A 1,153,433-nucleotide genomic window follows, 5' to 3' on the forward strand; every position below is an offset into this window, starting at 1 on the left:
TTCCACGCCCTTAATAATTTTTGTTCCCCTTCTCTGTACCTTTTCTTTTTCTAATGTATCTTTTTTAAGATGGGGTGACCTGAATGGCAAACAGTATTCCAGGTGTGGGTGCACCAGATGTATATAGTGGTATTATGATATTTTGTCTTCCATCCATTTCCTAATGGTTCCTAACATTGTTTGCTTTTTTTGACTGCCACTATACATTGAGCGGTTGTTTTCACAGAACTATCCACATTGCGTCCAAGATCTCTTTCTTGAGTGGTGACAGCTAATTTAGACCCTATCATTTTGTATGTATAGTTGGGATTATATTTTCCAATGTGCATTACTTTGCATTTATCAACATTGAATTTCATCTGACATATTTTTGCCCAGTCACCCAGTTTAATGAGATCCCTTTGTAACTCTTTACAGTGTGCTTTGGACTTCATGATCTTGAGTAATTTTGTATCGTCTGCAAATTTTGCCACCTCACTGTTTATCTCTTTTTTCAGATAATTTATGAATATGTTGAACAGCACAGGTCCCAGTACAGAACCCTGGGGGACACCACAATTTAACTCTCTCCATTCTGAAAACTGACCATTTATTCTTACCCTTTGTTTCCTATCTTTTAACCAGTTACTGATCCATGAAAGAACCTTCCCTCCTATCCCATGACTACTAACTTTGCTTATGAGCCTTTGGTGAGGGAACTTGTCAAAGGCTTTCTGAAAGTCCAAGTACATTACATTCACTGTGACCCCCTCCCCCACAAGAATTCTAGTAGATGGGTGAGGCATGATTTCCCTTTACAAAAGCCATGCTGACTCTTCCCCCAACAAATCATGTTTATCTATGTGTCTTATAATTCTGTTCTATACTATAGTTTCAGCCAATTTGCCAGGTACTGAAGTTAGGTTAATAATCTAATTGCCAGGTTTGCCTCTGGAGCCTTTTTAAAAAATTGGTGTCACATTAGATAGCCTCCAGCATTCAGGTACAGAAGCAGATTTAAATAAGTTACATGCATTTTCATATTTGAATTCCTTCAGAACTCTTGGGTGACTGATAAACAGTAATAAGTAATAAATTTGTTCCAAAACCTCTTCTATTGACACTTCAATTGACACTTCAATGTGGGACGGTTCCTCAGATTTGTCACCTAAACAGAATGGCCCAAGTGTGGGAATCTCCCTCACACCCTCTGCAATGAAGACTGATGTAAAGAATTCATTTAGTTTCTCTGCAATGGCAATGGCCTTATCTTCTTTGAGTGCTCTCTTATTGTCCATAGATTGCCAACCTAGTACAAAACACAACATTTTCTCACACCTTCACCACTGGATCTGACCAGATGTTATAACTGTATTTTAATTCCTGCCTTAATTCCTGCAAGAAATATTTAAGAAAACTAGAATCAGTTCAAAAATGTCAAGGAAAAGCCCAAGATTTGGTGGTGATGGGGGACTTCAACTATCCAAATATATGTTGGGAAAATAACACAGCGGGGCACAGACTATCCAACAAATTCTTGGACTGCATTGCAGACAACTTTTTATTTCAGAAGGTTGAAAAAACTACTGGGGGGAAGCTGTTCTAGACTTGATTTTAACAAATAGGGAGGAACTTGTTGAGAATTTGAAAGTAGAAGGCAGCTTGGGTGAAAGTGATCATGAAATCATAGAGTTTGCAATTCTAAGGAAGGGTAGAAGGGAGAACAGCAAAATAGAGACAATGGATTTCAGGAAGGTGGATTTTGGTAAGCTCAGAGAGCTGATAGGTAAGGTCCCATGGGAATCAAGACTGAGGGGAAAAACAACTGAGGAGAGTTGGCAGTTTTTCAAAGGGACACTATTAAGGGCCCAAAAGCAAACTATTCCGCTGAGTAGGAAAGATAGAAAATGTGGCAAAAGACCCCCTTGGCTTAACCACGAGATCTTGCATGATCTAAAAAATAAAAAGGAGTCATATAAAAAATGGAAACTAGGACGGATTACAAAGGATGAATATAGGCAAACAACACAGGAATGCAGGGGCAAGATTAGAAAGGCAAAGGCACAAAATGAGCTCAAACTAGCTACGGGAATAAAGGGAAACAAGAAAACTTTTTATCAATACATTAGAAGCAAGAGGAAGACCAAAGACAGGGTAGGCCCACTGCTTAGTGAAGAGGGAGAAACAGTAACAGGAAATGGCAGAGATGCTTAATGACTTCTTTGTTTCAGTCTTCACCGAGAAGTCTGAAGGAATGCTAATGGAAAGGGGGTAGGTTTAGCAGATAAAATAAAAAAAGAACAAGTTAAAAATCACTTAGAAAAGTTAGATGCCTGCAAGTCACCAGAGCCTGATGAAATGCATCCTAGAATACTCAAGGAGCTAATAGAGGAGGTAACTGAGCCTCTAGCTATTATCTTTGGAAAATCATGGGAGATGGGAGAGATTCCAGAAGACTAGAAAAGGGCAAATATAGTGCCCATCTATAAAAAGGGAAATAAAAACAACGCAGGAAACTACAGACCAGTTAGTTTAACTTCTGTGCCAGGGAAGATAATGGAGCAAGTAATTAAGGAAATCATCTGCAAACACTTGGAAGGTGGTAAGGTGATAGGGAATAGCCAGCATGGATTTGTAAAGAACAAATCATGTCAAACCAATCTGATAGCTTTTTTTGATATAATAACGAGTCTTGTGGATAAGGGAGAAGCTGTGGATGTGGTATTCCTAGACTTTATTAAGGCATTTGATACAGTCTCGCATGATATTCTTATCGATAAACTAGGCAAATACAATTTAGATGGGGCTACTATAAGGAAGGTGCATAACTGGTTGGATAACCGTACTCAGAGAGTCGTTATTAAATGTTTCCCAATCCTGTTGGAAAGGCATAACAAATGGGGTTCCACATATTTGGGACCGGCTCTGTTCAATATCTTCATTAACGACTTAGATATTGGCATAGAAAGTATGCTTATTAAGTTTGCAGATAATACCAAACTGGGAGGGATTGCAACTGCTTTGGAGGACAGGGTCGTAATTCAAAATGATCTGGACAAATTGGAGAAATGGTCTGAGGTAAACAGGATGAAGTTTAACAAAGACAAATGCAAAGTGCTCCACTTAGGAAGGAAAAATCAGTTTCACACATACAGACTGGGAAGAGACTGTCTAGGAAGGAGTACGGCAGAAAGGGATCTAGAGGTTATAGTGGACCACAAGCTAAATATGAGTCAACAGTGTGATGCTGTTGCAAAAAAAGCAAACGTGATTCTGGGATGTATTAACAAGTGTGTTGTGAGCAAGACACAAGACGTCATTCTACCGCTCTACCCTGCACTGGTTAGGCCTCAGCTGGAGTATTGTGTCCAGTTCTGGGCACCGCATTTCAAGAAAGATGTGGAAAATTGGAGAGGGTCCAGAGAAGAGCAACAAGAATGATTAAAGGTCTTGAGAACATGATCTATGAAGGAAGACTGAAAGAATTGGGTTTGTTTAGTTTGGAAAAGAGAAGACAGAGGGGACATGATAGCAGTTTTCAGGTATCTAAAAGGGTGTCATAAGGAGGAGGGAGAAAACTTGTTCACCTTAGCCTCTAAGGACAGAACAAGAAGCAATGGGCTTAAACTGCAGCAAGGAAGGTCAGGTTGGACATTAGGAAAAAGTTCCTAACTGTCAGGGTGGTTAAACACTGGAATAAATTGCCTAGGGAGGATGTGGAATCTCCATCTCTGGAGATATTTAAGAGTAGGTTAGATAAATGTCTATCAGGGATGGTCTAGACAGTATTTGGTCCTGCCATGCGAGCAGGGGACTGGACTCGATGACCTCTCGAGGTCCCTTCCAGCCCTAGAATCTATGAATCTTTGAAAAGTAGATATAAGGTAGATCAAGAACAGACTCTCTTGATTAACTTAGAGGTTGTCTATATGAAGTTAGTTCGTGGCATGCTGGGGTTTCAATCTACCTCGCACCAGCATGCCACGCACTGCATGTCCACGTAGAGACTGCTGACGTAGAAGTTCCTTAGTGTGCTTTAACTGAGCCTAATTTGAAACAGGACAGATCAAAGCATGCTAAGGAACTGTTAGTGCACATCAGCAAGGTCCACACCAATAGTTACTGCACTGCCTGCATCTGTGGGGTAGATTTGTGGTAAATGTGCAGTAACTATTCATCTAGAGATGCTCTTAGTGAAAAAGGGCCTTAATTTCAGGTTCAGCTCCATCTGTTTTGTTTCTATGTTAAATGAATTGTAAAACAGAGTAGCAGTTATTGTAAATATCTCTCAGATAGCATGCAAGGATGATGGAAGACTTTCCTTTTATGAGAGAAAGTATGTTGTGACCTCATCAGTTCTGTAAACTTAACCATATTTGGTAAAGATTAGAAGGGCCTACATGTCACACAATATTTACCACACAGACCCATCTACAGAAGTTTCCTCAGATTCCAAAAGAATCTGACCCCTATAGGTAGCTATAGTACTTATTTCTGAGCATTAAGAAGTTGATACAAATAACCCTGTTTGTTACCTAGTCTATACAGCTATTACATACGAGGCAAATAATTCACAGTTAAAAAAATCCACAGAGGAGAGGCAGTGATCTTAGTTTAATCTTTACAAAAGCAGCCAGAAAGGGATCAAACTTTAGTGGCCATAACAAGTTTCATAACAATTATGCTGACTTATTTGGCCTCTTATTTTCTCTTTGTACCTGGCAGACAGAGAAATGCATATGACCAAAGAAAAGTCTGCCACAAACAAAAATTGAGCATCAAAAGGTAAAGAACCAGTGGCAGGGATTTTGAAGTCATAGAACTAAGTTAATACTCACCAGAGAAATGTGGGTTTGCAGAACCTCTGGAGTCACTAATTTCTTTTGGATATTATATATCATATCTATGCAAATGCTACAATAACATTACATTGGAAGGCAGAGAACACCTATTTGAATGTTACAACATTAAAATGAAAGGTAGGAATTGGCAAGGCAGAGTGGGGGAGTTTTTCCTTTTAAATAGCTATGTGAAAAAGCAAACAAAATGACTTATTACAAGTATTCTGAAGGGGTGAAAAATGAATTCTAACCATCTTGTAAATAAATGTCTAATGAACAAGTCACTTGTACTGCTTTATGTTACAAAGGGAAAGGGGCAGTCAAAATTCTTTCACCACATGAATTGCCACCACAATTGCAGATCCAGACCCTTCAATGTAGCGTGGCTGCACTGAGTCTGAGTCAGCCAGCTAAGATTTATCAATCTGCTAGTAGCAATAAATTCGGAATCAGATAGATTATAGAACACCTTGTTCTGATTGGAGAATAAAGCAGAGTCCCTTGATATGAAAGTGAATAATCTGGACACACACATTTTGTTGTTTTGAGACTCCATACTTGTGAGACTGGAAGAGCAAGAAGATTATGCTGAAGGATGCAGTAACTGAGAAAACTTTGGATGAGTCAGGCAGTCGAGAACTGTTTAGAGATCCTGGAAACCATGGGCAGAAATCAGGATAGCTATACTTCTCGACATTCTTTATAACATACATGGCTGCCCTCATTATTAGAGCCTAATTGACTAGGTAGAGAATAGAACCACATGCAGCTAATGAGAGGAAAGACTGTCCCGTGGTTAGAGGACACTAGCCTAGGAGTTGACATAAGAGGGTTCAATTGCCAACTATGCTACAAGTATTCTGTGTGACCCTGGACAAGTCACTTAACCTTTCTGTGTCTTAGGTCCCATCTGTAAAATTAGGATAATAGCACTTACCTACTCATAGATCATAGGCAAACAGGTATAGTCAGTCTTTATATTTACTGCAGCATTTGCTGATGTGAGGGATAAAAAATGCAAGTTGGCAGCTGCTCTGAAACCAAGGTACCCGACTCTAGAGAGGAATAAACAGCTTATGTACTTAGGCTTACCCATCGCTACGGCCCAGAAGAACAAAGTGCCTCAGCTGAAGTAAGCTTTCATAATAATACTCTATGCAGTATACTCCCATGTATCTGAAACCCAAATGTATCTCATATCCGAATCCCTTCCTTGTCCCTCATGTATCTCATGCTGGGGGGAAAGGAAGGGATTCAGATACCATGGAACTTTGGACAACAGAGTAGAGACCCCTGGTCAGGAATTTGAGGAGGAAGAGGAAGAGCACCTGCAGGGGAGGCCACCTTGCTGCTGAATGACTCCTACTGCAGTACAGGAAGCCCTCTGCAGCCCTGCTGTCACAGGAGTGCGAGAGGGGGCCGTGACAGCAGAGCTGCAGCGGGCTCCCTGTGCTGCCAATGATGCCAACCCCACAGATGCAATGTACAGAGAAGGTTGTAATCCTGGTGGGGCACAACAGAGTCCTGGCCAGGGTCTCTCTTTTGGCCCACAAGGATGAGGTGTCACTGGCTCTGCAGCAGTGTAGGGAGCCCTCTGCAGCCGTGCTGTCATGGGACTGAGTGAATGGGGCAGAGCAGACACCCCAGGCAGGAATGCAAGGAGAAGGATGACGAATCCCTAGCCAGGAGAGAGGCCCCCTTCTGCTGAATGTCTCTTGCCCCGTTGATTCTCTGAACTCCTGATTATCCAAATAAAATCTGTCCCCCCCCATGTTATCTGGATAATCAGAAATACACTATGATTAGAATGGGACTTTCAGCCTAAAATAATTTTACAAACCATTATCTTTTTAGTTTGGAAAGCTCTTTAGGATGAAAGACCTCCTTTGAATGTATTTTATTGTGAAAGCTTGTTTAGTAAGACCATTTGTTCTTCTGGTGACTGAGTTTGGTGTTCAGGAGGTTGAAGAGCAGTGTCTGGAACCAGCTTCAAGACTCAAGTGGCACTTCCCTCAGATGGGAGCTGCAGGTGCAGATTTAAATGCGACTACAGTAAAATAAATCTTACCTCTGCTTTCCTAGCATCAGGGCTAATGGAGTAGCAATGTTTTACTTACACTACTGTCACGTTCAGATAATTGTTTTCCCCCAACAGCTGTGAAAGCCCTTTCCAAACTGTTTACCAGGATTCAAATGAGTTGCATCTTTCAGCTACTCGTATGATTGTTAAAGAGCTGTGAGATTCCTCACTAGATACTCTAGATGAGTGGCTTCAGGTCAGCTTTATTTGCAACAGGGATATCAGATATCAAACACTGAAATCCATATCACTATTTCATAGCATGTTTCTGAAGTTTAAGCAATTACAACTGTGTTATTTTTACTTTTTGTAAGAATTTACAGTCAGTAAAATTTTGTGTTCCTTTTTAATACATCTGGCTCATTTTTAGAGAACAGGTATTTCTGTGTATGATGTACCAGTACTTAGACTTACACCAGTTACAGACAAGCTGCCAAGTGCTTATGCAAAAATAAAATGCGGAGATGGTATTTTATTTCACTAAACTTTCCTTCCTCTACATCTACAATCAACAGACGCTAGATAAACTAGGTAAATCCAGCTGGCATGCACAGGTATTTTTTTGTGGAGGAAAGGGGATCGAAAAGCTTGAGAAGGGAAAGCTAAAGGCATTTTTCTTAAAAAATTAAAGACAGCATACAAAAAAATTAACCTTTTTAATTATAGTCAAATATTGAAACACCACCTCTTTAAAAACCAACAAATACATATTATAAAGAGGATGGAATACAGGAAGGACTTGCCTGCTTAAATTATTTCACTTGTACCGCAAATAAAGAGGGATTTTGCAAGCAAACAATTTTTGCTTCAGTGTTTTTATTTACAAACTTTGCTTCAGCCTTAAACAAGACAGGGTATACAGCTGATGTGATTTTTAAACCAACTAACATAAGCTCTCATACTCAAATTAAAATATGCACATTCATAAAAAATTAAAAGTAAAGATAGCAGTAAACAACTGTACATTCTAGGACACCGATCCTGCAATTTACAACTTGTGGGCAATACCTCTGTGCTCATGTGGAGTAAAGCTTTGTGCAGGCATAGGGGTGAGCCCATGAATCATAAATTGCAGGCCTGGAGACTAAGCTTCTCTTTATAAAATTATCAGTAAGGCAAGGTGGTCTGAGATTAACTGAGGTTTACTATTTTTATCTGTTGCAAAGGGTACACTGAAAAAGTAAAATGAGACAATGAAATTTTTACAATGGAAGAATTAAATGAACAACCCTTTAAAGACACCACAACATGTATAAGATCAGCCTACCTCAAGTTACATGCCTAGATTAGAACAAGAACTGAACTTAAAGTCAGTCATGAATCATTAGAAAAGTAATGTGTAAGGCTTTTAGCAATTTATTTTCCTTTGTCATATAGAGGATGTTGCGAGACATACATCCATAAGCTCCATTTGTCAATTTAGTTGCATGAAACGATCAGCAATATAATAATTACAAGTTTAACCATTAAAGGAATAAGCACATTTTCAAAGCAGTATTTTCTGACCCTTTGTTAATGGATGAACAAGCTTCCACTTCTGTAAGCAGCTTTGATAGCATGCTATTTGCATACAGGAGTATCTTCATTTACATTTCCTCCAGGCTTCGTTTGATAGCTTCTTGTAATTCCACATCTTCCTCTAAGTAAAAAATATTAGAGTTTCAAATTGTGGTTGGCAGCCAACAAATAATGTATATACTTATGTTAATACTACGCAACTGACGTTACAGCTTTAAAATTGTTGTGTGCAATCATTGTCAATCAAGGATAGAGTACAAAAAGGTGAGCAAACTAGAAGATACATCATTTTCTTGTTATGCCTCATGCTATCTATTCATAATTCCAAAATATGAGAAAGACTTTCACTGGATCACACTAATCCTCATGTCAGGACATCTTTAGTTAAGGTGACAAGTACAAATATAACTATCTTGGTATGTGTTATAATGACATCAGACTTAAAGTGTATAGAGAGGAAACTAGAAAAGGAAATATTTTTTTAAAAATTCGAAGATCCATAAAACAGACAAGCTTTGATCTGACCAGTTCTTAGTCAACAAGTATTGTAATCACAAGACATATAATCTTAGTCGGCACCGTTGTTACAAGCCTCATTAGAGAAGCACAGGAATGAGTGGGGATGGAGACTGAACTAACTCTCTTGCTCTTAATGCTGGGAACTGAAACACATTGGAAGGGCAGAATGAGGAAAAAAATGGTAACCCACCTTTTTCATAACTGTTGTTCTTTGAGAGGTGTTGCTCATGTCCATTCCATTCTAGGTGAGCGCACGCCCATGTGCGCGGTCGGAGATTTTTGCCTTAGTGTTATCCATAGGACAAACTGTGGTGCTCCCTTGAGTGCCTCACTCATGCGTCAGTATATCAGGTGTCGCCAGCCCTATGGCCTCTCACTCCTTCTTGCTGACAGCCCCAACAGGGGGGCAGGAGGGCGGGTAATGGAATGGACATGAGCAGCACATCTCGAAGAACAACAGTTACAAAACAGGTGGGTAACCGTTTTTTCCTTCTTCGAGTGCTTGTTCAGGTTGATTCCATTCTAGATGACTCATAAGCAGTATCAATGGAGGTGGGCTCGGAGTTCACAGTCTTGCAGCTTGCAGCACTGCTCTGCCAAAGCCAGCATCATCTCGAGCTTGCTGGGAAGCGCATAATGAGACGTGAACATGTGGACAGATGACCAGGTAGCGGCCCTACAGATCTCTTGGATTGGTACCTGTACCAGGAAGGCCGCTGCCAACGTTTGTGCCCTAGTCGAGTGTGCCTTCACGATTGCTGGCGGAGGCACTTTCACCAGCTCACAGCAGTAGCGAATGCAGATCGTGATCCAAGACAAAATCCTCTGATCAGACACTGGGCAACCTTTCATTCTGTCTGCCACCGCAACAAACCACTGCGCTGACTTACGGACTTTGGTCTATCTATGTAGAAGGCCAGAGCCCTCCTGACGTCCAGAGTGTGTAGCCTGCACTCCTCATCTGATGCATTAGGCTAGAAGACTGGTAAGTATATGTCCTGGCCAGTACAAAATTGGGAAATGACCTTGGGCAGAAAAGCTGGGTGTAGTCGCACTTGGACCGTATCCTCGTAGAGGACCGTATAGGATGGCTCCGAAGTAAGAACCTTGATCTCGGACACCTTGCGGGCTGATGATATTGTGACCAAGAATGAGACCTTCCAGGAGAGAAGCAGAGACCCCATGAGTCTCAACAGCATGAGATTCAGGTGCCGGGGAGGAGGGACAGGATCCCAGACATGCGTGTAGAAACGCTGCAGACCTTTCAAAAACCGTGCCATCGTGTCATGAGCGAAGATGGACCTGCCTTGGAATGGAGGATGGAAAGCTGAGATAGCAGCCAGGGGGACCTCGATCCATGACAGGGACAAACCTTAGACTTTTAGGTGCAGCAGATAATCCAGGATCTCCTGCTCAGCCCGAATATGCCATTCCGAGGCCCAAAATGTGAATCTTTTCCATTTGGCCAAATTAGTCGCTCTGGTGGAGGGTTTCCTGCTACCCAGCAAGACCTGCTGGACACAGGCCGGGCATGCCCGTTCGTCCACGCTTAGCCATGCAGTAGCCAAGCCATCAAGTGCAGCGCTGCCAGGTTCAGATGTAAAAGGCTGCTGTGGTTCTGTGACAGCAGATCCAGCCAGAGAGGCAACTGCAGCACAGCAGCTACCAAAAGGCTCAACGTGCCGAACCAGCGCTGACTAGGCCACGTGGAGGCTATTAGAATAACTCTTGCCCTATCTTGCTTGATCTTCATCAGGACCCTGTGAATCAACAGCACTGGCGGGGAGGCGTACATCAGTGCCCCCAACCATAGAATGAGAAAGGCATGTGACAGGGAGTCCCCTGTCTATTCCCCAGATTGAACAGAACACGTTGCATTTTCTGTTCTGTCTGGACATGAACAGGTCCACCTGGAGAATCCCCCACTTCTGGAAGATTATGCTGACCACCTCCGAATGGAGCGTGGCGAGATGAGAAAGTCCTGCTGAGGTGGTCTGCCAGCACGTTCCTGGTTCCAGGCAGGTGTGCAGCTATTAAATGAATGGCATGGCGCACACAAAAATCCCAAAGGCAGAGAGCTTCTTGACAAAGGGCCGAAGACCTGGCACCGCCCTGCCTGTTGATGCAATAAAGTGGCAGTGTTGTCCCTCAGGACCTGCACCACCTTGCCCTTCAGATGGGGCAAAAAAGCCTAGCAGGCCAAGTGAACCACTCTGAGCAAGCTGACGTTGTCATGGAGGCCAGATCGTCCCACAACCAGTGGCCCTAGGTGCTCAAGCTTGCCCAGGTGGGCTCCCCAGCCCAGGTCCGAAGCATCGGAGACCAGGGTCAGGGACGTGGTTGCGAAGAGGACTCCCTCCAACACCAACCTGTGCTCCAACCACCAATTCAGCCTGATGTGGTCTGGTACCCTGACTACCCAATCTAGGTCATGGCCTATTGGGGATGTAGACCGATGCCAGCCACCTTGCAGGGGTCGGAGATGGAGCCGAGCACGGCTGACCACATATGTACACGTGGCCATGTGGCCCAATAGCCGCAGGCAGGTGTGACCCATGGTGAATGGATGGTTCTTTACAAGGGAGATCAGGTCCGACATGGCCTGAAAATGAGCTTCCGGAAGGAAGGCTCTGTCTCATGTGGAGTCGAGAACCACCCCAAAAAACTCTATTCGCTGGACGGGTGTTAAGGTGGATTTTTTCTCATTTATTAACAGGCCCAGGTTGCGGCAGATCCAGGCTCCTCTGCACTTGCTCCTGAGACCTGCCTTTGATGAGACAGTCGTCAAGATATGGGAAGACCTGGACCCCTCGATGTCTCAGGTAAGCAGCCACTGGCACCATACATTTTGTGAACACCCTTGGAGCCAATGAGAGGCCAAAGGGTAGTGCTGTGAATTGAAAATGGCACCCGCCCACTATGAAACGGAGGAAGCATCTGTGACCTGAGAATATGGAAATAAGCGTCCTTTAAGTTGAGGGCAGCGTACCAGTCTCCCAGATCCAGGGAGGGGATGATGGAGGCCAGGGAGACCATGAGAAACTTCAACTTTTTGAGAGACTTGTTGAGGCGACACAGGTCCAGGATGGGTTTGAGGCTCCCTTTTGCCTTTGGGATTAGGAAGTAGCGGGAATAGAACTCTTTTCCTTTCATATCCCGAGGGACTTCCTCCATCGCCCCCAGGCGCAGGAGGTTCTCTACCTCTTAAACGAGGAGTTGCTCACAGGAATCGTCCCTGAAAAGGGATGGGGAAGATGGGTGGTGGGAAAGAGGGGCGGCCCAAAATTGTAGGGTATAGCCCCGAGATACTATGTCCAGCACCCAGCAGTCCGAGGTGACCAGCGACCAGGTCAAATGCTAGGGATGTAGACAGTCGAGGAAAGAACAAGGTGGATCCGGGAAATTGACTGGGATGTTGCTCTCGAGCACACCTTCAAAATGTGTGCTTCTACACCCCAGGATGCTTTGCCAGGCTGGGCTGCGTGGGTGAGTGGGAAGAGGAAAGGCGGTGATGACTAAAACTCATGTCTTTATCCCTTCTCTTTGCAGACCCCTGACGAGGCTGCCAAAGCCTTCGCAGCGGGGGCAGCTGGAATTGCTTCCATTCAGATTGCAGAGTATGCATGCCCAGTGAGCGAAGGGTGGCCTAAGTGTCCTTTAACCCATGCAGCCTCGCATCCATCTGTTCAGAGAAGAGTCCATTCCCATCAAATGGGAGGTCCTGGATCGAGGTCTGCCTCTATTGGGAAAGGCCGGCAGTTTGAAGAAAGAAGTTGTGCCTCATAACCACCACTGACTTGATCACCCTAGCTACTGAGTCCGATGCATCCCATGCCATTTGGAGGAAGCACCTAGCCATCATGGTGCTCTCCTCTACCACAGTGCCAAATTCTTGGGCCAAACCCTGAGGGAGGGACTCCTTGAATTTACGGAGGGAGTCTCATAAGTTACAATTGTATCTGCCCAAGAAGGCCTGATAGTTCGCTACCCAGAACTGCAGGCTGGCAGTGGAATACATTTTTCTCCCGAAAAGGTCCAGTCTTTTGGCCTATTTTTGGGAGTTGAGCTAGTCTTGTCTTTTCTGTTGGCTACAGAGACAACCAGCAAGCCTGGAGGTGGGTGGGTATAAAGATACTCGAACCCTTTGGCTGGGAGAAAGTACTTCTTTTCAGCCCTTTTGGAGGTGGGAGGGATGAATGATGGGGTTTGCCGGAGGGCACTGGCAATTTTGAGGACCCTATCATGCACTGGTAGTGCAACACAGGCAGGGGTAGAGATTGAGAGGATGTTGAACAAGGTGTCTGCCTTCTTGGCCATCTCCTCCACCTCTAGGCCCAAGTTCTTGGCCACCTGTCAAAGCATGGCCTGGTATTCTTTAAAATCGCCCAGTGGGCTGGCCCTCAAGGGTCCCACAACTGCCTTGTCCGGGGATGAAGATGATGACTGTACCACTATGGGAGGCCCCGGAGCATCATCCCCCATGCGAGAGGGAGGTTTAGGGGTGGGTTCAGTCTCCTCTACCCCGACCTCCGAACGTGACTCATGCACTGAGCCTGGTGCCATCGGTGCTGCCAACTGTTGCTCCGAGGCACTGGCAGATGAGTGGTGCGAAGGGGGCATTGTCGTGACCAGCACGTCCTAGGCACTCCAATAAGACCACTGCGCTGGTCACTGGCAGGGCTGCCAAGGCAGCGCTGATGTCAATGCAGCCTCGGGTGTCCAATCGTGCTGGTGGAGTCTGGTCAAGGGGCTGAACTGCCCTTCTGTGCCAGAAGAATCCCCTTCCGGTGACCACGACAGGGCGGTCAACGCCTGTGTCTGCCTGGTGACCGTTGATGCTGGAGACCAGTGCCTGAAGTAAGGGAACTGGTGCCGGTATTGAGCGGACCGGTGCCATGGGGACCCGAGTCACGACAGGGAGCACCTCCCACGGGGCAGGCGACTGAGATCTGCTCTGAGAGGATGACCAGTGGGACGGTGAATGGTGCCGGTAGTATGGGACAGGCGCCTCCTCCTAGGTGATCCGCGTCGAGTTGGTGGGGACTGCGATCACGGTGCTGGTGACCGAGGGTGAGCCCCAGAGGATCTGGGCTGTGACTCCAGAGATCTGCGGCATGGAGGAGGAGAGCGCTGCCTTGTCTTGGGTGATAAATGGAGCTCCACTGTCCCCTGAGGGGGTCTTAGCAGCTGGCTTATCCTTGTAGGCAGCCTTTGCCGTTTTCTGTGGTACGTGGGGTGCTGGCAGTGCAGTGGAGGCCTCTGCTCTCTTTGTGCCAGGGAAGCTAGGGAAGGCATCGATGCTGTCAAGAATTTGGGTCCCCTACCACTCCTGGGAATCAATGGTGGATCTTTTAAGGGATTAAGAACCCCATTTGGGGAGGTATGTACACATGGCTCCAGAGTGCCCGTGCAGCCCAAACTGGATCATTTGCCCAATGTCCCATTGCCCTTCTGGCCCAGGGCTGGGGAGCCATGCTTTGTTTTCTTTTTGGGCTCCGGTTATCGGGAGCGGTGACGGGCGGAGCCCGGTGACGAGGGTGCACTGCTCACCGAGGCCAAGGTATTAAGTGAGTCTTGGCGGGACAGCTCGGAAGCTGGACGAAGGGCAGCCTCCATGAGGAGAGCCCACAAATGAATATCCCACTCTTTCCAAGTCCTGGGTCGAAAATTTTTACAAATATGACACTTGTCCTTCACGTGCGATTCCCCCAAGCACTTGAGGCACCTGCTGTGGGTGTCACTTACAGGCATAGGCCTGTTACAGTCTGCACAGGGCTTAAACCCCGGAGACCAGGGCATGCCCCGTCTGGGGCAAAGTCCCCGCTGGGACTCTAACGTCTAACTACTTAACATAACTACTATAAACAAGCTATTTACAAGGCCCTAAGGCTCGAAGTCAGAAAAGATGAAACCGCTAGCCCTTGCTATGCAAGGAAAGGCGCTCCGACTAATCACCACAGGCGGTAAGAAGGAACTGAGAGGGCGTAGGGCTGGTGGCGCCTGATATACCGACACATGAGTGCGGCACTCAAGGGGGCACCACAGCTGGCCCTATGGATACTGTAAGGCAAAAATCTCTGACAACCAAGCACATGAACACGCGCACACCTAGAATGGAATTGACATGAGCAAGCACTTGAAGAAGAACTTACGTTCCTGTAGCCTGTGATTTGGATAAGGAGAAGACATTGGTCTCCAATGCTGCCACTGCACCACAAAATTCACTAACAGAAAAACTGTGCTTGTGGTAACCCAAGGCAGTTTTAGTACTTGTTAAGATCATAGGTTAATAAATTAAATGATCATTTAATTTCTCCTCTGTTTAAGAAGGCCACAGTCAGATTCACAAGCACATAAAAAAGATGGGATGAAGGTTGAATAATTTTTCAGCGATGGAAATCTGAGTATTGCCACAAAAAAGAGGAATTTGAATTACTATAATACAGGGTTAAAATATTTTAATTTTTATTCAGTCAGGTTCAGGTTCTAACTACATCTAATATCCTAGACCCAGCACAATAGAGAGTCAGACCAGGCCATGGAGCTGAAACTGCGTTAGTGTCATTGATGGATGATCTCCTGCTGTCAATGGATAGAGGACAGACATCCACTCTCATCCTCCCTGCAGCACTCAACATCGTCACCCATATGATACTGCAGTCTCATCTGAGAAAGGTAGCTGGGGTCCCGGTCAATGTGCTAAAATGGGTACTGATGGAAAACTGTACCTCCACTACTAGGCCCCTCACTTGTGGAATCCCACAAGGATCATTTCTCTCCCTGGTCCTAGTCAACATCTACAAGCAGCCACTAGGTGAACGGGTCAGACTTACTAGAAAAATGACTGAGAATGATCAGGGTTTACTTGTCATTCTTTATAATGTGCCCTACAAATAAAGAATTGTTGACTATAGGAAAACAAAATCACTCTTCAGGGGATTTTACAATCTGTTTAAATAAAAAGAGCCTATTTCTTGTTCTATCACATCCCTAAGATTCACAATCATTTTCCCAACAATTTTATGTTGCTCTTAAGTATTGTCTACATGGCAAGCCAGGGTACGACTCTATGCCCGTGAAGTACGCTAAGCTGTGCTGGGACTTCCAGTGCACTGTAGCAGTGCCTACATAGTGAGTTACTGCACAGCAAGCTGGTGCGCTGTAGAGTTGTACCCTGGCTTGCTGTGCACTAACCGGTCATTTACACAAGCCCCTAGTTTCTCAAAGGGAAACAATACATAACCAATGAGCAACAAAGTGCAGAATGAACACACACATTCTGGAACTAAATTAAGAGGAGAACCAGCTTTACAACCAACTGCCTCCTAGAACTCCATATACATTTAAATAAGTGATGATAATATAAGTATTTTTAAAAACAAGTCTAGAATGCTGACCAAGTTAGACTTTAGTAACAACACTCGGTAATATCTGGTAAATCTAATTAAACTATGTGTACATTAGATTCAATTACATCTTGGCTTTGTTCAAGTCTCAATTACAAAGCTGTCTTGTGTTACTGTGTTGTTTTAACTTTCAATCTTCTTGCCCCCAACTTACATGTACCAAACTTTTATGCAACATAGTATTTTAACAGTACATCAGTAAATGAATAAGTAAAGTACAGCATGGGATGAACAATAAGCATGATAGGGAAAATATCAGAATTATTTACCAATAGGTAAGATATATTAACTTAACCTGTTCATGTGTAACTGTGTGAGAGTTTACAGCTCCCCTTCAGGAGAATAGAGTGCCGAGCTGAGATATAGCAACTAACCCTGAACTGACTTATGCCTATGTAAATCAGTGGAAACAGATTCTGAGCCTAACACATACTTTTCTGGCTGGCATGGAATTTTTTCTTTATACCTCAACACAGTACTCACTACTCATGAATGCTCAATAAAGCAAAAGCAGATACTTAGAATATTTTGGACAGTATTCTTTATAGGACATTTGTCACATAAAATTAAGTTACAATTTAGTTTCTTGTGCATTCTCTAACAAAAGGTACTTTCACAAACACAGAAGAAAAGTGAAAATTAAGACTACCTTCCTGTTTCTTTGTTTCTTGTAAACTCATTTGCATTGTTTTAATATCATCCTCCTCTTCACTGTCTGAAACTTAAATACACAAATCAAACACACATTATATAGTGCTTCTGAGAAATAAATCTTTTTTCACTAAGCCTGTAGCATGTTTTGAACTTTCATCCACTTGTTATGATTTAAAGATTAATAATACACATTTCTCTGGTAAACCCCACTAATATGCATTTAAGTTGGGTGACTCAGAAAATCATAGAAAGTTCATTTTCAACATGTGCCCCTTCTTTCTCCCAAAAATTTCAAACTGCTTACTTTTTCATTTTCTTTTAAGCAATGTTTCTAGCAAGCTAAAGAAAAGCAAACACAGGAACTGTACATAGTATTGTGTGCTATATTCTCCATGTTTTTCTATATTCATTTATTTAAATACTTATCATATTCACTGCAAACTGTACTATAAAAAATTGAGCACAATGGACTGAATAGACTAGACATGCATATATAAGCACATGCTGGTTAAGCATGATGTTTGCTGCCTCTGTTTCCCAGTGATTTTGAACTGTAGACTATTATAACTCAATCTGCTAAAATGGAGCAAAGTGTTATCCTGCATTTACACTATGAAAAGTGGTTGAGTTTAGCTAAGCACAGTTAGGAAAGGTTCTATGCACATAACCTCCAATTTGCACATGCACTTTTATTCCTAATTTGGGAATTCAGGAGTATATGTGCACCTTTTAAAATCTGACCCTGAGTGTCTAACACATATATCATCATATACCTGGTTTGAATAGCAACATGGATGACCCTTTCCTAATTAGGAACAGTGGCTTTGACCGACCTGGATCAGGAGCCCAAAGTGATGGCTGAAATACTTTGCTGCATTTATGTATCAGGTACTTGGGGATGGAAGATCTCTTGCTCAAGCCACTTGGCAGACTTAATAGGTAGCCCTGGAAAGGATCCAGAATATTTCTAGGTGGGGGTCAAGAACAACTACCCAAAGTACAGCCCATTCCTGAGAAACTCATTAAATTCTTTATAAATCAGAGCTAGACACATAGGAGGCATTGCAAACTCTATAGTGCAGAGGTAGGCAAACTACGGCCTGCGGGCCACATCTGGCCCATGGGACCATCCTGCCCAGCCCTTGAGCTCCCGACCCCTCCCCTGCAGACATGCCGCTGTGCGGGCAGCGCTCTGGGTGGCAGGGCTGCGAGCTCATGCCGAGCAGAGCAGCAGCGTGTCTAGCTCTGGCCTGGCGGCGCAGCTGCCAGACATGCTGCTCTGAGCGGCATGGTAAGGGGGTCGGGGCCAGGGCCATTGAATAAGGGCTGGGGGTCCCAGGGGGAAGTCAGGGGACAGGGAGCAGGGGGCGGTTGGATGGGGCAAAGGTTCTGGGGGGGGGGCAGTCAGGGGACGGGGAACGGGAATGGGGGTTGGATAGGCGTGGGGTTCCAGGGGGGCCTGTGAGGGGATGGGGAATAAGGGGGGTTGGATAGGCGTGGGGTCCCATGGCCTGTCAGGGGGCAGAGGTGTGGATAGGGGGTGGGGCCCCAGGGGGTGGTTAGGGGCGGGGGTCCTGGTAGGGGGCGGTTAGGGGACAAGGAGCAGGGGGAGTTGGATGGGTGGGAGGTTCTGAGGGGGACAGTGAGGGGGCGGTAAGTGGGAGGGGACTGTTTGGGGAGGCACAGCCTTCCCTACCCGGCCCTCCATACAGTTTTCCAACTGCAATGTGGCCCTTGGGCCAAAAGTTTGCCCACCCTTGCTATAGTGGCTTCTCGTTTACCAAACAACTCTTCTCTCTCAGACTGCATTACATCCTTACCTATTCAATGTTTTTGGCATCTGAAAGAGTGGACTCAATTTCCCTCTTCAGTTCTTAGGATGAGTGTTACATTAGAATTGAGATGCTGAAGGCCTTGGTTCACGAGTGAGGAACATAAGTGTAACTACTAGATCAACATCTTCTATTTCAAATCAAAATTGCTTTAGTCAGCAGCCACCACTCTCCAGCCACCTAGCTCTGAAGGCAGCAGTGCAGAAGTAAGGGTGGCATGATATGGTATGGTATTGCCACCCTTACTTCTACTTGGTGGGGTGCTGCCTTCAGAGCTGGGTGCCTGGTCAACATCTGCCGCTCTCCAGCAGCCCAGCTCTGAAGGCAGTGCAGAAGTAAGGGTGGCAATACCACGATACCCCTTCAACTTCCTTGTGTGTCAGGACCCCCAGTTTGAGAAACTCTGGTCTCCCCCATGAAATCTGTATAGCATAGGGTAAAAGCATGCAAAAGCCCAGATTTTGTGACGCGTTTTTCATGGCCGTGAATTTGGTAGGGCACTATGTATGGGTGAAGCCAAAGATTTCAGTCTGGTGACCTACATTTAGGACAAAGGAGCATGGAGCAGTACCAGTGATACCACAAAATGGTTCAGGTGGGTAGGGATTCAGTGGTCCCCTTTAGATACTAGCTAAAAGAGTAGGCTTAATGGGGCTGGCAGTGGAGTCATAGCTACCATTCCACCCCAGAAGGAAAAGCCTTTAGTTCTTGTGCTGGAGTGGCAATCCACTGGTAGTACCTGATCATGGCTAATCTTTGCAAAATCCTGGCTTTCCATGGCCTTCCCTTGGGCAAATGAGAAATTCACTTCTTTCAGAGGAATGCTGCAGAATCAGTGACTAGATGGGTTTTATTGATGATCAGTTGCAATAGAGGAGGTGGTGGTGCTTGGACTACTCCCATTCATATGTGCTGCCCACTGGCCTGGTAACAGTGTCTGATGTCAAGCGCCTAATGCTGTCCTGTTAAGTCCATCTTAAATGACAAGTTATCAAGGCTAGGTGAATGCACCGGTTGTGCATTGGTATTTGCAGGCACAGGATTATATTCTGGAATATGAATTGGGTCATGCTAAGGAGAGACAGGGTTCATCTGTGGATTTGTTTGGACATGGCACATTTAGAACTTGTCTACATGAGAAAGCTTGACTAGTTATACCCATTTAGTTATACTGCCCTACAAGGACACTCATTTTGGTATAAAAGTGGCTTTTAGCTTAGTTTAACTTAAACCCCTTCCCAAGCAGCAAACTAAACCAAATAACGCCACTCGTATCAGAATAAGTGTGTCCACATTGGGGGCTATACTGGTGTACCTATGTTGGTTTAAATTCACACCTTAGATTATTCCGAAAAAAATCTTTCCCATGTAGGCAAGGCCTTCCTTATGAAGTCCTCGCTGGCACAAGATAGCGTCAGTAAAACTTGTATTCTCTGGGAGCAAATCAGTAGTTCCCCATCTGTCTTTGTAAAATAGGCTCATTGTGATTCTCACACATTCTGCAAATAGTCTCTCAAATGTTCCTCCTGGTATAAATTGTTGAACTATGTGGGGGTGAGGGGGAGGAGAAACCTAGACCCAAATGCATCAAGTATCTTGGCACGATTACTAATCCAGGCTACTTCAAGGAAACAACAGGCTGCTCCAAAACAAATGGCAAACCCATGGCAGGTAAGCTTCCAGCACCAGTTGAGGTGTACCTCAACTTCTCAGTGCATTCAGCACCCATACAGTTACATGAGCCACAAGAGACACATTCTATAGAGCACATACCAGTCACATGGTATTCTTAACTTGGTTTGACACATTGACTATGACACGTCAATGGTGTCTGCAAAGCTCTAAGAAACTGGCACAGGTTGAGGACAGTCAAGATGTGCGAGGTGATCTCCAGTTTAGTGGAAGAAACCCAACCTAATCTCCAAATCAGAGTCAAATGTGACATGGGACATGTTAAACTCTGTCATTCCCAGAGATTCCTTGAAGCATCTCTGACATGATCTCTGATTATCTGAAGTTGCAAGACATCTAACCAGCACTATGGTGCTGAACTGCATGGAAGTAGACTGTTCTGGTGCAGGATTCCACCTCCCAGCAGGGCAGCCATTTGATCCTTTCAAATCTACGAGGCCTATAGTCAGCTTCTGAGGAGGCCAGGACACATCTAAGGTGCTTTGCCCAGGAACTGGTGGCTCTCAGGGATATCCTGGCACTGACCTCAAATTGTGTTTTTCCTGGTGCAAATAAATTGCAAAGGGCTTTTTCCAAGCATAGCTAATGCAGGGGTTAAAGCTGTTGAGTCAGGTATCTGGTAAAGAACAGGCATGGGAAAGTGCAGATTCTGAAAGGTCATCACAGAGAAAATCCTGAGACAGACTGAATGAGTTTATCCCATGAACAGAAGGAATGGAGAGTTCTTTGTATTAGAAAGACATCAAAGAATAGCAGTAGGTAGGAAACAACTACTAAGTATGAAAAGAAAAAAAAAAAAGCCTTCCATGGGGCACAAGACAAAATTGCAGAATGGAGCTCATCACTTGTCAGAGAAAAGGAAATGACAGTTAGTTCCATGGATTCCAAGATTTTAAGGCCAGAAGGAACCATTCTGACTTCCTGGTATAATACAGGCCATATTTCATTCACTATTGCCTGCACTGAGCCCAGTAATTTGCAACTGAACTAGGCCATAGTTCAGTCTTGATATAAAGGCTTCTAACAATAAAGAATCCATCTCATGCCTTGATAAATACACTGTAGTGCCATTACTATTTTCTTCCTCAAAAGCTGATGGGCAAATGATACCTTGCTGATGAGGAAGTTTAACTTGAGAAATTCAGGAACATCCTGTGTGTGTCTTATTTTAAATATGCACATGCCAAAGTTCAAAGGGACTGTTCTGATGATCTAGTCTGACCTCCTGTATAATGCAGGCCAGAAAACTCCCCCAAAATGATTCCCAGAGCTTACCTTTTAGAAAATCTTGGTTTAAAAATTGTCAGTGATGGAGAATCTACCACGACCCTTGGTAAATTGTTCAATGGTTAATTACTTTCACTGTTAAAAATGTATGCCTTATTTCCAGTCTGAATTTGTCTAGCTTCAGCTTCCAGCCATTGGATCATGTTATACCTTTCTCTGCTAGATTGAAGAGCCCATTATTAAATATTTGTTCCCTATGTTGGTACTTGTAGAACAGTGGTTCCCAAATTGGGGTTTGTGAACCCCCGGGGGTTCACAAAATGTTACAGGGGGTTCTCAGGGAAAACATTTCCTAATGGCAGATAGAGCTCTCCTTAGGGACGCTGGGCAGCACAGGGCCAGCATCCCGGAGACCCTGGACTTCCAAGAGCTAAGCAGATCAAAGCAAGCATTTCTATCACACTGAGGACATTTAAACTTCAAGCCTCCTTATAAGAAATGGAAAGGGAGGTGGATATCTTTTGCTGTTTTTAAAATTAAATAGGCAGCTAGTGTTGTTTTTTAAATTATGATGAAGAACAAGTTTAAGCTTTGTTGTAATGTGCGTTGTTTGCCTGGACTGCTCAAGACCTGAACGCTTGTGTAGGAGGAACTCTGAGTTGGCTTCTTAAATACCTTCATGCTGTTTCACATCTGATACTCCTTGATGAAACATAGGAGCCTTGTCTTACAACAGGCTTTTTCAAAGTGATACAAGCTACGAAAGTGAGATCTTGGGAGACTGTTGCTGTTTTCATAATGTAATAAAAATACTGTAATGATAAATAATAAATAAGAAATAGTGTGTAGTAAGCATGTAATAAAATCAACATTTTATATTTCCAAGATCACTGCTTTTATAATTTATACTCAGATAAAGGAGAAAATCCCTGGAAATATTCATTTTTAGGAGGGGGTTCGCCAGACTTGACATTTTAGTGAAAGGGGTTCACAGGTTGTTAAAGTTTGGGAACCACAGTTGTAGAGTGTAATCAAGTCACCCTTTAACCTTCCCTTTGTCAAGCTAAACATATTGCGTTCTTTGAGTCTATCACTGTAAGGCATGTTTTCTAATCATTCAATCATTCTTGTGGCTCTTCTCTGAGCCCTCTTCAATTCACCAACATCCTTCTTGAATTGTAGGTACCAAAACCGGACACAATACTCCAGCAGCAGTCATACCAGTGACAAAAACAGGTAAAATAACTTCTCTCCTCTTACTCAAGATTCCCGTCTATGCATTCCAGGATCGCATTAGCTCTTTTGGCCACAGCGTCGCACTGGGAACTCATGTTTAGTTGATTATTCACCACAACCCCCAAATCTTTTTCAAAGTCCCTGCTTTCCAGGATAGAGCCCCCCCTCCTGTAAATACGGCGTATGTTCTTTGTTCCTAGATGTATACATTTACATTTAGCTGTATTGAAACACATATTGTTTGCTTGCACCAAGTTTACCAAGCAATCCAGATTGCTTTGAATCAGTGATTCTCTTCATTATTTACCACTCCCCCAATTTTTGTGTTATCTGCAAACTTTATCAGTGATTGATTTTATGTTTTCTTTCAGATTACTGATAACAATGTAAAATAGCATAATGCCAAGCTATGTGGGAACCCACTGGAAACGGAACTACTGTATGATGATCCCATTTACAATTATATTTTGAGACCTATCAATAAGCCACTTTTTAATCCATTTAGTGTGCGCCATGCTAGTTTTATATTTCAGTTTTGTTTAATCAAAATGTTGTGAAGTACCAAGTCCAATGCCTTACAGAAGTCTATGTATGTCAACACTAATTACCTTTATCAATCAAAACTGATCTCAAAGAGAGATACGCTTAGCAAACTCTGCTGCTCCCCACACCACTGGGGATGCACAGCCTAGGAGACATCACATGCTTCTTTGGCTGGGTAGGCCTTACATTAAGGCCCTCAATCCTCTCCAGTGCACTCTGTCAAGTAAATTACATCTATCAATTCACTGCACTGTACTGTATCTACTCCCTCTGAGTGACACTACTGCTCATCTCCCCCACTTCGTATCCCCTCACGTGCTGCCAAGTTCTTGCTGGAGGAAGGCAGATGTGGAGGACAACAGGAAGTTGTAGCGAACAGGAAGGTAGCTTCTAGATAAGTAGGGAGCTCAGAAATCGAGATGTTCCCACCCTGCTGTCTGAAGGAGGAATCAAACAGGTTAGTTCATCCTTAACTACTCAGATTTCAGAACTCCCTGGTGGAGAATGTAGTCTAGCTGAGATACCAGAGCACTGACATGTTAGTACACCAGCACCATCTGCCGTTCGTAACCCCCACTGCAGTGTTTTTTTAATCTTGTCCATCTACCACACACCCATGGCTCTCACCACACCCTTCTTCTGCATTAGAACATCCATATCACTCCCCCACTGGCTCCACATCCCCTTCCTAGTTACCGTTACCCCTTTGTAGTTCCCACCATCAGCTAGTCTTTTTTAGCATCACCCAGTAGCACCTCCCACCCAAAACCTTGGCCTTTCCACAACCTGCCAGTCCATCAGCATTGATAACTTCTCCTCTGCTTTCAGCACATCTCCTCCCTACCCTCTCTTCCACTGATATGGTTGGTGATTCTCTCCATGCTTCACTCTCCTCCATCCTTGACTCTTTTGCCCTTCTCTCCCATTGCAAAGTCCTCCTTGCCAAATCCCAGTCCTGGCTCACCCCCAACACGTGCTTCCTTCAGTCCTGCCTCATGCTGAAAATTAACTCTGGTGAAAATCCCATGACCAGGCTAACCACCTCCACTACAAAATTGTTTTCTTTTCCTTCAATTCTACCATCTTCTTAACGAAAACCGCTACTTCTCCAACTGAAGCCCATGCCTGCAATCCCAGCTGCCTTTTTATCACCTTGACTCACTCCACAAACCTTTGACTACTTCTCTCTCTGCACAGGCTCTCACACCAATTTCTTCAAATGTAACCTTTCCCGTCACCTTAGCTTGCCTTTCCTTCCCCTATTCTCTCCTACAACTCTTCCTTCTCCTGTCACATATTCATAAGTTTCTCATCTGCTCTCCTCCTCTAATCCTTCCCCACTTTTCCAGTGACCCCATCCCATCATCTCCTCCCTTATTCTTCTCCTTAATCTCTTGCTCTCCTTTGGATCTTTCCCTTCACAATACAAGCATGCTTTAACCTCTTCCATCTTAAAAACCCAACACTTGACCCCACTTGCCTCTTTGACTACCTCCCCATCTGCCTTCTCCTCGATCATGTTCCTTTTATTGGAATCTTGTCCTTCCTTCACTTCTGTGATGCTGTCCTCCCCTAGTTCTCCTCTTTAATTGCTCCTTCAGTGGATTCTCCACACCCCCCTTCAACTTTCTATGGGGGCTTTACAGGGCTCTCTATGCTTGCTCCCCTTCTGCTCTCCCTCTACCCTCTACTCACAAATCCAAACTACCATCTCTATGCTGACTACCTGCAGATGTACCTCTCTTCTCCAGTCCCGTCTCCCTCTGTCCAAATTAAAATCTCAGCTGCCTTTCCCTTTGACTTTTTTTGTGAATGTCTACTTGTCAGCTCAAGTGCAACAGTGTTCAATCTTTCCCTTGAATCCCTCCCAAACCATCTCTTTTCTGTGGGACCACTACTATCGGGTCTGTCACTCTGGCCTGTAACCAAAGTATCATTTTTGACTCGAACCTTTAGGTCTTCACATCCAGGCTATGTCTAAATCTTGCAGGTACTTTCTGTACAACATCTCTAAGATACAGGCTTTCCTATGGAACCACCCATTTAAAGCTTTCATGTAGATGCTCATAATCTCAATTAATGTAATGTAACATCCTTTTCTCTGTTCTTAACAAATGCAGTCTTGAGCCGCTCATATTCATTCAGAATGCTGCTGCGAAGATCAATCTCCTATTCTATTGCTTTGACCATGTCACTCCTTTCTTCACATCCCTCCAACGAGCTCCCCCTTCCTTATTGCAAATTAATGCCAGCTTCTGTTTTTTTGGGGGGGGTTATTAATTTCCTTTTGAGAGGGTTATTTTTAGCAATTTTTGAGTTTTATGTAGTATCCAAATATTGAGTTTTTGGGGGGCTCTCTTTGTATATACCGTAATGAATAATGTATATTTCATACATTACTCATAGTATATACTGTTTCAAACTTAGTGCACTTTAAAGTAGCACATTAGGGAACCTTTAGAGCACACCGGCAGAGTCTACATGGATCAATTAATGAACACATTAGTGCACTTTAGCAATTATCCCTGCAATCCGCGCCACTGCTCTGTGCAGACAAGTCCTTAGATACAAGTAACCATTTTCAGTGTTTTCCTAGTATGTATTGTATAAACACCAATTTATTTTTTGTACTGGGGTGTTTTATCTGGGTTTATTTATTAAAAACTAATCAGAAGACCTAAATGTGTCTTAGCTTTCAAGGCTTTCATCACAGCCTATCCCCACCCTACATATTCTCTCTCAATGCAGTAACAAAATGTTGACTCCTGCCTTCAGATGGCCCATGATGCCAGCCTCTACTGCTCACTTGATAAATTTTCAAACAAAACACCGTTATGCTTTTTCCTTGCTATCCCTGACATTTGGGAAGAGACCCCATAAAACAACCTCATTATTGTTCTACAAAAACTTGTCAGCGGTTAGGCTGTGTGACAGACCCAGACCAGTGCGGTACAGGAGTCTGGTAGAGGGCAAATATACTGGTCACTGGATGAGTAGTTTTCTGTTCCCTGAGTGACCAGAGCAGGGGTTGCACTAGAGTAATCAGGAACCTGCTAGAACCAATTAAGGCAGGCAGGCTAATTAGAACACCTGGAGCCAATTAAGAAGAAGCTTCTAGAATCAATTAAGGCAGGCTGATCAGGGCACCTGGGTTTTAAAAGGAGCTCACTTAAGTTTGTGGTGTGAGTGTGAGGAGCGGGGAGCAAGAGGCTCAAGGAGCTGAGAGTGAGAGGGTGTGCTGCTGGAGGACTGAGGAGTACAAGCGTTATCAGACACCAGGAGGAAGGTCCTGTGGTGAGAATAAGGAAGGTGTTTGGAGGAGGCCATGGGGAAGTAGCCCAGGGAGTTGTAGCTGTCATGCAGCTGTTACAGGAGGCACTATAGACAGCTGCAGTCCACAGGGCCCTGGGCTGGAACCCGGAGTAGAGGGCGGGCTTGGGTTCCCCCCAAACCTCCCAATTGACCTGGACTGTGGGATCTTCCAGAGGGGAAGGTCTCTGGACTGTTCCCCAACCCACATGGTGAATCTCTGAGGCAAGAAAATCCGCCAATAAGTGCAGGACCTACCAAGATAGAGGAGGAACTTTGTCACAGCTGCTAGTGTGCAGAGATCACAGTCTATCACGCTGACAAATAATGTCTTCTTGTTCCTTGGGCCTGGTCTACACTAGAGTTAGGTTGTCGCAAGGCAGCTTACCTCGACCCACCCACGTAAGTGTCTACACTAAAATTTCGCTCCCACAGATGTAACTTGCCCCACTACACTGACTTAACTCCACCTCCACAAGAGGTGTAGAGTCAATGTTGATGTAGTTAGGTTGATGCAGCAGCAGTGTAAACGCTGCATTGCTTACATCAACTGTTACTAGCTTTCAGAAGTCATACCTCAATGCCCCACGCTGACAGTACAATTGGTACAAATGCTCCTGGCGCACCATAAAGAGCAGAGCATGGATGTGCAAAAGCAACTTAAGTGCTGCAGTGGCTGTATGCTGACCTAACGTAGGTCAACATAATTTTGTAGTGTAGACATACCCTTGTACTCCCCCCATCTGTCTGTATCCATCTGTTGCCTCGTCTTATTCATAGATTGAAAGCTCTTTAGGGCAAGGACTGTCTTTGTTCTGTGTCTGTGTAGTGCCAAGCAAAACAGGGTACTGGTCCATGACTAGGGCTCCTACATATTATGGTAATACAAATAATAATAATAAAAATAATAGCAGCAGTAATACCCTTCTCTTGCAAACCCCCTCACCCCCAATTATTTAACACAAATGAAGGCAGGCGACAGACTGGACTACCAATGGGAGAAAAATTACCCTTAACTGGAATAAATGCAGCACAGAAAGTTTGTCTGATTGCCTGCTACTGCTCTGATACCACAACTAAGAGACATCATCTGTCCTCAGAGTCTGACCAGAGAATTTTTTCTGTATAGCTGGCTTCTACACAACGCTTACTGCCGTTTTACAATCCCAGACCTGAGCACCTGCTGTTGCCATGAACTCCTATTTTACAGAAGGTCATGCAGCAACTTCACTTAGAAGGCAAGCTGCTGTGTGTAGAACTAAGCAGAGAAGACTGACAAATATCACATAAGCATTCATGTGCTACACTTGTTCTCTATCAACCTCCAGGTCCATTGAGCATCCTGTTTTCTCATGGGCAAGAGTCAAGATATCTCACTAATGGTTTCATTCTCTAGAAATCCCACTACAAGCAGCTGAGATCAACAGGGACATGAAAACTGGATTAATCAAAAAGGCTGGAATCCTAAAGATTAGGATGAGCATCAATCTAGTTGCCTTCACATGGCAATACATGTCTTTTTACCTAGGACAGGTAGAGAGGGAGAGAGAGAGAGCGCGCATGAAGCACGAGACCTGGTGCAAGACCTGAGGCCTGAACCATAGTCAAAGTCAGGCCATGCTGTGAACCAAAATCAGGCCACGTATTAAAGCAGATTCTTACAAGTTCACGGTTTGATACATGAATTTGACAAGGGTACTGCTAGCATTGATAAAACAGAGGCACTCCTAAGAAGCAACAGATACTGGGTATGCATGTGAACACATTCCAAAAGATTAGCAGAGGTATATCCTGACCTAACAGAAGATAAGAGGGTTTGACAGAAGTGATGAATAAGGATGTTTTGCCCGAGATATCTGGAGCAAGGTACAAGGGGAGGTAAAAAGCAGATGTCATGAAGGTAATACAGTACCTAAGTAAGTACACCTAAGGTAGTACAGTACATAAGTTGTTTGTCTCAATCTATAAATGTCAGGGTACCTCGCGCCTTAACTTTTTGTAAGGCCGAGGGGACAGCAGAAATTCCCACTGCTAAGCTCCTCCTTGCCACGGGCACTCATGTGTTAGTGTACTTGTAGCTTCTATGTGATGCTGGGACTGCGTGTGTTGGCAATAAACCTGTCCAAGTGCCTCTGTCACCAAACTATGCCTATGATCTTCCTTTACGAGTAGCACTGAGGTCTGCTGAATTAGCAGCATGCACTATCTGCTAGTGCTGATAACACCAGAGCTCCCAAGAATAGAAGCACTGAGCAGCTGTAACCCTTTAGCAGCCTGGATAACGTTACCGCAGCAATGACATTCCAGCTTTCCCTAACAGGCCTTCCATCGATAATGTAGGTGAAGCAGCCCTTCCTCCTAGAAGAGTTACTGAGACTTACTTAACTTAGGAAGCGTTATAAGATAAGGAAGGGGAGAAGTTTTTGGGGGGGAGGGGTTGGGGGGGAAGAGTTTTTGTTTTTTTACACTTTTGTATCTAAACCAGTGTTTCCTAATTTATGTACACAGCATCTACATGCTAGAAATGTTTAAACAGATTGTGTTCTCTGGAGCAGGGAATATATCTTGCCCCATGAGTGCAATGGACATTACCGCACAACATGAGTTATTTTTAACAAATAATAAAAAAAGTCATATGATGGACACGAATCCAGAAGTGTGGATCGATTACACATCACTCAACCTTTAGAGAAAAGGTATTTAAACAGGGATAGTTCAGACCTCTAAAGGGAGAGCACCCTCTCCCAACGTCATTAAACCTTTTGAAAATATTTAACTAATTCCCTATATTTAACTCGTTATTTCAAGACAATTACAGTATATTTTTTTGACAAACAGTTTTCAAACTCCCCACAGCATTTTCTAGGTTTCGAAATGCAGGAGATGAAGCTGCAGAGCTATCTGAAGGACAAAGGCCTTCAGTCTTTTAATTGCCTTCTTTAGTATTTAAGCGTTTTCATGAGCCAACACATCCTTTGTTTCCCTCAACTCCCCGCCCTTCAAGGAAAATCTGCTTTGGCAGTTGCTAACCCAGGCTGATGAAAAACAAGATCATTAAAAAATACAAACAGCCCAAACTTAGGAAGGTAGAACTCTATTACTCACATCAATAAACACTTTAAACAGCTACACTTGAGCAGGACAACAAAGACATTACTGTATGAAAAATACTCAGGTTACTTTGGATGTGTAATATTCCTTGTGGGTTCAATTATTTGAACAAGTTTATAACAGGGTTATAGAATTACAACACACATTGAGACTATTATTCTTAGTTGTGTTACTCCTCTATAATTATGCAAATTGTTTAATACACAATCAAAGGAACGGAATGAGAATATTTTTGTAGTAGTGTCTTAATAATCCAGCTCAGTTATTAAAATATTTTTTTCATGTTTGAAAGAGAAATTATAAGTCACAAGAAGATTTTCTAGAAAACTGTAGGTGTTTGACTTGATTAAATTGGATGTTCTGAAGTTAGTTAGCAAGACTTTCTGTTGCTAAGCATTGTTGGAAATCCCTACTATTAGTGCCAAAAAGTTAATTATAAAGACAAATGAAAAAGAAAGTTGGCACCACATTTGTTCTCTCCTTTTTAGCCACCGTCCCCATTGATGCACCTCTCCTCAAAATGTTTATCTCCTGTGATACAACCCTACCCGCTGTGGCTGTTCCAAGGGGAAGCAATGTCACTGGGTATTGAAATATGGGGCCTCGGAGAAAGGAGGTGTGGGACAAATGTATTCGTGAGTCCACGGCTGTTTCTTCTCAAAACATCACACACACAAAAACCTCATTACTTCAGCAATACCCCAGTTCAGCCACCAGATGTCTCTGTAGACTGACAGACATAGCTGATTAATAGGAATCCTCCTGCACCAACTAGACATTGTTACAGCATGAGAGGGTTTTCTTGTTGCTGTTTATTGCTACCTTGTTTTAACTGGGAGGAAAAACTTAGACAGAAAACTCTGAATGAAAATGGAATTATCTAAGGAGAGTTTATTAGAGGGTCAAAGAGCCAAAATTCCACAACCAAGAGAACAACTTTGGCTAAAAGCCCATCCTGGTTCAGTAGCAAAGTGAAGGCAGCAATTAGAAATAAAGGAATATTTAATAACAAATGGAAAAAAAGGGAAGATAACTTCTCATTTATATCAACTGTTTTGAACTGCAAAAATATTCAGAAAGGAAGCTCAAGACGTCAGGGCAAATATCTCTGGCTTGCAGGGCTAAGGCCAATAAGCTGTTTTTAAAAGTACATTGCTATGAGCAAAAGAAATCATAGCAATGGTATAGAACCATTATTAGAGGAAGACAATAAAATCATTAATAATGATGAGAAGACGCAGAAATGTTCGATAAATATTTCTGTTTTGTAGTTGAAAAGAAGCAGGATGATGTACTTGTATTACATGAGGATGAAGTACTTTCTAGTCCATTAGACAACATCTATTAGAGGTAAACATTTTAAAATAAGCAGGTACTGATAGCTTGTACCCAAGAGTCAGAAGAGATGGCTGAGGAGATCTCTGATTTACTGATGTTAATTTTTAATACATCTTGGAATTCCAGAATGCTGGAATGTTCAAATGTGTCAATGTTCAAAAAGGGCAAGTTGGGATGACTCTTGTAAGTAGGTGGGCTAACCTCACATCAATCCTGAGCAAAATAATGAAAAAGCCGATACTGGATTTGATTAATAAAGAATTAATGGAGAGGAATGTAATTAATGCCAGTCAACATTATTTTACGGGAAAAAAAAATTGATCTTGCCAAACAAACCCAATTTCATTCTTTGATGAGATTACAAGTTTGGTCGATCAAGGTTACAGTGTAGATGGAATAAATTTAGACTTTAAGACATTCTGATTAAGTTAACAATATACAATAGCAACAAAGCACACATTAAATGGATTAGGAATTGGATAACTGACACAGCTCAAAAAAGTCAATGGGGAATCATCACTGAATGTGGGTGTTTCTATTGAAGCTGCACCGGGATCTGCGTTAGACCCAATGCTATGCCACATTTTCATTAATGATCTGGAAGTAAATATAAAATCACTGCTGATAAAATTTCAGCAAGACAAAGATTAGTGGAGTTGTGGCAGGGCATTCATATACAACTATCTGGATTGCTTGGTAAGGTAGGTCCATTAAAACAAAACACCCCAGATCTATTCTCCAACTGAAGTTGCACAAGCATGTCCTATCAGTCTCCTCCCCACCCCAGCCTCACTCCTTTGGCTCCTCATCCAATCTCAGTCTTCCACCTCACCCCTCCCTGGCTCCTTTTCCCAGTCTTTGATCAGTGAGTCGCAGTTACCCACCTCTTGCCAGCTCTTTGTCTGATCTCTGTATTTCCTCCTCCACAGACAACTGGCTACAGCAGGGGTTCTCAGACTTTGTACTGGTGACCCCTTTCACATAGCAAGCCTCTGAGTGCAACGCCCCTTATACATTAAAAACACTTTTTAATATAATATAAATGCTGGAGGTAAAGAGGGGTTTGGGGTGGAGGCTGAAAGCTCGCGGCCCCCCCATGTAATAACCTTACGACCCCCTGAGGGGTCCCGACCCCCAGTTTGAGAACCCCTGGGCGACAGATCCCCCCTGCCCACAGGCTCCTAGTCCCAGTTTAAAACGCTCAATGAGTCCCTGACTCCCCTCACCAACCAGTACCAGGTTCCCGCTCCAACCTCCCAGTTTCTCTCCTCCCTTCTAATCCATGTCTCACAAGGCTCCTTGTCCCAATCTTCTACGCCTTCACATTGGTCCACATTTGTCCCCTCTGCATTCAAATCGGATAGATTCCTGTTCCATGAATGATAAGAGGAGGTCACAGAGCAAAGGAGAGAAAGGCTCTGTCATTTCCAGTGCCCCAGTCCCCACCCTGACCCAGAGGAGCTAAGAGTAGCAATTACAGTTAAAGTCCTTCTGAGCCTTCATAGCCCTGGACTAGAGAAAGCATTCCTAATCCCTCAGTGGGAACGCTGCATGTGCATTCAGTTCAGCACTAGCGCTGTGAGAGGACCAAGTGAATCTTTGGAACCTGTAGGTGATAAAAGTCTACTGACCATGTGCCAACTGAGATTTTTTCAAAGGCTTATAACTTGGCCAAATTTGGGTGGATTTTCACATGGACAGCTAAAGGCACATTCCTAACCACAACATCCACTCCCAGCCAAATTTAAAGTCTCTGCCAAAAGCATTTCAAAGAAAAGATCTCAAGAACCTTTTTTTCTTTTTTTAAAAAAACACAGGTAAAATATTTCCCCCTAGTTTTATTCTTGCAAACAGCTGAATTGTTTCAGCTGAAATATTCCAGAAGTATTCTGCCTGCAGCCTACACCCAGAATGTACAATGTAAGCCCAAATGGTTAAAGTTTGGCAAAGTAATATGCAACTGAAAACAGGGTCTTATAATGGGAAGCATTGGGCAACCTTAATAATAGGCAGTGTTACCAGTCCATCTGTTATCCAGACCAGTTCCCTCCAGATGTATTAGTGTGTGTGTTTTTCCAAGTTGAATCTCATTTTATTTTCTGTCCATAATTCCAATCTCTAGAATATGTTGAACTATTTCTTTCCTCATTGTTCATGCCTCCCAGTTAAGAATCATATTAGTAAAAAATGCAATTTTAGTTGTAGATCAATTCATTAAATAAGGACGCTAAACTAAAGAAACACTACGGGTAACAGTATAGCCATTGCTATCAGCAGTGATGTCTTTCTTTTATTGTTTGGATTCTACTAATTGTTTATGTACTACCTTTTGTAGTATCTGAAATGCTGTTTAGTAAGGCACACATCATATCTCCATCGATGTCATGAGGGTTTAGGATATGAGCTGTCCGCTGAGTCTTCTTAAACTGGTCCTCCAGTTCTAGAAAGCTTTTGTCTCCAGAGAGAATGGTGAAAGGAATTTGTTTGGGCAGGTGCTCATCCAGACGGCCAGCCTATGTGGGGGTGAGGGAGACGTTAAACTAAACGTTCCGTTACCAGATAGCCTTTTGAAACAGAAAACTCCTCTGCAGAAGGAGTTGTGTTTATATATATAATTATATAATTATATAAACACATTATATTTATAAACCATTTCCCTTTTTCTCTGGTCAGATCCACTATCTGTTCTTGTCATCTGAAGTTTTATTATGGCAATTTTAATCATGACTGTTTTATAATGTACACAAATATACCATCCCCATGCACCTTATCACCAACAAAAACACAAACCACAAAAATAGATAGAGCAATGACTTACATGCATGCAGAGTGCAAAGTCTGCTGCTTCTCTTCTGGTACCACAGCGTGGATGAAGGAAGAAACATCCAATCTTATTAAGGTAATTAAAGATTTTGCACTGTTCTGGAGGTTTCCAATTGCTGTGTCCTCCTAAACAACAAAGAATAAAAGATGCATGCCACCACATCATCATAAGCAACAGCAGTCAAACTGTTCAAGGAGAGGAAAATGACAAAACAAATGAATAGGTTTGAAAAATGGAACATCTTATTTCTTGACTAAACATTGTATAAAACTAAATACCATTCTATATTTCTAAAAAGAGGTTGATATATGGGGTAAACTGTATCTGTATGGTGCCTCTAATGTTAGTTTTTGTAAGAGTTATCTTCTCAGGATCAGAAGTGAAGAAAGTCTGAATATAGTTACCATACGTATAAATAGGTACATCTTGTGTCAAAGGCTGCCTCCCAACACAAAAAGCGTTTAACACAACTTATCTGAGGGTCATTATCAGAGGTTTCCACAAGAAAATATTAATATATTAGATACATTATTCAAATAAGGGATCTCACTATACTTACTATATAATATGTACAGTCTGTTTCAACATATGCCTAATAGAATTGGAGTATCTATTGGATATTAGTTTATGTCTCACATAAATCCACACATTCTGGAGTTTTCACAATCACCAGCTTGCGTACAAGAAAAGTTTTAATATTTTAAATAAGTTACAAAGTTACAAGTACGCAATGCTGTGAGTCAAGAGATCCCTTATTGGTAAGTGTGAATTGTGAAAATGGCCAAGAGGGATCGCACAAACCACTTTCTTTATCATTCCTTTCACAGCTCTCAGCTACACATTTAAGTCATACACAGAAGTCAAACTTCCAGTATGAGAGGGTTAGCTAACATTTATGTTTTCTCTTAAGGAAGTTCTCTAGCTAACAGGTCGCAATGCTCTTTATTAAATGGGTTTTTGTGTTAGTATTTTAGAACCCATCATCTTAGTTTTCTATAGGTGGCTGCCTTGTAAACACCATGTTGATGCAATAGAAGGTCCACTTTGGACTACAACAAGGATCCTGTTCTTTGCCCGGTATCACTCTAGGATGCTTTTAGTGTATTTATATGGGTTTCTGTTAAGCCCTCCGTGCTATTTTCTTAGATAATTTTTACCTTGAAAGCCCCAGACAAATGTCCCTTGGTTCAGGTTGGCTGGCAGATGAATGAAAAACCTTCCCCAGTTGTCTAAGTCCACCAGCACGATGTGAGTCATGGTGCGCAGATAGTCAAAATCTGGCAGTTCACTGTCTTCAAATGGATAAGAATATATATTTTAAAATTTACCTCTGTTTTTATTCAACCTGTACATCTCCAAACTCATTTGTGCTTTCAAAAGAAATCCACATAATTTGCAATTCTGTAAGAAATTCTAAGCAATAACTCTTAAAACTATAACATATAGTATGATCACCAAATGTAATTATTTTCATAGCAATTTTTTTGTAACCACTTGAGGTAACTTTTAGTAATCTGTAAATTTACTAGGCAGAGAACCACACTCAGGACTCTATATTTCATGCATGTAATAACTATTAGTTCAAGATGGAACTGTGTTCACGAAGCATAAAATATGCCCTTTTTATGCTCTATCAAACTTTCTACAAGACATTGAAGCTGTTGATCATTCAATTTAGTTTTAGAATTTACAACACAACACATTAAAACAAAGTTAATTTTTAACAACTGGCCAACTCCATGATCAGCAAAGACATGGCATATGAACAGGGAGTGTTGGTCATATTATAACAAAATATCTAACATGCATTTACAGAATGTGCATTTTAGCGGGCAAAGAAAAACCCACGCAGTTAATATAATGTAAGCTGTGTTAAGTTATTACATACAAAAAACTATGTTAAAGGATCATTATTAAGATTGGAAAGTCAAGCACAGTGCATGATCATATAATAAAGAACCTTATCATAACGAATACATACAAGCGGGCCCAATAAAGATTACAATAGCCTTAGGCTAGGTCCACACTACACGCCTGATTCGGCGGGTAGAGATCGATCTTCTGGGATCGATTTATTGCGTCTCATCTGGACGCGATAAATCAATCTCAGAAGCGCTCCCCCTTTGACTGCAGAACTCCTGCTCACCGAGAGGAGGAAGAGCTGTCGACGGGGGAGCTTGCCTGCGCTGCATGGACCCGCAGTAAGTACACTTAGTTCGATCTAGGAAACGTCGACTTCAGCTACGCTATTCTCGTAGCTGAAGTTGCGTTTCCTAGATCGATCCCCTGCCCCAGTGTGGACCAACCCTTTATTCTAGCATTTCCTAATGTTTCAGTGCTTAACTTTGCAATCTTAATAATGCCCTTTAACATAGGAAATCACCCACAAAAAGCTAATTAAAAACCTGCAAAACCAAATTCCATCATGTGGCTTCATCATGACACCCACATGGGCCATCAGGTTGGAACCTTAAAATCCACTGCACAGACTTCTGCCACATAAGTTAACAGAATAACTGACAGCTGAGTAGGTTTTCATTCTCTATGTGGATCAGCTACTAGAGGGAGATGACACAGACTTTGCCAACAGGTTTTACTGATATTTGCTAGACAAGCTGAGGAAAGGAGAAACTCTGGAATCTTGGATTCCACGCCAGGCTCTGCAGGGGAGTGTGCTCCAGGGGGCACAGACTCTTATATCTCTTTCCCTTAAGCTCTTATACCTCTTTCCCTTATTCCTCTTTCTGCCTTGTCCCCTCCAACTTGTTCCTGTCCCAGTCCTGTTTCTTCCCACCCCTGGCTGCTTGTCTCAGACCCTGTCTCCTCACCTAGTTACTCCTTAGGTTTCCCATCACAGGCCCAGTCTCCTGCCCATCCCATCCTAGTTTCAGCATCTGGACTCTGCATCCCAGTCTCCTTGCCACGCCACACCCAGTCCCCACCAACATCCAGATCTTTTTGTTCTCCTCCCTCTCTCCTTGCCCAGCCAGTCCCAAGTCACCTATCCTGGCTTCTCATCTGATCTCTCTCTTCCCTGACTCACCGCCATACCCATGTTCACAGTCCCCACTGGCTTCCAGTCCCAGTCTCCCTCCATAAACTCTTCATCCAGTTTCAGCGTCCCCCACTCCCACTGTGTACTTGTTCCAATCTCTTAGCCCAGCCAGTCCCAGCTACCACTCCACACTATGGCTCCTTATCAGACCTATCTTGCTTGTGTTTCACCCCACTGGTTCCTAGTTCCAGCCTTCTTGCCCAGCCAGTCCCAAATTTCCCCTTGTTCTTCATCCAATCATGGTCTTCCATCCCTATATTTCACTCCCTGGCTCCCAGTATCAGTCTTCTCTCCCCCAGAGGCTTCTTGTCTCGTTTACTAGATCATCCTCAGATCCAGCTCTTGTCCTCTCTGCATTTGAGTCAGGTGACTTCCTCCTCCACACTGCATGGATCCAGCAGGGGAGTCTCCTGCTCTTAGTTCAAGTGCCAGGACATGGACTCATCATGGACTGGAGCAGCCAGGAAATGCTGCTTTTTAAGGGAAAGTCCTGCTCATCCCTCTTCAGCTCTGTGCTGGAGCATGCTCGGTGCAAATAATCTCTGGGGATTTTAGCTCTGACCCAGTATCAAGTGTCGACTGAGCATGTGCAATGGCTTATAAATTGGCTAAATTTGGATAGATTTTCATGGGGACGGAAAAAGGCATAGTCCTGACAAAAAGGCCACCCCTTGGCTACATTTCAAGTCTCTGCTCAAAAACATGGGGGCATTTTAAATAAAAGGTTGCCAGAATTTTTTAATATGGCCACAAACTACTTTTCTCTAGCTTCATTCTCGGAAATAGTTACAGAATAATTTATCAGAAAAATTCAGCCTGAGGCACACAACCTGTACAGAAAATTTCAGTGAAAATGATTATAGTCTGGCAAAAGTTATAAGCAAATGAAACCAGTCTTATAATAGAAAGCATGAGGCAACCTTAATAATAGGCTGTGATACCCAGCATCACTGTATGTGAGTGCATGTGCGTGTGAGAGTGAGTGAAAACACACACACACACACACACACACACACACACACGCATAAAGAAAATAGAAAAATCTCTCTTACATACGTACACACACACACTTTGTATTCTCATAGGAGACCTTTCTTTACCCACCCTGGTCTTCCAAGGACTTCTATTCCCTGTGAGGACTCCACGTTGCAACCATTTGCCTTATCCAAAGGGAGGGTTTTGATAGGAATCTGTTTGGATCCCTTTACTGTTGGTATTTTCATGATGACAGGGAATTTTTAAGTGATACCAAGTGTTCCCAAGTCCCTTTTTATCTGATAATGAGCGATTCTGGGCCCAAGTCTCTCCAAGGGCATCTTCCACAGGGACACCAGCTGTTTGCTCATTTTAAAACACCACTTAATAGTAGGCAGGGTAGAGTAGTAATGCAGGTTATAAGTGGCTGCTTATGTACACTCAGGTTGGATAGAAGGAATGCTTTTCCTGAATGACATACATTTTGGAGTCAAAAGCTACCCCCTCTTGCTATGTGGTTCTCACAGCTTCCATGTGATTTTCCCTAGCTTTGACTTTACCTACTACTGGAGTGTCTTCTCCCTTCATAGAAAGGGTGATTGAGAGGAGAAAAAGAGGAAGAGCAGCATCTGAAGACTGCTGTCCAGTTCCAGCTAATTCCTGTGGTCAGTACAGAATTCCATGGTAAGCATGGTCCACAGAGTCTTGGTAAATTATTTGCATGGTACAAACAAGAAACAGATTTTATAAAGCATTTAATAATAAAAAGTTCAACTTTAGTTCTTGGGATTTGGCACAAGAAACTCACTAAAATTACAACTTTAAACATATAACTGAGTTTTCATTATTTCATATGTACAGACTGGATATAGGCGCATGGTATATTGACGTGTTCTGTTGAACAATTTCTATACGAGCATATTACAACTGTAATTTTTTCCTATTGTGCATTAAAAAACGAACTAAAGCCATAATTTCTACATACCTTCTTCACCAGGTTCTTCAGAACACGCTTTATTCTCACTTCTTTCTTTCCTTCTATCTTCTTCTCTCTTTAGAGAAGGAGATTCTGACTTTTTTTTAACTTTAGTTACATTTGCTGGAAACTTTAGTTTATCAGGCTTCTTGTCCACACAAGCACCACTGGCTGTAAAGTTGAAGACTTTGCTTTCTGATTCTGATCCAAAATGTGTTATATCAGGCTTTTGCAAGAAGCAGTGTTTATCATGATAGTGTTGATGGGCACTCACAATATCATGGAAATTTTTGTTGCATGCACCACATCTCACAACATACATCTCTTCATGGCTTTTCCTTGGGGTGTGACTTTTGCTGAGATGGTCATTCAAGTCTGTGAAATTTTGTGCCGTTGCTGAACAGAAGCAGCAGCGAAACCACAGATTGCCTTTTTCCAGTAGGGTTTTCTGACAATTCCGGTGATCTTCCTTTCTGTTTATTCTGGACATGTACTCTTCCCGGCAGCCGCAGGTTAGAAAGTCACCTTTTTCTAATAGTGTAATGTCGTCTTTATTTTTTATTGACTCTTCAGACACAAACATGTAATCTGTGCTATGGAAACCCTTATAGTGGATTAGAAATTCTTCCTCAACATCGAAAAAAAGATCACCACAAAGGCCACAAAAATATTTAACCTGTATCTCTTGGCTGTGCTGCCCTTGGCAGTGTCGGTATAGTGTTTCCACTTTGTGAAAATGCTTTTTGCACAAGCCACAGCAATACCTGTGAAACTGATGGCTTCCTAAAGACATACAATGTTGTTTAACGCTGTCTTCAGACTCAAACATTTCCTCACAAATGCAGCATTGCCATTTTCCTAAAATAGGACTTCTCTCAAGGGACTGATCCACAGGGCTAGGAAGACGCTCTTTCCATTTAATGGAGATATTGCACAGTGTGTCAGAAGAAGATGCCAGAGGTTCGTTCTCTAGAGCTTCCTGTTCATAATAGTAAGAATGTCCACCATGAAATTCAGTCACATGTGCCATAATGTTCTCTTCTCTCAGTAGGTCTGTATTGCATGCCCGGCACCAGAAAATGAAGTTAGTTAAGTGTGCTCCTCCGTGGAACCGACTCATATGCAGACGGATGATGCTTGAGTTTTCAGCAAGCTTCCCACATACAGCACACTTGTGACAGATTCTATTTGCTGACAAAATGTGCTTTTCAACTGACTCTTCAGTTGAAAACTTCAGAAGGCATTCACAGAACCAGGCTTTTATTTTGCCTGTATTGTCTTGATGTAGGCTTACTCCAGCCTCTTGATTTTTTTCTTCTAAATCTTTTTTCCTTTTTGAAATGGCAGACTCATTTTCACAGACAGGCTCACTCAAAGTCAGTGGTCTCTTAAGGAGTGAAGATCTTGACTGATTTATAATCTGCCTCAACTGAGATGGGTTTTTATTTCTTTCATTAATATGGCAAAACATCAAGATGGATTCTTCCATTGTGGTAATAATTTTAACTTTGTGTTGAGTTGCATGGCTATGCTGGTTGATCTGGCTTTCATCTACAAAGAGTTTGTCACAGTTTTGACAGTGACCTCTTGCTTTAAATATTTCTGCAACCTGGGAGATGCTCTTTTCCGACAGTGATACAGGACCAGCATTACGACAACGAGTTCTAAATTGGATATAAAAATGACATTCACAGGTTTAAATATTCCAAACTTTACAGATGTACCTACAAAGTGATCCTTTAAAATACTCCACAGACATCTCCCACCACTAACTACATAAATTACTAAGGAAATACTAGAGAGTGGGTGAGATAATATCTTTTATTGGACCAACTTATGTTGGCGAGAGAGAAGCTTTCGAGCCACACAGAGCTCTTCTTCAGGTCTGGGAAAGGTACTCCCAGTTTCACAGCAAAATGCCAGTACGTCCCTTGGCCCGTGCCGCTTCCAGCAGCTCCCACTGGCCTGGAGCAGCGAACCACGGCCACTGGGAGCCGCCACTGGCCAAACCTGGGGCCGCGGCAGGTAAACAAACCGGCCCGGCCCGCCAGGGGCTTTCCCTGCACAAGCGGTGGAACAAGTTTGGGAACCACTGGCATACACAGTTAGCTCATACGCTAAGGCAGTGGCTCTCAACCTTTCCAGACTACTGTACCCCTTTCAGGAGTCTGTTTTGTCTTGCATACCCCTAAGTTTCACCTCACTTAAAAACTACTGACTTACAAAATCAGATATAAAAATACAAAAGTGTCACAGCACACTATTACTGACAAATTGCTTACTTTCTCATTTTACCAAATAATTATAAAATAAATCAATTTGAATATAAATATTGTACTTATATTTCAACATATAGTATATAAGCAGTATATTCATTGTCTGTATGAAATTTTAGTTTTTACTGACTTTGCCAATGCTTTTTATGTATTCTGTTGTTAAACTAGGCAAATATCTAGATGAGTTGATGTACTCCCTGGAAGACCTCTGCATACCTCCAGGGGTACACATACACCTGGTTGAGAACCACTGTTCTAAGGGACCATTCAAGGTAGAGTGGCCTGTTAACATTTCTACAGTCATAGCACAAAAGTAGGGGTTGGTTACAAATTGTTCATAAGCCATAAATCCAGTGCCTTTCTTCAGTCCATGATTTTTAGTGTCTAGCAAAGTAATGAATTTAAGCTCCAAGACTCATCTTTTGAAAGTGTTGTGCAGGTTTCCTTTGAGGATGACGCTGGGAAAATCTTTCCCGGACCTGAAGAAGAGCTCTGTGTGGCTCAAAAGCTTGTCTCAATCACCATCAGAATTTGGTCCAATAAAAAATATTACCTCACGCATCTAGTCTCTCTAATATCCTGGAAATGGCATAGATACAACTACACTGCATAGAGAAATACTGCCCTTTTTAAATGCATATTAACAGGCCCAGTAGCTTGTCAAACTGTACAATGCCTACCAGTTATTTTTGTAAAAGTCACTACCCATTATAGAAAACTAAGTGCTCATTCAGATAAATGCCCCCAGACTTTTAAAAAATTGATATCATTTACTATTTATATTACATCAGTATTGAAATGTGGTACATACAGAAAGGTGCCCACTGAATATTCCACATCTAGTGGGTACTTTAAAAGCATCTCATACATTTTTAATGCCTCAATAGGCTTGAGAACGGTATACTGTTCTCCTTTCCTCCTGCTCCATGTGTTCCTTAGGCTCTTTCAAATCCTCTTACTGCTCCCTTGCTCTCTTTCATGACTTCAGCTATGCCACCCTCTGTGCTTCGAACAGCCTTTCATTTGCTGTCAAACAAGTCCCCTCCTTAAAACCCACTTTTCCAGGAACACTTTTTTTCCCCACTTCTCCCTCACCAATAACCCTCTTTTGCTTCTCCTTTCTTGAAAGACTGTCCCATCTTTTACCTATATCTTGTGTATGCTCTCTGGCTAGGAACACGTATTACTCAGTAAAGCACCTAGTAAGATTGTGGTATTATATATATATATGATTTTATGATTCTGTTAGTCTTAAAGGTGCCACAGGACCCTCTGTTGCTTTTTACAGATTCAGACTAACACAGCTACCCCTCTGATGCATGATTTTAATTTAAATTATACATAACACCACTTAGCTTTTGACCCATTTTGAAAATAGAGTATGTGTTTTCCAGATCTAAAACTATTAGAATCACAACCTCAAATACTTACAGCATTTCAATGGCCCTATGGTGCTCCCTGCCTCACCCCAGGCATTAGCAGTGACTGAAATACAATCCACCATCACCCCATTCAATTATCTGGGGAAAATGAGGAAAAAGGTGGAACTTGTGAGGCGTTTGATGCCTAACTACTGTACTGGGCTACTAGGTATTTAAAAACCTCAGAGAAACAATACATATCTATGCAGTCAAGTTCATTGTATATAGACAATAGACTCTCACAAACCTGAAGTGAGCTGTTAGCTCCATATGCGAACGTAACTTCTGGTGGCAGGATGTGCACTTCACTTGGAATGGGACCTCTTTACATAAAGCTATAAGAAGTTTCTTTGCATAAGATGGGAAAGATAAAGGAAGTGGTGTTCCAGTTTCACCTGCAATATGAGATGGGATAAAATGAAGCCACATATTTCAAAGTCAACATGTAGTATTTTATCTCGTAGAACACAGCTATTAACAATACGTTCCTTGCCAATCATTATGACCATGTCACCTCGTCCCATTTAAATTCTACCACTTGCTCCCTCTCCAACCCTTTTCAGATTCAAGCTTCTTGCTGCTATCATCAAGGGCCTTATCAACTCTCCTCCTGCTCTTATTAATGCATTTTAACTAAAAAAGGAATATAATGTGTAGGAAAAAAAAATACGCCATAATACATTTAACAAGCTTTTACATGTTTTGATTGTCTCCATCTCTCCCATCTTTCATAGTATTTCCTTCTTAGATTTTAAATGTTATGAGGCAGGAGGATTGGTGGGTATGTGTACAAAGTCTAACATGTTGCTGGCATACAGAATGAAAATAATATAAAACGAGTAGGAATAGTTTATGAAAATCTTTGTGGCCATCATTATACATCAAAGAGGCAACAAAGGCGATGGTTTTTCCCCCTTGCAGTTCACCTTTCACATATTTAAGTAGTAACAACCAATGGGAAGAGCATTTCCTGGCAGCTGAGGCCAGGCCCAGAAGCATTAACTGCCTGGCATGGAGGCCAATATTGCTATTATTAACTACAAAGATATATAAATTCAAAGAAGGAAGCTGAGTATTTAACTATTTATGTATAGAAATGTTTAAAGTTGGATTGTATCTGATGAAGGATATTGTCTCCTCTTTACATTATTGGTCTTTTCATGGCAGTTAAAGAACAGTAAAAAAACAGATTTGAAGATGGGTGGCGTGATTTTCAGAGGTGATAAACAACTGCAGCTCTCATGGGCCTCAAACAGGCTATTAATTTCCAATGGCCCATTAGATTTAGAATACATATGAGGGGTCAGTCAACAGCTTCATTGTTGAGTGGTAAGATTATATAACAGGTGACTGTATCAAATCACAATGGATTCCTTATGACCATATGAACCTTAAAGTGCAGTTCTACCATGAAAAATAACTATACTAATATGGTTACTTCTTATTCAACTAGTCAACTCTCCAGGTGTGTATTCAGAATCTTATTCATTTACTTTTGTCACAAAATACGTGTTTACTATTTGTTCCTTGTTTTAGAACTCTGAAACCAACACAGCTCACATTGAATGGACAACCGAATAATTTCTTGTGCATCAACATAACTCATGCCTAAGTTCCAATCTTTACACCTACGCACGTCTACTTAAGACAATGGAGTTTCACAGATATCACTGAGGGTCTGATATGGCCTGCTAAACTTTGTTACTAGTGGTGTGTGACTAGGACAAAATCCAACTTGACTTTTAGAGCCCAGCCTTATTTTGGAAGGTCTGCTAGTTTTTATATATATGAAAAATGGAGCAAATTTGATATGGGAATCAGGGAGACACACAGAAATATGGAATTCTAAAACGCCTTTTTATACAATCTCTGTCAGAATATAACAACATATTAACAAAACATTAATCTCAAATGAAGATAACCTGGTACATCTACATAGTTTGTGTATCTTTTCCCCAATTTCAGACATCCTAAAAGAAATACACGTTTTTTCTTTAATTCACAGCTGAAAACACATTCTCTCACATGTCATAGATGCATTATCAAAAGGACCTAAAAGATGCTACATTCAAATTACAACATACCACTCAATTTAAAAACCTGAAGGAAGTGATTCTTTCCAGACATATGTTGCAGGCATTCATCTCTTATGCTGAAAAGGAGGAAGCAGTATGGACATGCAAAGCACTGAATAAGCTGTGGAGGAAGATTTCTTTTATGCCCATCATCATCATCATCATCATCTATCTGAAAAATAAAACAAATCTGGTTAGTAAAAGAATCAACCTAATTATAAAAATATTTATTTTGCATTTAACAAACACACACATTTTAATGCATATTAGAGATTCTTTATATTTTTATTAGACTTTCTAAAAAAACTTGGGACAGAGTTATAATCACCATACTACAGTCCAAGTGAGATTACTAATTCAATGGAAATTTCAGGGGGAAATGAGTTAAAAGTTTGCTTTGACTTTACTTTTTTTTGTAAAGTCATATTATTGTGTAAATAGTATACGATTTATATTAAAAAAAAAAATCTATGGTGAAAGAAAGTTACGGTTGCAAACTCAAGCATTCAAAAAGGTAGGAAGTACACCTCTACCCCGATAGAATGCGACCCGATATAACACGAATTCGGATATAATGCGGTAAAGCAGCGAGGAGCCCCGGACCTTTTAAAGCGCCACCCAAGCCCTGCTGCTTTACCGCGTTATATCCAAATTCGTGTGGCGCCCTGGGCCCTTTAAATCACCGCCCGAGCCTGGCTGTCAGAGCTCCGGCGGTGATTTAAAGGGACCGGGGCTCTCCGCAGCCGCTGGAGCACCGGGCCCTTTAAATCACAGCCAGGGAAGATGGTCCAGTCCGCCGTACCGGCTCTACCGGTACGCCGTACCGGACTGAACCCAATATAACGTGGTCTCACCTATAAGGTGGTGAGATTTTTTGGCTCCCGAGGACCGCGTTATATCGGGGTAGAGGTGTACCAGAATTAAGGTTGGTCATTCAACCTTAATTCTGTCCCATTGTGGATTATAATAGTCTCTAATTACATGATCATATTATTTCCTCCTCCTCCCCCCCCCGGACCTCTACAACATTCAGTGCACAGGATAGAGGGTGTTCTCTGAAAGCTATACAAAATTTTGTTTTATCCTTGTTCAATTTTTATTGCACACTATTCAAACTTAGTACTCACTACAGAATTATTAATTTCCTCATGGTCTTTTCCATGGCACTCATTAACTATGAATGTTTCACTAACATTAATGAATTTGCCCTCAAGAAATCCTTGTGAGGTAGGAAGATATTATTCCCATTCCACAAATGGGGTGGGGTACTAAGGCACAGAGTTTAAAGACAAAATTGTCAGAAATTACAACTAATTTTGGGTGCTCACTTTGAGATGCACAGAGCTTGATTTTTCACAACTTAGCATTTTTATAGTGCTTTATATATTTAAGGTACAGCTCCCTTTAATTTAGTTGGCATGATGGGCATTTCTTCTAAACTGGCCCCAGAATGTTGGTCACTCAAAAAATAAGGACCACACAATTAGTGGCCACCCTATGAAAACTTTGGTGTGGCAGAGACAGGGGAAAAAATCCAATTCTCCCAGGTAGCATGAATCTGCATAAACCGCAAGACCACCCTGTCTCGTCCCAGAATCCCTTGCCTCATTCACTACACATCTTCCAACTTTTGCAACAAATGAAAGAGGAATTCTACAAAAAACCTCATTCACTACACAACCCAGATTTACTCCCTGAGCGCCATCCATTCTGTGCACTGAATGAGGCAGGGCTTCTGATCACGTAATTAAAGGGAGTATCAAAATGCACAAGATACGGAGGCCAAATTAAGGTTGCACAGGCAACCCCTTTCCCTCACCGCTCTAGATTCGCATCAAGCTGCTACCACTGCATGCTGCCTAGGCAACAGGGGGCACTGCGTGGACAAGAGAGAGCGTCTCCCCAGTTTCAGTTCCTGTATCTGGCATCACAATGATTCTAGGTGGTTGGGAGGAACAAGGAAAATCTTGTTCAGTCCCTGCAAACCTGAGCAAAGCATGCCTGTGCAACTGGCATCTAGAATAGTAGAAAAAAATTTGAAGGATCATAATTTGGCCAAGTTTTGGTACATTCTTAAGTAATGCTGTGGATGTTGTTTGTGACTTGATACAACATGCTATTACGCTTAGAGAAAGAAGAACGCCGGCGGACTCAAAATAAGTGGTAATACATCAAGATAACTATCTCAAAAGTCTGAGCAGAAATTGTGGCTTCCTTGGATCTATTTGCAAAGGAGATGAACAGCCTGGGTGACATTCGAAATTACTTAATCTTATCCAAGTAGAAGGCCAGCACTCTTCTAACATCCAGGGTACGAAAACTGGACTCCTGCAGAGTTGTGTGGCTTCAGGAAAAACACTGGTAGATGAATAATTGGTTAGGGTGGAACTCCGAGAGAGCCTTAGGTAATAATGTAGGATGTGGCCATAAAGAAGCATTATTTTTGAAGCATTCTGTACAAGGGAGGAGGGGGTGGAAAACTGGAATCAAGACACTAATCTCCCTAACTCTACAGCTGACATGATGGCTATTGAAAATGCTGTCTTCATAGACAAATGGAGTAGAGAGCACGTTGCCATACGTTTGAATGGATGTTTAATAACAGGTAGTTGAGTGCCAGGTTGAGGTCCCAGATCAGGGTGGGGTCTCTAGTCTGGTGGTAGAGTTCCTGACATCCTTAACAAACCTAGACGATACAGGATGAACAAATACGGAAAACCCCTCTACATCAGATGAAAGGCTGATATTACAGCCAAACGGACCTTAATTGAGCTAATAACCCGATTTCTTCAGATAATCCAGGATGACTGAAAGAGGCATAGATCCAGGCAGGAAGTGGCAATGACAGCATGAATGGGAGAATCTCCTGTTTCTGAAGGGAAGTAATACGGGCTGAATTCTTTCTAGCATTCAATAACTCCTGTTGCACTTCCTCAACGGAAGAGGATTTTAACCCTGCAAACTATCAAGGAACCACACCCAACGCTGGAGAACTGCTAGATTGGGGTGAAGCATGTGACCCAAATCCTTTGAGAGGTGATAAGCAGTGGTCTTGAGAAGTGGATGTATACATAGGTGAAGCAGGTAAGGGTATCACGCTTGTCTCAGCTAGGTTGGATCTATAAGCAGAGTCGGAGTGAATGCAAAGAACACACTCTGCTTCCAGGACAGAAGGAACCCCCCACAAAAACAGCAGCTCAGACCTTCTCTTGAGCCAGAAAGAGGACACTTCTTGTTCCTGGAGGTTGCATAGAGACCCAACTTCGGTAGACCCCCCCGCTCTTTGAAGGACTTGAGCCTCGGTCCAATTTGTAGTCCTGTGAGAAGTGCCTGCTGAGAACACTAGCTGTGGTATTCTGAATGCCTGGGAGGTAGACTGCTGAAATTTGGATCTGATGAGCTATGCACCAGTTCCATAGCTTCGGTGCACAGAGAGGGCAATCTCCTCCCTGTTTCTGATGCACAACACGCAGGATATGTTGTCTGTCGTGACCCTGATTGATTCGCCTGATTGAGGTGGAAATGGAGGCAGTTGTTCCTGATAGCCCAGAGCTCAAACATGTGGAGATGTCCTGAGTTGTCCATCTGCCCTAAGTCATGAGAGCACTGAGATGAGCTCCCCACCCCAACAGTGATGTGTCTGTTGTTCAAGTTAGTGATGGAGTTGGGCGCCAGAAGGGAACACCTGCACAGATGTTGAGTTGATATTTCCACCAAGCCAGGGAGTTCCTCACCTGTAGAAGAACTGTCGCATGTCTGTCCAAAATATCTCTGACCGAAGAATAGATCATTCTGAGCCAAAAAGCAGCAGACTTGTACCCTCGCACGTGGGTCATGTGTCCCAGGAGCTGAAGACATTTCCTTACAGTGGTCTGAGGACTCCCCTGAATTGTCTGTACCAAATCTGACAAGATTACAAACCTAAGAGAAGATAGTCCCTGTCTATCGAAGTGTCCAAAGAAGCCCCTTTATCTTCTTTATGGAATCAACATGGATTTTGTTACATTTAGCTGAAGACCCTACTTTTGGAACAGAGCAAGGGCCATCCAGGCGAAAGACAGAACTGCTTCGTAACAATGGGCAATGTCTCTAGCTGGCAGGGGCAAAAATCAGCCAAAGCCAGGACTGTTGTTCCTTGGAGAACTTTCTCCAGCTTTCTCCAGTTTTGACTGGACCTTCCTTTAACCTGTGTTGACGGGCTCTTGGCTCCAACCCTCCCCTCCCTCGCAGTCACCTCACCTCAGCTTTACTCTGCACATGTCCCCTTCTCCTCTCCTCCCCTGCCCTTCCTTTTCCATTTTTCTGATCCCCTCCTAAAAAATAAAATATTGTGGAACTAACATGACCTTTGGCACCTTCACACTGTTCACTCTGCTGCTGAGTCACACCCCCCCCTCCCTGTGCTGGACTGTTTTTTCTGTTTGTACAGTACCTAGCACAAACGGCTCCTGATCCATGACTAGGGCTCTTGAGTGCTAAGATGATATGAATAAATCAATAAAATGAGTGTGGGAGAAAGACTGGGACAAATGACTTGCTTAGTTTTTCCTCATGTACCAAGCCAATTGACTTACATTCAGTAATAAATTAATACTAATGAATTCTTTGGAATTCCTTCATTCCGCAGACCAAACTGAATTCAAGGCCCAATCTAGTGGGATACAAAGGTCAATTAGTGGTGGTCCATGGAGATATCAGTGGAGTAAGGATAGATAATATCAGAATCACCATAGTTGCTTCTCTTTTCTGTTGTTTTCCCTCCTTTTTAGGAGTCTGCTTCTTCCCCTTCCCCCACTAGTCTGTACTGCCAGCATCAGGAGAGATGGTGCGGGAAGGAAGGTTTCAAGACAGGTGAACCAACTTTCACACCATACTTGGAATGCAAATCACAACTTAACAATTAAGTTTTATGGCAATATTTATAGAAATGTTTTCAGGATAATTTGAACTCTAAGAGACACCATCACAATAAAAATTCTGTAAGTTAGGAAGGTTCAGTGAACCAGGGGCAAAGGTAGGTTAAAATGCAAGATTATCTGTAGCTACATAATATTCAGTCAGGTGAATACCTATCCATGAGTTCTTGCCTTAGATAAAAGGTGATCACTATACTGCTGTGAGGTGACAAATCTTTTGCAGCATACCACACAGGCAACAGCATTAGTTGGAGGTCCACGTAGTGTAATTGCTGGGTCACATGGAGAATGATCAAACCTATAAAGAAAAAATTCCCAACATAATTAGCCCACTCTGTAAGTAATATAACAGGGGGTTTTGAGAGAAAAGACTTATTGTGTAATGTAACATTTGAAGAATCAGGCAAAACCATAGTCCAACACTGACGACTTTCCATTAAAGCAGTGAACATGACAAGACTATTTAATATATAGCTTCATTTAATATTGGCCATGTCAATTCAAATATTTGTCAAAGATGTGGTCACAATGGAAGTATCTTCATTTTAATGGCCAATTGGAGAGGGAAAAAACAGAACTGCTTAATCAGGGGAAGAAACACCCATTTTGAATTTGAATACAACTGCAGAAAGAAATATTGGAAAGTTCCTTGCATCAAGTCTGCAAAACATCTGTAATAACACACTGACATCCTCTCTCCCCAAGGAACATTGGGATTACAGGGCAGGATGACAGAAATTTGATGCAACATAAAGCACAGTGCCCTAGAATTCCGACGGCTCAGTGGTGCTTTTTATTCTGATCTACGATAAATGGCCTTACCTTTTCAGGTGACCTAACAGAAGATGACCATTATCAAACTTTCTGTTGCAGTGCATTACAGGACATAAAATGGGATTGCTGTTGATTGGTGTTTGGCCGGTTCTGTGGGGCACAGCTTTTCTTCCCATGTTAATGGTGCCTGGTTTGAGACCTACATGGTAGAACAAAATACCTAAGTACATACAATTTTGATTATATTTCAGAAGACATTTTTTTTTAAATCAAATATCCAAGGACCAGATTATACTGGCAATACAATACAAAGTAGCCAAGCTGCACAAGAGGAAGTTTGATCTCTTTAGGGTTTTTTTAATCCCACTACTTAGAAGATCAGTTTTACATTTTTTAATTGTTATGAGAAAAATGTGATTTGTACACTGTATAAAGCTAACCTCTATTCAATTTACGCCATATGATTTAGTAGTGTTGCTCTTTGAAATCTCCTTTGAACTTCCTTGTGTCTGAAGTGTACTTACCAACACTTACATTTATATAGAGACAAATATTTCTCCTACTAGTGACAGTCACACAATATAAAGTTTTCCATGCAACAATTCTGCCTTTGCAAGTAGCTATGTTAACTGCACTATTCTTACCACTGGGAATATCATATTAAACTTAATTGGTTGCAAAAGAATTTGAGAGAATTTTTATAGCAACCACTGTGTGAGAAATTTTAAATGCCACACTGCACAAAATTGGTATTGGAGAATCTCTAGGGAGTCAAGTATATGTTCATTGCTGACATTGTTAATGCAATTACTGGATGATTTATTGTGTAATGTAACATTTAAAAATAACCAATATTGACGGAAATAAAGTGGTGTAAAACGCATGTTGCTGATAGTTATTTGACTTCATATTACTGGAGCAATGTTCATTGCTCTTATGAGTATTCACTGTTCAACAGTTGTGAATGCCATATTTTAAATTCCCACCCTTTCTAATTAAATACCTGGCATTTTTAGCCACTGGTCTACACACAATCTTGCTGCTTCTGTGTCACTATGTCCCCGGATAAATTCCAGCTCCTGCAATCCGTGAGCATGCTGGGAGTCCACTTTTTCCTAAAGGGTGAACAGATTAGATAAAAAGACAATGAATTTATTCTGATTAGATACATTGAATTAGCTCAAGTTAACACTCAGTACTCAAATGTGGATGAAAGTTTCTGATTTACAAAGAGAAGCCTAGAATAGATACATTCCACTGACAATTATACAATAGAATATAGGTGCTCATACCAAGGTAAGTGAATGACTTATGGTTAATTTCCATGTCCCCAGTGAGGTACGCTCTTGAAATCTGACACACTCATTCATTATTGGCTACTGAATACAGGAAAAACCATCTCAATTTGACTGCCAACCTTTCCATCATCTATCGACACCGCCACCATCTGTGGTACACTCACCATACGGAATTTTCTCACCTAAAATCCATTATAGAGAACTTGTGACTTCAAATGACCTTCATTTCTTTTGTGAGACAGATATGTTAGTTATGAAACTCTCAATTTGACGTCTGATCTTAATTTCTCCAAAAACTCCATTTCACTGTTCTTAGCGAAGAAAATTATCTAAGGTAAGCGAATATACTGCAGGTGTCAATAATGACGGAATATAATCCTGCTATGGAATTTCCTATTTAGGTTTTTATATAACACCCATATCATGGTGTCGGAGTGCTCTACCGAGGAGAAGAAAAGTAAAATGTATAAATAACCTAGTGACAGTATACTGCTCTTCTTCGGTGATATAATTACAGCTACAATTATTTGAAAGGTGTAAACACCAAGGAGAGAGCAGAATTATTTGGGGCTGCATAGGGGGTATAACTAACTAGGATATAAGAAAGAAGGAAAAAAGGAAAACTCAGGCTGTTGGTAACTGTTAGGAGAATCTTCCTGGCATCAAACGCCTGAGGCTGTTTACACCAAAAAGTTGCACTGGAAACATTTCCCCTCCACTCCTTTTGAATCCACTTACCTCTATTTTTGCGGGAGTAATGTTAGTGTAAAAGCAATATGGATGCATTGCCATTTTGATATAACTACACTGATTAATTTAGTCTTCCTCATTGCTATACGATATTGCATTGGTTCAGATCTGAAGTGATCTGTCTGGTCACCTGTCTGTACTCCATTGCTTCAAGGTAATCTGGACCAGATGTCCCCCTTTTATTTAAATGACACGTCTGAGAGTCCAAAAGTCTCTATTTTGGACTTGCTTTTTGGTGCAAGATCGCAGGTCCTGAAGCTGCTGCCACTACTAAGGTTTGTGTTTCTGTGCAATCCCATAGAGAGGTCCAGGACTCTTGTCCTCTTGGGAGAGGAGCACATCCAGACTTCTCGCTCCAAAAGCATGAAGATTTAATTGCAGCCATCACAACAAATGAAGAACTTGGTTACTCCCAGGACAATTTCCTGTGCTGAAGCAAAGCCAAGGAGCTGTGACAAAAACCTTCATAATAGAAAGGAATGCTACCTTTGGCAGCGCACATTACATGGGTCTATTCTGAAGAGCAGGATACGATTTTGCCTAGAAGGGCACCACTAATCCCTGGTTATACTGGACAGTCTCATTGGGGGCTGCAAGCAAGCCGGAATGGTAGGGGTCTGAACAGCCCCTGGACCAGAGAGGATGTCAAGTCCCCTAAATAACTAGGACCTCCTTGAGACATCAGACAGCTCAGCAGCAACAGACAATGCTGATGAGGGGAACTCATCTTGTAAATGTAATTTTAATCAATATGCCCCATTGGTCTGGGTTTTGACGGGTCCCGGGCATCTTCTTCTAGATCAGGGGTCAGCAACCTTTCACAAGTGTTATGCCGAGTCTTCATTTATTCATTCTAATTTAAGGTTTTGCGTGCCAGTAATACATTTTAACGTTTTTAGAAGGTCTCTTTCTATAAGTCTATAATATATAACTAAACTATTGTTGTATGTAAAGTAAATAAGGTTTTAAAAATGTTTAAGAAGCTTCATTTAAAATTAAATTAAAATGCAGAGCCGCCCGGACCAGTGGCCAGGACCCAGGCAGTGTGAGTGCCACTGAAAATCAGCTCGTGTGCTGTCTTTGGCACGCATGCCATAGGTTGCCTACCCCGTTCTAGACGCTGACTGTGTAATGCCATACCTTTATAATCAGGTGAATTTAGCTACAGGAAAGGGCAGAAATACCATCCTTGAGCACCTCCCTTAGAGTTGCTCTCAGTCGCTATTTTCCCTGCCTCCATCCTTCCCCCTACCAATAGATTGGTCTCTAAAACAAAACAAAAACAACCACTCTCATCACCATTATCCACTACACCGCCATACTGATTAGGTTCCCCACCCCTCACAAACACCATGTAGCCAGCCACAAAATGGCATGAAAGCAGCTGGAAACATATGGTAAAACACACATCACATCAAAATCCTGTTTATCGTAATTTCTCACTGGCCAAGGCATATCATCACAATTTGGACATTGCCCTGAGCAGACATGGGATTTACAGGATTCAATACATTAATCATAGATAAAAAGACATCTGAGTTTATACTGGTTATAAAATGCAACTGAGGGTATGTACTTGTAATGCAAAAATCGGTTATTGAAAACATACCAAGCATTGGAATGGTGCATGTAACAGGCTATGTGTTAAGGTAGCTCTTGTATCCCACACTCCACACCAGGATCAGGTGTTGGACCAGTGGCTGTTTCTTCTTTTTAAAGAAATATATTATGTGGTCGCTTCCTTATAAGCACCCTTGGACTTGTAAAGAAAGTATATGCCTGTACCATGAGCACCTTGGATATCCTGCAGTATCTTTTGAAGGGTGGAGGTTCTTCTGGTTGGTTTTGTTCGAGTATTATCAACAAATGCTTCCTTTTCATGAGAAGTCTGGAAATGTTGGCTTCCAAACTTGTAGATAATTTTCAAACATTTCAATAGCTTTGAAAAAACTCACATTAGTCTCGCCATAAAAGGTTCAAGTATTCCCCATTATACAATTCAGCAAATTCCATGCTGGCTGACAAATGTTGGAAAATGGCAAGGACTAGCAAGAACCAAGCAATTTTTTGGACACAGTGGGAAGGGATTGTGAGGACTTTTGACTTCAAATCCCACAGTTACCCTGGGCTTTAATACATATTCCTCAATCTTCTGAGAAAGTTACTTTGAATGCAGAGAACTTTACACCAGCAGTAGACTCTCTGCTGCTGAGGTATCTACCCACAATGCAACACACACACACACACACACACCACCATAGAGCAGCACAGCATGGAAACAGTGCTTCACAGGCAAAGTAGCTTAAATTGATGCACACACAGCAGTGTGGATTCACAAACAGCTTAATTACATAATGCAACTTTCTCATGCAGAGAAGGCCTATGACGCTGTAGCATATTCTCCCCTATGAAGTCATGGAAACCATATCCCTGGAGATTTTTAAAACTAGACTGGACAACATGCTAGAAAATATATTGGAGCAAATAATCCTGCACTGGTAGGATAATTTGTCATAACCATAATGAGAAATTTCTTACCTGACAATTCTGTTAGCAGCTTCTCTCCTCATTCATCATTAATAGGTAATGCCCCCCACCTGTGGAATTAGGAGGCAGTCCAACACTGTTGCTAGAGGCTCCAGAACAAGAGTCCCACTTTTCAGCTCAGGCCACCAAAAAAAGAGAGTTCTTCAAAGCTGTATTAACTCTCAAGCAACCAATTCTTAGTCTTAAGACAACAATGTGATACCCTATATTAATTAACCTTTAGGCAATTGTGTGTCCATGTCACCTTTAGAAAAAATTTCAATTTGTTCAATTATATTCTGGTCATTTCCCAGACTACAAGGGTAGGTTGAATGAGATCAGAGCATGCTAGCAGAAAATGATCAGGTAAGAAATGCCTCATTCCACTGCACAGCTTCTCTCCTCATTCATCACTAACGGAAAGCAGTGACTCACAGAAGTAGTGGGGGAGGGAAAGAATATGGAGTTTTAATAATTACAAGAGAATAACAGGCACAATTGTCCTACATAAAACAAGAGATTTTTAATTTAAAGAATATTGTGGGAACCAGCCCACTAGCACCTTTCTACCAAAGGACGCTTCTGCAGAGAAACAGAAACAAACGTTGCAAACTTTCCTCAGATGAGGCTCATATATTCCCCCCCAAACCATTAGAGACCTCATAGTGGGACCTATGATTCCTACTGCACGAATAGTTTCCCAAATGTCTATCATGTCAACTAGTGCAGGATTTTAACATTCTTGCCCACAGCAACTTTTAGACTGTAAGGCCATGGCATTTTGGATAGAATGAGATGAACAGGGTACAACTGGTGTGTAAAATTCATATGATCGAGATCTTTAGAGCTCCAGAAATACCAATTTATACCACACCCTTCCAAAGAAAAGCCAAGGATTAGAACAAAATGATGGGAGAATTATTTCCCAGAAATTATGGAAAGAACTTGGACGAAAAGGTTTCTGGAGCTGCTATAATTATAGTCTTTAACTCACAACAGCAGCAGTGTGGTTCTTGTATTGATAGAGGAATTCCAAAACCTGTCTTTACGAGGTAACAGAGGCTAGAAGAGCCTGCCACAGGCTTGTCTAACCTGTCACTCTGATTAATCTTGCCATCTGACGATATTTAGATGGGGAGTCCAATGTGCCTGCCAAAGAACACTGCTAGGTCTCATACCCATGTTTCTATGGTGCATGGTTGTAGTACTCCAGTCATCAGTACTGGAAAAACTATAGTGTAGTTGAGATCACCAAAACATGATTATGTTTGTATTACCATAGTATCTAGAAGTCAGGGCCTTATTGTGTTGGGCAGTGTACAAACAAAGACACAGTCCCTGCCCCAAAGAGCGTTCTATCCTCTGGGACCAGAGATGTAAACTTGACCAGATCAAGGAATGAAATTTACTGGTTAAATTCTGGATACCAAAGTGTATCAGTGACGCTAATGGAGAATCCCTGCTGAATTACACTTATTTTCCAATGCCCAGGCTGTTAATGGGTGGGGAGTTCTAGTCCAGATGGAGGCTGTGCTTTGAGAGATTTTGTCTTTTCCACAGACACAGTGGGGGTTCCTTGTTTTTCCTATCAAATCTAAAGAGCCTTCTGGGCCAGTAAAGGTGAGTAAGAGGATGATGATGACTTCAAGTCTCCTTTTTCCTCTGTCCTTTATGTGAAACGGTCTTGAAATGCAGCAAATTCTTCTCCACCCAGGACATTATTTCCTTTGCCATTGTAAAGCTTTGGCCTCTGATTACTCCCTAGTTTTGGAAGGGATATAAACATGTATGCCTCAATCATAAGCCAACCTCTATTGGGAGGTAGGAAGAGACTTCCCTGGGGACCACCATAACTTCCTGCTACATGGCTTCTTGAACCTTCTTCTGAAGCATCTGGTCCTGGACAACATCAGACAGGATACGGGACATCATGGACTGCTGGTCCAATTCCATATGGCCATGCCTATCTTTTTGTTCAAACATACCACAGAGCAGTTGAACTGAACTAAAAGGATGTGCACTCTGTATCTGGAAATCTGCCTTTTAGGGTGTGTCTACACTTAAAATGCTACAAAGGCACAGGTACTCCCATCACTCCCATCCCATCTGCCCAAGAGGCGATAGCTAGATAAATGGAAGAATTCTTCCATCAACGTAGCACTGTATACCAGGGGTTAGGTTGACATAGCAATGTGGGTTTTTCACACCCCTGAAAAATGTAACTATGCAGATAAGTTTTCAGTGTAAACCAGCCCTCACTATGCTCCCCACACTGTGACGCTGGCTTCCATAGACAATATGCAGGAGTTTAAAGTGAACATGGGTTAGCTTTCATCATGTTTGTACTTACCTGCCCACAAAGGGACATTCAGGTGTGATCTGAGAAAAGCCACGAGAATGACTAAAGGATTAGTTAATATGCCCAAGAGTGATAGACTCAAGGAGCTCAATCTATTTAGCTTAATAAAGAAAATATTAAGGACTTCATCAGAGTCTATAAGCATCTACATGATGTACAAATTTGATAACTGGCTCTTCAGTCTAGCAGACAAAGGTATCACAAGAGCCAATGGCTAGAAGTTGAAACTAGACAAATTCAGTCTGGAAATAAGATGCACCTTTTTAATAGTGAGGGTAATCAATCACTGGAACAATTTACCAAGAGTCATAGTGCATACTCTGTCACTGGCAATTTTTAAATCAAGATTAGATATTTTGCTCAAAGAAATGTTCTAGTTCAAACAGGAATTATTTCAGGGAAGTTCTATGACTTGTGTTATACATGATGTAAGAACAGAACAGATTATCCCAATTGTCCCTTCTGGCCTTAGAATCTATGAAACTATGAGAATGACTTCTAATTTTGCACTGGATCATGTGTGTGGTTCTCTGTCCTCATAAGGAATTTCAGGAGGCAGATTTTGAGAAACACTATTTAAGAGATGGTACTGCTGCATGACACCAGCAATCCTAGAACTGGAGATAATTAGATATAGATGACCACTGCCAGCAAGTGACTAATGTGATGAAGGTTTGGATCTCTGTATACCTTTACTATGGTGGTAAAAGTATGGAAAGAATCATGCCTATCTCGACCCCTAGGTGAGTAATTCTTTGCACTGGGATCAAAAAGTTCCTCTTGATTTTGAACAGCTGGTAGATATGAACCCCTTCTAGCATCTGGCCAGTTATGAATGAATCTGTTTCTTTGGAGAGGGCGCTTTTGGGGATGTGGGCCTTGAATGGATATAGACATGTAACTTGTGACTGGAGCCTTGCTGTTTCTACTAACAGCAGAATGCATTTAGAGGGTCGATTCAAAGGAAAAGTCTTGTACACAAAAAGGATGATTTTGTCTTTGTCAGCCTGAGGATTTTGTTGATTTGGGAAAATAATTCCTTGGAAGCTTCTGCTTCAGATTTTTCTCTTTGCTAGGGAAACAGTTTCTTCTTTGATAGTCTTGGTGCTGGCAGCAACCAATGGATGGCTATGCTGGCTTTGAAAGGGAGCATCAAGGCACCTCAGCAATCTCAGCTGCTAATTCTCTAATGTTTCCCAGAACAGTTCTTTGCCTGCAAATTTAGATGCGTAAGGTATCTACTTATGATGATTAATTGGTATTCCTGGGTGTGATTCCTTGTAGACAGAGTTCTGAGCCACTGATCTTGTCTCAAATTAGTCTCATCAGGACAGAACTCAAGACATCTCACTTCAAGCAAGGATCAGACCCCCACACGATGAGCCATTTATGTGTCATGCAATAGGTTCTCTTTAATGAAGTACAGGAAAAACTTTTGGACTGAATGGCTATAGCCGAGGCTTTGAAATTGCTGTGCAGTGTGTCCACATTTTGATGGTTCCGGGGATCTTTTGGAAGCAAGTCCTCTTCTGAAGATGTGGCTGTATTTCAATGGTGGAGCTACTGCTTCACCAATCTTAGGTTCCCAAAATTTATGGAATTTCATTTTTTAAATGCAACATTTTAGTTTAACATTAGTGTTAACCAGAAGACCTCATTTAGATTTAATGATATCCCCAAAGTCTATGGGAAACCATGTATCCTATAAAATTTGAAGGGGAATATGTTTTATTAATATTAATGAGCTCCTTGTAAGCCACTGGTCTCCTGTCCTGGAAAAGTCCTACAATTTTTGTTTTGGTGGGTTTGTGTGTTAGGGTTGGAATTTTTGTTGGTTTTTTTTCTTTTTGGTTGGGGGAGTGCATAAGGTACAGCAAACCTGAGTTATGAACACCTCAGGAACGGAGGTTGTTCGTAACTGAAGAAAACGTTATGGCTGTTCTTTCAAATTTTTATGACGGAACATTCATACAACTTTGAAACTTTACTGTGCAGAAGAAAAATGTGCTGTACAGTATCTGCTTTTTTTTTTCCTTTTCGTCACTGCTGCGTGATTGCATACTTCCAGTTACAATTGAGGTGTGTGGTTGACTGGTCAGTTCATAACGCTGGTTTTCATAACTCTGAGATTCTATTGTACTTCTCCTGGATGTTTACAGGGGGAGGTAACATGCTGGCCTGGGGACCACTCAACCAAGGAGGAGTGCTGGGACAAACACCTCAGTTGTGAGAATAGCCTGCTAAATAGCCCCAGGAGCCTGAAAAAATACATTTATTCTCCTCCAGCTTGGCATGTAAGTATATTAGGAGTGACCTAATATTACTTGGGGCGTCACTCCATAAAGCAGGAGCCATTTTGAACACCGGAAGCGATTACTGCACCGGATAGTGTAGCTGCATGGGGAATGGAGTTTCCATGTGCCTCTCTTCTGGTCATAGACTGCCTGAAGTATTCCTTAGGCTTTCATGTGGAGGGAGCGCATGGAGAAGGAGAGGGCTGTAGAAAGACAACCTCTCCCCCCCTTTCTGCCTTTCAGATTCTGAGCTCCTTTCCCTGGCACAGTGAGGGGCTATAGGGAAGTACAATTCCGATTATACTGCAGCCTGGTGCAGGGCATCATAGGAGCAACAGAAAGAGCTGGGCAGGAACTGGATTTTCTGTTTTGTAGGAAATTCCACAATTTCACTTTTCCCCCCATTCCGTAACAAAATAAAAAATTTCTAAATTTCTCAGGAAATAAAATTGTTTCTGTTGATTGAAACATTGTTTTGAGAAAATAGAAACATTTTGTTCTGATTTTTTACTTTAAAATGTAAAGTAACAGATGTGTTGTGAGCAAGACACGAGAAGTCATTCTTCCGCTCTACTCTGCGCTGGTTAGACCTCAACTGGAGTATTGTGTCCAGTTCTGGGCACCGCATTTCAAGAAAGATGTGGAGAAATTGGAGAGGGTCCAGAGAAGAGCAACAAGAATGATTAAAGGTCTTGAGAACATGACCTATGAAGGAAGGCTGAAAGAATTGGGTTTGTTTAGTTTGGAAAAGAGAAGACTGAGAGGGGACATGATAGTTTTCAGATATCTAAAAGAGTGTCATAAGGAGGAGGGAGAAAACTTGTTCATCTTAGCTTCTAAGGATAGAACAAGAAGCAATGGGCTTAAACTGCAGCAAGGGAGGTTTAGGTTGGACATTAGGAAAAAGTTCCTAACTGTCAGGGTGGTTAAACACTGGAATAAATTGCCTAGGGAGGTTGTGGAATCTCCATCTCTGGAGATATTTAAGAGTAGGTTAGATAAATGTCTATCTGGGATGGTCTAGACAGTATTTGGTCCTGCCATGAGGGCAGGGGACTGGACTCTATGACCTCTCGAGGTCCCTTCCAGTCCTAGAATCTATGAATCTATAAAATGCCATTTCAAAGTAGAGAATTGATATATTACATTACCAAAAAATTCCACAACAGAATATTTTAACTTTAGGGGGGAGGATAGCTCAGTGGTTTGAGCATTGGCCTGCTAAACCCAGGGTTGTGAGTTCAATCCTTGAGGGGGCCCACTTAGGGATCTGGAGCAAAATCAGTACTTGGTCCTGCTAGTGAAGGCAGGGGGCTGGACTCAATGACCTTTCAGGGTCCCTTCCAGTTCTAGGAGGTAGGATATCTCCATTAATTTTTTTTATTTATTTAACTTTACTGGAAAGCTCCATTGCATTTTTTTTCCCCTAAATCAAGTTTCACTGAAGTTGATTAATTTCTGTGAAACGTTTCACTTTTGACGAATTAGCATTTTCTAACCAGCTCCAGTAACAGGCTTATCTCCATGTACAGACAAGCTTCAAGGTCAGGCTGGCATGGTGTGCCTGCTACAAAGCACTGTCAGGGAGAATCTGTGACTAGAAAAGCCCCAGCAAACACTCCCTCAGGGTGGGAAGGCAAAGAAGAAAGAATTTAAACCTTGATTTTTATCCACTCTCTCATTAGCAATATGAACTGCTGCCTTACTTTTGTCTTTTTGGGATCTGAAGTCTCTGGAGTTTGTCAAACTTACCGCTGAGCAGGCTGTGAGGGGTTCTCCTCTGTGGGAATCCTCAGGTTCCTGATCCAACTTCCCACAGTGGAGTCGTGGCTTTGAGAGACTGCCAAATCCCAATGCGCCTTTTCAACTCAAAGCCCTGACAGAACAAAGACTGGTGGCTTGTGGCAGCAGACAGAGGTCGCTTTCCCACACTTCATGCCCTGGCAGAGCAAAGGTTGACTGCTTGTGGCAGCAGGGCAGACCCTGTTCTCGGAGGAGCCTGAAAAGCTGCCTAGAGCACCTCTTGGACTCTGCTCAACATCTGCAGGGCTTCTCCACGGCTGTGGTAGGGGATAGAGGGATTCAAATCAAGAGGTGCCAGGGAAACCCCAAGAGTTAGAGCCCCACTACTCCAGTGATTCCTTACCTCAGGAGAGGGAAATGAAGTTACTACCACACACACACAAAAATACAAATTAAAGTTACAAAACAAGATGGATAGTAGAAACTGAACTGCTAACTTGTTCTACCCCTGCGAGACAGAAAATCTGATGGTGTGAGCTGAAGAGTGGGTTTAGGTCTGGGGCCTCCATCAGTGGATCATCTCTGAATTCCACAGGTGGGTGGCATTACCCATAAGAGATGAATGAGGAGAGAAGTTGTGCAACAGAATAATATTTAAGATTAATATAATGCTGTTCATCCATAGCCCTCTCATTGCTTTACAAAGACAGATAAACATCACTATCCGCATTTTACAGATGACAAAATGGAGGCATAGACTTTAAGTGACTTCCAAATTCACACAAGTAACACAGACAGCTGCAGCGGCACAGGAGCCAGCAAACAGAACTGTAAACAGAGGAGTCTGAGTGGGAGTTTGGGGGAAGACTAAGAGAGGCAGGCAGAGGAACAGACAGGCTAGTGAAGGGAGTGTGTGGTGGTCTGGCAGCGTTTTGGTGCTCATTGGGGGTTTGTTTTGCTGTGGGTGGTGGTGTTTCGGTTTGGTTGGTGTTTCCCGGACTTAAAGGATTTAGGTTGGAAGGCTATGACAGATACAGAGGCAGCAGTGGTAGTGACCCCAGCAGTGGAAAACACAATGAAGATGACTGGATGTGGAAGCTGTGGCATGAACCTGGAGGGGGTACCTGAAAAGAGTTTCGTCTGCATGAAGTGCCGCCTGATAGAGCTGATGGAAGAAAAGATCCAAGGATTGGAGATGCAGGTGGAAACTCTGGTTGAGTTTAGAAGGGGGTTCGAGCAGATGATGGAGCAAAGACACGAGGAGGCTGAAGGGAAAAGCTCAGACTTGCAGATGGAAGCAGCACCAAAGAACTCTGAGGGGAGACTGCTGGGTGAGGAAAGTGGACAGTTGAGGCATGTGACTAAGAGAACCAGACAGATGAAAAGACGGGCTAGTAAAGGAGAAATAGAGCTCAGGAACAGGTTTCTGGAGTTGGAAAATGAAGAAGGGGCACAGCAGGTGGTCACTGAAGGTGAGAGAAGAGTAGCTAGTCCTACAGGAAGAGGGGAAGAGTCAATGGAGATAACACCACCAAATATGAGCCCCAGGAGGATACAGGATGGGTTGCAGAGGATTGCAAGGGAAAATAGGAATTGAGAGGACTTGCAGCCAGAGGGAACAGGGGATAGACCGGAGAATCGCACCATCACCAGGAAAAGGCAGGTCTACGTGATTGGGGACTCCTTACTGAGAAGAATAGACAGGCCTGTAACCAGAGCTGATCCAGAGAACAGAAGGGTGTGCTGTCTTCCGGGTGCTAAAATACGGGATGTGGGCCTGAGGCTGAAGAGGAGCCTAATGGGAGCGGGAAAGAATCCACTGATTGTCCTTCATGTGGGAAGGAATGATATGGCTAGATTCTCGTTGGAACGTATCAAGGGAGACTATGCCAGGCTGGGGAAGACGCTTAAGGAAATCGAGGCTCAGGTGATCTTCAGTAGGATTCTGCCTGTTCCTAGAGAAGGGCAACAAAGGTGTGACAAGATGATGACGATCAACAGATGTCTCAGGCAGTGGTGCTATAAGGAGGGCTTTGGGATGTATGGCCACTGAGAGGCATTCATGGACAGAGGACTGTTCTCTCGGGATGGACTTCACCTGAGGAGGGAGGGAAATAGACTTCTAGGAAGGAGGCTGGCACAACTGATTAAGAGAGCTTTAAACTAGGAATTGGGGGGAGATGGTTGGGAGATGTCCAGGTAATCTCCACGCCGGATTTTAACATTGAGAGGGAAGAAAACAAAGTAAGAAAGGATACAGCTGTGGGTAGGGGAATGGACATAAGGAGGAAGGGTAGTGTAGATACCGGTCTAATAGGTGATACTGGTGGTAGAATGTCTGCACCTAATAGAGTAAAGAATGTAAGCGAAGCCAAACAGCAAAAATTAAGATGTTTGTACATCAATGCAAGGAGCCTAGGTAACAAAATGGAGGAACTAGAGTTACTGGTGCAGAAAGTGAAACCAGATATTATAGGGATAACAGAAACATGGTGGAATAGTAGTCATGACTGGAGTACAGGTATTGAAGGGTATGTGCTATTTAGAAAAGACAGAAATAAAGGCAAAAGGTGGTGGAGTAGCATTGTATATCAATGATGAGGTAGACTGTAAAGAAATAAGAAGTGATGGAATGGATAAGAGTCTGTATGGGCAAAAATCACATTGGGGAAGAAAGCTACTACTGCCTCCCCTGGGATAGTGCTTGGGGTGTGCTATAGACCACTGGGATCCGATTTGGATATGGATAGAGACCTCTAATCTTTTTAATGACGTAAATACTAATGGGAATTGTGTGATCATGGGAGACTTTAACTTCCCAGATATAGACTAGAGGACAAATGCTAGTAATAATAATAATAGGGCTCAGATTTTCCTGGAAGCAACAGCTGAGGGATTCCTTCACCAAGTAGATGCTGAACCAACAAGAGGGGATGCCATTTTAGATTTGGTTTTGGTGAGTAGTGAGGACCTCATAGAAGAAATGGTTGTAGGGGACAACCTTGATTCGAATGATCATGAGCTAATTCAGTTAAAACCAAATGGAAGGATAAACAAAAATAGATCTGTGACTAGGGTTTTTAATTTCAAAAGGGCTAACTTTAAAAAATTAAGGAAATTAGTTAGGGAAGTGGATTGGACTGAACAACTTGTGGATCTAAAGGCAGGAGGAGGCCTGGAATTACTTCAAGTCAAAGTTGTAGAAACTAACAGAAGCCTGCATCCCAAGAAAGGAGAAAAAAATTCATAGGCAGGAATTGTAGACCAAGCTGGATAAGCAAGCATCTCAGAGAGGTGATTAAGAAAAAGCAGAAAGCTACAAGGAGTGGAAGATGGAAGTGATCAGCAAGGAAAGCTACCTAATTGAGGTCAGAACATGTAGGGATAAAGTGAGAAAGGCCAAAAACCATGTAGAGTTGGACCTTGCAAAAGGAATTAATACCGATAGTAAAAGGTTCTATAGCCATATAAATAAGAAGAAAACAAAGAAAGAAAAGTGGGACTGCTAAACACTGAGGATGGAGTGGAGATTAACGATAATCTAGGCATGGCCCAATATCTAAACAAATATTTTGCCTCAGTCTTTAATGAGGCTAATGAAGAGCTTAGGGATAATGGTAGGATGACAAATGGGAATGAGGCTATGGAGGTAGATATTCCCACATCCGAGGTAGAAGCCAAACTCGAACAGCTTAATGGGACTAAATCGGGGGGCCTAGATAATCTTCATCCAAGAATATTAAAGGAACTGGCACATGAAATTGCAAGCCCATTAGCAAGAATTTTTAATGAATCTGTAAACTCAGGGTTGTACCCTATGACAGGAAAATTGCTAACATAGTTCCTATTTTTAAGAAAGGGGAAAAAACGTGATCCGGGTAACTACAGGCCTGTTAGTTTGACATCTGTAGTATGCAAGGTCTTGGAAAAAATTTTGAAGGAGAAAGTAGTTAAGGACATTGAGGTCAATGATAATTGGGACAAAATACAACATGGGTTTACAAAAGGTAGACTGTGCCAAACCAACCTGATCACCTTCTTTGAGAAGGTAACAGATTTCTTAGACAAAGGAAACGCAGTGGATCTAATTTACCTCGATTTCAGTAAGGCATTTGATATGGTTCCACATGGGGAATTATTAGCTAAATTGGAAAAGATGGGGACCAATATGAAAATTGAAAGGTGGATAAGGAACTGGTTAAAGGGGAGACTAAAACGGGTCATACTGAAAGGTCAACTGTCAGGCTGGAGGGAGGGTACTAGTGGAATTCCTCAGGGATCGGTTTTGGGATCAATCTTATTTAATCTTTTTATTACTGACCTTGGCACAAAAAGTGGTCATGTGCTAATAAAGTTTGCGGATGACACAAAGCTGGGAATTATTGCCAATACAGAGAAGGACCGGGATATCACACAGGAAGATCTGGATGATCTTGTAAACTGGAGTAATAGTAATAGGATGAAATTTAATAGCGAAAAGTGCAAGGTCATGCATTTAGGGATTAATAACAAGAATTTTTGTTATAAACTGGGGATGCATCAGTTGGAACTAACAGAGGAGGAGAAGGACCTCGGAGTATTGGTTGATCACAGGATGACTATGAGCTGCCAATGTGATATGGCTGTGAAAAAAGCTAATGCAGTCTTGGAATGCATCAGGCGAGGTATTTCCAGTAGAGATAAGGAGGAGTTATTATCGTTATACAAGGCACTGGTAAGACCTCATCTGGAATACTGTGTGCAGTTCTCATCTCCCATGTTTAAGAAAGATGAATTCAAACTGGAACAGGAACAGAGAAGGACTACTAGGATGATCCGAGGAATGGAAAACCTGTCTTATGAAAGGAGACTCAAAGAACTTGGCTTGTTTAGCCTAACCAAAAGAAGGCTGAGGGGAGATAGGATTGCTCTCTATAAATATATCAGAGGGATAAATACCGGGGGGGGGGGGGGGGGGGGGGAAGGAATTATTTAAACTCAGTACCAATGTGGACACAAGAACAAATGGATATAAACTGGCCATCAGGAAGTTTAGACTTGAAATTAGATGAAGGTTTCGAACCATCAGAGGAGTGAAGTTCTGGAACAGCCTTCCAAGGGGAGCAGTGGGGGCAAAAGACATATCTGGCTTCAAGACTAAGCTTGATAAGTTTATGGAGGGGATGGTACGATGGGATAGCCTAATTTTGGCAATTAATTGATCTTTGACTATTAGCAGTAAATATGCCCAGTGGCCTGTGATGGGATGTTAGATGGGGTGGGATCTGAGTTACTACAGAGAATTCTTTCCTGGGCGTCTGGCTGGTGAGTCTTGCCCACATGCTCAGGGTTTAGCTGACCGTCATATTTGGGGTCGGGAAGGAATTTTCCTCCAGGGCAGATTGGCAGAGGCCCTGGGTTTTTTTCACCTTCCTCTGCAGCATGGAGCACGGGTCACTTGCTGGAGGATTCTCTGCATCTTGAAGTCTTTAAACCACGATTTGAAGACTTCAATAGCTCAGACACAAGTTAGGGGTTTGATACAGGAGTGGGTGGGTGAGATTCTGTGGCCTGTGTTGTGCAGGAGGTCAGACTAGACGATCATAATGGTCCCTTCTGATCTTAAAGTCTACGATAGAAGTAGAATCCAGTCCTCCTGACCATATCTGACAATCTTAATTTTTCGCACATCTCTAATTATTATAATTCAATTACCTACAGGAGAAAGCTATTAATATGTTCAAACTAGATTAAAAAGAAAAATGCATTATGGAAGGTAACACTCTAGAATTGTCCTTTTTAGAAATGTTTTAAAAAAAAATAGTGAATAATGCATAAAGTCTGTTGAATCAGACAAATCCATGGCCTTTGATGTCTGCTTGAAACTGCAAATTTGAAAAAAAAAAAAAAAAAAAGCTTGATTATCACTTCAAAAGGTTTTTTTTTTTTTTTTCTCTTAATTAATTAATTGGCCTCTCAGAGTTGATAAGACAACTCCCACCTGTTTATGCTCTCTGTATGTGTGTATATATATCTCCTCATTATATGTTCCATTCTATATGCATCCGAAGAAGTGGGCTGTAGTCCACGAAAGCTTATGCTCTAATAAATTTGTTAGTCTCTAAGGTGCCACAAGTACTCCTGTTCTTCTTTCTATTAAAACAAAATATCCACTGTACCTTGAAAGCTTTGTTTTTCTCTTCTTTTTGTTGTTTCTCTACCTCCACGTGGCGTGCTAGGCGATCCAGGGTTGAAGCAACCCTTTCCTTCTGATAGTCAATGTGGTCTTTACGCTTTACATTTCTCTACAATTAAAAAGCAAACTGTTATTTTGTAATCTCCAGACAGTAAAAAGGTATAACAAGCGCAGTCACATGGAGGTGGTATCCAGGCACAAGGACATAATTCAGTGCGGATGCACCAATTTAAGTTTCTATGAGCTACCTTGTGACTGGTCTTATCAACTTAGGAGCACCTGTAATTTCTGTAAAAGAAAGGGTTTACCCCAAATTAGTATTGGTGATGCTTGCCCTCCCCTAAACTGGCCAGAGCACTGGAAAGGACAGTAGTTTCCAACCAGTGGCAATTTTAGCTTGAGCGCACTGTTGCCAATACCCCAGTAGAATGAAGTCAGCCAGGACCAGAAGTACAGATGTTATACAGTGAAGACGCGACAGATTCTCTTGCTTCTCCTTAAGAGGTCAATTCCTTCATCTTTTTACTTCATTATACCGGTAAAAAAAACTAACAACAAATCAGGAACTTGAGGTAAATGCTTCCCGTTTCAAGAAGGTGAAAATCGTTCATAGAAGCAAGTAGGTACTTTTGCCTTCAGCTCGGCAATAAGAGGAATTGTAAGGGATTTTAGAGAGCTAGTTTAAACTTTACTTGTCCAAAAATAAGATAATATCTATATGTTTCATGGAGTGTTGTAATCATTTTGGTCCCAAGATTTCAGAGACACAAGGTGGATGAGGTAATATCTTTTTGTGGTTGGTCCAAAACTCTCTGAACACCACCTACTAATAAAAACCTCAGAGAAGACTCCACACCACTATTCACAGAGGAATTTAAGGGTATCATCAAATCCTTCCCCAAACAACTTCAGGAGAAACTCTACAACGGGGTCTCAAACTCAAATGACCATAAGGGCCACATGAGGGCTAGTTCATTGGCCCGAGGGCCGCATCACTGACACACACCCCCCTCGCTGCCCCCGGCCCTGCTCCCACTCCACCTCTTCCATGAGGCCCCGCCTCTTCCCACCCCTTCCCCCATTCCAACCCTTTTCCCTGAAGTCCCCACCCTAACTCCATCCCCTCCCTGCCCCAAGAGGGTGCATGAGGGGTGTGGCGGGGGCTCAGGGCAGGGAGTTGAGGTGCAGCAGGGGGTTGGGGTGCAGGCAGGAGGCTCAGGGTACAGAAGGGGTGTGAGATGCAGCAGGGGGCTCAGGGCAGGGGGTTGGGGTGCAGGCAGGGGGCTCAGGGTACAGAAGGGGTGTGAGATGCAGCAAGGGGCTCAGGGCAGGGAGTTGGGGTGCAGGAGGGGTGTGGGATATGGCAGGGGGCTCAGGGCAGGGGGTTGGGATGCAGGCAGCGGGCTCAGGGCAGTGAATTGAGGTGCAGAAGGGGTGTGGGGTGCAGCAGGGGGTTCAGGGCAGGGAGTTGGGGTGCAGGGTGCAGGAGGGCTTCGGGCTCCGGGGTAGCAGTGGCACACACTGGGACCGGAGCCAGGGCAGGCTGCCGGCCCCGGCCCCACTCCACTCCGGGAAGTAGCTGGAACTATGTCCCAGTGGCCCCTGGAGGAGGGGGACGCAGGGCTCCGCACGCTGCTTGCCGCGCCTCCAGGTACCTCCCCTGAAACTCCCATTGGCCGCGGTTCCCCGTTCCCGGCCAATGGGAGCTGCGGGGGTGGGGGGGGAGGGAGGGAGTGCCTGGAAGCCAGGGCAACACACGGATGGAACCCTCTGCTTCTCCCCCTCCCTCCCCCTCGGCCGCAAGGACGTGATGCCAGCTGACGCGGGGCTCGAGGGGGGCAATCCCACGGGTGTAGTTTGCCCACCCCTGGCCCGGAGGTAGGCCGGGGGGGGGCAGGCGCATGCCACAGGAAATAGCCCCGCGGGCCGCGTGTTTGAGACCCCTGCTCTACAACCTCACCCCCCTCCGCCCCCAACGAACCCGCCCCAAGGACCTTTCTACGTCCCAAGACACCCAAACAAGGGAACCCAGGAAGACCCACCATATCTGACCACAGCAGTCACACTGTAGGAATATCAAGACTCTCGGAAACCATCCTCAAACCACTCACCACACAAAAGGCCAATTTCCTCCAGGACACAACCAACTTCCTCCAGAAAAGCCGCAACATTAACAACCTCCTTCAAAAAACCATCCTTGCACCATGGACATCACTTCCCTATACACCAATACCTCCCTCTGGGACAGCATTGCTGCCTGCCTCAAATACCTACAAGATAATGGACAACACTTCTATATCCATCCCAAACATCGCCATTTCATCCTCACCCATAACAACTTTACATTCAACAACAAACACTTTGTCTAAACCCTGGGAACAGCCATGGATACTAGAATGGCTCCTTGATGTGCCAGCCTCTTCATGGGCCACACTGAGGAAGAATTTCTGGAAATATGCACCACTAAACCCATGATATGACAGATACATCAATGAGATTTCCAACCTCTGGAGATGTTTGAGAGTAGCAGCCATGTTAGTCTGTATCCGCAAAAAGAACAGGAGTACTTGTGGCACCTTAGAGACTAACAAATTTCTTAGAGCATAAGCTTTCGTGGACTACAGCCCACTTCTTCGGATGCATCCGAAGAAGTGGGCTGTAGTCCACAAAAGCTTATGCTCTAATAAAGTTATCCTCTGGAGAGATGACCTAAACTCCCTCATATATTTCCACCACATCTTCTGAGTCCTGCCCCAATTAACTTTATCCTCATACCCACCCACCCTGACTTTCCCTCTCAGCCCCTGTGTGAGTAGGACTCGCACCACACAGGAAGGGCTGAGCCCAGGAGTTCCTGGGTGTTTACCCCAGTCTCTCCATGGGCAACTATGAGCAGGGACGAGGATGCCCCTACTCACTTGTTACCCTTTTAACCCATAATCAGTGTGTGACACATGACCAGAAAGAGTTAAGCAACTTGCAGACTAATTGACCCAGATTCAACCTTTAAAGACATGTTAGGAAAGTATGTGAATAGTAATTAGGGCCATTCCATGTTAAATAGGTTAGAGCTTTAAAATGTAAACTTGCATTGTTAAAGACTTTTAAGATAGACAGACTAACAAGATATAGATAAACACAGTAATTGTAGTAAAGGTTAACAATGTAACCAAACAGTTCCTGTCTAGAGCTGTATTCTGTTAATTCAAAGATCAAAAGGAAATATTAACATTTAGATGAAACTTGGGTGAAATAATGTTATTGTCTATATGTCTCTTTAAAATTTGTGGTAAACTGTCTATAAACTGCTTAATGGATAACTACCTTATGTTAATCCATGTAGTTAATTACCAGTGATGTTTAGGAAACAGGAGATTACTTCAAAAGCCTATTGTTCACCCAAGGACTCTGTGCTGCCCAGGAACTGTATAAAGGACTCTTGGGACCTGTTCCTTTCATCTCAAATCTGTTTATGCTTCATCAGGGGGAGCATGAGTTGCAAAACCGAGGTCTCCAACTTCATTTGGATCACTCTGGTATTGGACTAAACCTCTGGACTAACTACGGTTGCCAACCCTCCAGGATTGTCCTGGAGTGTCCAAGAATTAAAGACGAATCTTTAATTAAAGATTATGTCATGTGATGAAATCTCCAGGAATTTGTCTAACCAAAGTTGGCAACCCTAGGACTTAATTCTAAGACCTCTTTGCAACTCCAAAGCTCAGCATCGCTACTATGAAACTGATCTCAGAACTGTACTTATGTCTGTATGTTTAATGATTTTTTAACCAATATTCTCCCTCTTTTCTTCTTTAATACATTTTAGTTTAATTAATAAAAATTGGCTGTAAGCATGTATTTGGGTAAAATGTGAAGTATTCATTAACCTGGGAGGTAGTGTGTCCAATCCCTTGGGATTGGTGGAACTTTTCATCTGATTAACAAGATTTTCAATAATCTCCATCATATTTGACTTGGCTGTCTGGGTGGGTGCCCAAAGCTGGGTTGCTTTGTTTTGGGAGCTGTGTAATCAGTAAAGTATTGTAGAAACTGTTTGGTCGCTGGCTTGGTGAATTTAAGTATTAAAATAACCACCAGTTTTGAGGGATTGTCTGTCCCATTCTTTGCAGTTTGCCTTAATTGAGCATTCTCAGTATCCCTCCCGCCCCCCAGGACCCTGGTCACACACTGCAATTCACTTAAACATATATACACAATGTATTTACACCAAAAAACATCTCTCTGGGGATTAAAGAGCACGTCACAGCGTAAGCACTGGAAGGAAATGGCTTGGGTAAGATTCAATGCAGCAGTCTCTAAAATGCAATAGACTTTACATTAACAACAAATTTACAAGTCTGGTGTCCTCTTCCTGGACCTGGATGTGCTGCTGCTGGTGTGGCACTCACCCAGGATGGGTTTGGGCTCTGTGAAAGAACCTGTTCTCCACCTTCGGTTCTGGCCTCCAGTCAGGCCACACTCCCCTCTGGGTCTGGCACTTATGCCCTCTCAGCAGACTTTGGGAAAGGACCTGTCTCCTCCTCCCCCACTACACAAGTACACACAAACCTGCTGCAAGACCAAGAGACTCAACCAGTACTATCACTCCAATGCTGCTTCATCTTCGGTTGCTGCTCTGGTTCTCCGGCTCTGGGCTGCTCCTCTGGCTGTTGTACCCTCCCTGGTTCTGCTCTGGGCTGCAGCTCTGGCTCCGGCCTGTTATGCTCTCCTTGGCTCTGCCTTACTCTGCCCTTGCAGCCCCAGCTCACACCGAGGACAGGCCCTGGGCTCTTGACTCCCTCATTGGCTTGCCTACCCTCTCCATCCAGCTGACTTGGAATGCTGGCCTCTCTTCACTGGTCCTGGGGACCTGTCAGTCTCAAGATCCTGATTCCTCTTTGGCCCTTCTCCTTGCTCCTGGTATTGGGAGAGGTCCAACCAAAAAGCCCCGCTAAGTTTCAGTAAGGGGCCAAAAGCTCCCTTCTACATGGATCACCACACTTGCCCCCACAGATCCAGTAATCACCCCAGGCACACCAAGAAATTTGTTGTCTACAGCCAGGCACTCAGATATCACAGAATAGGCTCCACGCTGAAAGTCTGGGATATACATCTTGACATACTCAAAACCACCATCACCAAACAAGGGCACTCCACCAGAGGAGTAGACTGTATCATGGAATGGGCTACCCAGATACCCCAAGAGAACCTACTTCAATACAGAAAAAAAATCCCACCAACTGCAAACCACCAGTTGTCACCAATCACCCCACACTGGAACCTCTATAGGGTATCATCTAACAAATACAACCCCAACTTAGTGGGGTTCACATACTGAAAAAAAAACAAACCTTCCCAACCCCCCTCTTCTGACTTTCAAACAACCTTGCCAAAGTCATCAGCAGAAGCAAGCTCCCCACAGACCAGAACATACCAACTCAAAGCAGCACCAGACCCTGTCAGACCAACAGATGCAAAACTTGCAGATGTATCTCCACCATTAGGATGATCAACACCCCGCAAAACACACCTTTCAATATCACTCGGACCTACACATGCCTAGCACAACATGTGGTGTACCTTATCCAGGGCATCAAATGCCCGAACAACGATTATGTGAGTGAAACAAGACCATCACTATGCTCTGAAATGCACTCTCACAGAAAAATGATAAAAGACAAAAATACCCTGTCACCCACGAGCAAGCACTTTTCACACAAGGATCACTCTGTATCTGACCTCTGAGTCCTCATCACAAAAGGAAACCTGCACAACACGTTCAAAAGATGAGCTTGGGAGCTGAAATTCATAACTTTGTAGACACTAAAAGCCCTGGACTGAGTAGAGACACCATTTTGTTTCTCATTACGACAAGCCATAATCCACTAACTATCCTTTGTCATGTGACTGCAAAGGTGTTAATTGCACACTTCATCTTGAATAGTCTCTTGCAACCTATGTTAACTCCTTATGCTTAATTGTAGGTTCCACCTTGTATTTAGCTATAACACTCCGAGTACCTTTCCCAGACCTGAAGAAGAGTTCTCAAATGCTTGTCTTTCACCTGCAGAAGTTGGTCCAATAAAAGGTATTACCTCATCCACCATATCTAACCTACGATATTTTTTAGGCATAATTTGTCTGTGCATTTTGGGAATGCAGCACTGAAACATCTGTAGGAATAAAACTGAGGATAAAAAGTTATTCCCATTCAAAAAACCAAGCAGAAGAACATTTTACCCACTGCCCATAAACATTTTCCAAAAGTGTAATGTACTAAATTGTAAACTTAAGTGCTGAAACTGAAATGTATTAAAGTTTAAGGACAATTTAGCATTAGAATCTGTTACAGTACAACCATTTTCCTTTCCCCTAGTAATATTTTTATTTACACAAATAATAAATTTGCATGTGCAAAATCTTTTATGGATGTAGACTTCACAACATTTCATCCTCTTTACAGCATGTTACTTAAACGCCTTGCCTAAAATACATTCAAATGAGATTCACAGTATGTTACACTTCTACAAAGTACTTCACCAAAATACGTCAATCTGAGCCAGAAGCTACAGTGTATTTAGAATTTTTGAATCTGTTTCAGTTATTCATGCGGCTTGTGCTAATGGACTTGCCCTCCTGTCTCTCAAACATACCATCTACTCAGTTTCTACGGAGACGTAGATGAAGATTTCAGTATCTCAGGATATGTCTACACTACAACTGGTTGGGCGGCATAGCCACAGCTCTGCAACTGTGCCATTGTAGTAGTATAGATGATTGCTACATGAACAGAAAGGGTTTTTCCATCTATGTAGTTAATCTACGTCTCTGAGATGTGGAAGCTAGGTTGATGGAAGAATTCCTGCATTGATCTAGTCACACTGAGGATTAAGTCAACCTAACTACAGTGCTCAGGGCATGACATATTTCACAGCCCTGAGCAACATAGCTAGGTTGATCTAATTTTTAAGTATAGATGAGGCCTCGCTTTGCTCCTTGACTAAACACTCAAACAGAAGATCAAAGCCAATCAACCATGACCTCCCCATAGAGAGTAGGTGCCCCAACTCAGCTGTCAAGCTGAATATGAATTGAAGGAAAACAATTTCCACATTAGAGAGACCATCTTCACACTGAGAAAAAAACATCACTTTTCAGCAAAGCCTTTTCTTGTACTTTTTCTAAGCTTCCCTTCCTTATTACTGATAACACTAATACACTTTTGCTAACAAAAGGTTCATCCTTATAATCAATTTTTACTTCCTGTTCGGTTTGTTAAATGTCATACTTGAGGGTTTGACAAAATATTCCCATATAAGGGATTGATGCTGCAAAAACTGGACTGTGGACCAGTTGAATAAATCAAGCAATTAGGTATGGAAAGATGGGATTTATTCCATTTTGCACGTATCTTGGAACAGTAGATAAAGCACCAAAAAAATGGATTTTTTCCTGTTTGTTTTTAAACTAGCAAATTACATTAAACAATCCAAATAAGCAGCACCTCTTTTTAAAGAAAGAAAATATCAGCAACCATGGGGGAAGGACAGATCAGGTTGCTTTACAATGGGGTTCTATGAATGAGTTACAGAAGACACAGTATTTTTATTTGCACAGCACCAGCAGCATACTGGGCCTACAACCAGTCAGGAGAAAATATTGCAGTCTGGACTATGGAGTAAAAACATTTTCATATAGGGAATGACCACATATTAGCCCAAGCTACTAAAATTAATGTGATTCACAATACTCCTGCAGTTAGTTGAGAGTGTAACGACATCCCAAAGATTAGTATTTATTAAATCCACAAAAGACAGCTGTGACTCAGGGCCGGCTCTAGGATTTTTGCTGCCCCAAGTGAAAACAATTTTGGCCGCGCTCCCCCCCACACCCCCCCGTTTTTTCTTACCTCACCCCCCGGCCCCGCCTCAACTCTGCCCCTTCCCCAAATCCCCACCCCTGCCTCCTCCCCCCAGGCTCTCAAGCCTAGCAGGGAGGGAGAGGGAGAAGCAGCACGTGCGCCGCAGCCACTGGGGGTCTCCCGCTCCCTCCCAGGCTCTCAAACCTGGGAGGGAGGGGGAGATCCCGAGCGGCCGCAGCGTGCGAAACAGCTGTTTCGCGTGCCGCGGCCGCTCAGGATCTCCCCCTCCCTCCCGGGTTTCAGAGCCTGGGAGGGAGGGCGAGCAGCGGCGCGCGAGCGACAGCAGCGGAGGTGAGTTAGAGCGGCCGGGGCACATTTTTAGGGGCGGCATGGCCCGCACCAGAATGCCGCCCCTAAAATGTGCCGCCCCAAGCACCAGTTTGTTTTGCTGGTGCCTAGAGCCGGCCCTGCTGTGACTGCAAGTCACCTTACACATGTTTGCTTTGGTTTATACACCAACACTGAGTCTAAACTATTAAACTTCTACATAAAGAAACTGATAATGTCCAAGAATGAAATATTATAACATACTCACATGAACATTAGAGCTACTGCTAGGTTCTTCATCATCACTACTGACAAGGTCAATGCAATCAAGCACAGGTCTTGAAGGCCCTTCCTAAAAGAGGTTTAAAAAAGCATGGCTGTTTTTCTTGAAGTTAAATTTCTATACACTAATATATTGGGATCTAGTATATCACAAATATATGGATACACTGGCCAGTCATTTCATGGTGTGTTCAGAAATGCTATTAATGGGTTTCTCAAACACATGCTATGATAAAATCTTTTTACTTAGCATCCTGCAGCCCACAATTCTCTCTTGGTCTTCCTCTTCTCCATTGCTTCTTCTGTATATAAAAGTCAAGTAATCAGCTTGAAATTGTTCATTTTATTTACCATTCTTTCTGTTCGCACCCTCACCACCCAACTTTCTGTTACCTTCCTTTTCATTGGTTTTTGGTTTACCACGTTCACATGCTTTAACGAATACCATGTCAGTGAAACAAATATCCCACCCTATTTCTCCAACTGTACTTAGGCATCAGTCTATTATCAAGAGATGGAATACTAGATCTCACTATACAAAGTGATGCTCAGCCACAAAACAAATGCTTGTATCAGAAAAGTTAAGAGTTCAACACTCAGGGAACGAAGCATTACCACAGATTCCTTCTTAAGCATTAAAGACTGTTAACACTTAACACTGGAAATAGTATCACACAGTTGCCCCCCCAATAGTTTTTTCATACATAATATGCACTATATATTACTTCTGTCTACATGACCTGTACCCTGACATATGTCTATGTACACAAAAGGCATTACATAAGCTAATGAATAGAAAGAGTTTTCTTCATTTGTTTTATTAAATCTTTATCAGATGTAAGAAGGAATTGGATGGGACACCAGTACGTTATTACAGTCAAAAGTGAGGATTCTAGAAAGAATGTCACTTGCCGATTGCCCATCGTGGTAGATCTCTATCCCATAAAGAAAACTGACATGCCATTGTGAGTCAGCACAACATCAGCATAACACAAACCAGCACATAAAGGCAGACTGCCAAGGAATTCTATAAGTGAACTAACGATGGGGACAGGAACAAAATTCCAAAGTACAATGCAGGAACAAAATAAATAAAGGTAGTATGCCATTGTTTAAAAAAAGGTCATTCAAAGTTAAGTCTAGAGCTTAAGTCTTCCTTGTTGTGACAAAACGTTAATAGATTTTAAGGGAAAAGGACCATTATGATGACGTAGTCTGACCTTCTGAATAACAGACATACATACGGTGGTTTACAGTATCCCATATTGTTTGAATCAGGCCAGAATAGGATAAGTAAACCTATATATGTAGCACATCAAACATTAATTTCTGCAGAATCTATAATCATTTTTTTAAAAGTGTCTAGAGCTTCTATATCTGAAATGATGCAAGATTGTCTTTTCAGTCTCCAGGCAGCTATAGTGTGTCTGTAGCAATTCATAGCTTGTCCCAGAACATTAGAATTTAATTAACAAAAAACTAATTAGTTTCACTGCTACTATTCAGAATCTTATTAGTGAAAAAAAAACTCAGCTGCACTTTGCTTAGCCAGAAGGTGGTGAGAAAGATGCAGCCTGGATCAGCCTCTAAGAACTCCAGGGAACCTCCTTTTCAAGAAGCTTTTGGGATAGTGGGGTTGGGCTTCACATCATCATTCCCCTAAAACCTCAGATCTGCGCATCTGTCCTCCCATTTTGTATCAGCCTCTGGCTAGCAGGTGTCTATTAATTTTTCAAACCTTTTGGAAAATGTATCTATGTATGCATTTACGTACGTCATCAAATTGATGCCTCAGAAACAGCATGTGCCAGTTTATGCTAAAACCTAACTGTGCTATGAATATAGTTATAAACACATATACAACAAAATAAATATAGAATTGAACTGAATTTTGACATCCATGAACAGAGTTTGCATCTGTGACATATGCTTATTTTTCAAGGATAAACTTTATAAGTATACTGAAAATCAAGTGTTAAACTACAAAACTGCTATTGGATTATTTGTGCTCACCATTTTATAGCAAAAGAAGATTTCCTATTTAGTTCAAGTCTATTTCTTCAAACTGACTAGCTTGGATTGTGGATAGATGCATCTAGTAGTGTTTCTGCTTTCTCTAGGGTAGTAAATACAAAATCCAAGTACTTGTCAGAGTTTGGTCAGGAATAAAAATGGCAGTCTTAGTCCAGAGTTTGCTCCACCCAGGACCAAAGATTTCCTCAGCATCCATGTGGTGCAACTTAAATCCAGAAAGACAAATACTTGAGAGTTTGTCTATTCAGTACACAGTGATTCAAATGGATAGGAAAGATAGCCTTTGAAAATGAATGAAAGGTACTTCAGCAAGCAGCTAGATTTTGATAAGTGGTAGAACCATGTGTTGTATGTCCATCTTTAGATCCTGGGAAGCCATTTACTAATAAAAAAAATTGTCTGCATCTTTTCCCTGGGGAAAATATACAATATCTGTAATTATATTCTAAGAATATGAATAATGCTCCAAATGCTCAAGGTCTCATGGGAAGGCATCCATTTTCTTTATGAACACATCAGCAGGTCTCACTGCTTTTCTTGATCATCTTCCAAGTCTTGCACTTGACTCCTTACCTCCACAGGAGTGTCTGCAAGACTATCACTCCTTGTTTCCGAGATTTAGAATCTGGCTGAGATTTTGTAGTCAAGCTGTAGAAATTACCCGAAACGGTTTACTTGGAAGAACAGAGTTAGTAATGTATTTTCATTTCTAATTACATTACATTTTCTAAAGTGACATAGCAGATGGAAACAAAGAGGAGGTCCAATACCATCTAGCCAGCCACCTCTCCACAACTGTTTCACAGACCACTGGGTTATTTTGGAGGGCTGGGGGGAAAGAAATTGAGGACCCCTAACTTAGCAGATCCACTAACTCTCAAGGACCTACTACTTGACGTATTTTTTAAAGAAATAATTGTCTTTATATATTTTGGCTATTCATTCTTCATATTCGTAGTTTCCCATCTTATAAACACCGAGTCCAGTAGGACTATCCTCAGAAGTGAGTGTTTGCAGGTTCTTTATGTCACTATCCTATTAGCATGATTTGGGATAGAGTTCCATTTTTAAAAGAATATTCCATCCTGAATAACCTATTTTACTTTGCCATTCAAACTGTGTTCATGAATTAATTCATTAGTTCTACAACACAATAAGCATGCATGATGCTTTACAGACAAATGAAGATAATTTCTTGCTCAGGGAAACTGACAGTCAGAATTAGACATAGCACTGTAAGAGATAAATAATTGTTACGGAACAAAGAGGAATTGTTACAGAACAAATTCTCTTTTGTGAGGTACACACCCTGTTAGTTCCTCTTTATTTTTGTTCTAATGTATTATTTTTTGAGGGGGAGATTTTCAAAGGCCCAAGTGGCAGTTAGACCTCAAGTCCCATTGACTTTCAACAAGAGTTGGGTGCCTCACACTGTGCTTTTGAAAAATCTCACTGGAGAAGAAAAATCAGCCAGTTCAGAAGACATGAGTAGAGGTCACTACAAGATGGCTCAATTAAGTTAACGAAGCTTGAGGAGGAATTTGAAAGAGAGGAGCAATGTCAATCTCACTGTTTGTTCTGGAGCACACAAGTTTCCTGTGATTCTGGAAAACCGCCGTGTAAATTCTATGGATTCTGTCTTCCCGAGTTTTCATTCAGATTCAATACTTCAGTTCCAATTACCATACTGGTGAGCAAAGAAAGAAAGAAAGAGAACCCAACTCTCCACAGAAGAGTTACAGTATGCACTGTACAAATTCAGACAACTTCTTTCAGATAGGATCATACGATGTCATAATTTAATGTCGTATAGTTGATTTTATAGAAATGTCCATGGATGTTAATTATACATGGTGCTGCACAAGATGCAAAGGCTACAATCCTGCCAAGACTGACACACAAGCTCAACTTTAAGCTGAGCTTCATAGGAGTATTTAGAAAATTAAACATGTTCATAAGTCCTTGCAGGATCACCACCAAACCAAGGGCTCTACTTGCTCAAAGAACTTCTAAACTGAAAGGCAAAGATGAAACAGATAGGATCCTAGAAGATGGAATAATTAAGCTATGTAATTTTTTTGTTTACTGTGTTTACCCTTTGCAAAGATAGTTTTTGTCAAGAAGCCCTTAAGAGGAGTCCAAAGTTTTTTATTCCTTTTTCAAGAATTTAGATATAATTGTTTCATCAACTGAAAAGAAAAACAAAACAAAACCTTCACAAATCAAACTGCACTTCATTATTTGCTGTAAGCAGAGTGAACAATGTGAAAGAGACTGGGGATATGTCTAAGTCAAAGTTTCAACTCCATTTTGTTCCGTGAACAACATTTTTAATTGTAACCTTAATGGTGCCCTTCACTTTGCATCGTAACTTCCATGTTGGATTAAGACATCCAGTTTGCATTGAAAAAACTAACTTGGTTGTGACAAAGCTATTGTAGCCCCTATCCTACTCATGCTAAGGCATGGGATACCTCAGAGAGGTCTTACAATGAGAGCACCATCAAGGGCCATCAGCGTTGAATGACTTTCCCCTAGTCGAACAGTGGGTTTTCTACCTGTAGAGCCACGGACTTTGAATGATTCTCCGCAAGCTGAAACGCATGGGCAAAAAGGGACAGAGACTGTTTAAAAAGAAGGGTGTTTCTCGGAGCAAGGGGCCAGACCATCACAACATGCATGACGGCCAGCCTCAGGACAGAAGGAAGAGCTACCTAGTCTAAAAGCGCTGATCAAACCCAGGATTCACAGGAGGGATGAGACTAGACTAAGGAAGGGTGTACCTTCAAGATTTTGTTGTTTTCCAAGATCAGTAACTCTCTAATATGCTTTATTAATAGTAAAGTGTCTTTGGTTAAGAAATTCCTTTGCTAGATGAGTTTAAGAAACCAGAGCTTCCACAGCCAGGATGACTCTGGAGGAACATGCCTAAGCAACTGCAGGCCTATGGGCGGCTAGGGCACTAATTTGGAGACCTAAGGCAGCCAGATCACAGGGTCCCACTGCCCAAGAAGGGTGTCAGATATGGGGTCTACACCTGGGATTGCACCTGAGACACCCAGAGCTAGAAACAGTGACCGGTAACTACCAGACCCTGGGGTAGCTTAGAAGCACCAGGGGCCCAGGATTCAGGTCTATTTACAAAAGACTGGTGACTGTCCAGAAGAGAGGAGTGGGCAAGGTTGTAATTTTTTTATACCAGAGTGGGTAAAAATCAATGAATACAAAAATAAAAGTGGGATGTTTTTATTGAAATCAGATTTTTTTAATTTAAATTAAATAGACTTTTAAAAAGATAATGTATTTAAAAATTAAATTTGAAATTATTACCATGTGTACTAAAGCCTGAACACACTATAATTATTAAAATTATTTAAATAAAAATACTAAATGTTTAAATATTTAATTAACAATATAAATTAATAGTTAAACATTTAAATGCAAAACTTGTTTTGCTCAAGATAATGATTTATTAAGCAAAGGATGGATTATCTGTAGATAACTGAACTGGTTGCTTTGGGTCCTTCAAATTTTTAAAACTAGTGGATCTCATATTCTCACACTCTTTTTTATTCATAGCTTGGAAGAGGAAAACAAGTGTTCCTACATCTTCAATTCCCAATTGGTTTCTTAATTTTGAATGAATTAGTCATTGAACTGAACTAGCTGAACAAACTGAAATGAAGAAAACGTCTCTCTGCACATGCAGATGAGATTACTGCTGTTAAAGGCTCGTTTTGTACTTCAACAAACTCTGGTTCCAGGAGCTCAGCCAGTGACTTCCACCAGTTCAATGTTTCTTTGAAACTTCAGAAACAAAAACAAAACAAAAAAATAAAGTACATATGAAAAACAAGATTCAAAAATTAGTTATTTAAATCGAGGTTCCCTACTTGCTGATTTAAATTGCTTTGATTTAAATCAATCCACTCTGATGTACATATGATTTTGTATTAGTTCAGTGCCCTGGGCAGTAGGAAGAGTTTCCACACAAATGCATACAGTAGGATTTCAGAAACTGTGCTTGCAACTTCTAAAGTACTTTACATTTATTCAGCAGGAGTCAACGCCACATTTACACATTGTAAATTAAGTCTCTAATGAGCAGCCAATCTAAGTCAAGTCCAATGAAAATACAGGATAACATGCTATATTTTAAAAGGACTGCTGTCACCACCCCTATTTTTCATATTCTACAGTCCTTTTAAAATTAACCCCAAATGGGGTTTTGGGGTTTTTTTTAAACTTATTTTCCAATTGACTATTTAGTTTTTAGATCAAGTTCGGAGTTTGTTAAGCTGTCCGTCATTTCCTGATAGAGAACAAGGTTTGCCTGAACACCTACTGATGGTGACTGGAGCAGGAGAAAGAAGCACCTGCAGACAGCTCAACGCCTGCTTACCAAGCAGATAGCCTATTTTAGAAAGAAAAGAACAATACATAAATTGGGGGCAGAGGACTTTTTATTTATCAGCTTGTAAATGCTCAAGCAGGAGAGGGTGAGCACAAATGCAGATTAGGTATGTGAAACCTGGGCCCGTTGCTGGAGAGTGGGCCCAGGTTAAAGTCTTTGATCCATCACTTTTGTGTAAAGGGAAAGTAAATGCTTTTCTCACAGCTAATAGCGCTTGCCCTCTCTGGGAGAAAGGCAGGAAGAAAGGTGTTGCACTAATTCCCAGGTATCTGGTTTTTGACTGGAATGTCCAGTTGAAAAGGGAAACTGGCAGTGTCAGTAACTGGCCTCTGCCACTAGGGGGGGAGGTGGCCAGGAAGAGCAGCAGCAGCTGCTGCTGGAGCCTGGAGGAGCACCTCTGCTTAGCAGCTGCTGCTCTTCCCACACCCCCAGCCTGACAGAGAGAAATGCCTGGCTCCCAGACAGGGCTCCAAAGTACGTACCAATGCCACCCAGGACGTGTGTGTGAGTGTGTGTAACCTGTCTCCACCACCTGCCCCCCGCCGCCCCTCTGTGCCCCAATTTCCCCACCCGACCCCTTGCTCCAGGGACCAATCCTCACATACACGCCGCTGTGCCCTAATTTCCCCACTCCCTGCTCCAGGGACTGATGCCCCCCTCCGCCCCACTGTGCCCTGATTTCCCCACCCCAGCCTCTCGCTCCAGGGACAGACCCCCACCTGCTGTGCCCTCATTTCTCAACCCCACCCTGCTGTGCCCCGATTTCCCCACCCCAGTCCCTTGCTCCAGGGACCACCCCGCCCGCCCGCTGTGCTCCAATTTCCTCACCCCAGCCCCTTGTTCTGGAGACTGACCACTGCCATGTCCCAGTTGGACTGGTGGGGAGGTTTTGCATCAGCTCCTCCCAGCCCTGCTCTGCAGACAGCAGGTGAGTTCCGGGGGAATGGGGGAGCGAGCAACAGAGGCGGGGATGGAGAGTGAGCAACAGGGCCTCAGAGGAAGAGGCAGAGTAGGGGGTGTGGCCTCAGGGAAAGGAGCGGGGCAGGGCTGTTCAGTTTTCAGGGATTAGAAAGTTGGCAACCCTAACTAATAAGGAGGAAAAGGGGAAGTGATGACAGAGAGACCCTCTCACTTTAGCAGTTGTCCAGGTTTCACATGCCTCATCTGTTGCTGTGTTTATCAGTTGCAGCACCAAACCCCTTGTACTTTAAGATCAAACTGAACTAAAATCCATGGACACTATCCAATCTTCCCACCAAGCTGTTGGGACTCAAGGCTCCCCACAACCATTACCCTTTCTGGGACTTCTAAAGCTGGCAAGGGGTAACAGCACAGGCAAAAAAGAATGTTCACTCTCTACAGAAGACACCTAGTGTGGTACCTCAGTCCCTGCCTGTCTGCTCCGAGTTACAGCTTCCTTCAGTACCAAACATCATTACTGGGTGCACAGATTTTAATGAGTCTGCTCTTTAGTGACGCTTGTCCTCAAACAAGTGAGGACAAGGGTCACTAAAGAGCAGACTCATTAAAATCTACACCAGGGGTTCTCAAACTTCATTGCACTGCGACCCCCTTCTGACAACAAAAATTACAACCCCCGGGGGGGATCAAAACCCAAGCTCACCTGAGCCCTGCTGCCCCACCAGGTAGGGGGGGCCAAAGCCCAAGCCCCACCACCCCAGGCAGTGGTGGGGGGGGAGGAAAGAGGCCAAACCCCAAGGGCTGCAGCCCCAGGCAGGGAGCCTGTAATCTGAGCCCCACCACCCCAGGCTGAAGTCCTCGGGCTTTGGCTTTGGGCCCAGGCAGTAAGGTTCAGGCTTAGGCTTTGGTCCCGGACCCCAGCAAGTCTAAGTCAACCCTGGCAACCTCAAAAATGGGGAGGTTGAGAACCGCTGATCTACACTATCTATTTTATAATGTTGTGGGGATTACTATTTTACTTAGAGTTTCCTCACACAGTCCTTGAATCTACTGCATACCCAAATCTGTACTCTATTTCCTTATTGTGTGCACGCAAGACTGGTCATAAGTTGTTCTCCTGTAAAGGAAAGTTGTCCCTCCATTCTTCCATATTTCCTTCCATCATAGCATTGCTTCATTGACAAAGGATTGAGGCCCACTGCCATGTAGTATTATACATGTCCCACTTTCCTCATAACTTTAGCAATGCATGTTTCTTAAAGTTGTAGTCAGGCTCTGACAGCCTTAAGTAATATGCACACACAAACTACATCAGTGGTTCTCAACCACGGGTCCGGGGCCTCCTAGGGGGCCGCATGCAGGTTTCAGGGGGTCTGCCAAGCAGGGCCAGCATTAGACTCACTTGGGCCCAGGGCAGAAAGCCACCACCCCACTGTATGGGGTTGAAGCCCAGGGCCCTGAGCTCCACCACCCGGGGCTAAAGCCAAAGCCTGAGCAATGTAGCTTTGCAGGGCCCCCTGTAGCATGGAGTCCCAGTCAACTGCCCTGCTTGCTACCCCCTAATACGGGTCCTGCCTTTTATATACAGAAAACCAGTTATTGTGGCACAGTTGGGCCCCTGTACAAAATCTGATGTCACAGGAAGGATTCAGAGTCAGAAGCCACACAACAGCATTCTATAATCCATTCTGCACTGTATGGGTTAAATAGTACTCCACATCCTAACTAAACTGCTATTAGGCTTCTATTCCTATTTGTCTCTCTTATTTCTATCAGGTAACACGGGGGAGATTCTGGTGCCATTACACAATGAGCTGCACACCTTACTTCACAAGTAGTCTCATTGACTTCAGTGGATTACTCTTGCAGTAATATGCCATTCTACTGTATTAAGGGTATCAGAATATGACCCACAGTCTATCCATATGCGTGTCTGACAAAAACTAGCTTTGTTCTGCGACTCTCCTATTCAGCTCTAGCTGAGATGCGTAATTCATTAGGGCCCCAACCTGTAATGAGGTGTGCAAAGGCTCATTGTGTCTCAGCAGAGCCCACTGAAGTCACCCCTGCTCACCCAGACCGATGTCATTGTAGGACTAGGGCCTCAAATCCAAACCCCTTTTCAATACAGATTCTCTTGACACAGGCATGTCAGCTCAGGTTGAGAATTAAGCTACTTTTTTAAAGTGAAAACTAAACTATTTTCTTCTGCTTTGAAAATTTGAGTTTTTAAAATGACACCAATATTTTATTTAACATATAGTAGAGATCATCAACATTGCATATTCAAACCTTAAAACATTTTATATATTTAACTAGCAAAAGTATCTATAGTTATTGAGCCAACCTCTACTTACACAGATAAACTCAATGTCATCTTCACTTTCATCCTGCATTGCTGATTCACACTTACGAGCCTTAGCAGAGCTGAGAGACTCCATTATCTGGACAAAAATAAACCAAAATATGCTTCATCATTGACTTCATTTTCCTCAATGCATAACCATGCAGTTCTATACCATTTTGAATAGCTCTCCCCCCCCATCCAATCTGTATCCCAAAACAAAAACGAACACTTCACATTGTTAAGTGGTAATTAAAGATAAACAACAAAAATAGAAAGCAGCAAGTGAACAGGAGAAAAGACATTCTTTGAACTAAAATTTGAACTCAGTGACTATTAATATCTGCATCTTCCGAGAACTGTGTAAAATATGGCCTTTTCTACACAAGAAAAAGTTACTGGTACCTGTATTCCCAGTGATAGCAATGCTGTAAGCTCTATTACAGACAGGGCTCAGGCATTTCTACTACCATGTTATGAAAACTCGCTCAGTCATGTTTTCATAACACGGTGGTACAGAAGACAGAGCTCTATCTCTACTAGCAACAGCATCAGTGCAATTGCATCCTTGCTACAATACAGGTATCAAATTTTATAGTATCGATGCATCCTACAAGACCCAAGTTATAACAAGTTGAAAGCTACTAGGAACTTCATGTTTGTCAGTATGACCACAGAGATTGTGAACTTTATGGCAACAGTGATTAACTTGGATAGTTGCTCTTCCTCCAAAAATACAGGACCTGACCAGTTGAGCTAAAGGAAAATTTCTCTATACGCTTTTAGCAGTAGAGGCCTGGGTCACATAGGTGAGCAGCTTTGATACTAACAGAACAGAGGTACAGATTAGCCAGCGCACTGCAGTATTAGACAGCTATAGTTGAGTTTGTATTTAACATTCTCTTACCTGCAAGAACGTATTAGTCTGGGGGGACAGAGGAAACAATACGATGTGACACAAAATAACAAGGCATCAATAGTTCCATTCCAGTTTCATCAAAGCAGCTAACATGCTTAATGAGAGAATAAGCAGAGGGAAGAAGGGGAGAGGAGCAGCAGTGGCAAAGAAAAGCATGAGCCTTTCACTGCCCTAGCTGCCAGTTAAAGAGACCCCAAACTAGTGACAAGGGCAGGTTGCTAAGAAACTGCCCGAGAGTTCATAATGCCGGACGGACCCTCTCACCGTAATGCTACGGATGCACTTGGCTGCTGACCACCAGGCCCTGCCCACAGCTGAGCAGCACAGACACGGGGAGGCCAGTGGCTGCTGTGCTACAACCACAGGGGACTTTGCAGCAGCCAAAGCTCATAGAGAGATCACAGGCCCCTTAAACCGAGGCTCACCACGGAACCGTAGCGCTGTCAGGGTCCGCCCCGCCGCCGGACGCATCAGCTCCCTTAGCTGCCAGCCCGCGCGCGCCTCGGCTCCCAAGCGGCCCATACACCCCAGCAGGCAGCGCCTCCGCGTGAGCGTCGGCCAGCGCGCGCTCCGCTTCCTCCGAACTCCGGGCAGCGGAGACCCGCGCTGCCCGCTGGGAGTTGTAGTTCCCAGCGCATCCCCACGCCGGAGCGGCGGCTGTCAGTGTGGTTCTCAGCAGGGATGGCATGCGGGAACCGCGACGCGGCGCTGTCAGCCACTCGCAGCTAGGGCTCCAAGCAGCCTCCCCCGGGCCCGGCCCGGCCCGGCCCGGCCCTCTTCACTGCTGCTGGGACTTTTCCTTTCATAACGTGTTACACGTGTTACAGGTGCCAAGCCGCGGCTGGGAGCATCCTGCCTCCCTGCTGGGCGGGCGCTGCCAGCTCCGTGAGGCACGTGGGCGGGGATCTGCTCTCCCAGCGAGCGCAGACACCCACCTGACAGCCTCGTCGCCTAGGTGTGTACAGCATAGACATCACAATGTGAGTGGGCAGGTGCATCAGACTACCCTGCTCCGTGAGGTGTATTAACCTAGCCCAGAGGTGCACCGAATAAGGTAAGACGTGCATCCGAAGTCAGAACCTGTCCTGAGCTCTTAGCTGTTGGTGTCGCTGCAGGATGTAACAAGCTCTCTAGTGTAGCCATAGATGTTTCCCTTTTGCTTAGTTCTCTGGCTCTGTCCCATTCTCTTTAGGGAAAATTTCACTTTGTGGCCTGCACAGACTTTCTGTTCCCCACTATTATTCTACCAAACTCAGAATCCATGGCGATGTTTCCACAATTGCTCCACACACCACTGAAGCTTCACAGATGCAGATCCTAGATCCATAGGATTAGAAAGGATCGCACCAGTCATCTAGTCTAACCCCATGCCAAGATTTAGGATTTGTTATGTCTAAACGAGCGGTTCTCAACCCCCGGCCTGTGGGATGCATGCGGCCCAATTAGCACACAGCTATTCTATTGAAAACGTTGAAGAAAATGGAAAAAATGTTTTTGTCAAAATTTTCCATCACAAATTTCAATGCTTAAGTGAAAATTCAAATACAAAAATATTTGGGGCAAAACAAAAATATTCTCGGAATTGCTGCTTGTCCCCATCCTCTATAGGTTTCAGAGTAGCAGCCGTGTTAGTCTGTATCCGCAAAAAGAAGAACAGGAGTACTTGTGGCACCTTAGAGACTAACAAATTTATTAGAGCATAAGCTTTCGTGGACTACAGCCCACTTCTTCGGATGCATCCTCTATAGGTTAAATTTCCTGGTCAGACTGCATCTCCTGTGATTACCACAATATCCTGTCTTGGAGATGAGAGGCAGTGCATCATGGGAATCATTGGGCATGCTGCAGCATGGGACTTACTCAAAAGTGAACTATTGTGAATTTGTAATTGTAACTGTGAATTTTAAGAAGATGAAATAAAGAAGGGAACCCCTCTTTTGGAAAAAGAATCCAAAACCTCAATTTTTCCAAAAAAATTCCAGGGTCATCTTTGCAAAGGTCCTGGAGCTGCTCTGTAATAATTTATGAATACTGCATATAAGCTAATTTAAAGGAATGTTTACTGTATGAATATGTTGAATTAGTTTATTAGCGACTGTTGGGAGAAAAAAAGCAGAAAGGTAAGACAATGGCTCCACGTAAGACACCTCCAGGTAAACACTACCGGGGGGGAGGGGAGGAAGGGGGAGATTAAGAGACAGTGCCTGAGCTATTCTAGCCAAGTTACACAGCTTGTTTTTCAGATGCAGGGAACCAACAGATGAAAATATAAATATAAATATTTACAATATCCAGAGGGGAGGCTGTTGTTTGGGAGCTAGTTGTGGCGAACAAACTGACAGACACAAACAGCCATGTGGGGTCTAAAAGAACTAGGCTTTCCTAGGTTTCCAGGAGGATGCTAAGCCTCAGGTAAGGGAGATGTGCATATAGATCATGTGTTGTTTCTCTTTTGTTATCCCTTGTTCCTACTGTTAAGATTGAATTATACCTTGTTTTAAGAAGACTGCTTTGGGTCATTGTATTTATCACTGTTCACAAGCTCCCAAATGGATGAATCACAGGTATTCAAATCAGTTGAACCTGTTGGAGTAAACACAGTTGATCCATTGCGTACTGTAACCCAGGACCTGGTCTAAGAGTGGGAGAATTGTAGCATTTCACCCCAGGAAAGGCAAAGGCATGAAGTCAGAGGTGAGTGGGTGCAGTCAGAGATAGTAGAGAAGGGGTCAGAGGTAAAGCTAGCTCTGTACCCGTGATAATCATTATTGCCCACATCTGAGGAAATTGGAGGGGAGACTTTTCTACAGTGAATGAATATATATATTTTTGTCACTGGTCAATGAATACTACATGTTATTGTCAGCAGTTTGTAAGTATAATCTATAAAGTTAAGGAAAAAAATCCAAAGAACTTGAATCTTATATATTAATAATTGTAAACAAACCTGTGAAAGTATGAATGGTATTGTGGTAGTGCCTAAGAACCCAGTTATGGACCAGGACTAGGTGCTGTACAAACACAGAACAAAAAGATAGTCCTTGTCCCAAAACTGTTTACAATCTAAGTATAATAAAAGAGAAAACAGATGGATACAGAAAGACATTATTATTATTTATTATGGGAGAGTACAAGGAAACAGGGATAATATTGGTTAGATGATAGGCTGCAATATCAGCACACCAGCTTGCTATCTGTTGTCAAGTGTTTTATAGGCATCATGGCAAAGGAGAGTTTTAGGTAGGAATTTTAAGATTTTGTAAATATTTATGAATGAAGTGTTTGTTTACAAAATCAGCTATTGTTATTGAAACTACAGAAACAGGATGACAGTTAATACTAATTGTTAGTATAGGCATTTTATTATCTATTTCCTTTTAGGTGTGTACTGTTGCTGCTTATTAAAATGCTTTGTTAAATTGTTCTACTTCTCCTAGTCCTACTGTCCTGACCTCCTGTTTCACCCTATTGCATTGGTGGTTACTCTTACACACAAAGTAAACTTTGGTGTTTATGAGCACTAATCTTGCTCCAACGGGAGGTATTGACTACGAGGTAGAACTTCACCCTCCATCTGACTGAATGACTCCTTGGGTAATCCATAACCAGTAATGACCTTGCAATGCTTTCTCTCTTAACTGAAGTGCAAGATGAATGTGATATGCTGCTAAATGCCTGATCCAAAGCCCACTGAAGTCAGTGACTTTAGGTGAGGCCCAAACTGCAGAGTGATATCCAATCAGAGTTTGATTTACTGATCCAATTTTGGAAAAAAGAACAAAACTGAAAAGGTGATTCTACAATGGTAGATATCTTCTCTCTGTGTGTGGGGGCGGGAGAGGAGGGAATCCAAATGTCAATGCGAGTTAGCAGTAGCACGCAAAGGTTTCTAATTACCCTGGGCTAATTCTGCATTGAAAACCACACACCATATTTATTGTGGAAAAGATCCTTTCTTCCTATTTATTTGGGCATAAGCTTTCGTGAGTAAAAACCTCACTTCTTCGGATGCCGAAGAAGTGAGGTTTTTACTCACGAAAGCTTATGCCCAAATAAATCTGTTAGTCTTTAAGGTGCCACCAGACTCCTTGTTGTTTTTGTAGATACAGACTAACACGGCTACCCCCTGATACTTTCTTCCTATGTCTGTTTTTCCCCCCTCCTCTATAATAGTAGTTGCTGTGTCACAACGAGGTGATATTTAATCCAGTACCTGTCAAGTTAGTATGAGTTTCAGATACCCAACCTGAATATTTAGATACAACTGCTTGAGCAGATTATACACATACACACAAAGGCAATTGGTTTTCAGATACATAGTGGATATTTATATTGTGGACCATCTCTGGTTGAAAACTGTAAGTAAGATCCCCTCCCTCAAAGTGTGACATATTCCTTTTAACAATTTCCTTAAATTCTAATAAAGATGTTTTGTAATTACTTCCAAATATGGTAGGGTTACCGTATTTCAAGTTCCCAAATAGAGGACATTGGAGGAGGGCAGGGCTGAAGAAGGGGTAAAGTTTCTACTGTACAGTTTCTTTCTACTTTGAATATCTAACATTTATAAATAACAAGTGTAATAGCCTCAAAAATAAAGGTAAATCAAATTTTAATGTACCTTTTTATATGCAGTCAGTCATTTTCTGCTGTACTTCTTCCTGTTGTGCCAATGCACATTTCTCTGGAAAGCATATCTTTCTCAGCAGTGGTTGATTGTTCATCAAGTAGCCATGAAAGTCTCTGCAAGATGTGTGCTTGAAGTTGTACTGTACAAGCAGGATTCCTTTCAACGACTCAACAGTCAATACCGTGCTACCTTTACTTCTGCACTGCTGCTGGCGGTGGTGCAGCCTTCAGAGCTGGGCGCTTGCCCAGCAGCCACTGCTCTCTGGCAGCCCAGCAAACACACACGTCCCTACTAAGGCACGCCAGGAATTGCAGTTCTTCCAGAACCAATGTTGGGAAAGGGACAAGCCAGGAAAAATCACGGACATGTGCTCATATTTCAAAAATCCACACGGACAGAGATCAGAGGACCGAAATAGAGGTCACGTCCGGGAAAACCCGGATGCATGGTAACCCTACTACATGGTCTACTTTACATTATGAGAGAAACACCAGAACACATTCCCAAACTGAAAATTATTCATCAAAATAAAAGGATTTAGTTAGAATTTATATATTTAAAGTAATCTCAAGCCCAGGGCTGTTGTGAGAATTGGCACTCCACTGGATATGTAAGCAAAGAAGTATAATGAATTATGATGTTATAAATTAATGTCATAAGTTGTAAGAACCACACATACTGATTACAAATATAATGTATAGCACCACAGAAATGTAGGGCTCAAAGGGACTGCAAGAGGTCATCTAGTGCAACCTCCAAATACTTATTGTATACTTTATTCTTTTGAAAAATCAGTTTACTTAAACCACAGTGCAGTACCATTTTTAATATCCTAGTGTAACAGAGTGGCCAGCGCCCAAGTGCCCCCTTGTGACAGGGTACCTCTGCAGTACCCTGCTTCTGTTTTCCCTATCTTCAAGATTTGTTAAATAAACTCCACCCAGTCTTCCTTCCAATCACAACCCTTCTTTGGGTTGTTTATTTATTTTATTAACACAACAAAGATCCCCAAAACAAACCCAAAAGAATTTTCCACCCAGCTGAGCACAACGCCTTTCTGAGGCACTGTTTCTTCCTCAGGGACCACTGCAGGAGACCCTTTCTCCCTACAGTTCCCTCACTTCAGAAGACCCCCGTCCGGACAGTCCCCTTCCTATCCTCACTGAACTCCCTCTGACCCCTTATAGAGCAGGTGCAGCAACGCCCCCTTAATTGTCTCAACTGAGAGCACCTGCTCTGACAGAGGGGCTGTCAGGATTCCCTTCCCACTATGAACTCTGGGGTACAGATGTGGGGACCCGCATGAAAAAAACCCTAAGCTTATTTCTACCAGCTTAGGTTTAAAACTTCCCCAAGGCACAAATTCCTTCCTTGCCCTTGGTATCATTGTCACCACAAAGTGATTTAAACAAACATTCAGGGAGGGCCGCTTGGAGCCCTACCTCCCCCAAAATATCCCCCCAAACCACTACATCCCCTTTCCTGGGGAGGCTTGAGAATAATATCCTAACCATTTGGTTACAAAGTAAGCACAGATCAAACCCCCTGGGTCTTTAGGACACTGACAAACAATCAGGTTCTTAAAAGAAGTTTATTTTTAAAAAAAGATAAAAGAATCACCTCTGTAAAATCAGGATGGAAGATAACAGGGTAACAAAAAGATTCAAAACACAGAGGATTTCCCCTCTAGACAAAACTTTAAAGTTACAAAACCAGGGATAAACCTCCCTCTTAGCACAGGGAAAATTCACAAGCTAAAACAAACGATTTCCTTGCTATTACTTACTATTTCTGTAATATTAGATGCTTAGTTCAGATATGACTTAGGGAGCTGTATTTTCCCTGCCCTGGTTCCTCGCTGACCCAGAAAGAACAAAGGAACACAAAACAAAAACCTTCCCCAGGGGCAGCTCTATGTTTTTTGCCGCCCCAAGCACGGCAGTCAGGCAGCCTTCGGCAATATGCCTGTGGGCGATCTGCGGTCATGCGGATTCGGCGGCGTTTCTGCGGGTGATCTGCTGGTCCTGCGGCTTCGGTGTACCCGCCGCCGAAACCACAGGACTGGTGGACCTCCCGTGGGCATGCCGCCAAGGGCCGCCTGACTGCCGCCCTCACGGCGACTGGCATACCGCCCCCCTCCCCCCGTGGCTTGCCACCCCAGGCATGCGCTTGCTGTGCTGGTGCCTCGAGCTGCTCCTGACCTTCCCCCACAGATTTGAAAGTATCTTCTCCCCTCATTGGTCCTTTTGGTCAGGTGCCAACCAGGTTACTTGAGCTTTTTAACCCTTTACAGGTAAAGGAGGGATTTTATGCTACCCTTAGCTGTATGTTTATGACAGGGGCACTGGACCTATTTCAATCACAGGGCGCCAGCCACCCTGTGACACCTTTAAAGGAACTGTTCTTAGAGGTATACATTTTAACAAGCCCCATAGCATCATTTTAATTGATAAATGTGTCAGTACTTTAAAAGTGCTAAAAAGCAAATTGATAAACTATTAAGTTTAATTAGGGTGACCAGACAGCAAATGTAAAAAATTGGGACAGGGGTTGGGGGTAATAGGAGCCTATATAAGAAAAAGACCCCAAAATAGGGACATCTAGTCACCCTAAGTTTAGTAAATCTCTAATGTGATTATACCTCAACTTGCAAAAAACAGCATGTAACTTTTGTTAACTTTCTGGATTAATTTTCTCTCTATCCTCCCTGTACAGTAACTCTGGAAAGGACAAAGTACCTGGTACAAAGCCATTTTGTATTGATAACAAACCAGCAACCTAGCAACATATTTTTCTGCTTGCAAATATTAACACTATTTAATTAACTGTTTTAGAAAAAAATGAAAAGAACTGTGTGTGTGTGTACATATATATATAATTCAGAGTGGTTTTCATATACGATATGTAGTATCCTAATATTATGGAATCACTTTCACATGGGCTGTCTGAGGAAACTGATGAGAATAAGATGGCAAGACAAGGTTCCAGATACTTAGGTTCTCATACTGGTAGACATTCGAAGCATCCATACTCTGTTGATGAAATCACAGATGAGACATGCAGGCTATGTCACCAGAATGTCAGATGAGTAACTGCCAAAGAAGATCTTTTATGGCAAGCTAAAGGAGCTAAAGCACTCTCTGGAAGGCCAGAAGAAACGTTTCAGGGACTCCCTCAAGTTATCCTTGGGGTGTTTCAACATTGACCCAGAGTTTTGGGAAAGATCTTGCTCATCATCGTTTTACCTGGTGAAGCCTCATCCATACTGGAGCTACAGTCTATGAGTAGAGGAGAACTGCTGAGGTGAGCAGAAGTGCCATCAGCGTATAGCTCGCAACAGCAGCATGTCCACTGTTGTTCAAGTAACCCATAGCAACATCTCTTGTTCAGTGTGCCACAGACAGTTCAAAGCTTAAATTGGCCTGATCAGTGACTCGTGTTCACAGAAGCCAAATCAACCAATGATGTCATGGTCATCTTCACACTCGAAGGACAAACAACAATGTAGTATCCTACTATTACGGAAGTTTTGTATGCAAAGGACTCTAGGGTATAAGCACATCATATGGTAATCTGACAATAAGCAAATTTCCTGTTACTATAATTTGCATTATCCCTCTGAAAGTAAAGACTGGGTTGCTGTGTTATGATAGTTTTAGGCCTTTCTTTACCTATGACCTCTAGGACCCAATTCTCTCCTCATTGACACATGCACAAGTTCCATTGGATTCAATAGGGATTGCAGCTGTGTGTCTGAGAATAGACTTGGGACTATTGTGTGCTCTGGTTTTGTGTCTTTCAATATCTTAAGTGCTTATATATTTGTCCATTAATTATCTGCTTCTGATATTGTACACATTCATTTAAACTAAGTAGTTGAAGCAATATATCATCTCCTTATGCCATATGTCCTGTATTTTTACTGTTTAACTATATATTAAAATGTAATAGCTAACATATACCTTAATCACTACTGTTAGTTGTATAAATAATATTTACTTTAAAAACTGATAGTTAAACAGGTATTGTATAGTTCTCATAAAGAAACTTGGATGAACAAGATCCATGTTTGATGCCTTAAATAATATTTACAGTATATGAGCTTAATAGCTGTCCATCATATTATGACGCTGTCACAGCCTCTTGTATGTTTTCTTGTGGCTGTATAGTCCAATCTGCGAGGAACAAGATTGTAAACAGATGTTGTATAGAAATGTGTAGGCTGCCACTGAAGACATGGCATGATGCTTAGCCCTTTTTTTCAATTTCCTTTTACCAAGTTCCTTGAATTTGTCTAAAGATGTTTTGTACTTACTACCACACCTATATGATCCACGTTACACTGCGGGAGCAACAATTCACTCAGCACACATTTCAAAACTGAAAATTATGTGGATCTTTCTCGAAGTGTTTACAACCGTTATTGATAGATGCTATCCATTCAGGTTTGTCCTTGGCTGGGTCTTTGAAGTTATCAATATTTATGCTCCAGCATGTGAACAAAAGTCTCCAGAACAACAAATCAGGGTTTCTGTGGTAGAACCATTTGAATTTCTCCTGGAAGTTCTGTTTTTCTTGCAGAAAAGCATGTGTGCCATTTTCCAGTTTTTCCCTGTACTGCACATACACTAACCACAGACGAGACCCTGGACATATGTGGAGGAGATGTCTCACCTCATCAGCTTTTTTTCAGTTTGTAATCATTCAATTAAAAGAAACAAAAGATATTTTTGCATTGATACAAATGATGGCATAGCTGTTTTCTAATTATGAATTCAGTCATTTGAGGATGGTAAGGATATGCCTGCTCTTTTAATACAATATTTAATATTTATTGTAATAATTTAATTGCAGAAATTCAAATGGTAAAAGCTACATAAAATACTAACATTGTTCCAGTTTTATTGCATCAAATAATTGTGTCTCACTTACATCTACATTGTGGTTTTTTCATCCTTTTTTCATTCATAGTTATATTTGATCACAACTCTGAGAGGCTTTTTAAAAATTAGGCCCCAATCCTGCAGACATGTATGTATGTTTAATTTTATGCAAATGAGTAATCCTCTTGGCTTCAGTGGAATGTTCACATACGTAGGTGTTTGCAGGATTGGGACCTTAGCTGGTAAAATTCTAAAAACAGAATTTAAAAAATACCATGTGAGCCAACACACATATGTTAGGCGGTAGTATACACCATATTAATGGGTATTTTGCACAAAGTATTAATATACATTACACATATATAAGTGTTGGGAAGTTATGTTAACTGATTGTATTATGCTCTCTCCACAGTTCTGTTCATCCATGCCAGGTATCCCACAACACTTTGCAAAGCTGAAGTCAGCTTTGGCATTAGAAAATAGGAAGCCTGTCAAAGCCAAGATACATGAATGGTGTGTCCTAGCACAGGTTGGGATGTACCTCTATGCCAGACTGGTTTGGAACGTAGTGTTCAAAACAGAGATAAGAAAAGTACAGAACAAAACAACAAGTTATGGAACTTGTGTTGCCCTCAAGGCACTGTCCTAGTGTCCTGGCTCTGTGGTTACAGGTACACTAACACAAGTGCCTAGTGGCAAGGAATGGCTCAGTCAGCAGCGGGATTCTCTGCTGTCCCCTAGGCCACACAAGGGTTTAAGGCGAGGTACCCTGACATTTATAGACCGAGACAAACAACTGGGATAAACAACTTACATACCACTTTATGCCTTTCATGACATCAGTTTGATGCCTCCACTTGTTCCTGATATCTCGGACACAACATCCTTATTAATTGTTCTGTCAGACCATTTTATCTTGTACTAGATTGGGGAATATCTGTATTAGACTTCTAAAATGTATTTACGTAAATATCTAGTGCCTAGAACACTAACAACAACTTTGCCACGTTCATGTACCGAACAATGAACTTGTAAGTGTAACCCACACGCCTCCTAGGTGTGGTGTTCTGTCCCATCTAGTGGCACCAAGACCACCTAGAGAGAGAGAGAGTTAATGAGTCTGCTCTGCAGCCTTAGCTAAGAGCCATATGGCTTTTATCTCATGCAGTAGAGGCTCATGTATTTAGCTCCAGAGGTCCCAGATGAGCCCCCACTTGTAACACCGACAGATCCCAGTCGTCAGCGGGCAGGATCTAACCTGGGACCTCCCTCTGGAGCTACAGTAATTGTACAGTAATTGTAAAGTTTTTTTCTTTCTTATTTTAAGTTGTGCATGTGCTCAGTAATGTTGATGCTGAAACAACTGGTTATGTAGTACAATTAATGTTTTATTTAATTGTCAATATAATACCCAGAGTGAGTCTATGTGAAAGCAGATCTCTGATTGTCAGAAGGCTCAAAGCCTATACTGATTTTGTAAGGTATTATAAATAAATATTGGGGGTTTAGGTCCTGTGTTATAGTCTTAATTTTAAAGGAAAAATAACAAATCTCTAGTTAGTGATGTTAGTCTAGCTAGGGTGCATTGTAGCTGCTGTGCTTTAATGGTTCATATTTGGAGTGTTGTACATAAAAAGGAATTTGAAATGATTAATTCTCTGTGTGTGTAACTGTCTTATGGTGAAGACTCGTACTGGATTCCTAAGAAGAGAAAGAAAGTCAATCCTATTATAATTTCCCATTTTAGTATTTGGAAAGTTTCCTATCGAAAATCCAGCTGTAGTCTCTTGCAAGGATAAGAATTCATGCTCTGTGCAAATACTGTGTCAGAGAGAGGAACTGTGTAGCACAGAATTAGTAAATAAATTGATTTACCTCACCTCTACATAGGTTACATTAAATGAACACGCTGTGAGATAAGAATTGCTTCTCAGAAGGAAGGTATGTATTTTCGTATTCTATTGCTTTGTCTTTAGACAATAAATGTAGCTAAGTTTGGTTATTGAGAATTAACTGTGAGTGTACTCAAACAACCTTTTCATCAACAACTGTAACAGACAACAGCTAATTAGTGACATTGCACTTATTATGACATGAACTGCTGATTCATGCTGTTTGGTGATGGAATATGACTTTGGCAAGATATGTGAGCACATTGAGGTCATAGTAAAAAAGGATTAGCCTCCATATTCTGCAGTGCCACCAACCTCTTTTGTCATCAGTTGCTTTGTGTGGAAAGTGGGGGCATATTTAAAAATGTTACTTTTGGGAGTATGATGAGGACTGTGTGGGGCTCACAGGGGTGCACTCTGCTCAGTGACAACCAATCAAAGGGGCTGCTGGAGCGACCAGTCAGGGACCAGAAGGGCCACCTAAAAGGAAGCAGCAGCACCAGAGCAGTCAGTTGCTTCCTGGAGCTGAAGGAGAGAGGCCTGTGTTCCTGGTTGCTGAAAGAGCAGCAAGACCAAGGACAGCTCAGTGCTGGCAGGGACCGGGGAGCAAGAGAGCTCCTGGCTGGCTGCTAGGACTGAGTAAGAACTGATCCTGGGGAGGGCCGCAGGAAGGTAGTGTCTCCAGGGAGGAAGTCCTGGGAGTACGGCCCCATACCAGGGCTGGGACTACTTAAAGACTGAGTCCGGAAAGAGCTAGAGAGACACCAACCGAGGGGTACTGAGATAGGACCTAGTGGACTGTACACCCTGGAAGGGGTCTCTACTGAGTCACATACAGACAATATGTGTGACTTGGCTGGAGGGCTGAGTCACTGAAAAACCACTTGAGAAACCACCGACAGGAGTCACTGCAGACAAACCCGACCGGAAGGGGTGCTCATGAGAGGTTGGTGCCACCCTATTAATCAGATCATGAATGAATATATTAAATAACACTGGTTCTAATGCAAATGCTTGGAGGCCCTAGAGCTAACAACTTTTGCCATGATGAAAATTGACCATCTATGCCTGCTTTTTGTTTTCTGTCGCTTAGACTGTTTCTAATCCATAACTATTTAGTTTTTTAATCATCTAGTGCAAGGAACTTTCTCAAGGGCTTGTTGGAAGGCCAAATAATTATACCAAGAAGTTTTTCTTTATTCAGTTTTGTTGTTATACTCAAACAATCATAGTAGATGGGAAAACGTTTTCATTTTTTTTCTCATAAAATACCTAGATGGACATAATTTAACTGCATTTAAATATAATTTCACCATTTTTTCTGTTACTGAAGGCTCAATAGTCTGTAATTCCCAGAGTCACCCCAACATCTTTTAAAATATAATTATAATACTTGCAACTGCCCAATTCGTTGCTAGTATAAGATGATTTAATATGAGCATACTTTCATTAGCAGCTCAGCCACTACATTTTCAAATTTCTTCAGAATACTTTGTCTACCATTCATTCCTGTTGACTTGCCATTTATTATATAGATTGGTTCTAGAACCTCCTCTTTTCACACCACGATGTGATGTCACCTCATCTTTATAACTTGAAATGAGCATGTTTCTCAACATTCACTCCGTCAATCATCCTCCTGCTCCCCAGGAAAAGCTTGCGAGAAGGATGCATGTGTCTTTCAGTTTGCCCTGAAGATCAGTAAATCTGGGTTGTTGTGAAGTGAGGAAGCCCCCCTGGATTCCCAGTACCCCTTCCCCATCATTATTACTAGGGGAACAATGAAGGAATGTGAATAATAAAAATGTACTAACCATGAAGTTGTGTATGTTCAAAGGAGTATCTCTGGCCCTTTATTTGGAGAGGGAAAAGGAGTTGGCTCCACACATTACTTTGTTCTCTCCTAACCCCAAAGTGGAACCAAGAATTGGCCCATTCCTGCAGCTCTCTCCTAGCATCCTCACTCTCTCACCACTGCCCTCTAAGTTCTCCAGCGCTCTTCCCTCTGCATTGCATCATTATCTCTTCCTTTGCTGCCCACCAGCCTTCTGCATTAGAAGAGCCCCTGGAAATAACCTTGTAGGAGTAAAAAGAACAAGGAGTACTTGTGGCACCTTAGAGACTAACAAATTTATTTAAGCATAAGCTTTCGTGGGCTAAAACCCACTTCATCAGATGCATGCAGTGGAAAATACAGTAGGATGATATATATATATATATATATATATATATATACATACACACACACACACAGAGAACATGAAAAAATCGGTGTTGCCATACCAACTATAACAAATGTCATCAGTTAAGGTGGGCTATTGTCAGCAGGAGAAAAAAAAACCTTTGTAGTGATAATCAGGAGTGTAGCAACATCTTTCAGGGCTGTTATCTGCCTGTGCCAAGAGAAAGCTATTTGTGTTTGACTCCATCTGTTGTGCTTACTGCCTTCAGATGTTGTAAAGCTCCTTGGCTGAACTGCTGCTGCCCATGTCCAAAAGCCTGGCTGGCAGCAAAGGAAATGCACCACAGCCACAGGCAGCTCTGAGGAGGCCTTTCAGGTCAGGGATCCTTTATAATCCAGGCTAAGCCCTCCACTGGCCATGGATTTTGTGGGCCTCTAGCTTTGGGGCTTAGTAAGAACTACGGCAAATAGATGAGAGGAGTTTGGAGAACAAGGAAAGAGGCTGATGAAAGGAAATATTCAGATGTAAAAGGAGAATGCAGAAGAACAAAATATGACATTAAGACAGTAAGTTTTCATTTTTGTATTTTTATAGAAAGTTGCTTCAAAAATATGATTAAGTATATACATTAATAATGCAATACATACAGGTTTATGTACAATATATACACGGTAGCAAAACATCCTTTCACCTATATTTCATCTATGGTGTTAACACCATGAGCCAGAGCCTTCTGGCATGTTGTTTTATCTTCTTTCATCTTCAACTTATCTACAAGGAAAACCAGAGATGTCAAAGATGGAAAAGACCTATTAGAACACCTAGTCCATTCCCCTGCATATGCAAGAATCTTCTTTACAGTGAATTTATTAGTGCATTGTCATATAAACTGGGCTTTCAGCACTTTCGTTGGGAGATCCCATTTCAGAGCCTATTACATCTTACTGTCAGGACATTTTTTTTGACATTCACCCTAAATATTCTCTTTCTTCACTTCATCCTGTTACTTATATTTATATCCCCTTAAACCAATCTAAATAACGTCTCTATCTCCTCCACATTTAGACCCTAACATTTACTATATGCTCTGATCCTTAGTCACTGCTTAGCCAGGAAAAAATATGGAGCTCTGTTAGTTTTTTTCCACTGTAAATGAGTTCTTCAATAACTGTTTCTCTTCTGTGAACTCCCTCCAATTTGTCGATATCTTTTTGGGAATGAGATGCTCAAAATTAAAAGCAATATTTCAGATGCTTCCTGCACCCAAGCTTACACTGGCCCATGTGTCACTAACAGATTTCTTGGGAAGCCAGGAGTCAACAACAATCCTGCAGAGAATTATGGGGTAAGTCTGTCTCTAAGGTTTCCAAAGACAGAGGTCCCTCTCAATCCTACTATCCCTCCCTATCCTATCCAGATTGGACACATGACCAGGGAGGAGTATAAAAATATTGCTCAGGCATGCAGGAGTGAAAGCAGGAAGGCCAAATCACACTTGGAGTTGCAGCTAGCAAGAGATGTTAAGAGTAACAAGAAGGGTTTCTTCAGGTATGTTAGCAACAAGAAGAAAGTCAAGGAAAGTGTGGGCCCCTTACTGAATAAGGGAGGCAACCTAGTGACCGAGGATGTGGAAAAAGCTAATGTACTCAATGCTTTTTTGCCTCTGTCTTCACGAACAAGGTCAGCTCCCAGACTGCTGCACTGGGTAGCACAGTATGGGGAGAAGGTGACCAGCCCTCTGTGGAGAAAGAAGTGGTTTGGGACTATTTAGAAAAACTGGACGTGCACAAGTCCATGGGGACGGATGCACTGCATCCGAGGGTGCTAAAGGAGTTGGCGGATGAGATTGCAGAGCCATTGGCCATTATTTTTGAAAACTCATGGCGATCGGGGGAGGTCCCGGATGACTGGAAAAAAGCTAATGTAGTGCCCATCTTTAAAAAAGGGAAGGAGGAGGATCCAGGGAACTACAGGCCAGTCAGCCTCACCTCAGTCCCTGGAAAAATCATGGAGCAGGTCCTCAAGGAATCAATTATGAAACACTTAGAGGAGAGGAAAGTGATCAGGAACAATCAGCATGGATTCACCAAGGGGAAGTCATGCCTGACTAATCTAATTGCCTTCTCTGACGAGATAACTGGCTCTGTGGATGAGGGGAAAGCAGTGGATGTGTTGTTACTTGACTTTAGCAAAGCTTTTGATACGGTCTCCCACAGTATTCTTGCCGCCAAGTTAAAGAAGTATGGGCTGGATGAATGGACTGTAAGGTGGATAGAAAGCTGGCTAGATCGTCGGGCTCAACGGGTAGTGATCAATGGCTCCATGTCTAGTTGGCAGCTGGTTTCAAGCAGAGTGCCCCAAGGGTCGGTCCTGGGGCCGGTTTTGTTTAATATCTTTATTAATGATCTGGAAGATGGTGTGGACTGCACTCTCAGCAAGTTTGCAGATGACACTAAACTAGGAGGCATGGTAGATACACTAGAGGGTAGGGATCGGATACAGAGAGACCTAGACAAATTAGAGGATTGGGCCAAAAAAAACCTGATGAGGTTCAACAAGGACAAGTGCAGAGTCCTGCACTTAGGACGGAAGAATCCCATGCACTGCTACAGACTAGGAACCAAATGGCTAGGTAGCAGTTCTGCAGAAAAGGACCTAGGGGTCACAGTGGACGAGAAGCTGGATATAAGTCAACAGTGTGCTCTTGTTGCCAAAAAGGCTAACGGCATTTTGGGCTGTATAAGTAGGGGCATTGCCAGTAGATCGAGGAATGTGATCGTTCCCCTTTATTCGACATTGGTGAGGCCTCATCTGGAGTACTGTGTCCAGTTTTGGGCCCCACACTACAAGAAGGATGTGGAAAAATTGGAAAGAATCCAGCGGAGGGCAACAAAAATGATTAGGGGTCTGGAGCACATGATTTATGAGGAGAGGCTGAGGGAACTGGGATTGTTTAGTCTCCAGAAGAGAAGAATGAGGGGGGATTTTATAGCAGCCTTCAACTACCTGAAGGGGGGTTCCAAAGAGGATGGAGCTCGGCTGTTCTCAGTGGTGGCAGATGACAGAACAAGGAGCAATGGTCTCAAGTTGCAGTGGGGGAGGTCTAGGTTGGATATTAGGAAACACTATTTCACTAGGAGGGTGGTGAAGCACTGGAATGCGTTACCTAGGGAGGTGGTGGAGTCTCCTTCCTTGGAGGTTTTTAAGGCCCGGCTTGACAAAGCCCTGGCTGGGATGATTTAGTTGGGAATTGGTCCTGCTTTGAGCAGGGGGTTGGACTAGATGACCTCCTGAGGTCCCTTCCAACCCTGATATTCTATGATTCTATGATTCAAAGTCAAACTGGCCTGCCAGCTGCTTCTCTTTGATCAGCCACAGTGGAATACTCATAATTCAGTGGACCAGGCTAAAGGGGGTGGTCAATTCTAAAAGGCAGGGACCATGTTTACCAAGGAGCTACAGCACCCACAGCAGGAACATACTTCCTGTCAGACCCTGTCCTACTGTCTCTCCAAACCAGCAAGAGGAGGTATGTCAGACACCATGGGCAGCAGCAGCTGCTATCTTTGTCCTCCACAGTCCCTTCCTCAAGAGAACTGCCCTCCAGATCAAGAGAAGCAGGAGCCCCTCTCCCCCTTCATAACCTGCTTTCTAGTCCCTGGAGAAAAAGGGAAGGGACTCTTCATGTTCAGTGAAAAAAGGGATATTTGGGACTTGTGAATCAACTAAACTTCGTAGAGCCAGGGCACTAGCAGAAAGGAGGCCTGAAGAGGCGATCATGACCTCAGCTAGCAGAATCAGGTGTCTATCCCCTGCACCTCCTCCCATGAAGTAAAACAGAGTGGGAAGCTGTGGGAAATGGAGTGGAGAAAGACACACAACTTTGTTTAAGGGACACTTTTTCAAATTAGACAGGACTCTGAGTGCTGCCAGGTGATGTTATCTGCCTTCGGGTTACTGTAATTTGCCTTTTCTCTCTCACCCTTCTAAGAAATAATCTAAAATTCACCAGATCACATATAGGACCCTCTGGGGACTAATATGGAGAACTGCCCTGGCAAATTCCTTACACACTGGCAACCATACCCCTACTATCTCCAGAGGAGAAAAGATGCTCCAGGTCCTCCATGCATCTAGGCCAGGGGTAGGCAACCTATGGCACGCGTGCCGAAGGCGGCACACAAGATGATTTTCAGTGGCACTCCCGCTGCCCGGGTCCTGGCCACCGGTCTGGGGAGGGTTCTGCATTTTAATTTAATTTTAAATGAAGCTTCTTAAACATTTTAAAAGCCTTATTTACTTTACATACAACAATAGTTTAGTTATATATTATAGACTTATAGAAAGAGACCTTCTAAAAACATTAAAATGTATTACTGGCACGTGAAACCTTAAATTAGAGTGAATAAATGAAGACTCGGCACACCACTTCTGAAAGGTTGCTGACCTGTGATCTAGGCCAAAAGAAACCTGAGCCTCTTCCCAACTCCTTAGAGATAAAAGTGAGCCTTAGCTCCCTCTTCTCCGCCACTCCCTTTATTTATTTATTAGGGCAAAAACAGAAGCTCCTTTGAGAAGCACTCCCTGCTGACCCAACAGTATCCTTGGCCTGGATCAAGAAAGGGAACCCCTTTGGGGTTTAGGTGCCTAGTCTCTGTAGATCTGGGTCCTTGAGTCCCTGTTTTTCCATCCCTCTGAAGGCTAACACTATCTGCATCATAACACTCTCTGTCCTTGTTTCAAACCTCTCTGGATCCCTTGGATTATAGTAAAGAACCTTCTTCTGTCTAGAAGACTAAAGATCTCTCTCTCAAATGTATAGATGGGTGTTTGGTCTGGGCTGTGAAGCTCCTTGTGGTTTTATTTTTGCCATTATCTTAAATAGTGTGTCTATTATCTGGTTATAAAGAACATTTGTATTATTTTGGAACAAGTTATAATCCATTCTGAACTACAGTAGGGCATGCATGTATTTTATAATATCATAAATCTGAAGATATTGACGCATTTTGAATTTTTCTTCTACACTGTGGGATTTTCATTACAAATCAAAAAATTAGTCCCAGACCTCTATTCCTCTTCCAGTATCTTTGCCAACTGTTGCTAGGTTCTGAACACACTATTAAGTGTCACTTCTTCCTGCCCATTTTCCACTGTCCCCATCCTCCAGTGTCTGGCTGAACCGCTATGAAGGATCCACTTTTACTTCTTGTTGGAGCTCCTGAAATCCTGTCTGCAGCCCTGGTTGGGAATAGGAGCCAATGAGTTTCTGCTTTGAGACTCCATGCTGGAAGAAGTTGGTGTGACACCACCTTGATGAGCTTGTGTGCTGGGAGGAGGAGGAGCCAGAGAGCTGTCGCCATGCTCAACTGCTGTGGGAGGAGCCGGTGAGTCGTCATCCTGCTGATCTTGTGCGCTGGAAACAGGAGCCGATGCGGTTGTGTCCTGAGTACTGGGCGGAGGAGCTGGCGAACCACTGTTGAGACAATTAATATCTAAACTAGGGGTTACTGAAAATAGCTTTGAGACTCCTACTGCTCTTAATTTCTGAGCGACAGAGTCTGTTTATTTATTTAACTTTAGCTCATTTCCTCCTTTGGCACTCTCTTTTTCCTTGTCTCTCCTCAGCCTGATGGTTTTCAGATGAAGTTATTTTCTCTCTGCTTGGGACCCAGTAGTGAAGCACTTGTAGATCTGAATTGTGGCCTGGATTTTGAATTTTTTTTTTTTTAATTTGCTCCCTGCAGTGCCACCAGAATAAATTGGTTATTGGCCTGTGCATGAGTTGTTACTGCAGCATTACATTATCTGCTCGATTTTTCTTGGGCTCCCTTCCCTGCACTCTATTTTGGGGAGGTGTCCTGAAGGGGCTAGAGATCTACTGAAATCTTTTAAATCTCTTTTCTAATTTGGGAGTATGGTTTTACATTATCAGTTGACCATTTTGGAAATAATTATCCCGGAGATATTTTTTCCCTTTGCATTAGTGGAAATTTGGGCAGGGCAATGGCATATATATATATATAAAAGAATTCAGAGGTTCATCTTGTGCCTACTGCCCAAATATCCAAACTTTAGTGCTTAGAGGACACCTCAACTAATACTGTTATTTTATTTATGGCTTCTTCCTTTGTTGTTGTAATTGAATCAATATAGATTTGTATTTGACCACACAGATGTTGGAAGTACTTTTAAATCAGTGGTTGATACAGACTTTTTAGGGCCAGAAAACTTTAGGAATGAGTGGTCAAGGAATAAAAAAAAATGACATGATTGTCTTTAATTTTGTGTATAGCCCAATCCATCTAGGATATTATTACTAAGTACTTTTTAAAGGAAAAAGAATCTACATTATGAAGATACTGTGATACTTGATTAGATAATACTCTTGTTAATAAAATAAAAATAACAGTACTTAGCTCTTATACATTCTGATCAGCATCCATTGGATTAGTGGAAATTTTCCCATTGGTTTCAATGGGCATTGGATTGGATATAAATGCAATTTTTAAAAAGGGATGGTAAGTATTATTTAAAAATACTGCCAAAAGACCTTCCCTTTTAATTATTAAAAAGCAATTGGGAAAGTTATGATAGTATTATATCTAGCTCCATCTCTCATAGTTTCAGGAATACTTGTATCTTTACCGCAGCAGAGGAAGCAAGAAAGCAGCAAAGTTTGTGGATCATCAGGCCAGAAAAAAAGAAAAAAAAGAAAAAAAAAAGAGATGGATATAAAAAAATTAATTTGCTGCCATTGCAGGGACCTTGGGCATTGATTCACTTTGGTCCCTCCTATTCTCTGCCTGTGGCATGTAATAGATTAGTATTCTGTGAGCTGTAATACTTTGGTCTATTTTCAGTTCTTGGGTTTAGTGTACTGGTCTGGGTGGTGGTGGTGACCTGTGATATTCAGAAGATCAGACTAGATGATTTGGTGGTCCCTTCTGGCCTTAAACTCTATGAGCATTCACAATGGAGACCAAGTAAGTCTCCTTTTCTTATAATGTATATAGTGTTTATATTATTTTTCACAACCTGTGTGAATTTTTGAAAAATATACTTTCCGATTTTCAGATAGTTTTATAACATTGTTTGAGGCTATTGCTGCTTTCATGAAACAAGACAGATTATAGTGAATTGACACATGGGGTGTAATACAGATAACAAAGGGATAATCTACACGTGAAGATTAATCCAGAATAAAATAGTGTGTAAATTTAAAACAGATTAATTATTCCTGATTATCTCCATGTGTAGATGCTAATATTCCACAATAAGAGTGTTTTATCCCAAATTAACTTAATCCACTGTGAATCCACTTTGGAAGTGGATTAAGTTTATTTGCAATAAGGCACTCTTATTCTGGCACTATTATTATTCTCCATCCACAAATGGAGTTAGTCAGGAATAACTCCCCCTGTAGACAAGCATAGTGATTGTTTTAAGGGGCCCTCTCATTCTTGGGAGAAATAGCAAAAACATACAATACAGTAAATTGTATTCTATCCATGCAGGTGTATTTATATTTTTTGGGTTGTGTGTTGCCTTATTGTTATCCAAGGAGTGAAAAACAAATATGGAAATTCTTTCACTTGCTATTGTCTCAGTGGTTCTCAAGTAATAACCCATAGACCACTGGTGGGGAGTGGAGCACTTCCAAGAGGCTTGGGGAGTAGCAGGTATCATAATAGATTAGTGTAGTGTCTGTTAGTTTTCAAGCTTCTTACAATGTATAGTGTATTCAAATACTGTAATAGGATTTGGATTATTACTGGACCAATTAAACTACAAAATATAGAGTACATCTTTTTATCCTATATGTCTGCATCATTTCTTTCTTTGTCAGATGTTTCTTTTAGCATAAATTCAACTGTGATCATATTTATGGATGACACCAAAACTGTAGGGGCAGCAAATACATTACCCATGCAGCTGATACTGCTAAACTCAAGCCTCCCTTCCTGGGTTTAATCTTTATTCATAATTAAAGTAACAAAACCTTAAGACAAGACTGTAGTTACCAGTCTAGGTCCTGAGAACTTTGTTAGTAAACCCCTATGACCAGTCACAGAATTGCAGGATCAGGTTCACAAGCCTTAGTCCCCAACCCTCCTGAATGAGGAGTATGGTCTGTCTCTGCCGGAAGTCCTGCTCCTCTCTGTATCCCCTCTTTTGCCTCAGAGGGGCTCTGGCCTTTTCCATTCCTTAGTGAAGCTAATGAAATCCACTCGTTCTGGATAAAGATGAGTAGCGGATCAGCTCTACACTTCCCTACAGGATCTTACAGCCTGACACCAGGTTACAGTTAGAATTCTGAGGTAATCTATCTTCTACCTGACTAGAACAGGTAGGGGGGGAGGGATAGCTCAGTGGTTTGAGCATTGGCCTGCCAAACCCAGGGTTGTGAGTTCAATCCTTGAGGGGGCCACTTGGGAATCTGGGGCAAAATCAGTACTTGGTCCTGCTAGTGAAGGCAGGGGGCTGGACTCGATGACCTTTCAAGGTCCCTTCCAGTTCTAGGAGATGGGATATCTCCATTATAAAAACTAAAAAAAACACTGTAGGGTGAGATCCTTATCTCCTCTCCAGCCCCTTTACACCAGATACAAGGATCAGTGCAGCATAAAGGGTCCCTAGGGGTATGTCTACACAGTAGTGTAAACCTGGGCTTGAGCCTGGACTCAAGCCTAATCCTCCTTGCACCCACACACTAATTGTGTTAACCTAGAGCTCCCAGGACCCTACAGGACTGGAAGGTCCAAGCCAGTGTTAAACTGGGATCTAGGGTCTGAGCCCTATTGCTTTCCTGTGTGCTTGATTCAGGTCCTGGAAGTCCTCCAAGGTGTGTGTTTTCATCTGAAATCTAGATTTTCAAAAACAAATAAACCATCCTGTAAGCGAGTGGACTCAACCCTGCGGTGCTACCTGCTGGTCTCTTTCAGGAATTAGCTTATCCAGCTTCCAGAGCACCCTCTGCAGGCTGGTGATCCACCTTACTGCTGGCCCCCCATGTCCCTCCCAGGACCCCAGTGCCCCTTTCTCTGGGGTGCTGTCCCTCTGGCAGTAACCCCTCAGTCTCAGGGTCTCCCCAACCAGGGGAACCCCCACCCCCTATTCCCACCTTGCCTCCATGTAAGGCTACTGCCAGTCACCAACTAGCCCTCATTCCCTGGGGCAGACTGCAGTGTATGCCGCTCATCATTGGCAAGGGGGGGTTTGACCTGCTGCCTTCTTCTATCACCCAGTACCTCTATGGGCCTGGAACCAGGCCCTACAGCCTGGGGAGCCACCAGCCTGGAGCACCCCTGCTCCTCTGGCTTTTCCCCAGCCCTGCCTCACTCCCAAGTACCACTCAACCTTCCAACAGCCAGGCTTGTCTCCCTCCACAGCTAGAGGAGAGACTGATGAGCTTCTGGCTGCCCTGGCCTTCTTATAAGGCCTGGTTAGTCTGTTTGGGGCGTGGCCCCAGCTGCAGCCACTTCCCCCAATCACCTGGGGTTTTGCTCCCAGCCCCAGCCCTCTGCAGGGCTTTTCCAACCCCTTCCGGCTGCAGCTGGTGCTCACCCTGCTACACAGTCAAACAAAAACTCTTTCATTGAACGTCCCATTTTAAAAATGAAGAACTACAAAGTTTCATTTTAATAGTTTGACAGCCCTGGAGACTGATGTCCTGATTATCCTCAGAACAGGTCCACAGGGGCATTTTTCTGCCAATGTGACTCAGCCTAGAGGTGGAGAGCCCAATTCTCAGATTAGATGGTAGTTCAGTGTAAAGCCTTCTCAAACTACAGTCATTCTACTGAGACTGCCACCAGTGGAGCTAATTATGCAGTTTTAGGGTACTCGTGTGCTCCTTATGGACACCTGAGACCCATCAATAGCACTGTCACAGTTGGGGAAGTGGGTGGACAGTAGAGTTTTCCTGCAGTGCACCATGTTTTTAGGGCTAGAGTGTCGACATTGGTCAGGGGGCACTAGGCACTTTAGGATATGTTAACTTTGTCTCAGGTCTGTGCACTGCAGTGTGGATGCCAGAACCGTAGGTTTGAGCATGGATCAGAAAATTCTTAACCTGGGGTTAAAATGCAAGGTAGATGCTCAAGACCAGGGTTCCCTGACGTAGGTCAGCTGTCTTGAGCCCCACTTACCCTAGGCTTACATTGCTGTGTTGCATATTCTAAATGTCCTGTATTTGGTTGGGGGAGTTCCCCTGGTGCAGGCATTGTCAAAGACAGCTGTAAGGCTGCTTTCCAAGGGCTCATTTGTAAGCCCTGGTGTAAAGGGCATGCCAGGGGTAGGACTGGTGAATGTAGAGATGTGTTAGCGGTGAGGCCGTAATGTACAGCATTGCTCTGATAAGATTCTGAACAGCACTGTGGTTCACACAGCAGTGTGGGGATGCTGCTGTAACATAGACAAGCTTCCAAGGTGGTCTAAATATGCTGGGGACCACTCTACTGGAGCAGCCCAGGATCAGGCATGTCCCGGACTGTGAACTCTGTGCTGCCCCTCTTAGAGGCGCAGCACAAAATCTCACCGTCAGTGTTTAGTCATAGATAGGAGTTGAAAATAGACTACATGTCCTTTACTGTTAATGCTTTTATTTTTTTCTCTGGGATCAGTCAGAATTTTGTATCTGTGAGTTTTTGGTGACTACGGATTGTGTAGTTTTGTTTATACTACATTGTATGTAATCTCTGTTTTACTACCACACAGAATGTCTTGTAAAATATTCAGATCAATAAAAAGTAAAAAGTCCAAATCCTCGATTGTTTGCCACTTGGATCAATGTAATATGCAATCTGGCTACAACGGATGATGGTCTGAAAGATTGACTTAAGACTCAGAGACGGAAAGCTGAATTCTGAAGTGGCAGCTACAGAAGAAACAATTGAAACCCCTCTCTCAGATCGAAATCTGCCCCCTGCAGTGTAACACTTAAGTGAATAAAAATAAATTTTCTTATGTTTCAGATGTATTTACTGCCTGTCCACCTGCAGCCCCACTGTGATTCCCAAGAATCCCCTATCCAAGGCCAGAATTTTCCTGGCATGGTGCCTCTGTTTAAGTTGTATATCTGTGAAACCCTGATTTTGTTTAGTGATACAAGCTATTAACATGTGCTGGGTATCTCATGTTTGCCAGTATTTGGGACTGAAGCTGGTGGATATGATATTCAATTAGTTTCCAAGGTATCTGTTAGATTGTAAACTCTTTGGAGCAGGGCCCATTGTTTGGTTATAGTCTTAGCTTTATACATTATCTAGTACAGATGGCCCCTCCAGTCCATAAATAGGACCTCTTGGCACAACTGCAATACAAACAATGAACAACAATTGAATAATATATTCAACAAAGCATTTCTGATAAACTTTAGAGCTATTTGAATAGAGCAAAATACACCTGGAGAATAAATTATGTGACAAAAACCAGTAAATTTGTCAAATACCTTTCATTAATATTATATGACTAGCTCTATTTGGTAAGGGGTTGCGTCTAATAATGAAACATGAATTTGGCTCCTGGAGAATTTTCAGTCTGCGAAAACATATAACAGTGTTTCTGTCATTTTCTGAAAAGTTTATAGGAGATGTTTTGTAGACTGTGATAGTTCGTAACTGCATATAGTTTTTGTTATACAGTATCTAGATTTATGTAGATATTACTGTATTTGCATTGTTAAGGCATTGTAATGTTAATTACATTGTAATTAAGTTAGGGAGAAGAAAGCAGTTAACAGAAGACTGAATTCTGCAATAATCTACTAGATGTGAAAATGAAAAACATCTAAAGTGAAGTAGAGACCCCTATAGGTTGTTCTCAGAAGGAGGCTGGAAACATAGTGAGTTTGCGCTTGGTTTGGTATGCCCTATGGTTTTGGAGTGTAGTGATGCCCTGGTGAGCCGCTGTCCTCCCAGCCCTCTCCCTGGCTCCCTAGCCACGGATCCAGTTCCTCATGGAGCTCCCACAACAAGAAGAGCTTCCATGAGGCTGGAGGAGAATGCTGAGGAGCAAGTTTCCCAAGCCTGTGGAAAGTGAGAGGAGAATTTGGACCTACAAATTTTATTACTCAGGTACTTTGTAGCAATCCTACTCCGTCACTTTTAGCCCAACTGTAACAGGGACAGTCGCAGTGCTAAAACAACCCCCCTATACCACAATGCATCACAGTTAAAAATAAAATATTCTAGCATTCCAAATAACATGTTATTTTTTAAAATTTAATGCAAAATGCCATGCAAATAAACATGGCCACTCACTTTATGATAGTACTTGGAAGACTGCTTGAGGCATCAAGGAGGCCTAGTGGCTTGAAACACTGGGGTATGAATCTTTAACACAATTCATCTTGTCGCTGCAATAACAAGATCTTTGGCACAATATAACTGCTCTGATTAATGCCTAATCAATATTTCACATGAATTTAAAAGGTGGTGTGAGTCACACCTATGTAGTATTGATGCTGAAAAACAGGAGGAGTCTGACAGAAGTACTGTATGCAACACAGATTTGTCTGTTCCATTGGGCCTTTAAGTGAATTGACCGTTTAGTGGTTGACAATGATGTAGGAGAATGTGGACCTTTGGGAGGATATTTCTTTCCAAAAGTCCTAACGTAAGGTCAATAGTTTTGTCCCTCATTAAAGAGGTTTTCTCCAAAAATCTCCACTTTTATTGACTTACAATGTGTCATATAGGTCTCATTTTCTATTAAACTCTAATTTTTTTGAATGACATCTGAAAACATTGTAATAGAAATTGGTGACTTCATTAAAAACAGGGACAGGTTTAGTATTTTTAGACCATACCTATATATAAAAACTGAGAATAATGGTAATCATAATTAATAGCTCTTATATGGCATTTTTATCAGTAGATCTCAAATTGCTTTATGAAAGAAGTCTGTGGAGTGGGCTAAGAGTAGGAGAAACTGCACCGAGAAGGATGGTGTTTCTCCATGACATAATCCCTGCCTCAAAGACACGGGTCTTTAACAGGTAAATTAATGCAAATCCTGTCAGTATCATCTTATCCAGGTAGCAGGAGTTTCACTATCATAGCACTAGAAAATCTAGTTGAAGCACAGAACTTCTGACCGTGTCTTTTGGATGTCCTGAGATCTGTGCAGAACTTGAGATCCACTGGGGTTGGGGGCTGAACCTTGTGGAAGTTCAAGTTTCTTACACATTTAATTCATATGAAGCGGACAAAATGGCTTTATAACAGGAAGACTAAATAATGTAGAATCTATAATAGATATATTCATCAAATTAGTCTGTTACTGATTTTGAGGATGTTAAATCTTCTGTCTTTTCTTCCCTTAACTTATTTGCCCTATGTGATCTGTCTAGAACAGGGGTTGGCAACCTACGGCACACGTGCCAAACACGGCACACAAGCCGGTTCTGAGTGGCACACAGCTCCCCTGCCGCGGTCCTGGCCCCCACCCCCACTCAGCCCCCCCGCCCACCGCTCTCCCCTGAGGGGGCAGGAGGCAGAAGCTTGGTTCTGCAGCAGCCAAGCTTCCCCCCTCCCACGCTTCTTCCCCCAGCGTGGTGTTTTCCTGCCCCGCCTCCTCTCCCTCCCTGGCCAATCAGCTGATGGCCCTAGAGAGGGAGAGGGGGAAGAGCGGCAGCGTGCAAAAAGCTCCGTAGAGGAGGCAGAGAGAGGTAGGGACGGAGCCTGAGGGAAGGGGGTGGAACAGGGCATATCCCTTCCAGCCCCCTGCCCTGAGCCACTCAGGAGCACCCCCACGAGCCGAGCACCCCAGCCCTCTGCCTTGACCCACTCCACACACACACAGCCTTCTGCCCTGCACCCCACACATACCCCAGCCCTCTGCCCTGAACCCCCACCCCACCCCAACACACACCCAGCCTTCTGTCCTGCACCCCCACAGCCCCATCCCACTGCCCTGAACCCCCTCACCCACTCAGCCTTCTGCCCTGCACCCCTCACACCCCAACACACACCCAACCTTCTGCCCTGCACCCCCACACCCCCCATCCCTCTGCCCTGAACCCCCCAACCCCAACACACACCCAGCCTTCTGCCCTGCACCCCCACAGCCCCATCCCTCTGCCCTGAACCCCCCCACACACTCAGCCTTCTGCCCTGAACCCCCCACACCCCAACACCCCCCCAGCCCTCTGCCCTGAACCCCCCACACCCCAACACACACCCAGCCTTCTGCCCTGCACCCCCCACAGCCTCCAGCCCTGATCTCTGAACCCCCCGCCACACACACCCCAGCCTTCTGCCCTGACTCCTGAAACACCCCCCCCCACGTCTGGGGTCCTAGCCACAGGCCCTGATCAGCCCTCTGCCGGCCTAGGTGAACAGAACCCCAGGCTGGCAGCGAGCTGAGCAGGCTGTTGGCGTAAGATCATCATTTTAATTTAATTTCAAATGACGCTTCTTAAACATTTTGAAAACCTTGTTTACTTTACATACAATAGTTTCGTTATATAATATAGACTTATAGAAAGAGACCTTCTAAAAATGTTAAAATGTATTACCGGCACGCAAAACCTTAAATTAGAGTGAATAAATGAAGACTCAGCACACCACTTCTGAAAGGTTGCCGACCCCTGGTCTAGAATGAGCAGCCTTGTTGTGCTGCTATGTAAATAAAGAGTACTTTTCTATTTTGTAAAATTTATACAAGGATGTGAAAGGATCTCCATATTTGGCAACTGTATCGGTATGAACTTATATATGAAAGATAATTTTGAGATTACTTTAGTTTCTGTTACTGCAATGGCAGAGACACATATTGAAATACATTTGGGAGGCAGGCTTGCCTTTTTTTAAAAAGACTTACCAAAAGCTATGCTTTTGAAAAACAATTGAATTAAGATCTTTGCTTATAATTGGTTTCTTGGTGCAATTGTTTAGCTTTTGCCCCATCATTCTCCGAATCAAAGCATCATCTGTATTTGGAAATAACTGTTTTGTGATTCCTGCAAAATAAAGAGATGACATTTATGAGACCTTCAGATCAAAGTGCCAAACCAGGGAAAATATTAAGTGTATGATCCAAGTTGCATCAATTGGGCTTATGAAATGTAAACATCCAAAAGAGACTTACTTTACTCTTTTCTGTATTTGGCCTCTTTGCTCCCCTTGCCCACTGCTCTGCCTGGTTCACCAATTTCCGATCTGGTTTTCTCCTTAAAATATTGCTAGTCCTACTCTTACTTTGTTGGGCAACTCAGAAGGAAGTCCATGACCTTGATGACTTCCTGTACTATATTCTTCCTATATATACTCTGCCTTTCTTCCTTTATCTCTGTTCTCTTCCTGGCCAATGAATCCTAATCCTACCCTCTTATCAACTCCCATGACAGCTCTTCACCACCTTTGTCTCTTCTTACTTCTTCCTCTTCCATTTCTGTTCCTCCTGCTCTGTCTGCTCAGGGGCTGGCTGACTTCTTTGAATGCAGCACTCACATGACCCAGCAGGAGCTCTCTACTTCCTGCTTCCCTGACTCCCTCACAATCCTCACCTCCGCCTTTGATTTTATCTTCTTTTAACCATGTGTCCCACTATGAAATCTTCTAGTTTCTATTTTCCTGAAACTCTTTGATTGGCCAGCTTGTTCCTATCTCCTCACACATCCTAAAACATCTGACTTGCTCCTCGTTCCTTCTTGGTCTCTTATCTGTTGCTCTCGCTGTTTTGACTCCTTCTTATCTGCATTCAGGCATATTGTTTCCCCTCACCTAACAAAATCCTCCTTTGACTCCTGGTCTCTTTCTATAGCCTCCCCTTTATTTTTGAGCTGCTTGTCATCATCTTTCTTGACACTTCCCTATTTGGGGGTCATTGCTTTATAGCCTGCTTCCAAAATTCATGATTTTATGCCAGACTGTCAGGCAGATTGATCTCTCTGAGGTCCATTGATATTCAGTCCATGTACTGAGTCTTTGGTCTCTCCCTTGGTCACCTTCCATCCACAATCATGTCAAGAGCTATACTACTGATATAACTCTCTGGGCTCTGCTGAATATGCCCATACTAAAATAGCCTAGTCTCCCTCAACTTGTCTTCAACTGGAGCAACTCGCATTAAGCCTCTTCTAAGTTCATTTTGTTTCCTGTCACAGAGTGTTCAACCATTTGACCATCTCAACATCTTCATTTCTGTGGTGGGGAGCATACTAATTTCCTTTCCTCTGGCTGGCCAAGTCTCTATTTTGTACATTAAGATGGGTTGAATTACATTTTATACACTCTACCTTTTACATCAGAATGTAAGAACAGCCACACTGGGTCAGATCAAAGGTCCATCTAGCCCAGTATCCTGTCTTCTGACTGGCCAATGCCAGGTGCCCCAGAGGGAATAAACAGAACAGGTAATCATCAAGTGATCCATCCCCTGTCGCCCATTCCCAGCTTCTGGCAAATAGAGGCTAGGGACACCATCCCTGCCCATCCAGGCTAATAGCCATTGATGGACCTTCCTCCGTGAATTTATCTAGTTCTTTTTTGAACCCTGTTATAGTCTTGGCCTTCACACATCTTTTGGCAAAGAGTTCCTTTTAACTTTATTGGCATCTTTGTATCATAGAGAACTGGGATCAATGCCTGCCATTTGCACCATGCAGCTTTAGTACAATGCTTGGCATCTTTCAGGAGGGAACCAGAGTCAGCCATTGATCCTAGGAATTTAAATTTTTTCACCCTTCTAAGCTCTCTGCCTGTGATATCCTTTATGGTGGGTCCTCCCTCCTCAGTCATTTTCTACTGTAGCCCTATTTAGCTTTGACTCTGGAACTCATTCCATACGTATCATGGAAAAGATGAACATATCCTTCTGGCACACTTCTCCATGATTGTACACCTTTTCTAGGTTCGCAAAGACCTTACCCAGTTACTATCTCTTTTCTCTGAACTTCTCCATGAGGATTCATAGTGCAAATATGACATCAATTGTGCTCTTTCCCAGCATGTACCCATGCTGACTCGTCCAAACTTCAACCATATCTTCACGCTGCTTGTATAGCTGTCTATTCCCAGTGCCTTGATTCCTGCTCCTCCACCTGCCTTTACAATTCCCTCCTGTTTGACTTCTGCCCACTCCATTCCACTGAACTTGCCCTCACAGCAGTCACTAATAATCTTTCCCATTCCAAGTCCAGCGTCTGTTCTCCAAACTCACTCTGCTCAATCTTTGCTGCCTTTAACATCATCAAATACCCACCTTTCTGTTACACTCTCTCTTCCTTGGGCATGCTTAGCTGTCATTTTCTTCTTACCTGTCTGACTGCTCCTTTGTGCTGCATTTGGTAGGTCCCCCATCGCCTCTCCCCAATATGCTGGTGATTCTTAGGGGTCTGTCCTTTGTCCTCTCCCCCCCCCCCACCCACTGGCACTTGGGAAATGGATGAGGTCATCAAGACCTCTCCTCTTACCTCTGTTGATGACTCCTCAATCTACCCAGCTATCTGTCCAGGCTTGCATCTCTTCCTAGCTCTCTGATACTTCAAGAATGGCCTCACGTTTTTTAAAAACTAAACATGGAAAAGACCTTCTAAATCTTTCCTCCTACAAACACACTTTTTCTATCACTTTTGACAACTCCAACTTCCCTGTGTTTGTTAAAATCAAAATAAACAAACAAACTTTGGAGTTATCTTTAGCTGCTCTTTTCTTCTTTTTAACTAAAACTAGGTACTTCCCTTATCTTGTCACTCCTCCTTCTATAACACTTCTAAAATTCACCCTTTTCTCTCCACATGTGCTGCCAAAATACTCGTTCATGCCATAACTATCTCACCTACACTACTATAACCTCTTTCTCTCTTCCCAAATTGCTTCTCCCTACTCCAGTCTAGCCACCACATTGACATCTAAAATAACCTTCCTCTTCTACATTAGAACCAGGTCAATCCCTCAAGTCTCTTCACTATCTCCCTCTCTCTTTTGGCATACATTTCAAGCTCCTTGTCCTCCCTTTTAAGATGACACCCAGCTCTGCCCTGCCGACATTTCACTGCCTGTTGCTAACCATCTTGCCATCCTACACTTAAAAGAAACAAGGTAGGAAGAATAATTAATCTCCTACTCCCTCTTTCACATTTGGGTCTTTGTTTTTCACATTGCTCCTTAAACCTGAAATGAACCACCCTTTGGCCATGTCTACACTACCCGCCGGATCGGCGGGCAGTAATCGATCTATCGGGGATCGATTTATCGCGTCTCATCTAGATGCGATAAATCGATCCCTGAATTGACGCCTGTACTCCACCTCGGCAGGAGAAGTAAGCGGAGTCGACGGTGGAGCCACGGCGGTCGACTTGCCGCCGTGAGGACGGCCAGGTAAGTCGTAAGATACTTTGACTTCAGCTACACGAATAGCGTAGCTGAAGTTGTGTATCTTAGATAGATTCCCGCCCCAAGTTTAGACCAGCCCTTTCATGGGCACCAACCATCTTCTGTCTTTAAGCCCTTCTATTAAGCCCTACTTTATTTGCCTTACTTTCCATTCCTGTGCCTCACCCAATCTTAACCTCTTTCAAAATATCAGAACTTATGTTCACTCACTACAAAATATAGCTAGCTTTATTTATATTTATATAAACTCTTGTCCTCTCTTTGCCTACCGTTTGACTACTTTAGGTGGTATTTTTAGTTTCTGTAAAGCATCATGCAATATTACAGTGCTATATAAATGTTTAATAATAAATATTAATAATCCAAAATCCACATAATACGAACAAAAGGTATTTTGCTTTTTACTGATTCTGCACTTTTAACAGTAATGAGATAATAAATGTGAAAAGACCAAAACAAATACAAATGAATTAGTAACATGAATGTGGCAGTTGAAAGTGTGACGAAAAATAAGACACAGTGCCATATCAAGTAATATAAACTAGTCATCACCTATGATTTCCTGAACTTCATTTTGATTCATTGCTGGTTTTGCTGCTTTATCCTTTGAAGAGGAGGATTTTGCACCTGTCAGACTATGCGTGGCCATGTACTCGTGTGTATAAAGGGCTTGCATCAAATCATTTATAAACTTTTGAGGCTTGCTCTTGTTACAAAGGGCAATCTGCCATTTTTCAATCTTGAACTGAAAAATACAATGGTCATAGACATGACTGTTCCAATCCTCACAAAATACAACCAAATGTAAACATGCTTTTTTAAAAAAAAATTATTTCCAACATTTTCAAAAGCAGCATCTGCACCAGTGCCCTCAAAACTGTGTGGCCAAGATGTGTGCACCTCTAATTTTGGAATTGCACATGTAAAATACATTTTGTAGATACAAGGGAGGGGCCAGATTGTGGTGCCTTACTCATGCTGGTGAATGTTTTCTCAAGCAGACTCACTGGTTTCAATGGAACTACTCGCCTCAGTAAATGCTCACCAATGTTAGTAAGAGCTCCAAAATCTGGATCTAGGCTATTAGCTATCGAATGCAGCTGCTGTTTGCATGTAGAAATCAGAGTATTTGGTCTCCCCCAAACTTGGGTTTGCAATTTTAACCCATGTCAATTTAGAGGCAGGGTTACGACCACTTAGAAAATATGGGCCTGTATGCTTATTTGGAGATGTCAGGGTAGATTTTGTACATAACAGTTGTCATATTTAATTTAATTTAATAAAATCATCATCTCTTAATAGTCTTAAATGGATTTTCCAATTTAGGGACATGTGAAATAAAGTCCATGCAACTGATCTGTACAGATTGGCATGACTCAGAACATTGAAACATTTATGTAAATTATGAATGCAAAAACTAATGGCGTTATTTAATTAAATCTTTAAATTGATATTTTTCCTGTACAGATTCTGTGCCTGTGATCGCCTGATAATACTATAATGGAACATCTGGGACCCAGGTTGCTCCATCCAAAATCAGAGTAACTCCAATTAAGTTCTGGCCAATCTCTTTAAAGTGGGCAGAAAGATACTCTTCTCCCTTTGTTTATTTATTTATTATTTGAAAAAGAAAGAGTTAGACCTTCTTTCATAACTTTAAGGTCATATTTTCCCCTCAGCTGTTTGAAGTCAATCAAAGTCCCCCCTGCACAGCCAAGCATACGATTTATTCCTTGAATTGAAAAGCATTTCATACTGGTCCATGATCTGTCCTCACCCACGGACGTGAAAATCTACTGAAGTTAAGGAAGTGGCAAAATTGCACCTGAGGGTGCACTGTGATTCACTGTGTCTAATGGGAAACCTCTCGCACACAAAAGGATAACTGTTATTTATTAATAAATTCCTTAACTATCCTAATTACTGTCTGATAATAAAATTATCATTACTGAGGTTTACTTTTCTTTACATAGTCTCAATAAACGTTGCAATCTATCAACTTTTATTTAACTCTTATTGCTGAAATAAGCTTTCAGCTAACCTGTTTCTCAGGCTGTTGCTCCTCTTCCTCCACGTTCAATGCGATCGGTGAATTGGAGTTACTGTGGATAGTTGCATATGAATCTGATAAAGAACTGTTTGATGCTTTCCAGACGGTGTGTGAATGAATACTGGAGGCAGATGTGGTCACTCCCCCCTTGAGCAGGGCCTCAGCCATACCTACCAGTTCCTCAAAATGTGTGACTGCCTGTGGCAACACTGAAATTGGAAAGAGTGATCACTAAGAATAGCCACTGATGCTACTAAACTTTGGTTTAGTTTCATGTATACAGGTATTTTTGTAACCAAACTCCTGTCACAGTAGTAAAAAGAACAGGAGTTGCAGTCTCCTTTTAGACCAACCACAGCAATCAGCAGAGATATCATTAGAACGGTGTTTTCTTTTTTTAAACTCCTTTCCTGGCACCAAATAAACCCCACAATGGAGATCAGGCTTCCAGTATAAGCAGTGTGCTAGCTCTCTGCGGATTGTTAAAAGGAGCCATCGGTTAACACTTGCCCACTGTAATGCTGACCTGACTGTTTTTCATGTCTTTCTCTTACACTGCTTTCTCAAAATATGTACAGCACTACAAGATTAAAGAGTATGGGACAAATTCAGAATAGTTAGAAGCAGGTCCAATTCTATTCACTTGAATGGAGGTATGTCTGGCTGCATTTGACCTTTTATTTTTTGCTATAAGAAATCCTTTAAAATGTCCCCTTATTTGGTCAACACATTATTTACACAGATGAGCTTTTCTGGAGTGAGTCCATTACAAAGATTACATTCAGCAGAGTGGCAAAGCATGATCCGATGAAACACTGTAAGAAATAAAGAGGAAGCAAAAAGCACAGTAATTAAACTAATAGAAATTATACAGCAAGGGGGAAATGTGAGCACTCAAGAGGAAAGTAGAAATAGACCTAGCAATTTAAATGAAATGGACAGATATTAACAATCTTTTACTGGACTAATTTCTGTTGGATAGAGAGTAAGCTCTCTCTGGGTAAGCTCAAAACTTGGCCTGGTCTACACTACGGGTTTAGGTCGACTTTAGCAGTGTTAAACCGAATTAAGCCTGGACACGTCCACACAACGAGGCCCTTTCTTTCGACTTAAAGGGCCCTTTAAACCGGTTTCTTTACACCACCTCCGACGAGGGGATTAGCGATAAAACCGGCCTTTGCGGGTCGGAATTGGGGTAGTGTGGACGGAATTCGATGTTATTGGCCTCCGGGAGCTATCCCACAGTGCTTCATTGTGACCGCTCTGGACAGCGCTCTCAACTCAGATGCACTGACCAGGTAGACAGGAAAAGACCCGCGAAGGTTTGAATTTCATTTCCTGTTTGCCCAGCGTGGAGAGCACAGGTGACCACGCAGAGCTCATCAGCACAGGTAACCGTCATGGAGTCCTCCCAGGATCGCAAAAGAGCTCCAGCATGGACCGAACGGGAGGTACGAGATCTGCTCGCCATATGGGGAGATGAAGCAGTGATAGCTGAACTCCGTAGCAGTAAAAGAAATGGAAAAGTATTAGAAAAGATCTCCAAGGCCATGAAGGACCGAGGCCATAACAGGGACACACAGCAGTGCCGCGTGAAAATTAAGGAGCTACGGCAAGCCTACCACAAAGCCAGAGAAGCAAACGGAAGGTCCGGGGCAGAGCCGCAAACTTGCCGCTACTACGCGGAGCTGCATGCGATCCTAGGCGGTGCAGCCACCACTACCCCAACCGTGTGCTATGACTCTCTCACTGGAGAAACACACAGGGAAGACGGTTCGGGGAACGAGGAAGATGACGATGGAGGTACTGTAGGTAGCTCACAGCAGCAAGGAAGCGGAGAAACCGGTTTCCCCAACAGCCAGGATATGTTTGTGACCCTGGACCTGGAACCAGTAACCCCCGAACTCACCCAAGACCCTCAGGGCACACAGGAGACCTCTGGTGAGTGTAACTTTGTAAATATTTGTAAACATTACAAAAAAAAAGCAAGCAAGTCTGTTAACGTGTATGGGGATGGAGCGGAAATCCTCCAGGGACATCTCCAGAAAGCTCTCCTGGTTGAAATGGGGTGATTTTATTAAGGGGGACATTCAGAGGCGCCCGTTCCTGCTCTTCTGACCAGAAATGTTCCCCGCTGTTAACCACGCGGTGGGGGGAGGGGTGAAGTGATCATCCCAGAGAATCGTGTGTGTGTGTGTGTGGGGGGGGGTGGTTTACTTGTGTTTGTGCCGCATGTTAACCGGGAAACCGCAGCCCCCTCCTTTTACATTGAAACCCCATTTTAAATGGACAACCCAATTCATCCTTGATATGGGAAATGCGCTGCTGTTTGCAACCTTTCCCGCATGTTAAGAAGGTTAAAAAAGCCAAAACACTGTGGCCTACGATGGCTGCCTGCAAGCCGAAATATGCGACCTTGTAATGAAAGAGTGTACCCATTGTTCCCTAAAATGTGTCTTTTTTAACCACCTCTCCCTTCTCCTCCGCCAGCTGCAAATGTTTCTCCTTCGCAGAGGCTCGTGAACATTAGAAAGAGAAAACGTAAGACGAGGGACGAGATGTTCACGGAGCTGCAGATGTCCGCCCAGGCTGATAGAGCACAGCAGAATGCGTGGAGGCAGTCAATGTCGGAGATGAGAAAAGCCCAATATGAACGAGAGGAGAGGTGGCGGGCTGAATCGCGGGAAGAACAGAGCAAGTGGCGGGCTGAAGACGATAGGTGGCGTCAGCTTGCAGACAGACGTCAAGAGGCAATGCTCCGTCTGCTGGAGCATCAAACTGATATGCTCGAGCGTATGGTTGAGTTGCAGGAAAGGCAGCAGGAGCAGAGACCGCCGGTACAGCCCCTGTGTAACCAACAGCCCTCCTCCCCAAGTTCCATAGCCTCCTCACCAAGACGCCGAAGAACACGGTGGGGGGGCCTCCGTCCACCCAGTCACTCCACCCCAGATGATCGCCCAAGCATCAGAAGGCTGGCCTTCAATAAGAGTTAAAGTTTTAAAATGCAGTGTGTCCTTTTCCATCCCTCCTCCCCCACCCATCCCAGGCTACCTTGGCAATTATCCCCCTACCTCTGTAAGGAACTAATAAAGAATGCATGAATGTGAAAAAACAATGACTTTATTGCCTCTGCAAGCGGGAGGGGAGGGGAGGGTGGGGTGGGGTGGTTGGTTTACAGGGAAGTAGAGTGAACCGGGTCGGGGGGGGGGTTGGAGGGTTCATCAAGGAGAAACAAACAGAAGTTTCACACAGTAGCCTGGCCAGTCACAAAACTCGTTTTCAAAGCTTCTCTGATGCGCACCGCGCCCTGCTGTGCTCCTCTAACCGCCCTGGTGTCTGGCTGCGCGTAATCAGCGGCCAGGCGAGTTGCCTCAACCTCCCACCCCGCCATAAAGGTCTCCCCCTTACTCTCACAGATATTGTGGAGCGCACAGCAAGCAGCAATAACAATGGGGATATTCTTTTCGCTGAGATCTGAGCGAGTCAGTAAGCTGCGCCAGCGCGCTTTTAAACGTCCAAATGCACATTCCACCACCATTCGGCACTTGCTCAGCCTGTAGTTGAACAGGTCCTGACTCCTGTCCAGGCTGCCTGTGTACGGCTTCATGAGCCATGGCATTAAGGGGTAGGCTGGGTCCCCAAGGATCACGATAGGCATTTCAACATCCCCAATGGTCACTTTCTGGTCCGGGAAGAAAGTCCCTTCCTCCAGCTTTCGAAACAGAGCAGAGTTCCTGAAGACGCGAGCATCATGTACCTTTCCCGGCCATCCCACGTTGATGTTGGTGAAACGTCCCTTGTGATCCACCAGGGCTTGCAGCAGCATTGAAAAGTACCCCTTGCGGTTTACGTAGTCGGTGGCTTGGTGCTCCGGTGACAAGATAGGGATATGGGTTCCGTCTATGGCCCCGCCACAGTTTGGGAATCCCATTTCAGCAAAACCATCCACTATTGACTGCACGTTGCCCAGAGTCACTACCCTTGCTATCACCAGGTCTTTCATTGCCCTGGCAAATTGGATCACAGCAGCCCCCACCGTAGATTTGCCCACTCCAAATTGATTCCCGACTGACCGGTAGCTGTCTGGCGTTGCAAGCTTCCACAGGGCTATCGCCACTCGCTTCTCAACTGTGAGGGCTGCTCTCATCTTGGTATCCTGGCGTTTCAGGGCAGGGGAAAGCAAGTCACAAAGTTCCATGAAAGTGGCCTTACGCATGCGAAAGTTTCGCAGCCACTGGGAATCGTCCCATACCTGCAGCATGATGCGATCCCACCAGTCTGTGCTTGTTTCCCGGGCCCAGAATCGGCGTTCCACGGCATCAACCTGCCCCAGTGACACCATGATTTCCACATTGCTGGGGCCTGTGCCTTGTGAGAGGTCTATGTCCATGTCAATTTCCTCATCACTCTCGTCGCCGCGCTGCAATCGCCTCCTCGCCTGGTCCGGGTTTCACCTTGGCATGTTCTGGCTCTGCATATACTCCAGGACAATGCGCGTGGTGTTCATAGTGCTCATAATTGCCGCGGTGATCTGAGCGGGCTCCATGATCCCAGTGCTAGCTATGGCGCCTGGTCAGAAAAAAGGCGCGAAAGTAGTATCTGATGGACCAGGAGAAGGAGGGCGGGAGGGAGGGAGGGCCGAGTGACGACATGGCGTACAGGTACAGGAACAGGGAGAAACACAAACAACTGTCACACAGAATGGTCCCCCCAAAGATTAAACTGGAAACCCTGGGCTTAGCAGGCCGTTGATTTCACGGAGGAAGGGGAAGCAAATGAACACAGAACAAATCTATTTTTACATCTTAAGGTGGCAGCCGACGGTGCAGCATGAGTGACAGCCATACCAGTATGACGACGATGGGTACCAATCATAATATACCATCATCTGCCAAAAGGCAAGGGGCTGCTGCTGTGTAGCAATGCAGCCCCACGTCTGCCAGCCCCACGTCCGCCAGCACCCAGCATCGCCCTCGGCCTCTTCTGGGTGCTTAGCAGACAATATTGGGCAATTGGCAGAAAATAGTATATTACGACTGGTAACCGTCATCATCAAAACAGTAGCATGTCTGCCCAGGTGGCCATGATTGACAGCCATACCAGTATGACGACGACGGGTACCAGTCATAATATACCATCACCTGCAAGGGGCTGGTGCAATGCAGCCCTACGGCTGCCAGCCCCACGGCTATCACTCATGCTACACCGTCTACCGCCAAAAGGCAGTTAGCAGCTGCTGCTGTGTAGCAATGCAGTCCCACGTCTGCCGGCACCCAGAGGACATATGGTGACGGTGAGCTCAGCTGAGCTGAGCGGGCTCCATGCTTGCCGTGGTATGTTGTCTGCACAGGTAACCCAGGTAAAAAGGCGTGAATCTATTGTCTGCCGTTGCTGTGACGAGGGGGGAGGGGCCTGACGACATGTACCCAGAACCGCCCGCGACACTGTTTTGCATCATCCGGGCATTGGGATCTCAACCCAGAATTCAAAGAAAAGGCGCGTACCGCTTCTCGGCTCTCTGAGCTGTGGCGCAAACATAGTATCTGACGGCCTAGGGGAAGGAGGGAGGGGGGCCGAGTGACGACATGGCGTAGAGGTACAGGGAATTAAAATAAAGAACGGTGGCTGTGCATCAGGGAGTGACACAAACAACTGTCACAGACTGGTCCCCCCCAAAGATTAAACTGAAAACCCTGGGTTTAGCAGGCCGTTGATTTGACGGAGGGAGGGGGAAGCAAATGAATATAGAGCAAATCTATTTTTTTACATCTTAAGACGACGGTGCAGCATGACTGATAGCCCTCGGCATCTTTCTGGGTGCTTGGCAGCAAATACGGGGCGGTGTATGACGATGGTCTTCAGGCCTATTGCACAATCGGCTGCTCAGGGAAGACTCTGCTAACGTACGATGACCCGACTTGTAATAGGATGGCTAACAGTCGTAATACACCATTTACTGCCAAAAGGCAAGCCCCACGGCTGCCAGCACCCAGATCGCCGATGAAGGCTACCAGTCTACTGCACCGTCTACCGCCAAAAGGCAGTTAGCAGCTGCTGCTGTGTAGCAATGCAGTCCCACGTCTGCCGGCACCCAGAGGACATATGGTGACGGTGAGCTCAGCTGAGCTGAGCGGGCTCCATGTTGTCTGCACAGGTAACCCAGGTAACCCAGGTAAAAAGGCACGAATCTATTGTCTGCCGTTGCTGTGACGGGGGAGGGAGGGGCCTGACGACATGTACCCAGAACCGCCCGCGACACTGTTTTGCATCATCCGGGCATTGGGATCTCAACCCAGAATTCCAAGGGGCGGCAGAGACTGCGGGAACTGTGGGATAGCTGTGGGATAGCTACCCATAGTGCAATGCTCCGGAAGTCGACGCTAGCCTCGTACTGTGGACGCGGTCCGCCGACTAGAGCACCTAGAGCATTTTATTGTGTGGACACACACAATCGGCTGTATACAACCGATTTCAATAAAACCGGCTTCTATAAATTCGAACTAATTTCGTAGTGTAGACATACCCCTTGTCTCTCTCACCAACAGAAGTTGGTCTAATAAAAGATATTACCTCACCCACTTTGTCTGTCTACTATCCTGGAACCAATACAGTTATACCACCGCTGTATACAGATATTATTAACAATATCAGATTCAATCTGAAAAAATTGTACTGATACATTTAGAGAAAAACAATTCAGAATACAAAGGTCAAATGGGTGAGGGAAGACTGAAACAAAGTAACAATGAGAGAGGACCAGGTAGACAATGAACTGAACTGAATATGTGCTTGCAACATCATATGGTGACCAAGGGGGAAAAAAGCAATGTTATACTGGGTTGTATATATGGTGGCATCATGTTACTGATAAGGCAGGTGACAGACCCTATTTAAGCAGCATTTGTTCATTTACATTTTGAATGCTGCATACAGTTTTGGCTGTCCATATTAAGAAAACAACAATGAATTGGAGGGGGATCCAGAGAAGACCAACTAAGGTGATTAAGGTTAAAAGAGCTAAATGGGTATAAATTGGTTAAAAGATTACAAGGCATCACCTAGAAATAACTGATGATTTTCAAATGGAAGAAATTATTTGGTTCAGGGATGAATAATTAGAACTGAAGGGACAGAACTAAGTAGGGGAAATTTTAGAATATCAATAATTGCCGAACAGTAACATCAGTTAGACTTTGATCAGTGGAGTCCCAGTTGCTGGAGTTATTCAGACTTGACCTACAGTTATCCAAGGCACATGGAAATGTTCTATGAGGAACAATCCTGCTGATTTAACAGATTTTTTTCCATCTTTAAACTCAATGATCTCACGATCTCTTTTTAAGTTGATTTCATCTATGGGCTAACTGGAATTAAATGCTGTAGTTACGCAGAAATGACTTTTTTTTACTAATTTGGAGCTAGTTCTTGACAGATGCTTGAGCACTCACAATTCCCACGTAAGTGTCCTCACAACAATCAGGACTTTATGTGCTTTCAGCTCTCCTCTTCATCAAAAAGTGTCCATTTTTTCATGTTCTCTGTGTATATATATATATATATATATATATATATATATATATATATATATCTTCCTACTGTATTTTCCACTGCATGCATCCGATTAAGTGGGTTTTAGCCCACAAAAGCTTATGCTCAAATAAATTTGTTAGTCTATAAGGTGCCACAAGTACTCCTCATTCTTTTTGCTAATATAGACTAACACGGCTAGCACTCTGAAACCCATTTTCCCCAAAGTTTACCTTGAAGCATGACCAGTGACTGCCGTAGGCGACAGTTTTCTCTCATAGTGTCTGTCAGTTTCCTTTTCAGACTTTTTATTTTGGCACATAGTTCCACTTTGGACAACTGAAACAAGGGCTCCTCATCATCACTGCTGCTTTCGCTGTACAGAAAGGCATTTCCAGAATATGGTTCTCTCTGAAAAAATAAATAAATTGGGCTATAAAGCAACAACAGAAAATAAAAATATCTACTATTAAACTGTCTGGCTAAAGGAGGATATTCTCTTTACAAAGACACACAAAGTATAAATATGAGTTCACTTTAATAATCAACTTAATTAACATTGATAATGTAATTCAATTTACAACCAAACTGGTTGACTACAATATTAACAATACTTAGCTCTAATACATTTTTACTTTATATGTCCCCAGCACTATATGAACATTTATTAAGATAGCATCTTTCAGCGGCACTTAATTCACCTAAAATTTTAAATAAATTATTTTTTTAAATGTGAACCTCAGCTTTGCTGTGCTGTACAGCTGCAAATTACTGATGACAAGATGACAAGATGACAAGATGTTTTACCTGTTTATTAATTAAAGATGTTTCAAGTTGACTCAGGATGTTGGCAGAGGCAGAGGCCTGTAATGATTTCTTTCTTTTTATACTCTTCATCATTTTCCCCTGAAAACAACCGCATGATAATACATTTGTGCTCACATAGTGCTTTCTATCAGAAGATCTCATTGTACACTACAATGAATAATTAGAACTGAAGGGACAGAACTAGGTAGGGGAAATTTTAGAATATCAATAATTGCCGAACAATAACATCAGTTAGACTTTGATCAGTGGAGTCCTTTTGGCCTTACTATGTCCTTTGAGTAGAAAAAATATGTCTGTATCTCTTGTCAGTTCTGAGATCCATGGGTTCTCCTGAGTAATTTGCAGCTCTCAGTTCTGCCATGACCCCTGCCCACTTTATGTGTTGTCAGACCCCTTTCTCATTGGGGATGATGCAGTGCAGCTGCACGACATCCAAAGCTGTGAAGATTCTACATACATTTTCTCCTTCTGCAACTTCTGATAAGGATGGAGGGAAGATCTGGACCTGTGTTATCAATTACCCCAACATGTCATTGAGCTAAGGCATGTGAAGACTGCCTTTGTCCCCACTGCCAACATACACATACTGTGTACCCAGAAAAGTCAGTAACAATGGACTCGAACATTATACTAAGGCACAAAAGTAACAGGTTCACACCTGGGAATACAACAGAGACTGAAAACCCACCTGCCCTTTGTCCAGGTCACTATCTTCACTCTCTGAGAATATCATCTCAATCCTCTTCCTCTTGCCTTTTCCAACAACTTGTATTTTTGTAATTTCATCTGCCTGCAATATCTTTGGCATCATCTCAACTAGCTCTTGAGGGTCATCTGAAGTGGAGGAAAGAGAAGTCCAAGCAGATGATACTATTCTGCTAGTCATCTAATGACATCTGAAATTAAATTCTTATAAATGGGCTGCTTTGCAGATGGACTCACCACTCATGTACACTACTTTTACTAAATGTTTCTCTGTCTTCCTTTCTCCCACAGGCCAGTTAACTAGCACCTGCTCATTTGGTTTCAGGAGTCCTTCTAGTTCTCTGTCGTCATTGGGAAGATCCTGAATCCATGAAGTCTCTCCGATTTGTAGCGAATTATCATTTACAAAATCGAACAGCGTGAACTTTTTCATTTTTAAGGGATTTCCTTGTCACACAGCCACAGCCTGAAGAATTTCATAGGAAAAATAATTGTTATTTCATCATGTCACTGGTGTACATGAAGCTTTACAAACAGATTTTTTTTTGAAAATCCAACCCTCTCCTCCTTGGATCTTACAATCTGAGGACCTCTCTGTGTGAAAATAACCTGTATAGGGGAAGAGAAAACTAGCCAAGTCGCCTGTGAACTCTTCCTTCAAAAGGGGAGAGAGGAAGAGTTTGCCCAGCATACATATAGCCACAGAAGTGGAAAGAAATTTGGTCTCAATGTGCAGCAGCAATCAAAAAAGCGAACAGAATGTTAGGAACCATTAGGAAAGGGATAGATAATGAGACAGAAAATATCATATTGCCTCTATATAAATCCATGGTATGGCCACATCTTGAATTCTGCTTGCAGATGTGGTCGCCCCATCTCAAAAAGATATATTAGAATTGGAAAAGGTTCAGAAAAGGGCAACAAAAATTATTAGGGGTATGGAGCAGCTTCCGTAAGAAGAGAGATTAATAAGACTGGGACTTTTCAGCTTGGAAAAGAGACAACTAAGGGGGGATATGATAGAGATCTATAAAATCATAACTGTATGGAGAAAGTAAATAAGGAAGTGTTATTTACTCCTTCTCATAACACAAGAACTAGGGGTCACCAAATGAAATTAATAGACAGCAGGTTTAAAACAAACAAAAGGAAGTATTTCTTCACACAACGCACAGTCAACCTGTGGAACTCTTTACCAGAGGATGTTTTGAAGGCCAAGACTATAACAGAGTTCAAAAAAGAAGTAGGTAACTTCATGGAGGATAGGTCCATCAATGGCTATTAGCCGGGATGGGCAGGAATGGTGTCCCTAGCCTCTGTTTGCCAGAAGCTGGGAATGAGTGACAGGGAATGGATCACTTGATGCTTACCTGTTCATTCCCTCTGGGGCACCTGGCATTGGCTGCTGTTCGAAGACTGGATACTGGGCTAGATGGACCTTTGGTCTGACCCAGTATGGCCATTCTTATGTTCTCCAAACCTATACACTACAGGGGATCCACTGAAGAAAAGGGGCATTCACACAGAGGGTCTCTGCCTCCACACTACTACCTTGTCTCCTTATCTGTCTGCCGCCCCCTGACCACTATGCCTGGAGTTTCCCTCACCTTATAGGGTCCTGAATGCAGAGGTAAAAAAATATAGACTCAGAAGGCTTAAAGGTACAAAGATGATAAAAACTTTAGACAGTAGTTTACCCTTGCAACTTGATGTATGATTAAAAAGACTATTAGTCATCCTATGGGCAACAAGATGTACAGTACAATTAGTCATATAGGAGCAACCCAGAACACCAAGGATAAGTGACTGTATGAAGTCTGACACATTCTGGCAATGGAAAAGTTGACATATATAAGAAATGACAATCTCAGGACTATTAGACAGTTGGGCTGCCTTTTATGAACTAGATTAAAGGCTACAAGGAGAACACAAAACCAACATTTACATTCCCCCCCTCCTTTTTTTTTTTTTACATTAGACTCTTGAAGGAAAAGAGTATTTTAATTCTCTTGAAATTTCATGGGCAGGGGGAAGGGAAGGAACAAAATGCAAACTGGAGTAGTTTATATTTTAGTTTGTTCTATTAAAAACAATGCAACATCATTTAAATGGCAGCAGATTATTGTTAAATGGATTACTACAAATATAAGTCAGTTCATATAGATGTATTACTTTCTGAAAATATTTTCTACTTTTAAATGGTCATTAGAATTTTTAGAAATAGCTATGGGATTTTGCCAAACTTTATTCTTCTCATGGACACATATATGGACCTTTCTATCAGTTCAGGGAGATACATCAGTTTTACAGAGCTGCAAACCAGTGAATGTATGAAGGCCCAAATGTGATAACTGAGTGATTTGTTTGGTCTCATTCTGTGTTAAGGTGATCTGGTGGTGTATGCATGGGCTGTCATGTAGTTAACCAGGAGCTGAAAAGGAGCACAATTGTTTGAGGCTATTATGCCAGAGTGAGAAGGTCTGGCTCAATGCTCTAAAAGGCAATTCACCCCTTTACAGAGGGCTAGCACAAGGCCTATGAACCATGGAAATGTTTCAGAAGAGCTGGCCCTCTGCACAGGATACATTTTGTCCTCTTAATTTTCAAAAGAGCAAATATACTCCCCTCAAAAGGCTTAATGATATGATGCTTTAGTGATAGCCACTAGGCGGAGAAAGAATTTACCATTCAAAAAAAATGGATTAAGAATTATCATTAGTACTCTCCATGAAGAGTTTGTTGGGTATGATATGAGTAGCATTGTGTAGGACTGGGTTGTACTTCTATTTTACATTTTTTCACGGAAGTGCAATTTCATGAGATTACATTTTCTTTAATATGAATGCAAAGTACTCCACTTAGGAAGGAACAGTCAACTACACACACACAAAATGGGAAATGATTGTCTAGGAGGGAGTACTGCAGAAAGGGATCTGGGAGTCATAGTGGATCACAAGCTGTATATGAGTCAACAGTATAACACTGTTGCAAAAAAAGCAAACATCATTCTGGGATGTATCAGCAAGAATGTTGTAAGCAAGACACGAGAAGTAATTCTTCCACTCTACTCTGCACGATAAGGCTTCAGCTGGAGCATTGTGTTCAGTTCTGGGCGCCACATTTCAGGAAAGATGTGGACATATTGGAGAAAGTCAAGAGGAGAGCAACAAAAATTATTAAAGGTCTAGAAAACATGACCTATGAGGGAAGATTGAAAAAATTGGAGAAGTATGGAGAAGAGAAGACAGAGGGAAACAGACAGTTTTCAAGTACATAAAAGGTTGTTTTAAGGAGGAGGGTAAAAAATTGTTCTCCTTAACCTCTGAGGATAGGACAAGAAGCAATGGGGTTAAATTGCAGCAAGGGAGGTTTAGGTTGGACATTAGGAAAAACTTCCCCATTGTCAGAATGTGTTAAGCACTGGAATAAATTGCCTAGGGTGCTTATGGAATCTCCGTCATTGGAGGATTTTAAGAACAGGTTAGATAAACACTTGTCAGGAATGGTCTCGTTATCAGTTAGTCCTGCCTTGAGAGAAGGGGACTGGCCTAGATGACCTATTGAGGTCCCTTCCAGTCCTATACTTCTATGATTCTCAGAACAACTAGAAAGCCGCAGATGATCTGAAAACACCCAAAACTTTAAAGTCTGGGGAAGAGGAATTCCCAAGTCATGAATCACTAGGAGCCTGATTCTGCTGCCCTTACACATGCTGAGTAGTTCTTTAGTCCACAAGAAGGAATCACTCAACACTGGTGTAGGTGGCAGAATTGAGCCCTAAGGGTTGTGCTCCTGCTCCCAGTGAAGTTTTGCCACTGACTTCAGTAGGAACGGATGAAGTCCAAAAATCACACTAAAATCAGGCCAATGGAATAGAAATTTGGCCAAAGTGAGATATACAAAGTGCAGGGTTTAAAAGAGGTCTGAGTACATGTGCATGCTCTGACAAACCCACTCTGCCTGACAGGGATAATTAGAGCCTTATCACAGCAGTCACGGACTCTGTAATTTATCATTATTTTTAAAAAAAAATCTGAGACTTTTGAGGATTTTTGCATGTGGTGGGTGGATGTGATCGTAAACAACTGAACCTATTTCACTGAGAGTCTGCCAACTTAAAAACATGGGAATCTGACAGAAATTGGAAAATAATATTCAGGGCTAGTGACTTGTCACACAGTCATGGATTGCATGACTTCTCTGATTTTAGGGGGAGAAGTCACAGAGCTTTCAGGGCTGCTTTAAAAGGCATCTGTGCTGTGCTGCGCTGCTGCTGCTTTTGCAGAGGCTGAGGCAAGAAAGCAGTGCTGAAGAGGTGGCAGAGGCTCTCTAGTAGCCACTTCTCTCTGCTGCTACTGCAGCACAGAATCAGCATGCACTTCAGCTGTTTTAAATATATTAGACGTGAAATGGTTTAAATCAGTTTTATTGCAACATAAAGGACACTGAGTAAAATAAAACAACCTTCAATTTCTTTGGTATTTTTCTTTCCCCCCACTGATCTCTTCACACAATTTACTGTGACAAGCTAGAGACCCTCAGGGATAAATACCTACCTGTCTGTTGGCATCTTCTTGAGAAAGTAATTAAAGGGGTTGGAAAGGTAGAACAAAATGTCTGTAATGAAGAAAAGAAAAAGTCCAAGATCCTCCACCTATAGAAGGAAAAGGCAGGGCCAGTCTTGCAGTTCTTTCACATGCAAAACTCTCACTGGAGTCAGTAAAAACAATGAGGAGTCCGATGGCACCTTAAAGACTAACAGATGTATTTGGGCATAAGCTTTCATGGGGAAAAAACCCACTTCTTCAGATGGAGTCAGTGGGCGTCTTGCTTGAGTAAGGACTGGATGATAGGATGCATCATCTCCAGGAGATGTTATCTGACAAAACAGATCACCAAAATGTAAAACAAATGTGTACACACCCTGGGTAGGGCCACTAGTTGCTGCTTGGGCAGAATAAGAAAGAATCATAGTAAAAACTGCCAAATTTTTTAATTAAAAAAAAAAAAAAGCTGAAATGTGACATTTTGACAATTTATAAACTTTTTTCCTCCAAACCTTTTCAAAGTGGGAAATTTGCTGAAACAGATCTTTTCCAGCAAACAGTTTTACTTTCAATGAATCGACATTATCCAATGAAAAAATGTTTGGACAATAAACTCCAACCAGCTCAATTCATAAACCTGCACTGTAGAAGAGGGCAGCTTTATAATCTGATCCAGCCTCCAGTAACTCCACTGGTATAGGACTCCAGGGAGAGGCTATCTATGCATTTTCCAGCTGCCTTAGACCAGTGGTTCTCAAACTTTTGTATTGGTGACCCCTTTCACACAGCAAGCCTCTGAGTGCGACTCCCACTTACAAATTAAAAACACATTTTTTTATATTTAACACTACAGGCAGTCCTCAACTTTACGGTGTTTGAGTTACGACAAACAGCACTTACGACATTTATAAATTGTCATCGTGTTTTGACTTTACGACGTCGGTTTCGACTGTACGACGCTCGATCTGACATTGTTCCTCTGTGAAATTCGAGTTATGACATTTTCGACTTAAGACACGATTTTCAGGAACCAATTGTGTCGTAAGGCCAAGGACTCCCTGTGGAGGCGAAGCGGGGTTTGGGAGTGGAGCCTGACAGCTTGCGATCCCCATGTAATAACCTCATGACCCCGTGAGGGGTTATGACCACCAGTTTGAGAACCCCTGCCTTAGACTGTCCCATCCTGACAGGGTCCTGGCCACTTTTGAGGCTGTACCAGCTAAGTCCAGTGCCCCTATTCCTGCTGGACTTTCTGCTTTTGAAGCTTGGAATTTAGAATCTACCAGTGCAGAATGAATCTGGTCTTGTGTTGTCCATCTTTTTTTTCTCTGCTTTGGGAGGCTTTATGTCCGAGTCCTGACATTGAGAGTTTTGGTGGATTAAATAATTTTAACTGGAAGAGATGTAATTGTTCACTAATATTACAGTGTGCAGTTACTAACTACAGAAGGGGGTTGTGTACCATTTATTAAAAACCACACTTGCATGTTTTTGTAAGCAAGTTACAACTGCCAGATTCTTCGTCTGAAAACACAAGCTACCCATTTCATAACTACTGTACCTTAAATTTACTGTTTATTTCTCTTGAGAGACCCTAATCTATCCCTAGTTTCTCTGAAATCAGATAGCCTGTAGAATTAAAAAAAAGGTGGAAGCAGCCATCTACATGGAGTGTAGAGGAAACATATATTAATTGGATCCCTAATTTTTGCAGACATGCTCACATCTCACATACTGAACAGACATTAAATATACAATTTTGCACATAGGATACTGTTACTAAGCAACCAGGAAAGCCAGAATAAGAAAAATAAACACAAAAGTCTTTGTAAAGACATCTCCCTCCCTGTGGCTGACAGAGTCTGTTCCAGTTCCATTCAGCAAGAGAGCTGGCAGATACCACGATGAGATCACTACTTCTCTTTCCTCTCAGTAAATGTAATGTAAAGTATTACAAATTTACAACATGTGATTTTAGCCACTCACTGAGTCTGTTCTCAATGAAGTTAGTGAGAGCTTTGCTACTGATTTCAATATAAACAAGATCAAGCCCACAATATACAATCCTTTACTGTATACCTGTTTCCTATCCTCCCAGGATTAATGCCTATATAGAAAAGATTAAACTCGTAGTATTGTAGTGAAACATGATCATTCTGAAATGTATATATACTACCATTGTTAACATTTTATATTGACCACTTTCTGGGTCCAGCCTTTAATAATCCCAATTCTCACTGGAAAGTCCCTCCGCTAACCAGCTACCAGCAGGAGGGGAGAGAGCTGGGTCTGCTGCAGCCAAAACCACTTCACTCCACACTAGGACACTAGTCCTATTTACAGAGTTTGGTCTCCATTGCTTTTTAAACTGAATTTCCCAAGAAAATTAAAGATATAGGTGCAAAATATCTTGGACTAAAGTAAAAACTCAAGAGAATTTAAATGGCCTCATAACAAGTTTATAATTAAAAATTAGGCCTTATTTAACTTGTATTTTTCCAGTTCTATGGTCTAATTCTGTTCCCACTGAAGTCAGTGTGAGATTTATCATTCACTTCAGAGGGAGAAGAATTAGGCCTTCAGTGAGGAATGCAGAAGTGCTGTTATTGCTCAAGAGCTTTATAGAGTGATATCATAGTCATTTTATGGGAAAGAATGATTTATGTAGAAACAAAAATCCACAGCTCTCAGGCAAGGTTTACAGAGCCCAGACTTCCCAGAAACAACAGAGATATTTTGTTACGCATTTAGCTGGAAAATTAGGGGGAAATCTATCAGAATATCACTGCAGAACTTTATAGATTCTGTAGATACATTTAAAATTAGCCCATTTCCACTAGCAGGGGATATACCAGTGAAGTAAATTTTCAGGCCAATGTGTGAGGGAATTTAGCTACACAATTCTTACTATCAGTATCTATCAACTGTACTTCTCCATAACTGAATTATAATGGATGGTTTGTCTGGTATAACTCGCTGTGAAACATTTTGAGATACTTCTGTGTGAACTGATGTTATTCATAGTAAGCCATATTATCTTATTTACACAGGTAGTCTCACTGATTTCAAAGTCCCATTGTCATTTGAAGTCTGCAGGACTATCACTATGCAGGGTTTGGCCTATACCTTGTGCTGCGTGTCAAAAATCTCCTTGAGGAGTCTGTGAGGTGATTATTTTTCATTACAGTTTCCTGCATGCTGTGAGCTTCAGCAACCTAGAAATACCTTGACATATTAATAACTCCTAAATATACCAATGTCCACCATAAGAACAATTCTGTTTTTAATTATAAGGTTCAAGTATTTTCTTTGAAAATGCTCTAGTTCCTGCACCAAACCATCTACCTTCTTTTGTAATCCTGAGAGATGACAAAGGAAAAATAATGGATTTACTAAGCAGAATTATTTAATAGCTTGAGGATTATAACAATATTTTAAAATTAGTAATTAATTTAGCTAACAGCTCAATATGTTGTGCAGACTCACAAAGACTGGGGAGATGCCTTTACTGAACTCAGTGGTTTACTTTCATTAGTCGACTTTCAAAGAAACAATCAAGCAAGACTACAATGAAAGAGATGTGGTACATTATCTTAATTCTGCATATTGGATAAATATCTTAAATAAATAGATATTTGACAGCTCTGTGATGGTATGTCTACAGTCACGTCTACAAGTTCAACTTGTATTTGCACAGGCACAAATTGACAAGACCATCACAAATACCATGTGCCAATGGGTACAGACTGGCAGCCAGAGTAACATTATGAATAGGAATGTGCAAATGTTCCTTCCAAAGTTCTTCCAGTGGAAGGATAATGTCACTAGGAGACGTTTAACCACAGACAAAGTCAGGCACAAGATATAAACTTAGCACTTGCTCTGAGAAATGGCCAGTCAAGAGCCATTTCTCTAAACTACCTGTTTTAGAATTTGTTCTGGAAAGATGAATAAAAGGGTGAAGAAAACATCAAACCATCTTTCCATAACCTACTAACCTACTTTAAAATTTGGCTGGTAAGAAGAACCTATGACCAGCCTTTCTGAGGGAGTTTAAAGCTGGTACAGACTAAATACAGTACTTACCTCCATCCTTCATACCCCACTACATAATATAGGTGCTCAAATACTACGGTGATGACTGCAGTACAAGAACATCTATAGAACAGAATAGAATATTCTAAATGGCCCAAACCTGTTTTTACATGACAACAGAAGCTATCCTATTTTGCTGAGCTACTCCATTTTAAAGCATTATTAACAATGACATACTCCCTTCAATTATAAGAGCACTGCAGCGAAACAGGGGCTAGCGTATTCAAGGCTGTGCTCATGTCAATATCAACAGTCCAATGGCATTTTGACTGCCAACACTCATGCATTATTTTTTGGCTTCCCTTGGTAAGTGATTATACATTTAGAAGGGCTCCTGGTTAATACTTCAAGTGCCTTCTCTTCTACTCCAAATCCCCTGTCCAAAAGTCCTCTTCATGGCACAATACCAGCAGTAGGGGATAGGCTCGATCACCACCAGCTAACTAAAGAAAAAAATATTCTGTCCTAGTACCTAGAAGTAGCAAACCAGTCTTTTTACATGGATCCAAGCCAAAAAATATAACATAAAAGTGGTCACACTTTTGTTTTGCATGACCAGAATCCTGCTTTTGTGTTGCATAAATGGAGCAGATGCAGCAAAGATCCATCAGCTGGTACCTAGCTACACTCAGTAAATGCACAGAAATAAATCATTGTAAGTTGATGCAACATAAAGGACCCATATCCTGGAAAGCGTCATTGTAACAGGGTGGCTTGCCTTTAAGGGCTGGAGGGCCTACGCCTACCAACCCTGATTACAATGGAGACACACCTGGCTGTAAGAGTAGAAGAAAGCTACAATGAAAAAGCTACAGAGAGAGAAAAAGAACAGGATTTTTGTGAGAGTTTTTGAGATTGCCAGAAGTGGGAGGTGTGGCAGTATGCTATGGAAGGGACACTTTTTAGGACAGAGATCAAGACCTGCAGTGTAATTGCTTTGTTGTTGTTTTCAATTGTGTGTTGCTGTATTGGGAACATGAATAAGGAATAAAAGTCTATCCAGAAGGGCCTGGAGACTGAAGCCTGGCCAAAAGTGGCTGTGAGACTGTTTGATGGGCATGTAATGGGAGAGCCCCAGAAAAGGGAGAAATTGTTAGCAAAGTACTGAAATGGCATCTCTGGTCATGGGCGGTGCTGAGTAAATGGCAACCCTCTACAACTAGTGTAGCTGGCAAGAATCGCAACTCCCCTCCCACCAAAAAGGGAAGTGGAAACTGAAGGGGTCACAATAAAAAAAAAAAAAAAAAAAGAGAGAGATGAATGACACTGTCCCATTATTCACAGAACAGCAGCAAAAGACTCAGATCCTGCTGTTGACTTTTGCCAAGTGAACAAAAGCAGCAGGAGGTACAGTTTGTCACCCAGCAGCAGTGGCAGGAATCTCAATGCAGTTTAAAAGCTGGCATCAGTGGCAATAGCAGTGGAAGAGGCAGAGGCCTACTTGGAGGCTGAGGGATCCAAATGGTTGGAGCAATGGGCCAGACCAGAACAACCCAAATTTGGGGGAAAGGCCAGTAGTGGGGATACTGTGACTATGAGGAAACCTACAGCAGGCAGGTGGAAGTTAAGCCTAGCCCAGACCATAGTGCTTTAGAAGAGTGATCAACAGCTCATCTACTCTCGCTGATTGGTAGCAATTCCACAGGGATGGTAAATAGACCCAAGTAATGTGTTTTCAGTGAGGAAATTGGGACACTTTCAGAGGAACTGTCTTCTCGTGTAAAGTGACTTTGAGGGGAGTGTGGGGATGTATCATCCCTACACCAACCTAATGAAAAGTTCCATGAGGAGGTAAGGGTCACGATGGGACACTTGCAAGGTAATAAATCATGGCCTTATGTAAGGCCCCCCTGGTGGTCTAGGATTATATAAGATGATCATGGCCTTATGTAAGACCCCCTGGTGGTCTAGGATTATATAAGATGATCATGGCCTTATGTAAGGCCCCCTGGTGGTCTAGTATTATATAAGATGAGGTAAACAAATCATGGCCTTATGTAAGGAACAGTTGAACCAATCGGTGTGGGGCTATACATGTGATAAACACATGATTCTCCTTCTTGTCCAATCCGTAGATGTGTTATTATAGCCTAATTGTGTTATGTAATGTTGAGAAAAACTATAAAAGAAAGCTTGCAATAAACAGAATTCGGATTCAGCTTGCAACCACAGTGGTCGTGTGCTTTATCTGCTCTGCATGGAACCCCACAAATGGTGACCCCGACGTGATTCGGCTTGGACATCAAGGCAGCCAGGACTTTGCCCAGAGTGAGCTAGCAGAGATCATACTAGACACAGCCGCCAGTGGAGCAGGGATCAATGTTCTCAGACAGTAGACCCAACAGGTGTTGTCTCAAAAGCTGAGCAAAGAGAAAGCAGATCCAACCAAAAAAAAGGATCTGAGTGGTCAGACTCTATGTCATCTCTCATGAAGAAACTGGAACAATTGAATTTAGATATTGAAGAGGCTCTCAGTGCTGGCTCTTCTCCTTCCAGAACTCCTTCTTCCAAAAAGCGCAAACAGCCATGCCCTGTTAAGGTGGAGACAGGCCTTCTTCACAGAGATAAAGGGAATCTGTGGGAATAAGAGGGCAGGGTACCAAGATTTAAATGGTTTGCCAAGCTCAGTGTCAACTGGAGCATGACCAAAAACTGAACATGGTTTGAGAAAAGGCGGAGGTGGCAGCTGCGGCAGGAGGTACCGGAGGATACCGGCTCCTGGTCGTCCGAGAGAGACGTTCGTGAGCTCACAGCCGACTGAAGCGTTCGGTGAGAAAAGGCGGAGGTGGCAGCCGCGGCAGGAGGTACCGGAGGATACCGGCTCCTGGTCGTCCGAGAGAGACGTTCGTGAGCTCACAGGTGAGCGGCTGCTTTTAATAAAATGGGCTCTGCTTTGTCTGCAGGGGAGGAGATGGTGCATGATTTTTTATTACGCATCGCTAAAAAGCGGGGAGAGAAGCTTCCCTCTGACGCGTTGTCCCGTTTGTTGAAATGGGGGCAGAAACGCGGGAATGTACAAACAGGGCCTTCAGCTACAGGACATGCTGAATCAGTTGTCCCATTTTGCCGGTGAGAGCCATTCCCCGCAGTCCCACACATTGCGAGCCCTGAACCAGCCCGGCTTTCCTGTCACCAGTGATGTTTGTACCCCAGAGTTCCGGGCGGAGTTCCCGGGGCAGGGTGAGAAGTTGCGGAATAGGTTGAAAAGAATGGCGGAGCCAGGCTTATCTAACTTTGAAAGGACATATAGGAAAAAACCGCCGGATAAGATCCCTCCGGCGGATGATGTAGCTACCCCCTGTCCTCATTGTGGTTTGTGGGGCTGCGCGATTGGGTGCACTGGACGGGATAACGTGTCCACGCACCGGCCACTGGATGTCGCCAACCCGTTTGCTCCAAAGCCTCCGGCATACTCATCCGATGTTTCCACCCTGCGACATGCTTCGGACAATATCCCGGGCGGCTCGGGCCCCCCGAACCCCGTAAGGCGTTGGCACGGACTTATTAGGGAAGCCCATATAGAGGGGGAATTTGCGCCTGAGGCTTATCCAGTAGTAACACCGGATCCACAGAACCACGTGGCACCGGACTTGCACTTGTTGTTTGTCACAGCCTAAACACCTAATAATGCTGTACTTCTGTTTCTTCGGACTCCTTATTATAGGAGCAGGGGTCTTTGTATGTCCAAACTCTGTACCTTTTGTTAACCCACGACAAAATGTTTGGATCACCTGGGCAAACCAGACTGGCCAAGAAGCCCTTTTTGCTTGTCCATGGCCACCCCATCGGATCCCTTTAGAACATGTCTTATTGGCTATCCTTATTTACACCCCAATGGTTTTCGTGGGTATTTATGTAATGTTATGTTTTTTAATAGTTCTCCATATATTTCCCAGTTGTTAAATGTCACCTGTCGTCAGTTTTATAGGTTCAAAAAAAGTAGTCAGGTGGCTAGTAATTGTCCTAATGTTAGTTGGACCCTCCTATAGGCCTTATTTAAGAAAAAGGGGGGAGGTGTGGGGATGTATCATCCCTACACCAACCTAATGAAAAGTTCCATGAGGAGGTAAGGGTCACGATGGGACACTTGCAAGGTAATAAATCATGGCCTTATGTAAGGCCCCCCTGGTGGTCTAGGATTATATAAGATGATCATGGCCTTATGTAAGACCCCCTGGTGGTCTAGGATTATATAAGATGATCATGGCCTTATGTAAGACCCCCTGGTGGTCTAGGATTATATAAGATGATCATGGCCTTATGTAAGGCCCCCTGGTGGTCTAGTATTATATAAGATGAGGTAAACAAATCATGGCCTTATGTAAGGAACAGTTGAACCAATCGGTGTGGGGCTATACATGTGATAAACACATGATTCTCCTTCTTGTCCAATCCGTAGATGTGTTATTATAGCCTAATTGTGTTATGTAATGTTGAGAAAAACTATAAAAGAAAGCTTGCAATAAACAAAATTCGGATTCAGCTTGCAACCACAGTGGTCGTGTGCTTTATCTGCTCTGCATGGAACCCCACAAATGGTGACCCCGACGTGGCTTGGACATCAAGGCAGCTTGCAACCATATTGGTCGTGTGCTTTATCCGCTCCGCCTGGGACGCCACAGGGGAGGGTGTTTTAACCATGTAGGGAGGCTGGGATCCCCTCCTAAGAGACTGTCTCCTCCAAGGAGGCAGAAGAGCCCTTCCGAGGTGTATTTTCCATGTGGAATAGAAGGTCATAAACAGAATGCTTACTTTTTTGAAGTCTGGGACCGTGGCGATGTGGGATGTCAGCCTGAGGAGTGCAAGACAGAATGAATCTTGCCAAAAATGGGACATAGTACCCAGGATAGTCCGGCAAATGTCAGTATCATGTAAAATTTGTTAGCTGGATTTTATAAACCCCATATATCTGAAAAGAGACAGGAAAACAAAGGGGTTCTGGCCTACCCTATAGGTACAGGAGAGTTTAAGGCCAGATCACCTAAGGAGAAAGGGTGTGTGACAGATGCAACGGTTAGTTAGGTATGCCCCAGACAGAGAAGAGTCCTGGGAAGCAGGTGCCGGGTCAGCGGAAAAGTGGGAGCCAGGGCTGGCTCTAGGCACCAGCAAAACAAGCTGGTGCTTGGGGTGGCACGTTTTTAGGGGCGGCATGGCCGGTGCCAGAATGCCACCCCTTAAATGTGCCCCAACCGCCCTAGCTCACCTCCGCCGCTGCCGCCGCTCGCGCACCGCTGCTCTCCCTCCTTCCCAGGCTCTCAAACCTGGGAGGGAGGGGGAGTGTGAAACCTCCTTGGGAGCTGCCACCCACTGTACCAAGATTACCCCTGTTCCTGTTTTCCCTGCCAGCTCAGGACTCCAACACCCTGTCTTGCTGAGCCAGACACTCCCGTCTGGTTCCAGCACTGACCCAGGGTCTGAATCACTTGTCCAAAGCTACAAGTTTACCTGAAAACAGCTCACAGTAGTGTGCTTGTCTTTAGCACGCAGATGCCCAACTCCCAATGGGGTCTAAACCCAGATAAATCCGTTTTACCCTGCATAAAGCTTATGCAGGGCAAACTCATAAATTGTTCACCCTCTATAACACTGATAGAGAGATATGCACAGCTGTTTGCTCCCCCAGGTATTCATACATACCCTGAGTAAATTACTAAATAAAAAGTGATTTTATTAAATACAGACAGTAGGATTTAAGTGGTTCCAAGTAGTAACAGACAGAACAAAGTAAGTCACCAAGTAAAATAAAATAAAATGCGCAAATCTATGTCTAATCAAACTAAATACAGATAATCTCACCCTCAGAGATGCTTCAGTAAGTTTTTCTCAGACTGGACACCTTCCAGGCCTGGGCACAATTCTTTCCCCTGGTACAGCTCTTGTTCCAGCTCAGGTGATAGCTAGGGGATTCTTCATGATGGCTCCTCTCTCCCCTTGTTCTCTTCCACCCCTTTATATATCTTTTGCATAAGGCGGGAACCCTTTGTCCCTCTGGGTTTCCACCCCCCCTCACTGGAAAAGCACCAGGTTAAAGATGAATTCCAGTTCAGGTGACATGATCACATGTCACTGCAAGACTTCATTACTCACTTGCCAGCACACACATATACAGGAAGACTCACAGGTAAATACAGCCATCTGCAGACAATGGGAGTCATCAAGATTCCAAACCATCCTTAATGGCCCACACTTTACATAATTACAATAGGCCCTCAGAGTTATGTTTTATATTTCTAGTTTTAGATACAAGAGTGGTACATTTCTACAAATAGGATGCTCACACTCAGTAGATTATGAGCTTTGTAATGATACCTTACAAGAGACCTTTTGCATGAAGCATATCCCAGTTACATTATATTCACTTATATTTTTATAAAACCATATAGACTGCACAACGTCACAGGGAGCTCCCGAGCGGCCGTGGAGCGTGAAACAGCTGATTCGTGCGCCACAGCCACTCGGGATCTCCCCATCCCTCCCAGGCTTGAGAGCCTGGGGGGAGGAGGCAGGGCTGGGGATTTGGGGAAGGGGCGGACTTGAGGCGGGGCCGGGGGGTGGGGTAAGAAAAAAACGGGGGGGGGGAAGGGGCAGCCAAAATTGATTTTGCTTGGGGCGACAAAAATCCTAGAGCCGGCCCTGGTGGGAGCCCAAACCGTGATCCAGGGGGTTGATGTTGGGACTCAGACAACATCCTGTGGAGAGCTGGTAGGCACCAAAATGGTGGGGGTTGGGGAAACAAGGAAGGTGTGGATAGTTCAAGCTCCCTCTCAGGGGACATGGGAGCAGTTAGTTGAGGAGGATCAGGCGATCCTAGAAAAAAAGAGATTGTCTGTGTATTATGGTGAGCAAACTAGAAGGGGAGAGAGCCTGGACAATGCATTCACTTGGCTGGTGACACACATACATCGCAGGAAGGAGGAGAAGTTCTCTTCAGGTAGAATTTGCCCTGGCAAGGCTTTAATGGGGTTGGAGTGAGGAGTGTAACATGGTGGCTAGCCTGTAAGGGCTGGAGGGCCTAGGCCTAGTCAACCCTGATTACGAAGGAGTCACACATGGGTTGGATCAGGTGGTTCCATTATAAGAGCAGCAGGAAGTTGCAACAAGGAAGAAGTTGGAGTGTGGGAGGGCAGGCTACAGTGAAGGGGGTTTTTGTAAGACTGCTAGAGGCAGGAGGTCTGCCAGTAAGCTATGGAAGGGATACCCTGGAAGACAGAGCTCAAGACCAGCAGGCTAATTGCTATGTTGTTGTTTTCAATTTTGGTTTGGCATATTGGGAACGTGACAAAGGAATAAAAGCCTGACCAGAAGGGCCTGGAGGCTGAACCCTGGTAAAAAGGGCCTGTGAGAGTGTTTGGTGGGAATGTCATAGGAGAGCCTCAAAGGGGAGAAATTGTTAGCAGGGCATGGCAGACGCACTCCTGGTCATGAGGGGGCGCTCAGTAAATGGCAACCCTGATACTGTCATCAAGAAATACTCGAGTTTCCTTCTGAAGGTGATCAGCTACAAGCATGTTGTCACTCAGTTTCTTGGAGCCTCCTGTGTGTTGAAATCACTTTTCTCTTATCAGCTGCCTACTTAGTAGCATGTCACAGTAACTGACAAACTTCCACATTTACAGATGTTGGGGAGGCATTATTCCATGCTGTGGGCTTAGTTTAAGGAGCATTATCAGTGTCATTGGAGCATTTCAGGAATTTTGCAAGAGGACCACACTCCCCCCACTATAGTGACTACATCTTTAAACCCTGCCACTCCTGCCTAACAATTAAAAATCCTTTTTTTAATATACCTCATTAAATCTATTTTAAATCAATAAAATGGTATACATACTATTTTATATTTGCTGTATGTAACTCCTTTAATGCCTACTCTAATAAAAAACAACATAGTATCTGTAGTGGTATATTTTCTGCAGGGCTTAGACCAGCCTCTCTGTGTGGAAGCTCAATTTGTACCAGCATTTTTGCAGCCATAAAATGAAATGTGGGTGCACAACTGTATAAATGCACCTTATCTGATTTGCACTCATGATCAGGTTGTTAGAGGTGCTGCCTTTTAGATCTGCAACAACAACTGAATTGTGGGCATAAAAATTCTGGTACAAGTTTGATATGAGCCAATGGAACTTGCAACATAAGGCCACTTGTCTGAAAAGCTACCCTGTTTTTTAAAGTGTCATCTGGAAGGCCTACACTTTGTACTGATGGTTTTCCAGAGGCGTAGTGGTCTGGAGAGATGAGCAAACGTATGGGGTTCAGATTATGTAGCCTGGGGCAAGTCACATAACCTCTCTGCTTTAGCTTCTCTGGCTGTAAACTGAGGCTAGCAATACTTATTTACCTACTTCACAGGGATGTCAGAGAGTTACCATATATATTCATTCATGAGCCCGTTCGTTTAGAAGCCGACGTCCCAAGATGGTTAGGTAAAAATAGCAAAAACTGTATGACCCTTTCATAAGCTGACCCTATATTTCAGGGGTTGGCAAACTTTGGCTCCTGGCCGTCAGGGTAAGCCGGTCGGGACGTTTTGGAGCATCTGCAGGCATGGAGCCCCTCAGCTACTTCCTGCAGCTCCCATTGTCTGGGAACGGCGAACCGCGTCCACAGGGAGCTGAGGGGCTCCATGCCTGCAGACGCTCCAGGTAAACAAAACGACAATGTATTAGATATTCAATTCAATGATTCCATAGAGTTTAAAATCATCAAATTTTGGTGTAGATCCGTTTATAAGCCGACCCCCGCTCTTTGATGCCTCACTTTTTTACCAAAAATATTCAGCTTATGAACGAGTATATACGGTACTCAATGATTGATTGATTAAGTAATGTGCTCTTTAAACATATAAAAACACTGCACTGAATCCTCAATTTAACTGTCTTGGAAGAATGAAGTGTTGAGGTGACCCTGCTGAGATTTGAACCTATAGTTTCACATAGCATAATTTTTAAAATGTTGAGGACAAAAGCGTAATGATGCCCATTATTCAGCAATGTGAATGTTGGAAAAATCCACACAGGATAGCACTTTCCTTTTTCGTTTGTGACTTCAGGTTTTCTAGAAGAAACAAATGAGATTTTATTTAAATGATTTGATAATCATTCTACCAGGGAAGGAGTCTTTTAAACAGGATATAGTATAGTTGAGGATATGTTAATGCTTATTGCTTCTGATAATAAATTACATTTCAGGCTTTGTATTTTTATTTCTTATCTGTTCAGAAAAAAAGTTGAATAATCACAGCTCAGGGAATTTCAAATGTTGGCAGTGTAATGCTGGATAAAACATTTTTATCAGGCCTTTTGAAATAAAACTCCAAACACTCCCCCAGAGACTTACTATACAACCAATAAAGTCACAGTACCCAAGACATATTGTAATATATATGAAAGAAAAGGGTTGTACTTTTTCACTTACTCAGGTTTCCAGTAATCTTAAACATATCTTCTTAATCAGTTTCATACATCCAGGTCACCAGATCAGCCAATTATGTGACTTTTTTTTTTGCAAGGAGTCTTGTTACTGTAAACTGAAATATACAGGATCTGAAACTGTAAGATGCTAAGTGCCTTCTGTGAAATGCTGAGTGCCCTTATCTCTCATTGATCTAGCTCTGTGATGATCTTTGAAGGTGCACACATCCCTTCATCTGTGTATAAATTATCAAGGAACATGGGCTAGACTGTGACTTGAACTTACAGGCCCACATGTGGGGCCAAGAGGGCAGGGAAAAGGGTGGAAACTTGGTTTACCCCAACTTGCCAGCCAGTACTGCCCAGCCAGCAGGATGGGGGAGGGAGAGGTGTGCACATGGAGGGGAGTAATGAATTATAGCTGTTTAGGTCAGCAGCAAATTACTACACGTCTGGAAGCAGGAGGATGCATGGAACGAATCGTGCCACAGCATCCCATGCTCAGAGCTGTACTTAAAGGCACAATCTTCCCATACAACTTTTTCTCCCTTTTTCTTTTGCAAAGGGATAAACCAGCTGTGTGAAATTATCTAATGAGAATGATTCCAATGAGGGGGCATCCTCCAACACCACCCTATCTCCCTCCTCCACTCAGAACTTCCATTTGCCTTTATTATCCATAATAACCATGGAGTCCCTGGTTGGAACTTGTCTTGTCCTCCCACACTGCCAGCTGTCCAGATTCCAGCGTGTGCACGATGCTACCTCTGACCTTATACATATAAAGAAGTGCAGCTACATCATGCACATCCTAAAACACCAGCTCTTCTCTCCATTCATTCCAATTCAGAATTGTTTCCTTGTTCATAAAACCCTCCACAGATTTGCTTCAGCCTCTCTCAAGGAACTTGTTTCTCAGTACTCCTCGTCCCTGCCACCTCAGCACTGGCCTGTCATTCCACACACTGTTGCTATAGTTGGTCCTAGAGACCCTACCCTGCATCTCCTGCTCTGAAACAGCTTTCAGTATCCCTTCACCTCAAGCACTCTCCCTTTGATGTCAAATCTCACCTGAAAGTACAGCTTTTCTCTTTTAACTTCCTCCCTTTATTTCTGCCTCTCTTCTCCTATCCGATTATAAAACTCTGTAATTGTATTAAGATTACCTCTCTGCAAAGCATTTTTGGGAAGAAGTTTGTATAAAAGCTGCTGTACAAATAAATATATTCTTTTTATCTTTCAGATATCATTTTATTTCCTGTGTGTATATTTTCCAAATAGCTAATAACCTTGTTTCAATTTTTTTTAAAGTGAAATCCCTTCAATGACTTACACTAATTCTCATTGACCATAATAAGTCATGGGAATAATGTTTTAACTCCTGTACAGAAAAGGAAAATGCTTAGCAAAAACAGAATAATGATGTAATATAGATGTTGATAGAGGCAGAGCAGAGGTTAATGTAAATGAGGGGAATGGCCCAGTTTGCTGAGGCTCAGAAGCCGACAGTAGTCACTATCTGATATTTGTGCACATATTTCTTGAAATAAACTATATTCTCTTTTACATTTTTCAAATGCAAAAGAGAAGTAGACGTAATGAAATTCATCTTGTCTCTTTGGCAAAATAATATCCTCATGTGAGGATTGTGCAATAACCCTTAGTAAAAGAAAATTAGGGCTTCTGCCTTCTAAATGAGCCAATATTACAGATTTACTTGCAGCCAAATGCCTTCTACCCATTTCTATCCAGAGATAATGAGAAAATACCTACGTTCCATGGCCCTTATTCACAGCAATGCATTGTGTGGTCACTGTTACAGTACACTTCCTAGGATCTCCTAAAATCTTATAATAAATCAATAAAGAGTGAAAGGTGTTGAAAAGTTTTTTGTGACAGCAACAGTGCAACAAGACATAGCAGTAGGGCAGTGTGCTGTAATGGAGAATACATTGAGTCGTCTCATGTTCAAGTGAGGCAACATGAACCTTTAATAATCTCCAAGTAATCTGCATTAATACAGCCTTACTGCAGTGTACTGCGGTATCAGGAAACATTTCACTGTAGCATCATGATGCAATGCAACCTGATCGCATCTGTTATTTCCCAGATAATGAAGAATGTACTATAATGCCTGTACCCTATGCAGTTAAACTTTCTATTTATAACGTAATACTACAGAATAATTCTATCTCAACATGGTGGGATAAACTATCACATTATTAAAAATGTGGGATGAAATATCTCATAACTAAAAAAACAGCAGCACTATTCTTTTTCTGGGTTAGACACGCCACCCACCATCAGTTTGAATCCAGAAAAAAAACTAGATCAACTAAAAATGGATTTCCACAATCTTAAGAGTCTGCTAAGGAGTTATACAACAATTTAGTGATAAATAAGCCAAATTCCATAGATCATTTTGCCCATACTTACTCAAGGAATCACAATTAGGTTTCTCGCTATAAACTTAGCTGGTCTCGTAGCGTATTTTAAATCTAGGCACACACTTGTATCCACAGCTTTTGTTATATAGAAGCATAAAGAGCACTGCAATTTGATTTATATAAAGTGCATTTGATTATTAATAAAAAGTTTGTAAAATATTTCTCTGAATTGTGCGTGTAAGCCACATAAAATGAACACTATTTTCTTTACCAATGAATCCTAACTTTTTAGGATTATACTTGTAAATATTATTGCATAATATTACCAAAATATACATGTATTTTTCATTTTGTATTTTTACAATGTAATAAGAGATTTGTATTGTATTTGTGCATAATTTCTGAAAGATAATTCTTAAAGTATTATGCCTTCAGTTACAAATACTGAAACATAGTTGTTATATACATTAACAGTATATAGGATCCGTTTAGTTTCTTCATCCCAACATAACAATGTGCAATGAAGATCACTGGAGGTGACATTTGCTGCAGCATATTGCAGTTTACTGCAGGAAGCCAGCATATATGGTATTCTGATATAATTGATTTTGCTGCAGCACCCCACAGCACCAGGGAACTTCCCAACGGGCTTTAGTATATAAAATGTTTTAGCTAACTATGTAAATTATACCTCTCTTACAATATACGTTGCATGTATTTTCTAACATAAAAAACGGTATTCTGTATGACTGACAGCTACACAATCTCTTCAGTACTCAGACAGTTATTGCACTAAACCAGGCAACAGAAATAAACCTCCCTGCAAAAGAGGAGGTATCAACATGCAGTAATATACATATCAATTATTCATTTACAATATTTTTTCAATTTCTTGTATATCGTTATCGATCTTTCAGGAAACTGGTTTTGACTTGTGTCCCTGTATTTGCTATTTAAAAGGTACCCTGCACAGCAAACCTTGTAGCAGTGACAAGAATACCAGACCCTTAGTGAGGCTCTCCCCTCTCCCCCCAACATTTGCTTAAAACAGAATTGAGTCTGAACCCAAATAAAAGTTCTTGGGACTGCAGCTCACCCACTAGCACTCTTGAAACTTGCAAACACAGAGTGGGCAAGTGCAGACAAGCTATTATTTTGTTTTAGGATGACACCAAGATAAATCTGCCCCTAACAAAAGGAACTTCTTTTAACGCGTGCCGAAGGCAGAGTGGGAGACAAGCGTTAGTAGTGGACTTGCCTAGAGCAAGCAATGCTTTCGCTGAGCGAAGGGGGGAGAGGAATGAAGGGCGATACGCTACTTCACCGTGTTACTTTCTTGCTTGTGGTTCTGCTTCCCAGCGTCTTGTCTCCTCTTCTGAAGCCGCAAGAGGAAAGATCTTCAGCTCCAGAGGGAAGGAAGCAGCCTGCGGGCAGATGCTTTGTCTGGCTGCTTCTCTCTCCACGCCTGGTGGTTGTTCCGCTCGCGGTGCTCTCCTGCTCCGGACACTGCCCACACACCGTGCAGCGCTCTCTGCCCGGCTCCTGGGAGACACTCCTCCTTGCACCTCCTCTTCATTCCTTACTGTACCTCGCCGCAGCCATCTTCGCTCTCCCCTCTGCAGCAGCTGCAGCTCGTGTGATGTCATCAGCCACCAGCCAGCCAAGTCCAAACCAAAAAAAACAAAATCCCCTTGATGAGCAGCCAGAGGCAGCAGCAGCAAACTTTGGGATTCAGCCCCTTTCCTCTTCCTCCCCCCGCCCCTGCTGTAAATTGCCAACCGATGGGCAGCCATCGCCTCGGTGTCAGCACCAGCAGCATTAAAACAGGGCATTTCTGTGATGCAGGAGCTGGAGGTGCACAGCACGGTGCAATGCTGCAAGCTCAGCTCAAGCGGGGGGGCCCCTCCATGTTCCAGGGCAGGACTGCAGCTGGGGGCTGCTGATCCATCTGCACCGCCTCGCTCGCTCGCTGCGCTCAGTTGTGTGCAAGCCGGCGGCGGAAAAATCCCCGTTGCTGCTGGTGCCGCCGCCTCCTTCTCGTCTGCTGAGTCATGGACTGAAGTCCTCTCCCCTCCAACTCACTAGCACATCGCAGCAGCGCTGTGTGTGTCTGCTGCAGCCATTCCGGATCCTGATTTCAGGAGCGCACGGACCAGGAATCATGCTGCTCCGGCTGCCGAGATAAGAAGCCTGCCCGGCGTTCCTCTCCGGGCTGCTCTGCGCTCCAGGCTCAGCCCCGCACACACGCACTGGCACCATGATCGCCGCTGCGTTCCTGGTTTTGCTGCGACCTTACAGCATCCAATGTGCCCTCTTCTTGCTCATGCTCCTGCTGGGGACCATTGCTACGATTTTATTCTTCTGCTGCTGGCACCGTAAGCTCCAGAAAGGGAGGCATCCTATCAAATCCGTCCTTTCAGGGCGCTCAAGGAGCCGAGGTAAGAGGTGCGGTGCCTTCCTTTCCAAGGCAGAAGGAATATAGGCTCTTTAAATACAAATATATCCCCCTCTCCCCTCCCAGGTGGGCTCATTTTCTGCCTTGGATTTTGTTTCTAAAATGACCACATAGAGCGCCTTAGCCTCAGTTTATTAGGGCAAAGGCTTTAGAGAATTCAAGCTGAGTCCAGGACTGCGGCAGCCTAGTCTCCACCCATCCCTTAACGAAATTTCAGCTGGTGGGAGGAAAGTAAGGGACTCGAACCCCCTGATTTCTCAAGTACACCAGAACTTCACCCTCCACTTCTAGCAGATGAATTCAATATAAACGCCTGAGGCTGCTGCATCTTTGGCTTGGAGACTCAGATCTCACTAAAGAATCTGCATAAAACAACAAGTACTGAAATCAAACTCGTTAACTTAAGTGAATCTGAAACTGAGCCAGATGCAGTCCTATGTCTTTCTCTTTTCCTTCCAGATGCTGTAATGAGAACTCATCACTGTCGCTCCGAGGTAATTTATTTAGCACGCAATTTCAAGGTCAGAAGAAGTTCTCTTACATGAGTACAAATTGTTAAAGTCTGTATATAAAATCACTTGTGCACTTTTTATTTTGCACGAAAATCTCTATTTTGCACGAAAATCCCTATTTTTCACTGAAGCCTTTCGCAGAGCATGCTAGTGCTTCATTTAATATTAATTGATATTATTTAATATTATTTGGCCTATTTAATGATCACTAAAGCAATTGCTTATTTAAACAAGAGCATTGTTTGTTTTAGGTGCCTGTAATAAGAATGATAGATAAATACATAAAAAACAGTTGATGCAGGCAATATGGAGATATGCATGGCTGGTACGTATTGACCTAACAGAGCTTCCATTTCTTTGCTGTATTGTCAGCGGTCACCTGTGTTTTGCTGACTTGCTATTTCAGAGCTGCCCGCTTCACTTGAAAACTCAGTTGGAGCTGAAGATCAGTACTTCAAGTTAGGAATAAGACTTGACAAAATTTTATTTTCAGACACCATAATTGTATGTTAATAGGTCAAGGGACTCCCAGCTCTCCTTTTTTAATGGTAAAGAAATTCAGAAAGAGTTGGTTTCCTCTAGCCTGCGGACACCAATTCAGATATATCTTGCGAGAGGGAGGGAAATTCTGTTTCTGGCCCACCTCCACCTAGGGAACCAGGACAGAGAGTTTCCCTCAGACAGAGAGTTTCCTTTTATCTCTTTTATCCAGTGCATGGGCTAGTGCTGCCAGCAGCTGAGTTCTCAGCAGAGTCCCCTGTTCTCTGCTTTACAGGAACAGACTCCCCACGTGCTAGGTTGCAATTCCAGTTGGCCCAGCTACCCTTCCATCTGGATAAGAGGGGCAATCAGGCCAAATTTGAGTGGTCTTGCAACCTTGTTCATCAGATTGCACCACTGCTCATGGAAATTAGGCCTGGCTTCCTTTCCTTCTGTCACATTTCAGTGGCGCTGTGTCCATGCAGCCGCAGCAATGCTCCAGATTATTCCAACAGCAGCCGTACTGATTTAATCTGGGACTACTGTTTAAAAGTGGTCAGGCCATGGCCCCTCTGGCTCTGCAACCTAGGGAATGTTGAGCAAGCACTCCCCCACACCCCAGTTGGTGCCAGGGCTCTAACCACAAACAAGCAACATTTTTAGAATAAGGAAAATAGTATTATCCCTAAAGCTATTCTCTCTGTACTTCACTGTAAGGCTTCTGCCTAGAATCTTCCCCAGTTCCTCTCCTGCCTGACTTCCTGCTACAGATTTAAAGAAACAGTAGACATAGATTCATACCCACTTCTGAAGGTACTTGTTGGTTTGGAGCCCCAGAAAGAGTTTTGCATGGACAGACCTATTTTGGTGTTTACATCCCCCCCTAAGCCCCCACACACATTAAAAACATGGGTAAAATTTTCAAAAGCGCCTAGGTCTCTTTTTCATGAAACTTGGATTTCTAATTCATATAGGCCTGGTCTACACTTAAAAATTAGATTGACCTAGCTGTATCACTCAGGGCTGTGAAAAGTATAGCACCTGGAGTGCTGTAGTTAGGCTGACCTACCCCTGTGTAGATGCAGCTAGGTCAACCGAAGAATTCTTCTGTCAACCTAGCTATCGCCTCTTGGAGAGGTGGATTAATTATGTTGATGGGAAAACCCCTTCTGTCGATGTAGGAAGCGTCTACACTACGGTGCTACAATGGCACTGCTGCAGGGCTGTAGGTATGCCTCTACAGTGGCTGTAGCTTAGACATACCTTTAAGTGCTTTTGGAGGCATTGGGTAATTTTCTCAAAAGAAGGTCATTTGGGGAATGTAGTTAGTAGGGGAGGCCTCTTCTGTTTACACTATAGAAGTTCATCTTTGCTGCTAGTGTGACAAGACAATCAGTTCTGTATTAAAACAGGAACCAAGTCCCACTGGAAGATAAACATTTTCACCTGGCTTCTTTCCCACACAGTGAAATGATTGGTCTCCATGTAAAAGTATGTCTCCCAGCTAAGACTGGAGACTGGGTAGGAACTTCTTTAATGTCTTACACTGAATTGAGAGACGTCTTTTCAGTTTCAGCTGAATGAACTTACTATCTTCTCTGTTACAATGGAAATATGAAGGTTTTCAAGGGGTTGTAAGCACTACAGTAATACAAATAATCATAATAATACACAGTGTAAAATCAAAACAACAAGGAATCCTTGTGGCACCTTAGAGACTAACAAATTTATTTGGGCATAAGCTTTCATGGGCTAGAACCCACTTCATCAGATTGTTCGTCTCTAAGGTGCCACAAGGACACCTTGTTGTTTTTGCTGATATAGACTAACATGGCTACCGCTCTGAAACCTGTCACAATGTATAAAGTGTTTAATGCTATTTTGTTAACTCTGCTGTGTCTATTTGCATTTTACCTCATGCACAAACTGCATATTTTAAAATGTCCTCTAACTTTTACTTTACTGGAATCTCATTAGCTGGAATATGAAAAGTTGTATGTTTGTACCCCTTTCCATATGTGTTATAATTCAACATCACCATCACTACTGTTCAACATTATGTTTGTCAATAGAAATGCTGTTTTTTCCTCTTTATCAGATTAAATTGACCTGAGATTTTGTAAACTGAATTAAATTTAGGATTCTTAGAGAAATAAGTTGATTAATTTGACATCATGAAATGACACTATTTTAAAAATGTGTTTGAAAATAAATATTTATTTTAAAGAATATTAAAAATTGCTGAATTACAAAATATAATAAGGATCCTTACACAAACATTAGCAATGCCATATAAAACAAAGTTTTGCATTCTCATTAGTTTAGCAAAGTTTAGCATTTTGTACTATAGCACAAAATATTATGGACTTTATATCAATTCATATAAAATCTGACAAAAGACAAAGAATCGTATTTGGAAAGTTGGAGTTTGTAGTTTCTTGCCCAAAAAGTGACTGTAAAGTCATGCTGCAGTGGTTATAATTTTCTATTGCTGTGGCTGGCTGGTTCTAGTTATGATTAGTTATATACACCTCTACCCTGATATAACGTGACCCGATATAACATGAATTCGGATATAACTCGGTAAAGCAGCGCTCGGGGGGAGGAGGGGGCTGCGCAAGTTTGATATAACGCGGTTTGATATAAGCAAGTTTGATATAACGCGGTTTGATATAAGCAAGTTTGATATAACGCGGTTTCACCTATAACGTGGTAAGATTTTTTGGCTCCCGAGGACAGCGTTATATCGAGGTAGAGGTGTATTAAACATAGCTATATATGCCTTAATAAATGAGAGACAGGATCTGTGGTAAATAGCAGAATGGGTTTACGCATTAGTTATTCACCTTCTGAGATCTACATTCAAATGTGACTTACGTCAGACATGAACATGCATTTGGTGGTCCAATTGTAGTCCTTCGAGAATGATTACCATAATCACAGAACTATTGGCAATTTTTGCATGATTGGCAGTCTGCCAGGAGAGACTCAGATTTGGAAAAATGGGTGTTGCAATTTAGTATTGAAGTTCATTGTCAGGACTATAGCTTGCATGGTACATGCCTATTATGACTGTCTCTAGTGAGCACTATTAATCCGTTGCTCTCTTTAGTACTAAAACATTATCCCCAAATTAAAAATTAATGAGGACAGAACACTGTAAAGCAATATAATCACATCTCTGATGAGGTAATGGAAGGGTGGATATTAACTTCGAACAGTTATTTATACTCCATAACTCATCCTATGCTGAATTCTGGCTTCTGCTGATAAATTTCATGAGAGTACCGTGCTCTTTTTTGGGGGTAAAATTACCTCCAAGTTTTGAAAGTCTTTGCAAAACACATATCTCAGCAGTATATTATAAGCACTACACAGATATTTCAGATTTTTGTTGTTGGAAACAAATTACGCATTAGGTCAAAGCAAGAGGTAAATTGGCATAAATCCTCGTGAAGGTAAATTGGTATGACATCTAGGGGGTTAAAACGAAGGATTGCAGCAGGAAAAGCAACCAACTGGAAGATCTGAGTAGTTGTAAGATACAACAGATTCCTCTCTCCCCACCTGCCCCGCTGACACTCATTTACAACCAATTTAAGCTGATTTTCAGTTGTGTAGTTTTCACTGAACCTGAATGGCTGTTTTGGCTTTGATAGTTATTGGAACAGTAAAGCGATTGTTACTGCAGTTGCCCTTAACAATTTCACTCCATTTTGAAGCTTCTACCAGTTTGAGTTGGACTCCCTGTGCTCAACATGGGAAACACCAATGGAACTGGTAATGGTATAAACTTGTAAATTGCCTCCTCTATTCACAGTGTCACTAGAGACCAGCTAATTTCCAAGGGTCTGTATATGCTGCATGAGTGCAAAAATCAGGCTTTGGTTGATGCAGTTATCCTATCTGTATATTTTAAGAAAATTTCAGAGAAACAGCTAGAGAAGGAAATATTTTGGGTTTCGTCCCTGCCAACAAAGCTTAATGGGAGTTTTACCCAAGTAAGTACTGAGAGGCATTGTTTATTTATTTATTTATTTATTCAAAACTCCAAATGACAACCATTCACTTATTTAATCAGGTTCTGGGAGTTTTGGGATCTCTCTCTAAGTAAATACTTCAAGATTGGACCCATCAAGCCAGTTCCATTTTATACTAGCTTATTTTTTAAAGTTAGATTTGATACGGTAACCATATATTTAAGCATCTAAAATCTATCATTTAAAGGTTTACATTTGACTTGGTAGTGTTGCCAGCTCTTGAGATTTTATGCCAAGTCATGAGGTACTTGGGTTTTTCTGATAACTTCAGCTCCTGGAGTCATGAGATCATGTGAGAATCTCATCTTTCATTTGTGAAAAAGTAAGCATCTAGCTCTCATGGTTGTGGAGAAAAGCTTGAAAACATGAATCCCAAAGGCTCAAAAACAAGACGTCAAATAAAATGAAACCAAATTTATTATTTTTAAAATCTTCTGATTTTTCGGCCACTGATGATGACTTGGGGGGGCTGGCTCATGATTTTTGAATATGTGTGGTTGGCAATATGGCAAAGGGAAAACAATCTTTGTGATAAATGCTACACCACAGCTTGATGTTTTTCAAAGGTAGAGCAAAAATATTACTATAGATTTAAATCTTTTCTCTGAATATTTTCCAGTTTTCTCCACCACTGAATTAGAAAACATGTGGCCTCCAAAATCCATAGTAGGGATAAATGTACTCGTGCCAGAAATTTCTGCATGTAGGTAGCAATGCATTGGGTAGTATCGTTTGTTATTTATTTATGATGAACCATCTATCATAAAATATTTGGGGCCATTGGCCAGTGAGTAGCGCTATCGAGAAGTCGATAGGCCTGATCCTGGTCTCATACAAATCCTTTGGAGTTTTGTAATTCATGGGGAGTTTTGAGTTCAGTGGGATCAGGTGCAGGTCCAATGGAACTAGTCACAGGAGTAAGACAAGCAAGATTTGATCCTTTATTAAGAGCCTGTTTATGGAAGAAGGCGGCATATGTTAACCACAGCTTTAGCAACTGAATAACAATTTGAAGTTTTGATTTCACAGACCTTATATTTTCAGCTTAGAATACTAAATAGTCACTGTTGCATAATATATATTCAGTCTTGTCATTTAGATAAGACACATGTGTCTGGTGCTAAAAATAGGTCAGCAAGTCTAATGGAAATTTTCATAAGAAAAAAACAAACAAGAATGTTAGGTAATGCTTGATAGTATTCTGAATACATATTATACCAAAACAGTGAGTCCTCAGCAAATCTGTACATTACCTTTGCCAACAACTGTTGCCTTCTTCACTCATATAAAGAAATCATTACTGTGTTTGAGCATTTTTTTTTAATCACAATCATCCCACTGTTGAGTCTAGTTGCAAGACAACTAGCTAAAAATACAGTTCTGGATATTCTTAAAGACTACAATGAATAGTCTTGGAACACTTGTGCTATAATTCATCACAAGAGTTCTAGAGTTATTTATAAACTACTGAAGATACACACTGCTAGAGTGAAGAGAAAAATCCACAGAGCCTCCAAGCTGAATTACAGTCTTGTATTTGATTGGAGGGAGTACATTCAAGGATAGACAGAAGCATACAGTAATAGAGAAATGGATGCATTCACCTATTCAAAGATTGTCTCCTATCCTCAGAGGGCTGAATCAATTTGAAAATATTTTTTCTGTTGTATTTGACACATTTCCCCCCAGGATATTTAAACTATTTTATATTAACTGTTGAAGAGTCAAGGAATAGTGTGATGGGGGAAAACAAAATCAGAGACAAAAATAAAACATTTTCATACATGTGCATAAAAACATTTGTAGATGGGAATATACAGATATATAACTTTATGTTATATGAGGACAAATCCTGAATTTCCCTTTGCTTTCAGAATATAGCCCGTACAGAAGATGTGACACTGAGCAAATAACTAGCAAATTATGTACCATTGACCATATGCATGTATCTTGTATGTCCATTTTTGTTTGTCATGTATAGATAGATTGTAAATAGTGTTTGTATAGTGCCTACCACAATGGGTCCTAATTTTGACTGGATCCTTGGGGCACTATCATAATAATTATAGTAATGATTAACAGAATAGAGTCAGATGGTTTTCTCATAGAGGCCAGGAAAATTTGCAAGGTTTCATTTATGGAGTTTCCTCTGAAGGCTCCTATGAAGGAGGACGAAGTTTGCCTTCCTTTGGAAGAAGTAGGCAGTTCTGTGTCTCTGTGCTGGCTTCTAGCCTCCTTGCCTCCTGTAGTGCTCTCCTGGAATGCTACTAGTGTGGCAGCCTGACCACAGCACACTGAAACGCTGGAGGGGTCTCTCACTTGGTCCTTGTTAAAATATTGGCATTGTATCACTGCAGCAGCAGCCCCCAGAGGTCCACACCTCCCACCCTTTGAAAGAGGATTGCACTAGAGATGCCCAGACCACCGTCATGAGTTCATACAGCCCCAGGGCTCCCTGCAAGTAAGGGATACAATGCCTGAGTAAGGAGAAAAGAATCTAGCCCATAATTAGCAACTGTCCCTGTTACTTCATTTTCCATACATGCAATTTTATAAGTCCCCTCTCAGGTTTTGTAGCTGTATTTACAGAGTCACATACATCCCTCTAGTAAATCCTGTTGTTTACTTTGCTAGAAATATATAATTTTGATGACGTCACAACCTCAGTTATACTGCACACCAGTTGATAACACACACTGAGCTCCTAATGCCACAGGTAGACCCTTGTAACACGGTGGCTACCACCCAAGCACTGCCTCATGGCCAGAGTTGCCTCTGCAGTGTCCTATCCCTGTTTTCCTCTTCATCAGGGCTCCTTAAACAAAACTCCACGTGGCCTTGCTCATCCAATCACAGCCCTTCTTGGGGGTTGGTTTCTTTATTAACAGAGAGTTCCTAAGACCAAACACAAAAACCAAATCTACCACCCAGCCTTAAGCTGGGTACAGCCCCTGGGTACAGCCCCTCCTCCCTAGAGTAGGGTCCCTTCCTGCTGTCTGGGCTGCTGAAGAAGATGCAAGGCCTGATCTGACTTTCCCCAAATGAAAAACAAAACGTTCAGCTGTGTCTTCTTACCCAACCCCAATTCCCTTCTTCAGGGACCACTTCTCTTCATAAACCTTCACTTTGCAGTTCCCCTTCTAGCTCTACATATCTTTTAGAAAAACATGCAATCTTGATTTAAAAATTGCCGGTGACTGAGAATCTACCACCACTCTTGGTAAATTGTTCAGTGGTTAATTACTCTCACTGTTGAAAATTTGCTCCTTATTTCCAGTCTGAATCTGGAACTTCCAACCATTGGATTGAGGAGCCCAATATCCAACATTTGTTCCCCATGTAGGTCCTTATAGATTATAATCAAGTCACATCCTTTTGGCCTCAGTGTCACACTGGGAGCACATGTTCAGCTGATTATCCATCCCCTCCCAAAATCTTTTTCAGAGTCACTGGTTCCCAGGATAGAGTTCCCGATCCTGCGAATATGGCTTACAGTCTTTGTTCCTAGATGCGTACATTTACATTTAACTATAATAAAACATATATTGTTTGTTTGTACCCAACAAACCAAGTGATCCAAATCACTCTGTATCAGTGACCTGTCTTCTTCATTATTTACCATTCCCACAATTTTTGTGTTATTTGCAAACTTTATCAGTGATTTTATCTTTTCTTCCAGGTCATTAATAAAAACATCACGTAATAAAGGGCCAAGAAACAATCCCTGCAGGAGAGAAACACACCCGCTTGATTATTCCCCATTTACAATTACGTTTTCAGATTTATCAGTTAGACAGCTTTTAATCCGCTTAATGTGTGCCATGTTAAATTTTATATTGTTGTAGTTTTTCAGACGAAGTGTCTCCCTGGACTAGTTACTTACAATTAGGTGACTCCTCATATTTCTGCTAAATCTCTGGTGAATTTTCTAGCCATTTTACTCATAGCAGGATTACGAGAGGCCACCCATATTTGCTGACTGGAGCATGATGAACTCCTCCCTCACCGATAACCTTTCAAAAGGGAAGTATTGGACAGAAGTGTTTCATTTTTCCAGACTAACCTGTTGGATGTGGGTAGCTAGCACAGTAGCTATGTATTACCCGTGTGTTTTTCATTCTGTTACAGTTGAAATGTTTCTTTCGTCCCTTCCAGTGCTGTATTTTTAACACTAAAATTCCAAGTTTAATTTATAAAAGGACAAGTTTGCTAGTGAATCCCTCACTCCTGATTCATGATACATACCAGGAATCTCCCAGGACTAGGAGAACAAAGAAAAGGGCAGTAACAGAGGACTGAAAGGGCCAGCCACTGGGCAGCCTATGTGCACAGGTCAGATACCAAATTGTGGTCAGGAGATGTGTATTGGAGTCAGGGTTGAGGTGGGTCAAGATACCAGGAAGTCAGGGTCAGGCACAGACTTGCAGACAGGAGGCAAGTAATGGAATCCGGATCAAGCTGGGTGAGGATGCCAGGAAATCAGGGTCAGGTGCTGAGTTGCAGACAGGAGACAAGTAGTTGAGTTGGGGATGAGCCAGAGTCAGGAGCTGGAGTCTAGGGTTCACAGCAAGTTCTGTAGCAAAGCAAGCAGGCAGTCTGTATTGTTACAGAGAAAACTCCCTGTGCTGTCTTCCCGGTTAATATACTAGTATGGGCCAATCAGTGGGCTGCTCAGGCCCCACTGGGCAGTACTTCCTGCAATGTCTAGCTTCCCAGGGTCCCCCAGCAGAAACCCAGCCTCAGCATCCGGTGGCAATGGGGAAGTGTTAGTAGCCTGGAATCCTTATGAGGTTCTTACAGCACCTCCCTCTTCAGGTCCCCCTCTTGGTGTGATGTCTGTTTAGGCTTGTTGGGGTGAGTCCTATTGAACATCCTGACTAGGTCAGGGACATGAACATGGGAAGCCGGCTCCCTCCAGTCTATGAGTTAGTACAGGCAACCGCGTGTCTGTTGGGAATCAAGGATGGCATGCTCCTCATGACTCTGGATTTTGACTAGTAGAGGCAGAGGTGTGGTTTGATCAGGAAAGGTGTTCTCAGTATAGAGCTACCGAATGGAAACATAAAAAAGTGGCAAGTATCAGAGGGGTAGCCGTGTTAGCCTGGATCTGTAAAAAGCAATAGAGAGTCCTGTGGCACCTTTAAGACTAACAGATGTATTGGAGCATAAGCTTTCGTGGGTGAATGCCCACTTCGTCGGATGCATGTAATGGAAATTTCCAGGGGCAGGTATAAATATGGTGGCAAGAATCCGTCTGGAGATAATGAGGTTAGTTCAATCAGGGAGGGTGAGGTCCTCTGCTAGCAGTTGAAGTGTGAACACCAAGGGAGGAGAAACTGCTTCTATAGTTGGCTAGCCATTCACAGTCTTTGTTTAATCCTGATCTGATGGTGTCAAATTTGCAAATGAACTGAAGCTCAGCAGTTTCTCTTTGGAGTCTGGTCCTGAAGTTTTTTTGCTGTAAGATGGCTACCTTTACATCTGCTATTGTGTGGCCAGGGAGGTTGAAGTGTTCTCCTACAGGTTTTTGTATATTGCCATTCCTGATATCTGACTTGTGTCCATTTATCCTCTTGCATAGCGACTGTCCAGTTTGGCCAATGTACATAGCAGAGGGGCATTGCTGGCACATGATGGCATATATAACATTGGTGGACGTGCAGATGAATGAGCCGGTGATGTTGTAGCTGATCTGGTTAGGTCCTGTGATGGTGTTGCTGGTGTAGATATGTGGGCAGAGTTGGCATCGAGGTTTGTTGCATGGGTTGGTTCCTGAGTTAGAGTTGTTATGGTATGGTGCGTGGTTGCTGGTGAGAATATGCTTAAGGTTGGCGGGTTGTCTGTGGGCGAGGACTGGCCTGCCTCCCAAGGTCTGTGAAAGTGAGGGATCATTGTCCAGGATGGGTTGTAGATCACTGATGCGTTGGAGAGGTTGTATTTTGTGGGTGTATTTTGAGGTAGTGGGGAAGCTGTAGTTTAAAGATAACTGGGTTGATCTGTTGGCATATCTGGAAGGGTCCCAGGAACTGGTGGCCAAGTTTCTGGAAAGGTTGACTGGTCTGGAGAAGCTTTGTGGTGAACCTTACCTTCTGGCCTACTCTGAACACGAGAGCTTCCTAACACTGATGGTCTACATGCCTCTTGTAAGCCTTCTTCACCTCTTCTGGGTGGTTCTTGAGCTCCTCCTGTCTGAGATGGATGGCTCTGTTGGACCCAGTTGGTGGCGGCTGGGTTTGGGGTGGTTGCTTGTAGTGCCAGATGAAAATGAGAGTGGAATCTGAAGAATGGGCTCTAGCTTGTAGAGGCATGGTTGGCATTGTTATATGAAAATTTTGCATACAGAAGTGTGGAGCAGTTATCTTGGTGATAGTTCATGAAACGTCTCAAATATTGTTCCAGTACAGTACTTGGCTCAGACTTTAGGTTTGTTCATTTGTTTGAGGGTGGTATGTGGTGGAGGTCAATAGGCAGACATGCAGTAACCAGAATACTTAGTACCAAAAGTGAAAAGTAAACTGTGGGACATGGGCTGAAACTGTGTATTCTGGAAGTCTATGAAGATGAACCAGCTCCAGGAGTTTGAAAGAAGCCTTGATAGAGGGTAGATAGTTGCAGGGGATGAAGTGGGTCTTTTTTAGTCAGACTGTCCACAACAGGTAAGACTATTGTGTGGCCATCAGATGCTGGGAGTTCCACGGTGAAGTCTAGGGGGATGGCAGACCAAGGCTTAGTTGGAGTCTCTAGGGTATGAAGGTGCTGAGTGGTCTAGTCTGGAGCATCTTGCTGTGTGCACAGCACTCACAGGAGTCCATGTAAGCTTGGACTTCAGACCGCTTGTGGGGCCACCAGAAAAAATGGGCAAACTGACCTGCCAATGGAGCATCATGGCACCGTTGTAGCATCTCCAGTCAGGGGCTCTCTGGGGGAACATCTATGTGCTTGTCAAAGTATGTACCCCATCCCACATGGAACAGAGCATCTTACTCCCTAATGGCATAGACTAGATTCTTTGGATGTGTGGGTCTTCTTTCAGGGTGGACTGGATGGGGGAGCTCAGGTCTTGACGAATTGTGGCATTGACAAATTTACTAGGCTTGAGGGGGCAGGGGGCTCAAAAATAGGTTCCTTGTTTCCACCAGCCTCTGTGGAGTGGACGTGATGTGGGTTGTCAAAGATGGTCAAGAAGGCTTGCAGGAAGGTGTCCCAGTCAGAGAGCATTGGGCTGCTCTGTGCCAATGTTGGGGGAGCCCAGTTGAGCTCTTAGCTGGTGAGAAGGCTAACTACTAGTCCCACTGATGTGTGGGGTACATTCTGTGGTGGAGCTGGAAGGACAGCCTGGATTTATTCAGAACCCCCTGGAATTTCCAAAGGTTCCTGTCAAGCCGTTTGGGAAGTGGGACAGCGGGAGCCTGTTCAGGTGATGGTGGTTTGCTCAGGTACCCAGTGTAGCTGCTTCTCCCTGTGAGCAGGGTACTTGCTCATGCAGGGTCTGCGCTTCCATTGCGGACTGTGTAGCTTGGCTCTGTAGTACGACGTTCTGTCTGCAGATTGGTGACTTGGTCTTACAGGTTCCAGGCCCTTGGGGAACTGCTGGTCAGAGGGCAGACCACCCCTTCCATATTCTGTGAAGGATAGGGTCTGATTTTCACCTGGAACGTCTGGTTAAAAAGGGACCCTGGCTGCTCCAGTCAGCACTGCTGACCAGGCTGTTAAAAGTCTGGTTGGCGGCGGGGGGATGAGGAGGGGGCCTGCAGCAGCTCTCTCTGTGGAGCTTGAGGGTGGTGTGAGCCCCGGTGGGCAGGGCATGGATCCCAGCAGAGGGGCTGGGAAAGGCATTTGACTGCAGGCTGGGGCTGGCAGGGTTAACCCTGGGCAGCAGCCGCCACGGTGGCTGGGGGCTCCGTGCAGAGTGGGCATTGTGGCCTTTAGGAAGTGCCTTCAGCTCCCTCTCTGCCCGGTCCACTGCTCCCCAGGGGCTGCTGCGCTGGGCTCATCTCGGAACCATGCGACCAGCAGATAAGGGGCTGGGGTCTTGTCAGACTCCTCCCAGAGATGAATGAGCTGTGCAGAAGCATGGGGCTAAAGTTGGACTGCTGTCCCCGGGAACGGATCCAAGCAGAGTTGGGCAGCAGCTGAGTGCGCAGGCCCCAGTCAGCGGCCGGCCTGGGGGGGACGAAGGAGAGCAGTTGTTGGTCACTGCAAATGGCAGGGGGGTGGGGGGTGAGGAGGAGGCCTGTAGCAGCTCTCTCCCTGAAGCTGCTGGGATTTGGGCTACTCTGGGGATGCAGCGAGCCAGGGGCAGCAGTGGGGTATGTATTTGTGTGTCACTTGCGGGGAATTCTCTCCCCCTCTTCCTCCTCCCCCCCCCGCATTCCAGAGAACAGGAAAAACTTTTGTCCTCGGTCCGCTGGCCGAGCCATGTGTCCAGGATTCATGGCAGATAACGTAGCTTCTGAGGCCTGGGAAATGGCAGGGCAGCACTGGTGTGGCTGCTATTTAAGGGGCCACCTGACATCAGCACCTCCCAGTGCCCCTGTGAACCGCACCAGCCAGAGGCGCCCAGAGCCCGAACCCCCTCCTGCACCCCACACCCCTACCCCAGCCCTGAGCCCCTCCCACACTCTGAACCCCTTGGCCCCAGTCTGGAGATCCCTCCTACAACCCAAGCCCCTCACCCTCAGCAGGAGCCTTCATGCCCTCCCACACCCCAACCCCCTGCCTCATCCCAGAGCCCCCTCCTGCACCCCAAACCCCTCATCCCCAGGCCCACTCCAGGGCCCACACCCCCAGCCGAAGCCCTCACCCCCTCCCACACTCCAACCCCCTGCCCCAGCCCAGTGAAAATGAGCAAGTGAGTGATGGAGGGAGGGGGGATGGAGTGAGCGGAGGTGGTGCTTGGAGAATGGGCGGGGCCTCAGGGCAGGGGGCAGGGCTAGGGTGTTCGGTTTCCTGCAATTAGAAAGTTGGCAACCCTAGTGAAGGAGTTGGAGGGGCAAAGGGGATCTGAGCAAACTGTCAGGCCCAGAGTCAGGGCTGGGTCGTGGACGGCTTTGGCCAGTTACAATGTTGCAGTCAGGAGATAAGCAGTGAAACTTCCTGCAGTTTGTAGCTTCCTAGTGTACCCCGGCAAATACCAAGCCTGAGCTTCAGGTTGCAATGCAAAAGTATGAGTGGCCTGGAGCCCCATGGTCCCAGCTTCTCATCCTGCAGGTTCTTACACATTTGGCTCAGGAAATATTCTAAGCCAGTTAAATTCATTCTAGCTCATCAGTGGCCATTGCATCAACCAGATCTGACTCTTTGCTTTCTAATTTTTTAAAAAGATTGTAATGAGGGTATCAATCCCTGATGTAGGTTTTGAATGCACCAGTGAAAGGGGGAAGACACTTGGACAAGCTGTAACAAAGTTAGTGAAGAAATAGGGGACAGGACATGCTCTCACCTCTGAGATTTTTTTAGGAATAACTTGAGAACAGGCCAGCTTCTAGGATTTATTGGGTGAGGCATAAAATGGCCAAACATAGGTAGCTGCCTGATTATCATTAGGATAATTTTAAGTTACTTAGGAAGTATGCAAAAGGTGTGACTACCTGATATTTTACCACCTGCTTACCCATCTCTATTTAAAGTAAAATTCCACTTCACTAGTTTTATATATCATGTTTGTAAGGAATTTGAAATAGAAATTATCATACCCTTAGTGATTCACATCTCTTACTGAAGAGTTTTGGGGGCACGAGGCCCAAACTCATCTCACCCACTTTTTGCTCATGAAACTCCCTTGACTTAAATGGACTTCTTGTTTACATCTGTGCAAATGCAATCTCATCAGTAAGGACCATCGGCTCTACTTAAATACACATGTACTGTTCTGTACCTGAAAAATCCATATCCCATTTAAACTTCTTGGCTTGAAGTACACTAGTGTCACCTCAGTAACTGGAGTCCTGATTTTCTAATAACAAATATACTAAGTGCTACAAAAGCATAATGCAGTTAAGCATCACTTCATATAAAGCACCTATAGGTAGGTGCCTGTACTTGTGGTTGTTAAATAATCCAACAGTTGGATCCTCAAAGTATCACATACCTGTGTGTTTTGTTTCTGTTAGCCCTGCAGACCCAGTATAACTAAGCAAGTCTTCACTGCCAAAAAAGGTGTGTTCTTAAATAGCAGTGAAGACAGGGCAATTCAGCTTTTAACTTGTGTTAGCAGCTTAAATTAAAGCCAATAGGGGAGCCTGCAGATGAACTTTGGCTACTAACCCAAGTTAAAAACAGAGTTGCTATATCTTTACTGCTATTTTAATCCAGGTTAGCTAACACGCGTTACCTAACCTGAGTTAAGAGCACATATATTTTTTTTTTAGCAGTGAAGAGAGTGAGCTTGTTTCTCTTCCATGAATAGAATTATGTACTAAGTTTCAATGTGCAAGCCTCTTGAAAGCAATGGTATGGCACTGGTGTCACTAAAGGCCTGATTTGGTTTGTAGCACCTTTATTAAGAGTGACCATGAATGAGAAAGAAATAATTCTGTTTGAATCCCAGATTGTAGGTTGAGTTTGCAGAGCTGAAAGTTAGATAGAATATCTTTCTATTTGTAAGCCAAGCACATTCAATATGGAAATCATTGAGGGATGATAAAGTGGGAGACCCAGAATGCTATTTTTACAGTCACTTTTTAGAGTTGAACAGCTCTTTAAAATACACACATATACAGAAACTATATATATAATGATAAGTTCCTATGCACTTGAATGAATAGCAGGAAGGCTCTCCAAACTGTCTTTCAGTTGGCTGCAGAATATGATACATTGGAGTTATTTAATAAGACACCTGCCTTGTTAAGTAGTTACTTCAAGAAAAGGATTTAATTCCATTTTTGCCCATATTCAAGGTTGTTCAGAAATCTGGCGTCTTGAGAATTTTTATAATGCTATGCACACTAGTGTTTCTAGGTCTTAAGAATTTTTAGATTGCATATACATGAAAGTTTCTAGGCTTTAAATAGGCAATAACTGACAATTCAAAGCCTGTTTTTGAGGCCATTAGTTGACAGTAATAATAGATAACAGTTCTCATGTGTGCATAACCACTGTCAAAAAGTGAAATAGCACTGTGTTGGGTATTCCATTTGACTTCCTTTGATTTTGATATTCATTAGTGCTATTGCAAAAGTGGCTGTAGTCTGACGGGCTCACTCTGATGTCTGGAAAAATATTAGCAAACACAACTGAGGTCTGTTGTCATTCTTCTTAGTGCCCTCAATGGTCCTGATACTAACCAGCAGTTTTCCTGTAGACTACTGAATTCTGCCATAAGGTTTGGGCCCTGATCCAATGCTCATTGATGTCAGTACAAAGACTTCCAGTTACTTCAGTGGACATTGGATAATGCACTTAGTGACTCTCCTAGAGTTAATGTTTAGTGCCACTGCAAACACACACAAGCTTAAAGTCAAGCATGTGCTAAATCAGGTTAATTTGTCTCCCATCCAGAATACTCCCCATGGAAAACCTACGTACTCCCTGGAAAAATTTAGGAAAAGAGTATAATTTGTTTTCAAGCCCAGGAATAACCAATAGCCTAAAATGAAGGAAAAGGAAATGGCTGAGATCGAGAAAGCCAGAGTAAATAAATAAGATGGCACATTGAAAATATGGAACAGACAAAGATGCAATTCACTAAAGCTACAAATGAATTGGTGTTAGTGATACCATAGTCATCCTTAAAAAGCAACAGAGTCCTGTGGCACCTTTAAGACTAACAGATGTATTGGAGCATAAGCTTTCGTGGGTGAATGCCCACTTCGTTGGATACATCCTTGCTTCTTATGAAAGTGTTATTTAGAATGTCAGAAGAAGATAAGAAAAAACATATAGTAGAAATGAGGGAGAAAAAGGTACAATGCAATATCCAAAATGCCCTCATCTGTAAACTATTAACATGACAGCAAAAAAATAAGGTAATTATTTTCCTTTCCACCAAGGTTTAGTGTTGTTTTATTATATTTATTAATAATCTAGAAAGAGGGATGATAAGAGAGGGAACAAAATCTGTAGATGTATGAAATACGTGACTCTGGCCACTGAAACACTTTTGAGCTACCACATCTTTAAGAAAGAAAGATTGTGCAGGTCCTTGTGCCCTTTCAGCCACTACATTAGTGTTTAGAAGAAAACTGATCTTTTTCCTTTCTTGTTTTAAAATTCCCTGATACTGCTGTACTTAATGCAAAAAAGGCTTCTTTGTCAAGAAACTAAGGAAGAAGCTGTTTGAAACACTACAACTGCTAGCTCTTTCCCTCTATCTCAATAATGCAATAAACAGGCCTCCTGTGTGTCAGCATATACGTTATTTAACCTGAAATATAAGGCTTGCCCTTCTGGAAGAGAAATCACAGTGGAAAAATGAGAATCGCACAGGCATTAGTATGTTAAAGACAACATGATTCTAGATGTTAAATCAGAGCTCTTGAGAATGTAGCAAAATGTCCCACAGCCTTCAGTGAATGGCATATGATGTCCTTATGTGTATGTGCCTGAGACCAAATCACCAGGGAAAATGGAGATGCTAAAGTTCATCCATGCAATGTAAGTCAGTTGCACTCACATTGATTAGCACTTTGCAACTCCCTCTAGCATGTCTGTTTCTGTTCCACTGTGGAGTGGTGCATCTTTTCTTGTTCTTTGGGATGAGCTGTAGTTGCAGATTCCTAGACTAAGCCTCTACTTGTTTTTTTTTTTTTTTTATCCCTGTACTTCGGAGGCCTGTTTATTGCATTATTGAGATAGAGGGAAATAGCTAGCAATTTTAATGTTTCAGACAGTTTCTTCCTTAGTTTCTTGACAAACAAGCCTTTTTTTGCGTTAAGCACAGCAATATCAGCTCACATGAAAAAAATATACTGACACTAAAGCCAATATATTGCATTTTTTCTTTCTTCATTTTTTATAACTAAGGAGCCAAATCTTTCAGTTCTTAGCCCTTACTCTAGCAAAGGTTCCACTGCAGGATTGAGTAGGCACTGAAGGTTTTGGCTCAAGGACATCTCCTGTCTTTCATTATCTTTGTTGATAAGGAATGCATTTCCCTCCTGCTTCCTACTTCCCACCTGAAATCATGATCCTTCGCATTTATCACATCATAATCCTCTCCAGAGCAACCAGTTGTGATACCGCAAACAGAAGATTATGACTTTAAGTGGAGAATAAGCTCAGAAGCAGATGAGGTCTTAACGTGACAAAGATCCTGTTTTCTTGCTAATATCTCTACCAATAAACAACAAGGGAAGATACATATGAGCAGCATTGCCCATAAACAAAATAGATTATAGCGTTTTCCAAGAGACATCAGTGGGTTTTTAATATTTAAACAAAATATTTAATTATTAAACCTAGAAGCTCTTTTGACATGAAGTCATTCAGTGAGAGAGATCCACACACTTAAATCCCTCTTTGGCACGCATCTCTAAGCGCTTTTAGAGCTGCTTAGCTTTTACCAAATACTTGTGTTACATAAATATGCAATCCTGGAGAATTGTATCCGGCTCTGAGGGAACTGGGGGAATGGCTAATGTGCCCTGCGTATGAGCAGGCTTCAGCCAGTAGCCAGTCCTGTATCTGTAGCTGAAATTTATCATATATTTGGAGTTCAAACTCATTCAGAACTCAGAATGGGTTCACTAGTCATATCATCCTTAAAAGTTACTTTCCTGACAGTGGATTAAAATTGCTGATGTACATTCCTGTTTTTACAGAAAGAGAAGGTCCTCACTTGGAAACTAAATATTTGAACAACTATATAAATAGTTCTCTTTGTGCTATATTATTTTTCCCTCATTCATTTAATTTTCACTTTGATTAATTTGACTAAATATCCTAAATTGTTTGTATTTGTTGTTTATTTCATAGTGCAGGTGAACAGAAACTGGGGCAATAAGATTTTCCCTTGCAATAGTATGACATAGCATCATGGATTTACATCTTTTAATATTTGGGGATCACACAAAATCCACAGGTTTCTTGGCTGCATTACCTTACATAAGGCTGTTTTTGCTAGCCAGTATGGATATGATCCTTCTTGTGTTGAAGAAGTTGAGGACCAAATTCTGCTGTAACTTACACCCTGTGCAATTGGAATTGGATAGGGTATAATTAAGAGCAGAATTTGGCCCTGGTAGTTTTGCCTTTGACTTCAGAGGGAGCAAAATCAAGATCAGTGATTTTTACAAACACCCTGCCTACTCCACAGAAATGAATGTTCTTTAAAGGAAAGTTCCACAGTTTAGTTATAAAAATCTCTCTCTCTCTCTCTCTCTCACATGCAAAAACTATATTAAAAGAATGTCAGGGTGGCTATGTCAAGTATCCAAAAGTTAGGAAATGTCAGAAATAAGGTTAGCCATGGCACCTTATTTCAGCTCTTTTTGCACATGTATTATGATAACCTTGTTCCACATCAGATATGAAGTCTGAAGTTGAGCCAAGAAAAGATCCCAACTCTCCGGTGTCCCAGTGGAGTGACTTAATCACAAGTGTAATTCCTTTCTCTTCTTTACAAATGTCTGCTTCATTCACTGACCATCCTCTGCATTGAATGAGGCATGGGTAAGGGAAAACAAATAATATGTGATCATGTAATGAAAGACTGTTTCAGAATGCATAGGCACAAAGGGAGCAAATTAAGGTTGCATAGGGACCCATAATTCTGGTCTTTGCTAACTTTTCTTGAATTTGTCACCTAAATAACATTTTTAACATAATTTTTATTGTAATTAACTTGGTTTAAAAAAAATAAAACGGAAAAAACAGAAATTACATCCTATGGAACTTTATTCACCACCCAGCCCTGCATGGGACAAAAGCATGGTTGGAATTTAGGACCACAGTACAGACTTGCTGGTAGCAATGGTGTTATTTTCTACATGGGCCATCCATTACAGGGTGATGAAGCACACACACTGACAGTAGCTCACACAGCTATTTTGTAGACACAAGAAGAATGTTGGGAATTAGGAATTCTTGGTTTTAGTTTGGGCTGTGAAATGGAACATGATCTTTTGGTTACAGATCCCACAGCCAAGGATTTGACACATGTATTCTGAAAAGCAGTGTGACTAGGTGGATGAGATAAATTAGGGACCTGGGTTCTATTCCCAGGCTCAGTAAGAGCTGGGAACATACTCAGTGCTGTTGGTGTGTGTTGGGTTGGAGCATGGTCAGTGTGATTTGCTTGTAGGAGCTTCATGATACTGGGAGCATGCTTAATGCAGTTAGCATGTAGGGATTGGGGTGGCAGCCTGGTGTAGTTGGCCTGTGGGAATTAAGCTTCATTGAGCTGGAAGCATGTTCAGAGATTTTCACAGTAAGCCTCTAATAAGCTTTACTGAGCATGTCAAACAACAATTTTCAGAGGCCCATAACTTGGCCAAATCTGTGGTGACAGCATAAGACAGCCCCTTGACCTGAGGAATATTCTGCTGCCAAATTTCAAGTTCCTCCTCCAAACCCTGGAAGTGGTAGAGCTCTTAAAAGAAATGGTTAGCAAAAAAATTAACATTGGCAAACTACTGATTTTTGACTGAACCATTTTTGCTGGAATTCTCCAAAACAATTCAGCCTGTGGATAGTTTTCTGAAGTCATCCACACAGTGTGCAGAGGCGGTCAAAAAAGTAAACAGGATGTTAGGAATCATTAAAAAGGGGATAGAGAATAAGACAGAGAATATATTATTGCTCTTATATAAATTGATGGTACACCCACAACTTGAATACTGCATACAGATGTGGTCTCCTCTTCTCAAAAAAGATGTACTGGCACTAGAAAAGGTTCAGAGAAGGGTAACTAAAATGGTTAGGGGTTTGGAATGGGTCCCATATGAGGAGAGATTAAAGAGGCTAGGGCTTTTCAGCTTGGAAAAGAAGAGACTAAGGGGGGATATGATAGAGGTATATAAAATCATGAGTGATGTGGAGAAAGTAGATCAGGAAAAGTTATTTACTTATTCCCATAATACAAGAACTAGGGGACACCAAATGAAATTAATGGGCAGCAGATTTAAAACAAATAAAAGGAAGTTCTTCCTCCACAGTGCACAGTCAACTTGTGGAACTCCGTGCCTGAGGAGGTTGTGAAGGCTAGGACTATAACAGCGTTTAAAAGAGAACTGGATAAATTCATGGAGGTTAAGTCCATTAATGGCTATTAGCCAGGATGGGTAAAGAATGGTGTCCCTAGCCTCTGTTTGTCAGAGGGTGGAGATGGATGGTAGGAAAGAGATCACTTGATCATTACCTGTTAGGTTGACTCCCTCTGGGGCATCTGGCATTGGCCACTGTTGGTAGACAGGATACTGGGCTAGATGGACCTTTGGTCTGACCCAGTTCAGCCGTTCTTATGTTCTTATAGAAAATTTTAATCTGAATAGAGTTTGGCAAAGATACAAGCAACTGAAAACATAGGCTTATAATGAAAAATGTTAAACAACCTTAATTAAAGATGTAACCACCAGCTCTGCATATATATATATGAGAGAGAGAAATGTGATGCTTAAACTACTTAACACTGTCCCTTTACTGCCGCATGCTAATTTTATGATTACAATATTTGTAAACCTTCATCCTCAGTGTGTTTTTCTCTCTAGTCCTAATAATTAATAAAATCCTCTACGTTATTTCTTTTTGTTATGTTGCTGCATTCTGAGAATTGTCAAACATTGCAATTGTCTTTTCTATGTCATAGGGTTTTAGACCAAGTCCTCGTCATGCTAGAAGACGTGTAGCACCTCGCCTTGAAGAAACACAGCCTCTAGCAGAAGTACATCACTTGAGTGAACAAGAAACTTCCATAAGGAAAAGAAAAATCAAGAAAAACAGCAGAGTTCAGCCGGAATTTTACCATTCTGTTCAAGTCACACCAACTCGAAAACCTGTGAGTATTCGACTCTTGTAGTATAATGACACATAAAATGTCAGATTGAAGGGTGGAATATAATTTTATTTTGTGAGATGTGTATGGGCATTACTCTGTTTATCATTTCAGAAAAACCCCAAAACTCATGACCAATAACTGCACATATAAATTTGTTAGTGTTTTTAATGTTGATGCTTCACTGATTTTTTTAACCCAGTTATGAAGGTTTTTATTTAGAATTTTGACTTTTAGTCAAAAATTCAGTACTGAAATCATCCTAACGTAATTTTTGCATGTATTTTTTGACACACGACATATATTCTGATGAAATGCCTCACAGGATTAGACCTGTCAAAGATTTTAAATACTGTGCTGAAATTTTGTTTGGTCTCAACACTAGCTACATTTGTACAAAGACAATTTAGAGGTCTCTTCAGCTCTATGCTGTGGTTGCCACTTTTCTATTATGCAAAATTTGGATCAAGCCTCACCTTTCTTCACTCTAAAGCCTGGCCTACACACATTTTTTGTACCAGTATAACTATTTTGGTTAGGGGTGATTTTTTTTACTGAAATACTTACGCAGGTACAACTCCTAGTGTGGACATGATAGACAAGTATAAAGGTTCCTTATACAGATATAGCTTATTTCCCTTCCTGTATGGGAATGAGCTGTACTGGTGTGAGCACCTTTATATGAATATGACTGCATTCACAGTAGGGGGACTGTACTGCTTTAACTAGACCGGTATTGTTAAAGCAGTACAACTTTAGTGTGTAGACAAGCCCTAATAAAGCCCCAGTCCTTGTTCCTCTTACTAAATTGCGTCCTCTAGAATAAGCTACATCCTTCTAACACAGAGCCAAGAATTGTTATTAAGCACAGTAATCAGTGTGTGATCTTCTAGCTGATCTTAGTCCCTCCTTTCCTCTCCCTTTTATCTCCCAGTTATCTCTCTTATCCCCACTTGTTTCTCTTATCCCCTTACTATTCTCTCTTTTCATACCATTTTAGTACTCCTATTCTCCACTGTCCTGTATTCCTTTTCCTCTACTTTCTATTTACCCTAGTCCTTTTTGCTCCAAATGCCATCTTGTTCTCACTTTCCTATGTTGTACTCCCTTTGTCGATTGGTCTCCCTTGATTTCCAGTCTGTTCCCCTTTGCCAGCTCTACTCTTCTCTTCCCCTGCTCTGTCCTCATCTAGTCCTTCCCCCACCTTGTTCTCTGTCCTTCCTTCCTCCCTTCCCTCCCTCTCTTTCCCCTTTCATCTGCCCCCACTCCACTTTTCTCCTTCTTCCAGATTCCCCTTTCTGCTGCATCATTCTTTACCTCCTTCTAACCCGCATGGTATGCCTGTGCTGAAGGAGTACTTAACCATGGTGCTCCTCTGTTTCTGGCACTATTGATTGACTGCCTCTGATTGCGTGCATGGGGAGCAGAGCACCAGAGGTGCTGGAAGAGTGGACTAGCAATGTGAACTTGCATGAGCAGCAAGCTCATATTGCAAGAAAGAGTTTGCTATGCAAAACCAGTAACACACCTTGGAGACCTGGGGACCAGACAAAGGGATACAACAAGGCAAAAAAACAGACAGAGGGTAATCTTACCATGCGTCTTTGCCACCCATCTTATTTTAGTGGGTCTGTGCAATATTCTGTAAAACCAGCCATTATGACATTAATACTGTAAATCTCAGATTTAGAGAACATTTCCCCAGGTGCTGTTATGGTTATAGAATTAATTCGATATTATTTTTGTACCCTATGACTAGTGCTGTGTCTTTGAATGGTGTCCAGTTCTACATTTTCAGTAAGAACACATGATATAAACATAAATTACCCCTTTAACTTTATTAAACTGCATGCTCCAAGGAAAATTTAACTGACAAAATCATTTTTTTCTCTTTCATCTTAAATTATGATGAAATTGTTAATAAGTTCCTAATGACATTATGAATAGGGTTGATGCCATGACATTGCATTGCAGCTTTGTGATGTTTTATAGAATTCCAAAAATTACTTATGGAGATGGAAAGGCTTGTTATGCCATCCTGTCATGCATTTCCCTGTCAGTTCAAGATTGTTCCCTACAGTACGTATTCTAATGCTTTGTTCAGTCTAGTTTTTATGTCTCAGATACTGATGCTTCTACCATTTCTTTTTAGATACTATTCCACATTCTAATATAATACTGTCAGGAAGTTTTCTTGATCTTCAGCCTACATTTTTCTTTCTGTATTTTTTCTCCTGTCGTTCCTAGTTATACCTACTTGTACTGCCCTTAAATAATTTTTCTGCCTTCTTAGTGTTTACACACTATAAATATTTGTAGACTCTTGTCATGCCCGCCCCCCCAGTCATCACTTGGACAGCATATACATATTTACTGTTTTAATCTCTCCTCAAAAATGGTTTCCTTCAGCCCTCTGATAATTTTTATTGCTTTTTTTCTTAACTTCCTCTACTTTGTCAATATATTTCTGGCAATGAGGTGCCTTGTTATGTGCACTGCATTTCAAGTGTGGTCACACCAGAACCATATAGAAATAAATCACTGTAGAACATTATAGAAAGAGATTACCTCCTTGTTCCATGATATTTCTGTGTATTCAGCCCTAAATTGGATTGGCCTGTTTTGCTGTCATATTTCAGTACATACTCAGGTGCATTGCTGTCCACTGTCACCAATGCACTATTATTGCATTCCAGGTTTCTTTTTCTTGTTGAAAATCAGTATTGTGCATTATTTTCACCAGCTGTATTAGCTTTCATTTTTCCAAGTCAAATCTTGTTTTTGCTGTTTCCTGCCCTGGGTCTAATCTCTTTAGGTTCACTTGGATTACTTCTTTCTTCTTGTTAGTAATCTCAGCACCTTCCAGTTTAGGCTGTGATCCTAAGCACTTATAAATATGCTTAATTTTGCAACTGCGAGAATCCCATTGAAGGCAGTAGGACTCCTCCCATGTGTAAAATTAAGCATGTACAAGTATTTGCAGGATTAGAGCCTCTGCGAAGTCCATGCAGAGATAAATAATGAAGATAAATACATTGAAACCAAACACTGTTGCCTGTGGTACCCAGATTCACAAATGGATTTAGGTGCCTAGCTGCCGTGTTAGGCATTTAAATCCCAGATTTAAGTGATGCTGATATTCACAAAATCCTTTCTCAGCTTCCGGTGAACGCTGTAGGCACCTAATCTCACTCAGTGCCTAAATTTTCAGGATAAAAGTTCCCTAGGTGCCTAGGGTTCTGCCTCTGAGCATACTCACTGCTCCCATCTAACCCCGGGGGAAAAGAGGTGTTCGTTCACCTAACTCACCTGCGGGGCTTGACCCACTAGGTGTGCTCAGAGCACGCCTACCTTCACACAAATCATCTGGAGTGAGGGGGAAAGAATGACTCTATACTGTAGTTTGGTGGTGAGCGCACTCACCCAGGATGTGGGAGACCCAGGATCCAGTCCCCCCGGTTCTAGTGGCTGTCGAAGGCATTTCACTTTTGATAAATAATTAAACAGGAAAGACTGAGGGAGCCCCACATCAGAATATCCCACAACTCAGTAGTTAGGACACTCACCTGAGAGGTGAGAGACCCCTATTCAAATGCCTTCTCATTAGACAGAGGAATTGAACATGCGTCTCCTGCATCTTGGGTAAGTACCCGAAACACTGGGCTAATGGTTATAAGGAATGTCCTCTTCCCCTGGCCTCTTGCAACGAATGCCTGATTCCAGGAGAGGGTTCATAGCTGAAACTCCCAAGCAGAGAAAGGCACCTCCCTCCTGCCTGGATATAGGCATCGAACTCTCTGAGTGGGGCAGGGCTAAGGGAACACCCCTCTCCTCCACATCTCCCATGGGCTAGGTTAGGTGGCTCCTTGTGCAGCATGCTGGCTTTTGTGAATCCCACTCTTGGGTGCCTGTCTCCATTTGTAGTATAGGGAGCCTGAGCACCTAATTCAGGCTTTGTGAAGCTCAGTGATTTTCTAGGCACATAAAAGTTAGATGTTGTGATACTCAGTGTCACAGTTTCTAAGTCCCTTTGTGAATCTAGCTCCAGATAACCAACCTCCAATACAATGTTGTAATGTAACGTGCTTCTGTTATGGTGCAAGATAAACAATAACTTTTGTGTCCAGTGTGATCCTTAATGGCATCAGTATTCCCTATAGGTGGCCATATTATCTTATGCAGGTTTTAAGCCATGGAAAGCAAATGCATATTTTACTGAAGTGGGTCTTTAGTGAGGTTTTGGACAGAATGTAGAAATCTTGAAGAGAAGTGGGACCTTATTCTCAGGTAGAGTAAACTGGTATAGCTCCTTGGAAGTCAACTGAGCTATGATAATTTACATCTCCTGAGAATATGGTCTGTGATAGACAAGTTTTCAAAATGTAGGTACCTAAGTAAGTGACTTGATTTTCGGAGGGAATGAAGATCATGCAAGAAGATGCAAAAGCCTGTCAGCTACTGTGGATTTACTTCTCCTAGGGAGGTCTTTTTCCTGGCTGCTTTGTTTAGTGTTTTAAAATCTTTGTTTTTCAATTACAAGGGGGGTTTTGTGACTCTTACCTACATTTGTAATGTTGGTATAACCCAGGGTTTCTCAAACTGGGGGTCAGGGCCCCTCAGGGGGTCGTGAGGTTATTACATGGGGGGTCACAAGTTGTCAACCTACACCCCAAACCCTGCTTTGCCTCCAGCATTTATAATGGTGTTACATATATTTTAAAGTGTTTTCAATTTATAAAGGGGGTTGCACTCAGAGGCTTGCTATGTGAAAGGGGTCACCAGGACAAAAAATTGAGACTCACTGGTATAACCCAATCCTGTGATTTAAAAAGCTTTAAAAAGTTGAAATTTGTCGTGTCAGCTTTTTTAGGTTGTATTGTTTTTCACAACGAATGACTCCACACTCAAAATCTCCTCTCCTGACACTCTGTTTGCCCCAAGACTTTTATTTTCCTGCCGCTCTGCCAACGTCTGCAACCTCTTTCCTTGTTGCTTGTCCCTGACTTCCTCTCCAGCTGCTCTTTCCTCTCCACCCTGGAGTTCATTTATTGCTACTCTAACTATTTCTCTGCCATTCGTCCTGCTTTATACGTTGTCCAACATTATCTCATCTCCTATTCCTGGGCAGTTTTAATTTTTTGAAGATACCTTTTTTTTACATGTACATGACTGTGGACTTTACTAGTCCAGGAGTGTGGCAGTTTCTAGATATTGCTGTGTGTTTTTTGTTTTTGTTTTTTTTAAATAAAAAAGAACTAAAACCTTAAGAACAACAAAAGGTCACACTTTGATTTCAGGTTTAAAACTATCATTTATGGTTCCTTCCAGTATAAGCATTCCATGGATGGGATGTCAAAGCCACAAAATATAATAAAATAATAATAAATATGTTATACAGCTAGGAGGTCGGATTCTGATCTCAATTCCATGAGAAATACATCTGGAGTAACTATTGACTCCTAATCACTCGTCTCTACTCTACTAATGCAGGATACAAGTAACTCCCTGTGAGATCAGTGGAGTTAGCTACATCTTGTGGTGGGACAATCAGACTTTAGTGGAGTTACTCCTCATTTACAATGGTGGAACTGAAATCAGAATCTGACCCATATTGTCTTTCATGCATAATAGCCTTTGTTGATCCCACACCTGTGAATAACAGAGAGGAAGCATAAAAGAATATGTTTTGTTCTCAGGAATTAAATTGGTTCCTTAGTTTCCATTGCTGTCTTTATCAGTTTTCCTTCTGATTATGATCATGTATTTACTGAAAATGTGCTGAAATTTTCAACGAGAATTAACTGTATGTGACCTAAGATGCTGAAATAAGGCCAGACAATCTGGCCCAAACTTTCATCACCTTGAAGCTAATAATAACTAAGGGATTAAGGCTGCAGTATGCTCTGCAGGACGTGACCTTGCACTTCCATCATTATTTTGAAGACTGAAGTACCTATGGCAGAACAAAATAGAGAGTCGGGTGCATTTTGACCTCAGTTACATTTCTATAAGTTGTAGATCAGTTTCATCTGAGTTACACAGCTTTGTAATGATTTGCCATTTTTAAACTGCTGGTTATGTTATAGTTCAGGTTGCAACTTTGGCTGTGTACACTGTCCCGCAGTTTGGACTTTAGGGGTGTGAATAGCAATGCTCACCAAAGAGCTGTGCTGTAATTTCCCCACATGGATGCTACGGATGTGAATGAAATGGTTCCTAATTTGCATTAATGTAGACTGTGAAATACGAACCTTTTAGTTCACAGCCACAGCATCCACACGGGGGTGTTATAGCAGAGTACTTTGGTGCATCCTGCTATTGACACCCCCATAGTTTGAACTGTGGGGCAGTGTAGACATAGCCTAAGTTTCTATTATAAACCTGATTTTACATCACCCTCTCGAAAATCCACATTGAAATTCATGTTGGTGTCAAAATTGGTAGGTTAGGTCTGGAGCCGTGGTAGAAATTTTCTACAAAATTAGATGTGACTGGAACAAGCTGCTCCTGAATTATGACTCCACAGAACTGGAGCTGTTAAACTCAGTTCCAAAAGACTTCTACTACTTTTTTGCCACTTTGTAGTAATGATTTCTAACAATTGGGCTTTTGTGCTCACTGAAAAATGGAACTATGCATTATGGATGGATAAAGTATTATGTTCTGATTTTCTCTGGATGTTGCTGTGATGGGGGTTGGAAGATAATTTGAAAGCCTTGTTGAGAGATGCAATTTTAACTCTGCATTTCCTGGATTCCTAAGGTTTTGTTTTGTTTTTTCTTTTTTTTTTTAACTCTAATGTTCTTAAAAGATAATAATATGCACTCAGACCACTGATATGTGCTTGCAATCTTAACATCATATTGAAGTTTGTTTTGTTTTGGGGAGGATTGGTGTGAATAATCATATGTAGATGATAAATGCCTTTCAGCAATAGAAGCAGCAAAAATGAATACAAAAATCTCACATCAGTTATGATCATATTGTTATGTTTAATGTTTTCTCAACATACAATGGATAGTAATTGTTTTGCAGATGCAAAGTGACTACAGAGTCTAATTGCAGATGTTTCCTCTTCCTTGATTGCCATTGGCATCATTCTTTAAGAGTGGACTGTATAACATCCTATTGTAGCTTATGAACAGTATCTCTTTAAACAGCAAAGAGAACACTTCATACTACCCATCCATGTATATTACATAATTATAAATAATTCTATTTACATGTGGTTAAACATTAATATTAAACGGTCCAATCATGCAACTTTTCTGTGCTTTGTAAAATTGGTTTGGAACAACTTCAAAAGAAAAAACAGAGGTATAATTACAAAGGTAAACAATCAGGTTTTGAAACCTTAAAATCCGTCACTGAAAAGACCTGTTCAGGGTTTTCATTGTATTATTGCATCAGTTTCTTAAGTCTGCATTAAATTGTATTTATTATTTAAGCTACACATATTCTGAACACTTGAGAGTTTCAAACAACCTTCTAATACATACTTTGTGCTTTTGTGTCCTATTATGATTTGATGTACTGGGATACACCTTTTATGGCAGAAACTATTAAGTTTACTGTTTAAAAAAACCCACAGTTGTCTACTTTTTGGAAATTAACTGCTCTAGTGGGTTGAGAAAAAACCTGGAAGCTAGATGATTTCTGTTCCAGGCCCTTATGCTGTCCCTTGATCAAGTCACTTATATTTCTCTTTCTTAGTTTCCTCATATGTAAAATTAGAGTACTAGGGAAGACTGTGTGAGACATTTGGGCTGAGTATATGAAACTCAGTTCCATATCCTCTGCTCGAACCTGGGTTATACAGTTTCATTACCTTTCTAGCACCTAACTGAGGGCTTGTCTACACTTACAGCACTGCAATGGCACAGCTGCATTGGTGCAACTGTGCTGCTCTAGCGCTTAGTGAAGACACTACCTATGGGACAGCTTCTCCCGGCAGCATAGGTACTCTGCCTCCCAAAGAGGTGGTAACTGTGTCAACAGGAGAAGCCCTCCCATTGGCAAAGCGCTGTCTATACCGGGGTTAGGTCAGTATAACTACATCGCTCCGTAGTTGTACTGACATAAGTCTATGGTTAGATCAGGGCTCAGATAGGAATCTGCATAGAAACAAATTGACAAGAATAAGACAGAAATGATATTTGTTGGCAGTGGGAAGCATTTGCAACTGTAGGTGGAGATGGTGCGTGCACCATCTGTTTGTGGTTTGTGCCTGCCTTTTTGCAAAATGGTTCACAGCTTTGGGGTCCTATAGATCTATCACTGATCCAGAATTTTTAGGTCCTTCCCCCATTCATATCAAAAGGATATTAATACGGAAACCTAATAACAGTAAATTAAATAACAATAACACTGTCAACTATGTTGCTGAGGATTTTAGCACAAACATCCCCCAGATGTTCTTATTCCACAATGCAAAATCACCTCCTACACTTTCCCAGGTGCTAAAAGCTCTGAATATTGTTTATCCACCTGCAAAACCTACAGTTTCTCCCTGGCAGCTTCTATAATGTAGTTAGGCAATTTCAACACAACATTCTGTAAGTGCATTGAAAAACAGAGTATTTAGGGGCCACATAAAATAAACTGAATTTGATATTGAATTAATTAACATAGATGACACTATTAATTATTCATTTTCAGATTTAATGTAATGACTTAATGACCTATTAAAAAAGCAAGGCTGTTGCACAATATATAAAGGGCAAAAAAGAGAAAGCTGGAGGAAATACTGTGGGAAAGTAAATAAAGATATCAATACTTCAGAAGTACACAAGAAACTTAGGAAAATAAATGAAATAAGGACTAAGAGCAACACAATGCCAAGTGTTGCAGTGGAAGGCCATGGAGTAATAAGCTCCAACAAAGAAAAAACAGAAATTCTGGCTGACATGTGTCAAAAAGTCAGTTATGCTGAGGATCAGAGGATAGAAATTAGGGAAAGGAAAAGAACATTCCTTAATGATAATTATGAGATGGTGAAGAGGTGGAAGAAAGATGTGGATCTTATTTTAAATGAACATTTTGGTATGAGGAAACTCCAAAAAGTGATAAGAAGCAAAAGCACTGTGCCAGCCCAGGATGAAATAATATTTGATATATGCAAACATTCAGGTGACAAAACCCTGAGGTCAATACTAAAATTATACAATAGCACAGGGGTCGGAAACCTCTGAAACGTGGCTCGCCAGGGTAAGCACCCTGGCGGGCCGGGCCAGTACCTGCTGCATCTGCAGGTGCAGCCGATCGTGGCTTCCAGTGGCCACACCGAGGGATGTTCTGGCCGCGGCTTCCTGCCGCCCCTATTGGCCTGGAGTGGCGAACCGCGGCCAGTGGGAGCCATGATCGGCCGAACCTGCGGACGCGGCAGGTAAACAAACTGGCCCGGCCCGCCGGGGTGCTTACCCTGGTGAGCCGCGTGCCAGAGGTTGGTGACCCCCGCAATAGCATATGGAGGAATGGGAAAATTACCTAGGGTCTGGAAACAAGTCATTGTTCCAGTGAGGAAACCAGGCAAAAGTGCTCTAGGCCTGAGCCATACAATCCTCAAAGCACATTTAGGTAAAACTATGGAAAAAACTGGTGACAGAGAGATTAATTAGTACAGGGGTGGGCAAACTACGGCCCGTGGGCCACATTCAGCCCACCAGCTGATTTTATCTGGCCCTCGAGCTCCTGCTGGGGAGCAGGATCTAGGGCTTGCTGTGCTCCAGCCAGGGAGTGGGGTCTGGAGGCGCTCCATGTGGCTCCCAGATGCAATGGCATGTCCCCGCTCCGGCTCCTACATGTAGGGACAGCCAGGGAGCTCTGCACGCTGCTCCCAACCCAAGCGTGGCACCCCCAGCTCCCACTGGCGGGGAACTGCGGCCAATGGGAGTTGCAGGAGTGGCGCCTGCAGATGGGCAGCACGCAGAGCTGCCTGTCTGTGCCTCCACATAGGAGCTGGAGGGGGGACATGCCGCTGCTTCCGGGAGCTGCTTGAGGTAAGCGCTGCCCGGAGACTGCACCCCTGACCCACTCCCAGGCCCAAACCCTCTGCCCCAGCCCTGATCACCCTCCCACCCTCGATCCCAGCCCAGAGCACCCTCATGCACCCCAAATTCCAGCCCCACCCCAGAGCCCGCACCTCCAGATGGAGCCATCAGCCCCCCTTCCACACCCCAACTCCTTGCCCCCCCCTGAGACAGACATGGAATTATATAATAAAATAAACAAAAGAAGAATGATAAATACACAAAATACAGCAAATCAATATATCTGCAATAAATGGGGACAGTATTGTCTAATGTGCTCCAAAGAGGAAGAAATAGGTTGAGTGGGAACAGATTTCTGTGTGCCCACATTTGGACTCAAGAAAGTAGCAAGTAACTAACTTTATCTCTGACTTCATGGCTGAGCTAACAGGGATATTGCTGGCACTAACTTGGGCCTGAGCTGTGCGGCCAGCTGCTGTGGCCATTCAGTCTGATGATTCCTTATCAGGATTGCAGGCACTATAAAATGGCGAGTTACATACATCATGAAATAGTATTGCTAACAGCCAAATGGGCACAATTGGATATGATCATACTAACAGCATGTATCCAAGCACATTCTGGGATAGCTGGCAATGAACTGGCAGACAAAGAGGCAACAGTGCCATTAAGCATCAACAAGTTGACTTTAAGCAAACTAGAATTTAAACACTTAATCAAAAATGAGCTTAGGAAGGAATGGCAAGAACTGTAGGCACATGCAATGAAGGGGAAAAATTTCATGAAGTATGCCCAATAGTTGAAAATGCTGATATAATCCAAGACTCTGAAAAGAAGAGCAGAGTGGTTCTATTCAGAATTTTAACAGGTCATTGTGGATTAAATAGTAATTTATTTCTAGTAAACAACATAAGGATGATAGATAATCTCTTATGTAACTGTAAAAACTGTGCCAGGGAAAGGAGCTATTTATATGGAAAACTCAGAATCCTTGGAGTAACAAAATTTTCTTTGCAACTCCTGTCCAGAATAGAAGGAAAATGAGGCCCAGTTAAAAAAGCTGTTCTTTAAGAATACTGGAAAAGGTGACAGACTTTAAGTCATAACCGATCTACCAAATTCAGTGAATGGTGGTCATAGGCTCAGGAACTGAGTCTGCTGCACCACAGAACCCAAGAAGAAGGAAGATGGGGAGAGTTTGCCCAGTAGCAGGAAGGCTGCTAGGGACTGCAAGTGAGCTCCAGTAGCAAGGGGAGCCCAGCCCAAGGCAGTGGCCAACCTGTCCTTCAACCCTCTGCCTCCCCACACATACTTCAGCTAGGGCAGACTGATACTATGAGCTTGATATGGGCAAGGGGCCCTGGAGGGCTGCTTCACTCCAGCAACCTAGGGTGGGACCTGGGGAGCATCTCCAGTTACTACAGACAAGTGAACTATAGATGAAGTTTAGAAAGACCCTGGGAGTGAGCTGAACTCCCTCTGGGAACAGTTAGATTGCCTAGGAATGCGGCTCCTGTAGGGGACCCAGGGTAAGAGACTCAACGTGACAAGAGCTGAGGCCGGGCTGAGGGTCGGCCAATTACAATTGTGGAGAATGCGAGCAGGAAGCCTTACACCTGATACAAGGCCTGGAGACAGAAACAGTCCTTTGAGAGGGGTTGTGATGGGGTGCAGAGACCCTTCACTGGCCAGGAACGGGGTAAGGAGGCCCTATCAGCGTGCTCAGACTGGAAGCGGAGTTTAAAATCCAGCTAGGCAGCTCAGGTTGGGGCTGAGCAGCCAGGGAGGAGGACGTACCCTGGGAGCTCCCAGGGAGACTGGAGCGGAGCCTGCCTTGTGCCGGTGAGCAGGAGAGACTCAGTATTGGGAAGCAGGATGAGGGCTGGGCACCCAAAGTCAATGTTCCCCAGAGTCAGGCAGTGGCCAGCTGGGACCCGGACTGGAGTAGGAAGTGACTCAGGGAAGCTGACAAAAGGCTGGACACCCTACAGAACAGGTAAACAGCTGAGTCAGCCTCCCAGGGCCCTGGGTTGGAACCTGGTGGACTAGGGTGGGCCTGGGTTCTCCTATTCCCGCTGAACGTTTATCATTGGGGTGGGACTGTCACCAACCAAACTCTTGCCGTTGGGCGGGACTGCCACCAACTGTACTATCACCATTGGGCAGGATTACCGTAAAGTGAAATATTGCCATTAGGCAGGACTGCTGCCAATGGAACTCTAACCACTAAGTGGGATTGCCACCACCGGTACTACAACCACTAGGCAGGGGATCCTTGCACCAACACCCCCACGATCAAAGGGCATTTCAGCCAAGAAGGACCCCCGAGCATTGGTGTAAGTGGATGGTGGAATGGCAACAACAGTAGCGCAGCCAGAAATGGCAATTCCAGCAGCAGGTGTTGCAGCAGCGGACAGCCTAGCAACAGGCCAAGCAGTGCAGCAGCAGCAACTGCTGAAGGAGATTGTGTCCCAGCAGCCAGAACTCCAGAAGGATTTTCTGCAACAGTTTAGATCCCCAGTCACTGCACAAGGATGCTCTACAGGGCCCAATCCACCAGGGGGAGCTCTGCCACCTGTGCTGGTGAAGTTAACTAAGAGAGGCCCCAAGAACGATCTGGAGGTGTTCCTCATCACCTTTGAGAGAATGGCGCTGGCCTCTCAATGGCTTCCAGAGCATTGGGCCAAGCAGAGCTGGACTACTGCAACTTTGATCCAGAGCAAGTTAGAGACTACAGTCAGGTGAAGGCTATTTTAGATTACCCGGATATCAGTGAAGAGACAAATCAGCAGTGCTTTAGATCTGAGATGTACCCCAAACGGGCATGCCTCCAGAGGGTGATGCAATGATTAAAAAGCATTGCTGGCGGTGGTTTTACCCTGAGGAGTGCTCTGGGGCCTAAGTTGCACAGTTGGTCCATACAGAACCGTTTGTATCCATATTTCCACAAAGGGGCTGAGAATGGGTGCTCTGGTATTGCCCCAAGTCGTTATCAAACATGGTGCAGCTGATGGGGAATTTCTCATGCCTAATGGGTTGCTAAAGATAGGACAGCACATGCCCACTCACCGACTAGGGCCACTGACAATGCCAGATGTCTGCCAGGAGATGATGAACCCTGGGTATGACAGAAAACATGGAATCCAGAGACCCAAGCTACCTGCATGGAGAGAGGAAGGCCATGGCAAGACATAGGGCTGAGCTCAGAGGAGGTATCGCCTGGATAGCTGCTTGGTGATGCAAACAACAGGGCTGGAGCCTTTGAGCCGAGACACAGGTCCCACTCATAATTTAAACCCACTCCCCACCAGGAAGGAGCCGTGGGGATAAACTTGGTGACCTGCTACTCCTGTCGGTGAAAGGAGCATATGAGGAAAGATTGCCCATTGATGTGCAAATATGCACAGACTTGGATGGCAGAACAGAGGGCCTGCAGAAGGACTCTCCCCAAGTTGACAGTCCCAGTAAAGGTCCAATGGAAGGGAGGTACTGGAGCTTGTAGATTCAGGGTAGAGTGAAACAGTGATGCAGGTTGGCTTAGTGGGCTAGATGATCAACCCAGAGAGGACAATTGGCTTGCATTGTGTACATGAAGATGTAAAGCCCTATCCCAGTAGACAAGTGGAGCAGATAGTGCAGACCTACACTAATTCAAATTACAGTAGCACTAGCCAATAAATTAGCATACCTAGTGATAATAGGGCAAGATTGGCCCTCTCTTTGGCAAAGCATTAAGTCATGCATCTCTGGCCCTGGCCTGTGAAGACTGTGAACCTAGCAGGCCTGAGCAATCTGATGACCTCCAGAAGGGGACATCCTCAGGACAGGGGATGAAGGCCCTACTGCAGGTGGGAAGCTTCATCCAAAAGCAGCATGATGAGGGGATGCTTAGCTGTGCCTACAAACAGGTGGTGTCCATGCTGGCAGCTGATCCCCAGTAGCTGGGACAGTACCCCCCTTTGTGCTAGAGAAGCTGTGACTATATCATGTGGAGCAGAACCTGTGGTTGGAGGTAATAAGAATTCAGCTGCTGGTACCCCATAAGTACTGCTGGGCTGCAATCCAGTCTGCACACGATATTCCCTGCATGGGGCATCGAGGGCAGAAGACAACCCTGGACTGGTTACTGGCCTGCTTTTTTTGGATAGGGGTTCTCCATGAGGTTAGGGAGTATTGCTCTTCCTGCTCCGAGTGTCAGTATTTAGCAGCCAAGAATGTCTCAAAAGCCTCCTTAGTCCTAGTGCCATTAGTGGAAATCCCATTTGAAAGAATAGGGATAGACATGGTTGGGCTTTTAAAAAAGAGCTCCTTGGAAAACCAATATATACTTGTAGTGGAGACGATACCACTTGCTGTCCCAAAGCCATGATTAAATCGAGTCTTCCTGACTAGTGATTTAAATCAATTTGATTTAAATAAAATCCACCCTGCTAGAATCCCACTGAAGATGTGAGTCTTCTGGATTATAGTTTAACTTTCTCAAGGACCGTGCAATAAGGTGTTGCACATAGCCATACAGACTTTGCACTGGATTCTACAATGCTTTTGTGCTTTTCTTAATCACAGGAGAAATACACAGCTCTAAAATAATAAACCCTGCATGCATGTCAGTTTCCTCACCATTCCAGAACATTCTTTGGGATGGGTCAGTATTGTTTGGGCCATCCAGCATTCTTCTGTTGCAGTACATTGCTTGTGCATTGAAACATGGAGCCTTGTGCCCAAGCTTTTCTTTTCTCACATTGGCTGGTCCTTCTTCTTCCTCTCATAACACCCTCCTGTTCAGTCATCTGTGTCTTGGTCCTGCTTGGTAAGTTTCCACTGCTCCAAACCTACAGTCCAGCTTGGCTGAATTGGTTTTGCAACACAGGCATCCTCCTTAGCACAGCTATAATGTTGTCTCAGCACCATCTTTAAGGTTGACGTCTCTCCATTGTCTCCCTTATACCACTAGCCATTGTAATTTCTGTCCAACATGGAGGTAAAGAGGCAACAGAGGTGGCAGTTGGCCCCCACATTCAAAATGAAGTTTGCAGCTTGGCAAAGATGCATGCAGAGGATTCATAATCTCACAGAGAATTCATAAATTGAAGGCAGATTCCCCAAATTGTCACATTTCTCCATCAAAAAAGAACAGAATAGGGGTACTTGACAAGTACCTCTGGGATGTTCCAGCACCCAGATTCTAGACAGAGCATCTGTGGTTATTACTTAGTAATTCAAACTTCATACATTTGTTCAATTAGTAAACAATTTCAATGATCACACCCCAAATACAGTTTTTTGACTCTATTATAGACCAGTTCCCACCTACATCAACTAAATCTTCTCCCTCGTTATCCCAGGGAAGGAGTAAATAGAGGCAGAGTTCATAGAACCCTCATATGCTTTTGCCTCCCCAATATTTCTGATTGGTAGGGAAGGCCATGAGAGTCTAGGGCCCCTTCAGTTTGGCTTTTGACAGTATAGCGACTCTGGAAGATGAGCGATCCCTGTCCCAGGGTGGAATGGAAGTGGGAGATAATCCCCTTGGTAGTGGGATTAATCCTATTTCATCCTTTCCCGATAACACCTCAAAAGAAATATCCTTCCATATTCCCACAGTCAGCATCCCAGAATCTTCTTTGGTGTCCATATTGACTTTGGCTACAGGCAGATCAATGGAGTTCATCCTAAGGACTCTTACTCACATCTGTTTGCCTACCAGTACCTGACTGGGTACCCCTTATGTCCTTCCTCCTGGGTCCTATGGACATGGCTGGACCTTCTTCTGTTTCAACTAGCGGCGTTTGTCCTGGTTAGCCAGCTTCTGTCACTCCAGCTCTTCCTGAGTACCATGATACCTGGCCTCCAGCTCCATCCATCTCTCATCTGTGAATAGTCTTTTCTATTCTAGTTGCAGTTTTCCCTACTCCAGCCTCTCCTGCTCTGGGTCAGTTGCCCTCACTGCTGCATTTTCCAGGCTGTCTGTGAAACCATCTGTGGCATGGTCTCCTTGGTCACCTGCATGCGCTGTAGGAGAAAAACGAACCCATCCAGCTCCCTTGTATGGAGCAGGTGACCTATCCTGTCTCAAGTCATGAGAGCACAGCATGCCCATCAACTCAGTTTTTTTCTGTTCAGCAGCAGACAAACCACACTGAACACACAAGCCCAATGGCTGCTCTTTCTTAAGTTGTTTGTAATTCATACCTGTGATCTACTTTATTTGTTCTCAGCTCTCAATTTAGGAGCAAAAGGAGCTAGGTCCTTGCTAAGATGTTGTCAAAAGTTTCACACACTACCACGCTGATCCCGTGTATTGCAACCATTCTGTCACATGCAGCTGCTTATTTGCTTACACATTTCTCAAAACTCCAACACCCTGGTTATTGCCCTCTCGTTTGATGCCAAGAAAGCATTTGACAGGGTTGAATGGCCAGACCCTCAGCTGGTGTAAATCGATGTAGGTCTATTTTCTTCAGTGGACTTAACATTAATTTACAGCTGGTGTGGATCTTCCCTTTTGGGTGTGGAAATTAATTTATTTAATGGATTCAGTAATTATGTAATAAACCCACCCTCTTTTCATAATGAAAAGTGTTAATTCTTTTGTATTGAAAGGCGTCCCTCTGTTATGCACTGTTGTTCATTCTGGCCAAGGAGCCACTTGCAGCCAAAATGTGAACATGTGAAGTTATACAACATAGAATTAATGGCTGTGCTCTGAACACTGTAGCCTTGATTGTCCACTGCATCCAAACCCTGCTTTAATCCACAACACATTAAGAGATGGCTCTCATAGGAAATGACCATTAGTTATTGTTGATACCTTCCCACAGACAGGATTCTCAGCTCCATCAGATTCTTATGGTATCATTCACATTTCTTGAGGCTACACAGGAAAAGCACTAAACTCGTCACACAAAATAGCAGAAGTCAGATTTCAGCATCAGCTTTTATGAAGATTGATCAATTCTGGATTCTTCCTCTAGCTAGTTTTCCATCTCCAGATTAGGAAATCTCCTTTTCTGTTGCAATTATGGTTCCTCTGTGGAAAAGTGACGTTTTGATACACAAAGTAATTTTTTGCTTCCCTTCAAGAATATGTGGATGTTTTGTTATTTCAGCTTTGGAAATATATACCTCTGAAACAGTGTTGTGTGGCTACATTAAAAACAAACAATGGGCCTATGTGTTAGGACCATTTCATATAAAATAAGCCATAACATCTACTGGTTTCCCACCCGTTTGCACCATTTAAGTATATTACCTGATGCCAAAGATCAGAGAAGCAGTATTGACAATGCTGCACGAGTTCATAGGGTATGGGATCCCTATATTATAGGCACTTGCTTGCATATTTATATGAATGGCATGTAAATGCAACACTGGCAGCCAAAACAATTACATTAATAAACTGGAAGAGTGAGGCAATGCTCTGCATTGATTTGTGGATTACTGTCCTTCTGGATGTAGTGGAATGTTTGAGAACTATCTTCATTCCGTTCTCACTAATAAAATAGCATTACAATCTCATCTGTATTTCCTGGACTTCATATGAATGCTGCTTGGAGCAGCATTAGCTCTGAAATGGATTTCCACTAGGAAAACCCCTACTGCTCCCTGGCCCTGAAACACCCTTTCCCAAGCTTTGGTTGCTCTGATATGATTGTTACAATAGAAGAAACACACACAGAGAGAGAGAGAGTCTTTCTCTATTGTAGGCTTCATGTCCTCAAATGCCCTTTTACTCTTTTGAATCGTTGCCTCTTTAAGACCATTTCCTGGGTGACTGACCTGATGCTATCTAGTAAAGATCCTGTTTCTTTATTAAGAAGCCTGTGGAACTCCTTGAGCTTGCTTAGTGGTGTCTTTATGACAACAATTATAGAATCAAACTCCATGTTGTTGTGGTGGAATAAGATACATGGAATACCTAGTGTCATCTTCTGTTGCCTTTAGAAAAGGAGACAGTAAATTCCCTCTCCTGAAAGGTAATTTGCCCATATGGTTGGTGAGCCTAAGTGGACATGAAGGTAATTTAATGTTTATGAATTTTAATTTTAGTATATTTTCCTTCTGTCTTTCTGCTTGTTGTTTTATTGAATAAAATGGAAAAATTTGTAGACAGATCCATATGGCCTGATCCTATAGTCACTTTGTGTCTGAACATCTGTTACAATGATCCGGACGCACATATGGAAGAAAAATAGATGAATAGTCATCTAACATGATCGGATATCTAATATGTGAAGTTTTGCTACTCAGTGTTTTTACTATGCTTTTTTGAGAATAAGACCATTGGTTTTACATTGCCCCTGTTTGTAGCCCTTGTTTGCTTGCCCTTTTTTGCACTATAATTATTCCTGACACCATGAATTCCCATGTGGTTCACAAGATCTGCTTATACACATTTGCCATTTTGTACTTTGCATCCCCATATTACAACCAGGATTGATGTGGTAAATATTTAACACCAGGAACACTCCGTCCTTCTTGGTCTTATATTTATTAAGCTACTTTAGCAGACATTCCACTTCAATATTTCTCAGTTTGAGATCTCAATTAAAATAAAATGGACAAAAGTAACTTATCTAATGCTAACAGACTCACTATTCTCCAAACAGCAGGAGTCCTATGAAAATATACTAATTTTCTAAAATTATTCTTCAAATATTAACTTTTTTATTTCACAATTCCTTTTATCTGTTTCTGTTTTATTCCTTGATTTCTATTCAAATTTATCTATTGCCCTTAAAGAAATTGACAAAGTAAAGGTGAAATAAAATATGTGGTAGTGATTCCCAGTTAGTTCAATATTACTGAAATATAAATAATACAGGGCTAGATTAAAGTTTTAACCTCAGCCCAGAGTGAAGGGCAGTGTATAGCTGTGCTTTCAGCTGATAACCAACAGCCTCACCCAGCATGAAGAGTCCCCCCAGTGGTGAAAAGTCTGTTTAGAGGGAGGCGGTGAAGGTGCAAAATGAATACAGCACCTGCTCCATAATGAGCCTTTAGTTAGCCAGCACAACCCCAGAAACGGTGACACTCCCAAAGGATGGGGTGCTTGATGGTTGCATTGATTCAGTATAGTCCCTGGACATCTTCAGTCAGCCAGTATTAAAAACTGCTCTCCCCTAACAGAATCCCCATTGGAACAGCAGTACATAACCCACCTGCTTTCTGGAAGGCTAATCATTGTGAGGTGCAGTTTCTCTCTCTGACATCTGGTGCTGCCATGCCTCAGTTTCTCTGTGGCTGACTAAATTGATTTTGGTGATTTTGATGCTTTGGACCTCCCTTCTAGAGGAAAAAAAGAGCCCAGATGAAGGAAAATCCAAATGAAACAAGTTCTTCTGCCTTTAGGGGCTAGCTCCATTGGCTTGTCCTCCTTTAGCAAAGTTTTTTGGACCTCAGGGCAGAGGTTTCTGCACCACCTGCCTATGGACATTATGAGGCATCCAATCTACAAGCCGCAGCCCTGGACCCTAAATCTTGGAGTCTGTCCTAAACGCAAGATTACCTTGCTGTGTAGTTTCCTAGAGCCACTTTCAATAGTGCCCCTCTATGGTTAGGCCTTTTATCTGACCTTTCCCAAGCAGTCCTCTGCGAGGCCTTGCCCAGGCTCTATCTCTTTCTTCCTTTCCACAGGGAACCTTTCCCCAACCCCTGATTACAGAAAAATTCCTTACAGCCCTCTCCCTTACTGAAAACAGGCTTCCTTTTATATGTCCCAGCAGACCTGGCTCTCAGTCAGTTGTTCTTAGTCACATGGTTTCAGAGAAAAACTCAGGCACAGCTCAGAGCTGAGAATTGAAACCTTAAATGCTTATTAGTCCTGGGACAATCCCACATGGGAAGCAGCTGCCCAGAATTTGTCTGTGCGGTTTGCATCCACCTATGGTAGTGAAGGTGTATGGACCCACTGAGATCAACCATGCGCTTCTAATGCCGGCAAAACTCCCATTAGATTTGCCTGTGCATGGACTACAGAATTGGATGTGTAAGGTGTTAGATATATAACGAGAGCTATGCTAATTCAGTATTTCACCACTGTTCAACAGTAGGGTTACCATACGTCCATATTTCCCCGGACATGTCCGGCTTTTTAGTTGTTAATTGCCGTTTGGGAGGATTTTTTAAATATATAAAAATGTCCGGAAAATACGGACGTATGATAACCCTACCCACTGCCCCCTCTCCTCTTGGGGTGTCAGCTCGCTCAGCCTGCAGATTACAACCTCCCCGTGCTGCTGCAACCCTGCGCCCCACGGCTAGGAGCGGTGGTGTCTCTGCAGCCAGTTGCTGGTGCGGGGGACCCGCGGCCACTTTTCCCTCCTCTGAGCATCCCCCGTGGCTCTGGCAGAGCCTCACTCTCCCCCCTCCGTCCCGGCCGTGCAAGGAGTCCTCCCCCCCCGCCAGCGGTCTGTGCAGCCGGGGCTGTCTCCCCACCAGCGGAGCCGCTGCCCGGGGGTGGGTCCTGGCGCAGGGGAAAGTTTCTCGGCGTGCGGCGGCGGCTCCCGGGAGCCTGAGCTCCCCCACCCAGGAAGGGCCCACGCTGCAGCGCCTCCCGAAGCCTGAGCTGCCGCAGCCTCGCTGGGTCCAGCTGGGAGCGGGGTGGAGGCTCCCCTGAGGGAGGTGAAGGGTGGGGGACTCTGAGGTGGGGGGGATTCTGAGGGTAGGGGACTATGGGAGGAGGTGGGGGGCTCTGAGGCAGGGGTAGTGGAGAGTGGGGGGCTGTGGAGGGGGTGGGCTATGGGAGGAGGTGGGGAAATAAGGGTAGGGGTTATGGAGGGAGGTGAAGAGGAGGACTGAGGTGGGGGTGCTGTGGAATGTGGGGGGCGCTATGGAAGGTGGGGGCTATGGGAGGGGGTGGGGAGTTCTGAGGCAGGGGCTGTGGAGGGGGGGGATGCGGAGGGCAGGCTCTCAGGAGAGGGGGCACTGAGGCAGGAGAAGGCTGAGGATGGGCCCTGTGGAGAGCAGGTGGCTCTGGGGTGAGGCCTGGGGGGTCCGGCGAGCGGGCAGGAGTCGGCTCTGGGGTGAGGCCTGGGGTGTCTGGTGGGCGGGAGGCGGCTCTGGGGTGAGGCCTGGGGGGGGGTCCGGCGGGCGGGCGGGAGGTGGCTCTGGGGTAGGGTTACCATACGTCCAGATTTTCCCGGACATGTCCGGCTTTTTGGTCCTCAAATCCCCGTTCGGGAGGAATTTCCAAAAAGCCTGACATGTCCGGGAAAATAGGGAGGCATGGTAAGGGGACCGCCTCCTCTCCGGGCTCCAACTTTCCCGTCTCCCGCCACTCTCCACCGCAGCGGGGGCGGGCAGGAGGGAGGAGGGGGAATGCGGGGTGCTCAGGGGAGGGGGCGGAGTTGGGGCGGGGCCAGGGCCCCGTGGAGTGTCCTCTTTTTGCAGTATTGAAATATGGTAACCCTATTCAACAGTAGACACCACAAATAAGTTTTCAATCTAATGAGCAGAATGAATGCATAATCAGAGACATAGAATAAAGCAGCAATATCATCTTGGTCTGTGATCATATCAGCTCTCAAGCTAAGCAGGGTCAGGCCCTGGTCCTCCTTAAATCTCCAAAACTAAATTGAGCAGGGATGTTCCTAGTCAATATTTTAATGGAAATCCTAAGGTTCTTCACTCACCTGCCTAAAATATTGTGTATTATTATAATTATTGTTTCTCAGTTGTATAGAGCAAGGTGTTTTACAGATACATAATAACTAAAGTGACTATATATTTTGGTTTAATAGGACATCTTGATTTTTCATATGCTGTTCTGATGTCCAGGGAATTTCTTTCAGGACACCTGAAATGTCCTGTTTTTTGTTTTATCACTTTTTCATAATACCTACAAAATGTTTATTTAAGACTTATTGCTATGCCAAGGAGAATGTGCTTGCTGGGAACAAACAATCCAGTCGAATGAGTGTTGAGTTTGGTGAATAGTGCCTTGGGTGAAGGGAAAAGTTGAAAGAGTATAGACTCCTATCAGAGCTGTTCTTTTTCTCGAAGAAAATGTTAGACACTTGGTCAGAGTTTCATGATAAACTCACTCAGAACACCAAGCTACTGGAAAAAATTCTCCACACTGAAAAATAAGCATATGTTACTGTTGAGTCAGAAACTGGCAGTAGCAATACCAGCACACATTTACAGGTGTAAATTTGTAGGACTGTTTTAATACCTAGAAAAATCCTTTCCCCCAATCATCCCAGTTTTATTTGGAAAATATGGTCGCTTTAGTAATAGGACAATTGCCCTGAAGAGTTTACACACTATAGAGATAAAATACATGCACTTGCTGAAGGACAGCTAATCAGAAGACATGCAGATATGCAAAGGGTGCCATACCCCCACCTGTTCATCTCCATAGCTGAAAGGGCTGGACCCTCCTAACATGGGTGCTCTGCCTCCACTGTAGGGTTACCAATGCAGGATTACTGCTATGTTTCACCCCAGGAGTGGCTACATTTCATTGATATGGGTGGGGAGAGCAACATTCCTAATCTCTCAGGATGGAAGGAACTCTAAAAGGTATTATTATTATTTAGGGCCTTAAGGGTGGGGTTTTGAAGCAGAGAAAAATGGAAAAGTTTGTCAGGGCTCAGTCCGGGAAACAGAGAACCCCTGTGGGATTAGCAGGAAGACAGTAACTCAGCGATGAGTTAGAGCTTTTCCCCCCCAGAAAGCAGCTATAATAAACATTAATAATATAATAATATAATAATAAATATACTTAGCACATATATTCCAAGCACTGTACAAACATTAACAAAAATATTATAATCCTTACAATACACCTGATGTTATAAATGAGAAATAAGGACTATGAGGGAGAGAAATTAAGAGTGAAATCAGGATGATAAAAACTGATGATTTAAAAAAAGTTGGATTTTTTTGTATTTAAATTGGTGATTTTGTAATTTAAATAGGATTTTTAAAATTTTAAATATTTAAAATTAAATGTTAAGTTGCAGCCTATGTTAAGGTCTAAGCTTTTAAAGTTCTATTAAAATCATTTACATTCATGTTGGGATTTGCTCTGAAACCTCTTTCCACTTGGCTTCCCAAAAACTGAGTTCAACTCCACATTTTGTCACACACATATTTTTATTTGACATACAGCAAAGCTATGCTGTATTGCTCAGACTCAAGTGTAGGAGGTGGGAATAGGGCATACCACACATCCAAAGTTACACAGAAACCTCTTCCTTTATATACATTTACACATCACATTGCATTTACTTTGCATCACATGTTTTGGGATTGGCTTGGTTACTCTGTAGAAACCAATCCCTGTACAGCATGCTCTGTCCATGCGTTCATGCATGATCTGACCTTTACCTTATCTTACATTTAGGCTTGTTTATTAATACCAGGATGTTCCTGCTGATTTTAGCTAGCTATCCTGATTCCAGCATAATGCTTGTTATGGGAACTTAACCTTCCCAATGATGCCCACTAAGAAATGAAGCAAGTTACTTATGTCAAGCCAGGCCTGCAATTAAATGCAAAAATAATATTAAGCAGTACATGTTTGCTGTCAAGTTCTGAAGAAATACAACCCACTGAACTGGTGGAAATCACTGGCTAACAACCTGGAACCACAGTTTTTTGAAGTACTGAACCAGTTTTTGACAGCAGGTGTAGAGAAAATATTTTAACCATTTCAGTCTATCCATCTGGTTCAATTCAATTACTTGTTCATTAAGAACATAAGAATGGTCATACTAAGGTCAGGCCAATGGTCTGTCTAGCCCAGTATCCTGTCTTCCAACAATGGCTAGTGCCAGATGCTTCAGAGGGAATGAATAGAACAGGGCAGTTATCGAGTGATCAATCCATCTCCTGTCAGTTCCAGCTTCTGGCAGTCAGAAGTTTAGGGACACCCAGAGCATGTGGTTGCATCCCTGACCATCTTGGCTAGTATCCATTGATGGACTTATCCTCTATGAACTTATCTAATTTTTTTTTAACCCAGTTATTCTTTTGGCTCTGTAGGAATGTGTGGCCATCCCTTCCCGTCAGTCTTGGAGAGAGGCCATGTCCCGTTGGTCTCGGGTCTCTACCAAGGCAAGGGTTATTGGGGCAATTAACAGTCTCTAAGGCCCCGGTTGTCTAGGCAGGGTCAGGTGACAAGCAGTCCAGGGCCATGGTCTCAGGTGGGGCAGGGCAGAAAGTCTAATGAGCTCAGGCCCTCAGGCAGGGTGGAGTGAAAAACAGTCTAGGGGATCTGGCCCTCAGGAAGGGGGGGACACCACACAGTCTAGGAGCACAGGCCCTCAGGCAGAGCGGAGTACAAAACATACGTCCTGATGTTCTGGCTCTTGCGGACAGCAGACAAACACAGGCCTCTTAGCCTAGAATGGGGAGGCTGCCACCCCAGGGGTGGGATTGGCAGCAGAGGAGTAGGGGAATCTGGTCCCATCCTACGCCACCGGGACCCAGCCCAGGGCCCTAACAGTGGGTGAGTGTTCAGCCACTGGATTCAGCCGAAACATGCTGACTGGATTCAGGCAGTGACACAACCAGACGATATTCTAGTGTCCCAGGGCTACTTCCAACATTCTCCTTAAGGTGTATCTGGGGCTCAGGGTCGTCCTCCATTTCCTTGGGGTATACTGCTAATGGCAGTCCTAGCAGCTCCTTGGTGTCCCTGGCAGCAGACAGCTCTGGCAGCTTTTCTAGGTCCTCGGCGCTGTAGCGGTCTCTGTCTGGCTCGAGACACAGCAGTGGACGAGAGCTGTCCATCACCTCCAGCAGATCCAGCCCAACTGAGCTTCAGGCCCTACCTTTTATATTTCCTGTCCCTACCCCTCTGCTTCCGGCGGGGTAGGCAGGGGTTCCTCCCCGTCAGTCTCAGAGGATGGCCATGTCCTCTCATTACAGGCCCTCAAAACATCCCCTGGCAATGATTTCCACAGGTTGACTGTGCATTGTTTGAAGAAGTACTTTCTTATGTTAGTTTTAGGGCTGTGAAATTATTAAAAAATTAATTGTGATTAATCATGAGATAAAAAAATAGTTGCAATTAATTGCAGTTTTAATCGTACTGTTAAACAGTGCGATTAAGTGGATGTATTCTACATTTTCAAATACACTGATTTCAATTACAACATAGAATACAAAGTGTACAGTGCTCACTTTATACTACTATTTTGATTACAAATATTTGCACTGTAAAAAAGATAAACAAAAGTAGTACTTTTCAATTCACCTCATACAAGTACTGTAGTGCAATCTCTTTATTGAGAAAATGTGTAATTATTTTTTTTACATAACTACACTCAAAAATAAAACAATGTAAAACTTTAGAGCCTACAAGTCCACTCAGTCCTACTTCTTGTTCAGCCAATCACTAAGACAAACAAGTTTGTTTACATTTACGGGAGATAATGCTGCCCACTTCTTATTTACAATGTCACCTGAAAGTGAGAACAGGCGTTCACATGGCACTGCTGTAGCCGGCGTCGCAAGATATTTACGTGCCACATATGCTAAACATTTGTATGCCCCTTCATGCTTTGACCACCATTCCAGAGGACATGTTTCCATGCTGATGACAGGTTCTGCTCGATAACGATCCAAAGCAGTGCAGATTGACGCACACTCATTTTCATCATCTGCCACCAATGGAAGGTTCATTTTCTTTTTTGGTGGTTCAGGTTCTGTAGTTTCCGCATTGGAGTGTTGCTCTTTTAAGACTTCTGACATCATGTTCCACACCTCATCCCTTTCAGATTTTGGAAGGCACTTCAGATGCTTAAACCTTGGGTCGAGTGCTGTAGCTATCTTTAGAAATCTCATATTGGTACCTTCTTTGTGTTTTATCAGATCTGCAGTGAAAGTGTTCTTAAACTGAATAACATATTCTGGGTCGTCATCTGAGACTTCCATAACACTAAATATATGGCAGAATGCGGGTAAAACCACAGAGCAGGAGACATACAATTCTCCGCCAAGGAGTTCAGTAACAAACCTGCAGGGCTCAAGTAGTGTTTCTAGTTTTTGCAGTTTTTCAAAATCCTTACCTGTTGGCACTGATAGTTTCTGCTTTTGAAGAGCTAATGTGGCTGTGATAGCAGCTTTATTGCAAAGCAGGTGCTGAACCATACCCAATGTGGAGTTCCATCTCGTTGAAATATCTTGAACAAGAGGTTCTTCTTTCTGTCCCTTTGCAGCTTGTTGTATTCCTAGCTCTGTATTGTTAATTGGACTGTGTTTGAAATGGCCCACAAGTTTTCTACATTTTTCCAGTATGTTTTCAAAACCACCATCACTGAGCGCTACTGTAATGGATCGCTGCAGACTGTGAGCGATGCATGTCATGTGTTCAAAAGGCAAACGACTGTCTGCTGCTATCATATTATGTGCACTGTCAGTACTAATTGTTGTTACTTTTTCTTGAATATTCCATTCTTTTGCAACATCCAAGAAACACTCTGCACATGATTCAGCATGTCTCTCTTCAGTATGCATTACAGTTAAAGCAAATGACTGCAGTGTCCATGAAGCATCAATCAGGTGTGCCGTGACTCCAAGATAGCTGTGATTGCTCAAGGATGTCCAGTGATCACCAGTCAAAGCAACAGCTAGTGCATTTTTCAAAAGCTCCAACTTTGTAGTCTTCTCGTTGTTATATAGATCATGTATTCGTGATGCAATAGTTCCTTCGGAGGGCAACGTGTATAACTGATTGGAAGATGCAATTTGAATAACATCTCTTAGCCCTCTGTCATTTACAATGTTGAGTGGTCTGCAGTCCATAGCTATCCACTTTGCAATAGCATTGGTTAAGGTGTTGTACTTTGTTTGATCCATGGGCTTGTAACGATCCTGATACTCTGCAAGCGTACTCTGTTGCGGTTGGATGGATTCATTTGCTGTTGGTGGGTTATCTGTAGCACAAGAACTGGAGGCAAAAGCATGTTTAGCACGTAAGTGGTACTGCAGACTTGAAGTACTTCGATGGTATTGGAACTCAGCCTGGCAATAGATACAGATAACCGTCCTTTTATCCAGAGAACCATCCGAAAATTTTTTAAAAATAAACCTCCCATTCAAAAGACCTGATCTTTTGCTGCTTTGCTCCATTAACTTTTTCTGATATTTAATCACTCCGGAGCACGAGAACACAGTAAAACTGTGCCAATGTCTGGAATAATTCAATAAATGCTATATAATCAATATATATTTGTGTCCTGTTCAAAGGAGCCTTTGCTGTCAATATGGAAGGATTTTACCTCAGGATTTTAGCATTCAGTAGGGAAGTGAATTGTGCAGGAGGCTGTTTTTTCCCTGCTGCTGCTGGATTAGCCTTTACTATGTATATATACTATTTTGTATGTGTCTCCTTTAGAGGAGTCTTGGCTTCTTGAAGGGGTAAGATTTTTATCTGAGAAAGTCAGTATTCTGGAGCTGGGAGGGGTGTGAGTTGTGCAGGAGAAGGGTGGATTCTTGATGCTGCTCCTGTTGGGTTGGGTTTCTTCTGAGCTCGTCAGGGTCGCCTCCTGTCCAAAGAGGAAGAGTTTCATCTTAGATATTTGCATTCATTGTTCAGGGGGGACAGAGAGGGTGGACTGGGGGAGGGAAAGAGGCCGGGGAGGAAGCAAGTAATCACTTGTGCAGGAGGAAGAGGAGGGAGGTGTCTTGCTGCTGCTTCTGGAAGAGTGGTTTCTGGTACTGGGATCATCAGGCTTGCCTGCTTTTACTGAACTAGGTAGACTCCCTTCAGCTGAGTGAGACCTTGTCTGGAAGGGAGGGTGGATTTTACCTCAGGGACTTGGCATGCACCAGGGAAGGAGAGGCCGGTGCAGGGAGGCTGAGCTCGCCAGGTCCCTGTTGTCTATGTGGTACCCCTCACTTTCCCCTTTCAGGAGTCCTGAGCAGCCGCCTCCAGCAGCAGGACCGGCCTTGGGGAAAATGGCACCCTGGGTGTACTTGTATTTTGGTGCCCCTGGCCCCCATGGGCATCTTCCCATTATCCCAGCCCCCATGGGCTCCCCACCCCTCCATCGCCCCTGCCTTGCAGGGGCTCCCCAACCCCCCATCACCTCCAGGCCCTGCTGCCTCCCTCCAGTGCTTAATTTGTATTGAAAGAGGTGCCAGGGCTCAGTCCCAGCACAAATTAAGCATTGGCTGGGCAGCCGGTGCTGTCCGGGCACTCAGCTCTGAAGACGATGCTGCTGCTAGCAGTAGCCCAGAAGTAAGGATGGCATGGTATATGGTGTATTGCCACCATTACTTCTGCACTTCTGCTGTGGCTCGTGGTGCCTGGCACTCAGCCTGCAGCTCAGGGTGAGCTCTGTATTGTCACCCGGGGGCTGCATCGTGCCAGAGCCCATGGCAATCTCGTAGCCCTCTGATCACTCCTGTCTCACCAGGGGCACCATTTCAAATTCAGGTTCGGCGTGAGAGTGTGTGTGTGTTTTGGGGGAGAAGTGTGTGTGTGTGTGTGTGTGTGTGTGTGTGTTGCGGGGAGGGGAGTGTGTGTTAATGGAACCCTGTCTCTTTAAGCAGAGCACTCAGGAGCCTGAACTTTTTCAGCCAGCAGCAGCTGGTGTCAGCAGCACTCACTCCTGAGCCAGCAACAGCAGCAGGGGTCCAGCTTAGCTGCAACTGGGTACTGAGTCGGGGAGGGAGATACTCCGACATCAGCCCCCTCCACTTCCTGCCCCCGGTCTGTGCAGCAAACAGGAGGCAGGCTCTTGGTCTGGAGCAGCTTGGTCAGGGGTGGCTCCATGGGAAGCGGGGAGGAGGCAGGAGCAGCAGTGGAGCCAGGTGTTGGGAGAAGGGGCACCTCTGCCCCAGAGGCAGCAGCGGCACTCCCCTGGGTAGTGGCCCCCCACACCTAAGCCCAGCCCTGTCCAGCAGGGAGGTGATGGTGCAGGTGGCAGAGGACCGGTCTCCTCTCTTCCCCCTGAAAGGTGTTTAACCGACTCTCTCAGATCACCCACTGACTAGAGGATAGGGTCATAATCGATTAGTGCAGCAGGAAGACGGGGAGCTCGCTGGAGTTGCCCGGGGATGGGGTCCTGTGGTAGTAGTTCTAAAGCGCCCTTTTCCTGCTTTGCGACCTTGTGGCTGCTGGCTATTGCCCTTACCCCTTCCCTCATATCAATGGATCATCGTGGGGGGAAGGGAGTGCATCTGGACTGTATTATGAAGTCTCTTGTGCCCGGCTGCCTCCTGCTGGCTGCCACAACCGGTGCCTCCCTCCCCACTGGGCCGCCGCCAAGTCCCATCACTAGAGGTGTGCCAGTAACACTTGTTAAAAAAAAATGCATTAATTTGTTTTGAGTTAATCACATGAGTTAAGTGCGATTAATTGACAGCCCTAGTTAGTTTTAAACTTGCTGCCTACTAATTTCATTGGTTGACCCCCAGTTCTCATGTTATGCAAAGGGGTAAATAACACTTCTCTTTTCCACACCATTCATAACTTTATAGATCTCTATCATGTTCCCCCTTAATTGTCTCTTTTCTGAGATGAACGGTCCAAGTCTTTTTAATCTCTCCTCATATGGAAGCTGTTCCATACCCCTAATAATTTTTGTTGCCTTTCTCTGTACCTTTTCCAATTTTAATAAATCTTTTTTGAGCTGGGGCGACCAGAACTGAATGCAGTGTTAAAGGTGTGGGCATACTATGAATTTATATAGTGGCATTATGGTATTTTTTGGTCTTATTATCTATCCCTCTTCTAATAGTTCCTAACATTCTGTTAGCTTTTTGATTGCTGCTGCACATTGAGCAGATGTTTTCAGAGAACTATCAACGATGACTCCAAGATCTCCTTCTTAAATGCTATCAGCTAATTTGGGGTTATTTTTTCCAGTGTGCATTACTTTGTATTTATCAACATTAAATTTCACCTGCCATTTTCACAGAATCATAGAAACGTAGGACTGGAAGAGACCTCAAGAGGCCTTCCAGTACAGTCCCCTGCACTCAAGGCAGGACTAAGTATTCTAGACCATCCCTGACAGCAGTGGTGAATTATCGCATGGGCCAATGGGGCCCGTGCCCAGGGTTCCCTGCCAATTTAGGGTGCCTAGAAAAGTCTCCCCCTCCTGCAGCCCCGGGGCTGCGGCAGGGGCGCTGAGCTTCTCTAGTCTCAGGGCTGCAGCGGTGGGGGCTAGAAAGGAGTGAGTGGGGGAAGGAGCAGAAGGGGGTGGGGCCATAGGTGGAAGGGGGCCACGGTTCTGGTGCCAACCCCCCCCCCACTTGCTCCAGCCCAGAGTCCCAGGAGACCTTAATCCGTCTCTGCCTGACAGGTTTTTGTCTAACCTGCTCTTAAAAACCTCCAATGATGGAGATTCCACAACTTCCCTAGGCAATTTATTCCAGTGCTTAACCACCTAACAGTTAGGAAGTTTTTCCTAATGTCCAATCTAACGCCCCCATGCCACAATTAAACCCCATTGCTTGTTGTCCTATCCTCAGAGGTTAACCCCAACAATTTTTCTCCTTCCTCCTTCTAACAACCTTTTATGTACTTGAAAACAGTTACCATGTCCCCTCTGTTTTCTCTTCTGCAGACTAAACAAACCCATTTTTTTTCAATCTTTCCTCATGGGTCATGTTTTCTAGACCTTTAATAATTTTTTTGTTGCTCTCCTCTGAACTTTCTCCAGTTTGTCCACATCTTTCCTGAAATTTGGCACCCAGAACTGGACAAAATACTCCAATTGAGTCCTTATCCGTGTGGACTACAGCAGAAGAATTACTCCTTGTGTCTTGCTTACAACACTCCTGCTAATACATCCCAAAATGATATTTGTTGTTTTTGCAACAGTATTACACTGTTGACTCATATTTAGCTTGTAATCTATTGTGACCCCCTGATCCCTTTCCACAGAACTCAGTCCTAACAGTCATTTCCCCTTTTGTGTGCAATTGATTGTTCCTTCCTAAGTAGAGTATTTTGCATTTGTCCTTACTGATTTCATCCTATTTACTTCAGATCATTTTTCCAGTTTGTCCAGATCATTTTGAATTTTAATCCTATCCTCCAAAGCACTTGAAACCCTTCCCTGCTTGGTATTGTCTGCAAAATTTTATAAGTGTGCTCTGTATGCCATTATCTAAATCATTGATGAAGATATTGAACAGAACTGGATTCAGGACCAATCCCTACTTCATATGCCCTTCCAGCTTGACTGTGAACCACAGATAAGTACTCTCTGGGACCAGTTTTGTTGCCCATTCACCTTATTTTGTGAGATCCCTTTTTAACTCTTCACAGGCAGTTTTGTAGTTAACTATCTTGAGTAATTTTTAGGGCTGTCAAATGATTAATCACAGTTTTAATTGCACTGTTAATAATAGAATAACATTTATTTAAGTATTTTTGGATGTTTCCTACATCCAATTAAAATATATTGATTTCAATTACAACACAGAATTCTAAGTGTACAGTGCTGACTTTATATTATTTTTTAATACAAATATTTGCACTGTAAAAAAGGTAAAATAGTATGAAGTGAATTGAAAAATACAAGTACTATAGTCCAATCTCTTTATCATGACGTTCTGTCTCTTGCAGACAGCAGACAAACGTATGCCTCTTGGCCTAGAATGGGGAGGCTGCCACCCCAGGAGTGGGATTGGCAACAGAGGAGTAGGTGAACCTGGGCCCACCCTACTCCACCAGGACCCAGCCCAAGGCCCTAACAGTGGCAGTGTTCTGCCACTGGGTCAGCAGGGATTTAGCCGAAACACGCTGACCTGGATTTAGGCAATGACAACCAGACGATAGTCTACTGTCCCAGGGCTACTTCCTACATTCCCCTTAAGGTGTACCTATGGCTCGGGGTTGTCCTCTGTCTACAGTGTACAATACTCACTTTTTATTATTATTTTTGATTACAAATAACTGTAAAAAGATAAAAGAAATAGTATTTCATCTCATACAAATACTGTAGTGCAATATCTTTATCGTGAAAGTGCAACTTACAAACGTAGAATTAATTTTTTTACATAACTGCACTCAAAAATAAAACAATGTAAAACTTTAGAGCCTACAAGTCCACTCAGTCCTACTTCATGTTCAGCCAGTCGTTAAGTGAGAACAGGCGTTCACATGGCACTGCTGTAGTCGGCGTTGCAAGGCATTTACGTATGCCCCTTCATGCTTCGACCACCATTCCAGAGGACATGCTTCCTTGCTGATGATGGGTTATGCTCGATAACCATCCAAAGCAGTGTGGACTGGCACATGTTCATTTTCATCATCTAGTCAGATGCCACCAACAGAAGCTTGGTTTGTTTTTTTTAGCGGTTCGGGTTCTGTAGTTTCTGAACCAGAGTGTTACTCCTTTAAGACTTCTGACAGCATATTTCACACCTCATCCCTTTCAGATTTTGGAGTGTTGCACTTTCATGATAAAGAGATTGCACTACAGGACTTATATGAGGTGAATTGAAAAATACTCTTTCTTTTGATTATAATTTTTACAGTGCAAATATTAGTAATAAAAATAATAATATAAAGTGAGCACTGTACACTTTGTATTCTGTGTTGTAATTTAAATCAGTATATTTGAACACATAAAAACATCCAAAAATATTTAAGTAAATGGTATTCTGTTATTGTTTAACAGTGTGATTAAAACTGTGATTAATTTTTTAAATCAAGTTAATTTGTTTTGAGTTAGTTGCTTGAGTTAACTGCAATTAATTAACAGCCCTAGTAATATTGTATCATCTGCACCCCTTTTCCAGATCATTTATGAATATGCTGAACAGCACTGACTCCAATACAGATCCTTGAGGGACCCCACTATTTACCTCTCTCCATTATGAGAATTAACCATTTATTCCTACCCCTTGTTTCCTATCTTTTAACCAGTTACTGATCCATGAAAGGACCTTCCCTCTTATCTCATGACTCGTAACTTTGCTTAAGAGCCTTTGGTGTGGGACCTTGTCAGAGACTTTCTGAAAGTCCAGGTACACTATATCAACTGGATGACACTTGTCCACATGCTTGTTAACCCTCTGAAGAATTGTAATAGATTGGGGAGGCATGATTTCCATTGACAGAAGCCATGTTGACTCTTCCCCAACATATGTTAATCTTTGTGTCTGATAATTCTGTTCTTTACTATAGTTTCAACCAATTTGCCTGGTACTGAAATTAGACTTACCAGCCTGTAATTGCCAGGATTCCATCTGGAGCCTTTTTAAAAAAAATTGTATTACATTAGCTATCCTCCAGTCTTCGTATTTAAGCAAGAGGTTACACATCACAGTTAGTAGTTCTGCAATTTCATATTTGAGTTCCTTCAGAACTCTTGGGTGAATATCATCTGGTCCTGGTGACATATTACTGTTTAATTTATCAATTTGTTCCAAAACTTCCTCTATTGGCACTTCAGTCTGGGACAGTTCCTCAGATTTGTCACCTAAAAAGAATGGCTCAGTTGTAGGAATCTCCCTCACATCCTCTGCAGTGAAGACTGATGTAAATAATTAATTTAGCTTCTCTGCAATGGCCTTGTCTTCCTTGAATGCTCCTTCAGGGTACAGTGGGTCCACTGATTGTTTGGGAGGCTTACTGCTCCTAGTGTATTTTAAATAAACTGTTGCTGTTAGTTTTTGTTGTCTTTTGCTAATTGTTTTTCAAATACTTTTTTGTCCTGGATAATGATGCTTTTACACTGGACTTGCCAGAGTTTATGCTCCTTCCTCTATTGTCCTCTGATTTGACTTCCAATTTTTAAAGATTGCCTTTTTGCCTCTCACTGCCTCTTTTACTCTTTTATTTAGCTATGGTGGCATTTAAAAAAAATTTCTTACTGTTTTTTTTAATTTGAGGTATACATTTAGTTTGTGCCCCTCTTATGGTATTTTCAAATAGTTTCTGTGCAGTTTGCAGGCTTTTCACTCTTGTTCTGTTGTACTGTTCCTTTTAATTTCTGTTTAACTAGCTTCCCCATTTTTGTGTAGTTCCCCTTTCATAGTTAAGAAACCAATTGGAAGTTGAGAAAGCGGGAAAGCTTGTTTTCCTCTTCCAATCTATGAGAGGATGAGATATACTAGTTCTAAAATCTTGAAGCACGTGGTGACCAGAAACAATCTTTCAAATTTACTAACTACAGATAATATTTCCTTTGGTTAATAACTCAGTTTTAAATGCAAATCATACTTTGAGAAAAAAAGTTTATATATCCAGCACATTTAAGATAGTTTATTTAATTTAAAAATTTAAATTGCTGTTTTTGTGCACTTTAATTGAATTTTCTAGCATATTCTAGCCAAATAAAACTTGACAAAAATTACAGAGAATATATTGTCATCTGGGACACAAAAAATAAATCATTCACCATTTTGTAACATCATCAAAATGTAAAAATGTAAAAATTAAGCATCTGAATAAATGTAAATTAAGCTATGATTCCTTAAATACATGTTTATCCTCCTGGTTATCAAAGAGAAGTACCAAATTTAGTTGCAAATGGACATGTTTTAGTGGTTAAATAGGATATCTCCATTAATTTATCTCCTAGAACTGGAAGGGACCTTGAAAGGTCATTGAGTCCAGCCTCCTGCCTTCACTAGCAGGACCAAGTACTGATTTTGCCCCAGATCTCTAAGTGGTGCGCTCAAGGACTGAACTCACAACCCTGGGTTTAGCAGACCAATGCTCAAACCACTGAGCTATCCCCTCCTTCCCACCCAAATGATGTTAGCAAACAGTGAGAATCAACTTTTCTTTTGCAATATAACTAAAAAGTACAAATGTACAATATGATTAAAATCAAAAACCAAAATCAAGATTTTCTGCTTTCGGATTTAAATCATTATTAAAATTGGTGATTTAAGTCGATCCAGCCTGGGGTCAATCCTCAGGAAGCTGAAACTGGTGCAGGCCCAATGTGTGTAGGGGGAGATGGACTCCATGAACGATGGACATGGCTAGTTGGGAACCATGGAGCTGTGGCCCTTGAGGACTTCTTTTCATGTTAGTTGCAGTAAAGTCTTTGAAGCTAAGGTCAGACCAGGAGAAACTGAACTCATGTCTACACAAAATTATTGTTTAAACCTCTGTCTGCCAGGAGTTATTGACTAAACCTCCCTACCCCTGCAAGGGGTGCACTTAAACTGTAGGGGTAGGGTACCTGCACCTCTATTCTGTGGCCTTGTGGGAAGAATTCCATTTTCCATGAGTACTACAGGATTTCCCCTGCACCAACACCAGTTAGAGAATCATAGCTCTGATTAGATCTCTGAAGCTTTCTGACTCCCAGCACTGTGCTCAATCCCCTACACTATGCTGTCATTACATCATGTTTTGGTGAACAATGCAAGAATTTAGTGAGAGAATTGTTCAAAATTATTGTTTTGGATTCAATATTTTTTCTGTACTTTAACACATGGACGGGTACAATGATAGAAAAGGGGACTAGAGTACGCTTGAATATGATCACCCAATAATGTTTGTTCACCCTTTATTTAGAGGATTATTTAACTGTGTATGATTGCAATTTAGGCTGCAGCATAAAATTTTCATTGCATTATTCAATCAATTATGATTCTGGGTTGTGCAGTTTTCATTTTTTAAAAAACCTAAAATGCCAATCTAAATAATAATATATCTTGTCAACCAATGCATGATTACCGTGAAAACCATAGAAAAACATTTCAGAAGTGAAAGAAAAATTATCACCAATAATAATTGAGCCACAATGAATTATGTTTTAATTCAATAGGGGCACATCTCAAGCCCTTCTAGAGCAGGCTGGCAGCCAAAAAACCAAGTTGAAAATATTAGCAGGCATTTAGATCTTCACAGTTTCCTGATCCAAGAAACAGTGGAGTCTAGAAGGGCTGAAGATGGACTCTACAAAACAAAAAATACTAATATACAACAAACCAGATTGAGAATAACATGCCACGAAAAATTCATGCCACTAAAATCATACCCTGGGTTGGAGCCAGATTACACAGCACAAGGACTATTGTAAATCTCCATCTTGAATCAGCAAATATAAGCATTGTTTTCCAATCAGGTGCACTGGCAAAGTCCCAAACATCCTTAAGTGGGAAATGCAGAGAAACAAATAGGAAGGCACACGATCCTGCATCAGCTCCCCAGCACTTGTGTGCGAGGGTCGATCCTGAAGATTTGTTCACCAAATCACTAAGTATAGACTAAAGTGCCACCATTTAAGCATCTCATTTTCCCACTTCCTCTAAGAGGCTAGGAAATCCAGAAATGGCACCGCCGGTTCATGGCCCTGCACTGCATCATTTTTATTCCCGGCAGTGATCCGGTTCTGGGCAGCTGCTGACTGCTCTGTTTATTAGAAAAGATAAACAGGCATAAAGGATATAAACCGAGATCAAACATTTGTTTACTGAAGCTGTCTCGGCAAAGAGAGGCTGAAAACCGCCATTTGTGCACCCAGTGACTTGAAAAGAAGCTGTGTGGAGAAACACACTTCCTCTCTCCTTCCCTCCTAGTCAATGCGCTTTCTCTGGGAATTGGCTACTCTGATTAGAAAACTAGGGCTAGAAAAGGGAGTCCCGCAAGAACGCGCGTACAGGAGACTTACCAGGGTGTGGTTTCGGAAACCTACTTGCAGTAACAAAGGCTCAGCATCCTGCGTTTGTTGGTGGGGTTTTTTTTAGACAGAGTTACATTAATGATTTAATCAGCAGCCTGGAGATGGTAAATCTTTTCCTTGGCCTGGCGGGGGAGCCAAATGCTATCAGTTTGTAACCGGGAAGGTTTTTGTTGCTGCTGGGTTTATTGTTGGGCTAGTCCGAGATCATTTGTGAGCTGGTTGCCTGACCGCAGGCCACACTTCTTCCGCATAAATCCTCCTAAATGCATTGTCACTAACTCAGGATATTTTGGGGTACCATCTGTGGAGTTACACACACATACCCATATAAATATACAACGATGGTGAGCGACCTATTTTTTTCAGTGTTTTTATTTCTCTGTGGGGTGTTTGTAAAACAGTCTAGGCGGACTGTGGCGATTGCACTATGTATTGTATATTCATGCAGTCTCTGTGTATCTCTCTGTAGAGCTCTGGAAACGCCTCCTACCGATGCTCCATGTCTTCCTCTGCGGATTTCTCCGATGAGGATGATTTCAGCCAGAAATCTGGCTCCGTGTCTCCGGCACCGGGGGACACACTGCCTTGGAACCTGCCGAAACATGAGAGATCCAAGCGGAAAATTCAAGGCGGCTCCGTGCTGGACCCAGCCGAGAGAGCAGTGCTTAGGATAGCCGGTAAGACCAGGCTCTAGGCAGCCAGACAGTGAGACCCACCAACCCGCATGTGCCCACACCATAGGCTTGCATGAGAGAGATCATGGCAAAGATTTATGTGTGTGTGGGGGGAGGGGGTGGGTGGTGGAGAGGAGGCTTGTTCATTGGCTTTGTAATATAGTCTTTAAAAATCCTGCAGGTCCGTGGAGTGGTGACTAAGCTATTTGGCCATGTTTTCCGGTTGGGTGAATTAATGCTTGTGGGAAAGAAAAAAAAAAAAGATGAAATATGTGCAGGTGCGCCCATTAAACTTTCATGTGAAAACGCATTAGCAGTGAGAAGCTCATTTGCAATAACTCCGATTTCACATTGTGTATGCATCTTGGTCGGTCTACACACAGGCACACTTAATTGTCTTTTGTGTCTTAATGGCAGAGAGGCCACATTAAATTCAGGGAGAGGCTGGGATCACCCAGCTGGGCTCTGGATATCCTTTTAGGCGGTGTATGTGGGAACAGTGTCTGTGTAGAACAGCTCTTTGTCCATGTAGGCACATTGGAGGCCGTGCCGCTTAGGAGCCCCTCGATTGCCTATTGTAGGAAAGGCACTAATGTGTTTTGATATGTGGATGGTCACTTACGCTGGCAACGAATGGCATTGAAACAGGGCAGATGCCTTGTTCTCTCCAGCTGAAAATTGACAACACCGTGTATATTAATTCTGGGGAAAGGCAGTGGTCATCTGTGTTATCCACAGAGGTTGGTTTTGTGTGTATGTATCATCCCTTCCCTCTTCGGGGTTTATTTCAAAGATGTTTTCACCTAATGGGGCGATTGTGAGGATGCAGTGGTCGGACCCTGTGTGGGGATGGTTGGTATAGCAGCCAAAGGTCTTTCCTCCCCATCCCGCTGGGTAATCGCTGCCCTTAGCCGGTGTAGTGTGAAAAACTGCTCTGTCTTGCTGGTACCGGGGTGGTGGGCGGGGCAGCAGGGAATCGGGCAGACAGACAGACATCCGCGTGGGTCTCAAGTGCTCGGAAATTCAAGCGACTGCGCCCAGCACGGCGGCTGCCCCCCAGGCCATAGTGGCAGAGCACCGAGGGGTGGGTGAGGGAGGCAAGCAGGGGGTGGGGCCGGACTAAGGGCTCTGAGTTGATGGCGAGGCAGGGATGGTTTCGGCACCACGCAGCTGCCCAGCCCGGCTGTACATTTCTTCGAGGCTTGGGCGGCCTGGAGCCTGGGTCTTGAGCTCACTAGGGCCCGGGAAAGCCGCGTGCGTGTAAGGGGGATGTTGCACGGGGTTCAGGGAGCCCGGGATGCGGAGCGGCACAGAAGCCCCTTTCAGGCTTTGCAGTGGGCAGGGAAGAAGGGCCCAGCCCAGGCGAACAGGCGCGAGGATCCGGGGCATGGGGGGTGAGAGGCGGGAGGGGGTGGAGAGGAGCACCGGCCGGCCGCGCAGGCGCAGTTGGCGCTCATTGACACGGCGACGCATGTGAGCGGCGGGGACACCTGCTGCAGCAGCAGCGAGCCCCGGGCCCCGCAGGCCCGGCGTCCCCCGGGCAGTAGTAGCGAGAGGGCGGATGGGGGGAATGGGTGCTGCTGCTGCTACAGAGCATCCCTAACACGGGCGGGGCGGCCCCCGGGGTGCCCCCCCGGGCGCTGCGGCGGGGCAGGCGATGCGGGCTGTGGCAGCCTCTCTAGTCCTTTGCAGCCCACGGTGGTTCCAAATAGAAACCTCTCCCGCAGCGTGGCACGGCTCGCGGGGAGCTCTGGGAGAGCAGAGGTGCGGGCGGAGGTGGCAGCTTGCTGTCCGGGCTGGGGCGGAGGGGGGAAGCGGCTTCCCGAGGGTTTGTATAGAAACCGAGATAATGAAAAGGTCCTGGCCAGAGAAGGCTGCGCCGAGGGAGGAACCCCAGGCAGCTGGCGAGTTCTTAGCAGCATCCTAGCGAGCTTTGGAGAGAAAAGCCGGGCCAGGGCTGCCGGGCCAAGCGCAACAACACAACAAGTAACCAGAGCCAGACAGGGAGGCAGACGCCGGGGGAGGGAAGGGCTCCTGCTGCAGCTCTTATTCAGGCAAAACGCTCAGTGCATTTGCACAAGTGGGGCCTGCAGCAGAATCGGGCCCTAAGTGATCACCCAGGAGCGATTTAACTGTCAAAAGAGGAGAAATGTCTCCATGAAGAAGGAGCCGGAGGTCACCTCCATGGCCGGGCTGCTGCAGCCCTGGCTGCCTTCCTGCTCTCAGGCCGTTAGCCGAGCGCAGAGATTTGCTGCTAATGAAATCCGAGAGGAAGCCCTTGCTATTGGAGCCACACACATGCTCACACACTGCTCGGGAGGGGGGCATGGGCGTTTCCTCGGCCAGCTTGCATAGCACCCCTCCTCCCTCCCTCTAGCCTTTTTTTGCAGTTCCCAAGGCTTCGTGCTGTCTGCAGCCTTGGAGTGAACTGGTCAGTGTTACCCTCCAGCCATGGCTGGTTACCTTTCCCCTGGTGCTTACCACTATGCCGAAGAGCAGGAGTACCTACAGGCTTACGAAGATGTTCTGGAGAGATACAAAGGTACAGTAGATTAGCGCTGCAGCATGGGGCATGGGTTTACTGGGTACGTGCTAATAGTGTAGGGCTTACTTTAAATAGCACTGGTGGTTGCAAGTAAACAAGGGTCAGAATCAGATCCTCTGGATATCTGCTATTCCAGTCCGCTACCATCAAGAGTTTGAAGTGGAAGGTACTGAAATGTCCTTAGACAAGATCCATTGCCTCCTGGAGAGGGTCATTTCTTATGGAGCAGTCTGTTGATTTCTTTCAGTAAAGCGCTTAAGTGACACTGTTCTTTTCTTGCTGGGTGTGAGGACATCACTGACATTTCAATGAGATTATTCTAAGACTCTACTGACTGATGCTTGTCTGGGATGAGAACTAGTAAATAAAACTGTATTCTATGGTCCTAATAAATCCAGTGAAATATGTGTTTATTGCAAAGACTGCTTTAAGCAATAAAACACACCACACCATTTTTTGACAGATCCTTTTGTGCTTAAAGCTCTAATATATGTTGTTCTTTTCAATAATTATGTAAGAACGACTGCTTCGTGCAACATTATGAAGCTTTTTCATTTAGTACAGGAAGAAAGACCTTTCTAATGTACATAAGATATATACAATTTATTTTATTCTATTAGAAATGTTAATTGTATTATTTCCTTATCCTGGATGGTATGGAAGAGGTACATAGGACACATAATTCATTATTTTATATTTCACTGCATTGTTAATATTAAACCTTAAAAACTAGATCAAAGTAATGTTTAAGATCCTATCTTAATTAACAAGAGATGGAATTAAACAGACTGAATCTTCATCCTGAAAATAGTCCCTGTGTGCACGTTGCAGCATATTTGGTATTTGCTGTTCGGAATCCTTTTGCAATACCTCGGTCCAAGATGAGCTAGGTGGTTTCAGTTTTATATCAGAAAGTCTTGATTTTGTGGTTTTAAGATACAACTTTTTGGAAATTCATTGTTGGGTAAGGGTTTTAGCTACTGAATTCCCACTGACTTTAATGGGAATGACATAGTGAAATCAGTTTTATTTGAAGATGTCTGAGTTAATTTTATTCTATCCTGATTGTTAATGGTAAAATTAAAAACAAAAATGAAATTATCTTCAAATGAGATTTATCAGGTCTGAGTGTACTTTATACCTGTTTCACTTGTAGAGCATGTATTATTAACACTATTGACAATGACTCTTTGTGTCTATTGTGTCAATGTATCTACGGAGCGTGTGCACTATTTCTGTAATAAAATTCATTAGCACATTTTAAAGGAGAAATAATTATTGTGTTTATTAGATCCTAGAAAAAAGGAAATGCTTGGTCCACTCTATTTTTTCATCATCAAAAGTGATTTTATACACATTTCTGACTATTCTTTTCCAAATGTTGATTTTTAAAGCAAGCAGGCTGTATTAAGATTATCAGATGAAAAGTGTTGAAAAACCTAAAGTGTATATATTTCTTGATGCTGTGATTTAAAATTTAGCTGAATAGATTTAAATTAAAAAAAAAAAAGCAAATTTGTTCCCAGAGACAGATCTATAGGTTTCAGTCTAGTTTATATAGTCACTTGATATACCCAGGAAAATTCATAATGGATATATTATTTTAGGGCTTGATGCTACCGACCTAAGTCCCCTGATTTCAATGGGAGTTTTGCCTGAGTAAGAGCTACAAGGTTGGGTCCATACCTGTGGTAGGATTAGTGCAGGGGTCAGCAACCTTTCAGAAGTGATGTGCCGAGTCTTCATTTATTCACTCTGATTTAAGGTTTCACATGCCAGTAATACATTTTAACATTTTTAGAAGATCTCTTTCTATAAGTCTATAATATATAACTCAACTATTGTTGTATGTAAAGTAAATAAGTTTTTTAAAATGTTTAAGAAGTTTCATTTAAAATTAAATTAAAATGCAGAACCCCCCAGACTGGCGGCCAGGACCCGGGCAGTGTGAGTGCTGCTGAAAATCAGCTCGCGTGCCGTCTTTGGCACGCGTGCCATAGGTTGCCTACCCTTGGACTAGTGGATGCTGATACAGTAGACTCCTAGGCTAATTAACATATTTATTTTTTTAGTATATTCTATAATTGTTGAAGTTTGTTACCTTATCTGTGGGGAGGAGGATTGGACACATTCATATTGTATTTTAAAATATGGCTCCTTAAAATGTTTCAGTAAGCATCCAGTTTCTTTTGCTTTAATTTTTTGGTGATGTACTTAGCTCATCAATATACTGTACTTGGCAGCTTGTTACATTCAATCACTGGGAAAAAAGGTAAAGATTTTAGCTTGTTTTAATAATGAAGCATTGAAAAACTGGAAAATACATTATTTTCCAAAGTGTTTTCAAGCCGGCTATATTTTCCCCTCAGAGTCCCAGTAGTATGACTTCACTACAGTGATTGTTATCCTGATGACTTGCTATGGGAGCTGATCTAATCAGAAAAGAATTGCTGCAATATATGCTTTGAACAGGGAGTGCCATTTCACAAAACTTTGAAAGAAACTGCATTTGTTGGTTTTAAAAAAAGTCAAATAAAGAATGTAATAACTTCCATTTTTGCTTTTTCAAGGTGAAGAGTCTTAATCACTTCTTTTAATTCAGACATTTTTTCTTGCTTGCAGAATATGCTTGTGTTCATTTGGGACATTATCAGGGTGCCAAATTATCTGTGCCCCAGCTGTTGAATACTGTAACTAGCAGAGTCAGCTGTAGAAAATTCATTGCCTGTCTTGGAAGGCATGGAATCACATGATGCTGTCTCATTAAGAAATTCTGGCTATTTGATTTAGAAAAAAGAGGAATTGAAAAATAAGTCCTGTTAAAGTGTAACTGCGAGGTTTTGATCTTCACCTTTTTATATAGCCAGGCTAGACCACAGTTCTGGAAGACCTTACATAAACAAGAACTTGATTGCTTTAACAATTGAAACCACGGTATCTTGAGTGTCTTGCAAATGCCGTTGTTGACTATGTCTTTAGCTCCGACAGCAAATAATTGGGCAACTGTTCACTAAATCCGAGGTAGCACAGAAGAGCTGTTTGCTATGGGAGAAAAGGGTGTTGTGTTCTGATTCTTGGTCAGTTCAGTCTCTGAGTAGTCAGTTGTCTCTGACCATCCTTTTTTCCCCCTTGATCCTTATAAAGCTGACTCACAGCAGAATTTCTAAAGCCTTCTGATGGAAAAAAAAATCACATTACCTCAGCTGATACAGAAATCATATTGAATAAAGCCACTTATTCAAGGGAAAAATTGCTTCTTTGTTAGTAGTTCCTCTAGAAATGTTCAAAGGCAATGCCTTTGTTGTGATGGTGGATATAAAATATCCAGTACATTTTATATGGAAACATACAGCATATTTGTCTTGTTTATGATTTAACATGGAAGATGCAGAATGATACAGTATATGTACCGATTATCATAATTACTAATAGCTATGGGCTTTATCTGCAATCCAGCACTGACTTTAGTGGGTGTTCCAAGTGCAGAGAAGTTGCAAAAATGGTTTGTTTTTACCCTTTAAATTATCTTATCAACATGTCTGAAAACAAAGACTAATCAAATTCATCATCAAGTACATCAGTCCTAACCATATATAGTTAAAATTTGCCATGGTGGTGATTAACCTGTTTTTCCACTATCATTTTGTTTTTAATGAGACTCATAACAATCTATACCAGTGGTTCTCAAACTTTTTTTTCGTGGACCTCTTGAAAATTGCTGAAGTTCTCGGCGGACCACTTAATGATCTTTCCAAATGTTGTTTGTACCATTAGCTAACTATTGTAAAGTGCTTTGGATAAAAATGCTATTTAAAAAAAAAACCCTTAATAATTAACGTTTTTTTGTTCTACAAATAAAAGCACACAACTCATATTTTAATATCCGTAGTCTTACCTTTCTAATGCAATGGATGTGCCCTCTCTCCCCTGCCACGGCAACCCCCAAGCCGGGGGTGGGAAGGAGGGGGGTCTCTTACTGTCTCCCCTGCAGCAGCAGCCCCTGAGCTAGGGCTGGGAAGGAGGACTGTCTCTCCCCAGCAGCCGCAGCCCTGGAGCTGGTGAAAGTTACCTTTCTCTGGCCGCTGCAGACCTTCTTGTCGGAAATTCCCCCGACTCCCTCTTCTCACCCTACTGCCCCCTCCCACCTACCTCCTATTCCCCCCCAAGGCCACTACCTCACCTTACATGTGCATCTTCTCCAGGGTCCAGGGTAATTGGGAGGGTGTCTGTTCATTCTCTCATGTGCGGCTGCCCAGGTGCGCACCTTAGCTGGAACTGTCCACGGACCACCTGAATGAAGCTCACAGACCACTGGTGGTCTGCGGACCACAGTCTAATCTATACATCCTATATATATAATTTTAATTTACCAGACACTATCACTGTGAATTACTGGGATGGATTTTTCCATCCAGGGCTTTGGAGCTGTGCTTCAGCTCCGCTCCAGCTCCAGGCAAAAATCTGCAGCTCCACTGCTTCGGAGCTGCTCTGTGCTCCAGCTCTGGGCTCCGCTCCAAAGCCTTGGTTCCATCTAACAAAAGTAATTTAAAATGGGTTTATGTCTTTAAATGCATAGCTTTTGATAAGAGTTACTTTGGTGTAAAATTGGCGTAATGCAACAGGGAATCAGGCCCTACATTTGTAATCCCTCATATATGATTATCTTTTCTTCTCCCTCTCTTTCCCTGTATGTTAATTATAAATAATTGTTTCATAAAAATGAATTTAGTTTAGTTTTTACAACTACGTAGGAAAGTTTCCTCCCTCATATCACTGTTGAGGTTGTGTCATCTAACAGCTAGTGTGTGTGTCTGTTCTGAAACAAAGAGAAAATTCTTAGAGTTAAACATTTATAAATACATCATAATTATAAAGGAACATTCTCATGATATATGTTATTTAAATAAATGTACACAGCTTCCTGGGCCATGCAGACTCCAGAATGCCATGTATCTTGGCTGGAAAGGAAGCTGCTCTATGTGACAGAAACTTCAGCTTGAAAAGGCCACCCATAGAAAAATAGTCCTGTTGCTCTGGGTCTGGAATTTGCTGGGTGGTGGTGTCATGTAAATAAGTTCTCAACGCCTTCAGCATTTGATTACTGCTTCCTTTAAAGTCCTTATGAATGGCTGTGGAGCAAATGGATTATTCCCATTTTAAACTGCAGTGTCTGTTTAGAGGAGGGGGCTCATGGAGGAGGAGAGGATGTCAGAGTTTAGTAGACCATCCTACACCGTCAAAGACATTTAGCATTTAATCAACTGCTTTTCTAGATCAGCGAAGTGATTTGGACTCTATCAACCTCAAGAAAACTGAAGTGTTTTACTAGCCGGCTCCAGGAAAAATGTATTCTGCCCCCCAAATTGCAATTGATGACACATTGCTGAATGTGATAGAAAAATTTTGCTATCTTGACAGCACTTCAATAATGCCATGATTGACGATGAAATCACTCAGTGCATTTCTAAAGCTAGCTCTGCCTGTGGTCGATTTTGTCACCACCTGTAGAATGTGAGAGGCATTCAACTTCACACCAAGATTAATGCCTACCATGCAGTCCTGTGAAGCACTCTTCTCTATGTCTGTAAAAATGGCACTTGAAGCAACTAGAAGATTTTCACGTGCATTGTCTGTGTCTCATCTGTAAAATCAAGTGGTTGGATAGGATACCAAACACTGGAGTCCTGGACCAGTGCTGTATGACTAGTGTTAAATCCCTGATGATACAGGCTCAACTTTGTTGGTCTGGTCACCTTGTATGCATGGATGATACACAACTTCCCCGTTGAAAATGGAAGCACGTACGGTGGAAGGCCAATGAAAACGATACAAGGACACTCTCAAAGCTCACCTAAAAGCTGGCCACATCAATCCAAGCACATGGGAAGCTGCTGCTGCTGCTAACAGGTCAGGTTGGCTGCAGACCTGTTGGCCTGTGGTTAAAGCTATGTAAAATAGCAGAACAGAAAAAGCTAAAGAGAAATGTGAACAAAGAAAGCAGGCTATGGCACGAACATGTGGCCATGTCTGCCTGATTTGCAGGATGCACCTGCGGATCCCTCATTGGTTTACATTCGTACAAGAAGATGTACTGAAACAAACTGACTCTCCTACATCAACTATGCTGGAAGGCGCCAATACTTCTGTGGGTCTATATGTAAGATAAAAGTAATCGGAGTTTGGCCCTTTATTTGGAGAACTAATAAAAGTCTCTCATAGGTTTTCTGGTAATTCCCAATTCCAACTGGGTCAAAAATACTAAAAATATTTCAGCCTATCATGTGCTTATGGCCAAAAAGAGGAGATGGAACAGCATATGAAAAATATTAATCATAATTTCTCTTAAAAGGCTTGGTTTGGGCTCAGTGCACATTTTGGGTCAGAATTTTGGCTGGTTCCTATGTAACTAATTCACTGATCCCTAATGATAATATTTATTTCCTTTTCATACAGACTTTGATTAGGCTTATTTTCTTTCCATTAACATTGGTTAAAGCACATGCTTAAATTTAAGTATGAGCTTAAGTCCCATTGATTCTCATTGTGCTTAAAGTTATGCACATGCTTAAGTACTTTTCTACTTTTCTGAATAAGAATGCTTAAAATTAAGTTTAACTACTCTGTTGAATTGAGGCCATAAAGAATAATTTTTTTGTAAATGTCAGATATGAATGCAGCCTTATTGCTGCATGCCTGAAATGTTTCTTGAAAAGAATCATTAGAGGCTTGTAATTTAACAAAGCCTTGATTTTTCTGTAGTGGGTGAAAATATTCATCTACTGAATGCTTGTAGTCAACCAAGCTTTCAGACAGGTGAAATAATGCTTACAAAGACATTACAGTTCTCAAGTAAAATCTTGAAGTCCATATGAAGAGCCAGATCCTGCAAGTGGATCTGTGTAGGCAGACTCTTGTATCTATGATGACCCAGGGACTTCAGAAATCCACCCATGCAGATCAGTTTGTAGGATTGGGTTCTAAGTTATTACTCAAGTCCTTATTCATGAAAGCTCTCTTTGAAATTACTTGTCCTCAGGACATTGGAATATGACTGTAACTGAACTGAAAGTATATTAATAGCTCTACATTTCTCATAATATTATTTAATAATAATAGCATTTGTGCACAAGTCATTTTATCTGTTGATAAGTAATGTAGCAATTTTTCAAAATCCTGTGCATGTTAAGTACAAATACAGTTTTACTGAAAATAATTTAGAAATAAGTTATTTAAAGGAAAAATATGTTAAGGGTTATATTCTGCTCACTGCAGTCACACAAGTAGTTCCATCGATATAATTGAAAAAATGGGAATAAGATGAGCAGGTGTAGGCTTCTGATGGGTCATATATATATCAAATACGGCATTTCAAAACAGTGGTCCAAAATCTGCGGTTAGTTGCACCCATATGGCTTTGTTGAACTTGAAATGTCAGTATATTATAAGTGTCATTTCATAATTTATATGCAAAAGTAACTATTTTGCACTCATGTAATGTACCATATGCATTGAAATAGGACAGCAATCAGCTATCCTTTGGGCCAGAAAACTTCATTGCTCTAGACTCAGATTCAGGTAGCCAGTTATCTGCCAGCTGACACTTTATACCACTTGGGTCTAAAATTAGTAGATGTCCTCTGTATTAGGATTAGCAGAAGGGTGTATGTTATGGTTCACAAAATGGGTAAAAGCCAGACTCCTTTGTACATGTGTTTGAGCTGTCTCTCCAAACAAATGCCATTTGAACATTTAGTAGGACAGAAAAGGGCATAAAAGCTGTGGAAATGAAATGGGTATTCTTTCATCCCATTTGTGATCTTTTGCTCTGGCTGATCTGGTTACAGTCTAAATGTTCCTCATGTGATCAGATCTCTTCAGCAGAGTAGAATCAGCTAAACATTGACAAGTGTCTGTGATATTTTGGACAGACATTTTGAAATAATAATACAACCCACACAGTGCTACTACAACAACTTTAGTGAAGCAAATGACAGTCCTGTTCCTGCAATCTGTAGTCAGGCAAAACTCCCATTGATTTCAATGGGAGTAAGGATTCCAGGACTGGGCCCCTGACGTTTTTTAATCTAGAGATTGGCAATTCACATATATACTGAAAATTAGGTGTGCCTAAAGCATTCATTTTAGAAGCCACTGCAGTAGAGTCACCCATTATTTACAGAGGTAGAGTGTTTTTATCAAGATAACTCTAGTAACAGAGGTGGATATTTTCAAATGCACAAATAGCAGTTAGGGGCCTAGCTTTCATTTACTTTCAGTAGGAGTCAGGCTTTTAACTGCCATTTGTGCCTTGGAAAATCTCCAGAGATTATACATAGTCCAGATTAGAACTTGATTCATGAAAACATATTATATTCTGTTTTGCTGATTAATTCTGCATTTAAGGCTAAATTTGTTGGAGAGTTTTTAATCTTAAATTTCCTTTGGAGGAACATTCAAGAGCATCTCCAGAAGGATGGTAGGTTTCATAAGGAAAAAGGGTATCAGAGTTCTCTTTGGTGTTTTAGAGCAAACATTTTTCTCATTACATGGCTTTATGAATTCTATCCGCTTGCTGCAATTTTCAGCAAAATAATTAACTGTGGAGAAACATATTTTTGTTTAGATGTAGTTTCACTGACATATTTATGCTAGGGAAAGGGTAGGATTTGGCTGTGAGTAGAAGGGAGGGAGGAATGGGCAAAGCTAATTTTATTGGAAGATGGTCAAAATGAATTGGGTTCCTTGATGAAATTATCTGATTAAAATAATAATTGTTCTCATCATAATAACGTTTTGGCACAGTGTTCTCTAGTTCCATTTTTTAATAATTAACCTTTAATATACAAAACTCCATGTCTGAGATTTTCAAATCTGACTAGCTACTCAACTGTAATTAATTTCAACGTGTGGCCAAATTGCCTAGCCATCTTTGAAAATCTCAACCCATATGCATTTTCAATACTGTTTTTTGTTAAGAATTCCATTACTGAGAAAGAGTTCACTTTTACTGCATATCAGGTTTCTTCATGTAATCCTTATATATTTATATTTAAATAGTTTTGTAATTTTTACTTCTATAGTAATATGCATGGCTGTGCTTCAAGGCTTATATTAAATTGAAAGATATAAACATTGTAGTTGTAAAGCAAGCCAGAGGTATGACGTGTTGATTCAGAGTGGGTTTACAATCATGTGTTGAATGATTGATTCTTGCTGTACATATCATGAGTACTTTTCATTTGTAAAGATTACATTAGCTTGCCTAAAACAATGCATTGTTTATATGTCCTGACATTTAGAGTGTCAAATTGAAACATTTGTTAGACTTTGGTAACCAAGTAATACCCAAGGGAACTTAAGGAATGCAGTATTTTTCCTGAGGAATAAATTTGTGTCCACATTGACTTGGAATCCGATATCAAATGTATGGATTAAATTAAATAGCATGAGAAAATAAGAGAGATTCCTTATATTAACCATGAAAGCTTTCTGAATTTGGGGGATTAAGTATTAGAAATGTACTGCTGCGGTTCCCCTGGCTTTAGGCAATAACTTCAGTGTACAATATTATAAAGAGCCTTTTGAAGATTTAGGCATCTAACTTTACAATGTCAATGGATCTTTGCATATTTTAAGAACAGTGACGTTTTTGCATATCTCCATCAAACAATGTATGCTTCTCCCTGACTGACTCTGCCATGCCTCCATCCTCTTGTCCTTCACTTGCCTCCTCAAAACTTATTCATGAGGCCTGCAAACTCAAGTCTTCTCTTTTTAGAAATCATATAAATAAAATGTGGAAGAATAATAACAATAATAATAATAATAATAATATAATAAAAAACACAAAGAACCCAGAAAATCAAGACTCTGAACCTTGATAATGTGTATTTAAGATACAGTGTGACAACTTATTACTGTTACCCTTGTCCTTCACTCCCCCTTCCATCCAGGTTTGAGATAATTACTTTCTACTTATATTTGGGGTAGATTTTGCACTGACTTCCTCAGGTGCATCAGAAGGGGCAAACTCAGCCAGGATTCCTCTTGGGAGCTTTGAGTTAGTGCACATTGGCACACTCATTGAGCGACTGTTGGGAACTGGTATCACAAGTAAGGATCTGTGAATAAGGAACCAACCTCCTATCTGTTGGAGAGGGAATAGAATATTTTCCCTCTGCACTGGTGGTTGGTAGGGAAAGGGGCAGATCCACGTTCCTATCCTCACCCTGCCTATTCCTGCCCCTCATAAAACACATAGAGTGGGGGTGGAAGGAGGGATCAGAAACCACAGATCTTTTGGAATTCTAGACAGTGAATCAAGCAGCAGGAGAAGCATTTAACCTCTTCCCTTTCATCTGTTAGTCTTTAAGGTGCCACCAGACTCCTTGTTGTTTTTGTAGATACAGACTAACACGGCTACCCCCTGATACTTAACCTCTTCCCTGTCCCTTTTGCCTCCACAGAAGGGCCGGCCACAATCCAGTAAATTTAGCAGTTCAAATTCCTTAGATCAGATTCTGATCTCAGATACATGGGTGTAAAGCTGGAGTAACTCCACAGACTTAAGTGAAATTGTGCCACCTCTACTCTTACCTACTTGTATCAAAATCTGGTTTGTCTATTAAGTAAAAAATTCTGGAACTATATAAAGAATTACATTAAAAACACAAAATGTGTTAGAAGAATGTTAAGGTTGTAAAGTCAAGCACTCAAAAGCTAGAAAATGCCAGATTTAAAGATGCCTGTGCAACTTTAATTTGGACCCCTTGTGAGTTTAGATTATGATACAGTTTTCAATCCTTGAACACATACTGTTTTGTTCTACAGAGCCCCTGCCTCTCTCAGTGAATGAGTAATTATTAAATATTACTTTTTATCCTCATTCAGTGTGTGGCCACATGCCTTATTTACTGCACACCATTCAAACTGTACACCAAATACAAATTATTAACCTCCTGGGGTGGTTTTCAGCATAGTATATGGGAATAGAGGCACGGAGAAATTAAGGCCAGAATTATCAAAAAGCATCCACTAATCTGCCCAATTTGAGACTGATAGGGCCTGATTTTCCAGAATACTTAGCATATTTATAGCACATTATATGTTCAAATCACAGCTCCAGATGTCTTCAGTTGCAGTTGTGAGTGCTCAACACTTCTGCAAAACTGTCTCCTGGCCCCATTGGGCACCCAGAAAATGAGGAATTCACAACTAGTGATTAACTGAACACTTTCAGTGAGTTGCCAAGCATCACGTAGAAGCAGAGATAGAATTCAGTTCTCCAGTATGGCACTCACCTGCCTTAACCCTCGTTAATGAGGTAGGAGATTGCAGTAAGAGAAAGGTGTTACTGTGATTTTGCTCTTAAAGACATTGTCATCAGTCACTCCTCACATACTAGATGATTACTAGTAATTACTAGTAAATACACTGCAAATACATTCCATTACAGCCATTAAAACTATCTTCCTGTAAGTATTCCCTGCCTCATTCACTACACGTCTTCCAATTTCTCTAGTTTAGTGGTTCTCAAACTTCTGTTCTGGTGACCCCTTTCACATAGCAAGCCTCTGAGTGCGAGACCCCTTATAAATTAAAAACACTTCTAAATATATTTAACGACATTTTAAATGCTGGAGGCAAAGCAGGGTTTGGGGTGGAGGCTGACAGTTCACGACCCCCCCCATGTAATAACCTCACAACCCCCTGAGGGGTCTCGACCCCCAGTTTGAGAACCCCTGTTCTAGCTAATGAGATAGGGGTCTTACAACTGCCTTATTCAGAGCACAGCCTGGATTCATCCCCAGAGCACTGTCCATCTGTACATTAAATGAGGCAGGGGTCCTATAGAAAAAATAATATGGGATCATGTAATGAAACACTGTCATAATGTGCAAATTCAAGGTGTCCAAGGTTACAAGGGCTTATTATCACAGTGTTGTGCTCCTATCTGGATGATATAATGAAGGATAGCAGAGGGTACTCACTGTTTGACCCATATATTGGCCTGTATGTGATCTGATTATAAAAGATATTTTTCTAGTAGCAAACTCAACAAGCAGTTTCCACCCTTCAAAAAATACAGAACGAGTTAAAGCCAATAAAGTGACTTTTTTGTATGTGTATGCATGTGGAAATTTGACCTGGCCGTGAGGCTCCAATCAAGTTGCTGATGTGTTTCTGCAATAATGAATAAAGTCACATTCTGAAGAGTCAATCCCTGCAGAGTTTAATTCAATTCAATGAAAGCTGCAACAGAGCAAAGTGTTCACGATGCAGAAACTTAAGGCAGGGAACTTGTTGTTCTCACTCTCCCTTCTTTTTTAAAAGATCACGGTTCTCTCAGTCACAGCTTTAGTACTGTAACTCATATATAGGAACGTAGGGATTGTCATAAAGAATCAGACAGTTGGTCTGTATTGTCTGATATCTTGAATTGTTTGTACCTGACACAGCAGATGACAACAAACATCCCCACTGAACTTGGCCAATTGTACAATGCTCTGTAGAAATATAGCCTGCTGAGGTATAGAAGCCATCAGCTTAAGCCTCAAAGACGTGATTTTCCTTGTATTATCTTAGTAACTGAATATGTTAATAGTGTTAAGATTACTTATTCATTAAAAAACTCCTGTTACAGTATTTATCTCAATGATCTCCCCATCCTGGCAATAAGTAGCACAGGTTGATTACAAGCTGTGTGAAGAAGTATATTTTGTTTGCAGTTTACTATTTTATTGTGGCACAAAGTAAGAAAAATAGTCTGATTTATGTTTTCTACAGCTTCATTATTTTGTGTATTTGACTGAGGAGCCTTTTGGTTCTTCTCCACTAAAGGTTTAATCATTGCAGCTTTTGCAGTCTCTTCACATATGTAAATCCCCTTGCATCATGAAGCTGATAATCATTTTACTTACACTTCTGTGCACTTTTTTAATCTCAGTGATATCTATTTCTTGAGATGAGGTAGCCAAATGGAACACAATACTCCAGGCATTATTATTATTTTATAATGCAATACAACAATATCGTCTTTAGTATTTTTAAATCCTTTTGAAATATATTCAAGCTTTTTATTTGCTTTTTGCATCTTTGCAATTAATTAGGTAATCAGCTTTACTGATCTACATGCAATGACTAGACACTTCTCCTATCAGGACACTGTTAGTTCAGACTATCCGTTTGTCTGAGAGACAAGGTGAATGAGGTAATATCTCTTATTGGATCAGCTTCTGTTTTTGAGCTTAGACTCTGCAAAAGGTACTGAGAGTGTTACTGCTAAATACAAGGTGGAACAGATCATTAAGCATAAGAAGTTAACACATGTTACATGAGACCATTGAAGGTGACGTAGGCAGTTAATATCTCTGCAGTCCTAGGACAAAGGAGAGTTAGTGGATTACAGATTGTTGTAAAGACTCATAAATCCAGTGTCTTTACTGAGCCTGTGATTTTTAGTGTCTAGCAAAGTTATGAGTTTTAGCTCCCAGGCTCAGCTTTTGAAGGTGTTGTGTAGTTTCTTTTGAGGGTGAAGACTGAGAAGTCAGTTATGGAGTGATCGTTTTGTGTAAAGTATTTGCCCATGTGTGATATGGTATTTTTATCTTCTCTCATTTTTCTGGGTGAGTTCATTCAGGAGATGATCTGGTTTCACCCACATAGTTGTTATTGGGGCATTTAGTGCACTGGATGAGGTACACCACATATTGTGATAGGCTTGTGTAGGACCCATGGATCTTAGAAGGTGTGTTGTGCAGGATATTGATCATTGTAGCAGTGGAGATAATGTCTGCAGGTTTTACATCTGTTCTGGCATGGTCTGGTGCTGCTTTGAGTTGATGCTTCTGATGAGCTTGGCAAGGTTGCAAAAGAGGGAGTTGGGAAAGATGTCTTTCAGGATGTGATCCCCACTGAGTCTGGGTTGTAATTGTTTAATGATATTCTGTATGGGTATGTGTTTGTATGAGTAATTTAGATTTTTATTTCGAAGACTTGTTAATTTGCATTTAAATTAAATTTCATCTGCTGCCTTGCTGCCCAATCCTCCAGTGTGAGCAGGTCCTTTTAGAGTCTTATCAGTCCTTCACAAATTTTCCTAATATGGATTGTTTTCTGTCACAAGCAAATTTTACCACTTCATTGTTTACTTCCTTCACATCATTAATATAGATAGTAGCTCTGGTGTCAGTGCTGATGTGTGGGATACCTCAGCTTTCTTTCCACACTGAGAAACAGTCATGACTTTCCTTTCTGTCCTGTGAATTAGTTTTCAGTCCATAACAGGATTTCACCCTATTATTTTGTTACTAATTTTTATTGATAGTGTATTGTGAGTGATGCACTTCATTTATACTATATTTTATACTGTTGTACTTTGAGTGCATCTATTTTGGCTTAGTTTTAAAATAAGCAATTTATAGACAAAAAAGCTTGTCCTTTTGAAATTCATCACCATTCTTTTCTCTTTGGTAGCTAGTTTCGTTAAGGTTTTCAACTTGATTGCCCTGTGGTCATTGGTGCCCAGTGGCTGTCTCACACTCAACCTCCTGAACCATTTCTTAGATTCCATCCAAGATGAAGTCAAGAACACCTTTTTACTGTGCTCCAAAATGAGCTATTCCAAAATCAGTCATTTTAGATATGAACTATAAATAATGGCTTGGTTAAAGTCAATCATTATTGTTTTGGTAAATTTTGCTACATTAATAATCTTTGTGGGACATATCTTGAAGTAGTTTGACTCTGTAAAGTCTGAATAAAAACTGAGTAAGGATCTGAAGATTTGGCCCATTAAGATTAGTAACATTATTTATTACTCTTCTGATTTGGAAGCCTGTAGGGTAGTGTAACACACTATTTACATTTTTATTGCATGCAATGACTATACATGGTGATTTTCCTTCACAATTCCCCGTGCTGAATGGCGTACTTGTAAAAATGACATTCTCTCATGTCCTAACCTGTACACCAGGAATTTCTGTATCCCATTAATTGTTGTTACATGAAGTCTTGAAAATAATGACAGTATTTGATTTCTTATGCACAAACCTCACCCAATTTGGGCTTTTAAGCTTGTGACATTAGCCTAAAGACAGCTGAACATTTTATTCCATTTGGTATGGCTGTGCTGTGGCTATTAGGTTCATTTTGTGTGGTCCCATTTTGGCTTCATCTAGTTCCTGAATGTCTTCTTTAAATTGTCCTTCAGCTATTAATTATTTCCTTTCTTTGGCCTCTCATTTCATGCACAGTAGCCTTTAGCATTAGAGTGCATTTCAGCACCTGCTGGCTTTCTGCCAACTCTTAGTTTGAAGGCATACCTTCCTCTAGCACCAGTTGTCCCTGATCAGCTCCTGTTTAAAGTCAGCCATCTGCTGAAACTATTCTTTTCTTCTGTTGTTGAAAGACTGTTTTCTGCAAACATAGTATCCATTTTGGATCATGTGAGAAGAATATATCTTTGAGGCAGTTTCTGTAAATATGAAACGCAGCAAATTTTTTTACTAAATTTTGAGATACCTTGATTGAAATTTTCTTACAAACAACTGGATAGTACTTTCTGGATTAGATTATGGAAAACTTTAAATTTGGGGGGAAAATTAGGCTTATTCCCTTCTCTGTTCTTTTAATCTCAGGAAGCAGTATTAGAGATGTTAGTCGTAGGACTGGACAGATTATATTCACAGATAATATACTTAAGGACATTTTTCTTGTTAGTCCCTGGAGAAAATGTATCAACAAATAACTTTTTCATCATTTGACCAGCTTTGTAGATGATCAGATAATATTAACCAGATAAACTAATCACAGTGTTTTTGTTAGTAAAAGAAATGTATGCATATGTTTTTGCATTGCTTAGCCATCTCTAGTTAGTATGCTTATCTACATATGACCTCACAAAGGCTGGATACAATAAAAATTTGGCATGTTAAACAAACTGATTTTTCTTCTAAAAGCATACTGGACAGCTGTTCCCATTTTCTTGTCTGGTGGGGAGCACAGTTGTATTAAACAGCTCTTGTGTTTTTTTGAATTTTTAGGTCTTATGAGCACAGTTATTATGCACTTGATGAAGAGTTTCCTGAATGCTAAATCTGATGAGCTAAACTACCTCAGTTTTTGTGTGTGTGTTGTACAGAGTGAAAAAACACAACAACATTAATGAAGTGTTTCATTCAGGAAGCTTAGATCTGTAGAGAGGTACTAAGAATATGTGTAAGGCAAACAAAGCCTAGGAGGAAATATAAAAAAGTTGAGATAAAACACTGCCTGCAGGACATAAAAAACCTGTGTATGGGAGCTTAACAGAAAGATTAAGTGAAGATATAGTTGAAGATAATGGATGTTGATGTTACTAGTGGAGATTAATTGCTTCAAACTAAGACAGTTATAGAGATGCCTCACAGAACTGTTGAGGCTCCCCTTCCGGGACATTATTCATGATGTTGTGGCACCAGGCTTCAGAACCAGAGCTGAAACATGACACTTCTGCATTGCCATTCGAGGAATACTACTCCTCATCACCGTCACCAGACTAAGCCTTCTCCACAGTGTTGAGCAGGGATACTTCCCCACTACTGTCTGAGAGTGACCTTAGATCTGGTACCAGAGCTACAATTGAATGTCTTGGAACTCAGGGCTCTCAGATTGACCTGTGTGGCATTCCTACCTGTCCTTCAAAATTAAGTTCCAAGACAACACAACATCTGTGCATTATATAAACAAACAAGGAGGCACCTGCTTCTTGCTCCTCAATCTTATGTCTGGAGGCCATTATGTTTTGGGCTTGGTGCCCTTAGAATGGGGGTGATTATGGTAGCCCTTCACTTCCTGGGAGTCAGCAACAATCCATCAGACTTCCTGAGCAGACAATCTGTGACCAACCATGAATGGTCCCTGCGCATATCTGTAGTGAAAATAATATTCCATCCTTGGGGATTCCGCTTGATAGACTTGTTTGCCACCAAGGACAAAGCCAAATGTCAGAACATTTGCTCCAGATGTGAACTGAACTCAGGATCGTTACCAGATGCCTTCCTCCTTGAGTGGAATAGAGGCCTTCCCACCTATTCCCCTGGTTCCATGGTCACCCAGATCAGGAGAGACAAGGCCATAGTCATTGCCCCATATTGGCAGAGGCAGTTTTAGCTGATTGATCTCTTACAAATGTTCATTCAGCTTGTGACCTAGCTCCCAGACTGTCTGGACCTGATCTCACACAGCTTTGTAACCAGATACTTCAGATCCATGTCAGAGTAGCTGCCCCTGACAGCATGGTGGTTTGCTAGTTAAGTACCACCTCTAGCAAATACTCCCCATCGTCCAGGAAATTGTAGTTCAGAGAATGAAAATATCTACCAGATGGATGTATTCATCTAAATAGAAGAAGTTCTTGATATAGATACTAGCATGGTCTGGCCCCAGCCCAGGCCTTTTACTCTTGAAGCAGGCTGGACTTAAGTTCAGTTCTACTGAAGTGTACTTTGTGGTGATTTCAGCTTGCACCCACCTGTACAGTCCATCTTTTCTCACCCTACAGTATTGAAATTTCTCAGGGGACTCTTACACACCTATCTACCGGTCAGAGGACCTGCTCCTGTGTGAGACCTCAATTCAGTCCTCCTGAGCCTTATGGAACTTCCATTTGAGCCTTTCAGAATGTTCCCTTCCCCTCCTCACTCTGCACTCTGTCTTCCTGGTGGCTGTCACTTCATAGGGACAAGGTAATGCTGAGACCTCCCCTGAAGTTCATTCCCAAGATGGTCTCAGATTTCCCACTTACACAGTCAATCTACCTGTCTTCTTCCCAAAACCAGACTTGGCATTGGGAGAAAAGAAATGACACACACTCAGTGTTTCCAGGGTTTTGGTTTGTTATTGATAGTACCAAACCATTCAGGCTGTCATCCCATCTCTTTCTAGTCATACCCGGACATTCTAAAAGCCAAGCCATCTCCTCACAAAGAATATCTAAAGGGATAACAGTGTGTCTTTGTGTTACCAGCTGGCATATATACCTCCACCACTGAATCCAAGGCTCACTACATCAGAGAGCAAGCAACATCCTTTGCTTGCTTCAGGAATGTGTCAGTATCAGAAATCTGTAAGGCAGCAATGCGGAGTAATCCATTGACTTTTTATAAGCACTATGATTTAGGCTTACCTGCCAGGTGAGATGCCACATCCAGGAGAGCAGAACTACAATCATAGTTCAGATGATGCAGTTGGACCTTCTCATTCCCACCTGAGAGGATACTGCTTGCCATTCACCTAAAGTGGGATCCACACTATCATGTATTTGAAGGAGAATGAACAGTTACTTATCTTACATTACCTATAGTACTTCGAGACAGGCAGTGTGGATCCCACAATCTGCCCTCTGTCTCCACTTTTCAGAATCCTCAGCTGCCATGGGCTTTGAATTGTGAGAGAACCAAGGGAGGGTCACAGCTACTCTGTACTTCGTGCCCTTGTACAGAAGCACGAGGAGGCACAGGGTGCATTTGTGTGTGGCCCCAATTGCCAACGCTACTCAGAATATGATCTTGTTCTCCTGAGGTGCACGCGTGCCTAAGTTGGGATCCACATTGACTATATCATCTCAAAGAACCACTGAAGGGTAAGGAATAATTCTTTACTGTTTCAGAAAATATTAGACATATTTGAAACTGGCAAGGGGTAGAATCATGGAGTATATGAAAGTCTTCACAGTGTTTTGAAAACTGAATTACAAGGCATGGAACAGAAGCTGGTCATGTATAGCTCTTTCTTGCTAGGAAAATACCCTAGGCTATCATAAGGATTAGAGTTGGACATTCAGTTTTTATTCTGATTAATTAATCAGTTTAAATGTTAATATTGAAACCGAGAGTTCTTGATTTCTAGATTGGGGAAAAGTATATTGTCAGATACAAAAAGAACTAAAAGTTTTTATTTTGGAAACAACGTTTTGGAAAAATATTTCCAAGTCATTAAAATGCATTTTATTTGTTGTGCATAACTCAGAAAACACCCCATTCTTCTCACTTCTGATGCATAGGAGATCTCTGTATAAGTTGGTTTTCATACCTTTGACTTCAGTCTAGGTATAGATATGGTCTCTTACCTCAGGATATTTTAATGCAAGTCTCAGTACAAAATGAGATGATGGGAAGTATTGCAGTAAGAACATGATATAAATAATTGGTGTCATGCCATTACTAAGTACTATAAGTAATACATAAATAATAAAGCAATCAAAATGTAATCATTTGGAAGAAAACAGCTTGATGAATAAGAATTAGCCTGGGATCATAAAGAATATTGTAAAACTCATGTCAAACAAAGGTGATAGCTTTCTTTGATGAAGTTTCAGGGTTAATGGGCAACGGAGATGCATCAGACATAGTTATATAGATTTTAATAAGACTTTTCTATTGTCAGTAATATAAATCTACAGGGAATTTGAAATAACGGTGCCGATATATGGAAAATTGGTTAGCAAGCCAAAAGAAGAGAGAAATAATTAATGATCTAGCTGAGTTCCCGCCGAGATCAGTACTAAGAGCAATACAATTTAGTAGCAAATTGGGAGAAAACACAAAATGGTTATCAGTCAGATATACATGTACCACTAAGATCCATAACCTTTAGTGACTTCCATAGGGTCAATGCTAGTGAAGCAATAGATAAGTTTACTTATCTTGATTCTGATGCAGAAATGTAACTTTCATATGCTGAAAATAAGAGATTTTTGCAGTCCGCAGAACACATGTGCCATGGCCCAAGCTGATCTCCAAATAGGGCAATGGTGTTGGAAAGAAAAGATTGTAGTCCACTGCCTAATTGATGCAAATCCTGCTTTTCCAAAATTGGTGAGAATGGAATGTTAATGCACTACCGTTAAAGCAGAGTAATTTGCTGATCACAGAGGCAGGGAAACTAGGCACTTGATCACATGGCTACATACGTAGTCACCCTCCCACCTATAGATGTGCCATATTAAAGTCAGTAAGTAAACATTGTCGTCTTCAAACCTAATTAATTTAACAAAGTGCAAAAAGTAATCTCAGGTACTTGCCTTTAACCTTCCTTTTTGCTTCTGCAAAATGTTTCTCTCTCTCTGGTTGCTGTGTGGAGGGAAAACTTTCTAACTAATTGACTGTACAGGGAAGTAGTGAAAATGACTATGCTCAAAGTGCTGTCAAATGCATAATGTAAATACATATATTCTATATCTTATATATACATTTTCCAGGTGTAGTATCTTAAAAGTTACTTGCAACAGTAGTAGGTTAAAAAAAAATCAGACAGAAGTGTGATTTTTAATTTGATAGTGACCCATGAACAGTGAAGAATATTAAATTGATTGTGGACACTCACAATTCTCCACAGCTTTCCCCTCTTTCTTCCCTTCCCCTCCTCCCCAAAATCATTTTGGTTGCCTGAGAAAATACAATTCCAGTTCTCATTTATCTCAGGCAGTAAAATATACTTGTGTCCCTGTCACTGGCACTCAGAAATACCCAGTTATTTGCCTCTCAGCTTGCAGAGATGCAGAACTGTAGATGAAAATGACTGTGCATCATGAGTGAAATATTCACACCCTAGTGAGGAGCCAAATAGGGACAGTCGCCTGTAACTATTTTCAGCCACTGTGTCTGAGGGAACCCCATGTTATCACAAATATTATTGGTAATATGACAGTTTCTGGGGGGAATGTGCCACGCATGCCAGTGAACACAAAGAAATATGTGGCTTTCCTTGCACTTTTACATTCACCAAGTCATGTTCAACTCATGGAATATAAAATCTTTGTCAGCATATTGCAAACTGAAATCACACATTTCCAGTCAGTGATATGCCACATAATGCATACTACTATTCTTAGAGGGAGACACATAGATTGTTTTATAAACTACAGTAAGTTTGTATTTGGGAGCATTGTAACCATCTGAAAGTATCAAATGTTCAGGGAGAAAATATCCTGAGACAAATTCAAAGAGAACACTGTATCTTCTAAAGCAGTGAGAATGACCCTGTCATTTTAAAGAGACCTGATATATAGGGATATTGTTTTCAGCCATGGGCTGAAAAATATCTGGTGAGAGTCTTGGATAGACTCTGAATTCCAGAAGAATTCAAATAGTTCTAACAAACTGCAGAAATGGTGTGACTCTCACTTTGTGATGTATTTGTAACAGTTGATATCTTTGGGGAGCATGTTTACTGCCAAATTAATATTTCTTTAAGTTAACGAAGTAGCACTATATGGAGCATGTGTGTTTGCATGTGTGTGAGGACCCATACATAATTGAAAAATTAATTAGAAGAGGCCATTTTCTTTGGCACAGAGCCTTGCTGATATGAGTTGGGGCAAAGGTTTGCTCCCTGTTGTGATGGGTATTAGTTTATATGAACAGTGTTACTTGGTTTATGAGATGCACAATATGTTTGATCTTATTGCTGAAATTTACTCTTTGTGTTTTAATTATGCACAATAATTAGTGTGTGCAAGGTTTTCAGCGACTGTATCTAAATGTTTAATGCCAGTGACTGTACCTGGTATACAGTACTGTATATTTGTATCATATTTGCCTAATCTGGGATAAAAGATGTGTAGGTCTTCTTTATAATGACATCACACTATGTATATCTAACTGTACTTGCTGACTCTTTTATTTAATCACAGGTAACTTGTGCTAGGTGTACGCAGGCTATGTCTTCACTGTGGCATTAACTTATCTACACTCAAGTTAACTCCTGTTGAGTTAACCTAGTTCAAATGAAAGTGTCCACTTCACTTGAGCGACACAGAATTCACAGTCATTGTGTTAGCAGCTGAGGAGTTGTGCTAACTCCTGTAGCCATCACCCCTTAACAGACCAGTCAACTCGAGTTAAATGTACCACCATGTTTGAGTACCACCACATTTGTGAGTGGATGGGACTAGATTTAGGGGCAACACTTGAGTTAGAACTCAAGTTAACCCTGCAGTGAAGAGAAGGTTTCGTTGAGAATGGGGACTGGTAACTAAAGAGTACATAATATATATGTGTGTCAACCAAAATACAATACCTGTATCAGAAACATATGTTAAACATTATTTCCAGATTGTAGGCTAACTGCGGTTTGAATTCTGATCACCTGGCAGGCCAGGAAAGACATGGATTCACTTCCCCAGCCCTGCTGTTACACAGTGACTTCACTGTCTTTTGGAAGATTTGTAGGCTTATCTTCCTGAGAGGAGGCTATAGCCTTAAATTAGAAGGAATTGCCAAAATGGGCAAGAGATCCAATTTAGATAAATGTTAAATTAATACTCTTGAGAAGAATAAACATGAAGCAGGAGTTCAAAATGGGAGAATGCATTTAAGAGGGCAGCAGAGCAGAGAAGAGAAGGGTCTTCTCTGTAGTGAATATGGAGATATGAACTCAAAGTACCATGCTGCAGAAAAAAGGCTAATACCACTCAGGTATGTATTTATAGAAGTGTATGTAATAGGAGCAGGGAAATATTTTACCAGAGCTCTGTTACAGTTGTATTTGGAGTACTGCAGACATTAATAATATAGAAAAATCCCTAAAAGGGTAAAGATACAGTATAGCTCATCTTTAGGCTTTGATGGATTTTCTGTTTTGGCATAGTTAATTTTGTCATCAGTAGTTCTGTATTTTCAGAAATGACATTAAATGACATTCTTTGAGAACTGTGACAGAGAGGGCATCCCCTTGTAGAAATTCTATGATCACACAAGTGCTTAGTTCCTCGTTTCCCCAGAATAGTGCTCCAGAACTACACAGTTAACAGAGTTAATAACAGATATGCACTAAATGAGATGTCTTCACTTTAGAGAGGTCACAATAATTTCCTGCATGTGCCCTCTGTTTTGTTGGTTAGGATTATAATTCTAAATATGAATAATGTGCTCACTGATCAGTTAATATCTGCTTCTGAAAAAAAATCTCTGAAAAAAATGTTCTGTACAGAATGTATGTAACAACAATAGGAAGCCAGTAGAACAGACGAAGCATAAAAATTCATGCAACGTAGTGACTACTGATTTGGTGAACTGACTTAAACCCTCTTCAATATAAGTTACTGTAGTTGAGTAGACATATCCAGTAATTTCATTATATCGTATCAGTTGAATGGCTCACTTTGCTTTTGGAATTACACACTGTTAGGTGCATAACTGAGAAATCCCCACGTTGTGTTCAGTGCACGTTGTAGATAGAGGCTCATTGAACTATGGAAAAATAGGCTGAACATTACTTGATACTTATGCACTGAGATCTATTGTTTGAAAAAGAAACAAATGCCTATCTGCGCATCTAGGAGCCTTTACCATAGTAAAGTACATTCAACTGATACGATATAATGAAATACAACAGCTTTCTAGAAAAAGGAGTAAAACATGAGAAATATGCAGAAGTTGTTTTTTGTTTTATAATTAGAAACTGAGTTTTAGTCTCATAGTCCAATGGTTTACATTAGAAATGAAGTATTTATCTTACTGCGGTATCAACCTTATCATAATAAGCAATACTTTTTTTATTCCTAGTTGTGATATCATAGTGAGCAGATATAATCTATATATATAATTATTTCCTTTATAATGTAAACCACTGATATATAAATGCAAGGTCCTGGCACTGAGGAACTTCCATTATAACATTAGACAAGAGACAGAACTAGTGACAGACATGGAGGAATGTGGGCAGGACAGAATGTGGGTACAGAACTTGGTGGCATAGTTATCAGCAGAAGTGAGTGAGAGGCAACTTATTGGCAGCTTGGATTTTACATTAGTTAATGTTATTGTATTGTGGTATTTTAGAGTAAAACATGAGGGAATCATTTATATGACAGTGGATGATTTGAGTTGATAGGCATGGCCGAAGTTAATTTTAAAGAGAATTGTACATTGTGTTAGGTAACAGTTTTCATGCACTTATTGAATGCAAGTCTAATTTACTGGTTATTTCTTAAGAGCATTTTAATGAATGTACAGAGCTTTTAAATTGAGGATTCTGAAAAGGACTGGAGTATTTGCCCTATTATTAATTATTTTTATTGTAGTTGTAATGCTTAGAAGCTCTGATCAGAATCATAGTCCTGTTATGCAAGGTACTATACAAACAGAAGTAAACGTGGTCCCTGCCCTACAGTGCTTGCAATCTAGCCTAGATGAGCAACAATCAAATAATTGGAGAGAGGGAGACTATCATACCCATATAGATGGATATAGTTAAAACGCTTGTGGTTAAATGAATAGATAAATATCAGTGTTTCCCAACTGCCTGTTTCAACTGCTCCCATCCTAGCTATTGAAATATTTGCTGATTTCTCATAGACATTCTGGCAGCCTTGGATTTTGAAGTGAACGTTCATAGTTAATGTTTGAGCTTGAGAAGTATGTTTGTCTTTGATATTTCTTTGCAATAAGTTACTATAGTATGTGCCTAAATGTCTAATCTGTTTTCAGAGCTGCTATAGGTATATTTCATAACAAACAGCTATTGTTAATTCAGTTTTGTTTATGGAAGGAGGGATCCTCCACATCTATGCAAAGTTTTTCTGGGGCAAAGTATGTAAAGAACTGTGTTTTGTACAAATGAATTTCAAAGACACGTACAGGTGAGATGTACAAGTCCTTTAAAGGTCTTTATTCATAATAAATAAAACATTAGTGAGCACTATTTCAGACATAGATTTTTAAAATGTCTTGTTGCTACTTGTTATAAAAAAATCAATTATAAATAATTCCCCTCCCCCAACTGGGTTTATTTTTATATTGCCCCTTGAAATAAACCTGCATATTTGGGGATTGTCTTTTTTATTTATAATATTATTACAAGTTTACTTGGCAGTTTTGTTGGCAGTTTTGTTGGTTTCAATTAAGAAACATGCAAGGAGTAGCAAGGATAAAAGGTCAAATCCCACATGAAAGCAATATTAAAGTGGAAAATTCCAACACAGGTTAAAAAATTCCAAAACCCGAAGATTTTCTTCAGAACATCTCATTGGGTGGATTGGTTTGTCCCCTATCCCACTGAGAAGATGAGATATATGGCCCATTTAATCTATGGCTGTTTTGAGTACCGTGGGGAAATCATGAAGATGTCAGGGCCTATGCAGAAGGCTAGGGTATTTACATAGAAACCCAGTGCCTCCAAATTATTCCGCAAGCCTCCTATAATATTTAGTCTCTTATGAGAGCCATGAGCTTGCTGATTTTCCATGCATAGTTAGATCCATGCTCCTCCTTCAAGGGAGTTGTGTTTGAGAGGATGGAGGATAATAGCGACAGAGATGGCATAATATTACAGTGGTGAATAGCATGGATTTGGAGGTGGATGATGTCACAAATAGCAACACTTCTTTGTTTCATCTTCCTCCAGAGGGTCTGCCCCCAAACTGGTGGTGCCTCAAACACAGATTTTAGAATTTGATTCTATACAAAAATCCCTTGCATCACCAATGGGCTTAGTACTTTAATAGTTGTCAAAGAACACTTGGTTTCATTGTGCTGGTATCTGTATGAAATAACAACATATATTTTCAACAAATGATCTAATGTGGTAGTTATTTATCTCATGAAAACATGGTTATACAGCAGAAAGGAAGATCAAGACTAGATGTTTTCACAATTCATCACCCCAGGATCATGAATTTAGAGAGTAGGACTCCAGGGATAGGAGGTGAGGGTGGCAATAAATCTTAAGCACAGGAAGCAGCTGATATCCTAAGAGCTTCTAGATATTTATTATAGAAACATAATATCAGAAGAAGCAAATCGTTAACCCATCAAGCTCCAACCCTAAAAACCTCAGGATACCTTCCATCATCCCTGTTGTCCTAAAGGAGTAGATTCAGTCCCTTCCTTAGAAGCAACTTTCTCTCCTCACTGAATTCTCTACCCACTGATAGGAGCTTTTTCTGGTATGCTTTTCTGCATAATCTGTGGGAGAAAAGCAGCTGCAGCCCTACGATGGCCATTTTACAACAGGCTGCTGTAAACTGCAGCTCCCGCCCTCCCAGCTGCCAAGTGTTTTTAGCTGCACTTACGTTTTTGATTTTTCACTTTCCCTTCTTCCTGAGAAAATATCACATCCTCATAAGGCTTCTCAGTGAGGTTTTTTAGTCACATTATTATATCATCTTTTTAAAGCATCCATGGTAATTAAGGTGCTCTAACCAACTGTCTGACTTTGTCTACCAAATATTATTGCAGTATGTTAAATAAGGCTTGAAAATTCACTGTTGTTCTCTCAAAATATCGCAGCAATTCCTACCAAAAACATGGAGAAATGTTAATCTTTGAGAGGTGGTCAGTTTTCGTTTACTGGGGCAATTTTACCTTTATTACATATATACAGTCATTTTGAAGCCCTGACATTGTACTGATGTAACTGGTGGTGGAAATTGGCTCCATATCTTTGGGCATATACCTTGCCGTCCATTAAAAATAGTGACCGCTTTCAGAAGAAAATGCTGGATACCCTAGTCTCAAAATCATTGTCAATCCAAAAATTACATGACATGCAAAATTTGTACTTTTTTTTTTTTACAAGTTCCCTTCACTTTTAATTAGTTGCTCTGTATGTTTAAGATAGTCTGCATTGAGAAACAACTTCAGGATTAGCACACACACGATTGGTCATTAGTTTGGAGAAATTTGTTTTGGAGAAGACCTCACCCTTTTCCCCCTCCAGCTGACTAGAGTTGCCTGAAATATTTCCTGCCAATTGTTTGTGTCCCTTCATCAGTAGAAGAAAAATGGTTTGTGGAAAATAGCCTTGCATAAATTTGCAAGTGCAATATTTTCCATCTGGACGTAAGGTATTGTAATTCATGCAAAAGCTTCTGAGGAATTCTACAACTGGAAATTTCCCTTGTGGTGTGAGAAAGTGTGCTTCCAAAAGAAAGGCTTTTATATTCTGAAATTTTCCACTGCTTTCTGAGATCATGGCATCTCAAGAGAATTTAGGAGGGAAATAGCTGAAGTAGACCAGGATGCTTCCCTCTGATAATGATGTGTTAGGAATATTTTAAGAAGGAGCTCCCACAACATTTTTCTTTAATCACTTGTCATTAAATTATGTCTGTCCACGTGCCTGTACTCAGAAAGGCGGCATAGGAGACTGGGGGAAGTGGGAATCTACTTGGTTGTTTTCCCATTTAAATAAAATCCGTTTCCCATAACCATAGACAAGGAAGAAGGTGTCACTGTCAGACAAACAAATGTGTGTTAAGTGCACTTGGTTGGGAAAATTGATACTTTTGGTATCTCTGTTCAGGAAAGCACCTCAATATCTGCTTACTTTTAAGCACATGCTTGAGGCCCATTGAAGTTCCAGTAGGACATAAGAACATTCAGGCAAGGACCATCTTTTTTTGTGTGTTTGTACAATGCCTAGCACAGTGGGGTCCAGGGCCATGACTAAGGCTCCTGGCACTTCTGCAGTACAAGTAAATAATAGTCACTAATAAACACTCTCCAGAATAGGAACAGTTTCCCTGAAAATGGAACTGGAGGCACGTTACAGGAAAATATTTAAGCAAATGCCTAACTTTAAGCATGTGAGTAGCCCCCATTAATAGGGCTACTCACATGTTTAAATGCTTTATTGGCTTGGGGCTGGAATGCTGAGCAGCTTGCAGGATCAAGGCCTAAATGATTAGCGTCTACAGTATTATTAATGTCCAGGACAGATATCTTTACAGAACCAGAAGAAGAAAACTGTCATACATAATAAAAACATACCACCGAGTAACTTGCATTCAATAGTGAAAAACCCTTTTGTTAGGATATTGATAATACAGTTCTGGCAGCTTTATTGAGAGCTTCACTATTTTTTGTTTCCCTCAGTTTTCCTGGAATTCGTTTCCTTTTTATGAAGATGACAAAAGAAACAATGCCTCAAGAATATTTGTAACTTTATCCTGATGAGGTCATGCCAATTAAACAACATTCTAATATTAGTTCTGAGGGATCCCAGAAATCAGAGGCCAGTTTCTTACCCTAAATTCTCCATGGAAGCACATTTTGTGTTGCCTTGTTTTTAATCTCTTCTTTCCTCCTAGCTGCCTACAATGGCTAGAATACCAGCGTTGAATGTTCCCTAAGGTTCTAAGATGATTTTGTTTTGTATCTTTGACTTTACTAATAGTGATAACCATGATCCTATTTATTATTATAAGAAAGAAGCAGGATATTTACTAATTCCTTACTTTGCACAGATTTCCACTGTCAGTATGGAAGACAACAGACTTAAATTCTTCTGCTCTGCTGCTCTGCTTTGACTTCATACAGAGCTCTCTGACTTGATTCAGTGAGAATGACCTTTTGACACCCTCTACATGTAACTTAAGCTAATGCTCATTCAGCAAATAACTCATATTGAGTTTCAGTTTCAACTGGTAGCGGACATTTCTTTTCTTAATAACCGGTCTTTGATTAAAAGTTTACATATTTCAGTAGCAGAACTTGAAAATGTTTAGCTGTTTGAAGTGTACACTTGACAGCCAAAAGCATGTAGTCAGAGAAAATATCTTGAGCATTACAGAGAAGTTAAACAAGCACATCTTCAGCATTTGTCTTCTCTATTACATTTGATAAAAAAATATTTATTTAAAGATTGTAATATTTGATGTTATGAATTGCAGTATGCTGATGGCAGAATTTCAGAGAAGCAGCTGACAGCATTCTAGTCATAATATAACATAAGCAGATTATGTATTGTACTAAGAAAGAGAGGATTGCTTTTTGTGTAGGAAACTGTTCTCATTGAGTCAGTGGAAGTAAGATCAGGCCCTAACAGGAAAACATAAAGGTCAAGAAGAGGGAGAAAGATTGAGGGAGTTTGAAACTGTATATCATTGGATTTATGTGGTGTGGAAGTATACTGTGCTTTAGGACTGTTTTCAAACTTAAATTATAGCATTTACACATAGCACCTGGATAATAGAAGATTGCATTTTTCATCTCTTTAATGGAATTAATGTTTCAACCTTTCTGTTTATGCCCCTTTTAAATTCAAAGGGCCTTATTCTCCACTCAGGAAAGTAGGAAAGCCATCTTATCTTCCCCCAAGAATTGCTTCTGTTCAGGGGACTCCCCAGATGGCACCAAGTTACATTAATGCCTTTATGCCATTCCCCAATGGCACCAAACATAGAGGCTTTGTTCTGGAAAAGTGGGCATGGCTCTGATCTCCCATTTCTGGAATGGCTCCTTCTTTATGCCAAGGTCTGGGCTGGTCCCTAGATTCGGAGAGTTTAAAGTCACATTTGCTTCCCACCCTCTGGTCCTCCACAGAGTGTAGTTAACTGGAAGTTTTGCAGTGGCTTCAGTTAAGATTAAGAAACTAGCACCTTTCCTCTAAATACATGAATGTTTAATAAGTAGTGTTTTTATTGGACTTTGAGATTTCACAAGTCCACAAACACCTTTTCACCTTCCATAGAAGTGCGCTTCAGCAAGTTAGGACAGCTGCTAACTTCACCTGACAAAAATAAACTTTATTCTGTAGTCAAAGAGATACAATATAAATTACGGTTAATAAGTGAAGAAAACTGACTAACTAACAAGACTTTCACCAATCTCAACTAACAGTGTTTTTGAAATACCCTGGTATAAATCAACGATCAAAAATCCTGCTATATGCAGGACTTGTGGCAAAGCCACAACTAAATATTTGTCTTTTTTTAAAGTATGTTTTTAATTACATTTCAATGCTATAGTTAGGAGTTTGAGAAATATTCTTGCTTTGAAAAAAAAAATCTATAGAGTGAGTGAATCCCTTTGTGATGGAGTGTACAAAGCTCACACTGGGCCTGAAGGGTAGCCCTGCTCCTCCAGACCTGCAGCGCATGCTCCAGCTGGAGAGGAAGCTTAAAAGGGAGCAACTCAGCTTAGAAGGGAGAGGAAGACAGACCTACCCTGAGGGCTACTGAACTAAGGAGCTGAAGAAGCCTCCTTGTGCAGAAGCAGACTGCCTGCTGAGCCTGATTGGGACTGAAGTTAGGGTGACCAGATGACCCGATTTTATTGGGACTGTCCCGATATTTGCTTCTTTGTCCCACCTCCCAACCAATGTTTGGTTGGGACACTGGACAAACAAGAAATTTTGCCCTCCCGGAGGGTCTCTCACCCCCTTCCCCCCCCCCCGGCTCCGCCCCCTTCTTTCCCCATTGGCTCCCTCCCCAAATCCCTGCCCTGGCCCCGCCTCTTCCCCAACCACGGGGCATTCCTCCTCCCTCCCAGGCTTGCAGCTGCATGGCGGCGCAAGCCGGGAGGGAGGGGGGTGGTGGCGGCGTCTGAATCCTGGAGCTGGTGAGTCAGCTCCGGCACCTGGGCTGGCGAGGGAGGGTGGGAGACGGGGGGGGGCTCAGCTCTGAGCCCCCTGCCGCACCAGAGGGCTCCTGCCCGGCCCCTGGGCTGCTGCACACGGGGGCCGGGAGCGCAGCGCGGAGGCTTCTCCAGCCCTGCAGCCCGCGGGGCAGCGCGGTGGGTCCAGGCGGGGGCAGCGCGGAGTGGGCAGGGGCCAGATGGGCGGCGCAGGCCGAATCCCCGCTGCTGCCGGGGAGCCCTGTGCCTCTCCCTCCCACTTGTGGCTGCAGCTCCTTCCCGGCGGGTCGCCCTCCCCCCGACTCCCCCGCGTCCCAATATTTAATATCTCTGATCTGATCACCCTAACTGAAGTTGTATTTTCTTTTGTTATCTTATATTGGGTTTGAAGCAGTGGGAAGAGATGATGGTAGGAAGTGACCCAGGTAGGTAACTGCTAGGGCACTCCAAAGTGCTGTTAGGCACCTGAGTCAGAGGACGTTGGAGTGGGAGGGCCCAGGCTCTCCTACTAGCTGCCCTGGATGCAGGAGAGGCATAAGCCTAATTTCCACAGCACTCCTACTCTGCAAAGAGAAGGAAGGACATTGAAAATCCTGAGGTGAAGCTAAGCCCTTACAAGGGTTAGGAATTGGACTGAAAGCCGTTCCTGCTGGGACGTGAAGCTGGAAAGTGGGTATGCTACCCACGAGGCCACCTGGCCCTCCATGGACTCTACTAGTGACGTTGCACTCTATGTGATTTTATGAAAATATGCTGATGAATGTGAATATAATGTAACTAAAATATGCTTCATGCAAAAGGTCTCTTGTAAGGTATCATTACAAAGCTTATAATCTATTGAGTGTGGTCATCCTATTTGTATAAATGTACCACTCTTGTATCTGAAACTAGAAATATGAAATATAATTCTGAGGGCCTATTGTAATTATGCAAAGTGTGGGCCATTAATGGTGGTTTGGAATCTTGATGGCTCCCATCAGCCAGGACAATTGACAGTGGATGGCTCTGTTTGCAGGCAGGCCTTCCTGTGAGTCAGGCTAGGAGGAATGAAGGCTTGGAGTCTCACAGGAAATGTGACCATGTCACCTGGTACTGAAATCCATCCTAAACCTGCTGCTTTTCCATTTAGAAGGAGGGTGGGGACCCAGAGGGACAAAGGATTCCCGCCTTATGCAAAAGATATAAGTGAGTGGAACAGAACAAAAGGGGCGGCAGTCATGAAAAATCCCCTAGCTACCACCTGAGCTGGAACAAAGGCTGTACCAGGGGAAAGGATTGTAGCCAGACTAGGAAGACGTCCAGTCTGTGAAAGAAACTTACTGAAACATCTCTGAGGGTGAGATTTTATCTGTATTCAATTTTCTTACTGAATTAGACATAGACTTGCGTGTTTTATTTTATTTTGCTTGGTAATTCACTTTGTTCTGTATGTTACTACTTGGAACCAATTAAATCCTACTTTCTGGATATAATTAAATCACTTTTTACTTATTAATTAACCCAGAGGTATTAATACTTGGGGGTGGGGTGGGAAACAGCTGTGCATATCTCTATATCAGCGTTATAGAGGGCGAACAATTTATGAGTTTACCCTGTATAAGCTTTATACAAGGTAAACATGGATTTATTTGGGGTTTGGACCCCATTGGGAGTTGGGCATCTAAGTGTTAAAGACAGGAACAGTTATGCAAGCTCCTTAAAACTGGAAAGAAAGAGATTGCTAGATAGAGCCTGCTGGCAAGCTGAAATGACCCATCTCATACCCCTGGAAAAAAAACACTCTCTATGACTAGATGCAAGATAGAGGATTTTTACTGTACCTGGGAAATCATTTATAGTCTATTACCATCAATCTGAGGATTCAAATGTTCCATTGCCTGCACCTAATTTTCATCTTAGCCAACAAACAATAAATGAGACTCTCATAGAAAGCCATGATCAATATTCATTTCTTTTATGCTGTGTTTAACAATTGCATACTATTCTATACAGGTTTTTATACCATGATCATCACCATAGCACCTAAGTGCTTTCCAGTAGTACATAAAGTGCTACTGGGGGAATTCTGCTCCAAACAATTAAAAGTTCTGCATACAGTATTTTAAAATTTGGACTAATTTTGCATATTTTATTTGTCAAAATAACACAATATAATCACACGAGTTTCAACTATTTTGGTAATTTATTTCAAAGTATGTAACAATAGACAACTAAAAAGATTCCCCCAGGAGTAGAGAGTTATAGAAACCCATATGACAACCCAGTTCCTGTATTTCTGTTATGCTTTTGTTGGGCGCTTCAGTCTGGGTATGTCACACGTGCCAGCTGGGCAAGTCTTGGGGAAAAACTCTGCCCTTCTGGTTTCAGATATCCACACCCTCTCCCACCGAGAGCTCAGATGCTCCCCTCCCCCAGCCCAGAGAGTCACACCCTCTACCCCCCAGAGCCCAGATGTGGGACACCCTCATCCTAGACATAGACACTCTCTACCCTCCAGAGTCCAACTGTGGGTTATCCCCCTTCCTGGACACCTGCATCCCCTCTCCCCAGAGGTGGGGCACCCCCCTAGCCCAGACACCTGCACCTCCAATCCCCCAGACCCCAGCCACAGGGCACCTCCCCAGCTCAGACACCTGCACCCTCTACCCCCACAGCCCAGCCATGGAGCACTCCCCCATCCCAGACACCAGAACCCCCCATCCACCTAGAGCCAGGAACCTTCCATCCTCCTTCCAGAAGTGAGCTGGAGAGTTGGGCCCTGCTGGGTCCATCGCCCCCTACTGGTGGCCAGCAGTTCTGCAGAACCAATTCTGCAGGGGAAAATGAAATTCTGCGCAGAACATTAGTTCTGTACAAATTCTGCATTACGCAGTGATGGCCCCCGTCCCCATCCGACCCCTCACACTTCCCACCCCCTGACTGCCCCCCTCAGAACCCCTGACCCATCCAACCCCGCCCCCGCTCCTTGTTCCCTAACCACTCCCTGGGACCCCATCCCCTATCCAACCCCCTGCTCTCAGTCCCGACTGCCCCAACCCCTATCCACATCCCCTCCCCCTGACAGGCCCTCCGGGACCCCACGCCTATCCAACCTCCCCCCCATTTCTTGACCCCATCCACACTCCCGCCCCCTGAGACTCCATGCTTATCCAACACCCCCCCATATTCCCCGTCCCCTGATCGCCCCCCAAGAACCTCCTCCCCATCTAATTGCCCCCTACTCCCTGTCCCCTGACTACCCCCTGGAACCCCCTGCCTCTTATCCAACCCTCCGGCCCCAGCCCCCTTACCATGCTGGTCAGAGCAGCATGTCTGGCAGCCACGCTGCCCGGCCGGAGCCAGACACGCTGCCATGCTGGTCGACAGGAGTGCGCAACGCCACCGCCCAGAACCCTGCTTGCGCAGTGGCATGGCTGAGGGGGAGGGAGAACAGTGGAGGAGGGGCTAGCCTCCCCGGCCGGGAGCTCAAGGGCTGGGCAGGACAGTCCCGCGGGCCGTAGTTTGTCCACCTCCGGTCTAGAACAAAATTATTTTTCATCATCTGTACTTCTATCCTGCAAGCCATACATTTTTACCCACTTTATATTAATATTATTCTAAGTAATATTTATATGGCTATTTAAGTGTTTAGGGTACAGCTTTGGGAACTCATAAAGGTCAAAGGATTTGCAGCTGTAGTTTTGTTTTACCCAGAGGTGAGGTACAGTAGAGAAACAGGTTTCAGAGGGGTAGCCGTGTTAGTCTGTATCAGCAAAAAGAACGAGGAGTACTTGTGCCACAAGAACTCCTTGTTCTTTTTAGTAGAGAAACAGTCTTCAGACAGCCTATATTCGGGTGCGTTCCCATTCCAGAGGTAATATTTAATTGTCTGGTGAGGCTAGCTGAACTGTCATTTTGCCAGGAGGCAGGCTGGGTCTGGATACTAGAAGACTGGAATCCGAGATGGGCCACAGGGCAGACAGAGTCAGGTGTCAGGAGTCAGAGTCAAGTTACTAGGAGATCGGAGTCCAAGACAGGCCAGAGAGCAGACTGAGAGTCAGGGCCGATAGGCAGGCCAGGTCAGGATACTAGGAGGTCAGAGTCAGGCAGCAGGTAGCACAGGGGAGGCAGTCCTAAGTTGGGAAAAACTCAGTTGCACAGACAACTTCCTGCTCCTTTGCTTGGTTTAAATAGAAGCAGGGGATCAATCAGGGCCGTTGGAGTTTTGCCAGTTAGGTCCCAGGACTGGAGTCTTCTACCAAAGCTGAGCTTGGAGTTCTATCAACAGGTCACTGAGTGGTGGGTTGGAACATACTCGCTCCAAACAGCCCTGTGGAATGAGGTTTGAGACCCAGGCCCTCTGGGCTTTACTATTCCAAAGATTGCACAGGCTTTCTGTTCACTTCCAGGTGCCACACCAAGTGTTGATCTTTAAAACCTTATGTGATTTAGATTATAGTTACCTGAGATACTGCCTCTTTCTCTATGCACCATGATGACATTCGAGTTCAGCCGGTCTGCTTGTGGTTACAGTCCCTCGACTTGAATGTATGGGGGCTGATAGCCGGGAATTCTTCTGGCGAGTCTCTGGAAATTGCTTCCTCCCTATTCTGATAGATCCGGAGTCTGTTGACTTTCTGGGCATAGTGTAAAGCCCAACTATTCTCTTAGACTTTTGTGGGGGGAGGGTAGGTTATATTTATGCTTCAAAGCTAAATTATGCAGATGAACCTATTTTGGTTTGTGTTAACACAGTTCAATATTTATCTGTGTTGTATTGTGGCTAAAGCTTTATTAATGGTTACCTGCAAAGGATTTTTTTTAAAGTGTGTTTGTGTCCTTTCTTTACGCTGTGTAATAAGGTCTCAAAGTTTATTTCCTGATTGCATTTTTGTTTAGAAACATCAGGAATGTCAAGTCTGGTCATCCTTAGTTTTGCGGAAGACTTCTTGGAGGTCTCAGAGATGCTCATCATGAGATCTAATTCCTTAGAGAGAAGGCGCTAGAGGTGTTATATCTCTAACAAAGACATCCCTTCTCCCAAGGCAAACAAAAGAACAAAGAGTTGTAAAATATCTGACTGAAAATCCCTTCTCCTTTCAGAGGATCAACTTTCAGTCAATTGTAATGGCATTTCGTTAGTTCTTTGGCACAATAGAGTTTTCCATGGTAGACCAGATCTGAATTTCTAATGGAAATATAAGCAGAAATTGCATATTTCCCTTGGCCTTCCCATTGCCTTTTTTTCCTGCTTCCATGACACCAACCATCGTTTTTTTTGGAAGGAGGGGGCTGTATGGAATTTACGGGTCAGGGATGGAGATTTCTGGCGTATGGAGAATGCGAACTGCCAAGCTGCTAACAGATATCCCAGCAGTTCTCTCCACTGCTGCTACTGCACAGCCATGCGGCTTCTTCCAGTGGCAGCGTGGCTCATGTAGGACTTGTGCTGCCTTCTGCCAATTCTGTCGTCCTGGTAACTACACAGTCCATTTCAATTGTTTTTTCAAGGGAGTGAAAAAGAAGCCACATTGACTTCTTTGTACAGTGGTGTATATCTGTTGCACTCAATACATGTTGTATCTTCTTCACTGGATTCACTTTTCTAGGGATACTGCTTCACATATGACTCAAACTGCTCAGATCAGGTTCCTGAACAAGGGATCATTCCCATTCTCCGGCTATGTCTGCATCCCTTTCATTAGCATGTACTATGTCAGACCAATGCCAGATTTCCACTAGACTAAAACTTTTACAGTTTATAATATTAACACCCCACCTGAATTTTCTACATTAAAAATACTCAGCAGCATTTCTTGTATTTCATTTACAAAAATCTAAATAAAAGGCAGTGAACTGAATATAAATTTTGTAGATGGCAGCAGGCTGTGCTTTCCTTTGTAAATATTCTTGCTGTTTTTATTTTTTCACTAAGCCATTTCACTGTGAAATAGTTTTAGTGCACAGTAACAAAAAGTTTGCTATAAATATAAACCTTGTGAGAAGGCAGTGGGAGGAGGACTGAGTTTTTTGTCCATGATTAGTAGCTTGAAACATTTGAAAGATGAACAGTATCAAAGTTAAAAAAGGGAGGATGATTTCATATAGTGAGAATATTTCTGGTCACTATTTCACAAGAATGTTTTAAACTCAGGAAATTCTACTTAAAGACCAGTTTCTAAGATTTAAGCATTACTTTAAGATATGATTTTTCCATTGGGTTTCAGCTACCTAATTCATTGTTTTCCTCACAGACCATATGCCTTTTTCTGCTTTCCTTTTGCACCTAAAAATACTATTGCAGACATTGGGAGTTTTAGGTGTGCAAGCATTGAACCCCAAATGGAAGGTACAAAGAATGCAGAATTAAAAACGAAACCGTTCAAGATTGCTTTGAAATACATTTTATCTTTCTTTACCACCACAGTAACTTTTGTCTGTTTGTGTGCTATTTGTTTATTAAATAATTTATGTGCATTTATGTAAAGATAGCATGTGATAAAGTGCCATCAAGTAGGTGAATCAGATTCAGGTATTCTTTGCCTACACTGCTCTACAGCCAAAATGCTTCTGAAATAAATGTAGTCAAACTTTACTAATTCTGGGTCACTGAAAACGAAAATGATGATTAAAATTGTTGATTGGCTCTAGTTTTCAAGATATGCTATTGGGTCAGTATATACGACCCTTGACTTGGGAATGGCGGAGGATAAGTGAGTTATAAAGGGAAGGGAATCTCAATTTAAACCAGAAATGACTAAAATACATCTTTGACTGGATCTATGAATAAATCTGTGACTGGGTTTGGACATTACTTGCTTTTTAGGCAAAACAATGAATGATGCAATCTGAAGCTGGTATTGCATCATACCTGATATGAATTGCATCATGTTATTCCTAGAAGTCATGGATGATGCAATCATAACGAAGCTTACATCACTCTGCTGAACAAATTGCCCTATATCAGCTCTAGAAATCATACAGTGTCTTGCTCTCTTATTTGTCAGTGTTTGATTTTGCAAAGGGACACATTTCTGTTTAGCCAAAGTGAGCAGAGATGCCTCGTACTTGTGTGAACAGTGCAGATAACTTCTGCTATGTCTGTGGTGAAGTGACTTTTGCATCACAAAAGCACAGTATAACCACTATGGTTAAGAAAGCCTCTCACCTTTATTTTGGCTGCAAAATTGGAGATCAGGACAAGAGGTGGGCCCCACACATATGCTGCAACACTTGTGCAACAAATCTTCGCCAGTGGTTGAACAGGAAAAGGAAATCTATGCCTTTTGCAGTGCCAATGATTTGGAGAGAGCCAACAGATCATACCAGCAATTGTTACTTCTGCATGGTGCCTCCAGTTGGGAAAGGTGTGTCAAAGAAGAAAAAGTGGACTGCATTATCCAAACATTCCATCAGCTATACGCCCAGTACCCCACGGAGAAGGACTGCCGGTTCCTGATGCACCAGAAACATTCTCACTTGAGTCAGACGAGGAAGAGGAAGAGGATGAAACTTCTGGTCCTGAACCATCAATGTCACAGGACCCACATTTTCTCCCATCCTCATCCTCTGAAGCACACCTCATAACACAAGGTGAACTGAATGACCTTGTGAGGGATTTGGAACTACCCAAGAGTAAGGCAGAGCGGCTCCAGACTACAGCAGTGGAATCTCCTGGCAGGTGATGTTAGGGTTTCCATGTCCCGTGACCGTCAAAAGAATCTTGTCCCATTTTTCTTGATGGAAGGTGATCTTGTAGCCTGCAACAACATCGATGGTGTGATGGCAGCCCTCAACATCGTTCACGATCCAGATGAGTGGAGACTGTTCATTGATTCATCAAAGACGAGTCTTAAAGCTGTTTTACTGCATAATGGCAATGTTTTGCCATCAATTCCAGTTGGTCATGCAGTCCATATGAAGGAAACCTATGACAACATGAAACAACTTTTGAGGTGCATAAACTATGACCAACATCAGTGGCAGCTTTGTGGCAATTTGAAGGTTGTTGCTCTCTTGCTTGTTCTGCAGACTGGATACACAAAGTACTGCTGTTTTCTCTGGGAATGGGATAGTCGTGCAAGAGATTCCCACTGCATCAAGAAAGATTGGCCACTCCAACAGTCATTGGAGCCTGGGAGGAAAAGTGTTCAGCATCCACCACTTGTTGAATCAAGGAAGATTTTGTTCCCACCCTTACACATCAAGCTGGGTCTGATGAAGAACTTTGTCAAGGCCATTGACAAAACACAAGCAGCTTTCAAGTACCTCAGTGGAAAATTTCCAAGGTTAAGTGAAGCTAAGATAAAGGAAGGTGTCTTTGTTGGTCCTCAGATTCATGAACTTCATCAAGATGATGCTTTTGACCATGCACTGCGTGGCAAGGAAAAGACGGCATGGAAAGCCTTCTAGTTAGTGGCAATAAATTTTCTCGGAAACAACAAGGCAGACAACTACAGGTTGTTGGTGGAAAACCTCCTCAAGGCATACAAAAGCCTTGGTTGCAACATGTTACTAAAGATACATTTTTTGCACTCTCATCTAGATTTTTTTCCACCGAACTGTGGAGCAGTGAGCGACGAGCATGGCAAGCGATTTCACCAGGACATAGTGTTTCTCCATTGTTGCAATCAGGGCAAATGGAGCCCATCAGTGCTTGCAGACCATTGCTGGACAGTGATAAGAGATGCTCCATTTAATGAATACAAGAGACAAGCCAAGAAGCGCCAAGTAGACACTGAATAGGACTAAACCATGTACATAATAGTTTTTTGCCTTTTGTTTCATAATAAATTTTATTTATATAACCCTTTTGCTGATTTTTAAAGAGTTACATAAACAGGACAGGTGAAATATTATCATGTAAAGCAACCATAAACACATGAAAAGACCTAGGTTTACAATTTATGATTAAAACTCTACTATCTACACAATATACATAGCCATAAAATGTAAAAACTTAAATATCTTAGAAACAGTAGCCAGTCAGTTGTTTTAATTGTCATATTTGAATTCAGCACATCAAAATACATAATAAATAGCACATTTTATCTCTGAAGCAGACGACTTCTCAAAAATTGTAGACCAGTGCTATTGGCTACCAACCAACAAATAAAAAGTAGGTAGAGTGACTTTAATAGTACAATTAATAGTACAATTACTCTGTCGTCCTTTCATTTGTTTATTGTTTGAGATGACTATTTATGGTAGGACCATATGCTCTCATCTGCTAAAGTCAGGTCCAGTGCAAAGGGAAGGAATGAGGAGCTCTGTAGCATACTTCCCCTATCGTTTGATACCAAATATGTAGGGCCCTACCAAATTCACGGCCATGAAAAACGTGTCTCAGACTGTGAAATCTGGTCTCCCCCCATGAAATCTGGTCCTTTTTGTGCCCTTACCTTATACTATATAGATTTCACAGGGGAGACCAGTGTTTCTCAAATTTGGCCTCCTCACCCAAAAGGGAGTCGCAACATTATTTTAGGGGGGTCGTGGTGTTGCCACCCTTACTTCCGCACTGCCTTCAGAGCTGGGTGGCCGGAGAGTGGTGGCTGTTGGCCGGTTGCCCAGCTCTGAAGGCAGCACCCTGCCAGCAGCAGTGCCGAAGTAAGGGTGTCAATACTATACCATACCATACCATCCTTACTTCTGCGCAGCTGCTGGTGCCGTCTCTGCCTTCAGAGCTGGGATCCAGGCCAGCAGCCACCGCTCTCCAGCTGCCCAGCGCTGAAGGCAGCACTGCCGCCAGCAGCAGCACAGAAGTAAGGGAAGCAGTACCGCAACCCTCCCCCCCACAACTCCTTTTTGGGCCAGGACCCCTACAGTTACAACACTGAGAAATTTCAGATTTCAGTAGCTGAAATCATAAAATTTATGGTTTTTAAAACCCTATGTCTGTGAAATTGACCAAAATGAACCATGAATTTGGTAGGGTTCTACAAATATGCCTATTAGGTCTCTATGTGTATGTAAGGAGAGGGCGTGTCTGGCTGGTTCACGTTTGTGGCATGACAGAGGATGGTTACTTTCCAACCCATTGTCCCCTTACAATATGGGACATAATTTGAAAATAATGTTATGATGGGTTGGATCACAGAAACCCCCTTGGGAGCTGCCACCCGATGTGCGAAGACTACCCCTGCTTCTGTTTTCCCTGCCAGCTCAGGACTCCAGCACCCTGTCTTGCTGAGCCAGACACTCCCGTCTGGTTCCAACACAGACCCAGGGTCTGAATCTCCTGTCCCAAAGCTGCAGGTTTACCTGAAACCAGCTAACAGAAGTGTGCTTGTCTTTAGCACTCAGATGCCCAACTCCCAATGGGGTCTAAACCCAGATAAATCTGTTTTACAGGGCAAACTCATAAATTGTTCGCCCTCTATAACACTAATAGAGAGATATGCACAGTTGTTTGCTCCCTCAGGTATTAATTCATACTCTGAGTAAATTACTAAATAAAAAGTGATTTTATTAAATACAGACAGTAGGATCTAAGTGTTTCAAAGTAGTAACAGACAGAACAAAGTAAGTCACCAAGCAAAATAAAATAAAATGCGCAAATCTATGCCTAATCAAACTGAATACAGATAATCTCACCCTCAAAGATGCTTCAGTAAGTTTTTTCTCAGACTGGACACCTTCCAGGCCTGGGCACAATTCTTTCCCCTGGTACAGCTCTTGTTCCAGCTCAGGTGGTAGCTAGGGGATTCTTCATGATGGCTCCTCTCTCCCTCTCTGTTCTCTTCCACCCCTTTATATATACTTTTGCATAAGGTGGGAACCCTTTGTCCCTCTGTGTTTCCACCCTGCCCCTCACTGGAAAAGCACCAGGTTAAAGATGGATTCCAGTTCAGGTGACATGATCACATGTCACTGCAAGACTTCATTACTCACTTGCCAGAACACACATATACAGGAAGACTCACAGGTAAATACAGCCATCTGCAGACAATGGGAGTCATCAAGATTCCAAACCATCCTTAATGGCCCACACTTTACATAATTACAGTAGGCCCTCAGAGTTATGTTTTATATTTCTAGTTTTAGATACAAGAGTGGTACATTTATACAAATAGGATGATCACACTCAGTAGATTACAAAGCTCATAATGATACCTTACAAGAGACCTTTTGCATGAAGCATATCCCAGTTATGTTATATTCACTTATCATGTTTTTATAAAACCATATAGCCTGCACAACGTCACAAATGTGCCAACAGTTTTGCCTGGGATAATTCTCCAAATAAATAGTGTATTTGATGGCCACCAGATCCATGTGCAAGGGTAAAAAAAGGAGGGACAGAGTGGAACAGAGCTCCACTGTACTCAGTCCTCCCCTAGTGTAAAGTCCTTGAGACTGTGTCTATGTCTACACTTGCAGAGTTTTTGCGCTGTCAGTTTCACTGGTGATAGGGAACCGGTGAAAGAAAAGCGCTGGTTTGTGTACTCACTTACTTCCACAGGTGTCAGAGAGTGTTTACATTTGCAGCACTTCCATCGCTGAGGGCACTATCCCACAGTGCAGCTCCATTTTGATGATAGGTCTTGTGGGAAGGGGGTGAGGTGATCACGGGGAATCCTGGATCCCTGCACAGCCTCCTCTCCCCAAACACTGATCAGCTCCAGTAGCTCAGCTCCAAGCAGGGAATCATTTGCTCCGTGGAGCAGCCATTGTCACCTGGCCAGATGATATGTGAGCACGTGCCAAGAAAACAGGAAGGGGAGTTTCAAAGTTCTGCCCCATAAAGACCAGTGGTAATATAAAAGATGTTGTCATTTTCACCATCCTTATTTGATTATAAGAAACATACTTGTAATAAATGTGCTATGTAAATACATATTTGAATGTCATTGCTGGGTTGTACACTTGTCACTAATCTCTGAATCATAACCTCCTTTTCCAGTTGCTACAAAAAGGCTTATTGTGTGCCCATCACTAAAAATATAATTGATACTATTATCTTTCACTTCATAAGTAAGTACTGATCTAAGAGAAACAAGGTGAGTGAGGTAATATCTTTTATTGGACCAACTTCTGTTGGTGAGAGAGACAAGCTTTTGAGCTACACAGAACTCTTTTTGCAGGTCTGGAAGAGTGTCAGAGCTAAATACAAGGAAGAACAGTTTGTTTAGCATAAGTAGTTGACACATATTCTAAGGGACCATTCAAGGTGAAGTGGCCCATTAACATCTCTGAAGTCATAGGACAAAAAAAGGGGGATAGTGGGTTACAGATTGTTGCAGTAAGCCATAAATCCAGTGTCTTTATTAAGACCATGATTTTCAGTGTCTAGCAAAGTTATAAATTTAAGCTCCCAGGCTGGATCTAAAACAGTTAATAATTGACACAATATGCTTTTTCTAGTTGCTGTTACTAAAAGGATACTTTTCTGTCTTCTATGGGATATTTATTTTGGCAACAGTAGCAGAATTGTTAGAGAGTGATATTGAGCTTCTGCTCATGTTGGAGAGTTCCTTCTGTTCCTCTCTCTCCCAGCACCTTTCATTCAACGGGGTCAGGTCCTTTCAAAAGCCAGTAGCTCACCAGTATCTTTGGCCCATTTGAAAATGTCTCATTCTTAGTGACATTCAGTCAGCAGGGGCAGAATTTGCCTCAGTGTCATTCCTATCATACCAACGGCCGTATACGCCTGGAATTTGCCCCTGAGCAGGGTTCAGTCTCTGTGGTTATGCAGCTGTTGTCACTGTTAATGGTAACTACGTCTTTTGAATAATGAGCAGCTTCTATGAGGTGATATTTTTCTAAATAGAACAGTTAGGGCCTGATCCAAATCCTAATGAAGTCAATAGACCCCTTTCCATTGACTTTAGTAGGCTGCGCATCAGGCTCTTATTATTTTAAGAGATAGTCATAGAAGGGTTTTATTCTCCATATCAGGGTTTAGTGGCAACTGTTGGTAATAGAGATGGTCTGAATACTACTGTTCAGCATTCAGCCAGATACTGAGGAATGATCCTCCACAATGTTACAATTGTTTTACATCAGTGTGACTCCACTGAAGAAGCTCCTAATTCCTGCTCCACCCTTTTGGCTTTCTCGGATTTTAATGGCAAAGCCTTCCAAACATAGACCTGGTCCTTAGACCCTCCCTGTCCTCCTTCTCTAACTCTCTAAGTTCCCTTGTGTACCCCACCCCACATGCACCCTGTTTCCCCTTCACACTTCCTCCCTTCCCGCTTTCCACTCATTCAGTAGCAGCAGCTGCTTTTGCTGGGGCCCACTTCTGCAACTCCATTCAAACACTCCAGTGCTCTGAAGCCCTCAGAGTATTTTGCTTTAGCATTTCAGAATCATGTTAGATTGTGCAGTACTACCCGCCCCAAGCATTCAAACATCATCAGGCAGGCCCTGAAAATCATGAAATTGGCTTACAAATAAGATTTTTAAAAGAATACCTTTGGATTCTTTTTATTTGCTTTCTGGTATTTGACCCTGTAGGAATCATGTTTTCAGGCTTTTCTCTGCAACCATGAGGACTAGAAACTTACTTTTTAAAAAACATAAGCTGAGATTCTCATGTAATCACATCACTCTAGGAGTTCAAGCTTTAAGAAAAACACCAAATATTGTGAGACTTGTAATAAAATCATAAACGTTGGTAATGCCAGTATAGCTTATTCTAGCCTTTCTGAGCAAAATAAGCTATACCCCCTGCCTCTACACGTGAGGCTTTTGCCAGCATAGTTGTGTTGGTCAGGGATCACACCTCATCACACCCCGATTAATATAGTTTTTCTGGCAAAAGTTTGTAATGTAGACCTGGCCTGAGAGAGAGCCTGTGTGTGCGTGGAGTCTGAGGGTATCTGGGAAGCCACCTTATTGTCTCCCCCAACTTTGGGGCTAGATATTAGTCCACTGCATTTCCGCAACACATAATAAAGAATTAAAAGAGTTGTAATTGTAAATGAATATAAACAGCATAATGATTTCACACTTGCTCTTATTACTCAATCCTAAAGCGAGGAGGACTATTTAAAACTGCAATAAATTTACAAAATATCAGACTCTGAGCAAACTTAGGTTAAAAAAATAGTTTCAATTTATATATCATTACACAATTGTTTAATTTAGAAACAGATTATATGAAAAACATTACATATTTTAGAAACATGTTGGTGACAATGAGGAGACTCTTGTTTATTTCAGTGGGAGCAGGATGGACCCATTATCTAAGCCCTAGATTTTCTTGGTGTAGTAGAAAATGGTCAAATTATTAAGCAAAATTAAGGGAAGTCAGAGTTTCACCCAGCTATTAAAACAGGTACCTATTAGTTTAAGTTCTGGAATAACATAAAGGCACACTGCCTAAACTTGCAGCAATAAGTCTGTGAATAGCTCTTCAGCTGTATTGATCGGTACTAAAAGCTGCATTAAACCTGCCCTTGCTGTTGATGCCCACACTAAACTTCAGTAGGCTGGATTAATAGTTGTCACGCACAAGAAATTTCTGCAGTGCTTTTAAATCTATAATATTATCTTACATGTACATATACTACCATGTACCCACATACCTCAGGCCAATCTCTGAGTGCACCAACAATACAATACATGAGTCACTATAGCTCATGTGTGCCCTTCCTTTACATTGTATGGAGGGGAGTAAATGGGCCCAGCCAAAATGAGAAAAGGGCCAAGGAAGAACAGACTGAGGATAAAGACAGCAAGATGGTGTCATCTCATGTATTGTGTAGCCACCACCAGCTGCTTTGTACAATTAATGTGCCAAATGTGCAGCACATAAGAACAGCCAAGGGTCCATCTAGCTCACTATCCTATCTTCCAACAGTGGACAGTGTCAGACGCTTCCAAGGGAATGAACAGAGCAGTTATCGAGTTATCCATCCCCAGTCATCTAATCTCAGCTTCTGGCAGTCAGAAGTTTAGGGACATTTAAAGCATGGGGTTGCGTCCCTGACCATTTTTGGCTACTAGCCATTGATGAACCTATCTTCCATGAACTTATTTAATAATTTTTTGAACCCAGTTATATTTTTGGCCTTTACAACATCCCTTGGCAAGGAGTTCCAAGGGTTGACTGTGTGGTGTGTGAAAAAGTACTTCATGTTTGTTTTAAACCTGCTGCCTACTAATTTCATTGGGGCGACCCCCATTCTTGTGTTATGTGAGGGGGTAAATAACACTTCCTTAGTCAGTTTCTCCACACCATTCATGATTTTATAGAGCACCATCATATTCCCACTTAGTCGTCTCTTTTATAAGATGAACAGTCCAAAGTTTTTTTTAATCTTTGTGGAAGCTGTTCCATGCCCCTAATCATTTTTGTTGCCCTTCTCTGTAACTTGCCAGTTCTAATATATCTTTTTGAGATGGGGTGACCAGAATGGCAAACAGTATTCAAGATGTGGGCATGTCATCACATCCTCTGCAGTAAAGACCGATGCAAATAACTCATTTAGCATTTCCCTATTGGCCTTGTCTTCCTTGAGTATTCTGTTAGCATCTTGGTCATCTAGTGGCCCCACTGATAGTTTGGCAGGCTTCCTGCTTCTGAGGTACTTAACAGTTTTTGCTGTTAGTTTTTGGGCTAGTTGCTCTTCATTCTTTTTTGGCCTGCCTAATTACATTTTCACATTTGACTTGCTAGAGTTTGTGTCTTTCAATTTTCCTCAGTAGAACTGAACTTCCAATTTTTAAAGGGTACCTTTTTGCTTCTATCCCCCCTTCTTTTATTCTGTTGTTTAGCCATGGTAGCATTTTTTGACCCCCCCCCTTTTTTTTTTGGTTGGTTGGTTTTATTTGGAGTATATATTTTAGTTTGAGCCTCTATTATGGTGTTTTTAAATAGTTTCCATGCAGCTTGCAGGCATGTCACTCTTGTGACTTCCTTTTAATTTCCTTTTTACTAGCTTCTTTTTTCTGTAGTTCTCCTTTTAGTACTTACATGCAAAGGTAGTTGGTTTCTTTGACATTATCCCCTCTACAAGGATGTTAAATTTAATTACGTTATGGTCGCTGTTACTGAGCAGTGCAGCTATATTCATCTCTTGGACCAGATCCTGTGCTCCACTTAGGACTAAATCAAGAATTGCCTCTCCCCTTGTGGATTCCAGGACAAGCTGGTCCAAGAAGCAGTCATTCATGGTGTCTAGAAATTTTATCTGTGCATGCTGTCCTGAGGTGACATGTACCCAGTCAATATAAAATAAATAAAAATAAAATAATGGAGATATCCCATCTCCTAGAACTGGAAGGGACCTTGAAAGGTCATCGAGTCCAGCCCCCTGCCTTCACTAGCAGGACCAAGTACTGATTTTGCCCCAGCTCCCCAAGTGGCCCCCTCAAGGATTGAACTCACAACCCTGGGTTTAGCAGGTCAATGCTCAAACCACTGATTTATCTCTCCCTCTACCCCCATTAATATAATGATAGTTGAAACTGCCCCCACCCCCATTATTGGGTTTTCTGTTTTTGTAGCCTCCCTCAGGTTGTCCCTGAGCATTTCACAGTCACTGTCACCATCTTGGTCAGTAGTATATTCCTACTGCTATACTCTTATTGTTCAAGCATGGAATTTCTGTCCATACCGATTCTGTGGTACAGTTTGATTCATTTAACATTTTTACTGTTTTTTACTCTATACTTTCTTTCATATATAGTGCCACTCCCCCCCAAGCATAGCCTACTTTGTTATTCCTAAATAGTTTGCACATTGGTATTACTGTTGAATTATGGGTGTTGCCTGTTGATTCTATATGGTATGTTCATCACACAAAGCAGCCTACACTACATGGGAAATGGGTGCAGAAGCTACCACTGCTAAGAGGAGCAGTATTTCCCCCTATGTACTCTGACAGAAGGTTAGTGAGTGATTCTGCCACTGGTGAACCATTGGAAATTCCACAAGAGTCAGATTTTGCTGGTGAAGATGGATGTGAAGGAAACCTGGGATGTTAGGAGGAGCAACAACCTGGAATGCACATCAGGCCTATGTGTATTTGATGCCAGAACCCCCTGCTCCATAGATATACCCACTGCATGCACCTGCCACACCAGAGAGCTGAGGAAGCACAAAACAAAAATAGCAAAGGATTTAGCTGGGTTTTTTGGAAGCACTCTCCCCTTTCTATGCTGAGAAAAGCATGGGTCATTAGTATGATTGCTTTATAGGTTTATTATATGTATTACCATCGTGCCTATGGGTCCTAAGCATGGACAAGGTATTACGTGGTTACTGAGCCTGATTTACTACTTCGTTATTTCACAGTCATGCCGATTTAGCTCCACTGACTTAAGTGAAGTCTCAATTATAAAAATCTGGAGTAATTCAGGGGTGAATCAGACCCATAATTATTACCTGTAAATATTTATATTACAGTTGCATTTAGAGGCCCCAACCAGGATTGGGTCCCCCTTGTACTAGATGTATTGCAGCTTTACATATACAGTACCACCTACGATATTTGGCATTTTGACATCTCAGATAACTAGAACACAGCTCGTTAAACAAAGAAAACAAGCTGTTGTCTTATTTGTATTATAAACTGTGGTGAACTTTGTTTCCTTTTATATGTTTGTGATAATTATACTATTCCAGTGATCAGTGTAAAGTTGTGTTCTGTATTTATTAACCACAAAGGTCAGAGGCCATAAGGAATAGCTTTGTGACATATACATTGGTGCAAATGTCATGTAACACATGAATTTGTTTTCATGCTTTAAAAACTGACTTAGCTGGACTTTGTATTTTTTTTTTTAAACAGCCATATATACATTTTCACTATTCATTTTTAAGCAAAATCACTCTGCACATTGCATTTTCTTTTGCTAATTAAAGTTTTAAATCAGGACTGATTAATGAAAGATTTTTCACCCTGATCCTGCAGTCCTGACTTAGGCAAAACTCCCTAGGATTTGAGCAACAACTGCAGGATTATAGTTCTTGTTTCTCTTTAAGTTTCTTCGGTCCATTCCATAGTGCATGGAACTACTTGCTGTGCTACTTAGTAATCCCCCTTCTTCCAAGCTGAACGATAAAGAGTTGATGGCTTTAACCTACAGTAGCCCACAGTGTATGATATAATCCCAGGGTCTCACATGTTCTTAACTTTTTAAAACATTCACCTGTTGGCTTGAATTTCTCCATGCTTGGTCAGAAGGTGTTTTTATGTTTTGTACTCTGTTTTTACATGTTTGGGCAAAAGCCCTTCAGACATTTTTAACACACAGGAAAGTGTAAAAAAAAAAAAAAAATCTAACCGTGCTATTTTAGACAAGGCTACTGCCCATTTCAGCATTTGCAGCCCTAAACTGGAGTAATGCTTGTGCCAGCACCCAGTTGTAAGATGATTACTAAAACAAATATAATAAAATTACACAGTCAGGGAGAATGTTCTGTTCTCCCATTACAGGTTTTCTGGGGATGCTTTCCTCACCATGATCCTTATTAATAGGTTTCAGAAAGACTCTCTTTGGGCAATGTAGTCTCTCTCTTTCTCTCCCTGGCTGGACTTCAAAATGGAGCCCAGACATATTATAAAAGTCTTCACTGGCTGAATAGCATAGTGGCTAGGACTTTCATAGCTGACTATTCAAACAGCAGGTATAGGTCTTCATGTTGGTGAACCCAAGGGTTTACAGTCTCTGAAGGATTCTCAAGAAACTTAATTGAGGAAGTGCTTTATTTTGCAACTTATGGCATACAGACAGTCTGTCTTCTGTTTTTCCTCAGGTTTCAGAGTAGCAGCCATGTTAGTCTGTATTCGCAAAAAGAACAGGAGTACTTGTGGCACCTTAGAGACTAACAGATTTATTAGAGCATAAACTTTCGTGGGCTACATCCCACTTCTTCGGATGCATATAGAGTGGAACATATAATGGGGAGGTATATATACACACACATACAGAGAGCATGAACAGGTGGGAGTTATCTTACCAACTCTGAGAGGCCAATTAAGTAAGAGAAAAAACTTTTGAAGTGATAATCAAGCTAGCCCAGTACAGTTTGATAAGAAGTGTGAGAATACTTACAAGGGGAGATAGAGTCAATGTTTGTAATGGCTCAGCCATTCCCAGTCCTTATTCAATCCTAAATTGATTGTATCTAGTTTGCATATCAATTCCAGCTCAGCAGTCTCTCGTTGGAGTCTGTTTTTGAAGTTTTTCTGTTGTAAGATAGCCACCCGTAGGTCTGTCATTGAATGACCAGACAGGTTAAAGTGTTCTCCCACTGGTTTTTGAGTATTATGATTCCTGATGTCAGATTTGTGTCCATTTATTCTTTTGCCTAGAGACTGTTCGGTTTGGCCAATGTACGTGGCAGAGGGGCGTTGCTGGCACATGATGGCATATATCACATTGGTAGATGTGCAGGTGAACGAGCCCCTGATGGTATGGCTGATGTGATTAGGTCCTATGATGATGTCACTTGAATAGATATGTGGACGGAGTTGGCATCGGGCTTTGTTACAAGGATAGGTTCCTAGGTCAGTGTTTTTGTTCAGTGATGTGTGGTTGCTGGTGAGTATTTGCTTTAGGTTGGGGAGTTGTCTGTAAGCGAGGACAGGTCTGTCTCCCAAGCTCTGTTTTTCCTCACTTGCCTTCTCAGCAATTGCCTGCTACTTCTGCCTTTTATTCAATGGATACCACATGCTCTGCGAGGTAGTTTCTGCTCTTTAACTACTCTGCTTACTCCTATATCCTGTTTAGATTCTTCACTACATGATAAACAAGGGATCAACACACAATTCAATTACCCAGAAAAATGTAAACAGACACGTTAAGGCTCTGATGTTTGATCAAAATGGGCCAAACTAATTCAATGAATGATATTTGTAATGAATCTAGCCCTTGTTTTGGTTAGTGAATAGTTATGAACAAATACTAATTCCTGTGAATGATTTTTCCTTAATATTTTTAGAATATTTTTGATGAATACTTTGCAGTCTGGATTGTTCACAAAATGGTTTGCTTTGAATATTTGGTGTTCATTATTTGGGTCATGTGACTGGTCACCCAGGTCCATGTTATTTCTGCTCCCTGATTAGAGACTGTTTTTAATCAGGAGAATGATGAATAATTAACAGCACACTTGCAGTATGCATTTTGGATGGATAGCTATTTGTGCTACTATTCATGACACTTTCTGGATTCATTAAAAGGCTCAGGAATGCCCCTTGGTTGTCCAAGTACCATGACTCCACAAATCATAGCAAAATAAATCGGTGATTTTAATTGAAAAAAAAAATTTGAATTTTTTTTTTTTATTTTGTCATTTGACATAGGAATGTCATTTAAGAGCGTAGGCTCTAATCCTGCAAGTTACTCATCTTGGGTGGCCCGATGATGCCCCACTGGCTTCTTAAAATTTATGTTTTTCTGTCATTCCCCTGAAAAAAAAGCACAGGATAAGGTACGAGCCCCCTGCATATTTTGTTCAGGGGCAGAATTAGCACCTGAATATACTAACTGAGGGTTTCTCCATGAATCCTTGAAAAGAAAAGGAAGCTGTTCCCCCATGGTTTTATAGTAAAACATGCCTTTAGCTTATCCCCTCTTATGGGGCTCTCCTTCAAAGTGATGGTCAGGTAGGCAAACATGTTCCTTTGGGTTGATTGGATCCTTTTTTCTCTCTTTACCAAAAAAAAAAAAAAAAAAAAAAAAAAAAAAAAAAAGTGTAATTGACCACGGTAATTTGCAGTAAAACAGACTAAGTGGATGGCTATATACAGCCCTCTGTCTTGCAAAATGCATAATCAATATTTAGGCTACAAATGAAGTAGTTTTAAGGTTTAACAGATATCAGGAATATGTTTAATTCTCTGAGGAGGTGAATAGAGAAGCCAGTATTTCATACCAGTCACTGTGAAACAGATTTGTTTTCTAAATGAAGCATAGATTTAAAAAAAAAAAAAAAAACAACTAGTTTTGGGTTTAGTACTATTGATAATATGACAGCATAAGGACAGATTCTGCCAGCCTTAATTACACTGAGTAATGCCTTACTCTGCAGATTGTCCAATGGAAATTAATGGGACCATTAGAAGAGTAAAATACTACTCAATTTGAGTAAGGCTGGCAGAATCTGACCCTGTGTGATGACTTCTTTCATGAATGGAATTGTGCAAACTAATAATTTGCATTTATAGAGCACCTTGTGTTCAGTATCCAAGTGCTTTACAAAGGTGGGTAAGTATTATTGCCCCATTTTACCGAGAGGGAACCTGAGGAGCAGAGAAGTAAACAAATTGATCCAGGTCATGGAGGTGACAGATTGGATCACAGAAACCCCCTTTGGGAACTGCCACCTGATGTGCTGAGACTACTTCTGAGCCTGTTTTCCCTGGCAGCTTGGGACTTCAGTGCCTTGCCTGGTTTAAGCCAGACATGCTAGCCTGCTACATACACAAACCCAGGTCTGAACTGCGTCCCCCAAAAGCTGCAGGCTTAAATGAAAAGAACTTAAGAAGTGTTCCTGTCTCCAGCACTCAGATACCCAACTCCCAATGGGGTCCAAACCTCAAATCAGTTTTACTCTGTATAAAGCTTATACAGGATAAACTCATAAATTGTTCGCCCTCTAACATTGATAGAGAGATATGCAGAGCTGTTTGTGCCCCCCCCCCCCCGGGTATTAATACATACTCTGGGTTAATTAAGAAGTAAAAAGTGATTTTATTAAATACAAAAAGTAAGATTTAAGTGGTTCCAAGTAATAACAGAACAAAGTGAATTACCAAGCAAAATAAAATAAAACACGCAAGTCTAAACCTAATACAGTCAGAAAGTGATTACAGATGAAATCTCACCCTCAGAGATGGTCCAGCAAGCTTCTTTTACAGACTAGCCTCCTTCTACTCTGGGTCCAGCAATCACTCATGCCCCTGTGGTTACTATCCTTTGTTTCAGTTTCTTTTAGGTATCCTTTGAGGGTTGAGAGGCTCTCTCTTGAGCCAGCTGAAGACAAAATGGAGGGGTATCCCAGGGGCTTAAAATAGACTCTCTTGTGGGTGGAGACCCCTTCCTCTTTCCTGTGCAGAAACCCAGCTACGAGATGGAGTTTTGGAGTCACATGGGCAAGTCACATGTCCAAGCATGACTCAGAACTTTACAGGTGGCAGCCATTGTTCACATGCTACCTTGAACGTCCTCAGGTAGACTTCTTATGTGGATTGGAGTCTTCCAAGGTTCCATTGTCCGTTAAGTGTTTCTTGATTGGGCACTTAACTTGCAAATTCCTTTCTTAAAAAGCTGACCAAATGCCTTACTAAGGTTACTTAAAATCAAACAAGTACACAGCCAATATTCATAACTTCGACTACAAAAATGATACATGCGCACAAATAGGATGAATATATTCAGTAGATTATAACCTTTGCAGAGATATGTTACATGGCATATGTAACATAGAACATATTTCAGTTATGTCTTATATACATTCGTAAGCATATTTCCACAGAGCATTATGGGGTGCAACATCACAATGGAGACTATCAATAAAGCTATTGTCACTAAGAAATAACAAACTAGCTCCTTATGCCATTAAAAGCCTGGTGCTGCTGCCCTATTCACTAATAGCAGCGTGTCAGGAATTCCCCATTGATGTTTTGTTACAAGAAGTTACATCCAATAAATCAAACAAATGAGCTTCCGGTAAACATTACTTAAATCATCTACAGGAAACAGAAAAGAAGGAGAGTGAACAGATCTCAAAATTATTTAAAAAATAAGCTTAAAATTGCTTGATGCAATCTAAGGATGCATTGGAACAATACAAATTGTGCTATTGCTGGATATAATACTATGCCATAACTAGGCATATTTGTTAGACTACTGACAGTTTGCACAGTGCTGTAAAAACCTGGACAAAGACACAATGTCTACTTTCAAGAGCTTCCAATTAGAATTTGACACAAATGGGACAGTTTACACACAGACTATACAAAGATTAAAGGTATAGAGACTGCATTTAAAAAAAAATATCTCTTAGAAGCAGAGCTCTTAGCATCATTGATAGTTAAGGTTGCCTGACACTTTCCATTATAAGATCACATTTTCAGTTGTTTATAATTTTGTCAGACTTTAACCATTTGGGCTGAAATTTTCCAACCTACAAATCTATTTCGGGTTGAATTTTTAAAAAAAATTTCAGATAAAAAGGTTCAACTGTTTTCCAATAATTAGATTAGGGAAAATTGCATTGTTTTGTTGCTATTAAAAATAATCTCACAACTGTTTTATTGAGATGCTGTAGTACAGTCATTCCCAACCTATTTATCATTGTGGGCCGCATATTCAACCCACAATGTGTTATGTGGGCCTCCGATTGAGAATCACAGCACCACCCCCCACAGTCTTCACAGAGTCCCCTATGCCAAGTGCCCCCTGCCTAGAGACCCCCTCCACAGAGCGGTGCCAGGAGCTAAGCCCTGGGCGTGGGGCCGGGCAGCCAGGACCTGAGGCACGGGGCCAGGATCAGAGCCCCATGCAGAACACCCCCACAAACCCCTAAGCCCCAGTGCCCCCCCAACGCCCTCACTGCTCAGAGCACCCCCCCCCCAAACCTGCCCAGAGATCCACTCTCCCACATCCTGCCCCCTGCAGCACTCACCAGCCCCCTGCTAGCAGGAGCACTCCAGCAGTCAGCCAGACGCTGTCTCCCCCTTAGCCAGCCCTGCCCCCTTTCAGACCAGAGCAGCAAATTTTGAATTTTTTTTAGCATACAACTGAGCCAAGCTGTGTGCTAATTGGGCTGCCTGTGGCCTGCAGGCTGGCTGGAGAACCGCTGCTCTAGTACTTCTTTATGTTAGGGAAAGGTCTGGAAATAGGTCAGCGAGGTTGCCCTGTTGTCAGGGATGTGCCTTTTGCTGTCCCCATGAAAATTTGTCCAAATATGGCTAATATATAAGCCTCTGAAAAATCTCAGTTAGCACATGACCAATAGAGATTTGTTAGAGTTTGGCAGCTAAAGTCACCCAAGATTCCATCTGCACTGAGCATGGTGGCTGAGTAGAACTTTCCCTGTAATTGCTGGGAGATGCTGGGGCACTGGAACTGATATCATGGAGACAGTTTCTCCTGGGCTCTCAATGCTCCTCCCCCTGATGCCCAGGCAGCATGGAGGAGAAGGAAGAACCACCCTGATTGGCATGCAGAGGGGTGAGCAATGGTGCGGTAGTGGGGGAGAGGGAGGCAGGCATTGCAGAAGCGAGAAGGTGAGGAGGAGGAGGGGGCATGAAAGGATGCGGGGAACCAGAGACAGTCAGGAGCTTGGGAAGGTGCAGCAGAGGGTGAGCAGGTCAGGAGCTGGTGAGAGTGATGGTGTATAGGAGCATAATGGGAGGGGTTTGGAAGGTATATAGGTGCAGAGGCAAGGGGGCAGGAAAGGTGTTGTGGGGGTAGACAAGAATGCGGACGGCAGGAAAGGTGGACAAGAAAAGAGGAGAAGGGGTGGCATGAGCCAGGACTTGGGGGTGGGTGGGTGGATAGGTGCAAAGGAGCCATGCGATGGGTGGTACTACATTATTGTAAATTTGGGACCTTTAAGTTCATGTCTGTAGCCACCACGTGGGGTGTTACAGTGCAGCACTTTGGTATGTACTGCTGTTCAGACCCTCCTAGTCCGTACTGCAGGCAGTGTAGAGATGTCCTATGTAAGGGTCTCACTGTCCCATAGGCTTGTTAGAGGGCATTTTTCTGCTGTATCAGGCACTGGAGATGGGTGAAGCTTGAGAAATTGCAAGCAGGTAAACTGCAAAACTGGGAGGGCATATCTAGTGGGGTCCCACAGGGTCGCTCCTGTGTCCAGTGCTAGTCAATATTTTCATTACTGACTTGGCTAATGGAGTGGAGAGTATGCTTATAAAATCTGCCACAGACACCAAGATTGAGGGGCTGCAAGCACTTTGAAGGACAGGATTAGAATTCAGAATGACCTTGACAAATAGGAGAACTTGTCTGAAATCAACAAGATGAAATTCAGTAAAGCCAAGTGCACAGTGCTACACTTAGGAAGGAAAAATGAAATGCACAGCTACACAATGGAGAATAACTGGTGAGGTGGTAGTACTGTTGAAAAGGATCTAGGGATTATAGTGGATCACAAAAATGAGACTGTCACTGGTCACTCGAACCCTGCCGGCCCCCCACTGGAGGCTGTTACAGGTCACTCGAACCCTGCCAGCCCTCCAGTTTATATCTATTTGTTCTTGTGCCACCATTGGCCCATAACTTAAATAACTCCTCTCCCTCCAAAGTATTTATAGAGAGAAACCATACCTCCATTCATCTTTCCTTTAGACCAAATAAGCCGAGCTCCTTAACTCTGCTTTTGTAAGGTAAATTCTCCATTCCTCTGATCATACTAGCAACCCTTCTCTGCACTTGTTCCAGTTTGAATTCATCTTTCTGAAACATGGCAGACCAGAACTGCAGGCACTATTCCAGATGAGGTCTCACCAGTGCTTGTATATTGATAACAACAACACTTTCCTGTGGCATGTGTAAAGGAGAAAACCCAGAGATGAGCTCAAGTTAAGTCTTCAGTAAAGACAAACCCACAGCTTGTGTAGGCAGATCATGACCACATTCTGGGGACACCAGCAAGTCAAAAATAAATGTGAGTGTAGGGGAGTGGACTCACCCCTGCAGCACCTCCTGCTGGTGACTTCCAGGAATTAGCTCATTCCAACTCCAGAGCACCCTCTGCAGGCCAGTGATCCACCTGGCCTCTGGCCCCCATGTCCCTCCCTGGATCCAGGTGTCCTTTTACCTGGGGTGCTGCCCCCTAGCAGTAACCCCTCAGTCTTAGGGTCTCCCCTCTCTAAGGAACCCCCACCCACTACCCCCACTTCACCTCAGTCTTGGCTATTGCCCAGTCTCCATCTAGCCCCATTCACTAGGGCAGACTGTAGTATCAGCCACTCATCATAGGCAAAGGGGTTCAGACCTGCTGCCTCCTGCAACCCTACACCTACTAGGCCTTGCCAGGCCTGCAGCTTTCCTAGGCCAGAGCTTCCAGCTCCTCTGGCCCTTCCCCAACTCTGCTCCCAATCTAGGTGTCTGGCTCCCAGCCTTTATATACTGGCCAGCTGTGGCCTGATTGGGGCATGGCCCAGCTGCAGCCGCTTCCCCAATCAGCCCAGCTTTTAGAGCTGCAGCCCTCTGCAGGGCTGCTTTTAACCCTTCCAGCCCTCTTTTAGGGTTGGTTTCAAACCCTCCAGAGCAGGAGCGGGTGTCTATCCTGCTACAGTGAGACAGTGTCATGCTGTCTGGAGTGGTTCATGACCGTGAGTGCCAACCTCAGGTAAACTGTCAAGAAGTAGGGCAGAGACCCAAACTGTGATCTATACAGGCGAGTCTCATTTTACGCGCATTTAACATGCGCAAATTCAGCTTTGCACGGTCAGCAAAAACAAAACAAAAAAAGAGAAAAATAACAATTTAAATACTGTACCTGTAGTGCAGGCGATTCTGCCCGCCATTACGCTCAATGTAATTTTGACTATACGCGATTTTTGCTTTACGCGCTGACAGTGGAACGTAACCCCAGCGTAAGATGAGACTCGCCTGTAATTAGATTGCACCAACCCAGTAACATATGTGAACTCTTGAAGCACTATAACAGTCTTACCATGGAGTCACAGACAGTTCCATGGGGCATTCCAGTCTATCTTGCCCCTCAGGCAAGCTGAACTTAGTGATGGTTGGTCACAAAATATTCAAGTTGCTCCCAGTCCCAAGAGACCAGTCACTTACCCCAGGTCAATCTGTACATTAGATCTCTCCCCAAAGACAGCCCTTGTAGCTAATCCTAGAGCAAACTAACTAGAGATTTATTAACTTGGAAAAAGAAATGAGAGTTACTACAAAATTAAAGCAGGCAAGCATACATACACAAATGAGTTACAATCTGTGGTTTGAAAAGGTAACCGAGTTGTAGTAATCTGTCAGCGCTGAATGTCTTTTAGGGATAACCCAGGTTCACTCTGGAGTTCTGCTTCTGTTTCGTAGCTCCAGCCCAGTGAAAGTCCAAACAGCAAAAGAGAGATGAAAATTTTTTCTTGTCAGCTATTTTTATTTCCTCCTTCCAGAATTCAAGCTGATGGGAGGAGTCCTTTTGCATGTAGCCTCTTCATGGGTGTGAAGGGGCAGTTAACAAAATCTTTGTATTGTGATGTCCGATAATGGCTCATTTAGTTTTGATGAGCCTTTGATGAGCAAGAGAGAATTCCTCAGAGTCAATTTCAGAGCAAACATTTTTTTACCATTATAAAGTTATAATAATTACCTTATAGCATGTGATAAAGATATTAGAAGTGAGCCTTTAAGGTGCAGTGCTTAATGTTTTCAAGGTATTTTCAATCATGAGGGCTAGGAACTTCCTTTTAAAAATAATGGAAGCTGAGATTTTCATGCAGTCTCTTGATTCTTGTAGCTGGGAGTTCTAGAAAAACATCAAATATTGTGAGATCTGGAATGAGGATTTGCAATACTGCTATTGTGATCTGATCCAAAAGAGCTGGGTAGAGGTTGATGAAATAAAATGTTACATTTTTAACTTTGTTCTACGGACAATAAAAAATAGCTAAAATGAGTCCCTTTGTTTTGTTTTACCTGGTACAAAGTCCCCTGAATGTAATGGAAATAATAGATATATTTTTCAAGGCAGATGCACCAACAGCCAGATTTCTAAAATACTGGGAATTGTTTTTATAAAGGTACCTCCACTGTTCAGTGTCAGGCAAGCATTCTTGCTGAGCTGATGTAAAACTGTGGATGGAAACATCGTCAGAGCAATAAACCTGTAGATCTTCGGCATAACACTTCCATCAGAGAACATAACATGAAATAATTCCTGGTAATAGGGTCATATATATATATATATGGAGATCAGTACAGTGTTCATGATGAAGTTATGTGAAATAGTAACTGCAAGCAATGAAGGTTTGCAACAGGAATTGGTATAATTGATATTAAGGCCTCTGTTGTTATTTTACAGGCAGAACTATGGTGTATGGGTCTGTGGCTGAGCCAGACCAGCAGCAGTTGCTGAAGGCATTCTGCCTGCTGACAGCTGAGGTGGTCAGAATACCTCCAGGAATACTTGGTGCTCCTCCAGTGGCAGTATCCAACTGTCATCAAGGTCACAGGACACAGGGCTTTGGGTATGGAGCTCCTCTGGCCATATGGGCTTGTTTGCCCTTTCCCCTCAACGAGCAGTGGCATTCAGAAGGGAAAGGAGGCCACACTCACACTGGCTTTAAAAGGGGCTGTGTTCAGCATCTCTGAAAATCAGGCTACTTTCTATAGGTGCCAGATTTAAAAATCTTGGGTTTTGGGTCTAATGCTCTATTTCTTAGGCAAGCAAAACCTCTCACTGCTTGCCACAGATCTTCAGGTGAAGGCACACTGCAATCATGGGTTTGCTTTTTATATCTCCCTCTGTGATTTCACTGGGTAGTGCCAAGATGTTAAAATATACATCTTGTTTTATGCTGTGTCTCCTTGTCTAATTTTATTTCGTTATATTCCTTTTTATTATGTGGCAGATTGTGTGGTGGTTTGGGGATGAGTACAAATGAAGGCTAGGAGATTTATTGTCACCTCTTGTATTGAACCTTTCCTGGCTAGAGGACTTGGCTTAAAGAATTTTGGTTTGTGAATTTATTTGTGCAAAGGTAAAAAACTCATTGGGGTAGGAACAATCTTGTTCTGTTTGTACACTGTCCCTAGCATAATAGGGTACTGATGTATGACTGGGGCTCCTAGACACTACTGCAGTACATAACGAATAATACAGTAGTATCTTACTGTGCTATCTATGCTCATCCTTCTTGCCTAACTTAAAAGAATCACCCTAATTAAGTGGCATGAAAACAAGTGTTAAAAGAAATACATACTATAGTGTTCCATAGGACTGAGCCTAACAATGAAAGAACAGTAACAAAGAACCAAATCAAAGTTACCATAAAAGAACAATAACAAATACAGCCAGGCGTAAATATAGCAAGCATGGTTTCCAGGAAAATGTTCAATGAATTTGTGTGCATATGTGTGTGTGCGTGTGCATGCATGCTCTTGCTTAATTTAATATCCAGCAGGGCCAGCTCCAGGCACCAGGCAACCAAGCACGTGCTTGGGGCAGCACCTGGTAAGGGGTGGCCAATCTTGGGGTGGCGGGAGGCAACGCGGTGCGGTGCGGTGCTCGGCGGGGGGGGCGGGTTCCGGCGGCACAGCGCTCGGCGGAGGGTGTTCGGCTGCGCAGCGCTCCGCGGGGAGGGGTTCGGCAGCGTGGCGCTCGGCAGGGGGTGTTTGGCGGCGCAGTGCTTCGCGGGGGGCGGGAGGTGTTCAGCAGCGTGGCGCTCAGCGGGGGGTGTTTGGCGGTGCTCGCGCGGGGGGGCTTCAGCAGTGCAGCGCTCTGCGGGGGCGGAGGTGTTCGGCAGCGCAGCACTCGGCGGGGGTTTCTGCGGCGCAGTGCTCCACGGGGGGCGGGGGTGTTCGGCAGCTGGGCGGGGGGTGTATGGCAGTGCGGCGGGGGGGCGTGGCTGTTCAGCAGCGCTCCACTTGATGGGGGGTGTTCGGCGGCGCTCCGCGTGGGGGGGTGTTCGGCAGTGCGGCCGGGGGCGGCGGTTGTTCAGCGACGGGGGGCGGGTTTCAGTGGCGCGGCACTCGGTGGGGCGGGTGTTACGGTGGGATGGCACTTTTTTTCGCTGCTTGGTTAGCCGGCCCTGATATCCAGCTAATAATAATGAATGAATATTTGTATGAGCCTATTATAAGTTGTATGAAAGAAAACAAGAGAGGATCGCTACATGTTTGCTTCCCTCAGTTGTTTGAGAAATAACTTGTCCTGAAGGGATTAGTTTAACTTTCAGTGTTTTTTGGCTCAACCTTGGCAATATTAGACAAACATTTTTTATTCTGTTGACAAAATATTGTAAAATCATTTATCATAGCCACTAGTTCACACTGTTGTATCACTAGTTTCATACATATTTACTACTGATGACCTGTAGGATATTTGTTCAGTAAATTGCTATTTTCCTCTAAAATAGTAGATTGATGGCTAGGTTATACTCAACACTTTATTCCTGCTCCTCCTCTGACCCCCTCACCTCCATTTTCTATGTTTATATTGGGTCAAATTATGGTTCCTTTTTAGGAGAAAACATCGTTATGTATCATCGTTATATCTATATATATCTCCTCTTTAATTACTATCTCTTTGAATTCTCGCCATTGAAAGACATTAATTCCCAGTGAGTGTAAGAGGTTGTTAGCAACCTCTGAGTCTTCTCCAGAATTTTTAACATTGCAAAAACGATAAATTTCAGATAATTTCAAAGTGTCTAGTCTATAAAATGCTATTCTCAATTTTTTTTTTGCTTCAGTAGCGTTTCATATTGTTTAACCTAAATCTGGAAACCCTCTTGAATATTTTAACACTTAGTTTTGTTATATTGTAACTGGAGCTGTTAATACAGTATAATGTTTTCACACTATATAAGTAAGGAGGCTTTATGCAGCTGTCCTGTGTGGGATTTGATCACACCTACAGTGACCATGTGCCCCTGAAAACCGGTGTTACAGGCTAAACAACAACAAGGCACATCCCTGGAATTTGTGAACAGAACGTTCCACTGTCTGCAAATGTATTCACAGTCACACAGATTGCTTCAGACTCTGGAAGTGTCTGCCCCGAAATCACTACAAACTAAAGGATTAAATAAATAAGTAATTGGGTCTGCTGGCCTTACCTTCCATGGAAGACTGTCAGGACAACTTGTCTACCTAAAGGTCTCTCCAAATATTGTGCAAAAGACAATGATTATAGGCTTCCCAGAAGCTAGGAATACTAACATGGCTGCCATTGTAAACTGCATTTCCCAGCCTGCCCTGCTTTCCAGGGTCTCAGGACAGTTTCCATTAAGCCTGTTCCTCTCTCCTAGTATCAGTATCCTGTGTCCCACAGGGATTTTTGAGGCAGCCCTGGCACAGAGTATAATTGCCAGGGAAAGGTTCTCCTGATAAGTCTCAAGGGATGTGTACACCCTGTCACAGTTCCTGTTTTTCTGGCCTGCTCTTTAAACCTTGTTAGTTTTATAAAAACAGTGTTTTTTGCCTACCCCTGCCGACTGGCCACCTGAAAGACTGGAGATAAGGTGTAAGTTTTTAACTGCTGAGTATGTTGACGCAGCAAAACAAAAAGCAAAATCCCCCTGGCAGCAGGTCTCAGAGCCTGGATCAACTGACTCAGGCTCGTGGGGTTCACAGTATTGTCAACTTCATCAATTCAAAAATCATGAGTTGCACCCCAAAAAACCCCCAAACCCATGAGATTGTCCTAAAAATCATGAGATTCTTATAAAAGATTAAATCATGATTTTTTAATCCACATTCTGCTTTTTGATCTCCCCCGTCTACTCCCAGTGCATGTGTGATTAGCACAGTACTGCCTACTCATACATATTTATTGAAAGGAAGAGGATTTTGACTCCTGCTGCAGAAGCTCTCACAATAACGCAAAGAGCTCTTATCTTCATGCAATTATGAATCAGGGCCTGCAGGGGAGGTAATGTGCAACCATGGCAGAAGAGGTATATTAAAGTGGCTTTCCAAAACTGCGCCTCAGGCCAGTGGAAAGAGGTGGGGGATGGAGGGTTGAGCCAGGGCAGTGGGGTGGGGTGAGGTGGAAAGGGGCAGATAAGCTTACCTGACAGCGGGAGCCCTGTGGCTGGAAAAAAAAAAAAACCTGACATTTGAGAGTTCTATTGTGAGAGCATGAGTCAGGCTTAATTTGCAAGAGTTGGCATGTCTGGATTCAGGGGGCGGGGCTAAAAATAGGAGTGTAGATGTTCAGGCTTGGGTTGGAGCCTGGGCTCTGAGACCCATCCCCTTCTCTGGGTTTCAGGGCTGCCAGGGCTCTTTTTTTTCCCTGTGTGGACATATCTAGTGAGCGTAATTAACCACTGGAACACCTTATCAAAGGTTGTGGTGGATTCTCCATCACTGGCAATGTTTAAGCCAAGACTGGATGTTTTTCTATAAAATATACTGTGTAGTTCAGACAGGAATTGTTTCAGGGAGTTCTGTGGCCTGTGGTATCCAGGAAAGAAAACTAGATGATCACAGTGGTCTCTTTGGGCTTAGAATCTATGAAAAGAGACATTGTTCTCAAAAATGTTGCTATCCTGCCCTCCCTGAAGTCTCCCAGTCAGACCAGGCCAGCCTAACCTCCAATGTGTGGAGAGGAGTGGGCACCCTTTTCTCTCTTCCCCTACTCAGCTGCTAAAACCTGCCTACATGCACCTCTCTGATCAGACACAACCCCTGTCCCAAAAACCTGACTCCAATACACGTGTCCTAGTTTTTCACTTGGAAAATCTGGTCACCCTAATTACACTTCAACACAGTGGCAGGGCATGGGGCAGTCTTGTAGCCGTTGCTCCTACATGCTGTCTTTTCAGAGTCTCAGAAATTCCATGCATAAGTGTGGATAAAACATTCTCTTTCCTGACTCATGCCAAATACTTTCCTGCACAGTGGCATATGTGGAGCTAGTGCAGAATCCACCTCTTCAGCTCCAGGGTGCAAAATCTCCCTGTGCATGGGCTCTGCCCAAACTGATTCCATCCCTAGTTCATGGGCTATCTCTGACAATGGGCAAATTTCACTCATCAAATATTTTTATTTGTATTAGCAGAAAACCCCAGTGATGCATGCTAAAGCAGTGATATTGAAATTACTGCTTCCATGCTGTGAACTACCTAGTAGCATAAAGGGGCAAAAGTTCATCAATGTGAATCTGACCCAGCTCAGTTTTCCTACTAGTTGATTACAAAATCTCATCTTATTGCCGTTATTTTTTTCAGTCTTAATGGTAAATGTTTGAATGTATCTGATGTGTTCTCTGCACAAAGGTAACAACATTGTAAAATCAGCCAATTCATAACTTGTCAACAGTTTGTAGCTGAGCAGACTAGCTTCTTTGGTTACAATAATTTCAGACTAATTAATTTGATCCTTTCGTTTCATACAGTGACTATTTGAGGCATACAAGCCAAAGTTTGGGCCTTTTGCCAACTCATTATGTAATATTGTCTCTTCCCTTTTTTAGAGGAAGAATCATAGATTCATTGGGCACAATCTTCAATCTCTTTCTCGTGTGCATAATCTCACTGAAATCAATCAGACTGATTAAGGGCTAGATCATGCATGTAGCCACAGCATTGCTTAGGGGACAGAATGGGGCTGCACCACCTCAGTGGGTACATTTGGAGACACTGCCTAGGAGAGTTCCTGCTGTGCATGAGAGCCACATACTGCTTCATACCTTTAAGGGATTGTGTGTAAGTCCCCCAGCACATTGCTGCCTGGTATGTATGAGTTGCAGCCATCGTTCCATCTATTCCATATCCCTCCCCATCCTCTGCTGGCTGAATTGTTCCTGAGCAGCACCATTAGTGCAGGAGCTGCACTTCTGGCCTTACAGAGGCTGTGCATGGGTTGTGAGGCTTCTGACACCCTCTTGACACTGCCTGGCTACATAAGGTGGGTCCATAATCAGGCTTTAAATGAAGATGAGCTGCAGATCTGAGACCACAGGAAATAGTTAGAAAAGACCTATGAGCCCAGAGCTGCTGCCATTAGCGTCAGTGGAAGTTTTGCTACTGATTTCAGTGGGGAGGGATCTGGCCCTGTCACTGAAGATCATCTTGTCCGTCTCTCTGCCCTGTGATTGCTGGTACAGCTTATTAATAACTTTAGTTTTGTGCAGTGGTATATTGTTGAATAATTGGTCCATGTTAATTTTAAATGACTCTAGTGGTGAGGTCTCCACCACTTTCTTTGGGAGTCAGTTCCACAGGCTACTAGACCATATTATTAAGATGTTCTCCCTGATTTTAAGCCTACATTTTCACAAGATGATTTTTGGCCTATTGCTCCTTGTTCTACCTCCTCATCACCTTAAACAATTGTTGTTCTTTACACCCATCAAATACTTGTAGACAGTTACTAAATCCTTGCCTTTTAAACCAGCTGTATGTGTTTAGTTCTGTACATGTTCCTCTCATAAGTCTAGTCTTCCAGCTCCATAATCATTTGTACTGCTCTTTTTTTGAGGTCCCCACACTGGTCAACTTCTTTCTGGTACTAACATACTCAGAACTTCTGGAGGACATTGTGTTTGGAACTCCATCTGTGTATAGCACCCACTGTCCCACAAAACCCACCTCCTGGTTGCAGGACATCTTTAAGCATTCTCCTAAAGATGGCCCCACAGCTCAATTGTACTTGCAGTTTCTTCTCTTCACTAGACTTATGGACTCGGTCTATATTCACAGCGGTGTAATTATACTCCAAATGTGGTTTTGCTCCATCAGGCACTATGTTGACTTCAGGTATACTACTGTTTTTCAAATGGGAAGATCACATAGACATCCACACCAAATTGAGGCTATTTTATGTCGCTGCATGTATCTTTTCAATGGGTATCCTCCCTTTAAATCTCTTTGCTAAATGGACACTGCTTTGGATTTTACTGATGAACGAATAAAAGTTCTTACAAACTTAAGGCCGAATCCCACTTTCATTGAGGTCCATTGGCACTTTGCTGTAGACTTCAATGGAAGCAAGCTCTTTGTTTAAGATTTAATTTTTCTTAAGTCCACATGAATGTGTCTGTACAGTGTTACAGTAATAATACAAAGCTATTAGAACAAAATCTATGTATAATTCAATAGTGTATGCAAAGACTAAAATATATATCCTAACTTGGACAGAGATTCAATTTCGATCTGACAACCCTATTCGCAATCAATCCCTCTGTCTGAAATAGATTAGTTGCACATACAGTATATGAGAGAATCTGAACTTGTGACTTTTACCCTATCTCTTTCACTGTCTCTCTGTGTCTTAAGAGTACATTTGGCTTGTGAGGGTTGTATTTCATGCTCTCTAATATGGGAAATGTCCTTTGTGTTATAGATCTCTAATGATTTACAGAGAGCCAAGAGTGGCACAAAATAACTGCATTATGGTGGTAAAACTGATAGTGATGTCTATATTCAATGTTAAAGAAGAATTTCCATTCTACCACTGTTCCTATATGCTCATAACTTTCTGAAATAGTCACCTTTTCAGCTGTTTGTTCTCTGTCCAAAAAGTGTGTTAAGTTCCTATAGCTGTTCTGGAGTTGTAAGAGAGTTACAAAACATTTGTCCACCTTATAATTTTTTTCTGACCACATGTTTTCTCCCATAAGAATAATTCAAATAAAATCTGAAGTTTGACATCTCAAAGCTGGGGCACAATTCTGCTCCCATTGAAGTCAATTGCAGATTTTCTGTTAATTTTGTGGGAGCAGAAGTTGGCACTTAGCATGTAACTACTCTAATGAGCAGTATATATTTCTCTAAGTTTGCTAGTATTACTTTTAAAACACATGACTGAATATGTGGAGCAGAAAAAAATGTGGGTACAGGAATCTACAAGCTCAGCTGCTGAAGCAGGAGATTATAAACTCATGCCGCTTAATAGATTCAGAGCAAGAGCAGGTGGAGCTTGAAGTTGCAAACAGTCACTTAGGCTCCAAAAAAAAAAAAAAAAAAAAAAAAAAAGCGTACCTTTATACTCTACTAGTGCATTAGCTCTGCAGAAAGGGCTGGGTAACATCTGCCAGTCAAACCATTGGAACTTATTAGCTGTGCAGCCAAATAGCTGTACAAAGAGATGGTATTAGTTGTTTGTGCAGAAATTGTGTACAGGTAAACCTTTGGCCAGCTAGCTCTGAAGTAGAGCTGTCAGAGTATACTGGAAAAGCTACAGAAGATATTACTTGAGAAACACAATTTGGTGCAGGTTTCAGAGTAACAGCCGTGTTAGTCTGTATCCGCAAAAAGAAGAACAGGAGTACTTGTGGCACCTTAGAGACTAACAAATTTATTAGAGCATAAGCTTTCGTGGACTACAGCCCACTGGGCTGTAGTCCACGAAAGCTTATGCTCTAATAAATTTGTTAGTCTCTAAGGTGTTACAATTTGGTGCAATGAGCTGATTTTTTTTTAAACTGATTTGAGCTGATGCAATTTGTGAACATTGCCAGCTGATTAATGCTACACTAAGGATATCATAAGATATGCAAGATTTCTTCTGAAGTTTCAGTCCTATGGAACTGAGAAGTTCTGCATGATCTGAGCTTCAGTCAAACCTTGGGGACATACACAGCCTTTGGATACCAGAGTTTTGGCTAACCAGGGTTCACATAATTGAGGTTTGTCTGTAGCTGCAGTTTAAGGAACTTGCAAGGTCCCTTGGTTAAGTTTTACAAAGCTACATTTTTCCTTTGATTTTAAAAAATAAATCAAACAATAGCCAGGGAAATAAAAGAAAATCACTAGTACTATTGCAACATTAATATTGCAAAATCAAACATTCAGAAGTCAGAAAAAATTCCCTGAGTTACTGTTTCTCCTGCAAATTAACACGGCCTCCTTACAGAGATGCAATGTTTCATGTCTTTATCTTTGTTAAATGCAAACAGCAATTTATTGGCATGTTATCAGTGCATGCCATGAAATATATAAGTTTGGCATTGCTAGGAAGTGGAGGGACTGGTAATGCAGAATCAACATGGAGGCACAGAGCCTCCATGAAGACAATCTTAGTGTCCTACTCAACCTGAAGGTGATCTTTGGGGTTTATGAATAGACTTTATGCGCTCTGGCACAGGGATTAAAACCCTGCCTTCCCTGGAACCGTTAACGACAACTCTTCAGGGGAGATCTTTCTTGAAGAGTCCTCCTCTTTAGACTGTTTCTGCAGGAGAAAACAATTGGGGTCTAGGTTATTAAAATGTGAAGATAAAGCCACCTTCAAGAGGATTTTAGATATGTGATTACATACCTTAACTATTGCACTGAAGGTACAGTAGCTCTTGAGTGACCCAGAGTTCCCCTGTTACATTGCAGAGTATAGAGTGCCATCCAGGAACCTGCTTTTTGCAGACTCATTTGGTCATATACCAGAACAAGGATTAGCTTGGTATGCAAACAGTGGCCGTATGTGAAGGGATATCATATAAAGTAATGCCCATCTTTTATTGATCATTTAAAATTGGTTTAGGTTCCAAACTTTCTTGAACTTGTAAACAAACTATAAGAACCTGCAATTATTCTTGTAATATTAAAACTGTTTAAATGTAGTTTTTCCCAGTTCATCATACCTTTTAATAGTGGTGTTTCTGTATAGTATATTGTATGCGGCTTATACGCTTCCACATTAACCATGTCAAACCTATGGGTATTCAAAGATTAAATGAAAAAAAGGGGTTATTTAGAACATCATAAACATATGTTCTGCTGTGTTCACATTCTCCCTCCCATAATTGCTGAAATATAGGATGAAATCCTGGGCCCACTGACATCAATGGGAGTTTTGCCATTGACATCAATGGGGCCATATAATATAGAGTCAGTCTGGATGGTGTAGAAACTTTTTTTATGAGATTTCTGGCACTGTCCACACATTCTTTTTCATTGCATGCCTCAGAATTTGTGTTTGTGGCATGATCCATCAGATATTTGTAGTTTAAAACGATACACTGTTTAAAAAAGTATAGGAAATAGTCTACAGTAGTTATGCAATGAAACTAGACCAGTTAGAAAAACTCTAGGAGCTTGACCCAAAGGCATTAGATATCAGTAGAAAGCTTCTGAAGCTCCCAAGTATATTAGAGTGTTCAGAATTCTACTGGTTGGTTGAATATTTGCCTATTAAGTTCTGATGTATTTTCTTTGCTCAACATCCCCAGGACTTGCATGAATAAATATGCCTCTTTGGGCACACTTATACTGCCATTAAGTCATTAAGTATTTATTTGCATAGTAACATGTGGATGAATCAATCCACACAAGCAGTCCATTTCCTGGACACTACTGTGCTAATAAGCGATGGTCACATAAATACCACCCTATACCGGAAACCTACTGACCGCTACACTTACCTACATGCCTCCAGCTTCCATCCAGGACACACCACACGATCCATTGTCTACAGCCAAGCTCTAAGATATAACCGCATTTGCTCCAATCCCTCAGATAGAGACAAGCACCTACAAGATCTCTATCAAGCATTCTTAAAACTACAATACCCACCTGCTGAAGTGAAAAAACAGATTGACAGAGCCAGACGAGTACCCAGAAGTCACCTCCTACAAGACAGGCCCAACAAAGAAAATAACAGAACACCACTAGCTGTCACCTTCAGCCCCCAACTAAAACCTCTCCAGCGCATCATCAGAGATCTACAACCTATCCTGAAAGATGATCCTTTACTCTCACAGATCTTGGGAGACAGACTTGTCCTCGCTTACAGACAACCCCCCAACCTAAAGCAAATACTCACCAGCAACCACACATCACTGAACAAAACCACTAACCCAGGAACCTATCCTTGTAACAAACCCCGATGCCAACTCTGTCCACATATCTTTTCAAGTGACATCATCATAGGACCTAATCACATCAGCCGTACCATCAGGGGCTTGTTCACCTGCACATCTACCAATGTGATATATGCCATCATGTGCCAGCAATGCCCCTCTGCCATGTACATTGGCCAAACCGGACAGTCTCTACGCAAAAGAATTAATGGACACAAATCTGACATCAGGAATCAGAATACTCAAAAACCAGTGGGAGAACACTTTAACCTGTCTGGTCATTCAGTGACAGACCTGCGGGTGGCTATATTACAACAGAAAAACTTCAAAAACAGACTCCAACGAGAGACTGCTGAGCTAGAATTGATATGCAAACTAGACACAATCAACTCCGGTTTGAATAAGGACTGGGAATGGCTGAGCCATTACAAACATTGATTCTATCTCCCCTTGTAAGTATGCTCACACTTCTTATCAAACTGTCTGTACTGGGCTATCTTGATTATCACTTCAAAAGTTTTTTTTCTCTTAATTAATTGGCCTCTCAGAGTTGGTAAGACAACTCCCACCTGTTTATGCTCTCTGTATGTGTGTATATATATCTCCTCAATATATGTTCCATTCTGTATGCATCCGAAGAAGTGGGCTGTAGTCCACGAAAGCTTATGCTCTAATAAATTTGTTAGTCTCTAAGGTGCCACAAGTACTCCTGTTCTTCTTTTTGCGGATACAGACTAACACGGCTGCTACTCTGAAACATGTGGATGAATGTATTTGAGAATCCAAGTGACTCTGTTTGTGCCTAAAAAGAGGCACAGCAGGGTAAGGAAGCTTACTCATGAGTAAAAAGGGGAATATTTTAGGTGCTGTAATAATGGATTGCCTTTTTTTTTTGGGGGGGGGGGGAGGGGGGGATAGCCATGACCTCTGTTTTCCTTTCCTAGATTTCGAGTATTAGATTACCTGCTCTGTGTTCGTTTTTGCAGTATGATAGGTAGAGGGTATTTTGATTCTAGCACTTAGCTATTGATGACTGTTTTCCACTTGAAGTGTATAGTTGGTATTTTGTTATATAATTGAATTAGCACATTTTGTGAACGTTTGCTGTATCTATGTGAATCTCTAGTATATTTGCATATTTTGAAATGAGCTGTTTTACACTTTTCTGATCAGGCTTCCAACTGCTTTATTTGCAATAGGCCAAAGAAATATCATAGTGAGTTATATACAGACCACAGGAAAGAAATTAGTACATTACACAGCTGGACTATTTATGTAAGACATGGAGTTTATTTTGTTCTCCATCCATTTTCTGCACTGTTGCTTAGGAAATTACTGTGGTCTTGTATTTTGATTCAGTAATTTGGGGAAACATACATTAGGGCTGATGACTAAATTGATAGAAGAAAGGAATAACATTTATTTTGTCTTGTTTTTATTAGCTCTATGCAATAACTAATAATGATTTCTGAAGGGAATTATAAAACATTTGGGGAGGGAATTGCTGTAGTTATGTCTTGCTGTGGTGTATATAAAGTACTTACAAAGGCAAAGGTTCTGTATCTTAAAAACAAATTTAGGTTAATTTTCCAGATTGTGCTTTGATCTTTACGTCAGTGCTTAGTCAGCCATAGTATCACCAGAAAGATCTGGATCTTTGGAGGGTAATTGAGTTGGTTGAGAAGTAGCAATACAAAAATATCAGTCAGAATGACTGTAGTGACATTTACCATAGCCACAATTTTATGACTCCTCTACTATAATATATATATATATATATATAGCCTATTCCAATGAATGACAGCTTGGTTGTATTGCTGGCACTGGAAAATGTTCAAGTCCAGGAAGTGCTATTGTATACGTCCTTGTTTTTAAACCATTTCAGTATTTCAAGTTTAACTGTTTCTCTGTTTTAGAAGTTGCTACTATTAGACAAATATGGTGGTGATGGGTAAACTTTGCGCTCACTGTGCAGGGAGTTTGCTCTTTCAATATTTACATCTCAACAGTTTAATCAAAAATGCAAAAAACCCAACAAATTAAATGTTCTTACTCAGTTTTTTTTATTAAAAACATTAAAATATATTTTTAGAAAACTTAAGGCTTAGATGTAATTTTCTGTGTGTGTTTTGTTTAATGTCATTGAATATTTTGGCATGTGATGGTACATGTCACTTTCAAAACTGAACTCCACATCAGATTTTTCCTCATAACTCAGGATTCCTCTTCATTTTTCCTATTCTCTGGTCACTGTTGACACTGCCTTCCCGTCATGGGAATCATCTTTGACCCCTCCCACAATTCCAGGCTGCATCCATATGTTATAACTACATAATGCATTTAAGATCTCACCTTTTCTTTCTGTCCACAAAGCTAAAACTCTTACACAAGGCCCTTCTCTTCTCTTGTACTTACTACTATGGCGTCCCAAACACCCATGTAATTGCTCTCCAGTCAATTTGGCATGTAGCTACTACAATCATCTTATTTGTCTACTGTTGTGACTATTTCACCCTCTCCTCTTCTACCATAGCAGGTTCAAGCTTCTTGTCTGTAGAGTAGTTGTTCAAGAGTCTTCACAACCCTGCCCCTCACCGCTTATCAGGTCTTACCTAACTACTCCCCCTCTCTTCCAGCAATGCCATTCTTGAACCCTGGGTTGTCCATGGCTCTAGCATCAATGTTCACCTCTGAGTGATGCAGTTATACCAATGTAAACTTATAGTGTAGACCTGGGGCCTCAGTCCCAAGCCAGTTTTTAAAAGGCTTTTTCCTATTTTCTTCTGTCAGTCCATGGCGAAGCATGGTTATTCAGAGTGGGGAGAGCCCCTCTTGGCTAGATAGCCTGGGTATCTTCAATGTCTTCTCATTAACAGTAATGGTCTATCACTGTCTTTTCCTGGGCTGGACAATGGATGGTTACTTAGAGCCTATTTTGTGTAAGTACCTGGCTTGGGAGGTTTCCTTTCCTGCTGTGAAGTATAGTTGAAATTTTAGTACAGGTTTTGAGCACAGTTTTCTATATACAGTCTCTATGCATATCTCATAATGACCATCAAGTCCAAAACATTATAAGCTTTTATAAAATACTTTACTTAATATACCTCTATAGTACAATAATCCTGTACATAATCAGTTGGTTCTGCAGCTCATTTTGGGGGTTGAAACCTTCTGCTCTCCCCATGGGGTGTCTGAATCCTGATTGTCACACTCCCCAAGATCCATTTTTACTGGGCACCTGCAAGAAATTACAAATGGCTAGGTAGAGGAACTGTTACAGATAGTTTATTTATATGTTGTGTTTTATCCCGGTATGACATTCCCCAGGGTACAATTTGGACTGCTGAATAGCTGTGTCCCCTCAATTCTCCAACCTGGAGTGCCCTTTACACTGCTTTGCTGTGAGAGCAACAACTCCTGGCCTGCTCACACACAGCCTCTAGCATATAAATTACTCCCAGCTCAGTTATATGCGTACTTTTAGCCAGCCATTCCTGAATTATATTGCAGAATGACACCAGCAAATTCCCAGTCCCAGATTTGTCCCCTGAAATGTGCATCTCGTACTTTCCCTGGAGAATACAAGCTCATAGAAAGTCCATCATTTTATTAATAGAAAATGATATGCACAGACCTTGTTATCTCAAATGGAGTTTCCCAAACTCTTCAATCCAAACACATGGTGGTTTAGATAAAACAATAAAACAAGTTTATTAACTACAGAAATATAGATTTTAAGTGATTACAAGTAATGAGGCATAAAAGCCAGAATAGGTTACAAAGAAAAATGGTAAAATGCGAACTAATACCTAACGTAAGATAAATGAATTCAAAGCAAAGTGTCTCACCACATGCATCCGACAAAGTGGGTATTCACCCATGAAAGCTCATGCTCCAATATGTCTATAAGGTGCCACAGGACTCTTTGCTGCTGTCTCACCACAGGATTTTGCAGTCTTACTGACTGCATGCCTTTCAGCCAAGATCCCTCCCCCAGTGCAATGCTTCTTTCATTGTGCTTCAGACGTTGTGGATGTCATGAGTGGAGATAAGGGGAGAGAGGTGATTTAGGGTCTTTATTCCTCATTTTTATGTATTTTCCTCCTCTTTGAGGAGCATCTCCAGCTGGGATTCAGGCAATAGCAAGTCTGTTTTCAGGTGTTCCATTGTCAAGATGTAAATTTCTTGCTCACAGCCTTCTTTCTGAACAAGATAGTCCCTTTGATTATGCTGACACCTGGCTGACGTACTGGCTAGCCTTTGTCTCTGGGGAACTGGGTTAAAGCTGTTTCCCTAGACTTGGAACATGTCTTATGCAGTGGAATTCTAAAAGTTTACATACAATGTTGCCACACATATTTTACCAAGGCAATAATGATCAGCAAATTATGAACTTTCAAATTATACCTCTCAAGGCATACTTTGCACAAAATGTATCATAGTCTTGTAAAAGTGGTAAACATAAGGCTACAGACTGTACCATTCACATGTTAGTTTTCTTAGATTGCAAACTCTTTAGGGCAGAAAATATGTGGATAACATCTAACATACTGTGGTAGCTACTTTGGTACAAACATAGTAATAGTAATAACAATAATGTGAATGATTTTGGAGTAAAAGATTCTGGAAGCTAAATTACATCCTTAGGTATATTTGTGCAGTCTGTTTGTGTTCACCTGGCACTTGTTAACATTTTCTGTTGATGAATCCCCAATCAGAAAATAATCTAATTCACCCTTCCATGGCTGTATTGGCTTTCCAGGCATCTGCAGTAGTAAACATTTGTTAGCCCGTAATCTAAACATATACAGCTCTGAATACACAAAGGAAAAAGATCTGAGGAGTAAGACAGAGTCATTTTTATATAGTCCTTTTCAGAGTAGAAATACATTTGGAACTATCTTAAAATAATTGTATTAGAGTCTTCAGATGTAAGTGGATAAGTGTACAGTATTGTTCCTGTCTCTTCATACTGAATTTTCAGCTTGTGCTCCTAATTAGTTAGAGCAGCAACACAGCTACACACAGAAATTAAGTTATCTGCCTCTTCTATTAGGGCATATAGTATGTTGGTTTCATAGAGACCAGGAATTCTGTGATCATACAAAGGCTTATGTGTCAGCTAGCTGTGAATGTTAATGGCAGCAGTACATTTTCACTTAGACTCTGACAAGGGGGTGGCCATTCCTGTGGTACTGGTAAAAAGGGGTGATCTGGAAACTGGAAAATTGCTTAGCAACTTACACATCTTGGAATTCTTGAATCACAAAATGGAAAGTGAAAATAGAAAAGATCATGGAGTCCACCTGCCTGCTAGTGTAGGGTTTTCCCCTAGAGCATGTTTGTAGTGCTGTGATTTTAATTATGTTGATTTATAGTTGTTTAATTCTGTAAAACTTTTCTACCGGCTTGGCTCAAGGCATCTGTATGACTATATACCGTCTGAGCTGATTGGCGGCAATAGTGGTCCTGTTGAAGTGTCTGTAGGTCAGTCCCGTAACACTCCGTGCTTACGCCATAACTAGTATGAGATCATTCCTCAGTCTTCTAGTTAATAATTCACATAGTTGTCCATTCAGCAGAGGCATTTTGCACATTGCCCAGGGCGACTCAGTCAGCTGGTTCCTGTTTAGTGACAGGAGCTAGATAAATAATGGATCTGTTCTTTGCGCTTTGTAAAGTGGATTAAGAATGTGTAAATACTTTTAGTGAAATCAAAAATGTGTTTGAAACATTTCAGATCAGTGAAGATGTTCACTTTAGTTCTGTGTGGTGATCAAGAGTAAATTGGACAAGAATACTTTCTATGTGAACTGGCAGTGAAGTTTTATAATCCATGTGGTTCTGATGATAATTTCAGGCAGTATGGTGTTCTTTGTCTGCTTCTGACATGGAGAAAGTCCTAGTATTTATTTTTACATTTCTTTGTTGTACAGCAGAATCTTTGATTGTTCATGAAGCTGAAAGAAGAACAAAGAGTGAAGTGTGTTGATGGAGATTAGTGCAGCAGGAATAATAATATATGTATCTGTGAGCTAAATGCCAGCTAGTATGTCTGATTTGTGTCCTAATTATCTTGATACTATATTCTGAAAATAAGTAAACCTGAATTACATTGACTGTTGCCTTAGGGCCATATCATCTCTCTTTTAATGTCAGCAGATCAGGGAGAGATGCAGTGAGCGGAGGAGAGCAAGGATTTAGCCAATTCCCACACCAGGGGTGTATGGCCTGACCTCTTCTCTTCCAGTCCTGTCACTTCCTTGCCCCTGCTTGCCACATTGATACACTCTGCATGTGGCATAAAAGTCTCACTGTAGTAGCTGTTACTCTGAGCAAATAACACTGTTATCTATGCTCTTTTAAGAGGGCAACATGCCAAATGGATGATGGCTGTTCTCCATCTCCTCCCTCCATGCCTGAAGGATGCTTGGAGATGAACAAATTCACCACGGACATGGAAGATCAAAAGGTGGCTATGCATTTGATGTGGGGAATACTATTGTATAGATACTTTCCTTCTCTCATGAGCTTTCCATTGATTTCTGGGAATTTAGTCCCCTTCTGTATGGTAAATAAAGGAGAATGTGAAAAATGGGCCACGGCATGATGTAAGGGGATGAAAAAAGGTCAGAAATCATTATTTCATGTAACAGGAGAGAGAACAATATGAAGAAGGAAGGGAAAAAAGAGGCTGAATAAAGAAACACAATTAGAAAAGTGTCTCAGAAAGAAAGATAGATGACAGAAGGAATCCTTTAGGAATAAATACATGGAGAAGCAGTAAAGTGGAATGAAACAGAAAGAGTGTGAACAAACACACGTGAAATATTGGGTCTGATTCAAAGTCACTTGAAAAACATCCATTGACTTGACAACCGGTTATTGTGTGTTGGGTTTGCACCAGAATGATAGAGCAGAATATGGCCGAATGAATTACACTGGCTGATTGTTTATGTGTAGTTTAACTTCAAGTGATTGTAGTGGAGAATTTTAGGTAAATAGGATCATTTGTTTATTGTTTGCATAAAATATTTTACAATGTGTTTAGTTTTTAAAAATACATAAAATATCATCTGAAATTTCAACTGATTTTGTAGATTCCAGTAACCTACCCCAAATTTCTTCTAGTCAACTCTTAAGTGTTGGCCTGTGTGATTATTGGACAAGGGGCTATGGGTATAGGTCAAGAGAAGCAGCAATATGCACCCCCATATCAGAGAGCAGTGTTGAGTCCATAGTTATTTTTTGTTCCTTGGGACCAGGCTTGAGAACCATGATTTTACACCACTACTACAGTGGTGCTGCTCCATTGACTTCAGTGGAGTTATACTGCTGTGAACCTGGTGTAAAGGAGCAGAGAATCAGGCTTGTTATGCCAAGGAAAAAGGTCATAGCCAAACAAAAGGAGATACAGAAACCTTAAAGTCTATGAGTCTATGAGCTTTAGTAATTTTGTGTACAGAGTATTATGCTAATACAGCAATTATGTTGTTGTTGTAGTTCTCTAATGTTAGGGTTTGTCTACACTCTTACTGTCAATCCCCCCTGCTCACCCACCTCACCTTTCTGTGGCTTAGACCTCCCTCCACTCACCGTTCTGTGACTAGTTTTTTTACTACACCTCTGACATGAAATTTACTAGAAATTTCTGTACTTAATGATTAGATGGCAGTTTGCTACTTAGCACGGTAGCATTGCAGTTTGCACAAATGCATCTGTCTGGCTGGTAGACTTGGACCAGCTTCCAATGCATATAAACTTTCTGAGGGGTTCCTCTGGAACTGCATGTACCTCTACATAGCCCAACAGCCAAAGTTGCACCCATGTGATTCAGATCAGTATTTGGCCCATTAGTTGTAGCTCTGTTGGCTGAAGATCCAGGTAGAATATTTTGCCTGGATTTTATAGGTCTTGCCCTTTTCACGCTACGTGCATAATAAGGATCAGTTACTGTAAACCTATGCATGCTAAATGCAGATCCTGTTCTCTTTATTCCCACGAGTAGTCCCATTGAAGCCTTTATTTTGCACATAGGACCTGATCCCACAAATACTTTTCATACTAGGTGAGAATTTGGTCCAAAATGCATAAATAAAGATAAGTGCAATTTCATTTTGGCCCAGCTGGGTGTGCAATTAGCAAATATTTTGGAGAGCTTGAATGATTTCAGGGCACAAAGCATATATTTATCTTGTCCTTGAACTGTGGCTTTATTTCTCCCTTTCACACTTGTGACGTGGAATGCAGTGCACTACATCCCATCAAATGCCTAGTAGTAAATTGGTCACGTTGTGTTTTTTGTTTGTTGCATTTCTTTCCTCTACAGTTTGTCTCTCTGTTTGTTTTGCCTTTTGAGAGTAAGGGTGAAATACTGGCTTTCCTGAAGTCAATGGGAGTTCACCCTAAGTTCTTTGGAGGAAGGACTATGTATTCTAGAGATAAAATAATAAGAATATTCCATTGTATGCAAACACTCTTCTGTTCGTACAAATATGTATCCCCAGTGAATGTCAGACAGAAGTATAAGCCTGCACTGACAATAGGTTAATTTAGGACAGGTCTAGGTAATATGGAGGTCTAAATTATAATCAGTGTGCTAGATACGTAACTGGTGTACATGTAGCGAAACCATGCTGATCTACACCTAGAATCTGGCCCTCTGTTTAAGAATTAATCTGTGAGTAATGAGGATATATTCAGCTGGTGGGAATATATGACTAATTTTGCATGTCTTTCTGACTTGTACTTGCTACATTGACTATATGCTTGAATCCTAATAAGTACATCCAGTCATTTAACAAATATTTTGTGGTTATATAGATGAAAGTGTTACATGATATTTTATTTGATAGCTCAGCAACAAAATTACATACAGGCCATGGTCTGTATTTTACAAAGTATTTTACAAGAGGTGCTACAGTGAACAGGATGGTTTATATAACTCAGGACACCATCTTATAAACAGTACTTTTTTTTCTGTTGCAAGGATATTGTTAAAATGTGGAAGCAATTAATTTCATATGCATATTCCACCAGGTGATGAAGCCTTTTTAATAATAGGGCTGAAGTGTTTTGACCACAAAGGATTACATTTTTGAAAAGTTAAATACTATGGTAGCAAAATAAAAACACTTAAACTTTGATCATAAATTAATCTTCCCTCTCTGCAAGTTAAACTGCAACAGAATTCCACTACTGCAGTGGCTCTGCTGGGAAGCTGCTGAAGTCAATCATTGCACTCCAGAAAGCAAGAGGACAAATAGATACTAAATAAAACTGTGATGAAAGAATAATACCTTTAGGCCCTTTTTGCAGCTTCTTCAGTCCCATTGACTTGATCGGTGGCCCAATACAAGGAGGGGGTGCAAAATAGGGATCTATGAAAGTAATACACAATAGGAGACTCGAATTGTCCAACTTGTTTTCAGCCCACACATTCCCTTAAAATTATGTTTTCTGGCTCTGTAGCTACCTTATATGACATTCCATTGCAAAAATCAGGGATCACCTGATGAAATTAATAGACAGCAGGTTTAATACAAATAAGGGGAAATACTTTTTCACACAACACACATCTGACCTGTGGAACTTATTACCATGGGATGTTGGGATGGCCAAAAGTATAAATAGGTTAAAAAAAGAACTGGATAAATTAATGGAGGATAGGTCAATCAATGGCTATTAGCTAAGATGGTCTGGGACACCCCCCTGTGGTTGGAGCAACACAATAACTTTTGACCACTAGAAGCCAGGAGTGGAAGTCAAAGTTGGTCATTATGGTCATTCCATAATTGCCCTGTTTTGTACACTCTGCCTGAAGTTCTGGTATGGGCCGCTGTCGGAGACAGGATACTAGGCCAGATGGACCATGATGTGATAAGTATGACAGTTCTTGTAGTCTTACAGTATATGAGTACCTCAGAATCTTTAATGTGTTGATCTTCACAACACTCCATGTGTGGTGGGGACAAGCTGTTTTGCCTATTTTGCACATGGGGAACTGAGGCACAAAGAGAGTGACTTGTCCAAAGTCACACAGGAAGTCTGTGGTGGAGTAAGGAATTAAACCCATGTCTAACAGGTGCCATACTTGTGCCCTAGCCATTGACTGGATGTTTTCCTTCTGGAGCTTCTCTAGACCAGGTTTTTCTTCCCCACTCTGCTTTTAAAATCATGTATAGGAGCTCTACTGGGTGGATTGCAAGTTACAAGCAAATCTCTCTCCCTAACATTTGTTCAGTTCAATACACCTTCTAAGAGCAAATGAACCAGTCATTATGCTAAGGAAAAGGGATATGGATTATTTTAAACATTTAAATGATCATAGCTAGATATACTTTCATAACAATATTATGATTTAGAGAATGCAAAAATAGCACAATAATCTATGAATGGCAGAGAGGGAATAGAAATATACTATTTGAAGCATTTTTTGTAGATCATAAGTATCCATTGCGTTTATGTAGTAGAGGCCAATGGGAGTTTTGCCATTGACTTTAATGAGCTCAAGAATTGGTCCTGTATGACAATACCTTTAATTCCTGGAACAAATAAGGAATTGTCATTTCTAATGAACTTAATAAAGTTCTTCTTCAACCACAGATGATTAACCACTATACAGTTTTACATAAGTATACTGTAACCAAGTGTCAGTTTCTAGGATACAGATGCAGAACTTTTCCGCAGACTTATCCCTAGAACCAGACCTCATGGGTACATCTACACAACAATTGAACACCCACAGCTGGCTGAGGTCAGCTGAGTGGGGCTTGTGGGGCTCAGGCAGCTGGGGTGTAAAATTGCTATGTAGACATTTGGGCTCAAGCTGAAGCGTGAGCTCTGGGACCTCATAATGGAGGAGGCTCCCAGAGTCCGGGCTCCAGCCCAAGCCCGAACTTCTACACTGCAGTTTTTAGACCTGCAGCCTGAGTCCTGTTGTGCTGCGACTCTTGCATACCAGTGTAGATGTACCCCATGTGTCTGTTAGCTTTCACCCTATAGTATATACAGTTTTGATCGTTTCTCTGGCTCAGAGGGAACTAGGGAAGAGGGACAGTAAGATCCTTCAAGGAACAATCTGAGGAACAGGCAAATTGCATGGAGGTTTGTGTTCTGTTGCTTTTGAAGCTAACAGTGAAAGCAAACCCCAGGAAAGGCAGTAAGCTTGAATCATCTCCAGTAACTGTACTGTGTTACTCAATAGTATGAAGCTGTAGAATTTGTTTAGATTCACAAATAAAAGACAGGAGTCTATCAGGTAACACATGGATTCATGAGAATAATTTTCTTCTAAAAGTAATGTTCAGGTACTTCCTCTCACAGAATTTTGAGCATATATGATCACGGTGACACATAAAATGAAGTCCAGTGAGACCTGGCAGCTCATCTAACCACACAATGAAGAATCAATGCACACTTCAGTATTTAGAGACAATAAATGACTAAGATGCCTCTTCTGGGAGGGTACGTGCCAGATCTTGGCAATTGCCAAATATGCCCTATTTATGGCGGTAGCAGTTGTCTGTGGTACTTGAAAAGAAGAGAACTTAAGAGATTCAAGACTGCAATGTAAGAAATTCTCCTTACATTTATACATAAAGGGCGTATATTTCTGGCTTGAGAACAGTTCAATTGGTCTTTTGACAGGAGGTCTTCATATGTTGCATACATTTCCTCCATGTCATTACATTCGCTGCCATTTTAGATGTTTTGAGTAGCTTGAGGCTGTTTTCCAACTGGCCTACTAAGAGAAGCAATTTGTGACACTTCTTTCTTTCTCTGAAAGGGTCCATTTCTATTTGTGTTCTGGCATAGTTATTGACACACTACTACAGGTGTTTATTGTTGGACTTTGCAGAAAAATAAAAAGGGAGGGTCCCTGCCCCAAAGAATTTACAGTTTAAACTAGACATAAAAGAGGAAGAAATGGCAATCGAGAAAGGATGAGGGGAAGTGTAATGGAGGTTTATCTGACTGATATATAAATTTAAAATTTGAGTTAGATTGCCTTTCTTTATTAAGAAATGTACCTAAATCAGGTGGTACATTTTCATATTCTGCATGCTATTTGTTAGCATTAATTTTTGCATGCACATCTGTGCTTAGTAAAGCAGCCCCTTTGCCTACACAGTAACAATCTCTGTTTAGTCCTACATCTCTCTGTGACTTTCTGATAGTTCCTCCTGGAGGTCTCATCTCTCTTCAGAATCAATATACATACCCTCAACATTACAGTCCTTCCCATCATATAAACTCATAATCTTGATGTCATCTCTGATACTTCACTTAACCTCTGCCCCTCACATCCACACCATCACCTTCCTCCTTGCCCTCCTTTATCCTCTTAATTTTCCAAAATGTGTTCCTTCCAGTCTGCCCCTAATGCAAAGACATTACTCCATATTCTGCTAATTTTCTGTTTGGCAAATGAGACCTTCTTCCCAACATAATGACAGGTTTCAGAGTAGCAGCCGTATTAGTCTGTATCCGCAAAAAGAACAGGAGTACTTGTGGCACCTTAGAGACTAACAAATATATTAGAGCATAAGCTTTCGTGGACTACAGCCCACTTCTTCGGATGCATCTAAGGTGCCACAAGTACTCCTGTTCTTCTTCCCAACGGCCTTCTCCAGTTAATCCAAGTCTTTCTCCTCTATTCAGTCCTTGTAAAAAAGAAGTAATGAGCTTCAGTCTTCACGGTTGTGCTGATAATATTGGAACTTAAAGAAGAAAAAACCAACAACCTTGTGAATTTCAATTCAATACAGCAGAGTTTATTTATATATATATATATATATATATATATATATATATATATATATATATATATATATTATATATACACACACACACACAGAGAGACAGAATAGACCTGTGTTAGAAGAACCCATCACAGAATAGAAAACTGGCCTGTGAAATTAGATAATATACATGTTGTTTTTTGGAACATAACAAAAAGAACTGTCTGCCGATATTCTTTAGAGGAGAATCCAGTCTTCCCTGACAAACATTGCATTTGTATGGAGTTGTTTATTACGGATGAATGACCAAGCTGTTGAATAGAGGCTTATAGAGGCGTATTTTCTTTAAAGATAGAAACTAATTTGAAAGTGTCATGTGGTTCTGTGTTTTCCCATAATATTTCTCTCTAAAAATACTTAATTCCATATAGCAAATGTTAATCCTACCTATAGAGGGCACAGTCCTGCAGCCCTTACATGCACAATGCTTCTTTCAATTCTGATCGAGGGCTTTGGATGTGCAGGGATCGCCACATCAGGCCCCTAATTTTTTTTTTCAGAAAATAGTTTTGAGCTTTTCCCACAAAATCTCAGGGCATTGATAGTTTGTTAGGTGTGTGAATCCCAGTTTAGTTCAGATTTTACTAGTGAGCAAGTATACAATAGGGATTTTGATTATTGCAAAAATATACAGGATTTGGTCCCTATGTGGATTAGAATAGCACTTTGATATGGTAATATCTCAGAGCTGCATTGCACAGATGTGTATTTATTTACTTTACCATTCAGTGTGTGTTTGAGTTTTAATTTGATTCAAGTTTGTCCAGTTTAGAATAGCAGATGGGAACTAATGTGATTTCAGTACTTCATAACTATGGTAAGTTTAATTAAATCACTGTTTCAAATAGGTAGTACATTTCCAGTCCAAGGAGTTGACATACAAGGCATGTAGAAAGATTGTACATAATAAAACTCATCCTAGAATTGAGAGTACTCAGCAAGGGATAATAGGCAGGGGTAGTAGTGCCACCTATTAAGGTTTCCCAACATAAAACCCTGTGTTCAGTTACTTATAAATTTCCCTAGCTCTAACTGGTCAAACTTTAACTGGCGCATAGGGTTGCAATGCCATTCCCTCAAATTTGACATGCCCCCCACCCAAGGGCCTGGATCAATCCTGGATGGTACTGAGACACTGAGAACCAGGGCCCAGGTTACAATGCCCAGGACGGGGAACTGAGCCCATCCAGCCCTTCAGGACAGGAGCCACTTCAACCAGGATGGGGGTTTTGTGGGACAAAGAAGGACAGTCCTGGGAAATCTGGAACTCTTGGACAGGAAGAAGGGAGTTGGTGGGGGGAGAAGGTGAGGCTGGAACTGGTTGGGCAAGGAGACTGGGACTGGGAAGTCATGAGGAAATGGTGGGGACTGGCTGGACCAGGACACAAGAACTAGAAACCATTGCGGGGGGCGGGGAGGGGAGGGAATGGAGGCAGGAGTGAGGGGAGACAGATCTGACAAGGAGCTGGTGTGCAGGGGAAAAACAGGGACTGACTGGACAAAGAGACTGAGAGACGTGATCAGATAAGGGACCGGAACTACGCCCCACAGTTCTCTATAACTTATCTGAGTCCCATCCAGCTTCCTCCTCTTGGTATGATCGATGGCCATCTTGGCCAGCACCAGGAGGAAGTTGATGAGGCAGTCCCATGACTTCATAGGGTGTGCATAAAGAGGACATGTGGGGAGAAGTGCATCCAGAATCTCAGTAAGAGGTTCTGGAGAAAGGGAAGAGGGGCTACAATCGATGCACCCTACATAGATGTGTATCGAGGTCTATTTCTCACTGCAGAAGGGACAGGTGTCATGGGAGTTTATGAACCATGCCAGTTACATGCCCATGCTCACTGCTCCATTGAGGAACCACCAACTAATATCCCTGGCAGGTTGTGGAACCAGGATGGAGTACAGATTAATCCGTGGGGTTCCTCACCCTCCTTAGAAGACAGGAGGTCCTGCCACTTGGTGTTGGGGCAGGAACAATGGGTGTTATGAAGCACAAACAGATACAGATGCTCTCTGGGTGCAGTTTGGAGACAGACTGGATGGATGTCATTCAGCTAACTCAGGCAAGTGCCAGATGATGAGTTTCAAGGATGAGGGGTGGGTGAGGAGTACCCTTCCACAGGACTCACTCATGGAAGGCAAGAGAAGTAAGAAGCAAGGCTGCCCTCATCTCCTGGAGCACATGACAGGTGACATGGAGTATAGGCAGCCCCATGCATTGGTCGGACGCCGCAGGGTCCACCTAGTCCCTCCGATTGTAGTCAAGGAAGTCTCCAAGTCTGGTGGCATCAGCCAGGGCCATCCTCTGGTACACCAAGGGGACTCCACCGTCTGCACATGAAGATGGGGTTTGAGCTGCCAGTCATATCGGAGCCCTTGGAAGTGGTGAAAGAAGGCATGTGCTAGCTAGTATGCTTTGTTCCAGACTATCTGCATGAAAAAGGAGTCTCTTGAGGGCTGGAAGGCGTGGTCCTGGCTGTGGAAGCAAACCAAGCCCTGTCTGCCCTCTCCTGGGTAAGAGTCAGGACACCTACAGAGACCCAGTGCAGCCCTGGACAGAAAAACTCCACGATTTTATTCTAGAGGCTGGCTAGGGCATCCAGGGTGTTAAACTGATGCCAGACCATGGACAGGACTAGATGGTTGGGCACCTGCACTCTCACCCAAAGGGAAAGGCACCAGAGCAGCTTCATCCAGCTCCACAACCAGTTGACTACCCTGCCCTCGCGATGGACCCAGTTCTCCATTGGGGAGGGATCGGTGGCAGAAAGGTAGACACCCAGATAGAGCAGCAGACCTCTACCTCACCAGTTGGCCTAGAGCGCAGGTGGAAGGGAGCTCACCTGCCACCCATCCCCAACTATCAGGCCAGAGTTGTTGACTCAGGTGGAGGAGGCTGCTGAATAGATGGCTTGGCCTCCACCCATGCTAGGTCTCCAGGGTCCTCGGCCTCAAGGAGCATTTAATCAACATATGCATGTCTGGCTCTCAAAGCATCAATCCCATCATCCTCTTGCAGAGGAAATGGAGGAAGGGCTTGATGATGCAGTAGAGCTGGATGGACAATGGGCAGCCCTGACATAACCTTTGACTGAAGGTGATGGGTTTGCTCAAAGTCCTATTGAGCTTGACAAGACACTCCACAGAACCATACAACACCCGGAGAAGCCCCATGAAGCAGGGCCCAAAGCTAAATGGCTGCCAAGTACCCAAGAGATACCTGTGATCCACCCTGTCAAACACCTTCTCCTGGTCTAGGGACAGGAGGGCAAGTGACAGACCATCCCTACATGTGAGATGGAGTAGGTCCCAGACCAGATAGAGGTTATCAAATATGATCCTGTCTGGGACAGTGTAGGTCTGGTTGGGGTGGTTCATGTCTGCCAGCATCAACATTGATCATGTCTGCTAGCATGGACCCCCGCCTGCAGACTTGTAGTCCATGCTGAAGAGTAAAAATGAGTACCAGTTCCTTAGGTTTCAGAAGTCCCCTTTGAAGGTATATAGTGAATGAGTCAGAAATGCAGAAAGAGAAGGGACAGTCTCATGGTTAAAAGAACAGGAGTACTTGTGGCACCTTAGAGACTAACACATTTTTTGAGCATAAGCTTTCGTAATGGCTGACCCATTACACACATTGAATCTATTTCCCCATGTTAAGTATCCTCACACCTTCTTGTCAAACTATCTGAAATGGGCTATCTTGATTATCACTACAAAAGTTTTTTCTCTTAATTAGCCTCTTAGAGTTGGTAGGACAACTCCCTTTTCATGTTCTCTGAATGTGTATATATATCTCCTTACTATATGTTCCATTCTGTGCATCCGAAGAAGTGGGCTGTAGCCCACGAAAGCTTATGCTCAAATAAATTTGTTAGTCTCTAAGGTGCCACAAGTACTCCTGTTCTTTTTGCGGATACAGACTAACACGGCTGCTACTCTGAAACCTCTCATGGTTAAGGCCATTCAATACTGCTGTGGAGAATTGGATTCTACCCCTGGTTCTGCCATGGAGTGCCTGAGTAATGCTAATCAAATCACTTAAACCAAACTTTTCACAGGTGGTCACTAATTTTGTGTTCCTCATTTTCTGGTGCCCAAGTTGATACTCTGGGGTCTGATTTGAAGAACTGCTGAGCATTCACAGCTGCAGTTGAAGTCAGTGAGAGCTGTGCTTTGAAAGTATAAAGTGCTAAATAATGAGAAGTATTCAGAAATACCAGGTGCTGGGTGTCTCAAATTGGGCACCCCAAAAGAGTGGATACTTTTGACTGTAATCTCTTTGTACTTTAACTCCCATCCTGTAAAACCGGGTAATAATACCTCCTCACTTTTTAGCTATGTCCTCCTCACCTTTTCTAATTACAAAGATTCTATGAAAATATAAGACTGATGGTACTTATTTACCCCGATCAAACCTGTTTCACAAACCTTCTGTCCAACTCTTCCAAGCTGTTGTCCAGGTTGCCTCAGATTCTGGGTCAATTTGTTATTTGGCCCATCATTCAAAGCGTGGCGGATAAATTATCACAGCCTGTCAGAAAGCTTGGCCTGCCATACAGAATACGTTGTAACTTACGAAAAGCTACCTCCTGGATTAACTCAGAATCTTCCTCTGAGAGGGAAATTTGGCCTTTTTCTATAGCAAATACTACGGGTCTCATTGTGGATGCATTCTTGGATGTGACTGGAAAAGGGTACAAAATGCTGTGATATTGTATGCCTTTCCAATTAGTTCAGTTCTGCAGCTCTCCCACTGTGTTTCTCATATAGAATATTTATTTAGGGTCAGATACTTGATTTCTGGTAAGCCCTTTACACTACTGCCTTGTCTTAACACATGTTCTTAACACATAGTGGAATCCTCAGTTGCTTCTCCCTATGCTGGCATCAGGGATATTCTGGGAAGTGTCAGGTGGGGTTGATCCTTGCTAGTGGGATAGCTTCTTGGGAAGTTGCTCTAACTTGCAGCAGTGGCTCTTTAGGCAGCTCCTGTGACAGGTGGGATGGAGCAGAGAGATGGCAGAAAGCTGCACTGGTGTACCTGGGGATAGAGTCATAGAATCGTAGGACTGGAAAGGATCTCTTGAGGTCATCTAGTCCAGTCCCCTGCACTCATGGCAGGATTAAGTATTATCTAGACCATCCCTGACAGATATTTGTCTAACCTGCTCTTAAAAATCTCCAATGATGGAGTTTCCACAATCTCCTTAGGCACTTTATTCCAGTACTTAACCACCCTGACAGGAAATTTTTCCTAGTGTCCAACCTAAACAGCCCTTGCTGCAATTTAAGCTCACTGCTTCTTGTCCTATCCTCAGAGGTTAATGAGAACAATTTTTCTCCCTCCTCCTTGTAACAACCTTTTATGTACTTGAAAACTGTTATCATGTCCTCTCTGTCTTCTCTTCTCCAGACTAAACAAACCCAATTTTTTCAATCTTCCCTCATAGTTCATGTTTTCTAGACCTTTAATCATTTTTGTTGCTCTTCTCTGGACTTTGTCCAATTTGTCCACATCTTTCCTGAAATGTGGTGCCCAGAAGTGGACACAATACTCGAGTTGAACCCTTATCAGAGCAGAATAGAGCAGAAGAATTACTTATTGTGTTTTGCTTACAACACTCCTGCTAATACACCCCAGAATGATGTTTACTTTTTTGCAACAGTGTTACACAGTTGATTCATATTTAGCTTGTGATACACTATGACCCCCATATCCCTTTCTGTAGTACTCCTTCCTAGGTAATCATTTCCCATTTTGTATGTGTGCAACTGATTGTTCCTTCCTAAGTGGAGTACTTTGCATTTGTCCTCATTGAATTTCATCTTGTTTACTTCAGACCATTTCTATAGTTTGTTCAGATCATTTTGAATTTTAATTCTATCCTCCAAAGCACTTGCAACCCCTCCCAGCTTGGTATCATCCGCAAACTTTATAAGTTTACTCTTTATGCCATTATCTAAATCATTGATGAAGATATTGAACAGAACCGGACCCAGAACTGATCCCTGCGGGACCCCACTTGTTATGACCTTCCAGCATGACTGTGAACCACTGATAACTACTCTCTTGGAACGCTTTTCCAACCAGTTATGAACCCACCTTATAGTAGTTCCATCTAGGTTACATTTCCCTAGTTTGTTTATGAACAAACTAAGAGTTCTGGCTCTTTGAGTTTATCTGCATGGATTAGTGGATTTGATGATCAGATGCATCTTAACTGCAAAATCTGGATTTTTTACAGATCTTCTGATGTGAAATCTACACAGAGTACTAGTACATTCTAGCTTGGGATAGTTAAGGTGAATGTTGATTGGTTCATTCTGTAGAAATTTTTCCTGGAATTTGTGGAGGGAGAAACTGAGGAGCCTTTCAGGCATAGAAACTCATGCGGTGCTGTGTCTCTATATGCCTGATTATTGAGGGGACACGGAAAAGTCTGTCCACTAGAACTGGTGAATTTGCAGAAACTCAGTTTAATTAATGAATTATTATTTATCTACATTATGGTAGCTTCCACAAGTTGCTAGGTACTGTTCATATGTACAGGAAGACACAGCCCCTGCTTTGAAGAGCTCGCAAACTGAACTCTCATTTGTAATTACAAATTTAAAGTTAAAATAAGACAAATATATTTAATGTAATATATTTCATTTTCTTATGAATGAAATGCATAGGGCTAGTATTCTGCCTGCTCTAACAGCAGTCAGGACGGATGTTTGCTAATGTTTGTTTAAAAAAGGGGAGTTACTACTTTTCCATCTACCAGGAGGAGCCTCAATCGTCACTCTGACTTCTCTTTCCTGCAAAGAAAATACAGAAACCCTTTGACGTTTGAAAGTGAAGTTTCGGGAACTTATCTGCAAGTTTTCCTAAAGAATGATGGGGCAGTTCTTTAAACACGGGGAGGAATGGAATACAAAACTGGTGGAACTAATGTGCTGTATGGGTTAGTAGTACAGTATTTACAATGGTTTGCATTTTCCAGACTTATAGTAGCATGTTTGCTTTGGAAAGGAAAGTTGTAAGACCTGCAATAGGTAGCATAGCAGAGCTGTTACACTCTGAGAAATTTCTCAGAAATCATGAAAGAGCAAGTGCTATCACTCTTTAGAGACTTTCATACAGTAGGTTGAGTTTCATTTCTGAAATTTATATTTATACCACAGTGTTTAAAGTTGTTAATCATTGCATACAGTATGCCTAGTTTGCTATGTTTTATTTTGAGATCAGGCAGGTTAAATGCATTTCTGAAGAGGTTGGTCTTTACCAAAACTATATTAAAGTTGTTTGTCTCTATCTTTTTCGTGTCTTTAACAGCTGACAGTTTTCTGCCACACTACATTTTTGTGTTCATCATAGGTGAATTGACAATGCATTGATATACAAAATTGTTCCTTAATTAAATAGTTTCCTAAGGAATATATATTATAGGCAGCAGTCTTTTACATGTTTTAATATTTAAAATAGACTTAAAATTAACACTACAGATTATAACAGGGAACAAAGTGCATTTTTTGTCATATTGTTGTGATGGTAGCATTGCCCTAAATACAAACTTTTGTTGTAGTCATAACTGATTCATGCAACCAAAACAGGGACACATTTGTAACCTGGGAGCTGGAATATTAAATCGCATAATCTGCAGAACTCACATTAATTTTAAATAGCTATCCATAACAAAATAGTTAAAACTCTTAATATTTCTGATTTTCTATCATTTCTGAGTAATGCAGTTTTTTATACTCTACATTTACCAAACCAGGGATTCTTGCTTATTATGGTAAATTACTGACACCAAGAATGCTGAATTGCTAAATGAAGGTTATAAAAAACTTTATATGTGGGAATGGACCAATTAATTTGCCAATTTTTTCCTCAAATATTCCTTGTTGTGCCCCTTACTTTTGTCACACATCTTGGGGGCCTGTGTTGCACATCAGGGTCTGGAAAGCTTGAGAGCTTTGAATGAACGCTGCCTATATACCATATATCCACATTACATTTCAATCCCCACCATAATCATCTACATTTAACAATGTCTGTTTCAACCTCAGAATGTTTCATTCTCTGGGTTGCAGTTGTCCAAGTGGAATGCTTTTTTTTCATGTGTTAAATAAGTCTTAATATGTTAGTTCTGCTGCCTTAGACTGTCAGAATCATAAAGACTCTCATTAGCCCTCTTGGTCATGACAGTAGCTGAGGAAGAAATCTTGCTCTGATATCTGGCCTCTTTGCTTCACACCCTCAAACACATTATGAATGGTCCCAAATCAGTGAATAAGCGGCAGTTCCATTGTACAAGGAGCTCAAGGGAAAGAATCTCTCAAGCTTGCACAGGTGGAGTGCATTCCTGTGTACCATGAAGCTCCTGCTTCGTGGGATTCCCCTGCTGTGTTTATGGATGGGGCTGATGGATCCACCCCTGTACAGAGCTGTTGGCCATTGACCTCCTATTACGGCGGTGAAGGATACATTAGCTCTCAGGCTAGACTAGTGGTTGCAGGACAGCTCTATAGTCTTCGGTATGTGGAGAAGGATTTCTTTAGCCCACTTACTGCCAAGACACCCACCTCTTGGGTGGGCCCTCTCATTAGGCCAGATATTATGAGCAGCATTTGCCTGTAATGAATAAGAGCATTTGCTGTGTACATAGCACCTTTCATGTGAAGATCCCAAAACGCTTTACAAAGGTGGCTAAGTATTATGATTCCCAGTATAACCTGACCCTGATGCACACATAGGTAAATGACTTGCTGAAAATCACATTATCAGTAAGAAGTAGAATTCAGGTCTCCTAATTTCCAGACAGGATTCACTTTCCCTAGATTAGAAGATGACTGAGGTGATAATTTACAAGTCAAGGTCTGAGCTATAGTGAAACTAAACATATATGATTCCTTGTTTTTCAGTTGTATAGTTTATTATTTTCAGAGTAAAAAGAGAGAGATCCTGCTGTACATATACATTTTATTTCCTTCTAAGCACAATATACAGATCGTCATCACTGTATACATTGGTATTGCTTGTTATTTATTAATATGTGGCTTTCTTTTCAGAGTTGCTGAGCACCCACAAGTCCCACTGATGTCAATGGGAACTAAAGGTGCCCAGCTCCTTTGAAAATCAAGCCAATGATCTAAAATCTCAGATCATGTAATTAAAATTAACTCAGCTCTACATATTGTTTTATGGCCAGTTGAAGTCAGTGTAGATTTATATTAGCAAAAGTGAAATCAGATCATGTCAGGCTCTGAGTAGGATATGGCGCAGAGCCAATTTACACTAAGGGGAAGTCCAGTTGGAGCATATCTGCTGTGCAGCCTGCTCTCCCATGGTAGGCCAGCTCTAGTAATTGGTGCATGAGAGGGCAGCTTCACTGCTTTACCCACCTTTTGCAAGAGGGCAGCCACTGCCCGAAAGTTATAACAAGGGTAACAACTGTGTCCTTACCTTGTGCACGGGCTGCAAAAAGAGTTAGAGGCTCCTGGCACCCTCCTCCATTTTGCAGGCCTGCTGAGGCCATCTAATCTTAAATTTAGAATAATGTTGTCTAGTGATTACACAGTATGTTTGAGTCTGCATTCATATGAGATTTCTGCTTGGATTTTAGTTCTATTTTGTATTGGTTGGTAAAGTCAATGATTCAGGTGGGAAACCTTATCTTGCCCTTTATGCATAGATGTAGGAAATCTGTTCTGATCAGTGATATGGACGGGAGCAAACATTAAAGTGAGATTTGAACAGTTTGTTTTTGCTATCTATCATTTTAGGAACACCCCTCACCACCCACATACCTCTTTTCCTTTGTAGCCCAATATAAAAGATCCTGATTCTTTAATGTGACTATTGGAAGTGCCTATTCATACTTTCCATCCAGAGATGGGATAAAATCTTACTGTTTTATTCTGTTGCTTCCATTCTGTTGCCTCAGTCTTTTGGGGAAATCTGCTAATACTAAAAACTGCCACCTAAGAAAGTACTGGCAGCTGGAGCCTCATGTTAGTGTAGTGAACATCCGTTCCCACATTTAGGGCTGGAAAAATTCAAGACTATACAACCTTTAAATGAAAGTGCCTGACACTCCTGCATATTGGAACAGGAAGGTCCCATGATCAAAAAGTATTTTGTTGTCAAATAACTAGTCAATAGTCTTTCTGTTGGCAAATGGTTTAATGATTAATTAGATTTTACAGGGCCTACCCCAAGTGGTCATGGCTCTTATTATATGCACCTTAGTCCCTTTAGTGGAACCTTGAGAATAGAAGGCCAAAATCTTGGTTCTGGGGAGTGATCTTCCTGATAGTATTACTAACAGAAGAGAAGGAGACATGCTGATCTTACTGGAGAGGAGACCTGATATTTTGCATGCAAAAAGCTTTAATTTGACTTGGCCTAAGCAAATATTTTGTATTAAAATGAGATATTGCAAGAACATTTGTACACAAAAACACTGCTGTTATATATAGTGCCACTTAAATTAGTTCATGTAGCTGTCTCACAGATTTTCTCTCTTCTAACGTTACCAGAGTGTTTATTTGTAAATATTAATAAAATCAGCAATGCAGAACCTTTTGCAGTGCTATATTATTTTTAGAGCTATTGAAAACTCTTTTTCCCCTTTTTCCTTCCCCAGATGAACGGGACAAAGTACAAAAGAAAACCTTCACAAAATGGATAAATCAACACCTCATGAAGGTCAGTTTATGTTTCTGTCATACCAGTGACATGGAATATTACCTTGGGTGAATGTGGGTTTACTAAACATTTGATATGAGGCCGCAGTAGTGTTGCTGCGGAACAAAGAACGCAAGAGAGGAAGATTCTGAGGTTTTGGGGGGTAATGGAGAAAATGAAGCATCACTGCTGTTAACTTTTTTGGTCCTAGCAAATGCATTTGCCCTAAGTGCTAGAGCATCTCAGATGGCAGCGTGATTTGAGTGTTTATGTATGACATTAAAATGATTCAGTTTTCTTTGGAGAAGGAACTAAGTTGGTTAATTTGTGAGGAGGGAAGTGTCCTTGAGCATTATGAATCTGGACCACTCGAGGGGCATCAATGTGCTGTTCATGGTTTAGAAATCAATGCTTTCTAAAGATTAAAATATTTTTTCAGCTGCTTTCTTGTGGATGGCAGTGAACTTAGCCCCAGGGACAGCGCATATCATTTTAGCAACATGTGCAGCTTTTAGTCAACGGAGAATTGAAGGCTGTGAGTTCACCTTCACAGCGTTGCCCTTCAGCTCTGAATTCAATCTGCTGTTTCATTGCCAGCCGTCTAGCCCAGACATTTCTTTGGAGGAACAGATTGTGTGATTGTTTCATGTAACTTGCTTTGCTAGTAGTGTAAGGCAAAGATTGAATTCATATGTGAGTCACATTAAATTAAAATGTATCTGCAGACTGTCAGAACTAAGGTTTAATTAGTGAGAGTAATATTGAAACACCATTGCAAAGGTTTGCTTATGTTCACATTTTGTGAAACATGTCACCTACATTTTTCTGGCTTATTTAATCATTTTGTCATCTCTCTTTGCTGTGGCTGCACTGAGGATACTGGAGGAGTTTTAGATACTTTCTGCTGCAGAATTGGAAGTGTGTTACCAATCTTTGCAGTCGATTCCCTTTAAATTTTTTCACTTGAGCTCCTTGAGTTTTTAGAAGATGCAACCGAAACCAAACCTGCTGGTGAATCTAAACACATGAAACTCGGAATCCTAATAGAGTTCTGTTTTTGTATATTCTAAAAAATTTGAGCCACACAACCTCCCACCAAGTGAGCAACCTGGCAACTCAGCAGAGCCCAAAGATCCACAATAGTTTAGAGATATGGTTTTAATTTTGTGCGTGAGACGGGGGAGGAGAGATTACCTATCTGGGGTCTCTTCGAGAGTGTCCTTTAATACAAAATTTAAAGTAATTGTAAATACAAACAGAAATATCTAGTAAACAAATATTTATCAGAAATTGTAATTAAATACATCCTACTGTATCATTCTATTTAAATGGGCCTTAAAGTTTAAGACCTCGAATTTGGATTTTTGTAAACATAAAATTTAAATAAATAAGGTTTTTGTCTAAGCTAATAAGGCTAGAAATAGTGGAAACTGTTCTTTCTTTCTTTCTTTCTTTCTTTCTTTCTTTCTTTCTTTCTTTCTTTCTTTCTTTCTTTCTTTCTTTCTTTCTTTCTTTAGCTGAACATTCTCTTGCAGTGTTTTGAAGCCTAAAACCACACTCTCATGAGAGTCATGTTAGGGAGCCTGGACCCAGTCTTGCTCCCGATCTAGTTTATGTGGGTTTGCCACTGATTTCAGTGGTGGTGGAAGGTTGGGCCCAACTACTATAAACAAGAGTGAAATGGACCAGTCCATTTTCATTGGCCAAGCTGAGAGAAATGCACAAAGTAATCAAATAGCATGTATGATGAAAAGGTAACTGTAGGTTTCAAAAATTATTTCAATTTTAGTAATCTGAGATGTCAACAGTAACAGAGTTAAGGGCTGTATTTTTTAAAAAATACGTGGCTGATACTGGGCCCCATTCGGCCCCTGTACACATCTCTGGCCGTAAGGGTTCTGCAACCCACTGGGAAACATTCTCCTAGTACAGAAGCAGTGTAAGGCTGCCATATACAGCTCTGTGCTGCCCCTTTCATAGCACAGGAAAGGATAAGTCAGAGACAGACAAAGGAATCTTCATAATCCAGAGGTGGCAGTCCCAGAATCAGGTTATAAATCAACTCTTGCATCCCCATAATCCCTGTGCTGTGCCTCTTATGAGATGCAGCACATGCTATGTCCCTGTGAGTTTTGTTAGCAAGGCCCTTTATAGACCTAAAGTAGTGATTTACGGGACAATTTCTATCACATCTGTTTAGGGACGGTAGTTAGTATGTCCAGGATCTTGCTGGTTGGGGCACAATCCATGGAGAATCCAGGGGAGACATACAGCATAATTCACTCTATTGTGTGCACCTAACAAATGACTATTGTCAATGATAGCCTGTGTTCTGGTCACATGGTAGCAATACTTGGGGATGTAGTGTTCTAGCCAGGTGATAGACAGTTCTCATCCCAAGTGTTCTGCTGAGGTAGGAGTCCCACCCTGCTTCTTCAAGGATTGTAAAAGATGCACTCTACAACCTCTTTGTCTGCTAGAAATGGTAAGACTGAAATGTGTTTCATTTCTCTTTTTTGTTTTTGTTTTTTGGAGAGGATATTTTGGAGTTCAAGTGCTATATGTTTGTGTTTGCTTTGAAAGTAAGGAGCTCTGAAAATATTTGTTTAATTGCTCTTTGCTACCTTGCACTACCCTATTTTTCAATACTTTGTCATTATTTCTGATGCTGAAACCCTGGAGCACCTTATTTAAAAATAACACATTTATTCTTTGGGGGCAGGTGTGTGTTGCTGCAGAATTTTTTTTTTAAATATGTGTTTCAGAAAGGAGATACAGAAAGAGAGAGAAGAGGAGGAGACAAGGTGGTCTTATTCTTTCATGCTTTTCTCTCTTCCTTTAATCTTACTCTCTTCTCTATCTACTCATTTTTTTCTTTCCCCATCCGTCTCATTTCAAGCCTGTAATATCACCCTTTTTTTTTTTATTCTTCCCTGTGCCCTTAGACATTGCGACCTTGTGTAGATAATGTGTAGAAAATATTGTATGTAGGCTAGAGTCAAAACAAGTGAGAAAAATAAGATGGCCTATGTATAAACAAAATGCAGCTGTTGCTTGTTATTGTCTGTAATGAAAGGTATAAATGCTTGCTGTAATTGTTTACCTGTAGAGAGACCTGCTTAGCTCTCTCCCTCTGCGCAGTTGTGAGAGAAATAAAGCATCTGACTTGCTGTACCCAAACAAAAAGTGAGAACTGTGTTTTTCTCCGACACCCACATATAGCTCTTTGTGCCTGTCCCCTCCAGCTATGCTCACCTAGGGTGACCAGACAGCAAGTGTGAAAAATCGGGACGGGGTGGGGGGGTAATAGGCTTCTATATAAGAAAAAGCCTCAAATATCGGGACTGTCCCTATAAAATCGGGACATCTGGTCACCCTATGCTCACCACTTATTTACAGGGCATAGCTGAGAATTCAGATTTTTGTTTAGACCTTTCATATGTTTGAATAGTTCAGCAGGACCTACTGGCCTCTCAGCAGATGGAGAAAAGTTTTAGTTTCTCTGCATTAACTTATCTATTACATAGTTAGGCTTCACTTCAGAAATCTTGTGTGGCTGGAATTTGTCCCTTTGAGTGCCATCTTCTCTCAAAAGAATGTAAAAATAAGTTCCTGAGTAAATTTGTCATCAGTTGTTATTGGTTTAAGGCCTGTTTGCCTTGCTCTTTCTTTCTTTTCCCTGCAAATTTGCATGCTGGTCTCAGAATCGATCACCACATTGTGTATCCTAGTTATTCAATAGTCTGTCACTCCTAAGTAAAATCAATAGCATCTCCATTTTGTTTCACAGAATGCATGTCTGTTTGAGAAGCAGATGGAGAGCAACCTCAGAACTTTATTGCAGGTTGATGGATCTTTAGAATTGTAGAAAATATTAAGGAGGATGACTAGATAATTGTGAGACATTCCTATAGAATGCCAGGGACTGATTCAGAGTGTGAGATTATACAGAATTGCAGAGGCCTGCAAACACACATCAGTAACATCTGCCTACACACCAAATAAATAAAAATTATACAATAGATCTGAGGTTAATTTTATCATCCTTAATATATGCAAACTCAATTAGGAATTGGATTAAGATGGAGTGACTAAAAGAGAGATGCTAGCTAGCCTTATAAAATGTGTTAAATAAATGTATATTTCTACAGTGTGCAACACTTTTGCTCTGTTTGAGTGTCTTATGACCCTTGTCACAGTTTTCTTTAATAACTGTTTTTATGTAGGTGCTCAGTTGCTTTAACAGAAATGAATAAATGTATATTAGATGTACAAGCATATCATGTTATTAATTAAAATCTGATGGGACAGAACCTTCAGCACAAATAATATTTTTCACCTGATTGTTGGTTGTGTGCTTAGCTGCTGTGTGGACGTTTCCTAGATAGCAGTTCATATCTGGTATCTTTGTTTTGTCATGTCAGTTTCTTTGAACATAAAATCTACCCATTACATGGATATGTGATTATAGAATCATGTCAGTAACTTCCTTATAACCTAAGGTTCTCCCTTTTAACTCTAATTAGTGTAAAAAATAAAATAATTGGCCAAATGAAAAAGTACAGCAGTACTTTGAAAAGGAATGTAAATTCTTCTCCACAAAAAATGCCTAAAGACTTCTGCAGAAGCTTTGAAAGATTTCCCTATCCCACTTAATATTGACACCAAGGGGTAAATGAAGCTCGATGGCTTTCAGTGTTCATTCACTGGATTACTTGTCTGTCTGTACCTCCTTTTTCCATTCTGTGGTCTCAGCTAATGAACCTGTATTTGATTTTGACAAGTATCAGCACTCTCTGCCAATGACCATGGACCATGGACCAATATTCTCCACATATATGTGAAAAGTGAGAAATTTGGAAAGTTACATTATGTTATAAAGAAGAATGTTTGTTTCAGTAGGTACAGTGATTGTACTCCCTACTGGGAGTTAAATTAACCATTTTGAAATATAAGTTAATTGTTTCTTATTTTCTCAGCACTAACTTACTTATCTATAGCAGGCTAATATATTAATTTATTAATTCATTCTCTTTTCTATGAGTTTATTATTTGCAATTAAGACTTGGTTAGCATGGAACTTAATTAAAATTTAATTATTTACCTTCTTGAGGTTTTAACAGATAAGATATAATTGTACCATTCGCAATTAAGTGTTGTTTTTTAATTAATTGTTAAATTATTCATTGAATTATATTTTATCTATACACTTCTGATCTATGCAAATATAACTACTCATTTATTTATTAGTTTAGAAATATACCATCTTGATCCTGCTCCCACTGGAGCCAGCGTGAACTGTGCCACTGGTGCCGATGGGAGTAGTATAGGTTGGTATATTAGTACTCTGTACAAAGTGATATCGAACATCTAATGTTTCCCATACCACAGTATTTTACTCCACAGCTATATTTCCTAGACTTAGAGGGCCCATTTTTGTTCTCAGTTACCCTGAATGTGACTGTAGAAGTGAGCATAAGGGAAGAATGGAGCTCAGAATTAAACACATTTATAACCCATGGAGAAGTAAATATTAAATTTTTAAGGGTGCCCACTGTGACTTGAATATCTAATCACGTATGTAAATGTATAGCTTCATTATGGGTTGGGTTTACAGAATAAGAATCTCAGTTTAAAGAAAAACAAATAATATTGGAAGTCTAGCATCTAATTTCTAGCTAATTTCCCAAGAAAAACTACTGCTGAAGTCAAGTGCTTTAATCAGAATAAAGTCTTATCTGTTGATCTCATATTTTACCTGTGTAGACCTCAACAAAGTGACATGTTGTTCAGCTTTTCAAAAATGAAGTATGGTTACAGTAGTCAGCCATTTTCTAATTTCACAGTTGCTTTCTCATGCTGTGTGAATACCACTAAAAAAGTAAATGCCCTAGCTATTGTTTTATATATTCCAATGGGCACATTCCTGCATTTCTTTCACACACACACACATACACACACACCCTCTCTTGTGGAAGTGAAGGGAAGTTTTGGGTATGCAAGGAATGCAGTATCAGGCCCTATATATAGGAAATATTGCGTTCAAGTCAGTGTGGTATTTACTTACTTCTTAATGGTGTCCAGTCTAGGCATGTAATAATATTTGCCTTACATCCTTTAAAGTTCTCATAACTTTTAGCTTTTGATAGGAGTCCATTAACATTCCAGTTTAGTAATTTAAACAATTAATTTCTGATTAGTTACGCTATTATTGGCCCCATCCAGCAGTCCTCCTCTGGCAAAACAGTTTTCAAACATTGAATTCTCTTAGTTCCTCTCTGCGAAGATACTTTGTCAGACCTATATTAGTAATTTTGTTACACTAGTTAAGTCATCCTCTTTAGTGATCTTCAATCCCACGATTTCTCTTAGGATGTCCTATAGCACCAAAGCAACAGGCTGGGCTGTAATATGAAACCTGCTGATGTTTGCATAGGTGCTAGAACTAGGGATGCAGGGGATGCTGTAGCACCCCCTGGCTGAAGTGGATTCCAGTATATACAAGGTTTACAGTTTGGTTCAATGGCTTTCAGCACCCCCATTATACAAATTGTTCCAGCACCCCTGAATGTTTGGTTGACATTCTTTATTAATCTATTTATGTGTTCCTTTTTACTGCCCTTGTGACTCTCTCACATATTTAAAGAGGCAAAATAAATGTCAGTTCTATCTTTGAACCTGATGGCATCCCACACTTCACTTATCTTCATAATCAGTATGCTGCAGGTATACATTAAACGAGCAAGTGAAAAGGTGACTGTGAAGTGTATACTGACAGCTTGTAATCCAAATGTGAGATTACATGGGGAGGTTTAACAGTAGCTTTATAAACAGATATGCAGCTGAGTATCTGAAAAAGGGACTATGAGGTGGGAAACAGGCAGTGGGGGTGCACCTGCTGGGAAGAAAATGGTGCACCTTGTAAGCATTAGTGATTTGAGTTGGGAGCACTAGTAGAATTGTACTGTCACCAAGTGTACATGCTCTGACATACTTCCTCCACGCCTCATGTTCAATGAGAACTGTTTGCAAAGTAGATGCTGTTTTGGGGAAGTCTGCTGGTACCAGAGCTGGTGGGATGCGTCTATCTCACACCTAAATTAATGTTGTAACGCTTTGGTCTATGGGTTTATAGCCATTGCATTTATTTATTTCAGGTAATAAAAATATACCAGAATAAAACATACTCTATGGGAATCAAGACTTTCACTTCTGATAGCATTATTATCTTTTCTGGATATTGGGGCAGGGAATGTGTCTTACTCAGTGTTTGGAAACTGCCTTGCACATGTTAGGTTCTGCAGTAGTATACGTAATAATAATCTTATGAGAGTTTCTGTAAATACTCAACAAAGAGTCATTTGGTTCTGCATAGCCTACATTAAGTGCTAAGGGGAGGGTAGTATTTTTACTGAATAGGGCCCCAGTTCCACACTTGGATCCGTATGAGTAGACCCCACTGAATTCAATGGAGTCCACACAGGCAGATGCCTGCTCGTATGTGGAGTCCTACTGAATTCAGTGAAGTTCCGCCCAGGGAATGAGGCCCAATCTCATAGATCTGATTTTTCCAGAGCCTGTAAAATTACTAATATTTATATTGAGAACAAAATGTGATGGTATGTGACTTGTCCAATTCACCAAAGTTGAGGCTAGTTCAGAATCTCTCTCCCATGCCCTTTAGGTCTGTGATCCTTCCACTACCTTAAAAAAAAAAAAAAAAAAAAAAAAAAAAACCTCCCCCCAAAACCTGGATATGAGATACAGGAAACAATTGCTAATTGATTCAATTAAAGGGCTACCATTATCTTAAAAATCATACTTTTGTCTATTTTTTACCTACTCTTGTTACAGACAACATCTGGGGTTACTGCAGCTGAAAGAGATGAGAAAAATACTTTCCCTTATCTTTTTTTCATATTGCTTGCTTTGTACACTTTGTGTATAGTTAATTTCACGTTGGCATCATATAGTCTTTTAGTTAGTTTTCTCTACATCAGTGGTTCTCAAACTATTCTTTTCGCGGACCACTTGAAAATTGCTGAGGGTGTTGGTGGACCACTTAATGATCTTTCCAAATGTTGTTTGTACCATTAGCTAACTATTGTAAAGCGCTTTGTATAAAAGCGCTATATACAAAAAATTAATAATGAACTTTTTTTGTTCTACAAATAAAAGCACACAACTCATATTTTAATATCAGTAGTCTTACCTTTCTAATGCGATGAATGTGCCCTCTTTCCCTGCCGAGGCAGCCCCCAAACTGGGGCTGTGAGGGAGGGGGGTCTCTCTCCTGCCACAGCAATCACAGAGCTGAGGCTGGGAAGGAGGGCCATCTCTCCCCGGCAGTGCAGCCCTGGAGCTGGGGAAAGTCACCTTTCTCTGGCTGCTGCAACCCGGCACGTCCCAAATTCCTCCCACCCCCTCTTCTCACCCCACTGCCCCCTCCCACCTACCTCCTATTCTCCCCCCAAGGCCACCACCTCACCTTACATATGCATCTTCTCCAGGGTCCAGGCACCTAATTCATGGAGCCACACCTGCGCGGCTCCACTAATTAGGTGAGTGGCCCTTCATTTTCTTGTGTGCAGCCGCCAAGGTGCGCACCGTAGAGGAAACTATCTGCGGACCACCTGAATGGAGCTCGGACCACAGTTTGAGAACCTCTGCCCTACAGGAATGGGTCTTTCACACAGGATGAGGGGAGAGAAAAATATTTTTAAATATCGGAAAATGTGATTGTACTATTGTCAGAAATTGGCGGTGAGAATCAGAGGCAGGTGTAGTAATTGAAACTTCTTTTAGCAGATTTTTAAATAAATTAGTTTTCAAACTGAATGTGTAAGCAGTATTACATGATTTTATCTAAGTAATGGATAGTGACTGTAAAGAGAATTGGCATGCTTGTTAATTAACTTGAATTCCTAGAATGTATTATTATTATGCTATATTTAAAAAAGACTTTTGCTAATTTACAACATCAAAGTATATGTGCAAAGGTGAAGAGTTGCAGAAAAAGGTTGGAAGAGATTGTTGTGTTAAACTTAAAAACAAAGCGGTAATAACTGCAGCTTGTCCAGCAAGTAAAGGATGACAAGTGGAGTATTTCAGTGGTTGGTTTTGGGAACATTATTATGATTGTTTTAAGTTATTTGGTTGACAATAAATAACTAATGCAAAATGTGCTAACCACTTACATAATCGTCCTGTTTAGCCTGCTGTGGTTCCCAGGATTTCCGGGTGCTGATTTTGACCTACTAACCTCTATGTAGTTTGAGTCTACCTCTCCCCCTCAAGTACCAGGGCAGTTGAAATCAACTGAGCAGCTTGCAGACTTTAAATTGAATGGGGTTGGAGAAAGCATTTTCAATTACTAGACTTTGACTCTGGAACTCACTGTCTCAACAGGTTCAACAGAACCTGAATTTGTTGATCTTTCAAGCTCTCTGCTTATAAAGGTTTGAGATATGTTAATTAGATGGATCTGAGGCTCTTCTTTCTGTAGGTGAGCTAGGGAATTGGAATAGCTGTCTTTTTGACATGGAGCCAATTGGTAAAGCTTTTGCTTTGTTTAATTATTACATTTCAGATATCATATGTGTACTAAGGCCCTAATGCGGCATGGTCCTTATACACAGTCATATATAAGTTCCATCGACTACTCATATGCCAAATGTGATGCGTATGCTTAAGATCTTTTGCTGATTTAGGGCTTCTGAGAATATCTGATCTCATTTTATAAATCTAAATAAACCTAAGAACAAGATTTGCTAACAGCATCAATGTTGGAAATAGAACAAGAGTGTATTTACCTTAAGGCACAAAGATTTGTATGTTTTGTATGACAGGACTTTGTAAGAGAGATGCAGAATAATGGAGAAAATGCAACATAATAAGATTGGAGGCAACAATCTTAAATAGAGAGAACAACAGAAATGGAGTAGTCTGGCAGTATAGTGATCTGGAAGGGATGTAGAGGTTACTGTAAAAAGGAAAAATCTTAAGCTATCCATGCAAGAATGCTGTGATGGATTGACAAGGGGGAAGAATGTAAATCCACTGTTGCTGATGTACAAGACTTTGGGTAGGTGAGTGTAAATTGGGGCAACTAGGATCATACCTGACATTGTTATGAAGAAAGGTCGACGAGATTGAATTTGCAGTCATTGTAGAGGAGAATATTTTAAAGATACTTAGTAAAAGTATTTGAAATTATGGAGGGATTTTGTGAAGTGGAATGAGATTGACTGTTCATGCTGTTGAGGAGTTCAACAACAAGGGACAGAGTCAAATAGCTAGGAAATTACTCTTAAATATGGAATTAAGGCAGAATGATTTTCACTCTGTTTTTTAAATACTCTCTAGGGAATAGATTACCAACTCAGTCTAGAACAGACAAATAGTGGATGTGAGTTTAAAGAGACACTGTCAAGGCCACTAGGTCTAAAATTGAACTGATCAAGTTTAGCTTGCCAGCATGTAGGCATACAGAAAAAAGGTGAGCACATGTGTCCTTTGTGCTGTCTCCTTTGCCCTATCTGTTTGTCCTGTTCTTGTGAACAGATTGTAGAGCAGGATTTGTGTATATTTCAACACCTTTATTGTATGTAAGATCAGAACACAGGCAAAGAGTGGAGAAACAGCGCCATCTATACCAATGTGCACATATCACATTCACTCAGACCTGCAACAGTGGAGAAATCCAGAGCCTGGGTTTGCTGTTCTGGGAGTGCACCCAGCAGTTTAACTATGCTGCAGGAAAGGTTTAGTTTAGGAATGATTAAAAACAAAATGTAATTTTAGAAGTAATGTAAATTTGGAGCCTTTCAATCCTTACAGTATCCCTTGTAAGAGAAATGTTGATGACTGGAAAAAGGGATTCTCTCTGGCACAGCTTCAGTATGGTAATGGAAAATGGCAAGGATCTTAGATGTGCTAAAATTCTATTGGAATGTAAACTAGCTGGATAGAACAGAACTACTGTATATTGAACTGCACTTATGTACGTCACCTGGAAAAGTCTGGGCAAGCCATATAGTAGATAGGCAGCAATCAGGCCTTGTCTAGCAAACTAGTCATGCAGGAGAATGTTGGAAAGTGTGATATTCCCACAATTACATGCTGAATTTAAAGCTAGGATCCTGTTACAGCCAGCAAGCAGCTTTCTGAAAAAATCAGATAAATCATGCCTTATGTCCTGGCATGATAAGCCTTGTTTGTATAAAAGATCAATGAGATTATTTGGGTCTGAATCTTCCTTTTTAAAATCCATGTAAAATAGATTTATCTGTAGACTTGTAACTAACGTCTCTACTGCTCCTTGATTGTCAATGTTTAAGAAATATGACTCTCTGCAGTAGTGGCATTCAGTTCTTTGGCTTCTGGTCCAGTATTTAAATTACTTGGTTCCACTTTTTTTTTAAATTTCCTTTGAACTTAGTGAATTCAATTTTCATAGAGGATTGCCACAGCCAATTTCATAGCATTACCAATTATTACCTGGTCTCCTTTAATATGTAAATAATTTCTTCTAGTCTGGAGGGATGGTTTGATCTGAGTTTTCACTGGATTTCCTCACTGATCCTGAAATGATTCAGGATACTAAGTTTATTGACAATGTCAGATTGAATGATTTATCTTTCTCCTACATAAATATATCAAAGAAATGCTCTTTAATTGCTTGTTATGCTGCTGGCATCTTTGGTTTTTTGACTGCACTCTGTTGCTTGGGGCAGCAAAAGAAGGGGCACATATGTTTTTATATGTTTCTTTTTGGCTCTTTCTTGTTAGTGAAATTAACAGTAATAATAAATTTTGTGATTAGTTACTCTTTGGTTGGAAATAGGTTTAAGGACATACACTTTCCAGGAAGTTGTGGAATCCCAACATGATGTTAGGAGCTTTCTGCAAAGGCCACACAAGTTTCTCATCAGAGAGACTTGGCTGTTGGTGACATTTTAAATGGAATGGTGTAATTCTAGTAGCCTTTATAAATGTCCATGTGAGCCTTATCTCAGAGAAGCTGTAGCTGAAAGGTGGATGACTTCAATATGCTGCCTTTAACTACCATTCTGAGTACTGCACATAGAGCCTGATCCAAATCCCATTGAAATGAATGGGAGTCTTTCCAGTGACTTAAATTTACTTGGGATTAGATCCTTAAAAATTAACTTTAAAGATATTGTAAATCTCACGGTGAGAGGGCATGATTGATCTGATCTAGCTGAAGTCATTGAACTTCAGTGGATGTAGGTTTGGACCCAAAAATCAGTGGCAGTTAAGTGTTGACATTTTTTCCCAAACCAACCCCTTATTGTTCTAACTTCTTGAGTTCTAATCTAATTTGCCTTTGGCAAAGTGGGAAAACATTTTGGAAACCATATTAACTTTGCTTCCAGATCTGTAGATAGCAGGGCTTGAAAAGAATTCCAGGTCATCTAGTCTTAAAAACCACCTCAACTACTTTTTTAGCCAGATAATTCCACTGCATAATTCAGGTTCTTTCAGGAAATGTGTTCTTATTTTAAATCTACATTTTGATTTTTAGTTTCAATTCACTGTTTTCTCCTTTAACCTATCACATTCACTCCATAAACAATGCCAAGTGTATTTGAAATATCTGTGAGACATATGACAGTACTCTGGAAAAGGTGGTTTACTTTGCAAGATTGCATTTTTTCTCTCTTAGAAAGAGCCACCTGAGTGATCATTTGGTTTACATGGCAAGCACTGAATATTTATTATATCATTATCATAAATTAATGTTCCAGCTAGATTCAAATTGCCTGTGGGTTTGCATAGATAATTTAAATCAAACCACTCTTCACATTAAAAAATGCAAATACATACCAGATTTCAGCCTACTGTTTTATAATAACTGGGTTTTGATGTAATTACTGTGTCATGTACATTCTTTATGTATCAAGTACAAGGATAAGCTACAGAATACAAGCTAGAATTATTCACCTATTTATTTTCAGCAGTTTTGGGAATTGTATTTGTCTGTCCTCTCCTGGTGACTCAGTTCATGATGTGTGCTTTGCATGCTTTAGTTGTGATTGAAATAAATTTTATTTGCATCTTGCAAAGTGCTCTTCTTCTTTCCCTTAGCTGTGGTCTAATACATACTTAGGATTGCCACCTTCTGGTAAAAGAATAATATGGTTTCAGTTCTTACCTCTGGTCATCTGTTCATGACAGTGGCACCGGAGAAGGAAGTGCTCTGTGTCCGAGAGAGCTTTCAGCATAGCACAAGCAGAGTTGTGTTGCTAAGGGCTGTAGGAGCACAGCAAATGAAACTAAAAAAGAAAGGGAAAATGAAGTACATAGATGTTAGGTGAGTTCCCTTATAGACCACACAGTATGTCTGTGGTGGAACTGAAACGAGCCTCCTGATGCACAGTCCCTTTTTCTAATCAGTAGACCACACTGTCTCTTTGTATTTTGTATAGTTCTTCATTTTGAGGATGGTTGAGAAGAAGGCTCAGGCTTTGTGTAAGATGAGCACACGTGAGACAAACCTACAAGAAATAAGAAATGAAAGAAGAAATAGGAGACAGTAAAAGATAACTAGGATTGTGTTGAGGGAGAGAGACTGGAATAATAACCGCCCCCCCCACACACACAAATCCACAGATATTCTCTATTAAGTGAAAAAGAGCAAGCAGTTGAGGTGAAGAAATTAACATCAGTATGTTCTGGTCCCACTATTAGCACACTTATAAACTGGGCAGCCCTGTGACTCTCCAGAGTAGCGCTGAAGGGAGTTTGTGTATGATATGCTGGTGCCCCTGACTTTTTATGTTCCTTTCCTCTCCTCCCAGCTTGCTCCATTCCTCTTGGCTGTCAGTAATGCACAATGGATCTGCTCTGTTCTGGAGCTCTGTTTGCACACTGGAAGAGGGTGTACTTACTTGTGGGACAATTCTCTTCAGGAGTGCAGCTACATCTTCCCCTGAAATTATCTGCCTTTGCCACAAACAGTTTAGGAAATAAGAATCAGCCTTTTCCAACCAGCATGGTATCTTGAAAGGAAAATAAAACTCAAAGCTCATGTATTGATTTATTTTAAAATAAAAAGTATTGCACACTGTCCAGTTTGGGTTAAAAGCTTGTTTTTTTCCTGTCGATTTTGCAGTGCTTACTCCCACTCACATTCATTTTTTGCTTCATTTCCATCACCAATGAAAAAACGGGTGGCATGTTCGCTCAGTCGTAGCCAGTGCTATTGTGAGAACTTAAGATCCAGTAAGTTACTTACTAAGGAAGTCATACGTAAGGCTAAGATTTTGTCATGGCTATTTTCAGTAAAAGTCATGGACAGGTCATGGGCAATAAAGAAAAATTCACAGAAGCCGGTGACAATCCAGGAAGTTTTTGGAAAGTGTAGGGGACAATTTCCTGGTGCAAGTGTTGGAGGAACCAACTAGGGGTAGAGCTCTTCTGGGCTTGCTGCTCACAAACTGGGAAGAATTAGTAGGGGAAGCAAAAGTGGATGGGAACCTGGGAGGCAGTGACCATGAGATGGTCGAGTTCAGGATCCTGACACAAGGAAGAAAGGAGAGCAGCAGAATACGGACCCTGGACTTCAGAAAAGCAGACTTTGACTCCCTCAGGGAACTGATGAGCAGGATGCCCTGGGAGAATAACATGAGGGGGAAAGGAGTCCAGGAGAGCTGGCTGTATTTTAAAGAATCCTTATTGTGGTTACAGGAACAAACCATCCCAATGTGTAGAAAGAATAGTAAATATGGCAGGCGACCAGCTAGGCTTAACAGTGAAATCCTTGCTGATCTTAAACTCAAAAAAGAAGCTTCCAAGAACTGGAAGATTGGACACATGACCAAGGAGGAGTATAAAAATATTGCTCAGGGATGCAAGAGTGAAATCAGGAAGGCCAAATCACACTTGGAGTTGCAGCTAGCAAGAGATGTTAAGAGTAACAAGAAGGGTTTCTTCAGGCATGTTAGCAACAAGAAGAAAGTCAAGGAAAGTGTGGGCCCCTTACTGAATGAGGAAGGCAACCTAGTGACAGAGGATGTGGAAAAAGCTAATGTACTCAATGCTTTTTTTGCCTCTGTCTTCACGAACAAGGTCAGCTCCCAGACTGCTGCACGGGGCAGCATAGCATGGGGAGGAGGTGACCAGCCCTCTGTGGAGAAAGAAGTGGTTCAGGACTATTTAGAAAAGCTGGACAAGCACAAGTCCATGGGGCCGGATGCGCTGCATCCGAGGGTGCTAAAGGAGTTGGCGGATGTGATTGCAGAGCCATTGGCCATTATCTTTGAAAACTCATGGCGATCGGGGGAGGTCCTGGATGACTGGAAAAATGCTAATGTAGTACCCATCTTTAAAAAAGGGAAGGAGGAGGATCCGGAGAACTACAGGCCAATCAGCCTCACCTCAATCCCTGGAAAAATCATGGAGCAGGTCCTCAAGGAATCAATTATGAAACACTTAGAGGAGAGGAAAGTGATCAGGATCAGTCAGCATGGATTCACCAAGGGGAAGTCGTGCCTGACTAACCTAATTACCTTCTATGAGGAGATAACTGGCTCTGTGGATGAGGGGAAAGCAGTGGATGTGTTATCCTTGACTTTAGCAAAGCTTTTGATACAGTCTTCCACAGTATTCTTGCCGGCAAGTTAAAGAAGTATGGGCTGGATGAATGGACTATAAGGTGGATAGAAAGCTGGCTAGATTGTCGGGCTCAACGGGTAGTGATCAATGGCTCCATGTCTAGTTGGCAGCCGGTATCAAGCGGAGTGCCCCAAGAGTCGGTCCTGGGGCCGGTTTTGTTCAATATCTTCATTAATGATCTGGAGGATGGTGTGGACTGCACTCTCAGCAAGTTTGCAGATGACACTAAACTGGGAGGAGTGGTAGATACGCTGGAGGGTAGGGATAGGATACAGAGGGACCTAGACAAATTGGAGGATTGGGCCAAAAGAAACCTGATGAGGTTCAACAAGGACAAGTGCAGAGTCCTGCACTTAGGACGGAAGAATCCTATGCACTGCTACTGACTAGGAACCGAATGGCTAGACAGCAGTTCTGCAGAAAAGGACCTAGGGGTTACAGTGGACGAGAAGCTGGATATGAATTGACAGTGTGCCCTTGTTGCCAAGAAGGCTAACGGCATTTTGGACTGTATATGTAGGGGCATTGCCAGCAGATAGAGGAACGTGATCATTCCCCTCTATTCGGCATTGGTGAGGCCTCATCTGGAGAACTGTGTCTAGTTTTGGGCCCCACACTACAAGAAGGATGTGGATAAATTGGAAAGAGTCCAGCGGAGGGCAACAAAAATGATTAGGGGGCTGGAACACATGACTTGTGAGGAGAGGCTGAGGGAACTGGGATTGTTTAGTCTGCAGAAGAGAAGAATGAGGGGGGATTTGATAGCTGGTTTCAACTACCTGAAAGGGGGTTCCAAAGAGGATGGATCTAGACTGTTCTCAGTGGTACCAGATGACAGAACAAGGAGTAATGGTCTCAAGTTGCAGTGGGGGAGGTTTAGGTTGGATATTAGGAAAAACTTGTTCACTAGGAGGGTGGTGAAGCACTGGAATGGGTTACCTAGGTAGGTGGTGGAATCTCTTTCCTTAGATGTTTTTAAGGTCAGGCTTGACAAAGCCCTGGCTGCGATGATTTAGTTGGGAATTGGTCCTGCTTAGACTAGGGGTTAGACTAGATGACCTCCTGAGATCCCTTCCAACCCTGATATTCTATGATTCTATCACCTGTCCCTGACTTTTACTAAAAATATCCCATCATAAAATGGGAAGGGACTGGGCAGCTGTGGGGTTGCTCGGAGCTCTGGAGTCCCCACCACCCATGGGGGCTCAGAGCTTCAGGGTCTCCCCCGTACCGTAGTGTTTCCCAAAGTGCATGTTGGGTGAGGGGGATGGGCAAAGATTTAGCTGCAGAAGGTGCAGAGGAATTATAAATTAAGATGGGGTTGCAGTGGGGCTGTGATTGGTTGTGATTTCCCTTAAGGGGACCTCAACTTCAAAAAAAATGGGGAATCTCTATTTCTCCCCTCTCCCCCCTGATAACATTAATGACATTTCTGGTACTTCCTGTTTGTATTTGGTCCAGATTATACCATATGAATAGCTGGGTTTTTTTTGTTTTTTTTTCCCCACAGTAGTTTGGTATTACCAAAATGGTTTCTTTTGGAATTTAACCTCCTTTTACAGTTGACAATATGTCTAACTTGATCTAATGTCCAGAAGTAGAATTATATTGCTTTTGCTGTGTGGATGTGATACATACATATTTTGGAAAACGTAAGGAGTAATTCATTATGGGAAAATCTTCCAGATGGCTTGTTCGGACTAGTTTTCAACATAAACATAAATGTGCTTCTGATGTTAGTCCCATTTAAGATTGATAGTCTTGTAAATTGCTGTAGGAACAATGTACCTTGAACTAAAATATATTTATTTAAACCTAGCAACAAATATGTTAATCATTTGTTTCATAACATACAAATCTCTCCCATAGCCCAGACCTAGTTCCCTACTGCAAGCAGAAGAGGAATTGGATTGATTCCTGATGCTGTTCTCACGGACACAGATGTGCTGACAGTTGAGAGATCATCTCATAGATCCCACATTGGCAGAAGAATTTAGCTCCTTTGGAGGGAATAAAAGCCTAAGAAGGGACTGTCTGCCCTTTTGCATGCCACAATCAGACAGTACTCTGGAAGCTCAGAAAGCTTCCTGTAAGACAGAAGTCCACAAACTGTGGGGTGAGCCACCTAGTGGGGTGCTTAGGAATGTTTGGGAGGTGCAGCGGGGCCTGGGCTGGCCCCAACGGGTGCAAGGAGTGCCAGCCAGCCATTCCCTGTCTCTAGCTCTGCTCCGGTCCTGCCTGCAGCTGTATCCCCGGCTACCAGGCCTGCACTTGGCCTTGTCCCCAGCCTCGGCGTGCCTCTGCTCCCAGCCTTGCCCCAGCCTGGGCTGTTGGCTGTAGTTCCATTCCCAGCTGAGGCGGGGGGCGGGAACGGGGTGGGGCTGGAGCCGCACCTGGCCATGGGTCTGGCTGCTGGCCCTCACTGCAGCCCAGCTGTAGCTCTGCTCCCATCCCTTGCCGCGGCTCCGGCCCCGCACCACTCCCGGCCCCACATCCACTCCCAGCTACGGCCCCAGTGTCTGCCCCCTCTCCGCATTCCCCTGAGCCATGGCCCCGCTTTGGACTCCGAAGGGGGGTGCAGACAGGGTAAGGGGGGGAGCGACCCTCAAAAGTTTGGCAAACACTGCTGTATGGTGTTTTAATGGGGACCCAAAATAGGCTGTAGATGAAAACCCCACAATGTTAAAAGTCTCTGCCTCTGAGAAATGAGAGCCTCTGTGTCCCAATTTAGTAGGATGGATGGCTCTCTTTTGCCAAAATAATCCAAAATCAGAGTAGTTAGAAATGTTGAAAGTCCTCTCAGAACTGCTGGATCTTAAATCATGGCCAAATTCTGCCCTTCTTTACTCTTGTGCAGCACAGTTGACATTATTGTTCTTTCACGGATGTAACTGAAGCCAGAATCTGGCCTAAGGGAGTGTGTTCAAGTTAAAAGTTAAGTTTTGAAGAGGTGGTAGAAGTACTGTTTGAGGAACTAGAACTCAGTGGGTTAGTTGAATATAATGGTTCATTATAGGTATGGGATGGATAGAAAAGCGAGCCTTGGGAAGATACACTGTTTAAGAGGGAAAGCTGAGAATGATGAGATACGTTCTTGTTGATTCATGAGTGATGGGTTTCTACTAGTTTTTTGCTGTATTTGGTTCAGGGGCCAAAATATGGGTTACATTTTTGCTTGGATCCAGCCAATTTGCATGGGCTGTAAATCAGGGCAGGATTTAGCTCTGTCTTTTTTTTTCTGCAATTTATTCTGACTTGGGTCTGAACTGTGTCCTCCTTACATAGGCCAAAGTAGATAGGTATTTGGCCTCAGTAAACATGGTAGGGATTACATCGTGGTTACTTTGTCAATTTGTTACCTACCTTGTGGCCTTTCCACTGTTATTCTTTTCATATTTACTAAAATATAAAAATATATGGAAAATGTGGAAGGGGGTTGAATATAAGTTTACATTGCAGCTAATTTTGTTTTTGTATTTCTCTTGGCATAGAGACTGAACAAACCAGGAGTGGCATGTTGAGATATATAAGAGTGTGTACATTACAGAAAAACTGCAAATATCATTGTAAATTCTTGGAAAGATACAGTATCTTAAATGTCATTTGTCTCTCCTTCTCTGTTTCTGCAGGTTCGCAAGCATGTGAATGATCTGTATGAAGACTTGAGGGATGGACATAACTTGATCTCCCTTTTAGAAGTCCTTTCTGGGAATACCCTGGTGAGCTTTCTTTAATCACTGTGCAGTTATTTCAGGCTATTATATACCCATTTATCCCGTTTGCTAACTCTTCAGATGTGAGCTGTTAGAATTCTCTTTGATATATCCCACACTATGCGACTGTTGATCCCAGAGGCATAAGTTATATTTCTGTTGATACATACCACACCATGAACAGTGTGGAAATATGAACTATTTTTGTTAGTCTTCTTCTATGATCACGAGACTTCTTTCTTTTTATAGATTAATGTACTAGTTCTTTATCTCCTTTCCTTTTTTTTTTTTTTTTTTTTTTTTCCTTTAGCAAATGTTGGATGGTTAATATTATTTCACATTAAAGAAAACAAAGTACAAATAGCAAGGAAAAAAATGTCCCTGAAATTGTCTAACACACTCCTCGGGTGTCATTTCCTTTCTTTGTGAGCATTACTTCCCTTGCTTGGTATTTGTTCTCTTCATTATGTTCTTCTGTTCATGCTCTTCTCTTCATTTGTGGTCTGTCTTGTGTCTTTGCTGTCCTATCTTCTGTCTGTTATATTCATTAGCCAAGGGAGCGAGATTTTTTGAAGACCTTACGGTTGGTGAGTTCAACAGAAGCATGCGCGTATGAACAGCATGAGGATGTGGAGGATGAGGATAAGGGGGTAGGTGCCGACCCCCATAACTATACTAACTTAGTATTTGAAGTGTGGTGACTGCTAACTTAAAAGTAACCTGTTAGTTTGGTGTTCTGCAGTAGTTCAGTGGAAAGGACAAAAGAACTCATGCTGATCAACCTGGATATACATATTCTGGGAAAGACTGATAAGATGGAGATATGGACAAAGACTTTTTTCATTCAGTTCATTTGCAAACAGTTACATGCAAAGCTTTTAAGATCTCCATTTATTTTCAATCACTGCACTTACAAACGTTGTACAAATACAACAGTATGTAAGCGACAATCAAAATATTATGGAATTATGTTATTTTATATTCAGTTACACTAAGATTTCATTTTATTTTCAATCACTGTAATTTATGTAGCAATTATGCAAATAATATAAGCAAAGGGTGAAATCTTGGTTCCATTGAATGGAGTAAAACTCCCATATACAACACGCGTACAACATAATATTATATGAAATTATGGAATTTAAATTAATTATGAAAATATTCTTTTGCGGTTTATCATCACAAAGATGGTTGATCTGATTTAACTATAGTTACTTTTCAAAGTAGATAGTGCACAGTGGTAGTTGTCATAGATATGTGTAGTGCTTCAGCTAGTAAATATATTGATTGCTTGTAGGGCTTATTTTATGGCACAGATGCTGAATATCAATTTTTTGACTTATTTATGTCATCCAGAAGGGAAATATCTACTTAAAAACTGTAAAGTGCTGAGTATTGGCTGGTCCGAAGGAAGTTGTTTCATGCCTCTGTAGAACCCGCATTGCTAGTGTTTGCTAAAGCAACTTTGTATGTTAGGGGGCCAATTTCTATCCTTGGATGCACAACGTGTCATGCTGCTGTTGTGATTTCATTGGAATTTGTGTGCTTTCATCCAAGGGCGTAATGTGTCTCAAGACACTTGTACTTTAGCTATATAACATTTCCCCTCTGTGATCTTATATTGTTACTTTTTGACAGTCTGGACTTCAGCAAACTCTCCTTGTTTTGGAAAGTAAGATGCCAATTCTGTAGTCCTTAGTCCCACTCACGGAAGTTATTCTATGATAAAGACTGCAGGGATTGATCCACACCTATCAGTAGTTTTAGAACAGATTGAAATCTTATATGGTAACTTGAAATTCCATTTTTGTGTTTTAGTCTATGCTTCTTTTCCAATTGCATTTTGTCATGTTTCCTCTTGGCAAACACGTGATATCCCATAGGGGGGGAAATAGCTCAACTAAGGAAAATCTATGACTATCTGACTGTTTCACGGAGATTGTCTGAGGAAATACTCATATTCATCACTGAGCTGTATAAGTGGTTTGTAGTATGCTTGAGCATATTACTGGGAAAGTTTGTGAAAAATCTGAAATAAGGAAGAAGGATATTAATATTTGGATATTATGATGACATACATTTAACTACTTTCCTCTGACAGCTAAGTAAAAAATTCCTTTTCTGTGTAATTCTTCCTCTTGGTGATTTTACACTAACTGCATGCTGTTTTGCCATGTTTCCATTAACACACCATGCATAATTGTTTTATAGTTTCTTCTTTGTTGATTTGTTTTTGCTTTGGGATGAGGGGGATCTTTTAACTTTCTTCATGCCTCACTTTCATAAGTGTTCAAATAGTAGATCATGCAGTTCTGTTAGAGCAGAAGTTAATGAAACTCTGCCTGAGGAAGGAGTACACAGTTAGGCACTAAGATGGTAGTTATAGGATTTTTATTGGTAGGAAGAATTTATTTTCATGACATGTTTCTAAATATATATATATATATATTAATATGTAGTTAAAACAAACACAAAATCTAAACACACATCACACCAGCATAGTAAGGTAAGTTTTCTTATCACATTATTACCAGAGTCATTAATTGGCCAGCTCAGTGGTACACATGATTATTATTTGTGATTTGGTTTAACTGAAGTGTTGTAAATCTTTTGTTATGATGCAGCATCTAGTTACTGTATTTCCCACTATGGCTTTGATCGTGCAATCTGGTTCATATGGGTAGGCCCCTGTGCCCGTGAGGAGCCCTCTTGACATCAATAACACTTGGCAGGGACACAGGCACCTACCGTAATGATCAGATTGCAGGATCAGGGCCTTTGATTCTGCTCTCCACTAGTTGTGCAAATAAATTTCAACTGCAATGAAAACTGGCTTTCTATAAATTCATAGCTCCGTTACTTTTCCTTAAGTTTCAATTACACTTTTGTAATAGATGTTGAAACATTAGTGTTTTAAGGATTTAAAATGGAAACTTTTAAATCAGATTTTTTACCTTGTAGGAGTTTTGGTCTTTGGAAAATCTCACAACTTTCATTTTCTAATTTTAGCCCCGAGAGAAAGGTCGGATGCGTTTTCACAGACTACAGAATGTACAAATTGCACTTGACTATTTGAAAAAACGCCAGGTATGGTAATAGTTTTAATAAATAAAACTTAAGTGAAAATTGCACTTATACAGATAATAGAAACTTGATGAGGGAAGGAACAGCTATGCTATTTGTTCTTTTTTAAAATGCATACAGTAAAAATGGTTGGAAACAAGGATCTGATTTATTGTGGTGCCTGAACTGATGGTAGTGGACACTTGGTGGTAGGGGAGATATTGAGCAAAGGTGTAAAGCCACCTTTGTTCCTTCCTTGTTCTAGGGTGGGGGTAGTCATCTCACTCCCAGCAAAGCAGCTGCAGATATTGCCCTAACTTACACCCAGGTTTCAATGGCCCCAAGTAGCCATTCTGGCCAATGCTCCCTTTTCACAGGAATTCTCCCAACCTGCATTCTATGATGCCTCCATGTCATAGGGCAGGTAATTTGTGAGAATTCCCCAGTAATCACTTATGGCGGCTTTACAGCCCTTTGGTGCTGGCAGAGCTGGCATGAAGAGCCGTGAGCTGTGAACTGGTGCTGATAAGCATTTTTTGCTGGCTTTGAACACTTGCTGGAAGAATAGAAACGTGATACAATAGCAGTACGTTTGTTTTAAATAAGAAATGCCACCTGCTGAGTCATCTAGTAACATTTGTGCAATAAGGATTCAGTCCCGCACCGCTGGAGTCAATGGGAGTTTTGAAGCTAATCTCAGTGGGAATAGGATCTGCACTAAGAAAACAAATGGTCACACAAGCTGACAGTCAAAAATAGCATATTTGTGCAGCCTAGACGCTGGTGGTTTGGTAGTGCTATAGCTTATTGCTAAATGGGAGACCCTGGTTCAATAAACCCATAAGACATGCAACGTGCAAGCAGGTGCATTTTTATTAAGGTGCAGCAGTCAATGGAGATTACAGGTCTCAGCATACAGTGATCTGTTATGATCTGAATATTCAGGACTCTTGAATCAAGGTAGAATATTGTATGGTGGCATCGGTGGTCTTTTCATCCTGCATGTCCATATTAAATAGGATGGTTACTGTGCAGTCTGTTCTATTTTACACAGCTTAGGTGCAGCTCTTGGGTCCTTGGCAAGTTGCCAATGTGACCCTGATTTGTGTAAGGTTTCAGTGCCCCTGCCAGAGGGACTGCCAGTCTAGAGGAAGATGATACTTGCACACAAGTGGTTATCACAGACTTCCAGGATAAGGGAACGTGGCCAGCAGTTGGGGTAGCCCCCGAGACCCTGAAATAGAAAAGGCACAGTCCTCTGGAGGCTCATTTATAAATGATATTTGGAAGACATCTTGCAGAAGATTGGCTGGGTGACTTCCCGTTGGAAATACTGTATTGTGATTTAGGTTAAATCCACCTCAAATAACCATGAGGGTTAACTTTGTGAGGGTTAACTTTGGAAAGGCAAATGAGTAAAATAAAAGCCATATGTGACTGTAGTGTACATTTTTGTCAAAACTGAACAGCTTTTATAATGTAGTAGGAGGAAAAAATTAGGATCTCTTAATTTTTTTTATAACTCTTGGATATATTGTCTCCTTGTTCCATGGGGAATGCCTACTGACAGTAATTATATCTATGTGGGCAGATCAAGAAGAAAATATGGCCTGGCACATTAAATGTTGATACAATGTGTATTCTAAAGAACATACACGAATAATTATTGATTAATATAAGCATCAAGTGCATTTTATTTGGGCCATCTCTCAATTGGCAAACTAAATAGGCAAATTATTTACTGCCAAAAATTGTCAGTAACCCATTCTGAGTGACAGGTTTCAGAGTAGCAGCCGTGTTAGTCTGTATCCGCAAAAGGAACAGGAGTACTGGTGGCACCTTAGAGACTAACAAATTTATTTGATCCTAAGCTTTTGTGGGCTACAGCCCACTTCATCAGATGATTTCATGTTCTCTGTATGTACATATAAGGTTACCATTCGTCCGGATTTACCCGGACATGTCCTCCTTTTGTGTGCTAAAAATAGCGTCCGGGGGGAATTTGTAAAGCACTCACAATGTCCGGGATTTCCCCCTCCCCTGGCAGAGCAGAGCGAGCGGCTGGGAGGGCTGCAGGAAAGTCCCGGGCTGGACTCCGGAGCAGCTTCCTCCTCCCACCCCCCCCTCCCTGCATTCTGAGCCGGCCGGCAGCTCCTCCTCCTGCAGCCCGCTCCGGCAACCCTGTGCAGGGCCAGGGACCGGGTTTTGTGTTGTGCAGGGGAGCTCAGCCATGTGTCCGGCTGGCACAGAGCCCAACACCCTGTTCTGAGCAGCAGGGTAAGGGGGGGCAGGAGAAGGGACAGGGAGGTTCTGGAGGGGGCAGTCAAGAAACGGGGGGGGGGCTTTTGGAGGGGAGTGGAGAAAGTTTTGGGCAGTCAGGGTACAGGTAGGGGGTAGGGTCCTGGGGGGCAGTTGGGGGGGGGTCTTAGGAGGGGGCAGTTAGGGGACAAGGAACAGGGAGTCTTAGGTAGGGGGTGGGGTTCTGGAGGGCAGTTAGGAGCAGGGGTCCCAGGAGGGGGCAGTCAGGGGACAAGGAGCGGGGGGTAGGGAGCTGGGAGTTCTGGGGGGGAGCTGTCAGGGGGCAGGAGTGGGGAGAGGGATCGGAGCAGTCAGGGGACAGGGAGCAGAGGGGTTTAGATGGGTTGGGAGTTCTGGGGGGGCTGTCAGGGGGCAGGAGTGTGGAGAGGGATCGGAGCAGTCAGGGGACAGGGAGCAGAGGGGTTTAGATGGGTTGGGAGTTCTGGGGGGGGCTGTCAGGGGGTGGGGAGTGGTTGGATGGGGCGTGGGAGTCCCAGGGGTCTGTCTGGGGGTGGGGGTGTGGATAAGGGTTGGGGCAGTCAGGGGACAAGAGGCAAGGAGGCTTAGATAGGGAGTGGAGTCCCGGGGGGCAGTTAGGGGCAGGGGTCCCAGGAGGGGGCAGTCAGGGGACAAGGAACGGGGGGAGGGTTGGGGATTCTGGGGGGGCGGGAAGTGGGAGGGGCAGGGGCGGGGCTAGGGCGGGGCTCCTCCCGTCCTCTTTTTTGCTTGTTGAAATATGGTAACCCTATGTACATATATCTTCTTACTATATGTTCCATTCTATGCATCCGAAGAAGTGGGCTGTAGCCCACGAAAGCTTATGCTCAAATAAATTTGTTAGTCTCTAAGGTGCCACAAGTACTCCTGTTCCATTCTGAGTGAGAGATTATTGGAGTTGCAAATATGATTGACCATTGATTTTGAAATTTCAATTAGTAATTTTAATCCTGTTCATTAATTAAGATGTGTGAAACAGTTTGAAGGTGTGAAGTGCTTTATGTGTGTTTATATATGATTAATTATTATCAGAAATGTAAACATTATAAAATATTGTCATTGGTTTAGTGGGCCAGATTCTCTCCTGCAGCTGAGCTCTCTTTGGTGCAGGAGAGTAGGTGGAGGGGAGGGTGCCAGGGAGCCAGTTATAGCTCCCTCAGTCTAAGGGCTGTCCTGTGCTGCTCTTGGCCCTGGGATGACTTACAACAGTCCACTCCTGTCCCCACCCTGATCTACTACACCCCTAACACAGGCTCTCTATTTCTGACATGTCCCTTACACTGTGATGGGGGACAGCTGGCACAGGAACCTTTATGTTAGTTGAGAGTTCTTCCCCACTAGAGTGGTTCTCAACTGGCCAGTCACGACCAGAAGCTGGGTCCTTTGCACTGCACAAAGGAGACAGATTGTATTGAACTGTGGCGTAATATGTTTGTTACTGAATACATTATGAATTCAAGTAGTGTTTAGTTTAGTCAAACCCGTGTGGTGGAATAAATGTTTTCAGCACCAGTTTGTTTCAGTTTTTACATATATTTTTCTTTCCACAATGGCAGGTGAAACTGGTAAATATTAGAAATGATGACATAACAGATGGAAATCCCAAGTTGACTTTGGGGTTAATATGGACCATAATTTTGCACTTTCAGGTAAGCCTTGTTTCTCTTGACAATATACGTTCAGTCAGATACTGTGTTCTCTGGTAGGCAATTATCATGAGTGCATGAATCAGTTGCAGTAGCAATCTGTAGAAATGGTGTAACGTGGGATCTCTCTTCTCCAGTGTTTGAAAATTCTGATGACTTATATGATAAAATACACATATTGAATCATAAGTTAGTTAGTTAGACATCTCATTCCCTATTTGTAGAGAGAGATCACAAAAGTAGCCTATTTTATGGTTAATCTTATAAAAAACAATGCTTTTTGCGCATTTCTTTCAATTCTAATAAAAGGGTCTTGTTTTGTTGCTCACATACAGGCTTCTTTTGTTGAACAATAAGATCAGAAAAATACAATTGTTTTTGCATCTTTGGGAGTTGCAGTTTTCTGCTGATTTTGAAAATTGAAAAAATATTACTTCCAACATTTTCTAAAAATACAAATCTGTTAAAAACATTTCATTTTGAAGGCAATACATGTGATGGTAATAATTGATCACACTAGACTGGCATTATAATTTTTGCACAGTGATTGGATTGTGTACAGTATAATTCATCTTTACAGTATGTGGTATAGAATTGCTTCTCAAAATTAGGGTTTGACAATGGCACTAGAGGTAGATGATCTAATGCATATGACTGTTAAACTTTATTTAGTGTGACTACTACATTATTGTTTGCAACCGATTCCTTCTGGTGTAGGTGTTTTAAATTATCAGAAACTTGCATAATCAAATAGCAATATGTGGCATAGCATCATACTGTTACTGTTTAGGATTTTTGGTTAAAAAACTATATTACCAAAAGCCTCTTAGAGTGTAAATTAGCTTTCTAACTGTAAATCCTAGACAGGAATAGGAAGGAGCATAAATATATAGGAAACATGCTATGTTACTATATGCATTTATGAAAATTGGAACAGGTAGGGGTTAAGTATCCTTATATTCACTGGAACTACTCATGTCATGTGTATAAGCACTTTCAGAATTGGCCTGTTGGTTATCTTGTTATCAGTATTGTGAAGCACCGAGGAGAGTTTTGGGTGCATGTAAAATGACGAGAGTAAAACCCTCAAGTAGCTGTCCCTATCTATAAAGAATAACGAGGGAAATAAATGTATAAATTATGTGAACCACTTTGACAAGCTGTTGACCATTATTTTCCATGAGCTGGCTAACTGCACAAGACTTAAATAGGAAACTTCTTGAGTTGCAGTTGCAGATCTAGTCCAGAGTCTCATTTAATGTTCCCACCAACCTGTATGTTATGTCGTACCAAAATGCACTAGCTGTGATCTAATGTGTGAGACTTGAACAGAACTAGAGTTTTAAAAATAAATAACTATTAAGCCACTTCAGGAAATATGAAATAACTAAAAATTAGAAATTCAAATTGTTGGGAGTTCTGCCTCTTTGCACATGAATGGGTGCACTCTCTGAACCAAATTCAGAGGTGATTTTTAAGTTAAACCCCTTTGCTCTATAATATAGATTTCTTTACACATTGGAGCCTGATCTTCTCATCGGTTGCCTGCACACAACTTCTTTTGAAGTCCATGGTAGCTTGATGCAGTTGATGGGATAATCAGGTTGAGGGGATGCAAATAGATCCAAGGGAGAGTGAATGTGAGGGATCTAATTTATACACCTTACACATTACCTTTTAATTTTGCCTTGCCTTTTGTTAAGGAAGTTTGCTGATACTAGCTGAGTTGGAGTCAACAATTTTCAGTGTGAACATATTGCACTATGCTCTGTTATTTATATTTGTTCTAATTACATTGCAAACTGGGTGGTTTGCAAGATACCAGGGATTTCTTGGCTGTGCTTCGTGATCTAAGTTGTTTGCCACAGTCATGATGCTTGTTTGGGGGATAATAATATTTCACCAAAACAGATAATGGTTCTAAGAGCTTTAATGCTAGAGGAAGGCATCATGTGAAAAATAAAACATAAAACATACAGTGTACATTTGAGGCTCAGTTCTCTCCTGCACCTGAATTCATTGGGAGAGGAAATGGCTGTGATGTGCTGAGTCAGCACCAGCCCAGTCCCAGATCAGCATAAGTTCTGCTCTAAAATATGTCACTGCCTTCTGCAGCCTATGCAAATCAGAAGGCTGCAGGTATATTCTGCTGGATGGAGCCCCTTGTAATAATACATATAGGGGTGGAAATAGTAGCATTTTTTTTCACTCATTTCTTCTGATTGCTTTGCTGGGCATGTATGTTGCAAGTTATTCTGCCCTTTTGGTGTGGAAAATACACAAGGCATATATATTTCCAGGATATAGACTTTGTTTTATTTGTGCATTTCACATATTTTTGGGGGGAAACAATTTGTGGTTCATTTTTAAATTCAAGTACATAATGCAATGTGGACTATTTTGTGTGGTATTATGTCTAGAACACTTAGTCAAACTAATAATGTGCAGAATTATATACTGTATATGCAGTGTGCAAGATTAATTATAATTGTATAGATGTGGGTATGTTTACACTACCCACTGGATTGGCGGGCACCGATCGATCCAGCGGGGATCGATTTATCGCATCTAATCTAGATGCGATAAATCAACTGCCGAGTGCTCTCCCGTCGACTCCTGTACTCCACCGCCGCGAGAGGCGCAGGCAGAGTCGACGGGGGAGTGGCAGCAGTCGACTCACCGTGGTGAAGACACCATGGTAAGTCGATCTAAGTATGTCGACTTCAGCTACTTTATTCACGTAGCTGAAGTTGTGTAACTTAGATCGATCTCCTCCCCCCACCCCCCATGTAGACCAGGCCTGTGTAGCAAATTCTTCTTTCATACCTATACAACTCCACTGAAAATGGAGTCGCACAGGTATAAATAAAGGTGGAATTTTAAAAATATGTACAAATTTTGCAAAATATTGTCTGTATAAATGCATGAACTTTTGTTTCCAAAGTCCTGCATTTGAAAATACTCCCAGCTGACCTGCACTCAGCTTAATTACAGCTGATTTAAGAAAGAAGGAAAATAACTTCCAGATTGAAAAGGCCCCAAATCTGCCAAACTTCAGGAGTCTTAGGCACTTCCAAACTATCACCCAACAGACTTTATCTTCTTCAGCTTCCCATTGTCAAACTCGTCTACACATGCCACCCAGATCCTTAACTGGTGTCCCATCCCAGCAGCCCATGTTCCGTCCAGCCCTGCACACACTGGATGATAAAATGCAGAGAAAGCATCATTCTCTCAGACGCAGCGTGGGCTGACATCATCTCTTTCCTCTAATCAGCCAGCATGTGTTTTTGCCACGTGTGTTCTTGCCTGTTAGGGTATGTCTACACTGCAGTTCGAATGTGCTTCCCAGCGCAGGTAGACAGGCAGGTGTTACCTCTGCTTGAGCTAGCATGCTAAAAGTAGCAATGTAGTGGGCAGTAGCACAGGCAGTGACTCGGGCTAGCTGCCCGAGAACATACCCTGAGGATCTGGGTGGGTTTGTACACAGGCAGCTAGCTTGAGCCGCTGCCCATGCTAACCCTGGCTACACTGCTACTTTTAGCACGCTAGCCTGAGCAGATCTAAGGCATATCTGTCTACGTGTTCTGGGAAGCATGCTCACAGCAGTAGCGTAGACATATCCTTACTCTGGTCTCTGCTCCATGCTAATCTGTTTGCCAGTTGATTCTTCCTCAGTCTGTCTCAAGGCAGTCTGTTAGTCTATTGACTCAGTCATGTAACTGTTTTCCTTGCAGACAAGAGTAGGAAGGATGGTCTAGCACCGTGGTTTTCAGACTGGGGTATGCATATCCCTAGGGGTACGCAAGCTCTCGTCAGGGGATACGCGAGAAAAATCCTGTAATGGCGGACAACACACTTTATTTAGTAAGATTTGGCATTCTAATCATAGGTATATTATGACCCTACTCAGATGAGAGTACACTGTAGATAGACTACATTATTTGGAAAGGGGTACACAGCCTAAAAAGTTTGAAAACCTCTATTGGATATAGCACAAGGCTGAGATGCAGGAGATTCACCCCCATCTCCCTGAGCAGGAACCCTCTTTTTATTCTGTGTTTGTACAGCAGCTAGTATAATGGAGTCTCGGTCTATGACTTGGGCCCGAAGGTGCTAGGGTAATACAAATAATAATAAAGATAAGGAGACCTGTGTCCAATTCCCAGCTACCCTGGATTCAGCTTCCCACCTCAAATACAGATTTACTGTGTGATACCATCCCCCATCTTTAAAATGGGGATAATAGTCCCTTACCTCGCAGGGGTGTTTAGAGGATAACATCCACTGATAATTGTGAAATGCTCTATTATCATTCTGGTAAAGGACATATGAGCACCTGAATAGACAGACACACATGAAGACTGCCCAACTACGATAGCCTTCTCATTTCCTTTGTCAGGTTACCAAACGGTCATAATGTGAAATTTTGACGCCTAGCATCCATGTGGCCTCTCCTGCTTTGGTTATTATGACTCCTCCTCTTGGCTGGCAGCAGTCTATGAGGCATGCTGCCTGCTTTTCTGCCCTCTGTGCTTTGATCACGTGGATATGGGATTGAGATTCTGGGGGTTCGGCTGTTCCTCCTGCCATCCTCCTTTCGTGCCTATTTTTGGTCTTCTAGCAGAGTTGTCTGGCCTTGAACTCACTCCAGACATTGGGCTGCCATCCCAAGGATTCATGTTTAATCTGCTCCTGATTTAAAACAGCCAGCGGAAGGTCAAGGACTGAGCTTTTCAAAGATTTAAAGATGGAGTTAACACAGTCAGTGGTCTAATCTTTGGTTGTTAGAGGGGATGAATTAAGCTACATACCCTTGAGATTTTTGATTCCCAGTATGAAGCATTGGAGCATAAAAGACAGCTTTTAAAGGAGATACTTGCCCTATTTTTGTCCCCCAGAAGAACTCACCTCCAGCAACTTGTCATATTTGCTAAGCCTCAACTAAAAAAAATTGGGCTGGATTTTCTGGAGTTGTTGCAGCTATCAGAATCACAACAAAGGCAATATGCAATGAAGAAGAGCTCTGTGTAGCTCAGAGTTTGTCTTTCTCATCAACAGAGGTTAGTCCAGTAAAAGATATTACCTCATCCACCTTGCCTCAGCAAAGGCAATAGCCATTTGAGCTGTTGGACTGGACAGTCATATTTAGACTGTGCTCCTAAACATGGTACATTACATTGCCATTTGGCTCATTTGGTTGATTAGCCAGCATGGATTTGTGAAGAACAAATCATGTCAAACCAATCTGATAGCTTTCTTTGATAGGATAACGAGCCTTGTGGATAAGGGTGAAGCGGTGGATGTGGTATACCTAGACTTTAGTAAGGCATTTGATACGGTCTCGCATGATATTCTTATCGATAAACTAGGCAAATACAAATTAGATGGGGCTACTATAAGGTGGGTGCATAACTGGCTGGATAATCGTACTCAGAGAGTTGTTATTAATGGTTCCCAATCCTGCTGGAAAGGCGTAACGAGTGGGGTACCGCAGGGGTCTGTTTTGGGACCGGCTCTGTTCAATATCTTCATCAACGACTTAGATATTGGCATAGAAAGTACGCTTATTAAGTTTGCGGATGATACCAAACTGGGAGGGATTGCAACTACTTTGGAGGACAGGGTCATAATTCAAAATGATCTGGACAAATTGGAGAAATGGTCTGAGTTAAACAGGATGAAGTTTAACAAAGACAAATGCAAAGTGCTCCACTTAGGAAGGAAAAATCAATTTCACACATACAGAATGGGAAAAGACTGTCTAGGAAGGAGTACGGCAGAAAGGGATCTAGGGGTTATAGTGGACCACAAGCTAAATATGAGTCAACAGTGTGATGCTGTTGCAAAAAAAGCAAACATGATTCTGGGATGCATTAACAGGTGTGTTGTGAGCAAGACACGAGAAGTCATTCTTCCGCTCTACTCTGCTCTGGTTAGGCCTCAGCTGGAGTATTGTGTCCAGTTCTGGGCGCCGCATTTTAAAAAAGATGTGGAGAAACTGGAAAGGGTCCAAAGAAGAGCAACAAGAATGATTAAAGGTCTTGAGAACATGACCTATGAAGGAAGGCTGAAAGAATTGGGTTTGTTTAGTTTGGAAAAGAGAAGACTGAGAGGGGACATGATAGTAGTTTTCAGGTATATAAAAGGGTGTCATAAGGAGGAGGGAGAGAACTTGTTCACCTTAGCCTCTAAGGATAGAACCAGAAACAATGGGTTTAAACTGCAGCAAGGGAGGTCTAGATTGGACATTAGGAAAAAGTTCCTAACTGTCAGGGTGGTTAAACACTGGAACAAATTGCCTAGGGAGGTTGTGGAATCTCCGTCTCTGGAGATATTTAAGAGTAGGTTAGATAAATGTCTATTAGGGATGGTCTAGGCAGTATTTGGTCCTGCCATGCGGGCAGGGGACTGGACTCGATGACCTCTCGAGGTCCCTTCCAGTCCTAGAATCTATGAATCTATGAATCTATGAATTCTCTCCAGCTGTAGCTGGGTAGGCCTCATAAACTCACCCACTAAGAGCAGGTTCCTTTTTTACTTTGCCTGAAGTCATCTCACTGGATACCTTCCATATCCTTTCCTGGGTCTTCCTCTGTTGCTGAAGTCTGTGAGCTGTTGGGTACCTGCATAGTACCCACAAGCTTAGCAGCTCTTTCTGATTTTGAGGCAGTAATTGCATGAATAAGCTGGCACAACTGTGGAGATGAGCTTCTGTTTATGCTGGAAGGTAGTCCTCTTGGTTTCCTTTCTGGAGCCCTTCTTTGGTGCTCAGATAAGCAATTTTAAGTTTCAGGTTGTATTTGGCATAAGTTTAGCTCTTTGTGTAGAGTCCTATATGTGGTCTGCTTTCTGCTGTGCTACTCAATGTAGCTCTCCTGGCTGGTTTCTGATAAGAAGGTTGCTGTTGTACTGAGGACCAACACTTTTAGTTAACTGCGGCAAGACCCAGTGGTGCTGATTCTCCACTTCATCTGCTGTGCTATAGAGGCAAAAAGAGACCATAAAGAAACAATTTAAAAGTCTATCTTAACTCATTAAAACCCAGTTTTGCTCATGTTATTTAAAGACGGTAGACTCTGGAATCAGTTTAGAGGGCAGCCTGAGTCTGCTTTATTCCTGCTAACTATATGGCAAGGAATTATAAAGAATAAATCAACACTCTTAACTCTGTGTATAAAAACTGGGTGAACACAGTGCTGCAAACTAATGACCCACATGGCTTTCTGCTGGTGATGTCACCATAAGCAGGGCCGGCGCTTCCACTAGGCGACCCTAGGCGGTCGCCTAGAGCGGCAGGATTTGGGGGGGCGGAATTTTGTCACCCTTGGCGGAAATTCAGTGGCGGGGGGTCCTTCCGCTCTGGGTCTTCGGCAGAAATTTGGCGGTGGGTCCTTCACTCGCTCCGGGACCCGCCGCCGAAATGCCCCGAAGACGCGGAGCGGAAGGACCCCCGCCACCGAATGCTCAGAGCAGGAGCGCTGCCACCTAGGGCATCAAAAATCCTGGCACCGCTCCTGACCATAAGCAGTAGCACAGCAATTCAAAGTCAATAAAAGAATACAAGTTAAGCAATCACATAAGGATATTCTTGATTATAGTAAAAGGAGGCTATGTTTATATACCAGTAAACAGATGAATGCCATGAGTTAAGCAATAACCTTCCATGGCCGTTTGAGGTCTTAATCTTAACCTCTTGTTTGCACACAAGCCTCGTTCACAGACACAAATCAAGTTATAGTCAAGTTCAATGTTAATAGTTTAAAGATTTTATCTAATCCTTTTGTCATCTAGGTATAGTTTTCACCTGTTGATGTGTGCTTGTGTTTCAGATAAACTCTGTCTGTAGTCTCTCTTTAATACTCTTTGGGGAAATTCATCCTTAACTCCAGTGGGTTTGAATTTGGCCCTTTGCTTTGTTTTTATCTAACATACGGCCACAGGTGGCCAGTTGGGTATCTGGGTCTTCATGCTTGGTGATGGTGTTCAGCTTCACTTCAGGTGTGGTCAGCTTGTCATCATGGTCCAGGTTGGCTTCTGTCGAGGTCTTGTGACTGGTGTCATCAGCGTCCAGGTTTAAAACCCCAGGTTTTCACTTGGAGTTCAGTGGTAGCTTCCTGTCATGCTTTAGGATACTCATATTTCTAAGTCTTAGCTGTCTGGTTTAGAGGGAAACCTCAGTTTCCCATTTCTGAATCTCCAGTTTAACTGCACACTCTCTGTTAACTTCAGTGACACAAGTCTCAGCAAGCAATCATTAGTTAACCTTGTTTTCTGTTGTTTCAGTCTTTGTCATTTTCTCTCTTACACTTTCATTAGTCGTGTGTTAAGACAGGATGGCATGAGAGCATAGTTGTAAAAGCTCTTATTACTGGTAATGGCCGGTTGTAAATTCTCTTTGACCTTGACTGTTTCACTGTTTTTATGAGAACAGAAAACCTATGTAAGAGAGTGCTCTTACTGTTACTCCTTTTTAGTTTATGTAGAACAAAGAATAATAGAAAGTATTGTAAATGGAGAGGTGATGGCCTTGTCTCACATTCAAAAATAGCTAGCAAGCATTGTTAGCTCATTATAAAATGAGTGTTAAACACACAGGTTTCTTGTCTATCTCTAAGAAGATACTTTAATACATTCAGCAAGTATTAATAATAATCACTTCAGTTGTCTTTGCAACACAGCTATTGTCATTAAAATTAGAGAACAGTAGACTGTTATACATAATTAGTACATTAATGAGCAAAGCAGCCACATTAAACCACTGTGTACCCTGAATATTCAGCAACACTTGACTGTAGTCAGAAACACTGAATTTCTTAGCCAGTTGTCCATATTTTCCCCTCCCCGCCCCAAACCTTGATCTGTTCTTAGGGAGTACAAGAGCATAGCCTGCTATTAGGAAATGTGCGTGCCATATAGGGCCAGTTATTAATTCTTGAGGTCAAAGGGACTCCCCCTGAATAGGGCAGAGTATAAACAGAATAAGGCCCATTTTTATAATTAAAACAAAAACAAAAAACAAAAAACCACAATGGTGGTGGGCTCTCATTTTCAAAAGAGACCATTGATTGTGGCTGCCTTAATTTTTGGATTTCCACTTTAAAGGGGTCCGATTTTCAGAAAATGCTGAATACCCACCTTCTGAAATTTAGATGAAAATTAAATTGGATGCCTAAAAACTGAGTCACACAAAATCACTGATCACTTTTGGAAGACTTGACCAGTATGCCCACCGGGTGGAGGGGTGGGAGGAGGGCTTGTGATGCCAGCAAAAGCCATTATGTACTTTTTTCCCCCCATTGTCCTACCATCTCAACATAGATCTGATTCTACATTCTCTAGACATCAAAAATGCCAATTGAAGCTGACTGGCATTTTGGGTGCCCAAGCAATGCAGGAGAAGGCTTTCAGTTTATAAGAAGAAGGCATCACAGTGCTTATTCAACAGATTTTTAAAAATACATAATATACAATATTTTAAAATTCTGCAGGTTTTATTTGTCAAAATAACACTACATAATCACGCCATTTTCAATTATTTTGGTAATTTATTTCAAAATATCTGGCAGCAAGTATGTCTATAACAATACGGACACACAAAAATTCCCCTAGGGGTAGAGATACCCACACCCTCTCCCCCCTGAGCCCATCTGCGGGGCCCCCCCTTGCCCAGATACCTGTACCCCCAACACCCTAGAGCCCAGGGATCCAGAGGGAGAAACAGCCTGATGCTTGGTCCCAGGCTTGCATGGAGTTTCCTGTGCGCCATCTCCTTCCCTCAGGGCGTGCTGGGCACTGCAGCTGCCAGGAACCCTCTAGCTCCCTCTCCTTCCCCCCAGCAGTGTCTTCTGTGTGCAAGCTAGGCTCTGCTGGGTCCACTGGCCGCTAGTGGTGGCCAGCAGCACTGCAGCTCATTTCTGTGAGGTGGGGGGGAAAGGAAATTATGCTAAAAAACCATTAATTTCTGCAAAATCCTGCATTATGTAGTGGTGCAGAATTCCTCCAGGAGTAGGACTCCTTATACCCCTCAGCTGCTGGATTAATTGACTCATCCAGCCTCCCAGCCTGATCAGCCAGTTAGCTTGCACATCCCCTGTCAGCCTTCTTCAGGGAAGATGATTGGTTCCTAAGTCGCCAGAGTGCTGGCTCACCTGCTAGCTTCCAGCACTCTGTCCCAAGATGGTGTTGCTGTTCTGTTTGGAGTCATACCGTTTTACATTAGAACCGATTACGTATCGGTGGATGAACCAGGTTTTATTTCTAATTGTGCTAAATGAAATATATGCCAGCCAATCACATTGCTGAATCTTGAATCTTCTTTCCTGAGAAAGGCAAAGATGGAGGGCTACATTTGTGAGCAGTGATACAGCAGTTTATTCATATAAGTATAGAATCCTTTTTACAAGGACAATACTTTTATTTAAAAAAAAATTGAATTTCATTTCACAGTTGTGCAAACTCCCCTCATGGTAGTGCTGTTGACAGGGCTGGCTCTAACATTTTTGCTGCCCCAGGCAAAAAAGAAGAGCGCCGCCCCGCTGTACCCCCCCGCCCCCCGCGAGTGTGCCGAAATCTCCGCCCCCCCACAGCACCACGCAACCCACAGCCCCGCCCCCCAGCGCTGCGCCGCCCGAAGCCGCGCCGCCTGAAGCCCTCACCCTCCCTCCGAGCGCCGCACCGCGCCAGCCCCTGCCCCCCCAAGACCCCGTCCCCCTGAGCACCATGCCGCCCGAAGCCCCCGCCTCCCCCGAGCACCACGCCGCCCGAAGCCCCGCCCCCCTTCCGACCACCGCGCCGCCCGAAGCCCCCAACCTCCCTCCGAGCACCACGCCGCCCGAAGCCCCCGCGCCCCCTCCAAGCGCTGCGCCGCCAAATCCATAAAAAATAAAATAAAATAAAAAATCGAGCGCCGCCCTACCCCAAGGTGCCGCCCCAAGCACGTGCTTGGTCGGCTGGTACCTGGAGCCGGCCCTGACTGTTGAAGAGGGGATGCAGAATTAGGCTCTATGTCTATTTTGTAAGCTAATTAGAATACAGTTTTTAATACCAGTAAGTGGAGCAACTGTCCATATGAACAGGAACCATACGAATGGCTGCATTCAGATACACCAGACTAATTCCCCCCAGACATTTGATGTATAATGCCATTGCTAATACAAATAAAGTCAATGGAATAGGATGTTGTCACAGTATAAATATCTCCCACTTTGAAAAGAAATGTCTTGGCACTGCATGTACATTTATTTTTGATAAATGTCCTCTTACCTAGCAGCTGGTAAGCATTATCCCATGACAACATTCTATTCCACCATGGTTAGGGGGTAAATTTTCTAAGCATTGCTTTCAGTTTTTAATCCAGGCACTGCTTGTTAAGATTTGTCAGGAGTGGGGCAGCTACTATATCCTTGTGTAATTCTTTAAAAATTAGTAGCATCTTTTTAATATTTCATAGGCTGTCTTCAGTAAAATATAAAATAATGTAAAGTGCTTAGGCTTATTAGCAGACATGCCAAACCCGCAAAAAAATGCAGAAATGTGGCTGTTTTTGGCTTAATTGGCTTGCGAGTTGCTTGTTGGCTAGTTTTTGGCTTGTAGCTTGTTGCTTCTTTTTTTTGATCAGCTCCCGGCAAGCAAGGTCAAGGAGGGGCAAGCAGGGGCAACAGGGGAGGGACTCAGGGGTGCACAGCATGCCCACCACAGTCCCAGACTGCACGCTGGGGGGACCTAGTCACGTAGAGTGTTGGAGTCCTTAGGGATTGGGTTGTTTCAGCCTTTGTTTTCGCCTTGTTTTGTTTGGGATTGGGTTGTTTTGGCCTTTGTTTTTAGCTTGATTTTTGGCTTATTGTGAAAGTTGGGGTGTTCATTTACGGCGTGAAAGTTGGCAACTGTGGTTATTAGGGATACATTTTGAAACATTTCTTGGGTTTTAGCAATGCAGTTCCTGTTGAAGTAAAAGGAGTCACTCAGCTGAAACTGATAACATTGTTTTTTAAGTGTTTTTATGCACCTTTGTCTCACTATAAGAAGCAAACACAGTTTAGCCTGTTGATACGTTTCCATTTTAGGATGTTATTCTGAAAGTTGATTGGAAAGTTCTTTTATTGCGTGATATATTTAAGCAAGGTACTGAAGTTCTCACACAAATAGTTTTAACTTTTATTACAGCATCATACAGTGTGGGAGACCTGATTTTCACAGTGGAACAATGAGATAGCAATAGGAGAGATGGAAGCAGCATAGAGGAGGTTTTAGTGTAGAGTCAGGAAAGCATGCACAGTAAAGGACACTTGCTAGGGGTGTGGGAAGCTGACTGGGTGGGCTTACGTGGTCCTGGTAGCGGGAGTACTTCTTGAGAGTTGCATATGCATTCAGTTTCAATGACTTAACTGGTAGTCAGAGTTTGTAGGCATCCAGACAGAAACCTGTTTTTGTAAACATTGACAGGGTCACTGGTCCAAGCGCTGAAAACAGAGATGTTCTCAGAACATAAGAACTTGACAAGTCTTAAACCTGTTTCCATTATAATACTTTACATTTCTGCTTAGATTTGTTATATAGCTGTACATGTAGTGGCTATTTTATCAGAGGTATTCTCACAGCTATACACTCACAGAGTTGGGGGAGGGGAAGAGAATTTTTTTTTCTTTCAACTGAAAACCCAAAGGAGATTATAAGATTATACTTTGCTCAAGTTAACCTCTGTTTTGCAACAATTTAACTGATATTTTTCTAGGCAGATTGACTCTTTCAACTTTCGTTTCTCGTTTAGCTATCTGCTATTTAAAGCCTCTGCTAAAGTCCAATACCTTGTGCATAATGTGGCTGACCTGAGCAAGCTGTATGACATGTTGTAATAAAAGTTAAAACTATTTGTGTGAGGACTTCAGTACCTTGCTTAAATATTGCACCCAATAAAAAAACTTTCCAATCAACTTTCCAATCATCATTTCAATAATGAAATTTAGGACTATTTATATCTGAACTGTCAATGATAATTTCCTACTAACTGCTTGAAAAAAGCCCCACAAAAATCTGCACCACAATGCACCCTCTGTTCATTAATCTTACTACATGTACCATTGAGTAAGAGGTAGAAGTATATTCAAGGTTCTAAGTTTGCAATACAGTTTGCTAATTAAATCCCTCCTGGTATTTGCTTTGCTGTTTGTTTTGGATTTGCAGTTCTGGCTAATAGTTTCAAAGGTTGCTGCGCATTTTTCAAGTTTATCTTATTTGAATTTACCAAATGAAACAGGAAGTTAAAATGTAGATGAGACTTTTCCATTGCCCATAAGTGCTATGTCATCTCTGTGGAAGGCCATCAGCATTGGAGTTTAATGCTGAGGCAATGATGTTTGTTTAAGAGGATTGGTGTCCAGAAATAAGCCACAGTGTCTAATCAGACACAGGGCCTGCCTGGGCAAAATGCCATGACATTTATTGCGTGTGCATTTCTCATAAGCAAAATGGCTACTTACTGAGGAGGATGGAAGTGAAGTCTGGAAGAAATTAGGATGCAAACTGGAGTTCCTGATTTCCTGAGAAGGTTTTAAGTGTACGTAAATATACTGAAATAAATGAGTGTGTGGCTATAATTTACTGTGAGCCAAAATGGGGAATGTCTGTGGATGTGTAAGGGCTGAAAAGGAAGAACAATCTTTAGATCCTGCCAAAGCTCCCTTGAGTCCTGCTAAACATTCCCCTGGAAGAAAATATTTCAGAAGGAAAACGAGAAAGAAATCAACTGAGGAGGGAATAGAGTCAGAACAGATTAAAAACAATGAAAAAAAAATCCAGAATGAAACACGGATTTCAGAAGACACAGAGATTCTTTCCTGGGGGATGGCACTGGGCGATTCCTTTACACGGAGGATGCCAGTGGACAGTAATGTTCTGCCTGTGAGTACAGACGTTTCAATTGATCTTGTTAAAGAAAAAGCTTTGCTGAGTGAAGCAAAGAGTGATTCTTTCAATGGGGACAGTTCTTCTGTTGAAAACCAGAGATTCAGAAAGTCTGATGAAACAGACACATGGTTAAATGAACAAGACAAGAGGAGTTTACAAAAAGGCTGTGCACAAAAGAGGAAATATTTGCATGATGACAACACAAGCGAACTAATATTCCAGAAGAAAGTTGGTGATTTTCATTTTGCAAAAGCAGCTAGCTTGAACTCTGTTAACCACAGTAAACAGTGTGAAGAAATTGGGTTAAATGACGTTTCTTTCAGAGTTAATGGAGATGTCCCTGAAAGGAAAAACTTTGAAAAGTTGCACCAGTTTCTGTCTGAAACCAACATTAATTCACAATTTGAACAAAAAAGATCTCATTCTTGTGATGCTGGCTTTCCTCAAATGCTAAAGGAAGTGGCATTTTATGGCATTCCACCAGACAGGAGCAAGGTAAATACCTTCTAGCATTAGAACATTAAAAAGTTAGCTCAGTAGAAAATACTCCAACAACGTCTTTATTTAGTTGCTAAGAAATCTTCCTGTCCTCTCTATGTAGCCCTGTTATTACACACTGTCACCCTGCATACAATCATAGTACAGTACACAGTACTTGATCTTTTATCCATTCACTTAAATAATATTATTCTAGTTTTGTACTAGTTTTCTGTCTGTAGCCTAATTTCAGATGTTTCCCAATTTTGATTTTTGAGAGAGGAATGAAGTAGCTTTTAATATCCATAGTAAATTTTCTTTTCAGTTGTTGGGAAGCAGTATGCTTATGTGTTGCATCAAGGATTGTAGCAGATGGAATGGAGAATTTATAATTGATTTCATTTACTGTCTATTGAAAGTCTCTTATATATTGCATTAAATAGAAAAGGTGAGTGCAGATTGTATTAACATTGCACTTTAATCTGAGATTCTCAAGATTCTTTACAAACATGAAATAAATTTTACAATACCCCTCAGAGATAAGAAAATATTATTATACTAATTTTACAGATGGGGAAACTGAGGTATAGACTTAGTCAAAAGGAGTCTGAGGCAAAGCTGAATTTAGAATCTAGGGCTCCAGATTTCTGGTCTCTGTGCTTGAACCACGTGACCTTCTGCCCCACCCTTATTCAACAAGTTGAAACGTACCGGTATGGGCCAGTTGGCAGTCAAGGATCTGAGTGCAGGGTCACAGTTAGCTCATTGCTGCTGAAGGTTTGAGGGGTTTGTCTAGCTGATATAACTGGAAGTGTTCATGGACTGCAGAATGAGTCTGATTCCCATTTGTGAGAGGGAGTGAACAGGGACTTTGAAGGTGTGTGTGTGTGTGTTGGGGGGGCTGTCAGTGAATGGGGAAAACAGGAATATGGATCTCTTTCCACAAAGAACTAAATATGAGCTTATAGTTTGTGTAACTTACCTTTGTAAAGAGTGCCACTACATTACTCAAGATTTTAACAAAATGCCATTATCTATTTAGCAACGATATGGGATTCAGGCTTTGTCAACACATCAAGATGTACTGCTTTAACTATACTGTTATAGTTAATGTGGTAAAAGCTCCCTGGTGTGATCTCAGTTATATTGGTATAAGTTTACTTATGGTGTATAACTTACTCCTGTATGGATGGGGAAGAAACTGTATTAGTATAGAGCATTGTTACATAGGTATAAATGCATCAACACTAGGGGTTGTGCCCCTATAGTTATTTTGGTAAAAAATCACACTACTCACCTATGTAGTTTTATACCAGTACAAAATCTGTGTGCAGAGCAGGCCTAATATATGATCTCAACAGAGCAGATGGGTTGGTGAAGAAGATTGTTTATGTTCAGATGTCTGGGGGGACTGTATTGCAAAACAATTTGTAACCACACCTGGCTTTTACCTGAAAGCAGGTCCAGACAGGGGCACAACCTTCTTCCAACTTGCATTCTAAAGCCACTCCCATTTCCCTCTGATTACCCCTTATCACTAAGGAGGTACTTGGACAAGGGGGACCGGTGTCTTTAACACAGATGTTAATATAAAATAGTCTATTAGTGGAAATTAGACAAGCAGATTAGAATCAGAAATTAAATATATTTCAGTATGCAACACAAGAATTGTTCATTGCGCAAATCCACCAGCCCTATACTATCACCTCTAGCAGATTTTACTTGCATACTATGATCTTAGTGTGCAACTCCCATGATGATCTCATTCTTCATAGTATCTAGTGAGTCTCAATGACAGGCTGCAGACTGCAATGCGTGTGTGTGTGTTGTTTATGCCAGCAGGAGAAAGAAAACCCTTGGCCCTTTTAAGGAGCACCCCATCCTCCTTTTGGGCAGTCAGCTCCCTTGCGGTCTTGAGGAGTAGAGAAGGGGGACTCTAGGCTGATTGGTGGGACACAAGGGTGTACTAAAACATATTGACATCTGCACACTTCACAGGAGGGTTATGAACCCTTCCCCAAGCTCCGAGGGCCATTCTGCACTGGGAGAATAACTCCCCTCTTCCCTCTTGGTATTAGAGTAGTACTGGGTCTTTTGAGCCTTGCTGTGAGCGTTATGTTAGGCAAGGAAGGAATTTTATCTCCCTTCCAGTTTGGCCTAGGCAGTATGGGGTTCCACCTTCTTCTCAGCAGCCCAAGGACCTGGAAGGTTGTAAAATACATTTTTGTTGTAACTTGCCAAGTGCAGGTAATCATTTGATAGGGTTTCTGGTTCCGTGATTAACTAGATTTGGAAGTGGATTAGTAGATGGCATTTCCTAAAGGAGGTCCGAATGGGGTTGGGACTTGTAATAACTGATACGGCAAAGAGACAGGCCCTTCCTCTCTACCCCATTAACCCTCAGATAAGGGAGGGCAGGAGTCTCAGCAAGGATGTTGGGATGCGGTTAATTGTGTAGGGGACTGTTGGCAGCCTTGGTGGTGTGGATTATAAAGGAAAGATCAATTGCATTGGGCAAGTTATTGCCAGATAGCTCCCAGATGTGTTACTTAATAAAGTTGTGGCCTAATTAAAGCGCATTCCTGGTGTCCGGGATAATGTGGCTCTTTGCTCTGATGCAGAGGGACTTAAGCCAATATCTGATCATATTAAGCTCCCTTGTGCTGCAGCCGAGATCCAGCATCTTACCCTCTACAGGATTAGAACCTTTAGTTTGGATCCTGACCCCTAGGACACTAATCTGCCTTTTCCTACATATGTATATGGAACAACATCAGTCTTGTAGTTAAAGCACAAGATTAAGAATGATGGATTTGGGTTCCATTTTCAGCTCTGCCACAGACTTCCTAGGTGACTTGGTCAAGTCACATATCCTCTTTGTGCCTCAGTTTAACCACCTGAAAAATGGGGGATAATACTTACTGAATTGGAACATTACTATTTATAGAGCACTTTGTTATGGAAGTATTGTTGTATAAATAATTTTGATTAATTTTATTTCAGTCATGAATCTGTACGCAAATATCATGTTGGGCTGTATCTGATATAAAAAATATCTAGCACAAGGTAATAATAATACATTCATATTGTGTGACATGCTATCCGAATAATATGCCACAGTAGAAAAAGTTTACAGGTATAATGATGACATTTCTCACCAGATCCAAGTTACTTTTAAAAACAAACCTCAAAACTTTTTTTTCTCACATTTGGAAAATTCAGCATGGGATCCATGACAGTATACAAGCTGATATCTCTGTAGAATTTATTTATCACCATAAAAGATAAATTCTTCTTGGCCCAAAACTTCACATAGTTTTTTATTCATTCGGTTCTTTTTCGTCATGTACAGCTGTATGGCACTATAGACATGTATGCATCTAGTATAGAGTAAGCTAGAATTCAAAACAAGTCATTTCATTTGGCCAATTTAATTTGACCGGAAACAATTTTTTTGAGATTTTCAGGTAGCTGAAAAAGTAACCCCTCCCCCCCACACCTGATTTCACGTTGACCTGAAATGATTTTTTTCTTCAGTTTTTCAGTTCAGCTACCAAACCAGAACATTTGGTTATATGCATAGCTCTAGTTTGCACAGTGCCTAGTACAATGAGACCCTGATCTAATTTGCAATACAAATAAATAATTATTATTATTTTTCAGGACAGAGAGGATATCAGGACAGAGGTAATATATACCTGTAATACTTTTATTTACAATATGTGTTGCTATTATATAAAATTTAGTGTTTACAATAGCAACCAATGCATCTGACAGAACAAATAGTTCTGGGATAGTAGTAATGCTTTTATTGCATAGGTCATACACCATTGCAAATAGCTCTGAGATAACAAAATACCTTTCAAGTGTTTTCACTATCACGCCAACTCCTGTTATGTACTTTTACAGTATTACAGTTTAAGTGATGAAAAAGTGCCAGTATTTTTCCTCCAGAATCAGGTGTAAAGCACAGAGTGCAGGGTTCATTGATTAAACTCGTTGACATGAGCTCTCCAGCTTACTAATAACCTGACATTGCTCAACAGAGATCATTTGTGGAAATTCCTGAGTGCCAGCTGGTAACCTTGGGGGTCACTCTTGAAGTCACACCCATGTTTGATTTCTGTGCATATATCCAAGTTTGCCTAAGCACAAGTCATCGTCATTCACATAAGTGTTCATTTTTTCTTTCCGAATCACATGCCCAGTCTGCTCTTTAACTCACATTGAAAATACCTGTGCAGAAAAAAACCCACTGCCTTCTCTGAGCACTGAGTAATGCTCTGGTTCTGGGAGAATTTGAAAATCTCCCTGTATATCTGTCTTCTCTCTTGTTTTTTGGTCTCCTCTTCTTCAATCCTCAAGTTTCAGGGTATAAACACTTCACATTATATCAGGGTTCGCACTTTCCTCTGTACGTGTTGGCAAAAGGATACCGTATTACATGTACCATCCGTGTACTTGGCCATTTAAAGTCATTTTCATCATCACTTCTTCCTTGTTTAATTTTCCATAAAAAGAATAAAGAAATTGTATTCCCAGTCCTTCAGTGCTACTCTTGGGCCCATGTGTTCTGTAATCCTCCTTTTGGAGTTGATGTTGAACCATTGAAGCCAATGAGAGTTTTGCAGTTGACTTCAGTGAGAGCTAGCCCAGGCCCTTAGACCTATATACAGCTTGTGTTTTACTGTGAAATGCAGAGGGAGGAACTTACAGGCAGGATCAGCTGCAGCAGTATGGGCAGCGCATCACTAGGTGCCCCAAAAAGCCATTGTCAGAGGGAGGCCAGGAATGTCCATAGCATGAGCCGTAGCACTTTATCTCTATCTCCCCCTCTTAGGAACCCTGCTGCTGCCTTTAAAATCTATTTAAGCTTGCATTAATCCAGGATTTGCTTCCCGGTCCTGTTTGTCGAAAGCTGTGTCATTGGATTGGTACTATAAATGTTAAGAACTTCTCCTCTAATAGTTTATACCAATAGCACTTTTGTGGGATATAAAAAATGCATGGTGTGCATACAATATTTACAGTTGAAAGCAGAGTTCTGCTTCGAATACTTGTTCATGTCAATTCCAATCAGGTGTGCGCGTGCCGTAGGTGTGGCAGCCGGAAGATTTTTCCCCTAGCAGTGTCCGTAGGGTCAGCCTGGGAGCCCCCTGGAATCACATCTTCATGGCACCCAATATAGGGCCCTGCCGACCCCCCACCCTCAGTTCCTTCTTATTGCCAGTGACAGCTAGCTGGAACTTCCCTCACTCTTGCTTCTGCAAGCACCTTTAGCAGTGTCCTGTGGTATTTTGTATACAGTTAGTAGTTTTTGTCGTAAGTTAATAGTAGTAGTAGGCTAAGTTTTCATGGTGGGGGTCCCCTCCATTTCTCCCCCACCACCGGGGCATGCCTCGGTCGCCGGGGTTGAAACCATGTGGAGTCTGCAGAAAGTTGATGGCAAAAAGTGACCCGCACACTTTTTGTTTGAAGTGCCTTGGCGAGAATCAACAAAAGGACAAGTGCTGCTTTTAAATTTAAATTTATGGAGCAATCCTATCTCTTAGAACTGGAAGGGACCTTGAAAGGTCAGTGAGTCCAGCCCCCTGCCTTCACTGGCAGGACCAAGTACTGATTTTACCCCAGATCCCTGAGTAGCCCCCTCAAAGATTGAATTCACAACCTGGGTTTAGCAGGCCAATGCTCAAACCACTGAGCTATCCCTCCCCCCCTTTTTGTAAAGGGTTTCAGCCAAGGACCCTTAAGGATCTCGAGCAGAGACTCAGGCAGCCCTCTTCCTGCAATCTGACCCTGGGTTGGTGGAGCCTGTGCCAACCACCTCCTCCTCCGTGCACGTGCACCGGCGCCGATGGGGCACGAGTCGGCTCCTAGAAAGGAGACTAAGGACTCCCAGCACCAACACGGCACCGAACATAAGACTTTTGGTAGGCGCTGATCTGTATTCCCTGGTGCCCCTGAAGAAAAAGAGGCAGGAGAGAGGGCGCTCTTCCCTTTTTAGCCTAAGGAGACAGCGGCAAGGAACCTCAACCCATCCAGCCTACTTCGGGCCTGGCAGCTCGAAGGGGCTTGTCGACTCCTGCCCTGCAAGAGCTCCAGTCGAGTCTGTCCCACTACTGTTCTCCGGACCATCATGGCTGGGACATTCAACTCCCCTCCATTCCGGAGACGTTTGAGGCAGCGCAGGACCTTATTCGCCTGATGGCTCCACCTTCTCCAAGAAGGGACGAGGCACCAGTGTTAGCCAGGCTGCCTATTCCATCTAGGGGCAAGCCAGCAATGATGTCATGCTGGCCACCCATGTGGGGAGAACCACATCAGGAAGCCTCATGCTGTGGGACTTTTGTATAGAGCACTTGATACACCTGCAAGCATTGTACATCCCTGGAGTACAGAACGAGTTTGTGGACCATCTCATCAGGTCATTCCATGGCCACGAGTGGTCGCTTCGCCCAGGCATTGTGAACTCAATCTTCCATCAGCGGGCTTTCCCCAGTTAGACCTGTTCGCCACGCGACGCCACAGGAAGTGTCAGCAGTTTTGCTCCTTCCTGAATCACAGCCCAGGCTCCATCGTGGGCGTGTTCCTCCTCCCATGGGGAGGCCGTCTCCTATACATGTTCCCACCCGTCCCTCTTGTTCACAAGGTGCTCCTCAAGATTCAGAGGGAACAAGCTTTGATGATCTGATAGCTCCAGCCTGGCCCCACCAGCACTGGTACACATCACTCCTGGAAATGTCCGTGGAAGCTCCAGTCACCTTGCTGCTCTTCCAGGACTTAATAATGCAGGATCATGGCTGTCTCCAACATCCCAACCTTAAGTCGCTCCACCTCACAGCATGGAAGCTCCATGGCTAAACCCAGTGGAGCTTTCTTGCTCTGATCAAGTCAGACAAGTTCTCCTTGGCAGCAGGGAACCCTCCATGAGAGCTACCTATCTTGCCAAGTGGAAGAGATTTTCAATCTGGTCGGTGCAGAACCATTTTTCTCTGACGCTATTAGTGTCCTCGGTGCCACTAATACTGGACTACCTTCTCCACCTCAAGCAGCAGGGACTGTCTATGTCGTTAGTAAGAGTTCACGTGGCTGCCATCTCTGCCTTCCACCAAGGCGCAGAGGGACGCTCAGTCTTCGCCAACCCGTTGGTCAGCTGTTTCCTTAAAGTTCTCAACAGACTATACCTGCAGGTCCGACAGCCTGTCATGGCTTGTGACCTCAATTTGGTCCTATCCAGACTTATGGGGCCACCATTTTAGCCTTTGGTGACGTGCTCCCTGCTCTCTCTTACAAGGTGGCGTTTCTGGTAGCGATAACCTCAGTTAGGAGGGTGTCTGAGCTCAGGGCCCTCACATCAGAGCCCCTTACACTGTATTCCATAAGGACAAGGTTTAGCTCAGACCTCACCCAGCTTTTCTGCTGAAGGTTGTTTCCCAATTTCACATCAACCAGGACATCTTCCTCCCTATATTCTACCCTAACCTGCAGTCAAGTGGTAGGGAGCAAAGACTTCACTCATTGGATGTCCACAGAGCGCTAACCTGTTACATCGAGATAACAAAACAGTTTCGAAACTGCTGACCGGAGCTGCCAGGGTCCCTTTTCAACCGGGTGTTCCAGTCACCCTAGCCTCAAGGCCTAAAGTGCGGAGGCTGCCACCCCTGGAGTTGGGATGGCATCAGAGGGTAGGAGGACCCAGGTCCACCAACTTCACTGGGTCCCAGCCCTAACAGCAGCAGATGGTTCTGCCACTGGGTTAGCAGGGAATCCAGCCATCCATGGCAGCAACACAGCTGGACTATAGTCGGCTGTCCCTGGGCTACTTACAGCCCTCCCCTGGGGGTATATCTGGATCCCAGGGTTGTCCTCCATCTTCCTGGGATACACTGCCTGTGGCAGTCCCAGCAGCTTCTCAGCATCTGTGGTGTCTGGCAAGTCCTCAGCACAGCAGAGGTCCTCTCAGGTTCCCACTCCAGCAGCAGGCAGGGAGCATCTGTCTCTCTTGGTGGCTCCAGTCGAACTGAGCTTCAGGGCCCACCTTTTGTACTTACTGTCTTGCCCCTCCACTTCCAGTGGGGTGGGCGTGGCTTTCCTGGCTCTGCCAACCAGAGTCTGTTGTTTCTCTCTGTCAATATTGAAGGGAGGCCATTCTCCCTCACTCCAGGCCCATTCAGTCATGTTCCTTCTGCTGAGGCTGCCAACCAGGGTGGGGGTTAGTGCCAGAAGGATTTTTGTGATGAGGACACCTGGCCTTTGGGAAGTGGATTGAGGCTGCCAAACGTCTTTCTCATCCTTCCAGAATCTGGACAACACTGGAAGCAGGAGTGTCAAACAATCTCAATTTAAAATAAGATTTTTTTTCTCTTTGGTTTTGTGTCCATGGCTACGCATGCCATTTGTATGTGTCACAGATTTAAATATGACATTCTGAGATTGCCCTGAAAACCACTTCCTTGTGGTCAGGGGAATCTAGTGTGCTGCATTTTCACTCTGTGCTGTTCCAAATCTACATAACTGTTGCAATTCAGTTAACCATGGAGTGGGCCAAAGGTCTGAGTTTGTATGTAAAAATGGACAGAGAAAAATTATGTCAATGTACTCCTTTTTTAAAGAAGTCATGTAAAGAATAGAAGAGAACTAAGTTCATGTGGACAGAGACACAGAAATTGTTTAAAGTATTGGGAAAAAGAAAACTGTATTTTTAATATCAGACATCAGGCCTTTCCAGTTGACATCACTTCTTTAATAAACTCTCCCCAGTAAAGTGGCAGATGGTTGATTTGATTTATACTGTGGTCTGGTTGTTGTGTAATGAATAGAAGCTGAGGCTGCTGAAAAAATACTTAGCATACTTGCATAAAAGAAAAGGAACTTGTATTTCAGACAATACTTTTCCATACACCTTAAAAATAAAGGAAACGAACAGAGGTATTTTAAATGAGCCTTTTGTCATGTAGGCTTCTCCATTTTCTTCTATATGATATGTGTCTCTATATAGGCACTATACTTTCACCGCTCTTCTAATTTCACACTGTCATATGACATCTTGAAGTAAGTAGAAACTCTACTCAGCATATCTTTTCTATTCTGCGTTTTAAACAAATACCATAGAACATTTCCCTTCCTGTCATTTCTGTGGCCTTCCATTAAAGGTGTATCTACACAGCAGGATTCTTTTGGCAGCATGAAGTGTACATACATGCATAGCCCCCTTAGCATGGGTATAAATAGCAGTACAGATGGTGAGGCACAGATTAAGCCAGTAGACTAAAGGCACATCTGAAGGGTGTGATTATGTACTGGAACACATACCCTACACATTGTCTACTGGCCCAAGCTGTGCCTCCTGGCTACACTGCTATTTTCAGCAGGGTATAGTGTCCCACTGCTCGAGCCTTTCCCCTCCACAGGAAAAGGCTCTGGCAGTTGGGGGGGGGGGGTTGTGGGGAAAGACTGTCAGCTCTCTGCTGCTGGAGCCTTCACTCTCCCTACGGAGAGGCTTTGGAAGTGAGGGGTGGGGGCTGCGGGGAAGTCCCTGCTGCCTCCTCCAGTCAGAGCAAAGGCTCAGCCTTTCCCACTGCCAGAGTCTTTCCTCACTGTAGTGAAAGGCTCTGGTAGTGGGGAGCAGCTGAAGCCTCCCCCCTTTCACTTAGTCTGCTTACGCCTAGCACTGGCCTTGCACAGAAGTACTGTTTGCTTTCTAGTACTGGTACCTGTATCTGTCGCTTACATAAAGTAAAACAGTATCATTGTGATGATCTTTTATATTCATCTGACCAGCTGGCTGCACAGTGCAATTTGGTGAATACTTTGAATAGAGAATAATCTAAATTAAGTTTTTACAGGCACTAAATCAACCTATAATTTAATGTTTAAATCAATACTTGTAAATTCACATCTTGCACTTAAAGTAAAGAGTGTGTAAAACAAAAAAATCAAACAATACTTTGTGGGGGCCACTCTTCACTAACTTGATCATTAATTTCACATTCTGATTAAGTGCCCCTTTCCCTCCCATCAGCCTACATTCAAGTGCTTGATACATCCATTGTTATGTGTTAATTTAGTAATGTTTGTGGGAAAGCCACATACTTGTTTCTACCACCACTGTGGTTCCAGTGAAAGAAGAACATTTCAATTTGCAGCAGGTTCCATAGGTGTCCTCCTGGCAGAGGCTATCCAGGACACATCCTTGAATTTAGAAGGAACCAATGTCATCATCTAGTCTGACTCCATTAATGCAACTCCCTGGGTTGCACTTGAATAGATGTGTTTGAATTAGGGCTTGTCTACACTTGAAATACCACCGTGGCACAGCTACAGCGCTGCAGCTGTGCTGCTGTAGCACTTCAGTGTAGATGCTGCCTATGCCAGCAGGAGGGGTAGGTACTCCACCTCCCCGAGCCATGGCAGCTAGGTTGACGGAATTATTCTTCCATCGACCTAGCACTGTCTACACTGTGGGTTAGGTCAGCTTAGCTTATGTTGCTCAAGGGTGTGGATTTTTCATGCCCCATAGCCACGTAGCTGGGTCAACCTAACTTTTTAGTGTAGATGAGGCCTTTGTGCATCTCCGTGGCTAAGCCTCTTCCTTTTCCTCCCCTCTTCCTTCCCCAGCTGATTCTGCCATTTGGCTCTCTATCATAGTGTTGTGTGTGGCTTCTGCTTCTACTCTCCTCTTAGGGTGGACTTTCCCACAACCATGCCCTGAAGGCCATCGGTGAAAATGAATAGAGCTCATTTGGTGTAACATCCAAATCCACTGCATTTAGGTTCTTTTACGGTGACTACAACCATGGTATCTGACCACCAGAATATCTTTTCTTTTCATATGGTTGGAATATTCTTAATAATAACAAGATGTTATTATATTAGCAAGATTAACATAAAATCAAATTTCAGAAGTGACAAAAGATGGACAAAAGTTCAGACGTGACAAAGAAAGTATATGGTACTGTATTACAATATCCTATATATAGGCTTTTATCCTCTCTGATCCATCCTGCAGTTTTGCTATACACATGTTCCATATGCAGACTGGGGAGATGTCTCTTGGGTGCTGTGCATCTCTAGCTACTTTTCCTCATGAGAGAAAAGTAATTAATTATTTTCATGATCTTCTTGTGTGTTTATGCGCTGATCATTTTCTTTGCACAGGGTTAGACTCCATTAGAGACTAATTAAACCAATTTTTTAAAATTTCAGTATGAAAGGATTTTTGTAGTACAGTTTTTTTTTAAATGTAAAATGCACGGGTTTTTGTTTTTTGGTGTGGTTTTGGAGCTGCATGTCCAAAGCCATCCCTAAACTAATTATTTTTAGATAATACAAAAACAAATCTCCCAGATTTGGGGCAAAATTCTCTGATCCACTCTTTCTGATAGACATACTATTGTGTATCATACACATTTATATTCTATATTGCACACATGTTCCGCATACAGAATAGTTAATTACTATATATCAGTGGGCAATGTAAAAGTGGAATGTATGCATTTTGGATTCAGAGTAAGGATAACAGATCCAAAGTGCGTATGAGAGTAGAGAATTTTACATTTAGAACCTTACTGTTAGGTTTCAATCTGATTGAATTATTTTCTTGAAGTGATATAGGCTCTAATCTCCAGGGCTATATTATAATTTAATCTCTGTTTATAACAGAGATATTAAATATTGTTCATGTTACCTATATAAGGTCAAAATTAATATTGTTTTGGGATACTTTGTCTTGTGTAACAATTTCTAATAACAGTTCAAAACAAGGATATTATATTATCAAAAGAAATTCAGATGCTGATGATTTAGTAGTTTAGAAGATTGTGAGTCTAATAATTGTATATTTCATAATGAAGATGCATAACAATTTTAACTGAAATAAAAGTGTGATATACATTTTGTACTCTTCTCCTGACCCAAAGATACAGGGTAGAAAAATCCATGCTAATGAATGGTTGAGAGTGTTTTTTCTGTAATAATTTCAATCTTTTTTTAGTCCTTAATGAATGGATTTATTATATTTATATTCATTGTGTTTTAGATATCTGACATCCATGTTACTGGACAGTCAGAGGATATGTCTGCTAAAGAGAGGCTACTCCTGTGGACACAGCAGACAACTGAGGGTTATGCTGGAATCCGTTGTGAAAATTTCACTACCTGCTGGCGAGATGGAAAATTATTTAACGCCATCATTCATAAATACAGGTAATTGCACAGTTTATTTTGTTTTCATCTTTACAAACATGGAAATATTTATTTGGGCATTTTAATATACATGAAGAGGCCATCCCGCAGAAAATGGGCTCTGTGGCTTTTGTCTTGCGGTAATACTACAGATGTGGAGACTAACTATGAGTTCTCTTGGGAAATCCCTTCCTTCTGTAGCCAAGAGACTCATCTTTCTCAGAGCAGTCTTAATTCCAACCAGCCTACCTGAAAATATATTATGAGAACCCACCAGATATACTCAAGAGAATGCCCATATAGCCCATAATGCATTGGTTCTCAACCTTCATCATCCCAGGGACCTCTTTTGCCATATAAGAATCCTCCTGAGGCCACCATCTCCCATCTAGCCAGGTTTCCCCTCCATTTAGCAATGTGGGAAGGGTCAGGTGGTGTCAAACATTCACATCTGTTCATAACTTCCTTGGTCATAAGACTCCTAAGCTGAGGGCTTGTCTACACTTACCGGGGGATCGACGCATAGCGATTGATGCATTGGTGGTTGATTTAGCAGGTCTAGTGAAGGCCCACTTGACCGCAGATCGCTGTCCCGTTGACTCCTGTACTCCACCTGAACAAGAAGCACAATGGGAGTCGACGGGAGAGCGTCTCCTGTCAAAATGGCATAGTGTGGACCCCGTGGTAAGTAGATCTAAGTACGTCGACTTCAGCTACATTATTTACATAGCTGACGTTGCGTAACTTAGATCCATCTCCCCCCGTAGTGCAGACAAGACCTGAGACACGAAATCTAATTCAGAGGAATTTTGTACTGACTGGATGTCACTCATCCAGGAAAGAATTTTAAAGGGGCTATGTACAGAGTTATTTTCTGAGTGTTACTTCCATTCCAATAGATAGTCAGAAGGAACTGCATAAATCATACATGTCTCTCTATTTCTTTTAGTAACATTGGAAAGGTAGAGGGAAATAACCAGCAAAAAGCTGAACTGAATGACTTTGAGAGCAAATGAATCAGGCAGGATAGAGTGGTAAGGAGAACATGCATGGCCCAAGCATATATGAGAAAAGAACAAAAAAATCACAAAGATATTGGAAGACCCAAGGAGTGGAAGAGGAATGAAATAGGACTGAAAGGGAGGAGTTTAAAGAAACAGAACAGCGATTTTTTTAAATGGACATATGCAGAGTTTTATTGTACTGTCCTTTTTCAGTTGCTTTCCCTTTATGCTATGCTCCTCCTATATTCATACATACTGTGTCTACCCGTATACACGCCCTTCCCAGGAGTGTTAATGGCACTAATTGTGTTGCTAAGAGGGTTGTTACACTTGTGGGACCTATTCCTGCTCCCACTGAAGCCAATGGGATTTTTGCCATTGACTTCAATGAGCTCCGCACGTCTTTCACTCTGTATTTTAAAGCATTAAAATAAATATCCTATAATGTCATTCTGTGTTATTATTCACAGGAGAGGAAAGTTTTTCCCAAATATATAATGGACCTTCTAAATACACAATTTCAGGGAAGTCTGTGGAAACTCAGTAATAGAGTGGCTGCCTGCTGAAAGTTAGACATTGCCAACAGAGCGGCCAAGCAGTGATTTCTGAGACATTGCAATCCAGGCCAAGTAGGGTGCAGCACACAGCTGTGCTGCAGCAGGAGTTAGGGCAGAGACCAAATTGTGATTCACGTCCCTTCCGCCCCTGTGCTCCATGGGAAAAGCGAGCTATGCCAGGCTTTTTCTGGAACAGCTTACTTGCATTTTTTCCAGGCACTGGCTCAGGTTTACTATCAGGAATGTTGCGGCAGGGGAACCAGGTATGATGCTCCTCAAGGGTACCCAGGGTTGTGAGGCATCTCACCATCATCTGCCTTTAGGATGAAGCAGTCTTGTCTTGTCTTGTCTGCTGTGGATCAACTCTAAGTTTATAATCAAAGAAATAGAGATTCAAGTAACGATGAGTAAAAATATTGGAAACAAACAATTACGTATAAAACAAAATCATAACAGGCTTTCTAGAGACTAAACTTTATTAACGAGTTACTCTCTTGTCTAAAGAAGTCTTTCTCCCCAAAGTTCTTTTCTGCATTTGCAACCACGCCTGGTTGAAGCCCCTTTTTCATGAAGCAAAAGTGCTGTCTGTTTACTGCCTCTGTGAAGGTGTCTTCTTTGCCTTCTAAATATAATGGAACAAATCTTTGCTGTAAATCTCCAGATAGCCTTAGTGGAAGTTGAAGGTCAAAAATTGTCTTCTTACTTTAGAGCAGGGGTCAACAACCTTTCAAAAGTGGTGTGCCGAGTCTTCATTTATTCACTCTTATTTAAGGTTTCGCGTGCCAGTAATACATTTTAATGTTTTTAGAAGGTCTCTTTCTGTAAGTCTATAATATATAACTAAACTATTGTTGTATATAAAGTTGTTGTAAACAAGGTTTTTAAAATGTTTAAGAAGCTTCATTTAAAATTAAATTAAAATGCAGAGCCCCCCAGACTGGTGGCCAGGACCCGGGCAGTGAGACTGCCACTGAAAATCAGCTTGCCATAGGTTGCCTACCCCTGCTTTAGAGAGAGAGCTAACTTTTTATCAGAAATAAAAAAGAATTAGGATTATTAGAATTAGGGCTACGTATGAGTATACGGAGCCACCTACGTGGATGCTGTTGCAGGATTTGGGCCTTGTTTTTGTAAGTATTATTCTGTGATTTTTGTAAAAACAGAAAGACATATCAAATATCTCCCAAATTAGACCATTGATTAGTTTAACATTGAACTTTACAGTGTTTATTAGCCGTGAATACTTTTTTAAATATAGCTCCTTTGTATTTATTTTTTATTTGAACCTCCCAAAATATACATGAATGTGTAATTTGGTACTTTTGTAAAATTCACTTATTATTTCCTATGAAGCTCTGGGATATTTCAGTGTCCTGTACAGTTTTATAATTGGACTTTTTGTTTTTAAGTTTTTGATTGAAGATGTGTTTTATTTGCTTGAGTATATTGTCTATAAAAAGGTGGGATTATGCTTGTTTCATTTCAAGATGTCTTCTGTCACACAAGGGCTATAGAGTAAATTATGGATTTACAGTATGGCTAGTAAGTGTATATATCTAAAATCAAAGCTAAATTTCAGTTACAAAAGTAACTCTGAATGGTAAACATTTAAAGAAATATCCAGAGTAACTATCTGTACATAATCATAATTTTATTGAAGATTTATACTGCATTAGCACCTGGAAACTTCTGTTATCATTGTGGCTTCTTTGTGCTAGATGCTGTACAAATACATACGAAGACACAGACACAATCCCTAACCCAGGGGTGGGCAAACTTTTTGGCCTGAGGGCCACATCTGGGTGGGAACATTGCATGCCGGGCCATGAATGTAGGGCTGGGGAAGGAGGTTGAGGTGCAGGAGGGAGTGCGAGGCATTGGAGGGGGTGCGGTGTGTAGGAATAGGCTCAGGGCAAGGGGTTGGGGTGCAGGAGGGATTGCGGAGTGTGGGAGGGGGCTCAGGGCAGGGGATTGGGATGCAGGAGGTGTGCGGGGTGTGGCGGGGGATTCAGGGCAGGGGGTTGGGGTGCAGGAGGGATTTGGGGTGCAGGCTCTGGCCCGGTGCTGCTTACCTTGGGCAGCTCTGGAGTGGCAGCGGAGCTAAGGCAGGCTTCCAGGAGCGGCCAACCACGTCCCTGTGGCCTTGGGGCGGGGTGTGTGTGTGCGAAACAGAGAGCTCAGCGCGCTGCCCTTGCCTGCAGGTACCTCCCCCGAAGCTCCCATTGGCCGCGGTTCCCCGTTCCCGGCCAATGGGAGCTGCAGGGGGCGGTGCCTGCAGGCTAGGGCAACGCACGGAGCCCTCTCTCCCCCTCAACAGGGGCCGCAGGGACATGGTGCTGGCCGCTTCCAGGAGCGGCGTGGGGCCAGGGCATAAAAGAGAGTAGAGAGAGAAAGACACAATCAAATATGTACAGTGGTCATATATATACACAAAAACGTGACACTCACCCTGAGGTGCTGAGGATCAGTTTAAAGCCCCATGAAGCACTTAGGGTGAAATTTATCTCTATGCAGGAAGCGAGTGCCGGACCTATGTACCATGTAAGACATGTTTTGAAGGCTTATGTGAGACTGAAGTGATGCATGGGGCTTGTGCTGACCCCCAGCTCAGGGATGAATTTTACCCATAATATGAAATGAAAAGACACTGATTAGGAAAAGAGTCTGGTTAAACATAAATTAATCAACTCACTGTCTGGTTGCAACTAGAAAAGCAAACAGAACCCTGGGGTGTAAAAACAAGGAAATAGACTATGCAGGAAAGAAGATCTTTGTGGTGCTACACAAAGGGTTTATGAGACTACACCTGGACTATTGTGCACAATTCTTGGCATCAAGTATCAGAGGGGTAGCTGTGTTAGTCTGGATCTGTAAAAAGTGACAAAGGGTCCTGTGGCACCTTATAGATTAACAGACGTATTGGAGCATAAGCTTTTGTGGGTGAATACCCACTTTGTCAGACTACATGTGTAGTCTACATGCCACAGGACCCTTTGTCAATTCTTGGCATGACATTACGGGAAGGATCTTGAAGGACTGGAAATGCTACCGAAGACGGAAAAAGAATGAGAAAGAGCTCCAGGGGTTACATCTATAAGGAGGAGTTAATAAAAATGGGTTTATATAAAAATTAGGAAAGAAGAGTTAGGCTCTGATCAAAGGCCGTTGAAGAGAATGGAAAGATATTAATAGACTTTGCACCAGGTCCTTAGCAAGGTTCATAAATAGGGCATATAAAATTTTGGTTGGCATAGGGAAAGTGGCTATCACAAAATAAAAGGAACTGAAGCCAACAAAGGACCATACCCAAAAAGTATTTAGGAGAAACTTCTTTACACTGAGTAGTTCACACGGGAACAGAGTAATCCAAGCTGCAGCTGTAGGAGTAAGGCATTACAAAGAACAAATGCTAGATAGAGAGGGTGGGATCAGTTAACATGTGTCATATGACTTTGTTTTGAAATATTTCTGTGTATTCTTTCAAAACCTGTCCGCTGATGTTTTTAAAGTGTGATAAAGCATTTAACAGGCGGAATCTTCTGTGCTAAATTCAAGCCTTGTTCTATAGCGAGCATTTTCAACTTTATAAAGCAGAGGTTTGCCAGGCAAGTATTGTTACAAGCTAAGCCACAGGACAACAGTGCACACGGCACCACAGTAATGTTAAAACATGTTGCAGGTGATCAGGCACTGACATGAATACGTTCCTTGAAGGTACAAAGAGTGATGCCAAAATTTGCAATAACATGCTGAGCAGCTGGAGGGGATGATTTGAAATGAAACTAACTATTACATGGTGTCAAAATGCTTGGGGGTTAAGTTAAAATAAAAAGAGAGATTATTTGTATCTTCTAGTTTCTGCTTGCCATTTTCTAACTTATAATTTATTGTTACCTTCTCTTTAACAAAAAGAAAACCTCAAATTTTTAGTTCATTTTGTATTCTCAGACTTTTTTTTTTTTTTTTTTAATAATTACCCTTCATAGCTCAGATGGAATTAAAGGCCTGACAATTAATATTTTGCAGTTTGGGAAAAGAAAAAGTTTTAAGAAAGATTTTAAAAATATTTTAGTGGGCAAACATTCTTACTTTTAATGTATTACCTGACTAAATATGGTACAGCTCAGCATTTAAGCCATTTTGTTTAAACTTAGATTTCTGTACGGTAGCTGCAGCTTTAACAGGGCTGCCACATTCCCTGCACTCTTGTTTTCTGGCTAGTAGTAAAGAGCATAGTCGTAGTAGCTGCGGCTGGCCTGCATCAGCTTGTGTTGGGGCTGTGATCCAATCTGATTTCACAAGGTAAACATGGTTAGACCTGGTTAGTACTTGATGGGAGACTTGCAGGAAGTCAAGTTGGTTAATTTAGAAGGTGGCATGCGTCTCAGAATCAGCATTGAAGTAATGCCTCCATATAATGCTCTGCAGCACAGTATGGCCGGAGGATGACAGTTCCCTTTGTAACAACTTTCAGGGTTTCCGAATCTGTTCTCGTTCTGCACTGAACAAAACCAAAATGTTTCAAACATTTTCGCAAAACGGAATTATGTCAGAATGTCCATTTTTGGATTGAAAAGGTCAGCTTGTTGGTTTGGGTCTCTCTCTCTCTCTCTCTCTGGTCAGAAACAACCAGAGAGCCGTAGACCTCAGAAACTTTCCTGTTGAAAATTTCACTGAAATTGCTACATCTCTGTGAAATGTCTCAGCTTTGACAAAACAGCATATTCAGATGAAAATCCAATTAGTCAAAAATATTCCAACCAGCTTTACTGCTGAGACTGCTTGTTGTCTTTTGGATGAGCTTTCATTAAGGATTCCATACCACTTTTTCACAAGAGTAGGAATCTTAAACCCGGTGGGTTTGCCAAATGCTAACGGGAGTAATTATATATAACTAAATACCCAATGGAATTACAGCTGGACAATATTTAACATTCCTTGTCCTAAACACCCACCTTCCTAGCTGGAGTTGGGCATTAGTGGTGCTGGGCAGCAAGAGACACTGCTTCGGGGGCTTACAGCTTGTGCATCTCTCCTATGAAGTGTCTACTCCCTCTCTTTCCTCCCATCTTCTTCTTCCCCTGATTGGTTGGGCTCTGGCTATTCCTGTATGCAATGAGGGATGGTAGTCTATATTGGGTGGCCAAATTTACTGACCCTCTGAGCTGCATACAACAATCTTCAGAAGTTCGAGAGCTGGGGCATGCCTGCCGGGGCTCGAGGTTTCAGTCCCATAGGAGGTGCCTGCCGGGGCTTCAGCCCTGCAGGGAGAGGGGTCTCAGGGCTTCAACCCCGCTCCTGCTGAAGCCCCAAGCCCCAGCAGGTCCCTCCCCATTGGGCAGAAGCCAGAAGGGAGGTGGGGGGGGACATGTAGAGTCACGTGCCTTCCCCCACGATTTTTGTGAGGGTTTGCTGGCCCTCCTCAATCACATGGTGCTGCTGGAGCTGGCAAGCTGGGAGCTGCAGCCATGGGGAGAGGCAGCGTCAAAGACCTGGGAGCTGCAGGTAGGGACCACTGAGGGTAAGGGGGGAATGACTCAAGCTGATGGGCAAACCTTTAAATTGTCCCCCCCCACACCACCCTCAGCAGACACCAGTTGTCTCCGGCCGAAGCCCCAAGCCCCACTATCCCGCTGCAGGGCAGAAGCCCTGAGCTCCCGCTCCCACTCTAGTAGATGGAGAATGGGGAGGGCTTGGGGGGGCTCTGCAAGCCACACTTTAATTGTAAACGAGCCACATGTGGCTCACGAGCTGTGGTTTGGTCACCCCTGGTCTAGATGGTGGTGCTGCAGATAGAGGATGGGCCTTTGGCCCCACATCTGCAGTGCCATTGGCTGTTTTGTGGGGGGTGGCTCCCTTTGGGGGTGGGTGCATAAGGAGCCCATGGTCAACCTCAGTTCGGTCCCTATTTTGTCCCTCTGCCTTCTTTCAGTAGGTTTGTTCAATCTCCTGAAATGCCAGGGGCTTGGCCAACCAGACTTTTGGGGATCGGAAAGGGATTTTTCCCACATGGTAATATTAGCAAGCAACTTTGTGGGTTTCTTCACCTTCATCTTGATATTCCAACAATCTGAGTAGGGGATGCACTGTTTATTGTTACAACTTTTGGCAAATTTCCAGTGTAATTTGCAGGTTAATGGGGAAAATTATAGGCCTTTCCCTCAGAGATGCTTATTCAGGCATTGGTCCTAGGCATAGGCTTGGTATAATGAGGATGCCAACCTTTATGTCTTCCACAGTATGAGGCTCCATTCATCTTAACATTTATCTCACACAAGGATGGGAGCAGGGACCCGGCTAGGCAGTTCAGGTCACTTAGCTGTCAGGATAAGACCACTCAGTTCTGATTTCTGTTACATCTGTAGCCAGCTCAAAATCCACACTGGAACTCCCCTGCCAGGTAGTGAAACTTGATGGTTAAGTTGATAGTGTTGCAATTTCCATATTTAACTAATACTGCAGTGTCTGGTCTAACTGTTATGTTTATTCACTCTTAAATGTTTGGGTTGCTAACAAAGGTGGAACTCTCGACTTCACATTGGTTTTTGAAATGCTGTGCTGGTAAATGTAAAGAAATGCAGAATGGAAAGTTTAATCTGAACAGGTCATGTATATAGTTGGGCTCTAAATTAATTGAAACCAGGTTGGAAAAAGACCCAAGTGCCCTTGTGTTTAGCACAATGAAAGTAGCATTTCTATGCCCACTGGTAGTCTTAACTGTAAACAAAGTGTGCGGATGTCTAAAGAATAGGACAGGAAATATTTCTGAAAATACTGTATGGGCATTATGTGAATGGATGGTGCATCATCACCTTCCACACTGTGATCTGATCACTCCATCTCAGAAACTATGCCAAGAAACAGGACATCCAAAGATGAACAAAGGAAATGTATAGAAGCATGAGAAGACTTCCATATGAGGAGAGACTGAAAAGATTAGGACTGTTTAGTTTAAGGAGGAGATGAATAAGAGAGGACATGATAGAGGTACATGAAATAATGAATAGCATGGATGTTTGTAGGAAAACTTCTTTTTACAATACAAAGGAAGACAACAACTTGATAAAAGGAAAAACTTTTACAATGAACCTGTAGAATATACTGGTTTAAGGTCTCATTGAGGCCAAGGGTTTAGTAGGATTCAGAAAAGAATTAGACTTTATATGGACAAAGATAAAATCCACAGCTATATTATATACCATAAACAAAGACCACGGGCTATGAACCCTCATGCTTTATGGCATAACCCAACCACTCACTGCCTAAGGTTAGGAAGAAGCTTCCTATATGGGCAGGTCATTCCATAATTGTCCATTACGAGGTTTGCTGCACCTTCTACTAAGATCTCAGGTACTACTCCATTTTAGAGTACTGGACTAGATGCTTCACTCATTTGATGTGTTATGACAGTTTCTGTGTTCCTATATCTTGTGGCTCAGAGTTAAGAATATTATTGTAATGTGTAAGACTGAATATTCATGTCAGTATTGTCTGTAAGTCTTTCAATAGTATTTTCCTTAGCGCTCATCATTGTAATACCTAAGTAATAACCAAAACTTATTTATAGATTCCAAGGCCAGAAGGGATCACTGTGATCATCCAGTTTGATCTCCTATATAACACAGGCCACAGAATTTCCCCAAAATTATTCCTAGAGCAGGTCTTTAGAAAAATATCCAATCTTGATTTAAAAGTTGTCAGTGATGGAGAATTCACCACAACCCTTGGTAAATTGTTCCAGTGGTTAATTATTCTCACTATTAAAAATGTACATCTTATTTCCAGTCTGCATTCGTCTAACTTCAGCTTCCAGCCATTGGATTGTATGCTACCGCTGTAAAATACTAGAGTATTTATTTTTACGTGGACTAGTACTTGGAAAATTTCTAGGACTAGTCTCTCTTGGTTTGGTTAAAATATAGGGTTTAAAAGTACTTTGTACATTCTTTCTGATTTTAAACCTACAATAAGGATTTTAAAATAATGATCTCCCAAGTCACACATTATGCAGTTTTATTAGTTTAATAGGACGCACTCCATCCCTGTCCCCGGACTCTGTCTGTGGAGTGGCAACTTCCCGTGATTTACTTACATTAACATCACCAACACCAATACAATCCCATGCAGCAATATCATATACAGTGATTCTCTCCTTTAGCTCTTTCCTGCAGAGTCAGGAAGGGACAGTGGTCTCCCTTCCTCGAGATCTCTGCACACGGAGGGTCAGTGAGCTCTAAGCCCTTATGATTGGACCACCTTACATGTCCTTCCATAGTAATAAGGGGGTTCTGAGACCACATCCTAAATTCATCCCTGAATATTGATTCAGAGTTTCACCTAAATTAAACAATTAGCCTTCCAGTCTTCTTCTCAAACCTGCATTTGCTGCTAGGAGAGAAGAAGCTACATACTTTGTATGTTTCCAGAGCTTTGTTCTATTACAGTGACAAGACTAAACCTTTCAGATTGTCTCCCTGCTTCTTTATGGCTATATTTAACTCATTGAAAGGCCAAGCCATCTTGTCACAGAGAATCTCTAAATGGACTACATTCTGGATCTCCACCAGTTATCAACTGGCTGGTGAGCCCCTCCCTCCATACGTCAAAACGCATTCCGCCAGGGCACAAGCAGCATCGTCAGCATCCTTCTGGAATGTGACAATATCGGAGTTGTGTAAAGCAGTGATTTGGAGCAACCTACTGACCATTGTTAGTCAATATGCCCTCGACATGGCATCTAGGTCTGCTGCCAAGTTTGGGACAGTGGTACTTCAATTTCTGCCCAGGTCTACACTAGTGTGTGGGGGGGGTCGACCTAAGATATGCAACTTCAGCTACGCTAATCGCGTAGCTGAAGTCAGCGTATCTTAGGTCGACTTACCTGGCTGTGAGGACGGCAGCAAGTCGACCACTGCCGCTCCCCCGTCGACTCTGCTTCCGCCTCTTGCGATCTGGAGTTCTGGAGTCGACAGGGAGCGCGATCGGGAATCAATTTTATCGCGTCTACACTAGACACGATAAATCGACCCCTGATAGATCGATCACTACCTGCCGATTCGGCGGGTAGTGAAGTCCTGCCCAGTCTCTGTTTGATACAGCTGATGCTCCTCCATCCCACTTGGAGAAGAGAGAAGAATTACTAACCCTACAGTAACTGTGGTTCTTCGAAATGTCACAGTCAGTATGGATCCCATGAGCTGCCCTCCTTCCCTGCTTTTTAGGAATCCTCAGCAATTTGAATTGAAAGGGAAGTGAGGGGAGTGGGTTTGGCCACCCTCATGGAACCACAGGGCACATGTTCAATCCTTTCAGATGCTGCTATTCAAAACCCCACCAACTCTCATGTGCCTAAGGTGCATGCACACCTATGGGAGATCCACACTGACTTCTGCAAGAACCACAGTGTCTGTAGGGTAAATAATTGTTCTTTATGATATATGGATCTTGTAAGAGTGTTCTAGAGCTGTCTAGCAAATAGTTCCCCATTAAGGAACTACTTTAAAAAACCCCCCTGGGATATTTAATACCAACAACAAAACACCTCCAATTAAAAGTCCATTAAAATTGCATTGAGGAGCACTAAAATACTGAAAATTCCAAAACCAGTTTTGCTCCTGGTGCATAGGCATTAATTTGAATTATGTGATAATATGCTATTATTCTCATAGGATAGCTATATCATTCCATGTGCAGGTTGGATGATGTGCAGTGAATGAGACAGGGGTCCTCAGGATCTGTACCTGAATTGGAGGCAAATTCTGCATGTAGGGTAAACTTCCATGGACTTACTCTGCATGTACACTGGTACGATGAACAGCATTTCTGAACGCCCTTTAGTGGACAAGATAGATGGTGAATGAGGTGGACTACGTAGTGAATAAAGGAAGAGTTCAATCAATGAGTAGTGAGGATAAATATTATTAAACATCTCATTTACTCTGTGTTATCTACCTAACACAATGAATAAGAGAGTTGCTTTATGGCAACTAATATTATATAATCAGATAAGTAAGGTTTATATTGAAATGTACATGTACAAGGGGGGTGAAGCTAAGTTTACGTGGACACCCTTACCATTAGCATTCCCTAATTTTTCAGTTATTTTCTGTGCAACTATAATGTTCTTTAATATAATTTTCAAATTATTTGCTAGGATTCTTTTTGCCATTCCCTTCTGAAATGCAGGATAGACCCTACCTGATTTAGAAATCCTGCAATTCTTAGTCATTTTTTTATGATCACATGTTCTGACATGATCTTTAATTATTTTAGTAAATTTTCTTCCTTCCCTGAGGAATGTATGGCTCTTTCTGGCATCTGTTCTTTGTTATCGTCTGTGAACACTAAGGAAAGAATTCATTTAATATTTATAGGCGTTTTCTCATTATAGCAATTAAAAACCTAGCTAGACTATACGTAGATTTTCACTTAACTCTACATCTCCTGTCATTTCCCCTGTGTTGCTACTTAATGAAACTCATACAGTAATATAGCTACTTAATATAAGACAAGAAATATGCCTCTATTGTCTTCTCTTTTACTGCTATAGTTTAGTCACACTGTTTTGATGATTTTATTCAATCTGAGTTTCCCAAGAATTAAATAATTTAGTTTCTGTATATGAGATCATTTCATACATGAGTCGTCCTGTTGAACTCATTGACACCAATGACATGTGTGAAGTTACTCACGTATATAAGCATTTGCAGGATCAGGGCATAACTTATTTTATTAAAGATAAACAGAATTGTTGACAGTAAAGTTGTTGTCTTAGAACAATGAAAAAGAGGATATCGTTTGTACAGTGTAATTGACTAGGGAGACTAAAGATAGATAATGATCTTTTCCACATTGAAATACCATGATCCCATTTAAAATTCCCCAAATACTGTAGCTTCTAGTTTGGATCTTGACATTTATTTCCAAGGTTTATTAGATTCCAGTTATAAAAAAAAACCTACCTGCTGTGGGTAGCTCCATTGATTTCAGTAAGGCTACTCACAGACTAACGCTTAACACATGTGTGAGTCTTCTAGGATAAAAGCCTTAGTTTCCTTGCAATGTTATCAAAGTATTATTCTCTTATTCCTCTTCATGGATCTCTATATTAAAATTGTTTTCTTGAACAGGTATTAATTTTGTCAGTTTCCTAATTGCTGTGATATTAAAGTATCACTCAGTTACTTTTAACACAAATTATATCTAATTTCTAACACTGACTCTAAAATCTTTAGTGGTAGAAGAGGGGCATTTTATTAATAAAATAATTAACGACTCACTATTTGGAAGATGAGCACCTTGATTTGGGTGTGTCTCTAACAGAGACATCTATTTTGTATGGAATGTTCCAACTTTTTGCGTGGTTTGTATTGTTTATGCGTCTTTTCCAATGGCAAGGACCCAGTTTTGCTGAATAATCAGCCATAAAATGAGTCACAGTGTTATGTTTGAAGGTGAGATTATTATCATTTTTGAAGTGCATTTAGTTTCATTTGGTCTATACTATGTAGAAAACTGCTTAATAATTCTACACAAAATTATGTCATTTTATATTTATATAAACCTCTATACTGAATGCAAAATAGCATTTGCCCTTAAAGCTTATGGGGATTTTTATTTATCCTGTCTATTGTATTTGTTTTTTACTTTTAGAAACCAAAATGCTTGTCTCCCTGGCTGCTGTCTTTAACCCACTGCTCCTCCCAGAATAAGCTAGTTAAATTAATCTAAATCAGTAGGATATGCATTATAACTGCAGTATAATCAGTTAAAGTTAGTAATGATTAAGAACTCATTTGAGAATAAATTATTGTTTCCATAGGTATCAGAAACATACATAACACATATACTCTAAAGCTGTACAAAGTACAGCCCGCACTTAGGGACAGATTTTGCAACCTTTACTCGTGCCGTGTAGTATTTTACTCCACAGAGTATTCACTGATAGATCACAAAGGATGACACAGAGTATGTCTACATCTGGAGCTGGGGAGACATACTCAAGCTTCCTCCCATCATGGGTTTCTAGGATCTCTGATGGGCATGTACTCAGGGTGGCTAGCCCATCCTGCAGCTCACGTTGCTGTGGATACAGTCTGTTTTTAGCACACTAGCTCCATATGCCTTCTTGAGATGGGAATCACACAGCCCGCTCCAGGTGTAGACATACTCTCAAAAGGAATCTTCTGAGCATGCCCAGAAAGAACTGCCATACTAGGTTGATGGACAGGGGCTTTTGGTGAACTGAAGGGTAATAAGCTTATGTTTGGAGAGCAATGAAGTGCTTAAAAATCACAAGAGGAACCCTCTTTAAAGAAAAAGGCAGTTGTTTATTGATTTTGTGGCTCTTTTGTTCATGTAGGGGCTGGGATCAGACGAAAAGTCTAACTGAGATGAGGGGGTAGGCACCCTTTTCTCTGGCCCTAAACTTCACTGCAACTTGTCCTGTTTGGAAAGAAGAGATGGTGACTGGCTAGGGATGGAGGCACCATGTCTCCTCTGAAGTTTCAAAATACTTCCGTTTGCACTTCTATTCCCCTATAAAAGATGCACCCTTGATTTTCAGTTTTAAAACTTGTTTTCTCCATTGTCCAAATTCCAAAGGAACTCATTTTCAGTGAATCAGCCTCCAAGCTATGTTTCTGTAGACAAGGACAGAGCCAATATGCTGAATGGAGCCTGTAGGTAAATATAAACTAGTTATTGTAGGTAGGCACAAAACGTATGGGATATACAGCTGATTAAAAATAGGATGGCTTTCACCGCAAATTTTTACTTTAATAAAATGAGGCCATGTTGTCTAGTGGATAGGGCAGTGGAGTGGGACTCAGGAGACCAGAGTTCTGTTTCCTGCCATTAGTTTGGTACATCACGTCTCTCCTTGTGCTGTAAGTTTCCCCATCTGTAAATTGAGGATAATTATACTGACCTCCTTCGTAAAGCCCTTTGAAATCTAGGGATAGAAGATGCTATATAAGAACCAAATATTATTATTATTATTTTATTATAATGGGGATATGAGTATCCATGTTTTGTGCAGAGTTTTGGAGATATGAATGTATGTATTGTGGCAAATTGCCAGCACTACTATGATGGGTTTCGCGCTTTCTCTTCTTGGGGGGTGGGTTCAGGGCACCATTTCTTGCCCCTGAACTGGAATATTAACAGCCCCACTAGTGTCCTATAGGAGGGGAGTGGAGAGGGAGGGACCCGGGCCCGCCCTCTACTCCAGGTCCCAGCCCAGGGGCCCTAGGGATAGTGGTAAACCACTTGAACTAGCGGTTCCTTCCCTTGGGCTACTTCCCTCTCCTGCCCTTCAACTTGTGTGTGTGTCGGGGGGGGGGGGGAGCTTCCTGCCCTCCCTCTGCACAAGCCAAGTGTCCCTTTACCTAGGGTCTTGGTCTTCTTAGCCCACCGCAGCCAAACTTTCCTCTGCTTCCCTCCAAACTGCTCTCTGCTCCAACACCAATCCACTCTGTTTCTACTCCTTCACACTGTTCTCTGCTCCAACATCAATCCTCTCTGCTCCAACTCCTTCCCTGTCTGATTGAAGCAAGGGGTTTTTATCAGGTGACTGGCTTCAGGTGCTCTAATTGGCTTCAGGTGCTTTAATTAATCTATAGCAAACTTTCTTCCAGGTACAGGGAATAAGGCTCCCTTCTAACCCTCTCCTGCTGCCCTCTGGCCATACTGTATCACAGTATAAAATGTGTGGTATTTCACTTACATGTTTGTTTTAAGTGTTGGGATGCAGTAGCAGCATTTACCTGAAGTGATTGATGAATGCTACAGCAGTTGTTTTTATTAATTTAACTTTGTCACCATAAGAGACCTCTTCCATTTGAGTACTTTATAGATTTTAGTCAGTGTATTGGAGCTTATTTTTATTATGAAAAGACAAGGCTTTCACACCAACTTGCCCGATCTTGTTCTGCAAGTTGACAGTTGAATAGGTGTCCTTTTGTATTTCGTGCTGGGTTTACCAGCAAGTGTGAAATGCTTGGAAAGAAAGTAGAATGAAAAAACCAACAATATTTTCTGTATGTTTTATACAGAAAATAATATTTTTGTACTGTATGTTGTGAAGTAAATCATTATTAAGCTATAATCTGTATTAGTGTGACCATGACATAGATTAGTGTGTTCCCTTTTCAATAATTATTTATACCTTTCTGTTAATTGCAGTGAAATTCAAAGAATAACATGAGCCTGATTCTGCTCCCATTAAAATCAATAGGGAAAACAAACTCCATCAGGGTAACAGTAGATTAGGATTATGATCAATTTTTTATGAATGTGCCCTCAAGAAAGCACAAGAAAAACTGTGATTCTAACTGCCTGCAAGAACTATAAAAAGAAGAACAGGAGCACTTGTGGCACCTTAGAGACTAACAAATTTATTAGAGCATAAGCTTTCGTGGACTACAGCCCACTTCTTCGGATGCATCCGAAGAAGTGGGCTGTAGTCCACGAAAGCTTATGCTCTAATAAATTTGTTAGTCTCTAAGGTGCCACAAGTGCTCCTGTTCTTCTTTTTGCGGATACAGACTAACACGGCTGCTACTCTGAAACCTGCAAGAACTATATTTCCGGTCACATGGGGTGTAGCAAAGTTAATGTAGCTTTTGGGATAGGGGGGATTGGTGGGCTGGAAAAACACATGATGTATTTATTGTTTTTTGAAAATGTGAAACATTTTGAATGTTTTGCTTCAATGTGTTTCTATTGCAAATGTCTTCAAACTTTTCCTGGTGTAGTTGTATGAAAATGGGCAATTTCTGCCAGGTAGCATTTGCATTTTCCCCCCTCAAGCATAAAAATGAGAAAATTGAGGGAGGGAGCTGATCCCTAAAGCTGACACTCACGTAATCTGTTTTACGGGATCTGAGCATGAAAAAATATAAATGTTTTCATATTTTGATAGACTTGAGTGGGCAACTCCTTTTTTAATGTTAACATTCTCCTCCTGCCATCAGCACTATCAGCTTTATAGGAAGCCATTCAACTCAATCTCAGAGATTCAGCTATGACGAAGACACGATTTCTGCTTCTGGTTTATTTCTTGTCTCTCTTCCTCTCCCTCTCCCACCATTTGGGTTGTTGGTTTTTGTTTTGTTTTAAACATGGGCCTGGTTTTTTTGGTGCAGAGCACCTATGACTTCAGTTGATTTCAGTGGGAGCTGTGGGTGCTCCGCACGTTTGAAAATCACCTCGTCTTCTCATTTGCTAAGGCTGGCAGTGTTCTCGGTGCTGTACAAGGCACTAATGAAGACTATTCCTGTGCTGAGGAATTGACAGTCTAGGAGCCAGACAAATACATACGTGGGAAAGCTAAGGAGCAGTGCTAATTTTGACATTTAAAACATAAAATACGGGGATAGCAATGGTCTGATGTTGGCATGAGTTAGCATTTGTGGACCTCATGAAAAATGTAGGCTTACAGGAAAGCTCTGAACAAGAGACAGAATTGAAAGACATTAAAATAGGGATGTTGTTCCAGGAATGAGGGATTGGGTGGCCCATGAAAGAAGGCATGAAGACAAGAAAGAGGTGAGGGTAGTTTCTTGAGTGCAGCAAAGGGCACAAGGTGGAACACAATAATGACCAGAGTAGATATGTAAGCAGGAGTATACAGACACTTAAAGTGAGGGCCAGAGTCTTAAGCTTGTTTTGGAAGGTGAGAGGGTGCCAGCAGAAGGGAATAATCAGGTTGTAGTTGTCTGCTGCACTGAAAAAATTCTTATTAGGTTATAAAAACTGAACAAACAGAAAGTTTTTTTAAAAAATGTGAAGCAAAAATGGATAGGTGTACACAGCTGTACTTATTATTAGTTACCACATGCTCTTAAAACAGTTTTTTTTTTAGAATAACACTACTCGTTGTAGAGATCTTTTAAAGTACTGCACTGTTCTGTTACAACTATTATATTTTCAAACATGTAAAGACTTACTGTAATTGTTGTTTTTGTTTTACAGGCCGGACCTGATAGACATGAATACCGTTGCTGTTCAAAGCAACCTTGCAAATTTAGAACATGCTTTTTATGTAGCAGAAAAACTAGGTGTCACCAGACTTCTGGATCCGGAAGGTGAGTTGATTCTTAAAGACTTCACTGCAAAACAAGGTGGCATCTCTGAAATGCTTCCAGTTCCACGCTTAGGGCCAGTTGGGCAGAACTGCAGGGACTCGATGCATGGCTGAGACGATGGTGTTCAGAGGACAGATTTAGATTGATTAGAAACTGGGGAACCTTTTGGGAATGGAAGAGCCACAGAAAGGATAGGCTCCACCTAGCCCAAAACAGAACAAGATTGCTGGCAAGTCAAATTAAAAAGCTCATAGAGGATTTTTTAAACTAAGATCTGGGGGAAAGCCAACAGGTGCAGAGGAAGACATGGTTCAGAAAGAGACATCCCTTAGGGGAGGATTTATTAAAAGGGATTCTCTATATCCCAGTAAAAAGGAGAGGATAGAAGTTGATAAAGTACAGGTAGGAACTGAAGAGAAACAATCAAATGAAACAGTCCCATTCATTACATCAAATGAAGGCAGACAACTAAATATTGATACACATAAGTGCTTGTATATGAATGCAAGAAGCCTAAAATTGGTGAACTTGAGTGCCTGGTAATAAATGAGGATATTGATATAATAGGTATCACAGAAACTTAATGGAATGGTGATAATCAGTGCACTGTGGTAATACCAGGGTACAAAAATATATAGGACTGTGTGAGTAGGTTGTGTTGGTGGGGGAGTGCGAAAGAAAGCATAGAGTCAAATATAGTAAAAGTCTTAAATGAATCAAATAGTACCACAGAATCTCTATGGTTAGAAATTCCATGCTTGAATAATAATAATATAGCAGTAGGAATATAATACCATCCATCTGGCCAGGATAGTGACAGTGATTGTGAAATGATCAGGGAGATTAGAGATGCTACAAAAACAGAAAATCTAATAATAATAGGAGATTTCAACCATCCCCATATTAACTTGGTATGTGCCTCTTCAGGATGGGATGCAGAGATAAAATTTCTAGGCACCATTAATGAATGCTTCTTGGAGCCACTGTTGGAAGACAGGATAATGGGCTAGATGAACCATTGGTCTTTATCCAGCTGGTCATTCTTGTTAAAATATAATCTGACCATCTGCAGGCTGTGGAGTATTTGTGAACATTCTTCACCCCAGAATCTTGTTCTGTTCTTAGATGTTGATGTCTCCGCTCCTGATGAGAAGTCAGTAATAACTTATGTGTCATCACTTTATGATGCATTTCCCAAAGTACTGGAAGGCGGCGAAGGCATCAGTGCAAATGTAAGTAAGCGAGTAACACCTATGAAGCATGGCAGCTTCACTGACATGCCTTGATTTTAGAAGGTTTCAACTCAGCATTGCAGTTAGCTACATTCTCCATAGACTGGTATAACAACAATAATAAAATAATACTACAAAATAACACAATTGAAAGTTTTTTCATGTTGTCAATAACTCGACTCTTGGTTTCATGATCTGACTTGGAGCTCCACATGATTTAAAAGACTAACAATAGTGCACTTGGTTTACAGATGAAGACATTGAAGCAGAGAACTTAACTAATAAATAATGATTTGCCCAAAGCCACGGAGAGGCTAGAATCAGAGCTGGGATCGTAACTCAGAATCTTTTGGCTTCCAGTCCGGTGGTCAGACCACTAGGTCACACTCTGTTTATTATCTCCCTTGAATGGTAGTAGAACTAGGAAGCTTCCATGTCACCATTAGAAATAGTTGAGGCCAAATCCTATTGGCTTTACTCATGCAAGTTTCTCAATTGATTTAATTGGGATTTTTTTATGTGGTTATGATAAAGGTACCAGAATATGGTGAATGCCATTTTGGAATTGCTAAGCTTGGGAATTTATTTTGCTGTATGCATCTGAAGCGCTGCATCCTTTTAAACTGAGACTACAAAAGAAATAGAAAAAAAATAAGTTGTTCTTTTTTTCTGATCTGCTGACTGTGATGTGCTTTTCTAGGATGTTGAAGTCAAGTGGGTTGAATACCAGAATATGGTGAACTACCTCATCCAGTGGATCAGGCACCATATCACAATAATGTCTGACAGAACATTTCCAAACAATCCTGTAGAACTGAAGGTGAGACGGGGTCATACACATACTTTGTTTGAAGGATAGTAGAAAAAAATGAAGATTCTTATTTTATGCAATGAAATCAAAGAGCAGCGTAATGTCTTTTTTTTTTTTAATTTAAGAAACCTTGTAGCTTTCCTGAGACCCTGTGTTCCCAAAGTTAAGCTTAGGAGAGTATGATATGGCATTGTTCAAATTATTCACAGGACTCCAAATGTTTATTTTGTAAAAAGATAAAATGTATTAGGTTTGGAAATATTAAATATGCAATACATATGGGCCAGATCCCCTGAGCTGCTGAGGTTCCTTTGTGTCCCTGGAGCAAATGAGATGCCCAGCCAAGTTCGGTTTTATATAAATTCTGTCACCCACCCGCCAGCCACCCTCCCCACCCCCAGATGTTAGCTTGAAAGAGCAGGAGTAGTTCTTTGCATGCATGCACGGATGGTGGCCATGATGAAACCCATTGAAAATCCTACCCTTTGATTATCACCCCTCTCCCCCTGCCCCAGATACAAGAAATGTTTTGTTAGTGTCTTAACCTGCACAAGCAGATTTTTCACTGGTGGGCAAAGAATTTTTTATGCAAATCTTTAATAGAACCATATAAGAACATAAGCCTATTAAACATAATGGAATGTGGTGAAGAAGTAGTAAAATACTCCCTTTTAGGAAATAGCTGGTGATATGTATTTATATTTCTCCAGGCACTTTATAACCAATACTTACAGTTTAAGGAAACAGAAATTCCACCAAAGGAGATAGATAAATCAAAAATTAAACGTCTTTATAAACTGCTGGAGGTAAGCTGTACTTTTTGTACTTCATTATATTCACTGTATAGTATTTCTGGTTTTTTGTTTATGTTAACCAGCAATTATTTGTTTTTGAAGGTCTGGATAGAATTTGGACGCATCAAACTCCCTCAAGGCTACCATCCAAATGATATAGAAAAAGAGTGGGGAAAACTTATTATTGCCATGCTGGAAAGGGAGAAAACCCTTCGACCTGAAGTAGAGCGGTATGCTAGTGAATGTTTGACAGGAGTGGTTCATTTTCTTTCTGCTCTTTTGCCTTACATTGGAAACTGTGGATGTCTTTTCCCTGCTAAAATCTACATTATTATTTTAGCTTGAAGAATGCTCACAGATCTTTTTCAAGCCTGTAGATCTTTTTCTGATCTATAGTTTCAGGATCCATATGGTAATGAGTTGGGGGGTCTCAGCCAGTCCACAATGAATAGTATCTGTGCCTCAATCAAAGTACTTAACTTTAATGAAATTCTCCCCTACACAAAAGGTCATGACAAGGTCTATGCACCACTTAAATTCCATTTAAACCCTATTCTGAGGGCTTAAGGAGAATTTAAGTATGGCACTGGCTTTTTGCCCAGGGATTAATTTCAGCCCATGCACACAAGCATATCTGAAGCTCCGGTTTTTGGGTCAATTCAAACTATATTGCACTCAGGTATATACAAAGCATTTAAACGTACAAAATATTTGAGAGCAATCCTGCATGAGTAGTGGAATATGTGATCTGATGTCTTTTCTATCACGAATGTCTATGATTATGTGTATGTTGAACATTACTGAGATCTTGGGCCAGGCCTAAGAACAGGTTTTGTTTTTGCAGGTACAATTTTGAGACCACAAAAAATTGCACTGGCACAAACAGAGTCCATCACTGGAAATCAGGCCTATTGTGTTTTAGAGGAATTATCTAAACTGAAATGGGCTCCTGGCTACTAAGAGTTTGGGTTAAACTTATCCAAGTGTATGCATAGACCCCTGCAGCAAAGAGTCTGCAGGGGAGAGATTAAAGTGGCAGAAGAGGGGCCAAAGGCACCCAGGTTTGACTGACATATAAGGGTGCTGAATGAACAGGGAGCATGGCTAAGGTGGGTGAGGATGTGCTGATTCAGAACACCCTCTGCTGATGGGGAATGTAAAGCTCCCCCCAACAGGCAGAACAAAACGTAGGAGGACAGTGGTGGAAACACTGACCTGTTCTGATGTGACTTGAGGGTGATTGTGCTGAGGTGTGAGGGTGTGTGAAATTGGCCTATAGTTGTATTCAGACTCACAAAAAGCTTTTATCGTATTTTCAAATTGATTAAGACCTCATAAACATAAACTTCCCTCCACCTCCACATATTTTATATTCATCAAATACATTTCAGTATAACCAAGTTGTCAGTTATGTGGGTCACCACTGCAAGATAAGGAGAGAAATTAATAATCTGAGTAGTGTTAGATCACTGAGACATTTATATTATTGATTGGGTTGGGAAACAGGAGTTTGCCTCATAAACTGATAACTAGTATCCATTGCCAGGGCATATTGCTCTTTGGTACAAACGTGGACCACTGCAGCCTGAACTGCAGAATAGGATTTAATTGTGGCAAAAATGATAGCTGGGCTGATGCTCAAAGATAGTTGTGAGTGAGTGGCTACATCCGGAGCACCCCCTCAAGGCTTGGGCTTACACTATAAGCAGCCTGCCTCGGTTTCCCCCAAAGGGGATTCTTAAACTCCACACAACCCTTTCTGTCTGTTCACAATACCCTTTGCTGCTACTTGGAATCTGAGTTTATTCAGATAAAATCTTTATTAATGATCTGGATAATGGGATTAATTGCGCCCTCAGCAAGTTCGCAGATGACACTAAGCTGGGGGGAGAGGTAGATACGCTGGAGGGTAGGGATAGGGTCCGGAGTGACCTAGACAAATTGGAGGATTGGGCCAAAAGAAATCTGATGAGGCTCAACAAGGACAAGTGCAGATTTCTGCATTTAGGAAGGAAGAATCCCATGCACCACTACAGGCTGGGAACTGACTGGCTAAGCAGCAGTTCTGCAGAAAAGGACCTGGGGATTACATTGGATGAGAAGCTGGATATGAGTTAGCAGTGTGCTCTTGTTGCCAAGAAGGCCAATGGCATATTGGGCTGTATTAGAAGGAGCATTGCCAGCAGATCGAGGGAAGTGATTATTCCCCTCTATTCAGCACTGGTGAGGCCACACCTGGAGTATTGCGTCCGGTTTTGGTCCCCCCAGTACAGAAAGGATGTGGACAAATTGGAGAGAGTCCAGTGGAGGGCAATGAAAATGATTAGAGGGCTGGGGCACATGACTTACGAGGAGAGGCTGAGGGAACTGGGGTTATTTAGTCTGCAGAAGAGAAGAGTGAGGGGGGATTTGATAGCAGCCTTCAATTACCTGAAGGGGGTTCCAAAGAGGATGGAGCTAGGCTGTTCTCAGTGGTGGCAGATGACAGAATAAGAAGCAGTGGTCTCAAGTTGCAGTGGGGAAGGTCTAAGTTGGATATTAGGAAACACTATTTCACTAGGAGGATGGTGAAGCACTGGAATGGGTTACCTAGGGAGGTGGTGGAATCTCCATCCTTATCTGTTTTTAATGTCAGGCTTGACAAAGCCTTGGCTGGGATGATTTAGTTGGTGTTGGTCCTGCTTTGATCAGGGGCTTGGACTAGATGACCTCCTGAGGTCTCTTCCAACCCTAATAGTCTATGATTCTATGAAATAAACTCAAAAATAAAACTCAAAGTCCCAAAATAAATTCCATCCATTTGGATCTCTCTCCGGTGTGCTCTTCAGCCGGTCTCAAGATGTAAGGGGCAAGCCACCCTGTTACAAGGGTAAATTGCTAAAACTCTGTCCCTTAGACTTGTAAACATTAGGAAAACGTCAATTCGGGTGGGTAGCTAGTGGCCAGTTGGAACGTGGAATAATATGTGGTGGGTGAGGAAAGCCTGGTAGCTTGCCTGTAATGGTCAAGGGCCAAACAGAGGTTCCTATTTGTCAAGCTCGTGGGATTGAAACCATCAGAGAGAGAAACCTGCTCAGTCTCTGCGAGGGTAGCTTGTATCCTTTATATTTTTAAAGCAGCAGTGCTGTAATATGGATGTGGTTTTATAGAGGGCTGGAAGCACGAGTTAAAATGGAGAAAAAATCAGTTAAGAATGAAAAGCTGATTTTTATTTATATGTATTTATATATTAAAAATCAAGAAAAATCTGGGTTTTGCCTTCTTTTCCTTATGGTCAGAAAGCCTTGGAGCTGTCAGGTCAGAATGCTGAAGAAAGTAAGGTGATGTCTTCAGGATTACAGTTTGGTGGGACAGGGGAATAAAATAAACATGCTTGTCTGGACAGTAGAACAATAGTAGTGGTTTGGACAGTGTACAAGGGTATAGAGTTTACCAATTATGGGCCTGATGTGTTACTCCCGTTTTACACAGGTGTAACTCTATTAAAATCAGGGGACTCACACCAGCATAAATCTGGAATTTATTGTGGTGATTCAAGCTCTTTTTACTTCTTTTAATATAACTTTTAATTCAAGATTTGCACAACACTGTAGTGAGTTTATAATATAAGTTTGTTCCTTTAGCTTGTTGAAATTGGTTAAGACTTATATTAAATATTTGGCACCTCTATCTCCCAGTGACGCCCTAGTCATTCTGTTTAGTCCATACTTGCAGAGCTTTTCAATGCAAGGTAGGGAAGCCAAACTCAAACTAGCATACATAGCTCTAGGCAAAATCCTTTGAAGAGCCATCAGAGTATTACTTGCTGGGCGTTGAATGTGCATGTTGAAGCCTATTTAAAGAAGGAATGCTGGGTGTTTCAAAAGCCAGTAGAGAGATTTCATCCCTGGAAGCTGTACATTTTGCCAGAGTTTTTTCCTTTTCCATTTTTCAATAGATGTAAATGGCCAAAGGGACAGTGCTCCTGGTGTAAAAATGAACAGCAGTAGTTATGGCTACCACAGTAGCGATTCCTTGTTTAGCAACAGCACTGGCACTCGAACCAGCATTGACTCCAATGAGAATTTCCTTTCTGTGAATTGTGGACCGACACTGATTAATTCTTGTATAAGCTTTGGCAATGGCACTTTAGAGGAATCTAGGTACATTGGCATAAATTCTGGCATTTGATGCAGGATATTTTCTTTTGCATTGCAATGTGGATAATAAATAACATTTTTTTAAATATTCTGTGGTGTCTTTTAGGTTGGAAATGTTGCAGCAAATTGCAAACAGAGTTCAGCGGGACATCCTGGGCTGTGAAGACAAACTGATACTTGCTCGGAATGCTCTGCAGTCTGTAAGTCAAATATGAATTCTCTTTTTGGGTGTGTTTGTGAACTTTTTGGCACTGAAATCTTTACAGTTTTTTAAATCTTACTTTCAGAACTTTTGACTGACTGTTGGAGTAACTGATATTTTCACCTTTTCTGAATGTTTTTTCTTTAGTTAACATTTCTGGAAGAGAATACTGTACGTTACATAGAATTCATTCTAGAAGGTTTTTACCAGTAATTATTTAAGATAAAAAAATAGCTTACAGTGAAAGTAAACCCTCTAAAAGTACTTCTCCATTTAGCTGTAGGATTTAATTGCTGGTATTTATCATTCCAAAACACAGGATACCAAGCGATTAGAATCAGGGCTACAGTTCCAGAATGAAGCAGAGATAGCTGGATATATACTTGAATGTGAGAATCTTCTGCGCCAACAAGTAATTGATGCCCAAATTCTTATTGATGGAAAATATTACCAGGCAGATCAACTGGTACAGAGGTATTTCATACTTTTATTTAAGTGTATAAATACACATTGTGTATGTGTATTGTAGCCCAGAGTGTCAAACCTAAATGCCTGTGGTTAAGCTCCTAAATCCATAATTGGCAGTCCAAATAAAAATAACCAAATGTTCAGAGGTGTTTAGCGCTCACTACTCTTATTGAACTCAATGGGAGCTGCATGTGCTCAGCACTCTGAAAATCAGGTCACTTACCTGGGTGCCATTTAGGTGTTTAACTTTATTAGACACCCAAGTATGAACATTATGGGTGTTTTTATTGGGCTTAAAATGGTTACCCTTAAAACCTACTAATTTTGTTCTAGATCAGGGATCGGCAACCTTTCAGAAGTGGTGTGCCGAGTCTTCATTTATTCACTCTGATTTAAGGTTTCGCATGCCGGTAATACATTTTAACATTTTTAAAAGGTCTCTTTCTATAAGTATATAATATATAACTAAACTATTGTTGTATGTAAAGTAAACAGGGTTTTTAAAATGTTTAAGAAGCTTCATTTAAAATTAAATTAAAATGCAGAGCCTCCCGGACTGGTGGCCAGGAGAGTGCCACTGAAAATCAGCTCGCGTGCCGCCTTCGGCACACGTGCCATAGGTTGCCTATCCCCATTCTAGACAAATAGAGATACGATTTGCATCAGTAGTTGCAGCGTACCCGGAAAGGTAGTAGCAGGCTAACGTCGGTTCACAAACAGCAGTTTGTGCAACCAGAAGCCTACACTGTAGTAATAGGGTGTCATTTTATGGAAAAGCAACATGTCCCCAAAGAGTGGCAGAGTTAAACCTGAATCTGGTGAGAGCAAGCACAGGATATCTGCTTCAGCACTGAGCTGTAAACAACTCCCTGCAGCTAATTAATCCACCCCAGCATGTAGTATCCTGCCTTGCAACAGCAAGATTTCTCTTTTGCTGGTTGTGTCTGGCTTTGCATTTGGTGCATGCTACTGCACATGTTATGTTGGCTTTCTGGGTTATTGCCAGGATTTTGCCCATACTAACACACACAAGTATGCATGTATAGGTGACACAATACATACATGTCACTTTTAGAGCTGTTTACTAGGTAATAATAAATGTGCTAATGTAGAAAGCTTATATTGGAACTACTGTAGTAATAAGTAAAGTCTATAGTAAATAGTAGTACTGAGGTACTGATAGTGTAAATGTATGTTTAACTAGAATATGTAAAACATACAAGATAGCTTTCATTTATATTGCTATTGTTCAGTTAATTATATTGTTTCACAAAAATGCTTTCACAAACTTTCAATGAGATTGTTTTGTTTTCTTTAGTAAATGTAATTTCTTTATAGGGTTGCTAAACTTCGAGATGATCTTATGGCCTTAAGGACCGAATGTTCTTCAATATTCAGCAAGGGGCGCACACTGACAACAGAACAGACGAAGCTGATGATTTCGGGAATAACACAAAGCTTAAACTCAGGATTTGCACCAAACTTAAACCCTGATTTAAACTCTGGAATGACCCAGAATTTAACACCTTTGACTTCTTCCAGTCTGACATCAGGCCTCTCATCAGGTCTTACTTCAAGACTGACTCCAGCAATCACACCAGCTTATACACCAGGCTTTCCACCACGGATAATTCAAACTTATGTAACAGGAGTTGACACCAATGCACTGCAAACACTCAAGCTGATGCAAATCCGAAAGCCCCTCATGAAATCAGCTTTTGTTGATCAAAATTTAACAGAAGAAGAAGTCAACATGAAATTTGTCCAGGACCTCTTGAACTGGGTAGATGAAATGCAGGTAATGTCTTTATGCAAACACCTCTTAGTCTGCTTTAGTCATTTCCTTTATTTTCTGACGAATAATAATGCTTTGGTTAATTTTTCATTTTTGTTTTTAAGGTGCAACTTGATCGAACAGAATGGGGGTCAGATCTGCCAAGCGTTGAAAGCCATTTAGAAAATCATAAAAATGTCCATAGAGCTATAGAAGATTTTGAATCAAGCCTTAAAGAAGCTAAAATCAGTGAGGTACACCACTGTACTTTTTATTTCTTGAGGTTACTTTTTTTAATTGAATTACTCATGAGGTAATTACTGGTTATACAACTGCACTTGGATTTCAGAACCTTTCTTTGGTTTTATGTATGATTGCCAGATGAATTAGCATTATACAAATTAATATAATATTTGAGAATAACTGTTAATGTGGCTAATCTTTTTGTTGTCCTTTAACCTTATCTACTGTACACAGATCCAAATGACTGCCCCTCTTAAACTCAATTATGCAGAAAAATTGCACAAACTGGAGAGTCAGTATGCAAAACTCTTGGTAAGATCATTATATCTCTTTGATGTTCAACTTTTAAATGTGTGTTGCTTTGATAATGGCGGGGTTTTTAAATTAATTTTTTTTTAAGAATACATCAAGAAATCAAGAAAGGCACCTTGATACCCTGCACAATTTTGTGTCCCGTGCCACTGGAGAGCTTATATGGCTGAATGAAAAAGAAGAGGAGGAGGTTGCGTATGACTGGAGTGAAAGAAACTCCAATATATCAAGAAAAAAGGAGTACCATGCAGTAAGCATTGCTAATGTATCCAAAAGGAAATAATTAAATTACATTTAATAATTTAACAAGTTTCTAAAATATCTAATTTTTTTTATTAAAAAAAAAAGGATTTAATGAGAGAACTTGATCAAAAGGAAGAAGTTATTAAATCAGTTCAGGAAATAGCAGAGCAGCTACTCCTGGAAAATCACCCTGCAAGGCTAACTATTGAGGTAAGTCAAGTATAGCGCACAGACCGGAAAACGATATTGTGATTTCAGTCTTCATGACTTTTTGCTGATGGGATAATTCGTTAATAAGTTCAGACAATAAGAGTTTTTTTCCTTTTCTGTGTCCTGCTGTGGCTCTGTGCCTCACTTTAAATGAAATAAGTGTTTTAAACATTTATGGCTAAATCCTGGAGTCCTACTCGGTTTTTACTTAGGGCTAGTCTACACTACCGCTTAATTTACGTTGCACAGGGGTGTGATTATGATGCCCCCCTGAGCGACATAAGTTACAGCAACTTAAATCGGTGTCCACACCGCGCTATGTCAACGGGAGAGCGCTCTCCCGTCGCCATAGCGTGTCTTTGCCGGATGCACTACAGCGGTGCAGTTGGGTAGACTTGCCCGTACTCAAAGCTCCTATTGAAATGTAAGAAGAAGGATTGAGGACTCCATGATGGGCCCTTACAACCATATTTTGCCTTCAACTCTTGCATACAGTTTCCATTGATGTTAATGGGAATTGCACATGCAGATTGAAGGCACAGAATAGCCCTTAATTTGTTTTTCTCCCCCTTTGAGCTGGAAAAGGTATCCCTACAGCATTTCCAGTCACAAATATTTTATCATATTGTTTCCTTTTAAGGTCTGGGGTTTGGTTTCATGACCTTATTATTAATAAATTACAGAAATTGTTTGGACATTGGAATGTAACAAAGTGGCCTGATTTATTTTGGACTTGAATCAGGCTCTATATTGTAGGTAATCTGTTTACATAAAAAATATTGTAGCTACTGTAGGTGCTTTTACAAGCCTCCAAAGGAGAGTGTCAGATTGTTTTCCCTGCAGATACTCATGTCAAGAATAGACAGTAAAGTGGTGCTACAGTAGGACCAATGAAAACAATTATAATACAGAAGGATGAGCTAATCCTTTCAGAGATCAGTACCAACTCTGCATTTTATGATTCTTTCGTTTAAAGAGTTTATTTTTCGTAATATGGAAACAAATGAAGAAAAACCTTTCCTTCCCTTTACATGCACTTGAATGTGGTTAATGAATGGTATTTTTGTAGTGTGGGAATTATTTTCTCTAAAATGGTGTGCTGTTACTAATATATGTATCATTCAATATCAGTCTAATAAACATATATACTACAGAGACAAACCAGTATGGTGGTAGATACGTATGTGAACGTTATAGTCTTTACATTGAAGAGTACAGTGTGTGTGTGCGCGCGCGCGCGTGCGCGGGGAGTGTAATATATTTAAAATTACCACCTTCTGAATTCCCTAGTATGTGCAGATAACAGGACTTTAGAAACTGTCTTTTCATAATAATCAGGCACATAATGGGGTGTTTGCCATGCATTAATGGATCAATCCACCCAGTTGCTGGAAACTCTATGACTTCTGTGCCAGTCAGATGGGGCTGGCTTTAAATGACACTTCTGATTGACTTAAAAATTTTTAGAGCACCCTCTGCTGGCAAATGTTAGGGCAATGCACCCAGTTTTCTATAGAGGTGGTAGGAAAAACATTGTGTAAGAGACAAAGACATTAGTAAAGTTACATTTATTTTTAAATGTTATGCAAAAGTATATATATGCACACATTAGGGCTTCAGAAAACTTTTTTTATTGTCCATACAGCACCACATTTTATGTCTGATTTTTTACTCTATACTTGAACAAAACTCCTACTGTCCGAAGGACAGTTGTGCCTGCGCAAGGAGGGCAGGACCAGACTCTTTTGTTTGTAACATTATTCTTATTTTTTTCTAAAGTTTGCAAGAATGTACATGTTTTAATTTCTGCACGCCTTCCTAAAATGCTTTCTTTTTTCATCTTTAAGGCCTATAGAGCTGCAATGCAGACCCAGTGGAGCTGGATTTTACAGCTGTGTCACTGTGTTGAACAACACTTGAGAGAAAATGCTGCTTATTTTGAGGTAAGTAAGTAAAACAATTAAATCTGTAACACCTTAAAGCACGATGATAGTCAGAAAAGTGACAGGAAGAACAATCAGCCGAGAATATTGGTTATCCTTTCTCAATAACTTTCAGGTCAGATTTTCTCAATTTTTCCATTTATAGCTCAGTACATGGGCCAGATTCCAAGGTAGTGTAAACGGGTGTAGCTCCATTGTCTTCAGTAGAGCTACGTCAGTTTACACCACGGGAGCATTCGGCCTGGTTGTTTTTTTTAAATGCCAGAGCTGCGAATAAATCCAGGATCTGAAAAAGAGGCAGTGTTCTTTCTTCCTCAGGCATCATAACAGTTAATACAGCTTCTGCAACTGGATTCAGGTTGTTGGGTTTGTTGATGATGGACAAGGTAGAACAGAATGGAGCTCATTCTTCCAGGGCTGCACAAACAAGAGCAGAACACGCGTTATCATCAGTAGGGAGCAGAAGGCCCACAGGGAGCTGATGCATTGACTAAGGTTTTGCCATTTTTAGTCACCTTTATGACTATAGCTCCTCTTAAATGATCAGTAAATGATCATTAAGCTACTAATTATTATACACAGTAATGGAAGGTCTTGGTATGCATTGTCTGATTTAGAAAGAACGTTGCATTTTTTTATATTTAATATAGAGAGAATATTTCTTCACACTCTTGAACCTTGTGGAGTCATTTATGCCAGTGCCACATGAGAGCAAAATGAATGTAAATTGCAACAAATCAGAATGGTAGGGCTTTATACTTCACCCACTTTGTATTAATGTAAATAGCTACAAAAGGTAAAAAGACAATGAAGAATCAGGTTCCATCTAATCTATATAATGTTCATAGGAACATACTACTTCATATAGCTTGTTTGCTACATTTTATAACTTTTATTTTATAATCTGTTTTTTAAAACTTAATAGTTGTAAATTCCAGGAGTAGCAAGAATCACTGTTTGAAAATCATTTTCACAGGAACTGTAATTAACTAAAATGTACAGACATAGGGTTACTGATTTTGTTTTCAGATAGTGCGTGCAGTAACTGATTTTCCATGTTTCAGTGATGCATGTCTGCCTTTCTGAGATCAGGAGCAGGTACCTAAACTGCAAGAAGACAATCACTTGAAATTCAAGCTATTGTAAAATATAAAACAGCTTTAAAACCGTTTAGTGGTTTCTTCAAACAACAGTTTTGGCTTAACACTTAGTAAACCTTTCAGTGTTGTTTTTAATTAATGAAAATACATGTCTTACCTCAGTTTTTCAATGATGCCAAAGAAGCCATGGACTATTTAAAGAATTTAAAAGATGCCATACAGCGAAAGTACAGTTGTGATAGGTCCAGCAGCCTTCATAAACTGGAAGATCTTGTTCAGGAGTCCATGGTAAGAATTTAAGAATCTTGTTGACAAAAAGATAAGATTAAACAAGAGTTGTGTAACACGTATCTAGATTTAAAAATTGAATTTGTAAACAACTTACCCAACAAAAGGGAGGTAATAAAATTATAAAATGTAATTTCAGAATGTCTAATTAAACAAGTTTATCCATTTGACCTTGTTTGTTATTATTGTCCTTATTTGTTTGAATACTTCTGTGCCCTTAAAATATACGTTTTTAAACAATAGTGGATATTAAAGGAAACTGATTACTTCATGGAGTTATTTCTGTTCATGTGAAACATGTTATTTTTCAGACACAAAAGCTTTAAAAGCATTAAAGAAGAAGCATTGAGTTCTGGCCATCTCTGGCATTTTTTGTTATTTTCTTAATTGCTCTTTAGGAAGAAAAAGAACAACTCTTGCAGTACAAGAGCACAGTAGCTGGCCTTGTGGGGAAGGCAAAGGCAATAATTCAGCTGAAGCCAAGGAATCCTGATAGTCCACTCAAAACATCCATCCCAATTAAAGCCATCTGTGACTACAGACAAATTGAGGTTAGAACCTTGAATTTCCTAAAATCAATTACAGACGTGAGCCGACAGCTAAAGTTTCATTAATTACATGTTCCTGGAAAACACAAGACTGTAAATATCTTCCGCCCTAGTAAACAGAGCAAATGCTTGTGTTCTGCATTGTTGTTTTTTGTTGTTGTGTCACTTATTTGGTGACACCATTTACAGAAGTGCTTTGTAAGAATAGTTTATAATGCTTAGCTCATTAAATTATTCTGCTTTTCTGTTAAAACTAGATAACCATTTACAAAGATGATGAATGTGTATTAGCGAGCAACTCCCATCGTGCCAAATGGAAAGTCATTAGTCCAAGTGGTAATGAGGCCATGGTTCCATCTGTGTGCTTTACAGTTCCTCCACCAAACAAAGAAGCAATAGACACGGCAAACAGGTAGAAGCAGACTAAAAACAGCTGAAAGTGTGTAATTCCTGTAATAAATATTTTGGTTGTTTTTATTTTTTTAGGGAAGGAGCATTGTCTTGTGATTAGACCAGAGGGAGTCATTTTTGTTTGAACTTATTTGTGTTAAAATAATTTATGCTCTTTTTATTTTCTCCCCTTTTCACATGTGAATACAATTTCAGTCAGTTTTTCTAATCTAATTGTGTGTATGTTTCAGAATTGAACAACATTTTCAGAATGTACTGGCCCTTTGGCATGAATCACATATAAACATGAAGAGCGTGGTTTCCTGGCACTACTTGACAAATGAAATTGAAACTGTTCGAGCTGGTAATGTTGCTTCGGTAGGTACTGCACCAAACTATGTCCCTCTCAGTGTACATTAGTAACTTACTGATACCCAGAAGACTACAACTACAGAAACTATTATAAACTGGAGAAGTTTGTTGTCACTCACATCTTCAATGTGGAGACACAGCTTACAGTGCCTGCTCCGTTTTACCGTGTGCAGTACTCCATCTTGATCTAAGCAGCCTTCACTCTGACACATCGTTTTCTTATGCTGCAGCTTCACCTACTAATGATTGGGGCAATTGCAAGCCCCAGGTTCAGTCCCTGACGCCTGCAGAGGGGTGCATTTGAGTTACCCCATGCTACAGAATTGTACCCTGATACATAGTCTATATTATGTCAGCATTAAAGAGCTGATTAAGATTAGTTTGTTTGAAACAAAATACTGATTTAAATCAAAATATCGAACAGTTCGGCTAAAACAATCTGTCAGACCACTGAACAGCGCAATGTCTGCTTCTGTAAATTTTGTTTTACTTTTATATTACATGAGACTGTTTGTTATACAATACTCAAATATAGCTTTCTTCAATTTGCTGCAAATAACACTTGCAGTACGCATAGTGAGGGGTTATATGCTGTTTCTCACTGTTTCTGGTTGATACAAATGAACCTGCAACCTCCAACAAAAATGCCCTGTTTCTAATCATGTTTGGGTCAGTAACCATTTTCCCATTGATTGCCACATGGCATGGGAGGAGAAATGGTCTAACATAGGCCTATCCCATTGTTGGCACAAAAGATCAGATATGAATTTGGAATAGAATGCATGAACAGACAGCTGTTGTTATGATTGTAATTGTTGTTTTGTGAGGGTCCAGGAATACCAGTGGCTCCAACAGAATCTCAGAGCTGCATACCACCTTGACACTACCTTATTCACACCCAGATGTAACTTGAGTTTGGTGTTTTGGATCCAGTCTCCTGTTCTAGAAGAGAAAGAAACACAGAGCTGTGAATCATGAGCGCATTGAAACCTTGGTAGCCCATGTTATCTCATGGGTCTCCATTAGCGTGTTTATATAGACATTGACACAATTTCCCCAATAGATGACAGGCTTGATCTCCATATGAAAATGCTTGGGGAAGAGGAACAGCTGTCTATCTGGGATCTGTTGGGGGGAATGAGCAAAGTCAGGTTAATGCAGCTCCATCCCTTTATGGTTTAGTAAGTGGGTCAGCAGCATCTCCTGATAAATAGTGGTAAAGGCAACAGATAAATAAAGCATAGATGCTTCTCTATCCATGGACAAGAAGATACACCTGTGTACTGGAAAGCCAAATGTTTAATTGGACTGTAACTTGACCATCACACATCCATATACAGATGATGGTTTGAGGGAAGACATGGATAATGTCTTGGGCTCAAAACATTTATCTCAGAATATGAATGGGTTTTAGATGCTTAGTTATGGTGCTTCTTGCTCATATGCAACTGGTTAAAGTGATTGCCCAATTTCTGGTTGGGAAGGAATTTTCGCTCAAGTCGTATTAGTAGGGTCCCTGAGCTTTTCCCTACATTTTGTGGAGCAGGGGACATCTATTAAGATCAGGTGGGCCTATCCCACACTATTTATGGTGGTAGGACAGGGCATTGATTAATCTAGATTTTATATGGGTTCTTCCCCCCCCCCATGTTTCTAACAGAGAAAATGTGAGTAGTGCAAACTGCCAGTGTTGATTCCAGCTATGCTCCCAAATTATATTTGCTCTTCTGAATCCTGAACATAGGTGATAAAAAGCATGTGCTCTGTTATGAGAGTAATATGTTCTATTATTTGTATTATAACATGATCACATTGAGCCCATGACTATCTGTGGTACACAGGGTGCTTTAGCAAACACGTGAATAATTTTTTACTGACCTATGTGTATTGGCTTTCAGTGAAACATTTGCAGAGAAAGGACACAAGCAATTGTTACTACAAGGTCATTGAAAAGGCTAGAATATTTTAGAGTGCTTCCACAAGAGAAGCTTTTTTTCCTTCATTTTCTACTCCACTATTTATGTTGCATTAGTATCTGACAAATTCCTCAGTCCAGTGGACATACAATCCTCTTCAACTTCATAACACATATTCCCTCCTGAAGCCCCTTCTAGGGTGATATGGCTTTACACTGCTTCAACTGTGCAAGTGCTGTAATGGCAACATCTGGCCCAAACCATGTTGAATTCAATATATGTGATTAGAGAAGTTGTATCACCTTTATCATCTGTACACATTACAAGAATGTCTGGCATTTATACTGATCCATTCTCTATTTTAGATAAAGACAATGTTGCCAGGGGAACATCAGCAGGTTTTAAGCAATTTACAGTCCCGCTTTGATGAGTTTCTGGAAGACAGCCAGGACTCCAAAATCTTTTCAGGCTCAGATATAGCACATCTGGAAAGGGAGGTTAATGTCTGCAAGCAGTACTATCAGGAACTTCTTAAATCTGCAGAAAGAGGTAAGAGCAACTCGCTGGGAAATGTGTAAAAGTTTCCTTAAAAGAGGCTTTATGATACCTGATGAATATTTTGCTTTCTAAATGTGAACTTCAGTGCACTGCATGTTTTATTATGTTAACATCATTAAGACAGACAACTATAATAAATTAGTGAAGAGCTATCATTTAGACAGGTTGCGCTATAAATTCTACTAGAGATGAAGGTGATTTGTTAGTACTACTCAAAGGTGTGCAAAAAACATTTTTCCTGGAAGAATAATTTACCCTCTGGACTGCAGCTTATCATTTGGCCTAGTTTTTCATAGTCTTATTTCTAATGCATTGAAATATATCTTGAATATCTTACTGAGCTCAGAACAGAATTAGAATAGTATTTGACTCTGTTACACAAGAAAAATGTCTTACACATTCTGGCTTAGTGTTGCAAAATACCCCATCACCATTCTTTAAAAGCTACTGTCATAAGACTGCTTTTAAGATGCAGAAATATGAAAGCTTAGATAAAGCTGAAAAGATACCTTATGCTGTCAAGTAACTATTGACTTAGAGAAGTGAAATAGTTTATAAAACTGATTAAATTGCCATTATAGTTTGCTATATAAGCAGAGACATATTGTACTTAGTAACTGGAATACTAGATAGGTGATTGTAGTGGGGTGGCCATTTAATTTAGTGATGTTTGTGACCAGGCATCACTTTGCAGGCACCCTGTCCCTTTTAGCCCTCTGTTTTGCGCCCCTTGAGAACTACATACAGGCTTTCACATGAATAACAACACCTTCTGCCTGGGACTGATTTAATAACAGAAATAGTTCTTAAAAGTCCTCAGAGTCCCAAAATAAAGTCCATCACCACATAAAAATCCATTCTTAGTTCTGGTGTCTTCTGTCTCTGGTATTCTTTTTCTGTCCCAGTCTGTTCTCACAGCCTATCCTTCCAGCTTTTTCTAGCTGGATCTTCACCTTCTGGCACTAGCCACTAGGTCCCCAAACATCTAGGTTCAAACGCCATTCAGGTTTTCTCACAGGAGCTGACTGCTCCGTGGGATCCTGCTGTCACAGCTCCCTTGGTATCAGTGTCTTCCATGCAGGAGCACTTCACACTGCAGTTTTTCTACAGTTTCCTGAGCTTCCCCCCTTCATTGCAGCCTCCTGCTGCTTTCTCTAGGGCATTCATCCTGATCTCAGGTGTGACTTGTTCTGTAATCAGGGTTGGCTAGCCCAAGTCCTCCAGCCCTTTACTGTATCCCTGTCACAGCGATGAAGAAGAAATCCACTAGAGGTTAGCTACAATAGCAGTAATGAAATCACCTGGCTGGAAGAAGTATAGTCATTCACTTCACCAGTGTGCATGCAAAGGGGATGATGGTAGCCCTGACAATAGAAAATGGGGAATCATCATTGAGCAGGTCTGTTTTCAGTGGGGTCCCTCAGGGATCAGGTTTTGGCCGTACACTGTTTAACATAGTTATAAATGACCTGGAGGAAAACAAAAAATCATCGCTGGTAAAGTTTGCAGCTGACACAAAAATTGCTGGAGGGGTGAATAATGAAGAGGACAGGTCACTGATTCAGCACAATCTGCATCATTTGGTGAACAATATGCAAGCAATATGAAAGCAAACATGTTTTAATACGGCTACATGTAAACATCTACATCTAGGAACAAAGAATGTAGGCTATACTTATTGGAACTGGGCTGTATCCCAGGAAGAAGTGACTCTGAAAACGATTTGGGGGTTGTGGTAGATAATCAGTTGAATCTGAGCTATGTGACCAAAAGATCTAATGCAATCCTGGGACGCATAAACAGGGGAAGCTTGAGTAGGAGTAGAGAGGTTATTTTACCTTTATATTTGGCACTAGTGCAACTGCTGCTGAAATACTGTGCCCAGTACTGGTGCCCACAATTCAAGAAGGATGTTGATAAATTGGGGAGAGGGTTCAGAGAAGAGCCATGAGAATGATTAAAGGATTAGAAAACATGCCTTATAGTGATAGACGCAAGGAGCTCAATCTGTTTAATTTAACAGAGGCGGTTAAGGGGTGACTTAATTATAATCCATAAATATTTACATGTGAATAAATATTTAATAATTGGCTCTTCAATCTAGCAGAGAAAGGTATAACACGATCCAATGGCGGGAAGTTGAAGCTAGGAAAATTCAGACTGGAAATATGGTGCAAATTTTTAACATTGAGTGTAATTAACCATTGGAATAATTTACCAAGGTTTGTGATGGATTCTTCATCACTGACAATTTTTAAATCAAGGTGGATGTTTTTCTAAAAGTTGTGTTATAGGAATTATTTTGGGGAAGTTCTATAGATTGTGTTATATAGGAGGTCAAACTAGATGATCACAGTGGTCCCTTCTGGCCTTGGAATCTATGAATCTGTTAGACATTAATTTTGGAAGTGCAAGGAGATGATCTAGTAGCAGCTAAGGACTAAGGGTTTGATCCAATTCCCATTAAAGTAAATTCCTATTGGCTTTTCTGGGAGTTGAATCAATCCCTGAAAGAGCTGTAATATTTTGAGGTATTACAAAACCCGTTGTTAGTAGGAAGGGAAATATGGCATGGCAATTTAGATTTATTCCCTAAACAGTGCCTTTGTTTACTTCAACAGAGGAGCAGGAGGAATCCATTTACAATCTGTATATCTCAGAAGTCAGAAACATCAGACTTCTCTTGGAGAACTGTGAGGACCGTTTGATCCGACAGATTCGGACTCCACTGGAGAGGGATGACCTACATGAAAGTGTGTTTAGGATCTCGGAACAAGAGGTGAGCCTTTGGGAAAGAATGGTTCAACTAGGAAGTGGCGGTTTTCCAAAATGAATAGTTTTCTCTTGAAACAAACGGACCCAGATCCTTGCATGTTATGGTTCAGCTCAGAAGGATGGGGGTGACTAAGGGCAGGTCTTCACTACAGGGGGGGTTGATTTAAGATGCGCAAATTCAGCTACGCGAATAGCGTAGCTGTATTCGACGTATCGCAGCCGACTTACCCCGCTGTAGGGACGGCGGCAAAATCGACCTCTGCGGCTTCCCATCGACGGCGCTTACTCCCACCTCCGCTGGTGGAGTAAGAGCGTCGATTCGGGGATAGATTGTCGCGTCCCGTTGGGATAAATCCCCGAGAGGTCGATTTTATACCAACCGATTCAGGCGAGTAGTGTAGACCTAGCCTAAGTGATTTTCTCATATGTCAGTGGAGGTAAAGGGACTAATCAATAGCCAGTCTTCAGTCTTTCTATACTGCAGATACATTCCTCACTTTTTCAACAAAGAGCACAGAAATAAAAAATATTAGGATATATGAACACTGTCAGGCTGATGTATAATAAATAAACACTGTCAATTACCTTCCATTTTATAGAAGTTAAAGAAAGAGCTGGATCGACTCAAGGATGATTTGGGAATGATTACAGATAAATGCGAGGAGTTTTTCAGTCAAGCTGCTGGTTCACCTTCCGTCCCCACCCTCCGTTCTGAGCTCAATGTCATCATTCAGAATATGAATCAAGTTTACTCCATGTCTTCCATTTACATAGAAAAGTATGTAACAAACCATCACTTCGCACTTGCTGCGGTTCAATGTACACCTGTTTTGCCCCAAATGAAAGTACATAGAAAAAACAGTAAAGTTATAAATATGAATAATACTGATCGAGGGTAAGAGAGTTATCGAAGTCATTACAATGTAAAAAAAGGATTACTAGTTATCTCATATCACACGGCAAGACTGAAAAACGTGAGCAGTTTGAATATTATCAATACATGATTAGTTAACAAGAGGTTACTGTTTCAGGTTAAAAACTGTAAATTTGGTGCTGAAAAACACTCAAGGAGCAGAAGCGCTAGTAAAACTTTATGAGACTAAACTGTGTGAAGAAGAAGCAGTCACTGCTGACAAGAATAATATTGAGAACCTTATGGGTACATTAAAGGTATGAGTTTTCTATTTTTTCTTTATAGGTAAATCATAAAATAATGTATAGTAAAATAATTGTCTTTTTATAATAGCCCCTTGGTTAGACTACATTTGTGGTGCAGCCAAAGACTTCTTGTCTACTTTTAAGCAGACTAAATTTTAAGGTTGCTGTATTAGACAAATCTGTATCCTTTTGACAATCACGATAAGAAAATAAATGTATTATTTTGTAGGTTAAAATAATTCTCACAGACACTTTACACTTATACAAGTTTGCATACACATATAACTCTGGAAATGTTAGTATGAGCTGTGCACATAACATGCAAAACAAGAGTGCTAATGAACCTCACTATGCAGTGTTTCTGTCTGCACATGGAAGTGTCTTGGAATATCTGAGGCTCCAAAGATGTGTGACTGCAGCAACAAGAGAGTTAGTTACTTTTGTCTTTTATTGGAAGATTCCAGGCAACATTAAGACTGGCTGCCCTAAAAACCTTGCCACTTTCTTAAATAAATAGAAAAGCTTCCTTCAGTATTTGTACAGCCCCTTATATTTCCCATTTAAATACTGCAAGCAGTGAGGTAATGTTATTTTACAATTGGAAGATTTTTAAGGTGCCCTCTGTAATTTATTAGACAAATATTAGCTTGCTAACTTACAAGCCATGTGCTTGATTTGTGTGGGCATTGGGGCTCCAATACCCAGAATTTTCAGTTCATGGCTATTTCATAGGCATTTTGGTATTGGAGCAGTCTGAACAACCAGAAAAAATTGGATATGCAATGGGTTGATTTACACACACAGTGCTACAATTTATGTTTACTTATCATTTATTACATACTAGCAATGGAGGTCTGAAGTGGATGAGAAAAGAGAGGTATTCCATGCCTTAGAAGATGAACTGCAGAAAGCCAAGGCGATCAGTGATCAAATGTTTAAAACGCATAAGGAACGAGATCTTGACTTTGACTGGCATAAAGAGAAAGCTGATCAGCTGTCTGAGAGATGGCAAAATGTTCATTCTCAGATTGAAAACCGGTTCGTACCACTTCGTGTTGTAGTGTGTTCAAAACATCTTTTAGGCTATTGATGTTGTTTCTTAGCTAATTTATCTTCTGCTTAAGCAATAAGAAATGAACATTATAGTTGGTCGAAAAGCATTTCTAACTATTCAGGAAACTTGCTAACATGGTGGATGCTTAGCTTTTCGGTGCTGCTGCCATTGTTCACATGATCCCCTGCAGTTTTTTCCACACAGTGATAAAAAGAGCCACAGCTTTAAGTTTGTGTAACATCTTCAGTTTAACACTATGCTATATGGGCTTTACCATAACACTTAGTAGTTAGCCAGATACAGCACAGATATGCTGCCCTTTTCCCCTAGCAAAAATGCCTGCAAAACAGGGCCTCCTGTCTTATGGTAATGCTTTCTGCTGCCCCCATAGTTAGTACGGATAGGTAGGACTGATGAGATAACCTTCACTTGTGAGTTGCTGGTCTGATTTATATTTACTTCTTGATAAAGAACATTGGGCCTAAGACCTCAAGTTCTTCGTCCTTAACTCCCATTGACTTCAGTGATAATTTTGTCTCCATAAGAACTGAAATCAGGACTTCAGGATTTGGCCAACAACGAGTAATTTGCCCCTGGAGTATGTCCTGTTGACCTTCCATTATGTTCATGCAATATCATGATACAACTCAAGTTCATTTGTTCTATGAAATGTGACTCTTTGATTAGATTTTGGTGATGTCCGTGGATAATATTACTCCAATATTTTTGTACACATGTACACGCACACACAGACAAGTAATAATGTGTGTATGTCATATATGTATTATACACACACCCACACACATTATTCTGGAATGCGCTTATCCATTATTCTCAGAGGGAAGAAGTTCACATCTTAATGCTTTCCCAACCAACCTCATATCCTTTCGTTTTCATTCTCTTTAATTCTATCTCCCTAGAGCTAAGGACAAATTGAGGCAGAACAACATTATTTGCAAACTAAACCTATTTTCGTTTATGACCCTGGAATCCCTGAAGAGAAGTATCAGAATACTGCTGTTTATATGAAACAATGCTGTACACTGCAAACTTTCATATTTCTCCCCTCTTAAAAGCAGATGTCCTTAGGTTGTTCCACCAGTTCAAAAAAGAACTACATAAATTCATGGAGGATAGGTCCATCAATGGCTATTAGCCAGGATGGGCAGAGATGGTGTCCCTAGGTTCTGTTTGTAAGAAGCTTGGAATGAGCGACAGGGAATGGATTGCTTGATGATTACCTGTTCTGTTCATTCCCTATGGGGCACCTGGCAATTGGCCACTGTCGGAAGACAGGATAACTGGGCTAGATGGACGTTTGGTCTAACCCAGTATGGCCAGTCTTATGTTCTCAGTCCAATCCATGCAGGAACTGATAATCAGTCAATTAATCCGATAAAATTAATTAATGTTATTGCTTCTACCTCTGATTGCCAGAAACTAAAGTGGTTGGTAAGACCTGATCAAAAATGCTGTCTAGTCAAAGAAAACAGTTTGAATGCCAGCATGATTATTAGCCTTCAAGCTACTGGCTTTCACAGAAACTATGGGGAAGGGCCCTTACCTTCTGTTTTTCAGTATAAGAAACATGCAATTGGAGTGTGTAGTCTTTTTTGCCTGAAATTAAGCTGCAGTGTATGTATCTTTAAATTTCACTCTTAATTTTTTCATTTTCTAGTAGGCCATGTGTAAACAAAGTGATATGATTTAAATGACAAAACAGTAGCTTTCTGAGAAGCTTAAGTGTCCCTATCTGCTCACAGGGCAAACATGAACCTAACACTCTCCTCACATGACATCTGTGTGGAATATGCTGACAGATTATTGTTAACACATAGTGAGTTCTAGTGTAAACATGACAGCTTGCGGTAGTTGTAATTTGTGGCAGTAAACAGACTGTTTTCTGCAAATATTCACCCTCCTACTTCCTAACCATTTGACAGTGATACTCACTATACACATACGTTTGTAAATATTGGTTCCAATTAAACATCTTTCCTTTTCTTTTCTTTTTTCCCCACCATTTATTGTTATTTTGTTTACCCTGTTATTTGTTTATATGTATACCAAAATATAATTCCTCTGTCACACTCACTCTGTTTCATACACATACATGCACATGCACAGAGCATGTCCATAGCATTATTGAAAGTAAGGCAGATTCAAAAGTAGGTATTACAAACCAGAATACCAGAGTTGTTAAATATAGGGTTACACATGGGCAGATTGCTCTGAACCTACATCTCTGCTCTCTCTTTGGTTGCTATATTTGTATGGTTTTTAGGCACATTGTTAGGACTACAGCAGATGAATCTCAAGTACTCTGTAGACTCCAGAATCAGTTCGCAGGAAATAATACAGCTTGCCTTTGTCTGCCCCTCTGCTCCTGTTTAACTGCAGAGTAGAAGAGTCTTAACCAGTTTCCACTTCATTCTCTGTGCCTGATTGAGTTAAATGGCAGGCCCACAAACTTGAGTGGGTTTTCAATAGTTTCCAGAATCATATGTTTTAAAGAGGGATTTACCCAAAGAGGATCATTGACATTAGCATTTTTGGACATCTAAAGACTTTGCCTTTGTGCCAACTCCTACTTCGCTTGGGAGGAGTAGAGGATGTGGTCTGCTGGTCTCCTTCAGTGCAGATTTTGGCCCCCTTGGCTCATGCTCAGAACCAAACCCACTGGTCACACCTAAAACACACCCACTTCTCGTCCTTCTGCATGGCAGTGAAAATTGCTTCTGCAGAGGCCTCCTCCACAGTGTGCTGGGGAATGTTGTGTCTAGTGCATGGCCTTTCTGCTTCTGGGCTCATTAATTTAGGAAACGTGCAGTGTTTCTGCTGTGACTGGACCTTCCCTGAACACCAAACCCGATTGAAGGTTTGACCCATAGTCAATTTTTTCTAGTATAAATGTTCTTTCCCTCTGCCGAGGGTGCTCTAGTGTGAAAATCCTCTTTAATCTTTATGGACTGTCATTAAGCTGGGGATCTCTGTGGTAGAAACAGCCATTAATATATTTTAGTAAAAAGTATTAAATTTCCTATTATGATGATAGATGGTGCTAGGACACCTGATACCTTTAAGGTTATGTTGACTTACTTACATCATTTTTTACAGTACCTTCTCCCCAATCATATCTCCTGTTCTCAAATTAAACCAGGTTGCGTGACTTAGAGGGTATCAGTAAATCTCTGAAATACTACAAAGATACTTACCATACACTGGATACCTGGATTCAGAAAGTGGAAGATACTCAGCGAAAGATTCAAGAAAACCAACCAGAAAACAGCAAAGCTTTGGCTAAACAGCTGAACCAGCAAAAGGTACAAAAAGGGAATCCCACCCTGGGGAAAAGTATTGAAACTAATAACTGGAGCCCTGTGATTATTGAAAATACAAAATATGACAAAATAAAACAAAACAAAGTATAAACCAAAATGAAATGAAAAAAATCACCTCACAGCAGACGCTCCCATCCCTCGGGTCTGGGCCCAGCTCCCTGCTGCAGTTGTGTAGTGTACAGTGTCACAATATCACTTGTGCAAATTTGGTCTGGCCGCCCCTCTGTCATCATGATGGAGGAGAAGTGCCAAGTGCTACATCAGAACACCTGGAGCGGGGTGCTGAGCCCAGACCCATGGACAGGAACCGCCTGCTACTGGGTGAGTGTGGGGCAGGCTCACTGTACAACAACCCTTCCCCCCTCCAGGGTCTCCCATTCCCCGCCGGGCAGGACCCCTCTCCCCCACCTCTTCACATGGATAAAATGAAATTCCCCCCAAAATATAAAAAATTAATGGGGCTTTGCTAACAAAAGCAAAAATATTTAATATTTAAAGCAGTGATGTCAATCGCCCTTTAGCTATCTCAGATATCTCTATGACCCCTATTACTGTAGTAACCGAGCACGCCAGTCTTTTATCTTCACAACATCTCTTTGAGGTTGGGAAGTGCTGTTAATCTTATTTACAGATGAAGGTCTGAGGCACAGAGAGACAAAATGACTTGCCCAACATCATGCAGGAAGTCTGTGGCAAAGCAGGCTCTCCAACTCCTAGGCTAGTGTCCTAACCTCTGGGCCATCCTTCCTCTGTAACGCCATAATTTTAAATGTAAAGTGTGATTCAGTGCTACTCATGATCATTGTGTCCATGAAAATATTCACACAAAGTCTTCAATAGGACTGCTTGTGTGCTGACAGTTAAGGGAGTGCTGCAGTGCTTTACTGGATTGGCACCAGAGTGCTCAGCACCTTACAGGATTGAGCCCAGGAAGGACTGCCATTCCCTAAATGTTAGGCAAACAGAACCACTTTGCGTGAATGTTCGATAATAGTGAATAATAAAGGGGTATGAACATGCCACAGTCAAACAACTGTTTGGGTGTCATCCAAATGTTTATGTAATCCCCTGATAGTGTGTATTTCAGGTCCCACTCTGTGCCTGATCCACTGAGGAAGTGAGTCTGTGACAGCCTTCATTAAAGAAACTGTCTCTTTAGCTAAAAATGTAGCAGCTTTTAGCCCTGCAGGTCTCCAGTTCAGTCCCCAGTGTGTTGGCCAGGATGCAGGCACTGTTTTTACAGTATTCTACCAGCTGTACTCATGCTGGGCTGGATCTAACTCACATGGAACTCAATAGGAGTCTTTCTGTTGACTTTCTAGGATTTAGATCAGGACCCAGGATTCCAACTAGCTATACAACACTGAAATGCAAGCAGTGCTATAAATAGTATGATGGTGGGCAACTTAGAAATTCTTATCATAATAATACTTATCAGCCATAACAAAGGGAGAGAAAAGAGTCATTATTATTATTATTATTATGCTGAAGATATACACATATATTTTACAGATGCTGGTTTCTGAAATTGAAATGAAACAAAATAAAATAGATGAATGCCAGAAATATTCAGAGCAATACTCAGCTTCAGTAAAGGTAAGAAAGATTACACACATATAATACAGTTTAATTTGATAATGTGTCCTTTACATGTATGCTGGTATTGTACAATGGATACAACATTTAAGCAGTGGTGCTTTGCTGCTAAATTGCATTATAAATACTTTATTCAATGTCAATTTGATAGAGAGTGCTGATAACTTTTCTGACTGCATTATTTTTACAGGATTATGAACTGCAGACAATGACATACAGGGCTATGGTTGACTCACAACAAAAATCCCCAGTGAAACGCCGGAGAATGCAGAGCTCATCTGACTTCATTATACAAGAGGTAGCTGGATGTTCTTTGACAGGGAAATGTACATTCATTTAGCAGCCTGTTGTAGAGTGGAGGAAATGCAAGACTGGGATTTATTAATAATTAAATATAGTAACCTCACACATGATCCTTACTGTACATAGACAAACCCTGACATGAATGTTATACATTTCACAGTATCTAGTTTTATATCTGGCTGTTGGTGTTGATTAACAGTTAACAAAATGCCCATGAAAAACTTGGATGAGAAACATAGAAAACAGAGAAAAATAAAACTGTTTATTCAGTGGGCCAGATCATGTCTCAGGCTGCCACCCCAGGGGGCGCTTTCACCATCACTGTCGTGCCACAAGTCACTGTTGTAGCAGATTCAGAGGCAGTGCCTCTCTGCAGCCTATTTGTGCACGCAAAGGTGCAATTTTATCCCCAAAGGACTGAGAGAGTACAAGAGTGGATGGGACAGTTTGGCCCTGAAGTGATTCTCTCTAGCTGACAATTCTGAAAGAGGATATGACAGCCAGAAACAAAGACCTAGGCTTATAGGGATAATGATAGGCTTATAGGGATAATGATACTCCATCTATCCATCCAGCTATCAAGGGGTTAAGATTTTGAAGCTCCTCCAACATAAGATAGGGACCTTAGGTCCTCTCACTCAGGCTGGAGCACCATTGGGGATACTACAGCTCTAGGGGGTGAAATTTTCCAAAGCCCCAGGATGACATAGGAGCACAAATGTCATTCAAGTTACTTTGGTACTTTTGAAAATTCCACTCTAGTGCTACAGTAACTCCAGTACCAGACGAGTTAGGATCTTTGTGATTAGGAAGATTATTTCCTTGAGTTTCTTCTTCTCATATTCTCCCTCCCCCCCCCCCCCCCCCCCCCCCCCCCCCCCCCCGAGTTCCACCACACCAGTTACATACCTAGCAGATGCAGGTCACTTGCATTCTGCCTCTTACATACCAGGCTGACCATTCTTAGGATCAGTTGGTCCTGTGGACAGCCTGTTTATGCGGTTCTTTATGACTATTGTGTCCCTTAAACCAAGATCAAGATTTGTCTTATGAGCTCTGTGCCATATATAACTTTCCTAAAGGTCAGTTTAAGTCTAGAAGTAGTTCTTGGACATTATTTAATGCATTCGAAGTCACTGTGAATGCTACCATTTTCCTCTTCCCTTTTCCTCTTTTGTTTCTATGCAGTTCATGGATTTACGAACACGCTATACTGCCTTGGTGACCCTGGTGACCCAGTATATTAAATTTGCTGGTGACTCTTTGAAAAGACTAGAAGAAGAGGAGGTAGGTCACAGGAAAACAGAAACCATTTTGTTGGGGGCAATAAAACAACTATTGGACTTGGATCATAATTTTAGCTGGAAATACTAAGAACTGAAATTCCTTATATACTATATTTGCAAAGTCCTCACATTCCATCAGTCCTTCCAGATGGGAGGGTCATATTACAGGGACTGAATTCTGCAGAGAAAGAAATTATCTACAGGACAGGAAAAATTATAATGCACCGGGACAGTTTTACTTAAGACCTGGCACAAATTAGCTGGTGGTGTTTGGTCCCTTTGAGTAAAACATTTTTTTACACTTTTTTATTTCTAAAAAACAAGGAAAATATTAAAGTATAGCTCTGTAAAGCAAATAACCTAAATTTCTACCAAAAGCTGTCCATCTTTATAAATCATAATTCATCATCTATATTCATAGAAAGACAATACTTGCTTTTTAATTTTTGAACGTTTCATTTGAAGTTTTATTTTTACAACAAAAACCACATTGGATATTTGGAATGTGGACTGTATTTATTTGGTGTATATTTTAGGGCTGGATATATGCTGTACTTACAAATGCAAGCTGAAATTTGCCCCTGTGCAGAGAGCCAGCCCAACTCCCATGCACTATTCATGTCCTATTTAAGTCCTAGTTACTGTGCTTAAGTAGGACCTAAGCAGTGCTTAGGTCTTCCGTTATCCCTCTGCACAGGGTTGAATTTCACCTCCAGTGTGCACACTAGCTTGCTTTTAATGTATAAGGAATTTTTTATTTAAATAGGGGAGTGCAATAACCCCTTCACTAATTCCTTAAGTTTGTTTCAATGACTTTTAAATGTTTAGGCTTCTTTTTTCTTTTGTCATTCTTCTGCATTGATTCTTTGAGGCAATGAATTTTTTTCACAGTGAGCATGAGGTCTCGTTAACAAGAATGAATGGAGACTATAAACTATTTGTTCAGAAATACATAGTTTAAATCAATGCTTTAAAGAATTAAACAAAGAATATTATCTACTCTTTACTTTCTTTAAAAATATTGTGTGTTTCTAAAGCAATTATATATTTACTCTTTAAGGATGATAGGGTCTTAATTTATACACTGTATATTTATAGCTTTTCTGCCAAATAATATACTGTATGGTTTGTCCAGTATAAAAAATACGTAAAACAGGATTGGAGTTATTTTAACAAGTTTTAATTTTTAATATTTATTTACATAATCATTGGACAAGACTCTGGATTCTTAAAGGGATGTTAAATAATCTTGCTGCCAGCTTTGCCTTTGCTGCACGTTCTTCCTATCGCATACCTCTGAACAGACTGATAACATAAATATGAAAAGTGTGCATCTTTTTTTTTTTTTTTTAACCATGTAGCATCCATGGCATGAGATATCACCTTTACATGCTAAGTAGCCTTTATGTGTATAATTCACACTGCTGGTAAAAATGAAAACAAAAAAGAAAAATATCTACAGACGAAGAAATTTGTCAGGTTTGGCTGGTTGGTGTCACGTTTCTCAAGACTAATTGAATTTTATAAACCATTTTTGTCTGTTCCGAGCTGTGTCTTCAAGACTGTCTTTTGCAAAACATATGCAGACTTCTACTTCCTTGATAACTTCCTAGTAGATAATGTAAGGTTGCTTTCTAATTGCAAAACAATATAATAAGCTTCCTTTTGGAATCAAAGTAGCGTATCATGGAGCTTTTCCATTTCAAAGCAGAAACAATCATCATTTTTTTCTGGGATTATACTTCTAATCTCTTCCTCTGGCATTCAGGACTTTATTCTATCCTTGTCTTTGTTAAGAATTCTGGGTGATGTCATTCAGAGTTTGGTGCACAGAAGAAGGGTAAAATAAGGCCCTTGCTATGAAGTCTATGAAATTTAAAATCTAAATTTAAACCTGTGTACTGTCAGCTCAGAGTTTACCTACTGAGGCTGGATTCCAGAAAACCATGATGATAGCTGAAGTTTTTGAACCTTTGGGATGTCATGAAGCAGTTGAACAAAGACAGAAAAACACAGTAGGCGAAAATCCAATAGACGAGAGAGATTTGCAGAAAGATAGTTCTCATAGTAAATCTGAGAGAAGGTGGAAATTCAAATAAAAGAATTTGATACTGACAGAGGTGATAAAATCATAACAGACAGAACATCAAAGCAACTATTGAAGCCTCAGGGTCAAGAAAGTGCTGGTAGAAATAATGGGGAAGAGTAGCTATATACAAGAAAGGAAATAACCACCCTTTCTGGTAAACAACACCAAAACACAGAGAATGGTAGAAATGGATGTCCAGTTCCATGTCAAATTTGTGTCAATGTTAATATAAATGACGATTCTGGTGCGCGTGAAATCAACCAATTGCTGATGGAATGAGACAGGAAATGGGGAGAGCCAAAGAAGTTTTCTGAAGTATTAGTGGAAACCATGTTTTAAGAAGAGCAAGGGAAGATGCTCCAACAAAGGAGAAACTTGGGGTGTATTCAGAAACTAACTTTAAGCTAATGATGAAGAGAGATGATGTCATTCAAAAGACTGGAAGGTATGCTGTGGATGCCAACCTGAACAGGCAACAAGAACATCTTTCAATGAGACCGCTTGCTAAAAATCGACACGCTAAAGATCATAGCCTCAAAGGAAGTAGTGACAATGTGTGTGACAATGTAAACTCTGAAGACAATGAGTTGCAAGAGAGTGATGAAATTATATCAACTGTAAAGCAAGAAACCACCCCCAGAGAGATGAAAGTGTACAAGGGAAGTGAAAAGACAACAAAGCTGAATTTGCAGCCTGTGAGGAAGGCAAGCATTTCTGATGCAGGTGAAGGGAACGCAAACAAACTCCATAATGCCCCCTTGGATGACAGTTGTTTTGTAGCAGAAAACAACTTTCCAGAAAGACCAACTCTAAATCCAACTCAAGCAAATATTGCATATCTGTTTGGTTTTTCTGAGGGAAATACCACAGAGAATCAGCATATAGAAAATGCTTCAGAAACACTTATATTAAATTCTGAAAAGTCAGAAATACATAGTGGTCCAGATTTAGAGGCACAATGTTTAGGGGAAACAAATGTAAAAATAGCCAGTTCAATGAAGAAATAGTTCCAAGGGAAGAGAATATTTTCCCGTTTTCAGAAGCTGAATTAGCAAAACACAATTTAGAAATGACAGTAGAGAAAATAAAGAGAATTTGACACAGATTAAGATTCATAGTTTGGCCAATACAGGCATCAGCTTGAACAAACAGAGTGTAGAGGATGAAGATTTATTGCTGGTTGCAGAAATGCAGAGTAAAGGTAAAAATCCTAGCACCAAGGTACCTGGAATAGACTATAACCTCTAGACAGTAAAATATGAAAACAGAGAAACTGAACATCCATTCTGGGAAAAAGAAGAGCAAATAAAAAGTAATGACATGGGTTATGAAGAAAAAAAAGAACAGAAAAAATATTGAGGTACCAGAGGTTTCCTCTTAATGCAAATCAAACTCTAATTAAAAATAATTGCCATTCAAAAATCAGTCTAACTCAATATTTGAATCTTGGACAAAAAGATCTGAAAGTGGAGCTGATTTAAAGTTGATTGAGCATAACTAAAAATTAATATATTAATAATCTATTAATCAGTATCGATTCAGAGATGGCAAAACAATTGTTTTTTTTTCAATAATTTTGAATTTACTTCATCACATTTTAATATCATAATGTATACTCCCCCAGCTGATGCTTTACATTGCTGATCAGAAAGAGCGCAAGATTGCATAACAGAAAACTTAATTTGTGATCCTAGATGCAACTGCAATCAGATTCTCAATTTTAATTGTCTAAAAACACTTGACATTTAATATGTTTGTTGTGTAACTGTCAGCATAAAAGGAGATGCTCCAAAGCGGATCCAGTTTAATCCCAACATCTGTAAGAGTATGTCTGCACTGCAATAAATGACCCACAGCAGCAAGTATCAGAGCCTGGGTCAACAGACTCAAGCCTGTGGGGCTCATGCTGCGGGACTAAAAATAGCAGTGTAGCTGTTCAGGCTTGGGCTGGAACTCGGGTTCTGAGACCCACATTCTTTGTGGGGTTGCAGAGTCCAGGTGCCAGCCTGAGCCCGAACGTCTACAATGTTGTGTTTAGCCCCACAGCCTGAGTTGATCCAGGCTCAGAAACTTGCTGCTGCAGGTTGTTTTTTATTTTTTTTCAGTGTAGACCTATCCTAAGTGTTTAATTAAAATCATCCAAGCGAAGGAGGAAAAGAGGGAATGAAGCTGCCTTTTCATTAGCACTTCTTGAGAGATGTAAGTGTAGTCTCATTGCAACTGAAACCAGGCACGTCTGTTAAAATAAAATAACCCTCTGTTTATTAGAAAAATTGCTTGCTTTTCACCTCATAGTAGGCCTTGCTTTCACTAGGAAGAAACGTGTGTTCTTACCTCAAGTTAGCTAACATGATAAAATTCTAGTGAAGACAAGGCAATTGTAGTTTAACACGTTAGCAGGTCGAGATGAAACTTCTTCTCCCTCCTAGTGTTTACCTCCATCTGCTTATGCATGGAAACTACTAACTGCCCTCTCTTCATTAAGAGTTTACCAGCTCCTAGTTAACACGTGTTAGCTAACACACGGTAAGAAAACTCCTTTTTTCCTAATGTGGACACATCCTGAGTGTAGCTTCATGTATTGTTTCTTTTCTTGGAGAGATTTCCAAATTTGTGTTGTATTATGTCTGTTGTAAACATAAAACGCTTTAAATTCCTACTGAACCAAACTGGAAATGCTGACTTCCTTGACCTGTGTGATCCTTGCATATTGTGTTTTGTTCATTACTTGTTGTACAATTTGTTTTGAGCAAGAGCATATGCAAGTGGCTGTCTGACTTTTCTAACCGTTAAGTGCTTCCTGAGTAACAAAAGAGATTCTTTGGGATTTCTCCCCTTTGCGGATTCCTTTATGAAGGATTTTTTCATCTTGAACTAATGGTTTCTTGTCTGAAGCTTACTATGTAAGGAGAAGGTGATGGTGGTGGGAACTGCTCATCCTACTGTATTGACATGCCGAATACACGTTAGTAAGTATTTTCAACTATGTCTTGAAAATAATACAACAGATTTCACGTGCTATATTCAAAAAGAACAGATTTAAACATATTTGTATATTTTAAATTTTCTTATAGATTATAAACAATGAGGCGGCGTCAGCACATGCAGCATATTCAGATCTGATGGAGCAACAAAAGTCAACAATTGATGAGAACAGAAAACTTATGGGAAAGATAAATGAGCTTGAGAAGATGTTAGAGGAATTGAAGAGACAAAAGTTCCATGTAGAACAGGAACTCCCCAAAGTAAAGGAAGCTGCAGAAGATGAGCTGAAGAAACAGCAGAAGTATGTGGAAGAGATATCTTTTCAGAAAACCAAGGCTGAGCAAGAGGCAAAGCGGTATCAGATAGAGCTGGAGAGCATTGCAAAAGAGAAAGTAGCTGCAGAGCAGGAGTTAGAACGTGTAAGGCAGCTCACCTTGCAGGCAGAGGCTCAAAGAAGTATAGTTGAAGAAAACCTCAGAGCTTTTAGAACTCAAATAGAGGAAAGTACTGCTGCTAGAAAAAAACTTGAAGAGCACCTGAGAAGGAAAGACACAAATCTTCAGGATTTAGAGCAGCAGAAAAAAGCTTTAATGGCAGAACTGAGGAAAAAAACAGAAGGAGAGGAAAAGCTTATGAAACTAATAAAGCAAATGGAACAAGGTTTTGAGTATCAAGGGAATCTAGCAGAAAAAAAGCCCCAAGAAAAAGAGAAAACTGAAGCTCGAAGGCAAATAGTTGAAGGCAGATATTCCTTAGTAAGAGAAAGCGTGCAGTCAACTTGCACATCTGTGCAAGACAAGCATTATCGGGTTGACTCTGAAATTATAGGTTTCCAGAAAAAACAAGAAATAAAGAAAGTAGAGGAGCTTAAACAGCAGTTAGATGAGCTGACTATTGCCAACAAAAAGGCTGAAAAAAACATTAAAGATCTAAAATATGAACTGAATGATCTTGAACTTCAAAAAGCATCAGCTGAAGAAAAGGCTCGTTTACTAAAAGAGAAATTAGATGATGCCAATAATACACTTAAATGTCTGAAAATTGAGTTGGACCAAAAAGATCAGGTAGAGCAGGGATATTTGCAGCAATTGAAAGAACTCGATAGGCAGCTGCACAAAACCACAGGTAAAGCTGAAGAGGTAATGCAAGAAGCCATAGATCTTAAGAAAATTAAAATAAATTATCAAGAAGAGCTGAAATCTCTTCAGCAGGAAAAGGTGCAATTAAAGAGGGAAGTAGAGGAATTGACTAGATCCCACACACAGATTGAAATCACTGTTCAGCATTTAAATTCACAAATCAACTCTCTCCAGAAAGAGAAGCTGATAGCTGAACAAAGAACACAGTCATGCAAAGGAGAAGCAAATAATCTGCAAGATCAGTATAAAAAAATCCAGGAACAGCTGCTTCAAAAGACAAGAGCAGAGAATGAAAATCAACAGAAGATTCAAATGGTGAAAGATGATTTGGCCAAAAGCAATCGTTTGGCAGAATCATTGAAACAAAAGGTCGAGGAGCTTACCAGATCGAATACTGAAACCAAAATAATGATGCAACAAATTCAGTCTGAATCAGAGAGGATCATTCTGGAGAAACAAAGTATTCAGAGAAAAAATGATGCCTTAAAAACCCTAGCAGATGGTTTTAAAGAACAGCTACGTACCACAAATGAACAGTTGCACAAGCAGATAATAATCGAGCAAGAATTCATAAGTAAAGTCAAAAGTCTAGAAGATGACCTAGTAAAAACAAAAGCATTAGCCAGCGAATTTAAACAGAAGTGCGATAAGCAGAGTGCTTTCAAACAGAACACTGAGAGAGAGGTTAAAAATCTAAATGCACAACTAAATGCTTTCACTGTTGAAAAGAGGTTGAGTGAGCAGAAAATACAGCTACAGCAAGTTCATATACAAGAGCTAAATAGTAAACTGAAGAAGCTGCAGGATGAATTCCATCAAAAGACCCTAGATGAACAAATGGCACGCAAAAAGATGGCTCTGTTTCAGGAAGAGTCCATTAGGTTTAAACATTCTGCAGAGGAATTTAGAAAAAAAGTTGAAAAACTACTGGAATCCCATAGCATCACTGAAAATGACATTTCGGGTATAAGACTGGAATGTGTCACTCTTCAGCAACAAAAAAATATGGCTGAAGAGAATATTAAATTGTACAAGATGCAAATTGAAGATCTGCAAGAAAGACTTCAGAAATGTCGTGAGCAACTACAACAAGGAAAGCATGCTGAAATGGATTATTTTCAGAAATATCGGAAACTTGAGGAGGAATTGGAGGTACAGAGGCGTATGGTGGAGACCCTAAAACAGGATATGGACATGCCGATGAAGGAACGTGAACACCAGTTCCTAATGTTTCAGAATGGAGTTAAGCAACATCAAAACATCAAAGATTCTATATTCAAATTGGACTGTGAGAAGAAGGTAAGGGAGTTCAATTACCTGGGAGAAACCTCACCTAGAGATTTAGAACAACTTCATCCATGTGCAAAAACTACTTCTTCGTTGTTAAGACAGAAACAGGAGAGACAGGCTGATATAAACATTCCGGGGTTTAAAATGGATCGATTAGGAGAAAAGAAGCTGCACCTGGGTGCTGATGATACAGAACTAAAAGAGGCACAGCTCCAGTTGTCAAGAACAAACCAATTCCTAGAAGATGATACAGACCAACAGTCTTTTACAGAGTTTGTTTCTCAGACAAGCACCCAGCTCCAGATAACTTTTGATAAAACAAACCCTATGACAAAAATATCAGAAGTAGACAAATTAAGAGATAAAAATCTTCACACTTCCTGGCATGAAGAAGAAAAACATGGAACGGGACTAGTAAAGCTCATGCACCCTTTGGAGGTATACTCTAAGTTTTGTTGACATTTGCCTTGCTCTGGTGCTGGTTTTTACTGTTCCATTCTTTAAAATGTGGTATTGCTCTTCTATGCTCTCTGTTGTATACTTTTTTTTATTCTGGTGTATGGGGACTTCTTCTGCTTATCTGTGAATACAAAAAAAGACTAAAATACTCAAATATTTGCAATAGGATTATTTGAATCTATATTTTTATTTGTTAAAGGTTTATGTACATTATAGAAATTCACATACAATGATTATACTCAGTTACGGTTAAAAGTTCATTGAGTGATATCAATAAGTGCAGGTAATAACAAACACAGAATAAAATTTCTACCTTGCATTTCAGCCACATTCCCATTAATCTATCCCTTTTAAATAAATATTTGAGGTGTACAATTTTTTTTAAAAAATCTAGTTAATTATATTCTGTGCTATCCAGGCTAATAAAATTTCTTATTCATGATTTCTGCTGTTCACTTTCTCCATTGCATTCTTCTGGTGGTGGACTTTGGACTGAATTATGTAAAGTGCAAATTACGTTCTCCAGCTCTATTGCTCATTGTGTCAAAAAATTCCTGTTTACAGATAGTGAAGAGCAAGCAATATGATGTGCTTGTTGAAGTTACAACATTAAAACAAGAAAATGACAAGAATCTTGGTAATGAAGACAGGATGTTTGAGGGATACCAAACATCTGAAGGTTTAAGGGGAGAAGATTTTCCAAAGATTAGCTCTTTCTTAGAGGGCAAGAATATGAAGAATGTTGATATGGTTCACTATGAATATTCTACTGGGGAAGATGATCTTAAATTTCAAGGTCTCCGACATGATGTAACCGCCAGGCAGTTGGTTGAAGTGAAGCTTCTAGACAGGAGCACAGTTGAACAGCTCCATTCAGGGCAGAAGTCATTTGATGAGGTTCAGAAAAGTCTTGAAATGTTTTTAACTAAGCCTACTGCTATAGCTGGGCTGTACATTGAATCCAGCAAAGAAATAATCTCTTTTGCTTTAGCAGCAAAGAAAAGAATAATTGAAAAAACATTAGCATTAGCATTTTTAGAAGCCCAGGCTGCCACGGGGTTCATCATTGATCCCACAACAGGTCAGAAATATTCTGTCGATGACTCAATTGCTAGAGGACTTGTAGATAATGAATTCAAAGGTAGACTACTTGAGGCAGAGAAAGCAGTTTTAGGATATTATTGTTCTGGTAAAATAATATCAGTGTATCAAGCTATTGAAGCTAGGATCCTGGAAAGACAAAAAGGTAAAAATATTCTTGAAGTCCAGGTTGCAAGTGGGGGAATTATTGACCCTGTAAGAAGTGTTCGTATTCCTCCAGATGTCGCAGTGCAGCTAGGCTTGCTAAATAACACAATTTTAAAATTTTTACATGAACCTTCTAGTAATGCAAAATGTTTTCAAAATCCAAATAATAGGCAAGCCATGTACTACTATGAATTGCTGAAAATTTGTGTGTTTGATGTAGATAGCAAATGTGTTCTGCTTCCAGTTGGGGACAGAAAAATTACTAGCCCATCAGCAGAAAAAGTTCATAAGATTTCCGTAGTAGACATCAAAACGGGAACAGAAATGACTTCATATGAGGCTTATCAAAGGGATTTAATTGATAAAAGTACATATCTTGAGCTATTAGAATGGGAATTTCAGTGGAAGGAGTCTACATGTTTTGATTCCCGTGGAAACTCTTCTCTTTTGCTAACAGATCTCAAAACTGGAATACAGTTTAATATTGAAGAGGCATTAACACAGGGTACAATTGACAGAACATTAGTCAACAAATATAAGGAAGGCCTCATCACAGCTAATGAGTTTGGTGATCTTTTGCTGAGCAGTTCACGACCATGTAAAGATTTGAACAGCCCTATTGCAGGATACTGGCTTTCTGACACCAATGAAAGAATTACAGTTCTAAAAGCCTCACGCAAAAACTTGGTGGATAGAATTACTGCCCTAAGGTGTCTTGAAGCTCAAGCCAGTACAGGAGGCATAATTGATCCATTTACTGGGAAAAAATACAGTGTTTCAGAAGCTTTGCAAAGGGAGTTAATTGATGAAATAAGTGCTAAGCAAATTCAACAGTGTGAGTTAGTCTTTACTGGGATAATTCATCCTGTAACAAACAAAATTATATCAGCCATTGAAGCTATGAATGTAAATGTCCTGAACAAAGACGCAGGCATTCGCTGCCTGCAGTATCAATACTTGACTGGTGGACTGATAGATCCAAAATCTCATTGCAGGTTGTCTATGGAAGATGCTATTAAGAATGGCATTATTGATGCTATCACAGCTACAAAAATGAAAGATGACAAGTCACATGTTAAAGCCATTACATGCCCCAAAACAAAGAAGAAGTTAACATACAAAGAAGCCTTGGAAAAATCTATTTTTGATTGCCACACAGGGCTACGATTATTAGAAGCAACTGAGCCCATTAAGATAGGAATTTCTAGTCTTTATTATGCTTCGTAATCGAACAGTGATTTTGATACTCACTTTTGGGCCAGATCCAAAGTCCATTCAGCGAAAGACTCCCATTGATCATTAGGCTGTTGGTGGGGAACTACTAATACTATTGTGTAATCATGTGAGAGTGATAACATACTATAGAAGTTAGACACCATAAAGGAATAAAGTTCATAATAGGCGTGAAGTGCTGCAGTGTTTACATGGTTTCATTAGGCAAAAGTCCCATTGACTTCAAAATAGGAACTATTTTGTGTATAAAATTACAATATTTCATCCAGCCATGATGTCTTGATTTGGCATTTCAAACTGCTCTTAAATCTTAAAAAAAACAAATATTTTATATTACAAAGGTATCAAAATGTGGTGTAGAGATTTAGGCTTAAATCTTTGGAACACTTATGCACACGAGATTACTCACATGCATAAAGCTACTCACATATATTAAGCATTTGCAGAATTAGGTCATACATTTGTAGTCTGGAGTGGTATTGTTTAAATTTCTCATCAACATGATTTTCCACTGATTTCAGAGAAAACATGGATCAGTGCAATTAGTTTTTCATACAGCTGCAGTATGTACAAGATAAGATGTATTGATATGAAGTGCTTAGTTTTTTAAACCATTTTAAAATGTTCTTTCCTGTTTTCTTGTGATAAGTGAAAGCATTTCAACACATTTTTAAGTACTGAAAAGTTTCCAACTACTATAAAACTCTGGTTAAAAATCATATACTATTTGACACAAACTACAAATTCATAATATATTTATTGCGGACAAAATGGTGACTCCTTTGATTATTTTTCAGTATATCTTGGATCGAAGACTATAATAACACTGTATTTCCTCCTAAATGTAATTTAGTAACCTATCCCAGTGTACTCCGGAAGTGTGATACCCAGTGCTGGCTATAGGCATATAAGGCTAATGCAAAGGCAGCAATTCAAAGATGTTTAGCTTTTCTGACTACAAGCATTATTTAGATTTTAATTATTGAGTAGTGGCTGGGAGGTTAATCTATTTCTGTACTGTTTATAAAATGGTTCGTGTGTGTGTGAATATGTATATACCGTAGCCATTTTAGAATCTGTGCAACTATCTTGGAGGAATTACCTCTATTAATGTCTCCAGTTATATTGCATATACATATATATTTTCATATAGGTGACAGTAATGCATAAGGTAAAATAAATAAATAAATAAAACTACTCAAACTATTGTAGCTTTTGTGGTAATAGTGGCATTATGCGAGGATTGAGAGTTTGTGGGTCTGACAACTTAATATCTCAACTGTTTAAATAAATGTATTTTTTACGATGCACATTACCCCCCAGAAGTCAATGGAAGAGGAAAAGAAAGAGCATGTTGAGAAAGCTGGGGATTTACTGAAATGGGTGTCAAACATCAGCAAGACCCTCAGCAAGGGAGAAAGAGAAAAGGCTGAAAAGGCAGACTTGCCTAAGCAGCAGGTACTCAAAGATTTCTTGATGGAACACCACTGTTTTTCTGTTGTTGTTCTTTGTCCTGGTTAATATGCGCAAAGGTTTCCATAAATATTTTTGTGCTACTCGAAAGATTTAATTTCACATTTGGTTCTGAGGGAAATAGTTTAAAATGTTAATAAAATACATTTACAAATATGAAAAAATTTAAGAGAACAAGATATTTTCATCACTCTTAAGAAAAAAAATATAGTCTTCCCTCTGGGATGTGAAGATCCCAAAATATGACATGTTCTGACTACAGAAGGCTGACTTATGCAGAGGTAAAGTCGGGGCACAAGGCCACTAATATAGAAGGAACACAACTCTGAACCTGGGAGCTACAGAATCAACTGGATATACAGCTTATATAAATGATCTCTGCCTTCTGCACAATGTACATCCAATTCTGGGTCTGTTTCCTCATCTTGCAGGAGTTACTAGAGCACTAGTAATACCCATGCTACCTCCAGTAAAGAAGGAATGGGAGGGGGAAGGGATGGGATCCCGGACCAGTTTTCATTTTCTTACAAAATAAAAGTACTTTGAATTGGAATAGGTGAGGGCTACTCTCATCCATTGAGCATTGGAGGCAATAATGTCTCCTCTCCCATGATTCTTCTGTTGAAGGTGGCTTCATTCCTGCCTCCCACAAGAGTGCTATTTTAGGGAAAGGAGATACAGAGTGGGTCTGCGGGGATCCTTTCTTACCCTATACTGAGCTCTGTGAGTGAGACTTGGTGGTCAGATTGCCTCACTTATTTGCATTTTTTCCCTTGCTTGACTGTCAGTTAGCAGAGAAGAAACCCATTTACCATGTTAAGACACCAGGGGAGACACTGAGTAATATTTCTAAGCAATTCTGATTGTCTAGGTCGGGCTCTACCAGTGGAAAGGGGACACATTTAAGTGGCCACATAAGGTATTGCGTGTAGCTGGCTGTTTTTAGAGTAGTGTCCCTATGGGTGCTCCATTTCAAGATGTGTGCATGCCTGTGCACTCTGGATCAGAGATTTTTCATCAGCAATGTCCGTGGATCCATACCTCCATCCTAGACATCCTGGTCCTCCGGTATGAGGGCATATATTGAGAGGCGGAACTGCTGCCACTCCAGTTCTCCCTCAGCTGCCTGCGGCTTGAGATGAGCATTGCGGTGTCCTCCAGCTAGCCTAGTGCCTTGCTATACCTCTCACTAACATTTCTGTATTTTCTAAGTATTCTTTTCTTTATTTTTATTTAGCACAATTTTCACTTAAAAGGGGGGGGGGGGCAGGGGTTCCACCTCCCTTTCTTTGGCCTGAATTGTGCCTTTGTTTTTCTTGAGCCTTTGATCCACGGTCTTGAGTGCAGGCTATGCCCAAGAACCCAGGCTTTGAACCCTGTCAGACCTGCCATAGGTCTTTCACTGGCAGCATTGGACATTAAAGCTGGCTTGAGTTGTCTCACATCCCCTCCAAATTCAAGATCTACTCAGGGTATAAGAGCAGGTCTAATACATTGATGGGGGACAGGCTCAAACTCTTGTTAGTGGAGCACTCACTGACACCAACAGGATCTGAATCACCCTCCCTGTACACTAGATCCGCAGAGCTCTGGTGACCATCTCTATTGCGATGGTAAGCAAAGACCCAGGGTGTTCTTCAGAACCATCTTAACCATCAAAGAAGAGAAGGGTTCCTTCCCCAGAACAGGAAACGAAAAAGGGAAAGTCATCCAGTCGATCTAGGTCTCAGGAGACCTTGCGTCTCATTATGCATACAGCTGAGGCTCCCATCCCCTCTGCTATGGAGATCATGGCACTGGCTAAGAAGACCATGCCGCATATTAAGAAACTGCCTGGTAAACTATGTTAAGCAGTACCTACATTGGCACTGAACTCTATGGCTTCAATACATAAGGACTCCAGAGCCAGGCTGAAATCATGGACACCATCTCCAGCAACCAGACATGAAGGACGTACTGATTGTACTTCAGCACCATCTATGGTACCTCCAGATATTCTGACTCCCGATATTTCCTACTCTAGAGTCCCTGGTACTGTCCAGTCTTTTGACTAATGTGGACGTTCAGATCCTGGAGCATCTGAGTCACCATTGCTGAGGAATAGAGACACACTCCCCACCAGTACCGCCTCACCTGACAGAGCCTACTTACCCTCTTCTACCATTTTCAATGATGTCTTGCCCTCCAGTACCATCTTGGCCTCCAGTCCCTCATAAACTCTTTGAGGGTACACAGACACATTTCCAGCCAATCCCAACTCAGCACCATCTGGTACCTTCATATCAACAGCCTGTGATACCCATGCATTTACAGGACCCCTTTGGGGCCCTGGTGCCAACTTAACCATTGGTATTGACACCATTTGCCCCTCCAATTGGCACAGGAGATGACTCCTCATCAGATTCTGAACTATCTATACAGGATTTCCCTTTTCAACCTCCTTCACTCGGGGTACACTCTAGCAAGGGATACACCCAACCCTAGCAAGTATAACAGTGGGGTCTTGCCCCATTCCCTTATGCCCCACCAAGATGGGTGTTGGAACCGATAGGCCCTTTATGGTGATTAGTTTTACTGGGTACCATCTCATAAAAGGCTATATCAAGAGCAATAAATGGCGCACTCAGGTCCCTCCACACAGTGGAATCATACAAAGGAGCAAGAGCTGCGGAGGAAGGAACATCACTTTCCCGCAAATCCTCTTCCTCACCAAATGAGGCTGTCATGCCTCCCTCACCATCTTATGCTGATGATTTCAAGACTTTTCTGGACCTTATGAAGTATATAGAGGAGATCCTATATATCCTATTGAAAGAGAACCCCAACACTCCTTGTTGGACATCCTTCACACATCTTGTCTGAGCAAAATCACCCTGCCCATTAATGATGCTCTGTTGGCCTGGGCACGTAGTGTGTGTCAAACCCCATCTACTGCACTGCTTTGTGTAAATGGTTGGACAAAAAGTATTACATCCCACCCAAAGGATCAAAATATTTCTTTTCCCATCCTACACCCAACTCTGTGCTCATGGAAGCAATCAACAAATGGAATAGACAACATTGATTCCATTCCATTCCTTCTGATAAAAAACAAAGAGGACTGGACCTTCTGGCATGGAAAAACGTACTCCTCTGCCACACCGCACTTCAGAGTAACCAATTACCAAACCCTGTTGACGAAATACAATTTTACAAACTATTCCAAATTTTCACCCATATGTTAAATACTCGCCCCAGGATCAGAGGAAACAAGTTCAAACTCTCATAGCAAATGGCCAGACAATTGCCAGGACATCTCTTCAGACCTGATTAGATGGCTGCAGCAGTAATCAGGTGTAGAGCTTTTTGTCTGCAATCCTCTGTGAGGTACAAAACACGATTGATTGTCCCACCCTTCAAGGGACCCAAGTTATTCAGCAATGCTATGGATGGGTCACTTCACTTTCTTAAGGAGTCTGGGTGAAGCTATGATCTCTGGGCATGTTTACACTTATGGCAAAGAAAAAGTACAGTGGGTCACAGATGGCTCAACGGTCTCACTCAGTCAACTACCAGCTCATGAGAACAGCTCAGCCCTTCAGGAAGAAGCCCAGGTTCTCATAGAAAGGACTGCCCTGTACTGCAACCTTCCAGTTGGCAGCATCTTTGAAATGACAATTTAGACCCATTGAAGAAGGGTCACAAACTCTCCTGTTCCAGATTTTATGCTTCACGTATCCCCCTTCCACCTGGTGGGGCCTCTCTCGCTCTCATTCCCTACCTTCCTGAGAGCTCATCATCTAGGAGAAATGGATCTTGGAGGTGATATTTACAGATTACTCCATCCAGTTCAGCTTACTTCTACCTCCTCACCTCCTTCTCTCTGCAGGGACCCCTCTCATGAGAGTCTCGAGGCAGCAGGTGCAGTCCCTGTTAACACTGGGGGTGATCAAGCCTGTCCCACCTGACTTAGGCAGGAAAGAATTTTATTACACATTTCCTGGTTCCAAAGAAAAATGGGGGATGGAGACCAATTCTGGACCTCAGGACAATAAACAGCTTTGTTCACACTTAACAGTTCAGAATGGTAGCAAAAATTAGAATAGATCATTAGGAGCAATAATTCCCTCTCTGGACCTGGGAGATTGGTTTGCTTTCCTCGACCTTCAGGTAATTTATTTCCATATAGCCATGCCTCCTTCACACAGATGTTTCCTATGTTTTGTGATGCACAGAGACCGCTACCACTACTGAGTTGTACCTTTCAGCCTTTGTACTGCTCGAATGGTCTTTACCAAAGTTCTGTTGGCTGCCACATCCCATCTTCGTCAGATGGGAATAATCATTTTCCCCTATCTGGATGATTGACTGACTCCCCAAAAGCTGGTCATTCCTCGAAGCACAGACAGCACCCAGAAGATCTTATCTCTGTTCCACTCACTGGGCCATCGCTTCAGTGTGGAAAAGTCTACTGTCACGCCCGCCCAACGAATAGACTTCATCAAAGTTACTCTGGACTCCTCTACAGCCAGAGCATACTTGCCCAAGGGCAAGAAGAGCTCTTGCTTTTTACCTAGACAGGACTAGGTCCGTTATGGCTTCACGCAGACTTTTTATCTCTAGTGCAGGGTGCATAAAAGGACAGGTGACTTCCACTCAAATGGGTTGCATGATGGATTTTAACCTGCTACAAAGTCTCAAGGGATCACCCACCTCCAAAAGTTATTGCTTACTTCACCAGGGTTCAATCTACCTCTCTTGCCCTGCCGAGAAACAAACCTATCTCAGAGATCTGCAGAGAAGCCACCTGGTCTTCGATATATACAGTCTCCCAGCCCTACTCTCTTGTGACTGCTTCCAGAGCTGATGTGGCTTTTGGTGACACTGTTCTACAATCTGTGCTGAATCCACTTCCTCAACACTCTCCTCTGTGATGGAAGTACTGCTCGGAAGTCTCCTGATATGGAACACCCATAGGGACATCACTTGAAGAAAGAGAGGGTACTCAACTTGTGCAGTAACTGGAATTGTTCGAGATGTGTGTCCCTATGGGTGCTCTGTTGCCTTCCCTCATTCCCCTCTGTCTCAGAGTCTCTTATTGGACTTTCTTGGTTGAGAAGGAACTGGAGTGGTGGCGGATCCTCCCCTCCCTATATGCCCTTGTGCCAGAGCACGAGGGTGTCTAGTGCACAGGCGCGGACACTGCTGACAAAATGCCTCCAATCCAGAGTGCACAGGCATGCACATATACTGATGTGGAGCACCCTCCTAGAGGGACACATCTTGAAGAACTCCATTTACCATACAAGGTGAGTCATCTCTCCTTCAGAAGGAGAAGTACTGCTTTAAAATAGAGAGTGATCTGTGCAGCCCTTTAGCCTTTGGTGATCATGGAAGCAATCCTGGGCTGGGCATGGCTCTTTATGAGTCAGGTGAGTACCATTTTGAAAAATCACGATTTGCTACAAATTTCCACACACTTGTTAGAGACCTCATTATAGCCCATTCATAGATTAGGAAACCACTCTTGTATCTCAGGTAGCACTCTTAGATAACTGTTGACAAATATTGGCTATTTAATGGCAACCAATGTATCTTCATGGCTTTTATACAGAAAAAAAAAGGGAGGGAGCAAACCTCAGGTCTGTTCTCTAGACCATTTTAACTACACCAGCTCTCTCCTATTCCCTCCCTGCCTTCTAATCACTTTTCAGAAATAACATGTACACTTAAAAGTTAAGAGGTTCCCACTTCTCTTGTTGGCTTGCATATATCTGCTTCTCTCCATCCATGCTATTCTGAAAGAGAGTCTCTTAAAGTTGAAATGCTAATTCAGTATACAAAAAGAGGGTGATAAGTGGGTAATAGGAACAGTGGAAAAATTATGAATATTATTGTTGGCAACCACCCTAACTTTTAAAGGAAACCAAGATGCTGAACTGGTGAAGAAATGCATGGTTCTTCCCACATGCTTTCTTCTCAACATGGCAGTGAGTAGCTTGGACTCTATCCAGATTAGAATCAGCATTATGTTAACATGGTTTCCTGGAGCACTTTAGATAACAATATTTCATTATAAACCTGTTATTGCTAGTTCGTAAGCTACCCTGCTGTATAGTATTATAACATGGTTGTAAGAAAACAAGAATCTCTCTCCACTCTGGTCAGAGACACTGTGCTACACAACCTTTTATCTGTTCTTAGTGTTAAAAGACCTGATATAGTTTTTGACTTGCTTCATTATCAATTGCCACACTGATAATGTTCATAAAGTCAGACATAAAAATAAAGCACCTGGTCATCTGTACTGGGGTGTAGTGTAAAAATATAGGGTGAAATCGCCTTAATCAGCACCCTGAAAAGCTTCACTCCCAGTTAATTGTAAAATTTCCAGGGGTGGGGGAGGAGCAATAGTTTAAATATATAGTTTAATATATTTAGTTACCAGGTTGCAAGCTATCCTCTGGAATCAGCCTTTGTTTCAGATATTTACTGCAGTTAATGGGTGTAAAGTGGTTTATGTGAATATACATTTCCAATTGTGAAGTCCCTTGTTCATTGCATGCTGCTTCCCTCCTCTCCTGGGGCTGACTTGGCTGGATGGTCGTATGAGCAGCCTCAGGATCATATGAATGTTTTATGACTTAGTTTAGTTTATTTAATTATCCTTTTAGATCAGAATGCACATAACAAGCTAACATCTACTTTTCTGTTCTCTCTTTTCAGACATATGCACTGTGGAGAACTGAATTTTGATTGTATATTTTTCAGATTTCCGCTGATGAAATAGCAACCAAGAAAGAACAAATATCTGAGGCTTTGCAGACTACACAGTCATTTTTGGCTAAACACAGTGACAAGTATGTTAAATTTTATCACAGCATTTTGTTAATATAACTGTAACTAAATTACTGCATCATATTTGCTTATAAGAAACAGACTGATATTCTCATCTTAGTTACAGTGGGTAATATTCTATTTGTTCTTTTTGTTTAGTTTAAATGTAATTGTGAAGAGAACTTGATTAGGTGTATAAAAGATTATATCAATTTAGATGGAAGTAGGGGGCCCAAAGCATTAAAGGTGCTAACATAACCCAGTCACTCTCCAATTAAACAGTGTTAAACAAGGTCCAAGGTTTGGTATATAGAGATCCAAGTCTACTTAGTACCATGGCAAACACATCATTAAAATCAGTTTAACCTTTTATTAGAGCTACAGAGAGAAAATGCAGCTTCTGTCTCTGATGTTGACTCTCACTTGCAGCCTAACTGCTGGAAAAACACAGCCACAGCACAGGGTCTTATCAGCCTCTCCCAAGACCTGGCAAACTTGTACCGGCATTGGGCTGTTTAGGGCATTTCTTTAGCTTCCTCTTTCTGGTAACAGGCTTTCAGCAGTGTTTCAAAATATGTAGCCTTGGTGGCTACGCCAGACTCTTTATTTGACAGAAGGCAAAAGGAAGGAGATAGGAAAGAGAAGAAATAAGGTGAGGGAAGGAAAAAGACACACGGGGGGAGAAGGGGAGGGATGTGTGACATAGTCTCGCGTCCTAGATGGTGTTTTAGTATTTAGTTATAGCCAGTGGAAATGGGAGCGTCATCATCTGGCTCCCTCTCTGTGGCCTGGTCTGTCAGGACATTTTTCAGGATTGGGATGAAGAAGGTCCAGCTTCCCAGGAGAGTGTGGGGGTGGCAGCCAGGATGGTGAAGCTCTCTCCAGTAGCCAATTTTTCTCTCTAAAGTCTCTTTTGGAGGACTGCAAAAGGGTGCAACAGGTGGAATAGCTCACCCTCTTGTTATTTTGTCTACCTATTAGGCCTAATTTCTGACACTCTGGTTTATTGGTTTCCAGGTTCCTCACTTTTCTTATTTACTAGGCATGATTTTAACACAGTCCTTGAATTATATCAGTAGGCATTTTTTTTAGTCTTTCTGAGTTGGTTCTGTACCTTTTCCCATTTCCTATTAATATTTGTTGTTATAGGTTATTGTGACATTTCATGAACTTTCTCATAGTTTTTGCAATTGAGCCCACAATTGGGGTAAATTTGTAAGCCCAGTCTTCACAAGAGCTCCCTGGATTAGGTGACACAACACATGACAATACTTTTATATTTATACAGGACCTTTCATTTGAAGGACCTCAAAACACTTTACAATATTAACAAACTAACATATAAGTTATATAGAGAAGGTTTGTTTCATCCATCACTGAAATTAGTAGATGTAATATACTTGGATTTTAGTAAAGCATTTCCCATGGTTCTCATGAGTGCTTGCTATCAAAATGAATTCACATTGCCTTGGCTGGTGGTCAGTAAACAGTCAGAGGCATGGAAAACTGGTCGACAGACCATAAACAATAGAGCTGAAGGAATAATTCACTAAAAGCATCTTTCAGTTAATTTCCCTCATTTTCTGATCACCAGTTGACTTGCAGTTGACTTAAATGTATTAATTATTCAGCTGTATTTGATGAATGTTTTCATACAATTTTTTTATCATATGTCCTAATATTGGCCCAAAAACACAAGTCAGATTTTGCTCTCATTTCTAAAATAATTATAGTATCTAGCACTTTTCATCAATAGATCTCAATACACTTTGCAAAGGATGTCACTATCATTACCTTCATGTTACAGATGGGGAAACCGAGGCACAGGGAAGTGAAGTTACTTGTTTACATTCACCCGGCAAGCCAGTAGCTAAGCCAGGAATAAAACCCATGTCATCTGAAAACGAGTTCACCATTTGATTTGCTAGATTATTCTGCTGATTCAATTTGTATGATCACATACACAGAATACACAACCAATAGAAAAAGCAGAACTTGTCACCTACTGAAGTTTTCAAATCTGATAATAATCGTATCTATTATTTTTTTTGGTAGAATGATGGATGGAGAGAGAAATGAAATGGAAAAACAAGTGAAGTCCCTACAAGAAGGTTATAACCTGTTATCTAATGAAGCTTTGAAACAACTGCAGGGAGCACAAAATTTAGGTGATGAAAAGATGGAGGAAAAGGTAATAGCACAGAAAATTTTGTTGTTGTGTTTCTAGCTGTAGTACTTTATTCTTTTGAGATTTACTGCATGATAGTGGAACAATATATTAACAATGAAAGGAGAAACTGTATTTGATTGTACGTATCAATAAGCTGAAACCTGAATCAAATGACTGCAGTTTCTATATATTTGTATAATATATGTAGTCTTACGTGTGCATATGAACATTCTGTTCATCAGAACTTGCGTGAAGAGTCTTAATACCATGTGCCTTGCATGAACAAAGATAAACAAATCATCCATCTCTTAACTCTTCTCTTTAAAAGCCATCCTCTGATTGCTAGATAAGTTTGTGTGCTGCAAAAATATGACACCATAAAATAATATGGGTTAATCTCTGCCATGTACTCCCCCAGAGATATCCCAGAAGATACATAGTGTTCTAGATTTTCTTTAAATTCCAATTGGGTATATGGTTGGACCACATACAGTAAATAGTTGAGGTACCACAAGTACATTTTTTATAAACCAATCTAAATCTCAAATGTGGAATTATATCATAAAGGTATTATGAATGTATGTGTGCATCTACAAGTAGAAGCAATGTCTTGTATAATTATTTTAAAATAATGTTGCCAACCTGATTACATACCTTCTATGCAAACTAGTTGAAGTATTTGGGTTCTATAATATCCGATTCCATATGTTTGGGTGTCTGTGCAAAAGTGCTGTATGCTGTAAACATGAGTAGCATGGTCATTTTGTATCACATACTATTTTTGAATCTTCTAACCTTTCACAGACACTTAGCGCATGACAGTTTGCCTTTCAGGTATATGTCCTATTGTTCACTATATAATCATCTATTCTGCTGCCTTCCACTAACCCTATTTATGTATGCAGAGCATAGATTTTCAATTCACAGATGCATGTTGATTTTAAATCTTTTATTACATCGTGTGCTGTTGAATCACTGACATAGATCACTTGCGCATTTGAGCTGCTAATACTCACAGCATTGTCCCAGTCCTGGTAAGTATATGATTTTGTGCTTAATATGTATTCAAAAGCAAAAAAAACGTTTAATATGTACAATTATAAAATTACTTAAAAGCATTCTTTATATTCCCTTTTAGGTGGATAAAGTTATTGCTGGTATCATTGATCAAACAACTGGAGAAGTCCTTTCAGTCTTTCAGTCTGTTTTAAAAGGTCTAATTGACTCTGAAACTGGCATTAGATTGCTTGAGAATCAGCTGATTTTATCTGGGCTAATTTCACCAGAATTAGGAATATGTTTTGATCTTGAAGAAGCAAAAGTCCATGAACTTATTGATGAACAAACTCTCCTGCAACTACAAGAATTAAATAATGCTAAGAAAATTATTTCAGAGTCATCAGTCACAAATCTTCCAGCTGTAGCTGCTTTAGAACAAGGTCTAATTCCAGAGACTCTTGCCATTAAAATTCTTGAGATTCAGCTTTCCAGAGGATATCTAGTTATGCCAGCTACAGGGGAGCAACTCACTTTGCACAAAGCTTTCCAGAGGAACCTGGTTTCTGCATCTTTATTTTCAAAGCTTTTGGAAAGGCAAGACACATGCAAAGATCTCATAGACCCCAACACTGCAGAAAAGGTTTCCCTGGAGGAGATGGTTCAAAGAAGCATAATAAGAGAAGAAACAGGGTTAAGACTTCTACCTGTAAGACCACAAGAAAGAGGTAGAATCACTCTAAAATGTGGAAGGCAGATAAGTATTTTGAGAGCAGCCCATGAAGGTCTCATAGACCGTGAAACCATGTTCAGGTTGCTGGGAGCTCAACTACTATCTGGAGGTATAATCGAACCTGACTCAGGGCACAGAATGACTGTGGAAGAAGCCATGAGACAAGAGTTGATTGATCAGGACACTGCTTGTGGTATTCTGACTCATCAGATTCAGACTGGTGGGATATTATGTTCAAATTCATCCAAACGCTTAACTGTAGATGAAGCCATACAGTGCAGCTTAATCTCATCTAGCAGTGCACTCTTGGTACTAGAAGCACAGAGAGGCTTCATTGGCCTCATTTGGCCTCATTCTGGTGAAATATTCCCCATATCTACTTCTTTACATCAAGGGATGATAACAAATGAACTAGCAAGCAAAATACTAAATGGCAGGCAGAAAATAGCTGCAATTTATATTCCTGAAACCTGTGAAGTACTCAGTCTGGATAATGCCGCACAGTTAGGGGTAATAGATGCTAATACTGTATCTGTTTTGAACAATGTAATTTTACCTGATAAAATGCCTAACATGGAGGATTTAGAGTCCTCTTGTAAAAATGCTGCAAGATGGTTATCATCTTATGAATTCCAGCCATCTGCATTTCATGACTATAGACAGGAACAAGAAGTTTCAGTTACAGAAGAGCCAATGCCTCATAGTGTAGAGCAAACTAAAAAATTATTCATGTCTTATCTGATGATAAATAGTTATATGGATGCAAACACAGGGCAAAGACTTTTGTTGTATGATGGAGACCTGGATGAAGCTGTCGGCATGTTGTTGGAAGGTGATGATTCTGCGTCCAGTGCTGATGTGACAGAAGGAGGATTTAGTAATAAATATGTAAACTTAAAAAGAACTGATCTGAAACAACCTGACAATGTCATGTTTAATAATGTCACAAGCAATGTCCTGCATGAGTATACAGGTGTACAGAATACTTTTACTTACAGCAACTTAAAACAGCCTGAAGAAGATACTCAGAATGATAAATGTTCAGAGAGAAATGATTTTCACAGTAGAGCAAATGTCTTTAAGGCTAATGGTTTTGAACAGTCAGAATGTACATTGAATTCTTTGTTGTCTAAACCTGAAGCAGAAACTGGAAATACAGTGGGTAGTACTCAAAACCCTGAGAAAGAGAATGCATTCAAAAGTTTTCAAGAATATCCTAAACAAATACAGATGGAACGGTGTGAGCATGTGTGTCAGCAAGCAAACTCTGGAAATGTAGAAAGGCATCTTCCAAAATACTCACAAGGAAATCTTATTTCAAGAATAGATCGAGACAAACCCAGCATGCCTGATGGAAGAGAGATCCTGGGTAGGGAAAGCAGGACTTTTAAAACTTTAGAAAATTCCTTGGGTGTAGATGATTTGTCAGTTAATAGTGAAGTCAGTGCTGTTCAAGAAAGCAATCCAAAGTGTGGCCCTCATATTTTGCAGTCTGATGATAAGAGTATGTTAACTGATAACAATATGAAAAAATGTGATGTTCAGAGAAGTCTCAATTCATTCAGCCACACAGATATTGAAAACAGACTTCTAGGAGAACTTTCTGGTAAAGAATTAGTGAGTCAAATTGTTTGTAATGAGCATAGCATGCTACAGCCTAAAGAGAATGAGTATGGCAGGCCATCCCTTCAGGACTGTACCAATATGCCTGATGGACTACTTCCGGAAGACAATAATGATGTGCCTCTGTTGAAAAACAATACTGACACACGTGGCAGGTCACCACTGGGAGACAGTACTGGCATGCAGGGCGGGCCACCCCTGGAGGACACTAGTGATGTGCATCATAGGGCTCTGTTGGAAGACACTACTGATACACCTGGGGGGGCACTGCTGGGAGACAGTACCAGCATGCATGGCAGGTCACTTCTGGGAAACAGTATCAGTCTGCATGATGGGTTACTCCTAGGGGACAGCGATGCTATATATGGCAGGTTACTACTGGGAGATAATAGTAATAAACCTGGTGAACTGCTGCTGGGAGAGAGTGATGGCACCCCACAGTGTGAAAATAACTATTTGCAGCAGGTTGATGATGAAGATGATGATGCCTATGACACTCCTCAGGTTGATGATGACGATGACGATGCCTATGACACTGCTCAGCTTGATGGGTATGATTCCTATGACTCCCCTCAGATTGATGATGATTACAGTACCTCTCAGCTTGAAGATGATGATACCCCAGAGCCTGACAACACACCCTTAGGTGTCCAAGAAGAAAGAGACGGGCTAGTAAATGTGAGGGAAGAACTAAACACTTTTCAAGATGTGAGTAACACAGGAGATAGTGTCCTGAGTGTTAATGAAGTAAGACAGACAGATTCATTTGAGATGATAAATATGGCCTCAGGAAGTGCTGGAATGTTGGAAGCCATCTCCGAAGAGGAGACAGAAAGTGTAGGGAAGGTGGAAGGGAAGAAGCAGATACTACCAGTCATGAGAGAGAGTGAAGAAAGTGAGGAGAGCGGCTTTAGTCCCTTATTGAGGCTGCATGAAGCTGAACTGCAAGCAAAAAGTGACTCTAATGAGGATGAGCATGAAGGAATGCAGGAGGAGGAGGGAAATTATGATTATATGGATTATGATAGTGATAGTTATGATGGAACTGACGATGATGATGATGATGAAGATGAAGAAGAAGAAGAAGGAATAATGGATATTTATTACTCACGGTGTCAGAATAAAAACGTTGGTATCCAGCATTTTGCTCCTTCCAAAGAAATGGAAGATAGTGATGAAAGTAATCAGAATATTGATGCCTTGGATGGTTATCTTCCTTTAAAGCACATGGCAGTTGATAATATTTTGCAGTTAGATTCCAACAGTCAAAAAAGTAATCTATGCTCTGATAAATCCAATTTAAAAAAACATAAAAATGTATCTGATGTTTCTGAAGAAGGAAGTCTTGATCTTACAGATAAAACCAAAGAGGAAGGACAGCAAGAAATTGAAAGTGCTTCTGAGGATTTGGTAGAAAGCAAACATATGTTTGAAGATATTACTGAAAATATCCAACCTGAAAGCATCATTGGCACTGAATGGCTGTTATCTAACAGTGAAGAAAGTCACCTCACACAGCATATGACTCTAACGCCTGATCTTGGCATGAATGATACCATGGCAACAGACCCTGCAATAATTCAGGAGGGATCTGCGTTTGCATCCCCATCTGCTATTGCTAAGCAAGCTGCTGCTGCAAACATTCAGACTCAAATAGACTTCCTCCCTTCAGAAGTTCTGTTACCAGTTCATGTCATAATGAAAAACGAGAACAATATAGCTGTGCCATGGTCAAATTACGAGCAAAGACAGAACACAGAGGAAGACATACTCGTGAAGCACATGTCAAATAATGTGACTGGTGTAGAACTGCTTAAGGTAAATTCATCCCAAATGGATAATAAAGTAGTCAGACATGTGCCTTATGTGAATGACAGTGATAGTCTAGGTTCTCTCACTGACTTAGTACACCCAGTCACAAATAAAGAACTTGGTCAAATAGAAATAGGTATTGACATTCCTAAACAAAATATAAACATGATGACTATTATAAAGGAAAGTCATATCCAGGAATTAAGTAAAAGTCCCATTCATATGGAAAGCCTTGGAGAAATATTTGATGGATCTATTAAAACAGGTTGTGAAATTGCTGTTTCAAATGAAGAAAAAGTAAGTGTTGGACAAGCCTCGAGTGATGCTAAATCAGGACATTACAGTGACTTTGATACAGTGAAATCAGATGAATTTATGGAAGAGTTTGACCTTTCTGCTTATTTAAAACAATGTGCAAAAGGCATAAAAGCAAAAGATAGTTCAGAACGGAATAAGGCTGATTCTTGTTACCTTAAGGAAGGTGAAACTGGTGAAAATTATATACAGAATGGAAAAGAGTTAGTGATACCTGACTATGTTATTGATATGGGAGCAGGGCATCCAACTGAATTAAATTCTAATTCTCAATCCTCTCCCCTGACAGTTACAGTAAAATCAAAGGGAATAAACGTTACTACAGAAAATGAGGGTATCATCTGTCAAGAAACTGATAAAGTTCTTAAAAACACTTCAGAAAATGACATGATAGTTAGTCATGAATTTTCCTTTAAGAAAGCTGACACAGAAGGAAGTACTGAGAATGTCCAGGAGTCAGAGGAAAGGGCTGAAACCAGACATTCTGGGAACCATAGAGGTGCAGCAGACTTTTCTTCTAGACCTTTGGATAACATAGGTGGTAGCTTGGATAATATTGTACAGAGGAAATGTGAAACACTGGTTTGTTATAATGGAGTAAAAAACATTATGGAACAGAATATTTTAGTCAACAAGACTGATTTAATTGAAAATGGTGTCAGGAAAGAAAAGCCTGTAGAATCATTTCACAAAGAAGTGATGCTCCCCAAAGACTTGCAAGTAGAGGAGGGTATATCACATTCTCCTGAAGTATCTGACACACTAATTGAAGACTTAAAGAATATTTTAAAAAAGAAATTGAAAGATGGCCATGTTTTCTGCAAGCAGGAAGGTGAACCTTTAAATTACTCTGACACAAAATTTTTAATGCAAAATTTACTTAAAATGATTAGTCGCACACACTTGGGGAATGAGTCTTCCAGTGAGTCAAATATCAAGCAAACACATGATGACATTAGCGCTACACTAATGGCTACCCCATCGTGCATAGATCAAAAGGACTATGATAATCTTCAGTTATCTTGGCCTGATAACAGGAGTCCTGACCTCCTCCTTGATATATTGAAGCAAAACCACTGCAACCAAAAGACTGATAATCCATATGAAACAACAAGTGAAGAAGCCCAGAATGAAAGAGACCAGGAGAGAAAAGCTACAGCTCCTAAACTTATTACTTCTCAACTTGAACAAATCTTCCAAATCCCACCTGGAGATGAAAATTCATACAGATTCGAGGCATTGATGAGTGATTTGGCAAAAGACTTGTTTACCATCTCACAGACTGCTAATATCACCACCGATGATGAGTGTGTAAGCAAAGCAGAGGAGCTGGGTACTCTTTTCTCAACAGAACTAACAGAATTTGGATCAGAAACTCTTAGAGGGAATTCATTGGTTCACAGCACAGCTATTATTTTGGAAAATAACCAGAAGCCTGAGAAGTCAGACAGTCCATCCAAAAGCTTTTCTGAGGATGTTCTGCAAATGAAAGAAGCTGCCCCAGGAGACAACCCAGTAGGCATGGTAAGTAACAACTGGCACAGTTACACATTTTATGTTAAAGGAGTTGCATGCATCCTTTTAAATATTGGAGATCATTATTAAACCAAAACCAACAAACAAAAAACCCACCTATCAAACACTCCAATTGTAAATTTAAAACAAATTGTAATGGAAACAAATGTTATATTTCTCTATTAGCTCAGAAAGCATTTTTTGATGGTTAAAACTTATTTTCAGATGTTCAGTGGAGTACAGCAGTGTTTAAAGTATACAGAGAAACTGCGAGGACATTTGGCAATGGTTCAGGATATGAAATTCCACTTAGATAATGAGCAGCCTATTAGTAACAACTTAGAAATGCTAAAAACCCAACTTGAACAATTAGAGGTAAGTATAATATATTTCTTATTTCTATGGTATACTAAGAAGCACATAGATAATACAGTGCAGGATGCTATAGAAAGCCCTAATATAAAGAGAGAGATCATGTGGTTCAGATTTTAAATACAATTACATGAATTTACTTTTAAACCCTGTTTCTCGTAGTAAATTTAATGCATCTTGTTTATATTTTGTTTGCAGTCATTTGAATCAGGACTGGCTGCTTTTGCTGTTGTTCTAAAAAAAGATCTGAAGTTGACAGAAGAGTTTTTAAAGTCTCTGCACAAAGATGGTCCCAAAGAACAACTTAAAGAGCTAAAAATAACATATGAATATTTACAGAAGGCCTTTTTTGTGGTCTGTGATATGTCTTCAAAGCGTGCAAAACAAATAGTCTTTGCTGTTGACTCTGAAATGGTATGTTTCTATTAAATGATTTTTTTGTGTGTGTACTTGCTTCACTTTACTTTAAAGTAGTTCAGTTAAAAATAAATATTTTGGTTTGGTTTTATTTTAACATAAATTAGGTGTCAGATTTTCTTTCATTTAATATCAGATTTGGCTGGTTAGACTATGATACTGTAAATAAATAAGTAACTTTCCTTTCTAGTCTAAGCTTTCAATATTGCATCAGGAACTTCTAAGCAGACTTCAGAAGTTTTCAGACCGGATCACAGAAAACAGTAAAACTGTGAACAACCTGACAGTGAATACTAGTGATATAGAAAATGTGAAGCAAAGCTTACAACTGCTCAAGGCAGGTATCATTGATGTTAAATGATAAAATAGTGTAACTAATTATCAGAAAAGATAATGTAATGTTGGCTCTACGTACATCTATTGTAAGAAATCTGGCCCCATCTGAATGTGTAATGCAGGACTGCAACCTATCCCAATTATTATAATTATATCCTATGCTTAAACTCCAATCTCTTCAATGAGTTTAATGTACATTCCCAAAATAGCTATGGTGGGTGCTTTAAAGAAACAAAAGTGGCGAAAAATCCAAAACCATGAATTCAAGTGCCTCCTAAGCACCCTCTTCATGTGATACCCATGAAGACGTGAACAGAACCAACTGTTCAAATATCTATATATGGAATGTAAAATGGGCAATGACTTAATTGGGGTTTGAATAGGGTTGCAGAATGTTTAGTGACTTCAGTAGGGTTGCATGAGTGTAACTGAGGGCAGAATTTTCCCGCAGGTGGGGAGGAGAGTGAGGTGTCACGCTAGATTGCAGAGGAAGGCAAGAAAGCCAGTGGCAGGAAATACCTTAAGTAAATATTCTCCCATTTCTAGGTTTTGCAGAACTGCTCCTCCAGTTAGGCAAATGGCTCCCCAGTAGTACCTGTTCAGTGTTGATGGTCAGTCAGTCCTCTGATGTGAAAAAATAAAAAAGCAAATAAGGAGAAGACTGAGCACCATCATTATTTGGAACTTGATATATAAACCCCTGATCAAGAAGGCAAAACAAGCGAAATCTCAGCCAGTTGCCTTGTCTTGAAATACAAGTTTTTAGACTAATTCCTTCTTTAGGTTAAAATTTTCATCAAAAACATAGTTGAACATTGAGCTAGGGATAGTATTATTTCTTTCTGAAATATGCTTTATGAACACTGAACCTTTCTTTACGATCAGTCATTTCCCCTTGTTTTATTTACAGAACAATTCAAAAGAGCTTGGCTGTATGAAGATACAACTGGACTCCATAGCATTTGATGTTCAGTTCTTCATTTCTGAACATGCCCAGGATCTTTCTCCTAATCAGAGCAGACAGCTGTTGAGGCTCTTAAATAGTACTCAGAAGTGTTTTCAGGAAGTACAGGAAACAATCACATCTCAGATGGAAAGTTTAGAGGGACTGTTACGGACAGCACAAGATCTTGGTGATCAGAAGGTTTGCCTTTCTGTGATAGTGTGTGCTTAGTGTTTTAGCGATATAGATGAGGAATTTTAATACTAATGTGTGATTGTGTCATACCAGAAATGAGTTGCTTGGGAAGCATTGGCTATAGGGTTAAATATGTTATAATATCCTATACATTTTATTATATTTGCCTTCATTATTCTACAAAGACTGTATCAATCAGGTTTGATAAATAGTTGTTACGGTCTTTCTGTGTTACGACCATTCTTTTTAGTGCTATCATATTAGGAAGTGGATAGATACTTGAGTTTTCAGACATCATTATCGACACAAAAGCAAGGGGATCAAGTCTAGTATTTCTGTCAGACTGAAGGAAAAGTATTTGTGTTTGCTTACAATCATGAATAATGTAGCAGTTGTGTTTGTAATTAGCTAAATGATTATAGTCAGGGCTGACTCAGAGGATGCCCTCAGTATACCTGTACATCCCTTCCTCTCATAGAAGCACAAATGTAAGCCTCAGAAGGCAACAATTCACCTACTATTGATGTGTTAGGAAAAAGTTATTTAGAATCCTGAGGATTTGTAACATTCTAAGAAAGTTGTTGCCAAGGTGCTATGGCAGAGAAATATATAAAAATGGGCGAATAAGAAGCATCTATAAGAATTTGGTAGCAATAATGATCCTGCATGTTTTATTCCTCTATATTGCTTAAAAGATGCAAGCATTTTCTACACAGGTAACATGCATACCAACTAAACTAACACACCCGTCACAACTAACCTCTGTTTTGGTATCCTTTTTCAGAACTAATAGGGTTTATCACAGATTTCAAGCGATTAATGTCTTTTCACTTCTGTTGGTTGGAGGTTTCACTTGCACACATATGCATGGCCAGATTTCTGCTGGGCAATTCCATCAATACATGATCTCTTTTTACTTACAGCATATGTAAGGTTTATGATCCATAACTTCTATATATTCACCTTGCTCAAACTGTGTACCACTGCTATCATGTTTACAGCATACTTTTAAAATGATTGCCTTGCAATAGTGTTGTTTAAAAAGTAGTTTGTAAGGGAGCTTCCGATGATGCCTATGCAGAATTTTGTGTTTTATTTTTGCTCCAAATTAGGATGTGGCTGAGCAGCAGCAGGAATGCAAGGAGAAACTACAGGAAATATGTGATCTCTTTACACAAACAGAAAATCGACTCATTGGTCACCAAGAAGCTCTTGTTATCGGAGACAGCAAGGCTGAGTTAAAGCAATACCAAACCAAACAAGAGGTGAAAACTTGACTAAACAGTAGCAACCTTAGTATTCTTATGATGTATTTTTGATTGAATCATAGAATATCAGGGTTGGAAGGGACCTCAGGAGGTCATCTAGTCCAGCCCCTGCTCAAAGCAGGAGCAATCCCCAGACAGATTTTTGCCCCAGATCCCTAAATGGCCCCCTCAAGGATTGAACTCACAACCCTGGGTTTAGCAGGCCAATGCTCAAACCACTGAGCTATCCCTCCCCCCTCAAGAAAGATTGGTTTCTTTATGGACTGTAACTAATCTGAGATAACATTAAGAAGACTAAGGCCGGTTTTAGGTCAACAATAGCAAGCACTGGCTGCATGGGGGTTGTAGAAACAGGAGCTGCCTCAGGATCTCATGCTTGTTCTGTGCAGAAAAGAATTATGGCACTACCGATAATGTGCTTGGTTCTCTGCAAGGAAAAGTATTGAGGAGCAATATCCAAATTTGTTATGTGATACCCTGGGCCAGTTAATTCACACAGCAATTTTGACAGCAGCAATGGAGGTGGCCTCTCAGTTTTCCCAATGGTTTGGAAATCAGCACAACATCCCTGGGGATAGAAAAACAGGATAGAGAGGGAGGGAAAGAGGGAAAAAGAAAAAGACACAAAACCATGCCTTGTTGACTGAAGGTAAGGGATTGAACCTGTACAGTACTCCCATTCATGGTGGCTTGATAAAAAGCAAATGAATAGACTGTCCTGCGACATACTGTATACTTTCAGAAACAATCTTGTAGCATGCCTGAGATCTAACGTGATTCTGCAGTTCAAAAGCTTTCTTGCCAGATGTGAGAAAATCACATGTAAGTGAGCCCAAGCTTATTATGTCAAAATCATATGTGAACTTTATAACTGGAAGCATGGAGTGTTCTGCTCACATCGTTATTGAAACTTTTTTGTAAAAGGATTTCTCTACCATCTTTTTTCCCCATAAATTCTGTCCCTCTAGTGATGGCAGCAGATTCCCTGGGTGCCTTTTTATAACTTTTTCACATTTTCTGTTATAATCTTGTGACAACATGTACATCTGAAAGCTTTTCTTTTAGTTTGCTATTAGGCCCTGCCCTTATGCCAAAACTTAACTTTTACTCTGTTAATACTGAGGGAGAACTCCCACTGACATCAGTTAAGATTTTGCCTCAGTGAGGACTTTAGGATTTAGCATTTTATGTTTTTTATTATTTAATATTTATATTATAGTAGTGCACATAAGTCCCAGGGAGGATCAGTAACCCATTGTGCTGAACAAAAGTAGACTCATTCCCTGACTCTAAGAGCTTATAGTCTAAGATTACCAGCAAAATTCCAAGGGAAAGAAAGGGATAGACCAAATTATTATGTACAAATATGTATTTGCTTTATAAATATCCTCTATCCACAACTGCCCCAAAGCCTAGCCCTCATTTCTTGATTGATTTCTTGTGGGCATCATGGCAGAAGCAGGACTTGGGAGGGGATTTGAAGGAAGAAAAGGTTCCTTAAGGATCAGTTCAGGGATAGCATTCCATGTATAAGGTGGGGTATGGAAGAAAGCACAAAGATTTTTTAGGGGAGAAGCTGTATCTTATTTAATATAAAATATTTACTGTGTCCAAAGGAAGGGCATCCAAAATATTTGTTAGTGCGTTAAAATGAGCTGCTCTTTCTCAAACTAAATATCAAAAAACACTACAAAACCCACAAGCCCATATGAAAGTCCAAAACTTTTTGTCTAGTGGCACCATAAACATCACCCTGCTCTTAAGGCCTTTTGGCTTATGATTCTCCCTTATAATCCTTTACATTAATTTAGACCTACTGTGCCAAATTCAGAAGTGAGGTGTCAGGGTTGAGATGTAATTACATGTTGGTAATCTGATGTGAGTTTAAGTGAATCTAAAACTCTCTGAGGCAGTCTAGAGGGAGTCTAAATTCGTGCAACACACATATTGAGAGGAAGGGACCAAAAGAAGGTATACATCTATCAGTTTAGACTCCCTCTAGACCTGCTTCAGCTCTGGACTTGTCCCAGGACTGTTATGCAGAAATGCATTATTACTATGGTCTGTGGAACATTTGACTTATCCCACTCCAGATTGTTAAATGAGTTATTCTTTAACACTTTAACAATAGACTTCTTTGCTCTCCAAACTAATGACTGGTACCACACTGTTGATCTCTCAAGCTGCCAAGGCTCAACTGTGAGATATTGTGGGGGTCAAAATCCCATCTGAGAAACAAAAGCATAACTCATCTGAACTAATGTAATAAGTGAGTTTACAAGAATGTGTGAGATAAGATGAGTTAGGCTGTCTCTCAGTGAGGGACTTCTGAGAAGTTTGAAGTGAAGTTCAGGTAGATAATTTATGTACCTTCTTTTGGTTTTTTTTTCCCCACAAGGAATTACAGAAAGATATGCTGGCAAGTGCACAGGCATTGGCAGAGATTGTGAAAAACACTGAGATGTTCTTGAAAGAGAATGGAGGAAAGTTGTCACAAGAAGACAAGACTATTCTTGAACAGAAACTTAATGAAGCTAAGACAAAATGTTTGCTGCTTAGCCAGAAGGCAGAAGAGTCCAAAAAAGTGCTGGATAAAGCTGTGACAACAGCTATTAAGCAGGAAACAGAAAAGGTTCTTATGCATCAATTCTACATCTTTATTTGAATTTTTAAAAAGTCTTAGGGGAATTGTCTTTCCACTTTATTACTGGTTTGTCAATGAGAGATGAAAGTCATATATTTTACTTGGGTTACTATCAAAGTAATTAGTGCATGTTTGTTTTACAAATACAGCAAATTCTCAATATGTCAAGTAACAGATATTTTCAGATTTTAACAACATATTTTTAAATGGTTCAAATCTCCACATTTGAAACTATGTAAAGGCTAAAAATTATTTCAGATTTCAAATTATGAGCTTTCCATGTGTAGGTTGCTGCCATAGAACAACTGGAAGAGAGTAAAATTACGATTGAAAATCTCTTGGATTGGCTGTCAAATGTGGATAAGGCAGCAGAGCATGGGGATGAGAAATGGACGCTGGCAATAGAACAGAATGGAACCCATTTTAAAGAAGGGGATGTAAAGGCTTTGGAGGGAGAAGAGGATGAAGTCAATGGTAACCTGTTGGAACTTCAGCAACAGACTGAAACCCATGTAGATGGCAGAGTAAAACCCACAGACAGTAACCTGAACCAGCAGTATCAGAAAGTCAAGGTACTATATGCACATGTTACCAGCTATGGCAAATATTCAGCACTTAGGTACTATGGTAATAAGTCCACTGAAGTCAATGAAAGCCTTTCCATCAGGCTTCAAAGAAATATGTAATGTACATTGATAGATATTCTGTTAATGGAGAAGGCATTAAAAAGAGTCAGTGTTTGTCAGTTACCACACAGGTACCCAGTTATTTCCTGTTGTAAGAATGGGAGAAACTGCAGTGTTCGCAGTGGCAAATGTTGACATCTTAATGGTGATCACAGTGCTCTTTATTTTCCTAGGCTGAAATGAATGCAGTACAATGTTTATTATAGATAAATAAAGTACTGTAGGCAGAAACACAGCTTCATAATCTTTCCTGATCCTTGTCAAAGATAAATTATAATTTGGTCTGACATATTTCCCTTTGATGACTGAACACTGATTGCACACAGCTACCGTTATTGGATTGTTGAGATTATTAGTCTACATTATTCTCACTTTAAAAGTGACAAATTCCCAGAGGGTAAAGCACCATATTATGAAGGCTTCAGCAGGAGCTGCAAAACTCCACAACAGAGCAATTTTAAGATATCTGCTCCAGCCAGCATATTTAATTATGACAGCCTTCTGTATTTTAGATACAGTTTTAACAGCTCAAGCCCTTTTACATTCTGAGTGATGGAACTAATGAAGGATCTGCAGAAATTGATCAAAGAAACACTCAGTATTTTGGAATAGCTTCCATGTAAAACCTTCTTAAAGAAAATGGAAGCATAGGTGGTTTTGTTTGTACCTATTGATGCTCTTTAGAAAATAGTATTAACAGAGGGCTCAAATCTGATCTTCGATAACTGTCTACCGCACATATATGGAGAAGCACCAGAGCCCATTTTACAAAATACATAGTCATTGTTTCTATAGGAAATGAGGCACTTCAGGAACTAAGGTGTTTTAAAAGATATGGTCTTTTTTCCCCCAGAGCCGAACATGTTTTACATTGGGTTCTTTTAGTGTGTGTTTATAGCTCCTATCATTTATTAGTTTTAACTTGGTGAAATCTATATAGTATCTAATGTGTATGGATTTTTTATGAGATAGAATGGCAATTTTTCTATAAGGAAAGATTTTTTATAATCATCTTGAGAACTGTTTATTAAAATCCAAAAATGGAAATATAAAAATTAGCAATGACTTTTATTCACTCAAAATAAATAGGAAATATCTATTCTCCCTTTGATATATCTGGCCCATGGTTAGAACCAGGAGCTATTGTGTGTGCAACTGGTAAAGGAATACTTACACTTATAAAAAACTGCCCATCATTTAGCATGTTATATAATGAATCAAAAATCTTGGGAAAATTTAAAGTGGTGGTTTCTGACTGGGCTTGCCTGTAGATGGTAATCCATGCAAGTCACTGCACTGAGTTGTGTTAGAAATATAGGGCTGGGTCCTCAGCTGATGTGCATCAGTGTTTCTTCAAGTTCCATTGATGTCAAAAGGACTTTGCCCATGTATACACTAGGGTCTGATCTGTAATTACCAGTAGTTATTTTTTACAGTTTGAAAATGCTATAGGTAAATAATGAATAAGAGTGGCATTTTTAATGAGCAACTCTGAATGTTGAAGGGCTTTATCACATCTCTTCTGCTTGATCAGAGAACAATTTTTGAGTAATTAAATTTAAACATCCCTTGTATTCATTATTTACATTACTCACAAATTGTTCTCTGATCAATCAGAAGAGATGTGGAAAAGCCTTTTAACATTCTGAGCTGCTTTGTAATTTTGGTCCATGTTGTGCTATCAGTTTCTAGACAGAACTCCTCAGTGATTTCAGTGGAGACTTCTGATTAAAAAAACGTGCTGTGATGGAACCCTACAGGAGGATACTAGTCATAAATATTTTTTTTTCTTATAGGCTCAACATGAGAAAATTATTTCTCAGCAACAGGCTGTTATAATAGCAACTCAGTCTGCCCAAGCGCTACTTGAGAAACAAGGCCACTACCTTTCCCCTGAAGAAAAAGAGAAGATGCAAAGGAACATGAAGGAACTGAAAGTCCAGTATGAAACTGCTTTAGCTGAATCGGAATGGAAAATGAAGTTAACACACTCTCTGCAGGAAGAACTTGAGAAATTTGATACAGACTACAGTGAGTTTGAAAGCTGGCTGCAGCAGTCAGAACAAGAACTTGAAAACCTGGAGGCCGGTGCTGCTGACTTCACTGGTATCATGACCAAGCTCAAAAGGCAAAAGAGTTTTTCAGAAGATGTTATTTCTCACAAAGGTGACTTACGGTACATTACAATTTCTGGACAGAGGGTGTTAGATGCTGCTAAATCTTGGAGTAAAAAAGATGGTGTCAAGGTTGACAAAGATGGTATTGATACTTCAGCTACTTACATAGAGGTGCAAAGTAAACTGGATGGTGCTTCAGATCGTTTCAAATCTCTTTATACTAAGGTACGTTTTATTTACATCTGAATGTGTAAGGAGAAAATAGTTGGCTCACCAAATATTTATGTGAAAGATGATTTACTATTAAAGCAAACTAGAAAGGAAGTGATAGATTCTCCAGCTCTTGAAGTCCTCAGCTCAAGGCTGGATGCCTTTCAAAGAGAGATACTTTAGTCAAACACAAGTTATTGGAGTAACTGTGTGAATTCTATGGCCTGTATTATACAGAGGTCGGACTAGATGATCTAATGGTCCCTTCTGGTCTTAAAAATCTATGAAACTATGAAAGCAGAATGTCTGAATAATATTTTGGAACGGAAGGAAACTCTGTGGATCCTCTAGATTTGTCTACTTCTAGTCTTATTAATACAAATACAATAAAAGCCAGGGCCTGCCAAGATTAGCATTCAAAATATAAATTTGATAGAAAGCTTTAATTTATCTGTGGCCTATTCTAGTTTTTCCCTAGTCTGACCTCCAAAGTTGGCAGTGGGCTCTCAGAAACCACTGCCTTTAAGGAGCAATTCCATTCCCTGGCTAATGAGAGCTGTGGGGACGGTGCTGGGGGGTGGGGACAGCGTGCAGAGCCAACTCTCCCCCCCCCCCCCCCCCCCCGCCGGCCCCGCACCAGGGGCTGCAGAGACATGCCAGAAGCCGGCTGCTTCTGGGAGCAGCATGGGGCCAGGGCATGCAGGCAGCCTGCCTGAGCCCTGCTGCACCAGGGACCCCCTTAGCCCAGGGCTTTGGGCTGCAGCCCCTAAAGCCCCTGCGTTAATCCGGCCCTACCTTGGCACTAATCCCTACCCCTTTTCTGTGTGATTGCCTGCAGAGCCCCTGCAGAGCTGGACTTTGTGTTGCAGAGATGGTGTGGGCTCCCTTCACAGCCTCTCCATATTCTGGCACAACCTATGCAGAGGAGGTGAACCAGTTCTGTAGCCAAAGGGCCCTCCACACCTGCAAAGCAGAGGACAGGGTTTCCCATTCTATGCTTAAAGAATCACACTATGATTTTTAAATTTGTGTTGAGTGTATGAAGTAATTTTTAAGTGGAACTTCATTGCTTTTTAGAGGTGTTAGAGTAACAGTCTCTTAAACTTGTCTTTCACTAGTCCACTAGAAAGGTATAGCATGGGCAGCAGCAGTGGTAGCTTCTCCATGCTACCCTGCCAGTATGTCTCAGTGCTGTCCTGGAAGGTTAACTTCTAGGTGAGGGAAATGAATTCTGTGTCCGTGTCTTTCGCTCTGAGGACACCTATTCACCAGGAACTGGACTAAATCACCAACTCATTTCACATCTGACTCACGAACACCCTTCAGATAGCAACAAATGTCATTCCATTTACTGTTCAGCATGGATAGCACCATTATAATTTTAACCTTCACAGTTGTAACGCAGCGTTGCATTGACCTGTTTAAGGGAGATTTATATGTGTGTCACTGTAGCTCTGCTCAGCAGTCTCATCCCTGTGCCAGATGTTCATAGGTTTAACCCTGGGCATAAGCTGCTACTGCTGTAGTGTTGCATGGTAAAAGGTGCCATCTTTTGGCTGGGATGCTCCTGTCACTAAAGGCATGTCTACTCTACAAACATAAGTTGACCGATGTTAGGTCATCTTACAGCCATTGCAGTAATTACTGCAGATTTACATGTCCACACCACCCTCCTGCTGTCGGTGCTGCATGTCCGCACCAGGAGTGCTTCCACCAAGTGAAGAGGGGCTGTGTGGGGGACTGAGAGCCCAGGCTCTCAGCTCTGCACGGAGCTCCCTTCTGGGAGCCCAGGCCAGGTTCTCAGCTCTCCGGTCCTTGCTGGGAGCCCAGCTATCACCCAGGCTCTCAGCTGTGCACGGAGCTCCCTGCTGGGAGCCCGGCAGCTGCCCAGGCTCCAGGCACAAAGATCCCTGCTGGGAGCCCCAGGGGACAGCTGGGCTCCTGATGTGGAGCTCTGTGCCTGGAGTCCAGGAGGCTGCCGGGCTCCCTGGGGGGAGCAGGGAGCCCAGACAGCAGCCTGGCTTGGAGCAGGGAGCTGGGATCCCGGGTGGCAACCCAGTTCAGAGCGGGAAACTGGGAGCCCGGGCACCAGTTCAGTTGGAAACTGGGAACCCGGGCAGGAGTTCAGTTGGGAACAGAGGAGCTGGGAGCCTGGGCAGCAGTTCAGTGGGGACCTGGAAGCTGAGGGGCAGCTGGGCTCTAGCTGGAGCCCCCTGCCTTCCTCCCTCCCCAGCTGCCAGGGGTGACAGCCAGAGCTGTGAGCCAGGTGTGGGATTTTCAGCTGGGAACCTACCAGCATTTCTTGTCAATTTCACAGCTCCAGTAGGGAGCCGTGAAATTGATAAGAATGACAGCCAACAGCTGATGTAAGTAACACAATGTCTACACAGACATTGTTTGGTTCTAACTACATGGACATAAGCGCTATGCTAGAAATGGAGTTATTATGTCGTTGTAGTAGACACTTACATTGGCGGGACCAAGGCTGTAGCGTAGACACTGACACAATTAAGTTGACATAAGCTGTCTTACGTTTACCTAACTCTGTAGTGAAGACCAGGCCTAAAACTCATTCTTGCTTATCACTTTGTTCTCCAGGTAGATGTTATATAGTCTCTAGCACTTTTCAACTTGTTTTTCTGGCCAGCATTCCTTTTCTCAATAAAGGCTTGATCCTATGAGGTACCATTGAAGTCTGTAGGAGCTGAGGGCGCTCAGCCCTTGCTAAATACTCTGTGTCTTTCAGGATTGAGTCCTATGATGGTTTTTGAGTGAGCTCTTGCACAATCATTGTTTAAGTCATTGATTTAGGTCAGGACACGACATCTTGATTATGAAACCAAATTCTGATCTCTTTTCTTGAACATTTGGTGAGCAAGCATCTCTCCCTGTTTGGAGAAACTCATTGACATTTTCTCACTAAACCTGCAGTGAAAAGTAGGATTGAAAGCTGCTGTTATTAATAGACTGGATTCTACCTAATCTAATCTAGGTGGGGGTAAAGACTTTGTATGCAAGATTTTCAAAGAAACTCTGTTCTGGGCATGCACACAACCTACATTCCCAGGTACAGATGGACATGTGTGTGCACATATAGGTAACTCGCCACGCTGCCCTGTGCATATGCATATTTAGAACACGCAGCCTGAAGGCTCTTTGAATGTTTGACCCTAAATGTTCAGAACAAAAAAAGGCCTAGTGTATCTTAGATATTTCTTCATTAAATTATACTTTCCTAAGACTGGAGCAGTGGGACTGAACGCTGGGTCTCCACAGCATGGGGGAGTGCTCTAACCACCAGAGTTATTGTCAGGCATGTCCTCCACTCCCAACCCCAACAAATGACTCTTCAATTATTTATCCAAAGTGCAGCAGCTTCAACAGGTGAGATTGAGGGAGCCCCACATCAAACTATCCCATAGTTCACTCACGTGAGCGATGGCAGATCATTGTTCAAATCCCTTCTCCCACTCATGCAGAGGGGGCACTTGAGCTAGGAGTCTCCCACATCGTGTTACCTCTGGGGTAGGAGTTCTGAGGGAGCTCCCCCATCCCCCAGCTGTTTTGTAAGAACTTGCCTCAGGGGTTTGATCAGGTGTACTCAAGAGGCTGCCTACCGGATTGGGCCCTGCGCGTGACTTAGGCAGCCGAACACCTATCTTCCCTGGTTTGTGACTTGCTCTAGGATTTAGGTGGGAGATAGACATCAAGACTGGAATGAGGAAGCCATGCACATGCCCAGAAATAGAAACATAGGTGCCTAGGGAACTTTTACTGCAAAAAAATTAGGTGCCAAGTTTGTTCAGGCACTTGCAGGGTTCAGCAGGAGTTTTGTTCATCACAGTGGTCCCAAAACTGGTCTTAGTGCCTAAAACAGGGAGTTAGGAGCCGAACTCCTCTTGTGCATCTGGGCCAGAGGGTCTTTTTAATTGAGACTTTCCAAATTTTGTTTGTGTAATTGATGGCAGGAGTGACTAGAGCCTTGGACAGATGCTTTTTAATCTTTGTATAAATCTAAACAAATAAATAAATCAAGTTATAGATCAATTTTTAACGTACGCTGTTTTGTACATAATCATACCAAGGGCTCTAGTCTCCTTTCAGATAAACAGAATACCTTGTAATGTTTGGCCACTAGGTGGAGACTAGGTACCAAGTGTAAAAAGTACAGTTGGAATATCGTTTTTCTAAGCTTCAGAAAATAAATATTTAAAGTAACTATTGGTAAATATTATGACTTTATGCAACCAGAACATTTTGCCAATGAAAACTGTCTCCATAGATACCAGAAGAATTTCCCTAGCATTTTATTGCTTGGCACAATTCACTGTGCGAATGGGGAGGCATGTTAACTTAAAAAACTGTAGCATTCTGCTCTGTCTGATCAGAAAAAACACTACATTTTACAAGACCAAAATAAAGTGTGAACACTTTACCAGTCCCTTAGCAGGTACAGGCTTGTTATAAATAAGCCACTTCTGAAAACCAGGGTCTTCTCTTGCCCAAATTTTAGGGTCCTTGCTGACATCTTCCATGTGGGTTTACTTACCAGGAACAAGGCCAAACAACTCATGACCATGTTCAGAACTTGGTTTAAATTAACAGTAAGCTTAGTATTTTTTTCAAAACCAACCCAAAAGCTTCTGGTAAAGCAGAGAATCTATTTAAACGATTTGAAATATTTTTCTCTATTGTAGTTTCTCTTTGTTTAGGCTGATTCTCCTGTAGCTCTTCCAGAGTGTTAGGGCACAGAAAGAGAAATGTGCACCCGATTCTGCTTTCAGTTCTACAAATGTAAGTCAGGAGTAACCCCATTGACATCCGTAGAATTACACCGGTATAAAACCAGTGTAGATCAGAATCAGGCCTAGAATCAGTGTAGATCTGATTAATGTCAGGTCATCTTATGTGTATTTTTGTGCACATTAGCTAAGGTCTCAGAGGGCTAACTGGGCCGACTCTTGCACCTGCTCAGATCTCTGTGCAGATGAGGGCTCCATGGCAAAACTTCTACTGAATAATCCCTAACATTTTAGTTTATTTGCAGCATGTGGTTTAGGCAATCCCCAAAACAATTATCGTGCCCAGCAGTATTCCTATACAAAGTATCCATTTACTACTAAAGCAAATTTAATTGTTTTTATTTTAAAAAATCACCTAATCTAGTAATTGTCTAAATTACATTTATTGTAAAAACTGCTTTAGCCACTGGTCAAAGTTTTCAAACTTGGGTACCTGAAGCTAGGCACCTACATCTATATTTTTATGCACATAGAATATTTGTAGCTCCCGGTGACTACATTTTAAGGTGGCTACCTGTAGACATCCAAATGTGAAATACTGGGCACTGTAAATTGAGAAAAATCTTTTTATGAGCACAATGTGTTACTGTGAAATCCCTAAGAAATTCCACTCATATACATTTTAATGTCTGTTTTTTTCCTTCTACTTTTTTTTAGTGTGGTATCCTTGGAAATAACTTTAAAGACCTCGTAGATAAATACCAGCATTATGAAGAAGCCTCATCTGGGCTTTTGTCAGGTCTCCAGACCTCTGAAGTTGCTGTGAACAAACAGCTGTCTGAGCCAATTGCAGTAGATCCTAAGAACCTCCAAAGGCAACTAGAAGAAACCAAGGTAAAAAGCCCCAACAAACTAAATAAATCATCACTTGTTGTTAGAAGGACAGAATAGTCTCACATAATTTAAATGATTAAGGGCCAAATTCTTGCATCTTATGTATATCTGTAGCTCCTATTGACCTTGAACTTGACTGTCTGAAGTCTTATCTGAAAATTTTTGTGTTAAGAACAAAGCACATGGTGGACTTTTACAGAAACTGGCTTAAGTGGTGAGGAAAAAATGCCATTGATGGTGGGTGGGAGCAAACAACTTCTTAGTCGTAGTTATCAGGTGAGGGGGTGAAAGCTGGAAGGTTTAGCAGCTTGGTGGAGACTCAGTGATTCTGATCATTGCTGCTGTAAACGCTTGGTAGCAGGAGGGGTTTGGGGCCGTGGTTGCTGATGGAGAAGGGGAGCATCATCTCTCTATATCTGACTTCCTGCTCTGTTTTTTTTTCTAAAATCTTACCCCTTTTCTCTTCTGCTGGGATATGATTACATACGATCATAGGAATGGTTACAATGGATTAGATCTGAGTTCCATGGATTCCAGTGTCCCGTCTCTGATACTGTCCTATATCAGATGCTGCAGAGGAAAGTGTAAGAACCTTGCAGTAGGCAGATGTAGAAAATCTGTCCTCTGCATTAGGTCCTATCCTGATCTTTAAGACCTTCCTTGGGGGGGGGAGGAGGAGGGAACAACATATTTTTGCATTGAGATAACTATCTCAGGATATCGGTCTTGATGTGAAATCCTAGTGGAGATAAGGCAATATAGTTTCCTAAGTTCCCTCTGAGCTGCACAACCATGTGGCCATACAGCAGCCTGTTAAATGCCATGCAGGCGCTGCGATGGGGAGAGATGCCTCTCCCTCAGCCCTGGACCTCCTGCGGCACCCCTTCCCCGGCCCCAACTCAGCCTGGCCCAGACAGTACCATGTTTATAATTGCACCGGGCCCACGTTCCACTTCACTTGCGCTGCAGCACTGGCTCCTCTCTGGCCCTCCCCCGCACTCCTCTAGGTCCGCTGGCCGAGGGCTTCTCTCTGCCCCCCTCCTCCCCTCACTCCTCTCGGCCGGATGGCGCTGAGGGCTCCTCTCTCTACCTCCGTCACCAGCAAGTAGCAGCCATTGGCTGCCTGCCAGTAATAGGGGGGGTGAGGGAGGGGGAGGGGAGGACGGAAAGGAGCCCACGGCTGCTGCCACTCCTACGGGCCACCAGTGAGAGATGGTCTGCTGCTTTGTTCTCCCCTGGGGAGCCCGAAGCGTGGACCGTCACTAGGGGCCCGGACTGCGGATGGACCTGCCGTGGCCCAGGGAGAGGCGCCCCTCTCTCGGTCCAAACCCCTCATCCCCGGCCCCACCCCAGAGCCTGCACCCCCTGCACCTCCCCCAAACCCCTCATCCCCAGCTCACACCCCCCAGATGGAGCCCTCACTCCCCCACACCCCAACCCCCTGCCCCAGCCCCCTCCTGCACCCAAACCCCCTCATCCCCAGCTCACACCCCCAGCTGGAGCCCTCACCTCCTCCTGCACCCCAACACTCTGCCTCATCCCTGAGTCCTTGGCCCCACCCCAGAGCCTCCAGCCAGAGTCCTCACCCCTCTGCTCCCAAACCCTCTGCCCCAGCCCTGAGCCCCCTCCCACACTCCAAACCCCTCAGCCCCACCCCTGCCACATGAGTTTTGTTATGTGCACCAAAGTTATGAGTTATGTTATGAGTCAGAGATCACCTCCATATTGGTGCACATAACACAATTAATTCCGCACGTATGTGGGAAAAAATTAGAGGGAACACTGGTATACCTCAGTATAGCTAGTTAAGGTGAACCCCAGGCTGCAGGTTGACCTTACTAACTACACTGAGGTAAAAACAATCTGTGCCTGACTGAATTCTCCATGCTCTGTCCAGCCATATGAGAAGAATCTCATGTGGCTAGGCATAGTAAGTACAGTAGAACCACAGAGTTACTAACACCAGAGTTACAAATTGACCAGTCCACCACACACCTCATTTGGAAACAGAAGTATGCAATCAGGCAGCAGCAAAGACCCCCACCTCCGCAAAGGCAAATACAGTACATTACTGTGTTAAACATAAACCATTAAAAAAATAAAGGGAAAGCAGCATTTTTCTTCTGCCCAGTAAAGTTTCAAAGCTGTATTAAGTCAATGTTCAGTTGTAAACTTTTGAAAGAACAACCATAACATTTTGTTCAGAGTTACGAACATTTCAGTGTTCAGAACAATGTCCATTCCCGAGATGTTTGTAAATCTGAGATTATACTGTAAGCAGTTTTCCACAGGCACTGGTTCTGTCTCTGTGGAATCACAGGTTTGGGATCCTGTATAAGGTACCCTGTACAAGGGATGATGAACTTTGTCATCTTTGATTTTACTACTAAGGGTTTGATTGTCCTCCACTAGCACAGGAAGGGGGCACTTTAGACCCTTTTACACCAGCACAGGCACCTGTACTCAGGGTATTCACCACAAGGTCAGAACATGCAATGATTGTTCTGTGGCCCTGTCTGGGGGTTCTGCCAAGCAGGCTGGCTTTAAGCTATTGCCAGGACTCCATAGGAGCTCTGCTAGTGAAGACCTCGGGATGTACTGAATCACTGGACCCCGACAGGACTATGGTTATGCTCCTTCCTTAGCCAGCATTGCTTCCTGATGGAGTGGTGCTGAGTGGGTCCAGCTTCCTGATTGGGCTGTGAGTGCTTTGTACCAACGTGACCCACCCTCCAGGCAGATGTTCTGTCACTAAGGGACTCAGGCCCTTGGTTACATCAGCAGAAGCCAGTGGTAAACCAGGCAAAATTTAACTCTTAGAATGTGCATATCTAAACTATTGCCACATGTTTGTGTTTCTGTGAGATACAGTGAAATCCCTCCAGGGCAGGGGCAGTGTCTTCTTCTGTGTTTTATAAACTACCGTGTAAATTTACAACACTACTGTTTAAAAAAAGATAACGACATGATAGGCAGAGAAGCAGGGAAAAGAATTAGAACATGCATAAGAATATATGCATGTTCTTAACATAGAGTGAAATCCTGGCTCCATTGAAGTTCATGACATAACTCCCATTAACTACGGTGGAGCCAGGATTTTATAAAAATTGTTAAACTGTCTCATAATGTAATTATAATTGAACTGGAATATTCTTCATTCATTTTCCAACTGGCAAGATAACTGCTCAGCTGTAATTTCTCTCTCTTTGTCTCTGTCTCCTGCTCTTTCTCTGTCAGATGGAATATTCAACATGTATTTCATAATATAATTATGAATACCTTAGGATACTAAAAATCATGTATGAAAGCCCTGATTGAACCTATATTACCTTTCTTGCACTTTACAAATAGTTGTCATACCAGGTAAGTAAAAAGAACAGGAGTACTTGTGGCACCTTAGAGAGAAGAAGTGGGCTGTAGTCCACAAAAGCTTATGCTCTAATAAATTTGTTAGTCTCTAAGGTGCCACAAGTACTCCTGTTCTTTTTGCAGATACAGACTAACATGGCTGCTACTCTGATACCAGATAAGTGTTTTCTTTAGTTAGAAATCCGGACAAGCAGGCTTTATTGAGGCACAATAGTCACCTTCCCCCTGGGAAGTGAATGCTATACCTATCGCCCATCAGAACAGCCTGGGAAAAAACTTCTCTCTCCCACATGGCAGCACTGAAAACTGACACTTTGGTACACCAGAGCAGAATGATAGATGACACTGTGATATTATAATGATCATCATACTTTTAAAAAAGTAATATTTGTTATTTTATAATTACAAATGTAAATTTTGAACTCTGAACTTCAAACTGATTTAGTTACATTTGTGCTTCTGAGTTTTAGAAAAGTAGGAACAACACAGATTACAATCTGAAGCTGTTTTTAAACTCTTTGTTCCCTACTCCCAAATGAATTATATCCGGTATAATGCCAATTTTCATGCAACTGACACAAAAGAAGTGTGGACTGTGGCTCCTTTATGAAACTCCTACATGGATTGCTTGCAGCACAAAAGAACACTCAACCAGTATGTGCTGGGAAGGAGGGGGAGGTGCACAGGCTCAAAAGAGTCAAGGGAAGAATAAAAACAGGAGGTTCAGACCAGAATGAATAAAGAAGGCCAATTAGTGAATGCAAAACAAAGAGAATTTTTGAAAAAGTCAGGTGTTGTAAATTAAAGCTGCCCCTTTCAGCCAACACATGCAGTTGATAATCCATCCAGACGCTGACCTTTGCAGCATAAGGATAATCTTTTTACTGAAATTAACTGTTCTTCAAAATATTCTTCAGTGCCTTAGGCACAAGCTTTCTTTCTTTCTATCACCATCTAATGTCTTCTGGTTTGTCCTGTTTTTTTTATTTTGTAAACACAATATTTGTGGCCAGTGCAAGGAAAATGCCTCTTCATTTATATTTGAGTTTCTCTATGGCAGCTAGCGTATCAGCTGCCATATTGAAGTATATCAATGACATCCTCTTGATAGCAATGCCTAAACTAAAATGGCAGTGTGTTCTGCACCAGAATGATTTCCTTGTTTTGGTATGGAAAGAACTAAAGTGCACCTCTCTTCCAGCTGCCTGAAAGTGTGTAGAGGTACCATCAGTAAAGGATGTAAAGGATGATTAATTTAGCATTGTAAGTGTATGTAACATTGCAGAATAGTTAGGACATGCCAGCATCAGAGTTTCTGCCTTTCAGAGCTTGCACTCAGTCTAAAGGCATGGGTGAGCACAATAAGTATAAAACAATACAGACCATTATCATATGGATAAACGCAAGGTGTGTGTTCCACTGTCAGTAGAAGATTCATGGCACCAGGTGAGGCAGGGTAAGGTCCATGAAGTGTTCTTCCTGATTCAAGGCAATTTTGTACCAAATCGGTACTAGCTCTTGTTCAATACAACCTGATGGGGACTGTTTCTTGATTGTAAATTCTCAAATGCTGTAAATTCTTCCTTGCACAGTTCTCTGATACTGTGTTGATAAATTCATTTGTTTTTCTTTTTGATAACTGATGTAAAGGCAGTGCAAATGGTCTTAAAAGAATTCATCAAAAGGTATATAGCAAAGTTCCACATCAGAAATCAGTGACTAAGATAAGTGTCGTAAAACAGGAGGTCAATAGAATGTTGGATATACTAGCACAAGATCAAAAGTTTTTCTGTCAGGAAGGGATCACAGATTGGGTCAATTTTATCCCAGAAGTAATTTTTTATCTCTCTTTATTCATAGTAATAGCAGGAGTGGTGTCAACTGCTCTAATTAAGGGTGTATAATGATTTGCATTCCAACCACCTGTTTTCAGTTGCTCAATTACTCTATCAACATCATATTACAGGCTAAATTTTTTCTTTACTGGTTTCTTCCTGAAGGTGCTTTTGGAAGGTTTGAGCAAAAATGGTTTTTCTATTTTTAAATATGATGGAAATAAAAAAATGAATGTTTCCCATTATAAAAAAATTATTCTTACCCTCTTTTAAAAACAACTCCACCGTTAAAATTGCTGGGGATTGGAAATTGTGCACTGGGTGCGGCCAATAGTTATTTTCATGTGGTTAAGGGAGGATTCATTGTACATTCTAGTGTGTCTGACATCACTAATAGTGAAAATTTGTTGAAAAATTACAGTCCACCTAGGTGGCAGATTGTGTATATTAATGGTCACTCTGCAACAGGAAGGATGATATTGCATTCGGAATGGTGCAAATAAGGATCATTATTATGCTACCCAGTCTCAGAAATCTACCTTACAAAAAAAGATTTGAGGGCTTGAGTTGTACTCCTTGCAGAAATCTAAAACTGACACTTTGAAGTTAACTGATAATCCTCAGGACGATAGAAGGGATTGAAATATTCTTAGCAATGCATTGTTCACTGTGGTTGAACACTTCAAAAAGTGGGAGACAAATAGGAACATGGAGAAACTATGAGTGAATAGAAATGCCCTGGAAATGGAATAAGCTACATGGTCAGATAAGTGAAGTAAGTTTATAAAGGAATTCCTCAGGCACCTAGATTTCTGGAAGAGAGGGATAAAACTGTCTGGCAAAAAAGCAGGAGTATGTGCTTAGGACAAACTCCAAAAGGCATCCATGTTGCACCCTGTTGCACCATTTCCTGTTTCTAAAAATAAAGCTGTGTGCATGAAACAATCCTTTAAGAACTGACCTGTAAGTGGCCTGAAGGCTATTGCAGCTCCCCTTACCACTGCTCTGTTCTACTTTTTGCTTGCTCATGTCAGGCGTATTCAGATATTTGTATGATAAATAAAAGTTCAGCTATGTCCACCAAATATACATCATTGCAGGTTTCTCTTGTGTGCTGACTATGTGACTTTTAGCTGGAGTGAACAGTATTGAAATTTAAAGCAATGCAATTTTACAGGTTCTCCAAGGGCAGGTGTCTAATCACCAGGTTGCTGTAGAGAAACTGAAAAAAGCTGCTGAAGTGCTTTTGGATACCAGGGGAACTTTACTACCAGACAAAGATGAAATCCAGAAAACACTGGGTAAGAGTTTTATTATTTCCCAATCCCATCTTTTATTTCTCAAGTCTGCACCTACATGCTGGAGGAGATAAGGGATGACTGTTCCATCCTCCCTTGTCATTTTTCATTTCTATGTCTTATTGGGCCATATGTTGCCACTACTTAGTGACTTTACTGTAGTGCTTAAAAAAAAAGAAAATAAATTCACAAATAAAATAATATTGCCATAGTGGTGTTCAGATAAAGAGCTTACAATCAAAAAAGACAGGGCAGACAAAGGGTAGGAGAAAGGAGTTATTGTTGTCCCCATTTTGCAGACAGGGAACTGAGACAAAGAGTGACTTGTCCAAGGTCACACAGGAAGTCTGCAACAGAGGGATAGTTGAGGATCATGAATATCCCCCGGTGATCTGTGTCTTGATTCTAATTATTTAAAAACTACAAAATTATTTAAAAACCAGCGAAATTCTTTCCCCCTTCACTTAAGTATTTTTCTGTTGATTGCACTGTCACTGATAGAACATCTAATCTTAAACAATAAAAAAAATTAAAACCAGAATGGCATTCTTTCCCCAATTTTTCCTGTTTTTCCAATTGTAGGCTCTGATCCTGAAACACTTATATGCTTATCTTTAAGCACATGATTAGTCTCAAATTAAGCACACATGAAAGTATTTGCAGGATCAGGAAGTATATAATAAACGTATTTGGTTTGAGTTCAACTCTGTATGGTTAAAACTGGATTAACATTGAATTTACACCTATTTAGTAAAGTAACATACTATACAGAAGAATGTACAGCAGAGTAAAGATTTTGGCACAGAGAAACTATTATAGTGGAACACATGAAGTGAGGTTTTTACTCACGAAAGCTTATGCCCAAATAAATCTGTTAGTCTTTAAGGTGCCACCAGACTCTTTGTTGTTTTTGTAGATACAGACTAACACGGCTACCCCCTGATACATGAATAATGGCTGCTTAAACTCAATTTTTTTTCAAGGACAGACATATGGTTTCAGTAAGAAAGGGGAAGAAGAGGCGGCTACGGGAGATGATGATTTAACTGACTTGCGAGAGTTCTTTGAAATTATTACTGCCATAATAGACAACATTATTAGAACATGTATCCAAAGCTAAAGATACAATGAAAAGATGGATATGCAGGCTTAATCCTTTAATTCCCTAGTTTCAACCTTGAAGTCAGTGGAGTACATCTGTTTAACATCGTCCGGATTACAAATTTCTTTATTAAAATCTTCTATTAAACCTCCTGTCTTGCTTATGCTCAGCTGGTGTTTTCTCTAGCATTTACACTCTTTACCTGTGATATTTTTTAAGTGAATTTTCAGTTTGGTTGGTAAATTTTCCTGTATTTTTCTCTCTTTGTCTTCCTAGCTGTTTATTTATTGTCTGAAAGATAGATATTTGATATGTATATATCTTTTGGAAGGCTTGGTATCAATGTAGATGGACAGATATAGTTCTGAAGCTGTAAAGGCTGAAAAAGAAAACTATCTCTGGGCTTTCTGAGAGTATGTACTTGTCTTTGCAACTTAGAAAGTAGGACAGGTCTGGACTCATTTTCCTTCATATGGATAACAAAAGCCACAGTCAGAATCAGTCAGTAGAAACAGAAACCTTGTTTTGCAAAGGTCTCTGTGTTGAGCTCTAGGAATCAGGAGCCCCTTGGGACAGCTTCTTCTGTTTCTTTCTGTCACCTAGAACTCTTTTATAATTTACACTGTTTGGCCTGTTTAAGGCAATGAGGCCAACTACCCAAATTAAGTGAGTTATCCATGTTGTCCAGCTGCTTTACTGTACCCCAGTCCCAAACAAATCAGAGGGGAAGAAATACCCATGCACTCCAAGCTTCAGGAATTCTACTCCCAGCAATCAGTAAGTCCTGGCTCAGACCCAGATCAAGATTCAGTAAAAATCCTCTTAACACCCTCGGAACAGTCACTGGCTTCCTGGACAGCTGCTGGAGAGGGCCTGTAAACATCCTGTCTCTATTTACAAGGATGATATAGGTAGAATGGTGTATATCTAAATTGTTCACTCCCTCATATTTATATATACTGTATCTAAGTATTGAGTATTTAAAATCTCATATTAAAAATAATCCTTGTATTGATCTTTACTGTGTTGCAACCTGTTTGCTGGCTGGGGAATTATTATTGATTATTTCACATGTTGAGATTTGAAAATGTGAGAGGACTGTAAAATATATTTTAATTTAAGAAGCTGACTAATTGGCCTTGCAAAGGACAGGGCATGTCAACTAATTAACATATTTGACAGGTAAACACTAAGGAAGGAGAGAAAATAGTGAGAGTTATGATTAGGAGCAGTTGAGTGAAATTAAAAGAAAGAGGAAAAAATCTGATTACCAGGAAAAACTTTCCACTAATGACATGTATTAGCCTGTGGAATAGTCTGTCTAAATAATAGTTGGAATCATCATTACTTGAGACATTAAAATTAAAGGAGACAAGGCATAAGTAAATGTTCTTTAAAGTACAATTGCAAAGAGAAGGGGATGGATTAGATGAGCTAATACATTAGGAATTAGATCCTCCAAGATGATGTGATCACTTTGGGTCACACAACCAGTGCATTCTGGCCAATAGTGTATCCAGCCTTGGGAGGTTCACTCCAGAACAAGGCAGATCATCTCCTTGTGTAAAGCGGGTATACAAGTTCTTATGTCATCATCCTACTCTGATAACAGCACAGGGGCATAGCTGGAGGAAAAAGTGTGGGATTGGGATGCCCTATACTTCACTAATACCTAGCTGCTGTTTCAGTCCTTTGGAGCTGTTAACAGCTGTCATAAGTTAGAGTACCCAGGTACCAGCCCTGCAAACAGTTGCTTCAGGAATGGGAAGTGCAAAAGGAAGCTTTAAGCCACCTTTTGCTCCCACCCTGAGTTGTCCTATGTGCTCCTTGGCCATAACTGAAGATCCAGTCTTTTGATTGTGTATTGTCAAGGGGCAAATCCTGAGGTCCTTATCTTGGCAGGTTCGCACTGAAGTCTGCCTCATAAGAACATAAGAATAGCCATACTGGGTTTGACCAGTATCCTGTATTCCATCAGTGGCCAATGGCACATGCTTCAGAGGGAATGAACAGAACAGGCAATTACCGAATGATCCATCCCCTGTGCTCCACTCCCAGCTTCTGGCAGTCATAGGCTAGGGACACCCAGAGCATAGGGTTGCATCCCTAACCATCTTGACTAATAGCCATTGATGGACCGATTCTCCATGAATTTATCTTATTCTTTTTTGAACCCCACTGTAGTTTTGGCCTTTACAACATTCCCTGGCAAAGAGTTCCACATGATGACTGTGCATTATGTGAAGAAATACTTCCTTTTGTTTGTTTTAAACCTGCTGCCTATTAATTTTATTTGGTGATCCCTGGTTCTTGTGTTATATAAAGGAGTAAATAATACTTCCTTATTCACTTTCTCCACGCCATTCATAATTTTATAGACATCTACCATATCCCCTCTTAGTCATCTCTTTTCCATCCTGAAAAGTCCCAATCTTATTAATCTCTCCTCATACGGAAGCTATTCCATACCCTTAATCATTTTTGTTGCCCTTCTCTGTACCCTTTCCAATTATAATATATCTTTTTTGAGATGGAGTGACCAGAACTCCATGCAGCATTCAAGATGTGGGCGTACCATGGAGTTATACAGTGGCATTATGATATTTTCTGTCTTGTTATCTATCCCTTTCCTAATGGTTTGTAACATTCTGTTTAGCTTTTTTAATTGCCACTGCCCATTGAACGAATGTTTTCAGAGAACTCTCCACTGAGGACTGAGCAAAAACAGAGTTAGAACTGTAGGATTAGGTTCAATGATTTTATGAGATGTAAGGGGAAACTTTTAGTGATTTCCTTTCTATTTATTTCTTTCAGATGACATTGTTGGCAGATATGACAGTTTATCCAAGTCTGTGAATGAACGGAATGAGAAGCTCCAGATAACGTTGACTCGTTCCCTAAGCGTGCAAGATGGTTTGGATGAAATGCTTGACTGGATGGGAGGTGTTGAAAAGAGCCTTGAAGAACCAGGTCAAATGCCTTTGAATTCTGCTGCTATTCAGGATATCATTAGTAAAAATATTGTAAGTAGCATTCTTTGAAGTAAACATTTGCCTACTAATTCAGATAATGTTTAACAATTTCAAGAAATAATTTTAGTCTCAGATCAAATCCTTTAATGGATACAAAATAAACTTTGAAATAAGTGGAGTTACCCTGATTTACATCAGGATCTGGGACTGTAATTATTTCTTCTTAAGAACAAGGTGGGTATTGTTATTATTCCTCAGTATTACATCATGGGGATTTTAAAAAACAAAAACATCCTTCACAACATACAAGACTTTGAAGCATAAGGGGGGAAAGTGACTGTCAAATTCCCCATGAGCCACCAATTAATCCTGACAAGGCGCTGGCTCCATAGGTTTTAGCAGTCAAGAGTCTTGGTAAACTCTCTGCAGAATTCCTGTATTCTAAATGCTCAAATGCACTCGTTCCACTTTGACTTTCCTTAGAATTCTTACATTGCCTGTGAGCACTGTCTTTTGGAGGTCACTGATCATGATACCTGGCACTCCTGACATGTAGAGCCCTGCACAAATACAAATTTATATCCGCGGATAGAAATCGGTATCCCCTGAATGGCCGGGCTCTCCTGGGAATCGCAGTGGTGAAAGAAGCAGAATGTGGGCCGTCACTCCCAGGAGCCAGTGCCCCGCCCCGGCAGCTCCTCCAGTACAGCTGTACCGCCCCCGTCCCTTCCAGGCAGCTGTCTGCGTGACTGTGTCTCCTGTCTGGGTCTGTACAGCTGCACCGGAGGACAGGGCTGGGGGCAGGGTTGGGGATGGTAGAGCTGCACCAAAGGAGCTGCCGGCGCAGGGTGCTGGCTCCTGGGAGCGATGGTTCCACGTTTTGCTTCTTTCGCCACTGCGGTTCCCGGGAGAGCCCTGCGGTTCAGCGGATACCGATTTCTATTCGCTGATATAAATTTGTATCCGCACAGGGCTCTACTAATGTCTTCTTGAGCATCTCATTCATAACTTTAGGGATCGCTCCAAGAGTTTCAGTAATCACTGGGATCATCTTTATTCTAGATTTCCATAATCATTGCGATTTTTGACAGAGTTCTTCGTACTTCTCTGTCTTCTCTTCTTGTTTCTTTTGTATATTTCTGTCTGCTGCTATGGCACTATCTATTAACATGGTCTTGTTTGTCTTCTGTTCGACAACAACAACAACGTCCAGCATGTTTGGTCTGTGACAATTGCCAGATACCTAAAATAGTTGTCTCTTCGTTCTCTAGAGCAATGGTTCCCAAACTTGTTCCGCCGCTTGTGCAGGGAAAGCCCCTGGCGGGCCGGACCAGTTTGTTTACCTGCTGCATCCGCAGGTTCAGCCAATCGCGGTTCCCAGTGACTGCAGTTCGCTGCTCCAGGCCAATGGGAGCTGCTGGAAGCGGCGCGAGCCGAGGGACGTACTGGCCACCGCTTCCAGCAGCGGATCCCATTGGCTTGGAGCAGTGAATAGCAGCCACTGGGAGTCACGATCGGCTGAACCTGTGGACGCGGCAGGTAAACAAACTGGCCCAGCCCGCCAGGGGCTTTCCCTGCGCAAGCGGTGGAACAAGTTTTGGAACCACTGCTCTAGAGCACTTTTGACTCAGTGGTCATAATACCACATGGTTCATCTCCATACTTGCCACATAGGCTACACTGCATATGCTTGGCGACCTCATTGTGTCTTTTCATATATTGTCTGCCAGCCCAGCTCCTGCTGCTGCTCAACACATTGTCCACCATCTCTTCCTTTTCGGAAAACATTCTGCAGTTCAGGAAGCAGTTCTGTCAGTCAATTTTGTTTTGAAAGCAATTAAGCCTTAAGAGCTGCTCTTGTGAACTCATAATGAGGTTCTCTTTCTCTCTTTTGAGGTACCCTTCTACAAGTGATGTGTTTGTTAAACTTCTATTGCTAATGGGTTCGATATCTCTCCACTACTGTCCTTGCATTTATTTCTGTGTAAACTTTCAATCTGTTCTCACTTCTTCTTTGACTTCATTGTGTTGGAACTCTGACAGTTCCCTGATTCCAAGATACTGGTAGGAGCCATGCTGACATACCTTGGATGGTACCTTCTTTAACTTGTATGCCACTCATTGCACTGATTTGCCCCTCTTTACAAATGCTGACACACATTTAGCCAAACCAACCTGTAGCCTGATATCTTCACCAAACTTTTCGACATGTGATCAGTCTCTGTATATCCTTTTATGACTGTCCATATAGTTTCAGATCATTTATTTATAATAACTGGTTAAGTGGTTGTTGCACTTTGCTGATATGATAATCACAATTTATCTCACAGAGCATCCATGTCAGCCGCACTGTGTTGCTACTATGAACAGCACTGGCAATAAGGAATCCCCTTGAAAGATTCCTTTTTTAATTTGGACCTCATCAATGAGAGTCCCCTCCGGGTAGAGTTGAGTGTTCCAGTTAACCATAGATTGCTGCAGAAGGGAAATGATCTTTGGATGAACTTAATGTATTTTCAGTGTCTTGATGATCCACAAATGTTATATGGTTTTGGGTAGCCTAGCCACACCATTTCTAAGTTTTCTTTTTTTGTTTCTTCTGTGATCCTCCTTTTCAGTGAGTGTGAGGGGGGTGTTTTGTCCCTTTCATGTTTACTGTGCAACTGTTTTGCTCAGGAGGCAGCATTCCATTACAAGCTAGTGTTATCCAGATCTTTTTTGCCAGAATTGCCAGTAGAAGTTTCCACATAGTTTGCAAACACGATTGATCTATAATTCATAGGATCACTGCTGCCGTCTTTCTTTTTTTATAGAGGACGGTTCTCCGTGTCTCCATCCATCTTGGACATCTGTTCTTCAAACATTTATTAAGTTATTCAAGCCACAATCTATGCACCCATCTGGTCTGGGTGCTTTCCAAATCTTCATTCCTCTCAGTGCCTCATCTATTTCTTTCTTTGATATTCCTGTGTATTCCTCTATTTTGAGATTTTTAAATTTTTCTTATTCTTATTGTTCTTATATTATTATTATTATTATTATTTTATTATACGGTGAACCTGAGTTATCAGTGTCATTTCTTAAGACTTCTTTATAACCCCACCACAATAATTGTTGCTTGTTTCAGATGCTGGAGCAAGATATCGCAGGTCGCCAAAGCAGTATAAATGCTATGAATGAAAAAGTGAACAAATTCATAGAAACAACAGATCCATCCACTGCCTCCTGTCTGCAAGCTAGAATGAATGAGCTCTCTGTACGGTTTGCTGAAGCAAGTACCAGACACAAAGGGAAACTTGCAAAGATGGAGGAATTGAAGACCAAAGTGGAGTTGTTTGAAAGCCTGTCAGAAAAACTTCAATCATTTTTAGACAAGAAAACTCAGGCTCTCAATGAGACTGATGCTCCAGGAAAGGATGTTACTGAAGTGTCTCAATATATGCAGGTATTGTACAGCTCCATTTGCACATAGTGTAGATTTCTGCCCTCACTTACTCAATTCATGGTAGTGCAGTCAATATAACAAGCTGGTTTCCCAACTTTAATAGAATAGCTAAGATCAAGGATTGAATTTTGATAGAGCCCAATATAAAACTGGCACTTTCTGTTCATTTCTACAGGAAACTAGTATGGCGTTGATAGATCATAAAAAAGATCTTGAAGTTTTGCATCAGCTTCTTGAAGAGCTTTCTGTCCATGGTCTCCCTGGGGACAAAGCATTGGCTTTAGAAAAGTTAAATGCCTTGACAAAGAAGTTCAAGGAAGTGGAAGAGACTGTGAAGGAAAAGTTAGTACAATAATTATTAACATATTTCCACTTTATATGCAAGCAATACAATATACATTTTGTAATGAAAGTCATGCTTTTGTATGTAGTGCATGGTGCTGATTAAGAAAAAGATAGACCTCATGTTTGAGAGCACACTGTAGGCTGTTTGAAGGTAAATGGTTCAAAGGTGGTATTGTCAGCAAAAAAGAAAGCAATCTTCATCTCCTGCCATGGTATTTGCAGCAGTGCTATCAGTTCTAATAGTAACTATTGCACTGCTTCTCAGATGAAATACAAGGTTCTGCATGTGCAAGCTGCTATTAAGTTATGATTGGAATGCAGAGGGTGAAAGGAAAACTAAAAGAATGAATTTACATTATGATTGGGCCATATGTACAGAGAAACTAGATTTTCCAAATGTTGCTCATACCCACAAAATATGTTTGAGATCAGATTAATGAGACCAGGACACACATGCTTCCGGTTCTGGTCCAGTCCAGAAAACTGCAAACCAACCAAGTTGCCAAGGCATGTAAAATTCCCTTTTAAATGAACTGATATTCAAAATGATGTCTCAAAAATAAAGTAGTTACACCATGGGATATTGTCTCCGTTCAGTGTGCACATGTAATTGATGGCAATGACAGTATTGGGTATGAAAATCATGCTTAGATATTGTACAGTGTCAGACACTATAGAAAGATAGGTAGGTAGGCCTTCCCAAGAAACAGATTTTTAAACATTGTTATGTAGTGATTTTTCAAAATCCCAAACTTTCTGATGATCTAGGCATCACTCAGTTCTCTGGTTGTTATTTCACCATGGTATCAAACTGCTGGGACATAGGGGACATGTACTATCACAAGTTTCCTCTTAGAGCAAAGTTCTTATTTGCTCACTATTCTCTCGCCTTGTTTAATCTCTCTATATTGCTGCTGTCAGAGACACTTTTTCTATTTATTTTATGTATTATATCTCCCTTTTCCGCATCCCTTCTCCCACTGATGAGTTTTCTTGCAACAGCACAGAATGAAATTGTGATCTTCAAAGCACTGGGTCTTACACTGTCCTTGCTTTTATTGCATAGGATTATGTATACTTAATTTATCAGCACCACTGAAATATCACTTCAGGATCAACTGATGGTTAGCTATAATGTATATATATAAGTTACAAGGTAGATTTAATAAGTCCCAAGACAAGAGGATATAATGGAGTTTTGCTTCCCAAAGTCTCATCATCTCAAATTGGATCACTGACTAGAAAATATTTGAGGTTTTCAGCTCCACTGTTAATTATCTGCCTTCCTGAGGCAGATAACTTTAACAAAATTTTAGTTATAAGAGTAGTTTTGAATTGTACTGTAAATTCATGGGCCTCTTCTATACTCATTGAAGTGAGTCACTAAGCTCTCATTGTCTTCAATGGCAGAAGGATTGGGTCAATAATTACTTAGTTCTGTTGATATAATTTCAGAATGATTAATGTTTTTCTGTACTCAAGTTCTCTTGCTGTCTTTAATTGTCTAGAGAAGAGGATGTATCATCTTGTCAGGAACAAATGGATACTTTCAAGCTCCTTGTAGAATCTTTAAAGAAATGGATGAATGAGACAACAGATAGGATTCCAGCTGTGCAACCCTCTTTAAATACAGAGGATTTAAAGAAACCATTGGAAGATATTAGGGTGAGAGACTGTATATAAGAAGGGATACTATTGCTAATGGAATTTTGGCAGCTGTTAATAACATAACAGCATGAAGTTAAAAGACAAGATTTTCAATTTGTTTCTAATATTGTGCAGTGTCATTTATATATCTATATGTTTTGGGAGGAATATTCTCTTTTAATTGGCAGGCATCAAGTGTTAGTATTTTCCATGGTGATACCCACACACCCAGAGATTTTAAGGTGCCTTATGTGCCACTTTCCCCCTTTTACTCTGCTAGAATTAGCAGCCTGCCATATTCTACAATACATAGCAGTCAGGATAATAGAGCATGCAGTCTCACTGACACTGCCAGTAATACCATTCTTTGGGTTTTATGATGCGTTACACAGGCCAAAAGCCCAGTATCTTCCCTAAAGGCCTTGTGAATCCCTTTCTCCATGCTAAGGGTACGTCTATACTTACCCGCTGGTTCGGCGGCAAGCAGTCGATCTTCTGGGATCGATTTATCGCGTCTTGTCTAGACGCGATAAATCGATCCCGAAAGTGCTCGCCGTCGACGCTGGTACTCCTGCTCAGCGAGAGGAGTACGCGCAGTCGACGGGGGAGCCTGCCTGCCGCGTATGGACCCACGGTAAGTACCTTGTATTTCGAACTAAGATACTTCGACTTCAGCTACGTTATTCACGTAGCTGAAGTTGCGTATCTTGGTTTGAACTGGGGGGATAGTGTGGACCAGCCCTAAGTATGTCACATTATTTTGTTCCTTTTAAAAATGTAATGAACAAACTGAAATATTACATTTTGGTTACTCAGAAATTAGAAGAGGAATGGACTTTAAAAGCACCTGAAATTCAGAAAATGAAGAGCAGAGGAACATCATTATGTAACCTAATCAGTGCTGTGACTTCCCCTGCCAAAGGCAGGGCAGCTTCAAAAGCAGGTATGCATTTGTATGATCAGCTAACCCCATCATTGTAAATGTTCAATTTAAAAGTAAAATGTCTCGCCGGTGGAATAAATGGGATGTCAATGGGTTTGCTTAGTAAATTTAGTGCTTGTGTAAAATCAGTTTACCACATTGATCATCCTGAGCGCTATTTGGCTTGACTGTCGTTTACACTAAGGCTCTGGCAGTTTACATTTACTTGACTCCTTTACGCTCCCAGACTGATGTAAAGGGGCCTTTGTGTAAATGAGAATCATGCCCTAAAGTCACGGAACAGGCACAAAATGAGCAGTGGAAGTGCAAGCTTCTTCACTCTACCAATAAGCCTGTGTCTTGGATTAGACACTTCTGGAGGTAAAAGGGTGGTTTAGTCTGTATGCCCATTTAGTGCTTGATATCACCTCTGAGTCTGCCAAGCAGTGCTAATTTAGACCCTAATGCTGCAGACACTTAGGCACATTCATACCTTTGCTCCATGAGCACTGTTGACATCAGTGAGATTGCTCATATATGTAAAGTTAGGCATGTGCTTGAGAGTTTGCAGGATCATGGCCTTTGTGGGGGTGAGGACACTTGTCTGTTTAAAAGATGAACTTGAGATGAGCAAGCTCTTTTCACATGCAGTAGAGCACTTATCAGCAACCAGATAACAACAGTTTTCTGTAAACATCGACATGAGTTGGAGCTGAACTGACAATATGGAGGAGAAAGGACTCCCTCTCATATTAACACTCTCCTGAGCCAACCTATCCTGCCAGGTTGCAGCTTCAGCTTTTCTTTGTAATCTAATTTTAAAGAAAGTAAATCTGTGTATTTCAGAGTTTGAAGTAGTACCCATCACAGTAGCATGTCAGTGCTTAAATGTTGGTTTGTTTTACAGATACGGGGAAATATTGTTAAACGGAATTTAAACAACTTGGGCAGAATATACATAGGGTGCCATAATGGCAAGAAAGGTATTCTCAGTCAGGGCCCCTGACCTTCTGAACTTGCTTCTGGATATGGTCCAAAGAGGCTCTGACTTGTCAACCTTCAAAACATATCTTCTTAGAGTGGCTAGTGGGAAAAGGTGTATTGCTTGTGGGGCAATGTTTGGCAAAAGTGGGGCATTTTTTCCTTCTTTTTTGCTGAAAATGGCGGTAGTTGCTTCTGGTTTTATCCTGGTTTCTTTTTCAATAAACTGTGAAGGGTACCTAGATCCTGGGATAGGAGACCTTTTTTTCCTCTTTGCCCATACATCCAAATAAATAAATGGGACAGCAATTAACAGCCAGTGTATTCCTCTGCCCTCACCAGGCACGTGCAGTGCTGCAGATTACTTATAAATAACTGTAAATGCAAGAGTCCTCTTGATGAGCAATGCTGCATATTCTCTGGGGTTGTGTGGCAGGAGGAGAGTACGGGGATAGAAAACCTCTTTCTTAAGGTGGTCAGTACTTATTTTCTTGTATGTTTCATTTTGGAGAGTGTGAATATATGGCCTGTTTCTGTTCCCATTGAATCAATGGGAGCTTTGGCACTGGGAACAGAGTTGAACCCATAATGGGCAGAGGTGCAGTAGTTAAATATCTGCAGTTCTTGCAATCCAGATAAAAGTTGAAGCTGTAGTGTTACCAAAAAAAATGTGAAAATGGTGTTCACCTGTAATCAGTACACAGTTTTATCAACGCACGGTTTTTCCTGATATATAATATGGTTTTCTGTATGCAGATATTTGATATTCTGTTTGTACTAGTGAAAATCCGCCAGGCAACAAAGGATAGACAGATGCCATCATCGTGTTATGGGGGCAACCAGTTTTCCTTCCTGATTTATTTTCTCTCACCATCCCCCAGCTGCCACTGTTGTGGTACTCACTTTCCAGCTGGTGATCAGGGATGAATGCACAGCCTTCTCCAAGGCAACCATTCATTCTGCTCCATTAATCGGTCATCTGGGAGTACTCCATATACATGTAGTAGATTCTGGAGGTGACTCTCCTTCCCCTCCTCATTTCTACTTTGTGGTTTGCCTGCTTTCCACAGGTTCCCAAACCTCTTTGAACAGTTTAGGGAGATAATCCCACTGAAATCAGTAGGACTACCTGTGTGAGTAGCTGCTCATCAGTGGGTGTAAAGGCTCCATAATCTGACCCTGATTGTGGGATCATTTGTACAACACTTGATCAAGATGAGTAGAATCTTATTGAGAGCCAGGTTCTGAGTGACTTGTCACACTGAAATCAATAAAAGTTGCCGGTAGATAACCTGTGCTCAGTGTGAGTAAAGGTATCAGAATCTGGCCCTAAGAAATAGTCTCTGATTTCAACGGGATGACGTGTAGGGTTCATTGTGCTTATAGTGCACACGCCACAGGAAAAGGTGGTACAGACCAATGTAATAGATATGGAACAAACTAAATCAAAGATATGTATCCCAAGTGTGATATGTCTGTGTTTCATTCCATATTGTTTTAATATGATAATTAGAGCTGCATTTCATATCTGAAACTGTTATTTTGTAAAGAATTGTGATTTTGGTGTGAAAAGGCCTCAAATATTCCCAGAGGTTGGAGAACTGAAATTGCAGCTCCGATGAGCACTGCATTGCTAATTTTCTTTCTCTCATCTCTCATCTGTAGGTGGAATAGTAGTAAATGGTGAAGGAGCAACTTCAGGTACTCAAGGTTTCCTGACAAATAAAGGTGAATAATTACTAAATAAGATTCGGAGATGTGACAAAGACGTGTGATCGTGCACTAACGTGTTTAGTCATTGGCGTGGAACACTCTAGAAGATTAGGGTTCCTCAATAACAAAAAATTACAATGTAATCCATAAATGCAAATCACTTATGCAGAACTATAATGCAGAACTATAATGAGAGAATTTTTTTTTTTTACAAAACAGTATTATCAATAACTATTTTTAATATTTCATTAAAGATGGAGGGCCAAATTCTCACTTCCCATTGCACAATATGCATATCTCCAGAAAAGTGGTGTAAATATATATAACATACATATTTTAACATAAGCTGCAGTATTCAGTGGTTTCAAAAATTGCTTAACAGATACATCCACCCACCCATCCACCATGTATTGTACCAGCATGTGTGATGTGCTCCATCTCCGGAATGAACTATTTTATTGCGATTCTGTGTACAAGAGTTATGTGTTCACTTTGTATCTGAGCCTGGATAGATCCATACTCTGTTTTAGATCTACAGTGTCCACTTTTACCAAACTACAGTCTACTCATTTTGGCTGCTCAGCTCTCTCAGTAACACAACACTTGCACAGCAGTGCTTATGTACATAGGCGCCAACTCCCTGGGTGCGCCGAGACTCAAGCACCCACGGAAAAAATAGTGGGTGCTCAGCACCCACCCACCACAGCTGTTTGGTGTGGCCACCAACCAGCTGTTTGCAGTGGCTGCCGATCAGCTGTTTGGTAGCTGGCGGGAGATGCTTAGAGGAGGGTGAAGAGCAGTGGGTGGGTAGGAGGGCTTTGTGGGAGGGGGAGCAGCAGGGATGGGAAGAGGCGGGGTGAAGGCAGGGCCTCGGGGGAGGAGGTGGGAAGAGGCGGAGCAAGGGCAGGTCCTCAGGGGAAAGGGCAGAGTGGGAGTGGGGCCTTGGGCGGAGCAGGGGTGGAACAACTACCAGGAATAATAATAAGTCATCACTTATACTTGTGTATGATCAAAATTAGGGAGCAATGCTTTCCGGAGGCATTTTCTCTGCTACATTTATGATGTTCAAGTATTTGTGAGTTTCAAACCAGAATTTGGCCTAAATATTTACAGTATTACAATACTCCTTAATTTAGCTATAGAAAAAATATTTTTGTCTAACTATTTTACTTTTTCAAAAATGAAATGTAATCACAATAATGTTAAGGGTATTTTATTAATAATTGAACTACACCTCTACCCCGATATAACGCTGTCCTCGGGAGCCAAAAAATCTTATCGCGTTATAGGTGAACCCGTGTTATATCGAACTTCCTTTGATCCACTGGAGTGCGCAGCCCCGCCCCCCCCGGAGCACTGCTTTACCGCGTTATATCCGAATTTGTGTTATATCTGGTCGCGTTATATCGGGGTAGAGGTGTATGTCCAAACATATGTACAACTTTATAGTTGTTTGAAACATTAAGATAAAATTTGGCATTTCAGAAGCTCTTATAGAATGTGTACTAAAATGAGGTCATTCATAAGTAAGGCTACGATTTGGTCATGGAGGTCGCGGAAGTCACAAAATCCATGACTTCACCCGCAGCGGCTGGGAGCTGAAGGGTACCCCTACCTCCCACGGTGGCCGGGAGCTGTAGGGTACCCCTGCCTCTCGCAGTGGCAGGGGTCCCCCCTGCAGCTCCCCAGCTACCGAGGGCAGGGTGGAATCCCCTGGAACTCCCCAGTCCCCATGGGCAGTGGGGGATCCATGGTAGCTCCTCAGCCGCCGCCACCACCGGCGGGGAAATCCCCTAGAGCTCCTCAGTCCCCACAGGCAGTGGGGGAATCCCCTGCAATTCCCGAGTCCCCACAGATGCAGGGGACCCCTGCAGTTCCCTAGCCGCTGCAAGTGGCAGGGGAACTCCCGCAGCTCCCCTGCCTGGGGCAAATCCCCCAGAGCTCCCCAGTCCCCAGGTGGCAGGGATCCCCCACAGCTCCCCAGCTGACACAGGCAGGGGTCCCTCCCAGCTCCCTGCCATGGGGCAGGGGCTGCTGCTCCCAGCCACAGCAGGGCAGGGTGCTGGACCCTCCTACCTTCCCTTTTTGTCATGGACATTTTTAGTAAAAGTCATGAACAGGTCACACCTTCTGTGAATTTTTGTTAATTGTCTGTGACTTGTCCGTGACTTTTACTAAAAATGTCCATGACAAAATCGTAGCCATACTCATAAGTAGTGTTGCCATGTTAAGTTTAAACGAGGGCTGTTGATTAATCGCAGTTAACTCACGCGATTAACTCAAAAAAATTAATCCCAATTAAAAAAATTAATTGCGAGTTATTGCAGTTTTCATCGCACTGTTAAACAATAGAATACTTGAAGTTTACTAAATATTTTTGGATGTTTTTCTACATTTTCAAATATATTGATTTCAGTTACAACACAGAATACAAAGTGCACAGTGCTCACTTTATATTATTATTTTTATTACAAATATTTTCACTGTAAATATGATAAAAGAAATAGTATTTTTCAATTTCACTGTAGTGCAGTTTACAAATATAGAATTTTTTTCGTTACATAACTGCACTCCAAAATAAAAAATGTAAAAACTTTAGAAACTACAAGTCCACTCAGTCCTACTTCTTATTCAGCCAATCACTAAGACAAACAAGTTTGTTTACATTTACAGGAGATAATGCTGCTGGCTTCTTATTTACAATGTCACCTGCAAGTGAGAACAGGCATTCACGAGGCAATTTTGTAGCCGGCTTTGCAAGGTATTTACGTGCCAGATATGCTAAACATTCATATGCCCCTTCATGCTTCGGCTACCATTCCAGAGTACCAATCCATGCTTCCGTGCTGATGATGCTCGTTAAAAAAATAATGCATTAATTAAATTTGTGATTGAACTCCTTGGGGGACAATTGTATGTCTCCTGCTCTGTTTTGCCCTCATTCTGCCATATATTTCATGTTACAGCAATCTCGGTTGATGACCCATCACATGTTCGTTTTAAGAGCACTTTCACATCAAATTTGACAAAATGCATAGAAGGTACCAATGTAAGATTTCTAAAGATAGCTACAGCACTCGACCCAAAGTTTAAGAATCTGAAGTGCCTTCCAAAATCTGAAAGGGATGAGGTGTGAAATATGCTGTCAGAAGTCTTAAAAGAGCAACGCTCCAATGTGGAAACTACAGAACCCAAACCACCAAAAAAGAAAACCAACCTTCTGCTGGTGGCATCTGACTCAGATGATGAAAATGAACATGCGTTGGTCTGCACTGCTTTGGATTGTTATCAAGCAAAACCTGTCATCAGCATGGATGCATGTCTCTGGAATGGTGGTTGAAGCATGAAGGGACATACGAATCTTTAGCATATCTGCACGTAAATATCTTGTGATGCTGGCTACAACAGTGCCACACAAACACCTGTTCTCACTTTCAGGTGACATTGTAAACAAGAAGCAGGCAACATTATCTCCTGAAAATGTAAACAAACTCATTTGTCTGAGCGATTGGCTGAACAAGAAGTAGGACTGAGTGGACTAGTAGGCTCTAAAGTTTTCCATTGTTTTATTTTTGAGTGCAGTTATTTTTGCACTTAATTTTGCATTTGTAAGTTCAGCTTTCATGATAAAGAGATTGCACTACAGTACTTGTATTAGGTGAATTGAAAAATACTATTTCTTTTTCTACAGTGCAAATATTTGTAATCAAAAGTGATAAAGTGAGCACTGTACAATTTCTATTCTGTGTTGTAATTAAAATCAATATATTTGAAAATGTAGAAAACATCCAAAAATATTTAAATAAATGGTATTCTATTATTGTTTAACAGCAGGATTAATTGCGATTAATTTTTTTAATAGCTTGACAGCCCTAGTTCAAACTACAAGTGACCATAACATATTCAACTGTCTCATTGTATTGCATGGATTTTTTTCCATGGCTTAGATATTGTAACTTTAAATGTTTCTGAAGTCCTGTACAGAAGTCTTTCAAAAGGCCTATATTTTTTAACATATATTTCCCCCTTCCTCCCACAGAACTGACAGCTGTTCAACAGGCTATGTCAGATGTAAATCACAGTTACGAAGATATGGGAGCTTTACTGAAGGAAAAGGTTTCAGAACTGGAAAGCATGCTTTCAAAGATGCAAAATGTTCAAGAAGAATCAAACTCAGTGATGCAGTGGCTGCAAAAAATGGATAAGGCTGCCACAAGCTGGGAAGCGGCTCCTACTGATAGTGAAGCTGTTAGAACACAAGTAGAACAACATAAGGTACTCCGTGTATATGAAGAAAACTGTCAATTAAGGACCATATGAAATTTTGAACAGAATTCTCTGTTGAAATTAGTGGGGGAGTTCTTCTGAATAACTGATGCCACAATACAGTCCCATATTAACACTATATAGAGAGATTTTTTTTAAGTAAGTCCCATAAATATGCCAAACAACGGCAGAGCAAATCTGGCAAAATGTATAGCTAAAATAAAAGAAGAGGAATTGTTCATGTCAGAATAATTTTAACTACACATTTAACTAGATGAAGGTGTACTGATCATGCAACATCCCTTCGATTTTGAGTTTATTTGCTTACACATAAGACTTGAAGGGCTCTATCTAACAGAAAGCCATTTCTGCAACTGTGCTAGTCCACTACAGCTCCACAGATCTTCCACACTGTGATGCTGCAGAGACTTACTCTGCATGAAGACAGCGATTTCCTCACAGACGCCATGTCATACTTGTTAATTTACATGGCCATTCAAGTTCCCCCACTAAAATTATTATAAGAGAATCACTAAAGCAGCAGTAGGCTCCCAGCTCTCCTCATATTGGGGACAGATGTTCCCCATCTCCTCTCTAACAATCATAGGGAGGGTAAGAGCACAAATATTGTGTATGGGTGTACACTTAAAGGGAAATGCACTCTGCCTCCGTGTACAGCTACTGAAAGGGAAAATCCTGCCCTCACCGGTGACTGTGAACATCCAGTGTTTTATTGAGGTTGCACTGGTATAAATGAAAGCAGAATTTGACCCAATTTGTATACTTTTTCAGAATTAGGTGGTTAGCATTAAATGCTCATAACTTTACATCTGGTGACCAGAATTTCCTCAGACTTAACTGGTATTCAGCCCTAAAAATGAAACCAGGTTTTGAAAAGATGTGCTCTTTCGTTTCTAAAACTGAATGTTCAGAAATAACAAGCAGTGGGACCTCCTTAACTCATATGTACTTAAAGTAGTGTGTGTGTGCACACGTAGATAAAGGAGTACTTAGCCTGGATGGAGTCTTGCCATTGGCTTTACTGTGCTTTGGACTGGGCCCTAATTCCAGAGTTTATTAAAGACAGACAGACAGACAGGTTGTCTTTGCTGACTTTGCCTGGTAGTAATAGAAACAGGGACTTTTCTTTTGTCTTTTTCTTTCTTTAAAAATGGGTGGACATTTGAAGTAAAAATTATTCTAATGTAGCGTTAAGCACTCAAAAGTCAGGAAATAGGAAAGGTAAAGCTGAATGCACCATTTTAACTCTGGTTACTTCTAGTTTTAGACCTAGTTTGAGGATCATACAGATCAGTAATGGCTTCTGTCACTGCCTGCCTTCTCCCTTGGGTGTGTCTGGACCCTGATAGTCATACCCAACTCATGTTAATGTAGATCCCTTCTTTTTATATGTTTCTCTTAGTGCAGTTAGGCAAACAACTTTTGCACAATAATATGTTTTGGCTATTATAGAATATTTATACTAGAATCCTTTTCCTCTTTAGGGGCTAAGTATAGGGATTACTCACTTCTGTCATGTATAGGAGCTCCTGTGTGGTTTTCAGTCTCAGTGCGGGGAGCTGGACTTGTTCAGGGTAGGAAGTTTGCCATATGAGGAGAGATTCATAAGACTGGGACTTTTCAGAAGTCTTTGGAAAAGAGACGACTAAGGGGCGATATCATAGAGGTCTATAAAATCATAACTGGTGTGGAGAAAGTAAAAAGGAAGTGTTATTTACTCCTTTTCGTAACACAAGAAATAGGGGTCACCAAATGAAATTAATAGGCAGCGGGTTTAAAACAAACAAAAGGAAATATTTTTTCACACAACGCACAGTCAACCTGTGGAACTCCTTGCCAGAGCATGTTGTGAAGGCAAAGACTATAACAGGGTTCAAAAAAGAACTAGATAAGTTCATAGAGGATAGGTCCATCAATGGCTATTAGCCAGGATGGAGAGGAATGGTGTCCCTAGCCTCTGATTGCCAGAAACTGGGAATGGGAGACAGGGGATGGATCACTTGGTGATTACCTGTTCTGTTCATTCCCTCTGGGGTACCTGGCATTGGCCACTGTTGGAAAACAGGATACTGGGCTAGATGGACCTCTGGTCTGACACAGTATGGCTGTTCTTATGTTCTATGGGGCTTTGAGGACCTAGTTTATGTGAGTTCTCCTCATTCCAGGGTCCTCTGCCTCTGTTAATATTAGGGATTATACAGCAGTCCACTCCTTTTTTTAAATAAAATGGCCTGTCACTGTATACATGACCAACCTTTGTAAAGTTCTTTGAGACTTGAAAAGCACTATGTAAGTCCTTGATATCATTCTGAGGATTTTTGTGTTTGTCATCATATTTTGGAATTAAAAAGATCTGTGCAATATTTTTAGTTTTCTGTTTACTTAAGTTTATTGTTTTACTTCATTGTAGCTATTTGAAACAGAATTGAAGCAAAGTGAAAATAAAGTACAGGAGCTGAAGGACAAAGTGACAGAGTTGTTGGAGAAGAATCCAAATTCTCCTGAGGCGCCCAAATGGAAACAGATGTTGGATAAAATAGGTACTGCAATATACTTGCACTAGGGCTCAGATTGATTTTGAAATTGCTAAATTTTTAGTCATTTCAGCATACCATCAGTCACTAGAATTTTGATTGTCTTACCTGTTTTCTCATAAACCCTGGACAAAATTCCACTTTCTGCACAACAGTGTAACTCTAGAGTCTGAAGTCAATGAACTTACTCTGGATTTACACTGGTGCAACAGAGAGTAGAATTTGGCACCCTGTTTTCAGAGGCTTTATCATTTATCCATTTCAAACTGTGTGAGGCTAAGCTTGAAGGTCAGTTGTTGATGCATATACTGACACCTTTTGTAAGGATATGAAGAAAATTAACTAGGACAAACCAATTTCTAGAGCATTAGTATAATACAAAGAGCACTTGGGGCTGTTTTTAATGCTTTCCTTCATGCTGTTTTTCCATGCCCTAGTGGCCTTTTGTCATGTATGGTTTTTAGAGACTTATTGCCATTTTTCAAAAGAGATTCCTTAAAATTTGCCCCTCAAAATGGAAATTTCCACTTTTGGACAATAGCTACTGAAGTATATGCACGATATAATTTTCACATTTTTTAAAAAAATGGATTGTTTATATTTTAAAATAAAGTTTAGTTTTGCAATTGCTCATTGATTTTAATATACATTTCTATAACATCAGTATTTATTCCAATGGTGGTAAAAAGTTAGACTGGAAAAATTATGAAGGAGCTCAGAATTGGTCCAAGGCCCATATGATTTGAAAGAGAATTAAAGCAGCACAAGCAAGGCTCAGAGAGAAGTGGCACAGTAGGAAGGTGGAGCAAAGGCATTACAGATTGGCAAAGAAGACGTGAAAGAGGAGAAACATAAGGTAGATTTGAGCGACTACACAAGGAGCATAAGAAGAATCCAAAGAACATGAGTAGAAAATAAAACATTAGAGCTGAGGAGAAAATAAAACATTAGAGCCAATGAGAAAGCATAGACAGAATCAGAGCACCACAGAAGAAGGTGACCGAGTATAAGAGCTACACAAAAGGGGATAGACAAACAAGAGCTGGAGAGGGATAGGAATTGCTTATGGGAGCAGAGAGAGTGTCAGACATAGAGGAATTAATGTAACACAGAACTGAACCTAGTAATAGCAATAAAGCTACGCTGTTTCACACCAACTGATTTGGTACAGCTACTTATTTTTAGTTCTTACTCATTAATTTTAGAGGCATTTTTAGTAACTTTTTCATACCTTATTTTATGTTAGCCATAGGTCTTTCTTGTGCCTGGTGGAACACCAGCAGCTCCACTAATGAAAATGACTATGATACAGTAACTCCTCACTTAATGTCATCCTGGATAATGTTGTTTCGTTGTTACGTCCCTGATCTATTAGTGAACATATTCATTTAAAGTTGTGCAATGTTTCCTTATAACATTGTTTGGCCGTGAGGGCTTGGAACCAAGGTGGGCTGGCACCCCCCAGCGCCTCCCACCCCTGCCAGCCCCGTGGATCAGCACCTCCCCCCTCCCTCCCGCCTGCAGCAATCAGCTGTTTCGTGGCATTCAGGAGGCTGGGGGAAGGAGCGAGGAAGCGGCATGCTCAGGGGAAGGGGGTGGGGTGGAGGTGGACCTGGGGCAGAGCTGGGGTTGAGCACCCCCGGCACTTTGGAAAGTTGGCGCCTGTACAGTCATGCATACGCCGTCCGGAGGAGGGAGTGGTGCACTCCAGCAGGATAGCATGGGTTCATCATCATGATCAGTTTTCACAGGGAAGTGTTTGCAGCCACTGCTATTGTGTGTCTATTGTGTCTCCTCCCTCCTGCCTCCCTCGGTGCTGCCTTGTAGAGTGTGAGGCTACATTAACTCTTGAGGGCTCAGCTGAGTGCTAGTTCATCATTTAGCAGCAAGGCATTCCCTGGGAAATATCCCACCTGATATCAACATGTTGCTTTAGGAGATGCTCAGTGAGCTCATGAGTAAGGCCCCAGACAATCCTCTGATTAGTGACTGCAGGGAGATTTGGGGAAAGGGGAACTGCTGCTAACGTGCATGAGCAAGAAACAGAAGGGGCTCAAGGAGCTGACATAGGATGTTGTTGCAGTGGCCCTGTGCAAGTCTGTTTTAAATGTAATGGTGGAGGGCTATGTATCGCTCTTCATGCAGATCAGGCGGAAACTACTATAGCAACAGACATTATAGTGAACTATAGTAAACAGCCATTGTTGTTTACGTTGTGTCGGTACAAGCACAGTTTTCCCTGAATATTTCTAGCTCGTTGTGATTGTACAGTATCACCCAGCATCATGAGTCAAAAACACCCAGCAAGTGATAGTGGAGTGCCTAGCAGTAGCAGTACCACTAGCAGTAAGAAAACCATTAGTTTGGGTATTAAATTAGACGCTTTAAGGCGTTTTGATGCAGGTGAGCATGCGGTGGACATTGGCATCGCTCTAGGTCTTACTCCGACCACTATGAGAACAATTCTCTGATCAGGGCTAGTGCTCAGTGTGTAATACCGCTTAGTGCTATTAAAATAAGTCAATCAAGAAGTAGTTTGATGGAAAACATGGAGCATCTTCTCTCAGTATGGATAGAGGACCAAAACCAGCAGAACATACCTCTAAGTTTGCTAGTGATACAAGCTAAGGCAAACAGTTTGTATGACAATTTGAAGAGAGACCAAGGTGAAGGATCACAGACAGAGATGTTCACGGCAAGTCAGGGATGGTTTGATCGGTTCAAGAGGCGCTTCCACCTGCATAACATCAAGATGTCCGGTGAGGTGGCTAGTGCCGATACTGCAGCAGCTAAAACATTCCCCGACTATCTCAAGAAAATAATTGAGGAAGGTGAGTCTTCAATGTCGATGAAAGCAGGGCCTCCACTGGTAGAGGATGCCTGAACAGACTTACATTTCCCGAGAGGAGAAGGCAGTGCCTGGATTTAAAGCAGCTAAAGACCGCCTAACCTTGTTTCTAGGTGGTAATGCTGCCGGAGACATGAAGATGAAACCGCTGACAGTGTACCAATCCTAAACACCACGAGCTCTCAAGGGATTTTCAAAGGAACATCTTCCCATTATTTGGAGATCCAATAAGAAGGCATGGATACTTGGAGCTATTTTTTCAGAATGGCTGACTCTCTATGCCATCCCTGTGTGAAAGGAATACTGTCACAAGGAAAATCTTGATTTCAAGATTTTATTACTTATTGGTAATGCACCAGCTCATCCAATCAACCTGGAGGATCTCTGCAAAAACGTCAAAGTTGTCTTTCTGCCACCTAACACCACATCACTCATCCAACCCATGGACCAAGGAGCCATCGCTGCATTTAAGGCATATTACTTATGCCATACTTTTGACCAGCTCATCAGAGGCACTGATGGGGAAGGTAAGCCTATGATTCAGCAATTTTGGCGTGACTACAACATCCACAAGTGCATCAGTAACATTGGTGAGTCCTGGGCTGAAGTTACTCAGGCATGCATGAACGGTGTGTGGGGGAAGTTGTGGCTTGAATGTGTCAATGACTTAAAGGGATTTAAATATGTTGTCCCCCCAATGAAGAAAGATATCCTTGGCTTGGCCAAGAAAGCAGGTTTTGATGAGGTGGAAGAAGCTGACGTTACACAACTTCTGCAATCACATGGAGAAGAGCTAACCAATGAAGATCTGATGGAACTAGAGGTGATGAGAGCAATGGAAGAAGAGGGCCAAGAAGTAAAAGAAAACGAACCCATTGAAATTTGACTGCCAAACGTCTTTCTGAATCTTTCCAAATGATTGAATCTGGCTTGCAAATCCTTAGTGATGACGATCCTAATAGGAACGCAGCTCCAAGTGGTTAGGGGAGTTGGTCATGTAATGAATTGCTATAAAGAAATTTACGAAGAAAAAAAAAAGGAAAGCAAAATAACAAGCTCTAGATGTGTTTTTTCAAGTTGAGACAGTTCAGCAAGAGGAGCAGCCGCTTGATCCACCCTCTGACTCCACCACCTCACCCAAGCTTCACAATCATCATTGCTGAGCACAGTATTAAATTATTTAAAATTGTTTAAAACTTGTACCTGTATTACAGTTGTTTAAAACTTTTACTGTATATGTATGTAATGTCTTTTGTCTGGCGAAAAAAATTTCCCTAGAACCTAATCCCCCATGTTTTCATTAATTCTTATGGGGAAATTGGATTCGCTTAACATTGTTTGGCTTAAAGTTGCACTTTTCAAGAACATAACTACAACGTTAAGCAAGGAGTTACTGTAATGATTCCTGCAGAAATCTAGGACCTACATTGTTTTGCCTCAATTGGAGTGTAATTCAGGAGTTAGTAATAAAAAGTTCAAAGGAGCATTTATATCCACCTGTCTTACCTAGCTAGCTCATCTCTCTGTCTAAGAAGAAAGTCTAAGGGTAACATTTTCAAAAACACCTAAGTGACTGAGGAACCTAAGTCCCATTTTCAAAAGTGACTTAGGCACTTTGGCTCTTAAGTCTCATTGACTTTCAATGGGACATAGGCTCCCAGGTGACTCACACTTTGAAAATGGGACTTCAGCTTCTAGGTCACGCAGGTGCTTTTGAAAATGTTAATAAAAGTCTAAATTTGAGCTCTTGGATTTATTTGATGGGATGGTGACTTAGTCCTGCAAATACATGTATATTTACTGTGCTGAAAATTCCCTACATAACTAAATTAATCAGAGGGCTTACATTCAGGTATACACTATGGGTATATTTTGAGTCATTGCACCAAGGAATCTGGTGTTAATATGCACAGAGCATGGTAGCATTATTAGAAAGAACTGTTTATATATTGTGTATACAATCTTATGTCTTACAGCCACTCTGCTAGAACATAGATGCAATATGTTATTAAAATTATCACTATTTTATGATAGATTACAAATGGAAAGAACTCAATCAGATTACAGCTGACAGACGACAAAATCTCGAAGAGTCCTCAAATTACCTGACCCAGTTCCAGACAACAGAAGCTCAGTTAAAGCAGTGGCTTATAGAGAAAGAGCTCATGGTCAGTGTGCTTGGACCACTGTCAATTGACCCAAATATGCTGAATACACAGAAGCAGCAGGTCCAGGTGAGTTTTGGTTGCTTATATATGTTAAATTAATAACATTTTCTGATCTCTTTGCTTCAAATGCTTTTCATTTGAACACCACAGTCAGCAGAAGTTTGTTACAACAATTTATCAGTAAACATCATAACTAACTTAGTTCGGATGGCTACGATATTCACACACACATACACACGCGCACGATATTCACACACACAGACACACACACACACACACACACAGAGACAACAAACAAAAACAAAAAACCCCAAAAGAACAAAGAAAGATCAAAAGATCTAAAAAATGTGCAGAACTTATCCCTAGGGAGATACCTGATAATACTGAGCCTCAAATAAATGTTTCTGTTTTGACCATGTTGTGATACTCTTGTGAAATGGTCTTTTGAAGCTTGATTAATTTGAGTGTGTAAGTAGCTAATAACTTTTTATGAGCAGTTCTCTTACGAAATGTATAGTGTTTAGAAAATGCTCTTTTGAGGTTTTGTCCCTTTGATTGTGCCTGTAGCTAATAAACATTTGAAAACAAGTAAAATGCAGGACTGAGCAAAGGAAGTTAGAAGTTACATACTGAGAAACAAAGAAGGAAGAGAAAGTATAGGGAAAATCCTCTAGTTACAGAAATAGAGTGAAATGTGACACCAGTAAAAAGAAATCAAAGTTAAATCAGACGAAGTAGCAGAAGCTACAAATTTTTATTTTAAACATTTCTGTTCCTGCCAGTTAATCTAAATCGTGAGGAGATGTTATAATCCTATTTTGCACAAAATGTGATTGAAACTGACATTTCCATGTAAGTTATCAGTGATAAGAAGAGAGTTTAAAAAATGAACTTTCTTGTAATACCTTTATAAAAAAAATTGGTCAGTCTGTAAACAAACAACAAAAATTAAAAATTTAAACAGCCAGCATGAGACTATCAGGTATCACTTAACAGTCATTAAAAGTTAAACCTGATATGCCTTTAAAAGGAAAGGTTTGCAATAGCTGTAAAAATGAAACTGTTATATACGTCCCTTCTTCTCTAAGCATTGTGACTTATTGCCAAAAAAATTAATACTGAGAGCCACAGTTATAAACTTTAATAAATCTTACAATATACGTTCAGTACTTCCGTGAATCAATTCAAATGTTCTCTGTGCTATAGTCCAGTTTCATGTTATTATACACCTCCTTTGATGTTAGGACAAATTTCAAAACTGCCTGGGAAAGAAAACACTGCTTGAAACAAAATGATGATTATTTTACTTGGTACTGTTCCTTAATTTCTATAATATTAACAAAATTCAATGTTTGTGTCTGCTGATTGAATTCCCATTTGGTAATGAGATACGATATGAAAACGTGCCTTATTTTTTCTATAACTCCTGAAAGTTTCCTCTCTATAGCAACAGAATTGGCTGCCCAATCGATTCCCTTGATGTAATACTTGTAAAACAACACTTTCATGGTGTGTATTAAAAATTAATTCACTTGCTCTTTAAATTGGGAGACTGGTGGCTTAATAATGCATACTAGGTACTGCTAATGAAAACAAATTTAGTTTGGTTGGAGAGGTTTTTCTGAAGTTAATGAATCTTTATTTACTCTCTCCTCAGATTCTGCTTAAGGAGTTTGATACCAGAAAGCCTCAGTATGAACAGTTAACCACAGCTGGTCAGGGGATATTGAAGAGACCAGGTGAACATCCTCCCTCTCATGAAATTGTGAAAAAGCAACTGGCAGCTGTGGCACAAAAATGGGACGGTCTAACAGGACAACTGAATGACAGATGTGGTCAAATTGACCAAGCCATTGTCAAAAGCAAAGAGTATCAAAGCCTTCTGAGAAGCCTGTCTGATAAGCTAAGTACCTTGGATAATAAACTGAGCAGCACCCTGGCTGTGCGCACACACCCCGATGCTATGAAACAGCAGTTGGAAATGGCTCGAGAAATGAAGCAGGAAATAGAACAGGAAATGAAAAATATAAAAGTGGCTCAGACCCTTTGTGAGGAGCTGTCAGCGCTGGTTGGAGAAGACTACTTGAAAGCTGAACTTATTAGGCAATTGGAAGGCATTGTAAAACCATTTACGGATATTGAACAGAAAGCAGGTTAGTATTAAAAAGGGGGAAGACAGTAATATAAAAATAAAGCAAAGAACTAATGGTTAAAGTTCTCTGGTCATTTAAAAATATCCTGTGTTTACCAAAATGAGCCTGAGCCATATTCCTAAATACAGCCAGCCGCCCAGTGTTGTGGATCCAAACTTTGCAGCTTGTCCCTGTGTCTATAAGAAGCTAAAACAATACCCTGGATCTTTAGGGGCCAAACTGAGGTGCAGGGAAACAAATAGTTGTATTTTTTCCATCTCTGCCTGCAAACCCAGCTCCCCCAACTTGAATCACCAGAATCAGATGCTGTTCACAGTAGATTCTGCATAGGTTCAGAACATTAGCCAAACACAAGTTATGCTTTAGTTAAATATAAGTCAATACAGGAATATCAGGGTGATACGTAATGGCCTGTGATATACCAGAGGTCCAACTAGATGATCTAATGGTCCTTACTGGCCTTAAACTCTATGAATCATGATCATCAGTGGGGCTCAGATATCTTGCCAGGTTTTGATGCACTCCGTAGGCTTGGTTACCCGTTGGTGGGGGGGGCTTTTTTGTCATGATTGGCTCTGCAGAACTCTCTGCATCATGGTGGCTTCAGACCTCGGCTGAGATCCACTCCTCTGTAGGGTTTTTTTGATAATGAGACATTTTATTATCCTATACACTATTTTGTCTGAAATTTGACTCTCCGTGTTAACCAGCAATTTCTAATGAAGAATGATGTGTAATAAAATTAATTGGGCAAACTACAATAAATATATATTACTCAGAACAAAAATATTTTCTTTTGGTTAGAAAATTACTCACCACAATTTTGGTCAGTAGCTAGTTGTAAAAATGACACTATATTATTTTGTTTCTTGCAGCTAATCACGTTCAGCAACTTCAATCAGCATATGCTACTTCTCATCAGTTCCAACAAATGTCTAAGGACTTTCAGACCTGGCTGGACAAAAAGAAAGAAGAACTGAACCAGGCTCATCCTATATCGGCCAACCTTGAGTCCTTGCAGTCCTTAATTGGAGAGCAGAAAGATTTTAAGAAGACCTTGTCTGACCAGATTAGTTCCTATGAAAAAATTGTTGCAGAAGGTGAAAGTCTCCTACAGAAGACTCAAGGAGCTGACAGGGCAGAGTTGCAGTCTCAGCTTGGCATGCTCAAAAGTAACTGGGACGAAATGAATAAGCAAATAAGAGAAAGGCAAGATAAGTTAAGTACTTGTCTGGAGAAAGCCCTCAAGTACAAAGAACATGTAGAAAACCTGCAGCCCTGGATAGAGAAGTGCCAAAATAACCTGTCTGAAGTAAAGATTGTCATAGATCCTGTCGAAATAGAGAATTCTATTGCTCAGGTGAAGGCCTGGCAAAAGGACTTGGACAAACACCATAGTATGGTGGAATTATTAAATAATGCAGCCGACAGTTTGCTCAATGCCAGTCAAACAGATAAAGAAAGCATTACAGAAGAGAAAGTGGCATTGAACCAGAAAGTGGAAATGGTCACAGAACAATTACATAGTAAGAGGGAGACCTTGGAAAACATGGCACAAAAGCTAAAAGAGTTTCAGGAATCATCCAGAGAAACCCAAAGGCAACTTAAAAGTGCCAAAGAGCAGCTAGAAGTTCATGATGCTCTTGGACCCCAGGCTTGTAGTAACAAACACTTGACAATGTTGCAGAGCCAGCAGAAAACACTTCAGACTCTAAAGCCTTATGTGCACTTGGCCAAAAAACTTGCCCAAGAACTGGTGGTAGAAGCTTCCAATTCAGAAGGTGTTGCTGACCTCTTGTTGCAAGCTGAGTCTTTAGAGCAAGAATACAGTACAATCAGCCAGCAGGTTGAAGGCAAGTGTTCATTCTTAGAGACGAAACTTCAGGGAATTGGCCATTTCCAAAACAACATCAGAGAGATGTTTTCTCAGTTTGCAGAGTTTGATGATGAGCTCGATAGCATGGCTCCAGCAGGAAGAGATCTAGACACTCTGTGGTCACAAAGAGAGGATATCAACAATTTCCTCAAAAAGCTGGAAGATCTTATAACAAGTAATGAAAATGCCAATAAAACCTGTAAAATGATGTTAGCCACTGAAGCGTCTCCTGATCTAGTTGGTATAAAAAGGGACTTAGAGGCTTTAAGTAAACAATGCAATAAGTTACTGGACAGAGCAAAAGCCAGAGAGGAACAAGTGGAAGGAATTATTAGTCGTATTGAAGAGTTTTATAGTAATTTAAAAGAATTTTCCAGTCTGCTTGGGGGAGCTGAAGAACATGAAGAATCTCAAGGTCCTGTTGGAATGGAAACAGACATTATTAATCAACAACTGAATATATTCAAGGTAGGAAGAATGCTTTCTTTTAGTAGAGTACTGTACTACAAAACAATTTCTGAGTAGAACACTCTGTAATCCTTCACTTCATGTTTGAAAGGGGTTGTTTTAAGATTGGAGCTCGAAGGAGAAATGCTCCTACTCCATATCAGTCCCATCACTATGACCTGGAGCTGCTGTTTCTGTCCTTCCTCAGGTCCTGCCTTTCCTCTTTGCCACATCTTGGTGAACTCTCATCCCCCTGCAGCCCAGCCTGCTACTCCCGCACTCCAACTCCTGTTCCCTGATCCGTTCTTTCTCCAGGCGCCAGTGATGCTCACTATCCCTATTTCCCTATCCATGAAACCCACCCACCTCACCTCCCTAAGAGGTTTTCATCTTACTGATCTCCACACAATTTCCAGGTAGGTGCTTCACTAGACTTGCCCATACACCACATGGACCTGCTCTCTCCTCCATGGCTGCAGTTAGCTCCAGTCCTACAAACATGCATGTGCTCAGCTTTACTGTCATGGGTAGTACCATCACTTCAGTGGGACTAGTCACAGTAGTACAGTTAAGCACATGCATAAGTGTTTGCAGGATCAGGGCTCTAGTTTCCTCCTCCTATTCTGACATTCTGTCCTCAATTCCAGCCTTTCACTCCATCTGTCCCTCCAGCTAGGCTCCACTAACATCCTCTTCTCTTCTGCAAACATCTGCAAACTACATCCACCACTCTAGCCAGCGCTAAATTAGAATCTTGTGTAAATTAATTCAGGAAATGTCATTAAAATCTCATTTTCTTCCCATAAAATTAGGGTGTTTATCTTGGAATCCTTATCCAAAATCCCCTTCCCCACTGCTATGTATAGTTGTACTGTGTTCTGATTGGTGGCTGTTGTCCAGGTCAGAAAAAGCTGCATTTCAGTGATGTTGCATGTATATCAATTGTAAAGTGCTTTGTGATGAAAGGTGGTACATAAAATATTATTATTAAACTTCAGCAAATGATATTTCAACACTCACGTAGCTGGATAAAAGTGGGCAGCCTTGGAAAAACATGGCTATAGAACATTATATTAATCATATATTTATAAACAACAGTGTTTTAAAAAATCATATATTTTCTAGTGACATTATGGCAACATTCTGAATTTTTTGTTTAGCTTTGCAACATATGGTTTCAAATTCAATGCAGTATTGACTCCAAAGTTTGTATGACTTATGTTAGCCTTGCTTGTTCTAGTTTACTTTATCATAAAACAGTCCTCTATAACATGAACTAAGTCGTATTCTCAAAAAGAGGACTAGAATTGAAGAAAAGTAATTGTACACTTTTCCCAGCAGAGGGTGCTTTTTTGCTTGTTTGGACTGAACAAAACAGTGTCAGGATTTAAAACTGGATTCATTTTACATGCATCGTATGAGAGTTTGAGTTTTACTGCTGACTTTATCTTCTATAAACTATGATCTTTCAAAATGCATAAATGCATACAAAAGTGTTGAAATAATAGTTATATTGCGAAAACATTCTAGTAGATTGTTAGGATTAAAATGGTATGCAACTCTGAATTGACCAGTATATATCAATCTAGAAACAGAAACAAATTGCTTCTCTTTGAACAATGTTAGTAAAACACTTGGAAAACAATAAGCAAAATGATTACGCTGTGATTACTATTGCTTAGATTGGTGCAATTGAACTGGGGCTATGATTTGTGATCTATATCAGAGGTTCTCAATCTTTTTCCTTCTGAGGCTCCCCTCAACATGCTATAAAAACTCCAGGGCCCAGTGCAGGAGGGAGGAAACTGGGGGCTCCAAGACGGGGTGGGCCCTCGGGCATAGGCATAGTTTGACTTCTATTTTGGGAGGGCAGGGGCTGGCGGTGGTTGGGCCAGCTCCACACAGCAGGGTTCAGGGAGGCAGCGCCACCTCCATTCCTTGACTCACCTTAGCAGACCAACCAGTCTGTCTGGGTTGTATGTGGTGGAGGTTCACTTAGGGTACAGGGAGCGGGGAGCTAGGGGTTGTGTGTGGGCAGGGGACTAGCTCAGGATACAGGAAGGGGGGAGCTAGGAGCTGTGCATGGGCAGGGGATAGCTCAGGGTGCAGGGAGGGGGTAGCTAGAGGCTGTGTGTGGGCTGGGGGGGTAGCTCAGGGGGAAAGGGGGCTGGCTTGAGGGGCAGGGGGGAACCACCCCCCAGCACTCACTGGCAGCGCGGTTGGGGCCGGGTCCCTGTACTTCCCGCCGCTGGTGAGTGCAGGCCCAGTCCTACTGCAGTCCTCAGGGATGGAAAGGGGCGGGGCTGGGGCAGAGCAGGGGCGGGAAGAGGTGGGGCGGGGGCCATGGGGAAGAGGCGGGGCAGAGGCTGGAGCAGTTCGCAGCCACGCAGGGCACCAGTGCCCCAAATTTCCTGGTGCCCTACGCAGCTGCGTACTTTGCGTATGGGTAAGGACGGCCCTGGGGGGAGCTAGGGGCTGTGCGCCAGGAGGGCTCCCTGTGGTCACTGCTCCCCAAGGGCTCTGCCGGCCACAAAGCTGGGCCCCCTGCCTGGGCGGCTCTTACCGGCTGCATGAGCTGAGGAGCAGCCACAGCCCGGCTGCCCGCTCCGTGGCATGAGCCGGAGCAGCAGCTGCCTGCACTGTCGACGCCGGCTTTCCGCCTCTGACCTGGCTAAGGGGCGGGGCCTTGGGGCGGGGAGAGGAGAGGAGAAAGCGGGGTGGGGGGTGGAGCTGCCCTCAGGACTGCTCCACTTTGGCACTGCAAGGGGGGGGCAACCAGTACTCGGAGCTTAGCCCCGGGGCTCCCGGCTTCAGTGCCAGGGTGGAGGCGCCGGGCTCCTGGCTTTAGCCCTGTGGCAGAGAAAGGGGGGCGCCAAGACTCGGGCTCTGGGTTCCAGATGTGGGGTCCCATGGCCCCCCTGAAACGGCTTGAGGCTCCCCAGGGGGCAATGGACCCCCAGTTGAGAACCACTGATCTATATGATATTTCCATATTTCTGCTGCTTTCAAAAGTGGGAGCCATTTAAATATAGCTCCAGGTTTCTTTAACCACAAAAAGTCTACACTCTGTGGTACAACTCCGAACAAGCAGAGCCCTCATGTGGAGGCAGTCTGACTAGTTCAGAAATAAGGGAGCTAGAAAATAGTACCCCAGTTCTTGTTTTTTGCACTCTTATATGCCTTGTGTCATTTTTATTCCTCTGGGCCAGTGGGCTAAATACCACTACAGTGGAACAGCAGGTATCCTTGTAGAACAGCTGTAGCAACTTTGTACCACGTCATCGTCATCGCTGCTCTTGAACAACATTGTATTATAGGTAGGCACAAGCAATCCTTCATCTTCAGGGTGCAGCCTAAATGCCAGTGCTTGTACTCCCTGAGAGGAAGAAGCAACCGGCTAATGCAGCCTGGAGCATTCCACACCCCAAAGACTCTATACAGACATATAGGAAGAAAGAGTCCCTGCCCCGAAGAGCTTGTAAACTGAAAAAGTGTGATAAAGGAATATAAAATAAAGCATCTGCTCAGGGTGATAGCTGGCACAGATACACACGGAGATATAAGCTAAAATTATATGTACGCTTGTATATTTGTTTGATTTATAACAATTAGTTTTATGTTTGTTAGTTGGTTTTGGGCGGGCACACATTGGCATTGAAGTGGGAGTGAAGAGTTCTGGAAAAGATGAAGAGATTATGGGAATAAGAGGTGAGCGGGTGCCAGGATTAGGAAATTTGAGGGAAGAGGAAATGCACAAGGGAAAAGGGAGAAAGGAAGGTAAGAAGAATGGGCAGAGAGAGTGAAGCTGGGCAGTTCAAGGGTTGCACTGGTAGGAGAGGGACAGGGCCAACAACCAGTGGCCTTAGTAAATAATAGGAAAAATAAGCCTAAATTGCAGACCCGATTGAAGATTAGGATTGGTTGGAAATTTTTGATGAAAACTTTTTTTTATTGCAAAACTGAGTCCTTGAGTAAACAAAATGTTTTGCAGAAAGTGGGTGTCTGCTTCTGTCAGATTTTTTTGATTTTATGTCTGAAAACCAAACACTGAAAATTTTTGCTCCAAAATTATAAAGTTTTCAGCAGTTTAGGGGGATTTCCAAAGGTCCTGCCCTTTCTGCAAGCCCCTTTGCACTGCTGGTGGGGTTACACATACTTATTTTGACTAGGAAATGGGAAGCTGTTGGGCTTGGTGCCCAGGGCAGGACCTTCTGGTTCTGGCGGGGCAAGAGGAAGCAGGAACAAGAAGGCTTCCTTGGTGCTTAGAGGAAAAAGCCCCGTGAGCCTGGAGATTTCCAGTCTGCTCCTGCAAGCTCCTCCGGATTGCTGCTGTTGCTCCTCTTGTGGAAAGAAGGCTGTTGGGTCTGGTGCCCTTCGTGTGACTCCCAGTGTCGGCGGGAGGGGGAGCAGGGTTAGATGAACCTGACTGGGCAGGGTAGAGGTATGGCCATGCTTCAGTCCCCTTTCATACCCCATAATATTTGGGGCTGGCACTGTGAACTATGTAAGCTGCACCATTTCAGTTGATGTTGTACTTGGTTGTCCTCAGCATGCTCCCATAGGGCTGTTCTCCCTGACTCAGCAATCCATAGGCAGAATGGCTCCAGCAGCAGCTGCTTTGAATGGTGCTGCACTTTCATGCACATCCACATCTTGTCACCTCCTCTGAAGTGCAGCTGTGGCTGCAAAACCACAGTCTCGTTCTTTATGACTTTAGCTTCTGTGGTCTCATAGAAATTTGCTTCTGGGTGGATAGACTCATTCACACAGTCTCCTTATGCTCTTGATGGAAGGATCTTGCAGAATGGGCCAAAAGGTGCTTCTGTGGTTTGGCCAACTTTTGCAAGCAAAGAATAGAGCTTTGTGATACTTTTTGGTATCTGATATTAAAATTCACAATTGTTAAAGAAAAACTTATAGGTGAATTGTGACTCGTATTTGTATTTCCTCTAGATAATCTGCTCATTTCAGTCACTGTGTAGTGTGATATCCAAAATGGGTACCACCAACTTTAACCGGCACTAGAAAATGGAAGTATGACTTGCATTAACTTGAAATCATGTAGTTTTAATGTGAAATGTTTATATTTTGGGTGAAAGATTTGCTTTCTGTATGGCAATTGTGTAAAGTGTAGTGGAGTTCATTAGAAAGCAGTACCAGAATTGCTTCTTCACAGGATAAACCAAGAGAATTATTTTGGATTTACATCAGTGTAACTGAAAGCAGAATTTGGCTCAGTGACTATAGAACAGGCAAAAAAGATCCCCATTGGTATTCAGAGAAAAGTGATTAAAAAAGCAACAACAAATAATTTGGTGTTTCTGTTCAAAGCTGTTTTAATCTCTTACAGTAGCTGGCTTTTGTGTTTTATGGCATTTGTTTCATTCAGCTTTGTCACGGATTTTTGTTTTCAAATAAAGGATGCAATGAATGGATCTGAAACAAAAGGGAATTCCAGTAGGTGGACTTGCTGTATTTAGTTACGCTGATTCTACTTTCTGTTTTCTTTAAAAATAAACAAAAAAACTTTAGAGATGAGCCCGAACCAACCTCCTGGATTTGGGATCACCCAGAACTTCTAGCATTTAGATCTGAATTCATAGCTAGGTCCTATCTTAAAAAACAAAAATAAAAAGCTCATTCAGAGAACTATCAAATTATTACATGCCTCAAAATCTTTCCAAAATGCTTCATTAATTTAATTAACAAACCTTCCCAGCTTTCCTCTGAAAATACATAGAATTGATGTTAGCTTTCATCACTGGATGGTTCTTCCCCTCCCTTCCCCCGTTCCCAAGAACAATAGCAGTGCAACTATTAAAGGTTTTCCTTCATATTTGCAGTGTGCCTAGAAAAGGATAGTTTCTAATTGGACTTCATAGGAATCTTAACCTTGATGAATATTCCTGTTGATGAGTTTGAACTAAGAGTTTAATTGGTTTATGCTTATTGCGTCCACTGTGTTCTCTGACTATTACATTGAAGCAAGATAGTGTTTACTCAACAGTCTGAGGTTTATTTTCATATATTTAACTAAACAGTTAAAATCCAAGGATTTTTTTAATGTACTGATTTGCAAATATTGCATAAAACATCATAGATCCCTTTCAGAAGGTTGACCTCTCTTTACAACATATGGGAAACAAAGAAAATAGGGTAAAGAATTGTGTTTTGATTATTAATCAATCTAATTTTCTAAAAACAACATGAGAAAGTAACTAATACTTATGGATGTAGCATTAGGTTATTCAAAAAAGGTCTTCATTTTAGCTGGTCAAAAATGGGAAAACCTTTTACAAAAATGTTCACAAAAAGTATTCCTATTTTTTCCATTGAAAAATCAAAACTTGGAAATTCTGGTCCTGATTCTGTCCTGTTAAAGAAGGTACCGCTCCCTTTGAATTCATGGGATTTTGTTTGTGGTTGGTCTGGTGGGAATACACACTATTGATGGGACCTCAGAAGAGTAACCATGCAGGTTACATTTTTCTAATTTAGAGAAACCTGAGACTTCAGTCTTAAGATTAATATCTCTTTGACATAGTTTAATATGTCATGGCTGTGTTTAATTTTATGGGCACTGGAGACTTTATTTTCTGTGATAGCTGTACTTACCAAAAAAAGGCAAAATGCATGAAAGAAAAAGGACAGAATTTGTTTCATACCTTTTTACTTTTTGATATATATCTGAGCGTACACATATGACATTTTTTTCTTATTTTTAAAATGCCCTTATAACAAAAATGTATGTAATGTTTTTATTTCCTAATGTGCTTATCTAATAAAACTTTGGTAGATTTTATTCAATAGTGCAGTGTTAAGTTTTAATACCAAATGCTATATGCTGCCCTTAATCTATGATTAAAACTCTCACTAAAATTGATACCAAATAGGGCCCTGGTCAATAATAGTATGCAAATTAGTGTTAATGAAGAAGCAGCTTGTACATAACCTCTTTAATAAGTGTGTTATGTGCCAGTCTCCAACCTCTTTGGATTTACATTTGTTTTAAATTGACGTTGTCAGGTAGTTTAGACACAAAATGTAGGAGTTCCTTTAATGCCTTTTTAACTCTTTGGGATTCAGGACCCTAATATTAATATAAACATTTTCATTATTTTTTATTTTAGTTTCAATAGAAATAGGCTTTTTTTTCCTTTTGACTTAAAATTTCCCCATCTAGCATTTGCAACTCAGACATTGCAACATTGTGCAATCGTATGAGAGTCAGAAAGTGAAAATGAATAGAAACAAAAGCTGAAACTGATGCTGATTTATTTCCATTTTCCAATTTCAGTGAAATATAAAAACTATACAGAGAGACTAAATAAAGTCAAATTGGATTTTTTATAAAATTTTTGTTATAATTTCAGATTTTATCAGTAAAACAGATAAATATACAAATAAAGATTTAATTTTTAACATGACAGTATCCCTTTAAAAGGTGACACTATTGGGTTGTGTGTTGAACTGTAGACTGTGCTTAAAAACTATGCATATCATCACCAGAAATCCATGATGAACAAACGAGAGGTTTGATTTGTGTTAATTCAACATACTGCACTGGATTGTTTTTTATATAATTAAGCAAAATAGTGCTGTTTCTGGTTGTTTGAAAAAATGTTCTGGAAATTTGGTATGTGTGGTGTCAGGTTACCTAGCTAAGCTGTGCCATGTCAGTTTCAACATTTTGAATTAATTAACAGTATTTCATTGTGCTTCTAAGCAAAGCAGGTCCTCCACAATTAAAGAATGCATTCTAATTTACATGATGTCATCACCAGCTAGTTTGTTATAGTTTGGTATGTGGAGTCTGGAGGTTCCTCCCACTGAAACAGCTCAGTCTGTTTCAGCGACAAGACAAATGGTAAAAGTGAAAAGATGACTAAGAAGTTAACTGTTAAATCATGTGGGGCAGAAAACATAAGGGGGTAGAGCTAAGAGGTCAGGCACCTACTAATGCTTGGCCAGAATAATATTCTGAGAACGAATGGGATAGTAGCAGATGTTGCCTAAAGAAAAAAAAAAAGGGTGTTTCTTTAAGCTCAGTGTTGGGAGGATGCCTGTCAGTTCGTAAGAAACCAGGGAGAGCTGGAAAGCTTATCAGCTACACTGGATGGTACATGCAAGCATTCATTGTTGGATTTCCTTTTATGCCTTCTTCTCTACAGCTGCACTTCAAAATGAAGACAAAACGGTGACCACAGTCTGCCAACTACGGTTTATAGTTAAGTCTTGCTGAATTTAAACGGAACGTAAATCTGCTGTGCCTTAGGAAAAGAATTGCTGTAGTTATTCTGCGCTGCAGTTGCCTTAAACAGGATAACAACTTTCCAGGAGGATATTTTGAAAATGAATTAAAAAAAGTTGCTTTTCTAATTACTAGTTTAAAGGGCTGTTTGATTGCATTTGCCTGACTACCTAGAAAACTGTTTTCCTGTGGAACTTCTGAATACGCCACAAAGAAGCTTAGTACAAGAAGAAAATACACTGCCTTTCAGATTAAGGTTATTTATAGCTACTGCCAAAAAAAAGTAAAGGACTGTTTTACTATTCTGGATTTAACTTATTTTTCCCTGAAGATTTTCTTTGTGCCTTGGTCTAAACTGTACACAGCTACTGTGGGATCTTTCTTTTGAAGCTTCTGCACCATGTCTTATTTATAAAAGGAGATGGAATTCTGCAAACCATTTAAATGGATTACAGTTAATCGGTCACCTACAGAAGATAATGTGCTGCCTACTATAATGCTTATTCATTTGGAAGGCTTAATCTGGAGATTTAAGATACAAATTTTGACCTGCAAAAAGAAATGAAACATTCTGTGGAATGTTATGCGTATTTGAGACACTGTTGGGTTTTTGCTTTGTTTTGTTGTTATATTGACAGACTTCTGCTCCTTACTTACAAAAGCACTTTATATTTTAGGAATAAAAATTAAATAAATCACAGCCTGGTAAAGTTATAGTTGCTTTTGCACTGATTATGACCTTAACCACCTCATAAATTATGACATAGATTTTGTATATGTGCTAAAGGCAAGTTGACTGTAGTTGTTCAGTTCAACAATGTTTTTCATGTTTTTCATTATATGTCACACTTCCTGAAAGCAGAGGCATAGTAGTACATTTCTGTAAATACTTTCAAAATGGGGAAGCCGCTTAGCAGGCCAGACTGTTTACGTCAGAATCCTCCTTGTGTAGGGAAGGGTGAAGAAGATGAAGATCTAAATATGGAAGACTGTTATGTTCCTCAGAGGTCAATCTATGACACAGTGAGACTGAATGAACAGATTGATTCAGGCTCCAAAGGCAGCCTCTCCTCAAGACATTTCACAGATCGAACTTTACCATATAGTCATAGAACACTGGATATTAGTACTTTGTGCCCCAATGGTGCCCTTACTTCTTCCAGTGTATTTGAGCTCAGAAGTCGTGAAGTTAACAAATTAGATGAAAAAACGATATTTGATGCACTTAAACTGAACAGTGATATAATTCGAACTGCTGGATTACCCAAAACAAAATCTCACACAGAAAAGAAAGAACATAGAAGATCATGGAGAATGTTTGTTCCACCCAATTTTGCAGAATGTGCAAATAAAAGTGAATGCTCATTTGTTGAAACTGCTGATAGATCAGATATAGCAAAAGAAGGCAAGTGCAAATGGGGCACTAATTCCCTCACCTCAGAAGAGGATGACTCTGGTCTATGCAGCCCTCCAACAGAAAGAGAAGAAAAACAAGACCCATTATTAGCAGGAGAGCAAAGTCAAGTCAGAAGTATATCTTCTGCAGAATATATCCATGTAGTAGGTCAATTTAGACAATTTTTTCCTGCTATTTCCAGTAGTGAACAGCTCATCCCATTGCTTGATTGCAGTAGTGCCCCTATTGAAGAGAGCTGCAGATTGACTTTACATGATGTTTCACAAACAGAAAAAATAGTGCAAAGTAGTCCTCAGAAATGTGAAAATGAGGAGACAGGGACCAAATGTTGTTACTCACAGAGTTCTTTGAAAGAGAACATCATATCAGATGCAGAACATCTCCAAGGTCACGGAGAAAACCATTTTACCGCAGACAAAGGAAAAGTAGAAAATGAGTGTGAAGTTGAAGAAATGAAAACACATGTCACAATGATAGAGGGGGACTGTGTGGATGATGCACCTCAGGATTTAGGCATGTATTATGCAAGTATTGCTGTTAATGCTAGCGACACAGATTTAGCAAAATATGAGATTTTGTCTAATGCAGAGGAATCTAGTATAACACATACAGATTCAATGGAAACAACATTTTCTGCTCAGGAACTGGAGTTAGATAATACCATAAACTGTCCACAAGCTAACCCAATGAGAATGAAAAGGAATGTCTGGACTACAGGAACCCACATAGAAACCTTGGATACAGTCTGCAATGGTCTATTGTCTAATAAGGTAATTCAAAACAAAAGGGTCTTGGAATCATTGCAGCAAAGGCCAAAAACTGTTCGTTTTGTTATCATAAAAGTGACTGATAGAATTTCTGATTATAAAGTATTATTGCATCTAGAATTTTATTTTTCATTTACTAAGAAAATCTGATTACTAGCATAATTTGCCTAGCACATTACAAGATGTCAGAAATTGGTGAGATGCTCGCTTTAGTAAAAGAATGAGGGGCAGTTTCTGACAGGGCTGATTTCTTCCAGCTGTTTGGTGCATGGCTATTATTGTCCAGATGGTGTTTGTTACTCTTCATTTGGAATGCTTCCACTGTGCACTGATGTTACCATTCAGTTTTTACACAAATTGTGGTTAAAGGCAATGCCATTCAGTGACAGTTCTGCCTGATTTATTCAGCTTGACCAGTCTTACTCATAAAGGTACAAATAACGGTATCAGATTATTGTGGTTTCCAAAGTACATAGATTAAAGATTTGTTACATGTACTGAAGCCCTTTTTCCTGAAGCTGCATGCCAAAAAGTGGATCTGAAGTTACAGTAGTGTTTTACAAGCACAAGATCTTATAACATTTTCTGAGTGGTGGATGAGGAGAGAAAGTAAAGAGTAAAGCTTTGTAATAAGTAAGGGGTGTTTGTCAAGTCTGTAATCTTTTTCTGCCCACTCTGCTTGATGTTTGAACTATTTCAGGGTTTGTTGCTGAACCGTTCTGGTAAATTACCCTCAAAGATCATTTTAATTTATTTTAAGCGTATGCATTGTTTACAAAGAGATGTTTTTAAAGGACAAGTTAGGGCAAAAGGCTCAGCCATCAGTTGTAATGCACTGCCTTTGAAAGATAAGGAGTTTTGGAATATAAAGGAAGTCTTTGTTATATATATAGTGGTTATCCCAACGTAGGAAGAAATGCTTGCTACTTTCCTTATTTTGCAGCAAAAGGGAACAGCGAGCTTGTTGGTTGTTGTAAATATTCACCAAATTGCTGTACAAAGTTTGTAGTTTGCTTGCCATTGTGATTAAGGTTTTGGAAGGTGAATGTAGGGTTACCAACTGTCTGGTATTGGACCGACCTGGCTGATGTTTTTATGGATTTGCCAGTTGCCAGAAAAATAACTTAATCTGCCGGGTATTTTTTATAATTTAATCTGCCGTGGGTCTAAAGATTTGCATTATAACCACAATACACTGGGATATCTAATGTTAAAGGTTTCTGTGTCCAGCTAAAGATGCTGCAGTGCTCCCACTTCACAGATTAAGTGATAACAGGTCAAAACTGTTAAAAATACAACAGCTGTCTGCACACCAACACGCAAGCGCATCCTGCATGTGTGTGAGAGAGGGTTTGTGTCATGGGAGAGTGAGGATATGTGCAGAGTTGTAAATCTTATCTATATGTGTTATATCTCTAGATACTATATAAGTGGCTGTTGAAGGGAGGGGGTGGTCTTGGAGTTGCCTAGTGGTTGAGGTTGCGTCCGGCTTGCCTTGTGTGAGCGGGGGGGGGAGGGGGGGGCGCTTTCTTGCAGGTGCTCAGTGTATTTTCTGCAGCCTCTACAGTGGCATGTCAAGCACATAGAAATTTGCTCCGCCACGTGATATCTGTGTCTTTAAAACACATAATTCACCACAGGGATTTTAGTGCCAGAAAAGGAGAGTAACTGGTATGCTGAAAGAGCTTCCTGCTCTTCAGGAAGCTGAAGAAGGTTGCTTTGAAAGCACTAAACCTAAAACAAAACTGTTGCTGAATGCCACTATAGAAGGATTTAGGGTCAAAAGTTGAGCATTCTTTACCATTGTTTATTCATCCATTATTTTTCACTTGTCTGTGTAATTAATGCGGAGGCTTTAGGCCAGTTTCTGAACTCATTGACACTGGAGTCACTTCAGAGTAATTCAACTGAAATAAATTGAGTTAGCCTGAATTTACACTGGTATTACTATGATAATAGTCTGGTTCTGCAAAGCTTAAATCCAATCATAGACAATAGAACTGAGAGACCTACTTAGAGCCCATGCAATCTGCAGAACTGTCCTATATAATAATTACGGCTACATTTTAGTCACGGGTATTTTTAGTAAAAGTCAGGGACAGGTCACGGGCAGTAAACAGAAATTCACAGCCCATGACCTGACCATGACTTTTATTAAAAATACCAGTGAATAAAACTTGAGGGGGGTGGGTGGGATGCTGCCGGGTGCCCCTGCGTGCTGCCTTCGCCTGCATTCACTGCCCCTACAGCTCCCATTGGCTGTGGTTCCTGGCCAATGGGAGCTGCGAAGCCAGCGCTCTGGGTGGACACAGAGGGGACGGGGATGGTGGCCCAAGACTGCCCCAGCAGTGGCCAGTGCACTTGGCGCAGGGGCTGCCCAAGCTGCCTCTGAGCCAGGTGCACCGGCCGCTGCAGAAGTCATGGAGGTCATGGAAAGTCACAGAATCCGTGACCTCCGTGACAAACTCGCAGCCTTAATAATAATGGGTATCTGCTGTTGTGCTGCTGCACCCACCTCCATATTCCAGAACTCATTTGCATTTCCTAAAACCTAACCGAAAAATTGTGTTTCCTTCCCTAAATTTAGGCTGTGCCCCTTGTCCAACGTTCAGAGACATTGCCCAGTTTGCTCCCTTGATGTATATTGTTAGTTTTCAATTCTTTTACTTACTTTTATATTGTCACTGTATCTATGGACCATGTTTATATCTCTTTGAGCATGCTTTATCTTCTAGATGTATCTCCCATTGTCTCATGAGTTCTTGTATCAGGTTTGTTGCGCTGCTTTGTATGTGTTCTAGTTTTCTATCATCCTCCTGAGCTGTGTTAATGTGAACTACATAGAGTGGCCACATTATGCCTAGGGTTGCCAGCTTTCTAATTGCAGAAAACCAAACACCCTTGCCCTGCCTCCTACCCTAGCCTTTCCCAAAGGCCTTGCCCTTGCCTCACCCCTTCTCCGAGGCCCCACCGCAGCTCACTCCATCCCGCCTCCCTCCTTCGCTCGCTCTCCCCCACCCTCTCTCACCACTGGGCTGGGGCAGGGGGTTGTGGTGTGGGAGGGGGTGAGGCCTCTGGCTGGGGGTGCAGGCTGTGGGGTGGGGCCAGGGATAACAGGCTTGGGGTGCAGGAAGAGGCTCTGGGCTGGGGGATGGGACTGAAGGTTTGGAATGTGGAAAGGGGTTCAGAGCTGGGGCAGGGGGTTGGGGAGCCGGCTACGGGAGGAGTTTGAGTGCCTGATGAGGTTCCAAGCAAGGACAGGGGGTTGGGGCAGGAGAGGGGGTTTGGGGTGTGGGCTCCGGTCAGTGCTGACCTCAGGTGGCCCCGGCATTTCCTGGGGACAGAGGAAGTCTGCGCGGCTCCCAGGAAGCGGCAGCATATCCCTCTGGCTCCTACGCGGAGGGGCTGTCAGGGGAGCTCTGTGCGCTGCCCCTGCCCCAGCGGCGGCTCCACAGCTCCCATTGGCTGCGGCATTCCCACCTAATGGGAGCTGCGGAGCCAGCGCTGGGGGCAGCGTGTGGAGCCCTGCTGGTCGCCCCTCCACCTAGGAGCCAGAGGGACATGCCGCCACTTCCCAGAAACTGCGCTGAGCCACCGGGCACTGAGCCTGCCTGCCCCGCTGCAGCCAACCAGACTTTTAGCAGTCTGTTCAGCCGTGCTGACTGGAGCTGCCAGGGTCCCTTTTTGTCCGGGAGTTCCAGTCAAAAACCGGACACCTGGCAATCCTAATTATACCTCACGAAGGCAGGCACGTTTGCACTGTGGAAACTGCACTATTTATACCAGGACTGAATTTGTCCCAGTATCCCAGCTGCAATCACACCAGGGTGGTTGCTCACATCCTAGTTTCTAAACAAAATACAACATTTGGTTTTTAGAGGTACAGTACTATAGTTGGTTGGTTGGTGGTGTACTGTCAACTTATATTTTTTTCAACTTTAATGGCATTGATTGTTTTTAGGATTTTCTTTACTTCCCTAAATATCATTTCTTTTTAATAATGCTATATAGCTATATGTTAGTTTTCAGTACTAAGATTTTACTCCCAATATCCACATCACAGTTGCTTATGTTCCACGTGTTATCAAAGTGTAGTTCAGATGTGCCTTTGGTTTTCCACCTGCAGGTATTCCAGAAAGAAGAGATTGAACCACTGCAAGTTAAACAACAGGAGGTAAATTGGCTAGGCCAAGGCCTTATTCAAAGTGCTGCTAAAAATGCTAGCACCGAGAATCTTGAGCATGACCTTGAAGATGTTAACACCCGATGGAAGACTCTCAATAAGAAGGTTATTATTTTGTATATTCACAAAATCAATTTTTGCCTTCCTTGTTTAGTATTTTCCCCTACGTGTCATCTTTCAAAATACAGGACATTAAAATATGTTCATGATAGTCATGGATTCTGTTACCTTAACAGAGTAACTTTCTTTGTAATTTTCTTAAAAATATTTGTGTCAATAGCTGCCAAAGTATGGTTGTCATTTCTACAGTTCTGTCCATTTTTCTGTAGGATTATTCCTGGCATTCTTAGCCAGGAAAGGTTCCCTCAGGACTCTTTGCTCCCCTCTGCATATGCAGAGCAGGGAGGAGTTTAATAGCTCAAGTTGTGTGGAGAAGGGATGGAGGTGAGACACATATATGGGAAAGGTAGCTACATGTTTTTTTCTAAACCATGTTGTAGTCACTTCTCTCTCTCCTTCATCCAGTGTGATTCTTTCTGTATTCACATTCACCATGGTATCAAAAAGTCTCTTCTATCATGTTCATATTCACCATGGTATCTGAGCATTTTCCAGTGTGCACTAAGTGGCACTAGGGCTCAGCTATGTGTTGCCAGTGGCATGTTCCCTTTAATGCACATCAGGGTTTATGGTGCTTTAAGCATTGCAAGTTACCCCTACTCAGAAGAGCAACTTCCCCCTTGTGTCATTCCTATGCCGTGAAAGGTTCTTGGACAGCAGGTGGGGATGGGATGTGGCAAGGGTGGGAGGCAGGAAAGGTGCTCATTGTCACAGGTTCCAACTCGGAGGATTGATGCAGTGGAGCAACAGGTGTCCATGGTTCATGGATATGTTTTCTACTTCCATGCCTTTTAAACTGTGAAGGGAGAATTGTCCCTAATGGGGAGTGCAATTTGGGGTCCTTGGCTGAGTCTTGTTACAAGGAAGCCTTTGTAAGTAAAATACACAGTTCCTAGAGGCATGTTTCACACCACTGTATCTCACCATAGTATCACTGTAGAACATAACTGTACAACACGGGAGTATTAGTTCTACTGCATCATTGGGATAAAATAGTTTACTGGGAATCAACCTCATTCCTTTAAATGGAAGACCACAGCCTAAGAGATAAGTGCCCTTGTTCATAACTACAGTGGTGGAATTTTAAAATGATGAATGTGAATTAACTTCTACACAATGATGAAGAGGTATAAGAATGAAAATACACTACAGTAATAAAGACAGCCATTCTGCAAGCCTTGGTTAATTGGCAGAAGTAGGAGGGGGAAAAGGAAAAGTGAGTAATACTCTCTCTGTCTTTCTTTCAGGTTGCTCAACGAGCTGCTCAGCTGCAAGAAGCTCTTCTCCGCTGTGGAAGGTTCCAGGATGCCCTTGAATCTCTGCTTAGCTGGCTCATTGATACAGAAGATCTAGTGGCCAATCAGAAACCCCCATCTGCTGAGTTCAAAGTTGTGAAGGCCCAGATACAGGAACAGAAAGTAAGTGAAACTTATTACTGTAGATTCAGATTCTCTCTCTGCTTTAGTGATGATAATGAATCCGCAATCTTCACTGAAGCAGAAAATCTGCTCAAGTGTACTGTATTACAATCAAGTGTATTGAAGTATTTAATGCAGCTGTGCTTTCCATACTCTATCTTATGGAATTATGTGGAGGGGTGTGACATTTCATTGTAGAAACTGGGCTCTGATTCTCCTTCATCTGTACTTGGATGCAAGTGCAAAATCTAGCAAGTTAAAAACAAAAAGAATCAAGGCATTTTAGACACAAAGCAGGAGATAAAAATCAATGTTTGGTTAATGGAGAAGTAGAAAATGAGAAGGGATAGAATTTTCATTTTAATATTTTCAAAGCGGTATTACAAACAGTGGAGCTAACCACTCTAGACATGAGCAGCATGTAGTAAGTGCCTAAATCCCACTGTCTTTGCATCCTCAGCCAGAATGTTGGTGCCCCAATATTGGTCATCTCCAATGTATGCAATAGTATGTGCTGGTATAAGGAGGGCTCCAGGGATTATCATCTCTTCTAAAATTTTCATAACTAGAGAAGAAGTGGGCATAATGCAGCTCATGGACCAAATCACTGCATGCAATTCTCCAATATGGCCCAAAGTCATTTTCATATTTAACATAGAGGCACAGTCTACAAAGCCTGAAGTTGCAGCAGGCAGTAGAGCATTGTGTGCCAGTAATACTGCAGAGACAGAGAGGTGGACTCCCTCCAGCCAACAAAGGAATGGTGGGAAAAGTAGGGAGATCATCAAGTTTTAGACAGAAATATGCGGGAGAAACTAATTTACTGTGTGATGTCAGTGAACCTAATTTTCAGGCATCCCAGACATGTGATCAGTGGAAAATGTAACTGCATGATCAGAGCAGTTGAATTCCATTTTTTGACATAATTTTTCAGATAATAGTGTATTTTCAAGCATTTTTTCAATTGTTATTGATTTAAGTTTTTAGTTGCACAAACTTATGGGTTTTAAGCATTTTATTTCTATTTTTATCATTTACATGTTCACAGCTGTGTGAAACAATGCAGGGGCAGACAATAATTAATGACAGTAGATGTTGAGATTCCACAAGTTAAAGCTTTATAACCATTAAAACAAAAAATGCATCACTTGTCAAAATATACAGAGTAAACAATAGCCTTAAATCAAACTGCACTAAGTTCTCAAGCAGCATTTTTCTTATTTTGCCTGTCTGTAAATTTCAGTTATTATCAATAGAAATATGTTTTCATCTTTTTTGTATGTAGGGTGAAATCAACAGTTACAGGTGAACATCTAATCCTTCCAAGCCTATATATGTTATCTGCACTCTACTGAACCTCAGCAAACATGCAGTTTTTCTATAAATACTCACACAAATTATAATAATAAAAGCTCATTAGCAAATACAGTGGATGTTAAATGTGACATTTTCCCATATGCATATGCACCAGTGAGGGCTGCCACACATCTTCGTCACACAAAAACCAATTAATACACTCATTTACAGGGAAAGGTCTTTTGTGGGGCGAGGACTTGGTGGATGTCTGCCACTTTCAACAGATAGAGAAACAACTAACTAGCTCAAGTCAGAATTAACTCTTTTTACAATATTGGCATTTTCATGGTAATTCAAGCATCTAATATTTCTTTGCAATTTTAAGTAGAGTGTAAATTTTTAACAAGATCTTGATGAATCTGCCTCCTTACATTTCCACAGCTGTGGGTTGATTCAGTTGTTTCCTAGCAATTTGATTTTTGATTGCTTTATCTCCAGCTTCTCCAAAGGTTACTGGATGACCGCAGACCTACCGTTGAGGTAAGCAAGCGCGAAGGGGAGAAAATTGCAGAGTCAGCAGAACCTGCTGATAAAGTGAAGATCTTGAAGCAGTTGAGTCTCCTGGATAGTAGATGGGATGCATTGCTCAGTAAAGCTGAAACAAGGTATTTGAAATTCTTTCATTCCTTTGAGAAATATGAGTTCAGCAGGGGATAGATGACTAGAAGCAGCATGTGGAACTTTATAATCTGAGACTTCATAAGCACTATTTTTTTGTCGCTATGTCAAATTTATTGTGCCCTGATGATAATATATATAAAGCTGATTAGTAAGAAAAGCAAAGGAAAATAGTTTGAACAGATCATTAGCTATTTAAAAAAAGTTTGACTATCCTGAAAAGCTAAAATGAGATACTTTAGTGAGATCAACTGCATATACATCTTCTGATTATCTGGAACACTACACCTGCATTAGTATAGGCAGAATGTAAATTCCTTGATGGAGAAACCACATTCTCTCTGTTCTGTATGGCACAAAACATGCAATCAGCTCTCAATAAATATGGTTCCTTAGAACTCTTAAGATCCTGAAATGTGGCTACAAAGGGAGAATATTACACTTCTCATTTTCAAATCAGGGTTATCTGAAGAAATGGATTATTGGTCCAGATCCTGTGAGTTGCTAAGCTCCTTATTCAAGGTGCTGGGCTCCCTCAACTCCCAATAAAGTAAAAAAAAAAAAAATAGTGCCACCATCATACTCAAAGCTGTGCAGAAAAAATAAGACGACACAGTTCCTTCCCTGAACAACTTACAGTCGAATTCTGATATCATTACAAAATTCAGATACACATAACACACAGGAAGACAAGTTAACATGAATAGTGCAAGTGTCTTTGGAGGGAGCAGTGTTTGAAGACCTTTGCTGAAGAAGTGTGCTTTCAGAGGGAAGATTTGAAAAGAGATCACTTGGTGCTTGAGAGGAGGAAGAGAGGGTGCTGTAAACATGTGAGATAGCATAGATGAAGGCACAAAACTGAGGGGGGAGACAGAGGCAAGGAGAGTGGTTAGGGAAGACTGAAAAGAGTGTAAATGTATAATGTTATGCATTACAATGAAAACAATGAAGTGCTTTTATCTGTATACTATATTATTGGGATTGGGATTCAGGCATTAAGTTTGTTTGGACTCCTCTGACACTCCCTAATCTTTCTAGCTGCCCCCATCTATCCCTATTGTTATTTAAGCCCTCATTTGTACACCTATAATAATAATAAATAATTAATAACCGGATTACTTAAAGAAATTAGTAGATTCAGTTAATAAGCTATTATACCATTCTGTGTTTAAAAAAAATACAAGGATCCATGACTCATTAACTGGAGTAAACGTTAATCTCATTTAATTTAATATTATCATACGAGTCTGGTGAAATTTATTTTCAAATCAAATTACAAGTCTGTCCAGTCCATCTGTTTAGATACAGGTTCGTCTCCATAATTCTTTGATTACACTTCTGAAAACTAAAATGACCAAAGACATATTTCTTTTTCTTGGGAGAGAATCACCATTATTCATAACTGTCCCTTAATGTTTAACACAGGATGGATTTTTCTAAAGTCTTAAAAATAGAAACCACTAAAATAGTCTGCTTTGGGTGAAATTTATAGGCGAGTAGGACAAAGAAAAATATTTTTGTAAGGGTGGAATAAAGAACAACAGAATCATAGAATATCCTGCTCAAAGCAGGACCTACACCAACTAAATCATCCCAGCCAGGGCTTTGTCAAGCCTGATCTTAAAAACCGCTAAGGATGAAGATTCCACCACCACCCCAGGTAACCTATTCCAGTGCTTCATAAAATCATAGAATATCAGGGTTGGAAGGGACCTCAGAAGGTCATCTAGTCCAACCTCCTGCTCAAAACAGGACCAATTCCCGACTAAATCATCCCAGCCAGGGCTTTGTCAAGCCGGGCCTTAAAAACCTCCAAGGAAGGAGATTCCACCACCTCCCTAGGTAACGCATTCCAGTGCTTCACCACCCTCCTAGTGAAATAGTGTTTCCTAATACCCAACCTAGACCTCCCCCACTGCAACTTGAGACCATTGCTCCTTGTTCTGTCATCTGCCACCACTGAGAACAGCCGAGCTCCATCCTCTTTGGAACCTCCCTTCATGTAGTTGAAAGCAGCTATCAAATCCCCCCTCATTCTTCTCTTCTGGAGACTAAACAGTCCCAGTTCCCTCAGCCTCTCCTCATAAGTCATGTGCTCCAGACCCCTAATCATTTTTGTTGCCCTCCGCTGGACTCTTTCCAATATTTCCACATCCTTCTTGTAGTGTGGACACAAAACTGGACACAGTACTCCAGATGAGGCCTCACCAATGTCGAATAAAGGGGAATGATCACGTTCCTCGATCTGCTGGCAATGCCCCTACTTACACAGCCCAAAATGCCGTTAGTCTTCTTGGCAACAAGAGCACACTGTTGACTCATATCCAGCTTCTCGTCCACTGTGACCCCTAGGTCCTTTTCTGCAGAACTGCTACCTAGCCATTTGGTCCCTAGTCTGTAGCAGTGCATAGGATTCTTCCGTCCTAGGTGCAGGACTCTGCACTTGTCCTTATTGAACCTCACCAGGTTTTTTTGGCCCAATCCTCTAATTTCCCTCTAAGGTCCCTCTGTATCTGATCCCTACCCTCCAGCGTATCTACCACGCCTCCCAGTTTAGTGTCATCTGCCAACTTGCTGAGAGTGCAGTCCACACCATCCTCCAGATAATTAATAAAGATATTAAACAAAACTGGCCCCAGGACTGACCCTTGGGGTGCTCCGCTTGAAACCAGCTGCCAACTAGACATGGAGCCATTGATCACTACCCGTTGAGCCCGACGATCTAGCCAGCTTTCTATCCACCTTACAGTCCATTCATCCAGCCCATACTTCTTTAACTTGCTGGCAAGAATAGTGTGGGAGACCGTATCAAAAGCTTTGCTAAAGTCAAGGAATAACACATCCACTGCTTTCCCCTCATCCACAGAGCCAGTTATCTCCTCATAGAAGGCAATTAGATTAGTCAGGCATGACTTGCCCTTGGTGAATCCATGCTGACTGTTCCTGATTACTTTCCTCTCCTCTAAGTGTTTCATAATTGATTCCTTGAGGACCTGCTCCATGATTTTTCTGGGGACTGAGGAGAGGCTGACTGGCCTGTAGTTCCCCGGATCCTCCTCCTTCCCTTTTTTAAAGATGGGCACTACATTAGCCTTTTTCCAGTCATCCGGGACCATCCCTGATCGCCATGAGTTTTTAAAGATGATGGCCAATGGCTCTGCAATCACATCCACCAACTCCTTTAGCACCCTCAGATGCAGCGCATCCGGCCTCATGGATTTGTGCTCATCCAGTTTTTCTAAATAGTCCCGAACCACTTCTTTCTCCACGGAGGGCTGGTCACCTCCTCCCCACATCCTCTGTCACTAGGTTGCCTCTCTCATTCAGTAAGGGGCCCACACTTTCCTTGACTTTCGTCTTGTTGCTAACATACCTGAAGAAACTCTGCTTGTTACTCTGAACATCTCTTGCTAGCTGCAACTCCAAGTGCGATTTGGCCTTCCTGATTTTACTCTTGCATGCCTGAGCAATATTTTTATACTCCTCCCTGGTCATTTGTCCAATCTTCCACTTCTTGTAAGCTTCTTTTTTGTGTTTAAGATCAGCAAGGATTTCACTGTTAAGCCAAGCTGGTCGCCTGCCATATTTACTATTCTTTCTACACATCGGGATGGTTTGTTCCTGCAACTGCAGTAAGGATTCTTTAAAATACAGCCAGCTCTCCTGGACCCCTTTGCCCTTCATGTTATTCTCCCAAGGGACAGAACAGAACAGAACCCCATCACAAATGTTGGAAATCTTAATGATGTTGTAAATATTGCCACCTTAGTTAGGGGGTAAATCTGTATCTTTATATTAAGGTAAATCTGGCACTGACAAAAATGAGAGTTTTAAACCTGAACCAGGAATGCAGGATTGGGGCTGTACAGTTCATACCATGTCACTGAAAAGATATTTAAAGACTTTATTTTACAAGTTGGAGTGAGCAAGATAACATGTCCTGAGTCAGCAAAGTACTTCAGTATGTGCCTAACTTTAAGTATATGTGTAAGTCCCATTGAAGACAATAGAATTTAAGCATGTGCTTAAAGTTAAGCAGAAGTTTAAGTATTTTCCTGAATAAAAATGAACCCCTGTATTTAAATGCTCTGCTTAACGGATCCTTAGGTTATTTTTAACCAAGTGCATATGAATGCAGTAAAATTTATTTTATTAACAAAAGATATAAAGTATTGGAATCTCTTGTTCAGCCAGTATGATTTTTGGAGTCTTTCTTATTAACTGTACTTTTATATAGTTGTTGGTTTACATTGTTTTTCTCTCTGTACTGCGGACGTGTATCTGTTTCAGCTTGTGGCTGGCTTCTACAATAATGTGTAGAATGTTTTTTAGTGATGAGGGCCTGAAGAGTTTTATTGAATCTCTCACACACACTTCATCACAGAAATGACCTTTATCTTGGCATGTTTACAGGAATCGTCAGTTGGAAGGTATCTTAGTGGTAGCACAGCAATTCCATGAAACTTTAGAACCCCTGGTTGAGTGGCTGACCACCACTGAGAAAAGGCTTGCAAATTCTGAACCCATTGGAACACAAACTTCTAAACTGCAGCTGCAGATTTCTCAGCATAAAGTAAGATATAAACCAGACATTTGTGTCATTCATATGGGGAATTCTTTTATGTGAGTTTGTGAAATACAGTAGAACTGGGATCTCTGTTTTTTTTACCCATTAGTCCAAATTTTTTATTTATAATTGACAATAAAACCATTATATTTCTGTTGTTCTATAGTTCCATTTGTATTTGCTTTTGTGTCTGTCCATTTTTATTTTCTGTTTTTCTCCATTATTTTAAAAACTTCATTTAGGCATTAGAAGATGACATCCTTACTCGCAATAAAAGTTTACATATGGCCATTAGCATTGGTCAGTCTCTTAAGACTATGAGCTCCAGAGAGGATAAAGATATGGTGCAGGAAAAGCTAGATTCTTCCCAAGCCCGATATATTGAGATTCAAGAGAAGAGTAACAGCTGGTCTGAGCTGCTCCAGCAAGCCTATTGCAATGCTCAGATTTTCGGGGAAGATGAAGTTGAATTGATGAACTGGCTGAATGAAGTACATGACAAACTGAGCAAATTGTCAGTCCAAGATTACAGGACAGAGTCACTCATGAAACAACACGCTGACCTGCTGGTATTTTTATTTCTTTTCTGTTGAATTCATTTATTTATTTTATTTATTTTTTACTTTATATTTTATGTCCACCATTTATTTATTTCTCATTAATATATTTGATTTGAAAGGTGATACAACTATTTAAACTAAAAATAACTTGATCTGTCACCTCAGTGCTTACACAAATGGCATCTTCTCGTAGGTGCTTCAGGAAGAGATTCTGCTCAGAAAACAAAATGTTGATCAAGCTATACAAAATGGCTTAGAGCTTCTCAAGCAAACAACAGGTGAGAGCTTTTAGGAAATTAATGATTCAGCAGCCTTTTCCTCATACTTGTAAGTGATTATGGGAAAAATAAGCTGAAGTTTGTAAATATTAGCCTTTAGTCACTGGCTAGATTTATTCACTTCATTTAATTGTTTATTCTAATAACTATTAAAGTCACGGTATGTTATGTCTTTGGGCCAAATTCTCTGCTGGTGTAAGTGAACATTGAAGTCAATGGAGATGTACCAATTTAGCCCTTGTTTTTTTTTACTTTTGGTTGATGGAAAATTATTTTACTGAACCTCCATTTTGTTCCTACTAGCAAGTTATGGACATTACTCATGATGTAGGACTATTTGGCATAGGACATAGCCTTTTCTCTATAGAAGCCCAGAAATGAAGGTAGTAGGCTACCTTTTACTGTTAGAGAGGCTGCATCCTCCAGGTCAGAGCTAGTATTGCGGGAAAGGTTGCATTCCAATTGCACACAACATATCTGGTCTGCAGAGGAACATCTATCTAAATGTTCCAGTGCTCCAAGTATTTGAACTCTCAAAGACAGGAGGGAAAACCCTCCTCTGTTACCCAGTTAGAAGTTATGTTATCGGGTAAAATCTAAATATATTGCAATAGGTCTATTACAGGAGTCTCTGTCTGCTTTTTGACCTTTGGGCGGTGTGTGTCTAATGATTGATAATTAGACTGTATGGTTCAAAGAATAATTCAAATTATTCTTTGAACCATACAGTCTAATTATCAATTAATTATAATTTATAAATAAATTGTAAATTAATAATGTAAATACCACTTGGCATTTTGAAGCTCCATTCTTGCACTTTTATTGATACATTTCATAACCTGTGTCAACCTGTATAAAAATGAATGTAAATTTAAGGAGGTTTTTATATAGTCTGTGTTTGGGTAAAAAGTATGTAAATTTTAATATTTGCCTTTTAAAGAAAAAGAGAACAAGAACCAATTTTTATATCTCCAAAGAATAACACTAGAGTTGGGCCCAATCCTCAAAGCTTGGGTCCAGATCTCCACTTGTCCAGAGTTTGGAGTGGAAAGAGAAAAAGCGACAAATCCAGAGTTGGTGTAAATTGTCATAGCTCCGCTGGCTTCACTGAACAATTCACACCAGTCTCTGATCTGTCCCTGGGTCTTGTTTGGGTCAATCTGCACATAAGAAACTAAAAATATATTAATTATTATTGATGGGTTTTGTTTTGTTTTGATTTTCTTTTCTTTTTTTGCATTCATGTGAAATAACATCCCTTTGAAATTTTAGGTGATGAAGTTGTAATAATTCAAGATAAATTGGAAGGCATTAAAGCAAGGTACAAAGATATTACTAAATTGAGTTCTGATGTATCCAAGACTTTAGAGCAAGCTCTGCAGCTTGCAGGTCAACTGCAGTCCACTCATGAGGAACTCTGCATATGGCTTGACAAAGTGGAGGTGGAATTGCTTTCATATGATGCTCAGACCCCCAAGGGAGAAGAATTAAGCGACGTACAAGAAAGACAAAAAGTATGTTCTAAAAGCTGTAAACTGTATATATTGCTTTGTTATTTTTCATGTAAAGATGTGAACTAGTTAAGTAGGTTAGCTTCTATTTGGCTGGAGGATGTCTTGCAAATGATCATAATTTGGCACCAGATCAGCTCTCTGACTAGGAATAAAACAGTAAAGAATCACAATCTCTTTTTAGCAGTCACTGATGAGATTTGGCTGAGGTTTATTATTAGTGCAACAGGAGAAGAGCTACATTTTGTTCTAGTTCAGTAAGCTACCGATCCCTGGGAAAACTCTTGAATTGTCAAACAAAGTTATTTTTGTTCTTTAGTTGTGTCACAGACACAAAAAAACAACACCTTAAAGTAGGAAAAGAGCCTGTATTTAAGATACAGTATTAATTTCAGACTAGTAACAACTATTATTTGGAAAGAAACTGCATCCGAAGAAGTGAGGTTTTTACCCATGAAAGCTTATGCCCAAATAAATCTGTTGGTCTTTAAGGTGCCACCAGACTCCTTGTTGTTAGTGTTAGTAGAACACTAATAAAACCATTACATGAAATAGGTTACTAAATTGCTAAATAAATACACTTATTTTGGAAACCAGATTAAAAAATAACAGAAAATTAAAATATGGTTGCATGTGGGAATAAAAAGGTCATTTCTCACTGCACTTGTAATGATTTTGACTGATTGGCTTTAATTCAAATGTTCATTTAAAAATTCACTTGAATTTAGATAATATTTTGCTTTATTTCACACTTGATTTTACTTTGATGGTGAATTTGTTCCATAGAAAGATGGTTGCAAAGTGCAAAGAATATGTGTTTGCTTTCTTCTCTTTGTTTGCTTGATTAAAGACTGACAACTGTATTGAATTCCAGAGAATGACAGTCTACCATGCTGATTGGAGGAATATATTTCAGTTCTGTTCTGTGGAAACTTCCCTTCAGGAATCACCTGCCTTTCTGTCAAACAACTTAACAATAACAAAGGCTAATGTAACTGAGCTGAAAATAAGTGTGCCAATTTATCCCTTTTGTTCGCCTGTAAAATGTTCCAGTTCTTGCTTCTTAGAGTAGACAGAAGAATAAAAATATGTGCAAGCTGTGTATGTTTGGCTCTTATGCTGGCATGTTTACTTTAAATGGCCTTTTTCAGGAGTTGAAAAAAGAAGCAAAGAACAACAAAGGCTTATTGGACACCCTCAATGAGGTCAGCAGTGCCTTGCTGGAATTGGTGCCATGGAGGGCAAGAGAGGGGTTAGACAAAATGGTGATTGAGGACAATGAGCGGTACAGATTAGTGAGCGACACGCTAACTCAGAAGGTGGAGGAGATTGATGCTGCCATTCTAAGATCACAGAAGGTACTAAACAGCTGTTTTTGTTCTTTAGGCAATAAAAAGTTTGCCTCCAGAAATCTGTACCTGAACAAAGGTTGTTCGTTAACAATATTGCCATACATTTGATATGCTTGAGCAACTAAAGGTTTGTTTGAATAGAATGTGACTGCACTGTTCAGACACAAGTGCCAGAGCAAAACTAATCTGTACATTGTTGTAGCCATCTGCCTCATTGTTAACACAAACCTTAGAGATCAGTCTTGTAGCCAAAATCATGGGGAGTACGAACCTGTGGGGACTTCAGTGGAAGTTTTGTCTGAGTGAGGACTACAGGCTCAGTCAGGCCCTGTATCATTTACATTTTATGATGTAATACATACAATATGGCCCAGATCTTCCGCTTGTTTAAATAGGTGCAGCTCTTCTGAAGTCCATGTATACCAGCTAAGGATCTGGCCTTGTGCTTTTGTATTTTCTGCAGCTAACATGTTGGACCAACTTATTTTAAACTGCACTCAAGGACTGAGTTAATGGTGTAATTTGCATGCAGCTGCAAGAAATAAATTGTGAATATATGTGTGTGTTTCTAAAGTTTGCTTAGAAAATAATTGGGTGATTTTTTAGAATTGGCACTTGCATTTCATAGATGTAAATCTGTGTGGTCTCACATCTAGCTACCTGATGATAAGAGAAAAGCGGAGCTGTAAATTCTCCAATTTCTGCGTGAAGTTAATTTTACAAACACAAAAATATGTATGGAATTTTTTTCCAATGCCCATAACACCAACAAACAGAATTGGCTTCAGCCAAGCTGAAGTATATATGGCATAGTTTCAGAACTTTGTGGAAAATGACTGTAAGAGGATTGGTGATAACGGAGGGTCCTAAGGTTATAAGTAATTTATAAATATTCTATCTTTTATGGCATTCACTCTGAATATTTATCTTATCTCAGCAGACACCTTTATAAAATTGTGGGCTGGATCCCCAGGGGCATGTGACCCGGGTGTATATGTGGGTTTCTACCAACTTTCTCCCCCACACTTATTGTAGGGAGTAGTCAGGGACCAAACCAGCCCCTGGCACAATTTAGACAGCTTCAGGGCTGCTTTCATTTGCACTAGTGGATAATAGTTCCAAAGGGCTGCTCCACCAGACAGCATCATGAGGACACATTGCACTCCAATCGTGATCCCTCCTCTCCTACCACACCCAGACCACCTCAGACTTCTCCTATGTTGGGGAAGCCAGAAGGGGCTGGTGCCAGGCTAGGTATGGTAACTCCAGGAGCTATGTATGAGGAAGGAGCCAACCTCCTGCTCAGGGGTGTTACAACAGGCAACCACCTGAAGTGTTATTTGGGCAGAGATGTTGAGGAGGGATGAATGTAGTCGTAATTTAACAGTGCTGCAAATACTTAGAGGTTTTGCAGAGGGTCAAAGGCAGCAAGAACACGTGAGCTAGAGCATAGGTGCCGACTACAGGGGTGCTCTGGGGGTCAAGCACCTGCAGAAAAAAAATAGGGGATGCTCAGTACCCACCAGCCACAGCTGTTCAGCAGGGTCGTAGATCAGCTTGGGGGAGAAGGCAGAGCAGGGGCGGGAAGATTTAGGGTGAGGGTAGGGCCTCAGGAAAAGAGGTGGAGTAGGGGCGGTGCCTTGGGTAAGAGCGGGGATGGAGCTCCCACTGGGGAAAAAAATCAGCGCCTGTGGGCTAGTGGGTAAGGAGGCACTGGTGTGGAGTTAGAGTGGACATTTTTGGTCACTGAAAAAAGAGCAAGGCATGGGTAGAGAGCAGCTCAAAGATGTGAAAGAAGAGTCCTGATGTGAATGTCAGATTGGAGATTAATTCTTGTAACTAACTGGTCCAAAATGATCCCAGGTGTAACGCCACAGAAGTCTATGGAATTACTCCAGATATCATTTCAACTCCCAATATTGAAGCTATTTGAGTCAAGTTCTACCCTTGTTCCCTGGGAGTTCTGTGTAGAAATAAAATATAAAATTGTCCATTATGTTTGCATTCTATGGGTCCATTCTGCTACTCTAGTTGTGCCAAAGAGGAAGCTTTACAGAGTGTTAACAAAGGAATTCTTAATTATTCATCACATTAACAAGTCGTCCTTTTCTGATCAAACAAAACAGGAAATAATGTGCATCAGGAATATTAATTTGATGGTATCAAAATGATGAATTCTGACTTGGCCAAGGTAATTTAAAGCTCATAATTTACTCTGTCCTCCATAATGGAAATAAAATGCCATTGTGAAATCCTGATACAAGCAGTACCATTTTTTCAGTGTTCATTCGTTAACATACTATACATACAAATCTCACCTAGAAACTCAACCTGAAAGAACCATTTAATAACACCTTTGGAATGGAAGTTGTTCGTAACTTTGAAATGCTCATAGCAGAACAAAACGTTATGGTTATTCTTTCAAAAGTTTTCAACTGAACATTGACTTAGTACAGCTCTGAAACTTTGCTATGCAGAAGAAAAATGCTGCATTTAACCATCTTAATTTAAATGAAACAAGCACAGTTTCCTTACTTTCTCAAATCTTTTTTTTTAAATTTCCCTTTATTTTTTTAGTAGTTTGTGTTTAACATAGTACTGAACTGTATTTGCTTCTTCTTTTTTTGTCTCTGCTGCTGCCTGATTGCGTACTTCCGGTTCCAAATGAGACGTGTCATTGACCAGTCAGTTTGTAACTCTGGTGTTCGTAACTCTGAGGTTCTTCTGTAGTTGTGTCACAGCATTCAGGCATTCCATTACCATGTTTACATCATGACCTTCTTCAATGGGGCATTTATTCAATATTACGACATACCCATGGCAATGCAACAACAAAAAGAAACATTTCAAGTAATTTGTAGTTCTCTATAAGTCTATTCACTGTCATCTGCCCTTCTTCTGACCCCCCTTTTAGAGGAAACAAAGCAGCCTTGTTATGTTTGCTTAGCATATCCTGAGATGCCTTGCACAGCATGTCAGACAGTGTGAGACACACACCTGTGATAGCATTGAGACCCCTGCAGAGTAAAATGAGCTTTAATCTGATGGGTGGACCCAAAGAGCCACATGCAGCTCTAGAACCATGGTGTGAATACCACTGGTGTAGTACACTAGTTTGGCAGTAGTATCATAATGCAGACTGAATGAGATTATATTTTTCTGTAAAGTAGTTGCAAAATTTAGGACAAACTTACCTTCTATCACTATAAATGAGAGATGACATCTAGTGGAAAAATGTTTGTGCTCTGTTTCGTATAACAAATGGATTAAAATAAGGATGATAAAGACTGACTCATAAGGGAAAAATAAATTTCCGGCCTATCCATGCATAATTACGCACTAAGACACGACAGACTTAGTGGTTAAAGTACACCTCGGGTACATTGGAGGCGCACTGCAATGGTGGGTCTGCAGCTACAAACTTGTAAACTGTGGGCTTTGTCAAGCTAAGTCGGTGTGGTCAGTGCTGGAATAGGGAACCTACAAGAAAATCTTACAATGCACGTGACAGAATATGACACAGTACCTTTTCATTGATTTTCAAAAGAGCGCAGGGAAAGAATTTCAAGTGCTCAACACCCACAACTGGAGATGGATTTTCAGAAGAATTCAGCTGTCATTTAGGGTCTGGCTGCCCTGGAGCACAAAGGTGTAAATTCCAGCTCAAGGAGACATACCTCCACTAGCTCTGACTGAGCTAGCACACTAAAAATAGAAGTGTTGCTGCTGCAATGTGAGTGAGGGGAGGGGCTAGCACAGGGATCGGTAACCTTTGGCACGCGGCACGCTGGGTAAGCCCCTGGCGGGCCAGGCCGGTTTGTTTACTTGCCACGTCCGCAGGTTCGGCCAATCGCGGCTCCCACTGGCTGTAGTTTGCCGCTCCAGGCCAATGGGGACTGCGGGAAGCGGCGCAGGCCGAGGGATGTGCTGGCTACCACTTCCCGCAGCCCCCATTGGCCTGGAGCGGCGACCCGTGGCCAGTGGGAGCTGCAATTGGCCGAACCTGCGGACGTGGCAGGTAAACAAACTGGCTCAGTCCGCCAGGGGGCTTACCCTGGCGGGCCACATGCCAAAGGTTGCTGATCCCTGGGCTATCATGTACCAATGGTCTCAGACAGGATCGTTCTCAGGGTGGCTAGCCCATCCTGTCCTTGCACCACTACAACTACACTTCTGTTTTTAGAGCACCAGTTCAATCAGCGCTAGTATGGGTATGCCCCCTCATCTTCCAGTGCTAGTGTTGACATACTCAACATCACCTAAATATGAGCCAGATTTTCAAAACTGCTCAGCGCCCACCAGCTTCTACTGTGACATTTGTGGACAGATTTTCAAAACAATTCAGCATCCAACATGTTGCTTCTCCTTGGCTTCACCTCAAAAATACCCCTAAAACTGTAGTGTCCAAATGCATGTTTGCCCAGAGGGTCATATAGACATGGGTTGAATCTGAACTATGCTGTGTTCAATCTACTGTGCCCTTTCTACGGGTTTTAGGGCCCCTTATACCTCTTTTCCTGGTTCATTGCTCCTTTCTGCACAATGTAACAGAACATCGCCTCCTACTCAGAAATGCTTTGAGATATTTTTTTAAAACATCAAAGTATTAACTAATTCTAATGGAAAGTCAATTCTTCAGGAACAGAACAGGCTGTGCCCAAATTCAAAAAGAGTATTTTCTCACTTAATCCACCAGTTTTGCATTGACTTCAGTGGGGCCAGGATTTCAACCTTATTGTCTAATATTGCACTAATGCTTCTAGGTCTCATTAAACTTCTTAATATCATAAGATTATATTGATTTGTCTCCAGATAATTACAATAAAAACATTTTAAAACAGATGGAAAAAACAAATGAAAGTTAGGGTCATCACTAACAAGGAAAAGTAATATTCAGTGAAAAATTCTACATGTACTACATTCTCTTTGATCTTCCACTGTTGTCTGATAGAGATTTGCAAGTTTGAGGAAAGTACATTATGCCTCTCTTATTTTGCTGCTGCTTTTTCATGCTTATGAATTAAGCTGATTTTATTAAAGCTCTCAGTACCATTTTGAGCTCTATAGTTCACATATATATGAAATTGTATATAGAAATGGACTATTATCTTTTTAACAATTCAGCATTTGCATTTTTTTTAAATGTGGCTTTTTAACTACCTAAAGACAATCAATTCAAGCTTCATAATATAAAACTGCTGAACTAATTCATGTCTCCTTTATTTAGTTTGATCAAGCAGCTGATGCAGAATTAGCCTGGATTGCAGAAACAGAAAAAAAATTGATGTCTCTGGGTGATATTAGGCTTGAGCAAGACCAGACCGCTGCTCAGCTACAAGTTCAAAAGGTAAAGAAATGCATTTCCAACTGTCATGTTAATTATTGGCCAGTGCTTTCTTAGTCTAGAAAATGTACTAGCATGATTTAATTTTCAGTCCATCATAATGCACTTCGAAAATAGTTTTTGCTTCATGTACTCAACCTTTATTGCTGACCGGTATTTATTGTGTCACAAGGCATTTACCATGGAGATTTTGAGGCACAAGGATGCTATAGATGAACTTGTTGAAACTGGGGATGAGATTATGAACACATGCACTGAAGAGGAGAAACAGTCCATGAAGGTAAGGTACCATAACTCACAGCTGGCATGATGGCTTTGAATCTCTGCATTTACAGAGCCACTCCCACAGGATCATCTTTCTTTTTCGACTATTATTGATCAGGCAAGTTCATCAGTTGTGAATAGGAGATCATTTGATCTGAGCAAACAATCATACAGGAAGGGATACTCTTGAGGCACAAATTCCCTTGAGACTTCTTTCCTTAGAAATGTTTAGCAATGTTTACTTCATTGTCTTCCATTGATTTTTAGGCCTGATTTTGCCTCCTTTACCCACCTTTGAGTATTATGTAAGACAATGTGACTATCTGGGTGATTAAGTATCAGTCAACATGAGTAAGTGTGGGCGGTGGGATAGCTCAGTGGTTTGAGCATTGGCCTGCTAAACCCAGGGTTGTGAGTTCAATTCTTGAGGGGCCACTTAGGGAGCTGGGGCAAAAATCAGTACTTGGTCCTGCTAGTGAAGGCAGGGGGCTGGACTCGATGACCTTTCAGGGTCTCTTCCAGTTCTATGATATAGGTATAGCTCCATATATTATAATTGGCCCCTTTATAATCCACAGCAATGCAGTAAAAGCCTGTTAGGAATCCTTTAACGGTGTTACTATTTATGAACAGCAGTCAGCATTACAGCTAAAATCCAGATCCCACTGTTTGGCTTGTGTTGCTGGGTTAGACAATCAGGAGATGCGCCGAGGACAAGAAAGAGGAATCTTCCCTCAAGGGCTGTGGAGCCCTTGAGCCCACTGATTCAAAGCACACTGAATGAGAATCTTTCCATTGATTTTAGTGGGCTTTGGGTCAGGCCTCAAACAAGAGGTAGGAATAAATGGTCAGTTTTCACAGTGGAGAGAGGTGAACAGCAAGGTCCCCAGAGGATGTGTGCTGGGACTTGTGCTTTTCAACATGTTCATTAACGATCTGGAAAAGAGAGTGAACAGTGAAGTGGTGAAGTTTGCAGAGGAAATAAAAGTATTCACAATAGATAAGACCAAAGCAAAGTGTTACAGGGGGATCTTACAAAACTGGGTGACTGAGCAACAAAATGGCAGGTAAAATTCAACATTGATAAGTGCGAAGTAATGCACATTGGACAGAATAATCCCAACTACACACATATACATATCTATTAGCTTTTATCACTCAATAAAGAGATCTTGGAGTCACCATGGATAATTATCTGAAAATTTCAGCTCATTATGCAGCCGCAGTCAAAAGCCTAACAGGATGGTAGGAACTATTAGAAAAGTAACAGAAAATAAGAGAGAAAATATCATAATGCCACTATACACATCCATGGGGTGCAACATCTTGAATACTGTATCCAGTTCTGGTCACCCCATCTCAAAAAGTATATATTAGAACTGGAAAAGGTTTAGAGAAGGGCAACAAAGATGATCAAAGGTATAGAGCAGCAGAGAGACTAAAAAGATTTGAGTTGTTCAGTTTAGAAACAGATGAGTAAGAAAGGGATATGATACAGATATATAAAATCATAAAAAGTGTGGAAAAGGTGAACAGAGAAGTGTTATTTATCCTTTCCCACAATATAAAAACCTGGGGTCACTTGATGAAATTAATAGGCCTCAGATTTAATACCAGTAAGATGAAGTACTTTTTCACACAAGACACAACCTGTGATAGCCAAAAAAAGAACTAGAGAAGTTCATAGAGGATAGGCCCATCAATGGCCATTAGCCAAGATGGTCAGGAATGCAACCACATGTTCTGGGAGACCCCAAAAATCTGATTGCCAGAAGCTGGGAGGGGAATACATGGGTGGATCACTCCAGCTGCCCTGTTTCTACTCTCCCCTGAAGCTCTGGTACTGGCCACTGTTGGAGACAGGATACTGGCCTAGATGGACCATTGAACCCAGTGTGAAAATTCTTATGTTCTTATCTGTGGAGGCTATTTCAGCCAAGTGGCTAAAAGAGCCTGACAGGGGGGTTTGCACCTTCTCTTATACGGAGCTGGGGATGGGAGGATCTGCATAGTGGTAGATTCTCCCAGCCTAAAGATACTCAGCTCCCTTTTTGCTGGACAGTGGTAAGCAAGGGGGAGCATGAGTGCTCACACCTTGCATGGTTCCCCCAACTTCTAATGCATCTCATCCTTGTGCAGCAGAAAACCATCTGTACAGTTGCATGGGGGATCTCTGCAGCTGGGGAAAAGAAGGCTGATTTGCCCCTAAAATAAATAAGGAATTCAGTTTACTTAAGTAAATGGCTGTAGAAGTAAAAGAAGGTGATTTCATATGAGCTTTTGTTAAATATTTGTAATCTACTTAGTGAAAATTACCATTTATCTGTGTATTAGACTGTGTATTGTCCTCTGGATAGCATCTTTGTAACTTAATTTACATGCAAGACATAAACTCAGGATAGCTGTTCGTCCAAAAAAAGACACACTATTTCACAATCAAGTTTATTTATATATTTATTTATTTTCAGGGCTCTTGTGTTCACTGTCACATATTATCTTTCACAAGAATGATAACGTGAACTGCTTTCCATGGGAGAAATGTATAGCTACTTGCTATCTTAATTTGTTTATTACCACTTGCATAAATATTAACCATTAGTTAATATAAGCTAAAATATAAAAGAAACATGTCACACTTTCTGCTGACTGTTTATAAGACCAACCATGCCAGCTGAGGCTGTTGCCTCATTAGGTCTTGTAAACAAAGGAGTTTTGTGCCTGATCAGTAGCACTTTGATTTGAGAGTTCCAAGGAAAACTCAGGCTCTGCCAAGAGTCGTGGTGATGATTCTGTAGATGACAATCTTCTCCCAAACTGAGCTGTACTTGTACCCCAGTACTATACTAGTAGTCACTGTGCTACTATATCTTTTGGATAAGACTTAAAACCAAGGTCCTGACTACCTATAGTCACTTAAAGGTCATATGGCACTCTTCACCAGAGCAGGGGTTTAACCCAGGTTTTCTGTTCAAATTTAAACTTCCAAGTTATAATCCACCTATCTAAAATTTCACTTGTCGTTTCAGTTGCACAAGCTATCCTTCATATTGCCTTCTAAAGCTGCTATGCAATGTTGCTGGTTCAGAGCAACTGCTATGTTTTACGCTAGAGGTGGCTGAATTTCAATGGAGGGTGAAAGATAACTATTTATTCAGGGCCCTTAGGAGGCTATGCAGAGGGAGGGAGTAAGGAACCTCCTTCCTCTTTGCATTGCCTGCATAAGGGCTGCTAGAATAACAGTCACAGCTATGACTCTAACTCCATTCCTCCCACGTGCCAGCCAGTGGGCTGGGTGGACATTCGGAGGAGAATATACTGCACTCCTGACAGGATGACACAGATTGTTTACCCCAGTGCTCCCTTCCCCTCGTGGTGGTTTGGCTCCAATGCAGGGCTGTGCCTAAAAGTCACAATCAAGCCCACAGTTTGTAAGTTGTTCTGGAGCCCTCTGAATGAAGCCTAGAAAAATACAAGACATCACTAAAAATGTGTTTGTCTTGAAAACAGTGTGTCAAAATCTGTGTAAATTGGATTAGTTCTATTAACTTCAAGTACATTAGCACTACTAAGAGCAGAATTTGGGCTAGCTTCACTTAATGGTGGTGTAATAAATATAATAAGAAGCTTAGATACCTGGGTAATAGACATTGTGTAAATATCTAAGATTGAAAGAGAAATAAGTGCTGCTATTTCTTGCTAATGTTGTTTTAGAGAAAACTGGAAAGCCTCATACAGAAATATGATATGGTCTGTCAAATGAATGCTGAGAGGAACCTCCAGCTGGAACGTGCTCAATCCCTGGTTAACCAGTTCTGGGAGACTTATGAAGAGCTTTGGCCGTGGTTAACCGAAATAGAAATGGTCATCTCGCAGCTTCCTGCTCCAGCTCTTGAATATGAAACTTTAAAGCAACAGCAAGAAGAGCATCGGGTAAGCACACTGCTATTTTATAAAACAAAGCTTACACAAAGATCCCGTACATTGCAGCCTGCCTCCTTAGTACTGTCCAATTCTCAGATTCAAACACATTTGATGCAGTTGTACACTGTTAAAAAAAGTTATGTAAAATGATATTCCAAAATAAGTGCTCTTTATTTAAATCCTGTCACTGTTTGCCAAACTGCATATATAAACAAGGTTTTCTAGTAAAGGAAGTGAACACTAGAAACATGAAAGAGACTTGTAATTATAGCAGCAGATTTGGAATGTACAAAAGTTAAAGAGCTATGAAGTCAGTTTAAAAAGTTCACTTAGATGTCAGTGTTAGAACAAACTGAAAACATAAACAGATAAAAAACAGAATTGGGAAAGAATAGGCAAGGAACAAGATAAGAGAAATCTTGACTATCATAAGAACTAGAGTACTTGCTCTGAACCAAACTACCAGACTGATCCAATACAAGTAGAATCTCTCAGATGTTTTCTGAACTATGAGAATACTGTGGTCTAAATGGGTTTAGTAAGCAAATTGTATGTTCAGGGGGCTCACTTTGAAGATGTCTACTCAAAATGAGTAGATTTCTCATAACATTGCAGAATACTTGGAAGTCATTTTTATTTGTTCCTTTATTTCAGATTAATAATGCCTAGCAGTAGTTTAGGTGCTATATATATATATATAAAAAATATTATGGAGATATGCAAAAATTTGTCTTTTTGTTGATGTTATTCCTTTGGAGAGCCAATCTTATGTTTTTTATGAGCCAAGGAGATAAGACAACTAGATTTTCCAGTGTTACAGACAGAGAGGGCCAAGCATACAGCACTTTGGTTCCAGTGCATAATGTACGTGATTTCTAATATATAAAATATTTTTAGACATTTGCTATTACACTGAATGTAGGACTCAAGTGTGGATAATAAAATCACAAAATAAATGCTACATATTAGTTTAGTGAGCTGAATATGATCTTGCCTACAGACAAGATTATTTGCATTTGGTATAGAATATATCATTTTTTGTACATTAACTATTCAATGTTCATATTATATTCCTCGGTGCACTGATTTTACAGTGGATAAATATACTTAGCTCCATAGATTTAAAATTTTAGCGACTCACTTGTCTTGTTTTCTCTCAGACTTTAATGCAAATGCACAGTTCAGATATATTGGTTGATGTACAGTGGCTTCACCCAATTGCCTTCAAACTATGTGTATTGTCCACCAGAGACAAACATTTTCCATTAAGAGATTAAGACTGGGTATATTACATCATCTTTGCAAAACATGTTCCTTAATTACAAGCCTAATCTTGCTCACTTTTCTCACGCAATTAGGCCCATTGACTTCAATCATTCTGCTTGCACGAGGCCCGACATTTGTATTTTTACTAGATCATGCCATTAGCTGAATATTTGTTTGTTTAGCAGAAGACTAATGTTATATGAGTTTTTAATGAATAATGGATCTAAACTGAAATACTGATTTTCTGGAATTGTTTCCAAAATAGTTTGCCATGAGAAAGACCTTCTAAATCAGGGGTAGGCATCCTATGGCGCGAGTGCCAAAGTCGGCACGCAAGCTGATTTTCAGTGGCACTCACACTGCCCGGGTCCTGGCCACCGGTCCGGGGGGCTCTGTATTTTAATTTAATTTTAAATGACGCTTCTTAAACATTTTAAAAACCTTATTTACTTTACATACAACAATAGTTCAGTTATATATTATAGACTTATAGAAAGAGACCTTTAAAACGTTAAAATGTATTACTGACACTTAAATTAGAGTGAATAAAGACTCGGCACACCACTTCTGAAAGGTTGCCGACCCCTGTTCTAAATCATATCTAGCCCTATTTTATTTCTTTTTTAAAGTTTTAAATGTTAATACAGTGAACTGTATTTTTTTATTTTTTTATGTTATAGTTAAATAGTATTTGTTTTAGTATATCTAGAGTCATTTACTTCATTTAGTTAATCCTATTTTAATAACACAGTAAATCAATCTGGGTGAAATTTATCCCTGAACAGAGAGACACCTCAGTATCTGTTCACCATTTAAATAGAACTTAAGTGGATGCATGGACCTTGCGCTGTTCTAATGCCTAGGGGTAAACTTCCCCTATGAGTATACAAAACCCAAATATCTGAAATTTTGTAAAACCCTTTTCTCCATTTTTATTACTATAGCATACCCACTTATTTACTGCTTTATATCCTTTTTCTACCACTGCAGCTTGTTATAAAGGATAGGAATGCAACATACAGTCACTACTGATCTGGAGAGACAAGGTGGGTGAGATAATAAAGATTTGCCTCACCCACCTTGCCTCTTTAATATCTTGGGACCAACGTGGCTACAATGCTGATCTGGAGTCAGTTTTATGGAATGATTAGGTTTGAGACAATTGGTCTCTTTGCTTGTCAGTTACTTAGAATCCAGTGACAGACAAAACCAAAAGTGTTCTCTGTAGATAGTCATCCAGAAGTTCAGACTTTACTGAACTATCTGAACCTTTGAGGACCCCAATCATGTCGAGCAATCCTCCTTCCCCAGGTCCCACATTATTTGCCTCCCCTACATAAGCTTTGACTTTCATTGCTACATCGTTATTTTGGGGAAGAGACTGTTTGTCTCCTACCCCACCCAAGGTCTCATTCTTTTTCTAGGGGGGGCAGATGAGGTACAATTCGGGATTAAGATCTCCTCTGCTGAAGGGGAGGAGATTTATTTGCAGCATGATCCAGCTACCACTTCGTTGGGTCCTCACAATGCATTTTAAAATGTAAAAGAAAGCTTGGAATAGGAACAGTGTTTTTGCTTGTTCCTGGCTTTCTGTCAGGGACCAGCCTGCAGCCAAGCCAGTCTCCTGGCAACCCAGTGAGTGAAGCTGGCCCTGATGGAAGCTGTTTGTCCGCGCTACCTGATAGATGCAGGAATCTGCAGGCTGATACTTACGCTCAATAGCAGCAGCAGTCTAGTGGCTGCTTGCGTTCCTAGCCCACAGCTGCACATGGTCCTGTACCTTCCTCTACTGTCTCTAGTCTTGCTCCTGCCTCTGCCCCAGCCTGTACCTGCTCTAGCTCCAGCCACCAGCTCCTTCCTGATCTCTGACTGCTGTCTCAGACTCTCTGCTTCACCCTGTGACTGTGACTCTGGCTAGCCGTTCAGCTTAGGCTTTGGTTTCTGACTTCTGGTTCTGACTGTGACTCCAGTTAACCCTTCGGCTTAGGCTTTGGTCTCTGATGCCCAGCTATAACCTTGAACTTCAGTCCTGGACTTCCCCCATCTGGATTCAGCTCTGTCTGGTAGGCCGGACTCTTGCTTCAGCCACTTGGCTAGATCACCCACGACTCAGTTGCTGACACTTTGAGCAGCCCAAAAGTTTGAACAAGGGTGGGTAAGCAGCAGTACTGCCCTTCAGATGGATTCCAAAGAGGCAACTATGCTCCTGCTGGACACTGTGGGGTTCCTGCAGATCCTAGAGGCCCAGGTTATGGTTTTGTAGGTACACGCTGTAGACCTACAGGCTCAAATCTTCCCGCCCATAGCTGCCGCCCTAGCTTCTAGAAACCGGAGATTCCAATGCTGGATAAATTTGATGGGGACCGTAACAAGTTCTGTAGTTTCATGAATCAATGCGAGCTCCTGTTCATGCTATGGCCCCAGTCATTTTCTACTGACCGGACCTGAGTAGGACTTATTATTAGTCTGCTAACTGGGGAGGTTCAGTGTCTTCCCTCCTGGAGACTTCTAGCCCCCTGCTGGGGTAGTTTGAAGAGTTTGTTAGAGCTGTGGCAGTTGTAGTTGATGATCTGGATTGTATGGAGTCCACCAAGAATGCACTTAGAGGAAACAGGTCAGTTGCCAAGTTTTCCATAGAGTTCCATTGCCTGGCAGTAGACACTAAATGGAATGAGGTGATGTAGCACTACCATTTCTGATATGCCATAAGCGAGGAAATCAAGGACAAGCTGGCCTTTGTGGAGTAGCCACCTGACTTGGATGCCTTGGTCAAGTTGTGTACCAGTATTAATGATTGCCTGACTGAACACCTCTTGGAGAGAGAGTCAAGTTCCCGATCCCCTTCCATGTTCTCATCACAGGGGCCCAGGAAGATCAGCTGGGTTCAGCCTTGCCTCTCTGATGCAGAGAAGGGCTGGTGCTGTGCTTCAGATCTACACCTGTATTGTGGAGAATTTGGACACTAAGCCCTGGGACGTCCTGCAAAGAACTGAGCCGACCAGAAGAATCTGGAATATCTTTTTGAAGTGCTTGTAACCTTAACCAGCAACAGAGCAGCAGGTCACTTTTCTTTTCCAGATTTGATTTTGTCATCATGTACCACCCTGTATCATGGAATGGGAAGGCAGATATCCTATCCCACAAACACATACTTGCCGAGTCAGGCACTGCTCCCTTGGCTACCATTGTACACCTGTCAAATTTGACTCAAGGGACAGCAAACAGGATTGGATGTTCCTCATCCCATCCCTGTTTCCCCCTGACCCAAGCTACTAAGGTCTGTCAGACCCTAGATGCTTCTAACGTTCTGCCCAGCTCATGGTTTCATTTGAAGGATGGGCTGCTTTATCGTGGAAGGTGCTGTTATATCCCAGAGGACCACCCCAGACTTGAGGTATTAAAGATGTGTCACAGTATGCCAATTGCCTGCCATATTGTCTGCTTCAAAACCCAAGACCTAAGTGTTATTGAATTTCTGGTGGCCAACATTGAGTACTGGTGTTAAGAGGTACGTTAATTCCTGTGATCTGTGCTGTTGAAGCAAGTGCCTACGTGCAGAATCACTTGTCCTCCTTCAGCCTTTGCCTACCCCATCTCAACCCTGGTCCTTGGTATCCTTGGACTTCATCATAGGCTTCAGCCATCATCCTTGTCACAATTGATGTCCTCATTAAAATCGTGCACTTTATTTCCATTCACTCTCTCTCAACTGCCCAGGAAATGGCCCACCTTTTTTTTTTTCTAGATCATGTTGTTTTGGCTCCATGAGCTGCCAACAATAGTCCGAGATCAATTCATTTCCCATTTTTTGGTGCAAACTCTTAAGAATGAAATTGCTTACCTCCTCACCTTATCTGCCACAGACCAACGGGCAGACAGAATAAATGAACCAGGTCCTCAAGCAATACCTCCATTGCTTTCTCAATTATCGTCAAGATGACTGGGTCATCCTTCTGCCATATGCAGAATTTGCATACAACAACTCCACTCATGCATCCACCTGAGAGAGCCCATTCTGTGCAAACTGCGGTTTTCATGCTCAACTTCATTCAGTTGCACCTCCAGACTCCCAAGTCCCTACCACAGCAGATCTAGTTGCCCACCTTCACTGGGAGCTTATTGAATCTTTGAAGCTTCCAAGGAGGCATACAAATATCATGCTAATCCAAAAATGCCAAGTCACACCAACCCTGTCTGTAGGAGATACGGTCTGGTTGTCCTCCAAACATCTAAAATCCACCCGTTCCCAAGCAATTAGGACCATCAATACGTAGGCCCACTTAAGGTTATGAAACAAATTAACCCCGTAGTGTTTAGGGAATGCTGGAATATTTGAAGGTCCGCTGGAATATTTGAAGGTCCGCTGGAATATTTGAAGGTTTAGGGAATGCTGGAATATTTGAAGGTCTACATTCTATGTGTCTCTTCTGACACCGTACATGGAGAATCCCTTTCATGGCTACTCTACTCTACCACCACCTCCCATCAATATCCAGGGACAAGAGGAATAGGACGTCTGGGAAATTCTAGTCTCCAAATGAGTTTGAGGCAAACTCTATTATCTGGTGGACTGGGAGGGCTATGGACTGGAAGAGCAATTGTGGGAGCTGGTAGAAAACTGGTGATCCGGAAGTATGCCCTGAAACTAGTCCTACGATCTGTATAAGGCACACTTGAAGTGGGGGGACTGTCAAGAACCAGCTGCAGCAGAACCAATCTCCTGGCAACCCAATGAGTGCAGCTGGCCCTGATACAAGCTATCTGATTGACTGTGCCACCTGATTGGCTGCAGGAATCTGCAGGCTGAGACTTAAGCTCAGTAGCAGTTGCAATCCAGTGGCTGCTCAACACATTCCTAGCCTTCAGCTGTGCTTGGTCCCATCTCTGGTTCCACTGTCTCTAATCTTGCTCCTGCTCCAGCCTGCTCTACCCCCCAGCTCCTTCCTCACCTTGTATGCCTGGCTCAGACCATCAGCTCCCCCTTCTGACTGCAACTCTGGCTAACTCCTCAGCTTAGGCTTTTCTTTCTGACTCCTGGTTCTGACCCTCCGCTACTCCTTCTGACTGAGACTCCAATTAACCCTTCAATTTAGGCTTTGGTCTCTGACTCCGGTTATGTTCCTTGGGTTCACTCCTGAATCTGCCCCATTTGGATTCAGTTCTAACTGGTAGGCCAGACTCTTGCTCCAACTACTAGGCAAGACTTCCCACGACTTGGTCACTGACACTTTTGTAGCCCTGCACAGTGTACTCTGAAATGTAACTCCAAGGATCTTTTCAGTTTCAAAGTAGCTGATCAGTGGGACCTAATCAGGAATTACTAGGGTTCACTGCAACAGGAACGGGTGAGTCGTCCCTGCCAGAGGATGGAACCTGATTGGATAGGGAGAGAGTGAGCCTTCAGGTAGGATAAGAAGTCATAGAGGTGGGGAGAACAGGCTACTCACACAAACCCTTTCACCCACTATTCAGAAGATCTGTTGTAAAAGGTAGTAGAGAGCGGGAAGACATAGGGGCTAAGTTGGGACTTAGTACCAAAGACTTTAACTGATTTTCTAAGGACTGGATTTTATTTTCAGGGATGGGTCAGTTGGGGCCAAATTGATGTGCTTGTCTCTGTCAAAAACCTAGCATGTATTTATAAATCCTGGGGTCGGGCAGACTGTGGTCTTGTGACTGAAACAGGGAAACGGAACATGTAGATTTTATTCCCAGGTCTAACATTCGCTTATTTGAACCTCTCTGTGTTTCAGTTTTTCCTTCTATAAATCCAGGATAATAAGACTTTCCATATCTACATCACAGAGTGCTTTGATGCTAATATAATGTTAGTACGGTACTCTGCGTTTGTTTGATGGAAGGCACTATGTAAGTGATAAGGATTAGTACTAACCTCAAGGTGCATTATGTCAAGAGCAGATATCCAGTGTTGTTATGCAAATATCTGTAATATTACTGTCATTGCAAGAATTACAGACTCTAATATGAAATGGAGTGTCTGTGGCCAGGATCATATGCACAGTTAGCATCTTGGATATAATAATATGTTCTACATTATTTACTTCATAGAGCTTCCTAGTCTATCTTTAAATGTAACATTTTGTGCCTGGATAGCTATTCAGTGTTGGAAAGAGAACCATCACAGACAGGCCAATGACTGACTATAGTCAATGTGATTTGTGCTGTACTTTAGGATGAAAAGTATTTGTTTAGAATTCCTTGCCAGCTGGATGTGTTAGAAGTGCAGACAGCTGTAATGTGGCGGTGTAAGCGTAAGAAACTGATAAGTTATTTGGTTTGTTATAGCAACTGCGTGAGCTGATTGCTGAACACAAGCCTCATATAGATAAGATGAACAAAACTGGCCCTCAGTTGTTGGAGTTGAGCCCAGGAGAAGGTTTTTGTATCCAAGAGAAATACGTGGCGGCTGACACCCTTTACAGTCAAATTAAAGAAGATGTCAAAAAGCGAGCGCTGGCACTGGATGAAGCCATTTCTCAGTCTACTCAGGTATCAATTTAAACTCCGAGTAACTGGGTTCATTCAAATGGAAATATATACATTGTCATTAGGCTATGGATTAACCATAAAGGGCAGGTTTATCTCCCGTACCCACCCACATGGCCTGTGAATGCTCAGATCATTGCTCATGGCATTGTTTTCCTGTTAGTCAGGGGGTTATAACTTTTTATATTCATCAATATACTTGTGCTGTCCTTGCAACATTTTATTGACACATGGCAAATCATTTTGAAGTCATTATTTAAGGAACATCTGAATGCTAAATATGGGATGTTACCTTCACCTTCATTCTGGGCAAACATTTTTTCTTCTACGCATATTAGTAATCCATGCTGCCCCCTATGGACACCTGAGTCAATCAGCTAAGTCACACATACATAGTTGGAACTCACAACATTCAGCTACCAATGCAGACCTCTACCACTGAAGGTGAAGGAGAATCTCCATTAAATAGTAGTAGTAGAAGGGTTTACATCTTCTTTGTAGACCAGCCACTAGAGAATGAGATAATCACAAGCACTTGAACATATGTACAAACTGCTAGCTAGTGTTTTATAATTAAAATTTATGTGCAGTCATCAAAACGGAACCCCCAGATTTTACTAGATTTCACATTTCATTACAAACTTAAAACTCTGATGAGGTTCTTAGGAAAATAAGCTAAGGTTCAGGAACCTTTGGAGTGAACCTGAGTTGGTGTATTATTATGCATCAAATCCTTGAGACATTTGAGGTTTTACGTGGTTTCACTTTTGAACTAGCTGAAATTCTGTGTTTTTAGTTTCACTTCAAGATTTTATGAGTTCACTCAAATTCAAAACAAATTCAGTCAGATTCAAAACAAGTTCACTCAAATTCAAAACAAAACTCGCTGTGTGTGTGTGTGTGTAAAACCATACAGCCCAAAGCCAGAATAAAACCACTACACTGTATACAGCTCTACTGAAACAACTTCTCCCTCCTTCCCATGCACTGGGGAACAAGTAATGGTATTGCTAGTCTCTCCAGATCTAGAATACTTTCCCAAATGCTTCTCTAAGTAACATATGTTAAAATGCTCCTCAGGATATGCCTTTATATACTTTTTTTCCTTGGGTCATCTCACTATGTTTCCAGACTGCTGACTGTGTGTGTACAAGCCTGTGAGCACCAGCTGGTATCGTAATGTGCATTTTCCAATTCTTATGTTGAACCATCATACTTTTAAGCATTCTAAAACAATCAAAGTACATATGCTGCTGAAATACAACTACCAGTAATTATTTTAGATGAAAATATTGTTCTGTACTTTAAGGGTTCAGTCCTGCTGCCATTAAAGTCCATTGGAGCTTACCTCTATACCTTTAAAAATCAGGCTACTCACTTTCTATTCTAACCTCAATATTGAGTGCCAGATATATAAACACAAAAGAGTTTCTCTATGTAAAGAAGAAAATCATAGATGCATGCTCATTTGTAACTTCCAGAGTATCAGTATGTTGAAAAGCTGCTTACATATTTAAAAATGTGTTGAGATTAAATTTATATATGTTTATAAAAATGTATGTACACATGACAAAAAGAAGACAATAGAATTTGTTTTGATATAATCCCTTTTTATTAAAATATCCCAGAGTGTATTGTCATAAACATATAATATGGTGGCGATGTAAGCATTTGCTTACACAATCTTGGAAGTATCCGTATCTAACTCATCAATGTGTAAAGTGCATTAGGCTATCTTATACATGAAAGGCACTGTGTAAGCCCAGAAGCTGTACTGTCTTATAGATATACGATATTCCCTATTAAAGTTAAGGACAAGTGTCCCATTCACTTCAGTAGGAGCAAAATCAGGCCCAATGAGTTAATCAGCATTTTAAATTTTTTGTATAAAATGTTCTGGCATGCAAATTAGAGCAGAGTAGAGCAAATCAGAGAAGAGTTAAACTAATTTAACTTCAGTTTTTATCACTTATATAGGATTCGGCTTCATAGTATCACAATAAATGTAATAGACATCTGAATATAGTAACAGCTGCATCTCACCCTTAGTATATACTTCACAAGCATGTAGGATATTCACACACATTCTAACAAATACATCCTAGTTTATTAACATCATTCACACATTCTGTTGATAAGTCAGATGTATAGTCAATCTCCCACAAGAAAGGGGAAATTGTACTTTCATTGGATCTTTTCAGTGTAAAGGAATTGCTCTTTGTTTCACTTCAGATGACCCTGCTCTCTCAGGTTCTTCCACAGTTCTTCCAGGTGTGTTAGATACTGCTTATAATAGATATCTGGACTTACTGCCACCACACAGTTAGTTCATAGCAATTATCTGACACATCAAACCCTCATCAGTGTTTCCATGCACAACCTTGTTCCCAGTGTGAAACATTATAATAATACATATCCTTAAAATAACACAAAGCTTTGTGTTGAATACAGTCACTTCATATACATGTTAAAGATGAAAGTGGAAAACCCATGGCTCTCTAAAATTTGGAACAAAGTAGTCTATTAATTAAACAGGACTATAGTCAGGTAAATGTTGTTGGCAGGTGAAACAATGCCCCTCTATGGGTGAGCTGTAGGGACTGAACCCAGGACCTGTGGATCCGAAAGCATGAATCTCTATTGCTTGACCTAAGGACTTGGTCTGTTTGTTTAGAGGCAGTAGCTGTCTCTCAGAGCTCTCTGTGTAGCCTAGTCATTAGAAAGGGATAAAAAGCTACACAGTATTAGAGCACACCATGCAACTAGGGATGTTTAATATGTTAGTTTATCAGTACCTTTCTTTTCAAGGAAATCGTCAGATGTAGGTCTTTTGATTGTTTTGTCTTTCCTCCCATTTCCTTTCCTCCTCACCCCTCCCTCTTTTATGCCCCCAGTTTCATGACAAGATAGATCCAACCCTCGAGAGTCTGGAACGCATAGTTGAACGTCTGAGGCAGCCACCTTCAATCTCAGCTGAGGTTGAGAAGATTAAAGAGCAGATCAGTGAAAATAAGAATGTGTCAGTAGATCTGGAAAAACTTCAGCCCGTGTACGAGACACTCAAACAGCGTGGGGAGGAAATGATAGCTCGCTCAGAGGGAGCTGATAAGGATATATCTGCTAAAGGTAATAATTTATCTGAGAGAGAGAAAGTTTCTTTCTAGTTGAAATAAACAAAGCTGTGGTAAATAAAATCTTCATTTTTCATTCAAATAAGCTAGCTTATTTTTGAATGTTCCCATGTAGAAGGGCCTTAAGGTTTAAAAAAAAGCAATCTTCTTGCTTTATAAACGGTTGTCATAAATCAGACTTTTGGTGGGTTGTTTTTTTTTTTTTTTAAGTGCTATGTTAAATGATTCTGTTTATCATTGTTGTGGGTATTTTACAACCAGAATTAAAAAGCTAGATGGTTTCCTCCATAAGGAGTATATATGTGACATATGTATGCATGATGTATCACTATAAAAGTAAACATAAATGTTGGTTGCCCATGTAATAGAGTCCATTTGCCTATTTAGCTGTTCAGGATAAAATTAAACAAATGGTCTTCATCTGGGAAGACATCCAGGCCTTGACTGAGGAAAGGGAGGCCAAATTGCTGGATGTGATGGAGCTGGCTGAAAAGTTCTGGTGTGATCACATGGCTCTTGTAGTCACTATTAAAGATACTCAGGATTTCATCCGAGAACTGGAGGGACCTGGAGTTGACCCCTCTGTGGTCAAACAACAGCAAGAGGCTGCAGAGGTCAGTAGAAAGTATTTTTTTACGTTTAAAGGATTTTTTTTCCTATACAGATAGGAAATGTGATCTTTTTACAAAATTACCATGAAATACAACAGGAGAATTCCTTCAGAAACCAATAGGGATAATTACATAGAAATTAACTATAACAGTATTTCAAGACTGCATGGCAAATAATTAGTATATCAACACTTTTGCTTTTTGTGCATAGATGTTTCAACATGTGAGTGTCTATAGGCTTATCTGTGTCTCTGTGCATATGTTAAATATGTAATTGAAATTAAACAAGTCATACATATTTTAGATACTCTGAATATTATGTAGCATTTAAAAGAAATGAAATTAACATGCTTTCTTCCAAGCCTGCAATCAGTTATACTGATTATAACAACTTAGCAGCAGGAATGGTGACCACTGAAAAACAAAAACAGCAGGTTGAAGAACTCTAAATGAGTAAAGCCTTCTAGTCTGTACTTTTTACTTTTGTACAAAATCACTTATTCTTATAAGCCCTGGTTTTCATTTAAATGAAGGCCACTTTAAACCACTCTGTCAATATAAAGGGGCATTATAAGTGAGCGTGCATTTATGCTTACTTCAAGGTCCTTTCACATTGCCAGAGAGATGTTACACTTGTGACCTTAATATAAATAAGAATCAAAGCCGATAAGCAACTGTATCTATATTCTTGAGTTTTAAAATATAGCAACATTGAAATTTTTAATTTTTTCTCCTTTTAGGCTATCCGAGAAGAAGTTGATGGACTGCAGGAAGAACTCGATATGGTGGTAAACTTAGGTTCTGAACTTATAGCTGCTTGTGGAGAGCCTGACAAGCCTATTGTCAATAAGAGCATAGATGAGGTATGAGTAACATAAATGCTTAATACTAATATGTTATAATGTTTGTGTACTGTAGAATGGATAGTCCATCAGAAAGTACTTAGAAGTAGTGTAATGTTACAGTTTTGGGGCCAGCTGAACTCAGTGACAAAATCCACTGACTTTAATTAGAACAAGGTTTGGCCCTGAAGTATCCAAAGCCTGACTGAAATATTTCACTATTTAATTGCAGCTGAATTCAGCTTGGGATACTCTAAACAAAGCATGGAAAGAGCGGATAGACAAACTTGATGAAGCCATGCAAGCTGCTGTTCAGTACCAAGATGGACTGCAGGTAAGATGGTTATGATATAGCTAACAAAATCTTGAGTAAGAAAGGTTATCATGTTTTATGTGTTAGAAAAAAATACCATATTACTGGGTAGCTGTCAATTGATGTCATCTGTAGAATTATGATTAACATTTTCATCAATAAACTGAAGGATTTTCACAGATTTGTTGCATAATATCATAAATATGCTGGTTTACATTCTTAGTATAATTATTTACTTTTCATATTGTGTTTAAATTTTGAGTTAAAGTTACATTGTTTATTACTAGACTGAGAGCAGCTTTTATTTGTTACCACACATTTGCATGGTAACCCTGCTGATAGGCAACATTCCATTGTGATACATTCAGTACTTCCATTAATATGTAAGTTGATGCTGTGTCACAATGTTTACATGAGCTAAAAGGGAAATAAAAAAACAAATTAAATAGTTCAAGTCCTAAGTGCTGCAATTTTCCTGGGAGAGAAGACAAATTCAAGGAACTCCATTTTACTGCAGATCTTTCATTTATACAATAAGTACAAGATTTTGCATTTTCTGAATTAAATATGTTATTCATTTCCATCATGCTATTTATATAGTTCTTTAGTACATCATTTTACCCAATCAGAACACCTCGTGCATGTAGCCGATTTACCTAAAAAAGTCTACAGATAAATTTCCCATCTACATACAAAGTCTGTCTGCATTTTTGTCTACCACGAGTGCAGGATTTGCCCATTCTTGGGAAACTGTCCTGTGGTGGAGAGCCATCCTCCTTCTTGGCTAATGGCAGAGGGGCCATAATACCAGTTCAGAGTGGAGGCATTCTTTTCCCACTGCAGGCCCCGGCTGCTGTTACAGCCCTCCAGGGCTGTTGGCATAAAACAGAGCACTCTTGAGGCTGTTCTACATTATGTCAGGAACAGACAGATTGGCTGGAAAGCCTCAATATTGGGAGGAGACATAAATGTAACTTGAAGTTACTGTTGCACCTCCCTACTGAGCTTGATCAGTTGCAGCTCAGATCAGCCCAGCATGGAGCCTTACATGTACTAAATGGGTCTAATTCCACACTCGGTATACAATTCAAATTCACATTGACTTCAATGGGAATTTTTGTTCACATTGACTTCAGCGGGATTTGTGCCTAATTAGTCATTAATAAAAGCCAAATTTTATTCAGTGACATCAACTATAAAAATCAATCTCAATAAAGGATGAGAACGCTACAGAAATAGCAATTCTGTACTGTGCATTTGCTATAATAGAGGTCCCATTGAAATCAGCGCAATTATCCAAAATAAAGTACTGTGTAATATAAGTAACTATGACAGAATCTTGCAGTTAATAAAAGTCCAATCCTGCACCTCTTACATGCATATTCCTGGCATTGAAATCAGTGGGTTTTTTGTATATTCAGGTATTGCAGGATGTCAATGTAATCAATATTCGCTGCCTTGGATTGTCAAGGAACTTTTTAATAACTTCATTTTTTCCAGATTATTTTCGTATAAAGAGGGTAATGAAATTATTTCCTGCAGTAGCAGATAAACTCAGCAATATCAACATGAGAATTATACTTGTATTGTACATAGCTTTCAAACTGTACCTCATGACAAGATTAATCATACTGTTTTACTTAATATTATCTTATACTGCAATTTAATGTTGTGATTTTCAGGCAATATTTGACTGGGTAGATATTGCTGGCAGTAAATTAGCTTCAATGTCACCAGTTGGAACAGATCTAGAAACAGTGAAGCAGCAAACTGCAGAACTGAAGGTATGAACTAGCTGTTTATTTTTCTTATTTCATGATTCTACATATTTCAGCAGCCAAGTGTAGTTCTATAAAAACTTCCAAATATCATAATGCTTTTACAGTAAGTAGCTTATTGTATCTGGGTGAAAACCTTTGCCACCGACTTCAGCGGGGCCAGATTTTATTCTATGTAAATATGATTTGAGAACTCCGAAAAAACATTTGTTATAACATTGATTTCTGTTAAAAAGTTATTTGAAGATATTTTTCCCTTCACCTTTTATTTTTCTCGCTCGCCCTGTGTCAGCCACCTTTGACCTCCATCTGGAATGTGGGTGGGCAACTTCCTCCAAAGCCTCTGACTCCTGATGTCATGGACCATGCCTAAATACACAAACTGAGATCACATCATTTCCACTAGACCCCACTGGGCTATGAAACAAAGTTCTAAGCCAACTCTGAATCCCACTGTATGGAAATATGATTCATTATGGTCATGACACCAGCACGTTATTATGCATGTTTTAAATAGGAAGCAGGGGTGTGTAGTGGCTAGTGTAGGAGTTGGGAGTCAAGAGTCCTTGGTTTAGCTCCTGACTGTTACTGACTCACGGCATGGCCTTAGCCAAGAGGATTAATATCTTTCTTCTTTTTTCATGATATCACTTTTTTTATGAATCATAACCACATATCTTACAAAAATCTGAGTGAAAAAAGAATCCGCTTGTTGCCTCAGTTTGCCAGTCTGTAAAATAGGATAACTGACTACTGAAATTGCTTTCAGATTTTTCAGTGAAAGGTTCTATGTAAGTTCAGAGTAGTATATTATCTCAGCCCCTGTAGCCAGAAATTACTATTGCCTTTGCCACAAACCAGAATGCATGATAGTAAACAGTCTTACATTCTTTATCTTCCTATGCACATGATTACCAAAGGGAAGGAGAGTATTTTTGGAGACCTTAACATGTATCTTTGTCTTTTCAGTTAGCTGGGATCTTCTTGATTTAAAGCATACTGTAAATACAAAAACAAGGAGGAGTCTGGTGGCACCTTAAAGACTAACAGATTTATTTGGGCATAAGCTTTCGTGGGTAAAATACCATCAGGTGCATCTGAAGAAGGAGGTTTTTTACCCACGAAAGCTTATGCCCAAATAAATCTGTTAGTCTTTAAGGTGCCACCGGACTCCTCCTTGTTTTTGTGGATACAGACTAACACGGCTACCGCCTGATACTGTATATAAATATTGAATCAGGAAATACATTACCATTGTTTGCAAATTATTACAACACATTAGAACAGGAAAAAGAAAATGTTAGCATCATGGCAGCTGACAGCGTTGCATGTAATATTTTAAGCACCAGTATTTCTACTGTGTACAGTGTGATAGTTACCTGTGAGAAAAATGATTTTCTGTATGTTTGTATTTACAACAGCAATTTAAGATGGAGGCTTATCAGCAGCAAATAGAAATGGAAAGGCTAAATCATCAAGCAGAACTGTTGTTGAAGAAGGTTACAGAAGAAAGTGACAAGCACACAGTTCAAGAACCCCTCTCAGAGCTCAAACTGATGTGGGTCAATCTAGAGGAGAAAATTATTAACAGACAGGTGAATGAAGTTGGGATGGGAGTTTGTCAGATGTGATGCAGAGCTGTCAGCATAGCTTTTTGTTACGCACTGTTTGTACCAGCCCATGTAACATATTCTTTCTTTATGTTTTAGGGATTACAAATTACCGAAAGAGTGTTTCACATTTTACTGAGTTTTACTTTACGATTTTCAAACACTTGGCAGCATATCACTTCCTGTGTCAAGTATCGAATCAAATCCTATTTGTTTGTTTCATTTTGTTTTTTGATGGTATTTTATTGGTGGTCGAAAACTTGTAAATACACACAGAAGACCAAATACAAAAATAATGTGTTGAACACCTCTTTTTCACACTTACAAATAAGTCACTTCAGCGTTCTTTCCAAAACACTAAATTATCAAAATGACACAGGCAAATTGAAAAATGCAGTGCTTAGAAAAGTTTGTATTCATTTCTAAATTGAACCATTTCATTGAAAAACCAAAGCTCATTAAAAAGACCTCGGACCAAGTAGCATTTAAGTTCAAATCAAAATATAAATAATGAAAAATGCAATTAATTCTGTGCTGAGATAGCCAACATTCTGTATCTTGTTTTATAATAGGATCTGGAATGGCCAAGAATTTAAGGCTATATAATGGAACTGCCAACTCAGCTTTAACTATAGAGCAGTTGCTTGAGCTAGGATAATGTTGCTGCTCTCTGATTAGTGCTCTGACTATTGGACTCAGGCTCACCATTCGGTGAAAATGGAGTCTAGTGGCATTCTATGCAGTTTAAGCCAGTTAGATCATTAGCTTCATAAAATAATTTCATTGTTATTTTTATTTTATTTTCACTATAGCACAAGCTGGAGGGTGCCTTGTTAGCTTTGGGGCAGTTCCAACATGCCCTGGATGAATTACTGACATGGCTGACGCACACAGAAGACCTGCTGAATGAACAGAAACCTGTGGGCGGAGACCCCAAGGCTATTGAAATTGAACTTGCCAAACATCATGTATGTAATTATACTGTGTTCACTGAGATGTTAGTTTGATGTTTATCTTAAGCTATGTTTCTTATTGTAAAGATTTGCACTTGTTAAATAATTGTCTTAGAGGTTTTCAAGAGACAGATTAAGACTGAGAGTGCCGATCTAGAAGCTATAATGACTGCTGCATGAATAATGTTACTGTCTCTCCTCCGGCCTCCATTCTTCCTCAGTATAGATGGCATGTGTTCGAGCACTGAGCCTGGCACTTCCCCTGGGGCTGTATGATTCCACATTGACCCTTAGTCAGGTCAGGGCCCATGAAGTATACTTCAACCCACACACAGCTGGGCCCCAACCTCAGAAGAGAACAAAGAATCAATATTTTTGGAACTACAAAATTGCACCTCCTTTGGCTCAGACTGTCATGTGCTCTGCTGCTCCCATACACCCACCGACTATCGGAGTAACCTATACCTTTGCCACTGTCTCTCTGCAAAACATTATTAATTGTTAATTATTGTTATGACACCTCTGGACCCCAATCAGGAGTCCATTGCACTAGGCAAATGTGAAAGGTCCTTCACTTTCAAGAGTATCTTCTTGGAAGAAGAATTCTCAGCTCTTTTGTGTGGCAAAATACTGGTTTTGAAGGTATGCTTTCATAGGTCATGCAGATTTCATATCAGGTTCCAATCCTTAAGTGTCACCTCTCCTTCCTTCAGAATAGCAAAAACATGCATTTTAAATTATGTCTTGCAAATCACTTTAAAAAGTACTCAATATTTTAGTTCAAAGTCCTCTCAAGACCAGACACAATGCACCAAAACTGACTGTATAGAGAGAACTAAGACATTTCTCTAATATACATGACCAACTTCAGAATGGGGCCCTCTTAAAATCATTACAGAAACCAGAGTCTGCTCCATATGTCTCTCGCCTTCTCAGTGAAAGGAAGTGTTTTACCACATTAATAGCACAGCGACATCACTGATTACTCAATCTACCTTGAGTGCTGAAGGAGTTCAGCAAACACATTACACAGCATTCTTCCTGTTCTTAAACTGGAGTTTATAGGCTAGGGAGTTCACAGAGTGCTGCTTCCTGTTTTAACATGGAAAAACATTCATCTCTTGAGAACTTGGGAGAGAATAATCTTTGTCCTGAGGGAACTTCATCAGGAAGGAAGGAATAAGAGGCATCTGCTTCTGGGAATAACCCTTTATTTTTCCTATTGGGGGACATATTTAAAATAACTATGGTTTCCCCAGTGCTTAAACAGAAATAAGAGTGATAATATGAGACCCTTCCTATACACAAGGATCACCATTGGCTTAAAGATTCTTCTTTCCACTGAGTTTGTGCAATTGACCTCTCCATGTATTTTATTTAAAAAAATTTTCAACTTTTTATCTTATCTCCATATTCTAATAATTTTGGAGGTGGCTGGAGCCCAGGATCTGAGAAATATCAAACTTGCATTTTGCAGATTGGGCCCTTTGTTTACATTTTTTCCTGTTCTCCCCAACCCCACTTTCTAATTTTTCTTATTTCAGATTTTAAAACAATTTCCCTCAATTGTAAAAACATTTTTGTCACCGTCTGAAAATAACACCTTCCCAGAATGCACTGCCAGTGCCATACATGATTTCAGGAGGGAGGATGTTCTGTGTTCTATTTACCAGCCTGGAGTAGTTGATAGGAAGTTATATGACCATTCCCCAACTTCAGGGAAGTTTTAACTGCCATGCTAGTTTGGTATAACATGAAAGATGACACTGAGATATGGAAAAAAGGCAGCCTGGCAACCTCGGTGCTACAGCTAGTGCTGGTATGGGAGCCATCAAAGGATCTATCTCTTTTTGTTCCTCTTCCTCTTATCCCCTCTGGCAGCCATCAGCAGTGCCTACCTCACCCCAGGCCTCATTAGGCCCAGGTCTTGTCCTCCAAAACCACAGGCACCACAGAAAAGTGCCATTACAGGCAGGTCTGAGGGAGAGAAAGAGGCATGAAGTGACACAGCAATCTGAATACTGGGTATCCTGCATGGTGGCAACATACCCTCAGCAGTACAAAAAACATATCCTAACTTTGATTGTTATTCAGAAGGAAAATGTTATTTTATTTGAGTATAAAACTGAAATGTATAGCTTGGCTCAATGGCTTAATATTGCTTTCGATCAAAGTGAGATTCATTTATACTACCTTAATTAGGTGCTAAAACCTGTGTTGATTATGAATATTCTCTCTAAATCATAGTTGAAATTCTTCAGTGACTGTGGGCACCTTAATTAAATTAATTATAAAAATGAACAGGCCTACGTGTTTGTTTTTTTCCTCTAGGTGCTACAAAATGATGTGTTAGCTCATCAGTCCACTGTGGAAACAGTTAAGAAAGCAGGAAATGACCTGATTGAATCAAGTGCTGTTGAAGAAGCAAGCAATCTACAGAGCAAGTTGGAACTTTTGAATCAGCGCTGGCAAAATGTGTTGAAAAAAACAGAACAAAGGAAACAGCAGCTGGACAGTGCCTTGATCCAGGTGAGCAGGAAGTGAAAACTTAAAGGGATAACTAGGAAAAAGGGATAACTTGCATTAAATATACAGATCTGTGTATTACGTGCGGGTCTAAATCAAAACCATGGATGCAAAAATACCTGAGTTTTGGGAGAGTTTGGATCCAGATGTATATATCACAGTTGGCCACTATCCTTTAATAATACTGACCCAAAAGTCTGAATTTTGGCCTGCATTTTTAAGAATTGTGTGGGCTATCTGCACAGGAGTGAATTTCACTCTGTGTAGGTGAATTGGATGTTGGGCTTGGTCTCAGAATTATTTCTGTAGTCTTTATTTATGTAGTCTTCTCTTATAGCATATATATATATATATATATATATATATATATATATATATATATATATATATATATATATATACACACACACACACACACACATATATATATTATAGTTTTATATGATTTGGGTTTTCAGGGATATGTTCAATGGTACACCATTTTTTTAATTTTATGTAGCAACTTTAAGTGCAACTTAAAGATTTTTGTTTAGGAATTTTCTTTACTTATTGTAAACCTGTGATTTAGTATGTTGCCAAGCTTCTTCTGCCTCTGAGCTGCTATCACAATTCAAAACATTTAAATATGTTCTGAAGTTATATGGTGTAATTTAGGCCCAAGGTTTCCATGGTGAAGTTGAAGATATGCAGCAATGGCTGACAGACACCGAACGTCAGCTGTTGGCATCAAAACCTGTTGGAGGTTTACCAGAAACTGCAAGAGAGCAGCTTAATACCCACATGGTGAGTATCTTAATATTAGAAGGTTTTGCAAATGGTCTAGATTTCAGAGGGCAGGTCTTCACTACCCGCCGGATCGGCGGGTAGTGAATGATCTATCAGGGATCAATTTATCGCATCTAGTGTAGGACCCCGCGCCATGAGGTCACGAGGTAAGTCGATCTAAGATACGTCGACTTCAGCTACTCTATTCTCATAGCTGAAGTTGCGTATCTTAGATCGATCCACTCCTAGTGTAGACCAGGGCAGAGACTAACAAAACTAGCATGTTTTCTATATCAGAATGCCTGTACGGGACATTAACAACTTCTACTAGCAAAAACGAAATTGTAATTAGCAGGGTTGCAAAAGTAATCATTTAGCATCTGCCAAAGTTAATTAGTTTTCACTGTTGATTAACATTATGACAGTAGTGAAAACGGTTTTGGGAGCTCTCGTTTTCAGCAATAAATATGGAAATGTTTACTGTTTTTGCAGTGAAATTTACATTTCTTCTTTCCTCCCTTATCCTCAAAATTGTATCTTTAATTTCCAGAATAAATATTCTTAAACAGGGATATACACAGCCTTGAAATAGCAGGCTCAATCTTGCATTCTTTACCCATCCAAAACTCTCATTGAACTCAACAGCAGTTGGGATTGAGTAAGGACTTTGAGATCACACACAGAGCCTATTTTATTTAGAAAGGGAAAGTTAGCCATGATGTCTGAATTCTTCCCTTCCTGCCTTTGTTAGAGAAATCCTATGAAAAGATTTTTTTTCCCACATAGAGAACCTGTAGAAGTGGGTTGAAAGATGCCTTGATTTAATACCTCACTCCAAAGGATGGCATCTCTAGTAATGCACCATCTATGTAATATTATCCTGCATTGTTGTTAACAATGGATATGAGCCCAAGTCCTAATGTTTAACTTGAACTCATGATCTTCTAGCTCAACTATGAGAGTGATACCTATTGATCTTTATATACTTAAACTATTATGTGTCTGACACAGTTTCCATTATAAATTCCTATTGTCATATGTTCATACTTTGACTGTAAGGATTGTGAAACAATATAAAATGTCTTTTCCCACTAGTGATTTTTGTTTCAAAATGTGATAATTTGGTTTTTTTTTTGTTTGTATGTTTCTGAGATGGTAAAATATATGAAAATATTGCTTTTCCAGATTATTTATAGATGTACACAAAAATAGTTTATTATTTTAGAATGGATTGTCGGAGACTAGAAGATAATGCGAAATAAAACATGGTATTTTGAAAAAAAGAAATGCAAACACCCTAATAATTTGCTTTATAAACAGATTAGTATCCATTCAGGGCCTGATCCAAAGCCCCACACTCCACATTTAAAACAGCTTCCTATGTCTTTACCAGATCATTATATCTGTTATGGATTGCTGTGTAAATATATGAGTGACACATACATGTATACCATAAACAGAATAGTAATAGAATTCTTCACATGTATATAGAATTTTACTTGAGGACTTCAAATTGCAATTGAACCTTACAGCACCTATGTGAGATATATATAGATATAGATATAGATATATAGTGTTAGCCTCATTTCTGCATATTGAAAAATTGAGAAACTGAGGCCAATTGTTGTTGCTATTATTGATCATATCTTGCAATCTCCAAACCTGCCATTGTGTGATACAAACCCTGGCAATTTGTGACAAGTGATCATGTGGAACCTGTGTTTCTTTGTTTGTCACACCAAACACATTTTTTAAGGGCACAGCCTATTTTTAAGGTTGTATATAAAATAAACTGGTTCCAGTTGGCGGGGGGATAGAGGGATAGAGAGGAGCAGGAAGCCCAGAGCTGCCAGAGGATCATCTCCTCCTGCTCCTTCCCCACCAGCAGCTCTTGCTTCTTTTCCTGCGGAACTTTGCCCTAGTTTGGGAGGGAGAATCTGCTCTGATGCAGCACATGTATTATAATCAAGTGTGGTACACTTGAGGGGCCTGTTATTAATTATTTGTTTTATGGTAGTGGCCTCCCATCAGGATAGGGATGTATGTATGCAGTGTTAGGAGAATAGGATCCCAAGTATAAGTTGGTCAGAAAAGAAGAGTATGTGTAGGTACAACTATGTTACTTATGCTGATTTGGCATTCAGTAGATGTGCACAGTGACATGCCTAGTGGGTGAAGAGAGATGCAGAGGGTAGAAGGTAAAGCAACTCTTCCATGCTGTGCAAACCCCTTTTGGGGATATGTTGGATTGCTTCAGGCCTCCTAAGGGTTCCAGGTGGTTTACCCATTGTGTTCCTGCTCCACATGTACTTTAAACAACTAGAGACCTGGCTAACCTTGCCCAGTGAGATAAATGCATATGTCATGTCTGCCAAACTTAGGACCTGAGTCAAGAATATATATATATATGCCTGACTCAGGTCCTAAGTATATATAACCTGGAAAAAGCCTAAAAAATTATTTGACACATCATACAAATTCTCATTTCCTGAAGAATTGGGCGCTTCCCCCCCCCCCCCCCCGATTTGGCCCTTGGTGCATTATATGAGCTCCCTGTCCCAGTTTTAACAATAATGCCCCCAATATATAATTGGTTTTAGATGCTAAACTTTTTTGGAAGGGTATTGAATTCCTACCTGACTGATTTTTATAATTCTTGTTTTTTTCTTAATATAGGAACTCTGTGCTGCCTTTGAAGCCAAAGAAGAGACATACAAGCACCTGATGCAGAAAGGCCAGCAGATGCTTGCAAGATGCCCAGGGTCTGCTGAGACAAATGTTGAGCAAGATATAAATAACTTAAAAGTAAAATGGGACTCAGTACAAACAAAACTCAGCGAAAGAAAGGTGTGTGGTTTAGAATAAGGATAGAAATTTAAATAACATATTAAGTACCTTAATGTTGAATTATTTCATATGTAGAATATCTATACTTGGTTGCTGGGACTTGGAATTTTTTGTTGTGTGACAATGATTCAGATTTCACTAGTGCTTTTATCAGGAGTCATGGACCCACAGGTTAATGATGTAACATCATTTGTGGGGTGAAAATCTGTTTGATAAAAAGGTATGGAAGTATACTGATGCATGTTTATTTTGCAGAGTGGCGATATTTCTGGTTTGTATTAGAGATTATAGATGTAAGAGAAGGAAAAGTCTGATTAGATCATCTTGTTAATCTACCTGTCAGTGCAGGATTGTGGTATTCATTTGACAAGCGTTATGACCAGTATAGTTTTAAAAGTTTCCAGCAATTGGGCTTCTACCAATTGCTTTTGGAGACTATTTCTAAAGTCACTACTTCAGAGCAGAATGATTTTATTGATATTAAGCATGTTTTCTTTTTCTAGTTTCATTTAGTTTTCATTACATCATGAACCATAGCTGAATTGTTTTATCTCAGTCAAACTGTAAATGATATTCATTATTATAAACAGAGGTAGCCACACACAAATGAATAGCACAGACATAATTGCAAAGAAAAATGTAATTAACAAAATCAGCTTTACTTTAAAACAAAAATGTTTCTTAATGTGACTGTATAATGCAATGATATGAGTAATTAGTTTGCCGCATGAGGCAGCCTCCTTAGGGCTAGTTATAGGGCTGAATAGAATGCTTGGCCAGCCCCGCAATCTGATTAACTGAACATCTCTGAGTGCTTTTTTAATAGCTCATAAACATTCAAATGGCAAAACTAGCATCATGGCCTGATTCAAGCAATCAGACCCAAATCTGAACATTACGTTTGTTTCCTGAATTCTGTCTTGAAACTTGTAAACTGTGTTGTTCCATTTCGTTAACCGTTCAACACCAGGAGTTGGGATGTTCTGGTGTATAGAAACACACCCCTGGAATTGGATGTTGTGTTGTCTACTCAGTCACCAGTTTTATGCCTATTTTTCCATTGCAACTCCTTTTATATCCTTTATCTATATGCTATTATTTTGAAATAAAGAACATGTCAACATTGAGTTGAAACAATATGACAAAAATAGGAGCTTTCTCCAAGATATATTTTATTAAAATGGTTTAGTCAATGAAGCACCAATTAAACATCAGCTGTTACTAAATAGCTATATATCTTTATAGGCCAAACTGGAAGAAGCCCTGAATTTGGCTATGGAGTTCCACAACTCACTTCAAGACTTCATCAACTGGCTTACCCAGGCAGAGCAGACTTTGAATGTGGCTTCTCGGCCAAGTCTTATCTTAGACACTGTCTTGTTTCAAATTGATGAACACAAGGTATGTCAAGAAACAGATGTGTAGTGTTTTCCTCCAGCTCTTTGGAGGTACTGTATTAATGTCCAAAGCAATCCTGTAATGCTGTCACTCAGAAAATCTTTTTATGTCTTTTAAGATGTATTTTATAGTCTGTCCCACCAGAAAGTCCAGAACCACATCATTTTTTTTTCTGTGTTTGTTACATGAGCAACCAGTGTAACATTTAAATGTGGTTTTCTTCCTTTTGCAAGGTCTTTGCTACAGAAGTGAATTCTCACCGAGACCAGATCATAGAGCTGGATAAAACTGGAACCCATCTGAAATATTTCAGCCAGAAACAGGATGTTGTCCTTATTAAGAATCTGCTGATTAGTGTACAGAGTAGATGGGAAAAAGTGGTTCAGCGCTTAGTGGAAAGAGGAAGAGCTTTGGATGATGCAAGGAAACGAACGAAACAGGTAATTTGACAGTTGTTGTAAAGCTCTTTGAACTTAGCTCTAACTAAATGCAGACCCATGACATATATGGTGCTTTAAAGCATTGTTAAGGAAGCCTGGAGTTAATGTAACAGAATCTATTAGCCTGAGCTAGTGGAGCGATTTCTGTGATTCAATCATAGCACACTTCATTTGGAAGGTGAAAGCTTCACTTTCGACCCAGCAGCGACTTCTGTCAGCAATGTAATATAGTCTATAAAGGACGAGAGTTGCAGTATGGCTTCCAGATGTATATCAGTGCCTTCTGCCTTCCAGAAGAAATTACATAATCAACTTTTTACTGGAAAGAGTGTGATGGACCCATTTCTGTATTAGAGAGTGAGATATTGTCCACTGTTTTCTTTTTAGTGGTGTGTTTTACCTTAGTAATGTTTAATTCTCCCTGCCCTTATATTGGCCGCTATAACAATATTTTCCGTCTGGCAAGGACACTCTGGTGACTTACTGTGAGGAAGAACTTAAGAAATGGAAATGCTCATACATAGTTCACCTCTCCAGGAATTGGTCAGTTAATCTCTGATTCATATGTCCCTTAGCAAAGGGCATATATGATAGATGGGGAATTGGAGTTTAGTGTGTTTAAACTTCAACAGAGAAGTGTTTGTTTATTTTATTGAAATAGAGTCGTGTCCATGTTCACAAGCCAAGACACATACCTGTGTTAATTGTTGCCACCACACAACTGGGATGACACAAACTGTTAGATGTAATAAATTGTGCAATCATATCATAAAATACAATTTATTTTCAAACAACATCTCTCTCTCACACACACACACACACACACACACACACGCAAATCTGCAGGAAGATATATGGTAGAGAGAGAATACTTTGCAGAGCTGGTCACAGTGACTCTCAGACAATCAGAAAGCAGAAACAATGTATGGAGATGGAGTGTAGTATAGCAGTATAGCTGAGTGCTGACTTCAAGAGCCAGGTTCCCGACCCCGACCAGCGCAGGGTCCAAATGGATGGAAAGGGATTCTAATTGTTCTATGCTCCCACTCCTTGGCCAGCTGGGTGGAGAGACAGACCGATGTCAGGGAAAGGAAACAACAGGGATTTTCTGTACAATCAAGAAGATTTAGTATAGGCAGCTCAGCAGAAGTGCGTTTTTATTAGGAGCTTGTACTGGTGCGACAACTCACCTGGCAACGCCTCCTGCTGGTTGTCCAGGGAATTAGCTTGCCAGCCTCCGGAGTGCCCTCTGCAGGCTGGTGTCTTGCCTTGCCGCTGGTCACTGTGTCCCTCCTGGACCCCAGTGCCCCTTCTGCCAGGGTTCTGCCCCCTGCAGTACCCCACAGTCTTGCTGGGTCTCCCCTCCCCCGGAGAACTCCCAACCCTCTATCCCCACCTCACCTCAGTATTTTGCTACTGCCAGTCACCATCTAGCCCCTGCTCACTGGGGTAGACTGCAGTATAATTGTCACTCACCATTTGCAAGGAGGGTTTGGACCTGCTCCTCTGCAACCCCAGTACCTTCTTGGCCTGTAACAAGGCCTGCAGCCTGTGGGGGTTTCCAGGCTGGAGCTCCCCAGCTCCTCTGGCCTTTCCCCAGCCCTGCTCCAGTCTAGGTACCCTGCTCAGCTCCCAGCAGCCAGCCCATCCCTCTCAACAGCTAGAGAGAGATAGTCCCTGTGTTCAGCTTCTGGCCCCAGCCCTCTTATAAGGGCCAGCTGGGCCCTGATTAGGCGGCCCACAGCTGTGGCTGCTTTTCTAATCAGTCTAGCTGTCTCCGCTTAAGCCCTCTCCAGGGCTGCTTTTACCCTTCCAGGGCCGGAGCTGGGTGCTCACCCAGCTACAGAGCTTAAAAGAGTGGAGTGAAAAGACAAGGCCAGTAAATTCCCTTCCTCAAGACACGGCTCTTGATGTTTCACATCAAGAACCCTAGAGTCTATTCCTTCTTCGTTGCCTCTTTTCCTTGAAGGTTGTTTTTACTGCGCTGCAGAAGAGAGAAAGGTTTGAGATCCTGATGCTCTTCCACAAGGATTATTGCTGGTAGGATGAGAGAAATCCACACAGAAACTTTCCTTAACTAGTGATCTGTGGGAGGGTTCCCCAAAATAATTACTGCTATTGTCCTTAGGGCTGGTCCATAGGTTCAATAAATAAGCAACTTGCTTACTGTGTTCTCCCAGTCCTTACTCAGGAGAAATGCAGTCAGTAGAATTCTTAGCTGAGTAGGAACTGAATAAAAATGGAGGGCCTTTAGGGTCCTAGTCCACGTGGGTGCAGAGCCATACCACATCAACATTATGTCTCACAGAGCTCCCTGGAAATCCTGGGGACCATGCATACTGCGATACCCCTTAAAGGTTGCTGATTATGTTAAGAGGGTGAGGTCAGCTCCAGTGAGAATGAATGGCTCATTAGGGGGCCATGAAGAGAGGAAGGCTCCTTGGATTTGTCCCATGATTGCACCTCTCTCTAGCAGCTGGTCACACTCTGGCCCTGAGCTGGCATGTCAGGTTTTAATCTTTTTTGCGTATTTTATGCACTAACATATTTATACATTTGTGTGAATCCATGTCATGCTTTTCCACAGTTCCATGAAGCCTGGAACAAACTTATGGCATGGTTGGAAGAGTCAGAAAAGTCATTGGATTCAGAGCTCGAAATTGCAAATGATCCAGACAAAATAAAGATGCAGCTTACACAGCATAAGGTAAGTCATGAATGATGAAATGCAGGATGTCCAAGTCCAATGGCAGGAAAGTCTATCAAGCCTGTACTATTTAATCAGCAGAGAGCAATAGATTTATGGCTTCACTATGTTGAAATGTTTGCCAGCATCAAATTAAAATGCTGGCTCATTTCCAGATGGTAAAATTAATGGGAATGGGAAAGGCTCTTCCCAGTCCCTGTTCATCTGTGGGGAAGAAGTAAACTCTGAAGAGGAAAGATAAAATAATAGGGAACCATGGAAACTCTCAACAAAGAGAGAGAGAAATATTTTATGAAAAAGGAAAATATTCAAAGAGATTATATTATACGCTTCTTTGGTATTTAAAATCACAAAGTTACCAAAATTACAGTTTCCAACAAATTGTTTTGATTGTGTTGTGTTAGGATGATTTAAAATCTCCTTTCCACATTTTAGGATTCCCTCAAAAATAAGAAATAATCTTGTATTTTGACCGGCAAATCCTTCATATGTCAAGTAGAAAGATTAGTTAAATAATTTGAAAAGCATCAGGTACAATGGAATTGCCAGTAACAAGGGTGAAACGTGTAAGAGTAGGAGAGACATCTCTCTCTGCTTGGGAACCACAGCTCTGAAACACCTTTCAACAAACTCAACTGCTTTCAGTTCTAAATGTAAATCACCTGATTGATTTGGCTTTTCCATAACTAATAATAGTAAGGTGAAAGGGAAAAAAATTAATTGCAGTCCCCACAAAAGACAGAGAAAAATCCCCGAGGAAATCTTTACTTTGACTTTATTTTTTAAACAGCCTAGGTAACATGGTTATGGGCATTGCATGGATGGATGGTAGAATCCTCTAACGTAAACCTGTGTGGAAAAGTTTAACTTGGAAGAATTTTCTCAGAGATAAAGACATGCTTGTGAGTGTAGGACAGTTAGTTTTTTTGCAATGCTGATATTGAATTGTCCTGCTCTTTTGAACTATTTCCATGGTATTCCCCAACCATTCTTTTGTCCCACATGGTGCTCTCAAGAGATTGCACCCCCACATTTCCACCCTTAGTCTAGCTCCTTATAGTAATCGCCTTATACCCCCTTAAAGTCCTTACACTATACTATTATGTTTGTTTTCCCCAACAGTCTCCAATTCATTTTTTTATCCTCTCTTATTTTCCATGATGGCTTAAGCTTTGCATACCAACATGGAAAATATTTTCCTTTACTTTTAGAAGGTTGGCAGCTTGTCAAGCAACACTGGCTTTACCTTCATTTGCTCTTGAAACCTTCAGCTAAACTTGTGCTAGTGTTCTTGCTAATTCTGCATTTTAGTATGCTCTGGGGTTTGCTATAGTTGCCAAAAATTAAAATCATATAGAATTAGAGCAAAATGCAGGCATTACGATCATCCTTTTTTGCCTGTTCTGACCACATCATCCCCCTATGAATCGCTCTACTGCTATCCTTCTCCACATCATCAAGTTCAAACTTCTTCTGGTGTCCTTCAAGGCCAAATGTACCTGCCCCTCCTACTTCCCTGCTCATGTCTTTTATTGTCTTTTTTTTATTTATTGCCTTCCCTCTCCTCTTCACTGCTGAAACTACCCTCCATGTCCTATTTGTCTGTTTCTCCCACAAATAATATGGCACCTCTTTCATGTTTCCACCCTTCCTCAAATTGGTGGGCAAACTCACTACCCTCCTTATTTAAATGCCTCCTTCAAGTCCCCCTTCTTCCAAAATGCCTACAAGAAACTAGCTGCCTAAGTCATCTACTTATTAATTTTATTTAAATCTTATGAATCACATCTATGATGAGGGATGGAGTGCAGTGTGGCTTAAAGACACTGTGATTGAAGCTGGCAATTGTTTTGGAGGCTAGTGAGGGACATAAATAATAGAAGGAGGACGTGAGATGATTTCAGTGTATTTAATCATCAGGCTAAACAAAAAAATCAACCAAATTTGTATTTAATAAGCCAAGTGCCTCTCATCATCCTGCATTTCATCCGGCTCATATGTTGTCTCTTTCTTCCCATCCAAAGTCTGTCTTTGTCTTTTCAGACCAGGAATTTGTGAACCAGCCTTTTCTTGTTCTACTTAGTTAATGATATTACTATTTGAACTGATGATGTGCACTGAAGTTGTGTGTGTGTTGTAAGCAATAACTCTGCTTCACTATTTCCCAGGTTATCACTGTAAAACAATTAATAATAATAAAAAACACCACAACATTCCCCAAGATAAAATGTTCTCTCTCTCTCTCTCTCTCTCATGTATTTATTTATGTTGCTAGGGATTTGGGGGGTTATTCGTAGTCTATTAGTTATTTTTAATTTTTTCTCCTTATATATTATTTTTAGAAGTCAGAGATGGAAAAACCCTATTAGGTCATCCAAACCATCCTTGACTTAGTGCAGATTTATTCCTTACAAGATTTGGCCCGCTTAACCTGTGAATATAAGTACCAATCTGCTATGGAAGGAAAGTACAGTAACTCCTCGCTTAATGTTGTTGTATGTTTCTGAAAAATGCTACTTTAAGCAAAACGATGTAAAGCGAATCCAATTTCCCCATGAGAATTAATGTAAATGAGGGGGTTAGGTTCCAGGGAAATTTTTTTCACCAGACAAAAGGCTATATTTTTTACATATATATACACACACGCACACACATACAGTATCAGTTTTAAACAAACAATTTAATACTGTACACAGCAATGATGATTGTGAAGCTTGGTTGAGGTGGTAAAATCAAAGAGTGGGCTATTTCCCAGGGAATGCCTTACTGCTAAATGGTGAACTAGCACGTGGCTGAGCCCTCAAGGGTTAACAGATTGTTGTTAATGTAGCCTCACACTGTACAAGGCAGTATGAATGGAGGGAGGAGAGACAGCATGGCAGAGAGAGACAGAGACACACACCATGTGTGTGTGAGAGAGATGCGCATTGACCCTTAAAGTACTCTGATCCCACTGTAAGTACGTTGCCTTTTTAAGTAGATCAGTAAGTTGAGACAGCAGCTGCTGCCAGCAAGTTCCCTCCCTCCTGAGCCCTGTCATGTCCCGTCCCGCCCCACTCTGTGGAAATGGGGTAAAGGAGCGGGGGGTGGGGGAAATGGGACACTCTGACAGCACTCCTCTTCCTTCCCTCCCTCCCCTCCCCTCTCCAGCCCCCCCCCCCCGCCCCCCCCGCCTTGCACAGCAAGCAGTAGGCTCCCGGGAGTAGCTCCAAGGCAGAGGGCAGGAGCAGCACATGGCAGTGGGAGGAGGGACAGCTGAACTGCTGGGCAATGGATAGCCTGCTGGGTGGCTGCCGCAAAGGGAATTTAGGGGAGAAGAGAGCTGATGGGGGGCTGCCGGTCCACCCTGGTTCTAAGCCCCCACCAGCTAGCTCCAGCGGGCTGCTGTTTCTGCAAGCAGTGGACAAAGCAGGCAGCTGCCAAACAACTGTTATAAGGGAGCGCTGCGCAACTTTAAACGAGCATGTTCTCTAATTGATCAGCAACAAACAACGAAACAACATTAACCGGGATGACTTTAAGTGAGGAGTTACTGTAGATAATTAAATATTGAAGGTTTAATTCACCAATCTACAGTTAATATCTGAGGTGACTTAAACCATTGGCTGAAAGTCTGCTCTCAGTTACTCCTCAGTGAAATCAAGTGAAAATGAAATTTGGCATTATGTATCCAGGCTAACCCTGGATGAATGAATTAACTAAAACCTTTTGTTCATCTCTGACTTCCCTTTTACTGCATAGTCTTTCTCTGGCAGCTATTTCATTTTGTCTGTTTGTGAAAATCAAGCAACACTACCTATGTAGTGCTGGGTGATTAACAGCCCCCACCAAAGAAAATATAAATTCATGAACAGTTTAAACAATTGTTTAAAGGAGGTTTTTTTTATTCAGATTTTTTTGTCTCCCCCATACTTCCCGTTCACTTTGAAAGTACTTTGAAAAGATCTTAGTTTATCCTAGGGGAAGATTTTGTGTGTGTCTGTGTCTGTGTCTGTGTGTTTCTCAAACGGTGCAGGTAGTGGACTACTTCAGGTTTCTTAAGGGATGGAAAAAGAAAGGGAACTGAAGTATTAAATTATAAAATAAATGCAGCGGTAGGGACATGTCCTTGATTTCCTTGCGAACCCCAATTTGCTACTGTCATCCAGGAAAGTCTGGGTGTTGAAGGAAGGCACACAACAGGACCTGCCAGTAGGGGGTTTGAATATGAGACTTCAGAACTTAGTGGACTAGCTGGGATAATGAACCCCTTTGCAGCACCTAGATCCTGGAGTCAGTCTACACCAGCCTGAGCCCTCAACACAAATTAGTGCAGATAGAGTAATGCTCTATTTTAATCCCTCTGCCCATACTCTCGAAGGACTGTTCGAGAAAGCAGGTTACTCTGGTCATTCCCCTTTCCTTCAGACTGTACCTCAGTCCTTTGTGCTGAGGGATAGGAAGGTGGTGGCGTAGCAATTGCTATGGCCAGCTCTGTGCCAACTGCAGATTCCTCAGTGCAGGAGGAATCCTCAAGGGGTTAGTTAAATCAGATTTCAGGCCATTCATGCTTGCAGAACAGTGCAGAGGAGCTAGAGCGGGGAAAGGATCTGGCTCCAGAACTCTAGTACTTTAAGCTTCACCATAGCACTGGCAGACCAGAAATCTTTTAATATATGGAGATATACCTACTCATAGAACTGGAAGGGACCCTGAAAGGTCATCGAGTCCAGCCCCCTGCCTTCACTAGCAGGACCAAGTACTGATTTTGCCCCAGATCCCTAAGTGGCCCTCTCAAGGATTGAACTCACAACCCTGGTTTAGCAAGCCAATGCTCAAAGCACTGAGCTATCCCTCCCCCAATTTAATTTCACTTGCATTTTAATATGATTTATGGGAGATATAAAGACTTTCTTACAGCATCATTTATAAATGTATTAATTGGTTCAAAAATGATATGAAAAGAAAGAATTAGTGAAAGCTCACAAGTACCTAGTACTATACAGGTGTTTACCTTTACTTCTACTCCTACAGGAGTTCCAGAAATCTCTTGGAGCCAAGCATTCTGTGTATGACACCACAAATAGGACTGGACGCTCCCTCAAAGAGAAAACCTCTCTGGCGGATGACAATTTGAAACTGGACGATATGCTGAGTGAGCTCAGAGACAAATGGGATACAATCTGTGGAAAATCTGTGGAAAGGTAAAATGAAAGGCCAAGTTTCCTTCTTTTAAAGGAGACTTGCAGAGGTAAAGAAGAGGGGGTTGTGTTCTTTTTGTGCTTCTCTGTGCTGTATAAGGAGGAATAGAAGTTGGTTGTTTGGAGTATTTTAAATGGGTAGCACAAGCACTGCTCCTTCCTAGTAGTCCCTGTGCTCTGGTCACCTCAAAGGGAAAGATGGGCTGGGAGATGGCCCTGCTCTTCCCCGACACCAGGCATCCTTGCTGAGAGGGAATGCACTAAAGTGAGGTGTGCTCTGCATCCTTCCAAGAGGTGATGCAATGTGTATGCTCTCTTTGCATTCCAGGGAGCTCTGAAAAGCTGTGCCCATCCCTCCTCTCTCCACAGGCTCCCACTGTGACCCTAAGGTTTTTTCTCATTCACTAACTGCTGAAAAAAATCATTATCTATTAGCGACTGTTGGATGCTGTCAGTTATATTGCAGGTTTCCTTAATAAATGTGATTGATTTTTTTCTTAGTGTTTTTTTTTTTTTCCAGACAAAACAAACTGGAGGAAGCCCTGTTATTTTCAGGACAATTTACTGATGCTCTGCAGGCTCTCATCGACTGGCTATATAAAATTGAACCTCAGTTGGCAGAAGATCAGCCAGTGCATGGAGACATCGATTTGGTGATGAACCTGATTGATAATCACAAAGTAATTACAAAAATATTTTTCTAATTATTATTAATTAATATCAGACTGTGGGCAGCCACTTCAATATAATTTTCTGTAATTGTAAAAAGAAACGTTTTCTTAGAATCTGAAGAAAATCATTTAACCTGGAACATTTGGACATCATAAAGCTGCCGACTACAATGGAAAATGCTGTGAAATCAGCACTATGCAGTGCTACCGAGGCTCGATCCGCTGTAGCTTGGAGAGTGGTTTTGTGAAGTGAAGATTGACGTGGATCCAGGACATAGCCAGTGAATCTGTCATTCTGCAGGCCCAGCCCAGTACTATGGTGGAAAAAGCTGCTGTGGAGTCCATTGAATCCAATTATAGTAGCTGTGGAACAGTTGGGTGTGGAATGATTCCGTTCCCTTCACATCAGCCACCACTGTGTCCTATTGTCAGAAGTCTGTTTACTCAGGCTTTCATAGAATATTAGGGTTGGAAGAGACCTCAGGAGGTCATCTAGTCCAGTTCCCTGCTCAAAGCAGGACTTTGGGCAGAAGAGAAAATATCTGGCCCTCACATATGAGATGTATCTTAGAAACATAGACATGTGTGTCATGGAACCAAAGCTGCAGTTTAACTTGTGCACTTTAACTAATATATCAGCAGTAATCCAGTGCATTGTAATTGTCATATCATGTAGAAGGGTCTTTCTTGAAAGTGGATATTTTTCCAGCTGTGAACCTGAACATGCAAACACTTAAATATGTGACATAATCTATCGCCCATCCAGTCAAATTACCAGATGGACTTTTATTTATATTTTAGTATTTTAACCCAGCTCCTTGATGCGCAGTTTATCTGACTGCACTGTGATTTGGGACAGACTTGCACATTCATCATCGTGTCAGCAGATCGATTGCTTTGAAGGGCGTAAAGCCCGTATGTTAAGGTGACCAGATTTTTGTGCATCGCAGTGGGTCAAGTAGTTCAGAGGGTCTAGCTACAAATATACTCCCATGTTTCACGAGGCTAGGCAACATTTTCAGGTTGAGTGAGCCTTCTTCCCAGTATAAATGAGCTAGTGTTGAAGCTTAGAGGGCTTTCTTGCAGAAAATGTGCCATTTAACCCCATATGGAGCCATTTAACCCCAATTGAAAAGAAAGCCAAATGTAGGGTGTGAAAATCTTACAATGTGCATTTTAGAATGTTTAGATTGAGGTATTTTCTGTAAAACGAAACCCTAATTTAGTCTTCTCCATATCCCCACTAAGTACATCACACGTGAGACACTGAAGCCTTGATAAATTGAACATGTAAAATGTGTGTGTGGTCCCCAGGTCTTCCAGAAGGAGCTGGGGAAGAGGACAAGCAGTGTCCAGGCTCTGAAACGCTCTGCTCGAGAACTCATAGAAGGCAGTCGTGATGACTCCTCCTGGGTAAAGGTCCAAATGCAGGAGCTAAGCACTCGCTGGGAGACGGTCTGCGCCCTCTCCGTATCCAAGCAAACACGACTGGAACAGGCCCTACACCAGGTAAAAAAAGGATAGGAGAAGCAGAGAAAACACAGACAAATTTACTGCTTGAAAACTTAATGTTATAATTAAGAAAATGATCAAAAAAAATTCAAATATTCCCCCCCCTAATTTTACACTTTTTCACTACAGGGTAGGTTGTGCCTTATCTTCTTTTTTCTTATTATTATTATATTGCGTTAGCACCTAGGAGCCCCAGTCATGGACCAAGGCCCCCATTGTACAAACAACCAGCAAAAAGAGACTATCTGCCCCAAACATTTTACAATCTAAATCGGGGTGGGCAAACTTTTTGGCCTGAGGGCCACATCGGGGTTGCAAAACTGTATGGAGGGCTGGGTAGGGAAGGCTGTGCCTCCCCGAACAGCCTGGCCCCCACCCCCTATCCACCCCCTCCCACTTCCTGCCCCCTGACTGGCCCCCTCAGAACCCCATCCAACCTCCCCTGACCACCCCCTTCCGGGACCCCCCCCGCCCCTAAGACCCCACCTCCTATTCCACCCCCCGTGCTCCCAGTCCCCTGACTGCTCTGATCCCCTATCCACACCCCCGCCCCCTGACAGGCCTCCGGGACTCCCATGCTTATCCAACTCCCTCGCTTATCCAAACCCTCCCCCTCCCCTGACACCTCCCCCAGAACCTCCACCCCATCCAACCACCCCCTGCTCCCTGTCCCCTGACTGCCCCCCGGGAACCCCTGCCCCTTATCCAACCCCCTCCGGCCCCCTTACCATGCCGCTCTGGCAGCTGCGCCACCTGGCCGGAGCCAGACATGCTGCCATGCAGGAGCGTGCAGCCCCACTGCCCAGAGCATTGCCTGCATGGCAGTGTGACTGCAGGGGAGGAGGGACAGCAGGGCAGGGGCCAGGGGCTAGCCTCCCCAGCCAGGAGCTCAGGGGCCGGGCAGGACGGTCCGGCCCGCGGGCTGTAGTTTGCCTACCTCTGATCTAAATAAAGCCTTTTAGGCACAGGCCTAAGTAAGGGCTGGTGTGGAGCTGCCCCACCCCAGGAGATGCTTAAGAGGGAAATTACACATTGAGCTTCCTGGTGCTCAAGAGGTGTGTATCCTTTAGGATGGGATAGCTTGTCCTCACTGTGCCCACTGCCTTCTTTGGGGTAATATGTTCCCCCAGGGAGCTCAAAAGAAGAAGTAATGTGCTACCTCTAACTGTGACTATAGCTGGTCTTTACACGGGGTGCCCACCGATGGACTCTCCTTGTCCTCTCTACCCACATAAGACTTACTCTGTTAATTTTTCTTAAGTAATGATTAAGGATACTCAGAAGGTGTAATTCCCATCTCTCCAGCTGGTACATGAAAGCACCTCCTTTGTCATTTTTCAGAATGAAGGCATGATATTCTGAGATGAGCTGCACATACACTATAAATCAGAAGGTTAAAAGCATGAACAGGCTTTTAGGCTTCCTACAATTTTTGAGATGCATGAGACATTTTTACAGTCATGGAAATGTAGTACTGTATATCATTGACTTTTTAATGGAAAGTTAATGTGCCTGTATTGCTGCATGATTAATGACTCCAAAGCTGGACTCAGCTTCATTGTTCAGGGAGGAATCCAAAGCCAAGTGATTTCTGTCAGATTCCCTCAGAAAGGGCTGGTTTTTTTCTTACAGGGAGAGGAATTTCACGCTGTTGTGCATGTTCTTTTGGAGTGGCTGGCTGAGGCAGAGCAGGCCCTTCGTTTCCATGGAATCCTCCCAGATGATGAAGAGGCTCTACGGACACTAATTGATCAGCACAGGGTAAGTAAGTTAATGGAGAGGATGCTGGCTGCTAGACTTGATTTATTGAAAGGTGGAAATAAAATGAAACAAAGCAAAGTATCTCTAGTATAATCACGTCCTGCAACAAGACTTGTTTTCACAGTTATTTCTAGAATATGAAATTAAAAGTTCTGTAAATTTGAGGGTTCAACACCCATTTTTAGTTCAGGCTATCTGTCTATCAGGATAACATCTCACTAGGCTTTAAAGCCATTTTGTCTTACTAAGAAAATAATGCAAAAAATACCATTTTTAAGGGAGTTGTATAAAATCAGAGACTGGTTCAAAAACTTACTTGCAAGCAATGTAACGTGGTAAGCTTTGTTGATAGGATGTTTTAATACCAACAGTATAGCTGTTCTCCTAGCAACTCTGAGTGAAACCACTGTACACCTTTTTTGTCAAGATCATCTATATATGTCATTAAAATAATGTTATCAGCCATTAACCTTCTGTCATGATGAAGCACCATGTTGACATGATTCACATGCATTATGTATTGAAATATTACAGTGACAAAGATACTGGAGATTTAGGTTACAAGCCATCAGACTGGATTTCAACTAATGAAATGCGAAAATGACTAAGTTAATGACACAACTAAGGAAAAACTCAGGGGCATATCTCTTCCCATTGAGAAAGTTGCCTTCAAAAAACCCAAAACACCTTCCATGCAGTTGTAGTAGTAAGAATGGCCATACTGGGTCGTCAGACCAGCAGTGCATCTAGCCCAGTATCCTGTCTTCCGACAGTGGCCAATGCCAGATGCTTCAAAAGGAATGAACAGAACAGGGCAGTTATCAAGTGATCCATCCCGTGTCATCCGGCCCCAGCATCTGGCAGTCAGAGGCTTAGGGACTCCCAGAGCATGGGGTTGCATCCCTAACCATCTTAGCTAAAAGCCATTGTTGGACCTATCCTCCTTAAACTTATCTAATTCTTTTTTCAGCCCAGCTACACTTTCAGCCTTCACAACCTCCCCTGGCAATGGGTTTCACGGGTTGATTCTATTTTGTGTGAAGAAATACTTCCTTTTGTTTGTTTTAAACCTGCGGCCTATTAATTTCATTGGGTGACCCCTGATTCTTGTGTTCTGTGAAGGGTAAATAACACTTCCTCATTCACTTTTTCCACAACGTTCATTATAAACCTCTATCATATTCCTCCTTGGTCGTCTCTTTTCAAAGCTGAACAGTTCCAGTCTTTTTAATCTCTCCTAATATGGAAGCTGTTCCATACCCCTAATCATGTTTGTTGCCCTCTTTGTACCTTTTCCAGTTCTGATATATCCTTTTTGAGATGGGGCGACCAGAATGGCACGTAGTATTCAATGTGTGGGCGTACTATGAATTTATATAGTGGCATTATGATATTTTCTGTGTTATTATCTATCCTTTTTCTAATGGTTCCTAAAATGCAGTTAGCTTTTTTGTCTGCCACTGCACATTGAGCAGATGTTTTCAGGGAACTATCCACAATGACCTCCAAGATCTTTTTCTTGAATGGTAGCAACTAATTTAGTATGTATACATTTTGTATGGATATTTGAGATTGTTTTCCAATGTGCATTACTTTGCATTCATCAACACTGAATTTCATCTACCATTTTCTTGCCCAGTCACCTAGCTTTGTGAGATCCCTTTGTAACTCTTTGCAGTCTGCTTTGGACTTAACTATCTTGAGTAATTTTCTATCATCTGCAAATTTTGCCACTTCAGTGCTTACCCTTTTTCCATATCACTTATGAATATGTTGAACAGCACTGCTCCCAGTACAGATCCCTGGGGGACCCTTCTATTTAGCTCTCTCGAGTTTGAAAATGACCATTTATTCCTAACTTTTGTTTCCTGACTTCTAACTACTGATCCATGAGATGACCTTCCCTCATATCCCATGACTGCTTACTTTGCTTAAGAACCTTTGGTGAGGGACCTTGTCAAAGGCTTTCTGAAAGTCAAAGTACGCTATATCCACCGTATCACCCTTATCCACATTGTTGTTGACCCTCTCAAATAACTCTAATAGACCAGGGAGGCATGATTTCTCTTTACAAAAGCTATGTTGATCTTCCTAACAAATCATGTTCATATATGTGTCTGATAATTCTGTTTTTTGCTATAGTTTCAACTAATTTGCCTGATACTGAAGTTAGGCCATGACCGGAATGATAATAGTAATGTATTTTTTGACTACTGTGAGGGAGAAAATTGTAACAAAACTTTCATGCAATTAAGGGTGCTAAAAAAGCATCATATTTTTACCACTCCTTGTGGTTGGTGGTATCAGCTGACAGGGCATGACCGTCTAACTGTGCATAACTCAATAATCCTCAGAGTATCCTGACTTCAACCACACACAGCTCTCAGGGCATCCATATGTAGTATCTGCCCCTTCTAGTGCCTTCATCACTACTGTCAGCATGTCTGGTTCAAATCACTGTTGTGTTGCCACTGGTTCCCTCACTGTGCCTGTTTACTGCTTTCCCATCTGCGGGATGTTCAACACAGGAGGGAAAGTTTCAACAACTGCCACTGAGTTGTGTGGAAATTCGCCACTTAATTTGGGGCCACTGGGAATGTAGTGCTTTGTGCTGTGGCTCCCTAGCTCCATCCTCCTCTGTCCGGCCACACCTTCCCCATATATGTCACCATACATTGATGCCATGGAAGCGCTGCCAGCTGCTTTTCTGGTATCTTTGAGTGAAGTATGCCTGTTATCTGCCTGTCCTCTCTAGCTACTCCACATGGTTCCCTTTTGTTTTTTTGCTCTCCTCTGTATAAGTAAAATCCTGGCCCCGCTGAAATCAGTGTCAAAACCCCCATTGATTTTAATGGAGCCTGCATGTCATCCTGTGTCACTAGACTAATAAAATAATTCCCACAAAAATAAAACTTAGCTAAGTTATAGTTAAGATTGCTAAGTCCACTCTAAAAGAAGATGTACCATTAATCACATTATTTTTTTGTAAAAAAAAAAAAGAATAAACATTGAAACTATGGAAATCACAGTCTAAGAACAATTCTGACAGCATCTTTAATATCCCATGCACACATTAATAAATCAAAAAAATTCTCACCCAGGTAGCACACCACTTTTGGACTCACCAGTGTTACTATTCTCCAAACGTTAATAACCAATTTTCAAATGCCACCTTCTGATGAGAAGTTAGGAAGGAAGGGGCTTATACAGGAGCTCTCACTGCAGCCTTAACCAGGAGGCTTCGACCAGTGCCTTCATAATAAAAAACAACTGTAACAGTATTAGAGCTGCTTACTTAATCTAGTTAGATGTTATTTTACTGGGGGATTAGATTCAGTCTTTTAATTACTATCTATTGGTGATGATGTAAATTGCAAATATGTACATAAGTACCTAATTTCCCCCCTAAACTTGGTATGTGTGTTGTGCCAATTAATATTGCAAAGGATGACTTGCTTTTGAAATTTGTACAGCATTACCATTTGTGTTATACATTGTTAATTTGATAATGAGTGTGATGTCTCCAATGTACATCTGAAATTCTTAGGAGAAAAAATGAAAGGTAGGTAAGTGTGGTATATTACATAAATTTAAAACATCATCTCTCTTCTATCTATGTTGCTACAATATTATCCCTAATCACTTATTAGATTATAATGACTGCATTATTGAGGTAAATGTTAAATGTGTCCTTTATTCACAGTGCATTTTATAATTCCTGTAAAATGATTTTAATACCTTTGTATCAAGCCACATATTAAAAGCTTTTCATTTTTAAGCATTTAACATCAAAGGTCCATTTTTATGTCCCACTACTTAGCTTTTTTCTTGAAAACTGCACATGATTTAATGAAGGCTACATGTCATAGACAATTTAAGTTTTCTGCCACTCATCACGGTCTCTGGGGACTAAGAGGTACAGTAGGTTAATGCACTACATTAGGTAATAAAAGATATGAATTTGTTCTCAATCTCTCTCTAGTGTATCACTAAACCACCACAGAGTTCAGCACAGTTTGGGGAAGCTCAGTATTCCAAACATCTAGGTTGTTGCAGATCAGGTTTTGAGGTTTATTTATAGAGTTGTGTAGGGAAAGTTGCATTATGTTTGCCAATATTCTGCCTGGCTCTTGCCAATGCTGCCAGTTTCTCAGTGTAACAAATACTAAAATACACTGTATATGTACAGACACCATTTGGAGCTGAAATTGCAAGAATAGCTCATGGGATTTCAACACAACCAGACTGGAAACATAACCCTGATTTGGTCTCAGAGTCATTCACTTATTTAACCTAATCCAGATTCAGGTACTGCCTACTCTGCCCAAATCAAGTCTAACTACACAATCTGCAAGTTTTAGGAGGTAATTAGAAATTGACAAGAACCTGTTGGAGCCTGAGCACCCACTTCTCAGCTTTTCCCCACAAGCCCAGCTGCTGGAGATGCTGTGGGACAGGCAGGTATCCAGGGCACCCAGCTTCCCTGCCATTTCCCAAGTCCATCTGCAGTTCCCCAACTGCCTACCACGAAGGGTCATGTCAATTTAATTTTCTCCCTGCAGACAGAAAATGAAATCGAGGAGAGCTTTCCAGGTGGCCAGCCGGGAGCCATCATTTCAGTTGTCCTGATGGAAAATCAAATTTTGGGGGGAAAATTTCAGTTTTGGAAAAAGTATTTTTCCATTGGAAAATAATTCTCATGGAAAATTCCCAACCAGTTCTGCTGTCTGGTTCTTTATAGTTTGTTCCTTCAGCATCTGTTAAGGGGCTTTTAGCTGGGCATATTGTAGGATTAGTATTGATAAACAGGCTAGATCTCCTGAAAATTTTCTAGTAGTGACTCCAACCACAGCACATTTGATTTACAGTATCTTATAGAGTGGTATGATTTTTTTTAATAGGGTCATGTATACCACAAGCATATACAACATTTTGCATTACTAAAGAGTTGCAGGCTAATATGTTACATATTTTAAATCTTAATTTAGTTCTTTATATAGAATAGGTTTTTAAAATGATCTTAACTTTTCTTGTATGTAGTGGTGGTGTAGCAGTGTGAGTCCCAGGATATTAGAGAGATGAGGTGGGTAAGGTAATATCTTTTATTGGATCAGCTTCTGCTGTTGAGAGAGACACGCTTTTGAGCTACACAGAGCTCTTCTCCAGATCTGGGAAAGGTACTCAGAATGTCACAGCTAAATATGAGATTGAACAGAAAGTTTAGTATAAGTAGTTAGCATGTATTCTAAGAGACCATTCAAGGTGAAGTGGCCCATTAATACCCAGGCAGTCATAGGACAAAAGGGGGGATAGTGGGTAATTGTTGTAATAAGCCATAAATTCAGTGTCTTTGTTTAGTCCAGTATTTTTAACATCTAGCAAAGTTATGAATTTAAGCACCCAGGCTCATCTTTTGAAAGTGTTGACATTTACCCCAGACCTTAAGAAGAGCTCTGCGTGGCTCTAAAGCTTGTTTCTCTTACCAACAGAAGTTGATCAAGTGAAAGATATTACCTCGCCCACTTTGTCTCGCTGAACTTTTCTTATAAGAATTGGACTTGTCTCGTCTCTTACTTTTTCCCCTCTGCCCATTGAATCAATTCAGGCTTTGAATGATCCAGTAGAGAACTTTAGTCTTCCAGATTTGGCCAACACTCATTGAAATTACTCAGATTTTTCTTTCAACTGGTGCCAGCATCTAACTGAAATCGTTGTTTCTGGTTTAGGAATTCATGAGGAAGTTGGAGGACAAAAAGGCAGAACTAAATAAAGCAGCAGGTATGGGAGAAGCCATCCTGGCTATCTGCCACCCAGACTCCATCACTACCATTAAGCACTGGATAACAATCATCAGAGCCAGATTTGAAGAGGTCAGTATGTCTCATGCAGCCTTCATAGCAACAGGCAGGCTTTGATAGGTTGGAACATAGTTGGCAATTAACAAGACTGTTACGTTGGAGGAAATGATACAGCTGTTGAGAACACAACTATTTAAAATACCCAAGCTGATAGATATGAAGAGGCCAGGTTTTACTTTGCTTTTGAGAAGTAAAAGAATAACTACAGCAGCTGGTCAGACTTTTTTTTAAGAAATACCACCCCCCATTTCTCCTCAGCAAATTCATAGTATCAAGGGAGAAAGTATAATGCTTTAAAAAATCAACCATCAGGATATATACAAAGTATTCTGTCGCTGCTCAGTAATAATCATGTTAGAGGATACTGGATTCCAAAATTATTCTTAAAATGCCCCCATGAATCCAGTGGTGATTTCCAAATTGTTCAGCAGCTTTCCATAGGCCACAAAACAGGATTACAGTAATGTGAACTAGATAGCTGTTAGTTCACACCAACAGGGTCGACACAAGATAGATGGAGTGCAATGCATTAGAGAACTCTAGAGTTCACATGCTGTAGTGTGGACTGCGATGCCATGTAGACAAGCTCTAATGGGCATGCCATGGAGAATACATGCTCAGCTTCTGGAGGTGAAGTTTTGTGTCTATGTTTATAGTTTAAAGCAGTGTTCTCAAACTTCTGTACTGGTGACCCCTTTCACATAGCTAGCCTCTTAGCGCGACCCCCCCACCTTATAAATTAAAAACACTTTTTAATATATTTAACACCATTATAAATGCTGGAGGCAAAGCGGGGTTTGAGGTGGAGGCTGACAGCTTGCAAACCCCCCACGTAATAACCTTGTGACCCCCTGAGAGGTCCCGACCCCCAGTTTGAGAACCACTGGAAAAGGGAACCCCTTTAAAGGAAAACAAATAATAGCCAAATACAGCTTCCAGAGTGTCCAAAAATGGGGATCTGATTCTACCTGATTCACTTTTCGTAGTATTTCCAGTGATCTCAGTGGGGCTATTCATGTCCTTAATATGCTGAGAGAAGACAGTATTGTGGAAGTTTAATAAAACCTGAAGGTTAATGCTTGTGACGAAACATGGTTGAACTGGGAACACCAGGTGCACAGGAACTCTGATAATCCTGACACTTGTTTAAATCAGGAAAGGATAAAAGCAAGTGGGGTACTTTCAAAAGAAACATACCAGATTTGGAAATATTCATGGATTGACTTTTTATCAAGGTATTAGCATGGGCAAAGCAACATCAGCAGAGACTGGCAGGAGCCCTTGCTGGACTTATTGCTAAGCAGGAATTGTTGGAAGCCTTATTGTCCTGGTTGCAGTGGGCAGAGACTACTCTTAGTGAAAAAGATAAAGAGGTCATCCCCCAGGAGATCGAGGATGTTAAAGCACTCATAGCTGAACATCAGGTAAGGCATGAAAAATGTGAAACATGTCTTAAGGATTTTATACTGATACATGCATCTTAGATTTGGTACATAATCAAATATGACAGGTTTCAGAGTAGCAGCCGTGTTAGTCTGTATCCACAAAAAGAACAGGAGTACTTGTGGCACCTTAGAGACTAACAAATTTATTAGAGCATAAGCTTTCATGGACTACAGCCCACTTCTTCGGATGCATCCGGATGCATCCGAAGAAGTGGGCTGTAGTCCATGAAAGCTTATGCTCTAATAAATTTGTTAGTCTCTAAGGTGCCACAAGTACTCCTGTTCTTTTAATCAAATATGAGCCAGTTCTAGTTATTTACAGTATTTTTAATGATCCAGTTTCCAGATACCTGATTGTATGTTCCCTGTCCCTATGATTGATCCCAGCCTTGCTCAAGCAAAGCAAACAAATGAAAATGCAGCGATGTTTTAAAAACATGCACCAGCTTGTTAGGAATAAGGACACTGTACATTTAGAAAACACCTGAAGTATCAGGCAGTGCTGCTGCCTAGAACCAGCATTGCATTATCTGCTTTGCTAAGTGAATTTTAAAACATGTTTTATGCAAGTGACCATCCTTGCTTCACATCAGATCCTAATTGACTCTCCTCTGAGCTGTTGTCGGTTAGTCTGGACAGCAAAGGACCTGGAGCTGCTCTTCAATTCAGAGTCTTTTGCACATCGCACCCGGTGCACCAAGTGCAGCCAAGTGTGGCTACGTATTTTTAAATGTAGACTTCCTTTAGCAGCTCTGCCATAATGTAGGTAGAAGTTCATCTAGGTAATATTTCTTAGCTACAAAATACTTATTTTATATTTAATTGGAATGATAGGATTATTTTAGTGGAAGAGAAATGTCTCTTGTGTCTCCTGCTGTAATTTTCCTGACAAATAGTTGCCCTTTCTCTGTAACTTGGTATTCTATTTTCTTTATTTGTCTTTCTCGTCAATTATTCTTCTGCATTGCTAATTAAAGCAGCTACCATTTAATTGCAGACGTTTATGGAGGAAATGACCAGAAAACAGCCTGATGTGGATAAAGTCACAAAGATCTACAAAAGGAAGGCAGTTGAACCCACTCCAATACAGTCTCATATTCCTGTGCTAGATAAAGGGAGAACAGGAAGTAAGTAATGGAATTTTTTGGGGAGGTTGCACGTGTTATTACTTTTTCAATATAAATGATTGATTTCTCATAAACTAATACTGTTAGGTGTCATTACTATCGGAATAGTCTGGTAAAACCAGGTGAAATTTTTCCTTCATTGGTTTTTCTAATTACTTTGGCATATGTTTTTTCACTGAGAGAAACGTGTCTATTTGGTAACAGAATTTGTAGCTAATTGTGCCAATTACTACTGTAATTGAATTTGTACTAATTCCTTCCCAAAATATAGAGTGAACTATTTTAATTTCTCTTCAATAAGAGTCGAATACCTCTTAACCTTTTACAAGCGACTGTCACAACTGATCAGTGTAGCTTTCCATTCTCACATAGTGGAAAAATATGATTTCTTTAGTAGAATAATTGCAGAAAACTATTTTTATTTATCAATAAACATTGATGAGGCATTCCAGTATCTGTGCTTCATTTCATCACATTGCTACTGATTTTTATGATCTGCTGCTAATTTTATACATGCAGTTTTGTGTGTACTGTACTTTCCTAGTGGTAGATTTTTGTAAACTCAAATATAGAATTGACACCTGCGAAGCGTATGTATATGCCAATTATGTGCCAACATATGACCATTTTGGGAGTGCTAATCATTTTGCCTGCAAAATTGTGGAAACAAAATTAAAGGCTGAACTGAGGCTTCCTTGAAAATTTCACTCATTACGTTTTTTTTTTTTTTAACCCTGTTGTGTTTTAACACTCCCACTCTTGCAAAAAGTGCAAGAGACCTTTAATGGTCTTTAGCTGGTAAAGGTGGTTGTTGTTTTTTACTGACTCATCTAAAAGATGAAATACCTAGTTGCACAGTGCAGCACAAGACAGTACTGATTGGTTATGAAGAGCACCACCTAATGAATTCCCTCTCTTCTATCCTGCATGAAAGGACATGGATTTTAGTAGGACTCCCAACTGAGTTTCATGTCAAGCGAATCCTTAAGTGAGGAGATGATGTAAATTTTTGTATCTCTACGTCTACCTCCAAAATGAGGCTGTTTGTTCTGCAATGCTCTCTCAGAACTTGCTTGCAGTGGGGATATTTATAAACATTTTTCTGTGCTGGTTCACAAGTATGACCAGTAGTGGAAGTTGTCATGTAGACACGGCCCAGGTGTTTTAACCATCGTGTTGTCTTACTCTGGCAATGGCAAAACTCCCATTAATGACAATGGGGGGACCAGGATTTGGCTCATTATTTGTAGCAGAAAGAAGTCTGTTTAAAGAGGTCGATCATCATTCACATGAAAATATGCTGTGTTTTAAATTGGTTGGGACATGGAGAAAAATAAGCCTATGCTAACTTGTATTCTGTTTTAATAGGAAAACGTTCCCAAGCAGCAGGCATGTATCCATCAGGAACACAGACACAAATTGAAACCAAGAATCCAAGGATAAACCTATTAGTCAGCAAATGGCAGCAAGTCTGGCTTCTGGCCTTGGAAAGAAGAAGAAAATTGAATGATGCTTTGGATAGACTAGAAGAGGTCAGCACACAGCATATATATTATATACTATATATATTTTTGTTTAACCCTGCATATCCTGTTACAAAGTGATAGTAATGTTATATGATGTATAGTTAGATGGAAACATCTTGATATGTGCATGCAAAAAGCAGCTAGTCCTATTTTAATAGTGAATAGAATGAAACCATTTCAGTACAAATGTGAGCATTTTAAAGAGCCAGTTATTTAAAAGCATGCCGACGTGACCTCTCTTACTTATTCTGTAAGTGGTTCATTTAAACTTGAAAAACATCTCTCATCTCTCTTTCCTCAAGCTGAGGGAATTTGCCAACTTTGATTTTGATATCTGGAGGAAAAAGTATATGCGATGGATGAATCATAAGAAATCTCGAGTAATGGACTTCTTTAGGAGGATTGATAAAGATCAGGATGGAAAGATAACGAGGCAGGAATTTATTGATGGGATTCTTTCTTCAAGTAAGTTCTAAATTAAGTTACTGATGAGATTATGAGATGGCATCTAATATATTGGCAACATATTGTATCTGAGGTAAGTCTTGATGTGGTAATAGATCAGTTTACCTTTAAAGAAATTATCACTCTGAGATAAAGGTAAAGTGGCAATAATTGCTTTACTTGAAAACATTGTTAAAATTTAGACACTCCTTTCTTGAGCAAGTCAGATTATGACATGGATTTTTGTTCCTGTGTTGTGTGTATGTAATACACTGGCTAAGTGTGTGTGATCATGTCTCCCTCTAGTGGCTGGCCCACATAAAAGATAAGAGGCTACGACTTCTAACAACTTCTTTTGCTCAGGTGGTGGAGACCTGTGCTTTTTGTGTCAGAGGGTCAGAGTTGTGTTCCTGCTGACAGCACCTGGTCAGCACAAATGGTAGCCCTTACGTAGATAAGAACTCCTCTGCACCTGAAATAATCAAAATGAGCTTCCACAAACACGGGGTGCGTGTAACGTACTGTATATGGGTATGGTCACATCTGCCTCTCATGACTAGCCCACATCTGAGGATAAGATTCTGCTACTACTACCAGCTGAAAGAGCTACCCTGTTAGCTGAAGTGGTGTAGGCCTGTAGTTGCTGAATGTCCATGGCACTACTGCTGTTGATCATTCATGCTGGATGTTTATATATTGTAATACTTTATTTATCTCCCTGTACAGTCTGTGAGTGAGCAATGAACATGCTGCTGCAGGAGTTCTCAACCAAAGAAGGGTTTCAGATTATAGAGTTCCATTTTTAAAACAATATCAGAAGCTTCTACGCCTTGCATTCTAAATGTGTAATTTGTCTTTAAATTCTTGTATGACCTTGCGCCAGTAACAACTTGACTTGTTGATTTGTGGTATTCTTTGCACTTTTGAGGTCAAGCATGCTACAAGACTGTAGAACTGTATGTCATTTGAAAGCTTTTTCAACGTTCCATCTGTTGCTAGGCGCATTCAGTACTGGGCTTCTCTCCAAAAAATGCACTAGTATCTTCATTATTATCCATATTCTAGCCAGCATTGGAGACACCCCACCTCTTTTCAGAGATTTGTTTTCTCTGAGTGTACTTGGTGTTTTTGTATACATTACTTGTCATTAATACCTAAAAATCTTTGAGATTTGCGATAAATCCAGTCACTCTAATGTGATTGAAAATCTATAAGGTTTACCTCCTGGTGATGTTTTTGACTTACAGAATTCCCTACCAGCCGACTTGAAATGAGTGCAGTGGCAGATATCTTTGACAGAGATGGTGATGGGTACATTGACTACTATGAATTTGTAGCAGCACTTCATCCAAACAAGGATGCATACAAGCCTCTGACAGATGCTGACAAAATTGAAGATGAGGTACTCTCTCTATAGTTATCGCTCTCAGATAACTAATATATTCTACTGGAATCACACACTTAATAGTGTCATTAATTTTATTTTCCTTCCTATATAACTTGAATTCTGCCAATTATTTAAGGCTTCAGAAATGTGATAATTAACATTAAAATAATTATTCCAACTGTGTTTTTGGCAGGTTACAAGGCAGGTAGCTAAATGTAAATGTGCAAAACGATTCCAGGTGGAGCAGATTGGGGATAACAAGTACAGGGTAAGTCTTCACAACACCTCCATGGTTCTTTCAGTCCAAACATTCTCAAGGCAACAGGACTACATGAGCATTTGGGTTACATTAATTTACAGAAACTTTGTATCATATACTATGTTTGCTCAAAGTCTACCTGGAAATTATGTAGTTTCAGCTTCACTAAACTTTACATCAGTAATTTGTGTTGGAAAATATAGACTAATAAAGTGTTTAACTTTCAACTGAACCTACAATAAACCATTTTTCTCAGTATTTAGAGAGATTTGTATATCTAAATAGCAAAATGATTTAAACAGTAGCTGGTCCTGCATACCAGTATATATTGACTTGTTAACTGATTGATTGTTTTTTTTTTACACCTGAGTAAAAATGGATTTTCCAAACAGATTCAGATTAAATACATGGGACTGTATTGTACTTAGAATATACTTTGGTCAAACATTTTTATCATCCACATCCCCTCTTTTTACTTTTTTCCAGCATACTGTACCTTCATCTAGTAGCTAGACAGAAATGTGCCAGGTATCCTAAAAGCAGTTCAGGTACCAGAGATGAATCTGCCATGTTGCAGAGAAAGTCATTTGTTACCCTCAGGTTCAATAACCAGAACGTTTTCAGATGAGGTGCTCATTATTTGGCTAAGGCAGACTATGGAACATCTTCAGATGATTTTAAAAGGGAAAAAAAGGAAGGTAACAAAGGACTCATGAATCCTTCCAAGTTCAGACTCTGGATAGCTAATTACCTGCACATCTCTAAACTAGATCCTGTATTTAGAAGTTTCAATGTGTGTGTTAGTTTGCATGTGTTCTCGAGTCATACAGAGAATTTCTTGTTAAACTAATTGTGTCTTTCTTCCATTTTTCATTTCTTATCAGTTCTTCCTGGGAAATCAGGTATAAACCAGTGGAATGTGTTCTGAAGTTTCTATTTTTTTTTCTAATGCATAGTCATTTAAGCTTGCAATGGCCACTCTTTTCCCATACTTTCATCCTGAGCTAATTCATTGTTGGTCAGCTGTGGTGTTTCTGTAAATGCTATAAAGTGTTCCTGGTTTCAGGATCTCCTTCTCCCTTTTTGTTTTGCCTTTTGTCTCATTAAGGAGATTACTTTTAAGGGAACCAGATAATGGACAGCAACAATGTATATGATAAGTTTCTTTGCATTTTAATTATGATTTACGAACAGTGTTAATTATTCTACTATCCAGAGTTTTTATATGTAATATATTACAGCAGTATGCCTCAGAATTCTATGTTGTGTCATATTACTTAGTCACTTATTACCATTCCATTTTCAGAATCCTTGAAAAATCGCAGTGCATTAAATTAGAAATCGAATGAATAGATTGATTGATTAAGAATCAGTTCACAATGTATTGCACATATTTTTAATACAAAACTGTGTGGACTGAGTTGGCAGAATAAACTTGAAGTTCAAATTTGGACTGCTTCCATTCCCCCATCAAAATATTTTTAAAATATGCCATCATACCAATGCTGTGATGTACAGTAATTGTGTTTAAAAATACTTCTAGTGTGTTAGTTTGGTCATCAGTATCTCTGGTTGTGAAAGTGCCATACAACACTAATTGGAAGAAATGCGGATCAATGACTCCTTCATAGGATGGACACTGAAACTACCTGTTAAAATATAGAATCAGCTTGCCTGCCTTGTAAATACATGAAAATGCCTAATACTAAAGTTACCACTAGCATCTTACTCATGTTCATGGAAAAACAACTACATGAATAAATGATTTTAGGTGTTCTAATGCTAAAGATACTACAGAAATGGTAATTTTGCCTGCCTTGGCTTTTAAAATGTTGTTGGCAGAGATTGTTATAGCATAGTGTGTGCTCAGCAAAAAGTAGCCTTCAGCACCTACCTTTGCCAAACTACTTCTGTCCTAACTTTTTAAAATGAGTTAATGTATAAAAAGAGAGGGCCTTGATTTGATAAGACTTTTTGAAAACTATGCTCATCCTGTGTCTGAGAAAGGAAAAGTAGAATATCTAATGTGATTAACTGAAGTTTATTGCTGCAAGAAACTACAAAACATTATTTCAGCAGAGAATAATACATTTCCTAAAGAAGCTTGGCCAAATTCTGTTTTGGTAGCAATGGATTTGCAGGCTGTAACCAAGAGCAGAATTTTTTCTTCATTGACACTACACAACCTATAAACCCACTTATTAAACTGCTTGTGTTTCTAATTTCAAGTTTGGTCAATATTTATTATTGTTTCGCCTAAGAAAGTCTGTATCCAAAATATTTTAATAAAAATCTGGAATGGGATCATTATGGAAGCAGCACATTGGAAGTTGTGCTATTTGTCAGCAGCCATGCTAGCTGAACAAGTTGTAGTATAAACAGGTTTTAAAGGAAGTATCCATGCCTCAGTCTGGCTGCAACACAGAGCCTAAATGGGGTGTTAAAAAGCTGAAAGCCAGGGGATCTTCAAGACTTCACAAAGAATAAGAAGAAACCTCCTACTTAACAGGCAAAACAAAATAGTTAGTGTAGACTTGTGGGCTACATGCTTTCTCATTGATCTACATATCTAAGAAGATGGTTCCTCATTATAAAGCTATTTAATGGATTAAAAAAATCTAACATAGAGCTCATTTAAATTTACATTTTGCTCATTTAGAACACAATTTTCTTTGATTATTAAATTAAGCTTGTAAGCTTCCTATTGTTTGGTTCCCAGAAGTAATATTCCTTTTGCCCTCTCTTGCCCACTTTGCTTAAGCAGTGCCAAAGGTCTTTTAACAAGTAAGGAGCACATTTGTGTGATTTGGCTTTAACATGTTTCTATCACTTCACTGGAGCAAATAGGTACAGTTACTCCAGCAGTCAGATTCTACCTAAAATGTGTGCATTTGATTACGATTGACTTCAGCGAGGTTCTGCATGCTTGCAGACCAGAGATCGGGATTTGGCCTCTGAATTGTATATCAAATTAAACATGTGCCATCAACTAGAAGGTGTTGGATCCCTCTGGTTCCGTTTTCATGAGATTGTGAGATCCTTCATGAAATTATGAGTGTTAAATTAATTTAGATCTTGTGGAAGGTTTTGGATTGATAACACTGGAAAGCACAGTCTCTTCTGTTTTCCTCATAACAAGTACAGCATGTTGTCACAGTTGTGCAAACCTCGGCAGAATAATCCCTCAACTAAACAAAAGTGCTTCAAACCTGTTTTGAGGTTAAAGCTTAGTTCACTCCCATGCTAACTAAATGCTTGGCCTGGGCTGCAGAGACTGCCAGCAGATGTGCCAATTCTGAAGGCGATATTATTTGATGATTGGACATTGGTAGGAACTGGATCAAAGCAGCCAGCTATTTTCACACAGGCCACCAAATAATGAGAAGGGTATATCTTTTGGTCACTACTGACTGACTTGATCCAAATTTGATCCAGTGATGTGCAGAGGATTCTGCAGGGTTTTGAAGGTATTTCATACAAACTACACTGAACATTTTTCAAGACCATACTATGCTTTAGGCCCAGTCTTCAGCAGCACGAAATAAGCAGTCAGCACAACACAGGAGGGGTGGGAAGGTGGTTTTAAGCCATCTTTCTGCTCTTGTGAATCATGAGTGTGCTCTGCACACAGATCAAGATTGTTCTAATTTTTCTAGCTGCCAGTTGCCCCAAGGGGCCAATATAGCAACCCAAAATCACAGCCCCTTTTTACAAGCTATGCCACCTTCACCCAGCCCTGGGCAGGAGGGTGGCTTAGAGCTGTTAAAATGACTGTAAAGTGTTCCTGTGCTCAGCTGATGAGCGGAGCAGTGTAAAGCTCCCCTGATTTAGCTGAAATTCTAGCCCACTGATCTATCATTTGAACAGTTTTCCCACACTTTTCAGCTGAAAGTTTCATATCTTTGAAAACTATCCCTGCTATTGCAAAAAGAGTTCAGTGAAAGTTTTTATGCTGATTAATTCATACAAATGCAGAACATAACCAGTTATTGTATTACTAATTTTGCTGCTTTCACAAGATTAGACAAAATCTTGAGAATCAAGCATAAAGTTAAACCTGGCAGCCTACCATATTTCTTTGGATTAATACAGTGGTGTTCACCTTGAAATCCTAACAGCATTGACAATTTTCATAAAAAATCATATGTTAAGAGTTTACTAATGATTAGAAATTAAAACAGAAATTTTGAATGGATGATTTTAACCCATCAGAGCTGAAATGCATATTTTATGTGTGGAGAACTATTGAAAACCTAAGCATTTTGTTTAATCTTCTTACAGTTTGGTGACTCTCAACAGCTGCGTCTTGTTCGCATCTTGCGAAGTACAGTAATGGTTCGTGTTGGAGGTGGCTGGATGGCACTGGATGAATTCTTAGTAAAAAATGATCCCTGCAGGGGTATGTAAGAAGGTTGTTTTAGAATAGACATTAAAATCATTAACGGGATGCAGTCACTGTCAAGAACTGTTTGGGATTTTTTTTGCAGGATAGAAATTGAACAGTATAAAATACCTGTTATTTATTTAAACAGTGACTCTGTGCATACCTCCTAGTTCTGGTTTTGTGTATTTTAAAATCCTAAGGGCCAAATGCAGCTCCATAACATCTGTATAAATCCAGAGTGACTCTGATGCCTTCAGTAGAGTTACTCCAGGTTTATACTGGTGTAACTAAGAATTAAGCTTGGTTAAGTGCAGTACACAGCATGTACTCTGGTTGTATGACTCAGCAGAAACAAAATGTAGCAACAGTTTTTAAAATCTGCTCAGCAGGAGTGACGTTTTAAAGCCATAAATCAGCACAAGGTAATCAGAACCAAAGAATCACAGCCACAAGGTCGGACTGACCTAGGAACTCATCCTGTCCTCAGACTCTGCTTGTGCAATGCTGCATTCTCACTGGCATTCTCCCCAGTAGCCCTTCTTATAGCTCTGAGCCTTGCGTAGAGAGCGAAAAGAGCAGCTCTGTGCTGGGAACTGGAGAGTGACCCTGCACCTGTCTTGTGGCAATTGTGTACAACATGTTGCTCTACCAGATTTTACTTCACAAACTAGCAACAGCTTAATGAGGGATGGATGTTTGCAAGAAGTCCCATCCCGATGGGATAGTGGGTTCTCTCTGGCCAAGAGGAAGTTAAAGCCTGACTCAGGAATAGCAGGAGCTAAAAGAGAAAGGGGTGAAATAGCCAATTGAGGTAAAAGACAAATAGTAGCAAGAGTGATAAAGTTAGAAAATTATAATAGTTACTGTACCTGTTCAGAGTGAGTTAAAAGCAAGTAACTTTATGTAGTTCTTTATGTAACGAGTATAGTAACTAATGTAATAGGATCAGACAACAATTGAATAGGAAAGGTGAGGAAAAAGATAAGTCACTAAGAGTAGGGAGCATGCTCATCTTCAGACTTACTCCGGTAGCACTCCCATTCTTTGCCTAAGAACTGCTAGGTTGGACCCAGGATTATAAAAGTTTAATAGACAAATAGATCACTTGTATTTTGTAGTTACTGTTGCAGTAGGGTAGGTAACATAAACAAAAAGAAGAAACTTTCAGGGACCAAAAAGTAACCCGTAAGCAATAACAGTGGATGCCATTCACAGATGGAAATCTTTACCACAAGAGTAACAGCATTTCCTATTTTCAGTACTGTAAAGGAAGTATCACAAGCGGAGTAGAAAATGTCAAAAGTGAGGTGTTGTAAATATCTGTTTTTAATGGTATTCCAAAAAAGTCCTGCTGCCCACCAAAACACCAGTATTTCATATCCCAAGGAGAAGTGAAGTGTATTGCAGTTCCTGCTGAGACCGAAAGCCTGATTCTGCACTGGCTGGAAGTCAGTAGGGTCATTTACACCTTTGCTACCATTCTTATTTGCTAGCATTTTACTCTCACTCTGCATAGGGTAAACGACTCCACAAAGTGCAAGGCAGTGGAGAATTAGGTGCTGCATGATTTTACATGTCCAACAGCATTCAAGAGATACCATCACCACATTTCAAATTCTACTCTCAGGACTCTTGCATAGGGCTGGCCAGAAAACAATTATGTTTCATTTAAAATGTTGAGAAGGTTTCAAAAAAAAAATTGTTCTAATGCAGAATAAATGGAGACCTTTTGAAATATTTTGCAAAGAACAACAACAAAAACCCATGAGACCCCCCCCCCCACACACACACACACACCAGCCAATAGCTCAGTGGTTAGCACGCTCACCTGGAAGGTGGTAGAGTCACTGTTCCCACCTCCCAGGTGAGAGCCATAACCACCCGGCTATAGAGTCACTCTATCTTGCTCGCACCAGAAATTCTATCCTGGACCCTGAGAAACCTTCCTGATAAAACTTCTGTCAAAGATGATACATTTTCACATAACATTTTGATATTGACAAAATAGCATGGAAAAGGTTTTGTTAAAAAATGTTTTGACCGGCTATATTCTTGACATGCTGTTCCCTGGGGCTCCACATCCTACTCAGATTGTAATTGACTGCTATCGTGATTAATAAACATCTGATTATTAGAATTCTTTATTACTTCCCCTCAAAGAGCTGGTGCTGGTCCTTGCCTCTCCTGCTCCCTAATTCGGACATGTATGTGGAACACCCTGAGTATAAGTCCTGCTGTAAGTCTCACTGTGCCTGGGCCCCAATTTAACAAGTTGTTCAAGTACATGCATAGCTTAAAGCATGCTAATACTGAACTCTTGGGGATGCTCACATGCTTAAAATTACACCGCCCATTGAAGTCAATGATAAAGCTGTCATTGACTTCAGTGGACCAGGAGCAGGCCTCTCCTTAAGCCTTCGTGTCTGCCAGGGGCTGCTCACAAACTGCATATTTCATAATGCTCTCATTATATACAGCTTAAAATATATGGTAACTATATGTAAAACAGTTTCATCTTATATTACATTTTTATGTTGGCAGATTTTTTTTTTTAATGGAGATATCCTATCTCCTAGAACTGGAAAAGACCTTGAAAGGTCATTGAGTCCAGCCCCCTGCCTTCACTAGCAGGACCAAGTACTGATTTTGCCCCAGATCCCTCCTCAAGAATTGAACTCACAACCCTGGGTTTAGCAGGCCAATGCTCAAACCACTGAGCTATCCTTCCCCCCTTTCTTACAGAAGGATACTTGTCACTGCTGCTAAGTCTATTCAAGCACTATTTTTTGCTTAGGGGAACTTTGAGAGCTAGGTTAGGAACACTTTGAGAGCTTTTACATTGAGTTCTGTCTTTTGGCGTGGTGTTCTGAGTCTCTTGCATATGCAACTGCTGTACTTAATTTCTTCTCCTGCTAACAATTTTCTTTAATGTGATCCATATCCTGTGTCATTTTTTCTAGTTCATCATCATGGGAGTAAAATGTTACGTTCGGAATCAAACTCTTCAATTACCACTCAGCCTACCATAGGTTGGCAAACCTCTCTCTTCGTCTCTCCTGCTCTGTCTTTCTCTTCCTTTCTTTCCTACTCTTGCTTTAATATGTATATTTTTAACAATATGTTTAACTCATCACATTTGGCTTAACATTTTTCTACGTGGGCTGACGCTTTACATGCTACATTTTTTTTGACACTCTTGAAAAGTGTTTCAAAAACAATTGTCATTCATGCGGATACAATAAAATACTAACATGCTACGCATCTGATTCTTCTGGAACGTTCTCTCGTATGTGCCTGTATGTCTGTGTGAGTGCTTAGCCATCGATTACCTCATTATAGCTTGGGTTTTGTGGTCATCATTGCATGTTGCCAAACTACAGTAATGCATAGTTTAGAATAAATATATTTGCTGCTTTCCTGCCATTTGTACTTGGCAGTTTTTTCTGGACCATCCAAGCAAGTGTTATTTATTATGAGTAGTTGTAGTGTTAGTTAAGCAGATCATTAGGTTGTATGTATGTGTTAATAGTTGGTTGATTAACAATGACTTAGCATGTTGAGCATTCCATTATCATGCTGACTTCCTTTGACAGTGGTTCATTCCTGCTAGCCTAAGATGCTAGAATAAGCATGTTCTACACATGAACTGTCGTGTGTCCGAAATGAATGCATTACGCAGTAATGCATTTTATTTGTTGTCATACTGTGCTGGAGATGGCATGACAAAAGAGGTGACAAACGGACGTGTGACTGATCTGCATAGCTGACTTCTTGCCCCCTCTCTTTGATGTGCTGCAGCTAAAGGGAGGACAAACATGGAGCTGCGTGAAAAGTTCATTTTGTCAGATGCTGCAAGTCAGAACGTGGCTGCTTTCCGTCCAAGAGGTCGTAGATCACGACCTTCTTCAAGGGGTGCTTCTCCCAACAGATCTGCTTCTATATCAAGTCAGGCTGGCCAGGGAGCTTCACCACAAGCAGTTGCTACAAGTACACCCAAGGTATGACTAAATACATGACACTGCATTAATCAATGAATGGGATATATATAGATTGTTCCTGTTTTAAACATTGTTAACAAAAAAGAGAATTTATAGGAAAGAAGTATCTATATTTTTCTTTATCTTCTTGAGGAGTGTTTTCAGTGTTGTTCTCACACTTGCTGCTCTTTTGCAACACTGGAAAAGACTCCCTTACATTTACGGTGCCATGTGGGTAAATCAGCAAACAAAGAATGCATTTTGAAGGAGCAAATATGCACCTCTCCACTGCATTTCAGAAATAAATCATACATCCTCTTTTTACGGATTGTTTGTCATCAATTTCTGCTTTGTTTTGATTTTTTTTTATATATATTAACTGTGAAATGTGGTCTCCGTACCCTGGATATCCCTCTCCAATACATTGTTTTCCATCTACTGTCCTTCATATTTTGATTTGCCATTGTTTCATACAGACACCCCATCATTTAACACGCAATTATGGTAAACCATGGTTGACAAACAGCAAAACGTCAACTCCTTCTAAACCATCAGAGTCCTCAGAATATCAAGGGTCATCTTCAGAGGTACAGTAAGGACAGAGATTCTAGTCTAATGAACTTCCTTCACTAAAACTATGAACTCACTAACAGTCATTACAGTTCTTTGCACAGCTGCACTGTACCTTGCATATTAATACTCTCTTTTAGACCTCTGTCAAATATTTTTATATCCTTTTTTCTAAACGTCAACTGATCTTTTATTCAGTCTGTTTAATATATTAGAGTCTTAAGAAAACTCTCCCTATGATTCTTTAATGAGTATATTGTTAAAGTATAAATGATCAATAATATTAAGCTCTAAAGTGACAATTAATATGATACCAGTTGTGATGCTGAAATTTAGAAAAATCCCCCTACCTTTCACTTTGGTTTATGGATGGCATTTCATGAACTCCTTTCACAACATTGTTTCCTCTGGGCTTCTAGTGTACTGTGCACTCATACTATGCAGACATGGGATTAATAAATTATGATCTGGAGTAGGAAGTTACTGACTGAGGAAATGCCACTCCATTGTGAGCAGGATGGCATAGGAGACTGGTAATTGGATCCTTTCAGCAGTTGAAATTCAGCTTACGTTGGTAATGACCCACAATTGCTATAATGAGATCACGGTCTGGTGACTCATGGAAAATGAGTTTGATGGTCTCGTTTCCTGTGCACATTACAAAAAACCCCACTAGCAAAGTAATAATTAGCACCCATGTTGGCAGTCAGACTGGTTCGAATGGACATGGAACCTAAGTACCTGATCCAATACCAGTTGATATCAGTGGAATGACTCCAATTGGATCAGACCCCAAATTGTCTTCTCACTCCATTCTAGGTCAGGGTTAAGGCACGTTGATGGGTTAGTGTGGGGAAGCTGGCACTACCACTGCCTCTGGTATATCTGTTCCGGACATAAATAGAGGACTTCAGCATCCAATGCTGTCAGCCTGGCACTTTTCAATGCTAAATTCACATAACTCTGTATGGCTTTGCTCAGTGATGCATAAAGCATATAGAGGTCTTTTTCACTCATTCCTTGTGTAATACTATATATTACTGTACACATTTAGGTCTATTGCTTTAAAATATTAAAAAAGATTTAATCATAGTTCAGAATTTAAACAGCTGTTAATTTCTAATACATTTGCTTTCATTTCCTTTGGTCCCTTAGTTAACTGAATATCCATATAAGGTTAATTGATGGTACTTAAAATCACAGCTGTGAGAAGGAATTTGTAGTACAGGAAGACCAATGAAAGGTCATGTTTTTGCTGAATTTGCAATCAAATGAGAATCCGTGGCATTAATTTAAGAACTTCCACATGTGATGATTGCCTCTAGCAGTGACTGGAAAAACATTGCAGGAAGGTATTCTTTTATTTCTTAGTGATAGTGTCCCCGCAGCCTTCCAGGATGGCGGGTTGACTTGTCTTTTCTTGTCTCCCTGGTGAAGTAATGGGATGCTACATGGTGTCTCCACGGCCAGTGGTGTGTATGAGATAGAGCTATAATGGGCTTTACTACATCTCCCAGCTGCTGCATGTGCTGTCTATAGTTTCAATGATTTTTTTTTTTAAATTAATGTTTCAAATCCCAATGCTTTTGAGGTTGCAGTGGGGACAAATAACTGAAGGAGGTAATGCATTTCTCAGGCATTCATAGTGTTTTAGTGTGTGAGCCTTTTTATGTTGATTGAGTCAAAATGATTGTTGTGGGTTTCCCTAGTAGCTGGTGTGATGTGCAGATTTTATTAAATAAGGCATAAATGGCAATTGGCTGAACTACTCCAGTTGTGCCTTATCTCCCCCTGAATAAATAAAACAAACTCATCCAGGGCAGGCCACCAACAGAAGAGTTACTGCAGGGCCCCTACTAGTTCGGAGCTAGAAAACCAGCAATACAAGACTATGGGTAGAGACATTGTAAACAACATAAGGCCACGGAGAAAACAATTATTTTTAAACTAAATTAGGGTCTCACATTTTCTTCTGCTCTGGTGCAAAGAGGTTCAAATTCTGGTGATCTAGGGGTTTTAAAAATTTCATAAATCTGTGCTTTTTGCACCAAAATCTTTAAATGAAAACAAAAACATTCCACACATATAACTGTGGGCAGATGGTTTAGATGTAAAATGAAGCTTCTTCTCTCTAGTAATATGCTAAGTACTGTACCCTCAACTAACCTAATATGATAAGATAATTAAAATATATAGTGGTAGCATCTATTTTTTTAAAAAAATACATTGATACATATGTAAAGAATGTTATAATGTTGATGCTAAGTAGACTGAATGATTTTATAGCTAATGATTTTTAGGCACTACATGGTAAAAAACTGGTTCAAATTATTCTCATTACTAAATGATGATTCCAGCCAAGACTTTGTATTTGGCATGCATGTTCTGAAGATGATAATAGAATTCCAAATTCAAAGCCATTCAATACATCTCCATGATGACAGATGAAACAACTGTATTTGTCTTATGTAGGGAACACCAATACAAGGGAGTAAACTTAGACTGCCAGGATATCTGTCAGGGAAAGGTTTCCACTCTGGAGAAGACAACAGCCTAATATCAACAGCAGCTACCAGAGTTAGAGCGCAGTTTGCAGGTGAGTGCTTTGATTTTAGAACTTGATACAATGCACACAGCAAGGGTTGCAACCACCAGAGAGAATACCTGGGGACAAACAGAGATTTAGTCATCACTTGCAGATGACACTAAACTGGGAGGAGTGGTAGATATGCTGGAAGATAAGGATAGCATACAGAAGGACCTAGACAAATTAGAGGATTGGGCCAAAAGAAATCTGATGAGGTTCAACAGGGACAAGTGCAGAGTCCTGCACTTAGGACGGAAGAATCCCATGCACTCTTACAGACTAGGGACCAAGTTGCTAGGCAGCAGTTGTACAGAAAAGGACCTAGGGGTTACAGTGGACAAGAAGCTGGATATGAGTCAACAGTGTGCCCTTGTTGCCAAGAAGGCTAACGGCATTCTGGGCTGTATAAGTAGGGGCATTGCCAGCAGATCAAAGGACGTGATCATTCCCCTCTATTCAGCATTGGTGTGTCCATTTTTGCGCCCCACACTACAAGAAGGATGTGGAAAAAGGCCAGCGGAGTGCAACAAAAATTATTAGGGGGCTGGAGCATATGACTTATGAGGAGAGGCTGAGGGAACTGGGATTATTTAGTCTGCAGAAGAGAAGAATGAGAGGGGATTTGATAGCTGCTTTCAACTACCTGAAAGGGGGTTCCAAAGAGGATCGATCTAGACTGTTCTCAGTGGTTCCAGGTGACAGAACAAGGAGTAATGGTCTCAAGTTGCAGTTGGGGAGGTTTAGGTTGGATATTAGGAAAAACTTTTTCACTAGGAGGGTGGTGAAGCACTGGAATGGGTTACCTAGGGAGGTGGTGGAATCTCCTTCCTTAGATGTTTTTAAAGTCAGGCTTGACGAAGCCCTGGCTGGGATGATTTAGTTGGGAATTGGTCCTGCTTTGAGCAGGGAGTTGGACTAGATGACCTCTTGAGGTCCCTTCCAACCCTGATACTCTATGATTCTATGATTTCTATATGTGATGTGCACATTTGTGCTAATGTCTGAATTGCAACACCTGTAGTTTATAATGGTCCCCCAAGCAGCCACTAAGGAAATACTTAAAAGCAAAAGAGCAGATTTTTAACTATATCCTTGCAGAGCTCAGATGCATTGGAGAGTGGCTGGCCATCAGGGATCTAGCTGTGGCCCCCTGATCATGAGCCACATGGCCCTGATGAAAATAAGAGTCACAGGGGAGCCCCTGCAACTTACACCACTGGTGTAAGGGCCCTCAAGGATATTACACTAGTGGATAAATGGGAGTATCTGAGCTCTGTTCCGCCCTGCTGCCCCCAGCACATCTCTATGCAAGGAATGAGGTTGGGTGGTTGGCATGGGGGCAGCAGCTCCACTCACACCTGCATTCAGCATTTGCAGAGTACAAAGTGGATTTAGGAGGACTGGAGAATCCTACCCAAATGGTTCCTATCTTTTAAGCTGTTACCATTTTCAAGAAGAAATAGTTTAATACACATGTTTAGACCAGGCTTTCTTTGCACTTACAGTAAGCCAGATTTGTTGATTCTTTAATAATTAAAATGAAACTTTTACTCTATATAACTTTATTCCATTGAAGATTCTTGTTGTGATTTTTCCACCTGACACATGAACTGCATTGACACGAATGAAAGATGTCATGCATGTATTGAATAAGCAAGATTTCACTTTATCAGGCCTTGTATACATTGATTTCTTCATTCATCCACTGGAAAGAAGGAAATCATTTTAAACAGTACGAACATATTGTATGGCTTATTGCTTGTTTGTTTATTTCCCAGGTACAAGTAGCACATTGTGTCTTACAACTGTATATCCTTGGAGTGAAGAAGCAATTTACAATTCTGCTAGTGCTTAATACATAAGTCAGAAGAGAGGCCCACATTTTTTGAAGGGTGGGCAATTCTTTTGCAGTATCCATGTTGCCTGTGTAAAATTCCTGATGAGCATGTAGAAGTTGGAGAGTGACTGCATCTAGATTTGGAAAAACTTAGAAAGCCAGGGTATATTGCAAGACTAATGAGTTGATAGAAGCTGCCAGGGTAATATGTTTTTATGAGAAAAGCTAGCAGCCGAGTTTATTACACCTCAGTATTTAATCACACATTCCTTTCTCTTTATTAGGAGAAATAGCATTGTTTTATAGACTCATAGATTTTCAGGTCAGGACCATATGGATCATCTAGTCTGATCTTCTTCATAACACAGGTCAAAGAATTTCACCAGTAACTTGTGCATCAAGTTACATGAGCTAGAGTGCCAGTTTCAGAAAGATGCCCTGTTTTAGGATTAGCAGAATGTTTGCCTCTGTACTCATTTCCTCACCATAAGGAGCCAGCCATGCAATCCCTCAAGCAGCAGTGCTAAGCACAGGCAGCTTGGAGGATCAGACCTTACATATTTTTCCTGAGGGGTACATACTGACCTCACTTCCTGTGTGCCAGTGGGAGTTCCAGGGTGGCTTATGAAATATTTAAGGTCCTAAGTGTGTAAAAACACCCACTAAATGTCTCTCGTTCAACCCCATCTCCCTAATGCCGATGGACATCTTTCCCCTCTCCTTACAGACACCAGAAGGACTCCAAGTAGACCTGGAAGCCGAGCAGGAAGCAAGGCTGGCAGTAGGTCAAGTAGCCGCCGAGGCAGTGATGCATCTGACTTTGACATTTCAGAAATCCAGTCTGTGTGTTCAGATATGTCAGAGACTGTTCACAATGCAAGCAGACCACAGCCCCGAGCAGGATCTCGGCTAGCCTCAGGCAAGCCTTCCAAAATTCCAACTCCCCAAAGGAGGCCACCAGTCAGCAAATTGGACAAGTCCTCCAAGAGATAATGTGATCAGCTCCATAAAGGTCTTTGCCTTGTGCATTAAATATTTAAGTTTGTAAGATGTAAAATATTATGTAGAAATTATTGTGAAATATTGCAAGAGGTGGATTTTTAATTCTGCAGATGGCCTTATTTGTGTATTTGTCCTTTTATTTTGTGTGTATAATTTTTGTCAGATTTTGTTTGTTTGTTTATGCCATATCCTATGTGAAGGGGGAAAGAGTTTTAATGTAAACTAACAATTGTACACAGTAATGTGTAGAAAGTACACTAAAACAATTCCCAAATGTGCAGTGTACTGAATGTACAGTCAAGTCTCTGCAACCTCAGTCAAATAGGCCTATCACTCCATCATTAATTAACAGGAAAGGATACCTCATGATTTTTCTTTAAAAAAATAAAATAAAAAGCCAAAAGACACAATTACACATTTTGAATTAACTAAACGAACACTAAATGATGTATGTCAGACTTACTAAGAATAAAAAACACATTCACACTACAATTATTTATGCAGCATCTCTTGGAGAACTCACAGAAAGTTACTTAAGCACTTGCCAGTCATACAATACTCCAATATCTTGCAGCATTTCTGTGCCATTGCTTTAAATGAGGCCAGACACACTCTGGGTATTAGAACTACTATACTGTAAGAATTCAATATAAAGTGCATTCATGTAAATGTGAGGTTTTCTTTTGCTTGAGTGGACGGTAGCACTGTATCATTGAACTCATTTTGTATCAAAGCAATTTTGCTTGCAGAAAGCTATGAAATAAAACATGTCCCTTAACTTTCTTGCCACTGTATTTCTTTATTTCACAGGGAATTAGTGTTCTGCATTATGTTTTAGGGAATAAATCATTTGAAATGACCAATAATTACCTTAGAATCATACACTCTAATGTAATTTTCCATTTGCAGCAGTCAAATTTTGGTCATCTACTGTATTTATTTAATAAAACATTAATTTGTACCTGTCAAATAACATGAAATTATATGTAATTTATTTTGTGTTGAGAGTTATTTTCTTTGTATTAGAGTATGACACCACTGTGCCATGAATGAAAGGGAGTGGGGCTAGGATAGTGTCAAATAATAATTTTTGAATTAATTTTGCTATTCAAAGATTGCTTTAATAGCCATAACGGTCATTTGTTTTAATTGGAAATGGATGGAACTTTTCCCATAAACAACTGCAGAACTAACAGACAGATGTTACTGTAACTATTAACTAAATTCCTAAAAATTTCAGTTGCCTTTTAAGGACACAATAAGTTGCCACTGGAAACGTGGGCTTGGTTTCCTGGCCAAGTAGTTAAAACTCACTGGAATGCTGGGATTCTATACAAGAAAACTCTGTGCCCTTTAGAGTGCCTTCTGTAGGGCAGAACTGAACTATGCCCAGTCCTCGATGGAAACCTGGTCAGAAGTGAGCCACCTCTCAGGTGAGCCTGCCATTCAAAGTTATAGCTGAGAATTACTTGCGGCTATTGGTGATGCTATTTGGACTCTGATCGTGTGTGCAGTTGGGATGTAAGATTACATCAACTCCTAAGCTGATCTTGCCCATATTCTCACATGGGCGTACCGCAGGTACAGAACTTGAGTCACAGAATCAAAGTTCATAAAAGATGGAAGAATATAATAAAATTCAAACAGTGTAAATCCCGGCTCCATTGAAGTTCAGTGGCAAAACTCCAAGTGTGAGTGCATAGCTGTCCAACCAGAAGTAATGGTTATGGGGCAAAGCTAGGTAAGCACGTCTATAGAAAACCCTAACAGAGGAATGGAGGAGGAAACACAGCAAGCACAAGCCTTGATTCCTTAGGGAAGAGGCAGAGGATACAAGGTGGGAAGAAGTTCCACTACACTTCCTCAGTCCTTCCTTTTAGCAGGCGTAACAGCTATTCCAGAACCAAATGGACCAAATAAGCAAAGGAATTTGAGTAAGTGGTTCCGGTTGTATCTCAGCCAGATAGTGAAACAGCTTTCACAAGAAGTGGGGTGAGTGCACATCAGACAGGAGACTTCAGGCCAGGGTGCTCAGGCACAATTGCTGGCTATCACAAAGAATGGCAAGAGTGGGCCCTCCAAACTACGTGGATATCAGAGACAGATAATCATGAAAGACGGGATGCTCATATTACAGATAATGAGTGTAGTGGCAATCCAATTCCTGCTGCAGCAGGTCTGGGGAATAGATACATCTATTCCTGCACCACTACAGTTCACCTTCTCCTGTGCTGCATTAGCTTTCCCCATCTGACCTGCCCTATTGCTGCTGCCCACTCAATCACTTCTCTTCCTCCCCAAAGCACTGAAGACAAATCAGGAACAAGTCTAATTACCTTAAGAACTTACATGGCTCCTACCACCTGAGTATCTGAGCACCTCGCCATTTTAAGTTTATCCTCGCAATACTTCTGAGTTAAGGAAGGGCTCTTATCCCCATTTTACACATAGGGAGATGAGGCTCAGAGACACTAAGTGACTTGCTCAAGATAAACAGGAAGCCTGTGGCAAAGCACTCAACCCCCCATCTCCCAGCTTCCACAGTAGTGGCCAGAGGTGCTGAAACTAGGGGTGCTGCCACACCCCCTGGCTTGAAGTGGTTTCCATCATAGAGAGGGTTTACAGTTTGGCTCAATGGTTCTCAGCCACCCCAGTATAAAAATTGTCCCAGCACCCCTGGTAGTGGCCTAGTCACTCTGCCACTCTTCCTCTCTGCTGAATGATGATGAAGAATTGTCAGCTTTCACTCCCATTGCTGTGTGCATCATTTCTCAAACTTAATGTTTTTACCCGAAGGGTATTTATTTGAGTTTGGGTTGAGCTGCTCAGAAAAGAATGTTAAAAAAGGGGGGAAGTTGAGTAGAACCCCCTTCTAACTTTATCTGTATATATAGATCACTAACTATAAAGTAACCTATCTGGATAGGTTGTAATACTCCAGATGAGACACTTTCCTTCCTTCCTTCTGGCACATTTCAACTTTTTCAGTAATTTGAAAATATCCCATGTTTGGTATCAGCATACGAGGCGTGAAGTGCTGTCCTGGAGTACAGGGGGGAAAGTGCTCAACCCCCACCACCAAATTACTTCTTCTAGTCTGACTGAATGGAGAATGAAATGGAGGAGAAGCGAGAGACTGGGTAAAGATGAGCTCTTCTGACAGCTTCCAGGGCAAAGATGCATTTTACCCATTTGTGTCCCCTTCCCCACCCCCGCTGCAGCAATGGCAGCTGATCGCACATCCTACCAGGCCCTGAGGTGGCTAAAGATATATCTTTTGCTGATATGATTACATTATATCTTGTATCTCTTCTGTGCACTGAATGCGATAGGAGTCCTGTTGAAAAAAAAAAGTGATTGTGGGAGATAGTGTTGCCCAGTGGTTAGGACATTGGACGAGAACTCAGAAGACCTGGGTCACTACCTTGCTCTGCCATTGGTTTGGTGGGTGACCTTGGTCAAGCCACATCCCCTCTCTATGCCTCAGTCTCCCCATCTGTAAAATGGGGATTATAATACTCCTCTCCTTTATAAAACATGTTGAGCTCTATGGATGAAAATCTCTATGTATTATTATATGGGCTAGGCATTCTAATAGCACCTCAAAATAAAGGCTGGTAATATACATGCATGGGGGGAGAGTGACTTAAAATTACCTTGTATGCATTGTGAGACCATCTTTATTTACATGATAATATATTAGGCAACCTTAATTATGGCATTTGCTAGCTTCTGAGTGCTTCACTTTGCATCCTAAATGATTTTCTTTAATCTTGGGAATTCATGTATATAATCTCCCCGCTACGCTGGGAGGTGGGAAGCTCCTGCTCCACATCGTATCCTAGAAATGCAGGATGGGCTTCTAGGGTCATATCCATGCTCTGGAAAGGGAGCCTGGTGCAGCCCAGCCCTCTTCCTTCCCGCTGACATTTCATTATAGCTGTACAGGAGCTCCCAAGTGTTTTCATTGTAGTATCTGCTGTTGCTATTTGGGCAGTAGCATAGACCCACCTTTAAAATGTTTGCGTTCAGTTATTATTTTGGCAGCCTTCCAAATTTTTGTTAAAAAAGCAAATCACAGCAGTGAAATGGCAATTGTACAAGTTCATATCTCAGCCAGACTTGAACAAAACATCATGGGGCAGAAAAAAATAAAAAAGCTCTCTCTCTCTCTCTCTCTCTCTCTCACACACACACACACAAACACACACACACACTCTCTCTCTCTCTCTCCCCCTGCAGAATTTCAAAGGCCTTCTGCAAACAGTGGAGTGTGAGAGAACCTAGAACAAAAGGTATCAGGAATATGTTATAAGGGACCTGATAGGAAACCTAAATATAGCGCCTGCTATCAGTTCAGACCATAATAAGGTTTTTATGTTTTCTTACAGAAGGGAAAACTGATCAGAAGAGGTAAAGTAATCAGAGACAGTGCATGAGATGTAATAACTCAAATTATACATAGTTTGTATCTAGGCTAGGCTTTGTGCCTAGCATTGCTGAGCTATTCTCCATGCAGTTTGGTGCTCCTTGCATTAAGACATGCTCAGCATTTGGATCTTACACCTAAGAAATAGGGACCTCTAACCTTAAATGTAATTTGGTAATTCAGTGACTATTTTGTTTTGGATACGATTGTTTGTAAATTGCCTGAATTGCAGCTTGTAATGATAAGCCTTGTATTTGGAGGAGGTAATGGGTTTTGTGATTCAGCTAGCATCACATCTGAGTAATTGAGGCTAGGGTTAACAGACAGCTTGATTGAAAACTCGTGGATTTTTTGCTTAGGCACTTTTGAAACTACCACTCCAAATATAGAGATTTATGAAGCACCCTTCCTGTTGGCATTTAAGCTCCATGTCACACTCATATTTAGTGTACGTAAAGAGTGTAACACCAGAGGAAATTTAATGGGAAGTTGTGCTCCTAAATCCCTTAGGCATTTTGAACATCTCTCCCCCCAGGACTCTCAGCAGGAAATTCAGATTAATGCAAGGCCACATTTCCCCCTGCTTTGACACCTGCACAAAGTGGCTACGAAATGCTACTCACTCTGGATTCTCTAGTCACTTACGCTGATGGGAGCAAGTATGCACCCACTTTACAGGGACATAAATGACTACACAAAGTTCAAGGCAGGGGGCAGTCAGCCCCCAGGTGTCCAGAGGGCCCGACCCACTCCAAGTTATGTCATTGAAGGGGTTACCTCATTCTTTTCAAATGTCCTATAGAAGCCCAATGAGTTACAATAAACAGAATTCCCCAAAAGCTTGAACAATTAATTGCATTGTTTGTTTCTGTTGGGTCTTTTAGGTCCAGTTGACCTTAGGCTGTTGATAAATGGCTCCTGCCTGGAAGGCAGACAGGGGAAAACAGAGAGACAAGGTGGGTGAGGTAATATCTTTTATTTAGGGTTACCATATTTTGTGCCTCCGAAAGGAGGACACTCCACGGGGCCCCGGCCCCACCCCCAGCCCCGCCCACGCCCCCGCCCCAACTCCGCCCCCTCCCCAAAGTCTCCGCCCCCTCCCCTGCTTCCCGCGAACATTTAATTCGTGGGAAGCCTGAAGCAGGTAAGGGGGAATGTGGGGGGAGGAGGCGCGGCCCAGGCTGGCCCCCCCGGCGGCTCCAGCCTGGGTCGGCTCGGGCCCTGGGGTGCCGGCCCCGGCCCCCGGCCGACCACCCCCGGCCCGCCCAGCACTGCCGGCCCCCGGTGGCCCGGCGCGCGGCCCGGCGCACCCCCCGGAGGCCCAGCCCCATGGGCCCGGCCCCCCAGCCCCGAACTGGCTCCCGGCCCAGCCCCCCGGCTCCCGGCCCCGCGGCCCAGCGCACCCCCCGGTGGCCCGGCTCCCGGCCCCCGGCCCGGCACCGCGCCCCCGGCTCCCCGCCCGGCCCCGCACCCAGCCCGGCCCGGCACCGCGCGCCCGGCCCGGCACCATGCCCCCGGCCCCGCGACCCCGGCCCGGCCCCGCCCCGGCCAAAGAGGCCCCGGCCGAGCCCTCCCCCCATCCCGATTTTCCCGGACATGCCCGGCTTTTGGGGATTTCCCCCCGGACGGGGATTTGAGCCCCCAAAAGCCGGACATGTCCGGGAAAATCCGGACGTATGGTAACCCTATTTTATTGGACCAACTTCTGTCATTGAGAGAGACGAGCTTTCCTTCACCCACCTTGTCTCTGTCATATCCTGGGACCAACATGGCTACAACTACACTGCATACAACAGGGGAAACTGGTTGTTTTAAGTTCTGGGCCCAATGAATATTTACTTTCTCTGTATTGTATAACACAGCATCTGAGCGAACGTTGGCAGAAGATGGCCGATAGCAGCAGAGCATGCTACCTTTCCTCAGTGAGTTACTGCATTTCCTTTACTGAATCTAGTTTCATCATTTGGTTGATTGGTTTGAGCTTTACAGTGAACCTGCAGCACTTTGAATTTAAATGAGCAAACAATTTTCCATCCCGTATGTGTTGCTCTGTAACAAAAACACAAATGATGCTTTCCACAAAGACATGGTCGTTAGACTGGGTGAGCTTTGCCGTTCCTGAACCCGTGCTGAACTTTGCAACTTCAGAATGACTCCATTGTTTCTGCCACGGTTGTACTGTACAGCTGCCTGCTAGTCCGGGATGTCCCACAGTATGTCAAAAGTGGCCCTTCGTGATGTGGTTGCTCATTGTTTCAGATAATGCTCTAGGGGATTGTTAGGCAGACTGCAGCATTTCCAGAATTTGAAAGGCCTCCTTGGGTCCACTGATGTGGTTACTTACTGAGACAGACAGATTATTCTCTGTGGTTTCCTTTCACAGCACAATGCCCCACACAGTATTCACCTGTTGACTGATCCTAAACATTGGGGATATGAACTAGTAAAGAAATAAACCTTCCTTTTAATCTCATTTTCTTTCATATTGTTTCCCTTTGTTGTGTTGTTTTTGCCCAGCTAATGAGGTCTTGTGCTCACTGATTCTTTCCAGGGTTTTGTTTCTGTTTTTAATAATGCAGAGAGATTTGTGAGTTTAAGCAGGCTCTGGCTAACAAACAGGGTGTACTTCATCAATGGTGAAAGTTTAAACCCTTGCATGAGCACTTTTGTGTTTTCCATGCAAAGGAGAAGCTTCTCCGCTGAGGTCTCACTCTAGGTCAAGTAACATGTGCTGTAACACTCCAATAATATAGCTGTGATCTCATCTAGTAAAGTAAACAAGGGTGAGACTGGCTCAGATTCTCAATTATACAGTAAGAACATATGAATGAAACATTGGCAGGACCTTTTGCTAACTGCAGGAGGAATACCCTGTTTTCTGACTTTGCTAGCAGCAGAATTCCCAAATGCATAGATCTGCTGGGCAAGAAAAGAAATACCTGTGCTATCTACCTGGTTATGAAGAGAGCTAGTGTTACTGAAGCAGACTAGGGGGTAGCAAAGTGAACCTGGCCCACCATTTGGGCAAAGTTTTACAGGACTGGAGGCTCTGTCATCTGCTGTTTTGTCCTTTGCACTTAGGATTTGATCCTGCAAGGTGTGGGGTGTCCTCAATTGCCAGTCAGAAGTCAGTGGCATTTGGGAGTGCTCAGCACCTCTGCAGGGGTACCAGCGCCTCAAAGAAAGAGGCCTGAGCCTCCTGCCAGATCGTTTTAGAATTGGAAAAGCCCTCCATCTTGCACCCTCCATTTCTGCCGTGAGATGGCCGGTTCAGAGACACAAGCTGCTCTGGTATGCTGAGCAATGCCTTATTTCAGCTTGTTGCTGGATTGTTATGTGATAGCAGCACATAGCTCCATAGTTCTCCTGGCATTTCAGAGGTTAACATGTGAGAAATTGCCAGTGGACACAACCCAGCAACTTTTCCTGCATCACATCCCTGGCAGAGAATCTGGATTCCATTGAAGTCCATGGGTGGCTGCCTTGTGAGAACTTTCCTTTCAACTGACCTCCCTATAAGGAACTTGGAGCAATCAAATAACTCTCATATATTGCTTTTGTTATTAACAGTGGCTGGGTTGTGGTGTTTTATTACTGTGGGTTACTTCTTTGCAGAATGAAGATGTTTTTGCTCCTCTAAACCCATATTAGACTATTGTTGTAAGGTGGCACTATTGTGGAGGGAGGGAGAAATGGAGACTAAGGATGGATGACAGCAATGGGAAAAAGAGAGAGAGAGAGAGATGTGGAGGGTCATTGAAAAGGTGATGTACTAGAGATGTCAGGAAGTGTGGAGAGAGGATGCATTGTCTAGAAATACAAGATTTTGCTTTTTGCAGTGTAACAAACTCAAATTCATTTCTATCCTCCTTTCTATTCTCTTTTATACAGGTTTTTATCCCACCCTCATCACCATAATATCTGAGCGCCAGTACGCAATAAGTGACCTCACTAACATCTGTCATGTGTGGTTCATTCTTTCTCTCACCCTCTCTCTCAGGGGAGAATTGTGTGTGCAGTGTAGAGTTTTGTTTTGGTAGGACTCTTTTTCTTTTGTTTGTTTATACCAGAAAAGTCAGGTCAACGAAAAAGATGTGCACTTGTTCTTGGAGTGGAAGGTCATGAGATCTTCAATGGACCTTAGTTGCTGTGAAGTTTATTTCACAGCCTCAGAGTAGCTCCTGAGAAGGTGCTGTCTCCTGCAGAGGTGAGCTTTTCCTTTGCTGCAGATAGTTCTATTGTTCTAGAGGAGTTGGTCCTCGTCATGGAGCTGTAATTTGAGTTGGATTAGCTTTGGTAGACTATAAAGACTGATATGATATGCTATTGAAGGGATTGGCAACCTTTGGCACGCGGCTCACCAGGGTAAGCACCCTGGCGGGCCATGCTGGTTTGTTTACCTGCCGCATCTGTAGGTTCGGCCGATCGTGGCTCCCACTGGCCATGGTTCGCCGTCCCAGGCCAATGGGAGCTGTGGGAAGCAGCGCGGGCCGAGGGATGTGCTGGCTGCCCTTCCCGCAGCCCCCATTGGCCTGAAGCGGCGAACCGCGGCCAAAGGTTGCCAATCCCTGTGCTAATGTAACCCACACACCTCCAGGGTGTGGTGTTCTGTCTCATCTAGTGGCACCGAGACCACTTAGAGAGAGATAAAATGAGTCTGCTCTACAGCCTTAGCTAACAGCCAGTTGGCTTTTAGCTCATGCTGTAGAGCAATGGTTCTGAACCTGGGGTGCACACACCCCCTGGGGGTGTGAGATGCCCTTTCTGGGGGTGCGAAACATGCTAGATTTTTTTAGAAGGTAAATCATCAAAAACACAAATTAAGCACAGGCACGTAAGAACAACTACTTTGTTTAATCAAACCTATGTATTTATTAACATTATACATTTTTTAACAATTACTGTAATATACTGCATCCTAGACATTATGGAAAGGTTGCCAAGGCTCATCCATCCTTCTGTCCACCACCCTATGCTACTCATCCATGTGGGCACTACTGACACATATGATCCTGAACAGATCAGCAGTGACTTACAGGCCTCTGGAAGTGAGGATGAAAGAGCCAGAGTGCAGGTGGTGGTATCCTCTAGCCTGCTGGTTGAGGTTAAGGGCCCAGGCAGGGACAGACAAATCCTGGTGATGAATGCGTTGCTGCGCGGACAGTGTTGACAGGAGGCCTTTGTCTTCCTCAATCATGAGATCGTGTTCTGGGAAAGAGAACAGCTGGAAAGAGATGGAGTCCACCTGCCAAAGAAGGGAAGAGCATCTTCTGACACCAATTCACCAACCCTAGTTGGGGGGGGGGGGCTTTGACTTGATTTAAAGGAGGCAGGCGACAAAAGCCCACATATAAGTATAGAAAAATGTGACCTTGACAAAGGGCTGGAAATTAGGGGGAAGAGAATGCAAAATTACAATAGGGTAATAGGAGCAACAAGAGGAAAAACAGTGCAGGAATCTGCTCAACATCTTAGAAAAAGGTGGTGAGACATTTTGCTTGAATCTAATATAGTTTGTCAGTGGTTCTCAACCAGGGGTACACGTACCTCTCGGGGTATGCAGAGGTCTTCCAGCAGGCACTTCAACTTATCTAGATATTTGCCTAGTTTTACAACAGGCTACATAAAAAGCACTAGCAAAGTCAACACATGGTAAAGTTTCATACAGACAATGACTTGTTTATACCGCTCAATATACTATATGCTGAAATGTAAGTACAATATTTATATTCCAGTTGATTTATTTTACAATTATATGGTAGAAATGAGAAAGTCAGCTATTGTTCAGTAACCATGGGCTGTGACACTTTTGTGTTTTTATGTCTGATTTTGTAAGCAAGTCGTTTTAAGTGTGGTGCAGCTTGGGGGTACACAAGACAAATCAGACTCCTGAAAGGGGTACAGCAGTCTGGAAAGGTTGAGAGCCACTGGTTTAAGTTATCTACTACTAAGTGCTTTATCTTTATTTTTCTTGTAACCATATTTGACTTTTACTCCTTGTATTACTTGTATTCATTTAAAATCTATCTCTTAGTAGTTAATAAACTTGTTTTACTGTTTTATCTAATCCAGCATGTTTAAGCTGAAGTGTTTAGGTAACACTTTAAGACAATAAAATGGCATATTATTCCCTTAAGCAATAGTGGACTTAATGTATTTGTACTGTCCAGGAGAGCACTGGTAAGTACAGGACATACATTTCTGGGGGGGAATCTGTGAATGGGAGTGTATCGAGGTCACTTGCAGTATAACCAAAGCTGGTGAGAGGCAGAGTGTAACTGAAAGTCTGCAGTTACACATAGGCACTCAAGGTGTGGCTTGCATGCTGGAAGGCTGTTTGTGAGTAGCCCAGCTGGGAGCTACTTCAGCAAGGCTTTTGTAAGGCACCCATGGGCAGGGGTGACACATCTCCACACTGGTCTGAATTGTACCCCAGTATGTCACAACACAACCACCAGCTCCAACACATTAGGAGACAGCAACACCCACTAGAGCTCCACTACCCATTAATGAGGCGCTCCTTGGCACAGCACAGAGTGTCTGGCAAACACCTTCTACCATTCATTCAACTTGCAAATTGGCAGATACAAAATGTTATGTTCCCTCCAAGGATTCCGATTGTTTATTCTCTCACCCACAACCTAATTCTCTCATCATTACAGAGGGTCAGTTATTAGCCAGGATATCTTTTCAAGAGTCCTTAGATGCCACAGACACTGCTGTTAGGTCCATTGCTATGCTGGTAGTTATTCACAGGGCATCATGGCTCCAGCTCTTGGGATTCCTGAGAGAGCTTCAGAACACCATTGAGAACCGCCCCTTTGATGATCGAAAGTTGTTCTCAGAAACCATGGACAAGTCTCTTCACACACTAAAAGACTCCAAGGCCCCGTTAAAATCTCTGGTTATATACACTCCTATGAATAAAAGATGATTTAGTAGGCCACAAATTGCCCAGATCTCACCCTGCTCAGTTCTCCAGGTTTCATGAATCCACTGAACCCCCTAGGAAGAGACATAAGTTCCAGAGAAAGAGGGTTGCTCATCCTCTTTCCATGAGTATCCAATCATCATCGAAGCAACAGTTTTAATGGGTCAGTTGAGGGCTCAAATTCTCCCAAGGCTCCAGTTCAGCAGCTATAACCCTTAGCCTTCCTCTCCCCTTTTGAAGACTGCCTTTCTCATTTCTAACGTGCTTGCAGGCAGATCACTACAGACAAGTGGGTCACAGAGGTCATAACATCGGGCTACACCGTCCATTTTATGTCCTTCCCTCCTTTCTACCTCCCTTCCCCATCCTTCTTCAGGGACCCATCTCATGAGCTTTTACTGAGGCAAGAAATATACTTTCCCCTTCAATTAGGAGTAATAGAGCTGATCCCAGCTCCTCACTGAGGAAATTTTCTATCAGAGTTATTTCCTTGTGCCAAAGAAGGACAGAGGGTGGGGACCAAATTTTGGATTAAAACTACTAAACAAATTAATAAAATATCAGAAGTTTAGGATGGTGCCTGGCAACTATAATCCCTTCACTAGAGGCAGGCAATTGCTTTTCAGCCCTTGACTTACAAGACACCTATTTCCATATAGCAATACATCCATCTCTCAGAAAATACCTATACTTTACTATAGGCCAAGAACATTTTCAATACTAAGTACTTTCCATTGGCCTCTCCTCAACTCCAAGGGTGTTCTCAAAGGTCCTAGTAGTAGTGGTTGCTTACCTTGATTGGGAGGTGATTTTAGTCTTCCCATACCTCAACCACTGGTTGTTCAAGGATCAATGTTATGAGGCAGTACAGTCATCCACTCAAATGGCCCTTGCTCTTTTCCAGGAATTGGGTCTTCAACGTAGTGCAATGTAAGAAAATCCAAGTTAAAACCTGTACAGAGAACACAGTTCATAAGGGCGTACTTGAACTCTGACAGCCAGGGCGTACCTTCCCATGGATAAATTCATAATTTTATCAGATCTAGTCAGGTCCATTCAAGGGAGTCCTTGAACCTCAGTAAGGAACTATCTACAGTTACTGGGTCATATGGCAGGTTGCACCTTCATGACCAAGCATGCAAGACCATGCCTCTGTTGCTTCCGGGACTAGCCCAGAACAATCTATTCACCAGAGACAGTTTGGACAAGCAAGTTGCAGTTCCCCTTCATATAAAGAACTCTCTAGATTGGTGGAAAAGTCAACTCAGTGTTGGTGCAGGCATTCCTTTCATTTGCCCAACTCCAACAATAACCGTGACAATGGATGCATCCCTGTTGGGATGGGGCGTTCACCTCAATACTTTCACTGCTCTGAGCAGATGGTCACCTCAGGAAACCACATCAATCTGTTGGAACCCAGGGCAGTCAGGAATGCTTGCCTTCATTTCCTGCCCCTGATGAGGGCCAAATCAATCAACATCATTGTGGACAATGTGGCCTGCATGATCTATATCAACAAACAAGGAGGAGCAAGTCCCGCTTCCTGAGTGCCAAAGCAATAAACTTATGGCACAGGTGTAGAGCCCCTCAGATCCAAATTTTAGTTGTCTACCTCCCCGGTATTCAGAACACTACAGCTAATACTCTCAGCAGACAATTCCCCCAGGATCATGAATGCAAACTGGACTCTCCAATTCTCCATGGTATATTCCAAAATTGGGGACTTCCAGAGGTGGACCTCTTCATTACCTACAGGAACAAAAAGTATCTGTTTTGCTCAAGAGCTAGGTCATCACTCTCTGAGAGACGTCTTTCTCATATCTTGGACGAAGGGTCCATTCTGTGTGTTTCCTCCATAACCACTAACACTGAGCATGATGAACAAGATCTGATAGGAAAAAGCCAGGGTTAGCCTTATAGTACTGACCTCGTTGATGCAAGCTTGGTATCCTTACTTGCTTCACCAGTGTGTCCAGATGCTAGTCAAGCCTCTGATCATTCTTCATCTCCTCTCCCAAGATGCAGGTCATTTACTTCACCCTGACCTAGGGATCCTCCACCTCAGGGCCTGGTTCCTTGATGGTTCATGGTGATAGAATCTACCTATTCTGCGGAAGAACAAGTATTACTAAAACAGTAGAAGGGAGTCAATCCCACTTACTTACCTGCAAAATGGAAGAGATTCAGCCATTGGTGTCAACTCCACCAACTCGTGTCTGAATCCTTGTTGCTCTCAGCCATCCTGGATTACCTGTAGGATCTAAAGAAATCAGGGTTATTAGTTTCCTTGATTAAGGGTCACTTGGCTGCAATATTAGCTTTTCATCCTTGAGTAAAGGATTTTCTATATCTGCTCACCCTATGTCTTCAAGGTTTATTAAGGGTTTGGGGGCAACCTCTATCCCAAAGTTAGGGACCCTACTCCAACTTGGAACCTCCACCTGGTGTTTAGATATTTCACAAGACCTCCATTCGAACCAATGATCACCTGTTCATTGCTTCACTTATCCATGAAGACAGCTTTTTTAATAGATATCATGTTGGCTCTTAGAGTTGGAGAAATTGGGCCTTGGTGGCAGGGTCTCTTTACACCCACATCCTAAATTCTTACCTAAGGTACTATTTAACTTTCATCTTACCCAGTCCATTCAGCTACCTGTTGTTGTTGTTGTTTTTGAAAATCTGTCATGGTAGTTTTCCCTGAAAACCTTTGGTTATTCATGACCCCTTTCACCCTACAACCACAGAGGGCCCGTTATTGCCACCCATGAACATGGGTCACCTAATCAATCTGTGGCTTTGAGGGTACCAACTGGGTTTATGCTGGTAGTGGCAGGGTCTGTATGGGTGGGGTAAGCAGGAACTGGCTCCATTGCTGGCACACAGGATCAGAGAAAGTACGGGTCAGAAGAGGAGGGACAAGGAAGAGAAGACAGAACAGATGTACCAGGAAGGGGGAAAGAGAAACAAAGTCTTGCCTAATTTTATTTGACTTGGTTTGACCAGTTCAATTAACATCTTAACGGTCAGAATTCTGGGACTGAATATTGTTTTCAATATTGTTAAACATCAAGGCTATAAAATCTACAAAATAAATAAAAGCAACCTCGACACAATAACATTTGAATTGAATTTTCAAACAAATGTTTTGAGTAGATTTGAATTTAGGTACAATACGTTCACCCAACCTTGCATATAAAAAAAATACTATGAAAAAATACCTTAGACAGATCACACAATATTTATACCTGCAATAATATATGATTGACAGAGGACTGAATGACGACAATGCTAAACATTGTGGGTATGCTACATAGCAAAAGCTGTGCACAGGTTAGCCTATCCAAGCTAGCTTGAATCCAGCTAGCATGGTAACAGTAGCAGTGAAGTCAGCACAGTGCAGGTTTTACCATGGATAGTACAAGCCAAGCATGGACCTTGGCTATGTATTCTGTTTGCTAGCCCACTCCAAGGCTTGTGGGTTGGCTACCCATACACAGCTTTTGTTGTGTAGACAACCCTGGGCTATCCAGTACTTTAGACAGCAACCTTGAATTAGAGAGAACCTGTCAGACTGGATGCTTTGAAGGCTGTAGTTTTTCCGGTTTGTTTTGTGGATCAGTCTAAGGCTGTTAGCAATAAGATGCGGGGATAAATTGATAAATATAGATATATATTCAATTGGATTAAAGCCAAATAAGAGACAACATAATTTGCTGAGATGCTGATTTTCAAAGTAACGGTACAGTTCTTGCCACAGGTTTTACAATGTGGATTAAGATATATAACCGCAAATTGCAACACCATTTCTGCCTTTAGCTGGGGCAATTTACTTAAGGAATAAGTAGGATTGGAAGGATTAGCTTTTAATCAGTAAATGTCAGTAAACATGAATTTCATACACAGAAACTGATGAAGAAATTATTTCCAGCATGATCGTCACAATTTACATATAGGCAAAGAAAAAATGCTGCTTGAGAATTTATTAGTCAAACTCTAGTAATCTAGAGTTTTGAATTAGGCTTGTTAAAAAAGGACTATAAAATGAATAGTAAAAACATGTATGATTTGATTTAAGGCTATTTACTTCATATGTTTTGACATGTTATGTTGACATTTTGAGTTTTAATGATTTACAAAGTTTTAACTTTTTGAATCGCAACAGCTTCTTTTATTAAATAATTTTCGGACCCCTCCCCATAATTTCCCAACGGTGAACATTTTAATTAATAGAAAATAATTTTAAAAATGCTTAAAAATAAACATTGATCTCATCCATCAAAATTATTTAAAAGATCAAATTCCACCACGGCTAATAATAATGCATGTCAGGGAGAGAATAATGATATAATTTATTCACACCCACTACGCTCACAGAAATTAGGCTGAATTCCAGCTGCCCTCAGTGACATTATTCTGTCCCTGCTTGCACCATGAGGTGCCTTATCACAATTGCAAAATACTATTCCACAAAAGAAAATAACATCAGCCTTATTAAAACATATTTTCCAATTTAGTTTTTCTGTAGTTTTACTAAAAATGGCACCACTGAGACTAATACTAAACCAGAATATGATTTTTTTTTAAACTAGTGCTGACAAAACTAGTAAAGGCATAACCACAAAACACAGCTGATTTTTCTTGACTCTCCCTGTTCTGTGGGGGGCATAGTGATTGAATGTATTAGAATGGAGAAAGATCGTTAAATGGAGGTTCCTTCTGCATTATAAAGTGATGGTAGATGTATTTTCTGGAATGATTTTCCTCCACTCCTCGCTTTCATGAAGGGAGACAGGCCAACAAGAAAACAGGAAGGCTTACATCTAACACCATATTTTGTAACAGCCATTATTTGGCATGATCTAATCTGGCAGTAAAACAAACTCTGAACAGTGGTTCTTCTAATTGGTATAACATCAGGAGATTCTTTAGTTAACTGAGAGACATTGTATCACAGTGTAAAGAAGTTAACTAGCATTAGTTTCAGGCTGTATGATACCAGGACATTCCTTAAGCTAATATTTCCTGACACAGTTTCCAAATGTGCAAATATAAAGCAGTTGTGTTGGTGCTGGTAGCAGATAATAAAAAAAAGGGACACAGCAAATTATCAGAAATCTGGAAAATACAGTATGTGGTACCCTCCTGGCCAGTCTTGGTTTGCCTCAGAAATGCTTTGATGACTCTTTGTGCTTCTAGCAAGCATTTAATGTACCAAATCTCACTCAGTTTTCATCATTTTTAATGGTGAAGGAATCTGTCTTTTGAATTGCTAACTTTTCATTGGCCGTGTCTTCTGAAGTGGTTATGGCTATCTGCCCACACATTTTCCCCCTAAACTGAAGTCTGTAGCTACAGCAATGAGTGGTAAACTTGGTATATATATATTTATATATACAACAGATGACATCTTTCTTAGTCACAGAGTACTCACCCCACCTAATACATCTTGGCTCTGGGTAGGACAGAAATAATTTAAGAAAGTTCAAGTACCTCTCATTAGCCTAAAGTACATGGAAAGTTTGTTTCTGGGTCCCACTTTGGAAATTCAGTGCAGTGTTGTGAACTAGGTTAGATTAAGCTATGCTTGTCTTAAAAAAAAAAGTTGACATTTCTTACTTGGGAAAATCCTCAGCTAGAAAGCAGATCAGCGTGACCTGAGTTTGTTAAACTTCAGTCCAAATGCACAAAGAACTACACTAATAATATACTCCACCGTGTATGTCAAATGGTTCTGCTATGGATTACAGGCTCAAAGGAAACACAAGCATGAATGCAAATTTATCTTTCAGCTTGGAACCTTGAAATGTCCCTGTTTTAATAATGTTCTAAAAAAAATCAAAACACTGAATGTTTCCCAGTACAGCTATAAATAGAAATTAGGCATTTGTGTTGCATTATACTCAGAACTCAGCTGCAAGGGGACATTGTGCACACAGTGAAAAAGTCCAATCATGATGCTAAGATTTTACTCATTGTATCTTAAAACCATTACAATTTTTGGTAACAAGCAGCTGTTGTTTTCTCCTTTGTGTTTTCCACACAGTTATTTTGTTCCAGTGTGGATTATTTAGTTTTATTTTTCTGGTGGAGGGTGTTGTTTTTTGTAATTGGAGGTTTTAGAATGTTGTCTGTATTTATCAGGTTTTTTTGGGGGGGAAAAGATATAAAGAGCTTCCTATATTTAGAAGAGCTTTTTGCTGCTCAGTGGCTGAACTGAATCTTCATGGAGGGAATTCCAGTATGCTATCAATGCTGTTTTGAACAGGGCTTGAGGATTAGGAAGGGGAGCATAAGCAACATCATGACATGGCACATGCAAGGAAAGTGAGAGGCATCTGACATAGCTTCACGATCTCTCCCATCAGACCAGAGGTGGAGACAACTCAAGGCCTAGTCCCCCCTCCCGCAGCTGGGGAACCTGCAATCAGGACCAGCTCTAGGCATCAGCAAACCAAGCACGTGCTTGGAGCGGCACAATTTCAGGGGCGGCATTCCGGGTGCTCTCGGAGTTGCAGTTGCACTCTCGGAGGTTTTTTTTTTTTTTTGCTTGGGGTGGCAAAAAACCTAGAGCCGGCCCAGCCTGCAATGGAGTCTGCCCAGAGTGGAACCAATCCATTAGGGACAATAGCCATGTTAGTGGTTGCTCCTGACCTACATCAGATAAATTCAATGTAAATACTTATTTGACCCTGAACTTTAGAATCCCTAGAAGATACTTTATTCTAGAGGATTATTATTATGCATTTGTGCTACAGCCAGGGCTGGCTCTGGCTTTTTTGCCGCCCCAAGCAAAAAAACGTGCAGGGCGGCCAGAGCGGTGAAGCAAAAAACAAACAAACAAAAATGTGCAGGGTGGCCGGAGCCAGGGTGCAAACTTTCGGTGCCACTTACTTGGCTGCCTGCCCTGGCTGTGCTGGCTAGCGGGACTCCCTGTGCTGCAGACGTGCCCCGGTCAGCAGAGTGCGCACCCTGGCTAGCGGGGGGGAGAGAGAGAAGGGGGGCGGCCAGGGCTTCCTTCAGACAGAGCGCTCGCCACTTTCCCCTCCGCCACACCGCCTGCTGGGAGGGCTCCACGCCGCTCCCGCCTGCAGGTGAATTGAAGGTCGGCGGGGAGGGAAGGATGTGGGCTGCCGGGCTTGCTGCAGACCTGGCACCGGCTGGGGCAGACGGAGCACGCAGCCCACTCCCAGCAGGGTGCTCCCCTCCTCCGCGCCGCCGCCCCCTACATGGTGGCCGGAACGGCAAACCAAAAAAAAAAGGGTGGCCGTGCCACCCTAGGATTGGACGGAATGCCACCCCTTAGAATCTGTCGCCCCAAGCACAAGCTTGCTTGGCTGGTGCCTGGAGCCGGCCCTGGCTGCAGCTGCACCTAGAGGCCCCAACAGAGATCAGGGATCCAGTGCTAAATTCTGTACAGATATAGTAAACCAGAGTCCCTGCACCCCAAGAGATTACAACATAAACAGATAGATTAAGGGCAAACAGAGGTGAAGTGACTTGCCCAATATCACACAGCAGAACTGGGACTACAATCATGGTTTCCTATTTACAGGGCCAAGCTACCTCATCAAAGTATGCTCTGGATTCTTGAACAAGATCCTCATGTGTATTGACTGTACTGGTATAGATCTGTGTATATGTATGAATCAGCCCTGCCTTCCTTATGCACGCCTACACAAAACAGATAGCTCCATTCTTGTGAGAACCACTTCAAAGCTATATTCACAACCACTCATGGAAAGTGTGACATCTCTGAACATGTGTGAGAGAAAGCTAGTTTCACTGGCTGTAAATGTAACTGGGAGTCAGATTATGGCTGGCCTCCATGCAAGGACTGGCCACAACTGCCGTCCCTATGCTCAGAGTGCAAGCCAGGGCAAAAGGGATAAGTAGGTTGAGGTCATGACCTTTCTCCCTCTGGGCTGGAGACTAAAGCTGACTGCCATAGAAGAGAGCACATACTGAGCTCTTTTGGAGGGGATATCCATGGTCACTGTTCCACTGCAAGCCAGACATCTCTGGGAAGTTTTATGCCTCGCTGGGTATGACTACTCTGCAATTAAAGAACCACAGCTGGCCTGGATCAGCTGACTTGGGTTCACAGCTCTCCAGCTAAGGTGCTGTTTAACTGCAGTGTAGATATTTGGGCTCAGGGATCCTCCCCTCTCGTGGGGTCCCTGAGCTCAAGCTCCAGTTCAAGTCTGTGTGTCTACACTGCAATTAAACAGCCCATTAGCTTGAGCCCTGCAAACGTGAGTCAGCTGACCTGGGCCAGCGGCAGGTTTTTTAACTGCAGGATAGACATACCTTGTTCATGAGATGGCAGTGTCCGCGTATGATACACTCCTATATAATGAGACTCTATGGTTAGTTGCAGTTGTTTCCATGGATAGTGGAACTTGTGCTTCTGGTTTTAGTGACTTTCTGCTCAAAGCCTGTATCCTCTGCCCAGCACTACCCTGCATAACAGGGATGAGTGCTGGGGGACTGCAGAGGGACTCCTCCTTCAGGTCACACAGTGGAAGCAGTGTTACTCCCTGACCCTTACTCCAGCCTAGAAAGACCAGAGGATGGGCACAGGGATGATCCTCTAACCCCTCTTCTGCCTGCTCCTAAATCCCCACTCATATCCAACACTGCCTAGTTGATAGCCCATAGTGATTCCAAGCTGAGCCCCACGTCACGCTGAGGGTATGCATGCCCCAAGTGGCCTCTCCAAATCGACCTTATGGAGAAGAATTGTATCCATTCAACTCTCTGTGTACGACCCTCAGCAGCTGCTGATGTGATGGCTGGATTGACTTGTGTAACAGGCCACATTGTCACAATGTGAGCTCTATTTGTGTGTGAAAAATATTTGAGTACTATTGTTTGTGCTTGCAGCAGAGAGGGTAGCACAGTAAATGGGTTTGGCTTATAGGGGGAGGGATAACTCAGTGGTTTGAGCATTGGCCTGCTAAACCCAGCGTTGTGAGTCAATCCTTGAGGGGGCCATTTAGTGATTTAGTTGGGGATTGGGCCTGCTTTAAGCAGGGGGTTGGACTAGATGACCTCCTGAGGTCCCTTCCAACCCTGATATTCTATGTAAATTTGACTACTTTATGTGGACAACAGGACAGAGTGCAAAAATAGTATGTACAGAAGGGGAGTTGCAAAAACAAAGTGGCATGTGCACAGATGCCTGCAAAAGCTGAGGCCCCTTTGAGTAGTTAGCTCTCTAGACTCTGCAGTATGCATCCTCAACTTCCATTGACTTCCAGGTGAACCATTCAAATACAAAGCTTGGCCTAGCTTTCTTTAGAACAGTTTGCTTCATGACATAAGCTGGGAAGGAATAAGGGCGCATATTCTGCTGTGGCATACATGTACATAACTCCCATCCTCGATGTGGAAGAATTCATGTGTGTTCAACAGAAACATGGAGTTTTAGTTTCACTCAGCACCTTTGCAAGCTTGCCGTGTGGTATTTGGCACATTTATCTTTACTTCCTAAAGGCTGTTCTTTGCATGCCTTCCTAATAATGCAGGTGATGGTTCATAATCAGTAGTGCAAGAACGCATCCATGAAGAAAGTGAGGTGAGATGGCAATTGCTACCATTTTACCATAGATGCACTTCCTTTGGTCGTTTAAAAATATATAACTCTCCATTTAAAAGCCCTGATTTTTCTTTGCTGTTTTATCTGTTGCTGTTGCATTCTTCCTTTGTGAAATGGAAGGAACTGATGTAATTGTTCTAAATCTAGTACAATGAAGTGCTGTAGAATCACTGCCAACAGTGTATTTCCTGCCAGTGTCTGCTCCTCCAATCAGTTTAATTATGAGCAATTGTTTGGAGTGTGCTGTGAAGAAATATTAGAGAATGGAAAAAAGAACATACTTCAGGCCATTATTTTTCAACTGATTCATGGTTTGGCAGGAACCATTAACTAGATTTTATGCTTTACAACACTGTAATAGTATCACTGTGGATCAACCTTCCCATATAAGCACATAGAGCACAAATCCACCATTTATTTTGACAAGGTTCTAGTCAAAGCATTTGAAAAATGCTGAGATAACATCAGCCACTGGCTAGATTTTTGTGCTAATCATGTGCATGTTCTTATCCAAGGGATCTAAGTCAGCAATTTAAAACTGGCTATTGTTAACGCCTCCGCTATTTAGCTCTCATGTCAAATTTTAGTGATGATTTCGCTGTTGTTTGACACATATCTCACTTCTTGCAGCTACATACCTCAAGAATTAATAATGCCGTGTTACTTTGTAATCCTAGGCCAGTTTATTATTTTTGACTCTATAAGCTTAGTGAAAATGGTACTTTCCAGACTATGCAGCACAGCTCTCCTCCACATTTTTGGATGCAGAACACTTAAAGCAGCCAACTGGACTGCTCAAGGATACTGAGATACAGAACCCTTCACTGTGAGTTGAGCGATTTGACAGCAGACCAGGTAGAGACAAAAAGTGGTTACTCTCCTAGCCCAGTGCCAAATACATCTCTGGTCTTACTCCAGCTCCCTAGTCGGCAAGGTTCCACAGGACAAACACCATTATTTGGCACCCTTGTTGTCAACGTCAGGATAGATGTTAAGCACTGGAGAAAAAAGCCTCCCTTCTAGAGATGGTGTGCTCCTAATATTGATGAGACAGTGGCAGAAGCTTATCTAGCCAGGTTCAGTGCTGTCCTTCTTCTGTGCAAAGAAGATGTTAGTTTCCAGGGTTGTCAGTCTGCAATGTTCCATGCACCAACACACTGGGGAAAACAGTTCTGGAACACAGAAAACACATTCTTTTAATAGCTTTAGTCCTGCAGCAGGTATTAGTTTTCATACGCTGATGCCTACATGTGATGTATAACATGCTACTGCTGCATGCCCCATCAGTATCCTGACCCAGTCAGGAGGCTGTTGCATCAGAAGACAAGTCCATTTGTATTAAAATTTGCTAGTGAAAAATGTTCCTTTTCCACTCTCAACAAGCACCTTTGTGTTTGCTGTGATCTGAATTAATTTTGGGGCATCTAACACATCCCTACTTGCACCAGAAATAGTTGACTAAGGACAACGAAATTACATGTCTCCTCTTACCCTGAATAAAGAAGCCATCTCCTTGTTGCTGCATGTGGCATTTTAAAAAGAGAATCTCCAGCTACCAATTGAAGTTGCTGTGTAGTGTTGTTGGGTGTGGGGTTTTTCCCCTCCCACAGAGGTAGCCTTAACTAGCGAAGTTCAGAAATGGATCCACAGTCAAACTTTCCCAGAGTTTGGGGGTATTCAGTTCTGTGGTGAGTGTTTGCTCCATGGCAGTTACTAATGTGAAGTTTTGAACTTGTACAGACTTAAGGGATGGTCGGTTCTGGAGTTTTGGTTTGGACCTATCTTTAGTTCTTTATTTTCTATATACCCATGCAAATATCTGTGTTTGCCATCTACTTTAGCCCGGAGGAGCTAAAATGTAAGCATCTTACAAGGAGATGAGGTCACATCTCTCATAGTCATGTGGCATAGCTTTGGCTCTTTAATACTGACCAGGAGAGTCAGCATCCATGAGCAACTCATGTTGAGTATAATATTGTTTATAGCTAAATAATTGGTACTTGCAGGGCTGTTAACTGCAGAGCTGCTTTATTTTTATACAGCCCTTTACTAATAACATACTGGCAGCAAATGTCACTGTCGGACGGAGAGCTTGTTTGTGGTAGAAGAGTAATTTCATTGCTGGAGAAAGAGGAGAAAACTTTCTCTTTGTGTAACATTGCTGCAGAAAGTGAAGAATTTCTGAAGTTGCTTTGGAAAACTGAGTCATAGCATTAGACAAGCTCTCAGGAAATTAAGCAGGAAATCAGAAAAGTAAGACCAGGAGGGCAATAGAAACCCAGGTAGGCAGGCTAGAGGTATCTCTCACAGCTATGACTGAAGTAGCACAGTCAGAGGGGAGAGGCTAACCATGCATTATTTGGAAGACAGGTTAATGGAGTAGCTCCATGACAAACCTTTCCATGGGGGTCCAGTGAAACAACCAATCAGCAGTGGGAGAGCCACATAATCAACAGCAGTGCAGATGCATTGCATTTTGACAACAGCTAACTAATTTAATAATTAATAAATGTTGCTGTTTTTAGAGCTGCTTTTCATGTATTTTATGACATGTCAATCGTGGTCTGCAAGAGATGGTGGGAATCACAGCCTATGAGGTAGATGATTTGCAATGTCTCATGTGACTGAATAGTCCAATCTGAAGATTTGCATGATCTTTGGCTGTTGTTGCAAATGTATGTATCTTGTTTGGGAGCTGCTTGCTTCCTACAATCTCTTTTCTCTTTAAATTGTAGGAGCCAGCTTCTGTCATGGACTTTGATGTCCTGATGGAGACGATGGTGTCACTTGTTACGATCACTTGCCAAGGTTTCCCATCCATCAGGATCAATTCCAAATTCCTTTGTATTTCACTGGCATGTATCTTTATAGCGAAGCTTGGGATTTTCGGTTGTTCTTGTTCCCTTTGATAGCTCCCCATATAGCATGTCCTTGGGTATACATCCATCTTCCAATCTCTTCAGATGGAAGAGCACAGTTGTCTTTGCTTGAGCAGGGTTGTCACTTGGTAAATTTGCCCTTTAAAGAACCTCTGCGTTGGTGACTTTATCCTGCCATTTGGTATTGAGTATGTGGCATAAACAGCATAGCTGGAAACTTTTTAACCATTTCTCCTGATGAGCATAAGTTGTCCATCTTTCCCCACCATACATGAGAGTGCTGAGGACACAGGCTTTGTACACTAGCATTTTGGTCTTGATGGTAAGCTTTGAGTTGTTCCATGCTCTTTTAGTTAGGTTGCTAAAGGCAGTGGCAGCTTTTCCAATGTGAACATTTAGTTCTTCATCCAGTGAGAGGTTGGTGGTCACTGTAGAACCTAAGTGGCTGAACTTTTGGACTACTTCTAGCTGGTTTGCATTTAAGGTGATTGAAGGATCTTGTGGAACCCCCTGTCCTAATACAACCATTTTCTTGATGTGGATGGTGAGAGCAAATGCCTGACAGCTACTTGAAAGGCAGTCCATGAGTTATTGTTGTAGATGTTCATTGTGGGCTATGAGGGCAGCATCAGCAGCTAATAGAAGTTCCCTGATTAGCACCTTTTTTACTTTAGTCTTTGATTTAAATTGGGACAGGTTGAAGAGTTTCTCATCCCATCTTGTGTGGAGATGCACTCCATCTTTCATGTCCTTAAACACGCAATTCAGGAGTACCCAAAAGGAAATTCCAAAGAGTGTTGGGGCAAGAACACATCTTTGCTTCACTCCGCTTTTCATCTCAAAGCTGTCCGAAGTGGACCCGTCAAACTGGACAGTTGTTCTCATATTATCGTGGAATGAACATATAAGACTAAACAAGGTTGGTGGGCATCCTATCTTTTCTAGTAATGTCCATAGTAGTAGTGCATGATATGCTATGTCAGATTATATGGGAGCCAGAGGGGAGACTAGATCTGGGAACTGGTAAGAGAAACAGGGGGGACAGTTGCTGAGAGGAAACACTGTGATCATACAAAGAACTGTGTGGAGGTGGGGTAACTGGGACTAGATGAGATTAGAAGCCATTGTGTTTTGGAAAACAAGGACAGGGAAGAGAGGAGACAGATATAAAAAGAGACTAGGATGAGGAGCAAAGGAGGAGTGGGTAAGGAGAAAGATTGGACGAGGAACCCTGAAAGGGAATGTAGCACTGGGAACAGTTTACAGAGGGAGAGGGATCAGATGAGGAGCTAGGAGAGGGTATTCCTGAATTCCACCATTCCTCTGCTATCAGCAAATATCTATGAAACCCATTGGCAAAGTGTGTGTCTCATCCCCCTGTAGTGTTGGTCCATATAGAGGATGACACCCTATCATCAGTTACTCCATTAGCTCAAATGACAGATGACCATGCAGTGGATCTAAGGTTGCAACTCTGCTGATGACCTATTTGGGTTTCAATATGATGTCGCATGATGGAATTTGTGTTATTTTCAGTTTGCTTCTTTAAAAACCTAGGAAATTGCACATAAAACTGTTAAAATAACTTCATTAAGTCAAGCACTCAAAAGTTAAGAATTAATACCAGAATTAAGATTGCCTTCCCCAGTTCAGCTTGTGATCTGTGTGTCTATACTGAAGAGTCTAATCTCTTTGGGGTAGGGACTTGATTTGTAGTTGTCTCTTATACATTTCCAGTGTTTAAGAATGCTGCTGGTTATTAGTAATAATATTGTTTCACTAGCCAGTCCTTCTTACCCTGCAAATCACTCAATGACAATAATTCAAGGTTTCTGAAATGTTCAATCAATCAATATAACTTCATAAGTAGTAGAAAACAGTACATTCTTTTACTAGCTGTGAAACAGTTTCCACTAGCTAAGTAATGGAAATACTCATCTGGAAGAAACTAGTGTTTTTGCTTTTGGGGGGCTATTTCAGATTTAACTCCTCTCCATGAGCTCAATTCCTCTTGCCAGTTTGCCTAATATGAAAGGAATTCTCCCTTTGTTTTCAACCTGCTGTCTAGTTGGAGCTGAGCAAAGGCCAGTATCCTGAATACAAGAGAGAGCTTTTTGTGATATTGCCCACAACTGGGTTTTTGTTCAGGTTTTTGCTTCTCAAGCACAGATCTCATTCCTTTTCTAGAAGGTCTTGTGTTTCTGCAGTGTCTTCTTTTCACCTTTGCTTGTCCTGCTCTAGACAGGCTCAAAAAATATCCTTAGTTTTAGTTTTAGTATGTCATCAAAGAAACTTCATACTCTTAATGTTAGTGCTGAGCCAGGCTTAAAAAAGTGATTTTAACGTGATTAAAAAAATGACATGAAATGTTGATAACTGCAATGTACGTCTCACAGGCTTCCACATGGCTACAGTAAGTTGTGCCAATATTGTGCACATGAGCTTTATGAGCAAAAGAGTCTTGAAGAGTCTTAAAGCATTTGTTCCAGGGTGCATTTCTGCATCTGTTGTATGGGTATTTTTATTTGTACATTTTCCTCCTTAAAGGCTATATAAAGGGAAAAGTAAAAAAGTGCCAAGAAGTGATTGAGTGACAAGACAAAACTGGTAAAGCTTGTTCAGCAAGAGAAATGCAGTGTAAGAGGTACCATATGTATGCAGAAGTCAATCATCTCATTTGCTGTACAGCACATGGGATCAAAGGGTTGCACATTACATCCATTCCTCTTTACACCATGTTACACCAAAGACATACATGTTACATCAAAGATGCTAGTTATCCTTTTCTCCTCTCAAGGCTGGGGGTGGGTAGAATGCGTTTCTCATTCCTATTCTGCAGTGTTAGTGTGTACAGTCTTCCAAAAGGGGCATGGTCAGTGCCAGTTCCCTTAGTCGGTATCTTTCCGCACAGTACAGTGAGCACAGGTACTCTTACCTTGCAAGATTTCCATTCTGGTGCCAGTGTGGGATGCTTGTCCCAGTGGGGGAATCACAGCTCCATAAGGAGACTGTATTTCCTGTAGTTGCATTTCCAATGGCATGTTTCACTGAAACTAACATTCCAGCTCTAACAGGCATGCACACATAAAGCAGAATACATACTATATACAAAGCACTATTAGACGTGGTATATACTACAGGTGTTTTTATATGTAGTCATATTCTAGTCAGGTGAGCATTTCTTCTTGAGCTCCAGAAGCTGGGAATGGGTGACAGCGGATGGATCACTTGATAATTACCTGTTCTGTTCATTCCCTCTGAAGCACCTGGCATTGGCCACTGTCGGAAGACAGGATACTGGGCTAGATGGACCTTTGGTCTGACCCAGTATGGTCATTCTTATGGTAATTTACTTTGTAAATTTGCAGAGTGCCCACCCAGCTCAAAATAATAATTACTGACACACAGTAGAGTAAAAATGTCACCTCTCCTGGGGTCTCTATTAGCAGAAAAGGAATCCCAGGATAACAGCATAAGCCTAGGCCTAGCTGCTCTTAGGGCCTAACTCCCTCTAACAGAGGGTTAGTCCTACTTCCTTTGCATTCAGAGGGAGCAACTGAATGAGCTTTGAGAGCCTCAATGAGTCAGCAGTGCCGTTGTAGCCGTGTTGGTCCCAGGACCTTTCTCAGACCTGAAGAAGAGCTCTGTGTAGCTCAAAAGCTTGTCCTTCTCACAACAGAAGATGGTCCAATAGTAGACATTACCTCACCGACCTTGTCTCAGTGAGTCAGCAGCAGTTAAACTGCAATTCCATACAAGGTGGAGCAACAGGAGAGTCCCCCCAGCCTGTGGCATACCTCAGTTTTGTGGGTTAGTCTCTCTCCTCACAGTCTGCACTGCAAGTCATTTTCCAATCCCTTTCTATACTTTCCTATCTGTATTCCAGCTTCCGCTGGTTCTAGCGGCTGCCAATATCTTTGTGCAAGTATAATAAAATCTTTCACTTCTGGGCTGATTGCTAGAGTTATATGTATGGAAGCTACTGTGTGGTATTTCCAGGACTTGTAAATGAGGCTTCTTCCTTATAGTACCAATTGTATGATTGACGGGTTGCTGTTTCCTGTGTTTTCCATTGTACTGTACTGCCAGTTAAATTTGGTATAATCCTATTATCACTTCCTTAGCATTTATCCCTTTGAACTATTTGCTGATGAAACTCTGCAGATCAGCTACCCAAATTTTCTAATTTAAGTTTTTTCATCTTTCTCTTTCGCATTCACATTCACAGAGAGTTAAAAATCAAAGCTTGCTTGAGATCTTCTCATTAGGAGGTCTTGACGTGCCCTATAAAACTCAGTTGCAAAGGCAGTATCCTCCTCAACCCAAAGATTGTTGGGCATCTGTTGCCCTCCTCGGCCAATTTGAATTCCACTGTTGTAACCATTCTGAGGAATAGGTATTACCATCTCAGTATAAAGAATGAACAGATGCTAGGGCATAATGCTGCCTCTCTTTGCTTCTTTCCTGACTTTAAACCATGTTGTGCCTCTTTGTTCTGTCTGCTACTTTAGTGTCCCCAAAGAAATCTAGGAAAGCTCATTTCCAGGAGAACAGCCCAAAACATTTCATAAAAAGTCATACACACAGTCCTCGGTTAGAAATCTTTTATGATTTCAGTGATTATACTAAACATGAAATCTTGATCTTGTATTCTACCCCTCACCCTACTTATTTCATTCGTGTGTGGATGACCATTAGCTGTACTTTTCATGAGACATAATATTAAAGTATTTCATATTATTTTAGAATAGAATTATACAAAAGAGTCTTCTACAAACAGCATAATGCCCTAAAATAATGTGCTTTAAACAGGGCTTCTATTCTAGGACACAGACTTCAAAATGTCTCATTAATGTTGTTCAAACTCCCTATTCTATTAAACTAAAAGCTGAGATAACATATCCTCATAGCATATGGATGATGCAAGCTGATCTGTGAGCCAATACTGCTGTGGTGGAGACACACTGTTGAATATGTACCACTGCTCAATTAAAAGCAAGTTTTCCTCAACAGAGTGTGCTAATTGGCTGCTGCTAGGTAGCACTTTACCATCCATCCACCACAACTGATATATTGATTATCATCAATTATGAAAAATGGGAATGCCACAAAATTTATGCAGGAAATGTTACTTGTTAAGGTATAATCTCTGCATGTGAAAAATAGCCTTAAATATCCTAAAAAATTACTTCTAATTTCAAAAAATGACCAAACAATCACATAAACCAAACAAAAAAAGGATTTAACTCTTTCAAACTTTTAGCATTTGTTGAGAGAATTTAGTAATGAAGCAACAGTAACAGAATAAGGAAGCTCTTTGTAAAATGCTTTGGTGCCCTCTAGTGGGCCAACATTGGAAAACACCTTGAATAATTTTGAGGTCTGAGCAGATTCTTTTCCTTTCATGGCACTATTTTATGATTAGCTGAAGTAGGCATAAGATTGTATTTTGGAACAATGAACAAGATAAACAGGAAGAAGTGCTACCTGCTATTGATGAATGGATTCAGTAGATCTGGAACATTCATACCATGGACAAATTTACTCTTTGCTTAGCAGAAAAATATCAGACCAAAGTCAGTCTTCAGGAGCCACCCATCACAGTCACTTTGATTCACCTATGCTGGAGAGATGGGAAGGGGAAAAACAGAGGAAGAGTTCATGTAGAAAGTTTCCTGGCCCCTATCACTCCCCTTCCAGAATTGATTGCTTTGAAGCAGGAGAGCATAGAGAAAAGCTGGCTTGGGTTCTTTGCAAGGCATCTGCTGCTGATGCAGTGGGCTGTAGGAGAGGCTACCATCTATGGACAGAATGGAAGACTGGGAAAGCCATTGAAGAAGAAGGGAGGGTAAGCAGTTAACAAAGGAACAGGAGTGATGCGGTGGTGTGCAGAGAGGAAAAAACGGAAGTGGCACCAGCTATTGAGATGGGGGTGAGGTGCAGGGCAGCTATCTGGAAGGAAAGGTGACATGAAACAGATGTGAATTTTATGTGAATGAAAGGAAAGGTTGGTTATGGGGAACTGGCACATTTCAAAGAGGGAAGGAGATTACTTCTAACTGCTACTTGACTGCCTATCCAAACAGTGCTAATGGTACTCTTGATCTTCGTTTTTAACCTTCTGCAAGGAGTCCCATCTGAGATACTTGTTTCAGTAAAGTTATTCCTTTTGTATCAATTGCTGCTAGAAAGGTAGATTAGTGACCCTTTACTTGAGCAAAGCTTTTAGATTGTCTCTATATTTTAATTTCTTTTTATCTCTTATTCAGACAAGTGGCTTGAGGAACAAGGGAACACTCTCCAGTCTATTGGCAGATATAATAATTCTGGGAACAGAGTTTGTGGTTTTAACTTTGAATGTTAAAATTCAAGAGATTAATTAAAATCATACTGCACCTGTCAAACTGCCAAGGTCATACAATGCAGGGCAGGTACTCAAAATGAAAACATATAAATCAGGAGCCTCAAAATGATGTGGGCTTAATTTCTGTAGCATAACAATTTTCTGTTCTATCAGTTTCATGATTCTGTGTTTTTTGCTATAGATAATATCCAATAATAAAAGCGAGGTGACATCAGGTGTGTTTAGGACATTGGTAAATTGAGGTCTAAAGTGCAAGATGTCACTCATGACAAGGAACGGTAGAGAGAGCTGAAATATTCTATTCTGTTCTAATTGATTACATGGTCACAGAGGATGCTTGATTCATGTAATGCAGGGGAAGAGTGAACAGCTGTCGCAACAGCAACCCTATCAGGGGTTACATGCTAAGGAATCTGCTCCCCCCGGAAGAAAGTGTGTAGAATTTAAATCTTGCTGGAAGTTGACAGTAATTGCTCCCATGTGCGTCATACTCTATATTATTTTAACAATGGATAAAAGCGAAAAATGCCAAAATCTTTTTATAGTTATGATTTGATCATTCTTTGATCTTTCTGGAAGTCATTATAGCAGCAAGCGTGGAGATGGATTTCTTGAACTGATGAAAACAAGGTGCGAGTTAGAGTTATACCTTCCAGATATATAGTGGTTTTGGGTGAATGGAGAATGTCCCTTTTTCACATATTATTCATGTGTAATGCATAAGGTAGGAAAGTGGCTGTGGCAATGGAATGGGAGGCAGGAGTTCTATTCCTGATTCAGCCACAGAATTCCTGTGGGTCCTTGGACAAGTCAGTTGATCTTCCCTTGTGCCTCAGTAATCCATTTATAAAAAGGGAATAGTATCCCATTCTCTCACAGGGACGGTGTGAGGATTAAATCCACCAATAATTATAGAGTGTGCCAATATTATGTTGATAAGAGCCATCTAGATAGATAACTAGAGTACAAACTAGACATCTAAACCCCTTTGATCTTTGGAAAAGTTTGGCTGTAGCTCTGAACTTGGTTGTTTGGCCCATCTCGGCAACCAATTGGGTTTGGACACCCACTCAGCGCTTCTGCTGCATACCTCCCAAGGGATTCAGTGCAGAACTGGCACAAAGCAAATGTGTGGGAGAAGGGGCTTTTGTACCTCTGCAGTTACCAAGAGGAGTGGTATGTCAGCTGACAAGTCACAGCTCCTCTCCTGCATAGTTCCAGAAAGAAGGCAATCCTGCATGTTACATCAGGGGACCAGCAATGTGGTTTAAGGCCACCATAGCCCAAGCAAAGGAGACAGCAGAGAGATCCTAACTGCTGGCAGGAAGTCTGTCCATCCATGCTATCTTTTATTTGTGAGGTATCTCCCACTGGGATTCTCTGAATACAACAATTTAGGTAGCATTAGTAATATGAGCATGGACTCTCAGGTCCTGCCCCTAAATTTCTCCTGCTAGCTGTTGTCCCGTTAGAGGAGAGGAATGCTGCTCTAGTTGGAGGAGCTGGGGAGAAGCTCTGTTCACCTGGAGGTTTTAATATAGCTGTGTGTCTACAAAGTTAAATCCTTGGCAGTCAGCTAAATACCTTAGCTAGACATTTCTATGGAGACTGAGGTGAGAATTGGGGAGAATTCTTTAACCAAACCTCAGTGAAATAACTGCTCATCTACAGGGAAATAACAGGCCCAAATGTAAGCCTGATCAGAGGCACTGACTTTCTGCTTTCCCTGGGGGTGTTTCACCCCCGCTCTGCTCCCAGGCCCTGCCCCAACTCCTCCCCCTCCCCGGAGGCTCCACACCACCCCTCCTCTTTCCACCCCCATTCTGCCCTCCTTCCCGAGTGTGTCCTGTCCTCGCTCCATCTCTTCCTGCACCTGCTCCTCTCCCTCCCTCCCTCCCCCCCCAGTGCCTCCCAGCCGCCGCCATAACAGCTGATTGGCAGCAGGCAGGAGGCACAGGTGGGAGTGGGAGGAGCTGATTGGTGGGGTGGCTGGTGGGTGGTATCTTTTCTGTGGGTGCTCCAGCTCCAGAGCACCCACGGATTTGACACCTATGATCCTGACCATAAGGAGGTTAGATTAGGCCAGGGAGAAAGGGATATAGCTAAGTAATTGAGATCAGCGAGGTCAATGAAGAATTCGGCCCCAGATTTGCAAGATATGGATTCCTAATCAAGAAAATCAGGATGTAAGAAAATCAGGATTGTCCCCTTACTGAAATGCAGTGGGGTTTTGGTTGTCCCACTCTGTACGTCAAAGTAGCACCCTGGAACCCCCATATTAACTACTGTCTTATAATTATGATATGTTTTGTACAAAGTATACCTTGTGAGGTATCATTTTAAAAGTCTTGATCCATTGAACATTAATATCCTGTTGGATTTTATGTGCTGTCATTATATGTGATGTTATGAAGTATTGCTATATGTGTTACTCAAATATGTTGTGAGGTTGGAAACACCCACAATGAGCCTTTCAGTCACAATAAAGGAGTAGCCATCAATAGCCAGATGTCGTTAGTGGCTCATCCACTATCCCAGAGACTCCTTAGAGAAGGCACATATGCAATGGAGACTGCTTGGCCAATCGGGGCTGACTGACACCCATGTCACAGCAAAGATCTTTCCAGCAAACTGGAAGAAAGTATAAGAGAGTGACATCATCACTTGGCCTTTCCCCCACCCCAACTCAACACATGGCACACGCCTTCCTCCTACACCTCTGACGGCTCTGTTACGACCAGCAGCTCTTTTACCTCCATCCGAGGGGTCTTCTGCGAGAACTATCCAAGCTGCCAGTCTTCTATCAGAACCATCTCCAGGCCTGGAAGGTGGTCTTGGTGACCAGTCCATGGCAGCCACCAAGGAGGAAGATTTCCTCATGGAGCCCCTGCTACACAACCCTCAGCTTGGTGGGTAGGTAGCAGAGACTCCTTTCAGTGTCTCGGAGATTGGTCCTGGCAGATACCACCAGGATCAGAGATCTCTTGGACTACGACTAGAGGACCCTCGGGTGCTCAGCCAGTGCATAAGGCTCTCCACTGCTTGTGTCCCCCAGCATATACTCCAGGAGGTGAGGGCAGGCTTACAGCCCGCCTCTTAGGCCTTCTTCAAGCTGGTCTTGCAGGAGAGTGCTCCTCACCCATCCCTCACCCCTGTCCTCCCGACCTCACCATTGGGCCCTGCTCTCTGAGCCCCCTGGCCACCTCCACATCACCTGAGCTGGCTGTATGGCCTGCAACTGGTCCATTTGTGAACTATGAGTAGGAAACAACTGTATGTGCTTGTGCTCCATGCCCTTCATTTCCTCACCCTCGTGTCCCACCCCAACACCAAGTAGTGGGATCTTCTACCACCCATGGAAGGTGGGGAGGTGCGGTGGGCCAGTCTGTATTCCATCCTGACCCCCTGGCCCACCAGGGATCTTAGTTGGCAGCTCCTTCAGGGAGCTATGAGCATGGGTGAGTACCTGGCACAGTTCACCCCCCTCCCCAACACTTGCCCCTTTTGCAGTGAGAGGGAGACGCTGGCACACATCTACCTTGAGTGTACCAGGTTGCAGCCCCTTTCTCGGCTTCTTCAGAACCTTCTTCTTTGGTTCTGGCTGAATTTCTCCCCACACCTCCTGATATTTGCACACCCCATCCATTGCCCCATGAAGTCACGAGACCTCCTCATCAACCTCCTTCTCACGTTGGCGAAAGTGGCCGTCCATCATACCAGGAGAAGGATGTTGGATGGGGAGGTTCTCTGCAACTGTGGGGCCTATTTCTGCTCCTTCCTTAGGTCACATATCCAGGCAGAGTTCCTTTGGGCCACCACCACTGGCTCCCTGGATGCCTTTGAAGAACAGTGGGCGCCGGCTGAGGTTTTCTGCTTGGTGTCCCCTTCTGGTTCCCTGATTTTGACCCTGTGACCTTCACTCCTGTCTGTGTTTATCATTTGTTGTCCCTGGTATTTACTTGGGATCTGGGCAGCTGAGTGCACTTTAGGACCACTGTAAATTGCAGTGGGGCTGAACTTGGACTTCAGTTGGTCCCAGGACTGGGGGATGCAAAGCCACCTTTGGACTCAACTCCCATCAGACCTTTGCTGACCAGAACAGATCATCTAGGCCAGAGAGTTCAATGGGAGGTCAAAACTTCCCCTTAGCTATTTGACGGTATCTTATCAAAGTGTGTATTTTATGTAACCAAATACTTGGAAAAATTGCATGAAATAATTCTGTACTGATGTCTTAAGAATATTATATACAAATCTATCATATGATCACATCTTAGCAATATCCAAAAAAATATGTACTCTTACCTTCAGTTTCCAAATATAAACCTGTTGCAAAGGAGTATGTTCTGGTGCTTTCCTAATCAGAAGGTAATCAGCAAAAAAAAAAAAAAAAAAAAAAAAAAAAAAAAGTCACAGATACAATTTGAATAAAAAGAGAAGCTTTTTTTTGGTGAGCTGAACAGCCTTATATATTGCTATAGACAGAGGTGAAAATAATATCAGAAGTTTGTCAAATTCACTAGATCTTATACTAAACACAATGAGTCAGCTCCACTGCCCGCTAAAGTCAGTGGGAGTCTTTCTACGGACTTAAATGAGCTTTGGATCAGGACCCAGGCCTAAGAGTGGGTACGAAAACAGCACAAAGAAGAGCTCTTACTTCTGTGAAAGAAGTTTTTAAACAGCCAGATTTCATATTCCTATGCACTACCTCTGGGATTCAAGCAGCATAACAGCTGCAGTATATGGGGGACGCTTCAGAATCCATTTTGTTCACTGGTGATATATTTGTCTTAGGTCTGTCAACTCCTTGTAAAATATAACGCCCTATTGCTATGTAGTGTCTCTCACAGCATGACTAGGAACCTTGCTTCAGCAAAGTTCTACATTAATGAAGAGAATTACAACTAAAGAAGAGAATCATACAGTAAGGATACATATTGTAGTTCTGTATATGTAAATGTCTTTTATATATGGCTGATGGTTGATACCAATAACCTCTCTCACTAAACATGTGTAACTAAAAGTTCTTTATGAGTGGTATCTGCATTGTAGCAAGAAATTATTGAGGTTATCTATAATATATAGAAATGAATAAACAACTGACAAATTTTAGTTACGTTGAGTCTTACAAGATAGCACGAGCAGCAATTTTAAACGCTATACTAAAACTAAGAACAAAACATTTTGAAACACATTAAACTAAAACATATTTAAAACCCCCAAACCTAACCATTGTTTTAAGCCCAGTGTTTGTGTTCGCCATGATCAGAACCTTGAACAAATTTGTGCATATTGGGCCTGACCCAAACTAGTGGGAGTCTTTCTCCAGTTTGTTGCACACTGTTTCATAAAGTATGTGATTGTTGATTAATTTAATAATATTTTATCAGATGACCAAATGGTGGATGCATTGGCTTATACTTATTTATTTATACTGGTCCCAGATCACTGAGATCACTTCCTGAAGGGCTTTTGTGCAAATATCTGTTTCTCTCATGGAGAATATGATCTTAGTAATAAGTAATAATCAGTATTACTTACAGGTAGATATAGTGGTCTTAGCCTGGCAATGTGTTCAGCACTATGCAGACGATGTCCTTTATGTATAGGACTACAAGTGGAAGTACTTAAATATAATATGAAAAGCCTTTTTTAATGTACCACCAGCCCTGCAAACAAGGAAGAAATGGAAATCTTATGAGAAAATCTGATCAAATGAAGCTTACAGATCTAAGGGGTTCAGGCAAAGCTGGATAAAGCAAATCATAGAGATACTACACTTCTTGCCCTCTAACAAATGCTCGTTTATTCAGCTCTTCAGTAAGTTGTCACAGATTTGAAAGTTCTGGTGACAGGAGGTGGAGGGAGAAAGGGAGGGAATCCAGACACCCCCCCGCCCTTCAGCATTACAGAGATTTTCCAAGAAACTCTATTTGGGGAGTGACTGTCCTATCAGAGGCCTAAAAAACTTGTGAGAGCTACTATATGATCAGACAGCAGAACCTCTAGCCATTATAGAGGGAGCAAAGAGGTTACTGAAAGAAATGGCTGAGATTGAAGAAAGTATTTAGTATGAGGAATCTTTAGCTCTATTTTGTTCAACTTCTCCACATACTGTCTCTTGATATTCTTTGTGTTCCAGCAGAGTCAATCTAAAGCTTTGTGACCTCATAGGTACACTGCTCCTCATCCACGTTTGTTGCTAGAAAGAATGTAAGTTTTCTTTTTATTGCTTCCATTTGACATTGTACCTTCTTATATGAGACTTTATCCACTATATCCATGTACCGGTGCTTTCTATTTATGATATGTACAAGCACATTATGCTGTAAGGTTTGTGTAAAAAAAGTGTTTGCTAACAAGTTTCATTATACCTTAGCTATGAACCACTTAGTTTTCTTCCCTATATTTTTTAGTAACATGAGATTCCATTCAGAATCTCCAGGAAAAAGAAAAAGAAGCAGCTAGTTGAAATGCAGTTTGTATAAATGCGTCTTTTGAAATGTTGCAACATACTAATGTTAGAATACATTGTCTATGTCTATAATAATCGGGAACTAAATACCTATGCCACTTTTTAGAGAAAAAATATACTTTAACAAAGATGACTTTTTAAAATTACTGAATTGTGTAATTAACATTCTTACATGAAATAACAAAGAGAAAATTAAGGGTGACTTGATTACAGTTTATTAGAATCTACAAGGGAAAAGTATTTAATTGTGGGCACTTCAGTCTAGCAGAGAAAGCTATAACACCATCCAATAGCTGGAAGTCAAAGCTATATAAATTCAGAGTGGAAATAAAGCATAAATTCTTAACAATGAGAGTAATTAATCATTGGAATAATTTACCAAGAGTAGTGGTGGATTCTCAATCACTGACACTTTTTAAATCAAGATTGGATGTTTTTCTTAAAAGACCTGCTCTAGGAATTATTCTGAGGAAGTTCTATGTGTTATACTGGAGGACAGGCTAGATGATCACAATGGTCCCTCTGGCCTTGGAATCTGTGAATCTAAGAATAGAGTCTCTTGCTTTTATATCTAGTTATCAAATGTATGGTATATTACAAATATTGTGAAGGATTTGGTGTAGGACCTGATCCTTCAGCTTATACTCAAATAATTTCACCTTATGTTACTCACATAAGTAAAGGTTACAATATTAGGCTTTAAATGCATATGATTATTGCTGCTGATGTATCCTAATAATATAGGCATATTGATATGCTGTCCTTGATACTCACATTATGTGTGCAACAGAATGATACTAGAATAATATGTGTAAGTGCCTTGCTCCTCTGTCTTTTGATTTCTTTTTTAAGAAATAAAGGAAAAGGATAATGCATAGTTAGACCAAATCAAGTGTTGCAAGATTAACAATCACATGGCTGGCAGACTTTCTAGTAAAAATGGTTAGGGATTAGCTGAGTAGCGCAATTTGCATCTAACTACAGATTTGAAACTTTCCCAAAAGTCTAGATGTCAGAAGACAAGGGTTGGTTCTTTCTCATCTTTTAGAAGATATTTTTTATTGATCTGAAAGTAATTAGAGTGACTGTTGTGTGTGGAGTGACAGCATATTGTGAAAATCTTCAAAGATGCTAACAAGGGCCCTAGTCCTAAACCCCTTAATTTCAATGACAGCAGGACTGGGCTGTAGATTAACAAATTGAAACATATTTCACTGTGTATAATTTTGATCCTCATCCTGCTTCAGGTGAGGTAAGTGACTAAAACTCCATTGACATCAATGACTGTAGGATAGAGCTTTAGATTGAAAACTGTAAGGAGTAAATCTTTTTAATGGGATGATGCCATGTAGATAATATCATCCAAGTACTAGTCTAATAATTAAATTATTAAAACATTAAAGAGAAAACAATCTATGTGAAAAATAAGACAATGAATTAATCACACATGCAGTACATCTAGTAAAGTAAAAAGCTCCATTCTTAGAATGGCCTTTCACAGCAAACTGTAAGGTTCAATATTTATCTTTGTCACTCAGTAGAGGATGATTGAATTCCGCATATAGTTCACCACTGTTGTTTGTATCCATAATGTAGTTAAAACTAACTAGCCAATATCTTTGTAACAAATACTTGTGCATAGAAATCTAGTTATAGAAGGTGATTTGAGGTCATTTGTGACCCTTTACATGATGGATAATTATTAGACATATATTTTGAAAATAATTACAATGCATATTTTAAGTCTTTAATTTATGCATGCAGTGTCTGTGTGTATGTTTATACATATATACTGTGTATATATACATGCACATTCCCCATCTGTTGCGGGGATTCCCTATCACAGCAAACCTAGTGCTTTAGGGACTATTGAGTGAGAGCAGCAGATTAGCATTAATAATAAACAGATGTAACTATTAAATGTTCCTTTCATAGGTGCATGTACTCAAGAAGTCCTACAATGAAATTTCCAGTTCTGATGGTCCTGATGACTCTTTTCAATATTTTCCTATGTCAGGATTTACCAAATACTGTAGGTATGTGAACATACTTCTTTCATAGTTGATAAATTCAGAGATGAATAAAAATATTTTTCATAAAAAATGTACTGACCAGCTTGTTACAGAAAAAAATTGTGAAAAGTACCATGAATTTTTTCCTGATTTTTTTTTAATCAAAATAAGTTTCAAGTGGACATTTTATAAGCACTCTTTTACTAACTGACAATATATTTCTTCAGAGAGAATTAGCCTTAATTCTTGTGTAATGAAATAAGTGATCCCCTCCTCCATTATTTTGCAGTGATTTGGCTCTGCATCAAATAAGTGTGTGTGTGTGAGAGAGAAACTGAAGAATAGCTTGAATAACAACCTTCATCTCTAAGGTGTAATTTAACTTTATGCTTATTTTATTTATTACATGCAACAGTACAAAAAAGTTGCCATATACAGCTAAAAATTATGCTATTGCTTATAATAACAAAGAACACATGCCACAAGTACTCCTGTTCTTCTTTTTGCGGATACAGACTAACACGGCTGTTACTCTGAAAGAACACACAATATAACAGTGCAATTTGTTCTCAAATCTTAAATAACTGTTGGAAAAGCATTCTGGATATCCGCATGCAAATATACATAATAAGTGTCTCACTTTGCTTCATAATTCCTGCAGTAGCTCAAATACTGTCACAAGAAATCTGGCATCTGATGACACCTATATCAAGATATGGGAAAACAAAACTGTGCAGCAGAAGGTAGACAGATCAAATGGTGGGCAGTACTGAAGCCTAGCTACTAAGTAAATAAGTGGTTGGAATTCTATTTTTTATCTAGCAGAGTAAGAAACACATTTCCTGACAAACCATTCTCATTACTTATGGAATAAGCAATTGTGTAAAACAATTATTTTCCAGGAAGCCACTACTAAAACATAGGAAGGAAAAGGCTCATAGTTACGAACCAATCTTTAGTTTTGAAAAGACATTAATGTAGAACAAATCAAGTGTAGCAAAAATAAATAAATATTAAGTTTCCGTAAAAGAAAGGTCTCTACTGGAAATACCTTGCCTGATGCATCCTAGGATTGCATTAGCCTTTTTCATGGCCGCATCACATTGACGGCTCATAGTCATCCTGTAATCAACTGGTACACCCAGGTCTTTCTCCTCCTCTGTCGCTTTCAACTGATAAGTCCCCAGCTTATAGTAAAAATTCTTGTTAGTCCCTAAGTGCATGACCTTGCACTTTGCACTATTAAATTTCATCCCATTTCTATTACTCCAGTTTACAAGGATCTAGATCTTTTTGTATGATATTCCAGTCCTCCTCTGTATTGGCAATACCTCCCAACTTTCTGTCATCTGCAAATTTTATTAGTGCACACTCACTTTTTGTGCCAAGATCAGTAATAAAAATATTAAATAAGATTGGTCCGAAGACCAATCCCTGAGGAACTCCACTAGTAACTTCCCTTCAGCCGGACAATTCACCTTTCAGTCTGACCCATTGTAATCACCTCTTTAACCAGTTCCTTATCCACCTTTCAATTCTCATATTAATACCCATCTTCACCAATTTAACTAATAATTTCCCATGTGGAACTGTATCAAATGCCTTACTGAAATCCAGGTAGATTAGATCTACTGCATTTCCTTTGTCTAAAAAATCAGTTATCTTCTCAAAGAAGGGGATCAGGTTGGTCTCGCATGATCTACCTTTTGTAAAGCCATGTTGTATTTTATCCCTTTACTGTTCACCTCTATGTCCTTAGCTACTTTCACTTTCAAAATTTGTGCCAAAACCTTGCATACAATTGAGGTCAAACTAACAGGCCTGTAATTTCCTGGATCACTTTTTTTCCCCCTTTCTTAAAAATAGGAAATATATTAGCAATTTTGCAGTCATAGGGTACAATACCCGAGTTTACAGATTCATTAAAAATCCTTGCTATTGGGCTTGCCATTTCATGTGCCACTTCCTATAATTATCTCCTCAATATTTATTCCACTCTATATGCATCCGAAGAAGTGGGCTGTAGTCCACGAAAGCTTATGCTCTAATAAATTTGTTAGTCTCTAAGGTGCCACAAGTACTCCTGTTCTTTTTGCAGATACAGACTAACACAGCTGCTACTCTGAAACCTAAGATTACCCAGGGGCTGCAATTTAGTCTCATTAAGCTGTTTGAGTTTGTCTTCCGCCTCGAATGTGGTAATTTTCATTAGCCTCATTAAAAACTGAGGCAAAGTATTTGTTTAGGTATTGGACCATGCCTAGAGTATCTTTAATCTCCACCCCATTCTCAGTGCTTAGTGGTCCCACTTCTTCTTTCCTTGTTTTCTTCTTATTTATATGGCTATAGAACCTTTTACTATTGGTTTTAATTCCCTTTCCAAGGTCCAACTCTGCTTGGCTTTTGACAGTTCTCGCTTTATCCCTACACTTTCTGACCTCCAAGAGGTAGTTTTCCTTGCTGATCCCACCCATCTTCCATTCCTTGTAGGCTTGCTGCTTTCTCATCATCACCTGTTTGAGATGCTTGCTCATGCAGCTTGGTCTGCAACCCTTCCCCATGAATTTTTTCCCCTTTCTTGGGATGCAGGTTTCAGATAGCTTTGGCAACTTTGACTTAAAGTTATTCCAAGTTATTCAGATGCTTGAATTCTTTGGTCCACTTATCTAATTCCCTTAATTTATTAATGTTTGCTCTTTTGAAATCAAGGACTCTTGTTGCAGATCTTTTTGTTTATCCTTCCATTTAGTGTAAACTGAATTAACTCATGATCACTCAAACCAAGGTTGTCCTCTACCACCAGTTCTTCTATGAGGTCCTCACTACGCACCAATACCAAATCTAAAATGGCATCATCCTTGTTGGTTCAGTAACTATTTGGTGAAGAAATCTCTCGGCTATCACACCCAGGAAAACCTACTATTACTAGTAGCACTTTCCCTCCAATCTATATCTGGGAAGTTAAAGTCTCCCATGATCCCACAATTCCCAGTAGTATTTATTTCATTAAAAACATTAAAGAGGTCTCTAGCCATAGCCAAATTGGATCCTGGTGGCCTGTAGCACACTCCAAGCACTATATCGTGGGAACCTTTAGTAGTTTTCTTCCCCAAAGTGATTTTGGCCTAAACACTTCTGGCTTATCCATTCCATCACTTCTAATTTCTTTACAGTCTACCTCATCATTAACATGCAATGTTACTCTACCACCTTTGCCTTTATTTCTGTCTTTCCTGAACAGCACATACCCTTCAATACCTGTACTCCAGTCATGACTACTATTCCCCCATGTTTCTGTTATCCCTATAATATCTGGTTTCACTTTCTGCATGAGTAGTTCTAGCTCCTCCGTTTTGTTACCCAGGCTCCTTGCATTGGTGTACGAACATCTTAACTGATGCTGCTTGGCTTTGCCCACATTCCTCACCCGAGTGGGTACAGTCATTCTACTGCTACTGTCGACTATCTGACTGGTATCCTTCCTTACTTGATTTTCTTTCCTCTCAATGTTAAAATCAGGTCTGGAGATATCATGAGCATCTCCCAACCGTCTCCCCTGAGTTCCTAGTTTAAAGCTCTTTTAATGAGTTGCACCAACCTCCTTACCAGAAGTCTATTTCCCTCCATACTCAGGTGGAGTCCATCCCAAGAAAACTGTCTTCTGTCTATGAATGTCTCTCAGTGGTCAAACATCCCAATGTCCTCCTTATAGCATCATTGCCTGAGCTATCTGTTGATCGTCATCATGTTGCCTCACCTTCATTCTCCTCCTCTAGGGACAGGCAGAATCCCACTGAAGATCACGTGAGCCTCCATTTCCTTAAGCATCTTCCCCAGCCCGGCATAGTCTCCCTTGATATATTCCAGTGAGAATCTAGCTGTGTCATTTGTTCCCAAATTAAGGATAAACAGTGGATTCTTTCCTGCTCCCATTAGGATTCTTGTCAGCCTCAGGTCCACACCCCATATCTTAGATCCTGGAAGACAGCACAGCCTTCAGTTCTCTGGATGAGCTCTGGTGACAGACCTGTCTGTTCTTCTTAGTAGAGAGTCCCCAATCATGTAGACCTGCCTTTTCCTGGTGATGGTGTGATTCTCTGGCCTTCCTCCTGTTCTTTCTGTCTGCAAGTCCTCTTGTCTTTTTCTCTCCATGCAGTCTTCTCTAAGTCATTCTGTATCCTTCTGGAGCTCTGAATTCTGGGTATCTCCATTGGCTCTTCTTACAGGATTGGCTGCTCTTTTCTTCTTCCTTGCCCTCCCTCCTTCAGTTATAGCCTGCTGTGCCCTTCTTCATTTTCCAACTCAGCAAACCTGTTCCTGAGCATTATTTCTCCAGTATTAGCTGGTCTTTTCCTCTGCTTGGTTCTCATAGTCCAGGGGTCGGCAACGTTTGGCACGCGGCTTGCCAGGGTAAGCAGCCTAGCAGGCCGGGCCAGTTTATTTACCTGCTGACGCGGCAGGTTCGGCTGATTGCGGCCCCCACTCGCTGCGGTTCACCATCCCGGGCCAATGGGGGTGGCAGGAAGCCGCGGCCAACACATCCCTCAGCCCGCGCAGCTTCCCGCCGCCTCCATTGGCCCGGGACGGTGAACCGAGGTGAGTGGAGGCTGCGATCGGCTCAACCTGCCGCGTCAGCAGGTAAATAAACTGGCCCAGCCCGCTAGGGTGCTTACCCTGGCGAGCCGCGTGCCAAACGTTGCTGACCCCTGTCATAGTCACTTGGTTCCACTGGCCACTTTCCTCACCCAGCAATCTCCCATCCAAGTTCTTCAGTCCAGCTGCACCTGCAAGTCTTGACTTTTCCCTTCAGCCTCCTCTTGCCTTTGCTCCATCATCTGCTCAAACCCCCTTTGAAACTCAACCATAGTTTCTACCTGTATCTCCAAGCCTCAGATCTTCTGTTCCATCAGATCTATGATGTGGCAGTTCATACAAATGAAGCTCTTTTCAGATATCTGCTCTAGGATCATGTACATCTCACAGCTTCCACATCTGGTCATCTTCATTGTCTCTTCCATGGCTTCAGTCACTACCACTGCTGCCTCTGTACCTGTCATAGTCTTCCTGCCTAAATATCTGTCAAGGGAAAAAAACCCTAAAGACCCAAACAAACACCAAAACAAAACCAGTATATTCTGGGGTAGGCGTTTTTGTTGTTGCACTCCTTTCTCTGAATCATCAGGGATGGCCATGGCTGGAGATAGTACACTGGACAGGGTGTGCAAGTGCTCTGAAGTGGCACCCAGAATTCTGTCTCGCAGGTATTTGGCTGGTTGGTTCTTGCTCACTATATAGGGGTTGGGAATGCATTTTCCTCCAGGTCAGATTGGCCAGTGACCTGTTTTTTGTTTTTTTGTTTGTTTTTGCCTTCCTCTGTGGTGTGTGGGTGCAGGTCACTTGCCAGGATTATTTGGGTATATCTCACTTAGTCATTCCCTGCTACTGTAGGGGCCTCAGGCATTGGTGTACCTCAATCCCTCCTGTTCTCTTTCTGTGGCACATAAAAGTCTAGTCTCCTGTTGGCTGTAATACTTTGGTCTAATTTTGGCTGCTGGGTTTAGTGTGTGGGTGCAAGGTGCTTTTGGTGGCCTGTGATACACAGCAGGTAAGACTAGATGATCTGGTGGTCCCTCAGATCATATGTCAAGGGAATGCAAGCACAAGTGTTCTGCTGCCCCCTGCACAGGTGCCCAAGCAGGAGAAAAGGGCTCTCTTTGTCTGCATTCTCCCTCCTATGATGAGCCAGAAACCAAACCTGACCACTTACAAATATTTGCACAGAACCAGCAATGAGAAACCAGTTTTCAATTGGCAGCACTAACAGGGCCAGTATCTCATTTACCATAACTTGGCTTCACTCCATTGGAGTCAATAGTTCTATGCTAATTTCCACCAGGGGAGTTGTTTTAATAGAAAATACCAAGCAACTCAAATCTTTGGCAAATGAAACTAATTATAAAACCTTTTTAAAATTGCAGAGGTTGATCTTCTTCAGGAGTTCAGATTGTCCAAAGCATCGGATCTAAACATAGTTGAAGGATCAAACTCAGATTCTTTAGTTTACTGCATAAATCCTACCATACAGCTCAGGAAAAACACCAGGTATGCTATAAATTAAACTCTATGTCTGTTTCTTCCTTAAAACTAAGAGATTTTGCTGAAGAAATGGATCATAGTTAAACTAGGGTGATGAAATGTCCCGATTTTATAGGGACAGTCCTGATTTTGGGGGCTTTTTCTTATATAGGCACCTATTACCCCCCCACTCTGTCCCAATTTTTCATACTTGGCCTCTGGTCACCCTAAGTTAAACACAGAAAGTGAGTAAGATTTAAGGGATATATTGGGATTGGTCTTTGTGCAGGTGGATGGGCAGAGGGTGCTAAGAGGTTTTCACCACTTTAGACCTACCATGCAAGAGTCACTGCACTCGCTTGAGTTTTCCCTACACCTTGATGCTGGCTAGCTTGCCGGGTGCCAAAAGGGGTTGGAAGGAAAACACTGCACTTTGTGAAGGAATTGTGCAGTGTGTGCACTCGTGTTTTCAGTGGAAGTTTGCCTGTGAGCAAAATGTAGAATCTGGCCTTTTGTTCAGCATCTCTGGGAGTAATAACGTGTGTGATCTCATTAACATTATGTGGACAAATCCTTGAAATGCCACTCTTAAAATGTACTCCTTAGTGACTCTCTAGCTGACTCTCTACCACACTACAGCACTGTTAAAATAATAAAGTTTAAATGCATTAGAGATGAAATTTGTTGAATGGGGTTTGGTTTACATTGTGTCTCAATATGTAGACTTTAATTGGACTGCATGTGTTCTTGTTTTAGTGGTGTTCACCCTGACTGCTTGCCTTCAGAATTTTCCATCATTGCTACTTTTAAGATGCTGGAAGACACTCCACAAAATGTGTGGAATTTATGGCAAGTTAGTGATTCTGCCGGCAAAAACAGAATTGGTATTCGCTTCCTGCGTGACAAAAAATCTCTGGATTTCTTTCATGCCACTCCATCCAAAACACTCATGTTCAGGACATTCAGCAATGTGGACAAGGCTTTTGATGGTTCTTGGCACAAGTTAGCATTAAGTGTGAAAGACGATGATGCAAAATTATTGATTGATTGTCAGGAGGTCAGTGCAGTTCCAGGAAATGAACAGAGAGGTGTTTATGGAAACGGATATACTTTGCTGGTAAAAAGATCAGTTGAAGAGTCTCCTGTTTTGGTAAGTAGCTCTTCTAGCATGAGTAATGTTACTGTACAGTGTCATCTACTGGAAATATAAGAGAAGAAAGCCATTAGGCTAGGTCAGTGAACCTAGTTAGTGTTCAGTGTTTTTATTCTGTGTCCACCTGATTCTTTTTCTAAATACAGTTGTTCAGGGCTGGATTAACCTTTTGTGGGCCCTCATGGAGGCAATGGAGAATGGTGCGGGTAGGTCAGTCTCCGGAGTCAGGAGCCAGCCAGAGGCAATGGGGCATGGCATGGCAGGGGCGGCCCCTCTCCGCCCAATGGGGGGGCACTATTTACTAGGGTTACCATATCTCATAAATAAAAAAAGAGGACCCTCCACGGGCCATGGCCCCGCCCATTTCCCCACCCCTAGCCCCGCCCCAACTCCGCCCCTTCCCCCACCCTAACTCCGCCCCCTCCTCCCTCCCACTCCCAGCCAGGGGGAAAGGGCTGCCCCAGTGCTACCAGCATCATGGTTTCCCGGGCAGCCCCCAGACCCTGCACCCCCAGCCGGCGCTTCCCCAGCGCAGCTGGTGCCCGGGAGGGGAAGCGCCCAGCCGGGGGCGCAGGGTCTGGAGGCTGCCCAGCAAACCGTGAAGCCGGTAGCGCTCGGGCTTTGGGCAGCCCCCATGCCTCCGGACCCTGTGCCCCCGGCCGGGCACTTCCCCTCCGGGGCTCCGGCGACTCTGCGTAACTTACACTGTATAAGTTACACAGAGCCGAAGAGGAGCAGAGCCCCCGCAGCTGGAGGCTCTGCTCCTCTTAGGCTCTGTTTAAGAGCCGGGCTGCCCCAGCGCTACCGGCTTTGGGCAGCCCCCGTGCCCCCAGACTCTGCGCCGCCGGAGCCCGGGAGGGGAAGTGCCCGGCTGGGGGCGCAGGGTCCGGAGGCAAGGGGGCTGCCCGAAGCCGGTAGCTCTCGGGCAGCCCGGTTCTTAAACAGAGCCTCCAGCGGCTGGGGCTCTGTGTAACTGACACTGTGTCAGTTACACAGAGCCCTGGGGGCTGGAGGCTCCAGCCGCCCCCGCTCTGTTTAAGAGCCGGGCTGCCCGAGCGCTACCGGCTTCGGGCAGCCCCGTGCCTCCAGACCCTGCGCCCCCAGCCGGGCACTTCCCCTCCCGGGCTCCGGCGGCGCAGGGTCCGGAGGCACGGGGCTGCCCGAAGCCGGTAGCGCTCGGGCAGCCCGGCTCTTAAATAGAGACCCGGGGACTGGAGCCTCCAGCCGCCGGGGCTGTGTGTAACTGACACAGTGTCAGTTACACAGAGCCGGGCTGCCCGAGAGCTACCGGCTTCGGGCAGCCCCGTGCCTGGAGACCCTGCGCCGCCGGAGCCCGGGAGGGGAAGTGCCCGGCTGGGGGCGCAGGGTCTGGAGGCACGGGGCTGCCCGAAGCCGGTAGCGCTCCGGCAGCCCGGCTCTTAAACAGAGCCTCCAGCGGCTGGGGCTCTGTGTAACTGACACTGTGTCAGTTACACACAGCCCCGGCGGCTGGAGGCTCCAGTCCCCGCGGCTCTATTTAAGAGCCGGGCTGCCGGAGCGCTACCGGCTTCGGGCAGCCCCGTGCCTCCAGACCCTGCGCCCCCAGCCGGGCACTTCCCCTCCCGGGCTCCAGCGGCGCAGGGTCTCCAGGCACGCGGATGCCCGAAGCCGGTAGCTCTCGGGCAGCCCGGCTCTTAAACAGAGCCGCCATTTTCCCGGACATGTTCCGCTTTTTGGCAATTCCCCCCGGACGGGGGTTTGACTGCCGAAAAGCCGGACATGTCCGGGAAAAAGAGGACGTATGGTAACCCTACTATTTACAAACCAGCAGTTGCCAGACACACAGTGGCCTGCCCGGCCCTGTGCTGTCAACTTAACCCTTCCCCTCGTGGGCAGGCCCACGCCCAACACCACACAGCTCCCTATGACCAGAAGCCCCCCAGATCCACCCACAAATGCACAGCACCCTGCACAACACCACCCCTGCCCACAGCCCCACCACAACTGCCCAGCACCCTCCACATAACTCCCACTTCCTAGTGCCCCAGCACACACAGACCCTCCCGGCCCCTTCACAGCCCATCACCGCCCCCATACTCCCCACAGACCCACTCCCCCAACCCCTGCCTCTCGGCCACAGTCACCAGCCCTGCTGGGAGGTGACAGTGTCTGCCGGGCTGAGCCGGCAGCACAGCCAGGGCTGGTCCCAGGGCCAGGAATCGCTCCATCCCCTTGGGAGTGGCGCGATCAGCCAGGCCAGTACCTGCCCCGGCCAGGGTCCCTCAAGATGCACTTGCTTGGAGGGGCCCAGCCAAGCCCTTCACACTGTCTTCCCCCACACACACACCTGGCTGAGACAGGCCAGGCTTCTGCACCAGTCCCAGGCAGCTCAGTTTCAGGGAGACAGGTGGGGCCCCACAGGTGGTAGGAAGCAGAGACTACCCAGAGCCAGAGGTGCACTGAGGTCTGGCCAGGGAGGTGGGGGCAGAGGGCGGAGAGGAGCCCTTGGCCAGCTGGCGGGCAGGCTGAGAGGAGCAAGTGGTGGGCAAGGGGAGCCAGCAGGGTCTCAGGGCACAGTGCAAGCGGAACAGGCCGGGGCCCCTTCTGAGCATGGGCCCAGCTCCATGGAGCCACTGGAGCCATTGTAAACCGGGCATTGCAATTGTTCATAATTGCTCATCGTGCTGCCTGTGGGATTCCATTCCAGACACTAACTATCCTCTGTGCAATCTCCCATAAGGTGAAGTTTCCTTAGCTACAGTTTATATCCTTTTGTTTGTGAACCTTTCAAATGGATCTGTTGCATTTAAATTCCCTCTGCCCCTTAAAATTTAATATCTCCAGCAGGTTCCTTTTTTCTCTCCACTTGCTCCCACTGAAATCAATGACAAAACTCTCATTAATTTTAGAGGTACAGGAGCAGGCTTTTAATTAACAGAAAAGTAGTAGTAAATTTTCATACAGTTATCTATTCAATATTTTTCCTATAAGTGGCACACAGCAATATTTTATTACTTTAGCTAGAGTTCCCTCTGATGGTGAGCATGTGACTCTAAAAATTGTTGTGACTATTTTGTGCAATATAGATTTTTACTATCAGCATTCAGAATAGCAGTGAAATACTTCCTACATATAAATATAATAACAAATGCAATTACTGACCTAGCACAGGCTTTATGCTAGAGGCAACTGTATTTTGATTTAGTATTTCTGTAGGCTATGAATGCAAGCAAACACAGAAGTGTGAGAAAAGATTTTAAAAATTGTTTACCCTTTGTCATTTTATTAGTGGATAATAGAGCATGCAGCAAGTATTTGACTTGAAATTTTGCATTATTCAAGGAAATCAGACTGAGTAATTTAGAATTTAAAAAAAGAAAAGCAGCAGAGACAGAATTTGCTCTTTTAATGTGAGCCAGATTCTGCAGCTACTCCAGATACAGAATTTGTATTGAATTCATTGGAGGGGTGGAAAAAATGGGCGTGGAGAGGAACAATTGGTCAATGTCCGCAACTGTGTGTGTAGACTGAGTGTATGTAGCTGATGCAGATGGAGGCAAATGTGTCTATGTGACGAGGAGCACAAAATGAGTAGGTGTGAGTGTGTGAATTTGCGCGCGTGTGCACTGAGGGGTTTTCTTAGCCCGTTTATTTAGCACATTTGCTATTGCTCACATTAGTTTAATCCAATGATTGTATGTGTCAGGTGGATTTACAACAACTTGAAATGCACTGTGATGCAGATAAAGCTTACTCAGAAGGCTGCTGTGAGCTGTTGGATGTTGTGAGTAGGCTATGTGCTTTCTTTCATGAACTCCTTTGCTTTATCACTAACCTACAGAGTGAGCACAGGTTTTGCAGTGTTCTGTGCAAAATGAGGAATACAGGGCCTCAGGGAAACTTCCCCAAATCACATGTCACATGGGGAGGAGGGGAAGTGTTTGGCTGGGTGGATCAGGATGGTTTTTGCTAAGGGACTGAAGAAGGGATAGAATGGAGCTCAAGATGTTGTCATTATTATGCAGATTCAGAAGGGCTTCATCATCTGGAAATGGGGCAGGGCATTAGTAGCTGAGAGTGGGCTTCAGGGGTGCTGGATCAATTTTTATAGTGGGGATGCTGATGATGGAGACCATGTATTTGGTGTTTGTTATTACTACTTCAAGCCAGGGGTGTGGCAGCACCCCTAGTTCCACCATCACTGGTGAGACTAGGCCTGTAGCGTGTACCTCTCAAGGTACATATGGGGTTCCCAGCAGGCCACTAAATTCAGTTCTGCTTAATGTGAAAGCTGACAGAGCAAGAACTCTCCAAAGCCATGCACCTGATGTGTGTGCCTAATGCCAGCTCTGTTATATGATTCAGGAACATTTTCTAATGCCGTTTGTGGAGAACAGAGATGGCGGCTCCCCATGCCATCAAATCAGTCATGTCCTTCAACTCACTCTTTGCAATGCAAAAAATAAAAAACATGTATCTTCATTGTCAGTGCGGAGCAAGCGCTCAACAGGATCTTACTGGAAACAGAGTATGTAAATGTGCCCATGGGAGACCAGGAGATCAAGGAACAACAGGGCCCAAGGTATAATTTAAAAATCAACTTTCTATTTGTGAAGATCATTTTTAATTTTTGTGTAGAAATTATGCCCCTTTTTCTACTCCTGCACCAGGGGCAAAAAGGAGAGAAGGGAGAACAAGGAAAGTCTGTCAGTGTTGGAAATCTGGTAATTACCATTTATGCTTTATCTTTAATATTAAATAAGACAACATGCCTTCATTGTATAGTCTGCATTGCTCAGTAACGAAGACTGGTGGCTTTGAAAACATGTTCACCGTTGCTGAACATGGTGGACAAAAGGGAGCTTCAGCAGAGGGGCAATGAACTACCTGCTCCTTCCCTTTCTGGTCCAGGTTCCCGCTGAAACCTCGTGACCAAAGGATTTTGCAGCTTCCTTAACCAAAGTTTGTTCAGTGGTCTGTGGTTCAAACCTTTCCATCCTGTGATCCCATGTTACAACAGAAACCAGTTTCAGGACCCCTTTCTAATCTAGCCATAAAGAAAAAGAGGGTAGTCGTGACCCCCACTATTGCTGGGGGTCATGACCTGTGAGTTGAGAATCCATGATCTATTGTTTTGTGTTCTCAGAATACTCACAGAAGTTAGATAAAAAACATAAATACTATTGCTGGAAGGTTGCAACCTAACACTACTTTATTTCTTAGAATTCAGAATAATATCAAACAAGAACCCAAAAACACACAGAGAGAAAACAGGCTGCTCCCTAAGGCAGCAAGGCACAGCTCACCTCATCCTGTTTTAAGCTGGCTCTTTCATTACTGATTCTGTGCTCATGCTTTACTACAGAGCCCCCTAGCCTGCAAGCAGGACCAGGAATGCCACCCCATTCTTAAAGTGATAACATGCAATTCTAACACAGTCCCACATATGGGAAATTAGTTTTAGTCTCATTCCTAAAGAGCAGAAGTCCCTCTTATGATTCAGGAAAAAGACATATTCAGTTTCATGTCAGCTGTCTGAATTTGTCAAGTTAAACCTAAACATCACAGGTTTGATTTCAGTAGTCTTGGTGTCACTTTATGATGTCACCTCATGAGAGCTGGCACTTCAGGAGCCAGTCCCAAAGAATAAAAAGATCATCGATAGTGACTGCGCTCTCTTGTCATCTGACCAGCTTCTTTCCTTCACCCAAGCTCCTACCCCAGTGCGTGAGCCCTGTTGAACTTGCATTGTATCATTTTTGGCTGTGATGTGACAATATCCTCATGCTTTAATCCAACTGTGTAGTTAACACTGGAAATTCTTCTAGGTCGCTCACTCAGTCCCAATAACAATTGCCATTAGATGGTGTTGCAAGATTCAGTAGAGAAGCTAAGGGCAGAATGGGTGTAGAGGTCTCCAGTCTCTAGGGCTAGGTCTACACTACCCGCCTGAACTGGCAGGTAGAAACTGATCTTTCAGGGATCGAATTATCGCGTCTTGTCGGGATGCGACAATCGATCCCCGAATCGATGCTCTTACTCCACCAGCGGAGGTGGGAGTAAGTGCTGTCGACGGGGAGGTCAATTTTGCCGCTGTCCTCACAACGGGGTAAGTCGGCTCCGATAGGTTGAATTCAGCTACGCTAGTCGCATAGCTGAATTTGCGTATCTTAAATTGACCCCCCCTGTAGTGAAGCCCTGCCCTTAGACTGGCTTAAAGACCTTGATTGCCAGCAGGGGAAAACTTGCATTGACTCTTGTGTGGATATAAAAAGAACTTCAGACCCCAATGCAGTCTTTCCAATGACACTCACTAGCACTATATTCACTTAAAACTAAACAATGAAACTGTTTTTCTTGTTAATAGGGAGTCCGTGGTAACCCGGGAAATTATGGAAACACTGGAGAGCCCGGTCCAAAAGTATGACTGACTTATTGTTCAAGTATATAAAAATATCTGATTTTTTTTTTCATTTGTTTGTATCACATTTTATTTTATTTTCCTTTAAGGGTTTAGTGGGCACTAAGGGTGAAAAAGGAATGAGAGGGTTACATGGTGAATGGGTATGTATTGCATTATATTCTGCATGAAGCCAAAGTTCAGAATCAAACAGGAAACTAAGCAACCTATTAACTTTTTTGCCATGTATTTTATGTGAAATATAAAAGGGAAAATGAACAATGTACTTGTGATTTGAAGTATCCCAGAAACATGTTGCCATTGCCAAAATATTAAACAGAATACTTCATCTGTAAATATGAAATGTTAACCATGAATCTGCTATCAGAAATAATTTAGAGCCATAGCTAATTTAGGGCATAGCTTCATTAAAGTCAGTAGAGCTACAGTGATTTACTGCAGCTCAGGTTTTAGTCCATATAACTTGGATATGATTTGAATTAGTAATATCTGTTGGAAAATGCTAGAAAATCAATATGGTTTACAGGGAAATCATCATCAAACTGATCTGGCAGCAAACTAGATAGATAGATAAACTGACTTGTTGCAGTTCTAGTTAGTGCAAATGTATTTTCTGGGTTGATAGTGTTCTTTTCTTTCAAAGGGTGATCAAGGTCCTCTAGGTCTCAAAGGATTACCAGGAGCAGAGGGCTTCAAGGTAAGTACACGTGTCTAAACGCTTTAAATCCTCATGGAAGCATCTCTGTGGTGCATCTTGTAGTGTATCACAGAAATGCAAGACACATTATGGCAATGTCTGCACTGCAGTGGTAGTCATAATTGCAAATTTCTTATGACTTGGAAGCAGTTGTTAGTACTAACTATTTAATTTTTCTCTTAGGGGGTATCTGGAACACCAGGAAACAGAGGAGAGCCTGGGGCAAAAGGAGAAAAGGTTGTTTTTTAATTTCTCTCTCCCAAGTTGAGCTTGCCATTTTCTCTGCTGTATCAGTTTCACTATGGCTGTGAGCTCAAAAGCAAGAGAAACAAGCTCAGACCTTGTCAGTACTAGGATGGGAAACCTTCATGGAAAAAACAGGGAGCTGCCGAAAATGATGATGATGATGACTCAGTAGATGGCATTATTTTCTTTGAGTGGAGACTGAACCATTTCTCCAGCATGTTCTACAGGGTAATGAACTGCTGATAAGTTTTGTCACTGAAGTTCTGACTGTTTGCGCTCTTTAAATGATCCCATAGTGTCTTTGCCAAATTCTTGGGTCACTTGTTACACTCTGAATAACTAAAATTTTCCTAGTAATTTCAGTTGAAGGCATTTTTTCATCCCCCCCTCCTAAAAACTGCTGTGTTGTGTTGTTGGTCCAGAAGGGCTGCTATGTTCCACCCCACGGGTGGCTGCATTTCAGTAGTGAATGAGTGATCCTTGCATAGACAATACATAAAGTGCTATAGTATTTCAATTATAGGCGTGGGATTCCTATGTAAAGATTTCTATGTAAAGTGTATTGGGATCCTTGATAACTCATTACTATTTAGTAAAAAACAGAGAATCCTGTGGCACCTTTAAGACTAACAGATGTATTGGAGCATAAGCCTTCGTGGACAGATCCAGACTAACACGGCTACCCTTCTGATACTATTTAGTGCGTTTCTGTTTTAGATTTCTGCTGGAGGTTTACATAGTCATATTACATGAAATAGAAGTTTTGTGTATTAAATATTTGTGTCCAGGACTGAATTACCGGTAGTTATTTTTTTAACATTTCAGGGAGAACTAGGGCTTGTTGAAATCATGGGATTCCAAGGAGTGAAGGTACTATGCTTTAGAGAGAGAATAATATTACATACACACTGCAAAACAACCTTGCTATACCTAGAATTGAACACAGTATTTTGAATGTGTTAATATGTTGTTTAGGTGTCTGATATCAATACACAAAAAGAAACTATATATCTTCACCCTAAAATGACTTATTTAGGATTGTTTTCCTAGGAAGAACAGAAGTAAAAATCTTAATGAGGTAGCACAGAATGTCTCCTCTGTAATTAGGGTTGCCAACTTTCTAATTGCACAAAACTGAACACCCTTGCCCTGCTCCTGCCCCGCCCCTTCTCTGAGGCCCTTCCTCCCACTCACTCCATCTGCCCTCCCTCAGTCACTTGCTCTCCCCCACCCTCACTCACTGTCTCTGGGCTGGGGCAGGAAGTTGGAGTGCAGGAGGAAGTGAGGGCTCCCCATCTGGGGGTGCAGGCTCTGGGGTAGAGCCAGGGATGAGAGGTTTGGGGTGCAGGAGGGGGCACGGGCTGTGGCTGGGCATGTGAGCTCTGGGCTGCAGGTGGGGGCTCAGGGTGGGGCACAGATTTGGGGTGCAGGAGGGGTTTGGGGTGCAGGCTCCAGGAGGGAGTTTGGGTGTGGGAGGGGGTTCGTGGTGTGGGCTCCAGCTGGACGGAATTTATCTCAGGTGGCTCCCAGTCCATGGCACAGTGAGGCTAAGGCAGGCTCCCTGCCTGCCCTGGCTCTGCCGTTCCCGGCCAATGGGAGCTGCGGAGCTGGTGCTTGGAGTGGGGGCAGTGCATGGAGCCTCTCTGGCCACTCCTGTGCCTAGGAGCTAGACATGCTGGCCGCTTCTGGGAGCCATGCAGAGCTAGGGCAGGCAGGGAGCCTGCCTTAGCCCTGCTGCGCCGCCGACTGGACTTTTGCTGGCCTAGTACATTGTGCTGACTGAAGCTGCCAGGCTCCCTTTTCGATCGGCCGTTCTGGTCGAAAACCAGACACTTAGCAACCTTCAGCATAATAGACTTTGCAGTTGTTCTGGGAAGAAAATGGCAGCTGTCTAGAAATTTTAAGGTGCAGCATACAGAAAACAAAGGCATCACTGTTCCATACCTACATACACCATAAGGTGATTATCTTACCTGTTGAGAACTCAATTTTGTTTTTGTCTGTTGTTGTGCTTCTAGGGTAATGAAGGCTTCTCTGGGGCTGATGATTTACCAGGCCAAGAAGGACCTAGGGTAATATTAACTAAAGCACATATTTACACACAATTCCTTAAATCCACTAGTTAGTTTTAACACTTAAGGTAATTAGCATTGGAACAACTTACTAAAGAAAGTGGTGGAAATCTTTAAATCAGGATGGTCTTTCTAAGATATGCTGTAGCTGAACCAGAAGTTATGGACTCAATGCAGGAATCACTGAGTGAAATTCTATGGCCTATGTTAAGCATGAGGTCAGGCTACATGATCCTAAGGGTCTCATTTAATCTTAAACTCCATGAATCGCCTCTATTTATTCCCATAAAGATCAATCTGTGAGAATGTCAAACACTGCTCAGAATCTGTCACTATGTATTTTTCTACATTATTTAACACTTTTTCATTAGCTTTAGTGTTTGTTCTTTTTAAATTAGTGAAGTAAATGTCATGGAGCTTTGCCTATTTACTCCTGCTAAACTCCCCCTTGTGCTAACCTCACCAGACTACTGCACTGGATCCAAACCTCCGGATCTCATGGGCTTTTCAACGTACTGAGTTGCAGTAGCATTCAAACACTTCTTTTCTATATCTGGTCTTTGAGGCATACTCCTGTTGTACAGTCTCCAAGTCTGGTATTGCTTCTCGGGATGGGGGCCCTGTGGTCCAGCTACCCTGTGCCCCAAGATCAGTGCTGACCCCCAACTCACAAGATCCACAATTTGTGGGTGCTCTAGATTAGTATTTCACCCTCCAGGGACTTTGTGACAGTTAAAGCAAGTAACAGTGTAGTGGTTCAGCGGCAGGGTTCCTCCCCTTCCAGGTCCAGGGAAGGCCAGTCTGCCTCACTAAGTCTCTGGGCGTGGCCTGTCATGGGGATTTAGTGGCACAGCAAGAGTCTATAGCTCAGACCTGTGTTCAGGGTTGAGCAACTATAGCAGTTCAGTAGCCCAGGCCCTCAGTCAGGGTGGGGCAACAGGAGTCTAGGGCTCAGGCTGTGGTCAGGGCCGAGCAGCAAGGGGTTCAGGCATCCTAGCTTCGGTGGATGACCGACAAACACTGGCTCCATGGCATAGAGAGGGGGAGATGGTCACCCCAGGGTTGGGGTGGTGGCAAAGGCCCACCCACTCCACCCCAGCACCCTAACAGTGACAGCAGGATTTGCCACTGGGTCAGCGGGGATTCTGACCATAATAAGCTGACCTAAACTCAGATGGTGCTGCAGCTAGTCTTGAGTCAGCTGCCCCTGGGCCACTTCCTAACTGCCCCTTGGGTTGTACCTGGGTCTGCAAAGGGTTGTCCAGATCATCAGGACTCCTACTCCTGGTAACTCCATGGTCAGGTCAGCATATGGCTCTGGCCAGTCCTCAGCTCCCCAGGGGCCTGCAGCAGTCTCCCAGCTCTGGAGCAAGCAGGAGCCCCACCTTTTATACTTCCTGTCCCGCCCACTGACTTCTGGTGGGAGGGTTCAGCATGGCCTAGCTCCACCCACCAGGGCTCGGTGTGGGGTTCCTCCCCCTCTGGGTGTGTGGGAGGCCACTCCACTTCACTACACATATGGACTACTAAATCACACACACACTTTACTCTTAGACACAGCACAGAGATATACAGATCTAGGGAAAAGCAACAAACACCTGCACACAAGACCCTTCCTTATTCAGTGGGTCTTAGCCAGGGCATCCAAGATTATTCTGCACTCCTTTTTCTCCTATGCAATCTTGTCCTCTGGTTTGGAACTGGTCTTGCTGCAGAGACGTTTTTAATAGCAAATTTTAACATCTTTGTCTCTTACTGCCCTTCCCATTCTCCAATACTTTGTTACAGTGGATCATTAGGAAGTCAATAGTCTTTGGCCAGTAGTCTCCCCTTGGACTACAGTTCTTGATACCTGTATTGCTTGGTTAAATATCAGCGATTGGGCTGTCTGTATCCATTGTCTGCCATCCTGCAGAGGAGGACTAAGACTATGTCTATGCTATAATTACTTTGGTATAACTTACATTGCTCAGGGGTGTGAAAAAGTCACCTCCCCAGGTGATGTAAGTTATACTGACGTAAGTGCCAATGACATAGCTATCGCTTCTCACAGAGGTGGAGTTATTAAGCCAACAGGAAAGCTCTCTCTGTCTGCTTATAGCATCTTCACCAGAAGCCCTACAGTTGCATTGGTGCCGCTGTAAATGATGTAGTGTAGACATAGCCTAAGTTAATTATTTGTCCCCCCTGTGGCAGACATCATGATAGTCAATCAAATAGAAAAATGTGTATACAATATTCATAAAAAATAATACAGATATCTCCCATGTTCTTCACACTTCTTTTATTACTTTTAGATAAACACCACACAAATTATTACAACGAATGTTCCAGTGGAACCAAAATATTTTCCATTATTCTTATAATGCTTACAGGCTACAGGTGCCTTCCAAGACTCCATTATCTTCAATATTCAGGTGTAAGATTGACTTTGTGCTCCTAGTGGACAGTAATGTATCTTATTTGTACGTGGTGATTTTATACAGGTTACAGTTACACTGATAATTCATAGTAGAAGTTAGTTGTTCATGAAGTACCTCTTTTTACACAATGCAGGTATTTGTGTTTGTTAATTGCAGGGTCTCGTTGGTGTTCCAGGGGATTTTGGTCCACCCGGACCAAAAGGAGCTCCAGTAAGCTATGTTTCTTCTTTACAAGAACTAGCAACTCTACTGTATCTAAAGCTAGACTACTAAAGAGAGAGGGACCATATGGTTTAGCGGATTGGTAAATGGGAAATGGAGTCTTTTACTGCTAGGTCACCAGTTCAAATGCATCCCAAGCTGCTAGTGATTAGTCTCACAAGTTGTTTCCATCTGACGTTAATTGACTGGTCTCTAAAACAAAATGCTCTTAGTCCAGTTCCCACTAGACAGTAATATCACGAGAACCATTATCACGATTAGCACTCATTAGCATTGATATTGGCAGAACTGAATAGATGGTGACCTCACTCTCCACACATAAAAGAATCATATAAAATTCACAAAAGAAGAACAAGGGACTGTCATAGGGACATGGCTGCTCAGTAGTGCTCCCTGTTGGCCAAACACAGTGCTGTGCCTCAGTTTCCCTCCCCCAGGTGGGTCTCCCTGGCTCTTTGCACACTAGTCTGTGCTGGAGATGTGGCTTAGCTCTCCAGCCAAGTCACAACAAACATAACCTCTTCTGGGGTAGCAAGAGTCAAAACTAAAAAGTCCCACCAAATAGAAAAGTCCCTCACCTTCTGGGCTCAGTGCCTCATGTCCTTCCTGGACCTGGTATAGAGCCCCAGGCTGGTTCCCCTGGATGACCCTTTTCCTTGCAGGACCTATCACAGAAGCCTGCCAGCCTGAGCACCTGCCTGCTCACTCCTTGTGCTTTCAACTTTTGACTGACCTCACTCTCATTCCATTAGTCTATCACCTGACCCTCCTTAGTCCCGCCCCTTAGGCTGTGTAACGACTGGTGTGTGTATGATGCATCCCTGCTTATTGCCTCCTGCTTCCTGTTTCTGTTTGTTTCCTGGTTCCTGCTCCCTGAACTCAGTATTCCAGTGTCTGTTTCTGTGCATGTACATAGCGTTGGGTGTGTAGAGTTACCCAGGCCCTGCTGTTACATACCTGACATTTGGATTGGAGCTCACCCACAGTTATCATATAAAGGAAGAATGGCAACATTTGAATGTGCACAGATTTTAGAGCAGTTAATAAATATACGAAACATGAGCAGTTTCAATTGCCAACCTTCAAAGGGGTGATATGCCAAGTAAGTAGATCCTAGACTTTCTCTGAGTTGGATTACCGATCCATTTATTGGCAAATACCTGTGGCTTGAAAGTTCACAGCTTTTATTGACTTTCAGTACACGATTTGGGAGGTACTACTATCAATGGCTACCTTTTAGTGTAGTTTCTGCTCCTGGGGTTTTTCTGAGAGTGATCTCTTAGCTCTTCGATAATATCCAGGATGACATTCTCATCTTTGCTAAGACCCTTCCTGAGCATAATGCTATTCTGGACCAGCTAGACCAACTCCAACAAATTGGCATACAGTTGGGGTATGTCTACACTACGGGATTACTCCGAATTTACAGAATTTGATTTTTGGCAACCGATTGTATAAAGTCAAGTGCATGCGGCCACACTAAGCACATTAATTTGGCGGTGTGCGTCCATGTACCAAGGCTAGCGTTGACTTCCGGAGCGTTGCACTGTGGGTAGCTATCCCATAGCTATCCCATAGCTCCCGCAGTCTCCCCCGCCCATTGGAATTCTGGGTTGAGATCCCAATGCCTGATGGGGCAAAAAACATTGTCACTGGTGGTTCTGGGTACAGCCTCACCCCTCCCTCCATGAAAGCAATGGCAGACAACCGTTTCGCACCTCTTTTCCTGGGTGAACTGTGCAGACACCATACCACGGCAAGCATGGAGCCCACTCAACTCAAGACAGCAGTCATGACCATTGTAAACACCTCACACATTATTGTGCAGTTTATGCTGAAACAGGACATGAAAAACCAGGTGAGGAGGAGGTGGCTATGGCAGCATGGCAACAAGAGTGAGGAGGACATGGACACAGAATTCTCTCAAACTGCGGGCCCCGGCGCTTTGGAAATCATGCTGTTAATGGGGCAGGTTATAGCTGTAGAATGCCGATTCTGGGAAACAAGCACAGACTGGTGGGACCGCATAGTGTTGCAGGTCTGGGACGATTCCCAGTGGCTGCGTAACTTTCTCATGCGTAAGGGCACTTTCATGGAACTTTGTGACGTGCTTTCCCCTGCCCTGAAGCACCAGAATACCAAGATGAGAGCAACCCTCTCAGTTGAGAAGCGAGTGGCAATAGCCCTGTGGAAGCTTGCAACGCCAGACAGCTACCGGTCAGTCAGGAATCAATTTGGAGTGGGCAAATCTACTGTGGGGGCTGCTGTGATGCAAGTAGCCAAAGCAATCATTGAGCTGCTGCTACCAAAGGTAGTGACTCTGGGAAATATGCAAGTCATAGTAGATGGCTTTGCTGCAATAGGATTCCCTATCTTGGCATCGGAGCACCAGGGCAGCCAGTACATAAACCGCAAGGGGTACTTTTCAATGGTGCTGCAAGCACTGGTGGATCACAAGGGACGTTTCACCAACATCAACGTGGGTTGGCCGGGAAGGGTTCATGATGTTCACGTCTTCAGGAACACTAATCTGTTTAAACGGCTGCAGCAAGGGATTTATTTCCCAGACCAGAAAATAACCGTTGGGGATATTGAAATGCCTATAGTTATCCTTGGGGACCCAGCCTACCCCTTAATGCCATGGCTCATGAAGCCATACACAGGCAGCCTGGACAGTAGTCAGGAGCTGTTCAACTACAGGCTGAGCAAGTGCAGAATGGTGGAAGAATGTGCTTTTGGACGTTTAAAGGGTCGCTGGTGCACTTTCTGACTCACTCAGACCTCAGCGAAACCAATATTCCCATTGTTATTGCTGCTTGCTGCGTGCTCCACAATCTCTGTGACAGTAAGGGGGAGACCTTTATGGCGGGATGGGAGGTTGAGGCAAATTGCCTGGCCGCTGATTACACGCAGCCAGGCACCAGGGCAATTAGAAGAGTACACCAGGAAGCACTGCGCATCAGAGAAGTTTTGAAAAACAGTTTCATGACTGGCCAGGCTACGGTGTGAAAGTTCTGTTTGTTTCTCCTTGATGAAAACCCGCCCCCTTGATTGACTCATTCTCTGTAAGCAACCCACCCTCCCCCTTCGATCACAGCTTGCTTTCAAAGGAAATAAAGTCACTATCATTTAAAAATAATGTATTATTTATTAATTGATTATAAAAAGAGGGACAGAACTGACAAGGTAGCCCGGGTGGGGTTTGGGAGGAGAGAAGGAGGGAAGGAAAAGGCCACTTCAAAAGTTCAAAGTAATGACAGCCTTTTGCTTGGGCTGTCCACTGGGGTGGAGTGGCAGGGTGCACGGAGCCTCCCTCCCTGTGTTCTTATATGTCTGGGTGAGGAGGCTATGGAACTTGGGGAGGGGGGAGAACGGTTATACAGGGGCTGCAGCAGCACTCTGTGATCCTGTTGCCGTTCCTGAAGCTCCACCAGACGCCGAAGCATGTCCGTTTGATCCCGCAGTAGCCCCAGCTTTGCATCTTGCCTCCTCTGATCTTCCTGCCATCACCTCTGATCTTCCTGCCACCACCGCTCATCTCGAGCGTCCCTCCTCTCTTCACGGTGGTCCCGCCTGTCCTCACGTTCACTGGCATCTTTCCTGTACTTTGATACTGTGTCCTTCCACTCATTCAGATGAGCTCTTTCATTGTGGGTCGATTGCATGATTTCCGAGAACATTTAGTCTTGCGTGCGTTTTTTTCACCGCCTTATCTGAGATAGATAGTGCTGTGTGCTCTTCCGGACAGAGGAGGGAGGCTTGAAAAATTTGCAGCTGCGGGAGGGAGGGAAAAAAGGGAAAGAAGTATTTTAAAAGATACATTTTACAGAACAATGCTTATACTCTTTCACGGTGAACAACACTACATTCACATTCACATTACATAGCACGTGATTTCGGTACAAGGTCACATTTTGCATCTTATATTGAGTGCCTGCGGCTTTGGTGTTAGAGATCACAGATTCAGGGCCGGGAAACGGAATTCGGCTTGCATGCAGTCATGGTAAGCCATTGTCTTTCGGCTTCTGCAACCTTCATTACAGCAGCACCCTCCTTTCCCATACCAAGCAAAGCCTGTTGAGTGCTGCGGTTTTCCTGTTAACGTGCTGTAGCAGAAACCAAACTAAACCCCACCACCACCCATCCAATTCTCTGGGATGATCGCTTTACGCCTCCCCACACCGGGTGGCTGGTATCAGGGAAGATCCCAACAGAAACCAAATGGCCACCTCTGACCCTTAATTAAATTCCCATATTTCAACGAGGTTACCATGAACGATATCACTCTCCTGAGGATAACACAGCGAGATAAAGAACGGATGTTGCTTGAATGCCAGCAAACACCGGGACCATACGCTGCCAGGCTTTGTCATGCAATGATACCAGATTACTTGCTACTAGCATGGCATGGTCAAATGTCCTACCATGGAGGACGGAATAAGGCTGCACTGCCCAGAAACCTTCTGCAAAGGCTTTCGGAGTACCTCCAGGAGAGCGTCATGGAGATGTCCCTGGAGGATTTCTGCTCCATCCCCAGACATGTTAACAGACTTTTCCAGTAGCCGTACTGGCCTTGAATGCATCTCAAGTCCTCAGGGCAAATTAATCATTAAAAAATGCTTGCTTTTAAACTATGTTTTATATTTACAATGGTACACTCACCTGAGGTCCTTTCCATGGGTTCATGGTCTGGGATTCCGCCTTGGGAGGGTTGGGAGGGTACTTCAGTCAGGCTGAGAAAAAGATCCTGGCTGTTGGGGAGAACGGAGTGCTGTGTGCTCTCCACAAGCTCGTCCTCATCCTCCTCTTCCTCATCTTCCCCGTCCACAGAATCCTCAGGCATGGCTGAGAGTACCTCCTCCTCGGAATCCACGGTCAGGGGTGGAGTAGTGGTGGTGGCCCCCCCTACAATTGCATGCAGCTCAGCGTAGAAGCGGCATGTCTGCGGCTCTCACCTGGACCTTCCGTTTGCTTCTTTGGTTTTCTGATATGCTCGTCTGAGCTCCTTAACCTTCACACGGCACTGATATGAGTCCCTATTGTGGCCTCTCTCCATCATGCCCTTGGAGATTTTTTTCAAATGTTTTGGCATTTCATCTTTTGGAACATAGTTCTGCTAGCACGGAATCCTCTCCCCATTTAGCGATCAGATCCAGTACCTCCCATACGGTCCATGCTGGTGCTCTTTTTCGATTCTTGGACTGCATGGTTACCTGTGCTCATGAGCTCTGCGTGGTCACCTGTGCTCTCCACACTGGGCACCAGGAAATGAAATTGAAAGTTCGCGGGGCTTTTCCTGTCTACCTGGCCAGTGCATCCAAGTTCAAATTGCTTTCCAGAGCGGTCACAGTGGTGCACTGTGGGATAGCTCCCGGAGGCCAATACCATTGAATTTCGTCCATACTAATCCTAATTCGAACCAGCAATGTCGATTTCAGTGCTACTCCCCTCGTCAGAGAGGAGTACAGAAATCGATTTTAAGAACCCTTTATGTCGAAGTAAATGGCTTGGTTGTGTGGATGGGTGCAGGGTTAATTCGATTTAACACTGCTACATTCAACCTAAACTCATAGTGTAGACCAGGCCTTGAATTCAGCCAAGTGCAGTTTAACAAAAGATGCTGTATAGTTTGTAGGGAATTCTGTCTGTCGATGGTATGAAACCAACATCTGAATGGCTCCATGCTGTTGCTTTGCTACCATCACCCACTGATAGTAGCACTTTATGTTCATTCCTTGGTCTAGCTCAATATAGAGGTTGCCATGCTTTGCCACATTTTAGTTTGTGGCCAGTTGGTTTGGACTAAAGAGACAAAGCAGGGTTTTGAAGTCCTCTTTGGGATCCAATCCCATGCTTATTTTGATCCAAGGAAGCCTGTAGTGACTTAGACTGATGCATGCAATTGGGACCTGGGCGCAGTTCCCATGGCTATACTCTGTACACTGTTATAGATTATTACTCACTTTATCTATTTGCATTCATAATTTCACAAGACACGTGAAAGGAGCTCATTTCTTGCCTCATCATTTTATATGTGATGTTTGGCCTGCCAGAGAGCCTTGTTTCAGATAATGGGACGCCTTTTGTATCAAGATGGTTTGAAGGTTTTCTGAGGAATATTGTTAAAGTACATTATAAACCTGCTGTGTACCATCCCCAAGGAAATGGGATAGTGGAGAGACTGCATGGGACTCTGAAGAAATGTGTAGCTTGCATACTGGAGGAAAGTCTAGATACATCCCTTTCTATTGCATTGAGTCTTAGCTTATATGATATTGGGTGTACACTTCATGAATGTACTGGAGAAACCCTTATCTATTGGCTCTTCAGCCAACCTATGAGGAACAAGTTGCCTCTGCTGATGGAAAAGTTTCATCCCACCCCTCAGAGCCAACTGATGGGACTAGGAAATATATGAGTTTTAACAAGCGCATCTGTGCAAGACTTCATGCATTCTATCCTGGACAAGCATCATATGTTAGATGAGGATCTGGAAGAATTTTTGATGTTTGTGGCATGATCTTGGAGGCTGAAGGGTATAGAGAGTGGCAAGTACATTTATCACATGGAGAACATGTTGTTAACCAGCGAGATATACTGTGTACTGAAAGGGAAACAAATAGGGAAGAGGACACTCTTTTTCTGTGTATGATGATGTCATGTGGCCAATTGGGAAAGTTGCACCAGAGCAACAGCATCCACCCCCTGCATTGAATCGGAGGTATAACCTATGGCCCTGGGCAGGGCCGGCTCCAGGCACCAGCTTAGCAAGCAGGTGCTTGGGGTGGCCACTCCAGAGGGGGGTGGCATGTCCAGCTATTCAGCAGAGGGTCCCTCACTCCGGCTCTGAGTGAAAGACTTCCTGCCGAATTGCCGCCGAAGTGCCGCAGATCGCGATCGTGATTGTGGCTTTTTGGGAGGGGGGAGGGGGGCTACTTGGAGCAGCAAAAGCTCTGGAGCCGGCCCTGGCCCTGGGATCACCCCTAGTTTCCAGCAAGGTGCTGTTGAATGTTTGGGGGAAAAAAGAAGGAAATTGTGATGACTGGTGTGTGTGTGTGTGTGTGTGTGTGTGTGTGCGTGCATGTGCTTCCTGCTTATTGCTTCCTGCTTCCTGTTCCTATTTTTTTCCTGGTTCCTGCTCCCTGAACTCAGTTCAGTGTTCTTGTGTGTGTGTGTACGGTTACTCAAGGCCTGTTGCTACATACCTGCCATTTGGACTGCTATTGTATTTTGTTCCAGCTGTTGCTGACTTAACTGTGCCATGGTTATACATTTTGATTGACCACCTGCGTGTCTTGCTTCGATTTCCTTGTGTCTTGGGATTGCTGGTCTGGGTGCATCAGCATGTTACAGGTTGTGAAGCAACTAATTAATTATGGTACAGGTGTGGCTGGCCTCCATATACTTTTAAAGGGGACAGTCACCCTGTGACAGGAGCCTATCCTGCTCCCATTGATTTCAGTGTCAAAACACCCATTGAGTTAAATAGGATTGTGCCCTAAATAGTAATAGAAAAATACAATTTGAAAAACGAGTGGAAAGAATGACTAGGGATAGAGGGAGCAGAAAACATTTACAGGGCAGAGATGTTATGTATGAGATGTTACTTTTAGGCAAACAAACTCTAAAACAATTAGGGCCAGATTTATTAATTGGCTTCAGTAGAGCTCCATTGGGATGAATTTGCCACTAACATTTCTCAACCATTGCTTTGTATTAGTGTTTGACAGACCAAAGTTCAGTACTGAAGCTTCCCATTCATGGTTGGATTGACACCTTGACCAACTTGAGTAAGGGACAGCATGTTCTCGTACAGTCTCTGAAAGCCACACAATTAAGTCCCTGCTTTCTCCTTGTTCTGTGGGGAAATAAGATGCACCAGTGTTTTTCCTGGTACAGGTACTTCCTCTTTTTGGCCAGCTCAGCTCCACCCACTCTATTCCCCTGCCTACCTACCCCTGCTCACCCATGTGGGAGGGGAAGTAATAGCCCACTAATGGCTGCTTTCCTACCATTGCTGAGATCTAGCTCAACTCGTCAGTTCTCCACATACCAACAGCCCAGCCTGTTTGCCTCTGATCACTCCTCCCCATAAACTCGGTTGGTTCCTATATTCCTTCCCTCAGAACCTCTGTCTGATCCCTGGAGAGAAGAAGGGAACCAAGAGTCCCAAAGTTTTCAAGGAAAACCTTCTCTGCTTGCTCCCTTCCCTGTGGTGCAGTGGGATTAGGAGACAGAATCTACTTTCATTTGGAACCTAGAACTTGATATGGTACAATTGAGATGTCTGGCTCTACCTCCCTATGAACCAGTCAGTGGAGGTGGCTGGACATGGGCAGCAGGAAGTATGCTGTGATCTGTAAAGGGCTATAGTAGATTACTCTTCTTAGGCCTGGTCTACACTGTGTGTGTGTGTGGATCTAAGCTACGCAACTTCAGTACGTGAATAATGTAGCTGAAGTCGACATATTTAGATCTACGCAGCGCGGTGTCTTCATGTGGTGAGTTGACTGCTGCCGCTGCTCCCTAGACACGATAAATTGACCCCCGCTGGATCGATTGCTGCCCGCCGATCCAGCGGGTAGTATAGGCATACCCTTAGTCTCTCATTTCCCCAGTATAAGAAAGCAGTACCAGAAGAACTGTGCCCTCGAGGTGTGTCTGAGACACAGTGCCTTCCAGAGTTGCTGGAATCCAGCAAGGCGGTGCAACTACGCACATCCCATACTCAGGGCTGTGCCTAAAGGCACCATCTAATATCATAATAATAAGCACTATGCCCATTTAATGTATTTACAGAATAGGGCCTTTAACTATGAAACCTTAGAATACAGTAATTGGGCTATTGATACTGAATATGTGCTTGTTTATTATACAAGGAAAATATTATGATTTTATACTATTATTAAGAAAGCCAAACACATTCCATTATATATATATGGCTGATATTAAAAAATTGAGAAATAGGATTAAATAGCCATGCCCCGCCAGAATTTCATTGGTTTGTCAGATACTAGATACCTATACCCGCTTGTATACTGTCACAGTTATAATGATCACAGTTGGCCTTTGTGGTTTTTTAAAAAATCTAATAAAAAACAATGCATTAATTGTTTATCTAGGGTTTTACCGGATCTCGAGGAAGGAAAGGTACACCTGGTCCAAAGGTATCGTATGAATAAAGCTAATTTTTCCATCTTGCTAAACTGCACAATCTGTTTTTGTATGTTTACTTGGTGGGATTTTGTTCATTTAAAGGGAATACGTGGAGATCCTGGATTGCCTGGGCGAGAGGGGGATCCTGGTATAGAGGTAAATGGGGTGTGGAATTCTGAAGTAACCAGTATTTTGTTTATGTAATCTTAAAAACTAACCTCTTTGTCTTAATTACTGTGTTTTCTTTAGGCCTATCAAGGATCTCAAGGGCCAGAGGGTGGTCAAGGTACTTTGGGTTTAAAGGTAGAGTTTTTAAAATCTGAATTTATTCCCTCAACTATCTATTATTAATGTATTTATACTTTTTATGTAGATTAAAATAATCTATTTTACCCTTATGTAGGGAGAGAAAGGATTTCTAGGAGAAGCAGGTCCTGAAGGCCCTTGGGGAAGAACAGTAAGTATCATTCTCTTTGTGAGGGGTCCGGTCTAGTTTCTCAGTGACATGGCTTTCTGAGAGACGCATGCATCAGAAGGCAGCATATGGGAGCTGTTCCTCAGTCAGGTTGGTGACCCAGGGCTGAATCCAGTTTGCCTTTATTCACACAAGTAGTTCCATAGAAGTTAACTGGACTACTTGCTTGAGTAGGGCAATAAGGATTTGGATTTTGGCCCCTGGCCTCAATATGTAAAGACAGAAGCAAATGAGACTCACCAGGCTAGTTGTCTATAGAAGCGAAGGTATTTGGGAGTAGTCTGTACATACAAATAAATTCCCTGTTCTGTAACTAGTCCTAGACAATATTTGAGTCCCTTTCTCCTAAATGTTGGGGCTCTGCAGAGGACAAAAGTTGCTATGATTCTAGGGCTCCTGTTATTGGGAAGAAAGTAAGAGAGAGAGAGAGATCCCTCTCCTTGGTGGGTTCTTGAAAAAAGTAACAAAACAGCACGCCTTCTTATGGTTGGGGCTGGGCTCTCCCACGGGAAGGAGAATCCTGTTGTTCGTCTACCACAAACACCATTTGCAGGGATGATGAGGAGGAAGGACTCTTCAAACTGCTAACAGCATCCTTGCATCTGTCTGACTGACAACTCTTTCTCTGTAAGAGAACTATCAGATAGAAGTTAATCTGCAGCCCATGTAGCCCCTCTAAAACTCTCCCAGGTGACTCATCAGTTAGCTAGGAAAGAACCCAGCCTTGCTTAGACATGCAAACCTGTTCTCAGTATATTTCCAGCTCAGTTTTCACATAAAGGAGGTTTGGGTAAACTTGGAAATGTCTTGGATAAATATCCAAACCCAGTAGCTCAGACCCAACTCTAGAGCTCTTGAAGGTCACTCATTTACCAGTCTGGATGTGGTTTAAATAATAGATTTTAAAAACAGAAATCACACGAATAACCACCAATTGTACCGGAGGAAATGGCAGAACAATCCTCTGATCACTCATATAACGGAGAGCAATTGTGTGGGCTGTCCAAAAGGTACCAACCCACATTCTGCAAATTCAACGACGGGGGGCCAGATCCTCAACTTGCACCAGTTGTTATAGCTCAGTTAAAGTCAATGGAGCTATGACAATTTACACCACCTGAGGATCTGTCCCAAAGTAACTATTGCCAGGATTTAAAATCAGAAAGACACATGCAGAAGAATATAGCGGGGTGTGTGGGGGAGAGAGGTATTCTGCTGCTGCCCATGGTAACAGATAGCAAGCCTGCAATGCTTGTGCTAGGGTTGGCATCTGTAACAGTAGTGGCTTAAGGAAGACCCAGGACTGGAGAATATAGTCACCCGGTGTGTGGTGGTGTTGATTTCACAAGAAGAGTAAGTCAGAACAGCTGGTAAAATTGCTGTAAATTTTTAAACATGACAAAAAAGCAACAATTATTAATTGGATCTTTTTATCTTTGAGTTAATTTTGGTCTCTGGTCTGAAATAATTATTTTATGTTATTAAAGATAATTTAACAAAAGACATAAATCAGTGTGACAGTAACTTTCCAGATGCACATTTTAGTACTATTCTCTGTCCAGCTTAACATTTAACTTTATTATTAAACATGGGCAAACTATGTTCTGAATAACACATAAAGAGGGGATATCAGTCTTTAATAGAGGGCTTAATTAAAGAAGTCTATGCTGATTATTAGAAATGAATATTAACAGGATCATGATAGTGAAGATGCTATTATAGTAACACAAATAGATTAGTTCCTATTAGTTAAAATTGCTGGACAGAATCGTAGAGTATAATGAGTAGCAAACGGACTGGACTTTTGAAGAGGAAGCTAGATACAATCACATTTTATATGTTGTGTTTGTGGGTGTATATTATAAAATATATCTATGCACAGGGGTGGCTCCAGGCAAAAAATCATAGAGCCACCCCTGTCTGTGCATGTGCACAGATATAGACACAGATGGACACACACAGTCTTTCCAGTTCTGTTTACCCAGAGGTTGGAGTGGACACACATCACCTTAGGTTGGAGATTAAGAAGGAGCTGGCCATCGGGCTCCGAAAAACTACACTCTGGGACATCCCTGTTTGAATTGCTTGCACTCTAGGTACCTAACAGACAGAAGAAAATGCTGGCATTTTTTTGCAGACTGGTTCTCATTGTGATGAGTATCACAGAAATCCCTTTATCTAAACAAAGCAAACAAATACTGGCAGAGATATATCTAAACTTATATACCTGGGCTTTTTAGTTTCTCTTCCTTTTTAAATTTGTGATAATATAAAGCAATAAGCATGTGATCAAGGTGGGTGAATTTATTTTTAATGATTCAATGTTTCCTGGACAGGGTGATACTGGTTCAAAAGGGATTGCAGGAATTCCTGGTAGGCCTGGCTTCGCTGGTCCCCCTGGAACTACTGTAAGTTTCATTGTTAGTAACCATGATTTACCACCCACTGAAACTGATGGGAGTCTTTCCATTGACTTGAATGGGCAGTGGATTCAGGTCCTAATTGTATGTGGATGATTGGCTATATACTGCTTGACAGTTGTCATTTTCTTTCCCTGCTCTCTACAGGGTCATATTGGGCTACCAGGAACTCGTGGATTGAAGGTACCTTTATGAAACTCTTTTACTGGAAATCTTGCTTTTTGTTTCAGGAGTAAACACTTCTAGTTTGATTCTTAAGGTTGCACAGTAAGCACAGGGCCGATTATGGTTACAGTAAAGGAGAACTTCCTTTCAATGAGGTAAACAGATGTGGAAAAAGATTACAGGCTACTGGAAACTTGTCCAAATTCTAACTTTAAATGCATGTGGGTGTAGCAAAAATTATAACTGATAATATGCACAGCCTTTTTTTTTAAATGTCAAACACATTCTTGTATTAGGGTTGGAGAAAGTATGATCTGAACATTAAAAGGTGCCTCATTAAAGCTACATTGTGCTGCTTAGGAACAACCCAGAGAAAAGAGCAGTGTGGATGGTGGAATGAATTTTGCTTTAGGGGAACATAATGTTTCCTGGAGCACCTATAAGCATCCAGACAGAGCAGGCAGTGTGTTTGCTACACTCCTCATTGTGGGGTCTGACTTACTTTCCCACAGGCATAGGTCTAGAGCATTAGCACTGCCTTATTCCCACCTCTTCCCTTCCTACCTCCTTTGGGCTGTCATGTGCCTCTGTGGAGAAAGGATGGGGCAGCCTTTGTGCCTCGCAAACAGGGGGAAAGCTCCTTCCTTCCTTTCCTCATTGAATAACTATGTAAGAGCCAGGTTCTGCCTGGCTCTTAATAACTGGCACACCTATTCTATTTCCATGTGAATGACAAAGAGATAAAGGTTTTAATTTTCAGATGGCCTCAGTGTTGTGTCCATGGAAAATTGTATATTTGCTGGAAAATCAGGTAACTGAATGTATAACGTTCTTCTGTGCATGCAAAATATGAGAGTTTTGTATGCACAAATGAGTGCAGCATGCAAAAATTTTGTGCATGCACTGAATGAAGGCTAGTTGAGAACTGAGCAAAAATGAGTTAAGAGGTAGCTACAGAACCTGAATTGGTGGCTCAAACATAGATTACATATACAATCTAATTAGGCTTGGCAGAATTCAATTTATATTTTTTATAATTTCAACAGATAATATCTATGTTTATTTTTAAGCATTTTTTTTCTATTTTCATCTTTTTAAATTTTCACAGTTGCAGGAAACTAGTGGGGGAGGAGAGACAATACTTATTTAATGACAATAGACAATGAGATTCAAAAAGTTAAAACTTTATAACCATTAAAAAACAAATTGTCAACATCACGTCAAAATATACCAAGTAAACAATGTATCCTTAAATCAAACTCTAATAAGTTCTTAAGCAATATTTTACTTACTTTGTCTATCTGTTAATGTTTGATTATTATCAATGGAAATATTTTTTCTTCAGTTTGTCTGTGTATGGGGAAACTGACATTTACTGATAAAAATCCAATCCTTCCAAGTCTAGGTATAATGAATTTTAAATTAGGATAATCTGAGATGAAAAGTAGCAAGTAGCTTCTGAAATGTTCCTTTTTATACATAATTTAGCTTTTTTTTAAAAAGAATTTTTATTATTTTCTTAAATAGCAATTAGTAGCAGTAAAATGTATTTTAATAATATAGGGTCTGATTCTGCAACCCTTACTCATGTTTGATAGCAGCCTTCAACTACCTGAAAGGGGGTTCCAAAGAGCATAGAGCTCGGCTGTTCTTAGTGGTGGCAGATGACAGAACAAGGAGCAATGATCTCAAGTTGCAGTTGGGGAGGTCTAGATTGGATAGTAGGAAAAACTATTTCACTGGGAGGGTGGTGAAGCACTGGAATGGGTTACCTAGGCAGGTGGTGGAATCTCCATCCTTAGAGGTTTTTAAGGCCCAGTTTGACAAAGCCCTGGCTGGGATGATTTAGTTGGTGTTGGTCCTGCTTTGAGCAGGGGGTTGGACTAGATGACCTCCTGAGGTCTCTTCCAACCTTAATCTTCTGTGGTTCTTTACCTTAACTCTACAAATGGTCCTACGCTGGCTCTGCAACAGCTCAGCATTCAGCAGGCCCCTGAATACAGTCTAAAGGCTACTAATCACCTTATTGGCGCTGAATATCAGTCATTTGAAAAGAAGAGACCCCTGCTGAGATAGGAGAATGGTCTAGTCCAGGGGTTCTCAACCTTTTTCTTTCTGAGGCCCCCCCTAACATGCCAGGGTCGCCCAGAGGATTCAGGGGACCTGGGGTCTTCGGCGGCGGGAGGCCCCCACTTTCAAATTGCCACTGAAGACCCGGCACTTTGGTGGCAGGTCCCGGGGCGGAAGGATCCCCCGCCGCGAGTCTTCAGGGCACTTCGGCGGCGGGTCCCGGAGCGGAAGGACCCCCTGCCACCGAATTGCTGCCGAAGACCCGGAGCGGAAGAATCTCCGGGGGCCCGGGCCCTGCAAAAGTTTTCCGGGGCCCCCGGAGCAAGTGAAGGACCCCGCTCCAGGGGCCCCGAAAAACTCTCGTGGGGGCCCCTGTGGGGCCTGGGGCAAATTGCCCCACTTCCCCCCCTCTCTGGGTGGCCCTTTAACATACTATAAAAACTCCACGGCCCAGCTGTGCTACAGCAATTGTTTTTCTGCATATAAAAGCCAGAGTTAGGGGGTAGCAAGCAGGGCAATTGCCCAGGGCCCCACGCCACAGGGGGCACTGTGAAGCTCAGTTGTTCAATCTTTGGCTTCAGCCCTGGGTGATGGGGCTTGAGGCCCCGGGCTGCAATCCTGTGCGGTAGGGCTTTGGCTTTTTGCCCTGAGCCCTAGCGAGTATAGTACCGGCCATACTTGTCAGACCCCCTAAAACCTGCCGTGGCCCCCCAGAACCACCGGTCTCATCTAGTGGATAGGGGACTGGAACTCTGGAGATATGTGTTCTGTTCCCAGTGGCCTCCTGGGTGACCATAGGCAAGTCCCTTCACCCTCTGGGTGTAAGTTTTCCTGTCTGTAAAATGGAGATAATTGTACTGATCTCCTTTTTAAAGTGCTTTGAGATCCGCTGCTAAAAAAGAGAGAGTTGTTATTATTTATTAACATGTTATGAAGACATTGCAGTGTACCAGGAATGAGAGTGATATAACTGTCATTTATTAGCATAGACTAGGTTGAAGAAGTGCACTTAGTATTTGGAATGGAAAGTGGTGAGGTTATTAAGCTTTTGATAATGCTCACAAAAAATTAATATAAGCATTGAGTCTTGCTGTGACTATTCTTAAAAAAATATAATTATAATATTTGTTTGGGGTTTCATTCTCTGTGTAGGGAAATGTTGGTGTTCCAGGCATAAAGGGTCAAGAAGGTGACAAGGTACAGTAATATATGACATACATCTCTACCTCGATATAACGCTGTCCTCGGGAGCCAAAAAATCTTACCGCGTTATAGGTGAAATGGCATTATATTGAACTTGCTTTGATCCACCAGAGTGCGCAGCCCCGCTCCCCCGGAGCGTTGCTTTACCGCGTTATATCCGAATTCATGTTATATCGGGTCGCATTATATCGAGGTAGCGGTGTATTTGTAATTGAATATTAGATGTAACTAATTCATTGTTCACACTCTTGGCATTGTTATAGTTTTTATAAACTTCTACACACTCATATTAGTTTCCTATAGTTCTTAGCAACACCATAGCTTTTGACATTTACTGCTTTTATGGTATGTGGAACTTTGCACTGGTAAGTAAAATTAAAGGAAGAATCTTGCTAGCAACAAATATTAGTTACTGATGTGTTGGTTTGCCGTTGACGTCAATGAGAGTGCAGTGCTCAGCCTCACTGAAAACGTGGCCTTTTATTTAGGTGCCTAATGTTGGACACTCAAAATTTGAGAATATTGGCCTAAATGTCCCATGCAGAACCAAGTGGATACTGCAGTCAAAATTCTTCAGAGTGGTAATTCAGCCCTATTTACAGCACTTCCACATTCACTTTCCACAAGCATTCAAGCATACAAGCTTTACTAGTGCAAGTGTTCATGAAACACAAATGTTTAGCCTGTGTCCTTGAATATTCACCATTGGTGAATTTTTTGAATTGTATACTGGATTGTAAACTGCACAATTTGCACTGTTATATAAGTATGATGGCATTGTTTCAATTCCCTGAATGACCTATGTAGCTAGTCAGTACAGCGTAGACTATGAATATTACATTTCAATACACAATCAGATATAGGCCCAGATTTTTAAAGGTATTTAGCTGTTGCTGTACTCAGTGTTGCAATGCTTAACTGATTTAGGAGACTAAATCTCATTTTCAAAAGGGATTTAGGCATGCCAGAGCTCAAGATCTTGGCTCCTAAGTTCCTAAATCCCTTTTGAAAATGAGAAAATCCCTATATCAATTAGGCATTGCAACACTGAATGCCGTAATGCCTAAAAATCTGGGCCATACAGTAGAAGTAATCTCAACAGAGTGTCTCAACAGCTGCTATGCAAACTTGGGTCAAAGATGGGTGGATGCTGGGCTGAGGATTTAGCCTTATATGAATATATATTCTATGAACAGAAGTTTTGAATGATATGCCCAATGACCCCTCGTACTCCTAGTTTGTCATTTGCAAATGTGTTTTGGATCTGGATGAAAAGTGCTGCATAATTGTAAGGTATTAACATTCTTACTTCTACACAAGGATAACAAACAAAGCAATGGGAAATATTATTGTATGAATTTCAGTGCCAAAAATAATATTTGTATTTATATTTAAAGGGAGAAAAAGGAGTTAAAGGACCAAAAGGAAATGTAAGTAAAAACACCTTTTATCCCCTTGCTGTTCCGTCTTTAACTTAGGATACTTGTACTGCACTCATCAAAGGTGTACAGTATTTGAACTTATAGAAAATTTGTAATAAAGCCAGCAAGAGCAAACCATAATTGCTCAAACACCATTCTAAGAAAACTTCACTTATAAAGTGTAACAAAGTCAAATCTTTGTTTTAGGTTGGAGACAAAGGACCAACAGGACCAGAGGGTGTTATTGGTAAAAGAGGTCCACCAGGAGAGACTGGATCCCGAGGCCAACCTGGAGAACAGGGTGTTCCTGGAGATGAGGGTCCACCAGGAAATGTTGGATCAGTTGGACTTCCTGTAAGACTTTCAGTTCCTTTGACCTAAAATATTATAGAAGAAACAAAGTACTCAGAGTTGTGAGATGGTGTATCAAATTCTGCTCACAGTTACATGCATGCTGTAATAAATGTGGTCGTACATATGTAAGTAGGACCAGAATTGGACAAGAAGGCCAAATTCATTTCTCATGTTAGTGGAATTATAGAAGGGATGAAGTTGGCTCAGTAGTTCTAAATTTTTATTTAAAAACTAAATTAGTCCAACTGAGGTCCATCAGGCATTTTCTTGTAAGAATTGCTTGTTTTTGTAAAATAATTGTTTAACAAGGTTCATTTGTTAATATGCTTGGAAATCATCTTTTTTAATGTTATCATAAAATTAGCTATACAGTGACAAAGAACAGCACAGCCAAATGTTACATGGATAATTACAGGAAACTCAGGAGGTGTTTCAGTGAGTTATGCTATTAATGGAACTGTTCCTGCATATTTTATTTCTCTGATTGTTCTCATGTTCTTCTCATGCAGGGACTGGCTTTCCCAGCAGCTCATGTGATAGAAGTGTGCAAACGAATTGTCTTAGAACAAATGTCAATGTTTGCCAATAGTGTTGGGAGGAAATGTGCCAGCACATGCCCACTTTATGGAGATCAGCCTATGGGGCCTCCAGGACCTGTTGGTTTGCCTGGACCCCCTGGAGAAGAGGTGAGTATACAGGGGGAGAAAAACAAAGCCATTACAAAAATTAACCAGTTATTGAAACACTGAAAGCATTGTTAAATGAAGTTAACATATGAACTGAAAAAATAGAAAACATTTTTCCATGTGGCAATATTGTGCTTGATCCTGCTCCCATCGAAATCAATGTGAGCTTGTGTTGACTTCAGAGGACCCATTTTTCTCCAACAAGTACAACACTACTATGGAAGAAATTAGCATGTTAGAAAAAAAACTGAGATCATAGCTGTGTTATCTTAAGCTTAAAGAAATGTGTAGTGGAGCTGTATCAGTATATTTAATAAGTATATTTAATACAATTACAAGCTGAACAAAATAATGTGATGACCTTTTTCACAAGTAATTAAGCTGCTAAAAAGTGATATGAAACAGGGTTTTTTATTTAGTGCTATCATGATGTTTGACAGCTCCAAAGGCAAATTCTGACTCATAACATGGCATTCATCACCCACTAATCTATGAAATATTGACCTTTGGAGAACCATAACTTCATTGTGTACAGCACAGTAGTATTTTCCAGTACCTACATTATAACACATGAGTAACTGCCTAAGTAGTTCTTATATCAGAGTTATCACATTCATTATTGTGTTGCAGCCAATACCCTTTCACATCATCTAAAATAACATGGTAAGAAATGTTTAAAAGGTTAAGATTTCATGGTAATACGTCTGAGCTATTCCTTTTCATCTTTATGGTTCTTTAGGTATCTATATTATTACATGTAAATAACTGCCTGCAGTATGAAGTATTCTAAAAAAAGAGATTTAGTTTCATAACCTAAAGCTAAATATCAAGCCGGGGAACAGCTATATTTAGTGACCTTTTCCACAGATATACAAATTAATCTTTTCTGAACAGAATGGACTAGTAAGATACTGCACACAAAATTGGAATATCATGGCCAAAAAAAAAAAAGAGCTTGTTTCAATGTGAAAGTTTAGGTTAATTTGTTGGATAAAGGTTAATATCACGTAATAGAAGTAATACACAAATAATAAACAAATTAAAACTTACATTTTACTAATGCCTTCAAATATCTTTAAATGCTGACTTCCTCCTGGCTGGTGACCCCAACTCCCAGAGTACAGTGCCAAGCTGCAAGCATGCAACGTTGCCTCAGTTTTTTACCTTCTCTACTCCAAAGTATACAACTAAAGATCTGCCTAGTGTTTCTCAAATCTTTCTGTAGCCTTGTTCCATCTTATTTCTTTGGCCTAATCACTCTTTGCTCTCCCACTTCATTCAGTTGCCTCTGAACTCCTTTCAGTTTACCCCATTCACCCTTCATTGTTGATATATAAAGTCACTTACAACTTTGCTCCGACATATGGAACACCCTTCTTTCCCCTCCCGCAATTCTTATCTTCACCTTTTCAAACTGCACTGGTGGGTAAAACATACCTCCCAAACACACAGCCTGTTTTCAGTAGCTTTTGGGTTTTCTCCCCCACTAGCAAATGTAACGATTTTTAACACTTGAGTTAGGTAACATGATATTTACCATTGCTGACTGCCTGATATGGAAAAGGAAAGTTGTGTTTAGCATCCACTCGATTGTGAGTAAACCCTCCTGGGATCTGTGTTTATCCATAACTATACTACATAATACTAAACAACAATTTGTCCTTGTGCCATGGCCCAGTCAGCAGTGGTCAGCAGCACCATGTCAGCTAATTTGATTGTTAAAAATCAAGTTTAAACACTATTCGACCTTCTAGAGAAATTAAGGCCTTTGTGGATGCCTTAATCCTTATCCCCACATGACCTTTATCTACTTCAAATATTCTTGGTTCTCACCTTATTATGGTGGGCATAATGAACTACAATAGGAATTTTCCTATGTAAAAATGTACTGTGCTTTTTCTATTTTTTACAGATTTTTCATTTTACTATGACTTTTTCATAAAAGTAAGCAGACTTCTAATAACCCCTAGTTCTTACTTCATTTATGAATTGAATTAAATGTTGTATTGTTGGAGACTAGGAAAGTTTATTGAAGTCAAATACTTACTTTTGATTTTTAAGGTGACATTTGGACTCTTCTCCTTTCAGTGTAGCTAATCCTTTAATTTTTATATAGTTATGGTATTTTAATCTAGTTACAGTATTTTATCTGATGGTACTGATTGGAATTCAACAACAAAAAATATCGAGTAGTTTCACATACTGTAATATTTGTAACATTTCTATAGGGCAAACCTGGGTTAAATGGAGCAGATGGAGAACGTGGATCTAAAGGCTTTTATGGCGATGTTGGTGACCCAGGAAAACAAGGACCAAAAGGTAAAATGTTTTCAAAATGGAAAATAATTTTTTTTGCAATATTCGTTTGAATAAATTACAGCATTCACAAGTGTGAAAGTGCTGCTGTTGACAAATGTGGTAGTCATTTAAAGACACTTAATTATTTTAAATTTTAGGTGAACATGGAGACAAAGGAGATAGAGGTGCCAAAGGTTTTGTATTTGCTGGCTTTGAAGGCAATCAAGGCCCAAGAGGTACTCCTTTTTGCTCTTGAAATCTTTCTTGCTATAAGTATATTCTGTATTCATGTTGTACAGTATGTACTGTTTTATGGTAGGTTTTGGTAAACACTTTAATGTGGTATGGATGTACGAGTTGTGTCTTGTGAATTGATGCTCATATGATCCTGTATATGTGCAATTCTGTCAAAACTGGGGCAAACCTCTGAGGAGATAGATAAAAGGCACCATGTAAAGCCCAAATAGGTTGTATTTTGCACTGCAGCCTGTCATGGCAGATTAAACACTTTAGAGTAAACTATTAACATAATCTGGTTATTTAAATAGTGAAAATTCTACATAATTGGTTTTCTCTAAATCGAAAGCAAATAAAGACCAGGCAGCTTTTCTGACAGAATTATTTACGTGGATACTTTCCAAAATCCATATAAAGAACCTTCCCATAAAGGCTGTATCATGTCAGGCCAAACTGCACACATCTGCTTCCACTTGACCTTCCCTGTCGACCCTGCATACGGCCAGCCACACTTTCAGTTCTTGAGCATCATAGCTTAATGGGAGTTGGTGGAGTCTCAACATCACTGGTGGTGCCAGCTCACAAGCTAGGCAAGAAGGATAGGCTAGGGGGACCACAGGTCCTTTCCATCTCTAACCTCTATTACTGTAATTGCCTGATTTCTCTTGCTCACTGCCCCTTTCTTAAGGTGAAAGTGGAAGAAGTGGACTAGCATTCAATGGACTTCCAGGTCAGCCTGGCCCACGGGGACATATGGGACAGTCTGGTTTGAGAGGATACCCAGGACTTAGAGGGCCTCCAGGTATATGTAAAACAGGGTGTGATCCTTATCTTTCAAATGATGTAGATCAGCAAAGTGAGTCATCATCTTCTTTTATATGGCAAGCAAAGTGAGTGAAGACTTCAGAGAGAAACATCATGAAATCCTTTGATGTGGAAGAAAACAAGTGTAATTGAACAAAGTACGTGTTTGCTCCCTTTTCAAAATTGAAACCTTTTGAAAAATACATATGAATTACTGTTTCATTTAGAAGCCAGTTCACTTTGTGAATTTTTAATGTAAAATAATAACATGATAATCCTACCTAAGAAGTGGTAAACCATTTCATTTAAATGGCACCTGTTCAGATAGAGGCTATTTGTTTTTAAAATACTGCATTTGCTTTTTAAATGTTGAGTACATTGTACAACTTATATTAATATAAAGCAATGCCATGTTTTATATTTGACATCCAAACAGCTATTTCTTTTCTGAATGTACCAAGGAAATGCTTTTTATAATAAAAGTTGAAAAACATTACACAATGGTTTTAATTTTATGGAAGTCTATCTCTTGTGGTGCCAACCTGTATTTCCATCCTAAGAAAAGATATAGGATCAGGACCTGTATGAGGGCTCTTAAGCCTTTATACATTCCTCACAGTTTGGATTCATGACGGGAAGGCTGAAGAAGACAGCCTGAAATGAGTCTGCCCTACATTAAGTATTTATGACATCTGCTGATGATAAACTAGTCCACCCATTGCATATCTTCATGACCAAGCAATTTATGCACTAATTAAAGGAGGAAGACATGCTGCTACTTGCAGCATGGGCTAAATCCCATCTTGTAAAGAGTTAACCAGGCATAACTCACCTTTTACCCAGACTGTAATATGCTTTTGCTTACTCAAAGTGGGGAGGGAGAGTATCATTTACTTTTCATGCTGTTCTTCCAAATTTTTTTTGTCATGTATCAATATTCTATTTGAGTCCCAAGATAGGACTGATTGTTGGTTTACGTGTAGTTCCACTGCATCACGAAGCTTGGCTTCAGCTTGTATTTGGATCATAAGTTCTTTTCTCCCTGCCTCAATCTTCTTGTTATGTGTGTACAGCATTAAACCCATAGACCCTTAACTGGGGATTTCTGTGTAGTACCACAGAACAAAAACTAATAATAATATACTGACAGTAGTATGGTGGGCACCAAGACTGAGTGTTTTTGGAAACTTTAGTGCCCACACGGTAAGTCTTGTGAGTGAATTCAAGATTTCATGGCCCTCAGTACATCCAAGGGATTGTCTCAGGCTATTTATAGCCATACTTGAACTCCAGATCCAGCATTTAGGGTCAGATTGAAAGTGTAAGGAGTAGAGATCACATCTACATGCATAGATTAAGCATTATCTCCATTCTTTTGAGATCAGGGAACATCTAAGCTTTTGGAGCAAAGGACTTGTTCTGATGGACATCTGGTCCACCCTCAAAGTCTAATGGATCCTCCCTTCATCTGTCACTAGCACCAGCCCCAGCTCTGATCACAGGCACCAGGAGGGACAGAGTCAGTATGTGATGGCCACACTTAGGACAGACTCTGCCAGCACCACCATGACAGAGCCCTGTGGACTTACCTTACCTCCCCCTGCTTGTCCTGCTGCTGGGCAGCCAAGTGGCTCAGCATCAAGCTGGCCCGGGTGCCACTGGAAACATAGCTTCCCTTGTCGAGCACTGGGCTGTACACATGGGCAGTGGGGTGGCTCAGATTTGGGGGGCTACCTATAACAAGGATTGTCATTTTGATATGTTTGTACAGTGGCTAGCATAGTAAGGCAAAATCTGGTTGAGCCTATTAGGCTCTACCACAATTATAAATATTTAACAATTCTAATAATCTTCATCAAACATCAAGCTCTTGGGTCAAAATCTTTTCACTATTTTACATGCAGAATTACCAATAACAAAATGAGACATTTGCTTAAAAATCAATAGCAAGATTTGGGCTTTGGGCCCAAATCCTGTTTATTAAGCCCAGCCTCAGAAGCTTACTTGGTCACAGAGAAATTCTGCAATAGGATGGGGTTGAAGAATACTTTTCACCAACCCAAGGTGTGGTGGTACCTGCAGAGCAGCTCAGTTCCTATCAATCTATTTATGTTGGTTTATATGGAGACTTTTATGGCAAGGGTCACCAGATGTTTGCTGTTAAATATAGTCTTGCAAGTTTTTAGTCTTGGAAGAAATTCTGAAATGTTTTTTGGTGATAGTTTCTTTGAACGAACGATGTTAAATCGTGAAGGAATATGTTCTCTGCCCTAGTCCATTTAACTGGAGTCAGTTCTTGAGACAGGCTTCCTGAGTATTGGTATTTGGGCTGAGACCCTAGGAACAGGAGATTGTTCTGCATGCTTTTTATGACCACTCTGTTCCAGGACTGGTGTAACTAAAACATGTTACATTGAAAATATACCCTGGGACCATGATTTCTCCTCCAACAGGAAAGTAATCCACAAGGCAAATCCAAATGCTTTCTAACGGACTAGATTAGGCTATGTGGTCTTAATACCTTTCTCTTACCTACCATGGTGAAGAAGGACCAGTGAATCCATGGCATGGTAGGCACCCCTGCCTAACCAAGCAATGTAGTTAATTAAAACAAAAATAAATGCATATTTCAGAGATAGAAGCTTTCCTACATGGTATCAGAACATGCTAAAAAACACCAAGGAAATTCCACCTGTAAATCAGTTGTTACATATGAAAAGTACATTAAGTGGGTTTTCATGTGAGTTCCCCACTGGGTGGCAGAAGCAGACCAGAAAAAGACAGTAGATGCATTAAAAAAAAGAGAAGTAAATTTACCATATAATTCTCGCTGTAATTTAAGCCCTGTTTCATGACAATTCTGCATAAGTCTTTCACTGGGTGGCAGATACACTCCAAAAATATTACTGATTAACACATACATATCTTTAGGTAAGATACTAAACTATAAAACCTCCTTTCCTCTCCTTCTCTATCCTATCTACCCACTTCTGTAGGTGAAATGATGTGAAAGGTGCCCACCTCCTCAGCAACCATAGAATCATAGAAGATTAGGATTGGAAAAGACATCTAGTCCAACCCTCTGCTCAAAGCAGGACCAACCCCAACTAAATCATCCCAGCCAGGGCTTTGTCAAGCCAGGCCTTAAAAACCTCTAAGGATGGAGGTTCCACCACCTCCCTAGGTAATCCATTCCAGTGCTTCACCATCCTCCTAGTGAAATAGTTTTTCCTAATATCTAACCTAGATCTCCCCAACTGCAACTTGAGACCATTGATCCTTGTTCTCTTATCTGTCAAGAACCGAGAACAGCCTTGTTCCATCCTCTTTGGAACCCCACTTCAGGTGGTTGAAGGCTGCTATTAAATCCCCCGTCACTCTTCTCTTCTGCAGACTAAATAAGCCCAGTTCCCTCAGCCTCTCCTCGTAAATCATATGTCCCAGCCCCCTAATCATTTTTGTTGCCCTCCGCTGGACTCTCTCCAATTTGTCCACATCCTTTCTGTAGTGGAGGGTGGAGGGGGAAAATGGACGCAATATTCCAGATGTGGCCTCACCTGTGCTGAATAGAGGGGAATAATTATTTCCCTTGATCTGCTGGCAATGCTCCTACTAATGCAGCCCAATATGTCGTTAGCCTTCTTGGCAACAAGGGCACACTGTTGACTCATATCCAGCTTCTTGTCCACTGTAATCCCCAGGTTCTTTTCTGCAGAACTGCAACTTAGCCAGTTGGTCCCCAGCCTGTAGCAGTGCATAGGATTCTTCTGTCCTAAGTGCAGGACTCTGCACTTGTCCTTCTTGAACCTCATCAGATTTATTTTGGCCCAATCCTCCAATATGTGTAGGTCACTCTGGACCCTATCCCTACCCTCCAGCGTATCTACGTCTCCCCCCAGCTTAGTGTCATCCGCGAACTTGCTGAAGGTGCAATCCACCCCATCATCCAGATCATTAATGAAGATGTTGAACAAAACTGGCCCCAGGACCGACCCCTGGGACACTCCGCTTAATATCGGCTGCCAACTAGACATCGAGCCATTAATTGCCACCTGTTGAACCCGACAATCTAGCCAGCATTCTATCAACCTTATAGGCCATTCGTCCAATCCATACTTCTTTAACTTGCTGGCAAGAATACTGTGGGAGACCGTATTAAAAGCTTTGCTAAAGTCAAGGTATATCACGCCCACCACTTTCCCCATATCCACAGAGCCAGTTATCTCATCATAGAAGACCAGATTATCTTGTTCTCCCTGCCGCCTGCCATGATGAGTGAGGAAGCTGATATGGATTTTGAGAGCAAGAGAGGGCCCCACACACATTTTGGTAGGTGATTGCTGCTTCTGAAGTTGAAGGGGAGACTGTACCTCTGCCCCTATTTGCCCATTTCTTCCTGCTTTTGGGAGTAGGCTAGGTCCTAGCTTGCTCTACCCTCCACTGATGATGTATGCATGGGAGGTCAGTGCTGCCATTGTTGTAGGTGGAGGATTCAGATCCATTTTTTTTTTTTTTGCCTTTCCTCGTGTGCTGGGTGCCTGCAGCTGAACCAGCTACTTTACTGAGTTGCTTCCTCAATAGAGTCAGCCCAGCTGGTCTGCGCTTAGGGAGGAGATTTCAGTATCCCTAGTATTGTTAATGACAGCCTGGTTAGTCTCCCAGACTGGATTAGTCTAGAAGTAAATGAGAAGTCCAAACTGATTTACATGCACAAAGGCAGTTGTTTGCACAAATGCAGAGTCCTGGTTGAGGCAACTTTGAAAATTTGACCCTAAACGTTATTTCACCAGATTCAGCCACTTTTCAACTGTAACAAAAACTATGAGCTGCACCAGAACAGTGTGAAAATACTGAGTTTTTTCTAAGTTTTGTAATCATTTTGTATTGCAGCACCACACATTATATGGCACTTTCCAAACACAGAGGAAGAAACAGTCTTTGTCCTGAGAGCTGAAAAAACAAAAAACAAAGAGAGGAAATAGATATAATATACAAGCAACTGGTGAGGGTGCAGGTTGGCATGTTTTGTTAAATTCAGTAGATTTGTGTGGGGGTGAGAGTGGAAAGTAGACGGTTAGTAGGGGGAAATAGAAAAGAGTAAGTATGGAAGTGTTATGAAAGGAGGGGGATTGAAAGGGAAAGCAAAAAGCAGGCAGACGATCAAGCATGTGATCAGAGCAGAGTTCAAAGTCTGACAGTCCAAGTGCACATGCCCATTCTTATAATACCATGAAACTGAGGATTGGGATGCTGCTCTGAGGATGGAGGGCTTCTATAGAACTGCTTTTGAAGCACCCCCTGCTGGTCACATGGGTGGCAATTGTTGGGGATCATTGTCTGGGAGAGGTTGTGGTCTGGGAAGGGGAAGGGCTGGCCTGGACTCGTTCCTACAGTTGCTTGTACGCTCTCAAACAATGGGAAGCATTCTACCCACATCTGCTCTTGTTACTGAAAAATGACACTGAAGCATTTCTGAATCAATTTTTAATTTGTGGTTTATCAGTCCATTGTTTTAAACATTCTTTTAGATGTTTGAAAATAACTCTTCCCCCGTTTATTCTGGCTATTTTTCCATCCAGCAAATATTTTCTCCTCCCCCCCTTGTGTTTTAAAGAGCATGTTGCCAACATGGCTGTGTGGTGTTGTCAGCACCACTACTCGTGATGTCATCAGCCTTGGCAGCACAGCATTGCTGGCTAAGTGGGTTTCTTATTTATTGGCCTTGTTCTTTACTGAAGCAAGGAATCAGCAACATGCTGAGGCCCAGATCCTCAAAGATATTTAGGAGTATAACTCCCACTGAAATCAATGGGTGTTTAATACCTTAGAGGATCTGGACCTGAGTGCCTACAACACTCAGTGATTTCAAGGACCTGAACTTTGCGGCTTAATGGCCTAATCCTACTTCCATTGAAGTCATGGATGTAGGAACAGAGAGCAGACTAAACAAATTTCCAGATGACACAAAACTAGGAGAGTTGCTTACACTTTGGAGGATAGAGCTAAAATTTAAAGGGATCTTGATAAGCTGGAGAACTGGGCTATAGACAACAAAATGAAATAAAATAAAGAGAAATATAAGGTGCTTGTAGTAGGGTAGTCATCTGCTCCTGCTCTGAAAGGGCTTGAAGCCAGCCCTGGGAGAGGGCTGGGGCTGCGAGCTAAAGGCTCGCTGATTGGGGAAGTAGCTGCAGCTGGGCCACGCCTCAGTCAGACTGCAGCTGGCCCTATAAAAGCCAGTGAAGCCAGGAGCTGAGAGGATTTTCCCTTGAGCTCTTGAGGGAGAAGGGCTTGACTGCCTGGGAGCTGAGAAAGAGTACCTAAAGTGGAGCAGGGCTAGAGGAGCTGGGGGAGCTCCAGCCTGGAAACCCCCCAGGCTGCAGGCCTTGTTAAAGGCCAGAAAAGGTACTGGGTTTGCAGAGGGGCAGCCCAAGCGTAGGCAGAGGCAGCAGATCCAAACCCTCCTTGGCAATGATGAGTGGCAATTATACTGCCGTCTGCCCCAGTGAACAGGGGGCTAGATGGTGACTGGCAGTAGCCAAAGACTGAGACGAGGTGGGGATATGGGGTTGAGGGTTCTCCGGGGGAGGGGAGACCCAGTGAGATTGTGGGGTACTGCAGGGGGCAGTACCTCAACCTGAAAGGGGCACCGGGAGCCAGGAGGGACTTGGGACCCAGCAGGAAGCAGGACACCGGCCTGCAGAGGGTGCTCTAGAGGCTGGAAACGCTAATTCCCTGGACGGCCAGCAGGAGATGCCACAAGGGTGAGTCCCGCCCTGTGACAGTGCTACACTTAGGGAAGAAAAAACAAATGCACAAATACAGAATGGGGGATAACTAGCTTGGCAGCAGCACTGCTGAGAAGGATTTGGGAGTTGTGGTGGATCACAACCTCAACATGAGTCAACAATGTAATGCAGTTGAAGAAAAAGCAAATGCAATTTTGGGTTACATTAACAGAGGCATAGCATGCAAGTCACAGGAGGTAATAGTACCACTCTTCTCAGCACTGGTTAGGTCTCAGTTAGAGTCTGTGTCCAATTTTGATCATTGCTGCATAGAAAGTATGCAGAGAAACTAGAAAGGATCCAGAGGCGAGTGACAAAGATGATCAAAGTGTTGGAATGCAAGCCATCTGAGCAAAGGAACTGGGAATGTTTAGTTTGGAAAAGAGATTAAAAGGGTTAGGGTAGGGGAGGACATTATAGTGGTCTTCATATACTTGAAAGACTGCCATAAAAAAGATGGTGAACAGGTGTTCTCTCTTGCCACAGAGGGCAGGACAAGAGGCAACAAGAGGTTCAAACTACAGCATAGGAAGTTTTTCCTGCGATTCTAAATCTGCTAACTGTAAGAACAGTAGGACAATGGAACAGACTTCCTAGGGAGGTTGTGGAAGCTCCTTCACTGGAGGTTTTCAAAAGGAGGCTGGACAGCCATCTGTCTTGGATGGTTTAGACACAACAAATCCTGCATGTTGGCAGGGGGTTAGACTAGATCAGTGATTCTCAGCCTTTTTGCACTCAGGACTCATTTGTAAATGTTTATGGCCTGTCACAACCCAATAAATAGTTTTATTGGCCCGAGGGGGGGGCAGGGAGGGGTTGGGACCTGCCTGGCACTCACCCCACAGTGGCAGCACCTTTGCTGTGGGACTGGCTGGGCTTGGCTCTGGGATCTGGACATTGCAACCTCCAGGATTGCGGCACCACTCAGGTTTGCCCCTCCCCTCTCCAATTGTACCAAATTTGTGTGAGTGGAGTTGTGACTGAGCTTATGGGATTGAAGTGCCACTCACTCACATTTGGCCTACCCAGACACTTGTCATCATGATGGCTGGGCCAAATCTGAATGGCACTGGGACCCCAGAGGCTGCAATGCCTGGAGCAGGGAGGTGACAGGAGCTGCCATGCAACTTTTTGAAACATAACTTAATTTTGAGTCCTAACCCATGGGTTGAGAAACCCTGGACTAGAGGACCCTTGTGGGTCCCTTTTCACCCTACGGTTCTATGATTCTATGTTCTATGATTCAACCCACATCCCTTTTTGCCATTAACTTCAGTGCCTGTGAGGAATACCAATATGCTGCAGAAGCAGAATCTAAGAGACTGGCAGAATATGATGGGAGCTGACAGAGTTTAAGGACCTCACAAACAACGCTCAGCATTATCCCCTAAATATCTTGTAGATTAATTCAAAATTAATCAATCAGAGAAGAGCAACAAGAATGATTAAAGGTCTAGAAAACATAACTTCTGAGGGAAGATTGAAAAAATTGGATTTGTTTAGTCTGGAGAAAAGAAGACTGAGAAGGGGACATAACAGTTTTTAAGTTACAAGGAGAAGGGAGAAAAATTGTTCTCCTTAACCTCTGAGGATCGGAAAAGATGCAGTGGGCTTAAATTCCAGCCACGGCAGTTTAGGTTGGACATTAGGAAAAATTTCCTAACTGTGAGGGTGTTAAGCACTGGAATAAATTGCCTAGGGAGGTTGTGGAATCTCCATCATTGGAGATTTCAAAGAGCAGGTTAGACAAGCACCTGTCAGGGATGGTCTAGATAATATTTAGTCCTGCCATGAGTGCAGGGGACTGGACTAGATGACTTCTCGAGGTCCCTTCCAGTTCTATAATTCAATTATTTTATTAAAATATCTTTAGGTTACATGTATAGCATCTGAGGGTATCTCCCAAACATATATTTAGAATCTGGTTTTCAGAGAACAAAGCATACCAGACAATAATTAGAGCTAGAACATATATCGGGCCTAAGTTGTTCGACAGGGCCATTTGAAATGTGTTGTATGTGGAAAAAAAAGCTCTAAGCAGTTGAATCTTGTTCTGATGTGCCTTTTAATTAATTTTTTAAATTACTGTTGCATGAGACAGTATAATTCCATTTTGGAACTAGGGTAGCCATAATGTTTTGAATATTAAAATTTTGCAGTCAGAGTTCCTGAACCACACAGTATCCAGTTGTTAAAAGATTATTGCTATAGTTAATCTAAACTTGAATCAAAATTACATTAAAACAGTGAAAGTGAAAACGCCCGTTGCTTGTATATGGTTTAGGGTTGCCAACTTTCCAATTTTTCAAAACCAGACACTACAAGCCCCTCTGCCACTCACTCTTCCTTCTCCTGGGACTCACATTGGGTTGGGAGGAGCTGATGTAGGGTTGCCAACTTTGGTTGAATGAATTCCTGGAGGTTTAATCGCATGACATTATCTTTAATGAAAGATTAATCTTTAATTCCTGGAGACTCCAGGACAATCCTGGAGGGCTGGCAACCATACTGCTCACATGGAGTCTTCCTGCCTGCCCAACTGGGGCATGGTGGAGCAAAGGGGGGTTGGTCCCTGGAGTGAGGGACCAGAAAGAGTGAGGGTCCCTGGAAGCTGCAAAGGTGGAATGGGTTGTCACAGGTGATGAGCCCAGCTGCTGTCCCCGCTCGTCAAACACTGTGTGCTTCTCTCTAAGAGCTGAGCAACTCTAGCAGCAGCTGCTCTTCCCACCCTCCCAGCGACAGAGGCCAATTGCAGTTACTGTGGTAACTGGACTTTTGGTGTCCGGTCAGCAGTACTGACTGGACACTGCACAGGTCCCCTTTTGACCAGACTTCCTGGTCAAAAACCAGACACCTGGCAACCCTAATATGGAGGGTAAATTGAATATTCTATATTTTATTTAATATTCATATAATGATAATGTACCACTGTATGAGACCTAATAGCACAGGTGAGCAACTAAAATTAAGCAGCCTGCAAACCTGTGGTACCAATGTTAAATACCAATAGACAATAATTAATTACTTAAGCGTTTGCATATTTCCTGAGCCAAGAAATAGTGTTCTTATTGGACATCTGGAGCTCTTGGAGCCCACTGCTGAATTTGGTTGGCGGGTACTCCTCAACAATGTGTATCATTGTTTGATCTGCGCCGCAGCTTGGATTGTCTTGAAGACCCTAACGGCACTGGTTGGCTGCACAGAGGCCTTGCCCAGTCCAGAATTGGTTAAGAAGGGCCCACTGATGTTGTGGCAGGTCAAAGCTGGGTGGGTGAACAGTAGGGTCTGTGACAAGGAACTCATTGGTGGTTGGTGTTAAGCACCAGTCTCCTGCCACAGGGACTCTGCTGTCATATCCCGGTGTGGCAGCCTTGACCACAGTGGGTGTTTTGATGAAAGACGTGTGGCTGGTGGGCTAAAAAGATTGTTGAACAAGGGTAAATGAGGGTTGGCACATACATTCTCAAGCAGCTTGCCAGCTGCAATCTCCCTAAGGGGGAGCAATGTGGCTCAGAACTGGAAGCCATGGAAAGTGAGTCAGTCGGAGACTTCCTGTGATGATGCACATTGTTGAGTTGAGTTGCACATTAACAAGTTTGGTGTGTGCTGACCCACTCCATACTGGCATACAGTACTCTGCTATTGAATACGAGGGCTGAGGTCCTTGGGGTTCCCCGTGAAGAACCTGCCAGTTTGCTGAGAAGTTTGCTGTGTCACTTGACCTTCGCTGCAACCTTGCTCAGGGGGGCTTTTGTATCTCATAGTTCATTTGAGGATCACAGCTAAGTAAACTGGGTATGCTTCAGCCTCTGGCCATTCATTATGATGTTTAGTTCCCTTTTCACATTGGCTTGGTGGAAGTGGAGAGTGCTAGAGACTGTCTTGCTGGTGCTAAGCTGAAGGCACCATGTCTTGCAGTAGTCAGGTAGCTTTGCAGCGTCCAGTGCTGGGCTGGAGCACTCACAGGAAAAAAATAGTGGATGCACCTACCAGCCACAGCTGTTCAGCAGCGCCACTGATCAGCTATTTGGCGATGCCCCTGATCAGCTAATCAGGGGTGCAGCCAAATAGCTATTTGGCAGCTTGGGGAGGGATTTGGGGGAGGGTGAAGAGCAGTGGGCATGGGCCTTGGGGAGGGAGCGGAGCAAGGGCGGGGCCTTGGGCTGGAGCAGGGGTGAGCACCCATGGGGAAAAATAAAAGGTTGGGGCTAGAACCAACATTCATCTGTTTTTTTTCCAAGCACTTGTTTTCTCACCCGCATGCGCCCTGAATCATCTGTCTTGGAGAATCAGTTCGATGGCATCAGTTAGCCACAGTGGGAGCACTCTTGATATTTTAAGAAGTAGACCCGTGTGCCACACCATATGCTACACTGCGGTGAGGTCAAGGAAAACAGTGCCTGGGTTCAGGTTTCTTTGAAAACCGTTTTCAGTTAATGTGGTTAGTGCAAGTACTTGGTTGCATAATTAATGATCTCAGGCCTAAATTAAATGAGCTATAGAGACTATACAAATTGTAAGAATATATAGGCAATAGGAAAGCATATCAGACTCTTAAAGTGAGAGAGAGATTTTTGTGTGCACACAAACAGGTATCTGGAGTATTTGTGCTCAGAGCAGGCATAATCTATGCAGAATGCTTAGAACCCAGCTGGCATATATAATACTTTGGAGGTAATGAAGTTGATTAAAAGAAAAAAAGAGAGAGGATAATAAGATTTAATCAGGGATTATAGTGCTCTTTGATTTTTCAGCTGCAGAAAATGCATTGGAATTGCAGGTCATTTGTAGATTTGGACGCAGCAGTAGAAGATTGAGAACAAGGAAGCTATTGGTAAATGCTTTTCTCTCACCATACCAACTATTCTATTTGCAGTATCTATTTGCATGATATTCATATTTGGAGGAGGAAAAGGCTGAAGGCAGGCTGCCCCATCCCTCTCTTAGGTGGGGACAGCAGATTCATGAGGGAGGAGGCTGACTTTTTTTCTTTCAACACAGGCTTAAAAGGTTCATGTTAAGGAATCCATCAAAATTTGCTGCAGAAATGACCCTAAATATTCTCCAGAGCACTAAGGGTCTTGGCCTAACACACAGAATGTCTTTGATTTATTCCCCAAAAATGTTCCTTCATATTTTTTTATGAAAAAGTAATCAAATTAACAAAGGCAAATGACTTTTTAATTGCCAATTTGACCATTTTCACAAAGATGATAAAGTCTGTACACCCTGCAAGACACATTAAAAAGCTGTAGAGAATACTTTACTTCCACAAAGGCAGGCTAGGTTAGTTTAGGTTATCACCACATCTCTTGGATACTACTTAGATAATCCCTATTTTTAAAATTTGAATGAAGACTAGCGAATTATTTTCAAAACAAAAAGCCCCAATAAAAATTACACAAAGCAGATAAGAAGCATATAATGAAATGTTTCTTTAGTGACAAGACATTTTTGCTACCAACAAAAATACATTTCTATACTTAATGTTATGTGATAGTGCAGAAAAGTTTCATTGCAACACTTGCCTTAGGTAAAAGGAAATTATAAGTTATTAAATGCTTTAAAAAGCTAGAAGACATTAAATATATCAATAAAAGAAGAGAGAGGTCTGGGACTGATTTATTATTTATTTATTTGGACTCAGAACATGTGGAATACCCTGCAGGATATAAGTACTATCCCACGGTCAAATATGGTTTTCACCATGGTCCTTTGTAGTGAGGAATATATAATTTAAGACAAACCACAATCAATTACTGGGATGGAAAAAATAACTCCTTATTCAGGGAACACAGGAAAATATTTTTATTTTTTCTGTTCTGTAACTATTTTAAATTTCCCTTTGAATACTTACTGAAACAGCAACTGAAGACAATTAACCATGTTGGGGCTTCATTGGTTTACACAAAGTGCACATTATTTGTGAAAGATGCTCGTGTTAACAATGCAAGTCCTTAAAAATCATAGGTTAATCATTTTGAACTGGTGGTAGACAAGGCTTATGGGAGAGTGTTAATACATAAAGTGCAAACCCACATATATGAACTTGCAAAATATATATATTCCATAGGAACACCCATCCTGTACTCAGAATTAGAATTCATTTTGATTCTCAGAGATTAATAAAATGTGCCTTTTCTTCAGTTTGCTACACTCAAAATGGAAACACAATTCAGCTGTTATTGCAGCATTTCACCAGTCCCTTCTGACTATACTGACAACTTTTACTCTTCCTTCCTTAAATGAGAACTGATCTTAGTGAGATGTGATGTAAAACTCCAACCCCACAGAAAAAAGACAAAGAGAGAGAGAGAAAACAGGTGAGGATCAGCTGAAGCCACCTCAGCAGTTTTTGAAAAGTTTATACAACAATTTTTGAGAAATCCCCATCCTTTTAAGATACATCTGACTATTATCCATGGTCATCACACCCCTATACATGTGCCATGTGCCGTTAGACATCCCCCCCTGGAAAAAAGGTCAGTGCACCCTCAGAATATAAAGAGATCTGCAGCCATTTTCCCCAGATCCTAAAGAGACAGCCTTGAGCGACTATAGCAAGAATGTTGTTAATCTTTGATCTTTGGGGAAAGTATCATTATTACAGGCAGTCCTCGGACTTATGATACAATTGGTTCCTGAAAAGTGCATCGCAAGTCAAAACGTTGTAACTTGGAACCGCAGTACACTTCATTGCGGGACCGAGTGTCGTAAAGTCAAAACCAATTGTCATAAGTCGAACCAGGGAATCAATTCAGAAACGTCGTAAGTGCCATTCGTTGTAAGTTGAACGGTGTAAAGTCAAGGACTGCCTGTATTTACATTTTTAAGTTCCCAGAACTGTGAGCCCCAAAGGCTGGCACTGAAAATCTTTCTGGGCTGGAGGAGTAATTCAGTTGAGTCACCTAATGAATATATTCTCTTGCATTGTAATTGGCAAGACTTAATTGTGCCTGCTGCAGTAGCACTCAACGTTGCAGAACTGCACAGAAAATTAGGGCCTGTTCTCAGGACCTCTGGGTGTCATGCACTTAATCCTCCAAAGGAGTCACAGAGAATCACAAATAATCCTGGATTCATGTCTATATACTGAAACTTGTAGGATGCAAACATTGTACCACAATGTCAGGATGTCATTTCAGGATTATTCTGTAGCTCTCTGTAACTCTGTTCAGCATTAACTACTCTGTCCTCCTTCCGCCCAATCTTCCTCTATCACTGCCCCCCCTTCCCTCATGTAGACTTCTTAATTTCTGAGAGAGATGGGGAGGAGACTATTTGCTTAGTGTGACCTTATGTTTGAATTAGGCAGAGTAAGAGAAGCAGTAATCAGTTATGAAGGGACTCCATAAGCAGGGCTGACTTAATAATAGACTTTTTTCAGTTCAGTTACTAATTGGAAAGATTAAATTCAGACCCGGGCCTTGAACATTTGTGATACAGCATGTCCTGGTTCCCACGAAAGCTTATGCTCCAATAGTTAGTCTTAAAGGTGCCATGGACCCGCTGAGTCACTACTGTAAGCTAGTGTAAATATATTGATGTCAGTGGAGTTGTCTGCTTATCCCAGGTCTGAATTTGGCTTTCAGAGTTTATATTCAGTAATGGGGGAGGGAGAGCTAGCTCAGTGGTTTGAGCATAGGCCTCCTAAACCCAGCGTTATGAGTTCAAGCCTTGAGGGGGCAACTTAGGGATATGGGGCAAAAATCTGTCTGGGGATTGGTCCTGCTTTGAGCAGGGGGTTGGACTAGATGACCTCCTGAGGTCCCTTCCAACCCTGGTATTCTATGAATGTACATTGTAGTGATCCACTAAGGGATAAAAGAAGGTAACTTATTGCCAGGTGAAGTGCAGCAAGGTAGTCAGGCTGCATAATTAGTTATGGATAAGTCGTGGGAAAAGGGAGATTTGATATTATAAATCCCCCACCCATTACCTCATGCAGCTGAATACTGGAACTTTCTCTGCATGTAGGCCTCTAACTGCAATAAAGTGGTTCTTTTTCGGGGGGAGAGTAAACCTTAAAAAGAGACAGTCTGAATCACCAACTGAAGGGACTGCCTGAAGCCTCCACCATATGAAAGGAAAATACTTAGGGTCAGATTCTGACACTCTTACACTGAGTATCATACTCCTCAAGAAGGCCTATTGATTTACATGGGACTACTCAGTCTTTTATTTATATTTTAAAAAACTATAGAAGTACACCACAGTCCAGAAAATTAACCCCACTTTCAGATTCAAATATTTGTGTACATTTTTAATAACTCCACCTGATGCTGTATGTAATTATTACAATTAGAAAAAGTTATATGCACTACCACCAGGTCCAAGATTTTTGAAAGGGGTATTTCAATACAGTGTCTGCATTATGAAGACATTAAAGTATACTTTGCCTTTATTATTTTCTGTACAACTTGAAAACAGCTTTATCTACATATAACAGCAACTGTCTCCCTGCCTGTCTCTGTCTTTCTGATGGTAAGGTTCTTCAATCTTTACTGAGGAAATAAGTGCCACTGAAGTTAACGTAAGTTTTGCTCGAGTAAGGGAGGATGAGGACTGCAAATCTTACTGTCTGTTTCAGAAAGAACAGACATAAGAGAGCAGGTTTTAGATGTAACATTTTAAATATCAGTGAGTAAACTAAAATCCAGCAATATATCTAACGCTGATTTAATTTGATATGCCAATTCCTAAAAGTTTCCACAGGGGAGTTCACATAGGCTTGGCTAGTATAATCCATTTGTGGGATAACCAGAGACTTCAGATGAAACCACAACATTCAGAATTTAGAAAAAAAACCCATGTATTTTATATATGATTTGATGAGTGTAGCAATGTAGCTGAGACTGATTCTAATTGATCTAGTTTTTCATCTCCTGCACTCATATATTTGATTCTCCAGCTCTCCATTTCATTTCATATAGATGTTCTCCACTGGATACCACACTTCATTTTATATCTCACAGATATACCATTACACTAGCTCCCCTCCCCCTCCTTTAACATTCAGCACCTGAGTGAAAAAAAAAATTAAAGTTAAGGGCCAAAATCTGCCATGTTGAAGATCTAATTGTGAGAGATGTTTTCATGGACCTCTGAGCAGCATGAGGGCAACATAACTTACTTGAGCCTATATAGTGAAATTTCTTACTCATATATAGTACTGGCATGAGTTCTGGGGAATACTTAGTCCTGCCATAAGTGCAGGGGAGTGGACTAGATGACTTTTCGAGGTCCCTTCCAGTCTTACTATTTTATAGTCTTTACTAGCATGAACAGCCCCAATGAAGGCCAGAAGGCTTCATTGGGACTAATCCGTCTGACTAGGTAATAGCCTACTGAAGTCTTGTTGACCTTCAGTGGGTCTATTCATATAAAGACTACTCGGGATTAGGACCACTGGCTAGTTATCCTTTCCAGAAGGACTGCATTTACGGATGTTGCTGAAGCCAGGATTTCCCTTTCCAAGCATTTTGCCAATTATCTCAAACATTGTAATGTTTTAAAGTAGAACCTTCAGTGTAGGCATCATCATCTTTTATGTAACACACAGCCCTGTTGGAATAGAAGCATCATCATACTTCTTGTAAAGGATTCATGTACAGACCTTTACATGATGCAACTTCATTATGCTTGAGGATAGGATAATTTGATGCTGCTAAAAGATGTAAAGATACATTTTCTCCATCGGAATAATGACCTGGAGGTGCTGAGTATTAGTAACAGGAAATTAGGTATGCCAAATGTCCTATCTAAGTTGTAGAATATGTTCCAGTAAGGAGGGGGCCACTCTTGCTAAATATAGTGGACCAAATGTATCCCTAATCTAACTGTGCTGAGGGGATGAATCTCCTCTAAGCGGGGAAGATGTGAGCCAAGAGGGAGAAACAAAATATGGTGAATAGTGACATAACAAAACCACCAGTGCAACATATAACCTGATATTTCAAATTAATTCATAGGGCATACATCACCACTCATCAACTACTGCCTTGTCTCTAATTTCCATTCTGGGGACACATTTACTGAGAAGGTTCTGGCAAAGCAGCTCTTGCAATATTTGGAGTCATTAGCATTGATTGATGCCTGTCAGTCTGTTTTTTTTTTTTTTTTTTTTTTTTTTTGAGGATTAGGTATAGTGAGGAGGCTGCACTGGTAATCTTGTTGGTCAGCAATATCCACTTAGTGATGAACAAAGACCAGGTGTCCATACTGACTCTATTAGATCTGACATCAACTTATTTTACTGCTGCTGTCATGTTTGCAATCCTTGGCAGGGTTAATGGCACTTGACTGATTCTTTTCTCTATGAGAAAACTATAGGGTAGTCTTGGACTTTATGATGGGGTTCCCTCAATGCTCATGACACCTTTTCCTAGCCATCCTGGGGATTAGTTCTGCCAGGTGCTGTGCCCTCCTCAGCAATCTCTCTACCCATCTTCTTCTCTCAGTCTGCAGTCTCTCTCACTCTCAGAATGGCAGCTTCCAGTCTGTGGCTTGGCCCTCCAACAGCCTCACAATCCCCTCCTCTTAGGGAGTGACTACAGCATCCCTTCCTGTAGCTGCCCTACTGCTCTTCACTCCTGGGCTTTATACAGGCCCCAGCTGAGTCTGCTTCCAATTAGTTGCTTGCTCCCTGGCTCCTCCTCCAGGTGTGGCCTATGGGGTTAATTGGCCTCCCCAGCCATCTTAACCCCGTCCAATCCTGTGTGGTGTAGACACCCCATCACAGACTTATCCTCCCCAAGGGCTCTCTCATGTGAAGTGCCACAAATTTCTATTCATATGTTTCTCCTTTTCAATATGTATGTGAAGCCACAGTGACTTGGACTGATTTACAGTGTCCAAGATCAGGACAGGAAGCAACTGGTAGTGATAACAGGTTCTTCAGTTGAAAGTTAAGTGACTATCCTTCTGTAATGAGATTTACAGTCTAAGTCTCTCCTTAACTTTGTCTGGATAGCCAGGTAGCAGGGCAAAGAGTGTTTTTTTGTTTTTTTTTTCCCCCATTTGCACTTGGCTGGAAGGTAGCAATTCTTTCTCTAAGAAATGGATTTCACCTCAGTTATCCAGATTGGATTACTACTATATGCTCTTGAGACTACACTTGAAGACCATTTAGACACTTCTGCTGATGCAGAGTTTTGTGGTTGCAGCATGTAACTGCTGGGCTCCAGACATTTCACTGGCTCTCAGTTTGTTTCAGAGTACACATAATGTGTTGATTTTAATCTGTTAGGTCTTTATAGCTTGGGTCATGGGTTTCTGAGAGATTGCCTCTTTGTGTTTTTTCCCAGCAGTTGAGATCAGCTGGGACCCTCAAGCTAATAGTCCCCATCTGGATCCTGGATTTTCTCAGGTAAGGCCCCTCAGATTTGGAATTTGCCTTCAGTTTGGTGTTCATTGTCCCCAAACACACATACCTGCATGTCTAATGCAGCAGGCACAAGTGATGCTGAACAGGATCCTGGACATGGGCCTGGTTCTGAATATTGCAATGAGGATGAGAACCCCCAAGAAGGGACAAGAGAAGAAGAGCAATCTTGCTGTGGATTGTTTCGCTCAATGCCCCCGAGTTCAGGTGCAAACTGTGTATAGTCTGGAGAATATATGTTCTCCTCTTCGCATAGCTTGTTTCTTCCATTTCCTGACTTGAGTCAGTCATCAGAGATAGTGGGTACGTCCTGCCCCTCCCTGCTGTACACCTCACATATGAGAACATCATGGCAGCAAGCCAGGAGTACCACCCAAGTCTTAGCTTGTCCACATCTGGGCATGGTGCCCAGGAAATCTACTTTAATGAGCAGTGTAAATAAGAGTCCACAGATCATTGTCTTTCATAACATTTTTAAATTTAAAAAGGCACTGTCATATTTGTAATCCATTTCTAATTTTCTTCTTTGTTGTATATTGCTACTGGACTAATGGTTTTCCTTTTGTGCTTCCTTCTTAGTGCCATCCTTGTCAGTGATAAAGACCGTGCTCCTACACAAAGGTTGCTCACTCGGCCTCTGCATCCCACCCAACATGTTTGCTTCATAACCTTTCATTCCCTTCCAATAATGTTCTCTGGGGTTATGTTGCTCCCTTTTGGGGGGGAGGGGGCAGCAGGGGTGGAGGGTTAATGGTGTATGGGGCAGTGAGTAGATTTCTTTTGTGATGTTTAGGGAGGGGTTGACTGGAGGTAATACTGTGTGTCATCCCTGTTCTGAGTTCTCTAGTTAAGCCCACAAGTACAGGTGAAAATGTTTCTTTAAATAAACAAATAAAAGGAAGTATTTCTTCACACAATGCACAGTCAATCTGTGGGACTCCTTGCCAGAGGAAGTTGTGAAGGCCAAGACCATAACATGGTTCAAAAAAGATCTAGATAAATTCATGGAGGATAGGTCCATCAATGGCTATTAGCCAGGATGGGCAGGAATGGTGTCCCTAGCCTCTGTTTGCCAGAAACTGGGAATGAGCGACAGGGGATGGATCACTTGATGACTACCTATTCTGTTAATTTCCTCTGGGGCACCTGGCACTGGCCACTGTCGGAAGACAGGATACTGGGCTAGATGGACCCTTGTTCTGACCCAGTAGGACCATTCGTATGTTCTTATGCTCTTTAACTGGGGTTGGACCATTTGGACAGGACCCAATAACTTAAAAGCAGTTTGGCCTATTGCTTTCTATGATCCCTTTGTTCTGGGTGGATGCATGGAGTTTTGGTATGGGTAGGGGGTAAGAAAGGCTGAACCCACGTATCCCACCAGTGTGTGTGATTTCAGCTCTGTATTGGGAAACATGTGAAAAACAGTGTGCTAACTTGCTCCTCCTGACTTGTGCCTTTTGCCATGTTGCCAACTCTCACAATATTATTGTGGTTCTTGGGATATTTGGTGTTTTGTTAGTCTGCGTTCCTGGATGCATGTGATTAAGTAAGACTCTGCATTTATTTACAAAAAATGTAAGTTTCTAGCCATCATGACTGTGGAGAAAAGCTTGAAAATGTGACTCAAGTGCATCCTAGAGTCTAAAAAACAGATGGCAAATGAAAACAACTCAATGTGTTATTTTTTTCAACCAAAATGTGATTATTTGTGGCCACACTCATCAGCCATGGGATGCTGTTCTGAGAATGAGGTCTGCTGGGAAGAGATTGGATCCATCTGACCAAGAAGAGGAAGAGCATCTTTGTGTTCCAACTTACCAACCTAGTGATGAGGGCTTTAAACTAGGTTCAAAGGGAGCAGGTTACAAAAACCCACAGGTAAACATAAAAAGATGACCTGAATAGAAGGCTAGATATGGGGATGGAATATGGAAAATTACAATAGGGTCATAGGAGCACAAGAGGAAAATCAGTGAGGGAATCTGCTCAACATCTTAGATGTCTATCCACCAATGCAAGGAATATGGGGAATAAAGAGGAAGAACTGGAAGTATTAGCACATAAGCTCAATTATGACTTAATTGGCATCATAGATAGGGGGATAAAGCTCAGGAAATATTGGTATAGAAGAGTATATCTTGTTCAGGAAGGACAGGCAGTGAAAAAGGGAGATGTTGCATTATACATCAAGAGTATATATACTTGTTTTGAGGTCCAGAAGGAGGTGAAAGGCAGGCCAGTTGAAATCTTTGGGTAAAGTTAAAAGGGGAAAAATAAGGGTGACATTATGGTAGGTGTTTACTACAGACTAGCAAATCAGGAAGGAAGACAAGGTGGATGGGGCATTTCTAGAACAAACAACACAAATATCCAAAAACTAGGATCTGGTAGTAATAGGGGGCTTTAACTACCCAGACATCTGCTGGAAAAATAATAAGGAAAAAACACAAAAATAAGTTATTGAAAGGTACTGGGGACTACTTCTTGTTTCAGAAAATGGAGGAAATAATCAGGGAGACAACCATTTTAGACTTCATTCTGACCAACAGAGATGAATTGGTAGTGAATCTGAAGATGGAATGCAATTTGGGTGAAAATGATCATGAAATGATAGATTTTGTTATTCTAAGGATAGGAAGAAGTGAGAGCAGCAGAATAAGGACAATGGACTTCAAAAACGCAGACTTTAACCAACTAAAAGAACTGATAGGTAAAGTCCTATTGGAAGAAAATCTAAGAGAAGGAGTTAAGGATAGCTGGCAGTTTCTCAAGCAGACGATATTAAATGCACAATTGCAAATTATCCTGACGTGAAGGAAAGATAGGAAGAATAGTAAGAGGCCAATATTGCTCCATCAAGAGCTTCTTAATGACCTGAAAATCAAAAAGAAATCTTACAAAAGATGGAAACATGGACAAATTGCTAAGGAGTAGTACAAAATAATAGCACAAACATGTAGGGACAAACTTGGAAAGGTTCAGGCACAAAGTGAGTTACACTGAGTAAAGGGAATAAGAAGAGTTTCTAAAAATACACATGGAGCAAGAGAAAGACAAAAGAAAGTGTAGGTCCTCTACTTAGGCAGGAAGGAGCATTAATAACTCATGTCCTCAAGAAGACAATGATTAGTGCCTATTTTGCTTCAGTCTTCACTAAAAAGTCTAATTGTGACCAGATACTCAACTCAATTGATATTAACAAATAGGGGGAAGGAACACAAACCAGACTAGAGAGAGAACAGGTTAAAGAATATTTAGATAAATTAGATGTATTCAAGTCATCAGGGCCTGATGAAATTCATCCTAGGGTACTTAAGGAATTAGCTGAAACAAACTTGGAACCGTTAGTGATTATCTTTGACAACTCACGGAGGACGAATGTGGTCCCAGAGGACTGGAGAAGGGCAAACATAGTACCTGTCTTTAAAAAGGGGAACAAAGAGGTCCGAGTGAATTACAGACTAGTCAGATTAAATTCAATACCCGGAAAGACGTTGGAACAAATTATTAAACAATCAATTTGTAAGCACCTATAGGAAATAAAGTAATAAGGAATAGCCAGCATGGATTTGTCAAGAACAAATTATTACAGAGATGGCAATTTCCTGCAGTATCCTGAACAAACCTTACTGAATTAAATTAAACCTTATTGAGTTAAATTTGAATATCTTAGGAGTTCATTGTATTAAAAATGCAAATGTTTATGCATTTGTGGGATTTTATGTAATGTTTAGAATCCTGGGAAGTGTTATGAACTTCAAAGGACTATTTGAAACAATGGGTTAAGACAAGAATGAACTTTTAAAGTTAAGTAGGTTTCCCAGAAAATCTCTAGGAGGAGGGATATGCAAGTACACCTATTTTGGTTATACAAGAACTCAGCCTTTTGAAGCTTCGTCTTGAGGAGGACACCTTTTGTCGGCTAATCACCTGTTCTTTGAAGACAGAATAGAACTTCCCCCCTCAAAAAAACTATATAAAACACTATAAAAAAAAACTATATAACAGTTTCATAAGTATTCTTGTTCTGAACTAACAGCTGTGATGAACCTGTAACTATAGAAAAGTCCATTGGTGGGGTCTGAAGGACTGTTCACCAGCCAGAGACCTTGTTGGAGTCAGAGGGTAACCTCTGGTATGCTTATTAGCATGTGTGTAAGTTTTTATTGTTTTTAATATGTTTTGTTGTTTATGCTTTTACCTTAAGAATAAATGTGCTTGCTTAGAAAGAACTATGTTGTAACTTGACTATGGCAATTACACTGTTTACTGTGTCTGAGGAGAAAAGTAAAGCAGTCCTGCATAGGTGGATTTGACTTTACTGGGGAATCCAGTATAGGCAGGGAACTGTGCAGCCTGGAAATACTCTGGTAAGGAGGGAGAGGGATGCATGTCTCTGCCAAAGAGAAGCAAAAGCTTGGGAGCTGGAAACCTAACAGTGGGTGCTCTTGCTGGACCAAAGAGGGGGAATACAGGTTCAGTTGCCCTGAACTGTGACACAAATCATGTCAAACCAACCTAATTGCCTTCTTTGATGGAGTTATTGGCTTAGTGGATGGGAAGAAGCCATAGACATGATATACCTTGATATTAGTAATGCTTTAAACAATGTCCCACTTATCATTCTCATAAGCAAACTATGGAAATGTGGTCTTGATGAAATTACTGTAAGGCAGGGGCACAACTGGTTGAAAGACCATTATCAGTAGTTATCGTAAAGAGTAGTTATCAATGATTCATTGTGAAACTGTGAGGGTTTATCCAATGGGGATCCACATTCACTATCCACATCCACTATCAACATTTTTATTAATTACTTGGATAAGGGAGTAGGAAAGTATACTTATAAAATTTGTGGATGACAGCAAGCTGGGAGAGGTGGCAAGCACTTTGGAGGACAGGGTTAGAATTCAGATTGACCTTCACAAATTAGAGAATTGGTCTGAAAATCAGTAAAGATAAGTGTAAAGTACTATACTTAGAACAGAAGACTTAAATGTTCAGCTACAAAATGCGGACTGACTAGCTAGGCAGTAGTACTGCAGAAAGGGATCTGGGCATTATAGTGGATCACAAATTGAATGTGAGTCAACAATATGATGGAGTTGTGAACAAGGCTAATATTCTGGAGTGTATTAACAGAAGTATTGCATATAAAATGCAGGAAGTAATTGTCCCACTCTGCTTGGCACTGGGAGGTCTCAGCTGGAGTACTGTGTCCAATTCTGGGGGGGCCATGCTTTAGGAAAGATGTGAACAAATTGGAGTGAGTCCAGAGGAGAGCAACAAAAATGAAAAAAGGTTTAGAAAACCTGACCTATGAGGAAAGGTTAAAATAAACTGTGCAGGTTTAATTGTGAGAAAAGAAGACTGAGGGGAGGGAGGGGGCAGGATGTGGTAACAGTCTTCAGGTATTTTAAGGACTGTTTGAGACACAGAGGCCCATTTTTAGTTCACTACTCTGTGTCAGCAGCTCTTGTCAGGCCTGACATGTAAGACATCATTGGAAAACCAGTAACTCACAGATCATTAATATTCTTGCATGATGTATGCACAGAATGTATACAAAGAGTTATGAATTATGTGCTAGAATATGTGCTTGGACACTTCTGGGCACATTGTTTTGGAAAAATTTGGGACTGGGAATGTGTTGCCAAGTTGTTAACCCAGGCTGATAGAGACCAGGAAGTGTGAGTGGTGTGTTGCTGGCGAGCTCCTGGAGTCAAAATTGCTCATTCAGGTCTGCACAGCACACACACACTCAGAGTGTGACCTGCATGATAGTCTGCTGGTGTCCAGGCTGAGAACTACAGTAACAGAAAATTTTGAGGCACTCAGAGTTACAGGGCAGGCAGTAACAGAACCCATCTCGCCGGATTGCAGCCCAGAATGTGACACTGTTATAAGAAGATGGTGATCAATTGTTCTTCTCCATGTCCACTGAAGGTAGGCCAAGCAATAATGGGCTGACTCTACAGCAAGGGATATTTAGGTTAGATATTAGGAAACCTTCTAACTATAGGGGTAGTTGAGTTCTGGAATAGGCGTACAAAGGAGGTTGTGGAATCTCCATCACTGGAAGTTTTCAGAACATGTTGGACAAACACCTGTCAGGAATTAGGTTTACTTGGTCCTGCCTCAGTGCAGGGGGCTGGACATGAGGACTTTGGGGGTCCCCACTGGTCCTTTATTTTTATGATTATATTAATGCTGGGAGATCTGCAATGCTAATTATGTATGACTGGGTCCTAACTTTCCTGAGCAGGTAGGGGTCTCCGGGTGCTTCTGAAAATCCCACAGCCCCCCCCCAACCATGCCTTAAGGGCACACACAGTACCCAGGGTTACCAGGGGACTTGGAGGAGTCACCCGCCTTTAACTGCTCAGCTTTTGGAGCACACCTGCTTTTGAAACACTGGGCTAAATTCCCACTCCACCCTCCTCAATTCAACGCCTCCCCTTTTCCCCTCCCCACCTCCAGCAACCCTTCCTGTGGGGAAACTGCCTCTCCCTGGTGGGTGCAATCTGGAAGAATCCCATGCACCGCTACAGGCTGGGGACCGACTGGCTAAGCAGCAGTTCTGCAGAAAAGGACATGGGGATTACAGTGGACGAGAAGCTGGATATGAGTCAGCAGTGTGCCTTTGTTGCCAAGAAGGCCAACAGAATATTGGGCTGTATTAGTAGGAGCATTGCCAGCAGATCGAGGGAAGTGATTATTCCCCTCTATTTGGCACTGTTGAAGCCACACCTGGAGTATTGTGTGCAGTTTTGGTCCCCCCACTACAGAAGGGATGTGGACAAATTGGAGAGAGTCTAGCGGAGGGCAACGAAAATGATTAGAGGGCTGGGGCACATGACTTACAAGGAGAGGCTGAGGGAACTAGGATTATTTAGTCTGCAGAAGAGAAGAGTGGGGGGGATTTGATAGCAGCCATCAACTATCTGAAGGGGAGTTCCAAAGAGGATGGAGCTAGGCTGTTCTCAGTGGTGGCAGATGACAGAACAAGGAGTAATGGTCTCAAGTTGAAGTGGGAGAGGTCTAAGTTGGATATTAGGAAACACTATTTCACTAGGAGGGTGCTGGATGAGCACAAATCCATGGGGCCGGATGCGCTGCATCTGAGGGTGCTAAAGGAGTTGGCGGATGTGATTGCGGAGCCATTGGCCATCATCTATGAAAACTCATGGCGATCGGGGGAGGTCCCGGATGACTGGAAAAAGGCTAATGTAGTGCCCATCTTTAAAAAAGGGAAGAAGGAGGATCCGGGGAACTACAGGCCAGTCAGCCTCACCTCAGTCCCTTGAAAAATCACAGAGCAGGTCCTCAAGGAATCAATTATGAAACACTTAGAGGAGAGGAAAGTGATCAGGAACAGTCAGCATGGATTCACCAAGGGGAAGTCGTGCCTGACTAACCTAATTGCATTCTATGATGAGATAACTGGCTCTGTGGATGAGGGGAAAGCAGTGGATGTGTTATTCCTTGACTTTTGCAAAGCTTTTGATACAGTCTCCCACAGTATTCTTGCCGCCAAATTAAAGAAGTATGGGCTGGATGAATGGACAGTGAGGTGGATAGAAAGCTGACTAGATCGTCGGGCTCAACGGGTAGTGATCAATGGCTCCATGTCTAGTTGGCAGCCGGTTTCAAGCGGAGCGCCCCAAGGGTCGGACCTGGGGCCAGTTTTGTTTAATATCTTTATTAATGATCTGGAGGATGGTGTGGACTGCACTCTCAGCAAGTTTGCAGATGACACTAAACTGGGAGGCGTGGTAGATACGCTGGAGGGTAGGGATCAGATACAGAGGGACCTAGACAAACTAGAGGATTGGGCCAAAAAAAACCTGATGAGGTTCAACAAGGACAAGTGCAGAGTCTTGCACTTAGGACGGAAGAATCCTATGTACTGCTACAGACTAGGGACCGAATGGCTAGGTAGCAGTTCTGCAGAAAAGGATCTAGGAGTCACAGTGGACGAGAAGCTGCATATGAGTCAACAGTGTGCTCTTGTTGCCAAGAAGGCTAACGGCATTTTGGGCTGTATAAGTAGGGGCATTGCCAGCAGATCAAGGAACGTGATCATTCCCCTTAATTCGACATTGGTGAGGCTTCATCTGGAGTACTGTGTCCAGTTTTGGGCCCCACACTACGAGAAGGATGTGGAAATATTGGAAAGAGTCCAGCGGAGGGCAACAAAAATGATTAGGGGTCTGGAGCACGTGACTTTATGAGGAGTGGCTGAGGAAACTGGGATTGTTTAGTCTCCAGAAGAGAAGAATGAGAGGGGATTTGATAGCTGCTTTCAACTACCTGAAGGGAGGTTCCAAAGAGGATGGAGCTCGGCTGTTCTCAGTGGTGGCAGATGACAGAACAAGGAGCAATGGTCTCAAGTTGCAGTGGGGGAGGTCTAGGTTGGATATTAGGAAACACTATTTCACTAGGAGGGTGGTGAAGCACTGGGATGCGTTACCTAGGGAGGTGGTGGAGTCTCCTTCCTTGGAGGTTTTTAAGGCCCGGCTTGACAAAGCCCTGGCTGGGATGATTTAGTTGGGAATTGGTCCTGCTTTGAGCAGGGGGTTGGACTAGATGACCTCCTGAGGTCTCTTCCAACCCTGACATTCTATGATTCTATGAAGCACTGGAATGGGTTACCTGGGGTGGTGGTGGAATCTTCATCCTTAGAAGTTTTTAAGGCCCGGCTTGACAAAGCCCTGGCTGGGATGATTTAGTTGGTGTAGGTCCTGCTTTGAGCAGGGGATTGGCTTGCGGTCTCTTCCAACCCTAATCTTCTATGACAGGGTTGAGCGCACAGGGGCTTGCCAGACTCCTAGCTGGAGGCTCAGGCTCTGCTTCCTGGAAGGGCGGCTGGGACTCCTGCCCCACCATACTCAGAGCAACCTCCTCCCCGCAGCCCTGCACCTGGCTGAGCGGATGCGGTGTGGACCACATGTCGGGCAGCCGCTGGTCTCCTAAGCAGAGCCCACCGCGGTTACAGCAGCCAGCCTCTCCCCTCCTGGGGCCAAGTCCATCCGCGGGGGGGCTTCTGGGGCCAGTTGGTGCCTGGAAAGCAGCTCAGCCCGCGGCTATTTGCGGTTCTGGATGAGGTCCCTGGAGGCTCGGGCTGGGGACCGGGGCGAGGGGTTGGGCCAGCCTGGCGAGCAGCAGCTCCTTTGGGCGGGGGGGAAGGTCTGCAGTACCCCAGGGCCGGGGTCCCGCCGATCACGGGTCTGTAGAGCCGGCTCAGACACGGCTTGATTTAGTGCGCGGCACGCGCAGCCCCACGCGGCGCGGCCGCCCAAAGCCCAGGACGCATCCTGCCCCTCCAGCCTCACAGCGAGGGGGCTCTCGCTCTCGGGCACTGCGGGGGGCGGAGCATGTGCGATAAGAACCCCCCTCCCTACCTCTAACCAATCACCTCCTTGGGCCGGGGGTGCACGGGGGGGATCTTATCTCTCATGCTCCGCCCCTCGCCCTGGGGCCGAGTAAAACAGCCTGTGGGCTGGGCTGGAGAGGATGAGACCCATAGGACGGGCTGCTGCTGCTTCTGCAGCAAGAGACGGGGCGGGGACGTGGGAGGCAGGCTCACGCTGAGAGCACTTCGGGTCAAGCTGCTCCATTGCCCCTCTTGGTAGGATCTGCCTGTCCGTGCTCAGCAAGCCCCCGCCGTCCGCCTCTGCCGCGCAAACCAGGTACGCGCCCAGGCTGGCTCCAGCTGGGAAAAGCCATTTCGCAGGTAGTTAGTGAGGAGCTGCAGACAAAGTGTGTCAGCCCCTGGATTTGCATTCTGTTCATGCATTGCTCGCTACTTCTTCCAGGCGGGGGGGTACAAGGGGCAGCGATCGCATGGGAAGGGAGCTGGCTGGTTGGGTACGGGCTCCGCGGTGGCCTTTGCTGAAACTCCGCTCTCAGACTGGGCACATGCTGAAGTGTTGGGTCAGGTAGGGAGCTGTCTTTCATCGCCTCAGTGCTCCCACACCACATAGGGACCAGCCCTGCTGTCCTTGTTCAGTCACTACGGAGGGAAGCAATTCTGAAGCCAGTGGGCGTTTTGTCTGAGTTACTAACGCCTGCAGGGATTTGGGTTATGAACTGATGACATGAACTGGGGTGATACTTGAAGCACAGGGGAGCAGAGACCTCCCTGTATATCCTTTAGTTTCATTCTGAGGAGAGAATAAGTGGGGGGAGCTTGTCTTTGAATGGCAGGTACAGATTTCAGGACTGGCCTAAAATCTGTGAATTATTACAAACTTTTAAAACATGCAGCCAGTTTTCCTCTAGTGAAGAGCTTGCCTAGAGGAGTGGGGAGTGGAATGTGGAATAACCTTGGCAAACTACAAGTGCAAATCTTATATAATCTGTGCATTTACCAAAACAGAAATGGGACTGGAACGTGTTACTGATGGATTTCTCACTAGCCTCAGTGTTTGCATGTGCATTAGGTTGTACAAGCATGACTTTATGGCTCAGTTTACTTGCACAAGATTATATGATCGATATAGCATCATAACCCTTTAGTCTCATAGTTCTTTTTTTCTTGTGTTATAGTTGAAAAACAAGCCACCCCTTTTGCACAAATTTACAATTAAAACTTGTTTGGTAGCTAGCTTCTTAGTACAGGAATACAGGAATTTTAATAATAAATAATATAGTTATAGTATAATTAGCAATTCACATTCTCAAAGCACTGTGCAATGTGTTTATAGCACAGGTTATTTTAGTTTTATAATTCTGCAAATCACTTGTTAAGACAGTTCCACTCTGTGGGCCATCTCTAATGGTTATTATTTATATGGTTATATATATTCAGTGTAAGAAAGGTTATCAAATTCTAGCCTTCAGTTACTTCATTTTTATTCCAGTTTCTGTGATGTGATTTCTCCTCTTCTCTAAAATTATTTATACAACTACCAAAGCTAGAACCATACCTATTGTAATGTGCTAGTACTGATACCAACAGTTCAAAGGAAATGTTTCTAAGGGCATGTCTACACTTGCCATTTAAAGTGGAAAAAGTCCCTTTTTTGCACAAAAAACTTTGGAGCATCTACTCTTGCCAATGACTTTTTGCAGTGAAACTCAGAAGTTCCACCGCAAAAAGAAAGCCACCTCCACGAGAGGCGTACAGCTCTTACTGGTGATGCTTTTGCAGTGATGTGCAAGTGAAGACACGTTCTAAGTAAACATAAGACTTACCATACTGGATCAGATCTAGTTTGTTCAGTCCAGTAATCTATTACACCTTCTTCTGAAGAATCCATTATTTGCCACTGTTTGAAATAAAGCCTGCAATAAACAATTATAGAATAGTATACTAATAGGGACATTTTTTTCACCATGGCTGTAGATTGAGAATAAGTCTTCTCTTTACAAACCAGTGATACATATATGTGGTGCTTTAGAAGGGTCAGTTTCACAAAGCTGAAAACAATTATGAGCCAAATCAGTTGGGTAAAAGAAGTTAAATAGAAAAATGTGAATGATAATTGGGAATTGTTTAAGAACATTTTACTAGACTCAAAAAAAGTTACAGTCCCACAGTGGAGAAACAAGGGTGCACTGATTAAAAAACAACTTCTTGGTTACAGTGGAAGTGAAGGCATCTATAAAAAGAATTTTTATGATATAGATATAAACACATGGAAAAAATTGAATGTTGACAGTAATTGAATATAAATCAGAAACTAGGAATTGTAGAAAATTGGTAAGGGAAGCAAAACAACACAATGAGAAGAGTTAAGGACAGTAAAGAATTTTAAAAATATGTTGGGAACAAAAGGAATCCTAACAACAGTATTGGTCTATTACTAGATGGAAATGGTTGAATTGTCAATAATGCAGGAAAGGCAGAAGTGTTCAGTAAATATTTATGTTCTATATTTGGGGGGGAAACAACTGTTTCCATTCCAATAGTAACTTGGGAGGATGTTAAACAGTAGTTACTATTGTTAGACATTTTAAAGTTGACAGGTCCGGGTAACTTGCATCTAAGAGTTCTAAAAGAGCTAACTGAGGAACTCGCTGGACCAGGAATATTGATATTCAGGAACTCTAGGAATATTTAAAAAGGGTAAACAGAACAACCTGGGTAAATATAGGTCTGTCAGTCTGACATCCATCCTGTGCAAAATAATGGAATGGCTGATATGGGACTTGATTAATAAATAATTAAAGGACGGTAATATAATTAATGCCAATCAACATGGATTTATGGAAAATAAATCCTGCCAAACTAACTTGATTTTTTTGAGATTACAAATTTGGTTAATAAAGCAGGTAGGACTAAATAATCACAGTGGCCCCTTCTGGCCTGTTAGTCTATAAATCTTCACTGAACTGTCCACACTGATGCCCACATGTTTTTCCTGAGCTGTTAATTTAGAACCCAGTTAATTTAGAGCCCACTAAGTAGTTCAAATTACTCCTCCTAAAGATCATTGCCTTGCATTGGCCACATTGATTTTAATCTGCCATCATATGACCCATTCTTCTTGTTTTAAGTTTTGCTGAAGCACCTCATAGTTTTAAATGGAAAGATTAATTAATGTTATGGGTTAAGGATGACATTCCTTTGACTTGGATAAAGTTCCAGTATTTGGGCTCTATGAGGGTGGAGTGCAGAGAACCTGGGAGGTGAAATCCATCCCCTAGCCCAGGGTCAGAATTGCAGTGCAGCCTGCTGTGCAGCCCAAATGGGGCTTAAGCAGCGTAGATGGACTTGCATGGCCATCTGTACCACAGATGAATTTCTCTCTTTGAGTCAGATGTGGTTGTAAGTCGTCATTGCTACTCATCCAAAGTAAAGCCTGGTTATGAAAAAGATCATTTAAGTAGATTACTGTGCTGTGACAGTAGCACGTTGCTGTGTCAAATGGAAAGTCCAAGTTTTGGAGTTTATTTGCAACCCTCATCCATGAGTGGGAGAATAGAATGAATCCTGGCTGACTTCTAAATGATACTGCATAGAATTGGACTGGTCATATCACTGAGCAATATACTGTAGAGAGCAAAATTGCATTGCCAGAGGCATGGACAAAATGACCTAATAGATGGAAAAGACCTCTAATTTCTGTGATACTGGAGTTCTGTGAGATGTACAAAGGAAACTTTTCTTCCATTAATCTGTATAGGCATTGGCTTAAAGTAGTGCTGCTTGGTTTAGTTTTCCAGGGTTGTTGCAAGCAGATAGAAACCAGGGAGGTGAGGAGTGTTGATGGTACTGAGTAGTGAAACAAATAGAAATAAAGCATTATAAAGCAAATAGATGTCAACTTTCTAGTATTTTTCGCATTGTAAATCATTCCAATGAAGGATAAGATGATTTATCTCTTCTTCAATGCGTGTTATGCTGTAATGAAACGAGTTCTTAAATGGTGGTGTAAAAACTAAAAAACAATTCTAATAAAAACATTTTGGCATTGGAGTTGACTGGCATGAAAACATAAATCCACTATAATTTACAACAGACATAGAATGCAGGGAAACTTGTTTTGAAATGATCTCTGTGGTCTCATGAAAAATAAAATTTTAACTCATATTAATGAGACTTATAATAGAGGATTACTTTGAATTCATTATCAGTTCAAAGTAAACCCTTTTAAGCGAGTGTCACATTACTATCTAGAAAATTTATATTTCTGCATTACATCAGTATTTTGTTTGGTTAGAAAGTCCTTTATACTTGAAGTCCTGAGTATCCCTGAGATTATTATTTGGTAGTGGCAGTGCCTGGAGGTCAGGGTCCCATTGCACTAGACACTAGAAACATAACAAAGGGATAGTCCTTGCTTCCTTTTCCATGTTTTAATCTGGCAGTTGAGATGTGTTGGAATGTGTTTGTCTGAGGACAGGACATTCTCATTAGAGGGTCTGGGACTCTGCAATATAATACATATTCCATGGGCTGCCAAAATCTAAGTTTATCAACTTTCAGAACATAATACAGGTTAATTTGGAGAGGGAAGGTTGAATTGTTGGAGTGGGCAGAGTCCCAGTTTTTGTGGGTGAATTTTGCTTTAGTGTTGATATTTGGTAAATTTGTAGTATTTGTATATGTTTTAAAGATTATTTACAATACCCAGATCACAGGCTAAGTACATTTTATTAGTTGAAATAAATATGTAAGATGTTTAGTTTGCATTTTCCAAACTATCTTTGTATACTTTTTTCCTTCTCTTCCTTTATATTAATAAACCTTTAGAGTTGTGGTGATGATAAAACATGTTCTTTCTTGCTTTACCACAGCTATACCCTACATCAACAATAGCTTAAAAAAATTGAATTCCAGCTTGAGAATAAACCAACAATTTTTAAAGCATACCTTTATGTATTTTCCAAAATATCTTTATAACAATCTGTATTTTTCTTCATGAAACAGAGTTAATGATTTCCAAAAATTTAATCTCCGGTGTCCACGATTGCAGCATTTTTGCTCTGTATTTTTCAAACGTATATATGGAAGTGGGTTGACAGAGGAGATAAATACTGTTTCTGTGGCTATTACTTGCAAAACACAGAATTATCAATTCGTTAGTGGACAGCTGATATGTCTTCATAACAACCAGACCAGAGTACATAAGGCCTGTTCCTAGGTGGTGCTAAGCAACCACATCTCCTATTGACCTCAATAGAAGTTGCAAAACCTCAGCACCATAGGCGTAGTTAGACTTCTGTATTTGGGAGGAGCAGGTGGGGCAGCTCCAGTGAGCCCAACTTTGTGGGGGAAATTCCTTGCCTGTCCATAGGGGTGCCATTTCAGATTGGACGGGGCAGGGGGGAAGGAGCGCAACATTAATTGTGATTCCAGTGGCTACTTAGGCAACTGAAAACTCCAGTGTTTTTGCATATAATAACTTAGAAATATCTGACAGGAGTTGTGACATTGTGCAGTCTATATGGCTTTATAAAAACTTGATAATAAGTCAATATAATGTAACTGAGATAGTTTTAGAGAAAATACGGTAATAAGTGAATGTAACGTAACTGGGATATGCTTCATGCAAAAGGTCTCTTGTAAGGTATCATTACAAAGCTTATAATCTACTGAGTATGATCATCTGATTTGTATAAATGTACCACTCTTGTATCTAAAACTAGAAATATAAAATGTAACTCTGAGGGCCTATTGTAATTGTGTAAAGTGTGGACCATTAATGATGGTTTGGAATCTTGATGACTCCCATTGTCTGCAGATGGCTGTATTTACCTGTGAGTCTTCCTGTATATGTGTGTGCTGGCAAGTGAGTAATGAAGTCTTGCAGTGACATGTGATCATGTCACCTGAACTGGAATCCATCTTTAACCTGGTTCTTTTCCAGTGGGGGGGGGGCGGGTGTGGAAACCCAGAGGGACAAAGGGTTCCCGCCTTTATGCAAAAGATATATAAAGGGGGGAAGAGAACAGAGAGGAGGAGGAGCCATCATGAAGAATCCCCTAGCTACCACCTGAGCTGCAACAAGAGCTGTACCGGGGGAAAGGATTGTGCCCAGGCCTGGAAGGTGTCCAGTCTGAGAAAAAACTTACTGAAACATCTCTGAGGGTGAGATTATCTGTATTCAGTTTGATTAGGCATAGATTTGTGCATTTTATTTTATTTTGCTTGGTGACTTACTTTGTTCTGTCTGTTACTACTTTGAACCACTTAAATCCTACTGTCTGTGTTTAATAAAATCACTTTCTATTTAGTAATTCACTCAGAGTATGTATTAATACCTGAGGGAGCAAACAGCTGTGCATATCTCTCTATCAGTGTTATAGAGAGCGAACAATTTATGAGTTTGCCCTGCATAAGCTTTATGCAGGGTAAAATGGATTTATCTGGGTTTAGACCCCACTGGGAGTTGGGCATCTGAGTGCTAAAGACAAGCACACTACTGTGAGCTGTTTTCAGGTAAACTTGCAGCTTTGGGACAAGTGATTCAGACCCTGGATCTGTGTCTGGAGCCAGACAGGAGTGTCTGGCTCAGCAAGACAGGGTGCTGGAGTCCTGAGCTGGCAGGGAAAACAGAAGCAGGGGTAGTCTTTGCACATCGGGTGGCAGCTCCCAAGGGGGTTTCTGTGATCCAACCCGTCACAGGAGTATTGTATTTAATTTCTATATCAAGAAAGAAAATGAAATAAATAATAGCTCTAATACAAGACATGTTAATACAAGAACAAGATGTTCTGACATCTTGTGGCAAGTCACTTATGGGACACTGGTTAGGTTTAAAACTGTAATGTATATTCTTACTCAGATATTCTTACTAAAGTCAGAAGAGATCATTGTGATCTAGATTGCAGGCCACAGAACTGACTCACTCCTGTAATAGACCCCTAACCTCTGGTTAAGTTACTGAAGTCCTCAAATCATGGCTTAAAGACTGGAAGTTATGGAGAATTAATCATTTAAACTAGTTTAAACCTGCAAGTGCCCCCATACTGCAGAGGAAGGTGAACCTCCCCGCTCCCCGGGTCTCAGCCAATCTGACCTGGGGAAAAATTCCTTCCTGACCCCAAAGATAGTGATCAGTTAGACTCTGAGCTTGTGGGAAAGACCCGCCAGCCAGATACCTGGGAAAGAATTCACTGTAGTAACTCAGAGTCCATCCCATCTACTGTCCCATCTCCATCTGTTGGGGGATTTTTGCTACTGGCAGTTGTCAATGGGCCACATGCCATTGTAGGCAGTCCTGTCAGACCATCCTCTCCATAAACTTATCAAACTCAGTCTTGAAGCCAGTTAGGTTTTTTGCCCCCATTGCTCCCTCTGGAAGGCTATTCCAGAACTTCACTCCTCTGCAGATTAGAAACCTTTGCCTAATTTCAAGCCTAAACTTGTTGATGGCCAATTTACATCCATTTGTTCTGGGGTCCACATTGATGCTGAACTTAAATAACTCCTCTCTCTCCCTGGTATTTATCCCTCTGATGTATTTATAGAGTGCAATCATCTCCCCTCAGCCTTCTGTTGGTTAGACTAAACAAGCCAAACTCTTTGAGTCTCTTCTCATAAGATAGATTTTCCATTCCTCAGATCATCCTAGTAGCCCTTCTCTGCACCTGTTCCAGTTTGAATTCATTTTTCTTAAACATGGGAGACCAGAATAGCACACAGTATTCCAGATGAGGTCTCACCAGTGCCTTGTATAATAGTACTAACACTTCCCTGTCTACTGGGAATACCTCGCCTGATACATCCTAGGACTGCATTAGCCTTTTTCACAACCGCATCAGATGATGGCTCACAGTCATCCTGTGATCAACCAATACACCCAGGTCTTTTCTCCTCCACTTTCACTTGCAAATGATATGTCCCCAACTTATAACAGAAATTCTTGTTAGTCCCTAAATGCATGACTTTGCAAGTTGCACTATTAAATATCATCCCATTTCTGGTCATCCAGATCTTCTTGTCTGGTATTCCAGTCCCCGGTATTGGCAATACCTCCCAACTTTGTGTCATCTGCACATTTTATTAGCACACTCTATTTTTTGGTGCCAAGGTCAGTAGTAAAAATGTTAAATAAGATTGGTCCCAAGACTGATCCCTGAGGAACGCTACTAGTAACCTCCCTCTAGCTCAGGGATCGGCAACCTTTCAGAAGTGATGTGCCGAGTCTTCATTTATTCACTCTGATTTAAGGTTTCGCGTGCCAGTAATACATTTAACATTTTTAGAAGGTCTCTTTCTATAAGTCTATAACATATAACTAAACTATTGTTGTATGTAAAGTAAATAAGGTTTTTAAAATGTTTAAGAAGCTTCATTTAAAATTAAATTAAAATGCAGAGCCCCCTGGACCAGTGGCCAGGACCTGGGCAGTGTGAATGCCACTGAAAATCGGCTCGCGTGCCATAGATTGCCTACCCCTGCACTAGCCTAATAGCTCACCTTTCAGTATGACCTTTTGTAGACTTCCTTTAATCAGTTCCTTATCCACCTTTCACTTCTCATATTAAACCCCATCTTCTCCAATTTAACTAATAATTTCTCATGTGGAACTGTGTCAAATGCCTTACTGAAATCTATTGCATTCCCTTTGTCTAAAAAATCAGTTATCTTCTCAAAGAAAGATATTAGTAACTTTGTTACCACCTCTTGAATACAACAATTGAAACAATTGTAGAAAAATCTCTACAATTACTTTCTGTCATTTAGGCTACTTTTTGAAGTTCACTAAGCTTGGAACAGATCATTTAACTTTAGGAAACATCCTAACAGCCATTTCTTATCTTAATCACCTGTTAACCACTCTGTTTATAAACAAAATTCTGACTCCCTGCCTCAGGGGCACAAGTTGGAAGCAGCATGTCTCCTGTCTCCTCTGCGGAACTCATTGCATTGCACACTTAGGCTGTCTGCCTGAGGCTTGCAGTCTGGGGGACAATGCCCTCCCAGGCCCCTCCCCAACTCCTCCTATGCTCACCACTTCCTATGATTAATTTCCAAGTTCAATACAGTCTGCAATTTCTGATGAAGAGAGATCAGGACTTCACTTCATATTTATGAAAAATAGACAGTAGGATTTGTTAAAATGTAAAATAGTCAGGACCAGCTTTAAGTTTTGCATGCCTAGTTGAACTGCACAGAAAAACTGCATACAGTTTTACCATACTAAGAAAGATGGCAGGGATCTTGACCACACACGACCAGGATTCCTTAGACAAGCCCTACAGGAGGCTAGTATAACAATGACACATACACTTTGGATAAGATGCAGCAAGTGTTTGCTTTGTTTTAAACCATCCAATTTTTAAAAAAGTTTATATAAATGTTCAAATACACAGCAAATCTAGCAACTTCTCTAGTAATTTTCTTTCCACACAGTCCTTTTATGCCAAATGCCCTGGAACCTTCTGGATCATTTTCCTGTAGCCCCTGGTCTGAACTCTCGTTGATTCTGTTTCATAAAGTTCTAAGTGGAACTGTTTGGATAATGACAATCCTGTTACTAATTACAACCACAGCTCAACAGTTCCATCTTACTTGCACTCAAGAGAAGAACCTGAACTTTCCCCTTTCCCATCAGAAGTAGAGAAAACGGAGTTATAACTTCAGTAAAAAAGGGGAGAGAAAGAAGAAAATGGAATTTAAAATATAAGCACATTGTAATATTTGAAATCAAAGTGTTATACATCTGTATGGTAACCCAAATAATAGGTGGGTAACCTGTACAACACATGAATTAAACAAAGATAAAACAGAACTTAAGGGATGAAAGCTGGCAGAGTGGCCAGAGCCCTAAGTTTGAACTTCAGAGAGATGGGTTTATTTTCCAGCTCAGCTACCTACAGACTTTCAAATATTGCAAGAAAAAAGCACTTAATGGCAAATATCATTTCCAGATGACAGAATTTAAACCCAAGACAGGAAAAGTGAAATCCATCTGCTATAGATAAACCAGAACTACTATTTGTTCAGGCAATGGCTACAGGAGATAGATTTGGGTCTAAAGTTAGGCTTCTGATTTTTAAAATTTTAGCCTTATTCTCAGTGAGATAGACAGTAACAGAGACAGATTGCTTGCTGACTAGGGTGACCAGATGTCCTGATTTTATAGGGACAGTCCCGGGCTTTTTCTTATATAGGCTCCTATTACCCCCCCACTCCTGGTCCTTGATTTTTCACACTTGCTGGACACCCTATTGCTTACAGAATGTCATCTGAAAAAAGTAGGCTTCATTATTACACAACTACAAAATTGGGAATAAGTGGCTGGGTACTACTGAAAAGTGTTTGGGGGTTAGAGTGGATCACAAATTGCATATGAGTCAACAATATGCAATTGCAAAAAAGGCTAGTATTGTTCTGGGGTATATTAATAGGAGTGTTGTACATGAGACATGGGAGGTAATTGTCCCACTCTGCACAGCACTGGTGAGGCCTTAGCTGGAGTACTATGTCCAATTCTGGGTGCCACATTTTAGTAATGATATGAACAAATTGGAGGAAAGTCCAGAGGAAAGCACCAAGAATGATAAAATGTTTAGAAACCCTGAGATACACGGAAAGGATTAAAAAAAGGATATGTTTAGTCTTGAGAAAAGAAGACTTAGAGGGGACCTGGTAACAGTATTCAAATAGGTTAATGGCTGTTATAAAGAGGACTGTGATCAGTTCTCCACGTTCACTAAAGGTAAGACAAGAAATAATGGGCTTAATTTGAAGCAAAGTAGATTTAGGTTAGATATCAGGAAAATCTTTCTAACTATAAAGGCATTTAAGCACTAGATAGGCTTCCAGGGAAGGCTGTGGAATCCTCATCATTGGAGTTTTAAAGACAGGGTTGGACAAATACCTGTCAGGGATGGTCTAGGTTTACATGGCTTTGCCTCAGTGCAGAGGGCTGGATTTGATGACTTCTTGAGGTCCCTGCCAGCCCAAGATTTTTATGATTCTGTGATTCAGAAAAAGAAAGATATGTACTTCTGCACCGAGTGAAACAGGAACTACTAATATATCACCTAATCTTTAAAAAAAAAAAAATGTCTTGAGGAACTAAGCAGAATTGGAAGAGAGAAAGCGAGATACGCCAGAAGACTCATTTGGAATTTGTATGAAAGAAGAATGGACAAAAAGTCATACTGGAAGCCAAAGTGAAGAAGGTTGAAGATGCTGATAGATAGCAAATCAAGAGACCAAGACGTGGAAGAATAAAAAGAGTGCTTAAAAAGACTCAATAAGATACAGAAAACATTTGATGGATTTCCAGAAGAGAAAAATAAAAGGTATGTATGTAGAGACCTGTGAGTGAAGTGCTCAACCTAACTGAAAGGGAGTTCCCCATGACTTTCAGTGAGAGTTGGGCACCTAACTCATATTTGTGTCTTTAAAATTCTCCCCTGTCAGAACAAGTAAGGACCCAGTGGCAAAAACTGACAGAAAAAAATTAAAACAGCTGTTGGGGAAGCACTGGCTGTACAACAGAGAATAGGCAGAACCAGGAAGAAGAATACATCCTGGTTCAGGGTCACGTAAAGACACCAGGGGAAACAAACAAACAAACAAACAAAAATCCAACCCTGTTCTTCATGGGATAAAGTTGCTCAAACCACCAGAAATCATAGAATTCTGTTGATAGTAAAATGTCTCCAAATCTCTGCAATGCACTAATAACTAGGACCCTACCAATTTCACAGCCATGAAAAACGTATCACGGACCATGAAATAATCCCTTCCCCGTGAAATCTGCTGTCACCAAAATCTAGTTCAGCCAGGGTGGAGGGTGTCCTTCCCCTGCACGGCTGTTATGTGGGGGGATCAGACCCAACTCAACAAGCAGCACAGAAGTGTGGGTGGTATGCCCTCACTTCTGTGCTGCAACAGCCCCAGAGTTGGGCTTGGGGCTTCTGCCCTCCCTGCTCTCCGGTGGCTCCTGCCCAGACTTGGGGCTTCTTCCCCCCCACCCCCCGCTGTGGCCTCTTGCCCGGGCTTGGGGTTAGGGCTTCTGGCCCCACTCCTGGGGTCAGGGCTTCTGCCCCTTTCTGCAGCTCCTGACGGAGCTTAGGGCTTCTACCCCATGGCTCCTGGCAGGGCAGGGGCACTTGGGCTCAAGGCTTTTGGCCCCACTCCTGGTGGCTCCTGCCTGGGCTTGGGGCTTCCACCCTCTCTTCCCCCGGTGGGGAGTGTGGGAGGGGGCTCAGGGATGGGGCAGAGGGTTGGGATGCTGGGAATGGGGGGGGGGAGGAGGGGTAAGGGCTCCGGCTGGGGATGCGGGCTCTGGGGTGGGGCCAGCGATGATGGGTTTGAGGTGCAGGCTGCCCTGGGGCTATAGCAGGGAGAGAAGAGTCCCCCAGCTCTCTTTCCCCGCAGCAGCACCTGGGCTTAGGGGGAGAGGTGCCTCTCCCCGCTGTGGCAGCTCCGGGGCTGGGGCCGCAGGATAGGCACCTCTCCCGTAGCCACGGCAGGTCTGGGCTGGGTCTGGTTTGGGGCCGGGTGTGGGGTGTCTCTCCCCCTGGCTGTGGCAAGTTCGGGGCTGGGCAGGGTTGGGTTGGTTTGGGGATGGGAGATGGGTGCCTCTCCCTCCCCAGCTGCAGCAGGTCTGGGTTGGGGCCAGGGAAGTGGCGCCTCTCTCCCTGGCCACGGCAGGTCCAGGCTGCAGCTGGGTTGGGGCTGTGGGAGGGGCGCCTTTCCCCACCACAGCAGGTCCGGGGCTGGGGGAGAGGGCTTTCTCCACGCCGCAGCCCTGAGTGCCTGTGCGGCGCTTAATAGAGGGAACTTCGCTTACTTGGAGGGAACTTAGCTTATAACACCACAACACCTTGAAATTTTAGATATAAGCATTTGAAATAGTGAAATTGACCAATTTAAAAACCCTCTGGCAGTGAAATTGTCCAAAGTGGACCCTGAATTTGGTAGGGCCCTACTAATAACCTATGAAAACCAGATCCCTGTATAATAATTTAAGATGAGTGGATAAGGAACCTCTTGCTTTTGACTATTGTAAGGAAAAAACATTTGAAGAAATTTTGCTAATATACTTTTATAACAACCAAACAATAGAGTTTTTTATGTTTTAGTCCATGGTGAGTTTGTAAAGACTAGGTAGAGGAATGTAATTGTGTTTCTCTTTGCTGCCTGTCACTTTTATTGTGAATCCACTTACTGTGAAGAGGGGACCCTATGGTTATGGAGTACTCATGACTCACCTTCTGAAGTGAAGGTTAGCGACATCTTCTGGGAGAGTGGGAAGCGAAGACCCAGATTTCCTTAATGAGGTCAGAACAGAGGGAAGGGACAGCTGCTCCTAATTTTCAGAATCACAGGGCTATGTCCTAGGAAGGCTTCTTGTACTAAGAAAACACCTACTCTCCATTTCCTGAGAAATTACTACAAATATATACACATCTTTTGTTAGCATGTTTTTATATTTTGACCTTGGCTAAATAGGCAGCCCAGAGGAATTGGGGGCCTCTGTTTACTTTGGGTTGGTCTCTAAATATGTAAGGCATCTTTCCTCAAAAGAGGTGTTTTCCTCTATAATTAAGTAAAATCTTCTGTTTGTGAGGAGGACTTTTGGAACTGGGGCCAGGCATTAGTGCAAATGCTGTTAGAGAAAGCTGCAGGCTACTGGTGCAGATAAATAAATAGCAACCTGTACCTGTGTGTGTGCATGGATTTATCTTTGACAAAACAGTATAGTGATGAGTTGTCCATGTTTCATTTCAGTGCACTTGGCTGTAGCCGGAAAAAAGGTGCCACTCTGCCCTGTAGCTGTCCAATAGATACTCCTGGGGGAATTCTGGTCCAAAAAAATAAAAATTCTGCGCACAATATTTTAAAATTCTACATTTTTTGGGTCAAAATAATACAATATAATACAGCTAGTTTCAATTATTTCAGTAATTTATTTACCGCTCTGGCAATGTAAAGGAGCCTTAAAAGTTTTACACCTGTTTTACACCTGCGGGAATTCACTAAGAAGAATGGGAGCAATTCACTAAGTAGGCAGGCTGCTACATTCTCCTCTGCCAGAGGGAACAGAACCTACTCTATGCCTACCTCTTCAGAAATACCCCAAAGCCCTGCCCCTCCACTCTGAGCATGCTGCAATAGCGAGTGAGAGGGACAGAGTCTCTCTCTCTCTCTCTCTCTCCTCTGGGTGCCCAAACCAACCTGTTGGCACTACCAGGAAGTGGGCACATGACTGCTCTTGCTACTTCCCCATCAGAAGTCATTTTTCTGCGGGTAAGCAAAGAAATCTGCGGGGGCCATGAATTCTGTGAACACACAGAATTCCCTTAGGAGTAAAGAGAGCTGGATGACATATAGTTCCTTTATAAAATCCCAGTGCTATGCATACAACCGGAGTCTGGATACACCTCAAAACTTCAACCATGCACAGTTCTGGACTTATTTTGCAGTGTGTCTAGGTGGGCAGATAAATCTTTGAAAAGAGACATTTTTTGCTCCCACAGAAGAGTAGGCACATACAAGCTGCACTGTACGTAGATGTAAGATTTTTTTGAAAAGTTGAAACTCTCCCCATCAGCTTACAAATATTCTCCTTATCCTGAAACCCTGCCTAGAAAATAAAGAGAGTTGGAAACTATGGACTGGAGTTTGTAGGGAAATAGTGTCATGTCACACTAAGTAACAATGAAATACCATTCAAATATCAGTGCTGAAAAGAAAATTGCCCTTTTAAGAAAATGTATAGCTATTTTAAGTCACTGATCTTAAATAAGAACTTAACATAAGAATGGCCATACTGGGTCAGACCAATGGTCCATCTAGCCGAATATCCTGTCTTCCAACAGTGGCCAATGCCAGAAGCTTCAAAGGGAATGGACAGAACAGGGCAATCATCAAGTGATCTATCCCTTGTTGTCCAGATCCAGCATCTGGCAGTCAGAGGCTTAGGGACACCTAGAGCATGGGGTTGCATCCCTGATCATCTTGGCTAATTTATGGACCTATTTTCCATGAATTTATCTAATTCTTTTTTGCATCCAATTATAGTTTTGGCCTTCACAACATCCTCTGGCAATGAGTTCCACAGGTTGACTGTGTGTTGTGTGAAGAAATACTTCCCTTTGTTTTAAACCTGCTGCCTATTAATTTCATTGGGTGACTGCTGGTTCTTGTTTTATGTGAAGGGATAAATAACACTTCCTTGTTCACTTTCTCCACACCAGTCATGATTTTATAGACCTCTATCAGATCCCCCTTCAGTTGTCTCTTGTCTAAGATGAATAGTCTGTCTTTTTAATCTCTCCTCATACGGAAGCTGATCCAGATCCTTAATCGTTTTTGTTGCTCTTCTCTGTACCTTGTCCAATTCTAATATAGCATTTTTGAGAGGGGTGACAAGAACTGCATTCAGTATTTAAGGTGTGGGTGTACCATGAATTAATGTAGTGTTATTAAATTTACTGTTTTTTTATCTATCCTTTTCCTAATGGTTCCTAACACTCTGTTAGCTTTTTTGACTGCTGGTGGAGATTGAGTGGATATTTTCAGAGAACTATCCACAATGACTCCAAGATCTCTTTCTTGAATGGTAATAGCTAATTTAGATCCCATCATTTTCTATATATAGTTGGGATTATGTTTTCCAATGTGCTTTACTTTGCATTTATCAATATTGAATTTCCTCTGCCATTTTGTTGCCCAGTCACCTAGTTTAGTGGAGATCCCTTTTTAACTCCTAGCAGTCTGCTTTGGATATAACTATCTTGAGTAGTTTTGTATCATCTGCAAATTCTGCCACTTCACTGTTTACCCTTTTTTCCAGATCATTTATGAATATGTTGAACAGCACTGGTCCCAGTACAGCTACCTGGGGGACACCACTATTTACCTCTCTCCATTCTGAAAAATGAACATTTATTCCTACCCTTTGTTTCCTGTCTTTTAACCATGATTCATGAGAGGACCTTCCCTCTCATCCTATGACTACTTAGTTTGCTTAAGAGCCTGTGATGAGGGACCTTGTGAAAAGCTTTCTGAAGGTCCAAGTATGCTATATCCATTGGATCACCCTTGTCCACATGTTTGTTGACTCCTCAAAGAATTCTAATAGATTGGTGAGACATGATCTCTCTTTAGAAAAGCTGTATTGACTCTTCCCCAACAAATCGTGTTCATCTATGTGTCTGATAATTTTGGTTTTTACTGTAGTTTCAACTAATTTGCGTGGTAACTTTGCTTGAAGTTAGGCTTACTGACCTGTAATTGCAGGATCACCCTTGGAGCCTTTTTAAAAAATTGACATCATGTTAACTATTCTCCAGTCATCTGGTACACAGGCTGATTTAAGTGATAGGTTACACCACAGGTAGTAGTTCTGCAACTTCATATTTGTGTTCCGTCAGAACTCTTTAGCACCTCAATCATCACAGGGCCCCACTAATTGTTTGGCTAGCTTCTAATGTACTTAAAATTTTTTGGCTGTTAGTTTTTGTTTCTTTTGGTAGTTAATCTTCAAATTCCTTTTTGGTCTGTCTAAATGTACTTTTACACTTGACTTGCTAGAGTTCATGCTCCTTTCTATTTTCCTCAGTAGGATTTGATACCGAGTAGTTCAGCCATATTCACCTTTTGGACCAGATCCTGTGCTGTACTTAGGACTAAATCAAGAATTGCTTCTCCACTTATGGGTTCCAGGAGTAGCTGCTCCAAGAAGCGGTCAATGATGGTGTCTAGAAACTTTATTTCTGCATCCCATCCTCAGGTGACATTTATGAGGCTAGTTGTGAAATCCCCCATTATTACTGACTTTTCTATTTTTGTAGCCTCTCTCATCTCCCTGAGCATTTCACAGTCACCATCACCATCATGGTCAGGTGGTTGGTATTATATTTCTACTGCTATACTCTTATTATTCAGGCATGGAATTTCTATCCACAGAGATTCTATGATACGAGTTTGATTCATTTAAGATGTTTACTATATTTGATTCTATGCTTTCTTTCACATATAGGTCCACTCCCCCACTTGTGCAACCTATTTTGTCATTCCTATATATTTTGTACTCTGGTCGTACAGTGTCCCATTGGTTGTCATCATTCCACCAAGTTTCTGTGATGCCTGTTATATCAATATCCTCCTTTAATACCAGGCACTCTAGTTCATCTGTCTTAGCATTTAGTCTTCTAGCATTTTTGTACAAGCACTTATAAAATTTGTCCTGTAATTGAATGGGACTCTTTTTCATTTCTATTTCTCTTCAGTTTCTACCTGTACTTTATCAATTTCTATCCTCTCCTCTTTAATAAGATAGAGAATCCTGTTTAATAGATCCCCCCCACTTGGGATATCTCTGTCCAAACCACATGCTCTTCCACACCTGTCTGTTTTCCCCCAGATCTTGGTTTAAAAATTCCTCTACAACCTATTTAATTTTACATCCCTGCAATCTGGTCGCGTTTTGGTTTAGGTGGAGCCCATCCTTCCTTTATAGTCTGCTCCTTTCACAAAAGGTTCCACAGTTCCTAATAAAGTTAAAACCCTCCTCCCTACACCATCATCTCATCTAAGGCCTGGTCTACACTACGGGTTTAGGTCGACTTTAGCAGCGTTAAACCGAATTAAGCCTGGACACGTCCACACAACGAGGCCCTTTCTTTCGACTTAAAGGGCCCTTTAAACCGGTTTCTTTACACCACCTCCGACGAGGGGATTAGCGATAAAACCGGCCTTTGCGGGTCGGAATTGGGGTAGTGTGGACGGAATTCGATGTTATTGGCCTCCGGGAGCTATCCCACAGTGCTTCATTGTGACCGCTCTGGACAGCGCTCTCAACTCAGATGCACTGACCAGGTAGACAGGAAAAGACCCGCGAAGGTTTGAATTTCATTTCCTGTTTGCCCAGCGTGGAGAGCACAGGTGACCACGCAGAGCTCATCAGCACAGGTAACCGTCATGGAGTCCTCCCAGGATCGCAAAAGAGCTCCAGCATGGACCGAACGGGAGGTATGAGATCTGCTCGCCATATGGGGAGATGAAGCAGTGATAGCTGAACTCCGTAGCAGTAAAAGAAATGGAAAAGTATTAGAAAAGATCTCCAAGGCCATGAAGGACCGAGGCCATAACAGGGACACACAGCAGTGCCGCGTGAAAATTAAGGAGCTACGGCAAGCCTACCACAAAGCCAGAGAAGCAAACGGAAGGTCCGGGGCAGAGCCGCAAACTTGCCGCTACTACGCGGAGCTGCATGTGATCCTAGGGGGTGCAGCCACCACTACCCCAACCGTGTGCTATGACTCTCTCACTGGAGAAACACACAGGGAAGACGGTTCGGGGAACGAGGAAGATGACGATGGAGGTACTGTAGGTAGCTCACAGCAGCAAGGAAGCGGAGAAACCGGTTTCCCCAACAGCCAGGATATGTTTGTGACCCTGGACCTGGAACCAGTAACCCCCGAACTCACCCAAGACCCTCAGGGCACACAGGAGACCTCTGGTGAGTGTAACTTTGTAACTATTTGTAAACATTACAAAAAAAAAGCAAGCGTGTTTAATGATTAATTTGCCCTGGCAATCGCGGCCAGTACATCTACTGGAAAAGTCTGTTAACGTGTATGGGGATGGAGCGGAAATCCTCCAGGGACATCTCCAGAAAGCTCTCCTGGTTGAAATGGGGTGATTTTATTAAGGGGGACATTCAGAGGCGCCCGTTCCTGCTATTCTGACCAGAAATGTTCCCCGCTGTTAACCACGCGGTGGGGGGGAGGGGTGAAGTGATCATCCCAGAGAATCGTGTGTGGGGGGGTGGTTTACTTGTGTTTGTGCCGCATGTTAACCGGGAAACCGCAGCCCCCTCCTTTTACATTGAAACCCCATTTTAAATGGACAACCCAATTCATCCTTGATATGGGAAATGCGCTGCTGTTTGCAATCTTTCCCGCATGTTAAGAAGGTTAAAAAAGCCAAAACACTGTGGCCTACGATGGCTGCCTGCAAGCCGAAATATGCGACCTTGTAATGAAAGACTGTACCCATTGTTCCCTAAAATGTGTCTTTTTTAACCACCTCTCCCTTCTCCTCCACCAGCTGCAAATGTTTCTCCTTCGCAGAGGCTTGTGAACATTAGAAAGAGAAAACGTAAGACGAGGGACGAGATGTTCACGGAGCTGCAGATGTCCGCCCAGGCTGATAGAGCACAGCAGAATGCGTGGAGGCAGTCAATGTCGGAGATGAGAAAAGCGCAACATGAACGAGAGGAGAGGTGGCGGGCTGAAGACGATAGGTGGCGTCAGCTTGCAGACAGACGGCAAGAGGCAATGCTCCGTCTGCTGGAGCATCAAACTGATATGCTCGAGCGTATGGTTGAGTTGCAGGAAAGGCAGCAGGAGCAGAGACCGCCGCTACAGCCCCTGTGTAACCAACAGCCCTCCTCCCCAAGTTCCATAGCCTCCTCACCCAGACGCCCAAGAAGACGGTGGGGGGGCCTCCGTCCACCCAGTCACTCCACCCCAGATGATCGCCCAAGCATCAGAAGGCTGGGCTTCAATAAGAGTTAAAGTTTTAAAATGCAGTGTGTCCTTTTCCATCCCTCCTCCCCCACCCATCCCAGCTACCTTGGCAATTATCCCCCTACCTCTGTAAGGAACTAATAAAGAATGCATGAATGTGAAAAAACAATGACTTTATTGCCTCTGCAAGGGGGAGGGGAGGGTGGGGTGGGGTGGTTGGTTGGTTTACAGGGAAGTAGAGTGAACCGGGTCGGGGGGGGGGGTTGGAGGGTTCATCAAGGAGAAACAAACAGAAGTTTCACACAGTAGCCTGGCCAGTCACAAAACTCGTTTTCAAAGCTTCTCTGATGCGCACCGCGCCCTGCTGTGCTCCTCTAACCGCCCTGGTGTCTGGCTGCGCGTAATCAGCGGCCAGGCGAGTTGCCTCAACCTCCCACCCCGCCATAAAGGTCTCCCCCTTACTCTCACAGATATTGTGGAGCGCACAGCAAGCAGCAATAACAATGGGGATATTCTTTTCGCTGAGGTCTGAGCGAGTCAGTAAGCTGCGCCAGCGCGCTTTTAAACGTCCAAATGCACATTCCACCACCATTCGGCACTTGCTCAGCCTGTAGTTGAACAGGTCCTGACTCCTGTCCAGGCTGCCTGTGTACGGCTTCATGAGCCATGGCATTAAGGGGTAGGCTGGGTCCCCAAGGATCACGATAGGCATTTCAACATCCCCAATGGTCACTTTCTGGTCCGGGAAGAAAGTCCCTTCCTCCAGCTTTCGAAACAGAGCAGAGTTCCTGAAGACGCGAGCATCATGTACCTTTCCCGGCCATCCCACGTTGATGTTGGTGAAACGTCCCTTGTGATCCACCAGGGCTTGCAGCAGCATTGAAAAGTACCCCTTGCGGTTTACGTAGTCGGTGGCTTGGTGCTCTGGTGACAAGATAGGGATATGGGTTCCGTCTATCGCCCCGCCACAGTTTGGGAATCCCATTTCAGCAAAACCATCCACTATTGACTGCACGTTGCCCAGAGTCACTACCCTTGCTATCACCAGGTCTTTCATTGCCCTGGCAAATTGGATCACAGCAGCCCCCACAGTAGATTTGCCCACTCCAAATTGATTCCCGACTGACCGGTAGCTGTCTGGCGTTGCAAGCTTCCACAGGGCTATCGCCACTCGCTTCTCAACTGTGAGGGCTGCTCTCATCTTGGTATCCTGGCGTTTCAGGGCAGGGGAAAGCAAGTCACAAAGTTCCATGAAAGTGCCCTTACGCATGCGAAAGTTTCGCAGCCACTGGGAATCGTCCCATACCTGCAGCACGATGCGGTCCCACCAGTCTGTGCTTGTTTCCCGGGCCCAGAATCGGCATTCCACGGTATCAACCTGCCCCAGTGACACCATGATTTCCACATTGCTGGGGCCTGTGCCTTGTGAGAGGTCTATGGCCATGTCAATTTCCTCATCACTCTCGTCGCCGTGCTGCAATCGCCTCCTCGCCTGGTCCGGGTTTCGCCTTGGCATGTTCTGGCTCTGCATATACTCCAGGACAATGCGCGTGGTGTTCATAGTGCTCATAATTGCCGCGGTGATCTGAGCGGGCTCCATGATCCCAGTGCTAGCTATGGCGCCTGGTCAGAAAAAAGGCGCGAAAGTAGTATCTGATGGACCAGGAGAAGGAGGGCGGGAGGGAGGGAGGGAGGGAGGGAGGGCCGAGTGACGACATGGCGTACAGGTACAGGAACAGGGAGAAACACAAACAACTGTCACACAGAATGGCCCCCCCAAAGATTAAACTGGAAACCCTGGGCTTAGCAGGCCGTTGATTTCACGGAGGAAGGGGAAGCAAATGAACACAGAACAAATCTATTTTTTACATCTTAAGGTGGCAGCCGACGCTGCAGCATGAGTGACAGCCATACCAGTATGATGATGATGGGTACCAATCATAATATACCATCATCTGCCAAAAGGCAAGGGGCTGCTGCTGTGTAGCAATGCAGCCCCACGTCTGCCAGCCCCACGTCCGCCAGCACCCAGCATCGCCCTCGGCCTCTTCTGGGTGCTTAGCAGACAATATTGGGCAATTGGCAGAAAATAGTATATTATGACTGGTAACCGTCATCATCAAAACAGTAGCATGTCTGCCCAGGTGGCCATGATTGACAGCCATACCAGTATGACGACGACGGGTACCAGTCATAATATACCATCGCCTGCAAGGGGCTGGTGCAATGCAGCCCTACGGCTGCCAGCCCCACGACTATCACTCATGCTACACCGTCTACCGCCAAAAGGCAGTTAGCAGCTGCTGCTGTGTAGCAATGCAGTCCCACGTCTGCCGGCACCCAGAGGACATATGGTGACGGTGAGCTCAGCTGAGCTGAGCGGGCTCCATGCTTGCCGTGGTATGTTGTCTGCACAGGTAACCCAGGTAAAAAGGCGCGAATCTATTGTCTGCCGTTGCTGTGACGAGGGGGGAGGGGCCTGACGACATGTACCCAGAACCGCCCGCGACACTGTTTTGCATCATCCGGGCATTGGGATCTCAACCCAGAATTCAAAGAAAAGGCGCGAACCGCTTCTCGGCTCGAGCTGTGGCGCAAACGTAGTATCTGACGGCCTAGGGGAAGGAGGGAGGGGGGCCGAGTGACGACATGGCGTACAGGCACAGGGAATTAAAATAAAGAACTGTGGCTGTGCATCAGGGAGAGACACAAACAACTGTCACAGACTGGTCCCCCCCAAAGATTAAACTGAAAACCCTGGGTTTAGCAGGCCGTTGATTTGACCGAGGGAGGGGGAAGCAAATGAATACAGAGAAAATCTATTTTTTTACATCTTAAGACGACGGTGCAGCGTGACTGATAGCCCTCGGCATCTTTCTGGGTGCTTGGCAGCAAATACGGGGCGGTGTATGACGATGGTCTTCAGGCCTATTGCACGAGCTGCTGCTCAGGGAAGACTCTGCTAATGTGCGATGACCCGACTTGTAATAGGCCGGCTAACAGTCATAATACACCATTTACTGCCAAAAGGCAAGCCCCACGGCTGCCAGCACCCAGATCGCCGATGAAGGCTACCAGTCTACTGCACCGTCTACCGCCAAAAGGCAGTTAGCAGCTGCTGCTGTGTAGCAATGCAGTCCCACGTCTGCCGGCACCCAGAGGACATATGGTGACGGTGAGCTCAGCTGAGCTGAGCGGGCTCCATGCTTGCCGTGGTATGTTGTCTGCACAGGTAACCCAGATAAAAAGGCGCGAATCTATTGTCTGCCGTTGCTGTGACGGGGGAGGGAGGGGCCTGACGACATGTACCCAGAACCGCCCGCGACACTGTTTTGCATCATCCGGGCATTGGGATCTCAACCCAGAATTCCAAGGGGCGGCGGAGACTGCGGGAACTGTGGGATAGCTGTGGGATAGCTACCCATCGTGCAATGCTCCGGAAGTCGACGCTAGCCTCGTACTGTGGACGCGGTCTGCCGACTAGAGCACCTAGAGCATTTTATTGTGTGGACATACACAATCGGCTGTATACAACCGATTTCAATAAAACCTGCTTCTATAAATTCGAACTAATTTCGTAGTGTAGACATACCCTTTGCATCAAAACCCTCAGTTCTGCCTATGTAACTGGCCCTGCTTGTGGAACTGGAAGCATTTCAGAGAATGCTACCATGGAGGTCCTGAAATTTAATCTCTTACCTACCAGCCTAAATTTGGCCTCTAGGACCTCTCTGCTACCTTTCCTGTGTCACTGATACCTCCTTTTACCATGACCACTTGCTCCTTCCCAGCAATGCGCATAAATCAGTCTAGATGTCTCGAGCTATCCATAACCTTCACACCTGGCAGGCAATTCACCATGTGGGTTCTCCCTGTCATCACAAACCCAGTTACCTGTATATCTAATCATCAAATCCTCCATTACTATTACTATCTTGAAACATCTCTTCTGATTTTTAAAATGCATGGTAAGGTTGGGGAGATAACTCTTCTACTCTGGAAATGAATAGACCCAGGAATAGATAATTCAGTTGTGTATATTTTTATTGCTGTTTGAAAACCTTCTTAATTATCCTTGAAGATAGTGCCAGTCATTTCAACGATGAAATATTCATATGTCTTTTGTGATATAGACGTTATGCTCTTTTTCCAAGGAAGATTGATGTGTTTTAAGTATTATTTTATTTGCAATTTGTCTTTGATGCGTGTTGTGAAAGGATTTTCACTTTTTATGTAGGCATATTCAACATTTGTTTGGTCTTAGCTAATATTAAAGGATTTTATGGCAAGACAATGTGAATTATTAGAAATATTTCTTTACTGAATAAGAAAATCATAAGTCATTGGTTGTTGAGTATTGGTGGCTGGATTACAACTTTTATCAACTAGGATATTTAAAATAGCAACCATTCTTCTATTAGACAGTAAATAGACAATTCTGCCAACAAAATGTTTTAAGAAGGTACAGTTGTGTAATAGGAATATTGATTTTGCTTTTTATTTCATTTATAAGATAGCAGATTGGCTTCAGATACATTTATTCTGTCCAGAGGGCAATGATTCTGTACCTCTAATGCTGTAATAGTGTTGTTCCTGTTTTATATTCTGAGAGTTGAAGACCTGACAACTTGATTTTTTTAACACATGTTTAAGGTATTAACTTTTTGTTTAGCTTCAAAGAGTACTTTCTAAAAGTTAATTTTAATTTGTTTTTGTCTTACTTTAAAGATTGAAAATATAAAATAATCCCTTTGGGTTATGGTATAATTGCTAAATGTCTAAATTCCATCATGCTCAAATGAGTTAATTTTGAATTACACCGTGTTATAAACCATAAAAAGAATAGTACATATGGCATGAATAGAGAAGATGATAACAAATGTTAATATAAGGCTAAAAATGGCAAACAACTTCAGTCATGTGAAGTTCAATTTCCTGTGGCACTACCAAAGGAATAATGGAGTGCACAGCAGGCCATATACTATGTTCTGGATTTAGGTGTTACACATCAGAGGATGATGCATCTGAAGAAGTGAGGTTTTTTACCCACGAAAGCTTATACCCAAATAAATCTGTTAGTCTTTAAGGTGCCACCGGACTCCTTGTTGTTTTTATCAGAGGATGAGTTAATTCTTTGACACTATACAAAACAATTTTGATTTGATTCATGAAAATTATACAAGTAACTAGTTCTTTGTGTAGAATAGCTAGATCACATAGACAATTTATGAGTTACCATCTGTCATAACTATAAAGGGAAGGGTAACAGCCCTCCTGTGTACAGTACTATAAAATCCCTCCTCGCCAGAGACTCCAAAATCTTTTTTACCTGTAAAGGGTTAAGAAGCTCAGGTAACCTGGCTGACACCTGACCCAAAGGACCAATAAGGGGACAAGATACTTTCAAATCTTGGTGTGGGGAAGGCTTTTGTTTGTGCTCTTTGTTTTGGGGTTGTTCGCTCTTGGGACTAAGAGGGACCAGACATCAATCCAGGCTCTCCAAATCTTTCTGAACAAGTCTCTCATATTTCAAACTTGTAAGTAAACAGCCAGGCAAGGCGTGTTAGTTTTTATCTTTGTTTTCTCAACTTGTAAATGTACCTTTCACTAGGGTGTTTCCCTCTGTTTGCTGTAACTTTGAACCTAAGGCTAGAGGGGGATTTCCTCTGGGTTCTTTAAGTTTGATTACCCTGTAAAGTTATTTCCCATCCTGATTTTACAGAGATGATTTTTACCTTTTTCTTTAATTAAAAGCCTTCTTTTTAAGAACCTGATTTATTTTTTCCTTGTTTTTAGATCCAAGGGGGTTGGATCTTGATCCACCAGGAGTTGGTGGGAGAAAGGAGGGGGGGATGGTTAATTTCTCCTTGTTTTAAGATCCAAGGGGTTTGGATCTGTATTCACCAGGGAACTGGTGAAGAGTCTCTCAAGGCTACCCAGGGAAGTGAATTAGCACTTTGGGAGTGGTGGCAGCAGACCAGATCTAAGCTGGTAGTTAAGCTTAGAAGTTTCATGCAGGCCCCCACATTTGTACCCTAAAGTTCAGAGTGGGGAAGCAGCCTTGACACCATCTAAATCCTAGAGTGGTAGAATTGTAGTGATCTGTCAATTCAAAGTGTCTTTCAGGGCAGCCCCAGGAGGTAGCCCCTGGGGATCTCTGAGTTCAGTGAAGAACAGTGGTTCTCAACCTATTTACCATTGGGGGACACATATGCAGCTTTCTATGTGTTATGTGGTTGCATCCACACACAAAATATATATAATATATATACACACACACACACTGCGTGTATGGCCCTGAGGATTTCACATGGGCTGCAGCAGCTGTGTGCTGATTGGGCCGCAAGCAGCCCAGGGGCCGCAGATTTAGAACCACTGGTGTAGAGTCTCTGGCCCTGTCAAAGTTAAAACAGCCAAAAAGATGGAAAATTTTCCTGTGACTTTATTTTATTCCTTTCATTCAGTTTCCAAGTCCTCAGAATGAGCATCATGGCCCATCTGATTTTGATAGTTCTTCTGGATGGGCATGAGGAGGGGAGGGAAAGGAACGTGAATGTGATGAGTCCGATGCCTGAGATCACAAATTCAGAACAAATGTTTTCAAAGTTATAAAGCAAAACTTACATATTTTCTTATAACACAGAATACAGATACTACAAGTGAGATTAATACATGCAGCTACTTACAAGGATTTCATAAAGCTTAACCCTAAATACATTCTTATAAGACTAATACCTCTTTTGAGCAAAACTAACATACAGATGAACAGGTCTGGTCTCCAGCTATAAATTTGTTGGCTCTCAGCTTATGCCTGCAGCCTGGCCAAGAGCTGGCATCTGGTCTGTCAGTGTCACAGTTACATATAAAACAAAATCATAACATGCTTTCTAGACACTAAACTTAACCAACAGGTTAACCTCCTGTCTACAGAAATGTATCTCACACGTTGTTTTCAGTATTTTCAACCAAGCCTGGCTGAGATCCCACTTTCATGAAGCATATCTGCTTTTACTTCTGGGTGAGGGATGCTGGGGTGTTTTCTCTGTCCCCCAAATAAAGTAAAGGTGTACTCTTCCCTCCACTGTTTTTCTTTTCCTCTTAGTTTCCTTCTCATCTTCTGATAATCCTTCATTTGTATTCAGTTCAGATGGGTAATAGGAGACAAATTGTGAACAAGAGAATATTTAATTTGTATGTAAACAGATAATGAAGAAACATCTCTTGTCTGACAGAAAATCTGTTTTTCACCTTTGCTGGTGACCAACCCCCCAGACATGGACTTTAAAAACATTTTCAACATATGTACACATAATGCCATACTCAACATCCAAACACATTTCACAATGATATTGATGACCAGTGTGACACCAGCCTTTATTTGGGACTTCACATGACAATCTTTGGTGAACTAAAATGTGCATAACAGACTTAGGAGATTCTTGTAACTGCTGTGCATCCCCTTGCCAGTTAGCATTAAGACTTTCTTTGGCCACATCTTCCCAGTACCATTCCATTTTTTTGAGAGGTGGAGGGGGAGCAATGGGCCTAACATAGCATTCTGTAATGTGGAACAGCCATTATTTAAACTTTTATTTCAGGTTATTTTTGTGTGCATGCTTTTGTTACTGTTTGTATAGTTTTATCTGGAGGCCCAATCTTGCATATTCTTACAATTGGGTACTGTTGCCAGAAATAGTCCCATCAAAGTCAATAAGAATACTTAGGCTGCACTACTGCAAACTGCAATACATGTGCAGCCTGCTGTGTTTGTTTAGATCCCTGCTGATTCACTGGGCTTGGTGTGGGTGTAGCAGTTCATCCAGGAATTATAATTTGAAGGATTGGGACTTTATGTAGTAAGTACAATGCCTGGTTGGGTATGATCCTGCAGATACTAGCTATAAGATTCTTGAGATAAATACCATGTTCTCTTTTAATTTTTTTCAGCACTGAACACACCCTAGGCAATAACTGCTAAATGTGTATTATGCTCATTACTGTTGTGTCACAAAACTTTATAATAATTTTCATCTACTTAAAGACTTGTGCAATTTCAAAGCTGACCAGAACATATAATCACACAACTCCTATTTGTTTCAATGGCAGTTGCATGGCTAAATTCCTAGTTGTCTCTGAAAATTTTAGCCTAGAGTCTTAGTATACAGTGTTATGGTAGCCATCTCAGTTCCAGGATATTAGAGAGACGAGGTGAGTGAGGTAATATCTTTTATTGAACAACTTCTTTGGTGAGAGAGACAAGCTTTTGAGCATAGACAGAGCTCTTCTTCAGAAGCTCTGTGTAAGCTCAAAAGTTTGTCTTTCTCACCAAGAGAAGTTGGTCCAGTAAAAGATATTACCTCACCCACCTTGTCTCTAGATTCTTAGTAGTTATTCAGGGTTTGAACCTGCTCCCATTCGCTAGGGATTGGGTAGGAGTCTCTGCCTCAGATACTCCTCACTGGTCGCTTGTGACTCCTTCGGTCACTCATTGCTCCTCAGCCTTAATTAACCTCCTCCCTGTGCTCAGGGGACCTGAAGTGTGGTTATGTAGCTCAGGGGTTAGAGCAGTGGTCTAGGAATCCAGGGGCTGCATGTTCTTACAGACTGACTTTGTATGATGCTAAGCAATTTCTGGGAGGTACTGAGCAACTTCAGCTTTCACTATTCAATGAATAGTCCTTGACTATTTGAACCTGACCTTTTGTTTTGGACAAATTCTACCCCCCCAAACCATACTGTAGTTATAATTGTAGTTTAGGGGGAAGGGAGCAGTTTTAGACCACTTGCACAATTTTTCCAAATATTACTTTTCTAAAACTATGGCATTTCACCTGTCATGGGGAGTGCAAATGAAAATTGATACTGAAATGATTAACCTCCACAATCCTCCTTTATGAGGAATCAATCACTAATTCTATGTGCATTATATATGTTCAGCTGTACTAATACAAGGCTTCCAATGCCAGACTCTGAACTAAAAACCATTGTAATCACTTGGGACACTCTAGAGTTTTTGTTAGTGTACCCAAGAATTGTACCCATTTTCCCCCTGACCACTCTGACATTTAAAAAATAATAGTACCTCTGAGCTTGAATAAATGCTGAAATATGTTTGAAAATGTATTTGGCACTTTTAGAAATGTCAGATTTTTGGCATGAGCAATATATCGTATTCTTTTAACCTTTTTAAAAGAGTAAAAACCACTTTTCTAATTTTTGAGAGGGTTACAGTATTCTACAATTATACATCTGCTTACGGACTGAGGCATTCCCTCTCATCTATGTCAAGTAAAGGAAGCAGTGCCACTGCACAGAATACCCAGCATGTCACAGTTTACTGGAGTTGTGTGCCATCTCCTTGTTTCTTTCTTTTTAAATGTATCTGATTGAGTAAACAGTAAACATTAGCTAATCGAGACTACAGAAGAGGAATTACATGTGTTTTATCCATTTTGAGATATAAGACCACTTTAGAAAACATCATTTGCGACAAGGTGATATAAAAATAAGTTTAGGTTTCCCAGATTTGCCCAAGGACCCACATCACAGTCTAGTACATATGTTTGACTTTGTTACACTCTAATAGCTACAAGAGAGTGGTGGAAGGTAAATACAGTAGAACCTCAGAGTTTCAAACACCTCAGTAATGGAGATTGTTCATAACTCTGAAATATTCGTAACTCTGAACAAAACATTATGATTGTTCTTTGAAAAGTTTACAACTTAACGTTGACTTAATACAGCTTTGAAACTTTACCATGCAGAAGAAAAATGCTGCTTTTAACCATCTCAATTTAAATGAAACAAGCACAGAAACATATCTTGTCGTATCTTTTTTTTTTTTTTTAAATTTCCCTTTACTCCTTAGTAGTTAGTTTACATTTAACACAGTACTGTGCTGTACAGTATTTTCCCTTTTTTGGTCTCTGCTGCCTGATTGCATACTTCCAGTTCCAAATGAGGTGTGTGGTTGACCGGTCACTTTGAAACACTGGTGTTCATAACTCTGAGATTCTACCATATATCAGCCCTAGAATGGTGAAGGCCCTTTTCCTGATGAACTGAAAAGAGGTTACCTCATGTTAACTGATACACCTGAATCCAATTAAGGGTGCTGATGACCTTTAAAACCCCCTTTTCTTATGAGGGAGGGAGGAGGAACAAGCTGTAGCAGGGTTAATAGCAGAAAGGAGAAATGGCTTCTCCTGGGTGCAAGGCTACTCTCCTCTCTATGGGGAAACAGCCAAGTCTACTGTTGTTTGGGGGAAGGACTGGGCACCAGAAGCCAGCATACTAAGGTGACACGCCAAAGAAGGGGCTGGGAAAGGTATTTTTTGTGTGTGTTATGAGTGTGTGTCCTTTGTTTGGCTTAAGAGAACTACTTGGGTCTACCCTGAGGCCCACTTTGTAAATACTGAAAAATGAACCAGAGTGAGGAATTGAAAACTGCTGGAGTAGGACTAACTTTCTTCAGGCCCTCTCTGCCAGAGGGAGAAATGCTGGGGCTGATGAGGCAAAGGAGATGCCTTGCCAAATGAGCCAAACATGCTATTTGTAGCATGACTGTGCAACTATAGCAGAGGGAAGCGTTTCTCAAATGTGGCCACTGTGGCTGCATGTGGCCACCAAAGGGTTTTCCTGTGGCCACAACAGCCTCCTGGGCAGAGATGGGGAGGGGGCAAAACAGCAGCTCTTCCCTGCATTCCCCTGCACCCGGCTTCAGCCACTGGACTCTGGGGGTGGGGCTTCAGGAGGGCTGGCCTTACTAGACACTGTGGTCAAGAGGCAAGAAGCAGGATGAGCCTGGGGTGTGAGGCCGCAGAAGGGAGCTTAGAGCAAAGGGGAAAGGGGAGCAGCGGGGCCTGGGGGAAATAGGATGGTGGGGGGCTGGGGAAGGAAGCATGGGCTAGAGGTGATGGGTGGGGGTGGGGGGAGGTAGCAGAGCCCAGATGCACCAAAATACAATTGTACATGATTTTTATTAATGAGTCTGCAAAAGATGCCCTACATAAATCAATTACAATGATTTGGATGTGTATAGAATCATAGGACTGGAAGGGACCTTGAGAGGTCATCTAGTCCAGTCCTCTGCACTCATGGCAGGACTAATTATCTAGACCATTCCTGACAGATGTTTATCTATCCTGCTCTTAAAAATATCCAAGGATGGAGATTCCACAACCTCCCTCGGCAATTTATGCCAGTGCTTAACCACCCTGACAGTTAGGAAGTTTTTCCTAATGTCCAACCTAAACCTCCCTTGGTGCAATTTTAGCCCATTGCTTTTTGTGGTATTCTCAGAGTTTAAGAAAAACAATTTTTCTTCCTTATCCTTTTAACAACCTTTTACATACTTGAAAACTGTTATGTCCCCTCGCAGTCTTCTCTTTTCCAGACTAACCAAACCCAATTTTTTCAATGTTCCCTCATGTTTTCTAGACTTTTAATCACTTCTTTGGACTCATTCCAATTTGTCCACATCTTTCCTGAAATGCGGCACCCAGAACTGGACACAATACTCCAGTTGAGGCCTAATCAGCACAGAGTAGAGTGGAATAATTGCTTCTCGTGTCTTGCTTACAACACTCCTGCTAATACATCCCAGAATGATGTTTGCTTTTTTGCAACAGCGTTACACAGTTGACTCATATTTAGCTTGTGGTCTACTATGACCCCCAGATCCCTTTCTTCAGTACTCCTTCCTAGGCAGTCATTTCTAATTTGTATGTGTGCAACTCATCGTTCCTTCCTAAATGGAGTACTTTGCATTCATCCTTATTGAATTTCATCCTATTTACTTCAGACCATTTCTCCAGTTTGTCCAGATCATTTTGAATTTTAATCCTATCCTCCAAAGCACTTGCAACCCCTCCCAGCCATTATTTAAATAATTGATGAAGATATTGAACAGAACCGGACCCAGAACTGATACCCGTGGGACCTCACTCGTTATGTCCTTCCAGCATGACTGTGAACCACTGATAACTACTCTCTGGGAATGGTTTTCCAACCAGTTTTGCACCCACCTTATAGTAGCTCCATCTAGGTTACATTTCCTTAGTTTGTTTATGAGAAAGTCATGCGAGACAATATCAAAAACATTACTAAAGTGAAGATATACTACATCTGCTGCTTCCCCTGTATCCACAAGGCTTGTTACCCTGTCAAAGAAAGCTATGAGATTGATTTGACACGATTTGTTCTTGACCAGTCCATGCTGATTGTTACTTATCTAGATGTTTGCAAATTGATTACTTAATTATTTGCTTCATTATCTTTCTGGGTACAGAAGTTAAGCTGACTTGTCTGTAATTCCCTGGGTTTCCTTATTTCCCTTTTTATAGATGGGTACTATATTTGCCTTTTTCCAGTCCTCTGGAATCTCTCCCTCTTCCATGATTTTTCAAAGATAATCGCTAATGGCTCAGGTAGCTCCTCAGTCAGCTCCTTGAGTATTCTAGGACTCATTTCATCAGGCCCTGGTGACTTGAAGACATCTAACTTGTCAAAATAATTTTTAACTTGTTCTTTCCCTATTTTAGCCTCTTCTGATCCTACCTCATTTTCACTGGTATTCATTATGTGAAACGTCCAATCACCGCCAACCTTCTTGGTGAAAACTGGTGGTAAGCACCTCTGCCATTTCCACATTTTCTGTTATTGCCCCCCCCCCCCTTCATTGCGTATTTGTGTATATTTATTTGTTTTTCCTAAAGTTAGTTAAATATTTTAGGAAAATTTGTCAGCGCAGCAAGAGTTCGTGGCTGCACTCAAAATTTTTGTTATGAGAACGTTATAGTTTCAGTGATTAGTGTATCAAGACTTCAGATACAGTGGTGGTGAGTTCAGGTTTCCCCCTCCCACCTCCGGCACTGATTTTCTGTGCTAGCACAGAACGCTTACGTGATATAAAATGCAATTAAGAAGTTTTGGAGGCATTTTGTAATTTTAACTTGATGGCACCTAATTCTGGCTGCTTGGTATGCATAGGAATATGCTAGAAACCTATGGGCAGAAATTTTTTGCCCCAATTTTGGCTCCTCCAAAATGTGTAGAGAGGCTGTTCCACAGGCCTTCTGTGATGTGAACTGGAGACACAATCAGAGGTGGAGCATATGTATCCTCGATGTGGTCCACACATATGCCACCTGTTCTGGCAGTGGCCACTGTGAATACCCTCTTCCTGCTTAGATAACACTGCTCTACAGCCAAAATGCTTCTGAAATAAATGTAGTCAAACTTTACTAATTCTGGGTCACCGAGAACGAAAATGATGCTTAAAATTGTTGATTGGCTCTAGTTTTCAAGATATGCTATTGGGTCAGTATATACGACCCTTGACTTGGGAATGGCGGAGGATAAGTGAGTTATAAAGGGAAGAATTTAAACCAATTTAAACCAGAAATGACTAAAATACATCTTTGACTGGATCTATGAATAAATCTATGACTGGGTTTGGACAGTACTTGCTTTTTAGGCAAAACAATGAATGATGCAATCTGAAGCTGGTATTGCATCAGACATGATATGAATTGCATCATGTTATTCCTAGACGTCATGGATGATGCAATCATAATGAAGCTTACATCACTCTGCTGAACAAATTGCCCTATATCAGCTCTTATTTGTCAGTGTTTGATTTTGCAAAGGGACACATTTCTGTTTAGCCAAAGTGAGCAGAGATGCCTCGTACTTGTGTGAACAGTGCAGATAACTTCTGCTATGTTTGTGGTGAAGTGACTTTTGCATCACAAAAGCGCAGTATAACCACTATGGTTAAGAAAGCCTATCACCTTTATTTTGGCTGCAAAATTGGAGATCAGGACAAGAGGTGGGCCCCACACATATGCTGCAACACTTGTGCAACAAATCTTCGTCAGTGGTTGAACAGGAAAAGGAAATCTATGCCTTTTGCAGTGCCAATGATTTGGAGAGAGCCAACAGATCATACCAACAATTGTTACTTCTGCATGGTGCCTCCAGTTGGGAAAGGTGTGTCAAAGAAGAAAAAGTGGACTGTGCATTATCCAAACATTCCATCAGCTATACGCCCAGTACCTCACGGAGAAGGACTTCCGGTTCCTGATGCACCAGAATCATTCTCACTTGAGTCAGATGAGGAAGAGGATGAAACTTCTGGTCCTGAACCATCAATGTCACAGGACCCACATTTTCTCCCATCCTCCTCCTGAACCACATCTCATAACACAAGGTGAACTGAATGACCTTGTCAGGGATTTGGAACTACCCAAGAGTAAGGCAGAGCGGCTCCAGACTACAGCAGTGGAATCTCCTGGCAGGTGATGTTAGGGTTTCCATGTTCCGTGACCGTCAAAAGGATCTTGTCCCATTCTTCTTCATGGAAGGTGATCTTGTAGCCTGCAACAACATCGATGGTGTGATGGCAGCCCTCAACATCGTTCACGATCCAGATGAGTGGAGACTGTTCATTGATTCATCGAAGACGAGTCTTAAAGCTGTTTTACTGCATAATGGCAATGTTTTGCCATCAATTCCAGTTTGTCATGCAGTCCATATGAAGGAAACCTGTGACGACATGAAACAACTTTTGAGGTGCATAAACTATGGCCAACATCAGTGGCAGCTTTGTGGCGATTTGAAGGTTGTTGCTCTCTTGCTTGGTCTGCAGACTGGATACACAAAGTACTGCTGTTTTCTCTGGGAATGGGATAGTCGTGCAAGAGATTCCCACTACATCAAGAAAGCTTGGCCACTCCGACAGTCATTGGAGCCTGGGAGGAAAAGTGTTCAGCATTCACCACTTGTTGAATCAAGGAAGATTTTGTTACCACCCTTACACATCAAGCTGGGTCTGATGAAAAACTTTGTCAAGGTCATTGACAAAACACAAGCAGCTTTCAAGTACCTCCGTGGAAAATTTCCAAGGTTAAGTGAAGCTAAGATAAAGGAAGGTGTCTTTGTTGGTCCTCAGATTCGTGAATTTCTTCGAGATGATGCATTTTACCATGCACTGCGTGACAAGGAAAAGACGGCATGGAAAGCCTTCCAGTTAGTGACCATCAATTTTCTCAGAAACAACAAGGCAGACAACTACAGGTTGTTGGTGGAAAACCTCCTCAAGGCATACAAAAGCCTTGGTTGCAACATGTCACTAAAGATACGTTTCGCACTTTCATCTAGATTTTTTTTCCATCGAACTGCGGAGCAGTGAGCGAGAGCACGGTGAGCGATTTCACCAGGACATTGCAACAATGGAGAAACGCTATCAGGGCAAATGGAGCCCATCAATGCTTGCAGACTATTGCTGGACAGTGAAAAGAGATGCTCCATTTAATGAATACAAGAGACAAGCCAAGAAGCGCCGAGTAGACACTGAATAGGACTAAACTATGTACATAATAGTTTTTTGCCTTTTGTTTTATAATACATTTTATTTATATAACCCTTTTGCTGATTTTTAAAGTGTTACATAAACAGGACAGGTGAAATATTATCATGTAAAGCAACCATAAACACATGAAAAGACCTAGGTTTACAATTTATGATTAAAACTCTACTATCTACACAATATACATAGACATAAAAGATAAAAACTTAAATATCTTAGAAACAGTAGCCAATCAGTTGTTTTAAGTGTCATATTTGAATTCAGCACATCAAAATACATAATAAATAGCACATTTTATCTCTGAAGCAGACGACTTCTCAAAAATTGTAGACCAGTGTAATCTATGCTGTGTTTCTGGTTATTGCCGTCAGAATTTGACTTCACATTAATACTGCTTTTGCAGTGTGTTGTAGTGGCTAGAGTTTATTTTATTCCTGCATCATATATACTTGAGTCTTCTGTGGTGTTTCCTCTTTGGATTTCTAAAGTTTGGGGTGAGAAGTTCCACACACCATTTTTCTGCCTATTCAGAATGTTTGATTTATAGAACATAAGATTGCAAAAGACTGTTCAAAGCAGATCAAGATCAAACTGAACATTTTAAAAGGTTTGCAAATTTCGTAATAGACTCTAGTTTATCTGGATAACTTTCTTTGTTTTAAGAAAAATCTGACAAGTAATCTACTTCAGCTCTGACATAACTTGGCTATTGTGAACTGATTTCTGTCACTAAAGCAGAAGGTTGCAGTTCCCAGCCAGGACTAGACAAATTATTTTCACAAATATTCTTGTCATCCTTTCCCATGTCTTTCCCATCGAGGGGGAAAAAAAAAATAGGAGGAGCAGGGAGGGTGTCCAAATAGAAGTATTGCAGATAGTCCTACAAGTTTTGCTTGATTGAATGGATATGCAGCTGGATCTTGGAGAAATGCTAGTAGTAGTTTTATGAGACAGGTCTCTTTAGATGCTGTTTCATGCTCAAGTAAAAGTTTTATTCTGCCTGAGGCTAAAACCATTTTTTAGGTATAGAGATACTGCCTAAAGGTTATACCCATGCCAGCAAAGCAAACACATTATGCGTTGCCAACATTACAAAGCAGTTTGCACAAAGATGCTCAAACTTACACTCCAGATTTAATAGGTGAGGGGAAAATGTTGCAAAAAGACTCAGTGTTGCCAGCTCTCATAATTTTAGTGCAAATGCTGTGATTTTTTTTGTTTTTCATAAAACTGCAGTTCCTACAATCTTGTGGTGATATGAGTAGGGTTACCATATTTAAAAAATAAAAAACGAGGACACTCCACGGGGCCACGGCCCCGCCTCTTTCCCACCCTGGCCCCACCCCAACGCTGCCCCTTCCCACCCCAACTCCGCCCCCTCCCCTGAGTGCCCCGCATTCTCCCTCCTCCCTCCCAGCCACGCGAAAAGGGCTGCCCGAGCGCTACTGGCTTCATGGTTTGTCAGGCAGCCCCCCGACCCTGCGCCCCTGGCCGGCGCTTCCCCAGTGCAGCTAGAGCCCGGGAGGGGAAGTGCCCAGACAGGGGCGCAGGGTCTGGAGGCTGCCCGGCAAACCGTGAAGCTGGTAGCGCTCGGGCTTCGGGCAGCCCCCATGCCTCCGGACCCTGCGCCCCTGGCCGGGCACTTCTCTGAAATGAGAATGCAAATAAAAAGAACCACAAATCTATTATTTGTTTAACTCATGATTTTTAGACCACTCATATTTTTTGGGGCCTGACCCATATGTTTGAATGTTTGGGGTTTGCAATACTGTAGATAACAAAGCAGTCCCATAATCACAAGCAAAAATGAGACACTATGACAAAGCTAAACTTTGATAGAAACGTTTGTATTTTGCTCCAGCAAAATAAATGGAGTATGTTCAGTTTGTGTAATATGAAGTCAAGGGCAGGGAGGAAAATAATCTCTACTAGGAAATATTGTTAATTTTAGCAGCTATTTGGTGCAACCTGCTTCATTCCAAAGGCTAAAAGTTGCAGCTCAGGAGCATTTTTTTTGAGCTCCATGGATATATCTTCTGTGGATACACCCTTGCCAGAGAAGCACTTAGTTCTTGCAGAAATTTGGGAACAATCCCAAACTTCCCATCTGCTACCTGGAATTTTAGCAAGGGATTACCAGAAGGCTATAGGAATTCCCAAGAACCGGCTCCAGGAAAACACTGAAAGGATTCACTATAGAAACTACTTAAAACCGTAACAGCCACTTCATTTGACTGTTTTTACATTTCCATATTTCCCTAAAGTAATGGATGATCCAAGCCATTCTGATCACAAATATGGTGTCAGTCAGCAACTTGAGGGAACTGGGAGACTCAAAAGTATCTTTAAATGTGAGTTATCTGTACAAAATATAACTTTAATCAACTCCTTATTTAGTGTCAAAGAGAAGCCTAGGACAAAATTAAGCTCTTGCTCTTCTGAACTGAATGAGGGCAGAGGGAGTGGATTGATAGCTGTGGAATTAGATGTTCCTCAACCATGTATTCTATCTGTGTAGAGCAGAATGCCTCAGGATGGCCTGTGTGGTTAGCTGTGCTTTCAACTGTTGCTCTTAAAAGAAGTGTGTGCTCCCTATCACCTGTGACCAGACTTGCCAAACCTGCAAAAAAACACACACAAAAAAACGCAGAAATTGGGCTTGTTTTTGGCTTAATTGGCTTGTGAGTTGCTTGTTGGCTAGTTTTTGGCTTATAGTGGCTTGTAGCTTGTTGCTTCTTTTATTTGATCAGCTCCTGGCAAGGCGGGGGGGCAAGCAGGGGCAAGAGGGGAAGAGAGTCAGGGGTTCATAGTGGGTCAATCACAGTCCCAGACTGCATGCCGGGGGGATCTACTCACATAGAGTGTTGGGGTTCTTAGGGATTGACTTGTTTTGGCTATATTTTGAAATGGGATTAGCTTGATTTTTGGCTTATTGTGAAAGTTGGGGTGCTTATTTACTATGTGAAACTGTGCCTGTGACCTGCTAATTGGTAGAGGTCAGTATGCAGACATGGAATGATCATAACTCCTTGAGGCTACAGAACATTGCCAAACTTAGTAGTTGGACCTCATCCCTAGTGCACAAAGGACTATTGGATTCTATCTTGATCTGTTCCTAGGTTGGTGCAAGGAGGAGGGAGAACAGAAACTTCCTGCTCTTTCTCTGCACTGTACCACACAAAATGGGGGCAGAATTTTTTTCTTATTTTCAGTCTGTTTTACTTTTAATGACTAAGGCTAGGTCTACACTATGGGGGGGCGGATTGATTTAAGTACGCAAATTCAGCTACGCGAATAGCGTAGCTGAATTCGACGTATCCGAGCCGACTCACCCCGCTGTGAGGACGGCGGCAAATCGACTGCTGCGGCTCCCCGGTCGATGGCGCTTACTCCTACCTGCGCTGATGGAGTATGCGCATCGATTCGGGGATCTATTGTCGCGTCCCGACGAGACGCGATAATTCGATTCCCCGAGAGATCGATTTCTACCCGCCGATCCAGGCGGGTAGTGAAGACAGGCCCTAAGCAAGTGATTGGAAAGGCAGAGGGAAAATTCAGAGGGTGCAATCTCTGCAGCTTTACATTTTGTGAGTCTCTGAAGTGTTCTAGCTAGCATTCTTATATGGCTCCCATTACTGTAGTTTCTGAGCATCTCTCCATCTTTAACATGTTTCTCTTCACAACACCCCTGGGAATAGGAAAATGCTATTATCCCCATTTTACAGATAGTCTTTCTCTGTGCCTCAGTTCTCTAAGTGATATGCCCAAGATTTCACATAGAGGCCTTGGCTACACTCGGGACTTCCCATCACTGTGAAGCGTGAGTGAGAGCTCTCTCGCAGCGCTGTATGTACTCCACCTCTCCGAGGGGAATAGCTTGCAGCTCTGCGAGCGAGCGTGTAGCACTGCAAGCTCTGATTACACTGGTGCTTTACAGCGCTGTACTCTCTGTGCTCAGGGTGGTGTTTTTTCACACCCCTGAGCGCAGCAAGTTGAAGTACTATACAGCGCCAGTGTAGCCAAGGCCTAAGTCCGTGGCAGAGCAAGGACTTGAATATAATTCTTCTGAATCCCAGACTAGCACCCTAACTGCTGAATCATCCTTCCTCTCGAGTGTGTGTGTGTATGTGTATTACTAAATGATTTTAAATGTATTGTTCAAATGCTTGACACTACAGAAGTATTGCCAACCTCAGTGATTAAAAAAGTGTGAGTTATATACTTTTCCCTCCCCCCAAAATCATGATATTTGAAAGCCCATCAAATCATGTTTTTTGACTTCTGTCAAGGCTGCTTCCCCACTCTGAACTTTAGGGTACAAATGTAGGGGCCTGCATGAAAATTTCTAAGCTTAACTACCAGCTTAGATCTGGTCCGCTGCCACCATTCCCAAAGCTAGTTCCCTTCCCTGGGAAGCCTTGAGAAACTATTCACCAATTCCCTGGTTAATACAGATTCAAACCCCTTGGATCTTAAAGCAAGGAGAAATTAACCGTTCCCCCTCCTTTCTCCCACCAACTCCTGGTGGATCAAGATCCAAACCTCTTGGATCTTAAAACAAGGAGAAATTAACCATCCCCCCTCCTTCCTTCCACCAACTCCTGGTGGATCAAGATCCAAACCTCTTGGATCTTAAAACAAGGAGAAATTAACCATCCCCCCTCCTTCCTTCCACCAACTCCTGGTGGATCAAGATTCAACCCCCTTGGATCTAAAAACAAGGAAAATCAATCAGGTTCTTAAAAAGAAGGCTTTTAATTAAAGAAAAAAGGTAAAAATCATCTCTGTAAAATCAGTATGGAAAATAACTTTACAGGGTAATCAAACTTAAAGAGCTCAGAGGACCCCCCTCTAGCCTCAGGTTCAAAGTACTGCAAACAGAGATAAACACTCTAGTAAAAGGTACATTTACAAGTTGAGAAAACAAAGTAAAACTAACACGCCTTGCCTGGCTGTTTACTTACCAGTTTGAAATAGGAGAGACTTGTTTAGAAAGATGTGGAGAACCTGGATTGATGTCTGGTCCCTCTCAGTCCCAAGAGCGAACGAACTCCCAAACAAAGAGCACAAACAAAAACCTTCCCCCCCCCCCCGATTTGAAAGTATCTTGTCCCCTTATTGGTCCTTTGGATCAGGTGTCAGCCAGGTTACCTGAGCTTCTTAACCCTTTACAGGTAAAAGGATTTTGGAGTTTCTGGCCAGGAGGGATTTTATAATACTGTACACAGGAGAGCTGTTACCCTTCCCTTTATAGTTATGACAACTTCCCTCTACTCCTCTGCAATGTGTGTGAGATAATATCAGGGTGAAAAATCAAGCTTAAATGCCACCTCTCCCTGGCTGCTCAGATGGAAGCTTCACTTACCCTTTCCTTGTCCTTGCAATATAGGGAGTAGATGGCAGTTCTCTTTACTGTCTTGAATCTCTCCCTTCCTTGTTTATTTCTTTTGATTAAAAGATGGGCTGGATGGTAAATAGTTTGAGAACCACTGACTTAATTAAATGCATCATGATTAAGCCTAAGATTTTGTCATGGACATTTTAAATAAAAGTCAATGACAGATCGTGGACAATAAAGAAGAATTCAGAGGCCTGTGACCTGTCCATGACTTTTAGTAAAAATATCTGTAACAAAATGGGGACCTGTGGAGTCCCCACACCGCCTGTGGCTGATGGGCAGCTGCAGGGGCCCCTGCTAGCAGCTCCAGGGCCCCCACTGCCTGTGGGGGCTCAGAGATCCAGGTTCTCCCCCCGCCCCATGGCGGCCGGGAGTTGCTTGGCTTGGAGCCCCCTGTTCCCCTCATGGCAGCCGGAAGCTTCCAGCGGCGGTGGGACCCTGCAGCTCCTAGCCACCACGCACTGAAGTCATGAAAGTCTCTGGAAGTCACGGATTCCGTGACTTCTGTGATCTCCGTGACACAAACGTAGCCTTAATCATAATTCGCAGCCACTCGTATTACTTCTCAGGGTTGAGACGTTACAAATATACATATTAAAGAACTTTAAACTGATACCTATCATTCATAAGCAATGATGTCAAAGTAAAAACAAACATGGGCTTGGTTTAGCCTTTTCCCAGTAGCAACCTTTCTGACTCCCCACCCCAAACATCTCTGCTTGAGACTGGGCAGCACTCACCACCCCCTACTCTGCCTCCCTCTGCATCCCATTCCATGCAGCCCCTAAATCTGCTTCTTGTACCTCCCCATTCACCTTTCTCAGTTTCTTCTCATAGTCCCTTTATCCTACCTGGCCTCCTGAACCATACTATGGCAGCCATTTGGTCTGCTGGCATGACTACAACCTCACCAAAACCAGCATGAGGTGGTAGCCAACGTCATGAAGGGAAGCCTCACTTCCACAAGCAGATAGACTATAGGGAAATGATGGCCATTGTCCTGGCTTCAGTTCGGTCCCTTTGATGGTAATAGGAGATGGTGACTGTTTTAAATAAGGGAGAATTTGTGAACTGGTTGTCTTGAAGTAGGTTTAAAAAAAAAACCAAGCCCCAAATTGCCAGAGTTGTGATAAAATCACGAGAGTTGGCAATCCTGCTATTGTCTGCTACAATAGGCTCCCCTTTCCTGCCAAGTGAGGGAATGTTGGTGTGGCTACTATGTCAGCAGGTGCATTTGCATCTACCACTACTGCATCTGTGGTGGGGTGTGTATGGTATATTACCAACTTGCACAATAGTTGGCTTAACACTTTGTCTAAAAAAGGTCTTTGTCAAAGCAAAGCAAAGTATGCAGGACTTTCCTGAAACTAGGGTACCAAAATATTGATTATGTACTGAAGGGCAATGACCCTCTTTTTTTTTTTTTTTTTTTTTTTTCTGAATCTGTAGATCCTCTTAGAAACGCTTACAATTAATAATACGTTTGCTAGTTATAGAGCACTAATTGTTGTTTGATGGACTAAAGGAAACAGCTATATTTTGGGGAATCTGGGAAGAGTAATATTTTAGAAAATCAATACAAATAATTCTCTTTGGATAAAAATCATGCGTCCTACATCATAGTAAGCTTGAATATTGGTTGAAAGAACTAGCCTTCCTGTAGGGGCTTGGGAGTCAACTCAGTCTTTCAATCATCTTAGTCTTGGATTGTACTGAATGAGAAACTGCCAAAGTATCTCAAAACACCACACTTTGGATGTATTTAAAACAATGAATGCATTGTTCTTGCTGTAAACATGTTTTCTCCTGTGAGCATGACTGTGCTAATTTCCTTGTGTCCACTTCTCTGCTCCCCTCTTCCCTCCCAAAACGAAAACAGTGTAAGAAAGTTTAAGGGCCTAATCCAGCTCCATTGAAGACAATGGGAGTCCTTTCATTGATTTCACTAGGGACTGAAGTTCCTAAATTCTTAAAGAAGGGTTACTACCATTTCCACTCCCCCAGCCATCACAAGCCCTTTTGATCAATTGATCGTTTTTCAATAAGGATAAGACATAGAAATAAAAACTTAGGCTTTGTAGTACCCTGTAGTTTAAACCAACATTGCAAAATTTGGCTGGAGTGAGTAACGTTTGTTTGTTTGTTTTGTATTTTTGCTTGCAGGCAAGTACGCAGTTTCAGTATCATCATCATCATCATCATCAAAGTAAACAATTCATACATTTTATGCTGAGCTACTCAAACCTGATGCTTTTGCCAGGCTTCTCTAAAGCCTCCCTGAATCACCATTTTCCTTCTTACATCTACTAATAAATACTAAGGGCCCAATCCAAGCCCAATACTACTGAGTGTAGACAAAGTGGTCTCTTATTCTAACGTAAGTGATTATGTGGAGCAATAGTTTAACTTTCCACTTTATATTTACTAGAAACAAATCTTAAACTTAGAACTTTTTAGATTTTAGTAGAAGGAGTCACTTTAAACATTTGTTACTTGGAATCCTATCTGGAGACGTTAGTTAACTTGGATCTATGCTGAGTGTCAAATTTAGTCCTATTGATTAGCTGTTTTGTTTTCCTTGGATCAATCCATGAAGGGAAAACACTGTGAAATATCAAATTCCTTGATAAAGGGAGAAATAACAACATGGGCTTTTCATACACTGGCTGAAATCATGGTTTCCAGGGAGACCTCAAATTTGCTTGTTGCAGCCAGAATCTTGAACTGGCAACTGTGACGGGTTACATAACTTGCCCATCCTATACTGTATATTGTTTTCCCAAGCATTCATGCATATCATCCAGGATCTCAAATTCTGTGGTAAGGCTGCCTCCCCTTCAGTCTTTAATAACTAATTACCAACCTCACCTGGCACATTATCATCTTGAAGTGGGGACAAATCCAACAAACTGTGTGAGGTGCCAGAATAAACTGGATTTAAAAATGCAGGCATTCTGTGACTCTTCAAATGTTGGCGCCTGAAAACAAACTTCCTCTGTTGTAGACTAGAGGAGTCCGTGGGTTTGTTAGCCTTTACTGAATGGTATCAAAAATAATCTGTCAGTCCATCCTTTCCAAGTAATTACTTTTAATATTAGAGATTTTTGTATACATGTTAGTGTATTTTAATGGCTTTAGATTTTTCTTTGATGTTTGACATTGGATGAGCCAGTTATATGATTTCTCATTGAAAAACAATCTCTTTTGCTGTTCATTTGCTATTTTCAGACCCATCTTTACATAACTAATTCTTAGTGCTTAAGAGCCTGTTGGCATTAAGCCTTTTTTTCTGACTTCTCACCGACATTTGATCATGACTTTTTTTTTTTTTAATATTATGTTGCAGTTCTATCGATCCAGGTTTTAAACTTGTCACACAGCGTTAGTTTTCATTCATATAACATGTACATATTCTACTTCGGAAGTAGTGAAAGCTATAATTAACTTTACAAAAACATTTCCAGTAAGCTCCATATTTTCTTAACTATCTGCAAATTGTCATTTTGGGATGAAAATTTCTGTAGTAAGTCTTGACCAATAATTAAATGTTGTTGTTTTTGATGTTTCAGCCAGCCATTTTTGAGTTCATTGAGGTTGAAAAGAATACTTGTAAGTAGGTCATGGCAACAGCACAGATGACTGAAATGTGAAATGTTGCATGTGAAATAGTCTGTAATGTGGACTAGTGCCTTTCTTTTAATTTTTTCTCTTCCAAATTTAGTAAAGTTATGAGTGATGCATGCTCACTTTAAACCTAAAAGTTTCAACCGAGCTTAATGAAGACCTACCTCTTTTTGTGACCACCCACATGGAGCTGGGGCAACTGCACATTCACTCTATTCTGTGGCAGGCACAGGGTCTGCTGCTATCAGATTGCTGGTGGCAGGTCTGTCCTTAACATTTTTAGGTAGGAGTGCAAAGCAGTTTTTGTGCACGTGCACACACACACACATACACCACATACCCCAAAATTGAATACATTCCACCTTCTTGCACCACTATACACAGGACCAGCCTGAGGAAGATGTTAGGGTATATCCCCTCAAAAAGCCGTGTGTGTGTGTAAATGTAATTTAATCGCTCATTTGTCTTTTCTACTGGCACTCATATTATCTGAACACCTTCCACGTAAAATCAATAGCAAAATAGTCCCTACACAATCTCTGGCACTTCTCTCATTTTGGGGTAAAAACTTGGAGTTTGTTTTGGCTTTTTCTTGAATCTTATTAATTTCCTCTTTTTGTTGTTGTTAGTTGGCTTTATTGGATAGAAGTGGGCTTTCACAGGTCTGTCAAGTGTCTCACTCTTGTGACATGTCTGCAGCACCTGGTCAGGTTGGCCTACATCTCAGGTGTATTCTCACATATCCAGATTAGCTGTGGGCATGCAGAACGTGTTAGCAGTTAGTTGTTCTTCCAGTCCACTGGTGGCCACTGTGGTATCTGCACAGTCAGTAGCTAGGCGCAGTCTCTTTGTTTAGTGTCTTGGTGCTTCCGTGATGGATTGAGCTAGTAAGGAATAGCTATGTGAAGGCAGCACAAGGGGACAGGCCCATTGCTGATCCTAGTTGGCCCCTCTCAGCTGAATGAGGATTCCCTCCATCAGAACCCCTCTGCTACCCTAGCCACTATCTACTCTAGCATCTCCAGACACCCAATCACTCCACTACCCAGCTGCCCCAAGCTCCCACCTAACCCACCATCACCCCTTAGCTGTTCCCAAGTACCCACACAGTTACCCCAGGCACCCGATCACTCACCCTTAGGCTAGGGTTACCATATTTCAACAAGCAAAAAAGAGGATGGGAGGAGCCCCGCCCTAGCCCCTCCCACTTCCCGCCCCCCCAGAACCCCCAACCCTCCCCCCGTTCCTTGTCCCCTGACTGCCCCCTCCTGGGACCCCTGCCCCTAACTGCCCCCCGGGACTCCACTCCCTATCTAAGCCTCCTTGCCTCTTGTCCCCTGACTGCCCCAACCCTTATCCACACCCCCACCCCCAGACAGACCCCTGGGACTCCCACGCCCCATCCAACCACTCCCCACCCCCTGACAGCCCCCCCCAGAACTCCCAACCCATCTAAACCCCTCTGCTCCCTGTCCCCTGACTGCTCCGATCCCTCTCCACACTCCTGCCCCCTGACAGCCCCCCCAGAACTCCCAACCCATCTAAACCCCTCTGCTCCCTGTCCCCTGACTGCTCCGATCCCTCTCCCCACTCCTGCCCCCTGACAGCTCCCCCCCAGAACTCCCAGCCCCCTACCCCCCGCTCCTTGTCCCCTGACTGCCCCCTCCTGGGACCCCTGCTCCTAACTGCCCTCCAGAACCCCACCCCCTACCTAAGACTCCCTGTTCCTTGTCCCCTAACTGCCCCCTCCTAAGACCCCCCCCAACTGCCCCCCAGGACCCTACCCCCTACCTGTACCCTGACTGCCCAAAACTTTCTCCACTCCCCTCCAAAAGCCCCCACCCGTTTCTTGACTGCCCCATCCAGAACCTCCCTGTCCCTTCTCCTCCCCCCCTTACCCTGCTGCTCAGAACAGGGTGTTGGGCTCTGTGCCAGCCGGACACATGGCTGAGCTCCCCAGCACAACACAAAACCCGGTCCCTGGCCCTGCACAGGGCTGCCGGAGTGGGCTGCAGGAGGAGGAGCTGCCGGCCGGCTCAGAATGCAGGGAGGGGGGGGTGGGAGGAGGAAGCTGCTCCGGAGTCCAGCCCGGGACTTTCCTGCAGCCCTCCCAGCCGCTCGCTCTGCTCTGCCAGGGGAGGGGGAAATCCCGGACATTGTGAGTGCTTTACAAATTCCCCCCGGACGCTATTTTTAGCACACAAAAGGAGGACATGTCCGAGTAAATCCGGACGAATGGTAACCCTACCTTAGGCCACTCCACTACCTCCCTTGCACACACAGTCACCCCATACCAGAGGGAAGGTGCAGGAACAAACTGGCGGAAATTCTATTCTATATAGATTCTTATATGGTGCAGGATAAATTTGGGGAGCACGTTAGAGAGCTTATTCTTTCACTCTCTCACTTTCCTGGTCCTTCTCACGTGAACAGAGAGCAACAATACCCAAAGTCTGAAGGTGCAAACAATTCGATGTTTATTGGGGTGAACTTCCAGCAAGTGTAAATCCAAGTTCCTTTTTCCTTATTTTCGAATCCCAACTTACTTCCTGTTTGCCCCTAATTTATATAGTAATATTCCTAGCTATATCGTAACCAATCATTTTACTGAAATCTATCTAAGCAATCCTAACATATTGTAACATAATTCTCTAACCAATTATATCCCACTACCCTAATTAACCTGCACCTAGCAAAATTAATTATACAGCAGACAGAAATAATTAGAGAACCAGACAGATTAACAATAGAAAAGTGGGGGCCATGAAAATAAAACACACAGAAATGAGGGTTTCACAACCACAACTATTGAGAAGTGATTTCTTGCCAGACAGGATGCTATCAAACTAAGTTTTCTTTAACCATCTTTATCTGGTGGTGGTAGACACTATCAAGACAGGATTGTATTCCTAACAGCCCAATAGCACCTTATTTCAATTTGACTGGTTTGGAATGTGAGGATGTGACCGTTCACTTCTCAGCTTTTGGCTGCCTCTGCTGCTTAGCCGAAGGCCTTAGCTTAAGAACAGGGCCTCAGACTGTCACCGTGAAAGAAGGCCTTTACACAAATTCTTTCTTTTTATACTTCTATAACGAGCTAAATGATAAACATACACCTAAATTCTTAAAGTCTAGGCCTTTATGGGCAGGCCTGCATATCTATATTCTAACACACAATAGGTGGCAATGGGGATTGAAGAGGATTTGTGTGTGTGTGGGTGTGTACGTGCAAAATAAAGTAAACCAAACCAAATCTTGGCCTCTCAACAAAAAACTTGCTCCTCTGACAAACATTGGTGCTTTTCAAAACTTGAATGCTTTGCTTTCCCCTGTAGCAATCCATTCATATTGGCATATATGAATTTGTTTTCTAGATTCTCTTCACAAGAAAAGCAGCAATAAATTAGTTTCCTAAATTAGCATGAGTCCTAAGTGGGGGTTTTCTGGGGCAAAAAGCTGGCTCTGGCTTGAGGGAGACTATAAACAGTCACTGAAACACATGTATCAAAATCTTCTAAAAATTCTGCCTTTGGGAACAGGAAAAAAATTTCAGGCAAAAAAAACAACCAACTAAACATTGGTGGAGAGGCCCTCAGTGGGAGATACTCTGCAAGAGTCATTTTCACCCGCTTTGTGGGCCCCTGGTGCTCACAGAGTGGGGTAAAGTGGCTTTAGTATAACTGAGAATTGGGACCCAAATGTGACTTTGTGCAGTCTATATGGTTTTATAAAAACATGATAATAAGTGAATATAATGTAACTGGGATAGTTTTATAAAGATTTGATAAGTGAATATAATGTAACTGGGATATGCTTCGTGCAAAAGGTCTCTTGTAAGGTATCATTACAAAGCTCATAATCTACTGAGTGTGATCATCCTATTTGTAGAAATGTACCACTCTTGTATCTAAAACTAGAAATATAAAACATAACTCTGAGGGCCTATTGTAATTATGTAAAGTGTGGGCCATTAATGGTGGTCTGGAATCTTGATGACTCCCATTAACAAGGACCATTGTCTGCAGATGGCTGTGTTTACCTGTTAGTCTTCCTATATATGTGTGTGCTGGTAAGTTGGCAATGAAGTCTTGCAGTGACATGTGATCATGTCACCTGAACTGGAATTCATCTTTAACCTGGTGCTTTTCCAGTGAGGGGGAGGGTGGAAACCCAGAGGGACAAAGGGTTCCCGCCTTATGCAAAAGATATATAAAGGGTTGGAAGAGTACAAAGGGGAGAGGGAGCCATCATGAAGAATCCCCTAGCTATCACCTGAGCTGCAACAAGAGCTGTACCAGGGGAAAGAATTGTGCCCAGGCCTGGAAGGTGTCCAGCCTGAGAAAAAATTTACAGAAGCATCTCTGAGGGTGAGATTATCTGTATTCAGTTTGATTAGACATAGATTTGCGCGGGTGAGAGATGCACTTAGATGCAGTGAACACTACCAGTAATTATTAATATTGTTTATATCAGCAATCTCAGTGGAGAGGCCCGGAATTCAGTGGTTCTAGTGGCCTCTCCTGGTTTACACTACAAAGTTAGGTCGACATAAGCCACTTTGTGTCAACATAGTTGTGCATGTGTCTGTATTCAGATTTGTTCCCTGCCAATGAAAGGGTCCCTTTACAATGACACAGTAACATCACCTTCCTGAATGATGTTATGTCATGGTTGATGTACTGTGATTGACACAGTGCAAGTGGAGAGACTGTGTGACCCAGGTCGACCCTAGCAGTCCTCCAGCAGCTGTCCCTCAATGACCATCACTGACTGCTTTGGTCACAATTGTGAACTCGACTGCCCAGGGGTCATGGAGACCAGACCTCCCCCCTTTTCTCCCCCCCATTCCCCCCCGGCACACACTTTAAAAACCCTGCATATTTTTGAAATACCTAGTCCTGATTGCCCAGCTTGGCGAGCACACTTAGCAGCTCTCCATTGTTGTGTCCAACTGACCATCCCAGGTATGCACTCCTACGTGGAGTAGACAGGAGATATTGGATCTTCTGGGCCTGTGGGGAGAAGAGGCTGTGCAAATTTAGCTAAGGAGCAATCGTAGAAACATGGACATCAGCAGCAGTGTCACATGAAAGCAAAAGAATTGTGGCAGGCATACCAGACAGCCAGAGAAGCCAACAGTTGATCTGCTGCCCAGCCGAAGATCTGCTGCATTTACAATGAGCTGCACGCCTTACTTAGCGGAGACCCCACCAGCACCCTGCAGAGCACAGTGAATACCTCTGAGAAGCCTTAGATGCAGACCCCTGTTGTGAGAAAGAGGAGGATGGGGGACATGTTATCAGCGGGTCCAGCTATGCTGTGAGTTAGGACTGTTAAGACTCCACTACAGCCTAGCTAGTCCCAACAGGGTGGTGAAGCACTGGAATGGGTTACCTAGGGAGGTGGCGGAATCTCCTTCCTAAGATGTTTTTAAGGTCAGGCTTGACAAAGCCCTGGCTGGGATGATTTAGTTGGGGATTGGTTCTGCTTTGAGCAGGGGGTTGGACTAGATGACCTCCTGAGGTCCCTTCCAACCCTGATATTCTATGATGACTTCAGTGGGCACCACTGCAGTAAGCAAGCAGATTAGTGGCAAATGGGCCTGGGTAACTTTGGCATGCCAGCAGCAGCTGTGCTCTCTGCCTTTGTTACTCTAGGAGCAGGATATCAGCTAAAATCACAACTGTCTATGGAAAATAGTGCCAGTACTCAGTGCCATTGCCCTGTACTCATACCCATGGAAATAGGGTCAAAATTATGTTGTTTCATGCAGCTGAACAATTCCCTCTTAGTTTCTCCCTGCGCACCCCTTGGGTGGGCCATACTCACCATGGCTGGAACTGGAGATCAGTACTGTGCAGAGGTGCTCCAGAGCTGAAGTGTCAATAACCATGTTTTGTTTGAAATTTCTGCAGCGCAAGGGAAGGGAGTTCTGAAACTTACTCTTTCGCTTTCTGTTGTGAATGTCAATACAGTGACATATGTTGTCTTTATCTGCAACTGCTGCCATTGTGGCATTGAGGGGCTTGCCCTTCACACCCGCAGAATGTCTGGCCATGATATGGAGGAGAAAGAAGAGGAGTCAGCAGGACATGTTCTCGGAGATTCTGCAAGCCAGTGTTACATCAGGCTGTGAACAGAGGGCAAGGAGAGTGAATATTTCAGACACTATGGAGAAGGAAAGGGTAGACAGGAGAAAGCCCAGCGGGAAAAGGGGAGAGAGATGTACCAGGACATGATGGGCTTTTCTGGCAGCAAACAAAGATGTTGCAGAGTCTTGTTGACCTATAGGTTCAACATTCATAGGCTTGCCTGTTGGGTGTGTGTGGAGAGGTGCTAAAATGGAGTTCTCCATTGTCGGCAACCCCCAAACAGTCCACATGGCATCAGGGGCCACTTCCCTACCCTTACTACTCCATGTCAGGGGACAGTAAAGACAATCATGGCTTCACAGATGAGTGGATGTGTAGGCAGAGTGGACTGAACTGGACATGAATGTTTTTTTTCCCCTTGTGAAGTTCTGTTCCATTAATTTATTTCAGAAATTTTTATTATTTTTTCAATTGTGCATAGTTTTCTTCCCCTCCCCCACTGGTTTGGTATGCAATAAAGTTCTTTTTTAAAAAAATAATTAATCTTTATTATTTCACAACACATGCTGCAGAACACCTCGTGGTACTGAAAGCACCCACTACTTGTTATTGTACAGGGCAACCGAACTCCTGGGATCTGTGAAAATCACACTGTAATGTACAGAAAGCACTGAAAAGTTTATTTACAAGCCCCATACAATTCCTAATAGGTTCCAAATTTTCAGGGCTAAGTAGAGCACAGTCCACCATACCAAATTACTGTTGCTGACTGATAAAGTGCTCTGTCAAGGGCCTCCCTCGGCTGCATAGCTCTGCATTGAGCTCTTCCTGTAGCCTGGGTGTCAAACTCAGCAGACAGTAGCTTCACCTCTGCCCTCCATCTTGGTGGCAACTTTTCCCCCTTTGCCTCACAGATATGTAGGACACAGTGGGCAGGTATAACCATTGGGATATTTTGCTCACTGAGATCCAATCTTGTGAGTAAACACCACTAGTGTCCTTTCAGTCTACTAAAAGCAAATTCAACTGTCATTCTGCACCTGCTGAACTGGTAATTGAATCTTTCCTTGGTGCTGTCCAGGTGGCTGATGTACAGCTTCATGAGCAAGAGGCAGGCTGGTCCTCCAGGTTCCCTGTTGATATTTCAACATCACAAAGGTAATCTGCCAGTCAGGAAAGAATGCCCCTGTATGCATCTTTCTGAACAGTCCTGTGTTCTTAAATATGCAACTGTCATGCATCTTTCCTGACCAGCCCACCTTGATGTCAGTGAAACATCCCCAGTGATCCACCAGTGCTTGCATAACCATAGTAAAGTAGCTCTTTCTTTCTGTTAATGTACTCTGTTGCAAGGTGGGCTGGTTCCAAAATAGGGATATGCGTGCCACAGTTTGGGAACCCTATTGCAGCAAATTCATTCACTGTGTCCTGCACACTAATGAGATTCACAGTCCTGAGCAGCAGGAAACAATCAGTGGCCTTGCACACTTGCATGACACTGGACCTCCACTGTGTATTTCTCAACTCCAAAATGATTTCCCACTGAGTGGTGGCAGTCCAGCATTGCCAGCTTCCATAGTGTGATTACCACTTACTTCTTCACTGTCAGGGCTGGTCTCATTCTGGTGTCCCTGTGCAGGAGGGCTGGGGCAAGCGTGGCACACAGATCAAGGAATGTGGCTTTTTGCATCCAAAAGTTCTGCAGCCATGGGAGGTGGGTATCATAGGCTGGGGGAGGCTGTGTCTCCCCAAATAGCCAGGTGTGGCCCTGCCCACGCTTCACCCCCCAGTCCTCCTGCTTCCCACTCTACGGTTCCATTCCCCCTGTGCTGTGGCCCCGGCTCAGGCTGGCACCAGGGCACCCACCCTCCCAGCGCTCCAGGGCTGGGGATGCTAGCCTGGGGTGGGCCCCGGCAGCTTTGGCCCCCATATGGGTTATGGATGGTATTATGGAATGGAAGAAGCTGCATGATGGGAACTTGACCCCTTTCTCCCAGGCACCCCTCTGTAACTTGTTTCTGCCCCACCAGGTACATTGCCAAACAGGGCCGGCTCCAGCATTTCTGCTGTCCCAAGCAAAAAAAAAAAAAGCCACGATCGCGATTGGCAGTGGCAATTGGAAAACGAAAAATAATTAAAAAAAAGCCACGATCGGCGGCAGCAGTTCAGTGGCAGGTCCTTCGCTCCTAGAGGGAGTGAGGGACCTGCCGCCCGCGAATTGCCGCAGGTGCCGCCCCTCTCCCTTGGCCACCCCAAGGACCTGCTTGTTAAGCTGCTGCTTGGAGTCAGCCCTGTTGCCAAAATTCCCCAAAATACAGTGTGCTGGATAATGGTGAATTGCACACTGGGATACCTACCCAGGGTGCACCGCACTGTATTGACACACTCACTCTTAGTGAGTAATGCAGCACCGATACAAGGAAACAAGTACACACACACGGGATGTACTAACTGGCGCTGCATTATACCAATGTAATTTTCTTCGACCAAAGTTTGTAGTGTAGAATTAGTACTGAGGTATTTTGGCAGATCTTTTCAGGAAACTTACACTTCTATTGCCTGTGCTGTATCTTTTATGTAGATGATAAAGAGAACTTTGGTATCTAGTGCTGTTGGTTGGCACCTATCATGACCACTGAAAATTCAATTCCATATTATTATTTTCTTTAAATTTAAAATAAATGTATGGCTGTGTAATTCCTGGAATCTGCCTGCTGGGGAAGCCACTTAAGTTTTGGGTAATTTCCATTTGAATTTTGGTTTCTGGTAACATCCAATTTGGAGTATTGAACAGCTTTTTGGCTTTAGACTTATAAATGAGATTTTTAGGTCTCCTGATTTCTTCTATCTTACAGGAACCAGATGTTCTTTTTGAGAGTTGTAAAGGAAATACAGAGGAAAAATTGTATTTGGAGAAATAGCTTTGTTGCGAGAATATACTTTTATTCACCAAACCAAAATACATTAAGACCTCCTATTAAAGCCTTTTTGCTACCGGACAAATCTGATTTAAAAATAGTCTTCCTTTGCCACTATTTTGTTGACTCCCTTAAACTCTTTTTTATGTTGGAAAAGTATGGTTTTCACTTACAGAAGCCCTACCCCTGTTTTATTGTGTTTATCTAGGTATTCAGTAATTTTACCTAGTATTGCAGTAAGGCTCATTTATCTGTAATTCCCACAATCCCATCTAGTGACATTTCATAAAGCAGTAGTCCCAAATGTTCAGGGTGGGGTGGGGCGGGACCCATGCCAGCCCTCAATGAGGGCGGGGAGAGAGTGCCACCCAGCCGTGCTCTGCTCCCAGCTCTGTCCCAGCCCCAGTCCCAGCTCATGCCCTGGTCGTGGACCCGCTCCTGGCCCCGGCGGCGGCTCTGCTCCCAGCTATGACTCCAGCCACAGCTCTGGTTGTGGCCTGTGGCTCTGCTTCTGTCCCGGGCTCCCGACCATGGCTCTGGCCCCACCCCCAACTGCGATTCTTGAGGGGTTGGGTGTGTGTGTGTGGACAGTTTCTATTATGGGTTGGGGGGGCGTGACAGAAAAAGTTTTGTGGATCATAAAGGATACAGATTTTTACCATATATTGCTGTAACATGCTGTACATGGGACTACACTGTAAGGCCATTTGAAAGCTGAAGCTAGTGCATAATGTAATTGTCCACTTACGTAGTTTCCTGCTGTTTGCATGTTACATCCATGCTCAGTGATGTCCACTGGCCATCCGTTAGCTTTCAGATGGAATTTAAGGTGTTGGTGTTAAGCAGTCGAGCCACGAGTGGTTTGTGAACTGGTTCTTTTTCTCCTTGTAACATACTGTTGCAATTGTGCTGAGCAGAGACATTGAGCTGGTGTTCTCTCAGTTTACACAGGCTAGTGCTTCTATATGAATGTACTTTCTGAAATTTCTTGACTTTTTAATTTGCTCCCGTCTTCTCCTTTGTGGTTTGAAATAATTATTTTCCAAAAGCCATCTTTTTGCAGGGTTTTTAGGAAGAGGACAGTTTTAGGATGAGGAACAGAGGGTCCTGTGGCACCTTTAAGACTAACAGAAGTATTGGGAGCATAAGCTTTCGTGGGTAAGAACCTCACTTCTTCAGATGCAAGATGCAAGATGAGTTTTAGGATGGTTAGTGGATGTGTGTAATTACATCCTGAGTGGCTTATAGGTGGACTGTGTTAATTTTTTACTTGTATTTTATGAATTGCTGATTTTAATTTTTATAAAGGAAACACAAATTCTAAAGAAACAAAAATATTTTCTTTAGCCATTTCATTCTTAAGGTCCTCCATCTCCAGAACCCATGGATGAATACTATCTAGTTATTATGACTTCTTCCAATATTAAAATTATCAGTGTAGTCCATCTCCTCTTTTTATGCCTCCATCTCTGACAGTGACTTAAATTTAGTACCATAAAGACTGTGGGAAAGACTGATGCAGAGAAGTCATATCTCTTCTCTGCAATATATTTATCCTCCTTAATAAACAAACCCTTAAGAGAATCACCAGGATGTGCACATACCTAAAGTGATTATTCTATAGAATCCTTCTCCTTGCTTATCACAGCCCCTCTCAATTGCTTGTCACCTTCCTTTGTTCTTTCTTGTGTAAAGTTTAGATTTTGTCTTCTTTGGGACAGTTTTCTGTGACGATCCCAACTCACATTTGAGTGCAATGAAATAATAATAATTGCTCCCCTTCACACATTGAAGGCCTAGTGCCCTCTTTCTGATATTCCCACAATTAATTTTTCTGATATTTTTAAATAATGTATTTGTAGGGTTTTTTGTGTCTTTGGTTATTTGCTATTCAAATTCCCTCTTAAATCTTCTGTTTCTTTTGGTACCACTTGGCCTTAGTTTTCACTTCTTGAAGGATAGCTTTTAATTTTGCCAAGATGACATTTTGGCATGGTGAGTCTAAGGTTATGTATCTCAAAACCATCAGGTCTGGGAATTCCAGACTGGGATTAACAGCTTTCCAATGGTATAAATCTTATGTTTCTGGTCCTTTCAGCTTTCTAGATTATTGAATCTTAAATTCACAGTGTTTTGATTACCTTTCAGCTTTTTTTTTTTTTTTACACACAGTTAATGGTTTTAATGGCCTCTATTTCAAATTGCTAGAAATTAGCACTTAAGTCTGTTTGAAATAAGACTGGTATCCGGGCATTCAAATGGAATCAAACAGTACTCTTTAGTTTGAGCAGTAGGTGTGATAGCAGCAGATAAAGTAAGGTGAGAATTGAAGTGGGAGTGGGGAGAGGCAAGATGGTAATCAGAAAGAATTATTTAAATTAAAAATCTGCAGTTTTATTATTTACCAGAGCTAGAAATACTCTGGTCTTCCAGGACAAAAGAGGGTAAGTAAACTTTTCTACTACTAGATCAGTTTGAGATAAAATTCCTATCCTAGCATACCTAACAAATGCAAGCTTAACAGGTAATATATATTAATGCATATAGACTTTTATTCACGTGTAACAGGTATGCTGTCTTTTGTTTCTTAAGTTCTGTTTGTACTTTGTAAGTAAATGTAGTAAAAAAAAAATTAAAAAACACTAGAGATCGAAAGTTCTTGAGTTGATTCCTCGACAGTCTGATTATAGATTTCTTTGGGACTATGGCAGTAATGGTGGGGGCAGAGGGCAAAGTAACTTGTGTTCATAATGAAGTGTGCACAAACCCTGTTGGGAAGGGACGTTCTGTGTTTGTACAGCATCTACCAGAATGTGTTCTGGTCCCTGATTGGAGCTCCTACATTCTACTACAATACAAATAATAAATAAATAGAACATGTTGCAGAAAAGTAGGTTTATTTGAAAAAGAAGATGGTAGTGTCACCTTGTCTTATTAACTTACGTAGACCATAATAATTTGAAAGAGGTAAAATAAAATAGGTTTCTTGTAAGTGTTAACATTGCCTCTTCTTTACTTGTTATAAGTTAACTAGCATTTCTGGAAGCTGATCTTTCTTTTGTGCTTTGTTTTTAAGTCCCTAGTATTTAGCCTCAGCTCAGGTCAGAAGTCAGATTTCACAGAGGTTGCGTATGGAGGAAATTAAAAAAAAAAAAAAAGTTGGACTGAGATGAATGCCTTGTAAGTAATAGAAAATGCAAGAAGCTGACTTAGAAGCCAAACTACAGCAACATACTCCTTTTGGCTCATATGCTAGAGTAAGAAAAATTCCCCAAAATAATGGAAAAATTCTGAGTTTGATTAGAGAACTTGTTCAAGTTGCACATCTTTCATTTAGTACATACCTATCATGAATCCACAGAGAATAAACTTGAATCTGAAATTCTTACCTTTCCAATACTTTTCTCCCTTGTCCCCATATCTCAGTAAAACCTCCCCTCCCCCCATCACCAACCTAATATAAACTTTGCCTCTGGTATGTTGGTATTTGTGGGACCAAGGCTCTATTAAACTGTTACAGAATGTAGATTCTCTTCTGGATGCCTAGTACATTATGGCACATTAGTAGCATTCTTTTTATTGTACTCCTTTGGCTACCTTTGGTAAAGGAAATGATTATTTGTTTCCATTTACCTGCTCATTGTGGCCCTTCTCATGTGTCAAAACAAAATGCTGCATGCCTGTATCCAGAGTGGGTGTTCTGTAGTACTTAGAAGTTTCTCCACATCTAATCAGTTTCTAATTATTACCAGCGTGGAAGATGCTGTCCATACCTATAGGAAGACCCTTTTTTTTTTTGCACTGAAAAGATTACAATCAAAGGAGACAATGAACATACAAAGGATGAGGGAGAAGGCACTATACATATATGTACAGGTGTTATATATTTAAATAAAATACATTGACATTTTATTTTGTTATTAAACAAATGTATTTCATTTACATCCAGTGGCACTTCCATCTATGTATTATTTGTAGGCCCATTTAATGTCTGAATCATTGAAAACATGGGTCTTGAGGAGGGATTTGAAGGAGGATATGTTAGTGACCCTGTAGGTCAGCTCAGGGAGAGGATTCCATGTTTATGTCAAAAAGGGGCAAAGAAGTTTTTTCGACAAATGAACAAGTGGGTGGTCAAGACCAACATGGTTGACAGAGGAGAAGGATGGGGACGGAGGGTAATGTCTGTATTAGTCTGGTCTTATTCTGTAAAGTTCTAAGTTCAATGGGAGTTAAGGGTGTTTAGCATCTTTTAAAACTGGGCCCCTGTTTAGTTACTGGGTTTTCTTGCTGAAGAGATAAAAAAAGTTGTCAGATCAGCTACTAGACAGAGGACTAGGTTTTATATCAAAACCAAGAAATTCAGTGGATATTGCCACTGTTGTGACACAAGAGATGCTGACAATGTATTAAGCAGAAAAAACAGCCTGCAGATTTATTTAAAATGTACATACAGATAAGCAAGTGAGGATCAAATTCTGGTCTGCATTACATTTGTGCAACCACACTTGACCAAATTCACTTGCTTGTGCCAACAGTGCATTTTCCCCACTGACTTGAAGTTTGCATTTTGTAACTGAGACTGAATATGACCATTAAAGATATGCTTGTGTTCTAGAAGATGAAAATACACAAAGTAAAGATTTAAAGTAATTGTCTCCTCTGTGTCTTGAAATTAGTTTTAAATTAATTAAGAGTAAAGTATAATATTCCAAAGTAGCCCTATTTCATTTTTATTCATTAGAGTCCTATTTTAATACATAACAGGCATGGAATTAAGCAAAGAGTATAGTTATAAGATGTGGTTAAAATAAAATGTATCATGTAAACAGAGAGGCAAATCAGGGGTTGGAGCAAACAGCAGATGGGAGAGAATATCCAGAGTAAAAACTGTAATGGAGAAAAGGCAATATGAAATTTGTCATGGCATGTTGCATCTGCTAATATTAGTGGAAGCAATTTACTGATAACTTGCATTAATGCATGGCATTGTGCTCATCTTATTCTCCCTCTAATGCACAGCTCTACTGTAACACATTTGGGACAAGATTTTGATTTCAGTGACAGAAGATTAAATCTGCAGTAATGCCACCGAAATCAGGGGTCTCACTCCCAGGTCTACACCACAATCTTTGAGATCAGAATCTGACTCTTTCTTTGAGTTTCATAATAGTATATGAAATAGTGTAAATCACATAAATCAACATTATTTTGGGCAGGAAAAGTGCAATTCCAATAGCTAAGTATGGTGAAGGGGCCTACAATCATTCAAAGACCTATATTGTGTTTTGTGGCTCAGGCACTTTGTCCCCTCTTAAGAGCAATGAAGCAGCTGTGCATCCCAAGTGAATTACATTTCATGGAATAATTTCAAATTTGTGACTTTTGGACATAATGTACTTGTTACTTTTATATAATACCCTATAGTAAATGATAGTTGTTTCAGAGAACACCTAGGAGATGGTTCTAATTCTAGAATAAGGGTCAAATCTTTTTCACATTACTTACATGGACAGTACACCTGAGGTTATGGAACATAGTCAGTAGGACTACTCAGGAGAGCAAGGTGAGCTGGATTTGATCCTGAGTCATTTTTATGCACAATTGGCAAAGCATAACTGTTCAGTTGTATTTTTGTTTGATAGAACTGTAATATATTTTCTTTTTTTACAGTTTAATTTAGGACTCAAAATTTTGGAAATAAAATATACATGGCACAGAACTTAAAGTTTCTTCAGACAATTTTAATTCTGCTACTTCAGGATTACATCTCGGCTGAAGATGGTGAAATAAGAGCAAGTAAGAGATATTTATTTAATTTTATCTATCTATCCTGGCTAGTTAAAAACAAGTGTAGCGTATTCAGAGGACTGGATTATGATATCTGTATCCAGGTCCACATATAGTACTTACTTAAATGTCAGTGGTGAATCGAGGAAAGGGAAGAGCATATTTGGATACAGACTGGCTAACCTAGTGAGGAGGGCTTTAAACTAGGTTTGAAGGGGGCAGGTGGCAAAGCCCACAGGTAAGTCAAGAACAATGAGACCTATGAGAAGGTTTGGAATTTGGTGGGGGGAGCATGGGCTGTTAGAGAACGGATACAGGAGAGACAGACAGAACTGGGGGGGGGGAGGAAATCAAATGAATATCTTAGATGTCTGTATGCTAATGCAAGAAGTACGGGGAATAAGCAGGAAGAACTCAAAATGCTAGTAAATAAACACAACTATGACAAAGTTGACATCACAGAGATCTGGTGGGATATACACATGACTGGAATATTGGTATAGAAGGGTACAGCTTGCTCAGGAAGGACTGGCAGGGGAAAAAAAGGGAAGAGGTGTTGCCTTATATATTAAAAATGTATACACTTGGACTGAGACTGAGATGGAAATAGAAGACAGACTTGTTGAAAATCTCTGGATAAGGATAAAAGGGGTACAAAACAAGGGTAATGTCATGGTAGGGGTCTGCTACAGACCAGCTAACCAGGCAGAAGAGGTGGATGAGGCTTTTTTAAACAGCTAACAAAATCATCCAAAGCACAGGACTTGGTGATGATGGGGGACTTCAACTACCCAGACATCTGTTGGGAAAATAACACAACATGGCACAGATTATCCAATAAGTTCTTGGAATGTATTGGAGACAATTTTTTATTTCAGAAGGTGGAGAGAGCTACCAGGGGAGAGGCTGTTGTAGATTTGATTTTGACAAATAGGGAGGAACTGATTGAGAATTTGAAAGTGGAAGGCAGCTTGGGGGAAGTGATCATGAAATGGTAGAGTTCATGATTCTAATGAATGGTAGGAGGGAGAACAGCAAAATAAAGACAATGGATTTCAAGAAGGCAGACTTTAGTAAACTCGGAGCATTGGTAGGTAAGATCCCATGGGAAGCAAGTCTAAGGGGAAAAACAATTGAAGACTGTTGGCAATTTTTCAAAGAGACATTATTAAGGGCACAAAAGAAAACAATCCCCTGTATAAGAAAGATAGGAAGTATGGCAATAGACCAGCCTGGCTTAACCAGGAGAACTTCAATGATCTAAAAATAAAAAAGGAGTCCTACAAAAAGTGGACACTAGATCAAATTACAAAGGATGAATATAAACAAATAACACAAGTATATAGGGACAGAATTAGAAAGGCCAAGGCACAAAACAAGATCAAACTAGCTAGAGACTTAAAGGGTAACAAGAAAACATTCTACAAATACATTAGAAGCAAGAGGAAGACTAAGGACATAGTAGGCCCATTACTCAATAGGGGTGGGGGTGTGGGGAAATGGAAATGGCAGGTTCTTAATGGCTTCTTTGTTTTGATTTTCACCAAGAAGGCTGGTGGTGATTGGATGTCTAACATAGTGAATACCAGTGAAAATGAGTTAGGATCAGAAGAGGCTAAAATAGGGAAAGAACGAGGAAAAATTACTTGAACGAATTAGATGTCTTCAAGTCACCAGGGCCTGATGAAATGCATCCTAGAATACTCATGGAGCTGACTGAGGAGATATCTGAGCCATTAGCGATTATCATTGAGAAGTCATGGAAGACAGAAGAGATTCCAGAAGACTGGAAAAGGGCAAATATAGTGCCCATCTATAAAAAAGGGAAATAAGGACAAACCAGGGAATTACAGACCAGTCAGATTAACTTCTGTACCCGGAAAGAGAATGGAGCAAATTAAGCAATTGGTTTGCAAACATCTAGAAGATAATAAGGTGATAAGTAAAAGTCAGCATGGATTTGTCAAAAACAAATAATGTCATACCAACCTGATAGCTTTCTTTGACAGGGTAACAAGCCTTGTGGATGGGGGGAAATGGTAGATATGGTACATCTTGATTTTAGTAAAGCTTTTGATACAGTCCTGCATGACCTTCTCATAATCAAACTAGGGAAATGCAACCTAGATGGAGCTACTATAACGTGGGTGCAAACCTGGTTGGAAAACAGTTCCCAGAGAGTAGTTATCAGTGGTTCACAGTCATACTGGAAGGGCATAACAAGTGGGGTCCCGCAGCGATCAGTTCTGAGTCTGGTTCTGTTTAATATCTTCATCAATGATTTAGATAACAGCATACAGTGTACAAGCTGGGAGGGCTTGCAAGTGTTTTGGAGGATAGGATTAACATTCAAAATGATCTGGAGAAACTGGAGAAATGGTCTGAAGTAAATAGGATGAAATTCAATAAGGATGAATGCAAAGTACTCCATTTAGGAAGGAACAATCAGTTGCACACATACAAAATGGGAAATGACTGCCGAGGAAGGAGTACTGCAGAAAGGGATCTGAGGGTCATAGTGGACCACAAGCTAAATATGAGTCAACAGTGTAACACTGTTGTAAAAAATGCAAACATCATTCTGGGATTTATTAGCGGGAGTGTTGTAAGCAAGACATGAGAAGTAATTATTCCCCTCTACTCTGCTCTGATTAGGTCTCAACTGGAGTATTGTGGCCAGTTCTGGGTGCCACATATCAGGAAGGATGTGAACAAATTGGAGAGAGTTCAGAGAAGAGCAACAAAAATGATGAAAGGTTTAGAAAACATGACCTATGAGGGAAGATTGAAAAAACTGGGTTTGTTTAGTTTGGAAAAGAGAAGACTGAGAGGGGACATAACAGTTTTCAAGTATGTAAAAGGTTGTTAAAAGGATGAGGAAGAAAAATTGTTTTTCTTAAACTCTGAGAATACCACAAGAAGCAGTGGGCTAAAATTGCAGCAAGGGAGGTTTAGGTTGGACGTTAGGAAAAACTTCCTAACTGTCAGGGTGGTTAAGCACTGGAATAATTTGCCTAGGGAGGTTGTGGAATCTCCATCATTGGAGATTTTTAAGAGTAGGTTAGACAAATACCTGTCAGGAATGGTCATAAGAATGGCCGTACCGGGTCAGACCAAAGGTCCATCTAGCCCAGTATCCTGTTTACCAACAGTGGCCAATGCCAGGTGCCCCAGAGGGAGTGGACCTAACAGGCAATGATCAAGTGATTTCTCTCCTGCCATCCTTCTCCATCCTCTGACAAACAGAGGCTAGGGACACCATTCCTTACCCATCCTGGCTAATAGCCATTAATGGACTTAACCACCATGAATTTATCCAGTTCTCTTTTAAACGCTGTTATAGTCCTAGCCTTCACAACCTCCTCAGGTAAGGAGTTCCACAAGTTGACTGTGCGCTGCGTGAAGAAGAACTTCCTTGTATTTGTTTTAAACCTGCTGCCTATTAATTTCATTTGGTGACCCCTAGTTCTTGTATTATGGGAATAAGTAAATAACTTTTCCTTATTCACTTTCTCCACATCACTTATGATTTTATATACTTCTATCATATCCCCCCTTAGTCTCCTCTTTTCGAAGCTGAAGTGTCCTAGCCTCTTTAATCTCTCCTCATATGGGACCCGTTCCAAACCCCTAATCATTTTAGTTGCCCTTTTCTGAACCTTTTCTAGTGCCAGTATATCTTTTTTGAGATGAGGAGACCACATCTGTATTCAGTATTTAAGATGTGGGTGTACCATCGATTTATATAAGGGCAATAATATATTCTCAGTCTTATTCTCTATCCCCTTTTTAATGATTCCTAACATCCTGTTTGCTTTTTTGACCACCTTTGCACACTGCGTGGACATCTTCAGAGAACTATCCACGATGACTCCAAGATCTTTTTCCTGACTTGTTGTAGCTAAATTAGCCCCCATCATATTGTATGTATAGTTTGGGTTATTTTTTCCAACGTGCATTATTTTACATTTATCCACATTAAATTTCATTTGCCATTTTGTTGCCCAATCACTTAGTTTTGTGACATATTTTGAAGTTCGTCATAGTCTGCTTTGGTCTTAACTATCTTGAGCAGTTTAGTATCATCTGCAACCTTTGCCACCTCATTGTTTACCCCTTTCTCCAGATCATTTATAAATAATTTGAATAGGATTGATCCGAGGACTGACCCTTGGGGAACACCACTAGTTACCCCTCTCCATTCTGAGAATTTACCATTAATTCCTACCCTTTGTTTCCTGTCTTTTAACCAGTTCTCAATCCATGAAAGACCCTTCCCTTTTATCCCATGACAGCTTAATTTATGTAAGAGCCTTTGGTGAGGGACCTTGTCAAAGGCTTTCTGGAAATCTAAGTACACTATGTCCACTGGATCCCCCTTGTCCACATGTTTGTTGACCCCTTCAAAGAACTCTAATAGATTAGTAAGACACGATTTCCCTTTACAGAAACCATGTTGACTATTGCTCAACAGTTTGTTTTTCTGTGTGTCTGATTTTATTCTTAACTATTGTTTCGACTAATTTGCCCGGTACTGATGTTAGACTTAGCGGTCTGTAATTGCCGGGATCACCTCTAGAGCCCTTTTTAAATATGGGTGTTACATTAGCTAACTTCCAGTCATTGGGTACAGAAGCCGATTTAAAGGACAGGTTACAAACCTTAGTTAATAGTTCCGCAACTTCACATTTGAGTTCTTTCAGAACTCTTGGGTGAATGCCATCTGGTCCCGGTGACGTGTTAATGTTAAGTTTATCAATTAATTCCAAAACCTCCTCTAGTGACACTTCAATCAGATTTGTCAGTTCCTCAGATTTGTCACCTACAAAAGCTGGCTCAGGTTTGGGAATCTCCCTAACATCCTCAGCTGTGAAGACTGAAGCAAAGAATTCATTTAGTTTCTCCGCAATGAAACTAGATAATTAGTCCTGCCATAAGTGCAGGGGACTGGACTAGATGAGCTCTCGAGGTCCCTTCCAGTTCTATGATTCTATGAATTGTCACTGATGAAAGGTTCTTGATGTATGAACCTGTAGCCATAATATTTTACGTTTCCTGCAGGAAGGGAATGTCTCTATTTTTAAAAAGTGGGAACTGATTTTTATTTAATGGATAATTCCTAAGGGGCAAGTTGAACTCTAATAAGGCTTCAAGACCATGACCATTCTTTATTAAATGCATATGGCTTGCTTATTCCAAAATTGTCCTTTGTACTGCCTCTCCTCCAGAAGTCATGTGATTCAGATAGCTGTTTGTATAGCAACAATAAGACAGTAATATTGAAACCTATGCAGATGTCATTATGCAATTGCATTACACTTTATATTAAAAATAGTGCACCTTCTAACTACTATGCCCATAAACACATGTTCCACTCTTCTGTTATTGAGCTCAAGTGATTCAATGACATCTCCTTAAAATATAATGGGCTACCAGTGCCATTCAACAGAGTTAAATGCACTATAATTGTTATTGTAGATGCATGGTAGCAGTGTCAGATAAATTTTACATTGGGGTTGTGATCAGAAAATGATTCAGGAAAAATACCTTGCTGCTGAAATTAGCTGTACCCTGGCTGTGTGTGTTTTGTGTCAGATCTGCTTTTTTTACTGCTGTTATCATTGAGGACAAATACAGGTATGGAAGAGAAAGCTGCATTCTTTTCTATCTCAGGCATCAAATGCAGTTGCTAGCTGAAGTTCTGATTCCAGAGTTTTTATTGTTGATTACGGCTGATGATAATGTGCACAAAAGGGCCCAGCTTTTTTCAGATGCCAAGTCAAGTCTGCAGGTCTGACTGAAAATATCTTGTCTTCTGATAAATTTAGTAGATTATTTGATATGGCAATTATAAATGAGGAATTTACAAAATATTTGGCCAGCTGACTACAATATAACCAATCAGTGATAAATGAAAAAAGGATTGCTTGCAGTAGAGAAGATGCCCATTAAAAGTATGGCTTTGATTTTTGTTTTTAGGTTGCAGAACTGCTCCAGCGGATTTAGTTTTCATCTTAGATGGCTCCTACAGTGTTGGCCCAGAAAACTTTGAAATTATCAAAAGGTGGCTTGTCAATATTACAAGAAATTTTGACATAGGGCCAAAGTTTATTCAAGTTGGAGTAGTCCAGTACAGTGATTACCCTGTACTTGAAATCCCACTAGGAACTCATGATTCCACTGAAAATCTAATCAGAGAAATGGAATTCATACAATATTTAGGTGGAAATACGAGAACAGGAAGATCTATACAGTTTTCGATTGACCACCTCTTTGCTAAATCCTCAAGATTTCTAACTAAAATAGCTGTTGTTCTCACTGATGGCAAGTCCCAAGATGAAGTCAAAGATGCAGCAGCAGAAGCAAGAAAAAACAAAATCACTTTGTTTGCTATTGGTGTTGGCTCAGAAATTGAGGAGGATGAACTTAGAGCTATTGCCAACAAGCCTTCATCAACTTACGTATTTTACGTTGAAGATTATATTGCAATATCCAGAATAAGAGAAGTAATAAAGCAGAAACTCTGTGAAGGTAAACCTTAATATATCTTTGGAACATAGATAGTCTTAAAGTCTTGTGATATGTACTGCTGTGTGCATATTGCAGTATTTCAGTGTCCTTTTGGTAAGTATATAGCTCCGCCACTAATGAATAATAATAAGTTTTGTTAGCTATTGAATGAACTTCTCCTCCTGATTTTGATGCAGTATTATTTTTTTCTATTAAAAAAGGAAGCATTTTTGAGGAGTGATATGTTAATATGTTGTATATTTTCATCTCAGTGTGTGTTATTTTTATATGAAAATCTTCCCTTTGCTTTACCAGAATTTGCAAACACAAATCACTCAAGCTCTTTGCATTAGTGCTGAAAATATTGAGGTTAATTTTAATGCGTGTTGAGTTAAACCTTCAGGGATTAAAAAAAAAAAGTGTTAATACTAGTTCTCTAAGTTCCAGTTTAAGTCTGCAACACTGTTTATCACCTCTTAACAAATGGGAAGAGAGGTTCACATTAATAATAGGAGTGCTTCTGCTAGCAAGTGCTGAGAAGCCCAGGAGAGATTTAAAGGCTTTTGTTACAATTCCAGTGGATTTTGCCAAAATATTCTGCATAATTTTTAAACAGCATTTTTGGTAGAAGAATTAGCCAAAAACAACACTTTAAAGTGACTTTTTAAACTTCAAATGTTAGAAAAATAACAGCTAATTGAATTTTTATAACAACTTTATGAAACACTGACATTCCTCTAAAAAGTTAGCATAATGCTTCCAAAATCCATCACACAGAAGGACTTTGTTATACTTTGTTATACAATGAATATAGCATGCGTCAGCAGCATGTTTGTTGTGCTTGTTATACTATTAAGAGTTGATGTAAGATATACTTCAGTGGTACAATGTTTCTGCATTTAGCAGGAGCAAGATAAAAATATTTTCCTTTGTTTTTATCTTGAAGTATGGACTTCATTGAAAAAATGTGGTAATTATTTGTTTATATTGAGGTACAAGTGTTAGTCTCTTCATACATAAATGAAAATCACAATCATCCAATGTACTGTAGTCGATATACTGTAACTTAAATAGTGGGGGGAAGCCAATCTAAAAAATGACTGAAGTCCACTTAAACATAGAGATTCTTTAATAAAAAATTGTTACAGGGAGAAGTTTCCCAGAGTAAAGACTCGTAGATTATTTTCATTACATACAATTTGCCAAGGTAGACCCATGGTCTATCAACTTGGGTATCTTATGAAGGATACCACTGCCTAAATCTGATTCTTCAGAAGAGGGTCAACCTTCCCTATAAACAACCTGGCCAGTTGTGCAGTGGTGTATATACAGGACTCCCTTCCTGAACCCTGGGTTAATCAATGAGCTGAAGTATTTAGTTACCTGCTTTTGAATATAAGTGTTACTAATGGCAATAAAATTATCCAGCACCTTTTAAAAATCTAGTTGCTGTATTTCTCTCTCTCAACTCCCATGGCAGCAAATTCTATATGCTGACTACACATTGCATCTGACTACCTTCACCATCCCTGTTGTGGGCAAATGACTCCATGTACATTCGGAGGGCAGACTCCCTCAGTTCCCACATTTGGAAGGAGCCACAAGACTCTTTGGCCTAATGGACATCTTTCTTCTATCTATGTCCTGTACCAGAACTATTATCCAGGGATGAATCCTTCTCTCACACACACACACACACACACACACACACACACACACACACACACACACACACACACACACACACACTATTATCAATAGGAATGAGTCCGATCATTGAGAAGGGACCAGTGTCAGCCAGCTATGGCCTGATTAAACCAGCAATGAGCTACGGATCTACCCTCTTGAAATAAGAAGCAGCTTCTGTAGCTGGATGTCTAGGGTGCCCGTGTGTATCCGAGTAATGGCTGAGATAGTCTATCCCTAATAAAAAGCTTTACAGAAATGGAGATATAATAATGTTTTACATGTCTGTACTGCCTTTCATCTGAGGAGCTCAAACTGTATTAGTGACAGTGGGTATGTCTCCCACACTAGGTATGTCTACATTGCAGCTGGAAGCAAGCTTCCCAGCCAGGATAGACAGGCTGGTGCTAGCAGGGCTCAAGCTAGTTTGGTAAAAATAGCACTGTGGTTGTTGCGGCTCCAGTGGAGACTTGGGCTGGCTACCCGAACTCAAACCCAGAGGGTCAGGTGGGCTTGAGAGCCCCAAGCTGCCACCCAAGCCACAATGTTCACACTGCTGTTTTTAGCGTGCTAGCTTGAGCCCTGCTAGCACAAGTCTGTCTATCTGGGCTGGGAGTCTCACTCACAATTGCGGTGTGGACATACCCCTTGTTCCTGCTGCAATATCCATCAGGTTCCCAGGAGAACAAGCTGTGCACAGCAGCTATTTCCACCAACAAACTCACAGAGATCCAAAAGTTTAGTGCTGTGTGGAGGAGATTTGGAGGACACCTGGCAAAGAGGGGAATATGTGACAGAGGTTCTGCTTCCAGGCCCTTGTATTTTGGGGTTTTCTACTCCATTTTTCATTCATTCATCTCTTCTGAATCCTGTAGCATAGAGAAATATTTGACCCAAAGAGTTTCAGTATTTCTTCCATAGTCTTGTTTTAGTATTGAAACAAAGAAGTTGAGAACGTTATACTTTAGCCTAAAATGTTTCACAGTTTGTCAAACAGATGCAGTATCAAATAGCAGTTTTAGTGTTTTCAGAATTGATTGCTGTCAACTATTCTGTCTATTGCTTTATAGAATCTGTTTGTCCAACAAGAATTCCAGTGGCAGCTCGAGATGAAAAAGGATTTGATATTCTTCTAGGATTAGGTGTGAAGAAAAAGGTTAAAAAGAGAATTCAAATCCCATCTTCTAATGCAAAAGCTTATGAAATAACATCAAACGTTGACTTGTCAGAATTTACAAGGTACTTCATTGTAGAAAGCTATACAGTTTGGGATAAAAATGCGGTTTATTAAAATGTATGGGATTTTTTTCAGAATTTTCCATTTAGAATGTATGTGTTTTTTCCCCAGGAATGTGTTTCCAGAAGGTCTTCCTCCATCATATGTGTTCGTCTCCACGCAGAGGTTTAAGGTCAGAAAGACATGGGATTTGTGGAGGATTCTAAGCCTGGATGGGAGGCCGCAAATAACAGTTACTGTAAATGGGGAAGATAAAACATTATCCTTTACTACAACAAGCTTAGTAAATGGAACTCAGGTTGTCACTTTCACTGCACCTCATGTAAAGGTAATGAGTACATTGATCTTGTATTGGAATATTCATGAGAATACAGGTTTATTTCCTTGGTTCTTTACCTTTGTTAAGATATACTAGCTCCTGAATTTGTAAATATTTGAAAATAGCTAGATGATGCCTCATACTACATGCTGGTGTTGAAAAAAATATTTTTTATTTATTACAAAGATAGCATCTCTGTCACTTAGTAAATGTATTTTGATAAAAATAATCTAGTTTTAGAGATGGATTTTGCTCCTGTATTTGTAGAGCAATGGTTTTCAGCCTTTTTTCATTTACGGGTCCCTAAAAAATTTTGAATGGAGGTGCAGGTCCCTTTGGAAATCTTAGATATAATCTGCAGATCCCCAGGGATCCGCGGACCACAGGTTGAAAACCACAGTTCTATGGTAGCAACAACCTTTTGTGGACCCCTTAGACATTGTTCGCAGACCCACCGGAGTCCATGGACCACAGGTTCAAAACCACCGTGGTAGAGGTTTCAAATTCTTTAATTATTTTCCATTATTTATTTATTTATTAAAATAATTGTTTTCTAGTAGATTGGTTAGAAACTTGTGAATTTCAGTGCAACCTGGTTTATCCAATTCTGTGTCCAGTGAAAACGTCCTTATCTGGTTTGTTTGTTTGTTTGTTTGTTTTTTATTTGAATAATAGACAATCTGCACTAAATTTATTAGAACCCTCCAAGCACTTTGGAGTCCCAGAAACATTTTAGATAAACAAAATTGTACTTTACTGGTACCTAAAATATTGGATTGGATATGAATGCTCATAAGAATAAATATAAATAGTCTCTGGAGATCTTCTCTGATTCTCCAGAGAGAGTAACCATTTCTGTGATCCCCCCCTGGCAAAATTAAGTTTAATTCTTGACCATTATTATTTGAAATGGTTTACTCATTCAATTTCTTAGATGACAAATAGCACATGATAAGGAACACCATGTACACAAAGGTGCCAACTGGAGTCTTAGCAGAGATCGCATTAAACTTTTAATATTGAAGAACCTTCTTACTTTAGAGGTGGGGAAGACAGCATTGCCATGCCAGAGTTGTAACAGTTCTGTAGGTGAATAGGTGGCTTCAGGGCTGTTAATCCAACATTTTTCTTTTACAATAAAATTTGCTTTAAAATGTTTAGTGTTCATTGGATATCTTTTCTGATCAATTTTAAAAACCACAAGTGAAAAGCAATTCTGAGTTTTGAAAAATAGTAGGGCTGTTGAGTAATTGCATTTAACTCTCTGTTATAAAAAATATCATTAATCGTTATTAAAAAAATGAATCATGACTAATCACACTGTTAAACAATAGAATACCAATTGAAATTTATTGAATATTTTGGACGTTTTCTACATTTTCAAATATATTGATTTCTGTTACAACACAGAATACAAAGTGTACAGTGCTCACTTTATATTATTACTTTTTATTACAAATATTTGCACTGTAAAAATGATAAACAAAAGAAATAGTATTTTTCAGTTCACCTCATAAAAGGACTGTATTGCACTCTCTTTATCCTGAAAGTGTAACTTACAAATGTAGATTTTTTTTTGTTACATAACTGCACTCAAAAACAAAACAATGTAAAACTTTAGAGCCTAAGAGTCCACTCAGTCCTACTTCTTGTTCAGCCAATCGCTCAGACAAACAAGTTTGTTTACATTTACGGGAGATACTCTTGCCTGCTTCTTATTTACAGTGTCACCTGAAATTGAGAACAGATGTTCGCATGGCACTTTTCTAGCCAGAGTTGCAAGGTATTTACGTGCCAGATACTAAACATTCGTATGCCCCTTCATGGTTCAGCCACCATTCCAGAGGACATGCTTCCATGCTGATGATGCTCATTAATAAAAATAATGCATTAATTAACTTTGTGACTGAACTCCTTGGGGGAGAATTGTATGTCTCCTGTTCTGTTTTACCCTCATTCTGCCATATATTTCATAAAGCAGTCTCGGATGATGACCCAGCACACATTCATTTTAAGAACATTTTCACAGCAGATTTGACAATTGGCTGAATTGACTTGTAGGTTCTAAAGTTTTATATTGTTTTATTTTGGAAAGCAGTTACTTTTGGTACATAATTCTATATTTGCAAGTTCAACTTTCATGATAAAGAGATTGCACTGCAGTACTTGTATTAGATGAATTGAAAAATACTATTTCTTTTGTTTTATCATTTTTACAGTGCAAATATTTGTAATCAAAAATAAATACAACGTGAGCACTGTACACTTTGTATTCTGTATTGTAATTGAAATCAATATATTTGAATATGTAGATAACATCCAAAAATATTAAAATAAATGGTATTCTATTACTGTTTAGCAGCGCGATTAATCGTGTAATTAATCGTGATTAATTTTTTAATTGCTTTACAGCCCTAACAAATAGTCATTTATTTTCTTTACATTTGTTTTTTCAGCTTAGTGTATCCTCAAGCTGAACAGCAGTAATACTTATATAGTGCTTTACATATTCAAACTCCAGCAGAGCAGTAGTTTTGTGAATGCCAGTGGGACCTAATTGTTGGATTTAGGTACCTAAATTTGCAGTCAGGCACCTAAGTCCCTTTGGGAATCTAGCCCTTAGGCTACTAAGTCCTATTGTCCTTTAATGAAATTTTGGGTCCTGAGTGAATGAAAATGGGATTTAAACTCTTATGAATATTTTACCCATGGTCTTTATCATTTTGGCTAGCTCATTGCTTAATAGGATTCTTCTATGAATTTTTGCAAATGTGGGGGTGTCTCTCTCTCTCTCTTTATATCCAACGTAGTGAAGTATGGGAAAGTGACCTTTTTTTAAAAATAGGTTCAAAACTATTAGTTATTTTTAAATGGCTTAGCAGAATCTTGATTGTAAAATAAAGGTGATCTTATGACATTTTGATTTTTTTATATCATTTGTCTTTTGCATTTTTTTTTTTTGCTCTGACACAGCCATGACCTTTGCTGTATTTTGCCATGACAAACAACCAGTCTTATTAATTGATAAAAACAAGTGGATAAATAGTTGAGATCAAATTTCATAATTCTTTAAATTTAGGAAATTATATTTTAAAGTCCTCTTATTTTCTCCATTTTCTTAGACATTGTTTGACGAAGGCTGGCATCAGATTCGTCTCTTGGTAACAGAAGCACATGTAACTTTGTATATAGATGATCAAGAAACTGAAATGAAGCCATTACATCCTGTTTTAGGTATCTACATCAGTGGACTAACCCAAATAGGGAAATACCCTGGGAAAGAGGAAACTGTACAGGTGAGTCTAGAATATTGTTGGATGTAACATAGTTTGACACTATACCAGTTCAGTAGTACTGCAATCATTAATCTTTTACCTAGTATTTCATTGCAGCCTTCTATTTCGATGGGGTTATACTTTCTAATATAATTCCTTCTGGGCTGACAATTTGAGATACATTTTAGCTAGTAATTAGAGAGATAGTCAACATTAAAAAAAGTCACATTTTGGTCTGAATTTCTTTTTCACCACAGCTATTGTAAGTAATACCTAACACTGCAGTAAGTGAAAGAGATTAGGGGAAATATTTGTCTCTTTCTTCAGGTTGCTTAATTTACATGTTTGACAATATATGTATATAGTCAGTTTCACTTTTCCCTCTGCATTGGCAGTTGTCCCTGATGTTTGTTCAGGTCCTTCACACAGCAACAATGTAGAGAAAATCATTCTTGCCATAATGGCATTCTTGAGTACCCAAGAAGAATTATGTTACAGTAAAATGAACAGTTTGTTAAAGCAATGTCTTGGCAATAAACATTATTTAAAACTACTGGACTCTAAGGGCAGGGGAAGAATGTTTTTTGATGCAGTAATAAACAAATGAAATAACAGAGATGAAAGTTCTGTATATGCTATTCATACAGCAGTATATAGTGCTTCTCTTTCATGTCATCATGGTTTGGAGGGCTCTGAAATGCTTATTCTGTAATTAAGGTTGTGATGGGTTGGATCACAGAAACCCTCTTGGGAGCTGCCACCCGATGTGCCAAGACTACTTCTGCCCCTGCTTTCCTGCCCTGTCAGCTTAGGACTTCAGTGCCCTGCCTGGTTTGAGCCAGACTCGCTAGCCTGCTGCAAACCTAGATCCAGGTCTGAATCACGTCCCCTAACAGCTGTAGGGTTACCTGAAAGCAGCTAACAGAAGTGTTCTTGTCTTTAACACTCAGATGCCCAACTCCCAATGGGGTCTAAACCCAAATAAATCCGTTTTACCCTGTATAAAGCTTATACAGGGTAAACTCATAAATTGTGCACCGTCTATAACACTGATAGAGAGAGATGCACAGCTGTTTGCCCACCCAGGTATTAACACATACTCTGAGTTAATTAATAAGTAAAAAGTGATTTTATTAAATACAGAAAGTAGGATTTAAGTGGTTCCAAGTAGTAAGAGACAGAACAAAGTAAGTCACCAAGCAAAATAAAATAAAACACGCACATCTATGTCTAATCAAACTGAATACAGATAAGATCCTCACCAGTTCCAGAATGCTCCCTTTTACAGACTAATCTCCTTTTAGCATGGGTCCAGCAATCACTCACACCCCTTGCAGTCACTGTCCTTTGTTCCAGTTTCTTTCAGGTATCCTGGGGGGGTGGAGAGGCTCTCTTTAGCCAGCTGAAGACCAAATGAAGGGGTCTCCCATGGGCTTAAATAGACTTTCTCTTGCGGGTGAAGACCCCCTCCTCACTCCTATGCAAAGTCCAGCTCCAAGATGGAGTTCTGGAGTCACCTGGGCAAGTCACATGTCCATGCATGACTCACAGTTTCATACCAGGTAGTAACCATAGGTCACATGCTATCTTGAAGGTCCTCAAGTAGACTTCTTATGTGGATTGGAGCATTCCAAGATTCATTGTCCTTTAAGTGTTTCTTGATTAGGTACTTAATTTCAACATTCCTTTCTCCAGGAACTGACCAAATGCTCTACTAAGGATATTTAGAAATCAAGCCAGTACACAGCCAATATTCATAACTTCCAATACAAAAATGATACATGCATACAGATAGGATTAATAGATTCAGTAGATCATAACCTTTACATAGATATGCTACATGGAATATGTAGCATAGCACATATTCCAGTTATGTCATATATATTCATAAGCATATTTCCATAAAGCATTATGGGGTACGGCATCACAAAGGTGTTCCCAAATGTAGTGCTACTGAAACTTAATCCACTGGTATTCCACTTTGAGTCAGGACATCCAGGGGACTTGCTTGGCAGGAGCAGGAGCAGGCAGAGGCTGGAGCAGGCAGCTGGTAGTATGTTTGACGATGTAGTGATGTTGAGCAGAGTGGAACGGCTGCTTTCATTAGGAAGCTATACACGTGCTTTGGGATCACCTGGTTAGACCCTTGCTTGTGGATTGGGTGGTCCCTTAAGACTCTCAGGGAATTACCTTAGATGACTCATGAGGCTCAGAACATCCTTCACAGTACCCCTCTGAAAAAGATGCCTGCCAGGTGTCCTTCAACCTGATTTATCACGGTGTGACTGATGGAATTCTCAAAGTAGGGTGTGTGTGTGTATGCCGTTAGTCAGCTTCCACCAACAATAAGCCACCCCATTACCCTCCCGATCAACAAGATACATGAGCTTCCCCTGGCGAACTTTGGATCTACTTCACCAGGTACTCCTGGGCAGTGATGGGTGGAGGTGGTTGCTGAACTCATCTGGGAAAGGAGTTGTTGATATGGTCTTTCAGAGGGGTGATGGGACATTGAGTATGTTTTCATCATCTTGGGAAGTTGGAGTTTGAAGGCTACAGGATTGATCTGCTGGATGATCCAAAATGGGCCAAGTATCGGTAATCTAACTTTTGTGAAGGTTGGGGAGAGCCAATGTGCTATGTGAAGAGCCATTCTTTATCTCCAACTATGATATGAGGGTTCCCTTGTTTGTAATCCCCTATGACCAGTTCTAGGTGGACTTTCAACTCCTTGACATGGTGCACATGTTTGACTAGATTGAAGGCTCTGGGTACATGTGAGACTTGTGGCATGGGTGGGTGGAACTGGGAGTGGAAACTTTGTTGGCATAAAAAGGATGGTGGTGGTTTTATCTCTGGTGAGAGTTGTTATATGCAAATTTGACAAGGGAGGAGTGAAACCCAGTCATTCTAATGGTAATGATAAAGCAACAAGGTATTGCTCAAGAATTTGAATAATTAATTTCATCTATCCATCAGCCTGGGGTTGATAAGCCAAGGAGACCTGTAGATCCACATATAGGAACTTGAACAACTCTCTTCAGAAATGTGAAATTAACTGCAGTCCTTGATCAGATGTAATGTTAGATGGTAGACCAGGGAGTTTGAATACCTGGTTGAAAAACAGTTGGGCTGTGACCGCTGCAGTGGAAATATGAATGCCTGGCAGAAAATGGGACATTTTTGTAAGTAGGTTGACAAAAACTAGCACAGTTGTGTGGCCCTGGTAATTGGGAAGGTAAATGATAAAGTCCACGGAGGTGGATGACCACGATTGAGATGGAATTGGCAGTGGAATCAAAGTGCCCAGGGGTTTGGTGCAGGGAGTCTTCATTCAAGTGCACGTGTCACAGGAGTTGATGTAGGACTACATGAAAACATGCATATTTGGCCATCTGAGATTTCAAGAGCCTCAGGGTTTTCCGGGGGGCCGAAATGAACAATTGGAGTGAATCATAACATAGCCAGAGTATTGCTAGATGTGGCTGACTGTTTGAGGTATAAATCCAATATTTTAATAAGATCCCTTTTTTGACTGAGAATATTGAGTCAGAAGCTAGATCTGTGCCAGTTGCCATAATTTTCACTGCAAATGGATCGAAGAATAGGAGGGACTTCATGAGAGACAGCAAGTTGTTCATGGTGACATTGGCAAAAAGGCAGGTTTACCATTCCTGGCATCGGGCAATAGGTTACAGTGTAATTGAACCTGGAAAAAAGGGACTGACAGATATGGTGTTGATTGAGAGATTTACAGTCATGGGTACTCTGAGTACTTGTGATCCATATATACCTGGACTGGGAAACATGCACCTTCCAGGTGACGGTGCTATTCTTTAAAAGTGGCCTTGATGGCCAGCAGTTCTTTGTCACAGATTTCATAGTTTTGCTCCACAGGCATCAGTTTACGGGGATAAAATGCGCAAGGACGAAGAACTCCCTGAAGCCTGTGCCACTGTATTGAAACTGTCCCAATCACATAATTGGAAGCACCTTCTTCGACAACAAAGGCTTTTGCCAGGTCTGGATATAACAAGATGGATGCTGATCCTAATGAAATACAATTGTAACTAATATTAAAAAGGCGACTATAGAACTAAATGATTATGGCTTATTCACCAAAAACACTTTAATATGCTGGTTCTCACAAGGGCCTCATAAATGCTGACTGCTGTTGAAAATGTAGGTCCCTTAATGCTAGATTAGCTCATATGATTTGGAAGTGTCCCTGTATTAAGAATTTCTGGTATGAGGTGGGTCAAAGCACCAGTTGGATACAGGATGCTAAATTGGAGCCCTACCCCTTAGGTTTCATTCTTGGATGTATTCCTGAAAATTACCTGGTAACAACATGCAGCTTTGGTTACTAAAAAATTAATCCTACAAAAATGGAAAAGTCAATTCCCACCAAATATTGTTGCCTGGCTCAATGATATGGTTGACCTTGCAGCTAACTAATGATTGGCATTCCATAGAAAGGGAAAGCATGAAAAATTCAAAGCCATTTGGACTGTTTTTTGAGAGGTCTATGATTAACGTAGATCCTGAATATAGTTATGTTGCTTCCCTTCCATTTATCCTAACCCTATTTACTTACTTTATATATTTTGATGAATCTAGTATTTTGGTGTATTGTATTTGGAAAAAATTAATAAGAAATTATAAATAAAAAATAGGTGCTGATGTAAGTACTTCCTTTAACTAATCAAAGGTGGACTGGGCTTCTGGTATCCAAGCAAATATAGTATTCTTCCGGAGCAGCCGGGCAATTGGGGTCACCACCTTCAAACACCCCCTGATGAACTGCCAGTAAAAGTTGGAAGACTCCAGGAAACACTGGACATCATGGACATTCTTTGGGCTGCCCATTCCAGGACTGTGGACAATCTTCAGGGGTCGGTTGGGAGAAATGACATAGCCAAAGAAGTCGACAAAAAGGCGATCAAATTCGCACTTCTAGGGTTTCCCAAACAGGCCATTTGCTCAGATATGCTTGTGCACAAGGTGGATGTGTTGGTCATGAAGGACTTGATTTTTTGAGAAGGAGAGGATGTCATCCAGGTAGATCACCATGAACTGGTCTAAAATATCCCTAAAAATGTCATTGACAAAGTGCTCGAACATGGCTGGGTCACTGGAGAGATTGAAAGGCATAACTAGATACTCAAAATTTCCATGACGTGCAAAACACAGTTTTCCATTTGTTGCCCTATTGTCCTAATGCAGACTAGATTGTAAGTGTCAAGAGCTTGATAAATACCTTGGCAGCACCAACCCCTTTCAACAGCCTGGTGATCCAGGGCTAGCAGTAACTGATCTTGATAGTGATTTTGTTCAATGCACAATAATCTACATAGAAACACAAGGAACCATCCTTCTTAATGAACAAAATCAGGGCTCCAGTGGGAGATGTGGATGGAGAAATGAATTTTTTTGGAAGATTCTCATCAACATGTTCTCGTAAGGCCTTGAGTTCTGATTTCGATACTGGAGGTTGATGGGGCCATTGTAGGGTCTATGTGGGAGTAAGATATCAGCATTTCTTTTATCAAATACATCAGCAAAATTTAGGTATTTTGGTACTGTTGTCTCCTTGAATCTGCTGAACACAGAAGGTAGTGGCCTTTTCCATTCCTCCTCTTGTTTTCTGGGCATCTGACTCGGCTAGATGCAGTTGTTGGCAATAGCTTGCCTTGAATTGTAGCTCTTCCATCCTCCAAGAGTTGTTTGGATCATGCACTGAGAGCCAAGAAATGCTGAGCATAAACAGGAAGTGTGGCAAGCTGATTATATTGAGGGTATGTCTTCACTACCCTCCGGATCGGTGGGTAGCGATCAATCCAGCAGGGATCGATTTATCGCACCTAGTCTAGACGCGATAAATCGACCCCCGTGCGCTCTCCCGTAGACTCCTATACGCCACTGCTGTGAGAGGCGCAAGCAGAGTCGATGGGGGAGCGGCAGCAGTCAACTCACCGTGTTGAAGACACCGCAGTAAGTCGATCTAAGTATGTCAACTTCAGCTACGTTATTCACATAGCTGAAGTTGTGTAACTTAAATCGATTTTCCCCCCCCAGTGTAGACCAGGGCTTAATTGCAGAGTTTCCTGTCAGTCTTGACTTGGAGGGGCACAGTTTCATGCTACCATCAATTGGCTTCACGTGGTTTGGGGTGAGCGTCTTCTGCACTGGAAGTTGAGTAGCTTTGGTGAGCCCATCATCCATAAAATTACTAGAAGCACTGGAATTCATGAGCAAAAGCTGAGTGCAGCTCACTTCTAATCGGGATTAAGAGATGGAGGAAGACCTGCATTGTGGTGGGTGACAGTTCGTGGCTGCCAAGATACAAGATGGCAGAACAGGGGGCTTTTGTGGAGGACTCAATTTCTTGGTTACATCGAGCCACAACCTCTCTAACAGGGCTGGATGTGGTTGTTTTCCAAGGGTCTAGATTTAAAGGGGTACTCCGTAACTAAGTCCACCATAAAATAGAGAAAGGTTGTTCTATCACCAATACTCCTTCTCCTGATCCATGAGGTGCCTTTGCGTCACATCAATCTGCATAGGCTCCTGTTATGGAATAGTGCTTGGGGTCGGCTGGAATGGAGCAGGTCTAAGCTGGAGTTGTGGCTATGTCCTCTTCTTTTCTTGGCGTCGCTTAGACAGATGACTGTCGATCCAGATGCACAATTCAATACGAGTTCAGAATTGTGGGGGATTCGACCTGGGCCAATCAATCTTTTACGTTGTCATTCAGACTCTGGTGGAAATGGTAGATCTGGGCTGACCCTCTCCATGCCATGTTGGCAACCAGATGCTGAAAGTGAGCAGCATATGCCGAGATAGGCTGACAGCCTTGTCTGAGAAACTGTAGAATGCTACCAAAAAGCCATGGATGAACTCATCAAAATTAGTCAGCATTGGGCCCATCTGCTCCAGAAGCAGTGATTCTCAGTCTAGGGTTTCACCAGTCACCAGTCAATAAATGGATGATAAGCCCAACTTTGGTCTGGTCGTCAGGGTACATTGTGGGACACATCCAGAACAAAAGGTGGCCCTGGTTAAGAAAACCATGGAACGTCTGGCAATTCCCATGAAATCTTTCTGGCAGTGGAACCTTTGGGCCATGTTTCAGAGGGTCCATAGCTGGTGGTACTGGAGGTACTGGAGATACTGGGATTTGTGAGCAGAGAGAGGCATTCTCCAGTTGCAGCTGATCCCGAAGATGGTGGACCAACCATGCTAGGTGACCAGCCATTGCTTCAGCAGCAAGAGCAGGGGCAGTCTGTCAGCACTGCTGGGAGTATCCCCAAAAGGTAGCCATGTTGAGCAGAATGGGATGGCTCAGGCTCCGGGATGACTCAGGCTCAGAACACTCAGGGTATGTCTTTATTGCAGTTAAAAACCCACGGCTGGCTTGTGTCAGCTGACTTGGGCTTGTGGGGTTTGGGCTGCGGGGCTATAAAATTACAGTGTAGATGTTCGGGCTCGGATTGAAGTCCAGGTTCTGGAACCCAGTGAGGGAGGAGTGTCCCAGTGTGTGGCCTCCAGCCTGATCCCGAATTTCTACACTGCAGTATTATATCCCCATAGCTTGAGTCAGCAGACATGGGCCAGTCGCATGTTTTATTGCAATGTAGAGAAACCCTCAGGCTCACGAATGACTCATCAGATTCAGAACACTCATCACACTTTGCTTGCTGTCCCCACTACATTTCCCCTGTATACAAACTTAAAGCTCAGCTGTTGCTCGGCACCCATTTGTTTGTGAACATTTTAGTCTCCATTCAAATTGGGTGTGTTCCAATCCCCGTCTTGCATAAACTGACCCGGTGCAGAATTTGGATTGCCTTAAAACCTATTGAATGAGAGGTGGGCAATTGCAGTACATTGGGACCGAATGCAGAAAATGGACCTTGGCTGTATTGCTAAAGGCTTGTTTCTGCCACCCTTACAGTGCTGCCAAATGTCATAAATATCATGGGACAGCCCTGACATGCCTGCCTACTTTCCAGCTATGATCTCACAAATGTAGCTGGGCTGCAAGCAAGGGAGCAGGGATTTCCTAACAACCATCTAGGTTTCCACAATTCTGGTTCTGGTCCATGACTGGGACTCCTAGGTGCCATGGCAATGCAAATAATAATAATAAACTTGATAGCTGCGCCCTTCCTCGTGCTAAGTAGACCAACTGACTGAAGGGGAAGGTGGTTGCTAATTGAAACAGCTGAGATGTTAAATTAGTGAAATGACAGTTGCCCTTCAAAATTGGGAACCATTTATCTAAAGAAAGGGTACCTGATCTCTTCTTGATACTTTCACATAATTTCCACTGATGTCAGAGGAATTACTTGTGCATATTGAGGAGAGAATAAAAGTTGCAAGCAGTTACTGTCCCATCATTGGCTTACAGGAAGCATAAAGCACATAATATATGAAGTTGTGTCCCTGCTGTGCTGCCTTTATCATGCTTGTAAATTGTTAATGTTTGATTCTAGTCTGCCAAAATAAAATATGGAAAAGCCTGTAAGTATTTTTGATCTATCTAAGGAATGTAAAACACCTTTTTTCAATAGCTATGTGCTACCACAAAAAAGTAAGCAAAATTTTGGCTTTATAAGTAATTGCTAGCAATAAAACTACAGTACATAAAGCGTTCCATATGTTTGCTAAATAAATTAAATCCAGTTGTTAATTTCTTATGATTTTTTTATTTATAACAGTGTGGTACGAGCCATTACTAATTAGACTGAGAATAATAGCAGCAACTCTGGGAAATATTGAGTTACTTAAATTAGATTCATTTTTTTGGTTTCTTTGAAAGATATATTTTCTTTTGTTTTCTCTCAGCTGTTTAACTTCTTAAATTTTTTAATATAAACATTCAGACTTTTAAAAGATATATTGTGCTTTTCATCATCAGGGTGCTTGAACATGCACCGAGATTAAAGCAGAGCCTTCTTACAGAATGTTACACAGGTGCTACTCACTGCTAGTGCATCTCCTTGCGTCTAGGTCTGGGAATGTATCCCTTGCTGCTCATTGCTCACACTGTAACAGTCTCTCTTGTGATAACTTGGCCTTCTGGCCAGGTTCCCATTTAGTCCATCCCTTAAGGATTACGAAGTCCAGGAGGACATCTATCCAAATGCCATCACTGGAAAGGTGTTCAGCCCCTCCTTGGGCTCTGTGCTACTATAGCACTGGCTGGCAGGGGGACTCAGGCCCATCTGCTACACCAGGTTCCAGCCCAGGGACACCATAACAAGCAATCCAAGTCCTCAGTCCCTGCCCCTGTCGCTGTTTCCCTGGGCTTCTTCCGACAACACCTCCCTGTCTTCTGTTTCCTGGTTCTGGGTTTCCACTGGAGCTTACTCTATTCCCCATGACTACTTCACCCCTCCTAGCTTCTTGCCAGACTACTTACTCCAGGACAGGCTCCAAGGCCTTACTTTCCTCCTGTACTTCCTCCTCATCCCTGATGACCTCCCTCATACCAGGGAGTTACTGAAGACTTTCCCCTGCAGCCCCATTCTACTCTCAGTTTCTTGGCTTTATGTTGGCCCAGCCCTTTCATAGATGGCTTTATAGTGCTGGTCCAGTGAGGCTTCACTTTCACTTCACCCTGGCCCTCCTTCTCTGAGGTGACTCCAGCTGACCTAATTGGCCTCTCAAGCTCTCATTAACCCTGTTGAGGCTGATGTGGGGCCACACCCCATCACAAATAAATTGTCTTGTTTTTAGACCTTTAGCAGTTCTCTGTCTGGGCATCCTGCATTTTACTTATTTTTGGGAATGCTTGAGACCTCTTTTTATAATCTCTTAAACAAATTTTAGGGAACTGCATGGTCTGTCTGTGAGTCAGTGTTCCCAATGAGATTTTGTTCGTGCTGTAAAATGGTTCTCTGCAAGAAAGACTGCATTGTGTTGCAGATTTCTTGTAGAAATCTCAGACATTTATTTTTACTGGAATTAGAGATGGAAGAGATATAAAAGGTCATCTAATCCATCCTTCTTGCCAAATCAGTATTATTCCCTACATTACATTTGTATAGTCTTGTGCAATCTAGTTTTTAAAATAGCTTCAGGAATGGGGCTTCAACCACTTTCTTAAGAAGGCTGTTCCTTAGTTAATAAATGTCACTGCCAGGAAATTTTGCCTGAAATTAAGAAAAGATTTAGGAATGTGGAATTGTGTAAGACCCACTGCCTGAGAGATTTAAAAGTAGCCTGGAAGAAGCACTAGAATATACAGTAGGGAACAATTTTACACTGCCAGAAAGATGGTCTTTATGACCTAAATGTTTTTTGTTTTCTATCTGTAATTACTGAGATTCTGTTTCTCAACATCATGACACATCTTGTTCTATAGAATAGTCAGTTTGGTGGAACATTGCTATATTAAAATCTATTATGAAAGACTAAATTGTGCATTTCATTTTTATTGACAATGTATTCTGAAAGCCTCTACTGAATGAAACCTATTGGATCTGAATCAGAAGTATGGGAAGGGAGGCTGATTTCACAATAATCTAAATATTATGGATAGTGGTACTGTACAGAGATAGAATAAGGGCAGATTTACCATAAACAGTTTAGTATATTGTGCTGTGCAGTCCTCATCCACAGCCAAAGACTCAGGACAATGATTTCTACTGTTTTGAAAAAATAATAATTATTTTTTCCATAAGTAGTCCTGTTGCTTTTACCCATGGAATGTCAAAGTAATGTACACATCAGTCCATGGGAGCAGTGTGGCTAAAATGCTATCACTAACTACATTCTGAAATTGTCAGACAACCTTACGTGACATGTATGACTTCAAATGGGTTTAAAGATTTGTTTGTCTATATTATCAACTCAGACCATTTAAGGGAGACTGTATTTTAAATTCATTGATGTAATCTCAAATGATTAACATTTAATTTCTCCTGAACAATGTATTTGGCTTTGACTTATAGTTTGATGTCCAGAAACTAAGAATCTACTGTGACCCAGAACAAAACAACCGAGAAACAGCTTGTGAAATCCCGGGATTTGTGAGTATGATTGATGAACTCTCCAGGATTGTTTGACATTTTATCCAAATAACTAAACACAGGGGCTATCTTAATAATGAGCTCTTAAAATAAACATTTCTGCATTTATTCAACTACGGTAAACAAATTCCTTCTGGAATTTGAGGAACTCATTCTATAATGTTTAAACAGGTAACAGCTACATGTATCTGGCATCTATCAACCTAGTTTTAGAACAAACATATTTTACAAGACTTTTGTATTTTCCTAGAAATACATCCTTAAAGAAGTCTTAAAATGTTATTACTTACTTGACAGTGCAAATGTGAAATCAGTATGAAGTGAACTTTAAATCTTGTGTGACAAATGCTTTGAGATACTAAGTGCCTTGAGATCTATTGATGAAAAGAGCTATCTACTTTAAGTGCAAAGTAATTTTATTACTACAGTCATCAGTAAATCCCCTAATCTCTAAAATCTATTATCTATCAATAGGTTTCTAGGTTTTTAAATTAGAATTTCCTGTCAAAAGTATCCCCATTGAAGTTGGTGGCAAAACTCCAATTGACTTCAATGAGGCCTGGATTTCATCCAATGTGATTTGGATGAGACAAAACTGAAGTCCTAATCAGTTCATGTCCAGGTTGTGGGGCTGAAGAGTGACCTAAAAGTGGCCCTGTCCTTACTTGGTTGGTTAGAGTTCATTCTATATTGAAATGTTAGTTGTTTGTAGAATGGTGCAGGGAAGTCTAAATCATGTGGGGCCAAATGTTGTAAAGAGTTCAGCTCCTATTTCAGAACCTAACAAACAGCTAGATTTACAGAACTGTGCCATGTCTAGCAGCTGCCATTGTGACGCTTATAGTCATTTTTTTGAAAGAGCTCAACTCCTGCTTAGACACCAGATAAGTAGTTAGATTTTCAAAAGAGCTCAACTTATTGGATACTGAGCTGTTTGGCAAGCCTAGCCATAGGTACTGAGCACTTTTGTACATCCAGCTCTTGTTTAGGTTCTTAAATGGGAGCTGAGCTTCAAAGTCTACAATAAATTTAAACGTACTGGATATAATTCTTTCTATAAAGTTTTGTCAACTTGATTGTAAGATTGCATCATCTTGATATTTACAAATTGCTAATGGGATTCAGAAAATAAACAAATGCAAACCCACCACATTCTGCATGATCAAATCCAGATAAAAAGATCCCTTTTTGCCAGTTTGGTTTCACTTGTTTTTGTCATAAATGAAATTCACATGTCACTGTGAAAATCTGAAGGTGCAGTGACATGTCAAAGGATGCATAGCACAGCCATATCACTTTGGATTCTGATTGTGTCAGAGTTTGTAAGCTAAGCATGGTTTGCTTGGTCAGCACTTGCATGAGGATCCTACCAAAGGTAATGGTGTGGTAATTCACTAAAGGAGACTACCCCCATAATTTCTGATGTGCTAGGAGATTTCAGGATGTAACATTCTGTGCTATTACAGATACCAGAAACCTCATTGCAATTATATAGCCCATAGGCTAGTGTGTGGCTGCATCCTACACAGGCACAAAGGGAGGGAAGGGAAAATCAAGCTAATCCTCTCCACACCCTTGCATGGCCACACAGGATCTACCCAGGTCTTGAGTTAGGACATGAAGAGGGCAGGGACTTCACACCTGCTATTTGGGAAATGGTTATAAAAAAATATATATTCCTTTACAAATATTGCTACATTCTTAAACTGTTTCTTTTCATTTCAGAATGGAGAGGTAAGCTCAATCATAAACCACTCAATTTAAGGTAGTATTTACTTTTATATAAACTCAGTATTAAGCCATCAGCTGGTAATGTGCAGTTGGTTTCGAGAGATGAAAAGTGGTTTGCAAAAAACTAAAAGCAATGGAATCCAGCTAATCAAAACTGTATTGTCAATGGGCAAACATTTTCAATTTGGGTGTCTAAAGTAAAACATCTAGTTCTAAATCCACAGGTGGGCACTGGATAAGTGGCCTGATTTTTGGAGGTTCTGAGGACCAGTAGCTCCTATTGGCTTCAGTTCAATTGCAGTTGTTTTTGACACAAACTAAACTTATATTTCATAAATGAAATCTACCAATTTCACCCTGAGAGAATATTCTACTTGGAACCCTCTTTTAAAAGTCCGTGTTACACAACACCTTACAGATTAAGGTGCAATATATTATTTGGAATATGTGAATAATAAGTACTCAATTCAATACTAAACCTCCTCTTGCACAGCTCAGAATGCAAATCCCACAACCTCAAGGTCGGGAGGGAGCTTTGACTGGACTGGCAGAAGAAAGTGTATTGGCTCCCTTTGCCCCATCCCTGGGAAGAGGCTAGCCAGGAGGAGAGGGAAAGGCATCGCCTGATCTGGGGGCTGGGTTTGACCTTCAGCTTGCCCCCCCTCCCCCCCCCGGTGTAGACCAGGGCTAAGTTCTTTGGGAAATGGACCCTCCTTATATCTGCATATTTTACTGTGGCACACTGCTTGCAGTGAACAAAAAAACAGTATTTCCTGTATAGAATATATATAGCACAGTAAGATTTAATCATAAACTTATTACATGTTTCAGATGAAGTACTTCGATGTATCATAAATGAAAGCCACAGTGGTGACGTGTAAAATTCTTTGTTAACGGATTTTTTACTATTCTTTAATGATTCATGTAACTGGTGCTGGATGAATTCTGTAAAAACTATTTGTTAAAATTCATTTGCCTCTTATATGGATGTTTGGTTCAGTCACGGTCAGGCCCCTTTTTATTCAATATTTTTGAACATCCTTGTTAATGAGTTTTTGTTTTTAGGAATATTTTTGGAATGGTCTTTCTTGGTATGAATTCCCATAGTCACATGCTAACAATATGCATCCGAAGAAGTGGGCTGTAGTCCACGAAAGCTTATGCTCTAATAAATTTGTTAGTCTCTAAGGTGCCACAAGTACTCCTGTTCTTCTTTATGCTAACAATATAGCATTCACAATACGCGATTTGCTATAAGTCATTTGTTGTGTATTATCCTCTTTAAAAAGTTTCAGAAATAGTTCTATGTGAATTAGTGATCATGTACATGTGAGAAAGATTGAATAGTTTAAAAGAATTTTTTTTGAAAATCTATCCTCTGAAAATTTTCATTGAAACTATTTGGTGAATATTTATGAATAACAAATTCATTTTCAGAAATTGGGATCTTTTTGAATGATTCAAAAATGGAAAAGAGACTTCATTCATTCCCCAAGAATAATTTGACCAGCTCCATTTGTAGCTGTAATTTCACTACACTTTAACTACAATAGAAATCTGTTTTTTTCTGAATGGTCTAAAAGCTATCAGGGTTTTGGAGAGATGGGACAGGAATTCATGTCTGCAAAGTTGCTCAGGGACATGACTTAATATAATATAATATAATATAATATATACCTATCTCATAGAACTGGAAGGGACCTTGAAAGGTCATCAAGTCCAGTCCCCTGCCTTCACTAGCAAGACTAATTTTTTTTGCCCCAGATCCCTAAATGGCCCCCTCAAGGATTGAACTCACAACCCTGCGTTTAACAAGCCTATGCTCAAACCACTGAGCTATCCCTCCCCTCTTACCACTTGTATTCATTTAGGCAGGAGTTCTGATTAAACAAATGTTACATAACCTAAGGCTGTGCTGTATATGAAATAAAAATATTTCTGTCCTATATTTGGTCATGTTAATGCAGTTAATTGTAATATGTTGATTTATGGTTTTCCATGTATTTTGATGATCATTTTTATTTTTGGTAGTGTATGAATGGCCCTAGTGATGTAGGCTCCACACCTTCTCCTTGTATATGTCCTCCAGGAAAACAAGGGCCTCCAGGCCCAAAAGTGAGTAGAGTTTTCTTTAATTTTCTTATTTTCAAAATCTGCATTTTGGTGGTGGTTTTTACCTTCTACGTTATAAGGTCATTGTGTAAGGAAGAAGCCACACAGCGTCCAATTCTGCTCCCACTGAAGCCAGTGGGAGTTGCTGGGAGTTGCCATCTTGCAAGATCAGACTCTGACAGATGCAATTAATTGGCTACTGGTTCAATAACTCCTGATAAGCTAAATGTCATTTTAATTGTTTAAGAAAATTAGATGTTCGTTTACACACAAATTTCATGTTACTGTCCAGTAAATAATTTCACCCCCCTTACGATCATTTCAGTAATGAAATCCTAACATGGTTTGACATGGAAAAATCTGGTCATGGAGAAATGACAATTTCTCAACTTTTCTTAATTTGCAATTAATATTTAGAAATCTATTGGGGGCTGCTTTGGGTTTAGTTGACCTTTATAGCCTCTGTCCAGTGGTGAAGCAGCATTAAAGGCCAAGGTGAGGGTTAGAATCTGGCTTCAGGTCTCTAATAGGACAAATCCAAACCTCAGTTGATAGCAAATCTGTCTTTTAGAATAAATGTGCTTGGAGGTGCTGTCTCAAAGGCCAGGAATAGAATCCAAGAATCCCTTTGCTAGTGCATGTTGCATCAACCACTAGTGGCTTTTCCACACTGAGGATAACAGCTGCCAGTTACTCCATTACATCAAGTGTATGGGCATTTCCGCTGATGATCCATTTCAGCAGTTATTATCGTTTCACATGATAGAATTTCTTGTTTTTTCTTTGCATTTTTAAACAAAACCTAGGTAAGTACTTACAAGAACAGTAAAACACTCAAAAGTTAGGAATTGACAGAATTAGGTGGCCCAGGCAATCTTAAGTAGGCCCCCTGGTGCATATGCAAGCTTGAATTGCATGACCATATACTAATTGTTCTATCAGAAACCCTGCTTCATTTAGTTCACAACTGGATATTGAATGAGGCAGAGGACTGCAAGAAGAGAGGAATTTTTCTTGTGTTTAAGGCTCTGCATTAGGACCCAGTACAGTGAGAGTTTGTTCCTGGCTGTGTCACAGATTTCCCATGTCATGCTGGACAAGATTATCCTAACGTTTAGACACAAGGTAGCTGAACTAAGATTGCACAGGCAACCCTAGGGCCCTACCAAATTCACAGTCCATTTTGGTCAATTTCACAGTTGTAGGATTTTTAAAATAGTAAATTTCATGATTTCAGCTTTTTAAATCAGAAATTTCACAGTGTTATAATTGTGGGGTCCTGACCCAAAAAGGAGTTGTGGGGGGGTTGCAAGGTTATTGTAGGGGGTGCTTGCGGTATTGCCACCCTTACTTCTGCACTGCTGCTGGCGGTGGCGCTGCCTTCAGAGCTGAGCAGCTGGAGAGCGGCAACTGCTGCCCGAGAGCCCAGCTCTGAAGGCAGAGCCACTGCCAGCAGCAGCACAGAAGGATGGCATGGTATGGTGTTGCCACCCTTGCTTCTGTGCTACTGCCTGCAGACCTGGGCCCTCAGTTAGCAGCCTCCACTCTCCGACTCTGAAGGCAGCAGCGCAGAAGTAAGGGTGGCACGGTGTGGTATTGCCACCCTTACTTCTGTGCTGCTGCTTGTGGGGCGCTGCTTTCAGAGCTGGGTGCCTGGCCAGCAGCTGCTGATCTCTGGCTGCCCAGCTCTGAAGTCAGCACAGAAATAAGGGTGGCAATACCATGAACCGCTAAAATAACTGTGTGACCCCCCTGCAACTCCCTTTTGGGTTAGGACCCCCAGTTCTCCCCACAAAATCTGTATAGTATAGGGTAAAAGCACACAAAAGACCAGATTTCATGGGGAGAGACCAGATTTCATGGTCCGTGATGTGTTTTAAATGGCCGTGAATTTGGTAGGGTGCTAATTATAGCATATCCTAACTTTTGAGTGCTGGACTTTACAACCTTAACCATTATTTCAATATTTTTTTTACTTGTAATCTGAATATGCAGTAGTACCAAATAATTAGTGGCTTGTTATTTAAGACACTTTTTGCAACCCTCTGAATTTTTATATGGCTGTTTCTAAATCCACTTGTTTTCAATCCATTGTCTGTTATGTTATCTAATAACATAAGATGCTCTTTACAAAAAAACAATTTTATTTTTGGTGGTATAACTACTAAGACCAAAATTTTCAAAGGTAGGTGTCTCAAGTTAGTCATTTAAATCCGCATTAGGCACCTAAATGATAGTGGCCTAATTTTCGAAGGAGCTGATGATCTGGAATTCCCAGTGGAGTCTGTTACTCTTAGCTCAGCACCTCTCAGTGTCAGACCACTTTTATTTAGGTCCCTAAATGTAGATTTAGTTGACTAACTTCAGAACATCAGTTTTAAAATATTTTTCAAAGGTGTGCTTTGTATTCTGTGACTTTGTATAAATGACATTATTGTGGGATTCTATATTCTTTGTCACTGAATTCAATATTAAACTTGCTCAATTTACATGTTGTTAAATGACTTCTCACAGTTCCAATTCAAACTAGGCTTTAAGTCTCAATCTGTGATCTTCCTCTTCCTCTATCATCAGGAATTTACCCGGTAATTTTGCTGACAATGTGTGAGGCTGAACACAATCTGGTTTACTATTCCAGAACTGCATGTGCTCTGCAGTTCTTACAGTAGTAAACTATTGTTTGGAACCAAATCTTTGTTCCTTTAAAGTCAATGGGAATTTCGCCATTGATGTTTGAGACAAAGAACCACGATCAGATCCTTTGTTGGTAAATTAAACAGAGAGCGTTCAAATACAGTGAACTAATATATTGAGTAAGAATATTTTTGGTGGTTTTGCTTTCTGATCATAAAGATGGTCTAGTTATCTTTGGGAAACTGCAGTTTTCTTTTGCCTTTTTATGGGCCTGATCCAAACCGCATTGAAATAGTTGGAAAGACTCCCACTGACTTCTGTATGCATTGGCTAAAGTTCTAAGAGGGGTTACAAAGGATAAGCACCTTGAGGCAGTAGCTGTTGATTAAAAGGTTTTAACCATGTCCATCTTAGCTGTTTCACTTTAATTAGAGCCAAACTCAATAAAAATCTGGCGTCAGGATAATCCTTGGTAGAGACCTACAGACAGATGAAGTTTGGTTCAGGGTGGTATTGACTAACGTATTTTATTGAGTTTTATTTTATTTGTTTTTATTTCTACTGTTTTCTTTTTCATGTTCTATAACATCCTAAATATGGGATATTATGTACTATCGTTAGGGCCCAATCTTCCAAGCCCTACATAAGAAGTCAGTGGGAGTTTCCCCATAGGATCAGGCTCTTTGTATTATAGCAATTACGCTTTCAAAAAAATTATCTGGGCTTACAGCCAATGTTCTGTGGAACAATATTCCTTCAAGGCCTGAATTCCTGAAGCTCAGAAATATGCTTGGATAAAAGTTACTTTCAACTAATTGTAAACTTCTCTTTCATATGTCTTTGTGCTCTGATGTGTAACTTCTTCTCTACAGGGAGACCCTGGACAACCTGGGAATCATGGTTATCCTGGACAGCCTGGTCCAGATGGTAAGCCTGTGAGTACTAAAAACTTAGTCATATAAAGTACTGTAAATGCAAAACTAACGGTAAAGGAAAAAAATCTTTAATATGTCATGTTCTATAGCATTGTGAATTATAGGCTAAGCTGCATCAGAATTTAACAATTCTATGAACATTTTGATTGTTAGATTAAAAGCCATCAAATGATAGCATGAAACTAGAGACTTGCCTGAATGAAAACCCAGGATATGAACATCCCTAAATTTGTGGGACATTTGAATCCAAAGTTCAGATTTTGAACTGATCTCGTCATGTGACATGTGCGGATACAATGGCTTAAAGCAACAACCCAATAAGCAGTTTACTTTTTCTCAGTGTTAATATGGCCCTTATATTGTGCTCGAAAATGTTTGGGATTTTTCATACAAGAGTATCCCAGAATTAGAATTAAAAACAGTACCCTGCTTTGAAATATATATATATTCCCACACACTGTAGTTTGTTTTTTAACTTACTATTGTTGGTTTATGAATGTATGTTTTATGAAAACAGTAGGTGAATGACAGGTGTTCCTATAAAGAAAATGGCAAATTTGGTGATGGTCAGTTTGGTCTTTAGTTTTAGAATTTTTTTTTAAATTGTGTTAAAAATCCCAAAGCAGTAAAGTAGCCTTAGGTTCCATAAAAGAAATTAGAACTCTGATCGAAGTGGAAGCTTCTGAGAAGTTGACACCCAAGATCTTAATGCTCATTAAATGCATAGTGTTTACAGTTCATAGGTTTCATTCTGTGTTCCTGAGCCACTGGTGTGTGTGCCTAAGGTGTATTGGGAAGATAAAGGTGAAAGACTCAGAGACTTCGACCACCCAAATTCCTGTCCTAAGAATGTAGACCCCAGTGTGGCTTCTTCTTTATTAGTTTGTTGTAAAAAAAAATGCAAAAGACAGTGGAGGGCATTTAAAAATAGTTTAATTTTGAAAAGAGAATAATTTCTCTGGAAGCTACTATGACGTGAAAAAATAATTCTAGTGAAAGAAATGGAAGAAATCTGTGAGTGCATATACACGTACACAGACATACACACACACACACATGCATTTCGACGTACACATACCGCAGATACCTGTATTAGGGGTTGTTAATCTTTAATAATGTTTACCCTTTTGTTTTTACTGGGGAGGAGTAAATGATCAGCTCTAAATGGTTCCTTGGACATTAGGAAAGACTTGTTGATGTACATCACTAGCAACATACATATCTTAAATAATATGAATAACGATCAAACTGGAAGTGCAAATACTCAAACAGGACATGGAAGAAGATGGTGAAGGGCAGAGGTTAACTGGAATAAGCCTTCAGTTTTCCGTATAAATGAGTTGTCCTTTGGAAACTGGCATTGTAAGATGAAAATTGATGAAGAATATAAACTAAGGATAAGGCTATACTGCAATGTATTGAGTTTGCAGAAAATGTCTAGTGGGGGTACCACAGATCCAGTCTTATTTTAAAATCTTCCTTGTTGATGTGGTAGAGGAGGAAAAATCTGTTCATAGCATTTTCAGGTGGTTCAAATTGGAAGGAGTTGCAAATATCATTAAGGATGAAGATAAAAAGGGGACTTTAGAAAGATGGGCAAAAAAGGGGTGGGGGAAGTTGACTGCAGAGAAGGCTAATACAGTTTAAGCAGCGGCATCATGTCATGGAGATAATGTTCTACATTTTTGGTGAGACTGCAGCAGGAATATTGTGTTAAATTTCCACTGTATTATCAGAAATGGACAAACTGTAGAGAAGAGATGAGCAGTTTCAGCTCAGCTCTGTATATGGTGCACTATGTAGCTGTGCCACCCCAGGAGAAGAACCAGGAAGAACCTGTGATTCAGAGTCACAACTCCTCTCCAAATTCCCTCTTGTTCTGGGAAGGTGAGGGGCAAGTAAAATTGCAAAAAATCCTTTAAAAGTGAGAGTCCTAGTTGTGTTTAAGGGCGATACAGTTGAGTCCTTAAGGTTCAAATAATTTACCATAAATGATTGGGAAAAGGGGGTGAAAAATGAGCTGGCAAAGTTTGCAGATAGTACAAAATTAGTCAAGATTGTTAAGTTCAAAGCTGACTGAGAAGAGTTACAAAGGGATTTCACAAAACTGAATGACGGGGTGACAAAATGGGAGATGAAATTCAATATTGATAAATGTAAAGTAATGCACATTGGAAAATATAATCCCAACTCTACATACAAAATGATGAGGTCTAAATTAGCTCTTACTCCTCAAGAAAGATATCTTGGAGTCTTTGTGGATAGTTTTTTGAAAATATTTGCTTAATGTGTAGCAGCAGTCATAAAAGCTAACAGAATGTTAGGAACCATTAGGAGAGTGATAGATAATAAGACAGAAAATATCATAATGCTACTATATAAATCCATGGTATGACCACACCTTGAATACTGTGTGCAGTTCTGGTCCTCCCATCTCAAAAATGATGTATAAGAATTGAAAGTAGTGCAGTGAAAGTCAGCAAAAATGATTTGGGGTATGGAACAGCTTCCACATGAGGAGAAATTAAAAAGTCTGGGACTGTCCAGCTTAGAAAAAAGATGACTAAGGGAGGGATATGATAGAGGTCTATAAAATCATGACTGGTATGGAGAAAGTGAATAGTGAAGTGTTATTTACTCTTTCACAGACACAAGAACTATGGGTCATCCAATTAAATTAGCAGCAGGTTTAAAACAAACATAAGGAAGTACTTCTTCACACATGGTAAGCCTGGTGGAACTCATTGCCAGGGGATGTTGTGAAGGCAAAAAGTAAAACTGGAGTAAAAAAAATTAGGCAAGTTCATGGAGGATAAGTCCATTAATGGCTATAAACTAAGATGGTCAGGGATGCCTCCCCATGTGCTGGGGTTCCCTAAACCTTCAGCTGTCCAAAGCTGGGATTGGACAATGGGATGGATCACTCAAAATTGCCCTGTTGTGTTCATTGTCTCTGAAGCATCTGGCACTGGCCACTGTCAGAGACTGGATACTGGTCTAGATGGACCATTGGGCTGATCTAGTATGGCTGTTCTTATGCTATGTACCAGGTAACTAGAGATGGGCTGAAACCAAAATTCTGATAAGAATAACTCTGATTTTGGCAAAGTCTGTATTTGGGTCCAAACTTTGTAACTCTTCTTATTTTTTTCATCTATATTTTGATCAATTTGCTTTAAAAATGTTCTGCAGATTCTTAAAACATTTCCACAGATTTTGGTATATCTCCTACAAGTTTCCTGGGCTCTCATTAAGTGATGTGGCCTTGGCTTTATTACTTTTCATAAGGATATTACCTGCCATTTTTACAACTTAATTAATACATTTAAAGTTCTGTGTTTAGTAAGAACTTTAAATACCGATAGTAATACATTTGGTTTCTGTAAAAACAACAAGGAGTCTGGTGGCACCTTAAAGACGAACAGATTTATTTGGGCATAAACTTTTGTGGGTAAAAAACCTCACTTCTTCAGATGCATAGAGTCATGCATCCGAAGAAGTGAGGCGTTTTACCCACAAAAGCTTATGCCCAAATAAACCTGTTAGTCTTTAAGGTGCCACCGGACTCCTTGTTTTTGTGGATACGATTAACATGGCTACCCCCTGATTTAGTTTCTGTGTGTTGAAAGAATGAGATTAATACTTGTTTGGAACTATGTGCCGTAAAGCTTATTAATTTTGCAAGTTAAATAGAGAAACCTCTATGCTGTACTTTATAAAATGTCCAATTTCTCCTGTTTGGTTGCTTAGTTACATTTTGGCCATGTACTTGGGGATGACAGATGGTTGATTATAATTATAGTGATTCCTTTTGGATACAGTATTACTGTGAAGAGCAACAGTACAAGAAATGTACTTATTTCCAGGAACTGAAAATTACACTGAGCTGAAGTCCAGGACTTGGTATATTAAGTCCTGGAGGAATGTTAAAATAGCACTGATGACCCAAGGGACCACTGACAAATTTTCAGTATCTTCAAAAGCTGAGATTCTCATCTTTCATATGTTCTGTAATTCTAACCATGTGGTATGTTGGATATCTCTTCCTGATTCTCAGAATTCTGGTTACATTGTTGTGTGTGTGTGTGTGTGTGTGTGTGTGTGTGTATATCCCCCTTGCCTCAATTACCACCAGATTGCAATGGCCATTATTCTGAAAGCTGTTAGAGCTAGAATTAATTACACTCTTTGAAAGGGGAGAATCCTTGCTTTCGAATGGTCTAAAGCAGAGGTGGGCAAACTACGGCCTGGGGGCCACATCCGACTCTCCAGGCATTTTAATCTGGCCCTCGAGCTCCTGCCGGGAAGTGGGGTTTGGGGCTTGCTTGTCTCCGGCGCTCCAGCTGGGGAATGGGGTTGGGGTCTTGCCCCACTCTGCACAGCTCCCTGAAGCAGCGGCAGGTTCCAACTCCAGCTCCTATGCGTAGGGGGAGCCAGGGGGCTCTGCATGCTGCCTCCTCCCCAAGTGCTGCCCTCATAGCTCCCATTGGCCGGGAACCCCAGCCAATGGGAGCTGCAGGGGCGGTGCCTGTGCACAGGGCAGCGCGCAGAGCCGCCTGGCTGCGCCTCTGCATAGGAGCCGGAGGGGGGACATGTTGCTGTTTCTGGGAGCTGCTTCAGGTAAGTGTCACCCGGAGGCTGGCCCCCTGATGCTTTCCTGTGCCCCAACCCCCTGCCCCAGCTCTGATCCCCCTCCCGCCCTCCAAACCCCTCGGACCTAGCCCAGAGCACCCTCCTGCGCCCCCAACTCCTCATCCCCAGCCCCACCCCAGAGCCTGCACCCCCAGCCGGAGCCCTCCTGCCCTCCTGCACCCCAACCCCAATTTAATGAGCATTCATGGCCCACCATTCAATTTCCATACCCAGATATAGCCCTGGGGCCAAAAAGTTTGCCCACCCCTGGTCTAAAGCATTAATTTCTAACCCAAGATATTCATGAAAATATTGGCTAACATTGGAATAGATGGATGTGGAGTGAAACAATGCAAATCAGTAATCAGAATAACCTGGTTTTAAGACATGGATATCACCTAAGTATCCAGTTGTGCTTTTAGGCACAGCCCTAAGCTGCCTCATCTTAGTAATAGTCCCTGGAGGCGTTATGACTTAGACACCTCCCTGAGGCAAAATTCCCTCACTGTTTCCCCCTTGTTTGAGGGGAGTAGTAATTTTCTGCTGTCCTATACAAGCTGCAAATTTTCACATCCTGTGGGCTGGCCAGTGGGCTAAGTCAAGGCTTTGCCCATTCCTCAATCACTCAGGAATTAGGTCTAATTCCACTCTTTTCCTTGAATTTGCATTTTCTCTGCAAAATCATTAGCAATTTGTACCTTTATTTTGGCCACAACCATCCTTATGTGCACAACCTTGTCAGGGCCGGCTCCGGGCACCAGCCTGGCAAGCAGGTGCTTGGGGTGGCCACTCTGGAGGGGGGCGGCACGTCCAGCTATTCGGCGGCAGTTCGGCGGACGGTCCCTTACTCCTGCTCAGAGCGAAGGACCTCCTGCCGAATTGCCGCCGCAGATCGCGATTGTGATCGCGGCTTTTTTTTTTTTTTTTTTTTTTTTTTTTTTTTTTTTGGCTGCTTGGGGCAGCCAAAACCCTGGAGCCGGCCCTGAACCCTGTGTATTTAGTTCCTTCCTAAGAGTAGGAGTAATCTGTGCAGAAGGATGTTCTTAGAAATTCTTGACAAATATATGTGCCATAGGTACTTAGAAGACCTAGTGATGGCCAAATGGATTATAGACAACATTCCGGCACTCTTTTGCTTTTAGCTGCTGACCACAGGTTTTCTAACATGTGTCTCTGTCCAATATCAGCCAGAATTTGACTGTATTTTATTTATTCTTTGTATTGTGGTTTAAGATTTCCAGAAAACAGATATTTGTACAAGGGTATACATTTCCTGACTGTTTCTTATTGAAGAAACAAGGCTTACTGCTGTAGGCTTTGTTAAGATGTACTCAAAGCAATTTTGGGAAACAATTGTTGTCATTTTTGCATATCCTTTCATGTTTCTTGGTTTCTGTTTCAATACTATTCATCTTCCCAGGAGAATCATAACTTGTAATATAACAAATTATGGAGGAAAAATAACTTGATTCTATTGTCTTTCTGTAACCTTGGAATTGGCAGTCATGATTTTTTTGCCACTAATGAGTCATGATTTACAAAGATGGACATTCTGTGAACATGGAAAAGATTTACAAAACTATCTCAAAACAGTAGAGGAAAATTATGAACCTCTGATAATACAGAAAGTGAGAGATTACAAATTGCAGCAATTTGTTGAATTGAAACTCATATTAATTGAAGTAATTTTGATTAAATGCTTCAGTTTTCTGAGCTGACTTATTTTGCGAATATTCAGCTGTCGCTATTTGCACTTGTTCTTTGTAAGAACAAATCGCAGACCTATTAGGTCATCTCCAACCCTAGCCAGTGCATTATTGTTTCTTACAGTAGATTCTTGAGTGCTTTCCAGTCTAGTTTTTTAGACTTGAACGATGGGACTTTTACCCGTCCATGTGGGAGACCTTTGTGCAGTCTAATAGACCTCTGTATCTGTTTATCTTCATTTTTTCAGTAGTGTCCCTTGCCATAGTATCTAGGACCTTAGTGTTAGGAAATGTGTCTTGTTTAGCATACATTTTCCTTTGCTCATTTTAATCTTGTTATTCCTGATTATATCCCCTTGAGGCACCCTAAGGCTTTTTGGCTCTTACCCCGTAATATGCTTGCAGATGGTTATCATGTTCATGTTATTTGTTTAATCAAATTATGTGTGTATGAAAAACTTGAGGTTATGATGTAGTATTTTATAATCTTGCCTGGGAAGTGAGTACTTCCAGACCCCAGATCAGTTTTGATGCTCTTCTCTAAACTCCCTCCAGTTTGCCTCTCTCTTTCTGATATTCATTGTTTCTGAACTGTATGGTGGGGCAACAAGTGTTGCTTGTTTCTTTGTTTACATAAAGAATGTATTTAATTTATTTATTTTTTCATTTAAAAAATAGCTTAGTTTCAAATAATTACAATGAATTGTCTATGGTTTAAAGATCATGCATGAGCAGTTCGTTGCAAGTGTTCAATATTCACAATTTAACTATGTTATTTAGTGTTGGTTGGATATAGAAACTATATTGTATGTGTATATCTTCTGAGTAGATGTGTGTATCCCTTAGAATTGGGTTTCTTGTGTTAGACAAATTCAGAATTTGCTTTTCATGAATATTCTCAAACATTACTCTAAAATTAGCTGTTTCCCTGAATATTTCCATAGTAAACTTGTTTCCTAGAATATTCATGGAAAATGAATGTTAGTGGGATCCAAACACGATCAAAGTGCATTTGTTAAATGTGAAAAAATAGTCGCTGAAGTTCTCTGTTTTGTTTTGTTTTGTTTTTGCTGTAATCACCAGCTCTACTTAATGTACCCATTCCTATAGCTTAACGTTAGTTGAAGTACTTAGAATGAGCATGGCTGGGCCCAATTATACAATCTTTACTCACGAGAGTAGTCCCATTGACTTCAAAAGCACAGAAATGAGAACCTGTAGTACCATAATAAAGAGAGAAATATTTCTACTCTCTCAAAATTTCTTGACCTAAATTATCACAGACCAGTATCAATAGAAATAGCTTCTGTAAATGAGTCTAAAATTTTATTTTAATCTAAGTAGTAATTGTAATGGGCCCTTATCCAGCTGAGAAAGAAGGCTGGAGTAGCTGGCCCATAGAACATTCAAGGGCCTCCCTGACTTTGCAGTCCCAAAGGCTGTTCTCTGTTCCAAGGGATTCTTTATATGTGTCAGGGAAGAACTCAAAATATTACCATGATAAAACAGCATCTTCTGCTCTTACGCAAAGGATACTTAAGGGCAATAAAGAAGATAGGTTATTGACCTGCTTGTTGAAAAGAATGCATGAAAACACTAATTCATAAAATTTGAACTCTGAACAGATGGTTGACAAGTCTGGGCTATTTTCCAGTCTCCTATTTAGCTTCATTCATGGAATTTTAAAAGCTTTTATTGTCTTTTTACAGTGTTCAGTAAGTGATGAAGAACTTTAAACCTGGCAAGGTTGAGTTTACTGAGATATCCAGCTGCAAACTCAGTATTCAGATTACTGTTCTTGACATTCTTAAAGCTATCAAAAGTCTCACCTAATAAAGTACCTTTTGAAGGTTCTAGTCTTTCCTTTTACATTGAGCTGCAGGATTTTGTTACATGCTTACTATCCAAATGTCACTAATATTTGTCAAGTATCAGAGGGGTAGCTGTGTTAGTTTAGATCTGTAAAAAGCAACAGAGAGTCCTGTGGCACCTTTAAGACTAACAGATGTATTGGAGCATAAGCTTTCGTGGGTGAATGCCCACTTCGTTGGATGCATGCATGCATGCACAGGACATGCATCGTCCGACATGCATCCGACGAAGTGGGCATTCACCCATGAAAGCTTATGCTCCAATACATCTGTTAGTCTTAAAGGTGCCACAGGACTCTCTGTTACTAATATTTGTGATGGTTTAATACTTACACAATGAACTTTGTATAGTAGCCAGAAACAGCAACAGCATTTTAAAAAGAAAAAAAAGTTAATAGTAATCAATGAGAGTTAGGTGCCTAAATATCTTTGAGGTTCTGGGCATTACTTTCTTGTGTACTTAGGACCCCTCTTGCCACCCATCTGTGGGCATGTGGTGAGCTTGAATTTACACTTCGGGCTCCATCCAGCCTCTACAGCTTCTGTCCTATGAAAGCGCCACAATCCTTGACGGTTATGCAGCCAAATGCTGCCCTTGAGTCCACGAAATAATTACTTGGTAGTATGTGGCCTCATGCGACCTACCTCTTCCCACAGGAAATATAGTCACTAAAATATCCCTAAGTGTCAAGTACCATCCCCTAATGTTCTGAAATTTCCTTCATATTGGGAAATTCGTACTGTAAATTAGGCTTCTTAAACACCACACATTTACTTTGAAGGCAGAGAGGGGCCACTCCAGACCTGGATAGTTCATTACCATTCTAGATTATTATTTTAAATAGAGTACACATTCATTTCTGGATTCTTCTAATTAACATGGCCTTGTTTATAGAAATTTTCTGATCTGTATAGCTTAACCTTTCATGAAAGTAACACAAAATTCCCCTCTTGCTTATGCGGCATATGTCCTTATTTGTCACTTTTTACATTTTCAAGAGCTAAATTATATGTAGGCAAGAACAACTACTGAGTCAGGAGTTTAGATATGTTCCTCCTATTGGCAGTCATATAGCTGAAATCCTCACATAATCATACAATTTTAGAAATACATAGTTATTCCTTTCCATGTATTCTCTAGCGTAGTGGTTACCAGAGTGATTGGTGGTCTGCAAAGCACTTGGTGGTGGTCTGTGAATGATGTTGAGTCTGCTCCTTGTTTTCACCTCTTTCAATAAATGTTCAGGATCTTCACTACAGTGGTAAACCTGGAGGCCTGTAAAAGTAGCTGGAAATTTGGAGCCAACTTAGCCCAGGTCTACACTAGCACTTATGTCAGCTAAACTTTTGTCTTTCAGGGAAGTGAAAGAACACCCCCCTGAGTGACATAAGTTTTGCTGGCATAAGTGCTCATATGCACAGTGCTCTGGTGACAGCAGACTCTCTCCAATTGACATAGCTACCTCTGCTCTTTGAGCTGGTTTTATTATGTCGATGGAGAGCTCTCTCTCATCGACATAACACAACTACATGAGCGCTCTTACAGCAGCACAGCTGTATCTGTACAGTAGTGAAATGGCCCTAGACTGTACTCAGACCTATTGCTATACAATGAGAGAAGAAGTGGAAATGGAAGGTTCTTTTGCCATTTTGGGTCACCAGTGGAATAAGAATGTGCAAGGCAGCAAGGGAGAAATGAGCAAGGCAGTTGATCAAGTAGGTCGAGGGGAGAAGACCAGGTAGCTGGGCAACATGTCAAGAAGAGCAAGGAAAAAGGGAAACAAGTAATAGACAAGCAAGTGCATTGATAGAGAAGGAGCAGGCAACAGGGAGGAAAAGAGAAGGGAGACAAGGCAACAGAGGAACATGTGCAGAGGTTCAGGGAAGAGAGAACATAACCAATAGGAGGCGGAGATTAAAAGAACAGCAATTTTTAAAAAATAAATGGCCAAAACAGCTATCACATTCAACAAAATACATCAAATGCTTTCCTAATATTTTTTGCTGAAGCAATTACTTTAGTCACCATGGGAATTCTGTGAGTAAGAAGGGAAGTCATCCTTATGACTGCGAGTGCGGATGTAACTGGAAGTCCACAAGATAGACCACATCTTAATGGAGAGACTACCTTATGAAAAAGTTTGAGATCCTCTCTTGCAATGTTTTGTCTGGTCTTGTTTTCTTCAGCTCCTAATAATTGTATTGCTCTTCTCAGAGCCTACTGACTACAGCAGCATTTTTTGAGTAATAAGGTCCCAAGAATTGATGCAGTATTCCAAACACACTCATCAGAGCCTTACATTTTTTATTTCTATTTCCTCTGATGCGAGATGCCTTTTGTGCAGTGTAAACCTGGATTGTCCTTTTGCTGCCCTATTGCATTGCAAATTTCTCCTAAAATTCCTTTTGAAATATTGCTTTCCGTGTTTCTCCTTCTGATTGAATGACTGGGTTTTTTTTCCTTCAGAAGATGGATTAGCTTGCAATTTTCCATCTCATTTCTTTCTATGGCCATATTTCTAATTTCTCTTGATCCCTTTTTATGTAATTTCTCTGTCCTCACTTGTGACTGCAGTGCCTCTCAATTTAGAATTTGCAAATTTATTAATATGCTATTTACTTTTCCAGATTACTATTAAAGCTGTTAAATAAAACTGGATCTACCAGCCAAAACTAAGTACCTCCTCACATCTCAGAACATTGTTGCTTATCCTGATTTTTTCTTTCTCTACAGTTCTTCCACCCTTTTTCTTTTCAAGCCATGTTGTTCCTGGGACGGGTTCTCCCTGGGTGCCACCTGGGACTGGGGTACCACTGAGCCCTCTGACCCACCAGCCTGGGCTTCCTCTCACACTGTGCTGCTGTGACAAGTTGCAAAGCCCTCCAAGCTTGCTCTTTCACCAGCATTCACACAGGTAGGGACACACCTAGCTGAAGTCACATGTAGGCTCTCTAACCACCAGCCTCCCAGCCTAGGACCCCAGAGCAGTACCGTCCTGCCCTGGTCAAATATGGCCAGTATATGGGTTTAATACCTGGTCCGCCTCTCCCTCAATGTGAAGAGAACCATGCACACTTGTGGCAACCAAACTAAGATTTTCCCCAGATACCTTAGTCAAACGCATACTGATTTGGATTAAAAAATAAAATAAGTTTTTATTAACTACAAAAGGATATAGATTTTAAGTGATTATGAGTGATAGCAAGCAGATTACCTAGTAAATAAACAAAACCGCAAACTGAACTTAACATATAAGATAGGTAGGATATGAATTAGCAAATTCTCACCCTGAGTGATAAACAAGCTGGAAGATTCTTAAGGCACAAGCTGCCTGTGCTTTGCAGCTTGGGTTTTGATACACAGGCTAGAAATCCCTTTAGGGACCATCACTTCCCCCAATTCAGTCTTTGTTGCTCAGATGTTTCCAGATGTGTTGTTGTAGGGAGAGTGAGGTATCATCATGATTTTATTTCCCCCTTTTATATCTTCTTCCCATTTACTGGAAAGCTCTTTTGCTGAGACCTGGATCAAACAGTTCACATTGTGTAGTGCTGTCTCTGAGAGGTACACAGTTCCTGGGGTAATCCTTGTGTTTGTGTCCATTTCCTCAATAAGCCATTGACATTGTTTGGCCTTTTTACTGTTGTACCTGAAAGGCTGCTTGTAGGTGTTTTCAACCCCACAACACGTTTCAGTAACACATACATAGCCAAACTTCATAACTTCACATACGATGATAGCACATACAAGCCAATGTGGTATTAATGTCTAGCAAATCAAGACTTTTAGAACGATACTTCACAAAGCATACTTTGTGCAAAACGGATCCTAATTACATGACAGTGGTGAATAAGGAGGTGCCAGGGTGTCACAGTTCCTATCCAGGACAATTTGAAAATAAGTTTTCATGAAACATGTCTGTCTGAGTTGCACTAGTGTACATGTGGAATAAGTCAGATACATGTATAAATGTCTGTTTATCTGACTTATTCCAGATGTACACCAGTGCAGCAGAGGTGTGTGAGTGTGAGAGAGAGAATAACTTGTTCATACTGGATAAGCGTGTGTGTGTGTGTGTGTGTGTGTAAAAGTAAGTAAGCCATGGACTGTGGAAAAACCAAGTCTTAGAGGTGGGTTTTGCATTTAATTCTGAATGTGGCAAGTTTAGTGATCATTTTTAGCTCCTCTGGAAGTGAGTTCCATAGCCCTGCCCAGCTCCCATGGAAGTTCTCTCCTGTGTTCATGAGGTGCCCCCTGTATTTAACACTTTTGTGCTTCGAGTGGAATATGATTGTCACGATAGGTCATACTCATAGAGGGAGAAGCAATCTTTCAAGTAGCTAGGTACACTCTCATTGAGGGCTTTGAATATCAGGAAAGAGATATTGATTTGAACTCTATATTCACCTGGGAACCAGTGCAGAGGTTGAAGTTTGAGGAGTTATGCTGATGGCCACCTGTGTAGAAAGTAAAAAGGTTGCTGCATTGATTGCCCATCTCTGTGAGTTATGAGTAGGGCCCTACCAAATTCATGGCAATGGAAAAATGTGTCACGGACCATGAAATCTGGTCTTTTGTGTGCTTTTACCCTATACTATACAGAATTCACAGGGGAGACCAGTGTTTCTTAAACTGGCTGTCCTGACCCAAAAGGCAGTTGCAGGGGGATTGCAAGGTTATTTTAGCGGGGTCATGGTATTGCCACCCTTTTCTGTGCTGTGATCAAAGCTGGGTGGCCAGAGGGTGGCAGCTGTTGGCCAGGCACCTAGCTCTGAAGGCAGCATTCTGCCAGCAGCAGTGCAGAAGTAAGGGTGCCAATACCATACCGTGCCATTCTTACTTCTACGCTACTGCTGGCCGCGGCTCTGCCTTCCGAGCTGGGCTCCCGGCCAGCAGCCACCACTCTCTGAAGGCAGCGCCGCTGACAGCAGCACCGCAAAAGTAAGGGTAGTTGTAATGCAACCCTCCCACCCCCCACAATAACCTTGCAGCCCTCCCACAACTCCTTTTTGGGTCAGGATCCCTAAAATTATAACACTGTGAAATTTCAAATTTAAATATCTGAAATCATGAAATTTACAATTTTTAAAATCCTATGACCGTGAAATTGACCATGAATTTGGTAGGGCCCTAATTGTGAGAATTACCCCAGCATGTTTCATTTACACCAACTAGATTATGATCACTTGTCATTTCTGTTTCTTCTTGGTTTTTTAATCCATTCTCTGTGTGTTGGTCTCTTTCCCTGTGTGTAGGTTATGTGGCTTGATGGTAGTCAAATATTTCAATAAAGTACTCCCTTCCTGCAGGATAATTTAACTAACAGATGCTATTACAAAAAGAGTGCCAGTGTATTAAAGCTGATCCTGGTAATTCCAGTTTCCAATGTGTCTGTAGTCAATAAAACAAACTTTAGGTTAGTTCTGCTCTGGAGGTTAATTCTTGTCATCTTAGCTTTGTGTGAACCTCCTTTTGAGTTTTTTTTACTTGTAGTTTCCCTGTTCCATCTTTCCACTAGGTCAACCTTTTTCAGAGCCATTTGTTCTGTTTGCAGTGAGATCATGTTACAAGGTCTATCTCTGAGCTAAATTTGCCATTTCAGAAGGCCAAGTTGGTGTCAGGACTCCCTCTTCTATCTTCCATTCACATAGTGTATTCTGAAATCAAATTCAGCCAGGAAATTATTCTTCCCTCCCTATGATCCTTCCCAATAAGAAAAAGGAGGAGAGGAAATTGCATTTCTTAGATCTGAAAAGTGCACTAAAATTTTATTTATATATGACTATTTCTTACAGAAAGTCAGACAAACTTTTTGTTTTTCTTGGATAAGAAATAAAGGGACAGACAGTTTTTAAGGCATCCTTGGCTAGTTGAATTGTTTCAGCTATTTTTGAGGCTTATAGGCAAGCTGGGAATGCTCCTCCATTTTCAGTTAAAGCTTATTCTGCAAGAACTATCTCTGGGCACTAAAAGGGAAAGACTTGCTATAGGATAGATGTGTGACAGAGCCCTAGAGTTCTGTTCCCTTCTTTGTTAAACATTACCAGTTTGGATTTTAGGGCATCTGCTCAAATTTCTTTCTGGAAAAGGGTATGGCAAGCATTGTCCCAGACAGTAATTTTGGCTTTGTTTATTAGTTACACGACTATACAACACGTTTATTGTTGTATAGAAAACAAAAAAGACTTATGAAATGGTTCCATTAGTTCTTCTTTACCAGTACAGAGATTTGGTACTAGAACTTTGTTTTAGTGAATTTGGGACTGTCTGTCTTCTCAGCATTTTTAGTTTCTCAAAATTTTACAGTAGAAGTAGTCATTTTACAGTAAGCAAAAATTCCACTTCTTTTTCTTCCTATTCTGTCAGAGGACAACTCCTCCTTCTATCTTAGGCCATATCTATACTGGTGAACTTACAGTGGCACAACTGTACCGGTTTAGCTGTGCCACTGTAAGATTATTCATATAGATGCTATTGACGACAGGAGAGAGCTCTCCCGTCAACATAATTAAACCACCTCCAACGAGCGGCGGTAGCACTGTCCACATCGGCGCTTCTGTCAGTGTAACTTATGTCGCTCAGAGGGGTGTTTTTTTCACATACGTTTTACCGACAAAAGTGCTGGTGTAGACATGGCCTTATTTTGTATGTTGGAAGCATATGTTACTTCAACTGAGTCAAATGAAAGCTCACCTTCTCCTCCTTCCCTGCTTATAATAGAATCATAGAATATCAGGGTTGGAAGGGACCTCAGGAGGTCATCTAGTCCAACCCCCTGCTCAAAGCAGGACCAATCCCCAACTAAATCATCTCAGCCCAGGGCTTTGTCAAGCCTGACCTTAAAAACCTCTAAGGAAGGAGATTCCACCACCTCCCTATTCCAGTGCTTCACCACCCTCCTTGTGAAAAAGTTTTTCCTAATATCCAACCTAAACCTCGCCCACTGCAACTTGAGACCATTACTCCTTGTTCTGTCATCTGCTACCACTGAGAACAGTCTAGCTCCATCCTCTTTGGAACCCCCTTTCAGGTAGTTGAAAGCAGCTATTAAATCCCTCCTCATTCTTCTCTTCTGGAGACTAAACAATCCCAGTTCCCTCAGCCTCTCCTCATAAGTCATGGGCTCCAGCCCCCTAATCATTTTTGTTGCCTCTGCTGGACTCTTTCCAATTTTTCCACATCCTTCTTGTAGTGTGGGGCCCAAAACTGGACACAGTACTCCAGATGAGGCCTCACCAGTGTCGAATAGAGGGAAACGATCGCGTCCCTCGATCTGCTGGCAATGATCCTACTTATACAGCCCAAAATGCCGTTAGCCTTCTTGGCAACAAGAACACACTGTTGACTCATATCCAGCTTCTCGTCCACTGTAACCCCTAGGTCCTTTTCTGCAGAACTGCTTCCTAGCCATTCAGTCCCTAATCTATAACAGTGAATGGGATTCTTCCATCCTGAGTGATCTGCACTTGTCCTTGTTGAACCTCATCAGGTTGATTTTGGCCCAATCCTCTAATTTGTCTAGGTCCCTCTGTATCCTATCCCTACCCTCCAGCGTATCTACCACTCCTCCCAGTTTAGTGTTATCTGCAAACTTGCTGAGGGTGCAGTCCACACCATCCTCCAGATCATTAATGAAGATATTGAACAAAACCAGCCCCAGGACCGACTCTTGGGGCACTCCGCTTGAAACTGGCTGCCAACTAGACATGGAGCCATTGATCACTACCCATTGAGCCTTATGTTTAAAGGCTGCCTGTAAAGCCCTGCCACTTTTAAACATGAGGTCACCTCTCATTGCAAAGCTTTGTGCAAGGCATGGTCCAGCGACTGTAGTAGTTACTCTTAAGTGTTTCTTTGGTGGAGCAGGTAACCCTTCCTGTGTGTGTGTGTGTTTGTGTGTGTGTGGAGGGGGGCATGGACTTAAATGCTGGCCAACCCACCCTTGCAATTAATGGGGCAACTCTCTTTTCTGTTAAGACAGACAAAGGGTCACATCGCTTAAGTACCATGAGGGCATTGTTTCAGTAATCTCTTCTTCCTCCAGTGCCAGTTGCTAGAGAGTGATGCCGGAGATTACCATCACTGAAACTATCTTAAATTCTCATTCCTATTCCTAATCCCCTTCCCTCATATCACTTGTTCCCCGAAACAGTGCCTGCTCCTGCTCTTAAAGGGCCAGCATGCCCTGTCACTTATCTTTAAGTGTATAGTTGACAGCTTAACAGAATTTTCAAACTGCACATGCTCAATGCAGCATTATTATTATTAACTGTTTATTTTAAAAGCAGTTATTTTAAACATAGCAAAGCAAGGTCTCGTCTATAAGGCTTATTTTCTATAACCAAATTTGAGTTTCAAAGTTCAGCCAGTTTTTGATTAGCTTCATATAAAAGACCCGTGTGTATGGGTTTTTTGTCTTTTTACAATGGAAAAATAAAAATGTGTGATACATTCCCCTCCATTCTCTTGCTTGTCAAGAATTCTAAAGCAACTGAAGGTGTTTTGCTTACTCATGAGAAAAATTCACCTTCAGTGAAGACAGAATGGCAAATTTCAGCTCCAAAAGTGAAAGTTCCACAAAGTTGAAATATGAGTCTCAAACATGAGATTCTAATGGAAACTGTTGTAGTTCTGCAGCCTTAACCTTAGTCTGTGTTACCAACTCAGTTGCTGTAACTAAGATATTTTAAATAATTGTTTGCAAACTTCTGCATATAGTTAGCTATAATGTCTTGGGTTTTTTTCTTAGGGATATCAAGGAATAGCAGGAACTCCAGGTGTTCCAGGATCCCCAGGGATTCAAGTAAGCTCCTTTTGTCTTTTCTACAATGTGGAAATCTAAGCCAAATCCTGTAAGTACTCATACTATTTCCATTTATTTCATTGAGAGTCCAGAGTGTGCAGCACTTACAGGATCTGGTCCTTATCTGTAAAAGAAATGAGTACAAAAATTTAAATGTGTATATTTTTTCTCTCTTAGGGGCCCCGTGGCTTACAAGGTATCAAGGGAGAGGCAGGGAGAGATGGTGCAAAGGTAAAAAGTTACTTTAATATTTACAGTCCTTGCTTAGTACAAGTAACGGCCTTGGTATTTCCATGTGAAACTAGTTTAAAAGTGGTTTACTACCAAGACAATAAAGTCAGAACTGGAATTTTATTCTTAGAATAGTATTTCCATTTTTAATAAGATGTATTATCTTTAAAATATTGTTGTATATACAATAATACTGTCAGTTAAGACCTTTAATGTGACTGCTAATTTCATTTTTAAAAAGTGTAGTAGATGGAAAGTGATATTGACATATGCCTGAATAGCAGGTTATCTATGATTAATGAAATTGTTCTTTTCCATCTCCTTTCTCTCTTCAGGCCTAAAGATAGCCCCCAGGATTTCCTTATTATTAGGGCCCTAATTCAGCAAAGCAGGTTGTTAAATCTTATTAAGGCCCCTTGTTCAGCACAGCATTTAATCATATGCTTCAAGTTAAATATGTGCTTATGTGCTTTGCTTCATTGGGGCTCTCATGTTAAACAAAATTGTTCAGTCAGTAATGGGCAATATTCAGTAATGATTTTATTCCTTTTTTTCACTCTTGACGTTTTTTCCTGTTTCAGAGAGTTAGACATTAAAGATGAAAAAGACTTCTTAGGTCATCTAGTCTATTCCCCTGCCACTGCAGGATTGTGTTTTAAAATATATTTTCTCATCGTTTGTCCAGCCTGGCTTGAAATGTGCCAAGACATGGGGCTTCCACCACTTTCCTTAGAAATATTTTCCACTGTAGAGTAGTTCTCACCATTAGGAATGTTTTCCTGATATTCGGCCTACATTTTCATTTCTTAATTTCATCCCATTACTTCTAGGCGTTTCCACATTGGTTAATTTAAAGCTAGGCGTTTCTGTTGCAGACTGTTTTAGTTAATCCATAATTAAATGAACATAAATTATGGCTACATTCACTTTTAATCAAGGGCAATGGAAGTAGGAAGATTGTTTTTACAAGATCTGCAGGTATTTTACTCTTAAATATGTACAGTTAGACTGTATTTAAAACTGCCTGTTTTAAACACTTAATTACATGTAAGAAGACATGCCTGATAGTACTATCTTATAAATTGTTATTACTAGGGCCAGCATCCTGTCATGTGTGAATGTGTGGGTGGACCTGTGCACCAGTGTAGAGGCCCCCTGGACTCTGCACAGGCCTAAATTACTGCCTGCATGAATCTTGACATTTAAGTCAACTTCTTCATGAGAAGGTCCCTTTCCTTGTGTTTATTGCTTTTTAGTACAGTATGTGTCCATTCTTTTTTGATTGTGTGTCAGTGTGGATCCCATTGTAGTTGTGCCTGCACGTAAGACTGGATTCTTTTCACTAGCAGTGTCCATCAGGACTCTGCATGCAACCTGAGCCATCTGGTGCACCCACATGAGAGCATAAAGGGTGAGGTGACCATGATCCTTCCCTGGTTCCCTCTTACTACCCATGACAGCAAAATGGAACCTGGCAGTGTCCCTATCTGCTGAAATCTCTAGTGTGAGCGATCTTTTTCTAAACTTCTGAAACATTTCAGAACAGCCTTCTCTCTTTCACTTACAATTTCTTGGACAGAATAATCCTCTTCTGGATGGCAATTTTGAAAAGAGCCCTCTGTAATGTACCTTGACCATACAAACCTCTCTGTACAATGACTTCAAGATGGTGGACTCAGAACCCTGTGCCCTTCAAGTCTTGCTTGTCCTGTGATGGACTAACTTTTCTTAAAGACTAGCAGAGCAAGTGCTTCTTCTGCCTGGGAAAATCCCACATCCCAAGCAGATGCCTTTTTGTTCTTCACTCAAACCAGAAAGTCACAATATGCCAGACTCAAGTTCCATCTCTTAGAACAATCTATGAGTGACATTGGACTCAGACGATCTAAATTCAAAAACTTCATACTGATCAAACCATCCAATGCCTCATAGAGAAGGCAGAATGATTACTAAGACTTCAGTAAAGAAATCAGATATAAGTAAGGAGCTGGTACTGACAGCAGCATCAAATCTGGGTATCACAACCGTCAATATTAAAGGCGATGCCACACGTTTCGAAGCAGGCCATAGAAAGAGGCTGCTCAGAGGAAGAGCTCTGTCTTTTCACATAAGTAGAAACAGGGAGGCATCAGAGGATTAATCCTCCAAAGCTTGTCTAGCACTGAAGCAAAGCAAAAAGGAGCAGACTGCGATGCAGCAGACTCCATCAGTACTGGACCCGTTGCACTACTTATGGAGGAGCTATATCTCTCATCACTGTTGCCAAGGCATATGTTCTTGCCAGCATTGAGTAAGGCCTGTCCCCCATATAGTCCATGAGCGGTACTGCCTGAACAACTGAGGAGAGTTGGCAGTTTTTCAAAGGGACACTATTAAGGGCCCAAAAGCAAACTATTCCGCTGAGTAGGAAAGATAGAAAATGTGGCAAAAGACCACCTTGGCTTAACCACGAGATCTTGCATGATCTAAAAAATAAAAAGGAGTCATATAAAAAATGGAAATTAGGACAGATTACAAAGGATGAGTATAGGCAAACAACACAGGAATGCAGGGGCAAGATTAGAAAGGCAAAGGCAAAAAATGAGCTCAAACTAGCTACAGGAATAAAAGGCAACAAGAAGACTTTTTATCAATACATTAGAAGCAAGAGGAAGACCAAGAACAGGGTAGGCCCACTGCTCAGTGAGGAGGGAGAAACAGTAACAGGAAACTTGGAAATGGCAGAGATGCTTAATGACTTCTTTGTTTCGGTCTTCACCGAGAAGTCTGAAGGAATGCCTAACATAGTGAATGCTAATGGGAAGGGGTAGGTTTAGAAGATAAAATAAAAAAAGAACAAGTTAACAATCACTTAGAAAAGTTAGATGCCTGCAAGTCACCAGGGCCTGATGAAATGCATCCTAGAATACTCAAGGAGCTAATAGAGGAGATATTTGAGCCTCTAGCTATTATCTTTGGAAAATCATGGGAGACAGGAGAGATTCCAGAAGACTGGAAAAGGGCAAATATAGTACCCATCTATAAAAAGGGAAATAAAAACAACCCAGGAAACTACAGACCAGTTAGTTTAACTTCTGTGCCAGGGAAGATAATGGAGCAAGTAATTAAGGAAATCATCTGCAAACACTTGGAAGGTGGTAAGGTGGTAGGGAATAGCCAGCATGGATTTGTAAAGAACAAATCATGTCAAACCAATCTGACAGCTTTCTTTGATAGGATAATGAATCTTGTAGATAAGGGAGAAGCAGTGGATGTGGTATACCTAGACTTTAGTAAGGCATTTGATATGGTCTCACATGATATTCTTATCGATAAACTAGGCAAATACAACCTTAGATGGAGCTACTATAAGGTGGGTGCATAACTGGCTGGATAACCATACTCAGAGAGTAGTTATTAATGGTTCCCAATCCTGCTGGAAAGGTATAACAAGTAGGGTTCCGCAGGGGTCTGTTTTGGGACCGGCTCTGTTCAATATCTTCATCAATGACTTAGATATTGGCATAGAAAGTACGCTTATAAAGTTTGCAGATGATACCAAACTGGGAGGGATTGCAACTGCTTTGGAGGATAGGGTCATAATTCAAAATGATCTGGACAAATTGGAGAAATGGTCGGAGGTAAACACGATGAAGTTTAACAAAGACAAATGCAAAGTGCTCCACTTAGGAAGGAAAAATCAGTTTCACACATACAGAATGGGAAGAGACTGTCTAGGAAGGAGTACGGCAGAAAGGGATCTAGGGTTTATAGTGGACCACAAGCTAAATATGAGTCAACAGTGTGATGCTGTTGCAAAAAAGCAAACGTGATTCTGGGATGTATTAACAGGTGTGTTGTGAGCAAGACATGAGAAGTCATTCTTCCGCTCTACTCTGCGCTGGTTAGGCCTCAACTGGAGTATTGTGTCCAGATCTGGGCACCGCATTTCAAGAAAGATGTGGAGAAATTGGAGAGGGTCCAGAGAAGAGCAACAAGAATGATTAAAGGTCTTGAGAACATGACCTATGAAGGAAGGCTGAAAGAATTGGGTTTGTTTAGTTTGGAAAAGAGAAGACTGAGAGGGGACATGATAGCAGTTTTCAGGTATCTAAAAGGGTGTCATAAAGAGGAGGGAGAAAACTTGTTCACCTTAGCCTCTAAGGATAGAACAAGAAGCAGTGGGCTTAAACTGCAGCAAGGGAAGTTTAGGTTGGACATTAGGAAAAAGTTCCTAACTGTCAGGGTGGTTAAACACTGGAATAAACTGCCTAGGGAGGTTGTGGAATCTCCATCTCTGGAGATATTTAAGAGTAGGTTAGATAAATGTCTATCTGGGATGGTCTAGACAGTATTGGGTCCTGCCATGAGGGCAGGGGACTGGACTCGATGACCTCTCAAGGTCCCTTCCAGCCCTAGAATCTATGAATCTATGAACTATTCACCAGAGCTGAGAATGACAAATGCAGAATCTTTTGTTCCAGGGGCAGCATGGGTCTAAGATCTCTGTTGGATACTTCTTTTTTTTCTCTGCTGGTCTTGAGGTTTCCTCTTCACCTTCTCACCAATCCCCTGATTCCCAGGGACAAAGCTACTGTTATCATGATAGCCCCATATTGTTAGCCCAGAACAGTTTAACTATGGTCTACACAGATCAGAAGATGGGCTGTCTGCAGATCCCACCCCCTCCCGCATCTATCATTGGGTGATTTATTAAGACAGAGGCAGAATAAGATGTAACACACACACATGTATTATGCCACAGTTATTAAACTAGACAAGGACCCCCTTCAGACAATAAACAACATAAGCAAGACACACTTGGTTGTTAACAGTTACCAGAGCGTGAAGCTCAGAGCCCTTAAACCCCTTAATCTATGGATGTAAAACAGAGGAAACCACAATGGGTATTACAATACCATATTCTGAAGACAGGAACACAATGACAAAAACTCAGGATACCGACAGGGTTAGTGGTGAAAATCAGGGGCGCTGGATACCAAACAGGAACTCAGGAACTGGGTATTCTTCTCCCTCTGGTCAGGTCCTCTGGGCAGATCTTCTCCCTCTTGGGTAGATCTTCTCCCTCGGGTAGGTCTTCAGTGCTTGCCCACGCAGTCTCTGCTTGACCGTGTAGTCCAGTGCAAGTATGCGCTCACTAATGGTGTGTAGCAGTTGAGTGCAAGTATGTTAATAAAGACCAAGAATCCAAAGTCCTATGAGTCCTAGTCCCTCTGGGGCTCCTCACAGCTAGCTGAACTGTGTGTGACTCTGGCTGCCACTCAGATGGACAGCCTTGAGTGACAGGCATGCCACTCACTAAATAACCTGCAATTGCTAGGCAGATTATGGCTGTCACATGACTCTAACTGCCCTGATCTTTCCCCTCCTTGATTTGAAAAAGGCTGAAAGGGCACTAAATCATCTGAGGAGAAGGGTATCCAAGATGGAGGCTTAGCTGTCCTTTTACAAATCCAAGATGGACATTACATAAAACAGGTCAGAAACAGATTTTACCCAACAATATTGGCTGAGACAGTTTTGGCCATCAGACTGACTCCAGATGTCCAGACAACCTCCCATTCGCTTTCCTTTTTGACCAGACATGCTGTCTCAGGACGACAGTCAGATTTAAAATGTTTATTAAAGCTAATGTTAAAAAAATTATATAATACATAGTTTGGGAAAAGAGTGTCTGTACATCTGGGTATAGTGCTTAGATTATCCACAAATACAAAGTTAGTTTTTAAAAGTCATATCCTACATAGAGTACATAATCAGCAATAACCCAAATTTAGGTGAATAGATTTAACAATACAGCTTAGATATTAGAATCCAAATACTCGGGTACATCACTCATGAAAAGTTGTACAGAGATTTGCTTGTGGAAAGCAAAATATATCAATGAGTGGAGATTGTCCCTCAATAATTGAGAATTAGGTTGGTTGTCCATTTAGAAAATGCAATCCATGAGGAAAGTATTTGTTACTTTCCTGACTGCGCTTCTCATCGGCACTCCAGCTCATCCCTCCTGGTATTGCTGATGTCCAGTGATGTGTTCTGTGTAGATGTCCCTCAACCACCTGATGGCATCCAACACCACGAGTTGCCGCATCAGCCGAGCGTAGCGTTGACTGATTCCCCATTCTCTCAGCACTCGCTCGTTACTGGGGTCCCATGTTCTTTAGGCTCTGATGATCAGTGCTTGTGTCTGGACCTGGTAACCCTTAGCTCTCAAGGTTTCAACTAAAGGTTTCTCTACCTTTCAAGCTCGGGCATCGTGGAAGGCCAGGGTCCTGTTCTCGAACGGCACTGTGACGTCCACCATGATGATCATCTTCTGGTCCTCATTGATGACGATGTCCAGTCACAGTTGGCTGTTGGTTCCGGGGATGGCGGAGTTTACAGCAACCTTCCCCACAGGTGGCAGGATGGCTCTGGCCAGGCAATCTTGGATGATGTTGTGTTGCAGCTGCCAAGCTCTCGAATGGGGCTTGCAGGTCTAAATTCGGACCAAGTCACTGCAGCTGATGGCTTGGATGTGCATCACTAAAAAAGAGTGATCAAGATAGGTGCAAGAAATTCTTATGCAAAGCAGTAAAGCTTCCATTAGCAGGACCTTTTTTGCAAAATGAAAAATGGTTTTCTATAGGGGCAGCTCAAAACAATGATTCTGGACTATATGCTGCTTCTGAAACAGTCGGGACTGGCATTTAGCTCTTTCAAAGTGCATTTGACAGTGCATCATGTGCCAGTTTCTGTTTTTCACAACCTACAGTATTGAGATTCATCAGGGGTCTCCTTTATGCCTGTCCTTTGGTTAGAGACCTGATTCTTACACGGGACCTCAGTGTGGTTCTCTTGTATCTCATGGAGCTTCTTTTCAAAATGTTTATTGTATCACCTTACCGTCAAGATGGTCTTCTTTGTTGTCATCACATTGGCATAGAGTCAGCAACATCCAAGCCCTCATGGTGTTACCCCCCAAATTTTTTGGGCATTCCTGGAATAACCTGTGTATTTCCCCCTTAAATTGTCCTTCCTGAGGTATAAATTTCTGGGATTATTAAGGAAAAACATTAAAGGACATGGGTACAACCTTCCGGTAAAGTAATTGTCACAGGCACTATTCTTTTCCAAATCAAAGTTTATTTTTTATGAATGTAGCTAATAATCCCTAATAGAGTATATCCTAAAAATTCTAAACAAGGCACAAAATCCCTTAACATAAATCCCTTATTACAAGTTTAAAGAGCATTCAAACTGCAATAGCATATAGTTTAAGTGATTCTAAGGGAAGCACTCTGAAAGAGTTTCCAGAATGCTACTCTGCCACCTAGACAGGACTAAGCCTTTCGGGCTCTCTTCCAGTGTCCTTGTGATCATATAGGCTGTATCAAAGGTGATCTCTTCACAGACACTCTACAAGTGGCTTACAAAGTGCATTTTACCTTTTACCAGCTGGCTGGTGAGCATTCTTTCCAAAAGTTAAGGCACACTCCACCAGAGCACAGGCAACCTTGTTGGCCTGCTTCAGAAATGTGCCCATATCAGAGATTTGTAAGACAGACACATGGAATAACCTGCTGACCCCTGGCTGCAGGAACTAGATGCGGCAACCAGGGAAGATTCTAATTTTGGAAGAGCAGTACTTCAATCTTTATTTAACACATCTGATGGATACTCATATCCACCATCTGGGAGAAGATACTCCTTGCCAGTCCCATACAGTGGGATACACACTGATAGATACTTGAAGAAAGAACAGTTACTTATCCTACAATAACTGTGGTGTAGGTGTAAGATGTTATAGTCAATGTAAAACCCACGACCTTCTTTACACCCTTGCACGGGAACTTGAGAGCATGCACAACCCTAATGGACACTGCTAGCAAAAAGAACCCAGTTGCAAATGCATGAAGTGCATTCTCACCTACGGAGCCACACTGACTACATCTTGAAGAACCACAGGTACAGTACAATAAGTAACTGTATTATCTTGACAAGTTTCAGAGTAACAGCCGTGTTAGTCTGTAACCGCAAAAAGAAGAACAGGAGTACTTGTGGCACCTTAGAGACTAACAAATTTATTAGAGCATAAGCTTTAGTGGACTACAGCCCACTTCTTCGGATGCATACCGAGAAGTGGGCTGTAGTCCACTAAAGCTTATGCTCTAATAAATTTGTTAGTCTCTAAGGTGCCACAAGTACTCCTGTTCTTCTTTTTGTATTATCTTGCATGGTTCAGAATGGTTTTAACACCTCTCAGGGGGTGTTGAACATTTCTCTAGTTCAGGCCCATTGTTCATACCTTCTTATCTTATACCCGAAATATTACATAAAATCACTAAGTGGGCAGCATAATTTATTCTAATTTTCTCCTCTGTTGTCTGAAACTAATGTAAATGTTAAATTTAAAGTTAGTGGATTTAAGTAGAGACAAGCCATGGTAACTGGCAATGAAAGTAAATGTTCAAATGCTCTGTTGCCTGATTAAAATAAAATCTGTCTACTGAAGTATCTTTCTCTAGCTTTTTAAGGTCAGGTGGCAGCGAGATACAATTTAGCCTCTGTTGGAATAGTTCAAGTGAGCTTGAAAATAATAATCAAATAAATATCTCCAGTATCAATAGCAAAAGCATTGAGAATCCTGACGTCTGGCAGTTGCAATGACAACAGGAAGACCAAACTCATAAACAAAATTAAGCTCATGATGCTTTCCCACAGAAATGTGGACAACTTAATTTTTTTATGGCCAATTGCTTTTATCAAGTTTTTCTTTCCGTAAAAAGGGAATTGCTTATTTGAACTGCCTATATGTTTGTTTATTGATTGATTTTTAATGTCTCTAATACTGTACCTGCTCACAAATACTCACTCTTTTCACTAGGGTGGAGTTTTGATGAGTTCAACAGGGAAATGAACAGCCAGGATCCCTAATAGTGTCAAGTGGGGTCTATGAGTATGAAAGCATCCTTCCTACATGGCACTTGCTCCCCATGGCACAGCAATGAACAGAATTGAGGGCAGGACTCTGACTGTTCCTAGGGGCTAAGATTGGTTTATGTGTATTTGTAAGCTGCTGATGAGCAACATGCAAAGGGTGATGGCAGTATACAATTGTTGTAAACATATGTTTGTTGGTTATATGCACATACATGTGTTCACATGTACAATATATAACTTCAGTATTGTAATTACATAAAGAAATGTGAACTGTTACTATTTGAGCCGATATAGGCATTGTGGTACAAGTGGGCCTTGAGAAGAGAACTAATGTAGCATTACAAATAATTATCAAATACTGGTAACATTGACACCACTAGCTCATGTTGTTCAGACTGGGTCTTCTCCAAAGCCTTGGGACGTTAGTGAGAATTGTTCCATTTACTTCAGTGGGTTTGTATCAGGCCATTTCGTTTTAAGTCTTTTCCTGGTTTGTTAATCAGTTGGGTTATGAAAATATTATTTTATTTTATATACACATATTTTAATATATTTGTTGTTTTAGGGTGAGCGTGGATTTCCTGGTTTTCCTGGATTACATGGGATGCCAGCATCAAAGGTTGAAATCAAAAGCTTCTTGTAAAATATCCATCCATCTTGGATTATTCCATAACTTCTTTTCATAGTTTTTAAAAATGCTTTTAGTTACCTGTATGTGTAAAGTTTAAGTTTATCTATAAACACAGATAAGAGGTGAGACTAATACTGATAATGTTCTTTTTTCTATGGGCTTTGGATCATGTTGCATATAAATTGCTTTGAATTTTGATTTTAATAAAACTTAGAGCCCTCTTCTCTGCAAATAGTGTCAAAATAATGGAATCATTGATTATATTCAAGTTCCTTAGGTCATTCAGTTTGACCCCCAGCATTTTGAAGAACTTTCTTGCATTAATTCCTTAAAATTCTTATTTAACGTTCTATAATGAAGTTCTCTTAACTACATCTCTTGCTAGTGTGTCCAACTGCCCAATTGATCTTACTCCTTAAAGTTCCTCCTAATGTCTATTTTAACCTTTCAGGACAGATTTCAAAAGAGTGCAGCACACACAACTGTTCAAAGATTTTCAACTTTTCAAAGATTTTCAACTTCCATTTAGGATCTCAATGAAGTGACCAGATTTCCAAAAGTGCTCAGTGCCCAGCAGCTCCTGTTGGAAACACAGGCATTAAACCTATTAGTTGTTGAACATGTCCCCAGAGAGTGGTTCCCAAACTGGGGTTCGTGAACCCCTGGGGGCTCGCAAAATGTTACAGGGGGTTCTTGGGGAAAAAATTTCCTAATGGCGAAGAGAGCTGTCCCTAGGGATGCTGGGCAGCATGGGGCCAGCAGCACAGAGCCCCTGGACTTCCAAGAGCTAAGCAGATCAAAGCAAGCATATCTGTCACACTGAGAAGATTAAAACTTCAAGACTCCTTATAAGCAATGGAAAGGGAGGTGGAGATTTTTTGCTGTTTTTAAAATTAAATAAATAGCTAGTGTTTTTTTTTTTTTTAAATTATTATGAAGAACTAGTTTAAGCTTTGTTTTAATGTGCGTTGTTTGCCTGGACTGCTCAAGACCTGAATGCTTGTGTAGGAGGAACTCTTTGAGTTGGCATCTTAAATACCTTCATGCTGTTTCACATCTGATACTCCTTGATGAAATATAGGAGCCTTGTCTTATAATAGGCTTATTCAAAGTGATACAAGATACAAAAGTGAGATCTTGGAAGAGTGTTGCTATTTTCATAATGTAATAAAAATACTGTAATGATAAATAATATCATTATATAATAATATGTAATAATAATCATTATGCATAATATGTAATAAGCGTCATAAAAACAAATTTTATATTTCCGAGATCACTGCTTTTATAATTTATACTCAGATAAAGGAGAAAATCCCTGGAAATATTCATTTTTAGGAGGGGGTTCGCGAGACTTGACATTGTAGTGAAAGGGGTTCACAGGTTGTTAAAGTTTGGGAACCACTGCCCCAGAGGTACTAAGCATGTGGTACTTCATAGGCCATCTGTACCTTGCAGAAAATGCTCACCATCATGCACAATTATGTTCTTTGTTTGCAAGAGTTTGCCACTCTGAAGTCACATTTAGTTTATCATCCTGGACTCTTTATCAGACTGTTTTTCAGATAGTCATATACCCATTTAGATCTGGACTATGTATTTCTTAGTTTTGTCAGAAAATGTCACTTTGGTAGAACAAAATGTTTTGCTGAATCTATTACAGATTTGACTAGACTTCTGTCAAAAGACAGCAAAGCATGGGCCACTCTGCCTCCTCACCTTCCCCCGCTAGCTCCAGGGAACTGAGATGCACATTGCCTCTCTGGCTCCTGTAATGAGTTGTTAGCAGGGAGGAAGAGTGGAACTGTGGAATTGACAAGAGCTTTTCCTGAGGCCAGCTGGGAAGCCAAAAAAAGTTCTGTTTCAGTTCTTCTGAAACAGAATCTTTCTTAAAATCCCTTTCTGTGAAAATGTTTGTTTTTGGTGTTTCGTCCCAGTATGAGAGAGCTTTTCCTTAAAAATTCAAACAAAATTAATGGAAAGGGATTCCTTCTTTTTGGCCAGCTCTTTGTTAAGCAAACAGTGAGTTGGAATACATCATGTTTGTAGCCGTATATAATTAGCTCAAATTGTAAAAGCAAAATAATGCTTATTTTGTTGTAGGGTGAAAGGGGTCCTAAGGGAGATCAAGGACCACCAGGAATTTACGGAAAAAAGGCAAGTGTGAATTGAATATCATAAAGGGAAGTGCCAGCATTTTTCTGATTTGTTCACGTTGTAAAATGCCTTTTATTTACATGGGGTTGAATCCTACAGTGCATTCTCAGGCATACTTCCATTGATGTCAATGTTTAGAACAGGGGTTGACAACCTTTCAGACGTGGTGTGCTGAGTCTTCATTTATTCACTCTAATTTAAGTTTTCGTGTTCCAGTAATAAATTTTAATGTTTTTAGAAGGTCTCGTTCTACAAATCTATAATATATAACTAAACTATTGTTGTATGTAAAGTAAATAAGGTTTTTAAAATGTTTAAGAAGCTTCATTTAAAATTAAATTAAAATGCTGAGCACCCCGGACTGGTGGCCGGATAGTGTGAGTGCCACTGAAAATCAGCTCGTGTGCCGCCTTTGGCACATGTGCCATAGGTTGCCTACCCCTTATTTAGAACAATATCTCTGCTCCAGTATGATCTCTTCATTCAGATACCTCCTGAAAACTCTTTTTCCAGCTAACAAAGTCTAGTCTGTCAATATAACACCCGTAGTCACCACCCGTATGCATACACGTGTAAAACAAGCAAAAACATTCTAAATTACAATTTTATTTTTTTCAGATCTTTGTCTAAATTCTCAGCCATTTGAAGCAGGGTCGTTGGTTGATTTCTGTGTTTCCTATTTTATACTTCAGTAACAATAATAATAATGGCCTTTTACCTGAGTAAAGACGACAGCATAGGGTCCATAGTCTTTTATATGTAAGAAATTCCATTGCAAATTTTCATAGAAAGCAAACAACAGTGTGAGAATTTCAGATTAGTTGTGCTGGAATTGTGTAACTGAGTTTGGGGATACTATCTGAACATCATTTTCCTTCTTTTTTTTTTTTTGGTTATATTTTTCCAGGGTGCTAAAGGGGAAAAAGGTGATCCAGGTTTTCCAGGAATGCCAGGACGATCTGTAAGTTCTACAAGGACAGTTTTGCCTTTAAATTTACTTTGTCAATACTACTAATAGTGTCATGTTACCTGTTGCCACAGGGGGAACCTGGGAGAAATGGGAAGGATGGATTACCTGGAAGCCCTGGCTTTAAGGTATTTACATATTCATTCAATAAATTGTATTTAGGTGTTTGGTTTTTTTGAACTGTCAGTAACTTGCCAACGCCTTATATAACATTGTTATAGGTCTAGTTATTTCTAGCATGTGTTTTGTGGGTAGTAAATGGAAATAAAAATTGTGTCTACTGCAGGTAGATGTTAGTCAAAGCCATTGGGGTTTCAGTGGGCTTTGGATCAGGGCCCAATTGCTGAAGAGCTATTTGGGAAATTTATTATTAGTGATTATAATCAAAGACTGCTTAGGACTAATCTTGTTCTTTCCATTTCCATATGTATTCCTCTAACTCTGTGAATAATGTAAAATATCTTTTTGTAAAATATCGGATATACATATATATTCTTCACAGCATTCTTTCCTATACAGGTAAATGATAAAGAGTTGATTATTATGATGGCTATTGAAAAGGGGAAAATGGCCCACAACACTGCGTATACACTTGAGGGCACAATCTAGTTCTAAACCTGAAATATGCTTCATGTTTAACTAATTTAACACCAAGAATCCACCTCCATCAGTTGGTAGTTCATGGGAATTAGCAGGTTTCATGGGAAACCGGGAGAACTACTTCAGCACATCTTATTATGTTGAGCTCCCAATTCTTCATATACTTAGCTAAATGTATATCTGCCTCCTAATAGTAGAGGGTACAGGAACACAGCCTGATCTTCATACTGGGGACTGTGGTTCACGAGACTATTAGATTATTGGTTTTCCCATTACTCTGAGATGAAATAAGAAAGACGCTAAGCATTTCAATTTTAAATGCAATATGCAAGCTGGTTTTCGGTGTCTGATAATAATGAAGTTTGTTTGTGTCAAACTACTAATAGTTCCATTCCATAAAATAATCCTTTCAGTACTGACAAGTTCATTGAATGTAAGTGATCATCTACAACAGTACTGGTGGTCATACTATGTTTAAAATATATTTGGCAAGGAGAATACATGTACAGTGGTGGCCTTGAAAATTAAATATTTTCAGTTAGATAACCTCAATATTTGCACTGTTTGAAGTATTTCCTTTAGATGTTATAGGAAGGAAGTACAAGGGGATAATGAAGATACTCAGGTTATCTACTTAATCTTAGGTCAAATTGGCAAATTTTTGGGGCCATAACTGTAATAAGCTTCTTTGGTTTAGTCCTTATTTTCTGATTTGTCTGCACCTTTCAGAAATGCACTAGCAGAACAAACTGGGTAAAGTTAGTAAAGATTCTGATGATAGTTTATTAAGAAATTACTTCATGCTTCAGCAACCGATAGTATTTTGGATTTCTCTAGTATTTAAACATTTCACATTTTTATTCACCATTCAATTTAGTTTTCAGCATTTTTCCATTCACCTGACTTTGGTCTGAATCTCCTTGATGCATGCAAGTCATGATTATTCACATATATCTGAGAAATCACCCAACTCTGACTTGTATAAATGCATCGGGGGATTTGGATTTGGTATCCAAATTGAGTGCATACAAGAGTATGGAATCCCATTTGAAAATCTATACTGAATATTGTAGTATGGAAAGTAGCTGTTTTCCTGCTTCTGAGACTACTTGGGTGATAAAATCAAATATGCAGCATCCCAGAACTCTCATTTTATCAGAACCAAATGAAACTCAATCTCATAATTTTCTCTCATCCCTGGTATATGATAAGATGGGTTTGATTCCAGTTAATCACTTTGTTTGACACAGAGTTTTCCACAAAATTTCTAACAAATTTATATGAGCTTATGGCCTGTTCAAGAAATGTCTGTCTTTGAAAAACATGAATTTTGAGAGTATATGACCTGCCTTCACTCTTATAGTAAACCATAAGATTAAAAAAATAGAAATGTATACATTTAGACTAAAATTCATGTGTCTTTATTTCCTTTAGTTAACTATTCTAGTATAAGTGTATGACAGGCCCAAAAGGTCACCACTTTCTTCATCTCCTTTTGTAGAATATTCTTGAAATAGTTGTGTGCAGGAAGTCTCATTTACTCCCGTCACTCACAAAGTTAATTTATTATGAGTGTGAGAAAGAGTTTGCGCCATAATTGCTTCAGAATATAATAGTTAACAGAAGTCTTTTATTTCTGCTTCATTCAAACATTTTATCAGCTTCCCTTTACCATCTGCAATGTTTCATTCTGGGTCCATTGTAATCAAAATCAGAGGATTTAAAAAATGTCTGTCTTTGTTGGAGCTTTTCTGTTCTCTTACAAAATTTCTTAAACATATTTGTTCTGGGAAAGAATGTGAAAGAAATTGTTGCTGCATACTCAGGTTTTGTAATTTAAATTGACAGCAACTTATTATACCTTAACTTGTATAAATATTTTTTTTATGTACAATCTGGAAGTTTTTGGCTTTTGTTTCTATTTCTCTGAGTTTTTAGTAAGGAATAACATGCATGTTTTGAATCAGAACATAATTATTTGGTCATAGCTTGGTAATGCAATAGTTTAGAAGTGCCTTGAAATAATTTTCAGAGGATTACTCTTAGTAACAATGGTAGCTGGAATCATACCTGCAATTATGATATATATATATTTTTTTTAACACTAACATGGTGCTTGGCACAATACAAAGCACAAAAATAAAGATAGTCCCTACCCCAAAGTGCTTACAGTTTAAAAGACAGACACAGAAGACATCATGCACTCTATCTAGTAAATTAAGAGGATTTTTTTCAATATATAGCTGTGTAAATTAGGCACCAAAATACCATGATCATTAGATTGGTATAAGGCTGAAGATAGATCAGTTCTCTCAGAGAAAATTACAGTGTTTTCCATAGGCTTTATTGGATTTGCTGTGAAGTAACGTGTGTGGATTGTCACTTCCGCCACAATACCACAGGACTCGCCCTCACAGTTTATAATGTGATTCAGCTGGGCAATGTGGCTAGGCTACACTTTCGTTTAAAAAAAAAAGTGTTCAAGAATTGCTTGGAATTGTCATTGGACCCAGATTTTAAACATGCATTAAAATCACAGTTTATTCCCAAACCACACAGGCTGGCCAGACTGTGTTATAAACTGGTTTTGCTGCAGCCCTGTTAAAACACCTTTTAAGCACAAAGATCTTTGGCTTAGAGTGGCAAATCTGACTTTTGAGGTTTTTAATGCTTTTGTTTTACTTGTAGATGCATATTTGAGCAAAATGCCTAAATTCAGGAGTCAAAAATGTTCTGTAGTCCTTTGTAATCATTTCAGATATGCAAACTCAAAATGGCCACTGGTTTGGTTAGTTCCACAGTACTTTTAAAATCCTATAGTTTGTCTTGCACAGCTGCCACATTTTTTCCTCAGTCATGACACTATATTATCATCCCTTGTCCTTCAAACTTCATTTCCTCAGAAAACTTAGGAGTTCTCATGGAACTCTTGGCAGCTTTCTGTTTTATTTGAATCCTTTCACAGTCATGAAACTTCACTTCTCTGGATCTAGCCTAGTTTCTGACTTTGGATCTTCCCCCCCCTCCGCTTATTTCATTTGATCTCAGTGTGGCTCTTGGTAGGATCATTCAATCTATAAATCTTTTGAGACTTCAGAAAATACTGAAGCTGATGTGTCCAACTTTCATCTGCTTTGAATCTTACTCTCTAACCATTCACTTTTCAGTTCTAGCTCTTGTGTGGAGCCTTACGGAATTTAGTGGAGCTCCACACTAGTGCACTGGTCTATGGATTATCATTTGGAGTCCTCCCCATACGCAGGATCTTGGATTATTTTATCTTTCAATTATTTGATGCTGGGAGTCTTTGAATTAGCTTCTTTATTTTATTTGGGTACAATATTTATTAATCAAACACTTCCTCAACATTTTAATGTTAAGTGCAAACAGAGACCACTTCCTCAGTTGAAGGAAAAAACACCTAAGAGCTAGTTTTTACTATCAATAGAGCATGAGAGTTTCATCATCAGTAATACGAACACCCGTCACACTACATGTTGTAACAAGCAGCTAATAATGACACTTAATAATTCCTCTAATTAAGAAATGCCATGTTTAACAGGTTTTTGGCAGTAAAATATATTTCAGACTGAACTTCAGTATGCATGTGCATATAACCAGCTATGGGATAATATTTTTAACAAGTATCATACGTTTTTAAGTTAGGTGATGGAACAGGAATACTTTTCACAGTAGTGTTTTTTCCACAAAAAATTAACAATGTATTTCTATTGGGGATAGTTTTACACAATTAAATGTACATTATAATGTTGTTTTTAAGTAATGTGTTTACATGTTTGAATGACAGATTACTCAACATGTGTACCATTGAAATATACAAAGTACATTATCTTTATGAAGTAAAGAATAAAATTCTGAATTGACATTTCATTCTGTGTTTCAACGTATCTTTAAAAGGCATCTGTTTCATAGTGGGTTTGGAAATGGTGAGCTTCATACAATGATGAGTGGGATGAACAGGCATTTCTTAGGAGTCAGTTGGCTGAGTTCCTGTTGAAATGGTTACTTTAATGCTGATGAGATTGTATTAATGATATTAATGATGTTAAAAGTAACGTTAAAAGAGCCTAGATAGGTGTCTCATACATTTTTAGATGAAAAATAGTTACCATTTGAATTCACTATTCTTTTTGAACAGAAAGCCAAAACAAAAAAATAACCTAAGTTTCCCATTTAACACTCTTTTCATTTTAAAGGGAGAAGTTGGGAAGCCTGGTTCTACAGGAACAGAAGGACGTCGGGGAGACCCTGTAAGTGTTTTAACTGCTGAAATATTGGGCATGTTTTATTAGTGAATGATTTAGTTCATGTGTCAGCCGTTCCAAGTTTGAACAGTTTGCTGTATTCTGAAGTAGGAGTAGGAAGATCTACCTTTAATATATAGACAGTGAAGTCTTCATTCATATATATCAAATTTGATTTGATGACTCTGCAGTCTCTCTCTCTATATATAGATCTATATAGATATAGATTAGATATAATTTTGAAGACTGCAGTAATTTTACACACAAAAACACCACTTCTTTTCTGTCAGAACAAAGGCATAGTGAGGCATATTTGATGTTCTAGTTAACATTTTTGTTTAAATGGTATAATTGCATATATTAATTTAAAATAAAAGTACATTCATGTTGTAGAGATAAAGTTTATAGTTGAACCTGGCTGTTTTTGAATTATTTTCAAATAAGCATTAGACATGTTTGAAAAAAAAAAAAAGTCTTAAATTTCTAGTAAGTCTTAACTCAAAAATTCTTTCTTCAACATTTCTTAAGTAAATAAAATTCTCAGAGTATAACAGAAGCTTTTTTATAGTTTGAACACTGGAGCTTCTATTAATGCCATTATAATCCCAAGATATCTTCCTTTGTATGCCATCATTTATAGTTAACATTGACTTTCGGTTGCTATCATAATCAGTACCTCTGACAAAGTAAAGGTGCTGCATAGATAGAGCATAAAAAGACGGGGAAAGTGGAACAAGTCAGGAAGGATGTGTTTTCTCCCCTTCTGGCTGAATCAAGTGGAGAAAGCCTCTGGGGAGTTGCTGCCCAGTATTTTTCAGTTGACTTACTATGTTTTTATGATTGTTTAGTGGAAATTAATAAGTCCAATTAAAGGACCTTAAAACAACATAGACTTGAAGCTTATTTCCATTCCCTGACTGATGAAACTGTCCACCAGTTTACAGTACCATATAACATAAGTCCTCTCTCAGGATGCTAGCTGTAGTACTACAAAAGTTTCTAAAATTGTAAAGTGGTGTTTTTTAAATTTTTATGTAGAATACAATCTATCTGTAAAGCAGTGTTCTCAAATGTTGTCCATGTACCACTCATGGTCTGCAGAGCACTTTCTGGTAGTTTGCAGAGAGCTGGCTTTTTCTGTTTTCCATGCTTTCAGCTGCCTCTACAGATATCTTGGCTCATCATTGCAAAGCACAGCCTGGTGGCCTGGAAAACAGCTGGAAACAAGGAGGAGCCAGCCTAGCTGTCTCTCTGGACAGCTGCTACATGAAGCGCAAGAGAGGAAATAGGAGCCACCCTCAGGGACATGGAGCTGCCAGCCACCAGCAGATGGGGAATGTCCAGCAGAATAGGAGAGATGGGAGTGAGGCAGCTGATTAACATGTCCCTAAAAGTTCGGGGCATTGACGTTTCAGTACTGTCATGTGCTGTAAAGATTTCTTGGGGTACAATTGTGCTTTGTGCCTGCAGCTTACAGAAATGGATGGTGTATAAGACCCCAGAGGGAGCACAATCCCTCCTGGACTCTTCAGTTCTACTGGTGGAGGGATAATTTGCCAACACTCATTTAAAAGATGTCACATAATCCCTCACCCCTACTCAGCCAGTGAGTGCCACAGGTAAACATGTGGGTGAGGAAGCCAGAGCTATGGCTCCATCTGCTAGTCTGCTCATTCTCCACTCATAGGTTCCAGCCAGCTGCAGTTATAACTGACCCGTGTGCAGCCACCCTAAGGTGGGTGTGGGGATATGATCCTTCCTCCTTCCTATTCATTCTGTCCCACCTTGTCATTCCTAGATAGTCTAGCCCTTTGCTTTTTGACAAGTACAATCTCACCATTCCCTTCTGCTCTCCCAAATTACTGCAGCGCACAGCTACAAGATAAACACTTTCCAGTGGGTGCAGTTGTTACAGCTATATGTCTTGGTTGCGGAGCGAGGCTGAGCTGACAGCCAACTGTCTCCAGCATCTGAGAGGTGTGGTTATCCTCTCTATACCACACACACTGGAGTATTATTGGTTTTATTAATCACTGAATTTTTGAGTAGGAAAAAGTAGTTTGTAAAACTAAGTATGTATTTCCAAGTGATGTGTTAGTTTTCTCATAATACTACTAGTAGGGCCTTAAGCTAGCCAGATATGCGGTCTCCTGGTCCTGCCCATTTTATGAAAGAAAAGTAGCCTCCAGAATGTATAGATTTATCAAAGCAACAGAGGGTCCTGTGGCACCTTTAATACTAACAGAAGTATTGGGAGCATAAGCTTTCGTGGGTAAGAACCTCACCCTCTGTTGCTTTTTACAGATTCAGACTAACACGGCTACCCCTCTGATACTAGATTTATCAAGGCAGCCTCCTTTCTCGGGAGTAGGTTGAAGGCAGTGTGGGTGAAAGTGATCATGAAATGATAGAGGATTCTAAGGAATGGTAGGAGGGAAAACAGCTGAATAAAGATAATGGACTTCAGGAAGGCAGACTTTAGGAAACTTTAGAATGGGTAGGTAAAACCCCATGGGAAGCAAGTCTAAGGAAAAAAAGAGTTCAGGAGAGTTGGCAGTTTAGAGACACTCTTAAGGGCAAAGAAGGACGGTAAGAGATCAGGAGATCTTCAGTAACTTGAAACTCAAAAACAGAGTCATCCACAGGGTGGAAACTATGTCAGATTATGAAGGATGAATATATATATAAAAAAAACAAGCATGTAGAGACAAAATACAGGGTAACAAGAAAACATTTTATAAATACATTAGAAGCAAGAGAAAGATCAAGGATAGGGTAGGCCCATTACTCAGTGAGGAGGGAAAGACAACAACAAAAACACAGCAATGGTGATAGCATTAAATGCCTTTTTTCTTTCAGTTTTCATCAAAAAGATTAGCAGTGATCAGATAACTAACATAGTGAATATCAGTATAAATGGGTTATGACCTGAGGCAAATAGGGAAAGAACGAGCTAAGAATAACTTACACAAGCTAAAAGCAACAGAGGGTCCTGTGGCACCTTTAAGACTAACAGAAGTATTGGGAGCATAAGCTTTCGTGGGCAAGAACCTCACTTCTTCAGATGCAAGAAGTGAGGTTCTTACCCACGAAAGCTTATGCTCCCAATACTTCTGTAAGTCTTAAAGGTGCCACAGGACCCTCTGTTGCTTTTTACAGATTCCGACTAACACGGCTACTCCTCTGATACTTTACACAAGTTAGTTGTCTTCAAGTCAGTGTGGACAAATTAGGGAGTAACAAAAGTGATTAAAGGTCTAGAAAACATGCTTAGTCTGGAGAAGAAAAGACTGAGGGCAGGGACAGGATAATAGGCTTCAAGTATGTAATAGGTTGTTATAAAGAGGAGGGTGATAACTTATTCTCTTTATCTACTCAGGACAGGACAAGAAGTAATGGGCTTAAATTGCAGCAACAAAGATTTAGGTTAGCCATTAGGAAAAACTTCCTGTCAGGGTAGTTAAGCTCTGGAACAATTTACCTAGGGATAGGGTTACCATACGTCCGTATTTCCCTGGACATGTCTGGCTTTTTAGTTAATTGCCGTTCGGGAGGATTTTTTAAATATATAAAAACGTCCGGAAAATACGGACGTATGATAACCCTACCCACTGCCCCCTCTCCTCTTGGGGTGTCAGCTCGCTCAGCCTGCGGATTGCAACCCCCCTGTGCTGCTGCAACCCTGCGCCCCATGGCTAGGAGCGGTGGTGTCTCTGCAGCCAGCTGCTGGTGCGGGGGACCCGTGGCCACTTCTCCCTCCCCCGAGCATCCCCCACGGCTCTGGCAGAGCCTCAGTCTTCCCCCTCCGTCCCAGCCGTGCAAGGAGCCCCCCCCGCCAGCGGTCCGTGCAGCCGGGGCTGCCTCCCCCCGGCAGAGCTGCTGCCCGGGGGCGGGTCCGGCGCAGGGGAAAGTTTCTCAGCGCGCGTCGGTGGCGGCTCCCAGGAGCCTGAGCTCCTCCACCCGGGAAGGGCCCGCACTGCAGCGCCTCCCGCAGCCTCATCGGGTCCGTCTGGGAGTGGGGTGGAGGCTCCCCTGAGGGAGGTGAAGGGTGGGGGACTCTGAGGTGGGGGGGATTCTGAGGGTAGGGGGCTATGGGAGGGGGTGGGGGGCTCTGAGGCAGGGGCTATGGAGAGTGGGGGGCTGTGGAGGGGGTGGGCTATGGGAGGAGGTGGGGAAATGAAGGGTAGGGGTTATGGAGGGAGGTGAAGGGGAGGACTGAGGTGGGGGTGCTGTGGAAGGTGGGGACCGCTATGGAAGGGTGGGGACTATGGGAGGGGGTGGGGGGCTCTGAGGCAGGGGCTGTGGAGAGTGGGGGGGCTGCGGAGGGCAGGCTCTCAGGAGAGCGGGCACTGAGGCAGGAGAAGACTGAGGATGGTCCCTGTGGAGAGCAGGTGGCTCTGGGGTGAGGCCTGGGGGGTCCGGCGGATGGGTGGAAGGCAGCTCTGGGATGAGGCATGGGGGTTCCAGCAGGCAGGCAGGAGGCGGCTCTGGGGTGAGGCCTGGGGGGTGTGGGTCTGGCGGGCAGGAGGCAGTGGCTCTGAGGTGAGGCTGGGGGTTCTGGTGGGCGGGCAGGAGGCAGCTCTGGGGTGAGGCTTGGGGGGATCCGGTGGGCGGGCGGGAGGCGGCTCTGGGGTAGGGTTACCATAAGTCCGGCTTTTTGGTCATTAAATCCCTATCCGGGAGGAATTTCCAAAAAGCCGGACATGTCCGGGAAAGTAGGGAGGCAAGGTAAGGGTACCGCCTCCTCCTCCCTGGGCTCCAACTTTCCCTGCTTCCGCCGCTCTCCACCGCAGCGGAGGCTGAAGCAACTTCCCCAACACAGCAGCAGCCGGGGGGTGGGAGGGAGGAGGGGGAATGAGGGGTGCTCAGGGGAGGGGGCGGAGTTGGGGCGGGGACTTTGGAGAAGGGGCGGAGTTGGGGCAGAGCCAGGGCCCCGTGGAGTGACCTCTTTTTGCAGTATTGAAATATGGTAATCCTACCTAGGGAGTTTGTGGAATCTCTGTCAATAGAGGTTTTTGAGAACAGATTAGACATACCCCTGTAAGGGATGGTCCAGATAATACTTAGGCCTTCCTCAGTACATATAACTGCACTAGATGACCTATCATGATCCCTTCCATTCCCTCATTTCTGTAAGTAATCAAACACAGTTAATAATTATGAAGATAGACAATGTTCCAGTCTGCAAATGTTTTTTTCATTGTAAGAATTGAACAGTATATGTATCTTTATTAACTGTGAATTTGAACAAATTCAAATTATGTTGTAATATGCTAATTTGAGGTTTTTCTATGTGCTGTGATTAAAATAGGTCTACATAGAAAGCTATGTAGTGTTGTGGCTAGAATACATTGGAATAGTATCTCTCTGATCAAGATCTTGCCAGATGTTTTTCTTCTAACTTTACTTTTTTTTTTAAACAAAATACAGCCCTGTAAATATGATTTTATATATATATACATATATAAAAATAAAAGCAGCCACATTAGAACATGGCAAGCTGTTTAAATGATAGTCAACCAAGATACAATTTGGGCTGAATGGGGTCCTGATCACCCTTCTGTTGTAGGTAATGAGAGTTTTGTCACTGCTTTCAGTGGGAGCAGGATCACTCTTTTGCTTTTCTCCTTGTGTTTAGATTCATAGATTCCAAGCCCAGAAGGGACCATTGTGGTCATCTATTCTGACTTCCTGTATAACAAAGACCAGAGAACTTTCCCACAATAATTCCTAAAGCATAAAAAACCCACGCATGAAAACTCTTAATTAGGTTAGTTTTGAGGCTCATGGTTGATGCTGTCAGGATATTTTTAGCACAGTTTTGGGCCTGGCATATGTAGTGCTGTCACCAGCACCATGTCTAAGCAGTGGGAGTAGCTTCAATAGATCCTACAAGTTGCCTATTTCTTATAAACACATACACAGCTGAAAACATTGAAAAACTGGTGGAGAGTGTGCTTAATATTTGGGTCACAACACGTCTCAGATATGGATTTTTCCTTGTGTACGATGGTAGCAATATAACAAAGCACTCAAATTCTGGTTAATCCCACTGTTTGACCTGTTGTCTTGACAGTGAATGTCAACTGATAACTGTGCTAGGTATGAGGAGTGTGTGCCCAGTTTTAATCAGTCTACAAAAGTTTGTGAGCGTCTTTCTGGAATCCTGCTAAGTAAAAAACCTTTTGCTTGAAAAGCTCACTCAGTATATACAAACAATAGGGAATTATGTATACCACAGGAATGAATGTATTCATCATCAGAAAGTAGAAGCCATTGGCTGCATCATGTATAATGATTTCAGTCTGTAGGAACTGCCAAATATATCATTCAAGAAGGAAACTCCACTTTCATATCTTGAAATCGATATCCCTCTAATCCTCTTGCTAGGAAAAAAGCAGGCAAAATGAGGAAAAACCCTGACTTCAGGCAGGGGTGGTAATTACCGGTATATGATGGTGCCTTATACAGAGAATATTTTGGTATTTCCACCTCCCAAGTAGAATGGTTCCCACATATCATGTTCCCACTTTCAGATATCCCCATCTCTGCTATGCCTCTCAAGTTTCCTCAGTGCTCTTACTATCTCAGGACCCTTTTGTGTAGGGAACTTGTATTTTGGCCATCAAGGCTTCTTCTGTATCCTGTACTGCAAGTGATGGAGTCTTAGAGCATGGAGCCTTTTTTTCCTACAGTGGAAACTCTCCTTGAGACACTGTGCTGCCTTGAAATGTAGTGCTAAGCTAGCCACGAAGCTTGCTTATGTCTAATGTTGCCCTAAAGCTAAGCTCTCCTTTAGATAGCAAATAAGAAAAACCTGCTTGCTTATATGCCCATTAATGAAAAACCATTAGCAGTCCACATCATAGGTATGCTAGTGGCCTTCACAAAATCCCTTGCTTTCAGGGCATCTGCCAGGGGACATTAACACAAAGGAAAGTTTATAGACAATTTTTGATTGTTGAAAAAATAGACTTTGATATTTCCAATGATCAACCTTCTCCTTATCCAGAAGTCGTTACTGTACGTCACTTCCAATATTGACCTACACACAAGTCAGCAGATGTTCTAAACAGGGCTGAGTGAATACTCAAAATAAAAATAAATTCTGCAGATATTAGTTCATATTTAGACAAATTACTTTGACTGCAGTCAAAAGAAACACTAGGGATTACTTGACAAAATTATTTGGTAAATAACTTCTAATACTAAATGAACTTGAGAAAGTTGCATACAATTTTTGGATAATTCATAATCAGAAAAAGAAGCAAAATTTACTGAATACATTAGTTATGAATTATTGAATTCAGCTCGAATGATGAATGTAAATGGAGAATGAAGGAGTCAGACAATGGAAACTGAAACTTTCAAGTGCATAAAGCTGCTCTTGAGTTGTTACGGTGATAGTTTCTCCTGAATAAACTAACACTAGCATAAAAAAGGATCATTTCTCTTACTGATATAATTTCATCGGTAAGCATTTGTCCAATACTAGTATCTCATGTCTATCTCTATCCAATATTAATTCTGAAATACTTACTAGCTACTCAGAAGATGTCATGACAATGCAATTAGAATGAAACCTGACAAAGCTAAAAGAAGGATATCTATACAATGCTCTTTCTGACAGAGATCTTATCTAGAAAGTATATGGTTCGGGTTATTCTGCTAAACTGATGAAAGTGTTGTTTGAGTTATAACATTGACTTAATTCTGATTGTGGCTGGATGTGGGACAGAAAGGGGTAATTTGAAATTGTTGGACACCAAATAATTTTATTTTAAAATTATTAAAAGTATTTAGTTTACTGAAACAAGAAATGGGTAGGCCAGCTCTTACTAATTGTTTCTCTTACAGCCACCTTATGGATATGTCTCTCACTATTTAGTCTTTTACATACTTTAGAAAACACCATGATTAAAGCCAAGCAAAATCACCACAATTAACAACCATGGCTATTTCATTATTAAAGAAAGGAAAAAAGGGAACATTATGCAAAAGAACACAAATAACCAACCACAAAAGATAAAATATTTTTTTTCTGTTACAATCTCTTCTATATGTCTTTCTGTGAAGAGCTTTTAACAGATTACACCAGGGGTCGGCAACCTTCGGCACGCAGTCCATCATGGTAATCCACTGGCAGGCCGCGAGACATTTTGTTTATGTTGACCATCTGCAGGAACGGCCCCTCGCAGCTGCCAGTGGCCGCGGTTTGCCGTTCCTGGCCAATGGGAGCTGCGGGAAGTGGCAGCCAGCAAGTCCTGCAGTTCCCATTGACCGGGAATGGTGAACTGTGGCCACTAGGAGCTGTGGGGGGCCGTGCCTGCAGATAGTCAACGTAAACAAAATGTCTCATGGCCGGCTAGCAGATTACCCTGATGGACTGCCGAAGGTTGACGAAGGTTGACGACCCCTGGATTACAGTGATTGAGAATGACAACTTCTTGGGTAGGTGCTTTTCTCTTGGTAAATTAAGACCAAAATATATTGTTTCCTAAAATTATTGTGAATCTGTTCTTTAGTATATCCTTAGATTCTATTACTTAGAATGTTTATAGATGGGCAAAATAATTTTGTTTCAGGGAATGAGAACCTGTTGGTTATTAATAAATAACCAGCCAGTTTATAACTATATACGATGAAGCTAAAAAAAATTTAAATCAGTTACTTAGACGAAGCCATTTAAAGAGCTGCCATGAGGCAGGCCAGTTAACCAATATTAAGAATCTTACATCCAACATCTCCAATGTTTCTGTGTTTACCAATATTTAGCCACTGTCTCCTCTCCAGAAATATATGGTCTAACCATCTGTGATCAACACGAGAAACGGTTAATATTGTAAGTTACAACAGCAGTTTCATATCCCTATAAAACCATTACAAGAGTTTAAATCTAATCCCATGGCAGTATTTTAGTTAACTTTCTCTCACCAATCCACTGTGATTCTGTGTTGAAGTCTTGGGGAGACTTGGGGTTGGTTTCTTCTTGAGTGTCCTTTATTGTTCTTAGCTGTCTGTGGCAGCTTCCTTATGGAGATGGACAGGATGAGTTGTGGAGTGCTTACTGTCTAAGCTGGGTATCAGAAGGTCTGTTCGTGAGGGGTGCTCACTTCTCAATTTTATACTCTTCTTCTTCCTGTTTCCATGAAATTACAATTGTTTATATTCAAAGCTGGTAACTGTCATCCTTTCATTGTTTCCATGCCTTCATGGGTACTGTCTTCGTCTTATGAATGTGTAGTTTATTAATATTAGGGTTGTAATTCTTTCTTCACAGTTATATTTCCTTTGTTTTTGTGGCAGGAGAACATCTTTAAGTTTAGAGTTTTAACTCTTTTATTCAGTCAGTTTCCTGAGATATGCCATCAGGGTTTAATAGGAGCTGAAATTCTGTTTCCAATGAGTCCAAACACACTCCTGTTCTCTTTATAATAGTTAGCTCTCAAAGTAGTCTTTTTTAATTTAAACTATCTAAGAGAGTCTTTAAGCTTAAATGGTCATAAAAAATGTATCATCTCTTCTTTTTCCCAGTCGTTGGAGAGGTTTGTTTGAGTAGTTTGAATAATTAAGTAAGTCCCTATTAATATAAATATTCTCTATTTATATATCTTCTTACATTAATAATTAGTTTAGCATTGACTGATCTTGCTATAATGATACATTAAACATCTTACTGTTGATATAACAATGATATCAGGCTATTGTTATGTGAAGGTTTACATTCACATACAAAATATTTCCAAATATACATCTCAAAAGAAGCTTGTCATCCTAAGAATTTGAGAAACACAAAGGTTTTAACCTTCATTAGAAACAGGAGTTGGAAGTAACCAATATCTTTTGTAACCTTTTTCCACCATAAATGTTCTCCAGATTTAAAGAGTGAATACTTTAATTTTTTTACAAAAGAAATCCATTTCAAAAAGAATATTTCTCCAATTCTTAGCATGGGTTTAAACTCAGGTTTTTCTTCGAAAAGAAAAGCGGAGGGGCAGGAGAGAGGAGAGAGAGAGAGAGTGAGTGTGGGTCTACTTACCTCTATATTTATTGCTCTGATAACAAAACCCTGCATTCCTTTTTATAAATCATGATTGTTTTACATGGTTGTTGTTTCTTGACCCCCCACTCCTTAGAGTTACGATTGTTTGTTATTTAGTATAAAGTACAAATTTCAATAACCAATACATTTTTAACCATAGCATAAAAGAAAATAGTATAAGGTAAAAGCAAGGTAAAGTGCAGATGTCTGAGTCCATATGTAATCAGGTGTGGACTCACCCCTGCGGCGCCTCCTATTGGTCGTCTTGGGAATTAGCTCACCAGCATCCAGAGCGCCCTCTGCAGGCCAGGTGTCCTGCCTTATGTTGGCCCCCACGTCCCTCCCAGACCCCGGTGCCCTTGGCTTGGGTGCTGCCCCCCTGGCGGTACCCCACTCTCTCTCGGGGTCTCCCCACCCAGGGGAACCCCCACCTCCTATCCCAGTGTCGCCTCAGTCGTGGCTACTACCAGTCACCATTTAGCCACGCGACCTGGGCCAGACTGCAGTCTATCAGCCAATCATCACAGGCAACAAGGTGTTTGGACTGGCTGCCGTTACCCACCCTCAGGTTGCCCCTCTGCAACCTCAATACCTATTTGGGCCTAGGACCAGGCCCTGCAGCCTGGGGAGTTGCTGGCCTAGGGCTTCCCAGCCCCCAAGGCCTTTCCCCAGCCCTGCCTCACTCTAGGTCCCGGTGAGCTCCCTGCAGCCAGGCCTGTCTCTCTCTCTTCTGTCAGAGGGAGACTCCTTTAGCTTCTGGCTTCCCTGGCCTTCTTATTAGGCTGAGTTCCTCAGTTTGGGGCATGGGCCCCATTTGCAGCCACTTCCCCAATCAGCCGGGGTTTTGCTCCTTTACTTAGCCCCAGCCCTCCGCAGGGCTTTTCCAACCCCTTCAGGGCTGGAGCGGGCGTTCACCCCACTACACCATATAAAATTTCTAGGAGTCATAAACATGGTGTATGGCCAAGGAGGTGATCATCTTGGGGTTTGCTTGTCCTGAGACAGAACAGAAACCTGAAATTTCTTTAATCAGCCTGAGCATTTTATGATCACCTAACTGAACATGTAGAAGTATTAGGGTTACTATATTCAAACATTTAAAAAAGAGGACACTCCACGGGGTCCCAGTCCCGCCCCCGGCCCCACCCCAACTCCGCCCCTTCCGTGCCCCTGGCCACGCCCCAACACCATCCCTTCCCCGCCCCCATTCCAACCCCTTTCCCAAAGTCCCTGCCCCAACTCTGCCCCCTCCTCTGAGCACCCTGCATTCCCCCTCCTCCCTCCTGCTCTGATCTTGGTTGGGGGTTGCTAAGTGCTTCCCTGCTCCCCACTGGCCCTGCAGCCTCTGCACCCCCCCCACCCCTGCAGCCTCTGCATTCCCCGCCTGCCCTGCCCCTGCACCTCCCTGCCTCTGCAGCCTCTATGCCCCTGCCTGCCCTGCTCCTCCTCGCCCTGCAGCCTCTGCACCCCACCGCCTGCCCTGCCCCCCCTGCTCCTCCTCGCCCTGCAGCCCCTGCACCCCCTCCGCCCCTGCAGCCTCTGTGCCCCCCGCCTGCCCTGCCCCTGCACCCCCTGCCCCTGCAGCCTCTATGCCCCTGCCTGCCCTGCTCCTCCTCGCCCTGCAGCCTCTGCACCCCCCGCCTGCCCTGCTCCCCCGCTCATCCGGCAGCCTCTGCCTGGCGGGGGCTTCGGATGCTCAGCGGTGACCGGGGCAGCCCCGGCACATGCCGCACTCCCTGCCCCGCGCCACAGCCTCCTTCCTGCCGCGCGGGATGACGGGGCCACAGGAAGGGTCCCCCAGTGGCCGGAGAGTCCCCGCCCGGGAGGGAAGCCCAAGCCGCTGGCTGGGCCCGGCCTCCCCATGGTCCTGTGAGCTTGGCTGGGGCGCGCGGTCTGCCCGGCCTCCGGGGTCAGCAGCGGCCCCTTCACCGCCTTCTGCGGCTGCGCCCCTTCCCCCGCCCGAGCTCGCTACAATGTAGCCGGGCGGCTGGGCTGCGCTGCAGACCCGATGGGTTGTGCTGGGGCTAGGCGGACCCTGGCTTATGCTGCCTCCCTATTTCCCCGGACATGTCCGGCTTTTTGGCAGTTCCCCCCGGACGGGGATTTGAGTACCAAAAAGCCGGACATGTCTGGGGAAATCCGGACGTATGGTAACCCTAAGAAGTATTATTTTATGTTTAAGCCTCCTGGCAATAACACACTTGTATGTTCAGATATTAACATATCTTAATATACAGTAAAGTTGCACACAAGTTTGCAGCAACCAAAAAAGTTATAATAATTTTATCAATATAATTGTTGCATCTCTTGAGGTCACTTATATGAATTTTCAAATTTTCTCTCTCAATAAATGGTTTAAACCTTGCAATCCTCTTGGCATCACGTGAAGACAGACTGAAGACCAAGGCTTTAGTGCCAGTGTCATTGGATATTTCCTTGAAAAAGACAGAGCAGCCACTGGGACTAGAGCAGGCTCCAGTGAAAAGCTCTGATAAAAGGTCAGGATTTGAAGAGTATCAGAGGGGTAGCCATGTTAGTCTGAATCTGTAAAAAGCAACAGAGGGTCCTGTGGCACCTTTAAGACTAACAGAAGTATTGGGAGCATAAACTTTCATGGGTAAGAACCTCACTTCTTCAGATGCAGGCCTGTTAGTCTTAAAGGTGCCACAGGACCCTTTGAGGATTTGAAGAGAGACCCTGGGAAGTGCTCAGTGGAGAAACTCAGCAGAGAGTTCAAGCTTGAGTAAGGTGGATGTGATAGACTATTAAGCCCTCGTCCTGCACCATAGAAGTCAATGAAGTTTTGGTGAGTAGGGTCAAATTCTTCCATCATTTACACAATGGAGTGTTGAAAGACTGGGAAGAATGTGTGTCCTTCTCCCATAGTCTTTAAATGTCTTATACAATTTCTGGTCCCTATCATTTGAATTTTCTTTTTGTTTCCTTATAGTTGGTTATTTTAAACAATTTTTCAAATAGTTTCATGTCAGTATGTCTTTTAATCTTCAATGTGTCTGATAAATAATGTAATCCATTCCATAATCTGTTTTTATCAGATTTTATTTAGAAGGATCCTGTAGGGCAGGGGTGGGCAAACTTTTTGGCCCGAGGGCCACATCTGGGTGGAGAAATTGTCTGCAGGGCCATGAATGTAGGGCTGGGGCAGGGGGTTGGCGTGAGGGAGGGAGTGTGGGGTGTAGGAGGGGGTACAGTGTGCAGGAAGGGGCTCAGGGAAGGGGTTGGGGTGCAGGAGGGGTGCAGAATGTGGCGGGGCCTCAGGGCAGGGGGTTGAGGGCTCAGGGCAGGGGGTGGGGTGCAGGAGGGATGCGGCAGGAGGCTCAAGGCAGGAGGTTAGGGGGCTCAGGGCAGAGGGGTGGGGTGCAGGGTGCATTTATTTCCAGCAGAACTAGGGACTTCTAAAACAAATAGAATAGTATAATGTGAAGAAAAGATGCTGTCCTGATCTGGCATTTAGCAGAGACTAGTTGACATATGCACTGGTCACACTTACATTAAGGGTACATTCATTAATACCTTATAAAGGGTTAATAAATGATTAGCAGATGCTACAAGCATCTGACAAATATGAATATCATGCAATATAGTTGGTTATAAACCAGGGGTGGGCAAACTACGGCCCGCCAACCATTTTAATCTGACCCTCGAGAAGCCCCTGGGAAGCAAGGTCTGGCACTCCAGCCGGGGAACAGGGTGAAGGGCCACTCCACGCGACTCCCAGAAGCAGCGGCATGACCCCCCTGGCTCCTACGGGAACTGCAGCCAATGGGAGCTGCAGGGGCAGTGCCTGCGGATGGGGCAGCGTGCAGAGCTGCCTGACTGTGCCTCCATGTAGGAGCCGGAGAAGGACCATGCTGCTTCTTCCGGGAGCTGCTTGAGGTAAGCCCCAACCCCTTCCCCAGCCCTGATCCCCCTCCTGTCCTCCATACCCCTCAGGCCCAGCCCGGAGCACCCTCATGCACCCCAAAGCCCTCATCCACAGCCCCACCCCAGAGTCAGCACCCCCAGATGGAGCCTGAACCCCTTCATAGAATCATAGAATATCAGGGTTGGAAGGGACCTCGGGAGGTCATCTAGTCCAACCCCCTGCTCAAAGCAGGACCAATTCCCAACTAAATCATCTCAGCCAGGGCTTTGTCAAGCCTAACCTTAAAAACCTCTAAGGAAGGAGATTCCACCACCTCCCTAGGTAACCCATTCCAGTGCTTCACCACCCTCCTAGTAAAAAAGATTTTCCTAATATCCAACCTAAACCTCGCCCCCTGCAACTTGAGACCATTACTCCTTGTTCTGTCATCTGCCTTCACTGAGAACAGTCTAGATCTATTAAGATCCATTACTGCACCCCAGCCGCCTGCCCTAGTCCTGATTCCCCTACCGCCCTCCAAACCCCTCGGTCCCAGCCTGGAGCACCCTCCTACACCTTAAACTCCTCATCCCCAGCCTCACCCCAGAGCCCGCACCCCCAGCCGGAACCCTCCTTCCCTCTCCCCCCACACTCCACCCTCCACCGCAGACTGGAGCCCCCTCCCGTACCTTGAACTCCTCATTTCTGGTCTCACCCCGGAGCCCGCACCCCCAACCAGAGTCCTTACCCCCTTCCGCACTCCAACCCCAATTTTCTGAGCATTCGTGGCCTGCCATACAATTTTTATTCCCAGATGTGGCCTCGGGCCAAAAAGTTTGCCCACCCCTGTTATAAGCACTTTAGTAGGAGCACATCAGTAGAAAGTACTATAAGTGGTTAAAATCTACCTACTAACCTCTAGGATTCTATCACAATTCATAACCATTTATTAAAACATTTTTTTCTAATATCTTACCTTTTTGTACTGGCCACTGTCTGTTTCTTTACGAAAATGAATAAGAATTAATCAAAAAAGTATATTAATAATTATTTAAGGGAACATTTATAAATAGTTTATAATATAAAGCGTGATCATTGCAGTCATGCAAGGGTTTGGTTTTATAATTCCCGAGAAATAAATGTTTAAAAGCTCTTCAACAAACAATATAAAGCACATCTTTTGTTAGAATATGCAGTACCAGTACTTCCATACACCAAGTTATGGGTTTCTCCTTTTATTTATTTATTTGTATCCAGTCTGCTAGACCCTGCCGACACACAAAATAAGTCCTTGCTGTGAAAAGTTTATTCCAATGATTACCGGTAACTAGTTTATCAAACCACAGGATATTCCAGCCATGGAAAACATTTTAAGTGTGAAGGGAGAAACTTATGCCAGTTCTCTTCCCTTTATACTGGATGAGGTGTTCTCTGGGCCTTCCTCCTGCTCCAGAGTCGTCTCCTCCCACTCACTAGAATAAGAATAGAATAAATGGAGATATCCCATCTCCTAGAACTGGAAGGAACCTTGAAAGGTCATCAAGTCCAGCCCCCTGCCTTCACTAGCAGGACCAAGTACTGATTTTGCACCAGATCCCTAAGTGGCCTCCTCAAGGATTGAACTCACAACCCAGGTTTTGCAGGCCAATGCTCAAACCACTGAGCTATCCCCCCCAGGTCTACCCAGGTCTCTTGTCTTCTGGCTCATCACCCCATTCCCAGGGAGCTCCTACAGAACTTTTGGTTCTCTGTACTCTCTTAGTCATTGAGAGCCCCATGCCTGCTCTCTCTGCCCCTTTTCTCACTCAGCAAATCTTCTTCTTCCCTCTAGCGTCAGGTGCCTTCTCTTAAATGCAACTGGGTTTAGCTCACCAGTCACAGATGTGCTGGCTTCTTCCCTCTTAAAGGGCAAGAGCCACCTTATGGCACTATGCTTAAGTGTTTGCTGCATTGGGCCCAAGGAGACCTCTTTATCAGCTGTCTAGACTATTCTCACAAATATCACTGCTTGTTTTTCCTCATCAGTAATGGGATTTGGCTAATAATAGCATTGCAGTTAGAGATGGGGGGAATTTTTCGCCGAAATGGTTTTTCATCGGAAAATGACAGTTAATCAAAACTGAAACTTTTCATAGGAAAGGGTTGGTTTCTGAGGTCCAGGATTTCTGGGGAGAGACAAAGGCCACCAGAATAGCCAAGAGCCCAATGGTTATGGTATTCACCAGGGATATGGGAGACTCAGGTTCAAGACCCTGCTCTGTCTGATTTGGAGTAGGGACTTGAACTTGGTTCTCCCAGATCTCAAATGAGCATCCTAACCACCAGGATATTCTTGCACACACATATACACACACTGGTGAAAACATTTGAAAGGTCTCACTTTCATCCCTGTGCAGAACAAGACAATCTCTTCAAATATGAAATGTTCACAGGATGGGAGAACTGTTTCCCACCCTGCGTAAATTACAGTATCTTGTTGTATAGGTATTACATCTATTATTTGAACACACTTTGTAACTGATCTATGTTGCACAAATTATTTTAAAAAATAGGGGTAAATGTTCCACTCACCACAACAGATAATAATTTTGAAGTATTTTTGATTTATTAGTTCAGGATATTTTAAGATTCTGATAAACAGAGAGGCTTTGTAATAGGTCAGCCAATGTAATACTGTTTAGCTTGCAAAAAAGGCTCTGAAAAATTACTTGAAACTGATGACCCACATGACTGTGAGAGATGAGGGGATCATCCACATACACACATAGCTTTACATACTTTTATCAGAATTTTCTGAAATCCTGCAACTCAACTTGAAATGTAAATGAATATAGAACATTTTAGAGAGACAAGGGGGGTGAAGTAATATATTTTATTGGACCAGCCAGTGTTGGTGAGAGAGACAAGTTTTTGAGCTACACAGAGCTCTCCCCAACAGAAGTTGATCCAATAAAAGATATTATCTCACCCACCTTGTCTTTCTAATATGTTGGAACTTACATGGCTATAACAACACTGCATATAGAATGTTTTAAAGCTTTACCAAATTATATATGTATATTTTTTAAAAGTCAGATTCTGCTATGAACAGGTATCTAGGACACAAGTTGAAAAATACAGAATGGGGTGCTTAAATTATTCTTTGTTTTCCCCTTTACAATACTAAATTGAAGTCATAGTTACGCTGGTATAAAATCAGTGTACAATAAGTGAGAAAAGAATCAAATCCACAGCATACTATACTATCTATGGTATTTGATTTGTGAAAATGCTCAGCATTGGACTGAATTCGCTCTCATTGATGTCAGTAGTAACAAAATTAGATCAACCCTGAGCACTTCAGAAAATCCCACCCATGAAGTTCAAACTGTTCCTCCAGTTGGAGACACTTGAAGTGCTTGGACTGCTATCTGCCTTGTATTGTATTGCGCTGACATCCACCATTTTTGTGCCAGGAAAATCAATGTTCATATTCCCAGTAAACAATGTTTGACATCTGCTGATTAATCTAGTAACATAGAAACATCTATCTATTATTCAGACCTTGCAATTTACTCATTAACTATCTCAGTTTGCAAATCCACCAATAATGTTTGAATACTGTGTTACAGTGGTTTTCAACCTTTTTTCATTTGTGGACCCTAAAAAATTTGGAATGGAGATGCGGCCCCCTTTTGGAAACGTTAGACATAATCTGCGGTTCTATGGTAATGACAACCTTTCCTGGACCTCTTAGACAGTCTGTGGATCCCCCCCTTTCTCCTCCCTGGGGACTGTGGACCACAGGTTGAAAACCACTGCTACGTTAGAAATGGTTTGCTAAACAAAATGGATTCATAGAATCATAGAACTGAAAGGGACCTCAAGAGGTCATCTAGTCCAGTCCCCTGCACTCATGGTAGGACTAATTACCTAGACCATTCCTGACAGGTGTTTGTCTAATCTGCTCTTAAAAATCTCCAATGATGGAGATTCCACAACCTCCCTAGGCAATTTATTCCACTGCTTAACCACCCTGACAGTTAGGAAGTTTTTCCTAATGTCCAACCTAAACCTCCCTTGCTGCAATTTAAGCCCATTGGTTCTTGTCCTATCCTCAGAGGTTAAGAAAAACAATTTTGCTTCCTCATCCTTGTAACAACATTTTACATACTTGAAAACTTATCATGTCCCCTCCCAGCCTTCTCTTTTCCAGACTAAACAACCAGTTTTTTCAGTCTTCCCTCATAAGTCAAGTTTTCTAGACCTTTAATCATTTTTGTTGCTCTTCTCTGGACTCTCTCTAAATTGTCCACATCCTTCCTGATATGTGGCGCCCCAGAATAGGACACAATACTCCAGTTGAGGCTTAATCCGAGCAGAGTAGAGTAGAAGAATTACTTCTCGTGTATTGCTTACAACACTCCTTCTAACACATCCCAGAATAATGTTCGCTTTTTTTGCAACAGCGTTACACTGTTGACTCATATTTAGCTTGCAGGCCACTATGATCCCCAGATCCCTTTCTGCAGTACTCCTTCCTAGGCAGTCATTTCCCATTTTGTATGTGTGCAACTGATTGTTCCTTCCTAAATGGAGTACTTTGCATTTGTCCTTATTGAATTTCATCCTGTTTACTTCAGACCATTTTGCCAGTTTGTCCAGATCATTCTGCATTTTAATCCTATCCTCCAAAGGACTTGCAACCCCTCCCAGATTGGTATCATCCGCAAACATTATAAGTGTACTCTGCATGCCATTATCTAAATCATTGATGAAGGCATAGAACAGAACTGGACCCAGAACTGATCACTGCAGGACCCCACTCATTATGCCCTTCCAGCATGACTGTGAACCTACGCTCTGGGAATGGTTTTCCAACCAGTTTTGCACCCTCCTTATAGTAGCTCCATCTAGGTTGCATTTTCCTAGTTTATTTATGAGACGGTCATGCGAGACAGTGTTCCTCAACACAAACATTATGCCTTGCACCAGAAAAGCAAAAACAGTCTGGCAGTGCCACAAGTAGCAGAACATAAATGTCTAGCTCTGTGCATGAAATGCCTGTGGATGTGACCAAAACTGCTGACCACCAAAGCATCCCACAAACCCTGTCAGAGTGCAATACCATCAGATAGTTTTTGGCCTCACTTAGTCATAATATACCTTTTCTCAGCTAAAATACATAACATGTCAGAAGGCAATGAAGCAGCATTCTTGAGGTCCATGAGGAAGCTCTTGATGCTTCCAGGCCCGCTGTGGGTTGACCAGTGAGGACTCTGCCTGAAAAAGGAAAGGGCCACGTGGGTTGTAGAGGTAAGTGAATGTTCCTTAAATATTGGGTTTGTTTTCTAATAAAATATTCTGATAACTCATACACTAATCCAAACAACTACTCGTTTATGAAATCATGATAGAGAAAATGTAACATGTTGTAAGGCCCAATTTGTGAGTCCCTTTCCTGTACATTTGGAACTCATACAAAGCCATAAACAGAGATGACACAGCTACAAAAAATAGGATGGAGTAGTAGTTGCTTTATTTGGTCCGGCTATCTCTTTGTAACTCATCAGTCAACTGTGTCATCTTCCTTTCACAGCAGGAATTCATGGTGGGATTATGGAGGCTAACATTAGGTGAGGAAGTCCCCCCCACGGTGTGTCACTTTAATGTGTGAATAATATAGCAACTTTACTTAGTTTCTACTGGACTAAGTAGTCACACGACTGGATTGTGGCTGAGGAGCTATGGGTGAGTGAGATTCCAGAAATCTGTTTTGTATTCAGATATTTCACAGCAAGTAAAACCATCTCTATCATTTGTGAAAACAAAGCTTCTCTTTGCAATCATGTTTCAAATATAGAGTATGGTGAACCTTCATTTTAGCATGTGCTGGGGGAATACAAATAATTAATAATAAATAAACTGGCATTTACAAAGAACCTCTCATCCAAAAATCCCAGCACACTCAACAAATTCATAATCTCGCTATAAAGTAGATAAACCAACAATTACTCCCTCTGTCACTGTAATGCAGCCACTTCTGGGATGCACAGCAACTATGCACATCAAAACTAACAGCAGTTCAGGATAGCAGTATGACGTGTATGGACTACATTAAGCCACATTGTTTTTTTTTATATAGTCACATGCACAGATGCATCTAATGCCTTGTGGATGAATGTGCTCTAGCTGGCAAGTAAGTAAATATTGTGCTAATTGTGGCCTTTTCTCTTTGTTAGGGGTTAGAAGCTGAACCCTAGAAGATCAAGATAGATCTGGATGCTTTGATATTGCCTTCCTTTGCCTTGCAAAGTGATAACCATGAAACTTGAAATATTTGTCAGAAAATTAAATTAAATTTTCTATATCATAAACGATTTTAGAGATAAATGTATTTATTCATCCTATAACCCTATTTTGGTTTCTTCCCCCTCCTTACAGTCTGTAAATCATGTTTGATAATAAAGCTGAATTTTTTTCAATTATGTCACTGATAATTTTATTCCATCACAGGCTAACACTTCAAAAGCCAACTTTTAAAAACATGACTTCTATTTTAGTGAATAATTTTCAAATATTTTCACTTTCGTGTGCACCTAAATAAATTACATATACAAATCAAACATAAGTGGGTTTTCTGTATATAAAATGCACCATTTGTTTTCAGGTGTAAAAGGGCACCGACACTGTGGCCTACAAGTGATTTGTTTGTGCAAAGTTGTGTACCTGCATCAGAGACGTGACCAGATTTTCAAAGAGGCAAAGTATTTTCTTATTTGTATTCAAACCCAAACATGGTCATGCAGCCATAAGACTGTTTTTATTATTAATTGGGTGTGATAGGCATTCATGCTGTTTTACAAGCAGATAAGAAATCTGTCTATAACTGAGGACAATTAAAATCTAAGGGCTTGTCTCTACTACAGGTGGGATGGACGCTGCAGTGATCAAGCCACTGGGGGTCGATTTAGCGGGTGTAGTGAAGACCCCCTAAATCAACCACCGATTGCTCTCCCGTTGACTCTGGTAAGTAGATCCAAGCTACGTCGACTTGAGTTATGGTACTAACGTAACTCAAATTGCGTAGCTTAGATCGACTTTTCCCTGTAGTGTAGACCTGCCCTAAGTAAGAAATCACAGAGAGGAATAGAGGAAGGAACAGAATCGCAAATCAGGGAGATAAGAAATCATAGACTGATAAGGAAATTTTACATGCTATTCCTTATTAATGAATTGCTGACATTGAGCTGCTTTTTTTTCAAATTAGGGCCAAATTCAGCATAGGAATGCAGTGCGGGGTTGGGGGAGCACACCAAGAACCTCCCTCCTCTTCATTGCACAGGCCAAGTAGATCTGTAGGCCCTGCATAGTCATGGGCTGTTCTGCCCATATGCCACTTTGGGTGAACTGTGCCCCAAACAGGGTGGAGAGGAGATGTTTCCATGGTCACCCACTCTCCCTGGCTCACACAGCTATACCATGTAAAAGGGTGCAATGGTAGGCACACAGCCTGTGCACATCTGTAACTTCCAGGATGTACTTTGCCTTCATGGGGCAGAATACCTCCCTGTGCTTCCCTTAGGGTGGTGCAGCCCCATGTTGCCCCTGCAACGCACAATCGAACCTTTAAATAAATCTCTTTCTCTCTCTCCCTCTCTAATGCCTGTATATATGTGCAGGCTCACTTAACTGTAGCAAAAGAACTTTTCAAAGATGCATCTGCACTAGAGATCATCATCAGAGTATGTAATTGTCTTCTGTAGCAGCAGTTGTGATACCACAGACATCCAAAGTAGTGTGAATTGGACCCAAATAGTGGTGCTTATTAGGGGTCAGAGTCCCCCCCTGCATCCATGCTCTGCTCAATACATTGGATTGTAGTGACGGTGAGGTGTCAAGATGCTAGTTACAGCTCCCTGGCATGAGTTTCCATATGCCATTGGAGGATTGACAGATCAGAGGAACATGTATTCTTCCCATCCCCAATATGCTACTTTCATCTCCCAGCACACTCCCTGTGCCAGAGAATAGGGTTATGGCTGTTGGTTTAGGAGGATGGAGCTATTTAATCCAATGGAGACTTCCCCACTGCAGACTAGCTATGACCAGAATCAATACAGAAGACTTAGGGGCTAAATCCATGATGCCATTCCAACACTGAAAGCCCAGTTAAGGTGTGACCAGATGAGTCAGTCGCAATCATTACATGGAGTGATATTTAAATATTTAATATTCCAGCTGGTTATGTCTGCCTTTTATAGTTCTATTCTGTATTTCTTAACCTGTACAATAGTTTTAGGGTCCGATACTCAGCCCTGTGATACAAAGGGGACTTGGCTGCTTTAAGGCAGCTTCGATGCAATGTCAGAAAGAGAAAGAATGGCATAGTCAGCCCTGTGCCACTACCTCTTCCTCAACCAACAGATGGGCATATTGGGGACGCAATGTGCTGCCAAAATCCTGGCCAACAATGTGGCTCCATAGAAGCCCCCATCCACCAATTCAAGTCACAGCTGCCTTAAGGATTGTGGGGGAGAAAAGTGATGTAAAACCACCTCTGCCCTTCTCAGGATCACCAGTGCGGCTATCCCACTGTCTGTAATCTCTAAAATGACATAAAAATGAGGCAGGAGTAAGAAATTAGAAAGAAGTGTGGCAGAAAAGATTGCATTGTTGTGAACATAAGGAATCCTCTTGCTCGTGTACCCATTAGTATCCAGCTAAGTCTAAGGTTTGGACATGGCAGCACAACACTGCTGGCAGTTACCCTTGTTATGTCAGGTCCTGTAAGGGTGTTTTGTTAGGCAAGCTCAGAAATCTGATTGATTGTGTGTCTTTGCTGCCACTAGTGGAAATTCCAGTTGAAAATTGAAACTGGTTCCAATTGGCAACCAGGTTTTGGAACAAAGCAACGGATTTCTCGTTATATTGGTTCAAAGTGTCCATCAGTAGAAACCAACCAAAACCTTTTAAAGGGTTCTAACCGTCTACTGGAATTTCCATTAGGAACATTTGAATTGCACAAGATAAATGGCAGTGTACAAACATTTTATATGAATCAGGAAAGATTCTGTGAAGTTAAATAACAGCAAGGTCCAAAGTACCCTGACTTGCATCCCATGCAATAGCAATGGTCCAAATGCTTATCTCAGTTTTACTGGTATAAATCACTTATAAATATGCTAATAATTTTTAGAAATTCTGGAATGTGGTAAGATTGATGACAGAATTTCTTTGGGAGGGAGAGGCATATATAAAAGCTCCATGTATTTCATTTCTGCTCCTTGGGCCAGGGGAAGTGAAATTGCACAGGAGAAGGGGTATTATTATTTACTGTTATTTATTTGTTCAGTGCTGATAATTTAGTTAACACTGTACAAGACATGAAATAAAGATAGTCCCTGCTTACAAGCTGAAATAGAGAGATTGTTTCTTTCTATGACTCCCTTTGGAGCATTGACTTGTCACTGCTTTGTTTCCCTGTGTTAACATCCCTGTTTCCTCCTCTTCTCTAGCACTGGCTTCCTATAGGCCTCTCCAGATGATCTGGCTACTGTTGGTGCTAAAGCCTTTTCCTCAGTAGCTCCTGCTATCTAGAACAACCTTCCTGAAGGGGGTGGCGTGGCAGGAACATATGTTATTTTCAGTGTTAAAAACAAAAGTATTATTGGGCATAGTTAGTGCATTAGCAATTTTTTGCAGAGTAAATGCCTGCTCTTTGTAGTTAGTTCTTCAGTTCTGTAGTCCTTATCTCTGGCAAAACTCCAGCTCCATTTTTGTCTGTGCTATCTAAAATCTGGTTTAATTAAAAGCTTCTGGTAAGGTTATAAATACTTTGGTAGTATAGCATCACAAAACCTGTGAAATTTGCTAACACGCGTAAGTCTGCATTTTGTATTTCCAGTGTATATCACTGGACTGGATAGCTTGGTTGAGAAGCAAGCTGGGACCAAGATTTGTTTATTTTCAGAGATCTGAGTTTTTAATATCAACAGTTAATGCCTAACTATGGCTGCAAAGATGTGACACTTTACAAACCAAATTTTCCTCAGGATTGAAGAATCACATAGTACTTGTAGGCTAACTGCCCTTCAGTCAAGATGGAATTTCACTGACGTATCAAAAAATGGACAGTCATGTTCTGCCCCCCTTATTCATATATGTTGGACTTAGTTACTACTAGGAGATGCAGAAACTTTTCAGCAATTTACAGCAGCTGCGGATCTAGCTCACTATCAAAATGAACTCTCTGTGGACTTTGGTTTTATTAGCAAATTAAAAAACCATATCAAAGCATAAAACTCATCTTAAACTTTCTCTCCAGACTTGGGAGTCGCTGATATTGTTCTCTTTCCCATTCCTTCATTTCTTCTTCCCTGGAGAAATGCTCCAGTTTCTCCCCTGTCCTGGGTTAAGCCAATAAGCTCTGTCAGCAAGAGGCAGCAGAAATTACTTCTGTTAGCGTTCTAGTGCTTGAGCTATGGATGGATGTCTGGAAAGGAGCCAGAGTGTTAGAAACTATTACCTTGTTACAAGTCCTGTTTGTTTATTATAAAAACCTTTTGTCCACTAGAGAACCTTGAAAACTGAAGTAATATTTCTCTGTCTTTTCTTTAGTGTATATAATGCCAGTTGTTTTCTTCTTTTTTCAGTTTCACTATCAGAGCCCAGTTATTATTTGTGTTGGTTTCAAGGATAGCTGTGATAAATTGTGACAGCAACTTGACCATCTAATAGTACAATAATGTAGTTCTCACGTCCGATTAATATTTTCAACTTTGTCATTAAGACCTATGTGGTTCGCAAGGAAATACTAGCCACCATGTTGCATTAGGAGTGCTTTGTGATTATATTTATAATAGTCCATCTGCCAATGATAGTGTTTCAAAAGGCTTTGTAACTGTCAGGGTGCCTCCCACTCTCTTTCTTCTTATTTTTGAAGTGGCTTGTTTGTGGGAATACTTCTTAATGTATTTTTACCATATATTTTTTCCTTTATTGATTCCCCTACCTGAAAACATATCAACTACTCAGTATCAACTGAAGGCACCACATCGATTTTTTTTAACATATATTTCTTCTGCTGTTCCCAATGTTCCAGATCTTTTATCCAAATTAATTTCAGACCCCCCATTCCATTTGGATAATCCAGATTTTTCTGTAATCATGTTTTATCCAATCTGCCCGTGTATTCTTATCCAAAATCTGAGTTAACTTGACCTTTTTTCCACATTCCCAGTAATTCTCAAATGCATCATCAAGGATTTCTGGGAAAGTAAAGAGGAGTTATACATAAAGAATCACATTTCACAGGTGCTTAGATGCTACCGTTAAAACCATCTTATGAGAGTCTATTTTGTTGTTCTAATTTATGTGTTTGCCTTTCTCTGTCTGCACACTGCTTCGGTTGCAAAATTCTCAACATTCACTGAACAATTGAATTGAAACAGAAGTAAATCCTTTAACAACAGTTATTTTTTGTATGGCTTAGCCTAACATTTCACCATATTTAATGCTAAATATAAATGAAATGATTAAGATTGCCATCAATGCTGCTAATTAGGAGTCTGGTGGCACCTTAAAGACTAACAGATTTATTTGGGCATAAGCTTTCGTGAGTAAAAACCTCACTTCTTCGGATGCATCCGAAGAAGTGAGGTTTTTACTCACGAAAGCTTATGCCCAAATAAATCTGTTAGTCTTTAAGGTGCCACCAGACTCCTTGTTGTTTTTGTAGATACAGACTAACACGGCTACCCCCTGATACTTGAATGCTGCTAATTGTGACTGTCTCAACAGAGATGCCTGCTGAGACTGAACTGCTCACTAGGTACTCCTGAGGGAATTCTGCATCAAAAAATTAAAAATGATGTGCCAAAAATTAAAAAATATGCCCACAATATTTTAAAATTCTGCAATTGTATTTGTCAGTAAATAAATGTGGCTCCAGCATGGCAGTGGGGAGCACAGGACACTGGCTGCATCGAGGTGGGAGATCACCCTGAAGCCCCCACCTCCCCTGATAGAGGGACTTGGCAGTGAGGCTGAACCTGACCCTGACATAGGGCTGACACCTGACCCCAGAAACACCCCAGGACCCTGCCCCTCTGCACCGGGTACACCACGTGTAGGTGAGCAGGCTCAACCCAGCAGGATCCAAGTGTGGAGAGGCTTAGTGTGGGGGGATCCAGGTGTGGGGTGAGAGGTTTCTGTGTGGAGCAATCTGGGTGTGGGTGGCTCAGTGGGAGATCTGGCTGCACTGGGGCTCATTGTGGGGTTCTGGGTGCAGGGGCAATGGGACTCTGCAGGGGATCCAGGTGACGATGGTTGGGGCTCAGCGGGAGGCTCTGGGTATAGGGAGATGGGACGTGGGGGCGGGAGTCCGGTGCCTGGGGGGTCCGGTGCCTGGGGAGGTAGGGCTTGATGGGATGGGGGTCCAGGTGCAGCTGGTTGGGGATCAGTGTGCCCCCCATGCCTCACCTCTGTATGGAGGGGGGCAATCCTCCCCAAAAAACTGCACTCATGGCTGTCTCCTCACCCCCGCAGCTTCCCTTTGCTTCCCTGCCATTTTCTGCAGGGAAGAACAGGAACTCTGCACGGAGGGGAGTTGTTTTCTGTGGGCACGCAGTCATGCAGAATGTCCCCAGGAGTAAAGAACTCCTTAGTGTATTGGTGGGAGATTATAGCAAAGCTTACATTGCTACCACACATACTGTATGTGTACTAAGGAGAGAGCACTTTAGTTTTGTAATTGAGGGAATCTCCATCCTTAGAGGTTTTTAAGGCCTGGCTTGACAAAGCCCTGGCTGGGATGATTTAGTTGGTGTTGGTCCTGTTTTGAGCAGGGGGTTGGACTAGATGACCTCCTGCGGTCTCTTCCAACCATAATATTCTATGATTCTATGACTGACACAATGTTACCATCCTTCAACAGAAATCTCCAGGTAAATGTTTTCTGGATTTATGTTAGAAAACCTTTAAAATAGATGTGGTTGAAAACAAAGTTGAGTAGAATTATCAAAATAACTTTGACACAGTCTCATCAGAAAAAGTCAGTTATGAAATGAGATTCTTGGGCCATATGCTGTCTTTGGCAGCAAAAAATTGCATTGGTCAGTATTGTTGGCAATATTCTCTAATGGCAGTGGAGCGTCTGCCAGATTTTGCTCTTTGATTTTTCCAGAGAACTTTTTCAGAAATACATGGTGCAATGTTAAACTACTAGTTAGCTCCATAGTTAGCTGGCCTTCAAGCATTTTCTTCATTCAAGATTTCTCATTATGGATCAAACAGACAGTAGTGGTCTCCTGTTAAATTTTTGCTTGAAAGCACATTCATCCTCTTTCAATCTGGAAATGGGTTTATTTCAAACATTTGTGTTTTTATTGAGAGACTGGATAGTTTGAAAAATTATTCCTTTGTGGATTGTCTTAGACAATATTTATTAAATGTGTGACACATTCATAAAGTGTAGGCATACAGGATATAAAAGGAAGTCTGTTTAAGGCTGTGTGCCAATATAGCACAGAGATGTGATCTCCTTGAACAGACTTTGCCTCAGCATCAGTCTGGCACCCTATAACATGGTGAGCTCCATCCATGCCCTCTGATGGTTAGAAGCCATTCAGGCTCTCCAGTGAGTGGCATCTCCACATTGCATATTTATGTTCCCACCACCAACCCCAATACAGCAAAGTATTTACAGTGGTTTCTTGTCCTGTCCCATAGGGCCAGAGAGGAACAGAGATATCCCTCCCTTGGGATCTCAACACATACTGGGCTCAGCTAACCCACTCTCTCACGTCTTTACTTCCTTCCTGTGTTGTCTTTTATAGCTCTCAATTGATGACTAATTAGTTCCTCTGCTTCCCTAGACTGATCAGTTAATTAGCTGCGTATTCCCCAGTCAGCCTGCTCCAGGGGAACTAATTGGTGCCTAAATGATTATAGGGCTGGTTTATTTGTTATCCTCCAGCACTCTGTCACACACCCCTTCAGTGTTTTCAGTTTTAGCATCGTCTGCTGGAGGAGTCTGGTTGTAAAGTGTTTGCCCATAGTTGAGAAGCATCATTATCTTTGGAGACTTTTCCATGAAATGTTTCCTTCCTCTAGCAGTAAAAGTTTCATGTGGATTTAATGTATTACCTATAAGACTGAGGATGTTAAATGACTAGTAACAGAAGATGGAGAGACACATGAGTAGAAAAGGATAATTAGAAATAGAGTACTTTCTCTGGAAGAAGGTATATTCTCTCCTGTTATTCAGAAGCATAGAGTTTGGGGTAGTGAGACATAAATGTGGTTATACTACTGGTTATAAAAAGTGGAAAAAATATTTGATTTGAAATGAGGCTCTTGTTCTAAGCAAATTAGCTTGTACCTACTTTATTTGAATACATAAGATAGCAAGCAACTCCCTTAATGGGGACATACTGCAGAGTTGCATGGAAAAAGCCCTAACTGTGTGGTGTGGTATCCAAAACCAAAAATAGGGAATTTGTGATTAATGAAAAGCTGCAAAAGATTTTTCAAGGACAGGGAAACCATGTGTTTTTTTGCAGCCATTAAATTAGCCAGATATTATCAAAGGATGGAAGTCATTTAAATTGGCAGATAACTGGGATAAAATGGTACATTTATTTTAAGTAAAAATACATGAAAATTGAAGCTCATTATGATAATGGAAACCAAGCTGAGATGGTTCAGTACATAAATCACATAAGAAATCACATAATTTGGTGCATACAAATTTGTTACAAATGTTTTAATTAAGAGAGAATATACAGCCTACCAAGAATTTCTTTACATGCCTAACATTTTGTTGAAAAACAAAACGCTTCCATTAAAAGAATTTAAGCCTTAATATTTTGATATATTTTCTCTTTCCAGACGTAACATTTTCCTGCTAGTTGACAGGCAGAAAGTACCAATATACTAATCACAATATTTTTGGAATTAATCCTCAGGAAAATATGGCAACAATAAAACAACTGACAACTTTCTCAGTTAAGGGCTTAGGCCCTTGACCCTGGAATTGGGTTTATGCAGGTCGGACCCAGGCCCGCTGACAGCAATTCCGGGCCTCAGGGCAGAACAGTCAATGGGCCCCCTAGAAAGGTCCGCCTGACATTTAGGCAGTTTTGTGCCTGTACTGGCTGGTGCCCAGCGAGTTGCCAGCTGCGCTGCTGGGTGTGCTCTTCCGGCACGGCCAGGACTTCCATATGCCCATGTGGCTGCCTTCGCCACTGCTGGTACCATCCTGCATGCACCAAGGAGCCCTGCAGCCCAACCAGGCGATTTAAAAGGGCCAGGGACTCCCAGCAGTGTTCCCTCTAATTTTCCCACCGATGTGCAGAATGAATTTTGTTATGTGCACCAATATGGAGGCGATGTGTCACACATCGCCTCCATATTGGTGCACATAACAAAATTCATGTGGTGGGGTGGGGCTGCGGGGTTCGGCATGTGGGAGGGGGCTCAGGACTGGGGCAGAGGGTTGGGTTGTAGGAGTGTGAGGGCTCTGGCTGGGGGTGCAGGCTCTGGGGTGGGGCCAGAGATGAGGGGCTCAGCGCTGTGGCAGAGGGTTGGGTGCAGGGGGTGAGGCTCTGGCTGGGAGTGTGGGCTCTAGAGTGGGAGTGAGGGGTTTGGGGTGTAGGAGGGTGCTCCAGGACTCCCCCCAGCTCTCTCCCCCCACAGCACAACCTATGCTGAGGAAGAGAAGTGCCTCTCCCTGCTGCTGCAGCTCCGGGGCTGAAGCTGCAGGATAGGCCCCTCCCCTTGCCCCCGAAGGTCAGGACCGGGGCTGGGGTGGGGAGCCCCGGTTACATCTGGGTCTGGGCTGGGCTGAGCCACGCCACCCGGCCACCTCTGGGTCCAGTCGCCCCGGCTGTGGCAGGTCCAGGCTGCAGCAGAGTTGGGGCCAGGGGAGGGGTGCCCCAGCTGTAGCAGGTTGTGGGCCGGGCTAGATTGAGGCCGGAGCACCTCTCCCCTGGCAGCGGCAGGTCCCTGGCCGGGTTCCCTGAGTACCTGCACAGTGCTAAATAGGCTGCCACAAGGCTACACAGCTTACAGGGAACTTAGACCCCTAGGTCTTTTAAATTGCCCGGGGTCTTGGGCAATTGCCCCCTTTGCCCCTCCCCCCCGGTCCCTGTTGGTGGGCCTGGTTGGACCCATGCTCACATTGAGTCCCATGAAGCCGATGGCGCTCCCCACAGTTCCAAGGGGTCCACCCATGCCAATCACAGTCATATTTCGTAAAAGGTTATATATTTCTAGACTACTGACTAGGGATTCTGTGCCTAGTCCAGTTTTCACTTAGAGCCTGTCATAAACATACAATAGGTATGGTAGGTAGCATAAAATCCCTCCTTTACCTGTAAAGGGTTAAGAAGCTCAGATAACCTGGTTGGCACCTGACCAAAAGGACCAATAAGGGGAGAAGATTCTTTCAAATCTGTGGGGGAAGGTTTTTGTTTTGTGTTCCTTTGTTCTCTCCGGGTCAGCGAGGTATCAGGGCAGGGAAAATACATCTCCCAAAGTCATACCTGAACTAAGCCTCTAAGATTACAGATCGTAAGTAATAGGAAGAAACTGCGTTAGATTATCTTTTGTTTTAGCTTGTGAATTTTCCCTGTGCTAAGAGGGAGGTTTATCCCTGTTTTTGTAACTTTAACATTTTGCCTAGAGGGGAAATCCTCTGTGTTTTGAATCTGATTACCCTGTAAATAACCTTCCATCTTGATTTTACAGAGGTGCTTCTTTTACTTTTTCTTTATATTAAAGTTCTGTTTTTAAGAATCTGATTGGGTTTTTAGTATCCTAAAAACCCAACAGTCTGGTCTGTGCTCACCTTGGTTACTCTCAAGCCTCCTCAGGAAAGGGGGTGAATGGGCTTGGGGGGATATTTTGGGGAAACAGGAACTCCAAAGTGGTCCTTTTCCTGAATCTTTGTCTAACTCACTTGGTGGTGGCAGCATACCGTCCAAAGGCAAGGAAGAATTTGTGCCTTGGGGAAGTTTTTAACATAAGCTGGTAGAAATAAGCTTAGGGAGTCTTTCATGCGGGTCTCCACATCTGTACCTCAGAGTTCAGAGTGGGGAGGGAACCCTGACAGAGCCAAATACCAATTTCAGTGTGGTCAGTGGCAAAACTCCCATTAATTTTAATGAGATCAGGATTTGGCACTTAGTTTTCCAATTGCTCTTTTAACAGGTTGCTGCTGGACCATTAGCTAATGTGCTATCTACTACTGTACAACCTCTGTAAATGGTGGATCACTCATTTAGAAACAATTTGGTAATGCTTCAAATATTATTACTTCTTATTATTTATTAATTTTATATATTGCATTAGCTTTTAGAGACCTCTATCAAAGACCTGTTGTGCTAAGTACCATGCCAACAAGTGAAACCAAGACAATTCCTGCTCCAGAGAACTAACAATGTAGGTTTATACCAAGATGGAAACAGATGGGAAGGACTGCAACATTTACACAAACTAGTAGCCTCAATCTTTTTAGTCACAGGTGGCTGCCAATCTAACTAGTGTCTGATAACATTAATTTCTAGGCACCATGGCAAAGATAGATGGTAAGGATAGATATAAATCCCAAATTCAGTAAGGTTCTTAAACATATGCATGACTTGAAGCACACGAATAATTTGTTGAAGTCAGTGACTGCTTACATGGTTAAAGTTACAGGTGCTTAAGTCCCTTGCTAGATCAAGATCTAAGAGGCGATAAGGAAGCGGCTTTACAAAGTTTGATGGGGAGTTCTTCCCATGTAAAAAGGATGACTTGAAGGAAAACATGAAGGTACTCGTAGGAAAAGCTGACAAGTGGGCAGTCAAGGCTAATGTCTCTGGAAGAGTGAAGGCAGGGGTCAGCCTTGCAATAAATTTGATAGAAAAGGGATAGCTAAATGTGGAAGGGACTGACAAAAAAAGACAAGAAGCTTGTGCTTGATTCAGAGAAAAAGGGGGAACGAGTGGAGGGATGCAAAAAGGGGGTAAGATCAAAATGACCACTTTTTAAAGCTCAATAAGGCTTTGAGATTTTTTGAGTTTTAGTTATAGTGGATAGAAATACAGTGCTAAATTTTATTGGGATAGTGATCGTAAAAATGCACTGTTAAATTCAGACAGTAAAAAAAAAAGTTTTCTGATCAGAGGAAGAAAAAAGAAAATTGAAATAGAGAGTTGCCCATCTTTTCTCATGTATTACTGACAAAAAGTTGCTTGATGCAGTTAATTGTGCAAAGGACATCCCCAAAGGCCATATTTTCTAGGCCAGTGAATCACAAATTATTCTATAGCATTCATTCTGTCACTCCCAGTGGGTGGCAATTTTCCCATTTGTAGTGATTCCAAACATTGTGTTTCCCTAAGTGAAAAATTGCATGATGCATCTGTTTTATATTAACTTCTAATTAAAGACAGGCATTCGTTATAGTTCTAGTTTATGCAGCCTTTACAGGAAAAGAATTAAACTAGATTTGTCAACTCATACTTTAAAGTAGTGGTATATCTTTTGATCATTACAGTAAGGTTACAGTGATAGTTTACTTAACGTTATGTCACTCTCTCAACTATAACTTCCTGTTATAAGTGGTTTATTACTCATGTTGTTAAAAATAAATAAATAAAAGAATTCAGGTTCTGAAGCTTTGTGTGGCATATGAAGTATCTGCTTAGGAGTGAATTTCTAACACTTTTCCAAAACTTGGTTTGGCTTTTAACCTAAAAATTAAAAAGAAAATATAGGATGTCTGAGAGGATTTTAAAACACTCTCCTCTGGGTAGGTTCCAGTAATTTCGATTGGCATGAACACAGGTTATGCATGAATAGGGAAATAATAGAGTTAGAATAGATAAGGAAATAGAGATTCAATTTAATTTTCTAGGTCTTCTGGATCCAGTCCTACAGAAATTAGCCATTGCAGCTGCTGGACCATGGAAGTTATACAGGAAATTAATTATTGTGGGGAAAGCCTCTTTCTTCACCGGTCATTACATGCCAGATTAGCCATTTCATACTGCTCCTTATGTGCCAATCAATATGTGGTGAATGACTTTGAAGAACTCCACTTAGTTTGCTCAGGGAATCCCTGAGGCAAACTAATGTGAGGGGCAGATTCATTCTCAGATGAATAAATGTCAGTGAGCCAAATAAGGACATTAAGGATCTAGTCCTGCTCCCACTGAGGTCAGTGGCAAAAATCTCATTGACTTCAGGGATACAGAATCAGTCCTACAGGAGCTATGGCTGGATGAAGTTTATTTTCTTTCAATCCTTCATTGCTATTGATGTTGAGGTAAAAGCAAAAGAATGGTATAAATGGATCCCTTCAGCCAAGAAAGTTTTTTAAAAGGAGCTAAGCAGGGCTTTAAGGGGTTTTCTATTGTTTAAATGTTCGTGTGTGTGTGTGTGGAGGGATAGCTCAGTGTGTGTGTGTGTGTGTGTGTGTGAGAGAGAGAGAGAGAGAGATTATTTAATCTGATTGAATACAACCTGTAACAGTTTAGTGTGCTGCTTCCTTGCTGAGAATATTTTGGCAGTTTCAGATCCTGTGGCAAGATGTTGAGTGGAAAGGCCCCTACCAAACAGTTCAGAACTCTCCGGTCTGCTTCCCTCCAAAATTCTGTATGGCAACGAGGAAGAAGTGTCCTCTGAAAAGGAAGAGAGAAATCAAGAAGTCTGCTCAGAAAAATCTTTTAGAGAGTGAGCAGTACTTCCCTCCAGACATTCCTCTGCTACTTCCACAGAAACATCAGAGTTTTGGGAAGTGGTGAGGAAATTCAAGGCATAAATTATTTGTGCTAGCCTCTGCATAAATCTCTTGCATTTACCCCTTCTCAACCTGCCATGTAATTACAAATGTATGCAGTGTAGTTGTAGTCATGTCAGTCCCAGACTATTAGTGAGACAAGGTAGATGAGATAATATCTTTTATTGGACCAACTTCTGTTGCTGAGAAAGACAAGCTTTGCTACACAGAGCTGTTCTTTGGGTCTGGGAAAGGTAGTCAGAGTGCCACAGCTAAATACAAGATGGCACAGACATTTAGCATAAATTGTTATCACATATTCTAAGGGACCATTCAAAGTGAAGTGGCCTGGTAACACCCCTGTAGTCATAGGACAAAAACATGGTTTTAATGAAGACTCTGGATTCATGGGTTGTCACAACAATCTGTAACCCACGAACCCCCTCCCCCTTTTTGTCCTATGACTACAGGGGTGTTAACAATTATTCTCACACATTGATTTGTAGGTTTGGGAGGGTCATTTACATTTTCAAATGTTATGACAATACTTGTCATATGTGTTAAATAAGTATTCATTTGTAGATTGGAGAAACAGACACAGAGGATATGCCACTTGTCCAAGGCCACACAGCAAGTCAGGATCTAGGATTTAGGAATTCCTGGATCCACCTCATTCTCAATTCACAAGACCACACTATCTCTCACAGTCTACAATTTCACAATAGGTATCCTCTCCTTACAGGCATTTGGCCCCATCTACATAATTTTACAACTATGGTAATCCGGTGAGACAGTTTACTAGTATAGCATAACTCATCGCTAAACACTATCACCATCTTGCTAATAAGAACTATGTCCAAATGTAGTTGTTGTCAGTTTGGTTCCAGCATGAGTGTAAACACGTAGTCTAGGGCCAATTGCTTAAATTTGAGGCCCTGGCGTCCCTGATTAAATTGTTCAGCATTGTTGTGCAAGGATGTTAGGTGAGGATGGGTTTGATGTGGTAAATGTGGTCAGTTGATTACTTCATTCTCATCCCTTGCACATACCATAGTACTTAATCAATGTCAATATATGGTATGATATCCAATTTTCTTCTACTTCTGTTTGGCAATTGATACATTTACTTTCACTCTTTTCTTTGAAATATATATTCTGGATGTTACTTAGATTTAATCTCATCAAATGAATTATAAACTGAAAAAAAATCAAATGAGTGACTCTGAAAGTCTTATTATTTTAGCAGTTAGGTGTGAATTTGAATGAGAAACCTTCTCACAAAATGTATTTACACATTAATTCTGTTCTCAAGATTTAATGGGTTTTACTTTTTATTTTATATTCCATTCTTTTTATTCTCAGGGTTAAATTAAATCCACATGCTCATCATTTTAACCAAATCAGTGGTTAGAACCTATTATTACTGTCTTCATAAATTTTTGTTCCTTGTTAATGGAAAAAGAGCCACATTTTCTTCTCAGATCCACATAATGCTTTTCTGAATTTTGGAATAAGTTGTTTGTTTGAAGGGGTAACATTGATATTTTGCTAGCCCCCAAGCCTCTCTGTTTGTGCTGGCATATTACAAAAGGGTTGTGTGTTTTGCATAAAAATTGACTCCTTTTGGGAGGAAAAAACAAAACAAACAACAACAGCAACAAAGTGCCAAGAGCCATTTTAGTGAGTGTATATTACTATACATATGATCCTGGATAGGGTTACCATACGTCCGGATTTTCCCGGACATGTCCGGCTTTTGGGGGCTCAAATCCCCGTCCGGGGGGAAATCCCCAAAAGCCGGGCATGTCCGGGAAAATCGGGAGGGCTGGGTGGTGCTCGGCCAGGGCCGGCGGTGCGGGGCCGGTGCGGGGCCGGGGTCATGGTGCCGGGCCGGGAACTAGGGGCGCAGTGCCGGGCGCGGGGCCGGACGGGGAGCCGGGGGCGCGGTGCCGGGCCGGGGTCCGGGCTGGGAGCCGGTCAGCCGGGCCGGCGGGGAGCCGGTCAGCCGGGCCCGCGGGGAGCCGGGCCGGCGGGGAGCCGGGCCCGCGGGGAGCCGGGCCGGCGGGGAGCAGGTCAGCCGGGCCGGCGGGAGCCAGGCCGGCGGGGAGCCGGTCAGCCGGGCCGGCGGGGAGCCGGGGAGCCGGGCCGGCGGGGAGCAGGTCAGCCGGGCCCGCGGGGAGCCGGGCCGGCGGGGAGCAGGTCAGCCGGGCCCGCGGGGAGCCGGGCCGGCGGGGAGCAGGTCAGCCGGGCCCGCGGGGAGCCGGGCCGGCGGGGAGCAGGTCAGCCGGGCCCGCGGGGAGCCGGGCCGGCGGGCCCGCGGGGAGCCGGGCCGGCGGGGAGCAGGTCAGCCGAGCCCGCGGGGAGCCGGGCCGGCGGGGAGCCGGGCCCGCGGGGAGCCAGTCAGCCGGGCCCGCGGGGAGCCGGGCCGGCGGGGAGCAGGTCAGCCGGGCCCGCGGGGAGCCGAGCCCGGGGGTGCGCCGGGCCGCCGGGGGCCGGCAGTGCTGGGCGGGCTGGGGGTGGTCGGCCGGGGCCGGCACCCCAGGGCCCGAGCCGACCCAGGCTGGAGCCGCCGGGGGGCCAGCCTGGGCCGCGCCTCCTCCCCCCCACACCCGCCTTACCTGCTTCAGGCTTCCCGCGAATCAAATGTTCGCGGGAAGCAGGGGAGGGGGCGGAGACTTTTGGGAGGGGGCGGGGTTGGGGCGGGGGTATGGTCGGGGCTGGGGGCGGGGCCGGGGGCCGTGGAGTGTCCTCCATTTGGAGGCACAGAATATGGTAACCCTAATCCTGGAATAATTAACTCCTGCTCTGACCCTCCTTACATTACCAACATTTTTTTGTTTATTTGTATATTGTAGTAGCCCCCAGAGGCCCCAATCAGGATTGGGTCAGCATTGTGTTAGATCAGAGGTTCCCAAACTTATTTGGCCTACCGCCCCCTTTTCAGAAAAAAAAATTACTCAGCGCCCCCCTGGAAATCTACCTTCTTTAAGCGAACAAACAGAAAGATGCACTGACAAATTTGTGTTCTTTTATGTATCTATATTTCTACCTACGTCCTACAATATAGTAAAGAAAGATGTTGTTGTAAATAAGACACCTTGAAGCTTGAAATTATAAAATTATTTATTAAAATAAACCATAGTAACATTCGCATTACACACAGAAAATTAAGATAACGAAGGATAATATTAAAATAAAAATTACGAATAACATTACAAATAATCCTAATGAGAAGGATGAACCTGGTGCGCTGCTATCAATTTATTAATGTTCAGCTCTATTTTTGTCAGCAGCATTCTTAAATCACCACGATTAGCTATTTGCAGTCGGTTTCTTTTTTTAGTTAACAGATTTGTGACCGCACTGAACCTACGTTCCACTAAATATTTCGTTTGTACAGAAGAAGTTTTGCCACAAACGCGGAAATAACAGTTTTTGTTTTGATTAAATTCAGCTCATCGCCTTGGAGCTGTAAATTTGTTTCATTAAATTTATTAAACAAGTCTGTCAAATAAGCTATGTCATTTTTGGAATCAATCAAGTTGGCTCATAAAGCATCATCTTTGTTTTCTAGGAACTCTAGCACTGAGTCGAAGAGTTTATAAAACTGATCCAAACAGGCACCTTTTGATAGCCAACGAACTTCTGTATGAAGCAGCAAGTGATTGAATTCTTCATCGTTTTCAATACAAAGTTGTCCAAACAATCTGTCATTCAATGAATTGCTTCTGATTTTGTTGATTGCTTTAATGACATAATGTAATGACCTATGTAGGCGTTCACTCAGATTTTTGGCAACTAAATGTTGACGATGAATGACACAGTGTACAGCGAATACATTCGGAACCGCTTTTTATAAATATGCAAGAAAACCCCTGTAGCCGCCCTATCATCGCTGGAGCACCATCAGTAGCAACTGACAAGATATTACTCAGGGGGATTTCTTTTTCTTTAAAAAACTCTTCCAATGCATGAAATATCGATTCTCCTTTAATATCAGTTTGCAAATAATAATTCTTGGCAAATTTTTTCTTCTTTTATGAATCGCATGTATGCTAAAAGTAAGGCTTCATTTCCTGGCAAAGTTGACTCATCAAGCTGTATAGAGAACTGGGATGTTTTTAAATACTCACATAATGAGTCTTCAACATCTTGAGCCGTTTCATCAATTCTTCTTTGCACTGTATTATTGCTCAAAGAAATTTTCTTGGTAATTTCAGACGCTGGCTTGTGCAGCATAGTGCGTATTACCTCACTTATAGCCGGTAGAATTAGTTCTTCACCAATAGTATGCGGTTTTCCAGATTTAGCAATCAGTAACGAAATGTTGTAAGAAGCACGCAACCCATCCTCCTCATCTTTGGATGCTATTGAAAAGAGTTTTGCCAATGTCGGCTGTCTCAAAAAAATTTCTTTAAGTGCTTGAAAATAAGATAAATCCTTATCTTTCTTATCAGCATGAACTTTTGTCAAATGTTCTTGTAGTCTTGAAGGCTTCATAGCTTCATTTGATAAAACTTTTTGGCAAATCAGGCATATCGGTAATGTATTGTTTGTAGGCGACTGAATAAAGCCATAGTTCAAATATTCAATACTATATTGTCTACATTTTTTCTTGGGTTCAGTATCGTATTGTAAAAAGTCATTACACGCACATATTCCTGCCGATGCATGCTGGACTTCCCGACAATGCGCGACACGCTCGCCTGCCAACACTTGCTTGTTAAGAGCTGTTGACGGACTTGACACCTGATCGGTTATAATTTGTGAATTTATTTGGAAAATAAAGTAATCACTACAACTTTAACTCTATGTTACACAACAGATGAAACATGTACGAACGTTTTTTCAAAATTTTCTTATATTCTCTTCTTTCTTTATGCTTCCACTGCGCCCTTATTTTTATTCAACGCCCCCCAATTGCACCCAAGGCTACTACTGCCCCCAGGATCGTTCCAGCACCCCCCAGGGGGCGGTATTGCCCACTTTGGGAACCTCTGTGTTAGATGTTGTACAAACACACATGAAGTTACTATCTCTGCCCTGAAGACTGTGTAGATGTGTAGCCAAAAGGAAGTTATTAGCCAACATGAGTTTCTGTACATCTTTTCAATAAATATTATCCTGTTTCTGAAAAAAATCTTCTGATGGGTAGTCAAGTATATGGAATATATTGTGTTAATAATGTACAGCTATTTAGAATTCATGGACAGGACTAATCTCATCTACATTTATTTAAAACCATGTCTGGTTATGGAACGCTTACAGCCCAGATCCAGCAGGTCTAATATGCTTTTGGAATACTGAAATATCTTGACAGAGCAATAGTTTGGAGAGAAAATGTGTATTACTCAACATGAGTAAAGGTGGTAGAATCAGGCCTTTATTATCTAGTGTAGCTTTCTATAATATTGTGTCATTGCTTTCTCCAGTAATTGGTACCAAAATTAGAACCTTGATGACTAGTCAAAGCCCACAATGTGTCATTATTAAATATATCCTGAAGATAATTCTGTTAGATGGAATCTATATTAGCTAAAACTAAACTAGAGTTTAAGTATAGTGTAAACCATAGAACAATTACAATTCTAAAGTTTGTTGGCCTGTTCACATGCTGATGTTACACAGGTGTAATTTCACTGATTACTATGGAATTATTCCTGATCTACATTAGTGAAGGGGAGATCAGAATCATGTTCGTAGTGTTGAGCAGAATGCACTACCCTGATGCTGTGTTAGGCATTTCATAAAATCTGGATTTCCTTTGCTTTATCACTTCACCCTAGGCTTCCCATCATTATTTTTGGTTTCCAAAGACGACAACATAATGCTAAGGGAAGAGCTTAATATTCTTAGAATCAGTAGGTCTTCATTAATAACAATTTAGGAACTTATGTGAATGTGTTTGATTGGAAGAGGTTTTACCTATGTGTCTCTGTTATGTCCAGGACATCTCTCTACTTAGTTCCATTGCAGCATATTACGTTAAATATTGGACAAAATAATGAAGTCAGTGAGCCAAATTCACAATGGACTTACTCTTGATTTTTACTGGTGTAACTGAGAACAGGATTTGGTCTATTAAGGCTGCATAGGGAGTAACTGAGAGCAGAATTAGGCTGACTACACACGTGAGAGTTTTGTTTCCGGGATGAATTTGAGTATTCTTTCATTCGTTATAACACTTTGTGCTAACGACATGTAAAAAATGCATTCAGGTTGACCATCCTTAGTCACTTATAGTGGCCCTCCTTAAAGCCTGTGGAAGCCCAACAGCCATGTCTAAGAGGAGAAATTGGGACACAAAAACAATCATCTCCAGTGTCCCTCAGATCTGATCACTACAAGCTAGACAGGAACGTAAGATTTGCTATGCTGGATTGGACCATTTATCCATCATGTTTGGTGCCCTAGCTCTGACAGTAGTCAGTAGCTCATGCTTTGTTGAAAGGTGAAATGAACCTAGATAATTGTGCAGTATTTAGCTCTCTAGCAAATATTTTAAGTCCTGAAGCATGAGGTTACATTTACTCTGTTTTTAGCAAGCATAACTAAATGATAATATTGTAAAAGAAAATACTTTGCATGAAATTACAATTTTTGTTACCGCAAAGTGCTAGCCATGTAAACATGTCATGATAGATCTAAAAAACAGCTGGTTTATTTGAAACTGTGATCATGCCAAAGCTGGCCTGTACATTCTGTAATAGGAAATCTTATGGGTATTTCCTTCTCTGCATCATCAGGATTTTCACTCCCCCATTCCACCCTCGGTGGGACAAAGGTGGGGACCTGACCCTGCCCACCTGCACATTTGCAAGTACTGTCAGGAAAATAGAGGGGGAGGCACTGAATTCTTTGTTTTAGTCTATATCCGCCAGAAGCATTAGCTTGCATGTTTCCAGGTTGTATCTTATTTCCTGGCTATGTTTCTTACCCAAATTAAAAGAGAAATGTTAAACTTTAAAAAAAAAAAGTTTACAACATTTTTTTTTTTTTTTGGAATAGCCATTTCATATATTTAAAACTTCTTGTTTTTTCTCTTAGGGAATTCCTGGAATCCCTGGAAGTCATGGAACAAAAGGACAAAAGGTATTCATAATAATTTAAGATACAATTAAAATCAATGCAAATTTAGGTTTTTTTGCCTGAATAAGGATTTGAGGGGAAATTTTCAAAAGCGTCATAAGGGATTCAGGAGTACAAATTCCATTGAAAAGCAATGGGGACGAGTTGGGAGGGTCCCAGAGCCCAGGCTGTAGCCTGAGCCTGAATATCTACACTGCAAGTTTATAGCCCGCAGGCCAAGCCTCACGCTCTCAAGTCAGCTAACACAGGCCAGCCGCGGGTATTTTATTGCCATGTAGATGTATCCTCAGAGAGAGAAAGGACTGGATGTTATGCTGCGTGTTACAGATTTCAGGGCCCCTTCAGTCTCCAAAATACTACCCTGACCTGGGCCTTAGAGATGTTTTTCAGACTCCAAGCTTGTTTGATCTGAAATATGAGCCTTATGAACTGGGTTAAGCTGCCCCTGATCTGACCTCATCTGACTCCAAAGGGTAAGGGAGAGAGCCTGTCTGCCTCCTAGACCAATAACAAGGAACTCTGCTTGCCATGGTTGGTTTGGAGGCCTTCCTAAAGGGGATCTATTTTTTTCTTAGTTTGGTTTTGGCCTTCCTTGTCTTGGATCCTGTACAAGGACTCATGCTTCTAAATCTTTTATGCACACTGCAAATCTTTTGATCTTTTTTTTTTCATTCTGTGATTAGAGCAATCAGTATGGCTAACATACAATTAATTGGCTCTTCTAACACTTTGAAATCAATCCTGATGAAACTAATCTGTAGAAGTAGGGTTTTGTAATCAAATTTCTTTTTTGCACCAATATTATATTTATGTGAGATGTTTTCAATTATAGGGTGAAATCGGACCTCCAGGGCAACCAGGAGCAAAAGGATCACCAGGGGCCGCTGTACGTTTTTTTCATGTAATTTCCTAGGTTATTTAAAAAGAAAAATCAAATTCTGTTATGTGTAAGTGTAATGTCCTGCTTTGACTGCCATCATTAGCAAAGTTTGGCCCTGGACATTCAGCACTGCAGCATAGACCTCTACCATTATAGCTAAAGAATGAACTAGAATAATTGGTAGCAAGCTATTTTCTGCTGTGGAGTGGCCTCTAGAAGATGCTGCATAATACAGTGAAACAATGGGTTACATCAGCATGATTGGCTCCATGTTACAGACAGCATAAGTTGTTATTGCACAAAATTCTCTGTTACTCACACACTCACCCTGTTCCTAGGGCTCAGGCGTAACCCTGTTAATTTAGGCATCTAACTTTACCCCTCCGTGGGCTCCAGGCTCTACTCCTCCAAGCTCTGGGCTGTACTCCTCTGGGTTCCGGGTAAACATCCATTCCCAGTGGACTCAGGGTTTAATTTTTTGCGGGTTTATGGGGTCTTTTACCAGTGAAAAAGCCTAATACAGTAATACCCTACTTAACTTCTATTTATTAATCAAACAGAATTCACATACTACACATAAAATGCTCACCACTCTCAATAAGACGGATGAACTTTTCTTGGTGGCCCGTCAGGATCAGGTCATCTGGGGGGCTCCAGTTTCTGCACGGTGTCATTGGCAGAGTGTTGCGGTCTGGCAGTTCTGATCTTGGGACTGTGTCCTGAAGCTGGTTCCCAAAGAACTTCTCTTTGGACCCCAGTTTATATAGCGAAACTTGAGTCCTGCTTAGCTGTACCTTAATCAATCATTTTACTAACCAATCCTAACCTATTGTGACAAAATTCTTTAAGTAATTATACCCCAACATGTTAATTAATTTACACCTAGCAAAATTCATTATGTAACAGACAGAAACAATCAAAGAACCAGACAGAGATAATATAGACAGACTATAAGGAAAGGGGACCATAAAGATAAAACCACAACTACTGATAAGTGGTTTCTTGCCAGACAGAATGCTATCAAACTAAGTTTTCTTTAACCATCTTAAGTTCTGTTTCTCTATCTGGTGATAGTGGGTGCTATTAGGAGAGGATCTCCTTCTTAACAGCCCAATATTACATTGTTTTAATGTAATTTAGATGCAATGTGAGGATGTGACTTTCTGCTTCTTAGCTAATGGCTGCTGTTCTCCTAATATGGCTGCAGATAAAGGCCTTAGGTCTTTCAATATGGCTATGGGAAAAGCCTTCTCCTTACAAAGTGGGAGTGTGCTAATAACATTTGCACATACAAAGTTGGGAGGTATTGCCAATATGGAGGAGGACCAGAATATCATACAAGAAGATCTGGATTACCTTGAAAACTGGAGTAAGAGAAATGGGATGAAATGTAATAGTGGAAAGTGCAAGGTCATGCATTTAGGGACTACCAACAATATGTTTTGGTATAAGCTGGGGATGTATCCATTGGCAGTGATAGAAAGACCTGGTGTATTGGTCAATCACAAGACAACTATTGGCCACTAATATGATATGGCTGTGAAAAAGGCTAATGAAATCCTAGGATGCATCAGTTGAGGTATTTCCAGTAGTGATAGGAAGTGTTATATTATCATTATACAAAGCTCTAGTGAGACCTTACTTGGAATACTGTGTCCACTTCCGGTTGCCTGTGTTTAAAAAAAGATGAATTCAAATTGGAACAGATGTAGTGAAGGGCCATTAGGATGATCAGAAGAATGGAAAACATATCTTATAAGAGGAGACACAAGGAGCTTGGCTTGTTTAGCCTAACAAAGCGAAGGCAGAGGGGTGATATGATTACTCTCTATAAATATGTAAGAGGGATAAACACCAGGAGGGAGAGGAGTTATTTCAGTTAAGGGCCAGTCTTCGCACAAGAACAAATGAATATAAACTGACTGTCAACAAGTATAGGCTTGAAATTAGATGAAGGTTTCTAACCATCAGAGGAGTTAAGTTCTGAAACAGCCTTCCAAGGGGAGCAGTGGGTGCAAAAATACCTGTTTCAAGACTGAGCTTAAGCCTAACTTGATAAGTTTGTGGTGGGGATGGTATGATGAGATTGCCTATAATAGTATGTGGCCCATCTGTGACTGCTAATAGCAAATATCTTCAATGGCTGGAGATGGAACACTAGATGGAGAGGGCTCTGAGTTACTACACTGAATTCTTTCCCAGGTGTCTGGCTGGTTGGTCTTGCCCGCATGCTTAGGATCTAACTGATCACCATATTTGGGGTCGGGAAGGAATTTTTCCCCAGGTCAGATTGGCAGAGACCCTGGGGTTTTTTTTGCCTTCCTCTGCAGCATGAGGCATAGATCACTTTCTGATCTACACTAGATCCACTAGACTAATGGATTCTCTGTAACCTGAAGTCTTTAAATAATGATTTGAGGACTTCAGTAACTCAGTCAGAGGTAATGGATCTATCAGAGGAGTGGGCGGGTAAGGTTCTATGGGCTGCGATGTGCAGGAGGTCAGACAATATGATCAGGATGATCTCATCTGGCCTTAAAGTCTGTGAGTCTATAACTGAGTACTTAGGTTTGTCAGTGTTTTGCTGAGAGACCATGGAATTAAGTAGCTGAGCGCTACATCTGCCACCTAAGAAATCTGAGTTCTGTTCCCAGTTTATGTTATCTCTCAGGGTATTTTGATGGGTGACAACAGAAGGAGGTTCATCCATTTTGTCTGTACTGGCTGGAGGTTCTTTGTATGTGGCACACTTAAATAGGGTGATGCATGTGCAGTGCTAATAGAATGGTCAGAGTTTTTTAGGCAGAATGCCAAGACCATACTGTAGTGAGCAAGACACTGATGGGAAATCCAATTTTGCATCTCTTTGATTTCAGGAGACTCTCTGCCGATGTCAGGTTTTTGCTGCAGATAAAAAAGTGCTAGAGCTCATTGAAAATAACAGTGTGAGGAATTTTTATAATGGAAAATGTTAGGCAACCTAGTAGCCTCTACCTCTTCCCCTATAAGTACATTATAAGATCCTTGGGGCAGGCACCTAGCTTTATTTTATAAGACAGGCAGTGTGGCCTCTTTGATAGAGCACTGGGCTAGGCTTCAGGAGACCTGCATTCTATTTTTGACTCTGCCATTGGCCTGCTGGGTGACCTTAGTCAAGTCATTTCCCTCCTCTGTGCCTCAGTTTCCATCTGTGAAATGGGGTAATGGTATTGAAATCCTTTGTAAAATGAACTGTGGATGAAAAGTGTTATGTAAGAGCTAGGTATTATTTATATCACCTAGTGAATTTAGTTGACTACAAGGTTAGGCAGCAACTGATCAGGAGTTTTGTGAATGCCAGTGATGCCTAAATATGGGATGTAGGCTCTTAAGTAATGTAGGTGTGTCTGAAAAAATTGCCCAATGTATTTATCCTCACAACACCCTTGAGAGGTAGGAAACTATTATTATCCTAATCAATAAATAGGGAACAGGGACAGAGACTAACAGCCTTGCACCAGGTCATGTAGAAACTCTGTGGCATGGGAGAAACTCGAACCTCTATCTCCCATGTCCAGGCTAGTTGCCTAACCACTGGCTCAACCTTTTAGCCTCTGTTATACCCGTATAAAATGCATATAGGCAAGACTCTTATTCAAGAAAGATCTACATCTTTTGTATGTGAACTCTAATCATATTTCCTTACATTTAATGCTATGTAACCCATTTATGTGAGATCTTTAAAATCATGAAGTAATCCTATTAGTGACTCCTACAAATGATTCCTTTTTCCAGAGTATATGGGAATAATTTTTAACAGATGGTAGCTTTCACTGATTGAAATCTGAGTTTACTGCAAGAAATAAAAATGTTGCTTCTTTCGTTTTTAGTGGAAACAAGCCTGGTTGCTTTGGAGAATTCTTTCTCTTTGAATTAAAGCTTTGATTTGTTTTATGGCTTTTGTTCATTTAACTTATTTTCTATAAGACTCTGGCAATTGAGATCAGATGGTCTTACTAAATATAAATTCCCAGATCTGTGGATGCTTTCTTCTTATACATGTGAGCATCATATAATTCTGCTTTTAAATGGTTTTTAACTGAAAATAGAAACATTTCAATTTTATAATAAAAATAACTTGGGTTTCTAGGCCTATTTTTATTCTGAAATATATTGGCTTTTTATGCAGGAGTTTACTTTATTACTTGTATTAGGCAGTGATTAAGTTAGATCAGAACTATAGAAGTCAAGAATTTAATGTGAAAGCAGCCTCCGTGGTTCCATCCTAACCAATACTGAACTTTTTAATGGTTACAGATTTATATTTGTAGAATCAGCACAAACTTCAATTTTTGGTCCCACATGTAGTAATCCCTCAAACAAACTGTCTATTTTCATGCTTGGGATTTCTTGATTAAAATATGTTATCGGTTAAAATGAATCATTGAGATTCTGTTCTCTGCCTCTCAGAAGTGCAGCACACAAATTCACAGGCCATGAGGTAGGAAGGACAAGGGAGGTTTAAGCTACCTTTGTGCCCTACCTATTCAGTACATGCAATCCCACCACTGGCTCAATCCTTTCACTAGAGTTTGTAAGGGGCCTTGTGTGGACAACACCTGCACTGGAGGAATTCACCTAAGTTCACATAAGGAAATTTTACAGCCCTTTTGCATTGTTGTGGGAAGAAGAGTATCTCTCAAAGTATTTCCAGTTATTTCTTGTCAGGTGTTTAGATCACAGTTGAAAGAAATTTTATCTGTGTAGGAACAGAGTGGTCTCAGGCATTCAAAGCACTTTCACTTTACCTTTTTACCACGTTCTTAGTACAAGCATAATCTACTCCAAGGTAGTACCTGCATACTCTCCGTCCCACCAGTGTCTCTAATATTCTTTTATTGCCCTTTAGTAGAAATAGAACATTTCTACCATCTCTTTCTTTCTGAGATGAGGTGACCAAAATTGAACAATTGTTAAAGGGGGGAAGGCTTTATCAACAATTTTAATAGCGGTATGTGTTTGTGTGATTCCTCATTTACTTGTTATTTCAAAATAATATTTTATTGCTTTTTGTCTGCCATTGCTCATTAATAAGCTGTTTACTATGACATCTAGATCATGGAACTAATCAATGAGTATAAATGGTGTTGAGTAGTTTAAACAGCACAGATCTTATTATTGGTATTACCATATTGCCTGGGAACCACAGTCATGGACCAGGACCCCCTGGCACTAGGCTCTATACAAACACAAAACAAAAGAGCTTTCAATCTAAGCATAAGACAAGACAATACATGGACACAGATAGATAGACAGGGGACTACAAGGAAACAATGAGGCCATATTGGTCTGTGTGATAGGCTGTGGTCTCTGCACATGAGCAATTCAACATTTGTCAAGCTTTTTTGTAGGTATCAGAGCAAATGAGAATTTTGAGGAGGGTTTTGAAGCTTTGTGGGAGTTTATGAGAGCTCCTCCCAAGCATTGGGGGTGGGGGGAGTACAGGAGAAGAAGATTTAACAAGTGGCAGTGCAGGCTGGTATCATGGGCTAAGCGGAGGAAAATCAATATCTCAATAGCGAAGAAGAGATGATATGTAGAGTGGGATAGATCATGAAGGGCCTTAAAAGTGAAGACAAGTAGTTTATGTTTGATGCAGTGGAGAAGGGAAAGCCAGCAGAGGGCTGCAAACAGATGGGGGATATATTTTCAAAGTGATGGGCTAGGAAAATCTTTGCAGCAGCATTCTCAATGGATACAAGCAGAGCAAGATTGCATTCATTAAAGCCATAGACAAGTATGAGGCAGTAATTGAGACACAAGATAATGAGAGCATGGACGAGATATTTAGCTGTGGGGATGGATAGGAAAGGCCACATCTTAGAGATGGTATGCAGAAAGAATCAACCAGATTTTCATATAGCCTGGATGTGAGGATAGAGAGAGGTCTGAGTCAAAGGTGATACCCAAGATATGGGCCTGAGTGACAGACAGGATGGTGGTGTTGTTCACAGTGGCTGAGAAAAGAGATAGCAGGATGGCTTTTCAGCAGGGGCTGATGGGGGGAATTAGAAGTGCTGTTTTAGCCATGTTTAGCTTGAGTTGATGGCTAGCAGGGTAGCACAGCCTGAGTGGCCCTTGTGGAAATCAGCTTGATTGCAAGCCTTTTTGGCTTTAAGGGAGAGGGTGTGGAGCCATGGCAGTGATGTTACCAGCTGGGTGGGTGATTGATTTTTTTTAATTCACCCAGAGAACTGAGCAATCAGAAAAAATATTCGGATTGGCTTCAGAAATGTTTGAAACTTGTCAGCAAATCAGAAAAATCCACTTTGTATGAAAGTCTAACCTGTATAACCTTTAGCCCAGTGATTAGGGCATTTACCTGCAATGTGGGAGACCCATATTGGAATCCTCTTTCTGGGCCAAGGACTTAAACTCAGATCTTCCCCTCAAATCTGACCACTCTCAACACCAGATTATAGATGATTCTGGCATAGATTGTTCTCAATCGTTACTTAACGAATCACTGAGCCAAAGAAAGAACCTGAGCAAGAGAATAACTCTGTAGCTTGGTAATTAAGGCACGCACTAGAGAACTAGCCGGAGTTGCAGATTCAAATCCCTCCACTGGGTTTGCTGCATCCCTAACAACCTTTGGGCTAAAGTTTATAAGGACACATGTACTTTTCTGAAACTGGCCAAAACGAATTGCGTCAAATTTGTTAATAGTTTTGGGTCAACTAAAACAACATTTTTCAGAGAATAAACTATTCATCCCAAAAAAATTCGCCCCACTCTAGCCATGCCCTGGTTTGAGGGGGGACCAGGCAACAAGGCCACACCAGTTCAGGGGTCCTGACTCTTGTGCCTGCCCTTTGTGAAACTTTCCCACTCACATGCTGTCTCACACTGCAGGTTATTTACCACTGATATAGGTATGAGTGGGTTGCATGACTACAGGATGCAGGGGGGATGTGAAGGAGCATGTGCTACACTGGGTTTCCTTATGTTTGTATATACACCCAGTCTACTTGGTTTGTGTTCTTGGTTTCTGAGTTTGCATCACTTTGTTCCGTTTTGGAGTTTCTGGATGGGTTCCTTTGTAGTCACATTGTCACAGCTTCTAGGTCTGCAGAATTGAGGAGTTTACTTTTTCAGTAACTCACCTACCATACTTTGTTCATATTTTCTTTGGAACACATAGATGAATGTCATCTGGTCCTGGTTATCTGCTGGAATATAATTTCCTGAGGTCTTCAATCAATTTGATTTATCACATCTCCTATCACGTGATTAAAAAATAAGTCATTGATGCATGGAAGATTTGAATGTTTTGAGTAACATAGGGAAATTCAACCAAAAAAGTAGAGTGGACTTTTCCTTGTATTAGTCACACTAAATATGTTTGTTCCAGAGGGGGGTGGGAAACAGATGGAAAGCTAGTTGATAGTTTATACTTAATACACTAGGGAAACTATTCAGTAACAAGTTCTTCTTAAGTAACAATTATCCCAATTACACTGCCAACATCAACAATGTAATAATTTATCTGCCACATAAATATAGTCAGCCCTGGAAAAATAGGGGAGTAACATTAAAATTTTAGGACATAGTCTCCTCTTTTAATTTTATATGCCATAATCTTTGGATTTGTCCAGTTAAACTTTCCCCACATTGCATCAGAAAATTGTTTCATTTGCAGAACATCAGTTCTATATAAGATCATGTTCTTGTAATTTTTGTGCATGACATAGATAAAACTTGGTTTCCTGATTTAAATCACAAGACTGGAAGTCAGGACACCTGGGATTTATTCCTCTCTCTGCTGCAGACTTTCTCTGTGACCTTCAATAACCTCACTTCAACCTTGCCATCTCTAAAGCAGTGTATAGATATTAATATGTATATATTAAAGAATCCTACCAAAACCTTACATTGCATACACAATTTCCAGACTGAGAAGTGGATGAGAAAGAAAATGAACCACTTTCAATCTGAGGAGCTTAAAGTGCTTTAGCAGCGTTAACAAATTAACCATCTGAATAGCCCTGTGATATAGGAAAGTATTATATATCATAGGATTGCTCAGAGGATTAATTTATTAATATTGGTAAAGCACTTTAAGCTCCTCAAATTGAAAGTGCTACATACATTAGAGAACACAATCAAGTCAGTAGTGATTAGTCACTACTGTGCAGTGACCACACCATAAATCCTAGTCTAACTATGGGGAAAATGTGGTATTTCAGTTAAAAATCTGTGGGACCTGTTGATAAATATTGACTTCCTCATGGTGACCACTGTAAGCACAAAGTATTGTTGCTATAAATTATGCAAAAATTAGTTTAAATATCACATGTAGGTCCATTCTGAATAGGTTTCTAAATCTTGCCACAAGTCTAAATTGCCTTTAATTGATAACAGTGACAGCTTAGTTTACATTTTACTGAAGATGCATTATAATGTTTGACTCAAAGGTAGCACTATCATATTTTCCAGCTATTTGACCATTTCCATGTATTGATATGCTTGGATGACAAAAAGTATCTCATTAAGGAGACTTTCCTTTATTAACTCTTATTTCCAAGTGTGTATATCTATCTATCTATCTATCTATCTATCTATCTATCTATATACAATTTTGATTGATACCTGCAGTTCTGGAGTCAAAATGAAAGTGAGAAGTTGTGAGAAAAACATATATTAACACTTGATGTGAAAAGTACTGTAAATGGGAATTCCCTCTTGGAAAACATGATTTAAAAATAAGATTTATCTTTTCCAAAATACACTTGGGAATAACTTTATATAGATAAAAGAGAAGCCCAGGCAGGGGCTTAGCAATTATTAATTTTTAGGTTTCAGTGGAACAAATGTAGTTGTGGATTTCATTATTCACGCATCTCTGTCACTGGTATCTGGCAAAAGAGAGGGGCATTCTTTTATAGGCTCTACTTGAGCTTGTATGCTGAAAGTGCTGTATTTTAAAATGATTGAAGTTGTTGAGTTCTTAGTAAATGCTCCAATCCTGAAGTCTGCCAGTGGTTATATAGCTCAGTGATTAACTTTTCCCTCCCCAAATCCCCCAGGTAATGGGAGAGGAGGGTAGACACATTTACGGGGGCAACTGGGGAAGGCCACATCCTGTTTTCTGATGATCAGGAAGTGAAAGGAACACCCTCCATTCCCAGTTCTGTTTGGGTTTTTAAAAACTTGTACTGGAGGCTGAGCAAAATCTTCCATCTCATCATCTGCAGTTGTGGAGTAGATGACCTCTCGAGGTCCCTTCCAGTCCTATGATTCTATGATTACTCCACTCGCTGGACAATTAAGCCTTATACAGAACGTTTGGAAAATGCTAAAAATCAGACCACAGGAAGTAGGCTGCTGATTTTATGAGGTGTCCTCCCATGAGCAAATTTAGAATTTATCATCACAATTCTTTTTTTATTGAGACTTGCATGTCAGATGCACCTTTCCCCTGAACAGGTTATTCCACATCCTAGAAGGCCCCAGGTGTATAGTGTTTGGATCAGGACTTTAGTGAGTTATAAAAGATGACATTCTCTATCTCTGTATTGTGTCATAATCATATGGTGAATTCATCTTAGAGTACTAAAGGACCTAGCTGAAGCAATCTTGGAACCATTAGCAATTATTTTCAAGAACTCATGGAGGATGGGTGAGGACCCAGAGGACGGGAGAAGGGCAAACATAGTACTTTTCTTTAAAAAGGGGAACAAAGAGGAGCCAGGGAATTATATACCTATCAAACTAGCTTTGATAGCTGGAAAGATACTGGAACAAACTATTAAACAACTTGTAAGCACTTACAGAATAATAGACTGATAAGGAATAGCCAGCATGAATTTGCAGATGACACCAAGCTGTAAGAAGTTGCAAGCACTTTGGAAGATTAGAATTCAAAAGGACCTTGACAAACTAGAGAATTGGTCTGAAACCAACAAGATGAAATCCAATAAGGACTACACTTAAGAAGGAAAAATCAAATGCAGAACTATAAAATAAGGAATAACTGGCTAGACAGTAGCTCTGCAGAAGAGAATCTGTGGGTTATAGTAGATCTCAAATTGAATATGAGCCAACAGTGTGATGCAGTTGCTGAAAAAGTTAACATATTTCTAGGTATATTATTAGGGTGACCAGACGTCCCGATTTTATTGGGACTGTCCCGATATTTCCTTGTTTGTCCCGCGTCTGGACAAACAAGGAAATGCCCCGGAGCCTAGAGCCCGGAAGTGCTCGCACCCCCCCCGCCCCGACTCCGCCCCCTCCTCCCCCGATTGGCTCCCTCCCCGAATCCCCGCCTCTTCCCCGGGCTCACCCTTCCCCCTCCCTCCGCAAGCGCCGGAGGGAGGCCCGGGAGACGCAGGGGAAGCACGGGGCCGGGGTGAGTGAGAGTCCGGCCTGGCCCCCAGCAGGCAGGACTCAGTTGGGTGGTAGGGAGAGGAGGGGGGCGGCCCGCGGGGCCAGGCGGCAGCTGTTCTCCCCCCGGGCAGCGGGACTCGGGAGCAGCCGCTGCTGCAGCTCCCACTGCCGCGGGGGAGGAAGCGGCCATGGCGCTTGGCGGCTGCGGCGCCTCCGAACCCCCCGAGCCGGGGCCTGCTGCAGGGACCCAGCAGCGCGTACGCTGGGCCCAGCCCCTGGCCGGTCGCGTCTGGGCTACTGCCCAGCTGGTGCTGTCCCGCGGCGGCCCCGGGGCGGAGGCATCGGCCGCCCAGCCCCGTTCGTTCGGGGCCGCCGCGGGATAGCACCAGCTGGGCAGCAGCCCAGACGCGACTGGCCAGGGGCTGGGCCCAGCGTGCGCACTGCTGGGTTCCCGCAGCAGGCCCCGGCTCGGGGGGTTCGGGGGCGCCAGAGCTGCAGCCGCGGAGCGCCATGGCCACTTCCTGCCCCCGCGGCAGTGGGAGCTGCAGCAGCGGCTGCTCCCGAGTCCCGCTGGCCGGGGGTGAGAACAGCCGCCGCCTGGCCCCGCGGGCCGCCCCCCTCCTCTCCCTACCGCCCAACTGAGTCCTGCCTGCTCGGGGCCAGGCCGGACTGTTACTCACCCTGGCCCCGCGCTTCCCCTGCGTCTCCCGGGCCTCCCTCCAGCGCTTGTGGAGGAAGGTTTTTTTTTTTTTTTTTGGCCCCGCCCCCCGCCACGCCCCCCCCCCCCCACGTCATTCCCTCCCCCCACACGTCCCGATATTTGTCTTGGGTGATCTGGTCACCCTATATATTATTAACAAGAGTGTTATTTAAGGGAGGGAGTACTGATGATGAGGCCTCACCTAGAGTATTGTGTCCAGTTTTGGCTGCCACACTTTAAGATGGGGACAAATGGGAGAGAGTCCAGAGAACAACAAAAATGATAAAACCTGACCTATGAGGATAGGTATGTGTAGTCTTCAGCAAATAAGAGTGAGGGTGGGGGACCTGATAAGTCTTCAGATATGTTAAGACAGTGATCTGTTATTTTCCATGTCCACTGAAGGTAGGACAAGAAGTAATGGGTTTGATCTGCAGCAAGGGAGATATTAGATTTTCCTACTACCTAACTAAAAAGGATAAAGATAGTTAAGTACTGGAATCATTACCAAGAGGTTGTGAAATCCCCATCATTAGAGATTTTTATGAACAGGTTAGACTAACACTTGTCCGGGATGGTCTAGGTATACTTGGTTCTGTCTTAGCATAGAGGGATGGATTAGATAACCTCTTGAGGTCTCTTCCAGACGTATTTATTTACGATTCTGTGATAAATGTAATAAGCAATAAAACTGGGCCAGCTGTCTCTCCCTTAGCTAATTTTAGAAATGTCATATTTTCTTTTTAAATAAATAGGGAGTGATGGGACCTGCGGGATCATCTGGCCGACCTGGAACATCTGGGTCTAAGGTAAGGTCATTTACTCTATTTTACTTTGAATGGGACAAATGATGTCAAGAGTATTCATTGCCCTATGGATCATTATAACAAAGTTATAGTACTCTTTGTCATGTGCTTGTTTATTTTAATATAAAAACACTGAAAATATAACTATAATTTCCCATATATAACTTGTATGTGATAGTCCAATTTCTAAACACAAGAAAGTCTTGGTAAGATGTAGCAACCATTACCTGTCATGTTATGAGGCATTGGAACTTCTTCAGAAACAGTTTGTGGTACTTTGTTTGAGCCTTGGAATCTTGAAAAATGTTCCTCAATACTAGGGGCCAAATAATACTTAGTATAAACCAGAACTTTCAGCCTGTTTTCCAATTATTTATATTTTAATCGTGTTAAAGTGATGTGCTGCTCTTTCCCTCTAATATTGAGCCAAATTTATTTCAGATGTAACTTTATTGATTGCATTAGAGTTATAGCAGGAATGAATTTGACCCATGTACTTATATAAATCCAGATCTGACTGTTAAGATAACCTTCAGATTTAACATGAGTGGAGTTTTGGCTGAGTGAGTAGTACATGATATGGCCCTCAAAACTTTTAGAAGTTGAGTCTTAATTCTTCTAGTCTTTGTGTCTCTATCCATATATACATGCTTTCAGTTGTATAAATCATGCTTAGAAGCATATAAATATTATTTTAAGTCTTATGTTGCAGGTGGATTTTCAAAAGTGCTCAAAATTGGCTTGACTCTGCTCCCATTGACTTCAGTGGTAGCAGAGTTAGGCCAAGAATCAGCACAGACAAAAATAAATACATTTGATTTTAAAATGTGATAGATGTGGCTGTTCTGAGAAAAAAGCTGCATTAGTCTCTTATGTTCTATATATGGAGCTGGATCCTGTCGTGCTTCCACAGGAAAAAACATGTATTGATATTTATACACAGCCAAGATCAGGTTAATCAGTAACTCCTCTTTAATTTTAATGAAGATCTGAGAAGCTGAAAACGTGAGTTGTTCTATAGGACCAAAATATTTTTAACTCAGAAGTCCTAGGATTTGCAAGGCCCTTTGCTAAGTAAGATGTGTGAGAACATCAAGCTGATATATGCAAATATCATAGTATATTTGGTGAGGGAAGGTTTGCTGCTGGGGAAGGGAAGGTCAGTCATTGCCACTTGGGGATAGAGGCAGACATACATTTCTGGTATCCAGGAGGGGTACTTGTCACTGTGGGAGGGTTTAAACCTCAAGGACATTAAGATGAATTGGGGGTTTTAAGGTGGGCCAGCAGGTAGGAGGGGTTACAAGTGCATGGTTAAAATAGGAGTACTGATCATTTAGAATCCCCCAAGTTTCGGAGGGCTGGATTGTTACTGTCACACATATGTTAAGTGCCCTTTTGTGACAGAAGGTTTTCAAACAGGCTCTCTTTATATTTGATATTCTCAACCACACAGTTATGTTGTTTTATTAATAGGGCTATAAGGGTGAACCTGGAGTACAAGGGAAACCAGGATCATCAGGAGTCAAGGTAAAGGTGGTTTACCTTCATCTGGAAATATTCCAGTCAAGGACATTATGATTACAATGTTCCATGATTTACTTTTGGTTACAAGGTAGTTTTGTTTCAAAATGGAAACAATAATTAACAAATTTACTCCAGATTGGATTTAATGGGTGATTCTTACAAATATATGACCAGATCCTGGAGTGAAATCAGCAAATCTATGCCATTTTACAGCATCTTAGTGTCTGGGCCATTGTTTACATTGCATCTACACAGATAGTTTCTTCTGATCTGTACTATGGAACTTAACATACAGGCATACATATAGTGTAAATGAGTGGTTCTCAAACTTTTGTCCTGGTGACCCCTTTCAAATAGCAAGACTCTGAGTGCGACCCCCCCCCCCCATAAATTAAAAAACACTTCTTTATATATTTTACACCATTATAAATGCTGGATGCAAAGCAGGGTTTGGGGTGGAGGCTGACAGCTCACGATCCCCCATGTAATAACCTTGCGACCCCCTGAGGGGTCCCGACCCCCAGTTTGAGAACCCCTGGTGTAAATTGTTTCTTGCTACTTGTGTGTACCAAAGATGTAGATAATACATTATCAGTATTTGCTGGTGCTTTCTTATATTTTTAGTTAAAGAATCCAAAAAGTTAGCAAATAACAATGCAGAACTAATCAGTGACCTAATGGTACCAAATTATGATGTCAGAGGGAAGATCCAAAATACCTGATCTTATTGGAAAGCAGCACTCCAGAGTGGCCTAGTTTATCTCTTGATCTAAGGATGACTTTGTGGTCTTCATGTAATACAGTCCTTTGGGAGGGTCAGTACAGTGCCTTGTCAAGCAGAGCGAAGGGAAGGGAAGGATCAAAGGGGAGAAACTGTGGCTTGTCAAAAATTAGTGTCTTAGACTCTTATCTTCAGTTGAATGTTGAGCCCACAAGCGCCCTGTCTGGGAAGAAATCAAATGGAACTTGTGCAGATTATTGAAGGTTCACAGTAAAACGGTGAGAGTCAAAACTGCAATAGTTTCTGAGGTACATTTTGGGTAAACTCTTTTACACAGCTATAGGTTTCAGAAGTAAACATGGAGCCTGGCCTTCAGTCACAGTGGTATAAATCTGAAATAAGTTCAGAGAAGTCAGTGAAGTTACAGCAATGTTAAACCAGTGTCATTAGCCCGTTCGTTTATAAGCTGACCCCCCAAAATGGATAGGTAAAAATAGCAAAAACCGTATGACCCTTTCATAAGCTGACCCTATATTTCAGGGGTTGGAAAACTTTGGCTCCCGGCCTGTCAGGGTAAGCCGCTGGCGGGCTGGGACATTTTGTTTACTTGGAGCGTCTGCAGGCATGAAGCCCCTCAGCTCCCTGTGACCACAGTTCGCCGTTCCCAGCGGCCCCAGTTCGCCATTCCCAGCCACTTCCCGCAGCGCCCATTGGCCGGGAATGGTGAACTGCGGCCACAGGGAGCTGAGGGGCTCCATGCCTGCAGACCCTTCAGGTAAACAAAACTACAATGTATTAGATCAGGGATCAGCAACCTTTGGCACCCTGGTAAGCACCTTGGTGGGCCGGGCCAGTTTGTTTACCTGCTGTGTCTGCAGGTTCAGCCGATCGCGGCTCCCACTGGCCGCGGTTCGCCGCTCCATGCGAATGGGTGCGGCGGAATGCGGCGTGGGCCGAGGGATGTGCTGGATGCCACTTCCTGCTGCCCCGTTGGCCTGGAGCGGCAAACCACTGCCAGTGGGGGCTGCGATCGGTTGACCCTGTGGACGCGGCAAGTAAACAAACTGGTTGACCCTGTGGACGCGGCAAGTAAACAAAATATGCTTACCCTGGCGGGCCACGAGCAAAAGGTTGCCGACCCCTGTATTAGATATTCAATTCAATGATTCCATAGAGTTTAAAATCATCAAATTTTGGTGTAGACCTGTTATAAGCCAACCCCTGCTCTTTGATGTGTCACTTTTTTACCTAAAATATTCGACTTATGAACGAGGATATATGGTAAGATGAAAATCAGGCCCAATATTCTGGAATGGTACATAATGAATACAGTCAAATGCATGTGATAAGATGCATTTACTCTAATTCTTAAAATGAAGTTGTTGAAAACTAAATTGCTTGACATTGCCATTACTAGGAACAGTATCATTTGTGTAATATTACAAAGAAAAAAATCCTACCTAGGTAAAAGTCAGGGTAAGTCTTTTTCATGTTGGATGAAAGGGTTGAGAAATCAAGAGTGAGAGCATTGCTGTGGCTTTTAGTCACTATGGCTGTATTCAGCATACAGAAAACCACAGAGGTTTCAGCTCATAATATATAAATCTCAGAGTATCATCGCCAAACCTGAAGAGATCTTGAAAAAACATGCAATCTGTGTTTTTACACACAGCACATCAATGATACTTATGGAGCTATTGTATTACTCAGGGAGAACAAGGAGGACCAGGTACTCCAGGTGAACCAGGGTACCCAGGCATGCCTGGGACACAGGGTGTAAAGGTAAGTAGTTTCTATGGCTTTAATATCCATTACAACTTTCATTATGCTTTTTCCATAAATGGCAAATGGGTTTTTTAGGCAATATGTTTGGCGAATATGTGGGTCAGTGTTAACTTCTAGTATTATCAATAAAACTGTGATGGCACAGGTGGTAATAAAATGTGTATAATGTATTATTGTTATACGTGCTTGATGTGAAATTCTCTCATAGAAAAGGTTTTATGTATATGTAATATATATATAATCTCCTTTCATAAAGGAGTCCATAAGGATTGTAGGAGCAACCACGCCTAATCAGCCATTAAGGGGGATGTGTGGCTTAAGCACTCTCCTATGTGGATGCAGCCAGAGCCATAACTAGGGATTTTACCGCCTGGGGCGAACAAGCATATTTGTGCCCCCTACCGTTTTTCTGGTCATTTTTTGACCCATTTTTCCACCCCACGTGGCTTTGTGCCCTCTCGTCCCAACCCGTTTACAGCCCTGCAACTCTGCCATTTGCCTCCTTTGTGATCTTGAGCAAATCTTATGTTTTGTTGCCCCAGTTTTCCCTTATACAAAAGAGGGATAGTGATACTTACAGAGGGATAGTAAGAGGTATAATTCACTGGTGAAGTGAAAGGCATGATTAGAGTGTAAACTAGAGTAGTTCATCTCTCCAGAATGTGTACATGGAGAAACAAAGGTAAGCTTCCCCCATAAATCAGAGATCACGAGTAAGGAACCCTTACAGAAAGCAATATTGCAGTGCTCTGCAGTAATGATCTCTAAGGCTAGGGTTTACAATGGAGTGAGTCACTACAGCATTTGGGACCAGTGATGTGGTATCTATTTTATAAAGATTTCAAATATGTCTCTTTGGAACTTAATCCTTCCCCCCTCCCTGCAAAAAAAAAATCTATTCCCATGTGTGGCTCCCAGAGAGAGAGTCCTTGAAAGCTAACACATGTCCCAGGAGTGAATGGGATCCATCACTGAAGCTGGACCCCTCTTATTCTGTTAGTAATCCGCCTGTCCCACCCTAGCCCTTAGGAGCTGTGCTAAACTGTTCTCTTCTGGGAGGCATTTATGTCCAGCAGGCATAAAAACCTCTTCCATCAGGCAAAATCAGATCAGTGTTTTGTTTCCAGCAAAGAAACTGCAAGCTTTGTGGTGAAAGTAATTTCCCCGTGTCCTGATTAACAACAACAAACCAAGGCCCACAGGCTGGGGAAGAGAACAGAGCTTAATTGACGGAGTTTTGAAATGGGGTCTTAATGATTAGGTTCAAATTAGCCAGCATCACCTTTTCATCCTGAGGAATTGAAGTGAAATGTGATTCTCTACAGCAGGCTATGGCTAATCCAGCTTGCATCACACACACAGCCCTTTTAAAACTTGTCTCAGATAAAGCAGGTATCTTCCTCTTTCACAGCTTCTCTTATTTTCTTCATTGTATTGTCAGAAGTACATATTTTAAAGCTCTCCCCTCCTACCCATCTAAGCCACTGGTGTTTTACCTGCAAATCAAGAGGAGGATGAGATCTTGGGGAGAAGGAAAACAAAAAGAAATGGCTTTGGACTGTTTCGTTTTTTTGGTGACATGATAAAGCCATGTCCCAAAGCAAATGAATAGTGTCTAAGTGTCGAAAGAGCAAGACATAATTGTCCGTCACCAAAGGCGCAGGATAGGAGGTGTGAGTGGAACCAGTGACACCCAAATAATAGCATAATTAATACCTGGCATTTCCCATGGCAGAATTCTGCAGTAATGGTGCAAAGCACAGCAGGAGCACTGATAGCAACTAGGGTCTACTGGGCTGCGCACAAGTCTGGGAATCAGATGTGTCTCCCAGTCCTAAGCACTGCAGCAAATCACTCTGCCTGGCATGGGCGGCAGGTGAAGCTTCCCTTTGGGGAGACTAGCCCTGTGCCCCCCCTCTTGTGGCTGAAGGCCCTGCCTCCACTTGCTGCTCTCAGCCCTGCCATGGCCTCAGGCCAGGAGCTGAGAGCTTGGGCCCAGCTGGGACCACAGTGAAGCTTTCCGCACTGGCTGGAGTTCCAAGCCTGTAACCCCTTCCCTGTTCCACCCCTTCTTCTTCGAGGCCTTGCTCATGTCCCTTCCATATCAGGTGTGTGTGCTTGCCACATGCACTGGTGCTGGAAGTTTTTCCCTCAGCAGTATCCATAGGGGACTCGCTCTGGTGCTCCCTGGAGTGGCACCCGCATGGCGCGGTATAAGGGGCTCTGCCGGCACCCCCCACCTTCAGTTCCTTCTTGCTGCCAATGATGGTGCTGGAACATCTGCTGTGTTGGCTAGCGTTGTTTCGTTTTCTGTTCTTGTGAACTTTGAAAACCTGTAATATAGTTAGTAGTTTCTTAGTTACCCTTAGTAGTAGTTCTCAACTTTTTGTTAGTCCCACATACCAGCTGCCTAAGGTGCTTAGGCGAAGGGCACATAAGTGACAAGTGCCGTTATCTGCAAGTCCTTTAAACCTAAGGAGCGCGATATCCGTCTGAAAGCACTCCTAATGGAATTGGCACTCACTCCGGCACCAGAGCAGCGGTCCGATTCGGCACTGAGCACCGTGGCCTCCATGCACAGTGCTCCACTGGTGCTGTCCACGAGCTGGCACCCGTCCCCCTCCACAGCTCCAGGGAAGATCTCCTACCTCCCGTAAGGGAAAGGAGAGGGCTCGGAGTCTGCCACGATGAGGCGTACCTTGCTGGTACATTGGCACAGAACCTCTAAGGCACACTCCACCCAGCAAGAACTCCGGAACTGGCCCCAACCATCTCCAAGGGCATGGTACTGATCCCGGGAACAATCGGACACCAGAGACCGCCATTATCGCCTGTCCCCAAGAAGGAGGTCACCCTGGTCAGGACAATCCTCCTGGCAACTGGCCCATAGTAGCCCTGGTCCCGTTCAACATCCTGGTACCGGTCAAGTAGCATGAGGCGTGGATTGCCGGGTATCCGACGAAGATCTGCTGAACGCCATCAGTCCATGAGTGCCCGACCAAGACAGTCTCGCTTGGACAGGTCGGCTTCGGGATGCAGCGACCGGCACTGGTTGGACAAGAGTCATTGCTCAGCCCAATCCTGGTCACCTGGTACCGACCACGCCGCTGGTACCTCTGGCTTGGAGCAAGGTTCCCTGACTGTGGGACAAGCCCCGATACCAGCGGTACCGACTACATTATTGGCACTGAAACCTGTCCCATGGTCCCAAGCGCAGTGGCCGGCGCCATGGTATCCGTGGAACCCTTGGGGGTTCACCCAACCTTCCCAGGCTGCCTGATCAATGTCGGGAGCCTCAGACAGGCCAGTGGCCTCAGTATCCTGTCTCCCTCTGGTGCCAGAGAATTTGGGGGGAAGGAGCCCACAGGTCCAGGTGGATCCAGGGGAGCAAGCTGCTGGACCACCAATGGACGTGGAGATTCCCATGGCACCGGTATTGTCCTCGTCTTCGCTGGAGGAGGCTATCATGGAGCACCCTCACCCAGTTCCTCAGGATGATGCCAAAGCGCACCAGGAACTTTTGAAGAGGGTCGCTTCTAACCTGGGGCTTCAAGCAGATGAATTGGAAGAGGCCTCGGACTCTCTGTTTGACGTCTTCTGCTCCTCAGCTCCTGCCAGGGTGGATCTACCCCTTCATGAAGGGGTTTCCAAAATCACTAATGCCCTCTGGCAGACCCCCCTGTTCCCTTGTCCCTATCTCTTAAAGGGCCGAACGCAAGTACTTTGTGCCAACCAAAGGGCATGAGTACTTATACTCCTACCCAGCCCCTAATTCCCTTGTGGTTGAGGCGGTTAACCACAAGGAGAAGCAAGGACAACCCAGGGCCACTCCCAAAAATAAAGACTCAAGAAGGCTTGATCTCTTTGGTGTAAGTTTTATTTGTCTTCAAGCCTTCAGCTGAGAATGGCCAACCACCAAGCCCTCCTTGGCCGATATGACTTTAATATGTGGCAAGCCATGGCCAAGTTTGAAGGGTCACTCCCTGAGGTTTCCAGGAAGGTGTTCCAAGCGATCTTCAATGAGGGCACAACTGCGGCCAGGACGGCCCTCCAAGCGGCGTCAGATGCTGCTGCTGCCCACATCATGGATTCCCCTATCTCCATGCGGCGAGTCTCTTGGCTGCTCCTCTCTGGGTTGTCCACCAAGGCCCAGTAGTCATTGCAAGACCTGCCCTTCGATGGCAGGTCCCTATTTGCAGAGCAAACAGCAGCAAGTTGCATGATCTCAAGGACTCCTGCACCACCCTGAAAACCCTGGGTCTTTAAGTCCCAGCCCCAGCGCGTAAGTGGTTCAAACCACAGCAGCCTCAGGCCAGGGGAGCTAGCCTCAGCTGGACCAGCCCCATAAATGAGCCAAGGGCTACAGCACTGCCCGAGCCACCTGCCTCCACCCTCTGCCCAGTCTGGCTCAACCCGTAATAAGCAGGGGGCCAAACGGTCGTTTTGAGGGTGCGCCCACGGGCGACCTACCAGACTATTCCCCAGATCCATCTTTCCCAGTGTTCTCCAGCCACCTTTCCCCTTTCCTCCCTGCATGGACCACTATAACTTCAGACCGCTGGGTCCTCAGCACAGTGGAACGGGGTTATACCCTCCAGTTCTTTTCTACCACCCACCCTTCCCACCTGCTTTCCACGTCCCTCTTCAGGGACCCTTCTCACGAGAGTCTCCTCATGCAGGAGGTAAAGGGGTTACTACAGCTGGGTGCGGTGGAAGAAGTTCCTCTCAAGTACAGGAACAAGGGGTTCTATTCCTGGTACTTTTTAATTCCAAAGGCCAAGAGCGGTCTATGGCCCATCCTGGACCTGCAAGACCTCAACAAGTACTTACAGAAGCTAAATTTCCACATGGTCTCTCTGGCTTCTATTATCCACTCTCTGAATCCGGGAGACTAGTATGCCGCCCTCGACTTGAAGGATGCATACTTTCACATAGCAATCTTTCGATGACACAGACATTTCCTCCGGTTTACGGTGGGACCCCACCACTACCAGTTTACAGTCCTCCCGTTCGGCCCGGCGACAGCACCGAAGGTGTTTACCAAGTGATCCTCGACTCCACCTGCGCCAGCACGTTCCTGCTGCTGGAAAGGTTCCACACGATGGCAAACCTCATCGTGGAAGTCTCTGCATTCCCTCTGACTACAGCCATGGTCTGTCTGCGTCTCCTAGGCCACACGGCAGAGTGCACTTACGTGGTCCACCATGCCAGGCTCTGGATACGCCCCCTGCAACAGTGGCTGGCGATGGTCTATTCCCAATCCTGAGACCCCCTGGAGAAGATCATTACCATTTCCCAGGCAATACTTACCTCACTGAAATGGTGGACTGACTTCAGGACAGTCCTGGAAGGGGTTCCATTCGACAACCCTCCTCACTCCATCGAGTTGGTGTCGGATGCCTCAGACCTGGGCTTGGGAGCACATCTTGGAAACCTCCAGACAGGGGATGTGGTCCCCGGAGGAGGTGCAGTTACACATAACATCAAAGAGCTCCGAGCAATCCGGCTGGCATGCATAGTCTTCTTGCCCCACCTGTCGGGCAAGGTGTTACGAGTCCTGATGGACAACACAGCCTCGATGTTCTACATCAACAGGCTAGGGGGAACATGCTCATTGGCTCTCTGTCAAGAGGCACTCCGTCTGTGGGACTTCTGCATCAGCCATGAGATGCACCTGGAAGCTTTTCACCTTCCCGGCTCCAGGAATACGCTGGCAGACCAACTCAGCAGGGACTTCTCCTCTCACCACGAATGGTCGCTACATCCAAAGGTAGCCTGCATGATCTTCAAAGGTGGGGAACTCCCCAAGTGGACCTGTTCGCTACCAGACAGAACAGGAAATGTGACCGGTTTTGTTCTCGTTAGGGTTTGAGCAAAGACTCCCTCTCTGATGCCTTCCTTCTGTCGTGGTCAGGGAGCCTGATGTACGCGTTCCCTCTGATTCCACTAGCAGGCATGAAAATATTGCATCTGTCACGATTAGAAATGGATGTATTTTTGCTGGATGTCAACATGTGTAAGAACAGTCCCATTGAAGTAATTCTGATTACTTTGATCTGGCCTGTCATGTATATTTAGTTATGTTTAAGTGTAAATAGCAATCAAAAATCTGTACACTGCAGGTGACTCAGTTTATGAGAATTTTGCCTTTTTGGCCTGGTCCACACACTTTTTTAGTCATTTCATTTGGGAGTCTGATTATCTACCAAAACAGTTGGATTGGTATAACCCTAGTGTGCAATTTTACTGATATAAAGATAACTTATATCAGTATGGCTTATTCCTCTTTCCTAGGAACAAACTATATCAGTGTAAACACCTTTTATTGGTAGAATTGCATCCGCATTAGCGGGTTTGTAACCAGTATAGTTAAAGTGGTACAATTCGTATGTAGAGAAGGCCTTCATTTCCTGATTTTTGTGGATTTAAAGGTACATTCTTAAGGAGAGGAGATGTTCACATAGTTGTTTTCCTGTCATATAATACTGTGGCTTTCCTGGATATATATATCCACCATATTTTCTAGGGTTATACACCACCTGGACATCCTTGACTCTCACTGTAAAGTGTCCTCCATAAGACATTATATATTTGTTTTATTGCCTTTGTTCCAAAATGAGTAGTCTACAATCTGTGTCTTGGCATTAGTGATAGGTGCTGCATTGCAGAATCATTTGCTAATGAATTTATAAAACCAGTGGGTTTTAGGTGCATCATTCATTTGATGTGCTTGGTTACCTACTTTAAAAGGTGTCTTCTAAAAACCAAAATACATCATATATATGGTTGTATAAAACATGCAGAGATTGAAACTCTTGCTTGACACTGGATGTCAGGAATAAACATCGGAAAGCAATACTGGAAGGGGGAATGGGCTTTGGGAGAGAGAACACCAAGTGGGGGAAGCAGGGAAAAAGAATCAAGATATGAAGGGAAGTCAAAAGAGAGCTTGGGTGAAACAACAGCAAACGAGGAGAAAGAAGGAGGTCAAGCAAGAATGAAGGGGAAAGGGAGAAACTGCAAAACAGGAAGACAAAATTCAGCTTTGGCCAGTAAGCATGAAAGGGAGAAAGCTATCTTCCAGTGAAAATAAAGGAGATACAGAGTAGGAAAAGGTTTAGAAGAAAATAGAGAAAAAGAAAGGTGCATGAACTAAGTGAGAGAGAAGAAATGGAAAAACATGGTAGAGAAAGAGAGTTGTCAAACATTAAATTTAGATGTTTATTTATTTTATTGCTATTACGTTCTACATATCAGTGTGTTTCTCTTGAAAAACCCCACAACTCTAGCCTAAAGCAAATTTTAGAAAAATATATAATCCTTGATTGGTGAGCATTCATTACACTTTCCCTGATCTACATTCTTCCTTCAGAGGTCTTCAAATCTCTGGAGGAATTTGTCTAACAGATGGTCTCCTTTGCTTGGGATGTAGTTGACTATGACTATCAGCACCCATCTGGGTTCATTCAACCTCAGTGAAATTTAAAAACTTGCACATATCTTTTGGCAGCAAGTGTCTTGTGAACAAAATTTTGATGTTTTCACATATTTCGATTTTTTTTTGCCACAAAAATTACTGAAAAGAAATTTCTCTGCTGAAACATGCTTGCCTAGTATTCAAATGCACATCAAGATATACCTTTCCAGTATCTGCTTACTAATGCATTACTCTTAATTTTTCTGTATTTACTCTGCTTGTAGTCTAATATACTTGCTAAACCTGTATGACAAATAACATGTCTGTACCAGTTTACAAGTCTAACTATGCTTCTGTGGTCATTACCCCGGGTGTTTGGCTGTGACAAGATTTCTCTGTAACTAAATCAAATTGCAAGGACAGGATAAGAACACAGTGGGAAATTCTGTAAAATCAGCAGGGGGTCGGATTAAGGAGTTAAATAAAAACACTCTCCTCATTGAGAATAAAAATGCACACACTGTATCTTCTGTAGGCTGAGCACATTGCCCATGCTAGGGGTTCCTTGCATTCCTCCAATTCCCCACCTTTACAAGCTGCCTGTGTGCCCCCTCCCCTGCCCCTCTATTTCAGGGACTCCCTGAACCTCCCCCAAGCCCTCCGTCCTGCCAAGGGCCCTGTATTCCCGATGTATCCCTCCCCCACACCATTATTCCCATTCTCTCTCCCATTGCAGGGTCTCTGTACGCTCTCCACACCATGGCAGGGTCTCTGTGTTCCCTGCTTTCCCTTCCCCATCCCCACTTCCCCACACCCTGCTTCCATCATCACCACCACTTCCCCCCCACACTGCACTCCATTACATTACATGTCCCTCCTTTACTCCTTTCTGCCACATCCACTTCCCCCCTACACACTTGTCTCAGGGTCCCTGCTGCCACTATCAGTGCCACTCACTTCCAGCCCTCCCTGGATTCCTGGTTTGCCCCCCCACCACTTCCCCATCCCTCCATCCCCTGCTCCTTCCTACCCAGCCACCATGCCTTCCTGTTCAGGTGTCCATTTCCTCCCCCCATTCTGCTTTCCTCCCTCCCCAAGTCCCTGCCTCCCAGCTACAAACCCTTCCTGTAAGGCTCTCTTATTTCCGTTAGAGTCAGGCTACAGACAGGAAGTTAAGCTGCTGCACTGATATCTGTAGGTGGGTGCAGGGGGTGGCAGAGAAATTCCTCTGCTTGCAGTACCTGTTCTGATTTGCACAAGAATCATTAAGGTTCTGCCCATTGAAGCCAAGAACATTCACTGAAATTTATTAATTGATCAGTTGCAGTGTCCCAAAGTTATTGCCTTACAAAGAGAGAAACGCCATTGAGTTGAGGGTAGGGATTCTTTGTACTTGGTCCAATAAATGTCTATATACAAATGCAAGAAATTTAAAAGCAAAAATAGGGATACTAGTATGCCTTGCAATGGATGCCTTTATATAATAAACATTACAGAAACATGGGGGAATGGCAAACAACAAGGGGGTACTTTAATGAGTACCAAAAGTGACGAGTGACATTAAACTTTAGAAAGGGGGATTTCAATAAAATGAGAAGTTTAGTCAAAAAGGCCCTAAAGTTAAAAGTGAAGGAAGTAAAATCCTCAGAGGTGGCATGGATGCTACTTAACAAAACAATAATAGAGTCTCAGAAGACGTGTATTTCTTAACAAAAAGGCACCAGGAAGATAAGGAGTAAGCCAATATGGCTAAATGGCGAGGTCTGAGAGGCCAAATAGAAATCTTTCAAACTTTGGAAATCTGACCCAGCTGAAGCCAACATACATAAATTACAGCAGGTAATAAGTAAGAGGGAAATTAAAAGTCTACTAACACAGTTTCTGCAAAGGAAAATGTCACTTAATCTCTTAGAATTCTCTGAACAGCTCAATAAGAGAACCAACTCTTAAAATTTCTTTAGATTTCCAAAAAGGCTTTGAGAAGATCCTCTGCAAAGGAATGGATAAAGAAGCTAAGTTAGTCATGGTGTAAAAGCAAAATACTGTTATGGATCAAAAACTGCCTGGAGGCAGAAAATGGAGCACTTTGCAATGGACATACTCCTTTAATATTAAGAACAGGAGTACTTGTGGCACCTTAGAGACTAACAAATTTATTAGAGCATAAGCTTTCGTGGACTACAGCCCACTTCTTCGGATGCATATAGAATGGAACATATATTGAGGAGATATATATACACACATACAGAGAGCATAAACAGGTGGGAGTTGTCTTACCAACTCTGAGAGGCCAATTAATTAAGAGAAAAAAACTTTTGAAGTGATAATCAAGCTAGCCCAGTACAGACAGTTAAGAAGTGTGAGAATACTTACAAGGGGAGATAGATTCAATGTTTGTAATGGCTCAGCCATTCCCAGTCCTTAACCTAAGGACTGGGAATGGCTGAGCCATTACAAACATTGAATCTATCTCCCCTTGTAAGTATTCTCACACTTCTTAACTGTCTGTACTGGGCTAGCTTGATTATCACTTCAAAAGTTTTTTTCTCTTAATTAATTGGCCTCTCAGAGTTGGTAAGACAACTCCCACCTGTTTATGCTCTCTGTATGTGTGTATATATATCTCCTCAATATATGTTCCATTCTATATGCATCCGAAGAAGTGGGCTGTAGTCCACGAAAGCTTATGCTCTAATAAATTTGTTAGTCTCTAAGGTGCCACAAGTACTCCTGTTCTTCTTTTTGCGGATACAGACTAACACGGCTGCTACTCTGAAACCTGTCCTTTAATATTGTATCTATGAGTGGAATCTGGTTAAATAAGAATATGTATTGCAATTTAACTAAGTGTGGTAAGCAGGGATGCAAATCTACCTTGTAGTAGCCTGCCACACACTAACCGTCCATGTGAACCCTGCTGCCGAGCACTAAATGTTCCCTAATTTTGATCTACTCTTGTTCCAAACAGGAGTAGATCAGAGCACACTGTGGAACTTTTTAATGCACTTCAGCATGGTCCACATGGCAGTACACTCTAGAAATCACACTCCCATTGCCATGCTGTGTAGACATTCCCGGAGTGTGCAGCAGGCTAATGTGAGATAGATTTATGCCCCCAGGTTATCAGCAACTAACTATTTGTATAGACAAGCCATAAGGTTATAACTTAGTATTAACTAAAACAGTATCTTTCCCATCTGAAAAGAAAATAACTCAGAGAAAGGTGTAGTTTGGGCATGTGACAGGAAAATAGATGAGCTTCAGTTTTATCATAGTTTATGTTAAAATAAATACTAAACTAAAACTGAAACTAAACCAAATAACTTATGTATTGTTGGATCTGACAAAAGTGTGCTCAGACCTCTTAGGATTTTTGACCTGGAAAATATTTTGTTTAGCCAAGATCTCATTAATACTGTTAAACACTTGGCTAAACATTACAATTATTTTTCTGGAAACAAATACTTGGCTCCAGCTAGATACATAAAAAAGAATAAAAAGAAATAGTCCCTACCTTCTTAAAAAATTGCAATTTGGCCCTTTCCTTCCACTTCCCCCACAGCTCCTCCCTTTGTATGTAGTCATCACTCACCATATTGTGTCCATTTTAGTCCTCAGTTCTTCGGTCAAATCTGCTAGCTCAGACCTCCACACTTAGGTGAAGCCCCATTGAATTTCAAGATCAGGGCTTAGATTCTAAATGCCCTACGGCAGAGACTTGTCATTGTATGTCTGTAAAGCACTATTTACACCTATGGTGCTACATAAATGATAATAATTAGCACATAATATTATACATAAGATGTCAGATGTGCCATGTGGCTGTTGTATTACTTCAGGGTTTTTGCAGGTGAGTTAACACTGTGGGACTAATTCTTATTTTATTTACATCAAGGTAAACTGAAAGGTGTTGAGACTTTATGGTGCCAGGCACTGTATTAAAAAAAACCCTATAATATATAGATATAGGGGGAGATTTTTTTATGCCTTTGAAATCTCCCCCATATAGATTAGATAGAAACTCTAAATTGAACCAGGTTAAGTGCAAATAAAATCTGGTTTTGTATGTAAGTCATGGGATTCAAATTCATATATAAAAACACTTTGATTAATTCTCTGTTGGTTACCATAGAATATCAAGGACATGTGTTATGCATTGTATTGGGTTAGCTGTCATTTTTACAGAAATTATTTGGGCTTTGCTCACCATGAATGAAAGCAGGTGAATATCTATTTACTGTAAGAGTTGCACCTGCTTACATCTGCAATCAATCTGGTCCTCTGGTAAAAGCAAGGCCCAATTTAACTTCTGTTAAATCAATGATTGAACTCCCACTGACTTCATCAGGATTGCCAGCAATCTCCGAATTTGAATTTGACATGTAAATATTACCGTTCTTTATGATAGTTATCTGCACAGCAAATTCCCTACTTATTATGGTCCCATTCCTGCAAAGCTGTTAAGCTTTTAAGGGCTTTGCTAGATTAGGAATTATGAACATGTGGACAGAATATTTAGTTTTCAATCACCATTAATGCACTCCATTAGCTGTTTCTCTTGTAGTTACTGAAATAAATTAAAACACAAACTAATGTTTGTAAATGGATGATAATGGAAATTTTACAATACCTTACAATATTTTACAGGGGGAAAAAGGAAACCAAGGTGAAAGAGGTATCCAGGTATATTAACTTTGTTTTTCATTAAATATCATTTGGGATGCCATATGTTTACTAATAGTCAAATGTTAAAAATTAATTCAATTTGAATTAAAATAAACAGGAGCTTTGCTTGACTAAGGATTGCAGGATACAGTCTTAACTCAGTAAATCACTGCACAATATGAACTCACCAACACAATGTTTTGAAAGAATGGGATTTTCAAAAGTACTCTAAAATGGCTTAGCTGCTTCCACTAACTGTAGGGGACAGAGTTAGGCTAATGATGAGTGCTTTTGAAAATCCACCATAGGTCTCTAGATCTGTAATGTCATAAAAATGAGAACTTTCCTCAATGTACTGAGGTGATAAAGCAACTGAAATAGGCAGTAACAAGGGAGATCAGCATTTGTCTCTGTATATTTAGATCATAGGCTTGCTCTATTATGTCTACAGTAGAAATGTGTGTCCAAGCTACACAGTTTGGAACTGAATCTTGAAACACCTCTATGTCTCCCTCCCATCAACAAACTCAGTGATGGTTGGATCCAGGTTTTTGACTGAACCCATTATAAAGATGGGCCTTTGGTCAGGGCTTATCTCTTTACATTATTTTGACGACTTAATTTGTTCACCTAAAGAAATATGTACTGTTCAAGAAAGTCTGTTTCTTTTCTGAAGGGACAAAAGGGAGAAGGAGGAAGACCAGGGACTCCAGGCCAACAGGTACCATTAAAAGAATACACACTTTAAGAAAACTTCATTCATTTTGCTTCTTCAGAAGATAAATGCCATTACAATGGTAGTTCTTTGAATCTAAAGAAATACATTAGATATAATTACATGTACATAGGATTATATTGATTATTTAAAGTGTATTAAAATATATTTTAAACTTTAAAATAGTTAAACCAATGAAATGGTAAATAAACTGTATGTTGAAAAATAGAATAGAAAGCAGAGAAAAAGAACAGGATTGTTTACATAATGAGGCCAAAAAGGCTCAGGGAAGAGTTCAGAAAAGGTAAAGAGCTATGAGATAGTAAAATCTAGTTATATCGTTGCAATAGTAGGAAGAAACTGCTTCAATTTTTCAAAGTTTTTATTTAAAACAATTTATTTTGTAATATTATTGATAAAACAATAACATAAACTCCAGATAATGTAGTAATGGAAACATGGATTCAAGCTTCTATGATATTGCTCTGAAAGTCAAGCCCAAGACTATACAAGCCCTCCATTCACTTTTGTATTCATCATGCAACATTTTCATAAAGTATTGCATTTAAAGATTCAATTACTGTCATACTGTAAATCAAGTCAGTATGTTAGAATTTTCTGTACTTGTAAATTACAGATGTTTCCTGTTTCAGCTGCAAATCAGCTAATTTCTCTTTTCTTTAACCTTGTTCCAGTATATTTTGATTATGTCATATTTGGCTATATTAACATACCATAGGAAATAACTGTTAGTTGTAAGTGTAAGAACTTGTTAACTACATGCTTTATGTCATGTCTAAATTGCAAAGTACTTACTAGCAATACAAAGCTAAAGCTAGATTGTGAAGAAAATAGCAGTGAAGATTGTTCTTACAATCAGTGCATTGGTACTATCACAACCTGCCTGGTTGGAAAAACAAGGAGCCACATTCAATGAAGCTGGGATAAGGAATTATACACCCCAGACTGACCCCCAAAACCTCAGGAGGATTTAACCAAAAGGAGGCCAGGCGGTGCTACCTTCTCTCCCCTTTCTCAGGGTTTTTAGCTGATACATGAGATGCAGCTTCATTTTGTAGCAAGGCTCCATAGGAGTCCCACCAGTGGACACAGCTGAGGTTATGTGCCCTCTTGCCATGCCGCTTCACAGCCAGCAACATCAGTGTGTGCCTTTTAGCAGACAGTAGGTTGTGAGCCATTTTCCACCACTGCAACATCCTCCTCCAACACTGACTTTATATCTCAAGGGCCCTATGCCTGGATTTCTGGCAGCCAAAGCCAATGTAAACACAGATTGAATCTGGATGTCAGTGTGTAACGTCTCTGGGCCATTTGGTTACACAATGAACCTGTTATTTCTTTAGCTTTTTATTGAGGCAGTACTTATCAATAAGTGTTTCTTGTAAGAAAACTAATGCAAGTGCATATGATAATTTACCTAATGATCTTCTTGTACATTATTCAGATATATTAATTTTTAAGAAGATAATTAATGTTTGTTTACTGTGCCTCATATGCCTCATATGTATAAGAATTCAGATGTATTTTGAAATAAATCTTAGTTAATTTGTATATCAAACATATTCTGGTTTGTTTGATCCCAGATTTAGTAAGAGTGATGCATCATAACGGTGGCTCAGTTTGATTTATACTTTTTTCCACATTTGATTTCTAAAGGGAGCAAATGGATTGAATGGAGCAAATGGAGAGGTACGTGTTTTCAAATCACAAGCACCATTTTCTAATTCTCTTTGCCAATTGTGTGAATAGTGACTATGTAAACTGTGTGCTAAAGGGCTTGCTTTTGTCCTCATTGGCACACAAGTGAAAGGGAATGATTAGATGCAAAGTCAGGTAGGAGGAGGCATGAGAAATAAAGATTTAACAACAGAGTAGTTTAGGGAAAATCAGTGACTGAAAAGACAAAGAAATATTGTTTAAAAAGAGAGAAAGGAATATAGATTTTCTACAGAACTCCAGGTAAAACAGAATCTGAAGACAAAAGAAGGGATTAATTAGAGAAAAACAAACAAGTAAACAAGAGACTTTAAAAAAAGAAAAAAGCAATTTATTTTCCTGGAGACTCAATCCCTAGCTCTTCATTTAAAAAAATGTTATAGTTCAGTAAAACAGAACAAGAGACACCCTTATTTGGTGACAGCCTGTCTTATGAGACTGACCCAAACTATCCCCAAATCCAGTGGGCATGATTTTGAACTCACTTCCATTGGTTGTACACTAGTATGACTCAGTCAGGTCAATCTGGAGCTCAAAGACATTCTCTGTTGAGGGGTCCTGGATTTTGGAACTCGACCCCTTTCTTGGTCTGCCAGAGCTCAGATTTTTTTGCTTTCTGGGTATACTGTAAGATCCATCTTTTTTCCTTCTTCTCTTGGGCTGCAGAGGAGAACATGGGTTGAAGTGGATATATTTATGGGCAGTCCTTTTTTAAGTTCATGTTGTGCTTTTTAATTTATGGGACATCTGCCCAGAGTACTGGATGGGTGCCTATAGTTCTGTTTATAAAAACTAAAAAAAAAAAAAAAAATCTAATTAATTGGCTTCATTGTAGTTGCTCCTGGTTCTGACTCTAGGGTAAATGAAATCAGTGTACATGGGCCCATTCAGTATAACTATGTTTCACCTTTATTAGGAAATTCCTTTACTCAGTCAGTTTTTGGCAATCCCTTGTTGGGTTTCACTTAAAGGAAGTTTGTTGTATTTCAGTAGCTGAACTTGTTCTTTAGGGCCCCACTTGAGCTGAGTACTTAAGCATGTGTGCAACTGTAAACAACTGAATAATACTATAGGCTTTGATGGAACTACAACCATCCTTAAGATTACACTTGTGCTTAAGTATCTTGCTTAATCATGGCCTAGCTCAGTAAAAGATTGTCATAGAACTATTCGGCTTTCCTCATCTGATCCCCCTGCATTTTCTAAATCACCATAATCCTGGGGTATACTTTCATGGAATATGGACATTATTTACATTTTTCTAATACTCTCTGTAATACATTTTTCCAAATAAATATGATTTCATTTTGTGTACTTATAAGAGCTGTACAATTTACAATATACACTTATTTTAGGATTTTGGGGTTTTACAAAATATTTTTATTTTAGTACTTGTTGTAAAGGAATTGTTTTAATATAAAATCTCTCCAACCAGTCTGTTTCAGCATTTCTTAAGCTCCTCTCTTTTTCTTGATTGTCTCTGCCAATAGCAAAGGTCAACAAACAAGGCCACACACTGGATGTGGCTGGCCATTACAAGACCAAAATTTGCTGCAGAAAACCTTCTTTCAGTAGTTTCATCTTATTTCTTGGCAGGTTCTACAGGCAGTTGTGCTGATGATTCCAGTATTTTGTCTTGGTTTCTTAGGTTGGCTTGCTGCCTGCTGTTTCATTCTATAGGAGATGCCATTTTCTCTAGGTTGCATTGTTTTTTTAACATTTCACAGCCCTTTTAAAACTTATTTCAAAATAAATCAACTTACAAGTAATTTATAAGTATCTAAACATGCTCTATAGCCTATAAAATAATTAAAATAATAATAAATTACTCCCAAGTACCGTAAATATTTTCTTGTATCATATTTCCTAAAATGGGTTTCTGGAATTAGTCTCCTATATACATTGTTAGATACCTAAAAAAGTGGTCTGATTTTCAGTTGTCAGCATAAACAGCTCCTGTTGTAGTCAAAAGCAGTGGTAAGTGCTCCACGCTTTAACAATCGCTAAACCTTAACAATCCCATGAAGATATGTTAAAGTGTCTGTTAAACAAAGATTTATAACTGTATCGTACAAAAGGGAATACAAATTTAAACAATCTTAACTAAGAGCACTGTTTTCTGTAAAACAAATTTTGAATTGAGAACAGTGAGTAGAATTCTGTGACATGTTTGTCAAAGCCTGCTGTATAGCTGATTGGAATTTAGTCAACAATTCATTTGTTGATGCTCCATAAGAAAAATACCAACACTCTGTCTCTTTACTCTGTTAGCTGCATAGAACTAACAAGTAAAGTGTCATAATTTCGAAAATTAAGTCAAAATTTCATTTCAAATATACACGGAGTGATACTTTGCTGAGTAGGAAAGTGTTGTTTTTATACAATTACATTTCCGGGTAGAACTATTAAATAAATGTATGAGTGAGATGAAAAAGCCTTTGGCTTGCCATTTGCAGAAAAAACTGAGCTAAATGACTTTCTTTGGGTTCACTGAACTCTAGTTCTTACTAGCCCTAAAAATGTTAAGGGATAAATTGTGACTGGCTCATATGTGGCTGTAGGGAACAGGGCTCCAGGAGCCTTCCCCCTCATCCTTCTTGCACTCCACTCACAGAGGTCAAGCACAATCACAATCCCCTTTAGAGGCCATGGGATGCACACCACCCAAAGGCAGCAGGGTCATGATCCTGTCCACCAACCTGCTCTACACCGGCCAGCAGAGCTGGCCAGGTACAGAGTCAGAAGCATGCCACACGAAGGTGCAATGGCCATGCTCTTTCAGCATGCGGGGAAGCTCTGGGAGGTTTATCCTTCTCTACGGTGGTGAAGAACTGCACTGTTTCTACATGGGTCTGTGCCAAACAGGTTTGAGTGAGCCCTAAAATTCTGTTGTAAGGTAATCTAATAATATACTTACTGTACAATGAAATAGAATATAAAACCTGTGGCTGCTTTATAAAAAATGTTTGACTAAGGACCTCTTAAACTTTCTTCCTTTTCCCAAAGGAATATTATTTATCTAGCAATATGTAGTCTGTTGCTTTGTTTCTGCACTTCCATATAGCACATTTGGAAAGGGTAAAATAGATTTATAAAGCTGCTGTTGAAAATATACACAAGTCATATAAAAACTGAACGGAAAAATTCATAAGGGAACAAAGATTAGACTAATTTTAAATCTGGGAGTGTACCATATTCCACTGCAATAGAGGTTTGTTGGCTCCAAGTTTGGAAAGTAGTCCAAATTAACTAATGCGGTAGGTAGTCAAATGTAGAAGAATCACTACTTTAATTAAGTTTCTTATTTCAAAATGTTTCCCAGTAATGGCTTAACCTTACTTAGCAGATTGTCTACTGTTATTGTCAATTAATTTGAGAATAACTGAGGTCTGGAAAAAGAACTAGCACAAATCAAACTCAACTTCCTCCCCGCTCCTGTCTTCCATCCTGGATGGTAAAAATGTAGGGTAAAATTATGTCTCCATTGTAGTCAATGGAAGTTTTGCAATTTACTTAAGTGGAACCAGATTTTCACCCTTAGGCTGTGTCTACCCATGTGAGACATGCAGAGAACATAACGCAAGCTCCCCTAGCATGGGATAAATAGCAGTGTAAACATGAGGCATGGGTTAAGTGAGTAAAGACACGCCAAAACTTTCAGGTAAATACACGGCTCTCCATATGCCCAAGCAGTGCCCAAGCATATGCCCAAGCTGTTTTTATTAGTGTAGTGTCCCACTGCCTCCCCAGTGCTGGAGCCTTTCCCTGCCATGTGTAGCTACACACCATAGTTTGGACACAGCCTGCTTTTCACTGCAGTGTGTTGCTACATATACTCTATATGTCTCCATTAGTGTAGACGAGGCCTATAATCTTCCAAAAAGATTTTTAATGTCCTGTATTAATATAACTGTGGTATCATCAAAAAGAGGAGAGAGTCATTTAATATTTTTCTTTTCATTTAACTGTTATATAAAATAGTTCTGCCTAGGATTAAAAGTTTGGTCTGCACAAAGAAAAGTAAAACTGTTATCTGTAATGGTAATTTATTTCAAATTAACCTTTTTCTAGTAAACATGCTTGTATTAAAATATTATTTACAAAAATCCAAAGAATTCAATGATTTTTTTGTGGAGATGGACTTGTTAATCAACATCCCCTGTCAAGATGATCCCCACAGATGAATTAATTCAGACTGATTTTTATGAACACATCTCAGTGAAGGTGCTGCCAGCCCCTCACAATGAAGATTAATTTTGAAAATTAATTTTGAAAAATCTAGTTACGGTTTTTGTTGCCTTTGATTTCAGAAAGGTGAGAAAGGAGATCCTGGCATTAGAGGCCTCAATGGACAAAAAGGAGAATCTGGTGTTAATGGTTTGGTTGGACCTTCTGGTCCGAGAGGACAACAGGGAGACAGAGGGCACCCAGGGCCACCTGGAGCAGATGGAAAACCTGTACGTACAGAATCTGACATTGCAGTTTTCATGCACTTTTAAAAAAACTTTCTATGCATTTTTTATAACTCTTCTATATTCAATTCAGGGAAGGGAATTTTCAGAAGAATTTATTCGGCAGGTTTGCGCAGATGTACTGAGAAGTAAGTCCCAAAGATTGCAATGTATTCTTTCTTTATTTAAAATGCTCTGGCTACTTTCATGATAATTATAAAGATGTCCTGTTCTAAGAAAAATCAAAACTACTAACACAATGGACTGTCTACAGCTTCTTGCGATATAATTACACACCATAGTGATGTCTCCAAATCTTACCAGTCTGTAGGCCTTAATACATCACCACCACCATCTCCTTCTCCTCCACAAAAAGCCAGATATTTTGCTTTTGGTGATTGTATAACAAATGATTTATCTTAAATCCTTATTAATGTAGTTTGGCATTTGGTTATTTTTATCTTGCATAGTAATGTTATCTCAATGTCAGTCTCAGAATAGTCTAAAGCATTTTCATTTGAATTCTCCTAGCCCAGTTGCCTGTTATCCTTCGGAGTGGAAGGCTACAAAACTGCAATCATTGTCAATCCCAAAGTGCTTCTCCAGGACTTCCTGGTCCACCGGGTCCAATAGGACCAGAAGGTCCCAGAGGTTTTTCTGGCTTACCAGGAAATGATGGTGTTCCAGGTCTTCCAGGAGCTCCTGGGAGTCCTGGTGCCCGTGGGGCAAAAGGTAACTGCATGGGTATCTCACGAAGCAAATAACATATAGCTTTTACTTCTTTACATGTTCAGTTCTGAATGGTACTTGAGTGGGTAGCAGTAGAGGGTTGAGAGGGGTCCACATCATGTAGCCTGGTTCAGGATACAGAATTCATTTCCAAAAGTTGAGAGGTGTTTGGTTTAATTTTTATATTTCCGACCACTTTAGAGAGAGGCTACAGAATTGAAATCTGGATCTGGGTCAGCAGGTTTTTGAGGGGTGGTTTCAGAACCAGTGTTTAGGTCCAAATTTATTGGTGAAGTAAAAAATTGTGGCTTTCTCCCAACTTAGCATTATATGGGATTTGACCTGTGCCTACAATCTCCCACAGTTTCTTTTGAAGGGTTCAGTCATGCCTTATAGGCACAGTCTTACATCAGGTGGTGGTATAGAACAGCACTTCTGTGAGGGAGAGTGCCTCACAGAGTTCCCTGGCATATAGCAGAGTTCATCTGCTGCACCATGCCTTAAGGGCATGTGGAACTATGACCTAGCCTTGCATAGTCCTTGCACTCAGATGCACTCATATGGGCCTTTCTAGATTTGACAGCTGCAATTGTGCCTGGTGCTTGCATGGTGAGCACTTTGCAATCGTTTAAAGATGTTTTTCTTTGGCTGACCTCAGGGATAGACCTGTCAGCAAGGAAAGTGCTCACCTGCACAATGGGCCATTGCTAGAACCAGTGGCGGATTAGCTACGGGGCCAATGGGACCAGTGCCCAGAGGCCCTGACCAATTGGGGGGCCCTGGAAAAATGGGCCCTCTGACCTTCTCTGCCCGGCACTCCTGCCGGGGAGTGGGGTCGGGGCACTGGGGCTTGCCCCGCTCCTCCCAACCACCTGGCGCTCCTGCCAGGGAGTGGGGGAAGCCCCCGCACCCCACTCCCTGCCAGCAGCACTGGGGTGGGGAGCAGGAGGAGACTGCAGGTGGAAGGGGTGGGGAGGGGAGGAGAACCCCACTTGCTCTGGCCCAGGGTCCCCCGAAAGTACAATCTGCCTCTCGCTAGAGCTGGTCAAAAATTAGAAGTTCTGTCCTGTGGGAAATTCTGGTATGTTATTTACTTTCTGTCCTGACTCGGGATGAAAAGTCAAAATATTAAAATTTTTCACAGAATAAAAAGTTCAGAAAAATTTTGATTTGGAAGTGTCAAAACATTTCATTTCAGCTCGCTTGACAGAGAATTGAGAACCAGGGGCATGAAGCACTGTGGAGGTCAGGCAGCCACAGATTAATAAAGAACTGGCCCAAAATGTTTTGATTCTATTCAGCAGATCAAACTGTGTTGAGTTAGGAAGACCCAAAGTGAAAGTAAATATTTTGTTTCAATTTTCCTAACAGAAAAAATAAATCTGCAATATTAAAATTTCCTGTGGCAAATTTCAGTGTGACAAGAATCACCTTTACCATTGGAAATAATATTTTGACAGAAAATTCCCAACCAGATATAGCCATTTCCTTCTAACTTACCTCCAAATATAAAAATGAAGCCTTTTTAGTTCTGAAGTATCTGAGAATATCTGTCATTCTAGTTTTCATTCTCTATGAGAGTAATGACTACTCTTAAAGATTTTATATTCAATTAAACCAGCTTTAATTGATTACTCCAAGGAACAATACAAATTGGTTCCTCACTAGAGAGCTTCTAATATACGTGGATCAGAAGTGTACTCCAGTGGGCTACATTCTGAACTGATTTATACCTTATGCCACCTTACTGCACTCAAGGTGATAGCACTGGGGGTATGTCAGGTCAGAGTTTGTTCTACTATTTTGGGGTTACTTTTGAATGGTCTCAAGAAAATAGTTGCCTAATTCACCTATATTCTTGGAAAGGTTGAACTGTCCTTTACATCTTGTCTGGTGGCTATGCTCTGTACTTTTAATTGGGACGCTTGGGTTTGATTCATGCTCTTCTTACCATTTCTCACTTCAGTAATCAAACCAGTTTCAGTAAATTCTGCAATAAAAATCACTATTCAGTAATCGTATTAGCTAGGCTTGTGATCTTGTCAAATCTCAGATACTTAACTAAGTTAGGCCTAACCTTTGTGAATCCTCCATGGGGAGTGGGGGGAAACAGAATCTGAACCACTATCAGTGGAGTTTTTTTTGTTTTGTTTTTTCTTGCTGGGGATCTTTGATCTTTTCTCCCTTATTAAAAGGCTTGCAGTCTCTTTTGCCCTCTTAAAAATGCAGAGTCATTCTCCATCTTTGCGTCCTACTTGGTTTCCATACACACAATTTATTAGGGGAACTTTTTAAAATCTCTGTAGTAGATTGATATTTTCCTCCACTATTCTACTTATTTGGAGTGGCTGGGCTTAGGGATTCTTTAACTTGGAAAGTCTGGGCAAATTGCCATTATCAGCCGAATGCATGAGAGCCAAGATACAATGTTTCATTATGTGGAAAAAATGAATGATCTTGGAAAAGGAGGAACCTCTAGAAAAGATATTTTTAATCTTGTAAAGAACATTTTATAAACCTCTGAGCTCAAATTTTGGACAGCAAAAGATTCCAAGGAAGCTGCAATTTGTACTGTATTCCTATAATATGTACTGAAGTGATTTAGTTACCTTGTATCCCTTAGACTTCACCCTGATACTCTGAAATACTCTATCCTCACACCTTCGTGTCAACTGTCCGAAATGGGCCATCTTGATTGTCACTTCAAAAGTTTTTCTCCCCTGCTGTTAATAGCTTCTCTTAGTTAATTAGCCTCTTACAGTTGGTATGGCTACTTCCACCTTTTCATGTTCTCTGTATGTATAAATATCTTCTTACTGTATGTTCCATTCTATGCATCTGAAGAAGTGGGCTGTAGCCTGCGAAAGCTTAAGCTCAAATAAATTTGTTAGTCTCTAAGGTGCCACACAGGGCTGGTGAAAGGATATTTTGCACCCTAGGCGAAACTTCCACCTTGCCCCCTTCCCTCCCCTCTCCCCCCCCGGCACATCGGTTCACTGAGGGGCAAATCCAACGAGCCTTTATAGACCCCAGGGGCCAGCCTGCTCAGGGGCCAGCCGTGCCCAGGGGCTGCTCCCCAGACCAGGTTCCCCCCTCCCCACCCCCTGAACTCCCCTGGAGGGTGCACAGGCCCCCCGCGAGCCCTCCCCACCTCACCCCGGTGGCCCTCGCCCCAAGTCCACTCACTGGCTTTGCTGGGCTTGGGCCGCTGCAGCAGCTCAGCAAGGAGGAGCTGCCTTTTGGGGGCTCCTGCAGCAGATGCATGTGGGCAGAGGCCCCCGTGCATCCCCCCGGCTCCCCTCTCGCCGTGCTTGGACTCTGCGGCTCCCGGGAGTGTGAGCTGCCATCGCTGCCCCTCACGAAGCAGGTTCGCATGCCCGGGAGCTGCAGAGCCCGAGCGTGGCAAGGGGGCAGCTAGGTGGTGCACGGGGGCTATGCCCGCATGCATCTGCTGCAGCCTGCAGGAGCCCCCCGGGGGGGCGCCAGGCCGCAGCCTGGGAAGGAGGGGCGGGGGGCACGGCTGCTCCCTGCTAGTGGCGCCGCCGCCTTTGCAGGGCTCCTGCCCCCCCAGCGCCGCGCCGGCTCCTCCATGGCTGGGGCTCACCGCCCCTGCAAGCCGACGCTCTGGCTCTCTGGTGCCTCCGGAAGGCAACTCCTCCCTGCCGAGCCAGGACACCACTTTTTGGCGCCCCCAGGGTTGTCCTTAGGATTTATGGGGCCCTATGCAGTATTATTAAACTGGTGCCCCTATGCCCGACAGCAGCCTGAGCTTGCAGCCCGGCGGGGGCGGGGGCGGAGGGACAAGGCAGAAAGACTAACAAGAGGCCCGGCCCGCCTCACGGTGGCGGAGAGTCACAGTTCCCCGCAGAGACCCCTGTACCCTCTCCCTCATGCAGAATGGACATGCAGAAGGTACCTAATTAAAAGCACTAAACTTGGGAATAAAAAATGTCAGTCACAGGTTTTTTGATATGCCCTGAAGTTTGTCAGACATTTATTTGCAAAAACTTTGTAGTAAGGGTGAGTTAGCTGTCTTGCTGAATACAACATTAAATATTATGGAATACATGATGCAGCTCTTCTCTATTTTACATTTTCTTAATCAGTATTTCTAAGCTGATTTTATATTTTAAATGTACTCTTAAGCCTTCATAAAGTAATCATTCCAGATTACTACATATTTAACTCACTGAAACAGACATTATTTAAAATTAATCAGTCACAGAAGTTTAGTGTGTTCATACCAATGTTCATTGCTTTTAGAAGAAGGGAAGACTAATTTACTGTGTGTGATCTCCATAACAATAGACATGTTTATGAAATTTCACCAACTTTAAAAAATATGTTTCCAAAGATTTTAGGCATAACAAAGGATTTTATATCTTACTAAGGGACTGATTTTGCTTAAAACTAGTTCATCTCAGATAGTCAGAAGTAAAGAAAGGGAATCTTTGTCCAGCTATCTGGAAGCAAAGGGCTCTTTCTCCTCCCTTGGTGCTCACACCTCAACTGCTAGCAAAGCACCTCACCCTCCCTGATTGAACTAACCTCGTTATCTCCATACTAATTTATACCTGCCTCTGGAAATTTCCATTACTTGCATCTGAAGAAATGAGGTTCTTACCCACGAAAGCTTATGCTCCCAATACTTCTGTTAGTCTTAAAGGTGCCACAGGACCCTCTGTTGCTTTTTACAAAGGGCTGTTACTTCCTTCAATGGGCCGGGGGGTGGGGGGGGCGGGGAGGAGGGGTGAAGGGAGAAATGGATGGACAGAAAGGACAGGAAGACTTTGGAAGTAAGTTTTTTTTACTATAGTAATTAAAATGTGTATTTTAGATAAGGGTGGTCTTTTGAAGAATTTATTTAAAAAACATATGTCTGAAGATCCAAGCATTTTAGGCTAAAGATGATTGTGAATCTAAAAATCTATGCAAAGATTTTTTAGAGATGTGATTTTATAATCTTCACCAACTCACTAATTAAATATTTTTAAAGCAAATTTTAAACTAAGGTCCTGTAGACTGACATGTTCTGAGTAAATATTACAGTCATGCACAACTGTTTTTGTCAGTACATTCAGAAACTGACAGTAGATACCTGGGGGTTGGCAAATGCCTGTTAAATGTCTTCATTACCCCTCGAATGGCTCTTTAACAGTTTCAGTGTTGTGCTAATAGGTCTGGCAGGCTGGAGACTGTTTCTCTTTTAACTACTAGATCCCCTTCCCAGGAAGACTCAGATCCTGCAGGAAGGGTCAGAACAGGGATAGGAAAACCAGTTGGGTGGACACTAAGACCCAGTGGTGCCCCGAATTTTCAGGTTCCCTACCCAGCTGCCTATGCCTGAGGACGGCCCTGGGGGCCCCCAACCACTTGCCGCCCTAGACGGCTGACTAGTTTGCCTAGTGGTTGCACCAGCCCTGGTGCCACAAGTACTCCTGTTCTTTCTATTGCACACAGTTAGTCGAAGATTACTCAAGAACATGATTATCATTTGAGACTAAGGTGTTTCACTTCTTATAAAAAGTGCCATACTAACATTTGAGGATATAAGGAGACAGTGTGACTTTTCCAATAAAATCAACTTCTATGTCTAATTTTTTTTCTCTGATGTATTGTTTTTCTCAGTGTCTAATTATCTTTTATTCCATTTGAAATAATAATTTCTCTAACTACATTCAATACATGTGCATTTTATTTAGACTTGTATCCCTTTTTACAGCAGGGCTGAATTTGGTGTGTGTTTTCTAAACTTCTTCACTATCTAGTATTTTCTTAGACTCCATTACTTACTATTTGTTTTGAGCCTATTACACTCTTGAATAATTTTGTGGCATACTCTTTTGAATTTTATATATTTTCTCATAATTAATTTCTTATTAACATTAGCCTAATTTTCCTAAATTTTTACTGCAGTTACAACCCAATAGCTTTTACTACCCTTGTTACCCTCTTCTGTAGCTTTTCTAGTTTCAGTCCCCTTTTTGTAATATCAGCCACAATCCAGCAAAGCATGTAAGCCTGTGACTAGTCCCATTGATTTCAATGGGTCTACTTACATGCTTAACGTTAAGTGCATAGGCAAATTGGATCAGGGCCAAGGTGCATGGTAATGTCCAAAATATGTCAGCTTCGGTCTCAGCAACTATTATGTTTCTACAGCATCAAAAGAATCTCTGAGAAGGGTATGTAAAGTAAAACCAACTAGCAGGATGCCAGCTATAGCTCAATGCACATTTTGAAAATCCTCTGTAACATTTTTAAAAAGAAGAACAGGAGTACTTGTGGCACCTTAGACTACAGCCACGAAAGCTTATGCTCTAATAAATTTGTTAGTCTCTAAGGTGCCACAAGTACTCCTGTTCTTCTTTTTGCGGATACAGACTAACACGGCTGCTACTCTGAAACCTGTAACATTTTTGTCTCCGACACAGAAATTAATTTCGGAGCACATTGAAGTTTTGTCTTCAGCAGTTAGATACTTTTATCTCCATTAATACCAATTAGTCTTCTTGGCTACTCAGCAAAGGGTGAAAAAAGGTGGTAATCTTTTTCACCAAAGAAACTGAACATATTAGGCCATAGGTTGACAAGTGTAAGCACTGAATTTGGCTTAATATCTCTTGTTTGAGAGAGATTTTCTTTTCTGATGTACATTTTGAAAGTTCACCTGTATATTTTCTGATTCAACTAGAGACCATGTTCGAAGCATCAAATTCATTTTTTCATGTGACCTATTCAAAACGCCACCAGTGAAAGGCAAGCCAGAATTAGCCTTCACCATCAATCCTGCCTATTATCCACACCCACACCCCCCCCCCACACACACACACACCTCCCTTCAACAGAAATTACTTGCCATTAGTTCTTTAGTTGAAATTAGGCTGATAAATAAGGCAATTACACTGCATAACATTGAACAATCACTCATCCAGCCCCCCCACCCATCCCCCTTTTCAATTTCTCTAACGAAAACAATGCTTAGTGTGCATGTGTGTGTGTTTGGTATCCTACAGGGCTACCAGGAAAAAATGGAGAAAAGGGCAGCCAAGGAACTGGGGTTCCTGGAATACAAGGCCCCCCTGGCCCTCCAGGTAAGGCATGGGTTAGCCATGTAGATTTCATTGCATGTAAATTATTTGAAAATGTTGGTGACTAAATTTATCATGATTGGATTAATCTTAAGTAGTTATATTTTACACAGTTTAAATAGTATCTCTTTTATGCTAGATAGGAGAACACTGTGGGTATGTGTGTTTTTATTGCTTTTCATTTGCAGCAGAATATATTATTTACTATAGGGTAGGTATTTATAGATACACCTCTACCCCAATATAACGCGACCCGATATAACACGAATTCGGATATAACGCGGTAAAGCAGTGCTCCAGGGGGGCGGGGCTGCGCACTCCAGTGGATCAAAGCAAGTTCAATATAACGCAGTTTCACCTATAACACAGTAAGATTTTTTGGCTCCCGAGGACATCGTTATATTGAGGTTGAGGTGTATAACTGACTCAAATTCCTATTTCCTGGTAGACTGAGATTTAAAATTAGCAAAATTCCCTTGTGTAGTGGAAGAAGAAATAAAACTCAACCGGTCAGATTTTCAGAAATGTTAAGAACCTACAAACCTAATTCCCACCTATAGGAGCTGCAGGGGCTCTGAAAATCCAGGTTGATATCTTCATGAAATCACACTGCAATTTCTTTTGAAAGGAAAGCATTTTTTTTTTTAAACAATAGCATGCTCTGTCAAAATATAAAATTGATCCTTTAGAAGAGATGATAGGGCCTGATCCAAAGCCAATTAAGTCAATGGAAAGGTGCCTATGGACTTTGGTTCTGGCCCACAGTGAACTGGACTATATGACAAAGTAACAATACATCAAAGTCAATTTTTAAAAGTTTCTTTTTAAATAGCTTTTAATTTTGATTTGATTTTCAATGTCTTCTGCTATTCATCTTGATGTTTATTTGTAAATCTTGATTCGAGTTCAGTAGATGACATAGGTAATATGATTATTTGTAACCAACATTTAATTCACGGTATATAAACTCTAATGCCAAAGAAGTCCCTTCTTCTGAAAGTGAAGTTTTGTTCAGCTTAATACAGAAACAGGAGCCAGATGTAAAATTCTGAACTTCCCCAAAGTTCTGGGGTGTTTGAATCCAGTGTTCATCTTGGACCCATCTCTAACAATATATATACAGCATAGCCTAACTGCTTATTGTATATATGTCATCAAGGTCATGAAGGTCCACCTGGAATGAGTAAAGAGGGACGTCCTGGAGAATCTGGGCAGCCTGGTAAAGATGGAGATCGTGGAAATCCTGGAATTCAAGGACAACCTGGACCCCCAGGAATTTGTGATCCGTCGTTATGTTTTAGTGTAATTGTAGGAAGAGATCCATTTAGAAAGGGCCCGAACTATTAATTTTAAATGAGTTAGTCCATGAAATAGGTATGGTGCTTGTCTTTTATGGTCTTTCAAGTCTCAGGAAGATGACCAGAAATAATCCCTTAAACAGGAACAAAAGTACCTCTGGTTTGGTAAAGCAATAAAGATCGCAAAGGTTATACATTCCATTTTAAAAGAATCTTGATTCATATTGGGCCTTTAGGTGCATAACTAGCATTGATTAAATATCAAGGATTTTCAGAGAGACAGTCAATTTTATCATGAATAAAATTAACCATGACATTTGATTTTTAGTATTTAAGTGCACACTCATACTCCTGCTTCCATTGAAGTCCATTAACATTGCTAGACAACTTCTGTTGACTGTAATGGGAGCAGGATCGGGCGCTAAATGTTTATTGATCAGGTGTAAATCACTGTGAAAAATGTTTCACATTTAGCCTACATATACAGTAATTGATTTTGAAAGAAAGTGTCTAGCTGTTACTTCATATGTGTGTGAATTTCATTGGTTTATGTACATTTAATATTTTATAGCTCAAGGCTTTCCATTAGCAAAAGCATGTGTCTGATTTTTACAACACTGAGAGAAATGTTTGGCTTTTTTATGCCAGTAATTTCACCCAATCTATCTTCAATTAATTTATCTAAAGGTCATCATGAAATGGAATCGTAATTTATCTAAGGACCAGGGTGAAATGGAATGCGGCTGAGATTTCACCCCAGAATGACACATTCTAACTAAAGAAACAAAATGAGTTATAAATTAACTGATATTAAAAATTGCATTATTTTAAAAATAAACCTTAATTTGTTTGCAACTACAGTCTACCAAGGTTGAAAATCAGTTTTTCACAACAAAGTTTAACAATCTTAATACATTCAGTAAAATTACAGATCTAGCTCCATCCCCTTTGCTGTGCTCCACAAGGACTGTAGGTGTCAAACATAAAAAAAAAGGATTACAAGAAAGGTCTTTGTGTTTGCTAACTAACTGCAATGTTTGTTATGTTGCTTTGTTTTCCATTTTAAGCAAGACATCTGTATGCTAATTTTCATTGTATGCAACACTAGCAAGAAGGTATTTCTTGCATTCTAAGTAAAAAAACAATTGCACGGTTCCCATTAGAATTTGAGTACATTTTTAAATTAATGCAGAGAATCGTTGTATTGCACTTAACCAAAGCTTTATATGACTTTTTTGATGTGTTGTTTTTCAGTTGTCGTGCTACAAAAATTTGGTAGAAAGCTTGACATTCAAGGTAAAATAAAATTTTGTAGAGACTTTGTGGTGATGTGATGAATAAATGCAAGGATTTTTTAATTGGCTGTGCTCTGTGATAGCACAACAGAATATATATTATTCTCCTAGGGTAGGTATTTATACCTGGGGGCTGCTCTTCTATTTGGTATCCTTCCATCTTTTCTAAACAAAACCCAAAACAGAAAACCCTCTAAAAACAAGAACAAATCTCTCACTCCCCCTCTCCCACCCTCGAAATCCCCAAATCCATCTAACCATGTAGAACCTGAATGTCATACACTGATTACTCCATGAGCATTCACACTGACTTCAGTAAGACCATCTGTGGAATGAGGTACTATTCATTGTCAGTAAGGGTACCAGAATCTGTCCCATAGAAATGGCATAATTCCATATGTTATTAAAACCCTAATTTTAGTATTTAAGTGCCCACTTAATTTGTCAACTTTCAGGTTTTTTATATTAATATCCTCAAACGCTATGTTTTTTCAGTAAAAACAATGAGGAGTCCTTGTGGCACCTTAGAGACTAACAAATGTATTGGGCATAAGCTTTCATGGAATATAACCCACTTCATCAGATGCATGGAATGGAAAATACATTAAGCAGGTATAAATATTTAGCATATGAAAAGATGGGAGTTGCCTTACCAAGTGGGGGGGTCAGTGCTAAAGTAATTTTCCCTCTGTTGTTATTCACCCCTTCTTGTCAACTGTTGGGAATGGGCCACTTCCACGCTAATTGAAGTAGCCTCATTAGCACTGACCCCTCACGTGGTAAGGCAACTCCTATCTTTCCATGTGCTGTATATTTATACCTGCTTACTGTAGTTTGCACTCCATGCATCTGATGTGGGTTATATCCCAGGAAAGCTTATGCCCAAATAAATTTGTTAGTCTCTAAGGTGCTACAAGGACTCCTCGTTGTTTTTACTGATACAGACTAACATGGCTACCCGTCTGAAACCGGTCACTGCTTTTTCAGTTGAGCTCACTTCAATTTGAGATTTTCAGTCACCTGATTAAAAAGGAAATAGAACCACTGAAGCAAGAAATGGAAAAGTCTTAGTAGATTATATCTTCTCTATCTCCCTGCCAATAATTAAATGTTCCTATTGTATATTAAGTACTCCCCACATAACAGGATCCATCTCTTGCAGCAGAATAAACAAAGGCCATTCTAGTAATCTTCTTGAATTATATTAGAATACTTTGAGTGTTCCAACAAAATAGGGGAAAAGGAGAACTAGTTAATATAATTTATATGGACTTCCAAAAAGCCTTCACGTCTCTCACAACAGTATATCAAGCAAACTTAATAGATGTGGGGTGAGAGAGAAAGTATGTAATATTTAGAAACTGGCTAAGAAATAGAGAAGATAAACCATGAAGAAATTATCTGTATTCAAGATGGGAAAAGAGTAAATGCGGTGCCCCTAGGTTCCATACTATGAACAGTTTGTAGTACATTTATTAATGATTCAGAAAGTGGAGTGAACAGTAAGATGGTCAAATTTGCAGGTGACAAAGTTTATTTAGATTAGTCAAGAATAGAGAAAGCTGTGAGGAATTACAGTGGGACTCAACAAAATTAGATGAATAGACAGCAAGATGGCAGGCGAAATCATTGTTGACAAATATAAAGTAATGCACATTAGAAGGAATATTTGGACTACTTATACATATCCTTGGAAGGATTAATTTGTAAACGTATATATCAGTAAATGTCAATTTCACTCTACACTCAAACCAACAAAAATATTTCTGTCAATAATCAAATTTTACAGATAGGCAAAGTAAGAAAAACGCTGCTTATTAGAGTTTAATTTAAGGATATTTACTTCGTATTTTTTGACATGTGATGTTGACAATTTGTGTTTTAATGATTATAAAACTAACTTTTTGAATCTCAGTGTCTTTTGTATTTATATAATTGTCTGACCTATAATTATGCACAACTATGAAAATTTAAATAATAAAAATGCTTAAATATACATAAATAGCCATCAAAATTATCAAAAATTAAGATCTCCTTCTGCTAAGCCTACTCATATATATTGCTGGACCTAAACAAACTGTAACCACTGAGGACAAAGACCTTGATGCCATTGTAGAGAGCTCGATGAAAACTTCAACTCAATATTAAAGGACATTCAATAAAGCACACAAAATGTTAGGATTTTAAAAGAATGAGACAGAATCATATTTAAAATATTACATCATATAAATTAATGGAACACACTCAGTTTAAATATTGTGTATGTCAAAAAAATCATAGCAGAAACTCAGAGAATTCAGAGGTGGATGATGAAAATGATTAGAGGCATAGCAAGACATTCTTATGATGAGAGATTGAAAAGATTAGGTTGAGGATGTGAGGGAGTTTCCCAAACCTGAGCCATTCTTTTTAGGTGAGGAACTGTCCCAGATTGAGGTGTCATTACAGGAGGTTTTGGAACAAATTGATAAACTAAACAGTAATAAGTCACCAGGACCAGATGGTATTCACCCAAGAGTTCTGAAGGAACTCAAATGTGAAATTGCAGAACTACTAACTCTGTAATCTATCATTTAAATCAGCTTCTGTACCAAATGACTGGAGGATAGCTAATGTGACACCAATTTTTAAAAAGGGCTCCAGAGATGACCCCGGCAATTAAGCCTGACTTCATTACCGGGCAAACTTGTTGAAACTATAGTAAAGAACAAAATTGTCAGACACATAGATGAACATAATTTGTTGGGGAATAGTCAACATGGTTTTTGTAAAGGGAAATCATGCCTCACCAATCTACTAGAATTCTTTGAGGGGGTCAACAAGCATGTGGACAAGGGGGATCCAGTGTATTTAGATTTTCAGAAAGCCTTTGACAAGATCCCTCACCAAAGGCTCTTAAGCGAAGTAAGTAGTCATGGGATAAGATGGAAGGTTCTCTCATGGACTGGTAACTGGTTAAAAGATAGGAAACAAAGGGTAGGAATAAATGGTCAGTTTTCAGAATGGAGAGAGAGGGGTCTGTACTGGGCCCAATCCTATTTAACATATTCATAAATGATCTGGAAAAAAGGGAAAAGCATTGAGATGGCAAAATTTTCAGATGATACAAAACTATTCAAGATAGTTAAGTCCCAGGCAGACTGCGAAGAGCTACAAAAGGATTTCTCAGAACTAGGTGACTGAGCAACAAAAGGGCAGTCAATATTAATATTGAAATTCAATATTAATAAATGCAAAGTAATGCACATTGGAAAACATAATCCCAACAATACATAATAAAATGATAGGGGTCTAAATTAGCTGTTACCACTCAAGAAAGAGATCTTGGAATCATTGTGGATAGTTCTCTAAAAACATCCATTCAATGTGCAGCGGCAGTCAAAAAAGCAAACATATAGGAACCAGAGCAATGTAAATTTGGTTTACGACCATGAAAGTAAATACGTTTGAAGTCAAAGCTGGAACTGCAGGTTGTCCACACGCACCCATTTTTGTAGGTTCTCAGGACAGTTTATAATATTACTCTGTATTGTACAGTGTAACAGTAAGTTATGGACTATCAGTCCAGAATTACAACCTTAACACTGATTCTCTATTTTGTACCAGCAGGACGTTTAGAAAACCCCAAAACAGGTTATCCAGTATTAATGGCAGCAGCTGCAGAACATAGGATTTCTGGATAGATAATATCTAGTAGAAATAGTTTTAAGATTTTCTCTTCCACCCATTTTATTTTACTATTTCCCTTTGTCACCCAATCTGTTGCATCAAGAGGACCATTTTAAAAATAAACACACACACAAATTTTCTTTAACTGAATTAAAACTCATATGAACAAGCAAAAATAAAACTATGATTTCCTAACCCCACATAATAATAGATATATACTGTGGAAGACATCTCCACTATTGTACCTATTAATCTCTATTTTATATCCAGCAGATGGCACTAAAGCAAAATCGTACTGCACTAATTCTACTCAAACTGCACACATTCATCCTAATCAGCTGCAGGGTAGAGTGAGCATTGCTAGATTCAACCATAAACAGGATTACTGTAACTATAATCTCCATGAAAGGACTTCCTGCTACAGCTGCCGCTAATAACTTGCTTAAACGACATCCCCCTTTGTAATGGGAAGTAAACTGGATTGCAAATATGAATTTAAGAGCAATAGGAAAATCTCCAAACTGATCCCAGAAAGATGCACATATACTGTCTGAAATAGACCTGGGCCGTCCTTCATGTATGAGCATCTCTTCCCAGAAGAGCCACATTAATGACTTAGTATAAGAGGGGTAGCCGTGTTAGTCTGAATCTGTAAAAAGCAACAGAGGGTCCTGTGGCACCTTTAAGACTAACGGAAGTATTGGGAGCATAAGCTTTCGTGGGTAAGAACCTCACTTCTTCAGATGCAAGTCAGACTTGCATCTGAAGAAGTGAGGTTCTTACCCACGAAAGCTTATGCTCCCAATACTTCCGTTAGTCTTAAAGGTGCCACAGGACCCTTTGTTGCTTATTAATGACTTAATTTATTGTGCACACATCCCAACACTCAGCAGCCCACCACTGTATTTTTGGCACCTGATTGTAGGCATAAGACCTGGTCAGATCAGTTGAAGGAGAGGGTTACATGCACATCTCACAGGTCTATCCAATCCCATTGATTTTAACAGAGTGGGAAGATGATCCTTATTGCTAAATAATAGAGATGGGCGAAATTTTTCAAACAAAACTTTTTTTGGCAAATAATAATAATAAAAAGAGCCAGATTTGGCAACTCTGAACCATTTCCTGAATTTGTTTTGATTTTTCCAAATGGCTAAACTAAATGTTTTGTTTGACCCAAAGTGATTTTTTTCAGAAGGGAATTGCCAGTAAACTGGAAAATCCATTATTCACCTGGCACAATTAAATCATTATTGCTCAGCTCTATCAAGAATCAGAATTCCATTGCATGCTTAGAACCTTCCCAAGTCATCTACATTGTGTCCAAAACTAATCTGACCTCTTGGATGTCACCTGTCTCATATGATACTGCGCCTGGTGATCCACACCTGTAGGGTGGGGCCTGAAAGGAAACAAAAGGATGTTAGGTAGAATTCTATCCGAGTCCAGTAGTTATGACTAGAGCTGGTCAAAAGTCACAGCCTCTATCCCTCTATCAGAAAATTCTGATCTTTTGAAATTTTCTCTTGCCTTGACCAAAATTAAAATATTAAAATTTTTGGCACACTAGAAAGCTCAAGGAAGTTAAATGCTGAAATACTGAAATGTTTCATTTTTTATATAAATGAAATGACAATTTCTGAATCATATTGTTTCATTTTGTTTTGTCAATCAATATGCTTCATTTCAATTTGATTAAGTATTAATCTGTATCTTCCGGAGCCGCTATGATACTTCATGGGACTTATAGTTCAGATGCCTCATGCCCCCATTCCCCTCTAAGGACCGGGCTCCCTAGCCAAATAATATCAGAGAGGAGATTATAGTGCATCATAGAAGCTGTAGTTTAGCCAAGAAGTCCAGTCCATACAGGAAAATGAGGCACCATGGTAGCTCAAGTGAACATAGATTAATGTTGAACTGACCTAAAACAAAATCTTTCAATTTAGTTCGACCAGATCTGAAACAAAATATAACATTTTGATTTTCCCAGTGTAACTGGCATTTCCTTCTTATCCTGATCATCTTTAAACATGGAGCATGACCTAGTATTTAAGCACAGGACTGGAAGTTAAGAACATCTCACTTCTATTCTTAGCCCTGCCACTAACTGGCTGTGTGATCATGGCCAAAAATTTAGGGTTTGATCCAGTGTACATTGAGATGAGTAGAAAGACTACAGTTGATTTCAATAGATTTTGGATCAGGCCTTTCAACTCTTTCTGACTCAGTTTCTCTGCCTGTAAAATGGGGATGATAAAACATACTCAGCTGACTGGGGTGTTGGGAGGATTAATTCATTAACAGTTTGAACTATTCAAATATAAGGATGGAGAAGTGCAAAGTATTATAGCTATGTTATTTATTATTGAAAGCATAATGCTGTGCTAAGCTTAGCCCTCTCTATTTCCTCTGTGCCTCTGAGAAGTCATTCTAGGAAAGTTTGGAGTAGATTCATATGGGCTGGTGTCATAAGTTAAAGGCCAGATGTCACAGTTGGCTTCCACTTGTGAAGTATTTACTTGGCATATATGTAGTTCACAACTCTCAAATTGCTTAACTGGCAGACACCAGTCTCCCAGTTAAAAAAAAAAAAAAGGCAGAGAATGGATCTTGCACTGTCAAGATAGCATAGCCCTGCTACCATTGGACTTCATCTTGTGAGAGGTTGATTATCATTCTCCGCTCCAGATAATGAGCGGAGGGTGAGCAGTCACTCACAGAAGGGACTGAACTCCCTCAGCTCAGCACTAATTGGACTCCTAGTGAGTGGCATATGATGAGAGATTTCACTACCTACCTCCCGGATGCAATAGGATAAAACTTTCAACCAGTGTGACCACCTGTCTGACAGAGGTTTGGCTGTATCCTTTGCTAGTTTCATTTTTACACCATGTACTCAGACACAACTTTTAAGTAAAGCCCAAGAAACAGAGGGGAACTTTATATCCAGTATAGAAAACATGAAGGATGAACCTGAAGGCATGTCAAGAATTTCTGTTAGGTGAGCACAATAATCCAGATAAGAAGCTGTTGCTGGGGAGGAGAGTTAGGGCCTGATCAAAATCCACTGAAATCAGTGGAAAGACTCCCACTGACTTAAATGGGCTTTGAATCATCAGGCCTTTATTTAACAAAGTCCACATGAGGGCCCTGATCCAGCAAAACACTTACACACATGATGACTTCAAATGGACTGCTTGTGCTTAAAGTTAAACATGAGCTTCAGTGCTTTGCTGGATCAGAACCTAGCATCAGACACGAAAAGGACTTCTTTAATTTCATAATGCTCTTTTGGTAACACCTTGTTCTGCATTTTCAATTTATCTAGATGTTCCCCGGATAGAAAAAGTGAAATATACTCTAGAAAAGATTCACTTTAAAAAATATTTACTGCCCATTTTACCATGTACTGGAATCCTGCTTCTATGGCATTCTTTCAATCATTTGACGTTATAAGATGTAACCGAAATAGTTTCACAAATACTATTACAATACATAAGGGTGTGTTGATGAATTAATAACAACATGAATTAACAGGAAAAACCCATTAGAAATGGGATTTTCCTCTGTCAGCAGACACAGGGTAAAAGTTAACCAGTTGTACCCTGCAAATTGGAGGACTTAAACCCATTTACCAGTTGCTGAACTGCTGTTATGCAATTCTTCATCTTCTCTTTTCTTTCAAGGTTTTTTTTTTTTTTTTTCCGGATATTTACTATATTTGTATTTAGTGCTTTTTATTAAAAACAAAAACACAAAAAAAACAACACATTTTTGGTGATGTGCCAGTATATTGTATCACTCCAACTTTTTTTTCTTTTTTACTTTCTTCCTTTCTTTCTTTTTGGATGGCAAAAAATGCCAAATGCCAGAAGATATTTTCACAGAAATTGGTTGCTTGGCAAACTCTCAGACAGTTATGTGGGCAGCTTTGTTGTGTGCCATGTGATTATCGTACTCTCTGCGTACTCAGAGTTGGCTGTCTCACAGTTTTTGACATCATCTCCTTTTGCAACCACTGAACGTACATACTATGCTTCCAGCTGAAGAATGATAGTTGAGTCTCTTTCGTAAGATTTAAGATGTTCATGGCATAATCTATTCATATTGTTTGTCAAAAATATTTGCCTTAACTTTAGAACCTCATAAATTCCATTCTGTGTTCCATTTGTTTTTTTTCAGTTTGCCCTTTGTGAAGCATGAAGAGAATCTGTGGCATCTCAGTGACACGTCAAAATTGCATATTGTATATCATACAAAAATGGAAAATGATTAGAAATCATGTTTTGGCCAAAATACTTTTTTATTAAGTGTTGGGGAAAAATACAATGCTAGCTAAGAAGATTAAGCAACTAGAAGGCCCTGATACAGTTAGGGCCTTCTAGCCACCACAAGTGGTGGAATTGACCTCCGTGGGAATTCTTCATGAAGCTTCAAAGATGAAAGAGAAAGATACTGAAGAAAAAAATATAAGATATAAGGTGACCTGTATATATTGCAAAGGAAGAAAAGATGGTTATAGCTCTTCACTTTGTAGATCAACTCTAATGTGGAACACACTTTGTATCTTTTTATTTTTGTCCATAAATGCAGAGCCATACATTTGTGAAGGGAATAATTAACCCCTTGGCACCAGGAGTTGGGCCTCCCAAATGGCAACTGCAAATGAAAACTGTCTCAGAGCTGAGTGTTGGGAAATCCTGGCATCTAGGAGTGAGGTCTGGACTACAGTGCAAGAAATCATAACTGTCCCAGCCTAGTATTATCTAATTTCTACATTGGAAACTGGCAAGAAAACACTAGCTCCCAAATGGGGTTTGTTTTATACAAGTTGAAAATGAAATTTTATATATTCAGTAAGTCCTTTCATAATATTTCTCAGAAAAAAACAACAACAAAAACCTAAGACCGAAAAAATAGTCCTGGTTCTGTGATTATGATCCCCTAAACTTGCTTTAAATACATATAAAATCTACCTAACTAGGGAACTCTTTTAATTTGCTTTTCAGTATTTTAAGAGGAAGGGGCTGAACTGACATTTACAAGAAACTTTCCTTTACCCTCTCTGGGCAAAATTGAAATTGTGCTTAAGAAATCCAGTAGATAGCAGTTTATCCAATGGCAGCTGGGAATTCCTTCCCCAAACACATAGGTCCACAACATTGGATATTGCATTTATACTCCAGGTCATCACCAAAACACCTTACTTCAACTAATAAAATCCCAGTGCACAAGCTACTATGTATTAGACCCTATTGGTGGTTGCTCAAAGTACGGAGTTATAAAGTCAAAACCCAGTTACAAACTCTATTATCAATTTGCCTTTAAGGATTTTTGGCGATTTTACATACCCTGACAAGACACTAAGCCTTAAAAAAAAAATCCTCAGAATAACTCGCTAATGACACACTGGGTGACTTTAACATAGGACTGGTTAGGACATTGATAGAACTACATTATCCCATGTCGAATCACAACTCACTTTTATAATGGCCTGATTTTAGGGTGGGTGGACAAATGCTAAACAGACATTTGATGATCAGGCAGCACGTTTGGAGACAAATTTGATGATGATGATGATAGGGGCTTTTGGTGGCTCCTGGTCCCTAAGAGGAGCTCCTGCCAACCCTGCAAATGCCATGAAGCCTGAGGGGTTAATTTCCAGCCAGGGTTCTGTGGCAGATCAAGAATGCACTGCCAGCTGGGATCTGATTCAGCACACTTAAGCCAATTTAGAAGGGTATTATGCAGTCAGAGAAGAGAGGTGGAGGCTAGTGCTTGTGCTGACTAGATACTAGAGTAAGGACCTCTGTAGTAACAGGTTAGTTTGGCTTTTTTTCCATTAAGGCAACTACATGGGAAGAATAAACCTGCAGACTTTTGCCAAATTTGTATTTAGTATTCTGATTTAGTAGCAGAACCTCTCCAATAAAACACTACAGAATGTGGAGACAGTAATTTTATGTTCAATCATGAGCCTGTGGTGAACTGTCCTCTTTGTTGTTCTACCCCAAGCCTCTTGGCAGACCCTTATATCATCTGAACATGTGGAAACATGCATATCTGGTTGTAGTGTTTTTTCTATATGCTATCAGGAGCAAACATACCAGCATATGAGACTACAGTGGGTTATAATAATGTCAGTGGAGTTGATGCTAGTGCATAAAAGAAACCTTTAGTTACCATATATAAAAAATGTTTGATTTTGTTATTTAGGGCTTTTATTAAGCATATTTCAAATCATTACCACTAAGATCTGCCCCTTGCTTTGACTCTGTAGTACTTGGAATGCAGTGGGGGAAACATGCATGAAATGTTTTTATAATTATAAATTTAAGGCTTCTGTAAAGGACTTAAAAAGACTCCTAAAATACTATTCAAACTTCCCATGGAAGAATCAGGTAAGTATTGAAACTGCCAGGTAACTATAGCCCCTTGTAATATGAGATTAGCCAAAAGTCATAGCTCTATGGGCTCTTCCATGTGGTATATTACATGATATACTGTAAGAAATCATTTGTTAGTCAACAAATAAAGTAAGCTGCTTAAGTGGAATTCATGAATAGAAAGAATCTAGGTTCATAGAACAATTTATTTTTGCTATGAATTCTTTGGTCAGCTAAGTTTTTAGATGAGAAAGCTAAGCAGGTATGACACTTTCGGAGTTAAACTGTAACATAGGTATGTCCCTTTATAGACAAGTGTTCCTGGGAGCAGTCCTATATATCTTGATGCTAGTCAGTAAAGAGACTTCAGCAAAAGTGTTTATTAATGTAATTGAAAGAAGCAGAATATTTTGGTATCTAGAATACTCAACGTTACAAGGGGTATTTATGTTCAGCCTTCAGGTAACTCATGTAGATCCTTTACTAGAAGAGTGGTTGCCATTAAACAAGCAGCATTGCCAACAGTTATCCTACAGAGGTTTCTGAGCTCTTATGGGACCAGGAAATAATGAGAAAAATTAAGAAGTAAGACCCATGTTATTCACTATTTAAAGTAATTCAGTATTTTCTATTAGACCGCTCATAAGCTTATAATTTTCTTACCAGCTTTGTATCCATGAACTTTCCATTTTTACGTTAGCAGTTCTGATACAGCAACAACTTTGCCATATCAATATTTAAAACGGGAACTAGGTAGACTGATGTTTCAAGAATAAACTAATCTGTCAAAGATAAATCAACCCAGCCTTGAAGGGCTTAGCCTAACTTGAAAGCTTGTCTCTCTCACCAGCAGAAGTTGGTCCAGTAAAACATTTTACCTCACGCACCTTGTCTCTCAAAGATAAATCAAGATAGTCCAAACAGATGGACTCAAGTTGACGTTATAGCCATTTTAGTTTAAATAGAAATGTGTCTAAAACTTAGCCAAGAACAACCCAGGGCTTAGACTTGACTTCAGTCTGATTGTTTCACTGGGGACTAATTGTGAAATTTATTTTATTTTAGACATGCTACAAGACTTAGGTTGCCATTTGCTTTGTAACAGTGCACCAATCCTCTCCTTCACTTGGCTTCAACTCTTTGAAAATGAATAGATGCATAAATTCTTTCGACTTGCATTGTATCCTGTTACTTTGTCTGTTCTCACCTATCTCTGCTGGTTCAGTATTAAATGTTTGGTTGATGACAATAAGCTAGCCCCAATCAATGCATTAAATGCCAAAAAGGATTCCACCCCATTCTCAACTAGGGCTGGGCCGGAAATGGTTTTCCTGTCCCGCAAAATTAATAGTGATTTAAAAAAACTATTCTTTCGAAGAGACCTTTCAAAGATCTTGAGAGAAAGAGCCTGCCAGAATAGCCAATAGCCATAAGGTTAAGGCACTCACCCAGGACATGAGCAACTTAGATTCAAATCCCTGGTCACTCTTTTGACCAAAAATTCCATTCTGGACCTGAACATTTCCCAATAGAAGTTTAGTCAAAACTGACCCTTTCCTCAAACAAACATCAGTTTCAACAAAATGGCATTTTTCAATTAAAAAGAGTCATCAAAAAAATTCCTAACCATCTCTATTCTCAACCCAGTGTTGCCAGCAGCAATCCTGGTAGGGACACCGTGTGCTCTATCTCAGGGGCTAATGTATGCCGATATTTTTTTTGTCTTTCCTGCTCTGTCCTTCAATTCTGTCTCCTGCCTTCCCTCCCAAAGTAAAATAAATTCTTCACCCATAGACATAAAACACAATTGCATTTCTCTTCCATCCAAATCCAGCTTTGGGCTGTTATCAATAAGGTAAATGACCTTCATTCTCTGACATTATGTTACCACTAACCCTCCTGTAGCAGCATGAGATGGATTTGGGTATGTAACATAGAAGAGTGAAGGAAAGTTCTTCTTGCTTGGGAGGGAAGTAGTGGTAGTATTTCTGTGTGGCGGGGGTGTTTTCCATATCTCTGCTGGGTGGACTGTCTGTTTCTTTCAGTTTCCAGGCAGCATTGGGGATGTTAGTATGACATGATAAAGGTTTAAAAACCATCTTTCAAGCAAATGTAAACAAAGCTTACATCTTGGTTTTTTGCAATAGACTTCAAGGCCTGATGTAACATCTAGTCTTTTGTATAAAACAGGCATAGAAGTTTATTCAGTGAACATCTTTTTCCCTCAAGGCTTGTTTGCATCTTGTCAGAAACTGTCCATTTTTTTTTTTACTAAAATAAACACTACTTTTATTTTTCTATCTTCATATCACAAAGATACTACTTTTTGTTTTAATTCTGCCTCTTTGAGATCTTTCCCCATTACTTATTTTTTACATCCTAATTTTCTTCTCTTCCTTTTTTTAAGCTTCTGCATTCTGTGTGCTGCATTTCTCCCTCACTCTTTTCCTTTCTGTATTCCTCCTTCCAATTCAATATTTGATGTATTTATGTAATGCCCATTAGCATACTATCTGAGAACCTCTCCTCAGAGCTGACAGGAAGGGAAGCATTATTGCCATTGTCCCCATATTACAGCGGGGGAATGGAAGTACAGAGTGACTAATCCTAAATCACACAGGAAGTTCAACCTGGATTTTCTGAGTCCCAGGCTAGTATTATAACCACTGGACCATCCTTGCTCTCAACATCATGTGCTCTCTCTTCTTCACTTCCTGTCTCCTGGTCTCTACATATGTCACCATTCAGCATACCATAAAGGAGAGCTGGGAGTGGATGGGCAATGGGAGGGGGAGTAGACAGCCACTAGAGGTGATAGGAGGCTCCATTTGCTTCAGTGGCATGACACTGACTTGCAGCAACTAGGAGTTTTTAAGTGTCTCTGCCTCTTTGAGAATCTCAGCAATGTTTTTGTATCAAATATTCAAAATGACTTGGATAAAACACTATATTTGTTTTGCTACCCTTGACTAGAGGTGCCTTTGATTTACCAGATGGTTCAGTGGAGGAATGATAGAGATCATGAATGGAGGTACATTCTCAGTAGTAAAGCTGGCCAGGGAAGGGTTAATTCAGGATTCCTCAGACCCAGGATATAATAAGGAGGCACTAGAAAAGGAAGTGTGTACTCTTTCTCCTTCTGTCTAGTCAGGAAGTGCCTACGCCCAGAAGAACAAAGGAAATGACAAATGGACTCTATTGGTTACCAGGGACTTTCTGAATTAACACCGCTTGGGACTTTTGCCCTACAACCACAGTAACCTAGCCTTTGACTGCTGTCTTGCTCTTTTTTGGGTGTGGGGAGAGGGAAAAGGAAAATAAGGTTGCAGAAACCCTGACATGTTGGCCAGGATGCATAAATAATGAACAAAAATGTGGGTGTGTCTAAATGTGGAAGGATGTAGTAGTTTTGATTTTTGTGCCCTTTTGCTCTTCTCCTATCACATATGGTATGTTCCAGGTCACACAGATACAGAGGTGTGTCCATATGTGTAGTGTACTAAAAGAGACCTGGATTTGGGTAGGGTTACCATATTTTGTGCCTCCAAATGGAGGACACTCCACGGGGCCCCGCCCACACCTCCGCCCCAACTCCGCCCCCTCCCCAAAGTCTCCACCCCCTCCCCTGCTTCCCGCGAACATTTGATTCGCGGGAAGCCTGAAGCAGGTAAGGGGGAGTGTGGGGGGAGGAGGCGCGGCCCAGGCTGGCCCCCCGGCGGCTCCAGCCTGGGTCGGCTCGGGCCCTGGGGTGCCGGCCCCAGCCCCCGGCCGACCACCCCCGGCCCGCCCAGCACTGCTGGCCCCCGGTGGCCCGGCGCACCCCCCGGCTCCCGGCCCCGTGACCCCAGCCCGGCCCCCCGGCCCCGGACCGGCTCCCGGCCCGGACCCCGGCCCGGCACCGCGCCCCCGGCTCCCCGCCCAGCCCGGCACTGTGACCCCGGCTCCTGGCCCGGCACTGCGCCCCTGGTTCCCGGCCCGGCACCGCGCGCCCGGCCCGGCACCATGCCCCTGGCCCCGCGACCCCGGCCCAGCCCCGCACCGGCCCGGGCCCCGCACCGCCGACCCCAGCCAAAGAGGCCCCGGCCGAGCACCACCGAGCCCTCCCTCCCTCCCGATTTTCCCGGACATGCCCGGCTTTTGGGGATTTCCCCCCGGATGGGGATTTGAGCCCCCAAAAGCCGGACATGTCCGGGAAAATCCGGACGTATGGTAACCCTAGATTTGGGGGCATGTGAAGGGATGATTTGGAGGCTTTATTTTCTGCAGAGCAATAGTGTGGCTCTGTGGGAAGTAGATTCTGTGAGAGAGGGTAGAAGCTCTAGTCAGGAAACTGGAGGCCATTAAAGGAAGAGATGCAGGGAATCATAGGGCCTGGAGAGTGTTATGCTTATACAAAGCACACGGGATCTTTATAGAGGAAGGTAAATACGCACAGCATTTATTGAGAATACCACAGTTAGCATATGCTTTTCAGACACATACAGACACACACACACACACACTCCTGCCGTGATGTTTATAGTTACCAGTCCAGAATCTGGATCAATCTAGTGGCCAGCCAGATTGGTCGCAGAGGGTAGCGGGGCTCTATCAGTCGCAATCTGATGCTCCTGGAGTGTGGCAAGACGAACCCAAAGTCTCATGGCCCCGCACCTTGTTCTTATAGGGTTTTTTCTCTGTTGAAGCCTACGGATTTTGCTGTGTCAGTTTATGACCAGTTACTACTTAATTGGTGTAAACATTCCAATACACCTCCGAGAGGGTCATCCTGTTCTTTGTACTGATTTAATCAATTGTCCTTAGGGGTGCCAGCCTTTACCTCAGGGTCGTCAATCTGCCCTTCATTCTGGATGTGCACTGATGATTTTTTAATGTCCTTTAAGTCTCTTCGCTCCTTCTTCTTCTTTAACTCTGGCTATAACAACGGCCTTCACACCTTATCTCTTCCTGATGCATACATTCCTCATTCACACAAACAGATTGAGAATACAAACAGTAGTATTTTATATCGAGCAAAAAGACATTGCAAATTAAACCTTGCTAAGTTTTACAATCAATAACCAAGACAATTTACATTGAGACCCAGGTCTTTAATGTTCCTCTAATTTACTTAACAGAGACACAATAGAGAATCCCGTCTCTTACTTACTAAACCTTAAAACAAAGAAATGTATATTTAACTAGAGTGCCTACTTTGTAATACATATAGGAAACCATAGTAGACATTATAACTTATCCTAAAACAAAAGGGTGACCATAATCACTCATAAGGATTGTTCTTGTCTGTCATTCCTTTCTGCTATTCAAAAAGGGTGGCTGACAGGATGAAATCAAATCATATATTAATTCTCGTAGTACATTATAAAATCCAGCTCCTACAAGGGCGGGCACAGCAGTTTAAAGAAACCACAGAAAAGAACACAGAACGGAGATGCCTTTTATTAACATCAAAATCTTTAAAACTTTACATTGAAAGTCTGGCTCCATTGAAATCAATAAGAGTTTTGCCATAGACTTCAAAGGGACCAAAATATCACCCACAACACTTTTAGCCCTTAAAGGTGTTACTGTGGATGAAAGCCTCTCCTGATAACATTTTCTAGAGGATAAGGTTGCCAACTTTCTGATTGCAGCAAACCGAACATCCTTGCCCTGGGACAGGGGGTTGGGGTGAGGGCTATGGCTGGGGATGCAGTCTCTAGGCAAGCCTGGGGTTGAGGGGTTTGGGTTGTGGGAGGGGGTTCGAGTCTGAGGCAGGAGGTTGGGATGTGGGGGCGGTGGGGGCTCCGGCTGGGGGTGCAGGCTCTGGGGTGGGGCCAGAAATGAGGGGTTTAGGGTATGGGGGAAGGAGACATCTGGATCCCTTAACTAATTCTCTCTGGACCTTTTAACTTTTAAAAAAATGTTAAGTGTAGAACTTCTAATATTTTGGAGGTGCAATCTGGACTAGGGTGAAATCTACTTCCAGACTGAACTTTGTTTTGTGTCTTTGGGAATCTAGTCCTAAGAAGCATTGATCTCTGGATAATACTCTCTCTAATATTGTATTGATTAATTTTATCGCGGGTGCCTCATCCTTATTCTCAACATTAAAAGCTTAATTTATAAAGTTGCACAAAGTGTGGAAGTCCTGGCTTTGAAATTGGTAGACTACCATGAGTAAAACAACACAGGACAGTTTGTTAAATCAAATACTAAAATGCCTGTAGGAGAAAAGTTTTATGATCATTCTAAAACAATCACCCAAGTGATATCTCATATACGCTATATATGGTTTAGGATGGTGTATTTGTCCCATGTAGTTTATGCAGTATGTCATACAGTGTATGCTGTTACTTCAAGTGCCACCAACCTCTCACTGGCAAAAGAAGTATAAATCTTGTTTTAATTATTCCCAGAATGCTATAAAAAGGTTTTTTTTATCACCATGTCTCAGTTTTACTCCAGCTGTTGTGCCAGTATGTCAAGTAAAGAAACAGAGTTTGGAAGAAGTTAAATTTCAATTTCCAGAAAAAATATTTGGATTCTGTACAACTTCATATATACACATAACAAAATGTTCCTGCATATAAATGTTTAAAACAAATGTTTAAACACTTTAACAGATAAAATGCCCAGATTTAAAGTGTTCACAAATTAAAATGTATTTTGCATCAAAATTTGATCATGGGAATTATCTTATGGCCATGGTTGATGTTCCAGCATGCCAGTGATGATCAGTGACCTGCTTTGTAGTGTTGTATTATCAAAGAAAAGCTACCTGCTTCTGCACCCCAGATTCAAATAATAAACTCATCTGCTTTTTCCCTTGTACAGGACCTGTTTCTCATCAAACACTTATCAAAAGAGAAAATAACAAGTCCATATTTTCCTATACTGGTTTTTAATTCAATGGCTCTTAGGACTCAGTCTTGAGCCCCTAACTTGGAACTTATTGAAGTTCCAAGTTGAAATAAGGGGTTGCCTATTTTCACATCTGCATTACTAAACTTCCTCTTACTTGATTTTCCTTTGTTTGCTCCTTTTTGTAGCTCCAAGCATACATCAGCTTGGACTCCATTAAGCTCTCTTACATTTCAGTGGTGGAAATTCAGATTTGATGTGTTGAGGGTGTGCAAGTGTAAATTAAACGGCGATAAGTGGGTGGAAGTCGAGAGGGAATCTACAGTTAAAGGTTAGAGGATAGGGGAAGAAAATAGAAATTTAGACCATTTTAAGCCTCTCTGATCATTTTCTGAGAGGAGTTTGGATGAGATTTTTATGTAACCGTGCGCACAGTACCAAAAAATGAAACCACTAGGTGAGCATATTTATGGCTAGTTTAACTCAAGGCAATAGATTCCTATTAGGGAAAATGAGCTGTATTGTGTTTGATCAGATGAATGGAACGTGAAGACATAGGCTATGGATTATGCAATGTATTTCTGACATTGGTTTCTTCTGTGCCCTGGTTAATTTTGTGGTGGCTGAATTTAGACTAACATACAGAAAAGACATATTACTTTCACAAATAATTGTGTTCTCCTCTTTATTTGACTAGGCTGTGTGTTTTGTTAGAGCTTATGGATGGTTTCCTGATTGTCTGCACCAAGTTACAAGGGGCAATGAGTATACTTCCTCCCCTCAGTTGGAGTGGGCCATATTTTAATGTCAGATCTTGCCAAGAAAGGGTTAATCTGCCTCTGTGGTTTGTTACCAGATGGTCACAGGCAGGGCTGGCTCCAGGCACCAGCTTACCAAGCAGGTGCTTGGGGTGGCCACTTCAGAGAGGGGCGGCACGTCCAGCTGTTCGGCGGCAATTCGGCAGACGATCCCTCACTCCTGCTCGGAGCAAAGGACCTCCCGCCAAATTGCCACCGCAGATCGCAATTGTGGCTTTTTTTTTTTTGTTTGGCTGCTTGGGGCGGCCAAAACCCTGGAGCCGGCCCTGGTCACAGGGGCCTTTACTTTTGGGAATCCAAATCTAGAAACATAGTTATGAACATATACAACTCCAGGAGAAGTCAGTGAGATTGGTCAATGCAAGTATTTAGATCGGGGTGGGTAAACTTTTTGGCCTGAGGGCCATATCTGGGAATAGAAATTGTATGGTGGGCCACGAACCCTCACAAAATTGGGGTTGGGATGTGGGAGGGGGTGAGGGCTCTGGTTGGGGTGTGTGCGCTCTGGGGTGGGGCCAGAAATGAGGAGTTCGGAGTGTGGGAGGGGGCGCTAGGGTGGGGGGAGTGTGATGGCAGGGGTGAGGGCTCTGGCTGGGGCTGTGGGCTCTGGGATGGGGCTGGAGATGAGGAGTTTGGGGTGTAGGAGGATGCTCTGGGCTGGGACCGAGGGGTTTGGAGGGCGGGAGGGGGATCAGGGCTAGGGCAGGAGGTTGGGCGTGGGGAGAGGCTCAGGTCTGCAGGGTCCAAGTGGCGCTTACCTCAAGCGGCTCCCGGAAGTAGCGGCATGTCCCTTCTCCAGCTCCTATATGGTGGCATGGCCAGGTGGCTCTGCACGCTGCCCCGTCCACAGGCACCACCCCTGCAGCTTGCATTGGAGTGCCGGAGGGGAGTCATGCGGCTGCTTCCAGGAGCCGTGTGGAGCGGCCCCCAGCTGGAGCGTCGGAGCGGGCAAGCTCCAGACCCCGCTCCTCAGTGGGAGCTCAAGGGTTGGCTTAAAATGACTGGCAGGCTGGATCTGGCCTGTGAGCCGTAGTTTGCCCATCCCTGATTTAGATTGTGTAATGGGGCATACTGGCCGTTTAAGAGTAGAGGGGGATGGAAGACCCCATTCCAGGGAGTTGGAATGAACAAAGGACCAGGGAATGGCCTGGTAGTGAAAGAGAGAAAGCAGTCCCAGGGAATTAGGAGTTGGATGTGGAGTGGAGGGTGGAGGCAAACACCCTTTAAGGGCCCAGGATCTGGAATCCTGTAGTGTGGGGTGGAGCAGACTCCCCTTTCTTCTAGCTAATTGGAAGCACTCTCTGGAGGAGGGCAGTATATAGACTGCCTTCTCCCTCAAGCAGGGCAGACAGTGACAAGGGTACAGTAACAGTTCTCCTTGTGCTCAAATCTTCATGGAGTTACCAATCTGATGGCTCGTAAGAGTCCCTGGCATTGCAGACTCTGGGAACACTCTGTAGGGTCAACAGACTCATTGCTTATTCACAACTGTGGCAGAGTTCATGCACTGAGATGGCTACTATATCATTTTGTTTGAATAGTAGAGAGATTCTCAACATTTCATATGCTGGGATCCTTGTTGCCCCACCCCATGCACACCTCGAACCAGTAATCCAAAAAGGACAAAGTAGCTACTGCTCCTTGATGTCTACTCAAATGTCTTGACCCCCTTCCAGTTGTGTTGGCAACACCTGGAATAGCCTGTTGAGTAAATGGCAGCTAGATTTGAGACAACTAGTCAAAATAATTGGACTGTTGCCTCTTTCTCCTAATGAAGTGTTCACAAACGTGTGAATTTTCTTGCATGTACTTATTAAAGATTGTTCATGATCTGCAAGTACTTAATAGTCAAAATATGAGCTGTTTAGGTTGGAGTCAGGTCATATTGTATGCTCTGTGATTGGATAAGGTGAGAGTCCTAGAATCAACATCATGAACTGGAAATCCACTTTGTCTTAATATTTATGTCGTGATATTTTAGCAAAAATCCTTGTTAGTAAATTCACTTGTTCTAATATTCAAGGAGTGTGAAATTCATCCCTAAGCATGGGCTTAACAGAGAGATGAATTTCTTCTGAGAACTGGACTGGGACTTACGAGGTATATGGGCCTTTCCAACAATTGTGAATTTCACCAAGAAATGAACACATGGGGCAATGAGCACAGTTACAGCACATGCATTTAAAATAAACATTCTCAGAATTTATTTCGCAGTATTCACTCCGCTCCAATAACATTATATTCCGTGTATGTAAAGCAGTTGTCAATGCTGATGCTCTATTTCCCTTTATAACAGAGCCTGAATTCTCATTTGAAACGAAATTTGATCTTACACAAAATTGCTTGCAGATATCTGCCTGAAAAATTAACTGGATGAAATGTGACATCCTCCCACTCAATGGTTCTTGATCTTTGACTCACTCCCACTAAGTAAAATCCTGCTGGGATACAATGTTTATAGTTGTATGTGCCCTTTCATGTAAAAAACAAACCCAGGAGATGGAAATGCAAAACATACTCTAAAACCTACTCTTAAACAACAGAGCTTAAAATGCCCCCTTAAAATTGGGACTGACTGAATACTGGAAGGATTGTTCCCAGGATTTAGCAGTGGGCACTTGGTGATGGAACTTGCTATCTGTAGAATTCTGTGTCTAGCCTTTCCAGATTAAGCTATTAAGGGTACGTCTATACTTACCGCCAGGTCCGGCGGTAAGCAATCGATCTTCTGGGATCGATCCCGGAAGTGCTCACCGTCGACGCCGGTACTCCCGCTCGGCGAGAGGAGTACACAGAGTCGATTGGGAAGCCTGCCTGCCGCGTGTGGACCCGCGATAAGTTCGAACTAAGATACGCAACTTCAGCTACGTTATTCACGTAGCTGAAGTTGCGTATCTTAGTTCGAAATGGGGGGTTAGTGTGGATCAGCTCAAAGTTGGTCTCCCTTGAAAATAGGGTATAACACAGGTTCAGAGAGAGTGAGTCTGTTAACAATGCTACGAGTTAGGTTACACGCCCCTTCCACCTTAAAACACAATTAAGGATAAATATTTTAAGAAAGAAATACAAGCCAGACAAACCGGAGACAAGAGATGAAACTTCCCTAGGTGTAGAGGATGAAATAGTCAAGAAAACAGCAGAGCAAGCAAGTAAAATGTCACCTGAGAGCTATATCAAAACTCACCAGACATTTGTGAAATAGTGTACATGAGCAATGCAAGGTTTTAACAGAGCATATACAATTTAGTTCACTTGAAGAAATGATTTCTTGGTCTCTATAGGGTGGTACAGTGTTTGTGGGTGTCACTAGGTTATTCAGAGCTGGAAGGGAATGACCATGTTTTTAGTTCCCACTCCAAGAACTTCACAATCTTCAGCAAAACAAGAGTCCAAAGAATCTTGCAGACAGCAGCATACTCCAGTCCCTGAGCTAATAGGTGACTGTCTCCCTGGTTTTCAGCAAGATAGGAAATCTGTAGCCTGTATTCAAAATAAGGGTACTGGGATGCAGCCTTCATGGCACACACATTTCTTGGTTCTGCATTGCTCAGCAGTTGAGTCCACAGGGCTGTCTCCATATTTATAAATCCCTTCTGCTGATTAGCTCAGCTGTCAGATGGTGAATATATGAAACTTGTAAAAGTGCTTGCCTGTAATGAAAACTTTCTGTACTATTGAGCCTGGCTAGTAACTACTACTCCCCTTCTCTAGATGTCTGTGGGCCCTTGTTGCTACTAAACTGTCCTGCTCATTCTCTACATGTCTCCAGACAGACAACTCCCATGTCTGCTTCCCACTGTTTCTCTCCCTCCATTTGGGCTTAATTTTTTTTTTTAAATCAAATGCTGCAGTATAAGCTTGAGAGTTGCATTTGCTGGAGAACTCATGGAATAGGTAATCCAGTGAAGAGTGAAGTTCTAAGAGAAGGTTTCCTCTTCATTACATTAGGCCTGAGACAGGCTCAGTCTTGCCTTCCAGTTGATCTCTTTTCCATGCCTCTAGCAAGCATCCCAAAAGAATAATCTGACATTCAGCAGTAACTTGAGAGCTAACTTTAGTGCATGGGAGATTTCTACAATCCTCTTGTCAAAGGGGAGACCATGGCAAGTTTACATTGTGTAGGAAGAGGAATAAGGAGGAAATCCCCTCTGGAAGGTAGTGGGATATCTTGTGTACCTATGGCAATAAGCCTGTCTCTAATTCTACAGCCCCAGTGAAGCCCTCCCTCACAGATCCATTGTCAGAGAAACAACCAGACACAGACCTTGGCTCAAACATGAAGTAGTCTGTGATAGGAGACTTCTAATGTTGTAGGTATTTTTGTTATGCTTTGGTGGTCAATGTGAGAATAGCTATTTACCATTAGAAGCTCTAGGCGGTATGAGCTTGCTCCAGACAGCGTGTTTCTCAACCTTTTTGATACCAGGGACTGGCTTGCTGCCTTCCTAAACTGTCAGGGAGATCTCAGGGACCGGTGCCAATCCATGGATGGATCATTGAGAAACACTGGTCTATGTGAGCCAGTACTGGAAAAAAGATCTCCCTTTTCAGTTCTAATCTGTTTCCAGGTCTCCATATGCTACAAGGCTCCTCTTTCATCACAAAGGAATCTGTACGTTCTGATGAATAGTGCTAGAAATATGGTGGCATAGGGTAGAAGGACTCCTCCATGTGGCAATCTAGCAGACAAGAGATGAAAGAAAATCACTGAGGAGAGGAATTAAGGCCTATTTAAAAGGCATTCTACAAATTTACATTTGAGTGCAAAAATATTAGTTTAATCCACCTGACAAATCAGACAAAGCTCTGGATAAAAAATTCAAAAGTGATAAGTCTCATTATTCTTTAGCACTTTACTCCCCAGTATTTGCATCTCAGCACTAGACTTAAAAAAAAACAACAACAAAAAAACAACACTTGAACGAAAGTCTAAGAAACATGAAGCAAATCCAGGCTTTCAGTTGACTGAAGAATACAGTTTTGATGGCTGAAAAAGTAAGCAATTAAAAATTATGTCTAAGGAGGTGTGGAGATGGAGTTTGGATGACTTAGATTATAGAATGTTTGTGGTTTGATACGTGTTTGTACAATGGGGTCTTGGTTAGATCTGGTTGGAAAAGTTCCAGTGAACATTTTTTGTTGGAATTTGCTAATTTGTTAAAATCAAAACACTTTGGGGAGTTGGTTTGATTTTGATGAAGTTCCTTGGAAACCAGACAGTTTTTTGAAACCTGTCTGATTTCCTGCCAATCTGCCTACTCAGCATCCCACTGGCAGGCTGTTGGAGGGCTCAAACTTCCAGGAACAGAGCTGGGAACTCCTGGCTTCCAGAGTTTGTGGCTCGGGGAGCAGCCCAGCTGGCAAACTGTCTCTGAGCTGGGGGCCTTGGGACTTTCCCTTCCACAAAGAATTTCAGAAGTTTTGGTTTTCTTTCTGAATTGGAAAGAAACCAAATGTGGAAGTGAAGCTCTCCATGAAATGGAGTTCTCTTTCTCTGCACAGCTCTAGTCCTAGTCTAGGCTGGCGCTACTGCAATACGAACAATAATGGCTATCGGTGGTGAAGTTGTGAAGTTTGTTGTGCTTGTAATTCAATCTATTTTTATTTTTCTCTGTAAAGATGTTTCATGTTACTTATCCCTGCTGGAATTGTTGTAACTCCTAGTGTGAAAATATTAAACGATATTTGTTCCATGAACACAGAAGTTTCCCAGTGTTCCCACAAAACTGCCTCAAGTATAAATACTACTCATCCAATTTAAGGCAATTAAGGGACTCAGAACATCTTAAACCCATAAATCTTTAATTTTCCCTTCATTTCAGTGGGGAGCATCAATTTTTTTTTCCATAGAAAACCTCAAGTGGCATCTTGTATTAAGATAATTCAGTTTTACCTCTAACTGCAGCTAGTTTACTCTGTGATTTGAAGATGTATCGAATATATTCACACACTGTAAATGTGATAGTTTTGTCTAACTGCAATAGACATATTGTCAATGTCTCTGAACATCTCTAAGCGCCAAACACTGTTCATAAGGATATTCTGTGCCCCAGTAACACATTGTAAATTTAATATTAAATATGGAATAATGCTGAATTCTCTTCCAATTGCTTCTTAGTTCTGATTACTTGAGTGAGTGGGGGAGCCATCCCAGTGATCATAGTGGCAGTACCACTCTTTTAACTTTCGTTTAGGGATAATTCTTGTCTGTCTCCATGGAGTTCAGTGACTTAAAAAAAACCCCTATGATGAGAACAAAGATTAATTTAGATCTCCAACTCAACACTGTATTTAAAGTTATGACACAAAATGCATACTGGATATTGTAGGTGATACTTCAGATACTTCTACCTACCTCTGATCTTTAGGAAATTGGATATCCTGGGACTTGCTTTGCCTTAGATTTGGGGGAGCAGTGGGGAGGCTATCCCAGGGAGTGTTTCTAGCTTCTGAAATGAGTCCTGACTTGACCCCACTTATTCCCTTCGCTTCCTGTGTGATACACTTCCTACTGCTGACTTCCTTTCTTTATGTCACAAAGAAGCTGCAGATATAGTGTTTCCGTGCAAGGTGGTGAAACTGGAAATGCTGTTTGCTTCATTATACTAATTTACTATCTATCTTCTGGGGTTAGTCATGGCATGTTGCTAACTGCACACCAGAAGTTATTTGCAATACATAACAAAAACATTTTACTGAATATACTAACTTCCTATTCCTATGTGCCAGTAGATTATGCTTTTTCTATTAGTTATCTATGTATATACAAACAACTCTTCTATATAGAAGACACTTGGTAATGGATGATGCAGGGCTTTGTATCAGATTCAACTGGGGAGAGAGGGGAGAAGGCTGAGGCACTGAAAAAGAGTTCATGACATGATGAAAGAGGAAGCTAGAATGTATGGGTAGGGTAGAATCCTAATGGGTAGGAACAAAGAGGCTGAGTTATCAAAAAGGAGAATACCCCACTGTTACCCTGAAAAATGGGTTTTGGGCATTGCTACAATAACCTGCATATTGACCCCTTAGTCTGTTTTTTCGAGGTAAAAGTTCTCAGGGTTGCTAAGGAAAACACAGAAGGACACAGAACCTTTTGATGAAATAATTGATACAAGCAGTATTCTTTCCAAAACAAAATCTTATTATTGATTTTATCTAATAGTTTCTAATACACAGTATCCTAAAAATGCTAAATAAGGCACAAAATCCCTCAGACACAAATCCCTTATTGCAAATTAAAGAGCACTTAAACTACAATAGCATATAGTTCAAATGATGTAGCAGATCTTAAATTGCTTTAAAGTTTACATATTTAAAATATAATTAAAACACACACACATTTAAAGCACACACACATTAAATACTATAAACAGTACAACCTCGCAATAACGCACCACCCCATAACACGAAATCGCATATAATGCGATCATAAGTTGGCTCCCCTTTAAGGCCTAATACTGTACTGTATCAGTGGTCCCCAATGCCATGGCGCCCGGCGGGACATTGATGTGCCTCCGCCTAGTGTCCAGCAGGAGAGAAAAGCCATGGCCCCGCGCCTGCCGGGGACAGAGAAGTCCAGGGCTGCAGGCGCCGGTGCTCACTGTCCCCGGCAGGCGCGGGGCCACGGCTACTCTCTGGCTTCTCCAGGGATGCAGGCGCCAGTGCTCTCTGTTCCTGGCAGGCTGGAGAGAAGCCACGGCCCCATGTCTGCCAATGACAGTGAACTCCAAAATAAGTCTTGAAAAATTGTTGGCGCCCACCACACTTCTCAAAAAGGTTGGGGACCGCTGATTTAAGTCTTGTAAAAAAAAAAAACGGTTATCCCGGCCTGTTTTAAACACAAAAGTACAGTAGTAATTTAATTAAATGAACATGAAAGAAACATTAAATCAACTACAGTACTGTATACTAATCATTGCGCAGAATGCAGAATCAATCTGGTTGCATGATTTCATACAGTATTGTAATTTTAAATGTCATCGCTTCTTAAAAAAACTATCTAGTGTGGTCTGCTTATTTGCCGTGGACTGTTGGCTTCTAGCAAAGTCAAGTATGCTTCTGAGTTGGAGGATTTTGATGCTCTCCACATCTTGAGTTTCCAGCCCCCTCAAACTGGCTTCTAGGTCGCTTTTGGTGGGGGAGTTGAGGTGCCGTCGTCGTCGTCATTATCACCACTGATTTCGGGCTCTGGTGGTGCAGCTTCGTTCTTCCTGCTGACATTTGCAACAATTTCCTCATCTGAGATGTGTTCATATATGGGGCAAATGTCCTCTGCTGAAAACCAGTTGAGGATATCATGATGACTGTGCTCATATTATTAGAGTGTTTCTTTGGCTAAACATACGTCGTCTTCAATGAATCTTGTAAATTCAGGCTTGTCATCGTTGCCATCATCGTGTGTAGATGATGGAAAAGCTGGACCAAGACCCTTTATCCAGCACTGTTCAATGCAACTTGCAGAGATAGCATCCCAGGCTTTCCCGCCGAGGTGACAGACTTCTTTCAAGTTGAGTGATGCCAATAATGTGTGGACAGAGAAGTTGTTACCCGCTACCATGTTCTTGATCATTTCCTGACGATAGTTTTGTTTAAATACCGATACGATGCCTTGGTCCAGTGGCTGGCTTTCTGATGTAGTGTTCTTTGGCAGATAAGAGACTTTAATCTTGCCGTCACGACTGACAAGATTTTCTGCTGGGGAGTGGGCCGGGCAATTATCCAGCAGGAGGAGAGCTTTTTCCTCCTGCTTCAGTTTTCGCAAATGAGCCCGAACAGCTGGCATGAAAGTTTTATGGAACCAGTCTTTAAATATGGAGCTATTCATCCATGCATACTTGCTGTTGGTGTATTCAAAGGGAAGGACTTTCATATTAACATGATGAAAACATCTGGGAGACCTCGCTTTTCCGATCATCAGAGGTCTGAGTTTGTGGCTGCCAGACTTGTTGACGCAAAACAAGAGAGTGACTCGGTCCTTTCTCTGCTTAAAGGCTTCTCATTTGTGACTGTCAGTCTTGGTTGCGAATGTGCGATCGGGTAACATTTTAAAGCATAAACCAGTCTCGTCGCAGTTGTAAACTTGATCGGCTGTGTAGCAACCTTCCTCCAGCAACTTTTTAAGCTCAATTGGGTACGAATCATCAGCCTCTTTATCAGCTGAGCGGATTTCCCCAGACACAGGAACTTGGCTTATAGTGTGCCTTTTCTTGAATCTGTCCAGCCAGCTGTTCCTCACCTTAAATTTGGATTCATTTCCATTGATAAGGTGATCAAATTTCTCTTCTTGAGCTTTCAGAATAGGGCCAGAAATAGGAATTCCTTCTGAGTGAGCCTGGACAAACCATTGATACAAGGCTGAATCTAGGCTTTCGTCATTAGCAAACTTGACCTAAATAGAATATGTCCATTTATTTATTTTTTATCTCCTAGAACTGGAAGGGACCTTGAAAGGTCATCGAGTCTAGCCCCCTGCTTTCGCCAGCAGGACCGAGTACAATTTTGCCCCAGATCCCTAAGTGGCCCCCTCAAGGATTGAACTCATAACCCTGGGTTTAGCAGGCCAATGCTCAAACCACTGAGCTATCCCTTACCTTTTTGCACTGTAAACCAGTTTCCTCTTCAAGAATGCAGGGTAGGCTACGGTGCTTTTCTTCTTTTTTCCACCCTTGCAGAGTGGACTCGCTAATACCTAGATATCTAGCAAGCTGAGTTTGTTGTTTGCCCTTCTTTAGTTGATCCAGGGCATACAATTTCTCTCGGGCAGAAAACGACTTGCGTTTGGGAACTGGCGTATCCATAACAGTAAAATATTTTTTTAAAATATAGGAAATTAATAACAACTTCATAGACAAACACCATACACATGTATTGTACAACCTGAGAACTACAGTAAGTGCAATGGATCTGCAATGGCCACAAGTCACTTTATCCTATAAGACTGGAAAAACGCGGTTTATTTATAAATGCCGTAAAAAAGTACAGTATTCCGGCAAAACGCGAACAGTATTACGACAGTGGTCCCCAATCTTTTTGTGGGCAGTAGCACATTCATGTTTTAAGAAGAGTGTGGCGGGTGCCAACAATTTTTCAAGACTTATTTTGGAGTTCTCTGTCACTGGCAGGTGCAGGGCCACGGCTTCTCTCTGGCCTGCCAGGGACAGAGAGCACCGGCGCCTGCAGTCCCGGAGAAGCCAGAGAGAAACCGCGGCCCCACATTTATCGTGAAGGAATTTTTTGGACCTCAAACATCGCGTTATAGCAGGGTTTCACTGTACTATCCTAAACTATACTTATACTAAAACTATAATTAAAAGAATATTAAGTTTACTCTATAAATCTGTTGCTCCTTTCTTTTAAAAATCAGATCACTGCTGTTGCTGTTCAGCTCCTGGTCAGTCAGCTCTGCTCCCTTCCAGCTTTCTTTTCTCCCTTTGCAGTGGTTTGTCTTTGGCTTCTCTTGCTGACTTTCTGGCTCTTCCTGCATGCTTCTCTTTCTCAGATGCAGCCTCCGGACTCAAATGTTGCTCGCAGCTGGCCTTTTACGCTACATTTAGCTCTTTCTTTATATACCTTTGTATTCTTAGCCACAGTTACCTCACTTGTGCATGCTCAATCTTGACCATTTTGACTGAGAATTTTGACTGAGAGTTCTGACCTTTAAAACAAGTTATGTCCAGTATGAATGGATTCTGACCAGCTAGCTGCTTACCTGTCTGACCTCTCTGTCACCTCTTACTGCACATGCTCTATAGTTGCCAATCTTGCACATGCTCACTGTTGTCTTTTACCTCAGAGCTGTCATTCTGCTGAGCCACATCCACTTGGCTCTCTGCTGGGGCTCTTCCCCCTCCCCCACCCCTCCACCCCCAAATCCTAAATTCTTTCTGAGTATGCTCAGAGTCCCCATAGCATCCATCTCAGGGTGGAGTGATTTTTGCTTATTCAGAATAAAGATCAGAAACATGAAGTAGAGACTGGAGAACTTTCTCTAGTAATACCTTCGGTGCAGAGCACTGCTGATAACTACGCTGTCCTGTATAGTAAATGAGACACGAGTAGTGGAAACAGCAGCTTTTAGGAATTTGCTCTTTATATAATCCTAACAGGCTAGAATAGGCTCCAGTTCCTCTACACAAATGCAGCTACACAGATAGTAATCTGGCTTTAAATGAGAATTGGAGGCTCTTGGTTTAGAGCAGCTGAAATGCTGGTTATAGCAAACACCACAGCCGCTGAACCAATGTATGGAGTTGAAAGTATTCTCTGCTGAACTTTTTGTTTTAAGTGAACCCTTTGCTACTTTGAAAGCAAAGACTCTTTTTAAACATGAGTTTATAAATGCTGATCCCTTCTTCTGAAGTCACTAGAAACAGGCTACACTGTCATCATTATCTTTTACACTCTCCCACTATTCACACAACTGCCAATCCAACTCTCATTTCAACGATCTACCTCTCTCTCAAGGAAAAGTCAAAATAGTTCCTCCTACCTGAGCTCTGAAAATTTAACCCTGCAATTTCATGTACTATGGAGACACTAATTGAAGCTCCATAGTTAAGGATGGATTGAATTTTGCACTTAAAGCAGGCATTCTACCTTTGTTACGTATGGGAAAACACATAATTTCTTCTCCCAAATTAAAGCAGTTAATGAGTATAGAATGAATTTTCTGATAATTTATTTAAAAAAATAGGTATGGGATTCATTTGGGAGGTGGGAGACCTATTTTCAAATCCCTATTCCTCTCAGGTACAGTGAGGATTTGAACCTGGGTGAGACCTCTGGACTATTGGGTAAAAAAGGAGGTGATAGCTCCTCCTCCACCATTTTTGTGTGGGGCCTACTCCAGTAGGCATTTTTATAAGTAGCTGTGAGCACAGCTACTGGTTTGGGCGAGACAGGAAAGGTAAAGCCCACTTTGAGGATCCCATTGGGGCATAGGAGTGAGCTAGGTGCTGGGTGTCAGGCCTTAGGCAGCTCTGCTCATGCCCACTGGCTGACTTGATGGCTCCAAGGGACTTCAGGCAGCAGCCGAGTGGGGGTTTTGAGGATCTAAATTTTGATACCTAAAGTGGCAGTTTGGCATCTAACTCCCTTTATGGATCTAGCCCTAAGAATATAATAAAATCAGAATTGCTCATCTTCCAATAGAAGTCTCTCTAAAATTAAAATGCTTGAATAATGAGACTGGATCCAGGAGTCTGTGCAGATGCAGATTTAATTGTAGTAAAGGGGCTGATTTGAATATGCTTTTTTTGCCTCTGTCTTCATGAACAAGGTCAGCTCCCAGGCTACTGCACTAGGAAGCAAAGCATGGGGAGGAGGTGACCAGCCCTCTGTGGAGAAAGAAGTGGTTCAGGATTATTTAGAAAAGCTGGACGAGCACAAGTCCACGGGGCCGGATGCGCTGCATCCGAGGGTGCTAAAGGAGTTGATGGATGTGATTGCAGAGCCATTGGCCGTTATCTTTGAAAACTCATGGCGATCGGGGGAGGTCCCGGATGACTGGAAAAAGGCTAATGTAGTGCCCATCTTTAAAAAAGGGAAGGAGGAGGATCCGGAGAACTACAGGCCAATCAGCCTCACCTCGATCTCTGGAAAAATCATGGAGCAGGTCCTCAAGGAATTAATTCTGAAACACTTAGAGGAGAGGCAAGTGATCAGGAACAGTCAGCATGGATTTTAATTCTAATGTAACTGTGTAATCAGTTACCCAAAATACTTAGGGAGAACTTCTTGACTAAAGTTACATAAGAATGGCCATACTGGGTCAGACCAAAGGTCCATCTAGCCCAGTATCCTGTCTTCCAACAATGGCCAGTGCCAGGTGCCCCAGAGGGAATGAACAGAACAAGTGATCCATCCCCTGTCGCCCATTCCCAGCGTCTGGCAAACAGAGGCTAAGGACACCATCCCTGCCCATCCTTCCTAATAGTCGTTAATGGATCTATCCTCCATGAACTTATCTAGTTCTTTTTTGAACCTGGTTATACTCTTGGCCTTTACAACATCCTCTGGCAAGGAGTTCCACAGGTTGACTGTGCACTATGTAAAGAAATACTTCCTTTTGTTTGTTTTAATCTTGCTGCCTATTAATTTCATTTGGTGACCCCTAGTTCTTGTGTTATGAGAGAGAGTAAATAAGGAAGTATTATTTACTCCTTCTCCATATAGGGTGACCAGACAGCAAATGTGTAAAATCGGGACAGGGGTGAGGGGTAATAGGAGCCTATATAAGAAAAAGACCCAAAAATCGGGACTGTCCCTGTAAAATCGGGACATCTGGTCACCCTATCTCCATATCGGTCATGATTTTATAGACCTCTATCATATCCCCCCTTAGTCGTCTCTTTACCAAGCTGAAATGTCCCAGTCTTCTCATATGGCAGCCGTTCCACAGTCCTAATATTTTTTGTTGCCCTTTTCTGAACCTTTTCCAATTCCAATATATCTCTTTTGAGAAGCGGCGACCAGATCTGCACAGTACTCAAGATGTGGGGGTACATTGGATTTATATAGAGGAAATATGATCTATCCCTTTCTTAATGATTCCCAACTTTCCGTTTGCTTTTTTGATTGCTGCTGCACGATGATTGGATGTTTTTAGAGAACTATCCACAATGATTCTAAGAGCTTTCTTGAGTGGTAATAGCTAATTTAGACCCCATCATTTTATATGTATAGTTGGGATTATCTTTTCCAATGTGCATTACTTTGCATTGATCAACATTGAATTTCATCTGCCATTTTGTTGCCCAGTCATCCAGTTTTGTGAGATTCTTTTGTAGCTCTTTGCAGTCTGCTTGGGACATAACTTACATTTGACAAATACAACTGGTGACCTGAAGATGACCTTCATTTCTCCAAACTGGTAGCCTTATAGCTAATATGCCTGCCTCACAGAAGGAATTAATATTAGTTTTGTGAATTGTTGCCTCTAACTTCACATGTAAGGGCATCTGAAAAGTAAAATAAATTTTTATGTAATGATCTCTGATGGAAAAATTGTCAGACTTCAAATTTATGATTCTTTTTATGTACTCAGCACACACATAATAAATCAGAGTACCACATTCATCGGGGGGGGGGGGGGGGGGAGGAAAGTAAGTAAATGGTCTGTCAGCGGGTGACCAGTATTTCATGAGATTGTACAAACTTCTTGGGAGCATGTGTTGATTCTGATGTTAGCTAACCCAATTCTGCACTCAGTTACTTCCAATTACTCCGTTATTTCCAATTTTACCTAAAATCAAAATCTGGCCCCAAATAAAAATATCCAGTAGGAGCTCATTTCCATGTCTGAAGGTAAAAATTAGAGCAGCCCAAGACACAGTGCCTCTATCCCAGGGATTCCCAAACTTGGTTTGTGGCTTGTTTAGGGTAAGCCCCTGGCATGCCGCAAGATGCTTTGTTTACCTGAGTTTTAGGGTGACCAGATGTTCCGATTTTATAGGGACAATCCTGATTTTTGGGTCTTTCTTATATAGGCTCCTATTACCCCCTCTCCCCCATCCTGATTTTTCACATTTGTTTTCTGGGCACCCTAACTTGAGCGTCCATAGGTATGGCCGCTCGCAGCTCCCAGTGGCCGCAGTTCACAATTCCTGGCCAATGGGAGCTGCGGGAAGCGGTGGCCCGGCCTGTGCTGCTTCCCACAGCTCCCATTGGCTGGGAATGGCAAACTGCAGCCACTGGGAGCTGCGAGCAGCCATACCTGTGGACACTCAGGTAAACAAAGCGTCTTGCGACCTGCCAGGGGCTTACCCTGAACAAGCCACGAACCAAGTTTGGGAACCCCTGCTCTAGCATCATCCTGGGGCATTGATTCACTACTGGCACAGAGAGGACTGTACTAGGTACAGGGATTCATAGCAATATGGTTTCCTTTAGAGGTTTCCCACTTAAGTATTGACAAACTAATCCAGCTTAATTGTAGAGAATGTATGTGAAGTGAAGCAGAGGAAGGTAGGTTAATAATTAAACATCACTTTATGATTAAATGTTATAAGGTGACTGAAAATTTAAAAATTTATCTCTAAACACCTGATGTAATTCTCCAAGTGGTTTTGAAATAATCAAAAACTTTCGATTCTTCTTAACTTTCACCTTCTGGATTATTTGTTCTTAATATATTTTTGGTACTTCCCCCCCCCCTTTTTTTTTTAACTGCTCAAACACATTGACAAAAAGCTAGAAAGTTACTTAACATATGTTGTTTCAAACACTTGAAATTGCCAGGAATCATCTAATATCTAGCCAAATTATTTGCACAGTTTGTTGAATTGGAAAAAATACATGCAGCTGACACACATTTAAGGAGCTTCGGTGTGCAACTGATCTTGGGAGATTCTCATTTGAAACCTGTGAGCTAATAGAACTACCACATGTGTTGGCTAGTAAAATGCATCTTGTTGCTATGGTCATTGCTTTTGGAAATTTACTCTTCTGCCTAATGTTAAAGCATGACAATTTATGCTGTAAACATGGTAAGAAGAACTGGAAACTCCCTTGCTGAGAGATGATATAGCCGTGGGGCCTACATTAGCAAAATGTGCTTTAAGTTTTCTAGCACTGATGTGTTTATAATTAGAAACTACCTTTGTATCAGGACTAACAAGCAGCAAAGTTTGCTTTTTACTTCTTTGTCTTTCTCCAGTACACTAGATTTTATAAATACCATTATGACCTTTTAGAGAAATCAAGATTTTAAACTAAATTCTTTGAATAATGCAATCCATAGTGATTTGGATAACCTCTGGCAGTATTATTTTTTTTTCTTCCTAGACTAGTAGTAAGATTTTAACAGGCTATTTGAGGACACGGCCTTATTCTGGCTGCTTTTGAGGGAGTGCAAAAGAACTATACGTTTTGCAGTTATGAGTAAGCGGGGCAGCCAGAATCTTTGACTTCTCCATTGTTAATGCTCAGTTAGACCATTTTATCATTATCTTTCACCAGTGGGAGTTATTTACTGCAGTGCAAAATAGCTGTATGGTGTACTACCAAATCAAAATGGCAGTATTTTCCACCCTCTTTGCATTCACTTTGCACTGATGTAAATGATGTACAGTATGGTGTATAAAAGGTGCAAGTTTACAGTTAGTTGGGGCCACAGAGCCCATAATGGCACTAGATAACCCCTGTAAGGCCAGGTAAGTGAATCCATGGCATCAGCCCCCCTTCTGTACTAGTTGGCTGTCCTGGGCATGAGGAGCGTGTACTGACCACTCTAAAAGGTTCTAGATATTGGTGCACCTGTGTGTTTTCTCCACGATTTCCAGAGGGGGCAAGTAATGTGGTCTGGTGGCTACAGCACAGATTCTTCCTCAGGAGACCTTGGCTCTGCTCCCCCTGTGGATTTGACGTTGAGCAAGCCATGTAACTTCTCTTTGCTTCAGTCCCCCTGTTTGTAACACTTGGGATAGTTGTGATACTTATCCTCTTTTATGTAACACTTTTTGCCCTGTAGATAAAAAGTGCTACATAAGAGCTAAGTAGTATTGTTTAATTGTTGTCTGTCTTTGCCCACTGCTCTTATAATTGGGAAGTTGGTATAAATTAAATGGGAGTATATATGTGGAGGAGATGACCGTGACATTTAATATATATAACAATGAGGGCACCTCAGGAAACTAAAGACTTACAGCTATGTAAAACCCTTGGTTTTGGCTTTTGTTATGGACTGTAGCCAAGTTCCTGAGGATTGCCAGTCTTTTGGTGTCTTTTTGGGCCAAATTACACAAGCCTGAGCTGGATTTTGATCAAACCTTTGGTCAACTTATGGTTTTAGGCAGGACTTATTCAAAACTTGGTTTTGATCTGAAACCAGGCAAAATTAGTGGGTGTTGGCTGAGTTTCATTTGCAATTTTATGTTCATTTGAATGTACTAACTTGATTCTGAAACTCAGGGGCATAAACCCAAGTGGAGAAAAACGGAGGGGGGAGTGCACATGAACCAAAAATGCCAGCTGACTTTTCCTATTTCTGTTAAGGATAGAATGAGCCAAGTAATTTTGTTCCATCCTACACTATAAAAATCACCATGTCCAGGGACTGATAACACCGCACTTGTCTCATGACAAGGTTATAATATGGTCTAGTGTTGCAGAGTAGATAAGACCCAACTGTGTTCTAGAATTGTGCTATTGCCTGAGTCTAAACCCCCTGCACCCATGGGTAACTTCACTGATGTTTAAATAATCCTCCGTATGTGTAGAGCAATTTGTAGTATCAGGCGTTAGACTCTGCAGTGTTGTAGCCTGGTTCAGAAACAGAGGTAAAACAAGGCAAAGGACAATGATTTGGAACAAATATTTTATTAAATAAACTTTTGTCTCCTGCTTTATTTCACGAATTGTCTGTGAATAAGTTGTTTGCTGTGTTGGACCCAGGATATTAGAGAGACAAAGGGGGTGAAAGAATAAGCTGTGGCTAAACTTGAAAGCTTGTCTTTCACCAACAGAAGTTGGTCCAATTAAATATATTCCCTCACCCACCTTGTCGCTACAAACAAGCTGTCATTTTCTCAAATGGATTCATTATTCAGAACTATGTACTAAGTAACTTCTGCAAACAATATTTGGTCTGTAGCTTGTATTCAATGAGTCTGTTGTGAGTGTCTGATAATCAAAAGTTTGAGAAGTTTAAATTAGATACAGATGAACATAGCCTGTTTCCATTTCCTTATTGGATGAGAGTAACTCTTAAAATCAGTTAGGGTTTCAGATGCATGTGATTACAAATTCTTAATTTACTCTCTATTAATATTCTCTGTAACATATTTCAAATTTGCTGTATGGGGAAAATATTCCTGCTTTGGTTGCCTTCATATCTTTGTTGGATTTTGGCAAAAGACTGAGGCCCCAGAAGGGGCTGGCCACTGTAAAGTGGTTTAGAAGAAGGGCCTGGTCACTCCTATGGCAGGGTAGGCCAAACACAGGGGAAACTGAAGCAAAGTTGATGCAGCCAGAGGCCATGTTGGTGCAGCAGTTTTGCTACACCCATTTTCAAAAGTGACTTAAGCACTTAGAAGGCCAAGTCACATTGAGTTTCAATAAAACTTAGGCTTCCAGGGTCAAATTTTATAAAATATTTAGGCTCCTAAGACTACTGATAGACATGAATATTCAGATGGTGATTTCCTTCAGAAGGCGCCATGCTGTAATTTACAAATCCCTGCATTAGTGGAGATTAATTTGGCTCGTTTCTGACACTTATACCCAACTATTCCCCCCCCCCCCTTACAATTTTTGGCTTCACTTCTGCCCTTAATTATGCTTTAACCAAGGTTGCAAATATTTCACTGAGACAGAATTTAAATCTCTTGCATTGGTTAGGGACGCTGCTTGGTTTCACACACCCACACCCACTGTCTTTATACAGACACAGATGCTTTTGATGAAAAACCTAATCTGAGACATGGTCAATTAAGCCTAGCAGTGAGATTGAGTTTCCAACTTCCAGATCATGCCTTGCAAAATCTGCTTTCCACAGTGGAAATGAAGTTTTGTTTCATGTACAGCGTGAGCTGCTGGAAAGTGTAGGAGGTTTATGCTTCAGTGTGTGCTGGGTCTCGAGGGGGATTTCCTGGGAACATCCTTATTAAATTATTATAACTTTGTGGTGAGATTTGCCTCACTAAGCATCAGTTGCCTACGTTTTTGGCACTCAACATAGGAAGTCAGGCTTTCAGCAGCTTACTGTGTCTTCAGTACTTTTCTTCAGTATGCAATTTTTAAAAATTATTCTGTGGAGGTAATAATGGCACCTATTCTTGTAGTAGAAGCTGAGGGCATGTTGGATCTTTTGAAGTAGCCTCTAAACAAATCATCTAATCAATACAAAGTTGTAAAAAAGGAGAAGGCCTATTTCTATAAAAAGGGAAATATAGACAATCTGGGGAATTACAGACCAGTCAGATTAATTTCTGTACCCAGAAAGATAATGGAGCAAATAATTAATTAATCAATTTGCAAACATCTAGAAGATAAGGTGATAAGTGATAGTCAGCATGGATTTGTCAAGAACAAATCGTGTCAAACCAACCTGATAACTTTCTTTGACAGGGTAACAAGGCTTGTGGATGGGGGGAAGTGGTAGACATGGTATATCTTGACTTCAGTAAAGCTTTTGATACTGTCTTGCAAGACATTCTCATAAACAAACTAAGAAAATGATGGAGCTACTAGATGGAGCTACTATAAGGTGGGTGCAAAACTGGTTAGAAAACCGTTCTCAGAGAGTAATTAACTGCAACAATGACATAATGGTATAGAGAGTACACTTATAAAGTTTGCAGATGGAAACCAAGCTGGGAGGGGTTGCGGGTGCTTTGGAGGATAGGATTAAAATTCCAAATGATCTGGACAAACTGGGGAAATGGTCTGAAGTAAATAGGATGAAATTCAATAAGGACAAATGCAAAGTACTCCTCTTGGGAAGGAACAATCAGTTGCACACATACAAAATGGGAAATGACTGTCTAGGAAGGAGTACTGCAGAAAGGGATCTGGGGGTCATGGACCACAAGCTAAATATGAGTCAACAGTGTAATGCTGTTGCAAAAAAATGAACATCATTCTGGGATGTATTAGCAGGAATGTTGTAAGCAAGACACGAGAAGTAATTCTTCCGCACTACTCTGCACTGATTAGGCCTCAACGTGAGTATTGTGTCCAGTTCTGGGCATCGCATTTCAGGAAGGATGTGGACAAACTGGAATAAAATCAAGAGAAGAGTGACAAAAATGATTAACGGTCTAGAAAACATGACCGGTGAGGGACGATTTGAAAAAATTGGGTCTGGAAAAGAAGACTGAAGGGCATATGATAACCGTTTTCAAGTATGTAAAAGGTTGTTACAAGGAGGAGGGGAAAAATGGGCTTAAATTGCAGCAAGGATGGTTTAGTTTGGACATTAGGAAAAACTTCCTAACTGTCAGGGTGCTTAAGCGCTGGAATAAATTGCCTAGGGAGGTTGTGGAATCTCCATCATTGGAGATTTTTTAAGAGCAGGTTAGACAAACACCTGTCAGGGATGGTCTAGATAATACTTAGTCCTGCCATGAGCGCAGGGGACTGGAATAGATGTACTCTCAAGGTCCCTTCCAGTCCTATGATTGTTTCTGATTTCGAGAGGTGTCCTCTCTGGGGAAAACAGAGAAAAAAACATGGGGAATTAAAAGCAGCTCATCTGGATTGTTAGGCAATCTGCTCTAGTGTTATCTCCTTGTCAAGTCAGTTGACATAATTGAATCAGGCCCCAGAGCATACTGAAGGCATAGGAAAAACTCCATGGGCTTTGATCAGGGCCTAATACAATGGCTGAAGGATTGCATAACAGAGGGGATTTGGTGTGGAATGTGGCACTTTTCATAAGAACATAAGAATGGCCATAGTGGGTCAGACCAAAGGTCCCTCCAGCCTAGTATCCTGTCTACTGACAGTGGCCAGTGCCAGGTGCCCCAGAGGGAGTCAACCTCACAGGAAATTATCAAGTGATCTTTCCTGCCATCCATCTCCACCCCCTGACAAACAGAGGCTAGGGACACCTTTTCTTACCCATCCTGGGTAATAGCCATGAGTGGACTTAACCTCCATGAATTTAACTAGTTCTCTTTTAAACCCTGTTATAGTCCTAGCCTTCACAACCTCCCCAGGCAAGGAGTTTCACAGGTTGACTGTGCACTATGTGAAGAGGAACTTCCTTTTATTTGTTTTAAACCTGCTGCCTATTAATTTCATTTGGTGGCCCCTAGTTCTTATATTATGGGAACAAGTAAATAACTTGTCCTTATTCACTTTCTCCACACCACTCCATGATTTTATATACCTCTATCATATCCCCCCTTAGTCTCCTCTTTTCCAAGCTGAAAAGTCCTAACCTCTTTAATCTCTCCTCATATGGGACCGTTCCAAACCCCTAATCATTTTAGTTGCCCTTCTCTGAACCTTTTCTAATGCCAGTATATCTTTTTTGAGATGAGGAGACCACATCTGTATGCAGTATTCAGGATGTGGGTGTACCATGGATTTATATAAGGGCAATAAGATATTCTCCATCTTATTCTCTATCCCTTTTATAATGATTCCTAACATCCTGTTTGCTTTTTTTGACTGCCGCTGCACATTGCATAGACGTCTTCAGAGAACTATCCATGATGATTCCAAGATCTCTTTCCTGATTAGTTGTAGCTAAATTAGCCTCCATCATATTGTATGTATAGTTGGGGTTATTTTTTCCAATGTGCATTACTTTACATTTATCCATATTAAATTTCATTTGCCATTTTCTTGCCCAATCACTTGGTTTTGTGAGATCGTTTTCCAGTTCTTCATAGTCTGCTTTGGTCTTAACTATCTTGAGCAGTTTAGTATCATCTGCAAACTTTGCCACCTCACTGTTTACCCCTTTCTCCAGATCATTTATGAATAAGTTGAATAGGATTGGTTCTAGGACTGACCCTTGGGGAACACCACTAGTTACCCTTCTCCATTCTGAAAATTTACCATTTATTCCTACCCTTTGTTCCCTGTCTTTTAATCAGTTCTCAGTCCATTAAAGGATCTTCCCTCTGATCCCACGACAACTTAATTTACGTAAGAGCCTTTGGTGAGGGACCTTGTCAAAGGCTTTCTGGAAATCTAAGTACACTATGTCCACTGGATCCCCTTTGTCCACATGTTTGTTGACCCCTTCAAAGAACTCTAATAGATTATCAAGACATTATTTCCTTTTACAGAAACCATGTTGACTTTTGCCCAACAAGTTATGTTGTTCTAGGTGTCTGACAATTTTATTCTTTACTATTGTTTCAACTAATTTGCCCAGTACTGACGTTAGGCTTACCGGTCTGTAATTGCTGGGATCACCTCTAGAGCCCTTTTAAAATATTGGCGTTACATTAGCTATCTTCCAGTTACTGAGGACAGAAGCTGATTTAAAGGACAGGTTACAAACCATAGTTAATAGTTCCGCAATTTCACATTTGAGTTCTTTCAGAACTCCTGGGTGAATGCCATCTGGTCCTGGTGACTTGCTACTGTTAAGTTTATCAATTAATTCCAAAGCCTCCTCTAATAACACTTCAATCTGTGACAATTCCTCAGATTTGTCACCTACAAAGGATGGCTCAGGTTTAGGAATCTCCCTAACATCCCAGTCATGAAGACTGAAGCAAAGAATTCATTTAGTTTCTCCACAATGACTTTATCATCTTTAAGTGCTCTTTTTATATCTTGATCGTCCAGGGGCCCCACTGGTTGTTTACCAGGCTTCCTGCTTCTGATGTACTTAAAAAACATTTTATTACCTTTTGAATTTTTGGCTAGCTGTTCTTCAAACTCCTTTTTGGCTTTTCTTATTACATTTTTACACTTAATTTGGCAATGTTTATGCTCTTTTCTATTTACCTCACTAGGATTTGACTTCCATTTTTTAAATGATACCTTTTTACCTTTCACTGCTTCAGCCATGGTGGCTCTTCTTTAGTTCTTTTACTGTTTTTTTTTTATTTTTTTTTTATTTGGGGTATACATTTTATATTTGGGCCTCTGTTTGGCGACTACCTACATCCTCACATGATTCTTTAGAAGCATAAATAAAATGACATGGTAGTGTCTGCCCTGCTTCCTAATAGACTTCCACTTTGAAAGCCACCACTTCTACAGTCTAAGTCTCTTCTTGGTGCCCAAGAAGTGAAGAGACAAGATGACTTAGGGCTTGTCTATGCTTACTGGGGGATCGATGAGTGGCGATCGACACATCTGCGGTCGATTTAGTGGGTCTTCACTAGATCCGCTAAATTGACCGCAGATTGCTCTCCCATTGACTCCTGTACTCCACCGGATTGAGAAGAGTAGTGGGACCCGACATTGTGTAGTGTGGACCCCCCGGTAAGTAGATCTAAGCTACGTCAAATTGAATTACACTATTCACATGACTCAATTTGTGTAGCTTAGCTCAAATTTCACCTGTAGTGTAGACAAGGCCTTAGCTACTCCCTCATCTTTACTGGTAGCCCTTCCAGGCAGAGATGAGGCATACTGCTATGGCAGTGTGAGGAAGCCACTGGCTGTATTGTACCATCTGTTTGGTGAAAAATTAAAAAAAAAAAAAAAAAAATCTCTAAGGATGACCCTTCCAGAGCACTCCATTTACTAAAAATATTGTGGGCAATTGCAAACTATCCTAATTTTGTTATAAAGCAATTTAATAGCAGAGTCAGATTTGTGATAGCACAAAATTCAGTGTGGGGTGGGGATCTATGCTTGTGTAACCTTTCGGGGGACTAGAGTTCACTTCATTGCCCTTCTTCAGTGCCTAAAAAAGCCCAACTCCCATAGAAATGAGCTGGAGACCCAGAGTTCAGTCTCTAAGGATTTTCAGCAAGGATTGCACAGGGTCAGCCTCCCCACATTCAAGTCCCAGAAGGAACTAAAGAAATGAATTTAATTAACTTTATAAAATCTTATGATAAAGAAACAAATAATTAATTTTTTACAGCATAACATGGCTATTTTATAATCCAGACATCTTCAGTAATACACAAATATAGAAAACTAATTAAAATCTGAACAGTTCAGACTCCACAGAAAACACAGTGAGAAGAAACTGAGAGTTCCCAAAAGCTTAGGTTTAGTTCAGTCTCAGTCTTTGATCACCAAATCTATACAGTCTGCTGAGTCTAAAACAACATCTTCACTCCACTTGCTTGTTGGACTACATGCAGACTCTTCCTCTGCTGAAATCACTGCTAGCCAGTCAGCTAACTGATGAACCAACCACTCAGTTTAGTGTATAGATTTAAAGAAAACCCTGTTACAAGAAAATACAAAACTGAGAATAGCAAAATATAAATGACTTTCCCCTACTACATTTAAATAAAACTTGGCAAATCAAACTAGTTGAGACCGTTTAACTAGAACAGTTTGGCTAAAATCAAAACAACATTCAAAGCATACAATTAAAATAGAAGTTATTTTCCTTCCCGATTTCCCCTTGCTTCCCTGGTAGAGGGTTAACAATATCACTGACCTGCTGCAAAATGCTTCAGAGTTAGGGACAACAGCCTGCTTTCTCCCAGCTCACACAGGACACATGGCCCTTTGTAAAGCAGCTGCCCTGACCGCTTGTCCTCATGGAGTCTGACCCCAGCAACAGGAAACCTATTGGAGTATTCTCAAAACTACCACAGCCAATTCCAGAAACTTCTGGATGTGGCGTGCTAAATCTGCCTAGCAACAATGACCCAGACACAACTGACTCCTACCTCCCTGACCCTCATCCATGGGCCTCTTAAAGAGATATCTCCCTATTAGGCACATGGGTTACACTTGTATCCAGAGTTTCCACCTGTCGCTGTCTGAAGGAGTGAATTAGTATTGCCTTCACTATCGGCATGGGAGAAAAGCTCATAACATAAATGTTATAGAAGAACTAATTATCTCCTCTTAGTCGTCTTTGGCTGTCCTGAGCCTTTGCTCTTACACACACAAATTGGCCCATTAAACTCAATGGCACTACAAGTGAAGACTGTGTGAGCCCTTCATAGCAACTCTTGCCTTCTGGTCTTGCTGATTTGTTTACAAAATAATACAAATGGTTGAAGGATTGTAGTACACATCTGAGTGGAAGATGAAACTATGTGGAGTGTAGGGATTTTTTTTTTTTTTTTGGCCATTGTTTCTAGAAGTTCTCAACCTCTGATGTTGTCCCATCTATGTGCTGATTTTCAGTCCAGACGTATCCTTGTTGTACTTGAGCTTTGAGTTCAACTTGGGATTTTCCCCAATGGACAATAACTTTTAACAAGTCTGACATTGTTCAGATTCCTGTTTCCAACTTTTGTAGATGCTCCAGCTTTCTCAGCATTCTTGTCAAGATGTTTTTCAGGATAAAAGGGAAATGATTAAAGTAATAAAACTGACAGATTTTGTTCCAATTTTAGTAAACTTTTAATGAACTCTGATTCATGGAAAAGTTTTCATAAGTTATGTGGAAAGGTGGACTAAATGCTTTAGATTAATTATTTAACTTGCTCTTTTGAGATTCCTTATCTGAGACTTCCTTGTTCCTGGTGGGGTTCCAACTATCAGATACATTGGGCAACACACAAGGAGTTAATCCAGTTTTATGTTATGTGTTCTGGATATAAAGATTCTGATGTCAACATTCATGTATTCCTATTTCTATAAGGAGGTACTTCACCTGTTTCTCTCAGCTTCCATTGGTTTCCTTTCTCATTGCCAAGAAACGTATTTTATTCAAGGGGACCACTAATTCCTGCCTAACACAATTATTTTGCCTAGCTAAATTTTTGGACCCTCTTAATAAAATGGAAAGAAATCTTGGCAGTAAACAAGGTAGATCTTGAATTACTTGAATGGATCCACTTTTACACTCCTTTTAAAAGACTAAAGAAATATTTCAAACAAGTTTAAAGAGAGATTAGGACTTTTGATACAAATATAATGTTATGCTGTGATTGGGAATAGAAAGTAAAATGCAACATAAATGTCTTACTATCAAGTATAAGTAGCTTTGTTTTTATTATTCTTAGTGGTATTTTCTCTCTTTCCCTTATGATGGAGTGTGACTTGTCTGCACTTAGGCAGCTCAGTTGACTCTGGCTTTGGTTTGTTTATTTTGTTATGTGGTTCTAAGTCCAAAGTGGATGTAAAATATTATTCAGATGTTTAGTTAGTTTGTTTAGTTCAAATTATTTTAAAATGGATCAAGGGCAATGTTTCATGTTTGGTGTAATATTTGGTAATTACAACCAAAATAGCACATCAGTACTGTGTTTTATCCTCTGACATGTTGAGTATACTTAACTCCCAATGAGCCAAGGTTAGTGTTAATAAAGTAGTAGGGTTTATGACTAGATCTCTTTGAAACTGGATAGTTTCCGTTCATGGGAATTTGTGTGAATGTTTTCTTTTGTTCTAATGCAGGTGATTTCACAACAATCCATCTGCTTTAAATTTCAGAAAGTGAAACGTAGTGGAAACTGCAGAGATTCACCTGGCTTCAGTTTGAATCCATAACTCAATCTTGGTCTGTTCAAAACTAGGGCTAATTTTCTGAGAACTTTAGCAAAGATCATCCAAGCCTTTCCATTAACCTGGGTGAGATTTTTTATTCAAAATGAAACTTGAAACTAGGTGGCTGCTCACAGAATGGAAACTTAACACTGTTGTAACTGTGATTCTTGGGAAGGTGTGAAAAGAGGAGAAACTGAAGGCTTTGCCACTTATTTTTTACCGAATGAAGTAGTAGTACTGATATGTATCACTTGCTATGATAGATCACAAATGTTATACAATGAAGAGCCATATGGTAAATTTGCTTTGTTCCTCTTTTTGCCTTCTAATGAAGCTTTCTGAGCCTCTCTCTACCACAGAAAAAAAGAAATGGGCAGATAGCCAGACCTTAGATGATATTTGAAGAGTATGTACATGTGTCTGATTGACTTACATTGCACTTACCTCGGTGGGCCCCATGAAGACTTCAGAGGTAGCCTAGAGCTGAAATATCTCCGAGGATCTGGGCTCAAGTCACTTTCTGAAGATTTGGTACGGGGTGAAAAGTCCAAACAAGACACTTGTTATGGGCAAGGTGCTTTCTGCTTTGCGTGGTCCTATTGACTTTTTTGCAACTACTCCAGGAGATAAACGCTACTGCAGGGGCGGGCAAACTTTTTGGCCTGAGGGCCGCATCGGGTTTCATAAATTGTATGGAGGGCCAGTTAGGGGAGGAGGTCATAGCCTGGCCCCCACCTCCTATCTGCCCCCCCCCCCCGGACTCCTGCCCCATCCAACCCACCCGTTCCCTGACGGCCACTCTGGGTCCCCTGCCCCATCCACACACCCCTGCTCTCAGTCCCTTGACCGCCCCTGGACTCCTGCCACCCCATCCAACCCCTCCTTTCCTGACGGCCCCCCCCGGGATCCGTGCCCCATCCAACCACTCCTTCTCCCTGTCCCCTGACTGCCCCTGGAACCCCTGCCCCAGACTGCCCCCCCCCGGACCCGTGCCCCCATTCAACCCCTATTTCACTCCGACCACCCTGAACCCTATCCACACCTCTGCCCCCGACCACCACCCCGAACTCCCCTGCCCTCTCTCCAACCCCCCCTTCTCCCTGCCCCCTTACCGCGCTGCCTAGAGCACCGGTGTCTAGCAGTGCTACAGCCATGCCGCCCGGCTGGAGCCGGGCCACGCCGCCGCCACCATGCAGCACAGAGCACTGGGGCAGGCCCCGGCTCTGTGGCTGTGCTGCCCCAGGATCTCACAGCCCCGCCGCCCAGAGCATTGCGCCGGCGGCGGAGCGACCAAGCTGAGGCTGCGGGGGAGTGGGGACAGCAGGGGAGGGGGGACAGCAGGGGAGGGGCCGGGGACTAGCCTCCCCGGCCAGGAGCTTGGGGGCCAGGCAGGACAGTCTTGCAGGCCGGATGTGGCCCGTGGACCATAGTTTGCCCACCTCTGCCCTACTGCCTCGTGGGAGAGTGTTCTCAGGATCAGGCACGTCATATATACTCAAAATAATAACTGTAGATTTTCATTGAATCATAGAATAGAATCATAGAATATCAGAGTTGGAAGGGACCTCAAGAGGTCATCTAGTCCAACCCCCTGCTCAAAGCAGGACCAATTCCCAGCTAAATCATCCCATCCAGGGCTTTGTCAAGCCGGGCCTTAAAAACCTCCAAGGAAGGAGACTCCACCACCTCCCTAGGTAACGCATTCCAGTGTTTCACCACCCTCCTAGTGAAATAGTTTTTCCTGATATCCAACCTGGACCTCCCCCACTGCAACTTGAGACCATTGCTCCTTGTTCTGTCGTCTGCCACCACTGAGAACAGCCGAGCTCCATCCTCTTTGGAACCCCCCTTCAGGTAGTTGAAGGCTGCTATCAAATCCCCCCTCATTCTTCTCTTCTGGAGACTAAACAGTCCCAGTTCCCTCAGCCTCTCCTCATAAGTCATGTGCTCCAGACCCCTAATCATTTTTGTTGCCCTCCGCTGGACTCTTTCCAATTTTTCCACATCCTTCTTGTAGTGTGGGGCCCAAAACTGGACACAGTATTCCAGATGAGGCCTCACCAATGTCGAATAAAGGGGAACGATCACGTCCCTCGATCTGCTGGCAATGCCCCTACTTATACAGCCCAAAATGCCATTAGCCTTCTTGGCAACAAGAGCACACTGTTGACTCATATCCAGCTTCATATCCACTGTGACCCCTAGGTCCTTTTCTGCAGAACTGCTACCTAGCCATTCGGTCCCTAGTCTGTAGCAGTGCATGGGATTCTTCCGTCCTAAGTGCAGGACTCTGCACTTGTCCTTGTTGAACCTCATCAGGGTTTTTTTGGCCCAATCTTCTAATTTGTCTAGGTCCCTCTGTATCCGATCCCTACCCTCTAGTGTATCTACCACGCCTCCTAGTTTAGTGTCATCTGCAAACTTGCTGAGAGTACAGTCCACACCATCCTCCAGATCATTAATAAAGATATTAAACAAAACCGGCCCCAGGACCGACCCTTGGCGCACTCCGCTTGAAACCGGCTGCCAACTAGACATGGAGCCATTGATCACTACCCGTTGAGCCCGACGATCTAGCCAGCTTTCTATCCACCTTACAGTCCATTCATCCAGCCCATACGTCTTTAACTTGGCGGCAAGAATACTGTGGGAGACCGTATCAAAAGCTTTGCTAAAGTCAAGGAATAACACATCCACTGCTTTCCCCTCATCCACAGAGCCAGTTATCTCATCATAGAAGGCAATTAGGTTAGTCAGGCACGACTTCCCCTTCGTGAATCCATGCTGACTGTTCCTGATCACTTTCCTCTCCTCTAAATGTTTCATAATTGATTCCTTGAGGACCTGCTCCATGATTTTTCCAGGGACTGAGGTGAGGCTGACTGGCCTGTAGTTCCCCGGATCCTCCTTCTTCCCTTTTTTAAAGATGGGCACTACATTATCCTTTTTCCAGTCATCTGGGACCTCCCCCGATCTCCATGAGTTTTCAAAAATAATGGCTAATGGCTCTGCAATCTCACCCGCCAACTCCTTTAGCACCCTCGGATGCAGCGCATCCGGCCCCATGGACTTGTGCACGTCCAGTTTTTCTAAATAGTCCCGAACCACTTCTTTCTCCACAGAGGGTTGTTCACCTTCTCCCCATGCTGTACTGCCCAGTGCAGCAGTCTGGGAGCTGACCTTGTTCGTGAAGACAGAGGCAAAAAAATCATTGAGTACATTAGCTTTTTCCACATCCTCGGTCACTAGGTTGCCTCCCTCATTCAGTAAGGGGCCCACACTTTCCTTGATTTTCTTCTTGTTACTAACATACCTGAAGAAACCCTTCTTGTTACTCTTAACATCTCTTGCTAACTGCAACTCCAAGTGTGATTTGGCCTTCCTGATTTCACTCCTGCACGCCTGAGCAATATTTTTATACTCCTCCCTGGTCATTTGTCCAATCTTCCACTTCTTGTAAGCTTCTTTTTTGCGTTTAAGATCAGCAAGGATTTCACTGTTTAGCCAAGCTGGTCGCCTGCCATATTTACTATTCTTTCTACACATCGGGATGGTTTGTTCCTGCAACCTCAATAAGGATTCTTTAAAATACAGCCAGCTCTCCTGGACCCCTTTGCCCTTCATGTTATTCTCCCAGGGGATTCTGCCCATCTGTTCCCTGAGGGAGTCAAAGTCTGCTTTTCTGAAGTCCAGGGTCCGTATTCTGCTGCTCTCCTTTCTTCCTTGTGTCAGGATCCTGAACTCGACCATCTCATGGTCACTGCCTCCCAGGTTCCCATCCACTTTTGCTTCCCCTACTAGTTCTTCTCTGTTTGTGAGTAGCAGGTCAAGAAAAGCTTTGCCCCTAGTTGGTTCCTCCAACACTTGCACCAGGAAATTGTCCCCTACACTATCCAAAAATTTCCTGGATTGCCTGTGCACCGCTGTATTGCTCTCCCAGCAGATATCAGGGTGATTAAAGTCTCCCATGAGAACCAGGGCCTGCGATCTAGCAACTTCTGCTAGTTGCCAGAAGAAAGCCTCGTCCACCTCATCCCCCTGGTCTGGTGGTCTATAGCAGACTCCAACCACAACATCACCCTTGTTGCTCACACTTCTCAACTTTATCCAGAGACTCTCAGGTTTTTCTGCAGTTTCATACCGGAGCTCTGAGCAGTCATACTCCTCTCTTACATACAACACAACTCCCCCACCTTTTCTGCCCTGCCTGTCCTTCCTGAACAGTTTATATCCATCCATGACAGTACTCCAGTCATGTGAGTTATCCCACCAAGTCTCTGTTATTCCAATCACATCATAGTTCCCTGACTGTGCCAGGACTTCCAGTTCTCCCTGCTTGTTTCCCAGGCTTCTTGCATTTGTGTATAGGCACTTAAGATAACTCCTCGATCGTCCCTCTTTCTCAGCATGAGACAGGAGTCCTCCCCTCTTGCGCTCTCCTGCTTGTGCTTCCTCCCAGGATCCCATTTCCCCACTTACCTCAGGGCTTTGGTCTCCTTCCCCCGGTGAACCTAGTTTAAAGCCCTCCTCACTAGGTTAGCCAGCCTGCTGGTGAAGATGCTCTTCCCTCTCTTCGTTAGGTGGAGCCCGTCTCTGCCTAGCACTCCTTCTTCTTGGAACACCATCCCATGGTCGAAGAATCCAAAGCCTTCTCTCCGACACCACCTGCGTAGCCATTCGTTGACTTCCACGATTCGACGGTCTCTACCCCGGCCTTTTCCTTGCACAGGGAGGATGGACGAGAACACCACTTGCACCTCAAACTCCTTTATCCTTCTTCCCAGAGCCACGTAGTCTGCAGTGATCCGCTCAAGGTCATTCTTGGCAGTATCATTGGTGCCCACGTGGAGAAGCAGGAAGGGGTAGCGATCCGAGGGCTTGATGAGTCTCGGCAGTCTCTCCGTCACGTCGTGTATCCTAGCTCCTGGCAAGCAGCAGACCTCTCGGTTTTCCCTGTCGGGGCGGCAGATAGATGACTCAGTCCCCCTGAGGAGGGAGTCCCTGACCACCACCACCCTCCTCCTCCTCTTGGGAGTGGTGGTCGTGGAACCCCCATCCCTAGGACAGTGCATCTTTTGCCTTCCAATCGGTGGAGTCTCCTTCTGCTCCCTTCCCTCAGATGGGTCATCTAGTCCACTCTCCGCATTAGTACCTGTAGAGAGAACATGGAAACGATTGCTCACCTGTATTTCCATTGCTGGTGCATGGATGCTCCTCTTTGTCCTTCTGGAGGTCACATGCTGCCAAACCTCCTCACAATCCTTCTGTCCCTGCTGCGCCTGCTCTGAATCTTCAGAACATTGCGGCCGTAGAAGCATCTCCTGACGTCTGTCCAGGAAATCTTCATTTTCCCTTATGCAACGCAGAGTCAATACTCGTTTCTCCAGCCCTCGAACCTTCTCTTCCAACATGGAGACCAGCTTGCACTTTGTACAGACAAAGTCGCTTCTGTCCTGTGGAAGAAAGACAAACATGGCACAACCTGTGCAGGTTACAACAGCTGATCGCTCACCTTCCATATCACCGTCCTCTTAAGAGCTTCCTCAACTGTTGCAGGAACTACTCAGAGAAACCTGCAGATGAAAGCCTTGGTGCGCTCTCCCCACGCGAACTCCCAGGCAAACTCCCGCTGTTAGCCTCTGCTGTTCGCCGCTCAGCTGGTTCGCTGCTGACTGCCCTTATATACCAGTCAAGCCCACTCAAGGCCCACCAACGCAGCCCCCCTAATGCAGCACTTAGCGTACCTCCTCTTGGACAGCTCCCAGGCAAACTCCCGCTGTTAGCCTCTGCTGTTCGCCGCTCAGCTGGTTCGCTGCTGACTGCCCTTATATACCAGTCAAGCCCACTCAAGGCCCACCAACGCAGCCCCCCTAATGCAGCACTTAGCGTACCTCCTCTTGGACAGCTCCCAGGCAAACTCCCGCTGTTAGCCTCTGCTGTTCGCCGCTCAGCTGGTTCGCTGCTGACTGCCCTTATATACCAGTCAAGCCCACTCAAGGCCCACCAACGCAGCCCCCCTAATGCAGCACTTAGCGTACCTCCTCTTGGACAGCTCCCAGGCAAACTCCCACTGTTAGCCTCTGCTGTTCGCCGCTCAGCTGGTTCGCTGCTGACTGCCCTTATATACCAGTCAGGCCCACTCAAGGCCCACCTGGAACAAAGCACTCCCAATTCACACTTTTCAAACAAACAAGCAAGCAATCAAGCACACGGTCAAACTGACCAACTGTCCCAGCAGCAGGCACTCAGATACTCACCAACACAGCCCCCCTAATGCAGCACTTAGCGTACCTCCTCTTGGACAGCTCCCAGGCAAACTCCCGCTGTTAGCCTCTGCTGTTCGCCGCTCGCGAACAAATGATTGTTTTATCATTTTATTGGTAGTGTTTAACAAAATGAACTAGGCTTTTGCAGGCTCTTCCTCTTTTTATTTGAAAACAAACTGAAATATATCACACGTTTAGAGGGGCCTTAACAAATGCACATTTTCCACACACAAAACAAAACTACATGTGATGTTGCTCTCTGACTCAAATAATACAAATTAAGTTGTAATATGATATTTTATCTTTAATATATAGACTTTGGGTTCATGATTTCATTTTGTTTGTAAACTGGAGTCCAACCTGCAATTGTTTTGTCTGAAGTAATCGGAGCTCAGATTTTGAAAAATTGGAATCTCAAGCTGGGCTCCGAGAATCGTATTTTGGCACTCGGCAGTACCAGTTTTTTTTTTTTAAATGGGATCTGCTGACTGCTGCTCAGCACTTCTAAAAACCAGGCCCTTATTTTGATGCGAAAATATGGCTATAGGAACCTAGCCTTAGATTCCAGTTTTTGAAAATCTTGGCCCAAAATGTTGGAAAAGAAATTTGTGTCCAGCAGACAGCAAAGCTATTTGACCAAACACAAGACCATGTTCCCATAAGCATGGTCCCAAAGGAGGTTTAGGGTACATATAGGCTCATATGTAATCTCTCCAATCAAATTAAGTCAGTTTAAGACTTTCTCAAGGCATCTGTACATGAAACTAACATTTTCCAAACTTGTCATATATTTTTCTGTCAAAGGCAGCTTTTAAGAAGCAATAATCATTTCTATTGTGCCAAAAAATCAGAACATTTCTTTTCACCTGGATGTGAAGACTAAATGAAATATTTATGTGGACAAGTGTTTGTCTCCACCATATCAGCTCCTTTTGCCACTTCCTTTTATGTTGTTGACTAGTTAAAAAGTCAACCTTTGCTGAAAAGATACCACCCAGTTACCGCAGATATACATATGTCATATTTTACGTATAGAGGAAAAATGTTTTATTTTAGCTACAATTGTGTTTGCCAATGCTGATGTATTAATGGCAACCACTGAATTTAGAGGGGAGTGGACTATAGTTTGCATTGGGCTGCAGCCAGGAAATTGAAGGGGAGATTGAGGCTCAGGTCTTCAAAGATATTTAGGTGCCTAACTCCCATTGATACCTTTGGGCCAAAGTCTCACTTCATGAATGACTTCTTTTGTGCACTCACATAATGTACCATATTTAAAGGAACCACTTCGAACTCTTCTGCAGGTGATGGGGAATTTAGAATGTTGTAAGTAGAGTGGGGGTGACAGGGAGGAAAGATTCCTGTGGACTGTGCTGGATTTAATTAACTAGAAATCTTACTGCATTTTAGATATGTTTTAGACTTTGTCTACTGCCATGATTGATACCAACCTAGAAGGTCAGAGTGCAACAAACTGCAGTCAATGCTATTTAACTTTGTCTCACACAGCCATTCGCAAAGGTCAGCTTTCCTTATTCCCTTTATAGAAGAGTAGTAATCATTCTGTTGGTCTTACCACATGATAGCTGAAAGGAAAGCCATTGTTTACAGATAACTTTGTAGGGAAGGATCTGGAGTTTACCTTCAATGCTCCTAGTATAAGAGCAGTCAGAATAGTCATAATCTATAAACAAGAAATCATTATTAGGAACATTATAGGCCACAAATCCTTTTCTAAAAATGCACATTTGAATTCCCCCCCCCCCCCCCAATGTTACATATTTGACTTCATCATGGCTGAACATGTGATTTCTGAAATAAATACTATATCACACTGTGGTATTTTTTTGAATTAGGAAATGTTGGGTTTTTTTGTACAGCAAATCATCAGGTTTCATGTGCCAATATTAGCACTGGTTACATCATTTTGCCACGATGCAGAGTGGTAAACAACGCAATTCTATGATTTAAAATGAAAAAAAAAACCACTCTCTCTTTAGATGCTCATTTTGTACAAAATGAATCTGATCCTAATAAGCTTTGGTAAATAACAGTGATGTGAATGTTGAGCTATTCTAGGTAAATGCCATGTTGTGAACACCACCTGCCAATGTGTTTAATGAATAAATAGTCTAGATACTTTCCACTTCTGATACCTAACTAGTCAGACATCCTCCACTTCTGATCTTAACTAGTAACAGGGATATTTCTGACAACAAGCTGAACTGTATTATCTAGTTATAGCAGAAGCTGAACCTTTTGGAAGGTGGACTAGATCTACTGAGATACTGACATTGCTATATAAGAGTTAGATATATATGTTAAAGAAAAGTGCATTGCATATGATTGTTTTATTGTAAGTTGCAGTGAAGTAGAAGATGGAATTTTATTGAGTTAGATCAAAAGTAAGGTAATGTTACATTATGGACTGAACAGAATGGTGAGAGATGACTGAATTCAAGTGATAGACATGCAGTCAACTGCTATTACATCATTCATACAAGTAAATTTAGTACACTTCTTCACTTAACTTTATGCTGAGACATTTTTCTTTTGTGGTTATTTGATGACTGATCTGATGTGGGTGAAAACTTCTACAAGTTGCAAACATATATTGTCTTTTTTGTTGTTGTTCAGTTACTTTTTTCTGTTTATGGGCTCTCTTGCTAATATGTTTGACTATGGTAATGAGTGAGTTAGGTTAGGAAAAGGTATCTCTGTAAGTGAATATTCTGCACATCATAGAAAAATCCATAGACTTTACAAAACTATCAATTTCTTCAATTTGTATCTCAATTTATAGCATCACTGGAAGTGCAGGGTGTTTCTTTGAGATTAATATTTTGTATGTTATGCCTTAAATAATATACCTTACATTACTCTGTTACAACTGAAATAGTTGTGACCTGCTTTTTTAATACTAGAAATTGGTTAGAGTTGCAATACCAAATACCTATTATCCTCATAAGTGATTATTTTAAAAATACACTGAATATCCAGGCTGAGAGAAGATTGACAATGTTGTGTCCCCAAACATAGTAGCATCTAACCATGATTTTTATGGTGCAGCTGAATTCATGTAACTACAGACAGCAGCCCTTTTTTGGATAATATAGTATAAAAGACATGGCAGCACCAATTGCTTGTCTAGAAGGCACAGCTGACACAATGTGGGGTATACTTCTACATTTCCTTTCACCCCGAGCAGTCTCTCACACCTCTGCAAAGTTAGTGTCAAATATTACCAAATCAGAATTTTCCACTCCACCATGCCACTGCATTTTACATCTTCTTTGCACAAACATAAACAACCACAGGCAAGGCAGTGTTATATTGGATTCATTATTAACTCCTTAACATCCTTCACTTAAACTCTGCATGTTTTCTTCTCAAGAGGTACTATTACACTAAAGTATAGAGATAGGAGCCAGAATTTTTTTTTAAGGACAATAGACTCTTTAGAGACAATAGCTGTGTTAGTCGGTATCCACAAAAACAATGCGGAGTCCAGTGGCACCTTAAAGCCTAACAGATTTATTTGGGCATAAGCTTTCGTGGGTAAAATACCTCACTTCTTCAGATGCATGGAGTGAATGTTACAGACGCAGGCATTATATAATGACACATGAAGAGAAGGGAGTTACCTCACAAGTGGAGAACCATGTTGACTGGGCCAATTTGATCAGGGTGGATGTAGTCCATTCCCAATAATAGATGAGGAGGTGTCAATTCCAGGACAGGCAAAGCTGCTTTTGCAATGAGCCAGCCACTCCCGGTCCCTATTCAAGCCCAAATTAACAGTGTTAAATTTGCAAATGAATTTTAGTTCTGCTGTTTCTCTTTGAAGTCTGTTTCTGAAGTTTTTTTGTTCAAGAATAGTTACTTTTAAATCTGTTATAGAATGTCCAGGGAGGTTGAAGGGTTCACCTACTGGTTTTTGGATGTTATGATTCCTGATGTCCGATTTGTGTCCATTTCTTCTTTTACGTAGGGACTGTCTGGTTTGGCCAATGTACATGGCAGAGGGGCATTGCTGGCACATGATGGCATATATAACATTAGTAAACGTGCAGGTGAATGAGCCCTCGATGGTGTGGCTGATGTGGTTGGGTCCTCTGATGGTGTCGCTAGAGGACATGCAATGCATATTTTAATAACTATTTTGAAACTTGAAAATGAGGGGTTATTTTCCCTCTACGGGAAACAACACAAAGCAAAATATGCAAACATTACAATGCATATTTAGTACATTTATAATAAAATCTATGAACATAGGGCTAGCTCTGCCATCAAAAGAGCTAACTCCACCTGATTTCAGTGGGAGTTCATGATTGCATAACTGAAGGCAAAATTGGGTCAAATATTTTAATTAATTGCTGCACAGAGGGAAAGGCACAATAAAATTTATATTTAGTTTTCAAATAAAATGAACTATGGTACAACAGGGAATTTATTGGAAAATATTTCTAAGTGTTCAGGGCAATCCTAACCTCCCATCCATATGGTGAATATATGTGTACACAGGCTTAGAGATGATGTTTCCACTGTCCTGACATATAAGGGTGTTGTATTAAAATGCATTTTTCTGCTGTTTAGTGCATTTATTTTTTACAAAGAAGTCCAAAGCTCTTAGTTTATTGGCTCAACTAAATGATTAGCACATTAGCTACCATAGTAGTAAAATAGGAGAACAGTATTCACTGGAGCTGGGTTCATAAGCGCAATTTTTTTTTCAAGATTTAATATTAAGTTATTGGGGCAAAAGAACTTGAAGCAGAAGATCTGTTTGCTGATATGTGGAAAAGTGGCAGAAAAAAACAAAAACAAAGGAAGTCTCTTGAAGTTGGAGGAATTTTTAACTAGTGGTAAGTATCCTTATTTAAGCTGCCAGTGTAAAGGCACTCTGTAAGCTTTCCCCATTAAAAATAAATATAATTATCAGTTTATACCTAATTTCTGACCTGCAGCAACCCTATTATTCTAGTCTTCAGCTGTCATACAGATGTCATTTGATACAGACAGATGTGCATTGGGATCTGGAATGAACTCATTGATGCCTTCCAGTCTCACCACTACCCGCCCTTAGCATGAAGTAGTCTTGTTTGTGCCTGCTGTGGCTCAGCTCCCTGAAACCAACAGCCTGTGGCAACACAAGCATTGCCTTCCAGTCCTCTGCAGACCTCATTTTCTCTATGCACATTAGCGATGGGCACACACCAACCCCCAAGTCCTTGGAGCTCTCCTGGCAGTGTCCAGCCCTTAACCACTGGATGCGTGCAGAAATTACTAGGTGTGCTATCACAAAAGGGATAGTGTACACACTTGCTTGTTTGATTCAGCTGAGGATCAACTCCTATATAACAGCACAGCACTGAGATATATTTATAGTGAAAACAGGGTAGGCCCACTGCTTAGTGAAGAGGGAGAAACAGTAACAGGAAACTTGGAAATGGCAGAGATGCTTAATGACTTCTTTGTTTCGGTCTTCACCGAGAAGTCTGAAGGAATGCCTAACATAGTGAATGCTAATGGGAAGGGGGTAGGTTTAGCGGATAAAATAAAAAAAGAACAAGTTAAAAATCACTTAGAAAAGTTAGATGCCTGCAAGTCACCCGGGCCTGATGAAATGCATCCTAGAATACTCAAGGAGCTAATAGAGGAGGTACCTGAGCCTCTAGCTATTATCTTTGGAAAGTCATGGGAGACGGGAGAGATTCCAGAAGACTGGAAAAGGGCAAATATAGTGCCCATCTATAAAAAGGGAAATAAAAACAACCCAGGTAACTACAGACCAGTTAGTTTAACTTCTGTGCCAGGGAAGATAATGGAGCAAGTAATTAAGGAAATCATCTGCAAACACTTGGAAGGTGGTAAGGTGATAGGGAACAGCCAGCATGGATTTGTGAAGAACAAATCATGTCAAACCAATCTGATAGCTTTCTTTGATAGGATAACGAGCCTTGTGGATAAGGGTGAAGCTGTGGATGTGGTATACCTAGACTTTAGTAAGGCATTTGATACGGTCTCGCATGATATTCTTATCGATAAACTAGGCAAATACAAATTAGATGGGGCTACTATAAGGTGGGTGCATAACTGGCTGGATAACCGTACTCAGAGAGTTGTTATTAATGGTTCCCAATCCTGCTGGAAAGGCGTAACGAGTGGGGTACCGCAGGGGTCTGTTTTGGGACCGGCTCTGTTCAATATCTTCATCAATGACTTAGATATTGGCATAGAAAGTAAGCTTATTAAGTTTGCGGATGATACCAAACTGGGAGGGATTGCAACTACTTTGGAGGACAGGGTCATAATTCAAAATGATCTGGACAAATTGGAGAAATGGTCTGAGTTAAACAGGATGAAGTTAGGAAGGAAAAATCAATTTCACACATACAGAATGGGAAAAGACTGTCTAGGAAGGAGTACGGCAGAAAGGGATCTAGGGGTTATAGTGGACCACAAGCTAAATATGAGTCAACAGTGTGATGCTGTTGCAAAAAAAGCAAACATGATTCTGGGGTGCATTAACAGGTGTGTTGTGAGCAAGACACGAGAAGTCATTCTTCCGCTCTACTCTGCTCTGGTTAGGCCTCAGCTGGAGTATTGTGTCCAGTTCTGGGCGCCGCATTTTAAAAAAGATGTGGAGAAATTGGAAAGGGTCCAAAGAAGAGCGACAAGAATGATTAAAGGTCTTGAGAACATGACCTGTGAAGGAAGGCTGAAAGAACTGGGTTTGTTTAGTTTGGAAAAGAGAAGACTGAGAGGGGACATGATAGCAGTTTTCAGGTATCTAAAAGGGTGTCATAAGGAGGAGGGAGAGAACTTGTTCACCTTAGCCTCTAAGGATAGAACCAGAAACAATGGGTTTAAACTGCAGCAAGGGAGGTCTAGGTTGGACATTAGGAAAAAGTTCCTAACTGTCAGGGTGGTTAAACACTGGAACAAATTGCCTAGGGAGGTTGTGGAATCTCCGTCTCTGGAGATATTTAAGAGTAGGTTAGATAAATGTCTATTAGGGATGGTCTAGGCAGTATTTGGTCCTGCCATGCGGGCAGGGGACTGGACTCGATGACCTCTCGAGGTCCCTTCCAGTCCTATAATCTATGAATCTATGAATCTATGAATCAATCATAAGTTTGTTATCAAAGGCTGAGATTTAAGAGAGAGTAAGAAGGATAACATTGGGAACAAAGTACAACATGCTTCCTAGAGTGTAAACTTAAACTATTTTATACAAGGATTTTAGCCTGTTAATCTCACCTAATGCAATCTTCCAACATCTCCAGCCAACAACCCTCTTTCATGAGTGCAGAAAGTGCTATCCTTTTTACTTCCTCAGTGAAGGATCAAGAGATGTCCTTTTGCCTTTTCCTTATATCCCCCCAAATTCATTGTTTTGTCTCCAGAGTCAGGATGACCCTGTTGTTTATTTCCTGGTGTGCTGACTCCATGAAGTCTTCATGTACTCGTGTTGACTTTGTATACAAACACGGCTTCCGTTGTGTTGGCTTGCAATGCTTAATTTACATTTGAACTGAGGCAGACAGGTGAATATACATCCTTTGTCTGGCAAAAATCTGTTTGTCAATAGTGCTTTGATTCTGACTTTAAAACATATATTCCAGTGTGTATATATACATTTAACTCCTTAAATAATGTCAATATGTATATTTCACAATGATATTAATGATCTGTGAGATCCTGGCTTTCATTTAAGAACTTACATGACATTCTTTATAGATAAAGATTGTGAAAGCTGCCTGCTACATGTAATGAGTTTGGCAAGCCTGATAACAGTTAGTGTTCTAGAAGAGTGAAACCTCTGCCAATTGGCATTGAAGTGATTCTTGTGGTCATGCTTACCAAGCTAAAGATGATTGAGGCTAAGAGAAACTGAGGCATTACTTGGAGATAAAGTAAGAGTTCTGTGAGAAATAGGCCTAACTAATGTGGCAGTGTACTACATACATTTAGGGTGTCAAGATGTCCCAATTTTATAGGGACCGTCCCGATATTTGGGGCTTTTTCTTATATAGGCTCCTATTACCCCCCCCTCCTCTGTCCCAATTTTTCACACTTGGTCACCCTACATACATTACTACATTGGCTTTCAGCACTAGGCTTCCATCTGTAGCTTTCTAGTAAGTGAAGGGATGACAGACAAGTAACTGGTTCTGTATTGTCAATGTCAGTATGGTTCAGCTGTACTGCCACTGGTGGAGGAAGGGCTAAGAAATGCTTATAGAGATATAAGTTCCACATGTGTGGCTGGAGGCCTGGAGACTTCCACATGCTTCTGTTTTAGTCCATTCCTATGTCTGGAGATTTGTTTTAGCCAGACTGTGATTGTCATTTGAAAAAACCTACAATATAAGTGACCATACAAGTCAGAGTTCGCAAGTTAACCAACTAGAATTTTATATTCTATCTAGAGATGGATCCAGATTAAGAGCGGGATCTCCAGAGCTTGATGGGATATTAGGATCCCTCCTACTGAAATGGACTTGTGCTGAGAAGTTCAGATCTAAAACTAGATCTTCCCAAAGGTAGAGGCTGTATGGATCAGGTGTTCTGGTTTGGCCTCATTTCCCATCATATAGTAATGATCAGTGCAGGCAGCATTTCCACCAGGAGGTGGAACTTATTGTTAAGATCTTGTCTTCTATTGACATTATGATGATTGTCTTGGTTCAGCGGGGGGGGGGGGGGGGGGGGAGGGGGAATAGAGGAGGGGTTTGGAGAAAGTGCAATCCTTCCCGTGTGTGTTCACGCTGTTACTTGCACTGTTCTAGTAAATGCTTTGACTTCTTTAAGTAACTATTACAGTAGATCAGTGGGTTGATCTGGATTTAAGAACAAGCAGCAATGTTTCCAAAGTTACCTTAGCACATACTGTTCTCTGAAAAGTTAGCCAGCTTTTCCAGACAAAACACAAGATTTTCATATAAAATGCAACTCGGTTGGCCATTTTAAAGAATACATTGCCCCCTGGTGTACAAAATGCTGAACTTTTCTTGCTTTTACTATTCGAAGGGTACTGTCTCTGAGGAGAGTATCTTCTGTAGCTCGCAGTGTTTGTCCTGTCATCAGGGTCCCCTAAAGACTTGAGTCTAAATAATAAACTAAACAGCATCCCTGTGTGACTGAACTACTTGGCTAAAAAGTAACTTTTGTAGCTATCTCTTGGTTATCTATGATTGAGAGGAAAGTGTAAGGAACCCTGCCTGGTGTAAATGCCCTGATCCATGCTTCTAGGAAGACTGTAGATTGGCCAGAGCATGATATGGTTGGAATTGAATTGGGGTTCAGTATAACCAAGTCCCTCCACATCCTGGACAGTGACACTTAAAAATATGGGGACAGATCCTCAGAGTAAACTGTCTTAAGCCCATAAAGTCAGATATGGTGTAGGGAACCCTTGTGAATGTCAGCAATTGTGAAGTTACAAGATGTTGAATTAAAATGACGGTCCAGTGTAAGATATCAGTCATAAATTATGCTGTATCAGTAATAAATGATTGCAGTAAAGAGAGAGTTGGGTAAATGAAATACAGTTGTTGGAATGTTTTATTGATGGCCATCTAGAGCTTATCCTGCTAAGAATATGTACTAATTAGATACAATGGAAGAGCTGCATAATACCTGTTATAAAGTGGTTTTGAAATGAAAATGTGAACTGTCTGAAAAGCCCAGATTAGATCTGCTTTCAGCAGAGAAGCCCAACCCAGAATACCAGTTCCAGGGTCCAGAACTGGACCATCTCTAACTTCTAGGATGTAGAATCCTATTTAACTGTCCTCCTAAGGTGAAAATAATTTAACTATATTGTGTTTTAAACAACGATTCCGGTGTGTGTGGTTTTTTTTTTTTTCTTATTGCTGAATGCCGTGTATCTTGAACAGTGTTTCTCAAATAGGGCCACTGTGGCTGCTAGGGGCTTTTCTTGCAGCCAGAGCCTCCTGGGCAGTGATGGGGGGAGGGGGAGTACAGTGGCCCCTCCTCCAAGGCCGCCAGCAGGGGTTGGGTCCTGCCCCCTTCTGGAGAGACAAATGCTGGAGAAGCAGGCTGCTAGCGAGTTCCCCACTTTCCCACGGGTGGCGGACAGCAGGCTCTGGCCCTGGGCTCACCCCCATCTATTTCCCCCGGCCCTCACTACCTCCCTACCCACCTCCCCATCCAGGGCTTAATTTGTCTCTGGGTTTGCCAGGGCTGAGTAAGTCGTCTACTGTGAAAAGTGATATTTGTATGTTTGGGAACATCACTTTGCACAGCAGCAGACTTAGTAGCTAGCAAGTCTTGAAAAAAGCAACCAAAAAAGCAAAATAAACAACAACAAAAAAGACAAGAACGTTCAAAGCACCTTCTTTGTGTTTCTATTCTGTTTAGGTCCAGTGAAGAATAGAGACAAGTGTACATTATTTTTATTACGGAGTCTGCAAAAAATCCCAACATAAATAAATTGCAATGATTTGGACATGTATATGTGCATATTTATTTCTCTTTCCTAAACTTAATTAGGAATTTTAGTTAAAATTGTAACCAGGGTCACCAGGAAGAGTTGGTGGCTGCACTCTGAGGCCACCAAAAAATTTGTTGTGAGAACCCCTGCTCTAGAACCTTGTGAGGGTTTATGCGCCTCGCTACAGGGCAGCACGGCCTAGTGGCCAGAGTGCATAGAATAAGCCCTTGTTGCAGGGCAGCATGGCCTAGTGGCCAGAGTCCATAGAATAAGCCCTCATTTCAGGGTAGTAGGACCTTACTACTGGCTCAGCAGGGGAATCCTACTGAAACACACTGAGGCTCACCAGGGGCAAGGTACCAGTCAGTCACACACGCCCCCCCGGGTCACTTCCTACTGGCTTGGGAGTTGGTCTCCCACGAATCCCAAGGTTCTCTGCGGGTCTCCGGGTCCGTCGCCTCCCCTGGTTCCTCCCGCAGTAGGGGGTTTGTGCCGGCCTGTAGAAGCCTCCATTCCCAGCAGCTTCAAGAGTGTTGGCTGATCCTCTGCAGGAACTTCCCAGTCAGGTCCTTCCCCTGCAGCCGCCAGCCCAGACTGAGCTGAGTTCCCTCCTTTTATACTCCCAGAGCACTTGGAGCATGCCCAGTACGAACAGGGCGGGACTTCCTCTGTCAGAGCTACTGGTCTGGTGCCGCTGGGGCTAGTGCGGGGCAGGGCTGCCTCGTCACACACCCTCCCCCTCAAGATGGATCCCCCGGGTTGGGCCGCCTGCTCCTCCCCCTGTCTGGAAAAGAAATCTGCATTAGCGTGGGCTTTACCCGGGCAATGAAATGCACGGAAGTCGTAGGGTTGGAGGGAGAGGTACCACCGTAGCATCTGGGGGTTCGTGTCCTTCATACTATGTATCCACCATAGGGGGGCATGGTCTGTGATCAGCCTGAAATTATTCCCCAACAGATAATAACGTAGGGCGTTGATGGCCCATCTCACCACCAGGGCCTCTTTCTCTATTGTGGAGTAACGTTGTTCCTGGGGGAACAGTTTGTGGCTTAAATAGAGTATCGGGTGTTCTTCCCCGTCCAATTCCTGGGGGAGTACAGCCCCCAGGCCAACTTCCGAGGTATCTGTCTGAAGTATAAATTCTTTTGAAAAGTCTGGGTGTCGCAGGTCTGGTTCATGTATAAATCAGTCTTTCAGAGCTTCGAAGGCTTCGTTGCACTTTTCCGACCACTGCACTTGTCGAGGCTGCAAGTTCTTTGTCAGGTCCGACAGGCGGTGGCTATGGATGCAAAGTCTGGCATGAAGTGGTGGTAATATCTGCCTAGGCCCAAAAACTGGCTCACTTGCTTCTTCATCTTGGGGATGGGTACGTCTCTGAGAGCTTGCACTTTGCTGATTAGGGGCGTCAGTTCCTTCCCCCCGCCCCGTATATCTAAGGTAGGTTACCTCCTCTTGCCCGAGGTGGCACTTCGCTGGGTTGGCTGTAAGGCCGGCTGCTCTAAGGGTCTGCAACACCCCAGCCAGATGGCGTAGGTGGTCCTCCCAGTTGTTGCTATAGACTACGATGTCGTCTATATACACCACTGGTCGTGGGGTTGTAAGACCTTATTAATCAACCGCTGGAACATAGCTGCGGCTCCGTGTAGCCCGAACGGCATAGTTATAAATTGGAAGAGGCTGAACAGCGTTGAGAAGGCAGTCTTCTCCTGGGAGTTTGGTGTGAGAGGGATCTGCCAGTATCCCTTGGTTAGGTCTAAGGTTGACAAGTACCTCGCTCCCCTGAGCCGTTCCAACAGTTCATCCACCTGCGGCATCGGATATGCGTTGAAGCGGGAGATGGCATTGACCTTTCAGAAGTCGATACAAAAACCCATCAGGTGTTGGGACTAAGCTGATGGGGCTGCGCCACTCGCTCTTTGATTCCTCCACGACCCCCATCTCCAGCATTGTCTCCAGTTCCTTTCGGACTGTGTCCCACATTTTCCGGGGTAACGGCCGGTGGTGGTCTCTTACCTTCTGACCAGGAGTGGTTGCAATATGATGACTCATCATGGCAGTTTGTCCTGGGTGGGCCGATAAGACGTCGGGGAAACTCCCCTATCAATTGCTGTATTTGCTGTTGCTGTACGGGGGCAAGGCCTGCCCCTAACGTCACCGGCCTTGGGTCCAGGGGGGTCCCCTATTAGGGGTCCGAGTTCTGATTCCGGGGTGGACGGGCCGATGAGCAGGGCTTCCCTGGTCTTCCAGGCCTTCAGAAGATTCACATGGTAGATGCGCGTCTTCCTCCATCGCCCTGGTAGCCGGACCTCGTAGTCTACTGGTCCAATCCTCCGGATTACCTCATAGGGTCCCTGCCAAATTGGCTAGCAGTTTTGATTTTGCCAATGGCAACAAAAGCAACACCCGATCTCCGGGGCCGAAACTCCATCCCCTAGTTCCTCAGTTATAGAGGCGTTCTTGGTTCGCTTTGGCCTGTATCAGGTTCTCCCAGGCGAACGCACCTAGCTTTTGTAGCTGTTCTCAGAGTTGCAATACGTATTGGGTGGTCCCGAGGATTCGGGTCTCCTGGGCTTCCTACTCCTCCTTCAGGAGGTCCAGGATCCCCCGGGGCTGCCTGCCGTACAAGAGTTCAAAGGGTGAAAACCCCATCGATGCCTGGGGTACTTTCCTGATGGCGAACAGCAGGGCTGGCAACAGGGTGCCCCAATGCATAGGGTCCTCCTCCACGAACTTCCTTAACATGGATTTTAGTGTACCATTGAAATGTTCCACCAGGCCGTCTGTCTGGGGATGATAGACTGATGTCTGGAGTGTTCGTATATGGAGGAGGCTGCACAATTCAGCTATCAACTTAGAAGACACGTTCGTACCCTGATCCGTCAGGATTTCCGCCGGTATCCCAACTCTAGCAAAAATCTTCACTAGTTCGGTAGCGATCGCTGGCGCTGTGGCCATCCGCAGGGGCACCGCTTCAGGGTAACATGTCGCATAGACCACTACCACTAGGATGAAGCGGTTTCCTGACTTACTTCTTTCAAGGGGGCCGACCAGGTCCATCTCAATCCGTTCAAAGGGTATGGCGACGATGGGCATAGGGATCGGGATGTCCAGGACACACCCTTTGGTCCCACCAGTTGGCATCCCGGGAAAGATGCGCAGTAGTCCCACCTCTCTCGGTGTATGCCAGGCCAGAAGAACTGGCGAGCTATCCTCTAGAGCAGGCCTGCACAACTTGTAAAGCGGCGAGGGCCATATTACTCCAAAGAAAACAGCCGAAACCCCCCAAGCGCTGCCAAACCCCCCTCCCCAGTGCCACCCAGCCCCCTCGAAACACAACAACCCCCCCCCCCCCCGGCGCCACACACCACACGGAAACAAACCCTCCTTCCCCAGCGCCATCCCACCGAACGAGCAGTATTGAACCTCGGTAATTTGTTATAGCGGGCCCCTAAGGTAGTATAATTAAGGTAAAAGAAAAATGTCTTTTTGCTAGAAGTAGAATAAGATCTTCCCTCCACTTTGTAATCAATTGCCCTGTTGAATGAATGAGGTGTGAATGAGGAAGGCGTGGAAGGCAGGCACCTCCAGACAGCTGCAACTCTTGGAGAGGGCAGGGCCGGCTCTAGGATTTTTGCCACCCCACGCAAAAATATTTTTGCCCCCCCCCCTTTTTTCGTGCCCCTCTGCCCCTGGCCCCGCCCCAACTCCACCCCTTCCGAACTCCTTCTCCAAATCCCCAGCCCCACCTCCTCCCCTGGCGTACCGCATTTCCCCCCCACCATTGCTTCCTGCAGGCCCCCCGTGACCTCCTGCCCTAGCTCACCTCCGCTCCGCCTGCTCCCACGGGTGTGCTGCCGCTCCGCTTCTCCCCCGTCCATCTCAGGCGAGGGAGGGCGGAGAAGCAGAGCAGCGGCGCATTCAGGGGAGCAAGCGGAGCAGAGGTGAGCTAGGGTGGGGGGGCGCAGGAAGTAACAGGGGGTAGAGGAACCACTCCCCGCTCCAGCTCACCTCCGCTCCACCACCACCGCTGACTCCCCCGAGTGCCCCGCCGCTCGGCTTGTCCTCCCTCCCAGCCTTGCTGCGTGAAACAGCTGTTTCGCGTGCGGCAAGCCTGGGAGGGAAGGGGGAGAAGCGGAGTGGCGGCGGCACGCTGAGGGGAGCAAGCGGAGGCGAGCTGGGGAGGCGGGGGCAGATTTTCCCCATGCCTCGGAGTTGGCGCCTATGATGGCCGGCGCCAGAATGCTGCCCCTAGAAATATGCTGCCCCAAGCACCTGCTTGTTTTGCTGGTGCCTGGAGCTGGCCCTGGGAGAGGGGATGGGAGCCAGACCAGATCAGTAGAACAGGTCAGCCACCGATTCACCGCTTGCCTCCTCAGCCCCCCTCCCCTGGCTCACCTACTCACTCCCCGCCTGCTCGCCTACTCAGCCCCCCCACTTCACCCACCGCTTGCCTACTCACTCCCCTGCGGGCCGCACAGTGAGCCCACCTACTCAACCCCCGCGGGCCGCACAGTGAGCCCATGCGGGCCGCATGTGGCCCCCGGGCCGCATGTTGTGCAGGCCTGCTCTGGAGGGTCTTATCCCGCTCCAGGTGCCCAGCCCAGTGGTTAGTGTGGGCTAGTTGGAGGAGGCTTTGTCGCAACCTCCGAGGGACCTATAGCTGACCGAATGTCTCCTGGGTCTGCGGTTCTTGCACTACCCGATACAGGCGATCTTACCATATCTCAAAGCGTGGACCCTGTGGAGGCCCAGGGGTTGAGCCTGAGTCTGGACCCAGGCTGGTGGCCTGTTCCCAGGCTCTACTTAGGGTCGGGTCCTCTCTCTGTTCTTGCACAAAGTCCACATCCCATTCCAGTTCCATTTGAGCCTCCTTGACTGACAGGGGCCTTACAGGGGGGTTGTTCGCAGAGGTCTCTCCCAGCGCCAATGTCCCTTCTCCGGGGTTGTCACTTGGCATGTGTCAGAGCAGCCCCACTCGTGGGGGCCTAAACCCATCCATTCGTGGGTCAGGCGGTTGGTACCTCCGGAGAATCTCCCCAAAGCCCGGCCAGTCTCATCCCAATACTATTGGATAGGCTAATCTGGGGGCTATGCCCACATGAAGGCCCCCCTCCCGGCGGCAGACTTCTATCTTCGCCCAGGCCAAGGGGTAAGGGTGGATGTCCCAATGTACATATTGTAGGTGGATCTGGGTGTCAGAGTTTGGGGTTGGGGACCAGCCCCTCCCGTATGAGGGTCTGGCTGCACCCAGAGTCCACGAGGGCATTTGTGAGGATCCCCTTGACCCGGACGGGGACCACGAGCTTTCCCAGTCCTCTTCCAGGCCCTTCTTCTGGCAACCCAGGCTTGTCCATAATTGTAGTCCATAAACAGGCAGTCTCGCCGAAAATGCCCCTCTTGTCCATGCTCCCAGCACCCCTGAGGGATAGCTCAGTGGTTTGAGCATTGGCCTGCTAAACCCAGGGTTGTGAGTTCAATCCTTGAGGGGGCCACTTAGGATCAATTTTGCCCCAGATCCCTGCTAGTGAAGGAAGGGGGCTGGACTCGATGACCCTTCGGGGTCCCTTCCAGTTCTATGAGATAGATATAGGTATATCTCTCGGGCTTCGGTGGGTCCTGGGCCTCCACCTGGTGGGCTCCCTCTCTCTTGTAGGAATGAGTCCCTCTGGGTCAGTACCTGGGCAGCCCTGTGTTTGGGCTCTGGGCTAGGGACTTTGGGGTCACGGGGCGGGCGCCCATTCTCTGGCGATTTCCTTTGCCTGGCCCGCCCCTTTGTCTGGAACTTCCTGTTGTCAGACTGAGCTGAATTCCCTCCTTTTATACTCCCAGAGCACTTGGAGCATGCCCAGTACGAAAGGGGCGGGACTTTCTCTGTCAGAGCTACTGGTCTGACGCCGCTGGGGCTAGTGTGAGGCGGGGCTGCCCCATCACAAAGCTATTATAATGGCCTCCAGCCAATGCTGATTTGTCAGGGACTGGCCACTACTTTGTGTTTGTACAGTGCCTAGCACAATTGGGTCCCAAGCTTCTTTGATCCATAGGCACTTGCGTAATAATAAACATGATTAATAATAATCTCTAATTTTGTGATCTTGAATACCTTCTTTTTTTTCTTCTTTGGGAGTCTGAACAAACACATAGGGTTACTGAGTTAGGCTCTGGTCCTTCTAACAACAAACATGGGTTTGTTTCATTTATCCATCAAGATCTGTTTGGCTTTACAAACTTACTTCCATGTTTATCTGTGGTGACTTAATGGGTTACAAAAATGGTCACAAGAAGTAAGTTTATAGGAACAATTCTCATTCATGATGGATGTATGCTTTAATCTGGTGTGGGCTGTATTATAAAATACAAATAAAATTTGTGTGATTAAATACTAATCAAAAGTATTGAAAACAACTTAAAAAATTACATCCTTAAACCCCAATTCTTTACCTTCCCATAGATCAGTATGACTCTCTTGGAGCCTTAAGACTCCATCTATATTACTATTAATTATATGCATTGCTTTGGTACTCAGGGCCCCTAGTCATGGACCAGGACCCCTGTGTGCTAGGTGCTGTACAAACAGTCAATTTCTCAAAGAGTTTACAATCTAGAGTTAAAGCAGTGATCACCATCAGTTTAGGTATCTACAATGCTTGGGGAATATGTCTGTTTCTTGTCACTGCTACCATTGGTGCAACTTGTGACATGTTTTGAACAGCTCTAGTCATGAAATGACTGGTAGAAAGTTGAAATTGAGAAGCAAAATAGTCTTCAATAAAAAGAAATGACTTGGCATGTCTTGGAGAAAATTATAATGTAATCAAAATTGAACTGAGTATTTGGAAGTCAGACTCTGTTGATGTATAGTATTTTGGGAATGATTGGTTAACACCTCCAGGCGAAGATGGGCTCTGCTGCATATCAGTGCCTCTTCTAAAGTGCACATTAAATGAGGCATAATTCCATAGAACTCTGGCTCCTTAAGGCTGCATCAGCTTGGGCTATTAACATACTCTGATGTGCACCTTTGTGTGGGACGCAGCAAAAAAAGCAGAAGAAACAAAAACCACCCCGTTAGGAAATTCAGCTTAAAAACCTACATTAAGAAACAGTTAAGGTGTGTGCGAAAGTTCAGATTGAGCTTTGTTGTCTGTATGAATTACAACAGTTTTTAATTACATGATCTTAAATACTACAGCAAGTCATAATTTCCTTACCCCCTACACCCTTGTAAGGCACATGAGGAGTGAATGAAAAGGCATTTTTTTCCCTCTCACCAAAATGCCTCCTTACTTAGGAGTGTGCCCATAGCTGAAAGCTATGATGTCTTCAGTTATGTTTCCACCTCTTTGCTGAGTAGTTTTAATCCTTATGCACTTTGCAACTCTTATGTAGTGCACTTTTGCAGCATGCTAGAAGGCAGTAATATAACAACTTCATGTTACAAATGGGGTAACTGAGGCAGAGAAATTAAGTGACTTGCCCGTGGTGTCACTGGTAACTTGTAGCAGAAATGGAAACAGAACCCAGATCCTTGTATATGTCATAGCTTTTTTTTTTTTTTCCAAGTAGCCCACACTGTTCTCAGAACAAATGTTTCAGATCAGAGTGCTTCATTAGATCTGTAAATTGGGCTTATTTATATATGCTTCTCCACCTTTGACAAGTGCCTCGTGAACTAGAGATGAAAAAAGTTTTATTTTAGTGCCCATTTTAGATATTGGAAAGGCAAAATGATTAACCTATCTGGCACTATAGTTCAGCAGGTCTGTATTTAGCCTCTGACTCCCATTAACCAGTGTTCAGCTCCTGATTCTGAAATTAGGGAAAAAATTCTGGCTTTTAGGGGGGTTTAGGATTAAATTGCAGCACCATCAGTATTTTATTAATAAATATTATTTGAAGTAAACTTACTGCTTAATTCAGTTCAGCACTTTGAAAACAGAAGCACACAATTTTAGGAACTAACGGAAAATGTCAACAGGACAAGAAGTAGTGGGCTTAATCTGCAGCAAGGGAGATTTAAGTAAGATATTATGAAAAACTTTCTAACTATAAGGGCAGTTGAGCTCTGGAATAGGCTTCCAAGAGAGGTTGTGGAATCCTTATCATTGGAGGTTTTTAAGAACAGGTAGGACAAATCCCTGCAGGAATGGTCTGTGTTTATTTGGTTCTGTCTCAGAGCAGGGGGCTGGACTTCACGACTTCTCAAGGTCCCTTCCCGCCCCGCCCTACATTTCTATGCTTTTATACATTAAAAATGTATTGACAGCTTTCAAATTAGAAGCATGAATGTAAAAATTCTGTACAGAATTTTTCACTTATTTTGAGATCTGGGTGTTCTTTAATATTTGCATTTCATTATGTCAGTCTGAGGATACAGCACATGAAAAATGTACTTCTGCATGAGACCTAGTCAAGCATGAAATGATAAAAAATATACTTAGTACATCTGTGTCCATGTATTTCTGAGAAATAACTTCTGAGATGCTAACACCTGCGTGAGGAGCAGGGGGACATTGGCATGCAGGGCGCCAGCTGCCAGGGGTGGGGTATGGTGGGAGAGAGCACAGGACACTAGCCACTGAGAGGATGGGAATACAGGGGACACCCTCCACCTCTGAGACTAAGGCCTTGTCTACACTACGAGAGTAGTTCGATTTTACTTAAATCGAATTTTTGGAATCGATATTGCAAAGTCGAACGTGTGTGTCCACACTAAGGACAGTAATTCGACTTTGTGAGTCCACACTAACGGGGAAAGCGTCGACATTGGAAGTGGTGCACTGTGGTCAGCTATCCCACAGTTCCCGGAGTCCCCGCTGCCCATTGGAATTCTGGGTGGAGCCGCAAATGCCTTCTGGGTAAAAAAAAGGTGTCCAGGGTGCTTTTGGGTAACTGTCGTCATCCGTCCATCACTCCCGCCCTCCCTCCCTGAAAGCGCCGGCGGGAAATCAGTTCGCGCACTTTTCTAGTCAGTGACAGCGCGGACGCCACAGCACTGCGAGCATGGAGCCTGCTGCAACCATCACTGCAGTTGTGGCCGCTCTCAACGCCTCGCAACTTATCATACACCTTTCCCTGAGGCAGATGCAGAAAAGTCAGGCGAGGAGGCTACGTCAACGCGGTGATGGCCTGAAGTCTGAGAGTAGCACAGACCTCTCAGAAAGCAGGGGACCCAGCGCCGAGAACATCACGGTGGCAATGGGTCATGTTGATGCCGTCGAAAGGAGATTCTGGGCACGGGAAACAAGCACTGAGTGGTGGGACCGCATAGTGCTGCAGGTCTGGGATGAATCCCAGTGGCTGCGAAACTTTCGCATGCGGAAGGGAACTTTCCTGGAACTTTGTGAGTTGCTGTCCCCTGCCCTGAAGCGCAATGACACCCAGATGCGAGCAGCCCTGACTGTCCAGAAGCGAGTGGCCATAGCCCTGTGGAAGCTTGCAACGCCAGACAGCTACCGGTCAGTCGCGAACCAGTTTGGGGTGGGCAAATCTACCGTGGGGGTTGTTGTGATGCAAGTAGCCAAGGCAATCGTTGATGTACTGCTGCCAAAGGTAGTCACCCTGGGAAACGTGGAGGCGATCATAGATGGCTTTGCAGCGATGGGATTCCCAAACTGCGGTGGGGCCATAGATGGAACTCACATCCCTATCCTGGCACCGGAACACCAGGCCAGCCAGTACATTAACAGAAAGGGCTACTTTTCCATGGTGCTGCAAGCACTGGTGGACCACAGGGGACATTTTACCAACATCTACGTGGGATGGCCGGGCAAGGTTCATGACGCTCGTGTTTTCAGGAACTCTGGTCTGTTTAGACGGCTGCAGCAAGGTATTTACTTCCCGGACCACAAAATAACTCTTGGGGATGTGGAGATGCCTATAGTCATCCTCGGGGACCCAGCCTACCCGCTAATGCCCTGGCTCATGAAGCCCTATACTGGCGCCCTGGACACTGAAAAAGAACTCTTCAACTACCGGCTGAGCAAGTGCAGAATGGTGGTGGAGTGTGCTTTTGGACGTCTCAAGGGGAGATGGAGAAGCTTACTGACTCGCTGTGATCTCAGCGAAACCAATATCCCCATTGTTATTGCAGCTTGCTGTGTGCTCCACAATCTCTGTGAGAGCAAGGGGGAGACCTTTATGGCGGGGTGGGAGGTTGAGGAAAATAGCCTGGCTGCTGATTACTCACAGCCAGACAGCCGGGCGATTAGAAGAGACCAGCGGGAAGCGCTGTGCATCCGGAAGGCTTTGAAAGCAAAGTTCCTGAGTGAGCAGGGTAACCTGTGACTTTAAAGTTTGTGTATTGAGAAGCTAAACCTGCCCCCGTTTCTTTGCCCAGTTAATGTTGACTATCCTATCCAGTTACATACCCCCTTCACCCCACTTCCAACACACGTTTCAAAATAAAAATAGTTCTACTTTGTTAAAGCACACCGTTTTCTTTAATACTGTATTCGCGGGAATTTTTTAAAACTGGGACGCAGACTGTGGTGCGGAGCGGGTGTACTGTAGTGGCGCGAATGCAGCTTCTAAACTCAAGGATTGACAGGCTCCGCTGCGGTGGGATGGTTGTTTCAACGGAGCCTGTCACCCCTCCTGATAGGGACTGTGTGTATGGGGGGGTCTATGTGACTTTGTGGCAGGGGGAGGACGGTTACAGATCCCCTGCTGTGTGGCTCTGTGATCCTGCCTAAGGACCGCCGCTTAAGATCTGTAACTGCCCTCCCCTGCCACAAAGTCACAGAGCAACCCACCCCCCACCACATAACATGAAAACAACCTCCCAGACTAACCAGGGTAACTAGTCACTGCATCACTGCACTATGTATGTGCCCTGCTGCTGTGCCTGCCCCCGACTATATACCCTGCCAAAGGTGACTGTCCTGTCGAATTACCAACCCCCTATCCCCCCCTCCTCCAAAAGAACATGATGGAAACAGTAGTTAACAGAAACGTATTTTTTATTATCAACCAAACATGGAACTGGGAAAGTGAAACTTGGACGGGGGCTTGTGTCAGGCGGGAAGGAAAGAACTTGTCAAATTTTGGGGAATGAGAGCCTTCTGCTGCTCGAGCTCTCTGCAGGGGTGGAGTGAGAGTTAGCAGGGACTCTGCCGCCTCTCCTTCTGTGCACTTTGGGTGAGGGGAGTATGGGACTTGGTGGCGGGGGAGGGCGGTTAGAGATGGACTGCAGCGGGGCTCTGTCCTCCTGCCTCCGTTCCTGCAGAACATCCACAAGGCGCCGGAGCGTGTCCGTTTGCTCCCTCATTAGTCCAAGCAGGGTTTGAGTCGCCTGCTGGTCTTCCTGACGCCACCTCTCCTCCCGATCCATGTTGGCTTGGTGCATTCGGGTCAAGTTCTCCCGCCACTGGGTCTGCTGTGCTGCCTGGGCTCTGGAGCAGGCTATAAGCTCCGAGAACATGTCCTCCCGTGTCCTCTTCTTCTTATGCCTAATCCGCGCTAGCCTCTGGGAGTGTGATGACAGGCTAGGTTGTGAGACAGTCGCAGATGGGGCTGTGGGAATGGGAAAAAGGGAGTGAATTCCTCAGAAAGATAAATGTAGTTGTGAACAAAGAACATAGTCTTTCTCTGTTAACAAGACCATGCACAGCACCTATCACATGCGCACTCAGCACAAGGTCGAATTCTCGGCCTTCGCATTCAGTGCCTGGGGTCTTCTACAGCACATTTGAGAAGCCTCTCAGGAGAACGGAATTTCTGTTGCAGGCAGACATGGTAAGCCGTAGACTTGTGGCAGCTTAAAACTTTAATATTAGCAATGGCCTCATTTCACATTGAAATCAATGTCGGTCCCTGCTGCCAGCAATTCGGCAAGCAGGAAGTCTGCTCCTGTCCCACACCCTCGCGGCTGTCCCCGGGAACGATCCCTTTCGGCTGCCCCTCTCCCGCCTCCACCGCGTGGCTGCAAACCAGCGGTTACAGTTCTGTAAAGGAACGGCAAAGCAGTCCCAACACTAACATTCCCCTACCTCATTCAAAGCAGGTCATCATGAGCGACATCACCCTCATGAGGATCTCTGACAGCGAGAAAGAGAGAATGCTCCGGGAAAGCCTGCAAAGACCAGGGCCGTATGCCGCCATGCTGTGCAGAGCAATGATTCCAGAGTACTTGATAGTCTCGTGGCGTGGCAACGTGTCCTACTACGGAGGACCCAATAAGGCCGCTCTCCCCAAGAACCTAATGCAGCGGATTTCCAATTACCTCCAGGAGAGCTTCCTCGAGATGTCACAGGAGGATTTCTGCTCCATCCCCGGACATATAGACCGCATTTTACTGTAGCTGCTGTAGCAGTGACTAACCAGTAGAGCGGCTTGGGCAGGACAATCATGCAAAACCGGACATTGCTAGATTTTTTTTCAATAGTTGCACTGCCCATGACTGAATCGTTAAGCTAATCAAACTAATCATGAGAAACCCATTTTTTAAATTGTTAATATTCCTGTTCTGTTACAAATAAATGTTTAGATTTTTACAACACTTACTGGCTGATCCTTCCCCAGATTCTGTGTCCGGGGTAACGGCTGGGGAGGGTTGGTAGGGGATCTCTGTAAGGGTGATGAAGAGATCCTGGCTGTCGGGGAAATCAGCGTTGTGAGCGCTGTCGACTGCCTCGTCCTCCTCATCTCCTTCCTCATCTTCCCCGTCCGCTAACATGTCCGAGGATCCAGCCGTGGACACTATCCCATCCTCAGAGTCCACGGTCACTGGTGGGGTAGTGGTGGCGGCCGCACCGAGGATGGAATGCAGTGCCTCGTAGAAACGGGATGTCTGGGGATGGGATCCGGAGCGTCCGTTTGCCTCTTTGGTCTTCTGGTAGCCTTGTCTCAGCTCCTTGATTTTCACGCGGCACTGCGTTACATCCCGGCTGTATCCTCTCTCTGCCATGTCTTTAGAGATCTTCTCGTAGATCTTTGCATTCCGTCTTTTGGATCGCAGCTCGGAAAGCACGGACTCATCGCCCCACACAGCGATGAGATCCAAGACTTCCCGATCAGTCCATGCTGGGGCCCTCTTTCTATTCTGAGATTGCACGGCCATCACTGCTGGAGAGCTCTGCATCGTTGCCAGTGCTGCTGAGCTCGCCACGATGTCCAGACAGGAAATGAGATTCAAACTGGCCAGACAGGAAAAGGAATTCAAATTCAAATTTTCCCGGGGCTTTTCCTGTGTGGCAGTTCAGAGCATCCGAGCTCGTACTGCTGTCCAGAGCGTCAACAGAGTGGTGCACTGTGGGATAGCTCCCGGAGCTATTAGCGTCGATTTCCATCCACACCTAGCCTAATTCGACATGGCCATGTCTAATTTAGCGCTACTACCCTCGTCGGGGAGGAGTACAGAAGTCGAATTAAAGAGACCTCTATGTCGAACTAAATACCTTCGCGGTGTGGACGGGTGCAGGGTTAATTCGATGTAACGGCGCTAACTTCGACATAATCGCCTAGTGTAGACCAGGCCTAAGTAGCTCCCCTTATTATCCACCCACCCTTTCAACTCCCCCCCCCCCCCCCCCCGCAAAAAAAATTTGGCCACAGAGATATTTGGATTTCAGAAGAGAATCTCTTTTGTTACTGACTCTGGAGAAATTTAGGACTGCTTTCAAATATATACAGATCAGCCTGCGCCCTTTTTTATATTGTACCTATCAAAGCTGCAAAAAATACACATATAAAAAGACTGTCCACTAGGTGGCAAAAGACACTCTGGGCAAGAAGATAACTCATAATGAGGCTTGGCAGAATTACGGTTGTTCTTTTTAAACAATTTTGACAGGTATCAATGTTTTGTTTTTAAGACCTTTTTGATTTTTATTGATTCAGATTTTCAGTTGAACAAAATTATGATTTTTAAGGTTTTTTAATTTATAATCTATACTTTAATAGTTGTGAGAAACTGTGTGAGGGTCAGACAATAATTATTTAATCATAGACACAGAGATTCAAAAGTTAAAATTTGATAACCATTAAAACACAAACTGTCAATATCACATGTCAAAATATACAGAGTAAATATCCTTAAACTCAAATAAGTTCTCAAACAGGCAAATTAATAAAAATGCTATATATACATTTTGATAATCATTGATGGAAATGTTTGTTTGTTGGTTTGTATGTGTACAGGGAAACTGACATTTACTGATTTTTAAAAATGTAATCCTTCCAAGCCTAATTACAAAGGAGAGCTTTATGAAAATGCCAAGCATTTTTGGATTTAGATGCTGGTTTCACTCCCATAATTCCAAAGAATTCATGTAGTAAAAATATTTCAGCCATTAGTTAGTTTAGTGCTTTTGGGTAATTAGGCTCCCACTCCACCACCTAGCTATTGTATGTATTGCATATTATGGGCAGAGCCTGTTATAAAGGTTGTCCAAGACTTCCATTCTTAGACCCTGCTTACAGTTGCTTATAACTTTTTGCCAAACTTTAACCATTTGAGCTGAAATTTGACATTGTAGGTGTCTACGTCAGACTGAAATATTTTTCTGAAAGTTTTCAGCCAGAATGGTTCAGCCATTTCTGAGAACAAGCCTAGGGAAATATATTTTTCCGTGTGTGTGTGTTTTAAAACATACTTTTCTTTGAACAATTTTAGTGCCCCCATGCTTTGAAGCAGGGACATGAGATTTGGCATGCGGTAGCCTTTGTGTTAGGGATGTGCCTTTTTGATATCCTTGTGAGAATCCACCCAAATTTGGCCAAATTATAAGCATTTGAAAAATCCCAGTTTGCACATGCTCAGTAGAAACTTCTAGCAGCTAAAGTATCTGAAGATTACATCCTGACTGAGCATGCAATGTCTAGTGCTTCCCAGACTGCATGGAGCATTCCAACAGAGCAACTGAGCGTGCTCCATCTGTTCACAGCTCCCACTGCTGACTAGAGCACATGTGCTATCCCCACTAAGTGACTAAGCTCGCTGCCTCCCCTAACAGCTAGCTCCATGAGACAAGGTTGTGCATATGCTATCCCCACAGAGCGAGCACCTGAGCGTGCTCCAGCCCAGGACTACAGGGGCACAGCTGGACTTTCCCTTCAGAGGCTACTCCCAGCTGCTCTGGGCTGGGGTGGATCTGAGCACTGGAACTGAAAGCAGGGGGCCCGTCTCCGCTGCTCTCAGTGATCCCCTGCTAACACCCGGGCAGCATGCAGGAGGAAGCCATCCAATTCAAATGCAGAGGGGACAAAAGTCAAACCAGGGTGGAGGGAAAGGAGTTAGGGTGACCAGATGTCCTGATTTTATAGAGACAGTCCCGATATTTGGGGCTTTTTCTTATATAGGCACCTATTACCTCCCCCATCCACCCCTGTCCCAATTTTTCACACTTGCTATCTGGTCATCCTAAAAGGAGTTGACTGCAACAAGGAATCTAGTGAGAGTGGGTCCATAGGTTCTGGAACTAGGTTTCCATCACATACAGGGTTTATAGTTTGGTTCAGTGGCTCTCAGCACCCCCACTTTACAGATTGTTCCAGTGCCCCTGGAAGCGGGGAGGGAAACTGGGATTTTGTCTGGTTGGGCAAGGCATCATGTCCGTGACCCTGGAGGTGACATATCCTTTGTATAGAGTAAAGATGAAACCAGATGTGAGTTGCTGTGTACGTTTTTGGTCATAGCAGTACCAGACATTCTGAGATGAATTAGAAGATACTTAGATAAAGCAACAAAAATGTGAGTTGGTGGCTATAGGGAAATATTAATGGAACTAAATATGATTAATTGATCCATGAACATGCATCTAATTCTCCAGTACCCCGATCAACAATAGGTCTTTCATCGAAGTAGACAGACAGGATTGAAAGATACTTGTAGATATTGAAGGTGTTGCATGTGGCTTCAGTAGAATTCCTTTCTGCGAAAGAGGTTACAATATTGGACCTAAAGATTTTTTTTTTCTTTTCACTAACAAATTAATTGAGAGTAATTATCTGGGTGAAATCGACTAATGATATTTCTTCTATCCCTGTCCATCACAGGAAAGTTTTAAGGATGTTCATGGACTTCCATGAGAGTTTCTTCTCATGAGATTTTTACTTCATTTAGATCAGTTGGAGATCCATGCATGGGGTGGCTACAGAACTGAGTCCTCTATGACTGAAGATAAGGGCATTGGAAGACTCTTTGACAGTGATACAGTTGTAAGCAGATTTTGGTGCCTTTCACACCACATAAACAGCCTGAGAAGACTTGAGCTAGAAACCAGTGGAAAAAAATTTTGGCTTGGCCAATTGGGGCTTTATTCGCCTATAGTCTTTTTGTCACTGTTCAAGATAATACAGCCCTCCCTTAAAAATGTTTCCTGCTCCCATAAAAGTCTTGACTCTCAATTTGCTCTTTTGTTAACAAAAGACATTAGTTCCAACTGTCGTGAAGAATCAAAGAAGCTTAGCAAAAATATATCGAATAAATCAAATGCATACTGATTGCTTTGGTCTTGATAGATAGAACAAAACAAAAACACCATCCCATCCATGTCTGCTCAAGTTTCAATATATTCCTGGGGTAGAGACCGAACCCTATTCAATCTGAAAAGGAATCCTGTTACTGGGGTTAGTAATCAACCACCTGGGAGAATATAAAACTAAAATGATAGGTGTCCATGGAGACACAGCAATGCTGCCAATTTAAAGATTTAAATCCAAATAAAACATAACAGTAGTCTCAGGTGGTAGCATCTGTAGAAATGTGGACCTCATTAGGGGAATTGTAAAGCTTAGAGCTGCTTCCATTAACAACACTCAATTTAGTTGGCTAAATTAAAACCGAACTAATCTCCTTTTCATAACTTATGCAAGTTACATAAAACTCCTCCATTAGGACTCTTGTAGGAGAGAGAAGCTCAGGTATTATACTTTAGTCTGTCAAAACACAAATTCCGTGCACAAAACTCTGAAATCTGGCCATTCCCAGTTAGTTTGGTAAGGGAATTTTCCTATATGTTAGAATGATGCAAGACATGACTGTTTCAAATCCATATAAAAAAAATCAATCATTTGAAGGGTATATGGCTTCAGGTATGTCATCTATATTTTTGCTGAGGAAGATGAAAGATGTGCAGTGCCACTGAATTGTGTTCAAATCATTGCTTCAGTGTAAAAGAGGCGGTGTTAAATCTTTCATCCTCATTTCGTGGTGGTCTCCATTTATTCTTCAGCCACAGAAATGGTGTCCTCAACTGCTCAGAGAAATTGTACAGCATCTGACTGGCCAGTTACAATATGCCAATGACAATGGAGAAAACTACCCCCCCCCCCCAGAATGGAGTCAGCACCCACAAGTGTTCAACAAATAACAAGTGAATATTAAGTTTAAAAAAACAACCAAACTTAAACAAAACAAACAAAACCCCCACCTTATTGAAAATTGTTAGGGTAGGGATTACAGACAATGTCCTTTGGAAGTACATGTGAGACTCCACATTCTACAAGCAATAGTCACACACACACAAATCACTGTAATACTTTCAAATCATAAATCTAAATATTTATTCATAATTAAGCTTGCTCAATCTTAACAACTATCTGCTTTTTTGGTTTTAAATTGGTGCTATATTTGGCTTTCTCCATTCTTTATATTATTTTGCAGTTTTCCATAATTATTGAGAAGTAATTGTAAATTAGCCACGCTGACAAACATTTATTGTATGTTCAAAGTTACCATGTATTTTACTGTAGATTTCATTATAATGCTACAGCAAACCTGGTGTCTTTTTGTAAAAAGTTGGGTGTTCTGGCCTCTGTGCATTTACAATAACTTGCTTTGTGTTTGCAATCTTTAGTAATTGCACATACCTAAGTTTAATTAAAACAAACGAACAAACAACCTCCCTCCACCAAAACTAACCACCCAAGTCCATAGAGCCCTTTTGGCTTTTTTGTGACTTACTGGTTTCCCCAGCTGGGTCTGGAATCAATACAGGACTTCAGGTGCTTGAGTACTTTGCTGATTAGGGACCCTATTTACTCTGCTGGTTTTGTGTCTTGTCCTTCAATAGGTGTGTGATTTGTACATGGTTTCTATTACACTTTGTAACCGATTTCTTGTGCTTGTCACCTTTGTTCCTCTCACAGCTTCACACAGTTTCTGATCTCTGAAAGTACTTTCTGCGTTGGGTGGGAAGTGTGGCACTGCAAGGTAAGAAGGTGGTTGTCCTGTGAAAACCATGTTACAGCAGGGCCAAGAAGTAAGATGTGCAGGGATTGACTGGAACAGGTGTGTGTGTAAGGACTGAAGTGATGGAGCTGATTTTATGCTCTGTGGAGTAAAGAAGCTGTTTACTTCAGACTAGCTTTGCTTTCTCCAACATACTGTTAACCAGACATCATGTCAGAAGCTCACTTCCTCCAATTTAACCTGCTTGTAGTGCACAGAATCGTATGGAGGGTGAGAGGTCTTTTAAAAACAAACAAACAAAAACGCAAAAGCTAAGGGATTGCCTTCCCTAATATCGTCATTAAGGACCCATCATCATGCAGACTCCACTCCTAGGAGGGGAGGGATGAAAGGCTGCATATGTCCAGTTCAGTTCCTCTCTGAGCACTGGCATGAGGATTGGCACGTATTGCACACAGCCTTGAGAAACTTTTGAATGTCTTTTAAATTTTGTTTTTTAAATATGGTTTCAGGGAATGGGAAGTTAAATAGAAGAAATACATTGAATACTGTTAGACATGATTTTTAAAAAATACGATAGCCAGAAAGTTCAAAGTCCAAGTTGAAATTTCCAATCCGATCCATCCTGTTTTTCTTATTGTAACAACTGCTACCATTCAGATCCCTAGATTACCCTCTGTTAAGGTAATCTCTGCATTCATTATTAGATACAACAAGATGGATTCAGGACATAGGTGATTCACACCGTACTTAACATTTTGGTAGATTTTGCCAGTAGGCCTGATGTCAATACAAGTTGTATATAACTTCATAGGAAATTACTTTGGTTGTTGCTTAGTCCCTGCCTTTTTCTCCCCCCCTTTCTGCCTACTAAATTATCTGGCTGTCTGACACAGAAATTGACCCGTGAGGTTACTGAATAATTGAGTGTGTTTTTTTGTTTGTTCTTTTTTTGTAAAGAAGAGCTATTGCTCCAAGTCTGCATTAAAGCTGACGGTAATTATAGTAAATAATAAATGTAACAATGCAATCTGACTTTCTTAAAGATAATCAACTAAAATCAAGGGCCTGAGCTAGCATTTCATGTTCAGGCAAAACTCTCATCGACTGCAGTGGGGGAGTCTTGCCTGATTAAAGGTATGCAGTACTGGGCCCCAAATAATTATAAAGTATACTTTCATTGTAATGAGAGCTTGTAAGACTGTTAATCCAAAAATAAAATTGTATGAACACATCACCTACTGAATGGCTATGTTATATTTTCAACACTAATCTTTTTTTATGCTTCATTCATATCTTATTGAGGGGCATTTTTTTTTATAACTATGTATGGTTCTCCTAAATGGCAAGAGTCTTTTTGGAATAGATCTGTTTATTTTATTGTGCTCTGTTTAGTTATTCTAGGGGGAAAAAAAAGTTAGATGCATAATTGTAGCCATCTGTTGTGTTTTAAGTCCATTTTAGACCAAAAGTCAAAAAAGTCATGGCAACTACTTACAAAAACAATGGCAATAATATGAACTCACTATGGTTACTGGTGAAACTTTATTTTCTGCTCAAATGAAGTAAGTTTCCTTAGAGAATTATCTTAACACTTTTTATTTTTTTGTTAAATTTGCCCATAATATGATCAGCATCTCAAATAAGAGTGTCATACGGCTGTCTACTTGATAGAAAACCACCATTTCTCTAAGCTGTTGGACTTTGCTGTCACTCAAAGCCAAACATCAAGAAAAGCCTCTGTGTTTCAAAGTCCCTCTTTAAAATATATTTTTCTGGAATGAACTGAGAAAAACGTTGTTAAAAATAATCTGTTAGAGCTGGCTGAATAATACTTTATTTAATCAATTTTATGATAGTTCTCAAATACATTATTTGAATATTTTCCCTATCATTCATCCAAAGTACACAGCTGGCTGAATAGTTAATGAACATATTCAGCAAATTTATTCAATGAATTTCATGAATATATTTCAATGAAATATTTGACAGATTTTTTTTTTTTTTTTACCCACTATTAGTCCCTCTCCCACATATATCTATTATTCTTATATATTCCTCCTGGGGGGATTCTGCACCAAAAAATTAAAAATTCTGCACATTTTATTTGTCAAAATAATTCAACATCATCACACCAGTTTCAATTGTTTTGGTAAGTTATTTAAACTACAATACTGAAAAAAATCACAATAACTATTCAGGATTTCTTAAACACATGAATGATAGTTACGAAGTATTTGTAACTAATACCCTGAATTCCAGTTATAATCCTGGATTTTCATTTAAATTACATGACAGAACACCAAAATAAAATAAAATAAAAAATAAAACTGATAGTTATGGTAGACTGATATCGAGCAGTTTGTACGGTCGGGACACCATTTGTCCCGATATTTTGTTTCGGGCATGGCAGCCTTTTTTTTTTTTATTATTTTAGGTTTTTTTGCTTAGGTGGTGGTGACAGGCAGGGGGAGCGCCTTTTCAATTGTTACACTCACTCAGCCAGGACCCATCCCTGCCCTCCCTGTGTCAAATGGGGAGGGGAGGGAAAGCAGCACTAGCGCTATGAACGGCTAGGAACCGGTTTGTACTGACCCCACTGCTGCTGCCTGGATCTCTGAGCTTAATGTTCCCCCCCACCTCTTATTCTCATTGCACTATCCCAGTTGCTTCCCTTCCCCTAAAGGACTCTGCACCTGCCTCAAGATATAGGGTGTGGAGTCCTTTAGGGGTCCTTTGGCGGCATTTCGGCGGTAGGTACAGTACTTCTTTCTTTGGCAGCAAGGTTTATTACCCACCACTGAAGTGCCGCCAAAGGCGCTCCCCCTGCGGCGGTCCCGATATTTTGGAGTTATCATCTGGTCACCCTACCTTCTTACCACCAGTAATGGTTGCTGGAACCCCTCAGTGCTCAGGCAATCCTTGTCTTGATGGGTTTTTTTCCTCCACTCTTTAGTGTAAACCATGGACCAAGAAGGACCAAGACACTTGACTGAAGGTCCTCTCATAGAGGTGGCTTTAAAGACCTACCTCAGAGCCACACTCGGACTTGGCACCAAGTACCTCAGCATTGGTGCAGAGCGCTTCTCTATCGACCCAGGACTTTCGGCACCGGGCATCTTCCCCAGTGCTCAAGAAGAAGCACTGCAAACATCAAGACAAGCAGTACCAGTACCAACGGCGAAAGAAGACGGGGAGAGAGCGAGATCTGCGTCAGGCCGCTCTTCCTCCCCGGCACTACATCATCAGATGCCTTCAACTCTGGTGCTGCAGCAAGCCCCTCATACACCTACAAAAGGGAGAAGCCTCAGAATAAATGCACCAGCCGTCAACTCCTGAGGCTTTTGCATCTGCCAGGGGCCTTCTTATCCTATTGGTACCAGGGTCCTTGGAGGGTCAAGACTTGGTACCACCGAGTAGCAGGGAGCCAGCACCAGAACCTCACCTGGTGCCATGCCCATTGTCCAGGGGAATACCTCCCATTATCATCTCAGTGACCCTCTCCAGCACCTAGTGGCCCAGCACCACCCTGGTCTCTGCACCACACTTTCCATCTTCATTGGACTCTGAGGCGGGCTTGTATTCCCCTTCTCAGCACAGCCAATCTCGTTGCTCTCCACGCCATTCATATCCCACCATGACCCCGACTTACGCAATGCCTCCAGGCATTTGGCCACCAGGTCCATGGAGACTGCCAGCTATCCAATGGCTGTTTTGGAACCCTTGATGGTTTACCCCAATATAGGGCACCCCCTCCAGATGCTCATACTCTGTTGTCTTGGAGGTCCAGTCGCCCCAGCACTGTGCAAAGAGGCTATGTATCTGGACTCCAGTACCAAATTTGTCACCAAGACTTGGGAGGAAGCCCAGCAGACTCCTGCGGACATTTAGGAACCAGCAGAGACTCCTCAGCCTGTTTTTTAGCTTCCTCATCCTCCTCTATGGACAAAGCACTGATAACACCAGGGATCTCCCCGCCACAGGATGCCTACAAGGATTGCCAGGACTTGTTAAAACGCATAGCCTTGAACTTGGGAGTCCAAGCAGAGGTGGTCAGAAAGGCAGCACATGGTCTCCTGGATATTTTGTCACCAGTGGACCCCTCGAGAGTGGCCCTACCACTAAGTGAAGCCATCATGGACCCAATAAAGATTTTGTGGCAGACTCCTGCCTCCCTTGCTCTGACAGCAAAGTGCACAGAGTGCAAGTATTTCATACTGGCCAAGGTGTACGAATTCCTCTTTTCTCACCCTCCCCTGGGATCCCTGGTTCTAGTGGCTGCCATTGAAAGAGATGACCAGGGACAGACAGCTCCTATGCCCAAGGCAAAGGAAACAAAGAAATTGGACCTATTTGGATGGGAAGGCTTATTCTACAGGGGGCCTTCAGTGCCACATAGCGAACCAGCAAGCCATGCTGGGTCATTAGGATTTTAATATGTGGGAGTTAAAATCCAAGGACCTACTCCCTAAAGACTCCAGATAGGAGTTTCCCTCCCTGCTCAAGGAGGGGAAAATCGTAACTCCTGCCTCCTTGCAGGCTGCCCTAGATGCAGCTAAGTCTGCAGCCAGATCAATGGCTACAGTGGTATCAATGTACCGGAGCTCTTGCTTGCAGTCCTCGGGGCTCCCTCACAAGGTGCAACAGACTATTCAAGACCTCCCGTTTTGAGGAATCGTCGCTCTTCTCAGAGCAAACAGACACCAATCTGCATGTTCTCAAGGACTTGAAAGCAACTTGAAATCTCTGGGACTTTGCATACCAGCAGGGTCAAGGAATCAGTACAGTCCACAGCAGACAAGCTGCTACTTCTCTCAGCCACCTAGGTAAGACCAAGACATAACAAAGAACAGGGGATTCAGGCACAGACCTCCTCCCACATCCTCCTCATCAGGTCCCGCTCAACCTGGGCACAGACACTTGGGATCATTGAAGCACTCATTTTCATAAGACACTTGAGGTTGGCATTGCAATCCCCCCTGTATCAGATCCAGAGGGACCCTTCTCACGATCATCTGTTGGAACAAGAAGTCCAGTCCCTCCTTCGGGTGGCAGCCATGGAAAAAGTTCTGTTTCATGTGAGAGGAAAGGGGTTCTCTTACCATTACTTCCTAATGCTGAAAGCCAAAGGTGGTCTCAGACCCATTTTAGAGCTGTGCCATTGTTACCCCAAAATTTGGACCCAGCTCTGTGGCTGGCAGACCCCTCTGGGAACACAGACTGCAGGGGAGTCCTCCCAGCACAGCCCCTAATATCCCTCTCCCTGCACCCCGAGCTACCTCCTGCCTGCACACAGCCTCAGCTACCCCACCCCTGTCTCCACACAGCCCCTAGCTACCCTCTCCCTACACCCTAACCTGGTTTCAAACTTTTTGAGCTAAGCCCCCCACCTTTTGAGTTATACATTTTGGTTGTGTCGTCCCCCCCGACAGGCTGGGTGGCCTGCTGAGATGAGTTGGGGGGAGGGGGAGGTGGCACTCCCTCCCTGGACCCTGCCATGCAGAGGTGGCTCAAGCCCCACTGGCTCCTGCCCCCCCAAATAGAAGTCAAACTACACCTATGCCCAAGGCCCCTACCCCGAGTCCCACTCACTGGGCCCTGGAGTTTTTATAGCATGTCGAGGAGGGCCTCAGAGTGAGAGGTTGAGAACCCCTGCCTTAAAGAACATTAAGCACTAACATTCTATGAGTGATGCTTAATCAGTCACAGAGTTGGTGGGGTACAAGTCCATTCAAACATAGGCTTTACTTACAATCATACTCATGCATTCCTTATAATTGAAGAAAAATTATATACCTATTTTTCTTCTTTATAATCTCTCCGTACCATCTTAAGAGTGCTTCTGTTCTGTCAGCAATTTCTGCACTGCTGCTGCCACCTTCTCCACTGCTCACTCTCGCTCCTCTCCTGCTTGCTCTCCTCCACTCTCACACCCACACCCAAGCCTGCCAGTTCTATGCCTTATATATGATTTTTGGCCTTCTCTGATTGGTTGCTTTCTCACTTCCAGCTATTAGCATAGATCCCCAGTGGGGCGATACCGGCTTAGCCAATCAACTGTACCTGTCATTTAAGCTGGACCTAGCTGATAACCTCCTCCTCACCGCTTCCTTCAGGTGTTTTGTAGTAAGTTCAGCCCCACCCTGTTGAACTTTGTCACCCTAATCTCCTGTCTGATATTGGTCAATTTAGTCTGAATCTTCCATTTTGATGTCTCTAATATAAAAGAGACATCAAAATGGGGGGGGAGGGATAGCGCAGTGGTTTGAGCATTGGCCTGCTAAAGCCAGGGTTGTGAGCCCCCTCCTTGAGGGGGCCACCTAGGGATCTGGGGCAAAATCAGTACTTGGTCCTGCTAGTGAAGGCAGGGGGCTGGACTTGATGACCTTTCAAGGTCCCTTCCAGTTCTAGGAGATAGGATATCTCCATTAATTTATTTTTATTTATTTTTTATTTATTTAAAATCATTGCGGTCACCATTTTGGATTTCTAGCTATAAACTATCGATATTTATTACTTATCAAAAAGCCTTAAATCTCAAACTAACTACATTTCTATGCATGTTTAAGCATTATGATACTGTCACCACCTTTTGTTATGTTAACTGGGGGAGGTGATTTCTGTGATGTTTTCTGCTCCTCTTTGTCTGTTTACAGTTGCATGGCCTGACTGCTTTCCATGGTACTGTTCCTTACACAGCATAGAGCATCTAAAAGCCTCTTGTATCACCGTCTCAACCGGTATCTCAAGAACTTAAAGTTCTGCATGGTTTTCTTGGCTTCCATCATTCCTTCACTGGATCCCGGGGACTGGTATGCTGCCCTCGATCTAAAAGATGCTTACTTCCACATCTTGATCTTTTGTGGCCACAGATGTTTCCTAAGGTTCATAGTGAACTAAAGTCTGCATCAGTTCACAGTGCTCCTGTTCAGCCTCTCAGCTGCCCTGTGAGTTTTCACCAAGTGTAGGGCAGTGGTGGCAGCATTTCTCAGAAAAAACGGAGTCCACATATTTCCGTATCTCGATGACTGGCTAGTCAAAGGCCTCTCCAGAGTTAAGTGGAAGCTGACATCTGTCTCATCCAATCGGCCTTCAATACACTGGGCCTCTTACTGAATGAACTAAGAAGTCTACCCTTATCCTGGTCTAAAGGATAGAGTTTAGTGGGGCTGTGACACTGTATGGAATCTGGGGGACACTTTAGGATATTATGAATACCAATACTATAAAATTGCCATGAGTTATGCCAGATATACCATGTAAGGTATCTGCAAAAATGTTATAATTTGCCAGGTATGATAATCTCATTTATGTATTTGTATAACCTTTGCACTGTACATTATATGTGCCAGATGGGCAGGAATATAGAAAATTTTATAGTGGGGAAGGCATTTTAGACAAGAAGGACTTAGAAATCCTGTTGGTGCGAGAAACAGTGCTGAGAATGAAACAATATCAAATATTTTCTAAGGTAAACTTTGGTGTTTCTCTCAAAGAAAATCCCCATTGGTAGGAACTGAATCTGATTTGCTTATCTCCAGCCATCAACGTCCTCTGAATGTGAGGAGCAAGACACATGGAACTTTTGCACACACACAGTGCCTCCAAGTCCTGCCCCTTCCTTGGGACATCAGTTCAGATGCCATGTGTTCCTTTCCCTTCTTGTCTCGTGTTGCCAGGATCCAGGTTCAGCACTTGAAATGGGCATGAAGTCACTGCCTGGGATAAGGTGGTCCATTAACAAGTAACCAAGGCAGAGACACTGGAATGGGGGGAGCTGGGAGGCCATTGCCCCGTGACTTTTTTTACCTGCCTTAAGTGCGAGTGACAGGGAGAGAGGGCGGAGAGGAGCAAGCAGGGATGGGGCCTCATGGGAAGAGGCGGAGCTGAGGAGGAGTGGAGCAGGGGGTCAGGCCTGGTGGAAGGGGCAGAGTGGGGGCTTCGTGGGAAAGGAGCGGGGGACGGGGGCCACAGTTCAGGTGCTGGTGGGCCCTCCCCACTTCTATGGAGCTTCCGGTGTTCCTAAACCAAGGTTAGCAAACAATGAGGCACAATCTATTTAGACTATTAAGTTTTGCAGTAGCTGCCAGCAGGAAACTGTGCAAATGAAACAAAATCTGGTTTAGCTAAGAACAAAAATAATATTCAGATATCATCTCTAAATTATTTGGCCACCTCAGGGCAAATTTATGTGTGAAGTAGGAAGAGAGTTAAATAATGGCTTTGCCTTGTTTTGCTAGTGATAACATAATTAAAGTGTTAGCTATTTCAAGTTGCTACTAATGCCCTGCACCTCAGACAAGGTGCTGGGCTATAACTACCCCTGTATGGATGCTGTGTGCATGAACTATAAGGTTCCTACTTGATATTAATGTAGTCCTGTTTGAAGAGGACTACATGAAAGCAAATTAGGAATGCTTTTAGTTTGCGCTCACACAGCCCATAGAGGGGAGTTACAGCCCAGCACTTTGGTGTGCATTGTTCTTCACACATCCCCGTAGTCAGACATGTGGGTAGTGTAGACATGGCCTTAGTCCAGAGAGCATGGGAGTGAAATTAATCCAATTCTTAACTGCCCTTATAACTACCAATAAAACGAACAATGGGATTTCCTTTTACAGGTGATTGCTGATAAGTTTGTCAACTGGATGAAAAAATTGTCAAACAACCTGCAGCAGATGAGGCAATATCTTTTATTGGCCCAGCTTCTGTTAAGACAAGCTTTCAAGCTCTTCTTTCACCAAGAGAAGTTGGTCCAATGAAAGACATTACCTCACCCACCTTCTCTTTCTAATAGCTCCTGGGACCAACACAGCTACAACAACACTGCAAACAACATAGCAGATGAGTCGTATTTACTAAATGGCAGAAAATTAGTAGAATTTAGGCTGAAATATTCACTGAATAAGTTTTCTATGAGTATTGCATTGAATAGTTCATCTCACCATGAAATTATCATGGACTATGTTCTGTTTCCAAGGTGAGCTTTTTCTTTTGACTTCTCTCTTTGTTTCCTCAAAGGGCACCCCTTCCACAGGCTCGAGCTTGTACTTTTCTTGGGGCAGAGTCTTGTGATTTCTCCCTCCTTTCTCCCCCAAACACACACTCTTTGAGAGTGTCACCAAGTTACAGTTCCTCTGTTTACCAACCATGTCCTCAGCAGGGCCAAAATGATTCCCCTTTGTCCCAGACATTCCCCAGCATTAGGCTGCATGAGGCAGACTGCAGCCCTACAGCCTCTGCTTCTGGCTGGCTGGCCCTCAGTCAGCATCTCCTGCCTCTTCAGAGGCTCAGCTTTTAACTGCTTTCCATCTCCTTATGACTTGCTGTATGAAACTCCCTGAGGTTTGAAACTGTGATCTGTCTTTCCTTGCAGTTGGGGCCAACTACAGCTGTTGTCTAATACAACAGCATAGATTTTGGCCATGATGCAGCAAGATACTGAAACATATAAACAGTCCTTTTAATTGATGTTAAGCATGTGCTGGATTGGGGTCAGAGTGCTGTTACAATGGGTTAGCCAGGAACGTGTTAGCTAAAACATTGTAACAACATACCTTTAAATCCAAGTCAAGTCAAACCCTCTGAAAGTCTCCAGTAGCTCACTACCTAAGAGAGAAACAGTGCATTAAGGACAGAATTATCTTACTAGCCAAGCGGACAGTGTTTGAACCACAACTCCAGAGCCATGCAATAAACGATAGGAGATCATTCATCTGTGACTGAATAATGAAACTATTCCAAATTCTACAGTCTGTGGAGAGAAAAAACTCCCAACTTAATTAAAAGCATTACTTGAATAAGGACTGCATGATTGGCTCTATTGTTTGTCACCATCCCATTGTATGACAGAAGTCACCAAGCTAATTCCAGCTGAACAGAAACTATGTTTTGCACTTGCATACAGCTAGGCATGCTTGTGTATTTTTAAAATAAATAAATAAATAAATAAAGTTGTCCTTGGAAGTGGATGAGATTGAAGTTTGAAAATGAGAATTGCTGCAGGACCTGAACATAGATTTTATAATAGCTAATGACACATAATCTGGCTCCTAACTTCCTGCTGAGTGCTCAGTCATCAACCTTCTTTATTTATGAAGAAATTTTTGGTTGGTCTTTTCAGAAACTCCAAGTAATACTTTACAGAATCTGAAACTTTAGTCTAATTCAGTCAAATAAAGCCTTTGTCCTTACCTCCTGTGTATTCTATTGTCAGCATTTCTGTTATAGACTATTTCACTCTCATTTCAATAGAGGCCTTTAGTCTGTCTTCTCCCGGTGATCTTTACATCTTCATCATCTCCTTCTTTATCTGTCTTCTGTCTCTGGTGCACCTTACTGTTAGCTCCTTGTCTGGACCTCACTCCTGTTAGGATAATAGTTCAGTTTCCCTCAATTTACTAACTGGTCTTTTGGTTTTCACTCTTCTTTTCTTGTCTGCTAAATCCTGGTTACACTCTAACTTCACACTACTGAATGCTTCAAAGACTGAAGTTTTTGCTTTTGGGTACAAAAGGTAGCGCTTGTTCAACATCTCTGAATCCACTATCATTCTCTCGAACTCACATGTGAGCTTTTCTCCAAAGGCTAGAAGTTTTCGAATTATCCTAAGTCTCTTACTTTCTTTTACTTCCACATCTCCTTTGTCTGTCAATCTGTCCATTAGCTCTGATTTCCTAAATTTGTCCTAGTGTATAACCAGTAAAGAATCTCAATGAAGGCGAACCTACGGTTGCAGTTACGTTGTCAAAATGCTTCTTTATCAGTCTCCAAATCAACTCCATAACTATTCTCCTGGCTTTCAAAAATCTCCATGGACTTACTCCACCCTATTTCCTTGACCTCATATCACTTCATCCTCCGCATGCTCCTTTCTGTCTCTTCCTCTCAGACGGAGAGTTCTCTTTTGCTTACATTGCATCATCTGTCTGGAACTCTCCGAATAAGTGAGTCACTTCCATACCTTAGATCTCGTCTTAAAACCCTCTCTTTTTCTCGTGATTAAGGCCACTGGAAATCTGCATCTCAGAAAAAAATCTACAGAATCCTGTGGATTTGCTGTTCTCCACTGGAAAGGCCATAATCTCCTACTGGGACTCTTGTGAGATGTTTTAATTCTCATGTTTCTAGCTGAATGTTCCCTGGTACTCCATGGCTTATTGATTGACTTCTAATACTTGGGAGCTGAGCAGAACCCTGCCACTGAAATGAGCTTTCCAGCACTTTCCTCCCTTACTCATGGCAATTGAAATCAATTCTATCATGATCATTAGCTGGTAGAGAGGAACCAGTTGCTACAGATATTTTGCAGAAACCATTTGATAAAATTTCTGTGAATTTTCTATGGAATTTAAAGCTCATCATATTTTATCTGTGAAACTTCAGTTCACTATTTATATTCTCTTTTCTGCAAATCTGTGCACAGAGGACATATTATAAACAAGTTGTATTGTACTTCAGTCTTCAGCTGCTTGCCCATAGTAATAGCACTATTTTTTTTTCATAGTAATTTTAAGGACAGCTAAAGGTCTTTGATGGGTTTAAACAATTATAAGTATAAGCCCTGATTAATATTTGCCTGCAGGCATCTTCAGCTATTTTGTTTTTTCAAATGATATAGGGACACGTTCTTGTCAGTATTCTGTTTCTTTTGCACCACTCAGAAGGCACAAAGAGCAGAGACTGGCCGTAACCCTCTTGCTGAGGGTTCTCTTGGTATGGGGAACTTCTCGGGTTAGCTCCTTTGCCATTCTCCCTGGTACAGGGAGAATGTTAGAGGGAGTGGTTGGACCATAATGTATCCTGGCTCTCTCCAGCTGGTGGGTGTCTCTTGGGAAACATAGCCAAGTACCTGCTGCATGTTAGAGCAGCCTCAGCCAGGTAGAGAGATCAAGGAGCCAACCAATCATGTCTGGAGTGGCTCACAACCGTGAGTGGCTACCTAAGAGCAAACTGGTGGTATGTTTTATAATTAGACTTCACCAACCCAGTACTAAACATGAACTCCTGGGATCACTATAACAATCTTGCCATGGAGTCACACGCCTGGTCTACACTACGAGTTTAGGTTGACTTTAGCAGCGTTAAATCTAATTAAGCCTGGACACATTCACACAACGAAGTCCTTTCTTTCGACTTAAAGGGCCCTTTAAACCAGTTTCTTTACTCCACCTCCGACGAGGGGATTAGCGATAAAATCGGCCTTAGTGGGTCGGAATTGGGGTAGTGTGGACGGAATTCGACATTATTGGCCTCCGGGAGCTATCCCACAGTGCTTCATTGTGATTGCTCTGGACAGCACTCTCAACTCAGATGCACTGACCAGGTAGACAGGAAAAGGCCCGCGAACGTTTGAAATTCATTTCCTGTTTGCTCAGTGTGGAGAGCACAGGTGACCACGCAGAGCTCATCAGCACAGGTAACCGTGATGCAGTCCCAGGATCACAAAAGAGCTCCATCATGGACCGAACGGGAGGTACGGGATCTGCTTGCCATATGGGGAGATGAATCAGTGTTAGCTGAACTCCGAAGCAGTAAACGAAATGGCAAAATATTAGAAAAGGTCTCCAAGGCCATGAAGGACAGAGGCCATAACAAGGACGCACAGCAGTGCCGCATGAAAATTAAGGAGCTACGGCAAGCCTACCACAAAGCCAGAGAAGCAAACAGAAGGTCCGGGGCAGAGGTGCAAACTTGCTGCTTCTACGCGGAGCTGCATGCCATTCTAGGGGGTGCAGCCACCACTACCCCAACCGTGTGCTATGACTCCCTCACTGGAGAAACACACAGGGAAGCAGGTTCGGGGTATGAGGAAGATGAGGATGGAGGTAATGTAGATAGCTCACAGCAGCAAGGAAGCGGAGAAACCGGTTTCCCCAACAGCCAGGATATGTTTATCACCCTGGACCTGGAACCAGTAACCCCCAAACTCACCCAAGACCCTGAGGGCACACAGGGGACCTCTGGTGAGTGTACCTTTGTAAATATTACACATGGTTTAAAAGCAAGCGTGTTTAATGATTAATGATTAATTTGCCCTGGCAATCGCGGCCAGTACAGTTACTGGAAAAGTCTGTTAACGTGTATGGGGATGGAGCGGAAATCCTCCAGGGACATCTCCAGAAAGCTCTCCTTCATGTACTCCCAAAGCCTTTGCAAAAGGTTTCTGGGGAGGGCTGCCTTATCCCGTCGGCCATGGTAGGACACTTTACCACACCAGGCAGGTAGCACGTAGTCTGGAATCATTGCATAACAAAGCATTGTAGCATATGGTCCTGGTGTTTGCTGGCATGCAGACAACATCCATTCCTTATCATCAGGAGAGTGATATCATTCACGGTCACCTGGTTGAAATGGGGCAATTTTATTAAGGGGACATTCAGAGGTGTCCGTTCCTGCTCTGCTGAACAGAAATGTTCCCCGCTGTTAGCCACGCGGTGGGGGGAGGGGTGAAGTGATCATCCCAGAGAATTGGGTGTGTGGGGGAGGGGGGTTAGTTGGGTTTGTGCTGCATGTTAACCCGGAAACCGCAGCCCCTCCTTTTACATTGCAAACCCATTTTAAATGGCCAACCCAATTCATGCTTGATATGGGAAATGAGGGCGCTGCTGTTTGAAACCATTCCCACATGTTAAGAAGGTTAAAAAAGCCAAAAGACTGTGGCTTACCATGGCTGCCTGCAAGCCGAAATCTGTTGCCTGGCACTGCGTGAGTGATCTCTCACACAAAACTGGCAGGCCCTCACTATAAGAGGAAAAATGCGACCTTGTAACAAAAGCACATGTGCTGTGTAATGTGAACAGCAAAATTTAACATGAAAGAGTGTACCCATTGTTCTCTAAAATGTGTCTTTTTTAACCACCTCTCCCTTCTCCTCCACCAGCTGCAAATGTTTCTCCTTCACAGAGTAGTGAACATTAGAAAGAGAAAACGGAGAACGTGGGACGATATGTTCACAGAGCTCCAGATGTCCTCCCACGCTGATAGACCACAGCAGAATGCGTGGAGGCAGTCAATGTCAGACTACAGAAAAGCACAATATGAATGAGAGGAGAGGTGGCGGGCTGAATCGCAGGATGAACAGAGCAAGTTGTGGGCTGAAGATGATAGGTGGTGTCAGCTTGCAGACAGAAGGCAAGAGTCAATGCTCCGGCTGCTGGAGCATCGAACTGATATGCTCCAGCATATGGTTGAGCTGCAGGAAAGGCAGCAGGAGCAGAGACCGCCGCTACAGCCCCTGTGTAACCAACAGTCCTCCTCCCCAAGTTCCATAGCCTCCTCACCCAGATGCCCAAGAACACGGTGGGGGGGCCTCCGGCTGCCCAGTCACTCCACCCCAGATGATTGCCCGAGCATCAGAAGGCTGGCTTTCAATAAGAGTTAAAGTTTTAAAATGCAGTGTGTCCTTTTCCTTCCCTCCTCCCCGACCCATCCCAGGTTACCTTGGCAATTATCCCCCTAGTTGTGTGATGAATTAATAAAAAATGCATGAATGTGAAGTAACAATGACTTTATTGCCTCTGCAAGCGGTGCTCGAAGGTGGGAGGGGAGGGTGGGGTGGTTGGTTTACAGGGAAGTAGAGTGAACTGGCTGGGGGGGGCGGAGGGTTCATCAAGGAGAAACAAACAGAAGTTTCACACCGTAGCCTGGCCAGTCACAAAACTCGTTTTCAAAGCTTCTCTGATGCACACCACGCCCTGCTGTGCTCCTCTAACCACCCTGGTGTCTGGCTGCGCGTAATCAGTGGCCAGGTGATTTGCCTCAATCACCCACCCCGCCATAAATGTCTCCCCCTTACTCTCACAGATATTGTGGAGTGCACAGCAAGCAGCAATAACAATGGGGATATTCTTTTCGCTGAGGTCTGAGCGAGTCAGTAAGCTGCGCCAGCGCGCTTTTAAACATCCAAATGCATATTCCACCACCATTTGGCACTTGCTCAGCCTGTAGTTGAACAGGTCCTGACTCCTGTCCAGGCTGCCTGTGTACGGCTTCATGAGCCATGGCATTAAGGAGTAGGCTGGGTCCCCAAGGATCATGATAGGCATTTCAACATCCCCAACAGTTACTTTCTGGTCTGGGAAGAAAGTCCCTTCCTCCAGCTTTTGAAACAGAGCAGAGTGCCTGAAGACGCGAGCATCATGTACCTTTCCCGGCCATCCCACGTTGATGTTGGTGAAACATCCCTTGTGATCCACCAAGGCTTGCAGCATCATTGAAAAGTACCCCTTGCGGTTTATGTACTCGTTGGCTTGGTGCTCCGGTGACAAGATAGGGATATGGGTTCCGTCTATGGCCCCACCACAGTTTGGGAATCCCATTGCAGCAAAGCCATCCACTGTGGCCTGCACGTGTCCCAGAGTCACTACCCTTGATATCACCAGGTCTTTCATTGCCCTGGCAACTTGGATCACAGCAGCCCCCACAGTAGATTTGCCCACTCCAAATTGATTCCCGACTGACCGGTAGCTGTCTGGCGTTGCAAGCTTCCACAGGGCTATCGCCACTCGCTTCTCAACTGTGAGGGCTGCTCTTATCCTGGTATTCTGGTGCTTCAGGGCAGGGGAAAGCAAGTCACAAAGTTCCACGAAAGTGCCCTTACGCATGCGAAAATTTTGCAGCCACTGGGAATCGTCCCACACCTGCAGCACGATGCGGTCCCACCAGTCTGTGCTTGTTTCCCGTGCCCAGAATCGGCGTTCCACAGCATGAACCTGCCCCAGTAACACCATGATTTCCACATTGCTGGGGCCTGTGCCTTGTGAGAGGTCTATGTCCATGTCAATTTCCTCATCACTCTCGTCGCCGCGCTGCAATCGCCTCCTCGGCTGGTCCTGGTTTTGCTTTGGCATGTCCTGGCTCTGCATATACTCCAGGACAATGTGCGTGGTGTTCATAGTGCTCATAATTGCTGCGGTGATCTGAGCGGGCTCCATGATCCCAGTGCTAGCTATGGCGCCTGGTCTGAAAAAAGGCGCGAAACTAGTATCTGACGGACCAGGGGAAGGAGGGAGGGAGGGAGGGCCGAGTGACAACATGGCGTACAGGTACAGGGAATTAAAATCAAGAAAGGTGGCTATGCATCAGGGAGAAACACAAACAACTGTCACACAGAATGCCCCCCCCGCAAAGATTAAACTCAAAACCCTGGGTTTAGCAGGCTGTTGATTTCACGGAGGGAGGGGAAGCAAATGAATACAGAACAAATCTATTTTTTACATCTTAAGCTGGCAGACGACGGTGCAGCATGACTGATAGCCCTCGGCATCTTCTGGGTGCTTGGCAGAAAATAGCATACTACGACTGATAGCCATCATCATCGAGACTGCCCAGGTACCCATGATTGACAGCCACTGCAGTTCGACGATGACAGATACCAGTCATAATATACCATCTTCTACCAAAAGGCAAGGGGCTGCTGTTGTGTGCAATGCAGTCCCACGTCTGCCAGCCCCCAGATCGCCGATGAAGTCTACCAGTCATACTTCACCGTCTACTGCCAAAAGGCAATTAGCTGCTGCTGTGTAGCAATGCAGTACCACGTCTGCCGGCACCCAGATGACATATGGTGATGGTGAGCTGAGCTGAGCGGGCTCCAAGCTTGCCGTGGTATGTTGTCTGCACAGGTAACCCAGGTAAAAAGGCGCGAATCGATTGTCTGCCATTGCTCTGATGGAGGGGCAGGTGCCTGATGACATGTACCCAGAACCTCCCCACAACACTGTTTTGCATCATTCAGGCATTGGGATCTCAACCCAGAATTCCAATGGGCGACGGAGACTGTGGGAACTGTGGGATAGCTACCCACAGTGCAACGCTCCGGAAGTCGACGCTAGCCTCGGTACTGTGGACGCGGTCCGCCAACTTCATGCACTTAGAGCATTTTATGTGGGGACACACACAATCGGCTGTATACAACCGATTTCTATAAAACCGGCTTCTATAAATTCGACCTAATTTCGTAGTGTAGACATACCCACAGACAGTCCCCTGAGACTGTCTGTAACGCCAACAGACCCTGGTCATCGGCAGGTGCGATCGAACCTGGCACCTCTGGAGCTAAATGCATGAGCCTCTACTGCATGGGCAAAAAGTCACATGGCTGTAGAGCAGACTCATTAATCTCTCTAAGTGGTCTCAGTGCTACTATATGAGACAGAACACCAGACCCAGGAGGTGTGTGGGTTACACTCTCCAGTCTATCTTGCCACCCAGGCAAGTTGGGCTTGGTGATAAATGGTCACTTACACCAAAAGTCACAAAATACTCAAGAGAATAGTCACTTACCCCAGATCAATTTGTATCTTAGATCTCACACCAAAGACAAAGCCTGTAGCCAGTCCTGTAATAAACGAACTAAAGGTTTATTAATTAAGAAAAAGAGATGAGTTATTTACAGGTTAAAGCAAGCAAACATATACACACTCATGAATTACCATATATGGTTCCTAAAGATGACAGAGATTTGGTAATATGTCAATTCAAAGTGTCTTTCATGGCAGAAGTAGTGGCAAACCCTAGGGATCTCTGCCTTAGTTTAATGTCTCTGGCCCTCTGAGAGTTCAAACAGCAAAGAGATGAAAAATCTTTATGTCAACTATTTTTATTTCCTTCTTCCAGTATATAAACCGATGGGATGAGGCACATAGTTCTCCATGGGTGGATGGGTCAATTAATAGAGTTTTGGCTTATAATGTCCACTTAATTTTTGATAGTTCTCCTGGATTGGGAGGGGGAGGGGGACAGTTCCCAGGCCTGGGTTCACAAGTGCAGAGCAAACATTTTCAAAGTGATAAAGCAAAACGTACGTAGTTCCTTATAGCATGGAATACAGATATTACAAGTGCGATTAATTCATGCAGCAATTTACAAGCATTTCATAGTGTAAACACTAAATACGTTCTTATAAAACATATCAGTTTTGAACAAAAATAACATATAGGTGAGCTGGTTTGGCTTCCAGTTATGAGTTCATCAGTTCTTAGCTAAAGCCTATGGCCTTGGCCAGAGCTGGCACTTGGTTTACCAGCATCACAATTCTCTGCTGCACCCAGTGAAAGGGGACCCAGCAGACAATCTGCCCCATAGTTTCTAGTCTGAGATTTTTTTTTAAATGTTAAAGGAACTCCCCCCTTCTCCCCCCACCTCATATTCACTATCTGATAGTCTGGTAATGTTAGCAGTAATTACTTCCCCTGCTGTTTCAATCTCTGAAGTGTGTTACCCATACACACAGTCTCCGCTTCTCCCTACAGCACACATTTTCCCCATCCCATGAACATACTCATGCACTTGATTTTAGTTGTCCCAAGCTACAAACCTGCCTGTTTATGGCAGATTTAGTCATAAAGAATTGAAAGCATTTGCATGAAAATGTTAAGAGGTGCTGGAGAAGGTTGGGGATGCACACCAACAATAATAAATTAGTTGAAAATAAATAAGGCGCACGTTTTGAAGTCTGACAAATTACCGTATATAAACACACCAAAAACTACTATTAATGGAAACAAAAACATTGTTATTAAAGCTGAACACTGCCATTCAATTAGCTGCAAAATAATGTTCGTGTCATGTGACTAGTCTGTATAACCAAAAGGTGGCAGCATTTCTTTCAATATTCACAAGGAACAGCTCTTTCAATTACCCATTCTTTTTCAAGCTCATCCTAATAAAACAAATTTTACCCTGTATGATTCCTAGTCTATTTGAATGCCATATGCAAAATGACATCAGGTGTGAGAAGTAAATATTGTTTAGCACCAGGAACATAAAAACATCCAGTGTATCTCAACAATGGACAATACACAGCAGGATGCATAAGGATACATTTTCCAAAGCAGTGTATAAGAGTTTTATACAGCAGTCATATCATTAGTTAACAGAATTTCTGTAGTCCTTTTGCTCTCTACCTCAAAGATTGCCCTCAAATAACAAAGTTAATAACAAAGTTATAAATAGTAGTGTATAGTCAAAAATTTATTTTCCCCTTAAAAGACTTGTGTGGTACAGGACCAGGCAGGTAGTTGCGTATTGGAGGATTAAACTATTTAACAATCTAAACTGCAAACTTTATCTAGTCACAGATGAGTGGAATGAAAATGTTCCCTACAGGAAATATTGGACAATTGAAGTTACCAAAAGACAGCTAATGAGGAGCTATAAAATATATGGAATAATCCAGTCAATAATACTAAATTCTAAAAAAAATTTAACAGGAAAGACCACTTGAGGCAAGAGTCTCTTTTACAAGAGTATCCTGGCAAGAGGGGCAGCATAACAGTCAATTATTACAAACAAAATCCAGGTTTCTTAATTAAAATACAAAATACTGGCTCTGCTGTGTAGCCTGTAATAAGTTATGTCCTGAGAAGACTGTAATTATACTGGCGCCTGCTAGTGCCGCCATAGTTAAGTCTGTCACCGTTTCCATTATAAACCCCATTTTTAAGCAATTTATAACTCAGCTGTAAAAAATCATTCTGGACTGAAACTTGGCATGGAAGGTTTCAGACCAAGAAGTTTTTAGGGTTTTGTGTTTGTTTTTGTTGAAAAAAAAAATGTGGTTGGTCATCTTTATATTTTTTTTAGGAGCGCACTTAACAAACCAGAAATTTTATGGTTTCAGAAGCTTTCTATCCATCCTGTAACATAAACATAGTTGCTTTTTAAAACTGCATCTGTTCATAAACTGGACTAGAATCCTTCACTGCTTCTTACATAGGATTTTACCTCTTCAGAGATCCACACATACATGAAAACAGACCTCACAATACCCCTGAGAATGGAGAGGTATGAATATTGCCATTTTACAGATGGTGAAACTAGGACAAAGAGAGTTTCAGTAGTAACTCAAGGCCACATAGCAAGTCATTGTATGAGCCAGGATTGGAACTCAAGAGTTCCTGTCCCTCAGGCACATGGTCAGTCAATCAAACAGCACTGCCTGACTTAAATTCCAAATTATTATTGATCAAGTGACTTGTGACATTCTGCAGCCTATGTAGAACAATATCCAGGGAAGATAAGATGATTGATTGATTGGTACAACCTCCTACCTCTGTACTCTCTGGGCCCCCACTGGAGACTGGTGTTGGCCAGATTCCAATGCCAAAAGGGTTGCAAGCTGGTTGTGCTTCCATTATTGGAGAAGTGCCTATTATGGCTGTCATGGAAACAAAAAGGCTGAGGTTTCTTTGCAGCTCACTGGCCTCCATGTAGTCTCCATGCCCTAGCCCTTCTGCATCGCTGCTGAGCCCATAGAACAGGGAAGGAGAATACTTTTCCAAGGCCACACATTACAGTGCTGTGGAATATCATCATTAATTTGTTCCTGTGCAGACTTTTACACAGCCAGGGAACGTAGGGCCCACTGAGAGAATATTCTAGTGTGGTTGTACTCTGAAAAGAGACTCTGAAAAGATTAGACCTACTTCCTGAGTGTACTCATAATTTCTGCTCACTCTGCTAGCACTCCAAGCCAACATTGCTGCTGGACATGAGCTATACCTACTTGTGCATTATCAATGGAATCGTTAATTAAGTTTCCATTGCATAACCTGCTCTCCTTGATAAGGCATGAACAGAAAAAACCCAGTTTCATTTTCAGATCCAAGGCTCCATTTGCAGGAAGGCAGTTAATTAACAGGCAAAGATACTTTTCTGGATGAATTTGATCTGCAATCATTGAGGCAACAGGGAAACCCCTGAAGCCAGTCACTTTTCAAAGTAGAAATGCTTTTTAAAGTCTCAGTCTAGGATTTTTTTTACATGTATATGGTAGGGCTGTCAAGCAATTAAAAAATTAATCACGATTAATTGTATTTTTCAGTTCACCTCATAGAAGTACTGTAGTGCAATCTCTTTATCATGGAAGTTGAACTTACAAATGTAGATTTATGTACAAAAAAGCTGCATTCAAACACAAAACAATGTAAGACTTTAGAGCCTACAAGTCCACTCAGTCTTACTTCATGGTCAGCCAATCACTCAGACAAACAAGGTTGGCTACAATTTGCAGGAGATAATGCTGCCTGCTTCTAATTTACAATGTCCCCTGAAAGTGAGAACAGGCGTTCGCATGGCACATTGCAAGATATTTACGTGCCAGATGCGCTAAAGATTCATATGTCCCTTCATGCTTCAACTACCATTCCAGAGGACATGCTTCCATGCTGATGAGAGGTTCTGCTCGATAACGATCCAAAGCAGTGTGGACTGACACATGTTCATTTTCATAATCTGAGTCAGATACCACCAGCAGAAGGTTGATTTTCTTTTTTGGTGGTTCGGGTTCTGTAGTTTCCACATCAGAGTGTTGCTCTTTTAAGATTTCTGAAATCATGCTCCACACCTCATCCCTCTCAGATTTTGGACGGCACTTCAGATTCTTAAACCTTGGGTCAAGTGCTGTAGCTATTTTTAGAAATCTCACATTGGTACTTCTTTGCATTTTGTCAAATCTGTTGTGAAAGTGTTCTTAAAATGAACATGTGCTGGGTCATCATCAGAGACTGCTATAACATGAAAGATTGCAGAATGCAGGTAAAACAGAGCAGGAGACATACAATTCTCCCCCAAGGAGTTCAGTCACTAAGTAATTAATTCTTTTAAAGAGCATCATCAGGATGGAAGCATGTCCTCTGGAATGGTGGCCGAAGCATGAAGGGGCATACAAATGTTTAGCATATCTGGCATGTAAATACCTTGCAATGCCGGCTACAAAAGTGCCATGCGAACACCTGTTCTCAGTTCTAGGTGACATTGTAAATAAGAAATGGGCAGCAGTATCTCCCATCAATGTAAACAAACTTGTAAACTTGTTTGTCTTAGTGATTGGCTGAATAAGAAGTAGGACTGAGTGGACTTGTAGGCTCTGAAGTTTAACATTGTTTTTTTTTTGAGTGCAGTTATGTAACCAAAAAAAATCTGCATTTGTAAGTTACACTTTCACGATAAAGAGATTGCACTTCAGTACTTGTATGAGGTGAATTGAAAAATACTATTTCTTTTGTTTACAAATATATGCACTGTAAAATGATCATCAGAAATAATAATATAAAGTGAGCACTGTGCAATTACTGTGTTGTAATTGAAATCAATATTGAAAATGTAGAAAAACATCCAAAAATATATTTAATAAATTTCAATTGTTATAAGTGTGATTAATCATGATTAATTTTTTTGAGTTAATTGCATGAGTTAAATGCGATTAATTGACAGTCCTAGTCTGCGGTTCTTCCATGATGCACAGCTCATACCCACTAAAATGCCAGGTCAACAGCACTGAAGTTTGTGAGGCTATAGAAATATAAATAAGGGCAGATCTGTGTGATTATGCAGTGTTTACACTATGGTGTAGTTTCAGATATGGAAGTTCTTTGACCATGCAAGGACGCAGCCTGTACGTGTAAATAATTAGCCTGTTGCTTAGAGTAACTTGTGCTTTTCTTACTCTCCTGAGATGGGCCAGTGGTATTAATCTTTATCCTTCCTAAATCTTTTGGGGAAGGGGGTGGGGAACAGATTACTCTACTCTCGGCCATGGGTTCTTTACCTGGGTGTCTCAGGTAGGTGAAGGGTATTAGATTCTGTGCCATAACCATGCAATGGCTCTGTAAATCCCAACTTCACAACACCAGCTATGTGAATGGAGGGTCAGTAGCTGCTAATAATTTTCATATTTTCATCTGCAAATTTCAAGGCACTTTACAAAAGTGTGTGAATATTTTCTCTGTTATTATAGAGGAAGTAAACTGGGGCAACGACAGATCACCCAATGATAGAATAGAACAAACCCAGACCTCTTGACTTCCAGTCCTGTACTTTTAGCAGCCAGACCAGTTAGCTGTGCTGACAAACTTCATCAACCCAAATATTGACAGTTAATTTTAGCAACACCTGCCTAACAATGGTGAAATAAGTTTGATCACATGTGGCAGATGGTCCCCATCCTGCTGCATGTGGGCACTATGCCCTGGAGAGACAGTATGATTCAGTGGCTGTGGATTCAGGACCCTTCTGTTCTATTCTCAGCCCTGCCAACTGCTGTGTGACCTGGGCAAGCCACTTCACCCCCTCTGTGTGCCTTGTTGAACTAGACAGTTCCTGCACTGAATGGTTTCTAGTCTGTCCCTATGTGTTTATACAGCTTTTAGCATCATGGAGTCCTGATGTTGGTTGTGGCTTTTAGGTGTTATCATAGTACAAATAATTAATAATAATAACCCCTGCCCTCCTGTGTCAGTATCAGTACTGTGCCTACAAAAATCCCTTTTCGTGCAGCACATGGGCATTTCACATGATTGCATACTTTGGTTGTGTTTTGGGTGATACCACTTTTGTGTATTGTCCCAAAGCTGCTGTACAGGTATTTTGTACCCTGGTCCCTTCATTGGGCATGGTTTACTGTTGATGATGCCCAAAGAAACCTGTTCACAAAGCTCAATCAGCATAATCCAAAGATTTTAGGGTGTGTGTTGTGTCCCATTAATATTATACACTTTTATGCACCTCTTTTCCTCTGGTAATATTCTTTGCACCGCATGGGGCGATTAAGCCTTTAATAATAATTAATAATATAGCACTTTTCTTCAGTAGGTCTCAAAGTACTTCACAATTTTTAATATAATTATCCTCACAATATTCTTTGAGGTAGGGAAAGTATTATCTCCATTTTACGATAGGGAACCGAGGCACAGGTCAGCTGTGTTACTTATGGTAGTACAACTAATTGAAAGTATTGCAGCCACAGCTCCTTCTATGCTTCGAGGAATGCTGATCTATTACAAAAAGAGGAGGAAAGTGTTGCTAAACAAGGGAGAAGGGAAACTGTAAAAGAAAAAAAAGAAAAAATAGAAAATTACATCTGTCTCCAGAGATGTTAGAAAGAGTAGAAGAGATGTGGGGGCAGGAAGAGGGAGAAAGGAAAGAGTTATGCTGGGAAAGGGTTTAAGTTAAGAAAGTAGAAAACAAATGGACATGTGCATATGGAATTAGAGAGAACACGTCAGTGCAACACTCTGTAAAGGAGAGAAACACACGGTGGGAAGGTGTAAGGCAGCAAAATAAGAGAGGGCACACAAGCAACCTATAGAAAAAACAATAAGACCAAAAGTTTGTAGGGCAAAAAGAGAGTGGGAAACAGTCAGATCAAAATATTTCCATGAAAGGTGCTAAAGAGATAGGTAGAGTACTCGGGTAGAATACACAATAGAGAAAAAATCCTGGAATTTTAGAATAAAGAATTTCAAGAGAAGATTAATAGTGTGACACAGACATTCAAACTAACGAGCTATGATTTATTAACACAGTCATTTAATATATTGCACAGTAAAGAATGAAAAAGCAAAGGAAGACGCAGAGCACAAGCTGGAGGATGTCCCTGACACAGAAATTAGGACAGCATTGGCGTAACAGAAAGGATATGGCACAGCCAGAGGACAATGAGTCTAACAGGTACCAGTTTGCAGCTGGGGCACAAGAAATTTTTTTTAAGGCTAAGCCAAGCATAAACTTTGTAAAAAGAGCTATGCACTGCTACTTACAAATGTTTTCCACGTCCAAGTGTTTTGCATTTGCCATTGTGCAATTCTTTTTACTAATTAGAGCCTTATTGGAAACCAAAGGGGGTTACTGGAAGCTCTTTTGGTTTCTAAAATATGCAAATGACAATGCTTGGATGATAGATCGTTTTATTAATTGTATGTTCTGTGGTTCAAGTATTGCAAAGAATATTTGTGAAAGAAAGCTTCCATTTTTTTAATCATCAAACAAAATATGATTAAAAGGGCTCATTTTATACATTGCAAAACATTTTCTGACTCTTGAAACTTTAAAAATATTGTGGTGTTTTTTATAATAGAGACAACACCATGCTGATGGCTTTTACAGCATAGTGCATGGAGCTCTACATAGAACAACTCTCACAGATTATTGTATTTTAAGCTAGAGGTCCTTCTTTGCCTGTAGATTGAAACAAAGACGACTTATTCTGTTATATGCTTTCTATAAAATGCCTGGAGACATACCACATAGGCAGGGCTGTGAACTTGTCTGAACTTTATAAGAATTGGATGAGAAACCTGTAGAGAAAACGTAAGTTCCTCTAGGAAGTTGTGTTGGTGACTGAGTTGGTGGCACTCAGCTATGAGTCAGTATTGAACCAATGCCTCTATGTAGTGGGCACTGTGGTGCAATGCATTCATCTGAATAAAACAAGGCATAGAGGTCCTTTCTACTTGTGGTTCTTATTGATTCCATGTGGTTCTTATTGATTCCATGATGGTACTCATAACAATATGGATAGCAGAAATATCTCCTGGTAACATTTCAAGGCCAAAGCCTACTCTAAATTTCCCTTGTGGTTAAAATTTAATATGGTATCCTCCTCTTCCTGCTGTGATGTAGTGGCAGATAAAGTTATCCCTATCCACTATATGTAACTCTTAAATGCTCTGGGATCCTCCTGAATGAACAATGTTTATATGGGTATGTTGCTTCACTTGTCTCCAGCAGTTAATTTCAGCAATATCCCAGCAATTTATTCTGACTCATTAAATATAATTAAGAATTCCAACATAGATCATATTCTCTCCTCTGCCAGCAGAATTCCCTTTCAGAGTTCCATGCATAGCACAAGTGCAGTCCTATGCAGAGCAGTTGTTTCATTTGTACAGTAAGTAAAAATACAACTTAACACACACTATCCATTTCTGTTGAGATCCAGTTGAAAGCAGTTATGTGGATTTTATTCCTGAGCTGTCTAACATGTCCAACACAGGAACCTGCAATTCAACCTCTCCTTGCCATTGCAAGTAGGTCCAAGTTTGGTGGTGGTGGTGGTGTAACACACATGCATTTTTCAGTTTGATGATACTCTATGCACTTTATGGAATGATCCTATCCCAGTAAGAGTGTGGCAGACATGCTATCTCTAAATACACTTAATATATATGCCAGTCTTCCTTCCATGCTGCCTCTTGTACTTGGAAATCTCACCCTCTCCTTGTTCTTCAGATGTTTTCCCCCTGGTTAGTGAAATATCTCCATAAAAGTCTCTTCTTCCTTTTTTAACCCCAACTCATGAGAGAGAACAAGTATACCAACAAAGAGTAAACTTGCACTGCTTTAAGGTTGGACCTTCATTTTATGTATAGTACAGATCTGGACGCTGGATCTATCCCATTGGTTGCATGCATAGAATAGACAGGATGATTGGGCCCTGAGCTATATTCTCTGTGACTGATATAAATTTTAAACATGTGGGAAAGGGACCATGATTTCCTCTATTTTAAATGTGGCAAAACACAGTTATTTATAGAGAACCATTGCTATGATATGTTCCTGTAATCCAATGTGATATACAGAATCCAGCAGAGTGCTCCTCTTGGCAGCCACTGGCTGCATATATTTCTAAGCACCAAACCGTGTCCTCACATAAAAACAATGACATATCCAATGACTTCAGTAACTCGCCGCAGAGTTAAGAATTTTCACTTGTTGAAATGCTATGGCCAAGTATCCTGAATCTGTGAATGGCTATTTCCTGAACACAGGGATTCCCAGGATTTATTATTTTTTCTTAATGTCATCCAAGTTGTAGTGTGATCTGAACACACCGATGATGCTAATGTTGCCATTTGCAAGGTCTGGAGAGAGATTGCTTACATGCTCTCCTATGTAAATTCCAAGTTGAACCCCTGGGGATGAAAGATGATCAAACTGTGCATCTTTATATTTCAGAATGAGGATTGTTGATTTTAGAGAGAGCCAAAACTGGAACCTCAAATCCAAAGTAATCTGAATTTTGGATTCAAACACACTGCTGCAGTTTTGGTTCTGGATCAGATACAAAACCACCAGGGGCCTAGTTTCCTATTCTGATTTGAACGCAGCTAAAATGTTATGAAATTAGTTGGTTTCATACAGTTTCCATTACTTTTAAACTGAAATCTCATGCAAACAGCTCACAAGATTATGTTGTCATAAAATATGAATCCTAGCACTAATTTGATGTTGAACCTGAATCCTCACCTCAACCCAATCCAGAGCCAAACATCACTTCTTGTTTCATCTGTAGTCAAAACTTGGGGGGGTATGGATCAGCGTTCTCGTCGCACTCCCTGTCAGTATCTGGCCCGGGCAAGCTAATAATCCAGCCAGCGGACCAAATTCGGTGATGAATCCTGGTCATGTGCCACTTGAGGCATGTTGTGCATACACTAAGAAGAAGACTTGCCAATAAAAGACACCAGTATACTAGATTTGTGTGTGATGTCTCCATTTGCTAGCCAATCCACCTACAGAAGATATAAGGAAAGGACCTTTTCTACCTTAACTGCTGCAGGAGATTTCCTTTAGCTCAACTAATAGACCCTTTAATTTTTGGAGCTGAAGGGTTCTGGCACCCCATGTGTGAGATATCTGTGGTAAATGTCTGTTGTCGTAGAACATGAACTTGTTATGGAAGGATGTTGTGTTTGTTCTGATAAAAATTAAAGGCTTTTCTTTAAAAGTTCTAGTCAAGTGGACTTGCTGGCTCAGAGTAGGTAACCTTTCATATGTAGATCAAGTGTTTGCTTCTGACTTAGTTTGATAGTGACTGAAATTGTCACCATCAGCTGTATGATTAGTGGTTTATATGATTATTCTGATTCCTATCAGACAGCTATTTACATAATTAAAAAGCAACCTCACCACTGAGAACATTAGTTGGTACTCGCAGGAGAGAAACCAAAGATTGACTGACTGGCTTTGTGCTTGAGGCACTTTAACCTTCAGCTTGTCTAAGGGGCAGCAGGCAGCAGTACAAACTTCCTACATTGTCTCACTCAAGTCTCCAGGGCAATCCATCCAAGACCTTTTATGAGTGCTTAGAGGTAAAAAAATGATGTAGCAATGTTGGTCCCAGGATATTAGACAAGATGAATGAATATATTGAATCAACTTCTGTTAGTGAAAGTGACAAGCTGTTGTGCTTACTCACAAGAAGAGCTCTGTGTAAACTTGAAAGCTTGTGTTTTTCACCAACAGAAGTTGGTCTTATAAAAGATTGTCTCTCTAGAGAAAAATGGGGACATTTTGGTGGAAAAGAGAAATAAGCAAGTTTACGAGAGATATAATGGAGCCAGGTCTACAATAACATCCTAGGCACCATTATGCCCCTGTGAATAGGACAAATGGGAGCTCAAACTTAAATGCAAACTGAGATTTACTTTATAGCGGACACAGCAAATGGTTGCTGAGGGAAAATAAATGGAAAAAGATCTCAGTAGGGTCCTGATCATTCTCCCATAAAGGACTAAAAATTTTGTCATCAACTTCGGTGTTAATTGTAGCAGTCCCATTATAGGATAAATCCTTCCCCTGGCAATGTCCGTAAACCCTACTGAACTCAATGGGGGTGCCTGGGGTTGCCTTGAATGGGTCCTTGATTTAATGGAAAGTGTTCAATATACTTTAATGGCAGTTGAATTGGGCCCCAGGGGCAGAATATGGACTAGAACATATGAGAAAAGCTTGTTTGTGCCCACTGTACTAGAGAAATTGTTCATGAGTGGCTCATTAGGTGCCACAAGTACTCCTGTTCTTCTTTTTGCGGATACAGACTAACACGGCTGTTACTCTGAAAAAAATATCATTTCTGTAATGCTCGTAAGTTCACTGAGAACTATGGTCATCTGCTGAGTAGGTGCTGGTCACATGAGTGAAAGCTGCCTGAAGGCAATTTAGGAACCTGTTTTTCCTTTGATGTCCGGCATTTCAGTAACTTTTTTCATTTTTTTGGTCCTATTTCTTCTTGACCCCATTTCACTCTCCAGTTGTTCCCCCTCATCAAGGGAAATTTCCCTAATGCTTAAACAAAATTTTAAGAAGGAGGTTACTGGCTGCAAGTAATTTTAAGCAATAGTGACACACAACACTATGATTTTTGTGTAAATTATATGAAAATCCAAGGTGCAGGCCTTAATAAAGTCGAGACAAGAACCATAATTTCAATTAAAGCATTTGTGAGTAACTGTTTAGCTTTCTAGCCAGTTATACTAAATTGGAGAAATAGTTTATTGGTAGCAGGCTATGAGTTTAAATCTCAGTTCTGGACTTTTACTTGGAAATGCAGTACAGTCATTTATTATACAAAATACATTTTAAACAAATGATTACATAGGTTGTAATTTGTAATTAGCAATAATGTATAATTACACCATTAACTATGTGCATTTTGAATATATTGCTTGCTGACTTTAATTTAGATTGCCTTCTGTTAATTTTCAGCTAAACAGAGAAATAAATTGAGCTTTAATTGATAAATTATCCTACAGTTTTTTTTTTTTTTAAAAAAAGGTAATCTCTATTTACGTAAGCATCTTAAAATATAATCACTTCTGCGAATGAGATCCTAATTTAATATGTCATGTGATTGAGTGTGTCATATTCAAATTTTCTAATTTGCAGACTCAAAGATTTATATTAGAAGCATAAACAAATTTAGGACGTAGTTAAAGTAAAGCTAAATGATAGAGCTGGGGTTTTCTAGAAGCTGTTTGTAAATGTCAAAATAGGTATGTAGCCAATTTACATATATTACTGTACATTGGGGTCCTGGGGGGGTGAAGCTTTGTCTGGCAGCAGAAGGGTTAAGGACTTTTTTGCTTTGCCCGTTTCAAATTACAATGAGAAGCCTCTTCTTTCCCAGCAGGGTTGTGCTTACATTAGTCTTTAGATCTCTGTTGAAGAGAGCTGTTATATTTGTGCCTGCTAGAGTTGGAAATAACAGTTAAGAAGCTGACTGGGGTTGAATGGATTTACAGAAGTTTTTTCAAGTAAATTCAGGGAAACATATGAATTAGATTAGTACATGCTTTAGAATTAGTTTATATTAAGGTGATTCAAAAGATGTTAAAGTTATCACCAGGCTGCTGGACAAATATAAATTATACTACCAAGGTACAGATCGAGACAAATCTGTGACTCAGGACTTTATCTTGGAAAGAGCGCAAGGTGTGAGAAGAACTCAGAATAACAAGAGAAGATAACTCTGGCAACTACAGTGTATCAGAAGATCAGCTCTTGCTAACACAACCCTGAACTAAAGACCTGGTTATCTAAGGTTTTTAATAGGAATGCCTAGGTCAGCTGACAAAATACTGGTCTTCTGCTCCATAAATGCAGAAAAAACGATAACAACAGTGGAAAATTGGAAGTCTGAATTTCAGCTTTCTTAGAAATAACTGCAACCTGACACATTCCATAATATTTAAACGGCGGGCAGGGGAGAATCACCAAAGATGTTATGTTTAGAGATGACATTGACATGAAGAATAGGTAAATTTTGTTTTTCAGCCACTGGTAAAGCAGACCTCATAGGAGCTCAGAATAAGCAGGAGAAATATTTTTGTTCTTTTTCTTTTCAACAATGAACCTAATGGCACTCAAAGCTTTCCTGGGCTTGCTCTGGAATTGCTGGGTTCTAGTGGGTCATGCACAGGGAGGCTTGGGAGACAATCATGTCCATTCAAGTTTTATTTACAGGAGGCTGCGGAACCATGAAAGAAGGGAGATCCAGAGAGAGATTCTCTCTATCTTGGGTTTACCTCACAGACCCAGACCATTTTCACCTGGAAAGCAGGCTTCTTCTGCACCCCTCTTCATGCTGGACCTGTACAATGCCATGACAAATGAAGAGGATACTGAGGAACTGGCGTATTCACTGAGGGAATCAATGGGAGGAGAGAGCAGAGGGGTAAGAAAAGGATACTCCGCATCTCCAAATGGATACTCACGGAGAATACAATTATCTCGCATGACCCCCCTGACCACACAGAGTCCTCCCTTAGCCAGCCTGCGTGATACCAACTTTCTGAATGATGCCGACATGGTCATGAGCTTTGTCAATTTAGGTATGTCTAAACATTTTTTTCTGCTCTGTTTGACAAACTGCACCCTGATCCTGTAGTTTGTACAGAGGCAAATCTCCCAATGGGAGATTAGCTTGTATATACAAAACAGGATTGGGCCCTAGAAGTTGTACTACTAATAAAATAGAAATTGTAGTAATGGTAAAGTAGCTACATTGTAGGCGGCCATGGAAAAAGGTTTTTCTCACTGTTTATATAAAGTCAGTTTCTATAACTCCCCTCTCCTGGCTTCTGTTTTCCTTCTTTCATTGATGTAATGAAAGTGCTAGCCTTAGGCCAGCTCCATTTTTTTTAAACTAAAAAAAAAAAAATCAAACTCGTATGTGTATTGGTGGGTTATTTCCCCCCTCCGTTTTATGTAAAGCTCAAACATAAATAAACATCAGATGTTAATATTTTAAAGGCTAGAATGTTAAGAGGGTGGGGAATCAAACCATTTCTAACAAGAGAAGGTTATTTTTGTTTATTTTTTCTGTTGGTAAATGTCAAATTTTTGTTATCTTTTCAGCTGGATGGCTGGATTTTGTGGCATCTGCTGCTGATTTTTTGTTATTTCTATTTTGTAACAAGGATTGTATTTTTAGTGTTTTGTCAGGGTGCCTGAAACCTGGGTTAGGTCTTTTGTGTGTTTATTTATAACATAAATAATAGATATAATATTTCATACCAGAAACAAGTCAAAAAGAACAGTTCCAGGACTTTTGAAAGTGTATGTTAATTAAGGTATATGGATGAAACCCAATTATATTTGATCTTGAGTAGCAACATGTTTACCAGTTATGAAGCATTACATAATTCAAACAAAACATCAATTGCACATTTCTTAACTAGAATAGGCAACTTAAATTTCATTAAGAATGTTGCAAACAATTCATTTAATTTACTCACTATTTTTACAATCTCTAAAAATAAAAAAGGAATATGCTGCAAGCCTGACAGCACTATTTATACAACTTCTAATTTGACTTTAGTAGCAAAAGAGTGTAAATGAAAACCTGAAAGTTTTCTACAAGTGCTGTAAAAGATGTGATAAACTCTCTTGCTTTCCAGAGTAATAGTTATTATGGTAACTTTTTAAATATTGGCCCATGTTCTGAAATGCACATTAAAATGTGTGATAAGCTTTTTAGTCTTCCAGGTTACTAAAACCTGCAGCAGGATTGAACATGTCTCTAATCACTAACCTTCTTAGCTACCAGAATTTGTAGGAAAATGACACCCTAGAGTTCAGTTGCCATAATAATAAAATTACATCTCACTAAATAGTTGGCAGGTTAGTGTGCTCAATTTTCAAAACTTTTTTTTTTTTTTTTACAAAAACAGCAACATATATCTGCAACTCCAAATACAATTAATACATTAATTTAATTACATTTTTTGTTCCCAGAAGTCAACAAGTTGAACAGAAGAAAACTTATTTTTTCAAAAGAAATTTTTTTTCAGAAAAAAACTTATTTTTTCAGTTCCTTTCCAGGGTTTTTCTAAATATTATACCTCTATATTATCTGCTTATTAGTTTAAAAATTATTGGCAACATGATACAACTCACAAAAAGTACCCTACAGCATTTGAAGTTAAAATTCCACTATTAAAAAAAAATAGGAAACTCTATGATCTCCTAAGTAATAGTAAACGTATCCAACCCTACAAAAGTTTACATATGTACTTAACTTAGTACACTGTGGTCACATCCTCAGCTAGTGTAAATTAGTTCAGTTCCATTAAAGTCAATTAAGCTACATCCATCTACAGTGTCTGAGGATCTGACCCTTTGAGTAAGCCTGATGATTTTAATAGGACTTCTTACAGGATGAAATATTAAATACGTGCATAAGTCTTTGCAGGATTGGGATCAAGACTGGACTGGCCAGATTCTGCAGTGCTTACACAGGCAAAACTCCCATTCAGGTGAATGCAAATCTTGTCTATGTGTCTTAATATTTCTGCTTTTCATTCTGCCCTGAGGTCCATGTTCCTTTTAAAAAAAAACACCTTTAAAATAACATTATATGCTTTGTCTTACATTTTTTAACTGAAAACTTGGAGTGAGAGTTTTCTAGTGGTTACAGTAATTAGACATGATTAAAATCTCAAGAATACTATATAAATTCCAGGTTTTGTTTGGTATCTATAAACCATTAAAATGTATTTTAAACCTAAATTAGGCTTAACCCTAAATCAGTTTGAATGCCCTTCCACAGTGTGCATTCTGTGTAATTGTGGTTTATAGCATGCTTCACTATGTAACATTCATAATAAATATTGATGACTAATATAGATTAGCTTTAACATTTTTATTAAATGAGCCCATGTTTTAGCATAATAACGTATGACTAAATAAGTCATTGAAGCAGGTAACCATTTGGTATGATTTAAGATCCCGACAGATGAGAGCAAGCTATGTTAACATATAATGGGGAAAATATGCATTGATAAATTAATGCTAACACTATACCTTAAAATCAATACAAATTGAGGTATTGTTAGTAAAAGAACACAAGTCATTTTAGATTTGAAGCATTGAGCAACATTTATCAAATTAGTAAATCTTTGTAATCCTAGATTGCACTGATAAAATGTATTTAATTAATTATATGCCAGTATTAATATAGTCAATACTGCTTCCAAAGCAGATTAATCATCCTGGCATTTTAAATTTAAACCATTGTATTGCCAATTTATAATTACTTAAAGCACATATGGTAAAACAACAAATGTGTAAGTATCCTGCTGGAGAAGTCTTATTAGCTATGAGCTACAAAAATAAAATCATCCTTATGGGAAACACAATAAATTACAAAAGAAACTGGGGGAAAATAAAAATCAGTGAAGGACAAATCACTTTCTACTGAAGAACAAAAACAGCACTTACATGCTAATTTCAATAAAAATCTACCTGTCAGAATGGAGTTCTAAACTTCTCACCTTTTACAAATACATTTTAAAAATGCAACCCAGGGAACTGAAGTTATACAAGTTCCCTCAAGCAACCAGGAGCAAAAAATTAACGTATTTATCGTGTCTAAAATTAAAACTGTAAGCACATGCTGCTTACACCAGTATTGTGGCCCCTTCTTTTTCAAACGATATAGACAGGGCAGGGACTACGTATTCTCCTATGTTTTATACAATGCTGAGCATATTGGCAACTCACCATAAATATTGATGATTGTAACAGAAGCGTTAACAGGGTTGGTCCAGAAGACAAAGAATAAAACCTCACCAAAATAAACTACAGAGTTTTTTTAATAATCTGATCATATAACCTACAACTTCAGAGCTTCTTTGTTTTGTTCATGGGTGGTTTTTTCCTGTTACATTTTGACCCAGACTGTTGCAAGTGAGTGACTACAGCTTAGAGTTCTGGCATCTTCTTTTTGGCTGATCTCCAAAATGACATATATGACACCGTATTCACCAGGGAAGAGCTAAATCCTATAATAATTATACAGTCCTTGCTCACTGTGTCCAGTGGGAATTATGTCAAAGGAAGGAGTTAGCTGAAAAAAAAAAAGGGTCAGGATTTGCCCACCCCAAACCTTAAAAAAAAGATTGAATTAAAGAAAATTTGGGTCGAGTTTGGACCAAAGAAACAGACAGGATTTTTACAGTTATGTTCAAACATTTCCAGTAAAAGGATTAAGTTTTCCATATGCCATCACAATGAGCACTGCTATCACTGTGCTTAAGGGTTTCTCCACATTTCTATTAATATATCTATATATTTTCTTTTGTTTACAAGTCATCTGTAAAACTTGCTGTAAGCAGATATTTGCCTTTAATAAGCTTTTTCCGTTTTCTGTCTTCCTGTATTTGGTTTGAATAGATTTGGCCACTGTAATATTATGGAATACAAAAATAATCAAACCTTTGGTTTTCAATTATTATTTTCTTGTCTAACATTAAAATAGTTTTAATTTTTAAAAATGCAGATAGGAAGGTCATTATTATATTTGTCAGCCAGAACTTTGCATGCTATTTTAAAAAAGGAACTGACTGTGATATTTAGCTTTACAAAGCAGCTAATGTCCATAAACAGAAACTACTCTTTCATAAGGAGTTTTGGGGCTAGATTCTGCACATTTAATTAAGTGTCCCCACACTAGACCCTTTGGAGTCAGCTACTGAATCAGAGGTTGAAATTAAAGAGAGTTTGCTTGTTTAAGGCATATTTACACTTCTCTGTAAAATGTGAATCATGTATGGACTCATTACAGCCTATTGTTTATTCTATATTACAAATATGATAGAAAACAACTTTTCTGAAGTCATTTTAAGGCTGTACTATGTTTTTACTCAAAATACTTACAAATCTATTTATTACTATTTGAGTTATGTAAAATAAAACAGGGGCTCCTATCCATATTTAGCCATTGTGTCTGTACAATAGCTAGTTTCTTAAACCAAAATAATTGACTTGCTATAAACTCCCATGCTAAAGTAACCAATCATTAGTGAAGGATATGGCAAACAAAGCAAGAAAATGTCAAGAGTAGCGGAAACTGAGCTAGTTTTAATATATGAATTCAAAGAGCATCAGAAACTATTAACTTCTGTATTCATTTAGCACTTAGGAATGGCCAAACTTTTTGTATGGTTTAAAAAAAAAAGGTGGTCAGTTTCTGACCTTGTAGGCTTAATTTTAGCTATGAGTGAATTTCTTTGGATGTAGTACAGTATTTACCTCACAAAAATACAAGTTTCTAATGGAAACATTGAAACATCCTTAATGAAAGTGATGCAAGTGGTGCTCTTATTATCTTGTGTTAAACAGACAGATGCTATTATAGAAATGAATGAAGATTAAATAAAATAGCCCACAGAACTTAACTATTTGTATAGTTGGGCAAATACTGCAAAAAACTTCATGACGATGTTGAATGGAAACTACAAAAATCACTGTTTTTTCTTTGTTTTCTGTGAATTTTCATACAAGTGAAAGTTTTGCAAGAAACTTTGTAGCAAGTAAGTCTTGCTAATACTATCCAAACAAGAGCCATGCTGGCAACTTAAAATCTCCTTTGATTTCCCTTCACAATAAAATTTTTAGTCATCCAGTTAGTGAACAGAAACAATCTAATGTGATTTAGAAGTCCAATCAAACACCACAAACAATGAGTAACAAGTGAATATGTGAATATATAAAATTAAAGTTCCCAAACAGTTTTGAGTAATGAACAAATTTGTTACAGGAACAAAAAGACAAATTCATTGAATAACTTATTCACTACCAATAACTCACCAATCTCTAATAATTTGTTAGTCAGGGCTAACCAATTTTTACATTATGACAGAGCAGGTTGTTAGGATTTCAAAAGGGAAATATTTGTCCGTCTTTGCATCCTAAAACTATATCGCTTTATCACTTCATATTTATATATTTCCTTGGAAATTTCTCATGTTACATGAATGTTATGAGTTATATAGACATACCTCTAGATAGGTTTGTGTGTTTTGCATGAATATCATCTAACAAAATAATATTTTTATAACTGTCAGTTAATTCTTTGCCAAAGTTAACACTTTACATTCAAGTAAATTGTTGTAGCAACTCAGCCAAAAATATGTCAAGCTCTCCATTAACTGGGGCATAAAACTGTCTGACTTCCCTTGCCGACAGATTTGAAAGAAATTGCAGATAACTGAAGAGAAACTGATTTAGCAGATGTTCGGAAGTGCATGGTGAAGGGATATCTAGAATCAATCTCTCTCTCTCTCTCTCTCTCTCAAATTGTACATAAATATATATTTAAAATATTAATATTTTCCCATTGGAAGGATGGTTGACCTGGTTCTGCTTCTTTTTCTTTAATATGTGTTGCTTTTCCAAACTAAACGCAGCTTGGGGTGGGGACATAGGGATTGTGTGTATTGTACAATACATATTTTCCTCAGAAAACATCAATTCCTGGTGACTAGCTACAAAAGAGGAAGAGAGAGGCTGGTGAGGACTCACTCTCTGAGGAGGATCTTCAAGGAGTAACAAGTCTCTAGTGGGGATGTGGAGATGCCCTCTTGACTTTCATGCCCTTGCCCTTTTCCTAACTCCCAGCCTTGCTAGAAATTCTGAGATAACAGGCCAATCTTGGTACAGATGTGGTCTTTTACATTTACTGCTGCTATTATTGCCTTATCTGAATGTGATATTGTGAGTTTTACCATTGCCACCCACCTACAGCCTGAGTAACTGGATATCTGACATGAGCAGCCCCTTTCTAGCCATGACACTTCCTTTGCGCTGCTTTTCTTGGGCCTACAGACTGAGTTTAGCAGAAAATTGATAATCATTTGAGGTGCAGTCTTGTATTCCCACATAGCTGAGGACGACCAGTTTAAGAAGTGTCAATTGCAGCCTCCTGCTAAAGAAAGGCTCCCCTGGGGCTTCAGGAGAACTCTGGCTGCTATGAGACTTGTGATTATTTCCCACACTCTTTCCATTGTCTCCTCCTTGTCCTCCTCCCTGTCAGCGAAGGTGGGTCACTGAACTTTAATTTTATGCAGTTTCATTTTGCTGCCGAGACAGTGAATTAGAATAATGCTTTAAGAAAAATGAATGAGATAAAGATGACAAAGGAGAGAATGAATGAGGGCAGTTCGACAGAGTGACCCCATTGGAATCGCTGATATGGAACGTGATGTATTCCCTTTGGCGACACTTGTATACCTTGTCATGCCAATAAAGTTCTTAGATTGGAGGTGGTGTTAAAAGAGAGACAGGAGAATGAAAGGTCACAAGATGAAGACGGGAGTGAGGAGGTGCTCTTTAAGCCATGCAGGTGGAAGTAGGGAATTGAATACTTCATCCTCCAATTCCTCCCTTATAACAAAGTAACTTCTTCAATGTCCCCAAACCATTCAGTTCCAGATACAAATCCTTTCATCCTAGCAAAACAAAATAAGCCCTGTCTCCCCCATTATGTGTGTGTAGGGCGCACAGAGACTGGCTATGGACACTATAGTCATAAATAACATAGTAGCGAGCTTTTAAAAACCACAGGTTAAAGGATGAGGGCTGCCATGACGCATTCAGAGAGGCTGAGATCAGAGGATCATCTAAAAGGGATCAGGAGGAACAATGAATCCTCTTGTTCCAAGTTATATTTATGAGTACTTCATTGCACCTAAAGTTCATATTTTATTGGCTAGGCCATGGGGTTTCCCCATTTGCTCTTCTCTTAAAATAACACCCCTGGCTAAAATTTCCTATAAAACACACAAGTCCTACAGCAGGCAGAACTTGTCAGGCCTGACAACAGCTCATTTAGTTTGCGGGTGGGGTTCATGGGGGCAAGAGTTGGTTTGTATTTTGTATTGTATTTTCAGACTTGATTTCTGTGCAAAAATTTATGTAAAATGAGTACAACAGTATTGGTTTTATGGTCCTGTATTTTGACCAGAGTATTAGAGAGAGATCCTTCAGTAGTCAAACCAAGCCAGTTGTTTCCAACCATTTTGAGCAATTGTGCCAGTATACTAGACTATGCTTATGGTATTATCCACTCTCTGTCTCCTCCTATTTAATGATGTGTGTTGTACCCACAATGATAAGAGTAGAACTTGGAGCGGCCCATCCTCTTTTGCAGATAGGGGCATGCACAACTGATAGACGGCAATGACACAGTGGGGGCCAGCGCAAAGGCACATTACTAAAGTAATGAGCGGCAGCCTAGAAATCTAGTCAGGAAAACCTGAACTATCAATGCTAGTACATGGTATGCATCCATTGTTGGCAACCAACAAACTAGAAAAAAAATTCCTCCAGTGCTCCCTTGTTGAAGGGATATTGAAGGGATACAATATTGAAGGCTGAATCAGACCTTAGCAGGATGACCAATAGTATTTTCATCCATATAAATACCTAATATTTAGGGCTAAATTCTCTGCTGCTGTACCTGATGTCACCTATAATGTCTAATATTTTACCCATCCATGTTTGCAGAGAATTTGGCCCATGAAGACCCTTTACACATAGTTTTTTTTTAAATGAATTAGATTTCTTCACCACTGTGTTATGTATTTAAACTACAGTAAAAAGAATAAAATTAAATGAATACCTATTGCAAAGTCCCAATGGCCTACCCAGTTCCTGCACATAAAAACATAAGAATGGCCATACTGGGTCAGAGCAATGGACCATCTAGTCTGGTATTCTTTCCTCCAACAGTGGCCAGTGCCAGATGCTTCAGAGGGAATGAACAGAACAGGGCAATTATTGAGTGATTCATCCCCTGTTGTCCAGTCCCATCATCTGGCAGTCAGAGGCATAGGAACATCTGGAGCATGGGATTGCATCCCTGGCCATCTTGGCTAATAGACATTGATGGACCTATCCTCCATGAATGTATCTAATTCTTTTTAAACCCAGTCAGACTTTTGGCCTTCACAACATCCCCTGACAATAAGTTCCACAGGTTGACTGTGCATTGAATGAAGAAGCACTACTTTTTGTTTGTTTTAAACCTGCTGCTATTAATGTAATTGAGTGACCCCCTGGTACTTGTACTATGTGAAAGGGTAAATAACACTTGTTTATTCATTTTCTCCACACCAGTCATGATTTTATAAACCTCTGTCATATCCCCCTTTAGTCCTCAATTTTCCAAGCTGAACAGTCCCAGTCTTTTTAATCTCTCCTCATATGGAAGCTGTTCCATACCCTTAATCTTTTTTTGTTGCCCTTCTCTGTACCATTTCCAGTGCTGATATCTTTTTTTAGAACAGAACTGCATGCAGTATTTAAGGTGTGGGCATAGTATGTAATGGTTTTAGGATATTTACTGTCTTGATAATGATAACGGCTCTCAACCATTTTTTTATTTGTGAAGGAAACGGTCTTTAATCTGTGAAGTTTTAAAAGGATGGGTGTGCATACATATAGCCATCCATTTTCTTTCTTTCTTTCTTTCTTTCTTTCTTTCTTTCTTTCTTTCTTATCTATATATAGTACAGTATGGCTGTAACATGTAGGAGCCCTAGTCATGGACCAGGAGCCCATTCTGCTAGGTGCTATACAAACACAGAACAAAAATGTATGTATTCAGTTGTAAAATACTCTTTCTTAAAATTATTTTATATACAATTAGATACATAGAAATATTTGTGTGTGTGTGTGTGTGTGTGTGTGTGTGTGTGTGTGTGTGTGAAAAACACATCTGATAATCTTCCTGATGTGGACAGAATGGCTAATTAGTAATTTACTAATAGTATAATTTGCCTGGGGAGAAGGTTGAGCTGACTTTTTTATGTCGTGGTGATATTAATTTCTGTGCTAATAATTTGATAAGGGAAGTCAAGGGACACAATGAGAAATCTTTGGCCTGCAGGTTAAGGATAATAAGAAAGAGTTTTTAAAATGTATTAGGAATAAAAAGAATACTGACAAGGTATTGGTCCATTACTAGATGAAAATGGTAGAATTATCAATAATAATGCAGAAGAGGCAGAGGTAATTTAGTACATATTTCTGTTCTATATTTGGGGAAAAAACAAATGATGCAGTCTCATCATATGGTGGTAACACTCTTTCCATTCCACTAGTTTCTCTGGAGGATGTTAAACAGAAGCTTACAAACGTTAGACATTTTTAAATCAGCAATTCCGGATAATTTGCATACAAGAGTTTTAAAAGAACTAGCTGAGGAGCTAGCTGGACCATTAATATTGATTTTCAATAAGTCTTGGAGAACTATGGAAGTTCCAGAAGACTGGAACAAAGCTAATGTGTCAAATTAAAAAAAAAAGGATAAAAGGTATGATCTGGGAATTATAGTCCTGTCAGGCTGACATTGATCCTGGGCAAGAAACTGGAGCGGCTGATATAGGATTTGATTAATAATGAAATAAAGGAAGGTAATGTGATAAATGCAATCAACATGAGTTTATGGAAAATAGTTTGACCCTAACTTGATATATTTTTTTTGATGAGATTACAGGTTTGATTGATAAAGGTACTAGTGTTCATGTAATATACTTTGCCTTCTGTAAGGCATTTGATTTGGTGCCACATGACACTTTGATTAAAAAAAACAAATTATATAAAATTAACTAGTCATACATTAAATGGATTAAAAACTGGCTAACTCATTGGTCTGAAAAGGTAACTGTAAAAAGGAAATTGTCATTGAGGGGGTCTGTTTCCAGTCGGGTCCTGCAGGGATGGTTCTTGTCCCTACGCTATTTGCATCTTTATCAATGACCTGGAAGAAAACATAAAATCATCACTGACACAAAAATTGGTGGAGTGGTAAATAATGATTCAGAGCAATCTGAGACACTTGGTAAACTGGGTGTAAGCAAACAGTATGCATTTTAATATGGCTAAATGTAAATGTATACATCTAGAAACAAAGAATATAGATCATACGTACAGGATGAGGGACTTTGTCCTGCAAAACACCGACTCTGAAAAAGATTTGGCAGTTATGGTGGATAATCAGCTGAACATGACCTCCCAGTATGACTTTCTGGTCAAAAGAGCTAATGCAATCCTAGGATGCATAAACAAGGGAATCTTGAATAGGAGGAGAGAGATTATTTTACCTCTGTGTTTGGCACTGGTGTGAACACTGCTGGAATACTGTGTCCAGTTCTGGTGCCCACAATTCAAGAAGGATTTTGATAAATTGGAGAGGGTTCAGAGAAAAATCCTGAGAATGATTAAAGGATTAGAAAACATGCCTTATAGTGATAGATTGATCTCCTTGTGTCTATTTAGCTTAACAAAGAGAAGGTTAAGGGGTGTCTTGATTACAGTGTATAAGAATCTCGATGGGCAAAAATATTTAATGGGCTCATCTGTCTAGTAGAGAAAGGTATAACACAAACCAATGGCTGAACATTGATGCTAAACAAATTCAGACTGGAAGTAAGGTGTAATTTTTTAACAGTGAGAGTAATTTATTGTTGGAACAATTTACCAATGGCTGTGGTGGATTCTCCATCACTTTCAATTTTTAAATCAAGACTGGATGTTTTTTTAAAAATTTTGGGGAAGTTCTATGGTGTGTGCTATATAGGAGGTCAGATTCAATGATTACAGTAGTCCCTTCTTGCCTTAGCATCTATGAATAAAACCAAACCACAGGAAGGGAGGTAGTGGTGACTCTACACAGGGCTTTGCTTTAGATCAGGTGGAGAATGGCACCTGGTCACACATCATGTAAGGTGCCACAGGATTCTTTGAACCCACTCTGCAAAGAAGGTATGGAAGGAGGAAAATGGTAGAGATCCTGAGGGTGGATGATGGAACAGCAAGACCAGCATGCAGCCCACCAACAGCAAATGGTTTTGCTGTGATTTATGATGGAAAATAGCAGGCTCAGGCAATGGCCCTATAGTAAGATAGTTTTGGAGCAGCTTCTCCAGAGGTTCTTTAACCCAGGGCATCTCCCAGGTTGCCAGTGAGTATTAGTCCTTCTCTGTCCTAGATGAAATAGATTGCCATTCTGAGGTCTAATTGGTCACCCTCAAGTGAGTCGTACTTGCTGTGTGGAACGTGGAAAGCTATATGGAGGCTGAGCAGCTGGAGAGTCTACCTCAGCCATGGTTGCAGCCCAGACCTAAAGGACAGTCCCTGGGGTGTCCAAGAAACAATTAGGGAGAAAACCAGAGAGATTGTTTCTAAACGAAGATGCCCTGCCTCGGTTTCTCCATCTGTAAAATAAAGATGCTTGTATGGAGCTTACATGCTTTGTGAGCTCTAATACCCTAGGACAAACCTTGCTTTCTCTCCATAAGCACAGAGGGCCAAAGATGTTTCAGAATTGGTCTAAGACTGGTTTCACCCAGTGGTGGAGGCAGAATTTGGGGGACCAACAAGAGGTCTGAGCCCCTGTTTGTCCAGTAGAGGTAGACGTGGTGGATCTGCAACCACATAAATCCCGTGGCTTCTGTCCTCCACAAACCCTATTTTTACTCTGGCTGTGAACTTTGTATAGGATTTAGCTCTTGAGAGCTTTGTAGTACCTTGTGCTTGTACTGTGCATTCTTCCTGGGGATTTCAGAGTGTCATTGTTCTAAAAGGAGATGTCAGTGGATTGGTGTGAATCATAATCCTCAAGACATATTTATTAAGACAGACAGTCATGTAGATGAAACAAAGAATTATTAAGACTAAAGCAGTAAAACTCAGATTTAAGTTCCAGGGAAGCTGCCTAACTCACTCAGGTATTGTGAGACTTGCCCAGTTATTGACTGTAAGGTATAAAATTGTGCAAACTTACTATGAAATGTCTCTACATAATAAAGATAAAACACAGAAAGCACACAAGTATCTCTAGTTTAATACACTGGGATTATTATTTTTCCTTTTTAAAAAAGTCCTTAAATTATACTATTTTTTCTCTCAACAGTACTGTGCAGCCTGACCTTTCCAGGCTGCCTATTTGGACCAGGGTTTATCAGATGACCATTTGACCCCTTTGTTAATTGCGCTTAATTGCATCCTGTTGTAACATTTTGAAATAAGGATGAGAGAGTTCATGGATCTGCTCCCAGGAGTTGAGGACTAATAACAGCATTTGAGCCTGGTGCTGTGAGAATCTGAGTAACCTCCAATTTAGTTCAGTAGGAGTTGAGGGTTGCTTAGTAGCTTGCAAAATAAATCCTTTAAACTCCTATATTTCACAAGTAGGGTCCCAGTTACTTTGTAAGAAGAGCAGGATCGGGGAATGCTGATAAGGACCTGGAGCTTTCCAAAAGGCCTCAATGCTGCATTGAGGAGCATAGGTCCCTGGTATCAGCAGCAATGAGTGGAGTTTGAAGAAGATAACCTGGGATCTGTGCCTCTGCTCCCATGAGAGAGCTTATTCTGTCTTTCCAGAATTTCCCCCTTTCACTTCTCTAATGCTGCCATCGCTCCTGAGCTGATTGTGAGTCTCATGATGTTTGGTGGTCTTCTTGGAGTCCTGACACTTATGTGAGAATTTCAGCTTTTGTGGTTTTTTGTTTCAATGAAGTTTCTAGTCCTATGGTTGCAAAGAAATATGTGACCCTTAAATGTTCAAAAAGCACAAGGTAAAAAGAACCCAAACTTAATTTTTTTTAAATGCACGATTTTTAAGCCAGTCCCATGATTTGTGTGTGCGAGGATGTCTGTCTAATGAATTTGGAACATTAGCTTTGAAGATACTGCTTCTCCGCCCTCTGGGGGACTGATTTCCATGTCACTGTGTAGCAAGATGGGAGAGGATCCCAACAAATAGCATTGCTATTGTTTTGTTGTTCAGATCTCATAAGGAAGTTCTCAGAGTGCTTCATGTCTGAAAATAGACGAAGAAAAGAAGCAATAAAATGAAAAACAAGATCCCACGCTGGTGTAAAATAATTCACTTCTATTAACTTCAATTGAGCAATGCTGATTAACACCAGCTGCCCCAAAGATTTTAAGAAGTATGAAAGAATAAATAGAGATAATTATCCTCCTAAGTGTTTTGTGAAGAACTAACTGTGGTTGTGGAGTATTGTAGAAGTAGTCCAGTTACACTGTGTTTGCCATGTATTAGTTGGAATTTACAAATTGTTTGACTCTGGATTGTAAGAACCTAGATGGATCTGGTACCTACTCATGAACCTGGCTCTGAAAAGAAAAGTGTTCTTGAAAGATCTTGAAATAAATACTAAGTTTTAGAGGTAGCACAGGCAAAATCTGCAGGTTAGGTTCCTATGTTCGAATTTACTTATGGAAGATGCTATCCTTCTTTCAAGTTGCTTAGTCATGATCCTGTTTGGTTTTAAAAAACAACCCCAACAAGCTGAATATTGCAGTAGTCTAATCAAAAGGAGATAAAGACATGAATGAGCTTCATGGTATCAGCCAAAAATAAATATAATTGAAATAATAGAATATGATGTGATGACTTAAAGGAAACGCTGCCTGTATTCCGGTGAACTTTGTGACGGATGTTTATTGTAAGACAAGATAGTAAAGTTTATCAGCACAATTCAGTTTTAGGTGGCACATCAGAATATAGCCATTTCCTCTTTTTAATGCCGACAGTGAGTCACTTCAGATATTTCCTACCATAGCTCATTATGTGTGCTTGTGTTCCCTTATAACCAGCAGTCTTCCAGCAATACATTTTCGATTCCCCTTTTACATTCTGGAATTGTGTTTAGTGAGGCTTTATAGCATACACTATCATGTGGCTAGAGAGTACTTTTTCTTATTTTATCATAGAAAATCCAGAGTGTAGCCCATGGTACAGAGTGAACAGACGATAGGGATTTTGTGTTGGTTTTTTATGTTACAATTAAGGCACTGACTTAAATATATGAGAATAATATTTCCCTCCCCCCTCCAACTTAAATTCTGAAACTAAAGACCAGATTTTTCAAATGGATATATACCAAAGGGCATGCCCACTATTGCAGGCTTGATACATATGTGCAGATTCCCTAAAGTGCACATACAATGAGGAGTTGTGCACCTATGCTAGACCAGACTAGTGTGCAAGCATCGGATGATTTGAATACTAGACTCTATAGTACAATTTCCTAAAAGGGAATTTCAAGCTCTGTGTTTACATCGCTACTTGCTGCAGGATGTGAAAGAAGCCTGCTTTGTTAACATGGCATGAACATCCCTTTGGACTAGTGGGATATATTATGGCCAGCTCCAACCAAAGTGTTCCAGCTTGCCTTCAGGAGAGGAACTTGTATTATCAAGAACAGGGAAGCACGGTAGCCCCAAAAGGTAGGGTGCAATCATGGGCTGGGCAACAGGTGGTTCCAAATTACATTTAATAGAAAAATAGGCCTATCATCAGAGATTAGGCCAGTAGTCATTTTTAGTCCTAGGAGAAACAAGAGCATAGTATAAACAGCAGCCAAGAAAAAGGTAGAACCTGCACTGTATTGTAAATGTCAAATTTTCCTCATTGTCTGGCTCTAAAACATACCATTTGAAATAAAAATACAAAGTACCACGTTAGTGCTCAATTTACCAAACACAAGTATCCATCTCTTAAATTTAAGCTCAGCTAACAGCCAAGCAGCTGGAGTTGTAGCACATAAAATGCATCTTGAGATTGTGTTAATTATTCCAGAGATTAATTATATTGATGTATGACTCTACAATCAACATGACTGTTCTGATTGTCTCGCGCTCCTAGTAATCCAAACAATCAACAGTTACATGCTAGGTTAGGGGTAGGCATCCATTGTGGTGCTGCCCATGGATAAACTTCGCATGAGTTCTTCGCAGGCAGACAAACTGGCATCAGCCGAATGCTCCTACTACCACAGAGGCAGGGAAGAAAATTGGGGGGCTTTCAACATGCTGCTTGACTTGCAGCACCTGGAGCACTTTGGTAGTGGGGAGCATGATGGATCCATAGTCATGCAACCTTCCCCAAATCCAATGCATCTCTTTTTAACCTGTTGATAAATGTAAGGTACTGTACATTGGGAAAGAATTATTCAGTGTTCATGCAGATTGGTGAGTTCTGAATTCACTTTAATTATTCAGGAAAGAGTTCTGGGTTTCATGGTGGACAGTTCAGCAAAGGTGCCCAATGTAAGAAATGTTAGGGTGCATAAGAAACGTTTTCATTGTTCCCATCCTATCGTTTGGCCAGGAATAAATCATGATCCAAACACACACTGAAGCAAATACTTCAGCTCTGATTACTATGACAAGCATGTCCAGTATAAGGATGTTATCAGTAAGGATGAATGTCCTTTTTCACTTTGCAGATTTTTGGTATGCTTTAACTAAACTACTTCCTTGTACTTTTACAATAATCAATAAAATGACACTGTTGCATAAATTGCAGAACTAGAACATGGAAGGCATAAAATATATAGGGTGGTTTAAATCCACTGGTGTAAATCTGTGTAGCTTCACTGATTTCAGTGGAGGTACACATACTTATAATAGGTCAGGATCTGGCCCAAAATATGTTAAATTATATTGTTTTTGCAAACATCAGTGTATTTACAATGTCTCACTAGAATTACTTTGACACATCAAATATTTTCGTAAAGTGATCATCTATAATATGCTTTTTTCTGTTTTCTCTAAATTGTATGTTCTGGATATTTTTAATTTCATTTATTTATTCATTCATTCATTTATGATCATTGTTACAGCTGGCTTGATTTTGTTTAATGTTTAGTCAAAGTTAAAATGCAGCATTCTAAAATGAAATAGTTGGAAGTTCATCATTCAGCACAGTTATTAGTAGTCGTAGCATATAGTTGCCTATTCAGTCAATGAGTATTTGAAGGGTTAAACTTTAATTCCTGGTTTTCTTAACCAGAAATTGTTTCCTGCTTTATTTCTTATTTCATGTAAAATGTGATTCACTGATAATTCTGAATTGGTAGTGTGGGTAATGTTAAAACATCAGTAACCCACTAAAAGTAGGTAAATTTAAAGAACAATACTAAACTGATTCATACCTTAGTAGGGCAAGTTGACCCTGAAGTAAGAAGGTAGAGCTCACAGGGAAGACTCTCAGCTGAATTCAGCAGTGGTCAAATAACTTGCCGTGATTCAGTGGAAGGGGGTATATAGTAAGAGAAGTAACTAACAGGAAGCGAGAAGATAAAATGTGCTTCAGCTTATACACTCCTGAAAGTTGCCTTATGGTCCTACATTTTCCTTCAGCCTTCTCACAAGTTACACTCCATCTTCAAATTCTTTGAATGCTAAATCAGTTATAACGTACACCCATTTTCGGACCAAATTCTGACCAACTTTTCCCCGATGTATAAATTGAGTTACTGTTCAAACTTTGCTGAATCAAAAAGCAAGTGACTTGGATGAGATTGCACTAGGTGTAGGTTAGGGCAGAATTTGGTGCTGAAAGTTTCAAGAATGAGGAAAAAGAAGTGTGTGTGTGTGTGTGTGTGTGTGTGTGTGTGTGTGTGTGTGTGTGTGTGTGTGTGTGTGTGTGTGTGTGTATTCCTTCGATTCCTGCATGTACTGTATACTCAGCTCAGGAATTTGGATTTGAAATATAACCTGACACGTTCAATAGCAATAAAAGTTTCAGAGCTTTCATTGTATACAGCTAGTTCTCAAGCAGTTTTTTCCCCCCTGTGGTTCACTAATCTGCAGGCTGCGTTGGCCTGACATCCTGACCTTTAGGCTTGGAAAGAAACCTGGCTATAATTGTTACCTTTCACTGCAACCATTTGGTATGGGAGAAAACTAGAGCTAAATATTAGGAAAAATAATAGATTATTGACAGACCATATCAATATGTACTTGATTTTTCTAAACCATAGCCGTCCGAATAGTTGACTTAACTGAAAAAGCAGAGAAAATAAATATCCTTGCTCACATGGTGTTCGGATGAATTATCTTAGATGCCTTCATTAATAAAGGGCTGTATAGTAAAAACTAGTCTCCTAACAGGACATGAAATAAATGTGGAAAATTTGATTTCCTGATTGAAATGGGAACTCTAATATATTCTGATCTAGACCTACATGATACTTTATTCATCTGAAAGACTTATTTTCCTTAGTGAAATGGTAATGCCAATCCAGTATCTAATGGGCATACTATTTTGAGTGAGGTTATCGCTGTCTAGCATGCTTATGTAATAAATGTTGTCATATCATTTAAAGTAATAGAATGAAATAAAGGGTCCTTATTTGTTTTTCACAAGAAAAACTATTTGATCCAGCTTCTTCCCTCAGTCGTGTCACTTTATGGCACATCAGCAGCATAGAGCAGTCCTGAAACTGTCTCAGCTGCCTATGGGAGGATTAATTACCCCAGCAAAGCTAGAACTGCCGTTGGTGGCATAGAACCACAGTGACAGATCCCGTGCTAGTTCTACCTCCACCAACTATAAGTGACATGGCTGGGGGAAAGAGAGCATAGCCTCAAACTGCTCTGATTTATGCCAGGGGACTGGACTGATACACAGCTGGCCCAGGATTAGTGAAGTGCGGAGATAGTTGTGCTGTGTGTTACAGCTAAACATCAGGGCTACAGGATTCAGTGGAAGTTTTGTCTCCAAAGGTTCAAGCCTTAAATACAATGGAAACAAGAAATAATGGAAATTACTTTCAGTTCTTTCTTATTTCTGTGGTGGTGGTCGTGGTGGTGATGATGATGATGATAGTAATTAATAATACTTAGCTTTTCACAATGCTTTTCACTTCCCAAACCGTGTTCCAGTAGAAACTAACCTCCATATTTTTTTGCTGTTACTTATCCATACTGTTGCACTGGCAAGGTTCAAACTAGCATAGGGAAGATGAAGCACTGTTTTTCCACTTACAATATCAATAACTGAAAACCTTCCAGAATTTAATAATTTTTGGGTCAGCTGTAGTGTAATACTTGTTTTGACTTGTAAAGCAAGTGCATGTGACTTGGAAGGCATAAATGCAATGAGTACCATATGTTTACAAATTAGCTTTTCACCAAAACAGTTAATGAAGTGAGACTGGTTATTTCTTCAAAATGTATATTTACTTCAGGGATATTTTAGCCTATATAAAGTGAATGGAAGATGCTGCTGGTAGAACATACTGGTAGCTTATTTGTGATAAGATCCAGTTATGTCTCTTTGCACTTATGCACGTTGGAGTCTGTGCAGGAGAGGGGCACTGGTAGACACTGTGATGTTGTCCCTTGGAGCTCTTGGAAGTATTGTAGAGAGAGGGAACTTTGGGGAAGGCAAGTCTGGGAGAATATTCTGATGACTTTAACTGCTCAAACTTTGAGTCTTAAAAGAATTAAAAGGAGAAGGAAATAGATTTTACTACAAACCCTTCTACACTTCACTTTTTCTCACACACCATTTTCTTTTTTTCCTCGTTGCAGAATTGGTGTCTGCCATTTATTAAAGTTGATTATGTCACATGGATGTTTTGAGAGGAATGTCACAAAGACCCAGCTAACCAATAGCTAGGACTTTTGCAAATTCATATTTGGCTAACCCATAAAAACCCTTTTGTTCTCAAAAGTAAAAAACCCTGTGGTGTTACAGCAGTTCTTGGCAAAGATTTAAGAGCAAAGTGCTTGGGAGAAATCCTTTAATACTAAGAATTCATGACTTTTACAAGATACTGAATACTGCAGTAAATTATTTACAAAAATTCTATGAATGATAAATAATTAAAACTAATCTATCCTTGTAAGAGGTGAACAAAGTGCAGTTTTGTTGCAGTATGCTTGATTGATTTAACCATAGTAGTTCCCTTCCTCTCTAAGGTTCTGATCCAGTCTACTGCAGTGAATTAAAGTCTTTCCATAAACTCCACCACTGCTTTGGATCAGGCTCTAATTCATATATTTCAATAATTCTGAGTAATTACGAAAGAGATATTATCAAATGACTGGACTCAATAAACATTAGTCAGCTATTTTTTTTTAATTGAAACTGGAATGATCTGCACAGCATTTTGACAAACAGTTCGAAGGAAGTATCTTTTAGTTCAGTTAAGGACAACTGGGCAAATTCTGCTCAGCTGAGCTGGTAAACAAATAACCTCCTTGGATTCAGTGCAATGACTCTGGACTTACATAAATTAGTGTAACTTGCAGCAGAATTTGACCCATCAGATTTCATGTTCTGTAATTTAATAAAAAAGACTATTATGTATAAAATCTATTTATATTACCCTTTCAAAACCACATCTGGAGACCTGTAATTAGCTTAAATAAAACCAGGGCGGTAATAACAAATGCAGCACCATTAAATATCTAGATAGATAGATGGATAGATAGTACTTCAATAAAAGTACTCTTCAAGGACCAAAAGTGCTGCAATGAACATTTAACTTACTGCAGACTTACACTCTGCTCAAATAAAATTCTCATTGATTTCGGTAGTGGTTTTATCTGAGTAGGGAGTGCAGAATTTGGCTACTAGTGTTCTGTCAAACAGAGTAAAGCTTATAGTATTTAAACTGTTACTGTTATGCTGTTGTTTAAGTTCTCAGTTAAAATATGTTTTTATCACTTTAACAACTAAAGTATTTTTCACTGCAGTTCAATTTTAAGATTCTGTTCAACCAAAAAAAAAATTCCTGAATCTTCTAGAAGACTGTGGGCCTTATCCAAAGGCCACTGAGATTAGTGAAAAGACTTTGGATTGGGTCCTTCATTTTTAGGGCTTCCAGAGTACAGCAGAGAAACATATATTTTTTTGAATTAAGCCTATTTCTGGCTTATAAAATTTAGACTCCTTGCTTTCCACACTGTGCAAGCCCACACAAAGATACACAGCTTGATATTACAGTTTGTGGGTGTTAGCTTGGTCTCCTCGTGTGCTTGAAGTGTAGAACATGAATGGTGGTCTGAATATGGCTCTTAATTTTTCTTCAATGCATTAAATTAAAATGACAGGTTTCAGAGTAGCAGCCATGTTAGTCTGTATCCGCAAAAAGACCAGGAGTACTTGTGGCACCTTAGAGACTAACAAATTTATTAGAGCATAAGCTTTCGTGGACTACAGCCCACTTCTTCGGTATGCATCCGAAGAAGTGGGCTGTAGTCCACGAAAGCTTATGCTCTAATAAATTTGTTAGTCTCTAAGGTGCCACAAGTACTCCTGTTCTTTTTAAAATTAAAATATTTGCATATGGGAAAACAATGGTTTTATCTTTCACCTTGCTCTAGATCAGACCTCTTGTTATTTTGTTGTATATAATGTTATATAAAGTGTAGCCAAAGGAAGTAAGAATAGATTTCTAGTCATTTGAATTTTTGCAAGACTGCTGTAAATAGCTGTTTGATGTCTGTCTTTTCACAGTAGCACAATAGCTAATTCCTGGGGCCTCTGACCTTTTAGTGTCCTGTAACAGAGTATTTGCATTAATCTGTTGCTTATCTGTCACCTACCACATTTGATATTTCCAGCCTCTGCTTTCAATTATCAGTCATTAGAGGCAGGACTGGGTAACTTCAGGAGAAAACTCCTGGAACCTTTGGCCTGTTTTGTCAGATAACCACAAGTATTTACTGTAGATAAACTATCATTTCATTGTATTCAAGATGTAAACGAATGTAGTTTGTAGTATATCAGCTTACTGTAACCTCTCTCACCTTGAGGTAGTTAAAACTGACTAGTTTACTTTAGTGCTTGTGCAAAGAATTCAAACAGTGAAATTTAGTGAGATTAGGATAAGTGACCTGTTACAGTCACATGATCTATAAGCCCCATATTTTGCCTGTGCGAGTATATTTAATAGTGAAACAGTGACAATAAGCTAAGTAGTGAAATATCACAGCTTTAATATGGGTTGATCACATTTATAACATGCAACCAGAGTAAAGTCCAGACTACTAACATATACAGGTGGTGCTTTAATTGGGCCAATTTCACAAAGCTAAAAGCAGTTATGAGGCAGATCAACTGGGAGGAAGAATTTAATCAGAACATTGTGAATTATAATTAGGAATCATTTTAAGACCACCTTATTAAATGACAAAAACCACAATCCCGCATTCTGTACTGCTTAAGAAACAGATCTGGTTTACAGGGGAACTGAAGGCAGCTCTTAAAAATAATGTATTATATAAAATAAATGGAAGAAAGGGGAAGTTGATAGTAATGAATATAAATCAGAAGTTATCAATTTTCTACAATTCCTAACAGAAGCAAAGGGACATAAAAAATCTATGGCCAGCACAGTTAAGGGCTATAAAAAGCAGTTTTTTTTTAAAAAAAGAGGATTGGGAACAAAAAGAATCCTGACAATGGGCATTGATCCATTATTAGATGTAAATGGTAGAATTATCAATAATAATTGTATTAGAGAAGACAGAAGTGTTCAGTCAATATTTATGTTCCATATTTGTGGAAGAAACAGATGATATCATCTAATCATAAGGTGATAGTCTTTCCATTCCTTGAGTATCTATGGAGGATTTTAAATAGAAGCTATGAAAGTTAGACATTGTTAAATCAGCAGATCCAGACAACTTGCACACAAGAATTCTTAAAGAGCTAACTGAGAAACTAACTGGACAGTTAATGTGGATTGTCAATAAGTCTTGGAGCACTGTGGAAATTCCAGAAGAATGGAACAAACCTAATTTTGTGTCAATTTTTAAAAGAATAAACATTATTACCTGGGTAGTTATAGGCATGTCATCCTCACATAGAACCTGGGCAAGATAATGAACTAGCTGATATGGGACTTGATTAATAAAAAAACGAGGAGGGTAATGTAATGAATGCAAATCAACATGGGTTTCTGGAAAATAGATCCTTTCAAACTAACTTGATATAAAAGTAACATGGCACATATTAAGTGGATTAAAATCTGGCTAATGGTTAGATCTCAAAATGTAATATGTAAATGGGAAATTGTCATTGAGCAGGTTTGTTTCCAGTGAGGTCCTCCTGTAGAGATTGTTTTTTAACTCCAAGCTATTCAAGATTTTCATCAATGACCTAGTAGAAAACATAATATCATCCCTGTTAGTTTGCAGATGACACACAATTTGGGTGGGGGTGGTAAATAATGAAGAGGACAGGTCACTGATTCAGAGCAATCTGGATCACTTGGTAAACTAGGCGCAAGCAAATTATATTTGTTTTAATATGGCTAAATATAAACGTATACATCTAGGAACAAAGAATGTAGACAATGCTTACAGGATGGGGGACTCTATCCTGGGAAGCAGTCACAAACAGTGACTCTGAAAAATATTTGGGGAGGGGGTTGGCAGATAATCATCTATACATGAGCTCCCATTTGGTCCTGGGATGTATAAAATGGAGAATCTTGAGTAGAGAGCTTATTTTATCTCAATATTTGTGCTGGTGGGACAGCTGCAGAAATACCGTGTCCCGTTCTGGTGCTCAAGAAGGCTGTTGATAAATTTGAGACGGTTGAGAGAAGAGCCATGAGAATGATTAAAAGTTTAGAAAACTAGTGATAGATTGAGTTCTTTGGTCTATTTTGTTAACCAAGAGTAGCTTAAGGGGTGACTTGATTACAGTCTTTAAGTATCTATAAGGGGAACAAATATTTAATAATGGGTTCATCAGTTTGGCAGAGAAAGGTATAACATGAGCCAGTGGCTGGAAGTTCAAGCTAGACAAATTCAGATGGAAATAAGGCATATCTTTTAAACAGTGATAGTAATTAACCATTGAAACATCTTACCAAGGCTTTTAGTGGATTCTCCATCACTGATAATATTTAAATCAAGATTGAATGTCTTTCTAAAAGATCTGCTCAAGGAATTATTTTGGAGAAGTGTAGCCTGTGTTATACAGGAGGTCAGACTAGATAGTTATAAAAACGGGCGTGAGCAGGAATAAAAATGTGACCACTTTTGATGGGGCATTTTCTATGCCCCTGCCACAGCCCATGGGGGGGGGGGAGGGCAGAAAAAGCTGTCAGCTCCCTAGGGCCAGAGAAGTTCTGTGCCTCTGCTCATTACTGTGGGAAGCATGACCCTGCTTGCCCCCACTTCTGAACACCCCTGGTCATAATGGTCCCTTCTGGCCTTGGAATCTATGAAGACAAACTGGGATCTTGTCCACAGTATTGCTTGTAAAAATCATCCTATAACAATATGTCTTTAATTTTTATTCAGTAGTTTAAGAAGGCTTGGATTTTACATACTTGTCGCAATTTACCAGCATGAATGAGAAATGTTTTTAAAGCTTGAAAGACACAAACTCTTATATGAAATTAGTTATCCAATTAAATAGCCTGTGTAATATCCCATATTACGCTGTACAAGAAATTGGAAGACTATTAGGAATGGCTTGCTTACCCGTGGCCTCCCTCATGAAAGTTTGGAAAAACTCTTGCATCTTGAAGCGTATCAAGAAGAAAATTGAAGCCTTTGAGATACAGTGCTGACAAAGACTCTCGGGTATCTCCTGGCTGGAAAAGAAGATGAATGCATATGTTAGGAGCAGTTTTGGAGACAAGCAGACCCAGTTGTCAGAAATCAGCAAGTGCAAATTTATGTACTTTGCACATCAGGCATAGCAATGAAAATAACCTTGAGAAAGTTACTGTGGAAGGGATGGTAGTAGGTCATCCTACTAGGGGATGACCAGTGAAGAGAAACTTCCATCTATGAAGCTAAAATCTTTTAGTCATGGGACCAGATCCTGGACGACACCATGGCTTTCTTTGAGCCACTTTGGCATGCAAAAGGACCTGAAAGCTGCCCTGAATGGACAGAAAAGGATTTCCTTGGCAGAAGGGAATCCCTTACTAATATAGAGTTAATGTAGGGGTGTGTGGTTTGTAATACAGATTCTATTGTATTACCTTCTCTACTAAGAAGTTTTATTTCAATGGATTATATGGACTTCCTTAGGAAGAATGTTACTCCCCCACTTCTATGACCTAATCTGACCTCCTTTATGGTTCGTAGATAGCTATTAGTACATCATACTGTTTGTTTTTTTAAAAAATTCCATCATGTGTCAGTAATGTCTATGTCAAAATTTACTTTAATTGCTAGGCATTCTAGTTCACCGATGTTTGCTTTTAAGGTTCTCATCTTGGTATACTGAAATGTACAGTGTGAAATCCCAACCCCACTGAAGTCAGTGGGAGTTTATCCATCGACTTCAGTAGAGCCAGGATTTCACCTATGGTTTTTATTTTTATTCAATTCTTTATTTGGACAGTCAGTTATTTTTCTGGAATTTACCTCTGTTTTTTTCAACTTGTCTGACTGTAATTTCTGTCCTGTCTAGTAAAAGATCAGGACTAAAGAAATGCACTAGAACAACAGAGGTGTGTGTGTGTGTGTTCCATATTGCAGCAGTGCCTTTTCTTTGAAATAATATAAATAGATAAGTAAAATGTGTGTTAGCCCTATTTAATACATTTAATTTTGTTTAATTCAACAGCAAATGCTAAGTATTCATTCAGCAGTTGTGTGTACTTCTAGGAGAATACTATCAATGCTGTAATACGGTGTGTTGTAAATACTGATCCTATTTGTGTCCGAGTTATGACATGGGGGATACTTACTGTTCCCATACAAATGTTATTAATTTGAATTTACTGCTAAGTAGATAGACATGAAAACCAGACCAGTAATCCTGGGATTTGAAATCCCCATTTGGGGCCTAATTCTGCCACCAGTGAGTAGCACTTACCCACATGAGAACTCCCACTGAACTCCCTCAATAAGTACTAATCAAAGGGTTGCAGAATTGGGCCCTGAATTAATTCTATTTTTAAAATATTTTTAAAATGAAAACTCTTGGCACATTCTGCTCCCAAGTACTCTTCAAATTCTCAGTTATGACATTAATAATTTATAGCAAGATCTTCACTCTATTAAAAAACAAAAACAAACCAAAAGCATCCCTGAACAATTCATTGTGATTGCATGTGCTAACTCATGCTGTACTCCGTCTCAGTAATGAAAGTTTTAATGTGTATTTTTAAAAACTTTTTGTTGAGGCACAGTTACAATAACATGTTAACATACTACATCATACATTACTTATTACTTATTCAGGATCAGGTTAATATTCCAAGAACCTGGCTAAAGATTCTAGCTTGTTGGCTGGGGTGTCCTCCTTTGAGTGTGCTAAAAAAATTGACAAAATTTCTAAATTCTGATGCTCTTTTTAACACTTCTCTTGTGTATGTACTTGGTGTGATTGCTTTTCCATTTCAAGGATAGGCCATATTTTTCTATACTGTAATTCCACTCAAAGGGTCCACTTTTCCAAGAATGTGCAGTACAAAGTCTAGCTGCGAACAATAAAACAGAAATTGATTTGTCGTCGTGTTTAAAATATAGATCCTTTATTGGTGCATTAAGTAAGCCGGTCAGGGGATCTCATTTCTTTAAAAACTGGTCTGATATCAATATATATCTTGCTGTTTAGGAGCTAGTGATGGAGGTAATAAATAGACTGTATCCTGTTTCTCTTCAGTGGCAGCCCATTTATCTTTGGCTGCAGAGTGGCTAGTTTACATGCTTCTGCCTCTTTTCTGTCTTGACTTTCTGTCTTACTTGGAACAAAATTTTGGGATCCTTACAGTCAAAATGTGCATTTGGGCTACCTAACTCCTTGAGTTTGTTTAGAGAGGAGTTTTATGGTTCTTTGTCAGTCAAGAGAAATTTCATCTTCACTGAAGTAAATATACTTTCTTATAGATAATATAGTCTGTGCAGTATGAAGAAGAACAGGAGTACTTGTGGCACCTTAGAGACTAACAAATTTATTAGAGCATAAGCTTTCGTGGACTACAGCCCACTTCTTCGGATATCCGAAGAAGTGGGCTGTAGTCCACGAAAGCTTATGCTCTAATAAATCCGAAGAAGTGGGCTGTAGTCCACGAAAGCTTATGCTCTAATAAATTTGTTAGTCTCTAAGGTGCCACAAGTACTCCTGTTCTTCTTTTTGCGGATACAGACTAACACGGCTGCTACTCTGAAACCTGTCTGTGCAGTATGTTATACATACTGACAAAGCAAAACTTGTCAACAGATCTGCACACTTAAAGTATTATATATTAATTAAATCCATTTCCAGTTATGTTTTAAAAGACTAAATAATAGGTGCATACTTAGGGCCTGGCATTGAGAGTTGACAGAGGTGCTTTAAATACAGTTCTGAAAATAATTTCAAAGTTTTTGGAAGGACACTCTGAAACTTTTACATCTGTGTCCTTAACTATGCACTGTCAAAATCTAGCTCTATTTTCCTTTCCTTTCCTTTTTTAATGTAGAGTGCTTCAGGGCCAAAACTGTTACTACCTTGGATCAGTGGAATGAAAATAGTAGATCTGAAAGTAAGAGAAGGGGTTGTGTGGGAAAAGAGTGTAGTGGGGCTGAGTGAGACTCAGTTTGTTGGCTCATCCCAGCTGAACTGAAGCTCTGAACCATTTGGATTTCTCCCATCACTAGTAGACACACACTAACTCTTGATGAAACAGATGAATGGATCTGAATTCTTGACTCTGGACTTCCCAAATCTAGTAAGGTACAGAACCCTAATGCAGTTGGGGATCTACCACGGATTACCCCATGGGCATAAAAATGACAGGTGATCTTGTTTTTCATACATGTAAAATCACATTGAGTAATTGTGTGGGCTTCTTCGATGCATCAAAACAAATATTCTGCGAAGATGTCCTCTCATACTACTGGGCCAGAACCTCAGCTAGTGTAAATTAGCATAATTCTGGTGATATTAATGGAGTTGTGCTGATTTACCTCAGCTGAAGATTTGGCCCTCTGTTCTTAAAATACTGTGGAATCCTGATTAACTAGTTTTGAGGTTAGATTTTAGCTCCTGGTGGAACTTTGCTGCAAATAAAGAAGCATCAGAAACGATACATAAACAAAAACGTGGCAGAGAATTAATATATATGTGTGGAGGGGACTTCTTATACTAGGAGTGTTGCTTCATTTTGCAGTTTGGGTGCCAGAACCACTTAGCTCTGACTTGTGGTTCTCTTGCTCATACCATTGACAAGAGGACACTTTTATGCCATAAGATGACAGCATGTGTTAATTTATATGATGTAGTTTCTTCTTAAATATGTAGCAATTATGGTGCACTTAACACTGTTCCAAAATTTATTGCCTCAGACAGAAGTAGTCCTCTTTCCCTGTTTTCTTTCCCGATTATTACTTAGTCATGTACACCAAGATCATTTGTGTCTCTCAAATAATTTCTGCTGTACATGTAACTAAACCCAAGTATCAAATCCTTCTGCAACTTTCATTTTGTCCATATTTCTAGTTTCTTTACACCATGACTTCTTTCAGTTTTCTTGATATTCTTTCCACTCTGACTTCTGGAATTTGTAAAAAACCACAGAGGGTTTTTCCTCTTGAACTGAAGACCATTTGGCTTGTGGAGTTTCCTTTAACTGGAAGTATGTCTGGATTTGTGGCTTTATTATTTGCACAGTTTTATATCATCCAGTTTGTTGGGATTTTTTTTAAACATAGTGAATGCACAGTTAATCATTGGATTGATATATACATTTCACTCCTTTTAATTTAATTTAATCTTTTTTCATAGTTGAAAGAGACAAGGACTTTTCTCATCAAAGAAGGCACTACAAAGAGTTTCGATTTGACCTGACTCAAATCCCACATGGAGAAGCAGTGACAGCAGCTGAATTCCGGATTTACAAGGACCGAAGCCACAATCGGTTTGAGAATGAAACAATTAAGATTAGCATATATCAGATCATCAAGGAATACCCAAACAGGTACTATTTTTTTTTTAAAAAGTCCTCATGTTAGCATTCTCTCAAATGGAGAAATGATAACTGGACATCTTTCACAAATTCATCTGCATCTGGACATCTGCAAGATATTGTCACCATCAGTTAATTTAACAGGCTGTTAATTCCTGGGAAACAACTGAAATTCAGCTAAAAAAATATCTTGTACAAAATGTCTTCAGTGTTGGCAGAGTTTTTCCAGCCTGATTACCTAATCTGTGCACACATACATATATACACTCTCCATGTTTCTGTGTGCAGATGGGTTAAGTTAACTGTTCTGGATGAGCAAATGTCAGAATTGCATGCCTAATTTAAGTGGCCAATGTTAAAAAATTTACCTTCATTGAAATATGGATACCACAAGCATTTAACTACTATATATTATGCAGTTCAGCTTCATTTATTTTTGTCAAAGCAAGAGCTGTATTGATTTTTTTAAAATGTTATTTATTTTTTAAATACTGCCAAGGACTGATCTGTGTTTCTGTGAGTGAGTTAGGCAGGGTAGTTGTGGCCGTGTCAGTCCGAGGATATTAAAGAGACAAGATGGGTGTGGTAATATCTTTTACTGGACCAGCTTCTGTTGGTGAGAGAGAGAGAGATACACATTTGCTCCACGGGGCTTACTATATGTTAAAATTTAATGCAAATATAGCATTACAAGTGGACAAAGCAATAATCTTTGATTGGAAGTTTACAGAAACAGATTGTCAAGTGTGGCCAGCACCTAAATAATCAATCTGATTTTCAGAGGAGCTCAGCGCCCAGAAGTGCTCATTAAAACCTAGCAGCAAGCCCAATCCTGGGTTCTCCCTTTCCTACTACTAACCCTGAAAATAGTACTTCAAAATGATGTAGAGAATCTCCTGCTTAAATATATGGGTCCAAATAGTCAAAAGATCTCAGAACTTGGCTTCCATGGAAATTCTTCCTTTTGAGAATCTGGCCACTTCTTTAGGTGCCTACATGGGAACCGCTGGATGTTAAGCTGTTTTGAAAATCTGGCCCTACATGTTTTAGCACAGGGGCAGGCAAACTTTTTGACCTGAGGGCCACATCAGGTTTCGGAAATTTTATGGAGGGCCGGTTAGGGGACGCTGTGCCTCCCCAAACAGCCAGGTGTGGCCTGGCCCCACCCCCTATCCAACCCCTCCTGCTTCCTGCCCCTTGATGTCCCCCCCTGGACTCCTGCCCCATCCAACCCCCCCAGTTCCCTGATGGTCCCCCTGGGACCTGTGCCCCATCCACCCCACCCGCTCCCTGTCCCCTGACAGCCCCCAGAACCCCTGCCCCCTACTGCCCCCCGCTGCCCCATCCTACCCCTCCTCTCGTTCCTGACTGCCCCCCAGTACTCCTGCCCCCATTCAACTCCTGTTCCCTGCCCTCTGACTCCCCTGACCCCTATCCACACCCCCACCCCATGAACACCACCCCAAATTCCCCTGCCCTCTATCCAACCCTCCCTGCCCCCTTACCACGCTGCCTGGAGCACCGGTGGCTGACGGTGCTACAGCCGTGCCGCCCGGCTGGAGCCGGGCCACGCCACCACGCAGCACAGAGCACCTGGTCAGGCCGGGTTCTGCAGCTGCGCTGCCCCAGGAACTTGCAGCTTTGCTGGCCAGAGCATTGCACCAGCGGCAGGGCAAGCTGAGGCTGCGGGGAAGGGGGAGCAGCGGGGGAGGGGCTGGGGCTAGCCTTCCGGGCCAGGAGCTCAGGGGCTGGGCAGGAGGGTCCCACGGGCCAGATGTGGCCCACGGGCTGTAGTTTGCCCACCTCTGTTTTAGGAGACTTCATACATCATCCAGAAGGGATGTTTTCAGGGTTAGTAGCAGGGAAAGGGAAATGTAAACCCAAAATTGGATTTCATTTTACAAAACGAAGGAATATTGTTAAAATGAGAATCTTATTCAGAATATTACTCACCACAGAAAATGGTCACCAGTAACCAGAATATTGCCTATATAGATCTGCAAAGCAGGAGCGTTGCAAAACAATTCAAAAGAACTGTGACAACGGGTTCTAAAAAGGTACTGTGAGGAGGAGGGGAACCTGAGGTGACACAAATAGATGTCTTTAAATAGATATAAATGAAGGTGTAAATGAAACAGGGTCTTCACTATAAATTCAAAAGACTGATAAAGAAGTCCAAGTCCAAAGTCAGCTCCGCTGCCATTTGCTTGTGATGAGGTCTGAAACCTGCACAGCTTGTTGGATTCCCAGCTGCCAAATAGCAGTGGTTGCCAAGAATGTGTTTATTATTTGTGCTTGGCAAGGAAGTTCTTTGTTTTGGTTTGCAGACCTGATTACAGTTATTCATGGGTCTGTCACCTCTGGGTTGTACTCTACAAGTGGGCTACATGGGAACCATTCAGAAGCTGCAGTTGGCTGCAGCATTCTGCAACTGCTTAGTAAGCAATAGTTACTTGGGGCTATCAGTTAGCTCCTGAGTGAAACCAAACATTAGTTTTGACATTAAAAACCTTAAATGGTTTTGGTCCTGGCCACCTCCCATAGTGGTCCTGAGGTGGCCTGGGACAGATCTGCCCCAGGATTCAGGGGCTTACAAAGGTGACTTTGGGCACCTTTATCCTGCCCAAATCTTGCAAGCAGAGAGCAGCTCAGCTGGCCATTGGGAATCAGGAGCTGCACATCCATTCTGTCCAGGGCTGCCTCTGCTGAGATTCGAAACTGTGGTGGATTTTCTGTTGTGGACAGTTGACCACTAGGGACTGAACTGAAGCCACCAAACACACTATGCTTAGACACACAATAGCCTTTCTCATGGTAAAATCTATCAGTTACAACCAGAGTATGTTGTGGTGGAGACAATTTTTTCCCTGAATTTTGTAACCAGATGTTCACTGTTTTGTTCAATGTTTTCTTTCAGGCTACTTCATCCCCCTTCACGTTTTCATTACGTGATAGGCTATCTTTTGCATAGAAAATAGGAAATTTTTCATTTTGAATCTGAATTTTGAAGCTGCCCATTATTCAGAATGTCCCCATGTTTGCTTTTCATTGGATAAAAGTAGAATATCCACAAAATGTGGTGCATTTTGGGTGAAATGGGCCCAAATTAAGGGTCACATCCTGGCCCCAGTTAAATTAATGGCAAAACTCCTACTGATTTCATGGTGGGCAGTACTTCACCTTGAGTTTGTAACAAAATGTGAAAAAAATCAAATTTTTGTTGCAAATGTTTTGAAGTTTTGTAGTAAGTTACTATTCACCTGGGCTAGATTCTTTGCAGTGATCCAGAAGTGAAACTCTCTATATTTTATCCCATTCCCTTGAGCTATCATTTCTTGTTTTCTGTAGTTCCCTAAAATGAATAACTTGTCCATATGTAAAGCCAAGGAGGAAGAATAATCCCTATGTTACAACCAGTTACACTACCTGATCCTGTTGCATGAAGAAGGAAGAACCAAAAGATCGAAGTGCCAATGCCAAAGAGTAGCCAAGTTCATGTCAGCTCTAGCAGTGCAAGTCGATTGGCCACCTCTGAGATCCTTAGTTGGGCAAAACTCCCTTTGGTGATTTTGTCTCTAATAAGGAGTTGAGGACTAGACTCATTATTAGTAGGGGCGGCTCTAGGCACCAGCAAAGCAAGCAGGTACTTGGGGCAGCCCATTTGCAGGGGCGGCAGGGATCCAGCATAGGAGCTGAGAACCAGCAAGGGGCCCTGGGAGTTGTAGTTCCTTGGTTAGCTCCCTGCCTATAGAGCCAGCCCTGGAGCAGGGAAAGAACTACATTTCCCAGCATTCCCTTGGCTACTACCAACAGGAAAGAGGGGGAGGGAGTGAGGAAGCTGAGACCTCATGCTGCAGCCTGCTGTGAATGGAGAGTTGCACTGTGAGTAGGGATTCCATGTTTTAACATTCAAAAAATAGGACACTCCATGGGGAGGGAGAGTAGCCCCACCCTGCCCCCATCCACTCCCTCCGACTGCTCCCCACAGAAACCCCAACCCATCCAACCCCCCTGCTCCCTGTCCCCTGATCATCCCCTCCTGAGACCCCCCCCCCCAACATCCCTCCTAGGACCCCACCCCCTACCTGTCCCCTGACAAACCCCTGGGACTCCCATGCCTATCCAACCGCTGCCTGTCCCCTGACTGCCCCCCCGAACATCTGCCCCATCCAACCCTCCATTCTCCCTGTCCCTTGACTGCACCCCCGGAACCCCCTCCCCCTTCTCCAACCCCCCAGCCCCTTTACCGTACCACTCAGACCAGTGTGTCTGGCTTCGTGCAGCGCCATACATGCTGCCGTGCTCCCCTGTGGAGCCATAGGCCCCCCCAGCACCTGCCTTCCAGATTTGAACACCTCAAAATTCAGGAGTGCTCAAGCTCAGTTTGGGCAGCTGTTACTTCATTTCTCCCAAATCAAATATACTGATCCACTGTAACTTGCTGTAGAAAAAGTAGGATAAAATTGAGCAAGAAATGCTTCCCAGTGGTTATTAGGACTGGAATTGCTATTTTCAACAGCCATTGCCTTTTGTTTGCTTGTTTGTTTGTTTAAAAGGAAGACAGTGATATTGCATTGGCAAATTCCCCATAGAAAGAAAGAGTGGAACAAAAGAATAATAAAGGCACCTCAACTTTTCCTCATTTATGTAGGAAGTTTTATAATATGCATCCAGATATCCTCCAATCACACAAGCTGAAAATTGTTCCACTTTACTGCAGTTCTGTAACCATATGGGAACCAATCCTGTCGGTGTTCTGTGCACATCTAAAATTCCTGGTGAATGACCCGCCCTGGGAGCGAGTTACCAGTGACCCAGGGCTGCGACGGAAGGAGAGTGCAGGGCCGGCGGGGGGAAGAGCCCAGGGCTGGGGCGGCAGGAGGTGTGTGTGGGGGGGCAATGGTGGGGCGGTAGGGGGAAGCTCAGAGCTGGGGCGGCAGGGTGTGTGTGGGGGGGAGAGCCCAGGGCTGGGGCGGCAGGGGGTTGCGGGTGGGGGGGTGAGAGCCTAGGGCTGGGGCGGCAGGAGGTGTGTGTGCGGGGCAATGGTGGAGGGGTAGGTGGGAGCTTAGAGCTGGGGCGGCAGGGTGTGTGCATGGGGGAGAGCCCAGGGCTGGGGCAGCAAGGGGGTGCGAGTGGGGGGGCGAGAGCACCGGGCTGGGGTGGCAGGGGGGTGCGGGTCGGGGGGGAGAGCCCAGGGTGGGTGGTGTGGGTGGTGGGGGAGAGCCCAGGGCTGGGGCGGCAGGGGGGTGTGGCGAGGAGCCCAGGGCTGGGCTGGGGGGCAGCCAAAACTTTTTTTGTTTGGGGCGGCAAAAAACCTAGAGCCGGCCCTGATTATTAGGGGCTTGTTGTATAATAATGTTCAACTCCAATTGGCTTTTTCATGGATACATCTGAGGACATATTTGAAATCTTTCTCGTACAAGTCAAAAACATAGCAGTCAGCAGCTTTGTGAATCAATAAGGGAGAATAACTAAGAGAGGGAGTGCAAATCCAAAGGTTTCTAACTCCTTAGGCATGTCCACACTACGGCCCTAAGTCGACCTGTGTTAGGTCAACTTACAGCCACCGCAGTAATTACTGATGTCCACGCTACCCACCTTCTGTGGGTGGTGCACATCCTTTCCAGGAGTGCTTCCACCAACTGAAGAGGGGCAGTGTGTGGGGGGCTGAAAGCCAGGGCTTGAGCTCTGGGAAGCTCCACATGGGGAGCCCAGCTTGTATCCCCACCCTCCGCCCCACAGCTTTTGCCTCCCCACTCCTGCCTGGGCTTCACAATTCCCTGCTCCCAGCCCAGGGGCAGCGGAGCTCTGGCTGCCTGGCTTTCTTGTCAATTTCATGGTTCCAGCATGGAGCCCTGAAATTGACAAGGCAGCCAACAGCCAATGTAAGTAAGGCAGTGTCCACACAGACACTGGGATGCCCTAACTACACCAACATAAGCATATGCCTCTCCTGGAGGTGAAGTTATGCTGATGTAGTAGGGCACTTACATCAGTAGGACAAGGCTGTAGTGTGAACACTGACATAATTGTGTAGTGTAGACCAGGTCCCTTGAAAAGGGCTCTCCTGCAAAAATGACAGATTTGGACTAAAGGCTAATTTGAATCTTAAAGAAAATGATGTTTAACAGACATTATCACATGGACTCCTTGGTGGGGAGTGTGCATGAAACTACCAGTTCTATCATTGTAACGTTGTTTCAGATGTCTTTTAAATATTTATTACAAAATCCTGAGTTTTGTAAACATTTTTCCTGTTTGTGTTTAATATTTTAAGTAATTTGTTCTTGAAAAGAATAGTAAACATTAAAATAGTCAATTTTTAAAAATCTCGTATTTTTGCTCCAAAATAGAATTACAAAATTGTCATCTTTGTGTACATTTGTTACTAAGTGATATAAAAATATTTATAAATAACTATCTTAAAAGGGCATCCCATTTACAGCTAGATGTTTAACTTTTAAAGTTCCGATTAAAACTGCTTATTAGAGGAAAATTAGGCATTTAAGACCCCAGAGAATACCTTTTATGAGCTTGTGGTACGCTGTTAATGTGTTCAGTGCTTGAGTAGCAAGTCAGGGTCTCGTGAATTGTAGAATTGTTTTCATGTTAGTTATACCCAGAGGAAGCAGTACGTTTTCTTCTTGTGTGGTCATTAACACATTTCTGCTATAATCAAATAGATAGGAGAATGTCATCACAAGCATCATAATTTAACAAAGAAAAGGGGGAGCATTGGCAAAATGTAATTGATCTTGTTTTAATAAAAAGCCAGTCTCCTCTCCATAGGTCACCTTTTATTAGCTCTGATCCTGCAAATACTTATGCACTTCTGTATACTGTAGTCTCTTGGGGGTCTGTTGGCCTGATTGTTAGAAAATCCGAACCCTTGCAGCTCCCATTGACTATTATGAGAGCTGTAGGTGTGCAATATCTCTCAAAATCTTGTATGTAAAATTACTCTCATCTGTATAAATTTGCAGAATCAGAGCCTATGTCTGCATTTAAAACTGACACTTTAGACATGCCAGTTCCACCCATCATGTCACTGTGATGCCCATCTGCACAGCTGCTGGCTGAAGTATCGTTTACTCAAGGCCACCATAATTTTTAACCTGTTTGTTTAGTATTTTATAAGCTTGTTGTCACTTTGTATTTCTTTAACATATAATCTTGGTGTGTGCAGTTAGTATAATTTTAAAAAAGGATGGATTAAGTCTGACTTGAATCATTTACCATTAATTCGGACAGAAATAATTTTGAATCAGATACTTTACTTACTAAAAGATTTCTGAGGTTACAAATGCTTGCTCACCATGGCAAATAGTGGTAAGAATATTTAACTTGAACTTGCATGCTGCTTTAAGAAAAACAAACGGATACAGATATCATTATTATTATTTTATTTATTTATTTGTAGTACAGTTGTGCCCAGGAAGCCCCAATCATGGATCAGGACTTATTGTGCTAGGTACTGTACAAACACAAAGAGATGATCCACACCAAACACTTAGGGTATGTCTACACTACAATCCAGACTGACTCCCAGCTTTTGTGGACACACTTCTGCTAGTGTGTCCACAAAAGGACACATCTGAGTGTGTCTGAGCTAGCATGCTAAAAATAGTAGTGTAGCCATGGTAGCACAGGCAGCAGCAGCAATGGCACATGTCTCTGATATGACTGCCTTGTACAGATAACAGACATGGTCAGGTTTTCCCCACTCCCTGGGAAAGGAACCACCAAGGACTCTGTTATAGGCAGTCTCTTTCCAGGGGAAACAGCTAAAATACCCTGTGTCACAGCAAAGGAAGACCAAAAAACAGTGCCTCATTATTCATATGGGCTCTGGCAAATCACTTTCAGGAGAGCAGATAAACACAAGAAACAATGACTTTGCTATTGCCCTAACTTTCTGCTGTTTGTTTTTAAAATAGGGATGCAGAACTGTTCCTGCTGGACACAAGGAAGACTCAAGCTTTTAATGTGGGCTGGCTTGTATTTGATATCACTGTGACCAGCAATCATTGGGTGATTAATCCACAGAACAATTTAGGCTTGCAACTCTGTGTTGAAACCGGGGATGGTAAGTTACAGTTTATACCTCATTTTATATGCTTGGGGTGTGGCCTGCAAGCCTCCTGTGTGCAGGACTGATTTGAACTGCAATGGGTAAAAGTTGTATTCGCTGTTGGTTGGCAGGATGAGACTGCTAACTTGCCTTGTCACCTCCACAACATGTTCTCAGTGTAATAGAGTATGGTGACTTTACAAACTGGAGTGAACCTGATTACGCCTAATGAACACTTAGGTTAGGTAAGATTTATTGTATGGGACTGCCACTGATGATTACCCATAAGATGACAGGGACAAGATGGGTGAGGTAATATCTTTCATTGGAACAATTTCTGCTGGTGAGAGAGACAAACTTTTTGAACTATACAGAACTCTTCTTCAGGTCTGCAACACTGAGGATACCCATAAGATGAACATTCATAGAGTTTAGATGGGCCCTTCTTAAAAAAAAAAAAAAAAAGAAAGAAAGAAAAAGAAAAAAGTCTTGCCCTAGGTAGCACATGGCTTCATTTTTCATCCAAGACAAATTATCACAACAGTCCTCTATTGAAAATGATGATTTTTCAGGGCCCATATCTCCTGCCCATGCTACCTCCAGAGCCCTGGCCTTGGCTAAACTACCCAGAGTCCTCTCCACTAGAACCACCACTGAGCTGCCTCCTCTAGAGAACGATGTGGAGGAAGAAAGAACTGGGTTGGACATTTTTTCTTTCCTGTGAGAATTTTTGAGATTTCAAAAAAAAAAAAAAATTTCCATCCTGAATTGGGACAAAAAGTTGAAATCTTAAAAAATTTCACAAACTGTTAAGTCAAAAACTTTTTTAGATTGGGTCAACTGATACATTTCAACCTTTTTAAAATATGACCTTTCTAAAAATATAGATAACTAAGATGTCAAAAGATCTGGTTTTCAAACCAAAATATTAAACTTTTATTTTGAAAATATATATTTTGAATGGGGAGATTAGTTGAAACCTACCTTATCCTGCAAAATTCCTGATCAGTTGTAAAGTGAATACTTGGACCCTAGGGAGTAACCTGGGATAAAATTCATACCACTTTCCCTCCACTAGCTTTAAGGCAAGGAATGGAGAAGGGAATAACCCCAGTACCCTGCTGAATAAAAAAATCTGCCAGCTGACTAACATAGTGACTTGTCTCTGCTCAACCAGACATTCATACCCCTGGCTATACTAGTCATTTAAAAGTATGTCTTCTAAACACAGCTGCATACAGTTTAGGCGTAAATGAAAGTTTAGTTACAAAGAATATTATAGAGAATTTAGCCACTACATACACATTATTAAAAACCAATTAAAAGTGAATATACTAGTAAACTGAGTTATTATATTATCTCTGAAATGGTTTAACTAGCCCATACTCCACAAAAAGTCTTCCAAATTAAATTCTTGCCCTGTCAGTTTAGTATTTGTGTCGGAGGTCAGGTGATCTATGGTGTCAGTTAATCCGAACATTAGCTGACATGATGTTAATAAGGACCAGAAGAAATTCTGGGGTCAGGATTGATATTTTTCTTTTTTCCTATGTCTAGGCAGCACTTTCTCATTGTTAATGATCTGGATTCAGAAATTGCATTTCTCATTCATCAGTCTGTGAACATTCCCAGCTTTAGAAAGTTGGAAAGGCTCCTCAACTCCTTCTCTGATAGGTCCCCACGCAGGCCCTTGCCTTATGAAGATATTGCCCGTTTTTATTCACTGATGTTAAGAGCTCCTTTTTGCTGAAGTTACTGTGGGGACAGATGTTTTCAATAAGTGAGACAATAATAAATAAATGAGGCTTCAACAGTTTTTCTGTCTTTTTTTTTTTTTAATCTGGCGCTGCATTTTAGTATATGGTTCTTGGGAGACTGCAAATCTTTGACAAAGTAGCTTGCATGCAGGACCATAAGCTACCAAATGTTTGCTTCTGAACATAGGCACGTCGGTGGGAATATCCTTGGTAATAAGTATGCACCCATTAGTAAGTGTTAGTAGATCAGGCTGTTAGGTAATTAACACACATTGGTGCTTTCGAAGGGGGTAAATCACCATCTTAATTTTTCAAGAAAGCTATTGGTTTCTGGCATATGTCTGGGATATGAGTGGTAGGTCTCGGATAATAATGCTGGAGTCCCAGGGTTCAACAATTCCTAACCTAGGGTTACGAATGAGTGTAGATGCTCCAGCCCTAGGTTAACAAACCCAGGGTCTACTAACCCTGTGCTTACATTGCAGTGCAGACATACATTTAATGTTCTTTAAACATAGTTTTTTGGGTGGAAACATGGATATAAAACACAGTATTGGATATAAAACAGTATTCCTACTGCAGAATAAATTTTACCTGCTTTTTTTCAGGGGCTTCATGTAAATTCATCTTCTTTTAAAGAGTTAAATACTTACAAGTTAATATTCTTGAATACCTTATGGGAGGCATTCAGTACGAAAATTTGGAAAGAAAGAGGTGAACCGATTTGTTGGTACTAGCATCAAAATTCAGTAAATAATGAGAGATTTGATAGGTAGAAAGTAATCTTTTAACTTACACATTGAAGAAATTGTATAAGTACAGCTCATCTTTATATAGATTTTACTCCTGTCTAGTTCCCCAAGTCAGATAAGCAGAAAATTACCTATCTGTTAAGTGCAAGTGCCACAGGCAGTTTTAAATTCTATGCCTGACTTGTCTGATTTTTGTGATGTTTCAGCTAAATGAAGATCTTCATTTTGAAAGGTAGTTCCCCTCTTTCCCCACTCTTTAAACTTTTCAGTTTATTCATGCCAGAAGAATGCCCATCCATAGTGAGTAAAGATTTTGGTAAAGTTCTAGGAGAAAGTTATGCTGTGCTACGTCCTTAGTTTAGTAATTGGAAAATCATCCTTAGATACTTTTAGAATTTTGGGCTTAAGGTTTTCATTACTTTTGTTGAATTGCTTTTATTTCTGGAAACTATTATACTATAAACATAGACCACTGAATGACATGTTTGTGCACAGATGGAATATGTATTTTTACACGACTCAGTATGTAACAGATTCTGTTCCTCAGTCATCGAACCCCCTCTCCCCGCCTCCCATCTATTTTATATGTGCATATGGGGCTTGATCCAGGGACCATTCGACTCCATGGAAAGCCTGCCATTGACTTCAGGGGGCATTAGAACAGACCCCTGATCCCAGGGCCACCCAGAGGATTCAGAGGGCCTGGGGCAAAGCAATTTTTGGGGCCCCTTCCATAAAAAAAAAGTTGCAATACTATAGAATACTATATTCTCATGGGGGCCCCTGTGGGACCCGGGGCCTGGGGCAAATTCCCCCACTGCCCCCCACTCTGGGAGGCCCTGCCTGATCCTGCAGTCCTCAAGAAAAATTCCCTGTGACTTCAACTGGAGCTCTAAGTGAGTGAGGAATGCAGGACTGGGCTGTGCACTGGCAAAAGCAGAGATTTTAGGCCCTGTTTCTCAGTTAAGATCCATGGGTACAGAACATTGCATCCAGCTGGAGTCCCAGTGACATAAATGGGATTCTGCTTGGGTGCTAGGGTCCATGCCAGGGGATCCAGATGCAAGATTGGGACCCAAAGTGATAAGCTCTTTGAGGACAAGACTGTATTTATTTGTATGTATTTCTATGGCACCTGCTCAATATGGCCCCAATCATGATTGAGCCTTCCAGATGCTACTGCAATACAATATTGATTAGTAATTATTTTTTCAATGTCATTTGTAGAAGAATTTTCGGGGAATTAGAAAAATGGATATTTTTCTTGAGCCATCCCACTTGGTGAAGTCTGAAAAATAATGTTTACATTAAAAATCTAAATGATTACTATTTTAAAACAATAGTGCATTAAGAATAAGAAATGTCTGGTTATTGTAGTTCATATTTTTTTCCCTTGAAAATGCTGAAAACGTACAAATGTTCACATGGCATTGTAATGTGTTTTTTCTTTAAGATGTATTTAGTATCACAGCCATCCTTTGGTATGAAATGTAGCCATTTTTCTGTTAATGGGACATATATTGAATAGTAAAAATGAAGAGTTGCATAACACATATGGAAGCTGTCAACATATAATTTACCATTTCCCTGGAGCTGTGGTAAATTAAGGATCATGTGGGTTTTTTTATTTTTTAAATGTCTGCATTTATCTCCTCAGTATTCTTCTTGTTGATTCCATCCTTTTGATGCTGAAAGCCTTTGTGGTGTTTAAAATGAGGTGATCTCTTTCACACTGATACAAGTGGGGTACTAGATGAATTCCAACATATCATTTATGCAGATGCAGAAGCAATTTGAAAAACTTCATTGTATGCTGAATATTGAGCATGCACCCCATAGGCCTCTAAAAATGGTGTGAGTGACTCAGCACATTTTGTTTTCATGCCTAACATTGGTATAATTGGAAATTAGTGACAGTTTGCACATCATTTGTGCTACAGGAACATAAGAACCCACGGTAGAGGAAAAAGTATCAGTATTTCTTTTGCTGTCATGTTTTTCACTCTAGAGAGAACTCAACACGTTCTCTCCTAAATACAAAGGAGAAAGAAGATGTAGCTCTATAACATCAAGGACAGAAAATCCACAGAGAGAGCAGACTGCAGACACACAGATCTCAGTTCAGCTTCAAGGAGAGCTTTCAGACCCTGCACTTTCCATGCAGCTTTCTATGCCCATGCTGCTCTTGGCTCTTTCTCCTGTTGCTGAGCATTATGGGGTTAGAATCTCAGAGCAACTTTGAAAGAGTTAAAGCTGCTTCTAGCAGCATTTATTATTGTGAAGATTCCCCTTGGAATTCTGTCAGTGTTTGAAATGTGCATGCTGTGTGGAGCAGCTGCCCCAAGTCTGCCTCCATTACCTAGACTGGGTCCAGGGAAGCCCAACTTGGAGTGATGTGCTCTTTCTCCTCTCCCCCAGATTTGAGGTAACTCCTGCCCCATGTGCTGTCCACAGAGAGGGAGATTGGCCACTTGTGCCATGTGCTGGGTTTCGGGGATGGTTGGAGCCTGGCCTGCCTCTTTCTCTTTCACCCCCCTCCTACCCCATGAGCCTCCATTTCTTACCACCTGGGAATTGGGGAAGATCCTGCCTCCTATAGTGCCTCAAGGGTGAGAGAATAACTGGGCCACTGGGACCACATGCTGCGTTGGGGCTGGCCAGCTTCCATGCAACATCTGGTGGCGATGGAGGTGATGCTTTCATGGCGGCATGAGCCTGGCCTTTGAATGTTCCATGATTTTGGCAGGCTGCCAAAGTTTTCCTCAGGCAAGTCAGAGAGAGCATTACTTGTACTTTTACTTGTATTTTACTTCTACTTTTGTTTGTATTTTTAATTTATGTCTCAGCCAAATTTGAGTGGAATTTCATGGGACAAAGAAAAGGCATTTTATAGAGCAAGTGGATCCTCCCAATGGAGAATACCAAAGGTCTGCTGCAAACAATTTAGGTGTGAGAGCTTCTCAGAGCAAAATGGTTGCAAGAATGCTTTCTAATGGAAAATCTTAGGCAACCTAAATATATGAATACCTACTTGCTCCCCCTATAATTATTATTCTGGTAATGCTTGAAGGCTAGAGTGAGGATCAGGGCCACATTGTACTGGGTGTCCCCCGTCTCCTTGTGTGTCAGTGAGCAACCCTTCCTTTTAGATCCTTTCTTCATTTTTTTCCTCCATGAGGCCCATCAATATTAATCCACCAAGTATGGGGCATTTGTTTGATATATTGCCCATCTATTAGCTATATCTCTATTTGTAGGTAAACTGAGCCACATGAGTCTGTGCATTCCATGATGCCTCTGCTTGTAGATAAACTAGATTATGAGCTCCTTAAAAGAGGGACCATACGTTACAGAACTGAGTACACATTTGGTACTTAAATAGTAGAAACACTAGGCCTGAGTCTGTAGTCACTCATACTAGAAAGCAAGGTGGGTGAGGTAATATCTTTCACTGGACCAACTTCTGTTCGTGAAAGAGACAGTCTTTTGAGCTTAAGCAGATAGAGAACATCAGACGTGATTTCACTGTGATCAGTTGACTTTCACTGGGATAAATCTGAGTTCAGAATCAGGCCTACTGCATCACTTAGATAGTTGCCAGCATTCCAGATGCAAAAAATAGGAGTTTGGTTAGTTTTATTTGAAGGCTATTGGCTCTTTTTAACTCTTCTAATAGATGACTGAAGAATCCAATCTCTCCCTATTTTATCCTCTTGCTGAAAATATACTAAGCATGCCAAGAAAACTGAAAGACTCCCACATACCATTCACAGTTTAAGTGCATTAAATTTAAAGAATAGGTCAAATATTTAAAGGGCCATATTTTTATATGATTACAACATTTTTCTTTTAAATAATATATCATACTATAGTAGAATATACTGTTCCATGGCTCCTCAGATGTTCATAAATTATCCAGGGAGCTTGCCTTAAAGTGCTTTTCAAATACCACTTTCAACAAGTATAGATAAACCACAAAAAATATGTAAAATTAATTTTGCTGGTCGGACTTAAGGCAACAACAGGAAGATTGCCGGAAGTTAAAGCTAAAACTTCAGCTTTGACTTCGGCCTAGGCATGGTGGGACTTGAGTGGCCTGACTTTGTTGGGCCTAGGCAGTGCAACACACAGACTCTACTTGATCCCACATTGTTCTTGAGGGGGGGTTTTGTGTGCATGTAGTTAACTGAAACAAAGGGGAAAATATTAAGGGAAAGTTTTATTCCATCCAATTCAAATCCTTTCTGCCATGTAGCCCCCACTGTTCTCCCTTTTATGAGAGATTAAGAGCAGAAGTACAAGCTGTACTGCCTGCAGGGGCTGTAGAAAAAGTACCTTTAATTTACAGAAAGAAGGGGTTCTACTTTCTAATCCTGAAGGAAAAATTGAGGTTTCAGACCAGTTATGGATCTCAGGGCTCTAAACAGATATGTCAGGAAGTTTTAATTCAGAATGCTATCTCTGGCTCTGATTATTTCCCTCCCTGTCAACCCTGGATTGGTTTGCTGCTGTTGACCTCAAAGATACATATTTCCACATTCCCGTAAGACCATCTCACCACAACTATCTACATTTTGTCCTTGGTTTGGATCATTTCCAATACAGAGTCTTACCCTTTGGCCTCTCCACTGTGCACAGGGATTTTATCAAATGATTGACTCCAGTAGCAGCACATTTAAAGAGACAAGGGATCTTTGTTTTCCCTTGCTTAGATGATTGGGTGCTCAAGGCCCTGTAGGAAAAGGATTTAAACAAAGCCATTCAAGTCACTTTTTCTCTGTGTGAAAACATAGGTCTTCTCATAAACAAAGAGAAGTCGCTTCTGATTACATCGCAAAAGATTCCCTTCATTGGGGGATCCTCAATTCCATAAGGGAGACAATTTTGGAACTAAAGACCACTATACAGAGACCGCTGCTGCAAGCCTCTCAGAGGATAATGTATTTCCTGGAGTTAATGGGCTTCACAGTATCTGCAACGTATATGTCCTCATATACCAGACTCAGAATGAGGCCACTTCAGCATTGGCTATTAAAGAACTTCAAACCCAGTATGGACAATATGCTCAAAATACTCACCATTCTGAGAAAGGTGCTTCTTTCTAATATGGTGACTGAAACCACAAGATGTCCTCAAGGGAGTATTGTTCAATCCACTTCCTCCTTTGCAAACAATAGATGAGTCCAGAATAGGCAGGGGCACACATCTCCTCAACCTTTACATTTGAGGTCTTTGGAACGATAAGGAATCCTTACTACACATAAAAGTGTTAGAACTGAAGGCCATTCAGCTGGTTCTCAAGGCATTTCTTCTGGAGATTCAGGATGTGGTAATCCAGGTGGCCATGGATGACATGTCTGCAGTTTATTATGTGAATAAACAAGGAGAAACTTAATCATCTCACCTATGCCATGAGGTGACAAAACTTGGACTGGTGTATCCTATACAACATTTCTCCAATTGCCTTATGTGTTGCAGGACGACACAGGGAGCTTGCAGATCATCTGAGCAGAGATTCCTCGCAGATGCATACATGGTATCTTAAGGACTCAATGATTCAGAACAGTTTCAACCTTTGGGGAATTCATGACCTAGATCTAGTCACTGAAAGATTCATTACAAAATGTGCTTGTTTTTGCTTGAGACCAGGCTCAGATGAACAGTCATTGAAGGACAAATTCCTCCTACATTGGGGAATGTGTCTGGTGTAAATGCATTTCTCCTAACCCTCAAAGAAAATAAAACAAGATTCACCAGAATGATTCTAGTTGCCCCAGCATGATCAAGACAACATGGTATAAGGAATTACTCCATCTGTTCAATGGAAAATACAAGATTTGGAAAAATCATGCTCCATTAAAGTGCAGTGAATTCTTATTAATGCTCAAAAACCATCTACCAAAGCAGCTACAATTTCAAATGGAAGAGATATGTTATCTGGGTAAGTAATAGGAGTATTGATCCAGTTTCTGTCCCTATGCAACTGGTTTTGGAATACTTGTTACACTTAAGGACAATGGGCTTGTCTCCCTCCTCCATTAAAGTCCAATTAGCAGCAACAGCAGCATTCCATATTACACTGATGGTAAATCCATAATGCACAAACAATTTGGCAAAAAGCTTTTTAAAAGGTTTATTGAATCTATATCCCCCAATTTGGGACCCTGTCCCTCCATGGAATTTGAACTTAGCTTTAACATGAGCTATTCTTTGTTTCATCTCTCTGTGAAGACAGCCTTTATAATAGTAATCATTTCTACTAGCAGTGTCCATGTGCTACATGCATTGATGCTGGACCCCCCCGATACTGCCTTTCATAAAAAATAAGATGGTTCTTAGATCAAACCCTAAATTCCTTCCAAAGGTGGTTTCAGAATTTCATGTAAATCAAAATATATATTTACCTATTTCTTTCCCCAAAAACTATTACAGGTAAAGGGAAATCTAAATTATGTTCCTTAGATGCGAAGAGAGAGCTCTCATTCTACTGGGACAGAACTAAGAGCTTTAGGTCTTCTCCCAAATTATTTATTTCATATGCTGTTTTTTCAAGGGGTCAGGCCATTTTAGCACAATCCCGCTGTAGGTGGATCAGGCTGTGTATTGAAGAGTGTTACCATGCAGCTTCACTCTCTAGAGTACATTCCACTAGAGGAGTTGTGACATCTGTAGCATTCACTAAGCATATTCCCCTTATTGATATATGGAGGGCTGCTACATGGATCTCCATGCATACTTTTACAAGACATTTATGCACTGGCTAGGACATCCAGGTCTGATGCACAGTTCGGCGGGGGAGTACACAGTTCGGCGGGGGAGTACATTGTTTAGGTAGGACTGTGCGCCCTCCTTCCAGTTTACAGTACTGCTCGCCAAACCAACCCAAGAATAGGAATATACAGAGGATTCTCAAAGAAGAAATGAATGTTACTTACTTGTAACAGGAGTTCTTCGAGCTGGACTCTGCATATTCACTTCCTCCATCCACCTTCCCTTCTCTTGCAGAGTCCTATTTTAGGGTTAGTTCATATTCCACTTTAGTGATTGGAAGAAACTGAGGTGGCAATGCGTGCCATGCCCCTTCTATGACCAAGCAAAGGGCAGGGAAAGGAAGGGTGGCACTACAACTAGAAGATTCCATCATCCCGGATGCACTTGGTCAGTGCATCCCCAAGAGTGTGAATGTTCGAAGTCCATCCTGAAGAACTCTAGTTACAAGTAAGTAAGCATCATTTATCTTCATTGGTTTGCGAAGTGCATGCTGGCATATTAGGATAGAGAAGGTTATGGGGGCTCTCTGGATCCTCATCTTGAAAAGTAATTCCTGACTGCTGTGCATATTTTTTTCAAGAGTAGGGATTGGTCCTTGTTCTGGCTCAGTGAGCTGGGTGCCAGTTGATCACCAGCTTGCTGCCCTCCACTTCAATGTTGATGGTATTTTTGTGATTCTGTATGTACATACAGTACTGGAGATATGAGCTTTGAAATCTTTCAGGATTAAAGGTGCGAGATAAATGTAACTGTGATCTAATTATTAATAGAAGAGTTAACTGACTCCTGTGAAGAGTCAGAGATGCACTTTGCCATTTGATATGACTCTGAAAGGGGTGGTGCAACCTGAGTGATGCAACAACTTTTGGAATATATCACACTAATACTATATCATGGAGAATTGTGTCTCAAGAGGACCTGAACCTACGGTTCTCCCAGTGAAATCAAAAGAGGGTTTGCTGGCACGTGGAGTAAGAACTACAGGTTTTGGCTGCAAAGAATAGAACAGTTTTCAAAATTTTGCAAAGTGAATCTGTCCTTCTCTCTCTCTCAAGCTAATCTGTTTAGATATATTCAGGTTTGAGTAATAACTGTTCCTGTCACTAGCCATTCAAGACTTTTTGATAAACTAATGTTGACAGACCTTGTTAAGCATTAACTTATCCACTTCCCTTGCCACAGTGTAGCACACCTCCTGAAATCTGCACTACAGATGAAGGTTTAGTCTGGGAGCAGTGGCTAACAAGCAAGCCGTTAGCACATTGGATGAGGTAGAGTAGGGACAGAGAGCTTGAGGCAGTTCAGAGGCATGGGGTTTGAGGGATCCCCAGGTTTAGGGAGGGGCAAACTTCTATATTGTTTGGTCTGAGTGGGATTCCTGTTCTTCCCAGGGAGCAGTCTTATGGACGCTCTGCAAACACAAATTCTTAGATTCTTTCAGTAGTCTGCACAGAAATAACCTACAGGAGACAGTACATAGTTTGATATGTATTTAGATAAATTAGGGTAATTACCAAATGTAAAATGTAGCTACTTGTGGAAAAGTGTATATTTATATGGAATCATCTTCTGAAAGATGCAATTAAACCTAAGGCATATAATAAACCAAGGTAGATAATGGGACTCAAAGTGTTTAGAAGTAAAATGTCAGTTGGACTTTTACCATTGACTTGAGTTCTGGTAGAATTGTGTCCTTATCCACAGTAGAGTTGGAGGAAAAAACCTCTTTTCCTAAAAAAAACTTAGTTTGGCTACTCAAAAGATCAAATAAACAGAAGGTATAGAGCCACATAAACTGCTTCTGTGTCTAAAAAGAGTGCGGGTTATGGGCTTCGATTTTTTTTTTTTTATGGTTTATATCTCTATACCTTGAGTAAGTAAGTAAACCTTAACTTGTGGAATCTTAATAGTCATCTCACTGCTGAAGTCTAAAGGAAACCAAGAGGAAACTTAATAATATTAAAAGTTATTTTAAAGGGAGTTCACATGGGTTTGAAGGGTATTTTGCTTCTCACACAATATCCACCTTTGTAAATTCAGTGAACCTAGATTTAAATTTAGAGAACCTACACACATCTTTTACAGTCCTCAGTACATAAATCTAATAGGATTCCTAAAATGTCTGCCAGTAAGGTATTAATCTTTTACAGATAAAATTAAAATTCTGAAAGTCACTGGAACAAAAAGAATTCCCTCTAGAAAAGTAAAGGAAACCTGGAACTTTGTGGTAAGTGGCTGGTCGGTCCATGTTGTAATGAATAGAGAATAGTCTGTACAGTGTTTCATATCTGACCTGCTACAAGACTTGAACATTCAGAGATTAATTTTAATGTGTTATTTCATAGTCATTTAAATAGATGAAGAGAAGAATTAGATAAACACAAAACTAAAAAGCCATTTAAAAATGAAATCAGAAGCTTCAACAAATAATTTTTCCCTTCTAGTCAAAAAAGCAATTATCAAAATAGTTCAGAATATGTTGCCAGTTACTCTGCTCCAAAACTGCTAACTTTCTCAGTTCTTCTTTTGCCTTTGCTGGGTTCTCTGTCACTGGAAACATCTTAAACCAATTTAAAGTGCTACACCTGAATAAACATGTTGTAAAAGTGTTTATGTATTGAAGTGGGTCAGTTCAAGGTATGGTATTTGGCTGGAACTTCTAATTTCTCTTTTTACAGCAAAAGGGCTGCCAGAAGGAGGAAGTCTGAGCTGAATTAATACATTTGTTACAGTGGAAGTAGAATGGAAACTGCTTTAACCACAAATCAAACTGCCTCTTTCATTTACGCCAGTGATAGAGTTTTTCTAAGAAATATAGACTCTGGCAAGGAGCCACTGTAAGTTTGCGTTTAAAAGGAAACCTATAGGCTTATTTGTTTAAGGTTTACTCCTATGATTATTTGTAAGGTCTTTTTCTAGTAAAATTAAGTTTAATGGCATTATACAGTACATTTGTGAGGCAGATGCTCCCCTTTATTATCCTTGTAGCTATTTAACAAACCTTCCAATCTATTAGGACAATAGTTGAATGCCCTGATACTGCCCACACCAGTGCATAGACTATTTCTTTACCAATACCTTCACATTTACAGGACCTCTGTGTCCCCCACCCTTGCACAGCTGCACAGCTTCATGTGACACTGTCTCATTTTCTGACGGTTGAAGGGCTCTGCATAATACACGTACACACAAAAGTGTTTATGCTGCCAAAATAAATTCTGTTAAGAGCAAGGGTTTATTTGTTAAAATGTCACTGATGCAGTTTCAATGACTTGTTTTGCTTACTTTTCTTCTAGGGAGGGTCAGTTCCTCCAATACAGTGAGGTTACCACACAGTCCTGACTGAACAAATATTTCAAAGAAGTATGTACATCCCTTAGGAGCAGAACCGGAGTCAATCATGTACATATTTCAAACTCTTTTATATTTCTCCTGAAAGATTGAGTGCCCCCGTATCTATAGTAATGACTTCACATGAACTTGGAGTAATGCTTTACATTGTTTAAAGCATAACTATATTTATTGCCTACGCTTCTCATTCCTACTGATTTGAGTTAAGGAAATAGAATTCTAGATTTAACATACTTGTGATGTAAAATAAGATGACTGCATCATGTTATCCTTTTCCAAGAAGACAGAAGTTAATGGAGTTGATTTATTTCTTTGCAATAGATCAGTACATATACCACTGAATTAATATATCGGGGTTTTGTGTAGAATGTGTAGACAGTGTTTTCATGCAGTGGTAGACTGTGAAGTTGTTGAAACTTTTGTAAATAAATCTGTTGAGTTCTCTTCCTTTTAGATTACATTCAACAAAATAAGGCTAAGGTTTCTAATATTGTAATTTCAGGATCATGGGTAAAATCCTTGCCCCAATGAAGACAATTGCAAAAATGACATCATTTGGGCCAGGATTTCACCCATATATTTATCTGGCAACCAGAAAAAGCAAAATTTGACAGTATGTATGGTATTAATTGTATGTCTGCATTATTTTATAGGTCGTAGTATCAATGTTAAATCAGCTGGCCTTATAGGAAGACAAGGGCCTCAATCAAAGCAGCCATTTATGGTTGCATTCTTCAAGGCAAGTGAAGTGCTTTTTCGATCTGTCCGAGCAGCCAACAATAAAAGGAAAAATCAGAACCGCAACAAATCCAGTAGCCATCAGGATTCTTCCAGGATGCCCAGTGTAGCAGGTAAGATGAAGAAGCCATAGTACCATCTATGTAGTGGGCATCTGTGAGTACAACCGCAAGTTGGCACATTTCAAAAGTTAGGTGCTGTGAAATAAATGTGTCCATTCTCAGGTTATTTGGTCCAGTTGAATAATGCAATGATGGTTCAACAGCCTCAGTCTTCTTGGCTGATGAATTATTCACTGAGAACTTTGGCTGGGAAAAGGTGAAAGATCCAACTCAAATTAAAGAAACAGTCAGTAATGAGATTGAAAATGTGTAAATCAGCTACAGCTACCAGTACATGTCTTGCTCGGTTAAATGTGTACTGGGCTGTGTGAACTTTTAATATACTAGAGGGTGATTGGGTAACTCAGTATACTTTTTCAATGTTTTACCAGTGCAGGTGAGCCATCCAACTAAAATTCCTTCTCGCAAATAGCAGTGTACATGGTATGCAGATAATTAAAGTACTACTTATTCCAAATGTGGTGAATTTGAACCTTTTGATAAGTCACTTAAATGGATCTTATATGAAAACTATTTTCCATGTCTCATCTTTCAGAGAAGAAAAAGCTATCTAGTGGGATGAGTGCAATCCATTTGTTGTTTTAGACAACTCAGATTTCTCTTGGTGTTATAAATCCACATGGTATCCCTAAATGCTAGTATGCCTTGTGCAATTTGATCTCTTTCTTACTTGAAAGGTGTTGAAAAACTCACATAGTCAGACACTAATGCATACAAGGATGCTCAAGGTCGTTGCTTGTTCCATCAGGTGTCTGGAATTAATTATGGTCAATAAATTATTTCCTGATATGTTTCCAGTTAGAGGAATATGAAGAACTTGTTTGAAATTCAAGATCTCCCCCTTTTGAAGAAACGTTAGTTTTCCTTTTTGGGGACAGGACCTGCACATCTAAATATGTATCTTTTAGAGGATACTATAGTAGAGTATAGTACTAGTGGATCAAGAATTTTTCTTGAAAGCTGTTGCCAGCCTCTCCAACATGTCCATTATGTAAGTAAATTAGTGCCCTGGAATGCAGTTTTGTGGCCAGAATTCAGCCATAGGGTGGCATTCATATATTTGCAGAGATTAGTACAGGTCCTGTGCACCATGCAGGTTCCATTCAGACCCTCAAAATAGCAGGTTAAGTGTCTCTTAAGCAGTGTATAAGCCTTGTGCTGGCCATCTGCTCAGGGATGGATTTCACCTTTACTGAGTACAAACTGCTGCTGAGTTGACAAACAAAGTGATGATCACTTGGGATTGGCTGTCGAAGTGTTTCTGTCAGAGGCAATGGAGATTTACCAGGTGATCTACTGGATCCAAAACCTGCTTTTAAGGTATAAATAAATGTCAACACCCGTAAAATGCCACAAAAAAGGAAAAAAAGCTCAGTCAGTAGCAGCTATTATTAATACCTGTCGTGGTGGTGGTGGTGGGTTTTATTTGTATGTAAAATATAAATAAAATGCTGTGCTGTCCACTAAGGCAGGGCTTCTTCCTCTTTGCCCCACTCTACATTGAGGGATTGGAGCAGAAATTATCCTGTGAGGCAGGCAGCAGAGAGAGAGCATGCATCTTTTCATAGTGCTTGGGGATTGAGAACCTGACAGCCCAGCCTTTGAAAAGCCTCCTCTCCATATATTCAAAAGCACCTGCAAGTTGTTAAGACTTAGTGGTGCTTTACTTATAATTGCTCTCTTGCCTGTCCCTTTTGGGTATTGTAAAGTTCTCTCATTTACGGTTCGAACGATCTTGCAGGTGAGTTGTTCCTGAGAGCACTTTATAACCCAAGAAAGAATCAGGCTGAGGAACAATTATAAATAAATAAAACAGACTGGACTGTTTTAAATTATTACTGGGGGAAGAAAAAAAAACTACTTATTGTTGCTTTATATCAGAAAACCCCATTTGATTGTTTTAAAGCACATTTACTAAGAAATGAAGAGTAATTATGGGTCTAAATGCTTTTAGAATTTCAAAAAGGGGTAATCCATTGAGGTTTAAAAATCTATTAAGCATGTTCTAAACCAGCTGAGACATTCAGAGCTGGTATTAGCAGGTGTAACTCACTGTGTCAAGTCAATGGAGTTTTGCCTGCTTACACCAGGTCTGAATCTGTCAAAATCCATTGACTTTAATAGAAAGAGTGCACCTGTTTACACCAGGTCTGTGTTTGTATCTGTGTGTGTAATTGCAAGATGGTCAGGAATGGCTCTAAGGAACTGTTCCTTCCCAGTAAATAATATTTGCAATAGAAAGATGCATTTTCCTCTTAGCATAAAATGGCTTTGAGTTAGGTGACATAAATAGAAGTTTTGGAAAGAAACCTACTCAGATACATTCAACCAGAATGACTCCAAAGAAGTAATCACTGATTTCGAGGGTGAATAATACTTCATACATAAATTATATATAAAAAACATTGTTGCATATTTTCCACAACATTTTTACTGATTCTGATAATCATAATTCAGTCAAGTAGGCCTGTTTGGTAGTGCTATTCTCCAGTCATTATGTATTTTATTTCTATTCTTATCTCTCGAGAAACTAATTTTAAAATAAGAGGTAGGTAAAGAACTGTTCAGAATTGTAGTGGCAAAACTCAAAAAGTCAAAAAAATTCAAATTGTTTTGGGAGGTTTATCAATGATTTTTGACCAACATCACCAAATTGTATGAATGTGCCATCATTTTGTAATTGTTTTAGTAACTTTGTGAAAGCTCCTCTAAAAGCTGGATATAGTACATTTTGTAATGATTCATCAAAGCCATTTATCTGTAGACAGCACTATTCCCTTTAAATCAACCAGGCTTCAGTAAAAAGTGACAGAGTCCTGTGGCACCTTTGAGACTAACAGATGTATTGGAGCATAAGCTTTCGTGGGTGAATGCCCACCCCTCTGATACTTGACACCAGGCTTCAGTGTTGGAGATGTCACTGTGATGTTATAGAGGCTGTTTAGGAATTTGTTTGTACTACACTGTTAAAAAAAAAGTCATGTTCCACCCTAGAGATGCTTGCATTTCAGTGGTTAGTGAAATGATTCCTATATATTAACAATGACTGCATTTATTTGACCTTTGGTTAACTGATGGCCGGTCATATCCCCCACTAGCTGTATATGCTGTGAGTTGCTCCCGTGCTTATCCCATGACCCATATTTCCTGAATTTCAGGTCTGTTCAGAACTCTTTTGAAAAACGGTGCTGTAATTATATTTAGTCATCTATATTTCATGTTGCAAAGTGCCTTGGGATTCCTTCAAGATAAAAGGGTCTGTTTGAGCATGAGAGAATTTGCTAAGTCTTAAAAGTAGTCTTGGAGTTTGTTTGCATATTTTCACAGTATAGCTGAAGAGCTTTTAGTTTGCATCTCCAGGATTTGTTTTCAAGTATTAAAGGGTGCAGCTGAAAAGAGACAATCAAGTAATGAGGTCCCACAAAACAAAACTGTTCTGGGGGGTAAGCCCTGGTACCTACTTTCACCATGGCAAACCAAGTTGCTCTTACATGGCCTTGCTTTCATCTTCTCTGAACAATTTCCACATCACCCATTACTGTGTAGCTGTACACCAGTCCCTTTGATTAGGGTGTTATTAAGTATCAGTTATAAGACTTGAACAATATCAACTTTTCAAGATCTATAATAGCTATTGTTGCAGTAGTTACCATCTGCAAATGAAGATACCAGTAGCTGCAAGCTTAGTGACAGATTCTATTCAGCTGCTCTAGGGTGTAAGAAGGAGGAGAGGAGAGCAAAATAAACCACTAGCCTTCTTGTGTCTTGTGTCTTTGCACAGTGGCAGAATGTAGTCACAATCCCTGGGCTCCTCTGCTTGTTCACCAGCCGCTGGAGCTGGCAGGTTCACAAGGGAAAGTATGCTGCATCCCCTGCAGGGGTACAGAAGAAGGCACACTTTCCCAGTGTGCAGGGGTGCGGCAGTTCTGCACAGCCCCTACCAATGGCCAGTATCTAAAAGGTACAGTGACCCCTTCTGTAAAATGAATAGAAAACCTAATAGTTCTGCCCACTGTGCTCATTCTTGCTCATGCGTAGGCAATGGAGTTTGCAGATTATAGTAGCTTAACTATTGACATTTATTAGAGAGACAAGGTGGGTGAGGTAATATCTTTTATTGGCCAACTTCTGTTGGTGAGAGGGACAAGCATTTGAGCTACACAGAACTCTTCTTCAGGCTAGAGAAGGACCTTGAAGAAGAGCTCTGGGTAGCTTGAAATCTTGCCTCTTCACCAATAGAATTGGCCCAAGAAAAGATGTTGCCTCACCCCTTGTGTCTCTAATATCCTGGGACGAATGTGGGTACAACAACACTGCAAATACCTAAGCTTATGTCAGTAGGTCAAATTCTACTCCAATTTATACCCCATGCAATTCCATCAAAGTGAATGGAATTGTAAGTGGTGTAATTACAGAATTTGGTTTCCTATCTCTTTACCTGTTGTGTAACCTCTGGCCAAATGCCTCAGGTAGGTTTGGTGGGAAATGCTGTTCTGTATAAGCCACATGACATGCTCCTGTTATGTTTCAGAGTAACAGCCGTGTTAGTCTGTATCCGCAAAAAGAAGAACAGGAGTACTTGTGGCACCTTAGAGACTAACAAATTTATTAGAGCATAAGCTTTCGTGGACAAGTGGGCTGTAGTCCACGAAAGCTTATGCTCTAATAAATTTGTTAGTCTCTAAGGTGCCACAAGTACTCCTGTTCTTCTTTTTGCTCCTGTTATGGTTGCTGCCATTTGTATAGCACAGGATTTAGTCTTATTTCTTTATCATTTTGCAGAAGACACTTGTTTGGGAACTTCCTTTCTTGACTTTAACCCAATCATTCTTACCTTTTGTTTTTGTTCTCAGGAGAATTAGGTTCATTTCACTCTCTCACCAAGTCAAGAAAGACATTCCTACTTCCCATATTTCATTTCATTCTTTTCTCCTTTACAGCTAATTAAAACTGGGAAACTCCTTTTTGAAATACTCCTGCACGTGCACACAAGCAAACAAAATGTGAATAAGAACAAAACCTATATATGTATATATAATGTTACTGATTGTAACAATCTGGCAAAAGTTTTCTTCTTGATGTTGACAGGTCTGTGCTTAACCTCCCTCTGTTGAGTGAAAACTTTAGGGCACATGGCTTAAATACAATGCAAGAACACACTGCAGAAAGCAGAATGTATCCTCCAGGCTCCCCCCCCCCCGTTCTGTTCCACACAGAGGGGTGAAATTTGCAGTATTTCTTCAGTTCTTAGGTGCTACTTCCATTTTGGTCACAATGGAGTTGTCTAGCTGAGTAAGGGATTAGAGGAAAAGTATTTTTTCTTTCTTTAACTTGTCCTGAAATGGACAAAAAACAAACAAAACCCAGCCTTTTCCTCAAAAAGTGGTTCTGAAAAGGGGGGGAAATAGTAATTTGGCACAAAATGAAATCTATATTTTAATAATATAAAGGCAGTGATGCAAACTGACATCTACCCAGAAATTCAAAAGCAAGGCTGTGGTACTTTTTATTCCTGATGCTATGAGATAAGAATGGAAAAACATGCTAAACAGTGTATTTCCTGGATTTTATTGGTTGCTGTCACACTAATTAATTAAGCATATGGTACTTTGTGATAGTAAATGCAGGCAGGTTCATATGTCTCAACTTCCATCTCTTCTTTAGAAACCAAAATACTCTCTGACTGCCAGTGAATATGCATAGGAATAACAAATCTGATTCCCTTACCCTACCCCCACAGCTCCTTCTGCCACATACAGATTTGGAACACAACTGCAGTCCCTGGATGGTTTAGGTACAAAGTTTACTCAGTCATAATATCCCATGGTTTTGATGCCTGACAGAATAAGCATATGGACCTTGAAGCTACAGAATGTGAAACTGGATCCTTGGCACCAGATCCTGTTGTAAATGTCACCGTGGCTACTTTTATGTAATGTTACATTACACACAACATTTGTCTTATATAAAAGGCAGAATGTAGGGAAGGAATATGAATTTGCTTTAGTAGTTTAGCATTCTAAATAGGTGTGTGGTTAGGTAGGTTTCAGAAAGCTATGTGTCGAATGCATGTCTGCATATCAAGTATCCTGGGACTTTTTCACATCCACACAGCATTAATCTATTTTCTTAAAAGTAGTTTTTTGGGATTTTCAATACTGTGAAGATATCTGAAGTGATGCCATACATATTTATCAAGGAGCCTTCCCACAGCCCTAGGGCCCCCTCCACAGTCTTTTTGGTGCTGAAGGTTGTGTGTTAAACATGAAAAGTGGAAAAAATTAGAAATTGATTCCAGAGCTCAATCTGATGGAAAACTTGATAAAGACTAATTTATTCACCAGCTTCCACCTGTTTTTCTGTTTGTGGACCATCTACAAATGGATTGTGACTTTATCCTGCGTGTTTCTTTCTGAAATTATTCAGTCATATTTTTCACACATTTCATTTATACTATCGCTTTCTATTCTAAATTTAGTGCTTGAAATTTGAAATGACACATGGCATTGTCTTTATTTCCTTGTTGAATGAGTATTATAACTTATAATCCAGTTTCTTGTGTGGTTTTTCATGGAACATGAATTTAAAATTAATTTTGAGAGTTTGAGCATGCGAGCTCAAAATTCATCTTCAAGGAGCATTAAAACTAGTAAAATATTCAGAGAAAGCTATCAAAGAGAACTTGTTTAAGATTTTGAACTAATATTAGTCCTCAGTGTATTTGCATTATTAACCAAGGACACAATCCTAGTGGTGAGCACGCCAGGCCAATCTAGAAAAAAAATATTTAAAATTAAGCTGAAGTTAATGAGACCATTAATATGTTTAAAGCTAAGCACATACTTCAGCATTTTGGTGATCTGAGCTGGAGAGCACTGTGCAGAATCAAGCCCAACTTCTAACCAGAACCTTTAATGGCTGTACCTATCTAACATACCTGCAGGACATGCCAGAGCTATTCCAGGCAAGAAAGCCTCAACATGTCATTCCACACTACATTAAATAGAGCAGGCTGGAAAATGAAATTATTTGTCATCAGAAATTTTAAAAAAGGTCCCCTGCATTTCCCAAGAAAATGTGTTAAAAAAGACAGACACACAAACCCCTGCCCTGAAACCTCCAAAAACTTTTGTTTTTTGAAAACCATTCTCAGTTTTAAAAACGTCAGTTTCTGAACATTGAAATTTTTATTCAAAACCCCAAATTTACCAAAGTATTTTGGTTTTTCAGTTTCCAGGAAGGGAGGGGGGTTATGAAATTTCTACCAAAATGAAAATGTTCTATGAAAATGTTTGTTTTGATCAAAAAGCCATTGTTTGTCTTAACATTTTTTCACCAAAATCTTTTTTTTTTTTAAACTGGCTGTAATGTTGAACATCGTCAGGAGGCATAATCACTCTCCCAGATCCCAGGCAAGGAGAATGTGCTAAGATGCAGCATCCCTTGAGGTGCTACAGCCTGTTGTCTTGTATTCCCATCCAACTGCTCAGATAGGGTAGTGATGTGATGGGACCAGGACTTCCCCACATCTTTGTACTTCCCCAAGGAGAGGGATTATTTCAGAGTGCGCAAGGGTGTAGAGAAGCACACCTATGCCAGGGCCAGAGACAGTCAAGCCTTTAAAGTGCATCTATTGTGCTACTTGCTTACATTTGTATTAACAGTTAAAGACCATTAGTTGGCAGATATTTTTTACCATAGTAAAAAATTTAGCTATGCAAAATGTGCTAAGATTTAAATAACTCGAATTATGCCTTTTATATTTATCATTTGAAATTGGGGCCCTTCCCACTCTTTGTCTGGCACTTGAGACCTGATCCAAAGCCCAGTGCAAAGACTCCCACTGTCTTCAGTGAGTTTTAGATCAGGCCCTTGATGTTCTTTTTCCAGCTTGCAAAATTATATCTGCCAATATTATTGGAACTGCTACTTCGATAGCTAGCAGTTAGGCAGCATAAAAAGTTATTTCCCCTAATCCTGAATGCATTATTTCCACTCTGTACACAAACTATGGGGCGAGGGCTAGCTCAGTGGTTTGAGCATTGGCCTGCTAAACCCAGGGTTGAGAGTTCAATTCTCAAGGGGGCCATTTAGGGATCTGGGGCAAAAATCTGTCTGGGGAGTGGTCCTGCTTTGAGCAGGAGGTTGGACTAGATGACCTCCTGAGGTCCTTTCCAACCCTGGTATTCTATGATTCTATGCCAGCCTGAGATTGGGGTTTCTGAACTTCAAAAAATTATATTGACTTTATGGATCAGCCCTACCTGTAGAAATGAGAGTATTTCTGTTCCTTTGCTTTGTGCAAGTTTGCCAAGAATCTTGTCTTCCAGAGCAGTATGTCTGAACAGTGTCTTTTTTTTTCTGTAGATTACAACACAAGTGAACAAAAGCAAGCCTGTAAAAAACATGAACTTTATGTGAGTTTCCGTGACTTGGGATGGCAGGTATGGATACCAATGCTCTTTCCTATCAGTGCTAGTTTCTATAATCTCGTTTACAATCTATCGTCTGTTGTAGAGGGATTTTCCCTGGTGGTAACTGGTGCTGCATTGAAGAGGCAAGAATTCTCAAAGTGCACTTTGTAATGATGTGTGATCCTGTATGCAATCCTTTGGTAGCAGTTATAGAGCTATTCATGTTTACAACCCACTGAGTCCTGTGGGAAAATAGCTGATGAGGCTGTGTGATAAATACCCCAGACTTAAATAGGTTTATAGCCCTGATAAATTAATCGGTTTTACTAGGGATAGGCCTTCACCATTACTCCAGATCTGAACACCCTGTGTACATTGGTGGTGCTGGGGTTTGAATCTGCATCAGAATCCTGTCACTCAACCCTCTTTCAATATTTGATCAAACCTAAATCCCAGCTCTGAACACCCCTAAACTTCATAGGTGCTGGAAGTAGGAGTGCTGCTGCACCCCTTGGCTTGAGGTGGTTTCCATCATATACAGTTTGGTTGAATGGGTCTCAGAACCCCCACTATACAAATTGTTCCAGCACCCTTGCTAATTTGTGGAGTATTTGAAATCCAGATCCAGATTTGGCTTGAGTCTCTTTCTAGTTCCTGCACTTGCCGTGTAATGACAGATGAGAATTATACCATCTGGGTTTGGAGCCCTGTGGAAGCAGAGCTTTCAGCCCCTACAAGGTGTCCTGAATCACTGAACAGCAACCCCTTTATGCAGTCGTAGTTTAACAGAAAAGACGGTGCCTGTGGGGCCATGAAAGCAGAGGTAAGGCAAAAAAAGACAGAGAAAATAGAGGCTCTGCTGGGTTCTTCCAGAGAAGCAAAAGCTGTTTGCAAAGGAAATATTTTATTAAGGAAATAATGGGAAGGCCATCAGCAACTGATTTAGATAACACATTTCAGGTTTCCATGTATACTTAAATTCCCTCTGCAATATCAATTTAATACAGAATTCATTTTTGCTTCCTAGATGTGTAGAACTGCTGTGCGCTCTTAAACAGTTGCAACATTATACCCCAGAGGTAGTTTCATTTCAGTGATGGTTGATGTGATTCCTATAAATAATATAAAACACTCATGTTAAAACTAAAGTGTTCATTGCTAGGTGTAGTCAGGATGTAATCCCTAAATATGAGCTGAGGCATATACTTAATTGCCTCTAATACTGTACTTGGTTTTAGCTATAAGGCCAAAAAGAATCAACTGGCTAAAATTTTCAAATTAGATGGCTTAAGTTAGGGTTCTAAATCCATATTTAAGCACATAAACAGAAGTTGAGTGGGTAATATGGATATAGATGTTTAACTTTAGGCACCCAAGTTTTACATTTTTGGCCACTGTTCTTAGGGTTATGTCATCTGCCTCCAATGTTAGCTATAAAGGGGATTAAAGTACTGGAAACCCCACTAAAAAGGCAAAAAAACTGACAAAGAGGATTGAACTCGAGCACCATTAGCTTCTTTTGACTCAGCAGAAGTTCCTTTATGTGGTTAAAGGAGAGTCACTCTGTGGCACTATTCCCATCAAAGCCATTAACGTTAATTCCTTTGTTTTCCTGCTCAGTCTAGCCGTCCCCTTGGCGGGTGGAGAGGCCAGCCTAGGGCAAGGAAGAACTGGACTCCTGACTCGTGGTGGGATTGTGATGAGGATCTGAGTAGTAATGTGGACATAGCAGCTCCTGCACAAATGCCTTTGCACTCTATGGTGTCCCTGTGCTATTTGTATGTGGCTCATGGGATAGCTATAGGATTAGCATATCAAGCACCCTGACAGATCCATAGGCAGCAGGCCCTGACACCCTCAATGTTCTTTGGAAATGCTCTAGCTTCTAGATATCTATCTTAGGTATTTATAGGGCTCCTATTACTGTAGTATCTGAGAGTTTTATCCTCACAAAACCCCTGTCAGGTAAGGTAGTATTGTTATTGTCATTTTACAGATGGGGAACTGAGGCACAGAGTAAGTGACTTGCCTGAGGTCACACAGTAAGTCTGTGGCAGAGCAGGGACTTGAATGCAAGTTTCCCAATTCCTAAGTGAGTGCCTGACTGCTGGACCATCCTTCCTCACTACATGGATGTTCAGAGTTTTCCAAGTACCTGGTACTTGTTCTCCCATAGATTTTTCCACAACAGGGCCCATCATTTGTAAGGCACTTTGAGATCATGGGCAAAGCAAGGTGTCACAGAAAATGTAAAATAATATTTAATGAAAATGTTGCAGCTTGTGTAGCTCAGATTTCTCTAAATACATATTTATAAAAAGAATAGATAATTTCATAATGCAAGCACCTAACCAAGTATAGCAATTCAAAAATGGGTCAGTGAAACTAACAGTGAACAGGACTACAATGAAAATTGGGTTAACCCCCAAAATATGTGCTTAATGCTCCCCTCCCCCTCCCCACCTCAGCCAGGCCATGGGGGAATTCAGCAAAGAAAAATTCTCTAACTAAACTTTTAAAAATACCTTTTTCTCTTTGTGAAAAATTATCTGTTTTATGGCTTGCTGAAGATCCCTCAAACTGATCATTCTGTAACATCACTAATGCCACCATCCCCCATGCAACTCCTGAGACCATAAATACTCTTAGTCTCAAGCAAATCATAGGGATTAATGGCATTGGATATGCCAGAGAATGATGCATTTGGGATGTTTTTAGTGAACCAGAAATAGCCTGAGAATTCATAGGTGCTGGAACTAAGAGTGTGGGTGATACTGTAGCACTCCCTGGCTTGAAGTGGTTTCCATTATACAGGGTTTATAGTTTGGTTCAGTGGCTCTCAGCACCCCCACTATACAAATTGTTCCAGCACCCTTGCGAGAATTTCAAAGTGGGAGGAAAAGTATTTTAAAGGCTAGTTCCAATGTATTTCTTTGCTAAATTCCTTCACTGGTTGGTTAGTTGGGGGTATTCAGTACATATTTCTAGGTTTAACTCAATTTTCATCTTGGTTTTGTAGGAACAGAGATTAGGACAATTTTTTTCCAAATATTGTATTTCTGTATACGCCTTATTCAGTCATCCTGGATCCAAATTAGAATGATAGTGATACAGTTTTCAATTGATTGAACTGGGAAGGATTGAGATTGTCTGTTTGTTATTGTTATTATTTAGTTTGCTTATGGTTGTATATTTCAGGATTGGATAATAGCACCAGAGGGCTATGCTGCGTTCTACTGTGATGGAGAATGCTCCTTTCCACTCAATGCCCACATGAATGCTACAAACCATGCCATAGTTCAGACTCTGGTATGTCCGTTAGATCATTTTTGTAACATGCAAGCAGCTTGGGACAGGGAGCTACATCTTCCTCTCGGTTTATTACTGTTGGATTCGGATTAATTTTATTGGATTTGGATTAATTTTGTTTAAATTACACCCTTGTACAAAAGCATTAGTGATTGCAATGGCTAGTGGATGAAATGCTCAGAAAGCCCCTTTTGATATATTTACATTTTGTTTCGGACCCAATAATGCATGAAAAAGACTGTGTCACAGCACTGAGGGGTTCTGCTGATGCAAAGGCAGGTTAAGGTTTTGTAGAGCCCTGGGACAGAGCAAGTGAGGGCCCCTCCCCCCCCTTTTCACCTGCACTCCCTCCCCCATTCCGCTCCTTCTGCCTGCGGTCCCGCCGACAGCCCCAGCCTATTCTGCCCCTTCCCACGGCCCCACTTCATTTTATCCCCTCCCCACTGCGGCCCCACAACAGGAGAAGCTCTGTTCTCTCCCTCCCCTAGCCACAGACCTGAGGCAGCAGCAGCATCTGGGAGCTCCCCCAGCCCTGAGGCCATGGCAGGGAGCTAGAGCTCCTCCAGTCCCGGGATTAGGGCACAGGGGCTTCCCTGACCCCACCTGGCATTCCTGCTGGGGAGCAGGGTTGGGGCACAGGGGTGCCCATTTTGGGGGGTCCCCCAATTGACCAGGGCCCCTGGGCATGGGCCCCGTTGGCCCAGTGGCTAATCTGCCACTGTGCTGATGTAAAGCAAAGAAGGGCTCCCTCCCTGCTTCCAAGTGGTTTATGCACCTTTTGAAGTTTCTCATCAACATTCACACTACAGTCTCCAGTAACTTTGACCTGTGGCTGCACAGCAGCTCTCGGTTTTCAATTGTTATCAGAAAAGCCTCAATCAGTTGACTGGACTGAAAAATACCTCTAAGATATGTGAGCTGATGCAGTTGCAAGCAAGAAGTGTGCTGTGTGCTGTCATGCCTGGCTCCCAGTTATGATTAGAAACATAGTACCATTTGGATTTGATTCTCTGCGTGGTGGAGCTGAAGTGGGAAGAGCCTTACAGCCACCTTTCCACCTCTCCCAGTCCTGGTTCCAGCTGGGAGTCAAGCCAACCCAGCACAAGATGGAGCGCCATGGGATGTTCTGACTTACATTTGCTGGAACAGTCCCCTAGGAAAGCTTCGGTGGGAGCTACTGGGTGCTCAGCAGTTCAAAAAATCAGGGGAACTTATTTATGTGCCGAAATATGGACATAGGAGTCTAATGTTAGGCTCTCATTTTTCATTTACACCAGCTGAGGATATGACCCACTGCCCATGCTCTGCACAGCATGTATAATTAAAAGGCAGACCGATGAAGGACAGGGGAAAGAGCTACAATGGACAAGCAAGGTGACTGGGATCATGGCAGGCACATTTCGTGTTAGTTCCATTTTTAACATACACTAAATGTGCCTCTTCTCCTCCCACCATTCAATCCCCTCACCCCCAGCAGTCCCCAGCTACAGAGCCAATGACCTTATATTCTTCCATCCCAACATTCAAGCCAGCAAGATCCTGCACAGAGAGGCAGAAGGGGACAGGAGGAGGGGAGGGAGTCAAAGGTGGAAGTAAGCAATGGGCTGTGGGAAAGGGATTCATTTGGAGAGGGGAAATAATGCTCTTTGGCAAGAACTATGGCAATGTGCATATGTGGTGATGATGAAGAAAAACACATTTACAATAATAAACTGTTATTTCTCTTCAGCTATTATGGCAAAGATTGCCTAGAAAAGTTGCCAAGCTTCAGTGAGACATTAGATTACAGTTTCTCTCATGCAATTACGAGTCATGCAAGGTAAAACATAGCAGGGCAACTTTCACATGTGCACCTAGTTTTTGCTGAAATCTCCCATAGTTTCTTAAGGGCAGGGGGTTCAAATTGTACTGCACATGCATTCTATTGGGCAGCCAGATATCCATGGGGCTAATTGAATTTTAAGTGCACATAAATTAGCTGGGTCAGCAGTAGCCAAACACTTTGTTTGAAATTATACAGATTATTTAGATTTACTCAAGGGAGTTCACACAGGGAGAGTTCGGGAAACAATTATTCATACACTCTCCCCCAATCCAAATGTAATCAACTCCTGTCCATGGTGACTGCACCATTCTGAAAAAGCAGCTTTGTTTTGGGACAAGATTGTTCCTTGAAACCCTTCCAAATATAACTGACTTTTTGGTTTGTTTTGTAACAATCTTTGGTCCAGCACATCTTCATTTCTGCATGGGGCTAAACTGCTTTTTCTAAGGTGTATCCATAGGAGTCAAAAAAGCGCTGGAGTAGCGCTAACTCTGCTCCCATTGACATCCGTGGGTAAAACTCCTATTGACTTCAGTGGAAGCAGAGTTAGGCCAATGCCGAATGCTTTTGAAAATTCCACCTTAATAATGCTTTTTAAACATTTAAAAAGTGAATCCTCACTACAGTACAAATTCTAGTATCAGTATTATTAGAGATTTTGAAAGGACGTGTGTGTTCAGATCCAGGGGTTGGCTTTTGTTCCATCTCTAATTATTATTTCCATTTTGGAGATGGAGAAAGTAAGGCAGAATGTTTAGGAGATTTGATCAAGGCCATATATGCAGTAGTGTCAGAGCCAAAATTCATGAGCAGGAGTTCCTTGCTTCCAATTCTGCATTTAATCCTCCAGGTCAAGCTGCCACTCTCGCTGCTGAACTGTCAGACCTGCTCCCCTTCTCTGACCTATAGTGGTGGGAGGCCAAATTAGCTATTTAAAAGAGGAGCTGGCTCACTGGCAGGCAGCCAGAGTGTAGCTTGTGGAGACACTAGCTTCTTCAGTAGCAGGACTGGCATCCCTAAAATATCACAGAAATCAAAGCTAAGGGGTTCAAAGGCTCAGGAGGCTGACCCTGGATGGCTGTGAGCAGAGATTGCCCGGGCGGAGGAGATAAAATCACTGCGACAAATTCCAAATCCTCATGACTCACTTCCATTTTCAAAACTATCTTTACAATGGAACAGGCAAGAAATGTATTTAGTGAAAGCCAAATTTAGCCCCAACACCCACACGGGGTTCCCAGAATTGGGATGGTGGTAGCTGTGGGCTTGATAGAATCCAGAGGCTGGCTCTGGGCAAATGTCTGCTTAGAAAGAGGACAATATTTTTTTTCTCCAGTATTTTGCTTGTCATTAGTTAATCAGTTTTGAGGTAGCAGGGTGTGTGTGTATCTACATCCTTACTAAACTAATACTTTGGGATTTATTATTGTTCATTTCGAAAGATCTTCTCATGGTAACAGTTACATAAAAATCACTTCCTGATTGACTGTTCTTGGTCTGGCAAAGACCATCAACTTATATTACTGCTAGAAAGATGGCTATAACAGATTTTAAAAGACTTAACATACAAATGAAACCCATTACTGCTGAAGTCTTCATCCATACCGTAATAGTCTCTTGCCCTCTCTAGCACAACTCCCTTCTCTCTGGCCTCCCCAGTCTCTAGCTATCCAGACGTGTAGAAAATTACTTCCAGCCTTTTTTGAAGGATGGAGAAAGTATGTTTAGTTGCCCTTATTTTCAGTTATTTTCACTATATCTCCATTCATTTTGAGAAGCTGCTCAAAATTACCTTTCTTTTATTTAACATTCCATTGGAGTACCACTGCAGCCTACCTCAGAGAATAATCTCTCTTTACCCTTCCCTGCATCTGACACCCATCTTTTGGCTTGATTCTGCTTCCCCTGACAAAATTGTCATTGACTTCAGTGGGATCACAGATGCCAAGACAATAGACACCTTAAATATATAGATGCTGAAAGAGAAATATGTTCTTAGAATCATCATAGAATCCAGACATTCTGTGTGAGAGCCTTTGACTCTACATTTGCTGTATGGAACAAACTTCCTTTCTCCCTCCCCATTGAGGCTCTGATTCAGGAAGACAGTTTAGTTAAATCAGGGACTTAAGCAAATGCTCAAATTCTGTTCTGAATAGTGATGGTATTAACCACATGTTTGAGTGCTTTCCTGAATCAGGACCTATCTCCATTTCTTTTTCAAATCTCATCTGAAAACCAAGTTTCTCTCTTGGCTATTCCTCCTAATTTATCTCTCCATCTGCTATTATTGTATAACTCTATTATGTAAATCAGTAGAGCATTCTGGAGGTGAGCTTTTTATTAAAGTTGCTAAATGAAAAAAAAATCTGTAACTACAGAACTCTGCAAATTGAATAGTTGTGTTTTCCATAGATTTGCCATTACATCTTTCTATTTTGGTCTACAAGCAATTTCACTCTCTCTCTTTCAGGTTCATCTGATGTTCCCTGATCACGTACCTAAGCCATGCTGTGCACCTACAAAACTGAATGCAATCTCAGTGCTCTACTTTGATGACAGTTCCAATGTTATTTTGAAAAAATACAGAAATATGGTGGTGCGTTCGTGTGGCTGCCACTAGAATAAAAAACGGAAAAAAAATCAAACCCAGTGTTTGTTCAGAATTGTAATCAAGTCAAAATACAATTCTTGCTAGTGAAAAAGCATCCCTAAACTTATTCTATTTCATGCCATCTCTCATTTAATGTACAGTAATGTATATAGTAGCTTTTATTTATTTAAAGGTATATAGTTTCTTTTCTATGGGTGAAATTTCAAAACAGTTTATTTTATGGGTCACCTTACTATGTTGGGGAACCTCCAAAGCTGTTTTTCAATCGATCTCACTGAGACTTTTTTCTGTCCATTTCAACATTTTAAAGTAAGACCTTTGTATAGTTTTTTTTTTAAGTTAGAAAGCCCAGAACTCCTGTGACTGTTATATTGTTAAAGGAAATTGAATACATTTGGTTATGTTGTGCAAATGAAATATATACTTGGATATTTATTTAGAAAAGGCACTAAAAAAAGAAACTGAAGAAAAAATGCTTGGCTAAACATAATTTTTCTTTTAGAAGTTTTACTCCATTAGACAAATTGAAATGTTGAACAGTGTTTAAATAAACAAACGGTAGGTAGAACATAGAAGCTGAAAGACTGCACATAATTGTTATAGCTATTTTCTTTAACAGAACTGGTGTAACTGGAGGAACATGTTACGTCTTGGCTTGTGGAATTTTGCAAAAGGCTCAAAGCTTCAGGAATTCTGTGGAGATCGGCTTGAGTCTGTGCCTATAGCTTTCCAAGTTAACACTAAACACTTGTAGTACAACCTTCTTTCCTCAAATAAATTGTCAGTTTATTATCTATAAGACTACTGCTGCAGATTTTTTGTGTGTTTAATAACAAAAAAACAAAAACAAAAAAACTCCACACTCACCTGAGCCACCTTACTATATGGGCAAGAATTAATATATGTGTGCAATGTGTAAAAGATTAAAATCTGGAAAGAATTTGTTTTCCTTAGCTTCCTTTTCTTGCTGGGTAAGGCATTTAGGAACATTGGAATTGCCATTCGTAGTCAGATTTGTGGTTAGTCTAGTGCAGTATCCTGTCTCTCACAGTGGCCAATAGCAGGTGCTTTAGATGAAGGTGAAAGAAACCTTATATGGCAGTTTTTAGGATAATCTCTGTGCACAATAGGTCCTCTCCTAATCTCTAATCTTACTATCTCTTCCAAAACTTGTTTGCATTAACTATTATACTCTGGATATTCCTGTTACCATATAAATGTCCCATCCCTTTTATTGTCTTGCTAAATTTTTTGCCTCAATTACATTTTCTGGCAGTGAGTTCTACAGTCTAATTGCACATTGTATGAAAAAGTATTTTCATTTATCGGTTTTGAATTTACCATCTTTTAATTTCATTGAATATCCCCATGTTATTATGGGAGAATAGAAGGTCCTGATTTCCCATCCCTACAACCAGTCATTATTTTATATAGTTTTATTGGGAATTGCCTCAGTAGAAATATTGCTATATTAGAGTGTTATTTAAAATGAATAGAACATTTCTCATGCCTTACAGAATCTTTTCGTTTAAATCCCAATGTCTATGGTTATTTAATGCACATTCCACAAAACACAGACTATTGCAGAATAATATAATCAGGTATGTGTGTGTTTTGCAGAAACTAATTTATTTTATCTCACTGTTGGAGTATTGTCTTAAATTGTTAAACATACACTTAACTTTTTGAAAAATTAAACAGGGTGGGTTTCTTTTTTTCAGTCATAGCATTTTCTCCAAACATTACATTTCAATTACTATTTTATACTTTATGTACCTCCATAACTATGTCTAATTGCAGTTCATGTACAATAAGGTATATTAATAAAGTTTCTTCAGTGAATTGCTGTTTGGGGACCACTTAGATAATGAACGTTAAACTGCATGGGGGATACTTTCAGAAAAGTTATGGGTTTGTTTATGAATCAGGTAAATGGTTATGATGTTTTGAATTCAATTTATTCTAAATAAAATTTAATGGAAACTGAATTTGGTGTACATTAAGTAATATATTTTTGAATAATGATGTACTATTTTGAGAATAAGAAACTGAAAATTATATTATTCTTTAAAATGTGTTGTTGGAATATGTTTCTATATTTTAAGATCTAATAAACCTGTAATACTAATTTGCTCTGCTTTGCTTTTTGATTCTGAGCCATGTTATACTGGAAAGTCAAATTCATGTTCTTTAAAAGCTGGAACAAATGAGAATGGCCATTACTGTGGTTAGTGTTTGCTGAATTCTGTGTCTTAATACTGACCTGTGTTGCAAAATGGCTTTCATTTGGTTACTTTAAAGACATAATTATTATTTGAACCATGTTGAGTATTAATAACAGTTTTACAACTCTCTAAGCTACTAAAACAGCAACTGAGTCAAAATATAGCACAAACAAGGAAGGATGAAAAAAAATGCTCTGGCAATTCCTTACTAGTCCTTCCTCTGTTTGAGAGGAGAGACAATTGGCATCACTATTTTCACATACTCCAAAGAAATGCATACATATACCTTTGGGTTTTAACACACACATGTTCAACCACACCTTTTTCCCACAGTAGCTGATGTAACACTTTCCACATTTCTGTCCTCTGAAAAATACTAAGTAAATGATTAAGGTCATTCCATTTCCATTCAGGATTCATAAGAGAGTAGTTCCCATTTTAATCAGTTTAAACTTTCTTCATCATCCTTAGAGACTGAAAAAAACAGTGGGTACCTAATAAACCTACTGAGCTAAAGACAAAGAGAGAGAAAATATATATTTTATCTCTTCAAATGAATTGCACTTTATGGGCCAGATCCTTAGCTGGTGTCAATCAATGTATTTCCAATGATTTCAATAGAGCCAATTGCCACTTATACTCTTAGGGCAGGTCTAAACTTAAAAAGCTGCAACAGTGCAGCTACATCAGTGCAGCTGCACCCCTGTACCGCTTCAGTGAAGACACTCCTATGCCAATGGGAGAGCTTCTCCCGTTGGCATAGTTAATTCACTTCCATCAGTGGCAGTAGCTATGTCAAAAGGAAAAGCCCTCCCATCAACATAGCACTGTTGACACCTGGGGGTAGGTTGGTATAACTGTGTCATTTGGGAGAGTGGATTTTTCACACCCCCTGAGTGATGCAGGTATTCTGATGTAAGTTTGTAGTGTAGACTTGGCCTCAATCCTTATCTTATTCATAATGTTAATACCATGGGCGGTGTGTGAACCGCCGGATTGGGGATGCTAGCCTCCAGCCCCACTCCTTCCACCTGAGTCTCCGTCCCTTCCAACCCCACTGCTGGAGTCCAGAGCCCCTCTTCACCATGGACACTGGCCCCCGCCCTAGGCTAGTCCCCCCCAGCCCCAGACCACCAGGAGGGCAGGCAGTGGGCAGCTGCTGCCCCTGCCCCGAAGCCTTGGAGCGCTGGAAGGGTGGGCGGCGCAGGCCACCACACAGGAGGACTGGAGCCACATGCAGAGTGGGTTGGGGAGGCCTGGGGGTGGAGCCATGCCCCGCTGTTTGGGGAGGCACAGCCTCCCCCAGCCTAAGGTATCTGCCACCCATGGTTAATATCATTGTTATAAAATCTCAGCCAGAATCAAGCTACTACCATACATTACTTACTTTTCTTTCTTAGCCCTACTCATCTAAGTAAGGGTCAGAATTGACCCATTGAGTGGTTATGATGCATATTTAACAGTTCTATTGTGGTAGCACCTGGAAGCCAAAGAGGTTGGGACCCCATTGTGTTAAGCACAGGATAAAATAAAGTAAATAACAGTCCTTGCCCCTGCCCAAATGTTGTTACCTTGATGCTGGTGTTACAGCTGCTACCTTGGTAGGTTGTAAGCCATGTTCTGCTTGGAATCCAACATTCCTCTCTACTTGCAGTAGAGGTAACGGGGCATCTTTTAAAATATATTTCTTCTGTTCCATTTTCCTTTCCCTGAGTTCTTTTGAAACAGTTTTATGGTTAATTGTCTTTGATTCAGGAAGTTTGTTAGATATTGATAATAAGGTTTTTGTACTTTATTCATAAGTCTCTGAACTGTTGATCCAAATAAAGCATTTTGGGTGCTGTGTGATTCTCTAACAGTTTGAAATATGGATCCCTTGAATCCAGGGCTTTTGTAAATCAAGGTCTTTGTGTTTAGTACTGACTTTCTTGTTCACACATTGGTCTGTGCATATTAAGAGTTTGACATGTTGTACTTGTCCCTGGTAAATGAGCCGCTGGTATATCATAGCACCTTATCTGTGACTGCTGCATTGAAACTGCAAACACATGACCTGTAAACAGCAATTTACAATGTTTTATTGAATTCTTACTCAATATTATCTTCTTCAACTAGTGTCCAGTATAGGCGCGCTTGCGTCCCTGCACTGCCGTTTAGAGAACTTTAAATCCGTGTCCATTTGGCCCACACATGCGCTGTCCCTGCCTCATGCTCTGCCAGGAGGCTAACCAGCATGCACGGGTGAACTCTCCTCAGTTCCTTCTCAACCACGTCTGGCTAGAGACGGAGCTATTAGCAGTCCATTCATTGGATTGTTATCTCTCTCTTAGCACTTCAGTAGTTAGTCCTTTTTCTCTTAGTTGTAGAGCTTTCTTTATTTTCTTTTTCTTGAAAAAGGGGGGAAAAACTTTTTATTTTCCCCTTTGTCTGGGGTTGCCCAGAGTACATCCTGTTCACTGAGCTTTAAGAGGTGCCTCTCATGCAAGTAGGGCATCCCTGTAATGGATAAGCATTCCTGCTGTATCGGGGGAAAACCACATTTCCTAAAAGTGTAGTCTCTGCCAGCAACTCAAGTTCAGATCTCAGAAGGGCAGAGAACTGAGACTAGAACTCCTCCTCATGGAGGCAGCTCTTCAGCCTTCCTTGGACCTGCACTAGGAGTCACCTGATGGCACGAATCTGTCCCACAATCCTCGACATCTAAGGACCATCGGTCGAAGAAAACAGCCCCACACATAAGGCTTCAAAAAAGAGACCTGTGACTCCCCAGAGTGAGCCCTGAGTTTGACGAAAAAGATCACTGGCACTTTTGGTATCATCAGTACCAAGATAGTCTAAACACGGTACCCATAGCTCATGAGGGTCTGAAGCAGCAGGTACCATTGATGCGTGTAAGGACCTGATGGGCATAGGCACTGAAGCAATGGTACTGACAGATAAAGGCAAGGACAGAGACTGCACCTTCTCTAAAAAGACACTGCCAGTACAAGTCTGACCATCAGTACCATCAACAGTGAGCCATCCAGCCTTGGAGTGCTCAGTATGGCCAAGATCCCTGATCCTTCCAAACTGCCGGCCCACTGGTAATCACCATCGGCACCGGTTATGACACTCTAGAGCAGGGGTTCTCAAACTTCATTGCACCGTGACCCCCTTCTGATAACAAAAATTATTACATGACCCTAAGAGGTGGGACTGAAGTCTGAGCCAGCCACCCTGGGCAGGGAGGCTAAAGCCAAAGTCCTTGGGCCTCGGCCACAGCCAGTAGGATTCAGACTTTGGCCCTGGGCCCCAGCATATCTAACCCGTCCCTGGAGACCCCATTGAAACAGGGTCACGACCCACTTTGGGGTCCTGACTTAGAGTTTTAGAATCATTGCTTTAAAGACACTCTATAGCCCTCATGGTATCTGACATACCAGAGTCTCCCTTGCTTGTACCAGGTCTCCAGTACTGAGTTTACTTCAGGTGTGGGAATCTCCACTGGTGCACCATATCATGCATGCCCATTCTCCAGTGGTGAATCAGATAGCGAAACGGAGGAGGCCATCTTTCACCACTCCTTGTTCCTTATAATGCTCTCTATCAACCTGTGCCCCCTCAGTCATACTCTCCATCTGCTCCTCAACCACTGTGGTATGGCCAACCGTGGGTGCCACCACCGGGACCCCTTCCACCGCCCCAGTTGCTGTACTGGGATCCCTGGGTGGCTTACAGTCTCCATGCCTCCAGAGCATCCAGCGTGACCCACCGTAAACCCTTGAGGCACTCTCCCTCAACCACAGCATCCAGAACCTCTAAACCTCCAGAGGAGATCATGGAGGAACAGGAAGGCAGATTTGAGGAGGAAGTCACAGCACAGACCATCATCTCTTCCTCCTCTCCAGATGAGGCAGTTATGCCCACACCACCATCTCTAGCTGATGACTTCAGGCTGTTTCAAGATCTAGCTAAAAGGGTGGCAGACATGTTGCAGATATCCTTGAGGAAGTGAAAGACACACATTGTAAACTCTTGAACATCTTGCACTCCTCCTCTTCCTCCAGAATAGCCCTCCCCATCAGCAAAGCCCTTCTGGACTCATATGGCAAACCCTTACATTGGTCATGCCCACCTGTAAATGTGCTGGCAAGAAATATTGTAGCCTGGATAGGGATATGGAATTTCTTTTTCCTGCCCACCTCTAATTCCATTGTGGTGGACATAGTAAATCCACAGGGTCTCTGACATCAGGTGAGCTCCACCCCCTATGTTAGGGATTGGAAGCACCTCAACCTGTTTGGGGAAAAGGCCTATTCCTCTGCCACACTGCAATTATGAATTGCAAACTATCAAGCTCTGGCAGCAAAATATGATTAAGTCAATTATACCAAGCTTAAACACATTTATTGATCAGCTCCTGGAGTCACACCACGAACAGTTTTGGGCCATTGTTAGGGAGGGACAACTGGTGGCCAAGACAGTGCTCCAATCAGCACTTGATGCAGCCTACACAGTAGCCTGGTCCAGCTCTACTATCAAAAGTCATGTTAAAAATAAAAAGAGAAAGAGCAAACATCATACTGATAGCGCCTTCCTAGCTGAGATAGATGTGGTACCATTACCTATGACAATTGGCGATGTGTCCACCAATTTCTCTCCAACCCACTCTATAACTCCTCTCGCAGAATGAAGGATTGCTCTCCATCTCAGTCTGCAGATACTCTGACTCAAGGTTTCTTCAGGTTCCAGCACATACAAAGGCCCTGCTCTGACGAAGTACAGGAACTATACAACACAGTAGAAAATCTGCTACCCATTGTACTTACCTGTAAAAGTGGGGCAGGTTTCAGGTCTGGTGTAATTCCAGACAAATTTTCCTGACATCTGCTACTCTCCCAATGGTCTTAGATTATATACTGACTCTCAAGTAATCAGGGCTATCTCTCAAAGCTCACCTAGTGGCCATAGCAACCTTCCATCAACAAGTAGAGGGATACTCAGTGCTCTCACACCCAATCACAAAATGATTCCTCGGGATATAGTAAACCTTTTTCCTCAAACCAGACAGCCTACCTAAACTTAGTATTAAAGAGCCTGACTAGGCCACCCTTTGAATGCATGGCTACTTGTTTGCTCGCATATCTGTCTATGAAGATGCCCTTCCTGGTGGCTATCACCTCAGCAAGAAGAATAGGGGAAATAGCAGTGCTGATGGCGCATCCCCCTTATACAATATTATTTCGGGACAAGGTTATTCTCAGACCACGCTTGAAGTTCATCCTCAAGGTGACCTCATCTTCACCTCCTGACCTTTTACCCCAAACCTCACCATGATATCAGGGAGGCTATACTGCACATGCTAGATGTTAGGAGAGCCCTGTTTTTTACCTGGACAGGACAAAAGTTTAAAGGAAATCTCCTAAGCTTTTCCTATTTCTTGTGGAAAGGTCTAAAGGTGCAGCAATATTGGCCCAGAGACTCTCCAAATGGTCTTGAACTGTATCAAACCATGCTACCAAGTTCACAACATAATACCTCCAACCAAAATCTGCATCGACTTCACAAGGTCGGTTTCCTCCTCTGTCGCCTTCTTCAAGAATGTCCTTATCTCGGAAATCTGTAGAGCAGCAACCCGGGCATCTGCGCATACCTTCACAGGAAACACTGTGATTACCAGGGACTTTGCTTCCGGCACTAGCTTTGGGTCTGCAGTATTGTTATCCATAACAGTCTCGACTCCGAAGGACTAACCTCCCATTGGGAATACCGCTCAGGAGTAACCTGCAGTGGAGCACCCTCGAAGAAGTAATAGTAGTTACTCACCTTAACAATGGTTCTTCAAGATGTGTGTCCCTATGGGTGTTCCACCACCCACCCTACTCCCCTCTACTTCAGAGTTCTTGTCAAGGACTCTGCATTAGAGAAGGAACTCAGGGAGATTCGCCCACGTGCACTGGTTAGTCTCGTGGCAGAACACGAGGAGGAGACAGCACACGTGTGGGCCAAAAGGACACTGCTACAGCACAGGGAAGCAAATACATCTACAGTGGAGCAACCATACGGACATACATTTTGAAGAACCATTGTTACTGTACAAAGTGAGTAACTTCCTCTTCTGCAACAATTCCATTTAATAAAAAATAATCCTGAGTGTTTTCTGTTTTAATTCAAGTAGCCCAGCACTGACCATGGACCAAGGCTGACCAGGAATCACATGTTGAATTAGTGGTCTTTTGCATTGGTTCCTGTATTTATTGTAGATTCCACAGTTGGATACTTTCAATCGCAGCCTAGATTCCTGGCCAGAATAGGGCATTTGGGGCTCTGGTCTTGCACTGCTTAATATCCAGATGGGCACAATGGATTAATAACAGTAATTGTAGAAAGATTTTCATCAGTAGATCTCAAAACACTTTACAAAGGAGGTAAGTATCATTCTTCTTCTTTTACAGATGGGGAAAGAGGCACAGAGCAGTGACTTGCCTGTGGCAGTATAGGGAATACAACCTAGGTCTCCAGAGCTGTTCAGTCTGGTTCTCTATCTTCTAGGCTACATTGTCTGAGCCATATATACATTTTGAACACCTTCTCCTACAACTCCTTATGTTTACTAATTTTGGACATTCTTGAAAACATATCTGGGCCTGTGTTATACAGTTAATGAGTATTTTTCAGTTTCATGATCGTTTTCTGAAGTCTGAGCGGTAGCTGCTGTTAAAGCCAATAGCAGCAACATTAAAGGGCTCCTCTGTGCAAACGACACCCTTTCTCTCTCTGTGTGTGTGTGTGTGTGTGTGTGTGTGTGTGTGTGTTAGTCACCCCTCCACAGAACCAATTGTTCCCTGGCCCAGATCTTGCTGAGTCTTCTCAGAAGGATTTGTAATCTTCTGCAGGAGGACAGGGTTAAAAGCAGTGGTAACATGAGCTGTGTAATTTATTTCCCCACATTTATTTTTCCCATGCTTAATGGAAAGCCCAGCAGTGAGTCAATGAAACCTGGGACCATGTTAATATTTTTGTATGGAGGAATCCCATGCAGCATGGAGGGGCAAATGCTCTAGGGAGAAAACTGTGAGGAGATTCTTGTGGAGTGTTCTACACCTCAGGCCTCCTTCTATGACAGTGGGAAATCTGAGCTGAGAAATCTTGAGTATTGCTAGCTAGTGAATTTCATAGAGATTGAAGCTGGAACAAGATAGGGTGTAGAAACATGGTGTTTTCATCAAGATAGTCCATGTTGATCTTCTTTAAAAATACTGTCTATCAAATCATCGTAGCTGTGGTGTTTTTTGTTTTGTTTTGTTTTGTTTTGTTTTTTTAAATGCTGGAGCCTCTTATACCATTTTACCACAGGAAACTACATTCCTTTCTAGTGGGCCAACTGCACTTCTATCATTTTGATTCATTTTAAAAATCAGCATCTCTCCCTTAACCATGGAAATAGCTTTTTTCTACCCTTCTCTGCATTTTATCTGTTTTATTATTCAGGACTACAACTTCCACCGGGAATGATTTTGCCTGCACTGTGTTGCAGGGCTAGAAGAGAGATAGGACCTATCAAATTGGTTGCTTGTTTAACTGGGATGTGCAGCTTAAATAAGTGTGTTTTGTTACTTTTGCCTTTCTCCTTAAACATATTTGGATAGTTTCTTGGTGTATAAAAAGCTCTTTATATAAAAGCTCTTAAGGGAAATATATATACCTAACTAAGTGCAGGGCACTCCATGCTATATTGTTTTGAATTATACTAAAGCATTTAGCAATCAAAAACTATGTGTAGTAGAAAATAAAAACAGTAAATGGAAGGCAGCTTGATCCAAACAATCTGGAAGTAAAGGAATCGTGGGCAGTCATCCAGATCCCATTCAGCCTCCTCTCTCTCTCTCTCTCTCTCTCAAAAAAAAAAAAAAAGGATTGTGCCTAGTGAAAGAATTGTGCCTAGTTTGTATTCCCATTCGAGAAGGCAATTTTACCTTGTCACTGAGATCATTTGAATTTTATTTACTGTAGCTGGACAGAACAATCACTACTAGTTTAAGTTACAAAATAAAAAGGGGTTTTAATAAAGGGGAGCATGAATAACTTGTATCAATTAGGATGGAAAGGGCCAGATTTTTGGTTTGTTATGCTGGTGTAAATCCTGGAAAAATTCCATTAAAGTCAGTGGTGTTACTCCATATTTACTCTGGCATAAGTGGGCTTAGAATCTGGCCCAAACTGTTTCTAGAGCATGGAGATCCATTTTGCTTACTTCTGTTTAACACTGAAGTAATAACAACCTCAGGCATTGTTTATAATTGGAAAAGAAATAACTCTTTCATCTTCAAAGTTCTTGTCCTCTCTGCAAGGCCCTTCACAGCTCTGCTCCTCACTAGTTATCCACTGCTGGGCCAAAGTCTCTGCTGCTGTAAGTCGGTGCAGCTTCACTGACTTCAGTGGGTTTTGCCCATTTGCATCAGTAGACAAGTTGGCTCCATGTCTTTAATCACATCATGCCCAACTTCTTTCACTCTCTCCAATGATGCCAACCTCATTCACCCATTCGTCAGCCTTTCACATAGTCATGTGCATGCTTTCCCCCATGCTGCCCCTTACACATGATGGAATGCCCTCCCTGTGCTTATCTGTAAGGCCCTTCCCTCCTCCAAATCTCTCTTCCTCACCTACCTCTGCTGCTGAGACACCTACAAGAAAGCACCCAGTTAATGATGGCTCATTGAAAGGCAGAGAGGAATAGCTGGCACTTTATTTGTAATGTTAAAAATTGAAAGTGTGTGTGTGTGTGTGTATAAAATGGTTTGTATCAACTGTATTCCTCTCCCCACTGTCATTGGCCACTCATCTTTGGGGTAGAGACTGTCTTTGCATGTGTTTGTACTGTGCCTGTCATAATCAGAAACCTGCAATGGAAATGTCACTCTCACTCATGCCCATCACCCCAGTCGGGGTATGGGCCGCCAACCACAGATCTCCAGAGTCCTTTATCCTGGGCCATTTGCTCTAGCTGGTTCCAGGTATAGCCCATTTTTTTGCTATCAGCCTGAAGGTCGCGTCGCCAGGTGTTTCTTGGACGGCCTCTTTTCCGCTTGCCTTGGGGGTTCCACCGCAATGCCTGTCTAGTGATGTTGGTTGGTTGCTTGCGTAGTGTGTGTCCTATCCAACCCCACCTTCTCCTTCTAATTTCTTCCTCTGCTGGAAGTTGATGGGTCCTCTCCAAGAGGTAGATGTTGCTGATGGTGTCTGGCCAGCGGATCTGGAGAATCCTTCTAAGGCAACTATTTATGAAGGTCTGGATCCTCCTGGTGGTTGTTTTAATTATCCTCCAGGTTTCAGCTCCATACAATAAGACTGATTTCACTATGGAACTGAACAGTCTAATCTTTGTTGCCAAAGACAGCTCTCTAGAGCTCCAGATGTTCTTGAGCTGTAAGAAAGCTGCTCTTGCCTTACCAATCCTTGCTTTGATGTCTGCGTCCGTGCCACCCTGTTGGTCGATGATACTGCCTAGGTAGGTGAAGGACTGCACTTCTTCCAGAGGGATTCCATTCAGTGTGACTGGGTCATTACTGATGGAGTTAATCTTGAGGATCTTGGTCTTGTCCTTGTGGATGTTGAGGCCAACCTGTGATGACATGGCTGCCACTACGTTGATCTTCTCTTGCAAATGGAAATGTATCCCATACAAAAAAGCAGGAAACTGATTTTGTTTGTGTAGGGTTCTTCATGATATTTAAATAAAGACACGAGAGCTTTCCTATTAGGAAATCCTATTCCATTTTATCTTGTCCAATTGTGTCTATGAACTTGCTGATCTGCAGCATGGTTCCTTCATCTCCTAAAATAGCACATTTCCTTGTTAAGTAGCTGTGGTTCTATTGAGCATACCCAGAAGATTCTTGATAGTTATTTCAAAGAAAATGCTACTACAATGGTGATGAGGGTTATACAATAGATAAATCAATGGTGGAGAAAAATTGAACGTCTTTTTTCCTTGTCTTCCTCAAATAAAAAGGGGACCTTGAATAGCCCTCGGATCAATTTTACTGTGAACATAGGAACTGACAGGCTGGGTCAGACACAAGATCCATCTAGTCCAGTATTCTCTCTCAGACAGTAGCCAACACCAGATGTTTTAGAAGAAGGTATAAGAACCCTACAGTAGGCAGATGGTCTTATCCTAATCTCTAATAGAGATTGTTCTAAAACCTGGTGTAGGAGGTTAATATCCTTTTCAAAATTTGTTGTCACTAATTATGAAAACTCTGGATATTCTTAGTAAAAAGAACAGGAGTACTTGTGGCACCTTAGAGACTAACAAATTTATTTGAGTATAAGCTTTCGTGGGCTACAGCCCACTTCTTCGGATGCATAGAATGGAACATATATTGAGGAGATATATATACACATACAGAGAGCATGAAAAGGTGGGAGTTGTCTTACCAACTCTGAGAGGCCAATTAAGTAAGAGGAAAAAAAACTTTTGAAGTGATAATCAAGATAGCCCAGTACAGACAGTTTGATAAGAAGTGTGAGAGTACTTACATAGGGAGATAGATTCAATGTTTGTAATGGCTCAGCCATTCCCAGTCTCTATTTAAGCCTAAACTGATTGTATCTAATTTGCATATCAATTCAAGCTCAGCAGTTTCTCATTGGAGTCTGTTTTTGAAGCTTTTTTGTTGCAAAATTGCCACCCGCAGGTCTGTCATTGAATGACCAGACAGGTTAAAGTGTTCTCCTTCCTTCCTATCAGGAAGAACAGAAGTTCTGATTTACCTTCTCTAGATTGTTCACTAGTTTATATACTGTTATTGTATTTTCTTAGTTGTCTCCTTTCTAAAGTCAACAGTCCCAATCTTGTGAATCTCTCCTATAAGAAAGTTTTCCCAGGAAAAATATCACAAATATTATAATTCTTTTCACCAACATAGAGTAACATAATCCCTCTATAATATGAAGCTTGCATATTTTGACACATCAACCATATTACAGTGTTAAAGATATATAACACAAAAACAATGAATTAACATGTGTAATTCACAAGGAATTCACATTTTACCTAGACATAGATAATTGGAAATTCTAGCATGAGCCTACTGTAATTTACCGGTTACCTATAAAATAGAAACATAACTTCATATGTACCATTCATTAGGTGTTTTTTTCCTTTTATGAACAACACTTGTTTAAAAAAATGCTCTGGTCTTTGCACAATGAAGTTTAAAATAAATTTCTGCCCAATACAGACTGTTGCAAACCGATAAATTTTCTCAGCCACTATTGTTTGTAGAGGACTGTTTTTCAGAAACACCACAACACCAACAGTTCAGTGAGTTTACTCTCACTTACATCTAGTTTTCTCCTCTACATGTTTGTCTCTACTCTAGTTCAGAAATTGCCCAACAGTTTGCAGAAGTAATTTCACACATCTTTAAACATTTCTTTAGTCACAACTTACTCTTCCTGTGGCTAATGCATTTCTAGTCACGCATTTGCTTCCTGGCCTGGTGCCACACTCATTTACTGTCACCCAGAACTTTTGTTAATCACGTTTCCCCTATTCTTACCAATTACTGGTACATCCCAAAACCATGCCACTATACAAATCAATGGTACGCCCACATCTTGAATACTGCATGCAGTTCTGGTCACCACAGTTCAAAAAAGGCTATATTAAAATTGGAAAAAGTACAGAGAAGGGCAACAAAAATGATGAGGGGGTATGGAAAAGCTTCCATATGAGGACACCAGGACGGTTCAGTTTGGAAAAGACACAACTAAGGGGGGATATGATAGAAGTCTATAAAATCATGAATGGTGTGGAGAAAGTAAATAAGAAAGTGTTACTTACCTCTTCACATAACACAAGAATCAGGGTCACCCAACGAAATTAATAAGAAGCAGGTTTAAAACAAAAGGACATATTTCTTCACACAAAACACGGTTAACCTGTGGAACTCATTGACAAGGGATGTTGTGAAGGCCAAGACTATAACTGAATTAAAAAAAGAATTAGATACATTCGTGGAGGACAGGTCCACCAATGGTAATTAGCCAAGATGGTCATGGATGCAACCCCATGCTCCAGGTGTTCCTAAGCCTCTGACTGCCAGATGCTGGGACTGAACTACAGGGATGGATCACTTGATGATTGCCCTATTCTGTTCATTCCCTCTGAAGCACCTGGCATTGGCCAATGTCAGAAGACAGGATACTGGGCTAAATGGACCATTCCCCTGACCCAGTATGGCCATTCTTATGTTCTTGACAATTTTCCTTTTCACGTTTACTCATTATTATTTAAAACCAAGTTCTGTACCTAAAATCTCAGTGACTCCTCTCCTGATTGTGATGTGTGGGCACCCTCAACTCCCACTGAAATGAAATTTGATTCTTGAGGAGGGAAAAGAGCATGCTATACACCCTGCCTGATGATCTGCTAAATAACTTGTAGCACCCTATATATTCTCTGCTGCCTTTGGAGTCCTGTTGTAACAGTGCCATCTTCTGACTGACTGACTTCTTATGAATGCTCTTACCTGCTTCTAGCTCTGCTTCACTTGGTACCTCTATATGTCCCTAATTTGTAGAAAGATGTGGCTTTCTTGTTTCTCTTTTGCTACAAACAGGGCTGGCTCTAGGATTTTTGCCACCCAAAGCAAAAACAATTTTGGCTGCCCCCCCCTTATTTAATTACCCCACCCCCAGCCCCGCCTCAACTCCGCCCCTTCCCCAAATCCCCAGCCCTGCCTCCTCCCCCCAGGCTCTCAAGCCTAGGAGGGAGGGAGGGAGGGGAAGAAGCGGCGCCGCGCCGCGGCCACTCGGAGTCTCCCCCTCCCTCCCAGGTTTGAGAGCCTGGGAGGGAGGGGGAGACTCCAAGTGGCCGCGGCGTGGGCGCCGCTTCTCCCCCTCCCTCCCAGGCTTGGGCGCCTGGGAGGGAGGGGGGAGCAGCAGCGCGCGAAACAGCCACTTGGAATCTCCCCCTCCCTCCCAGGTTTGAGAGCCTGGGAGGGAGGGCGAGTAGAGGCGCGCGAATCAGCTGTTTCGCGTGCCGTGGCAGCAGCAGCGGAGGTGAGCTAGGGCGGCCGGGGCACATTTTTAGGGGCGGCATTCTGGCGCCGGCCATGCCGCCCCTAAAAATGTGTCGCCCCAAGCACCAGCTTGTTTTGCTGGTGCCTAGAGCCGGCCCTGGCTACAAATACCTGATGAAATGGTTAACTGAGTGAGATACTAAGTAGTACAATCATCTGAAGAAGTGAGGTTCTTACCCACGAAAGCTTATGCTCCCAATACTTCTGTTAGTCTTAAAGGTGCCACAGGACCCTCTGTTGCTTTGTGCACAGCTGAGAATTCCTTGACTTTGGCAAACTCTTAAAATTTACATCTACATGAAAGGAAAAATCAAGCACTAGAGAATGAAATTAAAATAAATATGTTCCACTGATATATTTTTGAAGCTGTCTTGTTACATTCTGTAAGATTATAGCACTGTCCTCTCAACCGCTGCCAAGGTCCAGATCAGGTGGTAAAGTGTCTTCATGTGATGTAGAATCTATTACACTAAGGCCCTGTCTACACTGGCAAGTTTCTGTGCAGTAAAGCCGCTTTCTGTGCTGTAACTCCCGAGGTGTACACACTGCCAAGCCACTTAGTGTGCAGAAACTGCGCAGTTGTAGTGCTGTAAAAAAAACACCCTGACAAGAGATGTAGAGCTTTCTGCGTCGGGGGTACAGCGCTGTGGTGCCAGTGTTGACACCGTGGTCGATTACAATGTTGCGATTGGCGTCCGGGAGGTGTCCCACAATGCCTATTCTCGCGTCTCTGATCATCGGGTTGAACTGTACTGCCCTGCCTTCAGGTGACCAACTGTCATCCCCACCCTGTAAATTCCTTTGGAATTTTGAAAATCCCCTTCCTCTTTGATCTCAGCGCATCTTTCCAGGTGGCCATGCCTGCTCCATGCACCAGGTGATCCCCCCCGCTTGGAGCAATGCCAAACTGCTGGACCTCATCAGCATTTGGGGAGAGGAGGCTGTCCAGTCCAAACTGTGCACCAGTCATAGAAATTATGATACCTAAGGACAGATTTCACGATGCATGCCTGGGACACATTGCAGTGCAGGGTCAAAATGAAGGAGCTGTGGAATGCCTACCACAAGGTGCGGGAGGCAAACTGCCGCTCCGGTGCTGCACCCACGAGCTTCACAGAGATGACCTTGGGAGCCCAGTCTCCCTCTTTGTTATCGGTGGCTGAATGGCTGCGCAGAATTAGAAAGCAGCCAAGAAAAACTAAGGAGGACTTTCTGAGTGATGTTATGATGCACCCCACCACTGAGAAACAGGAATTGAAGGAGTGGCAGGACAGTGAGAAGATGGATCAAAAGGAGAACACAGCGTGCCAGAATGAAGCCATGGAATGGCTCTTAAAGGTTATGCAACACCAAGCAGACACACTCCAAGCGATACTAGCTCTTCAAACTGAGCAGCTCCGCTCTCGCCCTCCCCTACAGCCACTGTCACAAAACTCTTTCCCATGATCCCCTCAGACACTGCCAACACACTCTTATCAACCTCCTGGCTCCAGTCTATACTTGTGACATTCCACTCCTCCCCTGTCACAGTCCACCATTGCGGATTCCCACTACCCACTGCACTCAACACTATCCCTCTGCAGTTTGGATCTGCTGAAGTACAGTACCCACTGCATTGTACTCCAAAGGAGAAGGTTGGATATGATTCCTGGACATACACAAACCTTTAGCCATCCCAGGATCCCTCCTCCTCCTGGGACCTTCCCTTCCCCCATCCCCCTCACTGCTGGGTTTTTTGGTTTTTTTTTGTTTTGTTTGAATCTCTCCTCCGGTTGTTGTTTTTTAATAAAAGAATTGTGTTGGTTTGAAAGCAATCTTTATTCTATTAATTGAAAGCAAAAAAAAAAAGCCCTGCAAAGCAACATACAATTATGTTAAACCCACATATTGCATCGTCTGCACCAATCATCTCCTAGCATTACAAGCATTGCTCTCCCAAGCATAACAACAAATATTAGTGGCTTTCAGCTTCAAATTGTTTCCTTGAGGCATCCCTGATCCTTATGGCCCCACGCTGCGCCCCTCTAATAGCCCTGGTATCTGGCTGTTCAAACTCAGCCTCCAGGCACTGAGCCTCTGTGGTCCAGCCCTGAGTGCAGCTTTCACCCATCTCTTTACAAATATTATGGACCGAACAGCACATGGCTATAAGCATAGGAATATTGTCATTGGCCAGGTTCAGCTTCCCATAGAGGCAGCGCCAGTGGGCTTTTAAACTGCCAAAAGCACACTCAACAGTCATTCTGCACTTGCTCAGCCTGTTGCTGAACTGCTCCTTGCTGCTGTCAAGTTGCCCCATGTATGGCTTCATAAGACATGGCATTGAGGGGTAAGCAGGGTCTCCCAGGATCACAATGGGCATTTCAACTTCCCCTATAGTGATCTTCTGGTCCGGGAAGAAAGTCCCAGCTTGCAGCTTCCTGAACAGGCCGGTGTTCCGAAAGATGTGTGTGTCGTGCACCTTTCCGGACCAGCCTGCGTTAATGTCTGTGAAACGCCCACGGTGATCCACAAGCGCCGGAAGAACCATAGAGAAATACCCCTTGTGATTAATGTACTTATTGGCTAGGTGGTATGGTGCCAGAATTGGAATATGCATGCCATCTATCGCCCCTCCACAGTTAGGGAAGCCCATTTGTGCAAAGCCATCCACAATGTCATGCATGTTGCCCAGAGTTATGGTCTTTCGGAGCAGGATGCGATTAATGGCCCTCCATACTTCCAGCAACATGAGTCCAATGGTCAACTTTCCCACTCCGAACTGGTTAGCGACTGATCGGAGGCAGTCTGGAGTAGTCAGTTTTCACAGTGCAATTGCCACACGCTTCTTCAATGACAGGGCAGCTCTCATTCTCGTGTCCTTGCACCGCAGGGCTGGGGCGAGCTCATCACACAGTCCCATGAATGTGGCTTTCCTCATCCGAAAGTTCTGAAGCCACTGCTCATCATCCTAGACGTGCATTACGATGTGATCCCACCACTCAGTGCTTGTTTCCCGAGCCCAAAAGCAACATTTCACTATGGTCAGCACCTCCATGAATGCCACAAGCAATCTTGTGTCATAGGTACTACACGTGGTGAGATCAATGTCGCACTCCTCTTGCCTTTGTAGTTTAAGGAATAACTCCACTGCCACTCATGATGTGTTGGTCAGTACGAGCAGCATACCGGTCAACAGTGTGGGATCCATTCCTGCAGCCCGAAGAGGCAGGATGTACAATACATAAACCATTGAAAGATGGTGCCAAATGCAGATGGAAGCACAGGGATTGCTGGGATGCAAAGCAATGAATCACAGGGTATTGGTACAGGACCCAGGATGCCCCATGACCACCTCTGTCTTCCCACAACTCTTTGCGGCAGAAGAGAAAGAGATGTGCTATGGAATAGCTGCCCAGAGTGCAACGCTCCGAATACCTCTGCAAGTGCCACAAGTGTGAACACACTATTGCGCAGGCAGCTGACAGTGTGAATACACAACAGTGGTTTTTCTTCAGCACTCTCTGAGCGGCGCTGTAACTGCTGGCGCTGTAACTCTGCCAGTGTAGACATGCCCTAACATTAGAAATGTAGTTCCACTAGTAAAGGTGAAAGGTAACACCTATGCTCCCCCTCTCCATACATGCATGCAAAAATGTAAACATTCAATCTAAATTGAAGTGGCCTGTTGTCAAACCATTTTGCCAAAGCAGTTCCTGCATTTGTATAATTTGCAAAACACATTTACTTTAATTTTGGGGTGTGTACTACCATGCCCCTCTGCATCTCTTCCTGGCCATTTTCATCTGAATGGTAGAAGAAAGTTGATCAACAGCTGACCATCAATACTATTTAGTCCTTTGTAGAGCTACCTTGGGTTGGTCTCTGAAATCATGCTTCCAGTTCATTTTCTGAATTATTATTTAAAAATGAAGGTGCATTGGCTCGGGATTAGTGCCCAAGATGGGGGACAGGAGTTCTGGTTTCTATTCCTAGCTCTACCATTGATTCCCATTCTACCTCAATAATGCCATTTATATCATGGGCAATGAACATTCGTATGTTATAAGGTTATGAGGCTTTATTAATTAGTATTTGTAAAGTTCTTTGAGATGCTTAGATGAAAGGCACTGCAGAAATGCAGCGTGTGAAGTATAATGTATAGACAAGAAGGATGATCCAGTGGTTAGAGGGCTAGCTTAGAACTAGGAGCTCCAAATTCAGTTCCATGTTCTGCCACAAGTCACTGGCTCAGGTCCCCAAAGGTATTTAGGCATCAACTCCTATTGATTTCAACAGGCGTTAGGTGCCCAAATATCTTTGAAGATCTGGACATTACTTTTCTCTCTGTAAAATAGGGCTAACGGCACTTCCCTATCTCACAAGGGGACTGTGAAGATAAATACATTCAAGATTATGATGTACTCAGACACTATGGTTATGAGCCATATATGTATATCTAAGATGTACAGTAGAACCTTACAAACACACTCAGGAATGGAGGTTGTTTGTAACCCTGAAATGTTCGTAACTTGGAGGTTCTACTGTATACGCAAAGCATATAATGAAAAATCTATAAACAATCGAGTGCATGTCACCATTAAGAAACTTCACCTGATTCTCATCTTAAAGTTTTTTCTGCGTTTTATTCCATTACTTTTAATAGGAAATAATCTTCTAATTTTCTACCATCCAAACAATTCCTTTTCCTTGGCGTTTGCACCCTTTAAACACAGGCTGACAATTATAGTCCCCTGTGACCAGGGTCCCAGTGGGGCCAACCATGGTCACTCAATTAGAGTGAATTGCAAAGAATGGGGCAGACAATCCCCAACAAGCTAGTGGATATTCCAATACTTAGATTTACCAAGCCAGCATAAAACAGCTTCTTTATTACCTTAGTGGTTATTCAGAAGTTCAAACAACACAGTTCCCTTAAAGTGATCTAGCCTCAGGCCTTCATCCAGATACCCACGTCAAATATGATGAAGATTTCTGAAAATCTTATTTCATTATATAAAAGAAAAGGTTTTACCAATCCCAAAGGATTGAACACATTACCTCTCAGGTTAATGAATATTCCAGATCTTACCCCAAATACATGCTTACAGTCAATTCTTATTAACTAAACTAAAATTTATTTAAAAAGAAAAGAGAGTGTACGGTTAAAATATCAATATACATACAGACATGAGTTCAATTCTTGAGGTTTAGATACATAGCAGAGATGGTGAGCTTTGTAGTTGCAAAGATTTCTTTTAGAATTTAATTCATAGGTTATAGTCCAATGTCCAATATCATATTCAGGGCAGACCAGTCAGTACTGGGATCCCAATCTTGTGGCTTAAGCTTCCCCTGCATTGAAGCATCAAGCAGATCTGAGATTAACTGGATCAGGACCCAGGATCAGGATCTTTTATACAATTTCATGTCTTTTTTGACAAGTGGGAGTTCCTCGGGGAACAAAAGGTAATTAGGATGACTTTGAAGGAGGTCCATCACTGGTATTTAGCTATACGAATTAACATAAGGCAACTTGCTTGTTCCTCCACCATTCACAGATGATTTTCTACACATTTCAAAGAGAGAAGAATACAGAGATATCCTGTGTTTACAATTCATTTAAATGCGGATAGCTCAGTGGTTTGAGCATTGGCCTGCTAAACCCAGGGTTGTAAGTTCAATCCTTGAGAGGGCCACTTAGGGATCTGAGGCAAAAATCAGTACTTGGTCCTGCTAGTGAAGGCAAGGGCCTGGACTCGATGACCTTTCGAGGTCCCTTCCAGTTCTATGAGATAGGTATATCTCCATAGGATGCTCTTTTGATCCTGAATGATCAGAATACAGTACAGACAGGGACTGTTGACAACTTCCCATATATATGTAAATACACAAAAACACAAACATTATCTCCCCACATGTCTATAAGGGTCGAATTTGAGTTGTTTATTTTACAGGATGTTTAACCCTTTCTAGCCATGTGTCACATCCCCAAAGACATATTTTGGTCAAGCTATATATATTTGTTTCTCTTACTCTTTCTTCATAAGTCAGTTTTCCAGCTGCTGAATTTTAACTAGCCTTGATTTTATCTAGACTTTATCTAGACTTGATTTTAACAAATAGGGAGGAACTCGTTGAGAATTTGAAAGTAGAAGGCAGCCTGGGTGAAAGTGATCATGAAATCATAGAGTTTGCAATTCTAAGGAAGGGTAGAAGGGAGAACAGCAAAATAGAGACAATGGATTTCAGGAAGGCAGATTTTGGGAAGCTCAGAGAGCTGATAGGTAAGGTCCCATGGGAATCAAGACTGAGGGGAAAAACAACTGAGGAGAGTTGGCAGTTTTTCAAAGGGACACTATTAAGGGCCCAAAAGCAAACTATTCCGCTGGTTAGGAAAGATAGAAAATGTGGCAAAAGACCACCTTGGCTTAACCACGAGATCTTGCATGATCTAAAAAATAAAAAGGAGTCATATAAAAAATGGAAACTAGGACAGATTACAAAGGATGAATATAGGCAAACAACACAGGAATGCAGGGGCAAGATTAGAAAGGCAAAGGCACAAAATGAGCTCAAACTAGCTACGGGAATAAAGGGAAACAAGAAGACTTTTTATCAATACATTAGAAGCAAGAGGAAGACCAAAGACAGGGTAGGCCCACTGCTTAGTGAAGAAGGAGAAACAGTAACAGGAAACTTGGAAATGGCAGAGATGCTAAATGACTTCTTTGTTTCGGTCTTCACCGAGAAGTCTGAAGGAATGCCTAACATAGTGAATGCTAATGGGAAGGGGGTAGGTTTAGCAGATAAAATAAAAAAAGAACAAGTTAAAAATCACTTAGAAAAGTTAGATGCCTGCAAGTCACCAGGGCCTGATGAAATGCATCCTAGAATTCTCAAGGAGCTAATAGAGGAGGTATCTGAGCCTCTAGCTATTATCTTTGGAAAATCATGGGAGACGGGAGAGATTCCAGAAGACTGGAAAAGGGCAAATATAGTGCCCATCTATAAAAAGGGAAATAAAAACAACCCAGGAAACTACAGACCAGTTAGTTTAACTTCTGTGCCAGGGAAGATAATGGAGCAAGTAATTAAGGAAATCATCTGCAAACACTTGGAAGGTGGTAAGGTGATAGGGAACAGCCAGCATGGATTTGTGAAGAACAAATCATGTCAAACCAATCTGATAGCTTTCTTTGATAGGATAATGAGCCTTGTGGATAAGGGTGAAGCTGTGGATGTGGTATACCTAGACTTTAGTAAGGCATTTGATACAGTCTCGCATGATATTCTTATCGATAAACTAGGCAAATACAATTTAGATGGGGCTACTATAAGGTGGGTGCATAACTGGCTGGATAACCGTACTCAGAGGGTTGTTATTAATGGTTCCCAATCCTGCTGGAAAGGCATAACGAGTGGGGTACCGCAGGGGTCTGTTTTGGGACCGGCACTGTTCAATATCTTCATCAACGACTTAGATATTGGCATAGAAAGTACGCTTATTAAGTTTGCGGATGATACCAAACTGGGAGGGATTGCAACTGCTTTGGAGGACAGGGTCACAATTCCAAATGATCTGGACAAATTGGAGAAATGGGCTGAGGTAAACAGGATGAAGTTTAACAAAGACAAATGCAAAGTGCTCCCCCTAGGAAGGAAAAATCAGTTTCACACATACAGAATGGGAAGAGACTGTCTAGGAAGGAGTACGGCAGAAAGGGATCTAGGGGTTATAGTGGACCACAAGCTAAATATGAGTCAACAGTGTGATGCTGTTGCAAAAAAAGCAAACATGATTCTGGGATGTATTAACAGGTGTGTTGTGAGCAAGACACGAGAAGTCATTCTTCCGTTCTACTCTGCTCTGGTTAGGCCTCAGCTGGAGTATTGTGTCCAGTTCTGGGCACCGCATTTTAAAAAAGATGTGGAGAAATTGGAGCGGATCCAGAGAAGAACAACAAGAATGATTAAAGGTCTTGAGAACATGACCTATGAAGGAAGGCTGAAAGAACTGGGTTTGTTTAGTTTGGAAAAGAGAAGACTGAGAGGGGACATGATAGCAGTTTTCAGGTATTTAAAAGGGTGTCATAAGGAGGAGGGAGAAAACTTGTTCACCTTAGCCTCTAAGGATAGAACCAGAAGCAATGGGTTTAAACTGCAGCAAGGGAGGTCTAGGTTGGACATTAGGAAAAAGTTCCTAACTGTCAGGGTGGTTAAACACTGGAATAAATTGCCTAGGGAGGTTGTGGAATCTCCATCTCTGGAGATATTTAAGAGTAGGTTAGATAAATGTCTATCAGGGATGGTCTAGACAGTATTTGGTCCTGCCATGCAGGCAGGGGACTGGACTCGATGACCTCTCGAGGTCCCTTCCAGTCCTAGAATCTATGAATCTATGAATCACTTATGTTGTTGTTTTCAGACTACTCTGTACATTGTCAAAATCCTTCTGGAAGTTAAGTTGGCCAGAAATGAAAGCAATGTTCCGGCCCAGGGCTCACTGGAACAGCATAGAAAGCCTCTCTGCTCTGTGACATAAGGAACCTTATTCATTACTGCTTTGTATAGGCATTACATGAATGACAGCTTTACACCAGTGTAAATTAAAACATGAGGTGCAAGGTAGTCGAGGATTGGGCTCAATGCTTACATATAAGTAGCTTCTAATTGCACTGAGTTTTTTCTTGCTGCCCTGTAGGAAAGATGTCTGACTGGTTAATAGGAGGAGTGCTGCACAAAGGTGATCTCCCTTACAGAATACCTGGATTCACAGTCATCTCTATAGGGCATTAATTTCTTGTCAATAGAAGCTAAGTGGCCATTCCTCTCATGGATGAGTCTTCAGCATACTTAGTGTCAGCTAAGATATTCACATTTAGGGAACATCTACAGTATCTCAGCGTGAGCCTCCTAGCCTGGGTCCACAGACTCGTGTTACTGGGGCTCGTGCTAGCGCTCTAAAAATAGTGGGGTAGATGTTGCCTTGATGTTGTTTCTCAAGCTACCCCCTCCCCCAAGACTTTAGAGTCAGAGCTCCAGCCCATGCTGCAACATCTACACAGCTATTTTTAGAAACCTAGCATGAGCCCAGCTAGCACAAGTCTGTGGACCTGGGACAGGAGGCCCATTTTCAGCCGAAGTGTAGACATGCCTCCAGGAGCCAATCCATCTGGTTTCCAAAAATTTTAACAATATGGTTGTGACAGAGTGCAGAAGCCCTACATTATCGACAGCAAATAGGGGGTTAAAAGCCCATTTGGCTGAAGGAAATTAGATAGAATGGCAGCCTCATCAGGCTCACAAAATGAAGACAGGAAACTATATAAGAATGGCTTTTCTGGAGTAAGAAGGCCAGGTCTACACTACAGACCTATATCGGTATAACTACATCACTTAGGGTACATCTACACTACAGGGGGGAGTCGATTTAAGATACGCAAATTCAGCTACGTGAATAGCGTAGCTGAATTCGACGTATCGCAGCCGACTTACCCCGTTGTGAGGACGGCGGCAAAATCGACTTCTGCGGCTTTCTGTTGGCGGCGCTTACTACCACCTCCGCTGGTGGAGTAAGAGCGCCGATTCGGGGATCAATTGTCGCGTCCCGATGGGACGCGATAAATCGATCCCCGAGAGGTCGATTTCTACCCGCCGATTCAGGCGGGTAGTATAGACCTAGCCTCAGAGATGTGAAAAATCCACGCCCTTGAGCGACGTCAATATACCAACCTAACCTCCTGTGTAGACAGTGCTATGTTGATGGGAGGGCTTCTCCTGTCAACATAACTACTGCTCTCAAGGAGGTGGATTAACTATGCTGATGGGAGAAGCTCCTCTGTCAGCATAGGAGCGCCTTCACTAAAGTGTTTCATGGCACAGCTGAATTGCTGTAGCGCTATATGTGAAGACAAGTCCTTAATACCTTTTCCAGACCTGAAGGAAGAGCCTGTGTAGCTCGAAAGCTTGCCTCTCTCACCAATATAAGTTGGTCCCATAAAAGATATTACTTCACCTGCCTTACCTGGTCTTGTCTCTTGTTGCTTTTCCATCCATGGTTCCTCTTCTCCATCAACACCAGCCTTGTCTGTCTGTTCCTCAGCTTCTCGGACAAATGTCTCTATATCTTCTTCAGTGCTGCCTTCATTGAACTGATCCATACAGGTTCCTGTGCTCTTCTCCTTCAAATTGCTCTCTAAGATCCACCTCATATGAGATGTGAGAAGTAAGCATTGTTCAGTTGGAAGTGCAGAATTCAATATGTATAACCAAAAAAGATAACAGAGATATTTATCTTTGTTACGCACACCCTACTTGTAACTGCTACAATCAAAACTTAGTTATCACTCCAGCACAATTTATTATTCAGGACCAATATGCCACAAAATGCTGCAAAACGTCTATTGAATTATATTTGGATTAAATGAAAAATATTGCACATGTAATATGTAACAGATTATTAATTTTGATTATTTTTCTCTCTTGAATAGTTTCCTACCCTCCACAATCTCATAATCAGCTCTTCAGGTCCCCCCCACCCCCTTTCTACACAATATACTCAGAAGGGCAATAAATACAAAAGGCTCTGACAAGTTGAATATGTTAGGGAGTATCTTTTACCTGCATTATTTGTGAACACCTCCTGTAGAGGTGGAGATATGCTGTCTTTGGAATTGTTGAAGTTGTTTATCCATTTATAAGTAGAAAAGTATGTCTAACAATTAAAGAAACTATAGTTGAGTGTAATTAATTGGTTTATGTGCTCTAAATCCCTTAGGTAGGGTCAGAGATCAATATGCTATTTTCAAGGTCTGAATTTTGTAAATGGATCTCCAAATTAGCTGGAAGGTACGCAAAAATCACATGTAGGCAGATAGGTCCCACTAGGCTTTGAATTTTAGCCCAGCTGAAGCATGGGGCTTATTCCAGTTAGTGTATAGTATGCTTATGAATAGACTTTCTTCCTATAGGATTAGGCAGATAGCTGTACAGTGGGTAGGGCTATCACCTTCTCATTTGGACTAGCCATGGCTCTCTTCTGGGACACTTGAGTACAGGTGTGATGGCCCCATGTGTCTGTCCCAATCTGCATAGACAAAAGACAGCAATATCCTGGCATGGCTACTCCTTATTGCTTAGGCTGTTGTTTGTCACCATCCTGCTTTACTTTTGGGTGACGCACAAACAGACAAGGCATGAGACTCAAGTGTTCAGTTCTTTGGCCAGATCCTCAACTGGTGTAATTTGAAGTATCTCCATTCGCTTCAGGTGACACCAGCTGTGAATCTGGCCCTACGTTTTGTGACCATGATTTCCACTCTTGTTATATCAATATCATACACAATGACAATGTTGTGCATACAGAGATGGAACCTAGTTATGGAATTTATCCAACAACCTACATAAATATAATTGACAAAGAATGGAAAAATAACAGGCTTACTATTGAATCTTATCGGATTCCACTAGCAATGGAAAACAACTTTAGATCACAACAATTTACAAGTTCCTCCCCCCATCCTGTTTGATAAATTGTCTTTACAAGAATGTTGTTACATGATGGAAGACCTAACCAGTGTCCCTTCATCGCCCCCTTCTCTTGCCCTGACCTCCACATGCTTTTCTAGTTTGGCTGCTGTTGGGAATCTTATGGAAATGGTACAAAGGAAAAAAATATTTTCTTTCCATTTTTCATCTGCTAAGTCAAGTCTCCATGTCCTTTCCTAGACTTCATACCTAGCTTGCTGGTGGTCCTGCAGGACTATATCATCACACATAAATGAACAGGAGAATGCTGTTTGCAGTGTTGAAGAAATGTTGATATGCTGACCTGAAGAAGAGCTCTGTGTAGCTCGAAAGCTTCTCTCTTTCACCAACAGAAGTTGGTCCAATATAAGATATCTCACCCACCTTGTCTCTAGGAGAATGCTCGCAGCAAGGATGAAAATGAGCATCCTTCCCCCTTCACCGTTATGTTGCTAGAGCTTTGTCTGTTGCTCTAAAGGGAGTTGAAGGCTTGTGTTCTTGCCCTCTTCTTCCATAAAAGCTTGAAGAGATATGCAGGAAGTAGAGAATGACTTCCTCTCTTTGTACAGCTTAAGGTTCCTTGGGGACTGAGGGCCTTAAAGTCTTTGCCTGTGCGTGAAATCTTCCTGAAGTGTTGACGCAAGAGTTCTGCAGGAAGCAAAACGTTACATCAGACCACTGTACTGTCTACTGTTTAACAATAGAATGAATAGGTTTGTGTGCCTATAACTCAAGCTGATTATGTGTGGAAACAGGTCCTGGTCCGTAGCTACTGCAAGCAGTACAGAAGCAGTTTGTGAAGAAAAGCAGCTATGGCAATCAATGTTCCATGCAACCTTTCACTAAATTAGTAACAGCATCTTGTACCATAATTGTAATTGCTATTGGAAGAACAGTTGGAGGATTATTCAATATAAGTAATTGTTTAATATCAGTAGCCACATGTTAAAGCATAGCTTTCCAAATCCAAAATCTGGATCCTCAAAACATCTACTGAGCTGCCACTTAACTCTCTCTTAACAGGGTTTTAACTCTGTGCTGGAAGATTTCAGCTGGTTGGCATACACAAAGCCACCTCGGTCCTGACAGCTAGTGCCTACCTCTCACTTAAGCCTCAGGGGGAGCCTCAAGATAAGTGTTCATCTGTCTATCATCATGCTCACTCGGCAATAGGCCATACTCTTATTTGTCTTCACTGTTTCTGCCCATGTGATTTCCCCTAACTCTCTAAATGCAGACAGGAGAGAGAGACACTATTTTGAAGGTGCTATAGTGAAGAAAGGAGCAGGAAGTAGTCAGAGGAGGGGGAGCTAGAATCTGAATGCACCCAGTACTGTCCTTAATTTCAACAAAGACTAAAAAAAAAAAAAAAATAGAAGAGGAGGAGGAAGAACAAGACAAACTAAACCGCTGTAAAAGGTAGGAAAAAGATGGCTTAATTACAGAGCTGTTCCCAGTTTATTTAATGACTGACATTTTGTGATAAACCCTAGAGCTTACTGATTTTAAAGAAGATACTCTGTTAGAGAGATTAATTATTCATGCTGCTTCTACCTATATTTGTTCTTTTTTTTCTGTCCCTTGTAGGATGATAAGGGGTGACATATTGGATCAGAGCAACGAGATGATTTAGAGAAATATACGCTGTCTACAACAGAATTTTTTTCTAACTCGTTAATTAGAGGTTGGCTTAGTCCTTAAAGCTTAATGTTTTATTTCCCTTCTAAAACTCTTGGTTATTTTTAAAATCATTACTATTAACTCCGGATGTTGTTACTATCCATGTAAATGTCCAATTGTTATTGAATTATGAGTAGCTCTTAGCCTCAAAGATCTCTTGTGGCAATGAGTTTCACAGGCTAAGTGTGCAATGTGTAAAAATATATTTCTTTCTAACACTTTTAAGTTTGCTATCTCCTGATTTCATTGACTGTCCTTTTTTTTTCTTGTATCATAAGAAGATGAACAGATATTCCTGATCTACCTTATTTATACCATTGATTAATTTGTATACCTTTATCATGATCCCACTTATTTGTCTCCTCTCCAGGGTAAACAGATCCAACTACTCCAATCTCTTTTCATATGATTAAGAATCAAAAGGGACTCTAGTGATGAGAATTTCTTATCACCTGTATTCTGTTCTCAAGGAAGGGAGTAAATTTTGTATTTATCCAAACCAATGACAACCAGAGCAAGGCAAAGCAACTAAAACATAATTTTCACAAAAAGTATCTCTGGAAAAAATATAAGCAAACACTAAAACTGGCTCTTAAGGGAAAAGCATTTGTCTCCTTAAAAGAAAGGAAGGAGACTCCATAGTAAAAGTACTTTCTCAATTAATAATTGCATGAGAAAACTGGTATTTTTCTAGATGTCTGCATTGTGGTCCGTCATTATTTGCTGTAGATGAAAATGTTAATAGCATTAACTTTTGGAGTTCATTGTCTGCTAATACAACAACTAATTCAGTTTGCACAGCTGGGAGACTTCTATTTTTTCAGCCTTTTTTCCACCTCTGATTTGTTATTGTTTGAAATTCTGAGAATGCTTTACACGCATTTACAGTGTACAACATTTGGACACTGATAAACGAATGACAAGTATGATATAAAGACTAGTAGAAGAGCCTTTAGGGCCTAACCAGGGAGAAGTGCACATCTGTCTCCAGCTGTGCAGCTATTTAGAAGTGAAATGACTAGTTCTGGACTGGGGGGAGATGGTAATTATTTTTGTTGATGATGTGAAGATCAAAGGTTATTCTCAGGAAGTAAGGACAGGGACTTTGGTATTTAGCAGGAAAGATTTATACTGGGCATAATTTAGTCCATGATTTGCACATTAACCTGGTGCTAATGCATGTAGATGACAGGAGAAATGTAAACAGTCCTGATATAAGATTAATTATAATAGGTGAAAAGCAAATTAATCTACTGGTCTTGAATCTCCCACAAGTTAGCTGAATCTCCCACAGCTGTTACATTCCAGTATCACACTTGGCAGAGAGGCTGCTTAATGTAAGGATTTCTGGCCACAATACAAACAGCTTATCCTCTTGCCCTGATGCAGTCTTTTAATAATGAAACTATTACTTTTAAAAACAGCATCCAGTGATGGGGTAGCATTACTAACAAGCTTCTTCCTATAAAAGTGGAATCCTAAGGTTTGTAATATTTATAGATGCAAACTGAAGGAACAGCAGTAATAGTTTATAAATGACTTTTCATAATTGAGGGTACTATGACCTCATGGTCAGTAGATGAGATGTAATGTTTACTTCTCCACAGTTTCCTGATACTAGGCCAGAATTCCATGAAGTGACTTTCTCATATTTCCAGTTCCTTAACTGACTTACATATGCAAATAGTATTTCTCTGTTAAAGGTGCTTCAGTGTAACATACAAATATACAAATTGTTTAAGCAAAGAGGAACAAACTAAATAAACCACGTAAGAGGAAAGGTTGGGCCATCTATGAGCATACTAACTTCAGCTGAGATATTTACCTAAAGCATTGTGATGGGAAAGTCCCATAGTTTTACAGTAATGTTGACTAAAGCACAAAAGCTCCTCTGTTTAAAAAAACCTGCTTGCGTATATCTCTCTATGTGTTGGATTAAATAGGACCTTGGTTCTCCTCAGTGGTCCCAATTCTGCTTTCACTACCCCAGTTTAAATTAGGAGCAACTCTGTTGAACTCTGCAGGGTTACATCAGAGTGAGAGCAATATAAATTACTTCAGAATAAGCTTCTAAATAGTTAGCAGATAACCATTTCAGGTACCTATAACATGACTGTCACACAACTAGTGCTTTCTCTGGACAATGTTGTATATTTCACATAACTTTATTTTTATGGGGGGTGGGGGGAAGGCTTGCAAAAAAGTGTGTGTGGAAATGTCATTTTATAATCAGAGCTCATTTATTTTAAAAGCACATAATATGATTACTTCTTTCCAGAGTACGAATGAGTGCATTAAAGTTCCAGTGACTGCCAAATGAAGACATCTGTTACACCAGCATTAATATATAAAAGATTTGTGACCTATATACTATGGACAAGTGTCTAAATGGTAAGGCAGGGTAAGTCATATGGAGTTAGCTGTAGTTGTTAGGTAGTATGTAGAGATATTATGGATTAGAATGGCTGAAAGGCAATTAACAGGGAAAATACTTATAGTACTGCTGGGGGAAAAATTGGTGTACCTGCTTCTTGTATCTGCTCACCATGGTTATACCTCCATGATTCAAGCTGCCTTATCAAACCTATTTTAGAAATCTAATAAAATAGAGAAGGTGAATATAGCCATATTCCTATATTCCCATATAGCTATATTCCCATAACTAGTAGACGGAGACAAACTTTTGACTATATGAGTGTCACAGTTCACTAAATAAACATGGCTGTAAAACTATCAGTAACTTGTGACCCGGATTCTCTCTGTGAAAAGTTCAAAATGAAATGCAAAAACTTGAAATATTTTTTCATTCCATTTTGAATTGGCAAAAAGGTTCCAACCTATGAATTTTTAAAAATTTAACTGGTTTACCCCATTTTACATTTTTAGCTCACTTTCATTCAAATGTACTCTTGTTTTCAAACACAAAATCCTAAGGTCTTCAAACAAAAATCAGCTTGGTATCAAAAACATGGGAAAGGTCACATTTTTATTGTGGCAATGGCTATTTCACAGAGGTTTCATAGTAGGGAAAAAAAAACATTTCTGGCTTACCAAATAGCCCATCATGATACTACTATAAACTTTTCATACAAAATATTTGGGGGAAAAGTTAGTCACTTCTGTGAAGTTCTAATCTCTAGCTTTCACAAAGGTCACACAGGAGGCAATGTATAAGCATATTGAACAAATCATTCTGTGTGTGGTTTACCTCCCAAGAGCAAGATGGGCAATTCCCACATATGTCATGTTTTCCAGACTGAATCTGTGCTGTATGATTTTTCCTATGTTACACATCTTGTGGTAGTAGCTTGTAAAAGTCTACAACAATGTTAGTCATTTAATAAAGGCTCCTAACATTATTTGGCAAGTGCTGGGGAAAAAGCTAACCTGCAACGGATCTTCTTTTTGCACGTCTTTAGGGTGTTAACAAACTGCTTCTTGAACAACCTCTGACAGTAAAAACAAGATAGTGACAATATTAGAACATAGCAGACTTTGAAAACAGTTTTTATTTTTTATGTTCAGAGTCACAACTAATTTCTCACGAACCCAGCACCGTAGACACACATTTGTTCCATGATAACCCATTGGGGAAACTGAATCTGCTGCAATTCATTTAAATAACAATAGCTTTTTACAAATTAAAGTGTAGGAACAAGTGCATCATCAAATTCAACTCATAAAAATGTCTTTTTTTTTCTCCCAAGCCATGGTGAGCACTGGAAATGCAGCTCTCACAGAATTTATCTATTTATTTATTTTTAAGACAACTGTCAGAGGTCTGTTAATGAAGACTGCCATTAGACAGGAATGTTTATGGTCATCAGCCTTCGGGCTTGGCTCATCAAAGGGAAAATTCACAGTTACTTTTAAAAATGCTTTACAACTAAATGGCATTCCTGTACTTAATTTATCTACATTCAAAATGTCAACTAGTACTACTGGTTATTGCATTATTTCTATATTTAAAGAAAGAAATTACAGATGTAGCAGTCCCACACCTATGTGTCAGTCTTCTAAAGCTATAGGGGCCTGATTCTATATAAGATTCTATAGAATGTTTGTTTGGCATTTCTAGCCATGCAAACTACAGAACACCACAGGTGTACCAACTTTCAGGTCACCCTATTCACTGGAAAGATCAGCTAGCTGAGACAGCCCAGGAAAAACAAAGTGGTCCCATGGCAGCAAATGTAATATTGATATAAGGATGTTTTTTTTCATGCAATGCACAATTCACCTGTGGAACTTTATTACTACATGAGCTCATTGAGGGTAGGAACTTAGCAGGATTCAAAAAAGAATTGGACATGTATATGGCTAACAAGAACGTCCAGAGTTATAATAGTAAGGGTTAACAAGAACTAGCCAAAAGTTTTGAAAGAGACATAATCCCTCAGACTTTAGGATGTAAACCAACTTCTAAATGATGGAAGTTAGGGAGAATCTGCTGCCATCATACAGTTTAACCTGGCCTGTAAGCATCTGGGAAATAGCCATGACGATCCAACAAGGCTTGCATTGATTGTCACAAAGTGGCAGCCTTTCCTGTTCACATACTCGATTGATGGGATGAGCACATAAGAACTGTTGAAGGTACAGTTTGGGAAGTCCAACTGCTCAAAAAGCCCTTACTAATCTCAGGCACATTTCGCACTTGTTTAAATCCCTACAGCACTTGACGTATTGTCATGCACATTTCCAACCAAACAGCGCCAAAGGTGGACTTTCTAATCCCAAACTGATGTCCCACTGACTGGTAAGCATGTGAGCATAACTTCTCAGCTTCCCTAGGGCAATCATCACTTTCTTCTTCACTCTAACAGGGGCTTTCATCTTAATGGTCAGGTGCTTTTTAAACATTCTGCCTGTCTGACAACTACGGAAGAAACCATACTTTGATTGTAAGATCTTTGAGGCAGGTATTGTCTTTTTATTCTGTGTTTGTCCAGAGCCTTGCACAATGGACTCTTGGTCCTTAAGCGGGCTCCTAGGCACTATGATTATACAAATAAATAATAATTATGATCCCATATTAGATATGATGGAACTCATTTGGCGTGCTTAGTGGAGTTCTCCAACATCATTTCCAAGAGTCTGCTTTCTCGTAATTAGGCCCAATAGAGTCAGAGAGCTAGATTCACATCAATTACACCAGTATACAACTGGAATAAGTCTTCTGAAGTCAACAGTTACTCAGTAGTGTGTGGAAGATCAGAATGAATTATATAGATGCTTACCCATAATTCCATCCACTGAATTTTGTTACTTTAGTTGGAATTTATTTATGTTTTGATTGTATAATCAAAGTGATAATAGGTTGTTACTATTGCTGTACTGATAAGAGAGCATAAAAATGTATGGGATATGCCCTGAAGTGCGTGGGTCACTCTGGCTTTATGGATAGTGAACTTTGGTTTGGTAATGAAATCAAAGATCATCAAGAGGATAGAGGGTTCTGTGCCTATGACTAGGTTTTCATCCTGGAAGCAGGCACTGTTCAAGGGTCTACTTTGGCTTTGAGTTTCCCTCCTGGAGATTTGTGCCCTCTGAGGAGTGAATCCGTGAGACTAGACCAGTTTGGACTAGTTGCAATGCAGAGCTGATCTTGCAGTGTGGCTTGACCAGACCAACAGTGGAAGAGAGTTGATTTTACCTCACAAAGGTGCACCAGCCTGCCAGAAGCAGAGCTGATACCCCAGGTATCTGCACACTGTGGTAGGACCTGGCAGAGTGGTTCTCTCTGAACTGGAGCAGATTGGCAAAGCAGAACCACACTTTGGTGCCCTTTGACTACCACTGAGTCTAACTGGATCTGTGAGCTGGGGTTTTAGGTGGTAGGGTTTGTGGTGGGACCATGAGTTCTGGATCTCAGCAATCTGTACAATTACTTTTTGGAACTGTGGGGCTGACCAAACTCATGAGGTACTATTGCTCCATTTTGTTTCATGTTTCCTGTTTTTTTCCTTCCTTCATTCCCCTCTCCCCACCCCCCAAAAAGATACTTGTGGTTTCATGTTACCAGGGATTCTGCGGGCTTGCTCGTGGGGCAGAACCATCTGCAGAAAGGAGCAGAGAGATTCTAGTTTAACTTCCCAGAGACAGAATAAGAGTATATGGCTTGAGCCCCCACCCAGAGCCAGTTTTATTTTAGAAGACCCAAAGATTTAAAGTTGATGAAAGTTATAAACAATTGAAAACACAGGGTCTTATAATAAAGATCAGGCAACTTAAACTATCACTGCCAGCCTCCACATATAATTTCCTTATTCTTATTACTAACCTTTACCTCCTATTATTAAAATAGAAAAGAATCTTCTTATCTCATTTACTTTTCACTTTTTACGCTGCTTATTTACTTTTTGCTTTCAGTTCAGAAAATGGAAATAAACCAGTTCTTTTCCATTCTGGTTCTCATGCACTAGCATAGCGCTGCAGGGTTTGATTGGGAAACACTGCGGGAAGGAAGTCCTGGGACCAGTGATATTGGGTGTACAATAGAAAGGGGTTTTTTTTTGGTAAAACCTACATTTTGGGCCAAATTTGACCCAACGCTGTCACTTAGGCACATATTAGGGCCAAATTATCAGGCTCAGCATGAACTGGATTTGTAATAACATTTCCATTCAGTGTAGATTCTGTGTTCCACCCTAACGTGGGGAAATGATGCTATAGTCTATTCAGAGTCCATTCAGAGCACATACCGCAATGGCACCAAAACAGTAAGAACTGGGCAGCACAGCTGGGCTAAAGCAATGTAAGAATAAAAGACACAATGAGAGATAATGTTTGTGTTTAATGGACAGACAGGATAATTAGATACAACAAAATGTCTGGAAATATTCCAAGAATATAAAGAAACAACATGGAAAATTCCAATGTGTATACTATGGAGCAGAGGGCTTCTCTTGGCATAGAAATCATTTTTTATTTTGATTTTTTGCAATCCCCAAATTGCAAAACCCTGGAGAGTCTGTAAATTAGAGAAGGGATTACTTTACACCACTGCTGAGCACTCTAAAGAGAGATTTTTTTTTTTGGAGAATAAGAGTTACACATGTATTAAGTCAAAGTACAAAATAGACATTCACTGTGCTCTAGCAAAAGTAACCAAACCCTTTCAAGAATAAAAAATAGATTTAGGTTTCTCAAGTTGCAGTTTTTAAATGGTTTTCCATATATTATATATATTGAGATTAATCATAATTTTAAATTGGTTAGAGGGCCCTTCAGTATTAATCAACTGATTTTTCTTAAGTAATATGTTTTTATGCCTTCCTTTCTTTGAGTCCTTGAATTTAATAATGTTGGGATTTCTGCCTCCAATGTTGGATCTGCTAAATAAATTAGAGCAAACTCAAACATTTAAAAAATGAATAAAACCCATGACAAATATATTCAGATAGTATCAGGAATCTGATTAAATTTACCCCTATAAACACGATGGTTCAAAATTAAGCCTGAAACTCAAGCCTTAAGCTTATCCATTGTCATTCACTATTTTTATACACTGTAATGCAGAGGTCCCCAAACTGTGGTGCATGCCTCCCTAAGGGGGCACTTAGGAACATTGCGGGGCTGGCTCCCAACTGTGTCCCAGGTCCCGGCGCTGGCCCCGTCCCCAGTCTTGGTGCAGCTCCACTCCAGTCCCCAGCCTCGGCCCCTGGCTGAGGCTCTGTCCCTGCTCCTGGCCTGAGACCCACCCCCAGCTGCGGTCCCAGCCTCGGACCCCTTACTCCTGGCCACATTCCCCCCATCTCTGGACCCACGGCCTCACTCCTGCCTTAGGCTCTGGAGGGATGGGGGGCACAGACAAGGGTAAGGGGGGGCACAACCCTCAAAATGTGGGGACCACTGCTGTAATCCCATGTAATGCAAGTTAGACTCTCAAGGTCTGATTCTCAGTTTTGACCAAGCTATGCTCAGTGCAAGACCCGAGTGATGGGGTAACAGTGCCTGTTCACCATCTTTGTTAGCTCCATGGGTTTGGAGCTAGATGGGGGTTAGTTTGGCCCTCAGCAGAAGCTAGAGCAGCCTCAGTGCTACTCTAACTTACAGCAGGCTGCCCATAGTCAAGAGAAATTTACCGCCAGAAATATCCAGAGCATATCTATGCTCTGACCATGACCCATTTTCCTCAATATGAGGAGACTTCATGTATGTGTAAGAAGGGAGGTTGGCATAGAGCTCCACGCCACCCAGAGAATTTCCCTTATAAAAGGAAAGTTCTGAGGTTGCTGTCCTACTGGCTTAACTGCTACTTTTTGCTGGTGGCGAAATGCAAAGGGGCCTATTGAAATGGAGAATAGGGCCCTGAAAGTTTTATCTTCTGCAATAGTAAGATAAAATGCAAGGAGATGAGATTAGCATCCCCTAAAAGGGGAGACATGCTCCAGTGAAATTCATTGTGCAAGGTAAAATATCACCTGGAAAATGAGTGGAATCTGAAGGTTTCAGGATTGTAGATGTAGTATCACACCTGCACCTGACAACTGTGCAGTTTTAAAAATTGACGATGGGGGATAATCTGTATTTTGCATTTACTCTACCAGCCTGCAGAACACTTGGAATTTATGAAAAAGGCAGAAAAGGGACAAAAAAACTAAGAAGCCAAAGTCAATTGTGAGGGCATGTATGTGTTTGTACAGTGCTTAGCACAATGACACCTGTCACAGTTCAGGACAACTGCACTTGTATTTTCCCTTCATGGTCCACTGAGGACACCCACTCTTGGCTCCCAGTTCCTCAGCTGTTCCCTCTCTTGAGTGGAGACCTGTGTCTCTCTTTCTCGACCGGGGTTTTTCCAGGCTGCACAGTTTCTTGCCCCTATTGTGTTATCCCCAGCAAGCCAAAGCGCATAAACAGGCCAGCATCTGCGCTTTGCTTTCTCTTCGAAGGCTTATGGACAACATAATTGCCAGCAGCTATAAGGTACCACACAGCTCTTTCTAAGTAAGCACATCTATTTTTAAGGTGAAAGCATCGCAGAGAAAAGAGATTAAAAACAAGTTCCCATATGTGTGGTAACAGCTTACCATGGTCACCCATCAGTCTTATGGGGCTTCAGTAGACCCAAGTCCTTCCAATACTTCCCAGGCAGGATTGCCCCCGACCTCAACCTTTGGACAGAAAGTCCTGTCCATTTGCTGGATCACAAAGAAGGCCCCGAGTCAGTTTAAACTCAGGCTATTTACTCTTTCTTTGTCTGTTTGTCTCTTCAGAATCCAGTTTGAACCAGGATATGCGAGCTTCTCCAGGTGGTGGTACCTCTCTGGAGATGCTGCAACCTGAGTGAACTTGCCAAATAACCCCACACTGTTCTTAATTCCTGGAGAAACTGTGGTCACCCTCTGCCATGGAATTACATACAATTCCTGGCCCACAATGATACATAAATTTAAGGCAGTAAGATATCCCAAAGATGTTGCAGGAAATTGCCATATCTGTCACAGCTTGCAGCCTGACTGTGGCCGGAAGTAGCTACCATAATATAAATGTTAAATAGTAAATACACCTCTACCCTGATATAACACGACCCGATATAACACGAATTCGGATATAATGCGGTAAAGCAGTGCTCCGGGGTGGGGGGTGGGGCTGCGCACTCCAGCAGATCAAAGCAAGTTCGATATAACACGGTTTCACCCATAATGCAGTAAGATTTTTTGGCTCCCGAGGACAGAGTTATATCGGGGTAGAGGTGTATATATGTTCTTCTAGACCCATATGCTACAAAAGCTGTTTTGCAGATTTCACAGAATTATTTGACATTTACTCATATACTATATCAGCTCTAGTAAGCAGTTCTTGTGGTGTCATGCTCAGTATGATTCTGCTAACCTGAAACTGTAGAAATGATATAGTGTGATGGCCAAACTGCAGATATTAATTCTGCTACATTACACTTGTGGTGGACAATTTACTGTGTGCATTTAAAATCAGACAAATGAAAAATGTATCTAAAATTGATAAGTTTCTATTTTCTTTATACTTGGACAGTCCTATGTTTTAAATATGGCCACGTAGGTTTTTTAAAATATTTTTAGAAAAACAAACAAATTGCACCCTAGCTGCAAGCAGTTGTCAGGCTTGATCATACACTATATATTTTTAGAGACCGCTGATAGACCCATGTGAAAGTGCTCTAGATGTACATAATGGAAATGCTGACAGCCCCTTAACTATAGCTGAGCTAGCAAGCCAACCCTAATGCAGTGGCATTAATTAAGTAGCTGAAATGGAAAACAGAGGGAAAAATTAGTTCAAGTTCAGTGGTTACTTGTTACAGTTTGTAAATGGGCTCTCCACAGTGGAGATATGTAAAATAATGCTCTCGTTAAAAGTTATGTGGAAAATAAAGGTTCTCAGCAAGCTAATTTTACTGAGTTAACAAAGCACAATTTCAAACTATTCTTGTTAACCACCCACCCACTTTCCTTTCCTTCACCACCTCAGATTTACAGATAGGAGGTACAATTACAGTTCTTTGTTTCATCCTTAGATCTCTTTACAAAATAAAGTCTGCTTTCATCCTGTTGAAACCTATGTGCTTTCCTTCATTGTCTAAAGCTAAAGGAGCTGAGGTCTTACTTAAAAAGTTTAAAGTAATCCTTTGTGTTCCTCCCCACCCCCACCCCTCAACCACCTCTTTGTGGTAAATATATTGTAACTGTGTGCTTTCAGCTGAATATTTCCCCCGGTTAGCGAAACAGCTAAAGTAGGCTGAAATCCTGCCCCCACGCAAGTCAATGGCAAAGCTCCAATTGACTTCAGTGGGGCCAGGATTGCACCCTATGTGTCCACTTTTATTGGTGTTGCTTCCTATAGCCTTGGCTCATACACATTCTGCATTAAACTACTTTTCTATTCCTCCTATAATGTTTCTTCTTTCCCCTCTCCATTTAATTCTTCCCTTTTCCTTGGGCTAGGCACAAGGGGAGGCATGGAGAGGGGCAGTGGGCTGTGTGTTTGTGGGGGGAAGATAAAGAAAGTTGCATAACCCTGAATCCATCCTGCTGCCCAATTTCTCTCCTAGATGCTTGAGCAGAAGGATGCATCTTGGAATTTCCTCCATTACCACTGTGGCCCTAAAGAAGCCAACCATGGAAACGAGTCATGTTTACAGAATTGTAGGTCCTCTTCTCTGTTCCCAGGGAACTCAGTTCAGCTGCAAAGCACCCTAGCTTCATAGAGGCAGCAGTGGATTTCCAATCTCACTCATGCAGCCTTCCAGGGAGCTGGGGTATGAGTAAGGAGAGCCACCTAGACAGTGGTGAAGCCAGGAAGGGGAGTAAAAATAATCCTAAAAATAGAAAGCAAAACAAACAAAACCCCAAATCAAACAAACAACAAAAACCAAGAGATGGTGACAACCTTTGGAATTTCAAGATGACCAAAATAAGGGGAAGGGAAGGCAGCCATCTGCCAATCCAGCACAGCTCCAAGAAAAATAGTTTGGGAACTATTGTGCTAGTGCTTTGAGTGTAAGGTGAGTAGGTATGCCTGCAAACTGGGAATATTACTGTTTTCAGTGCCTGGCCTAGTGTTCTTTACAATTTTCACAAAGGCAGCATTTCCTCCCTGTTCTTGAAGGAGCCATCAGCTAGATGAGGTGATGGAATTGATGACAGGCTGGCTAAATGCATGTGGCCCTGGAGGTTAGCCCTCCCCATCTTCCCCAGCAGGCCTGGCATATGCTGACTTTCTGTCCTTCTCTTTCACTCCCATAAAGCCTCTTATTGACCCTCCGCCCCCCCCCCCCCCCAAACACACTATATGTGTCCTCAAGGTCACACTCTCTTGTGTGTGGTGTCAAATGCACAGGATCAATGTTCAGGGCACCAAATCCCTGTGTTGTTGTTGGTTGTGGGGGTCAGGTGGAATGGTTGTGTGGCAGTATTGCTTGACTGGTGGAGAGGGGGCGAGGGGAAGGGAGTGTTGAAAATGTTTTCTGCCCTGGACAGCAAATCGCTTATGGCTGGCCATTCACAGAACAGCAGGGAGGGAAGTTAGGGGATATGATTTGTTTGACTAAGTAGGGAAGGTATTCCCTCTTTCTTCCGCCTCCTCCTCCCCTGCCTTTCAATTATCAGAACCCCTCCGCCCCCCCCCCCCCACACACACCTTCCTGAATCTGCCACCAACACCCCCACCCCACACACTCTCTTGTCATCCCCAGGACCAGTGTCCCTTTTTGTACTTAGCTTACATCTATACTAGAAACACTACAGTGGCACAGCTGCAGTGGACACTTATTACAGGGACGGAAGGGGTTCTTCTATTGCTGTAATAAATCCACCTCTCGAAGAGGCTGTAGTTAGGTCGACAGAAGAATTCTTCCATTGATCTAGTTGGGGCTATGCTGGGACTTAGGTCTGCTTAATTGCATTGCACGTGAAATTTTGCAGAGCCCTGAAGTACATAGATAGGCCGTAATGTAATGTAGACCAGTCTTCGGTAAATCTGGTCCTCTCTTCAGCTTTTGCAGCACATTTCTGATTTCCATGTAGTAAGAATGTGTTGTGGAGGTTAAACCTTAATAAACTACCTCTTTATAAGCTTTTCCCATCCGAAGGAGACTCACCTCACAGAGCACTTTGACTTTATTTACAGAGAAGCTACTTCATAGCTCTGGCTTTTAAAATTCATGTAGGCTCTGATTCTGCTAACACTTCCAACTGTGCTTAAATTTAAGCACATGAGCAGTCCCATTGAGGCCACACTCTGTCCCTTCTTGTTTTGCTGTTTCACTTCCTAATTTTTTCACCTATTCTCTTCCCTTCCTACCACCTTGGTCCCCAAGAGCACCTGCCCTGAGAAGCCATTGCTTTTATCATTATTGTGCACTGCTCAGTACCACTACACTCGGACCCTGGTATTAGCTTCCCTAATCACAGAATCATCCTGAAGGCATCTACAAGGTCACCTGTATGCAGAAAACTCTTAAAGACCCCAAAGGCAAATACCTGGGCTAACTCATTATGTTGTTAGTGACTGTTTATGCCTGTATAGCTGTCATTATGTTAATGACTCATGCAAAGAAGACATTCCCCCCAGCACCTTTTATCTTGTGAAGTTACAGGGATCAAAAATGCAAGAGGATGCTGACATTTTCTGAGCACTCTTTGGGGATTTAACCACCTCACTTCCATTGACAGAGAAGTTACATCGCTATGTGCAACTGTGAGAACTTATCACACACACTAGGAAAAAGCAGTAAAGGTTTATCTTATAATTGTAAAATAGCATTTTTCAGCTTATTCTTAGAACAAAGCTTTGATAACTATATATAAGTTACATGACAGAACCCTTTGAGACAATGAGTTCTTCAGGGTCACACTACTCCCCATTCCTAGGCATCTGGATTTTTGGGTTTAGATTTGGTGAAGATCAGATTTCGAAAAAGGAATACATTAGCTCTTTTTGGAGAGGTTTTCAAATCTTGTTTAAAAGTTGCAGGAAGAGTGTGTGTGTGTGTGTGTGTGTGTGTATTTATGGGTGTGTGTGTGTTTCTCTCTCTATATATAATTCTATATATAATTTATGGGTGTGTGTGTACAGGGCCGGTGCAAGGATGTTTCGCACCCTAGGTGAAACTTCCACCTTGCACCCTCCCCCATCCCCGAGCCCTGCAGCAGCTCCCCGATCCCCCCTGCCCTAAGGTGCCCCTCCCCGTGGCAGCTCCCCACACCCCCCTCCCCGGCCTGGGTAGCCGTGCGGCAGCTCCCCACTCCAGCTCACCTCTGCTCCACCCCCTCCCCGAGCCCTGCTGCAGCTCCCCCCCCCCCCGCCCTGAGGCACCTCCCCCATGGCAGCTCCCCTCCCGGCCCGGGGAGCCGTGCGGCAGCTCCCCACCCCAGCTCACCTCTGCTCCGCCTCCTCCCCGAGCACACCATCGCTGCTCCACTTCTCCCGCCTCCCAGGCTTGCGGCGCTAATCAGCTGTTTGGTGCCGCAAGCCTGGGAGGGAGAAAAGCAGAGTGGGGTGGCATGCTCAGGGGAGGAGGCGAAGCAGAGGTGAGCTGGGGCTGGGAGTTCCCCTGCGTGCCGCCCCCCCCCCCCCCTTACTTGCTGCAGGCGGCCTTCCCCGCGCCCCCCTGCCCCAGCTCCTTCTACCTAAATGTCGGCGGCGACCAGGGCAGCCAAAGATCCGGCCGCTGCGGTCGCCGCCAAAGAAAATGCCGCCCCCCAAATCCTAGTGCCCTAGTGCCCTATATATATATAATTGTGTGTGTGTTGAAGCACACACACACACACACACGCGCACACACACAGATATCAGGTGTGTGAGTGTTGAAGCAAATGAATCAGGGAGAAAACCAAAACCTGGATTTGCCCCAATCCCAATCTTAGTGATATCACTGTGTTTGATGTATCTCTTGGTACCTGCATTATTCCTTTTGGAACCAATGGTATTATTTATCCCTCATTCTCCTGAGCACCAAATTCAAACCAAAATGCTGGTTAACAGTCTTCAGCAGCAGTACTTAAAGTATGGTATATAGACTACCAGAGGGCTATAGAGTCCTCATGGTGGTCTGCAAAATTAAGAATTTGGTAAATTGGACAGTCAGGATTGGGAAGTGCGGCGGGTTCAGGAGAGGATGCCTTTCTCACAAAGTGGTCTGAAGAATGTAAACATGAGGGGAGCAATGACTGACAGCATGAGAATGTGAGGTTTCACTGAATTTCCAAAATACCTTTGTCAAGATCTGAAATAGTCATTAACATACCTCACCTGTCCCAGCCCTAAATGTAAATTTGAATTCTTTTCACCATAGCAATTGACACAGCATCTTTAATCTTCTATCTTGCATTTTTAAAGGTCATCCTTTTCTCAGTGAGTTGGGAGAAAGACACTGTGTACTTTTCTACTGAATGTCAGTCTAAATGTTCATAATAATGACATGATAAATTAACAACTTGCCTTTCAGTGATTTCATCTGACTGCAGACTCAAATGCCCATGATAGATAATTGTAGATTGTTTGTGTAGCCTACCAGCATAGGCAATTTCTTAAACGCAACAACTTCCCTAATGCTGTATGTTGAGTTAACAAAGCTACAGGAGGTTGTGCTTTGAGGAACTGAATAGCTGAAGTGATTAGTAATTGAATTTAGAGGTGTCCCCCTCTATGTCACCAGTTCAACCCCAGCCTGGTTTGTTAATAGCTGGATGTTTGGATGAGGTGGTTGTTTAGGCATTATACTAAATGACCTACTGGTCATAGTTCAGGCCAGGAGTCTGTGTTCTCCCAACCACCACACCAGTTGGTGTTAATTAGTACACTTAGGGCTGGTCTATACTACCCGCCTGAATCGGTGGGTAGAAATCGACCTCTCGGGGATCGATTTATTGCGTCCCGTCGGTACGCGACAATCGATCCCCGAATCGGCGCTCTAACTCCACCAGCGGAGGTGGTAGTAAGCGCCGCCGACAAAAAGCGGCAGAAGTCGATTTTGCCGCCGTCCTCACAACGGGGTAAGTCGGCTGCAATACGTCGAATTCAGCTACGCTATTCACGTAGCTGAATTTGCGTATCTTAAATCGACTCCCCGCTGTAGTGTAGATGTACCCTTAGTAACAGTTTCAGCAAGGACACGAGTGAATGGAGTTGAATATCCAATACTCCTGGCTCTATCTAACTAAGCTTCCACAACTGTTCTCATCACTGCAGTATCTTCAATATCAGTCACTTAATTTAGAGATTAAGCACAGTCACAGTTCTGAGCCTGGAAAATAAAAATAATAATGTAAAATAATATCAAGAAACCCTTATTTTTTTAACAGCAATTCAAAATACATGGACCAAAGGGGGGGGAGGGGGGGGCAAAGGAAGAGAAAAACAGAAAAACATTATTGCCTTTGTTTGTCTGCCATGTTATTTTTTTAATGTACTAAGCAATACCCATTTAAAAGATACTATAATATCTCTAGTATCAGAGGGGTAGCTGTGTTAGTCTGGATTTGTAAAAAGCAACAGAGAGTCCTGTGGCACCTTTAAGACTAACAGATGTATTGGAGCATAAGCTTTCATGGGTGAATGCCCACTTCGTCGGATGCATGTAATGGAAATTTTCAGGGGCAGGTATAAATATGCTGGCAAGAATCAGTCTGGAGCAGTTTCTCCCTGGCCACACAATAGCAGATGTAAAGGTAGCCATCTTACAGCAAAAAAACTTCAGGACCAGACTCCAAATCGAAACTGCTTAGCTTCAGTTCATTTGCGAATTTGACACCATCAGATCAGGATTAAACAAAGACTGTGAATGGCTAGCCAACTACAGAAGCAGTTTCTCCTCCCTTGGTGTTCACACTTCAACTGCTAGCAGAGGACCTCACCCTCCCTGATTGAACTAACCTCATTATCTCCAGACTGATTCTTGCTAGCATATTTATACCTGCCCCTGGAAATTTCCATTACATGCATCCGACGAAGTGGGCATTCACCCACGAAAGCTTATGCTCCAATACATCTGTTAGTCTTAAAGGTGCCACAGGACTCTCTGTTGCTGTAAAAAGAACAGGGGTACTTGTGTCACCTTAGAGACTAACAAATTTATTAGAGCATAAGCTTTCGTGGGCTACTGCCCACTTCTTCGGATGCATATAGAGTGGAACATATATTGAGGAGATATATATACACACATACAGAGAGCATGAACAGGTGGGAGTTGTCTTACCAACTCTGAGAGGCCAATTAAGTAAGAGAAAATTTTTTTTTGAAGTGATAATCAAGCTAGCCCAGTACAGACAGTTTGATAAGAAGTGTGAGAATACTTACAAGGGGAGATAGATTCAATGTTTGTAATGGCTCAGCCATTCCCAGTCCGGTTTGGCCAATGTACATGGCAGAGGGGCATTGCTGGCACATGATGGCATATATCACATTGGTAGATGTGCAGGTGAACGAGCCCCTGATGGTATGGCTGATGTGATTAGGTCCTATGATGATGTCACTTGAATAGATATGTGGACAGAGTTGGCATCGGGCTTTGTTACAAGGATAGGTTCCTGGGTCAGTGGTTTTGTTCAGTGATGTGTGGTTGCTGGTGAGTATTTGCTTTAGGTTGGGGGGTTGTCTGTAAGCGAGGACAGGTCTGTCTCCCAAGATCTGTGAGAGTAAAGGATCATCTTTCAGGATAGGTTGTAGATCTCTGATGATGCGCTGGAGAGGTTTTAGTTGGGGGCTGAAGGTGACAGCTAGTGGTGTTCTGTTATTTTTTTTGTTGGGCCTGTCTTGTAGGAGGTGACTTCTGGGTACTCTTCTGGCTCTGTCAATCTGTTTTTTCACTTCAACAGGTGGGTATTGTAGTTTTAAGAATGCTTGATAGAGATCTTGTAGGTGCTTGTCTCTATCTGAGGGATTGGAGCAAATGCGGTTATATCTTAGAGCTTGGCTGTAGACAATGGATCATGTGGTGTGTCCTGGATGGAAGCTGGAGGCATGTAAGTAAGTGTAGCGGTCAGTAGGTTTCCGGTATAGGGCAAATACTCACCATCAAGTCTCTACGCAAAAGAATTAATGGACACAAATCTGACATCAGGAATCATAATACTCAAAAACCAGTGGGAGAACACTTTAACCTTTCTGGCCATTCAATTACAGACCTGCAGGTGGCTATCTTACAACAGAAAAACTTCAAAAACAGACTCCAATGAGAGACTGCTGAGCTGGAATTGATATGCAAACTAGATACAATCAACTCAGGATTGAATAAGGACTGGGAATGGCTGAGCCATTACAAACATTTAATCTATCTCCCCTTGTAAGTATTCTCACACTTCTTATCAAATTGTCTGTACTGGGCTAGCTTGATTATCACTTCAAAAATTTGTTTTCTCTTACTTAATTGGCCTCTCAGAGTTGGTAAGACAACTCCCACCTTTTCATGCTCTCTGTATGTGTGTATATATATCTCCTCAATATATGTTCCACTCTATATGCATCCGAAGAAGTGGGCAGTAGCCCACGAAAGCTTATGCTCTAATAAATTTGTTAGTCTCTAAGGTGACACAAGTACTCCTGTTCTTTTTGCGGATACAGACTAACACGGCTGCTACTCTGAAATCTGTTGCTGTAATATCTCTACAAATTATGCTGTTTTTTTGGAAGTGTATATTTTCCTGCTCTCCCCCACGATCATCTTTGAAGTAGGAGGAGGTGGGGAACGAATTACAGAATGAAACAGGACCTTGTCTGGGTTGCAATGTGAATTTACAATTCATTCCTGAATTTTAGGAACAAGCTTGCCAAATCCTGGCTACCTTTATGCAGAAAGTGCAAAGACATACTTTATTTGTGAAGTACAATATTTATTTTGGTCCTGGTAAGTAGCTGTATTTTGACAACTGAATCTAATATTTGCTCTGTTTTCTGTCACATTAGCTATAATGGCAGCTAGTGAAACCCTATCATTTCCTACTGATATTTCAGAATTAAAACCCAAGAGTAAAAAAATCCAACAATTTGTTTTTCAAGAAGTTATGGGGTCTAAGTTATGCAATTTAGCTGCTCTCTCAAGTAGTGGGCAGTAATCTTGTCCTATGGGAATTTCAGGGGTGGGGTGGGGATCATACCCTCCCCAAGTCACTCCGTGCACAAGGGACTATGAAGACTGCACTCCTGACATGAATCACCTCCACTTCTTTACCATCTGTGTTCACGGAAAGTGATTTTTAAGGCTGTGTGTTGGAATATTCGTAGAAAGCTTTCTGCGAGCATTCCTACAGGACACTTAATTATGGATATAATTCAGTAAAGTACATAAGCAGGAGCTATAAGAATGAATGGGGCTATAAGAGCTGCCCTCATCCAGTCAAAGAATAGAAACAGCCCCATGTGGCGTAGGTGACCAATCACAGTTGAGCCACGCAGTTTGACTACTGAATTATCAAAGAGCAGTCCCTCTTAGATTAAACAAAATTTGCAAGAAGTTTTATCAAATACTTTAAAATAGAGCATACATTTGCAAAAATTTTAATCTTCTCGGGGACATTTTGTGACTACGAAAAAAGATGAAATAGTTCACTATAAATTAATCTTCTTATGTCTGTTGCTAATGAAGAATATGTGAACAAAATGGTGTGTATACCATCTTTTGCTATATTTTAATATGCATTTAATTCATTCATTTCAACCTCTGAGAGATGTCTGTCCCTTAATTTAAGAGCTTTTACAATTACCAGTGCCAAAACTAACACGCCACAATGTGCCAGATGTAATGACCATAGAAAACCACAACAATACTTGCCCATGATAATAGCAGAATTCAAAAAAAGGATTGGACACTTGTTGGGTAACAAGAACATCCAGTTACAATAGTAAGGATTAAAAAATAAACAAGATTTTGGAAAGAATATACATCTTCTTGCTTCAGGGCATACAGCAACTTCAAGGTTTTAAGATCTTCAGACATACCCCAATGAGATAAATGCAAACACAAGGTTGCAGATGCCAGGAAAAAATAGCTGCTCACTGAATCTATGCCAGACAAATCTGACTGATGGTTTGTTAAAAAGAGGTGCTGGGCATTGAAAATTGTTAAATTCTCTATCGTAATGTATGCCCATGCAGTGGTCTGTGCATCCACTCCAGTGACTGTCAAGGGGTGCTTTTATATCTGTTACTATTTATGGTATTTATGCTAGTACTTTAAATGGAGTGACCAGAAAAGGTGTTATAATCATGTGTGTTGCTTGTATTGGAAGTAAAGCACAAGCTTGTTTTAACCATGTGCTACAAAAACATGTTAAAAAAGAAGTCCTCTCACCCTACTTTCTACTTAGTCACTACAACTTTACCTTTGCAGGGCACCTTAGGAGACTAGGTCCTCATTCATGTTCAGAGTTTATTTTATGTCCTGTTCTTCAGAAGTGGTTGTTCCATAGCAGAGATGTAGTATATGACTACAGGTGAGGTGTAACTGAGAAGAGACGGGAGGTGTTTCTAAGTGTGTGTGTCAGAGGTTAAAGGGGAGATAAAGTATCAGAAGGCCTGAAAAAATGCCTTCACGGATGTATATTAATAGAAATAAGATGGAAACTGTCTGGTATTTTCTCTTTTTAACCTCAATTTTTGTTGCTGTCATTTCTCATTTATTTCACCAAAGGCTGTGCTGGCTTGTAACTTACTTTTTATATTAAAAGAAAACAACAGGCACCATTAAGGGGCTCCCAATGTACTTTTTAATAGGGAAAAAAGAAGTTATAGAAATCTCAACAGCAGATGAAGGCTGTTGAAGCCTGTAGCTGTGACAATGTTGGTGGGAAAGTATGGAACAGCAGGGAGGAAAGTGGAAGCCAGGAAACCTAACAAGGAATTCCAAACAGTAACATAACCCTCCCCTCCCATTTTAAAATATATTATGATTTTGTTTGTTTCTTAGGGCGATGTGCATTAGAAAGTAGACTCTGCTGCTGCCAGCCTACAGAAACTTCTAAAGGCTGCCCTATCATGCAGCCATAGAGGTTTTTCCATATTAATAATTTTGTAATACCACTTGAGGTATTAAATTGGCCACGCACAATTTTCCCTCCTCTTATGAGGGAAGTCACAGATTCTACCTGCTCTGGCAATTGGGATCATGGGAAAGACCTCAGGGGGTGCAATGAGATGCACAGTGATTCTCCTGAATTTCTATGGTAGGATGGATTATTTCCTGTTGGGCTGATATTCATTCAGACAGACACTGCAACAGTGTAATGATTCAATACTGACAAGGAAGGAAGTGTGCCACTACCGAAGCCCTTGTAACAGTAGAGGTCTTGAGCCTGTGGCTGACTCTTTGCTCAGATAGGGCCATGCACATGCCTGGCCAACCGTTTCTAGTTGTGTGCCACTGTCTGATGTCTCTAATACACACTGGGACTCATTGTGACTTTTAAGCCATGGTCCACGCTAGAGAACTTGAGCTACAGCGAGAGCCACTAGGCGGCTTTCTAGTTGGTTCAGGTCTTCCAGAGTCTCATTGGTAATTCTGCCATCTTTTCAAAGGGGGCAGCACATGTTCTCCTCTCTGCCCAGCTGCCTAGGTACAGAAATGGGGGTGGGAGGCTTGTCCCCGCTTTTCCCTGTCTCTTGTTACATAGCTAGCATTTGTGGAGCACTAGTGGGAGCAGTAATTATGTTCAAAAACAGACAATAGCCAGGACTGTGTCCTCTAGCCATTTGCACGCCTGGTATTTTCTCCTCATGAAGGTACTTATACACGGGTCATCAAGTCCCCTCTCATTTTTCTCTTGATAAACTAAACAGATTAAACTCTTTAAGGCCTTGCCTACATGGAGACTTAAGGTGTGGCAAGCCAGGATCTAAATCTACAGGGCACTAGCTTGCCATGCATTAACTAGCCATGTGGATCCTGCTATCTGTTTCAAACAGCAGTACATAAAAATGTTTTGTGTGAATGGGCCCAGTTTATCAAGCGATCCCATTCACAGACTACCGTGTCCTCATCATTATTTAACACTCTGTCAGTCATTCTGTGATCCACAGATTTGCCTGGAAGCCAGGGAGGGAAACTATGAGTAGAGGGGAGATTGGCTGGGAGCCAGTAAGTGGCAAGGAGATTGGGACTGGATGAGGAGCTGGGGAAAGTGGGTATGGCTGGGGAAGCAGACTGAGACCCAAAGGGGCAGGATGGAAATAGATAAGGGAGAGACAGATCTGGTGGAGAGACAGAGTGCAATGGGAGGAGTAGGACCGGTTGGACAAAGAGACTGAGACAAGGAGCTGGAGGTTGCGGGAAGACACTGAGACTGGATAAGGAGCCCAGAGAGGGAGACTAGAGCCAGTGGGCATGGTACTGTGGTGATGAAAGACAATTGGAGGCCCAGGTATGCGGAAATACAGACTAGATGAGGATCCAGGAAAGGGAGAACTGGGACTGGATGGGCAAAGAGCTGGGGAGTTGAGGGAGGAGACTGGCAATGTCTGGACAAGGAGACTAGGACTGAGAATCCAAAGGTGTGAGATTAGGACTTTTTTGGGCAAGGAGACTGGGACTAGGATGAGATGCCTGAGGAGTCAAGACTGCAACTATCTAGGTGAGAAGAAAGGGACTGGGATGAGGACCCAGAGATGTAGAAGAGACAGGACTGGGCTAGGAAGGTTGGAGAAGATGAAGTCATGCTTGTGGAGGAATGGGCAGAAGATTCTGTGCCCACTACAGCAAACTGCCCTCCAAAGCCTGGAATTGAACCAAAGATTCCTGAGTCTTGCTATTCCTTGTCTATAAGCAAATATCTGTGAAACCCACTGGCAAAGTGACCCATCCAGTCTAGCTTACCTGTGTGTTAGTATTATTAAGATATATATTAGTGTTATAAGAATATGTTTAGTCTTTATTGAATGCTCGTAGGATGCTGCATGTATTAATCCTTATAATAGCTGTATCTCATGATATAAGACAATGTTTAAATGTGTGATCAGTAACTATAAAAATGTTTGCAAACACTGTAAATACTCCACAGACAGGGGAGAAGAATTACTAAGTGTGAAATGCTAGTTTACCACAAGAGGTGTTATCTCCTCCCCAACAAAAAAAGGTCTATAGATATCAGACAAGCCATTGTGGACAAAAGACTGTTGATTGCTTCCCCCACACTCCTAAAGAGGGTAGGTGCACAAGCCCTGGCCCCAGCACAGCTTGAACGCTGGGGGGAAGGGAATAAAAATGCCTGTTAAGGAGAAATTGTTATTCTTATGATGCTAAACTCTGAGGTGCAAAGATTTCTAAGCATAAGCATGGGGTCCCCTGCTGCTTAGCTTGTGTTAGCCCTAAAGGACATATAGTGTTTATTTATTATAGAAGTTTCTATTATCTTTTGAAACATAAGACTGTAATTTATTTGTGTGTGTATGATTATGTGATTTAACCTTTTAAATAACTCTCATTTATTTTTCCTAGTTAATAAATCTTTAGATAGTTTATTATAGGATTGGCTACAAGGGCTGTCTTTGGTTTGAGATCTGAAGTACAGTTGACTTGGAGTAAGTGACTAGTCCTTTGGGACTGGGAATAACCTGAATATTATTGTGATTTTTGGTGTAAGAGACCACCTGTAATGGCAAGATAGACCAGAGTGCTCAAGGGGACTGTCTGTGACTCCATGTTAAGGATGTTATAGTACTTCAGGAGTTCACACTTGTTACTTGGTTGGTGAAATCTAATTATCAAGCATACAACCAGTTTGGGTTCTGTGACCTGTTCCTAGACAGTCTGTCGGGAGGTTGACATTCCCACTCATGAGCCACTCCAGACAGTGTGACAAGGCTCTCCCTATCCTGGGGTCCCAGAGCTGGGGCCCCAGCTCAAGCCGGAACATTTACACTGCAATTTTACAGCCCTATAGCCCAAGTCGGCTGACATGGGGCAGCCATGGGTGTTTAATTGCACTGTAGATATACCCTTAGAGCCTGTCCCTGTCTTTGCTTCAGAATTCATATGTGATGATGCTGAGCAAGTCACTTAAACCAGACTTTTCACAGGTGTCACTAATTGAATCACAGAATCATAGAATCATAGAATATCAGAGTTGGAAGGGACCTCAAGAGGTCATCTAGTCCAACCCCCTGCTCAAAGCAGGACCAATTCCCAGCTAAATCATCCCAGCCAGGGCTTTGTCAAGCCGGGCCTTAAAAACCTCCAAGGAAGGAGATTCCACCATTTCCCTAGGTAATGCATTCCAGTGTTTCACCACCCTCCTAGTGAAATAGTTTTTCCTGATATCCAACCTGGACCTCCCCCACTGCAACTTGAGACCATTGCTCCTTGTTCTGTCATCTGCCACCACTGAGAACAGCCGAGCTCCATCCTCTTTGGAACCCCCCTTCAGGTAGTTGAAGGCTGCTATCAAATCCCCCCTCATTCTTCTCTTCTGGAGACTAAACAATCCCAGTTCCCTCAGCCTCTCCTCATAAGTCATGTGCTCCAGACCCCTAATCATTTTTGTTGCCCTCCGCTGGACTCTTTCCAATTTTTCCACATCCTTCTTGTAGTGTGGGGCCCAAAACTGGACACAGTATTCCAGATGAGGCCTCACCAATGTCGAATAAAGGGGAACGATCACGTTCCTCGATCTGCTGGCAATGCCCCTACTTATACAGCCCAAAATGCTGTTAGCCTTCTTGGCAACAAGAGCACACTGTTGACACATATCCAGCTTCTCGTCCACTGTGACCCCTACGTCCTTTTCTGCAGAACTGCTACCTAGCCATTCGGTCCCTAGTCTGTAGCAGTGCATGGGATTCTTCCGTCCTAAGTGCAGGACTCTGCACTTGTCCTTGTTGAACCTCATCAGGTTTTTTTTGGCCCAATCCTCTAATTTGTCTAGGTCCCTCTGTATCCGATCCCTACCCTCTAGTGTATCTACCACGCCTCCTAGTTTAGTGTCATCTGCAAACTTGCTGAGAGTGCAGTCCACACCATCCTCCAGATCATTAATAAAGATATTAAACAAAACCGGCCCCAGGACCGACCCTTGGGGTACTCCGCTTGAAACTGGCTGCCAACTAGACATGGAGCCATTGATCACTACCCGTTGAGCCCGATGATCTAGCCAGCTTTCTATCCACCTTACAGTCCATTCATCCAGCCCATACTTCTTTAACTTGGCGGCAAGAATACTGTGGGAGACCGTATCAAAAGTTTTGCTAAAGTCAAGGAATAACACATCCACTGCTTTCCCCTTATCCACAGAGCCAGTTATCTCATCATAGAAGGCAATTAGGTTAGTCAGGCACGACTTCCCCTTCGTGAATCCATGCTGACTGTTCCTGATCACTTTCCTCTCCTCTAAATGAGTGGTGGTCGTGGAACCCCCATCCCTAGGACAGTGCATCTTTTGCCTTCCAATCGGTGGAGTCTCCTTCTGCTCCCTTCCCTCAGATGGGTCATTGTGTGTTCTTCATTTTCTGCTGCCTGACTTGAGACTCTGGGAACTGAGTTGCTGAAGTGCTGAGCACTCACAGCTGTAACTGGAGTTAATAGGAGTTGAGCTTTGAATAGTTGTGCTATATAATGCTAAATTCTCTGAAAAATCAGGTCCTTGGCTTCTAAAATTGGACACCCAAAATTAGGGGAAACTTTTTAGACCTTAATCTCTCTGCTTCAGCTCCTCAGATGTAAACTGTAAATAAATCCACCTCCTCACCACACGGGATAAAATAATGAATGTTAAAGAACTTAGATATTATAGTTATGAGTGCTATAGAAAAAGGAAGTTAATAGTTCTGTCTATGAGGAAGTTAATAATTCTGTCTTCAGAGCAAGGTTTGAATAATGTGCTGTAAATAAGACCTGTGAGCCACATATTGCCACCTGCTCGATATGACCACTGGCCTGATTTTTGCTTTAAATAGAGTATTTTAGTTGATGGGCACAAAATAAGAAAGGCCTGGATGAATCTGAGTGCAGAAGTGATTGACTGTAATAGATAGAGTGCAATGTTTATGCATATTTATAAAATGCCTAGTTGCACTGAAAGCAGAGAGACCCAAGTTTGGATAATAAGTTGTACATATATGTGTGTTTCTTATGCTCTGTATACCAACTCTCTTCCAGTTTGAACTTGAGCTGTTTGAACTGTGAAAAAGGGAAGGTCAGTTGGGAGCACTGTTGGTGGATGTGTCCATCATCTGTGACCTTTTGATGAACAAGTTTCTCTGAACTGTCTAAATTCTTTGGAAATGTCTTTTACTTGGCTCAACTTGACTCAGACAAACATTAGCTACTTCTGCTTAACAGTGGAATCCACATGGGTCCCTTTGTAGTTCAGAAAATGTATATTTTTCTGTTGGACATGAGAGAAACCCCCAAGGTAACTTGCTGGAGATTTGCCCTTCTAAACTGTCTATACGTGTCTAAATATTCATCTTTGGATTATTACTGAATATGGAGACCTTTGCTGAATTCTTTTTCCAGATAGGATTAGAAAGGTTGCTGAATCAGGCATCGAAGACTCCATATGGGAATTGTCACATAACACATTGTAAAGCTTTTTATAGTTAAAGTTGTGCTGTATCAAGAGGATGGAAGGATAAGAGGGCTTGGAGGGAGGGAGAGGTGTTTTAGGTTATCTTGGTAAAGGAACAGAGAGGAGTCCGTAAATAAGTGATGCATAACAAGAAAATCAACTGACCAATTCAAAGAAGCTTTATTGTAAATTATGAAAATGATAATTCTATTTAATTACATTTTTAATCTTATGAGTTTTGTATTTTTGCTATCCACTGTATGCATAGGGCCTATATATTTAATATGATAAAGAAAGTTAATCTTTCAAACTATTTTACATAATCCCAATTCAAAAAGCATTCAACCTTTAGGCAGCACTGAAAATGGTATGTTTCAACAAGATATTTCCTACTCCGCTTATATGACTAACGTTTTTTAAGTAATCAAAAACGTCAACTGAAATTCAAATAAGATAAAGTAAAGATACTTTCCCTGTTTGAGTGCAATATCTTTAAATAATCTACAGAACAAATCAGACTTCAGTCAGCAACACCTAACATGATAAGGCAAAATAAAAATCATTCATTTAATATTAAAGGATGTGACATATATTAACAATATCTACCTAGGAGCACACTATACAAATAGCCAGAGTGAAAACAAAAATCTTAACTTTGCATTTCAGAAAAAAATCAAGATTAATTACAAATATTCAGAAGCAATGTAAGAATTGTAGTCTCTCAAACTACGGTCAGAATGAAAGAATTCAACTAAGCCACCTTCTGCCTGAAAAGTTCTCATTGCTCTTATTGTTGTCTATTATTTGTATTACTGTAAGACCTAGGAGCCCAGATCATGGAGCAAGACCTCATTGTGCTAGGCGCTGTACAAAGAGAATAAAATGATGGCTCCAGCCCCACAGAGCTACAAGCTAGAACCCTTACTAGTCTAAATGATAATTATAAGGGAGAAGCTACAAAGAGGAAGCATACGTAAATGGGTACAAGGACAGCAATCTTCTTATACTCACCCCTGTGCAGGAAGTGACATCACCTGATAAGCCAGAGGTGGAGCAGTGCAGAGGAGGATGCACATCCCCTATGTAAGGTTGTCACAAAATCTCCTGTTTAAAAATATTAACACAGTAAGCAGAACTGGAGGGATCCTGCTGAAAGGCTATATATCTCTGGCACTTCTAGCTAATCAGATACAAAATATATTCCTGTAGGTCTAACTGAATTCTGAAAGAAATACTTACTTTGGTATAAAATACACTGGAACAGCATTTTCATTACAGCAATTAATCTAGCTGAAATCTGTACATGTGCTTCAAAATTCCCCTAAAGAGTATCATATTTTCAAAAATAGATTTGACCGACATACTATAGACGATGAAGTATTTAAACAGAGATAGCACCTTGAAACACAATTACACAATGGCATGAATGAAAGAAAGGTCTAGATGCTATAATAAAATAGGATCTGTTTGAAATGCTATACCATTGACTCAAGTGCTTAAGTAAGTCTGATCTTTCCAAGAAAAGAGATGAGCATTATTGCAAAGTGGAAATGAAATACCTGCACTGAGAACATGGCTTTAAAAATATCAATTGTCTAAGCTGTTTTACAACACTTTAAAACCAAAGACTGACACTTGCAGGCTTTTAGTTAGGTATTAAAATTAGTCCTTAATATCTGAAAATTGCTTCAATATTTTACATTCAAAGATATTAGTGTTCCCTAAAGGATTTTATATAATGATTATGGTAACATTTTCAAAAGGCACCTAAGTGACTTAGGAGCTTAAATTAAGTCATTCAGCTGCTTTTCAAAATTTTACCCTATATCTATGAGATTTTAATATCTTGGAGAGCAATGAGCAAAGGAATAATGATCTCCATATGATTATTTTTGTTGATGTGTCTGACTGTGAACTGAAGAGATTATAAACTATGTAACCAATGATTGGATATAAAAATGTACTTAGAAACCTAGAGGATATGGAGCTCATAATGCCTCTGATTAAGTATATAGACATGTCTCATTAAGGCACAAGAGACTATTTTAATAATAAATATACTGAAATAAAATTCTCAGGCTGTCAGAGTGCAGAAATTCTGTACAATTACTGACGCAAAATTGTACAGGCTTTTCCTCATTTATGCAATTCTCTGAAACACTGGTGCTGGGTGTGTGATTTACATAATCAATATGTAGCTTTTTCTTAACTATGTGAGTACCTGTAATCTGATTGAATAATGGTTACCAGCTAATCAGAGTGAAGGGATTTGCATAATCATTGTACACCTATATTTCAATAGCCATATGACTAGAGAAATCTCTCCATTCAGTTAGGTTTTTGCAATCCCTATGCTCTGACTCAGCTGCTAGCAAACGTCTTGAAAATCCTGAACACACAGGCCAAAGGTCATCTCAGCCTCTTTCTCCCCACATTAGAGACAACAACCAACATCAACAACAAAAAGATACAATGTACATGAAAGAGAAGAAAAATCTCATCTCCTTCCTTCCAGGCCTAGACTTGCTTCCGTTAAAGTCAATAGAAGTTTTCCCAGTGACTTCAGCAGGAGCAGTACTGGGCCTTTCATTTTAGACATGCTCCATTCTTTCAACTTCTTTTCTTCCTGTAGGCAGAGAGGACTGACCCATGCCTGCTGATAGTGGTGGAGGGCAGAGTGAGGGCAGTGCTTCATTAGATGTTACTGAGCATGCTCAGTCTGTATGAGCATACTCAGCACAAGCCAAACCAAGCAAATGTGACCCTGTATGCCCCCATAAGTGTTGCCTCTGCCTGCCAAAGAACTTCTTTGCCACACAATGACTACATATATATTTAGACTGAGCATTGGGTGATGTTACATAGCCATCCATTTTGAATGAATTTGTTAGGACTTTCTAGCTACAGAAACCCCATTAAAATCAAAGGGAGTTATGCAGATGAACCTGGGTTCACTCTGAAAATGTATCCTTTTGTGTTTCCATTGGTTTTGTTTTATTTTGTTATGGTACAGCTGCCTTTAGACACAAATATCCAACATTTTGCACCAGAATAAATAAATGATACACAGATAATCTGTAAACTATGATAAAAATGTTGTGCATTAATGAGGCACAATTGCTGGATGATGGCAATGGCCCTAGTAGAGAGAAGAAATGCTACAGTATATAATTCACCCCTTTGCTGTAAAAACTTGCTGTTGACTCAGGAAATGGAGGAAGTTTTGAATGTCTCTGACTCCTTTGCAATCTCTCTATTTTTTTTAAATTAGGCAAGAATTTAGTAATCTCAGAATTGGAGAAGGGAGAGTGAAGATCCCCAGAACAGATGGGCAGTGTCAGTTCCCAGCACTGCCCCATTAATGTGCCTCAACCCTGACTTGAAAGGACTACTCTAGAATGAGAAGCTAGTTCTATGCAGAGTTCTGCTCTGATTGGGGGGAGGGGAGAGTAAATTGTATGAGAGTTTTTGTGATGATTACAGCTTGTCTACCAGGGAAAGGAACATATATCTCACTTTACACAGGCTATTGAATGGCCATCACTCAAGTGGAAAACTCTGTCTATTACCAACTTGTGACCTAGTGACCTTGAGTTTAAATGCTCCATATCCTATTACTTGCCTCTCCTGAGCCAATTCTTTACAATTATGTATTATTTTCAACATTTTCACCTATTTTTCAGTCCATGTTCAGGACAGCACTTGATGTGCTTAACTTTAAGCATGTGCTTAAGTCTCATGGGGCTAAAGTTCAGTATGTGTTTAAATTCTGTCCTGAAAAAGGATGGACTGAAGATGTGCTTATGCGTTTTCCTGAACTGGGGCCTAAAAGAGAAGTTTTGTTTTTTTTCAAAGATATCACAAATAAGAAAAATAATTTAATGATAAATGTATTTGAATTCAATACTAATAAAGAGTTTTCAAAAGCATGTCTATGTGTAGATGTTTGTGCTTCCACTGAGTGCATGCTTTCTCTGTCTTTGTCTCTTTTAAAAGCTTATTATATTTGAAAAAGATCTTTGGCACACTCAAAAGGGAGGGAGTTGAATTATATTTTTGAAATGTCTTTTTACTCATTACTGAACAGATTTAATTATAATTTTACTGTAGTAGTATTACAGTTACAGATGGTTTTTGCTACTGATTGGGACGTCAGAAATAATGTAATTATACATTATGACAGTTTCCATGGCTTATAGGTTACCGCAGTTACATTCTGTCTGTAAACTAATTTTTGAGAACAAATGTTTCTGTTCAAAACCTTTTCCAGTGGAAATGTTTCAAAGGTTAAAAATAAAAAGTTAATTATTAGGCATTTTTTCTAAATCCTATGAAGGAACAAGAACATTTCCATGGAAATATGGTCAGTCACTGAAATGTCAAAGAAGCTCCCACTGTAGAACATTGAATAGTATATGGAAAACATTTGAAATTTACACTACCTTACAATCTGAGTTAAATGGCAATATTTATTTATATAACTATAGTGACCCTCAGAGTGCAGAAGATATGCTTTTTACTGTGTGGTTTATTTGTATGCAAGAACATTGGATGACTGTATTATATTTAATTAAAAGCAATAGTGGGCCTACCCAGATGTTAAAAGGGCTTGATCTGAACAGTGTGTTGACATCAGATGAATAGGAGAGGCCACCTGCTAGCTCCACTTTTGGCTTTGTGGATGATTTGCATTCCTGTGGCCTGTTGCTCTGCATGATCACTCTCAGCACTTCACAGTCCCATGAACTGTTTAATATCATAGATACCTTCCAGTCATGCAGGCTATCTTCTCTGTTAACATCCGTGCAAAAGAAGGAATGGCCACTCGCTTGATTTCCATGGGTAAAGTATGATGTTTTTACTTCATTTATACCACATCAAAGGGGACGAAATACTTTTATACAAGATGGATTAAGATAAAAATGAATCCATTCTTGCCTGAGAGTGTTAACAGACCTTTTCTTCCTTCTGAAAGATGATGCTCACCATTTGCATTAGTGCATAATACAACTCAGACTGAAAATGGTATGCATGCAAGCACAGAATGTTTCAACTGATTTTTTTTTAAAGTATGTACCATCAGGATAGTTAGCCTAAATCTGTGTATTGATGAGTTCAAAGTATGGATGTTATCAAGACGATCTTGGCTTTCTTGGCCCATGCCGTTTTGATCTATATCAGCCTTCCAAAAATTATAGACTTTTCTGATGAGGGAGAAGCAAGAAAAATAGTATACACAGGAAAAAAAATACATTCATGGCAATATTACCTCCTAGATAGTATGAGAAGAAGCCCCAAAACAAGATCCAAATGTATATCATCATTTACTGTCCTCTTGAGATTATAGTTGCTATTCTTTTATGTAAGACAAAGTTTCTTGGAAACATCCTGTTTGAAACTTACTTTATCATCACTCAAGGAGTTGAAGGATGTCTTCCTCAATATAGAATCAAAGTTACTTTTCAGGATCTTAAATATTTGTGCTCATCCTAAATATATGTGCTCTTTAATCTATTTTTGTAATTATCAGAGCATTGTAGACTTTATCACAGCAATTGATTTCATGGTCATTTCCTTGTAAATTTTAATAATACATTTAATGTATATGATAACACAACTGAATAGAGTGCATTAATGAGTAAATAATTCAGTTCAGGTTACAGAAAAGAATACTTTCATCTTTATTGAACTATATTAGATTATTGGAAAATATTTGAGCAGATATTTAATTCATTGTTTCATATGCGACATAATGTCTAATTTTTTATTTATATTTCCTGTATTTAAAGGGCTTCAAGGAATAAACTAGAGAACTAAAATATTTTTATACACTAGTTTTATGTATATTAAAATAATTTTTAGTTATAAATTGTTTTTTAACTTGATTTTAATTCTGATAATTACATTTGTAGCTAGATTTTCCCACAAACGCTCTACGGTAGCTTATTGTTATTTATTTATTTTTTATTTGGCTAACTGTGATCAGTAACTTTAATGCTGAAGAAACAGCCCCGTTCACGGGGTTTGCAATATAAAGGCCTGATTCTGCAACTGCTTAATGTTAGTAATTTTACTTCTATGAGCGGTTCCATTGTAGTCAATAGGACTATGTCTGTAAGTGAAGTTACATGAGTAAGTGTTGTGAGCCCTCTGAATTCAGAGGCTTACAAAATCAGGCCCCCACATCAACCACAAATGGTACAATTCAAACACATATAATACACCAGAAGGTTCTATCCTAAACCAGTACAGATATCAACAGGGAATTGCACTGGAAAGGCTTGGAAGAAGTATAATTTAAGGAGAGATTTGAGTTCAGAGGGAGGTCATTTGGCACACAATGCATGGGAGTTTGGGTCCAAATATAAAATGGTCTTACAGCTTTAATATAGGAATCACAAACATTTAAAACATAGTTTTGAACAAGACTATCAAACAAACACTGCATAGAAAATTCCATTCTTACAATGGCTGGCCAATTTCTCATGGGGAACATTAATGTAGGTCTACACTTGTGTTGTCCCCTAGAAGTGGCTAGTTCACACAGAGGAGAAGACTCTACTAACGGTACTTACTTAATGGAGCTTGTCCTTTATTATAGAATCATAGGACTGGAAGGAACCTTGAGAGGTCATTTAGTCCAGACCCCTGTACTCATGGCAGGACTAAGTATTATCTAGACCAAAGGTGGGCAACCTGCGGCCTGCGAGCTGCACGCAGCCCATTAAGGTAATCTGCTGGTGGGCCACCAGACAGTTTGTTTACATTTGCACGGCTGCCCACAGCTCCCAGTGGCCGCGGTTCGCTGTTCCCAGCCAATGGGAGCTGCGGAAAGTGGCGTGGGCCACAGGGACATGCTGGCCACTGCTTCCCACAGCTCTCATTGGCTAGGAAGCCATGACTGATATAGACCATCCCTGACAGGTGTTTGTCTAACCTGCTCTTAAAAATCTCCAATGATAGAGATTCCACAACCTCTCTAGGCAATTTATTCCAGTGCTTAACTACCCTCTCAGTTAGGAAGTTTTTCCTAATGTCCAACCTAAACTGTCCTTGCTGCAATTTAAGCCCATTGCTTTTTGTCCTATCCCTTCTCTTTTATGTACTTGAAAAGCTGTTATGTCTCCTCTTAGTCTTCTCTTCTTCAGACCTTTAATAATTTTTGTTGCTTTCCTCTGGACTTTTTCCAATTTGTTCACATCTTTCCTGAAATGTTGCCCCCAGAACTGGACACAATACTCCTGTATATTGCAAACCCTGTGGGCAGGCCTAATCTGTGCAGAGTAGAGTGGAAGAATTACTTCTCGTGTCTTGTGTACAGCACTCCTGCTAATTAGCACAAGTGGTTTGGGGTCCTGATCCTGCACCTATTGCAGTCAAATACATTAGATTTGAGAAGGAGATTGCCACAGAGTAAAGATTTTCTAGGATGTCTATTGAGACAGAAAAGCTTGGTCCAAGCTTTCCTCTACAATTAATGTTTACTGCTTTTCTAAGAGGAGATAACATCCAGTCATCAAAAAAAATGGATCCTCTGCTGTACCTTTGCCTAGTGACCTAATTTGATATTGTAGCCCAATGCCATAGCCCCTCAGTGTTTACGTTGGGTGAGAGAAGGGATAGATATTGGTAGTAGAAAAGCATATTTGTATGAAATATAATATAATATTTTTGCAATCTGACTGTCATTTCTCATCCATGCTAACTCACATAACCAGGTAGCCCAACTGCCTAACCTTTTCCAGACTGCTATCTACCTGTAATAATCTTTCCATTGCTCAGTGACCTGAAAGCAACTATATCGTTAAAATATTCACTCTATTAGTTTTTCTTCTCTATCTCTGATTCTCAAAATAAAATTATTTGAATGGAAATGGCAGGTGGTGTGGAAAGAAATGAGGGTATTATTTACAACCCCCCACTCCAGATCGAAACCTTTCTGAATATTAGAAGTAGAGGTAGGAAGGAAACGGTTTTCCCATCCTGTTAAAATTTTTGAGATTTCAACAAATGTTCCATCTTGAAGCAGGACAAAATGTAAAAAATCAGGAAAATTCACCCCCAGCCTCCCCAAAAATGTTAGAATGGGACAGTTCGACAATTTCCTACCTTTTCCCCAAAAAGTTTAGTCAAGCAATTTTTCAAAACTGACCCTTTACCATAAAACATTTTGTTTCAATAAATGAGCATTTTTGACAAAAAAAAAAAATGTTTTGTCAAAAAATTCCCAACCAGCTCTAATTAGCTGCATTAACTTCTAGATCCAGACTTTCACTCCTTCTCCAGTATTATTATTTCATGAGAGGCAAAGCCCTGAATTATATAGGAGTGAATTACAAATGGGTAATGACCCTATATTATTCTTTAGTGGCCAAATCATATAATTGGACCCATTTTACTATTAAGCCATTTGGGGTCATAGTGTACCTGGGGCTTTTACTGGGGCATGGTGAGTAGTGCAAGGAACTATCAACCCTAAGCTCTTTACAATGACCAGGAGCAATTGCAGTCCCTGTGCTTGGGAATGCAGGAGACTGTTCCCTCTGTATGACTGAGTGTAAATCACCTCAAAAGGAGCAGGAAAGGACAGGGAAGGAAAGTCATGACTTTATTCCCCCTCCATGCTGGTGCTGGGCTGCAGGACTGCCCGGGTCCACCTAAGAGCTGATGCAGCCAATGGAGTACCATATCCACCATGTAGCTCAAGGAGAGGCTTGTTGGGAAAACTGAAGGCTGTGAACTTGGCAGCAAATTAAAGTTTAATGTGAAGTACAGTTTATATCTTTTAGAATCCTACATCATTTCACCATCATAACTGTGTGTTAACTGCCATTAGAACCTAGTATATGAAGTAATAAATAAGTCCTAAGTGCCAAGTAAATACTAAAGCAAGGCTGAGGCATTTCTCCTGCATATGGGAAACATCTCTAGCTAACTATACATACATAAAAAGGAAGTTACCAGTGTTTTCCTTTACTAAGAAGCTGCTAAAGAAAATGAACAAATTGTTTACTTTTTGTTGAGTGCTCTTTGTTTTTTGTGCCTTCTCCATATACAGCTTTGCAGGACGGTAACTGAATTATGTGAGCTGGGGCTGACAGATTTATTGAACTGTTTGTTGTAGTTGGTCACAACATGAGTTTGCTTCAGCTTGAAATACTGAACCAGATCCTTAACCCCATTCTCTCTGCTTTGCACTAATCAGGTGATGCAAAGAGGCTGGAAAGCTAGCTGATCTACCCAGATGAGGCATCCCCTGGGGTGGAGGAATCTCCAGGTGGTGTGAACTGTGGCGCTCTAGACCATCCCCTCTTATGGTCCCTGACAAAGGGAAGGGGGTATGGGGAAAGGAGAGGTGGCCAGAGCATCGCTGATCCTTGGGGTTTGGACAGCGGCATAATTTAAGACAGTCCTCACCTGCCCTAAGTTATGCCAGAGCCAAGATGGCTTCTGCTAAACCTCTGGAACCAACAGTAGTAGCTTAAAGCCCCTGTGACGTTGTGCAGTCTATATGGTTTTATAAAAACATAATAAGAAGTGAATATAATGTAACTGGAATAGTTTTATAAAAATATAAATGAATATAATGTAACAGGGATATGCTTCATGCAAAAGGTCTCTTGTAAGGTATCATTACAAAGCTTATAATCTACTGAGTGTGATCATCCCATTTGTATAAATGTACCACTCTTGTATCTGTAAAAAGTAACAGAGGGTCCTGTGGCACCTTTAAGACTAACAGAAGTATTGGGAGCATAAGCTTTCGTGGGTAAGAACCTCACTTCTTCAGATGCAAGTAATGGACATCTCCAGAGGCAGGTAAGATTTCCATTACTTGCATCTGAAGAAATGAGGTTCTTACCCACGAAAGCTTATGCTCCCAATACTTCTATTAGTCTTAAAGGTGCCACAGGACACTCTGTTACTTTTTAAAGATTCAGACTAACACGGCTACCCCTCTGATACTTGACACTCTTGTATCTAAAACTAGAAATATGAAATATAACTCTGAGGGCCTTTTGTAATTATGTAAAGTTTGGGCCATTAATGATGGTTTGGAATCTTGATGACTCCCATTAACAAGGACCATTGTCTGCAGATGGCTGTGTTTACCTGTTAGTCTTCCTGTATATGTGTGTGCTGGCAAGTGGGCAATGAAGTCTTGCAGTGACATGTGATCATGTCACCTGAACTGGAATCCATCTTTAACCTGGTGCTCTTCCAGTGGGGGGGGAGGGGGGGCGTGGAAACCCAGAGGGACAAAGGGTTCCCACCTTATGCAAAAGATATATAAAGGGGTGGAAGAGAACAGAGAGGGGAGAGGAGCCATCATGAAGAATCCCCTAGCTATCACCTGAGCTGGAACAAGAGCTGTACCAGGGGAAAGAATTGTGCCCAGGCCTGGAAGGTGTCCAGTCTGAGAAAAACTTATTGAAGCATCTCTGAGGGTGAGATTATCTGTATTTAGCTTGATTAGACATAGATTTGCACATTTTATTTTATTTTACTTGGTGACTCACTTTGTTCTGTCTGTTACTACTTGGAACCATTTAAATCCTACTGTCTGTATTTAATAAAATCACTTTTTATTTAATAATTTACTCAGAGTATGTATTAATACCTGTGGGGAGCAAACAACTGTGCATATCTCTCTATCAGTGTTATAGAGGGCGAACAATTTATGAGTTTGCCCTGCATAAGCTTTATGCAGGGTAAAACGGATTTATCTGGGTTTAGACCCCATTGGGAGTTGGGCATCTGAGTGCTAAGACAAGCACACTTCTGTGAGCTGTTTTCAGGTAAACTTGCAGCTTTGGGACAAGTGATTCAGACCCTGGGTCTGTGTTGGAGCGGACTGGAGTGTCTGGCTCAGCAAGACAGGGTGCTGCAGTCCTGAGCTGGCAGGGAAAACAGGAGCAGGGGTAGTCTTTGCATATCGGGTGGCAGCTCCCAAGGGGGTTTCTGTGATCCAGCCCATCACAGCCCCCTTTAAGCCGTCCACTCTTGGCACAGCTGAAGAGGTAATCAGCTTCAGCTGATGACCTAGCCCTATGCATCTTAAACAATGTTATTTTTTCTTACTTAAATCCCTTATAAGTGAACAATATTGTTTTATTAAAATATGCCAGCACAAATTTTAATACAAACACTGGGTTTTTTGTCCTTTTGACTGTACCAATAGCATCTCTCATACAAATGTGACCAAGACACAGTAATAAGTTGGCTTTGTTTTGTTTTTGTGTTAACATTGTATCAAATGGAGTGATGAAGCAATATATCATTGTGTATTGTTATGGTATTTGCAGGGGCTGCTTATTTTCGTCTCTTTTTAAGTGGTGCATTAACTGAGTGCAAGTGTGTCCGTTTCTGTGATATAAAGAACTGTTCTTTGTTTACAGTCATTATGTCTTTGGTTGGTTGCAATTGACCAGCTGTGGCCTTGAGTGATGAAACATCTTAAAATATGAACTGTGACTTCTCCAAAGTATGTATTGTGCCTTAAATATGGAGAAGCAATCAGGCACATAAACCTAACCTAAAGATAGAGCTACATGTAGCTACTCATACTTGCTTTGATTTCAGGGGCCTCAGTTCAAGGAAAGGGGACATATGGAGAAATTTCAAAAGCAGACATCATCATCTCCTGTGTGTATGGAATGCATCCTCCACACACACCTTCCCTCTCCATCCTTAAAGAAAGCTCTCCACAGATACAGAAACCTGTACCTAGGGAGGGTGCAGGGTTGGGGCTGGATTCAGGAGATACATGCCTCACTCCCACTCCCAACAGCCCTAGATGGAATATTTAGGAAAATCCCTGAGGCGATATTAACTTTCCTAAAGAGCTGCCTCCATGCTGTGGAACCACCCCTAAGGGACGTTCCAGGACAGCTGCATGATCCAGGTCTCTGACAAATCACACAAGATCCATGAATGTCTTGTGGGATCTGAGGGCCATGGTGACAGATCCGCCTGTTCATTTTATAGGGGAGCAAACCCAGCCTCAACAATGTTCTGATGTGAGAAAACTCTGCAAGGTGGATTTTTCATGGGAGGGGTTCTCTGTGTCATCACACTGCACACTACCAAAAACCAGCTACCCCTCAAAAAATGCTTGAGTCCTGGCCTTCACCATTTTTATGCTAACAAACAAGAAGTAAAGTAATGGGCCCAGTTTAGAAACTCTTAATCACATTGGTCCTGATCCAAATCTTTCGCTGATTTCAGTAGGTTTGAATCAGGCCCATAGTCCACTGACTTCAATGCAGATACTTAAAGAAATAAAGGTTTGCAGAACTGATCACAATTTGTCATCAGACTCTGCCTAACACATGTTTATCAGGGGACTTTTGGTGGCTGAGAGCAGGACCAGTACAGGGAAGCTGCTGGTGGTTCACGCTGCATCGAACTGTTACTTCCTCCATGTAATCTCAAACAGTAATAATAACCCACTCACTCTTGTGAGTTCCTCCACAGCTCCAGACATATCATGGTGGTTACAAGGAGGAGGGGAAAAAATGTTGTTCTTATCCTCGGAGGATAGGACAAGCAGTGGGATTTAATTGCAGCAAGGGAGATTTAGGTTGGACATTAGAAAAAAGCTTCCTAACTGTCATGGTGGTTAAGTAGTGGAATAAATTGCCTAGGGAGGTTGTGGAATCTCCATCATTGGAGATTTTTAAGAGCAGGTTAGACAAACACGTGTCGGGGATGGTCTAGATAATACTTAGTCCTGCCATGAGTGCAGGGGACTGGACTAGATGACCTCTTGAGGTCTCTTCCAGTCCTATGATTCTATGTCAGCGCACCTCCCATGCATACTTTCCCAGGATGCTCAGCTGAGAGAAACTGAGACATACCACGAATGTACTCTCTTTGTGACACACCCCTCCCAGGCATACTCCCAACCTTCTATGAGGCTCTTGGTTCCCTACGTCTGGAGCTTCAGTCCTCCACTCTGTGAAAAATAGAAGTTTGATCATTCCCCTTACTTCGTGCCCCCCTGCTTTCCTTGAACAGTAGCCAGAATAGATGACCCTGCACAGCCAGATCCTTCTCCCACTTAGGACTCATTTGTGCCTTTATTGTGCCTAGCTTGCATTGGCACACCGTAGACCAACGCCATCAGAGAGAGGTTGTCATGGGGAGCTGTTAGGCCCAGCTGTTATTTCCCTCAGCTGACAGAGACATACCTTGTCTATTAAAGGCAAATAAATTTTAATTATTTTTTTAAAGGAATACTGGCCTAAATTTCCAGTGTTCATTTAGGTGCCCAAACCCCCACAGTGGCATGTGCAGAATTGCATCTTGCACACCTAAATTGGGAGTGAATGTGAAAATTTAGACCATAATACATTATTTCATATAAATAACGTGGGGGTGGTGGGCAGAAAAGTAAGACAATCTTATTCTTTTAACTACAAAACCCAGTTAATTAAAGGAGATACAGGCATATGGTATAGATAGTTTCAGCTCAAATCTTAACAGTGACTGTGTTTCTGCTATTGCAGAGCCAAACCGCTAAGAAATACAGTACTTCAATAGTAGGGTATATGGGTAGGCCATACACATGCTTCTCACTGCTTGATATCTTTTTTTGATGAGATAACAAGTTTGGTTGATAAAGATACACCTCTACCTCGATATAACGCTGTCCTCGGGAGCCAAAAAATCTTACCGCGTTATAGGTGAAACGCATTATATCGAACTTGCTTTGATCCGCCGGAGTACGCAGCCCCACCCCCCCGGAGCACTGCTTTGCCATGTTATATCTGAATTGTGTTATATCGGGTCGTGTTATATTGGGGTAGAGGTGTAATAGTGTTGTTGTAATATACTTTGACTTCTGTAAGGTATTTGAATTATAACAACATTTTGATTAAAAACCTAGAAGGATCTAAAATTAACACTGAACACATTACGTGGATTAAACCTGGCTAACTGATAGTCTCAAAATGTAATTGTAACTGGGGGATCATAATCAAGCATGTGTGTTTCTCTCTGAGTCTCACAGGGATCAGTTCTTTACCCTACAGTATATAATGTTTTTATTAATAAGCTGGAAGCACAGGTGCTGACTTTTCAAACTGGGGGGTGCTCGACCCCTGGCTCTGCCCCAGGCCCCGCCCCCCACTCCACCCCCTTCCCCCAAGGCCCCACCCCACCCCGCCTCTTCCCACCCAGTTCCGCCTCCCTCCCCCGAGCACGCCGTGTCCTTGCTCCCCCTCCTCCCTCCAAGCCTCCCTGCACACCGCGAAACAGATTATTGTGGAGGGTGGGTGGTGTGGGGAGGGAGAGGGAGGCACTGAGGGGGGGTGGAGAAAGTTTGGTAGGGGGGATGCTGATGGGTGTTCAGCACCCACCAGCATTTTTTCCCCGTGGGTGCTCCAGCCTGTGAGTACCCATGGAATCGGCGCCTATGCCTGGAAGAAAACATAAAATCATCACTGATAAAGTTTGCAGGTGCCACAAAAATTGGGGGAGTGGTACATGATGAAGAGGACATGTCACTGATTCAGAGTGATCTGAATCACTTGGTAAACCAGGCAAACAATATGCATGTACATGTATACACCTAGGAACAAAGAATGTAGGCCATATTTGCAGGATGGGGGATGCTATCCTGGGAACCAGTGATTCTGAGAAAGAAATGGGGGTCATAGTGGAACATGGGCTCTGTAGCGATGCAAGGACTCACACCTGTGGTGCCTCCTGCTGGTCGTCTCAGGGAATTAGCTCATCCAGCCTCCAGAGCACCCTCTGCAGGCCGGTGTCCTGCTGCCGCTTGGCCCCTGTGTCCCTCCCGGTCCCAGTGCCCCATTTTCTGCGGTGCTGCCCCTTGGCAGTAACCCCTTTGTCTCAGGGTCTCCCCTCCCCGGGGAGCCCCCACCCACTATCCCCACCTCGCCTCAGTATAAGGCTACGGCCAGTCACTGTCTAGCCCCCGCACCCTGGGGCAGACTGCAATATCAGCTTACTCATCATTGGCAAGATTGGGTTTGGGCCTGCTGCCTCTGTCTAGCCTTGGGCTGTCCCCTACAACCTCAGTACCTGTTTGGCCTTATACTAGGCCGCCGCCTGAGGGTTTCCAGGCCAGAGCTCCCCAGCTCCCTTGGCCTTCCCCCAGCCCTGCTCCACTCCTGGTACCTTATCTTTAGCTCCCTGCAGCCAGCCCCGTCTCCCTCTACAGCTAGAGAGAGACTGCTGAGCTCCTGATTGGGGAAGCAGCTGCAGCTGGGCCACACCCCAATCAGCCTAGTAGCTGCTTCCCCCTGCAACAGCCCTCTCTCAGGGCTGTTTTAAGCCCTTTAGGGCAGGAGTGGGGTAACCACCCCACTACAGGCTCCCAGTGTGATGCTGTGGCCAAAAGGGCTAATGCGATCCTTGGACACATTAACAAGGGAATCTCTGGAGTAGGAGTAAAGAGTTATTTTACGTCTGTGTTTGGCACTGGTGCAACTGCTGCTGGAATACCATGTTCAATTCTGGTTTCTACAGTTCAAGAAGAACGTTGAAAAATTGGAGAGGGCTTAGAGAAGAGTCATAAGAACGATTAAAGGATTAGAAAGCATGCCTTATAGTGTCAGACTCAGAGAGCTCAATCTGTTTAGCTTAACAAAGAGAAGGTTAAGGGTTGACTTGATTACAGTCTGTAAGTATCTACATGAGGAAACAAATATGTATTAATTGGCTGTTCAATCTAGCAGAGAAGGGAATAACATGATTCACAGCTGGAAGCTGAAACTACACACATTCAGGGCTTGGCTACACTTGCAAGTTAGAGCATATTAAATCAGCCCCGGGCGCCCTAACTCCTGCGGTGGCGACATTGGCAAGTCACTTAGAGTGCCTGGATTCTGCAGCTGGAGCGCTCCTGGTAATCCACCTCCACGAGAAGCATAAAGCTTGCTGTGCCCCAGCTGAAATGCCCAGGTGTCAGTGTGGACGACATGTTGCGATTACTGTGCTGTGATTGGCCTCCGGAAACGTCCCATAATCCCTTAATGTCAAGTGGCCACTCTTGTCATTGTTTTCAACTCGGCTGCAGGTATGTGGCTATCCCCTTTCAAAGCTCCGTTTCTGACAGCCAGCATGCTTAACTGCTCTGGGACAAAGCAATCATTAGTGTGGAATGCTGCTGCTGTGAGTGTGTGTGAGAGAGAGATGCGAGGGGGAGGAAGGTCTTTTGCTGTCTGAACTTACAAGACAGCATGCTGACACACTCTCTGCCCCCCAATACACACTGTCTCCCCCCCACATACACAAAACACACTCCCAGTCACACTCCACTCCCCCCGCCATTTGAAAAGCACGCTGCAGCCACTTGCATGCTGGGATAGCTACCACAATGCACTGCTCTTTGTGGTGTTGCAAGAACTGCTAATGTGGCCACGCCAGTGCTCTTGCAGCTGACAGTGCAATCACACAGCAGCGTTTTCCCTGCTGCAGTCGCCGAAGGCTGCTTTAACTCCCAGTGCTTTACATCTGCAAGTGTAGCCAAGCCCTCACACTGGAAATAAGGCATACATTTTTAACTGTGAGAGTAATTAATTAACCATTCGAACAAATTACCAAGGGTCGTGTTTCAGAGTAGCAGCCATGTTAGTCTGTATCCGCAAAAAGAACAGGAGTACTTGTGGCACCTTAGAGACTAACAAATTTATTAGAGCATAAGCTTTCGTGGACTACAGCCCACTTCTTTGGATGGCTGTAGCCCACGAAAGCTTATGCTCTAATAAATTTGTTAGTCTCTAAGGTGCCACAAGTACTCCTGTTCTTCAAGGGTTGTGGTGGATTCTCCATCACTGACAATCTTTAAACCAAGATTGTCTGTTTTTTTTAAAAGATAGGCTCTAGGAATTATTTTGGGGAATGTCTACAACTTGTTGTATATAGATGATCATAAAGATTCCTTCTGGCCTTGGAATCTATGAATTTATGCTGTTTGTTGAAAAATAGTTGGAAAAGAGGCCAGGGAAGGAAGGAAATTGGGGGGTGGGAGGGGAGAGGAAGGAACCTGCTATTACTTTTCCTTCCAGTATGAGCTCTGAAAAAACAGAAGTGCGTTCCAGTTTCAGCAAAGAGCCTTACCCTGCCAAGCTCCAGATCGCTTTCCACCTTCAAGCCTCCCGTATTTATTTATTTTTTTACAAAACCAAGACAGAAGAGCACCCACTGAATAAAGTTACTAATGCTTGAAGAGGAATGTACTTTTATTTTTATGTTGAGGGTACTTGAAATGGGAATTGTCCTGCATTTCTTTTTTCTTTCTTCCTGATTTGTTGACAGATTGCAATATATCTGGCCTATGCTTGCTCATCCAAGTAACTCATTTTCAGCACAACATGCAGTATTGTTGTACACAAGAAGTGACTCTTAACCAGGGTAGACTCTTAGGAATGTGACAAGTCAGTAATTTCCCAACAGTTTACTTTCTCAGAGGTCAACAACACTGCGATCTGAAACATTGTAAACCCATTAGATTGCATATGCAAATGACTGCAATTAGACTGCCTTAGCCTGCTCTTTACAGCCATCTGATATCATCTCCCTTTAATTGTTAATTTAAAAAGTTACACTTGAGAAGTTCATGATAGAGAGATTTCCAGATATTTTCAATAAACACATTAAGACATGTAACAATTAGAGATTGGCCCAAGTCGCAAAGCTAGGATCCAAAACATCAGTGATACAACAGTGCTGAATGTAACTATTAGGATGTGTCCTAAAGTGGCTATCAGGAAAGAAATGTAATTCCTGACCTATTTGTTGTGGTTAATTATCAGGTAGAAGAACATTTTACGATATTTTTCTGCTACTTGTGTGTAGTAACGTCAGCAGGTATCCTGAATCTGGAATATCTCTGCTTGAAGCATGATTATAGTTATCTACAGACATGAAACACTGTGCTCTTCAGAGTTAAGAAGTCTGGGCAAAGGTTAATAGGAGTCCGTTCATGACTTTTTACAACACAGCCTTTTCTCCATCACACAGTGTGAGGAAGGCCAAGCTGTGGTGTTCCAGTTTCTTTGACTGTTTTTGGCTTTCACGTCAGCTAGTATTTAAAGTGGAATAACTGTTTTAAAGGGGAGTTGAATTCTCTGTCCTTTGTAGCATATTGCTCCCATGTCTGTTTAAGAGGTGTTCCATGCATTTTTGGCAGAAGATATTTCCAATCATTTTGCAATGTTTAAATAGTGCAGATTGCTGAACTGGCTGCTGCTGCACATGCTGTAATTAAAATGTGGGCTTTTAAAGTTATGGCTTATGTACAGTAGTTCAGTTCTCATTGGGAGGCCCGGTTCTCTTCTCCCTTTCATGAATCTGAGTCCAGTGAATTGATTTCCACTGGTGCAAGGGGAGAATCAAGCTGAGGATATACAGCGGTAAAAATAACGTGTGTTAATAAAATAAAATTTAAAAAAAGTTAAGACTGATCCTTAGATTCAGAAGGGTGAATTTTTCCAAGCCTCTATATTGAACATTTTTCCGTCAGCTGGAGTGCATGGGGCAATAGAGCGGGAAACTATTTTACATCACTGCTGTGGAAAGAAGTGCCCCCTCAGACTGGAACTACTGAACTCACCATGCTGCACGATAACAGATTTCTAGTACTCTTGATTGCATCAAACTGGTTTCCAATACAGATGTTTAAATGACTGACTACCCTGTGGGTTTGAGTACTGAAATAGGATCCCATTTCTGGCATAATCTACTGTTTCAGTTAGGGTACTACAGTTACCATAGTCTAAAAGCCAAATTCACACACAAATTATTTGCATAGTAAAGTCGTATTGGTTCCATTCATTAAGGACCGTAGATTCTATGCTTAATTCTGAAACAAAAAAGATGTTTTATAGAAATGCACACCAGAATGGAGAATATGATCAGGACAAATGGGAGGAAGGGAGGACTATGTGGATTCTCTTTTCTATTCTACATTTCATAACATAAAGTATAGGGTTATGTATTATATCAAAGCACGGGGTTGAACTTAGAACCCTGCTTCTCAGTCCCTTATGTTAACCACAAGACCACACTCCTTTTCAGATTTAGTGAAGTGGCTACAACAGTTGCACAGCAGCTCCTTTGTCAGAACTCTTTCTAATTTGCATTGTCTACCAGAGCCACTGTTACTCTGATATAATATCTATTAAAATATATTGAATTTTGAAAGCCTTCCCTGGTTTGTAATGTGGTCCAAGGAGTCGCTTGACATTGTATAGTAACCAACCCTATCCAGATTGAGCATGAATAATAATTTAAAGACACAGAAAGAATATTTTCTTCAGTTGGACTAATTCATTCACAAGTTGAGAAATTGACTGGGAGTTAGACACGTTTCTCTTCTTTTTCAGTCTATCAGGAATCCCCGCCCCATGTTTACAAAAGTATTTCCTCTTTCGGAAAACATCTTTATGAGAAGCCCACTGTCTACTACACATTTTCACATAAGTGAATAAGAAACACCTTTGTCAGATTTAAAATACACAGTTTATACATAATTAACCAGATCTTTCAGTTCCTATGCAGCTAAAACTCCCATTGTTTTATTGGAATAAACAGGAATTTTGTCTTTCTAGGAACTGGCCGAGTTATTTAAATAATTTTTAAAATTCACAATAGAACAATGGCTTTCAACCTTTTTTCATTTATGGACCCCTTAAAATTTTAAATGGAGGTGTGGACCCCTTTAGAAATCTTAGACATAGTCTGTGGACCCAGGGATCCATGGATGACAGGTTGAAAACCACTGCATTAGAGAATTTGGCTAATACTGTTAGATCAGTGCACTATAGCTCTATTATAAGGATAAAAGGGACGTGTTTTAGAGAAAATTTACCTGCTCAGCTATTAGAAGTGTGAAGCTTCCTGATAGACTCAAGATTTTAAAGTTTCAAACACTTCTCCTTTAAAGCTGGTTTATAGGATATTTGGTGTCTACTCAAACACTTTTCCTACTAAGCAGTTATTTTGTTGCAGTCAGGTCTGAAGGCAGCATTAAATGCCCCTGTCTGTGTCTGACAAAGATCCTCATGTAGAGGCGTTGAACCCTGAGCTGAGATTGCTGATCACTCTCAGAACTGAGTCCATAAGCTGAACAGTCATACAGCTGCATTTTATTAAACTGATATTAAATATACACTCTGCAAGATTTTCACCTCCTCAGACCTGGGTTCAAATTTTATGTCGATCATATGCTAAATGGGTTTGCAGGTCTCAGCCCACTTGTTTGGACTCTACAGTTAAAACACCAACACCCAATTTGGCATAATTGGCAGTGCCTTGAGTAAAACTAAGTATATTGCAGGCAGATGCTAAGCAATCATCCCTGCACTGCATTCCCAATGCACTCCATTCCTGATCTGCAACACCACTGTTAGCCTAGTCCTGAGTCTTTTTTGAACAAAGACTGATGAATGCACTGCAATGTGTCAAAGTTGCCTGGCAATTCTGTGAAGTGCTGAGCTGATTCAACAGGGGTTTTGTACACAAGGAGGCTTTTACCAAAACAAAATTTATAAAATAAAATTAAAATTAGTTATAAGTTAGTGAAGAAATCATAAGTCAAATTACATAAGGTGTAAATTTCCTGATATTTTTCACATGAAAAATACATACTGTACACAAGTTAATTTACATGTCAACATATATATGTTGTGATGGGGTAAACAAACCCTACACTGGA

At 41.7% G+C, this 1,153,433-nt stretch overlaps 7 protein-coding genes and 1 long non-coding RNA gene across 21 annotated transcripts; 4 read left to right on the top strand and 4 right to left on the bottom strand.

The window, feature by feature from the left end:
* Positions 1–7,539: 7,539 nt before the first annotated feature.
* On the bottom strand, positions 7,540–87,375 carry ZNF451 (zinc finger protein 451). Its single transcript, XM_054023824.1, has 15 exons — positions 87,250–87,375; positions 85,919–86,005; positions 76,179–76,262; positions 67,706–67,831; positions 51,581–51,692; positions 50,626–50,776; positions 49,975–50,101; positions 44,897–45,059; positions 43,060–43,207; positions 39,125–40,779; positions 35,267–35,401; positions 34,104–34,234; positions 33,612–33,798; positions 16,993–17,064; positions 7,540–8,539 (listed from the first exon to the last, which is right to left on the bottom strand). The coding sequence occupies exons 2-15, from the start codon at positions 86,000–86,002 to the stop codon at positions 8,487–8,489; spliced, it is 3,228 nt and encodes a 1,075-aa protein (XP_053879799.1). The 5' UTR covers positions 86,003–86,005; positions 87,250–87,375; the 3' UTR covers positions 7,540–8,486.
* A 16,560-nt stretch (positions 87,376–103,935) lies between these two features.
* BEND6 (BEN domain containing 6) lies at positions 103,936–151,698 on the bottom strand. Its single transcript, XM_054022037.1, has 9 exons — positions 151,627–151,698; positions 130,101–130,329; positions 129,847–129,992; positions 129,138–129,236; positions 128,564–128,741; positions 120,795–121,012; positions 119,306–119,498; positions 115,239–115,377; positions 103,936–105,888 (listed from the first exon to the last, which is right to left on the bottom strand). The coding sequence occupies exons 2-9, from the start codon at positions 130,294–130,296 to the stop codon at positions 105,615–105,617; spliced, it is 1,443 nt and encodes a 480-aa protein (XP_053878012.1). The 5' UTR covers positions 130,297–130,329; positions 151,627–151,698; the 3' UTR covers positions 103,936–105,614.
* An 800-nt stretch (positions 151,699–152,498) lies between these two features.
* DST (dystonin) lies at positions 152,499–584,934 on the top strand. 13 transcript variants are annotated; one of them, XM_054022022.1, is made up of 104 exons: positions 152,499–152,740; positions 153,217–153,251; positions 174,534–174,722; positions 211,742–211,949; positions 306,680–306,741; positions 325,989–326,078; positions 326,624–326,659; positions 329,082–329,159; positions 332,987–333,079; positions 359,496–359,662; positions 377,178–377,290; positions 378,416–378,522; positions 379,223–379,342; positions 380,044–380,139; positions 380,230–380,357; positions 384,373–384,466; positions 384,788–384,942; positions 386,275–386,734; positions 386,836–386,964; positions 387,188–387,265; positions 387,354–387,515; positions 387,614–387,718; positions 389,566–389,661; positions 390,924–391,049; positions 391,448–391,600; positions 391,855–392,009; positions 392,239–392,365; positions 394,641–394,824; positions 397,455–397,612; positions 398,208–398,386; positions 398,640–398,778; positions 399,611–399,804; positions 402,981–403,143; positions 404,674–404,757; positions 404,948–405,055; positions 406,249–406,347; positions 418,113–418,247; positions 425,013–425,101; positions 427,134–427,269; positions 428,387–434,251; positions 434,468–434,617; positions 434,813–435,028; positions 435,222–435,368; positions 436,278–436,511; positions 437,618–437,770; positions 440,172–440,405; positions 440,705–440,989; positions 442,900–443,445; positions 448,890–449,066; positions 455,448–455,571; positions 459,485–459,693; positions 462,770–463,087; positions 463,263–463,429; positions 464,941–465,097; positions 465,896–466,022; positions 468,648–468,710; positions 472,735–472,970; positions 475,393–475,522; positions 480,399–480,598; positions 482,190–482,685; positions 483,561–485,029; positions 499,570–499,731; positions 500,994–501,164; positions 502,959–503,125; positions 507,552–507,711; positions 507,948–508,274; positions 508,459–508,543; positions 509,816–510,057; positions 511,206–511,412; positions 516,634–516,753; positions 516,923–517,030; positions 520,726–520,944; positions 528,508–528,711; positions 531,603–531,834; positions 532,227–532,453; positions 533,191–533,313; positions 533,525–533,626; positions 535,288–535,389; positions 536,805–536,978; positions 537,806–537,961; positions 540,278–540,475; positions 541,127–541,255; positions 543,914–544,084; positions 545,330–545,485; positions 545,716–545,922; positions 548,510–548,629; positions 553,643–553,812; positions 554,330–554,489; positions 555,795–555,989; positions 557,625–557,753; positions 563,480–563,623; positions 564,847–565,035; positions 566,054–566,183; positions 567,552–567,715; positions 568,012–568,174; positions 569,401–569,555; positions 569,734–569,808; positions 570,684–570,701; positions 574,081–574,198; positions 577,144–577,212; positions 577,982–578,181; positions 578,637–578,747; positions 581,203–581,326; positions 583,882–584,934. In XM_054022022.1, the coding sequence occupies exons 1-104, from the start codon at positions 152,560–152,562 to the stop codon at positions 584,145–584,147; spliced, it is 23,763 nt and encodes a 7,920-aa protein (XP_053877997.1). In that variant the 5' UTR covers positions 152,499–152,559; the 3' UTR covers positions 584,148–584,934. The 13 variants fall into 13 exon arrangements, with proteins under 13 accessions (XP_053877997.1, XP_053878002.1, XP_053877998.1 ...); XM_054022023.1 differs by lacking the exons at positions 152,499–152,740; positions 153,217–153,251; positions 174,534–174,722 and adding an exon at positions 211,554–211,616; XM_054022024.1 differs by lacking the exons at positions 152,499–152,740; positions 153,217–153,251; positions 174,534–174,722; positions 211,742–211,949 and adding an exon at positions 214,221–214,488.
* LOC128833840 (E3 SUMO-protein ligase ZBED1-like) lies at positions 199,725–211,421 on the bottom strand. The gene is made up of 2 exons (XM_054022036.1): positions 211,261–211,421; positions 199,725–202,209 (listed from the first exon to the last, which is right to left on the bottom strand). Exon 2 carries the CDS (start codon positions 201,791–201,793, stop codon positions 200,036–200,038), a length of 1,758 nt encoding a protein of 585 aa, XP_053878011.1. The 5' UTR covers positions 201,794–202,209; positions 211,261–211,421; the 3' UTR covers positions 199,725–200,035.
* Positions 584,935–593,420: 8,486 nt separating the features above from the next.
* LOC128834623 (uncharacterized) lies at positions 593,421–597,753 on the bottom strand. The gene is made up of 3 exons (XR_008444459.1): positions 597,682–597,753; positions 596,310–596,468; positions 593,421–593,830 (listed from the first exon to the last, which is right to left on the bottom strand). It is a non-coding gene; the product is annotated as an uncharacterized LOC128834623 (long non-coding RNA).
* A 15,774-nt stretch (positions 597,754–613,527) lies between these two features.
* Positions 613,528–663,871, top strand: LOC128834281 (collagen alpha-1(IX) chain-like). Its single transcript, XM_054022889.1, has 27 exons — positions 613,528–613,844; positions 622,774–622,874; positions 628,829–628,952; positions 629,682–630,075; positions 633,764–633,841; positions 634,547–634,639; positions 634,728–634,781; positions 636,425–636,478; positions 636,568–636,621; positions 637,122–637,175; positions 637,359–637,412; positions 638,247–638,291; positions 639,440–639,493; positions 642,073–642,126; positions 651,261–651,305; positions 651,397–651,450; positions 651,544–651,597; positions 651,698–651,751; positions 654,106–654,177; positions 654,337–654,372; positions 657,577–657,621; positions 659,025–659,057; positions 659,256–659,402; positions 659,912–660,088; positions 662,317–662,407; positions 662,545–662,622; positions 663,312–663,871. The coding sequence occupies exons 1-27, from the start codon at positions 613,528–613,530 to the stop codon at positions 663,515–663,517; spliced, it is 2,622 nt and encodes an 873-aa protein (XP_053878864.1). The 3' UTR covers positions 663,518–663,871.
* Positions 663,872–691,149: 27,278 nt separating this feature from the next.
* COL21A1 (collagen type XXI alpha 1 chain) lies at positions 691,150–903,424 on the top strand. 2 transcript variants are annotated; one of them, XM_054024445.1, is made up of 30 exons: positions 691,150–691,293; positions 749,579–749,704; positions 755,675–756,226; positions 758,962–759,130; positions 759,240–759,456; positions 762,570–762,743; positions 773,684–773,761; positions 775,487–775,495; positions 777,524–777,607; positions 781,111–781,173; positions 798,133–798,186; positions 798,364–798,417; positions 807,908–807,961; positions 810,077–810,130; positions 811,038–811,091; positions 811,172–811,225; positions 815,915–815,968; positions 856,664–856,708; positions 857,538–857,591; positions 869,409–869,462; positions 870,936–870,989; positions 873,418–873,489; positions 885,557–885,592; positions 886,251–886,295; positions 887,967–887,999; positions 892,337–892,483; positions 892,572–892,626; positions 893,009–893,209; positions 900,223–900,300; positions 901,457–903,424. In XM_054024445.1, the coding sequence occupies exons 2-30, from the start codon at positions 749,617–749,619 to the stop codon at positions 901,642–901,644; spliced, it is 2,874 nt and encodes a 957-aa protein (XP_053880420.1). In that variant the 5' UTR covers positions 691,150–691,293; positions 749,579–749,616; the 3' UTR covers positions 901,645–903,424. The 2 variants fall into 2 exon arrangements, with proteins under 2 accessions (XP_053880420.1, XP_053880419.1); XM_054024444.1 differs by lacking the exons at positions 691,150–691,293; positions 749,579–749,704; positions 755,675–756,226; ... (3 more) ...; positions 773,684–773,761; positions 775,487–775,495 and having other exon boundaries at positions 777,522–777,607; positions 781,111–781,165.
* Positions 903,425–1,010,709: 107,285 nt separating this feature from the next.
* Positions 1,010,710–1,080,410, top strand: BMP5 (bone morphogenetic protein 5). The gene is made up of 7 exons (XM_054023609.1): positions 1,010,710–1,012,409; positions 1,040,378–1,040,570; positions 1,048,496–1,048,644; positions 1,061,914–1,062,111; positions 1,070,488–1,070,564; positions 1,073,733–1,073,843; positions 1,078,142–1,080,410. The coding sequence occupies exons 1-7, from the start codon at positions 1,011,926–1,011,928 to the stop codon at positions 1,078,289–1,078,291; spliced, it is 1,362 nt and encodes a 453-aa protein (XP_053879584.1). The 5' UTR covers positions 1,010,710–1,011,925; the 3' UTR covers positions 1,078,292–1,080,410.
* The last annotated feature ends 73,023 nt before the right edge of the window (positions 1,080,411–1,153,433 follow it).

This window comes from Malaclemys terrapin, chromosome 3 (assembly GCF_027887155.1).
Source record: "Malaclemys terrapin pileata isolate rMalTer1 chromosome 3, rMalTer1.hap1, whole genome shotgun sequence".
Classification (NCBI taxonomy): Eukaryota; Metazoa; Chordata; order Testudines; family Emydidae; genus Malaclemys; species Malaclemys terrapin.

Bases quoted from the DNA above. Each gene is read 5' to 3' on its own strand.
- ZNF451 (XM_054023824.1), bottom strand. From the start codon at position 86,002: ATGGAGTCTCTCAGCTCTGCTAAGGCTCGTAAGTGTGAATCAGCAATG. The intron at 76,263-85,918 runs GTAAGTAGAGGT...AACCTCTTTTAG, and splicing joins ATGACATTGAGTTTATCTGT to GAAGGGCCTTCAAGACCTGT. The intron at 34,235-35,266 runs GTAAAAATTATC...TTTGTTGTTTAG, and splicing joins ATTTGTCTGGGGCTTTCAAG to GAGGACACAGCAATTGGAAA.
- BEND6 (XM_054022037.1), bottom strand. From the start codon at position 130,296: ATGAAAAAGTTCACGCTGTTCGATTTTGTAAATGATAATTCGCTACAA. The intron at 129,237-129,846 runs GTGGGTTTTCAG...GGTTGTTTTCAG, and splicing joins GTGACCTGGACAAAGGGCAG to GGGAAAATGATGAAGAGTAT. The intron at 105,889-115,238 runs GTAAGTCTTTTT...TTGTCTCAACAG, and splicing joins TTTCAAAAGCATAGCTTTTG to TGGTTCGCCAGCTCCTCCGC.
- DST (XM_054022022.1), top strand. From the start codon at position 152,560: ATGATCGCCGCTGCGTTCCTGGTTTTGCTGCGACCTTACAGCATCCAA. The intron at 391,601-391,854 runs GTTAGAACCTTG...TGTTAAAACTAG, and splicing joins GTGACTACAGACAAATTGAG to ATAACCATTTACAAAGATGA. The intron at 553,813-554,329 runs GTAAAATGAAAG...TTTTTTTTCCAG, and splicing joins TGTGGAAAATCTGTGGAAAG to ACAAAACAAACTGGAGGAAG.
- LOC128833840 (XM_054022036.1), bottom strand. From the start codon at position 201,793: ATGGAGCAAAGCAGCAAAAGATCAGGTCTTTTGAATGGGAGGTTTATT.
- LOC128834281 (XM_054022889.1), top strand. From the start codon at position 613,528: ATGGACAAATTTACTCTTTGCTTAGCAGAAAAATATCAGACCAAAGTC. The intron at 659,403-659,911 runs GTAAGACTTTCA...CTTCTCATGCAG, and splicing joins TTGGATCAGTTGGACTTCCT to GGACTGGCTTTCCCAGCAGC. The intron at 662,408-662,544 runs GTAAAATGTTTT...TTTAAATTTTAG, and splicing joins AGGAAAACAAGGACCAAAAG to GTGAACATGGAGACAAAGGA.
- COL21A1 (XM_054024445.1), top strand. From the start codon at position 749,617: ATGGCACAGAACTTAAAGTTTCTTCAGACAATTTTAATTCTGCTACTT. The intron at 759,457-762,569 runs GTAATGAGTACA...CCATTTTCTTAG, and splicing joins TCACTGCACCTCATGTAAAG to ACATTGTTTGACGAAGGCTG. The intron at 900,301-901,456 runs GTAAGGCATGGG...TATGTCATCAAG, and splicing joins AGGCCCCCCTGGCCCTCCAG to GTCATGAAGGTCCACCTGGA.
- BMP5 (XM_054023609.1), top strand. From the start codon at position 1,011,926: ATGAACCTAATGGCACTCAAAGCTTTCCTGGGCTTGCTCTGGAATTGC. The intron at 1,040,571-1,048,495 runs GTACTATTTTTT...TTTTTAAAATAG, and splicing joins ATCAAGGAATACCCAAACAG to GGATGCAGAACTGTTCCTGC. The intron at 1,070,565-1,073,732 runs GTATGGATACCA...TGTATATTTCAG, and splicing joins TCCGTGACTTGGGATGGCAG to GATTGGATAATAGCACCAGA.